The sequence below is a fragment of the Tamandua tetradactyla genome, chromosome 8 (genome assembly GCF_023851605.1).
Source record: "Tamandua tetradactyla isolate mTamTet1 chromosome 8, mTamTet1.pri, whole genome shotgun sequence".
Lineage (NCBI taxonomy): Eukaryota > Metazoa > Chordata > Mammalia > Pilosa > Myrmecophagidae > Tamandua > Tamandua tetradactyla.
In genome coordinates, this window is record NC_135334.1 from 50,083,951 (window position 1) to 51,237,383 (window position 1,153,433).

General features: G+C 39.2%; 3 protein-coding genes, 5 long non-coding RNA genes, 1 other non-coding gene and 4 pseudogenes across 20 annotated transcripts; 7 read left to right on the top strand and 6 right to left on the bottom strand.

Moving 5' to 3' along the window:
- Positions 1-35,387: 35,387 nt before the first annotated feature.
- Positions 35,388-79,397, bottom strand: LOC143644371 (uncharacterized). 3 transcript variants are annotated; one of them, XR_013156655.1, is made up of 4 exons: positions 78,131-79,397; positions 74,706-74,984; positions 41,615-41,817; positions 35,388-39,567 (listed from the first exon to the last, which is right to left on the bottom strand). It is a non-coding gene; the product is annotated as an uncharacterized LOC143644371 (long non-coding RNA). The 3 variants fall into 3 exon arrangements; XR_013156653.1 differs by lacking the exon at positions 74,706-74,984; XR_013156654.1 differs by lacking the exon at positions 78,131-79,397 and having other exon boundaries at positions 74,706-75,026.
- A 428-nt stretch (positions 79,398-79,825) lies between these two features.
- On the bottom strand, positions 79,826-86,847 carry MTNR1B (melatonin receptor 1B). The gene is given in 8 exon segments (XM_077112061.1): positions 79,826-81,464; positions 81,466-81,636; positions 81,638-81,793; positions 81,795-81,839; positions 81,841-81,896; positions 81,898-81,971; positions 81,974-82,054; positions 82,057-86,847. Coding segments are annotated over 8 exon segments (894 nt in total). The 5' UTR covers positions 82,166-86,847; the 3' UTR covers positions 79,826-81,262.
- Positions 86,848-117,112: 30,265 nt separating this feature from the next.
- LOC143645089 (ribosomal L1 domain-containing protein 1 pseudogene) lies at positions 117,113-125,527 on the top strand (annotated as a pseudogene).
- A 70,831-nt stretch (positions 125,528-196,358) lies between these two features.
- Positions 196,359-852,130, bottom strand: FAT3 (FAT atypical cadherin 3). Of its 8 annotated transcripts, XM_077113294.1 has the most exons (29): positions 851,901-852,130; positions 716,942-720,250; positions 563,941-564,255; positions 391,402-391,463; positions 319,464-319,778; positions 316,828-317,038; positions 316,360-316,428; positions 308,103-308,242; positions 294,354-294,629; positions 291,531-291,741; positions 284,259-288,332; positions 280,839-281,035; positions 279,699-279,852; positions 277,212-277,445; positions 254,615-255,004; positions 251,956-252,170; positions 250,624-250,761; positions 249,535-249,678; positions 246,476-246,673; positions 242,488-243,286; positions 232,288-232,422; positions 230,423-230,580; positions 222,488-222,956; positions 208,108-208,261; positions 205,499-206,151; positions 201,937-202,050; positions 199,885-199,944; positions 199,209-199,244; positions 196,359-198,573 (listed from the first exon to the last, which is right to left on the bottom strand). In XM_077113294.1, the coding sequence occupies exons 1-29, from the start codon at positions 851,914-851,916 to the stop codon at positions 197,951-197,953; spliced, it is 13,869 nt and encodes a 4,622-aa protein (XP_076969409.1). In that variant the 5' UTR covers positions 851,917-852,130; the 3' UTR covers positions 196,359-197,950. The 8 variants fall into 8 exon arrangements, with proteins under 8 accessions (XP_076969409.1, XP_076969410.1, XP_076969411.1 ...); XM_077113295.1 differs by lacking the exons at positions 199,209-199,244; positions 199,885-199,944; XM_077113296.1 differs by lacking the exons at positions 199,209-199,244; positions 199,885-199,944; positions 316,360-316,428 and having other exon boundaries at positions 851,901-852,129.
- On the top strand, positions 318,223-330,035 carry LOC143644376 (uncharacterized). 2 transcript variants are annotated; one of them, XR_013156658.1, is made up of 3 exons: positions 318,223-318,279; positions 324,064-324,139; positions 329,787-330,035. It is a non-coding gene; the product is annotated as an uncharacterized LOC143644376 (long non-coding RNA). The 2 variants fall into 2 exon arrangements; XR_013156657.1 differs by having other exon boundaries at positions 318,239-318,317.
- LOC143644372 (prefoldin subunit 1 pseudogene) lies at positions 455,508-460,574 on the bottom strand (annotated as a pseudogene).
- On the top strand, positions 598,192-605,495 carry LOC143644373 (uncharacterized). 2 transcript variants are annotated; one of them, XR_013156656.1, is made up of 2 exons: positions 598,192-602,756; positions 603,456-605,495. XR_013156656.1 is itself a non-coding variant. In XM_077113292.1 (2 exons), exons 1-2 carry the CDS (start codon positions 602,396-602,398, stop codon positions 604,088-604,090), a joined length of 537 nt encoding a protein of 178 aa, XP_076969407.1. In that variant the 5' UTR covers positions 598,192-602,395; the 3' UTR covers positions 604,091-605,495. The 2 variants fall into 2 exon arrangements, 1 of the variants encoding a protein (XP_076969407.1); XM_077113292.1 differs by having other exon boundaries at positions 603,915-605,495.
- A 5,089-nt stretch (positions 852,131-857,219) lies between the features above and the next one.
- LOC143643385 (large ribosomal subunit protein eL34 pseudogene) lies at positions 857,220-857,562 on the bottom strand (annotated as a pseudogene).
- A 2,079-nt stretch (positions 857,563-859,641) lies between these two features.
- On the top strand, positions 859,642-859,740 carry LOC143645349 (U6 spliceosomal RNA; annotated as a pseudogene).
- A 1,337-nt stretch (positions 859,741-861,077) lies between these two features.
- On the bottom strand, positions 861,078-867,480 carry LOC143643386 (uncharacterized). Its single transcript, XR_013156248.1, has 3 exons — positions 867,337-867,480; positions 862,495-862,700; positions 861,078-861,178 (listed from the first exon to the last, which is right to left on the bottom strand). It is a non-coding gene; the product is annotated as an uncharacterized LOC143643386 (long non-coding RNA).
- Positions 867,481-1,033,460: 165,980 nt separating this feature from the next.
- On the top strand, positions 1,033,461-1,038,464 carry LOC143643387 (uncharacterized). The gene is made up of 3 exons (XR_013156249.1): positions 1,033,461-1,033,566; positions 1,036,308-1,036,486; positions 1,038,230-1,038,464. It is a non-coding gene; the product is annotated as an uncharacterized LOC143643387 (long non-coding RNA).
- A 22,022-nt stretch (positions 1,038,465-1,060,486) lies between these two features.
- Positions 1,060,487-1,060,741, top strand: LOC143645422 (small Cajal body-specific RNA 6). The gene has a single exon (XR_013157131.1).
- Positions 1,060,742-1,147,953: 87,212 nt separating this feature from the next.
- LOC143643388 (uncharacterized) lies at positions 1,147,954-1,150,906 on the top strand. The gene is made up of 3 exons (XR_013156250.1): positions 1,147,954-1,148,259; positions 1,148,359-1,148,421; positions 1,150,812-1,150,906. It is a non-coding gene; the product is annotated as an uncharacterized LOC143643388 (long non-coding RNA).
- The last annotated feature ends 2,527 nt before the right edge of the window (positions 1,150,907-1,153,433 follow it).

The window sequence follows — 1,153,433 nt, forward strand, 5'->3', positions numbered from 1 at the left end:
ATGAAGCTGGAGGTCTCACACTACCTGACTTTAAGGCATGTTATGAAGCCACAGTGGTCAAAACAGCATGGTCCTGGCATAAAGATAGATATATTGACCAATGGAATCGCATAGAGTGTTCAGATATAGACCCTCCTATCTATAGACATTTGATCTTTGATAAGGCAGTCAAGCCAACTCACCTGGGACAGAACAATCTCCTCAATAAATGGTGCCTAGAGAACTGGATATCCATATGCAAAAGAATGAAGGAGGATCCATATCTCACACCCTATACAAAAGTTAACTCAAAATGGATCAAAGATCTAAACATCAGGTCTAAGACCATAAAACAGAGAAAAATGTAGGGAAATATCTTATAAATCTTATAATTGGAGGCGGTTTTATAGACCTTACACCTAAAGCAAGGGCACTGAAGAAATAAATAAATGGGAACTCCTCAAAATTAAACACTTTTGAGCATCAAAGAACTTCATTAAGAAAGCAAAAAGACAGCCTACACAATGGGAGACAATATTTGGAAATGACATATCTGATAAAGGTCTAGTATCCAGAATTTATAAAGAGGTTGTTCAACTCAACAACAAAAAGACAGCCAATCCAATAACAAAATGGGGAAAAGACTTGAACAGACACTTCTCAGAAGTGGAAATACAAAAGGCCAAAAGGCACATGAAGAGATGCTCAATGTCCCTGGCCATTAGAGAGGAGGAGGGGAGGGGGGAGGGGAGGGGAGGGGAGGAAAAAAAAAAAGAATTCCTACCTCACACTTTACAAAAAATCAACTCAAAATGGTTCAAAGATCTAAATATAATAGCTAAAACTATCAAACTTGTAGAAGAAAACATAGGGAAGTATCTTCAGAAACTTATGTTAGGCAACGGTTTCTTGGACTTTACATCCAAAGCACAAACAACAAGAGAAAAAAATAGATAAATGGAACCTTTTCATAATGAAAAACTTTAGTGACAAAGGACATTATAATCAAACATAATGAAAGTAAAATGTCAACCTTCACAGTGTGAGAAGATACTTGGAAACCACATACCTGATAAAGGTTTAATATCCAGAATACAGAAAGAAATTCTTCAGCTTAACAAAAAGACAGTTCAGTTTGAAATGGGCAATTAATTGAATAGAAATATCTCTAGAGAAGATATTCAAATGGCAAAAAAACACATGAAAAGATACTCAATATTAGCTGTCAGAGAAATGCAATCAAAACCACAATGAGATATCATTTCACACCCATTAGGATGGTAACCATCAATAAAATGGAAAATTATAAGTTTTGGAGAGGATGTGAAGAACTAGGAATACTCATTCTTTGCCGGCGGGAATGTAAAATGATACAGCTGCTATGGAAGACAGTTTGATGAATTCTCAAAAAGTTAAGCATAGTATTACCATATGACCCACTAATCTCATTGCTAGTTACATGCCCCCAAAGAATTGAAAGCAGAGGCTCAAGTAGATATTTGCACACCAGTGTTCATAGCAGCATTATTGACATTTGCCAAAAGAGAGAAGCAACCCAAGAGTTCATCAGTCAATGAATGAACAAAATGTGGTTTATGCATGCAACAGAATGTTACTCAGTCTTAAAAAGGAATGAAGTTCCGATACATATGACAACATGGATGAACTTTGAAGACATCATGTTGAGTGAAATCATCCAGACACAAAAGGGCAAATATTGTATGAACTCACTGATATGAATTAATTAGAATAAGCAACCGCATAGGGTCAGAATCTAGAATATAGGTTACCAGGGAATCGGGTGAGGTTAGGAAATGGAAGTTAAGGCCCCAAATATAAAGAGCTCCTATTTGGAATGATGGAAATGTTTTGGTAATTGATGGTGGTGATGGTAACACAACATCGTGAATGTAATTAGAGGCACTGAAATATCTATCTTAAAATACTTAAAAGGGAAAATATTATGTTGTATATATGCTAATAGACCTTTTTGTTTTTTAAATCAGTGGCTCTGCACTACACAAACAATGAATCCTAAGTTAAACTATGGAATATAGTAAATAGCTCAATTATAAAAATGTGCTTTTATCATTGTAACAAATGTACCACACCAATGAAAAGTGTTAATAGGGTGATATAGGGGATCCTGTATTTTATACATGATTGTTTTGTAAACTCACAAATTCTCTAATAAGGAAAATGCATAATACATTATTTATCCTTATGTTAATTTGTTCATGATCATCCCCATTTGAAACTATGAGGGAAATATACCTTTCACTTCTCTATCAGGGCCTGGCATATTTTTGGCATTCAATTTTTATATTAATAAATGATTGAATCAATGAAAGACTAAATGTGAGTGCATAATCTTCTTTAGTTCATTCCTTCAAGCCACTCAAACATATAAACAATCTAAATGTAACCATAATGCTTGCTTTGTGAATGGAGTTTCAAGATGATCCCTTACCTCTACCACAGGGGCCACTCTGTATAGTTGTACAGTTTGCACACTGCACAACTCTAGAGGGCACCAGGCACATGAACAAGCAATTCTGGAATTGCCACTATCTCACTATTCACTAGGTTATTTGCTGTTTATTACACTTTTAGGGGTCTTAAATTGCACATAATAGAAAACACAACCCAAACAGGCATAAACAAAGAAGGGTATTTGTTGGTCTTTGTGCCTGCAAAGTCCAGCAGGAGAGTGTACATCCATGTGACAGGCCTAGAAACTCAACAATATTATCAGGGATCCACTTTCTTCTCACCTCTCTCTGCTCTGATATCCATTTGCTCTACTAACAAGTGGATCACGGCAGGTTTGGGATGGCATGACTTCTAGAGAAGACACAGCTCCTGCTTCTGCACTCCAAGCAAGAACCTGACTGGACTAGCTCAGAACATGTACAGAATCTCAAGAAAATGCGGTGAAGATAGTAACATGTGTAGTTGGGCTGTTGTTATGGCAGCTCACTTCTGATGCTAAGGGTGAGGTCAGTTTCTCCAAGTACAAGGTCTGCAAGGGGCAGGGCTGGAAATACAATGTCTGACATATAATCAATGATAAATGAGCATTTGAGGGCATGAGATGTTAATAACATCAGGAAAAACAAAAGAGACAGAGTATTAACTAGAAACAACTAGGCAGAGATTTCAGATACTAGAATCATGTGAAACAAACTTTAAAATAAATATGATTATGTGCAATAAGATAGAATGCAAGCATGAAATTTTTAGCCAATAGCTAGAAACCAGAAAAAGTGATGTAGCATTTAAAAAATTATGTCTTCTTTGGGGTGGGGTGAAATAAGTGGTAGAGACCAGCACTTCTCCCTAGAACAAGTAGAAAATATGGTTACAATTCAATGATCATCTCTTTAAGACAGTGGAGTGTGCTGAAGCAATAAGAATTAGCAGGTCTAAGACTCATAAAAAAGGGGAGCTGCCTTCTGCAAACTCTTTTATCCTAGAAGCATGCACCAATAAAAAAGGCTGCAAATCAGGTGAAAATCCTGATGAAAAGACTGGCAGGAGCTGCTAAGGGAGAACAAACTAGCAAAACTTTTGGCAGAGATCTGGGGGACAGATATTTGCTGAATACTATCTATGGATGCATGGGCAGAAAGCTAAAATACTGAAATGGGAAAACTCATAAATGCAGAAGAAAGTTTTTCAGTAATCTTTTGAGATAAAGTTACAGTTTGGTAACCACTAGGAAAAGGGGCCCTACAATTATACACCAGGTTCTTAGCTGAAAACCCTGAAGAGCTAAAAGCACAGTTTATAATAGTATTAAAGTAACAATTACTCTCCCTTCCCAGTGAGGAGAGAAACTCTTTTTAGAGGAAGGTTACATCACCTGGAGTCTCAATACATTTTTATGCATTACGTTTGGCATTGAACACAAACTTGTTAACAAAAACAAGACTCTGTGACTAAAATTCAAGAGAAAAAATAGGCATAGAAATAGACCCACAGGTGATCCAAATAGCTGACAGAAACTTAAAATAAAGCATGATTAATATCTTTATAGAGGGAAAAACAGAATAAACATAGTAAAATATGGACAATTTTATTAGATGATTGGAATATAAAATAATTACATCAAAACCAAAAATTTTTGTGAAAGAATAAAATGAATTTTTAGAACACTGAAGTAAAATAAAAATTAATAATTAAGTGGCTGCATTTGGTAGATTGGAAAGAGTTGAAGGGAAAATTAAAGAAAAGAAGGTAGGTCAGAAGAAATTATAGAGAATGAAATATGATGATATGAATGGATGAGAAAAACAAAAGAGAAGGCAAGCAACATAAAGGATACAGTGAGAAGTTTTACTATATGTTTAAATGTATTTCCAGGAGAAGGGGAGAAGAAAGAACAGGATAGTTGCAATATTTGGAGTGATAATGGTTGAGTTTCCTAAACAGATGAGTTAATTCAATTTAAAAAGTTTTTTAAGCCCTAATATGACAAAATCAGTGAAAATCAAAGTTATAAAGACATATAAAATGTAGACAATGAAAAAAGATATGCTGACTTCTTAAAAAACTATGGAAGCCAAAACAGGGAAATTTGCAGAAACAGAATAGCTGTCCTAGAATTCTTTGTCTGTTAAAAAAAAAATCCTTAAAGAATGAAAGTGAAATAAGTTTCAGATATTGAGAGAATTAGACACCAGACTCTAAAGGAAATATTAAATGCTGTTCTCTAGGCAAAAAGAATAATGATCCCTGAAATAAATTTACAGATATTGAAATAAGTAAAGAACAATAAAAAGGGAAATACCTCAGTAAATCTAAATAAATATTCCTTATATGAGACCACCACTGCCATCACAATAGTAACATCTTTTGTGACATATATCCATAGGTTAGAAATAGGGAAGGAGGGACAGGAAGGATGGAGGGAGAAAGAGAGTATTTAAATATACAACAATACAATAGTATTAATAGTTAGAAAAGGGTAAATAGGGTTAAATTATTCTATGTTGCTTGTATTACTGGAGAAGTGGGTGAAAATATCCTTTAACATTTGATTTTGACAATTCAAGAATGCCTGTTGTAATTTCTAAGTGACTATTAAGAAAGCGTATAACTTCCAAATGAGGACAGGAAACAAAAGGAATTAACCAATCCAAGGGAAAAAAGGCAAGACTGTAGAACAATCATGAGAAATAGAAAGTATATACTAAGATGACAGAGAAAAACCCAAATATATCAGTAAACACATTCAAATGTAAATAGCCTAATTGCAATATTAAAAGGCAAAAAAGTCAGATATTAAAAAGCCAATCACATGTTGCCTGTAAGTGACATACCATAAATACACTGATACTTAAGTTTGAATGGCAAAGGATAAAAAAGATGTAGCATTATCAATATAAGACAAAATAGATTTTAAGCCTGAAAGCATTCTAGAAATGAAATACAGATGCTTCATAATGATAGAATGTTCATTTCACTGCACTGGAATCATAGAGCATTTCCAAATTCAAATGAATAAAATAACATGATTTCAAAATATATAAAGCAAAAATTGACAGAATTACAAGGAGAAATTGAAAATCTAACATTTATAGTGGGAGGTTTAACATACCTCTCTTGGTAGGAGAGAGACCAAACAGACAATAATCATTAAAGTTTTAGAAATTCTGAACATTATACAGTCTTAATAGACATATCTAGACCATTGCATGTGACAGCTGCAAATTGACCTTCTAATGGGTCATAAAGCAAATTACAACAAACTTCAAAGAGTAGAAACTATATGATCTATTTTCTGACCATGATACAATTAAACCTAGGCGCCAGTAACAAAATATAGCTAGAAAATCTTTGTGTTCCGAAGTTTGATATATTTCTATATTTTTAAGAAACTGTCAAATAGTAAATTAGAAATATTTTGAACAGAATGAAAATAGTACATACTAAAACAGGTAGAATATAGCTAACATAAAGAAGAATTTTTGGCATTAAATGCATATATTTGAAAAGAAGAAAAAGTTGAAAATTAATAGACTTGGGGTTCATCTAGAAAGGCTGGAAAAAGAAAATTGTGAATTAAATCTAAAGAAAGTAGAATAAATAATGAAAAGAACAGAAATTAATGAAATAGAAAAATAGTATAATAGATCAATAAACTCAACATGGTTTATTCCAGTCCATGGGAAGGCAATTAAAATTCCCTGCATGATTATTATGTGCATTATAGTCTGTAATGATTTTTAAAGATAGGCTTTTTGAGGTATAATTCACATGCTATGTTTACCACTTAAAATATACAAATAAAAGGTTTTTAGTCCATCACAGGCTCGTGACACCATAATCACAACCTAATTTTAGATTCTATTTTTGTTCCCTTAAAAAGAAATCTCATATCAATTGGCAGTTATTCCCTGTGCTGGTTTGAAAAGGTTATATATCCCAGAAAAGCTGTTTTAATCCAATCTTGCAGGTGGAATCTTTTGATTAGGCCATTTTCATGGAGATGAGGGCCACTTAATTGTGAGTGGAACCTTTTGATTAGATTATTTCCATTGAAATATGACCCTGCCTATTCAAGGTGGGTCCTAATTAGTTTATTAGGCTTCTTAAAAGAGCTGACACAGAGAGCAGACACCTAGACACAGACATTTGGAGATGCTTGGAGAGCTGACATAGAAAGCCACTGGAATAAGAGGCTGAAAGCAATGCAACCCAGGAGATGCCAGCCACATACCTTCCCAGCTGACAGAGAAATCCTGGACATGATCGGCCTTCCTTGAGTGAAGGTATCCTCTTGTTGATGCCTTAATTTGGACATTTTCATGGCCTTAGAACTGTAAACTTGTAACTTAATAAATCTCCTTTGTAAAAGCCAATCCATTTCTGGTAAATTACATTCCAGTAGCTTTAGGAAACCAAAACACTCCCTATTCCCTTCTACTCTCACTTCCCATGTCAAGCCTCTGGCAAACTCAGATTTACTTTGTCTCTATAGATTTGCCCTTTCCTGACATTTCATATAAATGGAATCATATATGGCTTTTTGTGACTGGCTTCTTTCATTCAGCATAATGTTTCAAGATTCATCTCTGTTGTAGCATATATCAGTACTTCGTTTCTCTTTATGACTGAATGACATTCCCTTGTATGATAAATTACAGCTTGTTTATCCATTCATCACTTGATGGGCATTTGGATTTTTTCCACTTTTTGGCTATTATCAATAATGCTGTTCTGAACATTTGTATACAAGTTTTTGTGGAGGTATGTTTCTTAGGTATATACCTAGGAGTGGAATTTCTGGGTCACCTGGTAATTCTATATTTAACAACTCGAAGAACTGCCAAACTGTTTCTCAAAGTGGTTGCATGCACCATTTTACATTCTCACCTGCAACGTATGTGGGTTCCAATTTCTCCACGTTCTTGACAACACTTGCTATGGTCTGTCTTTTTGAAATTAGCCATACTAGAGAGTAGGAAGTGGTATTTCATTGTACTTTTTGATTTACATTTGCCTAAATACAAATGATGTTGAACAAATTTCCATATGCTTATTTGGTTATTTGCATATATTCTTTGGAGAAATGTCTATTAAAATCTTTCACTACTTTTTAATTTATTGATTTGCCTTTATTGTTGAGTTGTAAGAGTTCTTTATATATTCTGGGAACAAGTACCTCATCAGATAATATTTTGCAAATATTCTCCCCTCCCCTTCTGTTAGCTGTCTTAACTTGACTGATGGTGACTTTTGAAGCACTAAACTTAATATTAATGATCCAATCTATCCAATTTATTTTGTTGATTGGATTTCTGATCCTACATTCAAAAAGGTTCACACCTATGGCTTTTTTCCTAATTGTTTTATAGTTTTAGCTCTTACATTTAGGCTATGGTCCTTTTTGAATCATTCCTTAATATAATATTTTTTAAATATCCCTGTAAAGTTTGTACTATTATCTTCACTTTATACCCAAGATAACTGTGGCTCAGAGTCTAAATGAGTTTCCCATGATTAAACCAATGGGCATCAAAGCTTGGGATTCAGACCCAGATCTCAGGCTAAAGTCCATTATGCCACAAAGCCTGCCTAGCATTTCTAGCATGTGAAATCTGTTCTATTTGAAGTGCAAAGCATGTCTATCTTCTATGAATACATTAGATGGAGAAAAGTTCAGCATTTCATTCAATAATATGCTCATTTAATAAAATATTGCTTCATTAGGTGCTTAGATTGGAAAAATAATAAAACACTTTGGCAAATATCTTTTGGAGCAGGGGTTCATTAAAAAGACATACTAGGAAAGAAAACTTATATTAGAAAACAAACTAGACTTTCCAGGGCATGGTCAATGAGTCTCATAGACCACATCTCATTACACTTTATTTTCTAATGAAATGCTATATAAACTATTAAAATATAGTTTTTATACTATATTATCTCCAATATCACTAATATCAAAGGACAGCAAATAAATGTCTTAAGCCTGCTGGTTCATGGCAACAAGTAGCTGATGCTTTCTTTGGTGGAAGAAAACTCAAGTGAAGCATAAGTGAAGAACAGTTGCCAGCAATAAGAAGAAAAGGGAGTGATCACTTCTTTTCTAAGGCAAATGGTCTAAGCAATTAAAAATTTTTTTTTATGAAACTGCCAATCTGAAATGAAAGGTGAATGAGCATGAGCTGGCCACTTGAGAGTACCTTTTGCTGGAAAATTTCAAGTCCCAGTACCAAGAATGGGGCGGGAGTGGGGGTGCCATGGGGCAGGGAGACACACAGAGATGGAGAGCCACAGAGAATGAGAAGGTGAGGAATGCTTTCCTAGGTATAGAAAGTCTGGCTACTAGGCCCTTGTTCTCTGATTTGGGGGTTGCCGAGAGATTTCAACGCAGTTTAGACACACCAAGAAGAAACCAGAACTCAAGTTTCTGAAGGATCTCCCAAGAGATAAATTGAAGTATTTGAAACTATTTCATGGGGAGAAGAAATTGGCAACAATGGAAGAAATGGATCAAGAAGAGTCGGTTGATATTTATAAGTGCATTGATGTTGACATTGAAGGAGAATTTTGCTTTTGACTTACTAATGATGAACGCTATACTATCAAGAGAAACATAATACAAATTACTCAAGAAGAATTCAGTGAGCTTCATACAGCTATATTAGAGCAGTGACAATCAAGAAGCGCTTTTTATTACTGTTGGTGTTTTAGGAGAAATTATCCTGATTTTCAAATAAAACTTCTCTATGATTTTAGCAGATAGAATGGCCCAGACTACAGAACAGTTCTGTCCCCTCTACTTCTATTGGAAACACCTTTTGCAGAACATCTTGTGGAATCTATTGCTGATCCATAGCAATAAAATTTCTCCAGTTATTTTTTCTGGTGTTAAAAAAGTTTTAAATGAAATGGTAGAATTAATAGATGACAGTTATTATTATTTTGGTGCATGGTGCAGGAATTGAACCTGGGTCTCCCTCATGGAAGGCAAGCATTCTACCACTGAACCACCTATGCACCCATTTTGTTTTGTTTTTAAGACCTTGCTTGCCAAACAAAATAAAACAAAACAAAAACTGTCAACTAAATAATAGGTCCTCAAATGACCAATTAGTAGTAGGTCTGATTTTTAAAAAAATGATAATATTATTGAACATTTGCTATGTCCAAGAACTATTTTATGGGCTTTGTGACGATTAAAGGAGTTAATGCATGCAATTTTGACAGCAGCTCTGTGAAGTAGCATGCATGAACACGGATATTTCTCAGTTTAGTTAGTAATTTGCTGGTTTGAAACTGTTATGTTCCCCAGAAAATCCCATGCTCTTTTAATCCATTCTCATGGGTGTAGATTTGTTGTGGGTGGGACCTTGTTTCCACAGAAAAACAATTCAAGGTGGGTCTTAATCCCCTTCCTGGAGTCCTTTAAGAAAGAGGCATTTTGGAGTGACACAGACAATGTTCTTGGAGAAGCTAAGAGATGAGATCTAGAGAAAAGCCTCTGGAGGGGAGAGAGAACCATTGAAACCAACTCAGTAGACATCACCATGTACCTTTCCATGTGACAGAGGAATCCCAGATGCTAGTGGCCCTTCCTAAGAGAAGGCATCTTACTCTTGATACCTTAATTTGGACTGAAAATAGTAAATTTCTGAAATAAAACGCCATTGAAAAACTAACCCATTTCAGGTATATTGCATTCTGGCAACTTTAGTAAACTGAAATAGATTTTGGTACCACAGAAGTGGGGTGCTGTGACCAGCAAATGCCAAAAATGCTGGAACAGCTTTATAAATGGCTAAGAGGAAGATTCTGGAAGAATTGTGAATGCTTGATAGGAAAGGTCTAGATTGCTTTGAAGAGATTGTTGGTAGGATAGACTCTAAAGACACTTCTGATGGGGCCTTGACAAATATGATGAATGTATTGGTTGCAAACTGGAGGGATAGTGACCCTTGTTTTAAAGTGGCAGAGAATTGGGCAAAACTGAGTCCTGGTGTAGGATGGAATGCAAAATTTGAAAGTGACAAGCTGAAATATCTAGCTGAGGAAATTTCCAAATTTTAAATGTGGAAAAATGCAGCCTGGTTTCTTCTTGCAGCTTATAAAAACTGAAATGAAAGGGATAAGCTGAAAACTGAACTCTTGGGTACCAAGAAACCAGAAATATCTTTCTTTATATGACTCTCAGACTTTGAAATATAATGGAATTTGACCGGAAGTTTTTTAGAACACTTTGGGATGTTTGAATCCTGTTTTCCTTCCGATTTCTCTCTATGGAAATGGAAACATTATCCCATGACTGTCCCTCCTTTGAATACTGGCAGTAGATAACTTGTTCTGAGTTTCGCAGGTCCACACCCAGTGAAGAATTTTGCCTTAGGACAAACCATGCCTGTAGCTGATTTTGATAAGATTTGGTACTTAATATAATATTGTTACTGAAGTGATTTAAGCATTTGTGATATTGTAATGGAATGAATGTATTTTGTATATGGAAAGAACATATCTTTTGGGGGTCAAGAGGGTGGAATGTGCTGGTTTAAAACTGTTAAGCACTGCAGAAAAGGCCACGTTCTTTTAATCTACTCTTGTGGGTGCAAACCTATTGTGAGTGGTACTTTTTGGTTGGATTGTTTCCACGGTGATGTGACCTAGCCCATTAAATGACTCCCCTTGCTGGAGCCATTTAAGAGAGAGACATTTTAGAAAGAGCTCAGAGCCAAGAGAGTTTAGAGAGAGAAACTGTCCCAAGTTGAAATTCAGAGAAAAGCCTCCAGAGGAGAGAGAGCCATTGCAACCAACCCAGGAGAAAAGGACCAGCAGACATCGCCATGTGCCTCTCCATGTGACACAGGAACCCGGGATGCCAGTGGCCTTTCCTGAGAGAAGGTATCCTACTCTTTATGCCTTAATTTGGACATTTTCATGGACTTAGAATCATAAATGTGTAACCTAATAAAACCCCATTGAAAAGGCCAACCCATTTCTGGTATATTGCTTTCCAACAGATTTAGCAAACTGAAACAGTGATCTTTCAGGTTTGTTTGTTTGTTTTTATTTTTAAATAGAATTATTTCATGGAATCTTCTCCATATACATTTTATGTGTTATTTTTTGCTGTGGTAACATTTTCCAGTTGTTTATTGCTGATAGAAATGGGCACTATTAAATGTTGTAAGTTGTATAACATTATGGTGAGAGTGAGGGCTAGGACTCCACTCTGCCTGCAGTTTTACACTTTGCAGGTTATACACGACCTTGGGCAAGGCATTTAATCACTTTTCTGTGTTAGTTCCCTTATTTGCATAATGGGGATAAAAACAGTACCTATCCCATAGGGCTGTTGTGAGATGTAAATGAATATATTTAAATCATTAGAACAGGTCTAGCTTATAATAAGTGTTATTTCTCAGTATTATCATTTATTACTATTAATCCATTTTAAATGTGATAAATTCTATAAAATATAGATGTTGTCTTCTTGGCAAGAAACAGGTTTTCAGGTCAGGCAGACGGGGTTTTAATTACAGCTCTGTCTGGGTTTAAATTGCAACTGTATGACCTTTGGAAAGCTAGTCTCTAGATCTTTGTTTCCTTGATTGGGGAATTTTACTTCTGTTTAAGAATAAACAGTTTTGTTTTTAGATTTTTTTTTTTGCTAGAGCATATTTATTTTGAATCCATGTAGAAAGCAGATAAGAAAATGACTCATCTGAAATACCAGTTACTTTGTGTTTCTTATGGTGTTAAAGAACAGTGACTTCAGCTTTAGGTAGGACATAGGAGGGAGAGCGAGGGAAACCGGGAGAAAGGAGGAGAGAGGGAAAGGGAGAGAAGAAAAGCCAATACATTCATTTTAAGTTTAGTTACATCTAAAGTGATTGATAATATGTACAATCTATAAATTCATACAGTTATGAAAACATATTTTACAAATCTCAACATCTATTCAAATATAGAGGTTTACGTTTTACATGGATAAGGGCAGATTTTTTAATAAAACAATTTTGACCAGGAGGAGATGACAGAGAAGTGTCACTGTCATAGAGAAGATGGTATAACCAGTTTAATCCCTCTTGGGATAGCAAATGAGTCCTGGATTTGCTTGTCAGCTTCTTGATTCAACTTCCTTATCAGTACTGAGTAAGGTAATTATAGTACAACATCTCAATAAATTAAGTACTTTTAGGAGCATTTTTCTTTTATATTTTCCTTTAAATAAAGCTGATTCTTCATGAACTGTATAAATGTATAATACAAGGAGTAAAGAATAGGGTGGTATGTGGGAAAATGTGCCTAATATAACTATGGACAGTAGTTAAGAGTAATATTTTAGTATTCTTTAAATAGAGATAAATCCATAGAGACAGAAACAGATTAGTGGTTTTGTAGGGCTGGGAAGGATAGAAGGTTTGAGAGGCGACTGCTTAAGGATATAAGGTTTGTCTTTTGGGAGTAATGAAAATGTTCTAAAATTGATTGTGGTGACAAATGCACAACTCTGTGATTATACTAACACCTATGGATAGAACAGCTCGGATGCTCTGCATGGTATGTGAATATATCAAAATAAAACTGCTAGAAGACACAACAAAACAAACAGATCCAGGGCTTAAAAAGAAAAAAAAAGAAGAAGCTGATTCCCTCCTTAAAAGGATACTCCTATTTTAGATTGCATATTTTCCTTCCTCAAAAAAGGTCTTATTTTATTCTCTTTATAATTCCTGGGTCTTATAAGAATTATATGAGATGGTATATGTTAGGTCCTTAGCATAGTGGTTGGCAATGAAAACACAATAGATCTTATAATACTGCTGGGAAACCAAAATATGAACTTTCTATCAAAGGGAAAATGGGGTTAAGTCACTATTAGCAGCCAGTGTCTTATGGTCTCTTGACTACTTTGTCTTTTTTTTTTTTTTTCTTTTAAAGTCAGTGGGCTATTTTAAAACTCGGAGATATTTTCAAAGCCTAATCTTCATAGTCTTATCTTCAAAGAATAAGTAGTGTATTAAATAAACCCTAAAACAAAACACCCAGCGAGAAGAGGACTAAAGGATATTTGACAGCTTGACCATCAAAAACAGCAATGTATTTGATTCATTTGTGAGTTGGGAAAATAAGTGTCATTCACTGACGTTGATTTATATTTGTTCTCCAGAAAAATCACATAAAAACCTTGAACTCAACTCTGTAGGGAGTCCTCCAGCCACCTCACTTCATCACTTCTAAAGAAGTCTGCAATGCCATCTCCTGAATGACAAACATGAAGGAGCAAGAGGAACCAAAAGTTCCACAGAATAGTAAGGATAATTTATGATTTTGGAATCAACCCTTCAAAAAGGACGGCAGCCATCTTGACTTGTTATGTAATCATAACCAAACTATGTATGAATACATGTATTTGCACTTCATTTATTTCTTAAAAGGATTTTCAAGTGGCTCATAAGAAGAAGCCACTTTCAGAAAGGATAATAACGTTAGAATAGAAAAAAATCATGATACAGGAGAAAGACCATTACTAAATTTCAGGAACAGAAGGGTGAAAGTAATTAACATAAAATTTTGTTTTAAACTCGGTGGAAGCCCAGCCCAAAACAGAGTCCCTTTATCAGAATGAAAGATACATTGGAAGGCTGTTAGCACGAAGCTACGTGGAAGGAACAGACAGAACTGAAGCTACATGGAAGAAACACAGACCAGTGATGACTGCATGATATTGTCTGCTGGAACTTCTTATCCACAGGAACATAAAGCAAAGCCCCCCGTGGCACTGTCTGTCCAACCAATCACTCATAGTTAGGGTAAAGCACAGCTCAGCCAAAGACGAAAATAAAAAGACACCGTCCAGCTGCTCAATGCAATGCCACATTTGTTTCATCCATTTAGGTGAAGGCTGTTTTTGAGGTGGGGGAGGAAGGTGAACACTAAAATGAATTAACCAATTGATTTGACATGACCAGAACTACCCTGTATCATTTTGGCTGATACATTTAGCTGTGTATAACAGGAAGACAGTTGAACCAGTTTTATCTCCTCTCCCCACTTCCCCCTGGCCCCCAAGAAGTTTTTTTTTTTTTTCATGAAAAGGATTCTAGAGCAGTACAGAGGATGGGTAGGACAGTTTCTTGGCCACAATAGCAAATCAGGCTCTTTCTAGCTTTTCATTCTGCCATCTTTAGTCTATGGCTTGATCTCTCACCTATGAAAGATGGCTATTTCATCTCTAGGCATGTGTCTGTTCCAGGCAGGAGCATGTGGGGAGGGCAGAGAGTTCAAGACAAATGCAAAAGATGCATGAGCTTGTTAACAAGCTTTCCAGGAACCTCACATCCACATATTTCCTTAGCCAGAATTTAGTCACATGGTCACACCCAGGAGCAAGGGAGGCGAGAGAAGAGCGTATTGATAACTGGGCTCTTTGACATCCCAAGCAAAATTGGAAACATTTGGGAAAATAGAAAGGAAGGATGGAGATAGGGCACACAACGGTGTTTGTCGAACAGCCTTTTACTTCCTTACCTTAAAAAAATAATAAAGAAGGAAGGTATAACAATTTCCTTAATTTCTCACATTGATTTCAGGAGGGCAGAATTTTTTTGTTTTTTGAGGTGTGGGTCATTTCTGAATCTCTTTTTTTTTTTTTGGCATGGGCAGACTCTGGGAATTGTACCCAGGTCTCCAGCATGACAGGCGAGAATTCTGCCCCTGAGTCACTGTTGCATCGCCCTGAATCTCTTTTATATATTTCAAAACACACAATTTTTTTTAGAAGTTTTAGATTTACAGAAAAATTGACAGTATAGAGAATTCTCATACTTGGCAGCCAGTTCCCTCAGCCTCTTATATTCGCATAGTATGTTTGTTACTATTAATGAACTGATATTGATACCTTATTAACTAAGGTATCTAGGTTATTGACATTTCCTTAGTTTTACCTAATGGCCTTTTCAGTTCCAGGGTCCCATCCAGGATACCACATTATGTTTAGTTGTCCTGCCTCCTTAGCGACAGTCTCTCAGACTTGTTCTTGATGACCTTGAGTTTGGAGGAGTACTGGTCAGACACAGTGTAGGGTGCACCTCTGGTGAAATTTGCCTGATGTTTTTCTCGTGGTTAGACTGGGTTTATTGGTTCTTGGGAAGAAGATCACAGAGGCAACGTGCCATTTCATCACCTCTTATCAGGATCTATACTATTAGCATGACTTACTATGGCTGATATTGACCTGGATCCCTTGACTGAGGTAGTGTTTGTCAGGTTCCCCCACTATATATTTACTATTTTCTCTCCCTTTCCATACTGTATTCTCGGGACGGAAGTCATCATGAGCAGCCCACACTTAAGAAATGGAGAGTTTAATGCACCCTGACTGGGTGGCACAATATCTACATAAATTATTTGGAATTCTTGAGCAAAGAGGATGTGTCTCTTCTCTCTCATTTGTTTACTCAATCATTTATTTATAAAGGTATGGACTCAGGACTCTCAAAAATATTTTGTACTTTGTGTTATTATCCAATTTCACTTTCTTTATTTTGTGGCTCAAATTGTTCCAGCTTTGCCATTGGGACCTTCTTGTTGGCAGTCTCAATTCCTTTGATATCCCACCATTAAAATAGGCATTTAAAAATTTTTAAGCACTTTTTACTTTCTGGCAATACAAGACACTCTGGGCTTATATTGTTTATTTCCTAACCCTATCCTAGAATCAGCTATTTCTCCAAGGATGAGGGCAGGATTTTTAAAGATACTATTTTCCCAGTTATAAAACTGAGAAAGTTGAGGTAGAAAATGTACTCATTGAAGGTCCATAGCTAATTGGTAATGGAACCACTGTAAGAACCCTAGACTCCTTCCCCTAGACCCTAAATGTGTCTACTTCATAAATCTTAACAGAATCCATGCAGAGATATCAAGGAAGCCATGGATTTCCAAAAGTCCTTCGTAGAGAATCCCAGACATGTCCAGGAGAATTGTGAAGTTGTAAATGTTGAAACCTAGTCAATATCACATTCCAAAGAAAAAGAAGAAAGATTACGGACATATGGAGAAGTCTTAGAAATCTTGGCTAATCCATCCAAAAGTTTCTATGTTTAAGAGAAACAAGGTCTTTATGGGGGTCTGATGCTAGCTGTTGAAGTGGGAAGGGACCCCTGAGGGACATGCAATCTGACAGGACTGTGGGGATCAGGTAACTCAAATCAGAGGAGTTTGTAGTGACACCCCAGGAAACTGGTTCTCTTTGTAAATATCACATTTTCCTGCACATGATTCCAAGCCCTATGGAGAGCTCACAGAAATCTCTGGGAGCAGGCAGCATGGAAATGGCTCAGAAGAATTTAGGATGACTTGAGCAGAAAGTCATCCTTTTGAATTGAACTGTGTTTTATTACAAAGAGAACTCTATGATAGAAGCCCTCAGACATTTTAGAGTCGTTATATAGTCATCAGAACAGTACCTGGGAAAGATTTTAAAACCATCACCCTGGGCGGGGAAGTGTGCTTTTATTTGTGATTAACACTGATTACTTGATTAATGTTCACATGCTGTGATTTGGAGGACAAAGCATTTGTTAATCAAAATGGACCAGTGAGATTTATCATTCTAGTCTGTTCTCCATTGATTTCTTTTCTTGAAGAAATTCTTTAGTAAGGCACTGAAACAAATTTCCCCCTAAGAACTCCCATTCTCCTATTACAATTTAGTTTCCTTCACACAGTTTATCACTGTAGTGAGTGTTTTCTAAAGTTTATTTCATACAGATTCTGTTGCTCTCCAGTGTTTGCATTTGCCTTTTACCTTCAAGTTCAGATGGCCCAAACGAAAAATAGGATTGAAATCAAATGATAAGTCAACTCTATCATAGCTTGCACCATAGTCTCTGGTTTTCTCTATGACTTTATAATAAACAACAGATCAGATATATTAATATTCTTGATAAACATCAAAATTCCCATTCAAAGCCCTGGATATATATGTATGCATACATATATAATTGTCTAGGTAATATACGATAAATATGTTCAGTTCTGTGCTTTGCTACTGAGGTGTTCAGCAATGAGCCTTCTTAGATGCTAGAGAGTGTCTGCATCAGTCACGGTCCAGGCAAGAGAGAAAAAATATATACCAGTTGTTTTATAATAGAGTTTAAAGTCAAGAATTGTTAGTTACTCAGAAAGATTGTTAACTAGGTAATTAAATGTCAAAAAGAGAACACTAAGGTGTCACAGAGGTCTGACTGTGAATGCTGGAGAACCTGTAGCTCCTGGAAAGAAGGTGTGGCTAGGTGATGCGGCAGGAATCAGGAAGGGAGGTTGGGCTGTGCAGGGTGGTGGCTATGAGAACTGGCTCTGGAGTTAGAAGGATGGCTTCTGAATTCCAGCTCTATAGCTTTCTAGCTCTGTGACCTTGGGCAAGTTACTCAACCTCCCCCAGCATCAGTTTTCATATACATAAAATGGGCTAATATTCTTTATCTGAGGTTGATAGTGACAGTATATATATAAAATGCTTGGCAAAGTACCCAGTACATAAGCCCCCAATAAACTACAGCGGCTCTTACTATTAATAAATGCACAAGAACTTAAATCAGTGAGTCTCAACCCAGGGCAATTTTGCTTCCCAGGAGACATTTGGCAACATTTGGAGACATTTTTGATTGTCATGACTTGGCAAGGGGTGCTACTGGAGTTGCATGGGTAGAGACCAGGGATGCTACGAAAATTCTTACAATCCACAGAATAGCCCCAACATCAAACAATGATCAAACGCCTAAAATGTCATGGTCGAGAAATCCTAGTTTAAATTTAAAAAAAAAAATCATTTTTAAAAGCCTTTAGGGTTCGTTCCCAGACCTACCCACGTTAAAAAAAAAAAAAAATCCCTTAGAAGGCTAAAGGAAATGTAATTCATAGGCAGGTGAGTTCAGTGAATGCCAGAGTATTCTTGACATACTATGGAGAGGGAGACCCTGGAAGGATAAGTGGAGTAAGGAGGGCATTCCAGTTCCAGGCAGATGGGATGGCATGAGTAAAGGTTTGCAAGTGCAACCTCATCTTCTTTACCATTAGTATTAAGTTGCACATCCAAAACCACACAAGGATGGTGAGAATGACTGAATAGAAAGAGAATGCCAAACAGGAGTCTCCATTTAAGTTGTTTTTCTGATAAAAATCTCACAACCACCCATCATCATCAGGAGGAAGGTGTCCCTACAGGGCATCACCCTGCCTTAGCTGTCCTGTCAAGCAACATTTTTACAAAACCAACACTGATGGGTCAGATCATGATGGAGACATAGCCAATACCAGCTATGTTTTTGGAGTCCAGCTTTTTAAAATCATGGCCTTCTCTAGGAACTTGGTAGCCTTGAAGATCAATGGCCTTCACAGGAAGCTGATCACTGTCTAATCCACAGCCTGAAAAAGCAGCTGGGCCTTTGGACCCCTTACTCTCCCTAATACAAGGAGTCTCACACAGCTGCTATAAAGAAGACTCTAATCACAGCCAAGGCTATAACACCAATGAATTGCCTGAGAGATCATATGTTTCAGAAGAATGCAGAGAGTACAAGATGAGGAATCAGAAGATGGGGTTTGGGTCCCAACTCCGTTACCAAGAAATTACATCACTGTTTTTGAGTAAGTCCATGAATATCTCTTTGCCTTAAGTTTCCCCAAAATGAAAATGAAGCCATTGGAGAAATACTTGCTTAGAAATTTAGATTCTGAATTAACCTAAGATTTTATATTGCCCCTTTCTTTTCAGAATCTAAAATGTCCAGGTCTTCTTTACTAGTGTTAGCATACCCTATGTTGTTCTGTTTGTTTCTTTTTTAAACCTGTCTCTCCCTAATAGACTAGAACTCCATGAATGTATCCACAGCACCTAGAGTAGTGGCTGGCTCATAGTAGGAACTCAAACACAACTGACAGATAACAATGAGTATATCGTTATTGTTCAGCTACCTCATTATTCTCTTTTAATTAGCCACCTAATTACTTTCAGCTGCTATTAATGAGCTTCAACTGTGGAAAGAAACACATCTTTAAATAAGTATACTGAAAACTACCTTTGCTGGCTTTTCAGGGCAGTGGAGAGGGTATGTTAACAGGTTTATTAGCAGTAAAAGTCGAGCTGACCCTTCCAGTGGATGCAGTCACACTGTGCATACTTGCTGTGCATTATGGTTCTACTTTTTCCATGAGTTCTCTTTTCAGGAATGGGTAACCCCCATTCTTTCACCTAAATGCAGCCTCCAGTTTCATTTCACTCAGCTCATTTTTAAGTTTTTGCTGAAAGAATAACTTTTCTTCTTGATGGAACTCTTCAGTTTACACATTTGGAATGACTGTATAGACATTTTACCGACTTGCTCAGGCATGTAAAGAACCATGGATAGCACTTGCTCTGCTAAAAACACCACCTTTCACTCCATCTTACAGGTTGTAATTGCATAAAAAAATTCTATCTGGTGCCTCCTTATTTTTTGCGTCTTCATGTGTTCCCCTTTTGAGTGAACACCTGAGCTAGTCTGCCCTGGGTGGAACTGCAACTAGTAAGGCATGCACCTCTGTATGATTTAGGTGATAGGAGCTGCCATTAGCTTCCCAGACGACCTCTTTCTTGCCACATGATTTACTAGCAAGGCCTGTGTCTCCATATGGCTTGGATGACAGGAGGCTGCCCTCAGCTTCTCCAAATGGCCCTTGCTGCTTCTGCTTTTCACACCGTGTAGTTTAAAACTGCCAATCCCCAGTATCCATGGGAAAGCCTTGCCCCTCTCCTCTGGGCCACAATTAAGCCAAGAGCCCAGGACCTGCATGTGCTGTTCCCCCCACCACACACACACAGACAGACCCCGACAGGAGCCTAGGTTAGACCAGCCCAGGGGGTCTCTCCTCCTCCTTGATGCTCCCCTGTCCCTGTCCAGGATTTCTGATCTAACAAAGCTGTCCTTTCGTGCATTCTCTGTTGGTTAGCTATCTGTGTGCCTCATCACTCAAAGACCTTCCACATAATTTCCGAATTATATGTATACATGGGCGTTTATTACATGCTTTCATCATTTTATATGACTGGTGAATTCATAAAGACAAATTTAACAATCTTTCCTTGTTTTGCTCAGCTTCTTAGAGTTTTTCTTTACATGGGCAGGCACCGGGAATCAAACCTGGGTCTCCGGCATAAGCAGGCGAGAACTCTGCCACTGAGCCACCGTGGCCCATCCAGATTCTTGGAGCTTTGAGATCAGGTTGAATCAACTATATCTACTATAGCTTTATGAAATTGAATATCTTGATTCCCTAAGCCTGTAGCACTTATGATTCCATGATGAAGTTTTCTCTATACACACTGTAGACCTTCAAATGCTGTTTACTTTTTTTGTTTTTTTAATATTTTTATGTTCTTTATTTTATTTTTGTTGTTGTTGCACCAAGTTTAAGATTGCTCTTTCAGGGAAGCAGTGTTCTCCAGCTGTTAAAACATTTCCTCAGTGGATGACAATAGCTTCTAAAACTGCGTTCTAATAAAGGCCATCCAAGAGATAATATTAAACTGTGCATTTGCCAAATAAGATTATGCATTGTATAAAAGCTCATATTCCGATCCTAGGTCAAATGGCAAAAGTTCTACAAAGTTGGTTTCTATGTTTGTATAACAGCTCTGAGAAATTTTACATATTTTGCTATGAAATTACCTTTGCATATTTTAATCAGTATACCTCTACTCAAGAACATGCAAATGATTTTATACAGCACGATGCTAGTACCATCCTGTATGATAGAAAGTTTTTTTTTCTTCTTTTCTAAATGGAAAAAAATATCCCTGGTTAGAAATAAACTGACAAATTTACATTCTCCTCTCTTAGAAAGTAAATAAAATAACATTATTCAAAATGTGAATTAGCTATAATACATACAATACAATTACAGAGATACATATCAATATAGCACATTCAATCTACCAAAAAAATAATGATTACAAGGCTGCTACAGATGCTGTGAAATCCAAAGAGAGATGTCTGTACAATGATTAGAGCATTTGTAATTGCACATCTACATCCAGTCTGTTTGTTAATTAAATTACAGGTGCTTGCTGAGGAAGGAAAAGAAAAATAATGTCTGTGGTTTGAAGGTGGAACAGTAAAGAATGAGAACATTCCATTACTATTTAGTAACGCTGGTCCTCATCTAAGAAGCCATTAATTTTCTTCTTCCCCTTTGGTGTTTCAAAAGAAGGATTTAAATGGAAGTTTACACTAGTGCCAAACAGTACTGTAGTTAAAATGAGATGAGCACCATGACCTAATGCTAACTTCCAAGCAGCTTTAACACGAACATGATTTATTGACTTAAATCATATTTCAACTTAAGCTGCTTGTCAGAAGTTCATCAATACTTGTGCTGTATTTTTCACATTTGTTGAAAAATTGCACAGAGTTCCAGACATCTTGCCTGGTAGGTCCAGTTACATAAATATATGTTCTATTGGATGTTGAGAGGCTGCTTTTTAGTCAAATCCACAAATTTCCATTCGGTTCAACTTAACCAGTCACCATTTTGAGAAGACCCCAAAGGTGGTAAACTATGAGATAGAACTTCAGATTTTGCAAATTAAAAGTGTCTGAAGAATATTATAAATCAATGTTCTTTGCAGATTCACTCCACCTCAAGGAACATAAAGAGAGAATAAAACTGGCTTCAAATAAAGAGTGCCTTCCCTAAACTTTTCATGGATGTGTCTTCTGTCCCCAGCTAGACTAGGAGGTGCTTGAAGACAGGGGCCACGTATCCCCCTGGTGCCTGCCACACCCCCTCGTTCCTACTTACAGTTGTACTTCCCCATGCTGGCTCTTGCAGGGTTTTGCTGGGTCTTAGTGGTGACATAAGCAGGAAAGGAGCTGGGGGTGCAAGGGTAATTCAGTGGTAGAATTCTCACCTGCCATGCGGGTGACCTGGGTTCAATTCCCAGACCATGCACTTCCCCAAAAACAAACAAACAAAAATTCAAAAAATGGTGCTGCAATAATGGGATACTCACATGGAAAAATAACGAAATGTGACCCCACCATAAAGCATACAAAAAAAAAAATCCAGAAAGTAAAGGAGCTGAGAATACTGGTATCTTTGTTTCAAACAAATCATCCCCACAGCAGCCTGCTTGTTGCTGTAGGAATGCAGTAATACCTTACGTGTGTGCTGCATTTCATATTTAATAAAGCCCTTTCCCCCAGTCAATCCTAAAAGATGGCAGAGTAAGAGTGATCATTCCTATTCTACAGCTGAGAAAGCTAGCTCAGAGAGGGGCCAAGCTTACAGTCTGGGGCAGGACCAGAAATAGAACTCAGGCTCCCCACCTAGTTGAGAACCTGGGGAAGTTCTTGGAACAATGGCTGATTCTTTAAAGTATCCCAAGATTCAAGAAAATATCAAATTGAAGAGATCATCAGGAGTATAAAGAGACTTCCCCAGAGAACAAATAGCACTTAAATATAAGAGGAAAAAATAATTTGTACTAAAGTCAGAAATAAATAAGTTTGTGCTATGCATTGTTCAGAAAAGATATTTATTCCTCATCTTGGCCCAGTGTTCATTTCACTTTACTAGCCTGGAGATTTTTCATTTTAATAAGAGGTTCCAAGTTACCATAGGTAAGGACGCTCCCCAAATTTGTAAACACAACCAAACTTCCTTTCTTTTAAACAGTGAAATGTAGCCTTTGGGTACCCACCAAGAAATTAATATAATCTGCTCATACATTCTTTTTCTCCAAGGGCATATCTAGAATAAATATAATGTCCTTCTCCCTAAACTATAGTCTCTCCAGACACTTCAGAGACTGATGGAAGACTGATATGTGATGCAGTTATCCAGGATAATTGTTTTTTTATTTTTGTCTTTGCACACAACAGAATTTGTACACAGTGATGAGCTTGTAAATTGCCGGTTTGCCCTTTGAGTCATGAGTTCCTCCAATTTTCAGTACTGCATTTTCTAGGCCATTTTTCCATTTGCAGGAAATAGCACATATCTACCTTTGCTGGTTTAAAAGGAAGTATTCCCCTTAGAAAAGCCATGTTTTGATCAAAATCCCATTTCATAAAGGTAGAATAATCCCTATTCAATACTGCATGTTTGAAACTGTAATCAGATCATCTCCTTGGATGATGTGGTTTAGTCAAGAGTGGTTGTTAAGCTGGATTCGGTGACGACATGTCTCCACCTATTTGGGTGGGTCTTGATTGGTTTATTGGAGTCCTATAAAAGAGGAAACATTTTGGAGAATGGATGATTCAGAGAGAGCAGAACGACATAGCCACAAGAAGCAGAGTCTACCAGCCAGTGACCTTTGGAGATGAAGAAGGAAAAAGCCTCCCGGGGAGTTTTATGAAACAGGAAACCAGGAGAAGAAGCTAGCAGATGATGCCGTGCTCGCCATGTGTCTTCTCACTTGAGAGAGAAACCCTGAACGTCATCGGCCTTCTTGAACCAAGGTATCTTTCCCTGGATGCCTTTGATTGGACATTTCTATAGACTTGCTGTAATTGGGACATTCTGTCAGCCTTAGAACTGTAAATTAAATTCCCCATGTTAAAAGCTATTCTGTTTCTGGTATATTGCATTCTGGAAACTAGCAAACAAGAACACTACCACAATTTGACACCTTCTGCACATAAACCTGGTTGGGTCATTTTAAGAAATATTCAACTGGTTCAATTAATTCTTTTGTTTTAGATCAGCAAATAAATTTCTTAATTGGCAAATCATATCTTTGATTCTCTCAATCCACATACTTCACAGGCCCACAGACAGAGAGAGACAAAGGGGTGAGGGGATACTGTCAGAGCTGAGCTGCTAGCTGGGGAGAAAGTAGACTGGTGAAGCTATCAGAGGTTCCTGCGAAGGAAGAAGAGATTAAGGATGGGAAGATCAAATTTTGTATCATTTAGGAAGATCATACTTCTTGAGATTATAGAAAGAAAACATTTCAGGAGAAAATAGAGGCTTGGCCTGGGTGGAGGTAGCTGGAATAGGTTAGAGAAAGTTATGGAACTGAGGAAGAAATGTCGCAGGTTGAGAAGATGAACAAATACTGTCCCATCAGCCTAGGATGGCTCATGGAGCTATCCTTCCAGCTGTGAAGAGCTCATCCTAGAGACCAGACTCGTGGCTCTGAAATATGCAGACTCCATGACTTCAAATGCAAACACTCAGCTTGCTAATCCCACCCAGGGGTGCTTCAGGAGCAGCTTCTGTGGACAGCAGTCTGCGTGAACCTCCAGGAAGATGCACGGGCCTGGCAGAATCTTGATAAAATGGCTGAGAGCTATAATGATTTAGAGTCACATGCAATCAAGATATATGTGCCAGTACATGGTGTTCCTCACAGAATCAAGGGCATTTCAGATGATCATCTCAGTGTCTGCGAGAGCTCTGGCAAAACTTATCTCAAGCTTTGAGTAACAGTCGGAACAATTTGAGGTGAGGAGACAGGTCAGGTATGAGAAGAGTGTAATGTTGGTGGACACTGATGCCACCGCCCTGAATATGCACAACCACAGCTTGAACAGCACTCATGTATTCTGAAATGCAATCTCTTGTCTTAAACTAAGGATGCAATAAGGAGAATGAAGGCCTGTTCAGGGTCCTAGGGTAGGCTAAGTAGAAGCCTGAGCTAGTCTGAGGAGTCGGGTATCCTTCTCTAAAGAAACAACCCTTGAGTTGAACTATGAAGGATGAGTAGGTATTGAGTAATAAAGGGGGTAGAGAATATCCCAGGCAAAGTGCAAAGCATTTGCAAAGACCCTAAGGTGAGAGAAGGTAATAAATTTGAGGATTTCAAAATGGCTAGTTAGGTTGGAGCCAATGATTAAGAAGTAGTGGGGTGTGAGGGCAGTTCAGTGGTAGAATTCTCGCCTGCCATGTGGGAGACCCAGGTTCAATTCCCAGCCCATGCAGTTCCCCGGGGGGGAAAAAATCAACAAATGATGCTGTAATGATGGGATAGTTACATGGAAAAAGAATGAAATGTGACCCTCACCATACAGCATACAAAAGAAAAAGAAGCTGTGACAGATCCCTGTGGAATCTCAGCATCAGATAGGGCACCTTTGACTGCAGGTAACAGAAAATGCTCAGTCACTTACAGGGTGTCCAGAGGTAGAACGACAGGCATGGCACGGGCAGTAACGTTAGAACAGGCTCAGGGACCCTTCATCCTTCTCATGTCACCTTCAACCTCATCAGCTTCCTTTCAAAGCTGGTTTCCCTCAGCATCATTGTTGTATCTCTGAGTCGTACTTCAAAAAACAGCACCCAGAGACAGAAAAGAGCTTCTCTTTCAGTGTCTCTTTTGGGATGTTGACGCTTTTCCAGAAGCACCTCCCTAAAGAGAGAGAGCAGATCTCTCCCTCCGCTAACTGAGCAGAACTGCATCACATGCTCAAAATACACCAATCTCATCCCAGGTCACTGGAACCACCATAATTTGCTGAGTTAGGATTTACTTGGGAGCTAAGGACAGGACCACTCTCTCAGAAGTCAGGAGGAGAACTGGTGAACACGGAACAAAATTAAGTCTCTGCTAGCAAGAAATCAAGGATAAATGGATACTGGAAAGTCAATTAGCAGTGTTTGCAATAGCTTTGTAGACCAACAAAGACCTAATCTCTAAAACAGAAGCTGTTTGTATGAGATCTCTCTCTATTTTCAGTAAAGCTTATCTCAAGATCCCAATTAGATGGCCTTGAGGCTTAATTTTATTTTAAGAGCAGATTGTTTGACTGGAAGGAATTATGTTTCTGGACAATTATGGCAAAGTGAAGACAATCCTTAAAATGTTTCTACATTTACCAAACTTCCTTTAGGTTTAAACAAGCATCAGCTTAACTATGTACTTTTTTAAAAAATAACAAATTGAGAGTTAAAATACACAAGGTTAAATATACAGCTTAACGAGTTGTCCACATGTAAATACTCATATAACCCCCATCTAGATCAAGATACAGAACATTTTCAGCACCCTGTAAAGTTTGTTGTTCTCTTTCAAATTGCCCCAATGTGAGGCAACCACTACACTGGCTTCTATAATCAATTAATTTTGTGCATTCTTTAGTTTCATAGAAATGAAATCATATGGTATGCACTCTTTTGTATGTGGCTTATTTCACTTAACATACTTTTGAGATTCATTCAACTTTGTTGCATGTTTTCATTCTTTTTCATAGCTATGTAAAGTCCATCATGTCATGTCTTTTGATGAACATATGCATTCGTTTCTCTTGGGTATTAGGTATTAATACTACCAAATATTTTTCCAAAATGGATTAACCATTTACATATGCTTGAGCAGTGCATCAGTGCTCTAATTGCTCTCTGTTCTCACCAATACTTGAAATTTGGAGTCTTTTTAATTTGAAACATTGCAGTCGATGTGGAGTGGTATGTCATTATAATTTCAATTGCATTTCCCTGGAAAGTAATGATGAACACCTTTGCATATTGTTTATTGGCCTTTTGGATATCCTTTCTTGTGACAAGCTTATATCTTTGCTCATTTTTTATACTGAGTTGCTTATCTTTGCCTCATTGATTTATAGGAGTTCTTTATATATTCTACATATGAGTCTTTCTCCCGGATAATGGCTTGACTTTTCACTTTCTTGACGGTATTGAAGGAGAACTCCTTAATCTTACAGTTAGTACTCTTTATTTCCTACTTAGGAAAATTTTGTCTAGCCCAAGGTCATGAAGACATTTTTTATTGATGTATATTATATATTCAGATACCATGTAAGCATCCAAAACGTACAATAAATGGTTCACAATATCATCATATAGCTATGCATTTGTCATCACAATCGACTTTTTTTTTCTTTTTCTGTGAAAAAAAACATATACAAAAAAGCAATAAATTTCAGAGTACAGCACAACAATTAGTTGTAGAACAGATTTCAGAGTTTGGTATGGGTTACAGTTCCACAATTTTAGCTTTTTACTTCTAGCTGCTCTAAGATACTGAAGATTAAAAGAAATATCAATATAACGATTCAGCAATCATACTCATTTGTTAAACCTGACCTTCTCTGTATAACTCCACCGTCACCTCTGACCTTTCTCTGACTCTTCAGGGTATTTGGGCTATGGCCATTCTAACTTTTCTTTAGGGGAAAAGTTCCCTTAAAAAGTTCCCCTAAAGTTCCCTTAGGGGAGAAGGGGGATGGAACTAGTTGATGTTCTAGAGAGGCTGGACCCTCTGCATTTCAGGACTAATCTGGCCCAGGGATCCATCTAAAGGTTGTAGGTTTCTGGAAAGTTATCCTAGTGCATGGAAACTTTGCAGAATCTTATATCCTAGTGCATGGAAACTTTGCAGAATCTTATATACCGAGTGTTCTTCAGGATTGGCAGGAATGGTTTTGGTTGGGGGTTGGCAAACTATGATAGCAGCAATGTCTAACTGAAGCTTGCTAAGAGTGACCTCCAGAGTAGTCTCTCAACTCTATGTGAACTTTCTCGGGCACTGATCCCTTGTTTCTATAATTCTTATTGTTTTACCTTTAGCATTTAGGATTATGATCCATCTCAAATTAATTTATGGACAGTGTAAGGAAGGAACCAAGGTCAATTTCTTTTTGTGAATATTTGATTGCTCCAACAACATTTATTTAAAAGACTATCCTCTCCCCCTGCATTGCAGTAGCATCTTTTTAGATGAAGTGACTGTAGTAGTAAAGGTCTATTTCTGGATCCTCCACTCCATTTAACAAATCTAATTATCATTGCACCATATATGCATTGTTTTAGCTCTTACTGATTTATAGTGAGTTTTGACAGCTGATAGTTTAATTCACTTAACTATTCTTTTTCAAAGAGGTCTTGGCAGTTCTAGGTCCTTATACTTCCATAAATATTTTAGTATCATCTTTTTCTAACAAAGAAAAACAAACCCAAAACCTGTTTTGGTTTTTATTTGAGCTGCTTTGAATTTATAGACAAGTTTGCAGATAATTGGCACCTTAATAAGTCTCCAATCTGTGAACATGGTATCTTTTTCCAATGATTTAGAGAGTAGAGATTTCTCTCAGTAATGTTCAATGGTTTTCAGGATAGATGTATTGTCCATTTTTTGTTGATTTCTTTTTTTTAATGCTATTGTAAACAGTTTTTAATATTTTATTTTAAAATTATTTATTGCCAGTACATAGACAATTTTTGTTGCTGTTTCTCTTTACAATAAAAGTGCTTTAATTTTCTAAGAGACACCATGATACTTGATGAAGCAGAGAGAAGTAAAAGTTAACATGTAAATGTACTTCATCTAATGATCTAAAAATGTTTTCTTTCCCTCTGATAAAAATGAGGCGGCCACTGGAGCCTCACACCCAGCACAGCTTCTTTATCAAATGCGCTTGTGCTTTTCCCAGGCTGTCTGGGGAAGCCATCTGGAGCCAAGAACGCCTGAGGGGAAGGGCAGTCTGGAGGCGACATTGGGCCGCTGGGTGGGGACAGGTGGCAGGAGGGGGAGGCCCCACACCCCCCTGGGCTGGAACTGCATTCTTTCTTTATACGCCATCCCCCCCCCGCCTCCCCACCAGTGGGAGGCGTGGCAGTCCACGAGTACCGGAGGGCCAGGAAGCACACGGGGTCAGGGAGGCCTGGTCAACCCCAAGTCAATATATTCATGTCCATTTTCATCCCGTGATGAAGGACCTGGTCAATGACTGGTGTCCGATAAAAACCTGGCTAGGAAAAATTTAGAAGGCAGATGGCCTATCTGTGATCCACAAAGCTTCTGATCAAAACCTGGCAATAGGGAGGATGTGTTTGTGTACCAAGTCCATTACAGCCAGTGAACTCAACAGCAAAACTCCACCCGGGGCAGGGATGCTCCCTTGCAGCCTCTGCACTAACACATTTTGTTAGTTTGTGGGAAACGGTGGGGTCCACTGAGTGTCTGATTCCGCCGCCTTTCAAGGTCAGCGCATTAAGTTTTGAAAATAAGAAGGTCTGACCAGTCCCTCTACATGGAGCATTGTTTGGGTCATTCTTCCTGGCAGGTCTGAATTGCAAGGAGGGCGTGTTGCAGACGAGCTGCTTTCAGACTCAGCTAGGGTCCGGGAACCGTGCTGAGGGGCCTCTGCTCAGCCCCCCTCCATCACCTGCATTCCCTCAGAGGGACAGCACATCTTCACCTGGAAACTGAAACTTGGGGCCACTGATAAGAAACAGTCAACAGTGTTTTTACCCTCTCCCTTTTGGATTCATGTCTCCTTCAACAAAGAGTTCACTCTCTTTCTTATCTCTTCACCTGATGCTTTTGACCACTGCTGGCCAGAGGGATATTTTTGGTATTTAGACCAGACTAGCACTTAAATACCAAAACGTGGTTTATGGCATAAAAGGATCCTTGTGGGTCATCTTCCTCCAGAATAGAACCCATGGAATTAAACCCCACCGGCCCTCAGTAAGACTGATGCACTTCCTTCACCTTCTCAGGATCTGAGAGATGAAGGTTTCTCATTTTGCCCACGGGAATGTGGGGAAGAGGCAGGTCAACTTCAGAGGCACTGCACAGAGTCATGTACCCCGTGGATCCCCACAGGTAGGCCGTGCTGCCCTCGTCTCTGATCCCTAGGCAGGTGGACTCTGGCTGCTCTGTGGGCACAGCTCCTTGCGGGGCATTCTCCAGCATCCGGGAGGCCCCACAGGGACAGGCACCACCCAGAACAAGCCCGCTCTGCACCTGAGATCCTTTTTTACAAGTCGGCACATTTGGTAAGCTCTGCAGTCCACTTCCATGCCCCTCAGGCCCAGAACGGCCTCAAGGAGAAAAGAGGAAAAGTTAGAATCACAGAGTGAGGAAGCTGGTTCCGTAGACTCCTTGCTTTAGAGACAGACCAGTTCTTTCTTCTCCTGAAGAGCTTCCTTGACTCTACCTGGTTCTCTCATTCAAAACACCCAGGGCCCCTGGGAGCTGTGACCATCAGCCAGTTCCTCCAGGGTGGGCAGTTGCCTCAATCTGCGAGGCAATATTTTCAACTTGAGACTTCTTTAGGATTTTGACCTGTGTGCGTTTCACCTTAATTTTTCACCTAGTGAGAGTATTTGAACATCTATTAAAAGATTCCTTTTCTCTCTCTTTTTTTTTTTTTTTTGTGGAAGATGATTCAGAACAAAATCTTTGCAGGATGTAATTGTGTTTTCCATCTGCAGAAGATGTACTTGGCATCCCATGGTTTATATGCATGTGGCAACTGGTAACGATTCCACACTAAGTGCTGGAAGGTCTCAGGCTGGGTGTGCCGAGAGGCACACGATGTCCCTGAAGGGACAGGGACAGCTGCAGGCAGGTCATGGCATCAGTGCCCGCTTTGGCTGGGCTTGGCTCTGGGCCCCCACCCTTCTGCACTCTTGCCCCTTTGTCCCCTCCCTCAGCCCCCAGTCCCTGCCTTTGTCCCTGCTGGCCGAGGCCTGCCCAAGGGACCTTTGTCTCACATGGCCTCACCACCAAGAAGTGGGGCCACGGATCCCAGGCAGGGCCCCCATGATCGATTTTTATTTTCTCTCTTTGTATTTAATGACCATGCTAAAACTCACCTTATAAATCTAGTAATTTGTCGGTAGACATTTTCTATAAGCAATCATGTCATTTATATATATAGTAAAAGTCTTACTTCTTTTTTATCTTTACACCTGGTATTTATTTTCTTTGTATCATTGCACTCTAGGACCTCCATGTCAATACTGAACAGATAAATTTTGTGTTTTCCCATTCTCGTTATGAAGATTCACCTGTGACTTCTATAGAAGGGAATATTTAAAAGGAATAAATGGTCTTCTAAAAAGAAAAACTGGTTTGGAAGCTGCAGAAGGGTTAAGTAAGACACATGCTGGTTTAGTATTGGTGTGATTTCATGGAGCTTCAATGATGATTGGGGTAAGGAGGGCAAGAAACTTCAGAGGCTTGTTTTGAAAGGCTATGCCCATTTGAAAGAAATGTTGATTTTTTTTAGCTCTCACTTGGGGACAATTCCAATAGTATAGCTCTAGCTGTGCTGAGGAATGTTAAAACATTGTGTTCAGTTAAGAAGTGGATCAAGAAATCGGTGGGATTTTTACAGATAAGAGAGGTAACTTAGGAGAAAACTTTAGAAAAAGTAAAGCATCAGACAAAGAGTATCAGCAAAAGAAAAAAAGAAACTGGCCAGTCAGCATCAGAAGATGCCTTTAGAGGCCCAACCATCCCTTCAAATATTTTTCTCAGAACATTTTAACACACATACGAACATGAACGCTACAAACAATGAAGAGAGCTTTCAAAAACGTTATCGCTCAACGAGTGATGCAAGTCAGAGTTGGGCCTTTTTGAGATACCTCCTCCTACTTTACACGCATCGAGGAAAGCTTCCGTGACAAAGTGCTACCTCCAAGAACACCCGATCCTTCCTTCCTGAATTGTACACAATGAGCATTCCCTGTCCTGTAAAATTAGGATGGAAGAACCTGTCAGAGGACCTGCTCTCGGCCTCGTCAATAATAGCATCTCCTAATTAAATGTGAACCTGACCTATCAACCAAAGCTTCTACTGAGTTGTTCTGTAACTATTGGGACCATATATATCTAGGTCTGCCGGGGGGGAGGGACACAAATACCAGTTTCTTCTATCTTTAATCTGTTAAGATCCTTGAAGCACTGAAGTTTTGATACAACTGTTAAAACTTCAAGGGTACATTTAAAAATAGCAAGTTGAAATGGATGTTAATTTTTTAAGTTATTATGTGGTGACATAAAACATAAAATTTCCCATTTTAACCACTGTCTTGTGCACAATTCAGTGGCATTAAATGTATTTACAATGCTGTGCCACCATCACCACCATCCAGTACCCAAACTTTTTCATTGTTCCAAAAAGAAACGTACCCATTAAGCAATAGCTCCCCATCCCTCTGCGCCCCACACCCTTCGCCACCCCCAGAGCTCCTGGGAGCTCCTTATTCTAGGTATTTCGTTTAAGTGAAGTGATACAATACTTGTCCTTTTGTGTGTGTTTGGCTTTTTTCACTTAGCATAATGTCTTCAAGCTTCATCCATGTTGGAATATGTATCAAAACGCCATTCCTTTTTATGACTGAATAATATTCCATTGTATGTATGTGTTATATTTTGTTTATCCATCTATCTGTTTGTGGGCACTTGGGTTGCTTCCATCTTTTGGCTATTGTGAAATTAATTTTAATATATTTAATTTTTTAAATATCTATAAAAATATTATCATCTCAACATGTAATCAACATGAGATGTTTTACATTTCTTTCTCATACTAAGTGTTCAAAGTCCAATATTTTATACTCACAGCCCATATCAGTTTGGACGACATTTTAGTTGCTTAATAGCTACGTGTGGCTTGTAGCTCTCGCACTAAATAGGGCAGTTCTATGTTTGACTAGATTCAGGTTAAACATTTTGGCAAGAATACTCGATAGACCGTGTTGTCTACTGCATGTTTTATCACATCAGCAGGAACGTGATGTCATGGTGCCCCACCATCTGTGATATAAGTTTGGCCACTTGATTAAGGGAAAGATTATCAGATTTTTTCTCTATAAAGGTATATTTTCAGTCTTGCAGTAGTAAGAAATATGTAACCTGATACTCTGGTACTATGCAAATATTCTGCTCCCCAACCTACTTTCCCTTATTTTAGCCACCCTTGAGGATTCTTTCCTGAATCAATTAGCATAATACATGTTGGAAAATTGCTTTCTCATACAGTAGGTGGTGTCCTAAAATACAGACAATGTTGTCCTTTACTCTGTACTCTGATTCACCTTAGTTCCAGACTGATTGGCTTCATTCTTATTGCTAAGAGAAGCTTGATCTCTTTTTTTGATTTCTTTAACATTTGTTCTATGTAGTAATGCTGATTTTCAGAGCTATAGAACTCCAGCTCTGAGTCTTAGGTGTCAAACAGGTAGCCAAAGTTCCAGGTTAAATATATGTGTGTGTGTGTGTGTGTGTGTGTGTGTGTGTGTGTGTGTACACATATATATATTTGTACACATACACATAGAGACAGAGAGACAGACAGACAAAGAGAGACGGACAGACCGAGAGAGAGAGCACACAGTATCTCAAAATCTAGAAATAACAATTACAGCTCCAGACTAAACTTGACTGCTATAAGAGCTTACAATCTAGGTCCTAATTTTCTTATAGGTAGTTCTAAAAGAGATCATACATTATTCGTTCTTTTGTTTCTGGCTTATTCTGCACCACACAATGTCCCCAAGATTCATTCACCTCGTTGTACACCTCATGACTTCATTCCTTTCTGTAGCCACACAATTTTCTGTCATATGTATCTACCACAGTTCACCATTCCGCTTCTCAGGAGATATATCCTTCAGCCACCTCCATCCATTGGGGATCATGTATAATGTCCCCTGTCAACCATCCATGTCTCACATTATCCTCACTCAGTTGTACAATCATCACTCTTAACTTTAAACAATTTTCATTAAGAAGATCTTTACCTTAGACCTTCCCCGTTTTGCATATCACTATAGCTTGCAGATTTATATTCACTTTGTGGCTTATGATTAATCCGTTATTTTTTATATCCAAGTTATTGGAATTGTAGCTGGTAGGAGCTTCTTCCAGTTCATTTCTATAAAGCAACTGATACATATATATTTTTTACTTCTTTAGACACTTGCTCATAATCTTTTTATTTGGGGGGGTGCATGGTGTGGGAATTCATAATATGTTTTAAAGTGAAATGCTGGTGACTTTTCAGAAGAGGAATATTCCACATTCTGTAACACGTAGCTACAACACTGCGCTTTTGTTTTTGTTTTTTCATTTCTCATGCCCACACTGGAAAGGCTCTCTCAGCCAGGATGTAAATATGTGGTCTCGCTTCCTCCGTCACAGTGACAAAACGGTGAGTAATAAGTAAAGCAGCTGGTGCTGGGGCAATAACAGACCGCCACGGCCAGTGCTCATCTCTGCAGACACGCATCTCCTGACAGGAGTTCCGTCAACCAGGGGATAAAAAGAAGATTATAATCTGTCAGTCATAAACTGACTCATGGTATTTTATTTATTTTGTGTATGGATTATTTTTTTTCTTTTCCCAAAACCCATGCCTTCCTCCACACTAATAAACAAAGAAATTTCACTGTTTGAAAAAAAGAAAAAAAAAAAGAAAAGCAGGGTCCACACAAACTATTTTTTCAAGATAAACCAGATTTTTCATTTTTTCTTTTCAGCACACATTCAATATCAGGATCACCTTTTACTTCCTCAGATTCACTAGACAGGACGGTTTGGGGAAGCCCTTCCATGTCACCTCCATCATGTGAGTTTACTCTGCCCAGTTGATCCTAGTCTTGCTTCCTCAGGATAAACAATGGGATGTGTCACAGCACGCAGACATTCCTGCCTTGGCTGGTGCCTGCCTGTGCCGGGTCTCATGGCAAAACAATCCAGGCCAGCAATGGCAGCCTCTTACCTCCCCTGACCTCCTGGCCAACATGTTCCTTCATCTTCTTTAACAGAAGCCCTGGGTTTTCTCTGCAGCACCATTGAAAACTTGTGCACTTTGGCCAAGATTTCTACAGATGCAGTACAAGTTTGGTGCTTCCGGAGTACAAGGATGGGCAAGTGGCTCACTGATGCTCAGGACAAAAGTAGAAGCTCTTCTTTTTGACCACATCAGTAGAAACAAGCTGGTTTTAAAGCCCAGCCACAGACTTAATTCCACTCACTTTATTTAGGTCAGAGCAGCATGAAATTTCTGGGTCAGCACTGACCAATAAAAATATAACATGAGCCACAAATATAAGTGTAATTTAAAACGTCCTAGCAGCCATATTTCAAAACTAAACAGAAACAGATGAAAGTAATTTAAATAACCCATTTTATTAGGCAAATATATACAGATTTTCATTTCAATATAAAAGCCACAAATGAGATTTTTTTTATATCTATGGTTTGAAATCTGGTGTGTAGTTTGCACTTACAGCATAACTCAGTTCAGACCAGCCACTTTTTAAGTGCACAACGGCCCCAACTAGTTAGTCACTCCCATGTTGGACAGCATAATCTGTCAGTCATAAACTGACATAGGTCTGGATGGCAGGTAAAACACATAATCCCACTTTCCTCACTGAAAGCACTAGTTCCATCTGATAAACAGTTCGCCAGATACAGCTTTTTGGTTTATTCTAAGAGCAAATGGTCAGAAGCCTCAGAACCAGAGGGACAGGAGAACTTGCTAACCTCTGGGGAATCTCACAGACTGCCTCACCAGACCTCTACTCAGCACTCACCTTTGGTAAAAATGCAGATCTGGTTAGGGTCTCCAGAGGTTTCACCCTTCAGCATTTTGAGGGCAAGCCCTGAGATTATAGGAACTAAATTTTTGTAGCTTTGCTTTGTTTTAGGGGTGCACACACACATACTCCAAAAGGCTCAGATTCCTTAGCACACAATCAGATACGGGTTGTTTTTTCAAGGAGTCAACATGCTAAGGAGTCTCAGGTGCATTTAATTTACCAGGAGGCATGCAGGGGCAACTACCGAGCAACATGGAGGGCTTCCAGAAGGCAGCAGGTGAGGAGGGAATATCTCTGGGTGTTTGTCAATGAGTTCACATGGTAAGGAGTCTCAGGTTTACTTAATTTATCGGGAGTTATCTGCAGGGACAATTAGGTGACAGCGTGGGAGGCTTCCAAAAGGAAACAGATGAGCACAGCGTACCTTTATTTGGCCTACTTCAAATCTGAATTAGTCTTAGGCAGGTAGGAGACAAGAACTGTGTGTTTTGTGATCATATTGGCAGTGTGGCTCCCTTTCCCCTGATCGGGTTATAGTTGGAATAGAGTTAAGGTTTCTGGCATTTTAGATATGACGTACTTGATGAAGGCTTCTCTTCATCTATTTTCTACCATTGTCCACAACATCATGCTCACAGAATCACCACCCTGTATCATTAAATATTGTAAGAAGGCCTCCAGAGATCAGACGCATGGAAAACAGGGTTACCACTAGCAGTATAAAAGGTGCCAATACCATCTACTCTTCTAAGAAAACTCTGATAACATCTTATCTCCATCTCCCACCGGTTTTATCACACACACAAAAGCTTTTTCCAGAATTAAAGGATCTGGCCAGTATGTCACTGCCTATTAAAGGATTCAGCAGCCATAGGGGCATGCTGTAAAGTAGTTAATAATAACACGTGTAGGACCATCTTGCAGAGTTCCCTTTTCACCTTTTTCTTTACCCACCACAGTCTATCCCTAATGAGAGCCTGTAACTTAACAACGACACTGGAGGGTTCATTTTCTCTCTTTCCACAATAATCAAACCTGAGATCCTTTAACTTGTTAAAATTTACTTTGCCGTTCTTCCCAGCATTCAATGAAATGCCATTATGTTGAGTACTTAGTTTACCAGGATGCAATGACAAATCCCACACCCTGCTTGGCTTAAACAACAAGAACGTATCAACTCACAGTTTTGGAGGCTAGAAATCCGAAATCAAGGCGTCGGCAAGACCATGACTTCTCCAGGCTGGTGACGACTTTCTGACAATCCTCAGTCACACGGCCACCTGACTCCTCCTGTCTCCTGCCCCGGTTCCTCCTAACTGACGGCTTCAGAATTTCCTCTGCTTCTAAGGACCTCAGCTATATCGGATTAAGAAAGGCCCACCTGATTCAAATTGGCCTCATCCAAATAGGATCTTCAAAGGTCCAGTTTACAAATGAGTTCACATCCTACACAGGACTGGAAATCAGCACTTGATAGGACTTGAACATGTCTTTTTGGGGGGACATAATTCAATCTACCACAAGCAACATCCTATCCTAGAGCTCTCATACTTTGAGCCTGCAGAAGCAAAACCTCTCAGTGTGGTGCCCAGGTGGTAAGTCACTAGAAAGTTCTCCTGGGTTACCCCTTAGAGATGGGTCTTAGATTACCTCTACACTGCTGAAAATCTCAGGTTCATGCATTGAAAGGTAACTGCTACGTAAGCATTCAAATAGGCATGAGCATGCTATGGTGAAGCGGGCTCTGAACAGAGTCTGTGTAGGGTCTTTGGCACTTTCCAAAAAACCAAAACCACATTATCATCTCTGAATGTTCAAGAGGACATATTCTAAGAAGATGAAGCCTGATAGTGTAAGTTCCCAGGCTTCTCACTTAAGTGGTATTGGAAGAATTGGATCATAGTTCACATCTATTTCGCCAGCAGCAATCTTATTAATATACTAGAGGTTCAGAGTTAACCCTTTTATGCAACAACCCTCAAATATTGTGGCCAGGGCCAAACTGGGAAAATAGAAGCCCCTGCTTATGCTGGAGGTGGAGGTGAACATAATCACAGAAAAGTTCTGGGGAAGTATCTTTATTTAAATGCCAGACTTCACAAATCTCGGCCACTTCATCAGCACTTTCATCGCTACATTTACTCCCACAGGACACCAAGTGCCTGCTAGGACCATACATGCTTAGGCAGCCAGTGGGTGGATCTTAGTCTACGTTCAATAAAGCATAAATTTTAGTTTTATACCCACTATGGAGAGCAGAGCAGAAAACATGCCCATTAGCGTGAACACAATTTGGCTTTTTCCAGATCAAAATTATGTTTTTGAGTATCTGCAAAAGTTAGCATAATTAATCTGTGGGTATATTTGATCTTATTCTTGAAAGTAATATAAACTTATAATGTCAGGATGGGTTCCCACCTTACCAGTTTTTGAGCCATGGTGTAAACAGGTAGCATTTGTTCACCGCTGCACAAAAGGGAATCCTTGGCTTCCAGAGCCAAGAGCAAATCATGTTGCCTTAGAAAATCAGTCCTGAAATGGGAGGCTCACAGGAGAGTGAGACTGACCACAGTCCTAGTATAAATCATCTCATGAGGAGTTCCCATCACAGCATGATGGCGGTCCTCTTTGAAGCAGGTGAAGCCACCATGGAAGAAAATGACCATTACATTCATAGCCCACACTGGCTCTATGATCATAGCCCCGTCACAGCTGGCAGGGCTTGTGGAGTGTCCTCCTTGCTGCCTGGAAACCTCAGCCCAGGGACGGCTAGGACGGAATGATGCTCCCAGGCAGTGGGAACCATCAGGGAGTAACAAAGCCAGGGTGCCTGCATGCCAGTTAAGACTGTGCACAGTTGCACAGAAGCCAGCATGGATTAGGGAGGGAGGACAGTGTGCTTCACAAGAGGGACTCCTGCACTGCATATATATATTTGAAAAATAGATACAGGTCATTGACATAATGTCTTTACAATATAGAATCAAGCCATATTCAAAATCTGTACATTCCTCTTACAGCAATGCCATAATACTCTTTATTGCTCAATCAACTTATTTTCTTCATAACTGCTGTAAAAACCTTCCTCTCTTGGCTGGCATCATCAGATCAGAGCCATGATATTTCAGAGCTGTCATGGGACCTACATATTTCCAATTATGAAACCTTTTTAAAATGGTAAGCATATCTCTTATTTACCAGAAAGCCTTATTTTTCTTTCTCCCCCAGAAAGTCTGTGTACATGTGTTTCGCTGCGGGGATAAATGCAGGTAGTCAGGGAGCCAAGGCTTTGTGTCCGTCTGTCCTTCTGGGTCACTAGTTTTGGTAGAGTCTCCCACTGAGTCTGCTATGAACTACTCACCGTAAGACTGAATCGTGGGTGGGAAACATCTTGAAAGCAGCAATTGTACATCAAAATATAATAAAAATGGCTCTACCCATCCTGAACATTAAGACATAATTTTGATTTAATATGGGTAATATGTAACCTGGTTTCTTCTGTACACTCAAAGTTGGTTTTGGGGTAAAAAAAAATAGAGCTACTTATCTTTTAAAATATACCCTCCAAATGGAAACGGAAACCGCACATTCCTATTTCTCTGAAGAGACACACCAAAAGCACACTCATATTTCTCTGAAGAGACACACCAAAAGCACTCAGTGTCTTTTCTTGAAAGCCAGTCTTTGTGGTATCTGAGTTCCCATTTTGTTGAAGGCAGGCAGAAGTTTAGACCTCTTCTCACACTGTGATGGTAGAAAGCTGCTTGAAAAACATGTTTGCAATTGCATGTGTTTATTCTTATAAATTGCATTGATCATAGATATGAGTCAACTCAGAAACATCCTTATGTTTGTATTCCATTGTAATGATCAGAGTATGAAAGCATAAACCTATTTGAGGGCATTTCTGCCTCCCCGGGAGTGTTCCCATTTACCATGGTCACATAATAGCTATACTCAAATCTTTGCACATCTCTGCTGTGTTTTCAAATTTTTTATTTATTTTTTATTTCTTTGCATGGGCAGGCACCAGGTCTACTGTCTTTTTAAAAAGTTTTATTTATTTTTTTAGTGTGGTAACTTTTACATACATATGTGGTTTTATATATATAGCATAACATTTGCCACTTTAACAATTTTTAAGTTACAAATTCAATGGTATTAATTACATCGCCAATGTTGGCTGCTATCACCACCATCTCTTACCAAGATTTTGTCATCACTCAAAACAGAAATTTTGAACCCATTAAGCAATAGCACCCTTTAGCTCTTGTAACCTCTAATCCACTTTCTGTCTCTATGAATTTGCATTTTTAAGCTATTTCACAAAAGTGGAATCGTACAATGTTTGTCCTTTTGTATCTGTCTTCTTTCACTTTGCTTAATGTTTCCCAGATTCATTCTGTTGTAGCATGTATTCCACTGTATTCTTTTTTTCTAAGAGAAAGACTTCTAGGCTTAGTGAAGCAGCATTTGAATCTTCTCTGTTAGTTGTACAGAGCTACAGCAAAACCATACATGAGTTTTTCTTTTTCTTGAAGAAAATTTTAATTAAACAAAATCAAAAGAAAAATTAAAGTGCCGAAATCTTTATTTTTCATAACCTACATTTGTTTTCATATTAGACAGTTTTACATAAATGATACAAAAGGAAACAAATCATCAATAGTTTACAATGTAAGCTTGGTTCCAGTCTTAATGAAAAGAAGTAGAACAAGAAAAAACCCTCAAAAGATTCCACATGGTGAATTACATGAGTTTATAAATGATTAAAATTCATAAATTGATCATTATTATGAATCACTTGAGTATGAAGATTGATTTTAATTTTCTATGTTCCCTCCCCCATCTTATTCTTCACCAGTATCATGTTATCTTCATTAATCTAACACAAATAAATTCTGTATTACTCTTCAACAAGAAATCCCACAGCACTCTGGCCTTGCATGAGGACACTGGGCTGTTAACACCCTCTCTTGGCAACTGGATCTGGACATAAACCTTGAGATCCTACTCAGACCATGTCTGAACTAGGCTGATGTTTGTACCCCAGGAATAAAAAGAAAGGGCAGGTGACAGGCAGTTTGGTGCCCCTACAGGCTGTAGCATGGGTTCATGAAAGATACAGGTGGTTCAGAGGTACCCTTTCCTGTCGTAGGGACTGTGGGCTTTATGTTAAAAACAAACAAACAACAACAAAAAAAAACCAGCCTCTCTGCCTCAACCAAATCCCAGGGCTGTTGGATACATGCTCCTTAAATAGTGAACTTTTAGCATCATCTGCCATATTCCTAGTAACTTCAATTTTGTAACTGCAAGCATTTAAACATTTCCTTCAAGATGGATGATAGCCTTACTAAGTTAACAGCTCAGTGCTTTATTACTATTATTATTTTTGGCTTTGAGGCAAACCATACTAATATCACCATTTACCTACCTATAGTATATATACGCCATATATGTTTATTTTATGTATAGATATTAATTTTTTAAATTTCCAGTACACAGCATATATCTGTAGCAGGATATCTAACTATTAGCAGGCTTATTACTTGTATTATTTTGTCCATCTAGGGGACTGGTAGAGGTGGCAAGTCCGCATTTCTGTTGCAGCTTCCCTCCTGTCAGATAGTAAATATCCATCACCATTATAGAGAAGACAAGAATATGTGTCATGAAAAATAACACATTATCTGAGAATGAGGGCAAAACTTAGATTGCTATAAAATATACACAACTAATTTTAAACAAGTTCTCTACTGCCCCTTGAAAATGGAACATTTTCACTTACCTTGTCTTGTGGGGTACAGTTTGGCACAGGTTGAAAGGTCACAGCACTAAACCTCTCACCATTCCCACCACACGTTATTCACACCTGTGGTGAATAACTGCCCACATTCACTTCCGAAGTGTTGGCTTCAGCATTAATGAAAGGTGACATTCAGGGATCCTCCAGGGTGACCTGGATTATCGGATGGGACAACCATACAGCCTCTAATGTGGACAGAAAAGGGTGGACTCTGGTTACCCACTCATTAAAGCAAAAATAAAACAGTTAAGAAACACATCATTCCTTGTAATAAGCAAGCTAATTACTATAGACTGTGTCTTCATGAGTTTGTTCTATTTTTCTAGGAAAAGTCTCCATCATGACTTGAGGAATAAGGAAGTATTTGAACTATTTCAAGCCAATAAAGTGTACCTCATTCAAAGGCCCCCAAATCAGATCACCACCCTCACACCGAGGTGTCTCCTTGCTTCTTGCTTTCTGGAGACTTGAATCTCATTTGAGTTATACTGTCAGTGCTGAGATAACCCACCCAGAAAGCATCTTTCTTAGATACTACAGGGGAGATCAACATTATACCACCTGATGGTAAGCAAAAGCTATTATCCCGATAAGATTATTGGCTTATTAGGTGGATAGCAGACACACTTTGGAACTACTCTATCTGTAATTGTGCTGAAAAACATTCAGTCAACAATTTTGGGATCAAAGTGTGCTATATTCACAAGGCACCCTGGGTGGGCAACTTATTATGACAAATGTATCAATAAAAATGCCTGTCCCTCAAAAATTGTTAATAAAAATAGTGCTCAGGATAGCAGAAGTGAGTCTTTTGGGAATTATTTTAACTCTTCTTACTAAAAGCATTGGGGACATGAGGAGCAAGTTGGTGGATCACTGTGCTAGGATCTATAGATCCAAGTCCTTTTCTTCCAAGAGTGTGTCTAAATGAATGATTTTATGCTGATAGAGTGGTTTCTTTTTGTTTTTGGCATCATTTTCCCACTTGTGGTAGGCATTTTTTGGTTGCATGAGTGGGAGGAAGTGCATTTTTGTATTGCCAAGAAAGACTCAAATCTCCAAAGGTCAGTTGTAATACTGAATACCATTTTGTCAGAATTTTATACTTTCATAAATTTTATGCTTAAAAAAATACAGTATATCACTGTATTTTATGCATGACAGTTTATTTACAAAAAATACTTCGGTATAAATAGCATCCCTGTGCAGATTAAACTTGATCAACACCATAAGGCAAATTAGTTGGCATTTGGAGGAGACTAATCAGGGCTCCACACTCCATCTGTAGATGGCAAACACTTCAAACACTGTTGTCTAGATCGACACCAGTGAATGAGGGTATCTAGATACATGGCTGGGGAGAAAGGTTTTATGTGAGGGAGTTGCAACAATTCAGCAAGCCTTGCAGCTAACTCCCTTAGAGGGGCTCCCTAGGTCTAGAGTTCCCTCTGGTCTTGTTTACCCCCATAATAAAGGACCTTGTCTTCTCTCTCTGAATAGAAGACCTTAGAACATCATGAACTAATCTCGAACTGGAGTTCCCAAGCCAGAATTGCTGAAGTACCTAAAGACAGAAAGCAAAGCTTGGCCATGCTCAGGAAGACTGACTCTAGGATGGTTTGGGCCTGCATAAATATAAATATAAATATAAATGTACAACATAATAAATGATCAGACTTGCCTTCATTAAATTTGCTACCCAATAGCAATATCGGGAGTGAAAAGAACTGTAGCCCCTGTCTCCTGTAATTATCAGAGGCTCCTAATACTTCCAAAAGAACCTAATAAACACTGAATGTTAAAACTGGCTTAGATGCATTCACACTATATTCATTTGGGGGCTCATTTACATTATTAGACACACAGCTGTCTGCAATGACTCTATGGCAGCTGATATGGAAGGGGCGGGTGGATGGAGTTCAGATTAGAGGAGTGTGGACAGTAGTGGCTCCTAACATCACTCCCTACCCCCACCCCAAGTAAAAAAATAAGGTTGTTCAAATTGCATTAATCAGAAAAGTCTGTCTACATGGTAGTGTCCTTCCTTCCAACAGCAGGATTGCCCCAGGGAGAAAACTCTTTTCAGAAACTTGGCTGAACCATTAACCTGATTCCCTGCATTGTTTCTGCAGCATAGCTAGTTGCAGGTTCCTTGCGTGTTTTGTTGCTTGAAAGGCACACAAGGTATTGGCTTAATTAATAATCACTCACTATGAAGCAGAGTCAGGGACCAGTGTTTCACCTATTGGTTTCAGGCCCTGGTATAAAAAGAAAGAATTCACTCCATATCTCCAAGGAGGTATATGCCTTCTGGTGCATCTCATAGGGCAACAAAAGGCTTTTTTTTTTTTTTTAATAGATAACTCTTCCACAATTAAACAACTGGGAGATCAGAATGGGGCTTTGTGCATCAGTTCTGTGCCTAGAGAGAAAAGACACCTTCAACTCCTTTGTAGGCCATCCCATTCACAAATAGCGTTAATGACCTTTAGAATAATAACAATTCCCAGATCTATCTCTCCAGCTTATCCAGCCATCTCCTGGATCCAGTGTCTCACGCATGCTCATGACTCTTTCCCCCAAACCCATGGCCTGCTGCTCCTCAAACTACCCTGGATCTATCCCAGGTATCCCCATGTTATTCCATCATCCAGTAGCCTGTATGTCTATATTATGGAAACACAAGTGGCTTAATTGAATAGAATTTTTCTTCTCACTCATGATGTCGAAAGAGGAGGTGAACTCTTCTCCATCATTCAAGGGCCCACACCGAGAGATGCTATTTTCATGTGTGGCTTCCAAATGCACATCCTGGGAGCAGACAGGGGCAGAGAGAGTAGATTTGGCCCACAGCCCATAGTGGCTGACCCTTACTCTAGAATATCAGCTCCATGGAATAAGGGGCCTTGCATATCCCCTTTGTGCTCAAAAGCACTTAACCTTTGTGGGGAAGAAAGGATATTCAGATTGTGTTTGAATTGGAATCTGTCAGAAGCACCTTTTATTGCAAGCAGGCTGAAAAGAGAAAAACTCTTCCCTAGAATCTGATATTTTCGTGCTAATGAAAGAAATCACTCTATTTATAAAGAAGTGGTTAATTAATATTAGGTATGTGAGTTAAAGAGGGTTCTGGGTTAATTAACACAAGAGTTAGTGAGTAAAATCAATTTCCTCTAACACATATACTTAATGGTCTCAGTAAGCAAATAAAGTTTCATAAAATAAATGTTAAACAAGTTTTGTGGTTATAACAAATGTGTGGTTAAAACTTATATTCCTGTGAAATAATGAAATTCATATTGTCAAATAGTTGAGTAACTTGGACAACCACCAATTTGCTTCTCAACTCCCTGGGACTTTTGACTAAAGAGATTGAGAGAAAGAGAGAGGGAGAGGGAAAGGGAGAGGGAAAGGGAGAGGGAGAGGGAGAGGGAATAAAGGGGGAATAAAATTGAGGGAAAAAGAATAGACTATGATCTATGACGTCAATTCTTCAATGCTTTTAAGGAGGTTTTTAAAAACATGTTAGTTATTAGGGATGGTCACCAATATGTCAAGTTATCCTCTTTCTGGGCACATGGAAGGATTGTACTTCATTACCCTCTTGAATTAGGTGTGGCCATGTGATTTGCTTTGGTCACTAAATTATGACTCGAGTACACTGATTTGTATTACTTCTTGGCAGGCCTTTAAGGCCCATGTGGGATTCACCCTTGTCCCTTTCTCTTTCCCTGGTCAGCACAGTCAGAATGATTATGCTTCTGCCCCTCTATATGGATCCTCAAATGAGGAAAATGTGGACCACCACAGCACCTGCCAACTTGACATGGAGACATATATGGTCAAGAATGCATCTTTGTTGTCTTAAGCCACTGATATTGGGGGGTTTTGTTATTGCAGCTTATGTTGGCCTATCCTGACATATACTAAGATTGTAAGCACTTACCAGACCAAATCATACAAGACAATATGAATGCAAAGCAGGAATGGAGAGCCCAGAAGCTGCTGAAGACATTTGCTCACCCTTGTGGCAACCTTTCAAAGATAAATGATTCTGCCACAACCTTTACTGGCAAAATGTTTTCCAGTGGAACTTCCTTCATCAGGTTGCTCATTTTTTAATTAAAACCTCATGTAGATGGGTGTGATGGGTGGACTTGGGTCATGTGTATCTGCCCTAGCTGCAAAGGACACAGGAGAATAGAATTTTCTATAGAATTTTCTGTGTTTACCTATTTCAAAAATATGAAGTAACTTGAATAAATCTAATAAAATATGTCCAAGACCTTCACAGAGAAATGAATAAAGTGTTACTGAAATTAAAGCAGACAGAAATAAATTGAGGTCTACTATGATTATAGACTTGAAGATTCAATATTGTTAAAATGCAAACTTTCCCCACATTTATCTATTGATTGTTTTTTGTAATTTTTTTTTATTAACGGAAAAAAAAAGAAATTAACACAACATTTAGAAATCATACCATTCTACATATGCAATCAGTAATTCTTAACATCATCACATAGATGCATGATCATCGTTTCTTAGTACATTTGCATCGGTTTAGAGGAACTAGCAACACAACAGAAAAAGATATAGAATGTTAATATAGAGAAAAGAAATAAAAGTAGTAATAATAGTAAAAAAAAACAAAAAAAACAAAAAAACCCCAAAAAAACCCTATAGCTCAGATGCAGCTTCATTCAGTGTTTTAACATGATTACTTTACAATTAGGTATTATTGTGCTGTCCATTTTTGAGTTTTTGTATCTAGTCCTGTTGCACAGTCTGTATCCCTTCAGCTCCAATTACCCATTATCTTACCCTGTTTCTAACTCCTGCTGGACTCTGTTTGTTTTTTGTAATTTTAATAAAAATCCCAACAAGATTCATGTGGTGTTCAACAAGATGGGTCTAAGACTTCTCTGGAAATTGCTAAGAGCCTGAAATGGTCAAAGAACAGGGTGGACAATTTGGTCTGCCAGAAATCAAGACTGTTAGAAAGTTACAGTAATTAAGACACTGTGGTATTATATAGGGATAGATAAATAGGTCAACAAAACAGAAAAGAGAGCCCTGAAATAAACTTATTAACAAATGGACACTGAACATGACAGAAGTGGCACTGAAGATAGGTGGAACAAGGCCAGTCTTTCCGATAAATGGTGCTGAGACTCTGGATATTGGTATGGGTAGAAAATGGAATTGCCCTCCTATATCATACCAAACACAAAATCAATACCATGTGGACCCAACATGATAAAGAGTGGGGCATGATTTTTTTTAAAAGGTTAAAAAAAATTAAGAATAAATGAAAACTTTGATAATTTAGACCACATTAAATAAGAACGTCTGTCTTACAGAAGATATCTTTCAATCTCATGGTGTCTTTCAAACACACCATAAAAAGAATTAAAAAAAAAAAAAGAAGTCACAGGGAGAGAAAAGATATTTGTATCACATAAAAGCAATAAAATACTAGTATGCAGAATATATGGAGAATTCTTCAAATCAATAAGAAAAGATAGACAACTCAATAGAAGATTAGACAAAAATATAATTTTAAATTTGTATATTATATGTGCATATTTTATAATTGCTCACTAAACAGTACATATTTGTTTTACACACTAGTTTTACATGTTATATTTCACAATTGAAAAAGAAACTGAAAATGCAATGTTTTAAAATAATACCTTGTTGTACTTGCCTAGTCCCATAAAAGCATTCCCTTTTCACTAGTGACCAGTAAATATTCCCTGACTTTCTCTTTCTTATTTGCTGAGAAGGGTAATAAACAGTCCAGTACTTGAATTCTCACAATGCTTATTTCAACAAAATAGTTTTCTCTCATCAAATAGCATGATAACATTTTTCTTTTGATCATTTTTCTTTTGAAAACTGATTCAAAATTTGGTTTAATCAATTAATTCCTCACATAGTAGGTGCTCAAATTTGTTGAATGAATGCATATTCCACACATGCAATCATTTCCAGTAAGAAAAATCTGTCTCTTTTTATTCCTTCGAAGAAATTTCCCCCTTGATTTTAAGTAGCAGCTGCACCTACCCTGGGGACTTATAAAAGTTGTTTAAAGTACTAGAAACCAGAGATAAATTAATTCCACTTCTCAAAAAGAGGAAGAAAATGGATTTTGCAAGCTTCAGACAGGTCAGGCTGAGGTAAATTTGAAGCAAGATTCTGGGAAGTGTTGATGGTAGCAGGAAAAAGCTTTTTTCTTGTTGAGCAACCAGCATGCTTTTTTTCCCCAATTTTTATAAGACTTTTGTAACATACTGTCTCAAGTTTTGCTATAATCTGATAGGAAACATCTTCAGTCTCAACTATAGCAACTCTGAGAACCTTCACAGTCTATATAATTGGATTCTGCTTTCTACCCGCAGTTGGTCCTCCTATTCTGATTTACAATTCCCTGGTCCTGCTTGATATTGCTCATTTGTAGCTCATCATTATATTGTGTGTTTTGCCTATAGGACACCCCAAATACTAGTTAAACAAGGTAAGGGCAGGAGGAAGAGAGAAGGGGTGAAAAAGGAAGACATGGGTATAAGCCTGGCAGAGGAAGCCATGACCTTAAGGTCTCAGCATGGTTTCTTTAAGTAACAAGTGTGGTGGACAAACCTAATTTCCTTCTTTAATAAAGGAGTTAGATTAGACCAATAGTTGGGGGATGTAGGGGGGTCAGAGGGTAGCTCTGTTTGGGCACAGCCCTAAATAAAGTCCCGTACTATTCTTTAATCAATATAGGGAAATCTGTACTAATAGCAAGGCACCAGGGAGATTCATGATCCCTTGATGGGCCTTTTGAAAAGAAGATGACAAAGAGGGACCTTCTGAGGGGCAGAACTGCATGCTCAGGCCTATGCCCTGGCTTCTAGCTCAGTATTTTCATCAATGACTTGGGGGCAGACCTGGCTAACTGGCTTGCTCATCAAAGTTGCTAATGCAGTATCTCATAATCTGGACAAGGCATGGGCTTTGGAGTAAAACAAAAAAAAACTCTACCTTCAAATTTTACCTCTGTCCGTGTATTAATATGTCATCTTGGGCAAGTTATTGATGAGCTTTAGTTTCATAATCTATAAAATGGGGATGATGATAATGCCTACCTTCAGGCTTGCTATGAAAAGTAAAGGTCATATATATACAGCATTTGGCACATAGTAGATGCTCAATAAATGTTGAATATATTTGCTTTACATTAGGATAGGAAAAGATTAGGCAGGCTGGAGAAAAGAATCAAATCTCATAAAATAACATGTAATAGTGTTGTTTATAATTTTGAATTTGGTTAAAAACAAACACAAAATAAATAAAAATAAATTGCAAAAGTCCAAGGAGGGGCAAGGCATGGCTTAACACCACAGCAAAAGCTTTTAGTCAAATGCAAGTTCCACATGCATCAATCCATTGGTCTGAGCCACCCAACAGCATCAGCTGGCATTTTTCTCTCCTGGCAGCCTATGGATGGCAATGTTTCACTGGTGGAGTATAACTTAGTTTCCCATGGCTACCATAACAAAATACCACAAACTGGGTAGCTTAAAACAACAGAGATCTATTATCTCACAATTCTGGAGGCTAGAAGTTCAAAATCAAGTTGTCAGCAGGGCCATGCTTCCTCTGAAGTCTGAAGGGTTCTTGTAGTGGCTTACTGGCAATTCATGGTATAACTCAATATCTGCCTCCATCATATTATCACATAGACATCTACTTTCTATCTGGGTCCAATTCTCTCCTTCTTATAAGGGCACCAGTCATATTGAATTAGGGTCCACCCTAATCCAGTGTGACATCAACTCAATTAATAAAATCTTCAGAGAGGATTACATTCACAGGACCAGAGAATTAGGAGACACAATTCAATCCATAAAGTATCCCAGAGATCCTACTCTAATAGTTTCCAGCACCCTCCGACTGTAACCCATCCACCCCAATCCCTCATCTCCCGCCCCCACCCCCACCCCCACATGCAACTGGAAAGCATTTGCTAAGTTGTATCTCCCTCCTCCTCCTTTTTCAGAATCTACCTCCTCACTATTTTGAGCACATCCTGGGAAAGCTCTGACCTCCTGAGAATTCAAAGAGGTAGAATTTATTGTTTATGAATACCAGGAATATTTTGGATTAATATCTTGGCTAGGGAAGATGATATCATCAACATGGTGACATAAACAGCTACTGAAAATCTCTCTCCAGAGATTCAACAAATAAAAGGAAAATTCTGAATTTTTCAGAACTGTGGAGGAAAATGTAGACTAGAGAAAGGCACTACAAATTCTGAATTTAAGAAAGAGAGAAAAACGTCAGGTAGGAAACTTCCTTCCGAGTCTGGCCAGTCTTCTCCCCTACCCCTCACTCAGTTGCACACACAGTATGGGAAATATGCAGAAACAACAGCTGGGAACCCTCCCATGTGGACAAAGAATATAATTTTCTCACAGCAGTGAGACTATCTGAAGACCCAGAGGACAGGGGAGGACATTTCAAGGCCTAGGTCAGCGAAGGATAAAGAGTCTGAGAAAATGTAGACAGAGGCTGTGTTTCCAATCCTGGGTCCTGATGCCCTACACCCACACATGAGGGAAATGGCAGCTCCTGGGAGATGGCTGAAAACTGGATCAGCTGAGAGAGTCCTCTGCCACAAATAAAGATATATCCCCACATTGAGCCTGATTTTGGTGGAAGAGATAGGATCCCTGCAGTTCCAGCCCAGTGCAGCCAGACACAGTCTGAGATATGAGGCAAGCAGCTTCCAAGGATGATTAAGTTATCAAAAAGTGCTATCTTCTAGGAATACTGGAAACTGCAAGTGAACTGAAGTGCTTTTTCAGAGATTCTCCTGAAAAAATATCTCAGACCCATTAGAGCTGGTCTAGACCCTCTGCACTGGAACATACCCCTATTTTGGCTGAAAAATACAGACGACCCAACTATTAAAGCAGTGCCCTAAACTAAATCCAGGTCTTGCAAGCTGGCAAAAAGCAGAGCACCACTGGGATCCAGCAGACTTGTTTTACCCACAGAGACCTTGCTGCAGTGCCTAGTGCCTGCCCCCTATCTCTGAGGCAGCCACTATGGGCATCTGGTTTTGAGAGGAGACTTGGGACAGAGCCAATATGACAATTGGGTGGTGAGAGAGAAAAACAGAGCACAAAGCCAACCAACAAGGTAACCCTAGGCAAAAGAGAGAAAATATCCTCCAAAATAAACTAAGCAAGAAAATCATGGCTCATACCAGGAAGCATGAAGCTATGGTCCAACCAAAGGTACAAACTAGCACCTTAAATGAGATACAGGAGTTGAAACAACTAATTAAAGATGTTCAAATAAATATTCTTGTTTGAGTAAAAATTCAAATCAACAAGGTAAAGGAAAGTATAGCAAAAGAGATGAAGTACATAAAGAAGATACTGGATGACCATACAGAAGAATGTGAAAGCCTGAAAGACCAAATGTCAGAATTTATGGGAATGAAAGGCACAACTGGGGAGATGAAAAACACAATGGAGACATACAACAGCAAACTGAAGAAACTAAAGAAAGGATTAGTGAAGTAGAGGACAATACATCTGAAATCACACATACAAAAGAACAGATAGGGAAAAGAATGGAAAATATGAGCAGAGTCTCAGGGAATTGAATGACATCATGGAACACCACGTTATGGGTGTCCCAGAAGGAGAAGAGAAGGGAAAAGGGACAGAAATAATAATGGAGAAAATAATCTCTAAAAAGTTTCCAACTCTCATGAAAGAAAATTACAGATCCAAGAAATACAGTATATCCCCAAACAGAATAGATCCAAATAGACCTACTCCAAGACACTTACTAATAAGATTGTCAAATGTCAAAGACAAAGAGAAGATTCTGAAAGCAACAAGAGAAAAGTGAACCATCACATAACATAGGAAACTCAATAAGACTAAGTGCAGCTTTCTCAGCAGAAACCAGAGTGGTAAGAAGATGGTATGATATGTTTTAGATACTGAAAGAGAAAAACTGCCAACCAAGAATTTTATATCCAGCAAAAGTGTCCTTCAAAAATGAGGGAGACAACACCTCTGCTTCCAAAGATCCACACCAGCAAAATGGAAGCCACTCCCCTCTTGGTTCAGTTCTGAATTCAAGTTTCAGGGAGTACATTTGGCAGAATACAGATCACATGAGGAGCTCTAGTGGCAATGGAGGCCATACAAGCAGATTTTAGCTCTCCAGGAGGGACTGCTCAGAAGGGGTGGAGATAGACTGCTCATGAGCACATCCGCACTTTCCAACACAGAACTAATTACACAATTTGTTCATTAAATGCCCTTAGGATAACTTCAGAGTGAATGTGGAGGGAATTTAAAAAGGAACTTAAGAAAACTATTGACCAAAAAAATAAATATATATATATGAGGGGATTTAAAATATTTACAGATAAACAGATACTGAGAAACAAGAGATCTGCTCTATAAGAAATACTAAAAGGCAGTGCTACAGGCAAATAGGAAAATATAGGACAGAGAGGTTTGGAGAAGAGTGTAGAAATGAAGATTATCAGGAAGGATAACTAAGAGGATAAAAAGAAAAGAAAAAAAATAAGATACAACATAAAATCCAAAAGACAAAATGGTTGAAGAACGTACTGCTTTACAGTAATAACATTAAATGTTAACGGATTAAACTCCTCAATCAAAAGATAAACACTGGAAGAATGGACTGAAAAAACAAAACAAAACAGGATCTATCTATATGCTGTCTACAAGAGACTCACTTAAGACTGAAGACTGAAACCAAGTTGAAAGTGAAAGGTTAGAAAAAGATATTTTATGCACACAACGGCCAGAAAAAACCTGGGGCAGCAATACGAACATCCAACAAATTAGACTTCAAATGTGAAACAATTTAAAGAGACAAAGAAGGACACTATGTATTAATAAAAGGAACAATACAAAAAGAAAGTATAACAACCATAAATATTTATGCACCAAGCCAGAGTACAAACACTGACAACACTGAAGGGAGTAGACAACTGTACCGTAATAGTTGGAGACTTCAATTCCCCACTCTCATCAATGGCTGGAACATCTAGACAAAGGATCATTCAGGAAACAGAGATTTTGAATAATCTGATGATGAACTAGACTTAGATATTTACAGAACATTACGCCCCTCAACAGTAAGATACACATTTTTTTTTCTGACCCAGAACCCCACAGTAGGTTGCATCAGATGACCACCTCTTGCCCTTATACCCCACTGTCAATGGCAAATCAAAACCGAGGCCTGGGTCATCACAAGCCCAGCCCACAACTTCCCTTGAGCCCTCACCAACCAGGAAGGGAGAAAGTATAAAATGCAGTAGATCAATCCGTTTGCAGGGCCCTCCTGTACCCACCTGCCATCCACAGTCAATGCAGTTCAAAGCCTCTAGACCCCTTTGAGCCCCTGGAGTACTCTCTGAATTCTCCTTGGGAAATCATCTACGCAAATGCACAGTGATTTAATGTTGGTGTTTAAGGTATTCCCAGAACTGAATTGTAACAGAAAACCTGCTGCATCCCTGTGCCAGTTTGAATCTGTGGTGTACTCAGAAAAGCCAAGTTCTTTACTCCTCCTTCAATATTCCTGGGTGGGAGCTTTTTTAATGTTTCCAAGGAGATATGAGCCACCCAATTGTGGATGGTAACTTTTGATTAGATGATTTCTATAGAGATGTGTCTCCACCCATTCAAGGTGGGGTTGCTTACTGGAGCCCTTTAAGAGGGAACCATTTTGGAAAAAGCTTGTGAGCCAGGAGAGCCACCAGAACTGACAGAGCCAACAGAATGGACAGAGCCCTGGGAAGATGTTGAAGAGAAAGCTATCAGACATCACCACGTGCCTATACAGCTGAGAGAGAAACCTGGAATATCATCAGCCTTCTTGAACCATGGCATCTTTCCCTGGATGCCTTAGATTGGACATTCTTATAGCCCTGCTTTAATTTGGACATTTTCATGATCTTAGAAATGTAAACCTGAAACTTAATAAATTCCCTCTTGTAAAAGCCATCCCACTTCTGGTATATTATATTCTGGCAGCTTGCAAACTAGGACAACCTCTGCTTGCTTTCAGCTGTTGCCTATTGGAAGATAATCCCACTACATCAATGTAGGCCTCTCCTTTTAAAACTGCACAGCCTGTCTGCTTCACTAATGGTCCACACAGCTGGTGCCCTGGATTCCAGGTGACCTAAGCTGTGAGCAAGCCCAGAGGCATATGCTTATGCTAGAATTAAGAAGCCCTTCATAGGAATTCACAGGGCGACTGCCTTTCATAGCAATGAACTTTTCTATTGTTAACTCTATTCATAAGAAATGAGAACATTATTCCCCTGGCTTGAAGGGGCTGGGATGTTTCTTTTAAGAGAAAGTGCATAGTATAGCCAGAAGAACTCTGGGCTAGGGAAAGAAAACTAAAATGTATTTAGCACCTACTATTTTCCATGTCATCATGGCATAGCAATTATTTTCCTCCAGGGCAACAGATTCAAGAGAGAGCAAGATGGAAACCATATGTCTTTTTTATGGCTTGGAAGTCACACACAGTCATTTATGCAATACCTTATTGTCTACATGGGCCAACATTATTCAAAATAGGAGGTGACTATACAAGGGCGTGAATACCAGGAGCCTCGGGTCATCTGAACGTCTTGGGAATTGATTACCACACATGACATTGGCATTTTAAAAAATCCAGGCCCTTGTAGAATATCAGATTCTGAATTTATCTGTTTCCTCCTAATTAAATTCAGATAATGTGGCGTATTTCCCATTGTTTTACATCAGTAGGTGCATGATGTCAATTGTCATGCTATAATTGGTCATGAGAAGTTTGACCTCTTGGTTGAGGTGATGCTGTATGCACTTTAATTTTTTTAATTCAATATTACTGAATATTTTTGGAAAAGCTTCAAATTCACATGCTAATGCCTAGTTGATCTCTCCACAGAAAAATAAAAAGTATTTCACTGTGTTTTTCACTACCAATCATTTAGCAACAATAAAGTTTGTTTCGTGTGTCTGTGTGTTTCCTGCTAGCATTGACAGACATTCTGCTCTGGAAGGAGTAAACACTGTCTTATTTTCTTTGTGTTCTGATTGCATTACATAATGCCAGGCAAATGGTAGGTATTGAATAAATCTGTGTTGAGTAAATGAACAAACAAAAAAGGAAAGAAACTGGGCGAAATGGAGAGGAATTTTCCATTTGATAAAAATATAGAAACCAAAACATTATCTTTCACCAATATAAAATATTAAATCCCTGGGCATTTCATGCACACCCATCCCTTCCCCAGGTCTTACCACCACTCTCAGGCCCTGCCACTACAAGGGTTCTGGCATCCGACAGTACAATTCTCGAGCCTCTGCATTTCCTTAGAAAGCAAACTGCATTCTAAACCAAATCTTCCCTTTCTGTACCATGATTATAAATCATGACATCTTGAACCTTGCTCAACAATTTAGTCACTCCAGGAAGGAAGTAATGTACAGAGTAATTATATTTTCCTAATGGTGAGGGTCACATTAAATGGAATTGCCTGAGCTAATCTGAGTGCACTTGTGTGCAAAATTATCCTCTCACATCCAATTCTATTTTCAATGCATTTTCTCTGTGCCTTCTTGATTCATGAGGCCTCCCATGTGAAACTATGGTAGCATGTTCCCTGGTGAATAAAATAATTAAAATGATGGGCTGTGTTTTTTAATGGAAAAACTAAAGGAGATGGAAAAGCCTTAGGCACTATGGAGTTAAATGTTCCACTCTTCAGGTCTGCCTTGGTAAACATCTTATTACCCAACTAAGCCAGGACAGTGCAGAATAACCTGCTCAGGCATTTTCTTTTTATGATCAAATGTATATGTAGGAACTTAGCAGCCCAGGGTACAGTAGAAAGAAGGGAAAGGAAGGAGGGAGGGAGAGGGAACTACTGAGAGCCTACTGTGCCTGGATCAGGGCTGGGCACTGTCCCATAGCAACCTCACCTGAAAGGTACAAGTGTGCTTAAGGATGTTAATTGGCCAAAGCCACAGGAAGCCATAAGGAGAAGTGGGGTTCTAAAGCCAGTGCTCTGAATACCACACCAACATTCCTTTCTTCTTAAGAGAGAATAAAAATACTTTCATTGTCAACCTTTTGGGGCTCATCTCCCACAATATCGTAGGCCACCACACTCACAAATCCAGATATAGTAGACCATTTTCCAAACAAACCATACACTTTAAAAAGCTATTATCTGAGCGTCATCACCAAATGGTGGAGTTGTACATTTAGGGTTCCACCCTATTCAGAATTCTCAGACAAGCGATAACTGGCAAAACCACCTTTGTCAGAGCTCGGGAAAATAGTTAAAGGTTTGTAGCCAGTGAGTGAGTATTGACTCAAGGAAAAGGCAACTTAAAAATCGCAGGGGGAGGGGACTTCCAGTAAGACGGCAGAGTAGAGGAGGCCAGGGTTGCCATCTCCATGCAACAAATAGACCCACGATAGAAAAATGATGAGGGCGGGATCTGGGGTGCGAGTGATTTTGGAGGATCTTCTGCCCTGCTTAGGGAGACCCTGGGCAATGTACCGAGAAAATTGGGATGGAGAGAACTGGTGGATGTGCTCGGTCATGACTCTGCCTACCCCGCAGCTGGCTGGGGATGATTTTCCTTTTTGGCTTCATTGCTGGGCATGCTGTGGTGAACTTGGAAGATAGCAGACAAGCCTTTCCTGGGCACAGACTCCCCTTGGTCAGGGTAAAGTGCCTGTTCCCTGCCCTTATGATGCGCTGCTGTGGGCACCTTGTGTTTTTGTTTTTTGTTTTTTGGTGAGGACTGGGGAGGAGAGGAGAAAGTGGAGTGTGTCAGCCCGACATCCAACCGAAAGAGACCTGCTTGGGCCTTGGTGCTGCTCCCCTTGCCCCACCGGGCCTGAAGACCACAGGTGTGTGAAGCTGAAATGTTCGGCACCCCCCACCTCCTCCCCATCGGCCACCCAGGAGGAGTCCCCGTTGGGGTGCATGTCGTTTATGTCAGTGAGTATGGCTGGAGTCCCCATTCCAGGTCTTGGATGTGGGAGAGAAATAAATTTTCAAATTAACCTTGTTAAGACATTAAAATACCCTGTCCACAGCAGAGGGTTATAAAGCAAGTGAAGGTCCAGGCAAACATGGCTGAGCCAAATGACCAAGTAGATCACCTGAGGAGATAGAGAAAGTGGAACAGCTGCTTAGGATTACTCAGAAAGAAACGAAGGACATCCTGAAGATACTAGGGAAGCATGAAGAAGAAGCAGATATGGCTCAACCAAATGACCAAGTTAAATTATTCAAGGGGACTCAGAATTCAGAACAACTAATTAAGGTTGTTCATAATGAGTTGAAAGATATAAAGAGTTTACTAGAGGAGCATAAAGAAGAATTTGAAAGAATAAATAGAAAAATATCAGACATTGTAGAGATGAGAGATACTGTAGATCAAGTTAAAAACATATCAGAGACTCACAATAGTTGATTTCAAGAGACAGGAAAGAGAATAAGCAAATTAGAAGGCCGGATAAAAGAACTTAAATGTTCAAAAGAAAAAAATGGCAAGAAAAATGGAAAAAATGCAATTTGATTTCGCGGCAATGATAGACAACATGAATATAAGACAACAAATATAAGAGCTATTGGAGTCCAAGAGGGAGAAGAGAAGAGTAAAGGGATAGGAAGGCTAATTGAAGAAATAATGGGGGAAAACTTCCCAACTGTTATTAAAGACATAAACATTCAAGCCAAACAGACCCAACAAATCCCAAATAGAATAAAGCTAAATAGCTTACTCCAAAACATATACTCATCAGGATGTCAAATCTTGAAGAGAAGCAAAAAGTCATGAAAGCAGCAAGAAAAAAGAGGTTTATTACATTAAAGGGGAAAATATATAAGATTGAGCTCAGACTACTCAATAGGCACCATGGAGGCGAGAAGGTAGTGGTATGATATATTTAAGATTCTGAATGAGAAAGATTCCAATCAAGAATTCTTTATCCTGCCAAGTTGTCCTGCGAGATTGAGGAAAAGATTAAAATCTTCACTGAAAAACAACAGCTGCAAGAATTTGCCAACAAGAGACCTGCCCTACAAGAAATATTAAAGAGAGCTCTGTTGACTGAAAAAAGACTAAAGAGGGAGGTCTGGAGGAGTGTATAAAATTGAAGAGTATTTGCAAGAGTAACTTAAAAGATAAAAAGTGAGAGAGGGAAAAGAATATATAGACCTGATGAATAAAAACTATAGGATAAGATGCTAGACCCAAGAACTGCTTTTACAGTAGTAAATTTGAATGCTAGTGGACTAAACTCACTAATTAAAAGACACAGATTGACAGGATGGATTAAGTAATATGATCTATCTACAGGCTGCTCATAAGAGCTTTATATTAGACCCAAGGCTACAAACAGATTGATAGTGTAAGGTTGAAAATAAACGTTCTATATAAGTTGTAACCAAAAGAAAGCACAAGAACGTGGAGTAATATCAGACAAAATAGATTTTAAATGTTATGATATAAGAGATAAGATTTTCATAAATTACTTGTAAAAACATTTGCATCTTTACATTCTCTTGAAATAAAAAACTAGAAAATGTTCGATAACATGGGTCATTACTATTGTAAAGTTGATGTTCTTAATAATTTTCTACTTGATATTTTGTATATATTTTTTTTATTAATCTTTTTTTTATTAATTAAAAAAAGAATTAACAAAACAATTAGAAATCATTCCAATCTACATGTACAATCAGTAATTCTTAATAACATCACATAGCTGCATATTCATCATTTCTTAGTACATTTGAATCAATTTAGAAAAAGAAATAAAAAGACAACAGAATAAGAATTAAAACAATAATAGAAAAAGAAAAAAAAACAAAAAAAACAAAAACAAAAAACCTATACCTCACATGCAGCTTCATTCAGTGTTTTAACATAATTGCATTACAATTGGGTAGTATTGTGTTGTCCATTTCTGAGCTTTTATATCCAGTCCCGTTGTACAGTCTGTATCCCTTCATCTCCAATTATCCCTTCTCTTTTTTTTTTTTTTTAATTAACGGAAAAAAAGAAATTAACCCAACATTTAGAGATCATACCATTCTACACATGCAATCATTAATTCTTAACATCATCACATAGATGCATGATCATCATTTCTTAGTACATTTGCATTGGTTTAGAAGAACTAGCAACATAACCGAAAAAGATATAGAATGTTAATATAGAGAAAAAAATAAAAGTAATAATAGTAAAATCAAAACAAAACAAAACAAAAACCTATAGCTCAGATGCAGCTTCATTCAGTGTTTTAACATGATTACTTTACAATTAGGTATTATTGTGCTGTCCATTTTTGAGTTTTTGTATCTAGTCCTGTTGCACAGTCTGTATCCCTTCAGCTTCAATTACCCATTGTCTTACCCTGTTTCTAACTCCTGCTGAACTCTGTTACCAATGACATATTTCAAGTTTATTCTCGAATGTCCGTTCACATCAGTGGGACCATACAGTATTTGTCCTTTAGTTTTTGGCTGGATTCACTCAGCATAATATTCTCTAGGTCCATCCATGTTATTACATGGTTCATAAGTTTATCTTGTCTTAAAGCTGCATAATATTCCATCGTATGTATATACCACAGTTTGTTTAGCCACTCTTCTGTTGATGGAGATTTTGGCTGTTTCCATCTCTTTGCTATTGTAAATAATGCTGCTATAAACATTGGTGTGCAAATGTCCGTTTGTGTCTTTGCCCTTAAGTCCTTTGAGTAGATACCTAGCAATGGTATTGCTGGGTCGTATGGCAATTCTATATTCAGCTTTTTGAGGAACCGCCAAACTGCCTTCCACAGTGGTTGCACCCTTTGACATTCCCACCAACAGTGGATAAGTGTGCCTCTTTCTCCGCATCCTCTCCAGCACTTGTCATTTTCTGTTTTGTTGATAATGGCCATTCTGGGGGGTGTGAGATGATATCTCATTGTGGTTTTGATTTGCATTTCTCTAATGGCCAGGGACATTGAGCATCTCTTCATGTGCCTCTTGGCCATCCGTATTTCCTCTTCTGAGAGGTGTCTGTTCAAGTCTTTTTCCCATTTTGTAATTGGGTTGGCTGTCCTTTTGTTGTTGAGATGAACAATCTCTTTATAAATTCTGGATACTAGACCTTTATCTGATATATCATTTCCAAATATTGTCTCCCATTGTGAAGGCTGTCTTTCTACTTTCTTGATGAAGTTCTTTGATGCACAAAAGTGTTTAATTTTGAGGAGTTCCCATTTATTTATTTCCTTCTTCAGTGCTCTTGCTTTAGGTTTAAGGTCCATAAAACCGCCTCCAGTTGTAAGATCCATAAGATATCTCCCAACATTTTCCTCTAACTGTTTTATGGTCTTAGACCTAATGTTTAGATCTTTGATCCATTTTGAGTTAACTTTTGTATAGGGTGTGAGAGATGGGTCTTCTTTCATTCTTTTGCATATGGATATCCAGTTCTCTAGGCACCATTTATTGAAGAGACTGCTCTGTCCCAGGTGAGTTGGCTTGACTGCCTTATCAAAGATCAAATGTCCATAGATGAGAGGGTCTATATCTGAGCACTCTATTCGATTCCATTGGTCGATATATCTATCTTTATGCCAATACCATGCTGTTTTGACCACTGTGGCTTCATAATATGCCTTAAAGTCAGGCAGCGCGAGACCTCCAGCTTCGTTTTTTTCCCTCAAGATGTTTTTAGCAATTCGGGGCACCCTGCCCTTCCAGATAAATTTGCTTATTGGTTTTTCTATTTCTGAAAAATAAGTTGTTGGGATTTTGATTGGTATTGCATTGAATCTGTAAATCAATTTAGGTAGGATTGACATCTTAACTATATTAAGTCTTCCAATCCATGAACACGGTATGCCCTTCCATCTATTTAGGTCTTCTGTGATTTCTTTTAGCAGTTTTTTGTAGTTTTCTTTATATAGGTTTTTTGTCTCTTTAGTTAAATTTATTCCTAGGTATTTTATTCTTTTAGTTGCAATTGTAAATGGGATTCGTTTCTTGATTTCCGCCTCAGCTTGTTCATTACTAGTGTATAGAAATGCTACAGATTTTTGAATGTTGATCTTGTAACCTGTTACTTTGCTGTACTCATTTATTAGCTCTAGTAGTTTTGTTGTGGATTTTTGCGGGTTTTCGACGTATAGTATCATATCGTCTGCAAACAGTGATAGTTTTACTTCTTCCTTTCCAATTTTGATGCCTTGTATTTCTTTTTCTTGTCTAATTGCTCTGGCTAGAACCTCCAACACAATGTTGAATAATAGTGGTGATAGTGGACATCCTTGTCTTGTTCCTGATCTTAGGGGGAAAGTTTTCAATTTTTCCCCATTGAGGATGATATTAGCTGTGGGTTTTTCATATATTCCCTCTATCATTTTAAGGAAGTTCCCTTGTATTCCTATCTTTTGAAGTGTTTTCAACAGGAAAGGATGTTGAATCTTGTCGAATGCCTTCTCTGCATCAATTGAGATGATCATGTGATTTTTCTGCTTTGATTTGTTGATATGGTGTATTACATTAATTGATTTTCTTATGTTGAACCATCCTTGCATACCTGGGATGAATCCTACTTGGTCATGATGTATAATTCTTTTAATGTGTTGTTGGATACGATTTGCTAGAATTTTATTGAGGATTTTTGCATCTGTATTCATTAGAGAGATTGGTCTGTAGTTTTCTTTTTTTGTAATATCTTTGCCTGGTTTTGGTATGAGGGTGATGTTGGCTTCATAGAATGAATTAGGTAGTTTTCCCTCCACTTCGATTTTTTTGAAGAGTTTGAAGAGAATTGGTACTAATTCTTTATGGAACGTTTGGTAGAATTCACATGTGAAGCCATCTGGTCCTGGACTTTTCTTTTTAGGAAGCTTTTGAATGACTAATTCAATTTCTTTACTTGTGATTGGTTTGTTGAGGTCATCTATGTCTTCTTGAGTCAAAGTTGGTTGTTCATGTCTTTCCAGGAACCCGTCCATTTCCTCTAAATTGTTGTATTTATTAGCGTAAAGTTGTTCATAGTATCCTGTTATTACCTCCTTTATTTCTGTGAGGTCAGTAGTTATGTCTCCTCTTCCATTTCTGATCTTATTTATTTGCATCCTCTCTCTTCTTCTTTTTGTCAATCTTGCTAAGGGCCCAGCAATCTTATTGATTTTCTCATAGAACCAACTTCTGGCCTTATTGATTTTCTCTATTGTTTTCATGTTTTCAATTTCATTTATTTGTGCTCTAATCTTTGTTATTTCTTTCCTTTTGCTTGCTTTGGGGTTAGCTTGCTGTTCTTTCTCCAGTTCTTCCAAATGGATAGTTAATTCCTGAATTTTTGCCTTTTCTTCTTTTCTGATATAGGCATTTAGAGCAATAAATTTCCCTCTTAGCACTGCCTTTGCTGCGTCCCATAAGTTTTGATATGTTGTGCTTTCATTTTCATTCGCCTCGAGGTATTTGCTAATTTCTCTTGCAATTTCTTCTTTGACCCAGTCGTTGTTTAGGAGTGTGTTGTTGAGCCTCCACGTATTTGTGAATTTTCTGGCACTCTGCCTATTATTGATTTCCAACATCATTCCTTTATGATCCGAGAAAGTGTTGTGTAAGATTTCAATCTTTTTAAATTTGTTAAGACTTGCTTTGTGACGCAGCATATGGTCTATCTTTGAGAATGATCCATGAGCACTTGAGAAAAAGGTGTATCCTGCTGTTGTGGGATGTAATGTCCTATAAATGTCTATTAAGTCTAGTTCATTTATAGTAATATTCAGATTCTCTATTTCTTTGTTGATCCTCTGTCTAGATGTTCTGTCCCTTGATGAGAGTGGTGAGTTGAAGTCTCCAACTATTATGGTATATGAGTCTATTTCCCTTTTCAGTGTTTGCAGTATATTCCTCACGTATTTTGGGGCATTCTGATTCGGTGCGTAAATATTTATGATTGTTATGTCTTCTTGTTTAATTGTTCCTTTTATTAGTATATAGTGTCCTTCTTTGTCTCTTTTAACTGTTTTACATTTGAAGTCTAATTTGTTGGATATTAGTATAGCCACTCCTGCTCTTTTCTGGTTGTTATTTGCATGAAATATCTTTTCCCAACCTTTCACTTTCAACCTATGTTTATCTTTGGGTCTAAGATGTGTTTCCTGTAGACAACATATAGAAGGATCCTGTTTTTTAATCCATTCTGCCAATCTATGTCTTTTGATTGGGGAATTCAGTCCATTGACATTTAGTGTTATTACTGTTTGGATAATATTTTCCTCTAACATTTTGCCTTTTGTATTATATATATCATATCTGATTTTCCTTCTTTCTACACTCTTTTCCATATCTCTCTCTTCTGTCTTTTTGTATCTGACTCTAGTGCTCCCTTTAGTATTTCTTGCAGAGCTGGTCTCTTGGTCACAAATTCTTTCAGTGACTTTTTGTCTGAGAATGTTTTAATTTCTCCCTCATTTTTGAAGGATAATTTTGCTGGATATAGGAGTCTTGGTTGGCAGTTTTTCTCTTTTAGTATTTTAAATATATCATCCCATTGTCTTCTAGCTTCCATGGTTTCTGCTGAGAAATCTACACAAAGTCTTATTGGGTTTCCCTTGTATGTAATGGATTGTTTTTCTCTTGCTGCTTTCAAGATCTTCTCTTTCTCTTTGACCTCTGACATTCTAACTAGTAAGTGTCTTGGAGAACGCCTATTTGGGTCTAATCTCTTTGGGGTGCGCTGCACTTCTTGGATCTGTAATTTTAGGTCTTTCATAAGAGTTGGGAAATTTTCAGTGATAATTTCTTCCATTAGTTTTTCTCCTCCTTTTCCCTTCTCTTCTCCTTCTGGGACACCCACAACACGTATATTTGTGCGGTTCATATTGTCCTTGAGTTCCCTGATACCCTGTTCAAATTTTTCCATTCTTTTCCCTATAGTTTCTGTTTCTTTTTGGAATTCAGATGTTCCATCCTCCAAATCACTAATTCTATCTTCTGTCTCTTTAAATCTATCATTGTAGCTATCCATTATTTTTTCTATGTTTGCTACTTTATCCTTCACTTCCATAAGTTCTGCGATTTGTTTTTTCAGTTTTTCTATTTCTTCTTTATGTTCAGCCCATGTCCTCTTCATGTCCTCCCTCAATTTATCGATTTCATTTTTGAAGAGGTTTTCCATTTCTGTTCGTATATTCAGCATTAGTTGTCTCAGCTCTTGTGTCTCATTTGAGCTATTGGTTTGTTCCTTTGACTGAGCCATATTCTCAATCTTTTGAGCGTGGACAGTTATCTTCTGCTGCTGGCGTCTGGGCATTTATTCAGATTTCTCTTGGTGTTGGACCCAGCAAGGTTGTAATATTTTTCTGTGAAATCTCTGGGTTCTGTTTTTCTTATCCTGCCCAGTAGGTGGCGCTTGTGGCACACGTTTGTCTGCGGGTCCCACCAGTAAAAGGTGCTGTGGGACCTTAAACTTTGGAAAACTCTCGCCGTCCTGGGGGTTCGCTAGCCGAAGCGGCTTGAGCCGGCCCGGGGTCCGAACGCAGGGAGGGTTGCTGGTCGCCGCAGCCAGGGAAAGAGCCCGTCCAAATTTCCTAGTCGGCCCTGGGCAACAAGCGTGGCGGGAGGGCGCCAGCGGCAGCGGCCCGCCCGAGAGAGTGCATGTTCCCCGGGAGTCACGGGGTCACCGTTCTCCGCGGCCTGGGGGTTTCCGATCCAATTCTCTCAGTTGGTCCGGGGGCTGCGCGTGGTGTGGGCACCAGCTGCCTTGGTTTCAGGGGACCACCTCTCCAATTCTCCCTGCCGGCCCGGGAAGGGGGAAGGGAGTAACTCCGGCCGCTTGCCACCCCGCCCGGTAAGGCCCGTGCGCCTCGGCGATCTCACCCGAGCTGCTTCTCTCAGCCAGCCAGCCGTTCCAGGATGGGGTACGCTGTCTTTTTTATCTCTGTTGTGGCTTTGGGTGCTTTCTGTATCGTTTCTACTCCCCTAGTAGGTGTCCTGGAGAAGAAACTAAGATCCGCGCGTCTTACTAAGCCGCCATCTTCCAGGAAGTGTATATAGTTTTGATAGCTAATCAGATGCTGTTTAAGTTAATGCTTAATATTTAGAATTTAAGAAACATTGATATCTGTATCTGAGGATTTTTTTCCTTGTTTACCTGAACTTTAAATTGGTTTTTATAACTCACTGTATAAACATAGACTTTACAATAATTATGTTTTGTTTGGAATGCCAAAAAATAAAGCATACAATAAAGAGAGAAAAAAAGAATTATCTGTTAGATCACTGAAGAATAAGAAAATAAAGGATTTTATTTTATCATTTTTAAAAAATGTAGGAAAACTTCACGGTATTACAGTGGGCCCTTCCCTCACCCTATCCCTGCTCAGGGTGGAGTTAGCCTACACTTCCAGTGTGGGTCCCTGGTTCTGGACCCAGAGGGGGCATAGTAACCCTTATGCACCTACTGGAGTACATGTATATCTGGACCCATTTCTGGTGGCAGCCTAAGGACTGACCTAGGACAGTCATCACAGGCTTACCATCCCAAACTTGCCCTGCATGTGTGCGTAAGTCAGTATTCTCCAGAGAAACAGATGGGCAGGACATATACATGTATATATGGACATCATATCCTAGCCAAGTTAACACATGAAATTAACCATCACGATGCAGAAGTGGCTCATGGGGCAACTAAATCAGTCTACAAACCAATCAAATAATAGCAGCCTGGGGGAAAGGAATACCGGTTTTAAGATGTACATGAGAATTTCTGGGACAAGGAGGAAAGACTATTTTCTAGTGGAAGAAGGGTCATTCAAAACCATGGCAAAGGGTACACAGGTGGTCCAGTGGTAGAATGCTCACCTTCCATGCAGGAGACCTGGACCATGCACCTAAAAAACAAACAACAAAACAAAAAACCATGGCAAAGTGGGGAAATTCCTAAGACATTCACACCCAGAATAAGATTGGAAAGAGCCCTACACTTTCACCTTGGACTGTTCTTCACATTCATTGTTAGGATTGCAAAGCTCTGAAGGAGAGCACCAGCCAACACAGAGCTCATCTGAATAAAATGCAAAAGGTATTTTGTTGTTGTTCTTATTGTTACCAGCTGGTATTCAAGGAAACCTGAGTTTCACTAGCTGGATACAAATTTCTTGTATTACTAACTGGATATAAGCTTAAGGAACAGATACCTCAGTGACTAATTTACAGAGTTAACACATTAAAATATCAAAATGTCCAGTGTGTAACAAAAGATTACAAAGCATACAAAAACACAAGAACCAATGGTCCATTCAAAAGTACAAGATAAAACATCAGAAACCACCAATGAAGAATACCAGACTTTGGACATGGCAGACAAAGACTTTTTTAGAAATGTTCTTAAAGTTGCCCAGGGAGCTAAAGGAAAACATGGACAAAGAACTAATGAGTATCAGGAAAATGATATATGAATAAAATGAGAATTCAGTAAAGAAATAGAAATCATAAAAGGAGCCAAATAATTACTGGAGCTGAAGATCAAAATAACTGCAATGAAGATTTTCCCAGAGAAGTTCAACAGCAGATTGGAGCTAGCAGAAGAAAGAATCAGTAAACTTGAAGATAAGACAACTGAAATTATTCACTCTGAGGAACAGAAAGGAAAAGAAATGAAGAAAAGTGAACAGAGGCTATGAGACTGACGGGACACCTTCAAGCGTACTAGTATATGCATTAGGGGAGTCCCAAACAGAGAAGAAAGTGAGAAAGGATATTCAAAGAAATAATGACAGAAAACTTCCCAAATTCAACAGAAGACATGAATATACACATTTAAGAAATTCAATGAACTCCAAATACTGTAAACTCCAAGAGAGCTATACACAGACACATAACAATCAACCTGTCATACACCAAAGTCAAAGAGTGAGTCCTGACAGCCACAAGAGAGAAACAATGTGTTCATATAAGGGAACCTCAATAAGATTAAACGTCAATTTCTCATCAGAAACTGTGGCAGCAAGAGGGCTGTAAGATGACATATTTAAAGGGGTGGAAGAAAAAACTGCCAAACTAGAGTCTGTACCTGTTGAAACTCTCTTTCAAAAAATGAGAGAGGGCAGGCAATGGTGGCTCAGTAGCAGAGCCAGAGACCTGGGTTTGGTTCCTGGTGCCTGCCCATGTTAAAAAAAAAAAAAAAATGAGGGAGAGGGTAAGACATTCCCAGGTAAACAAAAACTGAGGTGGTTCTTCACCATTAGACTTGTCCTGCAGGAAGTGCTAAAGGAAGATCTTCATGTGGAATGTAAAGGACACTAGACAGTAGATTGAAGTTGAATAAAGGAAAAAAGATCTCTGGTAAATATAACTACATGGAAATTATGAACTCTGATACTACTGTATTTTCATTTCTAACTCTGCTTTTTACTTCCTATAGTACCTAAAATGCCAATGCATAAAATGTAACAAGAACTCTATAATTATGGACAGCAATGTATAAAATTGTAATTTGTGACAAGAACAAAGAAATGAGATTGTATAAGTGAATAAAGACATAAATTCTGTATGCTCTTGAAGTTAAATTGGTATCAAGTCAAAGGAGATTGTTATGAATTTAGGCTGTTAGCCTTGTGCCCTGTAATAATCACAAAGAAAGCATCTGAAAACTATGCACAGAAGGAAATAAGAAGATATTCCAAATGTTCTGCTATGAAAGGGATTCTAAATGATCCACTATAAAACCATAAACAGATATGCATCTCTCAGCAGAGCCTTAAATATATGAGGTAAACATTGACATATCTGTAGGAAAAAAAATAGATGGTTCTACATTGAAGTAGGAGATTGCAGCACAGCACTTTCAATAATGGATAGAACATCTAGAGATGAGATCAGTAAGGAAATAAAGGACTTGAATAATATGATAAGCCAAGTAGACCTCACAGCCATGGATAGATAGAACACTTCACCCAACAACAACAGAGCATACATTCTCCTCTAGTATGTGTAGATCATTCTCTAGGGTAGACCATACATTTGGTCACAAAAGAAGTCTCACTACATTTTAAAACATTGAGATAACACAAAGTACAATGTCTGACCACAATGGAAGAAGCTAGAAATCAACACAAGAGGAGAACTGGAAAATTCACAAATACTTGGAAACTGAATGACACACTCTTAGACAGCCAATCAGTCAAAGAAGAAATCCCAAGGAAAATGAGGAGATATCTTGAGACAACTGAAAACAAGAACATAACAGATGTAGCAAAATAGTGCTCAGAGGAAATTCAGAATTCTTAATGAAAACTAGAATCAAAGTGAGCAGAAGGAAGAAAATAACAAAGATTAGACTGGAGATAAATGAAATGGAGAATAAAAAAAGATAATAGAGGAAATCAATGAAACCAAAAGTTGGTTCTTTGAAAGATTAAAAAAATTGACAAATCTTTAGTTAATCTGACAAAGAAAAAAGGAGAGGACACAAATGACGAAAATTAGAAATAAAAGGGGGGATATTACTACTGACTCAAGAGAAATAAAAAGAATTAGAAGAGGATACTATGAACAACTATACACCAACAAATTAATAACCTAGACTAATCAACAAATTTCTAGAAAAGCACAAATTACATGAAGGGATTCAAGAAGAAACAGAAGACCTCAACAGAACAGTAACAAATGAAGAGATTAAATCAATCATCAAAAACCTTTCCCAAAAGAAAAGCGCAGGGCCAGATGGCTTCACTGGTGAATTTTTCCTAACAGGCCGAGAAGAATTAACATCTATCCTGCTCCAACTCTTCCCAAAAAAACTGAAGTGGAGAGAATACTCCCTAATTCATCTGAGGCCAGCATCACCCTAATACCATAGCCAGATAAAGATATTGCAAGAACGAAAAATTGCAGACCAATGAATATAGATACAAAAATCCTCAACAAAACACAAATGGAATCCAACAGCACATTAGAAGGATTATGTGCCACAACCAAGTGAAATTTATCCCAGGAATGCTAGGGTGGTTCAACGTAAGAAAACCAATAATGTGTTACATCATGTTTGTAGAATAAAGGACAAAAACCGCATGGTTGACTCTATTGATAACAAACAGGCATTCGAAAAAATCCAGTCCCCCCCACCCCCACTTTTTTTTTGTTTTTGCATGGGCAGGCATCGGGAATCGAACCCGGGTCACTGGCATGGCAGGTGGAAACTCTGCCACTGAGCCACCATTGCACCACCCTCAGTCCTCTTTTTTAATTAAAAAAAAAAAAAAGCCAGAAAAAATAGGAATAGGAGGGAACTATCTCAACCTGATAAAATTCATATATGAAAAACCCACAGGTAACACCATCCTCAACAGTGAAAGACTGAAAGCTTTCCTCCTAAAATCAGAAACAAGAGGAGGCTGTCTGTTATCCTCATTGCTATCATCACTATCAAAGAACCCAAATAAAAAAGGCCAAATGACTTGAACCGACACTTCTCCAAAAAACATATACAAATGGCCCATAAGTACATGAAAAAATGTAAAATCATTAGCCCTTAGAGTGTTGCAAATCAAAACCACAATGAGATACCTTTTTACACCCACTAGGATAACTATTATTTAAAAAAATGGAAAATAATGAATGTTGGCAAGGATGCAGAGAAATAGGAACCTTCATCAGTGTAAACTACTACAGCCATTATGGAAAACAATTTGGTGGTTCCAAATTACCTTAAGTATAGAATTACCATATAACCTGGGAATCCCACTTCTAGGTATATATCCCAAAGAATTGAAAGCAGAGACTCAAACAGATATTTGTGCACATATTTGTTCATAGCAGCTTCATTCACAATAGCCAAAAGGTGGAAGCAACCCAAGTGTTGATCAACAGATGAATGGATAAGCAAAATGTGCTATTTGTATACAGAGGCATATTATTCAGCTGTAAATAAGAATGAAATTCTGCTACCTGTGACACCATGGATGAAACTTGAAGATATGTTGAGTGAATAAGCCAAGCACAAAAGGACAAACATCATATGATATCACTTATATGAAATAACTAGAATATGCAAAATCATGGGGAAGGAAAATAGAATACAGGTTACAGGTTACTAGGGCAAAGCTGGGGGTTACCGAGTTTCTGTTTGAGGTGATGGAAAAGTTTTGGTAATGGATGGTGGTGATGGTAGCACGTCATTCTTAATGTAATTAATAATGCTGAATTGCACACTTGAAAGCAGTTAAAATGGGAAATTTTGTTGTATTTATGTTACTACAATACATTTTTTTAATTTAAAAGTTATTATTTAATTGTGTCTGATAGGTAATACAGTCACATGGTTCAAAATTCAAAAGACCTAAAAGTGTATAGTGTACATTCTCCTGTCAATCCCTATACCCAGCCTTCCAGTTTTCCTTCTCTAAAACAACACATTGGTCAGTTTAGACTTTTAAAAGACATTTTATGCATAACCAACCAAAATTTATATTTCTATTTATTCTCTTATTTCACACGTAATTTACACACATGGTAACCTTCCAAACCTGCTGTTCTGTATCCTATTCTTTTCCATAATAATACCCCTTGAAGACCATTCCATATCAGATCATAAAGAGCCTTCTTATTCTTTCATGGTGCCCCCAGTATTGCGTCGTAGGACTGCACTGCAGTCTACTTGCCCACTGCCCTGTGATGCACATGTAAGGTATTTCCAGTCTTTTGTTATCACAAACAAGGCTGCAATGATTAACATGGTATATTTTGCACACGGGTGAGTGTAGCCCTAGGGCAAATTCCTGAAAGAGGAATGGCTAGACTAAATGTAGATGCACTGAATTCATGAGAGATTGCTAACTGTCCTCAGTGGAGGTTTACCAACTTGCATTCCAACCAGCAACACATGAGAGGGCCTGCTCCCACACACGCTTTTGCCCACGGTGTGTCATATTTATTTTTTAATCTTTAAACTGTTTCTGCAGTTCCCATTGCCTCGCATGGCCTTCCCACTCTGAAGGTGACCTGCTATCCCCTCTGAGGCCCTGCCCCAAGGCCACTCTCTGTAAGGACATTCACAGTTCCCACAAGCATATGAAGTGCTCCCACAGCACCATGTTTTTTTCTCTGTCATTGCATTTTCCGCACTATAATCATTTATTTAGCTATCTATCTCCCTGACTATTAATTTCTCCGAGGTCGGAATCTTGACTCATTCACTGTGGTGCCCTCAGCACCCAACTTTGGGCCTAAGAGATATGTGCTTGTTTATCACATTCTAAAATACATTTTCATTTCAGTTGGAGACAAAGTCAACAGTCACGTTTTCTCGGTTTGAAGTACTTTCTCCCTTCCCGATGCCTCCCCAGCTCTTTGTCCGCTATGACTTACTTGGGTGTCTGAAGAACCCTTCTGTGCTTTGCCTCAGAGTCCCCATTCCTTGCAGAGAATAGGGCATTGTGATTAGGAAAGGACTTTGGAACTGATCATCAGAACTGGCTCCATATTTTCTGCCTTTGACTGCTAAGTGCATGTGAGCAAAGTCCAGAAAATATTGAATCCTCTCTCTTGTCATGTGTGCCAGGTCCCCAGGTAGCACATCCATCCGAGACTTAACTGTGTAAAGGTGTCACAGCTTTACTATTTCAGTCACTGAAAATTTCCCCATTGTTTTGCGAATGCACGTTGCTGAAACAAAGGGTTATATTCCTACCAAGAAGAACAACCCAGACATTATTTTTAAATGAAAGCATGGAGCTAATTTGTACACTAAAAATGAATTTTGGTTTCATGACAGCAACTTCTAACTAATTTGGAAAAGAAATGAATGAGAATTTATCAACAACTCTGCCCATTTTTCTTATATGTACAATGTCTCTTCCTCCTGGCCCACCTCTCAACTGGCTTAAATGAAGAAGAATGATGATGTATCATATCTACATACCTTAATTTCATTGTTCCTCATCATAAGCAACTTCCATGGGGACTGACACTAATTAATTCTAGCTTCATCTATCATGTACATCAACATTTAATACGGTCTCATGCATCAGGTAAAAATGTACTATTCTGAGTTCTGGAGTCCTTACCTGGAGTAATAAAGATCATAAATCTAAGACAGCAAATGTGCCTGTTCATTTTGCCTGATACTCCATCACCTACAAGCAGGTACTTGTTTCAGAAGAGTTCAGGAAAGAACCATGAAGATTTATGGAATCAGATTTAGTGCAGAGGTGTGTGTAACAGTAACCAGTTTCTCAATTATCTAATGACCTTCAAAATAAGAAATCTATTCCAAGGAATGTTTATCAGAAATTCTAGAGCCTTTCCTTTGAGTCAATACTATTTTAAATATACTTTAGAGTGGGTTTTGGATTCCTTTCTTTGATCCACAATCTAGAGCAAACATATTCTGAGCTGTGCAGCTCTGGAAAGCCAACCAAGAGGCCAATGTCTATAACATTTTCTCAGTTATACACAGAGTCTTCAGGATTAAATAACTACTTGGATATGGGAAAGAGGGGGAGTAGAGGTGATGGAGAGAAAGGATAAGAAGTACAGTGTGAATTTTCTATCTTTAAGTGACATGATGAATGCTATTGCCAAAAACCAAGAGAAGGAATAGAGAAACAAGGAAAGTAGGGCTAAACAAGCTTGCAGTGATGGAGAATAAATAATTGAGCTTGGGGTATGTTGCTTTTGAGGTGTCTATGGTATATCCAAGTGGTGACTGGATAACCCTAGAATGAAATCCCAAAAGACAGTGATTAGGAAGTTTCAGTGTTTTTAAGCATACCTGCTTTATAACAGTTGTGATATATTTAGTACTTATTTTTTATGCTTATAAAGTGGATCTTTGTGGCTGAACCATCTCAAGGTAAACATTCAATGCCTCAAGAGTAACATTTGATTACTGAAAGCCCAGATGTAGGCAGTTCTCAGCAGGTACAGGTGACCAAGGATTCTCAAGGACCTCCTTCTATCTTGTCTTCTCTGCTGTCCATTTGTTGCTTATGGTTGAAAAATGGCTACTCTACTTCTGGCCTCACAAATATGTTCCAGTCAAAAAGAAAATGGAAGCAGGGAAAGGCAACTAGAAAAAGTGAAGAAGTACATGCCAGCTGACTTGGCTCCCTGTCAAGCTTTTCTGCAAGTTCTATCCAGAACTTTCTGCCTACATGTCTTTGGTCAGAATTAAATTCATGGTGACCCCCAGTTAAGGTTGCCTGGGAAGGTTAGCATTTTTAACTATGCATATTGTCACCCCACACAAAATCAGGATTCTCTTGATAAAGAGGATAATTTCCTTTCTAAAAGAAAAATTAACGTTGTCGGCCACATTTTCCCTACTTCTTCCAGCTATCACAAAACTGCATTTCTCTGATATTCACAAATATGCAGCTATCACATAACTGCATTTCTCTGACTTCTTGGGGCTCAAAAGGTCCTTTGAATATGTGATGGATCCATGGCTTCTCTTCCTGGGGTTGGGAGGAGAGGAATGCAGCCTGCCTACGGAGAGAGAAAGTTCAGAACCCAAGGTCCACCAAGTTAAGAATTTGTGTCTTATTTCACAGGAGAAGGCCTAGATGCCCACTTATATAGCAAGGTTTACTCTTAATACACAACCTCTCCTGAGCTTGGGATTTATTTCTCAAGCCATAGCAGATTGGAAGTAGCAACGTAGAAGAAAAGGAACCTTTAGATTTGCAAACACTTGAGACCCTGCCCAAAGGCTACTCTCTGTGAACTAATGGCAGTTAAAACCTAATAGTAAGGGAGAGGAAGCCAAAAAGGTTGACCAAGAGATGTATTGTGAATGGTCAGAAGGATGAGTAATGAAGAAAAGTTAGATTATGTCCATGTCTTCAATTTAAGAAAGTAAAGGCGTACATATTCTGTCAACTTTTCCTCAATAAGAAAAATGTTGTACTAAATTAACCCTTATCACCTAAGTATTAGAAGTATAAACTTCTGTAGAACTTCCATGAGCCTCCTGTATTATGCTACTAAGCTTTCTCATGTCTCTTATGGAATTCACAATAAGGAAAAGAAACAGATAAATATCTTGTACTAAAGGTACAAGAGTCTGAAAAGAGAAAGAAGAGATCTATAAAAACAGGAAAAGACAAGCCTACGATACTTGAGCTGGTGCACTTTGATGTGTGGTTAATGTGTGTGTGTCTGTGTGTGTGTGTAAATAGTACAAAAGAGACTAAAAAAGAATCATCAATCACTTTGAAAAGAACTGGAAGAAACCTCTTTTGTAAAGCCAAATATACTTTTAAATTATCACAGAGAATTTATTTTTAGAATTTTGCCTTAAGGGGAAAAAAGGAGGAATTTTCATTCCCTTTGACTTGTTCTCCTCAAGTGCTTTGGGAATCTTTAAAAGCATTTTTAGAATGAGCCTCTTGTGCCACTGTTATGTTGGAATCGTTCTAGATGGCCACTGCAGGCCCTGCCTCAGGAACTCACCATTCAGAAATAAAATAAATAGATAAACAGGTATAAGAAGGCAAGGAAAAAGTGAGTAACACCAAAAGTGTGTGTGTGGTGTGGGAGTGGTGGTGGTGGGGTTTGGAGAAGCGAGAGGCCTCACGGAGAAACTGTTCCCATGGAGAAAGTGGTGCAGGCTCGCGGATTCTGAGAATGGGCAGGCTCCGGCAGAGAGGGCTTTCTGTGCGTGGGTGGAACAGTAGGAATCGGTGGTATTTGTGGACACCAAGTCATTGGGTTAGGCTGGATGATTGTCATCTCCCAAAAGGCCACCGGAAAACTCCTTGTTCAAACAAAGTTAAGTGTACCAAACCTGCTGCAGTAAGGGAGAACTCCGCAAGTACGACGAAGGGTGTGTTAGTAGTAGCTCAGAAAGGTGAGGTCAGGGGAGGATATTTATAATGCCTGGAGATCTGGGTTGAAGTGGTTTAAATGAGGTCTTTCAAGGTTGGCAGAATTTAGGAATATGAAGCAAGTCTTGATAAGTAAACTGTTACTTACCAAGTAACTGTTCAATGAGAAGCTGTTTGCCAAGGTGAACAATCTATTGTGCTAAAAGCAGATCTGTTTGTCGAGATGAGCACGCTCTCTGCCTGTAAAGTCGTTCATAGAGACTTCCTGAAGCAAACAGTGTACTTAGTTATTATTTACAACCTTCTTTTCCTGGGCAAGGATTTTCATGGAACAAATAATGAAGCCATGTTGACCTATGTGGTCTCAGTTCTCTGTCCTGACAGTACGCTCTGAGAACGCAGGTGCTCTCCATTCTCAGGTTGGGGCCTAGAATGAGTTGAAAGATAATGGGAGAGGAGACCTGGAAAGTGGGTTCTTTTCACACTGCAATCACTGCAGGTACAGCTTTTCTCACATACTTTTCTTGGAATTTAGAGCCTTCTAAATAGTCCCTCACCTTCTGCTGTCTCTCCCTTCCGCCCCTTCCGTCTCCTACCTGCTACTTCCAGATTAATCTTGCCAAAATATAACTTGGGCCACGTCACCTTCTGGCCACAAAGCTGTTGAACTCTAATAAGCAAGACTTCTGTTAGATCCAGACCCTCCCACCCATTTCCAGCCCCTGCACTATCTTGTGTGTCCATGAGCAACTGCCAAGCTTCACACCCCACACTGAGAGTTGATCTGAGACCTTAACACAGGATGAAGCTGCAGAGCTGGGGAAAGAAGGGAATTTGTGTTGCCCTCCATGGTAAGAAGTGGGGTACGATTTACTAGGGCACATTCTACCAAAGTCTGTGAACAAGACTAAAGTAGAAATCAATGTATAATGCTTAAGGTTTAGTGTATTTTAGATTTATTTTCTTCTGAAAATGGTTTCCAAGCAGTATGCTCTCTGTAGATTTAAAAAAAACCACCACAAAAACCTGGTTTTAAAAATGAGCATAAAGAAGCTGAGTATAAAGAGTACAACATGCATGAGTTTTTTCTTGGTCTTGCCTATAACAGTTTTACTCATTGTATATGAAGTTCCAGGGATGGGACAAGCACTTTGCTGAAAACCTACTATGTGCCAGGCACTGTGCCATACACATGGGCACACGATGCCATTTATCCTTTCAAAAACCATGGGAAGGGGCTGTTACCCTCCACATTTCACAGATCAGAAGCCTGGGAGTCAAAGCAGCCAAATAATGAGGCTAATTTCTCAATACTAGTAAATTATAAGTCAGTATTTAATTCCAGATCTGTTTGATCCCATTGTATAACATTAGAACTTGACTGCCCTTTGTTCCCAGTTCCTGGGAGATGCTCTCTAACTTTTGTAAATTTCCATGATAGGAGTGTTTTTTGTTTTTCATGGTGGGTCGCAGACGACATCTGCTAGTTTATGCTACGGAGATGATTTAGGGTGGGGGGGCGCACAGTGGCAGTGTCAGGGTGGGCTGGCTATGGCAGAAAGACCAACCCTGTGGTTAGGGGATTTGGGCTCTGGATTGTATCAAATCAGCCCGACCTCCCCAACCCCATGGAGGGGACCTGGGCCTGAGACTGAATTCAATCACATGGGTATTGGTTCAATCAACATGTCTATATAAGGAAATACCAATAAAAACTCTGAATGACAGAGCTTGGGTGAGCTTCCCTGATTGGCAAAAGACGTTGATGTGTCACCCTCCTGGCACAGCTGTGTGTGCGACCAGTCATGGAAACGCTCTGAGGTTTGGGTGTCCAGGCTTTTTATTGTTATTGCTAATTTGTTTTATTTCTTAGTATAAGAATGCAGCTAGTAAAACAAACAAACAAAAAACCAGTCAGCTTTGGGGTCTCTTACTGAACATGGTTTTACACAGTTTAAGAAGGACAAAACCACTGAATTATACTAACCAAAAGCCTGAGGTAAATTATCAAAAAATGAAACAAAACAAAAAACATATACAGTAATTCAAGAAAGGCTAAATGGTACAGTGAGGTTCATAAGAATATATCAGAAATGGAAGTCCTGCTATGAGAATATTTTTGTTCATGTATCAGTAAATATTGTTGGAACAACTACGATCCTCCAGGCAACTGCAGGGACTTGGAATATTTAACTGAACAAAACAAATAAAAAGCCTGCACTTGTTGATGTTATAGCCTAATAGCAGACAATAGAAAGTCACAATATCTACATATTATGCCACAAGATTTTCTATTGGAAGGAAAAATAAAAGTAGATCATGGTAAGGAAGATTGGAGTGCCATGGTTGATGTGAGGATTGAATTATTTTAAAAAGAGCCCAAATGGTAATATTTAGGTAAATCTTGAAGATACAGGAGTTAGTCATTAAAACACATTCCGAACTTTTATGGTGCTTCATTACATAGGCATGGTTAACACATTCTGACTCCACAGAGAAAGGACATAGCAGCTTTGTGATTGGGAATTCTCCCAAACCTTGCCCTCTGCATCATTTCTTTCGGCTCCTTCTAATTTGAATTCTTTGAGCTGTAATAAACCATAATCATAAGGACAGTGCTTCCCTTAATTCTATGTGTCATTCTAATGATTACTGAACCTGAGGGGTGACGGGAACTCCTGAATTTGTAGCCAGCTGGTCAGAAGTCTAGGTGGCTCTGAGAAACCCCGAATTTAGAGCTGGTATCTGAAGAGAGGGGAGTCTTGTGGGAACTATGCCTTTAGCCTGTGAAAATGGATCCAAGTCTGGGTAAAGTTGGAATCGCGTTGAAGTTGCTGTTAGAGGTTATTGCAGATTCCAATATCATGCTGCCTCTCAAAGGCTCAATTTACCAAGTCAGACTGCAAAAGTTCCCACTGCACCTCCTCCTCCCCTCTATACCAGCCTCCTCCTGTCCTCTCTTGGCTCCTCCTTCTTCAAGTGACCCGGGTCCTCAGGGTGGCAAGGCCTCTTAGGCCTTCTGCTGACACCTCTTCCATGGCCTGGCCACACAGCTGTTTCTGTTGCTGTTACTAACGCTACTGCTGACGCTGCTGCTTCCACACCTACCGCCATCACCTCCTGCGGCTGATGGTGACACACACTCTCCCGGGCAGGCCCTTCTCAGCAATCTACCAACATTCTTCCATTGAAGGCAAGAGGTGAGGCATTTAGACAAGTGTTTCAGTTTAAGCTACCAATCTGCTCAGTTGTTCCCCTTTTCATGTAAGTACTTGGCTTCATGTAGACAGAAGCTAATGTGACTATTTATGGTTCTGCCAGATTTGTTATCTCAAAGTTTCCTTGCAGCTTTTCCTTATCTCTTTGGATTTTCCCTTAGCCTAAGGAGCCCACATGTCCCAGTTTGCCTGGAACAGTCTGATTGGCATCTGTTGCCCTTACATAATTATTAACAGTGCCCTCTTTCACTCTCAAGAAGTATTTGGTTACCCTACCTAAATCACCATCGCAGCTAGAGAAGGAGAAAGAACAATGTTTTGCAAGCCTGTAGGACTAGCTCACTGCAGCCTTTACCTGGAGCTGTTGTCGGAAAGCCTTGTCGCCGGCACCTCTGCAGCAGCCAGGAGATGTCAGGGTCTTCTTCTCCTGACCCAGGTGGGGCTTTGCTCCTACGGCGGATGCTGGGTGTGGCGAGCAGTGGCTTTCTCCACACACCTACAGGGTTGTACCAGCCCAGGAGTAGGCTACAGTCGCTTCACAGGATGAAGAAGAAAAGGATGTGACTTGCAATCTATACTAAGGAAAATAAATAGCCAAAGACACACAGGGCTGGGGAATTTTCATGCTCTGCATCAAGATTTGTTCCCCTGCTTAGCAAAAGCCTTCCTTAAAAGCCTCCATCATCTACCGTCATGGATAGGCTCAATGTGTGGGGTGATGGCTGGATAGAAGCTTACTCATTATTAATTGCAACCTGGTCAAATACGAAAAAGGCTTTGCTTTTTGAGCTTCCACTGTGCAATTTAAAAACATGCTACTGTGGTGGTTGAAAAGCAAATACCTCCTGATTAGGGGATTCTTAGGGGAAAAAGAGTCCCTTCTGAGATACTCCAGCTGAATTATAAAGCAAAGTTAAGAGCATGTTGAAGGAAAAAAAAAATGCTTGCTTAGAGACTATTTAAATTGACACCACCGGCACTGTGCCTGTCAAACAAATAAATACACTATAAATATTTCCACAATAGGGTGTCTGATGATGCAGCCACTATTTTCAGCAGTCATGCTTCGCCTAGCGGCTGCCTGTCTCACTAGACTAGTTTTCTGCCATCTCTCTGCTGGTGGGCAGGTGTGAGGGTTCTGGTTTATAAATGGAGAAACTGAGGCTTGAGAGAGCCGCACATTCTTCCATGTATGCTCAGTTAGGGCAGATCCATGCACAAATTTAGGCAAGTTACTTAACCTGAGCGTCTCTTTCCTCATCCAAAAATGGGGATAATGATAACTAACCCACAGGGTTACTCTCAGAAATAAAGGTGAGGATGGGTTTAAAGCATCTGTACATGGCCTGACCTACAGCAAGCATTCAATGATTAATGATCAATGATCTCGTAACTGCTCTGGGGTCCTCCTCCTCTCTGTCGCTGTCACCATTACTACCCCCTCTCTACCACAGATGTGGCTGGACAAGCAGAGAAAACTCTTCTCCCTGCTCTAGAAGTCCCCCTACACAGAGTAGGGGAGGGCCATGCCTGACTCACACTCCCCTTCTCCCTGCCAAACGCGACGCAGCAGTGCCACCCAGCGAGGCAGCTTGCAGCAGCATTGCAGTGCCACCCAGCGAGGCAGCCTGCAGCAGCATTGCAGAGCCACCCAGCGAGGCAGCCTGCAGCAGCATTGCAGAGCCACCCAGCGAGGCAGCCTGCAGCAGCATTGCAGTGCCACCCAGCGAGGCAGCCTGCAGCAGCATTGCAGAGCCACCCAGCAAGGCAGCGTGCAACAGCACTGCAGTGCCACCCAGCGAGGCAGCCTGCAGCAGCATTGCAGTGCCACCCAGCGAGGCAGCCTGCAGCAGCATTGCAGTGCCACCCAGCGAGGCAGCCTGCAGCAGCATTGCAGAGCCACCCAGCGAGGCAGTGTGCAACAGCACTGCAGTGCCACCCAGCAAGGCAGCCTGCAGCAGCATTGCAGAGCCACCCAGCGAGGCAGCCTGCAGCAGCATTGCAGTGCCACCCAGCGAGGCAGCCTGCAGCAGCATTGCAGAGCGGGGCAGCTGACTCGGCCTGTGACAAATCACTTCCCCAATCCTGCAGCAGCTGTTGAAAAGCCCCTTCTCAGACCCAGCCTGTTGTTGGGCTGTGACTCTGGCTACCTGAAAGATGTCAATGGCAGGATGCTTCTTCCCCAGGCCCTTTGCTGAGTTAGCATCCAAGGGAGGTTAAGCCACCACACATTTATGGCCTGGCCCAGAGCATTTCAGGTAGCTCATCCGTCTCCTAACTTTTACATCAATACCATAAAATAAATTGCACTGACGTACTATAAATATTCTCCAGATTTTATTTGAATTTGCCAGCATAGGATTTTTCCAAAGGGAAGAAAAAGGGATCTGTATTACAAATTATAATCTTTTTTCATTGCCCAAAATTAAAAAACAAGGCATAGTTTTACTTAATTTATCTTAGAAAAACACAAGTGCTTTTAGGAAAATTTTATATTTATTCATTTGACTTTATTTGTAAAGGGTCTGAGGCCAGTCAATTAGACCTTTTACATGTATTGTCCCTCTGTTGGGTCTGTAAAGAAGCAAATGTTTGAAAACACACTGAAATTCAAAAAAATAACAAATGTGTGTTATTCATCAAGGCAGTCCTCCCTGGAGACTGTACATTCATTCCTCCAATCCTGTGGTCCCAGAGAACGTGCCGCCCAGCCCTGGGAGGTGGGAGGTAGGCGCTCTCGTGAACCCACATTAAGATCAGTAAACTGAGGAATAGAGATTAGGTGAGTTGGCTCAAATAACACAATTTTAACATGGTAAAACCAGGAAAGGAAGACTTTGTGCTCCAAATGCCTGAGGAGTGTGAGTGTGTGGGTGTGTGGAATGCTTATTTGTGGTGTGTGTGTGTAGTGTGTTTGTGGAGTGGAGCATGTGTTTGTGGTGTGGTGGGGAAGGTCAGATGTGGAGAATAACACGGAACACTTTCCTCTGCACCCACCATGCTCCCCAAGACCTCTGCAAAGGTATCAACCTTTCAGTGCTGCAGACTTGGCTCTTTCACCTCTGCTAACAGAAAGACATCCATCCTTGCCATCCTGCAGGGGAAGGGGAACAAGCACCAGGGGGCCAAAGCAGGAGGACGAGGGAGCAGCTACTGGGAAGGAGTTGACCTCTTCTGCCCCATGCCGTTCTCATACTGATCCTTCCTTGGTCCTTGCATGCACCAAGCTCCCCATGCATCACCGAGAGGGTGTGGCACGGAGAGTTTGACAAATCCGCTGCCTGTGCTCACCTCAGCGTGGCTCCGGGACCTGTGGGCATCCTCTGACCTGCCTGAACCAAGGGGGCTGATGGACTTCTTGGCCAGGGGATGAAGTTCCACAAGGGACATGCTGTTAATGTGAGCAGCAGGCTAGTTCCCCCTTCCAGCAAATCCCCCCCACCATTTCATGGGCTTGTCACTCCAGCCAGGGTGCCTCAGGTCCAGGCTAGGGACGGCAAGGCAGGGGGCTGTCATTGCTAACAGGTGGATCTTGGCACTGCGGCCCCTCCACATCCTGAAAGCCGTGTTGTGGGGAGCACAGGGCCCAGAGGATCCTCTTACCCTCCCTGCTGCAGTTCTGGTCCAGGAGCCCACAGGTGATGGTGTTTAGGCAGCTGTTGAAATAAGCCAGGAAGCAGCTAGTGATAGAGTCCCTGGGGAACCTGAGAGGCCATTTCTTCAGGGTTGATGGTGATGGCAAGGCTGATGCAGTTCAAGGGGCCAGGCAGATGGTGATGATCACCAACGCCACAAACGGTGAGAAAGCTCTGGACGTCGCGGGGCCACCGGCACAGCACGCTCTCTGACGTGGCCTTCCCATACCTGGAGCACCAGCACCCAGAGGCGCAGGTAACAGAAGGAGACCACAGCGAAGGCGGGGAGGGAGCGGGTGCCCACCCCTGCCGCCATGTGCTGGGCGCTGGGCTTCTGGACAAAGGTGCAGGAGCAGACGCAGGGGCCATGCTCCAGGGACCCAGAGGTAGGGCACCAAGGCCATGCTGGGGAGGAGCCAGATGAGGCGGGTGTCCGGGAGTGGGGGGGTGGGGGCGGTGCCAGCAGACCCGGGGGTAGGCTGCGCCCGTGCCGGATGCAGCAGGAGTGGTTAACCGCGCTGGGGATGGTAGAGACGGGGCCGATGACACTTAGGCCCATCCAAAGGCGCTGGCCTTGCAGTGCGTCTCCCCAAGGGCCTGGCCGTCATGGAAGACAGACACCTGGATTAGCGGGGTAGGTACACGGAGACCACCAGGTCCGCCAATGCCAGACTCACCAAGAACAAACTACCTGGGACAGGAAACATCCAGCAAGAGACAGTGTGAAGCCCCATGGTTTCTACTCTGCAGACCATCCTATCCTTCACTCAGTTACTGTTAACCTAGAACATGAAAAACAAGTGACTTTCAGACACACAGAGTTCAGGCTCAGTTTGCATCTCTGCCACTTACAAACTGTATCACCAAGGTAAGTTTCTTAACTCTCAAAGCCTTGTTTTTCTCATTGGCAAAATGAGGTTAATAATACCTACCTCACAGATTAGCTTGTGAGAATTAAATAATGATGTGAAGTGCCTAAGCACACAGTGGGTATGCAACAAAGATTAGTGTTTTCATGATAGCCACAGATGTTCCAGGCCTTCGCATCACGTAAGTTCCAGCAAGAATGCTGGAGAAGAAAGAGTCTGAAATTCAGGAATATGGATTCTCCACCATCTCCCTCCACCTCTCTGCACGTCAACGTGACAAGTTCTCCTTTTGCATCTTCTCCCCACTAGTCAACAGATCACTTTCTATGTATTTTTAAGTTATTTTTTCTAAATGCAAATTCCATCTTGCAGCTGGACAGAAAGGTTTTAAGAGTGGGAGTCATGTACTTCTGGTCTCTGGTGCCTTGTCTGAGCCAGCTGTCCTGGTCCTGTTGTCACATTGATGGCACCTGGCTCAGTCCCAGTACTATGGAGGGAGAGGAAGCTGTCTGCTTTCCTTTTCTCACAGCCTTGAGAGGCCCTTCCTGCTTTGCCTGTACTGTCCCAGGCTTCCTGCACGGCCTTTCTCCTTTGAATAGAGTGTTCTCAGAATCATCAAGTTCAGCCAGCCAGAAAGAGCCTCAGGAAACCACAACAGCCATCTGTGAATATGCTTTAGATACATTCTGATTTCGAGCCCTACGGTGGAGACAAGGCTTAACCAAGAAGAACACAGGTCCCTGGAGCAGATAAGTCCTGAAATGCAGAGGGGCCAGCCTCTCAACAACAATTAGTTCCATCCCCCTATCCTATATTACTGACAGCCCCATACAACATGAAAAAGTTAGAATGGGCATAGCCCAAATACCCCTAAAGAGTGAGAGAAAGATCAAAAGTAATGATGGAGTTATGTAGAGAAGGTAGGTTTAACAAATGAGTATGATTGCTAAATCATTATATTGATATTTCTTTTAATCCCCAGTATCTTAGAGTTGCTAGAAGTAAAAACCTAAAATTGTGGAATTGTAACCCATATCAAACTCTGAAATCTGTTCTACAACTAATTGTTGTGATGTGCTTTGAAATTTATTGCTTTTTTGTATATATTTTATTTTTCACAAAAAAAGAAAAAAAAAAAAAAGAACACAGGCTCTACTCCTCAAGGGCTTCGTTTTAAAACCAACACTGACGCATGAATAAAAAGTGCTAAGAACCTGAATCCTTTGCAAAATGAAGCTAAGAGCATGAGCAGCTCCAACCCCAGTGCCATTTGTTTCATAACCATGTTTTACTTTTTGAGCACCTACAATATGCTTAAAAGATCATCGTAGGCGTCTGGAGAGGTCAAGGTAGCACGAAAGAGGCAGCAAAGCCAGAAACTTCTGGGAAGATGGTAGAACAGGAGAAGCAGATCTCACTTCTCCACCTGAAACAACTAGAGAAGAGGCAGAAAAGGACCAGGACAGCGGTTCCAGGGTACGGGTGAGCAAAGGGAACTTGAAGACCTGGATGAAAAAGTGGAGAAATTATGATTGAGAGTTAGGGTGAGTTCATTCGATCATGACCATACCTGGGGCCGGCCGCTATGCGCTGGCCAGATCAGGTGGCTGAGGAGTCGCACACTCGGGCACTCCAGCTTCCGCTGCCAGCTGGGGAGACCATCCCTCTCAGCCTCACAGCTGGGAGTCCCCGTGTGGGAACCCAGGAGCCAGCAGACTCGCTTCATCCCCACACAGAGGCCTACCCCCATCCCTGAAGCAGGCCACTGAGGGCGCCTGGTTTGGGGGAGACTGGAGGGCCCTCTCCTCAGGAGGAGGGGGGCACAGAGCAGAGCCGACCTGACAATTAGCTGGCAAGAGAGACACTCTGGGTCCTGCTGCCTCCATCATTTCTCCATGGAGGCCAGAGTGCTCACGGCGCACAGGCTGAGATGCAAAGACAAGAGCTGGAGCTGCTCTGCAGCACCAAGCACTTTCTCCACCCCCACCCCTGCCGGTGCACACCAGCTTGGGTCTTGCCGTGAAAATCAGGGCACTCCCCAGCCGGCTGCAGGCTGGGGAAGCGAAACCCCTCAGTCTCACAGCCCAAGGTCCTTCCATGCAGGAGCCCGGGAAACACCAGACCCATCATGCCCACAAGCAGATTCTCGGTCAGCATGCACAGTGCCCACTCTCCACCCCTGGAGCTGGCAGCAAGGAGATGTGCAACCTTGCCTAGATTGTTGCCTGGTCTGGTCCTTGCCCAGAAAGCTGCTATAGTCAGGAAGAGGCAGGTTTATTGGAAAGAGGTGGACAAGAGCTCCATCTGCTGGCAAGACTGGGAAAGTGTACTCTAGCAAGCTGCTTTTCTGCCCAGCCTTTGACAGGCTTCCAAATAGAGTTGCACCTCCTGCGTGAGACACCGGTCCTGGTGTGGTGGGAAATTACAGACAAGCCAAGTGCCAAAAGAGACCTTCAACACAAATGCAAGCAACTACAAAACTTAGGTGAGCGAGGGACATCAGCCCTCAAAATAAATTTATCAAGATAATCAAATGCCTAGAAACCAACAAAACACACAGAGCACATGAAGATGCAAGAAGATAAGGCCAAGCCGAATAACCTATTTAAAAAGTTGGAGGAGACACAATTTAGAACAACTAATCAACAGTGCTCATACAAATCTCCTAAATAACTTCAATGGGTTGGCTAAAAACATAAAGGATATCAAAAAGACACTAACAGGGCATAAAGAAGAATTTGAAAGAGTAAACAGAAAAACACCAGATCTTACAGAAATGAGAGATACTGTAGATCAAATTATAAGTAATGGAGACTCACAACAAGTTTTGAAGAGGCAGAAGGAAGAATAAGTGAAGTAGAGGACAGTGAACTGCATTTGAATGCATAAAAGAACAAATCATGAAAAGATGGAAAAATTGAATCTCAGGGAAATGACTGACAATGTGAAGTGCACACATGTAAGAATCACCGGTGTCCCAGAAGGAGAAAAGAAGAGGAAAAGGCTAGGAAGATTATTTGAGGAGATAATTGGGGAAAATTCCAAACCCTTATAAAAGACATAAATATGCAAATCAAAGAAGCCCAACAAACTCCAAATAGAATAAATCCAAATGGACCCTATCAGACTGACACATGCTGAAGAGGAAAGAGTCCTGAAAGCAGATCTAGCACATACAGGGGAAGAAACAAGACTAAATGTTGACTACTCGGTGGGCACCTTGGAGGCAAGAAGGCAGTGATATGATAGATTTAAGATTCTGAAAGAGAAAAACTGCCAGCCAAGAATTCTTTTGTCCAACAAAGCTGTCCTTCAACAGTGAGGAGGCAATTAAAATTTTACAGACAAACAAATGCTGAGAGAATTTAACATGTGACCTGCCCTGTGAGCAATGCTGAAGGGAGTTCTGTCAGCTGAAAAGAAGACAAGAGAGAGAGGTCTGGAGGAGGGCACAGAATTGAACAGTATTAGTAAGCATAATGTAAAGGATAAAGAGAGAAAAAAATAGATCTAACAGATAAAAACCAAAGGATAAGATGGTTGAATCAAGAACTGCATTTACATAACTTTGAAAATTAATGAATTGAACTCCCCAAATAAAAAATAAAGATTGGATTTACGAATATGATTTATCTATATACTGTTTATAAGAGACTCATCTTAGACCCAAGGATACAAATAGGTTGAAAGTGAAAGGATGGAAAAAGATATTCCATGCAAGTTGTAACCAAAAGGAAACAAGGGTAGCTATACTACGAGACAAAATAAATTTTAAATACAAAGATGTCATGAGACAAAGAAGGACGCTATATATTCATAAAAGTGACAATTCACCAAGAAGAAATAACAATCATAAATGTTTATGCTCCCAATCAAAGAGCTTCAAAGTACATGAGGCAAACACTGGCAAAACTGAAGGCAGTAATAGACATTTCTACAATAACAGTGGAAGACTTCAATGCACCACTCTCTTCTATAGATAGAAAGCCAGACAGAGGCTCAATAAGCAAACAGTAAACCTAGACAATGTGATAAATGAATTAGACCTAACAGACATATATAGATCGTTGCCCCCCCAAACAGCAGGATATACATTCTTCTCAAGTGCTCATGGACCATTCTGGAGGACAGTTCATATGCGGGGGCACGAAACAGGTCTTAATAAGTTTTAAAAGACTGACATTAGTCAAAGCACTTCTCTGACCACAATGGAATGAAGCTGGAAATCAATAACTACGAAGAACTGGAACTTTCACAAATACATGGAGGTTAAACAACACAGTCTTAAATAATCAGTGGGTCAAAGAGAAATAAGTAAATATCTGGAGAGGAACAAAAATGAGAATACAATGTATCAAAACCTACAAGATGTAGCAAAGGCAATGCTGAGAGTGAAATTTATAGCTTTAAACACCTACATTAAAAAGGAAGAAAGAGCTAAAACCAAAGACCCAACTGAATAACTGAAGAAACTAGAGAAAGAGCAGCAAATTAACCCTAAAGCAAGTACAAGAAAAGAAATAACAAAGATTAAAGCAGAAATAAATGACATGGAGTACAAAAGAACAGTAGAGATAATAAAATTAAAATTTGGATCTTTGAGAAGATCAAGATTTACACACCCTTAGCTAGAATGACAAAGTAAAAAAAGAGACTATGCAAATAAACAAAATCAGAAATGAGAAGGGAGTGAAAACCATGGACCTCATAGAAATAAAAAATCATAAGAGGATACTTTAAACAACTGAACACAAACTTGACAACTTAGATGAAATGGCCAATTTCTTAGAACACACAAACAACCTATATTGACTTGAGAAGAAACAGAAGACCTCAACAAACCAATCACAAGTAAAGAGATTCAATCAGTCATCAAAAACCTTCCTACAAAGAAAAACCCAGGGCCAAATGGCTTCACAGAGGAATTTCACACAAACATTTCAAAAAGAACTAACACCAATCCTGCTCAAACCCTTCCAAAAAATTGAGGAAAACAGAATAATACCTAACTTACTCTACGAAGCTAATATCATTCTAATAATAAAACCTGATAAAGATATTACAGAAAGGAAAACTACAGGCCAACCTCCCTAATGAAGGTAGATGCAAAAATTCCCAAGAAAATACTTGCAAATCAAATCCAACGGCACATTAAAAGAATTATACACCACGACCAAGTGGGGTTCATTCCAGGCATGAAGGGTGGTTAAACACAGCAAAATCAATTCGTATAATAAAACACATTTAAAAAATCAAAATGGAAAAATCACATTACCTTCTCATTGAGGATGAAAAGGCATTGACAAAATTCCGCATCCTTTCCTGATAAAAACACTTCAAAAGATAAGAATTGAAGGAAACTCCCTCAATATGATAAAGGGCATATATGGAAAACCCACAGCCAGCATTATACTCAACAGTAAAAGACTTAAAGCTTTCCTAAGATCTGGAATGAAACAAGGATGCCCACTGTCACCACTTTTATTCGACATCGTGCTGGAAGTTCTAGCTAGAGCAATTAGGCAAGAAAAAGAAATAAAAGGCATCCAAATCAGAAAGGAAGAAGTAAAACTCTCATTATTTGCAGATGACATGATCCTATATTTGGAAAGTCAAAATAAATCTTCAACAAAGCTACTTGAGCTAATACACAAATTCAACTAAGTGGTGGGATACAAGGTTAATGTGCAAAAATCAGTAGTGTTTCTATATGCTACTAATGACCTAACCAAGGATGCAATTAAGAAAAAAAATTCCATTCACAATAGCAACTAAAAAAAATCAAGTACCTAGGAATAAACTTAACCAAGGATGTAAAGGATCTGTATGTAGAAATCTACAAAACATTGCTAAAAGAAGACCTAAAGAAGTAGAAAGACATTCCGTATTCATGGATAGGAAGTCTAAACATTGTTGAGATGTCAATTCTACCCAAACTGATCTACAGACACAATGCAATACCAGTCAAAATTCCAACAACCTACTTTAAAGACTTGGAAAACATACTTATCAAATTTATTTGGAAGGAAAAGGGGTCTCAAATAGCTAAAAATATCCTCAGAACAAAGTGTGAGGACTTACACTTCCTAACTTTAAAGACTATTATAAAGCCACAGTGGGCAAAACAGCATGATATTCACATGAAGATAGACATATTGATCAATGGAATTGAATTGAGAGTTTGCAAATAAACCCTCAGATCTATGGTCAATTGATTTTTGACAAGGCCCCCCAAATCCATTGAACTGGGACAGAATAGTCTCTTCAATAAATGGGGCTGTGAGAACTGGATATCCATATCCAAAGGAATGAAAGAGGACCCTTACCACACACTCTATATACAAATTAACTCAAAGTAGATCAAAGACCTAAATATAATACCCAGTACATAAAACTCCTAGAAGAAAATTTAGGGAAACATCTTCAAGACCTAACTATAGGAGGCAGCTTCTTAGACCTTACAACCAAAGCATAAGCAACAAAAGAAAAAATAGATAAATGGGAATGCCTCAAGATTGAACACTTTTGTGCTTCAAAGGACTTTGTCAAAAAGATGAAATGGCAGCCAACTCAATGGGAAAGAAAATTTGGAAACCCATCTATCTGATAAGGGTTTGACATCCGGTATATATAAAGAAATCCAACAACAAAAGGACAAACAATCCAATTATAAAATGGGCACAAGATATGAATAGACATTTTTTTAAATAGAAAATATAAATGCTAAAAAGCACATGAAAAGATGTTCATCTTCATTAGCTATTAGGGTAATGCAAATCAAAACCATAATGAGATCATTTCACATATTTTTTATGGCTACTGTTAAACAAATAGGAAACTACAACTGTTGGAGAGGATGTGTAGAAATAGGAATACTTACTTATTCACTGCTGGTAGGAATGTAAAATAGTAAAGCCACTGTGGAAGACAATTTGGCGTTTCCTCAGAAAACTAAATATTGAGTTGCCCTATGACTTGGCAATTCTGCTATTTGGCCTATACCCAGAAGATCTGAAAGTAGTGACACAAATTGACATTTGCACACCAATATTCATAGCAGCATTACTCACAATTGCTGAAAGATGGAAACAACCCAAGTGCCCATCAACAGGCAAGTGTATAAGCAAAACGTGGTATATGCACATGATGGTATAGCAGTAAGAGGAAATAAGGGCCTGAAGCATATGACAACCTGGACGAAACTTGAGGACATAATGCTGAGTGAAATAAGTCAGGCAGGAAAGGATAGATACTGTATGATTCCACTAATATGAACCCCTCAGAAATGTAAAGTCACAGTCTTCAAATGTAGAATATAGAGGGCCTAGACATAGACAGGAGGGAGTGGTTACCTAATACGTACAGGCTAAGTTAATGAGATTGAACTTAACAGTATGGGAATGGATAGAAGTGATGGTAATTCATTAGCGGGTTTATAAGTAACAGTGCTATGCTGAAGGTGAATATGATTGAAAGGGGTTGTTTAGAGCCATGTACGTCACCGATTAGCACTACAAATATAAATAAGTTCTCGCATGAACTACTTCAAAAGTATGACACTAGTACAAAGAGTTAAAAATAGAAGGAAATATGGGGAAAACTATGTATTGCATGCCATGGCCTATCTTTAATCAGGACATATCACTACTATCATAACAATACTAGGAGCAAATAATTTGGGGGGGGGGCAAAAGTTAAGGGGAGTTTTGGATTTTCTCTTTGGGGTCGGTATGCTTATCTGTTATTTTTCTCTTTGGAGCAATGAAAATTGTCTAAAATTGAGAGTATTGAGGATTGTACAACTATGTGAGGACACTGTGAAACACTGTTTATTTTGGATAAAATATATGCTATATGAAAAGATCTCAAAAAAATCCACAGATTCAAAATAAATAAATAAAAAAAAAGATTCAAGTGCTAGAGAAAATGTGGAGGTGGAGAGAAAGGCACACCTTTTCAGTGTTGGTAGAGTAGCAGAGTGGGGCAGCCCCTCCTGAGAATAATTTAGTGGATCCACAGGAGGCTAAATACAGTGTCATCACATGATTAGGCAATCCTGTTATTGGAAATATACTCAAAAGAGCTGAAAGCAGGAGCATGATTAGATATTTGCACACTGATGTTTATGGCTACATTATCCATGATACCCAATGGATGGAGGCGACCAAAGGGTACATTGACTGAGAAGCAGAAGGGTGAATACATATGTGGTGTATACATATGATGGAATACTGTGCTGCTAAGAAAGGAACAAAATCATGAGGTCTGCAACGAGGTGAATGAACCATGAGGATGTTATGTCGAGCAAAATAAGCCAGAAAGAACAGGACAAATATTGTATGGTCTCATTTAGAAAATACTTATAATTTGGCCCTAGATTGTAAGCTCTTACAGCAATCACATTTATTCCTGTGCTTTAAGTATATTTCTAAATTATGAGATGCTATGCAATAAATATATAACCTGGTATTTTCCTGGAACTTTGGGTACCTGTGTGATACCTAAGACTCAGAGCTGGAGTTCTGCAGCTCTGAAAGTCAGCATTGTTACAGAGAACAAATGTGAAGGAAATTGAAAGAGATCAGCCTTCAATTAGAGATAATAAAGATGCTAATTGAGTTGGGACTAAGGTAAATTAGAATATAGGGCAAAGGATGATATTGTCTGTATTTTAGGACTTTGCCTACTGTATGAGATCAAAGGAAGAGAGATTTACTTTGTCCAAAACCTAAATTTTCTGTAGCACATAATCTAAACCTATCTTGCCAGTTCAGTTAAACAACCTAGATACATGGAGCCTCGAATTCAGAATGAGGTCTCGCAATTCTGTATAGCCTGACATAATATCTGGATATATTCCAGGATATGTTGGGCAGATAATTAAAAAGTATTGGCAAAGTCCCATAAGAGACTGGAGAAAAATAATAGGAGCTATTAAACTTTTCCAACGGAAACATTAGGGACTCCCAAGTTAATAGGCCAAGTCATTGATCTTGAGACTTGTTCTTTATGAAACTTCTATCTGTAACAGAGACGCTTAGCCTACCTATCATTATGCCTAAGAGTTACTTGCAGAGAACCTCTTTCGTTGCCCACATGTGGCCTCACTCTCTCTAAGCCCAACTCTGCAAGTAAAACCACTACCCTCCCCCCTATGTGGGACATGACATCCAGGGGTGTAAGTCTCCCTGGCAACGTGGGTTATGCGTCCCAGGGATGAGGCTGGCCCTGGAACCGTGGGAATGACAATACAGAAAAGGGAGAAAAAAAATGCAGCAAAATAAGGTATCAGTGGCTAAGAGAATTCAAGTAGAGTGGAGAATTTATTTTGGAGGTTACTCTCACACAAGCTGCAGCTACACATTGCTAATTGCCACAGTATCCCAAGCCCCAACCAACGGTATTCCTGAAAATGCTAAAGAATACCTTGGACTCTATCTAAGACTCTATAAATAAAGTTTTTGACTTGGTAAGCTTATTTTTTCAGAAACTTCAAACATCCATATTGTTCCTAGGCCAAATAAGCCTTGAAACTCAGAGGCACCAGTTATTATATCAATGACCAATGATATAATGGTCATTGCCCAGATATCCCCGAAGATTGAGGGAAGAATCAAATGAGGAGGAAGTTAACGGAGAAATTAGGATGTAGTAAGTATTTATAACTACTGAATCATTATATGTAGGTATTTCTTTTTCACTTCTAGTACATTAGAACAGTCAGAAGGAAATACCTGAAACTGTTGAACTTTAACCCAGTAGCCTTGACCTTTGATAATGATTGCATAACTATATAGCTTTTATCTTGTAACTGTGATTGTAAAACCTTGTGTCTGATACCCGCTTTATCCAGTGTATGGTTAGATGAGTAATAAAATAAAGACTGGCATGGAAAAAAGTACATATAAATGCAATCATAAAAAAAAGTAATTGTATTGGATATACAGTTTAGATGCAAGAAAAGACCTGAGTTCAAATGTCCCAGCTCTGCCAGTTGCTAGCTCTATAATCTTTCTCTTCTGTAAACTGGAAGAACAGCTTACCTTGTGAGGCTACTGTGAAGATCAAATGAGAGCGCAGAGCTTGAAATAATTATCTGGAGTGTGACTAGGTGACCGCTGCAGAGAAGAAGCCTAATGAAGCTGGGATTTGATGGAATTTTTATCATTTTGATGCTGTTAAATAATGTTATTGAATACTTGAGGGGTAAGGACAACAAAGAGATGCAGGGAAGGTTTTTCAAAACTTTCAAAAAATAAACATTTCTGGTGGCTCAGTTGCAGAATTCTCACCTGCCATGCTGGAGACCCAATTCCTGGTGCCTGCCCATGCAAAAATAAATAAATAAAAAATAAACATTTCCTATGTGCCAGGTATTGAGGCCAGCAGTAGGGATATAAGGACAAAATGTATCAATTGAGGCAATAAATCTACAGACACAATGAGAATAAGTGCTGTAGATGCTAATGAAGAACCCAAAACAGTGATACAAGAAGGAGGATGCCTCAGAGGTCCAAAGAGGGAGATGTTAGAAGGGTAGGTTAGGATGGGTCAGAAAGGGCCAGGAAGCAGCTCTTTTTAATTCCAAAGCCCCTATTCCTTATATCAGTAGTCTTATTGCTTCTACCACTGTTCCTATTCCTACCAGCTCATCCTTACTGAGTGTTTACTAAGTGCCAGACACTATTCATCTATCCCTGACCTGAGGAGTGGGGCTCTCCAATGGGGCTCACAGGAGAACTCAGGCCTGAACTACAGACCACTCATCCCAGGCTCCTGAGCTCAGCTGCCCTAGTTATCCCTTCGCTCCTCCCCTCCTTCCCACCAGCAGGAGCCCTCAGGAACACAATGGGAGCTGAGCATGGTCTTTTAAGTCTTCTGGCCTCTTGCCACATGGTAAAAGCAAGCTATCAGAGCCACTGTGAAAGACAGTTTGGCAGTTCCTCAGAAAGCTAAGTATAAAATTACTATACGACCCAGCAATCCCACAACTAGGTATATACCCAAAGGAATTCAAAACAGGGAATCAAACAAATACTTGCACACCAGTTTTCATAGCAGCATTATTCACAACTGCCAAAAGGTGGACACAACCCAGGTGTCCACCAAGAGATAAATGGATGAACAAAATGTAGCCTATACATGCAGTGGAATATTATTCAACCATAAAAAGGATGAAGTTCTGATGCAGACCACAACATGGATGAACATTGAAGGCATCATTTTGAGTGAAATAAGCCTGATTGGGTCTTGGTGCAGTCTTGTGCTCTATCCATTTCATTCTCAGCCTGTTCACTGCATCTACTAGAGGATTTCCGTTGCTGATTTCCCCACTCAGGCTTCTGCTGGGTCTCAAGAGAACCAGAGGTTTCCTCTCGAATTTCTTGGGCTCAGCTGAATGGAAAGCCCTTGCCTTTTCCCAGAATTGTGAGTGTCCTTTTGAAATGTGGTGGTGGTGTGGAAAGATGGAGAGACCTGGGGTAATGTCAGTTCTGCTGCCTTCTGGCTGTGTAAGCTTGGACAAGTGGCTGAACTTCTTTCTCTGCTCCTGTCCCTTCATCTGTTCCCTTCTTTTCTTTTGGAGGTCTACCTCCCCGACTTCCTCCATGCTCACATGGAAGAACACCAGTTCTTTTCAATGCCGGAGTCTTGGTCTCCCTAGGACCTCCTGGGCTCCCAGCTGAACGGCAAACAAGGTTTGGCACTTGCAAGCACGTGCAGAGAAAGTCAAGAGCTGCTGGCGCGGGTGCCAGCTCCGCCAGCTGTTTCCCTGGGAAAGCCGAGTCAAGCTCTGCTGTGTTAATGTGGCTCATCCCCTAATAATGCCCCTGAGGCTGGCATACAGCTTGTAAATAGTGGGAAGAACACATTCAGCTCCACGTGGAAAGTGATTCAATTACTCTCCCCTATTACTCCGACTGTTCCTAAAGGGCTGCCATCAACCAGTTCCTGCTGTAGATTCATTGGCCCAGATGCTCTACCTTCTCTCGGCTTCTTGACATGATTCCAAATTAAGTGAATAAAATTTTTGTTTTGTCTCCCATCTGTAAGAAGCCAGGTCCTATCTGGATGATAATTCAGGGGGATCCAGTTCTTTACCCACTTCTTCCCTGGACAGGTGAGAAATCCATCAAGCTGCACCCAGCACTGCTCAGCACTTCACCAGAGACTAATGAATATTTATATCACAAGTCCCAACAGGCCTTACTTCTGTCTGCCTCATCAGACAGGGTGCATTAGTGGAGAGAGGCTCGGACAACAGGGCTTTGTTCACTAATATGGCATTCCTTTCCAATATTCATATGCAAAGTACATCCCTTCACATACCCATCAACCACATCCCCACCCCCACCCCCTGCCTCTCTTCTTCTCTCCTTCTGTTTCCCAGGTAAGATCTTGGATTCAGGAAAGATCTTGTGATACAGGAAAGAGCCAGCTGGAGCTGAGCTAGGTAGTCTTCATCAGATGGGAGAATTCTGGAAGTTAAGCTACCTCCATCCCTTGCCCCTTTTCCCTGTGCCTGCCATCCACGCTCACAAGAAGAGCTGAGTTGAATTGTCCCTGGTCAATGGGCTAAAAGACAATGTGGAAGTAGATCTAGATATTCATTGATTTACTGAGTACCTACTATGCACCTGTTCTGATGATTCCAGGGCTTAGAGGACTGGAGAGCAACAGAGATATACTCCCTGTTCTCACAAGGCTCACAGTCGCATAGAACAGGCGATTAAATGAAAACAGTTTGCGATGAGGGTTACAATAGAAGTCAACAAATAACCTCTCATTTCTAAGGAGGTTAAACTTCCTGGGCCTTGACCTCTTTTTCCTTCCATTCATCCACCTATTCAAACGTGCAACACCTTTATGGAGCGCCAGCCACACTCTGGGCATGTATCGGGGAAGAGACATGGTAGGAAAGCGGCAGCTGTTCAGAGGCCGACAGTTCAGAGAGCTGGGAAGAGGGAGACCGAGGTCAGCCTGGGGCTGGGGACAGTAGTGGGGATGGGACTGGGGAGCAGGAGGGGCTAAACAAAATCACCAGGCTGGAGCAACAGGCTTCCTTCATTCCAGAATGGAGTGTTGAATGGGAAAAGGTAATAAGAAATAACTGAATATGAGATACTGCTTCTAGTTATGTTCTGCGAATAGACATTTGAAGTCATTGAACAATTTATTAAAGACTTGATTTCTTTACAAATACTAAAATGATGTACTTCTGTAATAATATAAGCTCCTAATTAGATCCCTAATGCTTTGAGGGCAGAGACTGTTTTCTTCCAAAATCACATCATTTATGAAAACCCCAGGGTGCTGGGACGAATCATACTAGGGCTGAGCTGAAATCTAACTTTGCTCTAATGAAAAAAAGAAAAGGTTTGCTAAGCAAGCAAAAAAATTGTGATGGGGTGTTTTGGTTACTTAAGAAAAAACTATCATTAGGAACCTAAGAAGCATCCATTTAGACTACTGAATCATTATATTGATATTTCTCTTTAGTCTCTAGTGTCTTAGAGCAGCTGGAAGGAAATATCTGAAATTGTGGAACTGCAGTTCATATCATACTTTGAAATTTGTTCTATAACTACTTGTTGAAATGTCCTTTGAAATTTATCACTTTTTTTGTATATAGGTTATATTTCATTATAAAAAAAATTTAAAAAAAAAAGAAGCATCCATTTAGAAACAAATAACTGAGATGCTTATTACAAATCATTCTTCCATAAACATCAAAAGAGATCTTTTGGAAACTATCAGTAGTATTTTATTACTTCACATTTAATAATAACAATAATTGGTGAGGTACCTTAGAGTTTACCAGGTACCTTGACATAAATTGACCCACTCGTTCCACATAAAAATCCCATAAGGTTGACAGTATGACATATTTTACAGATAAAGAAACTGAGGCGTGGATTATGTGAATCTCTCATAGCCATAACAGAGAAAGAGCTGGAAGGAATGAGCAGAGAGGCAAGGGGAAGCCAGAAAACAGCAGTGTAAGGGGGTGAGGTCAGGGGTACAGAGAGTTTCCTGGTCATTGGAGACAAATACCACAAAAGTAAGAAAGAACAGAAAAGTGCCCATTTAACTTGACAATTAGGAGCTCATTAGTGACATTAACAAGAACAAATTCTATTGAGTGTGGGAGGGCAAACTTTTGCACTGCACATTGCTGTCTCAATCAGCTTGGTCTTCAAGAGAAGGAGAACAGTGGAGTGGTACTTAGGCTATTTCTTTGGGTGGAAGCCATGTGGGCTTTTGTTGTTGGTCTATGAGAGAGACTTGCATCGGGCACATAACAAGCACTGAGTAAACGTTAGCTATTATTCACTGCTGTTTTTAAAATTATAACTAGTTGCACAGAAAGAGTAAGAGGCTGATATCCTGAGAGCGGTATTCCTGTGAGATAAGATGTACGAAGCCCCAGAGGACACGAGGTCAACGATGGAAGCAGAATGTTGCCTCTAGACTGTAAACTCCTTAAGAACAAGGTCTCCAGTTTCCAATTCCCTATTTTTCACTCTTTCAGCAATAAGTAATTCAAATTGTAAGACCCACTAGCAGCATTTGGGATTATCTGAGCTTTGTGGCATATCGTGTCTAAATATGGAATCCAAGTTTCTGAAAATAAAGGCAGTCAAACTTTATACTCCAGGGCTATTGAGAGCTACAGAGGAGGAATTAAAGAGGATTATGAGCTTTCCTGATCATTCAGCTAAAGACATAATTACCGGATATAAAATGTGTTCATTTTTGCTCAGAGAAGAGATAATAATGTATCTGTGGCCGAAATGTGAAGTTGGAAAGTACAGACAACATTAGGGAGGAAGCCCACGGAAGTCCAGTTTGGTTTTTGGCTGATGAGAAGTGCTCCAAACCTCACACAGCTCAGTGGGTCAAAAGATACCTGTCACCAAGTAACATCTTCATGAGCAGTCGGTGGTAGGATAAAGCTTGGACGACGCGGGGTCCACCTCACCCTGCAAACTCCTGGAGGGCAGGAGTGTGGGACTATCACATATTTCCCTGCAGGACTTCCAAGCACCACCCTGTTTATTTGTTCCTCATTCATTCCTTAAGTCAACAAGTGGAGGAGAGGAAGGGACAAGGAATAGGGGGCCACGTGGACCAACGGGGGGTGCAAAATACCTGCACAGGCAGAATATTTCCTTTAGGAGCTCTGCAAACAGCCACAGATTCCAGACAGGAGATGGTGCAGCTGCTGAGCGCTGCTGGGTGCCTGGAGGAAGGGCAGCCTTGCGAGTATGGACAGAGTAGACCCTGAACAGGGACTTGTATGTTCAGCAGCCCAAACCTCCATGCTTTCCTGAAAATCCCAAAGTCAAATATTTCATATCCTTCCTCCTTCCAAATTATCAAAACATCCTAGAAATGCCAGTATGTCCACTCACAAACACCTCCGAGCCTGCCTCTCTAACCCAGTTGTGGCACAAAAATCCATTGTCAGACCATAGTTCCTGATTTGGTGCCCTGCAAAATCAGAACCTTTGAGCCCATGGAGTCAAGAACAATGGATGCTACTGTGCTTTCCTCTCTACTAACAGAGATTAGCTTCATAGTACAGTAAGGAAACCTTTTCCGCAGGGCTCCTCTGTGTGCCAGGCTGCCCGGTGCAGGCTCACCACCCACGGCATCTTAAAGTGGCCATCACGAACTAGAGCTGCACAAAAAAGAAGACCCTGCAAAGAGTCCCCAGAGCACAATCGTCACAAAGGAGCCACCAGAGATCAGGGACATCTTTGCACAGAAAGGGCCTGTCAGCTTTCAAACACAAGAGTGAGGCAGCCCTTGGGCTTTTAGTGCTCAAGGCAATTCAATTCCACGAAAACCATACTGGTTCCATGAGCAGCTCTGAGGGCTATAGCTGAGGTCTCCCTCACTCCATGAGGCAAAATGAATGGTTTCTGTCCCATTACTTTCCTAGGATCCTGTCCATTTTCAACTTGTTTCAACAGACTTGTATTCAGTTCCTACTAGTGCCTGCACCTGTGGTCAGAAACAGACTAAAAGTCTCTCCTCTCACTAAGTTTGCAGCTCAGGAAGGAGGGAGCCAAATAACAAAGTGCAGTGGGTAGGTGCTGTGCCGGGGAGGGCATGAGGTACCAGGGGAGGCTGAGGAGGATGGTGGGAGCAGCTCACACTGGCTCAAGTGAGCAAAGGCAGAGGAGGGCGACAAGGCTGTATGGAGGGGGGTTAGGCCAGCCTTGGAGGGCTGTGCCAACCCTGCTGGGGAGGTGGAGGTTGTGTGCAGATGGAGGCCAGTGGGGAGGAGTGCAAGTGGGGGTGACTCCAGGGCAGTGGGGGGCCTAGAGCAGGGAAAGTGGTCTGGAGATCAGGGACATTGTTTGCTCAGGAGACGATGAGGATTCTAAGTTGGGCCAAGAATACAGAGGGGAGGAAAGAGCCCAGCTGAGAAATACTATAAGGCAAAATCACAAGGACATTGGGACTGGTTTAAAGTGGGGAATGAAAGAGTAGAAGGAGCCAAGAATGATTCCCAGGGTTTAGGTCTGGGCATCTGGGAGATGAGAAGAGGAAGGGGATCCAAAAAGTAGCATTATGTAAGCCCAGGGAATGAAAGGCTTCAAGGAGGGAGTGGTTCTCAGTGTCACATACCAAAGAGGCCAGACCCCAGAGGACTGAGGAGGGGATGGGAAGCAACGAGTTAGAGTAAATGAACATAAACATTTTATCAAAATTCTGGTTGAGAAGGGAAGGAGAAGTAGCAATGAAGAGACGGAGACATAAAATGAAGGAGTTTCCTTTTCCTTTTAAAGACAGGAAACTTGTGTTTGTGTCCACACACATGTGTGTATATAAACTGAGCAAAAAGAAACAGATTGAACATACAGAAGAGAGAGAAGGGACATGATGGAGGAAGGTTCCAGAAGAGCAAGGAGAGCAAGAGCTAAAAAACACAAGGAGTTGGCATTGGCCCGTCCAAACTGAGGTCAGGGTAGCAAGAAGGGAAAGTCCACAAATGCTGTCAGGAGTCCGAAGTGTGGCAAGTCCCCAGGAGGCAGCACTGTGACAAGTGTGAAATGCTAACTCAGTGCTATGCTCTCTTCAAGGCTCGGGGCATACGGCAAAGACTGAAACACACCTGGCAGTCCCCTCTAAGTAGGCCCAGTGCTCTGAACCAATCCCTGCCTTCCCCATGCCTCCCTGTCTGACTTTCTGTAGTGCAACCCACACATCAGAAGGGTAATCCCCAAACACTGGACAACTGATTTAACCATCTATCCTGCCATCAGGAATATCTCTCTTACGGACGACCAGGGTCTGGCAGGGTCTGCCCCACATAAGAAACGGGTCTGAAATAGTCAAGTATATCGATATCCTCAGGAAGATGCTGCAACACAAATGTATACCTTGGTTATTAGAAATAAGAGTTCTCATTGTTACATTCCTACCTTCTTAATCAACACTGATAACTTAAGGTCTGTGATGTGCTTCTTAAAGTAAATCCAAATGTCAGTAAAAGAAAGGTTGAACAAGAATGGAATCAGTATTAACAATTCAAAATGCTGTAGGTTTTTAAACATGTTTTGATATCTTACTCAGCCAAGGTCATTTGGTTTAACTCAATATTATGATTTTTCATGATTATCTCCAATAAAGACCAATGAAAGATCAAATAAAAATTGGTTAAATTGCAAGACTGGAGCAGCTGCCAAAGTGTCAGGAATTAATGTCATTTACATAAAGTAGTTTTTTTTTTTCTTCTGGAGCAGACACAACAGGAGGTAGGAAGTATAGCACTCAGAATGTGCTGGAAGGTTAACAGCTCACTGCCCACTTTAACACACTCTCAAATCAAAAAGGTTTCATCCCCGTAGCGAAAGCTAAAGAGACCCACTCTCAGCAGAATGGAAGAGGGGAGAGAAAGCTTGTCTCCTTAGGCAAAAGAAGAGTACCCTCTCCCCTCAGCTCCCTCTCCCAGGGTAGGCAGCCCAAATTACCAAGCAGGGGGCCACGGCCAGCCAGCCCTTCACTAAATACCCAAGGAGTCAGGGAGAAAAGAGCCCAATGGCACAACCTGGAAAGTGTTGGGTAAATATAATTGAAAACAAAATCTCCCAACATGGAAAACTTCTCCAAAAAGGTAGAAGAGAAAAAAAAAATTTATTATTGAGTAAGCTTTAAACCAGAATATAATACATCACAAGCAATCTGTTAAAGAGTTTGCAAAGACAGAAAGAAAGCTGGCTTGTTTATATAGTGGGGCTGATATGACCCATTAAATACATATTCTCAAGATAAACTTAACTAGCCCTCTGGTAAGAGGACTTGACAGCACCATTTGTCACACATAGTCCATTTCAAATTTACTTGGCAATTGGGGTGGCTTTTAGGTTTATTAATTGCCTCTATCCAAAGGAATAAAATGTTTCATATCTTTATGGCAGTAACAACTTGGAGTCAGGTCCCTAAGTTAAACTTCCATGGAAAATGGGCAATAAGGGTGCCGTTTTCTTGATGTCCTTGAGAAAGACATTTTTGGGTTGTAATGACAGCAAGAGGCTCATGTAGCTTTTAAAAAGATTTACATACATCTCAAAGGGGCAGAGAAAAAAATTTACAATTACAAGGTGAAGGGAGGAGGGGAGTTTCTTTCCCTTTTTGCACCAGGGAAAATTATTTTTTTTCTTTTTCAATTTGTATTCGCCCTCTTACAGGGCCAGTCCCTCCCAAGGGAAGGGAGCTCAAGGCTGCTTCACTGCTGCTTTCCTATACAGGAAATGAATGTTTGTGCTGCTACAAGAGGACAATGTAACCAAAAACATTTAATATAGTTTTCTAATCATAACCTACTCTTTCCCAATATATGATTCTACTCAAAGGACACAATAATACTTTGAAAAAATTATTCCAGATAATACTAGTCACCACTGTTGAAATGACTGAGTTAGAAAGCTTATTTCTTGGTAATTTTTAGTTCCCCCATATTATGGATAGAGGCTCACATTTTTATTTTGTTTGTTTTTTAGAGAAAAATGTCAGGTTTTAGGGCAAAAAATTATATATTAAGTTTACTAAAACTGATCTTTCCAAATGGCCTGGCTCCTCAGAAAAGCATTTTTAAGCTCTACAATTGGTTTTCTGTTGCTATCTTTTCAGTCTAATATTTGACCTGCCACCTAAGACCTACTGGAAAATTACAAATAGACAGGCTATTGAGCTTTCTCCCCCACCCCATGCTGAAATGGTCTGTATGCCCCAACATGCTGCCAGGCCCAGAGCTCCGGGCTTCTGAGCAGGTGGGGATGACCCTCTGGTTCTATTCCTTCCAAGTCCTGAGTATGGGAAAAATGGAATGAGGATGACTTGAAAAGAGGAAACATATTTTCAAGATTGTGACATTATTTAGCGAAATCATTCTTTTAATCTTCAGCTAACCCATTCATTCCCTGTCTTCAGAAAAGATTACCTTATTATAGGCCAAGCAGAGTGTCATGGTTAGGGACAGGTGTCAACTTGGCCAAGTGGTGGTACCTGTTCATCTGATTGGGCAAGCGCTGGCCTGTCTGTTGCAATGAGGACATTTCATAGGATTAGGTCATGATCACGTCAGCTACATCCACAGCTGATTCCATTTGTAATCAGCCAAAGGGGAGTGTCTTCTGCAATTAGTGATGCTAAATCCAATCATGGGAAGCCTTTTAAGGAGGACTCAGAGGAGACAGGTTCCATTCCTGCTTTGGCTGGTGAGCCTCTCCTGTGGAGTTCATCCAGGCCATCCATTGGAGTCATCGGCTTCGCAGCCTGCCCTGTGGATTTTGGACTCTGCGTTCCTACGGTCACGTGAGACACTTTCATAAATTTTATATTTGCAAGTGTTCCCTGTTGGTTCTGTTTCTCTAGAGAACCCTAACTAATACATCTTGGTACCGGGAGTGGTTCTTAAGGAACAGGATCTTAAAAATGGGTTTTTATGAATGGTTTTCTACTCAGACTGGGCTCAGAGACACTAAGGACTCTGATTCCCGTAATCAGAATGACACTCCCAATCCATGGACTGAGTTGGCAAAGGAGATAGTCAAAATATCATCATTCGATTCTCCTAATGCTTCGCTTGTACGAAGCCAGACTCTGGGGGATAATGTTTTTGACACCTTTACAGAGTTTTGTAGAAATAAGAGTTATAGAGATGTTGGTTGGTTGTTGTTAGATACACTGTCTACATTAAAGGGTGAAAGGGATGGGCTTAAGGCTTCAAACAAGAAGCTTAAGTGCCGTCTGAAAGATGTAGAGGTTTCTATGAGTATCCTGAAGGAAAATTTTATTTCCTGTAGCCGTAGACTTGAGATCTCTGAAAATCAGACTCAGAATCTTATTGTTAGAGTAGCAACTTTACAACGTAAACTGAAATCTCAGTCTTGCATGGTGTCTGCTGTTAAAGTGAGGGCATTGATTGGAAAGGAGTGGGACCCTGAAAAATGGGATGGTGACATATGGATTGATAATGATGCTGGGGGTGAGGTTGAAACCCTAGACCATGCTGAGCCTTCTTTAGATAACCCTGTAATAGTCTGCCCTGAGGACATAGCCGCCCCACCTCCAGCCTGCCTTGAGGAATTGGCCACCCAACCTCCTCCTGAAGGGATTAGCCCTAGAGTTATTAATCCTGTTTCACCAGATGAAACTGCAAATGAAAGCCCTGAAGCAAATGGCTTGGAAGATATTTCTAATTCTTTTCATGACCCACCCCCACCACCCCTCATTTCTTCTAGACCTATAACTAGACTAAAGTCCCAACAGGCCCCTAAAGGTAAGGTACAAAGTATCACACATGAGGAGGTACGTTATACTCCAAAAGAACTGTGTGAGTTTTCCAATTTATATAGACAGAAATCAGGGGAATATGTGTGGCAATGGATTTTAAGAGTGTGGGATAATGGTGGGAGGAATATAAGGCTGGATCAGGCTGAATTTATTGATATGGGCCCACTAAGCAGAGATTCTGCATTCAATGTTATAGCTAGAGCAGTTAGAAAAGGTGTTAACAGCTTGTTTGGGTGGTTGGTTGAAACATGGATCAAAAGGTGGCCAACATTACCTGAGGTTGAAATGCCAGAACTGCCCTGGTATAATGTAGATGAGGGGATCCAGAGGCTTAGAGAGATTGGGATGTTAGAGTGGATTTATCATGCAAAGCCTACTCTTACACCCCAGGAATGTCCAGAGGATGCACCTTTTACCAGAACAGTGAGAAATAAATTTGTGAGACTAGCACCATCATCCCTCAAGAGCTCTGTGGTTGCACTTCTCTGTAGGTCAGATATTACTGTAGGAACTGCTGTCACTGAGCTGGAATCCTTAAACACAATGGGGATGACAGGATCCCGAGTTGGCAGAAGCCAGGTGGCAGCACTTAATCACCAAAGACAGGGTAGACGTGGGTATTATAATAGACAACAAACTCAAAGGAGGCATCAAAATTATATGACACGCAGAGATTTGTGGCATTGGCTAGTAAATCATGGGGTGCCTAGAAATACAATAGAAGGGCAGCCTACTAAATTCTTGTTGGAGCTGTATAAACAAAAGAGTTCTAGGTCAAGGGAACAGAAGTCTAACCTGAATTACAAAAACACAGAGTCACGGCCCCTTAACCAATTTCCAGACTTGAAACAGTTTACAGACCCTGAGCCCCTTGAATGAAGGGGAGGCCAGGTCCCTATGGGGAAGAAACCTGTTACACTGCCACAAATTTATACTGTTAACCTTCCTCTAAGTCTTCCCCAAGGAGACCGACGGCCTTTTACCAGGGTAGCTGTGCATTGGGGAAAAGGAAATGATCAGATATTTCGGGGATTATTAGACACTGGTTCAGAAGTGACATTAATTCCAGGGGACCCAAAACGTCACTCTGGACCACCAGTCAGAGTGGGGGCTTATGGAGGCCAGGTGATCAATGGAGTTTTAGCTCAGGTCCGTCTCACAGTGGGTCCAGTGGGTCCCCGGACCCATCCTGTAGTTATTTCCCCAGTTCCGGAATGTATAATTGGCATAGACATACTGAGCAACTGGCAGAATCCCCACGTTGGTTCTCTAACTCGTGCAGTGAGGGCTATTATGGTGGGAAAGGCCAAGTGGAAGCCACTAGAACTGCCCCTACCAAGCAAAATAGTAAATCAAAAGCAATACCGTATTCCTGGAGGGATTGCAGAGATTACTGCCACTCTTAAGGACTTGAAAGATGCAGGGGTGGTGATTCCCACCACATCCCCGTTCAACTCTCCTATTTGGCCTGTGCAGAAAACAGATGGGTCTTGGAGAATGACAGTGGATTATCGTAAACTCAACCAGGTGGTAACTCCAATTGCAGCTGCTGTTCCAGATGTAGTATCATTGCTTGAGCAAATCAATACATCCCCTGGTACCTGGTATGCAGCTATTGATCTGGCAAATGCTTTTTTCTCAATAGTTATTAGTAAGGACCACCAGAAACAGTTTGCTTTCAGCTGGCAAGGTCAGCAATATACTTTCACTGTCCTACCTCAGGGGTATATCAACTCTCCAGCCCTATGTCATAATCTTGTTCGCAGAGACCTTGATCGTTTCTGCCTCCCACAAGACATCACACTGGTCCATTATATTGATGATATCATGTTGATTGGACCTAGTGAGCAAGAAGTAGCAACTACTCTAGATTTACTGGTAAGGCATTTGCGTGTCAGAGGATGGGAGATAAATCCAACAAAAATACAGGGGCCTTCTACCTCAGTAAAATTTCTAGGTGTCCAGTGGTGTGGGGCATGTCGAGATATCCCTTCTAAGGTGAAGGATAAATTGCTGCATCTGGCCCCTCCCACAACCAAAAAAGAGGCACAACGCCTAGTGGGTCTTTTTGGATTTTGGCGACAACATATTCCTCATTTGGGTGTGCTACTCCGGCCCATTTATCGAGTGACCAGAAAAGCTGCTAATTTTGAGTGGGGACCTGAACAAGAGGAGGCTCTGCGACAGGTCCAGGCTGCTGTGCAAGCTGCTCTGCCACTTGGGCCATATGATCCAGCAGATCCAATGGTGCTGGAAGTGTCAGTGGCAAATAGAGATGCTGTCTGGAGCCTTTGGCAGGCCCCTATAGGAGAATCACAATGCAGACCCTTAGGATTTTGGAGCAAAGCCTTACCATCTGCTGCAGATAACTACTCTCCTTTTGAGAAACAGCTTTTGGCCTGCTACTGGGCCTTAGTAGAGACTGAACGCTTAACCATGGGCCACCAAGTTACCATGAGACCTGAGTTGCCTATCATGAGTTGGGTGTTGTCTGACCCACCAAGCCATAAACTTGGGCGTGCACAGCAGCACTCTATTGTAAAGTGGAAATGGTATATACGAGATAGAGCCAGAGCAGGTCCTGAAGGCACAAGTAAGTTACATGAAGAAGTGGCACAAATGCCCATGGTTTCCACTCCTGCTGCCACATTACCTTCTCTTTCCCAGACCAGAGCTATGGCCTCTTGGGGAGTTCCTTACAGTGAATTGACTGAGGAAGAGAAAACTCGGGCCTGGTTTACAGATGGTTCAGCATGATATGCAGGTACCACCCGAAAGTGGACAGCTGCAGCATTACAACCCCTTTCTGGGGTGTCCTTGAAGGACAGTGGTGAGGGGAAATCCTCCCAGTGGGCAGAACTTCGAGCAGTGCACCTGGTTGTTCATTTTGCTTGGAAGGAAAACTGGCCAGAGGTGCATTTGTATACTGACTTATGGGCTGTTGCTAATGGTTTGGCTGGATGGTCAGGGACTTGGAAAGACCATAATTAGAAAATTGGTGACAAAGAGGTCTGGGGAAGAAGTATGTGGATAGACCTCTCTGAGTGGGCTAAAAACATGAAGATATTTGTGTCCCATGTGAATGCACACCAGAGGGTGACTTCAGCAGAGGAAGATTTTAATAATCAAGTGGATAAGATGACCCGTTCTATGGATACCAGTCAGCCTCTTTCCCCAGCAACTCCTGTTATTGCCCAATGGGCTCATGAACAAAGTGGCCATGGTGGTAGGGATGGAGGTTATGCATGGGCTCAGCAACATGGACTTCCACTCACCAAGGCTGACCTGGCTACAGCCACTGCTGAGTGCCCAATCTGCCAGCAGCAGAGACCCACACTCAGCCCCCGATATGGCACCATTCCCCGAGGTGACCAGCCAGCTACATGGTGGCAGGTTGATTACATTGGACCACTCCCTTCATGGAAGGGGCAGCGATTTGTTCTAACTGGAATAGACACATACTCTGGATATGGGTTTGCTTTCCCTGCACGCAATACTTCTGCCAAAACTACTATTCGTGGGCTTACAGAATGCCTTATCCATCGTCATGGTATTCCACATAGCATTGCTTCAGATCAAGGAACACACTTCACAGCAAATGAAGTGCGGGAATGGGCACATGCTCATGGAATTCTCTGGTCTTACCATGTTCCCCATCATCCAGAAGCTGCTGGATTGATAGAACGGTGGAATGGCCTTTTGAAAACTCAATTACGGTGCCAACTAGGTGGCGAAAACTTGAAAGGCTGGGGTAATGTTCTCCAGGAAGCTGTGTATGCTCTGAATCAGCGTCCGCTGTATGGTGCTGTTTCTCCCATAGCCAGGATCCATGGGTCCAGGAACCAAGGGGTGGAAATGGGTGTGGTGCCACTCACTATTACTCCTAGTGATCCACTAGGAAAATTTTTGCTTCCTGTCCCTGCTACCCTGAGTTCTGCTGGTCTACAGGTTTTAGTTCCAAAACAGGGTGTGCTTTCTCCAGGAGAAACAACAGTGATACCACTGAACTGGAAGTTAAGATTGCCACCTGGCTACTTTGGGCTGCTTATGCCTCTGGATCAACACACCAAGAAGGGGATTACATTATTGTCTGGGGTAATTGACCCTGACTATCAGAAGGAAGTAGGACTGCAACTACATAATGGAAGTAAAGAAGAGTTTTCTTGGAATACAGGAGATCCCCTGGGGCGTCTATTAGTACTACCATGCCCTGTGATTAAAATCAATGGAAAACTGCAACAACACAATCCAGGCAGGACCACTAATGGCTCTGAGACTTCAGGAATGAAGGTTTGGGTCACCCCACCAGGCAAAGAACCACGGCCAGCTGAAGTGCTTGCTGAGGGGAAAGGGAACATGGAATGGGTAGTGGAAGAAGGTAGTGATAAATATGAACTTCGACCACGTGATCAGTTACAGAAACGAGGACTGTAATGCTGTTTTGTTTGTGTCATACTATTTAAGTTGTAAGATATCAAGTTTAAGAATGAATGTTCCCCAAGGATTTGCACGCTATTCTGGAGAGATTTAATGTGTTTCCAGTTATATGCAGGACAGTTGAGTATTGTCAGGTAAAAGAAAAAATGTGTGCTTATTTGTTTTCATTTGGAAATTAAGTATGGTCTAAGGTGATATATATATATATATATATATATGCCAAGTTGACAAGGGGTGGACTGTCATGGTTAGGGACAGGTGTCAACTTGGCCAAGTGGTGGTACCTGTTCATCTGATTGGGCAAGCGCTGGCCTGTCTGTTGCAATGAGGACATTTCATAGGATTAGGTCATGATCACGTCAGCTACATCCACAGCTGATTCCATTTGTAATCAGCCAAAGGGGAGTGTCTTCTGCAATTAGTGATGCTAAATCCAATCATGGGAAGCCTTTTAAGGAGGACTCAGAGGAGACAGGTTCCATTCCTGCTTTGGCTGGTGAGCCTCTCCTGTGGAGTTCATCCAGGCCATCCATTGGAGTCATCGGCTTCGCAGCCTGCCCTGTGGATTTTGGACTCTGCGTTCCTACGGTCACGTGAGACACTTTCATAAATTTTATATTTGCAAGTGTTCCCTGTTGGTTCTGTTTCTCTAGAGAACCCTAACTAATACACAGAGCAGGCGATTTCTGCATTTAGACTTGGAACTGGGACTTCAGATGACCTGATGACAAGTTTCTGATACAAAGCCCAAAGGGATGCTTCCACTAATTTACTCAATATTTCAGCGAATATTTTCTAAGCACTTACTAAATGAAGGTGTGTGACAGAGCAGGAGGAGAGGTCAAAAGTCGTGAGAGTTCTGTGGCCAGCTGGAGGTTACCATCTGAAACTGCAAACTGCAGCGCTGTGGGTAGCAAAAGCGTCCAGCTGCTCGGTTTCCCAGAGCGCCGGGGCCCAGCCAAAAAGCGTTCAAGAAAAAACTTTGTTCAATTCACTTTAGGACCGATGCTTCAGGAGCAGACCTGGGAGGGGGCTGGCACCAGAACCGGCGCTTGTCGGAGGGACGCAGCAACTCACCCTAACTTTGTGTGCGGTCCCAAACTTGGGCAATAGGTTAGAGCGAAGGGACCGTGCGCCCGGGACTGGGAGGGCCAAGACAAGCGCACAGGGAAGGGCTTGAGCCTCGCAGCGGGCGTGGGGCTTACGCGCAGTTCCTGAGCCCTAACAGGACGGCCAGTAGCTTGCCCACGAGGTCCACGACGCTGGTGTGGATGAGCAGCTCTTGGAGCAGGAGCCGTCCTTCCGCATCGCAGAGCCTCCAGCCACGCGCGTGGGTCGCAGCAACGCCGCTTCTCGCCGCAGGTGGCGCAGGGCTGAGCTGGGCGCTCCCACCGCACCTTTCCCAGAACATCCCGCGTGGGGAAGGTCAGGCGGCAGGGCGAGACGCAGAAGAGAGAATTAATTGAGCCGGGAAGTGGAGAGAAATGCAAGAATGGGAGAAGAAGGGCATTGCAGAAAGAAGTGCGCCCTCAGAGGGCACTCAGGGGTGGCTGGGGACCGCGCCCGCACCCCGAATCCAGCACGTCGCCAGCCCAGCTCACGCCACGGAGCTTGTCTGGTCTCACTCCTTGAGGGCACCACCCAGGCCCGAGACCCCCACGTCTTCCCCCAGAGAAGGTGTGTGGACTGGAGAAACTGATGGTGGCTGGAACCTGTTCACCCGTTGCCCGAAGGGCAGGTCTGAGGCCTCTGTGGGCTTGCGCAGCAACAAGGAGAACGTAACTCCCGGGACAGAACCCAGAGCAAAGCAAGGTTGAGGGTTACTGTGCAAAAGAAAGTCCAGTCTGCGCCAGCACTGAGCATTTGCTATTTATCGTGGGAGACAATGATGTCTCTATCCTGTCCTCTTTATAAAGTGAAGGTAATACTTTAATATAGGCACATCTGTTTTAAAGATAATAATGCTGTAAAGATGTGTGGCCAGTACTGGTGGTTATTATAATGTGGTTTTTGGAGGGATTCAGACAAAAAGTGTGAAGCAGAATTATAGGAGAGAAGGAACAATCAGGTGCCCTTTATAGAAAATGAGCATATACTCTGCTGATTTGAAACAGTTACGTTCCCCAGAAAAGTTATGTTTCTTTAATCCAATCTCATGCGGGCAGACCTATTCTTGGCTAGAACCCTTTGATTAGGTTGTTTCCATGGAGATGTGACCCTGCCTCTTCAAGGTGGGTCTTAATCCTCTTACTGGAGCCCCACAACAGAGACCTTTTGGAGAAAGCACAGATGCTTAGAAACCAAGACTGCCCCAGGAGATGCTAAGCTAAGAGATGAAATTCAGAATTTGCCTCAGAGAAGCTAAGAGAGAACCCACAGGTGTTTAGAGAAACCAACCCAGAAGAGATGGGCCAGCAGATATTACCATTGCCTTCTCATGTGACAGAGAAACCCCTGAAGCCAGCAGCTTTTCTTGAGTGAGGGTATCCTCTTATTAAGGGTAGCCTTAATGTGGACATTTTTCATACGCTTAGAACTATAAATTTGTAACCTAATAAACCCCTGCTGAAAAAGCCAATCCATTTCTATTATACTGCATTCAGATAATAATAGCTAACATCTTTTGAGGACTGTCTTAGTTTGTTGGGACTACCATAAAGTACCACAAACTAGAGGGCTTAAAACAACAGTAATTTATTGCCTTGCAGTTCTGGAGGCTAGAAGTCTGAGATGGAGGTGTGGCGGGGCCAAGCTTCCTCTGAAGTCTGTAGGGTTTGGCAGCAGCTTAACAATCCATGGCTTAAGGCATAAAACTCAGACTCCGCAACCATCACGTGCTGCTTTCTCTCTATGTCTGTGTCCAAATTTCTTGTCCTTAAAATGAAACCAGTGCTACTGAATAAGGGCCCACCCTATTCTAGTTTGGTCTCGTCTTAACTAACAATATTTTCAAAGGTTCTATTTCCAAACAGGATCACATTCACAAGATTGGGAGTTAGGACTCAGACATATCTTTTAGGAGAGACAATTCAAACAAAACAAGCCCCAGTTTTATGCCAAGCACTGTCCTAAATATATTTCACTAACATCCTAAATCTGATGCAATTGTGGAGCAGTTAATCTCATACATGGCCATTATGAGAATACAAAATAGAGCAGCCACTTTCAAGAAATGTTTGACAGTTTCTATAAAAAGTTTAATTATACCTATCTTATGATCAGCAATTCCATTTCCAGGTACTTATCTGTGCTGGTTTGAAAGGATGTATGTACTCTAGAAAAGCCATGTTTTAATCTTAATCTCATTTTGTAAAGGCAGCTGTTTATTCTAATCCCTATTCAGTATTGTATGTTTGAAACTGTAATTAGATCATCTCCCTGGGGATGTGACTCAATCAAGAGTGGTTGTTAAGATGGATTAGGTGGAGACATGTCTCCACCCATTCGGGTGGATCTTGATTATTTTACTGGAATCCTATAAAAGAGGAAATATTTTGAAGAATGGGAGATTCAGAGAGAGCAGAGAAGAATGACAGAGCCACGACAGAGAGAAAGCCACGAGAATCTGACAGATCAGACAATGCTGCAGCACAACAAAGCAGAGTCCACCAGCCAGTGACTTTTGGAGATGAAGAAGGAAAATGCCTCCTGGTGAGCTGGAGAGGACGCTAGCAGATGATGCCATGTTCGCCATGTGCCCTTCCAGCCAAGAGAGAACCCCTGACCATGTTTGCCATGTGCCTTTCCATCTGAGAGAGAAACCCTGAACTTCATCGGCCTTCTTGAACGAAGGTCTTTCCCGGGATGCCTTAGATCGGACATTTCTATAGACTTGCTTTAATTGGGACATTTCCACAGCCTAAAAACTGTTAACTTGAAACTTATTAAATCCCCCTTCTTAAAAGCCTTCTGTTTCTGGTATGTTGCATTCTGGCAGCCAGCAAATGAGAACATTATCCAACAGTAATGAATGTGAAAACGTATGTCCACAAAATGACTGATGCATGCAAAATGTCTAAAGCAGCCTTAGTCATAGTAGCCCCAAACTAGAAACAACTTAAATGTCATCAGTGAATAAATGGATAAGCAAATTGTGGTATATCCATACAGAGGAATACTATTCAGCAATAAAAACTGGTGATGTGCACAATAACATGGATTAATCTCAAAAGTAGGCTGAACCAAAAAAGTCAGATACAAAAGAGTACATACTATGGGATTATGTTTCTATGAAGTGTGAAACAGGCAAACCTGATATATGATGATAGAAATTAGAACAATGGCCACCTATGAAGGTGGGGACAGACTGCAAAGGAGCACAGAGCAAATTTCTGGGATGTTATTTGTATTCGTGTTGTTTTATATAAATTACACCAACCTTCTCCCTCTCTCCCCCCCCCAAAAAAAAGGAAAGTAAAGAAAAGATTCAGTGGTGAGGGAGGGATGATGATGCAGAACAAGGAGGGGATAATTGAAGGAAAAATACCTTGAGAGGGAAAGGATGATATCCAGAGCCCAAGAAAGAAATATTTTGTTAGCAAAAGGGAGACTTTCTCCCCCACAGCAGAAAGGAAACAGATGCTGAGGGAAATTCAGACATGTTTCCAGATTGGTTTGAGGAGATGAGAGGGTTCCTCTCTGGCTTCTGTATTCTCAGAGAGTTTGCAGGTCCCTTATGTGCTGGGATTAAGGGGCAGAGAATGTGGGAGGTTTGAAGAGAGAAGAAGGTAAGAAATGTTATTTCAGAAAGTGGTAAACTAGCTGGGAAAGAGCAGCAGGTTTGTCTGGAGCTGGCGTCCGTGTGCTGCTTGAGGTCAGGACTCGCCATGGAAGTGCTCAGCCCGGTCAGGTGATGGTTAATCAGCAATTTGGGGCAATTTAGGGCAGGCACGGAGGAGGCCGAGTGAACCGCTGTCAGGGTTGGGGCTTGCCAGTCTTTCTTCTTGCAAATAAAAGAAGAAAGTGCACGAACATGATGATAAGATGGACCCTGAAATCTAAGTGAAATGAGGAGGGATGAGAAAACAGAAGGGGAAAGAGAACACATGAGAAAGAGGTAGGATCTACAGACTGGAGGTCTTGTGAACTCAAAGAACTGAGAAGAGTGATTTAAATATATATATATGCTGTGGTATTGAGAGAGTGAGTTGGCTGAAACCGATCTCTAAGGGGTGCAGGTTCTGTTGAGGCAAAGGCTTGGGGGCGACGATGACTGTGAGTCCCTGGAGGAAGGTGGGAAAAGGTGGTTGGAAGGGAGAAGGTCAAGAACAGAGAAGCCAGAGGGTGGCTATGACAGGTCGTAGGAGGAAAGGAAAATTGAGTCAGGAGGCAAATCTCCAAGGAGGGAGGAGGAACGGCCAGGAGGTAGGTAGGAGAGCAGCAGGGAAGAGAGAAGGACACGGCTGGACAGCGTGAGTATTGAGTGTTTTCCGGAGGAAGTGGCCCCCGTGTTTCCCCAGCCCTCACATGCACTTGTAGCAAAGGTGTTGTGACACTTCTCTGGCCTTCAGCCGCCTTCATAGCAGTAAGCGAGGTGGATACAGTGTAAGATGCCCCACTCCAGCCACACACCCTAATAACACACATTTGGTTAATCAACCATGAGACGAGGGGAATTTGCCCTGCGCTGCCCTGGAACGTGCTCATCTGCCTTGCATACCTCCACACAGTGCACCCCACACTCTTGGGCACCAGGAATTGGACTATGTGCCTGCCTAAGAAGTCAGCGCTGCCATCGACCCCACAGTGCCTTAAGAAGTCCAAAAGAAAAAGAGTCGTTGCTGGGGAGGGCTAGAATGCCCAGACATCCTCAGACATCCAAAGCCAAGAGAAAATCTGCTTTGTCTGCAACAAGACAAAATAATGTAAATGCGGAGAGAGAAGTCCAGATGGTGCGCAGGTTTAAACTGTGCTACTGGAGGTGACAGAGTGGTGCAGGGTGCCACATTCAAGGGGCTGGGAAGACGTCCCAGAAGGAGTGAGCTCAGAGACTAGAGATTGGGCTGGAGAAGTGGGCAGGGCAGGCATCCAGGAGGGGCTACACTTAGGTGTCTGGACTCGATCCTAAGCATGGGGTTTGACAACTACACCCTGCCGTGGGGGGTTGCAGGCTTCCCTTCCACGGCAGGCAGCATGCTTATGGCAGAACACAATCCGTGTTTTGCCATCCAAGTGTAGAGAAGAATGGTGATTACTTTCAATGCATTAGGGTGATGCCTTCTTAATTAAAATAATTATTTTCATAATAGGGGAAACTAATTGTTGCTGCCAATCAGGAGAAGAGAAGAGAGAGCAAAACAAAGTTAAAGATTCCTAGCTGGTTTCTTAACAAAATAAAGCAACATTTCAATGCCTACAGAGTGTCCTCAGGTTACAAAAATAAGTAGAAGTGGTTTTCCTTAAACCTAATTTCAAGCTCAAACTCCAGTCAAAAACTACCCACAGAAGCTCCGCTTTCCCCATCCCACCCCTAATGGCTTTCATCCAGGTAGTACCTGGGACCTTTTCTAAACCACTTTCACACAGACTGTCTCATGTCACCTCTGAACAGCTCTGGAGAAAGGCAGGTCTAATCAGTACAGCTGGAACAGAAGGAAACAGACTCTCAGAAATAAGTTACCTGACAAGGCCGGTGGCTGATGAGCAGCCACAGTGAGCCTGGGACCCAGCTGTCTAACACAGTCCATTTCTTTTATTAAATGTAGGATGTCTTTTTCCTCCCTCAGTATGGAATGTAGAAACAATATAACCAAAGCTTTCTTTCAGTAATCAGCTTGCAAGGTGATTAATACGCCTACTTGCTTTTAAAATAATAGCATAAGTAAGAGCCACAGTTAATATTGAGTGGTTACTATGTGCTAGACACATGGGTCATTTCATCTACTCCTCACAACTTCTCTCTGGGGTGGATACTATTATTGTGTACTGTGAAGAAACTAAGATTCAGAGAGGTTAAGAAACCTGTCCAAGGCTGCACAGCTGGTGGGTCTCAGAGTTAGGATTGGAACCTAGACCACCTGAATCCAAAACCTGGTTCAGCTTTGTTCTTCTATTGGGCAATATTAGAATCTCTGGACTATTCTTCACCTCAAGAAAAGGATAGGGCAGCTCGATGATGTCTGGCAGAGTGAACTCTGGGAGAAATGGCATGAGAGTCCAGCTGTTCCTTCTTCCAGCTTTGTAATGAGATGTGTTTATAGATCACTTAAAAGATATACCACTGCCTAGCATTGTGCAGCTGCCCTCATCTTTTCCTGAAGCGAAGAATAGTCAACACAAAAGAGTAAAAATAAAGCTTTGGGGCGGTCGGGCGTGGGTGTCCCAGTGTGTGTCCACAGGAGAGACCCGACAAATGGTCCCCAGGCGAAGCTGCCCTGCACAGGGTCAGAGCAGATCAATTGTCTCCCCTACTGGTTGCATGATCTTGCCTTTTCTGAACTTTTCCCTTCAAGGAAAAATCACCTAGAGAGTCACTGTCTCAGTTGTTTCCCTTTGAGCCCAACCTAATAGCTTGGTGTGTGAATAGAAAGGCCTTTCCCTTCCCTCAGAACCCACTGCATTCTGAGTCTCAAATACCGGAGTATGTCTATTATTACACACTATCTAGAATATATTATTTAGCTTTTAAAAATTTACATAATTAAAAGAGTTCATTTTTCACTTTATTGGAAGTTATCTACAGGCTATAGCTTACCAGAATAGCATGTTTTCTAATAAAGATAAATTTTCAGTTGAAACTCAAGTGAAAATGTCAAAAGAAAAGCTCAAGTGAAAGAGTTACAGACATATTGTGATGGTTTTGACTTTTATAGAAGAAAATGTATTTTGGACTCTTAAGACTTGTTTTTAAAATCTGGGTGTGAAGGGTCCCAGCCATAGGAAAATTAGTCAAAGGACAGGCTATTAGGGAAGCAGGACCCTGGCAAGGACAGTAGAATCCAGGTGCCAAAAAGGGCAAACCGCCCAGGGCAGAGGGCAGGGACTTACAGTCCTGGAGCCTCAGCCGTGGGACACATCACTGCCTGTTTCAGTTTGCTAAAGCTGCAAGAACGCAATATAGCAGAAGTGGGTTGCTTTTACAATGGGGATTTATTAGATCACAAATTTCTAGTTCTAAGGCCATGAAAATGTCCCAGTTAAGGCATCAACAGGACGATACATTCTCTGAAGAAAGGCTGATGACATCTGGGGTTCTTCTTTCACATGGGAAGGCACATCACCAGGGTCCACTGGTCCTCTCCTGGGTTTAGCTGCTGGTTTCAATGGCTTTCTCTCACAGCCCCTATGGGACCCTTCTTAGCATCTCCAGAGTGTTTCACTCTAAGCTTTCTGGACTTTTACTATCTTTTATACTTTTCATATAGGTCTCCAGTAAAGGTTTGAGACCCACTTTGAATGGGCTGGGTCATATCTCAATGGAAATAGGCTAACCAAAATGTCCCACACACAATAGGTCTGCACCCACAAAATTGAATTAAAAGAACATGGTCTTTTCTGGGCTGCATAACACATTCAAACCAGCACACCAACCTCCTCTCTCTCAGGGTTCAGAACCCCTGCAGAGATGCTGTTAGCAGATGGAGCCTCTTCCCAGAGACTGGCTATTACTAGTCCACAAAGGGCCACGTGGTAATGTTGCACGCATCTGCCTCCCAGGCCAGTGAGTGGGAAACTCAGCCACAGGAGCAGAATTTTAAATCTGAGTGCTTCACTCTAGGTTCTCCCTATGATTACTTAACTGGAGCTAATTTCTTTTCCAGCCCAGATAATTTGCCAGGGCCTGTTCTGTCCTAGCCCCCAAACTCATGTCAATAGCAAGCCTTCTTTATTATAGAGGTTTGACGTAGTTCCTGGGTTTGGAGAGCCAACCCTCCATAATGCCCCTTTGGAACATCTGTATTATTGCCCCCAAAGCCCCATCCCAGACAAGCCTCGTGCATCCTGAAGAAGACACGGATAGAAAGTAGAAAGCTATCCTTCTCCATAAGGGCATCCCACCAGTCTGTTCATTGACTTCTTCCAAAGTGCTGTCAAGGATACGGATCATTTCATCTGGAAAATGGTCAGAAGGGAGAACAGGATCTTCATCCAGTGTCCAGGACTATCGGGGTTGTCCATGAGCCCTCGGCTGGAGTTCCTGAGAATCTGCTGCCTGCTGCTTCACCAACACCAACGTTCCCGTCGCCCCTGGCTGTCCCCACCTCCATTACTGCCCACAGGGTCCTTCTGGCATCCAGGCCCTACCTTCCCCATCAAGAGAAGACAGAATAAGGCTGGTCTTCTCGTGGGGTCTACCACACACACCTCTCCTCGTCATCTTCGACTCCTGTACGTCATCTTTTCCCTTCTCTACCCATGAAGGGAACCTTAGCCAGAGTCACATCTAAAAATACGATTTATTTAGCATAACCAGATATGGTGAGAGCATTTCTATGTACTATTTAATGATAATCCTCCCATATAGATAGAATCATTATCCATATTTTACAGATGAGGAAACTGAGGCACAGAGACATCAACTAACTTTCCCAAAGCTCGGAGCCAAGAACTGGCAGGCCCAGGTTTGTCTGAGTCTAAAGCCTCTTGACCATGAGCAATGCTCTCTTCCTGGTTAAGAAGAGCTCTAAGATACAGAGTGTGATTGTTAACCCTGGAGACAGGTTAGCTGTGTGACCCCGAAGAGCTATTTAACCCTCTCTGTGGCTCAGCTTTTTCATCTGTAAAATAGTGATCATAATAGCTGCATCACAGGATGCTATGAGGATTAAATGAGGACAGATAATGCTTGGCTCATAGATAGCACTAAGTAAATGTTCGTTATTATGATCCTATTTCCAAGGGCTGTCACATCTGTATCCTATTTCATCCCTACATGGCAGATCAGGATTGTTCTCATTTTACATTGCATCCCTGGAGGTTAATTAATTGCCTTAGGTTCCACAGCCAGTGGGAAAGCCTGGCCAGAGCCAGACTTCAATCCCACCCCTCCCCTCCTCTCACTTCTCACCTATGTGAGTCCAGTGAGAGAGGTGTCCCACCCTGCGTTAGACACATCTTAAGATCTAACCGCAACCCCCAGGGAAGCCTCGTTGTATAATATCTGCTCAATTGGACTCCTTCCCTCTGCCTTCTGAAGTAGCCCTTCTCAGTCCTTGGACAAATCTCTGAGTACCCTCTTAGACTCGTTAGCCCCAAGTCTGAAACACCAGTCAGTATAAAAGCAGGGGAAATCTTTAAAAAATCTCTTAGCAGCACTATTTCAATAAACCACGGCCAAGAATTCCAAATCATTGGGTGGTTATAAGGCAAGTCTTAAGTTAGAAATGAACAGCCCACAGTTCTGTGAATCAGCCAATTCAGTACAGGGATTGATGTATAATCTATTAAACCACTTGGGGCCTCCTTTCTCAAAGAGAATAGGCCAATGTTGGTAGCCAGGCCAAGGCAAGGCAGGAAAGGTGCTGACAGAGCAGGAAATGATATTATAAAATCCACGGTATAGACTTTTCAGTATGTCTAATTGCATATCTTTCCATCATGACAATTTGTTCATTCGATAATCAAAGGTGATCTAATTTTTATGCCTTCGTAAAGACTTTCATGTAAGTAATTTTAAGCATTACAGAGAAAAAAATCATGATCACATTATCTGTCCACACTTATGCCTTGGAAAAAAGTCAAAACTATAGACCTCCTTTCTCAATCAAAATGATGCTTCTTGGAGAAAGACAGAGACTTTTGAGGCTGAGGTGAACGACTGAGGTTAGGGTTGGAGAAATCAGGTATATAATCTCAAGGATACTTGGAGCAGTGTTGACTTCATTTCTTATTTACTTCTATCTGTCTATATCTACTTCACCTTTATTTATGTATTTTATCCCATTTGGGCCCCTATTAGTTTCTAATAAATGTATATTCTTCCCTTCATTAGACCAGTTTGAGGTTGGATGTTTTGGGTTGAATTGTGATCACCACCCCCCATTCCAATAAAAAAGATACATGGAAGTGCTAAAACCCCTAAAACCTCAGAAACGTGGCCTTATTTAGAAATAGAGCCTTTGTAGATGGAATTAGTCAAGTTTAAATGAAGTCATAGTGGAGTAAGGTGGGCCCTTAATCTAGTATGACTGGGTCCGTATAAAAAAAGGGAGAAGAGACATAGACCGACACAGAGGAGAAGGCTGTGTGAAGGAGGAGGCAGATGCCTCTGCAAGCAGGAAGCACCAGGGACTGCCAGCACCCAGCCAAAAGCAGCTGGAAGGGGCGAGGAAGGATACTTCCCTACAGGTTTCAGAGGAAGTGTGGCCTGCCACACCTTGACTCTGGGCTTCTAGCCTCCAGAACTGTGAGACAATAAATTCCTGTTGTTTTAAGCCTCCCGCTTTGCGGTACTATTCTACACGTCCTAGACAACAGGCACACGGGACTGGGTGTTCTTTACCCTTTTTCAGCCCTGGTAGTGCCTGACATAGAACCACGCATGCAGTCAGCGCTTAAAAAATGCTCCCGGAACGAAGGAAAAAAGCTTTCTGTTGAGTGAAAACTCTGTGAAATACCTTCCATCACGCTATTCCTTCTCAACAGCTGTTCTTCATTGTTTTCTTCCTCAACGTTCAGGGAGCCTCTGAGAGGACTGAGGAATTTGGGAGAAAAGAGCCAGAACCAAACTTGGCTCTCTTTTTTTTAACCCCACATCAAGGCTTTATTTTATTCTGCGTCCAGAGGACTCACAATTTCTTTCCCACAATTGAGGGAAACCTGCCCCGCAGCAGTAGCTGTGGCAGCTCCGCCTTTGAGGGCGGGGTTCTGCGGGCTGTGACGGAAGAGGGGCGGGGACTAGCGCGCGGGCACGCGCAGGGCGGGGGCTCAGCGCAAGGGGGCGGGGGGGGGGGTGGCGCCCCGAACCCCAGAATGCAGAGGGCAGCCCCCCGTGCAGAACCAACCCTGCTATTTTGAGAAATGCTCTCCAGCCTCCTCACCCCACACCTCAAGCCAGTCCTCCAGCGCTTGCTGCTTGATGTTTTAGAGATGAATTTTTCACATCCATCCCTAAACCGGCTGGATCCCTTTCATCCACTTCTAAGGAGATAGCCTAGATCCGTCCACTTCTGTGCGTCTGGCAGCTAGGCCACCCTGCAGGCCAGTGTCAAAGCCTCTGATTCTTCTCCACCCTTCTAACCACACCTGCCTCCAACCTACTTTCCACACAACAGTAACCAACCTACCCCCAGGTCAGAATTTTCCAATGACTTCTCTTTACACTTGAATAAAAATGCCAAGTTCCTTCCTATGGCTGTATGACCCGCCCTCACCTTCTTTCCGTGTCCTTCCTCCCAGCCTCCCTGGCCTCCTCGGTATTTATTGAAAAGGGCATGCAATAAATGTTGTTTAACTACGCATTTTGGTTAATGGCATCATTAACATCCCATCAGCCTATAACTTTAGAGCCACTGTTGCTACCTGCTCCCCCGTGCCCCCCTCTTTCACTATCGTCCCTTCAGTCCCCCCAATGCCAGTGCTTCTCATCACCTCCGCTGTCACCTTCTGGCTGCCCCTCCCAGCTCCACGCAGCCCTTACATGCCACCAAAGACCTCTCTGCAAAGCCTGCTCACGGTCTACTTGAAAATCTTCACTGGTTTTCCCCAATCTGGCCCCATAGTTTTATTTTCATAATGTCTTACAGTTTGTTCAGATACGTTAATTTAACCCCCGTGGTATTTTGAGTCAGAAGTTTCTTTCCCAATTTTACAGTAAGGTGTTGTTTTGGTTTGCTAAAGCTGTCCGAATGCAATATCCTAGAAATGGATTGGCTTTTACAAAGTGGATTTAGAAGATTACAAGTTTACGGTTCTAACGCCATAACGATGCCCAAATTAAAGCATCACTCAAGAAAGGCCGATCACATGTGGGGTTTCTCTGTCACATGGGAAGGCATATGGCAATGTCTGCTGGCCCTTCTCTCTTGGGCTGGTCTCAAACGATTCTCTCAACTTTTGGCATCTCCTGGGGCATGTTCCTTCTGCATTTCCAAACGTCTGTATCTGAGCTTTCTCCAAAATGTTTCCCTCTTTAAGGACTCCACTAAGCAGATTAAGGCCCACCTTGAGTGGGTGGGACCACACCTCCATGGAAAGAACCTAATCAAAGGTCCCACCAACAATAGGTCTGCCCCCACAGGATTGGATTAGAAGAGCATGGCTTTTCTGGCGTACGTAACAGTTTCAAACCAGCATAGGGTACTAGTTCAGGGTTCCTTATTCTTCAGAGATCTGAATTCTTGTCCAAGCTCCATCACATATTAGCTGTTCTATTTTGGGTCTTTGAGTTTTAGTTTCTTTATGTGATGGTTAGGTTTATGTAGATGAACAAAATATGGCATGTACATTGTGGTATATATATAGTGGAATATTATTTAGCCATAAAAAGGAATGACATTTTGATGCACGCTGCAACATGAATGAAACTTGAAAATATTATTCTGAGTGAGATAAGCAAGACACATAATGGCAAATATTGTATGATGTCACTTATAAGAGATAGCAACAGGCAGAGGCAGAAAATAGATTAGCGGTTACCCAGGATGGAGGTCAGGATGAAAGACACAGTTTTTATTAGGCGGTATAGAGAGTAAGCAAAAATTAATTTAAAAAAGTTTATGTATTCAAGGAGAAAAATAATAATCCAGTGTTCTTTCCACTTTGAATAAGCCACACTGGAGTCAAATGAGGTGCACAGAAGCATGTCATTTGGAGCTGGAGCTTACACTGTGGAGCCACTGCACCAGGAGGGAGAAAACAGTTTCTAAGAAAAGAATTGCTGTGTGCACACTCAACTCGTATCAGATCAGCCTCTGGACTGATCAATGCTATCAGGAAAATGAATACTTAAGGCCTGCAGAAGAGAGGCTTTCTCAACCTAGGGCCCAGTCTTAAAACAAAACTAAAAACAAACAAATTCAACTTGAGTAGACTATGTTCTCAAGGGCAAAAATTACTTTATTCACGTTTTTTCTTGCCAATGCTGCGCATGGTACCTGGCACACAGAAAGAGCTCAAATGTCTGCTGAATAATTACAATGATAGCATGCTTGTGCAAAATATAAAAACCTCTCTTTAATTGCTGAAGAGGACCACAGAAATTTGCATAAAGACTCTGGCATATGTCCAGAGTATCTGCTTTTTCTGAGTGGCGCTGAAGTATAATAATTAAGAATTGTGGTCTCAAAGCACAGATTTCCACTAAAAGCCTTTTCAAGGCAATTTAGGCTTTTTCAACATTCTGTGCAAAATCCTTGCAGCCTCTGCCCACTCCCTAGTTCCAAAGCCATACCTGCACTTGTACGTGTTTGTTACAGCAGCACCCAACACCCAGGGCCCCAAATCTACACTATTTATCCGTTGGTGCGTAACAACATTATTGTAAACAAACTATTTAAACTCAAAAACATTTATTATCTTACAGTTTCTGTGAACCAGGCATCTGGGTGTGTCCTCCTGGGTGTCTCTGACCCAGGGTTTCTCATGAGACTGCAATCAAGATAGCGGCTGGACCACTTTACATTTCCACCCACAATGACTGAGTGTTCCCGTTTGACCGCATCCTCTCCAGCACTGGTTATTTTTCATTTTTTTAAAAATAGTTGCCATTCTAGTGGGTGTGAAATAGTGTCTTGCTGTGGGTTTGATTTGCATTTCCACGGCTAATGATGTTAAACATCTTTTTATGTATTTTTTTATCCATTTGTCTACTTTGTATTAATGTCTAGTCATGTCTTTTGCCCATTTTTTAATTGAGTTGCTTGTCTTTTTTGTGTTAAGTTGTGAGATTTCTTTATAATTTCTGGGTATTAAACCTTTTTTCAGATATATCATTTCAAAATATTTTTTCCCATTCTGTAGGTTGCTTTTAAACTTTCATGATGAAATCCTTTGATGTACAATAGTTTTTCCTAATTTTGATGAAGTCCTATTTATCTATTTTTTCCTTTGTTGCTCTTGCTTTTGTTGTAAAGTCTAAGAAACCATTGCCTGACACTAGGCCCTGAAGATGCTTCCCTATGTTTTTCTTCTAGGAATTTTATAGTCCTGTTTTTTATCTTTAGGTTTCTGGTCCATTGTGAATTAATTTTTGTGCAGGGTGTGAGATAGGGGTCACTCTTTATTCTTTTGCAAACAGATATCTAGTTTTCCCAGTACCATTTGTTGAAGAGATTATTCTTTCCCTTGTCAAAAATCAATTGGCCATAGATGGGAGGGTCTAATTCTCAACTCTTAATTCAATTCTGTTGGTCTTTAAACGTGTCCTTGGGCCAGTAGCATGCTATTTTTACTACTGTAACTTTGTAAAAGTTTTAAACTGGGAAGTGTGAGTCTTCTATCTTCTTTCTTTTTTTTTAAAGATGTTTTTGGCTATTCAGGGCCCCTTGTCCTTCCTTATAAATTTGATGATTGGCTTTTCCATTTCTGCAATGAAGGCTGTCAGAATTTTGATCAAGATTGCATTGAATCTATAAATCACTTTGGGTAGAACTGACATCTTGACATCAGTCTTCTAAACAATGAGCATGGAATAGCCTTCCATTTATTTAAGTCTTTGAATTCTTTGAGCAATATTTTGTATTCTTTCACGTTAAATGTTGTATGTGCTTGGTTAAATTTATTCCTAGATATTTGATCCGTTTGGTTGCTTTGGTAAATGGAAATTATTTTCTTAATTTTTCTCTTCAGATTGCTCATTACGAGTATATAGAACAGAACTAATTTTTGCATGTTGATCTTGAACCCTAGCACTTTGATAAATTTGTTTTTAGTTTAGGAGCTTTGTTACAGATTTTTCAGGATTTTCTATATATAGGAGCATGTCATTTGTACATGGGGAAGTTTTACTTCTTCTTTTCCAATTTGGATGCCTTTTATTTCTTTTTCTTGCCTAGTTGCTCTGACTAGAACTTCCAGTAAACTGTTGAATAACAGTGGTGGCAGTGTCCATGTCTTATTCCTGATCTTGGAAGGTTTTCATTCTTTCACTATTCTGTATGATGTTAGCAGTGGGTGTTTCATCTCTATCATATTGTGAAAGTTTCCTTCTATTCCCAGCTTTATAAGTGTTTTTGTCAAGCAGGGGTGCTGGATTTTGTTACATGCCTCTTCTGCGTCAATTGAGAAGATCATGTGAGTTTTTCCTCTTCATTCTGTTAATGTGGTATGTTACATTAATTGATTTCCTGACATTGAACCACCCTTGATAAATCCCTTTTGATCATGGTGTATAATTCTTTTAATGTGCTGTTGGGTTTGGTTTGCTGGTATTATGTTGAAGACTCTTGTATCTATATTCATAAGAGACATTGGTCTGTAATTTTCTTTTCTAGTGGTATCTTTATCTGGCTTTGGTATTAGGGTGATGTTGGCCTCATACAATGAGTCAGGGGGTGTTCCCTCCATCTAAATTTTTTGGAAGAGTTTGAGCAGAATGAGTGTTCATTCTTTTTGGAATGTTTGCTGAAAGTTTACCAGTGAAGCCATCTGGACCTGGACTTTTCTTTGTTGGAGGTTTTTGATTATGATTTGATCTCTTTACCTGTTATTGGTCTGTTGAAGTCTTCCATTTCTTCTTGAATTTGTTTATGTAATTTGTGTATTTTTAGGAATTTAATTATTTAAGTCCATATAAGATTATCTATTCGTTGGGATATACTTGTTCATAGTATTCTTGTATAATGCCTTTTATTTCTGTGGAGTTGTTAGTAATGTCCTCCCTTTCATTTCTGATTTTAGTTACTTGCAATCTCTCACTTTTTCTCTTCATCAGTCTAACTAAGGGTTTGTCGATTTTATTGACCATTTCTAAGATCTACCTTTGGGTTTTATTGATTCTCTCTATTGTTTTGTTTATTCTCTATTTCGTTCATTTCCACTCTAAGTTATTTTCTTTCTTCTGCTCACTTTGAGTTTAGTTGCTCTTCTTTTTCAAGATCCTTCAATTGTGAGGCTAATTCTCTGATTGGTGATCTTTCTTCTTTTTTAATGTAAGTACTTAGAGCTATGTATTTTCCTCTCAGCACTGCCTTTGCTGCATTGCATAAATTATGGTATGTTGTGTTCTCATTTTATTTAACCCAAGATATTTCATAATTTCCCTTGCCATTTCCTCTTTGACCCATTGGTTGTTTAAAAGGGCTTTGTTTGGGGAGAAGAAGCTCTGTGATTCACGCGTGCACCTGCACAAGGCAAGAGTGCCATGGAGGACTTAGCTTGGACCCCAGCCTCAGTCTCTATTCAGAGACCCCTACCGCACTGAGCAGCAGTCGCTGCTGAACAAAGCACAGATTAGAAAGGCAGTGGGAGATCTACCGGCAAATCGCAAGTCCAGGAAAAATGCTGAGTTGCTATTGAATGAGAAAGAAAATTTCTTAATGGTGGTACAATAGAAAATTCCAAGTAAGGGAATGAGGATCAGATTGTCTTTGTGTTTTGGCATTCGGTCAGATTTAGCAGAACTCTGTTTATTTACTATGGATGAACCCATTTTAACTCCTGAAAATAAGGAATATTCTATAGGAGTCTTTTGAACAAGCATAAAATCAAAACCGTTTCTCAGATTCTCCCCCTTTGAAATTTGAAAAAAGGAGTTTAAACCTTATGAAGCCAAACTCTGTCTCTTGAGTAGTTTTGACTTTTTTCTTACTGATGCAAGAATTTGGCCACTTTTACCTTCCATTGTAGGGAAGGATTTCTTTCTCAGAAAGAAAGTTACAATATCTATATGCTTTCTGGCCAAGGATTTATCAGAAAAGATCAATGAATCTATAGGTAGAACTGTCTATAGGTAGAGAATTTAAACATCTCTAAAAGCAGTTCCTGTAATACACTACACATAAGTCACGCTGGAAAGAAGTTGCAGAAGATCCTTTAAACTCTCACTGCTGTTGCAGAAGGGTTTTCAGAAAAATTGCCTGAGAGTGGGAGAGTGCAAAACTCTTATACCTGAAAACGAAGAAATAGGTTGTTCTCCAATCTTTTCTTCATTTAAGGGAAGAAAAAAAGATGAAAAAAAAAAAAAAACAGAAAGAGAACAGCACAAATTAAAAAAGGAGAAGTGAAGAAAAAGGGAAATGTGAGAAGCTAGAAAAAGAAAAAGACACATCCTTACTAAAGGTCAGACGCCTCCTGAACTCAGTGGTCTCCAGGGAAGGGCTCTGGCTCCCCAGAGGGGAACCCCTGGGATGTGAGAAGCAGGAGCCAGGCAGAGTGAAAGGCCTGTTTACAGTGGAGGATGGATCTAAGGATGAGATTCCACTCCTGGTACCAGGACGTAACACCTGCTAAAGAAATCACAGAGATGCAAAAATGTGCCACAGTAAAGACATCTCAGAAAAAGAGTCCTGGTTCCAACATATCTCTGGTGAAGAGGAGAAGGGCCCCTTCTCCTCTTCAAAGACACTGGAACTGCAGAGCCCGAGACCCCAGGTAAAGGCTTAGGAAAGAAGTCACGAATCAAAGAAAAGATAGAGAAAGAAATCAACTCTTCACTGGGAAAAAAAGACCTAAGACAGTTTCCAAAACACCAGAGGCCAAGTTCTTTGCTACTCCTGGTACATGGAATAGAAAAGCTCCTCAGATCCCTAAGCAATGCCCCCACCACCACCAAAAAAACCAAAGTGCCCCAGTCAATCTAAAATCAGTGACTTGAACAGAGGGAAGCATCGGGGCGACCCAAAGAGCTTTTTTTTAAAATACCCAAAACCTGGCCCCTGTTGCACCCTTCTCCAGGAGGAAGGCATGGACTTAATATTCCTAAGAATCTCCACAGGTAGTTCTGATGTATGTTCCTAAATGTAGGAACCAGTGCTATGAAGTAAAATCTATTTTTTTCAATTGCTCTTCTGTGAGTTTGCTAACATAGTGGGAAAATGCAAGAAAGAAAAAAAGTACATCCTTTCATTTCCACATATTTGTGAGTTTTCCAGTTCAACATCTGGAAATGATGGTGAACTGGATTTCTAGCTTCATTCCATTGTGATCAGAGAAGACTCATTGTATTAGTTCAATGTTTTTAATTTACTGAGACTTGTTTTGTGACATGAACATATGGTCTATCCTGAAGAACAATCCATGTGCACTAGAGAAGAATGTCATTTCTGTGGTTGAGTGAAGTGTTGTATATATGTCTGTTAGGAAATAGTCTGCTGGTTGCTCAGCAACTTAAGTATAAAATTATAGTATGAACTGACAATCCCACTTCTAGGTATATACCCAAAAGAATTGAAATCAGGGACTCAGAATGATATTTGCACACCAAGGTTCATAGTGACATTATTCACTAATTGCCGGAATATGGAAGCAACCCAAGTGTCCATCAACAAATGAATGGATAAACAATATTCGGTATATACAATGGAATATTATTTTGCAATGAAAAGCAATGAAGTTCTTAGATATGCAACAACAGGGATGAACCTTGAAGACATTATGCTGAATGAAATAAAGCAGACACAAATGACAAATATTACTTGACCTCACTGATATGAAAACATTAGAATAAGCAAATCTGTAGAGTCAGAAACTATAATGCATGTTTCCAGGGGCCGGAGTGGGGGTAGTGAACGGGGGGTCAATGCATAATCGGTGCAGAATTTCTGTTTGGGGTGATGGAAAAGTCTAGGTAATGTACGGTGGTGATGGCAGCACAACATGCTGACAGTAACACCACTGAATCATATATCTTAGTGAGGTTAAAAAGGGACATTTTAGCTGGTATATATGTTACCAGAATAAAAAGAAAAAGAAAACACCCCACTGTACAGCACAAACGGTGAGCCCTAATGTAAACTAAGGACTATAGTTAATAGTACAATTATATATTTAATTGTACAACTATAATAATATTCTCTCATAAGGTGGAGCAAAGGTGCCACACATGCAAAATGTTGATAATGGGAGCAGGTGCATGGCAACTAAAAACGGAAAAAAAAGATGTTGGCTGGAGCTCATCATCTCAAAAGCTCAGGCTTGCCTGGGGGACCTGCTCCCTAGCCCTGTCACATGGCAACAGCATCAGCTCCTTGTCACCTGGGCCACTCCTTAGAGCATCTTGGTCACTTGCTTCTATCAAAGCAAGAAAGTGAGAGAGCAAGAAAGGGTACCCAAGACTGAAGCGCCAGCCCTTTTGTAGCCTAACCTTGGAAGAGACATCTCATCACTTTTGCCATATTCTATTCATTGGAAGTGAGCACTGGGTCCAGCCCACACTCCCAGGAAGAGAATTAAATGAGGGTATGGACACCAAAAGCGCCAGGGCATTGGGGGCCATCACAGAAGCTGCCGACCACACAGATCTGCCTTCCTTTCATTCCTTCCTTCAACATCACCCCTTGCTTCCTTCCAGCATTTACTGTGTCTCGCATGGCCCAGGGGTTATACCAAGCACTGGGAATGCAAAGCCTAAAGACTCTGAGACTCACAGCCTAATGGAGAAGAATGGTCCAATAAAATAAGCGTTTCCTAAAATGCAGTCTCTTACTATTTTGTCCATATGCATGGATTTACTAAACCTTTTCTTATTCAAAGTATTCTTGCCCAACCCCTACCCAATTCACTTTGAAATATGGCCTCATCTCAAACCAGTGGTTCTTAATCTGGGCCATTAGACTCATCTGAGGCCACTTAAGCTGCAGGTGGAGAAGATGTGCTCAGCGTCAGGCAGGTGTCCCAGCGGCCTCACAACTGCTGTACCGCCCTTTCAGGCCCAGCCCAAGGCGTCGCCAGGGAGGGCGGTATGCGCTCACCACTCTCTTATCCGCAGAAAAGACTCCAAGCTCCGTCCTGCCTCCAGATCCCTGCATTTTCCTCTAGCCCGCCCCCACCCTTACCCGTCCTGAGTATTCACCAACCAGGGGGCAAAGGGCGGCTCTGATCTCTTTCACACACAAAAAGAAATGTCCCGTTTGCGTCCCATAACAGAGCCTTATAGTGGGCACTTGTGACACCTAGTGGTAGAAAAGGGAAAGTGCAGTCACTGCTTTCAGAAAGAGGGAAAGGCTGCAGTGTCTCTCACCCATGTCCTGGAGGCTCCACTTGCAACGCAGTGTCTACAACGGCAAAAGCAACACACACACACACACACACACACACACACACACACACACACATACCAATAAAACACTCATACCTCTCATCTCTTGCTCTGAGCCGTTTTATTCACATCTAAGACAAGTAGCGATCGGTACCTCCACTGGTACAAAAACAGCTCATTCGAGTGCCCCTGACATATCTGCATCTTGCTCCTGGTTTTTGGAGCCTGGGATTGCTGATGACCCCAGGACATGGAGACAACCCCCACTCCTGCCTGCCCACCACCTGCACTGTGATTTAAAACCTCAACCCGTGAGCATCGCCATATCACAGGTTCTGGGCTGGGACTGTGTGGGCCTGGGGACAAAAATGCACCAGCAACCCACTGCCTCCAGGTCACCTGTCTAGATTTTTGGATTCTGCCAGGTAAGAGGTTAAGAGCGTTCATTCATTAAAAAAATATTTATTGAGCACCTACTGTTTGCCCAGCTCCATTCTAGGCAGTGAATGTAAGGCTCTGCTCTCAGGGAGTCTGCATTCGCAGCCACTGACCAGCACATTCTGTCTCTACTTAGACTTTGTTGGAATGGAAAGAAACCTTAGTAATTAACCAACCCTCTTGTTCTACCAGTGAAGTTACTCAGACCCATGGAGGTTATATGCCTGGCCTAAGACTAGAACCCAGTGTCCCATCTGAAAATAACAGTCAAAATGCTCACAGCTATGGATAGAAAGTTGTTTGTCTGGATGGATTTGGGGAAAATTAATGACCTAACTAAAGAATATACTTTAATAAGTTAATTTTTAAGTAAATAGTATCTCAGAACATAGATGAATGAAGTAGGTAAACAGAAGCAACTTCACTTTTGGTGATAAAATCAGAGTACTCTCAGGGACCCACAGGCTCCTTATGATCTGCCCCTGCCCTGCCCCAACCGTGAGTGTGGGCAGGGCTGATGCAGGATCATCATATATGTGTGGGGGAGGGGGCAGAGCTGCAGGGTAGAGTGAAGGGCTGCAGGAGGTGCAAGGAGCTTCTCAACAACCCCCCACCCCGCCACCAGGTACCACCGACTGGCCAGGAGGACTCGTCTGCATCCCTCGGGCGGGAACAGCCCTACGCTGGCATAGCAAAAGTAAGATTGCTTTGAAATCCCATATTTTATTCTAAAAACATATAAATCTTGCATCCTTATGCCCTAATATATTGCTTGTTTTAACATAAAATGATATTTTACCTGAATCTCTGAGTAATATCACCTATCCAGAAGGATACACCAACTTTATGCAGAGCTCCTTACCCAGCACCCCCAGGCCTGGTGGTCCCCAGTTTGAGGGGCTCAGTGACTATGGGGACGAGAAGGGGGTCAGGCAGACCTGGCTGCGATCTCAGCTCCCCTGTTTCCTGCCTGTGTGATGTTGGCAGACCGACTTCCTGCGCTTAATTGCAGTTTTCTTATCTGTCCAAGCAGCACAAAGCTCTGGGCTTTGCAGAGAGCCAGAAACACTGAAAACATTACCGCTGTGATCACCGCGGTTTAGAAGTGACAAAGTATTTTCCATGGGTCACCTTATTTTGGTAGGACACCTTGATGAAGCGAGAAGAGAACAGGCTTTGGAAGCTAGTGAGGTTTGACTTATGCTCCAGCTCTGCCACGGATGTCGTGGGCAAGTGGTTTAACCTTTGTGAGCGTCTGCAGCCTCATCTGTGAAAGAGGCGTGAAAATCACATGGACACTGCGGGTCGCTGTGCATAAACATAAAGCATCGATGAGGTGTGCGGCTCCTGTAAGGGGTGTGCTGTATTGACTAGAAGCAGCCATGCTCGGGGGTAAGGTCCCTGACACTGCGGTCAGACTGGCTCAGCTCTTACAGGCTGCGTGGCTTGGGCAAGTTATTTAACGTCTCTGTGCCTCGGTTTCTTTATCGGTCAAATAAAGATGAAACTGTAACCCCTCAGAGGGTTGTGGAGATAAAATGAGTTCATATAGCACGTGCTCACAATAATAGCTGACTTTCTGCAGCTCAGTGCCACCTTTGGAAACTTACACCATATTGATTTTCCTTTCTCATAAACCTCTCACATGTCCCTCTCTACTGGCACCTTCGAATTGGCATTGGCATGTGGTGTTCTCTCTCCTATCTTAAAAAACAAACGAAAACCTCCCTTGGCCTTATGCCTCTCTCCAGCATCTCTCTTCCTCCTTACTTTAAAAATCCCTTTCTTTTTTCTGGACTCCTTCCTTCTTAAATGCAGAATGGCTCTCAGCTTCCTTTGCCAAAGCGTCGCCAGGCTGTGAGGAGGTGGGGGGTGGGGGCGGGGTCACATTTTAAAATAGGTGGTCAGGGTCGCCTCACTGAGGAGGGAAGTGGTGCTAAGGAAACCGGCCGTGCAGCCTCCTGTCGGGGGGCCTCCCAGGCCGCGGGAACAGCCTGGGCAAATGCCTGGGGCGCAGAAACAGCGGGGAGCGGTTGAAAACCAGGTCACTGGAGATGTGGAGGCAAAGTGTGCAGGGCCCTGTGGGCTATAGGGAGGACTTTAGCTCTTGCTCCGAGGGAGCCAGGGCAATCGGAGGGTTGCTTTTTTTTTGCATGGGCAGGCATGGTGAACGGAACCCAGGTCTCCAGTATGGCAGACAAGAACTCTGCCACGGAGCTACCGTTTCCCCATTGGAGGGTTTTGAGCAGAGGCTACTCATGCCCTGACTTGTGTCCTGAGAGGTCACTCTGACTGCCGAGTGGGCAGTAGAGATGATGGTGGGATGGCCCGGGGCGACCGTGGTGGTGGGAGGAGTGAAGCTGTGGAGTCCAACAGGACACTTGGGAACTTTCCTAAGGTGAGAGCCCAGTAATGAGGGGTCACCTAAGTGACCTCTCCTCCCATGGCTCCAGTTACCGTCTGCTCATCATCAAGTCCAAGCCCGGCACTTCTCTGAGCTCCCTCTCAGTGTTCCATTTGGCTTTCACCTCACACTCGGCATGTCTTGCTCCGACCAAACATGCACACACACACACACACACACACACACACACACACACCCCACCTGCGCAGTTTGGCTTTCACCTCACACTCGGCATGTCTTGCTCCGACCAAACATGCGCGCGCGCGCGCACACACACACACACACACACACACACACACACACACCACCTGCGCAGTTGCTAAGCCAGGCACTTAGAAACTCGTCTTTGATACTTCCCTCTGCTTCACCTCCCCCTTCATTTCGTTCCATGTCTTGGAGTCACCCAATTCTCTCCACATTTTCTCTAAGTCACTATTACGTTTGCATTAGACTCCCAACTGGCCTCCCAATGTCCACTCTTGTGCCTCCCACCCCCACCCCTTTTCTAAACTGCAGCCAAAGAAAATTTTTTAAAATGCAGATCTCATCAGTTCACACTCCTACTTAAAGTCTTTAAATGCCTTCTTATGGCTCTAGTTAAAACCCCCAATCCTTACAAAACCAAATTCCTACCACATCCTGAAGTATCTGACCCCTTCCTACATACCCAGCCTCATCTCATGTCCTCTCCTTCTTTCTCTGCACCCCAGACATATTAACCTTCTTTTATGCCTTTGCATAAGCTTTTCCTTCTGCCTGCAAGTCTCTCTTGTTCCCTCGTTATCTTGTCATTCTCCTCCAGTCTCAGTTTGTGTAGGTTTCTCAGGAAAACCTTTCCTACTCCCTAGATAAGTTTAGAGCTCTTTGTCCACATGCTTATCATACCTTGTGTTCCTCTTTTATGGCATTCTCACAATTGGAATTCATTATTTGTATAAATAGTTGTTCAACGTTCTTCTATCTGTGCATGTTATAAACTCCATACCCTGTACATCTTCTTACCATGGTATCACGGTTGTCAGGGACAAAGTGGATGCAAAGAATGGGCTCAATAAGTGGTACTGCCCTGAGAAATCCCTGCCCTGGATCCTGCTCCAGCCTTCTCCCAGCTCTGCCTCTTCCCTTGGAGAAAGAAGTCCAAGAAGCCAAAGGGAATTGTCCACCTGGATACTGTATCCCGCTTCAACGTGCCTGGAACTCCAGAATGACCTACCAGAAAGGCTGTCTGGGCCTCTTATCCAGCTCTGACCTTGCAAAGGTGGATGATGCATATGGGATGAGGGTCCCTAGGCCTGAGGCATGTCTACAAAGTGACTGAAGGCTGGAGAGGGTGAAGCTGCACATAGAGCCTTGTTCTAGTTTGCTAGCTGCCGGAACGCATTATACCAGAAATGGAATGGCTTTTAAAAAGGGGAATTTAATAAGTTGCTAGTTTATAGTTCTAAGGCTGAGATAATGTCCAAATGAGAGCAAGTTCATAGAAATGGCCAATCAAAGACATCCAGGGAAAGATACTTTGGTTCAAGAAGGCCGGTGAAGTTCAGGGTTTCTCTCTCAAGTAAGAAGGCACATGGCGAACACAGTCAGGGCTTCTCTCTCAGCTGGAAGGGCACATGGTGAACATAGCATCATCTGCTAGCTTTCTCTCCTGTCTTCCTGTTTCAAGAAGCTCCCCAGGAGGTGTTTTCCTTCTTTATCTCCAAAGGTCACTGGTCAATGGCCTCTCTGCTTCTCGTGGCTATGTCATTCTTCTCTGCTCTCTCCGAATCTCTCACTTTCTCCAAACTGTTTCCTCTATTATAGGATGCCAATAAACTAATTAAGACCCACCCAAATGGGTGGAGAGACATCTCCCCTAATCCATCTTAACAACCACTCTTGATTGGGCTACATCTCCAGGGAGATGATCTAATTACAGATTCAAACATACAATATTGAATAGGGATTATTCTGCCTTTACGAAATGGGATTTTGATGAAAATATGGCTTTTCTAGGGTCCATACATCCTTTCAAACCAGCACAAGTCTGGACATGCAAGCTGGAGCCTCCACAGGCCTGTGTGCATGGGTGCAGGGTACAGAACACAGTCTAGGGTGTGATGGGAGGGGGCAGGCCGCGGCTGAGGCCAGGGCCAGCAGTCCTGCACTGCCACATTTGCTCACAGAACACTGAGAGGTCTGGAAACCAGGAATGTTAAATGCAATCCTAGCTTTCCAGTCATCTTGAAATTGAATTTGTCAAGGCAGGATAAAATATCTTATGTAATACTTTGCTACCTTGATTTATAATTGAGACACATGGTATATGGACCTCCATTCGTACTCAAGTCCATAGCCTTGAAAATATTAGGAGCAGGCCTGATAAATATTTGTTGAATGAATAAATGACTGAATAGATTTTGTCCCTGGATCTCAGCATTTACTGGAAAGGTGGCTGGATAAAATCACATATGCGTGGCTCATGCAAACCCAACCCACAGTGGCAAATGTGTTTATTTCAAGTGAAGATCCAGCTGCAAAGTGAATAATCTGGCTATGAAGGGTGAGATACTTTTTCAGGGTAGTTCTAATGTGGATACTGACTTTCTACAATTCAACAACAAATATAGGTAATAATAATAATAGCTAACATGGGTGGGAGCTTATGTTCGTGCACTGTTTTAAGCCCTTTACATGGATTAATTCATTAAATTCTATGAGCTAAGCACTGTTATTATCTCCATGTCACAGATGAGGAGGCTGAGGCTCAGGAAAGTTAAGGCACTTGCCCAAGATCACAGCGAGGGAAGTAGCAAAGCTAGAGTAAGTTCTCAGGCAGCCTATGCTTGTGTGCTGTGCTGTATGTGCAGAAGCTGAAGTTCTTTATGTGGGTCCCCTCATGATCACTCCTGGGGCATCTTGGAGACTGAGCCAGGTATTTTTTTTTGTATGCTGTATGGTAGAAGTCACATTTCATTCTTTTCCCATGTGACTATCCCATTAATGCAGTACCATTTGTTGAAAAAATTTTTTGGTGGGGTGGTGGGGAGAGGAGGAAGGGCACAGGCCAGGAACCAAACCCAGGTCCCCTGCATGGCAGGTGGACTGAACTGAACTACCCTTGCAGCCCCTGAGCCAAGTTCTTTGGGTATAAAGGCTACACTCGGTAAATCTGAATTGCCTATGCAACAGATGAGAAATGATATAGGATTAAATCTGGAGTTGGCAGCAGGATGACATATACCCCTATAGGGATGCATCTCACCCACTTTTTTAGTTTTGTTTTGTTTTTTGATTTTTTTACATGGGCAGGCACCAGGAAACGAACCCGGGTCTCTGGCAGGGCAGGCGGCAACTCTGCCACTGAGCCACCGTGGACAGCCCTTGCCCACTTTTTACATTCAATTTCCTCTTACCGGTTTTTGGGAATTCAGAGATAAGACAAAGAGAATTTTATGTTAAAGAAAGTTATTGGATTCTCATTTACTGATCACAACACCAAAAGGCCTGAATAGGAAAATAAATCACTGCTCCTGAAAGGTGAATTTTTCAACTGCTGCAAACTTTAATTGGTAAGAAAATTCACTCTCTACAAATGCTTTAGTTCCACCTGGGAAAGGGAGGAGCCAGATTCCAAGGCAAAAGGTGGAACCTGTCCTTTGTCTCTTGGGCCAAAGATTCCCCAACAGGAGCTGGAAGAGTCCTCAGGGGAGGTCCAAGTCTAAACAGAGTAGGAGATTGTGGGCGCTAGGGTGCGGGAGCGTGAAGAGGGGAGGTGCTGGGCCTGGACTCAAGAGGATGGAGACCCAGGGTGTTTCTGTCCGCAGCTACCTCTGTGCAGTAGACACGCGTGCTCTCCCCAGCATGCAGGAAGATGGTGCCTTGCCCGAGGTTGGGTTCAATGTCAGATAGATGTGCATTCACCCCCGGGGACACGCAGAAGCCACTGGAGGAAGATGGGGCTGTTTCAGGCACTGTCAATGTTAATCAACAATTTGGATAAAAATGCTTGCATAATAAAAGCTTTCTGTTACCTTGCAGTTATTCTCTGCAGCATTATTCACAATAGTGAAAAAATGGGAAACAATCTAAATGCTCAGTAACATGAGCCTGGTGAAATAAATACAGTCCATTCACAGTGCAGTAGTATGTGATTACTGAAAAGAATGAGCTCTCAGTGAATAAGAACAGAAGTTTTTTTTTAGCACAGATAAGAAATAATCCCTCAGAAAAATGGTTAACATTAAGAAAGGAGGTGGGAGGAGAACAGTGTTAATCATATGCTGCTGTTTTCAAATTCGGGGTTTCAATGGGAAAAGTTGTGATGTCCATCCGTTCCAAAATGAAATAAGCAAATAATTTTTACACATTCAAAACTCAATTGAAAATGAAAAAAAAGATTATATGTGAAAAGCCATTTAAAGTGAATAGTTTGTACATAAAATGTAATGAAAGTTTATTGTATTTATTTTTTCTTCTTTATTAATCATTTTCCTCACAATTAAAAAAATTTATTGGGGGGCTACTGTTACCGAGCACTCAAGTGACACTTGAAGATGAAGACATAGCATATAAAAACATTTTAGGTCAAAATAAAAGTGAAACATGAGAATACCCTAAAACATAGAAATCGAGCAAAAGCAATCAACAGGCTGAAGAGTCATAAGAGAGCTCATTCATTCTCTCTTGTGGCTTTGTACATAAAGCAAAATATCTGGGGCTCAACCAAATGTGACACACAATTCTGATTTGTTCCACATGAGATTCTTCAGCCAGAAACTATTGCATCAAATAAAGCAGTAGAGGAGTTTTTGCCTGAAACCGTAATGTGAAAATAGCACTTCACGTACTATATTTCATCAGAGTTTTTGGGTGAAAAAGTTATCTGACCTGGAAATGAAAGCAAAGAGTTGAAAAGCACGGTGACTTTTCAAAAGTTGTTATGCCTTGACCTGAACAGTTGTTATATGCACCTTATAAACCATTTCTTAGTTTGGGCACTTTTTGCAGAGGGATCAGCTATCCATTGGCGTCTCCTAACACTGACTGGACTGTATGGAATAACGCAAAGATTGGAAGACTTGGAATTCAAAGAGCTAGGCTTAGGTCCTGTTTCTTCTACTTACTTGCTGTGAAGACTTTGGAAAGTTAAGCATTCTCTGTGATCCCATCTCCTTATCTGTAATGTGGGAATTGTTTATAAAACCACCCACAGGATCTCTTGGGTGGATGGATGTGCAAAAAACACTGAGCCCAGTAACTGACATAGAGTGGCACTCAATTAATATCAATTCCCTTTTTCTCTTCCATTTTCACACTGATCTTCCATTTCCAAATTTATAAACCCATATTTCACAGTTGTTATGAGAATAAAATGAGATAAGACATTTTATATTGCTTAGCACAGCTATCATTTGCTAGCAACCATAATTTACTGAAATTATGTAATGCGAAAGTTCCTAACACATGGTAGACGTTTAACACATTAGCTAAAACAAAACAAAACAGAGCAAATAAAAAATGATTGGAAAATGACTAAACTTAAAAAGACAACCCTCTCCCCTTCCAGGCTTACATGGATGTGTCCCAAACCCAAAATGATGGAAATAAACCAGACTCAAAGCTTGGGATATTCCCAATGACTCAAAAAAATAAAAGGTAACACACACCCACAAAAAAAACAGGTTTTGGCATCAGTTTTCCTAAAATATAAATAGCACACAGTTCTCAGAAGAGTAACTTCTAGTGCATAAAGCAATTGCCTACATTCCACGTTTGCCCCACATCAGCGAGGACTTCAAGTTTCCACTCCCGACGGTTATCTCTAGCACAGAATCCAATCTACCCCTTAGGAAATTCGTCTTGTCTTTTCCCTCTGCTTGGCTTCCCTCCCCATTTTCCTACAGCCTGCTTCTGAAGGTCACAGTCATGGGCCTGAAGGAGGGAAACATGGAAATAGGTTCTGACTTTGCCCTGACCCTGCCTCACCATGTGACCTTAAGCAAGCCAATGATTTCTCTGCAACTCTATCTTCATCAGCAAAATAGAGTGAGCGCAGATGTCTGGTCTACCTCTTATTATGTGGTTTCCATGTTTGAGAACCTGATCTAGTGTTGCCTCTTTCCTGAAACCTTTACTGAACACTCCTAGCCCCCACCTGATTAGCCACTCTCTGCTGGGGCTCCCCTCACAGTGTGTTTATGTCTCTATTGACCTACTATGGACACTGAAGGTATGGTGTCATCTCTCCATCTGCCTGCCTGGCTTACAGCCCCTGTAGCATCTGGACAGACTGGTACTCAGAAACATCTGAACACTGAAAAGCCCAGTACTATAAATCAGTGCAAACTTTTTCTGCGAAAGTTCAGACAGCAAATATGTCACGCTTTGAGGGGCTGGCTCAGTTGCTCAAGTCTGCTATTGTAGCATGAAAACAGCCTGTTATGTTTTAGTAAAACTTGATTTATGGATACCGAAGTTTGAATTTCATGTAATTTTTACATATCATGCAATATCATTTTTCTTTTGATTTTTTTTAACCAGTTCAAAATGTAAAAAACATTCTTAGCACATGGGTCATTAAAAAACAAAACAAAACCGGTGGCAGTTTGGCTTGGTCTGCAGGCTGTAGCTGTCGACTGCTGCTCTAAACTAACATTAGATACTGGTTTTTAGGGCTGCTATTGAGAATGGCCAATGCGCTCTTCAGTTTCACAATCCTAGGTACCGTTTTCTGCCAAATGTGTGACCGAAGCCTGTGTCTCTCCACCATCAGCTGGGAAGCTCCTTTCTTTTTCCTGCTGCACTTTCTTCCTGAGAGTCTGACTAGCTGCCTTCCCCTCACTCTATCCCATCACAGAGTCTGTGGACTTTCTACTGCTGAGGTGCCTTTGGCTGGTTTTCACCACACAGGCCAACTGCATGGCAGTGGGTCAACTTTGAGCTCTGTCTCCACAGTATGCGAATTGTGAGAGTCCTGGCATTCTTCAGACGTAGTTAGAATTGGGGTGAAAGGGAGGTCTAACTTACTGCTATCCTTTCTTATCTATTGTGGAAGAGTGAATCATGTACCCAACAAAAGACATGGCCAAGACTTAATCCCTATTCCTGTAAGAGTGGGCCCATTTGTAAATCGGTCCTTTGAGGACGTTATCATCAGTTAAAGTGCAGCCTCCTATGTGAACAGGATCTTCCAAGATCCTATTTAGGTGTGGCAGACTGAAACAGGGTGAGCCTCAACCATATGACTGGGAGCTTCATAAAGAGAGGAAATTCGGAAATAGTCAGTAGAAGCCAGAAGAAGCCAGAGAGGAGAGAGATTGCCATGTGAAGAGCACCATAGACCTGGGGAGAGCATTGCTGACATCTTGATTTTGGACTTCTAACCTTCAAAATCACTAGACTAGAAATGCTTGTTGTTTAAGCCAACCCGTCATGTGGTATCTGTCATATCAGTTCTGACAAACCAAGACGTCCATTATACAGTTAAAATAGAGATTCATAGTTATAATACCTGCCATTGATTTAGTACTTACATGTGCTCAGCACAGTACTAAGGGACTTTGCATGTCTGATCTCACTTTAAAAATGGTTTTAAAGTAGAATTGGTTTCTCCATAACCAAGATTCATATCTCCCTCTTTCAAGACCTGTTTAAGAGAGGAAGTTGAGACAGACAATTTTGGGAAATATAAACTGATTTATTGAGATGGGAGGTATGACTATCATTTATTGAGAGTTTAATTATACCTGGCACTATGCTATGAATTATCCCATTAAATCCTCAAAGCAAATGTAGGGAGGTAGATAATGTAATTATTTGAATGTTACAGTGCAGACTGAGGCTTATGAAGGTTCACTAACTTACAGGAAGTCATTTAGCTAGAATAAGTAGAGTAGCGACCCAGGCAGTCTGATTCCCGAGTCTGCTCCTAACTTCTAGCAATTTCATTTCTCAATCCAGAAATGAGAAGTGCGATTCATCAGTTTTCCACCATCATTTTAAAGTACTTACTAAGTTCTCTTATGTCCTTTGTGTTATTTTTATATCACTGTATGTTTCTATATCCTTTTAAAAATGTCTGTTTCTCCTACCACCACCAATATATCTTCCCATCTCTCATTATAACCTTGAACTTGAGGGCTGGAATCATTTCATCAACTCTGTAGCATCACATAATATAGATATTGGAGGGGAGATGACTATTGAAAAAGTTTCAGAAATAGACCTGGAGATCTTCATTCCAAGCTCAAGAGATCTTTAAAATCTCCTTTTTCTTAGAGCCTCTTCCTGTTTGTTACAGTGGAAAATACCCAATGTGTTCTCCATTGGGCCAGATGAAATGCCACTTGAAGACCTGGGAAGAATGGAATACTTTCTCACTGTACCAGGAAAGCAACATTCCTATGGGATTTCTGTATCTCAGCAGTCTCACTTGTGAAATGGGAATTGTAATCATGCCTGCTCATTAGGGCTATAGTGAAGATGAAATGAAACACCACATGAAAAGAGCTGAAAACTCTATCAGGCATGGAGAAGTTTACGGTTTACTCTTCATGATTGTGGTTGCTATTTCATGAGTCACCAAGTCTTCAGGGTGACAACTGCAGTGATGACCTTTGCAGTTTACACAGCTGAGCCACTGCTGTGTTTAGCCTCTTTCCATCTAAATTGGTGAGAGGTGAGTCTGTTTTTCTTCCCCTTCTAGGCTCTAGATGGCCATGTGGTGTGCGGGACTGACACAGATCTGCCCAGTTACAGCCCACGTAGAACAGATGGCCAGAAACAGGCACTGTTGTGTATTTTAACTCTGTCAAAATAACAGTAATAGTTTAATAAACTGTTTATTATTATTTCCCCATGTTTACAGAATCAATAAGGGCCCAAGGGGTCATTCAAATTTCCTGGTTATATTCATATTCCATCTTATAGTACAAAGGACATACTATAGGTAGTGCGCAAAAATCTGGGGATTCAAGGTCTTGGGACATGCCTTGTGATTGTTAAGTGCTGAAGAGAAACAGGAGTGTGATTTGTTTCTTTAGAACAAGAAATATGACCACCATGGGACTGTTCTTCTGTCTTATTTTAATATGCTCTAAAGCAGTATTTTCCAAACTGTGTTCCTCATGACATTACTTCCACAAATGGTTAACGATGTGCCTCTGATAAAGGGTTTCCCAAGCAAATATGTGTGGGGAATGCAAATATGAGTTTTCTTCCTATACACTCATGCTCCTGCAGAATCTAAAGTGGCTCGCTCTGTTGGCAACACGGATGAGGCTGCTGCTTTATCCATGCTAATGAAGACACAATTCTCCTGAGATTACATTTTATTGGCTCCTCAGGCACTTAAAATGTACAGATTATTGCTCAGTTGGGGTTACTTCTCCAGAACATTAACCTCACCAATTACAAATGAATTTCCCCATCATTTCTTATTTTTCACAGTTTCATTTCCTAAGAGCTAGGAAAATGGTTTCCTCCATATGCTGATGGCAGCCTCAACACACCTGTCTAACCTTGTCCTCGTTGCTTCCATTTTTGTTCCTTCTGCTCTTGCTAAGTCTTTTGACTTTCTCAGTGTGGTAGTCAGCTTCAGGTATCAATTTGGCTAGGTGAAGATGCCAAGTTCTATTGCTGTGGACATGAGTCAATGGCATGTGAACCTCATCTGTTGTTCATTACACCTGCAGTCAGCTAGGAGGCGTGCCTGCTGCAATGAATGATGTTTGATTTAATTGGCTGGTGCTTAAATGACAGAGCTCAGCGTAGCACAGCCCAAGCAGCTCAGCATACCTCATCTCAGCACTTGCAGCTCAGCCCAGGGCTTTGGAGATGCAGAAAGGAATCACCCCAGGGAAAGTTGTTGGAACCCAGAGGCCTTTTAGACAAGGCCAGCAGAGATTGCCTGGTGCCTTCCCACGAAAGAAAGAACCTCAGTTGAAAGGTACCTGCCTTTCCTCTGAAGAACTATACATTAACTAAATAAATCCCTTCTTATTGAAAGCCAATCCATCTCTGCTGTGTTGTATTCTGGCAGCTAGAAAACTAGAACACTCAGTGTGCCCTCAAATGTTGCTACCTTTCCTTCTCAGTGAGCAATCCCCTCTTCACCCTCAATCTCTGTATGAAGAAGGCTTCTGGTGTTTACAGGGCTTGTTGAAATACCACTTGATGAGATTAAGTCATCATTTTGGTTTACTAAAGCTGCCAGAATGCAATATACCAGAAATGGATTGGCTTTTATAAAGGGGATTTATTAAATTACAAGTTTACAGTTCTAAGGCCATAAAAATGTCCAAATTAAGGTATCAACAAGAGAATACCTTCACTCAGGAAAGGTTGATCACGTCTAGGGTTTCTCTGTCAGTGGAGAAGGCACATGGCTGGCATCTCCTGATCTTTTGTTCCTGGGTGGTGTTGCTTTCAGCTTCTGATTCCAGTGGCTTTCTATGTCAGCTCTCCAAGCATTTCCACATGTCTGTGTCTAGGAATCTGTTCTTTGTATTGGCTCTGTGCTCTTTCTCTCTCCATGAGCTCTTTAAAGGACTTCAATACACTAAGACCCATCTTGAATGGGAGGGCTCACATCTCCATGGAAATAATCAAATCAAAAGATCTCACCCACAAATGGTCTGTACCCACAAGATTGGATTAAAAGAGCCTGACTTTTCTAGGGTATGTAACAGTTTCAAACCAGCACAGTCATCAAGCACTGTGTACCTAGCATGCGTTGGACACTGTTGGATCTAAGCAAAATGATCAGTGAAAATGCTGAGGTGCTGCTCTTATGGAGCCCACACTCTAGTGGAGGCAGGCAGATGGAGAGCCAGCCAATAATAAGTGGTCATGTAAGCAAACAAATAGAAAACTATCAGATAATTGTGCTGTGCAGAAAAATAATAGAAACTGATAGAAAGTGGTTAAGTGGCTCTTGAGTAGAGTTTGGAAAAGCCTCCATGAGATGACATTGAGATGATTCTAAATGACAAGAAGGAGCTAGCCTCTTAAAGATGAATAGGAGATGCATTCCTGGGGGAAGGGACAACTACTGCAAAGGCATAAGGTAAGTAAAAGCTTGGAGCTTTCAAGGTATAGAAGGAAATCTGGAAATTATAGGGAAGTGAAAGCTTAGTGTGAGATGATTCCAAAGAAGTAGGGAAGAGTCAGATTGTAGAGGGCTTTCTATGCCAGTGTTAGGAGTTTGAATTTAATTCTACGTGTGACAGAGAGCTGTGATTGTATTTAGGTTTTAAAAGGACAACTTTTAGACTGCCATGTGGAAGAAGGGTTGGTGGAAAGTGGGCAGAGAAAGACAGGGAGCAAGGAGAAGTATTAGTAGGATACAATTATTTCAGAAGTCCAAGTGAGAGCTGATGGTGACTTCAGTTGTACAATATGTGCCATATTGTTTATGGCAATAGAAGTAGAGTTAAGGGAGTAGATTTTGGATAAGGGAGAGGATGTCGGTATGTTCTAGTAATGAAGTCACCAAAAAACATTGTGTAAAAGGAAGAGGGAAATCAAGGACAACTCCTAGATCTTTTTTACTTAACCTATTTAATAAACTTGTCCTTGATTCCTCACGCACCCATCTCCTACCCAAACCATCCCAGACAGGAGTAAGAGTTCCCTTATCCTGAGTCTGATTATGATATGTTTACCATCACTGTAATTGTTATTAGTAATATATTAACTGTCATTTATTGAGGACCTCTATAAGTACTTTGGTAGACACTTAATCATACACTGGTTCCATTGAGATATTACTGTCCCAGTGTTTACAGCTAAGGAATTTGCATCTCACAGAGATCACACTGCTGTAAATATGGGATTCAAATCCATGTCAGCTTCTAGTCCCAGCAGAACTAAGGCCTGAGCTCATGTTATCCCAAATCCCAAAGACAATTCTTTATCTATTAAATTATATTGCCTGATTTCTCCCTCATTTTAAGTCACATATGCATGTTTTATCTCTTCTCCTAGACTAAAAGCTTTCCGAGAAGACTGTGTCTATTTCCCTAGCACATAGCATCGTCTTTTAAATAGATGTATTTGATGAAGGGAGAATGAACAAATGAATGAATTAATGAATGAATGGAATTATCCATATCTTAAAACTGGGAAAATCTGTTAGGTAATTCATAGTTAGACATGTTTGTCTTTTAGGGAGAAAAGTGCTCTATAAATCAGAGAACTATTATAATATTTACATGTTGGCCCCATGAAAAATGACATGAGATTTTTGCTATAATACAAATCCTGATCATTTGCATTTATATTGCACATTATGGGCACAACAATTTTGTCCCTTTGAGTAGCTTCATTTAAAATGGTTTTGCTTTAATTATCTCCCACGGAACAACTATAAAATGATTGTAAAACAATTTGCAAGTATGTGTACTATCCATAAATGCTAAATATCAGTTAAATTATAAACACAATGCAGTTGTATCTGACATTTCTCAGGATAATGTTCACCTGGATCATTAATATCTGGATTTGCAACATGTGTGCATCTGGGGAGATAACAGAGTGTGCACTTAAGGGCATCCCAGAGTTAGGAAACCCTTGTTTTACCCTCTAATTTTTTTATGGGTCTTAAAGTCTCTTAGTAGATGAAGTAAAATTATTTTCAAAGCAAACCAAGGTATCCATGAAACATGTATGTGTTCACAGACTAACATTATGAGTTCAGATGTGTGAGATGCTTTAAATATTAATGAAAAATGGGCACTAAGATATCTATCTGGGAATTTCATTTGTTCCTTCAGTCATTGTACTTCTCTGTGCACATGACTGTGCTTAGCATCTTGAATACAGCAGTGGATGAGTCAGTCATGATCCCTCAGCTTCCACTGAACAAAGGAAGCCGCTGGTAATATTTACATAATCACTTTTCTCCTCCAGTGCTCTGGAGGTAACATCTTCACAACACTGCGGAATTCAGTTAGAGGCTCCCAGTCTCACTTTGAGTATAGTTGCTCTTTGGATCCCTCACATAACCTACGGTTTCGCTTCCAGCCTGTTATCTCATCTGCTTCTCCTAAGGACCGGTAAAGGAACAAGGCAGGAATGGTTTTCAGCCCAGTTCTACAGGGGAAGAGTCTGTTATACAGAGATACCAATGCCTTATCTCCAGTCACACAAGTGATAAATGAGAGGCAGATCTAAATGCAGATTTCTAGAATCGAGGGAGGAAAGCGTGCTTACCTCCACAAATTGTCTATAATCTGCTTTCCCCTGCATCACACGCCTCACAACTGCAAAAGTTAGAATTGGAATACATGCATTTCCCGTTGCTCCATGAGTGAATGAATGAATAAATGAATGATTGGGCAGTTCTCTATTGACATCCTCACCATCCTCACCTTTCTCAGATACTTCTCAAGTTTTCAAAAGGAGTGCCCCTGGGACAGTCAACCCTCAACTCTGTTATTGCCACCCCCCACGTCACCGCCACTGCCTCGCCTGCCTCCCGGCTGCCTCCCTGTACAACCACAGTTAAAAGGAGCCCCCCGTCTTCCCCTGAGCCCATCTTTGAGGAGACACCAGGAGTGGGAAAGGGACAAGGCCTTGACACCTTCAGTCTTTGTCTCCTTCTCTGCTCGGCCGCTGGGCCTAACTTGAGAATCCACCTACTTTTGGATTTATGCCTCTGAATTACTGTGTGGCCTGTGAGTCCAAAGAAATTGGAGCCTTAAAGTGGTCCAAGGAGATCGGAACCTTAAAATTAGCTCTGCAGTGTTGGCAGCAAAAAATAGATGATACTTCCAGAGTACCGAAGAGGAGAAATGATTATGTAAATATTACAGGAACTTCTTTTCCGGATGGATGCTCAGTAGACAGTTCTTGTGATCAAATTCACCAGTAGGCTCTCTAGTGAGGGCTCATCTCCCACAGTGGTGTGCAGACCTCTGTCTTATAATAGTTACCCGTGTGTGTGTGTGTGTGTGTGTGTGTGTGTGTGTGTGTGTTTTGCCGTAGCTGGCCTTGGGTTCCCTAGAGACTGAGATCTTTCTAGAACAGAGCCCAGCACATAGTAGGCACAGAATAAATGTTTGTGGACACAAACAAGATTGAATTTTGCTGGCCTGAGATTCTGTTTCCACTGGTAAGTTGAAGATGCTGCACTAGAATGACGCTGACAGAACTTCTAAAGAGGTAGTGTGTCCTAGCTAGGGTAAAGAGAGTTCTTTTTAGAAAGACAAGTCTTTACTAAAATTCAAGTGCCACAGTCGGCATACTAGCTATGTGGCTGAGACAACTCATTTATTCTTCCGAGTCATCTGTAAAATGGAGGTCAGTTAAAAACTCTTGTCCACAGCATTGTGGTGGGATTTGAGCATCGCACAAAAAAGGGCTCAGGAAATCTTTGTTGAATGAAGGATGCTTGGACAGCTCAGAGGAAAAGCTTTCCCTTTTAATGTGTTGTGACCAGAAATCCCCCCCATAATGCCATGCCTCCTAAATTCATGAGAATCTGGATTCCAGAGACAGGATCCTCTTTGTCTTTGTTCTCCACTTGAAAAAGGGTTACGTGAGTGGAAATTTTGCTAATTTAGAGTTACTACAGTATTGGGTGCTTGTCACCTCTCCCTTAAAAGTCTTCAACTGACTGGATTGAATCCAACTGACTGGATTATATTGTTGCAGGAGACACTGCCCTTAGTTGATCACAGATGTAATCAGCTGTAGATGCAATCAACTGACTATGATTTAAGTCCCCAAAATGTCATCACAGTAACAGGACAGTCCTTATTTGACCAGATAACTGGGCACTATCACCTGGCCATGCTGACACATGAGGCCAACCATCACAGTTTACCCATCGTCACAGTTTACTCATTGGCAGCTATACATACCACCCTAAACCATGCTTAATCTCTAAATAGAGCACAATAGTAGATGTATTTTTGGCCTAACAGTACTCAACTATCCTGCGTACAACTGGAAATGCACAAAAACTCTCCAGAATACAGTACAAGTCCTTGGGTAACATTCACTCTTAAACTTGATATCCTATAATGTAAATACTATAACATGAACAATACAACTTATGTCATATGATAAGGGGATATGATAGAGAGAAAACAAGATATTTGCTTTATGTAGAAATACAAACATAATAAAGCATAACAAAATAAGCAGAAAACAAATATTTTAGTCCTTATTTCCATAACTGGTCACACAGTCATAGTTCATATTTATCACTACCTTCTTCCACTACCCATTCAATACCCTTTACCCTCAGCAAGCACTTCAGCTGGCCATGGTTCTTTGCCTAGTGGGGTGACCAAAACCTTCATTCCTGCAGTTTGTGAGCTATTGGTAGTCCTGCCAGGATTGGGTTGTTGCTGTTTTCCATTGACTTTAATCACAGGGCATGGTTGCATTAAGAGATGCCCTGGTGATCTCCTGTATTCAAGGAAAACTCTTCTTTACCTCCATTATTTAGTTGTAGTCCTATTTCCCCTTGATAGTCAGGATCAGTCACCCCAGCCAGTACAGTAGTCCCCCCACTTGCCTATTGATTCAGAGGCATGAAAAGCCCAAAGTGGCTAGGTTGCAATATTAACTTCCAGTTCAGTGGAATTATTATTGTGTCTCCTGGTAGGAGCATTCCTCCTTCTGGAACTAAGACCTGTAGACCAGCAGAGCTTAAGGTTGCAGGGACAGGAAGCAAAAAGTCTTTCTAGTGGTGATAGTGAATGGTGCCACTCCCATTTTTATCCCTTGATTCCTGGCCATGGGAGAAATAGCACCGTAGAGTGGATGCTGATTCAGAGCATACACAGCCTCCTGGAGAACACCGCCCCAGCCCTGCAAGGTACTACCACCTAGTTGGTATTGTAATTGAGACTTCAAGAGATCATTCCACAGTTCTATCAATACGGCTTTCTCTGGATGATGGGGAATGTGCCAGTTTGAAACTATTATGTACCACAGAAAAGCCATATTTTAATCCTGATCCAATCTTATGGGGCAAGACCTATTATTTAGGGTGGAAACTTCTGATTAGATTGTTTCCTTGGAGATTGACCCATTCAATAGTGGGTGTGATCTTTTACTTTTAAGTCCAATTACTTCCCTGGAGATGTGATGCACCCAATTGTGGGTATGGCCTTTTGATTAGATGGACATATGATTCTACCCATTCAAGGTGGGTCTTGATTAGTTTACTAGAGTTCTTTAAAAGGGGAAACATTTTGGAGTAACCTCAGATGCATATGCAGACACATATGTTTGGAAATGCAGAAGCCCAAGGAGACACAGTTGCTTCAGAGCCAACAAAGATGCAGACCTTTGGAACTGCTTAGAGTGCCAACAGAGAGAGCAGATGCCTTGACATGAATATTTGGAGATGCAGAGCCCAGCAGATGTCACCATGTCCCTTCCCATGAGAAGCTAAGTAAGCCAGAACCCAATATGTGTCCTGGAGGAGCTTCATGAAGGGCCACAGATGCTAAGAGAGGAAACCACTGGCATCAGAAGCTGGAAACAATGGAACAGGGAACAAGAAACAGCAAACACCAGCCACATGCCTTCCCATGTGATAGACATCAGCCTTTCTTGAGTCAAGATATCTTTCTCTGGATGCCTTAGTTTGGACATTTTTGTGGCCTTAGAACTATAAACTATGACTTAATAAATTCTCTTTTCAAAAGCTGTTCCATTTCTGGTATATTGCATTCTGGCAGCATTTAGCAAACCAAAACAGGGAACATGGTAGGACCAGAGAATTCCATGAGCATGTGCCCATTCCTGCACTTCATTTGCTATGAAGTAGGGTCCTTGATGAGAAGCAATGCTGTATGGAATACCATGATGGTGGATAAGGCACTCCATAAGTCCACAGATGGTAGTTTTGGCAAAAGCATTGTGTACAGGGAAGGCAAACCCATATCTGGAGTGTCTGTTCCAGTTAGAACAAATCACTGCCCCCTTCCATGATGGAAGTGGTCCAATGTAATCAACTTGCCACCATATAGTTGGCTGATCACCTCGGGGAATGGTGCCATATTGGGGGTTGAGTGTGGGTCTCTGTTGCTGGAAGATTGGTCAATCAGTAGTGGCTGTAGGCAGGTCAACCTTGGTGAGTAGAAGTCTATATTGCTGAACTCATGCATAACCTCCATCCCTACCACTATGACCACTTTGTTCATGAGACCATTGGGCAATGACAGGAGTTGCTGGGGAAAGAGGCTGACTGGTATCCACAGAAAAGGTCATCTTATCCACTTATTAAAACCTTCCTCTGCCAAAGTCACCCTCTGGTGAGCATTCACATGAGACACAAATATCTTCATGTTTTTTTCTCATTCAGAAAGGTCTATCCACATACCTCTTCCCCAGACCTCTGTCACCAGTTTTCTAGTTGTGCTCCTTCCAAGTCCCTGACCATCCAACCAAACCATTAGCAACAGCTCTATAAGTCATTATACAAATGTACCTCTGGCCAGTTCTCCTTCCAAGGAAAATGAACAGCCAGGTACACTGCTTGAAGCTCTGCACTCTGGAAGGATTTCCCCTCACCATTGTCCTTCAGGGACATCCCAGAAAGGGGTTGTAGTGTTGCAGCTGTCCACGTGCAGGTGGTACTTGCATATCATGCAGAATCATCTGTAAACTAGGCCCAAGTTTTCTCTTCCTCAGTCAACTGATTGTAAGGAACTCCACAAGAGGCATAGCTTTTGGCTGGGAAAGACAATGTAATGTGGTAGGAGTGGGGTCCATGGGTATTTAAGCCATTTCCTCAAGTAATTTATTTGTGCCTTCAGGACTCACTAGGACCCTATCTTGTATATACCATTTCCATTTTATTATGAAATGCTGCTGTGCATATCCAACTTTATGGCCTGGTGGGTCAGACAACACAGGCTCATGATAGGCAATTCAGATCTCAGGTAACTTGGTGGTCCATGGTTTAACATTCAGTCTCTATAAGGCCCAGTAGTAGGCTAAAAGCTATTTCTTAAAATGAGAGTAATTATCTGTAGAGGACAGCAAGGTTTTACCCCAAAATCCTAAGGGCCTGAGTTGTGATTCTCCCATAGGGGCCTGCCAAAGGATACAGGCAGCATCTCTATTTGCCACTGACTCTTCTAGCACTATTGGATCTGCTGGATCATAAGGTCCAAGTGGCAGAGCAGGTTGTACAGAGGCCTGGACCTGTTACAAAGCCTCCTCTTGCTCTGGTCACCACTCAAAACTAGCAGCTTTTCTGGTCATTTGGTAAATGGGCCTCAGTAATACACCCAAATGAGGAATATATTGTCTTCAAAATCCAAAGAGGCCAACTAGGTGTTATGCCTCTTTTTCAGTCGTAGGAGGGGCCAGAAGAAACAGCTTGTCCTTCACCTTAGAAGGGATATCTCAACATGCTCCATACCACTGGACACCTAGAAATTTCACTGACATGGAAGGACCCTGTATTTTTGTTGGATTTATCTCCCATTCCCTGCCATGCAAATGCTTTACCATTAAGTCTAGAGTAGATACTACTTTTTGTTCACTAGGTCCAGTCAACATGATATCATCCATATAATGGACCAGTATCATGTCTCGTGGGAGAGAGAAATGATCAATTTCCCTGCAGACAAGATTATAACATAATGCTGGAGAATTGATATACGCCTGAGACAGGACAGTGAAGGTATACTGCTAGCCTTTCAAGCTGAAAGAAAACTGTTTCTGGTGGTCTTTACTAATAGATATTGAGGAAAAAGTATTTGCCGGATCAGTAGCTTCATACCAGGTACCAGGGGATGTATTGATCTGCTCAAGCAATTACACCACATCTGGAACAGGAGCTACAATTAGAGTTACCACTTGGTTAATTTTATGATAATCCACTGTCATCTTTCAAGCCCCATCTATTTTCTGCACAGGCCAAATAGGAGAGTTGAATGGGATTATGGTAGGAATCACCACCCCTACATCCTTCAAGTCCTTAAGAGTGGCACTGATCTCTGCAATCCCTCCAGGAATCCAGTATTGCTTCTGATTTACTATTTTCCTAGGTAGGGGTAGTTCTAGTGGCTTCCACTTGGCCTTTCCTATAATAATAGCCCTCGCTCCACAAGTCAGGGAACCAATGTGGAGTTTCTGCCAGTTGCTGAATATGTCTATTCCAGTTATGCATTCTGGAACTGGGGAAATAACTACAGAATGGGTCTAGGAACACACTGGACCCACAGTGAGATGTACATAAGCTAAAACTTCATTAATCACCTGACCTCCATAAGCTCCTATTCTGACTGGTGGATCAGAGTGACACCTTGGATTTCCTGGAATTGATGTCATTTCTGAGCCAGTGTCCAGTAATCCATGAAATATTTGATTATTTCCTTTTCCATAATGTGCAGTTACCCTGATAAAAGGCCATAGGTCTTCTTAGGGCAGGCTGGGAGGAAGGTGAAAAGTGTAAATTTGGGGAGTGTAACAGGGTCTTTCCTCTAGGATACCTGGCCTTCCCTTCATTCCAGGAGCCCTAGGTCTGTAAACTGTCTCAAGTCTGGAACTTGATTCATTAAGGGGCCAGAACTCTCTGTTGTAATTCAAGTTAGATTTTTGTTCACTTGACCTAGAACTCTTCTGCTTATTGAGATCAAATAAGAATTTAGTAGACAGTCCATATATTTTACTTCTAGGTACCCCATGATCTACGAACCAATGCCATAAGTCTTTGCAAGTCAGATTATTTTGACTGCTGCTTTGAGTCCACTGTCCCTTATGGTAGCCATGCCTACCTTGACTTTGGCAATTAGCTGCTGCCACTTGACTTCTGCCAACATGGGTTCTGATCATCCCCATTGTGTTTAAGGATTCCAGCTCAGTGATGGCAGTTCCCACAGCAATATCTGACCCACAGAGAAGGGTAACTACAGAGCTCTTCATGGGTGATGGAAGCAGTCTCACAAATTCATTCATCAAAGTCCTGGTAGAAGGTGTGTCCTCTGGACATTCCTGGGGTGTGTGAGCAGGTCTTCCATGATAAATCCACTGCAACCTTCCAATCTCTCTAAGCCTTTGGATCCCTCATCTACTTTACACCAGGGAAGTTCTGGCATTGTGACCTCAGGTGATGTTGGCCATCTTTTGATCCATGTTTTAGTCAACCACCCAAACAAACTGTTAATGCCCTTCCTAGCCCCTTGAACTACAACATTGGATGTGTAGTGGGCCCTTATCAATAAATTCAACTTGATCCAATTTTATATTCCTTCCACCACTATCCTACACCCTTAGTGTCCATTCCCACTCATATCCCCTGATTTCTGTCTATATAGATTGGAAAACTCATGCAGTTCTTTTGGAGTACAGTATACCTCCTCATGGGTGACACTGTACCTCACATTTTGGGGCCTGTTGGGACTTTAGTTATAGGTCTTGAAGAAAAGAGGGGTGGTAGGATGTGTCATGATAAGTATTAGAAGTCTATTTCAAGCCAATTACCTCAGGGCAGTCCCTTGTAGTTTCAACTGGTGAAACAAGATTAATCACTCCAAAGAAGTGAGGGCTGTTTCCCCAGGGAAGGTGGTTACAGGATTAGCAGGCACTATTTAAGTGGAAGTTGGATGGTAGACTCCCACGGGAAGACTAGAGCTTGGGAAGCTATTTCCTCAAGGCAGGCTGGAGATTAGGTGGCTGTATCCTCAGAGCAGACCATTACACATTTATCTAGTAAAGACTCAGCAGAAATCCAGGGTTCCAGTGTCCCCACTGCCATTATTATCAATCTGTATGTCCCCATCCCATTTTTCAGGATCCCATTCTTTCCTGGTCAATGCCCTTACTTTAACAGCAGACACCCTGCAAGGTTGAGAACTTAGTTTACATTATAAATATGCTACTTGCACAATGAGACTCTGGGTCTGGTTTTCAGAGATCTCAAGTCTGCGACCACAAGAAATAAGATTTTCTTTCAGGGCACACGTAGAAACGTTTACATCTTTCATATAGCACTTAAGTTGCAGATTTGAAGACTTCAGCTCATCCCTTTCTTTCAAAACTGTATCCAGTATTTCTAAGAGCAACCAGCCAACATCATATACCTCTTAACTCCATAAAAACACTGTGCTGGTTTGAAGCTGTTATGTACCCCAGGCAAAGCCATGTTCTTTTAATCCTAAACCAATCTTGCTGATATGATCCATCTCATGTACTGAGATGGACAGAGTAAAGATGCTCCATGAGTACTTTTGCAAATAAATAGCTCCTTCTCACTAAGGATTTGATTTCCTAGTTCTGCAGGTTTGAAAACTGACTAGCTTCTTATTCAGGGTAATCAGACTGTAGGAATATCAGCTTTCCCGCCTCCCGTACACACTTGAAACTGGGCTGAACTAAGCTGAACATTCTCTAGCTCAGAGAAGTCCTATTTTCTAAATTAAGATAAAACAAGTTTGGTTAGTAGAAGGAAACAGAGTAAGGAGACTCTGTTTCACTTTTCCACCCCAATTGCACCCCTCCTGGGGGAAACCCATAATCTAATCTAAGCTTCCCCCAAATGGACTGGTTTTCTACCTACCAGGACTAAGTACATGCCCAAAATGCCAGTAACTCACCACCTTGTTTAAATTAGCCCTATTTGCATGGCCCTAAACCAATGAACAACTATATCTACTAGAATTTTTTTGTGTTAAGTGAGTAAATAGGTAAACGTGATAAAAATAAATGCATTTATCTTTGAAGTCGCCCATCACTAACTCCAGTTTTTTTCTTTGTCCTTCTAAAATAAACTGGTGCTATTGTGCTGACTCAGTCTATGTCTAGAATGCGTTCTCTGGGTCTAGAGCTTTGGCTAAAGTGGGGAACAGCTGCATCTTTGCTCCCTTACTATAAAGATCAAAGGGCTTTGGTTTATGGTTACATGGAAAGACTAACAGATGAGTATGTTTAGTTCATATGGAAACATTGGCTACATTGTCTAGTCCTTTAATAACTAACCCTCTCTCTTGGTTTTCACTAGAAAGTCACCTCTCCTTGCCTTTATGCAGTTGCCCAACAAGTACATCTTGCCCCTGTAACTGCATTTATCTCAGTGACTTCCCTTTGCATTGGGCTTGTCATGCTCTTAATGATTTTATTTCATTCTAACTGTCTGAGCTCTGCATTAAAGTCACTGTTAGATTCATTTCTAATTCTTAACCATCCCATTCCAGAAATCCTGATTACTTTATATTTATGAATTGTAAATACTACTTCTAATAAAATGATAATGAATTACCAGGTCCCTTCAAGTTTGTAAATAATAGGAATATTTCCCAAGCAATAGCCAATTACACTAGAAGGGGAAAGTCATTCTTTCAGGCGCACTTGCCCTTCAGCTCATTTCAATGTCAGGAAACCTCTTAACTCTGATTATTCCTTCACTTCTGAGTCAGCCAAGACTACAGCGACACTATGCAAACGGCTCAAGTGGAAGAAGTGTAATAATAATTCTTAATGAGGTGACAGTCTGGCTCAGAGCAAGCCTGCAGATACAGACTGAGATGTTTCATCCTGCTTCCTCACTAATTTATTCTGTGACCTTGGGCACATCACTCCATATCTGATCCTCCCGTTTTGTCTGTGTGTGAGAACTTTACCTCATGGTGGGCAGAGTACAGCAACCCAAGACAGGGAGGGGAAGATATCACAATAGTGAGATCATTTACTGACCACTTACCACACACCTGGAAATCTGCATACATTATCTGTTTAATCCTCACAATAACCCCGGGAGGTTTTAGCCCCATTTTATAGGTAAAGAAGCCAAAGCTCAGAGAGAAGTTTGCCCAGCCGATAAAAAGTTGACTCTGGTCTATCTGATTGTAAAATGAAACCATCTTTATACTCAGTTTGCCTTGTGTCATTACAAAGAGGCTGAAATGAGATAGTGTTCTACTGCCAGCTCAAAACTGGGGAATTTCAGACCCAGAGAGGGGGTCTGCCAGCTGGGCCCCTGTGTGGATCCTACTGAGCTAGGAAGGCACCTGGACTCTGCCCCTTTACGGTTTACAGCAGAGTCCCCTGGGGGCTGCATCGAGGGGTTTGAGCCTGACTTTGGCACGAAGGAGAGCACGATAAAGGGATGCGCCCCACCCTGATGGCAAGCGGTCCCTGTCAGCTCCCACGGTCTCCCCATTCCTCTCTTCGGAGCCTCCTCTCTAAACCTGTGAAATGCACAGCAGGCACAGGCCCTGCCACCTCCCTCCTAAAAGTCTCTCTGACTCCAGGCTCAGTGGTCTCCGAGCTTCTCTCCACATAAGGAACCGAGCAAAATTGTTCCCGCAAGGGCAATAAAGAGTAATCAAGAGTTTAGGAAGGCAATTACATAATTAGATTTACACTGACTCTGAGATCTTAGCGCACCATGATCTCCCTTCCCCTCTCTTCTCATCTCTTTAGACACCCTTTTCTCGCCTCTTTTCCCTGCCCTCCAGGCAAAGAGCCTACAAGACTGTTCTCGGCTCATTCCTCTGTTGCTGGCTCAGGGACAGTCACCTGCCTTGGAGAGCAGGGGAAGCTTCTCCTCTAGGTAGCTGTGCTCACCTCCCCATGCACCTGAGCTCCTCCCTATTGTGCCTCCTTCAGAGCCCTTATTACTCACTCATTCATTGCACCGAAACAGTTTCTTCGTAGTCGCCTGTGAAGTCCCCAGTGGCAGGGGCTGTGTCGCTGATGTCTGCATCCATCGCTTCCAGAGCAGGGCCAAGTGCTGCGGCTGCTCGCAGATGTTCGTGTAATGATTGAATGGCTCCAAGGACTCTGCCTCGTTTTTTTTCCCCCTAGAAGGTGAGTAGATGAGGAAAAGGTACTTATTTTGAGGAACAAGGAATTGTAGAGTCTTTGGGCAATCACTTTACCTCCCTAGATCTTAGATTCATCAGTCAAATGTGGGAGGTGATAATTAGATGTTTCTTAAGGACTTCACTTCTCTGGCATTCTGGAGGCCAGTTGGGTCCTTAGGGCTAAAAATGCAAAACAGTGATTTAGGATTGATGCAGGCCTCAGTGGGACCAGGAACCTCCTAAGTTCAGACACTGGCGTCCCGCGGCGCTAGACCCCAGTGCAGGCTGAGGAGTGGGGCTGGGGCCGGGGTGAGTTCACTGTGAATGGGACTGAGCTCTGCCACGGCCCTCCCTAGGGAAGCACTGGGACATCTTTTGTGTTGGAGCAGGCTCCCAAAAGCCACGGTCCCTAAGCAATCCTGGGATGGTGAAATGGGGAAGCTCAGTAGGCACTGCTGTGGCCTCTGAACTCTGGGAGCTTTGAGGAAAGAAGGTCCGGACCACTTCCTTTCTGGGCTCTCAGCCTCTGGCAACATCCAGCACAGTGTTGTTCAATAAATGCTGAATGCATGAAGGGATAAAGGAATGCATGAAAGGCCTTAACCAATCTGGGCCTTAGCCTTGAAGGGTCACCTGCACAAAGTCATGTACTGTACGTCATCTATTCTATATTTTTATTTTTCATTTCCAGGTCTCTTCCTTCCCTCCATGTACCCAGCAATTTTACCCAAAAATGTCTTAGAAAGCCTCACCTACCATCTCTTCATCCAACCACTCAATCAGCCATATAAGAAGTCTCAGCAAATGGGCTTGGGGGTCAGAGTGGTATTTTCCAATCAGATCATTCTCTGGCTTTGGATTTGGTTTTTATTTGTACCAAATAAAAACCAGAAGGAGGAGGGGATGGTGCTGCGTCCATTAGTGGAGACAGGAAGCGACATAACTTTATAGCAGCTGTAGACTCTTGCTGAACTCTGAAGCAGCTTTGTTTCTTTATCTTGGAGGTGAAGACTTAGAGGGGATAAAGTTGCAGACTACATAGCATCAGGCCTCTTACTGGAGATAAGCCAGGGGTGAGGATGGGGCGCAGGCGGGATTGTAGAATGGGGGCCCACTAAGCCCTGGGTTCTCTGGGGATGGCCCATGCAGGAGAAAGGATGGGCTAGAATTTTTGGAAGAATCGGATATGTGCTAGGCTTTGTCCTGGGCTTGTGAGTCTGGGCAAGCCAGTTTAACGTTTCAGCGCCTTCATCCTTGCCATGTCCCAGGCTCTGGGCTTAAGTGCTGTGAAGTGGGGAGGGACAGAGAAAGGGGGCAGGCCTGGAGTGTTTAGCCTCATCTCCCCTCCCCGCCCCCACAGTGAACCCTTCCAGTGCATGGGTCAAGAGAAGACACACCCCGCCCCCCCTTTTCGGTACTGTCATCACTGGTCACAAGGACTTGGGTAAGTCCCCCAGCTCCAGGCATCTTGTGCCAAGTGTGGCAGCATCAACGAGAGAACCACTGGGAAGTTCAAGAAGGAGGTGGCAGAGGTGAGTCACACGCTGATTTATCAGTCCAGAGGGCTTGTGGGTGGATCTAGTTGCAGAGTGCAGAAAGCAGGGTATGTCTGCAGTTTAAGATGCTCCTGCTGAAGTTCACTGTAGGGCACCTGCTCTGCATCAGTGCACCTCACCTATCACCCCACATCCCCACCCATGATGGTACAAAGGCCCCTTCAAGTACCCCTAGGTGCTAGACAGGCTGAAGACAGAGGCAAGGCATCACCCACAACATCTTTCTGTGACCAGCAGAATACTACATAACCCTCATGGATGGCTCTGGCCACCGAGACTTTATCAAGAATGTGGTCATACACTTCTCAGAAGAGGAAACACAAATGGCCACAAGGCACATGAAAAGATGCTCAACTTCCCTAGCTATTAGGGAAATGCAAATCAAAACCACAATGAGATATCATCTCACACCCACCAGAATGGCCATTATCAGTAAAACAAAATGACAAGTGCTGGAGAGGATATGGAGAAAGAGGCACACTTATCCACTGTTGATGGGAATGTTAAATGGTACAACCGCTGTGGAAGGCAGTTTGGCAGTTCCTCAGGAAGCTATGTATAGAATTGCCATATGACCCGGCAATACCATTGCTAAGTATCTACTCAGAGGACATGAGGGCAAGGACACAAATGGACATTTGCACACCAATGTTTATAGCAGCATTATTTACAATTGCAAAGAGATGGAAACAGCCAAAATGTCCATCAACAGACGAGTGGCTAAACAAGGTGTGGTATATCCATACGATGGAATATTATACAGTTGTTAGACAGAACAAAGTTATGAAGTATGTAACAACAAGAATGGACCTTAAGAACATTATGCTGCATGAGATTAGCCTGAAACAAAAGGGCAAATACTGTATGGTCTCACTAATATGAACTGACATTAGTGAATGAACTTGGAGAATTTCAGTTGGGAACAGAGACCATCAGGAATAGAAATAGGGTAGATGTTGGGTAATTTGAGCTGAAAGGATACAGATTTTGCAACAGGACTGATTGTAAAAATTCAGAAATGACTAGCACAATACTATTTAACTGTAATACAATAATGTTAGAACACTGAATGAAGCTGAATGTGAGAATGAGAGAGGGAGGAGGGCTGGGGGCACAAATGAAATCAGAAGGAAAGATAGACGATAAAGATTGAGATGGCATAATCTAGGAATGCCTAGAGTATATAATGATAGTGACTAAATGTACAAATTTAAAAATGTTTTTGCATGAGGAAGAACAAAGGAATGTCAATACTGCAGAGTGTTGAAAATTAATATTTTAAAACTTTAACTTATGTATGAGACTAAAGCAAAATATGTTTATTTGGTACAAAATTTATATTTTGACTAGTACATTTCCTAATATAACTTATGTGGACAGCTTAACTGAACACCATAGTACATGGAACCTTGAGTAGGGCATGAGATTTTGTAGATTTGTCCAGAGTGATGCTGCAGTAAATCCCAGACTGATGTGAATAGTGAATCAAAAGTGTTTGTAAAATCCCCTTGGAGGAATGGTGAGAAAGGGGGAAAAATTCAACTTCCCTAAGTAGAGAATTCTTGATATTCTCACAAGCAGTGGGGACAATCAGAGCAATAGGCTGAGACCCCAGTCCTGGGTTTTGTACATATGAAACTTAACCCCACAAAGGATAGGCTAAGCCTACTTAAAATTAGGCCTAAGGGCTACCCCCAAGAGAACCTCTTTTGTTGTTCAGAGGTGGCCTCTCTCTCTCAGCCAAGCAAACTCACTGCCCTCCCCCTCTCTATGTGGGACATGACTCCCCGGGGTGTAAACCTCCCTGGCAACATGGGACAGTAATCCTAGAATGAGCTGGGACTCAGCATAAGGGATTGAAAAAACCTTCTTGATGAAAAAGGGAAGGAGTGAAATGAGACAAAATAAAGTGTCAATGGCTGAGAGATTCCAAACAGAGTCAAGAGGTTATCCTGGAGGTTATTCTTATACACTATATAGATATGACCTTTTTAGTTAAGGTATAATGGAGAGGCTGGAACTGCCTGAAAATGTGGAGCTGTGTTATAACAGCCATGTTTCTTGAAGATGATTGTATAATGATATAGCTTTCACAATGTGAGTGTATGATTGTGAAAACCTTGTGTCTGATGCTCCTTTTATCCACCCTATCAACAGACAAGTAAAACATATGGATTAAAAATAAATAAATAATTGGGGGAACAAATGTTAAAATAAATTTAGTAGATTGAAATGCTAGTGATCAATGAAAGGGAGAGGTAAGGGGTATGGTATATATGAATTTTTTTCTTTTTTATTTCTTTTTTTGAATTGACGCAAATGTTCTAAGAAATGATCGTGATGATGAATATACAACTCTGTGATGATATTGTGAGTTATTGATTATATATCAAGAATGGAATGATCATATGGTAAGAATGTTTGTGTTTGTATGTAATTATGTTTAATAAATAAATGAGTAAAAAAAATTAAAAAGAAGAATGCGGTCACAGGCACTTCACAGGTTCCAGCGGCTCATGCCCCTAATGGCCTCCCTGTGGAGTGGGGTAGGCTCAGGATTTCATTTTGGAGCCTCTGGGAAGAATGGCACCATAAGTCTTGGGAGTGTTTTAATTTGTTAATACTGTCAGAATGCAATATACCAGAAATGGTCTGGCTTTTTTTAAAGGGAATTTATTAAGTTACAAACCTTCAGTTCTAAGGCCATAAAAATGTTCAAACAAGGGCATCCAAAGAAAGATACCTTGACTCAAAAAAGGTCCATCTCGGGAGGCACATGGCTGGTGCCTGCTTGCCCTTTGACTTCTGGTTTCAAACAGCTTCCCTGGAGGCATTTTCTTTCTGCATTTCCAAAGATGTCCATCTGTGTCAGCTCTGAAGCTGTTTCCAAAATGGTTCCCTCTTAAAGGATTCCAGTAAGTGACCCATCTTGAATGGGTAGAGACACAGCTCCATGAAAATCGCCTAATCAACATGTCTCACCTACAGTTGGGTGAGTAACATCTCCATGGAAATAATAATAAAAATTGTTATTTCCAACAATATTGAATGAAGATTAAAAAACACAACTTTTCTGAGTTACACAACAGTTTCAAACCAGCATACGAGGGTTTTCCTCACCTGTGCCAATCATCAATTCCAAAAGAATTAGAGAGGACAGAACTTTGAAAGTGCCATCTCTGTAAAGAAGCCCAGACATGCTGTTACCTTTTAAGGCTGAATCAGGGACTGGGTCTTCAAAAGCCCAAATGAGTAGATCAGTTGGTCTAGGAGGAAGGAAAGGAGCTAAAAAGCTCATTTGTGAGGCTAGATGAGGGTTTTACTCTGGGACACTTGTGCATAGAGGTCCAAGAACCCCCCTTGCACATCTGTAAATTTCTGAGAAGTGTTCCTCAGCTTCTCACAGAGATCTGGGAACATCCAAAGCTCAAGCCAGCTTCCCAGCCTGTCTGATGACCTCACTGCCCCCATGTCCCACCCATGCTGGCTGACCATGCTGTGCTCATCCTGGATAGCAGCATGGGTAAGCTCCAGGTGGGCATCTCCCAGGGGCAGGCAAGCACTGTTGGCCTACCCACTGGGCATGAATCGGCTTGAGGGTGGAGTACTTGGTTAGAGATTCAGAACGAATTATGAGTAAGCTTAGGAGTCTCGCTGCCAGGGTTCAAATCCTGACTCCACAGCTTCTCTGAGCTAGGGTGTATGTAAAAGCACCCAGCATTTTGAACATATCCACCTGGATGCTTTCTACCAGGTCTGTAGGTAGCCCTTTGTCCTTGAACACAGAATCGAAGGTCCTGGTTATCGAAGGTTTCCTCTGGGTAAGTTCCTTCCAGTCAGAAATATAGGGAGGTCAAAAGCCTGGCATTTTCCTTTGGGTCACATCTGATCTAAGTCTGACTCTCCTTCTCCCATTGGACAGATACTGGTGTGGTGCCTGTAGGTGTGTGGATTCCTGAAACCTGGGAGTGTGGTCACCTTTGCCCCCACCAATGTCACCACAGAGATCAAGTCTGTGGAGATGTACCACGAGGCCCTGGCTGAGGCCCTGCCTGGTAACAACATGGGTGTCAACATGAAGAATGTATCTATGAAGGACATTCGTCATTAGGATGTGGCTGAAAAAAGCCAGAATGAGGCTCACCACCCGATGGAGGCTGGCAGCTTTGTGGCACAGGTAAGGTTCCAGGAAGTGCATTGCAATGCTGGTGGTTTTGGCAAGTGGGTGCCTCTTTTGAATTAACCCTAATTTAGATTGAGGCCCCAGCTCACATGGCTAGCTGCCATCAGTCCCACAGCTTTTATCATCTCATCCTGCTCCCTGCCATGTCATTGTCCTGAACCACCCTGGAAAGAGCCACACTGGCTCTGCCTGTACCTGCAAGTTTGCTGAATTGAGGGAAAACATTGACCAGTCCTCAAGCAAGAAGCTGGAGGACAGCCCCAAGGCACTGAATTCAGGCATCACAGCCATATCCAAGTGGTCCCCAGCAAGCCATGGGTATGGAGACCATCTCTGAGAGTCCAACTCTAGATGAGCCAAGGATTGCTACTGAGTGGTGGGATGGAAAGAGTCTCACTATTCTATAGCTGAGAAGCACAGGCTAAGGAGCACTTCCCTCTGTACACTCTCCAGGAGTATCACTCTTTAGGCTCTCTTCCTGGCTGTCTTGCAGGGTGGAGCAGGAGGCAAATAGTGGTTGCCTTTGGAGTTATCATGGTAGCAGATAAGAAGTCCTCCACTGCCAGCAAGGTCACCAAGTCAATAGTGAAGGCCGGCAAGAAATGAAGCCCCTGTGATTTCCTCACCTCTGCCCACTATAAGAAGTATTGAGCATTTCATGTACTTACTGAGTTAAATTGATAAACCTCAATTAGCTGTCCCATGTTTTTCTGAGAAGAAAAGCAGGAGGTGGATGAGGAACATCTAGACAGAATAAGGAACTATAATTTAAAGCCCACAGGCTTCCAAGCATTCATACCCTGGGCTGCAAAATTGATTCAGGACCCCTACATCATTCTCAAACCCAGGGCTCTTAGTCTGTCCTTACCCTCATGTCACTCCAAAACTGAGTCACATCTCTGGCCTGTCCTCTCTGAAAGGTAGCTGGATTGTTCTGGGATGTGAAAAGCATCCGTAACCTCATGCAAGGCCAGGATCCTGTGTTTCCAAGGGGTCAGTTCAAGACTACGGTGCCTATGGTTCCTGTGCTAGAGGCTCCTAGTCAAATTGAGTGCCAAAGATTCCTCAACTAGTAGAGTTGGAGGGTGACTCTCAACAGACCATTAGATCTTGGGCTCAGGATCAAGCCGCTGCCCAACACATGAACCTAATTTTTGTTGCTACACCAAGAGAATAGGGAATGAATCCTGGAGTTCTGTAGCCTTTGGGTTTTAGTTTTCTCAACTCAGTTTTTGTTTTCTATTAATGGCTGCAATAAAATAACTCCTCATCGGCTTAAGCTAAATTCTGTGTTCATTCAGCATATGTTGGACTCGGGACCCCAGGGTCTACCTGCTGTGTGCTCATCAGCTGTCAATATCAGGTACGTACCATGTACCAAATACCTGTGTACTTACCTAGTGGGTGGAGACAGAGGAAAATATCAGGTGGTGAGAAATGGAGAAAGAAAGTGAGCCAGGAAAACTGGAAAAGAGATGGGGGATAGATCATGAAGGATAAAAGTGTGGAGGCCAGTTGGGGTCTACTGCAATAATTCAGGCAAGAAAGATGATGACTTAGACCTGTATAGAAGTCATGGAGTTACGTGATGAGACACGGACCTGAATATATTTTGTAAGCAGAGCTGAGAGAATTTTCTAATGGATTGAATGTGGGGTATGAGAAAGAGGAGTCAAGGATGACCTCCAGGTTTGTGGTCTGAAGAATTAGAAGGATGGCACTGCCATCTCCTGGATGAGAGAGGTAGGCATGGTTGTCTTCTAAGAGAGAAGTGCAGGCATCTAGAGAATGGTCTGCATTTTAGGGGAGAAGTCCAGACTGAAGGTCACCAAGTGGGTAATTCAAACCAGGAGCACTGTCCTTTGTTCACAGCACTGCTGGGAGGTGTTAGGCTATGCACACAGAACTTCCTGGAAGGGGAAATTAACCAACTGCACAATGTGATTAGCTCTCTGTTAGCAAAAGCACTGAGCTTCAGACATGAGTGTTGACCATTAAAACATGTTGTGTCCTAGAAGGGACTGTCAGAGTCCTTTCTGCAGCCAGGTTGGGGATCCCACTGCTATCCCTGCCCATTCCTGAGATTCTCATGTCCAAGGTTTTAACTAGGAATGCAATGGCCTATTTTTCTCACTCATCAATGTGTTACCTGTTCCTGCCTGTCACACTGACTCCCTCTCAAGAGCAAATCTCCTGAGAAAACCCAGTTCCAGAAAAAATCTGGAAATAATTGCAGGGTGAAATATCAGAGCTGTCACCACACCAGGAATCAAGAAGCTCATCTGTCTCCAGTGCCAGGCAGACTGTCAAGTTCCAGCTGTTGTCAGCATGAGTTGGTGCCTAATAGGGCCTGGACCAAGCTTTGGAGCACCTCAAGCCTGTCAGTGTCATCAAAGGCCACCCCAGCCCTGGACAGGGAGCCAGGCAGGCTCAGGACTTGTAACAAAGATAGAATGCAGACTCCTCACCTGTTATTTTCCTCTTCCTGGGGTCTCTGTAAAATGGCTAGTGATTTTGCTCTTGGAACACTGTATTTAGAATTCGGTAAATCACAACTATGACTTTGCTTAGAATGACTCGAAACTAAACATATGACTAACAGTGTCTGGGTCCTTTATATGTACTCAATAAACACTTGTTGAGCACAAATGAATGCCAGTATTTTGCTGAAATAAGTGAATGACCGTTTGAATGCCAATTCTCTCTGAATTCTCAGGAATAATCATGGTTTTGGTGCTTATTTCTTAAGGATGCCTTTAAAAAATTCATTCTGAAAAGAAAATAAAAAATATTAGGGTAAGTCCTCTAAGTTCCTCTTCGCAGGAATTCCTCACTGGAGTGGGGAGACCAAAAACACATGTTAAACTGAATGTAACAAATTTGGGAGAGTGGCTGACTTGGGAGAGCCTTCTGCCCTGGTTACAGAGGCCAAGGAACTGAGAGACAGAAAGCTGGAACCTGGTGCGGAGGTGGGGAGCCGCGGAGCTTGTGGGTGTGCACGGATGGGAACGACGGACTAGGAAGTAAGCCAGCCATGTTCCTTGGGCGTGCTACCCTCACCGGCACAGCCCCATGACTGGCGACTCACCCCACACCCCATGCACCTGAACCCCCTCACCTGATCCCATTCTCCAAGCTCCAGGCACCCCACCAGCCCCCAGGGCATGTACCTACCCCACACCCCCACCCTAAGTGCAGCCCAACCCACCTCTCCTGCACCCCTCCTGAGCACTACTTCCCCCTCCCTGTTCCCTGCAGGCTATTGCCAGTACATAAAGGTTATGGGGAACTAACCTCTGTACCTAGGCTACTCCTGCCCCCTGCCCATAGTGTTGCACAGCCTCACCACCCCACCCCCTCCATGAGCTCAGCACATCCCTTTACAGCACTCCCAGGCCCACGCATGCACACAGGTCCCCAATCACGTCATGCAGCTCTGGGAACCCCACTTTACAGCAGCCCTAGAACCATGCAGGTGCATAGCCTTCAGCCTCACTTCCCAGCTCTGAGGAAGTGCTGACCTGCACAGCCAGGTTGCATCTGCTGCCAATCCATGAAGGCATAATGCCGACCTGCTGCCACAGCTCTACGCATGTGCAAAAAGGGCCCTGTGCCTTAGACCAGCACACACCAGGATTACACCCCCCAGACTGGTACACCCACACAGCTACATCCTCCCTGGCTGCTGGGTGCCCATGTTCACAAGCATCAGCGTAACATCCCAAACTTGTGTCCATACCTGCCCTGAAACAAATCATTGTAATGAGTGTTCCACCCCGTGCCCTGCTTCCTGCCATACAACCATCCAGCAAACATATGGTCTTAGACTACTGAAAGAAATCAACTCTAAAGAAAATCAATCAAGATGTTTACATGTGACAAAGACAGCAGAAGATCACTAAGCATATCACAATGCACACAGATATAGCCCTGCCTAATGACCAAATTAAAACACTAGAAGAGAAGAGACATTGGAGCAACTAGTCAAAGATGTTCATACAACTCTACTTAATAAAATAAGTGGGACTGCAAATGACATAAAGGAAATCAAGAAGACAGTAGAAGAGCACAAAGAGGAATTTGAAAGAATAAATAGAAAAATAGTGGAAATCACAGAGATTAAAGACTCTGTTGACCAAATAAAAAACATACTAGAGGCACACAATACCAGATTTGAAGAGACAGAAGAAAGAATAAGTGATATAGAGGACAGGCTAATTGACTTTGAAGACTCAAAACAGCAAGTGGCAGAAAAGATGGACAAAAGTTGAATTGGAACCCAGGGAAATGATAGTCAAGACAAAGTGCACAAATAAAAGAATCACTGGTGTCCCAGAAGGAGAAGAGGGGAGTAAATGGCTAGGAAGAGTAGTTGAGGATATGATGGGGGAAAATTTCCCAACCCTCATAAAGAACACAAATATACAAGGCAAAGAAGCCCAACAAACTCCAAACAGAATAAATCCAAATATGCCTTCCCAATGCACATACTAATCAGTCTGTCAAATGTTGAAGAGAAGCAAAAAATCCTGAGAAGTGGCAAGAGAAAAAGAATCTACTACATGCTAGGGAAATAAAATAAGACTGAGTTCAGACTACTTAACCAGCACCCTGGAGGTAAAAAGACAGTGGTAAGATATAATTCAAGATCCTGAAAGAGAAAGACTTCCAGCCAAGAATTCTATACATAGCCAAATTGTCCTTCAAAACTGAGGGAGGGATTCAAGTTTTCACAGACAAACAGGCCCTGAAAGAATTTGTCAACAAGAGACTGGCCCTACAAGAAATACTAAAAGGAGTTCTGCGGGCTGAAAAAAAAGACAGGATAAGGAGGTTAGGAGGAGGGCATAGAATTGAAGAGTACCAGCAAGGGTAACTTAAAAGATAAAAAGAGAAAGAGGGAAAAGAATATATAGATCTGACAAATAAAAATTAAAAAGACAAGATGGTGGAATCAAGAAAAATTTTTCAGTAATAACTTTGAATGTTAATGGACTAAACTTACCAACTAAAAGATAGAGATTGGCAGAATGGATTAAGAAACATAGTCCAGCTATATGCTGCTTACAAGAGACTCATCTTAGACACAAGGATACAGATAGATTGAAAGTGAAAGGATGGGAAAAGATCTTCCATAAAAGTTGCAACCAAAAGAAAGCAGGAGTAGGTATGCTAATATTGGACAAAATAGACTTTAAATGTAAAGATAGCATAAGAGACAAAGAAGGACACTATATACTAATTAAAGGGTCAATTCAAGAAGATAGAACAATCACAAATATTTACGCTCCCAATCAAGGAGCTCCAAAGTACATGAGACAGACACTGGCAAAACTGAATGGAGTGATAGATGTTTAAGAGTGCTTTGAAAACTATTGCTGTTTTATTTCTTTGCTTTGTATATATGTTATACATATATACAATACATGTATGTATATATGTTATACATATATACAATACATATATGTATATTTGTTATACATATATACAATACATATATGTATATTTGTTATACATATATACAATATATATATACATGTATACAATACATATAATAACTTTGAATATTAATGGACTAAACTTATCAATTAAAAGATACAGATTGGCAGAATGGATTAAGAAACATAATCCAGCTATATGCTACTTACAAGAGACTCATCTTAGACATAAGGATACTAAATAGATAGAAAGTGAAAGGATGGAAAAAGACTTTCCACACAAGTTGTAATCAAAACAAAGCAGGAATAGCTATACTAATATCAGACAAAATAGACTTTAAATGTAAAGACAGCATAAAAGACAAAGAAAGACACTATATACTACTTAAAGGGTCAATTCACCAAGAAGATATAACAATCATAAATGTTGATGCTCCCAATCAAGGAGCTCCAAAGTACATGAGAGAGACATTAGCAAAACTGAAGGGAACAATAGATGTTTCAACAATAATAGTAGGAGTCTTCAATACACCACTCTCCTCTATAGTTAGAGCAACCAGACAGAAGATCAACAAGGAAATAGAGAAGTTAAATAATTTGATAAATGAATTAGATCTAACAGACATATATAGGTCATTGCACCCCAAAGCACAAGGTTATACATTCTTCTCTAGTGCTCATGGAACATTCTCTAGGATAGATCATATGCTGGGGCATGAAACAGGTCTTTATAAATTTAAAAATACTGAAATTATTCAAAGCACTTTCTCTGATCACAGTGGGATGAAGCTGGATCTCAATAACCACCAAAGAATGGGAGCATTCACAAATAACTGGAAATTAAACAACTTATACTTAAACAACCAGTGGGTCAAAGAAGAAATTGCTAGAGAAATCAGTAGCTATCTGGAGATGAATGAAAATGAGAATACAACTTATCAGAACTTACAGGATGTGGCAAAGGCTGTGCTGAGAGGAAAATTTATTGCCCTAAATATCTATATTAAAAAACAAGAAAGAGAGGACTTCCTGGAAGATGGCGGCTTAGTAAGACGCGCGGATCTTAGTTTCTTCTCCAGGACACCTACTAGGGGAGTAGAAACGATACAGAAAGCGCCCAAAGCCACAACAGAGATAAAAAAGACAGCGTACCCCATCCTGGAACGGCTGGCTGGCTGAGAGAAGCAGCTCGGGTGAGATCGCCGAGGCGCGCGGGCCTTACCGGGCGGGGTGGCAAGCGGCCGGAGTTACTCCCTTCCCCCTTCCCGGGCCGGCTGGGAGAATTGGAGAGGTGGTCCCCTGAAACCAAGGCGACTGGCACCCACACCACGCGCAGCCCCCGGACCAACTGAGAATTGGATCGGAAACCCCCAGGCCGTGGAGAACGGTGACCCCGTGACTCCCGGGGAACGTGCACTCTCTCGGGCGGGCCGCTGCCGCTGGCGCCCTCCCGCCACGCGTGTTGCCCAGGGCTGACTAGGAAATTCGGACGGGCTCTTTCCCTGGCTGCGGCAACCAGCAACCCTCCCTGCGTTCGGACCCCGGGCCGGCTCAAGCCGCTTCGGCTAGCGAACCCCCAGGACGGCGAGAGTTTTCCAAAGTTTAAGGTCCCACAGCACCTTTTACTGGTGGGACCTGCAGACAAACGTGTGCCACGAGCGCCACCTACTGGGCAGGATAAGAAAAACAGAACCCAGAGATTTCACAGAAAAATATTACAACCTTGCTGGGTCCAACACCAAGAGAAATCTGAATAAATGCCCAGACGCCAGCAGCAGAAGATAACTGTCCACGCTCAAAAGATTGAGAATATGGCTCAGTCAAAGGAACAAACCAATAGCTCAAATGAGACACAAGAGCTGAGACAACTAATGCTGAATATACGAACAGAAATGGAAAACCTCTTCAAAAATGAAATCGATAAATTGAGGGAGGACATGAAGAAGACATGAGCTGAACATAAAGAAGAAATAGAAAAACTGAAAAAACAAATCGCAGAACTTATGGAAGTGAAGGATAAAGTAGCAAACATAGAAAAAATAATGGATAGCTACAATGATAGATTTAAAGAGACAGAAGATAGAATTAGTGATTTGGAGGATGGAACATCTGAATTCCAAAAAGAAACAGAAACTATAGGGAAAAGAATGGAAAAATTTGAACAGGGTATCAGGGAACTCAAGGACAATATGAACCGCACAAATATACGTGTTGTGGGTGTCCCAGAAGGAGAAGAGAAGGGAAAAGGAGGAGAAAAACTAATGGAAGAAATTATCACTGAAAATTTCCCAACTCTTATGAAAGACCTAAAATTACAGATCCAAGAAGTGCAGCGCACCCCAAAGAGATTAGACCCAAATAGGCGTTCTCCAAGACACTTACTAGTTAGAATGTCAGAGGTCAAAGAGAAAGAGAAGATCTTGAAAGCAGCAAGAGAAAAACAATCCATTACATACAAGGGAAACCCAATAAGACTTTGTGTAGATTTCTCAGCAGAAACCATGGAAGCTAGAAGACAGTGGGATGATATATTTAAAATACTAAAAGAGAAAAACTGCCAACCAAGACTCCTATATCCAGCAAAATTATCCTTCAAAAATGAGGGAGAAATTAAAACATTCTCAGACAAAAAGTCACTGAAAGAATTTGTGACCAAAAGACCAGCTCTGCAAGAAATACTAAAGGGAGCACTAGAGTCAGATACAAAAAGACAGAAGAGAGAGATATGGAAAAGAGTGTAGAAAGAAGGAAAATCAGATATGATATATATAATACAAAAGGCAAAATGTTAGAGGAAAATATTATCCAAACAGTAATAACACTAAATGTCAATGGACTGAATTCCCCAATCAAAAGACATAGATTGGCAGAATGGATTGAAAAACAGGATCCTTCTATATGCTGTCTACAGGAAACACATCTTAGACCCAAAGATAAACATAGGTTGAAAGTGAAAGGTTGGGAAAAGATATTTCATGCAAATAACAACCAGAAAAGAGCAGGAGTGGCTATACTAATATCCAACAAATTAGACTTCAAATGTAAAACAATTAAAAGAGACAAAGAAGGACACTATATACCAATAAAAGGAACAATTAAACAAGAAGACATAACAATCATAAATATTTACGCACCGAATCAGAATGCCCCAAAATACGTGAGGAATATACTGCAAACACTGAAAAGGGAAATAGACTCATATACCATAATAGTTGGAGACTTCAACTCACCACTCTCATCAAGGGACAGAACATCTAGACAGAGGATCAACAAAGAAATAGAGAATCTGAATATTACTATAAATGAACTAGACTTAATAGACATTTATAGGACATTACATCCCACAACAGCAGGATACACCTTTTTCTCAAGTGCTCATGGATCATTCTCAAAGATAGACCATATGCTGGGTCACAAAGCAAGTCTTAACAAATTTAAAAAGATTGAAATCTTACACAACACTTTCTCGGACCATAAAGGAATGATGTTGGAAATCAATAATAGGCAGAGTGCCAGAAAATTCACAAATACGTGGAGGCTCAACAACACACTCCTAAACAACGACTGGGTCAAAGAAGAAATTGCAAGAGAAATTAGCAAATACCTCGAGGCGAATGAAAATGAAAACACAACATATCAAAACTTATGGGACGCAGCAAAGGCAGTGCTAAGAGGGAAATTTATTGCTCTAAATGCCTATATCAGAAAAGAAGAAAAGGCAAAAATTCAGGAATTAACTATCCATTTGGAAGAACTGGAGAAAGAACAGCAAGCTAACCCCAAAGCAAGCAAAAGGAAAGAAATAACAAAGATTAGAGCACAAATAAATGAAATTGAAAACATGAAAACAATAGAGAAAATCAATAAGGCCAGAAGTTGGTTCTATGAGAAAATCAATAAGATTGATGGGCCCTTAGCAAGATTGACAAAAAGAAGAAGAGAGAGGATGCAAATAAATAAGATCAGAAATGGAAGAGGAGACATAACTACTGACCTCACAGAAATAAAGGAGGTAATAACAGGATACTATGAACAACTTTACGCTAACAAATACAACAATTTAGAGGAAATGGACGGGTTCCTGGAAAGACATGAACAACCAACTTTGACTCAAGAAGACATAGATGACCTCAACAAACCAATCACAAGTAAAGAAATTGAATTAGTCATTCAAAAGCTTCCTAAAAAGAAAAGTCCAGGACCAGATGGCTTCACATGTGAATTCTACCAAACGTTCCAGAAAGAATTAGTACCAATTCTCTTCAAACTCTTCAAAAAAATCGAAGTGGAGGGAAAACTACCTAATTCATTCTATGAAGCCAACATCACCCTCATACCAAAACCAGGCAAAGATATTACAAAAAAAGAAAACTACAGACCAATCTCTCTAATGAATACAGATGCAAAAATCCTCAATAAAATTCTAGCAAATCGTATCCAACAACACATTAAAAGAATTATACATCATGACCAAGTAGGATTCATCCCAGGTATGCAAGGATGGTTCAACATAAGAAAATCAATTAATGTAATACACCATATCAACAAATCAAAGCAGAAAAATCACATGATCATCTCAATTGATGCAGAGAAGGCATTCGACAAGATTCAACATCCTTTCCTGTTGAAAACACTTCAAAAGATAGGAATACAAGGGAACTTCCTTAAAATGATAGAGGGAATATATGAAAAACCCACAGCTAATATCATCCTCAATGGGGAAAAATTGAAAACTTTCCCCCTAAGATCAGGAACAAGACAAGGATGTCCACTATCACCACTATTATTCAACATTGTGTTGGAGGTTCTAGCCAGAGCAATTAGACAAGAAAAAGAAATACAAGGCATCAAAATTGGAAAGGAAGAAGTAAAACTATCACTGTTTGCAGACGATATGATACTATACGTCGAAAACCCGGAAAAATCCACAACAAAACTGCTAGAGCTAATAAATGAGTACAGCAAAGTAGCAGGTTACAAGATCAACATTCAAAAATCTGTAGCTTTTCTATACACTAGTAATGAACAAGCTGAGGGGGAAATCAAGAAACGAATCCCATTTACAATTGCAACTAAAAGAATAAAATACCTAGGAATAAATTTAACTAAAGAGACAAAAAACCTATATAAAGAAAACTACAAAAAACTGCTAAAAGAAATCACAGAAGACCTAAATAGATGGAAGGGCATACCGTGTTCATGGATTGGAAGACTAAATATAGTTAAGATGTCAATCCTACCTAAATTGATTTACAGATTCAATGCAATACCAATCAAAATCCCAACAACTTATTTTTCAGAAATAGAAAAACCAATAAGCAAATTTATCTGGAAGGGCAGGGTGCCCCGAATTGCTAAAAACATCTTGAGGAAGAAAAACGAAGCTGGAGGACTCGCGCTGCCTGACTTTAAGGCATATTATGAAGCCACAGTGGTCAAAACAGCATGGTATTGGCATAAAGATAGATATATCGACCAATGGAATCGAATAGAGTGCTCAGATATAGACCCTCTCATCTATGGACATTTGATCTTTGATAAGGCAGTCAAGCCAACTCACCTGGGACAGAGCAGTCTCTTCAATAAATGGTGCCTAGAGAACTGGATATCCATATGCAAAAGAATGAAAGAAGACCCATCTCTCACACCCTATACAAAAGTTAACTCAAAATGGATCAAAGATCTAAACATTAGGTCTAAGACCATAAAACAGTTAGAGGAAAATGTTGGGAGATATCTTATGGATCTTACAACTGGAGGCAGTTTTATGGACCTTAAACCTAAAGCAAGAGCACTGAAGAAGGAAATAAATAAATGGGAACTCCTCAAAATTAAACACTTTTGTGCATCAAAGAACTTCATCAAGAAAGTAGAAAGACAGCCTTCACAATGGGAGACAATATTTGGAAATGATATATCAGATAAAGGTCTAGTATCCAGAATTTATAAAGAGATTGTTCATCTCAACAACAAAAAGACAGCCAACCCAATTACAAAATGGGAAAAAGACTTGAACAGACACCTCTCAGAAGAGGAAATACGGATGGCCAAGAGGCACATGAAGAGATGCTCAATGTCCCTGGCCATTAGAGAAATGCAAATCAAAACCACAATGAGATATCATCTCACACCCACCAGAATGGCCATTATCAACAAAACAGAAAATGACAAGTGCTGGAGAGGATGCGGAGAAAGAGGCACACTTATCCACTGTTGGTGGGAATGTCAAAGGGTGCAACCAGTGTGGAAGGCAGTTTGGCGGTTCCTCAAAAAGCTGAATATAGAATTGCCATACGACCCAGCAATACCATTGCTAGGTATCTACTCAAAGGACTTAAGGGCAAAGACACAAACGGACATTTGCACACCAATGTTTATAGCAGCATTATTTACAATTGCAAAGAGATGGAAACAGCCAAAATCTCCATCAACAGAAGAGTGGCTAAACAAACTGTGGTATATACATACGATGGAATATTATGCAGCTTTAAGACAAGATAAACTTATGAACCATGTAATAACATGGATGGACCTAGAGAATATTATGCTGAGTGAATCCAGCCAAAAACTAAAGGACAAATACTGTATGGTCCCACTGATGTGAACGGACATTCGAGAATAAACTTGAAATATGTCATTGGTAACAGAGTTCAGCAGGAGTTAGAAACAGGGTAAGACAATGGGTAATTGAAGCTGAAGGGATACAGACTGTGCAACAGGACTAGATACAAAAACTCAAAAATGGACAGCACAATAATACCTAATTGTAAAGTAATCATGTTAAAACACTGAATGAAGCTGCATCTGAGCTATAGGTTTTTGTTTTGTTTTGTTTTGTTTTGTTTTGATTTTACTATTATTACTTTTATTTTTTTTTCTATATTAACATTCTATATCTTTTTCGGTTATGTTGCTAGTTCTTCTAAACCAATGCAAATGTACTAAGAAATGATGATCATGCATCTATGTGATGATGTTAAGAATTAATGATTGCATGTGTAGAATGGTATGATCTCTAAATGTTGGGTTAATTTCTTTTTTTCCGTTAATTAAAAAAAAAAAAAAAAGAGAAGGGATAATTGGAGATGAAGGGATACAGACTGTACAACGGGACTGGATATAAAAACTCAGAAATGGACAGCACAATACTACCCAATTGTAATGCAATTATGTTAAAACACTGAATGAAGCTGCATGTGAGGTATAGGTTTTTTGTTTTTGTTTTTTTTGTTTTTTTTTCTTTCTATTATTGTTTTAATTCTTATTCTGTTGTCTTTTTATTTCTTTTTCTAAATTGATGCAAATGTACTAAGAAATGATGAATATGCAACTATGTGATGTTATTAAGAATTACTGATTGTACATGTAGATTGGAATGATTTCTAATTGTTTTGTTAATTCTTTTTTTAATTAATAAAAAAAAAAAAAAACAAGAAAGAGCAAAAGTTGAGGACTTAACAGCACACCTGGAGGAATTCGAGAAAGAACAATCACTTAACCCCAAAATAAATAGAAGAAGAGAAATAACTAAGATTAAAGCAGAGATAAATGAATGGGAGAACAAAAGAACAATAGACAAAATCAAAAAAACCAAAAGTTAGTTCTTTGAGAAAATCAATAAAATTAATGGGCCACTAGCAAGACCGACACATAAAAAAAGAGAGGATGCAAATAAACAAAATCAGAAATGAGAAGGGATGCATTACCAAAGAGCCTGAAGAAATAAAAGAAATCATAAGAGAAAAGTATGAAGAACTATATGCCAACAATCTAGACAACTTAGATGAAATGGATAAATTCCTGGAGACACACAAATAGCTGCATGGACTCAGAAAGAAATAGAAGATCTCAACAAGCCAATCACAAGTTAAGGATTCAATCAGTCATCAAAAATTTTCCTACAAAGAAAAGCCCAGGGCCAGATGGATTCACAGGGGAATTTTATCAAATATTCCAGAAAGAACTAACACCAATCCTGCTCAAACTTTTTCAAAAAATTGAGGAAAATGGAATTCTACCTAATTCATTTTATGAAGCTAATATCATTTAAATACCAAAAACTGGGTAAAGATGCTATAATAAAGGAAAACTACAGGCCAATCTCCCTAATGAACATAGATGCAAATACTCTCAATAATATGTATGCAAATCAAATCCAACAGCACATTAAAAGAATTATACACCATGATCACATAGGGTTTATAACAGGAATGCAAGGATGGTTCAACACAAGAAAATAAATTAATGTAAAACAGCATATTACAAATCAAAAGGGAAAAATCACATGAGCATCTCGATTGATGCTGAAAAAGCATTAAACAAAATTCAGTATCTTTTTCTGATAAAAAATACTCCAAAAACAAAGGAATCAAAGGTAACTACCTCAATATGATAAAGGAAATATATGAAAAACCAATAGCCATACCTGTACTCAATGGAGAGAGACTAAAAGCCTTCCCCCTAAGATCAGGTACAAGACAAGGATGCCCACTGTCACCACTATTATTCAACATTGTGCTAGAAGTTCTAACTAGAGCAATCAGGCAGGACAAAGAAATAAAAGGCATTCAGATTGGAAAGGAAGAAGCAAAACTCTCATTATTTGCAGAGGATATGATACTGTACTTGGAAGATTCTGAGAAATCTACAGGAAAGTTACTTGAGGTAATAAACAAATTCAGCAAGGTAGTGGGATATAAAATTTATGTCCAAAACTCAGTAACATTTCTACACACAAACAATGACCTGGCTGAGGGGTCAGTTAAGGAAAAAATTCCATTCAAAATAGCAACTAAAAGAATCAAGTACTTAGGAATGAATTAAATAGGGCTTGTATATAGAAAACGACATAACACTGCTAAAAGAAATCAAAGGAGATCTAAGTAGGTGCAAAGACATTCTCTGCTCATGGATAGGAAGGCTAAATATAGTTATGATGTCAATCCTCCCCAAATTGATCTACAGATTCAACACAGTACCAATCAAACATCCAACATAATACTTTGAAGCTTTAGAAAAGCTAATTACCAAATTCATCTGGAATGGAAAGTGTTCTAGTTTGCTAGCTGCCGAAATGCAACACATCAGGGATGGATTGGCTTTCAATAAAAGGGGATTTAGTTAGTTAATGTATAGTTCTTCAGAGGAAAGGCAGCTTTCAACTGAGGTTCTTTCTTACATGGGAAGGCACAGGGTGATCTCTGCGGGCCTTCTCTCCAGGTCTCTGGGTTCCAACAACTTCCCTTGGGGTGATTCTTTCTGCATCTCCAAAGGCCTGGGCTGAGCTGCAAGGGCTAAGACGAGGTATACTGAGCTGCTTTGGCTGTGCTACGTTGAGCTCTCTCATTTAGGCACCAGGCAATTATAATCAAACACCATTCACTGCAGCAGGCACACTTCCTAGCCAACTGCAGATGTAATGAGCAACAGATGAGGTTCATACGTCATTGGCTCATGTCGACAGCAATAGAACTAGGCATGTTCACCAGGCCAAGTTGACACCTGAATCTAACTATCACAGAAAGAGACCCCAAATAGCTAAGAGCATCATAAAAAAAGAAGAATGAAGTGGGAGAATTAACACTACCTGACCTTAAAACCTATTACAAAGCCACAGTGGTCAAAACAGCATGGTACTGGCACAAAGATAGAAGCTCTGACCAATGGAATCAAATCAAGAGTCTAGATATAGACCACCAAATCTATGGCAAACTGATTTTTGACATGGCCCCCAAATCCTCTGAACTGGGACAAAACAGTCTTTTCAATAATTGGGCATGGAACAACTGGACATCAATAGCCAAAAGAATGAAAGAGGACCCCTATCTTATACCCTATACAAAAATTAACTCACAGTGGATCAAACACCTATATATAAGAACTAGCACCATAAAGCTTCTAGAAAAAAATGTAGGGAAACATCTTCAAGACCTAGTAATAGGAGGTAGCTTCCTAAACTTTACCCCCAAAGCACAAGCAACAAAAGAAAAAAATAGATAAATGGGAACTCCACAAAATCAAATGCTTCTGCACCTCAAAAGACTTTGTCAAAAAGGTGAAGAGGCAAGCAACTTAATGGGAGAAAATATTTGGAAATCACATGTCAGACAAAGGTTTGATTTCCTGTATATACAAAGAAATCATACAACTCAACAACAAAAGAACAAACAACCATATTATAAAATGGGCTAAAGATATGAATAGGCATTTTTCTGAAGAGCAAATACAGATGGCTCAAAAGCACATGAAGAGATGCTCATTTTCACTGGCTATAAGAGAAATGCAGATTAAGACTACAAGGAGATACCACCCACACCTATAAGAATGGCTGCCATTAAACAAACAGGAAACTATAAATGTTGGAGAGGATGGGAAGAAACTGGGACACTTATGCCCTGCTGGTGGGAATGTATAATGGTGCAGCCGCTATGGAAGACTGTTTGACATTTCCTTAGCAAACTAAATATTGAGCTGCCCTATGACCCAGCAATAGCACTACATGGTATATACCCAGAAGAGCTGAAAGCCATGACACAAACAGACATTTGTACACTAATGTTCATAGCAGCATTATTCACAATTGCCAAAAGATGGAAACAAACCAAATGCCCATCAACAGATGAGTGGATCAACAAAATGTGGTACATACATACAACAGAATATTACACAGCAGTAAGAGAAAATAATGTCCTGAAGTACATGACAAGATGGATGAGCCTTGAGGACATAATGCTGAGCGAAATTAGCCAGACATAAAAGGATAGATGCTGCATGCTGCCACTTTTATGATCAGCATGAAGATTATAATCAGAGGCTTATAATACAGGTATAGGGGACTTAGAGATAGATAAAAGCTAGAGGTAGGTCGAACCGTTTAGCTAATGAGGTTGAACTCCAGTGTAAGGGAATAGATAGGAGCAAAGTTGTTTCTCTAGTGGGTCTAGAAGTAATATTACCATATTGGAGATGAACAAGATTGAAAGGGGTTGTATAGACCTATATGTCCCACTGATTCACACTAGAAATATGAATGAGTTCTCGTAAGAATTACTTCAAAGATATGATTCTTGTACAAAGAGTGTTTAAGTCTGGGGTACAGGGGGAAAACTTACTGCATGCTATGAGGTATGTTCAAAAGTAAACCGTCAGTATTACCCAGCAACAGCAGAGGTAAATAATGGGGTGCAGGATAAGAGTTAAGAGGTGGTTTAGATTACCTATTTGGTGAGGGTGTGTTTATTGGTTTTCTGTCTCTTGGGAACGATGATATCATCTAAAATTGAGAATGTTGATGGACTGTGGAATTTGGGCCCTCTACATGATGTCTGCTGAATGCCGGTGGCTGACGATTGCACTGATAGAGAAGTAGACTGGTGAACGATGGTGTATACTTATGAACCAGGGTTGTGCTGCTACAAAAAGGAACAGTCATGAGGCACGCAACGATATGAATGAACATGTGGGACATTTGGTGAGACAAAATAAGCCAGAAACAAAAGAACAATAATGGTATGGTCTTCTTTAGAAAATGCTTATAAGAAAATGGGGGCCTAGATTTGTAAGTTTTTAGAGCAGACACATTAAGTCCGGAGTGGTGATTATTATTTCTGCATTTTGAGAGGCTGTTTTATATATGTAACCTGATATTTAGAGATAAGAATGAAGCCGAACAGTTGGGGTTAAAGTAATTCAGAACGTTGGAGTAAGGAAGGCAGTGTCTATATTTTAGAACCACACATACTCTTTCAGACCAATGGAACTGAAATTTTCTGTACTGCATAATCTAATTCAACCTATCTATATAGCTCATTTGAACAACTGAAACACAGGAAGCACAGAATAAGAGAGAGGTCCTTTAATCCTGTATAGATTATTGTAATGCCTGGAAATATCCTAGAGTATATTAAGCATACAATCAAAAAGTATTGGCAAAGTCTCCTGAAGGAGGGGAGAAAGAATATGGAACTATTAAACTTTACCATCAGGGAATCCCCTGATACTGTGTCAAACTTTATGGATATCCAAATCATTAGGCCATGCCATCGATCACAAGTCTTACTCTTGTGAAGCTTATGTAGGTAGCAGAGAAGCTTAGACTATCTATAGGCATGCCTAAGAGTTACTTCTGGAGGACCTCTGTTGTTGCTCAGATGTGGCCTCATTCTATCTAAGCCCAACTCTGCAAATGAAATCTTGCCCTCCCCCGATTTGGGACATGACTTCCAGGGATGAAAGTCTCCCTGGCGACATGGGAGATGACTCCGAGGGATGAATCCAGACCTGGCACCATGGGCTCAACAATTCCATCCTGATCAAAAGGGGGAAAAGAAGTGTAATTAATAAAGGATCAGTGGCAGACAGAGTTCAAATAGAGTCAAGAGGCTACTCTGGAGGTTGCTCTTACACAAGCTTCAGGTAGACCTTGCTACCTATCATAACCCACCAACCCACAATCAGGACAATTCCAGTCAATCCTAAAGAACACCTAGGGCAATATATAAGATTCCACAAGGGTTCCAGGCACTAGAGTAACTTTCCAGAAACCTACAACCTCCAGATGGGTCCTGGTCCACATAAGTACCGAAACCTAGCCCAACCTCTCCAGAACATCAGATAGTTCCATCTCCCTACCCCATATTAGTGGCAGATCCTTCCAATATGAAAAATTTAGAATGGCCATAGCCCAAAAAACCCTAAAGAGAGGTATGGAAAGATCAAAGGTGATGGTAGAATTATACATAGAAGATAGGACTTAAAAAATGAATATGAATGCTGAATCATTAAATTGATATCTCTTTTAGTCTCCAGTATTTTAGAGCAGCCAGAAGTAAAAACTAAAATTGTGAAATTGTAACCCATGTCAAAGTCTGAAATATGTTCTATAACTAATCGTGGTGCTGTGCTTTGAAATTTATAGCTTTTTTGTATATATGTTATTTTTCACAAAACAAAAAAAAGAAGGAAAAAAGTTCGTTTGTGATGATAAAGTTTTTAAGCCCTCTAGCCTCGTATATTCTGGAGCAGTTATAAGGAAAAATATGAAAGGATTGTATAGTCCATGACAAACTCTGGGATTTGTCCTGTAACTACTTGTTGAAGAGTGATTTGAAAACTATTGCTTTTTATTTCTTTGCCTTTTATGTATGTTATACTATACAGTTAAAAAAAATTGAATGTAACAGAAAATGTTGCTGGTAAGTGGGGATCTTATCTCACTAGAGACTCCAAGAACATTTCTCTGTAGCCCTGCAAAGAGAGGGCCCCAGAATTTTCCAAAATTTTGTACCAAACTGTGGCTATAGCAGGATATAAGGGCCACAGAGTTTCCCCCAGGAAATAATAAACACTCATCTTGTCTTAGGGACCCAGGGCCTGCTAGCACAGGGCCCCTCATTTTTTTCCTTAACATAATGTGACAAATGGATCTAAGCCACCTTGGTCATTGTTTTAGTTTCCTAGGCTGCTGAAAGCAGATACCATGAAATTGATTGGCTTAAGCAATGGGATGTCATCACCTTATGGTTTTGAGGCTGAGAAAAATGTCTCAATCAAGGCATCATTAAGGTGATGCTTTCTTCCCAAAGAACTGCTGCCAGCAGACCTTGGCTCCTCTGCCGCGTGACAGGGCACATGGTGGAGTCTGCTGCTCTCTCCCTTCTCTCCGTGGTTTCATTGCTTTCAGTTTCCTGCTTCCATGGCTTTCTCTTTCTGTATTCACTCCATCTATAAAGGACTCCAGTAACAGGAATATGTTCCATCCTGATTGAGGTGGGCCATACCTTAACTGAAGGAGCCTCATCAAAAGATCCTACTTACAGTGGGTTCAAACCCACAGGAATGGATTAGACTTAAGAGTACGCTTTTCTGGGATACACACAGCTTCAAACCACCACAGTCATTCATAATTATTAGATTCTTTGTTGGCAATACTGGAGTCCTCCATTTGTTAGAACTCCTGCAAACCCAGCCCTGCTACTGGGTGGTGTAATGAAGCAAGTCTCTCACACGCACTTTTCTTTGCAAATCAATCATACGGCTGGTGTAGAGTCTGATGAAGTGGCAGCTTCCTGACCTTTTAGTCTCTGCCACGCACCTTGCATGCAGTCACTGAGGGCAGACGAGAGAATACTGCGGTTATGGGAGAACCTACAAAGGGCAACCATGAAGCTTGAGGAATCAGAAAATGTCTTTGTAAAACTGACCTCTAAAAAAAGCATGTCAATAATAAAGTGGCATATGGGAATCCTGTATTTTATGCCTGATGGTTCTGAAACCCACAACTTTTCTAATAAAAACAACAACAATAATAATAACAAAAGCAAAAAGCACATACAAAGGCCCAGAGGGGAGCCAGCACAGCAAGGTCAGTATGGCAGGTCTGCAGACTGGGAATGTCAAGAGAAGGGCAAGTCTCCAGAGGCCTTGATGCCAAGCTAAGGAGCTTGGACAGGCTGCTGAGGGTCGAAGGGAGCCTTGGAACACGTAGCTGGATGCCCTTTCTCTAAATGACATGTGCAGACTTTGAGCTATTCAGAAACTTAACTTGGGCCTTCTTGCAAAAAAGAGCCTCCAGTGACTAGACAGGATGCCTCCATTCACCGGTGGTGGGCCCCCTAGCCCCCAGCCCGAGAGGGCCTACTAAGGGCGACATCTGCATCATTGGTATAGAAATACATGAGACCATCCCTTCTCTGAGGAGAAGCTAATTTGAAATTCTAAAATGACTCCATTGTCCTTTGCTTGAACTGTTACAGTAAACCAAGGTCCAGATACGGAAACAGAAATCCGAGCTGCCACTGCCCATTCATATAACAGCTGGTACTTTGGCCTTGTAGGGAGACGCACCAGCTCATGTTTACAGATCTGTTTGTATTTGATAATGACAACATAATACAACAGAGAAAAGTCACCCTATGGAAAAATCTGTTTTCCTTCTGTTCTGAAAAGAAAAATCCCACCACATTAGACAGAATCAAGCATGTCCGGCCTTCACAGATAGCATCAGATTAAGACTCTTAAAGAGAAATTGGTCCACATCTCTCAACCCTGTTTTTACCTATAGGCCAACTGCAGGTTGGAAATATTTCCAGAACAAAACTTCATACCTTACCCACTCGCATGCCCATTTTCCACAACTAGCCGAGTCTTAATTATGCCCATATTGTCCCTGCTGCACTGGTTTTGTGAGACAGTGGCGTGTAGGACAATGGTGCATAACTCAGACACAGGGCCAATCTAAATAAGAAACTGGCAGAGGGCTCATGGGACAACTTTATTATTCATGAAAAGACATCAGAACAATTGGAGGATAACATTAGATTTTAAATCACAGCAGCAATTACAAGACAATTATCCAAAATGGTGTAATTGCCACAGCTACGGGGAGGGTGGCAGAGCCTACATAGTGCTTGTGCCTCTTTCTTTTAATGCCAAGATGAAAACTAGTCTGTACATTGTAAGAAGAAACTCTACAATAAGAAAACACTTGTATTCCCTTCCCTTCACCCCACACCCAGCAAGCAACTAGAGCCTAAATTGGAAAAAAAAAAAAAAGTAGCCCAAGGCCATGCTTAAGCCTTTTAGGACCTGTTCCCTTGCTTGCTTTAAAATGTGTTGCTCTCAGTTATTTCACTCTCTCCTGGCATGAATTTCGGTCCAAGCATGCAACACGAATTCCGCTTTCTTCTCCCTGTCTCAGTCAGGGCTGCCCCAGATGGTGCAAGGAGAAGTCACTTGGCTTTGGTGGCAGCAAATTGGAGTTTATTCTCCCTCTAATACGTACTGTTGGATTTACTATCTGCTGCTTATCAGGGTAGCCACTGTGTACTGAGCATACATGGCAAGTGTGCAAGATACTTTTCACATCTTATCTTATTTAATGTAACCTCAACGAGTCTTGGTTTCCATCCATTCATTTACTCAACAAACATTCATCCAGCACCTTCTTTGTATCAGACTCTGTTTAAAGAGCTTGGGTTATATCAGTGGCAAAAACATAGCCTCTGTGGGAGTAATTCTGCACAACCCTCAGGGGTACAATGCATTGTCTATAGCACTGACAGAGCAAAATGCAAATTGGGATCAGAATCTTCTCCAGGGTTCTTGTGAGTATTAAAGAGAGTAAGGATGAAAAACACCTAGCACTTAAAGGAGTTGGAAGAGAGTTTTATTTTCTCTGCTGTTTGTCTGTGACTAATGTTCATTCTGCTCCTAGATGCTCTGAGTATGACTTAATTGCTCCCTTGTCCCACCCTAACATACTCGCCCACTACAACCTCCCCTGAAGAGGTCATGCTGCTTTCAATTTTATTTGCATCTAGATCAAGGGTTGGAAACCCACAGCACCTGAAGCTTTCTTTTGCATACCATTTCTTCCACCTATTTCTTAATTGTCCTCCTTTCCTCCTCTGCTGCCTTTGCCTTAGAACTCAGAGTCTTTATAAATCAATCCAACCAACATTTCTTAAGCTGCTACTAATTTGAGAATATCTGGCAACATTTAACGTGGGTATATGCTTTGATCTAACAATTTCACTTTTAGGTATTTAGCATCCAGTATACTTGTATGGAATTGCTGAGATAGGTTGAATGATATACCTTTCAGGGTTGTTTGCAAGAGCCTCCAACTGGGAACAGCATAAAATGCCCATCAGTAAGGGAACTAGTAAATAACTCAGGGTGCATCCATACAGCATGATATTATGCAACTGCTAAAAGAAAGTGCAGATTTTGGAAAGAGGTCCAGGCTCCCCCAATAAGTGAAAAAAGCAAGTTACAGCACTGTGTACAGTCGGATCCCATCTCCATAAAACAAATTTCATAAAAATATTGAAAAAGACTGCAGTGTATGCTTCAAAATATTATCTTGGGTGTGCTTCTGGTTGAGGATGGGAAGGACTTTATAGTCATCTTCTGACTTACTATGCACATAGGCTACTTTTAAAGTAGAAATAAATGAAGAACACGGATCTCTGCAGCCTCAGATACCGGACGTCATCTCTTAGAGATGACAAAGGGGGCTTGGTGTCCAAAGGGGTTACTCTGTCTGTGGCTCCAGAGGCTAAACTTGTGATGGGTGGACACACAAAAAGGGTGATTTGGGGGGTTTAGGACTCTGTGACCTCCTTTATCTATCCCAAATTAACATAAAAGTGAGTGTGCTTTGCCCTGCAAAAGCAGCTTCAAAATCGTGCAAGTTGCCTCTGGAGAACAGGGGGTGAAGTTTCTGGAAATCACCCATTTGTGGCGACCAACAGGAGCTCCTGCTGGTTTGGTGGAGGCACTGGGTCCTCAGACCTCATGGACTCCCATGGCCTCCTGGCAGCATCCTTGACTGCAAGGACTTTCATTCTATAGAACACGAGACAGCCCCCTTCCCCAGTGCACAGGCCCCCAATCCAGAGATGTCTGGGGGGAACGGGCAGGAGTCCTCTTTAATGCCAGGCTGGGGAGGTTAGGGATCTCTCTCATTTCCCCTCCCCTCAGCTCGCTGTTCTTCCATAAATACACCCATAGCTCTCAAACGTAAAGTCAAATCATTAAAATTTAAGGACGATGACTTTGTGAAAGCAGGAAGAATGTTTAAAGCATACAGAATGAAAAAATAGAATGCAAATGATGCCTGCACTGTGATCACAAGGATGAAAATTATGTGAATGAACGAAAGAGTATAAGGTAATAATAGAAAATAAAAATAGGAATTATTAGGCTGTTGGAAGTGTGGCAAACCACCCCCACCCCCGCCCCAATCCCCAACAAAAACGTATTTAGTATATGGCTTTTGTAGCTTGTCAATCTACAAGTGTCGATCAGAAAGGCAGCCGAAGAGTCCTTCACTCTGTGGGGGCTGGGACTGGATATCTCCACTGGGCTTGGGTTTCTTGCCTCCAGGCCTACCTGAATGAGGAGAAACCAGAATCTCACCGTGGGCCAGGCTCAGTGCTCAGCACCTGATAAGCATCATCTCATGTAATTGCTGCCCCATTTCTGTGAGGTAGACGTTGTTAGCTCCAGTTTTCAGTTAGAAATCGGAAACCCTCTCAAAGTCTCAAAGCTGGTCAGAGGGAATCAAACTCAGATCTCTCTGAAGCCAAAGCTATCCTCTCCAGGGGAACCCTTTGGACATTTCAATAGCATAATTAAAGTAGGGTTTTTATAGATTAAAAATGAGGCAATAGTATCAGACAATCATTGCACTTGTCTTGAAAATGCATGCTAAATAATTGATGCATTAAGAAAAAGCATCGCAAGCATACCTGGAAACATTTAAATAAGCAGTGGCTGAAATAATGGGCACAATGGGTAATTCAATAAGCACAGCAGATTGAAGCAGCTCTTCCGTGAATGCTGGGCTCATCATAACAGGAAGTTAGTTCTTGATTTTTAATTTACTAGGAACCCTAATTGGAGACTCAAATTGTGGACAGCGTCCATGTGTCAGAGACTGTGGGTTGTACTTCAGTGGAACGCATCATCACCTTCCTCATGTAATAGAAATCATTTCTTCATCCTCCGTGCCCCAGTTCAGGACATCAACAAACGTGATACATTTCCACCCCCCTCCCCACATTAATTACAAAGGGAGCCATACCAACCACTTAGTGGTAAGGAAGTCATGAGAGTCAATTGCAATTTGTACATTTTTTCGCTCAAGTATTTTTCATCTCTGACAATCATTTCCACGATTCAGATTCAATCATTGGTGCCTGATTTCTGTTGCAAAGCCGAAATCAAAAGAAATAATTTAATTTGCTGACTGCAATGCATTAACATTGCACTCCACATTATCCAAATTTAAAATCTATGCCACATGACTGGGAAATTAAATTTTCCTATTGTTAAAAATGAGAAGAATAATTCAGCAGTATGCCTCGAGGTTACAGTTTCTCTAATTACCTTGAATCCTGAATTCTTAATTAATTATATTCTGAGACATGAAAAAGGCCCTTTGTGCTCACAGCCCATCCTAAGCCTTTTTCTGTGCTAGGTGAATTATTTACACGGTAAATCTTATCACTGCGTTTCAGTTTTGTCCCTGAAGTTGCTGCCCTTTTGGTCATTTTAATCTCATTCCTCTCAAAGTCAATTTCCTACTATTTAGAACAAGCATCCAGACCGCCAGCCTTCCCACACCCCGGGATCCCATCACTTGTCACGGAATTCCTTTGTGACCCAGTTAAATGCAGTTTCTTTCTGGGTCACAGAAAAGCTACAGCTTTAAAGTCCCTGCTTCAAGAAGCATCTCCCGAAACTGATCAGAGACTCGGTTTCATGAGGAAACGCCTGGGCGAGGGGGAAGGCCAGCTTCGGTGCGGGAGAATGGCGGCCTCTGCGCCCTGCACCGCCCGTCTGTGCAGAACCCACGGATTTAAACGCGAGACCTCGATAACGCTCCAAAGAGCTTACTCAGAAAACGTGACTCCAGAGGAACACCTGAGCTTTAGCTCAAGCGTTTTCTTGTTTATTCACGGTTTTAAATGATTATGAACTGAACTGTTTCTCCCTCAACCAGACTGTATGGGATCTGTGCTGGATGTGATTAAAATCCCTTCTACTTCTGCTCAAATGCAGCTACCACGTGAGCCCTTACCTCTTCTCAGGCATTGTGCGAGTCTCTCTGCACGCACTGCAGCCTTGTCCTCTTCTAACAGCGTATTTTATGGATGAAGCGACTCTCCCAAGTTCACAGAGCTGGGAAGTAGCAGAGCCCAGGTCAGAGGTTAAAGCAGCACTTCTCAGTCACTGACGTGCATATGAATCACCTGGGGGAATTTGTTACTCTCTAGATTCTGACCCAGTGGGTCTGGGATCTCTAGCAGGCTCCCAGATGAGGTTGATGCCCCTGGCGGGGCAGGATTCCAGGTGAAAGTGCTAGACCCCAGCCCCAACTCTGAGCCTCTCAAGTACCCTTTAGGGTTCCTCTCAATCTTCCTTTTTGTTTCCAATCAACGAAAGCTCATACAGAAATTCAGGCTTTAAGGATTCTTTTGTGCTTCTATCAGAGATAAAGCATTTCAAGGTTAACGGCTATGGAATAATGGTTTGTTCGGACATGGCCTGATATTATGAGCACTTCAGCATTTCAGCCCTGCAGGATCTGCTCACGGTTTTTCTTGGCAGCGTCCACCTTGTCTGGAGCCTCCTGTCAAACACACTGCTTGAGAGCCAGGGATTTGCTGGGAGGGAAGGGGTTCTGGGTGGTTTTGCCAGCCAAGCGTCTGGGCCTCCTCTGGGAGTCCCATCCTTCCGCCAGCTCCTCATTCCTGGGCGGCAGAGAGGAGTGGCATACGTGACAGTGGTTAGAGCAATGGGGACTCAAGTGGTCAGTTCTTGTGCTGGTGGCAAGAAGCCACAGCAGCGCCCACCCCACGGTCCCAGAGCTCTGGGGCAGCAGAGTGGCGTCTGGCAGGCTCCATGCAGTTGGCGGGGGGAGTTAAGTTATATAGGCTGTGTTCTAGTTTGCTAGCTGCCGGAATGCAACACACCAGAGACGGATTGGCTTTTAATAAAAGGGGATTTATTTTGTTAGTTCTTCAGAGGAAAGGCAGCTAACTTTCCACTGAGGCTCTTTCTTACATGGAAGGCACAGGATGGTCTCTGCTGGTCTTCTCTCCAGGCCCTTGGGTTCCAACAACTTTCCCTGGGGTGACTTCTTTCTCCATCTCCAAAGGCCTGGGCTGAGCTGCAAGTGCTGAGATGAGGAATGCCGAGCTGCTTAGGCTGTGCTACGTTGTGCTCTCTCATTTAAGCACCAGCCAATTAAGTCAAACGTCACTCATTGCAGCAGACACGCCTCCTAGCTGACTGCAGATGTAATTGGCAACAGATAAGGTTCACATTCCATTGGCTTATATCCGCAGCAACAAAACTAGGTATGCTCACCTGGCCAAGCTGACAACTGAATCTAACTAACACAGGCTGCTACACAGCATGTATAACCATCGGTGGGGTTATTATTTGGTGAAACCATTTTGAAAGTAATTAAAATGGGGAAAAACTCTCAGAATTAAAAATGGACATACCCTTTGGCCTAAAAATTCTTCTTCCAAAAATTCCTCCTGCAGAAATCCTAACGCATGTGCACATCTGTCCAAGGAAGGTCATGGGAGCAATTGTTTGTAATAATCAAAAAATTAAAACAGCTCATCAAGAAAAAAGTGGTTAGACAAATTATGGAATGAGCCTGATATGGAAAGCAATTGTAGCCATGACAAAGAATAGGGCTCTGACTTGACATGTCCAAAACACACTGTTAAGTGAAAACAGCAAGTTTTAGAACAATGTGTAAAATGTGATCCTATTTATGTAACTTCACCCCATCCATGTATCTGTATTTGTACATATACAGGGAATCTTCATTACCTGAACTCCTTATAGTTATGAGGTTAAATAGAGAAGCAAAATTAGTCACATTTGCACCAATGAACTGAAACCTTGTAAAAATAGGTCCACTTTAACATCTCTCCCTGCTTAGTGCTGGAGTTTCACTTAAAAGTCTGGACTGGTCTGTCTCTTGCCGATTGTGGGCTCTGCAAATTTAATGCCGATTCAGAGCAACTGAGTGCTAAATGAAGAGGCACATCTTGCAAAAGATGCAGAATTTCATGAAGCTCAAGAAAGCAGCATGGGAGAGCTATTTGAATCCTGTGGAATGCCATGGACGAGTGAAGGTCTGGTAGGTCAGGAAACATGGGAAAAGGAAATTATCAAGGATGATCACATAAAAGGCAGTTGAAAAGAGAATAATTTGAAAACAGATAATTACATCAAATCATCTTGTGTTTTTAAAGAAATGCTCCTGTCATTTGGAGGTGGAGGTGGTCTGGGACTGGCAGTTGCAAAGTGAAGGGAAACTTTCAGGATTTGCCTTTGAATTGTTTCCACGTTTCCGTGAGAAGGCACTCGGAGCAATATTTTTAAAATTCCAAAAAGTATATTAATAAAGATCCTCCTTTTTAGAGGAATAAACATGTGTCAGTATAGATCCATATAGAAAATGGCCAGAAAGGTTATACTGGTGAGTATTTATGGAAACGTGAAATGATAGGGGTTTGTTTATAAGAACTTGAGGGATTATAAGATTTTTCTTATGACCTTTTTTTTGGCCTGTTTTCATTTTCTCATTCTGTAATGCCCTAGCACAGCTTGGAAACAAGAAAGAGAGAGAATAAGAGGGAATAAGTACCAAAAAATCAAAGGAACAAGTAATTTAAAAAAAAAATGTTTTAAAATTTTCTATTTTTAAGCCATTTGTTCTTGCTTGGCTGTTAAACTGTTTTAATTTTGTGCCAATTTGTTCCTAGTTGTCCCTTATTGTTATATATTTAGGTTGTTCCAAATCTCTTTTATTAAAAACAGCACCAAGCAGGCCTAACTGGTTGAAAATTAATTAGAATTTAAAAAGCAAAAGAATGGAAACAGGGTGGAAGAATTTTGAGAAATGAGCCAAAATGCTTCAAGAGGCATATCCAGATTGGAAACTTCCCTGTTCCCCGCAAACGACCAGTAATCCAAAACAAGTGACTGGAGCTGATAACTTTTGCTCAACTTATTGAGCTGACAGAATTGATTTGCTGGCCAGCTTGCTTTTAGCCACATGCTTTTGAAACACTTGCTTAGGCAGGATCTTATGCTTCCATGAGGATGGACAGGTACAGATTTGAGGAGCAGGACCGTGAGGCCACACAGAGGGCCCCACACACTTGCAATGGCATTGTGAGAAATGGGAACTGTTGATTGCTAAGAGCTTGGGCAAATAGGCAAGTGTCCATTTGGCAGAAATTTCAGAGGGATTGCGCAGCAAAGAGTTAACAGAGTAGGCTTGATTGTATTCTTTGAAAGCCCTGCTTTCAAGGTTGACCCTTGGATGGCAACTGGGAACTTGGATTTCAGAACAATTCTCACCATTCCCTAACAGGTAAGAGTGAGGCACTGTGCCTAATATGTTCGTGCAAATATGTTACGCTGAACAGCTGCTTTCCTTTTGGGTGTTTGCAAATTTGGTCCACACGAGGCAGAGCCTGCCTACATGATAAGCCTATAGAAAAATCCCTGGATGCCGAGTCTCTAACTAGTTTATCTGGCTGGCCACATTTCATGCATGTTATCCCAACTTATTGCTGGGGCAATCAAACGTGTCCTGTGTGACTCCCCTGGAAGAGGACCCTTTGGTGCTTGCGCCTTGTTTCCCCCATGTGCCTTTTCCCTTTTCTGATTATGCTTTGCAACCTTTGTTTGTAATAAACCGTAGTCATGAGGGCAACTATACGCTGGGTTCTGTGAGCCTTCCCAGCCAATCATTAAACAGAGGGGTGGACATGGGGGCCCCCAACCCAGAGACAGAAAAAGAAATGTCTTTTCCATAGAGAACTGTTTCCAAGCTAGGAACCAGCCCCCTTATCTCAAATAACCAGCATAAAGTGAAGATGGGAACAATAGTTAAATGATGCAAAACAACCACTGTTGTTTCCCACTCGCTTTCCAGGGGATATTTCCATACGGTCCTTCTGACTTCAGGTGCAGGCCTGCCCTATTCTATTTACCCAGAAACTGAGGCCAAAGGAAGCTCCAAAGGGACCAGTTGACTGTAAGCAAATGAGAGGATCAAGAGAGGAAAAAGGCTCAAGAGTCCAAGCAATAAACAACCACTTTCTTAGTCTGCTCAATGAGCATCTATCAAGTGTAGAGCTTAATTCTAGCTCTAATGCAAAGATTTTTCAAATGGAATGAGTAAATGACCCTCACATTTCAGGAATGTCGTGTTTTTTTGTTTTTGTTTTTACAAGGGATTCTTATTGTGAGTTTAGTAGGATCCTTTCAAAGAGCTGAAAGAGCAAGAAGAATCTCAGCAAATATATCTTCTGCAGCTTTGTTTCTTTTGCTTCTGGGCTTCTTTCACAAATTCTGCCGATTGTTCAGCAGACCAGACTCAGAGGAGCTCTCTCCAGCATGGTGTTGGACCATGACTATCTTTGACTGTGGCATGTGAACTGGAGGGGGGACCCAAATATAAAGATGATGCCTCTTAGGACTGAGATAGAAGACTTATGTCCTGTCCAGAGGTTGTATGAGCCCAAATTGCCCTGTTCACTCTCCATTGCATGAGATAGGGGAAAAAGAATCTAGGCTGATATAGGAGAAAAGGAGTAGGGACCCATTCTAGGTAGGCTTAGAATTCCATGGTGCACTCAGTACCCTCACAACCTTTAGCATTTACAGTGCTACACTCTAAAGCACCAGTCCGTAGTGCTCCTTAACCCTGACCTCGGGTCAGAATCACCTGCCAAGAGAGACCTAGATTCCTAGAGTCCTATCCATGACTTTCTGAATCTCTTCCAGGTGATGATTCTTTGTGACCATCCTGGCACAGATGTTAGGGAACAAAATCCAAAACCGACGCCAAAGAGGCTGCCATTTTCCTTGATGTCCTGGAGGTGACAACTTTCCTGGTGATGACACTGGTGGATGTAAAATTTTCCTTCCATCTACAATCCTCACATGAGCCCAGCACTTCTCCCTATGGTCAGTCATTGTGGGCCCTGCTCCTGGCAGTGTCCCTTCCTCTATTTCTCTGAGGACTAAATGGCAGGCAGGAATTTGCCCACCTGTCTTTCTTGTCATCCTTCAGAAGGTATACTTTTGGAAAGAAGGGAAAAAGTGATGAGTGATGAGTTTCATGTATCAGAACCAATGTATGGTTCAAAAGCAGCAGCACAATATAATGTAAACAGCTTGGAGGCCAAACAGACTTGAATCTGAGTTCCGGCTTTACCTCTGCCAAGGAAGACAGTTTGCTCCTTTGTAAGATGGAGATTCCTACTTTGCAAAGGTTCTGTAAGGATTAAATCATCATCCCATTGATGAGAACACCTGGTCTGCCTATCATTTAGTGCTCAGTAAATACCAGACATTCCTGAAGGATGCAGGCTCCATCTTTAAGGGACAAAGTCAATCTTTTTGTGAGATCACTTCCAAAAGGTTTTGCCAAAAATTTTGTTGCACTTTAGAATGTATAACGTGATTTCTCCAATTTAAAAAGCAAAATATCTTTTTATTTAGTCTTTCCTTCAGGAGACTAGTACTATTTTTTAAATTGGCATAATGTCTGAGTTGCTTACCACTTTTGAAGTATGCATAAAAATTTAAATTAATTCTCCTTCTGCTAAGGGTGGCCACATGAAAGACATAAATATTTTCCTGGTGCTCAATTCATCTCTGTGGTGTTGGGTTGAAAAGCAGGAGACTTCTAGCGTATTCAGCACTTGCCTCTTTTTTCACTGTAGTTACTAAATTTACCAAAATGAGAAAGGATTTATGAGATCAAAGGGATTTAGCTGGAAAAATATTTGTCATTTTTTCATTCGGAAACATTTAACGAGAGCTAGATATTGTACTGGGAACTTGAGATACAAAGATAATTAAGACACAGCTCTACCTTCAGGTGGCTTATGGACTTGCTGGGTGGAGCCGGTGGTGTGCTGAAGCTGCTCATACTGGCTTCTAAGAGCCGACTGGTAGACTCTCAGGAATTCTGTGAGCCAGCTGGCCTTGCATTGGTAGCTTGAAATCATCACAGTAGGAGTATTTATAGCGTAGAAGTTGGCAAATGCAACCAGGGCTCCCAGCTGTGTGTTAAACATTTACCTACATGCCACTGGGAGACAGAAACCAGAGGATTGCAATGTAGAGCAAGCTCTGATAGTACATCATCTCTGCCAGCACTATAAGGGGAATGGCTCCATGGTCCATGGTCCTGGTTGGGGTGAGGCCTGTGATGTCCTGCTTCCTGCTACAGACAGGACCCACTTTATGGCAGCCTGTGGCCCAGGCAGGGGTCTTTTCATGGCTGGGTGATGCTCAGCCACAAAGAGCAGTGCTCACAGTAGGCTCTGGTCCTCCCACAGCACGGCCAGGCAGAGGGATGGTCCTCCCCTCCGGAGACCTTCCTGGCCTCAGGCTACCTTCTTGTGAATCACCTCCTCTTCCCCCATCAATCTGAGCCCCACCACCACCTGCCCACCCCGTATCCTTTAAATGACTTTCACCCCATATAGAAAAAATTCTGGGGATTTTTAGAGGAAATTTCAAGTGTTCAGCCCAACACTTTGAATTCTGTCTGTGAGGGACTGGAGCACTGGAGGAGCTGCCTAGAAGGGGGTGGGGGTGGGGTGGGTTGAAGAGAGATTTCTGTGGAGGTGGATCTTGATGACCTTTATTCATTTATACCAACAGCACTGTTTTCATTCTTCTCATCAGAGAAAAACCCCACAGGATTGTGTACCCAACAGGAAGTTGCACGAGACTCCAACATACGTACACCAGAATAAAGAGGAGTCTTTCTAAGATGTCTCTGAAAACAAAACAATAATCCACCCTCTGCCCCCAAGGTTTGAGGGGCTAACCTTCAGCCCAGAGACCCCCTCTGTCTAAGAGGCAGACAAGGACTAAAGAGCACCCTATGGTCTTTCCACCATGGCCTACAGGATTACACGATTTGACTGCATAAGCCCCACATGGTGTCAGCAATTCTAAATACAGACAAAAAAGAAACACTTAAAATGAATCAACACAATCGCTAGTTTCTTTCTTCTTATTATTCTTTTTTTTTTTTTTTACTTGAAAACTTGTTTTAACCATCAAATTTTGGCAGTTACAAACCTGTACACAGTTGGGATTTTTTTTTTACTGTCTCTTTTTTTTTTTCTTTTCATTTTTTAGAAAAAGACACAAGACTGACTTCTGCCAACAGTAATAAATGCAGGAACAGTTCATTTCCATGAGGAACAAGATTCACTCTAAGTGTCAGCTTTCCCCTTTGCATAAGGTTTGGTGTGTGATGTGTGTGCAAGTTTGGGTGAGTGTGCACGTGTGTGAAGAATTGACATACCTCATTCTGAATTTGAGATGGCATAAAAATCAGATACTTAATAACTGGGAAAAACACATTCATTAAAAAAATGCTAATAAAAACACTTTCTTGAAATCAGAAAAAGTGAAATGAAAACAGTGGTACCAAAGAAAGATTACAGTACATTTTGAAATGATTAAAAACATCATTTTCAAATCTAAAATCCTTTTTTGAGTGTAGTTACCTCAAAAGTTGCAGACCAACAGCTTGAATGACTTAGAATTATATTCGACCCCCCAAATTAAAGCATCCTGATAGGCATCAAATACAGTATCTACAAAAGCCTGGAAAATTGAAACCATTATATACAGTTTTATAAACATTTTAAACACCAAAACGTACATCTTTTACAAATCAGCCTGTTTGCAACAGGTAAATTTACAAGACAATCTTTCTGATACAGTGCTTAAAAAGAACTGCTTCCATCTCCAAACGTATTTGTCACTTCCCAAAATGCAGTAGTATGGGCTCGTAAAACTGTTGACTAGTAGCAATTCAGGTATCTGCTTGCCGGAAGGGTACTACAGTCCATACTAATGGATCCAAACACACTCCAAACAACTATACAATTCTCTAGTGCATCCTAAATACTGGAAGAGACTAATTATGGCCTTTGTGTAATATTACATACTTGTAATTATTGCTTTTCATTATTACATAAGGAAAGAAATATCTCATTCTATTCCTATCTCTTAGCCACCTGGCTAAATATTAACTGATGCCAAATCCACAAAAGGTGACTTTAAACCCCAGATTTATGCAACCAGAAGCTTAAAAATTGTGGATTTTCATCAGAATAATGTGCAGTTGAACACTGTAGGACACAAACCAGCAAAATATGAAACTACCTTCTCACAGATCACACAAAATGATGGCACTGAAGAAATTCCTCTTTAATTCTCCATTTCCCATGGTTTGAAACTAAAACACAAACATAAAAGCCTAACCACTTTAGCAAAAACTGTGCACTGGGAAGGCAGTGGAGTGAAGAGATCAGACAATTATCTGGACAACTCATGTAAAACGAACAGTGGGTCTTGCTGAATGATTTCACATGAAAGTGTTTCCTGACTCTGATATGATTTGTTTTGATAATCTCTCTTCTCAATTCCCCTGACTTTGATTATGTAGACACAACATTAGTGGGGACAGTGGGTGGGCTGGGAAGGAATAAGTAGGAAGGGGTCAATGGTATATATATTTTACTTGCTTTTTTTCCCCCTGGGCTGTGCTAGTGATTCCAAAGGGCAGTTCTAGATAAGTTCCAGGAATGCATTATAAATTCCCTTTCCACGCCTATACACCGATTCTCTGATAGGTCAGATCTGAAAATGCATGGATTTGACCTGTTTATATTGCTAAGTCTTCTACAATGGCATTCCACGGATGGGCACAACATGAGTCCATTGAAAGTTGGCAGGGAATGGAGCTTAGCAGCAAAATACTCATGTAAAAAAGGGAATAAATCAAGTACCTACTTTATTCACCTTTTACTGTCCTACAGTTCCTGTTCACTGTACAACAAATATCAATAGTCCAGCTAGCTACCCCCAACCTAACCATAACTTGTGCAAAACAGGTAAAGTGCCTACAACAGGTCATGGAAAAATGGCTTTTAGAAAGTGGCCCATGTTAGAAAAAGGGAAACACACTAATTGCCTTAATCATTTACCACGTGGTTCATCATGATGGAGCGGGTAGGAAAAGACACCAATACTGATAGTTGGGAAAAACAAGAAAAACAAAAATGCACCAGTAGGTAACATTATAATCACAGGATCATCACAATTCATGACTGCTTTGAGTTCAATTGCATAATTATCATTCCATCCCCATTTTAGAGAATATTCATTTGGCAAAAGCGCATTTTGCTAAATTTCCAAAATGAAAGAATTCTGTAACTGCACTTTTCTTAGAAATATTCTGTCAGCTCTATTTTCTAACATATTCCAAAGTAGGAATGATGGGAAGGCAGAGAGTCCGGCAGAATCAGGTGACTACAATGCCCAAGGTAGTTTAGCGATCAGCAGTGTTATCAAGAATTTTGGTCAAATCACCAGGTTCAAGTCTCTGTTCAGTCACTGAACTGTGTGAGCTTGGGCAAGTGCTTTTCCCTCACTGGGCATGTTTCCTCTTCCAAAAAATAAGGGGGTTGGACTAGCAGACCCTAAAAGCCCTTCCAACTCTTCCAGTCCGAGGTCAGACCACCTAATTCCATCTTGGCCTGACTGCAAACCATTTCATAATCTACAGGAAAATCTAATTTTCCAAAAAGCAAAGAGATATCAATGTGTTTACAGATCATGAATCGAAACCTAACATGGGCTTGTCTGGTATACATTTAGCAGACGAGCTATTCTGCAGAAAATCAGGGGAAGGCATCCCGAAGAAAGAGGTATTTTATATAGGTCAGAGCAAAGGGGGTGGGGGGTGTGGGTAGACACAATTTCCTTCAGCAATTTCACAACTGGATTAGGATCTATTTATTTCTTCATTACTGTGCCAGTCAAGCATTCCCCCTCGAGGAGATGCTGTGTAAGCAGTGGTGATGCTTCAGCATTAATCTCATCCTAATATTTCCTGAGGGCAAGAAATGAATTGTTGGTTTTACTTTGATGATTTTTATGTCATTGCATTATTATAAGTGTAAGAGTGATTCTATCCTAGACCATTAGTTTGTCATTTTCTCCATGATTCTTGCAAATGTGCTTCTTACATAAGAAAAATACCAGAGACTTTATTCTCAAAAGCAGCCTTAATAGAATTAGTGTATTTCAGGATCACAGTATGGGTAACACCCCCATGAGTAGGTCTGACCAAGAGACAGAAAGGGGAGCAAGGCTGAAAAACATGTGAAGCTATCCATAAACTCAGGAGGCTTAGGAATGGAAAGTGATTTTTTTTTTCAATAGAGTTCAGAAACGCTGACTCCTGTAGAAAACTAAATGGATTAGACACAACTGAAACTAAAACTATGTCTTGGAGGATGATACACAGACTTAGGACAGGATAATTTACACACCTGTGCCGTGGGTTCCATTAGAAACTGTGGACACAGAGATTTGCTCATTAAGCAGATAGTGCAAATATGCATTTATTTACCATGGCCACTGCACATGCAGCCATAATCTTATTGAAGCAAAAGAGAAAAGTTGCTCAGCTCATCAACTTTAAGTTTTGAGGATCGTGACTGTATTTCCAGTGGTATGATTCTCTTGTCAATTTTGGAAATTCATGGCCAAAGCCCACAGGTTAGGTGGGAGGAGAACCCCAGGGTGTAATTGTCCGCTATCTATTTTTCAAATAGAGTTTAGATTTGGAAAATTATAACAAAATACTGTTTTAAAAAGCACAGTTTTACTTTTAGTTACTATAAAGGGCAGTCCCAAAATCACATTAACTGAACTGGGGTAAAATATGGCATTTGGTGTTTCTCTAACATCGTGGAGATCAGAGAAACCGGAAGTCCTGCCTCACTGGCAGGATGTTCCACATGACCCACACCCTAAAGCCTTCATGTCAGCTTTCCTCAAGGGCAGCCTTGTTGAGTGCAAGCACCTACTGGTACACAGGCTCACACACGCGCTATCATCATTTATATACAATAGCTAATCTACTTTCTTTTCTTTTTAATGCAATTGCATTTATAGTGATGTTATCAGCTTAGAATAGCAAGTACTTTTTAATCTGTATTATCAAGAATTGTGATTATCCAGGCTGAATACTTTGAAAGCATTAACTTTTTCCCCCTCAATTTGGAAATATGGCGTAAATTTCAAAATATCTTTTGTTCTAATATACCAGTTCATTTCTAAATCTCAGAACAGAGATCAATTTCCATGGCAATATTAGAATTGTGGCTTTGGCCAGGAATATTTCACCAGAAATAACAAAATCAGATAGTCATATTCTTTTAAAAGTTTGAACAACATCGACCTTCTCCCCAACGCACAAAATGGCACCCAAATTGCCTCACATTTGCTCTCCATTGATACCTTGCTCAAAGATCATTCAGCCCAACTACGTGACACTGAATGCTTAAAACAGAAATAATTGAACATAGTAAACGATGTTACCCAAACTTAACTGTATAGCTGAAAATTGGGCATCTTATTAAAAAAAGAATAGTGTTGATTTTAAAGGCTTCAGCCCATTTTTTTGTTTGTTTAATAACTTGTGTTTCCCTTTTCTTTCACCTAAGAGACTAACTTTTCCAACAATCGTAACTACTATATTCCTCCCTCCCCCACTGGCTCAAAATTACATGCAACAATGCCTTTTTGATTGTTGCCAGTTAATAATACTGCAAAGACCAATGCTGCAAGAGTTTCCATGGCACAATACTGCACAAAGCAATAAAAGATTTACTGTGGGTAACTCAGTGAGTAAAACAACTTTTCCGCCTTCAAAAATTCAATGTGCAGTCTGAATGCAGGTACGTACTGCAAAGATGACTGGTCACCACTCAGAAACAATTTCTGAGCCTCTCATTGTCCCCCAATTGGAATCGAGCTTGCTTGTGACAGTATTATTTGTGAAGAAGTTCCCTAGCAGAAAATACTCTATTTCCTTCTCTCTCCACAGACAACTCTCCATTGAGTCGTAAGCTCAGACAATCTCCTTCCACATTTCTGTAACAAACAGCGCAAAGCCCCTGCGATGTGCCCTTTTTACACTTGGGTCTGGTGCTGGGTCTCGATGAATGGAATGTGAAGGCTGGCGAGGCTGAGCTCCCCCACGCTCTCATAGTCACTCATGGCTACTTCGGAATCGTCAAAGCCGCAGTGGGCTGAAATGTCTGAGGATGAGGTGCCTCTGGAATTGTGCAACGATAAAGACAGGTTGTCTGCTGGGCCTGTGGCCTCGGGGCCCTGGTTCATGCTGGCGGCAAAAGTACTAAACTCACAGCCGGCAGGTGGGCCCACCAGATCTGTTTCATTGGGGAACGGGTGCGGAGGGAGGTATTGGCTGGGATGGAACTGTGGCCTTCTCCTGCAGTCCGGGCTCAGTGTGCCGGCCAGGGAGACAGGCTGGGAGGGTGGCAGTGCCTCATACTGGTCGGGGAAGTCCTCTGGCAGGGGAGGGGGCAGCTGGTCCTGACTCAAGAACTCCTCCTCATGAGGGGGTGGGTATTCGCTGTCGATGTCATAGCCGCCCAGGTAGTAATCGCTCTCCAGCTCCCGGGTGCTGCCCTGGTGTGCAGACCCGCCGTCCTGGTTCTCATAGTTGGGCACTTCCTCTATGTCCGACAGGCGGGCCCCCGGCATCCAATCAGAGGTATCCCAATGGTAGGCTGTGAGAGAAAAGTCGTGACAGTTAATTTCCTCCAGACTGGAGTTGGAGCAGGGCTGCAAAAGGAGCAAAGAAGGGACCAGGCATGCAATTCTTAACATCCAAGAGACCCTAAAAAGCCAGGATCATCCCCATGCTCCTTACAAGGGCCTCTCAGGGGCTAGCCATGCTCTGGCCAGGGGAGAGCAAGGCGCCGGCAACTCTGAAAGGCGGTGCTTGGTTGCTGCAGAGCCTCACGCTCAGCCTCGCCTTGAGAGATGGTCTGCAGAGGCATGCGGAGGAAACAGTGTCCTTTCCACCCACCCCCCAACTCCAGCTCCTGCCTCGGATCCGCACGCTGGCAGAGCAGGGCTGGCAGCATGCTCACAGAGGGAGATGCACCAGCGACTGGGGTCCACAGAAGGCAGGGGGATGTGCAGGCAAATGGGTCAGCCACACGCAGGGAACAAGGTTGGGGGAAGAAGGCTGGTGGGGTCTCCACCTCTAATACTGAGCACACCAGACACCTGGAACATGCAAAATTTGGATCAAAGAAACTCAGAAAGGATGGTGGGAGAGGGAAAGGGTAAGAATGAACTCAGCAAAACAAAACACGCAAATAAAATGATACGCCCGCCGGGGTCTGGGCAAAATCACCTCGGTTGTAGTTTTGTCCTTGGTCCATGACAGACACTGTTTAAATACAAAGTGAAAAGTAAAACTGACAACCCAAGCCAAGTGTGGAGGGATAAACAGAACATTTTAGATGACTAAAACAAAACAAACAAAACAAAACAGAAAACATGTGAAAATATTCTCCCAAAGGTCTACAGACTATGACTAACTTTAGTCTTTTTCAGTTCTCCTCATTGTTATTTAAGAAACAAATAAACCCCATCAATACCAGGGCCTAATTTCATTATGTCATTAATAAAATTTACCTGACTAAAATAACCCCATAATATTATAACTTTGAATACCCTCCTAAGTGTTCCCAGCACATAGTAGGTGCTCAACAAGTACATGTTGAATGTAGGAATGAGTTTAGTATTAATCTAGATTCCAACTAATCAGGCACTCTTGGAAGAGATTTTACAAAAAGAGTACCCCACTTTTTAAAAAATATGAACTATGTGATTTTTTCCCCCAAAACTGTAAAATTTACTCCAATCAATAAACATGCAGCATGTCATTTGAAACCATGTGTTTACTGCCTTCTCTGTAGCCAAATGATTAAAATCACCCCTAGTCTAAAGTAACAAGGAATCTAAATTTCCCAAAGGATAACTTTTTTTTACACAAAGAAATGCTATGGAAGAATAAAAGTAAATACCTTCATTTTCTATAGTGTCAACTACATTGTTGACAAGCTGAATGACAGTCACTATGGATGCTTGAGGTCAGGAAAAGCAGAGAGAAGGGGAGGACAGCTTCAGGTTAGTCATGTATTGTAAAACAAAACAGCTGATGTCTTTAAACTACAACAGCAGCAACAAAGGTGCAGCATGCAAATACCCTGAGGGTCCCATGACCAGTTCAATAGGCAGTGCTTCAGTGGACGCCAGGATCTAGGGGGTCCCGGGGATTCTTGGAATGGAAGAGTAACGGCAGGAAATCTGGGGCCGGTCCCCTGAAAGGCATGATTGGCAGGGCTGGCTGGGTCATAAATTTGCAACTGATGACCCAGTGAAATCAATCTGGGATGGCAGTGGCTCATCTAGCTCAGGCTGACTTCCCTTAAGCAACTCCCAAAGGCTCCCAGGGGTAATTATGGGTTGGTCACTCACACTGCTCTGAGCCTGTGTCCAAATGGCAGGGATGGAGCATAACCTCTGCAGGACCGATGGCCTCACACTCACCTGTTACCACTAATATCCTAGAGAGATCCAAGACCCAGCTTCTGCCATGCCTGCTGGAATCCAGGTGAGGGCAGAAGTCAGCATGTGGCCTCTCAATCATTTAGAATCTGGGAGGTGGTCAGGTTTAAAACCAATGGATTGAAAAATTCCTAATACCACCTGCTTTAGTTAAGGCCAACCCAGAGGCTTCAGCTGAAAGGCCATATGTGTGACCTTACAGCCACACACTGCAGAGCATGGGAAAGCAGTTAAGCAGGCGTCGTTGTTGGAGATCGTTCCTGGAATTGCAAACTATATGTTTTCGATTGCTTCTTTATAAAACACAAAAGGGCAACAGCTTTTCTTCTGGCTAGGGGTGAGGAAAGGAGTCAGCACAAAGGCAAACAGAAATGGAGGTTTGCCATTACCCTAATTTAGAGAATGGCTGGGAGAAATTCACTGTTGTATGGTTATCCCAGAAATCAGTTACAGAGGTCTCTGCACTATTCAGGTATGGGGAAGGAGGTGGGAGAGATTTGGGGCAGGGGTGTGTGAAGGCAGAATATTTTACTTTCACGATTGCTTCTCTGGTTTCAGAGCTTACTTATTACTGTATTTACTCTGAGGCAGGCACTATGTTGTTTTTTATTTTGTACTCCCCATGCAACTCAGCAAGGGTTTATGGACTGAGTGATTCCATAAATTTTCAAATGTACATTATTTTCCAGTTGCTGTTAAATGGAAAGATGATTTAAGGTATAAACTGGGGTGAGGTCGCCTGTCTCTGAGGATGCCTATTTGAAATTATTCTTGGTTCACCACCAAATGGTGAGTTCTTCTGTTTTACGACCATTTCTGTTTCTCTACCCTGCCCTGGGGAGACCAACACATCCTCCAAAGCTCAGGAAACCCAATTCATGATTAGCACTCTTTCCATAAAAAGAGGTTCACAGGAGGCAGGGGGAGAAGCTTTGGAGCGTCAGTGAAGTCCATGAACCACATGGAATTACCTGCACCATTTTAGGTGTATGTGCCTTTTTCCAAGTAGCTTACTCGTAGCTTTTAACAGATTCCTGAAAGTCCCATGACTCCAAATGATTATAAGGGAGATTCAGTGAAATGAAGAGGCCACTGGCACCACGGGAAGGAGTTCTTGCCTCTGAACTCATTTGTAATCATGGGGAGGGTAGATACACAATGAAGAGGGATAAGATCAGCAATAACACTGAAAGTGAAGTGCACATCTGCTAGAGAGTATCCTTTGGGGTGAGGTAGTTTCAGCGTGAACAAAATCAAAGCAGACTCATTCCTGGAGGGCCAGGGAAACTTCATCAACTCCCGATGCAGATCCCGGGCCCTGCTAACAGCTGTAGTGCGATAGGTGCTCTTTCAGCAATGGTACCCCAATAACAGAGTCAGCCAAAAAGCCGGGGGGCACGCTCAAAAAAGCCCCATGAACGGAGCTGGTCACGACGCCCCCCTCTCAGCAGTCTGCCAGCACAGGAAGCAGGACCCACCCGCATGGAGCGGGCCGGACAACTTCTTACCATTGTCGTCGCCAGAATCCGACTGGAAGGAGCTGAGGGACTGAACTTCAGAGTTGCTGCCTTTATTACTGCCTGCAAAGCAGGTCACCTCTCCCATGTCATCGACCCCTTTGTCTTTGTGGGCAGCCAAAGAAAAGAGAAAGTAGAAATGACACTGGTTACTTTGTGCATATTTCCAGCCCAGTTCCTCCCAAGTTCACTTCACGGGGCTCTTTCATTTTCTTGGAGAAAATAATTTAGCTCCACAATAGAAAATTGATTGTGCCACTGGGGGCAAAGTTCTGTCAATCAGGTAATTTACATTATGGATTCGAAACCCTTAACCCGTGGTAAATGAGCTTCCAAACAGCTGACAGCTGAAAGTAGCCGTTCCCTCCTCAAAGAGAAGCAACTAAGTGAAGAGTGAGTTTGAAGTGGCTGGATTGCTGCTTTGCCATTCAGAGTTAATTTAAGTCGTTTACATGAACCGATGTGGTGTCAACACCAGGTTAAATGAGATTACTTTTTAAATAGGGGTATAAATATTTTATAGGCAAGAATGCTGTTAAATTTTTCCTAACATCCATCTCTGGGGAATGATGGAGTTTTCAGCCTTGCCTTCTAGAGGGCAGCGTCCTATCATTTTAGGAAAAAGCATATTCTGTGCCCTGCGTCTCCTAAGGGGGCAGGCACTCAGTGGTACAGATTTACTCTTGAACCACACACTTTCTTCCTCTTTGCCGAACACGCAACGCAGATACACACACACACACACACACACACACACAATCTTTCTCTCTCTTTCTCTATGGGGCTACTTTCTTATTTGATGGACTAAAGGAAGCAATAAAAACAGCTCATATCTTGAGGTTGACAAGTGAAAAATGAATTAGTCACTCAGAGACAGTCTTGCCAGCTAACTCTGCCTTGCTTAACAAAGAAGGAAATGTATTCCATAAAAATCCAACAATACTTTGGGGGGAAATCTGAGTTTTGGCCTGAGGTAGATTCTGGAAATAAAGCTGTCACATTACGAAGCGGGCGGGGGGGGGGGGGGGAATGATCACTAGGAAAAGCCTCAAATCATCACGTAGCATGATGGTACAAAGAGACGCAGCCCTGTGATTAAGGAAAGACTTGTTGTTCTTGGCTGCAGAGATCACGGCTTCTTCACAAAGGGTGGAATAAGTGGCAGGCACCATGGTTCTGCATCTGCCGTATGAGCCGGATAAACAATTGGTAGGAGCAGAGAGAGATGCTGGGGAGAAATTCATTGTCCAACAGGCATAGAACACAAAATAGAAGATGTGCTTCAGAAAAGTACAAGGTGGGCATGAGGCTTAGCACCAAACCCCAGGAAGGAAATGACAAATGGTCCACCCTGGTCCAGGCATGGAGCTCTTCTCTCCAGCTCTTCTATTTATTCAAGCTTCACCCCCAGCTTTTTTCATTCTAGATTTAAAAAACAGACAAGCAAAAACAGTCTTTCTACTAACTAGCGCTTTGGCAAGACTTTAGTGGAGTCTATGTCTACAATAATTTAAGAGGGAATATAGTTATGGGAAAAATCCAAGGTGACTACTTAAAATGTACATGTATGTACAGGAAGAGAGAACCAGCAGATAGCATTGTTGGCACAGCACTAAAATAGGAATCCTAGGCTCTCCTTCATTAAGAAATCTTCTCCCTCTGCTCTCTCTCTCCTTCCTTCATGCTAAAGCTCCCAAGAGCTGGTAAGAACCTTAGCTTTGGTGTCTAGTGTAATGATTGATCCCTGGCTCCTCCTCTTATTAGTTAGGTGATCTTGGGCAAGAGAGTTAACACATTCAAGCCAGTTTTCTGGCCTGTGAGAGGGTGGACTGGTGATGGAAATGATCCAGCACCACACAGCACACAGCAATGCTGCCTTCCTTTCCCCTGCAACCTCGGCTATCTCACCAAACCTCCTCATTCTTAACCCTTGCAATCTGCCTCGATGGTTCCACTGAAACCCTCTTGTGATCACTAAGAATAGTGTAAAGTTCAATGTTTTTTTTTTTAACTTTTGTCTTCCTCAATGGTTTTACAGTACTTGACACTGATGACCTCCTTGACACCCTGTCTTCCCTCAGCTTCTGTACACTGTCCTCTTCACTTTTCTTATTCTCTTTGTTGACAAGTATCCGTCCCTCTTTCCTTCCACCCACCTCCTACATGTCTACATGTGTCAAAGTTCTTTTGTAGGTCTAGTTTACCATTCTTTCTGCAGTGAGCTTACCCTCCTAGACACTGAATCATTCTTTGTGCAGATGATGTCCAAACTTTCACCTCTAGCCTTGACCTCTCTGCTGAACACCAGGGGACATACTCTTCAGTAACCCCTAATCCTTCTTCTAATCAAGCTACTTTGTGTATCTGGAATGTTCACTGCTATACTTTCCTTACAGAAATTTCACTCATGCTAAAAAAAGATACCAGTAGGAATGCCCCTTCCTTCATGAAGATGTCCTTTATCTCCTCAGCTACGTGTGTTCTCTAGCTCCATCTGATACCTGCCTCCCCTCACCATCTACTCAAATATACACCACTGTATATCACAACCTTCAGAAATTCCTGCTGCCCAACGTGTCACTGGAATATGAAGTCATTTGTTCTGATGAAAAGTCACAGGTTACAACAGAGCTTGCCTTATTTTCATCCTGACTGATGTCAGGGCAAAGAAAACAATCAGCATTTCCCACGTAGTCATTCACAGAGTCCACTTAACTGGTCACTCTGTTTCCTTCCCTCTTTGGTCCTATTCAATCTCTCCTCCAGAAATCAGCCAGAGCCATTTAAAAAAATACATAAATCAGGTTATGTTATCGCCTGCTTAAAAACCTGCAATGGTGTTGCTCTGAAAATGTGTCCACTCCCCTGGTGCTTGCTAAGCCCAACTACATGGCCCTCCTCTGCGTGCTTCAATACGCCAAGCTCTTTTCCACCCCGGTGTCTTTTCACCTGCAGTTCTTCCATGTACCTAGAAAACTGCTGTGTAAGGCCAAAGGAAAAGGGAAAACCATCAACGGGCCTAGACCACATTTCCAGCCTGGTGGGTCATACTTGTGGCTCATGACCCTGTATTCCAGCCAAACAGAACCACTTGCTTTTCCTCTGATTATGGGGGTCCCTGTAGGTGGAATGTCCTCCTTTCCCCAGACCCTTCAATCATCATGGTCCAACACAAATGTCCCTCTGCTTCCTTGAGTCTTTGCTCAAAGGCTAGACAAACTCTCTTCCGGAGCATGCTTTGTGCACTTCCCTTAGGATATGCTGCTTGTGTTACTGCCCAGTGGCATGCTATCATGAGAACTCGAAGCATCTGGAGGCTCAGGACCCAAGTCCTGAATGCTCTTGCTGGCTGTATGGCCTTGGGCACCTTACATTACCCTCCCTGAGTCTCCTTTGCCCCATCTGTAAATGGAGATGAGAACCTGAGCAATATTTCAGAGCAGGTGTGAAAATTAAAAGAACAAGTCATAGTGGGTATTCCATCCATGCAGGTTCTCTATCCCTTCCAAATAAACACTCGGGGCATGAACACGGCACACGGCTTCTGACTCACTTTCTGTTCCTGCGTCCCAGCCATTCTTCCGGATGGAGTCGCAGTCAGAGCGACAGGGCGACACGGCTGGGAGGTTGGGGGCCACACTGCAAACCACCACACCGCGCCTGGCCGTCAGGATGCGGGGTGACTCGGGGTGAAACGTGGTCATCTCCTGGTGCTCGCCCCCCAGCCCGTCCACGATCTTGTCCAGGTTGCTTCTGGAATCGCTCTGGAAGCAGGGGGTGTAGGCCATGGGGCGCACGGGCACCTGCGGGGGCCCCACCTCCTGGTAGACGTTGCGCCCGTCGCCACAGCGCAGGTTCCGGAAGGGGACCCCGTTGGTCTTGTTGAGCAGGGCGGCCGTGGCGGGGTCCTGCACCAGCGTGATGTTGTCACGGGAGTAGTTCTTGCGGAAGACCTTCTTGCGGAAGACCACGAAGAGGACGACGAGGATGAAGATGACGAACAGCACCACGGCGATGCCAATGAGCTCCTCCTTGCCCACGTAGGCGTGGCCGGCCTGGATGTCGGGCACCACCACGGGCCGCATGCCGCAGCGCTGGCCCACGTAGCCCGGGGTGCAGTTGCAGAGGAAGGAGCCGAACACGTTGACGCAGGAGCCGCCGTTCTTGCACTCCTCCCGCTCGCACTCGTTGATGTCCTCCTCACACCTTCAGCGACAAAACACACACACGCCCCCTCCGGGACATCAGGACCTGCCGACTCAGCCTGGACTACTGGAACCAGAGAACTGACATCTTTAAAAAAAAATAAAACACCTAGAACGGTTGAGGCGGGACAAAAAAAAGGGTGCGTGTGGGCGGGGGGAGGGCATAATTTAGGTGTTTATGTGCTCACTTGTGGCTCTGGGTCATCACCATGAGTGAAATCTTTCTCTTAATCCAGTCTCTCCCAGTTATTCTGACACTACCTGGGGCGGGGGAAGGGAAGAGACTATGCTGGGAGAGGAAAGAAAAGAGCAGAAAGAGACAGAATTACAGATATTCCTGAACCCTTAGGGCCAAATGCGTTTCAGAATTTAAAGTTTTGCGATTTTAGAAAGGACCTGCAGTACATATATCCCATATTCTTGTATATTATATTCATCCTTCTCCCCACCTCCTCCTACACAAGAACTGGTGCTGGCATGGGACCCAATAATCAACTACACCAGTGTTTCTGCAGTGGAACATACAGATACTAAGTAAGAGGAACGAAGGCTAGAAATAGCCTCAGAGCACTTTTGCCCAGGTTTTGCCACCAAATTAGTTTGCCACTAATTTACCCAAAACCCTTTTAGTTCTCAGAGCTTTTGGAATTGCAAAATTGCAGATTAAGAGTTGTGAACCTATAAAGGCATTATAGGGTTTCCAGAGAGGACAAAGTCTGGTTTTGACATTTTCCTCTAAAGCAGTGATTTTAGTCCCTCTGGGGAGCGGGGAGGGTGGGAGGGAAGGAGACAGGGAGTAGGTGGGTGGGTGGAGGTTACATATCTGCATAGCTTCCTGATCCCAGGCTTAAGTTAAAAGTTAATGCTAGCTTTTTTGTATCTATGTTATTTTTCACAATAAAAGAAAAAGCTAATGCTAATACAGATCATTAGGAAAAAATTACTAGAGCATTCTAATGAAAAATAATTAAATCAATTTTATTCTCTTTAAAGAAATCCATGCCTGGTTAATACTTTTGTTTTGAGAATAATTCTAAGGCAAACATTAAGGTCTTATTCTTTCCTAGTTTAACATGATTTGAGAACACAGGCCTGCTTTCCTTCTCTCTACTTCAGCAATTATTCTATGTTCATTTAAAAGGCCAGATCACTTAACATTTTGGTAGTCTACTTTTGAAAATGGAGTCAAACATCCCTAATTTGAACAGATCAAGACCTGGTCAGTAAGAAATTAGAATCACAGAGTATTTAAAAATAAATGCAGCTTCATTACTTTAAATTATATCCAATGACTCAAAGTTAGCAAAGTCCTTGGGAAATCTGCTCTAATGAATACATACAACTGATCTGTAATTAGAATATAAGTTGCTTGAGAATACATATACATACACACACACACACACACACACACACACACACACTTTGGTCAACGATGCTTGAAAGTGGCATTTTATTAAGAACTTAAACATTCCTTTTCCATCTGGCTAACACTTTAATTTGCCTCGTTTCTCGCAGGGAAAAGGATTGCAAAGAAAGGTAAAGTTGAGTTTCTCTGAATGATCATAAAACGCTAGGCAATAGAGTCCAGTTAATGGGTTCTAAGCAAATGGGTAGTATGTATGCCTCAGAATTATACTGGAATTACTAAGTGGCATAGGTGACTTCCTTTAAAGGAATACTTTTTACTTTAATTATGTACAGAATACATAGTAATTATGCAAAATTTTGACAATATAGAGAAGTATAAAATAAAAAATACAAACTACTCATAACCCCAATATCCACAGATTATTCCTGTAAATATTTTATTTGCTTGTAAGCACTCTTTGAATATTTAAGATAATAAGCTTTTGCCTGTCAAATTACTGGTAAATATTTTATCCCAGTTAGTTGTTTACTGGTTTGTTTTCTTAGCAGAAAGCAGCCTGGAGAATGCCTGTTGCATAAGCTCACTTACGTGACTCCAGTAAGTCCATCTTTACAACTGCAGATGAATGTGTTTCCTATTGGGTCACAGGATCCTCCATTCTGGCAGGGGTTTGGGAAGCAGGCTGTGATCTGGGATTCACAGTTTCTCCCGGTGAACTGTGAGAGACAGGTACACTGATATCCTGGGGAGACAGAGGAACTCATGAGCCATGGACAGTCCAAATTTCAAAGATAGTTAACAAATTATTTTGAACTTGGAATACATCTTGCCACAAAAATGCCAAGTAACAATTTGGAAGCACTGTTGGTCCAAAAAATTCACCAATTGGCCATGTACAGGCATGCTAGTGAGCATGGCAACCAGAGTCTGAGGAACAGATTCCAAGTACTGAGACAAACATGGGGAGGGAGATGTTTTCCTCATCAAACTACTAGAGTAGAAGACAGGAAGTTATTCCAGAAAGGAATAATTTACCATTGGTACCAAGCTACCTCCTTTCCTGGACCCCTCACCTACCTCTGTGCCCTTCCTCCTTAGCCGAGACCTGAAACCCCGCCCCCCCCCCCAAACACACACAGAGGAGAGGAGGGGGAGGTGATAAGAAGAGGATATTTGTCAACTCAAAGGACCCTCAGATTGACATATGCACAGGGTAATGGAAGAAGCTCAGCTGTCACTCAGCTCCCTCATTCAGATCCTGGTTTTCACATCTTTTTTCCCTTTCTGTACTCACGAACCCACCATGTGGATGCTGGTTCTAACCACACCATGAATATTAGGTATCGGACTAGGTAAGATTCCAAGAGGAAACACTGTCCGCGACTTCTCGCTCAGCGTCAAGCCCCCGGCCGGCGGGTGAGACAATGAGGAGAGACAGAGAGACGCAGACAAATCCGCGCTGGTGAGAAACACAGATCCAAGACACGTAGCAGTTGTAAGCACAGACCTTTACTGGAGTTAAGCTTGCATTCTCTGTTACAGGTTCCGCGCGGGACAAGATACCCCGCGGGGGAACAACCTCTATGCGGCCGTCAGGTACGGCTCCCTGTGGGTCGTCTCCACCCACCCTGTCCGGGTAACCTCTTATATACTGTGCCCAAACCCAATAGGTTAGTGCCACGTATACAGAGGTGATTGGAAGATAGGGTTGGTGGGCGCGTACGTCATACGCGGAAACAGGATGCGGGCGCCATCTTGACTCACTCGATGGGCGGGGGGAACTCTAGAGCAGGCTGCAGCGTGTCCACTAGGCCAAACCCGGAAAGCGGCTCTCTACAAAACACTAGCATTATAACTCTCAGAGAGGGAAGGGATAAATAATCAGTAAGGATTTTCTTTTCCTCCTTTAAAAAAACAAATTTAAGATTTGCTTTTTTAACTAAAGGTATGCATCTACGTAGTAACGAGTTCTACAGGGTTTACTTTGTACAGCAGCAGAGTTCCTTCCCACTCACACCTCCTCCAAGAGGTGACCTGGGCAGCCTTTTTGCTATTTCTCTATTTACTTTCTCTATTTACTGTATTTCACTACTTTGTGATTATTCTGTTCTGGCTTTCCACTATAGAGAGTAGAATTTAGCTGTCTTTTATTTCTCCCCTTTGATTCCCCACTACACAGGGACACTCTTCTGAAGCCCCCTACTTCTCAACTATTGTGATAATGTAATTTTGTTAAGGCAATCATCAGTGTTGACAGTATGACTAACAATGAAACACTATTCATAGAAGAGCCATGTGAGATATGATTATTTTTGTTTTCATGCATAACTTTTTGTTTTCCCTGGAGTTCATGAGTGCCCTGTTTTCACTTATTTTTGTGAGCGCTTGCATAGCTGAACGGGTCTTTATTCCACTCTTACACCTCTTTGATAGTTTGATTGTATAAGGAATTGGGGGTGTGTGCAAACATTCCTTTCGTGCTACTTTCAGGAATTCCAAGATATTTTGTATGTGACCTGTTTTTTTTATTCTCTCCAACACTTGGAGGATCTTCTCTTTGCCCTCTGAGATCTTATGGACAAGTGGGTCTACTTCAACCAGTGCTGGGTACCCAGTGGGCCCTTTCAATATGGAAACTCTTGTACTTAAACTGGGAAAAGAAATTTCATTGGTGATTTCCATTTCTGGTTTTTTTTTTTTTTTCCTGTTCTGTCTTTATGAGACTTTTATTGTTTGGATCTCAGATCTCCAGGATCTTTCTCTAATTTTCCTATCCTTTCTCTTATATTACATCTCTGTGGGTTCTTGCCTCACTTTCTCAGAGGGAGCCTCATCTTTATCTGTTGGAACTTTTAATGAATTTTTCATTCATGTTCTCAGTTTTCATGAGTCCTTTTTTTGTTCACTAAGGTTTCTTTTGTAAATACACAGCATCTTAGTTCCTGTTTTGTGGTTACAATATCTTCTATCTCCTGGAGGATATTAATAATACTCTTTAGATGTCTTCTCCGAAAATAGTTTCCTCCAAGTTGTTTCCCCCTATTTCTTTGTTTTGATTTCTAGCTTTCAAGTTAGTGGGTTTCCTTACTTGTCTGGTAATCCTTGTGTATCAGCTCATAGTTAAGAGTGGGATACTGGAGAACAGAAACCTGATAGGAAGCTTGGAGCACATGACTCAGGCTGGTCAACTGTGCTATATGTCAATAGCTTTGGGTTGGTCAGTTTCCCCAGAAATGACTTCTTATTGCCTGCCTGGAGGGAAGGTATAAGCCTGGTTCCTAACATTCAGGAGCTGGGTGGTAGTTGTGGGGGTCTCAGCATCTAGTGAGCATATATTTACTTAACCACCTATTCAGTTCAGGGCCAGGCACTCTCTAGTCCTCAGACCCTCCATTTCACCATATCCAGGGAAAAGCCCCCAAGGCTTTGCCGAGGTAGGGTAGGAGTGGATGGCTGGTCTGGCAGATAGAAGCTGGGAAGCTAGAAATCTAACTGCCACTTAAATAAACAATCTTTCTACCAGTTCTTTGCATTTTAAACACTTCTCCCCATCATCTCCCATTCAGAAGTGTCTGGTGTCTCCAATTCCTGAGTATTTTGGAGATTCAGATCTCAGCCTTTCTGTGCCAGTTCAGAGCTCCTATTATCTTGTATCTTCCTTACTATCTGTCCATCTCCAAACTTGTGTTGGTGTTTTCTCCTTTCCAATTCTTCTCATTTCTATGAATTTATGACATTTTAGTGGGGTTGAGACAGAAAGCTGCCATCATTTCCCTGAAGTGACCAGTGAAGCTTTCTTCATTCCTATGATTTTTGTGGATATTGTAAAGAACCATCCTCATTCTCACTTGAAGGGCGCTTGGCTAGTCTGTTCTCTGAGTGGTTAGTGACTGATGTTGGGATTTTATAGATTTATTTCTATATTCATATGATAGTTAAAAATGTATAGGTTGAAAAACAATTTTATAGGTTGAAATAATGTATGCTCTCCTGGACATTAGACTTAGTCCACACTATAGATAACTCCCATAAACAGAACATAGTGATTGTGTGAGTGTGCTCATAGATTCAGAGAGGAAGAATTCATCTTCAGGAGACAGGTGTGAGAGACAGGAGAGGAATCTTTATATTCCCAAGAAGGAACCAGAGACCCCACCTCACCAGCACCACGAAGCCCAAAGGCTGAGGCTCAGAGAGAGAAACATACACACACGGGAACAAAAGGCTCTTGAATGAAATGCTGGAGAACTCATAAAGAAAGACCACTGTTGATGCAAACCATGTCCAAAGAAGGCCACCTGAAGCCTCTGGGAGGTTACAGTTGTCTAAGGTAAAAGTGCTTTGAACTATGCTTTTCTCCCCCAATTTTGGAAGTTGTTCACCTTAATGAAATTGGGTATTGCTGAAAGCACTTGGGATCAGGAAAAATGCTTCTCTGTATCCCTGGCTGGTCCATCACCAGGATGGCTTGTCGTTTAGGAACTACAGTACAGGACTCTGGAAGGCACATCATTGAGGAGGAGGGAGGGATGTCAGGTGGGTAAACTTGGGTAAAATGTCTTCCAGTTCCTGTTCTGTAAGCTCCTTAAAACTATATCAGAAGCAGCTGGGGTGGGACTATTTAGAAATAAGGGACTTTTTTTTTTTTTTTTTTGGCATGGCTAGGCTCCAGGAATCAAATCTGTGTCTCCAGCATGGCAGGTGAGAACTCTGCCACTGAGCCACCATTGCCCACCCTAGAAATAAGGGACTTTTGAATCACTATTATGGAAACTGAATTCTAACTATGGTCATGGGACTGTTTTCCTCTCTGATTTCAGAGAAGTGATTTGATGTTGCTGTGCCTTGGAAAATCAGAATTTAAAAGGAGACACTACTTCTAGTGCACTATTTTACTCATACACATTTCAGTTTGTATTTTGTCACTTTCATTACCTTTTATGGGCTATCTAGTACTGCTAGATGCAGCAGTCTGCTTGACTGATTAACCTATTCATACTGACTTAGTACCTGAGTAACATGCAGTGGTATGCTGGAACCAGCTCATGCAGGGTCATGAGAATTGATTGTAAAAATTCAGAATTATTTGGGCAGGCCAGCTATTAAACCACTGGTAGTCTGACATTCGGCCATGTAGGAGTATTTATGCACAGAAATAGGCAAACACTACAAATCAGGGCTTTTATTTTTAGAGAGCTGGTTTACCAGCACACCACTGGAATAGACTGTAGCAGGCACTAGAAATACAAAGACAGAAAAACACAATCTACAAGCATATAGGATAGGCAACTATAAAACCACAGTGATAGTAGGTGCAGTGTGAATAGGAGCACAGAGTAGGGACAAATTGTGTAGGATTCAAGGCAAGGAGCTATGTTCTAGACCTGAGAAAACTTGCAGGGCTTACAAGAAAACTCGCAAAATTCAGTCTGATTATGATGACAATGGTGATGATAATGATAAAAGTAGCTAACACTTATATGACATTTACTACGTCCAAGAACAGTTCTAAAAAAAACACAAGCCTATGGAAGAGGTCCTGTTATTAATCTCACTTTACAGATGAGGAAACTGAGGCACGGAGAAGTTGATTTACTTACTTCTGGCCACAGAGCTGGTGTGGATTTGAACCCAGGCCATCTGGCTCCAGAGTCCTGAACTGCATTTTAAACAATCTTTTTTCATTATACTATCTGGATCTTTCTGTTTATCATAAGGAGAAAAAACTATCTAGGATTTGTTCTCATGAGCTCACATCCATGGAGCACAGGAAGTAGTGACCGTCCGGGAGAGATCTTGCTTACAGAACTTTTACATTTGGAGGGGTTTTCATGTTAACACTGTGAACGGGAAAAGCAACTGGATTAAAACAAATGCCAGGTTAGCATTTTTTTTTGCTTTTGTTTTTAAGTAGAAGTGTGGTATCTATTGTTCAGCCTTTGTGAGAAAAGGCGGGTTATCAAAATTAGCCTGCCTTCACATATTATTATTTATGATCTCCTTACCCTGGTCTGGACCCTTTTATTAATAATTAATATATTATCAATGTCTACCATAGTGATACTAAATGATCAAAAGCTTTAATGATTTAAAATCACTTCCAGAGATTCTATGAAGGAAAAAGAGGTCCCATTAACATCTCAATTCTGTAGAGTATGGGAGAGGTTAAGTGACTTGTTCAAAGCCATATAGCCAGTGAGTGATTGAATTTGAATTTGAACCCAAGCTTTCTGATTCTCAGATCTTTCTAAAATACTGTATTGGCAGTAGAGCTTATTAGTAAGCCAGAACTCATTACTTGCTAGGAATGAAAGAGAGTGGCTCTTGGTTAATCTTTTGGCTCACCAGGGAGCAAGTGACATTCAGTGAGATGGACAGCATCGGACACCCCTTCTGAGAGCCACAGTCATTAATAATAGAAATAATGAAATGGTGAAGTTTTTGCTATTCCCATGCATTACCGTATGTTGATATAAAACACAAGTAAAGGAAATACTAAGGCATTATTTGATTACAAATAATATTTAGCACTTTTGTAAATATAAAAGAATAATAAAATTTAGTTAATAATCTCAAGGTCTTATTAAAACTGGTAGATTTTTTTTCTGGAGATGGGGAGAATATCAAATAAGGAAATCATTAATAAGAATGGCAACAGCTTAGTATGTGCTAGGAAAAATGCTAAGACCATTTTGTGCATTATCTCATTTAATTCATGACAAAAACCCTATACTTTAAATACTATTATTAAAAATGAAGGAATAGAAGCTTAAATAGGACGATTCACCCAAGGTTACACAACCATTAAGGGGTAGATGCCACTTCCTATCAGTTTCCAAATTTTTAAATGATAGTGGTCCTACTAGCATTTGATACACATGTAAAAAAAAACATGGTTTCCTTCTCATTAAGTCCTGGCAAAATGAGAAGTGTAGCTTTAAGGCTTGAATCAAAGCTGTCCTTCTGTTTAAAATCCTTCCAGTTAAAGCAGATGCAGATGGTTTTGAAATCTGCACCCAGATGGACTTAACATGCCCCTTTCTTTCCTTGCTCAAAGAAGAACACTGCAAAACCTATTAAATACAAAAGTATAAGTGATATAAGCAATTATATAGTGAATTTGGGCTATGTTGGCAAATAGGGTAATTCCTAACCCCTTTGACTTATTTGTGGTTTTCCATCCTGATTCATTGAGGTAATGGCCTCAGCCCTCTGCTCTGCTCGCTGATGGAGGTGAACACATCCTGATAGGGTTTGGATGCCTTGATAAGGAAACATCTGCATGCTGCACAAAGGTGGAAATAATGACAAATGTGCAAATAATGACAAATGTGCAACTAGCACTTGAGATGTGAAGCCAACACCAACCACGACGTTTGCTGAATTTATGGATTTGATTTAGAAATTGTGAGGACTTAGGTGACTTGAGGAAGCAGCTGTGATGTGGGGGTGGGGGGTGGGAGGGGCCCTGGATGTGAGTTTGCAAGCTGGCTGTTACCCAGCTGGGTGTGATCACAGCCAGCCGCCTGACTTCCAGGAATATCTTCTTTTTATCTGATCAGTGAGACTCACTAATACTCACTTCATTGGGATAATAAGGTTTCTGGATTCATAAACCACAATACAGCACACAAACATTAGGTCCATTATTGTTGTCATTATTGTAATGACTACAGCTTCTGAAATAAGCTTCATCTTTGTGTTACTCATCAGCCAGACAACTGAAAGCCAAAGGAGTTTTTTCACTCTGACTTTTAGGCTGGATACTAGGAAATATTCAAACCTCTAATCCACAAGAATCTCAATTAGTGTGGGAAACCTGTTGGGAGCACTATCATGTGAGATTTGATTCACAAGTAGGAGCTCAGCTGCCGATCACGACCTCCATCATTACTTTGCTATTTCAACTATTAGTCACTGACTTTTTCTTTCTTCAAACCCAAATCAGGGTACATACAGCTGTTTTATAAGCACTGTAAAATAAAACCCTTTGAAAGTAAGACCTGTAACTATCCCCAGGAATGTAAGCTGGCTAATATTTCATATATTGTACACTGGATTGAGCTTCTCATATCTTCTTTGAGGATATGGAAACATTTCATGTGTTGCTAACATTGGGTACGGTAGATTCTCAACTTCTATATGTTCTTTTGTAGAGACAACCAGATAGATTCTCTCTCCTTTTTCCTTAAAAATCAAGAGGCTTAACTATACCAAGGTCTCATTTTAACAAGGCCCTCAGGTGGTGCTGATACACATCAGTGTTTGAAACCCACTGCATAAAATATGAGAAAACAAAAAGCAGTGAGAGATCAGGCTCTGGTCAAAACAGCAGAGTGAGAGGCTTCAGGGTCTGTCCCCCTCAGAAGCTTTGCACAGCCAGTATAAACTGCAAAAACATATCTCTCAAAGCTCCAGAAAACAGTTCAAGGGACTGCAGTAACAGGGTAAATACTGAATCAAGAAAAAGACTATTTAAAAGTGGTAGGATCTCCTGGTGCTCTAGCTGGCCCCTCACTAGCTCAGTTCAGAGTCCCCACCCTGCCAGTGAATATCCCTGGTTCAGGTATTGCAGGGAGCATAGAACCCCTCGTGCACATACTGGGAGCTTATATCTGGCCCAATCTGTTTGGTGGTTGCTTGAGGGACTTGCTGTCCCAGAACTTGATCATGTGGAGAAGGCAGCTGACTGAGCTCTCCTACAGAACGCTGTGGGAAAGTAATCAAGTCCTGTTGTCTGATGCAAAGGATTGCTGGCTGTAGAACATAAAGTATATTGCATAGGAGTATGAGAAAACTGTTTCCTAAGGAAGAGGGGGTATTTGGAATTGTGTAAATGGCAGAATTCCTAGGGCCACATACATATGCCCAAGATAAGACAAGAGTCCAGAAGGAGGAAAGAGAAAGAGGCACAGAGAATATTCAAAGAAATAATGGCTGAGAAACTTCCCAAACTTAAATAAAGACACGAATATACACATCCAAGACACTCAAGAAAACATATACAGGATAAATCAAAATTTTAATCAAATTGTCAATTGCCAAAAATAAAAAAAAGAATTTTGAAAGCTGCAAGAGAGAAGTAATATGTCACATACAAGGGAGCTTCAATATGATAAAGTGCTGATTTGTCACCAGAAACTATGGAGGCAAGAAGGCATGCGGTGACATATTTGAAGTGCTGAATGTGAAAAAAAATTGCCATCCAAGAATTCTATATCCGGCAAAACTGTCTATCAAAAATGAAGAAGAGACTGAGAAAAACAAAAGATGAGGGAGTTTGTCACTACCAGCCTGGCCCTACAAGAGATATCAAAGAAGTTCTGCAGGGTGAATGGAAAGGACATGAAAAAAATGAAAAAAATAAAGATCTCTGGTGAGGGTAACAACCTGGGTAAATATAAACACCAGTATTATTGAATTTTTGGTTTGTTAACACCACTTTTTACTACCTACAGGATCTAAACAGCAAATGAATAGAACTGATAAATCATGGTTTTGGATTTATAATGCAGAAACATGTCATTTGTGACAAGAACTACATGAAGGAGGGGGACGGGGTTATAGGCACATAGTTGTGTATATTACTGAGGTTAAGATAAGTAAACAAGGTTCTCATAGATTTAGGATATTAATTTTAAGCCTCATGGTAACTACAAAGAAAATACCTGAGAATGTGAAAGCTCATAGAGACAGAAATTAGAGTATAGGTTGCTAGAGTTAGAGGCTAAGGGGAATGGGAAGTTAATGTGTAAGGGGTGTAGAGTTATTTGGGGAGATGGGAATGTTTTAATAATGGCTGGTGGTGAGGGTATTACAATATTGTGACTGGTTAAGCCACTGAATGGTGTACTTGGGAGTGGTTGAGATGGGAAAGTTTATGTTGTATATTTGTTCCCACGATTTAACACAGATAATTAAGGAGGCAATGACAGTTAAATGCAATACATGATCCTAGATGGGATCTAGCAAGGAATGAGAAAAGGGCCATTATTGGGACATAGGGAAAAACTGTAATATAGACTATAGGCTTTATAACAGTGTTAAATCTCTTGAATTTGATAACTACATTTAAGGTGGTGACAAGCAAATATCCTTGTTTTTATAAATGGCAGTATTAAGTGTTCAAAGACCATTATGTATACAATGTAGTGTTCAGAAATTTCATTGATAAATGGACAAGATAGAGAGAAGACAGAATGACAGCAAATATGGCAAAAAGTTAAAATTGGTGGATATAGGGATCTGGAAGGGGTAAGGAATGTTTGTGTTCTCTGTGTAGAGTTTATATTATTTTCATAACCTATAAGTTCAAAGGTATTTGAAAATAAAAAAATTTTAAAAAAAGGAAATAGAGGTTTTCTCAGGTTTGGGGTAGGTCAGAGACAAGGAGAGAGAAAATTAACACCTGGGAATCTTGTTAAGATGCAGATTCTGATTTTCTGGGAATGGGATGGGGTCTAGGATGCTGCATTTCTCACTTCCCAGCTGCTTGTACCTGGAACACACTTTGGATAATGTTGGTTAAGAGCATATGGTGGGTGGTCTGCAGACCTTGGTCAAATCCTGGCTTTACCACTTTATTAGCTGGGCTAATTCTATAACATTTCTGGCCCATTTCTTTATCTGTGAAATAGGTAGCGGGGGGCAGGAAATAGTACTGATACCAGATGATTGTTGTAAGAATAAATGCAAGGGAAGTACTTATCACAGTACCAAGTACATAGTATATAGTATGTGTCTAACAAATGGTAACTTACCATAAATTAAAAATTTATCAGTGTTCACAGCAGCAATAATCACAATAGCTAAAAGGTGGAAGCAACCTATTGTCCATCAACAGATGAATGGATAAAAATGTGTTGTATAGCCACACAGTTGGAATGTTATTTGGTCATAAAGAGAAATGGAATTCTGATACATACTACAACACGGATGGACCTTTAAGACATTATCCTGTCTTAAATGAGTCAAGCACATAAGGACAAATACTGTATGAGCCAATTTATATTAAACATCCGATAAGCAAATCCACAGAGACAAAGTACATTAATGGTTATCAGGTATTAGGGGGAGAGGGGAATGGGAATTATTGCTTAATGGGTGCAGAATTTCTGTTTGGGGTGATGAAGAAGTTCTGGTAATGGATGGTGGTGATGCTAACACAACACTGAGGGTGTAATTAATACCACTGAAATTGTACACTTGAAAATGGTTATAATGGGAAATTTTGTATTTTATATATACCTTATCACAATACATAACAAAGATAAATGAACAAAAAATCACCCAGAAAAATTACCCCATTTTAATTTCGGGAGTTAGGCTATTAGTTGCATACAAAGCTGTCTGAATGACTATTTCTGGCCTGGTGACTGACTCACTGCATTGCTTCACCAAATTACAGCTTAGCCTCAGCTATGCTTTCCCTTAATGGGCTTAAGTTGAACAGGATGAGGCACAGGGATGGAAGACTGAGCACTGCCTGCTCACCTGTGGAACATCACTGGGCTGCTCCCTGCCTTCTGGCTCTGGAAATGCACGAATCACAATGGAACCAGGCCATTTCTTCTCCATGGTGGTTGCTATTTCAAGTTCACGTTTATGGAATACACATAATTTTAAGTCTCTACCACAAGAGAGCCTTCCCTCTGTGGTTGGTTTGCAGAGTTCATATTTACACTCTTATTACAAGTCAGCATTCTGGGCTCTGACTCCCCTGGGCTCCTGTGGCTTGCTCCCGGGACTGCCAGAGTTACAATGCTGGTCAAACCTGCTGACCACGTCATTCCAGCTAGCAGACACGGCTTCCCTGGTCTTCATGTCAAGGGCGTGATTAGTTTTGGGGTAGCTGAGGTAGAATCCTCTGAAAGAAAATGTTTTTTGCTGTGGGTTGCCTGCTTAAGAATTCTTGTTCTGGAACAGTGGGCTGGAATAGCCACAGTTTGATAGTGGAGTCAGTCATTTGGAGAGCCATTCTTCAGTGGTGAAGGGGATGATTATGCTAAAATATCTATCTTTGAATTTGGGAGCAAGACATAGCACAAGGTCCAAACACCAGTCAAATGATCAATTCACTCTTTAAATCAGCATTCTCGTGTGCATGGAGTCACATTTTAAGTACCTTATTCTACTTTCTCTAGTCCAAATGTTCTCTTTGAATCCTGCATGCATCCTAGCCTTTGATCTGGGATGTAAGACTGTCTTCCCCTGTGATTAGCTTCTTGGACCTCCCTGCCTGCCAGAGGAAATTCTTGAAGGCATGAATATACTTTCATTAAAGACTCAGTCTTTCTTATTCCTTTTAAGTTATCACACAAAACTAAGTGATTTCTTTCCTTTACTTTAAACAAACTCATACATAGTTAAATAGCTTATTGGTATGAAGTAAATGCCCAATTGTTGGTTGTGTTTTTTTTTTTTCCCCTTCCTTTTTTGGAACCAATTTTGGGAATCTGCAGATGGGATAGAGGGAAACTCACAAAAGTTCCTCTGACATGAACAGATACAGGGCGCAAGGAAATGGATTCTCTCTCCTCTTTTCTTAGTGGTCAACACCTCATCCCTATACCCAAGAAGGAAGTAAGGGATGCCTCACACATCAGAAGAGGAATCTTGTACCTTCATTTCCCCAGAGAAGCAACAGACGCTCTCTTCTTGAACTTCCTGGTGTGTGGTGAGGAGTTTGCTGGCTGTGGGCTCAGGTTGCCTCATCTGGGCCCAGCTCTGAGGCCTGCTGAGTAAGGAACACTGGACCAGGTTTGAGAGTTGCCTTGGTGGGGAGTTGCTCCCACTGGGCCCCTCAATTGAACAAAGGTATTGAAATGAGGGGCAGGAGACAAGAAAAGGGAGGTGTGTATAGAGAGGACAGGAAAGATACTTTCTCCATTTTAGAAAACATCAGCCCTAGAGCACAAAGAAGAAACCTGATCTGCTAAGAAGTTTATACTTTGGAACAGAGAGTAACTTTTGTGGCATCCCAATCCCAAACCCAATCCCAGGAGGTAATGGGAACAAGAAGACAAAGAGGATTTGAGAAAGCACGTACCAGGGACAAGTTTAGACCCTTTGGGCAGAGAAAGCAAGTTTTTTAGGCCATGTGAAAAAACAGATGGCAGGTGGGGTCCTCAGTTAAAATCTGATTAAACCAAAAGAGAGATTAAAAATAGAGGAGTGTAGGCCACGTTGGCTCAGCAGGCAGACTTCTTGCCTGCCATGCCAGAGACCCGAGTTCGATTCCCATGCCTGCCCATGCAAAAAAAAAATAGAGAGAGGAAATTGCTGCCTCTGATGGACATCATCATTATTTAATTAACGTACCTCCACTAAACATGTGGCTTAAAAATTTCATGGAAAATTTCAAAAGAATTTAAAATGCACACTGAAAAACAAGTTTCCATAGCCTTTTGCCTTAGTGATTGTTGTTATTATTTTAAAGACAACCCTTTGTGGAAACTCAAAGCTTTGCCAACAAAAACAACGTCCTGCCATCGTTAAAAGTATGTTACAATTTGTGGCTATGTAACCAGCATTTGACATGGAGTAGTGTTCTATTTCAACCCAATTTAATTATATGCTCCTTTTATATATTGTAGATGGCTCACACTAGCAGAATTGTTTTGCCTGGTGAAAAACTGGCCATGCCTTGTCATAATGGGCTGGTTTATAGAACCACTGAAGTATAGTTACTGCCCATCATTCGGGAATTATGGCTCCATAACAACCCTTTATTTACATATACTGCTGAGACAGTAAAAACAGCAAATAGATTTCTTAAATTGAGACGGCAGAAATTTCCCCCCAGGGTACTTGGCCCTCATTGTGACAGTAACATATGCAAGTCTAAATAACTTTGGTGTCTGTATTTCCACAGTGCATCATTTCATGGACAGTTTATAACATTCTAATAATAAAATGGACTCTAAATCTGGAGTTGGACTTCCTGAACATTAGATGGTAATGCGCACAGCAGAGTCTCTAAGTGATTTGTGAGGAAGGCTTAAATTTGCTAATCACACTACCGCTGAGCACTCTGCAAACGGACTGAAGTAGAATCAGCAGTTGGGCTGTTAAGAGGTGGTAAAGCCTTCTAAAGGGGGGAATACCTGACCTAGTTTACATTAATACAGATACGGCATCCGGGAAGAGTTGAGGGATCTTTATCTTCAGGTTTGTAGGACTCAAATCATCTTGGCTTTTCCCTCAAATAGAAACCCTCCATAAATCCTTCCGGGGCCCACTCTGTTTAGTTTACTTCTTCATGATGTGTCTTTGGGGAAAAAAAAATGATTGGGGCGAAGAAAAGCATCAAGCCCTCACTGACTATTTATTTGTCTTAAGATTTCATGTAACATTATTTTTCCTTATTCTTATTCTTGACTTTCTAGTCCCTTATAAAGATAAGCCTTTGTAGAAGACCAGCTGACATTAGTCTTATTTTAATACACGTTTTGAAAGCCTGCTCCAAAGTGTCTTCATTGTGTTCTCTGTTCCTGGGCTGGTGAGTTCACCTCCTACTTCCCTTTAGCTTTTAGTGAGGTTTTATGGCTACTGCAGGTTCACGATTCCCTCCAGTGAGAAGACTGAGTGTGACATCATAGCCCAGACGGCTAGGAATCACTATGCAGTGACATGCAAGTGCCTCAAGAGGGCAAATACTTAAAAAGCAGTTCTATTTGTCCAAGTCGCTGAGATCTGGGAGCCTGTGGGATGGACAGGGGAGGGGGCAGCCAGGAATGACCACTCTGCTCCTGCGGCCTCTGCAAAGGGGATTAAGGAGCTGGGCATGCATCTTGGCCGTGAATATTCCTCACAACCATAGCACTGGGGTTGTTATGAAGGCAGGAGCTAGGTCCCAGTTGGCTGGTGCCCTCTTTGGGTCCATCCTTTTTTCCCTCCCTGCCATCAGCACAGCCAACTGCCCGCCATGGTGCTACCCTACCTCCACCCCCACCGCCGACCCACTCACCCCCGGAGGGCAGGCTGGCGCAGCTGCCTCCATGCTGGCACGGGGTGCGCTCGCACGCGTCTGGGTAGAGCACGCAGCCCAGCTTCAGCTCCGTCAGGCCCACCACCTCCGCGAAGCTGCTGCGCTTGTTCTGCAGCGGCAACTCGTTGTTGTTCAGCACCACCGAGTCCAGGCAGCCCTGGAAGCCGCTCAGCACCTGCGTGACCCGCGTGTCCATCAGGCTGCGGATGTTATCCGCCTGCACCAGGGCCCCGAAGTAGATGGTACTTTCGGTGCTCAGCCTCTGAAAGTAGAGGGGCGCTCTGCGCCGCTCCACGTAGCTGTCGTCCAGCGACAGGCTCGTGAAATTGCGATTGAGCTCCAGGAAGACGGAGTGCCAGCTCCCATCGTTGACAGCGCGGCCTGAGATGCCCAGGATGCCAGGGCCGCTGCCGCAGTCCAACTGGAACCACAGTTTGCCGTCCACGATCTGTACAGGGACGGAAAACCAGAGCACTTTTTACCATGCATCTCGCAGTCTTTTCCCATACACACCTGTTTTTGCCAGCCCAGGGGCTTCTTCAGAAGGTTGAGGGAAAGATATTGCTTTTCACCGAGTCATAAATCTGCTGTGGTTTGATTTTTAAAAGGTACCTACCTCTGATCCTCCACCATTATCTGCCCTGCAAATGCATGCTTTATATTTCAAAATCTTCTTGGTTAGTGATCAGTAAAATGAACAGAGCCTCAAAAAAACCATAATTACATTTAAGAATGTTCCTATTCTTTGTGTCTTTACCCTTTTCAAATTCACAGCAATGTCTTATTTAAGGCTCTGTTTATTCTCTGCATCCTTTTTAGTTATTACCACCATAGGAATGATTTCTGTGGACTTTTACTCTTTATTTCAAACATTTATTGAACACCTACTATGTGCTAAGCAATGTGCTAGGTGCAGTGGAGACCACAGTGAGCAGAGTAGTCATCTCTGCTTATAGTCTAGTAGGAGGATGGTCATAAATCAAATATTCACACAAATCCTTAAATACTCCCCTCAGTAAGTTTCTGAGAGTGTGCCACAGGGGAAAGAAAGAGGCTGGACGGGGTGGGGGTGGGGGCAGAGTAAAGGGAAGATTTCCTAGTTCTCTATAGATTTAAGAGTTCAATCCCTCTTGTAGTAGTTTGAAGCTATATGTACCCCAGGAAAACATGTTCTTAAATCTAATCCATTCTTGTGGGTGTGAACCCACAGTAAGTAGGAGGTCTTAATCCTATTATGACTCCTATATGAGAGAATGAAATTCAGACACACATACACGGAGAAAGCCACAAAAGGAAGAAGGTAAAATAAACAAAACCTGGAAGAGAAGGGAGAGATCAGCAAATGCTGTGTGCCTTGCCATGTGACAGAGGGACCAAGGATCACCAGCAGTCAGTCTTTGGGAAGAAAGTATCGCCCTGATGATGCCTTGATTTGGACATTTTCCCTGCCTCAAAACAGTGAGCAAATAAATTTCCATTGTTTAACCAGACCCATTTAATGGGATTTGCTTTGAGCATGTTAGGAAACTAAAACACCCCTCTACACTGGGTACTAGTGTATTCTAAAAAAAAAAAAAAAAAAGAAATCATTTAGGACCTCTGCTCATCATTTGGGTTAAGACTTTCTCACATAGTGCTCAAGGCTTAAATATTTGCTTAGAATATATGTGTATTTTATGGCATCTAGTCTTCTAGAAGGATTTTCTGATAATACCTATTTCCACCCAGCCCTTCACCTGTGATGAGTTTTAGCAGAGACCTGTCAGCTCCTTTGAATGTTCTGGTGCAGTGATGGCATTCAATTTCCTCCAAGGAAGTTAGTTCCAGGGGGACATTAAATGCAGGAATAAACTGTGTGCCATTGAAGGATATTGGCTGGCAGAGAGTTGTTGGGGTAGGGGTCAGTCTTCCATGGAGACCTGGGTTCAACTGTTATTGAGAAGATGGACTGGCCTTTGAAGCCTCTGTCATCCACCCTCATCTACATTTCCCAGAAATGCAAGGTGGCTTCGGGATCCAGAGAATGAGGGCTGGGCCCCTGTCTATCCAACATTGTTTTTGGGTGGGGGGGTACATGGTCCAGGAATCAAACCCAGGTCTTACACATGGAAGGCAAGCATTCTACCACTGAACCACCTGTGCACCCTATCCACCATTTTTATATTGCCTCCAGAGGGGATTTGTAGCCAGAAATTGTGGGATAAAGTGACTTTTCTGGCCTCTGCCTATGACCCAGCAAGAGGATCTGTGTGGAGATCAGAGTCTGGGTCAAGCAAAGAAGGCTGGCCCTCATTTAGGATCTCCTGGCATTTGTAGTCCTGTGCTGAAACCTTGGTATAAAACATACACTGGTTGAGAGAAGAAAAGAAAGGGAAGGGGAAGAAAGAGGAGGGATGGATAAAAACAAGACAAAAGGGGCTGTGCAGGTCACCAATGGCTAAGGGGATATAAATAGCAATGAGTTCACAGAAACAGACTGAAATGGCCTTTCCAGAATGTATTTTACTCATGGTAGACTTTTTAGGGGTTATCAGAACACCACTTTTTCGAACTGAGGATTCCTCGCCTGTGCTTCAATAGATTCCACAGGCAACTAATTCTTAGGGACTCTCATTTCTGCCTTCGTGACCACACGGATTCTCTGGTACCTCCTTGAATTGCCTGCCAAATGCTTAGATGTATGCCACATAAATGTATGGATATGGACGTCAGGAAGGTTTGCAAACCAGGCAGCACCCTGAGAATTAAGGAATGAGGCCTCTTAGTCAGGCTTTGTCATTCATTGTTCAGGTCATCTGCTGAGAATTGCTTGGCCTCTCTGGGTTTGGGACCCCTTATCTGGAGAGCAGAGATAACTGCTTTGGTTTATTTTACAAGGGTACTGTGTTGAGTGCTGAATGGTAGCTGCATTATACACAGTCAGTACACAGATTCTCTGTAATGCAAATTTATTAATGTAAAAAGACAGCAGACTAATATTTATTTCCTTTTCAAAGAGCTTCCATGTGTAATCTATGCTGTTGCCTTTGTCATTTTTTTGGTTCAACAAAACAGACTGAATGGGTAATGCAAATCATAACAGAATACTTACTAAGTGACAACTCCTGGATAATATCCATATTTGTATTTCAATGTAAGTAGCAAAATGATCAATGGTGACTTTGGGAACTACCTTCTTATTACACAGTCCATCTGTTGCTATGTTCTGTGGCTAAAAAATGGTGCCCACTAGCATACCATGGGAAATCTTTTGGTGGTGAGGGTACAATTCATCTAAGTCTTTGTAAATCCCTGCCCCCTCCCCCCACCACCACTGGGGATAACAACCAGAGCTACAAATCTACCCAGGAGCAACAATATGACCTTGAGGGACTCACACATATGGCAGTTCTGTAAATAAGACTAAGGAACCTAAAAACATCCTATGCCAACACTGAGCATGGCTAGGTCCTTTATTTTTCTTGTTGAAAAAAATAACAGGAACACTTCTGAGTGGACCAGAAGCCAGATGCCTAGATGATTCCCTCCCTTCTGAAAACAAAGATAGCTACAATCTTCAAAATTCTAGGAATTTGGAACTATAAGCCTTATTTATATGACAAACTAGAATGCTGATGCCAAATGCTATCTTGCAAAAAACTAATAATCTTTGGCTAATTCATATGTAGATATTTGGCCGGGGGGTGGGGAAGGACACTTTGTTCTTTTCATATCTGAGTCCTCTCATATTGGCAAAATATAGTCTGATCACATTTAGTTTTTTTATGTCTTCAGAATACCGTTTACCCAGTTTTAAAGAATCTACCTTTTTTGTTTGCATGGGCAGGTACCAGGAATTGAACCCGGGTCTCTGGCATAGCAGGTGAGAATTCTGCCACTGAACCACCAATGCACTACCCTCTACCTCTTTAAGAGGATAAAGCTTTCTCAAATCAGAGGTCAAGTTGTTTTAATAGAAATTGAAGTTTGCATGAAACTGTAAAAAGTCGATAGCAATGATACTGAAATGATGTGCTGGGTGAGCTAGAAAGACAATTTGTTCAACGAATGTGTAATTCAGAGAGTGTGGCCTTAATGTTATAAAATATTTTAGATCCTTGGGGTTGTCTGAAATTAGTGATGTGCCTTAACCTGGCTCTCCACTGCTTTGGGGCTTTGGGAGATAGGATATAGGAGCTGTAAGAAGTCATACTGTAGAAAGTAGGATATTTTGAACAAAAAATACAAATTATGGCATAAAGTCTTACTGCTTCAGATCCTTAGTGCTTGGTTCTAACAAATGCAACCTGGTCATGAAACTTGCTAATTTTAAAAATGCCACTTTAAAAACATTTTTTTCAAGGCTGCCATTAATATCTACTTGGCATACAGTAAGTGCTCAAAAAATACATTTTGAATGAATGAATGAATAAATGATCATTACAGCCCATTGAATCTTTGCTTTTAATAAACTCCTGCAGGGCTTCCATGTGCTTGTATCCATCAGAGATTCAGATCCATAGTGACTAGCTATCACTTTCAACAAGTCACAAATCTCTCTGAAACTCAGTTTTCTCATGGGCAAAAAGGAGACACTTATATTTACTTAAGGGTGGGCAAATAAAAAATACATGTATGTGCAAGTACTTTGCAAACTCTTAGGTACTTTGTTATTTGTAATAATTATAAGTTAACTCACTTCTCCATGACAGTCTTATACAGATTTTTAATCTGTGACAGTCTTATAGAGATCTTTGAATCTCCTGAATATTGTGGGGGCTTCCTTGTGACTCTTCTGATCTGTGTTGGAAGGATATGTTCATCCTAAGGGGGCTGTTTTCCAATCCAAATGCGCTTTTCTTGACCATCCTGCTTTTAGCCTTGGGGTCTCAAGCTAGCCATGCCTGTGACTCATCAAAAATGAAGCAATGTATCATCTATAACTTTCCAAAAGGTAAAACACATGCTATTTCGAGATTAACAGCCAAGGACTCCTTGTGCTTTTGCTATAATATTGGAGCTAAAGGCTGACATGGGGAAAACATGACTTGCGTCTGGCACATCTCTCCTGGTAATTTGGCATGTTTCTTTTATAGTAGAGCTACAGAAACTGTTCTACCATCTTTATTCTTGCTTTGGCTGCCAGAAAACTTGGTTATGGTTTGTGTTCAACTGAAGTAGCTCCTATCGGTCTAGAATTTTCAGTGATATTCTGCTCTTCTCCACTTCATTGGTTGGCTCTGAACCTTTTACTCTCAGCTTTGATTTTACTGCATCTGGGTGTTTATGGGGAGCCTCGAGTCTCTCTTCAAGGAAGGACGGGGATAGACGGTAAACACAGGAATGAGGGTCTTCTATGGCTGCTGAGAGACAGCAGCATGCTTTGGTCATGAGCATTTTCACTTTTCCAGGTCTCCATGCAATTCTTTAACTGCCTTCAAGAGGCACCCTTTACCCTGCTGATTGTCTTAAGCACTTTTCAGAAAATGTGCTCTACTTGAGAAAATATACACAACCAAGAGGTGCAATTTAAACAAAGCATTTCAGCTTAGTCATTCAACCAAAGCACAAGGCACATACTGTACCTACAGCCAATGAAATTAAATCTTGCATGAGGCTGAAAATGTTAAGCAAACAGATTCAAATCCCCTCAGTGGATATTCCTAGTGACTGTAGGGGAATATCTGCAGTAGTTCAGTACAGCTGTGTCCTGTTTTAGGGAAAGCTAAAGTATGAAAAGCAAACTTATAGAACAGACAGGTTGGGCGTGATTATTCATACCACAAAGAGATTGGTGCAAGTGTTCCTTCAAATAGCAACCGTCTTCAGTTAATTAGGATTCCATTTACAGAGATTCAATTTACACAACTTTCAGAAATATGCTTGTTTCATGAAATACAATACGCCTTAGGAGCTAGAGCCACCTAAATGGTTTAATTATTCTTCTTTCCCATCCCCAGGGATTTGTGCATTTTGAACATTTACCAGTGAAGTGTCAAATAATAAGTTCCATTTTTGGTTCAAGCCATTCAGGTTCAATATCTTTGTTCGCTCTCAAATTTAATAATATATAAGAGATTTGCTAATACAAAGTATTTGCCTTGCGAGGGTGTTCTGCAACTACCAGATCTGTTAGAGCCTGAAGGAGAAGCAAGGAAAATAAGATCAGTGACACCCAAAACAGAGCCCCTAGGATTTGGTACCTCTGAATGGGTAGAGCATTTTCTCAGTGGTTGTACTAATTCTTGGGGTTACTGACCCTAGGCGGGCTGCTTCAGGGGTCAGAAGGCAATAAAGGCAGGTTTTAGGTTTTTGTATTTTTCTACTCCCACAGTAAATATCTGATTTGAGTTCACTATTTCCTAAAACTGTGCACGCAGAGTGTTTTTCTTACTTTAAAAAAACAAACAAACAAAAAATTCGTGGGCAATGTTGGCTCAGTGGCAAAGTTTATGCCTGCCACGCCAGAGACATGGGTTCAGTTCTTGGTGCCTGCTCATGGGAAATTAAAAAAAAAAGAGTAAAAAACCTACAATGCTTTCCATTCCAAAGTGAAGTTATTCTCTTTGAATAGTTGAATGAGTAAGGATAGTGAAAGATTTCCACAAAAAACAGACAACTTTTAAACTGCAACTCCCTGCTTATTCACCCTGGCTGCCAAGAAATAATACCTAGCAATAACTGAAGAGGGTGAGTAAAAGTTTATGTGACAGTAAGGAGAAGCCACTGGCATTTAATGTCCTAGATATCTTCCCTCCCATCATCTGGCCCCAGGATGAAAGCCTGGGCCATATAATTAAGTTGGATGTGATATATCAAATAATCAAAGGACAGAAGCTAGAAGGGGCCTCTCTGGTCCCAGTGAAGCCTAGTGATAAAACCCTGGGAAGGAAAAGATTGCCTGCCATTTCCACTTGGATGGGCATTTCCTAGAAATGGCAGACTGTATATTTCTAAAGAGCACTTACAATGGGGCTGGCCCAGCAATCTGCTGAGAATAGCATTAAATAAAACATGTCTTCTTCCTCCCTTTTTCCCTCCCCTTACCTGGAGGCTGATTTGGGTCTGCTAATGCCCAAAACGTGATTTTGGATAAAATGAGTTGTAGTGGCAAGACTGAGAACTGGAGATAGCATGGTGATTAAGAGTATGGAGTGAGAGAGACTGCAAGGTGGGCCCAAGCTTTGCCACTTATTATCTATACAACCCTGGTAAATAACTTGACCTCGTTGAACTTCTATGCTCTCTTTGATCAAATGGGGATGATAATATATAACAAATGGGTTATACTAACTTTGGGGATGATAATATATAACAAATGTGTTATACTAACTTTATGATAAAAATTAAATGATGCATACAATGCTGTTCATGTTACTGCTGTTTTCATGAAGGCAGCAGAGATCCTGAGCTGAATACAAATCCAGATCTGCTGGAAAAGAAATCTGGCTGTCTTAAAAGGGCTTCTGGGGCTGGGGATGGTTTAAAAATTGGGCTACTTGAGTCTGTACCCCAGATATTCAACCTCTTCCCTGAGCAAGAACAGAAGTCACCTTCTGAGGTCAGTGGGGATAGACTCATGTAGTGGAAGAGGATGCAGCCAGTGCTTTTAAACAACCACCCCTGCAGTGGAATTGATTAGGAGATACATTCTAATGAACTGTTGAGTGATTACAACTCGAAGGAAGCTGGTGCTTGAACCCACTCCAGAGGGAGATGCCACAATCTACCAAGAGCCAATTTTGAAGCTGAATGTTCAAAAGGAAAATGGGGTGTTGGCACACTTCCCAGCTCTTGCTGCTGCTCCCCTTTGCTCTAAAATCTGCTTCTGGTCTTCTGAACTTATAGACAAAACGATTTCAGCAGTTCCCAATCCAAGAGCCAACGTACTGACATGAGAACTGACTGCAGGAAAAGATAACCCATTTTAATTACCTTTAGAATGATGCAGGGATTTGCTTTGGTGTACATTATAATTCCATTGCTTTGCAGAGTTCGTAGACGCAGAGCTAGCTTAAAGTCCTCTTCTTCACTATTTTCAGAGAGCCGGTATTTGATGTAACTGTTTCCAGCAAAGCTGAGGGAAGTGTGCCCTGAAAGGACCATTAAGAGAAGGCGTATATACTTGTAACACAGAGAAATGAGCAAGGATACATAAAGTTACCCAACAACTATCAAGCAAGTTGATTAAAGACAATGGGAATTTAATGAAGGCATTGAGGAGAGGCTAGTTTTGATTAAAAAGTAGTTCTCCATTTCACTTTACACTCTAATTTCAAAGTGAAAAAAAACTATTAACCACTCGGCTGCCAAAAAATTTGGTTGTCTCATGCCAAGGGCAACTTGGTAAATTCTATAACCTGGATTTTCGTAGTATCACTAAATTCCCAATTTTCACTCTCTAAAATTAAAGCTATTCAAAGATACCCCTCTATATCACAGCCATCACTTTAGGCACCCAAGAGCTTTCAATTTTATGAAAAAAAGAAAAAGAACTAAACCATTTTCATTTAAATCGGTATTATCCAAATATCCTAGCGCTAATTAGAAATAGAGTAATTGTACAACAATCATGGGCAGCCATAAGTTTTTTTTTTTTTTTTAAGAAAGGAGAAAGGAGATGGGCTGGAAAAAGAGATCTAAGGTTAGAACACTTGGCTTTATTGTCACCCTACATATCTACCTGCTGCCAGGCAGAACCACAGAAGGCAGAACTGAGCCAATCCTGTTGATCCCCATAGAGTAAGCCAAGTCTGGAGCACACTCTCCACTGGAAATGTTCCACTAACTGCATGCTATGTGCGTACACAGCATAATCTCTAATTATCTTCTAAGTCTAAATCTCAGATGATTTCAGAGGGGATATTTTTTCACTTCATGGGAAGCTCCATTCTTGAATCAACTATGAAAGAACTCTGGCATTTATTTTTAAGAACAGTGCTTTATTTTGCTACGACTGAATTTCTAGAAGCCAATGCTGAGCAAAGTGCCTTGCATGTACTAAGCATAGCTATTTTTTTATTTGCACCATAATTACTATTATTATTATCACTCAGTAAATATCTTGTGGATCCACAAATTGTTATAATGCGTTTGAATTATGAAGATACTCTATTACAAAAGGAGGATTCTATAGGTACAAAAAATGAACAATACTATTTTTAGATGAAGGAAGTGGTAGAGAACATGTGAATCAAATTTCACTGAAATTGAGTGAAAATCAAAAATGGAGGATCATTTGGATTGAAGTCACATAAAAACTGATTTTTTTTCTCTCTTTAATACATAGAGGTGTGCACCTCTCCTTTCTGGAACATGCAGTTAATGGAACATTCCCAGTGGAGAGCATGCATAATTGGTGCTCTAGGCTGGGCTTACTCTAAGGAGGTCAAGAGGATTGATTCAGCTCTACCTTCCATTTTGTGGCTGTGGATTTGAGTAGCCCTCTGAACTTCAAAGGCCAGGCCATAGATAATCTGACTTGTCTGCCCAACTAACAGTCTTCTATTTTCCATAACTTCACATCCTTAATATCCAAGGGACTCGATTAAAAACACATGTTGTGGTCTCCCCACGATACAGGGAGTCCATAGTCATTACATGTCTGCTTTGCACAGGCTGCAGCTGTGATAAACCCCATGTAAATCTGAAGGTGGATGTTGGCTGTGGTCCATTCTGAAGGGAAATGCTGCATGCAGGCAGAAATATCTTCTGGAAGGGATTGGGCAGTGTAATTTGTTCAAGGGCACAAGCTGCAGGAATACAAAATGTGACCCTCGTCACCCCATTCCACTCTGCACCTGAGCACTCTCCGAGCTTCCCTGGTGGACACTGGCAGAGGAATGGTCTCCTGCTTGCTTCATAACCGACACACTGCATGTCCCCTGGACACGGCTTCTCCAGGCAAGGATCGTTGGACCCTGGGCACAGCCCTCCTGTGATAAAAAGGGAACAAGCATGGTCAGCACACAAAGGGAGTCACCCTGCACTCTGGGGGCAGAAAAACTATTCCATAGGCTGGGCTCTGCTGGCTCCACACTGAGCAACTAAGAGGCCACCCAGAAGCAAGATGGCCTGGATGGTTTCACATGGTGTGGTTGTCCTGCCAGATGTCCCTACCAAAAGCTCACTGTCAGAGTGATGAGGTCAGAGCAGAGAGTAAATGGAGTTCTTCCTTTTAGGCTAAAATATGATAAGGCTGTGAACTGGACCAACTTTAGCTGGAAAAAAAAAAAGATCATGATGCAAGGCCTTTGGAAGTATTTATTGGGGGGCGGGGGGGCTCCTGCACACTGATGGCCATTTGAATGCTTCACTTGAATTTAGATTACTTCTGCAACCTCCTCCTGCCCTGAAAAATATGAATTCAGAAGTTAACTGCTGATATCAAAGGGGAAAAAGACTTTCTAAAGAAACATATGACTAGTTCTAAATTGTGAAAGCACAATTCACATCTGCTTTCTAATCCCATCTGCTACATGCTATTTTATTGATTAGCTGTCAGTGTGCTCTACCAGCTATCAAAAATAGTAGAATTATCCCTAGCAAAAGAAGGCTTCCTTTCTACCTGTTCGTTGTTCAGAGCATAGTAGGATGAAAGGTTAATCCCTCAGAGAGGAACTCCTAGAAAGGAGATTAAGTGATTAAGGCAATATTCAGGACCCACGTGAGTGATTTCAGAACTGTGGCAGTGGTGAAGATGGGTCCAATGAAAGGAGTGCACTTTTCATCAGTCCTGGATATTTAAAATATTATTATTACATTTTAAACCTGGTAAGAGTTTAAGTAGTAAAAGGACGATGAAAAAAAGAAGACACAACAATTTTCTAACTGGGTTAGTGGTGGTCCAAGAAGGCACTGTGAACCAAACACGTGTGGCTGAAAGCTTTATTCCTCAGTGAGACCTGCCTGTGGACTGTCCATCCTAATACCTTCCTCATTGTTAAACACAAGTCTCACTACACACTCATTTCTTTGTCCAGAAGAAAGCAGAAATTTAATGCTAAATACATATAAACACTTTAAGACTTTTTTTAATCCTTGAGAGGAGCAATATTCATCTTAAAGTCATAGATGAAAAGATTTTGACTGAAAATTTAGAATGGGCTCTAAAATACATAAGTGTCATTAAATACATCTCCCTAATTTCGTCCTCCAAAATCTTTATTCCTGTTTTATATTTAACAATATTCACGGAACTTAAAATAGCTGTTTGACTACCCCATGACCTATTACAAGAGGCTTTAGAAAGCCAATTTTCAGTAAATTGTGGTGCCTTCACTGAACAAATAATTGTCCAGGGCCAACTAGGTGATAGGCTGGGTGTACAGAGATGAAAATAAATGACTCTTCTTCTTTCTCTCCCCAGAAAATATCATGTGAACACATGATTACAATACAAAAAGATAAATTCCTTGAGTGCAAGGGAAGTACCAGAAAAGGAATAATTCTATTTCCTGAGAGACTGTCAGAAGTCTTCACAAAGGAAGGGAACATTTCAACTTGGGCTTGAAGGATGAGATGCTTTGAGTAAAAAAAGGGACTGTGCTTCACAGGAATGAACCAACCCTAATCAGTGGCTTAACTACATGCATATCTGAATTTTATTAACAGTAAATTCACAACTCTACCAATTGACTCTCAGCTGTTTCCATTACGTGAAGCTTCATCTCAGTTTCTGCACTTAGGCCTGCATACTTTCAGGGTTCTCTTAGAAAGCTGCTCCTAAATGATGACAATATGCTTAAAGATGCAAACTGAGCCCAACACTAACCTCTGCCACACGGAGGGGACAATGTGCATACATGAAAACAAAATACATTCCATCAAAGAGACATAACATCTGGATGTACTGGGCACCACCTTCCAATTAGACATGGAAACAGATGTTTATGTATTTGTATTTAACAAGTGTGCTACTTTCCATTCCACAGATTGGCCTTTCCCCCTCTATTTTAGCCAGTCTGAGGATACCCTGTTTGTAGATTTCTACATTTCTGAGATACAGCTATATATTTGCTATATTCATTATCTGTTTTACTCTGATGTAATGGCTGCCTTGCTAAGAAATCTTGCATTATCCAAAATCTAGTTTAAAAGCCACTGTTTCAAAGGGGAAAAGAGGACAAAAAACAAACAGCTTTAAGTATATATAATAAAAGCTAAATACTTCATTCAAGAATGAATCTAGCACTTGAGTACCTCTTTTTAATTCACGTCTTAGCCTTTTTATTTTTTTTATTTTACCATCAGCTCTACATTATCATTAAACAGGGCTTCGCACAGTAGCATCCCCATCCCCCGCTTTGGGTTCAAGCATAAAGCCATGCAGAGCGGTAGGTGGAGTTCAAACTCACAACTTTTGTCTTCTAATTTTCTTGTGTTATAACTCATTGCAGCCCAAATAATTCAATCTCAGGCCCTAATTAGTGGGTTGTGTTAGAGCCAATTCTCATTATGAATACTCCAGGTAGAGCATATATAAAATATTTTATTAAAATATGCATTACTATAAATATTACAGTAAATATATTCTAATATTAATGCCAATATAAATATTACATATAAAGTAATGCATATTTTTATGCATCCCAGCAACCACTGACTTCGATGGTTCTTTTCCCTTCCTCTTTGAATAGGTTCTTTCAGATAAAGGGGACTTTTCTTGGCAAGGGAACTGATTCTTGATGCTTTAAAACTCCTCTGGGGCCATGTACTCTACTCATGGGCCACTCTTTTGTGGCTCAGCGAAATCTGAAGGCAGATCAGAGTCTGAGGTTAGTGTAAATGTAATGTATTTCTTAGCTGGGGACAGGTGCGAACAAGCATGCAAACTGCTGTCTATTCCATGTAGGGAAAAACATTTTAGTTACTGAAAAGTAGGTTTCTCAAAACTAAATACTCGCCATATCTAGTATTATAGTTCTTTCCTCTCTATCAGCTATCATAAATAATTAGGGCCCTTCTGACATATGTATTGTCAAGGGGACTTAACCTTTGTGCTCCAACCCTGAATGATGTTATGTGACCCTTGGCCTCAGGTGCATCGTGATTGGGTTCTGGCACCACTTTTCTAGGGAAGAGCTCCTCTCCTTCCAGCTTCACCCCCAATTCTCTAGCTCCATAAACCCAATATCTTATAAATGGACACCAAGGATTTGAGTAGGTTTTAGAAATCACATGTTTACAACATCCCCTTCTCAGAGAAGTGTATATACCTATTATTGTTAAGAGACACGAAGACCCTCTCTCTGGTGGCAGAAAACACTTCATCAGCTCCCAAATAGCAGCTAAGTGACAACTGTATCAACTCCTGTTGACTTCTGGGAAGAGGTTTATCTCATTAACTATCACTAAATAATCCAGGTTTAATTGACTTTCTCTATGTTCAGTGACAGCTGTGGGGTAGGGGCTTGTTGACCTACATGCTCTGTAACTCCAGACATCTGTCAATTCAGTGCCTCAGTGGGTATTATGGGAGAAGGGTCCTGCTTTAGCAAACCAACTAATACCATTTGTTCTACTTCAGGGCAGGACAGAAGGATCAGACATTTTTAGCTCCTGTTACAACATAAAACAAAAAGACGGAGTAAACTCTGTTCCCCATTCCCAGATCTCTCCAGGAGGGGGACAGTGTACTGGGAATACGTGCCACATTTTTAGCAGCAGACCTGGGGTATAGCCCTGGCTATTTATCCAATTTATTCACTGTGTGACCCTGAATGAGTCACTTGACTTCTCTGGGCCTTAATTTCTTCTCTTTTGAAAAAAATGAGGATAATAATTCCTCATAAAATTACGAGAATTAAATGGCCTGGTGTATATGAAAGCAATTTGTAATGAAAAAACTTTTATAGTAAAAACAAATTACTACAAGGTCTTAAAACTGGAGGCACTAGTTTGACTCAAAAACATGGTGGAGACCTGAACAGAAATGTTAGCTTTTTACTTGCCTTTTTTTTGGTCAAATTCATGATTTATAAGTTTAAAGATGAGATGTGTACACTGGAGGCAAAAATAAGGCCTGGAGCTTTTCATTAATGAGCCTCATAGAGTAGGTGTAACCAACGTCAGGACCTTGCACCTTCTTGGTCTCAACTGGAGTAGTTCTTTCCACACAGTCTCTCCACCAGGAGGAAGGCACACCCAGTGTGGCCATTCCCCGAAAGGTTTCCCACCTGCTCAGGTGGAAATCGAGGTCACCTTGTACAGAATGGGCAACATACAATTCACTTGAGCAGAAGCTTCAGAGCTTTGCAACATGCTTTCTACCATTTGTCTGCCTCTCCCCTCTCATCTCCCCAGCATCCCCACAGCCCCCTATGTCAAGCCTATGCCATGAGCCAATATATTAGTATCCAGCTGTGATTATTACCACTGCCACTGGAGCTGATTCAACCTCTTGATTTGTGTCTCTGCCTCATTACACTGAAGAATCCAATAACTAATGGTAAATATTCTACAGCCTGAATTCACACGCTGTGCCAAGATGCATGTCCTGGCAAATGGCACATAAGTCAATAAGCCCCTCCTCTTAATTCTTGGCCTGAAAGAAGTTTTAAAGCACATTATCACTTTGAAGTGATCTCTTTTGGTTCTCCCAGAAGCAAAGAATCATCTGGGATGGGGTTTGCATGGCTCAGCCATATTTTCTGGATGATTTCACCAAAGGCCGAGTGTACTTTCATTCAAGACATTCTGTCTGGGGCAGCTGTGGGTTTGTGAAGAATATTTAAGGGAATATCCACGTGCTGAGAAGCATCTACCATCACTTCCAAAACACTCCTGACATTTTGGGATTTGACCTTCTGGAGATGAGGCATCTACAGAGATATATCTGTTAGGAAAGAGAAATGGAAAATACCCAGTTTGCAAGGGGAACCAATTTAAGATTCTGAGAAAATACTGAGAGTTATTCAAAACCACTGGGATTGGGGCTGTTGGTATACTCCTCAGATAATTCATATTACAAACCCCAGCACAAATGCTAACCCAATCTCAGATTGTTTTTCTGCATTTTGAATTTTGTCAAGGCCAAATTTAAGTGGTACACTGCCTCACAGAAGGCTTCATCATTTTATTTTCATTATAATATAAGAGAGCATTACTAAAAATAAAAAAATTTAAGAAAAAGAGCATTACCAAGGCCTGCCATCAGCAGGTTTACGTGTCCCACATTCCTTCCTAGGACTGTCTACTCTCCTTGCCATCGAGTCCAAACAAGCTCCTTGTCTATTGCCCAGTGCATGATGCTGTTTTGTGCTAAACTGTAGACCCCATGAGGATGAGAACCACTTTGTCTCATTCACCCTACCCAGGGTCTGGCAAAAAGCGGCACTCAATAATTAAGTGCTGAGTGAATAAACAAATGAAAAGATGCCCAAAGTCCCTGCTTCTCTACGCTGGTCTCTCTGCTTAAAATGCATCCCTGCTTGGCAAAGATCCAGTATGACAAGCTTCATTGCCTCCAAAAAGCCTTTTCTGGACTCCTTCAATAAGAACTTATAACTCCCTCCCTGATGTCTCCTTATGTCCCAACTCTGCTGCTTATAATTCTTCACAGCACGTATTTGCTTAGAGCCAAGGAACAAGAAGGAACTTCAGGTATGTGGCTAGGAAGGCAGACTCAAGGGGTCATAGCTAGCCTTAGATATCTGGAGGGCAGCTTGCAGAAGAGGGGTTAGATGTGTTTGGGTTCTGTGTGGCTCTAAAAGATAGAGATGGGTGACATTAGGAAGAGGTGGATTTTGGTGCACTCAAGAGAGAAGTTTGTCTAAGGGCTGCTTTGTGGGATAGTGCACTCCTAGCATTGGTGCTCAAACTATGGCTGAGTTTCTGTGTCTGGATTATAGTAAGCAAGACGTCTGCAGTGGGTGGGAGGGTGGATTGGGTAACTTGCAAGTTCCTTCCAAATATGCGCACAGGTGGTAAGATACAGTGGTTAAGAAGTATGTTGAGTAAGACTGTAGGGGTGAATCTGGTTTGGCCATTTATTAGCCCCATGACCTTAAGCAACCCAATTGACCTTTCCAAGTCTTATTTCCCTCAACATCTGAAAGTTAACAGTATCTGTTTTTAGGGTTGTTGTATGGATTAAATGCAATTACAAATGTGTGAAAATAGCACGGTGTTACTACGGGCTCAAAAAAATGTTAGTTGTTATATTTGTCCTTGCCTCGATGTGTGTACTAAATTTGTACATTATTTCTCATCTCCATGCCTTGGCTCTAATGCTCCTCAGTCTGGAACCTCTTTTCCCTTCACCTACCTAATTCTAGACATCCTTTCATACTTAACTCAGTTATCATCCTGCCCAGTGCCCTGGTGCCCTTCCTAATACACCTAGCAAACCCTTCTGACAAGTGCCATACCCCCACTCACTGTTACTCATTGCTAACAATGCTTCATCCATGGTAAAACATTCAATTCAATTAATCTTTTTTTTTTTGAGCCCTAGGTTCTATTCTGTCTTTCATATCTGAATAAAGACCTTGACAAATCGGGTTTCATAAACTGATAAACTCACCGGTCTTAAGTTCCAATGGCTTCATTGGGGGTTCATTCTCTTGGACAAATGTCTCTAGACTTTTGAAAAATCAATAAAAATTTAAAAAAATGGACAATAAGCATAGCCCCATGGGCTGTCACTGGTGGCCTTTTCTCTTGTTTCCCCTTTAGGGGCTCGAGTACATCTATCAATCCTCATTTGATTAAGTTGGTGTCAGGCTTTCCAAGATTTCTCTAAGTTCTGTTCAGATATGATGTTTGACTCTAGCTGGAATTTAATGAGCCCATTTGCCACTAAAATCCAAGTTTGCCTCCATTTTCTCAAAGCAATTCAGCATTTTGGTTCAAGACATTAAAAGATAACTGGAGCAAAAAAATCTGCATGAAAAATAGATGAGCTGGAAGTTGGGAGGAGGATAGAATACGGAGGCCAAGTCTGATAAACACTATGCAGCCTTGAATGGTGGTGACCTCCACTTATCATGTTAACTAGTTTACCAAGTGGGAGGAAAGTCCATTTAATGAAACTGCCAACCTCTCAGAGTAAACAGATGTGCAGTTAATATTAGTTTTGTGTGTGTGCATGTGTGTGTGTGATTTGGGGGATCCATTTATTGAATTCAATGGCCTCTCCTTTCTAATAAATGAGAAGACATTTAAAACTGCCTATTGATTTCCTTAATAAATCTTCACTGTATTTTTTTTTTAAGAGGAAACTTTAGGAGAAGTGAAAGAGCAATTAAAATTATAACTAAGATTTGCCTCATGAACCTGAAGGAAAATTTTTCTTTTTTTTTCTTACTGTGAGATTTCTCAAAGTTTGGTTTCTTGACCACCAGCATCAGAGTCACCCATACAGATGCCAAGGCTGCACCCTAAATGTACTGCCTATATCTGAGGGTGAGCATTTTTAATGCCAGGAATGGTCATTTTTACTAAGTCCCAATCATTAGAACCTGAGAGAATCTCTGCCTTACTGAGATCATATTGTGAGGCTTGCCAAGAAAAATGGGGTTGAGTATTTTTATAGAGTACACAGCACTGGAGTCATGATACACATAAAAACTGGAAACATCCGTGTTGTTAAGATGCAAGTAATAAAATAGGGGCACAAGATGGACCTTTACTGAATCAGCATGCCACTCTCACCACCAGCTGTGTGACCTGGCAAGGCACGTAGCTACCACATTTATAAAATGGAGATCATTGTACATCATCTGCTGAAGATGGGACTGTGCCAGATGAACGTCTGAGGTCCTTTCACCTCTAAAATCCAGTATTTTATTTTACAACTTAATTATAAGAGTTAGTTGAAGGTGAGAAGGGGCTGAAAGCATGGTCTGATGCTGTACAGAGCTCTTGTTGAGCTTTTCAATCCAAGAGGATCTTCCCTAAGGAAGTGCAGGGGCTGACTTCTGGCACTGTGGCTTACTGGGTGTACGAAAGATTCCTGGGGACTCGAGCGCAGCAGGCTGGAGCAAGAAAATCACATTGGAACTTACTATATTTAAAACATTAGTGTTTCATGTAATTTTTTTTTTTTTTACATGAGACACTAATTTTACAGGGCAAGTTCTCATATGTTCAATAAAAATTATCCCTCTAATTTCCTTCTTTAAAGAAATTCTGCACAGCCTGTCCTCTCCTAGCTGTTCCTGATAGACTCATATATATATATACCTCAAAACCCAGCACAGAGGTGGTCTCTGTTGTACAAATATTACAGAAAGCGGTCTTCAGGTCATAGGAAGGACTCTGTCTTATCTAGCTCCTAGAACTTATTATACACTATCATAGCAAAGAGGTACTGCGAGCTGGCTTCACAATTCCTAAGGACAGAGACTGTCTTTTTCACCTTTGAATCATCAGTTCTTAGGACACACTTGCCTCTTCAGAGATTTGCTGAATCAAATGGGTTCTTAGAACACAAGAATTAATTAGCTGGTATACTTTCTCTTGCAAGGTCTGCCCTGTCCTATCCTGAACCCCCTTTGAACTCTGCTGCACTAAGTCTCTAGCAAGGCTTGGATGCATAAATCAGTTGCCTAAAAAGGAAATCTAAGTGAGGTATGGACAGCTGGCAATCATAAATCCTGCATGTTGGTGACATCTGCCAGAAATGTATTTCATCTAGAATGCATGCTTCGAGTTATCAGAATACCTAATTTACATATTCAGCAGGTCTGGACATGACTGCATCTGCCTGACAAAACACAAACAGAATTTACTGGGTACCCACAGAGTGCCTGGCACTCTTCTGAACTGCTTGCAGGCTGTCAAAATGTCTCTCAGAAGGAGCTGTACGCTCTGGGGCCCCTGCTGATAAGCTCAAACTGCAGCCAAGAACTTTCTACAAGCAAAAAGACCAGAGGCCCATCTTGCCTGTCCCCATTACGTAAAGGGATGTTTTATAAATGGCCTCTCTTCTGGCCACTGTCCCTTTGGACTGAGTACACACTGGCTACAAAAACTCTGGGTGTGAGTTTCTTAGAAGGGGGCAGTGAATTTTGGCTGCTCATGTCAGAGAAAGGAAAAGAGGGCGAGAACAATGCTTCTCATCAAACACTGTGATCGTGTGGCTCTGCACAGCCACGACCTCTGACCAGGAGATGTCAAGGTTCGGTGAGTCTAGTTACATTCACAAACATGAACCATTCCATCCCTACCCCTCTGAGGGCTGAATCTACCCCGTGACTGTGCTCCTGGACATCTGACCCTTGTTTCTCACTGAAGCAAATCTTATAGCCCCTACCCTCTGCAGGAGCTTCCTAACTTGTTTCCCTGTCTCTAGTCTGGCCACCTCTAATCCATTTCCCTCTAAGGCCAAAAGACTCTTTGTATAGACAGAACTGATCTTGTCATTTCTGCACTTCCAATCAGTCAATGGTTCTCACTGCCTTGGGATAATTTCTAAATTCTTCATCCTTGCTGACAGCCCTTGTGCAATCACTGGGCCGTTCACTAGTCTCATCTGTCACCACCCCACCTCCACCCACCCCTGCTCCTCCCAGCTGCAGGGAGTCTCTCTCAATTCCTTCCATGCAGGTTCCCTCTTTTGCCTTCACATCTTCCTCACACAAGCCTGGCCCACTCTCCCTCCCCTACCACTTTTCACACATCTAATTTCTACCCAGCTGTTATCTCAACTTAGAGGATACCCTCTTTGGGAAACCTTCCCCCACTTGATTGGGTACCCGCTCCCTCCATCCTCCCACAGGACTCTGTACTTCCCCTAACAATACTCATTGTGTGGACTACAGCTTGCCTGTTTGTACACCTGTGATACTAAGTCATAAGCTCCACGAGAGCAGGGGATAAACTCTCTGGTTACTCCTGTAGCCCCAGCATCTATCAAAGTGACTGGGGCACATAATAGTCGTCAATAAATATTTTGTTTTTTGAGTGAATGAATGGATGTATGCATGTGAGGAATAGTAACACAGTCTACTCCTCAAACCTGGGGAGGTGGGAAGGAACTCCCTAAATGCACCCACCGTTACAAGTGCAGCGTACATTCCTGTAGAAACGTGGACACACAAAACTGATGCGAGCTGTGCTATAGGTCATGAGTGCATGGGAATCCAGCGACAAGCCTTGCTCACAATGCTGCTCCTGACAGTCCAGCCCCGAGCAGTTCTTCTCCAGGATGGCCGAGATGCGCATGACATTCTCCAGATGTCTCCTGGCATTGGACAGCTTCTGGATCAGGTAGGCCGGCTTGTAGAACTCACTGCTGTGCATCTCCACTGCAAACAGCATGTCCAGCTGGGTGGTGCCTGCCACGGGCTGGATGCTGATGATGTGTAAGCTGTCCTGCTTCTGGGAGAGGACCGCGTTCCGCAGAGTGCGCCGGAACCCATGCATGTGCAGCCCCACAAAGTCCTCGGGGGACACGTTCTCGAAGCGGATGGTGACAGTGTTCTGCAGCATCTCATGGACCAGCTGCTCCACGTGCACGACCACGTCGATGGGCACCTGGAAGCGACCGTCACTCACTGACACATTCAGGACGTACTTGCCACTGTCCAGGCCTCCCAAGGCAATGATTTTCCCATCGTGACTGTTGACTTTGAACAAGCTTTTCTGCTCTGATTTCAGGGCAAACGTAAGCACATCATACATGTCTTGATCTGTGGCATGGATCTTCCCAATGACGCCACCAGGAAAGTCGTCCTCCATGGTGACGATGAAAATTTCCAGGGGGATGGCTGTGGGCTTGTGGATACTTTCCTCGATGACCCGCACGTGAATGTAGGAGTGAGACACTTGCTGAGGTTTGCCTGAGTCCTTTGCCTAAGACAACGAAAAGGAGAGGCAAGGAACTAAGGAAAAAAATCATAATAATGATAATAATTTTAAAAACCCCACTCAGATAGAAGACATCTGTACCTCAAACCCTGTTTGCTTCTTCCTCCATCCCTGGCCACTTTTCTGCAAGACGCTGAAGGTGTTCATTTAAGTAAGAGGATTTATCACCTTTAATCCCCATTCGTACACTCTGTTATGGACAACGAAATGCTTCAACACAATAAAGCCAGGTGGGAGGTGACTAGAGGAGGCGAGAGGATGCGTGGAGACCCAACACACCCACACAGGCTGTGGCCTTGTTTTCATTTTGGACAGAAAGCTCAGGAAACCTTGCAAAATGGCATTCCCACTCCGAGGGGGAATCTTTGCTCTCTGTTTGATGCTTTCTTTTTGACTGGTCCCGATGTCACATTTCTGCCCACTTCAGAAACAACATTATGTAAGTGGGAATTATACCATATTAAAGTTTAGAATAAAAATGGTGTATCAAAGGGAAAAACAGGTAGCCTGAAAAAAACCTTTTTATCTCTTCTTTCTTCACATAAGAATTATAGAAAACTACTCTGATCTTTATTGAACGTCTGCCACATGCAATGTGGACGTAATTAGTGCTGTAAGACTTTGGGAGGAGGCGGGAGTCCCATGGGCTAGGACCACAAAGCAGATGTCTGAGGATGTGGGCTGCAGTGGACCTTGCAGGCCAGGTGGGAGCTGGGTAGATGCGTCCTTCTATGTGTAAGGCAGGATAAGAGCAAGGACTTGGATGTCACACAGACTAGAGTTCACCACACTACATGTCTGGAGTTACTTATTTTTCTGAGCTTCAAACTTCATACCTCTGATATGAGTAAAATAGTATATATATCTTACAGGGTTATTGTGGGGATTATAAGAGAGAATTATTGCAATGTACTTAGCATAGGCCTGGCCCAGAGAAACCACTTAATACACAATAGTTAGTGTGATGGTCATTACTTTTTTTATTATAATCTTTACATCATCACGTGCTTTATTTGATAGACTACGTAAATGGGAAATTCATGTCAGAAGAGAAAAGGTGAGCAAGTCAGGTTGAGCTTGAAATCAAACTGTGGAGACTTCTGAATGACAGTGATGAGTTTGGACTTGACAGACCAGAAGTTGCCCACTCAAATGTCAGAGAGGTGGGAGGCCATTGAGTGTAAGATGATAGAGAGTAATGGGGACATGTCCTGAGAAGAACAGGGGAGTGATGCTTGCCTAAAGGCACTAAAATGCAAAATCTGAAAGTCCGAAGGCCAGGGTTCAGTCTACAGACCTCAGGTTTTCAGGCACTGAGAGGCCACAGATGGTTTTAGTTTAGAGCAGGAGTATGGCACACTTGTTCTGTAGAGGGCTAGGCAATAAATATTCTAGGCTTTGCGAGTTTTACAGTCTGTATCACAACTATTCTACACTGTCATTATAGCACTAAAGCAGCCATAAACCACATGTAAGTGATTGGGTGAGGCTGTGTTCCAATAAAACTTTATTCAAAAAGTTTCTTTAAAAGTGGAAGGCATCCAGTGCCTGCCCATGCAAAAAAAAAAAAAAAAAAAAAAAGGGCAGGGAGTGCAAGGGTAGTTCAGATGGAATTCTCCTGTGCCATACAAGAGACCCAGGTTTGATTGCCGGTCCACACACTTTCCCCAAAAAAGAAGCAAAACAAACAAACAAATAAAACTTAAACAAATGGTGCCACAATAACATGATATTCACATTGAAAAATAATGAAATGTGACCCTGACATAAAGCATACAAAAAAAAAAAAATGGAGGGCAGAATTTGGCACAGAAACTGTGGTTTGTTGACCCATGGTTTTGACATAATCAAAGTGGGATAACTAATGTGGGAGGAATTTAGGGATGGACTAGAAGAGAATAAAGCTGAAGAAAGATGAATCACCGAGAAGATCCTGCAAAAGCGTGAGGTGATATGGAATAAAGGAAGTTGAGGAAATTACTGGTCATTATCTTAATATGATTTAGCCATATCATGGCCTCCACTTTTAGAGAAACCTCAGCGTGGTAGCCTTCTCCAGTGAAGCAGCAGGAATGTACGTGATGCACCCAGGGACATTATGAAGAAATAAACACAGGACTTGGTGGTAGTTTAATTGGAGGGACTAGGGAGTTAGAGCCCTCTCAGGAGATTCCAAAGCCTGAGATGTCCAATCTGATTTCTGGACTCTAACAACTAGGGAGGGCATGCAGAGAATTGTACTAGCTTCAGTGAGAAGACACTAAAAATAGGCCCGTGTCCTTGAACACCACATCGTGGTATGAAATGATTTACATTATATTGGAGGAGTGACTGGCAACTGAAGAGTTCACTCTCGTATTCAGAGCTCAGAAGTCATTAATTTGGAAGGTTTCATGGAGCTGAGTAACATACAATTTATCAAAAGAGATAATTAAATGCTATAAAATGAAAATATTTACTGTTGTTATCACTGATACTAATGCAATGAGATTAATTTGCCTTCTATGGGAAAAAAAGTCACTTAGTTTCACTGATGAGGCCCAAACTTGGTCTTGGCAAAATTCATACACTTTTTGGTACTCTCTTATTTCCAGCTCCTAACATACCATTTTCAGATCTGTTACTTTTGCCTCTTTATCCCATTTTATTTCATACAGGCCAATGAGCTTGAGGAGGCTGAAATGATGGGATTTGGAGTCAACTTCTCAAGGCTAGTGCAGCTGAGTCCTTGGTCCACTTTTACTGCTTCAGTGGAGAAGGCTACCAAGCTGAGGTTTCTCCAAAAGTGGAGGCCATGCTATGGCTAAATCACATTAAGATAATGTCTAGTAATTTCCTCAATTGGGACAATATGAAAAATAATACTTAGTGTAAGGTAGCAGAACTTGAACAATAAGTTGCCTTTGGAGGTCAGTTAGCATCTCAGCAATTTTTAGACTACACATTTAAGCCCAGTGACGCTCTTCTTGGTACTCCCTATAGGAATGTCCCTCCTCAACAACAATGCCTTCCTTCCTTCCTGTTCAATCTCACACACGGAGGCTGCTTTTTTTGGGTGTGAAATTGAATTTGAGATAAAAAGGGGAACATTTCTGCATGGTAACGAATTATGTCGATGGGCACAGAACAAGCAGGAGTGAAAGACAGCCTGATTTGATAGAGGCCGAGACGTACTTGGACACACAGCACATATTCTGGCAATTCCGTGTGCTGGAAGACCACGGCTGACCGCAGGGTCCCATGCGCGTCCAACACAAACTCCTCCTCTTCATTTCCCGACAAAATAGAGAATGAGAAGGGAGGCCCATTGTGAAAGGAATCTCTGTCTGTCACCACCAGCTGTAAAATGCTGGTGCCTACTGGCTTATTTTCCTGCAAAAAAGAGTATATTGAAAAGGAAGATAAAATTACACCTTTTTACACACACACACAAAAACCCCATCATTATAGATGGAAAACAGGGCTTTCAGGGGGAAGGGATGCCTTGTGATATCTTTTCTTCTGGCAACATGCTGGCATCCAATAGTCATATGTCCTGTCCTTGGCTCCCGCCTCACAACTGCCCTATGAGACCATAAACTGGAGAGGAGAGCTCAAGGGCTTTGCGCTAAATGGGTTTATAGTTTCCAAGGATGGTCCTGGGCTATACCTCATCCTCACAATGCTTGAAATAGCCTGAATTTATGTGAATAGCTCTGGGAATTGATGGCACTCACCAGTCTTTTCGACTGTGTTGAAAATCCTCCTGGGCCAAGAAGACATCTACATGTCAGGATGGGAAGGCATGTTCTCACACTTGTCACAACATGATAATGCTGAGGCACAACACTGTGACACAACGTCACAACAATGGACTTTTTTTTGGAGGGACATTCTGGCAATTTCATAATAGATATACAAAGGTAAGTGTCAGGTGGAGAATGGGGCTGGAACCCAATTCTGACAGGTCCCTCAAGGAAAGGGTAAGGGAGTAGAATATTTCTGAAGTTGAGAACAAAAAGAAAGGAAATCCTTAATTTCATCAGGATTTTTGGAAGCCTGGATGCTATTGATTGTGCAAGCATTATTTGCAGATGCTTTCTGCCTTTTTTTGCAAAATGAAAACACAAAGACTCTGTATCTTTTTGCCCTTTACCCTTTTGGGTCAAAGGTTATCTAACTTCGGAAATGCCACATTAAATTCCTCTGTAGCTCAGGCATTGGTTTCCTTGCCCCGTCCTGTTTAGACTTCAGCACTACCACAGCTTGGGTCTGAAGTCAGTTGGGGTTCAGACTTCCTCGTGATGTCCGTTTAGAATTAAGTGGGTTTGGGCTACAGAGATGAAGATGATGATACGCCATGCTGGAGAGAAGTCATTCCTGGGGCAGGCACACTCACATTTTATGTGCTGAGTTAAGTCTGATGAAAACCAGGTGTTGGAATAAGGAACTCATTCTGGGTTGGGAAAAGGGAGGAGACTTTTTTGAAGGAGAAAGACAGAAGGACCTGAAAGACCATTATCTCGCAGTTCCTCTCAAGTGCCCTTTTGGTGATGAACTAGACACAGTCTCTCTGAGGAATCGGTCGTGGGATTGCCTCAGCCCAGCAGAGATTTATTATTTCACGCTGACAACACACTCAGCACTACAAAAAACAGAAGATTTATTGATTGGTTTGCTCACTCTATAAAGGCCACTTCCTTCATAGAACAGAGAAAGAGAGAGGGAAAATGTGTGCCCTCGGGGTCAGCATCTGAGAAAGAAGGGTGAAACCTAACACAGACAGGCCCCCCGGGCTCCAGATACGAGACACGGTCAACGTTCATGGGTTGGAGACTCTAGGTTCTTTCACTGCTGGCTTCCTGTTGTGCATCTGAAAATAGTCTGTCAAGCTGATTGATGCATGTCATAAAACCGAATATTGTGTAAGCAATGCTTGTTTTGTTTGGGGGTGCATGCGCAGAGCCAGTGAGAAGCAGAGAGTGCCACCAAGGGAGGGAGATGTGGGAGAGGAGCAGTCTGAGAGAAAGAGGAATGGAGGAACACGCAGACCCTGGGTGAAGCTTTGCGGGAACAGGAGAGGAATAAGAATGCAAAGCTGCTGGAAAAAGCATCAGAGAGAGGAAAGGAAAATCCCCAAAGCAAGGTGAGGGGAAAACAGACAACCAAAATACCACTGGTGAAGGAATCGGATTTCACTGACAAAGGGTTGGAACGAAGCAGATAGCTGCTTGGTTTATGACTGGTGGCTTCCCACCCCCATTTCTGGACAGCTCAGGGGAACAGTGTCGGGGGACGGGGGAGGCTGACCATGCATGGCCAGAACCAAGGTCTTGAATATTATTCCAGACAGGCCCCTAAAGATCGGGCCCACTCGTGTTACCTCCTACCCACAAATCCTTGGGGCGATTTTCAGAATCAGGCAAAGGCTGATTCTCGAGAGTATCTGTGACCCCCTAAGACATGTTTATCAATCCCTGTTTTCTCAAAATCTTTCACACTGACAGTATTCCCAGCTTGGACTTCCTCTCCCTCCTGAAGTTGGGTTTCCAGCTTCTAGGAATACTGGGAGGTCGAGGTAGCTTGGTGTCTAGCATTGTGCTCATGAAATATATTCTGAATAAAAAAAGATGGGAGGAAGAGTCATTCTGCCTAATAGCAGTATAGCAGCAGTGAGTCACTCTATCCTGCAGTCACTCTATCCTAATTTTAAAAAGCAGATGGATTTAAAGTGTTAAACGCATTGCTTATGGGAGATTAATTGTAATGAGTAGCAGCTCAATCTTGAGGCCAACTCTCCCTTTGACTGCAGGAACATCTTCATGTCAGTCTCCCTCCCCTGCCAGAATATAGCCTGCCATTGTGGAAAGAGAACAGTTTCTGCAGCAGATTGACCCGAGCTCAGATCCTGACTCGATCACTTGCCAGCTGAATGTTCTTATGTGAGCTACTCAACCTCTGAGATGTGCAGCTTCTTCAACAGTTAAGTGGGGGAGTGGGGGCATTTCAGCATCCTACTTCACAGGGTTGCTATGAGGATAAACGATAAATGGAAAGCACCCAACAATGGAAAGGACACAAGTGATAGCTCTTATTAATGTTTATTCACCAGCTGAGGGAGAAGTATCAAATTCTTCATACCAGCTCTAGGAAAGGATGAGTTGAAGTTAGGTAAAAACCATAATGAGTGAGCAAAGTAGGGGCAAGAGGCCGGGTGCATGAGGGCAAGTGTCAGGCAGGCAAGATGTGCTTACCTGAATCACAGCAGTATAGTTAGCAGGTGTAAAGACTGGGCTGTTGTCATTCACATCAGAAATATCTATGTTGACAGTAGTAGTTGATGACATGGCAGGGATGCCACTGTCAGCTGCCTGGACAAGCAGGGAGTATCCAGACACCTATCAAAGAACAAAGGACTGACAGTAAAGAAGCGTAGCACTTACTTCCTTCTGTCCACACTCAGAGGAATTACAGGTACAGGCAGTGCTTTGTTAAAGATCAGCCTTCTTCACTCTGAGTTTCTAGATAAGAGTTTCTCAACATTGGCAGCATTGACATTTTGGACCGGAAAATATTTTGTTGTTGGGAGATGACTGGTGCAATGTAGGGTATTTAACAGCATCCCTGACCTCTATTTCAATAGCACCTGTGACCCTCAAACACTGCCAAATGTCCCCTGAGTGTCAAAATTGCCCATGGCTGGAACCATGGCTCCTAGGCCTTTGTTCAACACCACAGCTGTCTCCACTCATCTGCCTTAGTTATCAATTTTAGTACTCCTGGGGCTGTGGGGATATATTACCCAGTGAAGTTTTTCTGCTTTTCAGCATCACTACTATAGCATATTTTTCCATTTTTATTTTCCCTTTACAGAAACTATTATTGGTCAAGAAAGACACTGTTTAAACACTTAGTTTAAGTTTGGACCGAGGAATTTTCTGCATCAGTCTTTTTACCTGGATGCCTTCAGGTGATTCTTTTGTATCTGGTCATCCAGAGCTAAAGTTGCTAATGAAACTAAAACCACAATCTTAGTACTAAAGGTACTCTTCTGCCTTGCACCCTCTCTGGGAAGAACTTAAATTCCAACCACCCAGAAAAATACATTTACTTTTTCTTTGAGGTAAGTCAGAAACTTTTAAGAAGCTTTTAATGACAGCACAATTGGCAAGAAATTCTTTTGCAGGTGTAACTCAAAGACATCATGCTTCAACTCAGCCACCCCTATTGACTCTGATTATTTAGAATGGACAAAGTTCCTACTCCCACTCATGGATTCGGAATCCCTGATTCCAGTGAAGAGGTGGGTGTGGAAGGAAAGGGGCTGACCTCAACTAGCTTACCCGTTCCCGGTCCAATTTCTTCTTAACCTTAACTAGTCCCAGGAGAGGATCCACAGCAAATGCGTTGTCCCGATCTCCACTCACAATGGAAAAGTGAATCTGCCCGTTGGGCTGGCTGTCTACATCTTCCGCTATCAACTTCATGGAAAACAAGCAAAACAAAGAAAAGAAACAACACAAGGGACAGAGAAAAGGCTTATTTCAAGGTTCCAGGTCTGTTAAAATGGGCACAGCTCTGGCCTTTTTCTTGGGAGCTATGCTTACCTAGGCCAGTGACCACGTCCCCAGTGGAAGAGATACCAGCTGTTTGAAGGAAGGCTGCAGAAGTACTGAAGCTGCCGCTTTATTTCTATGTTAATTCTTATCTGCCTTCAGCCTTGAGCTAGCCAGGGTAGTACCCAAAGTCAACTGAATTTGGGATTCAGCCCCAATTCTGCAAAACAATGGCCTCTGCCACAGAGTCGGGCAATCTCTAAATCTATGTATTCCATGTGAAGTAAAGGGAGTCTAAGAAAGTTCTTTCTTACACAGCAAACACAATACCCTCTATTCGCCTCTCTACATTGGTGCCACTGGGATTTGTATGTATGGAAATACAGGAAGAAGGGATGGCCTGGAGAGTGCACCACTGGTATGTAAAGAATGTACCATTATTCATCAAGGGCTGGGATCGCCCACAGTCTCATGCTGCAGAACCAGAAGTAGAGATAGATGAATAGAAGGGATCTGTCCAACCCAGTGATGAATAAGGATGGTGAAGAAGGGACTCATTGATTCCCAAATACAATTTGTGGTCTTTAAGAACCTGAGTTCTCGGAATGTATGGCTTGTTGTAATGGTATTAGAAACAATCTTTCTGGAAAGGGCTCCTCTAAGAGTGGCTGATCAATCTTAAACTTATTCCCATTTGTGGCTGCCTTACTCTGTGTGTCTGTCTGTGGGTCAGGGGAAGTATTGGGTGAAGGGGCTTTTATTTTATCCTTAGCCACCTAATAACTTATCATCTAAGGTCACATAGGAGCCATCATTAAAAATTCATTCCATGATCTGTTTTTTATCTCTCTCAAGAAAAATATACCCTCCTGAGAGGTAAGTGATTATCAGTTATTATATCATGATATAAATTAATCTATTAGACCCATTCCAACATAAAAATTAGAGAAGAAGCAGTTGAAAGGCCATGAGGGCTTTTGGTGGCTGACTTGAGTCATTGGGGGACAAAGGGAAATGAAGGGGTAAATCAGAAGAAAATCCAAGATAAAATGTGCTTACTTTTTCACTCTATTGAGGATTATTATTCTCAGACATCTGGACCTTCCCACTGGCACCTACCAAAATCACAGAGTCCCCGATTGAGGCATCTTCACTGATGACAGCACTGTAGACGTCTTGGCTGAACTGGGGGGAGTTGTCATTCACATCCGTGACATTAATACTGACTGTGGCCACTGCACTGAGAGCTGGGGTGCCCCCGTCTTTGGCTTCCACCACCAGGTAAAACTTTTTGCAAAATTCATAGTCCAGGACTTCAGAGACAGAAATGCCCCCTTTGAAGAAAAATGTGGACATTGAGATTTGATTAGAAAAATCACTGGTCAATTGTTCCATAATCATGGTAATATTTAAAACATCATTTCTAGCCAAGAATTTCAGATATCCAGTAATCTGTTTATTTAACACTCTACTACAGAAAGCATTCCCAAAGCCTGATTAATGTTGTCAGTTAAAGTATGACTACCCATCAAACACAAAACTGAAGAAATTAAAGGCCTCTGCATGTTTCTCTAACAGTTTCTGAACTGCTCTCAAGCAGCTGGAAAATCTTTGGCATTGTTCATTCTTATACAAACTGGGGAGGAAGGACAGGGGTACCCAACCCTGAACTCTGTCTCCTGACTCCTCACATTGGCCCAGGCAGACTGAGAAAGAGCTGAGATATGTGGACACTAACGCGTGATCCCACCCTTCATCTGTAGATAAATACGCGCAGACTTAACAGAACTGAATTAACCAAGGAGGTGCCTTCCAAGTTACAATGTACTTGTCTAAAACTATTATGATAAAAAGAGGACAGAGGAAAAAAAAAGAAGAGGCAAGGTGAAGATCTCAGAAATCTCTGTGAGATAGTAGAAAAGGCAATTTCTGGGAATCAAAGAGCCAAATAGTTTGAGTTTAGAGTCCACAATTACAGAATGGAGATGATAATGTCTGTGCCACAGTTATTTAAAGGAAGCAAATAGAACGGGTGAATGTAGCTATCTGGGTAAGGCCCCCAGGAGGCATTCTCCCTCCATCTCCCTCCCAGCCTAGGGCTTTCTGGGGAGGCAGCCCAACACTGCTTACTGCAATTGCTAACTGGTCGTTGCACGCCCTGTGGAACAGCTCCCAAAGGCATTTGTCTTTCTACTACCCGGACAAGGTGAATATATCACGTTCACCTCTCTCTCCTAGAGAGAGAAAGACTTCTCTAGGAGCTAATACTGACCATATATTCATTCTAGACTAGGTGGGAAACACAAGTCATATCTATAACAACCTCTTTCCTCATAATTAAGATTTCTTAGTGATTACCACCCTTAGCACTTGTTATTCAAAGCAAAATTTAAATAGTACTTAACCATTTATCTATAGTATTCATAAATGGCCATAACTAGACAGGCTAAGGCTAACACATATTTAATTGCAGAAAGGCCTCATACTTTGTAATTTGAAGTACTGACCTTAAAAACAAAATTACTACTGGAAGAAGCTGCTAATGCAATTCTTCAATAATATTTCCACCTTTCTATACTTAAGGGCAGGGACACGGAATTGCACTCATTTTCATATTCCTCACAGTATAGCACTGTTACATAGAGACTAGGACATGGATTCTAGAGTCAGGGACACCTGAGTTCAAACACTGGATCTCCCATTTACTAACAGTGGGCATTGTGGAAATTACTCAATCTCTCTGAAGCTCTGTTTTCTCAAATGGAGAATGTGAGAAATATGTACTGGCCCAACAGAAGCCTGGAGTATTTGCCATGTTGAATTACATTGCTAATTACAATGGCTTCTTGTTTGTATTTACAGGACTAGAATGGACTTCCTTTGTCACCTTGCTCAATAAATGCGTAGTCCTTGAGTAATGAGAGGGAAATATGTCCAAAGGCTGTTAGGTGTGATAGACTTAACCTTTCTTATTTGCAAAATGGGAATCGCATTACCTATTTATAGGGGAATAGGTAAACAGAACGAGAATATTCTCAAACATGCTTTGAAAAATAATAATATAATCCATGAAAGCATAATGGTATGCTTACTCTTAAATAATACCCAAACTTGTTTATTGAATTACCCTATCTACCCAAAGTGCCCCTAATTCTTATTAACTGACTGATGAAGAGAAGGTCCCAGGGTAATCTTGGCTTGTTTCTAAGCATCTTTTCCCGAGGTGATGCCAAAAAGAATGTGGTGACAAGTGACACTGTTCTGCCCAAATACAGCTCCAATTCCAACTGACTGACAGGTGTCCTTGGGGTACTGGCTGAGCAGGCCTGCAAATCACCCACCATCCAGATCGCTTACCAATGGCAAGGGGAGCCCAAACTCTAGAAGTACTCCCAAACACAGAAACATATGATTGAAGTTTAAAAATAGAAAGAGAGAGAAAATCCAAATCTGTGTGGTATGCAAATGTCACTTTAGGAAAAGCTCTCTTTCCCCTGTAAACCATGTGGCTGTTCCCATACCCTGCCATTTGGAAATCTTGGAGCCAACCTGGGCATTAAGTATTTGCCAAGCAAGCCACAGCTTAAAATTCAGCAATGGACTACCAGTGGCCATTCTGAGGTCCACATGCAAGTCCTGCTAAGAGAAGATTTGCTCCATCCATGAGGGAGGTAAGAGGAGGGCACAGAGCTGGCAGAGAAGGGCAAGTTAGAGCATTCAGGAGGAGTAATAGGACATAACGGAGTCTTAAATTCTCAGTTGGCTTCAGTTTACCTACCTGTCTTTGGGTTGATTCTAAATTTCCCTTGTTCATTCCCAGATCGGATGACATATGTAATCTCAGCATTTGTGCCGATATCTTTGCTGGTTGCAAAAACAGCAAGGACTTGGGTACCAGGGGAGGTGTCCTCCGGCACTGTCACCAGATAGTCCCTCCGCTCAAACACAGGGGGGTTGTCGTTGATGTCCAGGACGGTGATGGTGACGGTGGTCAGAGAGGACAGAGCTCGCCTGGGGCTCTGGTCGGAGGCCCGCACGCTGATGTTGTAGGAGGACTGCTGCTCTCGGTCCAGCGGCTGCTCCAGGATAATGATGCCAGAGGCGCTGTCAATGGAGAAGAAGCCATCCGCGGAGTCCGCCAGGGAGTACACGACCTTCCGGTTGATGCCTGCAGGGGGCGCAAGAACGTGAGCGGAGAAGTACGCGGCTCAACGCTCTGCAGAAGATGATTTTGGCTTCAGAAACTTTCAAAGGGCGGCACAGAGAAAAATAGTACTTACAGAAACAGGCAGAACTGGTCCTATAAAAATTTAAACTAGTTTGTTAAAAAAATTCAAATTTTTGCGTATAAAATATACTAAATTAACAGGTAAAGAATCTGGAAAAATATTTGCAACAAATACAAAAAAGTAGTCGGATATTCTTAAAATAGTTTTAAAAAACCCAGATCTTTAAAGAAGACTCTTAAGTGCCACTATATACATAGGGCAAAGATGTATCACAGAGAAAGAAATACAAATTATTTAATTAATCAATTACTTCAGCAGACATGTATGTAGAATCTACCAGGCACTATTATAGGGGATAGAGATTCACCAATGCAGGAAAGAGTCTGAGGAATACCCTGAGGAAATTTTTACATTCTGCTGGGAGTAGATTAAAAAACTAACAGCAACAACAACTAAATTAATTTTTTTTTTCCTTTTAAAGGCATGTTAGAAGGTAAAAATGTGCTATGGAGAAAAAGTCACAAAGGGGAAGAGGGAGTGCTGAGGGTGAGTGTGTGCTAATTTTAAATGGGGTGGTTAAAGAAGGCCTCCCTGGAGGGTGGGCATTTGGGTAAAGACCAGAAGGAGGGGAGTGAGTGAACTCTGCAGGTATCTGGGAGAGGAACACAGGGTAGAGGGATCATCAGCACCTACAGAGTTCCTGAGGTGGGAGCATATCTGGTGTGTGGGAGGAGCATTGCTGAGAAGACCCAGGCTAGAGCCAAGGGGAGAGAATCAGCTGAGAGCCTCCTCCCGGCACAGAGCACATCCTGTGGGCAGTGGTGGCCATTTTAATGGCATTGAGTTTACCCCAGGTGAGAGGGAAAGCCACAGGAGGGCTCTGAGGAGAGGAGCCACAGGATCTGATTAACCTGAGTCACTTAGGCTGTATCAACCTCTGGTTTTGAAAGAACTGCAGGGTGGCAAGAGAGGACACTGGGGCATCAGTTATCTGGCTCCTGCAGTGATACAGCCATGTGATAATGATCCATGTGAACAAATGTAGTGGAGGTGGAGGTGGCAAGGTGTGAATGGATTTTAGATATTTACCAAACATGGAGGTGGTCAAAAGTGATTGGGGTCTGGATTTTCTTTTTTTATCTGAATGTGGGTAGAGAAAAGTGATCAGGTCCTGAATATATTCTGAACTTGGAGATGGTAAGAAAGGAATGTTTTCTGATCCTGTAGCCCATGGGGTGTGAGACAAAGAGAGGATTCCAGGATTCCTAGGTTTTGACTGAACTACCTGAAAGAGTGAGTTGCAATTATCTGAGATAAAGAAAACTGCAGAAGGACGAAGTTTTAGGTTGAAAGATCAGGAGCCCAGTTTGGGGCAGATTAAATTTGATGTGGGAATTTGATATTCAAGCTGCAATGTCAAGTACAAAGTTAGATACAGGAGGCTGGAATTCCAAGGAGAGGTACAAAGTGGAGCTATTATTTTGAGGGTCATCAGCATACAGGTGATATGCAAAGCCATGAGAATGGATGAAGGCTGAATGGAGTGTAGAGAGAAAACAGAAATTCAAGTGAGAGGATCCACAAGCAGGGTGATCTCCAGCACTATAATTTCAACAAATGCACTTACTTATCCAGATCTCAGAATATAGGAAAGCTAAAGCACAGGAACCACCAACAATAAATTAGTGGATGATGACTGGATTGACTTCCAGTTCTCAACTAAAGATGGACTTAATTGTTTTCAACTGGGGATCTTAGAACTTCAAAATGGGTTATAAACCTAAAATTAGCTTTAGGAATTAAGATTTATAAATAGGAATATATAACAACTTTCCAGGCTGATAAAGCATCATTTTGACTAGAAATGCTCTTAATGGAAATAGCCATGATGACCATCTGAAAATATCTTTTGTGAATCATGGAACCCTAGAATATAAACTCTTATAGGGTAGGGTCAATGCATGTGTTTTTTCTATTATAACACTTCACCTTGGGGACAAGCATTTGGCAGTAGTAAGAGTTAAACATTTTACTCCCCCAATGTACAGTTTCCCTTAAGCCAAAATTCCCAGCAAACCGATAAAATAATATATCTGGAGAGGATGACATAAATTGCATTATGTGGCTTTAACTAAAAGGTCAACACTGAGAGCTAGTTCTTGGTTCCATTCCAGAGAGTCCATTTTTTCCACAGTTTCATCATTTACTTTTATTTTCTCTTTCAGAACAACTACCCTATGATATATAAACATCAACCTCTGATTTTATTAGTACTGGGATTAAAAACAAGAAGGCATTCCTCTTCTTTTGCTACTTCTTGAAATAAGGTCTGAGAGCAGAAGTTTTAGGGATGCTTTCTGGCTATTTTTGGAGAGGCTGCAAAATTAAATTCTTCATCATATATTCCTGGGGTAAATAAACAATGCTGCGGAGGCAACCAAGCATGCACCTGGAAAACAACAGCACCGCCTGGGTGTCAGAACTGGTGTGTGTCCCAGAAGATGCCTTGACTGATTTTTGATGGCCACAGGACACCTCTCAAAGTCACAAAAAATGCATTTATGGAAACACATCAGTGATTGACATAAGCACACCAGATAGGTTTCATACCACACACATTCCCTGCAGATTTGATTTCTACCCCAGCTTATGGAACACCACTCTTACGAACTGTAACACTGGGCAAGAAATGCATGCAGGGGCGTTCACCTGAGTATTTGCTGGAAACTACAAAACCCCTTTCACCAATACGTAAACCAAGGGCTGATGGACTTGGCTGGGGCCACTAGCATTTATCAAGGTCCTATTTTCTCTAGGCAACTTGCTCCTGGACACACTTCCTTTTAAGGCCTGATGGTCATTTAAAGAAAAAGCAATTTTTGACTCACAACCACCTGAGTTAAGAGAGGTAAGGGTCGCATTTGTCTACCTCAGGACTCTGTGGCATCAAGGCCTGAAGGGAAGGCACTTTTAACGGCAGCTTGCTTCTCCTTTGCTGGGTTAGACAACAGAAATCTAATTAAAAACAAGACCCATGTTCCTGGTCTTTAGCTTTCTCTGGCTCTAGTCAGAGGATTGGACTCTGCTCAGCTTTCATAAGCAGGAGATGCCATGCCCTCCAAGCTTTCTGCTCAGCAGGCTAGCCCCGTTGTTGGAAGGCTGCTGTTTACAAGGCTGACATTAATCAGCCTCACAAAGACCGTGGCTCCCCTCCGGGCAGGTTCTGTTAATTTAAACTTGGTGAGCAGGGTTTTTCTGCTTTACCACAGCAGAAAGCTATCCCCTCCCCCACAAATTGCTGACCCAAACCCCACACTCCTCCCCATTCATTTTGCTTCTGACAGTATTGTGGGCATTCGCACCAGGAGCAACTAGGAGATTGATTGTTCCCTTTTCCTTTCTGTTACCAGACTGATGTGGAAGCAAGACCAGAAAAGGGGGGAGGAGGGGCCCAAGCCGACAAACCTGCTAAATGGCATCTCCAATAATTTGCTAGTTCTCAAGAAAGGAGCAGTATATATTTTTGGAATGTATAAAAACTCAAATTTAGACACAATTGCAATGGATTTCAGTGATTTTTAGAATGAAGTCAGACGTAAATGTCAATCTGGAGGCGGCGTTTTTGGTGCAGCACTTAGGTTTTTGCTGTGTAACCAGGCAATGGGGTGCTGTCTTTGATAAATGAATGCAGGTCATGTCACTCAAGTGGAAACTTTCTATCCTAGGGCATTTGATAAATGCCATCCTTCAAATCACTATCCTTTTGCTACATCTACATACCCAGCAGAAAAGATGAACCCTAGCAGAAGACGTGCTTGCTAATTGGTCTAATGCTCTTATAGCATGTCACGATGTGTTACATTAACTTGTAACACTAATCTATCATTTCATATCTGTGTTTTTAAGAACATAATTCTTGTCTCCAGTTTGAGCCTAATTTAATAGGAAGCTACTTAGTTTCTTAAAATGATGAAATGCCAGGCTACCAAGAAAAGTATGACTTTCATTGCAAGCAAAGCTTTTGCATGTTAACTGTTGCAAATGGAAGCCAGCAGACTCTCAGAGGATTAAAATCAAGTAAAAAGAAAATGATTAAAATCCTTATTTGCTCAAAGGGATGGGCATTTTGTGCAGTGGAGTTGGGGGAAAGAAAATAGGGAAGGATGGGAAATCTGGAAATGGGTTGCTAAGAGCTTCTATATTTTCTCCCTCAAAAAGTTTCTAAATGGAGGCTAGATTCCTCTCAGCTCTGCCCAATGAAGAAATGGACTTTTGGACCTGGGAACTATACCTAAAAGTCAATGCTTAAAATGCTTTAAAATGAGGGCAATGTGGTCTGGTCCTGAAGAGACCTGACTTCTTGCTCATGGTTTACACACACTACACAAGTATACTTGAACAAGTCACTTCATTTCACTTCACTGGGTCTTGTGTCTTTTCGTTTTTTTTCAATGACAGAACCCAGACTAGCTGAAGTCTAAGGTTATCTTCCAGCACTATGATTCATTTCCAAATTAAATAATGGAGCTTGTTTCATTTATTATTTCCAGTGGACTAACCCCACCCCCCTACACACACACCCCCAACATGGGCCAGCAACACCACATTAAGTCTGATCATGATGAGCTATTTGAATCTTCCGGATGGGGAGAAAACTTAAACAACACCAGCAGATTAATGCCATTCAGTTAGATGTTCCAAGTTCACACATACAGCTTATAGCAGGACTCATGCCTCAGTAAGAAAAAAACACCCACTGCTAGGATAATCCTCAAGGAACCAACCCACACTAGAATAATGCAGCTTTATCGCTGAGATTTTTAAAGGTGTCAGAGTCAGCACAGAAACCAAATGGCAAGTGCCACCTAATCTTTATGAAAAATATTTTCTCCCTTCCTCTGAAAATTAGACTCCCTAAGCCTAAGGATCCTCCTTGCAAGAGCTATGTGATATTTGCTTTAGTGTCTTATGTTGGCAGCTGCTTTGGCTGTCAGGACAGAGCCGTATCTGGGATATTCACCAATAGATCCTCTGGTATTTGCACAGGATTTCGCCAGTAGGCGGTACACAAAAAATGTGGGCTGAGCTTAATTGTGGTAAACTGGCTTTTAAAAAGAAATTTGAATTTATATGGAACAGATATTTGGAGAAGAAGTAATTGGAAACAATCTTAATCAAATTCTACTCATTTAAATTTTGGTTCTAATTATTAATTTTTTATTTCAACTTTATTGAGGCATATTTTACATATGATAACATGAATGCATTTTATGTGCCTTGCTCATGAACTCTCAAGCTTGTATACCTCCTTGTAACCACTACCCCATAAAGATAAAGAATATTTCCTCACCTCCTAAAGTTCCCTCATGTCCCTTTGTAGTCAGTCCCCTGACCCTAAGTTCCAGGCTAACAACTGTTTTTTGAACCAATACTTTCTCTTGCCTTCATTAATGCTATTCATCAGTCTTGAAATCTCACAAGCATGTTTAAATTTTAATCTTTATGACCCAGGTTTGGTGGTAAAGGCATGCTCTTATATAAGCTACAAAGATTACCCTTTGAAGAAAAATGATAAGCAAAGCTTTGTTCTTGAATATTCTTTGTGTTCCTTTGCTATGGGGCTATTCGGATTTCCCCTTAACAGACTGTGCTGTTATTATTATTTTTTTTGGCACTTAGTACATTCACAAATGTTATGCACCCACCACTTTTATCTAGTTCTAAAATATTTCCATTACTCTAAAATAAAGCCCTGTACCCATTAAGCAGTTTCTCCCCATTTCCCCTTCTCCCCACCCTGGTAACTACCAATCTGCTTTGTCTCTGTGGATTCATCTATCCTGGATATTTCATATAAATGGAATCATATATATTGACCTTTTGGGTCTGACTCCTTTCACTTAGCATGTTAGTGAAATTCATTCAAATTAGGTCATATATCAGTACTTCATTCTTTTTTATGGCTGAATGATATTCCATTGTATGGACATACTCACTTTCATTTTTGAAAGATATTTTCCCTGGGTATAAAATATTAAGTTGACATTTTTTCTTTCAGTACTTTAAAGATGTGTTTCCATTATCTATAATAGCATAGTATGATAATATTCCATTGCACATATATAACTCGCTTTGTTTATCCATTTACCAGTTGGTGAACATTAGGGCTATTTTTACCTCCTGGCTATTTAATAGTGAGGCTGGAACTTTTGAAGAGTGGAAGGATTCTGTCCTCCTCACATGAAACACTGGCCAGGACATTCCAATTTAATAAGGATTTGCTGAGTGCCACCTGTTTGTCTAAGGGAACTCCAGCACTGAGATGAGGGGAAGTGGAGTTCAAAAGACATCATCCCTAACTCAGGGAACTTAGCACTTTGGCAAAGAATTACTTAAACTAGTTTCTTGTGTCTTCTCCATTTCTTCTTATCAATCTGAATCTGATTGTCGAGTTCTTTTGAATCTACCTCTGAGATAGCTCTTGAATGTCTTATAGCCAGTTCTTATACCCAGGTAAGGCTCCATCCCCTCTTACCTAGGCTGTTGCAAGAGACTCCTAACTGTAAACCATCTCAGTCTATCCCCTTCTAGGCAAATTTAACTAGAGGTAAGTTTCTAAAACTTTGGATCTAATCATGTCCCATATGCTCAAGAAAGTCATTGACTTTCTACTTCTTACAGAATGAAGTAACAACTGTTTAGAAGGAATTCTAGTCCTCTGCAATCTGTTTCTAACTAACACTCACAAGCGTCTCCTCCAGCCCCACCTCCATCACACACTGTGTACTCCAGCTACTCTTCAAGACAACATGTACTCCTCCAGGTCTTTGCTTGTGGTTCTCTTTCTAACATGGAATGCTCCCTTCCCCTATGACCCTTGTCAAAAATCCTATATATTCTTCTAGGGTCTCCTCCGGAACAGCTTCCTTAATTTCCCCAGTTACTCCCTCCTCTGTGCTCTTATAACATGTTTTTTGCTTCTGGTTTTGCATTATCATTAGTTGCATGTATGTTCTCTCTTCCAGTAATTAGGCAGAAGGTCTGTATCGTATTCATTTTTATACCTCAGTACTGAGCACAGAACCTGACATATAGAGAACAATACATATTGAACTGCAGAAGAAACAACCAGGGGGACCAAACCAAGTCATCTGAGCATGCTACAGCAATATGTGTGGTTGACGCACACACTGCACATATGTGCCTACTGAAATAAATGCATGTGTTAAACCAGCTGAAGCTGGAAACCGTGAAAGTGAAGGAATAAGAACATTTAATATTAAAAATGCACATATAGAAATTTTAAATGTATACAATACACTCATAGATATATAAAAAGCTATTGTTAAATAGATGCTTACATTTGTGGACAAAAAAAAAACACCACCCTATTTTCCCAAAAAAGACTGGTTGAATAAATTATGATCCATCCATATCACAGAATACTATGTACAACATCATTAAAAATGTGAAAGAATATAAATGATGTGGAAATATATTTTGAAGCAAGTGAAAAAAACAGGTTTCAAAATACTATCTAGGGTACATGGGTAGTTCAGTGGTTAGAATGCCTGCCTTTCATGCAGGAGACCCGGTTCGATTCCCAGACCATGCACCCACAAAATAAAAAAAGATACTATTTCGTTCGGTTCCTGGTGCCTGCCTATGCCAAAAAAAACCTATCTCATTTAAGGTCACATTTTTGTAAAGAAAAAATGATACAGGGAAGAGAAGGATGAAAGGACTTCTATCAGAATAGTAACACTGGTTGGAAAGGACTTGTATTTCCTTTCTGCTTATCATTCAAAACGTTATACTGTGGACACAGATCATATTTGCAATAAATAGAACAATTATTAAAAAAACATGTACATGAAAAATAATTCTTTAATATAAATTTTGGAGAGCAAAATTTCAAATTATTCCCCAGACCGGTAAAATTCTCAATATACATACCTTGAAATAATTTTAGAAAAATATATGTATAAAGGATTCTTTTTCTGGATATTTCCATTCCTCATTTTAGGTTTGTGTTCAGAAAGACTGACTTTACTTAGAAAACCAGTTTTGCCAAAGATTTCACTCTAGAGTTATTTTAAGGGATACATTTTTTTAAGACTGTTGTGGTTTTTTATTTTTTGCACTTAAATTAAGCAGTAACAGAATATGGCTAGCCTAAAATTTTTCTCTCATCCTTTGTAGAAGACACATAAAATCCCACTGCAGTGAAACAGTTCAAACTAACCGTTCTTTTTCCTCTTTGAAATATGCCTTTGGATGAAATGAAATGAATCAGAAAGTTGCCATAAGGAGGTTCCTGGAATTACCAATTACTTTTCAAGTTAGCAATTACTTTTAAATAGATTCTCTAATTACTTCTTTTAAAGCGCCTTTAAAAGTTTTTCACTGGGTGCTGGGTAAAGCTAGGGTATTCCTATGGGCAGAATGTCAATTCCTGGGGTTGGAAGCCACCTGCCCTTTTGAGTGGACAAGAAAAGACATAAGTCAGCACAGGCTTAGTCAGGGAGATTCTGACTCTACCACAAGCCTCCAAGGGGACTAAGCATGGGGTCCTGGTAGGCACAGGCCCCTGTGAGACTGCGACTGTGACATCTCGGGATGAGGCGGTGTGTGAATGGGTGATCTTATGGGGATGGATCACTGTAATCAATGGTTAGAAATCAGGATTCTCTGGTGATAAGTGACTGTGTTAAAAAGCTTCTCTAAGATAACCCTTTTGGAAGGAATTACTGTTTCATTTGACAACTAGTGTCCTGATCCCTATTTGGAAGAAACTGGATTTTTAAAAAAGCATAATAGCAACTTTTCAACAACTTACAACGAATGCAAAGACTCCTGAACTATACAAGGCATCACAATCACCTAGAGGGGAAAAAAAGAGATGTCCAGCCCCATCCCAGACTTTCTAAATCAGATTTTGGAGATGGAGCCCTTGTTTATTTTTAAAAGCTCCCATGGGGATTCTGAAGCACAGGCAGGACTGATAACAAAGTTTGTCTGATTTGTGAGCATCATCTTGTCTCTCCTTTTGGATTTTAGAATTTGGAAGGAAGTAGTTTCTAGAGCTCTAGTCAAGGGATCCTATTTTCTTGGACATAGAGGGATCAATTTGTGCCTCCAACTTATGTCTGTATGGCAGCAGACATTAACACATCTCCAAAGGACCTGGAAATGGAAATACCCACAGCGTTTGAGGACTTCTTACATTAGGAAGCACAGACTGTGTATGTGAAAGTCTCTGGAAAACTCTGCAGGGAATAAGAAATCCAAATATACAGACATGGTACTAGGCAATTTAAGTGGAGTATCGAATTTAGTTCTCCAACTTGGCAGTTCAACCAAAACATATCCAGTGTGTACTTGATGGCCGGCACTGTACTAGTACTGGGGATACACCACTGAACAGGCTGATGTCCCAGGCCCAGGAACTGACTGACTGATGGGAAAAGAAGCAGTTAATATCCCCATTTGTCTTAGGAAGGAATGGAGGTTCAGAGGGGTTACTAAATTTACTTAAGGTCAGACAGATTGTCAGGATTAGAACTGGGATATGTAAGCCACTTCCAAAGCCACTTATATGGTATTGCTTCCCAAAAGGTCAGCAAAAATAACACAGAGATGGTGGGATGCCGGAATCCCACCTTCTTGCTATACACTTTGCAGAAGATGCTCTGATACTGATGTGAGACAAAGAATTCAGGAACGAGTTTATGGGGTCCCAGGGCACTTTTCAGGACCACTTTCCATTTAACAGATGCCTCTGGAAGGAGAACTTCAGTTTCTCCATTTGCATTTGGGAATACCCGGTTTTCATGTGTAAGGTTTTGAACCCTCTGGAGAAAAGCTTCAAACATAAAATTACATATTTTTGATATCTAAAACAGGCAAAGGGCTTTGGCCACAATGTCCTCCGGAGAATGACTCATGTGTCTCAAGTCTTCAGGGAACATTATTGAATTTTTACTGACGTTTTAACAGTCCCTCATCTGCCATCAAAGATTTAACACTACAGTTAATAACAGAGCTTTGGGGAAGAAGAAAAAAAATTTAAATTATCGACCTATGGTGCTTAGAGGTAACAATTTCTATGGCATCAAGAAAAAGCATAAAAGATACGATATGAGAGAAACAGGCTGAAATCAGGAATAAATCCCTCTTGAAACATTTTCTGGTGGGAATGACTGGAATATAGAAAAGAACACCGTACTGAGGAGGAGGATAACTTCCTTTTAAATCCAGCTCGAACATGAAGCAAGAAATCTGGGGTTAGTTTCTTTGACCCTGAGGCTCAGTTTCCTTATCAGATAAAGGGACTTGGACTGGATTTTGTCATAGGGCCTTCACAGGGGTAACATCTTAAGGTCACTAGGCCTGTGGTTTCTATAGGAATTGGGCCTAGTGCCCAAGGAATCCATGACAGCAGCAAAAAGGAGCAGCCCACAGCTCTTACGTCACTTATCCAGCAGCAGAGTTCTCATCGTGGCTGAACTGCTCCTTCTGAGGGTGGGCCTTCTTTTGATTGCAGCTGATCCACAATGAAGTCCTTCTTTCCCAGAAAGCAGACCCTGAGGACGGATAATTGCTATGGTAGGGGATTGTGATTAGTTTGTTAAGCTGCTGGAAAGCAATATATAAGAAATAGGGTATTTAATAAGTTACAAGTTTACAGTTTTAAGCCTATAAAAATGTTCAAACTAAGGCATCAGGAAAGATACCTTAATTCAAGAAAGGTCAGTGGGTCCGGAACACCTCTGTCAGCTGGGAAGGCACGTGGCTGGCCTCTGCTTGTCCTTTACTCCTGGGCTTCACCTCTGTTCCTGTAGAGGTTCCTCACTTGGTGTCTGTGGGCCTTCACTTAGCTCCTCTGGGACACAACTCTGGGTTCTGGCCTGCTCAGCATCTCACGGTGTAAGGAAAACTGAGTTTGTAGAGTTTGTTATGCTCAGCTGATGTTGCCATTGCATGACCTTGGTAATAAACTGTTGAAATGTGCACTCCAGCTGGGAGGACTGGCTATCCTCCCAGAAAATGTTCTTCGATAAAGTCATCTAGGTCCCAGGAAGCTCGTCTCGGTCCCTAGCCAGTTCCCAGAGGACCACCTGGGTCTGGTCATGTAAGCTAATTGGAATCCGGCCACTATTGTAATAAAAATATCCTACAAACTGCATGTAAGCAGCTAGAAAGAAAAAGAGGAGAGGACAGAGGAAAACAGAGAATCTTATCTGAGAGGAGAGGAGGATGCTCTGCTTGAGACTCTTCCAGTCAGACCCTGGACACTGTCTCTGGGAGTCCCCAGTGCTCCTCTTCAGGTGTTGGTGCTATCTCACCTGATGATGTAACTATGTCTCATTTCTAACAATCTTTTGATTACTTTCCTAATAAATTGTGTTTTTATATAACTGAAATCTGTGTTGTTTGCGAACCTGAGCCTCTAAATTAAATGGCCACAATATGCCCTTGCCTTTCACGCAGCACACGGGAAGGCACACAGTGATGTCCGCCGGGTTGAAGCGTCTCGAAACATCTGTGTCTTTGTTCACTCTGAAGCAACTGTTCTCTAAGCGTCATCTGCACATCTGCTCAGCTCTGTAGGCGCTGAGGTTTCTTCAAAACGTTTCCCCTTTTAAAGGACTTCAGTAAACTAAGCAAGACCCACCTTAGGGTGGGGTCACATCTCCATCTACTCAAAAGGGCACACCCACAATTGGGTGTGTCACATCTCTTTGGAGATAATCTAATAAAACTTTTCTGCCCTACAGTACTGAATAAGGATGAAAAGAAACCACTGCCGCCACAAGATTGAGTCAGGATTAAAACATGGCTTTTCTGGGGTACATAATACTTTCAAACTGGCACAGGGATCCATAAGGACTGCAGAGAAAATTCAGAATGTTCGTAATCTTGAAGGGTATTTAGTTAACCATGGCTCTGTACCAAATAAGACCACAACTCAGCAACATTAAACATCCAGACTTTATTAGTTCGTAGTTTCTATGGGTCAGGAATTCAGCCATGGCTTAGCTGGATGCCCTGACTCAAGGTCTCTCATGAGGTTGCAGTTGAGCTGATGGGCAGGGATGCATCTCATCTGAAGGCTCATCATGTGGGGCTGGGGGTGGAGGTTTACTTCCAAGCTCACTCACGTGGCTGTTGGCACATGGGCCTCTTCACAGGGCTTCCCTCTTTCATTGTAGCTGGCTTCAGGGCAAGTGATGCAAGTGAGAGCAAGGTAAAGCACATCCAAGGTAGAAACCACAGGCTTATATAACCTAATCTCCAAAGTGATACTCTATTCGTCAGAACTGTCATTAAGTCCAGCCCATTTACAAATACCAGATCCCTGGGATTCATCTTAGAGGCCGCCTATCACAGAAGGGGAATAAATGGCATCTTAATTTCACTAGTTTCTACATGACAGCAACAAACCATTGTAGTAGCAGAAGGAGCTGTGATTTTGTGACCAATAGAAATGAGATATTTTCATATTATTTTTAAATTGTTGCATATACCTCTGCTAACCACTGTTTCAAAATACAAAAGTTATTAGACCTACTGTGTTAAGTCTTATTTAATGTCTCAGAGAAGAAATTCATATTATGTCTAATGATTAAAAAAAAACTGAACAAATCTATTTTACTTGTAACCTTTTGCATTTTATTTAATGAGTTTAAACACATTATTACGTTATCCATAGCTGTCACCAACCCATCAAAATGTTCATGGCAAAAAAGGATTAAGGATCCTTAGGAATGTGGGTCTCAAAATGTGGTCCTGGAACTCCCAATAGCATCCCTTGGGAATGGGTCTGAAAATGCAGTTTATCAGTCTTATCCCAGCCTACTGAATCAGAATCTCTGGGGGAGGACTTATTTTATCAAGCCTTCCAGGTGACTCTGATGTACATTAAAATTTGAAAACCCTTAGTCTAGGGTTTCTTATTCAGAACTTGCAGTTCCAACAAGCTCCCAGGTGAAACTGATACTGCTGTTCTGGGGACCATTTTTTGAGACCACAGCCCTAGACTATAGCCTATTTGCTGGCTCTCTGTTAACTAGCCCTTCCCATAATTCTGTTTAAATTTTGCAGCCCTGCCACCAACTAGTCTGTGGCCCAGGGTAACTTACTTAAGCCTTTAGAGTTTATTCATATTTTAAATAGAAAAAAAAAAATCTATATATCTATGCCAACTTGCAAGAAGTGGAAATAATTATACATAAAAGTACATAAAGCTCTTGGCACAGTGCCTGGAATGTAGTAGAAGCTCAAAAAAAGTAGACGTTATTAGCTATATTATGATTATTATCATTTAAAATTCATATTAAGAATTGCCTTGGAGGGTTCAAAAAGAGCAGAGAAGAGACATTGAAGCAGATTGATGTTACATAACTGTGAAGTGGGAACTCAGAGCAGGGAGCTCGAATTTCAGTGAGGGAAAACTTGGCTTTGTACAGTTTAATGTGTTTTTCCATTCACTCTTGGTCAAACCTCACATTAACTTTTGAGGTTGGTAAAGCAAGCAGTATTACTGTCCTTCTAACATTATGGAAGAGGAACCTAAAGTTGAGGGTGGCTGATGACTTGCTCAAGGTTGCACAGCTGGCAAGTAGCTCAGGGACTAAACTTCCAGGGCTTTCCCTGTGTCCATCTGTCCGCTTGACCAGTATGATTACTAGCAGGTCTCTCTTTAGGGGCATATGGGGACATCCCCATGGCCTGATCTGCAGGTCCAGAGAAGGCCTTCGGGTGCTTTCTCACCTGGGACACGAGGCTATGACGAAGCTGTGTATTTGGAAGGGAAAATGGCAGGATATCTCCATGTCTGGATACATGGATTTCCTCACTCTGGTGGACAGCTAATTTCCATCTGATTCCACAGACTGTCCCACCTCACAGACCCTCACTCCCAGATGCTGAAGGCAGTGGGAAAAGATCTTTTGACCTCTTTGGTCAGGTTTAACTTTTTCATTTTTTTAGCTAAGTCCCCTATAGATTGAAGTTTCAGAAAGCAAATGCTGAGTGTATATTTTTTTTCCTCCATGAGACCAGACAGGTGATTATGGACAATTTAAAATCAAACACCACCCCAGGTAGTTGAAATTTTGCTTTGGCCAACAAATTGGAAGTGGAGTGATAGCTCAAGGTGTAGATAAGCATCTCTGATTCTTAGAGTGGTGTGAGTGACACTCATTCAGACTCCACTGCAGGAAAAAGCAGCAAGCTACTAAACTGGAGCACTCTACCTGCTTTTCCATCAGAGTTGCAGCATCTTGTTCATAACACTTTACTGAGGACTTATCTTACTTCTTAATTTTTCTTCTCAAATTTCTTTCTATGACTCTCAAACAGTGACAGATCCACAAGGAATGATGAGTCAGTAGTGGCAGGAAAACAACTGGATGGATTCACTTAAACTGGCTTGGTCAGAAAGATCTCCTTTTAACAATCCTTAGTTATTATTTTCATGAATATGAATACTTTTCTGCTCCTTCCTAAGGAGAATACCCTCAGAGTAAACAGTTCTCCAAGACTCTGGGCTAGCCCTTCACTTTCTCTGACAAGACTCATGCTTTGGAAAACCAACTTAATTCCAACAGGGGGATGCCATGTCCCTCATGAAATACCCAGTAAATGAGTTCCCAACATGGACAAGAGGTTTACATTCTTACAGTGAATGCCTTTACAAAACTGAGGACGTTCAAGTCAGTAGAAAACCAAACATTTGGATAAAACCAGAAAAACATTCTGTCTAAGGAAGTTTTCTCTTTTGTGTTCTCTGCTAATATGAGGATCTATTAACATGTGGAAAGGTCTCATTCTGGAAGACTATGGGAGATTTTTTGTGCATGTCCTACTAATGTAATTTACTCCACTGTCTGGACCTACTACATATTCATGCAATCTGGCACCTATAAAGCCCTCATTGAGAGCAAAACCCTCTCTTCCTCATTTCTTGTAGATTCCCCATCACATTTCCCCCAGCGCCTGAAACAAACTTCCTGTACCTCCTCAGAGCTCCCTCCTTGGCTGCTGCCCTGTTGTCTCCTAGAGGAGAGAACCTTTCTGAAGGCAAATGCCGTGCCTCCCCCTGGTTTTCCTCAGCCGTTCCTTCTTCTTTTCTTTCAATTTCAGGCTTTTCTTTCCACTTCTTCCCTTCCTTTTATTTCCAGGATCAAGTGATCCTTTCTTATTGCTCCTTCCCTCCCCATATTAGTAATATTAACTTTTCCTGTTGGGGAAGTTGCCTTTTCCTGCTTTTGTCATTGTGAAGAACAGTTAGAAAAGTAATCCAACATTCCCTGGGCTCCCTTACACTTCTCAGCCTCCTTTGCAGGTAGTTTAGGCTCTGTGACTAGTTTTGGGCAATGGAAAGTGACAAGTGATGTGGTTCTCTTCCAGGTGGAGGAGTTAAGGGCTGGTATGCCTCCTTTATCTCTCTCTTTGGTGACCATGGAAACTAAGGGTTAGGATGGTAGTGTTTATGGGATGGAGCGACCAGATCCCAGGGTCACTGTATGGACTCTCACCAAACAGCACTTCATGTGGGCTAGAATTAAACCTTTGTTGTAATAAGCCACTGAGAAAAAAAAGTTATTTCAGTCAAGCTTGCCTATAAAATCCTCATCTCTGTCTCTTTCTCCTGCTATGGAACCTTTTCCTTCTTCTCTACTATCAGTGTTCAACCCCAACCCTTAAGTCCCAACTTAAATTCTAATGTCACTTTGTGAATCTTTCCTGAATTGTCCCAGGAACATTTTAATGTTCTGGCTTACATTTTAATGTTCCCACAGGGATTTATGCTAGCTTTTAACATATACTATCCAATCCTTACAAAATTCCTACTTTTACAGATGCAACCCTATTATAATACTTAATACATTTTACTTTGTATGTTTGTTTATTTGTACATACCTGTTTCCCACTATGACTGTCAACCCCTTGAAGGCAAGACCTCTTGTCCATTTTGTTTGGTCTATCTGTCCACAAGGAGGATCTTATAAAAGTATGTGCTTAATAAATGTTGAGACATTCTCCTTTTCTACAAACATGTTCTTCTCCTCTATTATGGAGGAACCCTTCCTTAACCTAGATAGATTCTCTAGGTACCATGAAAATCTTCTCCATATCACTGCCCTATGTCTTAATACAGGAGTTTTCACCTGCTTTTTCTGATTCTTCATGGTCACATTATATTTTAGTTCCTTGTAAAATGTCTTACTTTTCTGCACAGGATATCTGAGGTATTCTTCCAGCTAGTATCCATGTACCTTTCTGGTAACTGGACACTCATTTCCTCCAGGGGGTGCCTCTCCTGTTCACAGTGGAGGAGTGTTTGACCTAGGTCAAAGCCATCGAGCACATCACATTCTCCTGGCACCATCAATGGACACAGGACTGAGTCAGAGCCAGTGATACCCAAGGATCACAAATTCTGAGAAAGAGCTGCCACTGACCCCATTGGATATGACCCAGGAAAGAGGCGCCTTTTGGAGCTGCTGGCATCCAGCTTGTAACGACAATGCGATCACCTGCTCAAGGATGAGATTAACACAAAGGAAATAATGCCCATCAATGAAAAGCAAACCCTGAAACCATAGCCCTCGTTCAGTTGTGCCAGAAGTCCTCTGCCATAGTGTTACATTTACCACTTCAAAAGAATAATTAAATACTTTTATTATGGAAATTTAAAAACCTTGACAAAAGTAGAGAGAATAATACAGTAGTATATTGAGCCCATTATGTACCTGTCACTCAGCCTCTATAATTACCAAAACATGGCCAAAACTGTTTCATCTGTATCCACATCCACTCACCCAGATTGTTTTGCAGCAAATCCCAAACATTGTTTCATTTATAAATATATAAATATATCAGTATAAATAGCTACAAAATAAGTATGCAAAAAAGTACACAATTCCCGGTTTTTATGAACCACCACAATCTACTCTTCCCATCTCATTTACCTCTCCCTATACTGGACTACTCTTGGGTTCTCCTAGCTGTTTAGCTGGGCCCACACTTTCCCAGCTTTATGGTTTAATCCTCATTGTTCCTGTCTTCCTGAGTGCCTTCCTACCTCTGACTGTTGAAATCCTAGCCCCATATATTTATGTTAAAGGTATGTTTGTTCCTGATTCATCTCTTGCTCAAAACTGCATTTTACTTGAGGGCTATCATTGCAAATTTCTCATCTTTGAGCATCTTATAGTTCCTTCTGTAGCATTGATTACCTAGCTGTTCATTAACTATTTGTTAAATTGAATGGAAAATAACCATAATGTGTGTTCTGAGCCTCTAAGTGTCTCTGAAATCCCTAAAAGAAGTTCTAAACCTTCTAGGAAATATTTTATAGGAAGGGAGTTAAGTGAGTTTCTCATTTGAACATTTTTCATGCTTTACCTCCTGATCCTCAAGAGGAAAAAAAGTGACTTTTCACACCTCAAATTTCTAGAAATTGGCCTCTCATTAAATCATGGGCTATAGCATATTTTTCAGTGCAAATTTACGTTTTATTTTCATGTTATTTTGCTTAAGACAGCCACAGATTTTTACCTTTTATATTCATCACTGCTTATTCCCCTTGTTATCTTAAAAACAAACAAACTAATAAAAACCTTCAAAACTGGGAACCTGGAAATAAATCCACGCTCCCCCAAGAAGTTGCCTAAAAAGTAGAATATTAGTACTAAAGGGTTAATACAATAAAACTCTCCTCATCTTTATGGAAAGGATTAAATTTTTATAAATGTGAGGTCATGAAGTAATGTCACTAGTTTATGAGATTAAAGGTATTTGCAGTTGACAGTAAAACTAAGAACTTAATGCTAAAACCTAAGCAGATGATGTGCTTAGAACTCATAAAATTGGTGTTAAAATTACCTTGTTCTCTGTTTTTATTTTATTCCTGATGTAGGCAGTTATTCTATCATTAACGTTAGTTCATTATGAATGCATTCAGCTCAAGAAAGAGTTGTTTGGCTAAAAGTGGATATATTTTTTAAAATTAGAAAAGTAGGATATGAAGGTTTGGCAAGTCATTATAAGGACTTTGAATTCATGAAACTATGAATTCATATTTTGGATTAACATATCCTTGTCTTTTCTCTGCAATATACAGTGACCTAGAATATATAGTTGTCAGATGCTGGTGAAATAATTTGCAACTTTAGGTAAAGAAATATACTTGGCAAAAAGGAAAGTGCTTAGCAAAAAAAAAAAAAAAAAAAAAGTTTCATGACCCAAATATCCCTGTCATTTACACAAATGGAGCCAGTGTTCCTCACTCAGATCAACGCTTGCACTGTAAAATTTCTATTTGAGTTGATGGAAAAGTTTTGGTAATGGATAGTGGTGATGGTAACACAACATTGTGAACACAATTAACAGCACTAAATTATATATCTGAATGTGGTTAAGAGGGGAAACTTCAGGTTGCATACATGTTACTAGCTTAAACATTAAAAACAAAAACATAGGACTCTACAACAGCAGACAGTGAGAGCTAATGTTAACCATGGGCTATAGTTAATAGTACAGTTATAAAAATGTGCTTTTATCAATTGTGATGCAAGATGTTAATAACAGAGGGGTATATGGGAGCTCTATTTTATGAATGATTTTTCTGTAAACCCTCAACTTCTCCAATAATAATTTAAAAGCCTCAACCAATTAGACTGCTTAGATGGATCTTGAGGGAATTATGGTGAGTGGAAAAAATAAAAAATAATCCCCAAAAGTTTTATATATATATAATTCCATTTAAATAACATTTTTGAAATAAATGACAGATATAGAGAGCAGGTTAGTGGTTTCTAAGGGTTAAGGACTGGGAGCTAGTGTAGATAGGAAGTGGGTATGCTCATAAAGGGGTAACAGGAGGGCACATTGTTGTGATGGAACAGTTTTGCAAGTTGAACATGTTGGTGGTTAAATGAAGCTATGTGGGGGATAAAAGTGCATAGAGCTATGCACACATGCACACACTCACCAAAGAGTGCTAGTTAAATTGATGAAATATGAATAAGCTCTGTGGAGTGTGTCAATGTTAATTTCCTAGTTGTTATTTTTTTTCATGGGCAGGCACCGGAAATTGAAACCAGGTCTCCGGCATGGCAGGCAAGAATTCTGCCACTGAGCCACCATCGCACTGCTCCAATTTCCTAGTTTTGACAGTGTATCTAGTTTGATAGGTATGCAAGCGGTAACCATTGGGGGTGGCAGAGGGGTGCCGAATGAAAGATGCATTTTCTTTTGCTGTCTTGTGAACATGTAATTATTTCAAAATTAAATTTTTTTTAAAACATTGGACATTTCTTGGTCACTTTAAGATGAAAGAACATACAATATCTTTGCCCTTAAAGTATATAAGATGCCTATAAGGTCAGGAGTTAATCAAGTGAAGTTATAGGAATGGGGGGTGGGGGGCAGCACAGGGACAGGAGAGGCCTGTGGCTGGCATTAAGGGGACAGCTATTATTCAGCTCTTAACACTGTGGGATAATGGACCTGGAATTGTTGGGTCTTCTGAGTATTGGTGTTGTTTTTTAAAGAAAAATTAAATTTCTAATAAAAATCTCCTGATATTTAGACATTGCCAACATAAACTCTTTTGAATACCACATAGGCCAAATGAAAGATTCTGGAGGCTGGATTCTATCTAATGGCCCTTTGCGTGCAAACACTTCTGCAGGGCAGAGGTTCAATTGTCCTCAGGATGAATTCTCCAGGCACTATGGTAGTCTCAGTACACAGCTCACTCATCTGTAATCCCTCATGAAAGAGTGAAGAACAGTTATTCCTGAGAAAATAAGTGTTCTGATCAAGCTGTTAATGAAAATGTCATCAGCCACTGGTCCCTCACACCCAAGGACTCTGAATAATATCAACATTTATTTAATCACAGCTCAGACTGATGCCACTGCTCTTGAGACCCCTTACAAGTGCTGACCAAGAACTCCATGACCAGGTCCTCAGCGTGGCACCTGGGAGCCATCAGGGGCTCAACTGGTGTTTTTTAGAATTGTTCATTTGTACTTCCCCTGCTCTCTTAGTTCTATTCTTATTCTTATTCTTATTAGGCTAAATGAGATCTTCTACAAAAACTGAGAAAATGAACCAGAATCTGGTGTCCCATACTAGAGTTCTGCCTACTCCTGAGGCTTCTCCAATTGCCTGGTGCATTCACTTTATACATGGGTGTCAGCAGCACCCACCACATCTGTCTCTATTTGAAGCTCTGAACATATGCCTTCTGCTAATTAGAGCAAATCAGCAGAGCAAAGTACCAATAAGGTTTTTGTTCTTTAAGGGTTTTGAACCCTTAAAGGTTTTTTGTCATCTCTGTCCTGTTAAATACTCAGAGTTAGGGGAGCCCTTCTCCTCCTGCTCCCCTTTCAGCCAGCTGACTTAAAAAGAAGTGGGGCGGGCCGCGGTGGCTCAGCGGGCAGGAGTGCTTGCCTGCCGTGCCGGGGGACCCCGGTTCGATTCCCGGCCCCGGCCCATGTGAAAAACAAACAAACAAACAAAATATAATAAAACAAGAAAATGTTTAAAAATGTTTCCCATCCTTCCTTCCTTCTCTGTCTTTCCTTCCTTTAAAAAAAAAAAAAAAAAAAAAAAAGAAGTGGAAAAGAGGGCATAGATCTTCTATATTCTTCACTGCTCCTTGCAAAACAGCTCCAAGCACCATGTCTGTGGGTCAGCATCACTCCCTCCATCCCACCCCCCACTGTGTGAAACTAATCAAACACCCTCTGCCTGCAATCTCTAGCACTGGAGCATACCCAATTCCTTCTTGAAGGGACTGAGCAGAAAAGTTCCAATTTTTTAGCTTATAGGTTAGTAATTTAACAGATTTTAAAATTTCATCTATGTCTCAATTACAAATACTCAAAATCAAATTCAAATTATTAAAAAAAGAAAAGATCCATTTGCATGATCTCTGTCCTTTCTCTAAAACTGTGCTAATAAAGTATCCAGAAAATGTTTATTAATCCTCCCTTAAATAAAAAAGTATTTATAGGTATTACATAATTACATATTAATAAAAAGTCTCTTCCATTTTCCATTTTTTACAAAGCTCTATAATATGCAAACTTTTTAAGGGTTGGTTCTCAGCTTTGAAAATTATGCTAATGAGATAAGAGCAATAATTCCAAGTGCAGCCACTAATTTCTCTGAGGAGAAATGCACAGAGACCCTGGGTCCTATGTTTGTTTTCAACTAATTACTGTGTATTTACTTTTCCATTAGTCTGATAATTTTTCTTTCAATTCAGAATTAAGCAATAAGATACTGAATTATATAAAGCCCTGTTTAGCATAGCAGACACACCCCATCATTCCTAGTTCTCTGATTTACAGCTCTTAAAATGCACAACTGAAAGGCTGTCTATATGCCCTTTTGTATTTATATTCCATCATGTACTCACCTCAATAATTTATGCATTCTCAGAAGGACAGCCTAGCAATTAACTCCAGTCTTTTCGAACTCACCATCTCATTATGTAAAGTGGATTTTAACACAAACTTTATTAGCAACTTTCAACCCTAATTCCTTCTTATCTCTCCCACCCCCACCCTGTCTAGTAATGCCAGTTTATATGTGAGCAAAATGCCCTGGAAAATGGCAGTTTAAAAAATCTACATTGGACTGGCAGTACATTAGTAATTGGTCTTTGCACTCTGGGGCACCACAATAAATCGAGATTGTCGTATTTCAGCTGAAGCATGTGATGCGATTCCTTATAGAAATGGAAATTAATTCTTCTTGTTATACAACATAGCATTTTAACTACATTCAGGAGGAACAGGCAAGTCAGGAAGCTATTATTTTTATTCCAAGGGGAAAAAATAGTACCCCCAAAACCCTTTGTGAGAAGGTAAAGAAATGCATGGTATCTTTCTTCAAACACTAGAAATAGGAGAGGCACAACTTTGCAGAGTTCTCTCAGGCCTAGGAAGTGCATTGACTGAAGAGTAAGTATGTGAATTAACAAACCTGTTCCTGTGGTAAGGAGCCAAAGTGGGTTGATGACGGTTCTTGTAAAACTCAAGAGAAGGTAGCACTTCGAAGAGTACATGTCAAAAGTGCGAATGGGGAGACATCTCGTCCCTGTGGCTGACTTACCATCGTCGGGGTCTACGGCTTGAACTCTGGTTAACAGGGCCTTGGTGGCTGTGTTCTCATAGACACAGGCGTTGTAGTGGTCGGAAGAAAACACAGGGGGGTTATCATTCACATCCTCCAGGATTAAGCGAATATTGGATTGACAGAACCTGCCACCCCCGTCTGTGGCCCTGGCAATCAGGCTGTACACAGGGACTTTCTCCCGGTCTAATAAGGCCGAGGTTTTTAACTCACCTATGAAAAAGAAAGACTGCATTTTAAAAATTTTCTTTGAAGAGCAGAGAATCAATTATATTAAGAATCCTCAATAGAGGAAGGACTAATAACATTTGGCCTAAGCACCCCTTACTTGGACAAAGAGATCAAATTAAATTTTTTAGGCATCAGGGAAAAATTTTATGGGACTCGCTGTGACAACAAACCAGCTGCATGACCTTCAATGACCTGTAATTAATCCCACAGAGAAGCCTGTGGTATCAGGGGTTCTTTCTTTTGGCTGAAAGAGAAAAGCTCCTCTCTCTTTAAACCTCTCATGCTCTTTTCTGGAGAGCTGCTAGGTCTCTGGGTTACTGTTATATCTCCAGAAAAAGCATAGAGAATGGACCAGTATCCCACGTTTTCTAATGGACAATAATGTCAATAATCCATAAACCCAGTGGGGCAGTCTCTTTGCCTCCAGATACTCGATATCTTTTTATCCATCTTTTAGGGGGAAACAAAGCAATCAAAACAGAGGCTGGCTTTAGCACTAGAGCAGGGTCTTGAAGGATTCCTACTAAGCCAGGGTTAACCTTTTATGTGCTAGCTAAGGTCTGTGGTTGCTGGGAGAGCAACCAGGCCTGACCTGGTGGCTGGGGAAATACTTGAGAAGCTTGGAGCGGCAGTGATTTACCAACTAGAATGGAGACAGGTCTGTATTTTAAGCACTGGATTATCTGTACTGGTGCTGAACCTCAGCCCATGTTGAGACTTTTTTTGTTGTTTGTTTCAATAGATAATGACAACAAGTACAATGACAGACTTGAACAAATTATATTTGGTGATAAGTCAATGACTCAAAATATTATGACCTTTAAATAAAAGTAATAGTCATCATTTGGACCAAGCCATCTATATTTATCAGGCGGTTCTTCCTAAGACTTCCCTGCTGCAGTAGCCCATTCTCCTCAAAGACAGATCAGATCATTTCCCTTTCCTATATGAAAAGCTCAATGGCTTTTCAGTTGGGCATTCAAGGCCTTCTGTGATCTGCACTAAAGTTATTTTTCCCACAGCTTTCCTCACAAGCCATTCGGAAGCCCCCCCCTCCAGTGACAATGTTGTACATACCACTCCCTGGTGTGCTGGCCCTTGTCAATGGTTCCTACTTTGCTAGTAGAATCTTGGCTCAGCTCCAAAGCTAGCTCTTCCCAACAATAGCTGCTTCTTCTCTTTTCATCAAAATATCAGCTACTTCTTACTGTATGCCAAAATATAAGTCCTCTGAAACCTTTCCTTGGTACTTACTTTCTTCTACCTTTCATCATCCTTATTATTGGTTTTACTTGCCTCTCTTCCCTTTTGGATAACAGTATTTTTTTTTGAGGGGGGGATGGTCTGTTTCGTTCATCTTGGAGTTAAGTAAATATTTTATAAAGTGCTGTTATGTCTACTAGCTCCACAATAAATGTTAGCAGTTAAATAAAGAATAACCAGACCCATATTACCATGAACTCAGTCAGTGCTTCCCAGCAGTATACAACTGACATGGGAGTGAGGGGTAGAAGTGACCCACTACCATTTTGTAGATTCAACAGTTGGTTACTGTTCACTCAACCCAACAGAACACTGGAAATAGACAAGCTAGTCAATCTTGAGACATTATATAAAAATTGCCATTGGATGGACCATTTAATACACAACCAGGAAATAATCTGCCTCCACAGAAAACACCTTTTCCATCAGTTCTGGCTTTCAATGCACACACCTGGCTTTAGCTTCCCTAACCTTTCACGTTGTAAGTTTTATCTGAATCTGTAAACAAATCAGAGAAACTAAGCAGGGAGGTTCAATAAAAAACAGAAAACTGTGTTAATAAGAATCAGGAAGGGACCTAAAAGTGATTTCAACATGGGGAGATTCTCTTTACTATGCATTACTATCAGGTTTGCATGGAAACCTGCAAAGCGTATTTATACCCTTTATAGGCAGATGCCTTCACTTACAGAAACAGGAGAAGCAAACAGAGATGTCTTATTACTTGATGATAATTAATATAGGCAAAGTCAGGGCAAGTTTTAAAAGCCAAATAAAATTTGTTTGGTCTAGAGTAGCCATCTTTAGATACCAGATGATCCTCTTATTTCTTAAATAGAATCCAGAAGAGCTGGTCACCTCATCAAGGCTCTGGTGTATTAGCCACCCACTGTGAGGAGACCAGCTGAGGGTTTAAGAACTTCTCTTCTAGGTTAACAATGATATTCACCCAAAGGATAAGTTTCACCTTACCACTTTCTGGATCTAGGAAAAATTCACTGTTTCCAGATCCATAGAGTGAGTATCGTATTTCTCCATTGGATCCAATATCGGCATCCTTTGCACTGACCTTCAGGATGATTTTATTTGATGGAATGTCTTCGGGAAATAATGCTGTATATGCAACCTAGAAAAAGGTGGGGAAAAGTGATTAAATAATTAGTATTGGGGGGACAATTGCCATATATAGCAGTTATAAACCATTTCTTTCTTTAAAATGCATTTATACAATTTGGCTCCTGTTATTTTTATTTTCCTTCACCATAGAACCATATGATTATAAATGATGAAACATGATATATCTGCTGCACTGCCCCTCCTATGGCCATTCATTTAACAAATATTTACCGAGTAGGTGCTATGTACTGTGTACTATTTTGAGTGCTAAGAGTACAGACAAAAATCCCTGTCCCTGTGGAACCATGGCAGACATAAGGAAATGATCCTGGTCTTATTTTTGCAAAGCCCCAATGAGTCCTGGTATGCTTTTCAGCTCTTTAAAGAGACACTACTAACATTTGGCATTATGAAAGTCTATTTGCAGCACTTTTCTAAGTTTTAAAACTCTAATACTATCTCTTGCTCCATAGAGGGTAAAGGTAAATTAAGGGTAATATAGTTTCAGTAACAAAGAAAATAAAATATAGTACTGCTACCTTGCCACTGGCTGTCATTCTTTGTACAGTAGTGGAAAGGTCACTTCCTGAGGAGCCTGGAGACCTGGGCTCAGTACCAATGCAGCCAGTAATCAGCTGTGTAAACTTATATATGTAATCTACCCATTAGAGCATTACATTTCACTCTTATGTAAGCAGCAATTTAGGTAGAATAAGTTGGAAGGTCTTTTTTGATTACTTAAAAATTATTTAATTTTATGACTCATGACTCATGTTTTTTGGGCAAAGTTAGGGGTCTTATTTTGCTAATTATGCTCTTTTCCTGCTTTGAATATTTTATCTTAAACACCACCTCCTACTTTGTCTCCAACTGGAGGTCACTAACAAAGAAGGTAAGAGCAGAGATTAGGCTGTGTTTACAAAGAAAAGTGAAATGGGTCTTGATTTAATTTTAAGGAAGCAGAGTAAACAGCAATGATATTTCTCCAAATCTCACCTGATCACAGACTGGGCTATTATCATTCACATCACTGACAGTCACTTCTACCAGGGCCTGTGTGACAAAAAGCCCATCGGTGGCAGTGATATTGAGGAGGTAAATGTCTTGCTCTTCTCTATCTAGAGGCCTCTTCACATAGACCTTCCATTCATTCTGCACCAGGCCCAGGGCAAACCTTCCGCGGGGGTTCCCTCCTGCAGTGAAAACAGAGCTTTTGAAGCTGTGCAATGAAATGCTTGTGTGGGGTTATGCAGGTGCCCCTCAAACTGGACCATTTATGATGATGAAAAAAAAAAGATATTCCTTTAATTCTCTTGCAATAAAGTGTGGTATTTATATGCTTGGCATGTGTGGAGAGTGAAATAGTAACTTTCCAAGAGAATAAAATCCACTTAGAGAAGCTGGAGATGATCTCTTGTTTAGCTCCCCTTAAGGACAATCAAATTCAAACTGCGAACAATCAATCGTCTTCTCAGGATGACACAATTGCCTTCCCACTTAGTCTCATGAGAGGATGTAATACACCATAGCTCTTGTTACCAAGACAATTTCATTAGCTGTTGATTATGCAATCAAGGAAAAGGCAGCCAGTTCTATTAAGGAACCCTTTAATGAAGGCTTTATCATACAGCTGTGCTCTTATTTGGATTGGAGTTTTGGGGAGAAAAGTTTACACGAAGGAGGAAGACCCATTGGTATTAAATAGCCCTAACGAGGGGTTCATTTAAGAAACAGGTCAAAGATAAGCGCTGCAATTAGAACAAATTTATCAGAGTGAAGCTGGTAAAAGCAGAAGAAAAGTAGAAGAGATGAAGCGGAACAGCTTTTTATGATGCTGAAACACTGACAGTGATCCCGGCAATATTACTTTTCCACATCATTAAACTACATGGAGACAAAAAGCAGCCTAGAGAATAAGACAGGAAGAGGAAAGAAGAAAACTACCTTGACCTTCTAATCCCTGAGAGGGAAATAATGTCATTTCAAACATTTGAAGAAGACTGGGCAAGACACCTGGCAAGAATCCAGGAATTAAATTCGATCATCATCATTTTCTTTATTTGGGCATTCAACACCTATTTATTACCTACTCTCCTAAGGCACCGTTCCAGGGCCACAGCAGGGGACAGACCGACAAAATCGTTGCTTACATTTGTGGTGGAGCGCACATTTTAGTGAGGAATAATGACAATAACAGATAAATTGAAATTACTATATGATGGTTCTACTCCATTGAAAAGGTGGAACTATCTCACCTTCTTATAATGGATCTAAAAAAGCAGAGGGCAAAGACCATGGTTCTCATGCCCAGGGATTGAGCAAGGAGGAGTGGAATTATGCACTCTTGATGACAAGGCAAGGGTGGGGCATTGGATAAGGTGTCAGTCCCTGAGTCTCATCAGTGTGGGGCAACCACAGAACAAACAGAACCATACTGGGCAAACAGTGCAGAAATGGTGAGGGCTTCCCATTTCTCCAGTGCAATGGTCTCAAATAGCGGTGGTTTTGCACCCCAGGAGACATTTAGCAATGTCTGGAGACATTTTTGATTATCACATTGGGGAGGGGATGTGCTACTGGCATCTAGAGGGTAGAGGCCACAGATGCTGATAAACATATGACAATGTGCAGGATAGCCCCCACAACGAGAAATTATCTGGCACCAAATGTCAATAGTGGCACAGCTGAGAAATCCAACTCTGGTGGGGCCCAGGGACCTCCCTGGGATATCACTTTACCCCACCACTGGCTAGGATTCAATTATGCTTTAGTTGAATATTATTTTAGTGTGCACAAATGTAATCTCTCTATTAAATGCTTTCAATGCAAACCCACATGGTTCTTTTGTTAAATAGAATGATTAATGGTCCTTTGTTAATCCCAGGCAGCACAGCCAAGTTGTGTCACATCAAGAGCAAAAGTTAAATCTAATTAAAATCAGTTGGTGGTTGGCACTGGTAATATAACAGTAGCTCTCAGCTACTCTGTACTCATCACTTTGGTAGAGTTGATGGGATGGGCCCTTTAAATCATCCATTGAGAATTCAGACTATGTATAAACCATTAAGGCTGAGTATTTAACAATTCTTCCAAATAGGAAAGTATCCCTCAGAATGCCTAAGCAGGTTTTCTTCTGAAAACGAACACAAATAAATCAAAGTGATGCTTTACTCACCTTTTTTTCCTTACCACTATCCTTTATGTCTTTACTGCAGAAACATTTTAATGAAAAAAGACTGAAGGTATCAGAGCAAGCTTAAAATGCGTAAAGAGGTTTAAACAGAAAACACCATCAAGAAAACAGTTCCATAAAGAAAAAGAACAGCATTGAAAAGAAGTGTAGCAATCCCAAGCACTGACATGTTACCACTGCAGATCTTATTTGTCAATGATTAATTAACTTTTTTACTAACATACTTAAGCAGATTCTGTGTCCTAAGGGCATTCTAATTAATTCATTCTCACTCTGTATAATGTAGTTTTTTCTAAAGGGAAGCCACCTGACTATAAGTATTGATGGATTTCTTAAAATCTTTTGTCACTTTGCTATGCTCTCCCTTTGAATGTTACAATATTAGCTTTAAAACCCCAAAAAGGTTTTAGGAAAGCTATACCCACACCACTAATGCTCTCCTCTTTGCAGTTTAAGGTCCAGCCGATCCTGGGAAGACACCTCTCTGTTCAGTGGCACCCCTTCTTTACTCAGTCATGAGATCCTTGACCCTGTAGAGTCATTTTATGGTAACATTTTGGGTACACTCTTGGTGACCTCATTTGTCTATCTTAGCTTTCCCATTGAGCTATTACTTAACTATTTGGAAAGACAGAAAAAGAATCCAAGAAAGCTGAGTTTTCAGGCAAAACACCCTTTGACTTGAAGTTATAATTTAGGATTTATCAGCTAAAGGTCAAACCTTGCCCTCTAATTTGTATGTGTGCATGTGTGCACATGTGTTTTTACTATCAGGAGAAACCTGTAAGTGAAGCTTACTGACATCAAGCTATTTGTTTTCTATTTTTTTTAGCCCTCAGAAAAGTAGAAAGAAAAGAATACAGTGAAAAACATATCTCCCCATCAAAATGAATCATCATTTCTTCCAGTGCGAAAGTTTGTTGAACTCCACTTTAAATGATAAAAAAAATGATACAAGGACTGGGATTCTGATCTTTGTAATCTGTGGCAGACAAACCAATTAAGCCCACTAAAGCTGAGTTAGCAACAACCCACAATTGAAAAACAGAGTTAATTTAGAGATCCTTTACTCATTCCCAACGAGATTTTGTTACTCTCAGTTGTTCATCTCACCTTCCTTCTTCTCTCCTACCCGTATCCCATATGTTATATATGGTGAGAATGAATTCCATCTTCTGTTAGAAAGCAGACCATACAGTAAAACTGCAGGTGGTAGGACTTACCTGTAATATGGTAGCTCACTTGGCGATTAATGTCGGAAGTGTCTCTGTCCCACGTGCTAAGGACAGCGACCACTTCGCCTGGTGGGTCACTCTCCTTCACATTCCCACGATACACATCGTGGGCAAAGACTGGTGCATTGTCATTTATATCCGTCACCCTGACAGAGACCAAAGCCGTGGAAGAGAGAGAGAAGGCTTCTCCAAGGTCAGAGGCCACCACAGAGAAGGTGAATGTGGGATCCATCTCGTGATCCAGGTCCTTCAAGGTACTGATCCAGCCTGTGTTGCTGTCAATTTTGAATGCCTCCATTACCTTTCCGGGCTGGGAATCAGAGTGGAGGGAGTAAGTGACCTGCCCGTTGGCCCCCCAATCCACATCGATAGCTCTCACCTGTGTGACTTTGGTGCCCACAGGCATCCCTTCCATTATGATGGTCTCATAGCTTGATGTTTCAAAAACTGGCTTGTTGTCATTCAAATCCAACACCTTGATATCCACATCCACAGTAAACACAATGTCTACCTTGTCCAGGGGTATAGTGGCTGCGACTTTGAAGTGGAAAGCAGGGCTGATCTCATGGTCAAGGCGTTTGTCAAGCTTGATGGTGCCTGTCTCCTGTTCTATGATGAAGACACCTTCTTTGTTATTTTCTGGCCGTTCCCCATTGACTGTGCTAAACCGAACATGCTGACTAGGTAAAATCCTCAGACTGTCTACCGTGGTCCCAATGGCTGTGTCTTCTGCAACAGTAAAGGAATACTGAGACTGGGTGAATGAGGGCAAGAATGTTTCAGGGGGCAGGACATGGATATAAACAGGGATGAGGGAGTGCTTTACTGGAATACCCCCGTCTACTGCTTTGACAAAGAACGACAGCACCGTATTTCTCAGCTGGTTAAAATTGCCCTTTGTGACCATCCAGCCATTGTCAGGATCGATTTCGAGGAGGTCAGCCACTGAGACTGAGGCCTCACTGTACAGGGAGTAAGTAATCCTTGAATTTGCTCCATCATCTGGATCCATGGCTTGAACCTGAGTGACCAAGTAGCCCTTTCCAACATCTGCCCTGACGCTGGCCCTGTATTCTACCGTCATGAACTGGGGAGCATTGTCATTTTCATCTGCAACAATCACTCTCACAGTGCAGAAAGTCGTTCTCCCTCCACCATCGAGGGCTCTCAAAAAAATACTAATGTCTCCTTCCAAAGGGTTTTCCCGGTCTAGCCTTTCTGTTGTTATGATCTGCCCATTGCTGTCTATGAGGAATCGATCCTTGGCAAAGTCATTGATGATGGCATAGCTGATCTGCCCATATGTCCCTGGATCTCCGTCTGTGGCTCGAATGTGAATTACCTTTGTCCCAGCTGCTGCATTCTCTCTCACTTCAGCTACATACGTGTTCTGTGAAAAAGCAGGGCTGTATAAATTAGCTCCGAGTACCCTGACATGCACCTGTGCAGTGCTGGTGAATAAACCATCAGAGACAGACACGTTCAAACTGTACAGAGGCTCCATCCGCTGCTTCCAGTGGTTGGAGAGGGAAATGACTCCACTCTTGCTGTCCATTAGAAAGCTTGTCCGGTCATTCCCAGATAAAATACTATATTCCAACCGGTCAAAATCAGAGCTATCTGCATCAGAAGCTTGCACGCAGGTCACAAAATGGCCCCGGGGGGCTAATTCACTCACATATGATTCATAAATGAGCTGGTTAAAAACCGGAGGGTTGTCATTTATGTCTGAAATGTAGATATGAACGAGGACCTCACTGCTCAGTGATGGGAAGCCATTATCTGTTGCTCTGACTTTCAAAGTACAGTGTTGGACTAACTCATGATCCAGCATCCGTGCTGTCAGGATCAAGCCACTTGCACTGTCTATGTGAAAATAATCTGTGCTGTTGTAAGAATCCTGTACAATCTGATAATGTACCAATTTGTTATTTTCTGAGTCCGCATCAGTAGAGACAACTTGCAAAACAGGTGTTCCAATGAGAGATGCTTCTGATAATGTTGTGTTGTATGTGGCTTGATCAAAAATAGGGGGATTGTCATTTACATCATTAACGAGCAAGTCAACAGTGACTTCAGCTCTGGCACCTGTAAGGGCATCACTGGCTCTTACTGTCAACCTGTAAGCAGATGTCATTTCATAATCCAAAGGGCCAATCACTTTCATGACACCAGTGTCAAAGTCAATGTTAAATTGTTTATAAGGATCCCCATCAATAATGATGTATATGATTCCTTGGCCTTCTGGACTGGTGGCATTGATGCTGAGAATGGGGGTGTCCATTCTGATGTCTTCATTGATGGATGCTGTATAAAAGGGCTTATCAAACACAGGCATTGCTTTGTTGACAATAGTGATGGGAAGTTCCACAGATGCGGACAAAGAGGGTTTTCCACCATCTCTGGCTAGGATAGTGACTCCATATTCGATATTGGACAAGTCAGAGTTGAATGCTTCTTTTAAAATAACATTCCCTGAATTGGGGTTAATTTCAAAGTGGCCATAATCATCCTGTAGGACATAGGTCACTTCCCCATTTGCACCTTTATCTTTGTCAATGGCTGTCACACGGTAAATCAGAGTCCCGGGCTCAGCATCAACTTGCACAGCAGCATAGTAAGGGAGGCCCACAAAGACTGGAGAATTGTCATTTATGTCTTCAATGTTAACCCTGACCACAACTCTAGCCACACGTAGCTGGTCTAGCTCACGGCTTGCTTCCACAACCAGCTCATATAACTCTTGTTCTTCACGGTCAAAGGGGACTCCAGTGGTTTGAATGACCCCTGAGGTAGATTTTATCTTGAATTTATTTCCTGGGTTTAAGATGCTATATTTTAAGGGCTCATTAAGGCGGTTTCCAACTGCATTGACAATAGCAACTTTGGTTATGTTAGTGTTGTTCTCTGAGATTGAAGTGGAGTAAAAGCTTTGTGTAAAGTGGAGGCCACTGTCCATGGCTTCTTTAACCACGATGGTGGCCATGGATGTACTATAGAACTTCCCATCAGATACTTTAACTATAAGCATGTAGTGATCTTTGGAAAGGTTGTTGTTTTTTATGGTGAGCATACCACTATTTGAGTCAATTAAAAAATTATCCAAGCTGCCTTCCATTAGGCTGTAGGTCAGTTCAGGGGGTACCTCAGAGTCAGGATCCATGGCACTGACTTTCAGAACCTCCACTCCAACATAGGTAGGTAGAAGTAAGACAGTCTCAAACACAGCCTGCGTGAAAACAGGTGGGTTATCATTCACATCCGTCACCTCAATGTTGACTTCAACAGGACTCTCTGCAGTCAGCTGGGGGCTACCACTGTCTCTCACATGCACATGAAAATGGAAATGGGCAATGGTTTCATGGTCCAAGTTGGCAATGGTTCTGATTGCACCCGTACTGGAGTCGACAGTGAAGAACTTCTTGGCCATGGACTCCACAATCTGATACACAAGCAGAGCATTCCGATTGCTGTCCGCATCGGTGGCTCGAATCACCAGTGGGCTGTTATCTGAGCTTCTGACAATGCTATTGACTGGGGCAGCCTCACTTAGGCTGCCTGAGTACTGAGAAAAGAGAAAAACAGGGGCATTATCATTTTCATCAACAATCTGAATATTGACTGTGGCATTGGAAGCCATTCCTGCCATGTTAGTGGCCTGAATGATGATCTGATAAGAGGAAGTGCGTTCGTAATCTAGTGCCTTCCGGGTGCTGATGACTCCAGAATATGGATTTATAGTAAAGATCCCATCAATGTTTCCATCTTTGACTTCATAAATGAGGGTAGATTGACTGATGGCAGAGATGAGAATGACTGATGTTCCAATATCAACATTCTCATTTACTTCTGCTTGGTAGTCTTTGTGAGTGAATTTGGGTTGAGAATTATCAGACATGGTGACAGAAATGCGCACAATTGCGGTGGCAGACATCGGCGGGGAGCCCTGATCCGTGACCTTGACTGACAGGACAAACTGACCCATCGTCGTCATGTCTGGCTCTTTGGAAACGGTGATGATCCCCAGCACTGGTTCGATTTTGAATGTGTTCCCAGTGTTCCCTAAAATAGAGAAATCAGTTGGGAAAATGAGTTACAAGTCGGTCATCAAAATCTTTTTTTGAAGATTAATTCTTTACCTAAAAGTAGCTTACTCCAATATAGCAAGTTATTATGATTATTTGTGTATGAATACAATCATTTGTATTCATGCCATCTTAATCTGAAATAAAATGAGAGATGTCTCTGTTGGAGTATTCAAAAGTACATGACAAGCTTTCTAGGAAAATTGTGAATTTCTGATCAGTACCTTCTTAATCCAGGTTAACAACAACAATACAGCACTGTGTACATTCAGGCTGGGAAATAAGAAGCTTGTAGGAACGTGTAGGAGTTCCAGGAAAAATTTCATGTTAACGTCTCAGAAAACTGAAATAGAGACCTGAGCAATGGCAACCTTCCAGGGATGACACCAACTGCAATCCTGAGTGAAGAATGCTAAGAAGGCCATGTCTCTCTGTGTTCTTCCTTAATAGTGTCCAGGTAAGTACTCCCTCACTCTAGCCCCAGGACATTTCTTCATACCCAGCAAGGAACGAGTGACTGAGATGAAGGGAGTCAACTGCTGCGCTCCAGTAGAACTTCATAGCTGTGTTGTCCCAGGACCACTGACCTGCTTGTCACAGCCCTCAGGATACTGTATTCATGCATTGGGTCCATCATGGGCTTTCTGTCCCTTTCTCTTTTAACATAATAACCTATTATTCCTATTTCCTTGGAATCCACATCCTGCTTATTCCCTCCTGTGTTACTTGACCCCTTTGAACCTCATCTTTGCTTGTTTTCTTGGAATCTGTGGCTTCTTGTAGGTTTTTGGCATCTGGGCAAATGCTGTACCTATCTTACTTATGATTACTTCTCTAGTACATGGCACAGTGCCTGGCACAAAGAAGGTGCTCGATAAATGTCTGTTGAATGATTGAGAGGAGAGGGAAACCTAAAAAAGATTTTTAATTCTATATCTGAATGTATCCTGGGATCCAATATGCCCCCATTCTAACTCAACTCTTAGTCCTGGTCCCTCCTATACTGCCCTGTCGCAGAGCCACCCATGAGCCAGCCATGGCACCAAAATAAAAATTGAACTGAATATAAGACCAGAAGCTCTGCCTCAGTCCTTTGGGGCTAAATAAAAATCTTCAGTAGTTACTTTAGAGGGCAGGCAAGGGATAGAAAATTTATGGCCCAGTAAATGATGTAACATGTCGTTTATCAGAGGTTTGTGGGAGAACTCAAATAAAACATGCACTTTACGCAGCCATTTGCTATTTGCTTCAAAGTGCTGAAGTATCTGGGATCTGCCTCTCTCCCATCACCCTCTGGGAAGAAATGGGTTTGGTCTAGGACCACTCCAGGTCTGGTTAAGTTTGTCCATCTGCAAAGGAACTGGTGATCATCTGAGATTTACTGTGCACACTGTAATTCTCATTAGCTTCTTACACATACAATCTAAGGTTGTTTGGACATACCAATCATTCCTGTGGGTTTCTGGAAATTCAGGTTTTCTAGATAAAAGATGTTTTAAGGAAATCATTTTTCTCTCCAGGTTTAGTTAATTCTTAAAGAAATTTCTGAGTTTCTTCTATATTCAAAGTACCATGCTGTGGTCCATGGAGGTTAAAAGAAAAAATAAGGCAGTTTTTTAAGCTGGATGGAAATTTAAATTACTCTGTGAGAACCTTCAAACTGGTTTAAAAATCATCTGGAAATCTAAGAGGAGTATAAGTAATAGTTCTAATGACAAATATAGAAAACAGGTAGACACATGGATAAATGTTTAGAAAAGTTAAGAAAAGTTGAAATGAAACCCTATTTCTAAATGATTATAATGACATAAATCAATGTATATGTATGGCTGAATATTGGGAAAAGAAAATACATGAGATCAGAACAAATCATAGAGAGAATACAAAGAACTGTTGAGTTACTTGATATTTTCTGTGACTATATCGAAATATTCTCTAGATTTAAGTTTCCCTGTACTATTTGTGAAACTAACAGATCAAGGATTACATAACTAAGTAATAAAAATACCCTGTGATAAACAAGAGATGTGAAATAGCATTTCTAAGGAAATTCTAAAGGCTTTGGATTGAAAGGGAATACCTTGGAAACCCAGAAGAGAAATGGGTGCATTTTCTTGGGGCTCCTGGCTGTTGGGAGTACATATATATATATGTATATTGAGCTTACACAGACCTGTAAAATGTGGTGTAAAATATGGGTGCCTAAAATAGGAAATACTTTCAGATTATCAATTGATGTAGGGACTTCTTTTTAGTTGTTGGTTTTTCTTTTTTCTAATATTTTGTCCCAAATTGTCATTTTAGCATTTATATTTTAAATCAAGTCAAAGGAGTGCTGGCATGAAAGGAGACAGCATTTGGCATTAGGCCTGAGAGACATAATGTTGAAGAATGTTTTGGAAATATATGGCTTGACTATTCGAAAAAAGACAACAAGGGAAGGGAAGATAAAACAAATAGAGAGTATTGTCATTTTTAGGTTTACAGTCTGACCCCTTGCTTGGGCAGACATTAATCTCTTTTGTCATAAATGTTTTCTAGCTACTGATCTTTAAGCCATCAATAAACTATGCTCTTGCCTTATAGATATTGAAATTGATTTTAAAAAATCTCAAATTTAACAAAATGAGAAACTTTATTTATTGGATAAGTTAAGTCTGCAATTCAGACTCTGTACCTCCAACTACCTCTGCTCCTCAGATTGTCCCCAGTGGAGTGAAATTTTGCCTACCATGGGAGTATAGGAACTGTTGAAACCCAAAGCCAACTTGTGGACAAGTAAATAAAGGCATGTAAAGATTCGATTCACAGAACAGATGGGCAGTCATTGGATGATGGGTGGCTTTGGTTATTTTAGTCTGAGGTCATGGCTAGTTGACTCCTAGGTAACAACCATGAAGTTTATTATGATTTCGTTTCTCTTCTTCATTCCAGAGAAATCTCATATTGAATACAGTGAGGGAAACTCCATGCTCTCTGTCAATGATGGAAAATACGTTATTGAAATGCCAAGAACTTTATATACCATTGTCATGCAAATAGGGCAGTTGCTTGGCCAAAAAATTCATTTGGAGATGTTCCAGTGGTAACTACCTAGATTTTCATGTTGGTAAGTACCTCTGAGGATTAAATGCCATGCATTGTGCTGAAACCTGTGCAGTGCAACAGCTCTCACCTGCTTCTATGGTATATATGAGTTCTGCATTTTCCCCTTTGTCTTTGTCCAGAGCCGTCACTTGCAGAACAGCTGATCCCAAAGCAGCCGATTCAAACACAGATGCTTCATACAATGGGTTGGTAAAATAAGGACTATGATCATTAGCATCTTCCACATTCACAATGACTCGTGCCAAGTTTCTTCGGTAAGGAAACTCCTGATCTCTGACCTTTAGGCAAAATATAAGAAGCAGTGGGACTAAAATCTCACATGGCAAAGAACTCATATGGCATGTTTGTGGTGAGAACAAAATAAGATAATGCATGCAAAATGCTTGACCCAATCCCAGGAACATAGTAGGTGCTCAATAAAACGTGGCATTCTCAAGTTAGGAAACTATGAACAAATTGAAAGAAGGGGCCATATCATCTTCTTTGTTCAGCGCCATGCCAGGCCCATGGTGTGTGCTCCCTCTGTGTTTCTTGAACTGATGCTTGGAGATCACAAACATTGCTTTCCTCTGGGTCCCCTCACACCGCCATCCTCTTCCCTGCCCCTTTGTGTATACAGCTGCTAAGGGAATGGTGGATGAAGGCTGCTCTAAAGGGGATATAGGAAGAGTGGTATTAATGAATATGATGTAGGCTTTGTCATTCATTCAACAAACATTTATCATCACCTATTATCTGTCAAGCGCTGGGCTTGATGCTGGCTGTTCAACAGGAATTTAGACATGCCTCCCTGCCCTCAAGAAGCTTACAGTTGAGTGGGGGGGCAGGTATAAACACGTAAATAGGCAGGAATTATGCACAGCCAGGGCTTCCTGGAGTCAGTAGTAGGAAGAATCTAACCTAATACTTGGCTTCCTGCAAGATGTAACAAGAACAAGTAGAAGTGGTTAAACTGGAAGGAGGTATGGTGGTGGTATTTCTGGCACAAATTTCAGAGCCAATATATAAAAAAGCCCAGTGGTGAGAGGAAGCTGTGATCACAGGAAGATGAACAGAATCTTAATTTCTAAAACTTGAGATGTCCATTTTGGCTTCACCAAAACCTTGCTCAAATGCTTTTAAGTCTCTCCTGCTTTGCATATGGTAGAAACTTGCAAACAATCAATTCTTTAACTACTACATGATTTTGCTATATTTTGATTTAGAATTAATCAAGTGTGTGCCCCTAGCTTGTTCAATGTTAGACTTCATAACTTCAAAGAAAAGTGAAGAAATTAGAAGATACATTGAGAAAGGCCATCAAAGAGAAGGGGTATTTCAGAGATGGTACCTAAAATGAATAAGCAAAAGGCCTAAAATGGCTTAGCGCAAAGAAAGGCAGCAAAAAGGAGTCATTTACTCTAAATATTCAATAACATAAATGATAAATGAGAGATATAACCAAACTGAATTCTGAGTTTCTTAAGGAAAGAATGAACAGAAATGACTTGAAGAACCAAGAGAATGGAATTAGTCACTGGTACAAAGTTTCTACCCTGGAAGAAAACACATACAAAAGCAACAAAGAGAGTGTGCTGAATTTCCCTGCCTGCAAACTGCTCTATCACACCCAAGAACCAAGCTAAACTCTTTGTTTTGGGGTTATTGGAATCTAGGTCTGTTCCACTTGAATGTAAGCTCCAAAGAGCTAGCTAAGCTCTCTTTTGTATCCTCAGTGCCTAGAACAGTGCTTGGTGCACAGTTAGGCGCTGAAGAAATATTTGTTGAATGAATGATGAAGAGGCAGAGAGATGGATTGAATGACCTCCATGAGTCACTGCTGTTCCCTGGAATCTAACTGGAAGCCATAACCAAGGGTGTGACATTCATGCTCCTCTTGACCCAGAGAGGTTTCCAGATTTGTGAAGGAAGAGCAGCACTTAATGGACATTACTTTCAGTGCCCTGGGAATTGGTGGCATCTTAGTGTGCTTTAAAGCTCATCAGATTAAAACTCTGTTACCCCATGAGTTTAAGGAATGCAGTGAGGTCTCTGTCAGGCAGTGGATGTGCCATGTCCTTGGGTTTTGGGGATGACTAAAGGAACAGATTTTAGGCCATAAACTAGTGAAGAGGGTTTCTCATTAACCAATACTTGACAATTATTTGAAATATGTAAATGATACTTTCAAAGTAAAGTAGCCTTGGGTGGGCCACGGTGGCTCAGCAGGCAGAGTTCTCGCCTGCCATGATGGAGATCCGGGTTCGATTCCTGGTGCCTGCCCATGCAAAAAAAAAAAAACCAGTAAAGCAGCCACGCCTGCACAATTTGGAGGCCCCATGAACCTGAATTCAGAATTAACACTGGCTATAGGCTTCAGTGTATTTTGAGATCTCTTTTGTGTGCCAGTATTTACCATTAGGTCCAATGGCAATAAGAAAAGTGAGTAATCAGTTCTCTAAACTCCTCCAAGGACTGAAACTCTTCCAAGTCCTGAGCACTGCATAGGTTGAATAAATGATTACCCTCGTGATCAACTTCCCAAAGAACTTCTTTTAAACTTTTTCATAAAATTTTCTGGATGCAAACCGATATACAAAGCCTGGGAGATTTATGGAAACGTGGCCTGTTCCTTCCAGCTCAAGTCAGTTCGTCTGTCAGCAACATTAACTGAGCAGCCCCTGTCTGCAGAAATCATCTAATATTTCAGTTTGGCAAAAATATGGAGCCGCTATTTAACAACAGTAATTCTCCACTGAAATAAAAGGCAAAAGTGAATGGAACTCGGCTGTGAAAGACCAAATTTACTACTACGTACAAAATATTAGGGCCCTGTTTTTCTCAAGACTAAGGTGTGTGCCTTGAATAGTCATGATTCTGTCAGGAAAGGAAATGAGGAGTTTGGTCCTACCATTACATTGAGAACGTGCTTGTCCTGGGCCTCATGGTCCAGCCTCTCGGCAGTATAGAGGATGCCAGTGCTGGGGTCAATGCGGAATTTCCTCAGGCTGATAGAGTCAATGCTGCTGTGGACAGTGTAGCTCAGCTTATGCTTCTCATCTCTATCTGTGGCTTCAATCTGCAAGATCTCTGTATCTGGAAGCACATCCTCAGAAATCGTCACATCGTAATTTGGCTGAGAGAATTCTGGGCCATTATCATTATTGTCCAGCACTCTGATAAATACCTAGTTAAAAAAAGACAAGAGTGTTGACCAATGCCAATTCATTCATTACTGATAGAAGAGGCCTCCTCCTTCTATGTTCCCTCCATCTCCTTGGCTCCTAGCTTCAAGCAGAAATGTCAACATGTAGGAAGATCTCTAATAAAAACTCTCTATAATTAGAGGTTGATGATAAACCAGTAGTTCACATCAGCAGAAACATAAACTATGAGTTGATCAACATTCTCACTATTAATTGAGACTGCCACTCAGAGGTGATAATTACACAGAATTGTTGGAAGCAGGATGTAAGAGATCACATGGTGGCCGTAGTGTGTAAGCTCCTGTGCTGGTTTAAAAATATTATATGCCCCAGAAAAACCATGCTTTAATCCTGATTCAGTCTTGTGGAGGCAGCTGTTTCTTCTAATCCTGATTCAATATTGCAGGGTGGAAACTTTTGATTACATTATCTCCACAGAGATATGGTATGCCCAGTTGTGGGTGTAATCTTTTGATTAGATGGAGATGTGACTCCACCCATTCTAGGTGGGTCTTCATTAGATTATTAGAGTCTTTAAAAGGGGAAACATTTTGGAGAAACAACAGAAGCTTTAGAGCCGACAGAAACATCAAAGCAAAGTTGACACAGATGCCAATACGTGGAAAACAGAGACATGGATGTTTGGAGATGCTTGGAGCCCAGAAGACGTTACCATGAGATGATAAGCAAGCCAATACCTGGAGAGAGCCAAGGGAAGCCAAGAGGTGAGAGTCAACTCAGGAGAAGTAAAGTGAGGAGCCCTCACAGGAACAGAGACTGAAAGCAGTGGAGCCCAAGAGCAAGGGACCACAGATGCCAGCCACATGACTCCCCAGCTGACAGAGGTGTTCCTAACCTATGGGCCTTCCTTGAATTAAGGTATCCTTCTTGGATGCCTTAGTTAGGATACTTTTATAGACTCAGAATGTAAACTTGTAACTTATTCAATTCCCCTTTTTAAAAAGCCGTTCCATTTCTGCTGTACCGCATTCTGGCAGCTCAGAAACTAAAACAGTTCCTATTATCTGAAGTTCTTGTTATGTGCTCCTTATAGGGGAATTAAGTAGGAGGCAGTGGTGGGATGGGAGAAGTGATGAAGAAGACACAAAGGAAAGGGAGGAATGGACCCAGAAGTGGTGTGCATAGTGCGGTCAGAGCTTCTCTATTGTCCATGCACTATAGTTCTCCTTCAGATGGGAGGTATCGAGCAAAGAACATGGCCTTTTTTGGCCTCTTCAAGTCGGTTCCTAAGACTTTTTGATCTACCTTAGTAGTAGTCTCTGATAGCTTCCTCTTTCTATTAATTGCTACTGGAAAGTTTTTCCAAGGTTACCTTGTATGTTTTCTGTCTCAAACTGGAATTATCCATTACTCCAAATGGATGAATGCCAAATCAATGATAGTCAAAATGTGATGTTTCCAAATTATTTTCTTTTAAAAACCATTTTATTAGTAAAACTTTCAGACATATATAAAAGTCATAGTTGAATGAACCACAGTATTTATCACTCAGCTTTGACAATTACCTATTCATGACTAATCTGTTTCATCTATATTCACACTTAGCCTCACCTCTCCAACCCCATATTATTTTGAAGCAAATCCCAGCCATCATATAATTTCAGTATGTATCTCTAAAAGGTAGGAACTCTTAAACACACACATTCATGCATGCAAAAGCATTATTGCACTAAATAGAGAAAATAGTAACTCTTAATATCATCAGATATTCAGTTGGTGTTCACATTTCTCCAATCGTCTTTTTAATGTGTGGTATGTGTGCATAATTTTTATCATAAATAATCAGGATGCAAATAAGGTCCAAACATTGCACTTGGTTGATATGTCCTATGTTTATCTTTTACTCTATAGGCTCTGTCTCCATCTCTATTTCCTTGCAATTTTTATATTGTTACTGTTGATGTTGAAGAAATAGAGCCATTTGATCTTTAGCTCCCACAGTCTGAACTTTCTACATGTCTCTCTAGCCCTTGTATTTCTTATAAATTGGTAGAGTGATATAGGAGGCTTTGTAATATTCAACTTTAAATCCCTTCCTTCCTTCCTCCATTCTTCCCTCCCTCTTTTTTCTTTCCCTTTCTCTTCTGAATAAAACCTCTTAGTAGGTGGTATAGTGTACTTACATCTGGTAGCAATGTAATTTATTAAAATTGCAAAATGGTAAAGTTCTAATTCTATGATTTCTTCTCCATTTATCAGCTGGAATAGTTCTTTAAAAAGAAACTTCTCATCAGCTATTTGGTTACTTTGAAGTCTAGGTCATATAGGAAATGCAAGCTAAGTATTGGAAATATAGTCAATGCAAGCTAAATACTGAATTCTTTCACTTTATTTACGATTTCAAAATAACAAGTTAGTTCTCCAGCATCCTCCCAACGTGATCAATGAGGGTTTTTTTACCCCAAGCATCATAATGAACTCATGACTTTTAATGCATTTGATGTTTCAGTCCACTGTAGATTTTATACTATGGATGCACAAGATGCCTCTATTTTGGCCTCTTCAAGTCGGTTCCTAAGACTTTTTGATCTACCTTAGTAGTAGTCTCTGATAGCTTCCTCTTTCTATTAATTGCTACTGGAAAGTTTTTCCAAGGTTACCTTGTATGTTTTCTGTCTCAAACTGGAATTATCCATTACTCCAAAAATTCTTGGTTCCTTTTAAATAGGAAATGGTATTTAGAGACCCCAGTCTGGGTGTTAGGAATGCTCTGGATTCACTATTTTTCTAGGTTTCCTTTTCCTCCCAGTGGATAAAAAATAAATATTTCATGAGTTCATATTGATGAATGCCAAATCAAAATTAGGCCTTTGAGATTTTAATTTAATCTCATTGTTTCTAAATCTGTAAATCTTTTTTCCCATGTTGAAATTTCTGATGCTCAATGACATCATCATAATAGTTCATTGCTTTATCTGAAGTACATGCACAAAAGTCTCAGAATAACATCAACATTATTGTTATATTACAATTATGATCATTCAAAACAGTTTACTATTATTTTGCAGTATTTTTTATTCTTAGGATTTATCTCAATAGGATATGTGTCAAATAACTATGTTTAAAGTCACTTAGAATAGTTTTTCCCTGCTCAGATGTGCCACTAACTGGATACACATTTAAGTTCCTTTGCTTCCATTTACTTTCAAATTGTAGACTTGCTTTTTATTTTTTTCAACACAACTTTGCTTTATATTTTATGTAAAGGTACCAAAGTCAAACCTACAAGAAAGGTATATTCAATGAAGTCCACCTTCTATACCTTTCCTCCTCATCTTCTACAGGTAATTGTCTTCCTTTCTTTAATGTTATGGTTACTCATCTATTTTGTTCATAGAAACATACTGTACAGACGTTTCTCTACCATGCTATTTTAGGTAACACTGTACTAGTGGTTCTCAACTGGGGACAATTTTGACCCCAGGAAACACTTTGCAATGCCTGGAGACATTTTTGGTTGTCATAACTAGAGTGGGCAGGGGACAGGGATGCTGCTGGACATCCTTCAATGCACAGGACAGCCCTCCACAACCAAGAATTATCCAACCCAAAATGTCACTAGTGCTGCTGTTGAGAACCCTTGCATTATATCCTGAAAATCACTCCACTGAAGTACAGAGATCCTCCTCTAGTGGTGTGGTGATTTGGAATGGTATATACCTCAGAAAGTCATATTTACAAAGCTAATCTGTTCCTGTGGGTGTAAACCTACAGTGAGTAGGTTTTCATGAAGTTACTTCAGTGAAGGTACTCTTTCTAGAGTACTTTATAAATGGATGAATGCAGAAAGGGATTGAGAGAGAGAGAGAGAGAGAGAGAGAGAGAGAGAGAGAGAGAGAGAGAGAGAGAGAGAGAGAGAGAGAGAGAGAGAATCAGGGAAGCAACAAGCTGAAACCTACGAAATCCAGAAGAAAAGGGAGAGACCAGCAGACACCACTATGTGCCTTGCCATATTGCAGAGGAGTCCAGGATTGCTGGCAGCTAATCTTCAGAAAGAAAGCATCGTCTGGATGAAGTCTTGATTTGGACATTTTCACAGCCTCAAAACTGTAGGCTTGTAAGCTAATAAATTGCCATTGTTAAAAGCCAACTCATTTCACAATATATTGCTTTCAGCAGCCTAGCAAACTAAAACAAATGGGTAGATGTGTAGTAGCTTATCCAATCAGTCCTCATTCGATGTTCATTTAGGATGTTTCCAATATTTTTCTTAGAAATAGTACATAATTGTGTTAATTTGAAAGCTGCTGGAATGCAGTATGCTACAAACGGAATAGCTTTTGTAAAGGAGAATTAATTTAGTTACAAGTTTACATTTCTAAGGACATGAAAGTATCCAAATTAAGGCACCAACAAGAGGTTACCTTCACTCAAGAAAGGCTGATGGGTCAGGGACACCTCTGTCAGCTGGATAGTCACATAGCTGGCACCTGCTGGTCCCTTGCTCCTGGGCTCAGTCGTTTTCAGCCTCTGATCCTATGCGCGTCCTTCACTTTGCTTGTCCAGGGCTGGCTTTCATCTTTTGGCTTCCCTTAGCTCTCTCCAGGTTTTTGCTTGCTTAACATCTCATGGCCATATCTGCTGGGCTTCAGGCATCTCCAAACATCCATGTCTCTGTTCTCCATGTGTCAGCATATGTCAGCCTTGCTGTGATGTTTCTGTTGGCTCTGAGGCTTCTGTCATTTCTGATTCTCTCCAAAATGTTTCTTCTTTTAAAGAATTCCGGTAAACTAATCAAGACCCACCTGGAATGGGTGGGGTCACATCTCCATCTAATCTAGGTCACACCCACAACTGAGTGTCAAATCTCTGTGGAGATAATCTAATAAAAAGTTTCTGCCCTACAATATTGAATTAGGATTCAATAATTCAAACCTAATAATTAGGATTAAAAGAAACGGCTGGCCCCACAAGATTGAATCGGGATTAAAAAATGGCTTTTCTGGGTACATAATATTTTTAAACCAGCACAATAATACAAAGCCTTAAGACCCTGCCTTTTCATAATTTTGTTAAGTGTATCTTTGGGTTTCTAAAGTGGGACCGCTTGATCAAGGGTTAAGTGCTCATACTGTTTGGCTAGATATTTCCACATTCCTCTTTCCAGAATTTTTATCATTTTTGCATTCCCACAACCAATATATAAGAACAACTGTCTTCTCACACAAACTTGCCAACAGTGTTTATGTGGTAAAACTTGGATTTTTACCAATCTGATAGATAAGAAATGGCATTTTAGGGTGGTTTTAATTTGCATTCTCTTATGTGTGAGGCTGAGTATCTTTTCATAGTTAAAGATCCATTTGCATTTCTTTTTCTGTTAAATGGTTTATATCAGTTCATTCTTCTAATCGACAAGATGGCCTTTTCCTTTATTTTTGGAAGTTTTGTGATATAAATTGCAAGTATGTTTTTCAGTTTTGTCGTTTATTTTTATTTTGCTCATCATATTATTTCTGCCATGCAAAAGTTTTCATTTTATTTTTACATAATCAAATATATCAATTTTTCCCTTATTGTTTCTGGTATGAACTTAGAATCTATTCCTCATTTCCAGGTTAAAGACGAAGTCCCATTTTTAAACATTAGTGTTTGTATGTTTCATTTCTTACAATTGCATCTCATACATTTGGAATTTTTTCTGGTATATTATGTGAGGAATAGAACCAGATTTTTTTCTTTTTTTGACGCTGCTATCTAGTTACCTCAATGCTACTTTTTAAAAAGAGCATAAACTCCCCACTGATTTGCAACTGCATATGCAATTGGTTAATTTCTGGATTTTCTATTCAGTTCCATTGGTTTATCTGTCTATTCATGCATCAATATAAAAAATGTTTTAATTAAAGAGGCTTCACAGTATGTTTTAATGTCTAGAAAGGCTAAATCCTCTCATTGTTCTTTTTCAGGGATTTCCTGGCGAGTCTTCCTTGTTGTTCTTCCAAATGGACTTTATAATTAGCTTGTACAGCACTGGACAGAAACTTGACATATTTGGATTATGCTAGATATATAAGTTAACTTAGGGAGAATTAATTTCTTTTTAATGTACTCTTCTACCCAATATCATGATTTGTCTCTGCATTCCTTCAAATCTACTGCTTGGTTTTTCAGGGGTTTCTATATTTTCCTTAAATAGGTTTTGAACACTTTTTAAAGGTTATATATGTATATCCTAAACAGGGTCTTCTCTTCCATTATATTTGTTCACTGTGTATTTAAAAAAAAATACATATTTTTAAAGTAACTATATAGGTTGTTGATTTTAACCTGCTATTTTACTAATTTTTCCTATCATTTGCAGTTTTTCCATTCATTCTTTTGAGATTTCCAGGTATATAATTATACTATACACAAGTAGAAGTAATTTTACTTATATTGGTGCACGTTGCTTTATCTTGTTAACTGTATTGGCTAATACTTCCAGCACAAGGTTCAACAGTGGTGGAGATAGTGGACATTGTTGTCTTATTCATCACTAACAGGAAAGTCTCCAGTGATCCCCCATTAAAAAGATTCTGACAATTGGCTGCATTCTAGAAAATTATTTACTTTAAAAAATAAATGCAATCAGATCACAGTTAACCATATAAATAGCAATGCCATCACTCACTTTGGTGCAAATATGCTTTTTTTTTTTTTTTTTTAGTGAGAGAAAAAGGGTCACACTCTCACCTTTGTGCCAAGATTTGCCCATGGGAATGAGCCTTACATTGGGACAAGCATTGCCCTGTGAGTTGTGGCAGAAAAAGGATTGAGAAGTGTGCCTATAGGATTTGGGATATTACTGTATCTCCACTGCATTTGGAAAACCATACTAGATCCTCTGAATGCCAATTCTTCCTTAAAAAGTTCAAGTTAACTTAATCAAGATGCTAAAATATTTGTGTTCAGAGAAGCAGATATGTTAACAAGATAAAAAAAAAAAAAAAAGGCCTTCGTGGCCAGCAAGTCTGCCCTGGCCTTCACAGAGTTTCAAAGTTGATGTGCTTTTGAAAAGCTTGCCTCTTCTTGCTTCTTTGTCCTGTGCCTAATCTACAGTCAGAACAAGTGTTACCCTGTAAAAGGCTTCCTTCTCCTCATTTGCTTTTTATTTCCCACAGTTGGGGCCATTTGTGAGCTCCTGAACTAACAAACAAAGCAAAGTAACTCTCAAAGATGTTGTGTTCAAAACGGTAATTGAAAGGCCTAAAGAAGTACAATGGAATCAAAGAAGGAGAAAACCTGAATGTAGGAAGTCTCTTCAGAGCCAGTTTCAATGCTGCCCACCACAAACACTTTGGATTTTGCAGACTTGTCTAAGCTAAGTCTGGGTAGATGCCAAACCCTGCTTTAAAAAGGCTCACGTCATGAAGAATCCATGGGGTGAGTTTTAGGGTAAGGGCCCTGTGTCTTTATAGACCCGATTAAGCCCTAAATTACTGAAATTCTGTTCTGCCTCTGCAGGCATTTCAAAACTGTATCAAAAACATCTTATAGATGTGACTTCAAGGGTGATGCTTTTATATTCTCTCTAAGCTTACAAATGTTTCTGAATGTAGAAGTATAAAAATCAAGTCAGCTTGTACTTGTTTTACTATTTATATCACTCTAGTGTATTCATTTCTCAAACACTTTATTCCTAGTTTACCAATGCAGAAAAGGATAAGGATGTGTCCAGAGTCACAATGATAAAACTAGAATTAAAACCAGGTCTGATGAAACTAAATACTGTTTCCATTCCATTATACTATGTCCATGTGCATTTAAGTTATATACACGTATGCATACAAATATTATGTGCCTTGCTATACACAAATCTTAATTTACAAAACAGAGAAGTAACATGACCATTCTCATTTCAGGAACATTAATTACAGGATTATTTTAAATAGAAAGCTCCTTAGTGCCTCTAAAATTGGAATCCATTTTCAAAAACTGACTTATGTTGTCAGGCACCGATCTAGTACACACAGGGAAATTTTATTGTTATCTTTTTAACAGAAAGTCTCACATCTTAAGAGTTGGCTTGCTGCTGTGTTTTATCTATTTATAAAATTTGTTCCAGCATTTTCTAATCTAAATATTCAAGGAAGGTTTGGGCTACTCCCTTTTTCCTTTACTAAGAGAGAGATGACACTAAAGGAGATGAGAGGAAACCACAGGGAATCGTGGAGCAGCTTTACAAAAAGTGATGTGGGTTTCTCCCCTTGTTTTATGGAGGTAAGGGTTTTTGAGAAGTGATAAAATAATATCCAGATGTGCAAGGTAAAAATCTGCTTTTTAAGGAAGCGGGCCAGTTAGGGACTCCCAACGCGTCACTTAAAGACAAAGAAGAGAGGTGGAATCCTAAGGCTGCCGAGGGAAAGGCTAACCTTAGGGAGGCAGGTCACAGGCCTCCCAGCCCCAGTGAATGCAGATTTCTTGGCATAAAGACTCTGTGTCCAATCTCAATTAACTGCCTTTGTGGGGTTTAAAACTTTGGAGCTTATCTGAAGGAGATTATTAATTAAGGTTTGACGGGGGGGCGTACAAATACAAGGTGATTTTCATATCTTTATAAATCAAAGCATGACCTGAACAAGAAAAACATTAAAATCACAAAATCACATATCACACATCCCTGAATGAAATTAATGTAATTTTTAGATTACTATGTGGGCATTAATATCTCTGTTGTCTTTCATGAGTAACAATAAATTCCACTCACATAATTCTTTAGAGTTATCAGGAATGTTATTTCAATTTTAGTTGAGAGCCATACTGACATAATAAAATCTGTATCTAGCTAGCATGTCACAAATATAAAAGAATCTATACTCTTACAATAATCCATGAGGTATGGAAAGTCTCATATTCGTTTATCAGAGGAAATTTAGTTTCCCACAGACAAAGCCACCTTCTTAGCAACTGGTTAAGTGCTGACTTGAACCTGGGTCACTTGGTTTTGGGTCAGTGCTGCTTCCACAGTACCAATGTTTTCCCTAATAAAATTAAATTGCATATTTTGTATATGCAGGGGAAAGTTCCTGGGAGGGTATGTGATTTTGAGAGGGAAGTATGGTTTTGTACATTGTAATCTATGCACACCTAGGCAGGTCACCTAACCTGTCTGTGCCTCAATTTCTCTTTGAAAAATGAGCATAATAACACCTGACTTAACTACTCCCAGGGTCCCTTGGAAATGAAGTTTAAGAATGAGCTATGTTAACTGGAAAGTCTTATTATGTAAATATCAGGAGTTATATATTATTACAGATTTTCACCCACTGACCCATTGGAAGAGCCACATTCTAGATTTGTTTAACATTTGCTATGAAGATACAGTATCTCAGTGTACATCTGAGATGCATGATGCATTTTGGGCAAAGTTGTTAAAATTAAATAATTTCTCATCCTCGGTGATGTGTCACTTTGGCTGCGTAGCTCAGCAGGTTAAAGTGAGGGCTGTAAAGAGGCTGAAGTATTTTGTTCTTCCGGCATGTGTGTCTGGCTGTGAAGGAATCTCAAGATCACTTTCCTCAGGCAGCTCTTCTGAAAACGTGCCCACCCCAACCTGCCCCCACCCCTGTAACTAGTATGGCCAGGTGAGTTTCTTTTCCTTTCTTTTGAATAGATAACAAAAATATACTCTTGCCTTTGAGAGGCAGCATGGTATAGTAGTGGTTGAGAGAGAAAGCTCTGGAATCAGATTGCCTGGGTGTGAACCTGTGATTCTACTCAAGTTTCTTAACCTTGCTTCGTCTCTATTTCCTTAAATGTAAAAGGGCATAGCAATAGTGGATTGGTTACTTTCCTACTGCCGCCCTCCTATTGTGCTGAGAGTGCCTTACAGTATCACCTCTTCCCTTGGACTCCAGGACAAGTCAGAACTATCCAGACTAGTTCTCCATTCAAAGGCTGGATGCAGCCATGAGGTCATCATCATCATCAGAGCTCTGTCTCAGGCACTCATTTATTTCTCACAACAATCTGTGAGGCAGATCTGATGTTACAAATGCCATTTTGTAGATCCAGCTCAGAGAAGCAGTAATGAGAATAGTAAGTAGCACAGCTCATATTTATTGAGTGTCCATCACATTTAGACCCCATGCTAATGGTCTGCATGCATGAACTCATGTAATCCTCCCAGTAACTCTAACGATGTAGGTATTAGTCCTTCTGTCTGCCAATGAGGAGATGAGGATACGGAGAAGTTAAGTAACCTACTCAAGGTGACTCAGCTACTAAGTGGTAGATTTGGGATTGGGACACAGATTTATCTATGACAAAGCTCATGCTGTCAAATACTATGCTATATTATATAAAGTGCAGTAAATCTCCCCACAAAATAAACAGCTATTTTATGTAGCTGTATTTTCCATCTTGGCAGGAGGTTTTTATAAATCTTGGGATGCTATGTTCTTTGTTCATTTGAATCTTTATAATATGAAATCCACAGGACCTTCTGACATCCTATACTCATGCTAGGAAATCTCAGTAAAGAAAAGAATGTTTATTCATCACCAGATATCACAGTTCTGAGGCACGAGAATCCTGTGAGAGCTGGGAAAAGAGGACAAAACTGAAGATGGAGGTTTTCATGTAGACAGAAATCCCCAAAGCTCTGATTTTTTTGACATTTGAGAGGTAAAATTCACTATGTTGTTTATGGCTGATTTGGAGTCCATGCCATAGCATGCTTTATGATTCCAGATGAACAAAGCAGAGAGAAGTTCCCAAAAGGAAAACTGAATTGGTATTTTTTGGGCTATGGGACAGTTATTTAGTTATTCAGTGAAGGGCATCTGTTTGATGGTGGAATCAAGTTGCCTAGGGTCATGGATTAGAGCATGTTTCTAAAGATTTTTTAAAGAAACTGAGAAAGGCTTCTCCTTCCCCAAACATTCTTCCGTAAAAATGTCCTTGATACCGAGGGCGTTGACAGAATTGTTCTTGTCACCACTCCCAGAGGAGCTGTTGTGAAGGCCTGACTAGGCAGAGGCTGGTAAGGTATTTGGTCCCTAACACAGTCCGACAGGCACCTAATGATTCTCAGATATTAATAATGATGATGCTCAAGTTTGCACCCTGGGAATTGGTTAATTCTCACTTCTTGAGACGGTGATAGCTGTGAAGACACAAAATGACTCGTATGCTTTTGACAAGAAAATCTTTTGATACCCTTCATTAACTTAGATAGCTTGGCCTTGCCAAAGGGAACCTCCAAGCTCATGCCAAGTCTCTTACGCCTTCCAACTAGTCTGGAGATAAGACTAATCATGTGCTAGTCTGAAAGAAAATCAACAAAAATAGGACTTGAACAATACATTCTCTCAAAATATTGTAATACATGCTTCGTTATTAATTTACAATGAGTGGGTACACATCAGTTATCTGGACTCTGAATCACTGTGATCTCAGGCCCTGAGTACAGTAGCTCATGGTAGGAGGTCAAGAAATATTTTTCAAAGAAATGCTTTTAGATGATTTTTCACCTAGTCCGAATGAAATTCTAAAAGAAAAGTTTCACTGACATTTTTTTTCCTTAACATGAATCAGCTGTGTGCTTTGGAGATACGGCATACCTACCAGGTAGATCCTGATAAATATGTATTATCTACTATTCATTCATTCTCAAAATATTAACACATATCTATAACATTCTGGGAACACTCAATTATCCTCTAATTCAAGTGTTATAAAACCCAGGAGGAAAGTATGGAAATGAATGATTCCATGATCTATTTGTATTTTACTCAAATATGTCTAAGAGTTTTTAAGCAGCACTAAAAAGTAGTGGTTGGATACACTAAGACATGGCTAATTTAGAAAACCCATTTAGAGTGAATTTGCAGTATCATCTTAGCAATACTGTGGGACAGTTATTTTGTATTAGTCTTTGGGGTGTTCTTGATTCCCACAGAGATCACGGGGTTCAACCATGGGCTGCTTTTCCATGTGCCTATTTTTCAGTCTCCAAAAAACTTTGAAGCAGTATGGTTCTAGGTAGTATGATCATATAATTTATTGTCCCAACTGGGGCAACTTTGAGGATGAGTGGGCACAGTTAGTAATTGTGTAAACAGGACTCCATCAGGCAAACAGAATCCGGGGAACTTTGGCCATTCTAGTTACAGGGGGACACAGGTTGTAGGGTCAGGAATTGTGGGGTCTAATCTAAGATCAGCCTACACTGGCTGCCTCATCATGTACAAACCACTTACCCTTTTTGGGCTTCAGTTTATTTGAAGGAAATTTAAAGAGGTTATACTAACATGAACTCTGGTTGGCTGGTTGTTTTCCAAATTCTACTATTTTATTATTACTATCAGACTCAAAGGAAATAGTCTAATATTTTTGGAATGGCTTTGAACTAAGGCAGCTGACTAGGTAGGACACTGCTTAAAAAGCTAATAGTTGAAAAGCATATATTTATTTAAATAAATTGACCCCTGCTTATATGGGATGGTAAAAATTACACCTCCACTACCTGAAGCATTGTGAGGTTCTGAGGTTGCATCTGGGCTCAGCAGGAAAAGGGTCGGCTTCTGGGGACATGGGAACAGGGACGGCTTCTGGGGACACGGGAATGGGAGCAAGAAGTGGGGAGGAAGCCAGGGGATATAGCTTATATATGTACGAAAGCTCTCTATTGTAAGTAGCCTATTTCTCTGGAGCTAAATAATAAAACAAAAAAATCTTCTCATATTTTGGGCAAATATTTTGATATCTAATATTGTGTTAGTCACACTTAAGATAATGTGCATTGAACCATTTAAAAAGCTGCGAGTTTTTCACTCCTAGCTGTCAGCTTCCTTTCCTATGCACTTAAGTAGCAGAATATAATCAGCGGTTCTCCACCCTGGATGAATGTTAGAATCAAATAGAATTTCTGGGCAGGGTAGGGGGGAGAGTTAAGCAGCAATGCTTTTAACCCCGTTTCCTCCAGGGGATTCTTCTGTGCAGCCAGGATAAAGAAATACAGGCCTAGTGGCTAGAGGAGGATAAAGGGGTCAGGACACTTAGATTCCGGCCCTTGCTCTCTATTCACTGGCTCTGTGACCTTGGATATATCAAGCATTTCTGAGTCTGTAAAATGTTTATTTGCACTCTTAGGTATTCTCTGGCTCTAACTTTTGTTAACTGAAAAATGAGGAGAGGAAGAACATCATTGCATGTTAACTCAGAGGATACAGATGTCCTTCTCTTTGGAAATTCAAGAAAAGTTTACTTTGTTGTCAAAGAGATAAATCTATAATAACTGATCAAAAAACAGATGCATATTGCTGAAAAAGGCAGCTAAGTCATACAATAATATTGATAGAATAATTGTTTTTAGGTTCTCTTAAATGACTTTTTTAACACTACAAATCCATTGATATAATTTACTACTTATATTTTTGTCATTGCTTGCAACCCTGACTTTAATAGACTTCTCAGTATCCCTACTATTCAGTAATTTAGCATCCTACCTGAGTGACAGCAACATTTGTTCCATCGGTGACTTCCACACTCATATTATAGAGGGACCTCTGTTCAGCATCCAAAGGTTTTGCAATCACAATTGTTCCAACACCCTTCTCTGCGTCAAAAGAGCTGTCAAAATTCCCCCCTGATGATTTCACAAAAACAACATGGAATTAGCAAATCTGAAATTATTATACAAATTATTATTTGTATTGAAATAAATATCTTTAATGGGAGGAGTGCTTATATAGAAGTATTTTTGACAAGCATTGCTATGGCTCACTTTTGTACATTTTAATTGGGACCTCTTTATTTACTAATTTAATTCATACTTCAAAATGCAAGCTCTACAATGCATAACACACGACACCAAAAAACAATATATTGCAAAGAAAGTCCTCAGTGGTAATGTTAGAGTAGTGAAGGATAAATTAACTCCATAAAATATTTAGAAAGCTAAAAGTTCTGCAATTCCTTTTGGCTTCTGTGCTAAGAATTTTTAGACCCTTTGTTTTTTTCCAAGGTAGATTAAATTCTAAGTAAATAAATAGTCCAATTATTGTTAATAAAAATGCATAGACACTTTTAAATCTATTCCAGGATTGATGGTAAATATTTGGTTGTTAGAGTTCAGATCCCTCAAATAAATGTCAGAAATAAAATCATAAATACTAGAAAGGAAGAAAGCAAAAAATTGAATTTTTTTATTAAAAATTCTATATCTCCAATCTGGGATATCTCCAAATTTAGATATAATTTTTGTCACCTTGACAGTGTGAATTATTTTTCTCCTAAGAAGTAGAAAATTTTTGAGAGATTTTATAAAACAGAATCTGGAAAGAAGTAGGAAAAAACATCAACTTATGTAACATCAACTTATAAAACAATTTATATAAAATTTTAGAAAACTTTACTTTTTCCCCCAAGGTCAGGTGTAATTCATAGTCTGCAGATGGTATGCTTAAAACAACTATGGTATTGTTGAAAGTGCTGCTGATTTTCTCCATCTCTGTCAACCAAAGTGTAGTTTAAGATTTTTCCCAAATGAAAATTTTTTAGGGTAAAACAAGATGATGACATAAATGCTGGAATGATTGTAATTAAATATCAAATATCAGAATATGTTCACAAGCTCTATTTATTTTAGTCTGAAATTTCATGGTGTCAATTAATTTTCTTCTTGGAGAGTGATTTTTATTTAACTATAGTATTTTAGGTTATGCTTTGATTAAGTTTAATATTTTAGAAGAGAAGCTTTGGCTTCTCTTAACATTCAATATTCTTTGTGTTTCATTTTGCTGATCAATAAACAATACATCCCTATGATATTACGATTATAAATGGGCAGATGAGTCATTAAAAAGGAGAATTTTACACTAGAATTTGATGTATAGTGACTCAAGATAAATAATATGATTTATTTATAAGAAAACCTGATCATACATATTTCAAATACTTATTGCCTGCAGCTGTCATATACTCTTAAGATTATTTAATTGCTGGAGAGAACATAATTGCCCTTGACATTTAATTAAAGTTATGGAGATAAGGGGGCAACCAGAGTATTGCTTGGAGATGATATACTTTTTCCAAAATTTCATCTAAAAGGAGATTCATCATTCGATTAAATCTTTAATTGATTTCTAAGGAGAACTACATATTAACACTCTTAAAAATCTTTTGAAGAACAGGACAAGAAAAGAAGAGAGGAAATCTAGGCTGAAAAGGGAAGCATGCCTTAGGTCACCATTTCTTTTTTCAAAGGCAGTGTTTCATGTTGATAACCACATGAAATAAAATGTAAGGCTAATTCAAGTGTCTTGAATAATCATCTTAATGAAAAAAGAAAAATAATTTGCTATCGAGTGGTACATTCTCGTAAAATCTTTCCCATGGAACCTCTCAAAGAAAGGGCATAAAATCACCTCACAAGACCTACGTAAGGGGAAAGATAAGTATGTAAATTCTTGATTCATTTCTGGTAGATATGAAATCACATTTTAAATAATCTCTAGACTGCTTTCCTAAGCAAGATAGGCTTCCTTTTCAAAATCTGAGGACCATGATTTTTAATGGGGGCTGGATGGGGTAGGGTGGGGGATCATTCTCCAAGTCAATTATCTTAGAACTTTAGTTTGCTCCAGATTAATCATTAATGGAAATGCAATTTAGTGAGCATGCAAGCAAAGATTTCCAGTTAGAGTCACTGTTTAAATGGGGAATCCTCTATACCCTCCCTCACTGACTGATAACTTTCATTCTCTGCAGTGCCCTATACAGAACTACATAATCACTTTGTTTGCTTAGTGGCATAAAACTTACATATGCCATAAAGATTGTGTGCTTTATTTTCTACTTTTGGCTACTTTTTTTTTTTTTTTTTTACATGAACAGGCACCAGGAATCGAACCCGGGTCTCCGGCATGGCAGGCAAGAGCTCTGCCACTGAGCCACCGTGGCCTGCCCTTGGCTACTTTTATAGTTGTCATTTTTTGCAGTTCTCTCTTCCCCTGTGTGTGTCTGTGTTCCTCATTCACCTTTACCGTTTCAAATAGTCTAGAAGAGAAACCTCTAAAGGGGTGGCGGAGATAGACAAATAGAAAAGCAGACCAATGGGCACTTGAGAAAACCATGAAGTATATGTCTCTAATACTCATTTTCAGGATGCTCACTCCTAGTTAAGTCAAGATTTCATTTTAGGACAAAGTTCCTAAAATCTTCAGTAAGTTTTCAAATGAATTTCTGACGAGGGACACAGAATCTAGACCAGCAGTTCACCATCAAGCCTCAGGTGATATAATAACCTACCACTTAAGCATCCCATTTCATAAACGACTCTGTATCTCCCCCCCAGGTCTCATTTTTCAGGCTCCATTTTAGCCTGAAAGGTGATTTCATTTTCAGAAGGAACCATGTCCAATTCATCTGGGGTGAAAATATTAAGTCCAAGAAGTCCATTTTCACTAGCAGCATTCTGTTTAAACAAGGTGTGCTTCTTCAGAGCCAGTAACAGAACATGCAAAGCCAGAGTGTGTTTGGTGCAGCAGCGTTAGGCTAAACAAAAGGTGGGAGGAGGGAGGACACTGCCAGCTGGTCTGAGTCTCAACAAAGTGGGGAATTAGAAAAGTCACAGCCTGAGCGTTGCTGCAGGGACGTGCGGCAGAGATGGTTAAAAGCGAGGTTGTGAACAGCCCACAAAACAGATATTTCATAGCAGGGACATTACTCTTTGACCGTTTTTGGTTAAGATGGGTGTAATAGAGTAAACGAAGAGCAGAAGAGGCACACTGGAATTTTACTTGATTCTAAAGTTAAACATAGCAAATAAGAATGGCCTAAACAGCTTTAAAAATGGGACTTGGAGGAAAATACTTTTAGTTAAAAGCTAAACTTGAATGTGCTGGGCCGTAGGGCACTGGGCCATGATTTAGCCAAGTTTTCCTTTAAAAAAGGATTCAAAGTATTCCCATCTCTCCCTAAAGAGAACGATGGTGAAAATTACATTGCTTCCCCTTTAGAGAAGCTTCTGTGTCCCTCCCCTAAAATAGGATTTCATTCCACTCCATGTGTAATTTTAAAAATATCAACCCAAATCTAGTAGTTACTAAGGGGGAAGTGTTATGTGAGAAGCTTCCAAAACACAGAGCTGTTGAATCCCAATGAACTAAGGAAACCATATACAAGCTGTTCATTCAAGTTCAGTGTGTACACTGAACTTAAAGAAAAATGTTATATACCAGTTACAGTTTGACCAGGGAAAATCTTTTGACTTGGGATGAAGCAAGCACAGTAAAGGGCTGAAAAGGATATTTATACCAAAGGCAGGAGAGACTGGGTGGAGATCAGGAAACAGTGGTAGGAAGAAAAATTCCCTCTAAAATCCAGTTTAAAATTCACTTTCTTAAAGCAGTTAATACATGAAGAGTTGTTTAGATTTTCTATTATTTACTAAGGGCTCCTCAGATGAGCTACTCTGGGCTACACTTGCTCTGGAGAAAAGAGAGGCTTGTTTAGGATCAAATTTGGAACAAGTGAAAATTAAGAGAAAAATGATGTTAATTGATTGATTTTGAGTAAGAGTCACTGGGTGGAGAAACAGCTATACTAGGAACGGTACATGAATACGACTTTGCACAGGAAGTACAGACAAGACTTTGCACAGGAAGTACATAGTGCTAAAGAACTATGGCCACTTGGAGAGAGAAGGCCCAGAGATGTCCAATCTTCAGTCAGAGAACATGGCCACTGCTAAATAAAGGATTGCACCATTGGGTGCAAGGTTCAAGGAGTACAAGGTTCAGGGAGTACAAGGTTCAAGGAGTACAAGCATAAGCTAGTGAGACAGAACGGCCAAGAGCCTAAGAGTCTGCAGGAACAAACTCAGAGCCAAGGGGTTCCAGGTAGAATGGAACCATGAGCCAGTAGTGATCATCACCAGAGAATTATTTTCAAAGGAGAACTTTTCTCCTCTCTTTGACATTGTGCAAGGCAAATAAACAAAGCTATTTTAAGTGCTTATTATCTACAAGGAAACCATTTTTCTAGTCTGTGCCAGGTGAAAAGCTGAAAAAAAAAAAAGGATGGTAGCACCCCCCATTAAATTGTGGATATAGAAGAATTATTTGAAGTGCGTAATAATGATTGCCTTTACAATACAAATATTTGCCACAGAGATAAAGATATGGGACTGAACTGTGAACCAGATTGCGTGCACATTAGAGAGTATGTAAATCAAGGAACTGTTGAGTTGAAATCATAGTCTCCTGAGAAGTGTGAAGATATGTGATAAAGCCACAAAGGATTATGGGTTATTTTTGTTCTCCTCATTTTCTTTCCTTTTTAACGCAGAGAAGGAACATGCTGTGCGTTAGGCTGTTTAAACACAGAACAGCTGAACTTTATTATGTTTCCTTTTAATTACAGCTTTCTTAAGTGGGTTATAAGTAGGACTTCTGTTTCTGGAAGCTGAGGAGAGCCTAGCTACATAACATCGTAGGCAGTGGTCTCTTTGAGGGCACAGGAAAGTGGCAGATCCTTGATGCAGGGGTCCAGGACTGGGAACAGAAGCTTGCTCACCACACAGCTTTTGTGAATCTGTATCATAGTAAGAGGGAAAGAAATGAAGTTCAAGCAAGAATCTGGTAGATGTGGAAATATGGAAATGAGAAAACTATATTCTCGGGAAAAACTTGTGCTGAAACACTATTTCTGCTTACCTAATGAGAATTTATTAGCTATAGCATTTTTAAGCTGTAAGTGCCAGGCCAGGATGCATGTTCTCTGTAACTGTAAATGTCCACATGGGTGTCTGAATGCACTAGGTCTAAAACACAATCAAATCTTGACTCCCCTTGTAACATTCCTTATAAGAGCATTGACGAAGGCAAGACCTATATATTAACTTGAGACCTCGTTACTGACATGACATGCCTATTCTTAGCATTAAACTATTGTACACTAAGTTTTTTAAGCTATCACTCATTATTCCTTGTCTTCCCCCTCTGTATTAGTTTGGACAAGGAAGATGCTTAGGTAAGGAGGAAGGGGAGGGAGAGATGAGAGTCTCAATGGCCAAGGATAAATAAGAAATCTTGAAAGTGAGAAAGAAATATCTGAAGATGATAAAACAATAGGTATTTAAAGAAGGGGATGGATGCTGTCAATAGATTGAAAAAAAATGACTCTGATAGACTAAAACGGTAGATTTAGTGGAAGGGAGAAAATATTAATACTGAAAGCAACCAACACCTGGGGAAAAGACTTTATGTCCACAATGAAATTAAGAGTTAGAATTTTAAGATGCCCTTGGCTGGATGTGGGGATGCAAAAATATCATGCTGTGTTTGGACATACAGCTCAAAAAGTTAAATTTGTAAGAGAAGATCAATTAGACCTAGTCAAATCTTCTGTGAAATCTCTGTGATGGAGTTATCTAGAGAGACAACCCTAAAAACCTCCATTAAGTGAACTGCTCAAGGCACTAAAGCCAAGGGGATTCTGTAGGAAGAGTGAAAGCTGAGGCCAAGTTTTTGATCATTGTTTCTGGGTCTATATTTGTAGGAGCTCAAAGGAACTCCTTCTAAGGAGAGCTCTCATCTGTAAAATGCCTATCTCTTCTTGAACCAGTCATATTCCCATTTTGTCTAATATGCTGTGGTTGCTGTGGCTGGGAAAACAGCGGAAGGTCACACTGACTCTGGACAGATTTCAGGTGGCAAAGGTAGAGTTAACATATTGGCTGCCTGTGGCTCTCAATCAGTCAGCATCATTTATCCCATGCTCCCTGGGTGAACAGCAAGGGACGCATTGGCAGGAGGAATAAATGAGGAGACATGGGTCTTGACCTTAATGGTTAATAATGGAGATAGGATAGGCATAAATGAAAATATACAGTAGAACTGATAATGCCTACAGGAAAAAAAACATGCAAGTAAGGCTACATGCAGGGCTCCTAGGGAAGCTTATTTACATAAATTGTGGGCACACATACATAAGAATGCAGAAGAACGGTGAAATTGATCTGGGTAATTTGGAGTTAGGTGGCTGATCAAACTAAGACTCAGAGAAATGAGTGCCTGGAGGATGTCTAAAGTGGTGTACATGCAAGGGCATTCTGCAGCAGGCCGGTGAGGGGATGTACTGCAGGTCAGGAAGTTTCATGCATCAATCATGCCAAGGAAAGAAGCAGCACTTCAGGCTGCAGGGGTGCTTACAAACTGGAGGGTCAGGGCAGGAGGGAGCTAAATCTTGTGGCTGATGATAGATAGCAACTCCTCCCACATGTCACACACAGCACAGCAGATGCCCTTTTGTCTACTGGGTCTCCACTGAACTCTCCTTTGGGGTATTTAAAAGAAATCAATATTGCACATATCCCTGAAGGCCCAGCATCAAGGGCACATGTTCTAACTGAAATGCATTTTCTGTGACTCTGATGGGAGGCGGTAATGATAGAATCACCAAAGGTGGCTGCACAGACAACAAGGCAAAGAATATTTGCCTCTTTTGTTGTACTCAGGAAGAAGAAGCTGCAGCAAATACCTTAATGAGCTGAAAACTGCTGAGAAGTTATAGAAGCAGAGTCCTCTCTCATGGATCAGAAGAGGTTCGCTTTCAAATGAATTAAGTAGAGATGAAGAAAGAGTTGAAAGCTTGGAAACAGGATGGTCACATACAGGGATGATATGATTAATGCCAATTCAGTAAAATAAAGATGTTCTACCATCATTCTGTAAAATGAAATAGGTAGAAAACAAGCGCTTTCTTTCTGAGAGCTCAGAGGACCCTCGACCAAGGTTTGATTGGGGGCAATGGGAGCAGCTGTTTTCCTGGGTCTCATTAAAACAGATGTGGAATGTTCTAAATGCTTTCTCTAGACTCAGCCAGTCCAGGGAGGAAAGGAAGGCTCCTGCCCATCCTATCCAGGCAGAGACATGTGTAAGTAAAAGATTCCCCCAGACCAGCTCTCTCCTGGATTCCCTGCCTCCCACCGAGAAGCGTGGGAAGTAAGCTGCAGTTCGACTTGGTGTCAGATCCGGACCTGGCACACAGTCGCCTCAGCTCTCCTCTTAGCAACAGCCCCGTTTGTTTCCCAGTCCTCGGCACTCATTTCCTCTCCACCGCCTCTCCCTGCCGGTTTGCTGAGGGCAGTTGGTACTGTCTCGCCCCCTCCTTTTCCAGCCTGGCATGCTTGCTTGCTTTCTTTCAAGGAACATGAAGGTTGGCTCCCAAGGTCTACCCTGTGTGCTTACATCTGCTTTCTCTATTCAGCTCGCATGGGAGGCTCCCTGGTTATATATCTAGGTTCCATTTCCTGCCCTGCCTTTCGTGGACAGCAGCCAGGGAACTCTCCTGGTGGGGCTTTTAGGTATATGAATGGCACTACTACTGCAAAGCAGAGGAGCTGAAATACATTTTAATTTATTTTTCAATTGGAAAAGGCCCAGTTAAATAAACCAAACTACAAAAAGATAAAAAGAAAACCACAAAAATCCCCCATATCTCAAAAGCAAAGAAAAAAATTTAAAAATAAATCAAAATAACCTCCCCCCAAACTTTAAACCCCATCAAACCTCAAACAAAGGAATCATTGGATACGAGTAATGCAATAGCTGTTAGAGGCATGTATGAAATCTGTGGGCTGCATTTCAGCCTGTCACAGGCAGTTATGAAAGATGTAATTTAATTTGCTTAAAAAAAAAAAACCCGTAAAAGGCAGATTGGATAGCTGTATTTTAGCAAATGTGTTTGCACTAAGGGTACCTTCTGTTGAACAGTTCTGCCCACAAGCTGTCTGTAGAATATAGAACATCTCTCGAGCATGCTTGCCACCTTGAAGCAGGGTAGTCGGGAGCAGAAAAAAAAAAGAACAGAATGCAGAAAAAAGGTGAAGAAAAAGAGAGAAATGAAGGACAGCAAGTCTAGTACCATCAATACATTTAGAAATGAGATTAGCCAAGTGTGACAATAGAATTTAAATGACACACAGAAAGACATTAAGAGATTGCAGTAAATAACATACTATGGAAAATCCAGCCAGAGAGCACTTTCTGTTCAGCTTAGCTACAGAGTCGGAACGAAAGCACAGGTCGATTATTCATTTTACTGGCTCTTTTGCATTCTAGCACAATACATTTTTTATCTTAGCGCTAATTTTTAATTTTCTCACTAGTTGCTTGGAACAGCCAATTATTACTTTGTCCAATACTGCTTAGGAGGACTTGAACTTACCAACTATGTCAAACCACAGAGGGGTGTTAGCTGGCTGCACAGACACCACCCCCACGATCTCTGTTACTTTATCGCTTTCCATGACTGTGAAGTTATAAAATGGTTCATCGAAGGTCAGTGGTATAGGTGAAGGGGGTGGTTTTTTAATCCATTCAATGTGGAGGCGGGCCGTGGAGGATTTCTGTGGGCGCCCGTTGTCTACTGCCTTTATCTACTCACACATGGAGAAAACACAGAAAGGTGTTTTAGAGCTCTGGTCCTTGTTGATGTTTGGATCTGTTGGTGCATATATTGGGTAAATAAACCATTATCATCACAGTGTCAGAAAGGGGAAGAAGAAAGTGGGGATGTGGGGAGAATGGGCTCTGGGAATGGGGGGAAAGCAATTGAGTTAGGTGGGGGTCCCATACCGTGTTCACCAGAAGGCAATCTATATCACTGCCAACTTTACGGATGTGGAAAACTTGAGAAACAAATGTCGCCCTTATACCTTTTAGTATTTCATGGGTACAGATAGTACTTACATGAGCAGGAATGATTCATGAATCTGAATGTCACCTCTAGAGGTGATGCCTGAAAGGGAGTCAAGTACACTGTGAATCCCTACTTAAATGTGAATGATGTAGGTGGAACTGCGTGTGTATATGTCTGGGTATATATGTGTACCTGTGAGCTTCTGTTTTACAGCTCCTTCCTTCTGCTTTATTCTGGAGAAGCACTCCATTCACAAGAGTCCCAGGAGGCTGTGTGGGGTAGGTGGGGGAAAGGCACCAGCCTTGCTCTAACTGCTTCAGAGATTTTTCAGTTATGTTAATTCTGAAGGGGTAGAGGAGAACTCTCTTGGTGGATTCCTGGAGGACAGGATGGGAGGTGGCAGCGACAGTGCTAAAGACTTTCCTCTATGGCCAGAAGTTGGCTGATGTAAGAATGAGGAAAGCATGCCTCCTTACTGAGCTGCAAGGGTGAATTGCTATGATATCCTATACTCAAATGGAATGGTCAAGTCCAATAAGCAGAAAACACTGACAGAAAAATCAAAATACCAAAGTAAACTAAAAAAAAAGATTTTCAAATATTACATTTTAAAAATATTGGGTATTGGCATATGACTAATATTGACAACTCTTAATACACTTTGTCCTAGCAACTCCCTGAGAGATGGGATGCTCTTAAAGATACATGTCTTCGGTCAGGTTCTCTAAGAATAGACCTGAGACAGGAATAGGAGAACACTTGATTTTTTTCCCCCGAGGGGGTGGGTGGTACTTTCTCTCTCAAGAGAAAGGAAGTGAAGAAAGCAGGATAAGGCAGGGGAAGGAGCTAAGCAAGGATGTGTTCTCGGTTGAATTCTAATCTTAGCCTGATCCCTCTGGAGTTCTAAAGCACTCATTATGTCACAGAGCTGGTTTCACCTAGAGGCAAGGGAAGATTGGCCTTTTATATCCTGTGTCAGTGAGTCACTGGCTGTGGGATGCTGGGGTGGGTGTGGGGTGAGTAACCTCTTGGTTCTTGTACTCATCTAAGAACAACCTTCTGGAGAAGGGGGCAGCTGTGACACGTAGAAGCCCACACAGCAGCTGGGAGATAGATACACGAGCCTAGCAAAGTGGGCCGGGGTGGACCACAACAGTGTCCAATACAGTCATCCAGGTCTCAGAGATCCCTAAGCTGTCTCACATAGTAGTAAGAACACATATCATGTCAGAGCTGCAAATGGTAGGAACAGAACTGATTTTTTATTATCTTTCGTTTCTGTCCACTGTTCTGGATATACAACTGGGCAGGGAAAGAAACCTAAGACCAGATCATAGAAGTAAAAAAATTAATCAAAGGATTCAGACTAGCCTTTAAAATAATGAACTTACTGCATTCGGCAGAGAGAAAGGTAAGGACAAAGAGAAGGACCATGGACAGTGCCAACTCTTGCTAACCTTTGGGACTAGGGAAAGCATCCATCTCTTGTGAGGATAACCAGCCACCTTTCTGGCATAGGTGCCACATAAACAGTTTGGGGGTGGAGGGGGCACACTGGCCCCTTAGATAGGAGTTTATGTCTCTACTTGAGATGGTGCTGATGTTTTTTTTGTTTTTGTTTTTTTAATTTCCTAACAACAAAAATTTAGTCACCTTTTACTTGAGTTTTTCATTTTTTTACAGAGTAAACATAGCTTTGTTTAGTTGTGATTTGTGTTTCACAATTTATACAGTTGAATTCATGTTCTATCATGCTGTTGAGAATTAGAAAGGCTGTTGTCTTGGGAAAGTCTTGGGGACATGTTGAGCCATATGTTGAGTGGTTGGCAGTGCCTGTCACTCTGGTTCCTCTACCCTCAGTTTATATGTGTGCTCTGTAGCTGAAGAATGATTTGGGGCTGCAGGAGGCATGGCGAGTAAGTGGTGGTGCAGGGGGTGGACTGAGAATGGGGGAAGCTTGCTGACAGGAAACCGTTTCACTATTTATGGAATGTCACCCAAAACACTCAAGAGTTCTCACCTGTACTTGTCTCCCAGAAAGTAGCCTTCCATAGCTGTGTGATTTTACATTTTACGTAAAAGATATATTGTGCAAAGGAATACAAATGAATAAGAAAGCAACCCCTCCCCCATTACTGTTACTGGGGTTCAGAAAATCTTACCGTTAGGATGTCATAACTCCCTGCTGTAAACTGCTTTCTAGAAGAAACCATGCCAGTTTTAGGGTCAATAAAAAACTTTCCATCATCATTTCCATCCACGATGCTGTAGGAGATTTCTGCATTGGGGCCCTCATCTCTATCGAATGCAAAAGCCCTGTAAATGGGTTCTCCTCTCTTTCTTCGGTCCCGTTCTGGCAGCTTGATCTGATAGACCTTTTCTGGGAACTGGGGCTTGTTGTCATTTTCATCCAGAACCTGAACTACCACCCAAATGGTAGACTGCTTTGGAGATGGACCGCCATCTGTCACAGTCACCTACGTTTTGAAAGAGAAAGCAATATGTAATCAGAAAGAAAAGAAAGCATTCTCCCCACTCCTCTCCCTGCCCACCCTACAAAGGTCTACTCTGAACCTGGACATTCAACTTTACTTATTCCTGTAGTTCATAGCAACACAACTTTTCATGGCCCAAATCCAATAATGGAAAAGCACTGCTGAAAGGGGAGAAGGGAGATGGGACTGGTTGTGGTATGGAGTGAAGAGGGAAAAGAAATAGAACTGACATTATAACATATGACAACAAACCCACAAAAAAATGGCATCACCATTATTGTATATTAATCCATGAGTGCATCCCCTAATCCTTGTACAATGCTATCCCCATTGAAACTCTTCCAGTACTCATTTCGTTTTCCATCTTCATGTAAAAGTTGTGATGTTTACATTGTCACTGAACAAAAGGGAAACTGTAATGTATGCTTCACAATTTAGATGGCTGGCTCTAAGTACATTTGACAGTTAAAATATGTTTTTAGCAGTCAGAAAAAAAATGTTTTCCCACTCTGGGAAATTTGGAGGGGGATGGACAGCCTCCCTCATGTCTCTAAGATGCTATTCTTATATGTATCTGTGAAAATGGAAATAGGGAAGAGAAACGAAGAGCGCATGTGTAAAGAGTCTGCTAGGCAGATATAAAACATCTGACAATCTTACTGTGAAGAACTTCCTTGTTGGTCACATTAATGATAATTACGATGATAATAATACTTAATATGCAGATGGTGTGACGGGTTATAAAGCATTCTCCTATGCACTATCTCTTTTACTTTCTAAAACAGCCTTGTCAATAAGTGGAGCAATTTTATTTAACCCCATTTCACAGATGAGAAAACAGAGCCTGAGAGAGCACAAAATTATTTAGTCGGTGCTAGAGCCAGGCACTGAATCTTGACAGTTCTTAATTTTTTGTGTATCCACAAAACCTATAAGAATTATGTATATTATTTAAATCTTTACCTTGAGTAAGACAGCTTATAACTCCAAAATATATTTGGAGCCTGGAAAGAACATAAAGATGCATATCAATAGGAGAAAAACAACAGTGAATTACAGTACCTGGTCACACTGTTTTTCACCTAATAAAGCTACCTGACTGGAATAACTGGAAAAAATAAAAGCAAAAATATGGGAAAACAAATTAAAAGCATTTTGCAAAATAGAACTACGATCTAGTTTAGTTCCCCTGATAAGCTGCCTAGGAAGATGGCTTTAATAGACTTAAGATAAATTTTCATAGAAGTACTTGCTTTTTTTGAAAAATCAATGAAGTCTTCTTCTATGGCTATTTTCCCAATTGGTTTGTCATGTTTCACAAAAGAAGCATGCCAGGGCCAACATATGCCAAGGCTGGATTGGACTCTTGAGCTAATTCTTGGGCATGCTGAGTTCTGGATAGGCCCTTTCTGATGCTGCTGCGGAACTAAAATGTTTTACTCTCAGGTGAGCTGTACTGACCAAAACACATTGATTTCATGGCTGCTCAAGTGCTCTGCCTCTCTCTTCTGCTTGAACAGCCCCTTTCCAAATCTGTCTTAAGTCAAGTCACAGTCTTCACTATGCACAAAAATCACCTCTGTGTCGCTTGTTGATAATTATCCTGCAGTGGGCTCTGAGATGGGTTTCTGGGTGCTGCTTCTGGGTGAAGGAGCTGTCAAGGAAAAGAGAGTGCCTCCTGGCTGTGGCTCACCACTCACTGGGAGGTCTTGCTGCTATACAGATGCTCTCTTGGATAGACCTGGATTTACATAGGCAGCGGCAAGAACACATGAAGAAGCCCCTAGGTGTGCTATGGGAATGGGTCACCTGTGTCATCACCTCTTTTCATGTACGCAGCTCCCTTGCTCCCTCAGGCCACGTGGGCATCTTTCTATATGCTGTCCTCTCTCCCTGAAGTGCTCTCCCCCATCCCTTCACCAGGCGCTTACCCACTCGTTCTTCAGGTCCAGCTGAAATGTCATTTCCTCAGGGATGTCTGACCTTACAGACCAACTGCCCTCTTTCCAACCCAATTGTGTACTCTTAAATCACCTTATAATTTTCTTTTGTAGCACATTCTATGTAGAAATTGGAAATTAATTAAATACATGATTTCCACCTATAGTTTGTTATATAAGGGTAAAGACAGACTATGCCTATTTGGATCACTGATCTCACCCCTGTGTCAAGCTACTTAGAAAATGCTCTGCGATGCTTATTTAATAAATAAAGGCTCTAACCCAGGCCCTGCTTGAACAACTTCCTTTGCCAAAAGAGTCTCACCTTCAAAAGCCTTTATGAATTACTCAGGGCTCTTCATAACATACCCTAAGCTGCCCTTCCCTCTGTTTTGCTCATCACTTCTCCATTTCCTTACCTATGGCTTTGCTTACCATAAATGCTGATAATTTCCAAATGTGTAACTCTTGTCTAAGCCTATTTCTCAACCTCCAAATATATTTATCCTACTGTTCACTAGGAATATACATTCTGACCCTCTCACATACGCCCCAACACTTTAAAAGCAACAAATCTCCTATATTCATTGTCTCTATGAATGACACCACACTTACTTATGCACTGATCCGCACTAGAGTCCTGGATATCCACCTAGAGTCTCCCCTCTTTCTTGGTGTCCAGATGTGCATTTCTGCACATGCCAATGTCCTCTGCCCCATCACTGAAGGACAAGCCTCATACAAATCTTGCTTGGACTACAGTCCAAAGCTATAGTAGCCTCCTCGTTTCCTGGACTCCAGCCTTTCCCTTTGTTGTTAGAGTGTTATTTATTCCTTAAAATTGTGATTGTGCCACAGACCTGCATAACCCTCTTCATGGGCTCCTTCCTTGAGGAGATGCCCTTTGTGGAACTGGTGGGCTTTGGTGACCATTATGCACCATTCACCCCTTTCCTGCCCTCTATGCTATAGGTGTACTGTGAGCTTGAGAGGTCCTGAATGTGCCATGCTCTTGCATTTCCATTCCAGGGCACAGCTGTTTTGTCTCCAAGGAGGGCCTTCTCCTGGAATACATACTGACTCACTCTAGAAGCTTCAATTTGAACACTTCTCTTCTGCAAAGCTCTTATTGTCGTAGTGTGCACACCCGGCACAGCTCTAAAGTGCCAAATGCTGTTGAAGGAAACTAAGAAAAATGTACTCCAAATTCTTCCCTATGACAATCAGTGAAAAGAACATTCCGACACAAAGGGTCTCTGTTTCCTTATCGGTTATAAATGAAGAGACTGATAACATGAGTTCTCCCACATCTCTTCTAGCTCTATGATTCTAAGAATTGGGGTCAATTAGAGGCAGACTAGTTCTAATCATGTAGTCTGGGGTTCATTCCCACCTCACATCCTTGAGAATACTACAATCCCTCTATTATTCATAATGATTCGTAGTCAATTCACAAAACTGTGAACAACCTTTGTGAATACTAATTCACATTCTACTGAAATTACCTGTTTATGTGTTTGGGTCCTTCAGCCACTCAAGGACAGAGATTCTGTGCTTTTCATTTCTTTCCTGGAACCTAGTGTACTATACATAAATGTTGGCTGCAATGAACCATGTTGCTAACCATAAAGTCTGAGTTTCCATTTTTATTTCTCTGGGTCTACTCATCTGTCCTGCCATGCTTTATATCTGGCATATTAATCATTGACTATTCCATTACATTCTCAGACTTTGTACTTCATGCTGCCCTAGGCCTCACTCGGAATTAGCCCATATAGAAGGAGTAGCAGAACTGGAGATCAAAGCAAAACTAACTGAGAAAATCCCCATCTTTCCTTCTCATCATCATTTTCATTAACAATGCAAGGAATTAGCCATTGCTTAGAAATTATCCATGTATTCTCTCCTCTGCCATAATCTGACAAGAGAATACCAAGTCATAATCTAGATTTTCTTTCATAATCAGATTTTCTCTCCTCACTGATCAGTGGTTCTGGAAATTAATCAAAGGCTTGAAAGAACAAAAAGAACCATGCATATTTCAGTACCCCTGAAAGGACAATACAGCCCATTTCATTTTTATAAGGTGCCCTCATAGTCTGCAAATGTCATACAGGGCTGGGAGGCAATCAACATGGGCCAAATGGATTATGATGACAAAATTACAAAAGAGGAGCATGCTTTTAAAGGCTGTACCTGGAAGAAAAAAGAGCTTTATGGCACCAAAAATGGATGGACATAGAATTCTGGAGTTATGACAGCTAGAGGAAGGTCATGAGAGTCTCATTAGCTGAAATGATGTATGTATTTTTGTTGTTTCTCTCCAGCTATAGAATAAAAGTATGTTCATCCTGTATTCCAGTGATTACAAGAGCATCTGAGGAGTTATTCAATATTTCTCAAGTAAGAGAGTTTTATTTTGGCATTCTCCTCAATCATTAATTCATCACAAATGGTCATTTCAATGCTATCATATTTAAAATTGTAATTCCTCCTTGATAGTTACATATCTCCCGTCCCTGCTTTATTTTTATCTTTATAACTTCATTGTGTTCTGACAATATATTTCCCTTATGTATTTGTTTATTGCATGTTGAAATCTACTAGAATATGAGCTCCATTAGGCATGGATTTCATCAGTATTGTTCACAGATATATCCCTAGCACCCACAACAGTACCTAGGATACAGTATACATTCAATAAATACTTGTCAAATATTTATCCAGTGCCTTTTAGGTACAAAATTCTTTGCAAGTCACAAAAACAAATATGGATTCTAAACAAATCTGCCCCTCTACATGTCCCAAATCCTGTGAATATTCTGGACCTGAGACTATCTGGTCTCAGTTTAGACATTTTAAATAAGGAGAACTCCATCTCTTATGAAGCAGTCCATTTGTTGATAGGTTCAGTTTTCACAAAGCTCTTCTTATACTGAACCCAATCTACTAGCCTTTTGCCTCTCATAGACTAATTCTATGCTTCCAAAATACACAGAAAAAATCAAATTCCTTTTCCACATGGCTTATTTACTTCTTTCGAAGCTGAAACCAGGTGGCTTAGCATGACAATAATCTTTTTATTATCTCTCCTAATTCTAGGAGTTGAATGGGACAGTCATCACTTGGGGTCTCTCATGCAACTGCAGGCATTTTTATAAGGTGCCCTCATAGTCTGCATATGGTAGCTGGGCCTGTAATCATCAGCTGTGTCTGTCAGTTGATGGCGGCCACTGGCTAGGACCTCAGGTAGGGCTTTGTGCTGCAATACCTATGCGTAGCCTCTTCCTGTGGCCTGTGCTTCCTCACAGCATGGTGGCTGGGTCCCAAAAGCAAGTGCCTTAAAGGACAGGAAATTGAAATTGCCAGTTTCTTAAGGCCTGGCCCCAAACCAGCACAACATTCATTCCTTGTACTATATTCTACCGTCAACAGTCCCAGAGCCCAGATTCAAGAAAAGGGGTTTGTAAATCCCATGTCTAGTTAGGAAGAGGGTCAAATAATTTGGGGGCTATGTCTTAAAACTGTCATACTCATAAAAGTCCTAAAAAGACTTAAAGATTCACATCCAAGAACAAAAACTCTAAGTCCTAATATCACCTCTCAGGTGAAATAATCATTCAATATATATTGGTCACCTCTCTCAGGTTGTTTTCCTAAATACTAGCTTCCTTCTTAAAATACAATGGCTAGGAAAGACCAAGTGCATATAAAGCTTAGAAAGATCTATGTAAAGTACCTCCTTTGTCCTAGAGACAATTTCACATCTATTCATTTAGTACATGCCCTTGCTTATTTTGGGTGGCTGCCATGTTATACGGTTCTACAATATGAATGAATTAAACCACTTAGAACTTTTTCCTGTGAAAAGCAATAAACTATAAGTGCGTGGTTTCCCTTTGGGAGCCTAGGTGCAGGATTTTATATTTGTGCCTGTTAAATTGCATCTTACTGGACATTTTGGCTCCCTATTCTAGGCTGTTGGGATAATCATAATGACAACAGGTAATGTGTTTTGAAACCTATCTTTAAAGTACACATTGTAAGAGACAGTAGTACATATATTATCTCTTTTGTTAAAAAATCAATAGATACCATTAATATATTTGCATCACAAATAAGGGAACTGAATTTAAAAACTTGTCCAAGGTTCCACAGAACCTAATTCTTGATTGGGCAGTTTGGTTTTAAACCAAGGAAAAACTATGACCCATGGGCCAAGTCTGGCTACTTGTCATATAAATAAAGTTTTATTGGGACATAAGCTATTCCAATTCACTTACAAATTATTTATGGCTATTTCCAGGCTCCAGAGGCAGAATTGAGTAGCTGATGCAGAGACATTATGGGCCACAAAACCTATAATATTTACTGTATGGCCCTTTACAGAAAAAGTTTGCTGAACCCTGGTATAAACCCTTATGATCTGCTGTATCTTTTGTTAAAATGATACCATTTATGATTTTATCACTTGCATGCCTGATATCTTAGTTTTCTAGGGCTGCCTTAACAAAGCATCACAAACTGAATGGGTTGAAACAGAAATCTATTGTCTCGTAATTTAAGGGATCAGGATTTAAGGGATGATTTTGATTACTGAATAATTATATAAATATTCCTTTTTTGCTTTCTGGTATATTGGAGTAGACAGAGGGGAATACCTGAAATCCCTAAACTATAATTTAGCTGCCCTGATATCTGAAATGACTGTGCAAGTCTTATCTTGTGTCTTTGTGACTGTAAGAGAGTTATTACTCCCTTTATCTGGTTACTTCCTTAACTCCTAGAATTAGGAGAGATGATAAAAAGATTATTGTCATTTTAAGTCACCTGGTTTCAGCGTCTAAAAGTAATTTGTATGGCCAAGGCCCTAATGCTAATGAAGAATCTGTAGTCAGCCATTAACCAGTTTTAGCCCTTACATTTGTAAATCATATGTGTTAGACTCTGCTACTGAAAAGATAACTTGTCTCCTTTCCTTTCCTCTTACAGCTTTAGTATTGAAATGACAATATAATACTGTCTCCTTTTCTGCCTAAAACTTGCTATTTGAAATTGTAATGCCCTCATCTCTTCTTCCTAAAATCCATAAAAACCTTGGACCCCTAAACTCTGGGAAAAAGATTTTGGGCTGCTAGGTCATCTGCTCTCCTAATCCATGCCTAGTAATAAACTCTTTCTCTTTTTGAAACCCTGGTGTCTCGGGAATTGGTCATTACAGTGCATCAGGCAAAAGAATACACCATCTTTGTCTGGTAACAGCTTCACAGTTTTGGAGGCTAGAAGCCCAAAATCGAGGTGTCAGCAGGGCCATGCTCCCATGAAACCCCTAGAGGACGATCCTTCCTTGCCTCCTCCTCTATCTTCTGGTAGCTTGTCAGCAATCCTTGGTGTTCCTTGGCTTGCAGTGCAGCACTTAAATCTTAGCTTCTACCATCACATGGCTGTCTTCTCTGTGTCTGTCTCTTCTCTTCTTCTAAGGATATCAGCCAAGGGGCCTATCCTATCCTATTCCAGTATTACCTTGTCTTAATTCAACTAATTCCATGTGCATGGACCCTATTCCAAATAAGGTCATATGCTGAGGTTTTAGGGACTAGGACTTCAGCTTATCTTTTTGGGAGGCACAATTCAACTCACAATGCCTGATTTGCTGAATCCTCTCCTTGATAATTTACATAAGATTGTCACTATTCATCACTGGAACCCTGTAGGCATTGCCTTTTGCCATTTTTATTCTACAGCTGGAGACAATAAGACTCAGTAGTTAAGTAACTTTAAGGCTACTGAGCCAGTAAGTGACAGAACAGGGGTTTGCACTCAAGTTAGCTTGGAGTCGCAGCTAATGCTCTTTTTCCTATACTGCACAGCCTATGTAGAAGCATCTGTTAACCATCTGTTTAAAATTCCCTCGAGCGTGGCTTTGGATCATTATCAAGCTCTTAGCTGTACTCCTAGAATGAAGTCTTTTCCCTCTTTTGGTAACTGGGGCCATCTTTGACTGTCTCCAGTCTTTTGGTATTTTCCTGTTCTCTTCAATTTCTTAAAAACTGCCAAACCGGGTTGTGAGTAGGGCTGTGACTTTCTTCAGCACCCTAAGACTCGAGACCCAAACCCACTTAGCACAGCTAGATCTTCACCTACTATTTTGTAACACATCTACATCTTCACAAAATTTGATCTGGCTTTCTAAGTCTGATTATTCTCCCTGATAAAAGAAGGTGGTAGGAAGGAGGGGCTGGGTGACCCTGGTTTCTCTATTATCTCTTCTTTATCAGGCACTTAGTGTTTATCATGTGCAGGAGCTGATCTGAGTGCATCATAGATATTAATTCATGTATCCTATACCTTTCTGTAAACAGAGGTACAGAAAGATGAAGTTAACTGGGATTCTAAACTGGTCTGAGGTCTGTGGAACTCACCACTACCCTATGCTGCCTCCCACCTAAATGCCTGCCGTACCAGTGGGCATGGCCAGGTTCTCCTTCGTGAACACAGTTCAAATTTGTCCTTTCATTGGTTTCAGCACATTCTGGGCAAGGAAAGCAAGTATGTGGCATATGGGCTGTGGCTGCTCCATTCTGGACACCAACAGTTCATCATGGCATTCTTCCCACTGGTGGTGGGGTGTGGCCTCAGACTTCCAAATGGAGTTTGCCAAGCAATCAATCTATCACTGATCAGGTGAAATAATCCCTATTCGAGGCACAACACTCCAAATACCAAGTTTCTTTGAATTCAGGTCTTCTATCTTGGCCATACCCCTTTGTTCTTCCCAAGTCTTTCATAACTCCATTCTGATCCTCCTGATTGTTATCTATTTTTACATGGGCAGGCACCGGGAATCGAACCTGGGTCCCCAGCATGGCAAGTGAGATCTCTGCCATTGAGTCACCTTTGTCTGCCCCACCTGATATTCAAAAGCTCAAAAGATAAAGCTCAAAAGAGAGGTCTCCATTATCAAAAGTCTCAGGGCCCCAGTGACAGGTTCTGGACAAGGAAGAAATCTAAAATTAAAGCCATTTGAACTAAGGTAGAGTTTCCCAACACATGTTCAAATGGGTTTCAGGTGTGCTATGATATTGATCCTCTTAACTCTTGGGTGGATGAGTGGGACCTTGTACTGCTGGACCTCTGGGCTACTCACATCTGGTTGGATCAGCTTTATCTAAAGTAACTGCACAAATATTATTGTGTTGTATGGGCACCATAATGGGAAAAAGGTTAGGAAGTCCTGTAATAAAGTACTAAGTCATATAAGTATGTTACACTTCTTTTGGATCTGATCGCATTTTAAAACAGTATACCTAGAGAGTTTACTGGACCCAAGGACACACTTTCTGTGGACTAGATTTTAGAAGCTGTGACTACTGCACATTAATTCCAGAGAGGATGCAAGACCGTATGGCTAGCATAGCTTTTACCCTTTACGTGTGTTTAGGCATCTCATCTCTATTCCTGGTCACCAGGCAGGTAGGTAAATGAATGAAGGGATCCTCTGTCCAGTACTTTCCCACCAATATCATGTTTTCATAATTATTGAAGAACCTTAGGGTGAAGGGAAAGTGCCTTTTTTTTACCTCTACCGTATTCAGGAAAATAGTCAAAAGACAGACATTAAGAATGGGAGTTTGGACATCATTCTTGTTCAATCCCTTCTTTTTACAGATGAGGAAACTGAGGTCTAGAATATGAACTTCTTTGCCCAAGATCACCTTGCTAAGCAATTACCTCCATTTTTCCAATATTCCAAACTGCCTTTTGAGCTTCCAAGGAAGTCTGAATTCATAAATTCATATATATATATATATATATATATATATATATATATATATATATATACACTTCAATATTGCAGAGGTTTTAAATTTAGGTATTTTTTTCAGGATGCTTAGCTCCCAAATTAAAAATAAAAGAAATGAAAGAAGAAATGCATTTAGATCAGGTATTATGTTTAGTCTTTTTATCTTCAAAATGTTTCACACAATGAAGTATGCAATCCTCCCAAGATAGCAGAGAGGTCGAAAACACCTTTATCTCCTCTTCACAGGGGGAAGAACAGAGAAATGACCTTCTTAAAGAATATGTAAGAGCTGATGTGAAGGCTGTGATTGGAATTCAGACCTTTCTGCCTAAGGGCTCAGAATACTGCATTCCTGGGAAGACAGGCATTCCTGCCATTTCTGGAAAGAAAACTATGGATGAACAGTAAATTAAAGGGTAGGTCTTAAAGAAGGAACAATTCTTGAATGTAAAATTTCAGAAAGGTGATATCATTGAACTAAAATTAACTTCCATGATCACCCATATTTTCCACAGAGGAAAATAAATAGGAAGTCATCATTAAATCGTATGTCCTGGGTTCCATTACATGAGGTTTCTTTTATTTTTTTTTTTATTTTTTTTTTTCTACATATGTACTCAGTAATTCTTAATATCATCACATAGATGCATGATCATTGTTTCTTAGTACATTTGCATCAGTTTAGAGGAACTAGCAACACAACAGAAAAAGATATAAAATGTTAATATAAAGAAAAGAAATAAAAGTAATAGTAATAGTAAAAAACAACAACAACAAACAAACCAACAAGCAAACAAAAACAAAAAAAAACCCTATAGCTCAGATGCAGCTTCATTCAGTATTTTAACATGATTACTTTACATTTAGGTATTATTGTGCTGTCCATTTTTGAGTTTTTGTATCTAGTCCTGTTGCACAATCTGTATCCCTTCAGCTTCAATTACCCATTGTCTTACCCTGTTTCTAACTCCTGCTGAACTCTGTTACCAGTGACATATTTCAAGTTTCTTCTCGAATGTCCGTTCACAACAGTGGGACCATACAGTATTTGTCCTTTAGTTTTTGGCTGGATTCACTCAGCATAATATTCTCTAGGTCCATCCATGTTATTACATGGTTCACAAGTTTATCTTGTCTTAAAGCTGCATAATATTCCATCGTATGTATATACCACAGTTTGTTTAGCCACTCTTCTGTTGATGGAGATTTTGGCTGTTTCCATCTCTTTGCAATTGTAAATAACGCTGCTATAAACATTGGTGTGCAAATGTCCGTTTGTGTCTTTGCCCTTAAGTCCTTTGAGTAGATACCTAGCAATGGTATTGCTGGGTCGTATGGCAATTCTATATTCAGCTTTTTGAGGAACCGCCAAACTGCCTTCCACAGTGGTTGCACCCTTTGACATTCCCACCAACAGTGTATAAGTGTGCCTCTTTCTCCGCATCCTCTCCAGCACTTGTCGTTTTCTGTTTTGTTGATAATGGCCATTCTGGTGGGTGTGAGATGATATCTCATTGTGGTTTTGATTTGCATTTCTCTAATGGCCAGGGACATTGAGCATCTCTTCATGTGCCTCTTGGCCATCCGTATTTCTTCTTCTGGTAGGTGTCTGTTTAAGTCTTTTTCCCATTTTGTAATTGGGTTGGCTGTCTTTTTGTTGTTGAGTTGAATAATCTCTTTATAAATTCTGGATACTAGACCCTTATCTGATATGTCATTTCCAAATATTGTCTCCCATTGTGTAGGCTGTCTTTCTACTTTCTTGATGAAGTTCTCTGATGCACAAAAGTGTTTAATTTTGAGAAGCTCCCATTTATTTATTTCCTTCTTCAGTGTTCTTGCTTTAGGTTTAAGGTCCATAAAACCACCTCCAGTTGTAAGATCCATAAGATATCTCCCAACATTTTCCTCTAACTGTTTTATGGTCTTAGACCTAATGTTTAGATCTTTGATCCATTTTGAGTTAACTTTTGTATAGGGTGTGAGAGATGGGTCTTCTTTCATTCTTTTGCATATGGATATCCAGTTCTCTAGGCACCATTTATTGAAGAGACTGTTCTGTCCCAGGTGAGTTGGCTTGACTGCCTTATCAAAGATCAAATGTCCATAGATGAGAGGGTCTATATCTGAGCACTCTATTCGATTCCATTGGTCGATATATCTATCTTTATGCCAATACCATGCTGTTTTGACCACTGTGGCTTCATAATATGCCTTAAAGTCAGGCAGCGCGAGACCTCCAGCTTCGTTTTTTTTCCTCAAGATGTTTTTAGCAATTCGGGGCACCCTGCCCTTCCAGATAAATTTGCTTATTGGTTTTTCTATTTCTGAAAAATAAGTTGTTGAGATTTTGATTGGTATTGCATTGAATCTGTAAATCAATTTAGGTAGGATTGACATCTTAACTATATTTAGTCTTCCAATCCATGAACATGGTACGCCCTTCCATCTATTTAGGTCTTCTGTGATTTCTTTTAACAGTTTTTTGTAGTTTTCTTTATATAGGTTTTTTGTCTCTTTGGTTAAATTTATTCCTAGGTATTTTATTCTTTTAGTTGCGATTGTAAATGGGATTCGTTTCTTGATTTCTACCTCAGCTTGTTCATTACTAGTGTATAGAAAAGCTACAGATTTTTGAATGTTGATCTTGTAGCCTGCTACTTTGCTGTACTCATTTATTAGCGGTTTCTTTTATTTGACCTATCATTTTGGCATTAAGAAATCAGTTGGAAATATGTAGGTGTTCTGGCCACTTCCCACTCTGCCTTCAGCATCCTGTGTTGCTAACCATTAGGTACAGTTGAGGGATACATTCTCTATTGACTGTGGAATATTCATGTCCCTGTTATTTCCAGTTTCAGCAGATCAGATATTTCAGGAGATGTATACATATTATGTTGAATAAATTTTGGGGATCACTTACCTTGTAAGGGAATAGTGCTCAGTGGAAACAAGGAAAGAGAAATGAGGGATGAAAGAGAAGGAAGTAATGGAGAGATGGGAGATGACTAAAGTATAGAGTGAGTGAGGTAGGGAGGAAAAGAAGAAGAGAAGGAAGGAAACAAGGCAAGCAGGTAGGTAAGCTTTAAGGAAGAATTTATAAAGTTTGGAGTAGCTTCCTGGAGAGAATGGGATGAAGGATTTCCCCATAGGGAAGACCATTTTAACCATGTCATGGTTAGGGACATGTGTCAACTTGGCCAAGTTGTGGTAGTTGTTTATCTGATTGGGCAAGTACTGGCCTATCTGTTGCAATGAGGACATTTCATAGGATTAGGTCATGATCATGTCAGCTGCATCCACAGCGGATTCCATTTGTAATCAGCCGAAGGGAAGTGTCTTCTACAATTAATGATGCTAAATCTAATCATGGGAAGCCTTTTAAGGAGGGCTCAGAGGAGACAGGCCCCATTCCTGCTTCGGCTGGTGAGCCTCTCCTGCAGAGTTCATCCAGACCCTCCATCGGAGTCGTCGGCTTCACAGCCTGCCCTGTGGATTTGGACTCTGCGTTCCTGTGGTCATGTGAGGCAATTTTATAAATTTTATATTTGAAAGTGTTCCCTGTTGATTCTGTTTCTCTAGAGAACTCTAACTAATACAGCAAGGAAACCTGTTCACTAAATGATATAAATGCCCATCCTTTGGGATTAGGAGATTAGAAAAAGATATCTGATAAGAGTTAGCTCTGAGCTGTCTTTCAGAAAGTTTGTTTTTCAAGAAAAGTTCTTGAAAAGTCACAAGCCAGAGAAACTCTGTGATCCATGGAACCTATTCCTTGGGGTCTCTGAGTCACACTATTAATTTTTGTGAGCATTCTTTTTCTGCCAAAGATGCCATGTTATTGGGAAGCCCCAGGAGGTAAAACTGGCTCACAACCCATCCAGGACACCTTTCTGAGCACCTGTGGTCTGTCTTCTGCAGGGTGTGACTTCACAAGTCTGCGTACCAGTTCAGGGACTAACATGTAGTTGGTGCTCAATAAATATTTGTTGGTTGAAAGCATGTGTGAAGCTTGCATTTAGGACAATGAAGACATCTTTTCCTTACCACATGTAAAACCAGCAACTGCTAAATGACATTTTTTAAGAAAGATCCTTGACCAATCCACTTTGGCAGTGTCTGCTAATATTACAGCTTTGTCCATATCTCTTCTTTATACTTCAGGAAGTAAAGTATTGCCCAACCTGACATCTCTTAAAGCTTTTCTTCCCTGCCGAGAGGTATGCATCCGCTACTAATCTCATCACATTTCCATTTCCTTCCAGTCTCATCTGCTCATCATTTTCTATTCATAAAACTGGCTTGATTCTAATCTTCCCTATCAGCAGGAACTAAACACCTCCTCAAAGTTTCTTTAGAATGATGATGATTACCACACACATGCTAACTTTCTCTTTCAAACAGATGGGTCCAATCCGTGTGCTCACATGTGGGCCATTAAGAAAGTTCTGACATGAACCAAGATGTGACATCATGTTAGCACCGGGACTAAATATCCCTGAATTATTTCAGAATCCCCCCCCAACATCAAGCCTTACTCAATATACTATTCCACATTCTCCTGTCTGTGAAAGGGAACCTATCAGGTATGAATTATAATGAAAAGAGTACACCGGTAGTTTCCCTTCCATTTCACAGCACTGGACCTCACAATTTATGTTACCTTTATCCTGGCAGATTCTTGTGCCTTTGCTTCACTGATGCTGTTTAGATTTAAGCACTAATACTTCCAACAGCACCAGATTTTTGGCATTAAATCTCTACTTCATACAGGAAGACTTAATGCAAAAATAAGGACACTGGCTCAGGAAATACAGCTTTTCTCTTCCCATTCAGCAATTCAACATGGGTTTGCAGTATAACTTAGCAGGTCATTTAACACCTTGTCTATCTAAAACATGAATTTTAAATCTATCATCTTAAATAAATTAGGCCTACGCATATATACCACAGCACATATGGATAAGGTACAGATTATGAACTGGTGGCTTTTGTTTGGCCCATGCAGTGTATTGTAAAAATGTGTGGCAACATTTAAAAATAAAGAGATTTCAAAAGAAAAAAATTAATATAAAGGGAATTCATATAAAATTCAAACCCTCAGCTTCTGAAAAGTCAGAACATCTGGCACACAGTGCTTTACTGTGTTCCTCATTATCCAAGTTCCTATCAAAAGTGGTTATTCACAATAGCAAAAATGCAGAAGCAATCCAAGTATTCATGGACAGATGAACAGATAAACAAAATGTGCTATATATAAATGGAATATTATTCAGCCATAAAAAGGCAGTGTTGATACATGCTACAACACGGATGAGCTTTGAAAACATGCTAAGTGAAAGAAGCCAGACATGAAAGGACAGATATTGTGATTCCACTTTTACGAAATAGCTAGAATAAGCTAATTCATAGAAACAGAAAGTAACTCAGCGGTTATCAGGGTTAAAATGAACGAAATAATTTTGGTAACAGATGGTGGTGATGGTAGCAGATTTTAGAAACAATGTCACTGAATTAGGAACTTAAAAAATGATTAAAATGGCAAATTTTATGTCATATACATAGGTTACTACAATAAAATGTAATTAATAATGTTTTTAAAAGATAGATGGAGAAGATTGCATAATTAAAGAGAAATGGAAGAGGGTATATTTCTTTATGGAAGCAAAAAACGTTCCTATAAATTTGATTTGTAAACACCCAGCCTCCTATGCACCACTCATTTATGATGCTCAGGTGGGCTCTGTAGACATTTGAGTTTGTCACCTGTGGTGAAAGGCCTTGATGAAAATCTCTCTGTGATGAAAGCACATATAATTTAATAAGTGTGGTCGAGCAGAATCGTAGCTTTTGGCAGAGAATGTTCAGAGCAGTAGAGTTAAGCATCTATTGTTCTTTCTGTACATATCATTGTTTCAGATATCTGGTTTTAGAAAAGTTAAAAGAAAAAGCTTGACAAAAATTTAAGGCATCTCTAGCCATACAATTGTTTAATTTAGAACTATGAGTCATCTCTGATACTTCTCTTGCTTCCCTCCCCCATCTCATCAGTCACTAACCAGGAATACTGCTAGCTGTGAGACAGAAAGAGGTAGCCTTTTCTCAGGATGGCTGCAGTCCTGTGCCTGAGTCAGGGCTTGGCAACAAAGAGCACTGGTCAAATTCAGTGCGTTCTGATCCACGTGCCATGTGTTCCAGTGCAGGGTGCAACCTGCATAATCTATGGCATAGCCCCATTAAGTTCTACTTCTGAAATGTCAGTTATATCTCTTGGTCCTTTTTTCACTGTTCTTGGCTTAACCTGGCCTCTGTCCTTCCAGTCTTGCTTTAGAAGACCAGAGGGTTCTAAAATGAAATTCAGACCACGTCAATCCCCTGCTGAAAGGTTTTTAATGGCTCCTCATTGCTTAGAGCAGATTTCAACAAGTGTGGTGAATAGCAGTCCTGCAAGACTTTTGCCCTAAAAGAGGGCCCAGGAGTCCAGAAAGTTTGAGACACACTACAGACCCTCTTGGAGCTTTACAATGTACATGGCAGGATAAGGACTCACGGAGAGTTTAAGCAAAGAAATGTGTTTAACTTTGTCTGAACCAGCACTTCCAAAATTTATTTGATGGCCAAACCCTTTTTTCAAGTGATTCTTATTAACATCCTTCAGATCTGATACTTCAAGAAGCACAGTTTAATTATAGCATGAAGGCCACACTAGTATTGACATTCAAGATTCTTTAGTACTGACACAATATGTTCAACTAAATTATTGTCAGCCTCTAGTTTCTACCCACTCCGTATTTAAAGTTATGATAATGCAATCAGATCACTTAATTCAACACATTTACTGGAGCCTTGATGGTGCAGTGTTTTAGAGAGTGAGCATACAGTGGTGAGAAAGTTGGGCTTCCTTCTCGGGTTTCTCACAGTCCTTTTCATTTTCCAACATGGAACATGAACTTCCATACCCCTGCAGCTTCGATTAGGGTTCGCATTGCATGGAATTCTCTTTATCCTTGAACTTTATTCCTGTAGTTCTTACAAAATCCTCCGAGGCCCAATATGCCTGCCCCTTTATTATGCCTTCTCTGATAACACATTCAGGAAGAATTACTCCATTTTATGCTTCATTCTACTATGCTCATACCCTACATGTCAGCAACTGCTTTTTTAATCATTACATCTGTCATCATTAATCCCCCTGCATTCAGCTAGATTGTAAGCTCACTGGTGGCAGATGCAATGTCACATCAATGAACTGATAATTAGTCCAGTGCTGGGCTAATGTTAGTCCTCTTTGGTTTTCTCAAGAGGCATGAGGAATAAGTCCCTGCACTGGAGAAGAAATTGTTCTGCTTTTTTTCCTAACTGCTAATGGCATATTATTTTCATTTTTGAGTAAATAATGAGGCTCATAGATTGCTAATAAATTAAGATAAATTAGTTAGATATCCTGTTGGTTAGAAACAAACACTATTCATTATTCCGTTAACAGAGCTATCAAAAACCATGTGTACTCTTGAATTCATCACACAACAGGTAATGTTTGTTTTGTACACATAATAAAATTAAAATCCCTGGAGAAAGATATCTCAGGATACAGCTACCTAAAAAGAATGAAGATGCATCTTAGATATTTAAAGTATTTTAATTACTTTCACAAGACAAGAGAGAGTACATTTAAGTCCCACATAACTTTTAAATAAAGACTGACTCAGTAGATGTAAATAGATTCAGAAAAATAAATTCAAATTCAAAGATAAATCCAAATTGATACATTATTATCAATATCTAATATTTGAGAAGTATTTATCATATGTCAATCTTTCAAAAATTTATTACATACGTATTTAATAACCATACAGTTCTTGCCTTCCAGGAAAATGTAAGACTCACACACTCAATTAATTCCAGTCTAAGTTACATTCCTTTTCTGTGTTCCTTCAGAATCTAGCTCATTTCTGTGAGCCTGTATTGAAACCGTTTGTCTGTCTCTCCTAAAAGTAGATATGTGAGCTTCTGTCACTTTTATCTATCCATTCCCAGTTCCTAGGACACGATAGATAAAGGAAGTGTATGGAAGAAGCAATCTGCCAAAGATAGGAAAACTCAGATGTGAAAATATTAGCAGTAAAATGATTCTGTGTATTCAGAAAATAAAACTGAGCACAAATATAAAATATAAAAGCTACCAACAAATAAAAATTCTGGAAAGGCTAATTTATAGTAAAGAATGTAAAAAAAATAATAAAATCTCACAGGTACTTTAGTACTCTTTTTGTTATACATCCTTGAAAATGTGAATGAATGTTGTAAAATTAAGACAGCAACAGTCTTCTTTTTAAGCATTTACATGTCTTTGGAGCTTTTTCCCTGAATTAAGGGAAAAACAGCTAAATTAGCTCCCAGCTATGGAATCAAATGGATTCAGAAATCCAATAATTTAAGAGAATGAATAATCTTCTGAAACAATTATTTTAAAAAGCCTAAAACTTCCACTCTGTTCCCGGTCAACACTCATTTGTTTCAATTACATTTAAAGCCTCAAAAGGATTCTTCACTTCTGCTTTTCAGCAGTGGAGGCACGCAGCTAAGTAAGAACATTCTCATCCTTATGTCCCACCCAGGCAGCCCCTACCACTAGGCCCAAGTAATATTAAGTGGCTGGTGAACTTTCTGCCTATTCAAAAGCAAAATACAGTAAATGTGTTAAGTCATGAAATATAAATGAGAATCACACTGCCCTAGGAGTTAATTTAAAAGGTACAGATAGCTCTGTTGTGCTTCTGGAAACTCTAGAAATACCCGTGTCTTTTTACCCTGCCCTAAACACTGAAAAAAAACATTTAAAATTGAAGACTCCCAATAGGTTCTCAGTTTCTCTACTGGGTGGGAATATAATATGGTAGTAGTCTTCACAATCCTGCTTTATAGCCTTGGGCCTTCGGCTCTAAGTATTTTAATGATAATCACTATCACCAGGAAAGTTGACTCCCTAAGTCTGTGCTGTATTCACTTGGGAAAAGTTGCCCTGCACGCAAGGGAAACGCATTCGCCATTCATTTGTGAATCAGCACATGACATTGCAAGGACAGTCCTACTTTCTCCATTTTCTCCCCAAACTTTCTTCTCAGAAGGTGAGGTCACAAGTACCAATGTGTGAATCCTTTTGAGATCCCTGGTGTGACTGCACTGGAGAAGCGTGAGTAATGAATAAAGAATGTCCCTTTAAAGAACTCTATTTAGAGGGCAGCCAAAGCTATTTTTACTTTATGGCAAAAGCACTTTGGGAGAAATATTCCCAAACCACATTTCAGAATGTGTGAGAGGCAATGGAGATTGCCAAGCATTTGGCGAGATGTAACACCACAGTGCACATTCACGGAAGGTTGAATTGAGTTATTTGCTCCAATTGTCCTGAAAATTTTCAGTATAGTACAGCCTTAATGTGTAACTTTTTTTAAAAAAGCCTCTTTTCCTTGTTACTTTATCCCTTGGACTATCAGGAATTCTATCAAAGTATAGCAAAATAATTCACCAAAATATATGGAGAATATCCTTGAAAGCCTTGTAGAGATTAGGAGGAACCAGTTTACTAAACTCCTGAACTGATTAGATTTTGCTAGAATAACCCAGCATGAAGTCATAAAAATGACTCTTGAATAGACTTAAAGGAGATGTGGATATCTATTGATAATAAAGATTAATCAGTTTCCATGCTCCAATGAACAAGCCCGTTACCATAACATGAGGACTCACACAGCCTGGGAATCTCCAGAAATGATACAAACAAAAAGACTGTATGAAGCATCATATCCCTATGGTGGCAGCTGAAGGCTTGCTGGAGGTGTTGTCTTACTGTTATCCAGGTTCTGGTTGTTTGGTGTCCAAATCTGATTGTTAGAGGCTTAGGATACACGGCTGCATCCAGGACAGGCCGAGTAGGAGGCCCACCTGTCCTCTTACACAGTTTCTCTGTGGACAAAGACTCAGGATCCCCAAGCCAGCTCAAGTCTCAGTGCTCTTTCTTTTTGTTTTTATAAATATTTTATAAACAAATGTTGTGTGACCACCACCATCATCCATTATAAACCTTTTTCATCACCAAACAGAAACTCTGTACCCATTAAAGGATAACTTCCCATTTTCCTTTCCCTAGCCTCTGGTGACCCTTATCTACTTACTGTCTCAAGGAATTTGCTTATTCTAGATATAAGTGGAATCAGACACTATTTGTGATTTGTGTCTGGCTTATTTCACTCAACATAATATCTTTAAGGTTCATTCATGTTGTAGCATGTATAGATCTTCATGCATGCTTTTTATGGCTGGACAACATTCCTTTGTATGAATATACCACATTTTGTTTATCCAGTCATTTGCCAATGGACACTTGGGTTGTTTCCACCTTTGGGCTATTGTGTCAATACTCTTTTTGATGCTTTTGAGTTTGCTGGGATGCAGTCAGGATGATTTATTATTGAAAACCATAGGGTGCCAGGATCCCTTCATTTTCTGAGTTTTTAGCAACAATAATATTGAGGCTGTCTCACACCTATCACCTTTTCAGAGCACTTTCATATCGCTGATCTCATTTGGTTCTCCCAAATAACTTGACTAGGAAAGCTGGGCAAGTGATATTAATCCCATTAGATAGGAGATGAAAGACCCAGCAAGGTCAAAAGCTTTGCCTGAAGTCATTCAGTTCATAGGGGACAGCCTGGTCTCACAAGAACTGGCACTTCTGTGAACTCCAGGTTGTTGCTACCACACCCTTGCAGGTTCATATGATACCAGCTCAGGTTCACAGACACTCCTAGGAAAAATTCACCTAAAGTCACTGCTTCATAAGTGGGGAAGTAGCATGACTTTAGAATGAAAGTACTGTACTGTTTGTATCAGAATATTGTATATTCATGATTTTTGTATTCAATAGTTTCTTCTTTAAGGCCTGCAACGTGAAAACACCGTCAGAGAGAGCAAAATATGAAGATAAAATAATACATGGTCTCTGCCCTCAAGTGAGCTTGCTACCTAAAAGAGACAATAGTCATGTTTACAAATAATGAAGGGATGGAGGAGGTGAGAAAAAGCTCTAATTGTAGGCTCTGTAGAAAAGTAGTCAGTCCACAAACTCCTAGTGGGCTCATCGAGGTTAGGGTATTTTAAAATGCTACCCTTGTGTCCTGGGGGCATTTGTTGTTTTAAAGGGCTTCCTTCATTTTTGGGAAATCTAATATCTTGAAAGAGAAATCTGCATTATCGATTTCTCTTTTCATAAGGTGATTATGGAATTCTTACTCAAAAATGGGATGTTTTAATAACTATCTGGAATGATGTATTTATAGTTTTTTCTGAGGGCTGCCAGAGGACTCGATGTCCTGCTTAATTTCAGATGGCTACAAAAGAGAAAACTGATTTCAAATGTCATAATTCTGGGTTTATGAGACGGTGAGTTTATTTGCCCCTGATTCTTTTCACCACTCTTTCTCAGTATGAACAAGAAACTACGCAGTTCTAGTTGTTTCTGCCTTTTTAGAATCAAGAGGGGGGTCAGGTTCTAGATGACCGGGCTCCAAGGACGGCAGGGTGGAGAAGCTAGGTTTCCTGGTAGCATTGTTAGGCAGCTGAGTAATTCCTGAGCCCACAGCTCCTGACTTCCTGTTATATGAGTTTTATTAGTAATGTATTTTCTGAATTAAGTGAAGTTTATTCTTCTCAAATTACCATAACTAACTACATTGAATTAAGAAGTTAACCGAAATAATGCTGTGAATTTTGACTGCTTATTTTTAGTTACTCTATGTAAAAATTAACCTAAGATCAGCTCTTATCTAATAGCCCGGCCATCACATTTTGTTATCCACATGACTTGATCATGTTTTCCTTTATGATTAAACATTCAGACACACATACATGCACACACACACACACACACACACACACACACACACAATTATATATACAAACACACCCTATTTCTGAGACCATGGCTACCCAGAGAGAAACCCTGTTCGTAATGCAAGGACCCCAGATGAATGAAAATCAGAGACTAAAATCAAGGGCTGGTAAATCCTCTTTGTTACAATGTAATCAGCAGACTGGGTGGACTACTTGAAATTCCAATTTCTTTCCTCTTGGCTGACAGTACATTTCATCTTTCGCTTTTCTAAACATTTTGAGTTGTGACTAAGGATTCTGTGAGTTATTATGGTTCCAGTCTTCTGAAAGTTGCAATTAAATACAGTATAAGATGTCACTTTGCCACTTTTTTTGAAAGGTATGAGATAAAAAAATAGCCATCAGAGAAAAATAATTCATACTTAAGACTTTTTCTTCCTCTTTAACCACCTTCTGTTGTCTCTTTATGATAACAAAAGTCTGTAATCAGAGATTGGTTCCAGTTTTTTTAAGACATCAATGAGCTGGGCAGGAGTGGGAGGATACTATCTCCTTTTCACATGTATGAAAGGAAGAAATAATAAAAGACCACCCTAGCAGTGAGTGACACTCTATCTGAGTGACAGAACTTTTAAATATATGGATCAAAAGCTGATTTCATAAAATCAAGCTGATTTCATAGCCCCAATACTAGAATCTTTTCATTCTCAAAAGGGTATAGATGTTGCTATATTTATGACTTTATAATGATGAAAATTCTACAACTATCAGTAGCTAAATGATGCCTAGGAAATTTCTGGAGAATTTGGCAGAATAATGCTAATGGTCGTTGGTAGCAGGGATTCAGAGATAAGGTGGAGGTGCCTTAAAACATTTTTTGTTTCTCTTGTCAGACTTATGTGTCTGATCAAACACCTCAAGGGTCAATTGGCATTATTTATTTTCTATTACTTAACAATTCTTCCTCCAAATGCCATCCTTCTACTCCATTTCACTCTTTTGCCGGGTAATTGAGTACCACGAAATCAACGGGAATCGTTTTCATGGTTATCTGAACGTGGGCTTGTGGTCTGTGGGTGAGGAATTACAGAGGCCTGCTCCTTAAAGTGTGTACATCTGGGCTGGGTGAGCATTTTGCAAGGCTGGGGTCACGGAAGTCATTATCTTGATCATTTTACGAAACTGGTGGGCTCTGACCCACTTCAGCTTGGAGTTGCTGGTGATGCTTCTTAAACAGCAGCTCCAGATTGGGATTTGAAATGTCCTATTGGCACAAACAAATTGGACGCTAATAATGAGACTCCTTCACTACTAGAAAGAGTTAACTCAATTTCCAACAAGGAAACTGCAGGAGCTCAAGTAAAATAACACTGGGTCTTTAAAGAGCCGGCTCCATGACAGCTAGAGATACAGAGAAAAACATGTCCAGATCAGCAGGCTTGAATTAGAATTGTGGCTTCTCCAACACTTCTGAGCCTCACAATCTTGGACAAGCTATGCCCAATGTCTGCACCTGTTGTTTAGGAACAGTAACGTCCACTTCACAGAGATTTTACTAGAATTAAAAGAAGTAACATGTCATTTATTCAACAAGCCCTTATGGAGCACCTCTAGCTGCCAGGCGTTATGAGACTGGGGATATAAAGGCAAATGACCCTCTACCCCCATCATCCATAAGTGTTGAGTCCAGAGGTGGTGTGTAAGGATCCAGAAGTGCCTGGCATGTAGCTGATGTTTAATAAATGTGTGCTTGTTTTCTTACTAATTACTATAAAGTAATTTTCCTTTGAATTTCCAACATGTTCACAGAAACAGAGAACTCCCTGTTCCCTTCCCTTTCCCTCCCTCGTCTGTCTATCCAATACCCATCCTTCAATCATTCATTCATTCGTGTCTATTCTGGGTCCATCAGTTTAACACACACATCTGGAAAGAACAATAGATTTAGCATTCAGTGCACCTTTGGGGTGGTTAATAATTTGAGAGAAAAAGCTGTATATATAATGATTTCATGACATTGGCCTCATGGAATAGTCTTAATGCAAATGACTTTGTCCTAAGTCAGTGAAATCTTCTTCCAGGAAAGACCTCCTGTGTGAACTGCCATGATTATTCTTTCAGAACTGCAATTCAGTTTTACAATCATGAAAATGGCTATGATTAGCCCCCTAGTGACCTGAAAGTGTTAATGCTACTTCCTTAAGTGCCAAGCAAACAATCAAGGAGAAGAGCATTGGTGCTGGAAAAATCAGGCTCATCAGTCAGGTCTAGGCAGGGTCAGATATGCAAGCTCTAAGTTAGACATGACTCACTCAAAACTCGACTGGGAGTCCCAAAGTGGCATTCTAGAATCCTTGCCTGTGTATTCACATGTTTGAACAGATTATATTAGTTCCGTTAGCTAAATCTATTTAAAATCACTCTCCTCTTCTCTGTCCCCTACCTTAGTTGAGATTCCCCATTCATTCTCACCTAGACAGGACAATAAGGCTGATCTCTTTGATCTGGCTTTGCTCTGTCTATAATCTATGCTCCTCAATGTAGGCCTAGGAATCACTTTAAAAAGCAAATATGATCATTTGCTCACATTTCCAACATGATCTCTAAACAAACCTACCCTGTACACACACTTTGTTTCTTCTTTCTGGACAAAACACACTTTGTTCCTTTATCTCTTGCTTATCTGGCACACTCTTACTTTTCTTTTAAAAGACAGCCCCATTATTTACCTTCATAAGGTCCTTGAAACTCTCTTACACTAAATGTTGCTGTCACTGTACCAGAAGCTTTATGACTACTATAATTTTCAGACATCTTCATGTAACGTAACAATCATTGTGTTTTTAATGAATATTTTTTATTCATCACACTGTCAACTAAATCAGATAATGAGCTTATAATATTACCTTAGGTATTGCTCAGATATTATTTGTAATAGATATATCCTACACTTGACATCACCAATAACTGCAACATTTCTGAAATTTCAATTCCAAACCAGTGCTCTCTGACCATCATTTCCTAACTGCCCAACCTACCTCCTCCACAACTCCTGTTCAAACCAGTATTGTTACTCATGAGACCCCTTATCAATTGGCCTTTCCATTTTTCACTATCTACCATGCCCCTCATTCACTATCCTCCTTTCTCAGCTTGGATTCCTCTCTAGTCTACTCAAGGATTCTGCTCCTACAGTATTTACTTATTTCCCCTGTATCACCATTTTTCTTTCCTCAGTACTAGATCATTCACTTTGGCACATAAACATGTTTTCACATTAGCCATCCTAAAAAACATAACTAAACAAAACAAAAACACAGTTCTACTTAATTCATGACATTTTTTGTTGTTGTTAGGTCATTTCTTTACTCTCCTTCACAGCAGAACTCCTCAAATTGTTGTCTCTATTTTTCGTCCTCGCTTCCTAACGAGAGTTTCCATTTACCCAGGGCTCTCCATGTGTCAGAAAGAGGACTCTGACAAACATTACCTCATTTAATCCTCACGGCAACCTGTAATACAGGTTGCTATTAAATTCTCATTTAATACATAAATAAACTGAGGTTCAGGGTATGACTTGCTCAGAATCAATGAGTGGTGGATTTCAAACCCAGGTTGACTGATTCTATAGTTCATAGTGCTAAATTCTGTGTTTTCCCATTCGTATAGTAACTTCTTGTCCATATGATATTTTAAAATGCTGCTGATCTTGACACCTCAGTATTTTCTTTTTTATTACCTATGTCATTTTTAAGATGACTTTCTGAAAAACCAGCACAGGCTTGGAAATTAGTAAAGAGTACATCATTTTGTGTTTACTGCTATGTCTTTCAGGAATCGAACTATTTGTTTTCAGTCTTGTTTACGGTGCTAATTTAATCTTTTTCCTTTTATTCTGATCTTTAAAACCAGATGAAACAAAGTGCTAGGACAGAAGGTGGTGTGGTATTATAGGAACCTCGGAGAATCTCTGGATAAAATAGAAACATTAATTGTTTTGAACTTGTATAAAACTTCCAGCTATTACACTCCTCAAAATAAGCGCATCTGGAAGCACAGCCAACTTGGACGTTTTATGACAATACTGTAATAGTGGAATATTGTTTGTAGTAAAGGTCACCTGCCCCTCCCCCTTTGTGGTGGTGTGGTGCTTTTTAATCAAAACACTTCTCTCAGACCTCTCTTGGACACTCTCTTGAAAAGTATCTGAACAAAATAGTCACCAATTATAATCAGCTTTTTAAGTTCAAATTAAAAGGTGTTATTTGTAAATTAAAAAAAGGTATGAACCTTTTCAAATGATTTTTTTGCCTCTACCATTCCATAAAACAGATCTTATCAATGATACCCATGTCCTATCCCAGCCAAAGTCAGTGGTCAGTTCTATCTCCATCTTACCTGACTCTTCACTAGCTTCTGACACCACTGTCCACACCTATACTGCATTCTATGGGCTTTCAAGACACCATACTTTGACTAGCTGCCCTCTTTTGCAGTCTTATCCAACATACTGGATTGCCCAGGGCTTTTCTCTCTTGTCTTGTGACTTCAAATACCATGCATATACTGATGAATCCCAGTTTTATATCCCATGAGTTCCAATGTCCAGAATAAAATCTTTCAATGCCTAAAAAGAAAACACAGACTCTTAACTACATCTTATTAAGCCCCTACTCTAATCTATCACTCAACAATTACCTGTGGTACCTAATCTACCACTCAACAATTATTTTCCCAGTTCTATCACCCTAGGCTATTTTATCCATTCACTGGCTCCAGCCACATAGTGGCCACTTGTTGGTCCCTGAAAAATACTATGCTCATTCTAATTTACAGCACTTGTGCTTTCTGTAGCTTCAGCTTGTAAAACTTATCCCTTACCTGCCTCCTCTTTATTTAGCTTTTAACTCAACTATTACCTGCCTCAGAGAGGCTGTTTGCTGCCCACTCTTGTTAAAGCAACTCCCCCCATTCAGTCCATTACATTATTTCACTTGTTAACATTTTTCTTGTCCATCTCATTCCACTAAACACAAGCCATATGAGGGCAAGAACTGTAACAGTCTCGCTCTCTGTTCTATACCCAGTGCCCAAATAGTGCCTGGCACAGAGAAGCTGCTCAGTATACAGTTGGTGCATGGGTGATCAACTGACATGATCTCTTTTAACTGCTAAACAAATATTACTTAGTCTTTAAGGTTCAGTTAAAATGTCATCACCCTGATTCTTTAACCTACAGTCCCGGGCAAGATCAGCATCTGCTTCCTCTAGTGCTTTTATAGTCTTTATGACAGACAGCTACTTGATTTCTTACCCATGTTCTCTTTGTTTGCTTGACTTACCCCAATAAGAATTTCTTGTTGTATGCTCAGAACCTAATCCAGTGCCTGATATATGTGACTGGATATAGGTGACACAAAATTGAATTTCAGCTTGTTTCTCTCTCCTCTTTAGAGATTATCCTCTTCCAGAAGGAGAATGCAGACTCCGAAACGCTAAGCTCAGTTATTAATAATTTCCCCCATAATCAAAGTAGTGAAGTTATCTTATGTATTAAAACATCAGACTAATAGAGAGAGCTCTAAAGGGCAGGAAAGCTTCACATAGTTTTCAGAGATGCCAAGTTATTACAAGGAAATTACTTAGGACTCAAAACATCCTGGTTATTAGGTAGTAGCATCTATTAAACAGATAGAAAAGAAAAACACACTTAACGTACTGCTCTGCTCATTAAATTTCAGGCCAAAGAAGCTAATTAACACTAGAAAAAACTTCTTTCAAAAACTGACATAAAGAACATGAAGAAGTACTTACTCTCAACACAACTGTTCTATTTTGATGATTCCCAAATCTGTATCTCCAATTTCAATTTCTTGCAGAAATTTTTATCAATACACCCAAAGTCCAAATAAAATGTTTCATTTTATTGGTTCCCTCTCATTTAAAATACCAATGTGCAAACTCAATTCACCATATTCTCTTCCAAACCACATCTACCTATTTCACAGACCACCATGCTCTCAATAACCTAAGCTTATAGAGTTAGATACTCTCTTCTCCTTTTTTTTCAATTGGTTTACTCTAAAAAAAAAATTTCTCTCCATCTGTTCCTTTCTGTTTCTATTGCCACCTGCGAGATGTGATCCCCACAGCTTAGTAAGCAAATAACAGTCATGTATCTGGTTTTCAAGCCTTTGTTCCCCAGCTAGTACACTGTTGTACACATGACACTAAAATATTATATTACTTTGCAGGTAAAGATCACCAAGACTTCCAAATTCCATTATAGCCTTATCCTAACTATTCAAATTGGCTTCCTGCACTTTCAAACATGAGCCTTGGGCTATCGTCCCCAGAATATGTCAAGTTCATTTGAGTCTTCACCCCAAACCTTCCAGAATATAGAATTATTTATTTTATTCACTTATTAAGTGGTTACCAAGTACTATGGTGCTCCCAGTGAATCACCCTGCTGCTTCCAGTGGCTCCAAGTTGTACCCAAAGTCTCTAACACGGCACTCAAAGCCTGGTGATGTCCAGCTTTGTTCCTCAGGTCTCATTATTGACCATGTACCATGAGTCTGTCTGCTGCCTCACTCCATGCTTCCCCTCTCCCAGGTGCCAGTCATCAACTTGCTCATCACTAATCTTATGGAACACCCTGTTCCATTTTCTTCCTGGGTCTAATTTCCAGTCATATTTTAACATCAAACTCAGTGGTCTGCTCCACCCTATGAATCAAGCAACCCTGCTCTGTGTTGCTAGTATGCTATTTATCAAACTGCCCTAAATGGTTGATTTTCTGTCCATTTCTTTACTAGACCATGAACTCTTAGAGAGTAGAAAAAGCATTTTATACATCTTTGTATCCCAGGACACATAGCAGGCACTCAAAATATGTTTATTGAATGAATGAGTAAGTGAGTGGGTAATGAATGAAAGAATAACTGCTCAAAGCCTATCCTACTTTCAGGAGCATGGAACTGAGTCATTTCACTTACACATGGCCCTCTCTATGACCCTAATTCTCTCTCTTTTTTTTTTGTTACATGGGCCGGCACTGGGAATCAAGCCCGGGTCTCCAGCATGGCAGGTAAGAACTCTGCCAGTGAGCCACCATGGCCCCCTCTAATTCTCTTTTAATCTTTCTATTAGTAGATTCCTATAGCACTCAACCATTAACTGTATTACATATTGCCTTTACTTGTCTTGCTTCCTTCTTCCTGAAACACAGAATTGGTCTCATACCTTTCCAGCAATGTTAGCATAAGAAAAGATTAGTAAATTTATGAATGAATTAAATGGGAAAAATAAAACTGAAGTCAGAAGGAAGAATAATTTTGAGGAAGATGACAGGAAACTATAGACAACTGGAATTTATAGTCTGTAACAGAACACAAAATTCTAAACAATACAATTAAAATCATTCATTCAATAAACACTTAGTGATTTTTACGTGCTAGTATTACGCTAGGTACTGGCATTATGCCATAATCTAATTTACTATGGAGACCAAAGCACTATCTTGATATATTATACATAGAGGATACAGATATACATACATTATATATTAACATATACAAAATATAAAATTTTACTAGAGATATAAAAAGAGGGTACAAGAGAGTAAGACACTTTCATGAAAGACATGAAAGCCATTAGCTATAAAAAGATTACCAAGTAGAGAGAAGTAAGATGTGAATTTGGCTCTCTAGAAAGCTGCTGGGATCTCCTGGTTTAAGCCTGCAGCTCTGCGCTTGTCAGTAGGAAAAGAGCTGGGTACATCAGTGAGATGGACCTGAAAGATGGGCTCTATTGATCTATCCTAGGGTTTCGTGACATCAGCATTATTGACATCTTGGGCTATATAATTCTTTGTTGCAGGGTCTGTCCTGTGCATTGTAAAAAAATGTTTAGCAGCATCCCTGGAACCCTGTCCTATACCTTCTATATGCCAGTATCCCCCCCTCCCATTCTGATAACCAAAAGTTATCTCCAGACTTTACCAAATATCCCCTGGGCCAGGGGCAAAATCACCCTCAGTTGAGCACCAATGAACCATGCCATGCTTCAGGAATATTTCTAATTTGGATAAAAATAGGTTTGAGAATAACTGGAAAGGAGAACATCAATTAGTTTCCTTTTACACATATCTATTTCCAATAAGAAAATGCCAAATTTTAGAATGATGATGAAGAGTTTTGGACTGAAGTACATTCTAATGGCACCAACTAACATTCTGAAGGATTTTCCTTCAAAAAATGCAAGCTAAAGCTGGGGCAGAAGAGAAAACCAAAAAATAAATCTGACTTAGAACCAAATTTTGTAATGAAGGGTCAACTATCACAGGATAAGCTTATTTTTATTATTTTAGAAAAACTGAATTAGCTCTTAGGCATAAGAAGACATATGCTACAACCAGGGAGGTAAAAAGTTACAATACTGAAAATTGTCCTTTATGAGATTTGAATGGGATAATGCCAAAATGTAAATGGTTATTTCTTAGGGATTTACTGAAATAAAGATTGATTATGGAACTAAGTAGAATTTTAAAAAGGTAATAGCTTCTTGTTTGACACCTGCTAATATATCAATAAATAAGTTCTGAAACTTCCAAGAATCCAACAGGGAGACTGAGATTGGATGAGCAAAATTCTCTTCTCCAAGTACAAAAAAACAAACGTGCATTCTATACAGAACAACATCAAAATCACCATAACTTAAAATTCTGTATAAAACACTGGACCTGGAGTCAGGGGAGAAGGTCTTGGACCTTTTCTGTTCCTTACTATATGTAGCCTTGGTCTGGATCCCCTCCAAATCTAAGCATCATCATCTAAATGGGGAAATAATGCCTACCTCATGGAGCTGTAAATGAGATGAAGTAGGCGAGAGTAATTTGTAAATTCTAAAGCCCAATACAAATGTATCAATTTTATACAAGTAATATACGCTTAATGTAGGAAACTCATGAAGACAGGAAAATAAAATTGTAAAAATCACTTATAATCCCACTACTCATAGATAATTGCTGGGATTTCATAGATTCTGAACAAGAAATTTACTGTGAGTTCAATAGCCGCCTCAAGGGCATTCAGATCAAATGAATCATTAAATTTTTTTATAGTTATCAAGTTAAATTTTAATGTCTTAAAGTAATGCAGCCACCTAATCCTTCCATCCAACTGCCATTAGCACCTACTGCTTTCTTTTAAACAAATTTCAGTGTTTTCTACATGTAGATATAAATATGTAGAAACACCAACCAACAACTAATGTTTCCTGAGTGTTCACTATTTGTCAGTCCCATTTTATTTGAATGTGTATGACTGAGAAACTCTCACACCTTGTCCTATGCCATTATTATCAAGTACACACTGCACCAGTCAGGCAAACAAACAAAATGTAAAAAAAATTACATCCAGAAATAAAACAAAGCAAAAATAAATAAACGAACAAACCCCCCCCCCCCCCCCACAAAACCAAAAAAACCAGAACAGCACACTCTACTTAGTTCCAGCTCCAATATAAATGAAGATTTAGGCCCTTTGCTGTGAATTTCTATCTTCAACAAAAATAGTGTAATCTCTGTTTAGTGGGCTGGATGATGGCCCCAAAGATGTCATGTCTGAATCCCTGGAACTGGCAAATATTACCTTATTTGGAAAAAGGGTCTTTGCAGTTGTGATTAAGTTAATTAGTTTGAGATGCAGAGATGAACCTGGAGTATCCAGGCAGGTCCTAAATCCAATTGCAAGTAGCAGAAGACAGAGGTAAGGAAGATCTGATATACAAGCAGAAGACGAGGAGGCAATGTGACCACCAAGGGGGTGACTGGAGAAAGGCGGCCACAAGCCAAGGAATTCCCGCAGCTACCAAAAGCTGTAAGAAGCAAGGGACAGATCTTCCCATAGACCCTCTCCCTCGAGGGTGGCCCTATTGATACCTTAGTTTTCACCCAGTGAAAGCAAGGTTGAACTTCTGTCGTCCAGAATTTTGTGTGAAAATATATTTCTGCTTTTTAAGCCAGCTAGTTTGTGGTAATGTTTTTTAAAGCAGTCTTAGGAAATTATTATGCTTTGATTTTAAAAATATACTCTGTCTCTATTCAGGCAGTCTATTTCTTCTGAAGTTTCAACTCCCTTGCAGTCACTGCAAGTAAAAATATTTTTCCTGTCTTATAGCTTTTGACTCTGATTTTCTTACATCTTACATGTGTTAATTACACATACAAATCATATGTAATTATATGCATAGTATATGTATATAGCATTATATAGGTATGTCTTTATCATATTGTCCAGAAGTTCCATTTATGTTCTTTCCTTTGTTTTTTTTTCAACAAATTAAAAATTTTTAGGATTTCCCTTATTAATTGGATAATTTCTGTTCCAATATCAGTTAAGCTCAAACATGGTTGGTCTCAAATCTAGACTCTGACAAGTTTTAGATTTCTAAGAAGACTACCTGGGAGTAGCTACTGTGGAACCTAGCAGCAACAAACAAACACAAACTGGCAAGTGTCCAAAACTCAATGGATTTTAGATGTTCAATCTGACTAAAAGCTCAAGGAATGATATGACTGGCTAGTATTCTTTCTCAAAGGCAGAGAACACTGAGAAGAGCAGCAGGTGAAGGACAAATGTATGATTTGTATAATTCCTACCTACATGAAATATCTAGAGGAAGCAAATGCAGAGATAGAAAGTAGATCAGAGGTTCCCAGAGGCTGGAGGCAGTTATTGTTTAACGGGAGCAAAGTTTCTTTTTGGGATGATGAAAAAATTTTAGCAATAGATGGAGGTGATGATAGCACAGCACTGCAAATGCAATGTCACTGAAGTGTACGCTTAAAAATGTGTTAACATGTTAACTGTCAAATGTTAACGAGTTTGATTATTATATATTGGTTACTAAAATTAAAAATATATATAAGAAAGGAAACTAGGGGGACTGGTCTCAGTACCAGCAATGGTGACTGGTAACAGGGCCAGCAAGCAGCAAAGAAGACGAGTCTATAGGGAAGCCAGAAGACAGAGAAACACACAGGTAGCTTAGCTGGCAATTTTAAAGGCAAAGATCACCTCAGGACATGTGAGAGAAACATAAAGTCCCCCGACCCCACTCCGATTAACAGTGCCTGCTTGGTGCTTATTCTCTCTACCAGCTCCTGCAGCCCACCCACAGTACCCACATTACCTGATATGGATGGCGTTACCTGATGCTATCCCTATCGTCTGCTCAGACAGGCAGAGAAAGCGTGTTTCCTATTTTGCAAAATTTCCAATCACAAAACAATAAAATAAATCACTCTAGATTCCAAGTCCTCTTCTTAGAAACTCATTTTTTTTTAAGGCACTTGTCACAACTCTAAATAACAATCTGTGAAACCTTTATTGGAAGTCCTTCTTCTCTGACACTCTGTAACTTCCATGAGTTCTGGGACAATCCCTGTTTCAGTCACTGCTATATACCCACGTTCTTAGCTAATGACTATTAGCATTTGATTTTTCTTTAAAAAAAAAAAGTCTTTGATTTTCCACAGTTTGCTCTCTGAGGGTACCAGATGTCAGAAGAAAACCAAATTGCTAAAAAAAAATCAATATGCTGAAATGACAATACCCAGAATGACTAGTTTGCCAAATGCCAATTTGCCAAAGATCAAGGTGCTAAATTTATCAAAACATTTCTTCTGTAACTGTGTAGTTAGTGGAAATTTATATTCGATTGGGTGGTCTGAACAGCTTTTACAGACTTAGGGAAGCGTTACATGACTATTTTTCACTTTGTCTCAAGAGCAGCGTTTTAGTGAATGTTCATGTTATTTAGAGTTGAGAATCAAAGTGGTTTAGGCTTTTACTGAATAGATTTGGTATTCAGATAAGTTTTTGTAAAATCACTAACCCAAGCCTCAGCACATTTTTGAATAAGTTTGTAAATAACTCTGATTTATTTCTGATTCTCTTTAACATCGTTTTCTATTTGTCTATATTTTAAGCAGTTTTAGAACTGTACCCACTTTATTGAGTAGCATATCAATCCCAGCTTGTCTTTCTACTTCTTATTTCCTGATACATCTCTTGCTTTATATTTTTTCACAATTTTTATCTATTTCTGATCCCTCCTTTATAATTTTACATTATGGTTAATATATCAAAATGCTATACTGCCTGTTCTTTTGAATAATCCCATCCTTATTTCTCTTCTATTACTTCGGACAATTTTCACTTTTCATGTTGAATCTATCTGCACACAGCTACCAACTTGATATATCCCATTTATTTTAGTATCCCAGTTACTACATATTAACAAGTTAGCTTATCATTTGAGATGGGATGGTTTTAGTCATTACAGATTTCTTTAGTTGTTTTTGCAAGTCATTTTATATTTTTTCAGAGCTTAACCATTCTTATACTTTCAACTACAGTGAGTTATCAGCCTTAAATTGGTGCTTCTGGCACCTCCCTTGTTAACCTTCATCATGTCATGTGTGAAGGATTCTTTCAGGCATCTGTGCATCTTTCCATCCTGCTGAATGTCATTTAAAATATTTCCCTCTTTAGGCATTTTATCATTCTTTTACCAGGAAATCAAAGAGTATTTCGGCTTAAGATTCATGTTTCTAGCAATTAGTCGCTCAAATTTCACTATTTCCTATTGATGTGGTTGTTCTGGATCCTTCCTCAGCAATTCCATACTTACTGTGAACACATGAGATACTAATGTCATACTGAAATTATGGCCGATGATAAAATATACTTTTCTGAATAGAAACATTCTTAAAATTAAACCACCCCACGACCTTTAGTTTCTGAAAAATATTTCCAATATCATTTAAAATGTTGCTACACATTAAAAGGAAACGAAAGAAAAATTCTGAACTAGAACTTCGTTAAAACAACCAAAGTTGATAAAACAATTCCAACCGATATGAATTTCGGTAAACTTTATAACTGGTACTTTAGTATATTTTATGAATTGAAATTAGAGCTCAGAATAACAGAGTTATTTCTGTGACTGATTAATTAAAAAATTAATCTATGGAATAACTCTACTTGTAGAGGGTTAAGGGAGAGATGGAAATTCTGTCGAGTGTGGCACCTTGACAGTGCTTTTACATTCTTGACTCAATAGACAGAAATGTTGAAAAGGATCTCTACATAAATATATTCATCTGGGATTATAGCAGAGAAAAAGGATGTCTGTTTTGAAGAAAAAAAAATAACTCCTATCACAGCAAGTTAGCATGCTACTAAGGACCCTGCCAAGTATTTTTATTAGAACATACTCAACTGTATCTGAGGCAATAAATTATAGAAACAAAATGGTCATTTAAGATACTTTTTAAGATACCAGTCCTTTTATAGCTATAATATCTGTTTAAAAAAACAAAAAATCTAAAGTAATCTCCCTCCCCACCCCTCTTTTTCAGTCCTTCTAACAGCCAACTTGGAAATAGGCATTTAACTTGAAACTATTGCACTGGGAGCTGTGTTTCGAGAAAATGGATGCCTAGGGATAGGAAATTAAACTGAACACCCCTCTGATAAGGTAATGGGGAGATAGATTTTTATGTCTGAGACCCAAGCTTGAACGCGGATTGTAAAGGTTTTTAATGGCTGTGGACAAAGGCCTTTGGTTCTTAAGTAGCTAATGTCAAATGTCAATTAAGTCAAGAGTAGTTTTTCTTTGGCTAGACCAGGGCATTCTGCTCTCTATCTATGGGAAGGAGCTCCTTTCTTAGGGGCAGATAGCAATGGGATGATCTCATAGCTTTAACAAGGTTGTGAGATCATGTTTGGCAATTTCCCATTACCTGCTGCTAATTTTCCTTTTGATGGGTCGCTTAACTGAGATTGGGGATTTTGTAACTTTCCTTCCTAACATTAGCCAATAGGGTTTAGAAGTTATTTCCCATGCTTGTCTTGTTGTATTTCTTGCATTCATGTGGATGATTTGGTCGACTTTTTCTATTTATGTGAGACAAGTTCTAGCTATCAAATGACTAAAATCAGAAAATGAATCACAATGTAGTCAATTATCAATTACCCAATGTGGACTAACCACAGCATAATTCTCATCCCATCTTGGGTTGCCATCTGCCTTATGATATTATTTAATGATGTGTACTTAAGAAATATAAAATAATTTTTTTTAATTAATTAAAAAAAGAATTAACAAAACAATTAGAAATCATTCCAAACTACATGTACAATCAGTAATTCTTAATAACATCACATAGTTGCATATTCATCATTTCTTAGTACATTTGCATCGATTTAGAAAAAGAAATAAAAAGACAACAGAATAGGAATTAAAACAATAATAGAAAGAAAAAAAAAAAAAGCAAAAACAAAAAACCTATACCTCACATGCAGCTTCATTCAGTGTTTTAACATAATTGCATTACAATTGGGTAGTATTGTGCTGTCCATTTCTGAGTTTTTATATCCAGTCCCGTTGTACAGTCTGTATCCCTTCAGCTCCAATTATCCCTTCTCTCTTTTTTTTTTTTTTAAATTAACGGAAAAAAAGAAATTAACCCAACATTTAGAAATCATACCATTCTACATATGCAATCATTAATTCTTAACATCATCACATAGATGCATGATCATCATTTCTTAGTACATATGCATTGGTTTAGAAGAACTAGCAACATAACCGAAAAAGATATAGAATGTTAATATAGAGAAAAAAATAAAAGTAATAATAGTAAAATCAAAACAAAACAAAACAAAACAAAAACCTATAGCTCAGATGCAGCTTCATTCAGTGTTTTAACATGATTACTTTACAATTAGTTATTATTGTGCTGTCCATTTTTGAGTTTTTGTATCTAGTCCTGTTACACCGTCTGTATCCTTTCAACTCCAATTGGCCATTATCTTACCCTGTTTCTACCTCCTGCTGGACTCTGTTATCAAGGACATATTCCAAATTTATTCTCGAATGTCTGTTCACATCAGTGGGACCATACAGCATTTGTCCTTTAGTTTTTGGCTAGACTCACTCAGCATAATGTTCTCTAGGTTCATCCATGCTATTACATGCTTCATAAGTTTATCCTGTCTTAAAGCTGCATAGTATTCCATCGTATGTATATACCACAGTTTGTTTAGCCACTCTTCTGTTGATGGAGATTTTGGCTGTTTCCATCTCTTTGCAATTGTAAATAACGCTGCTATAAACATTGGTGTGCAAATGTCCGTTTGTGTCTTTGCCCTTAAGTCCTTTGAGTATATTCCCAGCAATGGTATTGCTGGGTCGTATGGCAATTCTATATTCAGCTTTTTGAGGAACCGCCAAACTGCCTTCCACAGTGGTTGCACCATTTGGCATTCCCACCAACAGTGGATAAGTGTGCCTCTTTCTCCGCATCCTCTCCAGCACTTGTCATTTTCTGTTTTGTTGATAATGGCCATTCTGGTGGGTGTGAGATGATATCTCATTGCGGTTTTGATTTGCATTTCTCTAATGGCCAGGGACATTGAGCATCTCTTCATGTGCCTTTTGGCCATTTGTATTTCCTCTTCTGATAGGTGTCTGTTCAAGTCTTTTTCCCATTTTGTAATTGGGTTGGCTGCCTTTTTGTTGTTGAGATGAACAATCTCTTTATAAATTCTGGACACTAGACCTTTATCTGATATATCATTTCCAAATATTGTCTCCCATTGTGAAGGCTGTCTTTCTACTTTCTTGATGAAGTTCTTTGATGCACAAAAGTGTTTAATTTTGAGGAGTTCCCATTTATTTATTTCCTTCTTCAGTGCTCTTGCTTTAGGTTTAAGGTCCATAAAACCGCCTCCAGTTGTAAGATCCATAAGATATCTCCCAACATTTTCCTCTAACTGTTTTATGGTCTTAGACCTAATGTTTAGATCTTTGATCCATTTTGAGTTAACTTTTGTATAGGGTGTGAGAGATGGGTCTTCTTTCATTCTTTTGCATATGGATATCCAGTTCTCTAGGCACCATTTATTGAAGAGACTGCTCTGTCCCAGGTGAGTTGGCTTGACTGCCTTATCAAAGATCAAATGTCCATAGATGAGAGGTCTATATCTGAGCACTCTATTAGATTCCGTTGGTCAATATATCTATCTTTATGCCAGTACCATGCTGTTTTGACCACTGTGGCTTCATAATATGCCTTAAAGTCAGGCAGCGCGAGTCCTCCAGCTTCGTTTTTTCCCTCAAGATGTTTTTAGCAATTCGGGGCACCCTGCCCTTCCAGATAAATTTGCTTATTGGTTTTTCTATTTCTGAAAAATAAGTTGTTGGGATTTTGATTGGTATTGCATTGAATCTGTAAATCAATTTAGGTAGGATTGACATCTTAACTATATTTAGTCTTCCAATCCATGAACACGGTATGCCCTTCCATCTATTTAGGTCTTCTGTGATTTCCTTTAGCAGTTTTTTGTAGTTTCCTTTATATAGGTTTTTTGTCTCTTTAGTTAAATTTATTCCTAGGTATTTTATTCTTTTAGTTGCAATTGTAAATGGGATTTGTTTCTTGATTTCCCCCTCAGCTTGTTCATTACTAGTGTATAGAAATGCTACAGATTTTTGAATGTTGATCTTGTAACCTGCTACTTTGCTGTACTCATTTATTAGCTCTAGTAGTTTTGTTGTGGATTTTTCCGGGTTTTCGACGTATAGTATCATATCGTCTGCAAACAGTGATAGTTTTACTTCTTCCTTTCCAATTTTGATGCCTTGTATTTCTTTTTCTTGTCTAATTGCTCTGGCTAGAACCTCCAACACAATGTTGAATAATAGTGGTGATAGTGGACATCCTTGTCTTGTTCCTGATCTTAGGGGGAAAGTTTTCAATTTTTCCCCATTGAGGATGATATTAGCTGTGGGTTTTTCATATATTCCCTCTATCATTTTAAGGAAGTTCCCTTGTATTCCTATCTTTTGAAGTGTTTTCAACAGGAAAGGATGTTGAATCTTGTCGAATGCCTTCTCTGCATCAATTGAGATGATCATGTGATTTTTCTGCTTTGATTTGTTGATATGGTGTATTACATTAATTGATTTTCTTATGTTGAACCATCCTTGCATACCTGGGATGAATCCTACTTGGTCATGATGTATACTTCTTTTAATGTGTTGTTGGATACGATTTGCTAGAATTTTATTGAGGATTTTTGCATCTGTATTCATTAGAGAGATTGGTCTGTAGTTTTCTTTTTTTGTAATATCTTTGCCTGGTTTTGGTATGAGGGTGATGTTGGCTTCATAGAATGAATTAGGCAGTTTTCCCTCCACTTCGATTTTTTTGAAGAGTTTGAGGAGAATTGGTACTAATTCTTTCTGGAACGTTTGGTAGAATTCACATGTGAAGCCATCTGGTCCTGGACTTTTCTTTTTAGGAAGCTTTTGAATGACTAATTCAATTTCTTTACTTGTGATTGGTTTGTTGAGGTCATCTATGTCTTCTTGAGTCAAAGTTGGTTGTTCATGTCTTTCCAGGAACCCGTCCATTTCATCTAAATTGTTGTATTTATTAGCATAAAGTTGTTCATAGTATCCTGTTATTACCTCCTTTATTTCTGTGAGGTCAGTAGTTATGTCTCCTCTTCCATTTCTGATCTTATTTATTTGCATCCTCTCTCTTCTTCTTTTTGTCAATCTTGATAGGGGCCCATCAATCTTATTGATTTTCTCATAGAACCAACTTCTGGTCTTATTGATTTTCTCTACTGTTTTCATATTTTCAATTTCATTTATTTCTGCTCTGATCTTTGTTATTTCTTTCCTTTTGCTTGCTTTGGGATTAGTTTGCTGTTCTTTCTCCAGTTCTTCCAATTGAACAGTTAATTCCTGCATTTTTGCCTTTTCTTCTTTTCTGATATAGGCATTTAGGGCAATAAATTTCCCTCTTAGCACTGCCTTTGCTGCATCCCATAAGTTTTGATATGTTGTGTTTTCATTTTCATTTGCCTCGAGGTATTTACTAATTTCTCTTGCAATTTCTTCTTTGACCCACTCGTTGTTTAAGAGTGTGTTGTTGAGCCTCCAGGTATTTGTGAATTTTCTGGCATTCTGCCTATTATTGATTTCCAACTTCATTCCTTTATGATCCGAGAAAGTGTTGTGTATGATTTCAATGTTTTTAAATTTGTTAAGACTTGCTTTGTGACCCAGCATATGGTCTATCTTTGAGAATGATCCATGAGCACTTGAGAAAAAGGTGTATCCTGCTGTTGTGGGATGTAATGTCCTATAAATGTCTGTTAAGTCTAGCTCCTTTATAGTAATATTCAGATTCTCTATTTCTTTATTGATCCTCTGTCTAGATGTTCTGTCCATTGATGAGAGTGGGGAATTGAAGTCTCCAACTATTATGGTATTTGTGTCTATTTCCCTTTTCAGTGTTTGCAGTGTATTCCTCACGTATTTTGGGGCGTTCTGGTTCGGTGCATAAATATTTATGATTGTTATGTCTTCTTGTTTAATTGTTCCTTTTATTAGTATATAGTGTCCTTCTTTGTCTCTTTTAACTGTTTTACATTTGAAGTCTAACTTGTTGGATATTAGTATAGCCACTCCTGCTATTTTCTGGTTGTTATTTGCATGAAATATCTTTTCCCAACCTTTCACTTTCAACCTATGTTTATCTTTGGGTCTAAGATGTGTTTCCTGTAGACAGCATATAGAAGGATCCTGTTTTTTAATCCATTCTGCCAATCTATGTCTTTTGATTGGGGAATTCAGTCCATTAACATTTAGTGTTATTACTGTTTGGATAATATTTTCCTCTGCCATTTTGCCTTTTGTATTATATATATCATATCTGACTTTCCTTCTTTCTACACTCTTCTCCATACCTCTCTCTTCTGTCTTTTCGTATCTGACTCTAGTGCTCCCTTTAGTATTTCTTGCAGAGCTGGTCTCTTGGTCACAAATTCTCTCAGTGACTTTTTGTCTGAGAATGTTTTAATTTCTCCCTCATTTTTGAAGGACAATTTTGCTGGATACAGGAGTCTTGGTTGGCAGTTTTTCTCTTTTAGTAATTTAAATATATCATCCCACTGTCTTCTAGCCTCCATGGTTTCTGCTGAGAAATCTACACATAGTCTTATTGGGTTTCCCTTGTATGTGATGGATTGTTTTTCTCTTGCTGCTTTCAAGATCCTCTCTTTCTCTTTGGCCTCTGACATTCTAACTAGTAAGTGTCTTGGAGAACGCCTATTTGGGTCTAATCTCTTTGGGGTGCGCTGCACTTCTTGGATCTGTAATTTTAGGTCTTTCATAAGAGTTGGGAAATTTTCAGTGAAAATTTCTTCCATTAGTTTTTCTCCTCCTTTTCCCTTCTCTTCTCCTTCTGGGACACCCACAACACGTATATTTGTGCGGTTCATATTGTCCTTGAGTTCCCTGATACCCTGTTCAAATTTTTCCATTCTTTTCCCGATAGTTTCTGTTTGTTTTTGGAATTCAGATGTTCCATCCTCCAAATCACTAATTCTATCTTCTGTCTCTTTGAATCTATCATTGTAGGTATCCATTGTTTTTTCTATCTTTTCTACTTTGTCCTTCACTTCCATAAGTTCTGTGATTTGTTTTTTCAGTTTTTCTATTTCTTCTTTATGTTCAGCCCATGTCTTCTTCATGTCCTCCCTCAATTTACCGATTTCGTTTTTGAAGAGGTTTTCCATTTCTGTTCGTATATTTAGCATTAATTGTCTCAGCTCCTGTATCTCATTTGAACTATTGGTTTGTTCCTTTGACTGGGCCATATTTTCAATTATTTGAGCGTGATCCGTTATCTTCTGTTGGCGTCTGCGCATTTATACAGATTTCCCTGGGTATTGGATCCAAAAGTTTGGAAGATTTTTCTGTGAAATCTCTGGGTTCTGTTTTTCTTATCCTGCCCAGTAGGTGGCGCTCGTGGCACACGTTTGTCTGCGGGTCCCACCAGTAAAAGGTGCTGTGGGACCTTAAACTTTGGAAAACTCTCGCCGTCCGGGGGGTTCGCTAGCCGAAGCGGCTTGAGCCGGCCCGGGGTCCGAACGCAGGGAGGGTTGCTGGTCGCCGCAGTCCGGGAAAGAGCCCATCCGAATTTCCTAGTCGGCCCTGGGCGACAAGCGTGGCGGGAGGGCGCCAGCGGCAGCGGCACGCCCGAGAGAGTGCACGTTCCCCGGGAGTCACGGGTTTGGAAGGGGCCTCCCCCACCCGTCACCGTTCTCCGCGGCCTGGGGATTTCCGATCCAATTCTCTCAGTTGGTCCGGGGGGCTGCGCGTGGTGTGGGCGCCAGCCGCCTTGGTTTCAGGGGACCACCTCTCCAATTCTCCCAGCCGGCCTGGGAAGGGGGAAGGGAGTAACTCCGGCCGCTTGCCACCCAGCCCGGTGAGGCCCGCGCGCCTCGGCGATGTCACCCGAGCTGCTTCTCTCAGCCAGCCAGCCATTCCAGGATGGGGTACGCTGTCTTTTTTATCTCTGTTGTGGCTTTGGGCGCTTTCTGTATCGTTTCTACTCCCCTAGTAGCTGTCCTGGAGAAGAAACTAAGATCCGCGCGTCTTACTAAGCCGCCATCTTCCTAAAATAATTTTTATGCTAGGTAAATCTGTGGCAAGAGATCAGAGCAAAATTTTAAACAATTTTAGCAATGGTTGCTGTTACTGCCACTCACTTTCACTGGGGTGATTAATCCGAAGTTTAATACACATTAATATTATGACTGTGTATTTAACAATATACACAGCCAAGAGCTATCTTCATCATGAAACTTACTTTAACATAAATGGAAAGAGTGAAGTTGAATACCACCAAATTAGATTCATTAGATTGCCATGGTGGCTTGTAAAAATGGTCACAAATTTTTGCTGCTCCCTACTAAGAAGTGGCATCTATTTGCCTACCCTGTGAATCTGGGCTGCATGGTGACTTGCTTTGAGAAAAATTGCAGCAGAAGTGTTGTTGGGTTCTTATGTTTAGGTCTTTGATCTACTTTTGTTAATTTTTGTATGTGTGAGATAGGGGTCCCCTTCATTCTTTTGCATATAAATATCTAGTTCTCCCAGCACCATTAGTTGAAGAGACTATTCTTTCCCAATTAAGTGGACCTGGTAGCCTTGTCAAAAATCAACTGGCATTCTTTCTTGATAAAAGCCCCTCAAAATGCAGGAAATAAAGAAAACTTCCTCAACATGATAATGGACATATATGAAAAAACCATGACTAAATTGTACTCAATAGTGAGAGATAGAAAGCGTTCCCTCTTAGATAAGGAACTAAACAAGGATGCCTATTGTCACCACTGCTATTCAACATTTGCTACAAGTTCTAGTTAGAGCAATTAGGCAAGAAAAAGAAATAAAAGGCATCTGAATCAGAAAGGAAAAAGTAAAACTTCCACTATTTTCAGATGACCTAATCTTATACTTAGAGAATTAAGAAAAAATATAACCAAGCTACTTGAGCTAATAAATGAATTCAGCAAAGTGGCAGGATACAAACTCACCAAGTAAAAATCAGTAATGTTTCTATACACTAGTATGAGCAATCTGAGGAGGAAATCAAGAAAAAATTCCATTTACAATAGCAACCAAAAGAATTAAGAATCTAGGAATAAACTTAACTAAGGATGTTGCACTGGTTTGAAAGGATGTATGTCCCCTAGAAAAGCCATGTTTTAATCAAAATCCCATTTCGTAAAGGTAGAATAATCCTTATTCAATACTGTATGGTTGAAACTATAATTAGATCATCTTCCTGGAGATGTGATCTAATCAAGTGTGGTTGTTAAGCTGGATTAGATGACAACAAGTTTCTGGAGTCCTATAAAAGAGGAAACATTTTGGAGAATGAGAGCAATTCAGAGAGAGTCAGAGAACGACATAAGAGAGCCCACAAACAAGCGACCTTTGGAGATGAACAAGGAAAATGCCTCCTGGGGAGCTTCATGAAACAGGAAGCCACGAGAGAAAGCTAGCAGATGATGCCTTGCTGGTCATGTGCCCTTCCAGAAAGAAACCATGACTGTGTTCACCATGTGCCTTCTCGGATAAGAGAGAGAGACCCTGAACTTCATCAGCCTTCTTGAACCAAGGTATCTTTCCCTGGATACCTTTGCTTGGACATTTCTATAGACTTGTTTTAATGGGACATTATCTTGGCCTTAGAACTGTAAACTTGCAACTTATTAAATTCCCCTTTTTAAAAGTCATTCTGTTTCTGGTATATTGCATTCCAGCAGCTAGCAAACTAAAACAGATGTAAAGGACCTGTACACAGAAAACTACAAAACATTGCTAAGAGAAATCAAAGAAGACCTAAAGAGAAAAACATTGTGGGTTCACGGACTAGAAGTCTAAATGTAATCAAGATGTCAACTTTACTCAAATTAATCTACTGATTCAATGCAATACCAATTACAATGCCAACAGCCTACTTTACAGAAATGGAAAAGTTAATTATCAGATTTGTTTGGAAGGGAAAGGAGCTTTGAATAGCTAAAAAAACATCTTGAAAAGGAAGAATGAAGTGGGAGGACTCACCACTTCCTGACTTTAAAATCTATTATAAAGCCACAGAGGTCAAAACCATCCTGTTTTGACCACCACTGGCATGAGGATAGATATATTAACCAATGGAATTGAATTGAGAGTTCAGATAGAGATCCTCAGATTTACGGCCAGTCTCTTCAATAAATGGTGCTGGGATAACTGGATACCCTTATCCAAAAGAATGAAAGAAGGCCCCTATCTCACATCTATACAAAAATAATTCAAAATGGATAAAAGACTTGAATTTAAGAGCCAATACCATAAAACTCCCAGATGAAGATATAAGGAAATATTTTCAAGTTGAAGTAATAGGAAGTAGTTTCCTAGACCTTATACCTTACACCTGAAGTACATGCAATGAAAGAAAAAATAGATAAATGGAACCGCCTCAAAACTAAATACTTGTCTTTTCAAGGACTTTGTCAAAAGGTTGAAAAGGCACCTGACTCAATGGGAGAAAATATTTGTAAACCATATATCTTTTAAGGGTTTGATATCCAGAAAAAATGAAGAAATCCTGCAAGTCAGCAATAAAAAGACAAACAGCCTAATTTTAAAATGGGCAAAAAAAGCCCCCTTCGGGGAGTGGTGAGAACAGGGAGAAATTCAACTTCCCAAAGTGGAATTCTTGGTATTCTCACAAGCAGTGTGGACAACCAAAGCTATAGGCAGAGGCCCCAGTCTTGGGGTTTGTTCATTTGAAACTTAACCCTGCAAAGGATAGGTCAAGTCTACTTATAACTTAGGCCTAAGAGTCACCCCCAAGAGAACCTCTTTTGTTGCTCAGATGTGGCCCCTCTCTCCAGCCAACACAATGAGCAGTCTCACCACCCTACCCCTCTCTACGTGGGACATGATTCCCAGGGGTGTGGACCTTCCTGGCAACGTGGGACAGAGATCTTGGAATGAACAGAGACTCAGCATCGAGGGATTGAGAAAAACTCCAGAATGAGCTGAGACTTAGCATCAAGGGATTGAGAAAACCTTCTCAACCAAAAGGGGGAAGAGGGAAATGAGACGAAGTGTTAATGGCTAAGAGATTCCAAACAGAGTGAAGAGGTTATCCTGGAGGTTATTCTTATGCATCAAGTAGATATCATCTTGTTATTCAAGATGTAATGGAGAGGCTGGAGGGAACTGCCTGAAAATGTAGAGCTGTGTTCCAGTAGCCATGTTTCTTGAGGATGATTGAATAATGATACAGCTGTCACAATGTGACCATGTGATTGTGAAAACCTTGTGTCTGATGCTCCTTTTATCTACCTTGTCAACAGATGAGTAGAACATATGGAATAAAAATAAATAATAGGGGGAACAAATGCTAAAATAAGTTTAGTTTAAATGCTAGTGATCAATGAAAGCAAGGGGTAAGGGGTATGGTAGGTATAATCTTTTCTTTTTTTCTTTCCTGCGTTCGTTTTATTTCTTTTTCTATTGTCTTTTTATTTCTTTTTCTGAATTAATGCAAATGTTCTAAGAAATGATGAATATGCAACTAAGTGATGATATTGTGAATTACTGATTATGTATGTTGTTTTATTTTGTTTCTTTATTTTTTAATTAATAAATAAACTTTTAAAAAAAGGGCAAAAGACAATAATATGTAAAATAATGTAAATATGATTGAGGGAGAAGGATTGAGGGCATGTATGAAACCAGAAGGCAAGATAGAGGATAAAGACTGAGATGGTATAACTTAGGAAGGTCTAGAGTGGACAATGAGGGTGATTAAATGTACAAATAAAAAAATGTTTTTTCATGGGGTGAAAAAATTAATGTCAACATTGCAAGGTGTTGAAAACGGACGGTATACAGGAAAAAGTACAATCAAGCAAGCTAGGGTCTATAGTAAACAGTAAAATTGTAATATGCTTCCACTGAATTTAACAAAGGCATTATGCCACAACTAAATGTCAGTAGGCATGGTGGGGGGGCATGGGGGTAGGGGTCTGGATTCTGTGTGGAAGAAAAGGAAATGTCTTCATATAGATAACAGTAGTAAAGGCATGTCTATATACTTAGGTTGGAATGTATAATGTGAAAATAAAACTGTTTAAAAATGAACAGAGAATGGGTCCTCGGACCAGATAAGCTCTGAAATGCAGAGGGGCCAGCCTTTCCAAAACATCCACTAGTTCCATCCCCCATCCCTTATTATTTACAACCCCATTCAACATGAAAAAGCTAGAACGAGCATCCCAAATACCCATAAAGAGTGGGAGAAAGATCAAAGGTGATGGTGGAGTTATACAGAGAAGGTCGGGTTTAACAAATGGGTAGTAGTGCCAAATCATTAAGCTGATATTTCTTTTAGCCTCCAGTACCTTAGAGCAGCTAGAAATAAAAACCTAAAATTGTGGAATTGTAACCCACACCAACTCTGAAATCTGTTCTAAAACTAATTGTTGCGATGAACTTTGAAATGTATTGCTTTTATGTATGTATGTTATTCAAAGAGAAGGAGGAGTATAATAGAGAAGATAGGATTTAACAAATAAGTAAGACTGCTGAATCTTTATATTGATTATTCTGTTGGTATTCAGTGTCTTGAAGCAGCTAGAAGAAAAAGTGAAAAGTTGTGGAACTGCAATCCATACCAAACTTTAAAATCTGTTCTATAACTACTGTTAAAATGTACATGGAAATTTATTGCTTTATATATATATGTAGGCTTAGCCTATCCTTTGCAGGAATAAGTTTCATAGGGGCATCACACTAACCTGGACAAACTGACAAGATCTCACAATTTCACAATTTAAAAAAAAGAACAGAGAGAAACACATGCTAGACAAAATGTGGAGAAAGGGATGTACCTACTCACAGTCCATAGGTAAACTGAGAGGTGTAGCCCCTTTGAAGGCAGTGTAGTGATTCCACAGAAGCCTAAGGGTGGGGTTGCCATATGATCCTGCAACCCTGTTGCTAGATATATACCTGGAAGAACTGAGAGTGGGGACACGAATGAACATTCAAACACTGGTGTTTATGGAGGCAGTGTTCACGATTCACAATGGATGGAAGTGACCTAAGGGTATAATGACTGAGGAATGGAAGGGGAAACTGTGGTGCATACTTACAAATGGACTACTGAACAGCTGCAAGAAGGAATGAAGTTGAGAAGCATGCAACTAGGTGAATGAACCTTAAGGACTGTATGCTGAATGAAATGTCAGAAACAAAACGATAAATGTTATCATGCCTCACTCATATGGACTAACTATAATATAAAAACTCAGCATGGGTTATCAGGTTGGGGCCTGTTGTAAATGGTCCTTGATTGTAAGCTCTTACAGCAGTCACATATATTCAGGAGGTGTAACTGTTATTTCTAAATTCTGAGACACTGAGCTGTTTGTATATGACCTGGTCATTCTTAGAAAATTTAGGTATATATGTGACACCTGAGACTCAGAGTTAGAGCCCTGAAGCTATGAAAGTCAGCAGTACTCTACGGGAACTGTTAAAAAAGTTGAAAACGGGGTCAGAAGTAGACTAGAGATATGAATGAAGCTGATCTGGATAGGACTAAGTAGATCAGAAAACACGGTAAAGGATGATATCGTCCATATTTTTAAACATCGACTTCTGTGTGAAACCAATGGGAGAGATGTTTGGTTGGTACAAAATTTATATCTTGGGTAGTGCATTACCTAATTTAACTTCTATGGTCAGTTTGGCTGAATACCCTAAGTACAGGGAATCTTGAATAGGGCATTGAGATCCTGTCGGTTTGTCCAGGTTAGTGTGATGCCCCGATATATCCCAAAGAAATTTGGGCAGTGAATAAACATTTGCAAAGTTCCTTTGGGGGACTGGGGAGAAAGGAGGAAATATTCAACTTCCCCATTTGGAGAATTCCTAATATTCTCACAAGTAGTGGGGACAGCCAATTCAATAGGCTGAGCCCTTGATCTTGGGATTTGCCCCTATGAAACTTATTCCTGCAAAGGAAAGGCTAACCTACTTATATTTATACCTAAGAGACACCCCAGAGAACATCTGTTGTTACTCAGATGTGGCCTCTCTCTCTAAGCCAACTCAGTAGGTGAACTCACTGTGCTCACCCCTACATGGGATATGACTATCAGGGTGTAAATCTCCCTGGCAGTATGGAACAGAACTCCTGGGATGAGCTGGGAACCAATATTATGGGAATGAAAAAGCCTTCTTGACCAAAAGGGAGAAGAGAGAAATGAGACAAAATAAAGTCTGAGAGGTTTCAAACAGAGTCAAGAGGTTATCCTAGAGGTTATTCTTGTGCATTATATAGATATCCCTTTTTATGTATTGGAGTGGCTGTGAAGTACCTGAAACTGTTGAGTTGTGTTCCAATAGCCTAGATTCTTAAAGACAATTGTATAACAATATAATTTTTACAATGTGACTGTGTGATTATGAAAACCTTGTGTCTGATGGTCCTTTTATCTAGGGTATGGACAGATGAGTAAAAAAATATGAGTAAAAAATTAAATAACAGAGGGGACAAGGGGTAAAATAAATTGGGTAGATTGAAATACTAATGGTCAATAAGAAGGAAGGGTAAGGGATATGGGGTGTGTGGGGATTTTTCTTTTTATTTCTTTTTCTGAAGTGATGTAAATATTCTAAAAATGATTGTGATGAATATATAACTACGTGACGATACTGTGAGCCACTGATCGTACACCATGTATGGACTGTATGTGTGTGAAGATTTGTCAGTAAGAATATTTTTAAAAATGGGCAAAGACATGAACAGACATTTTTCCAAAGAGTCAGCCCCACTAGCTATTAGGGAAATGCAAATCAGAACTACAATTAGGTATCATCACACAACTACTAGAATGACTGTCATTAAACAAATGAGAAACCACAAGTGTTGGAGAGGATGTGATGAAATAGGAGCACTTGTTGACTGCTGGCAGAATACAGAATGATACACCCACTGTGGAGGACAGCTGGATGGTTCCTCAGGAAGCTAAGTACAGAGTTGCCTTACGATTTAGCAATCCCGCTACTTAGGATATATTCAGGAGATTTGAAACCAGGGATGCAAACAGACATTTGCACACCAATATTCATAGCTGAATTATTCATAATTGCCAAAAGATGGAAACAACCCAAGTGCCCATCAACAGATGAATGGATAAACAAAATGTGGTATACAGAGTCAATGGGATATTATTCAGCTGTAAGAAGGAACTAAATCCTGAAGCACATGACAGCATGGATGAGGACATTATGTTAACTGAAATAAGTAAGTCAGGCACAAAAAGACAAATATGGTATGATCTCACTGATATTAATTCATCATAATATGTAAACTCATAAACATAAAATATAGAATATAGGTTACCAGGATATAGAATGAGGCTAAAGAATGGGGAACGGTTGCTTAAATATGTGCAGAGAGTTTTAAATAGGTTGAACTTAAAACATTTGGAAATGGATAGAGGTGACAGTAGCACACTATTGTCAGAATAATTAATAATACTGAATGGTGTGTGAATGAGGTGGAAAGAGGAAGTTTAGAGTCAAGCATGTCACGGAAGATAAGTTGGAGGTTAAAACATGGGAATACATAAAACAGTGAATCTTGCGGTAGATTATGACTGTGATTAACTGTACAAATATAAAAAAATATATAAAAAGGTCTTTCATGAACTAGAACAAATTGTGCAACACTATTGCAAGGAGTTAATAATAGAAGGGTATATGGGGAAAATGTACCTATTGCAAACTATGCACTAGAGTTAACTACGATTTTAATATTCTTTCACTAGCAGAAAACTATACTGTGGATCAACAATGGGAGGAATAAGGGGTATGGGAGGATTTGGGCTCTCTTTTTTTCTTTTGAGTAATGAAAATGTCCTAAATTGATCATGGGGATATATGCACAACTATGTGATGATGCTGTGAGCCAATGATTGTATGGACTGTAGGACGCAAATATATCAATAAAATTGCAAAAAGAAAAAAAAAATCAATTAGCCATAGATGTGAGGGTCTATTTCTGAACTCTCAATTTTGTTACCTTGAACTATGTATCCATCCTCATGCCAGTACCATGCTATTTTGACCACTGTTGCTTTGTAATGTTTTATAGTCAGGAAGTGTAAGTTCTTTGATTTCATTCTTCTTTCTTAGATGGCTTTGGCTTTTTGGGGCTCCTTACGCTTCCAAATAAATGTGATGATTGACTTTTTCATTTCTGCAAAGGAGGCTGCTGTAACTTTTATTGAGATTGTGTTGAATCTGTAAATCACATCAGATAGAACTGACAATAATATTTAGTTTTCCAAACCATGAACATGGAATGTCCTTCCATGTATTTCAATCTTCTTTGATTTCTTTTAGCAAAGTTTTGTAGTTTTCCGTATATAAGTCCTTTACAGCCTTGGTTAAATTTATTCCTAGATATTTGATTATTTTAGTTGCTATTGTAAATGGATTTGTTTTCTTGATTTTTTCCCTCAGAGTTCTCATTACTAATGTACAGAATCACTACCGAATTTTGCATGTTGATCTTGTACCCTGCCACTTTGCTGAATTCATTTATTAGCTCAAGTAGCTTTGTTGTAGTTTTTCAGGACTTTCAACATATAGGACCATGTCATCTAGCAAAAGTTTTACCTCTTCCTTTCCAATGTGGATGCCTTTTATTTCTTTTTCTTGCCTAGTTGCTCTGACTAGAACTTCCAATACCATGTTAAATAACTGCAATCGTGTTCTTTGCTTTATACTTTTGAATCTCCAGCTCTTCTCACAAACTGATAGGAAATGCAGAGCAGCTCACTCAGATTAAGATAATTAGAATTATCTGCAGTAAATTGCTCTGTGATAGGACTCTAAGCATCCACACTGGATACAGCAAAACTAACGTTCATTTGTAGGAGTTCATTTATTCACAAGTATTTACCTAACACTTTTACATACCAAGCACTAATCTGGAGGCTGGAGATTCAATAGAAAACAATATAGACCTGATCCCAGCCATCACTGAGTTTACTATCTGTAGAGGGTGAAGAAATAACAACAAAAATTAGTTTTGTGAAAAGACAATTTCAGGTGCTAAGTACTATGAACACACTGCAATAAAGAGTCTGACTTCATTTTTTTAAAAAACATTTTTATTGAGAAATATCCACACACATACACTCCAATCATATTATACAATGGTTCATAATATCATCACATAGTTGTATATTCTTCACCATGATCATTTTTAGATCATTTGCATCAGAAAAAGAAATAAACAGAACTCATACCTCCCACACCCCTTAGCACTCCCTCTCATTGACCCACAATTTCAATGTACCCAATTTTTACCCTTTATCTCCCCCTATTATTTATTTATTTTTTTACCCTTATTTATTTATTTATTACACATCTGTCCGTACCCTGGATAAAAGTTGAATCAGAACAGGGTTTTCATAATAAACACGGTTTTCTTTGTTCAAGAACCAAAGCTACTAGAACACAGTTTAACAATCTCAGGTACTTTCCTCTAGCCACTCCAATATACCATAAAATAAAAAGGGATATCTATATAATTCATGAGAATAACCTCCAGGATAACCTCTTGACTCTGAAATCTCTCAGCCACTGAGATTTTATTTTGTCTTCTCTCTTGCCCCTTTTGGTCAAGAAGGTTTTCTTGTTTCCATGATGCTGGGAGTCAGGTCCCACGTTGCCAGGGAGAATTACACCCCATGGAGTCATGTCACATATAGGGGGAGGGCAATGAGTTCACCTGCCGAGTGGGCTTAGAGAGAGAGGCCACATCTGAGCAATAAAAGAGGTTCTTTGGAGGTAACTCATAGGCTTAATTATCAGTAGGCTTAGCTTCTCCTTTGTAGGAATAAGCTTCATAGGGGCAAGCCCCAAGACTGGGGGCTCAGCCTATTAAATTGGTTGTCCCCACTGCTTGTAAGAATATCAGGAATTCTCCAATGGGGAAGTTGAATCTTTCCTCTTTTCTCCCTAGTCCCCCAAAGGAACTTTGCAAATATTTTTTAATTCTCTGTCCAAATAACTTTGGGATAATCACTCTGGTGTGGTTTGTACCACACCAACCTGTACAAACCAACAAGATCTCATGCCCTATTCAAGTTCCCACATTAATTATGGTGTTCAAGTAAACTGACCCTTACAAGTTACATTAGATTATGCACTACCCAAAATATAAATTTTGCACCAAATAAATATCTCTCCTTTTGGTCTTGCACAGAGGTTGAAGTTTGAAAATATGGGCTGTAACATCTTTTATTCAGTATTCTGATTTACCTTAGTCCCATCCAAATAAGCTTCATTCATATCTCTAGATGAAGTCTGATCACTTTTTCAGCTTTTTTAATAGTTGCTGTATGGGGTAATGCTGACTTTCATTGCCTCAGGGCTCTAACTCTGCTGACTCCATTTTTGACTGCTGAGAGCTCTCAAGACCCACAACTTCCCCTTCCCTTCCTGTCCTATATCTGGGCAAGCTGATAGAGTCTGGATGCTTCCACCTTTGGCATGTAGAACCGTCATCCAACCCCACTCCCAACTACATAAAACCCCAAGCCTGTTTCTTTTCCTTGTTCTCTCAAGCCATTTTCAGACCATCTTGGGAGCCCAGCTTTCTCTCCCCAGAAAACCTCATTATATAAGCAATAAACATTTTCATACTGTCTTGGTGCATATGTGGTGTCAACCGTCTTGACATTCAAACCAAAGTATGGGTGGCGGGTTCCTGGCCACAACACCATGAAAAGAATGCAATGTCTCAGGATCATAAACACAATAAAAGTAGAAGCAAGGCCTCTTGGGGCTTACCTAAGGAACTGTACAATGTCACTTCTGCTGCACGGTACTGGTCATGGCAAGTCACCAAGCTAGGCTAAACTTGAGAGGAGTGGAAACAGTCTCTGCCTCTTGAGAGAAGAAGCTGTAAAACTTTATGGCCATTTAAAAATCCATTACAACCATCTATCTGAATCCAGTTTGTCACCATCCAGTTTGTCTTTCATTTTAAAGTGATAAATAAAAGTCTGGCACTGAAAATTATGACTGGTAATTCTGCCCTGATGAAGGGACTCTCCACTCTTCAAAAGGTAGGTGCCTGGGACCCTATGACACCTTATGTCACTTCATGTAGGCACAGGACTTTTAAATCATAGACAATGGAAAAATGAAGTGAACTGAAATAAATTTTAAGTTGAGAAGAATGTAATAGCTGGAGCAGAGGAGTAAATGAAAAATTAAAAGTTTGTCATAAAGCATTTTGAAAAAAATCTTCCATATATGTTAATATATCATCCACTTTTTCCATCACTCCAAATACAAAATTATCAAACTAAGGTCTCTTGTCAAGTGGGTGACAAAACTATTTTAGAAAATTCAGACATTGAATTCCAATAACATAATTAAGCACCCAATCTGTAGGAGAGTGAGTCATGACACACCTGGCAGATGCATGAGATAGGGATAAACTGTCCCCCTTTGAAAGTGCAGTGTGCACACTGAAATTGCATAAATGTTATTCAGTTGAAATGCTGGAGTAGGTTGACCCCTTGGAAGGCAAACTGGCCTATTTGACTATGGACAGTGGTGCTTTCCCTGATACTCAAAGTCATCTGCTACTTTTGCATTCATTGAGCAAAATATTTCTTGAGGATCTACTACATGCTAGGACTGTGCTAGGTATTAAAGGCAACAAAATGAAACACAATAGTTCATATATTGAGACATACAAGACGCTCTATTAGTCTTTCTACACATACTTCTACATAAAACTTAAACCAACCCTATTGTGTGGTGGTTATCCCCATTTTACAGCTGAGGATAGTGAAACTAACACAGAATAAAAACTTGCTCTTGATCATTCTGCAACCATATGGTATAATCTTTATTCAAACCCTGGTCTGCCTGAGCCTACACCCTGATGGCTCTTTCTACCAATGCCAACACACAGCATCACTTATACCTATAGGTTTCTTCCAGCTATTCAAATGTTCCATATTGTTATACCTGGAAGAACATAAGACTACTAATGCAATTATAGAAGGAAACTACTCTCCTCCCCTGACACCACCACCTATAACTCACTCTCTAGATTCCATCTCTATATGATAAAAATTCCAGGTGGGACAATGGGTTCATCAAAGTGGTTGTGGTGATTAAATTGCCTATCTATCAGAATCAAGTCATAACTACAAATGCAGTGAAGAAGAAAATTAAAATACATGGACCCTGAGTCAAACTCATTTGTTCTAAAAACAAATATGTGTAAAACTCAACTTTACAGATATGTGTAAAACTCAAATGCATGTAAATTCACAATAAAAAAGAAGGAACATTATGTTTCTATATTTCTTCAGGAAATGCTTATGCAAGGCTTTTTCTCTGCACTGGAAACTTGAAGCACAAAACAAGAGAGGACCGATCCTGAGATCACATACCAAAGGTGAATGAGAAGGAGTTAATTAAGCTGTTAGCAGCTGGTACAATGACCACATCTCTTAATCTAAAGAGAAGAAACACAAATGAGGCCAATAAAATTTAGGTGGTCTGCTCTGGTCTGCTATTGAATACCAGCTTTTGACATTGGTGGGAATTTGTTTCCTTCCCCCCACTGCTCTCCAAATCCTATTTCCCTTTGCAGTTAGGCTACTCTAATTGGTCTCCCATGGGTACCATATTCATCCCTCTCTGTGTCTGTGTCAGGAATCATGGGTGTCTCTCCTTTTACATTACTTCTTTTCTCATCCAAGGCCTAGGCCAAGTCTCTCCTCTTCTATGAAGTCCTCCCTTGTAAGACCAGTCCTTAACTCTTACAGCATACATAAGTTGCTTCTCAAAATTGGGCACACAATTTTATTATGTACTCATAGTTAATTATTGTTTCGCTTCTGTTAATCTGGTGTCACAAATTGTTTTAGGGTAACCTTGAGTGTAATAACCACGTTTTATGTACTGGAAATACTCCTGTATGTGTGTGTATTTGTGTGTGTATGTGAATGAGTTTATGGTTATTTATTTTAAAAACCACGGGCTGTTAATCAAATCTCACACCAAATATTTGCATATTCTCATGAGTGTTAATTTGCATTAATTTAATATCAATTCAAATGTTTCCAGAGCACTTTATTTCCTTTCTTGATAAGCTAAATTTTTAAAAAGTAGGCTAGTTGCCCTATAAGTCCCAAATTAGATACCAGAAAGAGTTGTAAAGAAGCAATAAAATAACCAAGATCCTGGGTTTCTAGAACAATTGGGACTATCCCTTCATGGATGATTCATTAATTCATCCATCCATCCATTCTTTCAAATCATAGTTTATAGAGTATGTATTATATTGCCAAGAGCTATGTCAGGTAGCAAGGATATTAGAGGTATAAAAACTATAGGAGAAAATACATGAAAATTATGAGGTACACCAAAGTCTATTTATAGCTAACTTAGGCTGGGGCTTTCCTGATAAGGAACCCAATCCAGTTCCTTTCCATTTCTATTTCAAACTCTGCAATGGAATCCTATTTGTTTGAGGTTGGTCAGCACTGTTCAATTATCATAGCTCTACACAATTTTTCTCTATTTTCTCCCTTTTTAAAGTGTTGGTTGATTATAATGCAGCTGGCTTGTAGGGTAGAGATTGGAAAAGACAGTACACTGAGTCCCCAAGTTTTAGTGTGGGAAGTAAAGTTTCTCTGCTTAGTAAGGAATTCTTGGACGACCCAATGGCTTTGCTCCAAAAATGTCCTGCTGGAGTGGAGGATTATCTTACATGGGTCATTACACTTTCAAGCTCTAAGACTCAGAATGAGCATTAAATTAAAATTCCCTGCACCTAGTAGACAGAACATTGAGGCACTCAAAAGATGTGAAAGTGCTAAATGAATTCTGAGCAATAATATTATCACCACTGCATATTTATTGAGTTCAATAGGGTGCTAAGTACTGCACAGAAAGATAATATAAGCAGCCTATACCAAAAAAAAAAAAGCAACAGTAATAGTCTTATAAGAACTCTTTCATTCATTTGCTTTAGGAAAGACACTGTAACTAGCTTGTTAGAAATAGTCTCCTCCTTTCAAAAGTATCCTCAAGGTTCTCCATGCTTTTGTTTGATTTGAAAGTGGCTGATTTTCTACACATTTATGAATGTGGCCAAGTCTCCCAATTTCAAAATTACCATAAGAATGCTGCAGGTATTAAATTGAAGAACTTCATCTTCTTGCAACTTGAAATTACAAAGGGGGTTTTCTTGGATATCTTAAATAAATCAGATGTAAAATATGATATACATACTACTATAATTTTTATTAAACTTGGAAAATATGCATTTTCAAAATTAATAGAGTTTATAGACTAAATATTGGTCTTTTTAACTAGTCTACAACTTTCTGAAAAATGCTTACATTTGAATCCCTAGAGAGTTTAAGTAGTTAGTCTCAAATTAAAGAGTGCAAGTATTTAAAGTTAAAGCATGAAGCAAATTTCCTATTGTTAACAAATCTAGGCACAAGTAGAGCAAGAGATAAAGTACAGCATGCCCAATATGTATGTGTAAGAACCAATATGCATGTGGATGAGCACAAAGAATAACTTTGCATATACAGAAACTAATTGAGTTTCAGAAACCTGACTTTCTTTATTTAAATGCCAGCCCATCAGGGTTAAGAAAAAAAAATTAAGCACTTTAGAGAAAATGGGTTATAAACTGTCATTGTTGAGTTTAGTGTTCTGACAACTTTTAAAGTAACTATAATGTAATTTCCCAAGTTGGTAGCTAAAATAATGGAACATCTGGATGCCACTGAAATGTATGACAATCAAAGAGAGAACAAAAAAGCAGCAGGAACAATGCTCTCCCTCTGCTTACATGTCTGCAATTTTGAACTCTTACTCCATACCTCATCTGTGGCAGTCAAGGGTGGCCCCCTTCTCAAAGATTCATTATCATTCCTGATCCTACAAGTTCATCTCTGGGCCCACTTATCGCTTCCAGCAGCTGTAATTTCTATTTGTTTGCCTCCTTAATTTTTTAGGTCAGATTTTTTGCTTGAACACCTGTGTAAAGTGGTTTAAGTGTACAAGATCATATATAAACTGGTCAGAGAGCTGATTTCTACCTTATATCTTGGGGCTGGCCTTTAGAAACATAGGCATCTTCAGATAATGCCACTTATTAAGCAATTACAAGTATCCAATACATTGCTGTTTTGGATCTCCCTTTTGGTAGCAAGTGGTCCTATCATGAATGACATGATGGAGATGAACTGTAAGAAATCCAGTTATATCTGTCTTTGTCAATTGACAACTTCAATTGATGGTGCTTCATTCTGTGGCTTCTGGACTGGCCTTGTCATTTGTCAGATGCTTAAGGTTCGATATTTACGTGCTTAGAAATATTTGGGCGTAAGCCTATATAGCTAAACCTCCTCCCTAGATAGAAACTGATGGAAATTGAGTTGTTTCATTTTCTCCTTCCTCTCTGTCTAACCGCAATAAAGAGAAAGGGGTAAGAACATTTTTTTTCAATCCAATTCAGCCAATACTTAGAGCCTAATAAATATAGTGCCAGGAGGAAACAAAAGTGACCACTAAGGACCTTTTAAGCTATTGTCTCACAATAGACACGTATATTTATGAGTTATATATATATTTTACATTTTTGCCCTCAAAAAAGGTATATTTCATAGTAGCATATAATTTTTCCTGCCCTCCCTCACTGAAAACCATATTTCAAGGTCATCTGAAAATAGGTTCCCTGATTGCAGAGATGACTTATTCTTGGCATACACACTAGAGTCTTTCCAGAGTCCCTTTAACTTAACAGCTCCAAGTTGGAACTGATGGGAGTTATGTGAAAGGAGTCCAAGGCTGCCCTTCTCTCTCCTGGTTCTACTTGCATCATCTGATGGGATTTTGCTTTTAAACATGGGAAGGCATATGTGGCCTCTCAAAGACATGTCAAGACTCAGCTACAGTTTGGTTTGGATCCTTTCCCTCTTTTTACACCACAATTTGTCACCAGTAGAGAATGCAGACAGCTATGCCAAATGTGAATATTGCTTGCCTGCCCACATTTGGCAAACGTTTACTTAGATGGATTTAAATAATCCATCATCTAGTAAATGATTTCTAATGTCCTGGTTTTAGCTCTGAAACTTTATGATTCTGTGGGATTTATTGGTACTTCTGTGAAAACATGCTTATAATAGATTATTTTGTCTTCAATGAGGAAATGCTATAAGGTAGAATAAACAATTACAGTAAAAGAGCAGAGAGTAGTTCCTATTTGTAAATAAGCTGTTCAAATATCTAAGTGACATATTTAGGTTACATGTTCAGGTATCTGATAAAACTTTTCAAATGTCCGGGGTTATTATGCAGCTGTCTTTTTCCCCAGGTGTTTCAGATATATATATATAAAGTTTTTCTTATACTTTATAATTTTTCTTTCAATAAGTAAATGCTACAAGGTAGAATATTAAAACTCTAGCAAAGGGAAGGGTTTTTGCTTTTATTATGTGTGGTCTGGTCGGATTCTGAAACAATCTGCCAAATTCCATTAGACGATATCCAGGTTCTTTTTTTTCCAGCTGATCCACAGGCAGAAGGTAGGACAAGTAAATGCCTGAAGGTGGGCACTAGAGAAAGTGTAAATAGGGGTTGTAGGAGGGGGTGCTGGGTAAATACATGCATTTCTCCAGAAAAGTAACTGATGTCCACTACTTAAGTTTATTAAAAACCTTACTGTAGATTGCTGTTTAATGCGATGCCTTGAAGTTATAAATATAACATACTGAATGTAAATGCTCATAAGTCAATAAATGAAAAAAGGTTACAAAAAATACATATAGAATTATTTCAACCTTTGTGACAAACTTTATGCATGATTATATGTCATATATGTGCATGTGCGCACATGTGTGTGTAAACATAAAAAAGAGTTTAAAAGATGATACACGAAAATGTAAAAAGTGATTATCACAGCATTACAGCATGGGGAAATTATGGGCGGTGGTGAAATTTTCTCTTTTTTTGTTTATCTTTATCTCTTTATTATTCCTATTTTGACAATGAACATGCATTACTTCTATAATTAGAAATAATTACATTTCAAAACTCCTACCACAGGCACTATGTCATCTCTAGAAGAGTTTGGAGATAGACTTATTTTCTCCCTTTCACTGAGGTTTACACATGCTTTAAACCATTAGAAATTGAGCTCACTCTTCCTTACATATTGCTGTCCTTGTGGTATGACAAGAACTTTCAAATGAGTTGCTCCTGGAAGCATCATTTTTGAAGATGGGTAAATGGTTTTGTGCATGTATCAAAGTACACATCATGAGTCTGTCACAGCCTTACACAGATTTGTAATTCTTCATTCAGAGGCAGTGCAAGCGTGTCTTGGCTACAGCTGATAGAGAAGGAACAACTTCTCTGCTGTAGAAATACTTAATTAAAAAAAAATCATGTTCTCTGGCTGAAATCGAACAACTGCATATCTAATTCCTGGAGATCACAAGAGTCTGTCTGCTGTAGTGGCGTCTCTCTGTTGGCTAAGTTATAATGTGGCTATAAATTTAACTGTGGCCTTTCTGATTTCACCACCACCAAATGAAAGGAGGTTCTTAGGCCTTCTATGATGGAACATGCCAAGGTGAGATTTTGTTAAAATTATTCTCAGTGGCAAGGTGGTTGCCCCCACACAGCAAAGAAAAACTCAGGTGTTTTGTTATCATTCTTCAAAATCTGCTTTCACAACACTCATTTAAAAAAAAAGTACAAAAAGTTCAGAGTCAGAATCTAGACTAAAGGTTACCAGGGGACGGGGTGGATCAGGGAATAAGGAGTTAAGGCTTACAATGAACCTTAAGTTAAACCATGGACTATATTTAATAGTGAAATTATAAAAAATGTGCTTTCAACAATTGCAATGAATGTACCACACCAATACCAGGTGTCATGGTTAGGGACAGGTGTCAACTTGGCCAAGTTGTGGTACCTGTTCATCTGATTGGGCAAGCGCTGTCCTGTCTGTTGCAATGAGGACATTTCATAGGATTAGGTCATGATCACGTCAGCTACATCCACAGCTGATTCCATTTGTAATCAGCCAAAGGGGAGTGTCTTCTGCAATTAGTGATGCTAAATGCAATCATGGGAAGCCCTTTAAGGAGGACTCAGAGGAGACAGGTTCCATTCCTGCTTTGGCTGGTGAGCCCCTCCTGTGGAGTTCATCCAGGCCATCCATTGGAGTCATCGGCTTCGCAGCCTGCCCTGTGGATTTTGGACTCTGCGTTCCTACGGTCACGTGAGACACTTTCATAAATTTTATATTTGCAAGTGTTCCCTGTTGATTCTGTTTCTCTAGAGAACCCTAACTAATACACCAGGTATTAATAATAAGGTGGTATATGGAAAGCCTGTATTTGATACATAATTGTTTTATAAACCAACATCTTCTCTAATAATAATAATAATAATAAATATAATAATGAAACAATACAGAACAAATTAAGTCCCTCTATATATGGAGAAAGTTAGAAGACATTCTGTGTTTACAGAACACTGGGCTGTAGTGGTCAGAAGCCTTTGCTTAGTAGGTACTAGTTGCCGTGTCTAAAGTACTTTGTCTTCTTGAAGTTTCTTAAGAGGGCGATTAATGAGTACTTCTACATTTTTTAAAATACTGAGTATTTTCTGTTTTCTTTGAAAGTAAGTATCCTACAAGTAGAGTTTTATCTTGATTACACAATCACAAAGCATACATTAGCATGGAGCTAGACTCACATCTAAATTGAAGATTTATCAGCATCTTTTAAAGTGTAGAGTGGCAAGCCAGGAATTATAACAGGGTACCTTATGAAACATCTAAGATCTTCCTTCTGAATTATATATTTATGATCTGAAGACGATAGATTTTAGGGAGGTAAATGTGATTTAGGAAGGGCTTTTAGGTCCCAACCCTGAGCTGGGGTTGGCAGGCATCTGAAGTACCAACCATGTTACAGAGGGATGAGCCCTTCCTTTCCCACTTGTCTATAAAGGCACCCCAGGAGCCTTGCAGACCTCTTGCTCAGGCACCACCACCAGCCTCAACCACAACATGCTTTCTGTGACTCTCTGAGCAGTACACAGTGCTGTCCCCTGGGAAGCATGGGTTATTCTCGTTTGTGGACTACCTGGAGCCCTAAAACCTCCATCTCATGTCACCGTCACTGAGTGTCCAGTGTGTTCCAGGCATTGTTCTAGACGCTGAGGATACAGACAGAGCCCCACAGTTCGGGCCCTTCCCCTTACTGTTGACCTTCAAGGCAGGCAGGTAGGGCCAGGAAGAAAGAAGGTGTGGAATCTCAGTGAGCTCATCCTGCAGCTTTCTATCATAGCTGAGAAGCCCTGGAGGAGAGGTGGAGCTTGAAATTACTAAGCACACAATCTTTGAATTTTTATATTTGTTATTGGATATTAACCATGCCCCGGATTGCCACCACTGAACTGGAGAGTATTCAGGAGATACTCAGGAGCAGTTTGTTATTTCCACACAATTGAGGTTCTGACATCTAAATGAAGCAACAAAACTCTCCATTATGGTTTAAGAACAAACACATCTACTGCATTAACAACTAACACTATCGAAGGTGGTATGATTCTGGGGAAACCTCTGGGGTGAGTGAGGCAGCTGAGCAGGCATGGAGATTGCTAACCATAAGAAGTTAGCAATCTGTCCCATCCTTGTCTCAGGAATACTTCAGGGTATGCCCCTGGATTCTTGGGAAGGCTAGAGTTCCAACATCTGAACTGGATGCCTTGATTTAATCCTTTCAGATTCTGGCTTAGAAATGCAGAAGGACCACCGACCTACCAGGAGAGCCCCCAGTGACCTTCACAGCCATGACAGATCTATGGTTGATGCCTCACTCAGCCAATCTTGGAAGAATGAGCCATTCCAGCTTAAATAGTCACAGTCCATTTAAATGGCTGCTGGTAAATGGAAGCCGATATATCTGAAACTGTGGGCTCTTCTTCAGAGAGGGAAAGAAGGAACAAGTAAGCAAAGAAGGAAGGAATTGATATACTTTTGGGTGCATGCTATGTATTAGAAACTGCTCTAAGCACCTTCCAAGATACTATTTTATTAATGTATTAAGAGCCAAACAATTCATACATAAATAATATAATGCATTAAGTGTTCTGAATTCTGCCACAAGAAAGCCACTTCAAGAATCACAAGGAACAAGATTCCAATCATAATAGCGAACATAAATTAAGCACTTATGTGCAATGCACATGCAGTATTCCAATCCTCCCAAAATTGTATGAAGAAGGTATTATTATTGTCCCAATTTTATAGGTGAGGAAATGTAGCTAAGGTAGGCTAAATAATTTAGCTCAAGGTCACACAGCTAGTGATTAGCTAGTTCTGTCTGGCTCCAAATCCTATGCTTTTAACATTCCTACATGTGTAGTACAAGATTACTTTGATATAAACTCGAAAGGACTAAAAGAAATTGGGCTTTATTTTATAAGACATGTTTTCTTTCTCACTAACTTAGATCGAATAATTTTATAACACATATACTGTGCTATATCCAATAAAATGAAAAAAAAATTATTACAGGTTTATTCTATTTTGCAAGAACTGATGGTTTCTGCCCCCACCTACCAACCTATTTTCCTTTGGCTCTGCCATCAGAGGCCCTCCTGACTTATTATCATTATATTATTCTGCATCCATACACTGACAACCCTCTCAGCACTTCACTAAACAATCTTGCCACAAAATAAATGAGGTTGGTAGCCCCAGATTGGCCACAAAAGCAAGTCACTTGAAAGTTCTTGAAACAGCAGCTCATTTGAACCAAGCTGTCTGCTGCAGGCAGGAAACACGCCAAAGTAGCATTTCCCCCTTATTAATAGAGGCACTTGAGTCAAAATCTCATGTTCTAAATGTGCTGCTGTTATATTTTTTATTTTCCCGCTGACAGAATCACAGTGTTCAATTGGGTCATACACATGTGGTATTGAGCATGGGCTTTGGTGGTTTCTGAAGGGGCCAAATGAAATCAGACTGGACAGATCATTACATAGCTCAGAGAATGTGCTGCGGGAAATAAACTAGAAAAGCAACATACCAGAAGAGGGAAAAGGAGCTGTGAACGCAAGGGGCAGAGGGTCAATTTACCGTCACTGCACCACCTAGAGAAGCCGCTGGGGGCCTCAGGGATGTGTGATTCACAGTTGGGAGTTCTCACCATTGTTAAGTGGCATGCCGGGGAAATATGAACCTGTTCCCTGAGGAAAGATACCAGTCAGGGTAAGGAGTTCCTTCTATGAGGACCCAACCAGTGCTTGAACACTTACAGCTGCTTGGCCCCGAAGGCTTGAAAGAAGTGGCAACATAACACCACATTCTAAAACCATTCACAAGTGAAAACAAAAGCAGAGCCTCAGTTTCACCGTAGTCCTGTGTGCACAGCTGAAAGAGCTGTGACCTGCCCGGAGCAATTATCTGTCAGCACAGCAGCTCGGGTGAGAGCCGAGGGGCAAAAGCGTGCTCGTTGCCACTTCCAGGCTGAGCCCCTGTTGGAAGGGCCTTCCCTGGTCCAAGGTTTCATTTACTGTCTCTTTACTAGTTAATGCTCAGATTTAAGGGGAAACAAATGCAACTTTTCACAAACAGGTGGATTAGAGGTAATTATTTATAGAACCAAGGATTTATTCCAGACAACTCTCCTAGCCTATTTAAGTGTTTGCCTCAGATCACCGACTTGGAGGCTAACCAGGTGCACAGATGAGCAAACTTAAGAAGTGGAGAACGACTGCCAACGTGAGAGAGCAGAAATGATGCCCACCCAACTCTATATAATCCAGAGACCGAAAGCAGCCCCTGCCTTCCTCTGTCCAAATGGAGATGCAGTTTGAAGACAGCCCTGAGTTGAGACTATAAACAAATCCTCACACACCATCATATCCAACCTCAACAGGGTCTCCTAAGGCTCAGGTGTGTTTTACCCCTGATTACGTTTTACCCCTAGTGACCCAAAGGAGTACGTTTTGGAAGATGTGGGGTGAAGAGAAGACAGCAAACTAATACCATACTACAAAGTATATGAAGTACTTACCCCATTGTGAGAGAATTGCAAATTATGAGCAGGTCATTATGAAAGAAATCTTTGCTTACATCAAAGGTTATGAAAACAGGGTCCATATTTACTGCTCACTGGCTTACACAGTGTTAAAAAAGAAGCAATTGTCAATATTTAATAATACAGAGATTTGGCATGTAAATCTGACATCCATTTTGTTGGGAAAATAAGACTTTGTGATGATACCAGGTTGGCTGCTTATATTCCTGGCCCCGGAAGGGGCCGCTGAGACCCACCATGCTCTCCCCATTTTCCCATTCACCTCCCCTTCCACACTCACTCCTCTGAGCTACCTGCCTATACCAAGGACATCTTACAATCTGTCTTGAATACATTACCTCTCAGAATTATGCTTGCTCTGAAAATTTGTTTGTGTATGACTGATTCAGTATTTACTCTTCGGTCAGTTTGGGAAATAAAGTGGAAAATATACAATTCACAATGCTGTGACAATCTCAAAAAAGACTGTCCTTAAGCACCAGCCTGGACTATTCTGCAGGATCTGGAATGTCAACCCTTCCTCACAACCCATACACACATACCCCATGGCTGCCACCATGCCCTCATCGCTGCACTGCTGTGGCTGCCAACGTCAATTCCTCCCCGTTTAACTGGACCTGGAATACCAAAGGCCACCCCTGACTTGTCTGCTGAGACCCTCCTGGGACTAAGAATGACACTGATTTAGAAAAGTCTGCTGTTAGGGAGGGGGCTGTTCTATGCAAGCACAATCCCTGCAGGTAAGGCAAGGATTTCTGGAAAGACTGACAGAGGAGAGCGGAGAAAGGAGACACTCAGAAGGCAGGGACGTGAGGGGAGGGGCGCAGGCAGGCACCAATGTGTGCTGATGAGGAGCCTTCTGAGAATTTTAATTTGGGGGAGACTTATAAACATATTTTGATGGAGGTTTTGTCTTCTTACACTATAATTCTAGCAGTTTCCAGTCCCTTAGTAAAGTCTGATATATCTGTATAGCCTGGTGAGGCAGTGCTGTGAGAATAAAGGGACAAGGACAGGCCAGCTAGTGATGCCTGGTCTGCTCTACAGCTACCTCTCCGCTGGAGTCCATGCTGACCACAGATGTGCAAGTAATCTCTCCAGTAGCTGTGTTCTGGAGCTCAAGGCCAGCAGCCCTGTAAGTTCCTATCCAAGGCCGCGCCAGCAGCAAAGGGGCAGAGAAGTAGGTGCTGAAGAGCAGCTGGGGCAGAGGGTGGGGGTGGGGTGGGATGGGCAACCAAAGAGTACGAGTAAGAGAAAACCTCCTCTTTTCAGATATGTACTAGGAGATGCTGATCCTTGAGAGTAAGCTGACCTGACACGTGGCTAATCTGTGATTACAAAATGACACTGGGAAAAAGATGGTTCAATTTGCCATATTTCAATGTGTGGATGGATGTCTATTGTATAAAGAGAGAAAGACTTGTACTGGACACTCTACTATGAAGTGTTTTTGTAACCTTGGATCTATCTCTTCCTTTTGGTAGGTCTAGTTTCTGCAGCTATAAAATGGGAGAGAGGTAGTTTGAATAATAGGAAAGGAAAAAAAATCCCTTGATGCCAAGACAGCTTGTAACCAAAGAAGCTCATTATGTAACCACGAGAGTTTAGCACTCTAATAGACCTTAGTTTGAAAGGCAAATAAAAGAACCACCCAGTGGGAAAAACACACCAACTTCAATAATAGAATCTCGGTGCCTTTTTTAAGGAGGGAAGAAAAAGACAGAAAGAATGAGTCTCCATTACTTTATGAAAGTTGATACAACAAGAAGGCCTGAGAAGGAGTGTTGGTGAAAGGAGAGGGTGGAAGGAGGTCAGCAGCCATGCACAAGGGCATAATCCTGCAAGGTACTCTTCTGCGAACTCTAAAAAACAGAAGCTGTGAACCATTTTCCTTCTGAGGCCAATGTCTGCTACAGGATTCTGCTTCTATGCACGGGTATACTTCCATCTCTTTTGAGGGCCTACTGATGTTTCCTGCAGAGTTTTTTTGAGGGTGACAGAAAAAGGAGACTAATGAAACAAACTTCTACTTCTCTTAGAGTTAAATTATGAAAATACGAACTGCTTAATGGGCTGAAATGGGCCCATGATTTTTCTCTACCAAAAATTATCATCATTTTAAAAGCAGATGCTTACCAAAATAAGAAAACATTAAGGACGTGCACTCGCTGAAGAAACCTATTTGCATCCTAAGGCAAGAGGAAATGTTATAAAAACCCACTGAAGAGCAGTATTTCTTTCCCTTGGAAAATAAAACTATAAAAAGGGACAAGAATTTCAGACAGAAAACAAAAAAGTCACATGATTTGTATGGTACAGAGGAAGGTGGATGGGTATGTTAAAGGGACAAATGCTAAATAATACATATTCGTATAGATCTAGCATATGCCTCTATAGTGTGTTATGTTATTTATAATGACTTCACTATAAAATCTCACCCAATTCTCTGAACTATATACATTTATATGCACACAGACACAACATAATTTCTCATCCATTGTTTTTATACTGGCTACTGGGCCTTGTCATATTTTGTTTGCAAATAAAATACCTCCTCTGTTCTCTTTGGGAGACTTGTATCAAAACTATCCAGCCCTGAACAGAGAAGTATTTCCAGATCAAAAGGGAGGAAAGTAATACTCTTTTATAAAGAAGGATAAAGAGTCACACATAATTAAGCTAGGAGGATTATATACATAGATATAAGACTCTACGAATAACTGAACCGCTATAAGCTATTCAAACTACTGGAGACGCTACAGAAAAGAAAGGAAACAGACAACTTGTTATTGAGGGCAAGGGGAAGGAAGGAGGGGACAAACAACAGTTTAGTAATTATATGTGTCAGGCCCTCTGTGTAGTTATTCTGTGGGATAGATGTTATTACCATCTTGCTTTATAGATAAGGAATGGCAGATTAGAGCTCATTTAACAAAGCCCATGCTGCTGGAAAGAGGGGGAGTATCCCTTCTTTCTGTCTCCAACCATACTCTTTCCCGTGAGCTAATAACTCCCCTTTCATGGTCTCACTAGGGGTGAAATAAAAGTCTCTTAACCTAAGCATTCATTCACATGATATTTATTGAATGTCTCCTGTTTCCCAGGAATTGAAATAGATGCTCTGAATGCAGAGATGAGTAAGACAGTCTGTGCTGACAACATCCACCACCATTCACAGACCACTTTCTGTCCAAAAGACAGTGTCCTGAGCACTTTCACTCCACCATTTCATTTATCTGTATACCAATCCTGTGACAGGAACTGCTATTCCCATTTACTATTGAGGAAGATACGGCCCCAAGAGATTCAACAGCCTGTTTGAGCTCTTGTGATCGGAAAGAACATATGATCTCAGGTCTGCTCGAATTTTCCCTATACTACCTCCATTTAGTCTCTTGATATATCACCTTTCAAGCTCACAAGGAGCTTAAATCTAGTAGGTGAGAAAACAATCTATATAGCTGATTATAATGTAAGAAAGAATGAATGCATTTATTCCCTTATTTTACTTCTCAGCTACCTCTATGATAACGAGATCATCAGGGCTAAAGTCACATCTGCAAAGCTTAAAAGTAAACCCATTCTTTAGTGACCACTTCCATTATCAACTCTCTGAGTCTATTTGCTAGAATTTGCCTTCTACTGCCCACTGGAATCTTTGTTGGCTATCAAGGAATGTATAGGACTTTGAATCTGTGAGCTAAGATTTTTTTTTCATTTTATGGCAGAGAGAGAAGAACAAGCTGCATTCTCACATAAAAGACTTCCAAATCAGGCATGAATTAACACTTAGAATTCACCAAAGAAGTATAAGCTGCACTTGTGAATTTATCCACAGTTCTTTTCTGCTTATTTCCTTAGCAAGTCATTTGGATTCTGATATTTGACAACCTTCCTCTTCAGTCATGGATTTAAGGGAAATGCTCTACAGACTCAAAAACCCTTACAGCCCATACACAGACAAACTAGATATCTTAAATCAATGTCTAGGCAGACCACAGTGGTATACAATTAAAGTGGCTTCTATCAAAGGGACAGCAAACCACAAACAAATCATTAATGCCTTCCTGGTTATCTATTCAGAAGTGTACCTGCCAGGTCAGCTGCTAAATGGGTCCTTTCAGGAAGAGTTACTTTTATTTTATTGGGGTGAGAGACATGAAACAGAGCCAAAAGGTTAACATGAGTTTAATAGGAGCATTGGGTTATCTTGGCAATTAAAGACTCCCCAGGAGGTTAATTACCCACACCCAGCACTTACAACTCACAAAATATATCAGCTGTTAGAAAAATTTGTGTACAACAGAGAACTCTACCCTTCATTTCCAATGATGATATTTTATTCATATTTTGCAGGGCTGAAATAAAGCAATATTCCCTCCACGATCCATTCAGAAAAAAAAAAAGAAATGAACATCATTCAAACTGTCACAATGGCATATAGAAAAAAAAAAACAATGCAGCCAAGAATTGAACAATTTAAAGACTGAGAACAAGAGTGTCAGCGTGTAAGAGAGAAGAGAGAGAGAGGGAGAGAGAGAGAGAGAGAGAGAGAGAGAGGGAGGGAGGGAGGGAGAGAGGGAGAGAAAAGAGAGGGAGGGAGAGAGGGAAACTGAGATGCAACTGGTTTTTGAAAACCTTAGCAGGAGCCTCTACCAAAGGAGCATGCACTCGCTCGAGGGCAAGTTGGTATGATCCAGATGACCTAGTTTTTAAGATCTCCATTCAGAGAACTTCAGAAAAGCCATTTGCTGCTTGTTACCCAGTATCATCAGGGATTTGTGTTAGACCATTCCCTTCTTTCCTCACTGCCCTTACCCTCTCCTAAACCACCATAGTCTCTCACCTGGATCCCGCTAGAAGCCTACCACATGGTCTCCTGCTGCCACTCTTGGGCTGCCGCAGTCACCTCTGCCTAGACGCGCACCCCGAGATCTTTTACAAGGAGAATCATATCATATCACCCCCATGCTTAATGGCCACTGCATTCAGGGCAAAATTCAGAATTCTTACCTCAATCCACTTCTCTTTGCTTTTCCAATTTAATTTCCATCCTCTTACCCCCCTCCCGCAATCACACCCTTAATCACACTCACCTGGATTCTGTTTCTTCCACATGGCAATACTAGAATCATGTCTCAACACACCTGTTACCTGCTCAAAGAGGCCCTCCTCCCAATCTATCGAACATTCCCTATCATGCCTGACTTTCAGGCACTATCCTAGAACCTTCCTTTAGTGGCTGTTTGTACTTATATCTGAAGTTATAGCACTTATGTGTTTATCATCCGTCTTCCCACTCTTTGAATTTGCTGTGTATCCTCAGCATCTAGGGCAGTCCCTGAAGCATGGGCTGAGTCCATTGGTCATTCACCAAGGCTCCTCCTGCATATTTGTTGCCTTGATCTACTATTCAGGCTGGAGCAGATGAAGCTGAATCATTAAGAGGGTTCAGGTGTGTTATGGCACCATATTATAATAAGTAAAACCACAATATTAATAACTATACTTTATGAGCACCTACTTTGTGCCAGATATTGGGCAGGAAGTTTTATATATATTTTGTTTTTTAATATCCCAACCATCCTATGAGGCTGTTAACTGTTATGTTACACTACCTTCCTAGACAGATTATATGAAATATGAGAAATGCAGTTCTAGATCCCAATGTGTATTAGTCTGATATACCAAAATACCTGGTCAGTATTTATACAAGTCCGTAAAGGGTGGAAAGCAACTAAGGATTCTTTGGGGAAATTAATTCAAATGCCCGAATGCGCTCTTGTTGCTTTTCCCCCCCAGATGCATCCTGTTACACGCCCTCTGTTACACAGCACCATCCTGTCACACACATTTTGAGAGGGACCAGGCAGACAGGGACCTCAGTCAAATATCCCAGCTAGAAGCAATGGGTTCAAACACACAGCCTCTCCAGGAGACCTGGGCTTTCTTTTGGAAAGGGAAGGAGGTCATTAATTTAATCTAAAATGTGATTATTCTGGCAAATTTACTCTAGTTCTGGACCAGGTAGGTCCTGTGGCCCATCAGCATGTTTTTTTTCCTTTTTTTTTCATCAGCATGCTTTTGAAAAAAAAAGTCTATAATTTTTTTTGAATCTTTCACCTTTATGAGATTATAGCAATGTTTTAAAAGGATAATCATAGTACTGCATGATAATAATAAGAATAATTCTTTATTAGGTGTAATGTTTTAAGAATTTTAAGAGTACTTTGATATAAAATAAAAGGTCTGATCCTAATAATGATCCTTCAAGGTATATGGAGTAGTAATTATTTGCCACATTTCACCGTCGGGGAAATAAGGTACAGAGCAATTAAACAGAATCATCCAAGGATTCAAATTAATTATGGCAGGGCAGCTCCATGACAGAGGTGTGCCAAACTCTTGTCCAGCATTTTAAAAATAATCATTATGGGTGGACTGATTTAAAGGAGAATTCCCACTGAAAACAATTCTATCACAAGGGTTGAGGGGTGTGTGTCTGTGTGTTTGCCAGGAGGGGCTGTGGATGTAAATGTTTCTCAGTGACTAACATCATTTTAGAAGCCTGGACACATTATAAAATCTTGACAAAGCCCTAAGTTCTAAGCATTGCCTCCTGTTCCATGTCAGACTATCACACTCAAATTCCAATGTCATACATGCTACTAGGCTTCAGGCTTCCAAATAAAGATATTTGATATATACACAAAGAATGTTCCACAAAGCTCTTTCATATCTATTTTCTCATCCTATGCCTTACTCTTTACCTTTTTTCCTCCAGAAATAGTTTATACTGCCACCATGTCTGTCTTAATGAATTATAGGAGTACATTTTATGGTTTCACAAATAGCCATCTCAGGCAGTGAATCAACTAGCAGCCTTCTCTTCCTCAATCCTCTCACAAGCAGTGAAATAGAACAGAGCAGTGCTCTTCTTCACAAATGATATACTTCATTTTATCTGTAACACTTTTGTTCTTTCTCTTTTTATATCTGAGGCCGCAGTGGCTTACGGGGCTCTGCTCTTGAACCTTTCCAGTTATTGACAAAGGGGCCTGAAATCAAGGCAGAAATGTTGATGAATCTGCCTGTTTTCAGTGAAAAGCAAAGCCTTCTCTGTGATTCCTGCTCAGCACACCACAGGACATTCTGAAGGAGTATACCAGGAATCTCCAAATTCAGAGCCAATTAGCCCAAAAGAAATATGTTCAGCTTGAAACCCACTATACACATATATTAAAGTTCTAGTTTATGTTGAAGGTTAAAGAAGTTTAGTGAAAGTCAATTTTAATGAATGTTGCTTTCCTCTAGGCACTTACCTCCAGAAAATGTTCTGCCTGCTGTTCTCGATCCAATTTCCTCGAAGTTGTTGTAATCAGACCTGTGTAGAAATGAGAATATTTGAATTGTAAATATCTGGGACAAGTAGCTTACTGAGTGTGGGAAACAAGTCCAGGTAAGGAAAAGCAAAACTAGTGGGGCTGACTATAAGGGAAATGGAGATCAAGACTATAATGAGATACCACCTTACACCTATAAGAATGACTGCTATTAAACAAACAGGAAACTATAAATGTTGAAGAGGATGTGGAGAAATTGGGACACTTATGCACTGCTGGTGGGAATGTATAATGGTGCAGCCACTACGGAAGACGGTTTGGAGGTTCCTTAGGAAACTAAACATAGAATTGCCCTATGACCCAGCAATAACACTACTTGGTATATACCCAGAAAAGCTGAAGGCAATGACACAGACATTTGCACAATGATGTTCACAGCAGCATTATTCACACTCGCCAAAAGATGGAAACCAAATGCCCATCAACAGACAAGTGGATTAACAAAATGTGGTATACAAATATGATAGAATATTACGCAGCAGTAAGACGAAATGACGTCCTGAAGCACATGACAAGATGGATGAGCCTTGAGGACATAATCTGAGTGAAATAAGCCAGACATAAAAGAACAGATACTGTATAATTTCAGTTTTATGACCATGGTAAAGATGAAATCAGAGGCTTATAATAAAGAATATAGGGGACTAAGAGACATGTAGAAGCTAGAGATGGGTGAACAGTTAGCTAATGAGGTTGAATTCTAATGTAAGGGAGTAGACAGAAGTGAAGGTGGTTCTCTAGTGGGTCTATAAGTAATGTTACCATATTGAAGATGAGCAAGATTGAAAGGGATTATATAGACCTATGTGTTCCACTGATTAACACTAGAAATATGAATTAGTTCTTGCAAGAACCACTTCAAAAGTATGATTCATGTAAAAGAATGCTTAAGTCCAGGGTACAGGGGAAAACTGCTATTGCCTGCTGTGGGACATGTTTAAACAGAAAATATCAGCACAACCACAGCAATGGCAGAGGTAAATAATGGGAGGAGGGACAAGGCTTAAGAGGAGATTTAGATGTCCTATTTGGTGAGGGTGTGTTTATTGGTTATCCTTCTCTTGGGAACAATGAAACTATTTAAAATTGAGAGTGCTGATGGACTGTGGACTTTGGGCACTATACATGATGTCTGATGAATGTAGGTGGCAAAAAGAAGCACTGACCGAGAAGTAGATTGGCAGACGACAGTGTATTCATATCATCAAATGTTGTGTTGCTACAAAAAGGAAAGAAGCCATGAGGCAAGCAATGATATGAATAAACATGTGGGACATTTGGTTAGGCAAAATGATTGCCCAATTTTAGAACCACACATAGTCTTTGAGACCAAAGGAAGAAAGGTTTATTTGGTCTGGAACCTAAATTTTCTGTAGCACATAATCTAATTCAACCTATCTATATAGCTCATTTGAACAACTGTAACACAGGGAGCCCAGAATAAGAAAGAGGTCCTTTAATCCTGTATAGCTTACCTGGATACTTCCTAGAGCATATTAAGCAAATAATCAAAAAGTATTGGCAAAGTCCCTCAAGGGATGGGAGAAAAAATATGGAACTATTAAACTTTACCATTAGGAAATCCCCTGATACTGTGTTAAACTTTAGGGACACCCAAATTAATAGGCCATGCCCTTGATCTTGAAGCTTACTCTTGTGAAGCTTACTTAGGTAGTGGAGAAGCTTAGCCCACCTATAGGTATGCCTAGGAGTTACTTCTGGAGGACCTCTTTTGTTGCTCAGATGTGGCCTCACTCTCTCTAAGCCCAACTCTGAAAGTGAAATCAGTGCCCTCCCCACTACATGGGACATGACATCCAGGTGTGAAAGTCTCCCTGGCGGTGTGGGAGATGACTATCAGGGATAAGTCTAGCCCTGGCACCATGGGATCAACAATTCCATCCTGACCAAAAGGGGGAAAAGAACTGTAACAAATAAAGTATCAGTGGCAGAGACAGTTCAAACAGAATTGAGAGACTACTCTGGAGGGTGCTCTTAAGCAAGAAGCAAACTTCAGTTAGACCTTGCTACCTATCATAACCTGCCAAACCCCAGCCAGGACCATTCTAGCCAATCCTAAAGAACACCTTGGGCAATATATAAGATTCCTCAAGGGTTCCATGCACTAGAGTAACTTTCCAGAAACCTACAACTTTCAAATGGGTCCCTGGTCCAGATAAGTCCTGAATCCTAGAGGGCCCTGCCAGATAGTTCCATTTTCCTACCCTATATTATTGACAACACCTTCCAACATGAAAAAGTTAGAATGGCCATAGCACAAATACCCCTAAAGAGAGGGATAAAAGATCAGAGGTGATGGTGGAGTTATGCAGAGAAGATAGGATTTAATAAATGAATATGATTGCTGAATCGTTAAATTGATATCTCTTTTAGTCTCCAGTATCTTAGGCAGCTAGAAGTAAAAACCTATAATTGTAACCCATGCTAAACTCTGAAACATGTTCTACAACTAATTGTGGTGCTGTGCTTTGAAATTTATTGCTTTTTTGTATATATGTTATTTTTCACCAAAAAAAGAAAAAAAAAGTCCATTGTGATGATAAAAGGAATATATTTGCCTTCTAGCTTCCTATATTTTGGAGCAGCTAGAAGGAAAAATCTAGAGGATCATATGGTAGCCCATGACAAAATCTGGAATCTGTCCTGTAACTACTTGTTGAAGAGTGCTTTGAAAACTATTGCTTTTTTATTTTCTTGCTTTGTATATATGTTATATTATACAATAAAAAAGTTTTTAAAAATGCACATTTATTTAAAACTAAAAAAAAAAAGCAAATGCCAAAGTGTAAAAAAGGAGAAGTGTCTTCCTTTGCACTTCCCACTTCCAAGCAATGTTAATTATATTAGACTTGCTTGACCTTTTCATCCTGTGTATATATAAATTTTAGGAAGTTTTTGCATTTACATAAAGAGGGTCATGACATACATCTGTTCTGTATTTTGCTTTTTTTCTTTCAACAGTATACTGTAGACACCTCAAAAAAAAAAAAGTAATTGGGACCAGTAACTCTCCAATCCCCACTAATTAGATGGTCTCAGAATTTATTCTTGGGAAAAAATAAAACTTGCAAAGAAAACTTAAAAACTTTGTTTCATTTCTATTTAGCACAGCTGAGGTATTTTAATCACATTGAGGAACTAAAAACTCACTAAAGAACCATTATTTTTCGGATAATGTGGAGTTTCAATGTTTCATTTGCATATAACTGAAATTTTACCCTAAGAAACTCATTAATTATTTTAGAGTTCATGAACAATTAATGGGTTGTTGATGCTGATTAGATTCAGGCTATGAAACAGCACTTTCTTATTTAACTTTTATATGCTTATATAATTTTTATTGTACTTGACAAAGATGATTATTTCTGTAATAACTACTTGTATACATAATTATTTCAAATTTAATAGATCTTACACACTGAAGATCCCATACTGTAATTTTGTCATTTGTTTTATGTGTTAAATCTTTTACACAGAAATAAATTCCACATGGAAAATCTCTATCTTTTCTTCAAATAGTGTTTCTCATAAATGAACCACCCCTTTGAGTATAAAGACGAAGAAAAAGGAAGGAGAAGACAAAACCTTCAAGGCCTTCCAGCTTATTACATCAATTTGTCTTTTGCAGGTTTTTATGGTTTTATTATTATTACTGTCAAATGGTAATTTGAAGGTCAAATTTACATTTCATGATTTCAAAGTGTCTCTGAAGAGTGTAAGGGTTGGGTTGTTCTTACACTATACTCTGATCGAGAAGGAAAGAACAGAGGAAAATCACATGAAAATCTCATTCCCTAAAATATGTTATGTGAAATATGTAAAATGCATTTCACCAGGATCTGCTGGAGAATGCATGACTTCGTGCTTCCATCATGAAGTGATGGGGTTTAGAGAAAACCAAGACTAGCCTATAATGTTTGACACAGATTGCAGAATAAAACTCCACTCTGCGTTGCTATTTTCCTTGTCCTCTACCCTTATCTCTCTACCCTCCCCAAGGGAAGGAAGTTTAAGCTCCCATTCCAAATAATCTGCCTCTCCATGAATTATCTCTGGAATGTGCCCCCAGCCCCCCATACCCAGATTCTTCAAGATTTAACTTAGGTGGCCTTCCCTAAACCCTTTCTAACTGGGTGAGGTGCCCATTTGAAATGCCTGACACAAAAGGTGGACTCCATCATCATTATTCTTATTGCCTCTAATATAATCCTTTGCTCGCCTGTCTGTATTTCCCCTCTAGACACAGCGACAGAGTTCATGAGAAGAGCCTGCCTTATGATTCTGAAACCATGGTGCCTACCCTAGCCCAAGGCCTAGAACATAGAATAGGAACTTTATTAATAGTCAGTGAGAGCTGCTATGGAAGAGCTAGATAATTTATATTCTACTCTTCAGATCTGATAAAGAGTTGGAACGCATTTGTTTAGGAGGGCATTGTTTTGGGTGTGAGGAGGGTACCTGAGTGTGTAGAAGGATTCTGGGCCATTTGTATCCTTATAAGACCCAGATATGAGGCTTTAGATGGCCCTGTGACTCTAAGAGAAAGCCTCAACCCACTTTTATGGTTTGCTGAATCTTTTATGATTTTTAATTGACATTAATTTTTCTTCCCAACCATATCCAAAAATGAAACATATTGAATTGCTCTAGCTGCTGGGTCAGACCACTGAGTACTGTGGCTCAGTGTGTGTGTTTGGGGTGGGGAAAATAGGCGACAAACATGAGAGTGGATTGGTGGGCAGAGGTGATAAATGAAAAATGAAGGGAGCACAGTTCTCTAATTCATATTGACTAAGAGTCTGTGCGGTCATTGCCGGGGGCATCTAAGACTGGAATCTGATGCCTTCATTTTCAGGCCATTCTATCCAAAAAGGTCACATGTCACGAAGGTTCTACCCAGGTGAGAACTAAGTAGTGTCCTTGCAAGAGACTGGGAGTCTCACCACCTGGTAAGTGGGGCATTCTCTGTTACAAAACCCAATGAACAAAACCCAATGAAAGTGAGAAATACTTGCTATACTGAGGCTACAAATGAGTGAAATGACTGCAGACTGCCCCTCTGCTGCTCTTCCAGGGACAAAAGACCAGGAGCCCCTTTGCCCTTTGCTCCCCTGAGAACTCTTGTGTCACTTCAGGTTCTCTTCCCTAGGGCCATTCAGCCACAGCCCATTGCACTGTGCCTGTGCACAGTGAGGAAGTCAGCTTCCTCTCCTGATGGGCTGTCAGCGGAATTCTTTAGGAAATGTACTTATTTTCACAAGGCACAAGTTTATGGGGAGAGCAGCGTGGCTCCCTTTCCATCAGCATACCTTTACCAGGATGTGCTTTTCACATATTTATCAGCTAATACTGTTGTGTATGAAACAACATACACAATGTGAACCATGAGCTGTGAGAAAGATGGGCAGTTTCTGTTCCTGGAGGAAAGGCAAGAAAAACTCTGCGGGTTTTACTTCTCTGGGCTTCTACCACCTTCGTTTTCACAGACGGAAGGGAAAAGGTAGGAAAAGATGCAAGACAAAAGTAAAATAAGTATGAAATCAAAGGAGGTGGGGAGTGATCGCTAATAGGTACAGGTTTCTTTTTGGGGTGCTGAAACTGTTCTAAAATTAGAGGTTATGGTGATGGTTGCACAATTCTGTCAGTATAGTAAAAATCATTGAATTCTACATTCAACTGGGTTAACTTCATTGTATATAAATTATACATCAATAAAACTGTTAAAATCAGTAGGAAGTCATGAACTTTGCCTTACAGAATTTAAGAAGTCTTGTTTTGGGGAGAAGAGAGATACTTAAAAATACTTGTTGAAAGAATGAATGAATGAACTTGCTTAGTAATCAGGCATAAAGAGGAGTCGGGGTGAAAGGAGCTATTAGGTTTGTCCATGGGGAATCTGGAACACAGAAACAAAGAACAGAACATTATTGATTAAAGTTATATTTTACTTATTTAAATGAAAATCAGCCTTGCTATCAAGCCAAGGACCATTAAACCAAGGAGGGGCAAAACGTCTTTGCTTCTAAAGGTGTATTCTTTGTATAAGCTATAGTTTTTCAATAGCCTTGTCTGTTTTTACAGTCAGAAAGGAATGCAGTGAGCCATTACTCACAAACCAGAGAAATTATTCAAATTTACCAATACTGCATCTTCATTTATAATAACTGTGTTATAGCCTAGGACAGTTGGGACTTAAAGGGGAGGTAGGAGAGCATATGGCTAGAAATATGCAATTACTTTTAAAATGGATGCGTTAAGATATTTTTTGTTGTGGTGGTAACAAGGGAATCTTACGACCCTTGTAAGAAATAGCCTGAGCACAAAAGTGTGGCTACCTATTCAAAAGAGAACTCAAAATCTTCTAAAGTAGTTATGGACAGAGAAGTGATACTTGTAAGGAGGATAGCTTTTCCCTGATTTTAATTCCTATGGGTGTCCTGGTTTGCAGCTGTGTAATCTACTGCCATGACATTCACATTTTCTTAAAGTTACTACTTAAACAGTGAATGTCTTCACTGTTTCAGCATAATTCTCCAATACTGTTGGAAGCTAGGCCTAGTATTAAAAACACAACTGTGATTATCAACCTTGTGAGACACAATTAGTATCCACTCTCTGCTTTTCATATCCTATTTGCTCTGCTTGCCATTTCTCTCTCCCTGTGCAAAGCTACTTGTTATAACCCTCACTGTCCTTGCAGATAGTTCAGTTATCACCTTCTTGGTGAAGCCTTCTATGACTTTTCCTTCTCTAGCAGATTGAGCCTAACTCATCCACTGTCTGGATCCCCCTCTAGATCACTTGTATAAGGAAGGTAGAGACTGTGTAATTCACTAATAGAGCCTATCAGATTTGTTGAATATATAGGTACTATTATTATAGCACCCAATATTCTGCTATAATTCTTTGATAGAGTCAGTCTTCTCTAAGGGGATCCAAGCAAAAGGATGGCAAATAGATCTTACTCCTCTTGCGTTTCTAGGTTAACACAGAATCTGGCCCACTAGAGGTGCCAAGCAAAACCTGTTTGAATGAGGGTGACATGGATGCTGTCTTGGAGAGGTCTCCCCATTGTTCAATACAGAGTTGCCATAGTGGTTCCAATGCATGGAAATTAAAGTTATCTGTATGTTCTCCTCCAATCTTTGAATAAATGCTAGTGTTTTCCTAATTTCTAGACATTGTCTATTATCCTGATAAAGTTGGAAGCCATTAGAGAAATTCCTGATAGCCCTTGTAAATATTTTAGCTGCTGAGTGGCAATTTTTTAATCTTCAATCTTATTCACAGGAGCTATGTGGCCACTCCATGGTTCTCCCACATCCTTATTTCTACCCAATTCATGGAGAAAGGCAGACAAATAATAGTACAGTAGCATCCAACACTTATTGTATTCTGACTATGTGCCAGGCACCATTCTAAGCAGTTAACACACATGATCTCATTTAGTTTTACAACAGTCCAAAGAGAGAGCAACTACTAGGACACCATTCATAGGAGGAACTGAGTTGAATAATTTGCTCAAGGTCATCCAGCTAAAATGTGGCTGAGCTATGTTTCAAACCTGGGCTCTGACTCTGAAGCTCCTTCACTGTCCCTCTAGCACAAAACAGTGTGGGATGACAGCAAAATCACCTGCCTAATAGCTAGGAACCGGGTCCAATCTCAGCCCCGTCAGTAACTTGCTGAAAGCCAAGGCAACCACATCTTTACTCAGGGCCCCAGTTTCCTCATCTAGAATGTCCTAAAGTCTCTTCTCACTGTGAAGAGATAGCAGTTATATAAAAACATGAAAAGTAGATAAGTTTTCTTCCTTAACTGTCCTCTCTCCTGACCCTACATTCTTCTAAATGGTCCTGAGCCCCAGCTGAAGAACCCAAGCAGGTCAGGAAGTCAGGAACAAGAAGTGCTGAATTCTGTTTTTTATTGCATCCATAAAAGCAACACTCAAGCACTCATATGCATATTTCTCAAAAAGGGGGAAGTAAAAACTGTCAGTTAACTTTAAGTGCACATTGTTAAGCAAGAAACAAAACTTGGTTATCCACAGGTTTACTGTCTCTTTCAGAAGATGCTAATTTCTAGACCCTCTAATTTCATCCCATTAAAGAGGCTTACAATGCACAGTATTTATATATGGACACAAGGTTGGGCACTAAATTTGGAAAGAACTGAAATGGACACACAGAAAATGCAAATTTCAGGATTGGAGAGATGGCACGAAGACATGTTTTAGGTTTGCTTAACAAAGGTGTAATTTGTGTTCGTAGACCATACAATATTTCTTTGAATAAAAAAGAATGACTACAAAGAAAAAAAATACAAGAGCAACATCAGTTATGTGGGGTGTTAAAAAAGGGATTCTGCAAGTTGTAACAATCAGATATCCTCATGTTTCATTGGGTGTAAAGATTTGAATTGCTCTACTGAGTACCCGGTCCTGCTATTAGACTTTCTTTAGAGAATATGACAAAGGAAATCACCAATGGAGGTTGGACTTTTGTTTATCAATAGTGATTTCCACGATGCTATTAGAGGTGTTAAAAACTGTAAAAGTGGCAGTGTATTTTAAATGAGAGTATGAAAATATGTCAATCAAGCATGGTTTATAGTTGTTGGACTTCTGTAATGCATACATTTCATTTTTTTCATTGTCAGCCAATGGATGGCATTGCCCAATTCTGCATTAAGAGCAGGGAAAGCATACACAGCATTCTTCTGCCAGAAACACTTTCCCCTTTGGATTCAGGATTTTGTAGTTGTACAGGTAGCAAATCGAAAAAGTCTGTCTGTGGAAGAGAAGTGTCAATTCTGGTACACACCTTGCACCTCCCCTTCAAGTCTTGATGACAGATGGAGTTGCTCACAGCCTGGAGGGAGTTTTGAAGCTGAGGCAAGCCCTGCTCCCTCGCTTTTCTAGTCATTATATACTAGATCGATGAGGGGCATCTAGGTCAAGTCAACTTGTCATCAGAGTGAAGGATAAGGTAGCAGCCAACAAGAGTGGGAGTAATGATGTCGTAGGGTTTGATGCTATTTCCAAAGGTCTTCTCTGCATAATTCTCACCCGTACATGTGGTACTACCATACATACACATATGTGTACACACAAGTGCATACACACCCACACACATGCTCACATGTCCACACATACAGTTAGGACCAGAGCAGCTGTCTAATTTTGCCAGAATACCTGGTTAGTCATCAGCTCCAGTGTTCTTCTCTCAGTTCTTCTCCTCACCATCAATGCTCCTGGCTCACCCTCCCAATCTCTCTAGCAGTGCCTTCTGATTAGGCCTAAATGAAGAATTTAAGCACCTAAAAATGTCTTTAAACTCTTAAAAAAATCTCTAGGCCATTTCGCTAGAACTCAGATACCATATTGAAATAATTTCTTCAGAGAAACTAAGCTGCAGATGGCAAATTGATATTAAGGATGTCGTATGAAATGATGCCATCTTTAGGTGCTATATACATACTACTGATGTGTGTGTTCAGATGTGCAATATGGCACCCATATCTCCTTTCTCTTTGTGCCAAGATTTTTTTTAATAATTCTGAATATTGAATGATCAAAATAAGGAAGCAGGAGTGGTTGTGATCTAAATTCCACTAAATAGATGGGTTTTAGAGATTATCTAAGCATTCAGGCTCTGTATCAAACTGCCTGGCTTCATATCCCAATTCTATTGCTGGGTAACATGTGAGCACGTCCTTGGGCAAATTACCTAGCTTCTGTGAATTTCAGCTTCTTTATCTGTAAAATGAGGCTTATTAATATTAAATAATCAATTAAAAATACTTAACCTGGTTCCTGGCACATACTAACTGCCTGAATAATATAACTCTTCTTTTCAGCTCCTAGGATAGTGCTGGAGCATCATATGTGTGCAATGGTGTAATTTTGCTTGCTTTCCATCTTGAGATTCCTCTCAAATGTTCAAGTCCTGGGTATTCAAAATTATAAAATGTCTACTATTCATCCCTTTACCCTACAGATAAAGAAACTGAGGATTACACTTTAAGTGACTTATCTAAAGACTTACTGATAAAACACCATCATCCATGCACTGCTAAATTTTATTGAGAAGATAGTATATACCATGCAACTCAGAGTGTTATATGGACTAGTAGCACCAATACCACCTGGGGGCTAGTTGCAAAGGCAGAGGTGGCCAGTCCTACATGAGGTATATGCAGATTCATAGGATGTGCTCCAGTCTTAGGTGAGGTGTATGCAGACTAAATTTTGAGACGCTGAACTCTAAACTATTGGTTTTCCAAGTTGGTTCTGCATTGGAATCACCTAGGGAGCTTTATAAACTACTGATGCCATGGTCCCACACAGTCCCACACCAGAAATTCTGATTTATTTCATATGGGCTGAAGCCTGGGCATAGGGATTTTTAAAGAGAAACAAGAAGAAAGACAGGATGGTGGATAGAATGCATCTTTTAAGAGATATGAGGAAGAATTGGAGATCAATGACTTCCCACAGACTGCTAGGTGGAAAGTTAACCTCTAAGGAAGCTCTGCAAAGAAGCAGTGACTATTCTGAAGTTGCAATTACAATCAGAGGAATATACTTCCCTCCTGGCCAAGAACTCAAGGAAGGAGAGCAGAAAATTTACTTGCAATTCCAAGTGCTAATGAACTGGCTGTGTAGAAAGCAAAGGCAGAAATCACCAGGCTCATAAAAGAAATGATGGCTACAACATTCATACCAGCCAACAAATAAAGGAAGATACAAAGTCTTATAAAACATCTGGGGAAAAACTTTTTATCTGTACTGGTCTGTGATACGTGTGCCAGTTGCTGTCTACAGTTTACAATGTATTGCAAATTAAGATGTTTAAAATTTTGTCTCGTTGATTTTTTAAATTCAAAAAACCAGTATTTGCTAAATAAATTTTCATTCAGTAAGCACTCCCACAAATACCAAACTATATTTAAAGCAGATCAGTTTTCAGGGTATTATCTCCTTTAAGGTAAAATTTAAATATCAGTAAGTATATTTTAAGTATCTGGATAATATTCCAGAGATTAAAATATTGAAATATTTGTATTTTCCATTGAAGTTAATAAAGTACACAGTTGCTAAAAGGCTGTCATGGTCAGCTTCGTGTGTCAACTTGGCCAAGTGGTGGTACTTGTTTGTCTGGTTGGGCAAGTGCTGGACTGTCTGTTGCAATGAGGACATTTCATAGAATTAGATCATGATCATGTCAGCTGCATCCACAGTCGATTCCATTTGTAATCAGCCAAGGGGTGTGTCTTCTGCAATGAGTGATGCTCAATCAAGTCAATGGAAGCCTTTAAGGAGGATTCAGAAGAGACAGGCTCTCTTCCTGCTTCAGCTGGCAAGCCTCTCCTGTGGAGTTCATCCAGACCCTCCATCGGAACCATCGGCTTCACAGCCTGCCCTGTGGATTTTGGACTCTGCGTTCCCGTGGTCACATGAGACATTTTTATAAATTTTATATTTGTGAGTATTTCCTGTTGATTCTGTTTCTCTAGAGAACCCTAACTAATACATCTTGGTACCAGAAGTGGGGTGGTACTTAAGAAACAGAATCTTAAAAATGGGTTTTTATGAATGGTTTTCTACTCTGAGAGAACCCTAACTAATAAAAGGGCCATTCATTTTATCCTCCTGTTCTAGTTTGCTAGCTGCCAGAATGCCATATACCAGAAACAGAATGGCCTTTAAAAAGGGGAATTTAATGAGTTTTTAATTTACAGTTCTAGGGCTGAGAAAATGTCCCACTTAAAGCAAGTCTATTGAAATGTCCACTCTAAGGCTTCCAGGAAAAGATACCTTGATTCAAGAAGGCCAGTGAAGTTCAGGGTTTCTCTCTCAAGTGGAAGGGTACATGGTGAACATGGTCAGAGTTTCTCTCTCATCTGAAAAGGCACATGGTGAACATGGTCAGGGTTCCTCTCTCATCTGGAAGGGCACATGGTGAACACGGCGTCATCTGATAGCTTCTTCTCCTGGCTTCCTGTTTCATGAAGCTCCCTGGGAGACATTTTCCTTCTTCATCTCCAAAGGTCACTGGTTGGTGGACTCTGCTTCTCGTGGCTATGTCATTCTGCTCTGCTCTCTCTGAATCGCTTCCATTCTCCAAAATGTTTCCTCTTTTATAGGACTCCAGAAACTTATTAAGACCCACCGAAATGGATGGAGACATGTCATCATCTAATCCAGTTTAATGACCACTCTTGATTAAATCACATCTCCAAGGAGATTATCTAATTACAGATTCAAACATACAGTACTGAATAGGGATTATTCTGCCATTAAGAAATAGGATTTTGATTAAAACATGGCTTTTCTAGGGGACATACATCCTTTCAAACCAGCACATCTCCTTTCAATGAAATTATCATCATCCTGAGAAAATGTAAAATTGTCTGTTTAGTGTTTTGTTTCCCCTTCCCCCCTTGACTTCAAATGTTACTTGACTCAGTGGAATAATATGAACTGGTTCTAAGAATGTTGCAATAAAATTTTTACAACATGGGTTTAGAACTTTTGTTTCAATTTTTATCATCATAAATACACAATAGTTGGACTACTTTGGATCTTGTTCAACTATAATTTTTTGGTATAAAAAAGTCTCCTGGGAGATTCTAATATGGAGCCAGGGGTGAAAAATCATTTTTCTAGAAGAATATAAACAGACATAGAGGTGCTATCTCTGGATGATGGCATTATGGTTATCTTGGGGGCTTATCAAAATGGTCTCATTTTCCCACCATGAACAGTACTCAATTATATAATACAAACAACTTTAAAAGCCTATGGGGCTTCTGCCACACAGTCTCCTGCATTTCCTCATCTGAATTCCAAGAGGTTCTATTCCGAATCCTCCCAGTAAAGGAGTAAACTACACTGTGGCCATCTTTGTTTTGACTTTACAATCTGACACACACTTCACTCATGTTGTTCTAGTTTGCTAGCTGCTGGAATGCAATATACCAGAAACGGAATGGCTTTTAAAAGGGAGAATTTAATGAGTTGCAAGTTTACAGTTCTAAGGCCAAGAAAATGTCCCAATTAAAACATGTCTAAAGAAATGTCCAATCAAAGGCATCCAGGGAAAGATACCCTGGTTCAAGAAGGCCGATAAAGTTCAGGGTTTCTCTTTCAAGTGAGAAGGCACATGGCAAACACAGTCAGGGCTTCTCTCTCAGCTGGAAGGGCACATGGCGAACACGGCGTCATCTGCTAGCTTTCTCTCCTGGCTTCCTATTTCATGAAGCTCCCCGGGAGGCATCTTCCTTCTTCATCTCCAAAGGTCACTGGCTGGTGGACTCTCTGCTTTGTAGTGTTGCAGCATTCTCTGCGCTCTCTGAATCTCTCTGAATCGCTCATTCTCCAAAATATTTCCTCTTTTATAGGACTCCAATAAACCAATCAAGATTCACCCAAATGGGTGGAGACGTGTCATCCCCTAATCCAGTTTAAAAACCATTCTTGACTAAATCACATCAACCAGGGAGATGATCTCATTAGTTTCAAACATACAGCATTGAGTAGAAATTATTCTACTTTTATGAAATGGGATTTATATTAAAACATGGCTTTTCTTAGGGGGCATACTTCCTTTCAAACCAGCACACATGTGTTATTCCCTTACTACTCTGCCTTTCTCAGGTACAGTTGGGCTTTTTCATCCTGACATACTTTCTTGGACTGCCTATAGTGTTAACCTCTCCCAGCTCCATGTGGCCCCCAGGATCCTTCCAGCTGAGCTAAAACACTGTCTTAGGAGTGATGCTACCATCTCCCCACAAAAGCCTACATAGAGACAAGGCACTTGGGAAGAACCAAGAGGATACAACAGTTAAGTCCCTATATTTGCTCTTAGGGAACTAAAACGTAAGGGAGAGAGATATGTATGTAAATAATGATACAACGCCTGACCGAATGTGCACCTAAGACAAATTTGGTTGCCCTGAAAAAGGAAAGATTAATACTGAGTAGTGGGGTTGGAAAAGATAAAGGGAATGTGCTGGTTTGAAAGGATGTATGTACTCTAGAAAAGCCATATGTTTTAATCAAAATCCTATGTCATAAAGGTAGGATAATCCCTATTCAATACTGTATGTTTGAAACTGTAATCAGATCATCTCCCTGGAGATGTAACACAGTCAAGAGTGGTTGGTAAACTAGATTAGGTGATGACATGTCTCCGCCCACTTGGGTGGGTCTTGATTAGTTTCTGGAGTCCTATAAAAGAGGAAACATTTTGGAGAATGAGAGAGATTTAGAGAGAGCAGAGAAGAACGACATAGCCATGAGAAGCAGAGAGCCCACAAGCCAGTGACCTTTGGAGATGAAGAAGGAAAATGCCTCCCAGGGAGCTTCATGAAATAGGAAGCCAGGAGAAGAAGCTAGCAGATGATGCCATGTTCGCATTTTGCCCTCCCAGATGAGAGAGGAACCCTGACTGTGTTCATCATGTGCCTTTCCTGATGAGAGAGAAACTCTATGTTTACCACGTGCCTTTCACTTGAGAGAGAAACCCTGAATTTCATTGGCCTTTTTGAACCAAGGTATCTTTCCCTGGATGCCTTAGATTGGACACTTCTATAGACTCGTTTAATTGGGACATTTTCTCAGCTTTAGAACTGTAAACTAGCAACTTATTAAATCATCCTTTTAAAAGCCATTCCATTTCTGGTATATGGCGTCCTGGCAGCTAGCAAACTAGAAGAGGGAATAAGCCACAATTGTACTAAGTCTTTAACAGCAAATATGGATTCTGACAGAGCAGTTGGAACAGGTTAAAATCTCAGATCTGTAGCTGAGATTAAGGAGATGGAAGTTTACCAAAAAAAGTACACCTAGGCTTAAAAATCAAGTCTGCAGTTAAATCCTGGCTCTGCTATTTCTTATCTGTGTGCCCAGTACAAGTCATATACGTCTCTCAAAGGCTCATCAGCTTTGAAATGGGTAATAGTAATAGATAGTAATATCTACACAGAGGCTTTTTGATTAGCAACAATGCAGGTGAAGTGCTCAGCATTGTACCTTGCATTTAGCCGATGCTTTCCAAGAACCAGAAACAACTATAAAAAGCAGTGCATTATTATATATTTTCATTTAAAACCTCAAGAGGACTGGGATGCTATTTCTAATTACATTCCAAAGGAAAACCTGTTTCTAGATTGGCTGCCCCTGAGAATATCTGAAAAATTGATAAACAGGCAACTTGAAGTTTCTTTCTGCTTATTCAGATTAACACTAAAATTTCTTTAATTCCTACCATACTCCAGAGGTGTGAAAAACATCACAGCCCTCCTCCTTAAATGATTTCACTGGAAATAACTTGTTTCTACATCTGTTTTCATGTGACAGATAAAATCAGGAGAATGGCTAAAGTGCAAATTACTTGGTGGATGTGCAAAGTCTTGAAAACATATGTGTACTTGTAGATGTGCAATTCTTTGAGGTCATCTTTATAATTTGTTCAAGACCTCTTAGGTAGAAGCAATGTTTTGAAACCCAATTTTAAAAATCTGAGGAAAATATCACTTACAGAGATCTTTGAATGTTATCAAAAGGCTGACATAACACTTTTTAATAACACACATTTTCCAGTTAATTTTCACATAGTTCAATCTTTCATTTTGTCCTAAATTTATTCATATACTGTAAAACCTCATTATTTTTCATTCCACCTATCTCAGAATCTGTAGTAGTTTTATGGCTGGTTGAAGTTTACCTTTGTACCACCTAGGCAAAGATATAGGGTGGAAAGTTCTTACGGGGAATATTTAATGTACTAGAGGCAAAATATTTGCACAGCACTTTAATTTTAACAACAACCATTTGATGTTCTAATTGCAAAGAGCTTATGTAACTATTCATGAGAACCTGTTCAGCAGTTTTTCTTTGTTTGGCAATACTTTATTAATAATAGGCTTAATCTTAAGTGTTTATTTGAAAGTAGTAATGTGGGTTTCTTGAAATATACTAGGATCCACATTTTCAACTACTATAGAATCCTCCTCAATGAGAATCAGGATTAATGGTGTTTCACTATCTTTCTGTTCTTTGGGGAGAATTATCATATCTTGCAAAAATGATGAAATCCATGCTTAATCATTTATCAACAGTGCTACCATGGCCAAATCATTTAAAATGTCATGTGCCTCAGTTTATTCCTCTATAACATAGCAATGATTTAATGGGGAACAAATAGCCCCTTCCTTTTTAGAGTATGTATTAGTTAGGGTTCTCTAGAGAAACAGAATCAGCGCAATAACATTTTATATTTAACCATAAATATAAAATGTATAAAAGTGTCTCATGTAACCATGGGAATATAGAGTCCAAAATCTGTAGGGCAGACTGTGAAACTGATGACTCCAATGGAGGGTCTGGACGAACTCCACAGGAAAGGCTCACTGGCCAAAGCAGAAAGAGGGCTTGTATGTTCTGAATTCTCCTTAAAAGGCTTCCAGTGATTAGATTAAGCATCACTCATTGCAGAAGACACTCCCCTTGGCTGATTACAAATGGAATTGGCTGTGGATGCAGCCAACATGATCATGATTTAATTCTATGAAATGTCCTCATAGAAACAGACAGGCCAGCACTTGCTCAACCAGACAAACAGGTAACACCTCTTGGCCAAGTTAACACATGACCCTGGCCATGACAGAGTACATATGATTTTTTTTAACCATATAAACATAGTGAAAATAAAGGAGAGGTTAGCATCTGTAGAATTCCTTGGATTAATGCTGTATCAACTCAGGGAAGAGTTTCACATGCCTTCTGCTCTTTTGCAGAAGAATTTATTTTTTAATTAATTAATTTATTTTTATTTTATTTTTTAAATTCCATTTTAGCTCCATCCTTTGTATCCTCTATCTGCATGTTTTTTCCCTTTAATAGACTGTAGCCTTTCTAGGCTCATTAAAGGAATGCCTTTTAAGAAACTGAGTTAATCTATACATCGTTTGTACTTAGTATAGTGCCTGGCATATGGATGATGATCAAGAAATATTTTAACTTAGTGAATGAATAAACTACCCTATTTAAAATATGTATTGAAAATGTGTGCCTGTGTGTGCAAACACACGTACAACTACCCAAAGTGGGGAATGGCCCACGTATGTGGGAATGTTTACTTGGCAAGTATATTATGGCTTGCAAAAACTTCATGCCTTTTGGGAAAAATCTTCCAAATAATTTCAAAATGGAATCATATACTGTGATTATTAATGTTTTGTGTTTTTAATATAAAATGTTACAGGTTCATAAAGCTATGCTTTTTTGGTTTTATATGTCAGAGTCTGCAGTGCTTCAGTGAGGTTTATGAGGGGAGATGGGAGATTGCCAATGCTAATGAATTTTCCTTGACTTTTTAATTTTTATTTTATTTCTCTTTTGCCTTTAGTTTCTGCTCAAGTAAATTATATGATTTATCTGAGAATCTATCACACATAAGTAGGGCATGCTAACCTGAAAAGAGTGGGCTCAGCCGTTATTTAATTTCCAAAAGAACACTGAAACCGTGGGGGAGCAAGAAAAAAGAAAGAGGAGGCACTGCAGAAAACAGCCAGCCTGATGACTTCTCTGGGTCCCTGGTAAATGTCAAAATGGAGCATGAGGCAAAAAGTCATGTAGGATCACATTCCCTGAAACTCTGATGGAGTAATCCCTCTAAAATGCTACCAATAATTTAGAAAGGAGTGTTCTAATGCAGTGTTTTAGTTTATAAGCTGCCAGAATGCAATATACCAGAAATGGAATGGCTTTAAGAAAAAAGGAATTTATTAAGTTGCAAGTTTATATTTCTAAGGCCATGAAAATATCCAAATTAAGGCAAGCCTATTAAAATGTCCAAACTAAGGCATCCAGGAAAGATACCTTGGCTCAAGAAAGTCAGTGACATTCGGGGTTTTTCTCTCTTAGCTGGAAAAACACATGGCAACATCCATTAGCTTTCTGTCCAGGTTTCTTCGATGGCTTCCCTGGGGGCATTTTCTTTATGCATCTCCAAAGTTCTATGACTGTGTGGGCTCTGTTGCTTCTGTAGCTTTTTCCAAAATGGTTCTCTCTTAAAGGATTCTAGTAAGCAACCACATTTTGAATGGGTAGAGACATATCTCCATGGAAACCATCTAATCAAAAGTTGCCACCCACAATTGGATGGGTCACATCTCCATGGAAGCAATAAAAAGATCCTACCCAGCAATACTGAATGAAGATTTAAGAGCTTGGCTTTTCTGAGGTACATATTAGCTTCAAACCGGCACATAGCATACCTCAGTCATGTCTTACTGAAAAGGTGACTTGGTAGCATTTTAATTTCTTATTCACAAACTTAAAAAAACTGGCAATAAAGTAAGAGAATCATGAAAAGAGTTAACAAAGCTGAGGAAGAATCAGAAAGCAGAAAATGCAAGTCTGTGGGATTGGGGCTGTATCAGGATCAGGAGGAGGTGGACGGACTAGACAAAGTTCCTACCACGATAGCATCATTCTCTATATCTTACTTATTCCATATTCATTACAAGTCAACATAAAAACATATCATTCACTGAAATTTATAATTATTATGTACCTAGGTCTAACTCCCAAATTTATGCCCTTACCTAATTTATTGTAAATATTTGCTTGCTTTCTCAAATATTTGGGATATTTGCTTGTTCCTGCAATGAAAGTGAAAGAAAATGGTCTGGCATTTGCTCCTATTTCAGGGATGAGGACGTCAGACCGGAAATGTGGAATGCCCCTTGACATATTTAAAGTTAAGGGCTGTAGCTGGCAGTGGATCTCCTGGGCTGTCCAGTTCAGGTGCCTCTCTGTCTTACCTACACCTTTTCTTGTCATCAAAAGATTGACCTCCATCTCTTCCCATTCAGTCCAGCAAAGGGGTCAGAAGCACACTTGCAAAATGTTTCATTTACATTTTCAGCAATTTAGCATTATTTCTTTGGGCTAATGGTCTATAATGGGTAGGTACACAAGACCCCCATTTACAACCAACTAGTCAAGTAAACATGCTACCAAGATGAAAAGAAATTTTAATCTTCTTTGTTTGCTCTCTGAGAAATTCAGTAACTACTGAGCAAATGGCTGTGCATACGGACCCTTAGAGTGGATTTTTAAACCATTCATGACACTGTGTCAGTCTTTCATTCTCAGTGAAAATGAGCGCAATTCTACTGCGGTTATAATTAGTGGATAATTAGTACTTGTACATGTCGATGCTACATGTCATGGAACTGGTGCCTGGTTTAGCATCCACTCAACAAGATTATTTAATTTGCTGTAATTTCAATTCTTTTGAGTCACGTTGGTGCTCTGGCACAGGAAAACCTTGGGACTCAAGCTAGATCAACTAAGATTTGAAATTACATTAATGAGTTTCATTTTTATCATTAAAACCTTGTTGGGAGGTTTTCCATTAACAAATCGAAGCAGTAGACAGGACAGAGAGCAGGACGCATTCCCCAGTCTCAGCAGCCATCCTGAGCTCTGAATATTTAATATAACACAGATTACAGTTCCAGCAATCAGCCCTGATGCTCCATTCCAGATATCTGCAAGGCTGGTTCCTTCTGTATCAAAGAGATCTCAGTTCTAATGTCACCTCTAGAGGAATACTTGTCTTCACAAAAAGTAACTCCCTTTCTTTTGACCCTATATGAAATTATCCTATTTGCATATTTATTTACTTATCTATTACGTAATATATTCTTCTGTAGAATATAAACCATATAAAAACAGGGCTTTCACCTCTCTCATTTTCTTCCATATCTGCAACACATAAAGAATGATTGCACATAAAAGGCTCACAATAAAAAACCGTTGAACAAAGAGATAAATGCTTATATGGAAGTCACTTTTCTGAAGTCCTCCTGTCCTCACATCTCAACAGTTTGCATGCTTTTTATTTTTAGTTTCCACAGTAACTGCTTTGATTACCACTTGTATTTGTTTGCAAGCTGCCGGAATGTAATATATCAGAATTAGAATGGCTTTTTAAAAAGGGAATTTAATAAGTTACAAGTTTACAATTCTAAGTCTATAAAAATGTGCAAACTAAGGCATCCAGGAAAAGATACCTTAATTCAAGAAAGGCCAGTGTGTCTGGAACACCTCTGTCAGCTAGGAAGGCACCCTGGTCTCTTGCTCCTGGGCTCCGTTGCTTTCAGCCTCTGTTCCTGGGGGGTGGTGGGTGGATGTTCCTCATTTTGCTTCTCTGGGGCTGGTTCTCATATCTTGGCTTCCTTTGGCTCTTTTCAGGTTCTGGCTAGCTTAACATCTCATGGTGACATCTCCAGGTTCTGGCTAGCTTAACATCTCATGGTGACATCTTCTAGGCTCCAAGCATCTCCAAACATCCATATCTCTGTTCTCCAAGTGTGGGCATCTGTGTTGCCTCTGCTCTGAAGTTTCTCTCAGCTCTGAGGCTTCTGATCCCCTTTAAAAGACCCACCTGGAATGGGTGGCGTTACATCTCCATCTAATCAAAAGGTCACACCCACAATTGGGCATCTTACATCTCTGTGGAGATAATATAATAAAAAATTTCCAACCTACAGTATTGAATCAGGATTAAAAGAAATGACTGCTCCCACAAGATTGGATCAGGATTAAAACTTGGCTTATTTGGGGTATATAATATTTTCAAACCAGCACACCACTTAACTCTACCATTTAAAAGTTTTCAATGCTCTCCATCAAGGAACTAGTCTGAATAACAGTGGACAGTAAGTCAGAAAGATCCAAATTCAGCTCCAAACTTTATCAGTTATCCAATAAATAATCATGGGGAAGTGACTCAGACTCATTGAGCTTCAGTTTCCTCATCCATCAAATGGAAATGCTCATATCTACCTCACGGGACTACTGTGAATATGAAATGATATGAACCGTGTAAAAGCACCTGCAATACAAAAAATACCTAATGTCCTTGCTCTTCTCTAGTATTGTTATTAAGTATATTTATAGCTTTCATAATTCCACATAAATACCGAGCAATTAAATTATTCATTTGAAAACAAAGAATTTGGAATATATGGGCATTCAGAAAAACATTAGAACTCTCTAATCTCTTTTAAAAACCCAGGAGGCTGAAGGAGCCAACAATCAGGAAAGGTCAGTATTAGAAGTTCAAGCCCCAAAGAAATGCCTCAAGTCAGCATGGTGATGGCAAGAAATTCCAGGAAGATGGATATAATTTCTACTATCAGTCCAAAGAGGTCAGTGTAAAAGTTAAATCTCATTTGGATCAATGGGCTGGATTCAAATCTAGCAGTTCATTTTAATCTCCTGCAAATCAGATCATCAATCCTCTGCTCCTATGGGCAAGCATCTTTTACTTATATTATTCCCTCTGCTCAGTTGTTTTCTTCTACTGTATAAATAGGGCTGTTCTGTAGCAAGCCCAAGGGTGGAAGTCTCCCATAATTTCTTTTCTTCTGCTATGTTCCCATTTTTGGTAAGGGCATTTGTGGCCTCTGGTAGGAAAGAACATGGCATAAGGTAGTAGGAAAAGCTCCAGAGTACAGAGACCAAGACTCTAAACCCAAGTTTCTCCCCTAAGATACTCTGATTCAATGCAAGTCATATACCCCTTTGTTGAGTTGGTGCCTTCATCATCTGGAACAGAGATAAAAACTATCCAATCACATAGCTCAACTGTTTATCATCCATCTATGACCTTCCTATTGTTATGGCTTTAATGGCTTACTGAATGAAGTCCCAACCCAATCAGATATTCAAGGCTTTTGGTGATCCGATCCAAACTTCCTTTCTATCCCTAATTCCTCTTAGCACCATGGCTATCATAGCCCTTTAATAAATACCATTTGGGGAAAAAGATGAAAATGAGAAGATCCAAGTAAGTCAATTTTAAAACAGCTATTCAAATAAAAAGTGTTACTTTAATAAAAAATTCAACAGAAATTAAAGTTCCTTGTCCTTCAGGCCTCAATAGCGATATGAATAAGGAAGGCTGTTGAATGATAAGCTCTCCAGCCGTTCTGTAATCAAACAGTCACACTTTGACTAAAGTCCATGTGCTGTCTTGAAATGATGTATGTACCTTAGAAAAGCCACGTTTTAATCCTAATCCCATTTTGTAAAAGCAGCCATTCCTTCTAATCCCTATTCAGTATTGTGTGATTGAAACTGTAATTCGATCATCTCCTGGAGCTGTGATTTAATCGAGTGGTTGTTAAACTGGATTAGGTGATGACATGTCTCCACCCATTTTGGTGGGTCTTGATAAATTTCTGGAGTCCTATAAAAGAGGAAACATTTTGGAGAATGAAGGCGATTCAGAGAGAGCAGAGCAGAATGACACAGCCACGAGAAGCAGAGTCCACCAACCAGTGACCTTTGAAGATGAAGAAGGAAAATGTCTCCCGGGGAGCTTCATGAAACAGGAAGCCAGGAGAAGAAGCTAGCAGATGATGCTGTGTTCACCATGTGCCCTTCCAGATGAGAGAGGAACCCTGACCATGTTCACCATGTGCCTTTTCAGATGAGAGAGAAACTCTGACTATGTTTGCCATGTGCCCTTCCAGCTGAGAGAGAAACCCTGAATTTCTTAAACCAAGGTATCTTTCCCTGGATGCCTTAGATTGAACATTTCTATAGATTTGTTTTAATTGGGACATTTTCTCAGCCTTAGAACTGTAAACTAGCAACTTATTAAATGCCTCTTTTAAAAAGCCATTCCGTTTCTGGTATATTGCATTCTGGCAGCTAGTAAACTAGAATAGTCCACTTGCCAATCTTACCTATTCCAAAATCTAGTTTAAATTTCATCTTATTCATTGACACACTCAATAAAAGTTTGGTGAATCCTTCTGGACTAGATACAGGGATCCTTACCTCCTTCAGAAATCTGTCAGGAGTGACCCTCTTGTGTGTAACACTTGCCGTTTCATGCACCTGAGTGGGAAATGTCTCTGTGGCAATCAGGTTGACCTCAGCTATAACTAAGGTAAGACGACCAAGATCAAACAGGATTGAAGTCCAAGCTTTGCTATTTAATTTCCATCTGACACTGGGAAAACTCTTTCTTCATGTTAGACAGCAACCAATACCAATCTTAAGTGCTTACTGGAAATACACACTGCAATCATACATACAGAGCCTCCAGCATGGGAGCTGGAGCACAGTAGCAGGTGGTTAGCACATGTAAAATCTGGTGGGTGAAAACTAAACCCATCCCCATCTGAAGTAGTCTTTATTTTTATTAAATGTATTGTATTATAAGAAAGATAACAATTATCCTTAGCCAAAGCAGATATTTGCTGCTTGCTGCTATACAGACATTTAGGGCTTTTATTTGCTAGTCCCTTCAGCCTCCATTTCTACACTCCTCACCTCTCTCTGCCCTCCTCCCCAATTTTTATACGTTGACAGAGATTTCACTAAAGGTTGCTGCTGTCAAGTAATCTCAGGACAAATTCAGAGAAGAGGAGAGCATGCAGGCAGCAGCATTCTCTTTACAGCTTTCTCACCTGTTAAAGTGAGAAACTGAAGTAATCATCCACAATTACCCAATCAACCTAAAAGAAGAGATCATTTTTTTCTCCTCTAAAACCTTTAGTCAAGGAATAATATGAAAGAAATGAATCTTGGGTTCCACTCTCTAGGAATGGTTCTTAGCAGAGAACATGATCAAGTAAAATTTAAGTCCAATTTCACCCAAGTCCTTGTAAGATAAAAACCCCTCAAATGGAGGGTGATGTGAACCTCATTACTTAGAATTGGACAAATAACCTAAGGCAGTATGATTATAACCTGGCAGCAGCAATGGTTTGCTCAGCAAACTGCTTGAACCTCTACTGGGAACATTTAATACCACTTGTAGTTTGAAATCACAGGCTACATCTACAGGCAATAAAGACTATTATCTCTCCGATTCATTGCAGTTGCACAAACACCCAGTTAATTCAGCTATAACACATCTGCCCAGAGAAATATTTACTTTGGGAGCCTCTCGGGTATGCTTTAAATTTCTCCTAATTGCTACCCATTGAGTTCTAAGTTTAAGAGCTGTTGAGATGGACTTTAGGACCTTATCCTATACTGAGAAGTTCAACACTATAAAACACAAAAAATAGCTTCTCAAATGACCTAGCTACACAGTTCAGATCTGTTTTCTTCCTCCAATTGCACAGATGAGGTTCTCTCTGAACCTAAGATGACATGTATTTCTCATTTGGTTTCTCAGTATAGCAAACAGGCGATAAACGTTTTTCTCAAAGACCACAAGCAGAATAATACTCACACTTCTTGCTTGAGAATTAGATGTCTCGACTACGGAAGCTGCATGAAATGAACCCTCAGGACACTTCTTAAGCTATGAGTGTAACAAGATTCCTACTCCATTAAAACAGCAAGAAAACTGTGTCAGGGAAGATCACTCTTAGAGAAAAAACAAGGAATAAAACCTAGTAGATTTGATTCTCAGAGGAGGCCCAAATTACAAAGGCCTCTTGACGAACATAACTAATTTATCCTGTTCCATCCTAAATCCTAATTACATATTTTTCCGGACTATTTTCTGGACTCACTTTAAGAACCAAGATAAAGTGAGAAACTCAGACAAGAGGCAGAAGTGTAGGAAGAGAGAAAGAGGGAATAATAACATTGACCCCAGGCTCTAAGCATTTCTGCACTAAGATCAACCCTTGTGCACCAACTCACTCACCCACTAAATCTTTTTCCTTTCTTTCTTTGTGGTTTAGGACACAGAAAACACCAATGTCACAGTGCTCCATCTGACACATCTCCAATCTGCCTTCTCTTTGACAACAAGAATTGTGTTTTCTTCCCCATCACACCCAGGACCTTGTCTGATCCACAAATATTTCTAAGAGAAATATTATCCGCAGAAGAGGCAGGAAATATCAGAGAAGGATACTCATTCGCCTGATTTCATACCAATTGTCAGACTTGATGTGACTCCTAGGGACTTTTTTTTTTTTTTTTTTTTTGCAGAACCAGAGTCCAGACTAGTTAGAAAAGTAGTATAAAATGGCTATGTCATAGCTACGGACATAAGATGACAGTCTAGCACATAAAAACCCAACTTGGCACCTTATGAGCATTCAGGCATCTTCTGAACATCCAAATACAAGTTAATTGAAAACTCCTGAAAAAATGAAAGTGTGTCTCCTCCTTTTTTGCATTTGGGCGCCTAGCAGTTAGCCTCTGTTTAGCAACCTCCCTAAACCCTTATTCTCACAGAGAGGCAAAGGTGGGGGTGGGGGTGGACAACTGTGCTGGCTGATCATTTTTTTTCAGAATGGAAAGCAATTATATCAACCAGGAAGAATGAAATATCTAACTGGTACTGAGACCTGCCCTCATTCTGCCAGGTATGTCTATAAGTAGGAACTAAACCACAATACAACTGGCAGGGAATTTCTATCTCAAATAATCATTTAAAACAAAGGGCAGAGAGGGTTGGTTCATTGGTAGAGTTCTTGCCTGCCATGCTGGAGACCTGGGTTCGATTCCCAGTGCCTGCCCATGCCAAAAAATAAAAAGTAAAAACATAAAAAAAGGGCAGAATCTTCAGCAGTATTTGCTCTAAGGTTCCAATGTCTGAAAACATCAGAAAGTCTATTTCTGTTTGAAGATGCCACTGTTAGATTTTCCTACCCATTGCTGAATGGGCAGGCCACAGATCATGTGGATGGAGAATCTGACTCTGAAAGGATCTTTCAAATGTGACCATGGTGCCAGGGTATCAAGCCCTCTGGACAGTGATTGGATGGATGGATCTGGGGATGAGATTCAGTGTATCTTTTGCTTTGTTCCCTTTGTAGTTAATCTTTCCACAGACTTCAATCACTCATTAATTCATCCCAGAAGCAATTTGTTAAGCCACGATTCTTATTTAAGCACTGTTCTCAGATTTAAAGGGGATAAAAAGAATAGCAAAACAGATATATAGGCAGTAAGCAGCACATGGTAATTTGGTGAGTCTGTTGTTACTGCAAGAAGCCAGCATGGTTTTAGAAGAGTGAGCCAAGGGCTAATGGTGTGGAATGAGGCCCGAAAGACATGCAGAGGCTTTGTAGGCCATGTTTAGGATTTTTTTTAAAAATTATTCTTACACCAATGGGATGCTACTTAAGATTTTTGAAGAGGGGAGTGACATGATTGATTATCAGCATGGGATCTGGAAGCTTCCTGAGCCTTTCTTTTGCTCTGTGAATGAGCTCTGGCTCGACCCAGAGTGATTATGTGTCCAGACGATTTGTCTACCCTAACCTGGCTTGTCTTCCCACCACAGGTGTGACACATTTATAAAACCCTTTTTTCTCTTTTGAAATTCAAGCTGTTTTTTCTGCAGATGTTATCACAGTGTAAATAATCCAGCTCCTGCTTTGCCACAGAAAATTTCAGGCAATGGAACTCAGGAAATCTGTGTCAAAAAATACCTCCTGGCCCTAATTCCCAGTCCCTGAGCCACTATGGCTCAAAGAGACACCTGATATGTCAACAAAACTCACCCCTCCCAAAATAGGCACTGCAACTCATAAACAAAGTACTTCTCAGAGGTAATTTGAGTCTCCTCTAAAAAAAGGCTATTTGCTGTGTTTCATTAATAAAGAAACATGGAACATGGTTGTACATCTCTATCTAGAAAAGGCTGTAGGATGGTTTTCTCTAATTGGGCAATGAGACTTACTGATTTTGGCACTGATCAGCCATCTAGTCAACTGAAATTGGTGAATGTAAACTCCGTTTGCAAGGAAGGCTCCGAATGGAAAGCAGTTATATCAACCAGGAGGAATGAAATATCCATATCACAAACGTATTTGTTTAAGATAAACTAGAGGCTGCACACACGTAAAAGCAACTCTACCAAAACAGAAGCCAAGTCATCAGAAATGAAAGCCATTTCTGGGCAGCACCAAAAAGAATAATTAGAGCATTATTAAAAAGAATAAGATGTCACTTTGATGTTATCTCCTTTTAGCCAGAAATCACTGCTATGGTATTCATGAGAAGAATTATTATGCCTTTTGATACCTAAGAAAATGGACACAGATGTGTTAAATGGCTTATCTGTAGTTTTATAGTTGCATAATTGGGTCTTTTACTCCTAGTGCAGTTTTTTTTCCCTATAGCCTATGCTGCTTATTTTGAACAGTAATAATAGCGATTTATTTACATGCTCTCATGTAATCTTTATAATTACACTGCCAAGCTGGCATTATTTTCCCATTTTATGGATCAGGAATGCAGCCCAAGAAGTTAGATGGTTTACCATAGGATCTGCATCCAGTCAGTGATTGGGGTGGAACTGGCTACCCGGGTTACCTCTCTCCAAAGTATATGCTCTAATCACTGTTAAACTGCTACCTGGCTTCTGGATAAGATAGCAAATATGATCCTAAGCCTGAATGGGAAAAAATTGGCTGTTTACTCATATGGATCATAACAAAGATAAGCAAAGTACTGGGGAACCAGTAATGGACATGCTTTAAGTGTAAATCCTCTGTAGGAAAGACCACTTTTGGAAATGGCCTGCACAAGAAGGGACATGGCCAAAATCCACATAATCACAAAAGCATGTACACAGGAACATGGGCTTGCCTGTGAAATCAAGTAGGGGGCTGCCGGGTGTTGAGGACTCCCTATGTGCCTACAGAGGACCTGAGTTATTTCATTTAATTTGCACAGTAGCTATGCAGTTTTGGACTCTGCACTACTGGCTCAGGAGGGTTGTGATTATGTGAAATCACAAAGCTACAAAGCTGTGGCACTCGGATCTGTGCATCCGACATCAAGCCCATGCTCTGAAAGACGAAAGAATTCATTTTAGAACAAGTAGAAGAAAGTATTATATGACATGTGCAGCAAGAGTCGACTTAGATTGTTTATCCCAAGGCATAGAAGAGGGTGCAACCATAAATAAGCTGAACAAGGATCTAGATAAATCATGGTTGATGGTACTGTAAAAGGTGCTTTGGAAAAGTCAGGGATGTTTTACAGGACTCCCTGCAATCTTGTAAATTAAAATCACTGCAGACAGCAAAGTCCTCTCCCAGACAGCTTGTGGTTATATTGTCTACTTGCTGCATGGCTTACAAATTCTACCCTAGGAGGAGAGACATAATTAGTCTTGACCCTGTTGGGGAACTTTTAATGCTGCAAAGACACAATCCACCCTTAAAATTTACACAAAAGCCAGAATGGCACCATAGAATACTAATGCCAAAAAGATGCTTAAAGTCCTCTGGCTCAACCCCATCTTTTACAGATCAGAAACTGAAGAAAGCGTAGTGTAAAGATAGATCCACTTACTAACCAACTTTCATTACGTAGGGACAGCAAGAGGAGCTACACCCATATCATTCTAAATCTCACTACCATTTGGGAGGAAGGCAGTCCCTTCCTTGTTATATAGACAGTGGAAACCAAGGCTCAGGAGAATTTAATGACTTGATCAAGGTCAGATGGTTTGCAGGTGGGAGAGTCCAGACTCAAACCCACTCTAAGTCCAAAGCTCATGTTATTTTCTTATCACCACTGCAATCCCTGCTTATACATGGGAGGGTCGGCCCACTGCCAGAGGCCAGTGTGAATCAGAACCACGCAGATCTTTATAGAAATAGAGATGACCAGGTCTACACTGACATACTGAATCCTCTTAAGAATAAGGATATCTTCTTTGTGTCTTTGAGTGCAGAGAAGGTACTGAGCATGTGCATTTGTAGAAGGCCCCTATAGTGGTATAACAGGGTTGAGAACCACTAATTTAGGTTATAATTGGCCAGCCTCAATCCTGACACATGCTACCCTCATGATATATCTGTTTGGCAAATTCCTGTAGGAATTTCAGAGGGAGTTCTTATAACTTCGTTTCCCTGCCATGAAGATGTATGAGGAGACAAAAAGGTAAAATACCAACCCAACAGGCAATGCAGGTTTCACGTTGCTCTGACTATCTTTCCTAATGGGGAACCAAGCAACCTCACCTCCTTCTACCCTTCTCTGAGACAGATTCATCTCTGTTTGCACAAGGAAAGCACACACATCATTATGCAGCAGTTGCAAAGGCCTCGGTGGCATAAGTTGCTCATGATCCACTTTCATAGGAGAGTCTGACATTTGGGCAGCAGGAAAAAAGAAATCAGTTCAATCAGATGACATTTCTATGGGAAAGGCCCCAGTTCCACAAAAGAGCGAGTGAAAGTGGCAGTTAACCCTGTGGTCGTCTTATTGTTCCTCATTCACGACTGGGAACACTAGAACCTCCATGCAGAGGGCTGCAGAGAAAGAGGGCTGCCACCTGTTGCTAGGGATGACATCATCACCCAGCAAGAGCCAACATTCTTTGAGCAGCTTGTGTGTGTGTCATTAATCAGCAGTGGCTCCTCTGCAGGCCCATTCACTGAGGTCTCTACTGTCAGCGCTCTGGCTTCAACCTTCCCAAAGGATCTGCCAAAATGCTGGCCCTCCATCCTAAAGGGACTTGGCCTGTGCTCAAAATTACCTTACAGGGGAGGAGAGTTGGTGGCATGGTGATGTTTTTTGTTAGTTTTTTCCTGTTGTTGTTGTTGTTTGGTTGTTTCTGTTGCGCTTTGCTTATGAGCCTGCTGGGGTTAAGAGGAGAGGGGAAAGGGTGGCACGGACTGGTGGTTAAGAGCAAGAAAAGCCTCCTTCATCCCATATGAAGGGAACAGGAAAAAGGACAGGTGTAACACTTCCCTTTAACAAGTGGCAGAGCCTATTTCTCATGAGGTTTTCTTTCTTCTTTTCTTTTATTAGTATTGGAAAATTCCTCCAAGAATTAACTGCAAATGGTATAGCAGAATCCTATCTACCACCAGCTTGGGATCACAGATGTTAGAGTTAGAAATAGAACCTTAGGCATCACCCTTTCCTATTATAGCTAAGAAAACTGAGGCCCAGATGCAATCTACCAGGGCCTGGGTCCTGTGCTTCTGCAGAGATGAGGAACTGCTCACTATAGCTCCTTTCCTCATCTTTCAGGATTCCCAGCTGGACTAGATTTCCCAGCCCTTGCAGGGGGCTGTGGCCAGGAGATTCACTCCAGCCAATGGAATATGGGACAAACTGCGTGCTACTTTCAGGCTGGCTTAGGATAACTTCCGCTGCCTCTGCTTCATGTTCTTTCCCTTTTCCCTGGCTTTCAGCAGTCAATGATAAGGCTGAACTATATCTCAGCTCTCCTGTTTCCTTACCACCCCCTGCATCCCCACCCCCACCCCATACAACTCCAGTGCTGTGTCATGCTGCTCCTCTCACCTTAGCAGAACAATTTACACAAGCAACCTGGTCCTTATTGATATTTTTTAAATGTCATTCAAATAGATCCTTCACCATGGATTAGAAAGGAAAAGCTGGGTAAATTAATCTATCCCGTATTATCGGTTCCCTGAAGAATTAACATCTTTATCAATTAAATCGTCAAACACAGATTTTTATCCAGACTTCTCTAAAGTTCAATGTTGCTGGCTGTTCACTACTTTTACTACTTTTACAACTCAATCCATTTTGAGCTTCTTTTCAGCAGCAAGCTGCCAACTGGTAATGCCATAAAATTTATATCAAGTGAGGCAGAAGTTGTTTGATAGTGCTAAACAGGGGAAAATATAAGCTTGGTGTGCAAAGTGATTTCTAGGTGAAAGAAAAGGAAGACCCAAATTAGGCCAGCCTGGCATCTTTCAACCAGCAGAAATGACACTGCCATTGTAACACCATGGCTATATGACAATATAAACTGAATGGTTCTAAAAGGGATTGGCGGAGAACAGAGAATGGGAGAACCACCAAAAGTTGGAAAGGGGAATATGTGCACATGGACCTTTTTCCTCCTAGGGCTTGGAGCTGAGACCATGAAGTAAGGCTGACTGAATTTACATTTGGTTGCTCTCATTCCCTTAACTTTTTCTTTATTTTAAAATTTAGTGGTAATGTGTATGTGTACATGTGTGTGTGTTTCATAAAATTTGTCATTTTAACCATTTTCAGGTATACAATTCAGTGTCATTTATTAAATTCAAAATGCTGTACTACCTTCACCACCATCCATTACCAAAACTTTTTTATCATCCTAAACAGAAATTCTGTACCTATTATGCATTAACTCCCCATTTCCCCTTCTCCCTGGCCTCTGGCAATGTACTTTCTCTATGTAAATTTTCTTATTCTAGATATTTCATATAAGTGGCAACATATACTATTTATCCTTCTGTGCCCCTTAATTTTTAAGGGTATCAGTGACCATCAACTGCTGAGACACCACTTCCTTTACAACTCAATGGAGGGAGTTTACAGAAACCTAGAAGAACTCTCACGGAGGTCCTTTGAGAAATGTATCTGCTGCTATCACCAATTTTTCCAATTCTAAGGATGTTTTTCTTTTTTCTTTTTTATTAATTAGAAAGACAAAACCTTGTTGTCAGCAAAATAAGATGAACATAACCACAGTTGGTACCTATCACATCTTAAAAAATCTGTTATTTTTACTAATCACTCTTCTGTAACTTGACAACATCATGTTGTGAGATGCAGCATGTAAACCATTCGGTCTCTGGCAAGTACATAACAGAGACAATGTGAGGTCAGACAGGCTGAGACAGTAGCATTCAAGCCAAATGCCAACATGCATCTGTGGGAGGTTCTGGACAAATATTAATTCATTTTTGAGGCAAACAGAGAGTCTTCTAACCTCTTCTGTCTCACAGTATTAAAATGACTTTACTGTAGAGCCATAATTGGCTAAAAATGACCTAACAAGCTCTTGGAAGAGTCTGAGCACAAATCAGCACTGCAACTGTTATGGATGACAAATGAAACAAATACAACTCCTTGCTGAGGATTTTTCAGGTAGAAATTTCAGACCAAACATATGATCAAATTAAAACCTTTCCTTCTGTATCAAGTTTAATACTGTAAAGAAAATCCAAAACAAATAGCTGATTCACTCTTGTTAGGAATGAAGGTAGGGAGGTGGAGAGGAAAATCTAAATAGAGGTAGAATAATTAATAAAAGCATCCACTCAAGTAATAAACAATCTAACATTTGAATTGTTTATATAAGGAAGATTTTTCCTGAAGGATCAGAAGTTAATTTAATGTTTAAAATTCTGGGATGAAAGTATATATCAAATCCATTACATAGTTCAAATTCTTTCATAAACTTCACTGGTAATTATTAGTCTTTAAGATATAAATTTTCTCTTAAAAAAGTATGTGTGTGTGTGTGCGTGTGTGTATGTGTTGGTAGGAATGACACATTGGCTAAGTGCAGACATTGTGTTAGATGCCTTATTTCCATTAATTCATTTTGTAGAAGAAGGAAAAGTAAACTTAATGTGGACTTGAGAACCTGTTAAGAAATCGCACTTCAATTATCAATCTCATGCTATGAGTCTGACTGTAGTCACATGCGTCCTTCATTCATTCCATAGACATTAATCAATGTTCCCCAAGTATCAGATGACAGAAAAAGAAGTAAGATCAATCAGGCCAAGACACTGCCTTCAAGGAAATCATAGCCTGGTGTGAGACCCAGATAGGGAAAATAGCTTATAGTACAACACATTAAAAATGCTAAGCTATTCAGTCTATGCCCTTTGTGCTACTGGAGCACAGAGTAGTGAGCCAATCATTTTGAAGGGAGAATAAAGGAAAGAATTGAGTTGGGTTTTAAAAGATGAGTAGGAGTTTTCTAGGCAGGGAAATCAAGCTATGCTGAGGATGCACTTGGTGTCAAAACATGGAGATGAGAATAAGCATGCACATCTAGGAAACACAAGCCAAGACATGGCCTGATAGTGGCAGGAGTTCAGGGTGTCAAGACTTAAGGGGAAAAGGTAAAGAAGGCCAAATGTGAAGGTTCTTTTAGGATATTTTATGGAGCACAGTTTTAGAATCTCTGAGTTACATGAGCTTCTCTAGCCTCTGAAGGTTTTCAACCAATGAATAGAAGCCACATGGAGGTGGCTGAATTGGGAAGGAAAAAAAATTAACTGGATCAGCTGACGTAGATGTGCCTTAAGGCTGTAAGATGGCAATGAGTAAGAGGAAATGATGAGATTCATGAAGTAGGAATCAGACCCTATTAGATGTGATGACTGGTTTGATGTGGGGAGTGGGAGAGAGGATATTTAAGGATGGTGGTAAGTTTTTTTTTAGTTCGAATAACTGAGGGGGTGGTTGTACTATGTCTCAAAAATGAGGAACAGATTTAGATTGGTAGAGCTTTTGACATGTTGGATGTAAGATTTTATGTGAGAAATCTGGATGGCACTGCTCAAAGAGGCAAATAGATATTGAAGTCTCAAACTCAGAGGAGAAGGCTGGGGGTGAGATGGGGGTGGTATATTTGGGAAACCATACTCAACAACTATGCTCATCCTGAGCTACAGGTCTGACTATGTCACCCTCTTGTTCAATAGCCTTCATTAGCTACCCCAGATGCTCAAAGAATCAGTCCAAACTCAATATCCTGTGTTAACGGGTTTAATTGTGACCACCAAAAAGATATGCTGATGACCTAATCCCTGGTGCCTGTGAAATGTGACCTTGTTTGGAAATAGGGCCACTGCAAATGGAATTACTTAAGTTAAAATAAGGTCTTACTGGAATAGGATGGGCTGTTGACCTGACACAGGTGTTATCTTTATATGAAGAAGAGAGACGACACATACAGACACAGAGAAAAGATCATATGATAAGAGGCAGAGATTGCCAAGGATTTCCAGCAAACCTTCAGAAGCTAGAGGGAGGCAAGGAAGGATTCTCCCCCACAGATTTCAGACTTCTAACCTCCAAAACCGTGAGAAAAGAAATTGCTATTGTTTTAAGCCATCCATTTCTGGTAGTTTGCTATGGCAGCCCTAGGAAACCAAGGCATCCTGGCTTTCAAAGCCCACTGTGCTCTAGTCTCAACCTTTTTCCAGCCTTTGCTGCCTTAACTCAGATGCCAATGTTAAATGAAACTTTCATGGCTCCTGTACACATTTCTGGGTCCTTGCTTTTTATCCTCAGGTTAGCATTTCTTCCCACCTACATTCACTCCACTGGTTGAAACCTGACTTGTCGCAGGTTTCATCCCAAATACTACCTGGACCTTAAAGTGTTCTCTCTATTCCTTTGCTGGTGAAAACTCCCCTTTCTCTGGGCTTCAGGCACATATGGTTCATGTCCCTGCCCCATGATTTTCCTCCTCTTTCCGACCACATCACAGTCTCCATAATTCACTTCCTGCACTGGGCCAAGAGTTTATGGGGAACAGGGCCATCCCCACAGGAAGTGCTAAGTAAAGGTCTGCTGAACGGAAGTGTCTCATTGGATTGAGAACGTAGTATCCTCTACTCTGCTCATATCTCCTATCACATGGCAGCTAAAAGCTTCAGTGCTGATCAGTCAGGCCCCTGTAGAGGATAGAGAACTCAAGATGATGCAATGAAACATGACAAATGACTTGGTGAGCTGACAAAATTACAAAAATAAGACTTTCCTTTTTCTCTGGTATTCATTCTGCTTCTCTATTTGTCGTGACCCATCTCGCCGAGCCCAGAGGTTAGACTTTTGTGTGCTGAGCACAAGAGGGAAAGCGTATTTCCTTTGGCAACTTAATTTTGAAATTTTGATGTTTATTTTATTATTATTATTTTTAATGATTATTGCTACTTGTGGGAAAACACCGGCATCTGTGTTCTGATTATGGTGAGATTCAGGCTGTGTCCTTAGCAGTCAACAGTTTAATATCTTTCAAGAAAAACAACACACTCAATCTCTAATTATAAAGGAATTACTCTAGAAAGGAACCTGGCTGATGAGAAGTAGACAACAGATTTGAGGCAGCCCCTTTCTCTTTGTAAATCCTCTTCTTGCCCCAAGACATAAGGAGGAAGAAACAGTATTCCTGCACCCCCACCCCCAAACCTCTGCCCTGGCCCAACTGCTGCCTCTAGTGCCTGCTGTGTGTGCAAGGCACATACACACTCTCCTGCTCCTGATAATGACTCCTGGAAGAAGATGCCCTGTTCTCATCCCACTAAAGTTGGCAGAACACTAGAAACTTGGATCCTGAGTGCCAGTATGAATGGATATGTCCTTAGATTCTGAAGAGAAAATAAAGCTTCGTCTATATTTACACCAGTCTGGCACGTAAATGCCATTCTAATAACTATAATAACAGAAGTAAAAATATTAATATAGAAGCAGAAAAAATACAGATCATCTGCTTGGCTACCAAGAGAGTCACTGTTCGTCTCATAACCGCCCACATCCACACATGTGTAAGGCATCATCTTCAGACAGCTGCTTGAAGAGCCTCTGGCTTTCAAAATACAAAGATTCTTTGTATCACTACATCTTAAATGCCTTTCTCATAATCTCCACCTGGACTACATAAATAGCCAGTGTACATTTTAGTAAAAACTTAGATGCTGATTTATTGACAATTTTTAAAACGCCTCTTCCCTTCCTCTAACTCCTTTCTGACACATTCGCCATTTCAAATTTCTAAAGACAAACGAGTTTTTTTCCTGCACATGAATTTCTTGAAGCTTCCAAACAAGCCAGTGGAGATGGGAACGTTTATTTATTTGAGTGGGCATGTGTCAACACGCTCTATTAGAAAAAAAAAAAAAGATACCAGCACATTATATGAGCGTGTAAAAAAAAGCGCTGCCAACAACACACTTTAATGCCCATCCATTATGCCCTAGAATCCATGTGTGAAGCTGTCTACGTGGCTCTCTTGGGTCCTCGGAGGCAGGATGTGGATCTTGGAATTGAATTCGTTTCGAGGCTCTGCCACATATGGTAACAGCATCTCCCCTCATTGCTGTGGGGCAGTTCGGGACACACCAAGGACCGTGGCCAGGCTTCAAAAGACCATACACCTTTCTGCCCCTTTAATGTGACCACCTTTTCTCAAGTTTATACCATGACTATTTCTAAGCCCTCTTGACTCAGATGAAATTGTGTGTTGGATGGGAACTTGGGCAAGCAGGGTCCGAATAGCTTATCCCATAGTCACTCTCTGGGGGCTCTCCTCCTACCCCCTACTCACCCTTGCCTCATTGCTCAACACCATGGGATCCTCCTGGGTTCTGAGCCATTTCCAGTACCACATTTCTTTGGCTGAATCCTGTAGCTAATTCTGCTTCATTGCAAAGTACTTACATTATGAAGTGCCCAGATTAAAATATATATATATGTGTAAATAGAAAGGTAGAATAATATTTTTTTTAATTAACAGACTAGATATGCTGATATAAAGCTTATTGCCATTGGATCTGAATTGAAGAAGCCCCACTGTGAAGACAGCTGTTGCTGCTTAAAACATAATTTAGAACAAGATATATTTTATGTGCATATAATCTTGGAGAAAATTTCCAGTGACAGCTATATGATGAAAGCCTTTCAGCCTATGAGTTCAAGGATAGGCTGATTCTGTTTTTACCTTTGTCTCAAAACCGTAAGATCCAGAGCATAGAAAGGTTAAGTCCAGTTTGAGACCACAATTTAAATCACAGCACTAGAGACCCAGATTTCTCATTCCCTGTCCTACTTTTAGTATATTACTAGCTCTGGCAATAATTACAATCACTCTTAACAAGTGACCATTTCTGGGCACCTTAGTTATGCTTAAAACAGGATTTCATTACTAAGAGTGGGATGCAATGTGAGGCAGGTAAGACTGATTTCTTTTGTAGTATTGCTTATTGCTTCTGGATATCTCAGTGAACAGACCTCTGCCCTGAACTCAAAAAGGATAATGCCTTCTGATCTCTATCACTCCCCACACTGGCCTCTGCCACAACCCTCCACCCCACCTCCATTATTTTCTAGTATGTTGAAAAAGGTACTCTTGCTATCCTCATTTCAGTTAGGACTGATGTCAATTTTGTAAATCACCTCTTTCATGGACTTAAACCCTACCTCACCATCACAACACATCACTAATGTTCATGTATTTCAAATTGGCAATTTACTCTAAAGTTGGTGCTAAAACATTCCACTAAAAATAAATTAATTAAAAGCACTAGAAATTCAAAGAGTTATTTGGGTTTTTATTATGCCCTTATTTGTGGAGCTTCCTACCAAGGGGGAGGAAAGCATCCAAAGTGGTACATGTCATTGCTATGTCAAATTTCCCCTCATTTTTCCTTCAAGTTTCTTCTATATGCTGCCTGGAAAGCATGATTATTTTCTCGACATGTGGCTGAGCAGCTCAAGAAAGGGCTCTAAATCTTGGTTGATGCTTCTGTTTCTCCCCTAATACCTTTACTATTTCCCTCACAGTTACTACGATAGAATCACATACCCATAAGGCTGGTGCCCATATGTGCAGGAGGCCAGCCTGAGTGTTCCCGAGATGTCCTTGGCAGGCACTTCACGGTCTCTCCCGCTTGGCCACTCCCTACATGGTGTCTTCCTTGCTGTCAGTCAGCACTTGTCACTAACGTTTCACGAACAAGGCCATCTTCTATCATCGGGTTCACGCTATTTTCTATCATGTTCTATGCTTTAGGTCCAAACCGAGGCAGCAGTCCTCCTGAGATAAAATTTTACAAGAAACTATTGTTCCTACCATAATACCTGACTATTTTTCTGTTACAAACTTCCTGAGTTCTTCATCAATAATGGAAGTAATTACGAGGAACCTGAAGAACGTGACATTTGTGAATATTATCAAAAGAGAAGAATCCTTATTTAATTTTCAGGGGCATGCATGTATAGCAAAAGGTTTGGGAGGTAGTTCCACCATCACCTTTCTAGGCTAATGACTACACCCTCATTTGGGTGCAGAAACTTAATGTATGATACAATGGCATTAGGGTGAGAATTTGCTGTCTTATTACATTCCCTAAGTTGTATTCTTCAGTAGGGATAAAAAATAGAAACAGCATGGACTTGAGGAGTCATCCCTACTTGAGTTTACATCTGAGCTCTGTGGTGTGACTGTGGATGAGCTAACTAACTTCTGGGGATTTTAGCCTTCTCAGCTAGAAAAGGGGGAGGGGAAAGTGGAAGGGGACGCTAACTAGACTTCCCTCTCTAAGGACTTTGTGAAATGCCTAGAACATTTTAGTTTCTTTTCTCTTTTCCATAGTTTTTTTAAGGTAAAAGAATCTAGCTTCCCTGTTCGCAAACAGAAACGGCAGTTGGACAGTGAGGATTTGATGGGTTGAAAAACAGGGATGACAACATCAATGATGATGGTCACGGCAATGATGACAATGATCAGCACACTGAGGACAAGAACTGCTTTTTAGACCCTTTACCCATAAGGACTTAACAGCTCATTTAACAAGGCTATGCTAAGCTGATGGAGCAGGCAGGGCCAGCTGTCTCTCCAAAAGAGGGTTTGTCTGTTCAGTAAATGTGATGGGCCTTGAGGAACTACAAGCATGTCTACTTTTAGAGAAGTACTTTAAAAATCATGTGGCATAGTAACTATACAAAAGACTAAAACTGCTCAAGCCTTGTTTTCATAAGTCAGCACCGACTCAAAAGTCTCTCTGAAGGCAGCAAGGCAAGATGCAGGATCACTGGAACCAGGGGCCGTACAAGTGAATGGACTTGGAGCAACTACCTCCTCCCACTGTGTCCCACTGTGTCCCTCCCACTGGGTGCCTGAATACCTCCTCTTGTTGTCCCCACTGTTTCTGATGGCCCTGCCTCATCCTGACGACCACACAGATGGTACTTAATCCAGACCTGCGCCGTCCAATCTGGTGGCACCATCCTCGTGGGGCGACTGGGCATATGAAATGTGGCTGGTGCAACTGAGGAGCTGGATTTTTAATTAATTTTAAACGAGTTCAAATTTAACTGAAAATATTGATACTTGGTTCAGTTTGTGGAAAACTTTTAAATATGTCTAGAACAGCTTGGATATGGAATCTCTTTTATAATTGTAAATTTTATACAACCTAAATACAGAGAAAATATTTATTTGAAACAACATTCGAACTGAGATGTGCTGTAAACAGTAAAAAAATTAGATTTTGAAGACTTAATATGAAAGAGAATGTAAAATATCTCATTAATACTTTTATACTAGTTACATGTCAAAATTATACTTTGTATATATTGAGTCAAATGAAACATATCATTAACATTAATTTATGCCTGTTTCTTTTTAAATTTTGAATCTAGCTAGTGGAAAATTCAAAATTACATATGAGGTTTATACTACATTTTTATTGGACAGCACTGATCAATACAGTCCAGAATAAGACATGTTCAGATATTGTTTGAGCACTAAAAATATGGTAGGAATAACTTATCTTTCGTAATGGATCTGTTGAGTCTAATAGGGCACAAAACTGGAGCCATGAACTGAATTTGAATCGAGCTCCTACTAATTTAGGAATCATCATCCTCTTCTTCTTGTGGTCTGAGATCACCCTGAGCCACCGTGCAATATTTCAAGGTATTCACCTTTCCTTTTATCTCTATGCCCTCTGAAAATTTGATAAATGTGCCTTCTAGTATTTATTTGGTTACGTGACAAAATGCTGTCATGTTCATTTGGGAGGGCTTCAAAGATGTGTGAATTCCACGGTATTCTCCAACTTTGCCCCAGCATTTGTAAGAGTGAAGAAATCTCTGTTCAAGTCCCATTGAAGGTCCTCTTTTGTACTCTCCATGTTGATTGCATCACCCTCAAGGTACACTTGGCTACCTCACCATTCTTCTCTATATGTCCACAACCCAGAGAATAATCGAAAGCTGTTGACTGAATTCCTGCCAGCAAAATCATTACTCAAGAAACACTGAATGAATAAATCTATCCTTTTGTGATTATGTTTATATAGCAGTTTGCTCACACTAAGTTTATTGAGTCGATAACTGAATGCATTACAGGAAATATAGTTTGGGGATGGCCAACTACTCAGTGTAATTGGAGATCACTCCAGTCTGACTCGGAAGAGGGGTGGACCTTGGTGATACCACTGGATAAATGGGTATATTGTATACAGAGATTGAAAAAAATGCTTAACAATGTGGTTTCCCTGTGAAAAATAAGCTCTTTCTTCAACCCAACTCTCTCTCTCTCCCTAGTGTCTTAGTTTGCTGGGCTGCCATAACAAAGTACCACAGGCAGGTGGCTTAAATAACAGGAATTTATTGTCTCACTATTTAGGAGAATAGACATCCAAAATCAAGGTGTTGGCAGGGTCAGGCTTTTTCTGAAGGATATGCGGTGTTCTCAGGATGGCTTGCCAGCAAACCATAACTCAATCTCTGCCTCCATCACACAGCTGTCTCTCTCCTCACCTGTTTCCTACCATGTGTCCAAATAATTTCCTTTGCTTACAGGACTCCAATTATATAAGATGAAAGATCACCCAGGTTCAGTTTGACCTCACCTGAACTAATAACATTTTCAAAGATCCTATTTACAAATGGGTTAACATGCACAAGACTATGGGTTAGGATTTGCCATGTCTTTGTGGGGGACATGATTCAATCCATAATACCTAGGGCAGAGTCTCTTTAGCTTAATTCCTGGAGCTGGTCATCAGATTTTCTTTTGTGCCATAGCTACGAGTCCTCCCCTCCCCCAACATCCCACCTACACAAACATACACACATATACACCCACACACTGCAATCTGTAAGCCAGGTGTTTAGGGGGATGGAAGAGATTGTAAAATAGATGGTGAAGGAGGGAGCACAGAAATAAATGGTAAAAGATACAGCTCCAAAAGGCAAGTCTGAGTCAATGTGTTTCACTTCCTCCAACTATAAAATAGAATTCAGGCTGATAAAGCCCTCCACCAAGGGATGCTGTATTAATTGGCTAATTAATGACTGTAATTCACTCTTAAAATGCCAAAGAATGCCATTAATGCTAAGTATTTTTACACAGAAACCACTTAAAGTAATCAGCAAAACTATAGTGCTCTGAATTAGAAAGTAAATTTAAATTTGAGAATCCAGTACTGGGATGGCAAAAAAAGCAGAACTAATGTTGGTCTTAGGCATCTTAGTGGAAATTTCATGGTGGTGCTGGTGGTTTAGTGGTGTCATTACATCAAGAAAATGGGCTATATGCACAAAGCAGGTGGCTTGGGTTATAAAAACAATATGTAGAAGAAAATGACTACATGCAGGTGCAAGGAATGAAGCAGAAAAGAAGGCATCTATTCCTTGCAGACTGATGGACCTAGCACAGGCAAGAATTTATTTCTGAGTCCCAGGTCATTACACCGAAGGGTGTGAATAAAAGCATCTGGGATTTGTGCAAGTCGAGTGTGGACTGTAATGAAGCAAAGAAAATATATCAGCAGTTTGCTAGCTACAGTAGTGACAAAGGAAAATTAAACAACCAATCCCCATCTTCATACCACTGAACAAAATATAATTCTGTTTCTGTACTGCAGGTGATCTAGCAATCAAAGTTTCCAGAAGGAACATTTTGTAAAGGGAGAAGAGCCAATGACCTGAATCAAATGTGGGGTAAAATCCCTACTCTAGGAGCTCATAAACCCCAAAATCAGAGGTCTATGGGCTCTACCAGTTTGGTGGGGAAAGATTTCAAGCATCTCTCAGGCCATCTCTACTCTGTCCCTATGAAATGCAGCTCCAGAAGGTGTGGCAGAAAAAAAATGGAATGTATGTAGTGTGTCCAGTAGCATATGATACATTTAAATTGCTCCGTTTCTTCATTCAGTCCATATTTATGAAATGAGAACTAAGTCTGAAGTCCTAAAGTCTAGTGCTGGACAATGTAAAGTCACAAAGCTGAATAAAACACAGACCTATTCTTAAAGAACTTTCAGTCAAGCTTCAGAAGTCAACCAATAGTAACCTAAAAAATAAATGTGTTTGCACCCAGCACAATGCTTGGTACAGTGTGGGTGTGGAAAAAAAAAAAAGCTAAGCAGTTGAATACAAGACAAGGGGTATAAGTGCCGTGTTAAAGGGAAAGCACTCTGGTCAGTCAGGAAATGGCACTTCCAGCTGGGGGGCCAGGGTAGGTTTGAGAAGCAGCTTACCTGAGAGCTGATCCTAAAGATTCTGGAGCAAGTAGAAGGGACGACTAGGATAAATGTACTGAGGAACAACTAAGAGTGATAACCAACATTTATTATTGCTTACCTTGATACAAAGTTTATCTGATTACCACAATTTGTACTGACAATCAACCCCATTTACAGATGAAGAAACAAGCTTAAAAGAGATTAAACAATATGCACACGGTCACAGAGTGACAGAGACAGACAGAATTCCTTCCTCCCTCCCTCCCTTCCTTCAACCAATATTTGCTGAGCATTTACAAAGTGCCAAAAATTGTTCTAAGAGCTTAACAAAACACAGACTACTGCTGCCCTCCAAGCACTTGCATTCTCCTGAGGAGAGACAAATAAAAAACAATCTTATTCATTTCATTTACTTATTTCAGAGAGTGATAAATGACAGCAAGAGAATAAAGCAAGGTAATGGATTCATGCTACATGCATGTTTGTGCATACTTGTTTGGGAGCAGGGCTTCACTTTAGAAAGACAGATATGGAAGGTGTGTTAGTCAGGATTCTCTAGAGAAACAGAACCAACAAGACATCTCTGTAAATATGATATTTATAATAGCATCTCACACAACCATGGGGATGCAGAAGCCCAAAATCAGTAGGGCAGGCCGCGAGGCTGCAAATCTGATGAAGGGTCTGGACAAACTCCATAGGAGAGGCTAGCTGGCTAAAGAAACAGTGAAAATTCTCTCTTCTTCCTTAAAAGTCTTAACTGATTGGATCAAATCCAAGTCTGTCCTTTGTAGATGACACACCCTTAGCTGATCGTAGATGTAATCAGCCATAGATGCAATCACAGTCGATGACGATTTAACAAACCAGCTTTCTGTTCTATTGACCAGCCATGAAACATCCTTGCAGCAATGGTTAGGCCAGTGCTTGCCTAACCAGACAACTGGGCACCATAACCTGGATAAGTTGACACCTGAACCTAACAACCAAAGAACACCTTACTGAAGAAGTATCATTTGACCTGAGACTTGAATAATAAGGCGGTGATAACCTTCCAGAGACCTGGGGAGAGAGCATTACAGGCAAAGAGGGCTTCAAATACAAAGACCTTAAGGAGGAAATGACTTGGTTGAGATGACATAGGATATTAAAGTCTTTATTAAGAACTTGAATCCTACTGTTTAAGGAAAAAGCTAATGAGAGGTGGTAAAAAGGAACTGATACTTTCTGGTATTATCTGATAAATGCTTTCAAAAGATTATTTTGGTTGATGTGTGGAAACTATACTGTAGGAGACAGGAATGGAAGAAGAGAAACAGTTGGACTATGCAGCAATCTGGAGAAGAGAAAATGGGGCTTGGGCCAGGATTTCAGTAGTGAAGAGAGTAGCCCTGGATTGGTTTGGGGATGTGCCAACAAAGGCTTTATGTTTTAACAGCTGGGCTGTGAGGAGTGAGAGACAGAGAGAGAGAACTGCTGGGCGACTCTTGTTTTGTTTTGGTCTGTTTTTTGTCCTGGATAACTGAGTAGAACATAGCACCTTTTTTCAATATGGGGAATAAGCAAGGAGGAGTGAAGGGAAAGTGTGCAGATAAATCAAGCATTCTATTTAATGCATCTCAAATTTGACAAAACTATCGGACATCTGAATGATGGCATACAAAAGAAATTTGGATGGACAGGCTGGATGGACAGTTTTGAGATCCATCTGTGTATAAACGTTCCAAATGCAGGCCTCTCTGATTTTAAAACCATGCATGCTCTGGCTATAACTTAAGGAAGTGGAAGGAAGTAATGGAAAACAAGAGTAAAAAAGTGAGCTGGGATTTTAAGGGAAAAATATATGAATTAGTCTCTTAGCAAATTATCTCTTGGATGCCACAAAGGATGCAAACCCTGAAGTCTCTTAAGTAGATTTCTGTAATCATCTGCAAAGGAAGATCTTCAAAGTAATTTGAAAACATGCCACTGGAAAAGGAAGGAAAAATAGCTTAAAATGGCATAATCCAGCAATTTATAAGCAAATTTTCAGAAGATCGGAAGGTTTAGAAATATTGAGATGCTTCCAGGACATTTATAGAGAACTTTGAGGAATAGTGTGCAATATGGACAGGGATCATTTTTTCTAAGATCATGGGAGCCCTTGTTTTAGAGGCAGCACAAATAATCTATTCTAGTGAAAAATAAAAAACGGAAAATAGATACATTTAAAATTCACTTAAGAATTAATGTTAATTAGGCCTACACTCTGGGGGCTGAAAGAGAAGATATAATTTGTTAGGTTCACAGCAGGGAGAAATAACAAGGAACTGGACTTTCCACCAATATATGGAAACAATTAACAAGGTAATGGTTTCAGATCTATTGCGAACCAGACACAATTGTTTCTTAATAGTGCTGAGCAACAAATTACTTTAAAAAAGGAGTTCTGGACTCTCCCCAACACATTTATATTTTAATACATTTTTGGAAAGCATTTACTTGATTTTTCAGCCATTATTGAGCACAAACATATTCAAAGCATCATATTGGTGGGAAAGTGCACAGATGATTCAGGGCTCCCAGCTTCAAGGAACTTATTAGCATAGAGGGCTATTGGGGCAGTCAGGTTTACCTACAACATATACCATGGGGTAGCAGATACGACCCCGGGGATGGAATGAGGTGCCACTGGGGCACAAAATCAGGTTTAGTAAACTGGCTTGGGAATAAAAATAGGCTTTGGGAAGGAGGAACGTTTTAGTTGGATATTGAAGGGCACATGCACACACATTTTGACAATCAAGGAAAGTATGGGCCCAAATGCAGGGCATGAACAAAGGAAAAGAAGCACGGTCCTGGGTCAGAGGGGACTGGCAGCACCTTCAGGGGTTATCTGTCCAATGCTATATTTAAAAGGATGCTGTAAAATTGTTAATAACCACACACAGATATTTGATAGAAGGGCTATCATTTCCCAGCTTAGTGCCTTCAGGTCCCTACTACACTTTCCTATTTCTGAGGAGCAATTAAAATGATGGGGAACATCCATGTGAAGAAGATGTCATTTTGGGGAACTGGGAGAGAATAAGAGAAGCATGGTGTTCAGACGTTCTTCATCCCAGGCAAGCTATTGGTTTCTGAGTTATAATCAAAGACGTATCTGTGGCTCTGAGGAATACAGAACCAGATTTAGCTGGGCTTTATTGGAAAATGTGGGTCAGGATTTTACATAATTTTATCTCTTCAAAGTGCCTTAGTAAATTCTTGAAAGCAAAAAAACAGCTTTATGGCCTTAAAAGCACAGTGAAATAGAATATTTTAAAATTATGTTCATTTGAATTTCTGCCCTCCTTAACTAGACGGGCAAATATATGCACATGGCTTATAGCTTTGATGGGAAGGAAACTCTTTGGAATGGATCCATGCCTGGTATATAATTTATTACCCCCCAGAGCTAGGGGCAGTGCCTTGCTGGAGAGTGGAAAAGAGTTGGGGGTGATTACAGATCCTGGGAGCACAAACTTTAAAGTCAAACTGTCATAGTTTAACCCCTGACGAGCCATGGAGTCTAAGGGAGGTTACCAAACCCAGGGTTTCACTGTGCATATAAAAAGCATAAGCTTCTCCCTCACAAATTACTGCAATGTTTATAAATGAGTCTATGTGTTCAATAATGTCACTTCTAATTCGGGACACATGTAACAGTGATTTCCTTTCTTGCAAAGAGTTTACATTCCAGTCCAGAAGATAGAATATATTTGAAAATTATTAAAAGGATCTCCATTTCTTTAAACAAATGCATCCTCTATGTGTTGGTTACAACACTCAAATTCTCAGAAATTCAAAAATTGGATAATAAAAGTCTGAAAAGAACTGACTTTGGCATTACCTAGAGGAGATATATGCTGACCTGGTTGATACTCCTTCCCCACACAATTCAGAAGAGGGAAATAGAGCAGAACAAAACCTGGGAATTTTGGAAATGTGGAGTGGGCCACTTACTCTTTTAATTATTTTTTTATTAGAGAATTGTAGGTTTACAGAAAATTCATGTAGAAAGTAGAGTTTCCACGTACCCCCTTTACACACAGTTTTTCCTATATTAACACTTTGCATTAATGTGGTACCTTTATTACAGTTGATGAAACACTATTATTATAATTATATTACTATCACACACAGTTTACATTAGGGTTCACTGTGTTGTACAGTTTCATGGTTTTAAAAATTTTTATTGTGGTAACATATAAAACCTAAAATTTCCCCTTTTAACTGCATCCACCTATTCTTTCGGCAGAGGTGTCTGTTCTTACCATCACCACCATTTCAAAGTATTTATTATACAACTGCTGACTCTGGTCAAGATGGAAAACTATGCAGTGGGGACACATGGTTTTATTTTGAGACATAGAAAAGTGATACAACTCATATTAAAAGAAATAGCCACAGCAGCTTAGCAGGCAGAGTTCTCGCCTGCCATGCTGGAGACCCGGGTTCGATTCCTGGTGCCTGACCATGCAAAAAAAAGAAATAGCCATCCCCATTGAACTCCAGTCTAAAGCAATATACAGTCTCAGAAGGGATTAGAAGAGCAGCTAGCCATTTTTTTAAAAAAATATTTTTATTGAGAGGTCTTCATATGCATACAGTCCACCCATAGTGTACAATCAATGGCTCACAATACCATCACATAGTTGTGTATTTATCACCATGATCATTTTTAGAACATTTAGAACTCTAGAAAAAGAATAAAAATAAAAGCTCACACATCCCATCCCCCTTAACCCTCCCTCTCACCGACCACTAACATTTCAATCCACCCAATTTTTTCACCCTGAATCCCACCCCCCATTATTTATTTATTTTCAGCCTTATTTTTTTACTCATCTGTCCATACCCTGGATAAAACTGGCATCAGCCACAATCACACTGTAAAAGCTAAATTGTTATGCAATTGTGTTCAAGAATCAAGGGTACTGAACACAGTTCAACAGTTTCAGGTACTTCCCTCTAGTTGCTCCAATACACCATACCTAAAAAAGGATATCTATATAACACATAAGAACAACCGCCAGGATAACCTCTTGACCCTGCTTGAAATCTCTCAGCCACTGAAACTTTATTTTGTCTCATTTCTCTCTTCCCCCTTTTGGTTAAGAAATCTTTTTTAATCCCATAATGCCAGGTCCTGGCTCATCCCGGAAATCAGCAGCCAGCCCTTTAACCACATTCACACACCAAAAAGCATGTTCCCTGTCTTGTCTGTCCCTGAAACTGAGTGGGTTGACCAAGCCCAAACCAACCCTTAGGAGTTATGGTCCTGCATCACCAATGGTGTTTCCCTGACTTAGCGCAAACCAACTGCCTCCACAAGTCTGGGGTGCTTCTATGTACATTTGCCTCCTCTTACTAGACCATAAGCTGGTGGAGCAAAGTCTAGACATGCTCAGGTATGATCCTCTCACAATATCTAGCATAATATATTTTACAGATAGTAGCCATTTAACAATTGGTTGTTAAATAAGATGATGGAACTAAAGATTACTTGCTCCACTTTTCTTGTTAAGTGTGTCCTCCAAACCAAAGGAGGTCAGCCTCTTTCACAACTGAAACCAACACTGTGAGCTGAGTTAGTTTATACTGGAGACCTCACCAGAAGTAACGTTCACTCCAGAGAGATTTAGAGCTGGGTTACTTGATGAGATCAAGGTGCCAATTAAGTCTAGCCATCTAACCCTTACTGAATGCTTATTATGTCCCTTCCCCTAAGCTAAGCATCATATATGAAATGTCATTTAATCCTTATAATAATCCTTTAGGGTAAATATTTTCATATTAATCCCATTTCACATGAGGAAAGTGAGACTGAGAGAGGATAGTTAACATTCCACAAGGCCTGGCAATGGTGCAGATGCTGGGCTCAGACCTAGGACTAGTGCTGTCTGGCACCAGCTCATGAGAACCACTGTGCTCATTTCTTCTCAACTCTGTTTTCAGTGACTTAACACTTTGATAGTCTGAAATTGGCCATGGTGGGACTATTTACACTATGGAAATCAGCACACATTATCAATCAGGTATTTTTGTTTGGGTTTGGTTTAGTTTTGGTGAGCCAGTTGTTAAACATTTACCAGCATGTCCACTGCCTAAGGCTGTCAGAGTCCAAGTCTCTTTGCCAACAAACCTCTGCTTCATATGTAATCAATAAGTAACAGTCTGTGGGCTTGGCAAAAGCCGCATGTTGAAATGAAAAGAGGAATATAGTAGTGATGAGTGCAAAAAGAAGGGCAGAGGCACCCAGAAAGACTAGAAAAAGGGACACTAAATATATTAAAATTTCTCAAGAAATCCCCAGCAATGCACACAGGGAATAAACACTGTATCTAAATACTTAAATGCAGGTGTTTTAATAAGTCACGAGAAAGTTACGTTCTTCTAAAGCAGAAGGAATAGTTCATAAACTCCACCACAGGCTGGAACAAATATTCCTCAAGATCATCTCCTGCCCCTTCTATTACTCTGATTCTTTCTAATATTCAAGAGAAAAAGCAGACATCAGCATTCTGGTAACTGCAAAGGTATGTGCTCAATAGTAATGGCAGGAGAAACACTTTTATCAGCCCCTTGTGGACATGGTCACCAGTTCTCTAAAGTTTGATTGTTCCTGAGTAAACTGATGAACCTGCTCTTCTCTCTGTGAAAAGAACCCATCAGCATACCTGGAAAGACCTGACTGGCTCTTCATTAATTTTCTATAGACATAACAAAATGAAAAGAATGGAGAAAGAAAAGGAAAAGCAAAGGAAGAGGTGCATATATAAGATGGCACAAAGTGAGTATCCAATAAATGTTTGCTGAATGAACAAGAAAAGATAAATATGATTTTAATTTGATGTCTAACCATATAAGAGCCATCTAACATCTATATCTCTGACATCAAAATGTTTCTAGCTGGGAAAGAACAACTTGTCTTAATTAGGACATATGGCCCATTTTCCTTTATGTGGTATCCCCTGCATTACATGGCCAAGTGTATCACCCACTGATGAGAGCCTGTTTAACAAAGCACCTGATCAAAATGATAATACTCTGCAATGTAATTTTGGAGAGAATCTTTCTAAAACATCTGAGCGACGGTCACTCAGGGCAGGAACCCACTGCAAATAAGAATGGTCATATGACAGGGCAACAAGTCCTTAACAGCAGGTAAGAGAAATGGAGAGTAAAGGAAGAAAACAGTCCATTTCAGAGGGACTTTTAGAGATCTACATTCACTTCAGTAGGAATCTTTCCCTTGATAAGGCCAGCACTTCAAAGGATGGCTGGGAAACATTTGTGGATAAGGCACAAACAATTCTTTAGGTCATAAACCATAAGATGTGCTTCAAAAGCTGATTTTTATGATACTCTCAAGAGTCTTGTTTGCTATAAAATACTATCATAAGATATCTATTGCCATGGCCTTCCATTTTAAGATTCATAACTCATACGAGTTAATGGAAATCAATAGATCCAGGAATCCTATATTCTTTATAATTAGTGAGAAATGTCAGTCTTCCTCACAAACTAGGGTGAGATATGTTCATCATGTGCACAGACACTTTTCCACAAACTAGATATGAAAGACAAACATCGCCATTTATGACTCACTGGGCAGATAGATGAGGCTGAATGATAAAGACAAACTTGGGAGGAGAACTCTGAATGGGATTGGGAAGAAAAGGGATGGGGAACAGAAGGGAAAATGGAAGAAAAGGAGAATCATTGCTCAGTTCTGGTGGAAGTTACCAAGAGCTACTTTTCATCCTTCCAGGGTAAATCCTGTGGTTTCCTGACAGCTTCAGATTGTGGGGTCTTCATAGGCTTTTAACTGTGTATCTTCAGAGATTGCCATGAAGCCTTAACACTAAATATAGGCCTAACAATTGTTTGTGGATATCTGATCCTGGGACATAATTTTGCCGATGGTCTGTGTCTTAGGGTCATTTTCTCCAGGAAATGGTCTCCAAGACAAAGAATAGTGTTCAGGAAGGTTATGGGGAGTACTGTGGGCTCAACAGTTCTGGGAACTGAAATCAAGGAAGAACAGCATTGGGCACACGGAAGAACTAAGTTGCAACAAAGACTTCGACTGATCCAGGGGCAGCCCTAGAGCTGGATGGCCCTTTAGTATTGTTCTGCTTGAGGAGGCAGATTTTTATATAGCTATGGGTGTGGACTGTACCCAGAGAGGGTAAGCAGCTCTCTTTAACTGAAGGCAATACCAGAAATAAAGCAGGAGTAATGGGTGTTTCAGCTCTGACAGAGCCTGGGCAGGGCATCACAGTATCTGCTACAGTAGTCCATAGTTATGAACGATCACAGGTGCCATTCATACACAACATTAATAAAGTGTCTATGGTGGTTTGAAGCTGTATGTACCCCAGAAAAACACGTTTTTAAATTCAATCCATTCTTGTGGGTGTGGACCCATTGTAATTAGGAACCTTTGATGAGGATGCTTCAATTAAGATGTGACCCTCCTCAATCAAGATGGGTCTTAATCCTATTTACTGGAGTCCTTTATAAAAGAATGGAATTCAGACAGAGGAATTCAGACAGAGAAAGAGAAAGCTACAAGTAGCAAGAAGCTGAAACAGAACCTGGACATGAAGGAAGAAAGCAGGAGATATTACCATGCGCCTTGTCATGTGACAAGGCAAGGAGCTAAGGATTGCTGGTGGTCAGTCTTCAGGAAGAAAGCATCACCATCATGATGCCTTGACTTGGACATTTTCCCTCGAAACCATGAGCAAATAAATTTCCATTGTTTAACCCAACCCATTTCATGGTATTCGTTTGAGTATAGGTGAAGAAACTAAAACAGTGCCTTATGTTCTATTCAAAGTGATGGCAGTAACTGGAGCTACCCTTTATGTAGTCATCCTCGAGTACCCTCTTAATAGAAAGTCTCATTCCTCTAAACTAAAATATGGCAACTTGATTCATCTGATATTTACTCTATAATCCAGAAAGAACTTTTCCATCTTCCTATTACCATCTATCTCTCCGACTGCCACAATAGAATAAGACAGACCACATTGTCAGAATGAAGCTGAAAACAACTTCATTTACCTGGCCTCTTGTCCACATTCCTCTTCCTGGGACATGGCCAGGAGAATTTCTACTGAAATTCCCATTCTGTTTCTAAAAGGTGAAAGTGGCTTACTGAAATCCAGGTCTACCAATGAACCAAGACTAGGCATACTTTGTTACAGAGTGAATGTACAATATGGGAACAAGCACATTATCATTTCATTTAGGGATTTCCTGTTCTCTACATTTATTAAGAAACCCTGTTCAGCCATGCCGAAAACATTCTTTCTCACCGATTAAACATGAGACAAAAGTCTACTATTTCCTATACTTCTTGTTCCTATACTTCTTGCTTAGAGGGCCAGAGCAATTAAGATTCAGAACATGATGAGGGAAATGTATCTTAATTGTTAGGCTGCTAGTTGCTAATATACCTAAATGCTCTCTCCCCAACTCTACTATATACTTACCAATCATGATGTCTCCCAGAGCCCTTAGCAAAAGCTGTCATTCATGTTGGGTATTCTTTGCCAATTGACTAAAAAATATGAAAAGAATTTTGATATACTTTCTGGATGAGAAAGCAATTTAGAAAAAAATATCCAACTCCTTGAGAAATGCACATGCTGTATTAGTTTGAAATATTGTGCCATATTGAATGGTATTTTCCAATTAGGACTGGGCTCATCATTCTATCATTCGAGGACTCTGGTGACACAACTCACTTTGTTCACCTTATTTCTATCAATAATCTCATCTGGAACTCATCCCTCAAGTTTGCTATTCTCCTACACGTTCTGTACATGGATCCTTAACTAGACTACAGGCATTTTAAAATAAAGATCTATCATATGTATCCACAATTATTTAAATACATTTTTTCTAACTCTAAGGACTAGCACATATATTAAGTGCTCCATACGTTTGTCCCATTGATTTTGTGGAGAGTTTTTGAGGTAGATGAAAGCAAAAGATTCCTACAGTGAAGTAGCAAAACAGAAAGAGGATTAAAGCATTTAGATTAAAGGAAAGGAGATGATACAAAAACGCCAAACAGAAGCTCAACATAATTGTTTGGGCTTCACTTTTGGCTCTGAGCCTCCTGGAAGCCAATGGAAAATAGGAAGATAGGAATTTTCTTGTTATTATCAGAAATTAGGAAGCAGAACAAAGCCCTGTCTAAGTGGATTCTGAAAGATAACACAAGCAATTCTACATAGTAGGATAGAATTAGCATTAAATTGAACATGCATTTGAAAATTGTATATGTTTTTTTCTAAAGTGCTCTTCCAAAAATACTGATGGTCCTGTCATTTTATTGCTAATATATTGCAAACAAGCAAGAGAAACAAGATAGAGAAATTAATGTTATGAATTGTTGCCAACCTGGCTCTACATCCATATTTAAGCAAAAAATTTCCTTATTTGGGAATACTCTCTGTGCTGGTTTGAAGCTGTTATGTACCCCAGAAAAGCCATGTCCTTTTTCCTGATCCAATCTTGTGGGGGCAGCCATATTTCTTTTAATCCTGATTCAATATTGTGAGATGGAAACTTTGATTGGATTGTTTTCATGGAGATGTGACACACCCAGTTGTGGGTATAACCTTTTGATTAGATGGAGATGTGATTCCACCCATTCAAGGTAGGTATTGATTAGTTTACTGGAATCCTTTAAAAGAGGAAACATTTTGGAGAAAGCTTAAGAGACACAGACATCTGAAGATGCTTGGCGTGCTGACACAAAGAGCAGATGCCTAGATACGGATGTTTGGAGAAGCAGAGCCCAGCAGATATTGTAGATATCATCATGTTCCTTTCCATGAGATGCTAAGCAAGTCAGAACCCAGAGCTGTGTGAAGGCACACAGATGTTTACAGAGGAAACCACTGGCATCGGAAGCTAGAAGCAATGAAACTGGGAACAATGACCAGCAGATGCCAGCCACATGCCTTCCCACATGGCAAATACTGGCTTTCCTTGAGTCAAGTTATCTTCCTCTGGATGCCTTAGTTTGGACATTTTTATGGCCTTCTAACCATAAACTCGTAACTTAAGTTCCCTTTTTAAAAGCTGTTCCATTGCTGGTATATTGCATTTAGCAAACTAAAACACCCTCCTCCATTATCTTCATGTCTGGAAGTTTTATCCATTCTTTAGGCTCAGCTCCAAACTTATGCATGCTCTCCATAAAGCCTTCTTTGATAATGCTGATTTTCTTACTTTACATTCATGTGATAGAAATATATATGGAATTTACCATTCTTGTTTTAGAATTGTACAGTTTTCAATAATTTCCTTTCAATTAGATGGTGTGGTAGACTAAAGAGGGCTGCAATTATTTTGCTACTCTTCCCATTGACAGGTGGAGTAAAATCACCACCACTTCTGTCCTCCCTTGGATCTGAGCTGGCTTTAGTGACTTGCTTGACCAAAAGAAAATATTGGAAATAATGCTGAACCAATTGTAGGCCCACCCTGTGAGACAAGTGGCAACTTCTTTCTTGACTTCTTGGAAACCTGAGTTGCCCTGCTGTGAGGAAGCCTAAGCCACATGGAAAGACCACACGCCATTGCTCTGATCAACACTCTCAGTTGAGCCCAGCCTTTCAGCCAGCCCTGTCAAGCACTAGGCATGTGATGAAGCTGGCCTGGACCCTTGAAAGTGACCACCATCGATGTCATAAAGGATAAAAGAATTCCTAGTTGAGTTTTGCCTGAGTTCCTAGGCAACAAAATCTTGAGATTAGATGAAATGTTGGTTGCTTTAAGCCACTAAATTTTGAGGTGGTTTGTCATGTACAAATTGATAACAAAATCATAAGCATCCTGAGGCTAAAATCATGTAATCTACTCTATTAATTCACTTACTTCAACAAATAGCTATTGGGTACCCACCTTTGTACTACTGAAGAAGCTGGAATTACAATAGTGAAAAGGCACAATTTCTGCCCTCCTTAAACTGACATTCTAGTTGAGGAGACAGAGTGAAGATGAAAACAAATAACATTATTTTGGTAACAACCCAATTACCAGGGACATATTAACTATGGAACATGACCAATGAACACTGCACTTCCATGCATGTACAATACAGTTAAATGGGTCATTCTCAATTCCACTTTTTTAAAAAACAAAACACTTAACTGAATCCAAGAATTTGGAAAACTAAGTTACTAACAAGACAAGTCAGATAAGCCAGAGAAGTTTGTAAACAATACATTTCTGGTATAATGGGTATGATGAAAATTGTTTACCTGTTTCTTTGTAAAGCTATGTCCCCTTTGCCTTGGAAATCTAAAACTTTTATTAGGAAAAAGGGAGCAGACCCCCAGCTTTTTAAAAATATAGGTTATTCCCTAACTAGGGTAGAACGTATTGCTCCATAAAATGTCAACATCAAAACAATATAGAAAAAATAATTACAGGCAGTGTTAGTGTTGTAAGCTGATAAGGACCAGATGGTCTTTTGTATTTATGGTTTTTCTTATGCATACAAATGCTTTGGGGATCTAATTAGCCTTCTACAAAACTCAAACTGGGTAATTACTATCATTATCCCCTTTTCAAATAAATCTGAAGTCTAAACTGCAATTATGTTTTTTATCTTACATTTGGTATTCACATATTTTAAGAGTTGTTCTTTGCTATCTACTCAGAAAACTTCTTAATATGGACTGAAGTAAATAAAGTGCAGGAGAATTATAAAAAGCATTTTTGAAATATGGATCACTCTTAAGCAAGTGCTGACAACCACTGAAGCACCTTCTCAACAAGAGTCCTGCTTCTGTCACATTTTCACTCCAATCAAGAATAAAGTCCCTGGTTTCTGAGACTTTATATTTCCACTTATGCTATGCACAGCAAAAGAGAAGAATTTCTACATGGAGACATAACCAGTCACGCATGTTAGCAAAAGGATTCTCTACGAGATGCAATGTGGCAGCCATTTCAATTAACTTCTGACTCTGCCCGCAAAGTGCAATACCTAGGCTGGCGATGAGCTATGAAAAAGTAATAGTGCACATAATAAGCCTGGTATGTCATCTTCATTGTTTTTTTGGCCTCAGGACAATCAAGTCACGTGGTCATAGCACCTCTGTACTGCAAGTGAGGGGACGTAATCATGTGCACCAGTGAATTCATAATGGGGAATTCATCAAAATCTATCTCCAGCAAGGAGTACGTGAGCAGGGGCATTGGGAAACAATCATTTTATTTCATTTCAGGCACACGACCAAGAATTAGAGGTTATCAGGAGACTTGTGTTTTCCTTGGCAGCAGAAGGCATGGACATTGACAGGCATCAGGAACTATCTCTTCCATAGCTCCCAGTGAAGAGGGTCAAGAATATTTGGCATGTCTGGCTGATGGATCAAAAATTAGTTCCATGATTATTGATCCAGAGGGCAAAATCCTAACATAGTTGGCAGAGGGAAAACTCAAGATGATGAACTGGAACTAAAGTGGCTGCCTGGCACTGGGGAGGTACTTCTACTGATAAGGGCCAACATATGTCAACTCTGGTGTCAAGAGGCAGCCCCTCTGGACTGCCTGACAGAACAGTGGCTCTGGGCTGCCCTGTCCAGTAGGTACAAGTGCCCAGGCATTGACAAGAATGGTTGCAAGGTCAGTGCTTTCTCCTTTCTGATACGATGGAGATAATCATACATCTCACTAAAGAGAATTGCAAAGATTTAAAGCTTCCTCTCTCACTCTCACTCTCTCTCCATCTTCCCCTCTCCCTCACTCTCCTACTTCCCCCTTCTTCCCCCCTCCTCCCTCCCTCTCTCTATTTCTCTCTCTCTTTCACTCTTTCTTTCTATGGATTGAATTGTATTCCCCAAAAAGATATGTTTTACTTCTACAACTCAATACCTCAGAACGTAAACTTATTTGGAAATATGGTAATTACAGATTAGGCAAGTTAAAATGACATCATATTAATGTTGGGTGAGCCCTTAATTCAAAATAACTGGTGTCCTTATAAGAAGAGGGAATTAGACACAGTTAGACAGAGGGGAGAATGCCAGGGATTACTGGCAAGCTACCATCAGAAGCCAGGAGAGAGCATGCAACAGATTCTTCCAAACAGATTTCAGAAGAAGCAGAGCCTGAAGACATTTTGATATGGACTTTTGGTCCCCAGAACTGTGAGAGAATACATTTCTGTTATTTTAAGCCATTTGGATTTTGGTACTTTGTCGTGGCAGCCCTAGGAGACTAAGACACAATTTCATTTGACAAATATTTATGAAGTATCAATTTAGTGCTCTGTACTATGTGAGGCAATCTGTGCAAGTTCAGGAGTCAATAAAACATGGGCTTTACAAAAGAGGTTCAACCTGACACTGCTACAATTGGAAGCAAACAGAGGCAGTTCTGATGGTCTGGAGTGTGTGACTTTGTGCCTTGAACTTTTCTGTGAGCCTGGACTGTTCAGAGGGAGTGGTCATAATGCAAGGGACCAACTCTGTCTGTCTCTGAGAGTATGCATCTCCTTGTGATAATATATCAACACCTATAAAGCCATTTTTATAGTTAACAGAGTATCTTCATCTCCATCATCCATCTTGTAGGAAGCATGACATGTGGTATTATTACAAATTTACAGACAAAGAAGATGGATGGGAGACATTTAAGGACTTCCCCAAAGTTACATAGCATAGTTAGAAGCCTAAGAAGAACTCACACCCCGGTTTTCTGACTACAAACTCACAGACCTCCCAGATATTGCACTATCTGATGAGGGCTTTGGCTAAAACCCCTGAGCAGAAGTTTGAACGTCAATTCATGCTAGGGCTGTCTGAGTAGCCTACTGGCTGACTTAAGCTGCATGTCATCTCTAATGTCCCTTTGCAGGTCCTGAGGCCCAAGGGAGAAAAATTGGAATCAGGGCAGGGTCAGGGTACCTGCATTACTTGAAACCCGGGGTAGCAGAAAAGGCAAAGAGTTTCTTTTGGCAGGCATAGGTTCATGTTCCAGTCTGGTCCAGATGAGCATTTCCAATTAACTTTTTGGGATTTGACTTCCTCACAGGTAATAGCCACATCACAGAATAACTATTAGGATTGAATGAGATAATGTGGATAAAGCACCAATACAATGGCACAGAAAAAGGGTTAGCTCTGTTCCTCTTACCATCAGACCTCCCTGTGGGCTCTGTTCTGCTTTGGATGGGAAAAGGTGACCATGTGCTTTAGAATAACCATCTAGGAATGCTACAAGAACTCTAGCCATCTAAGGAATGCCTTGTTGCTGGCTAAATGTCAGGGAGGAAGCTGGAGGGAAGTGCCAATCCTGACATAATCTGTGATCTCTAGGAACCAAAGACCCTTGCAAGGGGTGAGGGCTGAGAAGCCCATGTCCCAGTACTATCCAGAAATGCTCAGCCAATATTCAAATAAGCAGTCATGCTTCACTGTGTGCCTTGTATAAGGATATGAATTAAAAGGAAAAAATAATAGCAACCATATCTGGACTATCATAAGCATTTATTTCAGATTTAAATATTGTCTGAATCTCTGTTTAGGATGAAATCCAAAGAACCTTCTGATATCTGTTTAGCAGAGTAGGCTTCCTGCCAGTCAAATAGTTGTATGGGGCCTGAATAATAATTGAGATGACAGTTGATTTTTACACCAGAGGTTAAAATATCAAATTGTATCAGTTCTGTGTTCTGATGTAACTGTACCCTGCTGACTTACTGGGCTCTGATGATGGCAACCAAAGGAGCAGGTTGGCCATGCTTCTGTAGAAGGACATCTTTGAATGATGCACTCAGGGACCCAAAGGTGCAGGTTGAAAATGGGAAAGAAGAATGGGTCTTGAGGCCTAGGCAGATACGGCAGGTAGTTTTTATTTACCTTTATCTGTGATTGCCTTGGATTAGCTACGGAAGTTTTGCAAAAACAAACCACAAAGAAAAGTTCATAGGTTCCTTTTTCAGATACAGACACTGAATGACCTACCACAGCTACTCCAATTTAAGGGGATGCACATGTGGTCCAAGACAGAAAAATACCTTTCATAAGAATTCAATCTCCTCAAAGGACTCATAGAATTGTACATGTGATCTCCTCTCAACCCTATGTTCTACAGATTTCAGCTATGTTCATACAGTTTTCTGGCTATTAACTATTACTTTTTATTGCTTATTGTCTAAAGTTATAAAAAAAACTTCACCTCTCAAGCTAACATAAATGACAGAGCAACAGAATTATTATAACACACATGGTCATAATTTGTACGTAGTGGGTTGAAAATATATGCCCATGTCATAACCCTCAGAACCTGTGAATGTGACCTTATTTGGAAAAGACATTTTTCAGTTTTAATTAATAGAAATGAGATTATGTAGGTAGATACTAAATATGACGACCTTATAAGAGAAAAGCGAAAGGAGATTTGGAACACAGAGGAGAAGCCCACATGAAGAGGGAAGAAGAGAGTGGATTATGCAGCCAAAAGTAAAAAAAAACCTAGAAACACTAGAAGCTGGAAGAAGCAGGGAAAGATTCTCCCCTAGAGCTTTTAGAGGGAGCACAATATTGCTGGCACCTTGATTTTGGACTCCCAAACTCCATGACTGTAAGAGAATAATTTTTGCTATTTTAAGCCATAAAGTTTGTGGTAATTTGGAACAGCAGCCCCAGAATATGAATACAATGTGTTTATAAGATGTATATTTATGTATATGTTTCACAAATGTGTGTATATACATATACATAATGTATATTATATAGTGAGCATCTTGTTTTATCATGACATCTTAATTCCTTCATCATCCATGGTTGTGTGACTGTACAAAAGAAGAAAGAGGTTTTGACCCATTGGTTAATCACACAACAACCAGGGCTTATGTGGAGAAAAGAAACAATGACGTTGGTTTTCATAAAATGAGAACTGAGCAAAAAGAAAACAACACTATCTTTCCCTCAGAAAGAACCCTTGAGTACTAGACAAAGTCAGGCTACCTGAAAGACTTTGAACTACCTACATTAATAAACTATAAATTCAAAGGCTAAAGTACAGTGGGCTCAATATTCAAACACCTCTACAGCACAAAACTTATAGTCATGGCTTCATATAAACTATTTTGTAATTCCAGACCCTTATTTTTCAGTGTATGCATTTAGAATAACTTTCTCATATTTTTCTAATCTGTTCTATTAGTAACAATAAGGTCAAATTCAAAATGGTGGTGAACAATAATTACAGAGCAATTAATGATTCAGGAGCTAGGGAAACCTGAAGTCACTCATCCATGCTGGCAGTCATAATAAGCAGAGTGATAAGCCTCCATCCCTTAGCGGTCAGGCTCCAATGCCCCTGACCCCACCCCCTGCCCCCCCAGTGCATAGATTTAGAATAATCTAAAATTTGTTGCAGGATTACATGATGATGATGTAGCCTCTCCAAACTCACTGTCACAATATATTTAAAGTCAGAGAAAAGGATAAAAAAAAAAACTCATAGGGCTAAGACTTAGGAACTAGGCGCTGTTAAAAGGATAAGTACAGTATGGACAGTGAGAATTGGAGAAATGGATGTCCCAAGGAGAAGGGATGTTGCGGTAGAAGTGTGCAGGTATATTTGGGAACCCGGTCAGGTATACCCCAGGTTTGTGAGATGTTACAGCAGAAAATGAGGCTGGAAAAGGTAGACGGGGAAGTCCCGGAGGCCAAGCTCCTAAGTCTAAGTGTAGCTCAGTATGGATAAATCCACATAGTCCATTAAGACAAAGCAAGAGTCAACAGCAAGGGCCTGCATGAAAAATAAAACCACATGTAGCTAGTAAATGACTAAAGAATATAATGTGTTCAGAACTGGAAGGTCCACAGAGGCCTTCAAACTCATCTTCCTCTTTGGTTGAATACATTCACACAAATCATTGGCATTTCTGTCATAGGAGTATTTCTATATTCAGCTATATTATCAAATACCTTATTAAGATATTAAATGGATTCTATGAGTGTGGGAAGCCCAGGTGGGTTACGGACCTCAGAGAGAGAAAGGTAAATGAAACTGATTTTTATCATGAGCACATTGCAGAATCATTTGTAGAGAACTACATGACTCTGTAGTTTTTTCTGAACTTTGGAAAGAGGTAACAGCTAGCTGGGTATTCAGGGTTGTTAGAGTATAATTTATCAGACTAAGAGAAAGCAGGCTCAGTTGCTGCCCAAATGAGGAGAATGGGAACAGAGTTAATGATAGTGTACTTGATCTACAGTGGCAGACACTAATTCTGAAATCCCTGAGATCTTAATAGGGTATTGCAGTCATTTATTTCTTGCCCCTGTCACATGCGTATACTGTTTTTACATATTAGGAGAAGGGCTAGAGTGTTGATTCCAGAGCAAGACAGGATTTGATCTGGAAGTCAGTTTGACTTAATTCATTTCTGTCTGTGCCTCTGGCTATTTAGCATCGATATTCTTATCATATTATAATATCTAATTAATGCATTAATCTGGAGAAATGTGGGTAGAAGAATATTTCTTAGGGATGCTTAGGTGTATGCAAGCTACACTTTTATCAGTTAGACATGGCTTATGCCAGATCAACAGTGGCTTTAACAGACTGTTATGAATCAATGAACAAGTACTGTTATAATCCTAAATACGAACAATATCATGATGAAATCATTCACCATTTGTTGTATCAGCTTGAATTTTTACAAGAAGGGATTAACAGGTGTCAGACACCAAAAATGCTCTAGGATATTCGTCAAATTTTACTTACTCCTTCACGTAGAAAAAAAATTACATCCAAATGTCTTCATGGCTTTTATAAACTATTGTTGGCACTGATATCTGGTGTGAAGCTGTTGATAACTTGTCCCTGATTCACCTATAAAGTTTATAGTAAGTTTAAATGTGTATAAGGAACTGAAAGGAACTCATATGCATTTAGATTTAAGTACCAGAGTACCAATCATTGCTTTCCCCATTTATGAAATTTGGACTCTGAAGACCAAATTTATGATACAACATAGTTTAATTCACTTAGAGTTTAAGGGAGAATAAGAGAGATGCCATCAAAACTGAAAATCTCAATGGAATATACATGCAATCTTGGCTAAGACAAAGTGATATGGAAATCAGATTAAAGAATGCCCAAGAAAAAAATGTCCTATAACAGCTCTGACTACTTTAATGCATTTAGGTCAAGTTCAAGATCAATAGATTATGAAAAGACATGAATTCAGGGTCATGTACATACTTTCACACATATACCTGTTTGCTGTCCATATTATTTCATATAACTTAAATTTAATATATAAACAGTTACTTTATCACCCTGTCCAATGATTACCTCTCAAGCTTTTTGAAAGTCATCTCAGCTAGCTCTATTGATTGTAATTAAGTCAATAAAACCCATGTGGTGAGATCAGTATTTCCATGTGACTGTGATCTATCACAGCAGAAGTACTAAACTTACCATGAAGTACCTGGGTTTCCCACATTTAGATATTCCCTGTCATCTGAAGGAGGGATGTGCAATATATTAAAGTGGAAAAGGTAATATTCAAACAACATGCAGCTTTTTCTGAGAGTTGAATTTATTTCCAGGAGCTTCCTATGCTTGACATACTAGTTCATTTATTTTAAAGACAAAAGCCCCATGTATAATGAGAGGATGTCATTATCCAGACACATGATAGAGTCAGGATCATTTCTATAGTATAGAAAATATTCAGAGGCTCAGTGAGGAAAGATAAACCCCATTATTCACAGTCACCTTGCTCCTGTTTTCTTGGGAGATTTTCATAACCACATGGAGGCAAACATTCACAAGGTGCCTGCAGCTCTTAATGGATGCTCATGCCAGACCACAGGTTACTTGCCTGCTCAGTGAAAATGATAATTGTGTTGTTATTTGCCAAATCCTGCTGTGAAGATTTTCCTGACTTCAGGACTATTAGTGGTCAAGATACTAGAGTTATTATTCTTTGCAGCGATTCATTGCAAAACTGAAAGAAATTAACTTAATCTTTCCAGCAAGATAGGAGGCAGGTGACATTGTCATTTGGCATTAGTGAAACAGTAAAAATAGAATCCATCCTTCCTGACTCCCTGTTGGCCACTAGCTCATTAAATTCCTAAAGGACGTTAGGGATTTAATCATGTGCCCTCCCTGCCCCCACAAAAAAGACATATTCAGGCCCCAACTCCTGATCCTGTGTGTGTGACCCCATTTGTAAATAGGACCTTTAAGGAAATTATTATGTAAGGTGTCCCCCCAAACTGGCTGAAGGTGGGCTTTAACCCAATATGGCTGGAGCCTTCATAAGCAAAGGAAACTGGATGCAAGAGAAGCCACAGGAGGAGCCAGAAGCTAGAAGTCAACAGAAGCTAGAAATAAAAGGAAAAGATGTAACCATATGTACCACCAGTATGACAGAAAAGCCAAGAACAAAGGATCAGTGGCAGTCAGCCCCAGAACCTCACCATCTTCAGGGAAAAAGCATTACCTTGCTGATGCCTCAACTGTGGACTTCTCCTGGCCTCAAAACCCATGAAGCAATAAATTCCTTTCATTTAAGCCAACCCATTGTATGGTATTTGTTGTAACAGCTGGGAAATAAAAACACAAGACAGTAGGACAATAGGTCTTACTATTAAGACCTTACTTAAATAGGATCTGGGGCTCTAAGGATATGCAAGAAGATTGGTACTTTTTATGAACCACTATCAATGAAACACAATCCTTTCCCTCTCTTGTAAGCTACTCCCTGTATAGATGGTCAGCTTCATGAGGACAGGAACTGTGCTTTTCATTTTTGTGTATCTTTGTACCCTCCTTTCACTCTGATCCTGGCTCTCCTAGCATAATGCTTGGCACTGAAAATTTGATCAGTAAAGCACTGCTGTAGTTGAATGAGTGATGTTTTGAATGCTGCAGCCAGAAATGGGGAAGCTGGAAGAAGATAGGGGAACAGTTCTGAGAAGGTGTGAGTGATCTGGCACACGCTGCATTTGCAGTGATAGCCATGTCCAAGCAGAGATGATATATAGGACCAGCACTGAAATAAGAGGTGATGTTGATATTTGTAGTCAAGACAACATAATTTTACTTAGGATAGGTCATTAAGTTATTTGAACAATGAAATGGCTGAAGCTAACAATGAAAAGGACACAGCTGGATTCTCACCACAGTTCTTTAGCCAGAAACAGGCTTACTGAGCAATCTGGTTTGCTTCCCACACCTAAACAAAAGGAAAAATTCTAAAGCCTGCACTCTTCAATGGAAAGCCCAAAAGCTCTTGTGCATCTTGCTGACCTTATTATTATTTTTATAACACATTGAATTCTGCCTTATAGTTGGATCTTTGTTTCTCAGAGACCAGTAAATACCCAAGGATGTTTTTGTGAGCAGCAAAAATTCACTACCCAAGAGTTAGGATGATCTAATTTGTCCAAATTCTCCTTAAACCTCACAACCATGCTTGTCTCTCATATAATAAGTTCTTTAAGAAGATAGAATGACAGAAAGGAATTGTAATTTCTGAAGAAATATGGATTACAGATAAAATAATGACAGGTCTCTCTAACTTACAGAAAGAAAAGTCCCTAGTATAACTTACTCTCATCTTCTTCTTCTCTTGAACCACATATTATAAAGAAAGTCAAAAGAATAGAGGGCCTTGCAGGAACTGCTTACATCTCCAAGGCTTTGCTATTGAACACCCCATGACCTAGTATGCTTTTCCTAGAGAAATTATAGCCACTTCATGTTGAAATATTTATTTTGAGTTATAAGACAGAACATTTTTCTCCTACTCTTTAATCTTCCCTTAACACAAAAGACTCTAAGCATTTAAGTCACTCCAGTTATATCAAAAGAGAATAATCAGTTTCTGTTCAGCACTAGCTGAGTTAAATAGCAGCTCTGTTTTCAGAAAGATAATAATGTCAAAAATCAGAGAGAAAACAGCAGGCATTACAAGGAATTTAAATGTTGAACAAATGGCTGGAAGGTGCTTCAAAGTCAATTTAAATAATTTTTTTAAAAATTACACCCTAAGTTGAAGGCTAAGGAACTCTTTTTCTCTATATATAATTAAAACATAATGCTGAAAATCCTATCAGACAGTGATTCCTGATATTTTAATAATAAAGTAGAATCCCCTCATGATATGGCTTATTATTAAATATATTTGAATGTACTGAAGATTAAATTAATTCCAGCAGAAAAATAACTACAGCATACAGTAAAGGCCTAGCTTAACCAATTCTTCTATAAAATGGGTTCCTCAATATCAGTAACAGGAAAATGTTCCGCCAAAAATTTTGTCTCAAACATTCTGTAGGAGCCACAGGTCACAATGATGGTGGTGGTGGGAGGGTGAATCTAAGCACCATAGTAGGTCTATGCAGCACAAATGTTGTGATGACGGAGGTACAGTGGAGCAGTGCAGAAATAACTTCACATAAACTGAAAAATGAGTGTTCATCTCATCCTGTGCAGTGAAGGGAGCATGACTGGCCCCAGCTGGGGAGACTCTGTAGTGGATGTCACCACCTCCTCTTCTTGCTGAGGTCCTACAAGGAGCCCTGTGCTGTACTCCCTGAGGTAGATGAGCAGTAATCATGATTCAAGGATTAGAGAATGGAATTTATGAGGGAGGATCAAAAGAAATGTACAGCTGAGAGAAGAGAAGATAGAGGGGTGATAAAACAATCTTCAAAATAGGAGGAGATATTATGCACAGAATTCTGACCAGCTGTTCCTTCTTGCTGCTGGGTGCCAGTCAAAAGAAAACGGTATTAATCTATAACACAGGGACGGATTTAGTGAACAGTAACGAATAGACTCCTTGGTGATACTTGTTTGTTAATCGACCATGAGGACTAAGAAATAGGGGAACAGAAAAAGGGACTTGGGCCCCCAGGAGCTATAGGAATAGGCTGGGGTCCAAAATGATTGCAAAATATACTGAAAAGTTAGAAACCAAGCATTGAGTTTGTCATAAAAGTCCCTGCCTAGGGCTCTGTTGTTTGAAATGTTACCCATTTAAGACTTGACTGCTGGAACTTCTGTGTTCCCAATTATCCTTGGCCAAGCCAGTCTGCCCTAGCCGAGAAGCTGGCTGCTTATAGCGCCCCCTTCTGGTAAGCAGAGGACAGAGAGGCCTCCTTCTTTGGCATAACTATCAAAAAATTATATGCATGCCATGATTACTTACTCATACATCTGATTCCGTGTTAGTATAAGCTCCTTGAGAGTAGGGACTATATATTTGATATGTGCATCCACAGCACTGAGCACTGACTTCAGTACATACAGGCAATGTATAAATGGAACTTTCTATGCTGCAGTAAAAATAGTGACACCTACAGGCAGTTGATGAATTCAATTGAACTTGGCATATTTTATCTTTTCTCCTTCAATATCGCTCACTGAAGATCACTTTGGAAAAACAGAATTGGAAAGGAGTTCTATAGTAATCAGACTTATCAAGTAATGTATTTAGTTTCTTCTCCTTTCTCTGCCTCCAAACTTAATATGCAGGGGGAAAAGCAAGAACCTGATAGAATATGATATGCTGATCAATGTGTTATTTTAAAAGGAGAGCTCCTTGCCTTCCGTTTTTTTTTTTTTTGTGAGTGGGACAGATGCCTTTATTGGTGGGACCAGCATGTCTAGTGGTAGACTCAAGTAGAGCTTTCCTGTGTGTCTTGGCTCTCCTCTTCTCTTTCCTGGGAGTTCCTGACCTACCTCCTGGAGAACTAGGGGAGTGTCATAGGGCACAGGTGGCAGGTAGAGCCAGTACAGAAAATACAAAGTTGGGATCTGCAAGGGACTCCAACAAATGCAGAAAATGGGGGTGGGGTATTCCTAGGCCATGCAGAGAAAATGTCCATCTGGACAGAAGAGAGGTTGACTCTTGGCACAGACCATTCTTCCCTCTTTAGGGAGGGAAGTATCCAGAGGAAGAGTTTCCCCTAGAGGGTTCCTACTGTGCCCTTCGAACTATCAGCATCTCCCAGATGTTGTCTCTAGCTTTCTTCACACACTGCTCAAGTTAGGATTTTTTTCTGTTCCAGATCTTTAATTTTCTCTTCTGCTAGTTTGTTTCTCTAAACAGCTAGTTGTGAATTACCTCCTTGGGCTGAATAAACATTCTTCCTACACCTTCAAACATGTTCGTCTCATCTACCAAAGTTATAATCTCTGTATCTGTAACATGTGCATACTCTTTTGCTCTGTTTAGTTGTTCGGTCTGTATGTCTGCAAGCTTCAGCTTCTGTTGCATGGCAATAACTTTGGCTTGAAGCTGTGTGAAGGCCTTTTTCAACTCCAGCTCCACAGGGTCCACCATCTGGTTCACTCCACCTTTCATTCTTATGCTCAACACTTCTGCTCCTTCTTTCCTATGTCAATCTTCTGAATTTGGGGACACAGAGAATAAGTGACACACTGTGGAACTATTCAACAACCTACTGGACTGTGCTGACTCCCACACTCACTCAACGTTTGTAGAGTTCACAGTCACCATTGTTGCGATTTCTAGGATATCGACAGACAAACGAATGTTCTTAATGTCACCCCCTGACAACATGGCTTGTTTATCCCTGGAAAAATGAAACCATCAAAAATTATTGCTACTTAGGAAGACCCAACAGACAAGAAACAGCTGGTGGAGCCCACATGTAGCAAGGGACTCCTTTACACCACGGCTGGGGAAGTGCTCTCTTTTATATATATATTTTTTATCTTTTTTTTTTTTTTTTGCATGGGCAGGCACCAGGAATCGAACTTGGGTCTCCAGCATGGCAGGCAAGAACTCTGCCACTGTGCTGCCACTGCCCTCTCTTTTATATTAAATGCTATTGATCCACAAGGGGTTAAAAACCATTCAACCATAGTTCTCTTGTAAGTGAAAAGCTCCTGTTGTTTACAAAGTCATTTATGCATGAGTAAGCATAGTTGGTGATATTTAGTCAACCTAAAATGTGTCATAAAGTATTAGAGAATGAAGGAAGACCAAGAATTGGGAACACAGAAGTTACCAAATAAAGATAAGTAAATTGTAAATACAGACTTCAGTTAATTGTTATTAGTAAAAGGTAGCAGATATGAAATAAGGGGAAATTTGTACAGAATAAGCAACAATGTCTCAGCTCTCAGGTACTGTAAGATATATGTTTCTCCAAAGACTGAGGAATTAAAAGAGGCACTTTCTTTTCTGATTCAAGGCCCAGAATAGGTATTAACCTCTGATTTCACATCCACAGTGAAATTTAGAAAAAATATACAAGCCAGAAGGTGAAACCCTGTCCATGTCTTCACCTCTGGCCTCTGAACTACACAGCACACTGAACCTCCTTTATGACACTGACCAGGGGCTGAGTTGTATCATAGGAATTTGTGTATGGCCATGTCTTGTTTGCTTTCTCAACTTCTCTCCTCTTGCACTTCCCTGAACAGGACCTTGTCCTGAAGTTAATGCCTACTACTGCCCAACATTCAGGAGCAGTCAAGGCAAGTGAAACAAATGCTTTTTGAAGGAGGTTTTCAGGAGCTGATTATACAGTTGCTGCTTTGGTTCACCCCCTTGCTCCAGCTCCCTCTCCGGTAACCTGCCTGCCTTTTGGCCATTTTGCCTCTCATTAGCACCTTTCATGAAAGTGCACTGGGAAGGAAGAGGATGTGAAATTCAAATGACTGCGGTTTGACAGCAGGAAGAGATAGAAAATACTGACTCACTCAAGATTTTTATATTATCTGTAGATTTAAATTATCCATACCATGCCTAGTCCTCATTAGCTTGGATAGTCAGGGTCTTGTTAGAATGGCTATATTTACTACATGGCAGCTTATGCAGCAAACTATCCTACAATCTTCACATGCATTATGTGTTGATGATCTTTCATAAAGGGTGGCTGAAGTAAATAAAAAATGCTGCAAATGTAATCCTAAAAACAGCAACTGTAAACACAGGATTGCAAATGTCACCTGTCACCCATGGCTACAGTAATAACCACTTATTTAAATAAGCATATTTTCTCCAAAAAACTATCAATGTTCTTTATACATAATGCAGTTAACCAGTGAAGGGCCAGAAAACCAGCAGGTTTCATAGAGGGAGAGTCAGAGAAAAGCTAGGTAGCTTCCATGAAATCAAAGAAGTTGGAAGCTCTAATTTCTTGCAAGTCATCAACACCTGTGCTGCCTTCAGCCACACTTATTGCCTGTGCATGGTATACTGGAGATAAAGAAAATGACATGTTTTAATTTTTTAATGATATATCATGCAGGAAATATTCCTACTTTGTGAAAGATTCAACAGGGCGACCAAAGACTCAGTGAAGAGACTGCCAGAGTGACCCTTTATGACAAACCCTGCTGACAGGCCTATAACATATGCTAATTTCTGAATAGTTTGAGAGAGAACATATCAGCCTGAGCAGAATCCTTTTTTTTTTTTTTTTTAAGGTGCATGGTCTGAGAAACAAACCCAAGTCTCCTGCATGGAAGGTGAGCATTCTACCATTGAACCACCCGTGCACCCCGAGCAACTCTTTTTAAAGGTGGGATTCAGGGCAATGAAACTAGAAAAAGGTCACTTTTAAATGTAATTTCCTGCTGCCTCAGTGTGAGGGAAGATTGCCAGCTGACCATGATTGGTGCTGAGGACTTCAGGGTAATGGGGGCAGACTGCAGAATTCTCAACTTAATACCTATCAATATCAATCTGGTTGCTGGCAAATGAGGTTTTAAACACAGCAGCCCTCAAGTTGATTGGTTTATATGTTTGATCTGCAAGTAAGAATTTCCAAAGAAACTGCATGCTGGATGGTTCATGCTTTCATTTAACCAACTCTATTGATCACCTGCCAGGCATTAAGCTAGATGCTGAGCATACAGCATGAAGAAGCTGTATTTTCTAACTTCATGGAGTTACCCATCCAATAGGGGTGACAAGAACATAAATCACTGCTAGATATCTGGGAGAACCTGTTACAAGACTGTTGCAAGGGGTAATGAAGGCCTGAAGCTGGGAGAGAAGAAAACATAATAAATATTTAGGAGGGAAATTGGGAGGGTTTACTAACTGTTTAATGTTGGAAGTAAGAAAATTTAGACCGAGATGACTTCAAGTTTCTAGTTTGGTTGAAAGCGGAATTATCACAGGGGAAAACATGCCATAATTTAGTGAGGAATACAATGGATTAAGTTTAGGAGTCTAAGGCGCTTATAGAGCAACTAGACCCAGAAATATGAATAAATTTGAAGCTTAGGTAAGAGATGGTAACTGATGTAGGTACATGTGAGTGTCATCAAAATATATGTGGTAGTTAGGCCAAAGAATGTAAGAAATTATTCAGGGTCTGTACAGTAATAAGGTTAGAGGGCTGAACATGGTATTTTGGGGAAAACTAACATTTATGAACAGGATGAGCAATTAAAATTCATGAACAATACCAAGAAGGAATTGTCAAAGAGGCTGGAGGGGTGACTATGAGACCTAACAGAGGTGCCAACAGAGGAGAGAGTTCTCAGGTGGAAGTGGCCATCCATGTCCAGCATTCTAAAGTGGACCAACACGTCCACTATGTTCAGAAGATAGGAAGGAGGGTGATCCTGGCAGAGGCATTTTCCCTGGAGTAAGAGAAATAAAAGCAAGATTGAGAAGAGCTGACAGTGAATCAAGTGAAGAAATAACAGGCAATAAAATTAGTGTTCCACTAGCTGACATCACACCAGTATCATCCAGGGAGCTTGCTAAAAAACAGATTCCTCGGTCACATTCTGAATCAAAATCTCTAGATGGGAACTTAAGGCCCTGTGTTTTAACCAGCTCCCTGGCGATTCTGATGTACAAGTAGTTTAGTGGCACAAATGGAAGGACAGAGAGGGGCAGGAATTTGATTTAGATGGACATGGGGCACAGGGATTAGGATGGGAGAATTTAAGCATATATGTAGGCTGGTGGGGGTGGGTTGGAAGAAGGAGAGGGATGGTGGCAGGAGAAAAGAGGTAGAAGATTCCGGGAATGTTAACTACCTGACATACAGTAAGCATTCAAAAGATGTTAACCCCCCCCACCCTTTCATTTTCCCTTTAGCAAAATGAAATTTCTAGCATAGGTTTGAGTACCTGAACCTCCTACGCTTACCATATCTTGATTCTTTTCCAGTTGCACTGATTAATAAAAAATGATCAGCTTTTAGGGAAAGATCTGGGTGCATGCTATAAATTAACTGGCCCTGCTACACAATTTGTAGTTTTAGAAGGTATCTTATATAAGAAAAGTTGCACATCCTTCTCTCACCACTATTTTAACTCTGAATGCCTGAGAAACCAGGCTGTCAAAGAGCAGAATAAAAGTTTATTAAATTGTGAAGAGAAAGTTTGATGCTCTATTCTCTAAAAAAATCAGTGATAGCATCATTTCAAGAATTCTTCCTGTGTTTATGTGTGTGTGCATATGTGCATGCACAAGTGTGCACCTTTCTTTCATAAGCTCTGTCTGCTAAGTCACCCCCTTAAATAATAGCTACACACACATGACATCATAATAGTCTCCACAGCAACTGAGAATGATATTACAAACCTGCCTGGGCCTAAATGGGAAGGATAAGCAAGAAGACAAGAGTGGACAATCTCCTAAGCAACAAATGTGCTTTTTCCATGGAAACCCTGCCTCGTGGAAAAGAGAAGGAAACAGAGATAATAGACATAGGTACACAATAGTTCCCAAATATAGCATTTCACTAAGCACTCTGTCAATTGCAATTTAAAGACCATTCAACCTATGAGAATAATTGCTGGAAGAAAAGCTTCCCCTAGTCTAACGTTTCAAAAAAGGAGGGCAAAGGCATTTTTCTTGAAGTCAGTCATCACATATCATCACAGCTTCTCACAAAAAAGTGGAAGTGTGAATGCAGCAAGATATTAGTGAGCTTTCAGAGAACACCAAAGAAGACAAGCCAAACTTAATAAGCCAAGTAAATTATGATTAGGTAGTTAGTATTATAAAAATCTCCCTACGATAAGAAAGATTCCTTTGAAACAGTAAGTTCCCCTAGTGAAGTTAAGTTATAATTTACATTCTAAGAGTTGTTTAGATGCACATCACAGGGAGTATTTGCTAAACATGTAAATGAGTTTGTGCACATACGCATTACTCAGTAGGCAAGACCCATCTCGAATGGTCCACTCTGCACAGGTGGGTGCTATCTCTGTCCCAGGCATTCAGTACCTCAACTATCCCACTCAACAATCCAAGAAAGAGGGCTGAATTGTCCCATGTGTTAAAATAGGACAGGCTGGCTAATGGGGGTAAACATTCCCCAGGCCACAGTCAGAGCTCTGAGTCAGGTCTCTTTGTAGAGTCCAAACCGCCATGCTCTTTCCCCTAGCTTCTGCCACCTTTCTTCACAGGCTTGTTTCACTCACTTGGTTAACGTCAATTCAGCCTCAAAGTGGCATCACCCGTTTACCAAAGGCATGCACATCTTGCCCTCTACGTTATCATCACTGAATTACAGATGAAGCGGAGACTACAAAGGAACCTTCCAAAGGATCTCTTTTACTAATTAGAAAACCAAAGCACAAGGAGAATGTTGGGGGTGGAATTGTGTTTCCCAAGAGTACATGTCCAAATTCAATCAAAATGTGGCATATATTTGGAAATAAGGTCTTTGAAATGTGATTAGTTGAGGCCAAACTGGATTAGGGTGGGCCCTAAACCCAATATGACACTGTTCTTATTACAGGGACAGACAGACACATGAAGATGGAGGCTGAGACTGGAGTAATGTATTTGCAAGCCAAGGTATGCCAAGATTGCCAGCAACCACCAGAAGCTACGAGAGACAAGGAAGGATTCTCCCCTACAGATCTCAGAGGGAGCATGGTCCTAAACACTTGGATTCCAGACTTCTAGCCGCTGTTTTAAGGCACCTAGCTTGTGATACTTTGTTAGTTATGACAGCATTAGGACACTAAGAGAGAGAGAGTAAATTCCCTTCACAGAAATGAGACTAGACACACAATCTTGGATGGCTCTTGAACTGCAGCTTCTCCCTATCCTTATTACCTAATCCTCATTATTTATCATTAATAGATTATTTTCCTAAGTGGGTATTTTTGTCCCCTCTCTTCACTCCTGTCCCTGCCCTGGTCCAATTATAAATTCCTGGAGATTTAGGAGCTATAATATATGATAAAAGTTCAAATTCTAGGGCACTCTTTCATAAGGGACTCCCTTACCCTCTGTTAAATGTTAATAAGGAGAAATTCAGAACATGTATCCCTTTTTCTAACACTCTGCAGCCCCTCATAAAGTTGTACCTCTCCTTAGGTTGTATTTATCTTCTCTGATGCAATAGAACCATCACTTATGACTCAAGCCATTGACCCTATCTGCTTATAGAGGAACACTGAAATCACTGCTCTGTGTCACTAATGGGGACATACAGACGGCTTTCTTTTATCAATCCGTGATGAAGACTCATTAATGTTAACATAAGTTGCACACATATCAAGGAAGACCCCAATGATTCAACAACTTTAATTTTCTCTGAAGAGCTTTAAAAAGTAAGACATCCGTAGATTACCCATAACTAATAAATGGGGATTTGCACGTTGGCTGAAATTCATAGGGCAAGGAAGCCTGTGCCTATTCAAATGATATTCCTGCTTCATTAATATAATTCACTCATTTTTTTTTTCTTAAGCATATCATTGGGTGAATTAAAACTGTGGTTATATGAGATGACCCTTACTGGAATGCAGAACATTGGTGATGGGTTCCCTCCCTACCAGAACAATTCCATGCATAGTTCATGAGAGCAAGCTTAAAAACTGGCAGATCCAATGGAGTGGAGGATATTTTCCCTGACAGCCACCCCATTTATTCCACACTCCCCATAACTGTTTGTTTAGGGAGAAAATCCAAACCTCCCAGTCATTCTTGTTCCTTGTGAAAACTCTTCTAATTTATCTATTCATTCTGAAGCTGGCACATTCAAGAAACTTAAATGTTTGCTGGGATAAAATAATTGGCTCACTAGCCCATGTAAAGGACCCAAGCAACTATCAGAAACAGAAGTCATGAAGCCATTTACAAATGAACTCATTAAGAAAAGTATCATATATTTTTCCTGAAGAGGAACAACAACAATAACAAAACAGGGATATGCCATAGTGATTTCAAATGTTCTTTTCTTTGACCTAAAAAATCTTCCTATCTAACCAAAAAAACAAACAACAAAAACCATGATGGGTATACATTCTTTTTTGGACCTCTCTAACTCAAAAAGTTCTGGATTTTCATCTCAATATTCTCTAACTGTCACTAAACTAAATACTAACCTTTGAAGCTCTATTTTCTCTTCTTTTTAAGAAATAACTTCCCATAATATTAATTTAGGCAAATATAATTCCATTACCTTTCTTACATTGTGGAGGGGGTGAAATAACCTTGAATAAATCTAAAATAAAGTTTTGTGACTACAGCATGGGCTACAATAAAGGGAGCTTACCAGAATAATACCTGGTCCTTTCCAAACTTCAAGCATCTTCCAGAAAATCCTCCATTAGGATGTCATTTGTTTAGTTCACTTTAAAGCTCTGGCTACCTTATTGCATTTCGTGAAAACAAGGAGTTATCAGTAGAAATCATTTTGTCAGGCAATTTGGCAAGTCACTTACGATGTTCATCAATTTCAGTATTTTAATTAAACCCAGGAAGTCTCTGAGCCCAATGTGATTCTCCTCTCTGAACCACAATTCATCTTCGCCTTCAACAGGACCCAGTGTTTCAAAGTGACAAAGGAGAGGGAGTTCAGCCCTGGTTAGCTAAGTGTGTCTCAGGATTTGAGTAATACTGACCAGCCTGCTTTAAAAACAATGAAGGACAGATAATCGGCTCTACTGAAATGGGGGCTCTCATCTTGCCTTACCTTGCTTGCCCTATGGGAGCATCAAATGACCACAGCCAATGACAACTTTGGGGAAAATAAAAAGTCAGCATGATGTCTGAGTATATTTAGCTGCTAAATTTGACAGCCATGTCTTCGTTCTCTAGGCTATCGGTTTGAGTTTTGGTGAGGGTTCCAGCTGACAATATGATTGTTGAGCGCTTCTTAAGGCTGGTTCCACTGGCCTCAGGTGTCATTCTCAGTGGTGACAGCCACTGTCTTGGGCAGGGGGGAGTGCTGAAACACAGATTAATGTCATCCAAGCCGAATGTCTTCAGTGCTATAGAATCTGACAGCCTGTGTATGAACTGGACAACCCATGGTTTCTCCACAGCGCCATTCCCTAAGGCACTGTCAGAAGACTAAACTAATAAAGCAAGATGAACACTGAAACAAAGGTGCTGCATAGGCATAAAAAAAGTCACAAAAGCAAGCAACTTGTGTGACCCTAATACTATGATATATTAAAGAAAAGGTGGCATGTGCAGCGTAGCATGAAACCAATTTCTTCCTCTGCCCTGCATTCACCAAATCTCCTTCTCCTGTGTTCCAGTCTCAGTGAGTGGCCCCACACCCACCAAGTCAGACACTGGCTCTGGCAAGCCCTTCCTGAGAGCTCTCTCTCTCCTTCCACCTAGAGCCAAGCACTCTTCATAATACAATAATTCTATCTACTTAATACTGTTAGAATATGCTCCATTCTCTCTACCCCCATTATTAGACTGCAGTTCAGGCCACCATCGTCCTTCACCAGGATCACTTCCAGGTGACTGGCTAGCCTCTAATCTTGCCACTTCCCAATTCTCTCAGTTGCCAAAGTTCTTTCTACAGTGCAAATATGCCTCCAGCTTTGAGCAGATCCCTTTTGGCATCAGGGTAGAGGAAGCATCCTTAGTCTAAACATAATAGACCCATCAGGATCTGATCCAGTTGTAATTTCTCCCAGACTTTTACATTGTTTATTGCTCTCTCACTCTAATCCATGCTTCCAGCTTTCCTAAACCCACCAGGCTCTCCCGTCACCATGCTTTTGTTCATGTTACTGCCACTGCAGGGAATGTCCTTTCCCTTGTTCTTCACTTGGCAAAATACCGCACAACCACAGTCTGGTACATCATCTCCAATAACTTCTCTGGGAAGCTTTCCTGGGCTTGATTCCTTTCCTGAACTGCTTCCATAGTATGTATGCATGGTTCTATCAAAGCACTTATTATATTGCAATGTAACAGGTATTATTTTTGCCTGACTCCTCCATCAGCCTGTGAGCTCTCTGGGAACAGGGACCAGCTCTTGTTTGCCTGTATCTTTGTTTGCGTTTGTATCTAGCTTAATGCTGGGCACATAACAAGAGCTTCATAATACCTGTTGCATGGATTACAAGGATTTAATATTTAAAACAGGTGACACTAATTCTATACAATCCTACATGTTATAATTTTATAAAGCAATCACAATGTCTAATCCTCCCCGTCTCTCTCTCCTTCTCTCCCTCCCTCTCTCTCTCTCTCTCTTTCTCTCTCTCTCTCTCTCTCTCTCTCTCTCTCTCTCTCTCTCTCTCTCTCTCTCACACACACACACACACACACACACACTTTCACATCTTTTCTAAAGCAGCTAGCAAGAACTTTACCTTGCCATCATAAGTACTGATAGGCCATACTGCCTTCTTCTTTCCTGTACATATAACAAATTATAAATTCAGATATCATCTGCTAATCCATCTGAATTTAAGATAATCTCTTCAAGTAAATTTCATGCAATTCTAGTAATTATTTATTAAGTATGAGTACTGCTAGGCATTGTATATTAAGTTAGGGATTAGAGAAAGCAGAAGTGAGGGAAGGCAGGTGGAATGGGGAAGACTGAAAGTACTAAAATGAAGAAGACTAGATCTCTGTCTTCAGTAAGTTGCAAATCATTGGGGGGAACACTCCTTCTTCTTCTGCAATATTTGATTGGTCTGCCCCACAGAAATGTGAATAGTCAAAATGAAAGAAGGCTTTTGAGTAAGTTTCTTTCTAAGTTTTTCAGATACTGTCAAGGCAGAACACCAAGGCTTTTCAGAGTAAAGAGGGAAAGACCCTCAGAGACACTGCTATGGTCAACCTCATTATGGGAGATGCCTTGAATTCAAACTTGCCGGGAGGCTGCTCAGGGGATCTTAAGGCCAGTGAGTGATATACTGCCATGGAACCACCCAGGAACAGGGTCATAATTCTTAAAGGGGCAGACATGAGGATGCTTTTGCAGCCAAATCTCCTACAGGGAGGCTCAAGGAAGAGCATCATTTCAGGCAGAAGATTTAAACTCCTTTTTTTAAATGCTGTATGGTGGGGGGTCACATTTAATTCTTTTTCCATATGACTATCCCATTATTGCAGCACCATTTCTTGATTTTTTGGGGGGTGGGGTGGGGTGAGAAGTGTATATGCAGGGAATCAAACCCAGGTCTCCTGCATGGCAGGTGAGAATTCTACCACTGAACTACCCTTGTACCCCTAAACTCCTTTTTTATTAACTTTTGTGTTTTCACTATAAAACTAGTAGGGCTAAAATGAGAATGCTATGTGACCCTGCACTTGATAAGCTTTCCTGCTCCTTTTCGCTGATTTTCCACAATTTTTTCCTAAAAATCTCATAAAAACAGGTCACACTTGACTTCTGACATGTGATGCTTCACTTAGATGGTATAAAATACAACACAGCATACCTGTTTCTTATCACAAAGGAAAGCCTCGAATGCTCCCCAGGAGTCAAGCCTGAGGAAGCAGCAATGTTGGGTTCACAATCAAACCTTACTCAACAACGATATCCTCTCTCTCTCCTTTTATCTATTTGCTAGTGTAAACACTTGGTGTTTATACACTCTACTGCTTTCAAAGAATTACTCAGCAAGAAACTATTGGGAATACCCTGTATGATCAATACATAATATTTAGTACAAAAACTTATCATTAAGAGAGACTAATCTCAGAAACTCTTTCATAATTCTGTTCTACCAATATGTTTTAAAGTGCTAAGGGAAAATTAACATGGAGATAAAGATGGGGACAAGAATTCCTACCTACAATAGGGTATTTACTCAACAAGGCCCTAAAACCTCAATGTATTAGAATTATGCAGGATAAATATAGATTCCTGGGTTGCAACCCAGATCTATTGGGCCAGAATGTGATTTTTAAACAAGTCTTCCAGGAGCTTCTGATGGAGGGGTTTGCTGATCATGCCATGATAATCAGCACTGTTAATACCCATTCAGGTTTGCTTTTATTATAGGCACATGTCCCCCTCCCCCCCCCTTTTTTTTATTTTGCACAGGCAGGCACCAGGAATAGAACACAGGTCTCCAAAATTGCAGGCAAGACCTCTGCCTGTCTGAGCCACCGTGGCCCGCCCTAGGCACATGCACTTTTAATGTCATTCTCATCATACAAATTCAAGCAATTCAAAGGGAAGATCTTAGGAGATCAAAAATATTCAAAGAACAGTATGGATTATAAGTAAAAGAATAAATAGCAGAACAACCCTGATCATTAATGCTAAAGGAAATGAGATGACTATGGGCTATAGGTGCTGTGAAAACTGATGATTTACAGCAGCATTTGAGGGAATGAACCAGATCACCCAGCCAGCAAAGCTTTTACCAAGCTTCTTTGTGGGACATTTGACTCTCTCCGTCTCCAAAGAATTAGATCTGGTTGAATGAACTTCAGCATCTCAAAATGCAGGGTTTTAGGATGAAATATAAACCTTAAGGGGTAGCAAAAAGTGTGGATTTTACCTATCTGGAAATAGTATTTTTTCAAAGATCTTTTTAGAAATGACTTTTTTCATTTCTTTTCACCTCCTAAATTAAAGAATTTTGTTCCTTCCAGTTCTCTATTCCTTGGGTTACTCCTGATTTCCTGATGAATCTAAAGCATATGTGGAAATTATTCAGGAGGTAGTTTTCAAGATCAAGTCTTGATTTGGGATAGTGACGCTATGAACAACTAAAAATAAAACATACAACTGTCTCTGATGTGAGTAAACTCAATAGACCCAAGCTTCAACTGAAAATGTCTATTGTCAAAACAGTCCAGAAGTAAACCCTTACATTTATGGATTTTTGACAAGAATGTCAAAACAATTCAATGGGGGAAAGAGGAGCCTTTTCAATAAATGATGCTGGGACAACTGGGTATCTACATGTAAATGAATGAAGTTACATCACAGACAAAAATTAATTAAGATGGAACACAGGAATATATCTTTATGCCCTTGGATTAGGCAAAGGTTTCTTAGATATAATATCAAAAGCATAAATGACAAAAGAAAAAATTAGATAAACTGTACTCCATCAAAATTAAAACAAAAAGGTTCTCCAAAGGACACCAAGATGAAAGTAAAAGACAAACTCATAGAATGGGAGAATATATTTTCAAATCATATGTCTGACAAAGAGTTTGCATTCAGAATACATAAAGAATGTTCACAATTCAATAATAAAAAGACTAATAACCCAATTTAAAAAATAATCAAAGGATCTGAATAGACATTCCCCCCAAAAGATATAAAAATGGCAATAAAGACATAAAAAGATTATCAGTATCATTAGCCATTAGGAGAAATGCAAATCAAAACCAAAATGAGAGACCACTTCACATCTAGTAGTATGGCTATAATCAAAAAGACAAATATTGATAAATGTTTGCTGGTGGTAACATAAAATGGTATAGTCACTTTGGAAAATAAGTCTGGCAGTTCCTCAAAATGTTACATATAGAGTTACCATACGACCTGGGAATTCTACTGCTAAGTATACTCCCAAGAGAAATGAAAATATGCATCCACACAAAAATATATACATGGATGTTCACAGCATTATTCATAATAACCCAAAAATGAAAATTACCCAAATGTCCACTACCGAAGAATGGATAAATAAAATGTGGTATATCCATACAATAGAATAACCATCAGTAATAAAAAGAATGAAGAACTGGAACATGCTACAACATGGATGAACCTTGACAACATTATGCTAAGTGAAAGAAGTCAGTCACAAAAGGTTATATATTATATGATTCCATTTATATGAAACATCCAAAATAGGCAAATCTGTAGAGTGGTTGCTTAGGACTGGGGGATTGGAGGGAAATGGGAAGTGACTACTAATGGGTATGCAATATCTTTCTGGGATGATAAAAATGTTCTAAAATTACTTGTGGTAATGGTTGCACAATTCTGTGAATATGCCAAAAATGTCAAATTATTGTACACTTTTTAAAAAACCCACATATTTTACCACTTAATACACACTCAGAATGTCAACTGTCAACTTCACAGTAACCATGTCTGATTCATCCATTAGGAAAGCTGTTAGATAGATGCCTCATTCTCCTTGGCCAGATCCCAAACAGAGGCGGATTGATGGGTTTCGGAGAGTAATCCCAAAGGAGTAAAAACAGCATAGAGCTGTTAGGTAATTAAATATGTATATCTGTGTGCTCATGTGATTTTTAAGAAACAAATACTGAAAAACAGTGATTAAAAGATTCCTGATTGCTGATTACTGAGCTATGCTTGCTTTGTGAAAAGCAGACTTTATCTGTGTGCTTATACTTCAATAAAAGTTTAATAGTAAATCAAAAGGAAGATTTAGAACCATTTTTTCCTCATTTGTTTTAAATTAATTCAAAGTTCGTTTAAACGCTAACTGTACCGCTTTTAAACAGTTAATTTTTTAAGACTGAATTACTTTGACCTCTGTATCTTTACTCTCAATAAAGGTGTTTTAAAATGAACCCTGAAGTTTCTTACAAGGTCGTCTCTGAATGACCTAGTCTTTCCCTGTATTCTGGTGAGTTTCCAAAGTCTCCTGCCCAAGAAGGCAGAGAGGCATTATTGCAAATGAACATTAAAATGGACAGAATAGAAAGGTTGCACATACAGACCCTCCTGTATTTTGCAACATCATATGCAGAAAAACCTGTCTTAGAATAGACAAAGACAATCCTTGAGTTTGATAAGCTATGGTTTTTATCTTAAAAACGTTAATAACTTCGAATTTAAGAGATACTTTTAATGTGTAATCAAGGTTTACTCTATGACTCTATCCTACTTTTCAAGTGTTAGTACTTTATCTCCTCCCACCCCTATCTGCCCCTGTTCCCAATACATATACAGCACACCTCATATTTAATAAAGCGTCTCCACCCATCATCCTGCCCCTGTGCCTTTGCTCCTCTTGTTCCCTCTGACTGCAGCACTGTGTCGGGGATCTGTCTTCACCTATCAAAACTGCATTCATCCTACAAGATCTACCTCTACACCTTTACCTTTCAGGAAGCTTCTTCTGGTTTCTCCAACCAGGTGCTATTAATCTTACCTTTGAACTTCATCCAGCACTTCTTTAAATATCTCATATTTTATTTTGTGCTACAATAAGCTAAGTAGTTCTATTGTTTCCACTCTAGAATTTAAGTTAGAAAGGGGTTTGGTTCAGAGCAGGCTCCCAAATATTCGTGAATTTGTAAAGTACGCATGACTTCTTTCTGGTATGATCTGTGCTGTTTCTCTTCAATTCAGTCCTTATCAGTTCAGTTTCCTACATTAACACAGGTCTTCTGAGAAAACTGTATCTAAATCCTGGCTTTATTCAGATAAGCAAAGTCCCTGCTTTTATGTTGTTCCGTTTCTTACACTGCTATGCTGTTCTGACGTTCCCCAATGAACAAGCACTCAAAGCCCTGTTTTCCATTCCAACTTCCTTCCATTCCTTTGAGAAAAAGAAAGTCATTGGTAAAAATTACTCATTCTCATTATTAGGTGTGGACTCGGAGTAACTTCACAAAATGGGGGCTTTTGATAGGACTGAGAGTATCATTTTTATGGTTAGTCTGGAACAAAGAGAAAAAATGGTTTAGTATAAAATGAAGTGTTTTGTATGGAATAATGCTAAGACAACTCAAAACAGGAAAGAAAATTGTGGAGATGTTATTACTCCATAGCATATTCTAAATACAGGAAAACAATAAACGTAGTTAGTATTTATTGAGTACTTGTGATGTGTCAAGTACTATGTTAAGTCTTTTTCATGCATTATCTCCTTTAATCTTTTAATAATCCTATTAGGTAAAGTTCTATTATTTTCCCATTTTTGAACATGAGGACACTGAAGCACAGGAAGGTCAAGAAACTCGTAAATGCCACATGATAAGAGCAAATGTGCTTTTCAAGTTTTCTTACACAGTCTCAACTAACTTTTCTATTCTGCTTTCTTATGAGGTACATAGAAGTTGAGGCTTTTTTTTGACCTCTCTACAATATTTTCTGAATAACCTCTGTTGAGGTAAATGCAATTTAATATCTTCCCTCCCTCAACTATTCATACACCACTGGAATTTAACTCAAGAGCCAGACGGTAGACATTCACTTAATAATCTTTCTGTTTGACTGTTTAGTAATTCCTACTGTCTGAAGAGTAGAGATAGAAAAATTGCCAGCAGAATTCAACATATAATAGATTCATAGTTAAAGAAGGGAACTCGGTTTAGTCTCTTCTTAATTATGCACTTTGGAATATTTTCCTATGAAAACTAATGCAAATGTGTTCAGACAGACAAGAGCATCTCGTGGGAAGGGGTAGAGGACTAGTTTGTTGCAGTCTTATGCATTCAATTATTCCCACCATAAGAATTTATTAAGTATCTAATATGTGCCAGACACTGTCAGTGGGCAAGACACACGTGGTCTTTGCCCTGTGAAGCCTGTAAGATAGAGGGGAGGAAAACTTTAAAACAATTTTATTTACATGATTTCAAATATGATAAGTGCTATAAAGGAATGCAGGGTGCTTTGTGTTCATTTAAGAAGAGAGCCCAACCTATCCCGGCTGTCAAAGAAAGCTCCTCTGGAGCCAACACATTCAAATGCAGAATTCAAAGGAAAAGAAGAGGGAAATCTGACTCCTGTGACTTAAAAGGAGAACACAAAAAGATACTCACCTCATTAAAAAAGACAAGCTGGGCCTAAATAACTAGTCTGATATGTAGAAAGATTGAACACCAGGATATTTTAAGAGTGCCACTTAATATTTTTCAAATATATATTATAACATAAATCAGTGTTAGAAAAGTGTTTTCAAACAGAGATAACACAATATCATTTTAAGAACTAAATGGGACACATTGAAATTATTCTACAAAGCTCCATTAGCATCAAAAGAAGTTAAAAAGATAATGTCCGCAAGAAAACTTTGTCTCTGACAAAAGCTATGCACAGACTAGATGCATAATAAACACTTTGTAAGTGATGGGAATATCCCTTTTAATATGTTTTTTTACATTAATTTACCTTACTCATTTAATTTAGTTAGGAAATACTTTATACCAGTGCAATAATAAATGTCAGTGCAATTAAAATAAATTACCTCAAATGTTCATTTAAGGTAGACTTAATAAAGTTTGCATTAAATGAAAAAAGTTTCAAATGGACGTTGCTTAAAAATGCTTTGACACTATTAATGTGGAAAACATGAGAAATTTACTTCTAGAATTATTGACAAAGTTTCAAATTTAATAAATAATTGTTTGTTTCACTTACTAACAGGAAAAGGCAGCTTTAATCTGCCAATTTCAAGTAGTTGGATGTCAATTATCCAAAGCCTAAGCCCCACAAATTGATAATAAATGATATAGCTTCCATGCTCATCTGGAGAGTACAACTGAAACAATATCCAATCAGAAACGATGTTAAGTTTAGTCACACACACAACATCCTTCCAGTCTCTGCTCTCTTACTAACGCAACATGAACAGTTTTTTTTATGTTACCCTGATAGTGGTTAGTTTTCATGTGTGTATTTGATCTCCAGTTATTGTTTTTTTTTTAATTTTTCATCCAAGCCAAGATTTAATTCCAAAATATATTTCGGATTTTTTTTTTTTTTTGGCATGGGCAAACTGTGGGAATTGAACCCGGGTCTCTGGTAAGGCAGGTGAGAATACAGCCACTGAGCCACTGTTGCACCGCCCCCAAAATATATGTTTTTGTCCACCACTTAATTCATCTCAACACCTGAGCTATAATGAACTTCTGAAGCATTTGTTTTTCATGAATTCTAAAAGCAAACCCAAATTCAGATTCCATCAGAGATTTTAACAGTATACATTTCAAACACATTAACACATAAATTTCATGTGCATCACACCAAACATACATGCACTCTCACACACACAGCAAATACATACAGCCACCTACAAATTCCAAGCAGGTTTTAACCTAATTATTATTAACTAATTAATTATTAACTAGAATTGTTAATTAGACCCTCCCATACCTATTGTGTGTCTCTGTAAGTGCTTTGGTAACTATAAAGGCATTATTTTTAAAAGCTCATCTCTGCTACAGAACTGGAATAGCGATGCCATGAAGCAAGAGGTTTGAATAGGGCATTAGAGTTCTGAGAATCTGAGAACTGAATTACCCACAGTTAATTATTCAGCAATCATGCATAAATATCAGTGGGAAAGACAAGACCTTGTTACTCAGTAAGTGCTCAAGGATGCCATGCTAAAAATGTATGCCAAACAAACAAACAAAAAAACCCAGCTGTATTCATAAACAGCAGCATTTATAAACCATAAGCACTAAAAATGAAAACTTAGGGAGTATCTGTGGGAAAAGTTCCCATGTATCTTAATGCTCTCCCTTCCTTGCTCTGTGCCACAAAGCTGCAGTCTCCGGAAGCATGGGCCAAGGCAACAGTTGCTTCCTAAAACTTCACAGCAGGCTCCTAAAAGGGAGGCCCTCAGAGTGTTCACTGGTTGGCTAATTCTGAAGTTACTTCTACCCTCATCAAAAGAGAACTGTTCCCTGGGCGCTTATTGTTGCTCTTAAGTGCTGGTATGCTGAATATGAGGAGTTCTGGCATTTTTATTTTGTTTTGTTTTTTGTTTTTAATTGCTGAACTCAGAACTGTGTTATATGGAAAACATTATCTCACTATCAGGTTCTCATACATTCTCTGATTCTCATAGTTCTAATTACTCCAGTCTACTACGATACAATCAGTTAGCCAATTCTAAAAGCTGTATACTGTTTCATTATGCTGTCAGGAGAGAGGAGGTACGTTGGAGAAGCTCTGAGGTACGATGCAAGAAGGAAAAAAACGCAGAAAATATATAACCTGAAAATTTCACATATTTCACTCCCAAGCAGGATTTTTCCATTTAGTTTTCTATTAAAAGCTGAGTAATTGCAATAAGAAAGCACAGACACAAGATTGAAAAGTAACAACTAACGGCACATCATTCCATAAGGAATTGAAAATGAAAAGTAAATTAACTGAGTGTTGGCAAGTCTCAATATCCTGGTAATATAAAATCCATCAGAGCTCATGTGTGTAATACTGCCTCAAACAACTCACTGGAAATGGGAATGAAATACATTAACTTAATGTTTGAAGATTCTAAGGTCAGGGAATCGGTATTTGTTCACAGCCAAAAGGCAGTGATGACTCAGCTTTTTCAGAAATTTGTTATACTTATATCATCTATGTATCATTATCTTATGGTTCTTATAGGGACCTCAGGTTTTAATTTCCTGAACATGTTTAAAACCTCAATCACAATGTTAGATGTCATGGTATTTGCAATATCTCATTTTAAGGTGAAAAAAAAATAAATGTACTAAAATGGAAGACACTCTACTTACCTGACCACATATCTAAGGAAATTTAGGTAACTATGAGACATGTTGGTCCAAAGCGTAATCAGGATAACAGAAATTGTACAGGGCTATGGAAAGTGGAAACCAGTGATATTATGACTAAGCACATGCTCATGCCTTCTCATAAGTACAGAGAGAGCATTCCTTAAAAATACATTGGCACGAAAAGTAAATTGTTACCTTTCCCAATGAGAAACTGATAATTTTATAACTAAATAATGCAAGAAGTGATTATAACATTATATAGTACATGAAATATAGGGACAACTTTAATCACATGGAGTTCAAGAGTATGCCCAACATTTGACTTTTTTATCTTATAGTTAAATACATGTTTAAAATGTGTTTCTGCTTGGTTAATTTGTTTTAAGACTGCACAGCTAAATAATAATTATTCCTTCACATATGCAAAAAATCCCTAAACATTCTGCTTCAAAGCTGGTTTGAAAAATAGTAGTGGGGGTGGCGGAACAGATAAAGTCCCCTAAGGAGATAAAATATCCTCTGCTAATCAAGCATTATATCAAAAATTCTCCAGAAGTTAATAAGAACTTGTAATTGCTGTCAAGTTTCTTTAATCAAATAAGTCAGCTGGTCGCATGACTTTGGGCAAGTCATTTCTTTCCCTTCCTTAGTCTCCTCTGTGAACAGTGGCACTACATACCAGGGTGGGTCACATAGAGGAAAGAGAGCACAAGGGAAAAATGATCAATCTTTGTGGGAAAATTGAAATAAATTCCGTGAAATGAATTTCAGAGATTATCTATCTTCATTAGTGGCAAACAAAATTTTCTAAGCATCATAGAAAATTCAAACCTACTAAATATACTTAGTGGACTCCCAACCAAAATCTTTCATCCAAGAGATGTAAACATTAGGATGGAGTAGTCAAGTGAAAATTTAGGTAGTAACGGGCTGGAACAGTTTGGTTACACTTCTTCTTTGCTAATGGTCAGGTGGCTTGCAACAGTGAGGTTGAAGGGCAGAAAATTCTAACACAGCTCCACATAATCTCACAAACCCCCCCCTCAACCCCACACCGTCTCCACCCCTTCACTGTCTCAATTGGGCAGGGCTACCCAGAATGAACTAAATGATTAAAAAAACTCAAGTAGGTACCTCCTACCCCCATGTACTTCCCACCCCCATCTACTCCAAAGCCCACAAAAACTGATCTAAGAATAGGACCTGGGATTCAAACACAGCTAGATTTGAGTCTTAGTTCCAGTTTACTAACATGTACCTTGAGCAAATCAGTTGATATCTTTGGGCCTGTTTCTTCAAATCTGAAATATGATTTAATAATAGCAGCCTCAGGAGATTGTGTTGAGGGTTAAATTAAACCCGGCATATAAAGCAGTTTGTAGAATGATGATGCAGCAAAAGCAATCCACAAATGAAAGTGCTTTTATTATTACTCTTACATCTTCAGGAGGTAGAGATGTTGCTCACCACTGAACTGGAAAGAAGAGGTAGGAGTGCAAGCAGCAGCCTAAAGCAGACCATCTCTCCTGCATGTCTGGCCACTGAGTGCAAGATCCCTGACTCAGAGAAGTTTCCATCCTAGTGAAAGGACGTGCAGGCTCACTCTTGTTCCAGCAGAAGGGCTGCTTGCACGCTGGGTGAGGCTGGAAGGGATGAGGTGGCTTCAGCCCAAATGAGAACAGAACTTCTGCCTAGTAATTTTTAAAAAATAAAACCTCATTAGGATACTCCTGGGGCAGGACTATGAGGCACTGATAAACTGCAATAACAGAAATCTCATAACTCATTAAGAACTAAGAACTAAGAAAATACTGTGATGCGTCTTGACTTCATTAAACCAAGAGGGAGTCAAGGACTGGGAGTCAGTCACCAGTTGTTGACAGTCTAATGAAGGAAAAAGCAGAAGCTTTATCACAGGAGTAACTCATTCAGCTTGTAAATGAGGAGAGAACATGTGTTTTTGGTTAAAAGATGACATTCTGTTTCCAGTGAATTTACTGTGTGCCCCTCTCAAGCATGACTCTATGGCTGGTCACCCCTCCTGAAAACTGATGCTCGTAGACAATCTGGCAAATGGGACCTAACAAGTGTATTATGAATTGATCACCCAATGATGGGCTCAGGATTCTGGGTAGTCTGGGCAGCAGTCCAGGCTCTGCCACTTAATAGAGATTTGACTTGGTTAGGTTGACTGTCCCGGAGTTTCAGTTTTCTAGTTCATAAAAAGGAGGGGAAAGAAGGTCGGGTTGCTATTTTATTGTATTGTTTTGATGTTTCATTTTTTTAAGGTGGTGTATTATAGAGCACACAAAGTAATATGCAGGTAGTTTTGATTATTATTAAGTCATTTGTACCCCTCAGAGGGGATTCCTCTGAATTTCCAAACCATGTTAGTCTCCAGACCCTTATTCTTTGTCATGACACCCTCTTCTTTTCCTTCGTTATACATTACTGTGTGTGGTTAATAAGGACATTTTCCCCACCAGTCAGTAACTTGTTTGAGGGCAGAGATCATATCTGCTTTGTTCATCACTGTTTTTTTTGTTCATCACCGTATGTCCAGGCTGGGTGAGAGCTGGTGCCTGGTACATATTACTGGGATGAAGCCCATTGGCTCCAGTCACTCCCCAGCCCACCCAGGAAGTCAAAGAAGCCTGGCCTTCACGGCGCTCCAGGGCGGCCTCCTTGACACCATGCTGCTGCTTTATATCCTTCACGGGAGGAGGGAGGATTGCTCTTGTCACTTAGACAAGAGTCAATAAGTACATGCCAAGCCCTTCCTGTCTGTCAGACTAGGAGGTGTGTGGGAATTCAAAAGAAGAAATCTACGCTTCTGTCTTGAGGAAGTCTGTGCAAGTGGGAGGAGGGGGAAAAGGGGCAAATTAATGATGCTTGAAATACTGGGTAGGGGATTCACGAGGACGTGGCCCTGTGTGAGCATTCATTCACTGCGTCCTGTGCTTCCCCTACTTATTATTCATAAGCATCTCATAGGCAGGAATTATATATGACCATTTACAGATGAGAAAAACCAACTGCAAAAGGATTAAACAACTTGTTCAAGGGCACTCAGCTAGTTTATAGCAGAGCCCAGATTTGAACCCAGGCCTGTCTGACCACACATCCTTGGCTTGGCTGATGAGTGGGGGCAGTATGTCATGAAGGGGCACAGGGAAGCAGAAATCAGCCCTCCTGGAGGCCACTGCTGATGTTGGGAGCAGGAGAAATGTAACAGAGGATGGGTTAATTACTGAAGAGCAGTGAGTGCCAAAATCCCCCCAGATAGTTTAAGGAGAAGGAAATTCCGTTCATGTATGGTCATGAAGGGTAAAGCAGGGTTCAGCCTGGGGAAAAACTGGGGAACTAAAGATCACCGAGGGAGCATTAGAAACTAAGGATATGCAAAAAGGACAATTCTTGTGTCTTTTATTTCTTTGATATTCCCAGCTTATGCTGTATATGTAGAATATATTAAAGTCTAATTAAATATAATTACATTTATAAGGTTATTCCCTGCTTCCCTAGCATGCATCTATAAAAAAAAGAAAATAGCCCCTACTCAGCAAATTGATTCATCTTTACTAACATTTGCTTTTTCACAAGGCATTTTTTTTTAGCATTTTACTATGCATTCAACTTTGTTACTGTGGGAGGAGATGCACTCAAGGAGCTACCCCTCTGGTTGAGAATGCAGAAAACTCATCAGAGCAGCTGATGGGCTCAGTCATAGAACACGAAACCCTTGAACGCATACAAATACCGAGAGCTGCCTGAAGGAATGACATCCATTTTACTGCCAATGAAAACTGTATTGGTCTTCTTTTCACAGGAAAATCCTGATGCATGTTACACATTTTAAATAAAAGCAGTTGGGAAGCTATTTTAACTAAGCATTAAGAGCAAGATGAAACATGTATCTCGGCTTGCTTTCAGGGTACAGAATATAAGAATCCAGTCCATATGAAAACAGAGATCCTGGAATGGCTCAAAGGCAGGCAGAAAAACTTTATTTTGAAATTATAAATGGTACTTCTTGTTGGTACATTTCCAACACTAGTTATTTAATTGTGATTGGGTGAATTGCTCAGAGCCAGTGAATTTCACAAACACAAAGTGGATGCCTACTATGTATAAAGCCTGATGTAGGTGTCATGGCAATCCAAAGATGAAGCGAGACCTGGAGACATAGAGAATAAATGGGGCAGAGGTATACCTCAGTGAGGGCCCTGCTAGGGGAAAAATAAATGGGATGAAACCAAATATATCTAATGGTCTAGTTTGAACATACAGCTTTATGAGAAATGTGGAACTTTTTTATGAAACCAAATATATCTAATGGTCTAGTTTGAACATACAGCTTTATGAGAAATGTGGAACTTTTGAAATTCCAATACCTTGATGAAATTGAGGCAGCATTTTATTTCATAATCTGAAGCAAAAAACTTTATTAAAACAACCAAGCAATTAGCCTTGGGAATTGCAGGATAACAAATACAGTTAGTTAATTACTTTCCCCTCATTTAGACTTTGGTGAGTTGAAGGCTTTGGGTCTAACCCATCCATATAGTATCTAGTCACTTGGAAGGACGCAGAAGCTACTACAGAACTGCACAAGTTTTGCCAGGGCAGCTAGTGATAGGCAGAGCTAACCACAGAGCTAGCTCTGGCAGCAGCCAAGGACCAGAGAAAGTCTGTAATGCTCACTAGTGACCTGGAGGCCCAGTGAAGCTTTGGGAATTACTGAGAAAACATAAGCTATCCCTACATGACTTATGTGCATTTATTCTGATTAGTAAAGTTTGGGTTAAATGATTTATCACCCTATCACACAGTATGCATATGAAAGTAATGAGGTCTTTGCAATATAAACCTTCCCTATAGCACAGGACTATTAAATCTTTATTGAAAACCGAATAGAAGCTGCCAGGATGATTACTTTTATTTTTTGGCTAATACCTAGAGGGCCCAACAAATAAATGGTATGAAAATTAACCAACCCTGAGTCCATTGCATCTCTTGTTCATAGGGTCTGGAAGCTTAAAGTACTTAATTTTTTTTGGAATAAAACCCATAATAAACATCTACTATCTATCAAAGAAGAAGCCATTTTTGAACCAGACAGGACTGAAGTAGCTGTTTAACAAGCAGAAAGGAATCTGGCTTTCCAGGAGCACTGAGCAACCAGCTCACCTCCCCCTTTTGGATATGACACATGCCTCAACTACACCAGCATCTCTAAGGATTCTCACGGGAACAGGGCGCCAACCAAGGCACAAGAAAGGTAGAGTAGTTAATACTGTGGATTCTGAAGCCAAACTGCCTGGGTTCAAACCCTGGTGCTACCTTCATTGGTGGCTGTGTCACCTACCTCCCTATCTGTAAAACTAGGATTAGAAACAGCACCCATTCCTAGGGAAGTGAGAAGTAAAGTAATATTCATAAGTGATTAGGATTATGCTTTGCACACAGCATCAACTCAGTAAATGACAGCTACTATTACTCTTATGGAAGGAGAAGCAGATTAAAGGGTGTTCAAAATACCTAGCTGGAATCCTCAGCTGTCCAAAACCCCAGATTCATATAAAGCAAATCCGAGGAGATTATTTTTTTTCATCTTAAACACTGAATATTTCTTTAATAGCTTCAAATATCAAGCATGCTCATATTTCCCTAGTTGTTTCATAAATGTTTCTAAAGTTGGTTTATTCAAACTAGGATGTGGGCAGGGTCTGCACATTACCTTTGGCTGATGTGTCTCTTAAATGTCCTAATGTGTAGTTTCTTCCTTGTTGTCTTTTATTTTTTAATATTTTTATTCACAAAGCAACATACAAACACAAACATTCTTAACATACAAATATTCCATACATGGTGTACAATCAATAGCTCACAATATCATCACATAGTTGTATATTCATCACCATGATCATTTTTTAGAACATTTACATCACTCCAGAAAAAGAAATAAAGAGAAAAAAGAAAAAACTCAGACATACTATACCCTTTACCCCTCCCTCTCATTGACCACTAGTATTTTCATCTAATATATTTTAACCTTTGTTCCCCCTATTATTTATTTATTTTAACTTTTTTATTGTATAGTACAACATATATACAAAGCAAAGAAATAAAAAAGCATTTATTATTTATTTTTTTATCCATATTTTTCACTCATCTGCTCATACCCTAGATAAAGGGAACATCAGACACAAAGTTTTGACAACCACACAGTCACAGTGTAAACATTATATCTTCATACAATCATCTTCAAGAAACTGCCACTGGAGCACAGCTCTACAGTTTCAGGTACTTCCCTCTAGCCATTCAAATACACCATAAACTGAAAAGGGGTATCTATATAATGCATAAGAATAACCTCCAGGATAACCTCTTAACTCTATCTGAAATCTCTCAGCCACTGACACTTTATTTTTGCTCATTTCTCTCTTCCCCTTTTTGGTCAAGAAGGTTTTCTTGATTCCTTGATGCCAGGTCCCAGCTCATGCTGGGATTTCTGTCCCATGTTGCCAGGGAGATTCACACTTCTGGAAGTCATGTCCAATGTAGGAGGGGAGGGCAGTGGGTTCCCTTGCCATGTAGGCTTAGAGAGAGAGGCCACAGCTGAGCAACAAAAGAGATTCTCTGGGGGTGACTCCTAGGCCTAATTTTAAGTAGGCTTAGCTTATCCTTTGCAGGAATAAGTTCCATAGGGGTAGCCCCCAGTCTACCCAATTTTTACCCCCCTCCCAATATTTATTTATTTGTATCCTTATTTTTTTTACTCATCTGTTCATACCCTGCATAAAGGGAGCATCAGACACAAGGTTGGGGGCTTGGCCTATTGATTCGTTTGTCCCCACTGCTTGTGAGAGTATCAGAAATTCTCCAAATGGGGAAGTTTAATCCTTCCCCCTTTCTCCCCATTCTCCTAAGGGGACCCTGCAAATATTTCTTTATTCACTGTCCAAATCACTCTGGGATTTATCAGGGCATCACACTAACGTATGCCCTATTCAAGATTCCCTCTATTTATGGTATTCAACTAAACTGACCATACAAGTTAAATTAGGAAATGCACTACTCAAAATATAAATTTTACACCAAATAAACACCTCTCCCTTTAGTCTCACACAGAAGTTGAAGTTTTAAGATACGCAAATCCAAGCAGGTTTTAAGTACTATTTTAAAATCAGGAACAGGGCAGTGTGTTATTTCTCTTATATGAACTTTCAGAAATGATCAAGTCTTGGAACTAGCAGGTGTGAATTCCAATCCTAAATTCTTTTGCAAAAGGATAAACAGATAAATGGCTTACTTAGCTACAGAAGTTTATTCTAAATATAATAGATTCCATTCTAAGAGCCCACAAATATATGCCTCTCACTTCTCTATGCCCTTCACCCTAACCTTAGTCCTTCTTCCTGGTCAGACTCCTCCCCAACACACACACACACACATACATACACATACACACACACGCTTGTTTGTTTGAAGATGTCTGCTTGGAATGTCTTAGCCTGTCTTGACTCTCTTCTACCGCAATCTACCACCGCCCCCACTTTCCTTTCCACACAGCAGCCAGATGACTTTCATAGAAACTGTTGGTTCATAGCACTCCCCACTGAAAACTTTCCTCTCTGTTGGAGTCACTAGAGGGAAGCAACTGAAACTGTTGAGCTGTGTTCCAGTAATCTTGATTCTTGAAGATGACTGTATAACTATACGGCTTTTATAATATGACTGCGTGATTGTGAAAACCTTGTGTCTGATGCTCCCTTTATGCAGGGTATGAACAGATGAGTAAAAAAAATAAGGATACAAATAAATAAATATTGGGAGGGGGGTAAAAATTGGGTAGACTGAAATACTAGTGGTCAGTGAGAGGGAGGGGTAAAGATATGGGATGTATGCGTTTTTTCTTTTTTCTTTTTCTTTTTTTTTTTCTGGAGCGATACAGATGTTCTAAAACTGATCATGGTGATGAATACACAACTATGACATTGTGAGCCACTGATTGTATATTTTGGATGGACTGTATGTGGTGTGTGAAGACATGTCAATAAAAATATATTTTTATAACACTTTCCTCTGGCTTCTTGTTTACTTATAATAAAAAGCAAACTCCTCTGGCTTCTTGTTGTACTTATAATAAAAAGCAGGCTTTGACCCTGCGTCTCTGTCTGCTAATATCCCCACTTTCTTCTGGCTCTTATCTCCCTGGCCCTTTCTCTGGTCCTTGAAATTGTCAAGTTTGTTCCAGTCTCAAGGCCTTTGCATTTGCTGTTTCCTTTATTGGAACTCTATTTCTCAGCTCTTCCCTTGGCTAGCTCCTTCTCACTATTCAGATTCCAGTTAAAACTTCCTTTCTGCAGAGGCCTTCCCCAACCACTTCTATTAGGTAGCCTCTATTGCCCTCACCCCAATCTGTTTCTATCATTCTCTTTCATATTTTGTATTTAGTTTGTTTTTCAGAAGTTATCACTCTCTGAAATTAATTCTCATTTCTTTATTGACTTGTTTTTCTCTATTTTTCTGCCCTTACTTCAATATATGTTCTATGAGAGCAGAAACCTCGTTCGTCTTATTTATTGTATCTTATACATCTAGCAAACAACTTTGCTCATAACAGACACTCATTATTTATTGAATAAATAAAGGAGTGGGTGAATATAAAAATTTAACCAGTTCTTTGAGGTCTAGCTTATGTCCCTCATATCCTATGAAGTGTTCTCTAATGACCTGCACTCTTTCTGAACTCCTAATACACTTTATTACAAACACACGTGTCCTGTTGCATCTGTAGGGATATAAGCCTTCTCTCCCTAACCAGCTTTTAACTATCTGGACAGCAGCAAACTTGATCATTTCAGATGCAACTGAAAGTGAGGAGTAATCAGAAATTCATGTGCTTAGCTTGTTAGGGGCCACCTGGGCGTCACTAAGGGGGTACATACTTTTATTCCAGGTACAATTCTAGCAACCACTTTTCACGCTTCTCCATTCACAACATTAGATTATGCTGCTAAAAAGTGTTAGAGGCAGACTTTGATAGCAAAAATTGATGATTAAGAATGAGAAATAGGAAAGACAGCTATAAAAAGAAAAAGTTGGTACAAGAAGTCAAAAGGCACACAAGGGTGTGACATTGAATGGTTGGGGCCAACAACCTGGCTACTTCAGCAGAGCCTACCGGTGTGATGAAAGCCACTTCACTGCAACACACCGTGATTGTGGGTGTCCTTAATGATGACCTGAAGTCATCAAGGAAAAGTTTAATCATGATTAGTTTTAAAAAGCACAGGAAAATATTTTATAGTTTTGAAAAATTAACAATCAAAAGAAGTTCTTTCAAGTATGCCCTTAAAAGTATAGGTTTCAGTTGTCTGGACTCCTCCCCTGTGTGTGGGCATCTCCTTCCTGATAAGGTCAAGTGATAAATAAGACACTTCTGTGTGTTTAGCACAGAGCTGGGCAGATAATTTTGACTTTCCTAAACTATAAAATATTATGTCTTGCATATCATGTAACCTTTCTGAGCTTCAGTTCCTCACCTATAAAATAGGAATAAATAAATCTACCCTCTCTCCTTCACTGAGTTACGTGACGTTCAAGTTCTGTCCTTCAAACGTTGAAGAAAATATTTCCTGGCAATATAATATTTGCTATATGTAGTGGTATACAGAAGTAAGCCTGATATATATGATTATGCAGATGATTCCTGTATGAATTTTCACACAGAAAAGACTAAACTATGTTATTCTCAAACGTAAAAATTCTATTCTTTAAAAATTAAAATCCTGCTAGCCTTTACACAAGCGGTTCAAGGGTTTGCTCATTTTTACCCCATTAGATTCTTCAACATGAATTTCAAAAATTTTTTTCAAGTATGCACTTCTTGGAAAAAAGGATTCCTGTGGAAAATTTTCTCGTAAAAAACTCAAAATAAAGTACAGATCTTTTAAATGAATGTGACCATTTGTATTCCCAGGGGTTACTGACTCATTTTTCTACTTTAGTATTTCAAACATTTTCCCAAAAGGCTTTTTTTCATTGTGATTCATATCAGTCTGGCATGTCAAACTTAGTTACAAACTTGAAGCTAGTCATGAATCTCTGGGTCATTCAATTTTGTATGAAGTTATCAATGAAACATAATACAAGTCACTTCAGAAGAAAAGCTTACATTTCTTCAAATACTCTTGGGGGTCAACATTTTTGGCAATTTTCCAGTCAGGCAAGGGGTATGCCAAACATTTTACTTCTGTTCTGCATGCATGTAAGCTGCCAATGAATAAGTGCTTAGAGAAATGATGAAGGAGTTTCTGAAAAACCGAGAACTCTCCATCCATGAAGAAGCCTCCATAATGCACATGGTACAGCTTGGCTAGAACTACAGAGACCAGAGTTTAAATCTGCCTCTGTTCCTTCATCCGCTTTATGAGTGTAGGCAAAAGACAAATGCTGAGACTGAGTTTCTGCAAGTATAAATTAAGAATAATGATATTCTAAAGGTTTGTTTTGAGGATTAGAAAGTGCCTGCCATTTAGTAGGTGCTCAATAAATTGTTAGCAAAAACTAACTAACTAACTGAGGGGGGTTATTCATTTCCTTTGAAAAGATCTGATGGATGACTAGGTATAAAGGCCACCAGTTCAGCCACAGCTTAATGCAGCTGTGAGAGGAGACCCCTAGCGTCATTTCTTACCAGAATACCACTCATGTATATGACATCAGACAAGTTTTTAACAATTCAGCTAATTTATAAAACCATTTCATAAATCATTAATGCATGCTGGAGCATGCAATGAGATTACTGGAAAGATAAAAAATCTTTACAGCATGAGAGGTGATAAAAGGGACAGAGAGAAGTTAAGGAATAGGCAAAGAAAAGAAGAGTTAACTAGAAAGTGAAGGAAAAATCTTCATGGAACATGAGGTTTGCTCATTTAAGTGGCAAAGGGGAAGAGCATGGTGACAGAAACCCCCCCAAATTTTAGTAATACATGATGGGCACCCTAGGAGAGAGCTGCATAGTGATTGCAATCAAGTTCATGAGAACAAAGTGGCTTTGTTGAGGGGAACAGGGTGCCTGCTATTGACGGTGCTGAGATAGGCTGTGGGGTTGACAGAGTTGAAGCCTGATGTAGGTGGTTCAGTCAAAAGTTCTTAATAAACATGGCCATTAGGAAGTTGGAAGGAAAGCAAGTTTGTTGTTCTTATAATTGGATTCCAAAAGGCATGGTATCTGACTCAGCAGAATAGAAAGAAAGATGCTATCCTTACTGTACCTCTCATTCCCTTGGGCTCTCTAAGCATGAGAGGGCAAACAGCAAGATGACATGCTCTCTCATCAAAGAGAGAATGGGCAGTGGCCTGGTGCACTGAAGTGCCGTATCTGCAGGCCACACTATCCCCAAGAGAGCGTCACCAAAGCATGGTGGCCATGAGGTCACCTGGAATACCATGTAATCTGAACATCTATTGTACTGGCTCAGCAAATGCAGCTTCCAGGCAAGCCATAGGAGTCCCTTCCAACCACACTGCTCCACTAAACCCATCTTATATAGAAATTCTGGAGCTGGTGCTGGTGCTTCTCAGGAAGTGGAACTTGAAGGGAGGTAGAGAAAGAATGTGGTGGAATCAAGGACATTCACTGAAGAAGGACTCCCAAACTGTGTTCCTACCCAATATGGCTACTCACCTAAAGAATTCTTGAAAAGCAAATATATGTAAAAAGGTAGTATATATTTTTTAACAGAAACATAATTATCCCGAGGGAACTGTGTGTAGGTAAGAAGGACCTGGGAAACATCATTCCCACAAGCCTTCTTACATCAAGAAGCTCCCTTACCAACCTGATTCTTCTCATCTTTCCTGAGCCACACACACAACTATTGCCCAGAGCTCTCTCTTAGTCTGGGATAGTCAAGAGCAGGTATGCGTCAATAGCCCCTCCCTGCCCCAGGAACCTGTATCTCAAGTAGGACAACATTGTAGTGGGGTGGAAGGAGTCAGTCCAAGGAGTCTGTCTGATACTGTTACTGTATGGCATTAAGAACATTTGAGAACATGTCTGTCTGAGAAAAAGTGTCAGTCCCAAGGGTAAAGGTCTATATGAATGAGGTCATATTTGTTCAAGCTGTTCTGCTTAATGCTCAATACACTACCAATGAGTACTTAAAATGCTTCTTAATGAGAAAGTATGTCCTGTACCTTGGAATAAGATGTGGGAATAAGCTTGCCTTTTAAAAGGACTTAATTATTACTTCATTATTTGGGGTACAAAGGTCTTGTTCTTTCCTTTCTTAGTTCACAAACCAACAAAAGAAAGACCAAATTCAACAACCAGGGAAATCCTGGGCCAGGAAGTACCACCATAATGTTTGTGAAGAAAAGCAATTTGTGTTTCTGACAGAATGCATTTCTCTCCCATTATAACCACAGCCTATTAAAAGCCTGTCAGGAAATAAATAAAACATTTTTTGTTCAGTTGCCCACATCCCTGAATTTAATTCAAGAGACTCCAGCCTTCTCAGAAATGCAAAAGGTGAAGCCAAGAGGACACACGGGCTGGGGAATGGGGAGATCTCAGAGAAGCCCTGAGGGGTACAGGGACTACTCAATCCTGCATCATGAGCAATGTCACTCCACCACCTTCTCGTGAACACACATGGTATTGGGGTCAGATGAACTCAAGATGGAAATATACCCGTCATATAACAGCATTCTTTCCAACGGGAAAGGTGGGGCAGTGTATGTGGGGGGGGGGGAGTAATGTGCAATGGTTTATATGGAGTATATGCAGACATCAAGATGATTCTTATTTTTCCTAGTGCCAAAGAAATAGGATATAGCCCTTTAATATGTATGCTTTTCCTAACACTATATTTTATTTTAAGCTAACTCTATATATTTTATCTGTAATCAATCCATCTAATAGCACCAAATAGAAAGCATACTGTGGATTTTGGCAACCATTAACAATGGTGAGGAAGGGGGAAACTGGATTTTATAGTAAAAAGAACAAGAATACTATTTCAAAAGCTGATGTACAGACAGTTTTTTGACTAAGGGTCTGTGACATATGAATAATCCTTAAATACAAACAGCCCCTAAGTGCCGTGAATTCAGAGACAAAACACCCTGTTAGCCATTGTATCTTCCACGCCCAGTACAGTGTCAATATACTAGGTACTGAAGAGCTGTATTCAATAAAAGACTGAATAGGTACATGGATGGCTAAAGGTGTAGGGGAATTAATACACAGAACATTTATTTCTATTCTCTAAGGCCAAAAACGCCCTTTGTTGCATGATGCCAAACACGGAAATAAAGAATACTAAACCAAATCATTTCCTTATGTCACCCTCAACATGGCAAATGCTTCTGCTTATCAACGGGTGTATGGCAGGTAGGGCAAGAGGCCTCTGCTCCTCCTGTTCTGGTTAACAGTGGAGGTGCAATTTAGCATGGGGATGGCATGTTTATAGACATCCCCACCTGGAAGTGAGGATGACCGAACCAACACTTTCTAACAAAAACCTACCATGCCTGGCTATCATTTTTTTTGCTTCAAAAGGCTTTCCTGAGCTAGCCAGGGAATCAAATCCTCTGTTACAATCGAATGTGCTCTCATACAGATTAGCAAATACATTTTAAAGAGAGCCTGTTCATAATCTTGGAATTTATTTTACATGAAGACAAAGAGTGCTACATCTTCCAACAAGATCCATGTTGTAGACCTTTAGCCTTATTATCTTTCTAGAGTAAGGAAGATACAGAGTGCTTTTGATTGTTAGCTGATGATGACTAGATAGCTGCTGATCAGTCACTGACTGTAAAGGAAATACTCTCAACCTGTTGCAATTTAACCCAGGGACTTTCACCCTCTATGTGCGCCATAAACATTTGCTGGATGGGTAATTAAAACCAAATTAAAAGATCTGTGATCTATTGTGGGGCAGTATTGTTATCTACAGAAGAGTGACTAGACAAGTCTAAAAATGACAGATAAAAGAGTGGCTAGACAATTTTAAAAATGATAGATGCTCCTCGGACACAAGGCTAAGAAGCACTTGAGGTTAGGACCCGTATTTTATTTACTGTTACCTCAAAGCCTAAGAATAATTAATGAATAAATGACTAGAAAGTCCACTGTTTCCATTTAACTACTGCTGAAACAAGACAGGTCCAAAGAAACTGATAGAGAAAATGTTCATTTTCCTTTGCAGTGGTTCATGTGTCAGAAGCTGGATGCTTTCTATTCTGCCTGCAGCTAAAATGATAAAATTCTATGCCTTTTGAGGAGAAAAATATTTTAAGCTCCTGCTATATGCTCTGGAAAAGAGCTGGTATGCTCACAGTTAGCAAAAATTGACCCTGTATTTTCCTACTAGTCTTGCAATAGCAAAACTGCATTAGACGTAAAAGCTGTTTCTGAAAAGATATCATTTAGGGGAAATAAGGAGATTAAGACGGACGTACTTAACACACTGAATGCCCTATCTGTTATGCATCTTTTATTGTAGATGTGGTTGCTTGTTAAACTAATACAAATCTATGGATTGAGAGAATACATGATTATATTCCCCCATGTTTCTGAACACTTCCAAAATCACCTTTTTCAGAATGTTCCTCTCTCATTGCCCTACATACATATGAGGCCTGTACTGTGGAAACCAACTTAATGCAGAAGCCCATTTTTGGCAAGTCTAAGGGGCCCTTTAGGAACCATAAACTATTTTGGCCCTTAATTCAGAGATATGACATGTTAAACTTCAGTCTAAGAGGATATGGGGTCTCTAGAGCTACCTTCTCAAAGCTAGAAAGCCATAATAAGTACTTTTGATTTCACAGTTTTGTTCCTAGTACAGGTAAACTTACATCGGCTTGATAAAAGCTTTCAAAACGTGCTGCATTTGAATCGGCATTTTGGAAAGCTCACTGTAAATCACCCCAGGCCATTAAGTTCCCCTCTTTTGGATTTGATTTAGAACATATACAGTTCAACCTAGACAGGCCTAGTGCTTGAGTTATCTGTCTGGTAGTAGAAAGAGGTTTGCACTAATTCTGTCCCAATTTCTATCCCATTCTCCCTTTTATCTAAGCTAGTATAGCTTAGGTTCTGTGTCAAAATCCCAGCTCATCTGACCACATGCACTCAGAAGAGGGAGTGGACATTACCAAAAGATGAGGGAAAGGATATAGAAAAAACAATAGATGCCTGTTACATTTATCTCCATTTTTGTACTTCTACTCTAGCACTGAGGGATAGCATGTGGCGCATGACAGTAAGCTGTGCCTATTGAAGCACTTATAACTGACCAGACTAGGAAATGAAAATAAGACAAAGAGTAATGTCCTATGAATAAGGTTTTTGAGAACTCCTTTCTTTTGCCTTTTTACATACAACCAGCTAATTTTAGGATAAATGCCAGTATATCAGTAGTGATAACTAATTAAAATCTATATTTCTGTGAGCCTGATAACTTCCTTCCATATAACTTATCTGGTGTTTTTTTTGTTTTCAATCCATGCACCATTTGGCCTTTACCTATTTATACAGCTTTTCTCCCCCACCCACCTCCAAACACACCAGTGCATGCCCTTTCCTAATTTTTCATCTCTGACTTTGAGATCTTCTCTGCCTGGAATGCTCTTCTAACAATATGTGTCCATCTAAGTCTTACTTATATTTAAAGGCCAAGTTCAAATCTTCTTTCAAGAGACCTTTTTGAGACCTTCTCATTTTGAATTAATCTGTCCCTCCCTCATAATCCTAATATATCTTATACTTCAATTATACCACTTATAGTAAGTTCCCTGGACTAAAATAAATTCTCTATGTGTCAGCCTTTACCTACTAAGCACTGGAATCATACATGGAACTTGAATCATAGAAGCTGTTTGAAGAATATTTGTTGGAATATTAAATGATACCAAAAGAAAACAGTGAGAAAAAAGATGAAGTTCTATACAGACAGAAGTTTGTCCCAGCTTAAAAATCTACTGCAATCTAAATTAGGCCATTCAGCCTGAACTGGGGCATCCAGACATATATTTACATTGGTCTGAGGTAGGAGGCTGGTGTTCCATGTGCTTGCTGTTGGTACAAGATGGATTTCCTATATTTAAGCATCCTTTTATGACAAACGGTGCTTGATATAGAAACAGACAGCAGCCTTACAATAAGAATAGGCTCAATTAGGTCTCAGTTATACATGTCACATTTTTGTTATAAAGATCTAAGGGGAAGGACTGCTGCTTATGTGGTCCGAGAGAGGGGGGGGGGAGGGAGGGAGGGAGGGAGGGAGAGAGAGAGAGCATCAAAACTCATTGAAGAAAAAAAAAGCTTTGCCAAATAAAGCAAATATGTTGTATCTAGTTTACTGAACAAGTGAGCAAATTTAAGTTCAAGTAAGCAGTAGCACTATATTATGAGGAGAAAACTGCCTACATAGTATGTGCTTACACACGAAAGTGGCTCAGAACTTGGTATCTGTAGGTAAAACTTGTTGTACATCATTATTTCAGAATCAATTCATTCAACGAATCCATATTGAGAGCCTACAATTAGGAGTCACAAGCTCTTTGACAAAACTTTCAATAGTAAAGGAAAAGTGCCATAGCAAATGAATCCGTGGTGGAGACAGCTCTTGTGTACTGATAACCGCTTCTCTCTTCTTTCACAGTAATAGGAAATCGTGGCCACCCAGCTGGAAACTACATTCATTTCTCAGACTCCTTTACAGCCAGATATGGCAAATTTGGGGTTAATGGAGTACAATTTCCGGTCATCTCCAATGGCAGAACTCCAAAGCCATGTGTCCTGGAGCTACTCTCTTTTCTTTTTCCGTGAGCTGACTCATGGGGTTTGCCTGTGCCCCAGTTTCAACCATGGAGATAAAGATTATAGTTGAGGGGATGGTGAAGACATAGATGGAAAAATTCCAGCCCGTGATTGAATATATGGATCATAATTACCCCATCAACTGTCACCTCAGACCTGCTACATTATAGAGAAACAAATTTTCTACCTTTATTATGCCAGTATATTTTGGGAGTATCTTTTATTTTACAGCTTAATTTTTATCCTTACTAATGTAATTCAAATCCCTAATATAAACCTTCCCCAAAACTACTGGAGGGAGGCTGAATTTCATCTTTCCATTTAGATCCAGAATGAGGATCAGGCTATGGTGATCATATTTTGTGGGAAACGTGCCAACTACTATTTGCTCTTCTGAGGATTTTTATCTGCTTCACTCCATTCAAATCCATCTGGCTGATGACTAAAAGAAGAATGGCTGATTTTTTTCTACTACCGTCTGATGGGTACCAGTGACTTGCTGAATGTTCTGGAACAAGTCTCTTAGCCTTTTTCATCCATGACAGAAAAAATTACCTTTTTCCTCCGGAGTGCTTTTCTAATTAATGCCAGTAGAGCAGAGAGTGTTCCAGAGCAGGACTATTATTGTAAACTCCTTTACTCCAACTACATGAGCAGTGTTGGAACTAATCACTCAGGAAGTAAAATCAGTAGAAAGCTGTCAAGAGGGTCAGCCTATAATTAATCAAAGAGGTCACTGCCAATAATAACAGTACATTCTGTTGCATGTGCAACTGGACTTAACGGCTGTACCACACTAGAAAGTTATTTGAAAAAGAAAACATTTCATCTCTACCTTACAGCAAAGAACAAATGAAAAAATCTGTGAGTCATACCAAAGTGACATCAAAATCATACAGAACAGAGGTCATCACTGGGAAAACGTTTGTTCTTAAAGACTGATTCAAGGTAAATGGGGGAAAAAGAACAGTATTGTTGAATATATGCAAGGTCTTTGAGTCTCGAGTATAAATCTATCAGGAAAGATCAGAATGTGGAATCCTTAGTACCATACGGTCATCCTCTTGAAGGTAAAGCAAAGTGGGAGGCTGAGTGCCTAAAGACCTGGAAGGGTTAGTCTTGAGACTTAGAGGAGGGATTTTACAACAAACTTGGAGTAAAGTCTGTTTTCTACAGTACCTACAGTAGCTAGGTTTGGGGCCTGGCTTTGCTTTTATGCTCTGTTAAAGGTTCATTTCTATGTTAAAATATTTGGAGTACTGTGTTTTCTATTTACTCAATAAGTCTTTTATCTTGGTAACAGAAGATTTGAAGGTCATCTAGAGTTATTCAATTCACTTCTTTAAGACAGAATGAATAAATAAAGGGTTATCATTCAGTGCTGATGGTTTCAATTTCACCACTGTGAAAAATGAACAAGTTTATCCTCTGTTGAGATTTAGCTTGAGGAAAGGCCAGGAAAGGGGGAAGTATGCCTCCTATTTAGGACCTATCTCCAAAAAACCCAATCGGCAAGAGTATCTCTTAAAAGGAAGAGGTTTGCATTCCACATTAGTCCTTCAGTATACTCTTCTGGGACCAGAGTTTAAAATCCCATCTTTTCTGAAACCTCCTCAGGTATAACAAGTTCTATGTTCTCAAGTACCATAGAATGGCCCTTGGTCAACAAACTCTCACCATTCTAAGAACACAATGGGATATTCAAACATAAGGTTTTATTTTGGTAAAGTAAATAAGTCACACTAATACTGGTAATATTAAAATAACTTATATAATTAAAATGGGTTGGGGAAATTTTCATTTGTGTGACCCCAACTAATTTGGTAACATTTGTCAAAAATCCAAAAAAAAGTATATTCCTTTGACCTATATTCCTCTTCTAGGAATTTACTCAAAGGGGACATAAGAGCAGATTGGTTTACAACAATGTTGATTATGGCACTTTTTTTTTTTTAATTAACGGAAAAAAAAAAGAAATTAACACAACATTTAGAAATCATACCATTCTACATATGCAATCAGTAATTCTTAACATCATCACATAGATGCATGATCATCGTTTCTTAGTACATTTGCATCGGTTTAGAGGAACTAGCAACACAACAGAAAAAGATATAGAATGTTAATATAGAGAAAAGAAATCAAAGTAGTAATAATAGTAAAAAAAAACAAAAAAACCAAAAAAAAACCCTATAGCTCAGATGCAGCTTCATTCAGTGTTTTAACGTGATTACTTTACAATTAGGTATTATTGTGCTGTCCATTTTTGAGTTTTTGTATCTAGTCCTGTTGCACAGTCTGTATCCCTTCAGCTTATGAGGCATGTAATAACATGGATGGACCTAGAGAACATTATACTGAGTGAGTCCAGCCAAAAACTAAAGGACAAATACTGTATGGTCCCACTGATGTGAACGGACATTCGAGAATAAACTTGAAATATGTCATTGGGAACAGAGTCCAGCAGGAGTTAGAAACAGGGTAAGATTATGGCACTTTTTAAAAAACACTAGTAAAAACTAAAAGTAGGGAGAAGCCTGGCTTCCATTATCCACCTGGCTATGGGTTGGGGAAATTTTCATTTGTGTGACCCCAACTAATTTGGTAACATTTGTCAAAAATCCAAAAAAAAGTATATTCCTTTGACCTATATTCCTCTTCTAGGAATTTACTCAAAGGGGACATAAGAGCAGATTGGTTTACAACAATGTTGATTATGGCACTTTTTAAAAAACACTAGTAAAAACTGAAAGTAGGGAGAAGCCTGGCTTCCATTATCCACCTGGCTATCAGAAACAACAGAAAACATGGTTATTGTAAATTACACCGATAACCAACTTAGTCAATTAAATATTCCACTTTCAGCAAAGCAAGGTCCCTGTCTTAAGGATCCTAAATAGAATTTTACTGAATTCACTTGAATTTAAGGTGACTATAAAAGTGGACTGATTTAACATAAAATGTAAAATCCTTAGAAAAATATTAATTATTCAATAACGTTAATAATGCTAATATATGCCCATATCTAGAAGAAAGAAAGTGAGGCAAACAAGGAGAAAATCAGCTATAAGAAGATCCTCATAGGTACCATTCCAGGCAAATGTATCCTAAGAGGAAACTTTCATGTAACAGTTGTATATTTCATACCTGCACTGCCATTTACATTCAAAATTATTCCAAGTTAAAGACAGCACTTTTCCCTAAATTACCTAGAACTTAGGCTCTTAAAAATCCTACGGTTAACTCCACTCAGAAACGTGACTTTACAAAAGCAATTTAGGGAAAGAGCTTGCTGAAATGCAGCCCACTTTTTAAAAGTCTAGTATTTCAGTGAATCAAAGTTATGTTCCCCAAGGAAAGAATATAAAAATATTACCATTTCAGACTCATTATTTGCAATTAACAGAGACTCATTTTAATCCATGATTAGTTGAGTTTAATAATACCTGATCCTGGGGATTTGTAAAATTTCAAAATTTTAAATTCACTGACAAAAAGACCCAGAGAGTAAGAAGAAAACTATTATACTGGCCATTATTATTATTTTCTTTTTTACATTCTTTCAGTTTTTATTTTGAAACAATTTCAGATGTCCTGAAAAGTTACAAGAAGAGTACAAAGAACTCCCACATGCCCGTCACTGAGAGACTCCATTCAAATTTGACTAGATGTTCCTAATAATATCCTTATTATAATAATTATCACTTACAATAATGTTTGTAACAATAATAAAGAGTATAAAAGGATCCAATCCAGAATCATGCATGACAGTTAGTGACTTTAGTCCTCTTCAGACAAGAAGACATTCCTGAGCCCTTCCTTGACCTTTCAACCTTATCATTTTTAAAGCCTGCAGTTTGGGCTCTAGGTGTGCTCACTGCTACAAGGAAGTCACACACCCCAGTTCTCCTTACTGGACGGAGCTAAAAATTATGAGTGTGCATAGATATATGTATACACACACACACACACACACACCTACCCTTGTATCTATATTTATTTCTATTCCTATTTTGCTACATCTGTATCCTCTAACAGGGAGAAACCTGGCTTCGATTATCCATTTACTTAAATGCTCAATGGTCCAGGATAGTACTAAGCTCCTGTCAATACCAGCCACCGCTCTGCTCAGAATCTTCCTCTTTCTAGTTCTGATTTCCATAGGTTCTCTTGCTCAGGACCCTTCCTTGAGGGGTCCGACCCCGCTCAGCCAACCCCACCTTCACTTGGGTGGGAAATATCCTCCACATGTTTAGAGAATGATGTGATCCCTAAAGAAATATCATAGTTTATAAATAGTTACCACACACTTGGGCTCGCTTATTTTTGAGCAATATAGCAAGAAGGGAAGAAGAAAAGAAGAGAGGTATGGAAGGAGGGAGGGAAGAAGGAAGGGAGGTGAGCAATTGTATGGTGTACTTACATTTAAAAAAAGAGAAAAGAAGCAGCAGAGAGCAATGGCTGTAAGTATGAGCTCTTAAATGAAACTACATGGGTTTGGATCTTGAACCTGCTATTTACTAGCCATGAATATTTAGACAATTTACCTCTCTGCACCTCTGCTTCCTCATTTTTAAAATGGGAATCATACTACTTATCTTTCCTGATTCTTTGTAAGAACAAGCCCATGTTAGATATTTCATTACCTACTTAAAGAAATTTATAATTTCACACCTAAAGAGAGTACTATGAAAGACACTACTGCCAAGAGAGCCATTTTAAGACATGAACAAGTTCAACCAATCTTTTTACATTAAGGCAAAAACAATGATACAATCTATCGAAAGACAGTATAAAATTAAATATTTGAGACAATGATAATGAAACTCATTACATATTCAACACTAACTTTTTCCTCTTCCCTAACTTCTCATTTCTGTTGAATATCCAGACCAGTAGCAGAGAATTTAGGTTATATGTTAAGAATTTGCAAATATTAATTACTCTCCTAATTACTTCATTTTCAATGACTGCTATTATCATTTTTACCTTTTTATCTTCCCACAGGATGATAAATAAGATATTTGTTCAGTAGTTAGCATTCCTAAAATGAAAGCCTCTACGTAAATAGGAAGGGTATCACTTTAAAATACAAATCTCTAGCTCAAATAATCTAAGTAAGTTCCACAGGCTATTCAAAATACAGCTCAAGGCAAAATACTGTCCTCCAGCTGAGATAATGACTTAATTTCCCAGTCAGTCTCTTTTTTTTTTTTGCATTTTTTTAAATCTACAGAAAATTTTCTTCCACGTATTTAGAGAATGACATGGTCCCTAAAGAAACAGTATCCTTTATAAGTAGTTACCACACACCTCTATGAGAATGACAAACTTTCGAAAATTTAAAATATATGCATTCCCCCACTCAAGCTTGTTGAAGACCCTTGTTTCAACTCTTCCTGGAGATAAAAGTTTCATAAATAGATGGCACTAATGTGGCCAGTGGCCACAAAGTGAAATCCTAACCCAGCATATGCTTCCACCATTGGCTGTACAAACAGGTTTGGGGCATCAGCACATGAATATGCTAAGGACAGAAAAAAAGAAAAAGAAAAAGAAAAAGAGCCCCAGATGTGGTTCTTAGACTTTCTGAAGCAAGAGTTAGCTAAATGTAAGTGGCAAAAAGGCTTCCTGTATCATAAAAAACATTTCTGAAACTACACGAATCATGGTTATCTTTTGTATGATTGAAATGTAAAGACTGGGTCTTTGCAGAATCCAAGGACCAACACTATGATCAACAATGCTGTCAATATATAATCCTGATGCCTTTGGAAGATAGCTGATCAAGCTAGAGTCAACGGGCGATTTGGTGAGTGGCTCATCTGATATCAGCCATCTCCTAAACTATGATAAATACAGCAAAAATAGCAATTATTTATGGAGCTTAAAAACGAGCCAAGTCATATCATTTCCTTTTAACATCTCAGAAACACAGAAAGACAGCTATATTTTGTTACCAATTTTTTCGATAAGGACAGGGAGAATGGAAGAGTTTAAGAAACTTGCCTGAGTTTCTCCAGACAGCATGAGGAACAGCTAGAAATCACACCCAGTTCTTAGGGCAATCTTCTTCTTCTTTTTTTTTTTTTTTATGTTTTTATTGAGGATCTATACACATAGACAGTCCAGACATGTCTCATAGTATCATCACATAGTTGTGTATTCATCAGCATGATCATTTTTATAACATTTGCATCACTCCAGAAAAAGAAATAAAAAGAAAAAACTCCCATTTCCCTCTCACTGACAACTAGTATTTCGATCTATCCAATTTTTACCGTTTATTCTATTATTTTTGTTTTATCTTTGTTTCTTTACTCATCTGTCCATACCTCTTAGGGGAATCTTTGCTTTGCTACACCAAATTGCATGTTTCTTTGCTTATGACCAGTTTGAACTTAAAGCTGTGGAAGCTGGACAGCTCAGTAATTAAAATACTTCATGTATCATCTCTGTGGTTTTCAATATGCTGTTCTAAACCACATTCTGTAGGCAGACAGAGTTAGGGAGCCTCACTTCTAAAATTCCTTCCAATTAAAAAAAAAAATTGATGTGCATCTTCAGATGCTAAACTGCCTAGGAATAATTCAAACCTTAGTCAAATTGCTCCACATATGGCTGACAGCAGTGGCAGTGGGTGTGGACTGACGTAAGATGGTTATGTGAGGTACTTTCAGAGCTTTAGAGGTAGGACTGGACTAAGTGGGAAACTTTCTAGACCAAAGGTCATTTAGAGAGCAGTTAGCAAAGAGAGGGGCAGAAAAGGTATATAAAGTGAGGGAAAGGTTCTGAATGGAAAGCAAGAGCCTTGTACCTACACTTTTCAGTTTTGTTAAGGATCCTACAGGCAGATAACATATCAGATGCATGTCATATTAGGCTGGTCATACCTGAGCTACAGACCTCTATTTTCCTCCATTAAGTCAGGTTTCCATAGTCCAGCCAAGTGCAAATCTTTCCACCAAACTCCTACCTTCACTCAATGGAAATTAAGTAAAGTCAAAGAAAGGAATTCTCCTATATAGTTCCCTGATTCCTTCCTTCTTCTTTATTAATAGAGAACAGAATTTCTCTATTCAAGAGGAATATTCTAAGCCCACTTCCTTAACGGTAAAGGTCTGTGTAACAATAATTAGATCCACTAAATGCCAAGATAGTTTCTTTTAGACAAGGGAGCCCAAATTTAATTTAATTTAATTTAATTATAAGAGATGCATGTTTTTAAAAAAATATATTCTGCAAAGTGCTAATGTAATTTTGCTGTAATAACCATCTAATAAAGAAAACCAATATTTACAGGAAAGTATATTAAGTGAAAAGAAATTATTAAAAGAGATTTAAGAGAGACCTTAAGTAAAATATATTTTATCTCAAGGCTCCCGACAATACCAACAGTGGCTAGGTTTTGGATCTAGGCTTTTGCTTTTATGCTCAATAAAGGATCATTTCTATGTTAAAATAATATTTAGAGTACCGTGTTTTCCATTTACTGTATAGGTTTTTATCTTGGCAGTAGAAGATCTAATGGTGATCCAGAGGTTATTCATTTCAATCCTTTAAGACAGACTGGAATTTAGGCTATCCTGGAAGGTGTCTTTTCACTTTAAGTACCATCACATTATTTCACAGTCACTAAGCTCAGAACAGTATTTAGAGAACACAGGTTTTTGTGGACCAAGAGATTTCATCTGAAGTCTGGTTCTGGGAAAATCATTGATATTTCTGAGTCTCAGTTTCCCTGTTTATAAAAAACTAGATGTAAGAAATACCTACCTTTAGGTATGTTCCATAAAGGGTTGCTAGACCCAGAAAATTAAAATAGAGGATGCTCAGTTAAATTTCAATTTCAAATAAACAATAAAGAGTTTTTAGGGTAATTTATTAGAATATCGCAGGCTACATCAATTGCTGGTATACCTTATAACCTAAGTGGTGAGATGAGATGCCCATTCTGCAAATGACCAGGGGATGGCAATTCAGTAAAGACCAAAATCATAAGAGCTATGTATGGGTGAGGAAGGGGGAAATCAGGTGGCCAGCATTGTTGAATAAAATATCACAGAGGAGACCTTGAATTGGGCCCTATAGGAATAGTGGGAAAAAATGAGAGTAAGGAGGAGGGTATTCTAGATAAGAGAATGCTCGTCCTCCAGTGTCACCAAAAGCAGCCTGGCCTTGAGGAGAGTGCTGTTTGGCAGGACAAGGCAAAGAAGCTTGGCTAGACAGGTAAGGTTAGGTGATAGACGGTATCAAGTATCAGAGCAAGAAGCTGATTCACTAGCTATATAGGAGCCATATTTCCCCTTCTTCCAAGGAGGCTAGAAAAACTCTGCTTCTGCTAGGATCTCGGGAAACCTGGATGGTGAGGGGTGAGAGCCAAACTTACATTTGGTCTGTAATAAATGCAGGGAAAGTAGAGCCTCTTGGCTTGCCAAGGCAGTTCCTGGGCAGAACTGGAATGGAAAACAAATCCTAGAGCCGTCCAGCTAGGGCAATGACATACATGATAGGATTAATCAGAGAGGCCAAACCCAAGGATGAAGAAACAAGTCAGAAACTAGAAGCCCCAAACAAATACGGGAAGATGGAACGGAAATCAAAGGCAACGGTTGGAAAAATTCCTTGAATTGCTAAATTATGGCTCTGGGATTTTAATAGGGCTCCCAAGCTCGGCAGGTGAGTGTAAGCATGCCAAGGAAGTCACATAGGCTCAGATGAGGGAGCCAGGACAAGAATTCAGCCTTAAATCATCACGAGAAGCCCAGAACAGGATGGCAAAAGGGGAAATGGCCAGAAGGCCTTCATTCAAAGACAAGCAAACAGGACTCTAGAGAGACAAGGTGGGTACAGAAGAGGCAGGAGACAGAAATTGATTCAACACAGCAGATATTTAGTAAGCACTCAATATGTGTAAGAAAATGTTCCAGGGTTTGCAAGAAGACAGGGATAGTAAGCCATCAATGCATTCAAAATGTTCCTGGTCAAAAGGAGAAAGATTGAGGAAAAGTTAGAGAACTAGAATATTAGCCAGATTCTGATATGTGCCAAAAGAGGGCATGAAGAACGTACTCTGCATGTGTACATGGCAGGAAACTGTCTTCCCCACTTGGGGTGAGGAGGAATTTGGAGAAAGGTTTTTTGAATTGGACTTTAAAGAATAGATAGAATGTTCATAGGTACAGCCAGTGATAGGGGAAAAACATTTCAAACACAGGCAACATTAAACAAATTATGGCCACAACACTGGATGAAATGAGGTATTGGATAATGCATTGAGTTCAGGACATTTTGAGGCATCTAAGTAAGGAGGCTCTGAAGTTCACTAGAAAAAAACTGGAGTCAGTTGAAAAGTAAAAAGTTCACTAGAAAGAACTTCTTTCAATAAGAGATACAGATCATTATTCATACTGATGTTCTTTTCTTAACACAAACAAAAAGCTTACATTTTTTATCTTTGTCCAAGCCAACACAAAAAAATAAATAAATAAACAAGATTACAACCCAGACTGCTTTACATGCTTTAAGCAATGTGTGGTGGTTTGGAGCTGTTATGTACCCCAGAAAAGGCCATGTTCTTTTAATCCACCCCTGTGAGTGCAGATCTATTGTGGGTGGGACCTTTTGGTTCAAATGAGATGTCATCCATCTCATTCAAGGTGGGTCTCAATCCCTTTACTGGGGTCCTTTATGAGGATAAGAGAGAGAAATGCCCAGGGACATCCTGGAGGGAGCTCAGAGAAAACAGGACCAGCAGATGCGAGCCATGTGCCTTCCCATATGGCAGAGGAACCCCAGATGCCAGTACCCTTTCTTCAGAGAAGTTATCTCCCCCTGATACCTTACTTTGGACATTTTAATGGTCTTAAAATTGTAAATTTGTAAACTAATAAATCCCCGTTGTAAAAGCCAACCCATTTTTGGTATAGTGCATTCCAGCAGCTTTAGCAAACCGAAACATAATCCAAACAACTTTTGTGCATAAAATTATCTCAAATAGCTGTATTTATATAATATTCTAGTTTATGTCAAATTATTTGGTTATCCTTTTTGTTTAAAGCATATTAATTATTTTGAAATATTTAGAAATGATATAATTACTGCTTTTTTATATACTCTTGATAATTTTTAAAGAAAGCAACCAATACTCTTTGCCATTTGAGTATAAGCATTTCTTAAGGTGATATAACGCAGCCAGTCCCTGAACTGCCAATACTTCCTCACAAAAAGTGTTGATTATGGAAAGATTTTTTTCTGATGGACCTGCTAAGTTAGTCAGAATTCTGTAGCTGTAAAAACAGTACCTGCATTTCTTTTTTTTTTTCAAGTGGAACATAGGTCTTTATTAATATGTCTAGTAGCATTTGATTGGGTCCTGAAATACTGCAGCTCTTCTAGTGTTAGACTTCACATATCGAAGCACCCTGTCCCCAAATTTAATTATCTTAGGGCATAACCACAATATATGATAGAATGTAACCCTTTTATCCACAGCCTCCAGCAATTTGCTGAGATGGAAGGGTGGCCTATTATTGAACATATCTCCAGGAAAAAAAGAGATTCCATAAATCCAATCAATAGTACATTTCAGTAGCTTACAACCCTCAGAAGCAGCAAGGTCTCCCTTGGGCACTACCTATAATCCTCTGGCCATAATTTAAACCAAATTCTTTTCATTCTATCTTCCAGTCACCATCCACCTCTCATATTTCTCCCATCTCAAAGCTTTATCTTCTACTTTATTCTGTCCCTCCAACCTTTACTTAATAGGCTCTGTTTCCTAGTTCTTGAGTCATTTCACTGATCCATTCCTGACCTTTCCAAATATTTCATTTGTTGTAAGGTCCTGACATAGCAGTTTAATAAGACCAGACCCCTGAACTTTATGTTATAAATTTTACTCCTAGATTAATCTGGATTTTAGCTTACAACACAATTAATGAGGCTATAGATACTAATCTTGTTTTTAATAAAGAACTGTCTTAGTGAACCACGGACTCAGAAATGTCCTTATAAGGTAATACCATTCAAATCACCAAGATAACTGAGTATTTTCATTTTCCTCAGTTTTTCATTCCTTTCAACTCCCCTGTCAAAACCACATACTTAATTACCTTTCCAGCATTGGTTTTAGATATATTAGATGATGACGGAGAAAAATGCTACTTTCCTATGTACTTTTTCCCTAAAGAGCATAAAGCGTCTCTCATAAATGATCTAATGTGTCCTTAAAACACTACACTCATCCCTAAGAGATGGAAGGTTTATTACCCCTTATTTTATAACAGGGAAAGTGAGGCCTCGGGAGATTCTGTGATTAAGGTACTGTAGACTGGTAAAACAGGGGTTAGAATCAGGGTGCCTTTTTCCAGGCTCTCTGAGACATAACACAGCTGGAAGATAGCACCACATAATAATCTCACTCAAATTTGCAGTCCATTATCAAAATAGGAAATATGTTCTGTACAATTTTGTTGCGGGCCACATGGCACGGTGAAAAGCCCACTAGCTCTGAGGGCTGAAGTCACAGGTCACCTTTTTCAGATGTGTGACTTTCAATAGATCATGAATACTCTCAGCAGCTTTGTTTCGTAAAATGGTCATAAGATGGTGTGACCCACAGTGTAAATCAGTCAGTGCTTTCTAAACTGGGTATAGACAGATGAACAAAGCACCCTCAAACTTCCAAATTCTTAATGCATTTTATAATTATTTAAAATTATGTAGCACACTCACAATCTGTTAATAAAGAGGAGTAAGTAATTCCTGTGAGCACTATACATGTGTGCTGGGAAAACTACTGATGTTTTCTTTTTTCTTATTCATAGCATTTAACACTCAAATTTCTATTTTCTGAGAACTATTTCAATGTTTCTTTGAGTCAACAATTTATAAGCCTGCATATAATTTTTAAAACACAAAACTTTTAAAAAGAGTTCACATACTAGCTATCTGTTTCATCACACTGTGCATAATATAGGATAACTATTGGTTGACTTCTTTTAAATATAATAATATATTACCTTTAAATGATTTATTTTTCAGTCTATACATTCTCTAGTTCAGTGATCCCTCCCTCTCTCTGTCTTGCCCCATCACACTCTCTATTTCTATCTCTCTCCCTCCAGTCTCCCACAAGACCCAATTGAATGAAATGATACAAGCAAAAATTGTATATCACAAGTAGATCTGTTTTCTTCTCTGGAATTGACTGGTTATCTCTCAACATTCTTTTACCTTGAGAATTTCTTTGTTGAGCCTTAGGTAGGATTCTCATTGCCACAATATTAAATTTTTCTAAAGCAGCTGTTCTTTCTTGAGGAAGTTAAAAATTTCAGTGTAACAAGTGCACTGCTTTTTTCTCTTGTTTGTGGTTATAAAAAGCAAAATCTCAGTTATAGGAGGGAGTTTTGTTTTGCTTTAAAGAAAGTCATTCTTGCTATATTCAGGAAAGGCAGGATAATCCTTTCTACCTTTCTCCCCACTGTGAGGGCCAGAGGCTACACAGCCTGGAACATCTGCCTTCAAGTTACTGCCTTCAAGTTACTGCCTTCAAGTTACTGCCGACTTTCAGCGGAAATATTCCTCAGAGTATGCAAACTTAGTATTCTTTGACCAAATCTATACTTTTTAGCATTAGATCATACAGGTAATAATGAGAACTGATTATCCCAATGGTTTAAAATTGTTCCATGGGCTGTATTTATTAAAATAAGAACAAACATATATATCCTACTTAGGAATGAACCCATGGTCCATACCACAGAAATATGAACTCTCCTCCTGGCTGAGGATTTATAAATTTACTTATGATACAACCCACCTGTACATAAAAATGCCCCAAAGACCTCACCACAAGATGCTGCTAATGATACAGGCAAGGTCAGTGCAGGGTTGAAACTAACCAAGTAATTGAAACCAAACCAAGTAACTAAATATTCTCTATGAGTTAATTTTAGGGAGCCGCCTAAATCGCAGGACTAAGTGGAAGTATTCTGTTGCAAAGCTAGCACCTCAAAGGAGATTCTGTGCTGCTTCAGTCTTACCTTTAAGAATCTGAATGCCTTCTTTTAGAAACTACTCTCATAATTTGCATATGCTGCAGAACTGAGTGCCAGGCTTAAGCAATTACCTACATTGGCTAAGAAGAGACTTAGGTTCAACATACATTTTTAAACTTCCAATTTATAATTCATTTTATGACAACTAATTATTAGATTAAAGTAATTAGTATATAAATCTCAAACTAAGCATGGAACATTTTAGTACAACCCAGAAAAGCAAGAGCTCTTAAACTTTTTTTTTTTTTTTTTTTTGTCATGGGCAGGCACCGGGAATCAAACCCAGGTCTCCAGCATGGCAGACAAAAACTCTGCCTGCTGAGCCACCATGGCCCACCGGACCTCTTATACTTTTATGTATCCTTCTTTTATTCCAAACTCCAACTTCCACTTCTAGCAGCAAAAATCTGGAAACAGTCGTGAAGAAAAGCCTCCGTCCTTCTGACTATTAACTTTATTAACTTATTTAGAATTTTTTTTTAATTTAAAAAGAAGCTCTCTGGGAAGGAAAGCTACAGGAAGCAGGACAGAGGCAGATAATATTTATTCATGTGATTTATTAAATGATACCATTCAGATGTTCCAGGTATGGAGTTAGCATATGCCCTGACCCCTAAATTGCGACAATGACTCTGTGAGGTAACTATTACCAGCCCCATTTTAGAAATAAGGAAAAGGAGGTTTAAGAAAGGAAGAGAAATGTAAATGTTGTCAAAGAGACCCACCTTTCACCACCCTATGCAAATTCCTTAACAAGGTCTTTAGAAGGACATTATATACTTTATAATTACATAATTAATTGAAAGTATGAAAGACATAATATGTAAATAGTTTGTAAATGCAAATTTGTTTCATTTTAGGACACCTAATTACAGATGATATATTATGCATTATGATGACGATGATGATGAAAACAAGGACAACTTCTGGCATATCATTTACAATCGATTCATGGTGTTGCCTGAAAAGTAGAATGAAGCCAGACTGGAGGGGGTGGGGGCACTGAATGGGAAGCCAAAGGGACAGCCTGAATGTACCAGATGCTGCGTGGATTTACCTGCATTATTTCAAGTAATTCTTATATCACCTGTACCTAGTTTTATGTTATATACTCATTTATAGCTTGCTCCCCCAACCCCGCAAAAATATATATATGAAGTCACTCAAAGATATATATGAATATGAAAGGACAAATAATAAATGAGAAAATCAGGGAAAAGGGGAAACAATGATAAGTCAATTTTTAAAAGAGAAAAGGGAAGGCATACTAATAATATGTTTGTGTGGATGGGAGTTTGGGCTTTGGAGCTTCCAGACCTCAATCAGAATGTAGGCCAGCAGCTCCCTTCCTCGACAGGGTAGAACCTTAAGTTAATGACAGAAAGGCTCAAGGTCTCAGTTTTCTTATCTACAAAGTGGATATGTATATCACATACATATATGTACATATGTATATGTGTGTGCATCTTTACATATCAGAGTACCACAAACCCAATCACAGGGATGCTATAAGAAACATAACTAAGAATATTTGTTAAACACTTAGCACTGTGCCTGAAACTCAGCAAATGCTCAACAAATATTAGCCATCTATACTAAAAATAGTATACATTACACAGTACACAAAGAGGTGTGCCGAAGATGCAGGGCATTTACTAAAAGCTTGCCATGATTTGGCTCAAACTCAAACCCAATAAAGTAAGAGGTAAAAAGATCTATTTCAAGATTTACAGGTTGTAGTAGGAGAAAGTAAATCAATTGCTCAGGAACCGATACAGCTGTTATGGAGACAGGTAAGCAATGTTCCCTGTGGGTTTGCTGTTGGGTATGGTCCTTCCCCATTTTAATGATAAAAACACGGATGCTCTGTAAAGTTAAATTCCTGGTTCAAAGGCACATGGCTATAACAGCATGACTCAGGGCTTTTTCCACTTGACCTTGCTGCCATGTTTAGGGGTCTGGAGCCTACTGAGCGTTTTGGAGCAGACAGCATCATGGAAGCAGATACCTCTGCCATCTCCAACACACAACATGAAAGTATTTCACAAGTCTCTTGCGTGTGTGCAAATGGGGGATTGAGGAGGTATGATTTTTATTTCCTGTTGCTTTGTTGATAGTGTGCCATGTATCAACTTTGGCCATCCAAGACCAAACACTTCTAAATTAGGTGTGTGACACTGCATTCTGACAACCAGCCTCATGTACTACTATACTATTTGCAAAGAGGATAGGGACATAAATCAAATTTCTCTTCTCTCTTAAGGCCCTTAGGATGTTTTGATGTATGTCAGCATTGTGAAAATAAATTTGGTCATTTATTAAACTTGCCTTGAGAGAAATGTGCCAATTACATTTTGAAGCTTAATGAAGAACCTTCACTGTAGGTGGCTTGAAATTTTCAGTTTTTGAAATGATCAGTAATCCTGTGTTCATTTCCAGCAAAACAAAGCAGAATGGATGCTTCTAGAAGATGTGGAAAGTCTTCCTGCTGGTGGGATATGGTGTCACCTCCTTTGGGGAGCCTATCTCCCCGCCACCCCACCACCAGCATAGCCCCCGAAAGGGGAGGCAGAGATAAGCACAGGTCCTTGCACAGCAGTTATTTATGCATTTATGACCCAAGATGGGTAATTTAGCTGGTGGTTTCCCATTACTCCTTTAGCTTATGAGAAGAAGGGCCATCCTTTCTCATTTTTAGCACCTGCATAGATCCAATATGAAGGTACTTCCTAAATTAGCAGAGTTGAAGCTACAGAGAAAGCAGAGAAAATTAAAGGAACAGGAATATAAGCAGAAGGTAAAATAGGTCCAGTTTTGTCCAATTTATCAGCGTGGCCTAAACTAACCCGTGGCAGTTTTTGATTTTGACACGGGTATATTTCTAATAAGCAACTGTCTCCTTTTCCCTTGAATTCTAGCATTATCTTCACATGGCAGCAATTTCTTTAATTAAGCTTGCAAAATGCTGCATGCTTTTCAGTTAACTCACAAGGAAATCAAATGCTTAAATTGTAAGTATTGAAAATTCAATGTATATTAAGGAAGATGAAGGATTCCGTTGTCATGGTAACCGAAGGGATGAATAAGTACAACTCACCCATTCAGCAATAGCTACTTCAATTACTAGTTAACATGTTAAAAGTACCTCAGTGTACACAGTGTTTTTAATTCCCTTCATCTCTTGAGATTCTTAATATTTATACCTCTCTTGACATGTTAGTGGTTATAATGATGCACTGCCACATGCTTTCTATCATTTAACTATATTAAAGTTGCAATACTGACAGATTTTTTAAAAAGTTATGGTCAGATACTAATAACCTGCTCTAATAGCACAGAGAGCAGCATCCTTTAAAATACCTGATGATATTTAGTGTGTGAGTGAGAAAATGCTAAACTATCTGTAGTGCTTATTGCATTTGATTTTTATCCTCAGATGCTCTGAATTATCATTTCTCCTGCCTGGCTTGAGGCTGAATCTCATTTCAGAATCCATCAGCCTTTGAGCATAAAAATTACCCATGAAACTTACTGATAGAAGGATACAGTAACTTAAGTAAATAACATCTTTAAAACTGTAGACCTCCAATAAGATCATTTGATTTAAACTGTCCACTGTTGACATCTTTCAGATGCATGTTATTTTATCTTAAGGCACCCTGGGCAGTAAGACCTGTGAGGGCAGAGCTGTGTCTCTTTCATGCTCATATGAAAATCTAATGCTGAGCACAGAAAGGGTGCTCAGGCAACACTGTTTGATTGACAAAAGGAGTTTCTGATCAGGTCCCTATTAGGGCTGCAAAAGCTTCAATTTAAGGGTGAGACTTCAAGCTTTTTTTCCATTCCCAAATTCATGACAGGCAAAAGCTGAAGTTCTCACAAATTTTCAGATATGCCAAAATCCTACAGTCCTGAATTACTCCGGCACGGTTGTCCAAGAATAAAGCCCAAAGAGAACAGGAAAAAGGATGATGAGAGAAAAAAAGAAACCAAATGAACCAATAAGGAAATAGGAAAGAAGTGACCAAGGAAAAATGAGATTTAGATAGAGAAAGAAAACTAAGAACCAGAAAGGAAGAGCTAAGGACCAAAGGAGAAGCTGACAAACAGATGTAAACATAGAGAAAGAAAAAAAATGACAACAAATAAATTAGCCTTACTAGGCTTATACAAAAGCCATATAGGTGAATTTATAACAGAACCATATATTCAAATTTCAGGCCAAACGTAAATTCCACAAAATTAACTCGGTGCAGTACTCCTTGTAACTGTCTGTCAGAGCCCAAGGGGTGGCCACCCCCCACCCTTCCCTCTTATCCCCGGCTGCTGTGTCTCCCCATCATTTAGGAGCCTCCCTCCAAATGCTTCTAGCTTGTTCAGCAAGTTCCCTTTACCAAGCTCTAGGTTTTTACCTATCCCCCCCTCTTTCATTCTTTACTTCTAGGGCCTACTGATACAATCTAAAACAGCCTGATGTTTTTAGCTAGAGAGTTCCTAAAAGAGCTAAGCAAAAGTTGTTGTGTTTTTCTCTTCGCACCCAGCACAGTCCCTTACATGGAATAATTATACAATGGCAATCAATAACTTTCACTGAACAATTACTAGCCAACAGGCACTATATAAAGTGCTATATATAAATGATTTCATTTCATCTTCAGTGGGGTGACCTCCATGGGGGGCAGTACTCTTCTAAAATGCTTGCTGAATGAATGAATTAATTAATAAACAAGTTTCCAGGCTCTCACACTGAAATTATGCCTTGCTCACAGTTTAGTTCCACTGGTTATGAAATATTTGGAGTCCTAAGAAACTCTGAAAAATATTGTTTCTGCATAGATAAAATGGGATATTGTGCCTCTTTCATTTACAGACAGTAAAACACCTTGTACAGATTGCTTTTAGCAAATGCTCCTGACAATGCAAAACAAGCTGTATATTTATTTAATTTACTGAATTTTCTGTACATACCTGTAGAAATTTTACTTGTATCTTTCTTTCAAATAATCTGTGATGGGTATAGATGAAAGAAAATTGACCAACTGTTGATGACTGTTGAGGCTGGGTGATGGGTGTAAAGGTTTTCATTATACTATTCTCTTTTCTTTTGTGTGCATTTCCAAATTTCCACAATCTAAGCTTTATAAAAACTTCCCGAGGTAATATCACTAATTATTATCCAACACCATGTTTAGATTTCACTCTGTCAATTCTTCAACAAATATTTACTGAGGACTTTATGGGTTCATAAGGATGACCAAGGATGGGGACTGTCTTCATGGACCTCATAAACTAAAGGAGAAATAAAACGTGTGCATCTATAATCAATATTAGATGGCAGCAGCTGAAAAGTGCTTTTAGCAAGCACAAGACTAAAGAGCAAATTCAACTTGGAATTATGACTGTTTTTCATGCTACCCAAGTGTTCCATATGCATCTTGTCCTTTACTCAACAGCTGCCACTCATTTTTACTATATGTTGCTAAAACATCTGTTAGGAAAACACTGACCACAGTGCTCACTGCCAAACAAAACTGTGGATTTCAGCTACCTTGCCGTCAGAGACAGTAAAAGAACATATACAGTTAGGCAAAAGAGAGGAATAGCATACCACAGGCTGACAAGGAGGCCTGTGGTGAGATGAAGAGCTCAAAGCTGTAGCTGCAGAAAGCATAAGCTGTTGGAAATCACTTTTCCAGCCAATTATTGCAATGAGCCACTGAGACAATAAAGGCATCTATGGCAGCTCAAAACCTCCATTGCATACATCCAGCTCCTAATGAAGGGAATGAATATTCTATCTTTATTATATACAAAATGACTAAAAATAAAGGAGGAGCTTCGGGCGGTGCAATGGCGGCTCAGTGGCAGAATTCTCACCTGTCATGCCAGAGACCTGGGTTCATTTCCTGTTGCCTGCTCGTGCAAAAAAAAAAACAAAATGAATGAATAAGTAAATAAATAAGAAAAAGGGGGAGCTTCAATTGAGCAGGGAGGCGCTCACTAATTTTCTCATGACTACAGTAAGATGCATGCCAAAGTGAATAATAACAACAGAACTTACATGAGCAGCAACTGTTTCTGCTAAGCTTCCCACCAGGACCACAGAAATCTACCAGACTTAATGATTTCTATTGGGAAACTGGGCTGATAAATTGTTTGGGTGTCCTATTCTTTCTTTACCCTTCTTACTGCGGTTGACATTCCCCCCAACCAAACACCTCATGGTACCTCATTTATCATGATACTTCTCTTTGTTCCTATCTATTGATTGAAGCAAAGGGCACTGTGGTTTTTATTATAATTTAATAATTATACTACTACATTTGGAAAACCCTTTAGATTTTTAAGTTGATTGACACAGTTCTATTTTCAACCAATCACATATTATTAGAGGTGGCTGCTCAAAAATGCTTTACTGACAGAAGTACACAGTGAAAAAAAGGGGAGACCACTGGGTTAGCAAATGGCCATAAATACTTATATTTCCTCCCTCTTTCTCATATATTTGAAGATGCATCTCTATAGTCCATACAATGTACAGGGAATTATTTTTACATTCAGAGATTTACGTAGCTACCCAATAGCCAGTTAGAAATATTTTCTAAGCGATTACTCCAGAGATGACACTGAGCTTGGGGGAGAAGCATCTATGTGGACATCAGACACAAACAAGGGACAGAAACTCCATTCTCTGGCTCTTTACAAATGTAATTCAAAAATCTAAATATAAAAATAGGATAGTTAACACGTTTAGTACTTGACAGCTTATAAAGTTGTTTGTATAAATTATCTCAATAGTACTCACTATATAGTACTCTAAAATTTTTTTCCTATTTTACAGGTAAGAAGGGCTGAAGCTCAGCAAGGTTAAGCAATATATACCAGAGTAACCGGGAGAACTTATATATATATATGTGTTTGTGTGTGTGTATATATGTATATATATATAGATATATGTGTATATCTATATCTATATTTATATATATAAAAAGCCAAATATATATATATTGGCTTATAAAAAACATGCTTAAAAGCACGTTTTTAGCACGTTCTATGTGCAAGGAACTATTTTAGAAGACATGTGAGAAGTAGGAGGAGGAGAACTTTTGTGTGTGCGTGTGTGTGAGAGAGAGAGAAATATTAAGAACGATTTCCATAAGAAATTTCCTATCTTGTACAGTAAATGTGTAAATGTGGCTGCCCTCTATATAGGAGCCCAAATCTACACACCATATACGAATATATATATATATATATCCAAGTGCTGACTTATACTTAAGAACTGATGGTTATCTGGTAAATAGGTGAATAGTGACAGATATTGAGTTAAATACAGTGAGGTAGGGGGTCGGTTAATATTGCAAGTGGGGAGGTAAAAGCACCAGATAAAAGGGCAGAAAGTGGAAGTTTAGAATCACCTGGGTAGGGACTTCATTATCCAATTCTGTCAATGAATGCAGACTATTAAAATCAACATCCCCAAATGTTCCTCTTTTACGGGCAAGAGACATTGTTGTTTATTGTTTAAAATTATCAAACGATCAAGGCAAATTGAAACTTGCTCTGAGAAAACAAAAGAGGAAAATCATGAGAACTATAAATGATGGGATATTGTATGAAGTTTATGAAGAAGCCTCACATGTAAAGAAATGTATTTCAACACAAGTTTACTTTTATAAAAGGATGGGTTTGGGTGAAAATTGTATGAATATTAAACACAAAAAATGACTTTTCTTTGTATAATGTAGCACATTCCTTCAATGAGTTATCAGAATAATATTAATAAATAAGACAGATGAAAGCATCATGCTGGAAACATTTGGGGTAAACAAACACACACACACACATCTTACATGAAGTACAAGGATCTGAAAGACTGTCAATACTGAAAAGAATAATTACAAAGTGTCAGCCACACTATATTTACCAGGGTATACAAAACTATTAAAATTTGGAGACTTTTCCTTACTTACTTCAGATAGGCTATTAAGCAACTGAAAGAGAATTTTCCTTCCTACATATTAGTGCTGTGTAACCAGTCTTAAATCATCTTTTAAATATTCTGTCAAAAAGTTGGTAATATAAGAGGGTAGTTCACTGACAGGCATTATTCCTTTCCTAAAAGCTTCTCAGAATTTTTCAAGTATGAAAAGTTTTTGCAATAATACTCTACTATTTCAGCAGAAATACTTTTATAAGCCCAATCTGTAAAAGCAATAGGGAGAATAACAGCAAAAATAAAGCAAACCCACAAAAAACATAAGCATCATAGAAAACACGGAAAATTGAAATATCCAAGAATCACTCAAAAACTGACACTGAACTATGGCAAAGCCTCAACCAGACGTTACCTAGCACCTACCATAGACAAAAATGATGTTTGATGGAGGGGATAGGCTGGGCTAACGTTGGATGGTAGAAGTTTGTATGATCACACAGAATAAACACAGTTCTCTCCAAGAAATTTCAATATTCTAGAACCAGGGAATATGCCTATTAAAAGGAAAATATGTTTTAGAGGAACAAAAGTAAGAAGGAAAGCTTGGGGGTAAATTTTTGTGACCTTGTATCCGGCAATGGATTTTTAGATATGACACAAAAAGCACAAGTGATAAAAGAAGAAAAATAGGGCGGGCCACGGTGGCTCAGCAGGCAAGAATGCTTGCTTGCCCTGCCAGAGGACCCGGGTTCGATTCCTGGTGCCTGCCTATGTTAAAAAAAAGGAAGAAGAAGAAAAGTAGGTGAATTGAACATAAAATTAAAACTTACGTATTTTAAATGACATTATCAGAAAAGTGAAAAGACAACCCACAGAAAGGGGCAAATCATACATATCTGATAAGGAACTTGTATATACAAAGAACTTGTACAACCCAATAATAAGACAAAGCCAAATTTTAAAAATTAACCAAGTGTCTGAATAGTCATTTCTCTGAAGATGTGCACATGGCCAATAAGCACATGAAAAGATGCCCAACATCATTAGTCATTAGGGAAATGCAAATCAAGACTAAAATAAAATACTGGTTCATACCCACTAGGTGGGACATAATAGAAATGTCAGATAGCTAGTAATTGGCAAGGATGTGGAGAAACTGCAACCCTCATCCATTGTGGTGGACATGTAAAATGGCCCAGCTGCTTTGGAAAACAGTCTGGAAGCTCTTTAAAAACTTAAACATAGAGTTGACATTTGACCCAGCAGTTACTCCTAGGTGTCTATCCGAAAACTGACGACAGGGACTTGAATAGGTAACATTTATACAAATGTTCATAGCAGCATTATTCACAATAGCCAAAAGGTGGAAGCAGCCCAAGTATCTAAGAGGAATAAAAACATGTCCACAGGAAAAATTTATACAGCAGCATTATTCATAACAGCCAAAAGGTGAAAACATCCAAAAGTCCCATCAACTAATGAATGGATAAACAAAATGTATCCATACAATGGAATATGATTTGTCCATAAAAATGAATGAAACACTGATACTTGTTATAACATGAATGAATCTTAAAAGCAAGTCAAAGAAGTGAAAAAAGCCAATCACAAAAGATCATATATTATATGATTTCATTTATAGGAAATATCTAAAATGGTCAAATATATAGAGACAAGGTACACTAGTGATTGCTTAGGGCTGGGAGAATGGGTTGACTGAGATGTCAGAGAAAATGTAAAGAGCTTCTTTATAAAGTTATGAAAATGTTGTAAAATGGATTGTGGGGATGGTGACACAACTCAGTGACTGCACTAAAAACCATTGTATACTTTAAGTGCATAATTGAACGTTATATAATTTATATCTCAATAAAGATATTACTATAAAGAGAGAACAGAAATAAATAGGAGGTTATTCTGTTTGAGTAAAAATATATATGGAATCACAGCATGTGGGAAATTGTACAAAGAGGGGTTTTGAGTTGGACAAACATAGCTTTGAGTTCTAATTATAATACTGAATGATTTGGGGACCGTTATTTATCCTCTCTAAGCCTCAGTTTGTTTCTTCTGAAATAAGAGATTAATAACTGTACCAAGTTTATAGAATTATAAAGAAAAGAAAGGTACCCTATTTTCAGCTTGTACTGAAAACACATATATCTGGCTTCAGTGGCTCTCACTGTCACTTGGCAATCACTGGCAAGTGCAAAATTAAGTGCTTCCTTAAAAGGAGTGGGTACTCGCCAGTTAGCTGCAACTCCAGTTTACATTAACCTGTCCAAGACATGTAGGTATGTGAATTTGTCACTCCTGGAATAGAGATTAAGAGCCGAGAGAAATTACTCTTAAAATGAAAAGGCAGATTTTAAATACTATATCACCATAAGCCTCAATTTCCTCAACCCTGAAATGAAGACTAAGAATAGTTACCACATTGACAGTTGTGATGACTAAATGAAAGTATGGAGAGCCCCAAGTACAATGCCTAGCATGTAATAACTGTTTAGGAGGATTTTTTTTAAATCACTACCTGAGGCCAGCATATTCTACTAGAAAAATGAAGGCTCTTGCTCAAGATTACTGTGCACCAAAGATTATTCATTGATATGTGTTCTAATGTCCTCTAAAAATCCATCTTGACCCATATTAAATGGGGCTTGGAGGTTATGAAGACGACGGAATGGACCCCTGGCAGGTTTCCAAAAGTTAGCTCTTTGTCATTGAAGAGCATAGGTTTCTAGCCAGGTGCAAAGCAGCTATTTGGAAAGGCTCCTAAAAAATACTTCTTCGGGTAATCAAAAATATAAAAACACCACACAAACAATTTGCTTCTGTATTATTAATTACCTTTTGGGACAGAAATAAAACAAAACAAATTACTCCTGCTGAGTAGCACGATAACCAGGAGACGGCACCAGATGAGCAAAGCCTGCTTCATGCCAGAGACAAATAGGGCTTTCTCAGTGCCAAAGATAAATTGGACAGCCTCATCTCCTACTAGAAAAAACCCTCAAAATACAAAAGCAGGTTTTAAATAGTCAGCAGCTTAAACACACACACATGCAAACCACTCATACACGTGAAAGTAGTATATAACTGCACTCACACTCTGGCTTCTGAGAGACCATTTCGAGAATAATTTAATTCTGGTTGGGCAAAAGCTTATCTCCATGAAAGGAAAACTCCCTCTCACCTAAACAAACATTTTCTCTAGTTATTAAAATAAACTCTTATCAGCAGTTTGTCATTACGCTCCAGGAAGAAGCATTCTGTCCTATAAAGAGAACAGAGATATTCCCTTATATCCCGGGGATCACACACAGCCAGGTGTGCACACCTGGCAAGCACAGGCCCTTCCCAGAGATCAATGCACATGGGATGCTTTATATCTCAAAGCATTTCTCACAAACCAGTGTCCGGCTGCAAACACCCAGATACAACGGTATAAAAAACCTACGCTGGCCAAATAAAGCAAGAAGCTCCAAATAAGGTCCATAAAATATGTGGCAAGAGCCTTCGGGCCTATGAAACAGTCATTCTGTTACAGGCAAACCTGGCAAATCTTTACCCCAAATGAGTGACCTCAAGAACAGAAGATGAGCTCTTTTATTTTCCTTATTAAATTCAAAACAATTTCTATGGTCCCAGTATCTCAGAGGCCAAGATTTCAAGATATTTTAAAGCACTGCAGAATTCCGTTTTCCTCTCTCCCAATCCAGGGTGGCGTTACTAGAGCCCCTCTATATTATCACGTGCCTCTACTGCTCAGGAATTTACCAAGGCTCCTGGGGGCAGGGTGGGGGGGCAAAGAGCTACAGACTCTAAACACAGCTTAGCTCCATTCAGGGTAGGCCCCAGATCTGACACTGGAGTTTATCAAGAATGGACCAATCCCATCTTGGGAAAATCAGGGCTGGCTTGGGAAAATCATAAGCTGACTATGATTAACTATGATAGAACTCAGACTCCTTCTAACCTGAGATTTGGTCGTGGCCCATAAGTCCCACAGTAGGCAATGGAGGTGAAGAGATACAAAGTGGGAGAACCAAGAACTTTAGCCAGTTAACTACTCTGGACAGCTACTTGGGAAGCAATTTTAACAATTAAATTCACCAAATCTCCCCAGAGCCTGTGCTGGACTGCAGGTCACTGGCCTAGGCACAGTGGGAAGCACAAAAATGAGTCAGACAAGGAATGCGGAGAGTAGGTGAGGGACAGTCCTGGGAAAAAGAGGGAAATATCTGGCATTCCCTCCACTGCCTCCCATAAGGGCTGGTAGAGAGGTACAGTGATGGTGAAGGCAGCTTAAAGGGGAGGCCAGAGAGCACAGGTAAACTGGGGCCAGCACCCTGGATAAAATTTGAGCCAATGCCTTCTTTAGAAAGTGAAGATGGAGAGTGGACATGAAAGGCAGTGGAGAAAGATAAAATAGAAACTGGGAGGAAGGTGACAGGGAGCAAAAGAGACAAAGAAGGATTAGTTAAGCAGTAGTGAAAACTAGTTACAAAGCTGAAAATCAGAAATGCATTAATTCACATGAATTCAACAAATACGAACTGTACCCCTACTCTATGGGAAGCCTGAATCAGGGACACACGGCATATGAGACAGTAAAGGAGCTTATAGTTTAGTTGAGAGACAGAGAAGTAAGTGGGAAGTTACAATTCAGTGGGATGGTGAGTCTGAATGCGCCAAGCACAGAGCTGATAAGCAATTCTGTGATGTTTTTTCTTCCTCTGTGGCACCTGGCAGCCTATAAATACCAGATTATAGCTGATGATTGCAGTGACCCAGAGTTATGGATTGAAAGATTGGGTGTGGAAATGGATTATGTTCATGAAATGATAGTCTTTTTGCTTGTCAGATTCCAGCACCTTGAAGAGCACCAGGCTCAGTGTAGGGCCTCAATAAATATTTGTGGAATTGGAAAATGAATATATGAATTAATTTATAAATAACTCAGGGCTTGTGAGTGGGTAGGGAGGAAAGAAGACCAAAGGGATTAATGAGAATTCAGTTTCAGGTATAGGATTTGATAAAAACATATTAGCTTTGTCATGGAAATGAGTTGAAGAGCAGAGAAGATGGTTCAGTTTGATGTGATCTTCTGTTAATCAGTCACAAAGCTGTTGTTGTAGACCCTGAGGATGATAATGAAGGCAAGGACAGAGAAGACGGTGGCAAGCTGGTTATGGAGCACATGATTTGTGCTCCATAACATCTGGGAGGCTGGTAAATACAACAATAAGACTGGGAAGAATTTAGGGTATGAGGCAATATAAGTTGTATTGAACCCTCCCGCTGCAGAAAGGGAGAATAACTTCTGTTTGAGATGGTTTCCATAAAAGTACAGTCCTCCAAAATGAGCTAAGCTGGTGATGCATGAAGTCATAAAAACAACAATAAGAACAGCTAACCTTGGTCAACGATTTATCATGTCCCATGTGCAGCACTGAACACTGGGCATGCATTACCTTATTTAATGCTCACAATAATCTGGCATGGACAGTACTGCTATCAGTCCTGTTTTATAAATGAGCTGACCAAGGCTTTTAGAGTTTATGCTTAACTTGCTTGGTCACAAACCAGTAGTAGAACAAACAAAAATGCATACTCTTAACCAATAGGCTATAGAAAGGAATGACAAAATGTAGGATTTGGGTAGTAAGTATGGTAATTTATGTGTTTGTGCATTTTTTATTAAAAACATAAAACAACATAAACTTTTCAAAACGAATCCATGAATATGGCTGATTCTGCCAATGACTGAGCCCAGCTGTGCTTTGGACCAGCCTTGAGGAGGAAGCATAGCTGCTAGGATTAGTCAACACAGGCCACTGCTTTCCCTTTCTGCTCAGAACACAAGGCACAAAGGGGCAGTGATAAGGGAATGGCCTCTCTGCTCAGCTCAGCTCTTGGTATTAGCTGAAAAGGAACTGACCAGAAGGTAGCCTAGACATGCCTGAATAAACAAATCAATCCATGTCTAAAGGAACAACCAAGTTTGGCTCAGGAGCTAAAGGCACACACAGTTATCCCAGAGGGCAAACACTTTAAAACCAAATATAAAAGGAAAACATTTTCAAACAACCACAGCTTCCCATTTCCATTCAAAACTAATTTTATGGCTTGCAGTTCAAGATATTTCCAATGTAAAGTTGCATAAGAATATTATTTCTAACCAAAACCAAATTTGCTCGTTTCAAATCAGCTACTTAAATCATTACTGCTGCAGTAAAATCCCTTTTACATCATACTAGTGACCATCACAGAATCTCAGGATCATTTCCTAGTAAGAGAAAATTTATACGGGTTTGGGGTATCCCTGCAAATTTTCAATTTAAAGCCCCACCTAGTTCTAGACATCATGGGAAATAAAACTGAAATAAGAATTTTTTTTCTCAAAGCTTTCTCATGGGATTGAAAAATATTTCTCCGTAATGTTAGACATTTCATTCCTTAAGTTACTAGTGAATTTTCAAGCACAGTGTTCTAGTTTGCTAGCTGCTGGAATGCAACATATCAGAAATGGAATGGCTTTTAAAAAGGGGAATTTAATAAGTTGCTAGTTTACGGTTCTAAGGCTGAGGAAATGTCCCAATTGAAGCAAGTTTATAGACATGTCCAATCAAAGGCATCAAGGAAAGTTACCTTGGTTCAAGAAGGCTGATGAAGTTCAGGGTTTCTCTCTCAAATGAGAAGGCACGTGGTGAACACAGTCAGGGCTTCTCTCTTAGCTGGAAGGGCACATGGCAAGCATGGCGTCATCTGCTAGCTTTCTCTCCTGGCTTCCCGTTTCATGAAGCTCTCCGGGAGGCATTTTCCTTCTTTATCTCCAAAGCACTGTCTAGTGGATTCTCTGCTTCATGGTGCTGCAGCATTCTCTGCTCTCTCTGGATCTCCAAAATGTTTCCTCTTTTATATGACTTCAGAAACTTATTAAGACCCACCCAAATGGGTGGAGACATGTTGTCACCTAATCCAGTTTAACAATCACTCTTGACTAAATCACATCATCCAGGGAGATGATCTGATTACAGTTTCAAATATACAGTATTAAATAGGGATTATTCTACCTTCATGAAACGGAATTTCAATTAAAACGTGGCTTTTCTAGGGGACATATATCCTTCCAAACCAGCACACACAGTCAGACAAATACACACAAAGGTGTCACCATATCTCAAATCCCCAGGGGCAGACATGGCAGAACATGTAGATGTGGAGATGCTTCACACTTTTTCCAGTGGTAGCCCGGATAGTTTACAATGTGTTTTAGTTTCCTGGGCTGCTCAAGCAAATACCATGCAATGGATTGGCGTAAACAATGGAAATTTATTAGCTCACAATTTTGAAGCTGGGAAAAGTACAAATAAAGGTATAATGATGTTTTTTCCTCGAAGACTGGTGTTCTGGGCTTTTCTGCCACATGGCAGTGCATATGGCAGGCTCTCCTCACCTCTCCTTTCTCTTCCGAATTCTGCTAACATTCAGCTTCTTGTTTCTCGTGGCTTTCTCTCTGCCTGAATTTCACTCTGCTTATAAAGGATTCCAGTAAAGGGATTAAGACCCATCCTGCGCTACACCTTAACTGAAGGATCCTCATCAAAAGGTCATACTTAGAATGGGTGCACACCCACAGAGATGGACTAAGTTTAAAACCTGTTTTTCTTGGGGTACATATGGCTCCAAACCATCATTCACGGTTAGGACACAGACTGACAAAAGCACACCATGATACAGAGCACATGGATCCTTATAAGGAAAGGGAAGGACTTCTTCACCTTGTAACCTGCACACATGGACCACAGAAAATCTAGGGCCTGGCACAAAAGCAGGACCAGAATGGGAACACAGGACTAGGAAGCAAGCCAGGCTGAGTTCCTTGGGTATGCCACCCTCATCAGCACAGCCCTGTGACTGGTGACTCATCCCACACCCCAAGCACCTGAACCCTGTCACCGTTTCCATTCCCCATGCTCCAGATGCCCCCACCCCACCAGCCCCCAGTGCGTGTACCTGCCTGTCATGGTCAGGTTCATGTGTCAACTTGGCCAGGTGGTGGTACCTGTTTGGTTGGGCAAGTGCTGGTCTGTCTGTTGCTATGAGGACATTTCATAGAATTAAATCATGATCATGCCAGCTATATCCATAGCTGATTCCATTTATAACAGGCCAAGGGGAGTGTCTTCTGCAATGAGTGATGCTTAATCTAATCTGGAAGCCTTTTAAGGAGGATTCAGAGGAGACAAGCTCTCTTCTCTTCCTGTTTCAGCCAGTGAGCCTCTCCTGTGGAGTTAGTCCAGACCTTCTATCAGAGTTATCAGCTTCACAGCCTGCCCTATGGATTCTGGACTCTTCATTTCCATGGTTATATGAGACACTTTAATGAATTTTATATTTATAGATATTTCCTGTTGATTCTGTTTCTTTAGAGAACACTAACTAATACAGCTTGGTACCAGGAGTGGTTCTTAAGAAACAGAATCTTAAAAATAGGTTTTTATGAATGGTTTCCTACTCTGATTGGACTCAAAGGCACTAAGGACTCTAATTCCCATAAACAGAATGACATTGTCAATCCATGGAGTGAGATGGCAAAAGAGATACTCAAAATATCACCATTCAATTATTCTAATGGTTTGTTTGTATGATGCCAGGCTCTGAGGGATAATGTTTTTGACACCTTTATGGAATTTTGTGGGAATAGGAGGTATAGAGATGTTTGCTGGTTGTTGTTAGATACACCGTGTGCATTAATGAGTGAAAGGGATAGGCTTAAGGCTTCAAATGAGAAGCTTAAGGGTCCTCTGACAGATGTAAATGCTTCTATGATTGTCCTGAAGGAAAATCTTATTTCATGTAGACATAGACTTGAGATCTCTGAAAATCAGACTCAGAATCTTATTGTTAGAATAGCAACTTTACAATATAAACTGAAATCTCAATCTTGCATGGTGCCTGCTGTTAAAGTGAGGGCATTGATTGGAAAGGAATGGGACCCTGAAAAATGGGATGGCGACATATGGATTGATAACGATGTCGATGGTGAGCTTGAAACCCTAGATCATGCTGAGTTTTCTCTAGATAACCCTATAATAGTCTGCCCTGAGGACATAGCCGCCCCACCTCCAGTTTGCTTTAAGGAGTTGGCCACCCAACTTCCATCTGAAGGGATTATCCCTAGAGTCATTAATCCTGTTTCACCAGATGGAACTGCAAATGAATGCCCTGAAGCAAATGGCTTGGAAGATACTTCTAATTCTTTTTATGACCTAACCCCACCACCTCTCATTTCTTTCAGACCTATAACTAGACTAAAATCCCAACAGGCCCCTAAAGGTGAGGTACAAAGTATCAAACATGAGGAGGTACATTACACTCCAAAAGAACTGTGTGAGTTTCCCAATTTATATAGACAAAAATGACGGAAATATGTGTGGCAATGGATTTTAAGGGTGTGGGATAATGGTGGGAGGAACATAAGGCTGGATCAGGATGCATTTATTGATATGGGCCCACTAAGCAGAAATTCTGCATTCAGTGTTATAGCTCGAGGGGTTAGAAGAGGCATTAACAGTTTGTTTGGATGGTTGGTTGAAACACGGATTAAAAGGTAGCCAACATTAGCTGAGGTTGAAATACCAGAACTGGTATAATGTAGATGAGAGGATCCAGGGGCTTAGAGAAATTGGAATGTTAGAATGGATTTATCATGCAAAGCCTGCTTACACCCCAGGAATGTTTGGAGGATGCACCTTTTACCAGAACAGTGAGAAATAACTTTGTGAGACTAGCACCATCATTCCTGAAGAACTCTGTAGTTGCACTTCTCTGTAGGTCAGCTATTATTATGGGAACTGCAGTCACTGAACTGGAATCCTTAAACACAATGGGGATGACCAGATCTCAAGCTGGTAGAAGCCAGTTGGCAGCACTTAATCACCAAAGACAGGGTGGATGTGGCTATTACAATAGACAGCAAACTTAAAGTAGGAGTCAAAATAATCTGACTTGCAGAGATTTGTGGTGTTGGCTGGTAAATCATGGGATACCTAGAGATACAATAGATGGGCAGTCTACTAAATTCTTGTTTGAGCTGTATAAACAGAAGAGTTCTAAGTCAAGTGAACAGAAGTCTAACCTGAATTATGAAAACATCCTAGAAATGTTTTTTTCTAACAGCCCCTTAATCAATTTTTTTCTAACAGCCCCTTAATCAATTTCCAGACATGAGACAGTTTACAGACCCAGAGTCCCTTGAATGAAGGGGAGGCCAGGTCCATTTGGGGGAGAACCCTGTTACACTGCCACAAATTTATACTGTCAATCTTCCTCTAAGACTTCCCCAAGGCGACCGATGGCCTCTTATCAGGGTAACTGCACTAGGGAAAAGGAAATGATCAGATATTTCAGGGATTATTAGACACTGGTTTAGAAGTGCCATTAATTCCAAGGGACATAAAACATTACTCGGGTACACCAGTCAGAGTGGGGTCTTATGGAGGACAGGTGATCAATGACATTTTAGCTCAGGTCCATCTCACAGTGGGCCCAGTGGGCCCCCAAACCATTCTGCTGTTATTTCCCCAGTCCCAGAATGCATAATTGGAGCATTCTGAGCAACTGGCAGAATCCCCACGCTGGTTCTCTAACTCGTGAAGTGAGGGCTATTATGGTGGTAAAGGCCAAGTGGAAGCCACTAGAATTGCCCCACCAAGCAAGATAGTAAATCAGAAGCAAAACCAGATTCCGAGAGGGACTGCAGAGATTACTGCCACTCATAAGGACTTGAAGGATGCAGGGGTGGTGATTCCCACCACATCCCCATTCAACTCTCCTATTTGGCCTGTGCAAAAGACATATATGGGTCTTGGAGGATGACAGTGGATTATCATAAACTTAACCAGGTGGTAACTCCAATTGCAGCTGCTGTTCCAGATGTGGTATCATTGCCTGAGCAAATCAATACATCCCCTGGTACCTCATATGCAACTATTGATATGGCAAAAGCTTTTTCCTCAATAGCTGTTAGTAAGGACCACCAGAAACGGTTTGCTTTCAGCTGGCAAGGTCAGCAATATACTTTCACTGTCCTACCTCAGAGGTATATAAACTCTACAGTCCTATGTTATAATCCTGTCCATGGGGACCTGGATCGTTTCTCCCTCTCACAAGACATCACACTGATCCATTATATCGATGATATCATGTTGATTGGACCTAGTGAGCAAGAGGTAGCAACTACTCTGGCCCTACTGGTAAGGCATTTGCGTGTCAGAGGATGGGAGATAAATCCAACAAAAACACAGAGAAATTTCTAGGTGTCTAGTGATGTGGGGCATGTTGAGATATTCCTTCTAAGGTGAAGCATAAATTGCTGCATCTGGTCTCTCTCAGGACCAAAAAAGAGGCATAATGCATAGTTGTTCTCTTTGGATTTTGCCTACAACATATTCCTCATTTGGGTGTGCTACTTTGGCTCATTTATCAAGTGGCCAGAAAAGCTGCTAATTTTGAGTGGGGGTACAAACAAGGGGAGGCTCTGTGATAGCTCCAGGCTGCTGTACAAGCTGCTCTACCACTTGGACCATATGATCCAACAGATCCAATGGTGCTGGAAGTGTCAGTAGCAAATAAAGATGATGTTTGGAGCCTTTGGCAGGCCCCTATAGGAGAATCACAATGCAGACCCTTAGAATTTTGGAGGAAAGCCTTACCATCTGCTGCAGATAACTACTCTCCTTTTGAGAAATGGCTTTTGGCCTGCTACTAGGCCTTAATAGAAACTGAACACTTAACTATGGGCCACCAAGTTACCATGAGACCTGAGCTGCCTATCATGAGCTGGGTATTGTCTGATCCATCAAGCCATAAAGTTGGCTGTGTGCAGCAGCACTCCATCATAAAATAGAAATGGTATATATGAGATAAGGTCAGGGCAGGTCCTGAAGGCAGAAGTAAGCTACATGAGGAAGTGGCCCAAATGCCCATGGTCTCTACTCCTGCCACATTACCTTCTCTTTCCCAGACCAGAGCTATAGCCTCTTGAGGAGGTCCTTACAGTGAACTGATTGAGGAAGAGATATGCAGATACCACCCAAAAGTGGGCAGCTGCAGCACTACAACCCCCCCTTTTTTTTGGATGTCCCTGAAGGACAGTGGTGAGGGGAAATCCACCCAGTGGGCAGAACTTAGAGCAGTGCCCTTGGTTGCTCATTTTTCTTGGAAGGAGAACTGACCAAAGGTGCCTCTGTATGCTGACTCATGGGCTGTTGCTAATGGTTTGGCTGGATGGTCAGGGACTTGGAAAGACCATAATTGGAAAATTGGTGACAAAGAGGTCTGGGGAAGAGGTATGTGGATAGACCTTTTTGAGTGGGCTAAAAATATGTGAATGCGCACCAGAGGGTGACTTCAACAGAGGAGGGTTTTAATAATTAAGTGGATAAGATGACCTGTTCTGTGGATACCAGTCAACCTCTTTCCCAGAAACTACTGTCACTGCCCAATGGGCTCATGAACAAAGTGGTCATGGTGGTAGGGATGGAGGTTATGCATGGGCTCAGCAATATGGACTTCCATTCACCAAGGCTGACCTGGCTACAGCCACTGCTGAATGCCCAATTTGCCAGCAGTAGAGACCCACACTCAGCCCCTGATATGGCACCATTCCCCGAGGGTAACCAGCTGACTACAAGGTGGCAGGTTGATCATGTTGGACCACTCTCTTCATGGAGGGGGCAGCAATTTGTTCTCACTGGAATAGACATATACTCAGGATATGGCGTTTGCTTTACCTGCACACAATGCTTCTGCCAAAACTACCATCTGTGAGCTTACAGAATAGATTATCCATCATCATGATATTCCACACAGCATTGCTTCTGATCAAGGAACACACTTCACAGCAAATGAAGTGTGGAAATGAGCACATGCTCATGGAATCCTCTAGTCTTACCATGTTTCCCATCATCCAGAAACAACTGGACTGATAGAACAGTAGAATGGCCTTTTGAAAACTCAATTACAGTGCCAACTAGGTGGCAATACCTTGAAACACTGGGGTAATGTTCTCCAGGAAGCTATGTATGCTCTGAACCAGTGTCTACTGTATGGTGCTGTTGCTCCCAAAGCCAGGATCCATGGATTCAGGAACCAAGGGGTAGAAATGGGAGTGTCACCACTCACTATCACCCCTAGTGATCCACTAGGAAAATTTTTGCTAATTTTCCTGTCCCTGTGACCTTGTGCTCTACTGGACTACAGGTTTTAGTTCCAAAAGGGGGAGTGTTTACACCAGGAGAAACAAGGGGAAACAAGAATGATTACCTTGAACTGGAATCTAAGACTGCTACCTGGTGACTCTGGGCTACTCATGCCCCTGGATCAACAAGCCAAGAATGGGATTACATTACCGGTTAGAGTGATTGACTCTAACTATTAGGGGGAAATAAGACTGCAACTACACAATGGAGGTAAAGAATAGCTTTCCTGGAATATAGGAGATCCCCTAGTGTGTCTTTTAGTACTACCATGCCCTGTGATTAAAATTAATGGTAAACTGCAACAACCCAATTCAGAAAGGACTATCAATGGCCCTGAAACATCAGGAATGAAGGTTTGGGTCTTCTCACCAGGCAAAGAACCACGGCCAGCTAAAGTGCTTGCTGAAGGTCAAAGGAACATGGAAAGGGTAGTGGAAGAAGGTTGTGATAAATATGAACTACAACCACATGACCAGTTACAAAAATGAGGACTGTAATGCTCTTTTGTTCATGTTATACTATTTAAGTTTTAAGATATCAAGTTTAATAATGATTATTACCAAAGAACTTGCACTCTTCTGGTGAGATTTAATGTGTTTCTGGTTACAAGCAGGACACTTGACTACTGATAGGTCAATAGTCCATGAGGGGAAAAATGTGTCTTTTATTGTTTTCTATTTAGAAATTAGGTATCGTTTAAGGTGATGTGTATAGCTGCCAAGTTGACAAAGGGTGGACTGTCCTGGTCAGGTTCATGTGTCAACTTGGCCAGTTGGTGGTACCTGCTTATCTGGTTGGGTAAATGAGGCCTGTCTGTTGCTATGAGGACATTTCATAGAATTAAATCATGATCACGTTGCCTGTATCCACAGCTGATTCGATTTGTAACAGGCCAAGAGGAGTGTCTTCTGCAATCAGTGATGGCTTAATCTAATCACCGAAAGCCTTTTAAGGAGGATTCAGAAAAGACAGGCTCTCTTCTCTTCCTGCTTTGGCTGGCAAGCCTCTCTTGTGGAGTTAGTCCAGACCCTCAATCAGAGTCATCAGATGTGTCCCTGGTTCAGATAAGTCCTGAAACCTAGCCCAGCCTCTCCAAAACATCAGATAGTTCCATCTTTCTACCCCATATTAGTGATAGACCCTTCCAGTTACAAAAATTTAGAATTGCCATAGCCCAAACAACCCCAAAGAGAGTTATGGGAAGATCAGAGGTGATGGTAGAAGGATATATAGAAGTTAGATTTAACAAATGAATATGAATGATGAATCATTAAATTGATATCTTCTAGTCTTTAGTATTTTAGAGCGGCTAGAAGTAAAAACCTAAAATTGTGAAGTCATGACCCATGTGAAAGTCTGAAATATGTTCTACAACTAATTGTGGTGCTGTGCTTTGAAATTTATTGCTTATTTTGTATATATGTTATTGTTCACAAAAAAGAGAAGGAAAAAAGGTCAATTGTGACGATAAAAAAAGTATTTAAGCCCTCTAGCCTCCAATATTCTGGAGAAGGTAGAAGGAAGCATGAGAAGATCATATGGTAGGCCATGACAAACTCCGGGATATATCCTGCAACCACTTTTTGAAGGGTGCTTTGAAAACTATTGGTTTTTTATTTTTTTACTTTTTATATATGTTATATGATACAATTAAAAAAAAGTTAAAAAGAAAAAAAAAAGTAGAGCCAGAGGATGCTCCTCTTGACTTTCATTTATGTTTAGAGGAACTGGAATCAAAGAGTTAGAATTAAGCTGTAGTTGTTAAAGGCACTGTTCTCATCCACTTAGCCAGCTGCTGCTTCCTTCTACTGTATCCTCTCTAGGAATGGGTTTGAAATAGACAATGCTGTCAATTCTTTCTTCTTCTCTTCTGTGGTGTTGAACTAAATCCTATCCCACTCTGTCCCTCACAATGAGAAACAAATAGTGGTTTAGGAATTTGTCATCAATGCCCCCTAAGGGCTAAGGTCCATTTTCCAGTGTGGCCCAAGACCCAGTTTCATTAGTTGTTTTGCCAATAAACCTGTAATTTTCATGTGTATTATCAACTTTCTCACTTTGTAAAGATGAATAGATGCCTGGAAACTTACAGAGCCCAAAGTCAGAGAACTCCTACTGTGGCTTCCTTTTCTTAGGAAAATATAGCCTCTGCAAACAAAAGAGTTTTGAAGATAATACTTGCGTCTCATTAGTCTTTGTATCCCATGCAGCCCTTGGCACGAAATAGAAACTCCACAAAAATCTGTGAAAAACCCACTACCAGTTTTATTATGTTAAACAAAAGGTTGGCTGGAAAGAATTAGTATATGGATTTATACCACATACTAGATCAAGATCTAGACTTTGTCTTAATTATAAGAGGTGATGCTTACAGTTGCAAAAATACAACCAGTTTGTTAAATTTTAGCAGCAATATTATAAAAGGCCATAAGATGGTGACAGCCCTCTTGGAAAAGCTGGAGTTTTCTTTTGCTTTAGAAATGGGGACAAGCAAAAAAGTGGGATTTTATTGCTCTCAATCTGTTTATCTCTTTTTCTGTTTCTGTCTTCCTCTATTCCTTCCCACATTTCCAATTCCTTTTTTCTTTTCTAATTTTAGTAAATTTTTATTAAGCTATTATATGATACGAGGGATCATGCTAGATGTTGTTAAAAGAAAATAATAACCCTCATAGCAAAAATACCAATAAATCCTGAGACTCTAAGGTGAAAGGTTTTGCTCTAAGTTATATGAAAATAACAGACCATGAATTTGATCCAGAATTCACTAATCTACAACAATACCTCATTTTACATATGATTCTGCCTCTCTCTCTGCCAAGTACCAAGAAATGAAGTACATACCTTATCTTTATTGACAATAATAAATAAGAGCACTATCTTTCATTTTAAAAACAGAAAATGGAAAAATTTCTAAGTCTTTCTCCCTCTAAGAATATTAAAGCAAGGTGCTATTTAGTAATATGATTCTCATTCAACTTTTTTCATTTCAGTGTGTGAATTTATTATAAATACATCACAATCTAAATTATTTAAAATTTCATTATTTAAACTGTAATTAGTTACAAACATTACATTTTTATGTTAAAGAAAGAGAATGCCTTTTTAAGTGCTGTGGTCATGATTTTCCACTGTAATGCAATAACTTCTTGGTGCTGAGGAGGCTGAAATTTCCATTTGAATTCTTAAGTTTAAATTTTTACACCACTGGCTGCAACCCCAGGGTATGGGCAATTTGTACTGTTAGCAATTTTTAGATGCTGAATATTAAAAGCTACTTTTGTATTTCAAGGGTTATTTCTAATTACATGCACAATTGCTGATCCATCTGCCTACCACATAGATGTCTATGGTTATATATGCTTGAATAATTATTGAAAATTAAATAACATCATAAACAGTCAAATTAATTTCTTTGAGCATACCAAAGGTAGGAAGGCTGTTCTAAGATAAAATATGATTTGCCCTGAGAAACATAAAGACAGGCTTATCTCATACCTCATTGAACTTGTCACTTATTATATTCTTACTTGATAGCATTAAAAGAAAAAAAAGCAAACAACAACAACAACAAAGTACACCCCTGAAATTTGAAAGGCACATTACCTGAGAAGTACTATTGCACAGCCACTCACCTTGGCTGAATGAGTAATTTCAAAGTCCCGTCTGAAGACGTTTCACTGTGAAAACAACAAGCCCACAATGTGTCTCCTATAATAACATAACCAAGTATAGCAGTTTCAGTAAGAAATGGTTTCTGTGAATGTTCTAAGGTAATACAGAAAAAAAAAAAAAAGAAAAAATCCTGACCTGCATTATATTTCTGCCATGGCAAAAATCATTGTAAAATGTGGAAGGCTTGACTGCAGGGTCCAGGAAAATTGTGTTTATCTAAAGTTTAGCATAGGGTGTAAGAAAAAGTTTGTCGATGAGTTCCAGCATGGGCGTGCATGCATATACATACACACACACACACATACACACACACACACACACACAGGGCAGGGGTGTATATCACCTAGGCCCAAGTTGCAATAGTAAAACAGGTCAGATGGAAGGAAACCAAAAGAAGAGGACTCCCTGATTTAAATATGAAAGGCAACGTAAAATTAGGCCACAGGTTTTAAAGTTATCTGAGATGGGTAGGTAATAACAGAATAGCTGTCTTGTAATAGATTTAGAGAGTTCCAGAAAATGCAAACTTGAGCCTTATATTTCCACTTTAGGTTCTTACAGGAGGTGGTCCCCAGACTAGACCCAGACATCTGCTGGGATGGAAGGAATTTTCAAGCCTCCTATTGGTCCACGTTAGACAGGGGATGTGAAGCTATTAGATAGGGTATTTGAAGGTATTAGACAGGGGATATGGAGGATGATGTTTGTCAGGCTCAGAATCTGGAGGCTGGGTCATCCTTTAAGGAATGGGGTTGACACTGGGTGGGACTTGTTGACTAGGTGGTTTCCATGGAGATAGATGTGTCTACACCCATTCAAGGTGGGGTTGCTTACTGAAGTTTTTGAAGAGAGAATGATTTTGGAAAAAGTTTGAGAGTCCACACAGTCAGAAATCTTTGGAGATGCAGAAGGAAAACACCCCCAGGGAATCCTGGAGAGAAAGCTAGCAGACATCCCACATGCCTTCTCAGCTGACAGAGGTGTTCCAGGTGGCATCAGCTTTTCTTGAGTGAAGATAAACTCTTGTTGATGCCTTAATTTGGACATTTTCACAACCTTAGAACTATAAACTTGCAACTTAATAAATTCCCTCTTTAAAAGTCCTCCCATTTCTGGTACGTTGCATTCCAGCAGTTTAACAAACTAAAACACTGGGGCCATCCCCAGAGTCTAGGAAGTTCCTGGCACATAGTAAGCTTTTTTGTAAATCTTTGTTGAATAACTAAGTAAGTGAATAAAATCAGGTCCAGGTCTTCAGTAACTGCTTCAGACCACACTGAGTTCTCCTTTTCTCAACTACTAAAACAACTATTATTCATCATAATTAATTATTTCTTAATTACACTCAGAGTTATACTGTTGTTTATGTCTTTTATGTACTTAGGTATTCCCCCTACAAATATTTTTAATTCTTTATTATCTTGATGCCATCTCCTCCCAACTCATATTTTTCACTATGCTAATAACCATGAAGTAATGAGCCAATGAACACCCAATGAATTAAATCAAGCCCATAAACCATTGCATATCAATTAAAATCTGAGTATCTCAGTTTCCTTATCTATAAAATGGGGAAGTTAGGTTACAAAAGCTGAGAACGTCTTTGATTCTGTGCTTGTAGCGAAAGTCAGATATGACTTATTCAACACTTAAATATTCAGCATAGACACAAATATATAACCCATCTTCTTAAAATTTTCAATTAAGGTGTCCATAAGATATCAAGAAGAAGTGTATTTCTAAAAGAAAATCTCATACTTCAATATGGAAGGGCACTTATTTTGCAAAGGCCCCAATATACCCATGCTAAGTATAGTTTCAGCATGAAAGCTATAAAGAAATGTACATGCACACACAAATTTATTGCTTCAAAGAGAGAAATGTGGCAACCAGGTGAAAGAAACAAGGTAATTTAAAAAATCCTAGTTTTCTCTTGGCAGGAGATTTGGGTAACAGCCTTGCCAATTGCTGGTAACTGCTACCAAAGACCAGGACTGCTGTGCTCAAATTGCTGGCAATGGCCACCTATTGCCTGTGCATCTCTGTATTAGCCGAGGACTCTGCGGAGGAGCTACTCAAACCAGCTGGAAAGAGGATTTGCCAATACTACCAGTGGTCATTCCTGCCTAATACAGAGAAGGCCCGACTATAGAAAGAGACTGCTGGGGAAATCATGCAGCCATCACCCAGCCCTCACCTACTCCTGCCTCCTTTTCCTCCTGTGCTATGATGTTCCAGTCTGCTTCCATTCTACAACCTGGGAGAGATGTTAAGTCTAATGAAGAGGCCTGGCCAGACCTTAAACCTGGAAATCCTGAACTAGCAACCCCAGATGCTAATCAAGGAAGGAATTCTCAGTGACAGGGCCCCCTCCGCCTGTGGAGGATAAATCCATACTCAAACAACATAGATTTGTCTCTCTCCTCCTACGCAAAGTGTGGCATGAAGAGCTGCCATCTAGTGACACTGACCTGAGCCATTCTGGATGACACCAGAAAACGGGTCAGGATGAGATCTCCAGCCTTGCTCTTTTGGACCCTCTATACTATGTAAGTAATGAAGCAGTCATTTGCTGAATGTTTCTATTCTGCCCTGAGCCTGTGTTTCTATGACACACCAGCTAGTAACTCACTCCACAAAGAAAATTTCCTAGTAAGGATCCTGAATCTTTAGCTTGTATATATATATCTGCAGATGGATATCCTCTGCAAAAAATCCTAAAATTATATTAATAATTTTCTACCCTAATCAAACATTCATAAAACCACAGACGGCAATTTGTTAGCTCACCCAACTGGACAGAAGGACCCATTTGGAAATTTTTGCTTGGGGCACTCAAATAAATACACCCAAGCACCTCTTTTATGGCTACTAATTTTTTAAAGTTTTCCGCTTTCTGGTCAAAAGGCAATATAGCATACCAGAAGCTCTGGATAATAGGGTTGGGATTAAATCCCAGTTCTTCCATTAACAAGCTATGTGATTTGGGGCATATTTCTAAAACTCTCTGAGCCTCAAAGCCCTCAGTCAAATGCAGCTAATCATAACACCCTCTTCTGATCTGCTGGAATGAGAGTATATGTGTGTATCAGTCCTATCACATAGGACTGAAAATGTTGGCTCTCATTTATCTCTCTATCTGTGGTGTACTGGACAAAAGTACAGGATCTCAAGTCAGTGAATACGGCCTGAGTTCTGATCCTGCCGTTTATTAGCTCAGTGACTCCAGCAGGTTACTTGCTGGACTTTAGTTTCTTCAATGAAAAATTGGGAATGATCTTACTAATACCACATACTTCAGTGTGTTATTCTGACTATGAAATAATGGATTTTAAGTATGCTTGACAAAGATACACCAAAGTATAAGTTGTTGTCGTCATCGTCGTCGTCGTCATCGTCATCATCATCATCATCTTCGGCCTATCCCCTGGCTGAATGCCGAAGTCATGACATTCTCATACAGCTTATGCTACAATTTTCCAAGTCCTCCTCCATAATCCATCCTCCAGCTCATGGGGGCCATGTATGAGGAGAAAAGGGTTTTCACTGACTGGTGGATGGTGAGTGAAAATCAAAACACTAATTTCCAACATAATAAAAAGTAAATGGTCTCATTATGTTTAAAGCTGTAGAAAACATTTTAAAATGGGCATCCTGGTTTGAAATATTCTGATGTACAACTGGATCCCTTCCTTGTGCCAAAATATGAGTTTTTGCTTGACCTTAATGAAAATGTCTCAATACTGGGGACAATGTCTGAGTCAAGAAAAATGGGAATGAGTTTTTGTGGAAGTGGATATCCAATGATATTTATTACCTTCTCCACATGAAGGAACAATTATGACATTTTAAAGCATTTGAAACAATTCTGTACATAAAAGTAGTATTCTATAATATGGTTTTCAGGCTTTTATATAGCCTTAGAACCAGACAGCTAACATTATGATCTTGGCAAGGGAATTAACCAGACTTTCTTTTATAAACAACTGACTATACTAAATAAGAGAGAAAATAAACTTAATGCTAACTCCCAATCTTCATCACTGCTGGCCAATAAAAACTGCAAATGCCACACTTCTCTCACTTCAGTATTAAATTCTAGATTCACATCAAATAGCCAGTCTTTTTTTTTTTTTTTTCCTCCTTTCTTTTTTGCATGGGCAGGCACCAGGAATTGGGTCTCTGGCATGGCAGGCGAGAACCTGCTGAGCCACCGTGGCCCACCCGCCAGTCTTTTATTAAAAAAAAAAAAAAAAAGAAAAGATTTGTTCTAAGCTGTATTTGAAATATTTTCCTCTTAATAAGGAAACTGTCCCTCATTCTCTCTCCCTCTCATTTTAACTTCCTTCCTAAAACAAAAGAGAACAAAATTTTTAAATGTACCTGTGAAAAGATTCCCTACTGAGGTGATTCATAAAAGTTGCACTGGTATAGGTGTCTAAAGGAATTGAGCCAAGAATCTATGAACTAAGTCTTGCATGCAAATTAATTTTAAAAATTACACAGGATTATAAGTGCTCTAAGAATTGAAAAGTTATCACCATCAGATTCAGGGAAACAGGTATGGAATTTTTCATGTTTAAGTAACATCAACTTGGTAGCTTTTTCTTATGGAAAAGAGAAAGATTATTAAATGACTGGAAATTCAGCCTAAGATTGTCCTTCAAGTTAACCAGAAAAGCTTAGGGAAACAAGCGTGGCTGAGAGACACCAGTTACATGAAATAGGCTTCCCTGGGGAGTGTGTTCTGTTAGGATGAACCAGTTTTCAAAAGTCTCAACCATAACTGGTCAGAAAAATCTTTGACTTGCCTGAATGAAATTCATTTCATCTCCATTTTTCCAGGAGCAAACCAAGGTTCGAAAAACTAAGCAACATGTCACCTACTTAGTAATTGATGGGACTAACAATTAAGTTTAGATGTTTCTGGCTAAAAGGCTTATGATTCTTCAATGAGGTATACTTCCAGATGAGTCTGTAAAGTGAGGGTGTGGGAATGAAGGAGATGATCTCCAGGATCCCAAGTGGAACAAATATACTATGAATTTAAATTAGAGGGCACAAACCAGTATTGCCTTTGGTCAAACAATTTAGGAGGCATCCCTTTGGTCCTCCTATAACCATACCTTTCCTATAGTACCAGGAGTAGAAAGAAGCCAAGGACATGTGCCCATTGGGAACCTGTAATGGCCCCCAGTAGATGTGAAGTCTAAATCCTAGACCAAGCTCTGTTTCCAGAGGTCCTAGAATTCTCTGCCCAAATGACTCTCAAGCCTGTTTCCAGGGCTTGCATGGGCCTTTTCTCCTGCTCCATTCTCCAAATGCAGGCCAACTTCAATAGTGTACCACCCCAGGATTGAAGGTTGGCCAAGGGCATCTGTTTAAGGGAAGAAAGCAGAACTTGGACATGTAACCTGGACTGTCCAAACATGTGAATGTGGGACAGAATCACAGGATGAGAAAATAAGTTGGGTGGGAAAGGAGAGCAGGCAGAGTCTGTTTTTCCCACTCTATCTCATTCTAGTGGTCAGAGAACTTCAAGAAATCTAATTTCAGTCCTGACCTTCCAGGTTAATAAAGTATATTTGTCAAAATTGGAATACAGAACACTTAACAATTTAGTTAGCTTATTTATAAGGTTTAAATATTTATATGTATAGTATGAAAGCCTTCATTTGTTCTGTTTGATCCCAGACCTGCAAATGTTAAAACTATAGGCCTGTGTTGTTTGGCTGGCACAAACCATTGTTTCTTTTAAATTTGAACTAACATGTAGAATGATCAGAGGACTTCTCATGAATACAGTCATTTGTACTATCTCTGGAAGAAAGAGATCTACCTACGTGAATGCAACATTCCAGCATACAGTCATCCTTTCGGGTTAAGCAGATAGGAATGTCCATTTGGCCAGCTTCATTCATCTACAGTACAGCTTCCGGCCAGCCAGTGTCTGGCTTTCAAAGGAGCAGAAGCTCTTTTACCAGGCCCTTTTTTACTCCCTTGTGGTATCTATATGCCCCGGAGCCCCGGGAACCATAAGACCTCTGAACTGAAGGGAACTTGAAGGGTTAGCTAAATCACTTACCTAATGAGACCATGCAGGAAATAAATCTAATCAGGTTTGTTTTGTGAACAAATAAGTGTCATTTGGTGTGAATGAAGGTATAACTCCTACTCTCACGATTGTCTCATTTAAGACAGAAACACACAGTGATCACTTGAAATTGAGAGTGAAGTCTTTTTAACTACCTGTCCGTCTTCTGTTCTGGGCAAGCCAGATGAGCAGTTAGTTCAGGGGTCCTTCCTGAGACATGCTCACAGAAAGAAAATTACTCCCACTCCTCCCCTGAAAAAACCTTGTTGAAAAAGAATGAATACAAGCAATGAGAATATCATCTGTATCCCCATGTTGGAACCTTAATCTTTAAAAAGAAGGGAAATTTTGTTTGTGTTTCACTGTGTACAATCTTTCTTTTTTTAATATTGAAAACTCCACAGTGACTCTAATATCAGTTAAGATCAGAAAATACCAGCATATGGTATATGAAAGCAAAATTAATTATGGCCTCAACATCCCCTCGTAGTTCTTTCCCCTCATCATGTATTAATCTTCTGGGTACTGTTCCTACATGTTAAAATACAGAGTATGAATTGCTGTTAATATGCTGTTGCCAGGTAAAAGTACTAGAGAACGTGCAGATGTCAGAAAGCAAATCCCAGTGAGAATGAAACACTGTTTTCTTTATTACAATTTCCATACAAATAGACTCCTTCTGAATTTGAATTACAACGGAAAAAAAAAAAACACTCAACCTTTACATTCTCTTAAACACACTGTCAGGGACAGAGGGGGAGATGCCCCCACACTGAAGTTTCAGATATTACCACCCTTTCTACAGTTCCATGTGCAAAAACACAATCAGACAACGCACTCTCGCTTTGAAACTCGGAAAGAATCATGTTGCAAAACATTACAGCAGACGACATTTCTTGAATTAAAAGCAGAAATCTGTTATCTGCAACCACAAGGAAAAGTTATTATAAACAACGTATGGAAAAATCTAGCAAGCACGTGGAGAGAAGTAGAAAAAAATTTACAATTTCTCTAAGTAGAGTGTGAATATTTCCACGATCAAAAGTTTAATTTTAGAAATGTCTGGTCACATCCAATCATCAGTTATGATCTCAATATGGTAAGATTATTTGCCAGGCAACAACACATCCAGAGGTGACTCTGAAACAGCATTTGTGTAGAATGAAACAGCCATGAACTGCATAGGAGGGGAAAAAACTGTTTTTAAATAGATCCTTGGCAAAGCAAATTCCCAAACAAACCCAGCACAATGAAGAAAGCAATGTGCCTGGCTGTCTTTGCTTCACCGCCTCTATGCACACCTTACCTTTTCTCTCCTTGACCAACTTGCCAATACCTACACAATTTTAAAGAAATTTTAAAGACTGAGCTCAAATCCTACCTATTCCCTGATTTCTCCATAGCCCCTAGGCACAGAGTTCAGATGTATGCCCCATTACTTATTAAATACAAGAGTGAGAACTCTGTTGAACTTATTCTTCTATTAATTCATCTGTTCATTAATGTATATATTCAACAATAGTATACTAAATATCTAATACTTGTCAGGCCTGTTCAAGGCAGCAGATAAAATGGGGAACAAAAAGACAAAACCCCTTCTCTCATGGAGCTTACATTCAAGTGGGGTAAATAAACAATAAAATTAAGTAGCTGGTGTTTTAGTTTCCTAAGCTGCCAGAATGTAACACACCAGAGATGGATTGGCTTTTAATAAGGGGATTTATTTAATTAAAAGTTATAATTCTTCAGAGGAAAGGCAGCTAGTTTTCTTCTCAGTTTCTCTGTCACATGGGAAGTTACACAGCGAGGTCCGCTGGCCTTCTCTCCTGACTTATGGGTTCCAACAGCTTTCCCCGGGACAATTCCTTTCTGTGTCTCCTAACATTTGCACTGAGCTGGGAGTGCTGAGGTGAGATACGCTTGAGTTGCTTGGGCTGTGCTGTGCTAAGCTCCCTTCTGACCTCTCTCTTAAAAGCCTCCAGCTAATTAAATTAAATGCCACTCACTGCAAAAGGCACTCCCCTTAGTCGGCTACAGATGTAATCAGGAGCGGTACCAATATAAGCAACATTTATCAATTAAGTTTGCCTTTTAATATGGGCACAGTTTGTGGCACCCAAAACAATTACATTACCAACATGAAAGATCACTGATCACAGATCACCATAAAAGATTAAATAACAGTGAAAATGTTTGAAATACTGTTAGAATTATCAAAATGTGACACAGAAACATAAAGTGAGGACATGCTGTTGGGAAAATGGTGATGAGAGACTTCCTGGATGCAGCATTGCCACAAACCTTCAATATGTAAAAACGCAGTATCTGTGAAGTGCAATAAAGCACCGTGCAATAAAACGAGGTATGTCTGTACTCACAGAGCTTCCGTAGTCATTTGCAGACATGCACCGAGTGGTGAAAAACTTGCCACCTAACATGTGTGTTCCCAAGCTGTAGTCTAACAAGGTGGCATTCTGCCTTTTTAATTTCAGCTCTCATACTGTAAACAAAAAGTGTCCATTCTGCAGTATATTTAGTGACTTTTTTCACATTTTTGAGCTTTTTGTTGGATGATTCTGCTGTTAAAATGGCCTCTAAGTGTAGTGCTGAAATACTGTCTATTATTTATAAGTACAAGAAGGCTGTGATGTGCCTTATGGAGAAAATATGCATGTCAGGAAAGTTTGGTTCAGGCATGAATTGTAGTGCTGTTGGCCCTAAGTTCAATGTCAACAAATCAACAATAATAGAAAACACACACATATTGGACCAGCTGATGAAAATGTTACCAGAGCCTCACAGGAGGCTCTGGTAGAAGCAGTGGTTCAGTATTTGCTAATTCAGTATTTGTGGTAACTTCATAGGAGTTTACGGAAAATAATGAGAACTAACTGTACTTGTTCGCTGGAGCGCTAAAGAGAGACATAAAGTAGGGGAGGGGTACAGGAAGAGCTGGAGGGATGCACCATTAAATGGGGTGACCAAGGAGGATGATGCATGTGGAAGGCCCAAGGGAATGAGGAAGCCATCGGGTGGGTTTCAATGGGAACAACATGTCAGGTAGCAGGAATGGCAGGTGTGACAGCCCAGAGGGAGGAACGCACCTGTGCCTAAGTGCGAAAGGCAGGGAGGAGTGAGCAAGAAGACAGAGAAGTAAGAACAGTGTGGTGCAAAGAGAGCAGGGAAGAGACAGATTATACCTGTCTCTTTGAGGCTGGGGGAAGAAGTTAGGCTATGAATGAGACAATCTCTTTGAGCATCTGTAAAATGGTGACCATTACAGGACATGTCTCCTATGGTTGTGAAAATTGAATAAGACCCTGCCCCAGTGTCTGGCACATGTTTCCAAACCTGTAAGGATGGTACTAATACCTTCTCTATGATAACGCTTAACCTCATGGAATGGCATTTATTGTCTTTGTCGTCCCACAGTTTAACCAGGAACTTTAAACTTTACTCCTTCCACGTCCACAAGATTCTGTCTGGGGACAGGGTTCAGAGCACCTCTGCTGTGGCTGACCTGTTCAAAGCGAGGCTTTCAAAGTGTGATTTACTTCTTAGGGTAAGGGAAGCAGATGATGAGGCACGGTTTGTCTCACTGCATAAGTGACTGGCAGTTATAACAAATGGATGGCTGCACATTTACCTTTGAAAAAAGGCCAGCTTCTCCCTCTACATTCTTTTAGAAATTTGAACATTTTAATATTTAACTTTGGTACTGTATGCCCCTATACAGAATTATCTAAGATTCTTCCCTCTACAAAGAGGCTGACCACAGGTTTCAAACCCAGAGTAGCTAGCATCCCTAGTGCACCGAAGTGTTCATTTGCAATCATTCTTTCCTTGACAAAGAAACTGGGATGAAGGAAAAATTAAAGCTATAAAGGGTAAGGAGCCATTTATTCAGAATAGATCAATAAAAATGAAATGAAGTACTGCTAAAAATGTGATGAAAGTCAGTAGGCAGTGTGCTGTGAGACTAAACCTACCTACCTTGAGGGATGCCATTTTGTTACACATTTTATACTATCAGGGCTTAGCACTGGCTACACAGAGTAGGTTTTTCATGCATGTTCCCTGAATTAATTTATAATGAATACATGAAGCAAGGTACAATGATATCAATTCATTAAAGGCCAGAGATCACTGCATTTAGTTTATTTACAGTGAGTTTATAACACAGACTGAACCCATAAGCCATGCAACCCACTGCTTCTATTTCTTTGTTCATAATAAAGGTTTATAAATATCCAGCCTCACTTTTACTTTATCCTTCCTTTATTTTAACTACCAATACAATGATTGCCCTTTCTCAAATGAAAAAAGTATCTAAATTGAGTGGGCTACTAATGAGAATTTTGGTTGCTCTTGATTCTGAGGTCCAACATTCTAATTCAAGAGAACTTTTGTTTATGTAGAGATGCTCTACAGGTTCTCTAAGTAGGCTTGTTATCTTTAAAAAAAGGTTATTCCAAACCTGTCAGAGATAATGTATGTGAGTGTTTTAATATTGTGAAGCATCATATAAATTATAATTATGGTTGCAGTAATTATGATTTCTATTAGCAAATACCAACTCCCATATTTTTCATATTGTGAAAATAAAAGACATTTCCCAAATAATTACCTGCTTTCTCCTCCCACATGGGAAATCATACTAAAATCGAGAATAAAAGAATGACAGTGTCACAGAGGCAGAAGGTTACCATGACACTGGTTTAACCATACCCAAGACTTCGACTATTTTATTTAATGTTAAGCCCTGGAATGATGTTGATGGTGTAATTCCCAAAATAACCTAGGCTAAACAGATTTAAAATGTGACCAGTGACCCCTTAATTTTTCTTTATGAACGTTTATGAAATTTCCATTATGGTGAATATTTTAACAACTTGCAGACTAGGTTAATGTAAAGTTTCTTTCAATTCCACAGCGACAACTAAATTCAGAGATGACATTTTGAAAATAACTCAAAAGTCAAATGAAAAGTTAAACAAAAACAACTAGTCAAGAGAATTTCAGCAATAGCTGGATTTCAGAAAAGCATAAGGTACTTTTCTATAAGGAGGAGTTCAGGCATTTTTTTGCAATATTAATAAATAATATGTAATTATCCAAAACATGTATTTCTTCTCTAATTCATTCCTTCCTTCAGCATTTCCTTAGAGCATTTGCTGTATGGAAAGCACTGTGATTGGAATGGATAATGATTGTTTTATTTCTCACTGTATCCAGGGGCCCACCAAAGTATCTGGTAGGTGCTCAATAAACATCACTGAACGTTGAATGGGTGACCAAATGAATGAATGACTAAACAGATGGTGAGTAAGAAATAACCCATTCTTCATTCTTAAGAATCTAATTTTCTTGTAATACCAATACCAGCACAATTCCCATAACAATAGCACTTAAGGTTTGGCTTCATCTTGCTGTAGATACCTTGGACATAGGAAACTAGAAAAATGTACCAGAAGAAAACTAGAAATCTCTGCATAAAGAAATCTTCCACTTTCATTTAGCTGATAGGAGTCTAAGTAGACAGTGAAAAATGAAGTTGTGTGGTTGTAGAGAAAGCTTAATAACTGTGACTGACCTGTTTCAAAAAAGGCATTCTATGGTTCACTTTAGGGCAAGAAAGACACCAAGCAAGCACACTACTCTGAAGCTATGTGAACATTTATTTCTCCTTTTTCTAAGAAGGACTTTAATGTGAACCTGCAGTAAACCAGAAGACAAAAGTCGTGCTGAGAGAGAGGGGGAAGGCAGGAGGGCGCCTCTGGATGAGGGAGAAGGGAAGGCAGGATCAGCATGGCCAAAGCTCCTGTGCTCAAAAGTACCAGCTGTTTTGGTATATGGAAATGCTGTGTGCGACGACAGCATCTGGAACTTGTCAACGACGTACTACATGGCCACAAGTTGCTCTTTAAGATTGTCTATACTTTCTACAGCATAGGACATTGAGGGAAGCTCTATGTTTTGGGCAGTGTCTGCTTCCTTTCCTGTCTTGGGGGATGGAGAAGTGGTCTCTGGTCACCTAAGGGTGGGGATACTCTGGGCTCAATAGTTCCCTGGGCCACAGCCAGAAGCTGGGAGTTTTCTAGAATTTGGGGAGCCCTGGGCTTGGGGTCATCATTGTTGCAACCTCCACAATGCAGGGACAGGAGAAATGGCTTTGGCTTGGTTGGTGGAAGTTGGCCCTCTGGGGCTGGCTCTCTATTTGGGTTTATTATCTTCTTTAGCCACCAGCTCAGACTCCCTTGCCTCAGGTTTCTTCCCAGAAATGAGTTTGGGCTGTTTCAGTTCTGAAATAGGCAAGCAATATCTCTCAGCTCTTTCAAGTACTGGAACACCAGAGATGGGGGGGGGGGGGGCCGGTTCCAGGGGACCTCCTCCATGATAGCCTGAAATTTTCTCCCCAGGGCAACTTTTGAGACAATGGTGGATTTCTTCTTCTGGGGCACATTCTTCCTAGAAGTGGCCTGGATAGGTAGCTGGGCCTGCCCCTCTCTTCTTAAACACTATGCTTTGCATTTGCTTAGCCCATGTTTCTCAGAAGAGATGTGGAGCTCTCCAGCAAACTGCCTTTCCATAGTTGAGGCTAATGTGCAGGGGGTGGAGGACAAGAAAGAGCCTGGTCCATGAAGAATGCCCTGTCAAGCATCCTTAAGGTGGCTGGGCTATGCCTCATCTCCTTCTTTAGAAAAAATGTCCATGCTCATTACCTGCATCTCACGGAACTCGTCCGATGACAAGTCAGAGGGCTCCTCAGGGTTGAATGGAGGCTGGACCAGGGAGACCAAATTCTCACTATCACTGGAGAAGTTCATTGCCAGCACAGGTCCGACAAGCACCCATTGAGGAGGAACCACATTCCACACCACAGAGGATGACAAAGTCATCTTACTTGAACAATTTGAAGAGGCAAAAGTATTGGAAGGCAAGAGGTTCTGTCATTGTCAAAATTATACCTCCCTAGGCTTAAAATATTAATGCAACAAGCACCTCATTACAAGAAACCTCACTTACCTTTCATTTTTGAAAAAACAGACTTTTAAATAGTTTGTTTAAAACAAGTTTTCATCAATGGAAATGGACTAGGATTATACTACGTAGCCTGATATATATACAGAGACAACCTCCTTACAAATACAATGAGTGCAGGAAAGGAGCGAAGTGTCTCTAATCACTGAAATACATACAGAATATATCACTGAAATAAATATATATTTATTTATATATTTAACTAAAAAAATAAAGCCAGACTGCTACTGCACTTTTTCTTGGTGGGAGGAGTCTCCAAGGTCACCCTTCAAAGCTTAGTGATTTTCAACCTACTTACTATTCTAATACTTTATTTATATGGTGTCTCAGCAGATGAGAAGCAGCAAATTAGAAGGCAGAGCCCTGGAAGAGAAAGGCATACTGATAACTGAAGTGAGTGTTGGCAAGCTAAGCTCAAGTGAGGAGAACTAAATATTACTGCATTTAACAAAGCTCTGGACAATACTTAACGGTACAAATGAAAACCCTGTATTCAGGCCCAGCTTCAATTTTTATGGGTTTCAGTGCAAAATGAAAAAGTGAAGTTCCTTGTTCAAAAATTATTAAGGATTTCAAGACAATAATAGAGTATTAAAGCAAGCCTGTGGCCAACATGCAACATAGGTTGCTTGCATGTCCACAAAGCCAGCCTTGCTTGTTTTCATTAAGTTTGGTATATTATGCTTGAAATTTGGAAGACACACTCAATACACTTCAGAAAGTGGTTCAAAAATACAGGTTCTTTTTTAAAGTCTTGCTATTTAAAGGGTTAAACTCTAGTTATCTGGATGTATCACTCATGCAAATAATAACTAAGTCAGAGAATAGACAGTGACTAAAATTCTAAGATGCTGTTTCAATAATAAGCCTAGGATTCACTCTCAAACACAGGTTTTTCCCAATATTGTAAAAGACTTTTGTCTTGTTCTTTTCAATTTGAGAAGTTTCTTATTTCTTTGCGTTCTCCTACACCTACTCACAGAATCCAAAATGTATAAAGACTTATTAAATCAGAGTGCGATGAAAGCACAAAATAATGTGAATCATTTACTAGTTATTACAACCCGTCAAAGCACTGGTAAACCTCTCTAACATTTCTGAATATATGCAGGCAAATATAAATCTACTAACCATATTGGATTAAGTATAAAAGCAATAATTTGGAGAACCTGATCATCAGGGCCCGTTTTATACCAACAGACATTTCATTGGGCACTAAAATACTTAAGTACTAAAATTATAGAAATAAATCCAAATCTAGTTTCATAATAAACCATTTTAATAAATATCCCTATTTCCCATGCATGAACATCATTTCTTTAGAAGAAAACATTTCTCACTATGACAGAAAACAATTTAACTAAGTAAAAAATGAATAATTTTGTATGTACACAGCCAAGATGAAGTATGTCTTTATAAAATAGGAAATTTTACAGAGAAGAGGAATTTACTTAAGAGTTAGGAGGTAAAATTGAATTTGTCTTGCTTAACTGAACCATCTACAATAACAACATGTTTAAAAATGATGCACTGGCAAATTCCCAGCATTTTATGCTTGTAATAGTCTGTTTCCATTGTGATGGATTTATTTTACATCTCCTCACTCCTGTTCTCCTTCCTCAAACAACTAATAAATATTACAACTATTCATTATTGTCAGAAAAAAGTCCCATAAAAAATCCTTAACATTATTTAATTAATCTCTTGATTTTAAAGCCATGTCACAGTAGGGATATATGATAGTAGATGGTGAAACAAGGGTACAGTCCTTATTTTATTCATCATTTTATCCCTGTTCCTAGCATACTACCTGAAAACAGTAGGCACTCATAAAATATAAACATATAGTATACATCTGCAAGTCTCAAGGCATTTTAATCAGATTGATTATTCACCCATTTCCAAGAGGATTCTTTATAAGCAAATTCTGCTGTACAGCAAGAAATAATACAATTCATAACAGGTATAATAACTAACATTTTCTGAGTACTTCATAACTACAAGGCTAGGCTAAGTACTTTATAAATACATTAGCCCACAACTCAGGTGGTATTCCCATATTATTGATGGGGAAACTGAGCTTTCAAGAAATTAAGTAATATGTGCCCACTGCCATATGGCTAATATGAATAAGATGGGACTCCAATTAAGAATCCAAACTCCTCATCCATGCACTGGGATACAGGGTGAAATTAAGAGAAGGCAGGTAGATATTATGCAAATTTTTATCAACAGGGTTAAGGAAAAATCAACTTGTCTAAAATAGAGTAATTCACTTTTAACAGAATTGTTGGAAAACTTTCCCATGGAACACTACAGATAAAATTTAAGCTGGCAAATAGTCTTCCACCTAAGAATGCTTAAAAAAGAAAGATGGGGCTTAATCCAAGTACATGCCAGAGCCCACAAATATTCTAGGTCATGACCCACGGCATTTCACAAATGAAAGATTAAAAAGTGTTGGCTCAAAGACCATGCTAATAAAAATGAAAAATCCCAATATGACTTAGTAAATGAAGACAAATATCTTCCACTGATCTCTTTCCTAATTATGAAATCTAAAGTTTTCTTCTAGTCTTTAACCTCTGTGTAGCAACCAACACTAGGGAATGTATCTTCTTTATTGAGCCTCCTTCATACTTGGTTTCTATGGCAACAGTCTGTTATGGTGCTTTTGTTTATATAAAGAAAAATCCATTTCAAACTCCAATGGCAAAAATACACATTGTTAGTACAGGGTATATTAGAGACTGTAAGGACAGGGAACATAGCTGAGTGTCACTAACACCCGGACTAGACCTTGGAAAGCTTTCAGCTTTCAGGATCAAAACTATCAGCAGTCTGTCTCTCTCTCTCTCTCTCTCTCTCTGTCTCTCTGTCTCTGTTTCTCTCTTTGTGTGTACGTACATGCCCTTCCTCCCTCCCTCCTGCAGCTACTTCATGCACACAACCACTCCACACTTCTTGACTTTTCAACTCTGTAAATTCTCCGTGAGGATTCAAGCCTGATGTTCTCTTTCACTATACCTCCATGTTTACCTCTTCTCAGAATCACCAAGTCCTTGTCAACTGTATTTTCCTTCTCTTCAATACTGCTGTCATTTATAGACTCAAAGACTATCAGACAGGGCCGGCAATGGTGAATCAGTGGCAGAGTTCTGACCTGCCATGCCAGAGACCCATTTCATTTCCCAGTGCCTGCTCATGTAAAAAAAAAAAAAAAAAAAAAAAAAGACTATCAGAGGTAGAAATGGTCTCAGGCCACTCAATGGCAAATACATATCTCTCATACTGGCACCCCATCACTGTTAGGTTACAGTGGATGCCAAGAGTGGGCACCACATGGTAGGGTATTCTAATCAATTAATGATATCTGCCACTGGAGCAGGAAACATGGAATGACAGCATATGGGTCAGGTACTAATGCTTTTAAAATCTTTGTTTTTTTCTAGAATTTTAAACCTTCTGTTTCAAAATACCTTCAACTCTTGTATTATTACCAAAACAATACAAACTCCATATAGAGAACTCCAACAGACCCCTTATCCCCCAGGTACTTAAATCCACCAATTCCAACAAGTTGCCATATTTGCCTCGTCCGTCCATCCGTCCATCCATCCATCCATCCATCCATCCATCTATCCATCCACATGCCCAACCATCCATCTGTTTGTCCATCCATCTGTCTGCCTGCCTACACTTTTGATTCTTGTCCAAACTCTTTTACAGATGAGGATGCTGAAACCTGTAGAAGAGAAATTAACTTATCCCCTGCCATAAGACTACTACAACTAGTGCTCTTTCCAAGGCATCATACTAATTTATTCTTGGGAGGTAGAAATAGTTAAAATAGGGAGGGAGGTTTCTAGGACCCTGAAGAGGGCTCCTTCTTTAACTCATCACAATCTACTTTTCTACCACAACTTAATTTAGATGATTACATACATGGAAGTCAGCAAGATAGATGGAAACTATCTTAGAAGTAGAAATTTAATGAACTATAGGTAGAGCATTTTCTTTTATTTTTTTTTATTAATTAAAAAAAGAATTAACAAAACAATTAGAAATCATTCCATTCTACATGTACAATCAGTAATTCTTAATAACATCACATAGTTGCATATTCATCATTTCTTAGTACATTTGCATCGATTTAGAAAAAGAAATAAAAAGACAACAGAATAAGAATTAAAACAATAATAGAAAGAAAAAAAAACCAAAAAAACAAAAAACCTATGCCTCACATGCAGCTTCATTCAGTGTTTTACATAATTGCATTACAATTGGGTAGTATTGTGCTGTCCATTTCTGAGTTTTTATATCCAGTCCCGTTGTACAGTCTGTATCCCTTCATCTCCAATTATCCCTTCTCTCTTTTTTTTTTTAATTAACGGAAAAAAAGAAATTAACCCAACATTTAGAAATCATACCATTCTACATATGCAATCAGTAATTCTTAACATCATCACATAGATGCATGATCATCATTTCTTAGTACATTTGCATCGGTTTAGAAGAACTAGCAACATAACCGAAAAAGATATAGAATGTTAATATAGAGACAAAAATAAAAGTAATAATAGTAAAATCAAAACAAAACAAAACAAAACAAAACAAAACAAAAACCTATAGCTCAGATGCAGCTTCATTCAGTGTTTTAACAAGATTACTTTACATTTAGGTATTATTGTGCTGTCCATTTTTGAGTTTTTGTATCTAGTCCTGTTACACCGTCTGTATCCCTTCAACTCCAATTGCCCATTATCTTACCCTGTTTCTACCTCCTGATGGACTCTGTTACCAATGACATATTCCAAATTTATTCTCGAATGTCTGTTCACATCAGTGGGACCATACAGTATTTGTCCTTTGGTTTTTGGCTAGACTCATTCAGCATAATGTTCTCTAGGTCCATCCATGTTATTACATGCTTCATAAGTTTATCCTGTCTTAAAGCTGCATAGTATTCCATCGTATGTATATACCACAGTTTGTTTAGCCACTCGTCTGTTGATGGAGATTTCGGCTGTTTCCATCTCTTTGCAATTGTAAATAACGCTGCTATAAACATTGGTGTGCAAATGTCCGTTTGTGTCTTTGCCCTTAAGTCCTTTGAGTATATTCCCAACAATGGTATTGCTGGGTTGTATGGCAATTCTATATTCAGCTTTTTGAGGAACCGCCAAACTGCCTTCCACAGTGGTTGCACCATTTGACATTTCCACCAACAGTGGATAAGTGTGCCTCTTTCTCCGCATCCTCTCCAGTACTTGTCACCTTCTATTTTGTTGATAATGGCCTTTCTGGTGGGTGTGAGATGATATCTCATTGTGGTTTTGATTTGCATTTCTCTAATGGCCAGGGACATTGAGCATCTCTTCATGTGCCTTTTGGCCATTTGTATTTCCTCTTCTGATAGGTGTCTGTTCAAGTCTTTTTCCCATTTTGTAATTGGGTTGGCTGTCTTTTTGTTGTTGAGATGAACAATCTCTTTATAAATTCTGGATACTAGACCTTTATCTGATATATCATTTCCAAATATTGTCTCCCATTGTGTAGGCTGTCTTTCTACTTTCTTGATGAAGTTCTTTGATGCACAAAAGTGTTTAATTTTGAGGAGCTCCCATTTATTTATTTCCTTCTTCAGTGTTCTTGCTTTAGGTTTAAGGTCCATAAAACCGCCTCCAGTTGTAAGATCCATAAGATATCTCCCAACATTTTCCTCTAACTGTTTTATGGTCTTAGACCTAATGTTTAGATCTTTGATCCATTTTGAGTTAACTTTTGTATAGGGTGTGAGAGATGGGTCTTCTTTCATTCTTTTGCATATGGATATCCAGTTCTCTAGGCACCATTTATTGAAGAGACTGTTCTGTCCCAGGTGAGTTGGCTTGACTGCCTTATCAAAGATCAAATGTCCATAGATGAGAGGGTCTATATCTGAGCACTCTATTCGATTCCATTGGTCGATATATCTATCTTTATGCCAATACCATGCTGTTTTGACCACTGTGGCTTCATAATATGCCTTAAACTCAGGCAGCGCGAGACCTCCAGCTTCGTTTTTTTTCCTCAAGATGTTTTTAGCAATTCAGGGCACCCTGCCCTTCCAGATAAATTTGCTTATTGGTTTTCTATTTCTGAAAAATAAGTTGTTGGGATTTTGATTGGTATTGCATTGAATCTGTAAATCAATTTAGGTAGGATTGACATCTTAACTATATTTAGTCTTCCAATCCATGAACACGGTATGCCCTTCCATCTATTTAGGTCTTCTGTGATTTCTTTTAGCAGTTTTTGGTAGTTTTCTTTGTATAGGTTTTTTGTCTCTTTAGTTAAATTTATTCCTAGGTATTTTATTCTTTTAGTTGCAATTGTAAATGGGATTCGTTTCTTGATTTCCCCCTCAGCTTGTTCATTACTAGTGTATAGAAATGCTACAGATTTTTGAATGTTGATCTTGTAACCTGCTACTTTGCTGTACTCATTTATTAGCTCTAGTAGTTTTGTTGTGGATTTTTCCGGGTTTTCGACGTATAGTATCATATCGTCTGCAAACAGTGATAGTTTTACTTCTTCCTTTCCAATTTTGATGCCTTGTATTTCTTTTTCTTGTCTAATTGCTCTGGCTAGAACCTCCAACACAATGTTGAATAATAGTGGTGACAGTGGACATCCTTGTCTTGTTCTTGATCTTAGGGGGAAAGTTTTCAATTTTTCCCCATTGAGGATGATATTAGCTGTGGGTTTTTCATATATTTCCTCTATCATTTTAAGGAAGTTCCCTTGTATTCCTACCTTTTGAAGTGTTTTCAATAGGAAAGGATGTTGAATCTTGTCAAATGCCTTCTCTGCATCAATTGAGATGATCATGTGATTTTTCTGCTTTGGTTTGTTGATATGGTGTATTACATTAATTGATTTTCTTATGTTGAACAATCCTTGCATACCTGGGATGAATCCTACTTGGTCATGATGTATAATTCTTTTTAATGTGTTGTTGGATACGATTTGCTAGAATTTTATTGAGGATTTTTGCATCTATATTCATTAGAGAGATTGGTCTGTAGTTTTCTTTTTTTGTAATATCTTTGCCTGGTTTTGGTATGAGGGTGATGTTGGCTTCATAGAATGAATTAGGTAGTTTTCCCTCCAGTTCGATTTTTTTGAAGAGTTTGAGCAGAATTGGTACTAATTCTTTCTGGAACGTTTGGTAGAATTCACATGTGAAGCCATCTGGTCCTGGACTTTTCTTTTTAGGAAGATTTTGAATGACTAATTCAATTTCTTTACTTGTGATTGGTTTGTTGAGGTCATCTATGTCTTCTTGAGTCAAAGTTGGTTGTTCATGTCTTTCCAGGAACCCGTCCATTTCATCTAAATTGTTGTATTTATTAGCGTAAAGTTGTTCATAGTATCCTGTTATTACCTTCTTTATTTCTGTGAGGTCAGTAGTTATGTCTCCTCTTCCATTTCTGATCTTATTTATTTGCATCCTCTCTCTTCTTCTTTTTGTCAATCTTGCTAAGGGCCCATCAATCTTATTGATTTTCTCATAGAACCAACTTCTGGCCTTATTGATTTTCTCTATTGTTTTCATGTTTTCAATTTCATTTATTTCTGCTCTAATCTTTGTTATTTCTTTCCTTTTGCTTGCTTTGGGATTAGTTTGCTGTTCTTTCTCCAGTTCTTCCAAGTGGACAGTTAATTCCTGCATTTTTGCCTTTTCTTCTTTTCTGATATAGGCATTTAGGGCAATAAATTTCCCTCTTAGCACTGCTTTTGCTGCATCCCATAAGTTTTGATATGTTGTGTTTTCATTTTCATTTGCCTCGAGGTATTTACTAATTTCTCTTGCAATTTCTTCTTTGACCCACTTGTTGTTTAAGAGTGTGTTGTTGAGCCTCCACTTATTTGTGAATTTTCTGGCATTCTGCCTATTATTGATTTCCAACTTCATTCCTTTATGATCCGAGAAAGTGTTGTGTATGATTTCAATCTTTTTAAATTTGTTAAGACTTGCTTTGTCACCCAGCATATGGTCTATCTTTGAGAATGATCCATGAGCACTTGAGAAAAAGGTGTATCCTGCTGTTGTGGGATGTAATGTCCTATAAATGTCTGTTAAGTCTAGCTCATTTATAGTAATATTCAGATTCTCTATTTCTTTGTTGATCCTCTGTCTAGATGTTCTGTCCATTGATGAGAGTGGGGAATTGAAGTCTCCAGCTATTATGGTATTTGTGTCTATTTCCCTTTTCAGTGTTTGCAGTGTATTCCTCACGTATTTTGGGGCATTCTGGTTCGGTGCGTAAATATTTATGATTGTTATGTCTTCTTGTTTAATTGTTCCTTTTATTAGTATATAGTGCCCTTCTTTGTCTCTTTTAACTGTTTTACATTTGAAGTCTAACTTGTTGGATATTAGTATAGCCACTCCTGCTCTTTTCTGGTTGTTATTTGCATGAAATATCTTTTCCCAACCTTTCACTTTCAACCTATGTTTATCTTTGGGTCTAAGATGTGTTTCCTGTAGACAGCATATAGAAGGATCCTGTTTTTTAATCCATTGTGCCATTCTATGTCTTTTGATTGGGGAATTCAGTCCATTAACATTTAGTGTTATTACTGTTTGGATAATATTTTCCTCTACCATTTTGCCTTTTGTATTATATATATCATATCTGACTTTCCTTCTTTCTACACTCTTCTCCATACCTCTCTCTTCTGTCTTTTCATTTCTGACTCTAGTGCTCCCTTTAGTATTTCTTGCAGAGCTGGTCTCTTGGTCACAAATTCTCTCAGTGACTTTTTGTCTGAGAATGTTTTAATTTCTCCCTCATTTTTGAAGGACAATTTTGCTGGATATAGGAGTCTTGGTTGGCAGTTTTTCTCTTTTAATAATGTAAATATATCATCCCACTGTCTTCTAGACTCCATGGTTGCTGCTGAGAAATCTACACATAGTCTTATTGGGTTTCCCTTGTATGTGATGGATTGTTTTTCTCTTGCTGCTTTCAAGATTCTCTCTTTCTCTGACCTCTGACATTCTAACTAGTAAGTGTCTTGGAGAACGCCTACTTGGGTCTAATCTCTTTGGGGTGTGCTGCACTTCTTGGATCTGTAATTTTAGGTCTTTCATAAGAGTTGGGAAATTTTCAGTGATAATTTCTTCCATTAGTTTTTCTCCTCCTTTTCCCTTCTCTTCTCCTTCTGGGACACCCACAACACATATAGTTGTGCGGTTCATATTGTCCTTGAGTTCCCTGATACCCTGTTCAAATTTTTCCATTCTTTTCCCGATAGTTTCTGTTTGTTTTTGGAATTCAGATGTTCCATCCTCCAAATCACTAATTCTATCTTCTGTCTCTTTGAGTCTATCATTGTAGGTATCCATTGTTTTTTCTATCTTTTCTACTTTGTCCTTCACTTCCATAAGTTCTGTGATTTGTTTTTTCAGTTTTTCTATTTCTTCTTTATGTTCAGCCCATGTCTTCTTCATGTCCTCCCTCAATTTATCGATTTCGTTTTTGAAGAGGTTTTCCATTTCTGTTCGTATATTCAGCATTAGTTGTCTCAGCTCCTGTATCTCATTTGAACTATTGGTTTGTTCCTTTGACTGGGCCATATTTTCAATTATTTGAGTGTGATCCGTTATCTTCTGTTGGCGTCTGCGCATTTAGACAGATTTCCCTGGGTATTGGATCCAAAAGTTTGGAAGATTTTTCTGTGAAATCTCTGGGTTCTGTTTTTCTTATCCTGCCCAGTAGGTGGCGCTCGTGGCACACGTTTGTCTGTGGGTCCCACCAGTAAAAGGTGCTGTGGGACCTTTAACTTTGGAAAACTCTCGCTGTCCGGGAGGTTCGCTAGCCGAAGAGGCTTGGAAGAGTGCGAGCTGGCCCGGGGTCCGAACGCGGGGAGGGTTGCTGGCCACCGCAGCCCAGGAAAGCGCCCGTCCGAATTTCCTAGTCGGTCCGGGGCGACAAGCGTGGCGGGAGGGCGCCAGCGGCAGCGGCCCGCCCGGGAGAGTGCACGTTCCCGGGGAGTCACGGGTTTGGAAGGGGCCTCCCCCACCCGTCACCGTTCTCCGCGGCCTGGGGAATTCCGATCCAATTCTCTCAGTTGGTCCGGAGGGCCGCGCGTGGTGTGGGCGCCAGCCGCCGCGGTTTCAGGGGACCACCTCTCCAATTCTCCCAGCTGGCCCAGGAAGGGGGAAGGGAGTGACTCCAGCCGCTTGCCGCCCCGCCCGGTGAAACCCGCGCGCCTCGGCGATCTCACCCGAGCGGCTTCTCTCAGCCAGCCAGCCCTTCCAGGATGGGGTACACTGTCTTTTTTATCTCTGTTGTGGCTTTGGGCGCTGTTCTGTATCGTTTCTACTCCCCTAGTAGCTGTCCTGGAGAAGAAACTAAGATCCGCGCGTCTTACTAAGCCGCCATCTTCTCCGGAAGTCTAGAGCATTTTCTTATACGTAGTTAGAAAACATGAATTGCCTAAAGCATTAATCATGCAACACCAATGCTGAATTAGCTTAAATTAAGCATCTGTGTTAATAAAAAGTTATCCAGAAAACACTAGAGATAATATCATTTACATTTACAGTTTACTGCATGCTAAATATTCTTTTAAGTACTTTATATATGTCATTTATCTTCACAGCAAGCCAATTTGTTAGCTACTATAATTATCCCTATTTTTCAGAAAGATGGAAACTGAAGTTCAGAGAGGTTAAGTAACTTGCCCAACATCACACAGCTAAAAGAAGTGACAGATCTGGGATTTAAGAAGTGTAGCTTCACTCTAGCATTTGCACTCTTAAGTACTACTCCATGTGGTCTCTCTCCCTCCCAGGATTATTATGATGTTTAAGTGCAAATAACACAGCAAAGGGCTAAACACTTGTCATTGTGCCTTAAAGTAATGAAACTGTTATCAATAACTCATCACATGTTGGCTTTGCCATTTTATCGCTTTCCCAGAATTATCTTTCTCAATGTGAATAAAATTTATAGATTTTAAGTATTTAGAAATTTTTTAAAGAATGTCAAGTAGCTAGGCTGAACAGTCATTCAAAAATGACATAAAATGAGGAAGACCAAAATATAAAGCGGGTAACAATCCAAAAATCAGATGTTCTCAAGGTCCACGGTGAAACTACACTTTATCCTATAGTAGCTTCAGGTAGAAACTTTCAGTGATTTTAAAGAAAAGTGCTTCCAAAGAATCTGCTTTTACAAGATTGAGAAATGACAAAATAAAACAATCCCTGGTGAGATCCTCATTTATGAAGCACACTGAATATCAGTCAGTAGTAACTTTCGTGGGATTTCGTGGCCTTGCATAGTAACACCCCCACAATCAGGCCCTTAGGACACAGATAGTCTTCTGTAAACCATCTTTCAGAAGTCCTGAAATGTTATACTAATTCCAACACCAGATAAGTCTCACAGTAGATCTTGCCCTTTTCAGAACAACCCTAATACTTAAAATCAACCAGATCAAAAGGACTGCAAAATAAACAAAAAAAAACGAACTAATCAAAGTCAGCCTTAAGTAGTGTAAAACCTTCTAAAATTCTTCACAAAATGAGCAGTGAGCTGGGAGTCTGATCTTTGGTCCCGCCAATTACCTTCACTCCCCTAGAGAATGGTTAACTTGTCCCTCTGTCCTGAGATTGCACCTGTAAAACTAAGAATTGGCATACAACTATTTGACAGACTTTCCTGAGCTAAAGTTCTAGGATCATTTGTGTTTATTGAGTTTGCTTACAATTTCCAAAGTTGATACCATTTAGTTTCAGCATCATGGACCATGAATCAGACAAATCCTAGCTCTGTTCTGGCAAGATGGGCAACCCTGAGCAAGTCATCTAAGTGCCTAGAGCCCTATATTTCCCCAGGATTGTGGTGAAAGCCAAACAAGTTAATAAGTGAAAGCACCTGCATGGCATGGCACATCCAGCAGAAAAGTGCTCTGTGTTAAGATTCCTTTTCCCATCTTCCCGTTCTACCTCGCAGGAGGAGGCACAGCCAGGGAGTATCTGGGAATCTTCCTAAAAACAGTGTGGCAGAATGGAGAGAGGCTGGCAGGAGTTTCAATTAAAATTCAGAACTGAAGAAAGTAGTAAACCAATGCAGTAAATTACTGCTGTGGAATTAATGCTCAGATAGAAGAAATAAAAGAAATTTATGGCCTTAATCAATCTCTTTATATTTATAATATATGTATAATGCCATCATCTGCTTTATTTACATGACTCTATCACCCTCCCAAACAATTCTCACTCATTTCCAGCAGTCCCTCTACCAGCAGCTGGCTGATTATTTAGGAGCCCCACTTCTCTCCCTATTCCTCTCAGTGGTTTTGCAGGACACGGGAGCAAGACAGTGGACACAGAATGGCCTGCAGGCTGCTGCTTCCCCTACACCTCAGGGGAACTCTCAGCCTTGTGCCTGCACACTCCTCTTTCCCTTTATCAAAACTCTCCACTGCCCCACCCCATCCCCACCTGCAATTAAGTATTTTATTGAAAGAGTACACCTAACATATTAACTGAATGATCTGAATTTGTTTCTTATGAATGAAGTAAAATAATGCTGCTGCTTAACTAGGAAGCCCAACTTTCAAAACTTTACTTAATTTGAAGACCTAAGAATTTTTCTTCCTATTACTGATGGTGACATTGGTTCACACTTCTGTTGACGTCTTTAGAATCCTACAATGAATCCAAAGGCAGTGGAATGGGACACGAGTCTAACTCCCCGGGAACCTAATAGTTCTCTGGGGCTTGTAAGTGGGCACTGCAGACTCAAGGACCTCAGAGAGTCTTAATCTAGATGCAAACGAGGCTGAAGAATGCCCAACAAAGCTCAAAAAGGAAGGTTCCTTCCCCCCAACCCTCCCTGGTTTTTCATATACCTTTATTCTAAAGAAGAAATAATCCACATATTTATCTGTCAGAAGGATGACACTAAGCAGAAACAGGATTTGGAAATGCTTAAGCATTTAAAAGAGAATAGACCCTGAAATCCGCAAAACAATCTCTTCATGCTGTTTTCTGGAGGAAGCTGTTCAAAACTGACTCTGATGAGAGTTTTGTTACCAGTTCAATTCTTTGGTACCAACCAAATCTTTTAAATTTAATTTAATTCTATGACTAATAATATACGTGAGCATATATACCTATAAATTTATACATATACATATATGCATGTGTAAATATATATTTTATAGATAGACATATAGATGATAGAAAGATAAATAAACAGAGAGAGAGAGATAATACTATCACACCTCTGTCACAAGTCTCTCACGTTGTATAGGGGTCTTTGTTAAGTCTTACATGGAATGAGGTCCTACAAAGAATTCCACATTAGGTGAACGGTTCTCAACAGGAGCAATTTTCCTCCCAGGGACATCTGACAATGTCTGGAAACATTTGGGTTGTCACAACTGGAGAGGGTGCTACTGGCATCTAGTAGAGACTAAGGACGGGGCTATACATTCTATAATGCACAGGACAACCCCCCACAACAAAGGATTGGCCCGCTCAAATATCAATAGTGCTGAGACTTAGAAACCCTGAAATGCATAACTACGTTCACTGGAAGCATCATTCAAAAAAGAATCCCACAACAGGAGCGTAGAGTCGGCCACTTTAAAGTCCATAGCAAGAGAGAGCACACTCTCCTGGCAGAGAGCCTGCCCTGACCAAGCCCTCTGCACCCTCTGAGTCTCCGCCCCAGCCCATAGTTGAGTTGATCAAATGAGGAAATGCACAGCCTCCCCAGGGAACATAATGACAGTGCAGAAAAGTTCCCTTTGTCCTTGTTCATCTGGAGCACATTCACATGGGATGCAAAGGTCACCGCTGAATTTAAATAACCCCCTGTGATAAATCTGCATGAGCCCAATTTGTTCTACTGGACTTGCTGGATTAAATGAACATAATTTAATGTTCTATAGGACAAGGCCTCCTTTCATGGCTGAAAGAAGGAGCGAGGGTGATTTACAGTTTCATACATTCTCATTCACTACATTATCTGCTTTGTGCCTGTACTTATGAATATCAACTCAACATCCAGCGGCTATTTCTACTCATCCAGGAGAATTTAGCTTTCTATTAGGAAGGGTCATGCCAACCAGAAAAAAACAAAACAAAACAAGGAATCAGAGGCTATAACAAGAGATTTCTATGTTCATTCTGTAGGAAAAGCATCAATATTTGCAGCCTTGTCCTTCACCCTGGTATTTTTTCTTTTTTGTCTCTGAATCTATTCATGAAGTGAGCTTTCCTTGTTTTTGAAGAAAAGGTAGTATTCTAAACCAATTACCATTAAACAGGGCTGTGAATAAATTTAAAGTTTAGTCTATTTAACATACCACATTATTTTTGAGCACCACCATCTTATCAGCTAACACTTTTTAAATAAAGATATACCAAAAACAAATAATGCTTGTTTATTTATTAAGGCAGGTCTCAATGAACTCCACTTAGTAACAAATTCTGCTTAATTCTACATATCTGGAAGTAATACAAGTGTATCCAAATATTATATTACTCAGATTTTCATTAACCACAAATCTTAGGAAGCAGTGATGGACAATGACAGAGACAGTATTTTCATTTGATCCACATAAGAAAACAGGAAGGAGACAAATGGAAAGAGGGGTTGATTTCGGGAGCAAGTGAGAGAGCACTTTGAAATCACAGTCAAGTCTCAAGACTCCAGCACTAAAAGGCAAGAGTGCATTGATAAATTGTTAAGTCCGCTACCTTGTACTCAGGTGTATCTCAGCACCTTGTTACCTCCCTCTTTTGTATCCTTTGGCTACTGAAGTTTAGAGCCTTGCTAACCAAGCTCCTGGGAATAACCTAAGCATCATCTGCAGGCTGAAGAAATTTGTTAGAAGTACAAATTACGAGGCACCCCACCAGGTATCTGCACTCTAACAAGCTTACCAGGTGTTTACAATCATGTTTAATCTCTCTTGGTTACCCCTCTTCCACTAACATTTACTAGCTATACTGTCTTATACCAAATATCAAATAGCAAGGTGCTGTTATTTGAAGTTGATTAAAAACTGAAGGATACTCAAAATTTTAATAAGCTGCCTCCTTCACATTTTAATAGGGAAAAACTGTCTAAATCCAAAGGAATCAATCATTATGCATACAATTTTTGGTACCCCTGCAGAAGGCACTTTTAAAGGATCTCTTCCACTCAAATCACCTGGGAGGTGCAGATGGAGGGGGTAGGCTAGTAAGTTTCCCAAGGCATAAGGCACATTTTAGCCAGGTTTATCCAAAGAAACAAAACTGAACTTCACCTCCACTCAAATTCAGGTGAAGATGCCAGTGAGCATAGTGTGGGCCAAAGCAAGACACAGCAACTGCAGAAAAAATTTAGGGAAGGCCAAGCCATGGGCAATCAGTTGTTGGAAAATCTGGACTAAGCAAGAATCACTTTCATTGATGCAGATTCTCAATGCATTGAATCCTGCTCCTTGATCTATGTTTAACAGAGGGAAAGGAAAGAATAAATGAATCTCTTGTATGTTTCCTAATGTAATTATTTTAAGCACTAAGCTTCTTAGAACGAAAATAAAGAGCCCAAGGATTTTTAAAATTGAAACATTTTCTAACCAAAACAAAAGAACAGAGATGTACGTATGTATTTGCTACTTCTGATATCTGATAACACTCAAGACATCTATGATTCTTTGGTTACATACCAAAGAGTATGGCAAAGCATCAAGGCCATTCAAGTGTTCCTTCCTCGAAAGAATTGCTAAGCAGTATACTCATGACTTACACAATTCTGATTCTAATGATCTAATACCTCTTAAACTGGCTCAAATAGCAGCGGGTGAGCTTTCAAAGTGTTCTGCCACACCTCCGGTAGTCTTGGCTTCTCAGCCTCTCCCTCTGCAGACTTACCCCATTCTTGAGGATCCACTTCAGGTCTGCGAAGCCCTCCTGCTCTCTCCAGGTAGCAATGACCTCCGTCCTGCTCCAATATACTAACCCTACTTACAGCTTATAGCCCACAAGACTAGCCCCTTTTTGACCTTATAAACTGCCTTGTACTATTGCTCATGTACATCATACGTGTGATGGACCTATCATTCTCATGAGAGTAAATTCCCTGAGCAAAGAAACTGTCATACTTCTACTCTATCAACTCTCAGACCTGATACCTGGGGTCTAGAATAGCACTGCTGTAGACAGTTGTGCACAATTACACTTGAAAAAACTGAACTGGTTTCAGTGTTACATACCAAAGAGTATGGCAAAGCATCAAGGCCATTCAAGTGTTCCTTCCTCGAAAGAATTGCTAAGCAGTATACTCATGACTTACACAAACATCTTTTCAGTGGGGAGTAGGGGGCAATAATAATAGTAGTTAACATTTATTAAATGCTGACCCTGTGCTAAGTGGTTTTTAAACTGCAGACATGGCTAAAATAAACATTCTGAGGCCCTAAACAAACTTCCCACCCCTGAATGTTGGCCCTCTGTGATCCGCAGTTCAGCCTGGCTGACCAATGAGTTGCCGACTTGGATTTCATTACAAGTGCTTCAAGGAAGAAAAGCTCCTGCTCATCCAAAGAGGCAAGTGAACAGCAGCCTGCTGGGTGCATTCTCTGACTACCAAGAACATGCATGCAAGAAAGCTACATTTGACTTACTTCAACTGCTCAACCTGGTATTAATCAAGGATTCTTTCTGTATAGGCCAGAAAAGACCTCACAGGATTACAGCTTTTGTTTTTCTTCTTAAGCCACAGGAATTACTGAGAAGGTCCACAGACTACTGAGTGATAGAAAAAACCAAAATGGCTCCTTGTGTAGAGAACGGAGTGTTCACTACAGAAAGTGTTCCACCCTTCTGGGTTAGGGACATCAGCTATCTGCTGCAAGCTGTGGACCATAAATATTGATATTATTTGAGTGTTTGCATTAATCATTTAAATCTCTATCATGTAGCATGTTCTCCTAAAAAAGCAAAACCAAACTCTATGAACAGAGGAAGGAATGAAAGGTCGGTTTATTAGAGTCAACATCCAGTTGAAAAGTCTAAAGCATAAATCTTTCCTAAAATACATTGGTTAGGTACACCGCTCACTTTACTACTGAAAAATGTTACATTGATGTAAATATTTTAGACAAATTTCTTGAGAGAGAAAAGATGAAATGCTAAAAATTGAGAGTGCTGCTCGAGTTGGTTGGGTTGGCTGAAGGTGGCTCCATAGGCAGCACAACACTTAGGAGAAACAAGCCAAACAAGAGGAACTCCCCCAAGCTTGTGGTTCCGTGAACCTCGACAGAAACAGGCATAGTGATAGCATAATTCTCACAGAATTCCCAACAGCATTCTAATGCATCATGACATTCAGTCTTCACGACCAACCCCTGTGAATTAAATAAGCTCACACTCGAAATCAGAGTTAAACAATAAGGATGGGGTTCCAACTTTTAATGCAGGCTTTCCACGTGCCAGGAACTGTGCTAAGCTTTTCCCATGAGGACTCCTATATTCCTTGCAACAATCCTTACCAACTGAATATTAACGTTCAGAAAGGTTCAATAAATTGCCCAAACTCACAAGGCTGGTGGGGCAAAGACATTATAATTTTGTCTATGTTTTCCCTCCTATGGTCTATGGTGTTTCCTAATCAGGAAGCAGCAGATCAAGGATTTGACAATGTCACCACCCCCCTAGGAAACCCTCCTTCATTACTCTCCTCAACTCAAGTCTAGTGATACTGCCCTACCATAATCATCAATTATTGCACTCTTTTCCTATATAATAAGTTCTTGTTAGTCTGTTAATTCCACACAACTTTGTGTACCTGAAAGGCTGGTAACATATCTAAAACTTATATCCCTATTTATTAGCTCTTTGCTTGGAAACTGGTCAATGCAATAAACACTGGAGAAGTGAATAAGCAGATAAATAAAATTCAGTCTTTTATAGTAATATGTCTGATAATTTCAAAGTACCATACACTTTAAAACAATTAGAAAAGCTAAACTAAAAATATCATTCCAGGCACAAATGATTTTAAGATGTGACAAGGACAAATAAATTATGAATTGAGTGAAACTTTCATTATGCAATTTAGATAATATAGGGTGCTTTTGGAAAATTCACATGAAAATTTCTGAGAGTGTCATAAAACACAATTTTAGTTACACGAGTCTACATGTTCGTTTCTACACATAATGTGTACTGTAAATTCTTCACATCCTCAATTCTTGCCTATGACATTTATTCTGGAAGGAGAGATCAGTTTAAACTGCCCTTTTGCAGTGTCTTTTAACCTACAAAAGGAGTAACTCAAATAGCAATGGGATTAAGATAGGAGATGTAGAATCTGGGGTTTTGTTCTCAGACTTCACTGGGGCTATGCAAGATTCCCTCAACCTCCCCTTCCCCCTCTCCCTCTCTCTACTTTGTAAAGTGTCTGAATCCTTTTCTCAGTCTCTGCATTCCATGGAGTTCTTTGCTATAAAGAGAAAGTGAGTCAAGAGGGTTTCCCAGTGAAGCTTAGAGGTTCCTCAGGCACATGGGAGTTCCCCCATTAAAAGGGACTCTGAAAGGTTGGGCTGAGCGCCAAAGATCTGAGTCCCCTCCTTCACAGTCAAGCAGGCCTAAACACTGATAGCTGAACATGACCCCTTGTCTTATAATGAAACACAGGTCAAATCCTGATTCAAGAGTCAGAATGTAAATGTATGCTTAACAGAATGACTGACCCAGTCATAATGAGAGAAAATAGTTCTTTTTTTTTTTAATAAAGTGCTTAAATTCAGTTTTATGTTTCTACTTTGGCAATACAAACAGATGAAATAACTACCAACTATATCAATAGTTCGTTAGGAAAGCAGAATGTGTCCACACCAACATATGTCAATCAAATCATAACTTTTGACCAATATCAACTCACTTGCTAGAGTGAAATATCAATAGTATCTTTTTTTAAATTTTAATTTATTCTAAGCTTCAATTGATGAAAACCTTATCTACCACAATTCTCACTTGAGTGTTTTACCCCCTTGTTCAGATCCAAAAGGAAAAGGTAAATCACAAGAAAAAAATGAATCTCTGAAATATACTCTAAAAGCATTTTCCAGTGTACATACTTTTCTCCAACTGCATTCAACCAACCATCAAACCTTCTACTCATCCTTAGGCCTTTCAGCTACTTACTCGACAAAGAAGATTTTCATTCCACTCTCTAGAAACTTTTTGAACAACACCAGAAAATAATGTTGCACATATTTTATGTAAATATGGAGACATTGGAAGTTTATCTGAATATTGACACTCATTTAGTGGGTAATACAGTGATCACAAAAAATCTGAGGTTTAATGTTAAGGTTTTACAAAGATCATTTTATTGCAATTTGGACTAAGGCCAAACAAAGGAGAAGTTCCTAGAAGCAGAGGAGTTACAATAAAACCCAGCACAGACCAGGTCATTCTCTCCAAAGAAAGTGAGGAAGAAGTTGACACTCTGAGCGGCCAGGGAATTATTTTCTTGTTATGAGTAAGGTAAATCTAACACTAACTCTGAGCTTTCTGTGAAAGCCTCTGATTTCTATTAGATCACTTCACCTCAACATCAGCTGAAATTAAAATACACTGAACAGACAGAAGAAAAGTGCCGCTTTTCAGAAAACTACCCACAGATAGGAAGATGCTGTTTTCTAGACATTCAAATGAACAAATTGGTATAACAAGTGTCTGGCTGATGAATTCAAAAGGTGGGCCACCAACTAAAAATAGTCATGAGCAATCCCTTACCTGTTTTGACATTGATGGTAAAAAAATTCTGAGGATTCCCACTTGTAATCCTGTATGTCAGTTTTTCATTGGAACTAGAGTCGGGATCCTCAGCCTGGATTTGAATGACAGATACATCCTTGGGAGAGTTTTCCATGACAACAGGATAATAAATAGGTTCTGAGGTCAGTGGAGCATTGTCATTCACATCTTCAATTTCAATGTAGACCTCAAGAGTGGAATAGAGTGGAACAACACCCCGATCTGTGGCATACACTGTCAGCCAGTATGAACCCGTTGTCTCTCGATCAAGAATGTCTGCGGTAGTGATGACCCCTAGGAGAAAACAGAGAGTATAATTGCTACAGCAGAAATGAAAGACATTTCATAAATAATCCCAAATTCAGGAGGGCTGCACTACATATCTTGGCATATACAAAAAAAAAAAATCCATATTATAAGATTAAGAGTAAGAAGTCACTTTTTAATGATAAAATGATTTTCTGCAGGATGTTGAATTTTACCATTTGTGAAAGTATGAGCATAATCACAAATAATTTACTTTGACTTTGCGAGATAGACCTGTGTTAACACAAATACAGACACGTACATAGACACATACACACACTCACTGAAAAGATAATATGGAGCAGTGGGAGAGAGTGGGTTAGGGATCAAAACATTTCCCAAGTTGCATAGGAAATCAGTGCAAGATCAGGTCAGTACGTCCATTGGATCTGATAATGTGCTGATTTCCTATGCAAGAAAGAACCCTTCTAGGATGAATTGTTGTATCTGTTCACTCACAAGAACCAACAAGTCCTTTCCAATGTTCTTTTTGCCTGTTACGGTGCAAAACATTTTGCACACAAAGATGGAAGCCTTTTTCATACTGTTCGCCTGAAAATCAAATGTCACAGTTATTCCACAACAATCACAGAAGCAGCCATACCAGCACACTTTCTGAATGCGGTCAATCCCCTTCAAGAAGTCTACTAAGGGCTCTAAATAAACTCTGAGCTGCTCTGAGAGATGCTGATGGACAATTCTTTTAAATTAGGAACAGAAAAATGCCCAATCTACTCTCTCCTACCTTTCCCATTTTGTGGCTGAAACAAGTGCCAATCATGAAATCCGATGTCTGCCAGAAACGCCAAAGAGAAGACACTCTGCTTTAGGACGTATTTACAGCCCTTACCCAGATCACCAGCCAGAACCAGAGTCAATGGACCCATGGGAGAGGAACATCAGGTCTCAGGTTATAAGAACTCTTTTTAACCTCTTGTCAGGATATTTATAGAAGGTGTGGCGTTTATGTAAATCTGTATTCCCTAAAAGAGATGCAAGGAAGGAGGCAAGAAACATTTCCCCAATTCTGCACTGAATCATCTACCCTCTGTATTCCTGTTGGGCTTTTGACTGAATTAGGCATGTAATCTGGTCTATTGACCATACGTAAGCAAATTGCCAAGTATAGCAAGGGACATGTGTCCAAAAAGAATTAGTCTGGAACACTCAAAGTTGCCTAAAACTCACAAAAGCTAAAATGTTCTAGTGGAGATAACGCAATTGATGTTGAAGTTTTGGCGTCAACAGATTATACTTCCAAAATTATTCAACAAAGAATCTGGCACAACATGATCCACAGGAAAAAGAACCTTAAATATTCTCACTGGAAATATGCAAAGCATAATGGTTTCCTATACAGTCATAAAGTCAGCATACAAATGCTAATATGGTACTAGAAGAGTAGATACCAGATAACTAGAAAATAAAATAAGGAACAGTAAAACATAATTATTCTAAGCACAGTGCTGTGTGCTAACAGACTGAATAATATGCAGCCTTATAATATGGGATGAGACAGGGTAGAAAGCTGACATAACATTGAATTCCAGAGAGAGCTCCAAGGGCTGGAGATCTGGCCAGATATTAGTATCTCCCCAAGTATGGAACATTCACTGCAGCAGATGTGAGCCGCCACATAGATATGGGTGATGTTATGCCCAGGGGGAATCAGAGCTCTTCTGGTCAGATTATACTTCTACTAAATCAAAGAATGAAGGGCAGGGAATCAAGCAGTCTCTGGAATGGAGTGAAAGGGTAGGGTGGCATGAACTGGGTTTTTAGGTTGCAAAAATTTGCACTTAAAAAATAGAGATAAATGAGGGAGAGGCTTTATCTTCGAGGATCTCATAGTCTTACTAAGAAGAGAGACCTGTGAAGAGGGGATGCCTACCAGCCAGAGCCAGAAGGACTCGGTCTCATATGGTTTAGACTGTTATAGTGGGAAGAGCAAAGACTGTACAGCCAGCAGAAAATGGGAGGGAAGGGAATATCATTTACTGAACATCTGTAATATGCTATTATAGGGGACACAGATTCCCTATAATGGAAATTTTATCTCTCTTACAGATGAGGCCACCAAGTCTCAAACAGGAGTAGGTAACTCGACCATGGTCCTGTGGCTAATTTTAGAGGAACCCAGGTCTGCCTGCCTCTAATGCTCTTGTTTCAAATCCAGACTACATTACTTACTGTTTGACCATGGAAAAAATTCAATCCAAGCAAACTTAATTTTACTACCTATCTATCTTTATGATCATTACATGCATGCCAAGAGCTTGGAAAAATGCTTGCAATATAGTAGATGCTACATACATGTTAAATTAATGTGAATCTGAAGACCAAGTAACAAACGCCTTATAAACAGCAACCACACTCAAAATCAAGGGACAATCTGAGAGGTAAGAAGTTTGGGATGAACTATCATGTTTGGTCATGTGGCATTCTTGCATAGTGTTTGTGACTTGCCCATTATATATATCTTTTCATAAAAGTACCTGACCTGTTAGGGGAACAACAAAGTAACAAACAACAAATAAAAGAAATAATAATAAAAAGAGGCCAAGCAAGCCTTGTTTGTCCTTGTTGGCTATCTGCCACATGGTGCACACACACACACACACACACACACACACACACACACACACACACACACACACACACAGGTTTGCAGGCACAAAATCACTTTGTGATCACTAGAAGTCACTGAATTGTTTTTTATTCCACCTGTTAAATCTGAAGACGGTGTATCACAGGCTTTGGATAGTAAAGGACTTTCAAAAGACCTTGGATGAAAGGCAACCATTAGTGCAAAATGAACTATATGGATGGAATTTTACTCTACAGTTGAATGAAGGATCAGACAGGTTCCCTCGAAATTAGAATTATCTCTCATTAAAATAAGTCCACGGCTATATTTGCTCATTTACTAGATGTGCGGATGCATATCTTGGAAGAATGTGCAGGTGTCCATTTCATATACAAAAATTTGAGGACAAAATGAAAAAAATTATTTTGAAATAGTGTTAATTATTATAAGGTTCATCCAAGCCCCCATATTAACCATAGTAAAACAAGCAAGGTCCAACAATATAACACACCCTTGCTTCTTTCAATGCTATAACAGCTAATGATGATTTTCATGGTCAAAACTAAAAATACAAACACACATGACCTTTCCTATCAAAGACTCACTTTTGAGGTTGGCCAAGGATTTCCAAAATCATGTTCTGGGTCCTTAGCTTTGTGACAACCACCAACATTATCACTACACCCAGTACCATTTAGTTGTGGGTCCAGCAATATGATAGCAGCAATCTGTCCACTAAATTTTTTGTATCGAGGTATAATTGGCAATAAATTGCACACATTTAAAGTAAATAATTTGGTAACTTTTGACACCCATGAAGTCACCATCACCATCAAGAGAATGACCACATCCATTACCCAGAAGTCTTCTCTGCCCATTTCTAATCCTTCCCTCCCACTTTTTTCTTCCTGCAAGTAATTGCAAGCTAGCTTTCTGTCACTATAGACTAATTTAGATTGATCAAAAAGTTTATGAAATGAAATCACACAGAATATACTTTTTTGTTTGGCTCCTTTCACTCCTCATAAATACTTTGAGATCCATCAATGTTGTTGCATATAGAGCAATACTTAATCTCTTTTTATTTCTGTGTAGTATTCTATTATATGATATACACACTTTTTTTTTAAGCCATTCACTTGTTGGAGGACATCTGGCCTGTTATCAGGTTTGGATTATTACAAATAAAGCTGCTAAGAACATTTATGTACAAGTTTTGTAAACACAATATTTTAATTTCTCTTGAGTAATTACCAAGTAGTAGAATGGCAAGATCACATGGTAGATGTATATTTACCTTTTAAAGAAAATGACAAACTATTTTCCAAATAGTTTGCAACATTTTATATTCCCACTAGCAGTAAAAGTGGAGAGTTCAAGTTTTGCCACATTTTTACCAATGCTTTGTATGGTCAATCTTCTTAATTATAGATATCCTCATGGGTATGTAAGGATATTTCCTGTAGGTTTAACTCACGTTTTTCTAATGATATGGAACATTTTTTAAATTCTTATTTACCTTTGGTTGTGTTCAAATGGGTGTTTACCCATTTTTAAAATTGGATTGTTTGTTTTCCTATTATTGAGTTTTGAGAGTTTTTTATATCCTGGATAAAGGTCCTTTATCAGATACATATTTTGAAAATATTTTCCCTCACTCTGTCTTGTCTTTTCACTCTCTTAACAGCATCTTTGAAGATGACAAATTTGTAATTTTGATGATACCCAATTTCACAATGTTTCTTCTATGGATCATGATTTTGGTGTTGTATCTAAACAATCTTTGCCTAAAACAAGGCCACAAGATTTTCTGCTATGTTTTATTCTAAAAGTCTAAAAGTCTTAAGTTTTATATTTAGCGCTATGATCCATTCTGAGTTAATTCTTCAACATGGTCCAATTGTCGAAAAGACTATCTATCCTTTCTCCACTGAACTGCTTTTGCATCTCTGTAAAAAAATCAATTGACCATAAGTGTTTGGGTCTATTCCTGGACTGCCCATTTTGTTACACTGATCTATTTGTCTACTTTATGCTAATATCATACTGTCTTAATTACTGCACCTCTAGAAGTCTTGAAACTAGGAAGTGTAAGACCTCCAGCTTTGCTCTTCTTCTTGAAAGTTGCCTAGGCTTTTCCACATTTTTTTCCATATGAAGTTTAGAATCACTTAAGACCCATTTAAGTTTAAAAAATACTACTAAGACTTAGACTGGGCTTTTATTAACTCTATAGATCAATTTGGAAAAAAATAACATCTAAGAAATTTGAGTCTATTGATCCATGAAAATGATTCATCTTCATTTATTTATGTATTCTTTTATTTTTCTAAGCAACACCTTATAGTTTTCAGTATACAGATCTTGCACAGCTTTTGTCAAATTTATCATTAAGCATTTCATACTCATAAGTCCTAGCTATTCATTAACTTTAATAATTCAACATTTTCATATTTTGAAGTTTTGATAAATGATATGATTAATTTCAATTTGAATTGTTTCTTTTTATTATATAAAATATAGTTGATGTATGTACATCAATCTTACACACTTTAATCTTATATCCTACAACTTTATTAAACTCACCTACTGGTTTTAATAGATTTTTTATGAATTCCATAGGTGATGGAAATGGAAACAAATGCAAATGGAGACAGTTTTACAACCACCATCATCATCACCATCACCACTACACCATCATTATTTAGTCATTGTATGCCTGGCACTATGATAGGTACAATCCACACAACCTTTATTAAATTTTTGGAATCCTAATTATGTAGCAAACAAGTATTAATGCTAAGCATTCATAAAGTAGTTACTATTATTATTCCCTTTTTATAGATAATGAAATAGAGATTTAGGTTAAATAACTTGCCACTGATGACTCAGCCAGTATGTAGAAGAGCCAATTCTCAAATTCTGGTCTGTGAAACTACAGATCAGTTGTTCACCTGAACACTGAATTGCTTTCTTAATCCACTTCCCTTTAAAACCCACAGAGGATTTCAGGTCCAAAGACATATTTGTGTGTTTGTTGCTTTCTTTTGATGGAGAAGCATCGTTAATTGAGCAAAACTTTTTCAGTTAATATTATACTTTCCTTTCTGGGGTTCTCCATATTGACTTTGTAGAAGTCATAAAAATGTAACTTCTAAGTATATTTTGTGAGATATTAAGTTCAGGTATCAACTTTGATGGCTTATGGTGAACAATTGCTTTCAGTCAAGCTAGCAACTGGCTGGATTTACTGTGAGGATAGCTCCTGGATTTAAATCATTCGTCAACAAAGAGATTTGCGGTTTGGCCCAACCGCTAAACTATCGGGGACCCTCTACTCCTCAGCTTCTCACTGCTTGCTAGACTACGCTGCCGCACGCAGAAAAGGGGCTCAAGCCGGGGGTCTGGGTCCAAGGGGCGCGCGCAGGAGGCCTCGCTGCGGGTCTAAAGGACTGGAGGCCGAGTCAATTAAGGCATGAAGCGAGGTAGCTTTATTGTTGGTAGACTCTTATGCCAGGGCCGCCAGTAGCTAAAGACCACGAGGCTAGACGAGCCCTGGATTATATACAGTTTGAGGAGAGGCGGAGTTAGGGTGTGGCCTCCAGGGGAGGGTAGCCAATCACACAGGGAGGACGGATGAGTGACTGTGACCATAGAGATGCTGTTCCTGAGTGTACCCGTAGCAGAGGATGTTGGGTAGGTGGAGGACTAAGGAGAAGGCCAATAGGGTTAGAGACAAGGCTGCATCATCACTAGTCGCTGGTGAGGCCTGTAATTTAGAGGTCTAGAAGAACCGGACATGCCAAAATGGCGAGGGAGGGAGAGAAAGAGACTAAGCCACCAGGCCAAGAATAAAATTATGCCACAGAGATTGCCTTCAGCATCAGAAGTCTTATGTAATCAGTCCAAGGCTTTAAAGAAGAATTTGTGACTCCAGCAGTCAGAAGAGAGAATTTCCATCTCTACTTCAGCCAGCCAGTTTCTCCTAGGGAATCATTGAAACTTTCATTGGAGTTCTCAACTTGAGGACTCCCTGAAGGAATTCAGATTTACCAATCCCCTCAGTCCAGTGAGCTAATTCCCAGAATAAATATCTCTACACAGGTGTATGTATGTACGTATTTTTACCATTTTTGTCTTTTATACTGCCCAGAAAGAATGTTTACTGCGTGGTGATCATGTAGGCAAAATAATACTCTCATATACTGTTGCCATTAAGGAAAAAAAAGTAAAAAGGAAAAGCCTTTCACCTAAATATAGAGGATGAAATGTATTTACTTTTAATCCACAAAATTCAGAGTAATAAATCTCTTAATATTTACATATATATCCTGTGGGTTTTGTTTCTCTGGAGAACCCTGACTAATTCATCTTGGTGTGTTCTTATGCGATAAAAAAATAAATAAAAACAAAAACACCACAGCAGACTGATTTTATGCAAAAAAAAATCCTTTGACTTATAAAAATAGAATATAATTACCTAGAATATATGTTGATCCACAACCTGACAAAGTCCAAGAATATACATTTCAAAAAAAGGACTCTACTTTCATCTACCTGTGATTAGAAAGTAAGTTCTATAAGAGCAAAGTCTGCCTGTTTGAATAGCGGTTGTAGTCCTCACTGCCCCAAAAATACGTGGCACAAAGTAGGAACTCAATTTCACCGAATCGGCAGAGAAGAGTTTACATCACGTAAGGGGAAAGTCCGCCTTACTCACCTGACCTGGAAGGGACTTCAAAGAACACTGGGCTCAACCAGTTACCCAGAGAAAGTACCCCCACCCCACATCTTCAACCAGCACCCAGACTCAGCACTGAGTCAGGTGACAGGGTACTCACTACTTAGTAGGCAGTTTTAAATAACACAAAGTCCTTTATATTAAGACAAAATCTTGGTCTCTAATTTCTGATGCTATTTCTACCTGTACCCCACACCCACACCCAGAACAGATTTTCCCAGATGACATTTCTTCAAGTGGCAGAAGATGACCCTCCCTTCCCAGGACTTTTCTTTTTCAGGCTAAGAATTCCTTCTTCATGTGCCATGTAGGCTTCTAGTTCTCTCTCCATCTTAATCTCTGTCTCTGTGACAAGAGGACATGATCTCCAACCACTCAACAACTACCTACTGAGGGGGGGTGGGAATGGGGTAATCAGTAGCACCTTATTTTAAATAAATATACAAAGAAATAAAAACATTCACAGTAAACATCTAGCATGAGTCAGGTACTGGAGCTTAGTGAAAAGGGGTCAGGTAGAATATTTCAGGCAAGGATACATCTTATTTGTCACATTTCTACCTAACACTAAAATGCTCAAATTGGGTTCAATTGAAATGCTCAAACTTAATATGCTGATATTTATGAAAATGTCATTTAAAAATTCTTTAAAAATAGGGTTGGGAATTTCATGTTTATTTTCAAGATGTGCTTATGTTTATGAAAATTTTCTCTTCCTGTTTCATCTTGATTTGCTATATAATAAAAGTATCTGCAGACTTTTACATTGATATCTACCTTATATTAAGTATACTTAATATTTAATTGCAGAAGCAGATACATGGACAATGTGTATTTATTTATTTCTCCACAACCATACACAGGTTGAATTGAAATTAGTGCATCCCAGCCTGGGGTGCATGTCAGCTTTAATTGCTCTTTTTCATTCACAAATAAACGTTTCTTAGAGCAGATAAATATATGATATCGTGCTCTTCTAATACACTTTAAACATCTTTGATGAAAGGGAAAAATATTCAGGCCGGTCCATAATCAGATGAATATTACACACTGGGTTACTCGCCTTATTTACTTTCCAGCTATATTCCCATATGCCACATCCCAGGTCTCAGATGACATCTTGCCCCCAAAAGAATGACACCCAGCCTCCTTCTGCAGCTCCAAAACCACCTATCAACGTATGTTTCAGGAATGGTTTGGGAGTCATCTGCTTACAACATGATGAAAGTAGAGATAAGAGGTATAGATTCTATATAAGTAGATGAATAAATGCATAACCTTTAAAAATACCCTGTTTAATTCTTACTTCTAATCATTCAAAATACTCACTTCCAATTCTGAGCACATTTAATTTTTTTAGCTTTTTATTTTGAAATAATTATAGATTCATAAGAATTTACAAAGAAATGTAGGAGTTCTTCCTGTACCTTTCACCCATCCTCCGCTAATGTTAATACAATTTTAAAGTGCTTCTTTCTTGCATAAACAAGCCATAGATCATTTTGGAAAGAACTGACATCTTAAGAACTTTGAACCTTAATTTGGATTACTGTTTAGCATGGAGTGTGGTAATAATCAGGAAGAATGAGAATTTCATTTTCCTAGGCACAAACAGAGTCACTCTGCTCCTCACATGAAGATCATATCAATAACTGTGGCCAATCAGAAATGTATGACAAAATTGAAATAAACTGAAATGGGATGAATTACGATTAATAGAGAAATGGTGGGTGGATACAATTTTAACCTAAATTTATAGTGCTTCAAGTACATTTTAGAGTATACAATTAGGCATATACATGTCTATATATTTTATAGTTTACATCACAAATATTTTATATTTCACATCACCATATTTGATATATATTAAATGTAAATATATGCTCTATTTTCATATATAGTTTTTTAATTGGGAATCTTAAGTGAATTTCCCAGCTAATCAAGTGCAAAGTCAACCCTGGTATCTAGAGCACTGAATGAGTCACATACTCTTTTCATTACAGGAGGTGCCTGCTGATCTATCCACATGTGTCCATTATCATGAAAAAGAAGGCAATTCCATGCCCATGCTCTCCTCACAGTGGGTTAGTATCAGCTCTTTGGTAGCAGAAAATACAATAGTTTCAGTACTTTTCTCAATTTCTAAAACTTGCTACAATGTATTATTTTGAATCCATTTTTATTTCTTTTTCTCTGAAAATTCTCAGATGTTGGATTGGTTTGACACCAGGAAAAATGGAGTACTGATTCTTCCTTTAAAATTCCTGCATGTGATGTCCCTGCAGTCCCTGCATCCCCAAATACCCTTCTCTTTTCAAGTCTCAGGAAGGATTCAGAGACCCTCCCCCCCATAATCCAGGCTAGAGGCACACCCCTAATGCTTTATTTTAGCACTTTATTTTTGCCCTTCTACCATTCTACTAAGTGCTCCCTAAAGGTAGAGAACGTCCTGTCTTGTTTTTCTCTATCCTAGGATGGTGGCTGAAAAATTGCAACACTATAAATATTGAATGTGTAAATGAAGGATAACATCATACCATTTGATAAATTCAAGCAAGTTTGGGTATCTGGCTCTTTACAGACAAACACCATGATGAGTTATTGCACTAGGAAAAAAAAATAACTACACTCAAGTCAATTAGATATTTTGCTATCCTGAGACTACCAGGCATAATAAATTTGGAATAGATTGAGTTGGAATCTATTTTAGGGTTCTGTAAAATGTATGTAGAATTGATAGTTAACTGGTTCTGAAATTCAACTCTCTACTTGTGAATTACTGTACTTAATAAAGTGATATTCTTGAAAGTATGTCCAGTTTTGGGTTGTCCTGTTGCTCCTGAGAATACAGATGGAGTCATGGTAACATCCTCAAATCTTGAAGCAAAGAGGTAGCCTGATGAAGACATTGACAATTTTATCATCCATTTACATGCTGCACTGCCCTCAGGTACATATTACAAATAGCAGGAACTGATGCCTTGAGACACCCAGTTGAAGCATCAGCAAGACGTTCTCACTGGGCGCTCCGATTCTCATCCACTCTGGACACTTGTTCTATTCTGCTCCTTCCCCCTCACACCAACTCCCATTGATTAGACATCTTTTATCTTTGCCAAAGGAGAAGAAAAACCCCCAGCACAGTTGTTGGGAGCAATTATGTACTGAAACCTAAGCTACCTTCATTCCATTTTATTTCATAGGGCTCGAAGCAGGAGAGCTGCACGCATATTTAGGCGAAGGGCTGCAGGTTGAATTCAAGCTTTTATTTGGAGTTAATGAAAATGGACAGCTCTCCTTGTCTGTTTGGGACCCAGGAATCTAAAACACTGATGTATGTTCAAAAGCCTCCCTGGCCATGAAGTTCTGTAGGATCAGAAAACAAAATTGGTATTTCAGTTTTTTTTAAATATAAACTTTTGAGATCGGTTTTTAGTGGACTCAAAATGAATACCTGTTCTCTCTACAGTAACTCTACCCTGTGAAGCTGGCACCAGGCATCGGCAGTCTGAAGTAGACAGTACCAGGCTTTGACCAATACATCCAACATGTATTCAGTGTGTTCTTTTCTAGCCCAGCTTATTCCAAGCCTCAAATCCTTTCTGTGCTCCATGCTAATTTGCAAACACACCATACACAGTACAATGATGGGGATCTATACTGCTTAATAGAAAGGAAGGCTGAAACCTAAAGCATTGGGAAAAAATCCTCTCAGACAATATAGGAAATAAAACAGACAGGTGTTCCAAAATGTTGAGATTATTATATGAAGGACAGTGATCAGCCAGACTCTGTTTCCTCAGAAGAAATAAGCATAAACTGCAACACAAAGGATTTCGATTAGAGGTTAGAAACACATTCTAACAGCAGTGGTAGATGAACAAACACATGAACAAAGGCAGAGGCTTTTTCCTGTTCCTATATTTCAGTGATAGGTATGATAGATGATAGAAAAGAGACCAGAGAGACAATGATAGCTTTTTTGTCTAGCAGCAGCTTTTGGAGCAGTCAAATTGGTTACTAGGTAAATCTTTGTTTTTATCGATTTGATTTTAAAGATTTCAATCGTAGGAGAAAATATACAATATAAGCAAGCTTTAAAAAAGCAGCCATTATTTCAAGGCCTAGAGATAACAGCTTTTAATATGTCTGATGGGTTGTCTCTGTTACAGATATGTATACATATACTATATATGCACACATTATATGTGTGTAAATGTTATATATATGTACGTGTGTGTGTGTATAATATTTTCACACCAAAGCAGCATGTTTTCTGTGATTGCAGAGGCCCACGGGACCAAGTGCATAGTGAACATCTTTCCACATAAACCCTAGTTCTCTACGATCACTTTTAATGATTACGTAGTATTGCCCACACTAGCCCAGCAATACATTAAAATGTAAGTTTCCTAAGGGCAAGATTTTTGTCTGTTAGATCACTGTTTTATACCCCAGAACAGTGCCTGGTACATACTAGATGCTCAATAAATATTTGTTCAAATATTCACATGATGTTAATCATTTATTTAAGGAAGTCCCTCTTGCTAGATGGGTCATTTAAAAATTTTTTTTATTTTTCACCATTATAACTCATGTTTAGATGAATATCCTTGTTATCTATACCTTTTTTCAACTGTTATTTAAGATAAATTCCCAGAAGTAGAATTGATGAGTCAATGGGTATGTGCTCTGTGTTTGATTCAATTGCCTCCCTGAAAAGTTATACCAACTAAACCCCTATCAGCAGTTTATTGTTTTTTTAAATCAGATTCTGACTATATCTTTCTAAGGTCTGTATTATAATACTGTAACTCATCATCTAGAGAGATTATGACTGACCACATAAATAGTTTAAAACCGTACCTCATTTTTTTTTTATTTAAATCATTTGACTTAGTGGTAAAGTGCCATTTTTGTGATAATACAAAACAGTATTGGTAGAGATGGTGCTGAAAGTTTGTTAAAAAGATAAGACTTTACCTGAGCAAAACGTTAACAAACTAAATCAAAGTTTGTCCATAAAACCAAATTCTTCAGCCTTGAAAAGTGCCATAGGATTTTTAAATGACATGTCAGAATATAACCTTTAGTTCTTCAAGTAAGAACATTTTAAAGTGGATGTGCTGTCAGATACTAGCCATAATTTAATCCAATTTTCCACTAATTTTCTACCAACTCTCTAATTCAACACAAAGCATATCTGGGGTCGCTGAGCAGAACATCTATACACCAGTCTGTATTCGGGCTAGGAATTGAGTTTTGCTTAGAAGAAGTCAGACCTGAAGAAGAAACATACTCTAAAGGGAAATGGATTGGGCAAATGCCTTGGAATGGGAATACACACCCACATACTCACAAATGATAGGCATTTATTCTGTAAGCTGTGTGGACTGAAAGTCTACTTCTTCTAAAATAGGGCTAAAAATGGGGCTGACCCACATTTCATGGTCTTTGCTTTAAGCAGCCCAGGAAACTAAAACAATACCTAACAGTGGAACTGCTGGGTCATGTGGTAGTTTTATGTTTAATTTTCTGGGGAGCTGCCAGACTATTTGTCATGGTGTCCAGTGTCGGCACAGTGTTTTATATTCTCATCAGCTATGCACAGGTTTCTGCATCCTCACCAGTACTTAATTTTCCATTTTTTAAATAGCGGCCACCATAGTCTGTCTCATTGTGGTTTGATCTGTATTTCCCTAAAAACTAATGATGTTGAGCATCTTTTCATGTGCTTATTGGCCATTTGTTTACCTTCTTTTGAGAAATGTCTGTTCAAAGCCTTTGCTCATTTTTTAAATTGGGCTTTTTGCCTTTTTGTAGAGTTGTGGGAGTCCTTTATAAATTCTACATATTAAACATCAGATTAAAATGGGGCTGATCCACTTGAACTTCTCTTCTTTTATATTGAAATTTTGTGGAAATTTCCCTTTTTCGGAGAATATTTTCTCCAAGTCAAAAGGAACCCTTTTTCAGTTCTCCATATCAGAATATGAAAACAGTAAGTGAAGTCACATCCATCCAGATATCACTCTCATACCTACTAACCCATAAGGAGCAGCAAGCAGCTTTCAGTAACTTTCTAATAAAATAAGGAAAGTGAACAGCTCACTTAATTGTCTTCCTAAGTGAATGCAATCTTTCGCAGCTGATTTGATGTTTACCAAGAAAATATTTTTACTGGGGTTGCAAAGATCACTGCACATATAATACAGAGAGGTTGCTTCTACCAGAATAGCTGAATTTATTCCCTTGGCAAAACACATTCTAAGTAAAGAAAAGTGAAACATAGACCAAACAAAGGAAGCTGAATTAGAAGTCTAAGTTTAGTATTGTTGCTTTTCCCCTCCTGTATGCTGCATAACCTAAAAACTCATAACTACATTTATAAAAGATCATCATGGGAAAACACCATACAGAAATTCTCAGTTTTCTTTCATTCTTTCAGATTAAATTTCACCATAATACTTTTTTCTTTGACCAGTGCTTCTGAAATGACATAAACAATGTCATACTTAGGTGATTAGGTTAGGATGATTAGGTTGTAGGGCTATACATAAGCATTAGAGCATATGAATGAAATCCTTGAAACCACCTTATCTTTCATTACAATGGAAACAATAAACTCTTTGCTTTCCTATTTATAATCAAATAAGTAACTACAATAGTGCAAAGAAACCAGAGCACAGAGGGAGGAAAGAGTATGGTTTTCTCTAATTGAGTTTTTCCCCTTTTCATCTTCTATAGATTTCTTGGATTGTTTCCCAAATTTCATTCGCATTTCATCCCATTAAATGGCTCTAACCTCTGACACACATACACACCGCCTGGTATTCATCTTCTCTTTGTAATTGAGATGAAATGTGCCCACTTGCCCTGTCAACAGCACCAGAGGCACTGACAAGACACAGATAAATATTAATTTACTGTTAGAACAGACTCTGATGAGAAAACAAAAGGAGTATCTTAGTCTCCTTATAGTCTTTAATACAGAATGTTCTGTGCAAATGCACAAAACTTGCATATTTGGTAAATATGTAGAGTAGATTATGTTGGCGTGTGGTGAGCAGAAGAAAGAAAGGGAGAATGCTGTTTTACCATGCAGACTTCATGCTGCAAATAGGATAGCTCTTTTACAGTAGCTATATTTAGTGTGCTTAATGATTCTAAACCGTGTAAACAGCAATACAGGTAAATGTTAGTTTTAGAACAAATTATTGAAATTTGTGAATACATTGCCATGCAATTTCTTTAAGACCAAAGTAAAAATTCATGTTGATTTTGTTCCCTTTGTAAGAACATTTATTTAGGGACTTCCCATAATGAGAAGCAAGTCACATGCACAAAATCAGAAACAACTATTTCAGGAACTTAAAAAAAAAGACAGTAATAATGCGATACCTAAATTTCTGTGAAAATTCTTAATATGGAAAATGTTCTGACCTTATATTAACACACTGTTTAAAAAAACCCAGAATGAACAGCTCAAATAGAATATTCTGATGCTACATTCAGACTATGCATATATAAGATATCATTGCTAAGATATCTGGTATCCAAAGGAATTTGGCTTGTCGAAATAAAAATTCATGAGACTGGTATGTGGGAAGTATCACCCAACATCTGAGACTCTAGATTAAAGTTAAGATAGTTCCTGGGTCAGATAATACAGGCACACTAAGATCAAAGAGAAAAGAGGGGAAGTGTCATGGGCACTTGATTCCTCATAGCCATCACTACAACTGTGCAGCTATATGTCAGAGGCCAGCAGAAGTGAAATTTCAGGTTCCTAGATAAGATTGAAACAGAAAGGGCAAATAATGGGATATGTGGTGTTAAAATAATGCCAAGTAGCCCTAGAGATTTAGGAGATCATTCTGGACTGTAGGTTACACATGGAATTTCTTGGTTCATGGGTTGGTTTTGATCAACTACCTGCTCAAAACCTTAGGAATGTTCCATAACCATAAACGCATTGTCCTGTCTTGTCTTAGGAGTGGGCTTCCTAACTTGTAAATTTAATCATGGCTTTAATGCCTACCTCCTCCATTAGATTAGCTATTAATCTCCCCAAGAGAAGAGGCTGCCTCTCTTACACACCAACCACCCCAGCACCTACAGAGCCCTGTCAATTATTATACATAGTACAGGAACAATAAATACATGTTGAATGAATGAATGATATTTCCACTTCCAATGGAGCTTTGATGACCATGCAAAAAGGGCCCAGCAGAGAACAATTATAATTTGTCATATCCATTAACAGTGTCCAAACATGTGGCAATTAGTTGAAAAGCAAAAGAATATACCTAGTTAGCCCCTGGAGAGGAAGTCACCAGAAGAGTTACTGAAAGTGAAGTTTAATTAAAATAGCAGGAAGTCCAGCTGAGAAAATCTAAGCTCCTCTTTGGTTGGTAGGTGTACTAGTGTGTTAAGCTGCCAGAATGCAATATAGCAGAAATGGAATGGCTTTTAAAAGTGGAATTTATTACAAGTTTACAGTTCTAAGGTCATGAAAATGTCCAAATTAAGGCACCAACAAGAGATCACCTTCACTCAAGCAAGGCTGATGCTGTCTGGAACACCTCTGTCAGCTGGGAAGGCACATAGCTGGCATCTTCTGGTCCTTTGTTCCTGGGCTCTGTTGCTTTCACAGCTTCTGTTTCTTGTGAGGCTTCTTCACTCGGCTTCTGTGGGCCTTTACCCAGCTCATTTGGGATACAACTCTGGGTTCTGGCTTGCTTAGCATCTCATGGGAAGGAATATGGCAACATCTGCTGGGCTCTGCCCATGTCTAGACATCTGCTCTCTTTCGGTACTCCAAGAATCTCCAAAGATCCATGTCTCTGTCAGCTCTGAATCAACTGTTCTCCAAGTGTCTACATCTGAGATTTCTTCAAAATACCTCCCCCTTTAAAGGGCTCCAGCAAACTAATAAAGACCCACCTTCAATGGGTAGAGTCACATCTCCATCAAATCAAAAGGCCATGCCCACAATTGGGCATGCCACATCTCTGTGGAGGTAATTTAATCACAAGTTTCCACCCTATAATACTGAATCAGGATTAAAAGAAATAGCTGCCCCCACAAGATTGGATCAGGATTAAAACTTGGTTTTTCTGGGGTACATAATAGTTTCAAACTGGCACAGTAGGGTCTTCAAATAACCTGCATAAAGCTGCAACAGACAAAGAATTATAAGCTCATTCCATGGCAGACATCCCAAAGAGGGCAGCAACACACCTCAGCAGCACACCAGCACTTAAAGCTTTGATTCTCTCCAAGATGCACCTGCCACACCACCAGGAGCTGAGACCAGAGATGTGAAGAGACACTGAAAGTCATGGGTCAGGCCGCTCAGTTTGCTACAGCCAGTTCCAGAAAGTCCAAGAGCAATTGCAGAAGGAAACCAGCTGGAGTCACTTTCCTCAGCAGAGGCCTGGATAGCAGTTACTCAGAATAATTTGGCCTGTACACAATCAGATGGGAGCACCAGCATTCAGAGTGGGTTCACTGGAGATAGCATGCAGACCTGGAGCGTCAACAGCGGGCTCATGTGGCCATTTCAAGGATCCTTCCACTCTTCTCTGTGACCTCATCTCCTTCCACCCCCTGCCCCACCCTCCTACATATTCCAGACACCCCAGAACTGGCCAAGTGTCAATTTTCCAATTGCTCCATACTACTCCTTTTTACCTGGAATACCAACCTCCTTCCATCTGTAAGACACAAATTGAGCACATTCTGCTCTGTGAAACCACTGTTTTTAAAACCACCACTATTATGGCATTTAATACACTATTTTGCAGTTTTCATCATAAGTATATAAGTATTCCTCCATGAGTATCTTAAAAGTGGGCAATGTCTTCTTCTTCTGTATTTCCAGTATCTGACACACATAACCACTCAGCAAACATGTACCCAATGAATTAGAAAAGTTCATGAACTGTAGCCATTCACAGAAATATCCTGCCAGGGAATGAGTTAACAGGTAAATCTTGTTATGAGAATCAGAAACTCCATCAGGATAACTATTCTTGTAGACAGAGAAATTATAGCAAGAAAGGGGAGGCAAAAGTGTAATATGTTTATTCATAACCAATTAAAGAAGTGCTTCAAAGACATGGCCAACATAGGATTTTAAAATCAGCTATTAAAATGCTTTATTTTTAGTGGGTAGAGCTAAGCAGCCATTTGCATGATTTCCTGCAGAGAAACAATATTAAACTCCTAAGTAACAGTTGTTTACAATCAATAGGCCTTTGGAATACCTTACTCCTGTTTCTGCAATCAAACCTTATCCCTGAGCAGAGATCAGAAGAGATTTCAAATGCCGCTTAAACAAACAGGCATAGCTGCTGGGAGGTACTAAAAAAAGATAGGTGGAAAAAGATAACTAAAATAGGTTAAACCTGTTCCTTCAATGCCAGGTCTGAGCACTGAACGCCCAAGAATGCCACTCATTATTGGAATCTGTGGGGTCTTTTTGCTCTCAGATTGTATTTTTCATGGCGTGGCTTGGCTTTTGTGTATGACTGGGACTTGACAGCTGTGTTAGCTCTGAAATGAAAAACTACAACTATTTAGCTTCCATTACATAATAATTCACAATCTCCACTGGAAATGTTCAAGTCACTTAGGACCCTGACTTGGAACAACGTATCTGTTTTAATTCAGATGACAGCAGTAATTCATTTGGAGAACATGATTCATATAATGTGGCTCTCCTTCCCCATAACCTCTGCTACTATGACATGGTACAGCTTTATGTGGCCATCTCAAAAGAGTAAGGAGATAATCCCTTTAAATATATGATTTTTAGAATGCATCTGCCGTATAGAAATTTTTACTTCTATAGGAATAGAAAAACAAGTGCACATAATTTTTAAAATTATAATTAGTAATGATCAATAAGTAAGATACAAGATCGATTTAATAGGTCTGGACAGTATATATTTTTAAGCAAAATACAAGAGAATAGAAATATCAAAATGTGATGCATGTAATAAGAGTAAATATTGCTTTGTAAAACTTATATTGTATGAGAATGGGAGAAAGAGAGCACGAATATTGCGTGTAATAGAAAATATATTTATTAGTGAGAGTCATGGTCCAAATGTTAGAAAACTATTGATGTACTCTAAAGGGCTGATTCTGGAGTCAGATATCACAGTGAAAGTTCAGGGTGAAAGATTCTAATCTTATCTCTGTCATTTATGTAAGTAATTATGCCTTTGTGCAAGTAAAGTAATAAGAAAATCTCTAAGTATCCATTTTCTTGTCAATAAAATAGGGATGCCACCTCATAAAGTTGCTTAAGTTTTAAAGAATATGATGCGTTTAATCCAACTGCTACAATAATATCGGTGGCACACATGAATTGTTTACTATGTAAAATGCTTAGTACAGGGCAGGCCACGGTGGCTTAGCAGGCAAGAACGCTTGCCTGCCATGCCAGAGGACCCGGGTTCGATTCCCGGTGCCTGCCCATGTATTAAAAAATAAAATAAAATGCTTAGCACAGGTCCTGGCACATAATAAGCACTCTTTAAATAGTAGCAATTATTGTTGTTAATAGTATTATTTTAAAATCATTACTATTGTTTTCCTTTATCAGGCAATATGCATATGATAAGCTGTTATTTTCCTAAGATTCAAGAATCAAATACTAGGTTCCAAGTCCCAGAGACTTAACTAAGCAGGGTGGATTGCCACCTTTATGTTGTTACACTCCCTATTCAAACTGTTAACTACCTCTTGACACGTAGGTAAAAGACTGAACTGTGGCTAACAACACTAACACAAATAACACTAATTAACACTGAGGAATTGTGAACAGAGCATTACATCAGCACTGGACTAGTTGATCTTAAGTGGATTTTCCTCACTTCTTGGACAAAAGAAAAAAAGGGAGAGTAGGAGGAATAAAAGCTACCTTCCATTGAGTGAGTGCTTACTTTACTGTACTCACAGGCACTATGCTAAATCCAGTTTAGAGATGAGGATGCAGAAGTTGAAAGTTTAAGTCATGTTTACAAGGTCAGTGTCAGTAAAGGATGGAATCAAGGTTTGCTTCCATGTCCATATGAAATATTTTGAATCGTAAGTCATCATGGTCATCAAATCCAAATATCCATCTACAGCAGATCTCAATTTTTAGCAGCCGTTTGATCTGGGTTTGAAGGCTCAATATTCATCAACTCCCTTCTTCCCAAGGCTTTCCATTCTACTATTAGGCAGTCTGAAGGCTAAAAAATTTCTTTCTCATATCCAGTCCAGGTATTTCCCTGCCTAAACATTCCTCCCTTTGAAACAACAGAGAATATATATTCTGCCTCTTCTATTTCACATCTGTTCACGTATCTTAAGGCAATGGATGAATCTATCTCCTCTCTGTCTTTCTCTAGATCCAACATTCCCAGCTGTCTTTGGACATACCTCATACGAGATGACGGTCACCTATTCCTGTCCCCCATACCCCTGCTCCATGCTGTTCATCTTCTCCTGGATGATATTCAGTCTGAAAATATCTCTTAATGCAATAGTCCTGATGCATGTGGTTGCCTCAGAACACAGCATAGGAGAACTAGTTCATCCCAAATCCACACTAGTCATTCCTGTCCTCAGAGGCTACATTAGACTTCTGCAGTGGCTCAGAACTACGTACCCCAGGAAAACACATTTTTAAACTTAATTCATTCATGTGGGAGTGAATGCACTGTGAAGAGAACTTTCCGATGAGGTTACTTCAGTTAAGGTATGGCCCAACACAATCAGGATGGGTCTTAATCTTATTACTGGTGGCCTTAGGGGAAGGCCCCAGAAAGAGAAGCCTGGGAGACAAGCCAGAAGCTGGAAGTCAAGGAAACCCGGAGAGATAGAAGACACTGTCATGTGCATTGCCATGCAACAGAAAAGTAAAAACCCAAGGATTGCACCAGCTGCCAGCCCGAAAGCACTAGTTTTCTGGGAGAAAGCAGCACCTTGAGGACACCTCGATTTGGGACTTTTCCTAGTCTCAAAACTGCGAGCCTATAAATTCCCATTGCTTAAGCCAGCCTATTGCATCATATTTGTTTCAGCAGCCAGGAAACTAAAACAGCTTTTCAAGAACAAACATTTCACACTCTGCTTCATCTCCAGGTTAAGGTCATTTAAAACAAGGTATTTCTCAAATGAATTGCTAGGCCATCTCTCCACCTTGTATTTCTACAGCCACATTTTAAAACTTAATTAAAGATTTATTTTTATCCTTGTAATACTTTCTTGTCTTTGCTTTTGGCTCAGCTTTCCATCCTAGAGAGGTCACTTCAATTCTTAAGTCTGTCTTTCACAAAATTAACTATTATTCTCAGGAGTATACTACATGCAAATGTAAGAAGCATGTGGTTATATTAAACTATTCTAAGCTGACAGACGATTAGAGGCAGATGGAAATATATATACAAAAAATATATACATTTTTGCTTCTCTCATTAAATTGTAAACTCCTTGGGGTCATGAGCACCGCATCCTTCTCTTTTTACTACATAGTATGGGCAAAGAGGTCACCGTATTCATTTTGACTGAACGATTATTAATTTGCACATGTCAAAATTCACTGTTAGAACTGATGATAAGCCAAGAGGCAGAAGAGGAAATAAAACACCACACATCAAGTGTACAGGTTCAAAGGTAACGACTGGCACATGTTGCTTCCCCGAACTCAATCAATCATAAAACTGGCAGAAAATGGAAATTCAAGTTAGAAAGGAGCCCAAGAGGAAGACAAAGAAGAGAGAAAGAGATAGGGACAAGCACACATGCGCTCAAATACTCACACTCACAGAACTGAATGCTGAAATTCCTTTAAGTAGGTACTAGAAGGCTTTCACACATGAATAACGCCATTTAATGGCAGTAGTCCTCAACTCTGTATTACTATTAATAGACAGCTTATTAGGGCATCGCTATTTACAGGCTTCCACAAGGCAACATGATTTCCCACTAGTGTATTACTATTAATTGGTAAAAGGCACTCCAGGAATAGCCGTTAAAGACAATAGCTCAGCCACAATTAAAACAGAATTGCATTTGCTGACCTAGACGACAAAGCAAAATTTGCCTTGGCAATTCTCTGCAATATTTTACAACCTGAACTAATTAAAGATCACATTTCCCATATAGCCAGAAAGCAACCATGAGAAATATCCCCAGCTGAAGACTTTCTCATTTGATGGTTACTATAATGAAGTTGAGTCCCAAAGGTACAAAACAATAGAAAGCAGTTTGTAGGAATGGAATAAAACAGTAGGTTGTAGAATAAAACTTTGGCTTCTCTTAATTTTGAAACAATTCCTTCTTGCGCAACATCGGTCTCATTCAAAGGCTGCAGACCAGTGTTTCAGCAATGAACATGGGAATATAAGGAAAAAAATCTAATCTCACTGTAGCCTGCTAAATTTCTTTAACAGATTTAATGTTGACAAAGATTAAGAATAGCATATCATGACTGCCAGACTACATGCTGGATGAATTTCATTTATTAACTTAGAAGAGTCTTCTCACATCTAAAGCAGGCAATAGACTAAAAATGTTTTTACTATGTGATTGAAGTATCTTTATACAGGCAGCCCTAGGCACCTCAAGTTATTGCTCCATCGCCTAGAGGTAAATTAGGGTGATACTTTTTCTTTCCCCATCTCTAATAGGATTGTACATTCCACTGCTGGCTAAACCAATTGCACGATTACCTACTGCAAAAACCTAATTCCTGAATGCTGATGTGTGTTCTGTCACATTTGGCTTGAAAAAATTACCTCTTACTACTATGTTCCAATTACTGAAAAATTTCCAGGAAGGATTTTTAGAAAGGAAGAGAGGGAGAGATGGAATGCTAGAGAGCTGGAGAAAGGGAGAGGAAGTGGGGGAGAGAGAAAGGGAGAGAAACATAAAGGTAAAATGTACATTAGGACTCAATATGAATGAAGGTATTTCACTATTTTCAAACCTTTCATTTTATTTTTTCTCCTTCAAACTTCATTTATAATCAGCTTAATCATATTGACTAGCATATTAGCGCATTAACTCTGTCCTAATAAGTATAGATATTTTCAATCTACAACACAAATCCATTGCTAGAAGACAAAATATCCTATAGATAATTAGCTATCTAAAATTAGAACTAAAATACATAGTAACATAAATTAATGTTATACGGGCCAACATAAATCCTTGGAACTGGAGCCTTAAAAGGAAAAAACAAAATTTATATATATGTGTGTGTGTGTAATATGTGCGATGAGTCTTTGAAATTTTATGTCGATAAGACCTTTTAAATCCAGCCAATAAATATTTATTGAGCCTCTACTATATTTAGGTATTTTCTCAGTGCTACAGATACAAGTGAAACTTGGAATATGAAAGCCCAAGGAGTCTTAGAAGCTTTTCAAATTTTACAACTTTTTTTACCTTACTATTTACCTAGCATTTTGCTTACTGCACTTCAGTACAGTCCTAGTCTGAACATCAGAAACTTTTCTTTACCATACCCCTGACATTTGTAAAGGGAATGGATGTCCTGCATTAATATACTAAATCTCAAGACACTGTTATAGCTCTCTTCTCATTCATGCTGTCACTTTTCTGATGAAAGTCACATCTCTCGTGCATTCTCTCACAATACAAGTTAACTTACTTATTTGCTAAGTTTTTAAAAGGTTTAGTCTTTCAAATGATGACTATTTCCCAGAAAGCAATCAAGCTTCACATACAAAATGATACAAAATGACATAGAGAACAACAAAGTCAGGTTCAGATTTGGATGCTGGGCAGTCAGCTAGGCTCACGGCAAATTCCGTACTTCCATATGGTATCCCAAAGCCAGGGGATTAAAAGTGGATTCTTAGCAAGATTAGGAATTGCTCCATATTAGGCACCTTCAAAATAGTTCTTGAATAACGAAGCCATTAATGTTTGAGCAAAGAATACTAAAGGTATATTCTGCTGGGTTCTATTTCATAAGATTTCATTTAGTTATCATTGATAATTAACAGTTAAATATTAAATGAATAGTTGCAGTTTATAGAATACAATGAAAGAAATGAGTCCAAACTACCACTCAGGAAATGACTTTAAATGATCAGGTCAGCCCACACCATGTAGAGATTTTTCCAAATCCTTTCCTTTCCTGTTCCCTCTGCCCACACCCCACACCCTAAAATGGAATTAATAACACTCTCCACTGGATTTCAAAAACAAAAACAATGCTTACCACTAATAAAGCACCCACAATGCTGTACAACAAATTTTCCTTTTAACATATCTACTCCAGGTCAGAAGCCACATTGTAACCACCTCTGCATTAATAGCACCCAGCACAATTGCAGGGCTGCACACTAGGTCTTTGATAAATGTCTGCTAAATGAATGACACCAAAATAGCACATAACCCAAAAAATGCAATGTATATATAAAAGGAATAAGCACAGATGACTACTCTATGAGCATGTGAAGCTTAAAGTTGCTTTTCAAGAGCAAGATATTCAGTAATAGTAAGTTAAATGCTGGACGGTGAGCTCTTTGTGGGCAGGACACACACCGCTGCACAGCTGTACTCAGCATACTGCACAAAACAACAAAAGTCCCTCATAAACATCTGCTGAATGAATTAAAAAGGTATAAAAGCATAAAAGACATCAGGCCTCAATTAGAGATAAAAACAAAGCCAATCTGATAGGGACTAAGGTAAATCAGAATATAGGGCAACAGATGATAGTGTACCTATTTTAGAGCGTCACCTATGGTATGAAATCCAAGACAGAAAGGTCTATTTTGTCTAGAACCTAAGTTAATGTAACATACAATCTATATCAACCTACCTGGATAGCTCATTTTAACAACCTATATGCATGGAACTGAGAACCAGGAATGAAGCCTTGTAATTCGGTATGGCTTAATGTAAAAGCCAGATACATCCCAGACTATGGTGGGCTGATAATTGAAAAGTATTGTTGAGTCTTTTTTTTTTTTTTTTTAACATGGGCAGGCACCAGGAATCGAACCCGGGTCCTCTGGCATGACAGGCAAGCATTCTTGCCTGCTGAGCCACCATGGCCCTATTGTTGAGTCTTTTGTGGGACTGGAGAAAAAAATATGGAGCTATTAAATTTCCCTATCTGGGAAACCACTGGTACTCTTTTAAACATTAAGGACTCCCAAGAAAATAGGCTAAGCCCTTGATTTTGAGGATTGCCCATATGAAACTCATTTCTGCAGCAGAGAAGCTAAGACCACTTAAAATTATCCTTAAGAGTTGCTTCCAGGAAACCTCTTTCATTGCTCAGATGTAGCTTCTCTCTCTCTAAGTTCAGCTCTGCAAGGGAAATTATCACCCTCCTTCCTGCTTTGGACAGGACAGCCAAGGGTGAAAGTCTCCTTGAAAGCATGGGACATAGATTCCCAGAGATGAGCCTGGCCCTGGGGGGATCAACAATGCCTTCCAGACCAAAAGGGTGGAAAGAAATGTAATTGCCATGTTTGCAAACTGCAATCAACATCATTCCTGTTAGCCCTAAAGAACACCTAGGGCTCCAACTGAGATTCTACAGAAGTTTCATGCACCAAGTTTACTTTCCTGAAACAGAACTTTCAAAGAGTTCCTAAGAAAGATAAGTCTTGAAACCCAGAGAGACCAGTCTCTCCAAGAATATCAATTGATTCCATCACCCTATCCTATATTGTTGATACCCCTTTCCAAGATGAAAAAAGTTAGAATGGGCATATCCCAAAGACTTCTATAAAATGGAAGTAGGATCAAAAGAGAAGGAGGAGGGTGGGCCACGGTGGCTCAGCAGGCAAAAATACTTGCCTGTCATGCCAGAGGACCCGGGTTCATTTCCCGGTGCCTGCCCATGTGAAAAAAAAAAAAAAAACAGAGAAGGAAGAGTTGTAATAGAGAAGATAGGAATTGTAATAGAGAAGTATGACTGCTGAATCATTGTACTGATGTTTCTTGTGGCCTCCAGTGTTTTGGAGGAGCTAGAAGGAAAAACCTCAAGTTGTGGAATGGTAATTCATACCAAACTTTAAAATCTGTTCTGCAACTATTTGTTAAAATGTACTCTGAAAATTATTGCTCCCTTTTTAAAATTATTTTTTACTTTTTGTATATAAGCTATATTTCACAATAAAAAGGTTTTATAATGGAAAAAAGGCATCAAAAGGCATCTTGAAATCAGGCTCTCTTGTGTTTTTGTGTATTTTTACTTGTAAAACACTTTCCTCATTAATACACCATCTATATTAAAGATTACAAGACACAACATGAATGGTTACATCCAATTGAAGATCAATAGGGAGAGAAGAAAACTCAGAAAAGCCCTCTAGTCTATATTTTTTTTTGCTTTTAAGACAGACCTTATAAAAGATAAGCACAAACTAGGTTCTTTACATAGTATTCTTATTCTGCTGATTGATGGATTCTAACCAATTTAAGTTGTGTACCTTTGAAAATGACCATATGATGTCATGTTATAAAATTGGGAGAGAAATGGGTGCAATTCCAACTGTGTCATTAACTAGATATGTGATCTCCAACCAAGTGTATAATTTCTCAGTGCCTCAGTTTCCTCCATCATAAAACCAGTATGAGAAAAACATCTATCTCACAGGGGTTTAAGAGAATTAAGGGAGAAAGGTATCTGCAAGAACTGTATCAACTTTCATTTTTATTTGCAGAATTTTCCATACTAAAACAATGTTTTTCTAACCAAAAGCTCTGCCTCAAGCACCTGCTGGTGGTATTTAAAATGCACAGGCATTAACTTTGATTTGAATTCTCTCTATAAATACAACTCTCCTGATACAGGTTCATTTATCTAACAAAAATGTGCTCAGACTGTAAGTGCCGGTCATCAGAGAGACAGCCTTGGTCCCTGTCCTAATGCAGTGAAAAGGGTAAAGAAGAAAAGGAACAAAACATGCCACTGTGTGAAGTCTGGTGGTAGACACTGGATATGCATTAGTAATGGAGATGGAAGGTCCCTGACTTTGGAAACAAGTATCAGAGAGAATAAAGGCTATAGAATCCTGATAAGCATTTGCTTCTGAATTCCATCACAGAAGGTAGGTTCAGGGTAAATCACCTTCCACCAAAGTGACAAGGCCAAACAAAGGGCAGCCTACAGCATGCTGTGTTAAACAATGCCAAGAGCATAGAGTACTAAACACATGTAAATTATTTTCGTGATTATCACTACGAATGATAGAATTTTTAGCATTTTTAGGCTCTGGAATGTTGTCTTCAGTCCCCTCTTATAGCTCTCTCCAAAGGCATGGGACACTCATAAATTCTACTCTCAGACTATAAAACTTAATCCTCTTCCTCCTTTTGTAAAGTGGGTTGAAAGCCTAATACTGTTGGCCTGCATACAGTATTCTTTCCTTCACTCAACTAAAAAAGGAATTAACACCACCACGACACTGGAGACAGAAATTTATATGAGTAAAACAGAGGCACTGCACGCAGATACAGCCTACGTGGCACTTAGAGGTAGAACAAAAATCAGTAGCTACTTCCAGATATGTGACAATAAACTGTGTTAAATAAGAGCACAGAATATGTGCAGGAGAAAGAGAGGTGCAAATGTGGGCTCCATGAACTGACTTGGGGAGGTGTCATACAAGTTCCCACAAAGAAAGAGTGAGGATGTGATCTGCGTTGTTTGAATGAATAAGATTGCCAGACAGGAGAGGGTGGTATAGGAGGAGAGGTTTCCAAGAAAGTGAAACTGGATGGTGTGCTTGTAAGGGATGGGTGCCAGGTTAGGGGTGGGGAGGGCGAGCAGCAGAGGATGAGGTGGAGAAGTAGGGGAGCAGAACACAAAGATCCATGACACTGCACTCATTCAGGCAACAAATATTTACTATTATGTGCCAGGCACTGGGGATATAATCAGGAGCAGAACCTTAATTCAGCCTGAATATTTTCTAAGCAAATGTCTACATATTTTGTAAAACACACTGGCAGTGATTAAATGTCCATTCAGTATGTAGGATAGCTGACAAGGTAGGTTATGTGCTGGCAAAGTGCTCCCTAACCCAAGCCTTCACCCACACTCCACACACACAACAGATTTAATCAATCAACAGTCCACACATTTATGCACTGAAAATTGTCAGTGCTCATTTCTTGGATGGATCAACACCAGAGAAAATGCAAATCTAATGGAGATTTTACAGATTACCAAAATAAATAGCTAAAACTTGGAAGCATCTCTTCCACTCTGATTTAAACCAGCTGATTTGGGTTCAAATAGCTAAGAGCTAATGACCAAAATCATCCCCAGCCCACGTGGCTCATACTACAAAGAACTCTGTTAAACTACCCTACTAAGAATCTGAGAAAAAAAATAGAGTATTCTATGTACACAGTTTTACTATTCTCTTAAGACCTCCCAATGTATGCTATGTCTCAGAAGTCACTGCAGTTGGAATCGCATCATCTCCATAAGGCTGGACTCCATTTTACCAGATATAAAGGAGTTGTTCCCAGGGATGACTGAAGAGAGGTTAGTCATTGACTGAAATAAACAAACTTCCTTGTTCTAAAAACTTTCCAAGTATCTAAGTAAACAACTTGCAAAACCGATCGATGGTTTGCTTTCTCTCTCTCCTTACATCAGTAAAGGAGATAATGTGCATCTAGGCTACTTTAGGGAAACAATGAAAATTATAGTGAAAAATATCTTCAACTGTTTTGAGCCAAATCAATCAGTCAACATTTTTTGAACACTTCATTGTGTACAAATTTTTGCAGCTGTCCACATCCACTGAAGTAGGCAAGGGGGAGACAGGCTGAGCCAAGAGACCTGGATTCCAGCTTCTGCTCTGTCACTAATTAACTATGTGACCTTGGGTAATCCACCCTTGCTAAGAGCTTCAGCTATCTCATCTATTCACAAAGAATAATATTCTTTGCCCTGCCTATCTCACAGGGTTTCTACGAGGATCAAATGAGATGAATTTACAAAAGCACTTTGGAAAGTATTATTTCTAGGCTTGCACAATGACATATTATTAGGCAAAACATGCTACCCACTCTTAAGAAGGTTATGGACTAGTGGGAAATAAAAAAATAAGCATACTAGACTGCTGATTTTTTTTTTCATTTCAAGTCAGTTTATATTTTTGTTAACATGAGCATTTGAAAGAAAGACATCAAAAATGTTATCTTCTAAACCAGTTTCATTGTATTCCTAAACTATGCTCCAGCTCAATGATCTCATCCTTTAAGCATAAATCTCATGTACCAGGATAATTAGCATGTTAGGATTACCTGGTCCCATGCTCCTTTTTTAGGTAGCCAAGATTTGGACTCTTGGAATTGAGGGATTTTTAAGTAGGAAATTTATTTTCCACATGTCCTGGTAAGACTCTCACAATACTCATGACAGCTTCATATAAGTGTTTCCAGACAACAGAGAAAGTAGTATATAAGACAGAGTAAGTAATGCAGGTTCTGCAATTGGACTGCTTGACTTTAAATCTCAGTTCCAGTGCTTACTTAATTTGTATAATATTACATTCTCTAATTCTAAATTTCCTCATCTGTTTAGTATGCATGATGATATAGCCTCTTAGAGAGTTACTGAAAAAATTAAACAATAAAATGTATATAAAATGCCCACCAGAGTGTTTGGCACACTAAGTGTGTATTAATAACCATGATGATGGCAATAATAAGGGTAGACATAATATATTCCGACATAGGCAGGGAACAACTAGAAGCCATCTCCACACCAGGCATGCCTAGCCTCAATCCTGATATTAACAATAGCATATGTGAGTGAGTGCCTACGACAAGACAAATGCATTATCTCCCAGTAGATGTTACTAGCCACATTTTTACCAAAACAGGAACTTAGGATCAGAAAACGTAAACAATTTTCATGAGATCAAGCAGTTACTAACTGATAGAAGGGGGATTTGCACGCAGGTCTGCCTGGCTCCTGCTCATGTCACTAGGCCACATCCCCCAGTGCCCTGCTGCTTCCAGCTCAGCCTGAGATTCTTACACTTTCTGGTGCCTTTGCTTCCTGTGTAGTTAGTTCCCAAAAGCAAGGAGAAAATGAAGTCAATGGGCTCTACTAAAAGTTTCATATTTCCTATCATCCTTCAGCATGCCTTTAAGTCCTTTTTGCTTCCTACCTGTCTCCTTAATTCTTTGTGTTAGGGCAGCCCACTCTGTGCTCCCATTGTATGAAGGGTGTGAATTCAATGAAGATTTGTTTTTTCATAGGCCCTGCTTTAAAGACTCAAAATTTTCTGGAGACATACAAGACAACTAATAAAACAATATAAATATTATAATAAAGATAATCACAAATGCTATGCGATGCAGCAACGAGAGGTTGAGGGCTTGAAAGTAACCTTCAAGCTGGAAGGGCAATCCAATCAGAGCACATGGATGCATACAACCTCAGCAGATTCAAGGAACATAAAGAAAGCAGTGCGAAGTGTTGGAAGTAAAAACAAGATTGGGGAAGCCTACCAAGGATACCTGAACTCTAGGTGGGTTTCATTCTAGAGTCTGGTCAGAGGACCTCTAAGTGCCTGAGACAGGAATCAATATAACATCAGTAAAGACCAGGAGGGTGTCTGATGCTTTGGGACCTAGATAGAAATATTTTGTTCACCTCCAGGGCCTCTTATATGAGAAGCCCTCAAGAAATCAAGGCGGAAGCGAATGAGCCACATGGGAAATTCTGAGACGTTGAGATGGGATTGGAGGGTGCATAAACCAAGAGAATGGTGTAGACAGGATTGAGACATCTTCAACCAAGGTCAAAATCATCTATGAGAAATGTCTCATGCTAGAGCTAGAAATCAAAGCATAGAAATACAATTTACCTTGGAGAGTGGCAAGTCATCTGATATCCACTTAAGGTTGAGGAAGAGAAGAGTGAAAATCTTCCCAAGAGAAAAGTATCAGAATAAGACAAAACTCTGTAACTCTCCTTATTTTCATCCCTGCTGTTTATTTAACCTCATTTGTTTTTGCCAGCAGTAAAATCCACCAAACAACTTGATGGTGACTGCCTCAGGGAGAAGGGATTCAGCATTTGTTCAGCGTATACTGAGTGCCAAGAATTTTAAATGTTTATTCCGTTTCTCACAATTTACCCAGTGATGCTCAGAAGTTAAATAACTTATCCAAAGTCACAGATATCAGGTTTACCACTGCTTCTCTCAGATTTAGATAGTGGGACTGTGGTATCAGTTGTCATAACAGGCTGGAGAGGGACTCTCAGAATGAATATAAAAGTAAGATATCAACCTTCATATTCTCCAAACCACAACAAAATGCTTTGTACTTTATAATCATCATCATAATAGTAATAATAATAATAGAGCTACCATCTGTTTTGCATATCTACTATTACTACTTTAGATTCTTTGTAAACGTTTTCTAATCCTGAAAGCAACCTTGCTAAGTATAATGATTTCAACTTTAGAAATGTGGTAAATGCAGTTTAGAAAGGTTAAGGCATTTACCAGAAGTTACACAGCAAGGGCCAAAGCCAAAATTCAAACCAAGATTTGCCAGCATTTAACTAAAAGAGAGAAAAAAAAAAGAACACAAAGAAGAAGTTGATGAATGCAATGAATAGAATTGATTTGGGCTGAACTGAAGCTGTGGTGTAATATAAAGGAGAGGGTATTTCTGTGAGGTGAACACATATATAATTATAAATTGGTTCAGAACATACAAGTCTAGCAAACTGCATTGGCTAAAGGTCTACGGGCTCTATAGTACTCTACAAGAACTCTCCGAGTACATTTTTTTATATGCTGCCTCCTGAAACTTCCCTGGAGCATAGAAGACACAGAAGTTGTGAATACAAAGGTCAAGAAAGAAGGATTTAACACTTGATGGTAACCCACTCACATAAGGTTCAGTCCCCAATGAGGGAAACAAGTTCAGGTCTATGAATGGGCTTGAATCTCTGTTTGTATCATCAATTTAGAATAGTTTCTACATGATTGTCTTAAAAACTAATGATGATGTTTACAAGAGCAAAATGAATGTACAACCCAAATGTTAATATCAATTGATGTCTGAGAAGAGGAATTTAAATCATTGCTCCAGTGTCCCAGTACTTCCACTCCCAGAAATGCTATAGCAATAACAAAGAGCTTAGAAATTACTCCGTAGGAAGCACTATCTCACACATCTGTACTTTTGTAAATACCCTAAGCTTTGTCTGCAATGCCCTGTCCCGCTTGACTGCCAGAGAGTTTTAAATTATTGTTCAAACCCCTGTTGTGACATTACCACCTCCAGGAAGCCTGCCCTCACTCCTCCAGCTACAACAAGGTCACTCTACCTTGCCACTATTGAAATTTTGGGCTACAGAATTCTTTATCAGTGTGGGAGGTATCTTACACATTGTAGGATGTAGATAGCATCCTCAACCTCTAGTCACTAGATGCTAGGAGCGCTTGGCCAGCTGCTACAATACAAACCTCTCCAGACCTTGTCTAATGTCTCGTGGGTACAAAACTGCCCCCAACCGAGGACTACCAAGCTAGAAAATCTTCAGAAGGGGAATAAATAAGAAGAGGAATAAATCATCGAAGGTCCCTTTTAGTCCGGTGTTTCTCTGTGAACATCAGTGGAGGTTAAGAATGAAAAGACTTTTCTTAATGGTCCACTGTAGCAAACTCAAAGTCCCTTACTGCATTTATAATTTTCATCTACAAAAGAGAACTATGGTAGTGAGGTCAAGGGAATGATGAAATATGAAGTTCAAGCTGTGTGGCCTTGGACCTTGATCCTAAGTTTTCTTATCTAAAAAGTGGAGCTAATTTTAGCCACCTCCAAGGTTTCTGGGTTAAATGAAACGTATACATCAAGTTGGGTAGCAAGATGTCCTTCCCTTTTCACCAGGAGGCCAGGAATGAATTAATGTTGTAAAAATGCTTTGTAAATTTTAAGTGCTAAACAATGATAAGATGTCTGATAAAAAGATCAATAACAAAAATTGAGTTTTATTTTCTGAATGTAGCATCCAAACAAATTTTTAAAAACCTAAACAGCCTAAGAGAGTTAAAGAGTGATCCTCCTGAGTTCCCATGGGAAATTAAAATTAGGACCCAAATCCAGGTTCTTGACCCTGTCGCAATAACCGACTCTTTCCAGTGAAGGCTGAAGTAATATTTTAAATATAGAACAAAGAGGTATTCAGCCCCAGTCTTCTGAAATGTGAATTACATTCCTATATGTGAAATTAGGTAGACAGTAGAGACCATTAGAACTGATTATGTCAATGGCTATCATCATTAGTTGCATATAAACTAGCATTAAGGGCTTGCAGACAAGAAAAAAAAAACTATTTCTTTTGTCAAAAGCAATTATAATTAATTTGCAAAAAAAAAAATGTGTATCTCAACCCAAATCAGATGAAGGAATAAACCATGGGGGAATGATGGGCTTTTTCCATAACTGCATGCAAAAACTCTTAATTAAACTCAGGCATTCAAAAGTCATTTCACAAGAATGGCTAATGAAATGGGGTAAGGAGGGGGGACATCTCCAGAGAGCCTTACAGACTCTAGTCTTCTGGACCACCCCTTTTGTTGTTCTTGGGGTGAAAGTAAAAAAAAAAAAAAAAAAATACCAAAGTGTGTTTCTCTCTTTAGAATCAAGAAGGGAATTGAGCTACTCCTATTGCATAGGAAAGCTGAATCAGAATGTATTTTTCAGCGCTCTGACCAATCCCGACAAAGAGTGACTGAGTTCTAGGCACACTGCAATTGACCTCAGAAAAAAGCTAATATTATAGCTTGATTTGGAGTAATAATGCCCCATTAGCACCTGGTAGATGTCCTGTCTTGGAAAGACATTAGCCAAGATGCCCAAGTGTTTGACTCAAAGACAACTATCCAAATGCTATTCATCCTCTATGCTCCATGGCAAAAACCTCCATTCTTGATGCTACAAACTGCACTGGAACCCCAGATGTAGGGCACACCCTAAAGTATTGTCCATATGATCTCGCCACTGCTTTCCAGGTGAAGGATGGGGGCTAAAGGAACTGAAATATAGAAGAGACTGCATTCCAAGCTTATGGAAAGAATCCATACTGATCTCAGAAGAGATAACCAGGATTTGGGTCCTGGCTTTGTCACCATTCATTCATGTATCACATACGTATTATATTTCTTACCAACCCATGAAAGCCAGGTGCTGCTCTAAGCACTAGGGCTAACGAGAGGAGTGGGTATGTTTTTTATTCTCACGGAGTTTATATTCTAGGAGTCCAGATAGACATTCACACCAACAAATGCAAAATTTCAAGCAGTGAAGTAAATGAGCACGGGTCTATGGTACATCACAACAGTAACAACACAAATGAGCTATTTACTGTGAGCTTGCTGTCTGCTAGGCACAGTTCTGTACATTTACTCCTAATTTGATGTGGTGACCTACTAGCCTCACACCTATTATAATGCTGAGGATGTTAATTTTCCTAATTTGAGGAAGCACCCTAATATCATCACATTAATGTCTAGGAAATGGAGACACAGAAAGGTTAATCAATTTGTTCTGTAAAAGGGAATTTTATAAAGCTTAACAGTAGCTAATTTTTCCTGCTTAATTTAGCTATTTATATATATCTTAGCTTCTGAAATATCCAGCAAAAGCATTTGTGTCATTTTGTATTCATGGCTATGCATTTGGTGTGAGTTAAGAATTATAAAGAAAAGAATTATGGGCCCCATCAGGTTGAAAATAAACAATCCGAGACTTTCCCAGGGCGGTTATCTGTTTCTCGCCCTTCCCCCCCCCCTGACTCCTTGCGCCTAAATCACTTGTTGTAAAACTGTGGCTATCTGCAATAGCCACTCCCATGACTCATGCTCAAGAAATGCTCGCTGTGAAACTGTTAAAAGTGCTTGTTGTAAAACTGTTCTTATCTGCTTTTTTGTAAAACAGCACCTGTGACCCATGCTCAACCCCCACCCCCCTCATCTTACCCTTTAAAAAGCTTTTGCAGACTTAAGTTCGGGGCTCTCTGTTCCTGCGTGTTCAGCGAGCCCCACACATGTGTGGAAAATAAACCCCTTGCGTGTTGCATGAGAGAAGTCTCTTGGAGTCCTCCTTTGCGTGGCAAAATTCTCAAATTCTTACATTTGGAGGTCCCACCGAGATCGGCTCTTCGTAAGGGGAGGCTCCAACAGCTCTTTCTCTCGGGGTAAGTGAGGCCTTTTTGTCTGAAGTGCGATCGCTTAGTCTGTCAGACTGGCAGTGACTGTCGGGGAGTCGCGTGAGCACTCCCCGACCGCAACCGACAGACGTGTCCGGGGTTGCAGGTCACTCTCCCGAGGGACGCCTCGGGATTGGGGGACCTCCGGGGACGCCTGGAGGATTCCTACAGGGCCGACTCTGATTCTGTTTTCCTTCTGACAGGGGGAAACTCGATCATAGTCATCAGGCCAGTCTGAGCTGTGTCTCTGAAACTGTGTAAACGTGGTGTGCCGGCTCTGTGTGTGTCTGTCTGTATTTGTGTGTTGGGAATTGTTTTTGTTTTACCGAAGATGGGTCAGGGAATGTCGACTCCACTTTCTCTGACCTTAAGACACTGGTCGGAGGTCAGGGAAAGAGGTCAGAATCTATCTTTTATTGTAAAGAAAGGCAAATAGCAGACGTTCTGCTCGGCCGGGTGGCCCTCTTTTAACGTGGAATGGCCTCGGGAAGGAGCTTTTCATCTACCCTTGATTTGGGCCGTCAAGTCAGTCATCTTCCGCCCTGACCCGTATGGCCACCCGGACCAGCAGCCCTACATCATGGTTTGGCAGGACCTGTGTGAAAATCCACCTCCATGGGTAAAGCCGTTTCTTACTCCTCTTGGTCAACATGACTCTCCCTCTGTACTTCCAATCAAGGAGCCGGGTCCTTCTCAAGCTCAGAAACTCTATCCTTCCTTACCTCCTGCAGTCCTACCGGAATCCCAATCGGATCTACTCCTCTTCGACGCAGGTCCTTCTTCCCCTCCTCCCTACCCTTCAGCTCCGGTACAGGACCCCCCTTCTCTCAGCTCACCTTCTCCCTCCTCTAGTTCTCTCTCCCCGCTCTCTTCCATTTCCTCTTCGCAGGTTCACCAACAGACTATCCCAGATGAACCAGGACTGGCACATAGTACACGAAGCAGACGAGCACTAAGCCCATCTGATGTGGCGGTCACTCTCCCCCTCAGACCGCACGGGCCTCCAGTGGATGATGGACATGGGGGAGAAATGCCTGCTCTACAATACTGGCCCTTTTCCTCCTCTGACTTATATAACTGGAAAAATAATAACCCTCCTTTTTCCGAGGCTCCCACTAGGCTGACTGGATTGGTGGAGTCCCTTATGTTCTCTCACCAGCCCACTTGCGATGATTGTCAACAACTCCTGGGGACTCTCTTCACCACGGAGGAGTGAGATCGAATCCTACCGGAAGCCAGGAAGCAAGTTCCTGGACAAGACGGGAGACCCACCCAACTCCAGCATATCATCGATGATCGGTTCCCGCTGCGCCGCCCTAACTGGGACCCGAACACCTCTGAAGGTAGGGAGCATCTGTCCATCTATCGCCAGACTCTAGTAGCGGGTCTCCGAGCAGCCGCATGCCGGCCCACCAATTTGGCCAAGGTAAGAGGGGTTATTCAGGGAGAGGACGAATCGCCCTCAGTCTTTTTAGAAAAACTAATGAAAGCATACCGTAGGTATACTCCATTTGACCCTCAATCAGAGGATCAAAGAGCCTCAGTGGCCATGGCCTTTATCGGCCAATCAGCTCCAGACATTAGACGCAAGCTGCAGCACTTAGACGGGTTGCAGGACCTAGCCTTGCGAGATTTAATCAAAGAAGCTGAAAAAAATGTTTTATAAAAGAGAGAGGAAAAAGAGTTGGTAAGAGAGAAAAGGAGAATGAAAGAATTAACAAAAATCCTGGCCACAGTAGATGAAAGAAACACTGAAAGTAGAGGACAAGCTAAAGAAAATCCCTCGGGTCGGTGTTATCATACCCCTCTTAGTCCAGACCAATGCGCCTACTGCAAAGAAACTGGGCACTGGGCCAAAAACTGTCCAAAAAAAAAAAAAAAAAAACGGAGGGGTACTAAGCCCCCAAATTGGCAACAACCGGCCACGTTGGCTCTAGAAAGTGAAGACTAGGGGAGTCAGGGCTTGGCACCCCTCCCCGAGCTCAGGGTAAAATTTAATGTGGAGGGGGTACCAATTAATTTTGGAGTCGACATGGGAGCAGTAATATCGGCCCTCCAAGAACCTATAGGCCCGCTCTCTACAAAAAGGTCCTTGGTGCGGGGAGCAAATGGCAGTCGCTACTGCACCTGGACTACCAAAAGAACCATGGACCTGGGGAAGGGGAAGCTTCAACACTCCTTCCTAGTTATCCCTGAGTGCCCTGCCCCGCTTATGGGAAGAGACTTGTTAACTAAACTAAGGGCGAGAATCACCTTCAATCCTAAGGGGCAAAAGGTGAAATTTTTAAACCCGCTAGTAAGCCAACCTGTAATAACTGCCCTCACCTTGCCAGTCGAAGAAGAATATCAGCTGTATATAAAACCAGAACAGCTCCGCAGTTCTATTCCTCAGGCCTGGCTTGAAGAATTCCCTAATTCCTGGGCAGAAGTTGCCGGGTTAGGGTTGGCGGTCAATCAGCCCCCAGTAGTAGTGACCCTAAAGCCCACCGCCTCTCCAATTCGGGTAAAACAATACTACTTAAGCAAGGAAGCCCGGGAAGGAATCAAGCCCCATATAGAGAAATTCCTTGGCTTGGGAGTACTTAAGCCCTGTCAATCAGCCTGGAACACTCCCTTATTGCTGGTCAAAAAGCCAGAGACTAGAGACTATAGACTGGTGCAAGACTTACGGGAAGTAAATAGCAGAGTGCAGGACATACATCCTACTGTGCCAAATCCCTATAACCTGCTCAGCACTCTCCTTCCTGAAAAGACTTGGTATACTGTGCTTAATCTAAAAGATGCTTTCTTCTGCCTGCCCTTGCATAAGGACAGCCAACCCTTATTCGCTTTCAAGTGGATCGATCCAGAGACGGGATAATCGAACCAACTGACTTGGACACGCTTGCCCCAGGGGTTCAAAAACTCCCCCACCATTTTTGATGAAGCTCTTCATAAAGACTTAAGCTCCTTCAGAATTCAGCATCCCAGAGTCACCTTGCTACAATGTGTGAATGACTTACTGTTGGCAGCAGACACTAAGGAGGACTGTGAGTATGAAACCCGAAAACTGTTAAATAAGCTAGCCGCACTGGGGAACCGAGCCTCGGCCAAAAAGGCCCAAATCTGTAAAAGGGAAGTAATCTTCCTGGGATATACTCTTAAGAATGAAAAGCGATGGCTCACTGAAAGAAAACTGTAACACAAATACCCCCGCCCACGACCCAAAAGCAGCTACGAGAATTCTTAGGGACAGCGGGATTCTGCCGGTTATGAATCCCAAGGTTTGCAGCCCTTGCTGCCCCATTATTCCCCTTGCTCAAAGGGAGCGCTGATTTCCAGTGGGGAATAGCCCAGCAGGAAGCCTTCGACAGCATTAAGAAAGCGCTCCTGTCAGCTCCAGCTTTAACCCTCCCAGACGTGAATAAACCTTTCACGCTCTACATAGAAGAAAGGAGAGGCGTGGCTAGAGGGGTCCTAACAGGCTTTAGGCCCCTGGAAAAGACAGGTGGCCTATCTGTCCAAGCGATTAAATTCAGTTGCCAGTGGATGGCCACGCTGTCTCAAGGCCATGGCGGCAGCTGCCTTCCTGGCAAAAGACGCAGACAAACTCACTCTAGGACAGAAGCTGACCATAATAGCCCCTCACGCCCTGGAAAGCATAATCCACCAGCCTCCAGATAGATGGATGTCAAATGCCAGAATTACCCACTATCAGAGCATCCTCCTAGACAAGGACAGGGTGACTTGCGGGACCCCGTCAGCTTTAAACCCCGCTACCCTGCTCCCGGACGAGACCGCGGGACCTGTGCAGCACACTTGCCAAGAGATATTAGCTGAAGAGACCGGAATCCGCAGAGACTTAAAAGACCAATCATTGCCTAACTCGGAGGTAACCTGGTTTTCGGATGGAAGCAGCTTTCTCCAACACGGTAAGAGACGAGCGTGAGCGGTGGTAGTCAGTGGGACAAAAGTTATTTGATCATCTAGCCTCCCGGAGGGAACATCTGCCCAAAAGGCTGAACTAATTGCCCTCACAAAAGCTCTAAAATTAGCAAAAGAAAAGCGAGCAACTATCTATACAGATAGCCGTTCTGCCTTTGCTACTGCCCACGTACATGGGGCAATTTACCAACAAAGAGGGCTATTAACCTCAGCTGGTAAAAAAAAAAATCAAACACAAAGAGGCTCTGACCCAATAACCCTGGGTAATAAGCAAGCAGATGAAGAAGCAAAAGCGGCAGCAGTAAGGGACCCTGTAGACTTGGTCCTAGTAACCAAAGAAAACCCAGCAACCCCCTGAAACACTATCTGAAGTTGCACCCCTAGGAGAATCGGAAGCCCTAGCTTACATACAGCAGGTCCACCAGCTCACTCACCTGGGGACAGGGAAACTACAGCAGCTCCTGCAAGACCAGAGGGAATTGTACCCTCTGACAGCCTCAAAAAGGAAAAGCTGGCAGATCGCGTAGCTAGAAAATGTCAGGCGTGTCAAATTGTGAACGCCTACCCCACCAAAGCTCCTAACGGAAAAAGACTAAGGGGAACTCAACCTAGGCAGTTCTGGGAAGTCGACTTTACTGAAATTAAACCTGCAAAATATGGACTTAAATACTTACTAGTTTTTGTAGACACCTTTTCAGGATGGGTTGAAGCCTACCCAACTAAGAGAGAAACGGCCCAGGTCGTAGTCAAGAAGATTATGGAAGAAATTTTTCCCCGGTTCGGTCTACCAAAGGTAATAGGGTCAGATAACGGACCCGCATTTGTAGCCCAGGTAAGTCAGGGTGTGGCCAGGATATTGGGGATTGATTGGAAATTGCATTGCGCATACAGACCCCAAAGTTCAGGACAGGTAAAAAAATGAACAGGACAATTAAAGAGACCCTAACCAAATTAGCTTTAGAGACTGGCTTGAAAGATTGGACCATGCTCCTGCCTTATGCCCTGTTCAGAGCCAGAAATACCCCCTCTGCTCTCTTGTGTAATCTAACCCCTTATGAAATCTTATATGGGGCACCACCTCCAGTCAAGGACATGTCCTCCATTCTAGAGATTAATAGTTCCCTTCATACCCCCTTGCTTGACAGGCTGCGAGCCTTGGAAAAAGCCCAGCGGTTCCTGTGGCGGCAGCTCTCCACCTCCTACCAGCCAGGAGACAACAGAACTCCGCATCAATATCAGGTGGGAGACTTCGTCTATGTCCGCTGCCACCAAGTCCAGACTCTTGAACCTCACTGGAAAGGACCGTATCAGGTACTCTTGACCACCCCCACCGCAGTCAAGGCTGATGGCATCGCATCCTGGATCCATGCGTCTCATCTCAAACCTGCGCCTTTGCCCTCTGAGTCCCAGTGGAAACTGGAAAGGACTGACAATCCTCTCAAGCTGCGGGTTCGTAAGGTTACTACTCCTTCTCCTCCTTCCCCTAGGGGAACCCAATTCCAACCCGCATAAGCCTTGGAAATGGACAATAACCAGATGGGATGATGAGAAGACTATAAAAACTTGGGAGGGAGCAGGGGAGCCTTCTTTTCTAGTGACCCCTTGTAATCTTACCACTCTGGGGGTAACTGTCGCTGCCGGTATAGGCACAGGGACTGCTGCCATTGTACGTAGCAATCAACAAACCAGTCAATTACAAGCCGCGATAAATCAAGACTTAAAAAACAATAGAAAAATCTGTCTCACTCTCTAACCTCCCTTTCAGAAGTAATTCTGCAGAATAAGCGGGAACTTGGCTTACTTTTCCTTAAAGAGGGAAAACTATGTGCAGCTTTAAAAGAACAGTGTTGTTTCTATGCGGATCACTCTGGTGTTGTTAAAGAGTCCATGACAAAACTCAGAGAGCGCCTTCGTGAAAGACAAAAAGAACGAGAGGCGCAACAGGGGTGGTTTGAATCTTGGTTTACTAAGTCCCCCTGGTTGACAACGCTATTATCTGCTCTCGCTGGGCCCTTAACTGTGTTACTTTTAATAATAACTATAGGACCATGTATTCTAAATAAAATTATACAGTTTTTACAGGGGCAGATTGGAAATGTCAAACTAATGCTCATCAGACAACAGTACTCAGTGTTAAATAATCCAGAAAATCTCTAAGATTAGAGATATATACGAAAAGGAGTGGGGAATGTAAAAGGGAATTTTATAAAGCTTAACAGTAGCTAATTTTTCCTGCTTAATTTAGCTATTTATATATATCTTAGCTTCTGAAATATCCAGCAAAAGCATTTGTGTCATTTTGTATTCATGGCTATGCATTTGGTGTGAGTTAAGAATTATAAAGAAAAGAATTATGGGCCCCATCAGGTTGAAAATAAACAATCCGAGACTTTCCCAGGGCGGTTATCTGTTTCTCGCCCTTCCCCCCCCCTGACTCCTTGCGCCTAAATCACTTGTTGTAAAACTGTGGCTATCTGCAATAGCCACTCCCATGACTCATGCTCAAGAAATGCTCGCTGTGAAACTGTTAAAAGTGCTTGTTGTAAAACTGTTCTTATCTGCTTTTTTGTAAAACAGCACCTGTGACCCATGCTCAACCCCCACCCCCCTCATCTTACCCTTTAAAAAGCTTTTGCAGACTTAAGTTCGGGGCTCTCTGTTCCTGCGTGTTCAGCGAGCCCCACACATGTGTGGAAAATAAACCCCTTGCGTGTTGCATGAGAGAAGTCTCTTGGAGTCCTCCTTTGCGTGGCAAAATTCTCAAATTCTTACAGTTCAATGTTCAACAGCTAGGAAATGGTGGAGTTGAGATTCAAATACAAGCATATGGATTTGAGAGACCAGACTTTTAACTCCCAAGTCAGCACATGACAAAGACCCCACAAACAGTCTAAATTCAGGGAAGGATTTGTTCAGAAGGTAACTTTTGAGCTCAAAAGTGAGTAGGAGTTCCTCCAAAGAGAGATTAGAAATTAATCCAAAGGTGTAGGGGTGACGCTATGCAGGGGAAGGAATATGAGGAAGGAAAAGGAGGCTAGTATACCTGAGTGGTAGAGAGAGAAAAAGCAGAGCAGGAGGGAGCTGGAGAGGTTGCAGCAACAGAGCATACAACTTGCAGGTCAGGGAAAAGATTTGAGTCTTATTTTAAAACAGTGGGAAGTTGCTGAAAGACTTTTGGGGAGCAGTAATATGAGATTTGTGTTTTTAGAAACTCTGTGGAAAATGGAGCCATGAAATTCAAAGAGTGCAGGGGAACTAGGAGGAAATAATATAATTGTCTAGGGTCTAGGCAGTGATTCCCAGTGTGATCCTGGACCAGTAGCATTACTGTCCTTTGGGAACTTCTTATAAATGTGAATTCTTGGGCCCTACCCCATTCCTACTGAATCAGAAACTTTTGGAGATACATTATTTATCTATTACTGTGTAATAAACTACTACTAATTTAACAGCTTGAAACAGCATACAATTAATCTCTCATGGTTTCTGTGGGTCAGGAGTATGGGCACTGCTTAACTGGGTCCTCTGCTCAGGGTCTCAAAAGGCTAAACTTAAGATGTCAAGTGGGCTATATTTATATTGGAGGCCCAAGTGGGGAAGAATCTGCTTCCAGATTTATTCAGGTTACTGGCAGAATGAATTTGCTTGTGGTTATAGAACTAACAGCCCTGGCTGTTATCTGGAATCTGCCCTCAGCTCCTGGAGATGGTCTACAGTTCTTTGCCATGTGGGCATGCTCAACATCATTAAGCCAGCATGGAAAATCTCTACAAGTCTTCTCCAATCAAGGTTAGACCTCTCAAGTTTGGGGAAAAGCTTTCCACTTGAGAGGATGCTTGTTAGTAGGGATTGTAAGGAAGTGGGCTATTGGGCCAAGATCTTGGTAGAACATGGGGGAAACTAATTCTAAAACCTCCTCTAGTTCTCTATGTACATAAAGGTAGAGATAAGAATTCACCTTCGGGGAAGAAATCTGCCTTGTTTAGAAAAATCATTTGAATGGACTTTTGGCTATGCAAAGGCAAAGCAAAGACTTAGAGAACAGAAATGAAGAGACAATAAGGAAGGATTGGGGAAACTTCTGGAGGGACCAAAATTCTTGTAGTTATTTGCTTTGGAGTTCCGGGTATTATTATGTGGGTTAGACAATGAGGAAAGACAGAAAAATCTAGGATTTTTGGATTGTACTTGAAAGACAGAAAAATCTAGAATTTTTGGATTGTACTTGAGTACAGACTAGAATGTCTGGCATAAAGTCAACAAATGCTTGTACAAATTAAGGCAGTAAATGAATTCATTTAATTCATTCATTTAGTGAATGAATGAATTAAATCAAACACTACATTGTTTTCATTACACATTCTGATATGATACCTCATTATCCACTACTGAAATATGAGATGGACATGGCCCCGATAAACACCAGACTCATGTAAAAGGAAACACAGACACACACAAATACACACACACACAAAATATTCCTCAGAAATGGGCACTATCATCTGCCTAGATTTAAAAGTATAATTTAGTAAGAAATAGGCAGAACACGTAGTTCAGAGAGTGAATACACAGTCAATAAAGCAACTAACCAATCCATAGTAACAGCCCCCCAAAGGACAATTCTGGAGTGTTTTATTCTGAGAGCAAATTAAGGCAAAACAAAGATGAGTCTACCAAAAAAAAAAAAAAAAACCCAGCAGACTCTTCTCTAGAAAGTGTATGAGTCCTTAGAGGAATTCACAGAAATTACTCTTATCTTTCCCATATCTCCTACCAATGAAAGTTACAGTGTAAAATGTCAGCAGGAGAAGCCATTTGTTTAAGTACAGCTAAACTATATGAAATCTGAATTCATGGTTTTCCCCTTTTCTATTCCCTGCATAAAGAATATGCTCAGAATTACCTATTTATGAGCAATATTAATCTAGGAACAGATTTGTACTTTTGGTAAGATTGTAATTAGCCAGCTTCCCCATTAGAATTCCTGTTATCAAATCATCAGTGATTATTTTTGAAAAGTACAATTGTAAGGGTATATAAAAGCTGGTGTTTTTATTCTCTGCAATTGAGAATTGTGTCCATACCTTTCTGGTCTACTCTTGTATCCAACTAAGAATCCCCATAGGGCCTGTGGTTGTTTGGTATTTATGAATTTGTAACTGTATTTGTGTGCTTGTGTATGTTGGGTGGGGGACAAATATTTCCATTCACAAAATATATACTTGACCATAGAATTAGCTGCTCAGACACTAATTTGGTGGTTAGGCCCTTTAATTTCTGTGCAATCTATTGGATTTGTCGCCCTCATTAAGATGATTAAAATAAGCCAGTCTATCAATATGTGATCCAATTACTTCAATTGTCTAAACACAGCTTCAATCTGGTCTTTCTCTGTCTCTAGAGAAACACGAATTTGGAGATCATTATTTTCTGGACTTTGCTCAGGACACTTGGGACCCTTCAATCTCCCTCATGTCTTTCAAAATGAATCTGCCAATGAGCAGATGGGGCCAAAGGCAGGCACACAAATTTCTTCAATCTTCAACATTTATTTACTACCTACTATGTGCCACAGTTTCCTGAGAATAAGTCAGGAACACATACATAAACCAATATCAGGATTTCAAGGAGTTAAAAATGTCTTATTTTCACTACATTATTGGCTACTATAACATATGCAAGCTTCATTTAAATTCACAGAGTTATTTTATTTGAATTCAATTAAGTATTAAAAATGATGTGTTTTCCCTAAGAGGAGGTACATATAAACTTACACCTATATTTTTAAACTTGTAATTCTTGTTTCCCAACATTATATTCCAAACAGTATTCTGGGTTGAACAAACATGTATGTACACACTCATGCACTCACTCATACACTCTCACCATACACGCATTTTCAAAGGCATCTCTCAAAAATTACTTGCCCAATTAACTTCTTTATGAACAAATAAATTCAGTTCACCTACAGACATGCTACAGTTACAATCTAGCAACCAGAGTGTCTGGTTTCAGAATGTTATTAATGGTAGTTATTAGCTGAAGAGACAATGTAGAAATGAACATATAGGGTGAAATTTACGGTTATTGCTCTAAAGTGAGATAGCAAAAGTGGCTCATTCCTTCTAATCTAACTTACATACAATAAGCTGTGCGTTTCAGATGAAATGATTTGAGTTTTTTTTCCTATAGTTCAGTAATTTACAAGATAAATCTAATGTAGTGTCATCAGCTTCCATCATCCAGCATTTTAAATCTTTGTTTTCCCTTCTCTGAGGAGGCCTAATAAGGGCTATATTCCATTATTCTGAAGTAATTTTTATTTTCTCCCTTTCCCCAATCTATTACATTTTGAGGTGCATGTCGTACCTGTTCCTAGACCTCCAACTGCAAACTGGTCCCCCTGTCAACATTCTGTAAGCAATGTCTTTCAGAGCTTTTTCTCTCTTACAATCAAACACTAGTGAAAATATTAAACGCGGAAAAATTTGCCCAATCTAAGCATATACATTATGGTATCATTTCTAACATGAGAAAATAAACAAAATGTAAAACAAAACAAAAATCACAAGAATACTTTCATAAGTTGCACAGCAGAGCATAGCTAATTTAGTGGCTCTGTGTCAGAAGACACGCTTTGGAAAAAAGATGATCTTTTAGAAAATTCATGCAGGTGTTCATACTGAAAAAGTGAAAGAACTGCAGCCCTTGATCACCTATCTGCCTCACATGCTAAATGTAGGATCATTAGGAACATCATTATGGCACCTGACTACCACCCTCATCTCCATGCACACCAGTAACAACTGACATTCCCTAGCGGTCAAATGGGGAGCAGTATTGTTGCAACAGGCAATCGCAATTCAAGTTCTACATCTGGGCAAAGTTAGCTGATAACCCTGAAAATCAGTTTCCTTATCTGTAACCATTTAATAATTATAATAAATAAGCATTTATTCAGTGCTTTCTCTATGCCAGTTACTGTATAAGGGAGTAAGTTTTCTGAAACTTTCTATTTTTGTACAAGCTGGGTGAGAGGAGAGGCTCTATTTTCTACACACATCATTGTCCCTCTTGGGATACGATGTGCTTGGCAGTGCTTGGCACAGATGAGGTGCTTAGTAAACTTGGAGAGAATAAAGGAAATATTGGTGAGGATAAAAGATAAGTGAAATAGGATTCTTAACTCAGATCTCACAATCAGTAGAGAGACACACAGAAAGCAATGTTATAAAATAATTTTGTTTGTAATTAACAAAAGAAAATGTAAGATAAAAACAGAAGCATTTGAAGGGGAAAGTGGGGAGAGATTAATAGGAGTTATGATATTATCAGATAATTCTCTCCCTCCACATGTTGCCCAGAGTCCATGCACAAGCAGTATTGCCTGTACACTCCACTTCACTTGAGTGGTTTTTTTTTTTCCTGCAATATGAGGTGTATTGAATGACAATGCCAATATTTCCCAGTTTATTTATTTGGCTGCTTCCAATACCTGGTTGTGCCAGTGTAACTCAAAACACCAAAGAGCATCTATGACTCTCTACATTGTATATATAGTAATTTTTTCTTTGTTTTTTTCCACCTTATTTATGAGACTAGTTACTCTTTGTGATTGCTTCTGAGACTGCTGGTCAGCTGGAACCTGTTGACTGACAGAGCAAGGGTGCTATAAATTCAGGAGATGCCCAGAGAACCCTCCTCTCCTTCTCTCACGTAGGTAAGCTGCACCTTCTGACAGGAATGCAGTCTCAGCAATGGAGGCCAGTGTGGAGTGAGAAAGGATCAAGGCCAAAGAGAGAAGGATTAGCTGCTTAGTTCCGTGTCCAGATTTAAGGGTGAAAGGAGAGGTCCTGGAGGTTTCTGCATCAGGTGCCAGGACAGCAGCATTGAGAGGACTCCGGAGTAGAAGTTTGAACTAGCAGAATAGATTTGGATGGAGCATCTCTAATGGGATGGAGCATCTCTAATTAATCAATTTGCTTTTTAAAATCCTGAGACATTATCTGTACAAATACAATATTACCCTGTAGTTTTAATAACACTCAGCATACAGATCCAAATCCAACTTCAAGTGGGAACATTCTTCAAAAAGATTTCTAAACAAATAACTGGATTAATGCATGAATGTACTAGAAAAGATAATACTTTATTCCTTTGATTTTATGTTTCCTTTTTATAACTGTCTTTTTTCCCCAAGGTTTTGGGATTTGATTTCTGAAACAATTCAAACCTTGAAACATTCCTAGGATTCCAATATATAATATGAAGAGGTGGATACTCTTCATAAACCTAATTTTTCAACCTATATATAATATGATCATCATTGCCCAGGTACTTTATTTGGATGAGCAAGTGGTAGAAAAGGCATTTATTGCAATTTGAGTGATTTTTTGGAATGATTTAGCACTTGTCTTGCAAGGCATATCTCACATATGAGACATTAACTCAATAAATGATGAAAATGAAGCAAGGAATACATTGACAATCAAATCTTCCTTCCTGATCATCAGTCTGTTCATAAGATGAAACGCGTACCTACATCATCTTTTTCAAGGAAGAAACTCAGATTTGCAACAATATCTTGTCACTTATCTAATGATACAAAAGGGCTAAACATAGCAGTAGTTTTGTAGCTTTCCTCAGCCAAAACCTCATTCACACAACAAACATTTTCCAGGAACTACCCACTAAGTATCTTCTCTTACTATCTTCCTTTATAAAGTCATTATTTTACTTGAGAGTATTTACTTGTTATTTTGTTTTGCTTTTTGTTATGCAGCATTCAACGAGAGTATTTTATTAAAATCAAAATCAGCAACGGGACGACTCCCCTTGTGCTTATAACTAAGCATTTACATTCACTTACATTCACAATAAATTGTGCATTGCTTCCATTTACATGGCCCTGGAGATCAGAGAGATCTTCCAGGAAAATCCGCAGGCATTATATAATACTACTGAAAGGGAACATATGGAGGATTAGGCACCTTTGCTGGTAATCTTAAGGGGAACTAAAAAGCCTGTTTCATGCTAACCCACCAGGGAAGTCAGTTGTTTCTTTTGCCTTTCATCTCATGGGTTACATTACAAAAAACTTAATGAGTTCAATTTTGGTATTGTGAGCCCTTTGGAACAAATGTTTTCCTTAATTCTAGGACAAAAGCTCTATTATTGGTTTGCTCCATAATTCAAGGTACCTGGCTCCAAAATATATCTAGTCTTTGAACCCACTCCCTTCAAAGTTTATTTCTCTGGCTCAGGTAAATATTTGTTAAACAAATTAGCAAATGAATGAATGTGTAGAAAGTGGAAGCATACTGAAATTTCAGAGTCTGTCATAATTGGCCCAGGATCTTGGTCATCACACAGTACATCTTAGCCACATTTTGGAAATTTATAAAATCTGTAAAATGGGAACTGCAATCTCTTTTATATTTATCTCAAGATGTTGTTTGGGGGAAATAAAATCCTTATCATGTGGACAATGTCTCAAATCCATCAAATGGCCTAATAGGCCTTGAATGATCTATCCACAATTTGTCTTGCACATTTTTACACTGATCTCTCTTCTACTGTTTATCCTCCAGGCACAATGACCTTCTTTCAATAGATGGCTCCATGATCCTTCATGCATGAGCAAAGGAAGGTAAGGCATTCCTGTCACATGCTTAAAGCACTCTGAACTTATTCTTTGTAGCACTTTTTACTATGCAAGTTGAAATTATTTGTTTGCTATATGTCTCCCAAATACCCGGCACACATAAAGTGCTCAATAAATGTTTTGGATGGAATAAATGAATAGTGAGATAGCAATTGTAAAAGTAGACATAGTTATAAACACCTCATGAATAAAAGGGTAAAAGTATTATGACTTTTGCTTCCCCCTTGCAACTACAGAGGAGGGAATACACTTGTACCCTCCCCCACCCTACCCCCTTCTCCCATCATAGCCATGGTGGTTGACTGCCCCACAGAATAAGAAGACTTGATGTGGACTAGAGGGTCAGGTCTTCCTACCTCCTCCTGCCAAAAGCTGACTTCTGCCAGAGCCATACCAACCACCCATACAGTTAGAAGAATGTTTTCAGAATTAATGGATGACTATTCTTTTACAATGAAAGGGTAACTTGGCACAGCCAGACAAGTCCATAAGAAAAACAATTTTTCCAAGTGTTAGAAGTAACAGATTATCATGAAGACTTCTCTACTTTAGAGAGCTCTCACGGAAAGACACACAAACTGAAGATCTCATTAGTAAGAGGGGATGTGGAGGTCATCTGGCCTAATCATTTTATTTATAAGATCAAGAAACAGAGCCCCAGAAAGTGACTTCCAACTAAGCTGGGGTGAAATCCTGGTCTCCAGCTTTATGTGCACATACTTGAGAGTTCTTTCTTTTTTTGTGTTTGTGTAAGTGTGTGAGAGATGTGTGTGTGTCACAAGATTGAGATTAACAATCACACTGATGTTATTCTAGTTTCCCATATTGACATACAAGAAAATGGATGCAAGTAATGCAAGATAATTATTTCAAACTCACATGATGGGAGTTAAAAATGATAATCTTATAAACGTTGGCAGTTTTGATTTTTCTGTTTTGTTTTGTTTTTGCCACCAAAGAAGATAAAACCTTTTCATCAAGGGAAGTTCTCCCCACTGAAATTAAATAAATGGGAAACATTTAAAACACCAGCAATCAAGCAATCAGCCAATATTGAGAGGGTGACTATTATTAGGTTGAACAACTGGAAATTGCCATTTTTGGAGGTCAAAACTATCTAATATTGCCAAGCTCAACTGGTCTATCGTAAATACATGTCCTCTGCTACATATAATTAGAAGTTGAACATTCACATTTCTGCCCTAAGAAATTTACCATCTTTTTTTTTTGACAGAAAAACTACAAAATTATGAAAGGAAAACTATCAACTTAAGGTACGGGAAGGTATGGGCTAGGGTTAAAGTATGCATAATTGTTATATGTTTAATGTTATTTGTTTACATTCCAGTGGGGGTTAAACATAAAAAATAGTTTACTTATTCAAACTACTATTTTCAACTAGACCCATTCAATTCACCATTTCCTGACCCTTAATGACATGTTTGGATAAATGTTCATGATTTTCAATGATTAAACTTGGACCAGCCCTATTCCTGTAGTTTAACTAACATCATCTCAATAATACTCACAACATTTCTGTGAGTTAGATATTACTGTTGTTCTTATTTTTCAACAGAAAAAAAATCTGATGTACAGAGAGCTTAAGAGACATTCCCAGGGGCTCTCAATTGGTATACGGAAAAATTCCAGACTTACATGCTGCCTAAGCAAGGAGATTGGGATTCATCATGTAAAAAATAATAATTAGGGCTAATTGATCAGAAGGTCAATGATAAAACTGAAGAAAAAGATGCCAAGCATCATGCTGAAATTTAACCCACAGAATTTGGCCACAAAAGCTTAAATAGGGAAGTCCAGGAACGAGTTAAACATAAATAAATGAATAAATAATAAACAAACAAGCAAACAAATAAGACTACAAGCTCTCAAGAATGGGTGTCTAAGCAAATGGTATTGTCATCTGTAGCAACTCTGGAGTCAAGAGTGAAACTGGCTCAAGAGCCAACCAAGGTGATGAATTCGGTTATGAGCTCAAGATAGTCACTTTGAAATAAATATCTTTGAATACTATAACTAGGATCTTCAGAGCTTTAGGAAACATTTTATTTTGAAAATTTCTGCCTTACCTAGGCACTATTTAACCTATAGCAAGATACACTAAATAATTTCTCTCTGCTATAATTTTTCTCCAAGGAAACTTCAGGAAAGTAATATGCCTTGCTTAGTTTACTCACAGGTATTCAAGGCCTTCTGACTTCTACAATGAAGGCTATTATCAGGGACAGCATTCCTGACGCCTAATGAGCACATGGTTCACAGACCCATGCCATGCTGCCATCTTGACAGACCTCCCAGAGCATGCTTTTGTAAGCTAAGCAAGGTCAAGGCTGATTATGACTTGCCTAGCCTGAGCTGTCTGACTGATCTCATATTCTAATACAGACATAGAAAAATTCAGTGAACCTTGAGCAGCGTCAACCCTATATATTTCCTGGGCATCTGCTCTGGGGTCAGGCACCAGCTGTGTTAGGTCTAAGAGCTACAAAGATGAATAACACATTTTATGCTTTCAAGTCACTCACATCCAATCCTGAACACAGACAATGAAATAAATAGTCACTTTCAAATATTAAGTGACAGATGAGAGGTAAGCTATAAAGGGTGAATGATCAGTCGATTCTAGTGAGATAATAAATAAGGTGATGAAAAGAACATGGGAGATAATCCAAATTAAAGGCATATCTATATGAACAAATGCTTATAAAAGGAGAGATGTAAGAATTATCCAGAAAAGAAAGGAAAGCCAGACTCAATTTTGTGGTTTGGATTGAACATCTCACTTTGTACTTATTAACTCTCCTAAACTAGGAGTCTGACAGTTTGTATTTTTAGAATGCTGTATTTGCCACCTACATAAAGCAGGGGAACATGGACAAAAATACATTTCACACACACACACAGAAACCCCAAAATAGTGAAATCTACATGGTCATCTATTACACAGAACAAAGAGTCTCGCGTTATCATAGAAATCCCCCATTCTCATTTGTGGGAAAGTATTTTAAATAAAGCTGTTTCAGTCAGACACTCTCAATTAAAAATAGTAGACGAAGGACCAATTATGGTCCCTTTGGATTTGCCTAATAAAATTCATCAATGACTTTACATCAGGTACTCAGAAACAGGTAGCATATGGAGGAATTTTCAACACAACTAAAGTATATCATTTACATTTTACATTACCACCTTGGGCTGTTGGCAATTTGAAGAGAATTAAATAACTGGTGACCCAAAACAACGCCTTGCAAAGTGGTCAGGTAGCAGAAGAAATAAACAAATAGAAGAGAGTCATAGCAGATATGCCTGATATGGACAACTTCAATACTTTTCCAGAAAAGATTTATTAGTTTTTAGCTCCTTCAGTACCACTTTCTTCAACTTGATCCCCTAATGCAGAGTATTCATAATATCAAGTACAGAAATTTGAGTTTTTCTTCTCCATCCACAATTTTTCTCAAGCTCTTTTGGCATCCTAGTTTATAAAAGTTTATAGGCTTCATGAGGGCAGGGATTGGCTTTTCTTTTTCACAGCACTCTTTATCGACCACAGAGCCCAATTATTGTGTTTTGATACAGTAAATACATTAAATGTCTTCCATGCTACTCCATCTGAACTGCTGAAATAATTGCTCTCTGCTTTCTGCAGCACCCCATGTCACTGCCTCATTTTGTGTGCATTGCATGTTTAAGTGTGAGCGTGTGCTGTGTGTGCTGCTTTACTAATAAGTCCAATAAAATTCTACATCCTCTATCTGCCACCACAATAAGGAATAGCAGCCTATGAAAGACAGATACACACTTGATTTTGCTTTAATATTTCTTATGACCCAAATGTACACAGATGAAATGACTTATATGAATGCTATACGGAAATACACAAATGATAGATATTATTATCCATCTGACATTTCCACTTACAGTCAATTGCTTTCAGCTGGCCTGGTCAGGTAGCTTCAACAAAAAGAGGGTGATCTACCGAAAGCCAATATAAGTTAAAGATTGCCCTCCTGATGGTTATTTTCCAATTCCTATTCTCAGTACTTTGTATGTCTCTTAGTACTGCCAACCCACCCAGCCCTGGAACCCTCCCCTGGCCCCAACACACATCCTCACACACAACGTGTAAACACATACATAACACTCACTGCCAGGCAGCCCAGGGCCTCCATTAGACATATGAACCTTGAAAAGGAGTTGCTCTCTCACTTGAGTTGTCTCGTAAATCACTTAACCTTACTCCTTTGCCTCACATTAACCTCTGGTCTTTGATTTCTTCCTTCTCACTTGGTTTTATGACCTGCTCACTCAATAAAGCCTTTTTATGGCGATTTGTATGGAACTGACTCCCTAAAAATACATTTCAGTTTATATTTGACTGTGATTATTCTAGCCCATAACTTTAGGTTTAAAAATAACACGCTCCAAATGCATATGTATAAATAAGTGAACTAAAGATAATCTAAAGTTATCGTCTAAGAAATTGGAATATTCTTTATATCTTCCTTGTTCTGCTCAGATTGTTTGTTGCTTTTCTCTGGTCAACAAACTGAAGAACTAAGAATGTCAGTATGTTGTAAAGTGAGGAACTGAAACCTTCCACTCACAAAAGGGAGCATTTCAAGACTTTGTGCCTGTAAGGGACATATAGTCAGCTTTTTAAATATTTGTAGGTTCTTTCTGAACCATTTCACCTTTCGATTGACCCAGGGATCTCCCCAATGAATAATAGTCCAGGGTAGCCTAGGGTATGTCCATGTCTATTGTTCATCAGTGGCCCAAAAACAAAAAAACAACCACCTGAACAGAATAGAGAGCTGAGTGTCACTGGTATATGGAATGCTCTGCCAAGACAGGAGTAAAGTGGCTTGAGAGAGGTCACTAAAAATGGCACAAGGATAAGGAATGATGCAGAGATTCCTAGAATCTCCAAAGAGATAAGAGAGTAGGAGAGAGTGGTACCCCAGATACTAGAGCAGAGACACAAACCTCACTTTCAAGCACCTTAATGTGAAGATAGCAAGATACACAAAAATAGCCTTTAATCAAGATCCTCACTAATGAGACTTAAAACACTGATCCAAGTCAAGTGAGCAACAGAGAAGAGAGAATTATTAAGAACAGTGGGCGTCTGGAAAAGGCAACGTAGATCACTGTGATTACATCACTGCTTATATTTTTTTCTAAGCAGAGCAATGAGTAGAATCAGTAAAGTACAAGAAAGCATAAAGATATCAAAGGACATTTTTAGGCATCTTGAGTATATCCCCCTATGGCTTCTTTTTTTAATAGTCTATGAGTAATCCAATATCTGCCTTTATCCATGGCACCACCTAAATCAAAAGATTTACCTCTTAACATCTCCTCAAACTCCAGGTTCTAGCTTTGACATCACAGTCTCAGAAAGCCTTCTCTAGCCCACCAGATTACAGTAGTCACCCCCTGCTCTAGGCTTCCCAAGTTTCCTTTTCTTATTAAGATACTTGTCACCCTCTGATCACTGGCCTTGAGTCTCTCTATTTCCTGCTCAAGGCAGGGATAATATCTACCACATTCATCCCTATTCCCTGAATTAGTTTGGCTGTGGTAGCTTGAGGTGTTTATAGGAACTACAGATTATTCTTTATCTTTTATACATGTGCTTTTTTGGGAGCAAATTTGTATGTCGCCTCTAATGATAACTGCTCCTGGTATTAACAGTCTAATAAAGAAACATGTCACTGGCACAACTACTCTACATTAGTAGAGCAATTACTGTAGCCTATTACCTGGCTTAGGAGCCTTTGTGTGTAAAATGGCATTGCCCTTGGGAAAGAAACTACCAAAGGGGAGAGCCTCAGCACAGGCTTTATGACAGACCACTGGAACAGTCCAAAAGGATGACTTTCATTCCAAAGGAAAAGAAGGCTGCTCCATTATCTTGTGACAATCGAACATTATGTTCTCCAGCTGGACTTAACATTACCTAATGGCAAGGCACCTATGCAATGTTTGTGAGTCCCAGCTTCACACACAAGCTGGCAGTCAAAGTGCCCTGAAGAGCCTCAAATGACAGCAGATCCCAGGAAATCATGTGGATGCCTAAGGAGATCACTCCTTTAATAGTCTTTCTACAAAGAAGGCCCAAGAAGACCATTACTCTAGACGAGGACTGAAGAAATGGTACAATTTCTTTAGTATATGAAAAAACATTCTGAGTTTCTCTCGAGTCCCTATGGTTCATACAGTATTTTCTCTGTGTGAGGACCTGCTGACCAAATTCCTCTTACCTCCTTTCTCAGGTGTAAAATACATGATTACAGGAGACCAGTTTTAGGAGTTAGCATTTAATACAAATGAAAAAACTAAAAGTAGTTACTAAATATCTCACAAACTCTTGGAAAGATCTGCCACACCTATATTGCCTAAATTGAAGCCAAGGATGAAAGAATCAAGCATGTGCTTACTAAATTTGCAGGTGAAGTTGAATTAAATGATTCCAAATACTGTAAATGACTGGATGAAACGTCAAAATAATTATAATCAACTATAAAAGAATTCTAAAGGAACAAGATGATGAAATGCGAAAGACAGAAAGGAGGAATGAAGATATAAGATGGTGGCTGACTGATTAGCTCTACTAATTTCCCCTTGAATACACACACATACACACACACACACACCCTGAGATTACTGCTAATTCCAATTACATCAACAAACTTTTACTGAGTACTTGCTATATGGTAAATACTATGCCAGTTCAGTATACAAACCATTAAGAATAGTCTCTGACTCTAAGAAGCTTATAAGTCTAATTATGGAGATAGATACACAAACCAAGAGTCACAACTTAGGGCAGTGATGAGCAGATATTAACATGTAGAAGGGTACAGGAGCACACTGGACAGGGTGAGGCTCAGGGAAGACTTTCCTAATGCGTTTATACTTAAACTGAGTCTTAAAGGTGAAATAGGAGGGTTTGCAAGCAGAGAAAGGGTGGGAAAAAATGCAGAAATGGAAAAGGCAGAAGTACCAACTGGAAGGTACAAATGAATGGAAGAGAAAGTGGCCTGTTAGAATCACAATTTGGCCTACAAAGTGTGGGAGCTGTGCAGGGAAGAAGGGAGATCTCAGATCATAAAGGGCTTCATATGCTAAGCTAAGGATTTGGGTGGGTATCATCTAGAAGCACTAAAGACAGGGCAGAAGAGAGACAGCCAGGTAGGTACCTTACAAAGATCCATTTGCTTCTGTATAAGATTGTGCAATAGTTAATTTTTTGTGTGTCAACTTGGCTAAGTATGGGGCCCAGCTGTTGTTCAAACACTAATCTTTGTTCAAACACTAATCTAGTGTTGCTGTGAACATATTATAGATTTCTACAGTCAGTTGCCTTTAAGTAAAGGATATTACCTTTGCTAATGTGGGTGAACCTCATACAATCAGTTGAAAGACCTTAACAACATAAACTGAGGATTCCCTGAGGAAGAAGAAATCCTGCCAAAAGGCAGCAGTATCAATTCCTGCCTTTCAGACTGCTGGTCTCTGCCTTATAGATTTTGGTTTGTCAGCACTTCCAATGATATGAACCAATTCCTTGAAATAAATCTTTTTACATATATACACACAGACACTAATACTCCCCTGTTGTTTCTCTAGAAAACTCTGAGTGATACAGAGGGATAAGAGCAAAACTGGAGATAGCAGGGCAGTCTGGATGCCATGCCAGTTGTTATGTTGAAAATCATGAGTGAATACAGACTCTGAAGGGATTTTAGGAGTTCAGCTTTTATGCAGAAAATTAAATTCACTGTGGGCTCACTGAGGTCTGAGACCTCACCTCATTCCCTTCTGTAATTATTCCCCACTGTCTGGGCTCCAGCACTGTATGCTGCACACAGGAGACAAAAAACAAGTGATAACTTGCATTATTAGCATCGACAGAACCAGCATGGGTGTCTGCCTTAATTCTCGTCCGTGTCTTCAATTTGCTTGTTGCTTATCACAAGGCAAACTAAACAAGAGCATGGATCCATTAATCAGGTCAAACCTATCCTGAGTGGTAAAAAAATATTCAAAACTAAAGCTATGGAGACCAGGTGACCAAATAGCCATCAGAAATGGGACAGTCAGCATTGGTAAGGGCATGGGGGAATGGATAATTATTTATGATGCAGATGGTAGCAAAAATTATTCATTTTATCACTAAAAAGTGTACAGGAATAATGTACATATACTACTTATTCAGCTTAGGAGATAAAACTCTACAGATATAACTGAAACCCTTTCTATTTCCCTGTATATATCATCACTATGGTGAATATCTCATTTGTAACACATGCAGTTTAATATATTTGTTACATGTGAAAGTTTCCACAATTTATAATAATCTTTTGCATGTCTTAAATGCTATGTAAATTATATACATAATTTATAAAAAGAAGTCTCTTTTGAAAGTCTCCTTTTTCCCTTTGACAATATCTTTTTTGACATTTATTTATATTAATAAATATAGTTTATTCATTTTCACAGGTATATAAAATGTAACTCCATGGATATATCACAGATTATTTATCCATTCTTCCAAGCTGATCTTTTAAGTTGTTCTCAGTTCCTTGCCATTAGAAGCAACGCTACAATAAAGTCTCATGCCCTTGAGGAGACTTTTTCTCAGGTACTGATTAGCATAAGGGCATTTTCAAATTTCCTTTACTACATATAGTCAAATTATTCTCCAAAGTTGTTGAACAACTTTACACTCTTCCTAGCAGTGTATGTATTTATGCTGCTTCACAGCTTCAAAGGAACCTGGTTATAGCTAATCTTTAATTTTTGCCCACCTGAAGGGTGTGAAATGGTTCTGATGATTTTAATTTGTGTTTCCCTGATTATTAGTCAGGGTGAGCAGCTTTTCATGCTTATTTTTCATTTTGGTTAATTCTTCTGCTTAGTCATAATATTTGCTGTTTTTCTGTTGCACTATTTTTACTAAGTTTGTAGAATTCATTTGTATATTTGGATACTGTGCTGGTTTGAACCTATTATGTACTCCAGAAAAGCCATGTTTTAATCCTGATCCATTCTTGTGGGTCAGCCATTTATTCTAATCATGATTCAATATTGTAGGTGGAAACTTTTGACTAGGTTATCTCTATGGAGATGGGGCATACCCAAATATGGGTGTGAACTTTTGATTACATGGAGATGTGACTCCATCCATTCAGGGTGGTCTTGCTTAATTTATTGGAGTCCTTTTTAAAAGAGGAAGCATTTTGGAGAAAGCTCAGAGTCTACAGAGAGAGAGCCAACAGAAACTTCAGAGAAGAGGTGACACAGATGCCACATGGAGAACACTTGGAGAGCAGAGACAAAGATGTTTGGAGATGCTAGGAGCCAGGCAGATGTTGCCATGAGATGTTAAGCAAGCCAGAACCTGGGGAGAGCCAAGGGAAGCCAAGAGATGAAGGCCAGCCCTGGAGAAGCAAAGTGAGAAACACCCACAGGAACAGAGACTGAAAGCAATGGAGCCCAGCAGCAAGGGACCAGCAGATGCCAGTCACAGGACCACCCAACTGACAGAGCTGTTCTAGATGCACAGGCATTTCTCCAGTAAAGGTAACCTCTTGTTGGTACCTCATTATGGATACTTTTACTTCCACAGAACTGTTAACTTGTAACTTATTGAATTTCCTTTATAAAAGCCATTCCATTTCTGGTATACCACATTCTGGAAGCTTTCAAACTAAAACAGATACTAACCCTTTGTCAAAACCCTATACAGAAAATAATTAAACACTATGTATCAAGGGACTTAAAAGTGCATAAATAGATTAAAACAAAGGAATAAATGTGTGCTCAAAGAATAAGGCTCCAAAGCAATGTTTATAATGGGAAAATATTATAAACAATGTACTCAAATAATAGCCATTAAAAAGAAAAACTAGATATGAAATTCTCCAACAAAAGACAGGACTGACATACCCATAAAAGAGAGTGCCATAAAAACATTAAACTGACATAGAAGAATGTTAACATATAGAAGAATGTGCAAAATATATTAATTGCAAAGAAAATTCTCAAGGAGAAATATAAGACTAAATGAAATTATTACTAGCTTATAGGATTACAAGTATATATATTTTTTCTAAAATTCCTGTAAAGGATACCAAATACTTTTTAAAATTTATGTAAATGAATATAATAGGGACACTTTCAGAACTATCAGGAGGAAAATGAACCTAAGGAACAAAATTTTGAAAAGCATAAGACTACAAATAAGAGCAGTGTGTCCATGTTTGAGGGACTTCTATTCCCAAGGCCAGACATTTCAGCCAAATCCACAAAAAATGATCACCCTTGGATTGCTGCTGTCTCACCTAATGGAAAATAATAACCCTAGAAATTCTGTGGGTTCCATATACAGCAGGTCTCAGTGTTTCCCTCAGGAGTTACAATCTAAGTAAGACAGATGAGACAATTAAGACAAACAGACAAGGGATGGGAAAGGCAATTTGTATCCCAGTCATGGAGTAGGCATATGGTTTATACGTTCTTGCTTACATATCAGGACAGTTTAAAGAGAATCAACCAGATCGAAGGAGAAAATACACCTAGACCTGAATTCTGAGGGTTATGAAATAAGTATATTTTATGCAGCTAATGATAGGAAAGATTGACTCAGAATAAGACGGAGTAAAAAATACCCTGACCACACAAAGTCTGATGGTCTAGACCACTGAAATAATTATCAGTTGGTTTATGAAACAGTTGCTTATAATCATCCAAAATTTTGAAAGAATCAAGGTCCAGTGTAGAATAGGAGATAATTTCTTCCAGAGTCAGACAGACCTGGGTTCAAGCCCTAGACACATTACTCAATCTCTCCAGCCTTGATTTCCTCATCATAAGAATGGAATAATAACACAGTATCAGCCTTGCATGGCTGTTGGACCTTTAGAGATAATTAAAATAAAACACCAATGTATGACAGCCTGTAGGCCTGCAACAAATAGAAAACATTACTCACGGAAATACAGTGGTTTCTTCTACACTTGCAATGCAGCATCTTTGTATAATATATCCCAGATATTTAACAGCTACAATATTTTAAATTAAATGAATCCTTACTCTAAAAGCTTATTTTTAAAGCTTTGATTAAAAGTCTACTAGAAACATTGGTTTCAAGCTTTACTTTTTCTGTTTAGATTTTTTTTCATCTCAAATAATCACGAATTACAACAGTAAAGATGCTCTATAAAAAGGAGTGTCCATGGTCAAAGGCAAATACCAGCTCCCCCTGTTTTATGCCCACACAAAATATACAATTAATATTTTAATCTAAATCCTAAAATAATATGCAACCATTTCTCCTTTGTTTTGCCAAAAAGAGACAGATGGTGAATCGGCTTGTAAATCAGCCCCCAAAATTCTTGAAAGCACATAAGTGCTTTATAAATCAGGGTTTTAAAAAGGTCTCATTTTTATAACAGTTATTACTGTGAAGCAATCTTTACCTAATTATCTTCATAAACATTAAATAGGGCTAATTTATGAGTTCCTGAACAATTTTAGGTTTTCGAATGAAACACTCAACATCCCACATGCCTGCCCTTTCTCTTTTAATCATCACTAACATATACAATGACTTTGATCAGCCCTATGGTTGGTTAAGCTATGACCCTAACGGACAATGAAACCAGGCTGGGAAATTATTTGGCTCTCAAACTCAGAATACATTTGAAAATGACTTCGGGATGACAAGACACCTTCATAGTTCGGCTGTGGTCTCCATTCAGGGAAAAAAAATGATATGAGAAAAAATATATATAGAGAGATTGACACAAAGCCTCTAAAGCTACATACACTCTCCAAACTTTGTGTGCCTTTGTGAGGATCCTGCCTAGTTTCTCAGAAGAAAGGGAGGGAATACACTACCTCTCTCTTTGGAATATTCTGACAGCCAGTCGTTATAGATGCCACAAGAAAGGATATATTTGCCAAAAAATTTCCAAGGCATCTATCAAGTTCATAAAGCACCAGGCTAAGCCAGCCATACTCTAATTTTTAGGCATGTTATTATAAGTAGACATGTTCTGTTGCCTAATTAGAGAATGAAAAGATAGATTTTTGTAATAAGATACGTGGCATGGAGAGTTACTATATAGTAATTCTTCTATTAATGCAGGACTGCAATCCCTGATCTATTCCCAATTCTGAAATCCCCAAAGCTCTGAAAACTGATTTAACTGCAAACCCTGATCTAACCAGGAACCACTTAACGATTAAACCTGTTCTGGCCCGATGTGCAGCCATTCTTCTCAGCCCACTAGTGTGACTTTTCATCTGTTTTGCTGTTGAGACATTAAAGTTCTTGATTAAGAGGTGCTGCTCTGGACCTTGCTGAGGGTGTCATACATATGTTACAGCATATGATCCCTCCCCACTGCCTTCCAAAAATTCTGAAAAATACTGAATTCCAAAACACAGCTTGTCCCACGGGTTTTGATATGGAACTCTGCGTTAACACTTATAGTTTCTTTTCTTCTACCAGGAAAGTAGAAGAAACTTAATGATGCAGCCCTAGGATTGGAGAAACAATGAAACCTTAGTCAAACATTCAAAGACAGTGATGCTGATGCCTCCAGAGAAGACTTCAGGGTGGTGAGATCAGCCCACCACAACACTCATTATCAGGTGTTCACTCTGGATCTTGTATAGTACAGCTGAAGCAGGCACAAGCTGCAGGATTGATGATACAAAACTGACCAACACCAAGGAACAAATTCACAACAAATGAGCCGAGACACATTCAGATGTGACTGACTTTTTAAGTTATGTACACGCCAAGGGATAAGGGCATTTGAGGATGGGTGAGCAAGGTTGTCCTGGATTTTCTTCTTTACATAGAGGAAGATTGAAGCTGGGATCATGACTCATTTCATTAACCCAAGGAAAGGATGGATTTATGGAATAAGTGAGATAACTAAAGGGCTTGGGAGCAATGAGGTGTGTGTGTGTGTGGGTATGTGTGTGTTGTGGTGTGTTTGTGTATGAGAATGAAAATGAGAGAAAGAGAGAAGATGAAGATTACTATACAGGTCAAAAGGCATCAGGAAAGGAGGCCACTTAGCCAGGCCGAGTGAATGGGGATGATGGGGCCCAGATGAGAGATGTTCTCTGTGGAGAAGACAGATCTGAATCACAATTTCAGAAGCAAGAAATGAAACTCTCCTGACACAACATCCACAAAGTGTTTTCTTCTTGCTTATATACCCTTCGATTTTAGGTTTTGATAGTTCATCTTCCACTTCGCTTTCCCACCCTCGGTTTCAGCTGTTTATCTTAATAACTGTGATAATTATCACCTACACCCACAGAGGCAATACTTTAAAACTTAATGACTAGTTTCACAACACAATTTTTTGAGATAACTTTGCCCCAAGGTAACAAAGACAGGTATTACTTTAAAACTTAATGAATACTTTCATAACACAATTTTTTGAGATAACATTGCCCCAAGTAACAAAGACAGGTATTATTATCCCTAAAAATAAAATTTAGAGTTGAAGATCCAGAGTTCAAATCATAATTAATCATTTCCAAGCTTGGATAAGGTAATTCAGCTATTAAAGCCTTGGTTTCATCATATGAAAGATGGCAACAATACCTACTAAACAGGATTGTTAAGAGAATTAAAAATGAGGCCATGCATATGAAAGTGCTTTTCAACACTTATTAACACTAAATCCTGATAACTATTGTTCATGACTGTGTGATTATACCTATGACTTTACTCACGTTCTAGTCTTTGGCACTGCCTCCAATCTTTTCTCTCCTCTTTAAAGGCCACGCTTTACAACATCACCAAAATCAGTGCTAGAAAGATTCATTCAATTTTCACTTAAAAAATTATTCTGATAATTGCACTGGCTTAATATGAACTTTCTGGCATAAAGCACACCGTTGTCTAGCAAGATGCTCAACATTGAAATGCAATGCCATTAGCTTGCAATTAGCAGTTTTCACACGTACAGGAAAAATAAATTGATTTAGCACCTTTCTCCTGTCCACAGCAAAACCAAAGATTTTTTTTTCTTGCCATTATTGTACCCAGGCTGCAAATATTAGTTACCCTAACTGCATACCATGTAAATCAAGTAACTGTGCTTTTTCCCCCCATAATCACATCAGCAGCTGCCGCAGCATGTTTCAATGGCCATCCACTGGAACTCATTAAGAAAGCATTATGTATAGTAAATTAAAATGCAAGGTCTATGGTCTGCAGACAAAAAGATGACAAAGCTTATCAAATGTATGCTTTGGTCTTCTCATTAGCTCGCAGGGTTTAAATGGCATAGACTTCTCAAACAGGTCCCAGAGCATTTTTACGAGCAAAGAGAAGCCAAGAAAGCTTTATGTACTAGAGATAATTCTGAATTCCAAAGAAATAACTTTAAGCAGAAATTGGAGACTTAGATTAAGGGTCTAGTATTTTCTGAGACCTGCTATAAAAGTACTTATTTTTGCTATTCATCCTTTCAATGTTCTGCTACAATAGTCAAATCTATCCACCTCAGCATCACTGGTCAATATATGGTTATCATGCTCAGTAGCATAATTTCATGTGAGAAATGGTTCCCAGAGAAGCCTTTTAAGTCACCTTATATATACTTCTGCTGAGGCATCCATGCCATGATAGCTGTTCCCTGCGCTTCCCTGACAACTGAAGGTATCCCTGCTCCTGGGAGAAGAATGTGGGTATGGGGAAGCCTCAAATCATTCTATATGAGAAAAAAAATCAAGACGCTGCGGATATTGACTTAAAAAATTAAAGTCAGGGGAATATGACATCATTCTTCAAGATGGAGACTTCAGCCAAGGGTGAGATTTACTCTGCAGATAGTCTAAATGACCTATATATGGGGCCAATAATTAGAATGCCAAAGAGGCAGGCTTTGGTTTGCTCTAAGGAAGAGCACTTGCATAGGGCTGTGTAACATTTAGATAACCACCACTGGGTGGGAATGTGAAAGGAGCAATCCCTCCACCAGGTGGGATCTTTCTAACTAGAAGATTCTGTACTATTCTGGATTAAAGCCCCAGTCATTATTTATATTTCTGATATGACGATTTCTATTAACTTCCTATCCCCAATATCTTACATAGTGGTTGGCACATATTCATGAGACTAGGAGCCATGCTATATAGAGCACTTAGCATGTGCTGAGTGCTACATACTTGACATTCATTGTTTCACTTAATTCTTGCCACAAATCTAGGAGGTGTTATCTCTGTTTTACAAGTTAGGAAACATAGGCTCAGGAAATTCAGGTAATTGTCCAAAGTCAGACAGAAAGAAAGGGGTAGAGAGCTTCAATTAAAATCCATGTTTTTCTAACTTTAATAGCCAACATTCATTCTTTTCAGTCTTATAATTGACAAGCCCCACTACAGATGTGTATGTTTGATTGCCTGTGTAAGTACACAGATTCTGGACCTTAACCTGGAAAAAGGTTATTGAATAGGTCTCTTGGGAACCAAGAGCTGGTATTTTTAACAAAATCTCCAAGTCAATTCTGATAGTAAAAACAGCTACCATTTATTGAACACTTATTAGCTGTCAGTCACTACACTAGGGGCTTCTAATGGAGCTAGAATTTATGCATGCTGTCATGTTCTATAGCCAGTACTCTTAATCATTGTGTTAAATTACCTCCCAATAAACACACAGATAATTAAACAATGTGTTAAAGAATATGTCACTTATCTGTTTAGAAAAGGCTGGTGTAAAATGAAAGCATTCCAAAAACTATATTTAGTAAACTATCTATAAATCTTATACATTTATCAAGCATCGTTCAAGTTTGGGACCCATCTTTGCCCCTCTCTGAAGTCTCCCAAAACCCCAAGCAAGATAAACTTCTCACTCTACAGTGCTTCCAAAGTACATCAAACCAAGATCATTCATCCTGCGCACATCAAACCACACTCTGTCATCCCATGCACTGACAAATACGGGACCTCTCCATGATGGACGTGGGTCTTGTGTACTGCATCAGTTTTCAGTCACCGCCGACAGCAATACGTGTTTGCAGGAGGAAAGAATAAAGGACGTAGAATGCACAATGGACAGCAGAGTTGGCTGCAAAGAATGTGGTATTTCTCTCCGAGACAGACAAAAGATAACATGAGGTGCTGAAAGTTCTGTTGGCCAGGGAATAAGACAAATGCATTCTTTTAACTCTTTCATTTTGTTTGAATTCCATTTTCTGAAACAACTTCTTAACGAAAAGCATTAACAAAGGAGAATTAGTCATTGCACCAGGATGTTAAAACATGAAGCTAATTGTAATTAGATATTGAACACTTCAGGGTGAGCAAAGGAATGGCTCTTGGTAAAACAATACACAAAACATCCTAGGCTTAATTAGAGGATAAAAAAGGACCAGGCTGTCCTTTGGGGGAAGTTCTCTAAGTAGTCCTCTACTCTTTCCTTTGAGTATCCTCTTTCCCTTGGGCTTTGGTCACTTTGGTTTCTCCTTCCCCTACCATTTCCAAAAACAAACAGAAGCAAAATCCTCCTTAACACTCAGGAACACTCCAGGCAAAACCTCCTTTAAGCTGAAGTGAGCTGGTATTTTTCTTTATAAGTCAAGAAGAAAGGGAAAAGGAGAAAAATATATATATATATAGTATAAAAAACTATATACACACAAACAAACATATGCATATATATATAGTATAAAAATGCTCACATACTCAGAGCATGTGATTTTCATCCTAAGCCTCCCAATGGATATAGCAGAGAGCTTTGCAGAGACCCAGATTTTGTTTTTGGCAGATTGCTGCTCTCTAGTCCAAAGAGTAGAAGTATCTTCCTGGTTGCTTCTCACCCAAACTCCCTGCTTTTTTTCTCAGCCAAGCTGGTTTCCGGCCACCATCTTGTCTTCCTGGATACAAAAGATTAATTTATGTCACGAATATTTATACAGCATCATGCTAGGTATAAGGAATACAAGTAAACTGTTGAGACACATTCCTTCTCTTTGTTGTGCTTTCAGAGTAGAAGGGGTTTCAAACATGTAAACCAGTATTGACTATACTCTGATAAGTACCCTAAAAGGGGAAGCTGAGGGCACACCAGGATGTGGGAAGGTTTCTCAGAAGAGATCTCTTCTAAGTTATATCCCTCCACCTAAACTTTTGACCTGAACCTTCAAAAGTCCTATAAAATGTAGCCCCTGCCTCCTACTCCAGTCCCCTTGTGCCTTGCTACATCTTCACACATCCTGCCCCACCTACCACTCAGACAAGCCAATGCTTCCCCACTAACTGGCTCTTCACCCACGTTTTGACCATTTCTGGAGTTCTCTTCCCCTACCTCCTAAGCTCTTAAGACACTTAAGTTTCAGCTCCTTGGTAAGGCTGTTCCTAGCTACTCTAAGTAAGGTTTCCACAACCTCCATTCTTTATCACATCACAATGTTCTCTTTTTTCATAACTCTTTGCATTTTGTTAAAAAAATAATTTATAAATGTGTTTACATTAATTTTTATAAATGTGTTTACTCTGGGTTTTATAAATGTGTTTAATCTGATTTTGCCTGTCATTATTTCCAGACCATTAATTCCATGAATGTGGGGACTTTGTGTGATTTAGTTACCAAACTTAACTAGACACTGGGGAGGAGTGGAGAATGTACTAGGCATCAGAACTGCCCAGAAGAATCACGGATCTTTCCCCTCCCATTCATAGAGAAATGCAAATGACCCCTTCGACATGGCCAGGGCTGGCATGAAGCAAGTGAGCTGGATGGAAAACTTAAAAAGGCTGACAAAAACACACTCTGTAATCTAGATAAACAATATCTTGATGCAATTTTTAAATCAAATTAATGCAAAATATCAAAATTTTAAATAAAGATGGGATCAGCATTGCCGCTTTTTTCCCCTTAGTCACACACTTATTAGGCACAGCACAGCCTTTCAAACATTTTCTTGCTTCATAAAGTTCAGCAGCAGAAGAACCTCCTATTTGGTTTCTGGTTGATTTCACAGCATTTCTATATGGCAGTGGTGAAGGTTTCTTCAGGAGGGGAGTCCCCTCCCCTACCCCCAGAGAAAAACACTATGTCAACAAGCTTTCTAGAACATGTCTATAGCATAATTATACTTTAGCTACACAACTTCCATAACAGACATCTAAAGAGATCAGAGATACTAGGTGCATGTGTTGTGCATGTGTGTGAGCACGTCTCTGCGGGGTGTAAAGGTCACTCTCACAGCATGAGTCTAAATTTCACCTATTTGTCTTACAAGCAATGGTGGCTTTGAGCTGTAGCAAGCTCTGTATCACTGGACCACAAGCACGTAGTACAAATACATTTTCTAATACTCTTTTCAGGAAGTTTTCAATTTCACATGAATGTTCTCTTGCCTTCTGAAATACCACTGTTATAAAAATAGTGAAATCCAAATCCACGAATACTGTCACAGATAAGGAAACAGCAATACCACTCCATTTATTTGTGTGATTCTGACAGCTACGTAATTAGTCCAGCCCCTCCGCTTGACTGTATGCTCAAGCTGGACCTGTGCAAAAACATGACAATGCAGGGATCCCTGCCATGCTTCAGTAGAGCTCTGATTTCCCAAATGGCGCCTCCCTTCGAAGAACATCACTTATTCACCAGAAAATAAAAACACATCAATGAGCTGCCAGGAACCAGACATGTGCTTAATTATCTACCCTTTCTTTAATATATGGATTCAATATTTATGCTTCCATCTTTCTAACCTCTGAAAGAGATACTAAATTCATTTCCCAGGACTCACTTTATAGAGCATTGCCTAAAATTAAGCTGGGTCGAAATATTCAAGGCAGGCATCATTGGAGGAAAGAAGATGGAGGAACAGCTGCTTTTTAAAGCTAGTAATCAACCCTGGATAAAGACAAAACAAAGGAAAATTTTTTTTTTTGCTTTGCATTAATTCTCGTTTAATATCACACTTTGAAGGAGCTCCAGGCATGTAGACATGGCATGCAAAGTTAAAGATGAGCTAGCGTTTGAAGCAATGGCAAAAATACATCATGTTCTTAAACAGCTAGACTCCCATCCTGGGAGCCAGTGAAATGTGGGTTTGATGTTTGGCCAGAGAGATGGCCCCCTGATATCAAACCACCATTGGCTATCCCTCAGTTAAGTAAGTGAGATACTGGCTGTCTCCAAAAATAAGCAGGAACTGAATAAGACCCCATCCTGCTCTTAAATAAAAAAAGGCTGACCAAAATTATCCATGTAGTTCTTTAACACTCATTCTATCACCAAAGTCTTCTGAGCAATCCCTTCTGCCCTACACAGAAACAGTGAAGTAAGAGTATCAAAAAGACTATAAGGAGCTGACAAAAGTCCTGAAGGAAGGTGCACACACAGTGTTACAATATGGACAATAATTCTTAGGCTCGGAAATGTGTTGTGATTTACCCAAGCAGCAATGCTGGTAAAGAGAAGCATCTGGAGGCAAATGCTGCTTCTTCACTTCTTCCTCAAGTCCGCATGCTTTCACCTCCTAGGCACTATGAGAGCAGATCTGAGGACCAACTGGAACTCTCCCCAGGAGCAGGGATCCACCCAGGTGCCCAGGTTTTTGAAATGGTTTCCCAAGCCCAGGCTCCCTGACATGCACATTGAAGGTGGAGTAGCCTCTGTGTTCTCCTGTGCCAGCCCGCACCCAGCACCACATCATCCAGGCATTGGCAGTTCGAGCGCTGAGCTTCTTTACTGCTAAAGGACATGTGGCCCAGGATGGTCCTCAGTAGGTCATGTGGTAGTAAAGGTCACTGAATGGGTAACAGAGGACTCTCTGCTTTTCAAAGTCATTAGCAAATGCCTTCTTTATATAGGGCAATATAATAGATTGTCAACACTTATAATGTATAATTGCAAATTCTGTATAAATTCAAATTTGGCAAAAAGTCTTTAGGGCCTGTACTAGGCCCATGGAAGGCACAATGTTGGTTGATGAACATTTGTGGGAAGAAGACAGATAGAAGAATGGAATTAAGACAATAGACAATGGAATGAAGACAAAGCATGGATACACATCCACAGAGTAAGGGCCATGATGCTCTTTGTAGCACTGGTCTCATCCTTGCCTCAAAGTGTGCTCAGGCCCAAGACCCTGCAAAACTCTGCTGCCTCGGGTGGGCCACGTTGGCTCAGTGGCAAGAATGCTTGCCTATGATGCCAGAGGACCCAGGTTCGATTCCCGGTGCCTGCCCCTGCCTCTTGTCATTTCTCTTTAGAGGTTATTACACACTATAAAGGCCCACCATGTCAAAGATCTTTGCAGAAGTAAATGACAAGTCATCTATCCTTAAAACAACAGTCACAATGCCCCATCCATGTTGGAAGTTGTGACAATGAGGAGCATAAATAAAGGTCATCCTGCTTGGTGGCTGGGAAGAGAAAATGAAGAAATAGGAGGTACACATAAGAGCCGAGTTTCATGGCAAATTACCAGTGAGATCTTATACGATCTCATTCACGTAAGAACATTCTTTCCTACCGAAGAAAAAGTGTAGAAAAATATAATGTAATGGGTTCTGGAAATTTAAAGAAAATGTTTCCATGGAAAGCGCAGCTAAACAAACATACATATAACACCCAAGGAAGAGTACAAATACATGTCAGAAACTAAAAACAGCAAGGGAAACACTGCTTCCAAATATAGATTTATGAGCATTATGGCATTTACTATTCATCAGTTAGCCTTGTATGGTTCTGCCCACTATTGCAAATCCCCAGGACAAAAATACAATAAAATTCCATTAGTTAAAATATTTACAACTGAGTTGGAATGGTATAGTTCATCACAATGCTGTTTATCACAGCACAAAAAGAAAGGAAAGGAAAGAAAACCACCTAACAATAGTGGGCATGTTGTGGAAAGCAATGGATTTTCTTTTCTGGTCATAAGATGAAGACTTAGAAGAGGAAAATGATGCTTTTTTCTTAGCCTTGTGAGAGATAGGGTGGCTACTACCCTAATTCTGACTCAACAATCTAAGATGTTTTGCTCTGTGTATTTTATGCGTGATTATATTAAATACATTCTTATTCTGGGAGATTAAACAGAATTGGATATAGTAACTTTTTATTGGATTTTTAAAAAGGGAAGGATGCCCACTATTGGCTCATTGGTTAGTTGTTTCCCACTTCTCTGGGCAACCAAGATGGGCCATGGCTCCTTTGCTACTGAAGGCTTCCCAGAGTGAGCACAACCACCAAAACATACTGCTAGCTGCCAGAGATGACAGGTTCAGGCCACACCAAATGATACATGCCATTCATCTATCTGAAACAGCCTTTCATTTCCTCTCAGCCTATTTCTTTTTACTTATCACCCAAAACATCTGCTTCAAGAAGGTCATCTAATTACCTAAACTCATGGAGCCCCTAGCTCTTCTTTGAGTTCCTTGGGCAAATGCTCAAAGACCTAAAGATAAAGAGAGCTTCAGAGGACCAGTGCTCCATAGGAGACGCTCCTGCTAAGTGTTTTTAGTTTTCATCTACAGGACCTACAGGCTCTTTTTTGTTTGCCTTGCCTGTTCTCTCATTTATCACGTTTTACACACTGCCCACACTCTTCTCTTGGATTTGCTGCTTGGGATTGCTTTTGCTCTTAAGCCCCTTTGGCCCTTACCTCCTAGCTACAAGCCCATAAACACATTCTCTTACCCAGGAGTTTAGGTCAAACAAAACCCAATAATAGGTTGTATGGCCATTTAGGGATAATATAGTCTTATCGTAGAGCTGCTTACCACAGCAGGAAAAAAAAAAGGAAATCATCTAATGCCCAACGGTGGGAATTGACAGAGCAAACTACAGTGCATCCATAAAATGGAGTAGTGTTAAATTATTAAAAAGCATTCGTTGCTAGGAAATATTTATTGATACATAAAAAATATTCACAATTTACTATTACATATAAAAATAGGTTGCAAACAGCATATAGTAAAATTCCATCTTAAAAAATTATACATATACAAAGACATGAAAAGCTATAGATTAAGGTACTAGCAATAGTTATCTCTATATGGTCAATAGTTATCTTGGAGAGGTTTAAGTATGGGTCAGATTTTTATTTTCCTCGTCACTTTGCTTATCTCTATCTTATAATTTAATCTATGAATGAATATGTCCATTCATTGCTTTTGTAATAAGGAACCAAATAAAAGTGTCTTTTTTTTTGTTTGGGTTTGGTATTTAACAGAGTCAGTGGTAGAGGGAATAATAAGGAGGTACTTAGGGGTGAAAATGTTAGAAATTATTATCCTTAATTAGAAGTTATATCATACATTTGCAATGAATTACAGGTTGCTTATTACTATTTTGTGTGCTGTATCTGCTTCCCCAGTGAAATGATAAACTCCATAAGTAATAGTAATATTATTATAAAAGATAGCTAATTGATATGTGGCACTCACCATGGGTCAAGCACTGGTTTAGGTGTTGATATACTTTAGCTCACTTAATCCTCAGTGACCCTATGATGTACATACTATTATTATCTGTACTTTTATAGAAGAAGAAACCAAGTGGTTGAGTAACTAGGTTCAAGGTCATTCAGCTAAGAAATAGCAGAGCAAAAATTCTAGAGCAAAGTTTGCAGTCCAAGTCCTTCAGAACTCACATTGCTAATTAATAATAAGAGATGTTAACATTTCTTGGGCGTTTACTGGGCTATGAGTTTCCCGTTCACAATGTTGGCTCAATCATTATTTTCATTACATAATCAGGAAACTGAAATACACGGAGGTTAGATAACTCTGAGATCCCAAAGTAAGGAGTTGATGCAACATTCAAGTCCAGTTTAGTTTCACTCAAGAGTACATGCTTTTTACCACCATTCTACGAACTGAATTTCTGCTGCTAAGTGGTCCTATGAAAAAGACCATATTCAACAAATGACATCCTTTCCATCCAAAATCATATCATATAACCAAGCCAGTAAAAGCAGACAATCATCAATGTTTTTCTTGCCTCCTTGATTTGATTTCCCAGGTCACTAGCTACAGGAAGCCATGCTTCAGCCTAGAAAACATCAGCCATGAATTAACAACATAATTACCGTATGATATCAGCCAACACCGCACAGTAGTGAACAGGTGTCCTGGTAGAGTAAGATTAATGAAGTGACTGCAGTAGGAGCCTGTCAGAACCACAATTTCTGGGAACAGAGAGAGTTATCATGATGAAATTGCAAGGCTAACATAAACAGAAACTATATCCAGAATACAATCTTGACTCTCCAGAACTAGATTCCAACTTTAAAATTGAAATGCAATGGTCTTCACATTCACAGAACTGGAAAAAGCAGATGAGCATCATCCTAGCGTCAAGGACACTTAAAAACATTTCCCCAAAGGATGCAATCTTGAGTACTATTTAGTCTACCACCATACCACACTGTGACCCATCTCAGCTGATTCCAGAAGACTGTCAGTCGTAGGACAGGAGAGCCCATGGGACTCCTACTTTCTCAAAGGCATGCACTCCAGAACTGAACAGAGCTGACAACTATGGAACCTGGTTCAGATTTCCCTCAACTGCCTAAGCTTTATTTTCTTCCTGTGTATAATGAGGCAATTCATAGAACTGTAAGAATTAAAAGAAAGGTACATATTAAACAGGGCTGGACACAAGGAAAACACTAGGTAAATGCTAAGTATTAATTTATCAGTTATTTCCTTAAAAAAAAAGCGCATGCACACACATCTAATCTAATTGTACAGCATCTGAAATTTCTCTGGCTTTTGAAGATCAATCCAATGATTCCATCAAACAAGACTTAATATATTTTATTACTATATCTACATGCTTATCAGGGTCCCAGCACAGAAAAAGTCAACATAAGGGCCTACCCTAAACAAAATTAAATATGATTTTGACAAGGCTAAATGAGGTTTCTCAATGCCTTCCTGCTGATTTTCATCAAGTCATAAAAGATTCTACTAGTTGCTTTCTCTTCCTGTTGGCAAACTTGACTTTGGAACTGAAAATCATCAGATGAATATAAACGTTGCATGCCTATATGTCTTTCACCAACTGATTCGCAGACACTGGTCTAATTCCAGATATTATTGGGAATTAGGCCAGATTGGATTCTGCTGCACTGCCGGGAGGAAAAGCAAAGGAGAGTTTCCCTTGAAGAACACCTTGATAAGTACCTGCATTATTCAAAATGGTAGCCACAAGTCACGTGTATAATGATCTCTGCAAACGTGATTAGTCTTAACTGAAGTGAGCTGAAAGTATAAAACACACCATGGATTTTGAAGACTTAGTAGAAAAAAATATATAAAGTATCTTAATTTTTATATTGATTACATGTTGAAATAATATTTACATACTGTGGATTAACTAAAACATATTATTAAAACTAACCTTACCATTTCTTTTTACCTTTTTTATGTTGTACTAGAAAATTTTAAATTACTATGTGGTTCACATTTTAAATCTCTTGGTTAATGCTAATTTAGACCATAAGGTCCACAAATCACACATGGGCGTACAACAGTTGGAGCTTCTTAGGGAAAAGATGGGTAAAAAATAATTACTTTTATATGAATTTCATCACAGTGAATACAATTAACTGCTTATGTTTAAATAACTTAAGTTTAAATAAAGCAAATTTCTTTAGTTTAGGACTTCTTCTGTCACTGTTTATAAGCAATCTGATTTTCAAAGATGACAAAGCGATTGCTGTTCATCAGACTTATTTGACCACATATAGCTTTATTTTATTTTATTTTTTTATTTTATTTTATTTTATTTTATTTTATTTTATTTTATTTTATTTTATTTTATTTTATTTTATTTTATTTTATTTTATTTTCATGGAGAACCTTGTGTAACTATTGCTTTGTTCAAAAAAAGTTTTGGGAAATGGCTCATCTTAATTTGAAATCTGGGTGGAAATTTGAAATCTGGGACAATCCTAGAAAAGCATAAAAAGATGAATCTTCTACTTGGTATCAGAGATCTTGGAGTACTGATTAACACAACAAACAGCTGAGCAGAAAGAGGAATAGCCCATTCCATTTGCTCTAACCTATAGTGAACTTGGTAATAGTACATGATGAATATTTAACTTGTAGCATTTGGTTTTGTTGATGAACAAGTAGAAAAGCAGCATTTGAGCAATCATCTATCTTGTTATGACTCATTCACTGAACCCAGGCCCTAAGGAATCTCTTGGTTAATTTCTCAACATTCAGATGTTCTTAATATTAATTTATTTGGGGACAGAAGCAGAGCTAGCCAGCAATGATATGGGTGGTGGGAGAGATCAATAACAAAAAGAAGGATAGCAATCTATTTATAGCCAAGATGGATATTTAGTCATTTCTATCAGTGAGAGAAAATGTGTGTGATCCATTCAGCACTAATTACGGTATACAAGGTCACTACAATAGCCCAACACCACTGATCCCCTTTGGAATGTGTTCCCAGCATTGTACTTTATCAATCCTTCCATGCTTTTCAGAAAATCTCTTCGCTGCCATATTCTCTACCAACTACCGTTAAGTTATTGATAGGTCCCTTCCCAGGGGCAAAGATGATAATGATGCCCTTTATAACTACAAATGATTCCCACTGATCTCTAATTGCCTGACAGTCTCTACTATTGTATTCCTGGATCATTCCCTTGAAGGTTTCTGAAGCCACTATAAAACTCATGACTTTACTCTTTATTTATTTTTACGTGCAATCAGACATTGTAACTTGCACACTTTTTGGCATCAGTTCCCACAACATGAAATAATAGTCCAAAGAAAGAACATACCATTAGGGGAATTCATCAGCAGAGAATGCTTACAGTAAAGAACACTAATGTGCATTGGCTGGGAGTATATTTACTATCTGCTCTTTTAATTCCCCCATTTGCTAAAAGCAACACCAGGACTCAGAGTAAATTACAGATAACCAATTTGAACTGTATGCTTAAGAGACTGTCCTATTTACCTGTCTTTCTATCTATCTATCTATCTATCATCTATGTCTTTATTTTACATTTAAAGAAAATATTTCAAAGAAAATAGTGCTCTTAAGGATCAGAATTGTTGAAAAGTCTTTATAAAGGTGTGCATATAGTTTCCTCAAAAACATTAATTGTACATTTATTAGGCACCTTCTGTGTAACCAACTTGATGCTAGACTCTGTCACAGCTTGGAAACATAAAATACTTATAAATGAATGTTATGACTTAAAAATTGCTTTTGTTTCAACAAGGTTAATGTAGTCTAAAACTTTTTTCTCCCCTATTAAGGAGTTTTTAAGTTCTCATCCCTGTTCTTTAATTTGTTTGCCAATTACCCCCTCCCTCCATTTCACATAGGAGTGCTACCTCTCCCCAACAAAAAAAAGGAGAAAAAATCATTATAAAATTTCAGAGAAATATCTACGTACAAATGACAAGGAACATCTAGATACTGTCACTCTCATAAAAACTAATGCTCTCCTTCCCTCACTCAAAAGGTTTGCCTCTTTCCTTCTTAAATGTATTGCAGAAATTTGTTCTCCAGGGAATGCTGGCTGCTGTTAATTATGTATATCAAGTCCCGCTGTGCCAGAGGAAACTTAATTATTCTAATTTTCAAGGTCACAGACATATCCAAAGGTGCCACTTTGACAATCCAAAGAATAACTCTAACTCAAGGGAATCAAAGAGAGGACTTGTTATGGAAGGCTGGTTACAACCTTATCTGCAGAGCTGTGCAGAGGTTCACTAGCTCCACAACCCAAATTAAATTGTTTAGGACAAGCTTCCTCAGTGACCTGCCAATGAACCCCACCATAAATTGGAAACACTTCTTCACCAGATGAAGGCTAGCAATTCTTTTTCCAGGGTCCCTCAAAAGTGAAACTTCTTTCTGACACACAAGTACAGGAGCAGTCACTTTGCAAAACTACTTAAACTGTTCTGCTTACCCACTGAGCTCTCCGCCTGTTCTTGATCCTTGACCAGTCATGATCAGGATTCTGTTTTTAAATTTCTTGATTTCTTAGGGAACCCATGTTTAAAAGCCCAAGTTTAATAGGATTTTCAATATTGCAACTAAAATGGAACATACACATAAACCAGTTTATAAACAATGCAAATCTCTCTAATTATTTCAAGGGAACAAAACCTATCATTTGTCCACACTACCAGTTTAGAATAGCCTAGGCAAGGGATATTTAAGGCTAGACTTCGGGATTTCAAGTACAGCATGACTTCTGGAATATACCTTCTGATTTGCCCAACAGAAGGATATAATTCCAAATTCCTGTGTCTAAACCTGGGTACAAAATTTACCTCCTTCTTCCCACACTCCACATACAGCAAATCTTGCTGCTGCTAATTGTTTCATAAAGGCTTATAGGAACTGAAGGTTATGGCACTTTGTCTCCTTCAGTCTCTCTATCTAGTTCATTCACAAAGATCCTCTAGAAAGGCTCCTAATGGGAATTAACCCCCAAATCACACACACAGCCAAAAGGAAGCAATACTCTAAACATGAACACAATTAGAGAGCAGGGTTCCAACACCCTCCTGGAAATCTGTGCATGCTCTTGAAGAGTACACAGCTCAGTCATCCAATGCCAAAAGTGTAAAAATGCAATTAAGAATTTTAAATATTAAACATCATGCTAATCACATTTGAAAGAAGGGGATTTAAAAAAAAGAAAAAACTGTCACTCAAGGCAGTCAATGAGACCTCAGCTGGACTTCCAATGTGGAATGCAGTCAGGTCAGACAGTTCACAGCCCATCAGCCCAGTGCAGCTTTGCCTCCGCAAAGTAAGACAGTAAGACAAGGGAGAAAACTGGTATCAGAATAGTCTGGGGCCTAAAAGTAAGTTTCTGGAATGTGGGCTTTGGTATACCAGGTCAGAGTCAGTTTCAGGGGTGTGGTAGTTAGATTCAGGTGTCAACTTGGCCAGATGAAGGTGCTTAGTTATACTGTGGTGGACATGAGACAATGGCATGTGAACCTCATCTGTTGCTGATTACATCCACAGTTGGCTAGGAGGTGGGCCTGCTGCAATGAATGATGTTTGATTTAATTGGCTGGCGCTTAAATGAGAGTGCTCAAGGTAGCACAGCCCAAGCAGCTCGGCATACCTCATCTCAGCACTCGCAGCTCAGACCAGGCCTTTGGAAATGCAGAACAGAATAACCCCAGGGAAAGTTGTTGGAACCCAGAGGCTTAGAGAGAAGGCCAGCAGAGATCACACTGTGCCTTCCTGCGTAAGAAAGAACCTCAGTTGAAAGTTAGCTGCCTTTCCTCTGAAGAACTAATGAAATAAATCCCTTTTTATTAAAAGCCAATCCATCTCTGGTGTGTTACATTCCAGCAGCTAGCAAACTAGAACAAGGGGGAAGAAAGTCAATGAACAGAATTACTGCAGGTAAAAGAAATGGCCTATGTTGAGTAAGATAGCCAGAATTTTCAGTAGAGAATTGACAGCAAGAGTATACAGGCAGCAAAACTAAGGGGGAGAATACATCACCATCTTTCTTGGATAGTTTATGTAAAATCTTGTTTTGGATTCTACAGGATGAAATGAATGACCTTTCACAATTCTCTCCTATATCATAATTTCAGTTTGGAGGAAATCACTTAGTATAAGATAGAAACAATGTGTAAAATGAAATGAAATTCCTGCCTGCATTGAGCATTGCCTTTCCAGGAAGGGCTTTTCCATGAGTCAAAACCAATAGACTGCAGGGGCTTCCTAAGAAAATGAAAAACACCCTACAGAGCTGCAGATAAGCAAGATCTGAAGATACACCAGTTTAGGTCCAGAAGAGAGAGTTTATCAGATTGGGAATGCATGCCATACTAATCATCAATGTATACATGATCTTCATTTTGTAAGACCTCTATGTAAAATGGAAACATTATGTAAGGCAATCAGAACATTTCCTCACTTGCTTCTGTAGTCATCCTATGAGTGCTCCCTTTCCACTCCCTCAGCAGAGCTTCCTTCTACTTCCTGAAGGGGATGCAGCCTGATTCATGGATCTATCCAATAAAGTTTTAAGATCCTAAATTGCAAGAAAAGTTTTCTTCTACCAAGAGAAAAGACTATATTCAAATTTCAACATTACTGCCAAGTCGCTGGGAAGCTTTTTACAAGTTTCTCCATGCCTCAGTTTCCTCATCAATACTTTATCCCATACTAGTTTCTATGAGGACATATTTTTCCTAAACATATTCCTGGCCTCACTCCAACAATTGACTCGTTCCTTTCATCTCCAGGAAGGGTGACTCATTGGTTTAGTACCTTGGGGAGGAATAACTGGGCACACTACACTTTTTCCTCTTGGGATTGAGCAAAGAAGCCCAAGTTAACTGCACCTCCCAGGACTTGCATGCCACTGGGGCTTGGGCAGAGGTAAGGGGACTTCCAGTGCCTAATTCTGAGATCCAGTCTGGCTCATTGCACTCTCATATCAACCTATATCCTCCAATTTAGCATCTCTAACTGATAAAGACAAATATTTTAGCCTCCATCTTTATTCTTTGGCTTTTGTTTCTCAAATTGTTCAGAGCTTTGGCCAGGAGGATTTGGGCAATCTGCAAGATCAGATTTTTATGAAGAGTAAATGAGGAGGGCAGTTGAATCCTCCTAGTATTGAGCCCAGTCATTTGGCTGACTTGGACTCGTCCACACCCTGGTAAACTATCAACCCAAGAGGACCCAGCACCGATATGCCTGCCAGCCAGCCACACGCTGCCCTTTAAAACTACCTGAGAGGCAACATCTGTGAGCCTTGTAGTACTTTGTGGACTAAAAGAATGAAAAAGTTAACAGCAGAATTCAGAGATCAATGGTTCTAAACAGGGTTTAGTGACAAGTCAAATCCTCGAGATTCTGAATGCAAAAGACAGGGAGAAAGAAAGGAAGTATGAAAAGAGCACCATTCGTGTTTTCACACCATATTTCCAACAGACAGCATGGACAATAAATTGATGAAGGAGCAGAGGTGTCCAGACCTACCTCAAACTCCAACAGTTGTAAGGAAGGGTTTATCACAGAAAACAGGAAATGCAATTTGAATCCTGAACAAACAACCCTGCTAAAAAACAATTCATATTCTAACCTTAGAAATGTGTATACTGTTTACAGTTTTGTTCTGCCTGCAATTGTGCTCTGAGCTGCCTACGCTCATTAGAGTACATATTTCGCATCTTAACTATTCTAAGTAAGGCTGATAAACAATTTTTAATATAAAAAGTAACTGTTTCCATAACTGTAATTTAGTAACAGAACAGGCTCATACATAATGCCATCCATTTATCTGCTTCAGAAATCCAGAAACTGACAAGTGTTACCTCTTAATGGAAACGCACATAAATCCATATATAGTCATGAAAAAAAGAAGGTGGGGCTTGTGTATTTGGAGAAAGCAAAACCGGTGATGCAGCCTTCAGGGGACTACTACAGCTAACTTTACTGAATGTTCACTTATTGTTGTTCCAAGCTCTTGCAAAAATTAATTTACTTACTACTCACAATAAACCTAGAAGGTAGTGTCATTTTTATCCTTATTTTACAATTAAGGAAACTAGACACAGGAAAAGCTAAAAGACTTGCTCAAGGTCATTTAGCTAATAAATGTTGGCGTCAGTATTTGAATCTAGGATGTCAGGTCCCAGAACAGCCTTACTCTGTTGCCTCCCACAATACCTTCTCCTAGCTCTAGAATGAACTTTAAAAACTCAGTCAGTTTGAACCTAATTGTGGATTCTGCTTTCCAGTCAATGTGGAGAAAATTCCCTATTTCTGCAGTATTTATTCAGAGGACTACCCTTCTCCAAAGGTACAAACTGCTCTAAACAGGACCTTCTAGCACTCCAGTGATTAGCCATGGAAAAAGCCATTCTGGGTTTTTCTTTCCACCTCTTCCAAAAACATCCACATTATAGTAGATGGGCATGTTTACCGAAGACACTTGTTTTGGCAATGGACATAGGGAAACCTTGCCCAGATTTACAAAAGAAGCTCTTCTTTTTTTTTTAACCTCTTTCCAAATAAGACCATAGGAATCCATTCTGTGCCCTTAGACCCATTCTTCTACATGTAGGCATTACCTTGCCTTGTACATTGGCTTTATTTCAGTTTGGGGTAAATGAAATTTTCATTATAACCTTTTCGCTATTACTCAGTATTTGGAGGCCCGGTTGAAGCTGTCAGAAACATTCCATCTCTAGTGTCTCATTTAATCTCCCTCCACCTGCAAATAGATATTATTTTCCTTGCTTCAAAGAAAAGAAAACTTACACTTAAGAAGGTCAAGTACTTCCCCAAGGTCCACAAAAAGTAAAGAGTGGAGCCAAGATTAAATCAGCCTGACCATCAAATATGTGCTAGTAACCAGTACACACACTCCCATACACATACACAAGCACACACTCATGTGGGCAGGTGTGTAATAGGGCTGTTTTGAGATTATTCATATATGCATATACATTGTTGGCTCAGTTAGAGGATATTTTAATAACTATTAGACTGCATTCAATCAACAGCATTTATTGGCTACCTAATTACTGCAATACTGCAAACTTAGAGATGAATTTTAGACAGGGCAGTTGTCAGGTTTCGTTAAGGAATCCATGCAGGAAATGAGTCAAAGCTAACAGTGGTCAACTTCAAAAAGTTTATGATCCAAGAGATTTTAAGAGAATAAGAGTAATGGAAATGGTAATGGAAGAGTAATAAAGACATGAGACTGCAAATTCAGATATACCACCTCAAAGAACCATCTGCAGACATTTACTTTGATAACTAGGACTACATGGAACTACAGAAAATGTTTTTGCCTGGAAGTGAAACACTGAATAGAAAAAATATACATGCTCCATTTACACTGATATAAAATCATCACTAGGTTGAAGATTGGGAAATAGTAGGCAAAAATAAAAAGAGCTTTTGTATAAGGATGGGACTAAGAATATAGTCTGTAGACATATAGATATCTTTATAATTTAATACATGAAAGGTGTATTACAGAAGCCTACTATATTTAAGAAAATATTAGTATGATTTTATAGAAATGAAAATGATAGAATTGTGTAAAGGGACCAGTCATCCTGAAAAATGTCATGTTTCATAATTTCTCGTTTTGGTATATTTGGCCGAGAAACTTCCTCAAGCCGGATACTGTTTAGGAAACCTAAAAACCAGTCTAGCTAGAATCAGGTCTAAAGGAGTATAAAACAGACTGAGAGAGCAAGTTATGAGGAGTTGAGTGCAAACTTCAGGGTTAGTAAAGAATAACTGTTATGAGGATGGACTCAGGAATCCAAAGGTCTCTGCCAGGTGTTGGTGGAGGAGTTACCTGACACCTCTCATACCTTGTCCTCATTTGGCCTCAGGTTTCAATTGTAAAAATAGGGATAGTAAAACATATCATAGGGCCATTACGTGCATAGAGATTATGCATGTAAAGCATTTTGTATCATTCATGACATGTTCGTTATTCTGACATCTAATTTGACATTCTATAGGCTTCTCCCCCACCCCCTCAGCCCCTACTTTCCAACTTGATTTTAGCTTGAATGGCTGGGGATCAGTGACCTGAGGTCAGTAAAACCTAGCCATGTATAAATGACTATATATGACAAGGAAATTCCCCAAAGAGGTTGATTAGTGTATTCATAAGAAGGAATGATTAGCAAACAAAAGAGTTCAATTTACACTTCAATTGTGAAAGATGTAATTTGTAAGCATCAGACCTTTGCCCTGACAGCAGGTTTTAGAAACAGAAAATACTGATTAACCTGAGATCATTACTACAAACAACAAACTGTGAAATTCCAGACCTACTTGTGAAAATTCTTCCCAAGTCCTTTAACATTCCCTTCACTGAAGAGTATAATGAAGAAAAAAGACCTGGAGGAAACAAGTCGCTAGAGTAGACCCTGAACAGCCCATTTGTTGACGGATTTACAAGTAATTTTTCCTTGCTGAAGACAGTAAGTAAATACACATATAAAAAAAGATGTTATATATAAGTACTAAAAAGCCATTCTTAAGTTGAATTCTCATCAGAAACATTTACAGACCCTCTTAAACACAGAAACTTCTGCTCCCTGCCCCAGAAACCCAAAGATCCAGAGATCACCAAATCAGAATCTGTATTTCCATTCTAAGTAAGGATCAACCACGTTTTACTTGCTCAATGTCTTTCTTCTTAGGCTGTGCTAGTAACGAGCTTCAACAACCTAGTGGACATTGGATGGAAGATCTGTTTACCTCCCTTAAAGGAACCAGTTGTGAATTCTTCTGGAAGAACAACGCAACCCATGGCTCTCAACCCAAACCCTCCACTAAAAAAATCTCCCAGGGAGCTTTTAAAAACACAGCTACTGAGGCCCCATCCCTAGAGATTCTTATTCCACTCTTATGGTGCCCTGAGCATATTGTTTTATTTAAAAAATAAAATCCCTAAGTGATTCTAAAATGCAGCCAGGTTTGAGATGCACTGACTTAATTTGTGGCGGCTTTCAAATTTTACTGTGTGCCATTAAAATGACAGAACCTTTGACTTTTAACACAGAAGTCATGGAAAGAGTGTAGTCATTACATTTCAATTTGGCAGTTTCTGTTAATTTCTTGTTGGTGCATCTTTAAGAAAGGGAAGGATGGGTGCATTGACAGCTGCAACAAACAGACTGAGAGCATTCATATCGGATTTCTGCAAAACCAAGTCATCCGTTTCTGAAAATCAGAGTGCTTCTAAGAAAATAATATAAACCATCTTTTGAATTTTTTTTTCTCAATAACATTTGCTAGTATCATATAAAATATTTTCTTCTGGAGAGCTCCATGGACACTTTCCCCATATGACTGATATGTCTGAGATACAGTCTAAACAATTCTCTTATGTTTCCTTCTTTCTTCTTGTTACAGAATATTTATTTAGCAAATTTCTATACAGCGCTTACTTTTTGCCAGACACTGGTCTTTTTACAAATGGATTAGCTCACATTATAAACTCTGCATTGCTTGACACATGCGCATTTGTTGAGAAAAGGTGATTTTACACATCATAAAATAGTAAAAAATGAAAGGGCCATGAACAGGAGATCCAGGTTCAAGTTCACGGGGTCTTCTGCTTCTTAGCTGTGTTATGTATCCTCTGGGGGCTCAGTCTTCCTATCTAACTGGGTACCTGAGTTGAGCAATCACCAACTGCATGTCCTGCAAGGGGACAATGACAAATGACTCACTACTGAGAATAACAGTTAAGCCAGGAAGCACAACCACCACTCTGCCCCCAAGTTTACAGGGCAGATATTATTTACGTGATTCACGAAATCCTGTTTATATAGAGAGAGGTACAAATGTAGACAAATATGCAGAATCAGTTGCTTGGTAGAAAAATTATCTGACTTTGAAGGAGAAGTTGAAGCCCTAGCTCTGTGACTTTTAAACTATATGACACATAAATTAAAAATCTCTCCAAAAAATCTGTTTTCTCATTTGTGACATCAACAATCTCACAGGGGTGTTATGTTAAATTAGGAATTGACACATAAAGACACTTTTCACATTAAAAAAAGAATCAACAACTTAAAGGGCATCTTTATGATTACATATTCCTCCTCCTTTTCCCTTCCTCTTCTTCCTTCCCTTCTTCTCCCACTTTTCTTTCCTTCTTATTATTATTATTACTGTTGTGTTCATCACACCACAACAGTAGCATGGCACTTTGGATTCAAAGTAAAGAACTCATTGAGAAATAGCCATCTTTTCACATAGAATAGATTGGTTTCTTGCAAAAGCCCTCCTTTGAGGAGATATCTCAAAATGCAGTGTTTGGAACAAAAATAAAATAGATGCTTCCTGCTAGACTGGCCTTGGTGACTTGAAATACGAACTAGACAATTCTCATGTGTAAGAAACCACAGTGCTATTCATCTTTAATTTTCACCTTCTGTTCTCATGGCCAAATCAAGAGCCTAAATCACATATGTATTGGCAACAGTTCAAAATAATCCAAAAGAACCTGAACATTTCTATAAAAATAGAATAAAAAGCAAATAAAAGAGCTGTGTTAAGCTGTTAGAGGGGAAAAAAAACACATATGCCAAGAATTTTCTCAGTAGCTCCACAAGCATTTGATAATACATTACAGCATACACTTGGGGACGTTCAGTTACCAGCATCCCATCTCTGCTCCCTAACAGCTGTGCCAAATTAGGAAAGCTTATTTTTAGAAACAATAAACTAGGAAAAGCCTCTCCTCTCTCAAAAGACTGCTTTGCTGATTTTTCTCTCACTGATTCAGGAGCTTTCAAAATCGCACTTCTATAATGCCTGCATACATCCCAGAGTATGTTGAGCAAATAATTAAAAAGTATTGCAAAGTTCCCTGAGAAACAGGAGAAAAAATATGGAACTATTAAACTTTACCACCAGGGAAATCCCTGATATTGTCTCAAACATTAAGGACTCCCAAGTCAATAAGTCAAGCCCTCAATCTTGAGGCTTGCTCTTGTGAAGCTTATTTATGCAGTGGAGAAGCTTAGCCTACCTGTAGTTATGCCTAAGAGTTATTTCCAGAGGACCTCTTTTGTTGCTCAGATGTGGCTTCTCCCTCTCTAAGCCCAACTCTGTAAGTGAAATCATTACTGTCTGCCCTATGTGGGACATGAAACTCAGGTGTGAAAATCTCCCTGGCAAGTGGGATATGACTCCCAGGGATGAGCCTGGCCCTGGCACTGTGAGATCCACAATGCCTTCCTGACCAAAAGGGGGAAGATAAGGTATCAGTGGCTGAGGGAATTCAAACAGATTTGACAAGCTACTCAGAGGCTACTCTTATGCTAGCTTCAGCTAAACATTACTACTTATCATGGTTTGCTAAACTCCAACCAAAATCATTCCTGTCAATCCAAAAAAACACCCAAGACTCTAGTGAGATTCTACAAAGGTTCCATGCACTATGATTACTTTCCAGAAATCTATAACCTCCAGTTGAGTTCCTAGGCCAGGTAAGACCTGAAACTCAATATGTTAGTTTCTCCAGAACATCCACTAGTTCATCCCCCTATCCTATATTATTGACAGGCCTTTCCAACATAAAAAATTTAGAATGGGCATAGCCCAAATACCCTTAAAGATTGTGAGAAAGATCAAAGGAGAAGGTGGAGTTGTAACAGAGAAGATAGGACTTACTTAACAAATGAATATGATTACTGAATCACTGTATTATTCTTTCTTTTAGTCTCCAATGTCTTGGAGCAGCTAGAAGCAAAATCCTGAAATTGTGGACTTGTAACCCATACAAAACTCTGAAATCTGTTTTATAACGAATTGTTGTGGTGCGCTTTGAAATTTATTGCTTTTTTTTGGTATACATGTTATTTTTCACAATAAATCAATAGATAAATAATTACACCTCTAGGTTTGAAAACACAAACTCATGCTAAGGTACAAGACATGAAAATACTTTCTGACTAAAATTTTTCCATAGTTTTATTTACAATTACAGTATAATCAAAACAGACATATAAGAGGAATCTACCTTTGGCAGGTAGATCAACACAACTGCCCTCATTTGTGTTTGAATGTCCCTGTAGAGGTGTCAAGGGCTTTGGTATATCATAAAATATTTCATTTGTTATTAGAAATATTTTTTGGAACATAAACAAGAAGGGAATTTTTATCTCCACTTAGAGGATGCTGAAGCTTGGTGAAGTCAAACACTTCAGCTCAAGTATGTCAGTTAATAAGGATCATATTAAAAAGAACCTCAGGTCTTCAGAGAGCTCCTTTGCAATTCTTTTGAGTACAGGAGATAAAGGCGCCTTTCTGTAGGGCTTTATCAGAGGAGGATAAGCCCTGCGTTTTGGTTCAGTTAAGTTAAAGTATGGTCTCCCTCGTACAAGAGTGCCAGGCAGATAGGTAGAGCAAAGAAACCTTTCTTGAGTCTCGTCCTGATTCTCTTTGCCATCAGTTTTTTAAGAAACTCTTGGTGTCTGTGCATGACTGCTGCTTTGTAAGGTACAAAGGCACACAGTAAGGTCTACCTTTGCCAACCGAATTTTCAGGTTCTTCAAGACAAAGAATGTACGGACACAACTGGCTTATTTTTGTATTTATTCATTTACTTACATTTATTTATTTATGAGGGTATGTATTTAATTTTTGGTGGCATAACTCATAGAAATCTGATTATCACAAATGTCCAAATATATTTCCTAGGTTTTTTCTAAAAAGAAAGCCCACCATGGGACACCTCATGAGATAGATGTACTCATTTTCAAAACACTGCATTCTAGACTAGCCCCAGGGTCATGAATGTACCTGCAGAAGGTGGACAGCTGAAGGTGAAAGAGAGTCTCTGAGGTGTCTTCCCAGAGTTTACTCAAGCAGCATCCATGACAAGAAACCTAATGAGGTTTGGGAAAAAAATACATGCCAAAGAAGCTTCCCTATCTTTAGTGGTTGAGTCTAGATTTAATTAAGGTTGCTACTATTTATATTTTAAATCCTAATGCTAGTCCCTTTATATTTGCATTTTAGTTAAGGGATAGAAGGAGAAAAGGCCTGTTTTGTGGCTAAACAGACTCCCTAATTGGCATGAGATGCCAGTTTTAGTTTTAAATCAGTTGGACAGACAGCAGATTGTCTGAGTTCTGATAGGGAGCGATGAAATGAATCAAGCAGCTGAACACGTATATTAAAGACCAGCACACGCTGTGGAGTTCCGATTGGTTCTTTTCACCCCTCCCAGTCCAGGGGTCAGCTATAATTCACAGTCAGTGCTAAAATGCTCTAAGAAGTATTTATTATCTTCCAGACACAATTTATTGCTTTTGATTATTCATTTTTCATTACTATGGAAAGCAAGATCAAACTGTTTCAGAACCAACTGCTTATATTAATCTTTCAAAACACATGCTCCATGTAAACTCTCCATCAGGGAAATAGATGTAATTCCTGCTTCCAAAAAAAAAAACCACAGATAAAAGGAAACTAACTCTAAATGAAAATAGTTCTAGAGCCCAACGTGAGAAAAAAACAGGAACAGTCAGAGAAGATCGAAAGTGGAAGTTCAGAGACTATGTGTGGCAGCGGGGGCAGGGGATGATGTTGAGAGTTCATTTATTAGACCCAGCAAATTTATTCTATTAACATTCTAATTTAAAAGTAATTTAAATTAGTACTTTATTTAACTGTGAAACTAGATTACTTCTCAGTTTAACATGCAATCCATTTATTAACTTAATGAATGACAAGTTGTGAAGCTGGAGTCATAACTCATCTTCGAACTCATCCAAATTGCATTACAGTGCGGGAAGTGAGTGGAAACAATCAACTCATTTTACACAACCAGAACCTGAGACCCTCAGAGGTTAAGGGAAGTACCTGAGATCACAGCTAACTAATAAAAGAGCCAGAACTAGAACACACATCTCTCAAATTACAGAGCCTAGCCTATCCCATCATAGCACACAAGCTAAAGGATATTTTGAAGGCTTGGACTTTGAAAGCATTGTTTCCCATTTCACTTTCTTTCTTTATTGAAATTCTCCCTTTCATCGACTCTCAGGACACTGCCTGGCAAGTTGCTTGCTTCATCCTCTCCATCTCAGTTCATTTGACTGACACTTATGCCACTGACCAGTCATTTAACAGAGACACGCCCACCCATCCACCCAATGTTCTATTCTCTTTCCTCTCTAAGTGCTGAAGGCTCTAACTATGAATACAATCTGTGCCTCACTGCCCAAGACTGTTTTATTCCTGCCACAGAAGCATGTTCTCCCAGTGCAAGGCAAACTGGTAGGCTCAAAGCTAATGCTTCTGGAAGGAGGCCTCAATCAGCAATGGTTGCAGAGCTGTGAACACGCATCGGCTTCCCTGCCCCTCAGTTGGGGTAAATCTGACGGGTGTGCTTTATTATTTTCCAGAGCTCCCCAGTGAAATTGTGCTCCACCTGCCCATAGTGGCAACTGGCTTAAAAACATACCCTTTATTGACTTCCTTCTCCTCCCCATCTTACTTCCTTACTCCCCTACCAATGTTTTCTGGATCACTGTACTAATAAATTACTTGCATTCAAACCCTTGCCTCCTAACCTGCTTCTGGAGAATCCCAGATAAGACATTAACCAAACACCATCCTATACATCTCCAATTCTGCACTTGGATTTGGACAGCTCTCTACACCTAGAATATATCTCTTGTGCAAATCTACCTCATCAAAGTTACCCATCTGTCAAGACTCAACACCAACCTCACCCCTACCAATACTCCTAGTCAACTGCCAGGGATATTCCACCCATCCTGAAAATTGTGCGCCTCTATGATAGCACACTTCATCAGGTCTTATATGAGGATGTTTCCATGTGTATTTACCTTGAGTACAATCCAGGGACTAAATTATGAGCTCCCAGGGTGCAGAAACCCTGTCATATTAATTCCTGCATTTACAGGAGCAACTGTGCTTCAAGGCAGCAGGCATTCATTAAATGTCTTCTGAAAGAAGGTAAACTGTAGGGATGTCCTTAAATAGAACCATGTGTTTCTTATTGAAGGATGCTTTGTTATGGAATGTTTTTCTTATCATACGAGGAGATCTGGCTTTTATATTGCGGAAAACATATACCTAATAAAACAGAGTATAATAAAACAGAAGAAAATGTTAAAATACTCTCAATTCTCTGTTTCAGATCAAAGATACTAGAACCTGCCAGCTGAGCTGCAGAGAACTACAAATTGTAAAACAGCAAAAAAAACATTTTGTTTTGTTTCTTAGTCCTCTTGTTAAATCTCTGCAATAACTCCTGTAAGTGAAGATATCTTGACATCAGAGAATTGAATTATATACAGTCTGAAATTGTTCTTGAAATTACTGGTATTAAAACAAAGTAAGGATGTTTCAAAGGCAGTTATATACCAATGTGAGAATTTCTGCATCCATCTAGGTTTCTTTTTTATTTCCTATGTTTTCCTCACACATGTAATCTTAGCCAGATCTTGGTTTCCAAGTTTCCTAGAATTGATATGACTGTATAATGCCGGGTTTGATCCTGGACCTGACGGTGTAGCCTTTTCAGGATACTACAATCTACTGGTGCACAGTGGAAGCCTAAAGTTCACAATTTGGAGTCCTGTATTTATCTTGGGAAGAAAAACCATCTAGTCCGAGGAAACAAAACACTGTAAATAGAAACTCTAGATAACTTGGCCTCCTCTCAGTTCTTCTACTTCTTTTCCTCTCCAATTGTCATGACCTGGAGTGAAAATGTAACTTCCTACAACAGAGCAACAATTTCCTAGTTAGTCTAAATCTTCATAGTATTATTTTTAAAGAAAAATTATGTTTTGATTGTAAAATTAAAAATTCAAACATACATAAAAGTATGAAAACAAGATGACATAAAGCACCTATAACACAAACACAGAGATAACCACAGTCAACATTTTGGTTAAATCCTTTCTAGATGTTTATGCAGTCCCATGCCTTAACACATATACTTATTTTTTAAAATGAGATCACACTAATAAAATATTTTATAACTTTAAAATTATTGTAGCAATATCTTGGTGACCTTTCCATGTTAATAAAATAACATCATGTATAATGGCTATGTATAATTAAATTGTATAGATTTATCATCGCTTGTTTAACCAAGCCCCTCTTATTGTATAATTAAGTTGTACCTAGCTGTTTTTTTATTATAAACAATTTTACAGTGAATTTCCTTGAATGTACAACTTTTTAAACTATTGTTTCTGCAGACTTTCTAAAAATAAAATTGCAGGGTCAGAGGGAGGCATATTTTCAAGTTCAACATGCACTGCCAGACTACCTCTATGCTTCCATGTTTCTTAAAAAGGGTTTTCCTCTCTTGTACGTCAGTACCCATTCTCCCTTAGTCTGGGTCTAATCAGCTTTCTTTCTGTCTCTGTCTCTCTATTGCTATTACTCTTACTGCCCCCCGCCCTCCCCTTACACCAATCAAAGTCATAAAGTGACCCCCTAGAGACTAATAATTGAAGTTAAAAATTCCATGTCCTAACTAACACTCAAGACCTTCCATGATCACGTTTCAACAGCTTTTTTCAGAGCTCACCTTGCACTTCTTGCATTCATACATCACACACCATGCCCAGGCCAGGCTACTCCCAATGTTCTATTATGTCCTCAATTCCTGGCCTCTGCCTGTGTCCTCCCTTCCTATAATATCCTCACCCACTATTGACACCTGTTGAAAACTATTCTTACTTTGCAGCCCTGCTCAGAGTCATATGTTCCTGCCCCTCTCTAATATTCCATCATCATAATAGCTAATATTTACTGAGTGTGCATTTCCAGGTGCCTAAGCAGTGGTGGCCTTATTAAACTTAAAACAGCTCTGTAAGCTAGACCAAGAGACTTTCCTTGTTTTTCATAGATGAGAAAACTGAAGATGGGAGATGTTAAATAACTTGCCCAAAGTCAAGAGCTATTAGGAGAGACAACTGGATTCAAACTCAGTCCCTCTGATTCCAGTGTCTACCTCTGCACAGTTAATACTAGGCAAAAACTTGAACTTGGCCTTATAGTTCTTCATTGTTAAAATGAGTGAATGTGGGTTAAATAACCACAAAGGTATTTTAACTCTGATATTCTTTGAGATTTCAAGAGTTTTTAAATATTTCAAGTTATCTGCATCCTTCAAAATAAGGCTGAGAGTTTATTTCCTGCCTACACAGAACATTACTTGGGTAAATAATATTTTTTCCTCCAATTTCACTTGAGACAGAAATGAAAAAGCATAACATACTGAATAAATGCCATTGCTATGACTACTTCTCAGTGGTACCCATCAACAACAATGCTAGAATAATTATTACCAGAAATGCAAAGACAGGACTTAAGATAGCATTGGGAAACCAGTGTCATAGACCTACTATTCCACCCAACACAGAAACTTCCTGAGACTTCCATGACGAGTGCTAAAATAAATCAATATGCCCTGTCTTGATTTTTCATTCCACTGCTATACATCACATTAGACTATCTTGGCTTGTGTCCAGGCTCAGGAAGGAAAACAACACAGAACAGGAATCAGAATATCAATTCAGGAACATGAAAGAAAACACGAAGTAGTAACTAGGAACTTGCAGGCCAAATGGAACTGATGAACACCAATGCTGGTGCAGGATAACAAGCCAGAGACTTATCTTGGTAGGACAAAGATACAGAGATTCGTATTTGCACAAAAGAAAAATGTTGCCTGATGCCTGTCCAACAACTGAAGTAACAGTGCTAGAAATGACGGTATAAAGAGTTCAGTCCTTGAAATAATGCTAACCATGACAGACAATGTCTAAAGTCTAAACAATGGGAACCCGTTCTTTCAAATAGGAATACCTATCAGAACAAAGATGACTTTGGGTATCAAACTGAAGAGAGGGGAAAGAGCCCCTTGCTCTATGAATGTTTAGGAGGTGATCAGCTAAATGAGAGAGTATCATCAAATGTGATTTAATTTATGCGTTACATAGTCAGTGCTCATTATTCATGGATTCCATATCTGCGAGACTGCCTACTTGCTAAAATTCATTTGTTAGCTCAAAATATATTCTCGTGGCACTTTTGCAGTCATTTATGGACAGGCTCAGGTCAGCGAAAAATTTGAGTTACTTGGCATGCACATACCCAGTGCAGTCGAACCAGGCAACACTTTGCCTTGTTTCAACTCTTAGACTATAAAAAGTGACCATTTTGTGTCATATTTAGGGCCACATTTTTCATAATTACGTGGTTCTTGTAGGAGATTTTGCTGTTTAAAATGTCTCCCAAGTGTGGTGCTGAAGTGTTGTCTAGTGTGCCTAACTGCAAGAAGGAAGTGATGTTCCTTCGGAAAACATGCAGGTTTTAGATAGGCTTTGTTCAGGGATGAACTTAGTGCTGTTGGCCGTGAGTTCAATGTTAATGAATCAACAAAATATATTAAATGAATGGTCTTTCCACAACAACAAAAAGTCCACATAAAACAAGGTTGTTGATGAAAAGGTTGTGATTTCAGACTCACAGGAGTCTAACCCTATATTTCCCCTAGGAGCAGAGGTTTAATATGTGCTAATTCATTGTTCATGGCAACACAGTAAAACATTAACTACCATGAAATGAGAATGACTGCATTTTAGTAGTCTAAGTAGTACTTGACTGCAAGATGATGTGAGGGCAGGAATGGTGTTTTATTCGATTTAAAACCCCAGCACCTGGCATAGCACTAAATGCAGAGCATTTTATGAAAATTTATGAAAAAGAAAAGGAGGGAGGGTCCAAAGGAATAAAGGAATAAAGTCACCGTTACCCTTAAGAGCTGTATTACCTTTGTCTCATTCTCTGAATGACTCTAATGTTGACTGATAGTGATTGAAGTATATATACCAGAGAGGAGCCGCCCACTGTTACACTGAAATTTCATACACTAGGTTGCCAATTTAGAGATTACTTGAGCCATCCATTAATAAAAATATAAACAACAACATTTAACGAATACTTGTCATATCCAAAGTAATCTGCAAACTGCTGGAAATACATTATCTAAACAACTCTGTCCATGCTAAGAGGAAGAAACTGAGAATAAGAGACTAACGTTAAGCATCTTGTGCTACACAGCAAATGGGCAATGAAGACTGTTTTTGAGTCAATATCTGTCCAGCTTTAGATCCAGTGCTATGAACCAGCATCAAAGTTTCTAGTATGGGAAATAGCAGAGGCAGGAAAGACTCCAGATCCCTACATCCCACGCAGGTTACGTCCTCACTGTGTAAGGATCAAGGGCTTCTAGAACCGTGATACCTCCTGTGGTGAGCACACTCTAGTTAACCATATTTTAAGCAAAAATAAGGCAATGTTAGGATTCTACAAATTAACCTATGTTGAACATCACATTAACCACCACTGATTCATTTTAAAGAGTAAAAGAGCTATTTAAGACATGAGCCTCATGATACTTTGCTATCAGCAGAAATGGTGTAAGCAGCCTTGCAGCTAAGATTCTAAGGTGGCTACAATCCCCCTTTGTCCTCCTTACCAGGGTTCATGTCCATCATGCACTGCCAGTGAGGAACATGAGCATCCCATTTCCCAAGATAATTTCCATTTTACTACCACCTTAGTTTCCCAGACTGAATTCTTTGAGTGTTAGACCCATCAGCCTAACACCTACGGGAGGTACTCTTAACACTGAGAATGACTTTTCTCTCTCTGATTAGCTTCCTCTTACATTCAACCCTCTCACCTGAGTTAATGGCTCCACCTGAGAGCTTTTGGTTGTCACTTACCAAGTAGTTCAGGCCTACTTGAAGGATCTGCAAGGATGCTGACAGCTGTACCCTCTCCAGGCAGCTTTAAGACCCAGAGCAGGTAGAGCCCAGGAGGTATGCTATAATCCTACCATCCAAAAGCAACCAGGAAGAAGATTTAAGCAACCAGGAGGATATATATTTATATATCAAAAAATATATAATTATATGTCAAAAGATATATATATATATTTTTACTTATATATTCTTTTAAAAAGAAAAGCTTCATTCGTACATCTATTCACTGAAGCATTATTTATAGCAGTGTGAAAGAATTGGAAATCAACCTAAACATCCAAGAGAAAAGCACACTGAACAATTTAAATTTGACAAACCCATGTGATGAAATATTATGTAGACAGTACACATACCATGCATTTATTGTCATTGGGATGTTTTAGTCACCTTATAAAAATGCAAAACAGAGGAGTATATAATCAATACAATCTCAATTATTTTTCTAAAATTCACAGAAGGAAAAAAGATGATAGGCCAGACCTGACACCATGGGATCAACAATTACATCCTGACCAGAAGGGGGAAAAGAAGTATAATTAATAAAGTATCAGTGGCAGAGAGAGTTCAAATAGAGTTAGTTGAGAGGCTACTCTGGAGGTTGCTCTTATGCAAGCTTCAGGTAGATCTTGCTACCTATCATAACCTGCCAAACCCCAACCAAGACCATTCCAGCAAATCTTAAAGAACATCTAGGGCAATTTATAAGATTTCACAAGGGTTCCATGCACTAGAGTAACTTTCCAGAAACCTACAACCTCCAGATGGGTCCCTGGTCCAGATAAATCCTGAAACCTAGCCCAGCCTCTCCAGAACAGCAGATAGTTCCATCTCCCTAACCCGTATTAGTGACAGCCCCTTCCAACACCAAAAATTTAGAATTGCCATGGCCCAAACCACCTCAAAGAGAGGTATGGAAAGATCAAAGGTGATGGTGGAATTATACATCGAAGATAGGACTTAGCAAATGAATATGAATGTTGAATCATTAAATTGATAACTCTTTTGTTTAGTCTCCAGTATTTTAGAACAGCTAGAAGTAATTACCTAAAGTTGCGAAATTGTAACCCATGTCAAAGTCTGAAATATGTTCTACAACCAAAAATGTGGTGCTGTGCTTGGAAATGTATAGCTTTTTTGTATATATGTTATTGTTCACAAAAAAAGAAAAGGAAAAAAAATCGATTGTGATGATAAAAACGTATTTAAGTCCTCCAGCCTCCTATATTCTGGAGCAGCTAAAAGGAAAAATCTGAGAGGATCGTATGGTAGCCCATGACAAATTCTGGTATCTGTCCTGTAACCACTTGTTGAAGAGTGCTTTGAAAACTATTGCTTTTTTATTTCTTTGCTTTGTATATTTGTTATACAATAAAAAAGTTAAAAAAAAAAAAAAGATGATAGGGAAATACTTGAAAGTTAATGATTACTCTGCAAGGTGATCAGAAGCCATCAGTTTCAAATTCTTCTCCTTCCTCATACTTTTTCAATATTTTTCATACTTTCTATTAAAACAAATAATACATGCAAAACTAGCAAAATCACAAAAGCTAAGGGACTCTGCTCTAGGTTGAATAACTGGTCCACAAAGATGAAGGGATGAGAATTTCACTCAGTCATTTTTCAGTACAGAACCTTGCAGAATTTTTTCTCCTTCCTCAAAAACCCTTGAAAGGTCAAAATTAAATTTCTCTTAAGGGCTTATCAGCGGCTTTGCTGTGGTTTACTAAGTGCAAAGTCACCCACTGGCTTCTGCAACTGAGCAAGAATCAAAGCTTTCATGGATTCTCTGGCCGTTTGTCAGAGCCTTCACAGTTTATTCTGGAACAGAAGAACTGGCAAGACATTGAGTACTGATAAAGTCGTTTTTGAGGCGATCCCTACAAGAAAAACAGTGTGTCATAAGCAGACAAGCTATTCAGAAACATTCTTCTCCAAATATTATGGCTTTTCATAAAGTATTTAAACATTTCTAAATAAAGACAAGAACATATAATTCACATCTAGTTAAAATGATGTCTGAATTGACCACCTGGGATGTCAAATCTTTCTACTTCCATTATTGTTTAAAGAAGCCACAAGGTCACAATGACAATATTCAACAAGTCTTTTGATAATAACTTTGAATGGAAGTCAGCAGCTCAAACACAGTCTTGACAAACTGCCCAACCTCAATGCAAGCCTTCGTAGCCATGTTCAGCTCCCATTTGTCAACGTTAGGTGGGATGACCATATTTTCTAATTTGCCTGGGACAACCGTATTTATACCTGTTGAGTATTTAAGGCATAATAAAAAATAAATTACAATATAAAAGTGCTCTTTAGGAAGGAGACACTGAATCCTTGAGTATTCAGCCAAGACAGAAGATACAAGTTTTGCTGGAAAGAGTCTCCATGAGTTTTTAACTATTTTGCTACACTTATGGCCACATGATTGAAGAAATATCCGGTTATTATATTTTCAAAAGTTGAATTATGAAAAAAAGCATAAAATGTGAATGAAAGGTAATAAAGCCTCAGAATCTAAATTTTGGTTTCAAAACTAGGTATTGAAACTACTTTTATAGATAGAAAAAAAGCAAAATGAAAGAGGTATTGAATGATTTTCAGAATCGAGGTAACTACATAAATTATACCTCAAATACAGATAACCTATTTCAGAATTCCGGTTTGTTAAAAGAAATACCATCTGCAGCCCAGTCACTGAAAATTGAAAATATCAGCCTTCAAATATTTCTCTTGAGTCTTATGTTAATGGGCTATTTTATATTTTATTATATGTCATTTCAAATGTTCTTTGCAACCTACTAACTTTTTTGCATGATTCATGGATGGGGTCATAACTCAGTTTGTAAAGCACTGATTTAGAGAAATCCATGGTTATTCAGTGTGCAGTGTTAATTATTGTCTCAGGACACACTGGTGACAGGAAGGGAGGAAAGGGAGAAAAAGAGAAGCAAGTGTATCAGAAATTTTACTTTCTCTATACTCCATGTAGCCTTCAGTTCTATTTCTCATAAATATAAATGAAGCAATAGTAAATGTAAACAATCAAATAAGGAACATGATTGTTCTAGTTAGCTAGCTGCCAGAATGCAATATACCAGAAATGAAATTGCTTTTAAAAGGGGGAATTTAATAAGTTACTAGTTTACAGTTCTAAGGCGAGAAAATGTCCAATCAAAGGCATTCATTCAGGGAAAGATATCTTGGTTCAAGAAGGCCGATGAAGTTCAGGGTTTCTCTCTCAAGTGAGAAGGCACATGGCGAACACAGTCAGGGTTTCTCTCTCAGCTGGAAGGGCACATGGCGAACATGGCGTCATCTGCTAGCTTTCTCTCCCGGCCTCCTGTTTCATGAAACTCCTTGGGAGGCATTTTCCTTCTTCATCTCCAGAGGTCGCTGACTTGTGGGCTCTCTGCTTTGTGGTGCTGCAGCATTCTCTGCTCTCTCCAAATCTCTTTCCTTCATTCTCCAAAATTTCCTCTTTTATAAGACTCCAGAAACTTATCAAGACCCACTTAAATGGGTGGAGATATGTCATCACCTAATTCAGCTTAACAACCACTCTTGACTAAATCACATCATCAGGGAGATGATCTAATTACATTTTCAAACATACAGTATTGAATAGGGATTATTCTACCTTTATGAAATGGGATTTTGATTAAAACATGGCTTTTCTAGGGTCCATACATCCTTTCAAACCAGCACAATGATTATTAGGTATTTTTTCCTTTAGTACACCTAATGTTTTCTATGACTCATACGCAGAGAAGAGGGAGAATGAATGACACAAGCATTCTAGTGAGTCAGGATGCCACTGGCTTCACTCACCTCAATCCAGTCAATTCCCCTTGCAGGAGGATCCACAGAGTCCAGATATGATCACTGGGTATTAATAAATTTCCACTGATGGCCCGTGCCAGGCACACTGCAAGGCACAGTTTCCCGTGCCACTAGGTCCTATTAGTTCTCTGCTTCAAACAGAATAAACTCCAAACCCCACGCTCAGTCACTGTCCAGGCCCTGCATATCCCAGCTCCTGTCTCCTTTTCAGCCATCTCTCCCCTCACCAAACACCCTTCTGGACCCAAGGTAAGCAAATGCATTCTCGTGCCTTTGGCCTCTGGCCAATTTCCACCTCACATGGCAGGTCCCTATTTCCCCTTTTACCTCCATGTGACCTGCCAAAGTCCTCCAAAGCCCCATTCAAACCCAGTCCTTTTACAGGGAGTTCCCAGACTCTGTCAGTGACCAAAGAAGTCCCCACGGCTTCAGGACAGGATTTGGCTCCTCAAAAGAGGCCAAGTTTATCACAAGCCCTTTCCTTTCAAAAGGTGCTCTGAATACATGAAGAAGGGTCAAGGAAGGACAAGCAAGAGAGAGGGCACAGAAATGGGATTGGAAGTGGCAGGCCAAAGGCGCAGAAAGCAGGAGAATCTATATCTGGAATAAATGGGTCAAAACTAACACAAAGAGAAAAACAGCTGTGGGAAGAGGTTATGAAAGAAAGTAAACAAATTGGCTGACTGTTAGAAGCAGAATAAGATGTTGCTCTCGATCGCACATTCAATCAGATTTACCAGAGAGCCTGATGGAAGTAGGACATAATGGTTCTCTTACAAGCCAGCAGACAAAGGGGCACGATGCATATTCATTGCTTCAGAGCCAGTCAGACCTGCCTTCAAAACTTTGTTCCGCCATACTTGCTGGGTGACTAGGAAAAGGTTAGCTCCCCTAAAATCTCAGCCGCTTCCTTTGTCAAATGGGGAGGGACATACAACAGCTTACAGAGAGGAGAAGCTATGATGATGCATATAACAGTTAAGTTCCACGACTGACCTTCTACCTGGGGCTCAGTAAACATTTTTCCTCTTTCTCTTTCATTTCATCCCCACCTCCCCCTTACAAATGGAAAGTTTCCTCAGTATTCAAGGGAAGAAAAATGTAAAATATGACCAGAAAAAAAAGGAAACAGATCGCCAATATTTTGAGTTAGACTGTCGCTCAATATTTTTTTAACCAAAAGACAACATTTCAGAAAGCTATCTCTTCAAGCCTGTTTTGAGACGAAAATTTAAGGTCTCCAAAAGTTGCTAATGCAAATTTCATAAACCCATGTAAGCATACAATTGGTCAATCACCGTATACTTGTTCACTTGCCAATAAAATAAGAGGGAACTAAAAAATAATTCAGGTGTCTTATGCAAACCTAGATCGCTTCAGCAACAGACTAAAAGTGGCTCAATGGAGAAGTAAACACCAAATTGAAACCTATTAATATGAGTCCAAAAGTCTTTTCTAATCAATTTTGCAAACATGAGCTGAATAAATGAAAAACAAATCATATCTTTTTATCTTAAAAATAGAAGAAAACAAACTGTTGTGTTTCATTTTGTTTTACATCTAGGCTCTCAGAAAAGAAACTTAATAATTTCTTAAATGGCAAGTCACAAAAATAATATGATTAAATCAAAGGGATATTTTTACAACATTAAAAGTGAAATTTGAGTATAACAAAACTTGAAGAATTCTTCAAGATGTATTCAAACAAAATCATCCTATCCAAACCTCAAGTTATGGTTTGCTTGTTCTTTTGAAAGACACACTTCTACTGAGTTATGCAATGTCAACTGGCAGAAGAATTATCTGAGACAGGAAAACATCCATTAACGGAAAATGAGAATGTTAATAAATGAAGTCAAACTGGGTATTTTATGAGCACTGCTGAAAATACAATTCATAGAAGTAAAATAACATCATTATGACTGAGCATAATAAACCGATTACTTGTCTTAAAGGCTATGTGTGATAGAAATCATTTAAATCAATTGAATTACTATTTCTTAGCAATTTGATAAAAAGGAAAAATACTGTAATTGGGAATCAAGTGGTCCTTTGGGAGCTTAAAAACAAGCCAGCTGGGTTTGTAAGTGCACTTTAATCTGTTTGTATATTTTCCCTTGTTAAAAAAAGGAAAGGCAGGGAAGATTTTCTAAGTCAAGCTGCCAAAGTCCTGGAATTTGTAGAATTTAAATTATTATTAGTAAGAATACAGTTACGATGAAAAGTTCCCTCTGCTCTCTGCTCCCCACCACAGAACTGAAAGACTGGTTGGTAGCTTATCCTAGCCATGTCGTCAGGAACTGTTCAATCCTTCTGGACCAGAACTTTGATGTGAAATCCCACTCCATATTAAATTGGGCCAGACAATTTATTGTATTCCATAGGCACACACAATGGGCTGTGAATTTGTTATTTATCCAAGGGGTATCATTAGTGTCTCAGATAAATTAAAAAGAGTACAGGGCGGGCCACGGTGGCTCAGTAGGCAGAGTTCTCACCTGCCAGGCTGGAGACCTGGGTTCGATTCTCTATGCCTGCTCATGCAAGAAAAAAGAGTACAATTTAAATTGACTCACTAGTTGTAGATTGTGATTTATCTTAAGACTGGTCAGGGGCCCTGACTTTAGGGACAAGGTAAGCAGCTAGAGATAAACAAATATACAACACTGACAACAGTAATAAATATATATGGACTACTGGAAAGGGAGAAAGTGGAAATTCAAAATTCCTACTCCATCATGAAGATAAGCACAAGGAAATCAGACACCTGTTAATGGTCCGTTGCCCATTCCTCACCTACCCTACCTCCTTCTATGGGGAAGTCACAAACGCAGGCTAAGGGGCCATCCCTGGGCTTTCCACTACCCCCTCCTCCTTTTCTACTGTGTGCCCTTCCACAAACTGGGGGAGATTATAAACCTAATGAAAAGGCTGGGCCAGACCTTAAACCAGGAAGAAGCAGCCCCAGATGCTTATCAGAATAGGAATTCTCAGTGGCAGGGTACTCTCCTCGCCAGAGATTGAGAAAAGCCACACTCAGACAATACAGATTTGTCTCTCTCCTCCAGCATGAAGTGGTGGTATATGGAGCTGTCATCAATCCAACTTTACCGTGAGCAGTTTTCAGCCACCCCAAAAGACCAGGCCTAATGGGATTTCTTTCCCTGCCCCTATGGACTGTTTGTGCTATGTAAGTGACAAGGAGAATATGTGCCCTCTCTGAATTCTTTGTTCTGTGCAATTAAGTGATCATTTGCTGAATGTTTCTGTTGTGCCCTGAACCTACGTTCCTATGACACATTGTTTTAGCAACTTGTTCCACACACTATGCAACACACCCACGGTTTAAAAAAATCTGATGTCTAAAAGAAATGTAAACATACTCCTCCTATGTCTACTTTATATCTTATAATTAATCATCATGGGAATCTTTAGTTTTTTCAAGTATAGCTCTCTGCTCCAGGCATCCTCTAATGGTGTTAACAGAAACTGGGACCTCATGAATTGCCCTGGATGTATGTAGGTACATATAGATGCCCATCACCTGCAAACTATTACAAAGCTTTCCTGGAAGCCATGTCTATTTAGAAATATGGAAGTCTCTTAGACCGCATTAAGAATGCTATACAGGAAGGCAAATAGCACCAGAGCACTCCATCAATAAATAGAAAACTCCAACAGAAACGTTAGGCTTTCATGAAAGCTGTTTTATAATTAGAACACATGTAGGGAAAATAAAATCTAGAGGTCACAATAATGGTTCTGGTTTCCAAAGGAGTTTCCAGAGAGACACTAATAATTTAAGATATAATTATTAATTAGGGGTAGGGAAACAAAGAGGCCTGCACTCCAGGGCTTTATTCAGTGACTTTAAGTTAGGGGTTTGGAATGAAGGAAGACAGGGAAAGGCCAAAGCCTCTTTTGAAAACTCCTTTATTTCATTTGTAATTATTTAAAAGATAGATTTATGTTTGGCTGGTAGTCCAGACATTGTAAAAATATTTTTCTCCCTAGGCACAATGATTTCCTAAAAGCTACAATAGGTACACCTTTGTTTTGCAAAGACGGAAAGCACCCTGATGGCAGGAATCTATCTCTATTATTCACACACATAGCGCCTAATGCAAGTCCCAGCAAAGACCAGGCATTCCATTCATATTTACTAAATGAGTAGATGCACATATAGATTCCAGCTAGGCTGAATTAAAGTTGAAAACCAGGTTTGTGGAACAGAACTTCTATTCAAAAAAGAATCTTAGTACATTCCTGAAAGCAAACTAAATTATGCATCTGTCATGGCAGACAGGCAAGGAATATTCTTGGCGAGAGTGGTCCCTGGAGCAGCAGGGTCAATAAGCACTTCAGATCTGTCCTGGGGACCTTCAAGCACAGTGAGGCAGATATGCTATAACTCATGTCTCTGCCAAAGGAGCTCATCGCCTTTTGATGACTTGGCATGACAGGATCACACTTGGAGGATGGCAAGGCTGCAAAAAGGCACAAAATCTAATGAATGCCGGTTGGTGTGATGATGGAAATAGTTTGTTTTCTTTTTTTGTTTCTGTTTTGCTTTGTTTTGCTTTGGCAGGGCAGTTGTTTAACTCACTGAAATTTTTGTTGTTATACTTAGTTACATAAGTAATCATTTCTTTAAGCAAATTTCTTCTCTGGTAAAAGCTGGTTCTTCAGGGTGCGAGGTTACCATTACATCAACATATTTACTAAGCGCTATGGAATACCTCGGTTATTCAGTAGGAGGGAATTTTGTGTGGAAATTTATGAAAAGACAGGTGACGGAATTAGGGTTGGAACAGAATTTAGGTACTGTACAGTCAGCTCACTTTGATCAAGGGGCAACCAAAACCTCTTAAGTGACTTAAATCAATAATTGAATAGGAGTCTAGAATTCCAACCTCCCCTTTCACTCAACAGGTATTCCTTGGGTACCTACCAGGGAACAGACACTAAGCCAGTGAAAGTGAGCCCTGAGGCAAAGTCTTACATGGGTTCCACTATTTACCCCTAAACAAAACCAAAAGAACTCCCTCCTTTCTCTCCTGGGAAGTGGAAAAGGATCTGGCTAAGCAGCAAGGGAGTTCCCACTAGTGTTGAGACACTCAGTAGCCCTCAACCTTACTAGGTCCTACTTTTATTTCCTACAAATTGCAATTTAAAGATGAAGCACCTTCTAAATCTACTGCTGCTGTTTCCTGGCCTACATTTAAGGAGATAGTTTGCACCTGAGTTTAAAGACAATTGTTTAAAGACCTACAGAGAACATCAATGGTGCTGTGGGTTACTATTAGGAAAGTAAGAGACTATTACTTTAATACTTTTTTCCTTTCCTTTTCTTCTTCTTCATTTTTAAAAATAAACATTCTTAGTCAATTCTTTCCCATCAAGAGTAGTTTAAGACTAAGGTACGTATAAATCCCACCTAAAGAACTTTTCCCATGCTTTGATCTGCCCAGTAAGTTTTCCACTGTGCATATTTCCCTAGTCTTCCCTATCTGCCTGTCAAATTCCTTCAGCCTCTCTGAAGACTTCCCTGATTCATAACCCCTCTAGGAAAGTTAACCACAGCCTCTTCCATATCAATTCTTCATGTCTATTAATTCTTTGGCACTCACTTACCACACTATTTTGTAATTGTTGGTTATATATCTGTCTTCCTACTATACAATAAGTTCTTTGAGAACAGAGTCCATATCGTCTCATCTTGGTGCCCCCCAAATATACAATACATTCTTTGAGAACAGAGTCTATATCTTCTCATCTTAGTGCCCCCCTAAGTCATGGCATTTAATAAGTACCAATGCAAAATTTCTGATATTGAATATGATAGTAACCAATTCAAAATGGAGTGCCTGAAGTCCCTTAAGGAATGGGAGAAAAGTTACGGAACTATTAAACTTTACCACTGGGGAAACCCCAGATACTGTACCAAACATTAGGGATACTCAGGTCAGTAGGCCAAGCCCTTAATCTTGAGGCTTGTTCTTGTGAAGTTTATGTATGTAGCCGAGAAGTTCAGCCTACCTATAGGTATGTCTAAGAGCTACTTCCAGAGGACCTCTTTTGTTGCTCACATGTGGCCTCTCTCTGTCTAAGCCCAACTCTGCAAGTGAAACCACTGCCCTTCCCGCTACGTGGGACCTGACTTCCAAGGATGAAAGTCTCCCTGGCAGCATGGGAGATGACTCCCAGGGATGAATCTAGCCCTGGCACCATGGGATCAACAATCCCATCCTGAGAAAAAGGGGTAAAAGAAGTATATCAAATAAGGTATTAGTGGCTGAGAAGGTTCAAATAGAGTCAAGAGGCTATTACTCAGGAGGTCACTCTTACACAAGCTTCAGTTAGACATTGCTACCTATCATAACTTGCCAAACCCCAACTAAAACCATTTCTGCCAATCCTAATGAATATCTAGGGCATTTATATAAGATTCTAAAAAGGTTCCATCCACTAGGGTAACTTTCCAGAAACCTACAACCACCAGATGGGTCCCTGGGCCAGTTAAGTCCTGAAACCTAGAGGGCCAAGCCTCTCTAGAATGTCAGATAGTTCCATCCCCCCTATCCCATATTATTGACAGTCCCTTCCAACATGAAAAAGTCAGAATGGGCACAGCCCAAATACCCCTAAAGAGGGGTAGAAAGAGCAAAGGTGATGGTGGAGTTATACAGAGAAAGTCAGGTTTAACAAATGATTATGAGCACTGAATCATTATACTGATATTTCTTTTAGTCTCCAGTACCTCATAGCAGCTAGAAATAAAAATCTAAAATTGTGGAATTGTAACTCATACCAAACTCTGAAATCTGTTCTACAACTAATTGTTGCAATGTAATTAGAAATGTATTGCTTTTATGTACATATGTTATCTAACGAGAAGGAAGAGTGTAACAGAGAAGATAGGATTTAACAAATGAATATGACTGCTGAATCATTATACTGATATTTCTATTGCTCTCCAGTGTCTTGGAGCAACTAGAAGAAAAAATGAAAAATCATGGAACTGTAACCCATATCAAACTTTAAAATCTGTTCTATAACTACTTGTAAAATGTACTAGAAATTTATTGCTTTTTTGTATATGTTATATTTCACAATTTCAAAAAAAATTAGCAAAACCACTGTAACCAGAACTGTTTATAATAACTTTTAAAAAAATCTAAATACCAACAAAAAATTTTTAGTTAAATAAATTACAATACTTGACCAAAAAAAACCCAAAATAAACAAAATGCTATTTTGGCATTAAAAAAAAAATTGAATGCCTGGAATGGGTTTATCTAATGAGAAACACAATCCTGTAACGAACTGACAGTGAACTCTTCCCCACAGCTGTGATTTAGAAATAACTTGCATAATAGCATTTTTAAAGACGGAAGAAAATGACCATGGAATCTTAAGAAATATCAAAACAGTAAGCTATGGAAAAATAGGGATAACTAAAAGTTCACTTCTAAATCCCGAAAGTTTGGATTTAGAACCCAAACAATTGCCCTTTTATCAAAAACTCTTTATCCTCATTCCATTGCTCTAGGCAAATTCCCCTAACCTCTGGCACACACCCTCTGCTCCAAGCAAAGGTCAGACATGTCAGTCTTTCTCGGCAGGATATGGGCAGAGCTGCATCCGTGAAAGATACTCGAGTCATTATGAAAGGAACTTGCCAATTTCTGTGTGTTTGTCCCCTAAAGTGGGACCTACTAAACAAGTTGACCCCACTAAAATCTCATCCATCAGGCACAGTTTGTAAAAAGGGCAGGCTGTTAAAATGTTAACAGCTCGCAAAGGGCTGGTGATAACTTTCTGTGTGAACTATTTCACATCTCAGTGTTGTACAGTGGATAAAGCACTGACAAAGTTTAGAATTTATTCATCTGATTTGGGTGGCTCTGCCGGTAGTTTCTTATATGCACTTAGGAAAACACTACATATTCATTTTGTCAATAAAAGAAAAATGTATAAAATGCATAGACTTAAGTATCATAAAATTAATTATTATTAATGTTAGCATGGATTTTTTTAATTAAAAAAAAAAGGCTTCAAGGTGTCCTGTCTGTGCGGAGATGGCTAGCTTTCAATTATAATGAATAGGGTTCAAAATAAAACAAAAATTTTTATACTGGAATATGGGCACAATTCCCAATATCTGTCCTTTCTCACCTTCAAAGTGGTAGAGTCAGCCACAAAGCATATATTAGGATTCAATTCGGACTGGCCTTGCAAAGCCAGCTGTACCAGGGGAAACCCCCAAACTTAGCTCTACATTTCAGACGTTCTGAACCATCTGCTGGCATGTGGATTGATCCCTAGAGATATTTTTTTCCTTTCTGACATTACAAACGCCCTGTTTTCAACCATGACAATCCAGTGTCTTCCTAAATCACAGCCACTGATATTCGAAGCATAGAGGTGGAGTATGGTCTAGTTACATTTCACCCTTCTGAAACCATAGCCAAGATGAAGTGAATGAAACACAACTCTGCTGCTCCACTGGTGCAAGAGGCTAGATTAGCTAACAGCCTGAGGCATCTGTTCTCACTCCAAGGGTTCTGCTCCCATGTCCATCTTGATTCAGACATGCCAAGAACAGACATCTAGGAATGCAGTATCCAAGGCATGCAAAAAGAGGCTGATCAATCTTTGGAATGGCATCAGTACTCATGCTGAATAAATCAGATCACATGAGAATACATTTTAAATTGTGAAATGGCAGGATTATTCTAGGTTTATAATTTACAAAGAGAACAAGTTAAACAGGCATCATGGTTATTCATGCTGAAATTGGCAAGAGGATTTATTTTTTCCCAGCACAACAGGAAAATAAAGTTTTGTATTTTTCAGTTGGGAATGTTCTGAAGCAGAGATGTCACTGCAAAAATATTAAAATGCTAGCCAAATTTATCTAAGTAAATGTATTCTTTGGATTTTTTAAAGCCCAGTTGCAAGAGGGTAGTGCGTTTTGTTCTCCTGCTGAGAAAATTATCCTTTTATTATATACAGCTTTGTCAAATATGTTTCCAAGAAAGGAAATCATCCAAACTCATGTGTTGTATTCCCCCCTTGGCCAAGAAGTAGCAAGAAAATACAAAAATGATACAATGCTTAAAAAGTTAAAATAAGAGGAAGAGTAAACTTAAAATTCTGTGAAAGTAATGTTATTTTATTTTGTGATGGAAATTCACCGGTGTCTGGGCTTGACAAAAGAGAATTTATAGACCTAACTTTCTGATCCATTTTAAATGTCCTGCATTAACCAGATCACCAAGTCCATGGAGTTGTTTCCTGGTTCTCTCCTTAAACACCAGTTCCCACTTGTTCACTACCTTCCGCTGCAGTCTTGGTTTTATGGGAGCTCTTGATTCTCTGCTCATGATCTGGGAGATGGAAAGCTCAAATGATTATATTGAAAAGTGTCTTAAATTTTCAAATTTGTGCTGTTCAGCAAACCCACCCTGTGATATTTCCTCTTATATTGCTTTCAGTTCAAGCTGAAAAAGCTAAAATTCTAGATCCAGTTGAGTATGAAGGGACCCTCTTACAGCATGACACAGTACAGGGATGGCCAACTTGGGGTGAGGAAACTCTCAAAACAGCCTTTTCTCTATCCCCTACCCACAGAAGCCTACGCACAAGAAAGTCATAACAATACTAAGGTATAGAGGGAGAAAAACACAGCTCCATTTGACAGTTTGATTTTTATTCTTTGATAATTAAGGAAACACAAGAAGTTAAAAATTTATTACTGATTTAGGAATATTTTTAACATACTCTGAATTTTACTAATCCAAATTAGAGATAAATGCATTAGAGAAAAAAGAAATGCATGTATGTAGGAAATCATGGCAATTACTGAGTCTCCAAGGTGCTTAGTACATATATGGATCTACGAACCCGTGTGAACAACCTCCACCCAACATGAGACCAAGGACAAAGGATTTAAAGTACTACCGTACCCTCCCCTGCACAGGCAAAGGTTTCAACACAGCACCAGGCTTAGTTTGGGGTCTTTGGAGCTTTGGAGAAATATGGAAAGTTTTGGGAAAGCCCAGTCAAGGGCAATGAAAATGATGAAAGGGTTAGAAGGGAAGAGAAAAGACTGATATATGAGGATTAATTAGCCTGGGGAAGAAAGATGATAGGGAACTTAATATCCTCCTTGAAATATAGCAAAGGATATTATACAAAATACGATCACCGTGATTCACAATTCCACTGAGAATGAAAACAGAGGAAACAGGCTTATGAGAAAGCACGATGAATTTAGATTAAATATAAAATAAATCTTTCATTATAAGAGTTTGGAGGCACTAAAACAGGTGGCAGTTTAAGGACTTTGTAAACTTGACTTTCCTGCAGTGTCTGCTCCTATGCCAGCTCCTTGTGTCCAGTTACACCACCTCCTCCAAGATTCCTTGATTCCCTCCTTCTGCACTGAACAGGACCAGTGCTTTTCAAATTCTAGCAAGCACCAGAATCACTGGGAGGTCTTGTCAAATAATAGATTCCAGGGCTTAGGTCGAGGTGGGACCAGTGAAACTGCATTTCTATCAAGCAGTGGTTGGCAGACAGCCTTTGACTGGTATTGAACTAGACCCAACCTCCCCTACTCTAATACATCCATACTTCTCTGGGCATTTATCATTGCCTTTCTTCTTCTAACCACAGTATTTTATGTATTTCTCTACTAGATTTTGGTCTGATTCAACTTTGAAATTTCGCAGTACCTAGCACAGTGCCACCAGTCATGGGTCAGGAGTCAAGAAAGGCGGCCTTCGTCTTTTTTTCACTAAAAAGTAGATCACTTTAACTTACTTAGAGTTTTCTCTGATTATATAATTTCTCATGAATTTCTTTACCTGTTTCCTTCCTAAATGGCTCCACATTTTTAAGACCTTCTGATCTATGCACCCAAAGCTATCACATCCCCAACTGTACCAAACATTTGAAATAAAGAAATAAATAAAATCTATTATGATATATGAGTATTTCCTTCCCATAAGGTCTATTTTTCCTCATTAGAGTAGAGTTATGGCTTATGTCCCCAAGACTATATTCTAAGAGAAAGGCAGGAAAGAAGCCCTGTTTTTATTTATTGTTTCTTTTGCCTGGTTCTGACAGGGAGGTCAGAAAGGTCAATGAGCAAATAAGGACCTGGCATGTCTGAAATCATCTTGATGGTGGCTGAAGTCCGGGCCAGAAACTGATCTGGCAAATTATTCAGTAAACTCACCTCCCTTATCAGCCACTTAGCTTACTCCTTGGCTAAGAACTAAAAGCACAAAATGATAAAGAATTTACATAACAACAAAACTAAGGAACTTCTAATGGAATAACTGGGAAATGTCTCTTAGGCTTCAAGTAAACTCAAGTTGACTCAACAAAGGTATTTGTCAGATTGTATGTCTAGCACTGGACATCATATCATCATCTCTCAGATGTCACTGAAGCATGTGTAAAGCTACACCCTCCACCAAATTTGTCCCAGAGTGATTGATTATTCCCACCCACCCACACCCAAACCCCACACATACCATGAAAAATTTCAAGTATAGTGAATTTTTAAATTGCTACAGAATAGAATTAGCAAGCAGGTGAGGAAGCCAAAGCAGAAAACAGCACCAAAGATTCCTGCAATCTCACAGGTTCAGTACATTCATTGATTAAAAAAGAAAACAAAACAAAAAAATCTAAGGTCTCCACATAGATGTAGTCATAATCATGAAAAGACTTTTAAGTATAAAATCTAAAACATGGACTTGATTGTATTCCTTTCATTTTGATCCTTGCTTATTTCATGCAACCCTTTCTTTTCCCAAGAATGAGACAATGTAAGCTCCTTGTTTACCAATTCTTGCAAATGAGTAGATAAACAAATGCACCAGCACAATTTAGCAGTCAAATGATTATGTCCATTCTACTACAGTCTATACAAGGAAATTAAAGGTCTGTTAAAATCACTGGTATAGAATGCTGTCTGAGGCTGGCAAAACACAAGAGAAAATTTTTTAAAATAGGAATTCAATTCATCTAAGAACCACAAGAAGCAACTCTAAACTGTAAACACTACCCTGCAATCACACAGGCTCATAACAGTGAAATATGGTCATTATCTTATGCAACTGATCTAATTTTGTACTCAACGTCCTAAAATAAAGGGTTTCTTTTGAATACCAAATATAAGGACTTGGACCCCCCAAACAAAATGATAATAATTTGACAGCACTCTAAAACATAGCTTTTTTCTCCTCCCTCCCGTCACACTAAACAGCACCAACTGACAACCACTCCACAGGCTGAATGAATGAAAGAAGAGGCATTTGGTGAGCTGAGGAAATTCCTTAGATAATTTGCTGCAGAGGACTGATATTAGCTCATTAGAGGGCCTAATACACAGGGCACCAACAGCACATGTTGAAAAAATCTGCAAAGGTACTACAGCACACAATAAAATCTTAAATACAAAGGGAGAAAAAATATATTTATCTCCTTAAAAGTACCAATGTTTAAAGGTGTAATGAGGTGTGTTTACATACACATTTATTTTTATATTTATATATGCATATATGGACACATAATTAATTCAGATTAATAAAGAAAACATACATACTGTGGTGACAGTTATTAACATCTGTACTGAAATCATGAATAAAAATTATATATAACACTTGGGCAAAGGAACTTAATTTCAAATACCATAAGAAGAGAGCCCAGAGAAGATGAATCTTTTCTCTTGAGACTTATTTGCAGCATAGGAAATCACAATAACATTCTATACATAATGTTTAATTCATTAACAGTTGACAGGATTATTAAAGGAAAATATTTAGAGGTGGGCATAATTAAAAAAATGGAAGTCCACTGGAAATTATTCCATTTTATTTTCTCATCAAAGCAAACCCTTAACTGAATCCCATAATTTCAAAGAACAGAATTAAGGTCACTCTCTCATTTATTCAAATCATTTAAAACGCCTTCCCTAGCTTCACTATTTCATAATTTCCATCCTTGCTAATCCTCTCATTTTCTTAACATCACCACTTATTTAAATAATCTCACGTTCTATATTTGAGCCATGCATCTAAAGACTTTTCTGCCCTCCTGGAATTTAATCAAGGAAAGGTTCATCAATACCAAAAATATGCCTGCAAATCTGGAACCCAGCCTGACCAGGTAAAGGATAAAAGAGGACAAATGGGCATGGAGGAGGAAAGAAGAAAACGGCAGGCTGGCATTTGGTGAGTGTGTACTAAGTGGTCTGAACCCGAGCTAGGTCCTTCATACATGACTGGATTCACTGTAATCTTCCAATTCGGGCTGCCACGATAACTCCTATGATACAGCTGGGGGAACTAAGCTCAGAGAGCTTAAGCAACTTGCTGGAAGTCAAACAGCTGAACAGAGAAAGAACTGGATTTCAAACCTAAGGCTGTACCATTCTAAAATTACTGGCTTCTTTTTTGCCTCATGGGATGGGGAGGTTCCTTCCCCACAAATTTCTGCAACAAAAGCCTCCTTCCAATCTTCCTGGCCTTTCATTGTCTCCTTATTAGCTGCATCCATATGAATGAAATGCACAATTCTGCAGGAGACTCATCATAATTTAACAGGAATTAATGCCCTCTTATTATTAGAAAGGACCCTACAAGCTGCTGCTTAATAGTCAGCCGCAACTGGCATTAATTTGTGTCAGATGAACATGAAGCAAAATCCATTTATGACCCCAAAGTCACGAAATTTAGCATAATTACACATACTCTTGTTTGGGTAATTTTTCTCTCCTCATTAAATTAGGTGTCTACATTAGATTTCAATCTGATCAGACCTGACTAGTTATATTTCTGTAATCAAGGGCATTTTCTCTCAAATCAACCCAGGGTTACACAGGTAAATTAAAGTAAAGCCAAGGTAGAAGTGCTAAAAAATGTAGAAAACAACACATAGCTGACAGCAACTAAATTCAGTCTTAATATCTATTCAAGTTTTCCCTCCACAAATATTTATCGAGAACCTACATTGTGCTATGCAGTGTTCTATTCATTCAAGAGACAACAAGGAGTGGAAGAGCACAGTTTCTAAGAAGCTTTTTAAGAACTGTGCTTTCCTTGCCTCTCACCACTGTATCTCAGCTCCAGCACCTCTAGCACACAGACGGGCACGCAGCATTTGTTCAAAAATTATTGGGAATAAATGAATATATTTTCTAAAAATAAATCTTTCAAGTGTTACTAATCAATCTCTCTCTGTGTCTCTCTTAAATGCACAGTCACCCTCTTCTATGCTCTTACAGTATCTCCTAAAGACATTTCCTACCAAATAGAAAAAGCCTGAGCAGAGATGGAATCCATGACATTGGTATCTGGCAACTAGAATAATTGAGTTTCATCTCTAAGGAAGTTTAGCCTCCCATACCCACCTTTTTGTGGTAGTCTCCGTGTGTTGAGCCTTCCACAATATTAAGCAGAGAACCTTAAAAATCACTGACTTGACTGTGTCATAAAGGAAACAGCGGCCCCTGGCAGCTCTGGAGGGTGGCTTCTTCAACTGGCCAGGAAAAGTAAACTAATCTGAAGAAGTCCAGATTCTGTCTGTAAGGATGTCTCTCTAATCCACTTTGGGGAATTCAGTTATCTGGATTCCAGAGGAACCTCTGAAAGAGGGACTCCAATGGAATTACTACCATGTGATTTGTTATTGCTCTAGGCTAGACACATATAAATCAAATGTTTGGAAGGATTCCATGTAAGTTACCTCTCCCTTTTGAAACTTTTCTGGAAGTGCACTAAAGCATGTGTAGCTTTCAGGCAAGCAAATTAATAAAGTTCCTGAAGCAAATAAAACAGATTATATTTAGGGAAATGGCAAGGCTGTTCCCTTGGTTACTCTAATTTAGGAGGCACTAAGGATTTTGTTTAAGAAAGGAACAATATTTATGAAGGAATTTTCAAGGACCCCTAATGTGCCAAAATAGTTAGAAAGGAAGTATATAAACTACTACTAAAATATGGTCTTATCAGGCCCTAGAATAACACAAGGAACTAGAAATAAAATAGATCCCATTTTCTAGACTTAAAACAATTTATTTCTTACAGAATCAGACAATCTCCATGGGAACACTAAGACTAAAGCATAGGGTATATGACTTGAAAGGTGAAAAAGGATTCTTTTCAAATTTTTGCTGCTGCCAGATTAAAAAACAAAAACTGAGTCTTCTAAGAGACTAAGGATATACAATCAACACTGGAAAAATCAAGCAGCATATACTCATGGACCAAAGAATGAAGTTTTTTTCTTAAGCTTTTATAATAACAGAGTCACATCTCAAGAATATGTTTTGAAATACTCAAAGTTTGAAAATGCTGACAGACAACTAAGAAACTGGTATAAGCCCAAGACAAACAAGTTTGCTAAAAGAAAGCTAAATGTTACTGGTCACAAACAATTTTTTTTTTTTGGGGGGGGTGGTGCATGGTTTGGGAAACAATCTTAAATCCTCATCACATTACCAAAAGATGTAAAATTCCTAGCCATTCTTATTTCCCATCCTATCTATCCCTTAAATATATACACTCTTAAATATTCTCTATTTGATTAATGGATCTTAACGCATAAACTGGAGCTACATTCTAATGCCATCTTAGATGCCACTGGAGAGAGTACTGGATGAGATCATGTTACAGCAAGTTCTCGCCAAACAGCAAACTTTATTATTTCTCAAGGGCTTGAGAAAGGCTATGCCATGAAGAATTTCACATTACAACAGGTGCTGTTCTAATTTTGCTTCCAGGTACACCCTCATGATCACTGTGCTCCTCTCACGGGAAAGCGTCCTCCATAATCAGAGTAACGTGAACAGCAGAACTAACAATCTCTATGCCGGGAATGAAACACCTGTCAAAAAGGAGAGCACTGCTCGTGGGGAAATGGCCAAGAAAAAGAACAGAGAAGGAGGCAAGAAATAAGAGGCATTCTGGAGAAACTTCCAGCAGGGAAGCATCATCCACTCACCAAGTATTGTACTTGGATGCTGTGATCCACAAATGGTGTTCCATTGAACACAGATGTAAGACTTCCAGGGACCACCTAAAGCTCAGTGAGAAATAGTGCTGGAGATTTAACAAGGATGGATTATCCAGTCCATCTTAGCCAGGGTAGTTTTATTTGGCGTTACCTTTTCCCAACCCTCTGTTATTCTTCTTCTTGCCTTAACAGAATTAATCACTCCTTCTGGTCCTTCCAAACCTAGTCATGTGTCACACTCTATTTTAATTAGAGACATATCTGTGTTACTAGCTGTGAAGCTCCTTGAAAAGAGGAAGAATGCCTTTTTAATACTTAACTTTTATTCATGATGATATTCTGTGAATGGTAGTGTAGGGACCGATATAGAGTAGATGCTCAATATCTGTTTGAACATCTGAATGAACTCACAGAGGGAAGTTTCAAAACCTTTACTTGTTTTTCTTTACAGGATAGAATCTACAACAAACATTTTACATATTTATTCTCCACAAGTCCTCAATATAAACTTTTCCCTCCAGCTGGAGCAGACTGAAACATTATCCTATGCATTCCTACCTCTGGACCCTTTACTATGCATTGCCCATCCCTGAAACCAGCTCTATCTCTTCAAATGCCAACCCCATCTTTTAAAGACTAGATCAAGTCCAACTCCTTTATTATATCTTCCCAGACTGTACCCTCCCACCCTTCTCTACCCCCATCCCCCATTATCATCTCTAAGCTCCTACTGTATTTATACTTTGTAATATCCACCTGACAATCACAGGGTGCCAATGGATCATATTTAACTTGACATTTCTGTGAGCCTCCTCTGATGTTACAAAGGGCAACTCTCCTGCTTATGGAATAAAGGGGAGTAAGTCTGGCTCAGGGAAGCATAGCTAGCCAGTGAAAACCCTAGGAATGGAACAATCCAAGAAGACACTGAGAGTGGGAACTTCAAAGGCTGGGTAAAATAAAGGGGAGAAACAAAAACCCAAATAGCAGGTCATACTAATACAATATCCTGTGCAAGGAAACATAGTTTTTCTCCAATTGTCACCATCACAGCTTTGTTTGCTTCTCTCCTTCCCTTTTTTGTTGGTCTTTCTTCAGAGACAGAATAGTGGACGAGAGCTCAGTCTCTGAGGTGTGCAAGCTGAAATCATAATGCCACCATTTGATAACTATATGACTGAGCAAATTACTTAACCTCTTTTCTGTAACAATTCTTTTAAATCGTTAAGTTGTTAATGCTGAACCATCTCCTAGGAGAAAACCTGTTTGGATATAATAAACTTGCTGGATACAGTTGCTAACATTTTACTTAGAATTTTCATATTTACTTTTGCAAGTGAGAATGGCCCATCTTGTCCAGTTTTGGTAAAAAAAAAAAAAAAAAAAGGAGCCTTATAAAACAAAGTATGTATTTCTCCTTGCCCTTCCCCCCTTTTTAATTCCCTGCAAGACTCTATGTAAAAGAGATTCTTTGCCTCTTGAAAGTAAGGCAAAACTTGCCTGTAAACTGATGGACTTGGTATCTCAGGAGTAGAGGAGGCAATATTGGATGGAGGTAGGAAGAGAGAGTAGAGGGTTTTTACTTCTGATTAACTTCTTTGAGCTTCCCGCCACCCCCCACCCCCCACCATCTTCCTTCAATATTTTCACTTTGTCTTTGGTTTTCTGCAGTTTGAGTATATGTCTAGGTCTGGTTGTGTTTTGGTATTTATCCTGCTTCTTACTCTTCAAGCTTCTTGAAACCATGGTTTGGTGTCATTATTTTTCAAAAGTTTTTGAACATTAATTCTTCAAATATTTCTTCTGATTTGAACATTAATTCTTCAAATATTTCTTCTGACCTATTCTCTTTTCCTCTCCTTTTGGTATTCCAATTATGGATATGTTACACTTTTAAAGCTGTGCCTGTTTTGCTTTTGCACATGCATTATTTTCCACTCTTTCTTTATGTTTAGCTTGGGGCATTTTGTTGATATATCTTCAAGTTCACTGATTCTTTCCTTGTCTGTGTGGAGTCAAACTCTGAGCCTTTATTTCTTTGTTTCTGTTACTGTGCTTTTTATTTCTATCATTTCCTTTTGGTTCTTTCTTAGAATTTCCATTTCTCTGCTGACATAATCCACCTGGTCTTGCATGCTGTATACTTTTTCCATTAGCATCTTTAGCATATTAAGACTAGCTATTTTTAAATCTCTGTCCAATAATTCCAAAATCTGTGTCCTATCTGAGCCTGATACTGATGATTGCATTGCCTCTTCAGTCTGTGCTTTTTTCTTGCATTTTGGCAGACATAATGCTTTTGTTGTTGAAAGCTGGACATGTTGCATATAGTAATAGATACTGAGATAAATAGGCCGTCAGTGTGAGGCTCCATATTAATCTGGATAGGAACTGGGCTCTGTTTAATGCTTGTTGTACTTATAGGTAAAAAGGCTTCAAATTCCTCTAGAGTGCTTTTGGTAGTCCCTCTTGGCTTCGGGACTTCCCTTTGTACTGATTCTCAGATAGACTCAGTGCTTTGCAGCTTTTTTCAGTTATGATACCTGTATTATTACTGAAGGCTTGGTGATAAAGTGGTAAGATGGGGGGAAGGGAGTATTCTCTACAATTTTAATTAAATCTCAGCCTTTATAAGTGAGCCTGTGTCTCAGGGCTATGGCCTTCAGAAGTGTTTCTGTCCCTCTCCAGGGATAGAGTTTTATTTCTGCCTTGCCTCCAAATTCTTTTCCTGGCTACATTTTCCCAGTCTTTTCCTTGAAGCCCTCTCCCCTGCCGACTACAGCGTTTATATATTTATTTCCTCTTAGGTAAGGGGGAAAAAAGGCTGAAGTCAGCTGGAGCACAGCTGAAATCCCATTCCCCAGCCAGGTTAGCATTTCAGAGTTGCCCTCTGGAGAAGCCCTTCCCCCAGGGGTCTAGGGAGAAGAGTCTGGGAGGGTTTCATATGGCACCCCCACCTCTGGTCTAGGAACATGTGGGGGGCATTCTCGGATTCTCCCTCAGAGAACCTGTTGGAGTTCCTGAGGAAAAAGTGTGCAGAAGTGTAAAACTGTGGTCCCCAGAAGCGTCTCAATATCACACTAATCTGCACTCAGCCCCCAGCAATTCATCAAAACTATCATTAAGATGTTTCTACCAGATTATGGCTTAGGTGGCTTACAGTCCAGGTAAGCACATCTCAGGTGCCGTATCTTTCTGAAGATAGAAATCTCACTCGACGTCCAGATCACTGGGTGGCAGTTTGCCTGCGCCTTCAGTTCTCTTATGAGTCCAAGAAAAGTCATTGGCTTTCAGTTTGTCCAGTTTTTGTTTTTATTTTCTTGGAAGGATGGGAGCAATGACTTCCAAACTTTTTTGCATGTTGGAGCTAAAACCAACATTTTCTTTAGGGTTTTAATCTTTCCAGGTTTTCTATTTCCTTTGGGGGCAATTGTGATCATCTGAATAGCTTTCAGTATTTTGCCCATTTCGTTTAGATTTTCAAAATTACTGGCACATTGTTATTCATGCCATTCTCTTAGTGAGGATCTTTTAAGTTCTACTAAATCTGTAATTATGACACGTATTGACTATTACTGATTTGTGTTGCCTCTCATTTTTCTTGGTCAAAGTTAACATTTGATTTTACTAATATTTTCAAAAAATTCCACTTTTGATTTTGTTGACAATCTTGATTTTTCATTATTTTATTATATATCATACTTAATTTCTGCTTTTATTGTCCTTCTACTTGAATGGTTTGTCCTGTTGTTATTTAGCACTTAAATGAGCTCCTGTTTAGTTTTGTTTTTTCATTTTTTTGGAGGGGTGGGTTGCACGGTGTGGAAATCGAACCTAGGTCTCCTGCATGGAAGGCGGGCATTCTAACTACTGAACTACCTGTGCACCATTCCTGTTCAGTTTTTATAGGGAAAAAAGTGGATAGAAAGTATCATCCTCTTGGGGATGTTTGTAAGAAAATGTGCATCTGACAAAGAACAAATACTACAACAAAAAATAAAATTATATGGGGCAGTGCAACAGTGGCTCAATGGCAGAATTCTCACCTGCCATGCTAAAGACCCAGGTTCGATTCCCAGAGCCTGCCCATGCAAAAAAAAAAAAAAAACAAAACCCAAAGATATGACTATTTAATACTAACCCACAATCCTTTTTCATCAAAAGTCCTTATTTTGGATTCTTTCATAATCTGTATCATATGATGCTTCTTGTTTCTCACCAACTTCATCTTCTGAGCATTAGGCCTAATATGCTTTGTGAGGACCATCATCTGCAGAGAACACTTACAGGAATACAATCAAAGTCAAAAGCACAGTTCTCCTTTGGATAAGTGATCCAAGGCTAAGAAACTAGCTCTCAGATTTCCTGTGGACTTCTTTCGCATTACTTTAAACAAGTTAACAAATCACCACTTGACATTTCATAATAAATATCTAATGAAGATACACATCTGCCTTTTAAAACCTATTCTGGTCAATAAAACTACTGACATAGGAAAAAACCCACCTACACCAGTAAAGAGAATTCCTCCATGGTGGGGTGTACATTCTCTTCCTGACAGTCTTGGAGATGTTGGTCAAGAGCCAGGAATAGCCACTGAGGTCAGGACATGCACCCCAGGACCATACCCTTAAAGCTCAGCATGTGCAAAGAAACATGCTTATGAAAACTCTCTTTTTTCTCCATATTGCTTCACTAATTTTTTTTCCTTTTTGCATGGGCAGGCACCAGGAATCGAACCCAGGTTTCCGGTATGGCAGGCAAGAATTCTGCCTGCTGAGCCCCTGTGGCCTGCCCTATATTGCTTTACTCTAAATGTACCTCCTCTTTGAGCTGTTCTGACTTCCCAACTACAAACACAGCATCTGTGTGATGGGTGCACAGGCAGGGAGGGCTGCCGAGAGTTTAGACAGCAGATCCCTAAACACCGTATTCGCCTGTGGCTGAAAACTGATGTGTGTAACTTAACTGGTTGTTAAAACAACATAAACTCCCTTCATCAACCTCCACTTAACCAGCTCACCAAAGCAACCCTCTGATCTCCGTTTCCTCCGTCAACTATGAATCCAAACCCACGGCCAGGTTGTAGGCTCATGACTGGTTAAATGTCTCTCCAAGTCACCTGCTCTTCTACTCCCACCAACTGAGCCATATGCTTATCGAGAATTACCTGGGTTTGTACTCCAAATAACTTATGCCAGATCTACTGTCAGCAAAATCATATAGTTAAGTTAAATATTGTATAAGCCAAAGAACTGCCAAGTATGAAAAGAAAGAAAAGTAAGCTGAAGGAAAGTCAGTTTTTTAACTCTCAGTCATCAAATTAGATATGAGCAAGACAACTGTAAATCTTTGCAGGCTACATGCAAATTTCTCTCTCAGTGCTTCTGACTCTCAATTATTTTAATGCCTCCAGAGGGAAACTGTAGATGATGTGGGCTTTATGCAAAAAAGATGATATGAAATGTCAACCATGAGCTTCTTAGCAAAAAACAACAACAATACAAACAAAACCTCTTAGGCCTTTATCAAAAGTTTGGAGAAACCAGATAATCTTGCTCTTCTAGTAAAATAGCCTGGAAAGTCACCAGCTTAATAAAAGACTGAGGGGAGGGAACTGAGAATTTAGGGGAAAAAAGATAGCCAGGATGCTTTCAAAACAAAGAGGCGTTAAGTAATAATGAAAAAAAGTTGGAGAATGAATGACTAATCCAGAGCTTGTAAGGTCTGTATCTCTCTCTCTCTATAATTATCAATAAGTCTCTGCTTTCTTTGAAGATTTTGATTAACCAATAACTGGAAGTCTTGATCACATCAGATATGAAGGAGTCTGTGTAGTTTCATTGAGCAGATTAAAAAGTGCTAGTCACAATTTCCTGCTCATTTTTATTTTGTTTCACTATATTTAATTTACCATTATAATCCTCATTTTTTATCAGAGGAAAATGAAAATCCGAGAATACAGGGTTCACATTTATGACCATTTTCTTAACCAGTATTTTCAAACTAATATGAAATCAATTTAGTGAGTAACAGCCAAAATTGTTTATTGAAAGAACAGAACAGAATAGAATAGGACATTATTTAAGGGTTATATATTGTTTCGTGAAAGATTTTGTGGTGTGCATGTATGTGCACATGCGTGTATGTGCATTCTGGGTCACAGTGTAAAATTTACTTCCTACTTTAGGTTGTGGTTAAAAAAAGTTTGTAAAACAGTATTCTATAATGCAATGTACTGTCACTGAAATCTATCTTGGCAATACCGTGAAGACAGGAAGCATACAAAAAAAGATTCTGGGAATGGAGTGGTAGAACATTTGTACGGTTGGGGAAGGGGATGACAGTTCCTGAAAAAATTTTCTGGGAAGATGGGTAGAAAGAACAGCTCAATTAAATAGAGTAGCTGGTGATCTGGTGATATACTGTGTGAGACTGGCCATGTGTCACATGCAAGAGAAAACAAAAAGTAGCTGTTTGGGGCAGGTATTGAAGGAAAAGGTTTTAGCCAATCTACTTTGCGTAAGTAAAAATGATTTAACCTAGCCAAAGCTTCAAAAGAAACTCTGTGAGGCATGTTAATGATATTGGGAACTCCATTCAGCAGGAAGAAAATCAGAGTAATGGAAAAGCAGACCTTAAGGGACCTGTGTGCTGTTGACAGCAGACAGCAGAAGACTGCTTAATATTCGTACACAATTAAACTAATTCCCTTTAAGCTTCTTTCACATATCATAAACAAGATCTCCCCATCCCTTGGAAATTAACTTTTAACATCTGGGCAAATGTATTGCTTAATGCCCAAATCCCCAAAATCCCAGTTAATTTCTGTGTGTTCTTTTTTTGTTTTGTTTTACAAAGGCCAAACCAAGAAGCACTTTGCAAACAGTTTCAACGTTGCAACAGTCTAGAGTAGTGTATATTGATGCCTTCAGTGCCAAAACACTCCAGTAATATAGGATCTTATCATCACTAATGGAAAGAAACCTACATAATTACCAAACCTCCTTTCTTTAAAATGTTTCCAATAAAGGGGTCAAGGGGACAACAAAACCAAACCTCATGATTTATTCTATAATTCGGGGCAGGATGGTGACATGGGGACACCAGCACCCAATTTGCTCCTAAGCTGCAGTTTCACATCTAATCATAGCCCTTCTGTAGGGCCTCCTGTCTGGTCTCCATTCCTGGGCAAGAAAAGGTGTCCCATCCATCCTGCACCTCAACACCAATGCCCTCTGGCAACAAACCACTCCAGGCTGCTATATATAAGATGGTTCTCCCATCAATGGCTGGATGAGAGCAAGCAAGCAATGAGAGTTTTAAATTCTACCCCTCTGGCTGATAGATAATACTGTATATGAGTTAGTGAGGCAGCAGATCAGAGTAGGGCGACAAAGCTTAGGCAGGTAAACAAATACTGATTGAGTCTACTCACGCTTTAATATTACCCAGTAACTCTGTGTCTCTGCTTCCCCTAGGAATAAAATGGAATTATAATAATGCTCAGCTCCCAAAGGTTTTGAGGATTAAATAAGAAGACAACTGTAAAGTACCTGGCTTCAGTATGCGCTTTGGCTCTGTTCCCTTCAGATTTATGACACAGAACTCAGATTTGAACCTATCCGACTATGTGAGAGGAAAGAATCACCTACTCTTTCTGTAAACGTTTACAGTGTCTGGAATAGGCTGGGCACAGGTTAGGTATCCTGGTGGAGCAGCTGTGGAGAAAGGGAGAGAAGGAAAGATTCAAGAGTGACTAAACAGGTAGCTAAATAGGCCTCTGCATTCTCTAACTTCAGATGAGTGCATAGCACAGTGCAATTTCCTAAATATTACCATGAAAGGAGAAACTGGGGGCTGAGGCTGCTTAGAATAGGGAGATAGGAGAAGGTGACACTGAATCTGGGTCATGAAGATTCAAGGCAGGAAAGGAAGAGAAGGCAGAGAGAGCAGCATAAAAAGAAAAAAGGAGTGTCTTTTGTAGAACAGAAAGAAATGTGAGGCTGGCGGGGCTGGATTCATAGTGGACATGGTAAGAGAGAAATTTGGTAAGAGAGACCTGGACCAGATGGTATTCAGTCTTGTTTTATAAATACCAGAGAGCAAAACAGTGTCCACATACAGAAGGGAACTGGTAGTCAACCTGATGGTCTGCAATGTTTGAACAAACATTTACTGAGCTCTGTGATAGAAGTGCCTCTAAGAGCTGAATATGGTCAATACCATCAAACAATTCAAATTTCTGTTAAAACTCTAAGTCTTTTAATTGTTACAGAAAGGCAAAACAAGAAATAAAGGACAAAAAAAGAAGTATATCTAGGAAAAAATGCATAGCTCTATTAAAATATTTTAAGTAATGATATAAAACTAAAAATGGCCACTGTATATTATTCTCCACTGTGGTAGAAAGGATCTGGAGTTCATACAGTCAATCAGCAAATATTCGATATCTAATATGTGCTAGGCATTCTTTAATAGGGAAAGCAGAAAACAAAACAGACAAATACACCTGTCTTAACAGGAGCTGAATTCTAGGATATACTTAATTTGTTTTAAATAAAGGAGTTAGAGAGGAGTAGGAAAATACTGGAAACTACTATTCCTTTTAAAGATTCCAGTATCCCTCATCTGTATAGGTAGGTAGAAATACTCTATAGCAGTTTTGAATTAATTTCTGAATACCAAAGATACTCTGGAAAGACTGTGACTCTAAGCTGAAAATGAAAGAGATTTATGCCTTAATTATTATAATATTTAGAATAGTTAAGAGTTTGAATTTTTAGAATCTGTGAGTTGATTTAACTGTAATGCCTTCTACACTAATCTCCAACATTATTCTTTCATTGAGTGACTTACTGAGCACCTCCTAAGTGTACAATGCTGTACTGGTTCTCAGCAGGAGAAAAGGAATAGAAGTTGCAGTCCCACCCCTTGGCAGCCTTATCACTTCTTTATAGAGTAAAACACATATACCTGAAACCTATACAGAAAGCAATCAAGAGCAACTCATAGGATATTGCAAGATAACATGTCAGTAACACATAAAATTCACATATTCGTGTCAACAGAAAATATAATTCTCCCTAACCAGAAGTTACGACACTCTCTTCTGCCACTTAGGAAAACAACTGCTTCCAAGTGAAGCCCTACATGCTCTTCTGTTTAATGATGCTTCTCACTAACTACGAGCCAGTAGATTAGGCCTAGGAAAAAGACTGCACTCTTTGTAATTAATTAATCCATTAATTACATTGTCAATTATCATGGATCAGAAGTAAACTCAATATTATTCTTAATACCTATTGTTACCAAAATCAAAATTGCAAAGCATCCCCTCCCCTCCCCTCAGTTATCAAAGCCAAACACAAGCTGTGCTTATCCAGACCGAGATGTCAGTGGTTGATCTATGATGCCTCACCCCTAAAAGACCGAGGGATGTGGGTATTACTGCTGATGAGAACATATGGTTTGGATGGCTTGGCAGGCGACATCTTGGCAGAGAAGCCTCAAAGCATCAGCAGATGCTGCCATAGCACAGACATCCAAATGGTGGCATAATTGCCACTGCTGCTTTGATGCCACATGTTTCACTGTGATGACAGCAATGCCTTTCACAGAGAAGCTGGTGGCAAAACAGAGTCCCTCTCCAATCCTCATGGGCAGACATGCATGCATGCAAACACATACATACATGCACACAAATCAGGTAAGGTCTGTCTTCCAAAGATTTCTTCCATCTCTCTCTAATTGTATACAGCCATTTGGAGAGGGAATAGCAAACTAGAGAACTATTTTGCTCATTGCTTACACAACTGACATTCCACCCAGAAAATAGGAAGTCATTACTAGCTTACGACCAAGCTCATAATGACCAGAGAAAAGACAGCCTATAAGCAACTCAGAGATGGGAATCAGAGTCCACTGCTCTCCTTGGCAGCCTGGTCCCAAAAGCCCCCCATTACAAATTGCTCAGACTCATCTTCATCAGATACATTCATTCAGTCAACAAGTATTTACTGATCACCTGTTATAGGCTTTGAGGGGAGTGCTTTGAAAGGTCACAACCTAAAATAGTTTAGAAGGGGCTGGGGAAAGCATTCTCTCTCTTCACAGCTGCCAAGTCATTTTCAGTCATTTATTCCATCTTCACTGAGCAATGACAGTCTAGCATTATACTCAGCCCAGGGGACACAACACTAAACAAGACAGATGTGATGGTCCCTGTCTCTAGTAAAGAAGTCAGCCAGATAAACCAGCAAATACAGTGTAGCTTGCAACATGCTGCAGTAAAGTTCAGCGCAGTGTAGAGACACCTGGGGCAGGGGGTGTGGGGATGGGGGCAGCACCCAACACAGACTGGGACACTCAGCAGAGGTGTTCAGAGCAAGGGATGGATACACTGAATCCTTCCTAGGTAGCTAGGAAGGAAGCACAGCCAAGGCAGAGCAAGCAGCTTTAGGAAAGACAGAAATTTGTTCTAGTTCACCAGGCTCTAAGCCTTAGTTACTTTATCTCTTAAATGGGAAAATAGTAATGAAGAGCTTACTACCCAAGAGCTGATAGTTATCACTAATGATTATTCCTACTCTCATTATCACAATTAACAATAACAACAACATCTGCAGATGCTTGGAGGTAAGAAAATGTATAGAACCTTCTAGAAAAGGAGTATGATTCAGTTTGGCCAGAATATAATGTGTGTGTGTGTGTGCATGTAAGAGAAAGAGAAGGGGAGAATGAGTGAGATTACTACCATCCCAAATGCCTGATTGTCAATGGCATGGACACAACTGAACATTCCAACCGACCATCGCCACTCCATTGGACAAAACGTAACGCTATTCGGCATGGATTCCTTCTCTTGCTCTATCTCAAACACTGTAGATGTTAATGGACCCCATTTCTACTCTGAAGTGCAAAGTATTAACTCCAGAAAGGATAGGTGCAAATATGAGGAAACATACATCATGCTAATTTAGATGAATCTCCAGGGTGGAATGACTAAATGATCTAAAAGAGCAAAACTATGGAGCTGCTTGTTTCGAATGTCAAACATTTGCACAGTCCATATTTGTCATATAGTGAATGAAAAGTAGGTAGATTAAAGAGCTAACAGAATACACAGCTAAACCACATTAAATAATCAAAACCCACAGTAAAGCAGGCAAATTGCCCTCCCTAGGTTCCTCTGATCTTCTTACAAAGCACAGATCCAAGAATTAAGATGCTGAGACCAAGAACTGTTTGGATACAACCTTGGGTCCAAAGCTCAGGAGAAATTAACCCTGATTTTACTTCTCAGTAGAGGTAGAAATTAGGAGAATGAGAAGTCACACCCTGAGAATAACCAAGATAGAAAAATTTTCATGGGATGGGGCGTTAGGGGCTTTATTTATTTGCAAGATTGCAAGAACACATTCCGATCTTTAATAGCCTGTCCTCTGGACAGTGGTTGAAATCTTCAACTCAACTTGAGTCAGGCATTCTCAAAGGTGGAGGAGGGGTTTATCAGTGCTACAGCACAGCTTGGTTGCGTTGGAAGAGCAAAAGTTTTTGTCTTAGACCTAAATTCAAGTCTGCTGGGTTCCACCGCTCCCATTATGGAGCCTTGAGCAAACAACCTCTCTGTGAAAATATTTAATAGCCAGTGTCACCTAGCCATTGTAAAAATCAACCAAAAATCCAAGCTCCTTAAAGGAATTCCAGTCCAAAAACAGCAATAACAATGATAACCAAAGTAAAAGAAAACCGGGTGGGCCACGGTGGCCTGCCATGCCATGTTTGTCTCCCAGTGCCTGCCCATGCAGACAAAAAAGAAAATCCAAATTCTTTAATCTGGCACTCAAAGGCCCCTATGCCATATTCTAGCGCCAACTGTAACCACAGGACGGACTGGCTGACTGACTGATGCAATTACTTTCATGACACTTACTATACTCTCCCATGCATGGCCACGAATTGCTAATCTACCCCTTCCACCACCCCCACCCCTCAAGGCCCCTCTCACACCTGAGACTTCCAATCTCTTACGCATCCCTGAAGATTTTGCTTTGGTCCTACGTGCTCCAGAGAGGCATCTTCACTTCTCGCTTTTGAGGTATAGTCAGCCCCAACCAGGTAAAGCCTTTGCAGGGCTTATGACTATCCTGTGGGTATAAAGGGTGGAATGTACAAGAAAATTCCAGCCAAATCTTGGGAGCACAGGGAAACACTGGTTCTGGCAATAATCCACAAGTAGCATATAGACAGCCATCAATGGAAGTCCCTCATAAACATGGGTGAGCAACCACCGTGGCTCCTTGGCATGGGTGATTTCTGGTGCTCATTCTAAAGTTGAAGGAGAGCAACTCTGGCTGGGTTCCCAGGGTTGGCGACAGCTGATGTTTGGCAGACACTCCACACTGGGCTCTGCTTCTCTCCACGAGTGTTAGCCCAAGCTAGGTCCCCTCCCTGCAGACCCTAGACTCCTCCTTCCTGCTCAAGTTCTACCTAACTCTCTTTCCCCTCCACTTACTCTGCTCCTTGCGTAGAATGCCCTAATTTTCCACAAGGCAGCACAAATACCACTGAGTGATTAGAAAGGCAAACTCAAAGGTTAATAGCTCAAAGTGTTCTATCAGTTTGATTCCATAGTAATTAAGAGAATGAGCAATGGAATTAGAAAGATGTTAGTTTCAATTTCTCTGTGCCTCATTTTTTTATTAGTAAAAGGAAAAATATTAGTACTCAGCTCTAACTGCTATGAAGATTAAATTATTATAAACTACTTTATCAAAAATATGTCATATCCATAGCACTCAATAAATAGCAGCTATTATTATGTACTATGATTATATGTATGTTCTGCATTAAGTACACATTATTATATACCATGCAACTAAGTATGTTCTGCATTAAGATATTTCTAAAATCAATGGTCCTTATATTTTAAACTTATTTTTAATTTAATTTTACTTGCAGGCAAGGCTTCTCCCCTCAACAAGATTCTAAGTTTCTCATCTGTGAATCAAGGATAAGTAAAATCTCTATTGTGGTGTTATAAGGATAAAATAAATGGAGGAGTTTATGAAGTGCCTTGCCCAGTACCAGGACAGTGAATAGTAGCAATTATTGTTATATCCCATTTGGGCAAAACACGGGTGCCTAGGAAGCTCATCTATGAGCTTGGATCCATGCAAGGAGAGTGGTTGGTATAAGAGATGCTGTCAGTATCACACTGATATCCCTGGGACCTTATAATTTTAGGGTTCTCTGGGCAACTTCTTGCCACATCTACATCTCTGGGTCTGAAATATTTTTCTGGTTAAGATCACTCTGCCCACCTCAGAGGAGGCTAAAAGTGCCAAGAAATTAATGACCCCCTCCCAAGCAATGCCACCTCTCAATCAATGGCTGATCAGAGATGGAACCTCCCCCTCTTGTTGGAACAATTTTGAAATGTGGTATTTACTGTTTCCCAGTTTCTGCATTGGACTGAGCCCCACTTGTCCACTGTAGTAAAAGGCTAAAAATACGTCCTTTCTTGGCTGCTTTCCTTTCCTGAATTTCTTCATTATATACCCACCAGTGCTCTGTGCACCCAAGAAACCTCCCTAAACTCAAATTCTGGGAAACCCAAACTAAAACAATAGGGTATATGTAACCACTTGTGGATTGGCTGATTGTTCCCAGAGCGTCCACAGTGATGCGGTTCCACGTTACCTCCAATTAGGCATAATGCTAGTGAAGAGGGTGGTTTAGTGAAGGGAGCCAAGGAATTAACATCCAAGCTCTGTGTTTGGTTTTGACTTTCACTTAGTTGTGTGACCTTGGCAAAGTTTCCAATGCCCTGAGTTTTATTTTTCTTATCTATAAAAGTAGAGCTAATAATAATATCTGCATTACGATGCTGTTCAGAGACTAGAATGAGCAAACTCGTATGTCAGTATTGCATTTGCTAGACATGGAGGGGGACAGTGTGATGTACAGGGGCCTTGCCCTAAAGATGCTCCAGGACAGTGTAGGAGAAAAGACTCATATGTAAGAAAATATGATACAAACCAAAGTAGAAGATGCATTCAAAGAAGCACAGATAAAATGTAAAGAAAAGTCCAGTTCAGGGAAAGAGACATGACCATCAGCAATTTTGTCATCTAGTTGCATCAAGGTCGACAAGCACATGAACTGTCCAAACATCACTGCTTCTGGAAAGAATTTCTTAGCACTCTCTAGGCAGTTATGCTTTGAATCCCCATAATATTTTGGTTAAATTTCTATTACCATTCTTCTCTCACTGCTTTACATTTATTTGTTTACAAACACATCTTCCCTAGGAAGTTAAAATGCTTCTTTACATTAGGACTACAATGACTTGTTTTTCATATATGCTGCCTCCTTATCTCCTACCAGGAAACCTATCACAATATCTGATGCAAAATATTAAGTCTTCAAAAAATGTTGAAACACAAATCCAATTGTCATGTCTGAAATATGTAGCATTAGAACAACTGAGAACTAAATTATGGCCATGCCTTCATTTTTGTCCACTGCTTCCCCACCATATTTCTCCTTCAGGGGATATGCTTTCTTTCATGTTGAAAACAGTTTGATTCAATACACTGAGCATAAATACTACCTTATTTTTACTACTTTGGTGATGTTCAGGATATCGGAAAGTGTCTGTCCTGAAGACCGGTATTTAAAATGGCTTAATCAACTTAAATACGGGAGCAAAGGCAATGCCAGTCACAGACTCAAAAACAAGGTTAGGGCATGGTTCTGTCAAGAAACTGACATTTCCTTACCCTCCCCCCAAAACAGATAAATAGTTATATCCACAAAACCATGCTGAAATCATTAAAAAAAATCATCATTTTATCAGCTTGGAGCCAAAACATCAAAAACTAAATTTGAGGCTAATCTACTTCTCTCTGCTTCTAAAAGCTGCCTCAAATAGCCTGGCAAAACGCCCAAAAATGGAAATTAGTTGTTCAGATTAATTCCCTTCACCAGAAAAGATCCTTGTACTGTATTTAAAACAAGAACAGCATACCATGGTTCTTTATTGACAGGACAATTACTCTAAGAAGACAGAACTTAATATAAGCCAGTAGCTCCTGAAGCTACTTAATAAGTAAAAATCAAGAGATATATATTGATCTTACTAAAAGAAGATAATCTGCATGAAGAAATGTGCACTTTCCAGAATCACTTCTGTAAGAGTTCCTCCACTGAGCCATTCCTATTCGGAAGCTCTATCTGAATGTGTCAGAGGCTCCTCAAAAACATATTTATAAGTCATTTTCCCACCTTAACCTTCTAGTTCCTGCTATATGTTTAATCTAGATAAAAGGTCTCATCATTCTGTCCACACCATGACAAGCCATAAATTTGAGAATCATCTTTAATTCCTCCTTTGTCACCCTCCACAAACATGCACACAAAAGACACATCCATTGGTCGCCAAATCCTGTGAATTCTCCCTCCTTCATATCTTCTTTTTCTTTTGCTCTTTTTTATTTAAAACGACTTTTGCTGGTGGGTGGGAAGTGAAAGCACTTATTCAGTGAAATGCCTTGAAGATCTTCCTTAATATCTTGAATTGGTTCCTTACTCCATCTCCACTCTCCCACCCTTACTGCGGGGCCCTTATTTCTGGATTTCCCACAACGAGTCTTCCTGACTTCAGTCCTTACTCACTCCCTTCGCCTCCTCCAACTCCACCAACAAACAACTTCTGGTTCACTTTTTCAAATGCAGCTCGGATGATGTCACTTCCTGGCTAAAAATCATTCAATGGCAACCAAACCCCATTCAGAATTAAACTTAAAGGAAAGCCTCTTTAGACCCCTCCTCATCCCAGAACTCACCACACTGAATCACCTTCCCTGCTGTCTCACTGCCCTCATTCTTTGCAGTGCATCTCAGGTGTGCTCAGTTTCTAGTGTGCCCCGCAGCCCCCTCCATCTCAGGAGGCTATACCTACTCGCCTAACAGGTCTTGGTTCCATCTCATTGTCCATGAGACACGCAATGGGCTCTCACAGGCCCTGGCCAATGCCGGCTCACGGTATTTATCACAGTGCATTTTAAGCCCCCTTTGATTATAAGCCTCCCTAATAAGTCTCTGGGGGAGTGCAAGAGTCTTTCTGGCTTTTGGGTCTCCAGAATCTGATACAGTTGCTGCCACACAAGAAGCACTCAGGGAATGTTTGCTGAAATAGAAAATTAATAAATGAATGAACGAAGCCACAACACAGTCCCCATTCTGTGCCGGGATACTCTAGCATCCAGTCCCAGTCTGTTACCCAATAACACGCAATCCATAATGGGAGGAGCTTAGTCAACTGAATGCATCCAGGAAACCTCTCAAATAAAAGAGCCCCAAGGGGACTCTCCCCTTAAACTGGGCACAAACAGCTTACAACTTATTTATTGATTCAAGAATATTTTCTTGTCTTCCTTATTCAAGTTTAAACTACCCATTGGCAGGGACTGACAGTCATTCATTCAAAAAATATTTAATGAACACCAATGTGTGCCAAGCAGTAATAATAACTAACACTTAGATAGTACTTGCTGTGCTCAGCCGAGGCTAAGCAAGCCCCATTCCGTTGTTAGTGTTACTGTGTACAATGTGAGGACAGAGCCAGAAACCGCCCCCTACTGTGTGGGAAACATATTACCCACGCATTCATTCAGTGTCTTTTCCAACTAACATTTATTGAATGTTTACAATGTTCAAAGTGTTTTACTTATATCAAAGCATTTTACTGAGGTAGGTATCCCTATTTTACAAGTAGGGAAACTGAGATACAGAGAGATCACATAATTTGCCCAAATTCCACCTGAGAAGTAGCAGATTCAGATTTCATTCCAGGTAGCTGGTTCCAGAGTCCCTGTTCTCAACCACTGATTCAAACTGGCCTTTTATCTGCTGCCCCCAAATATTATGACTTTTCTCAGTAGTGACAGTAAGGATGAGCTCTCTTTCCTCAGTTTTAAATTTTATTCTGATTTCTTATGTTTTCTGGTTTTTCTACAGTGAGCATTTAATCTCTGACAAAATTCAGAACAGAAAAAAAACTGACTGAATGTGCAATCGAGTGGCTACATTAGAGAAAAATGCACAGAGAAATAATAAAATGCTAATGAGGTGAGCTGGTTAAAGACAGCCTGAGTCTACTTCCAGACTCTCCACCAATGGGCACTTGGAACACCAGCCCACATTGCATGTCGCAGCTGTCCTGGCCATAACTATTGCCAATAGAGGTGCTATCGTAATTTAAAAAGTCTCCTCATGACTTTAGAATGAAGACATAATAGAGAATAAACATGAAGACATGATGCCTGATGCTGCTGTCTTAGGAACACGACTATGTGATTTCCAAGTAAAAAATTTCAAGTTCAGCCATGCTGCCGGCATGCGGGGCAGGCGCGAGGTACAGCCCATGGAACCCACACACCCTCACTCTGGTTCTTTCTTCTCTGGGTGTCGGTGGAAATCTGGGTCACTTAATCACATGGCTGACCCACATTACCGAAACCCAGCATTCCCAACCTATTAGAAAAACAGCAGCTCTGTGGAAGCAAGCTTTATGAATAACTACATTTACAGATAAGCCTGTTTTAATTAGCTGGAGAAGAGAAGAGGGGCTCCACTCCTTCTTCCAGACAAAGCCAATACAGATTTTTTCTACATCTCGGCACATCTGTAAACTGCTCCCATTCTCTTCCACAGCACTGATTAGTCTACTTTAAATTCCGTATGAATATCATTAATTTGCTTCCCCCACTTTTTTAATCTGTACATCAGGAGGGCAGTGCTTCTGAATCATCGATCTTCCCAAGATGAAAGCATTGCAGGATCTCCCTGAAGCCAAGTGCTCGGCTTCTGTGCATGCTTAAATTCAGTTTGCCTCAGATTCTCAAAATGAATCAGTCCATCATGGAGGAGGGGGCTGGGGAAGGAATTAGCTTAAATGAGTTGTGAGTCAAAGTTCTTTTTTGTCATTTCATGGTCAGAATTTTGAGATACACATATTCCTACAGCTTTTTTTTTTCCTTTGCTTTTCGTGGGAATAAACCTGCTGAGAAAGGTACCTTTTTCATTCATATGTATGTCACGAATGTCCCTTTCCCCTTAGGGAAGAGATTCTCCATCTTTTCCTCCCCAGTACACACGGGGGACAGGATAAACTTATCAGGACCATTTACCAATGTTGGGAGCAGGGGCTGTGTGCCCTCAGGCTGGTCTCACTCCCAGGATGGAAAGGTGAGGTATAAGCAACCTGTTAGAAGCCTTCTGAGATTTTTACAGGGAAATACCCCTCTCCGCACTCTTCCCCCAAATAACTGGTTCAGGATTAAAAGATGCCTCCCTTTCCATCAGACAAAGAGGGAGGCCAATATTAATGACACTTATGTCTGCACATGTTCCTGTGCAGAAAAGAAACATTTCTTTAAAAATGGACGTGAACTTCTTTGTCAGGCTATAGTGACTGCTGTCTTAATTATCAGATATCTTACAGTCTGAGGGTCCAGATGAAATAACCAAAGCAATGTGGCGTTTCAAATTTATATCTGTGGATCAGCAAGAAAGGAACATTAGGCCAAATTACTCTCATTTTTCTTTTATTTTTCTCATTTTCTTTTCCCTCTTTGTGTTTTCTTTCTTTCTCACAAATATGTTTGCCAAACTAGTGGATCAGGGAAATTCTGTAGATCTGGCATATCTGGATGTCAGCAAGGCATTTGACAAAATCTCTCAAGAGATCCCAGAGGATAAGACAGGGAAATGTGGGCCAAATGTCAAACCAATATGAGGGGTTTAGAACTGATTGAATTTCAGTGCTCACAAGACAGTGTCAGCCTGGAGAGAAATCTCCAGTGGCTTGCCTCAAGGCTCTGAATTCAGTCTTGTATCTGTCAACATTTTTCCTAATGACTGGGATTAGGGCATGGACTTTTCACCAAATTTTCACATGACTCAAAACTGGGGAGGGGGCGGGGGCAGACAAGGAAATACGCTGCATGACAAAATCACAGCTTTGAGTCATGTCAAGAGGCAAATCCGGAGTTTCTCAAAGTGTGTTCTGCATGTCACCTGCATCAGTATCATCTGGAAAGCTGATTTAAAATGCACGTGCCTGAGCCCGTCCCAGACCTGCTGACTGGCCACAGCTGACTTCTGAAGCAACAATGAACCAAAACATATTTATATGAAAAGATAGATCCTGAGCTGTGTCATGACATATCAGCAAACATCATTCCCAGTATGCTCAAGGAAAAGGCATCGAACTGTGCCTATCTCAAGATTAGCACAACCCGAAGGAGGAAAAAGCCTCCCGAAATTTGTTTTGTTTTTCATGTAAGGAAAGGCCAAGGACTACCTCCTGAAATTAATTCAAACTGGAGGCTGATGGTGTCTACATCGTGGCAGAAGGATTAAAGCCAAGTGACACTAAGGTGGGATGGAGGAATGTTCCAGTTCAATGCCTAAGGGGTCCCTCTTATGAGGCAGGACCTCACAAAGGTCTCTTCTCAGTAAATGAAAGGCTGTATTCAAGGTGCCTTACTGGGAGCTAGCACCTCAGCAGGTAATTCCATTAGCTTTGTCACTTTAATAATAACCAGATTTACCAAATGAAAACTACAAAATACTGAACAAAGGGCAATGTAAATATTGCTTGTGCTTAAAATGACACTCAGGTCACCCCCAACTAAGAGTTTCCATGATTTTTATATTTTAAATGCCAACTCTGAAATCCACTTCTAAAGGCCAGTTTAAGGCTCATGCAACTTTCAAACCTGAGGATATTAAAAATACATGTGAAGCCATGTCTTTGTACTATTAAGCTCTGGAAGTCAATATTAAAATCTGGGATCAAAGGAAAATCCAGCTCCTTCCCCTTAACATGAGGCATTTTCATAAGGTCTGCTGTCTCTTAACATAATATGCAACTAATTTAAGCTAAAGAGTTCAATTTTCTCCTTGATATGTCAGAATTTCATGAGATCCTGGCCTTTGAAAGTAACTTTAAAACAGCAAAGCATAGCTAAGAAAACTACAAGTGAAGATCCTATTAGAAAGCTACAAACTACACGAATGTTTGAGAAAAAGACAGGATCTCATGTTCCCTTCATTGTCTTTTTAATGCCTGCTACACTTTTCTTCCGATAATTTTTCAATAAATGTTTCAAAAATATTTCCCTTTAAGAAAAAATGGAATGAGGTATTAAAAATAGGGGGAAAAGTAAATTTCTATTTTTTCCTAGACAGTTACTAGGGTTCACCAAAAAAAATGCAATTTTAAATGAAAGAATATTTCATCAGTTAATTCTATTTTAGCTACCTGACTACCTGCTTAAATAAAAATATACAGGTTTACTTCTTGAAAGTCATGTCAAAGCTTAGAAAATTAACATCTTTCTTTCACTATTAAAGGGAAGGTAAATAAGGTATAATTTATAATAGAATTATAATAACATAAAAGAAGTCCATGTCCTTAGGAGCTCACCTTCTCTTTAAACATTGAATTAATTGCATCATGTTGCATCCCATTCTTTAATAAGTCTATATTCTCTGCTTGTAAAAAACAAAAACAGGAAAATTCAGAGGTTTTCCTCAGGAAACTTTCATGACCAGCTGACTGGCATAGAAAAATCAGCTGAAGGTAGGAAGACATGGCATGGGAGTTTTTTAAATGTGACCCTTTATCTTGTACAAACTATGAAGAAATTCTAGCTGCTAAACCAACTACTAAAGTATTACAAAGAGGCATTCTTTCAAAACAGTGTTGCCCTATGCATGAGGGGAGATAGCTTTTGTGCCTCAGTTCCACGAAGGAAGTAGAATTAGGCTGGTGACATATCTTTACGTCTGAAGTGCTAATCATTATGTCTTACCAGGATGCATGTGGAGCTCCTCACATGATGGGCGCCACCTCACATGATGGAGCACAATCAACATGGTATCTCTGGGGTTGTTCCAAAAAGAAAAGAAACAGCTGTATAAACTGCTGCTGACAGACCAAGCAGACAACCAAGTCATGCCAAGAGAGAAATGGAAGCCACGCAGCACTGATAAACCACCAAAAAATGCTAAGAGTCACAGAGCAAGTGGAATTTCATGTACCAGGTCCAATTGTTCATATTAGGCATTAGCAACAGCCAGAGATGCTGGTAAAGGTTGAGCACAAATGGGAACCTGGAGGGTAACAGACTATCTGCTTCACTCCATGTGACAAGCCATGTGCATTCCCATTTGTTTTCACATTCAACCTTCCCCTACAAAATCCCTGTTCTAGAATTTAACATCAATTATCCTGACAGTAGACCCTCACCTGTAGTGCATACTTACTTGTTATGCATACTTAAATACAACCTTTCATTTACTGAGAAGAGACCTGGGAATCTGATTACATTATGGGGATCTGACCCAATATCATCATCCAGCAATGGCTATTTCCTCCAAATGTTCTTTCAGTCAATTACCTAACCTGCTCCTTTAGGTTGACCTTCAACCTCTCATAATCTCACGGCCCCACTCTGGGACATCAATCACTCAGACCCTGGTCTAATTTCTTGTTGAGCTTCTGTCTTCTTCATAAGGAAAGAACCAAGAACCCAAATGCTCTTTTATTCCATGAACCCTCCCTTTGTTTTAGCAATTCTGAAACAGTGACAAACATAAGTCTCAAACTCAAATGAAAAAAGATTATTTTCTAGCACTTAGGATGCTTTTGGTCATACCTCCCAAAGTTCTGTCTGGGAATATATGTATAGATGAAGAAGCCAAAGCCGAGAGCTGATCTGCAAACCTTTCTCTCATTTGTTCAGGAGTCTCCCAGCTTCCAGAAAATGCATCGCCCTGCCCAAGGTTTTAGCCATTCTCTTATCTACAGTCTAGCAAAGTGATTTTTGGTGGAGACAAAGACAGAACAATCAGTTGCCTCAGTCTAGTTGACTACAAAATAGCCTCAGACCTGCCTGATATATAAAAGAGAGTAGTTCCTGCCCATAGGGACATTTTTCCTGACCCTCTAAAACAAGGAAGCCCCATCAAAGGTAGCCTATGTTACCTGCCAAAAGGGAAGCAAAGCTACGGCTTGATAAATGCAGGAATGTTTGACAATCAAAAGCTTTTATGTTTCCGATTTATGAATATCTAAAGGTAGGAGGGCAGGTAATACTGAGAGCCAGTAATGCCTATTACATTCACCTTGGAAGGTGGAAGTTTCAAATAAATATGTAAGGAAAACAGGCACTTTGCTTCACACTTTACATACAGATGCAAAATAACACACTGAGTATATAATACGAATCCAGTAGCGGAGCAAGCGTGGCACTGTGCCTTTTCAGGTTGAAGGAGAAGAGAAAACTATTTTTCAGAAAACCATTGACTACAGAAAGCATAGGGAGGGAGTAAAGGACATCCCTGCCAAACACCAAAATTGGAAAAGTAATAAGGTACTTTTACAGAGAAATAGCAAAAGAGATCAATGCATATAAGATAGATATTAAGGGACTTGAGGATAAAGATATTCAAAAGAATCCTTAAGACACCAGTGAAAACTGAGAACTTTGCACAGTCAAAATTGTATGGAATGTCTTATATAAAAATCTGCTGGTTGAAATGAACCTAAGGTTCCAACCAGGGTGTGAGAGACAGCACCTGCTGAAAGGAGGCAGAAGCGTGAGAGACTTGGCTGCAGTCACTACTAATGCATTTGGGGGGTTTTATTGAAAGATGAGCGGTGAGAAGACAGATCATAAAATAACTCCCTTGAGGACAGTATCTTGGACAATAAAAATATAGAAAGGATCAGCCCACAACTGGCAAAGAGAGTATTAGCAATATTATAAGAAAAAAGTAAGCCAAGTGACAAAAAAACACTGAAAATCTGAGATGACTATATTTATAAGAAAGTGATAGCAGGTATGTGGAAATTTTTTGAGGATAGGAAGAAATAAGCCATATATTTAAGCTAAAAGTCCTGCTGGAGTCAATAAGAAGTACTGAAATTATTAAAAAGTCAATAAATTTATATTTATTTAAAAATATAAGCTATTTATCCTTATTTTCATCGCCACCTTAAATGCATGGAAATAACAGTTAAGACATAAATTCCAGTATTTTCAGTGAAGCTTTTCAAAGATCATTAGCATCTCTAATTTTTTTAATCTATAGACATATTATTCAAAGCTTGAGCCATAGAAGCACAAACAAGGTACCTGAACACAGGAAGCTGATGGCCAGCATACAGTGCTCCTTTATCTAATCCAACCTTTGGAAAGGAAGAAGATATCTACACAGAGTCGTTACTGCATATCCGTAGCTCTTCCTCCTCTTCCTTACCTTCCAAGGACACCTACTGGGCAGTGATCATATGCCAGGTTCCCAATGAACCAGACACAGGACACAATGGTGCAAATGAAAATAATTCCACCTTCAAAGAGCTCACAATCAAGAAGAAGAAATGAGACAAATATATAACTATGCTAAACCAAGAGAAACTATTGTCAACTGCCTATAAGTTCAAACTGTGTATGATCAGCAATTATAAACAGCTGACCCCCCAGAGCTAGTTGGAAATAGCAAATAAGATGTCTTAATAGTGCAAATGTCAATTGGAAATGTTTTATCAGTTGCTATCTGGGCGACTGAACAGAATCTTAATACAGACATGATACAGAACCCAGAATTTAAATATGTTTAAATGACTGGATAATGTTTTTTTTTTATTTTTTAATATATTATCCTGCATAAACAATTAAATTAAAACACTGACAATCACTCCTGTTCCTAGTTGAATGTTCCAAAAGAAAAATATAGTCAGGTCAGATTTAGAGGAAACTCCTGTTCAAATTGCTAGTCTTTAAAGTTACACAATTGTTAACCCCAAAAAAGAGGCAGTATGAATGGTGGAAAGATGGGATAAATGGGCAAGTCACCAAACTTCTCAGTTTTGTCATTTGTAAAATAGGGTGAGTACAAGATAACTCACAGAGTACTTGTGACAATAAAATAAGACGATGCATGCAACAATACTTGAAAAACTCTTACCCATTATACTGTTACATGTCCTTCTTCAAATTGTTATATGAAACTAAAGATATGGTCATGAACATTTGTTCCCATCCATGAACGCTTCTGGATTACACTTATTTCTTCATATTCATACATGTAGAGAGTACACAGGTTTGAAATATATCTCAATATCCCTAGGTACTTTAAAGGTGCTTCCAACTGAAACTCATCTTTTTAATACCCACTGAAGGGAATTCACAGTGTATTTATGACTTGGACATAATCATTACCTTCCAATAAAAATGACTCATTAAGTAAAAAGCAATTTTCACCCATGAGCTCTTAGAATATATTTGCTTACATGGAAATCCAATAGCTTCCTGTTCAATGTTTTCTGCATTCCTCAGTACAATGATCTGGGCCTCACATGTCTGTGCAAGATTTGCCAAATCAGAACAATTCTCTAAAACTCTAAAAGATAGAAAACAACAATAAAAACTCAGGCAGACAAAACCATACCCATTATCCAAAGTGAGATATTTTAGGTTCCATTTGAGAGGAAAAATGACCTTCTGACCCTTATTTGTCATAAAAGCTAAAACACTGCAGTGCTGCTCTTTCCAACATTTTTATTAAGAATCCCATGAACTAACCGAGTGATACTCCCCTGCCACATAGAAGAATGTTCTTGAGAGTCACTGGCCACCGACCCAAACCCGATCATCAGGCTCTGCATGTTAAGTGAGCATCCCAGGTCCCAAGAATGATAAATTATTTGCCTGAAAGTCTACAACACATTCATATTCCCCACACAGCTGGCTTTCTTACTGCAACTCCTTCTGCCTGAAACCCAAACTGGGATCAGATAAAGCAGTCAATTTAATTTTTACTAAAGGGCTGGAAACTTCACCTCACAGCTGGAGAAATCGTATCGCTTTTATCAGGACAAAAGAAAGCAGAAAACTCTTTCTCCATCTATCCCCAAGTTAGTGGCCTGGTCAGTCAATCCCAGTGGAGAATTTTCAACATCCCCTATTCATTCTAATGAAACTGGAGAACACAGGAGCACAGCTTTGTTTAACATATATGGCTGGAGCCACAAGGGGATGGTTTGTGTGTGTTTGTGTTTTCCATAGTTCTCTAATATTTTATAACAACAATGCCATTGTTTCTCATTTTAATGTCTAGTGTTTTAATGCTGAGATTATTTATCTCACCAAAAACAACATCATAATTGTAGAGTAGAAAGCAGCTTTGGGAAAAGGAGTGTTTTCATATGCTAATGTATTAGTTTAAAAACCATGTGACTAAAAGCTAAGGATGTGTGATAAAAAAATAAATGCTTTCATCTTTGCTTCAAATGTTAGATGTGATTTTCTTTTAGGCCAGTAAGCAAAAAAATTTGAAATACTAAGTCATAAATCACAGTCACCAAAAAATTCATGCTGTAAGTATAAAGTGCACACATGGTCAAAAGCAGGATCGTCCATTCTAGTAAAAGGTTATGTTTGCTTACAGTTATGTCAGTACTCCACACCTCAGCAATATATACTATTAACAATGACAACCTAAGCCATCAAAATTCCCTTCTGAATCATCAAAACAGTTTTAAGCAAAACAATATGCACAGCTACCAACAAGTCCTGGGTTCAAGCCTCAGCTGAGCCACTGGCCAGCAGTGCAGCCACGGGAAAGTCATCTCAATAAATCACACCACCTTCAAACACCAGTCCAGAGCTCTGAGCTCAATGGACTCCACGGAATTGCTTAACAATAAAAAAATCCAATTTGATTATAATTTTAGCAGCAAGGGTATTACATTACTCTAATCTTTGAAAATTAGTAATTTGGGTGTGCGTGTATGTGTTTATTTTACTAAACAGAACAACATACTTCCACTTTTTCTGCTACATTCCTTATACTAGAAGAGAAGTTCTCTAAGGAAAGAGGCTCCACCCCTAGCAACTAGGACAACACATCTGATATAGCAGCTGCTCAGTCCAATATGTTTAAAGATGATACAATATATGATGATAATTTTTGCACTAGCGGTAAAACAGTGTTCAGAAAAAAATAGAACTCCAGAAGGAAGATGGGGTTTATGTATATAATTAACAAGAGTGGGAGGGTGTTGAAAACATTTTCTCTCTTGTGGTACAGAAATGCTGGAATCAAGAGAAATTGAGATGGGGCCCATTTAAATTAAGACTTTGACTCACTGAAAAATACTTTTAAATAAGATAGTTCTGTGTTTAAACATATCTAAATTTACAATTGTGTCTTTTAAATGAAATTCTTCTTATAGTTAGTGTGTTCTTTTTTTAATCTCTAAGAGAAGTTATCAGATTTGTCTGTGGCTATCAACCAAACTCACTCCCCATATCTTTCTTGCCTTCTTCCAAGTTGAAATGACCAATTTAAAAATATAAAATTTCTTTAGGACTTCATCAAGAGGTCATTTTCTTAGTGGAGCCTTCTTTAGAAGCTGCCACCACCCAACACTTTCTTTCTCTCTTACCTCTTACGCGCATTATTTTCTGCTTGGACTTAAAATTATCTAACATGTTATTCATTATATTTATTTACCTTGATTATTAACTATCTCTCCATTAGAATGCTACAAGGATAAGTAAGGATTTCTGTCCTTTTGGCTCACTGTTTTACACAGTGCCTAGAACAATACCTGGCACTTAGTAGGTGTCCTATATATGATTACGAATAATAACCTAATAATAATGATAAATATTGTTGATGCTCCCTTTAAGCTCCTGTCAACAATGGCACATGAGAAAACAGGACACAGAGACGGATGATATCTTTCCAAGAATACACAAAAGTACCTGTCCAAGGAGCATTTTGTAGTGAAGGTAAGAGCAAAGGCTGTGGAGTTAGATGATCCTGAGTTGAAGCCCTTGCTTGGCTAATTACTACCTCCGCAAAATTGTGCAAATTATTTAACCTCTCTATACTTCAGTTCCCACAACCACAAATTTGGGGTGACAAGAGTATCTAACTCACAAGTTTGATGTAAAGACTGAATGAGTTCATGTACATAAAACACCTTGCAGACAGTATAGCAGACAGCAAGCTCTCAGTAAGTGCAAGACGATGCAGGTGATGGTACTAATGGGGAGAAGGATTCTGTAGACTGAGGATGGAAAAAATGTTCAGCAAGCAAAACTCACAAAATCCTCAACTCCTTGCTTCTCTTCCTCCTCCCTCCTCATTTCTCACTCATGAATGCATGTACACATAATTGATAAAACAGCATTCTGACATTGGAATTCTTACCCCAAAGAAGGGGTACTAAGAAGGTGCTTGGCCGACATCAGTTAAGGAATACAAAGTGCTGGTACTTTTTCCCTTGCAGCGCTTAACAGTCCAGCATCCAGAGAAGCAAGAATCATAAATTTTTAACAAACCAGAGCCTGTGCAGAATGTGTCATTTTGTGTAGTTGAGCTTTCCAAGTGGTTGAGAATTTGCCAAGACAGGCACAATAATTTTATGGATTTTGTTTTTTTGTTTTGGATGAAAAAATCTTTACAAAATGCATTGCAATTTTCTATCTAGATCGAATGTGTGCATCACCAAGATCTGCTCAGCCCAGCATGCTCCACTATCCCCACGGCCTCAACTGTTCTCCCTGTTTCCTGGCAGAAATGGCCCGAAGCTGATGCTGCCCCCCCACCCCGCCCCCCAAAGCACTGACCAACAAAAGAGAGACCTGCCGCACGTGAACACTGGTTGCCGAGGGTCACAGAAACACACCCACAAGTGTTGGGGAATTAAAATCCTGTGTGGCAGATTTGAGCAGATCTGAGGCAGGAATAGGGAGAGAGTCAGCAGAGAAATTGCTTGCCTTTCCACTCTATCTCTCATCCAGCTGTTCCAAGATATAGTGGTTCTGTGTGGCCTCCCTGGAGACACACAGTGCAACTGAGAAGCAGGCTGGCTGTGACCAACCTAACACACCGCTTTATATTTGGTCTCCCTTTTTGCAGTCTGGCTTCTCTTTTGCCCTCACTTTTTCTCCCCTGGGACTGCACCCTTAATAAAACATTAGTATGTAACTCTCGCCTCAGGCTCTGTTTTCTAGGAAAGCTGGGCTTCTACAATGATTCGGATGCTTCATTATAATGAGCCACTGTTACAGTGCGTGGTAATGAAGCGAGCAGCTCCCTTTGGGCTTATGCCCTTAAGGAGATATTAGGGCTGTTTATACAGAAGGAATCTGAAGTGTAGTGATTAGGTGCTCATACTTCGTGCTGACCTGCCTCATTCAAATCCCAGCTCCGCCACTAATGGAAACCTTGGGCAGGTCATTCATTCATGTTTTTGTTTTCTCAACCAAAAGTTGTGAATAGTAAGAGTGTCTAGCTCACAGAATCCTTGTGGAAAGCATATGAAAGTAAATGCCTGGCACATAATAAATACAAAATGGGGTTAGCTATTCATTTAGCTTGCTGCCTGATTAATAGGTTTATTTCTCATTGCTGTTACTATACTTACTTATAAGCTATATCTCCTCTTGGCAATTTCTAAAATACTGTAGGATCAAACAGCAGAAAGTCTAGCTTATTAGAATTCTGTGCAAAAGTAAAATGAGTAAATAAGGACTGGGTCAAAACACAAGAGAAGGTCCCTCTATATTTATGCAAATTATTTGTAAGGCCTCTTTAGAAGGCTCCCAAAAGGCAATTTTTGTTTACATTTTGGATCTTCAGAGTATCCTACCAAATTATGAAATTCTAAGTTAAAGTATTATTATACATTTTGATTCATGTTGTATGACTGCCAAATATAGAATTTTGAGTTAGCATTAAATATAGAATCTTAAATACTCATTCTATGCTGGCTGCGAAATACAGGATTTAGTGACAATAAATGTACTATCATTTACTCTGATTCTGACTACTACCTTGGATAAAACTACCAGTCAGATGGAAGAAGTTTGTTTGCATTTTTAGTATTTAGAACAATGTTTTATAAAATGTTTATCTGAATCTAATCACTCTTTAACCATGGGGTAAATTTTCCCTTAGCTCAATCTTCAAGGTATGAGAAAGAAATACAAAACTCCACCCAGGTTTGAGGAGAGATATGTGGTAGAACATCTACACACATGGAAGAAAACTTTAACCTTATTTTCCAGCTCCACAGCCTTATTCGGGATTTCAGGGCCTCATACTTGGATATCCCAGCTATAGAATTCCTTACCAAAGCAGGCCTCAAGTCAAGGTTTATTTTTAATAATCACAGTGCTTTATTTAAGTTCCAGCTAATAAAATCAGAAATATCCTAGGAATGCCGGCAGCACACAGGGATGGAAATTATTGATTGTTGAAATGTGCTACTGATACATCTTTATAACAATAATAATAATGAAAATTGAGTATAAGTGAAAGAACTCTGCAACAGTTATCAGACATCTCTCAAAGGTCAGTTTTATTAGCGTGGTCCAGTTGTGCTCCTGCTATTCAGTTTCTGAATGGGCATGACGGAAGAGAATGTGACCAAGAAGTACTGCAATTCTCTCACCAGCCTACTACAATGAAAAGGCAGTGACCCATGCTCTACACTTATTGAAACTGAAGAGGGCTGCTTTGGCCACAGAACTTAAAAACTGAAGATCTTTAAAAGGGGATACATTTTTGGAAAAAGCTTCACAGCACATGCAGATACCTCTAGAACAGTTATTTCAGAGACATGGATGTTTGGAGATGGCTGGATTGCCCACAGAGAGAGATGATGCCTAGAAAGGGGCAGAGCCCAGCATATATCACCATGTGCCTTCCCATGAGATGCTAAGCAAGCCAGAACCCAGTTGTTCTGGGTTGTTCCTTCAGAGGAGCTAAGTGAAGGTCCACAGATGCTTAGAGAGGAAACTACTGGCATCAGAAGCTGGAAGCGACGGAACCAGTAACAAGGACCAGCAGACAGGTGTCAGCCATGTGCCTTCCCAGCTGACAGAGGTGTTCCAGACAGCATCAATCATTCTTGAGTGAATGTAACCTCTTGTTGGTGCCTTCATTTGGACACTTTCACTTCCTTAGAACTATAAACTTGTAACATAATAAATTCCCTTTTTAGAAGCCATCCCAGGACGGGCCACGGTGGCTCAGCAGGCAGAGTTCTCGCCTGCCATGCCGGAGAACCGGGTTCAATTTCCAGTGCCTACCCATGTTAAAAAAAAAAAAAAAAGCCATTCCATTTCTGGTGTTATTACATTATAGCAGCTTAACAAACGAATACAAATGGTCACGTGTTTTCGTATTTCCAAAAATATAATATTTTAACTACAATCAATAAAAGCATTCCTCTTTCTTCTCCTACGTCTCTTCCATCACACTTTGCATCTTATCGGGTAGAGCAACTGCAAGCATTTTGGGGCTCTAGCCAAGGAGACCAAATTGAGGATAAATTTCTTTGCATTTACTGAGATACATGTATGTGGTTCGCTATCAATATCAGGTATAGACAAATTGTAGTTAGCCATTCCAGTGTAGGAATGGCTTCTACGAATACTCCTACCATTCACTATACTGAAACACCAAATATTGTAGCATGCAAGTTAAGGACCAGAATTTGTCTCAATATATGAGCATATTCTGTGGTGGCCAGTACTAAAATTATCACAATGGTGGAGGCAAATCAAGGTTTAAAATGTATAGCTCTAGAGACTAGTCTGTGGAAAATTCCACAATTGTTAGACATGTACACTTGTAACAGCAGGATTTGGTTCTTGCCTGGAGAGTCAAAACGGAAGTTTTCTCCTGGAAAATGCAACATACACAATTGAAAAGCATTGTGTTTCTTTTCTTTGTTCTTTTTTTTTCAGGGGGACTCAGAAATAGAAATTACTAGAGGGGGTGCAAGAGTAGTTCAGTGATAGAATTCTCGCCTGCCATGCAGGAGACCTGGGTTCAATTCCTGGTCCATGCTCTTCCCAAAATACAAAAAATCAAAAAATAAGTAAAATAAAAAATTCAACAACTGGTGCTGCAGTAACGGGATACACACATGGAAAAATAATGAAATGTGACCCAGCAATACAGCATCCAAAAAAAAAAGAAATTACTAGAATTCTTGTTTTTATAGAGCACAGACCTGCAGCAGTATTACACCAACAAGTATATGGTAACAGCGCACATGAGAAAGAAATCTGATAGAGGTTTTCCCAATCGTGACACCAAAGCTGAGAATTTTCATGGCACTATCAATAACAAGTGCTGACTCTGAAGAAACATTTCTAAACTCTCAAGAATAAAAAATAAATTTCAATCAACATACTACATGAACATTAAATTCTTTCTATGCATATTATAGAAATGAATGCAAAATTGTCATCACATGAAGAAGCAATCAATTAAAAAATCAACCAAAAATGCAGAAAAAGGTATTAGAGAAGCATGTAAGGTATTTAACCAATAAAAATATGATATTGCTTTTCTAAGTTTTATATTTGCTGACTTTTAAACTTACATTACTGATTTTCTTTCTCATTCTAAATACATACAATATGTTTATAGTTATAATGTTTTATGCTTTTGCTCAAAGCAGGAACCCAAAATTGTAGGAGCTTCAAGTCCTATAAAATGTAGGTCTTTTTCTGCAAGTAAACATTCCTCAACAGTTAAGACTTGTTTATACATCATCGTCAACGTACTTGAATGCTTTAGTTTTCTCTCATACTGTCTTGTTTCCAACTGAAATTTGTAAACATCACCCCACAATGCCAAAGAGTAATGCTAAGTCCACAACAGCCATGATGAATGGCCACACAAGACACTTACTTATTGCAATTACATGCTTTTCTGTCTCTACCATGGTTCTAAACTTAATCATCTCTAGGTATTCTCTTCAATGCAAAGCAATTTATCAGCAGAGAATAAATATACTATAAATGTGAGAATGGGGAAGGAAAGGTAGAAATGAGAAAAAAGAAAGAAGGAAAGGAAAGACAGAAGCAGGACAGACTTTTTAAGAAAGCAAGTGGAGAAAAAATGAAAATAGTTCAAGCTGTATTTTATAGATCTTAGGGGTAAACTATGAAGTTTGCAACCTCTTTAACTCATGTGTATGTGTGTGTGTGTGTGTGTGTGTGTGTGTGTGTGTGTGTACCTGCAGCTCAGATTTTTGCCTTAATTCACCAAACTTTGATTTACTTCTTGGCTCAAATCATTTAATAGTCAATATATTATTCTACCTAGTAGTATTTTCACCAATGTATTGCTTTTTAAAAGCAACCAGAATATTAACTATGTCATGCAAATGAAAATCTGAATTTAATCACAATGAGTGTCCCTAGAGGAGCCACTAAATCCTACAATATCCAATGGGAAAATTTGGAGAGTCCTATTATATTCAATAATTCATACAGCAGTGCCCAGAATTTAAAATAAATTGAACTGAATTCTACACACAATTCTTTGTAGAGTCCGTCTGTCGATAAGACATACTTTCATAAAAACTGGCATGCTAAAAATGCAGACTACAGCCAATTTTCATTTCATTCTGTTTTCAATGAAACATTGTGAATGTAGTGGCATCACATAAATATTTATCAAACTCCATAATTCTTCCAACCGTAATGATAAATGAAAGTATCTTTCAAGGTGCATACAAAACACCTACCAAAAAAAAACATTTTTAGAAGACTGAAGTAAGACACAAACTATCCGAAGTCATACAGGGCAATAAATTTATCCCACTACCTTCTGGAGAACCATTAATAAATGAAATAAACCTTAGGTAGTTTTTGAAATCTCTGCTTACCAAGCCTCTGAAGTTCCCTCTTTGTTAGAAATAATAATAATTCAGCATCAGTTGTCATTGGGTAAATAAGAATCCTGAATTGAAGGACCAGGTAAACCACTGAAAACTTCCATTATTAAATGTAAAAGGAAGACCACTTACAGAGGAAAGACCCCACAAGTCTCCAGCTTACTTGCTTGCCAACCTTTTTGACTTACCTCTTCATGGTTGGCATTATTTTTATCATTTCCTAGTTAAGCAGGGACAATAGCAGCTCAAGTTGAATACACAATGCAGAGGTAATTACAGATTTGGACCAACAGTTCTCTATTAATACCGAAATTGCCTTCAGTCAACAGTTTAGAAAAGGTCAAGAAGAAGGTGTTGCTGAAAAAAGCAATAAAAACATGCTGTTCATTAGTTTCCAGAAGCATCTAATCCTCTCTCCCACCTGGCTTCCATGATAATTACTAAGTTCATCTGAATGTTCAAGAGTGTTTGGGGCTCCACTGGGAAACATTATTTGTTCTAGAATAATTATGGTCAAAAAGTATCGAGCTAAAATCCAGAGCCAAGTAAAGTTTCTGCTGTCAGTTGATCATAACTTCATTCCTATCATTTGCTTGCTCTGGTCCCCAGGAGAAATCGTAAGGGGAAGCCTGGGCCAAAATTCAGCATGCCTCTTTAGGTTAGATGAGTGTGTCTGTAAGGAAAGGAAGGAATACCATCTCAAGGAACACCATTTAGTCCGAAATTATCATGTCACACCAAAGCCACCAAATAGCATCTGTCTTACTCCTCAACTTGTCAAAGAAGAATTACCAGGGAAGTTTGGAGAAAAGAGGCTGGAAAGATTAACAGCCACACATAACATAAAATACAATTTCTGGCATCTCTAAGTATGAGAAAAGAGAAGCTTATTTTATTCTACGGTATACAAAAGACAAGCTACTTTGGGAATGAACCACCTCTTTAAATATTTGGACTGGGACTCATCGTTTCTGAAATGAAGCCCCTCATGCTTCTCACACTATAGCTTTTCCCTTTCTCAGCTTTTATTATCCCACTCCTGACTCTCTGATGATTAGAGACTATAGATAAAGAGTGCTAGACCCAGTGCTGGCAGATAGTAAACAATTCTTCAATTGAACAATAAATGTTACTCAGTTACATGACTATTTTTTACTTGGCCCCCAGATGAAATGAATCCTTCTCCCCATGTGAGGTCAAAGTACAGCACAATAATATTTTAGAGCTAGAAAGACCCTGGTACCATTCAGCCACCCCATGTCACCCCCGCCCTATTTTCTATGTCTTGTGAGATGGGATCTTCAGCAAAGCAAAAGTAGTCCTTTCATTGTAGAAAAGATATGCAGAGTATAAGCTAGATGGGAAGACAAAGTTCTTTGATTTCACCTTCTATCCTTAATAAAATGAAAGCATTAGATAATTATTCTCTCTCTACCATTTATCCAGGGCTCTCATTAAATGCACCAACACACCAGAGCAGCACTGCAGAAACTGGAGTTAGCATGAATTACTGGAAAGCGTCAGTCAGAAATATTTTTAAACTTAAAATGTGTTTTAGAAATATTTACCTAAGAAAAATATTTATCAGCCATGGTCCTGGCAGAAGACAGTTGGCAAAACTGGGTAACTGAGAAGAGTTTAATAAACAGACTATTTATAAAGGTGTGGGCAGGGCTTATGGAAAGTGATAAAATGATGCAGTGATGCAGAGCTGGTACAGTAGGGAGCTGCTCCTGCCCATCAGTAGAGGGATGCAGCCAGCCCACAATAACCATAGGGAGAGAGACAAAGGGATAAGTACACCGACCAGATTCTCCTTCTTCCCCTTAAGTTCCTACTGGCAGAAGCAACACAAGTCAGAAGCAAAGGAACCCACAGATGCAACCACAGAGCTCAGCTTCCTGGACCAGGAAAGGAAAAGAGGAGAAAGCCAGCACAATAATAAGCATTATTACAAAGTTATATTTATTTATTGTTGGGATTTTCCACTGTCAATAAATAGAAATCACATAACTTTACAGTAATTGATGTGTCTGAGAAACCTCTTTTGGGCATCTATTTGAATCCCAGTCTCATTAGGTCTCCTAAACCCCTACCGATGTTCTACCAAAACATTTGGAATAAAGGGCATTTTATACTCAAATGAGTTCAAGAAATGCTTGCTAGAGCCTCAATATAAAGAAAGGTAAATAGAAATTCACATGCATTTTTGCATGTGGGGTTTTCCCCCTATAATACTGAATGTGCAAAAATAAAGAACAACTGTCCCAACTTCACAGTAAGGCCAAAAGAGACCACTTCACACACACAACGTGGAACGTAGTCAGGGTTCAATAAATGTTAACCACTGTCACCACGGCCAGTGGCATCGTCCTCTTAGATTGGAAAACTTTCCACTATGGAAGGCCCATGTCTTACACCTGTACCTCAATGTGTACCTCTAGCCCAGGTCCTTAAACACAGGTGTTGCACAATTCATGTTAGATTATGAACAATAGTGGGAGTTGTATGCTATGCCAGGCTGTATCATTAGCCATAATTATTCATTCCCTCCCTCACCCTGTAAGAAGAGTACTTTTCTCTGCCCACACCCACCAGTGTTAAACTTGGCCCTATGACCTTCTTTGGCCAGTGGAGTAAGGGCTAGTTTTGAGGAGAGGCTTTAAGAGGCACTGCAAGGTTCCAGCAGCCCCTTTGTGCCCCTGCCCTCTGTCTTAGACTATCACATGCCAGATAGTGGGTGATCCTCCAGATGGGTCGTGGAATGCAAAGACATGTGGAACAGATTCTAATTCAACCCACGGACTGGAACAGAGCTGCTTCAGCTGTTCCCCTAGACTCAGAAGCAAGAAAAAATGTTTGATATCTGTTTCTATAAGTCCTTGAGATTTTTTCATTGTTATGCCACAATAACATAGGAAAATCTAACAAATACATATGCTTAATAAAGTTATGATGGCATGCTGAAGTGAAAAAGAGAGGGAAAGTATGAGATTTGACATTAAATCCTCGCCAACTACCAGTTGTGTGACGTTGATTAGGCAAGCTTCTGTTAGCCCTACCTCCACCCTGCAGGATTACTGTGACAATTAGAAATAGTACCTAAAAAGCACCTAGCACAGTGCCTGAAACATAATGTGTATTTGATAAATGAATCAAATAACACAATTAATAATAATGGATGGAAATATATCTTCCCAATTATCCATGATTATTGTGCTGAACTGGAAATTGTTCATCCCAACTAAATATCTCCTTAATTAACCTCAGATAAGTAAAATTGTGAAATCATTGCTTTAGTTTGCAGCTACAAAAGAATCTAAGAGAATAACAGCTTAAAATATATAACATTCTCTTTCTAAACCTTCTAAAGCCCCTGGGTTGTCAAGAATATGAATTCCTGTCATTGCAAAGAATAAGGATGCATATTTTGTGAAGGAAAAGATGATTAAATTACATCTTCCAGACTGATTTAAATTGTGATCAAATCTACTCTAGAGATGGGACCCCTAGGTTAATCCATTTACTGCGCACATTATTAAACATTTATTAAATGCCTGCACATGATAAAGAATGTCAAACTTATGGTTTTGTTCACTGAGCTCAAAATAGTCACAAACATAAAACTTCTAAACATATTAACTAACCCTAGCATACATAGTTTCACAAAACAGAAGCACCGCAATTACTGAAGCACAGAAATAGATTTTTTGATTCATCAGTGAAGGCACTCAGAAAAAAATATCACCATTAATGAGTAATAAAAGATTTATTGGGTTGTAAAAATTGACTAGAAAAGGGATATTCCTAAAACATGGGCTCAATTCTCGGCCATTCAAAAGAGATAAGGAAAAGATTAAACAGAAAAGACATAATCTGGCAGCCAGTCATAGGAACTCAAGTAAATCTAGGGTAGTGTTTCCAAACTATGTACAGAAGGAACACTTGGAGTACTTAAATGTGAATTCCTAGGCTCCCACCTCAGATCTACTGAATCAGGGCCTTTGGGACATGAGCCTGAGAATCTGCATTGTTAACAAGCTCTCCAGGTGATTCATACACCTAGGCTGAGAACCATTAACTAATGCAAGTCATTAAATAACCTTTGGTAGCTTGATTTAAAGGTTTCTGAAAGGTAAAATCTAATCATGTCCAGGCCATTCTATGGTTAAGGGTATAATGAATATTGCCAAGTCTGGACTTGAAACTCATTAACAGTTACAGGGATAAATAGTCATTCACTCTATCAGCAGCTCAAATCATGATTTTTTAGCACATGGAGGCAAAGAAATGAGATCCTTGAACAGTAGTATAAACCAACAGCACCATGGTGATAACTTCTTTGATTGGATATCCAACTGCCAAACTACTCTGAAATCCTAGCATTTCCCAGGGACAAGTCCAGGTCATCATGCCTCATCATGTCTTAGACTGGGATCCTAAAGTCTTCAAGAATGAGGGGGAAGGAAGCAAGATGGTTAAGAATATTATTGTATAGAAAATGGAATCTTCATAAAAGATTTCAACAACAAGTTGAAACCTTTTATCTATAATGTGGAGAAATTTTAGTATTATTTCCTAAGAGAAGGTGTTCTAGTTCGCTAGCTGCTGGAATGCAATATACCAGAAACAGAATGGCTTTTTAAAAAGTTGCTAGTTCACAGTTCTAAGGCTGAGAAAATGTCCCAATTAAAACAAGTCTATGGAACTGTCCAATCTAAGGCATCCAGGAAAAGATACCTTGGTTCAAGAAGGCTGATGAAGTTCAGGGTTTCTCTCTCAAGTGAAAGGGCACATGGCAAACACAGTCAGAGTTTCTCTCTCATCTGGAAAGGCATATGGTGAACACGGTCAGGGTTCCTCTCTCATCTGGAAGGGTACCTGGCGAACATGGCTTCATCTGCTAGCTTCTCCTGGCTTCCTTTCATGAAGCTTCCCGGGAGGCGTTTTCCTTTTTCATGTCCAAAGGTCGCTGGCTGGTAGGCTCTCTGCTTCTCGTGACTATGTCATCTGCTCTCTCAGAATCTTCATTCTCCAAAATCTTTCCTCTTTTATAGGACTCCAGAAACTTATCAAGACCCACCCGAATGGGGGGAGACACATTGTCACCTAATTCAGCTTAACAAGCACTCTTGATTAAATCACATCTCCAAGGAGATGATCTGATTACAGTTTCAACATACAGTATTGAATAGGGATTATTCCACCTTTATGAAATGGGATTATGATTAAAACATGGCTTTTCTAAGGGACATATGTCCTTTCAAACCAGCACAGAAGGGAACAGAATGAAATGGTAAGAGAGAAAATAAATTGCTACTATTCTTATAAAAATTAAAAATCTTCTGGGAAGATGAATCAAAAACATATGTAATGAATGTAAAGAAAAGAACACTGGGTTAGGACTAAGGAGATATGGATTCTAGATCCAGCTGTATCCTCTAATGGCTGCAGGATCTTATACAACCCAATGGAGTTAATGTTTATAGGAAAGAGATTTTAAGCCGCAAATCAATGTTGCAATTTAAGTGGAATTATTATTATTGATGGTAAATTTATTTTATACCATGCAGAATGTAAATGGAACACATGCAGAGCAGTTACTTTTTTCAACAGAGGCAAAAGATAGCAAACTCTTGGCATTAAATCTAAGCGCAGCTTTTTCATCAGATGAAACTATACACACGTTTTCTAAAATAACAGCTAAGATGAGAACAAAATAACACGGTACAAATGGGGAAAATCTAGGCCACTCTCGTCAAATTGCTCCTGCCCTTCACTGCATCAAACGAGACCAAGATGTAATTTCCCAAGAAAAACAGCTCAGTGTGGCTTGATGCAGTCATCCAGATAGCAGTGGTAAATGAATCTGCTCAGTACCCACCAGCTGACCTACCTACCCACATTCAGCTGAGTTCCAAAGTTGAGCTCAGTCAAGGAAGAAACTTGCTTAACACTTTAATGCCTTACAGATTTTAGATCAATGCCAAATTCAAGCAAACCTAAAAGCATTCAAACACATATATTTCTTTAGATGGAAGATAGCATAGTATACTTATGGCTACACAGAGCTAAATTTGAAAGTAAGTTCCACATTACATATCTTCTCTGAACTTCAGTTGATGAGTTGATGATTTTTAGTGCTACCTCCTGGGACTGTTGGGAGAATTAAATAAGACCTGAATTGCAGCCCTCTGTACAGTGTCTTGTGCTTTGTAAGTACTCACTGATGTCACTATTATTAGCGGTCAAGTATTAGCACAGCATATGCACTCAGCAAAGGACACTTCCCTACCTTTCCTGTTTTGTGCTTCAAAGGTAGAAATATATTCTACCTTTGTGTAGCAAAGTGGCAAAGGATAGATAATAAAATACAATATGTGGCTAAATCAGGATTCAATTATCCCGACATTTACTTTTTCCTTCATTATGGCTATGTACAATTCATATCACTATAAAGACATCTCCCCACAACCCATTCAGAATGGCATTCTCATCATCATCATCATCATCACTGGGAGAAAAGTACCCTCTGAGAGTTGTTGAAAAATGATTTAATGTATGTAAATGTGCCCTGAAAACAGTTAAGTACTATTACCATTTACATGAGAATAGGGAAGACACAGCCCTTGATCTTGAGATGTCTACAATCTTAAGAAGACTAGAGAAATGCACAGTGCTGATAAAGAATACACACACAAGTGCACAGGCACATATGTATACTTAAAGACAATAGTAAGTGTCTGTCTATCTATGATGAAAAGTAAATGACTATGTAGGGGCGAGGAAAATATCAGAACAATTTTGTCCCATATTTTTAAATGCTTCCTATAAAAATCAATTCATACAAATAAAATCTTATAATTAATCTTTAAAATAAAATCCAGAACCCATCTCCTATATTCTGTCATGCAAACATTTGTAGATGATTTATTAACAGAGCATGCACAGTACCAGGCACGCCTGCGAAATATGAAAGAGCCAGGCAAATAACGCAATATCACTCAGCAAAGCATCACTGCGAAGAGAAGGATTCATACACAAGATCCATTCAAAAATCCATTTCACACTTCTAATTTAAAGCCAATTCAAATGTAATTTACTTTATCAGGGCCCTTAATTTAGTGAGGGTTAAGAGTGCAATCAACAGAGGCGACAATTACTTACGCTTATAAAAAGATAACACGGTCGCAATAGCGCTAAATAATAAACAACAAAAAAGTAAATTTCTACTGAAACCCAGGACTATTATTGTATAAAAAGTCTTCTTACTAACCAACATATTCAAAGAAAAAGCTTTTACTCATGTTACCTCTGCATCAAATACAACCTCATTTTGCCATTCTATTTTAAGGCAGGAATATCCCTTTACCTTTTCAATGCTGACAATTCAAGAGAGATGAAATAACACTTCTGACACAAAATATTAAACTTACCACTCTCATCGTCTATATTAAATCTTCCAAGACCACTGCCATCCCTGATGGAGTACTGGATCTCTCCATCCCTCCCAGAGTCCTCATCTCGCGCAGTCACCTGCAGCACACTTGTTCCAATACGTGAGTTTTCTTTTACAGATCCAACGACAGCAAAGTCTGGGAAATAAGGGGTGTGGAGATTTTCGTTGACATCCACCACTTCCACCTCAACAAAGGAAAGAGACGACAGAGAGACGGGCCGCCCTTTGTCTTTGGCCCGAACCGTGAGGTTATAGAATTGTTGCTTTTCATAGTCAAGTTCTTTGCTCAAACGAATGGCACCACTTGCTTTATCTATTTCAAATCTTCCATTATAATCATTGACCAAAGAGTAGCGCACCTGACCCCCTAGTCCAAGATCTGGATCGTAGGTCTCCAGCCAAGCAATGACAGTGCCAACGGGAAGATCTTCCAGAACCTTCACGCTGTAGCTGCTAGGAATGAAGGCTGGGGAGCAGTCATTGACATCATCCAAAAATACTTTGAGAGTGACAACCGAAAACAGCTGGTGACTACTTTCTGACTTGTCCCTGGCTTCTATTTTTAAAGAATAGTTTGCTTTAGATTCCCGGTCTAATTGGTCAGCTACATAAACAATCCCAGTTGAACTATTGATGGCAAACTGCTGTGTATCTGACAAGACTGAGTAAGTCACTTCACCATTGGAACCCAAGTCCTTGTCTCTGGCTTCCACTTGAATAATCTCAGTACCAATACTTGAACTTTCAAGAATGTTAACTGAGTAACTGTCTTGAAGAAAAATCGGGCTATTGTCATTAGCATCTTCCACATTGATGGTCAGCAACCTCCACGAAGATTTCTGTGGCTTACCTAAATCATAGATGGTGATATTAAGGAGATAAAGATCTGTCTGTTCTCGATCCATGGGCATAAGAACTTTAAGCTGCCCAGTCTCCATATCAATATTAAAGCAACTATCTGTATTTCCATCAGAGATGGTAAAGAGCACCTTTCCATTGAAGCCAGAATCAGAGTCGTAGGCTTTAATCTTCAGGATGTTAGCACCCACCGGTAGATCCTCCTTCACAGCCACGTCAGAAGGGAAAGACTTGTCAAAATGTGGTCCTTGCCTATTAACCGAATAAAAGTCAAGGAATCCATCTTCCAGATTCAGTTTCCCATTTGCTTTTGCCTTAATGAGGAGTTTCTCTGCCAGCTTTTGAGCCACACGAGTTTCTCTGCAACTGAAGCTCTTTGAAGAAACCTTCCCATGTAGGACAGAAATGTTAACAGACATGGGGTCTGCAAAATTCTCTCCATCAGTTGCTGTAATCCTGAGGCCAAAATTGCCATTTTTAATGCCAGAATTCATCAACGACTTTTTAAGCTGCAAGACACCAGAGTCTGGGTTTAAATAAAAGAAACCGAGTTCATTTCCAGAGATGATTTTGTATTTTACGAGTTCAAGTTCATCAATATCAATTGCTGAGACAGCTGTGATGTGACCCCCAACTGGAAAGTCGTATGAGATAACTCCTTGGCAAGCCACTTTTTCAAAGAGAGGGCTGTTGTCATTGACATTTCCTATTCGAATCGTCACATTTACCTCACTTTCATGGCGGTATGGTGAACCCCAGTCAGAGGCTCTTACAATGAACCTGTAATTTTCTGGACAAGATTCAAAATCCAGTTCATCAGTTGTGCTAATAACACCTGTAAACTGGTTAATGGCAAATGGTAACAAATTCAGGCTGGCAATGCTATAGGTGATATAGCCATTTTCTCCTTTATCCTTGTCGGAAGCTGACACTGTCAGAACACTGGTTCCCACAGGAACACTCTCATTCACGAAAGCATCATAGAGCAGTTGCTGAAATTCCGGGGTGTGGTCGTTTGCGTCTTCTATGCCAATGGTGACTTGTGCTTTTAAATCTCCCTCCTTGCTTGTCACCCCCAGTTTATAAACCTCCTTCTTAATGGTATTCAGTGGCTGAGCTGTGACAATCAGACCTGACCGGGGATTAATTTTGAAGTACTCTGCATCCTCACCAGGAGATAATTTATATTCCACATCTAGCGGTTCAGGATTTAATTTCACTATAGCAACCACTACACCAGGAGGCGAAAATTCACTAATGCTCACATGGTACACTTCTTTTTCGAACTGAACTGGGACAGTGTCTCTTTGGGGGTTGGCAATGTGCACTATTTTTATTGCTGAAAACTTCTGAGGTGACCCCTTGTCTTTTGCCTGAAGAGTAAGATTGTAGCCATAAGGAAAGCTCTCCCAGTCAACCTGCTTTCTCTCTTTAATCTTGTACTCGTTCATCCACTTTCCTTCTTTAGACAGGAAAAACTGATCTAAAGGATCTCCAGCCACAATGGAAACAGAGTCAATCTCCCCATTGGCCCCCTCATCTAGGTCATCAACCATCACCACTGCATATGTTGGCTCGTGCTCCAATGAGAAAGGAACATGAGTGACTACATGGATGGTTGGGGCGTGTTCATTTATACGTTCAATGTGAACATACAGCTTTGCAGTACTGCTTACTCCATTGTTTCCATACAGCTTCATCCCCCGGTCCACAGCCAAAATTTCCAGGTCATACCTATTCTTTTCATCATAATTTAATCGTCCACTTAAAGAGATGACACCACTTGTGGGGTGAACTGAAAAGAGATCAACTTTGCTTTTAAAGTAGTAGTAGAATTCACCATTGGAACCAATATCTGCATCTGTAGCTGTCACCTGGGCGACACTAGTCCTTAAAGGTGTGCTTTCTGCTATTGTAACAGAATATGTTGTGGGTGAAAACAAAGGTCTCAGATCATTCATGTCTAAAACCTGTATATTCACTTTGGTCCATGCTTCTAAATCCTCTCCCCTGACAGAACCTTTTATTATCAATAAATAATTGTCCTGTATTTCCCTGTTCAATATGGCAGAATTGCCACCTTTAGTTCTTATTCTGAGAAAACAGAAATCTGCAATGATGACTTCCTCTGCTTTGAAAAAACCTTCCTCGTCTCCTGATACTATTCTGTATTTGATATCCCAGGATAGATCTATCAAGGTGATGCCCATTCTACTCTGGCTGTTGACATAGGTCCTTGCTGCTGAGTTCTCATACACAGAAGCATTATAAATGGAATGTGTGAAGTGGAAGCCCAGGGGCCCAGTCCCTGGCAGACCTTGGGAGACTGTGGCCAAAAGCTTCAGAAGCAGCAGGATGAGGCAAGAAGGAGGAGGCCGTGTACCCGCACAGTATCCCATAATTATATCCATCACATCATACTTCCATCCTGGAAGGGGGGGAAAAGAGAGAAAAAAATATAAATTAACCTAAAGGAAAGCGGGAGAGGAAACAGGAAATAACTGTTATGAAACAGTGTTTTTAAAAACCTTTATTATAAAATCATTTTACTAAAATATCAATAAAAGAAAAAAATCAGAAACCTCACCACTACTTGATGATAAGAAATTAAAATCAGTAGGATTTACCCTTATCTTGTTTGATTTTTTTTAAGAACGCTTTTTATACTACCAATGCGAGTGTTCATTGGTACAAGTTTTCTCCAATTCTGATGATCAATTTAGAAATACATGTCCAAAATCTTAAAAAGTACATTTGTCTTTAACTCAGTAATTACCTTCTAGACAATTATCCTAAGGGAATGGTTAGAAAGATGTTCATTACAGCAGAGTTGAAAATATAAAAAAAATTGTAAATATACTGCTTGCCTATTAATAGAGAATAAATTACAAATTTATAAATTCCATACTTATGGCACATTCATAAAATGGAATACTCTGCAGCCATTAAAATGCATAATAAAAATGTACATTTTCAGATGTAGAAAGATGTAATGCTAAATGAAAAACAATCACAAACAGCATACCTGGTATGTTGTATGAGGCTATTATTATTTTAAAATCTATCTATACACAACTGTAATTTTATATTTTAAAAGGAGTAACTTTTGTGGGAGATGATAGCTTAATTTCATTGTCTAATTTTACTTCAATGAACACTGTTCATCAATGATTACATGAGTAATTATATAATTTTTTATGTAAAAACTTCCAAGACAAGAGCATTTTTTGTTGTGCTTACTTTTAAACTGATAACAAGTTATGCATAATTAAGGGCCTGCACTTTGATGAGTCATCATGAACCACGCAAAGCAGAAAAAGTCAGTCCCCTACGGAGCTGCTTGTTCTGAGTGATGCCCAGGACTAACAATCCTATTCAGAATAAGGGAGGTAAGAGCCATTTTGTGTAGGAAAAATTTACATAATTGCAAGAAGTGCTACCAATTTTTTTCTTAGTCAACATTAAATTTCCAGTTCCCACAGTTTGTAACTATACAAATTAAAAGATAAAAAAATTTCCTATTTTAAACAATAAAACCTGTCAAGTCTTTCAAACAGAAGAAAAAAAGTTATTTAACAAGGTACAGTTAAGTCTATGTACACCCTAATGGCTCAGATTTTTGGAATCCTCAAAATATGGGTTCTTTCACCAAGACTCACTCCCAAGCCCTTCACATTATTTTCTCTCTTCCTTCTCTACAGGGAATTCAAGGATAAAAGAGGTGGGTAAATGAATCCTTTTGAAGGCACACTATGATTTAGGCATAAATAATAAATGCCAGGCATTCTTCCACTTTGTTATATTTAATCTGCACAGCAATTCTAAGCAACAGGTACTATTTTAACTACAGATTAGAAAATTGAGAATCAGAGAAGTTAACTCATTTTGTTAGAGCTTTAGCCCAGTCAGTGTTCCCCAACTGGTAAGTAGCTAGCTGAACAGTTTCTCAAACTCAGGACTCCTTACACAAAATTCCTTTTTTCCACCACACCATCATCCACTATAAATTATTTGTAACCAAGGGTGAAATAACTAAGGAACCCTCCAAGCATATATGAGGTAGTTTAATTCAACTGAACCAGTCAACAGTCATCACTGTTGTGAAAAGCACAATATCCACCCAGCATCTCTATTTGATTATCTCCTTTCTGATTTCAAACTGGTTTTAATAATTAACTGCTTGAGTGAGTCATTAGAAGTAGTTATACAGAAGTATAATATCTTAAAAGGTTGCAAATAATCTTTGCAGTTTATAAAATACTTTCATATCCAAGGTTAACAAGGAAGATATTTTACTCCGTTGGCAGATGAGGATATTAAACTTTATTTTCTTAGTAGCAGAGTCTGGATTAGAACTCAGGCTCTCTCTACACCCCAGAAGGTTTTTCCACTTTTTCCAATTCCACTTTAAAGGAGATTTCTTAAAGCAAGATCCTGAGCATGCATGTGCTTGGTTCCAACTGGGGATGAAATATGACTTTCTGCTGGCATTGTTGAAGTTTATAAGAAACACTGAGCAGGCAGGTAGAGGAAGTAAAAAAAAAAAAAAGTAATACAAAGATTTTAGGCAGAATACACAGCAGAAATGAAAAGTAAGGTGATGACATAACTCTGAATAACGGAACCTCAATCCTGAAAGCAATTTCACAATAAAAAGATCTGGGCTGGCTATACTTGAGTAATGCCGGGTGAGCTAAGTATGTGAAGCAGAATTACCACATGAAGCTGGCACAGGGTACCAAGCAAAGACAAAGTCAGTGGTACCTTCTACCCTGATCTGTAGGGTCCTAGAAAGACACCACTGAACTGCAGAGGAATCTTTGTTAGGAAAATGGTCTATTTGGGTTTTCTGAGTATGGTCGGTTCAAAGTTCTATCCAGCAAAATGGAGAACATGGTGGGACCAGTATGACTGAAGGGGCCTCTTTTGTGGAAAACACTCAGTTTGAATATAGGAAAGAGAGATACAGCTTTAGGGATCACAGATGTAAATTAGCAGAAGCTTTAATACCTTATAGGTCTCAAGAGATTCTTCCAGCATTGGAAAATGATCCAAAACAGAGGTAGAATTTTGAGGTTCACTGGGAACATGGAGTGAAACAAGCTCATCTAAGAAATTGGCCAAAATCCATTACATATTCTCAAAGTAGAAAACTGGATTACTCAAGCAGGATCTGGGGAAATCCAAATTTAGCTTCTACCTCATTTCCACTATTTTATACTGCAGAGACTATCTGTGAGAGAACTTTGCTGATACTTGCCCAAGTAGTCTGGGCCCCATGGTCAACAGAGAGGAAAACTGTCTCAATGGTAAATTCAGCTCAACTGAGCTCTGTCCCCTTATCCCCACCCAGAGCACAACTAAAAGGAGCCTGATGGGAGAAACTCTATTTGTCCATTCTCTCCCCAGTGTCCATATCAGCCCCTATCATCATAGGAGATGCACAATTCTGGTCTGCTAAATAGAACATTAGAGGTATAGCTGTAGCCAGGAATCCAGAAGCCTCTACTATGCTCCATTTCCAAATCTCCCCAAATAAGCACATCTTACTTTAGGAAACAAAATTAAGTAATTTTACAGGCTCAAAGGAGTCTTTAATATCATCTGGTCTGATCTCCTGAATCTACACATGAGGAAACCAAGGCCCATGAAGATGCAGAGCTTCTCCTAATACCAAGGCTCAGATCTGCTGAGTTCAGAGCTGATATCAAATTGAAATGTATGTTAATCGGATTAAATTTTCTTGACTTAACAATTTCAGAGCTATGGCTGATCATCATTTTAGAGTGATACTCATTTTCTGACATCTTATTATTCTCTCTAGTATGACTCTTTTCTCCTAAGTAGTTAACTATTTATACGTAAACATTTACGTGGCTGGTAGGGCAGTTTCTTTTACAAACCCTTTGTAAATCCTTCAAAGCAAAGAATGCTTTTCACAACATGAGAAAATCATTCATTTAATTTAAAATTAATATGTTTTGCATATGAAGAACTTCATTCAGCAAGGTATGCATTACTAGAACTTTTTTCTTATAAAGAAGAAACTATGAACTTAAATGCAAATCGAAAATACTTCAAAACAAGCTTACATGGAACAGTATTGTCATGTACTGAAATTTGGATTAACCTCTGCACCAGTTGGAAATTATTATGTACACCAGAAAAGCCATGCTTTAATTCTGATCCAATCTTGTGCGGGCAGGAGTTTCTTTTAACCCTGATTCAATATTGTAGCATGGAAAATTTTATTAAATTATCTCTATGGACACATGACATGCACAATTGTTGGTGTGGCCTTTTGATTAGATGGAGATGTGACTCCACCCATTCAAGGTAGGTCTCAATTAATTTACTGGAGTCCTTAAAAAGGGGAAACATTTTGGAGAAACCTGAGATGCAGACGCTTGCAGTACAGTAGTTTCTGAGCTGACAGAGACTCAGATGTTTGCAGAAGCTTGGCATGCTGACAGAGAGAGCAGATGACTAGACATGGGTAGAGCCCAGCACACATCTCCACGTGCCTTCCCATGTGATGCTAAGCAAACCAGAACCCAGAGTTGTGTCCCCAGGGAGCTAAGTGAAGGCCCACAGATGCTTGGAAAGGAAACCACTGGCATCAGAAGCTGGAAGCAACAGAAGTGGGAACAAGGACCAGCAGACAGCATCAGCATTTCTTGAGTGAAGGTAACCTCTTGTTGGTGCCTTAATATGGACATTTTCACAACGTTAGACCTGTAAACCGGTGACTTATTAAATCCCTTTTTTAAAAGCCATTCTGTTTCTGGAGTATTGCATTTCAGCAACTTTAGCACACTGAAACAACTTCCAAAAACAAAACACCAGGTAGGACTAAGCCCATTTGGCTTCTGTGGTCGAAACAAAGTATCTAAGACTTTTATATCTTTGTTTTCTCAAAAAAAGAAAGAGCGCTATCTGGCACATATTAATGAAAAAGCCTTGCAGAGTGTGCAAGTGTGGTTCAGTGGTAGAATTCTCACCTGCCAAGTGGGAGACCCGGGTTCAATTCCCAGTCCATGCACTTCCCACCCGTACCCCCCACCAAAAAAAAGCAAAACAAGCAAACAAACAAAAATTCAACAAATAGTGCAGCAATAACAGGAAACTCACATGGAAAAATAATGAAATGTGACCCCACCATAAGCATTAAAAAAAAAAAAAAAAAAAAAAGCCTTGCAGTTTTCCTATTGATTTCGGAAATAAATGAGCATTAGAAGTCAGGAATTCCACAAAATTGTGCAAAATAAATCTTAGAAATAAAATTTTGGCTTCTTTTTTTAGCATGCCAAAACAACATTTAGGATGTTTTAAAAAACATTATTGCTTTTCCCAGATCGAAGCTAAGCTATTTGTAGAGCCAAATATGAGAGCTATGGTATTTTAGATGCCCTGCACATTGATTTATTCTACCACTTCTGGATTATTTTAAAGACAGCACTTAGTCCCCAACTTCTTCTACAATTTAGTAACCTAATCAATAATTTTTAATATAATCTGCAAAGAGATCACAAGCCATCAATCTTTTAGATATTTATTTTTCAGCGGCAGTCCTGGCATACCTCCCCATCTGCCCTTCCTGCTCTGTTAGAGTGGATCTTAGCATGGAGCTTCCTTGGGCATAGAGATTTTCCTTTGCAAGGATGAACACCAGAGACCTTAGGAGCAGTGAACAGCTCTCATAAAGGCCATATCTTAGAGTGTTTTTTGACATTACAGGGGGTCTATACTTTCTCTGGTAACCGGGGGAACTGTTTTCTGCCATCATTCAATGTCCTCCATTACTAGCTGAGTCTTTTCAACAGCAAAAAAAGGTTTCTTAGAAAACTACTTAATTTCCACTCCATGCCATCCTATCTCATTTATTTGTAAAGCGTTTGATTACCCAGACAGAGATGGTACTTGGGTAATGTGCTGTAACGGTCTATGAAACAAAGAAGTAAATTCCTGAAGAGCCTCCTTTCTCAAGAATCCTGGATGACGATGACTTTGTGAGAACTGCAAATGGAAGGCCAGTCTCTGTTCTGTGTGCGGTGCCTAAGCCCCCACCTACCCAAAGGCAGTAGGATGCAGTGGTCACAGAACACAGACTTTGGCACCTCACTGCCTTGATTTGAATCCTAGCCCTGCCACCTACTCACTTGTGCAAAGTTGGGCAGGTAACTGAACCTCTCTGTGCCTCAGTTTCCTCTTCCATAAAATGGGAATGATAAACAGGCCTACCAAATAAGGTTTAATGAGTTAATAAATGTAACGCATTTAAAACAGTTTATGGCACATAGTAAATATTATATAATTGTTATCTATTATTGTCATTAACTAAGGCAGTATTTAGAGAAGACAAAATCTGTACACTACAAGGTAGGGAAGGAAATTTAAACCTCCACTGACACTTCTTTTTTCAAAAAGAAAATTCACATTAAAGGTAATGGGAAGGATGTCCTTTTTCTTCTAAAGGCATAGGAGGATTAATATATTAGAATAGTAAAGAGCATAGACCCAAATGTCTGAGAAACTTGAGTTGAGTCCAGGTTTGCCACTTACTGGCTGGGTGACCTTGGGCTATTATGTAAATTTTCTTGAGCCTGGGTTATAAGAGTTCCCACTGTGGTGTAAAAAGCTTAGCATAGTTTCCAGTATATGGAAAATGTTCCATAAATATTAACTGGCATTGTTATTATTAAGGTGTTCAGAAGTAGGGATACAAAATGGAAAAGAAGTGAAAACTGAGCTAAGAACAAAGGGAGGGGGACCATCCATGGGGTAGCCCATCCCTGCATGAAAGGCCTTCCATGCATCCCAGACCCCTGCCAGGGGTTGGGGTCAGTGCCAGAGAGGTGTCTGTCTGTGCATGGCAATACAGGCCAAGGCTACTGCCACAGTTCTGCAATTTATTCCAACTCTCGCATGTACACTTTCAACTTAGGAAACTATACTTGCATTAGGGAGCTACTCTTCAGACCTGGCATTTAATTCCTGAAGAATTCTAGCAGGGTTTCTCCTTGAGATGATGAGTCCCAGAACAACCAGATACCGCCAAACCCTATCTTCCAGAGCAGCCTACTCTGATACCACTCAAATTACCATCCTCATGGCACTACTTTATGTTCTGGGTCCTTGCTCCTGAAATCTGTTATAGACTGTCTGTATGACACGCTGGGGAATAAAGCTTTACTCTCTGACTGCTGCTAATGGGTGCCTTAAAAGAAGGCAAAAATGTTTACTCCATATTTTTTTTTAACACAAACCATTGTAGCTAAGGGCATGTATGATAATATACTAGGAAACAAATAATTCATGTCATGCCATTACTCAGATTATACAATGATATACTGGGCCAGAGCCATGTAAAGTCACTGAATTTTACAGCCAAAAGGACCATAAAATTGTCTAGCCCAACACTGTAGTTTTATAGAGGAGGAAACAGACGGCGACAGGTTAAATGATTTGGATAAGGTTGCCCAGCTGGCTGGTAAAAAAGCTAAAATTGGACCTCCAGCCTCCGTTGTGAATTTGTCTCTAATATTGTTATTCCCTCCTTTAAGAATGCAGCTCTCTCTACATGGCCATGTCTTCAGGTTTCATCTTCCGAGACTCAGCTAAAATGCCATGCACCTACTCTATGAAGCTAATCCTGATTCCCCTCGTACAAAAGCGAGCTCTATATTCTCAATGTACAGTGAGCAACAGAATCACTTCAGCTGTTAGAGCCCAGAGTTGCTGGTTCCTTGGGTTTGAACTAGAGCCCAAGAATTTACAATTCTAGCAAGTCCCCAAGAGCCGATCTGGGACCACATTCTAAGAAATATGTCTCCGAACTTTATCTATATATATACCTCTCTGAGAACATTTTCTTTCTTGTATAAAGTTATTTATATATGTTTTGTCTAATTCTTTAGTTGAAACGTGGAGACATGTATATATGACAAGTATTGAAGCAGTTTATTCATGAGTAACCCTAGGCTTAATTAAAATGAAAATTTGTATCCTGTGATATGGTATAGGAGAAAGAGTAAGGAACTAACCTGAAGAATCCTGGGATTCACCCCACCTCCAAAGCCTAGGGCAGCTATTTGATCTGTCTGAGCCTCAGTATCTATCCTAGACTTGATTAGTGCTTTCCTAACTGTTTTCTATAAACCCTCTGTCTTTTACTTGTGCTGCAGGCATATGTGAAGAGTCTTGATCAAACATATAGAAAGTGTGCATGCTATTTTCCCTTGGATTACTTACTACACTGTAAGCTCCCTGAAAGTAAGTTCTGGGCCTTATTTTTTTTCTTCTTAAAGAATCTACCAAAGTGACCTGAACAAGCAAGAATTCAATCCATTTTTGTTGAACAAAACTGGGCTACTCAGCATGCACCACAACTCAATAGCATGCTCCAGGAAAAGGATAGAAATGAACATCAGATAAATTAGGAATTAGAATAATAAAACTTAGAGATCCTGGGAAAACATCTAATGTATCATTTCCCAAACAAACACAGCTTATTTCATGAAACCCTCATTCTATGTGATATGAACAGGTGTATACCTAAATAACAGTAATAAAAAAGCCTTTTAGGAAGCACTGGTTGAAAAAAGGTAAGTAGGTTTTTAAAAATTAGAAATGAACTTTCCCCATATTAATCCTTAGTCAATCTCTAATAATTTACTTTGTTTTCATTCAGTTTTTATTTCCATATGAAAGTAATATATTATTTATTATTTATTCCTACTTCTAGAGATAAAGTTCCATGGTATATGCAGTAGGGGTTCAATAACTACTTCTTAAATACACAAGTAAGCTCTGTAAATTGTAAATCCAAGGGAAAATAGCATGCACACTTTCTATATGTTTGATCAAGACTCTTCACATATGCCTGCAGCACAAGTAGAAGACAGAGGGTTTATAGAAAACAGTTAGGAAAGCACTAATCAAGTCTAAGATAGATACTGAGGCTCAGACAGATCAAATAGCTGCCCTAGGCTTTGGAGGTGGGGTGAATCCCAGGATTCTTCAGGTTAGTTCCTTACTCTTTCTCCTATACCATATCACAGGATACAAATTTTCATTTTAATTAAGCCTAGGGTTACTCATGAATAAACTGCTTCAATACTTGTCATATATACATGTCTCCACATTTCAACTAAAGAATGAGACAACTGTCCCATAGTTTGCTGTGCTATATTCCTTTCCCATTAAAAAAGTAAAAAAAAAAAAAAAACTAAATATTTGCACAGTTCTGTGAGCCAGAAAGACTGACATGAAGGGAAGAACTCTATTTATGTTGAATAAGTATCCATATTTTTAATAATTTATTGCCTATTTTTAAATGGTCAAAGTGCAAAAGAGGCTTGCCAAATCAAAAATAGCCTGAGATGCAAAACCTAAAGCCATATTTGTAATTCGTGCCTTTTTAGAAAATCCTGCTTGTCTGCCTTGAGCCCCAAGTCTAAGCAGGGATTGCAGGCAAGAAGAGCATTTGATTTGTAAGGATATGGTATCACCTTCTGTCATTCTGCAAAAGGAAAAAAATCCCAAACCACAGCCCCCAGTTGGTTCTGCCAACCAGCCAAGCAGACCTATACCCAAACTCAATCTTTTTCATTACAATAATACCATAAATTTTAACTTTTGCCAGTGGTGCAAATCTTTCTGTTGTCTGAAAGTGGTCTCTCAGGAGAAAAGTCAGCCAGTATGAAGCAAGAATAATTCAAGTTGGTTTTGAAAAAACTAGAAGATTCAGCCATGCTGCGGCAGTATTATGAATACCCTCCTTTATTTTCTCCCCAGGTACTAGAAATATTTCCATACAACACTGGTTAATGTCAAGTATCATTTCATCAGTAAATGTTTCAAATTCAGGGGTAATTCAACCAGGGGCTATCAGAAGGAAAGATTAGCATGTTGTTCAAGTCTTTTAAAAATCACTTCTCCCTCTGGAGAAAGAAATTCATCATGGGGTAAGAAAGAAGAAAAAAAGATGTATAGAGAGGATATGCTTTGCTCTAATGCTTGGCTGTTTGAGAACATGTTCCAGAAAAACGCAGGGTTTCAATTTTTCTCTGGTAGTCTTCGTTGACAGAAACCAAAGGGAAAATACATGAGTTTTCTTTTATGCGCAAGATTTTGAGGAAAGAAAAAAAACCTTTTCCAGTAACAGCATTTACTAAGGAATAACTGCCTAAGTGAGAAAAGAGCCCAAACAGTTTCAAGTGGAACAAATGTCTTTACATAGTGTTAATTCCAATAGTAAGAGTGCAAAATGCAGTTTAGGGGAAACAGTACTCTTAGATTCCTCTTCTCGCTACCTTCTGACACAATTATCTTCCTTTTAGCTATCCCAATTGCTCTGTCCCTTCAAAAATGATTTTTTTTTAAAAGCAAAGAGTATTTTATATGGTATATTTGGGAACCAGGAAACCAGCTTTCCCCAATTGCATGCCGTTCCTGCTGTGCTAAGAGATGGACTTGGCATCCAAAGGGAGGCTACAAGTGCACACACAGGAGGGCCTAGGCAGACAGAGCTCAAGGACGCCAATGAGATCCAAGGGGACCAGACTTCCCTTTTCCAGACAGCTGAAGCTCCAAAGGAATATGTGACAAAGGATAAAACACCCTGATGATCATGGAGGATTTCTGAGAGAATACAATTCAATTCCAAAATTTGCCAAGATTACACAGGGGACCAGGTCTTTCTCTGCACAAAGCACAGGTATTAGCACGCTATTTAGGAGATAACTGCCTATTTGGCTAAATGCCCCCACCGCACCCCACCCCCAGACTGTAGGACAGCAGCACGGATCCTGTATTTGGTAGATGCAAAATATATAATTGTTGAATGAATGAATTTAACGAGAAGAGATAAACTCAACTATCTATAACAGGATAATACTCTGGGTATCACTTTATGAAGTTTGGGTGGGGAGCGATGGGGTCAGGGAGGAAAATGAATTGTGCCAAACATAAAGAAGCAATATACTAGGAAATGGCTGAGGCAAGAAAAAAACATCCCAGGCAGCAATCCTGATGAACTCAAAAAGGGAAGAGATGACAAAACAACTTAACACATCGAAGATGAACACACTGTGGAGAGAGGCAGCAATTATGATATGAGAAAGCAAAGAAGATTATTTAGAAAGGGGCAACAATAAAAGTTTCCCAGATTTAAAACATTGTGGATGTAGGTCAAGAAATGCAGCCTGCAAGTTAGCTGATAATTCAGGAATCTTGTTAGTCACATCTCATCACATTATCACATTATCACTGGGTCTTAGCAAACAAGGCCAAAATGCAGATTTGATTCCTTCCACTCTTTCACACTCCCCATCAAAGTCACCAGTTATTGACTGATGTGTTTAAGCCAACACTGCCTATACTAGTACTCAGTGCAAATGAGACCAGGGTCATAGCTTCAATTTGCACCTAGGCCTACCCATGGAGTATTCTTAAGAACAGGTTCATTTAGTCAAAAAGAAGGCCATGCCAGCAAACATGGGCAATTCAGCATCAACGATTCTCCATCTCAACTAAAAAACCCAAGGCTGCAGAACCGTGAGACAGGAGGGGTGCTCTTTGTATGTGTTCATTTAAGGAAGTTATGTTTCTTAGAGGGGCAGGACATTTTGTAGATATTTTTTTTAGATGCAGGTGGAAGGAGTTTTCAAATAATCACCAAGCATCCATGAGTTATTTTTGGAATAATTTACATTATTTGAAGTACTACTTTCAGGACAGGTTTACAATCTAAAAACAGCCACAAATGGATTAGATGTGAAAAAGCTAGGTGCTTCAGAGTTGGCCTGGCAAGAACTCTGCCACAGAGTAGAGGAAAAAGGCCAGGGTCTGACCCTCTGTTTGGAGAGGAATAACTGTGAAGTAAACAAAAGTAGGCAAGTCATCTGAGCTCAGCCTAAGAGATGCTATTTCCTGTATCTCTTGGAATCCTGCTGCACATCTCAGTTTTGGAACAATTAGGGCCCAGGTGGCTAATGGAGGTGCTTCCTGGACCATGCTGTGTTGCATCCTTGAAATCCTGGCATAATTTTGAAACTGAAGGTCAGAAGTGAAAACACGGTAACATATAGTGGGTTCAAAAAGAAAATGAATAAGAACAGAGTTATTTCAAATCCTGGGCTTTGGAGATGAAGATCCCAGTTTATGACCAAAGAGGAAAATGACAGTGCCGCTAAGTGGTTGGTTGCTAGTGGCTCGTGTAAGAGCCGTCGGTAACCCTAGAGCCTCAACTTGAGACAACCTCTAGCTGGCCTTCATGTATTCACTTGCATCCTTTCCACAGTGTGCCTGCTACACCCAGCCAGTCATCACATACTTAAAGTCTGAACATATCACATCCCTCCTGAAACACTTCAATGCCTTCCCTATGCTTTCAGGATAATGAAGACCAAACTCCTCCACAGGTCAAGTGTTCTGCAGAATATGGCCCTGACTCCCTTTCTGGCCCCATGTCAAACCCCTTTCTGCATTCCAGCCAAACTGGCCTTCTTCCAATTCCTTGCAAAACATCTCCTGCCTCAGGTGTTATGCATTTGTTTCTCCTTTGTTCAACTCTCCTCCTTTTCCCTAAGTCCACATCCCCAATACAAATGCACACAACTATCTAAGCTTCTGTATCTCTCAAGGTAGACTTCTTTGATCCCCAAGTCCAGATGTGTGCCCCTATTTATGTGTCCTCAGGACACCCAGAACATTTCCTTTGTAACATTTATTACTGCTTTAATTCTATTTATTAAGACTATTTGACTAATATCTTTCATCTCAACTTGATATGTACTATATGAAGGAACTATTTCTTATTCTCATTGTTGCCACATACCAAACATATTGTTTAACACATAGTAAGTGCTCAAATATTTGTTGTTTGGATGAATTATAAATGTCTTATGAACACTCAAGAAAACAGTATTAGGGTGGTGGATCTTTTACCCACCGTGGGGGTGTTTGGCAATATCTGGAGACATTTTTCATTGTCACAGCAAGAAGAGGGGTGTTGGTAGCACTTAGTGGGAAGAGGCCAGGGATGCTGCTAAATGTGCTACAATGCACAGGACACCCCCTAAAACAAAGAATTCTCCAATGCAAAATTTCAATAATGCCAAAATTGAGAAACCCTGGATTAGAGGAACTAGGGTAATTGTATTGAGAAGTATCGAGCCAAGTGTATAGAAAGAAACAATTTCCAAAAAAGAATAGTTACATGGCAGAGCCTCGGCTTACAGCTGTTCTGCTGCCATTGAGGTCTCCCCCCAAATACCACCCCAGGCGAGGTCAGCTAAAATTTGAGCTCCCCTCTGTTATGGCTGGGATGATTTCCATCCCCAACTACCAGCCTGACTGGGTTCTGAGCAACCACCCACCACAGAGCATGAAGGAACCTTCACCTTCCAATGGTAGAACTATTTCACCTGATTTCTCCAGGAAGTAATCACGTCTGGCAAGGCTATCAGTCATCCTGTCAGCTATAATCCCCATTTGCTCCCAAGGACTAGTGTTCTCCAGTTTTCAACCAACCTGACTTGGATCTCACTCTTTACAGAAGCATTTATTCTGCCAACAAAATCAAGACCCTAGAAGATTGATCTTTCTAGGTCAATATGGGGTCACCTCTCCAGTGGTTTACATAATTTTCACTGCACGACTACTAAGACCACAGCTCCACAAGCAGTTGAAGGGCTTCACTTTCCCACAGCTTTGGGGGAATTATTTTACTCCACTCTATGATTTATAAAGAAGTGGTTGTCAAACCTTGCTCTAGGTTGAGAAACCATGCACAACTCCCCACAATTCTACCTCAAACTACAATAACCCAAACAGTTGTTTAAACACCCCTCAATATCAACAGCTGTTGGAAAATAAATGGGATTGTTGCTTTGACAGGGCTTAAACCAAGTAGATTCATTCTCTGCAGTTAAATAGACAGGTCCTGTCTACTCTACCCTTGAATATATGCAGTTAAAAGCCAAGTATACACTTTGCCACTAATTATGTATTACAAATAAATAGTTTACACAAGCATAAGTAAACTATGAGAGAGGGAAGCGGCAATTTTGAGCATCCTCAGCAGATGTTTAGGGACAGCTGTATAGGGAAGCTGACAAGAATTTAGATGAAATTTATTTTAAAGTCCCACAAGAGTGAGAAGGCTTGTTTAACCTTTACCAAACCATTCCACCCAAGGGGTTCAGATCTGAATTTTCCTTTGGAACAGATTTCTATTGTTGTGTTTAATATGGCTTTTCGACTTCCTCACTTTTCTTAACTAAAGAAGCCCTAGTGATTTAAGCATGCTGAGCAAATGTCATTAGTCCAGAAGCTGCTTTTCAATATCCATGTGAGTTATCAGTAAATCTAAGAGACAAGAGTAAATAATATCAATAAAGAATTTAGCAACAGAAAAAATATGTACAATAAGCACTTATAGTTCTGAGCTTCAAGAATCCACTAGTCTACACACCTGTTTTCAAGAATGGCTATTTTCCACATGAAAAAGAAAATGTTAACTACCTACCTCATGTGGTTAATGATACCACCCTTTCATTACTTATACATCTTTAGGAGAAAGATCAAATGATATGGTTATCAAAATGTGCTTAGACAAAATGACTTCAAGCAGACATTTAGGCTCCAATTGCTCTTTGCCTTACATATCTTCTGCAAGCTCATACACCAGACATTCAACGAATATTGGTTGAACTGGGAAATAATAATAATAGCTAAATTAGAATGAGTGCTTACCAGGTTGCCAGACCTTGTGAATCGTTGTGTCATCTTGGTTTTACAGTGGCTCCCCTGAGAGCTGATAATTTTAGAGTTAGGAGTCTTAAGAGGAAGGAATCTCAGAGGTGGTTCAGTGCAGCAACCGTGCATGGAGATGAGATGACACTCAGAGAGCTGAGTGTGTGTCACACAGGTTTACTGATGGTGGCAACAGAACCAGAACCCAAGCTCCAGACCAAAAATAAACAGAGATAAAACTATCATATGTGTTTTTTTTTTATTGTAGTGACATATATGCAACACAAAATTTTCCATTTTAACCACTTTCATATTTATAATTTGGTGATATTAATTATACTCACAATATTGTGCTATGATCACCACAAATCATTACCAAAACTCTTCCATCACCCCAAACAAAAACTCTGTACCCTTTAAGCAATTCACTCCTCCCCATCTCCACCCCAGGCCCTGGTAACCTGCTATCTACTGTCTGTCTCTATGAATTAGCTTATTCTAGGTATTTCATATAAGTGAAAACATGCATTATTTGTCCTTTTGCGTATGACATTTCATTCACCATGATGTCTTCAAGGTTCATCCAGGTTGTTATATGTATCAGCACCTCAATTACAGCTGAGTAATATTTCATTGCATGCAAATACCACATTTTGTTTATTCATTCATCTGTTGATGGATGCTTGCGTTGATTCCACTTTCGGCAATTGTGAATAACACTTCTATGAACATCAGTGTACAAGTGTCTGTTCAAGTTCCTGCTTTCAGTTATTTTGGGTATATACCTAGGATTAGATTTGCTGGGTCATATTGTAATTAATTCTTTAACTTTTTGAGGAACCATCAAACTGTTTTCCATAATGGTTGCACCACTTAGCATCCCCACTAACAATGTACAGAGGTTTCTATTTCTTCACATCTTGTCAACACTTGTTATTTTCTGTTTAAGACTATTACATTTTGAAATGACTTTCTAGAAGCATAAAGAACAAGTTCAGTTACCATATCCTCAAAGAATCTTGGCTAATAGTCATATAGTTTGTAACCTTATTTCTTCCCCTCAAGAGTTTCCTTGGATTCAACATTTCACAAATAAACAATCAAGAAACATTATCTGTTAGTTTAAGAGTGCTCTTAAACTACTTGTAAAATTAGTTGGTTTTATTTTTAAAAAGGCAAAGAATATTCAGTTATGTTCTAGGTCATCATGACAGTGCTCTCAAATAAGTAAAACTGAAGTAGAGTGTCATGGTCAGGTTCATGTGTCAACTTGGCCAAGTTGTGGTACCTGTTTGTCTGGTTGGGCAGGTGCTGGCCTGTCTGTTGCAATAGGAGGTTTCATAGAATTAGATCATGATCATGTCAGCTGCATCCACAGCTGATTCCATTTGTAATCAGCCAAAGGGGAGTGTCTTCTGCAATGAGTAATGCTTAATCTAATCACGGGAAGCCTTTTAAGGAGGATTCAGAAGAGACAGGCTCTATTCCTGCTTCAGCTGGCGAGCGTATCCTGTGGAGTTTCGTCCAGACCCTCCATCAGAATCCTCGGTTTCACAACCTGCCCTGCGGATTTTGGACTCTGTGTTCCCACGGACACGTGAGACACTCATAAATTTTATATATGCGAGTATTCCCTGTTGATTCTGTTTCTCTAGAGAACCCTAACTAATACACAGAGGAATAAATTGTTCCATAATTTTATCCCCAAAAGTTCATGCATAGATTGTATGGAATATATCCCCAAATAATTCAGCATATATCAATCCAATGCTTTTGAAACTTTTTAACTTTATCTCTTTCTTTGGATTTGGGAGGATTTTGGAATGGCGTTTTTGCTCTAGATTTTTCTTCCTTTTTTATTGATTTTCTTTAAATTTCATTTCCAAATCTTTTCATTTCACATGTTCACCATTTAGGTGACACACTGTGTTCCCTTGACCCTGGACTAAGAACACCTCAAAACCATTAGCCATTTCAGGAAAGGCCAGTGCTTTTATGAGTTTTCCATCATTGTATGCAGGTTGACATACAGTGCAGAACATTTGAGATTTTCAGCAAAGCCACAGTTTTTGTTTTTTTGTTTTGGAAGGAGAGAGGGGAGAGAGTAGTTACTATAGACTATATAGTTGCAAACAGTTACCTCTCTCAAACCCAACGAAGTTCTCAAAATCTCTATTACATTACCTTCTGTCCATCATCCAACTGAATGCATAATTGCGCTACCTGTCAAGGAAGCCATAATCAACTACTTACCTTAAATAAATAGTCAATTGAGTGAAACCTTCAATTTAAAGCCATTTGGGAATTTTGCATATATTCAAGTCAGAAAGGAAAAGGTACTTCATTTGATTGGTTTTTCTTTTAATTAAAAGCTTCACTCAATGAAAATAAGCAGATGACTTTATTTAGGATGGCTTTTTGCCTAATATTACTGCTACGGCACCTTCAGACATTTAATGTGGTAAGTGCCTCTCCTTTCTAATATATGCAGAGTTTATCAAGACCCTGGAAACACAAGTCGCTTCAGGATAAAAATTTTCACAGGTCTAATCAATGATGAACACACAGGGCAGTCCCTCCAGCCTGATATTCCCTCAAATAAGCCTAATTTAATTGTGACCTATTCTTATCTGAGTCAGCTTTTCACTAACAGAAGAGAGAAGCCCAGGTTTCACAAATGCTGGCCTGGGGCTGTTTCAAAGCCTTTTCATAATTGAGGTAGCTGTCTTTTCTCCTTAAGAAGGTTTTTCACATTCTACCAGGTTAAGAATTATAAACTAGATATAAATGGCATTATCCACACCTAGGATGCTGCCCCCTAAAAACTGGAGAATCATTCCTTTATGAACAGTATTCTATAGATGACTGAATTTTTAAAATGATACAGGGGAAAAAAAAAGAAAGAAAGAAAACCCTACTCAATAGACTGGGGCCTCTTTTGTAGGGGTATGAGATGGATCCTTCGATAAGGCATTTTTAATTAAAATTAAAACACTTCACTCATAATTTCAAAGATCTCTCAACAAATACATTGTTATCCCTTTAAGTTACTACTCTCTTCATGATGTCACTCAAAATGAGAAGAAAAGGCAATATACAGATAATGGAATGCTGGTCAAGTACTTTGCTTAGTAATTCGATTTTACACTACGATCTACTTAAGAGGCACACAACCCCAAAGGACAAAATGAAAAAGTTTGTCCTGAGGGAGGACCAGGGGAAGGATCACGATTAAAGAGATGCTTTAGGACAAGTCTAATACTCTGCAGCTCAAGGATGTAGGATGTAACTAGGCAGAGTGTTAACTTCTTGTCCTTTCTTCAGAACTGTCTTGCTACTCCTTAGCACAGAAAAGAGAAAAAATTGAAAAGAGAAGAAATAAACTTTTAATTAAGATGTACATTTAAGAGGCTGGTGTAGGAAAGAAGATAATTTGAATGTGAGTAAAGACTGAAAGAGTCTTGTGGGTTCTTTTCTTATCTTTGATACTACAATACTAGATTCCCAAGAATGTTGATTAAGTTCCTGGTATTGTGGCTCTAAACTCTTCACTAGCTAAGGGGATTCAGAGAGAAAACACTGCACAAAGAAGAAGAAGGTAGATGACAACTGGACACTGAGAACTCATTACCACCTCCCTCCTGGGTTCATGTCACCAGTGGGAAAATGCTGCTTTACTCTGCCTCCTTGATTCTCTTATCCTAGAATTTCAATGACCTGAAGTAAGTTATTATTAACATCGTCAATAGGACTTAATGAGAATCTAACGCACATAGAAATCACTGATGCAGTAAATATCTGTAACTTTACAAAGGAAAGCACAAGAGTATGGACCAAACGGGTGATGCTAAAGTCCAAATATCATGGACACGATTCCATAGAGAATCGCAGACAAACTGAATGACCTTCATTCCGTTATTTGACCTCTTCACTCTTCCCCAGCCATTTAGGGAGCACTTACAATTTACATACTTGGCCTCTATTCTGCTTAATTGCAGGCAATGTCCAGTTATTAAACTACAGAAATATGATGCTTGGGTTATGGCATGACCTACGAACTTTCAATGATCTAAAATCCCATTTATTTTAAGCTGGAATCATTTAAACCCCACTGCTGTTAACTACATTGGTTCTGCAACTCAACTTAATTCAACCAATATTTGTGAAATATCTAGCAGAGATAAACTCCAAGGAGCTTAAGGGAAGGAAAATGCTAACAGAAATGGCAAGTATTATAGAGCAGAGATACAAAGGGTTATGAGAGTTTAGAGGGGTAACTAAGTACTGTGTAGGAGCAGGAAAACAGAGAAGTCCCACTGAGGAGGAGGCGTTTAATAATATTTTACTGAGTGCCTACCAAGTGTCAGGCATTGTGATCATCTATGCCTTACATGTATTATTGAATTCTCACACAAAACCCACGCGCTATCAGTATTTTCACTTAACAGATGATGAAAACGAGGTTCACAGAGTTTAAGGTCCTTGCTCAGGTTCTCACTAATAAATGGGAGAGCTACAACTTCATCGTGGGTGTATCTAATTGCAATATCCAGGCTCCAACCCACCAAGTTATTAAACTCTTGTCTGAGGTGGGTCACAGAGGACAGAAAAATTTCTAATGATTGATTGGAATCATTTTGGTCCCCACTCCAAAGGGAACAAAGGAAGTAAAAACACAGATATGGGAAAGTTCAAGTCACCCAGTTAGCTGGCTTGGAGGAAGTGTGAGGACAGATGGGGGAAGAGAGAACTAAAGCTCAAAGGTTGGCATCCAAGCCTTAAATATCCAACTAAAGACTACAAACTTTTAACTTAGAAGCAATTCCTGAAGCCCCACCTCATCTCTTTTTATTTTTGTTGATCAGGGGAGCCTTGTGATTGAAGAGCTGCTTCAGGAAAAATTACAGCTCTGTAGCGGTGTGTGGGATATAATTGAGAGAAATAAATAAGATAAGAGGCAGGGAGATCTGATAAGGAACACTAAACTAGAAAAGGGCTATCTTATGTAAACATCATGGCCCTTTCTCAATTTAATTCATCCCAGCTTGAATATTTCATAGGTATTGTGGTTTATTATTTTTCAACTTATAAATCCCCTTATCACATGACAATGCTATCTTCATTCAGCAAATTAGAAACATAATTCTCAAGAACATAGGACAGAAAACTCAATTTATTTTTAAAGCCAAGTTTAAATTCGGTATTCATTCACTTTAACCTTTTTTTTTTTTTTTTCTTTTACATGGGCAGGCACCAGGAAACGAACCCGGGTCCTCTAGCATTGCAGGCAAGCATTCTTGCCTGCTGAGCCACTGTGGCTTGCCCAGTATTCATTCACTTGAGACTCCATTATTTATGCTACTCACAAAGCCAAAAACAAGAAAGTTACTATCTCAGTACTGGAGTATCTCGGTCCCTGATAAAGATGAAGAAGTGAAGTTGTGGTTTTACATCTCCTTTGGACAGAAAGAACTTCAGCGGCTTCTGAAGCCCTTGGGACAGAGCCTTTAATGAAGAAGATTTTAATGCTAAAATAACACTCTGCACCTGCCCTGGGGTTATGTCCTGTGCTATTTTACCTTGCATCCCTGTCACAAGGCTTTATTTTGTTAAACAAACTATAATATATGACCTACCTGAAGAGAAAATATTTATTCAGATGAGAGAAGAGCTTTTAATATCTTAAAGATGTTTTGATGGAACTCTAATTTAGAGAAAAAAGAAAGAAAATATACCTTTCTGTTTCTCATTATCCATTCAACTATAGTGTTTAACTGCCACAGGAGTGCTAAATAATATTAAATTACTCTTGATCTACTACATCTACAGATAGGCTGAAAACTTATCTTAAGCAGCAGTTTTAACTATACTCTTTATTTGACATGATGAAATATTTTGTTGCTGGCTTTATTGTCTTAACATTTATGCAACTGTGTATAACATTTATAACAAATATCTGAAAGGTTGTAAGAGTAGTTGCATAGTTGTGTATGTTTTAAACACATACACACGGTGTATTTTTGTCAGTTTCACTAACAAGAAATCCCTTCCTTAACTCCATTACCATAATATGCAAACTAAGGTCAATGGAAACTCATTAAAATACTTTACAGTATTCAATGTTTGCTGTTTTACCAGATATATAAAGCTTACCTTCTAAAGTGCTAATGTTCTCAATAAAACAATTACTCATTTTATAGGCATAATAGCAACATTCAAATTAATATTTACTCAAATAAATAACAATGAAACAATAAACTACTCCATTTATTTGCATATTTTTGTCCTTTTCCCAATGCCATGTCCTTATAGCCTAGAGATTCGAAACACTTCTCTACAAAAAAGCACAGAAAGTGCAAACTCAGGTCACCCAGTAGAGCTGAGGAAACTGGATTTGGAGAGTTAACACCTGAGCTGTTCTCCTGATTGCCTTGTGAACCTGTGTGGAGTCTTTAACCCCTAACCTTGTTTCCTCCTCACCTACCTCAAAGACCTGTTATGAAATTATGTATCTGAAAGCACTCTGAAATTTAATACATAAGTCGCCCCTCATTGTACAGATGAGGAAACTGAGGAATAGAGTAACGAAATGTCTTGCTCAGAGTCAAAACCAGATACTAATAGAGCCATGATAACTGTGCTAGATTCCCCAACAGGCAGACTTACCCAGCAAACCAGAAGGGAAGAGGGCAGTTTCCATAAACAAATCTTTAACTCTACAATCATAAAATCTGCGAATACTCTATTTTAATTTTAGCACATATGGGGTCTTGTGACATTCCAAAAATCAGCATTGTATTTTGACACATAAGAGTTCCACCATAATCTTTCAGTGTTTAGGGTGTCTGAAAGTCTTAAATGATCCTAAACAAGACAATTCCCATCTTCTACTTCTTCCTTCAGTACTCTTTCCATGACAACTACTCTTAGACTTGTGTGTTAGTTTTCTTCTCATCCTGGCAATTTTCTACATACACTTTAGATCATTAAAAAATTAAATCCATTTTTAAATTATTTTTATTGATAAAACTTAACATACAAACATTCTTAACATACAAATATTTCATATATGGTGTACAGTCAATGGCTCAAAATATCATTACATAGTTGTGTATTCATCACCATGATCATTTTTTAAACATTTGCATCCCTCCAGAAAAAGAAAGAAAAAAAGAAAAAACTCATACATATCATACCCTTATTCCTCCCTCTCATTGACAACTAGTATTTCCATCTATGCAATTTATTTTAACCTCAAAGCCATTTTAATGATTATCTTTATGAACATACTAGATAGCTAGTTATGCTGGATAACTGAAAAAATGTTTGAATGAGGCTGAAGTTTATTAAGCACAGAGAAGAACATTCTACACTATCACCAAGAGTGCAAGTTTCAATCCTCCCAGGCAGTTTATTACTACAGTAACTGTCAAGGTTTCTGACTCACTGATAAGTAAAGCTCACAAAGGCTTGGAAAAGCTAACAAGCTAGAACGGGAGAATTTTCTCTTTTTTTGGCATTCATAGTAGCCTCTCTTTGCAACCTGTTCAGAAACTCCTTGCATGAAACTCCCAGACTCACACAAAAGAGCTGGATGCTTGTGCAACCGCAATCCTCTGTTTACTGTCTCAGACAAGAAACAAAGACAGGTGCCCAGCAACAGAAGCCCAGCAGTAAGAATGTAAGTTGGCCCCCAAGTTGAAGTTAAAACAGTTAGCAAATAGAGACAGTTTTCCCCCAGCAACTCCTTGAAACCTCAGGCTCAGCGGGTTTGATGTTCAACTGTCAAGTCGGGGTTTGGGGCAAACAACTCTCAAGGAGGTATAAAAGCAGAAAGGCTACTATCTGTTCAGAAACTGCTTTCCAAGATCTGTTTCCCATAGAGTTCTCCAAGGTCCAGTTTTTGGAAATGTGAGCCTTGGAGCAAATGAGAAGTCACAGGTCTGCGTGGCAGGTAGGTGAGAGTATAGCCAAAAGCAGTGAATCAATACTCTAAATAGAGCCCTATATCTCTCCAAAATAGGGATGGAGGGCGTTTCTGACAACGCACCTGGAACCCCAGCATTTTAATTGGAGCTGGCACAGAAGCAATGCCAAAGAACTATGAGATTCTAATAAGGACACTTACAACCTGACTTTCCATATTGTAGTGATTTGGAGTACAGTTCAGTCATATGTGACCATCATCACACCTCTACTTAGTGTCAACTGTGTGCACAGCACCTTGTTACATGGACATGGGTCTATAAACAAGCAAAGACAGTGGGATTTTGCCATAGAAAGCTTAACTTGCCACATCGTACTTTAACCATGTAGAAAATGAAATTCAAACTTCCCTTACAATGTCATACTTCTTAAAAATGTATTTATAATGCTAAATGCTTCAGAACACAAGTGAAGATAAAAATTTTACTGATATCAGGAAAAAACTTGATCTATCAAAAAGAAATTTAAAAAAAGATTCACCTTTTTTTACAGCACTAATACATTATAAAATCTTTTCCATTTGCACAGGCTTTTCCAAATTGTCCAGGTAATCTTTACATACGCTAGCTAGCTTTTTTGTCACCATGACCCTTTAAAGCAGATATCATTTCTCATTTTACAGGTAGAGAAGATGAGGCTCAGAGAGGTCAAATGACTTGGGCAAATCAATCAGCAACGAAGGCCCAGAGCAAGGACTAACATCCCAGGTTCCTGGATCAGAAAGGTCTCATAACATACACAGAGCAAAATAGCCTCAGCTGGGCTTCAAAACGGGGAAGGCAAGCATGAATTCATAACGAGGGTTTATTTCTCTTCAGTAAAGAAAGCCGCTTTGTGACCTGTCATGGGTTTGTGCACAGTTAATATACTGACATTGGCGCAGCCCTGGGACTGGGTGGAGTTGGGGTTGTCTCGTTGATCTCACCTCTGCCCTTTGGGATGATCAGTCCTTCAAGTCCTATTATTTTTTTCTTCTCCCTTTCATGGATCTGAAGACACATTCAGGGGACTGGAACCCAAAATTCATGAGCATGAATGTCACTGGTGATCTTTGCCTGCTCTGCAGCCCACCATCCTCCAATCTAAGAGGTGTTTTGTTTTGTTTTGTTTCTAAGAAGGAGTTGCTAAGACTATTCCTCCTGCACACGTTTATTCCTGGCCTTATTCCCTCTACAACAATCCTCTAAGCCATTATCTATATATGCTCCCTAAGCCATTCAGGTGCTCATATTATTTGAACACATTTTCTATGAATTCTGCTGGCTTCCCATTCTACATTGCCAACATATTCATCTGTTTATTGCTGGAATTCTCTTTCAGATTAATGACATATAATTTCCTCTGAATTTTGGTCTTTGCTGCCCTCCACCTAACCTTCCAGTTCATCTCAAGATTCTTCCACTTGCAAATATATCCTTGTTCTTCAAGCCCATTAATTTTTACTCTTAAACCAGTTCACCTGACTGACTCATTATCTCTCATTGGTCATTGTCATTAAACCCCTGGTGTACAGGTCCTGAAACACCCCTTGATGAATTTAAAATGGAAGCATGCTCTCGTTTATTTCTGGCTTCTGAAACTTTCGTGGGGAAACTGCCTCAGGGAATATCAGCACCTTGCAGGTGAAATGGCTTACCAATTCCACCCTGAGTGGTTCTCCAGATCCTGTACCACCAGGAGTTCACTTGTTCACTGGTACAATTTTACACCATATTTTCTTTCCCAAACTGATACTCAGTTTTTAGGGCTGCAAAGTAAAATCAGAAGCCTACCTATTCATACCTGAATTAGGAATTCATACATTAAAACAAAGAGGGAAAACCCTCTAACAGTAGTAGAAAAATATTTGATAATATTCCTATGATTTTGGCAGGGCAGAAGTCCTCCTTAGAGATGACGTAATTCTTAGAAGCCAAAAGTAAAAGGAATAAGATTTGGCCACAAATAAATTTAAAACCTCTGAGCAGCAAAAGATGCTGCAAACAAATTAAAAAAGGACCAGGAAAAAAAGCATTTTCAACATATATAACAAAGACTTCAGATCCTAATAAACAAAGCACTCTTACTAACCACTAAGAGGAAAACAACCTAAAAGAAATAGGGAGGGAAGATATGAACCAGCTCTTCAGAGCATAAGATATACAAATACCACATAAACCTACAAAATATGTTCAGCCTCTATATAACTAGGGAAACATCAATTTAAATGAAAGTCTATTTTTTGTCTATCAGATAGGCAAAAAACAAACAAAGACTGACATCACTAAATGTTGGTGGAAAATATGGCATACTCATAACACTGCTTGTAGAAGAAATCAGGATGAGAATTTTGGAGGGCAATCTAGAAGTCCTTTTTACAATTTTAAATGGGAATACTCTTTGACTTATCAATTTCAATTCTAGAAGTCTACCTCATAATACTTTTTCAAGATGATTTATAATGTGAAGGACTGAAGATAGCTTAAATATCCTTCATTAAGGGAAGGGTAAATACCTTGTGGGGCGTCCATTCAGAAGAATGTATGCACTCATTATTAAAAATCAAGTAAGTCCCAACACTGTACCAACAGTGAAGGATGAAAAAAAAAGTAACTATGATCTAGTCTTTAAGAACTGTATCTATATCCACATTTATATGTATATGTAAAGGTATGGAAGGTTATACACTCAAAAGTAGCCAAAAAAGAAATGGGAATCAAAGAGCATAGGAAAGAGATTTTACATTTTATTTTATATTCCTCCATATTGTTTGAAAGTTTCTAAGCAACCATTTGTATTTGGTTATTTAAACATAATTTTTAAAGCATTGAAGAAGATGTTGACCCTGCATTTGACCCCACTGAACTGACCTTATTGGCATACTAACCTGCAGGCAACACCTTGGAGGACAGGTTTGAGTCACAGAACTAAATATCGCAGCTTCTGTACCTGCACTGTCCCATAACTCTGTCTTCACTGAATCTACTTTTAAAAGATGAGGAAAGCTGAATAGCGGGTGCTGCCACTGCAGCTGCCAAGCTGAGCCTGCATACATTTGAGCTACATTTAACTTTAATGGATAACCTCTGAAGTCCACATGTTCCTTAAATATGTAGTCCCCCTGTGGCCAGAATACTTGACCCAATAGGGGAAAACAGGGGTGCCACTTATGAAAAATGGGCTCCTATAGAAGCCAGAGCACTGGATGGGAAGGCTTGGGTGTAGGTTCTTGATCTGTCATTTTTAGTCAGATGACCTTGAGCAAGTTCTGCTCAACCCGAGTCTCATCTGTTAAAATAAAATAAAACATATAAAAAATCCAGAGGGATATTACTACTTAGTTCATTTACCTGGTATGAGGATGAAGGTAAATGCAATGATAAATGTGAAAGCCCTTTGCATAGGCTAAAACATTATCTAGGGTGTTATTTCTATGTGTGCTTTCCCCCACACATCCCACCAATGGGAGTTCCCTTTCAAGGGCACAAGGTACTCTTTATAAATGCAAATATTCCTGCTGAAGTTCAGCATCATTTGACACCCTAATTTCCATGGCTTTAATCAAATAAAACCTAGCAACTGGCTGAGTTTGATTTTATGTTCATAGAGTGGAAAAGTTTGACAAGCAGGCAGGTGGGGACGGTGGTTTTGAACCCGGAGGGAAAATCTGAAAAGGGTATGGGAGTCAAAAGCACGCAGGAGTCTCCTGTCAGAACTCAGGAGAAAGGGGAAGAGGGCAACGTACCAAATCCCAAATGGAGAGGCAGCAAGAACAAGATAGAAACTAGGACCCAAGCAACAACCAGGGCTGATCTGAAAGACTGAAAATCATGACCTCCCTGGGTACCTCCCTGTTCTCTTATGGGAAAAAGATAAAAGAAGGTAGAGGTAAGGACTCATGGAAGCTTGCACCTCGTCTCTCCCCAACTTTAAAATCTGTTTAGGCTCAGGTCAATTATCCAAGAAATTCTAGATTACCTGGAAACTGCATATGCCAGCAACACACTCATTTTAGAAGTTAATGAGGCCCAAATAGCCCTGTTGTTTTATTGGTAGGATCCCTCTAAGGTTAAGTGACTTCCCCAAAATCACTGCCAAATGGGTAGCTGCTGGCAGAACAGGTGGGCTAGGACTCACAGTCTCCAGCTTAAAGTCACTACTGCTGTCTCTCTTTCCTAAACACGAGGGGGGCTGGTGATATCTAAAATTACTTCAGCCCTTCATGGCAGCAGGAGAAACATGCTTAATCCACTCTCTAATAATCTTAGAAAAAAGCCACTTGTCTTTCTTGACAAGTGATTAAAGAAATTGCCAAGTTAATTTCTTTTTACTAGAAAAATATGCAGGCTAGTAAGTGTTTTTTGAATGTTTTAAAGACTGCTATATAATTCTTGGCTTCTGACACTTTTGAAATACTTTGCCCCAATAGAAGAATCCTGCAGAGGCTGAGCCCTCCAAGCAATTTCTCATTGTCCTCAAGTTTCAAACACAATATGACCTATTTCTGTCCATTCCCTGCTTTACTCTGCTTGAACTATAAAGAAATTTGAATTCTCAGATTCCATGGCTCTGACTCCTGGCTTTGCACATAGGAAAGAAAAAAATCAACGGAAATCTTCCATTCAGCCTAGATGCCTTTTAATAGGAAACCTACAAAAGTGGGGTTTTTTTTATTTCCATGCAGGAAAAAAAGGAAAAAAAAAACAAGAAAAACTCAGTAATAGCATGCATACTAAGCAAAAGCAACTTTATGTCTTTTAATAAATATTGATTAAAGGTATCTTCACTGCATAGGGAATCTTAAAGTTCTGGATATGCCTATTTCACCTTGAAAAATGACTAAGTAGAAAGAGGAAAGGGAACTTCAAGTTTGCTCCTGAACTACAATAATAAGATAAGAAAGCTGCTACCTTGCATTGGGCCAGTGAATGCTGATTCAAGGAAAGCTTTAGTCCTTACAATTATAGAATTATTAGACTTTGACTCACTAACCAAGATAATAATTGAGGCAATATAGGTCCCTATTACTAAGTAAGTCTGTGAAGTAAATAAGCCAATAGGAAATAAGTCCACAGTTTCAGATGAACAGGGAGGGACGGTTCCCTGCCTTGACAACTGGAAACTGTGCAGGGAGAACACACTGGAGGGCTGTGCCTGGCTCTAATAGGGAGATCCCACCAAGTTTTGTGCTTATTTGTTTGGATGTCTTTTGGTAGAGACCCAGCTATAGTCAAGTATAGTTACTAGCATCCCATCTATTATATCAATCGACTACAACCATCCTGGTGGAAGTAATGAAGGGAAAGGATGCTGTCCTGAAGTAAAGGATGGAGACTGTGGTAGGCAGCTGACTGACTCAACTGCTTCCTTTTTCGTCCATTGCACCTAATAAATAATACAGATATTAAGTGCGTTCAATTCAAATGGAAAACGGAATGAAAAATCAGAATCAACTGCTTCCCTTTGTTTTTAATTCCTCTAATTCAGAGGGTAAATACTAAGCTGGGGTCTATATTGTAGAAGACTGTTTTTGGTTGCCCAATATTCATTATCCTCTTGTAGCTTAAATAACACCATATTTTTTTAGAAAGCAAATATGTCCAACCCCAGGTGATTGATCATGGTTGATCTCCTTTGCAGCTAGGATGTGCTTCAGTTTAGACTAATGAGACTAGCAGAAATCTGGTCAGGGGTCAGGAAGTAGGGGCAGAGTCTGTGACATTTTTTTGTTTGTTTTACAGGTATTAAGTGGCAGGGAGCATGGCCCTCCCTTCTTCCTGCCTTGAATGGAATGGAATGTCTGGAATTCATCAGTCATTTTGCAACCATCTGGCAAAAGGCATGAGGGAAACCTAAGACAATCAGAGAAACACTGGCCATGTTGAGACCCTGGGCCAATGCTAGCAACCACCTATCTCTGGCCCATTAAGTTAGAAAGATAAGCACCTATACATTTAGGTTGCTGCAGTTGCGCATTCCATCATTTGTTGCCAAATTACAAATTATTTTCTATTTTCTTATAGAAGGAGAGATCTTAAATAAAATATACATAACTAAGGGAAAAACCTCTAAAATTAGCCAAAGTATAAAGAGCTGTCAAGGAATACCAAAGACTTATGAATATGAGCCTCTAGTAATCTAAAGCTTGCTGATGCTGACAAGTGCCAATCTCTTTATTCTGTTTTCAGTCACAGCCACTAACATAAGATAATTTCCTGAGAGCAGAGATGCATTAATTCAGAAATTCTATTCCACATTCATAGCCATATCACTTATCACATAGACTGTCAAGGAAAGACTCCTGTATTCTAAGACGGTAAAAAAAAAAAGTACATACAATTTATGCTTGTCCAGTTGACCCAAAACAATAATAATAGAACCATTTATAAAATACTTAGTATGTACCTGAGACTGGCAAGGATTTTAAATGCATTGTCTCATTTCATCTTAAGACAACCCTATATGTATGTTTAAATCAGCCACTTTCACAGATGTGGAAACTAAGGCTTAGTAGCTAAATTTCTTGCTGTAAATCACAAAGCTAATAGTTGATGGAGCCTGTATGAGCTCAGTGCTCAGTGCTGTTGATTGGTGATATTATTAAGTTGCTTACTCAAGAAGCTCTGTTTTAAACTATTTTTTCAATATGACTATGACTTTGGAGCAAAATTCTAAGCTCCAAGTTCTTAGGCATGAATTAAAAAATGCACACACCCCACAAAAAAAGAATGACCCTTACTCTGTGTTACTCAAGGCAAGCTGCAGTCTTGCATTCCAAATGCAGGGGTACCATTTTAGCCAAATGTCAAATGAGAAGCTAAAGTAAGGAGTTACCTGTCAGACTGAAAGAACATCTGCCTTCAAACAAAAGCACAAATACCAATAAGAAGGAGGAGAAGAAGAGAAATTGTTATATCCATTCTGAACACTTAAGGAGTAACTGATAATAGGGCCATGGTTTCTAGCTTAATAGCAACTGTCAACATAGGGCCCTTGAATCTTTTCTCAGCAAAACTTTCTTTCATGCAGCTCAAGCCACAGGGAGCAGAATATTTTCACTGTTTGTGCTATAAGGAACCAGAGCAGAAGTGTCTTCAGGTCCCCACCAACTGTTTGGAGCTGTCAAGGCTGGCAGGCAAATCAGAAAGAATCAAGTCAAGCTTGTCATAATTGCACCTTAATGACTTCACAAGCTGTAGGACTCTCACCTGCTTCAAATGTCAAACAGCAATCCCCAGAGAATGTTCGGATTCTAGAGATATCTCCTCAGAGACTTGACATAATTTGCCTAACATGCTTGAAGTGAGTTTTAAATGTTATCAGATTAAAGGTCTTGGTTCCTAGAATATCTTTGGTAGAATCATCCTTGAACTCCTGGTGTCAGTCTTCAGTAAAAGCTTCTGGCTAACTTCCATAGAGCTCCAGCTTGCAGGGACATCAATGATAACTGATCATTTCTTCAGTCTCTTTAGATCAGTTATAATAGTCATAAAAAGGGTTAGAGGCCACCTGTTCACATAACTGGTCTTATGCTTTGTTATCTTATATTCACAAGGTTTTCCTTGGACCTTAGGACAAGGACTACATTTAAACAGACTCTGCATTTTAGCAATTATGTTTTTTATTTTTTCAATGATTTTTTTTGTTGGGATATGATCATCCAAAGCATACAATCAGTTGTTCACAGTATCATCATAAAGCTGTGAATTCAGCATTAGAATAGATTTTTAAACATTTTCATTACTCCAAAAACACAAATAAGAATAAAAATAAAATAAAAGTAAAAAAGAACACCCCAAACATCCTGAAACCCACATAACCCCATTGTTTATTTATTTTTTGTCTTTTTTTTCCTTACTCATCTGTCCATACACAGGAGTGTCAGTCACAAGGTTTTCACACTCACACATTCACAAACTTAAAAGCTCTACCGTTATTCAATCATCTTCAAGAATCAAGGCTATTACCCCAAAGCATGAGTATTGAAAAAAGAAATAGATAAATGGGAACTCTTCAAAATTAAGCACTTTTGTGCATCAAACACCTTTGTCAAGAAAGTAAAAGGGCAGCCTACACAATACGAGATAATATTTGGAAACCACGTATCAAGTTTGGTATCCAGAACATAAAAAGAGGTTCTTCAATTCAACAACAAAATGAGAAAAACCCAATTTAAAAAATGGGCAAAAGACATGAGCAGACACTTCTCAGAGGAGGAAATGCAAATGGCTAAAAGGCACATGAAAAGATGCTCAATTTCACTGACTATTAGGGCAATGCAAATCAAAATCACAATGAGATACCATCTCATACCTACCATCTCATAGAATGGCCATTATTAAAAAAATAAATAAATAAATAACAGAAAATGACAAGTGCTGGAGAGGATGTGGGGAAACACACTTAATCGCTGGTGGTAAGAAAGTAAAATGGTATAACTGCCCTGGAAAGCAGTTTGGAAGTTTCTCAGGAAGCTCAGAATAGAATTGCCATATGATCCAGCAATCCCATTACTAGGGATATATTCAGAGGACCTGAGGGCAAGGACACAAACAGGCATTTGCACACCAATATTTATGATTGTCAAGAGATGGAAACAGCCTGAATACCCATCAACAGACAAGTGGCTAAACAAGCTATGGTATAAACTTCAATGGAATATTACACAGCTGTAATAATAAAGTCATGAAACATACAACAATGTGGATAAATCTTGAGGACATTATGTTGAGTGAAATTAGCCAGAAACAAAAGGACAAATACTGTAGGGTCTCACTAATATGAACTAACATTAATGAGTGAACTTTGAGAGTTGAAGTTAAGAACATAGGTTATCAGGAGATAGAAATGGGGTAGAGATTGGGTATTTGGTGTTGAAGAATACACTGAATGAAGATGAATGTGAATATGATAGAGGGAGAAAGGCTGGGGACATGTATGAAACCAGAAGGAAAGATAGAGGATAAAGACTGAGATGGTAATTTAGGAATGCTTAGAGTGGACAATGATGGTGATTAAATGTACAAATACATTTAATCATGAGGGAGAACAAATGAATGTCACCATTGCAAGGTGTTGAAAATGGATGTTATACAGGAAAAACTACAATCCATGCAAGTTAGGGTCTATAGTCAACAGTAAGATTGTAATATGCTTCCACTGAATGTAACAAAGGCATATGCCTCAACTAAATATCAACATGCAGGGACATGGGAGGGTGGTATGGATTCCTTGTGGAAGAAAAGGAAATGTCTTCATATAGATTATAGTGGCAAAGGCATGTCTATATACTTAGGTTGGATTGTATGACTGTGAATAAAACCATTTAAAAATGAACAGAGAGAGACAAGTGTTAGAGAAAATGCAGAGAAAGAAATGTACCTATCAATGTAGGTAGGGAAACTGAGAGGTGCAGCCCCTTGGAGGGCAGTGTGGTAGTTCCAGAGGATAGAGCTGGGGTTGCCATATGATACTGCAACCCCACTGCTCAGTATATATCTGGAGGAACTGAGTGTGGGGGCAGGAATAGACATTTGCACAGTGGTGTCTGTGGTGGCAGTGTTCATGATTCATGACGGATGGAGGTGGCCTAAGGGTACAACAACTGAGGAATGGATGGGGGAACTATGGTATATACATACAGTGGGCTACTGAGTGGCTGCAAGAAGGAATAAGTTGTAAGGCATGTAACTAGGTGTATGAACCCTAAGAGCTGTATGTTGAATGAAATGTCAGGGAAAAAGACAAATATTATCATGTCTCAATCATATGAACTAGCTATAACATAAAAATTTGGTGAACTCTAGTCGAGAGCATAGGTTATCAGGTTGGGGACCACTGTAAAGGGTCCTAAATTACAAGCTCTTACTGCAGTCACATATATTCACAAGTTGTAATTGTTATTTATGAATTCTGAGATACTGAGGTATTTGTATATAACCTTGTCATTCCCAGAAACTTCAGGTATTATGTGACACCTGAGACTCAGAGTTAGAGCTCTGAAGCTATGAAAGTCAGCACTACCCCATATAGGAGCTGTTTAAAAATTTGAAAAAGGGATCATCAGACTTCAAGTAGAGATATGAAGGAAGCTGATCTGGATAGGACTAAGGTAGAGTAGAATACAGGGTAAAGGATGACATGGTCCATATTTTAAAACTTCAACTTCTGGGTGAGACCAAAGGGAAAGATATTCATTTGGTGCAAAATTTAGATTTTTGGTAGTGCATTACCTAATTTAACTTGTATGGTCAGTTTAGTTGAACACCTTAAGTACATGGAATCTTGAATGGGGCATGGGATTTTGTTGGTTTGTCCAGGTTAGTGTGATGCCTTGATATATCCCAGAGTAATCTGGAGAGTGATCAAAGAAGTATTTGCAAAGTCCCCTTGGAGGACTAGGGAGAAAGGAGAAAAGATTCAACTTTCCCGTTTGGAGAATTTCGGATATTATCCCAAGCAGTGGGGAAAAACAAATCAATAGGCCAAGTGCTCAATCTTGAAGTTCACCCCTAAGAAACTTATTCCTGCAAAGGATAGGCTAAACCTACTTAAAACCTGCAAAGGATAGGCTAAACCTACTTAAAATTAGGCCAGAGAACCTCTTCTGTTGCTCAGATGTCGCCTTCTCTCTAACCTAACTCAGCAGGTGAACTCACTGCCCTCCTCCCTATGTGGGACATGACTCCCAGGGGTATAAATCTCCCTGGCTACACAGGACAGAACTCCTGGGATGAGCCAGGACCCAGCATCAAGGGATTGAGAAAGCCCTCTTGACCAAAAGGGGGGAGAGAAAAATGAGAAAACTAAAGTTTCAGGGGCTAAGAGATTTCAAACAGAGTCTAGATTTTATCTTGGAAGCTATTCTTATGCATTATAGAGATTTTATGGTATATTGGAGTGGCTGTAGGGAAGTACCTGAACTGTTGAGCTTTGTTTCAGTAGCCTTGATTCCTGAAGATGACTGTATAAAATATAACATTTATAATGTGACCATAAGATTGGGAAAACCTTGTGTCTGATGCTGCTTGTATCCAGGGTATGGATGGATGACTAAAAAGATATGGATAAAAAAATAAATAATAGGGGTGTGCACTGGTCTGGAAGGATTATGTGCCCTAGAAAAGCCAAGTTTTAATCCTGATCCCTCTTGGGGAGGCAGCCGTTTCTCTTAATCCCTAGTCAGCACTGTAGTTTGGAAACTTGATCAGATTGTCTCCATGGAGATGTGGCACACTCAATTGTAGGTTTTAATCTTTGATTAGAGAGAGATGTGACTCCACCCATTCCAGGTGGGTCTTGATTAGTTTACTGGAACCCTTTAAGAAGGAACCATTTTAGAAAATGCTTCAAATCCACAAAAATCACAAGAGCTCACTCAGCCAGAGATCTTTGGAGATGAAGAAGGAAAATGCCCCGGGGAACTTCATGAAACAAGAAGCCTGGAGAGGAAGCTAGTAGACGTCACCATGTTCATCACGTGCCTCTCCAGTTGGAAGAGAAACCCTGAACTTCATCAGCCTTTCTTGAGTGAAGATAACCTCTTGTTGGTGCCTTGGACATTTTTATAGACTTGCTTTAATTGGGACATTTTCAAGGCCTTAGAACTGTAAACTTCTAACTTAATAAATTCCCCCTTTTAAAAGCCATTCTATGTCTTGCATATAACATTCCAGTAGCTAGCAAACTAGATTAAAGGGATAAGGGGTAAAATAAATTGGGTAGATGGAAACACTAGTGGTCAATGAAGGGGAGGGGTAAGGGGTATGGTATGTATGAGTTTTTTTCTTTTTTCTTTTTTTGGAGTGATGCAAATGTTCTGATGATCATGGTGATGAATACACAACTATGTGGTGATATTGTGAGCCACTGATTGTACACCATGTATGGAATTATTTTAAAGAAAAATAAATCAAGGCTAAGCAATTAAGTTTAGTAATGATGACTGTATGCAAATTTTTAAAGCCCTTTCACTTCTAACCTCCAAGGCACATGGCAATGAGCCTCATTCAGATTCATTTGAACTGGTGGTGATCTGGTTACAGTGTTTTGGAGCAAACTTACAAAGCAGGAACGCAAATATGAATTTATAAAGAAAACAGTCTTCCAGAGTAAAATAAGGTCAACACAAGAGGACAGATATTGCATGTTTTCACTGCTATGAAATAATTCGAATAAGCAAATTCATAGAATCAGAAACTAGAATACAAGTTACCAGGGATACGGTGGAGATAAGGAATGGGGAGTTAATTCTTAATTGGTTCAAAGTTTCAGTTTGGGATGATGGAAAAGTTTTGGTAATGTATAATGGTGATAGTAACACAGTACTGAGAATGTAATTAACATGAATTATATACGAATATAGTTAAAAGGGGAAATTTTAGATGTGTATATATTGCTAGAACAAAAATTAAAACAAAATAAAAAACAACCAGAGGACTATACCACACAAATAATATGAACCCTAATGTAAAAACAATGGACTACAGTTAATAGTACAATCATAATAATATTTTCTCATAAATTGCAGAAAAGATACCACTTAAATGCAAAACATTAAAAATGGAGGTGGGTATACAGGAACTCTATTTTCTGCATGACCTTTCTGTAAACCTACAACTTCTCTAATAAAAAATAAATAAACAGAAAACCACCACACAGAAGAATATTAAAAACGAAAAGAAGTTGACATTTAGAGTAAATCAGATTCTAATGACTGTGCCCAGAGTTATCCTTAGAAGCCCTCAGCTCCATTCAAGATGCGCTCCATGTGGCCGTGACTGTCCACACACACCGGAGAGACTCACGACTTTGCTCTGAAAGGCAGCATTAGAGTATTTATGAAAAGAAACTTAAACCTCTTTGGAGAGCTTTTCCCATTTTTTTCCTCTGAAAATTCATCTTTCATTCAGTGACCAATGTTTTGGGGGGCTAATTAGATCACTTTAATTATGCAACTGCAGCCCCTCTCAGCATAATAAATTCATAATCTATAGTATGGCTCTAAGACAAAAATAATTAGCGCCTTCCCTCCCTTCTTTCCTTAAAGATCTGCCTATTTCATACCAAGGTCTTATTAAATTCATTCTAACTACACAATCTCCTATATCTAGAAATCAAACAACCAAGCATTACACCCTAATTCAGTGAGAAAATAAAACACAGCATATTACATTCAACCTCTGTTGGAATGTCAGTTGTAAAAGAAAATAAAAGGGGCTAAGAATAAATATAAATGAAATCAGCACTACTTATAAAAATAATACATAACCCAGTAATGCCAACTTAAAAAATGGGCTTCATCTTTAGTGCTCTCTGGACAATCACTTGCAAAATAAACTCTCAATTCCAATAAATTTGCCATCATTTTTTCTTTAAGCCTTTAGTAAGAGAATACATGGGCCTGTATCTTCAAAACTGTTAGTTCCATAAATGTCCACACGCATTTCTTGGATAAAAGGGGTTCTGCTGTTAAATAAGTTGGGGGACAGCTGCATTCTGCAAGTTAGTATTGCCTCAGACCACTGCTGAAATGAACAACTAGATGCCTAAAACTAATCTCCCAAACATATTTGATATATAATTCCAGTTCCCACCTCCCAGAATTTTGATTCAGTGATACTCTAGAGGCCAGGCACTTGTGATTACGATGACAGACTTGGGAACTTCCACTTTAACCTATGTTTGAGATTCACAATGTGCAGTAGCAAATTAAAGGTTACAGAAAAATATGCGTAAAGAAAAACCTGCTTACCTCCTTCCGCCCAACGTTTGCCAAACTCATTTGACCATGGAAACTCCTCTCCTCCCTATCCCCACTCCTCTGCCACTAACCATCAACTTTTATCCACTGAATGACACTGGAAAGACTAACATAAAGAAATCTGGTGTTTTCATAACCTTTACCATTATCAAAATAGAATTTTTATATATACTTGATTAGAAATGGTAAATAGCATCAGAAACCTGTTTATGGTAGAAATTTATTACAAAAGAACTCTTTGAACAGGAGATATTCATAGCTCAATTTCCCCTCTCTCTGACATATACATCTATAGAACCACAAGAACAAATGAGGGTCAGACTTTAAGGGTGCAGACCATTTCTTACTCATTTTTGTATCAGGGTATAACATATTACATGAATCAATGTGTGTGGGAGTTTTTGGAAGGAATATTTGTAGTATTATCCTTAGTGCATGCAAAGAAGGATTAGAGCAGTTCCTAGGGATTTTTAAAAACATGAATTGAAGCAAAAATGGTTTACTGTTACCTAAAATCTTAAGCAACCAAAAAATGCTTGAAATCTACCCTTCCCAATCATGTAGTGTCACCTGTTGAATGTGTGTTGTTCTTTCCTTGCCACCATAACTCACTCCAGACTATCTATAAATTACACCCCAATCAATTTGAGCAACCAGAAAATACTACCACACACACCAGAGGAGGGCATCTGTGATATTCCATATCTTAATTATGAAACATTGGTTTTGGGGACAGAAATCCCACTTTCATCGCTTGCTATTTTATATGTATGCCCCACATCTTTCCAGTGTCCAGTAATCATTTGGATTTTTTCTTTTTTCGATTTTGTGTGTGTGATTATCAAAGGTCTTCAACTAGAATGAAGGTTCGAAGGGAGGAGGACATTTGTTTTGAAGCCCCACTTCCAGGACAATGTCAAGCATAACATACTCCATAAACAGTTGCAAATGAATCAGTGAATTAATGAATACCATACATGCTAAGCACATGCACCTTCTGGGAATGCAGCTGCAGAATCCAGCATGCACTTCTGAAGGCCCACCCGTACCACAACCCCCTCTTCCTGGTCAGAGTGGCCAGGAAGGTTTATGACCAGCAATTTCCCCAGTAAGTTCCCCAAATATTGACCCTGAACTGAGATTCTTTCCAGAGCACATACGAATTCAGGAAAGACTTCTGGATTAATCAGTGGAGTTGAACATATTTCAGAAAATACATTTTTTTTACCTTTATTGATATTTCAGTCTCAAGACACTACTATGCCTGTAACCTATGAGCAGAGAAATTTATCTCTATAAGCTGAAGTTCTTCAAGGAGTTTGCCTCCCAGGAGTCTAAGGAACAAAAGGAAAATACGTAATTTGGGGCCAAATAAACTATCTAGAAGGAAGGAAAATTCTTCTGTAGAACCACTTATAACCTAAAATACAAATCTCACTGAATTTAAACTCTTACTATTTCTTTCCCCACCCTCCACAGCCCTTAATTTCAAATTAACCCACCACTGCTAATACCAGGAAAATACTCCTAATTTTAGAGCTATAAAAGTGGGAGAATGTTTTGAAATGACGAAGTAAAAGAAAGGAAGCTACAGGCACAAAATGTCCTCATGTATGTGGAAATGATAACTTTTACTCTTCTGCAACTCAGAGAGGTAGACTGCTTGCTGCCCCACCTCTCGGTCAGTACAGGATAAGAGAATCAAGGTTGCCACACCACTCATGTGTATCTCAGTTTACCCCTTTCTAGAATGATTTGCTGCCTCGTCTACATTATGGGATGCTATAAGAATCAGGGTTTGCAAAGCACTTCACAAAATATTTTCTGGGATAAAGACAGGTGACTTCTACTTCTACCAGCAGTGGTAGAATTTTGAAATAACTCTCTCTGGTCCATTTGGGCCAACCTCCATCATAGGTAGGGATTTTTGTATTGAATAAATGCAAACAGGAAACTAAGAACTACTACAATCAAGGTACCATATCTGAATGCTCAATAAGGTTGAGATCACTACTAAAAACGAACTGTGGGGTGGGTCATGGTGGCTCAGCAGGCAGAGTCCTGGTCTGCCATGCCAGAGACTGGGGTTCGATTCCCGGTGCTTGCCTGCGCAAAAAAAAAAAAAAAAAAAAATGAACTGCTCAATAGCAATCAGTTCAGAGAAGTACTTGCATGCAAGACCTGGTGTCTCCTAATTCTGACAGGAACTCTTCTATCCTGTACACTATTGATATGGAGTTTAGAATTTTAAAGGCATGAAAAGTGTTTGAAAAAGTTGAGAGCTCTAAAAAAGTATAAGGCATTACCATTTAGTTTCAAATATACACTGACAACCATGAAGACACCACAGACACAGACTTCACTACAAGCCAGCAAAGAATTTGATTTCAGCATCACCTGAGAACATGGCATAATTTATTTATTGCTAAAAATAGAATCTTCTGCTCTAAAGATTTCCAAAGATCAATTTCCCCCCCACCAAGGAGCTCTGTCTCTTTAGCAAGGCTACTCTTAGCCAATATACCAGGCAACATTCCTTTCTGATGCTAATGCAGTTCAAGCAACCAAATCCTTTGGTTTTCAAGCAAGATTCCCTATTTGAGGTCGGTCAGCTATAGCAAGTAAAACTGAGAGAATTTCCATTTTTTTAAAAAAGGAGTAGGACAAAAAGAGAAAGAGTTTACATGAATAACTAGATTAACATGTTTGGAGAGAAAAGGAAAAACCATTTTAAGTGAGTATGTTCCTGGTTTCCTTAATTCTTCCTTTTCTTCTTTTTTCTTTTCATCTTGGTGGCTGTGCTCAAAATAATCCTTGTCAGTAGTTCTGAGTAAGCAGGATACTCTAGAATTTAAGTTATTCTATAAAGACTCTAATGCCATGCCAAGATACAGAAATATCAGTTCTGGGGTTCCAAATTCCTAATTTGCCACGTTCTTAGTGACACAGCCAATAGGTTTCATATGTCCTAGAATTACTTGGGAGCATTAACTGGTTAATTCCTTCTTTGTTTAAATTAAACCACAGGTCACCCTTTTCCCAAGGATGCTGTCCCAATGTGTAGAAAAACTGGAATGTGGGAAACAATTGCCTGAAAACTAGAATGAGATTTGCTAAATAGTTCTATTCAGCTCAGCAGAGTGCAGCCTAGAGGTTCCACACACTTTTCTTAACTTAGAACTGTGATCAAAGTAGAGTTGAAGTAGAACGATTCCACAGTGTGATTTAATTATTTTTCAACATAAATAGAAGATGCACACCATGCAATTCAGCAGCAATTTATTTTATATGCATTTTTTTCAGATTAAACTTGCCAAACCATTAGAAAATATATAACAATTTGGTTGTGTAATTTGCCAAGACTAACTGAAGCAGTTAATTATGAAGTACTCAAGAGGTAAACCATCTCCAATTCAACTCGTTAAGCATGGATAGCTGGGGGGATCTTTTTGGCATGATATTAAGAGGACTGTTGTCAATAGAAAAACAGACATTTAGATTAGTTTCTTTAAATCAAAGAAACTAATAAATATGCATTCGGTATATAAAATTTCTTCAACAACCAACAGTTAGAAGGCTGTCAACAAGCTTGTTATCTTAGGGTGCAGATTGTGTCTGAGAAATGAAACCTACCTTTTTTTCAGCTAAACAAGACCTTCTACAAGTACTGAGCTCCAAAGTGGAGTGCTTTCTTTATATTTTAAGTAATCTTTTCTTCCTCCCCATCTTTGTATTCCAAATTTTGCTTTGTTCAGGGCATATCAGAGAACAGTACCCTCTACAGAAGCCCTGAAGCTCTTTCAGCCAAGAATTTCCTACTCATTTTTAACTTATGAAGCCATTATTTCACCATAATGCATAATCACTGGAAACCCTTGAGGAAATCTTTTAATCATTTCATCAGTTTTGCATGGTATATCATAAGAGATTTAAATAAAGCATTTCACTTGAGATCAATATATTATTAAAGGTTTCCTCATAAACTCTGTGTAATATAATTTTAATTATATTCACTACATATGAAAGCAAATTTCAGCATTTCCCCATTTAATAAGTAATAGGTTGTTTAACCTATTTGATAAGAAAAATCATGATTTGTCAACAGTTAAAATTAAAATACATTATATTATGTTTTATTTTAAGATCAAGTACTCATTAAAATGTACAGTCGAATTTAGCTACCCAATATTGTGTCAAAAATAAACAATAACTAACTTTGCAACCTGTTACTTGAAATATTTGCATCCTATGCTTAAACAAACTATTTTTATATGTGTAATTTTCATGATTTCAGGCTAGATTTGCAAGCACCTCTCAACAAACAGCCGTGGAGTAAGCTTGATGGATTGAAATGTGTCCTAGCCCCAGTTCAGTGAATGTGATCCTGCGTGAAATAGGCTCTTTGAAGATGTTATGAGTAAAAATAAGGCCAATCTGGATTAAGATGGGTCCTAACCCAATATGGCATATATCCTCATAATAAGTGGAAATTTGGTGACAGTCAGCAGGAGAGAAAAAGTCAGCCATGTGATAGAGGCCGAGACCGATTTATGCCACAAACCAAAAAATGCCGTAGATTGTCAGGATGAACCTACAGGTTTCAGAGGGTGTGTGGCCCTGCTGATACCTTGATTCAGACATCTAACCTCAAGAACTGCGAGGTAACAAATTTGCATTGTTTCAAGCCACCTAGTTTGTGGAACTTAGTTACAGCAGCCCTAGAAAAATAGGCAGTGGGTATGAATATTTTTCAAACTTAGTAAACAAAGAGCCAAACAGGATAGCGCAGAAAGTATGTTATATATTTTTAGCACTTGATAGGCTATATAAGCACTTGATAACATATAAGCAAGATTACCAGTTTTATGCTCTTTGTCAACTTGCATGTCAACATCAATGTTTCTTAAGTTTCCTCTCTTTAACCAGAGGTCCATTAAGGTTATAAATTAAATTATGTATGGTTAAAAATCAAAACAATTTACACTTGCATAATAGTAAAGGCAGTGTCTTAGTTTGCCAGAGCTCCTATGATAAAAACCACAGAATAGGTTGGCTTAAATAACAGGTATTTATTATCTCACAGTTTTGGAAGTCAGAAGTCCAACACAAGGTATTGACAGTTCATGCTTTCTCCAAAGCCCATGGTATTCTGGTAGTGGCTCAATCTTTGCCTGAGTCACATGGTGACCTATCTCTTTCTGTCTCCTCTGGTTTCTACTCCTCCTGCTCAGTTGTGTCCTTATAAGGACTCCAGTCCTAATGTATTGATGGCTCACCCTTATTCAGTTTGGCCTCAACTAAACTAACACATTAAAAAAAACAAGCAGGAATTAAGACTTGAACATGTCTTTTGTGGTGGACATGATTTAATCCCCAGGAGGCACCATGAAAGCTATACTTTCTAGCCAAGTAACTGAGTTCTAAGCATAGTTATCTGGCCCTTCCCTAACCACAGATGTGCCCAGGAAGCTTTCAAAAGGTTCCACTTTAAAGAAAAACATTCTAGTAAAAGAGTTGGAGAAGAGCTCCACTTTACAGCTGAGTACAGACTAATGGCCAGATAGACGACACAACTAGAAACCAGCTGGGGCCTTAGAACAACTCATAGACCCTGAATTCCAGCTTCAAATTCTGTGCCAGTCAGGTTCAATTCCCCAGAGAAGCCAGACTTCTGCAGCAAGGTCAGTTGTGAAATAAACATTAACCCAGCGGGAAGTGGCAAGAGGATACACGGACAGTATCATTCTATAATTGCTTGTGGTCAAAGTCAGAACTCTGAGGAGAATCAGAAACAAAACAAAAAACAAACTCCAATTCCCAGACCCACAACAAGCAGGCACTGAAAACAAACAAGTCCACAGTATATATTTACCTTGCTACCACTTCTGATGATTGAAATCCCCTTTCCCTTCTACCAACTCAAACTAGCATTTTCCTTGTTTCACACAATGAAAGAACTTAACAATTTTTTAGTAAATGTAAAAATTATCAACTTTGGATTCATTTAATAGTTTTATACCTTCAAAATTATGGTAATAGCTCACATTTTCATGGGTTAACATAACCATAGATTGTTAAAAATTATTCCATCCAATTTCTTTGATTATTAATTAGCCAGAATCACAAAACTTTCTCATTCCAAATTTTGGAAATCGCAAATAACTTTCTCTAGGTTTGGAAGTTTTGGAAATGGATATTCTGATGCACTCTATAAAGCCTCTAAGAAAAAAATACAAAATGGGAAAAAACATGCTGACTTGACCACATTCTCAGAAAATAATGCTAGGTCATACTAAATGCTTTCAGCACCTAGTTTCTTAGGATTTTCTCACACCAAAATCCATTACAGTCAATTCTGCTATAATGAAAGATCTGCATCCTTAATGGTTCACCAGGCCATGCAAAATCACACAAAAACCACAGGGCTTATGGGGGAAATGGGGTTAAAGGCACAACACTAAAAAAACTTTGTGGGTAACACATTTTTTTAAAAATGTAGGAACCTAATAAAAATGGTAGCACTGTTTTACACATGTTAAATGGTTAAGAAATGCATACATACTACAATGAATATGGCACTTTACCTCGTAAAAGACCTGGAATTTGCTGTAGAAATGAGTGTTAGGAGGGCTGCATCTTGTAAGCTGAAGTGGTAGAAGGGGGGTTATCTGAAAGCAGACAAGAAGCTGTAACACCAGATGTGGATGGATGGGGCTCAGAACACCCACGGACTGAGGGAGTTGGTAGAGGTCAAGGCATGCTTGGATGTTTTGGGTGTTCCTATATGACACAGTTTGGCTGGGTGCCGTTTTCTACATACACCTAATTTCTCTGGGAGGAAATCTTCATAAGTAAACACAACATTTGCTTTTCACTCATGTTTCTTGATATGTCAATTGCTTTGGAATAAATTCACATTTTCAAAACAAGTTTTACAGCAGAACTAGCTCTACTGATAATTGATCAAACTCATAGAAGAAATCAAGACTCAAATTTAGAAATTAGAAAGTCCTTGTAGTACAAAGAATATTAAGATATTACCATCTTGTTTGAGCTGTCTTTTCAGTCTTGCTTTATAGTGTCAAGGGCTCTTATGATTTTTTAAGACTAGAGTCTAAACTAGGGGAGATATTGGAGGAGAGAACCTCGGTAAGAAAAAGTACGTGCTTATGTCACAGGCCAATCCCAGGTCCACGGCTATGATCCCTCACCTGATCTGTAATATGTATCCAAGTAAATTAGGAGTTGGTTTGGGAAGCACATGATCACCATCCTCCAAGATACACACTCCTACTGGGAAGATAAATCCAACCCAAAATATATATGTGAAAAGAAAATGTTTTCAATTTGCTGGGTTCTCACCATTACATAATGTACAAAGTGTCATGGAAACTGGGTCTCCGTGTTTCACCCGACAAAACTGGAGTCTGCAGTAATTTTATTAGTTTCACTGCTACAGAAGTAACCACTGACTTTGTGTCCTTGTGGAAGATAATTAGAAGGCTCTATTAGTCTTTTAAGGGTGAGTCATCTATTTCAGAGATGTGGAAGCCTCTGCAAAAGAAGCCTTTCCTTTCAAAAGGGCTCTTTTTTTCTCAATATGCGTGTAGGTAGCATAGAAGTACCTTTCTCCCAATTCAGCTAAAGAGGAAGAGGAAAAGATTTTTGCAGTGAGTCTTTCCAATGTGGTACATCAGAAACTATTTGAAAATGTTTAACATTCAGTGATTTTTACTGAACTCACATGGGGCACTGACGCAGACTTCCAGAATCACAAACTCCCCAGGGTTCGCACCTGGAGCCTGGATTACTTAAATATTACATAGGTGAGTCCTCTGAACACAACTCCCCTCACCCGAGACCCCAAGTTGAGAGCCTCTGACTTAGTATATGAAAAGGTATTATAAAACTGTGTAACAATTTATGTAAGGGTCAGATCTAGCTGACATTTTAGAAAGGTAAAAAAAAACTTGACAACTTGTAAGAGAAGAAGAACTGTATACAAAAGAGAACTATTTTTTTTAACTTGCTTGCTTACTTTTCTCTGTATTAAGTAAGAGATGATTGGGATAAAACATGGGAGGGAAAACATTTCAAACAAAGTTCTTCATGAATATATTCTGCTCTCTGCCATCTCCTAATGAATAAATTCCTCTTTCTGATACATTAAAGAAACTCCATCCCAGGGGAATTAAAGACAAACCTCTAAGTGGAGGGTTAGGTGAGGAAGATAAATTGGCTTTAACATCTGGGGAATACTCTGCCTCTTGCTCCCTCCCCAGTAACCCTTATTAGAACCTTTGAGCCTAGGGCCCAGGAAATAAGACTTTTCCCTTTTACAGGACAGCATCCCCCTTTCAATATTCAGATTATTTTTTATAAACTCTTTCAATGTCTAATCATTAAAGAAATCTAGTTTGCTTTTCTGATGTCACTGCATTATTTAAGTAGATGCATCAACATGTCCGCCGCACACTCTTTGGGACAAATTCTATAAAGTAATAAATAAAATAAGTTGCCTCAAATTGAGTATCCAAAAGACACCTTTTTTTCATGTATGACATATGGGGCAGATTGATTAATAGAGCTAGATTGCAACACACATAATACACACTCTGGGTAGCAGCCATAAAAGAAAATACTGTTAAAGGGATCTCCATCCCCAATAAAATATATCCTACGCTACTACCAAAGGTCCTCATAAATCTTCAGCACTTAAGAAAATAAGGCATAATAATTTTCTTTCAATAAAGCTCAGTTGGTTTCCAACTGTATAAATTCCATAGTGATATGCAATCCCTGCTTTTGAAATTATGTTTCTTAACCAAAGGTAAGTTTTCCCAGAGAAGGCAGGCAACAGATATTCCAGTTACAATTACTCTAAGTAGATAAGTTTTAAAACATAACATTAAAGTCTATGAATCTCTCTAATAGTTGTTACTATCTAAGATTCTTTTGCCTATAGTTCTATTCATAATCTGAATTCCAGAAAGATTACAGAAAATTTTCCTTTAAACACAGAGAAATCAAGAGGCATAATTGGTGATTCATATTTATCAAAATTCATTTACCCATGCTAGAGTAAATGACCAATCAACGCAAGTGTTACTACTGTGTTTAGTCTCTCACCTTCCTCACTAGGATTACTAAAATGCAGTATAATTTTCAACTGGTACAAAATGCAATCTGCTGAATTAAAATATCCTTATATTGGGGTAGCATGACAACTCCTATTCCCAAAGTTTACAGAAATCATTGAAAATGTTGGCTACACATACACACGCATCTTTTCACCAGTAAATGAAAAGTTTTAAATGAAAAGAAATGCACACTATGGAATCAAAAGATTTTTCTTAAAAATAAGTAAACAGACATTCCATCAATGGCCAAAAGATTGCAAAGATTATTTTTCTTTCAGATCTAACAGGATAAACTACAGAAGTCAAGCAAAAACTCTCATTGCAACGTTCCTTCAAGAGCCAATTAGTTGAAAGCCTTAGAAATAGAACAATGCACCAATTCTTTGCAGTAACAAATTACAGAAACCCTTACCTTTTAGTCAAAATAAGTGACAGATAACCAGCATAATAACCTCAGCAGGCATGCCTGTAATGCATATTTCTCAGTGGACTCCTCCTGCAGTCCCCAAAGAACTATGCAAAAAAATTCCAGCCTGCCTGCTCCATCCTTCACTGTCTGTGATACTGGCTACCACGGTAACAAGAAAGGGCCCAAGGAAGCAGCAATCTCAGTTTCTCAAAAACCTTTGTCTTGGAAAAAGAGAAGGGGAAAAGAGCAAGGGGTGGGAAGAGGAAAAAAGGGAGAGGAAATGAATAATTATTATCATGAAAGTGAAGTGGTGTTTGCCATAAACTAAATTCACAGCAATCAGCTTTTTAAATTTGAATGGCCCTGCAGCAAGTTCCTCAAACAATCTGCCTCCACCTCTGCTCTTAAGAGGAAAACAGTATGTGCGTGCGTGTGTGTCTGTGTCTGTGTCTGTGAGTGAATGTGTATATATGTGTGAGAGAGGGCGTTAGCAAGCGTTCCAATGCATACACAAGGAAGGGAAGGGGGTGACTGGATGACTAGAGGAAAGGGGGTGGCTGGAAGGGGGAGAGCAGTAGGATGTGACCCACATTTGGAATGAGCAGGAGAACAATGAGGACAGGACAAGCCAAGCCGGTGCACTCTGGGGCAGCGGTTTTCAAAACAAGGCTTCACAGCTTTACAGCAAAGGGGGGGGTGGGGGAAAACATAACACAAAACAAACTAATGGAAATAAGCAACTGAATACAATATGAGCCAGCCAAATCACGGTTGTGATCAGGACATGGCCGGTTCCTGGACTTCATTTTTATGCAGCCTGTTGGGGTTTTTAACTCCCAGCTTACTAGAAAGCTTTCTGTCCCAGGGGTTTAGAATTCCAGAGGACCCAATTAACACTGCACTTGGCTAGCTCTCTGGTATGATCAACATGAAATAAGCTGCCTTTTAGCATCTCCATAAAATAAAACAGCCCAGAAACTGGCCGTGCTGCTTTTTTTTATTTCTTCCATAGAGTGACAACCAAATTAGGGGCGGAGGACGGAGCCACACACATATCAGACACTTACTAGGTAAGGACAGAAAGTGTACGTTTTGGTTGAACATCTTCAAAATTTTTAAGTCGAAAGGAATTTTGAAGTCAATGAAATCACCTCTCCGGGATCATCAGGTCTTTGATACCAGCAGGCTGTCTTATGTAAGAGGTTATCTGAGTTTAACTCACCTGGAATTCTAATGATCACTGGTTTTTCACAACGTAATCTGGGTGTTTGGGCAATCGTTCTCTCACACATATTTTAGAGAATCTTCTCTGGTAAACATGATGTGTCTCCCTCAATAACCTTCATAGCAAGCCGTCCTTAAGAATGCTATCCTCTCTGGTTCTGATTTCATTTCATCATCAGACAACTGATTTTTTTTTCATAGCCCAACAGAAAACAACATAGCAAACAGTACTGGCAGATGTAAGTATTTCATTAATAAAAAAGAGGAACCATTCTAAAGTGAGGCTTCCTTCTTGACAGCTCAGCATTTAACAATATTTTATTTCATGGCTAAAGAAACTTAAGTTAGTATTTCAAACCACTCAACATTCTGCCCTCTGCTTACGTTGGAAACACAGATGTCATCTATTCACCCAAACTGTGAAAGAGACCCCCAAAAAACTAAAAAACCAAAAAAAAAGGTTTGTAAAATTCAAGAGACCTAGGGCAACTTCAAAATGCCATGTTTCTAGGGTATTTTAGTTCTAAGCTGATTTCAGAAGTGTATGACCAAGAAAAAAAAATGCTCATGGTAAGTTTAGTACTAGAAGAATGAGATTTACAGCTGGCTAAAAATCCCTCTGATAAAATTACAAAAGATCAAATTTCCATAAGAATAAACTCAATTTAAAACATTCATAAAGCAAGAGATCATCAATTCCCATGTGTTACTAAAGGTCTTAAAGAGTTAAACCACAGAATATGAAAACCTGTGTTTAAATTATTTTTAGGCTACGATACAAGCTGAGGAGGGAAATAAAATTAATAAGTGACAGGAATGAGAGGCTGTCAACACCAACTCCAAATTTCATTCTCCTTGGCTTAGTCCAGTAATTTATATTACGCAGATTTCTACATATGAATAATTTGCCTCTTCTTGTGAGGTCTGGTTCTCTGCAATCTGAAGGCTGAAAAATCTTGGGCTGTGAGCTTATCTGAGAGATATAATGAAGCAGCCTGGGGTGGGGGTGGAAGTTGCAAGTATTATCCAGTGTGTACAGCTGTAACATGAGGTCAATTTGGTAAGCAATGATGCTTCTAAGTATCCCAAATGTAGATGAATGGGATAAAATTGATCTTCTGATGGAATGTACTTGATTTCAGACTGATTCCAAGGATGCTTTCTGATTTACATTTACTTTTGTTTTATTTGACTATATTTTTGCCAAGCCAGATACTGAGCCAATTGAATGAAACTTTTTTGAAATATGCTATTTCGGCTTCAACTTGATGTTGTTTACTTCTCTACGATCTCAAATATGAGCCAGTATGTAAACTGACTATGTTGTCTTATACAGGACTGCCTCAAGCAAAATATTCCCATTAAGCAGGAAGAACTAGGTCCAGGTATTGTGGAGCCTGACACTTATACCACGTTAGGGACCCTTTATATGAAAAATTTTTATAAAAACTCAAAATTTCATAGAGGGCCTTGGAAGAGGCCCAGGACACCGAAAGGTTCTAAAGTACAGGTTTTAATAACTTCACAAGGATATGCCTCTACTTATCAGTGGGACTCTGGGTTAAGAGTACCACCACAGTAAGACCAAGGTATCAGGGAAGCCAGCAAATTTCTCACCCTACAATAGAACTGCAACTATGTTTTCCTCACTGGAGAAGACAGGGTGGGAGAGAGGACAGAGTAACACTGAAAAGCTAAAAAGTGTAGTCTGAGCATTCAAGTAAAATGATACCATCAAGTGGAAGTCTATCACATGCTTTCATTTTCTTTAAAGGGTAACTACATGTGTGTTAGAGGGTGTCATGGTCAGCTTCATGTGTCAATGTGGCCAAGTGGTGGTACCTGTTTGTCTGGTTGGGCAAGTGCTGGCCTGTCTGTTGCAATGAGGACATTTCACAGAATTAAATCATGATCGTGACAGCTGCATCCACAGCTGATTACATTTGTAATTAGCCAAAGGGGAGTGTCTTCTGCAATGCTTAATCTGATCACGGGAAGCCTTTTAAGGAGGATTCAGAAGAGACAGGCTCTTCCTGTCTTGGCTGGTGAGCCCCTCCTGGGGAGTTCATCCAGACCCTCCATCGGAATCGTCAGCTTCACAGCCTGCCCTGCGGATTTTGGACTCTGTGTTCCCGCGGTCACAGTGAGACACTTTTATAAATTTTATATTTGCAGGTGTTCTCTGTTGATTCTGTTTCTCTAGAGAAGCCTAATACAGAAGGTGAAGGGGGACAGGGACAGAGTAGGACAGCATTAATGAGCTCAAAGTTTCCTAAAGAAAGGAGAGTTATTTTTTGTAATAACAGTTCAAAATAGTTGAAAGATTCTAAAAAGAATTCTCATACATCCTTCACTCAGCTTTCCTAGATGTTAACGTCTTATAAAACTTTAAAAGAATTACAGGGAACTAACTAATATTTTAAATTTTTAAATATTTATAATAACTAGTATAATTAATATTAGCTAATCTACAGTCTATTCCATTTTCGCCCATTGTGCAACACTTATGTTCTTTTTCTGGCCCTGCATTCAACTCAGAAACTAATGCTAAGTTAGTTGTCATGTTTTCTTAGTCTCTTCCAATCTATGACAGTTTCTCAATCTTTTTTGGTCTTCCATGACCTAGACGTTTGAAGAGTACTGGCTAGTTATTTTGTAGAATGTTTCTCAATTTGGGTTTATCTGATGTCTCCTCATTATTAATTCAGGCTATGCATTTTGGGAAAGAGCAACATAGAAGTGAATATTCTCCCCTTCTCCTGCATCATATTAAGAGGTAAATATGATACTGATACGTCTCATCACTGCTGATACTAACTTTGATCTTTTGGTTATAAACATTGACAGACTAACTTTTTTAAGGTGGCGTTTGCCAGGTTTCTCCACCCTCAAATTACAATTTTCTTGTTTAACTTATAAATACCTTCTGGGGAGATACTTCAGTACTTTGCAATTATCCTGTTTCTCATCATACTTTTGATCACTAATTTTAGCATCTATTGATGATTCTTCCTTGCAATGATTATTGCGATGGTGTTTGCCAAACGATTATTATTCTATTGCTACAATTCCTCTACATTTATTAACTGGAAATCTACTGCAAGAAGAGCTGTTGCTTCTGCAAAAGAAACTTTTAAAAGAGAAAATTACAGAGATTTAATTACTCCATAAAACACATTTGGTTTACCTATAAAATAGTATCTCTCTGTCACCCAAATGCTTTGAGGATGTGGATAAAATCTCTGAAGTTTCTCCTTTCAACCTACTACTGGCATTTCAAAATTCCTCAGCAGTGGAAGAGCAGGCAGAACAAAGAAAAAAGAAAGAAATATCATCAGCTTTCCACCAACTACTATGACTTGTAATGAAAGAACTTTGAAACAAATGGATTACATTTCTTACAAATGTCTCTGAAGCAAACTTATCTAGTATGACCCACTTATGTTTTTTTTTTTTTTTTCTGATACAGACTCCAATTCATGTACCTATAATGCATTGAGTTGTCATGACAGGGCTGGTTTGACCACTCAAAAGGATCACGCTGCCCAGTGAAAGGACCCAGTAAAGTGGCCAGCACTCAGATCTCAGGACCACCTTATCAGCTCCTGTCAATCTCAATGTGTGTCTTTTGTTTATGAGCCTCCCTCACCCCAACTCCTTCAGGTCAATGAAAGGTCTAGTTTCTCTCAGTCCCAAATATAAATGCTCCTCTTAACTTCAGTTGACCTCTTATAATTTCATGTTTCCACCAAAGCCCATCCAAACAATACTCTGACAGTTAGACCAGAGCATAGCATAACTTATCTCTCCCACCCTTATATATCCTGACTTCAAAGACAGGACTCAGATTCTAGCCATCTTTGCTCCTTCATATCTACAAACAACTGAGAGACAACTGCCAAATGGCTGGTGTACTTCTTAGCTATCAGACTGAAATTTCACCATATAAGCTACATGAATGAATTTAAACTCAGCCAGGAAGAAATTCTGTGAGGGCAAGGACAGATATTCATTCTAGAAAGAGATGATCCCACTTACCAAAATTGGAACAACCACTCAATGAATGTACCAGTACTCACTAATTCTGTCTCTGCACCTATAAAGCAGAGAAGCAATCCTAGTTTAGGTCTAAAGAAAGAGCCAAGGGGAGATTTGAGGAGCAAAACATATCACTTTCCAGAAAACTGAATCATGTCCCAGAAAAAACACTCCAGGAATAAATATGCAAATCCACGAGGAACTCTGATATTGTTATCCAAGAAGAAATAGGCCAGCAAAGAAGAGCCCTTTCTGAGCACCACTGAAAGGTGTACTGAGGCACACTTCTCAAGCCGGATTGTCTCAGATGACCGGAAAACCACCTGGGGAGGATTAAGGAGGGGAAAAAACTCTTATAAGGAAAAGGTTAGAAAATGGGTTGAAAACCACATTATATAGTTCATTTACTTTCCAAGCATATACTCTAAAATTAATCTATAGAATGACACCAAATAGAACATGCTTTTAACCGAAATTTTTACCTAAACATGTAACTTCTAAAATGGGTTCTATATTTACTATTGGAATCTAAGTCCCTCAAAATTATGTTTTAATAGGTTGCCAAGGCTTTCTCAAGATTTGCAAAACCAAGGATGAAATTTTCATCCAAAATTAAATGATTAAGTGATGGCTTGAATCCAAATCAACCCTGGTTAGGGTACTAGTATTTCTGACTATCCATCCCAAGCTACAAAAATTTTTACAAAGGAAAAAAATTAAAAGCTAGTTCAGCAACTAAGCTGTATCACTGGAACTCTGTGTAACACTTAAATTTACTGTTTTTAAGTTTCTTTTTATGTTCAAAATGTCAAAGTTCTTCAATTCCAGAAAAGCAAAGTTTCTAAGCAATGCCTGGCACTTGGTTGAAAGTACAGAACTGAATTCTTCAAATCCTAGAAGATCCGGACTATGTAAATCCTTCAGAGCATTAAATGTCCAAATGGCTCTTTGAAGAGTTAGAAAACTGGGTGCCCTCTGATGTGAACCTTCCAAAGACACCCACAAGGTACTCACAACCACAAACACTAGTATAGAGTAACAGGGATCTCCATTCTGACCAACTGGTAAGTACCACCCCTATCACCCTGCAATAGAAGGAAAAAGAAAAGAATATATTGCAACAGAATCTAAAACTGGTGCCAGTGGATCAATTCTAAACAATACCGCACAAGTTAAAAACAAATGCCTTGGAAAACTGGTTTCCACTAAAAGTGGTTTCCTTATTTGAGTATTAGGAATCAGGACAAATTTTAAATTGTTCAAGGGCTCTCAATACTCCTTATTAATTCACATCGACCAAGCATCCATGGACACATTACTCTGTGGTAAACATTAAACATCTTTGATCCAAACTGCAAACACTCTAATGAGGTCAGAGTAGGTCTCTGTGACTCACAACCCTGATAGCTCTACCAACCCATTTTTCCACAAGCACCAGCTCAGCTCATTAGCTCTGGAGGAAAAAAGAAGATGACAAAGCCCGAATCTTGCTTATTTACATTAAGTAAATACCATTTTGGTGAATAAAATTAAACCAAACCCACATACATGAAATGACTTCTTTCCCTTCTTTGAAATTGTATTAATCAAACACTGCCAGAAATTTAATCAACATATACAATTGTTAAATGATTAATAAAAACAATTTTTTTTTCAGGGGGTCTGAAGCTTGAGTTTACTTCAGACAGACTTCAGACCCAATAAAAACAATTTAATAGTAAATTCCAACTTGAGATTATTTCTAATTCAAAGGAGGACTATGAATTCTGATTGAAAAAAATGTTTATAAACACAGAGAATGTTTATAAATGCCGTGCCTTCTGTTCCACCTCAGCGGTTAGATAATATTCATCAAAGGGGTGATTTCTATCAATTGGTTTTAGCAAGTTTTTCTTATTTCCCCTAAATTAGACTTTAATATATAAACAAATAGTGCCAAAATTGAAAGAAAAATAAACACTTAGGAAATAAAACAATCTTTTCAATAACGAGCTTAACATGAGAAAAGGTTAGGTAGTTAATTACAATTTACATCTACACAATGAACTGCCAGAGATTTTAGCTGACTAAATGCTAATCTTGTTTATTATGTAACCATGCTACAGACAAAGGACATTTTTTCCCTTGGAAATTCAGTTTCTGTGACATAAAACCATCAGGAAGTCTGAATATTGCTATCCAATATTATTGTAAAACTTCATAGAGACATACTCTGCTATGCTATAATCTCCCATGGAAAAAAGGCAACTATGTCCTCCTGATAGTGGGGAAGGTCATGTCGTGCGTGTGCGTGTGCGTGTGTGTGTGTGAGTGCATTCAAAATACACCTCCACCAAAGCATACTGGGAGGGTTAACCTCCTGCCATTAGAATTACGTCAGTGGAAATCCAGGAGTTCTTCAGAGTTAAGACTTTACATAGATGATTCAGGGCTTCTTTGAAACCTTTGGAAAGAACTGGAGGATTTAGTGGTGTTTATAACTTAACCTGAAAATAAAACAATAATAATAATTTTTTAAAAACTAGAACATGAAGATGACCAGCCATGATATCTGATCCTTCAATAATTGTAAGCCTCTGCTCCTCTGGAATAACCGTGAATCAAATCATAAATTCACTTGGGATAGAGAAACAAGAACATCAGGCCGTTCTAAGTCCGAAAGCTGAGAATAGCCATCCCCAGTGAAGAGTAGTGCCGGTCTTGTCATCTAGCAGAACTGGCTCTCTGCCCCGCAGCCCATCGCCCACCTCTAGCCTACATAGAGGAGGGTGGCTGAAGTGTGGGGATGAAGTGTTTACAGAGAGCTTTGGGCCCAGAATGAGAGCGTGCTGTGCCTATTCTCCTTCCTCCTTAGGGGAGGAAAAGGTGATCCTCTGCACCGCAACCAATACCGACAAGTCAAGTGAGCAGGACCCCCACTTGGGACACTTAAACTGCTAGAGCTTGCAGGATTTTCAGAATTTTGCAATAGAAGGTTTATCCACAGGAGCACTCTTTCTTCCTTGCCATCTGTCTATCCTCATCCTCAACTCCATGTCTGAAGTCATTACTCCCTTATGAAACTGTCAATAATCACTAAGAAAAAAATAGGCTCTCTTCTCTCTCAAATGTAACTGAAATATCATGATGGGCCAGCTGACTTGATGGAGACAATAGCTGGAAAGATAAAGAAGATCAAAAGCCAAACCGTGACACCCAATTTCTGGTCACAAAAAGCACACACATAGAATGTTTGGGCTCCACAATTCCAAAAGAGGTCATTTTCTGTGCAGCATCTGCTGTAGTAAACCTCATGAAAGGTCAGAGGCATGGAGCCAAATCTGACAAAGCAAAATGCCATCCTCCTGTCATTACTTTCAAAGTATCAGAAAAACTCAAGCAACCCTGGAGAGAGAAACACACAATATAAAAACATCTGTAAAGAGCTCATTTTTAACAAAGATATGTTAGACTAGAAATACAAAACAGGTAAAACGGAGCCAAATGCATTCAACAGGTACATATCAATGGCTTTCTATGGGTCAGGCACTAGGGTACCAGGGAAAAAAGTGAAAAAGACAAACAAGATCCCAACTCTTAAAGAGCTTATATTTGTAGCAACAGACAAAAAGCAAATAAAAATTTCACATAGTGGCATGTGCTATGAATACCATACACCTTAACAAAGTGATGAGAGGTGATTTGGGTGAATGAAGGAGTTGTTTTAGACAAGGTGATTAGAGAAGACCTCTCTGGAACCAAGTCAGCATTTCAAAGGTCTAGGAGTAAAAAGCTTTCTAGGCAGAGCAAAGCGCAATTGCAAAGGCTCTGCAATAACAGCCTGACTGCCTTATTCCTGTAAACTTTTGTTAAGCTCCTACACTTTGCAAAAGTGAGTAAAACATTCTCTGCCTTTGAAGTCCCCTTGGTCTAGAGGGGAACACAAACAGAGCAACATGATAAGTACATGCCCAAACTCCCACAGAAAGCCCTAGGACTATACACTAACTGGATGAGTCTATGAAGAGTTCTACAAAGGGATCTTTGAGCATGAACTTGATTGATGAGTTGGTCTTTGCCACAAGACTTGTTAAACACAGCATTCTGGGCATAGAAATATAATGAGCAAAGGGACGATGGCAAGAAAGTGCATGACATGTTTAAGCCCTGACTTTTTACCCTGTAGAAATGACTCTTACAGCATCTAAAACGTTTAAATGTATGTGTTTGTTTCACGTATCCCCACATTGCTAGAATGTACATTCTTTGACCATAGGAAACTTACTCCTTTTGAATCTTGAGCCTCTAGCCCAAGGTAAGGCACACAGAGAAATTCATGAAATTGAGGTCCGCTGAATGGATGGAATGAGGAGTAAAAAGACAAGTTAAGGCAATTTGTGAAGGATGGTGTGTACCAGGCTATGGAGTTGGGCTTCTCTCTGTAGGTATGAGGCAATCAGATTTTTTTTTTCAATTCACAAGAGAACTTAAGGGTAACAAAAGTGAGTATAACCTACCAGTGAACCTGGAAGCCCTCCCTTGCAAAGCCCATATTAGTAGTGCTGACAGCTGCTGCTGATGTTGTTTAAATGAAGATGTGGCTTTTTGTTTCGTTCACTGAAGAGACATATATTAATTGCAGCGCTTTTTAAGACATGAAACATGGTTTTAAAAGCTGGATAATCACTTTTCCTAAAGGATTCCTGCTGTCATTGTCAAATATAAGTCTTCCCCATTCTCTGTGGCCCATCCCCCTCTTCTTACCTTGTTCCACATTCAGTCAGTAGATCCCTATGTATTTTCTTCCTCCTCTGGGCAGAGCAAGGAGCATTGTATAAGGTAATATTCACTTCACATATGAGAATCATCAAGTTACCTTTGGAAATGGACAGAAAGTTTATGGTATCGTTATTCCCTACTGTGCCCAATTATCTAGTTCAAGTCTTTCACCTCCTCCTAAAGATCTAGTCCAACCACCCAGGTAATGGAGTTGATAACCTGGGTGTCCTGGTCATCAGGGGCCATATGTCCTCTGTCTTTCTCGGGGACGTCTCAGGATGCCTAATACAAGTGCTCAGCATTTCCACAGTTCAGCGCATTCTCTCAGATTGATTAATCCGTCTGTACCCACCATTTATAACCATCTCTGTCTAGGAACCCCAGTGTATTCCTCCAATTCCTACTCCTTTTTCAGCTCTCAGCCAGGTGTCAGGGCATTATGCTGGTAGAAGCTCCAAAGCCATGGAGATCTGACCCCCCACAGTGTAGCTCTGTTCACCAGCAGGAATTCTAGCATAGCAACAGATGTAACACTTTGCCAGCCAGAAATAACACAGATGCAGCCACAAATCTTCGAAGCACACAGGGCACTGAGATTAGATAAGTGTTCTGAACTTTAACAAAAATGAAGCACAGGCCTTGGAAGTCCAGCTGATATATAGATCTGTCCCTCCATGAGATCCTGCTTCTATGAACAAGCCAGGGAGCTCCATCAGTCAGGTTCCCAGTCTCACTCATGCCCCAACAAGTTAAAAGCATTAAACTTTTTGGGGGATTGAAAATTTTAGTTATTCAAGCTGTAAGAAGGCTGTCCTGATTAGGGGGAAAGTTAGAAGTAACTTAATAATCATCTTTAATAATCATGAAAGATAATGAAAAGTAGTTTTCCAGCTCAAAGATGTGGAGCAAAAGAACCAAATCAGCAGAGAAAGCATAAGATGTCAACTAGTATAACAGATGTCCCTTCCACTATGCTACTATTTTTCAATTAAGTTACTTGCTAATTATCAAATACTATCTCATTAAAAATATTTTGGAAATAAGAAATCTAAGACTCATAAATGAGACACCACTGCACATAAAAACCCATCAAGAGAGAGGGAAACAATTGCTCTCAGTAGGATGGGTTTCCAAGGGGAAAGACTTCATATTCTACACAAATTAACATACAAAGAACTTTTCAAACAGTTCTGTGCATTTCCTTTTACTGTGCACAGAGTCATTTTCTTAAGCAGGATGCCTTTATCTATCCAAGACAGAAAGCCATAAACTAATTAAAGTTAAAATGAAGAACCTAAAGATTTGCTACATCGTTAGATCCCTTTGAAAGAGTTAAATGTTCCCCTGCTCAGATCTCTGCTCATCCTGTGCTTCAAGATAAGTACTGGGAGATTTATGTGCCATGAATTTCCAATTACCCATCTCTACCAGCTGGGCTGTCAATCACCACTTGCCTTATCCTGGATGTCTTCACCACCCCCACTTCCTTGTTGCGTGCACAGAAACAAGCTCATTCTTCCAAGAAAGAGCTTACCACTAGACAGGCAAATTCTGGGTAATTATGTCCAGCTAGTGCTAGACAGAATTTCTGACTCAAACTACTGCCATCCTAACTTCCCAGCATGTTTAAATAAAGTTAGAATTGCCACAGATTGTGGACACTTTAAGATTTCAAGAGAATTTACAGGAAAATCATCTACCCTGCATCCTCTCAGAGTCCACTGAAGCAGAATTGATGAGCACTCAAGAGCAATCCTCTTTTGACATCTGGAAGCAGGTAGGAGAATTCTAAGTGATAACCATACTCAGAAACCAGCAGAACACAGAAAATAGTATGTTTGCAAATGCATGCTTACATAATGGTGGTGAATTCAGAGGGAAAACTTTATGGAAGAAACTCTCCACTATCCTTGATGATGGGATTTGACTGGAGAATGGATTAAGGGTGTCAAAATATTCTTAAAAGTAGTCTAGAAAGTCTGAATATCAGTTAAATATCTCAAAAGCTAAATAATAATTCTTCTGCAATGATGAAGATTATGGAAGTACTGCTGTTACAGATGCATTTCTTATGACTGTCCCCAAACCATACATACATTTGGTTGATAAACATTGAGTGCCTACTCTATACAAGGCTCTCTGTTATATGTTAAGGGGAAAAAAATAACTAGTACAAGGCCTACCTCTTAAGAGGCTTGCATAAATAAGTGCAAAAATACTTTTAATGAAATGAAAGTACATCAAGTAAGTCAGTGAAACATTATGAGAATTCAGAAGAGACAAGATCTTGCTTCTGCTTGGAGGACAGAAATTCAAGGAGAGCTGCCTGGAGGAGAAGGACAGCCAGTGATGAAATATATCCAGTCAACTATAATATTCAAGTGTGGTGAACCATCTACTTCTTCAGCTGATCCTCTTCCTCCTTTCACACATTGCTTTCCTTGATACTAGAGGACAACTGCGGAAGCAAGATATCACATATAAGTTCACCCTGAGTTTGGCCAATGACCACTAAGCCAGAAGAAGCCTCTAGCGTGTTCCCCTTATTCTACTTCCATCCAATGTCCCATTGCCACTGTTAGGAACAGCTATATGCACTAGATAGTCCAACCACACAGCCAAAACCTGGTGGAGAGTACACTTGATCTGGTAAAGCAGCCTTGGCTGCAGGTTGCAATCTGATGCTAGTGTCCTACCATAAAGCGTCAGTTGGGCTTAGGATCTTAAAAGCTTCCAAGGCAGATTTTATTGTGCATTCAAGGATGAGAACCTCTGTGTTAAAGGAAAAAGTCAAGGGTTCTGAGGCCTCTTTTGACAGTCAACAGAGCAAATGACTTAATCTTAGTCTTTTGTGGAAGATGTTAATAAATCCCTGTTGGTGACAGATCACTCTCTGAAGAAGAGGACAATTTCCTGACCTAAATTTTAAGGAGGAAAGAGAAGAAAAGTAATGGAGGTGAAACTTTGCAGAAGATCAAAATGTGTTTCTAACCAACCAAAATTTAAGCAAAAATTAACTGACTGATCAAGAGAGGTTTTTTTTTTTCACTGAAGATAATGCATCTTTCACCCCGCATCCATAATTCAGTAAAAGAATTATGTTCAGAAATCTCCCAGCCTTGGATGGCAAATAGGCAATTTGTAAGTCACTATTTCCCTTTCCCTCAACTTCTTGTCCATGACCCACACGGCCCCCATTAGTCCAGCACAGCCTTCTGGCTGAGTTTGAATGCCATCTCAGAAATCAGATGCACAACTGCTCTTTGTAGCCTCTGTAATCCAAGTAAGTTGGTGTAGGAGCTGAACAGTATTTATGGTGTCTGCAGTAACCTACACACATCTCAGGGTGAAGAATTATCTTATCCTGCTTTATATCCATAGCTCCACCTAGAAGTTTAGAACATATAGTAAATGCCCAGTAAATGTGAACTGAATGAGTAAGAGACAGTAGCTCGGAAAATGCATTTTACAGTTGTCCTTTCCTTAGCAGTCAAACTGAGGTTTTCAAGTTTGTTCTTGATGAAGTGATCAGAAAGACCTTGGGAAAGGAAAAAAAAACGTGCCTATGGCCACTGAAAAAAGCAAGCAAACTACACTAGGAGAGATCAATAGGGATTGATAGAGATTACGCAGGCTCTACTAAATCTTTCAACTATCTCTTTAAAAAGACAAGGCTTGAAAGAGAGAAATAGAAAGGCATACATGCCTGGAATTAATATCCTAACAACTGCCCGACTCCAGACTTGCATTTTATTGATTCATATTTCACCTTTCCAAAAAAAAAAAAAAGTGGGGAGTAGGTAGATGGTGGTTCAGGATTTAATATGGCTTACAAAATTTCAAATAGTACACTTCTAAAATGTTAAATAGAACAAGATAACTTTAAAAAGGGCAAAAACAAGTTCCTTCCATTTCTCTGTGCTAGAGGTAGACAGCAATATGGAAGCAGCCCTTGACTGCCATCCCTCTTCTGCCTGACACTTACCTTACTCTCAAGGTGTCACTCACATGTCACTCCCTTCTCTAACTTACAGTCCTATGGAGGCTCACAGTTATGACCACTGTAGAATGATATTGCAATTGCAAATGGATATATCTCTATCCTTGAGACTCCTTAGCAGTACAGCAGCAGTAGGCATCTAAGGATGATTAGATGCGAAGCTGATGCATTTAACAATGTGGCAGAAAAGCAAGTTCATTAGAAATCTGGACCTTTAACTCTATGCTCATAGGCAGGCAACTGTAGCCCTGATACCTTGCTTTCCTCACCTTTAATACGACAAGATAAATTCTTCCTTATCTATTCTTAGTGACATTATAAGGATCAGAATATCTCTGGATAATTAAAGAGCTTTATGAACACCAAGCTGCTCTACATTATTGTTTTAAGTAGAGCCAGGTCCTTTCCTGCGTGCTCTGATGATCAGTCTCCCAGTCGCCATGAGGGCTGGAAGCCCTCCTCATCCTCTCCTTGAGGCCTCTCTCTACCCACACAGCCATTATTTTTTAATTTCTCAATTAAGAACTTGAATTGCTAATATGCTAAGTAAAAGGACTCCGATTGCTAATATGCTAAGTAAAAGGGTATCTCCTATATATAAAATTGGGTAAGAAAAAATTATGCATGTATCTGTGGCTCCACCTCAAAATACTAACAGTGATTGTATCAGGGCCATAGACTAATGGGTATGATTTTAGTTTATTTCTTTATATTTGTGTATATTCTCTAAGTTTGCCACACACACACAAAATGAATTAGTTTTGAATTGTGGAAGAGAAAAAAATCGGGATAAAGGCTACTAGCTTCTCAAAAAGATAAGTCTGATATCTTGCCCATAAACCTTCAACTACTCCCCAGCGTAAGAGAGGAAGAGATCAGGGCATGGAGCAAGTGGAAATCATCAGTTCTCCATTATGGCCTTTCCCTCATTTCTGCCTTCCATCTCCTGCCCTCTGTTAAGAAATCCAAAAAGCCCCGGTAGATTCCCTACCTTATTCCCCAAATCGATGTTCTCCTCCATCAGTTCAGGTAATTAAAAGCTTATTTTATTCAACAGAGTTCTGGATGTCCCAACCCCATTACTATGCCTTTCTTAAAATACCTCTGATTTCAGAGTCCAGTAGGAAATGCCAGTTTTTTCCATGAAGCATGCATCCCATCCCCTACCAGCCAAACAGAAGACTCTCTGTAAATGTCTGTTCCCTCTCTTCCTACTGGATCCCACACACCCCCTTTAAATAAAACTTCCATTTCAAGTGAATCTGCCATATGCAATACAATGAAAAAATTTTTATACATAGTCACTCAGATATGCAGGAACATAAACTGGATTTGCTTAATAAACACTGTAACATCCCCATTCTGTGTTTTGAAACTACACATGCTAATTTCCTGGAAGACAGAAGGCAAGTGTCACACAAATTAAGTTTCATTGCAGACAAAAGCAGCTGTCTCACCTCACTTACCATCCCCATGGTCTTGTTCAATGGCTCTAGCTTTGAAACTACTGCCGGAGGTACATCTAAATTTGAGAGAAAATACAATTCTGGACATCTGGGTTTATTAAAAAGTAACCTAGCCCCTTCTTTCCCTAAGGAAAATAATGATAAACCTGTAATTAATACAGTCACATGCTTATGCTAAAGATACACACTTAGCATTGTAAATTTATCTAAGAATATGTTTAACCAATAGCTATACCTTGATTACAGGCCACTGGTATACATTAAGAAATACACTTGTTTGGATTTCTTGTACATGGTTAAATTTGCTTTATATTAGATAAGAGGAATAGAAGTATTAGCCAAACTTTCATATGCGAGCATCCATATACACCATCGCTTAAACAAATTAATACCTGTTTCAAGGAACAATCTTCAAATAGAAAAGCAAACCATGATATTGCTAACTAGCTTTACTTTCCTTTGGAAAATCAGTGGCAAATTTTCAGTTATATTCTCTCTCCTAAGCTGAATCCTAAAGGCAGGTTGAATTTGCCAGAGGAACATGAAGATGGAATCATGACCCTCACCAAGACTTGTGCAAGTCCTAATCTCTGGTCCATGGGTGTGAAGTCATTCCAAGATCATATTATGATGAAGCCAAACTAAGGCAGAATAGGCCTTAATTCAGTATGATTGAAGTACTTGCAATCAAAAGAAATTTAGACATGGCAGCAGAAGCCACAGGAGGAGACAGAAAGAGATGGTTGGCCATGTGATGGAGGCAGAAATTGATGCCATCAAGTCATCACTGGAGCACTGGAGATTTTGGAGAAAGGAATGGTCTGCCAATACCTTCTAAATTTGTACTTCTAGCACTCAAAACTGTGAGACAATAAAGTCCTGCTGGTTAAGGCAACCAGTGTTTAGTATTTGTTATAGCAGCTCTGGAAAACCAAGACATTTTAACAGAAGAGGGAGCAGTAGTACACGCAAAGGTCAGAACAAGAAAAAACAAGAGATATTGTAGTTCTCGTACATTGTTTACAATGGCTGGAGTACAGATTGTGAAAGAAAGCTTGCACGTTTTCCAAAATTCATTCCAGCTCTGAAATTCTCTGATTTTGGTAATTAGAGTAGACTGGGGTTCTCCTCTCTGACTCAGGCCTAAGAAAGCAGAAATGACTTTTGGCCTCCAGAGCAGGTTGTACATTTAAGTCAAATCCTTTTTGCCCAGAGAGAGACAGAAGAGGTAGCAGGCACACACTACATATCTGTCCAGCAAAGACAGAGAAGCTGAGCTCCAATTTCCAACTGAGTTTCTGATTAGCTAACGCTCCCGCGCCATAGCCTAAAGCACAGAATTGGGCCACAACCTTGAAGAAGGGATCTGTAATATTCTCACCCACTCTATTCTCCTTCCTACTTGGGTCTGATTTCATGAGCACAAGCATCAAGCTCCCACCAAAGGCAGCAGCACTGCCTGGACAGAAAGATCCCCTCAGTGAACCCTCAAGAGTCAATTCCTCCAATGGAGCTGAGTAGTTAAGGCACTGGTTAAGGCATCCTGATTCTGATACCTATTAGCCCTTGGACATGACAAGTCACCTAAGGTCTTTAAAACTCAGGGTCCTCATTTGTAAAATGGAGAATCTATTCACCTATCTTACAATGAAAATTGTTTAAAAGAGTATGGCCTATAGTAAATACTCAAGTATGTGTTAGGTATTTCTGCTATGGTTGGTCCCTTTAGAAGCACTAGAGTCAAGTCTAGATTCTCGTATGTCTTTGTAAGCCTGAGTCATTCAAGTTATCACCACTATAATTATGTGGCAATTCCCTGATTAGTGAGAAAAGAGAAGCAACATTGGTATTACAGGATGGCCAGGGTGCAGGTAAAGGGTGCAGGTAAAGAAAGTCATCTAAACTAACTCCAATCCTTCTGTTGGTGAGCTTGGATCACACCTTTTCTTATTAAATATTAACACAACAGAAAAGAGAAGCTTTGGGCCCAAGAACGTAGATTTTACCAGAAAGCATTCATTCATTTATTTAGTATGGTGATGGCTTATTATGGGACAGGTCACATTTAGGAGTTAATGACACAGGCCAGGACAAAAAAGCAGACAATAATCTTTGCCCTTCAAAGGATCACATTTTAGTAGAGGGAGACTAAAAAGAAATGAAGAAAATAATAAACATGGGGAATATCAAAAGGTAGTAAGGACTATGGATACATATAAAACAAGAAAGGGAGACAGGACGCACTACAGGAAGGTTACACTTTTGAACAGGATAGTCAGGTAAGACGTGTGAATAAGGAGAGGGGGAGCTTCATGGATATTCCAGGGAAGGGAAAGCCAGGCTAAAGGCACAACAAAAGCCTCCGAGTGGGAACATGCTTGAATTCTCGAGAAACAAGAATGGGGCAAATGTGGTAAGAATTAATGAGGTAGAAATGGTAAAAGGGAAAGCCAGAGAAAAACAGAGGACCAGATTTTATAAACCACAGTAAATTTTGTGAATTTTACTTTGAGTTAGAAGGGAAGTCACTAGGGCTTTGAGAAGAGAAGAGATAAAATCTAAACAATGTTTAGCAATACTATTGTGCTGACAAGTGAAAGAATGGTGGAAGCAAGGGGACCAGTTAAGATAGTAATACAGTAAGTATCCTAGAGAGAGATAATGATGATTGACTTGGACCAAGATGGTAGGCAAGGTAAAAATGTCAGACTCTGGAAATATTTTGAAGGTAGAGCCAAACAGGATTTGCTGATAAATTGGGTATAGAAATACATAAAAATCAAGGAAACTCCAAGCTGTAAAGATAACGGTACTGCCATTTACTGAGACAAGGATGATGACAGAAAGAAGTATGTTTGTGGGATTAAAAACTAGAGATCCACTTTGGACATGTCAAGTTTTAGATGCCTTTTAATGATCCCAGTTGGGATGTTGAGTAAATCATTGGATATATGAGTTAAGGATATAAGGGAGAGCCAAGCTAGAACTATATATTTAGTGTGTATAATAGATAACATTAAAAACCATGAGACTGGATGAGATCATTAAAGGAGTGAATCCTGTTTCAGAAGAGAAAAAGTCTAACTGACGTCAACGCACTCCAATAGTAAGAGATAAGGGAAAGAGTAGAAATCAGCAAAGGAGGCTCAGAAGAAGTAGGCAGAGTGGTAGGAGGAAAACCAGTAATTGTTTCCTATGATGAAGAACGTGTCTCAAGGAATAGAGAATGGATGATTCATTGTGTCCATTGCTGCCGATAGGTCAAATAAGAAGAGAATTAAGTAATGACCATTAGATGTCGCAATAGGTGGGGCCACTGATGACACTGGTATGAATTGTTTTAGTGGAGTAATGAGGACAAAAATCCAATGGGGAGGATGTGGAGAAAATTAGAATAGTCAACTCTTTTGAGGTGCTTTACAGAAAAGGAAAGCAGAAAATCGGGCAGTGGCTAGAAGGGAGATGTGAGATCAAATGAGGACTTTTGTTTAAAAGATGGGAGAAATTACAACGTATTTGTATGGCATTAGGATTAAATGGAAAACAGGAAAGGATGCAGAAGAGAGTACAATATGAATTATCATTCAGAATCATAGGACCCAGTAATGGGTCCCAAACACTGAGACTGAAACGAAAAAAAATACAAGAAAGATGATCACTCCAATCTGAGCAAGCACCAGAGTCATCCAAAACCAGGGAATTAACCCTTCAAAAACTGTAAATTTCCAAACTGGTAGCTAATATGTGTGACTAAAACCGCCAAACAGATAATTTGAAGAACACATGCCTTTGGATGAACCACAAAAACGTTATCTATGGTTGCTTTCACAGCCATGCACCTCTGCGTTTTGGCCTGACCTACCTCTCTGTCACCAAGCTGATGGTGAGCTGCTTCAGCAACCAAAGCTGAAGCTCACAGCAAATTAAGGATCAGGTTCCAGCAGTTCTAAGGAGGAGTTGTCAGCACATTATCATGGAATAGAACCGGAGGCAGTGGTACGGGAAACCTTTCTTTTTATAGATCAGGTTTAACTACCCATACTCCACAAAGAAACAACCAAATATGGAAGACAAAATATGCAAATATTTTATTTATGATGCTCATTCCCAAGCAACATTTAGTTTCCTTGGCTGCTCAAGTAAATACCATGAAATGGATTGAGTTAAATAATAAGAATTTATTTCCTCATGGTTGTGAGGTTAAAAGAATGTACAAATCAAGGCGATGCTTTTTTCCTGAAGACTGGTGTTCCAGGCCTGGCTGCCAGTGATCCTGGGCTTCCCTGTCAGATGGCAAGGACACAGCGGCGTATCCTGGTCTCTCTCTTCTCTTCTGGGTTCCACTGATGTTCAGTTTCTTGCCTGCTGTGGCTTTCTTTCCCTCTGTCTGAATTTCACTCTGCTTATAAAGGACTCCAATAATAGGATTGAGACCCATCCCAATCGAGTTGGGCCATATGCTTTAAATGAAGTAGCCTCATCAAAAGGTCATACTTACAATGAATTCACACCCACAGGAATGGAATAGATTTATGAACACGTTCTCCTGGGGTACCTCTAGATCCAAACCACCATAGTCCTCATAGGCATATGAGAAAATTTTAGATACTGCAGGTTTGTTTTAGTTTAAACAAAGTCCTTGTATTTATACAACTCTAGATTTGAGGGGTAGGGTCGAAAGAAAGCAAGCAAGCTAGGTAAACACGTGTTAAACAAACAGAATGATAAGAGTGAACATGTTAGGCTTTGAAATTTATTGCATTTTTTATATATGTTATTTTTCACAATAAAAAAAGAATGAATGTGTTAAATCACAGAATGCATAAATTCATTCATTTATTTATGTGCTGCCTTGCTTCAGGAAAGATTTAAGAAGGTGAAATGCATAAATAAACCAGCACTGTATTGCTAAAGGATGGGAGATGCAATAAGCAGATTCAGGTACTGATTGATTCTAAGGTTCAATGAATGTCCCTTAATCACTGTGATCCACAGTTTCCTCATCTCTAAAGCAGGGCTTCCTCTGTCTCAATGCTTCTTTGATTCCACAATTCATCTCATTTCCCAAAAAGATATATCTCAGACGAGAAGCGGCTTCCATTTTACAAGCGCATGCATCCATGCACACACCTATATCACAGACAAATAATTTGCTCTGTGGCCTTTCTGTGCCCATAGAAGTGGCTCCAAACTGAGGCCACTCTAATAAATGCCACAGACCCTGATTCTATGACCACTCCTACATGGTCAGCTCACAACAGACACAACTTCTGCCCAGGTGACCCCAGGAGGCATGGGACACTTATGAGCAGAATGGCTCTTTCCAAGTCAGCCAGACAATGCTGAAGAGCCAGGAAGGCAGGGCAGCAAACACCAAAGTCAGCTGCCTAAAAGTCCAAAGCAACATGGACTCTTAGGGAACAGACCACCATTTTGAGGGCACAGTTTTGTTCTTAAACAAACATCACAGCTGCTGGTTGAAGTTTAAAAGGAAGAAACCACCAGGATCACTGAGAGAGGGATCCAAGAATTTCAAAAGGTGAGGGGGACTTTGAGCAATTAGGAAAAACAGGAAATAGGAGATTTGAATGGTTTGGAGTTTTCTTATTATGTTCACAAACATCTCTACTTGACAGTGGTGTTTCTGATTCAAACAGCAAAGTAGGGAAACCCAGCTCCAAAAGAACAGCTAAATATGGCTGTAGGACAAAATATTATACTGTACCCTGGGTAGAAACAGAACAGTTATAAAGGACCCATTGTGCATCTGAATAAGTTTCTCAACTGCACTATATATTTACTACTTTAAATATCACAGCAGGTTTTCACTCCAAATCACCTAAGTATGTAGATTTTTAAACACTGCTTAAATGATCTCCTTCCAAAAGAATTAAATTACCATTTATAGCCTATTCCTCTATTAAAAATTAATGAATTTACTAGCTCCTAGGATGGAAGCCTTCATTTGTTTTATAATGAAAAAAGCTTTGCTCTGCACTTCTCCAAGGCTGTGATTGTTTTATTCTTCAGTTCTTCTCATTAAAAATAAATACCTCCATTCTTTACGATACACCTGCAAAGCACTTAAAACACCCATCTGAACAATAGGAAACCTATTTTAATCTCCCTGCAAAAGAATCTACTGTTAAAGTGCTTCTTCAGTGGGAAAAGTACTTTTCTTCTGTACCCAGGCCCCATTCTGGGTGGAAGGACTATAATTGAAGGTTTGCAACTAATCAGTATTTACAGAGCAAGCTCTAAGGGTAACTTCTTAAAGATGAAGATCTAACTTGTAATCAGAATTCTTCACATATTGTCTTTGAGGGAGTCATAAGCCAACCTGAAGTCACAGTTTGATTCATTGAATACTTCAGGCTACACCCTTAATACAGGCCAAACCACTAGGAGCGGCATTCCTCTAGCAGATGCCATAAGCCTTAATAGCAAAAGGTAAATGAGCTTTTAGTATATAAGCAAAAGATGGCTGACAACAGCTGGAATCTTTCCTTCCTTGCCATCACTATAGTGAAATGCTCATAACCTGATACTAAGTGCTTTATGTATTATTAAGACAAAGGGAATATGAGGATTTTCAAAATGAACTAGTTATCAGAGACTATTCCTAACACAAGTGTGGTCCCCTTCAGGAAAAGAGTTACACCAAAAATAAGATCTAAATTTGAATAACATGATCTATTCCACTCAGTTATTATTTGCTGAATACAAAAGACTGTATGAACAAATGGCATAAGTTCCTTCAGTGATATAAGGGAAGGTTTCTCAAAGCTATTTCCAAGATCTAATACTCATATTCATAACTCGGCACTAGATTACCCCAGCTTCTACAACATGAAATTTAGAATAATCAAAAACCCTGGACTGATCCTGTCTTTGGCAGTGATTGCCTGCCTAAAAGTCAGTAAAATATCTTGAACCCTGAATTTTTCCATCCACAAACAATGCATACTGAATTTCTGCAGTGAATCATGTGCTGGAATGACAAAGCATCACCACCAGTATGTATCCCCCCTGCCAAAACTAAGGAGAGTTTCACATTAGGAATTGTCTCTGATCTAAAGCCTTGGACCAACAGAAAAGGGAAGCAGGCAGTCTCCAAGGAGAAGAGAGAAGTCACGCTGTTGTTAAGCAGCAGTTTTTGCCAACACTCTCATCTTGGGGAAGAGCAATAGCAGTGGCACTCAAGATTGCTGCCAAGCTGTTTACCCAGTGCCTGCCATACTGCCCATCAAACTCCATTATCCTGCAAAGGGCAGGGAAGCCAGGTGGAACAGTCTAGAAAAGAAAACACAGAATCCTCCAAATAAACCACACTGCCCATCTCCACCCTCTACTGCTTCAATTAAAGACAAACAGACAAATGCATAAGTGACTAAAGGGAATTTATCTTAATTTGGCACTGCATTAAAAATATATGAATGCCTCTACCAAGGACACAAAGTACTGAACATGCGTGACAGTACCAGATATGGGATGCTTCTGCCAAAAGGACTGTTTTTTTTTTTCCCTAAGTATAAGTAGAATGATTACAAATTTGGCTAAGATTGATTATTTCATAAAAGAGAGGAGACCTAAGTGCCTGTCCCCAGATGTCACACAGATGACCAAATAGCCACTTGAGTGTGCTCTTCAAATGAGCTGCACTGGAGTTGAAGAAGTGTGGGATGACCCTCAGAATAGAACATGTTCCCTATTTAACAATCTATAATGTACATTACTTCTGTCCAATATCTCAACTCTTTCATATCCTTACACACACAAAAGTTTGCATAGCATATTCAATTTACTTTCATGCTAGAAAGCCCAACCATTTGGCAAACAATAAAAATAATAATGCACATTAATAGATAACAGCTTGATCTTAGTTAAAACCGGATGTGCATACAAATATGTGTCTAACTAGAAAAACAAACATAGTGGTTAGGTTTTCAGAAGTTGTAGCCTTAACTGCATACATGCAATTCACAAGAGCTTGCACAACTGCGTTAACTATTCTGTACTCTTTCATTCCTCTCCTAATAAAAATGGAAGACATCAATCTTGTGTCCTCAGCATGCAACCCCAACTTTTCTTAACACTGCCTGTGTCACATACCAGACATGACTGCTGACTTGAGGCCAGTCTTATGCCCTCCTGTGTTTCTGCCCACTGTCCATCCCTACTGCATAAAGGAAGCAGGAAAATAATATCTATGTCATTTTCCAAATAGAAACATCTTCCACTTATGAGCTATGAGCATCTCACTCCAATCTGGATGAAAAGTTCTATGTTTGATGTCCTCGAGGTGAGTAATTCTACCTTTGGCTATATTTCAGCAATTCAATTCCTCTCAGAAAATATTTACAGAGAGCAGCTAGTCTCAGCCTCCTAGTGGAGAAGAGTGACCTGCTGGTATTCCCAGGACAATGTATGAGGTGCTAGGTTGGAAGCATTTGTAAAGTGGAAGGTGGAAGAACAACAAAGTGATCCTAGCATTCAGCCTTTGTAAGTTCATCTAAGAAATCCAACTCTGGATTTGCTCAATTATGATGTGTCTAAGATTGACCAGCAAACACAACCCTAGAGTTGATGGGCCCATTCCAAGAGCCCTGGCTACCTTCCCATCCTAGTCCCACTTAGTCCTGTAGCCCATGAAGAGTTTTTCAGGCCCTAATCTCTCAACACATGATATTCAGATTCCTTTACATTTCTTTACCTTAAAATTTAAGAGATGGTGTCTTTAGAACTGATGGAAAAGCCAGTGAGCATTAATGATATTGGCTATTCACTGCTCCCTGCAAAATCTGCCAGACCCTGCTGTGGATGGACTTGTGTCCCCAAGCAAGATATGTTCAAGTCCTAACCCCTGGTCCTGTGAGTATAAACTTATTTGTAAACAAGATCTTTAAAATGTTATTAGTTAGGATGAGGCCAAACTGGCTTAGGATGGCCTGAAGCCAATCTGACCGGTATATTTATAAGAAGAAGAAATTTGAACACAGTGGCAGAAAGAGAAAGAGAAAGCCATAGAGGCAGAGATTTAGTTATGTTACCAGAAGCCAAGAAACGCCACGTATTGTCACTACCCACCAGAAGCCCGGAGAACGGCATGGAACAAATTCTCCCAAATTTAAAAGGAAGCATGGCCCTAAAAACACCTTAATTTGGGGATTCTAGCATTCAGAACCATGCAACAATACATTTCTGTTGTTTAAGCCAATTCGTCTGTGATAGCTTCCTACAGCAGCTGTGGCAAACTAAGAGAGAGACAGCAAGCTTCTTTCCCAACATTATTTGTTTTCGTTCCTTCTGAAACCCCAACTCCATCCAAACAGAATCACTCCCTGAAGCTCACACAGGCCTTATGCTTTCTCATTTCCATGGTACTTGGGAGACAGAGAAAAATGAATAAGATTTGTGCTAAGTACTCAGGAAACTCACAGAGACAGGTAAATACAGAGATACAATATAAAGGGATAAGGAATTTAATGAGATAAGTCCCAAGAACTCTGTAGACATAAAAGAAAAAAAATCACCTGCTTGGGTGGGTCAGCAAAGATTGAAGGGAGTGATAACTGTTTTATCATCACTCCTAGACTTTAAGCTACTTGAGGGTGAGGTCAAAGTCTGGTTCATATCCTTCAAGGTTACTAGCCCGATAAAGAATCTGTAAAATAAAGGAACAAATGTGAAAAAGAATAAATGACATACCAAATTGACCCTGTGGCTCTTGCTTTATGCACAAGCCACTTTAATGAATGCTTCCAGAAAGCACAAAGACATGTAATTCCAATCTCACTGAGAAGGGCCAGGAGAAGCACATCAGTTAGCTGTTCCTCAACTGAAGGTGAAACCAGAAGTCTATTCATGTAAATGGGCCATCATTAACTGTAAAGCTTCAAAAAAAGAAAACTGAATTCAACTATTTGGGCATTAACTGAACTGCTGGCAAAAAAAAGTCTCTGAAACCCAAACCAAGAAACTCATGAGTAGAGTATCGAGGAAGTATTACAGAGCTAGTGTCCTAATAGAACAGCACCTAGACTGCTTCAGAAAGATTTAAGGTTTAATTTTCAAGGTGGCAGACTGGTGTCAAAAATTTTGCCTGATGTACTTTATAACGCTCCAATCCACACGTCAAGTAAAAAACCTGAATGACTCTCAACTCAACAGCAAAGCTTGTACTGATATGTATTCCCAGATTTGATTTTGCTTTAATCGGAATAAAACAGTTACAGTGCAATTTCTTCTGGGGAGATACCACCCGAATAAGGGAAGAAAGTTTTTCCAGGTATTGAGAGAATCAGGCTGTGGTTGTGGCCCGCACACTGGCATAGGATTCCAAAGACCGTGTTCTGGTACCAGCCCTGCAACTTACTCATTACATGATGACTCAGGTTGCTAGGGATAACCTAGCAAAGTTCCACAGACTGGGTAGCTTAAACAACAGCACCTCACTGCCGCACAGTTCTGGAGGCTAGAAGTCTACGATCACTCTTTCATCTTCCGCTGAAGTCTAGAGGGTTCTGGCAGTGGCTCACCAACAACGCATGGCTTAATCCAATGTCTGCCACCATCACATCCCCATTTTTTCTCTGTCTCCTACTGACAGTGTCCAGATGTCCTCTCCTTGTCATATTGGATTAGGACCCATCTTTATCCAGTTTGGCCTCCCCTTGAGTAATACCATCTTCAAAGATCCCACTTCCATGTAGCATGTCATTCACAGGACTAGGGGTTAGGAATTGTGTCCTTTTGGGGACACAATTCAATCTATAACATGTTACTATGGAGAAATCTTTCAATCTCTATAGCCTTGGTTTTCTAATCCATAAAACAAGGATAAGCACTCTTATCCCAAAGGTGCATTGTAAAAGTTAAAGCAGATTGTACATTTCAGGTAAATGCAATGGATAAAATAGATAGGACTGCTTGGTTATTGAAGTTCCACCCAAAACTGAGATGATAGGTTTTCAGAGCAAAAAGGTAACGTTGAACACATATTCATTATTCTCTAAACAACCTCATCAGAGCAGGACAAAAATAATTACTATTCTTGCTTTGCAGATGAAGAGTCAATGTAAGAAGAATCTGAACTTTACTGATTCTATCTTCAAAAGTCAATTTTAAGAGGTGCTGAGGGTAGTTTAGTGGTAGAATTCTCACCTGCCATGCAGGAGACCCAGGTTCAATTCCTGACCTATGCACCTCCCCAAACAATCAAACAAAAGAAACCAATAAAAACAAACAAAATTCAACAAATGGTGCTGCAATAATGGGATACTCACATGGAAAAATAATGAAATATGACCCCACCACACAGCATATACAAAAAAAAAAGAGTCAATTTTAAAAGATTCATATCTGATCTCTCTGCTTCCTGTACTTTCCTCGCTACAAATTACCTATCTAAAAACATTACATCCCTGCCTTGTTCAGTACCTACAGGGCTGCCACAGGCAAAAATCCATACTTTTTTCTCTGTCATTCCATTCTGCCTCCTACTCCTAAACTAAGAGAAATGCCTCTTCATGGGCCTCAAATTTCATTTTTCCATCTCATGCTTTGGCTTTTTTACTCCTGCCATTCCCACAGGCTGCACTATTTCCCCACTGCTCTAAAGATCTAACCCATGCTTCAAGACTTGGTCAAATTTTATTTTCTCCAAGAAGCCTCCACAGATAAATCAAGTGGGAGTCAAGTCTTCTATTCCCCAAACTCCCACTGAACAATGTCAGTATTTTTATCATTGCACTTAGCAAAGTTTATTCTGTATCATGTATATATGTAGTGTCTCATATCAGATCAAGAAATAATTCTATAGACCAGAAGCCATGCTCTTTTATCGTTGACTTATCGGCAATTCCTTTCATAGTTCTTTGCACATAGCCAGCATTTGGTACCTACTTGCTAAATTGAATGGAACTGAATTCATTCATCATCCCACAAAACAAATATTTACTGGCACCATCCATCTGCCAGGCAAAGTTACAGGCTCTGGGGCACCATGAACAAGAAAGATATTCATCTCCACCATCTACTGGAGGTTACAAACAAATAACTAAACTGTTTAGTATGTTAGATGGTGTTTACAACTATACAGCAACCACCACTCCCTTCTGAAGAAAAACAGAATCAATAACAACACCAAAACAAACCAGAATTAGGGAAATATGAAGTTCAATTTTAATTTTCCTAACCAAGGAAAGCCTGGCTGAGAAAAATTAATAACACAGAATAGGTGATTCAAGTAAACAACCATTTACAGAGCACCAGCTATGTACAAAAATACTGTTAGGCATTGCTAAGGACTAAAATCTGAACAGAACATGGTTTGTATGCTGAAGGATCTTTAAAATCTTAAACAGAATAAGATGCAGATAAAAATAATTAATACACAGCAAGAGACTGTAAGTCCTGCTAAAGATGTTTAAAATCTCCGCCTCAGGCTAAGGACATGTGGGAGGGCTTCAAGGAACTGACAACTTTTGAAATAGAACTTAAAGACAGGGCATAATTTATACAGGTCAAATGATGCAGATGGGGGATTGAATACTAGGACCCTACAGTATGAGAGTTCTGGTTTAAGTTTCTAAGAAAAGAATAATCCAAACATACAACTGTTTCTGCCAGATCCCAAGATCCTCCAACTTTAACATAATTACACAGTGGCCCTGTGAGCGGTTGCAGGGGAAAAGTCTACCTGACTCCAGAAGAAGCTTCATTTCCAATTTATTCATTTATTACCATGGATTGAGTACTCATCATAGTGCAGTTATTGTGCTGAGCTCTGAGGAAGTCATTTAAGACTTCTGTCTGTCCTTAAAATATCATAGTCCATGACTGAGGTGAGATGAATAAATCAGCAATAAGCATTCGGTGCCACACATGGAGGGGTGATGCTAAGTACAGGGTATGCAAAAACACAGAAGAGAGGCATCTGCATTGGCATGGAAGTTTTATGTACACAGACATCCACCCGCATATATAGAAATTAAACAAAAGCTAACTTTACAAACAGTTCAGCCAATACCTGCTGCATGTCTGCAATTTGCAAGTGCCTACAGTAGGAGCAACATGTCTGAATTGGCATGTGAGTTTGTGGGAAGCTCCCCAAGCAGGTGGATCCTTGAACTCATTTGGGTATGTTAAATTAAAAATTGTTTCCTTGATTATAAAACATATCTATACTTGGAAAATATAATACTTTAAAATGTAAAGAAAAAAATTAAAATCACTTTATAATCCACTACCCAAAGAACATTTATTTAGTTTTAGATATTTCCTTCCAATGGTCTATTACAATCCCTCTTTCTCTCTCTTCACTAAATATAGCTACACACTAAAAGATATTAAATGGATTATAATATATAAATGTGTATGTATTTCCTTATATTTTCACTTACTATTACATTATATGTTTCCTTACATTATCAAAAATCTATGAAAACATAAGTCTGATGGCTATCTAATATTGTACAGTATTTACCAAACAATCTCCTTAGTGTTGGATGTTTAAGTTGCTAAAAATACAGCATTATTTAATTTTTATTATATTAATAAAGCATTATTATTTAGTGTTATAAAAAACTAACACTAAGCATATTTGCACATAAATATCTGTTTCACTGAAAGAGATTCTTAGATGTGGCATCATTAAGTCAAAGAGAACAAATAATTTAAAAATAAGCTTGAGTTTTGAAGAATAAGAGTAAATAAAGTACCAAGAAAGGGAAGGGCAGTTTGGGCACAAGGAAGAATATACATGATGGCACATGGGCATGAGGCAGCATGACAACTTCCAGGAACTTCACGTAGTTTGGTAAGGCTGGACCAAAGGGGTGTGCACTGGCATGAGAGAGTGGCTGAACCGAGGTGAAACCCAAGAGATGGTCGGGAACCAAATCATAAACAGCTCTGGGAGCTGAGTTATGGAGATTTAACTTTATCACAGAGTTATGAGAACCTCTGAAATATTTAAAGGAAAGAGTAACATGATCATATTTGTGATTTAGAAAGGTCATTTTTTTTGGCAGCAATGACAGATGAGGGACAGATGGAAAGCAGGAAGACAGGTTTGAGGTTTACTGCAGTAATCCTGGAACAAAGTAAAATGGCCTGAAATAAAGCCACAGTAGCGTTCAAAGTGCACAGTACAAAAGGCTTATAAATTATAAATTCTTAGGCAAGAGACATACCAATGTGACTTTAGATGGCATTTCTTTTCTTTGAACCCACCTTTACCCTATTCATGCTAGGATTCCATCACCTTGGAACAAGAATTTCTTATGTAAGAGCAGCAAACAAGGGATAATAAGCTCCTTGAATTACAAGATATAATGAGTGATTTCAAAGACAGGAAAGCATCCTTACAGGGGAGTACTAGAGATAACCCTTCCCATTAGAGAATCAGGGGTGCATGGAAATAATATAAGTCCTAGAGGGGCCTGCAAAGCAGGAAATCTATGTGCCGCTAATGTCAAAGTCTTCACTCAAGTTCTCTTCAAATTCTTCCCTTTGTCAACATTGACTCAATTCTTCTGCTAACTCCTGACAGGTGATGTGTCCTCAGTACCTTAGAACTTTGTCCCCAACTTCACCTACACTTGCCCTTGTACCTAAGGAGAAGATGATGGCTTCAGCAGCAGTGAGTGAATGGAGAGGTTGAGCCAGGCCCTGAGGTGGATCACACCAAGGTCAGGAGGCAGGGAGGACCTGATGGGAATTTAGACAAAACTGTATATTCTAAGGTATCTGATGCCCAATATAAAAGACTTATAAAATCATAGATAAAAGGCCTAGCAGTGTGCTTTTAAATGGCATTACTTTTCTGTGGACCCACCTTATAGAAGTCATGCTAGGATTTCATCCACTTGGTATGGGATTTCCTATTTAAATTCCTATTTAACTATTGTTTTCATTTTCTCTTCGTCTTTTTACATTCCTGTGGTCTCAGGATCCCACAGGACTCACCACCAGAAGCCAAGCAGCAACCCACAATGTAAACATGCAGGAGTAAACAAGGCACACATAATCAACACACACTCTATCATATTCCTGATAGCCCAATTCCTGAGAAGTGCTGACCTCTAGAGAAAAGTCCCTCATTCTATCTCCACATTTCTTCTAATTGCCCGAAATGACAGGGGTGCCTAAAGCAATGTTCCAAATTACGTTCATGCAACAGAACTCAAAACCGAAAAGCTGAATCATAACTTGTTTTTATTAATACATTTGTTTTGACAGTTGCTTATAATTTAGTTATATGAGAAAATTAATACTTTATAAACAATTTACATATATATATTATTGTCCCCACAACTGCTTGCATTAGTATGTATTCTATAAGAAAGTTTCTAGATTTAACAATCAAATAAATATGGCCCTAAAACTGCATCAAGGGAAATCCAAAGAGGCCCAGCAAAATCTTGAAAGTGTAAAGCATCCAAATATATGTTTGCATATAAGAACTATTATAATGAAACACAAATGTGGGGAAATGTTTATATCAATAGTCAAAATTCTTCCTGACTATGTAACACTAAAGGAAACAAACCCCCTATGAAATGTTTCCAATGAAGTTGCCCTGTAGTCCAATAGTTAATCAAAAAGTTAATTAAAGTAAGAAATTATGCCTTAAATATGCACTTTTAATATAAAATACATAAATATAAGTTTAATCACCAATCATCTGAGATGGGTCAACGTCTCTCCCCTCCCCCGGTATATTTCTGGGGGTTGAAGTTCCATCTCTATCTTACATAAACAGCAAACATATTTCATTACCTACAATTTATAGTTAAACATGCTTTAAAGTAAAGTAATAATTTAAGTATTCTTACAAAGTAATCTTCTAAAGTGTTATGATTTTTTTCCATTCCTATACACTTATCTCAATTGCCTGTTTTGAAAGAAACCTTTTAGAAACTAGCTTTTTCCTAATATTTAACTTCGCTTCACAGAAACAACTATCTTTAAACAGGTACATTTCACTGATTTACATAATATTTAATTAAAACATATAAGGACAAGTAGTATGAGCAAGTTTGAGCACAACTAAAGCTGATTTTTTTGAATACCTTTCAAGTGTTGGGAGCAGAATTATGTGGGCACACCAAAGAGCAGGCTACTAGCTGAAAGCAAGCAGTGAGTCATGGGCATCAGTCAGATTGTTTAGTGTGGGATGGACCATGTTTGTGAACCCAGAAAAACACTTGGGAAAATTTCTGCAGGGAAAAGAAATCAGCAACAAACATGGTATCCTATTACACTTTATCAGTTAGCTACTGCCACAGGAATGCTAGATAACAAACACCCTAAACTTAATGGCATATAATATAACAAACACCCTAAACTTAATGGTATATAATAATAATTCTCATGCTCATGGGTCTGCAAGACAGTAGTGATCTAGAAAATGTTTGGCTGAGCAGCACTGCTTCAAGCAGTAGGTCCAGCTGGCTTTGCTCCTCATTGCAGATTGGGCTCCATCTGCTCTACATGTATCCATTCAGATACCCAGGTGGAAGGGGCAGTGTGTACTCAGGGGATGTCCTTCTCATGGCACTGGCAAGGTGCAAGAGGCAACTGCCTAAGTGCCTTTCAAGCCACTTCTTGTGGCTGAACGCTAACATCCTATTGGCCAAAGGGAGTTATATGATACACCAAGTCAAGGAGCAAGCAGAAGGTGCCACCAAACTTGAGGCCAAATCAAGACACACAGTCAAGTCCAACATCTTGAGTGAAAAGATATATTACTCCTCAAGATAAACCTGAGTGAGAAGAACGGAGAAGGGAGTGAATATTTTCAATAATATTCTAACCTACCATGGTAGAGAGTGAATATATTCATTAATAATCTAATCTAACACACAGACCAAAGTAAAATTCTTACTTGTGGTCCTGAACTGGTCAAAATTCTGGCTAAAAACAACTATGAAGAGTTAATTTCCAAAGTCACTTTCTACTCTAATATTCTATGATTCTACAATTCCATTTTGCATAAAAACAGAGTAGTGGATTGACAATGTTAAAGGAAATAAAAGACTGAGGTAATAAGCTAATAGTTTGAGCTAGAGAAAACCTTTTAGATAAGGACTAGGTACCCTAGAGACTCAAGCACAGAGAACTACAATTTATAAGGAAAAAATATTATATCATGTAATAACGAAGTAGTCTATTTTTCATAGTCAAAACTTGATTTAATGATGTATGGGTTTCTTTTGAAAAAATGTGGTTACTTTTTTGCATCATATATCTATAACATAAACATGATAAAACTGCACTCTACAGTCAAAACTTGATTTAATGAGATGTGGTTTCTCTTTGAAAAATATGATTACTTTTTATATATCACATATCTACATATGACTATGCACTCTTAAATATCATTCAAACTTTAACTGTGAAAATATTTTAAAGATGAGATCACCTAATCAGACTCATTCCCTTTATGGATCAGGAAGCTTACTTGAACTCTGGAATTCTCAAAAATAAAAGGTCTTCATTAATAAACAAATATATGAACATCTTTAATTTCAGAATCAGGGTATCATGACAATGAACTTTTGGAGGTGTTTCTTATTTTACACAGTGAATGTGCTCTCAAAAAGTAAACTAATCAACTGGTAGTTAAGTGCTAAATTACAGCAGAGACTTAAGCATGGCCTTCAAAAGTGACGAGGAGCAGTAAGATTGGGTACCTGAAAAAGGTAAAAATCAAGATGGACTTCTGAGGATAGGTTGATTTTTACATACATTGATTTTTAGATAAAATGAAGGAAATATATTCCAAAAAAGCTGGAGAAGGGATGATGATAGCTGATGTCACAGAAATAAGAGTAGTTATGGAATGCTTGCCTATCAAGGAATCACATCTAAGAAGAGAAGTTTGCTGGCAGTTAGAGAAAAATAGGGTATAAGACAGAGATTGAGGCCAATTATGGCAGCATTTGAAATCCAGACACAGCAGTTTGGATTTGATATGGTGAGGGAGTTAAATGTTGAAAAATGGCTAAGGGAAATTACTCTGGTAACAGAGCACTAGATGGATTGCCAGGGAGAAGAAAATGTCAGGGCTTGGAGAGAGCTTCAGCCCAATCCAACATGAGGTTAACAGATGAGGGTCTGGCCTAGATTTATAGCACCTCTCATATAGAGAGGCAGAGAGGATGGAGAGGCTTCTACTTTCAATGTATTACCTTGGAATACTGTAGAGAATCAAGGACTTAAAGTTCATAGCACATGCTGCAAGTGGAAGTTCCCTGCTATCGTTCCTAAGTTTGTTCATGTTGTATTAAATATACATACACACACCTAAAATATGGAAGTAGCAATTGTGTACATGTGCAAACGGCTCCTTGTTTGAAAAAATGTCTGTTTATATTCCCTTGTTACATAGTCACTTTTCTTTCTTATGGAACTAATCGTTTCCAACAACTGTGAAAAGCTCTTTATGTTAAATTATTAAACCAAATAGCACAGTAAAATAAACATATAAAAAGATGGACAAGTAGGGGTGCCGACAGAGTCATATGATAGGTCAAGAATTTAGTGTTCTAATTTCTAATTTCAAAACTCACTACAAAGCTACATTAATAAAAACAGTGTGGTATTGCATAAGAACACACATATAGACAAATGGAATAGAACTGAGTGTCCAGAGATAAATCTACACACCTATGAACAACTGATTTTCAAAAGGATGCCAAGCCTCAATGGGAAAAGAAGGGACTTTTCAACAAATGGTACTGGGAAAAGTCCACATGCAAATGATAAAACTGGAATCTTATCTCACACCATACACAAAAACTAAGAAAATATGGCTAATGACTTAAATACAAGAGCTAAAACCATATAAATTTTAGAAATAAAACAGTGGAAAATCTCCACCACCTGGCATTTGGACATAGATTCTTAAATACTACACCGAAAAGGACAAGCAACAAAAGAAAAAAAGTAGAAAAATTGGGCTTCATCAAAATTAACAACTTTTGTGCATCAAAGAACATTATCAAGAAAGTGAAAAGGCAACATACAGACTGGGAGGAAACAGTTGCAAATTATGTATCTGGTTAAGTGTCTAATACCCAGAATCTATGAAGAACTCCTGCAACTCAACAACAAAAAGATAATCCAATTTTAAACTGAGCAAAGGACTTAAATAGATATTTCTCCAAAGAAGACATACAAGTAGCCAAGAAGCATACGAAAAAATGCACAACATCAATAGCCATTAAGGAAATGCAAATTGAAACTACAATGAGATACCATTTCACACCCATTAGGATGGCTATTATTTAAACAGTGTTAAATAATAACAAGAGTTGGCAATATGATGGGGAAACTGAACTCTCATGCATTGCTGGTGGGTATATAAAATGGTGCAAATGTTGTGGAAAACAATTTGACAGTACCTCAAAAAGTTAAATATAGTATTAATTACCATACGACCCAGCAAACCTACTCCTAGGTATATACCCCAAAGAACTGAAAGCAGGGTCTCAAGCAGATACTTGTACACCAATGTTCATAGATAATCATTTATAGCTAAAAGGCAGAAACAACCCAAGTGTCTAGATGACTGGATAAACAAAATGCAGTATATATGTAGGATGGAATATTATCCAGCCATAACAAGTAATGAAGTTCTAATATATACTATAACACGGATGAACCTTGAAAACGCCATGCTGAATAAAAGAAGCAAGACAAAAATAGACAAATATTGTTATAATTCCACTTACATGGAATACCTAGAATAAGCAAATTCATAAAGACAGAAAGTAAATTAGAAGTTACGGTAATTGGGAGGAAGGGAATGCTCCATGGTAAAAGTTTCTGTTTTGGATAAAAAGTTTTGGTAATGGATGTGGTGATTGTTGTAAATTTTGCATTGTAAATTTAATTAATGCCACTGAGTTGTGCACATAAAAATGTCTAAAATGATAAATTTTATGTTATCTATATGTATCACAATAAAGTTGAAATATTCTCTATAATTTATGCCCTCTGTTTTAAAGAATCAGTAAAATGAAATGATTCAGATGATACAGATGATCAATATACTATAGCTCTGTCCCTAAACTGGTAAAGAAAGCATAGAAAAATAATGACATAACATAAAGCCTTTTACTAAGTGTAAAATATGGGAATATTTTACTAAATGTAGATATTTTTATAGTTTAAAAAACGTATGTACACTCTTGACCAAAGTGTTTCCTAGAAGAAGAGGTCACATATAGTTTAAATTTTAAGAATGTTTTATAATTAATGTATCGCATTCACCAATGATAAAATCTGAAAAGAAAGCTGAAATGGTCAAGCAAATCAACACTTTCTTAAGTTCTCCAAAATCTGAGTCTTTAAAATTTAAATCTATGATTTGTATTTTATTTATGATTCAATTGCTTAGAAAACTCTCTTTTTTTCAATAGTATGAAAACAAACAATAGTGACCCTCCAAGTTATAAAAAAATTTAATCAAAGATCAAATTAAGAAAGCTTTATAGTATTATTTTAGTAATAAACTATGGCAACATATTCCCCCCCCAAAAAATAATTCTGCCTTAATTATGCTCAACCATTTCTCTAAAGGCAGTTCTAGATTACGCAAATGAAGAAAATAGTGAAGAAACAATATTGAAGGAAATTTGAAAATTCAAGGATAATGGGACTACAAACTGAAGTAATAATGAAAGTTTCAGAATTATTGAGATCTCATGTTTTTAATAAGGAAGTTGAGAAATACCATCATCATATTCATTAAATATTTGGTAACAGCAGATATTTCATTATGGACTATAAAAACTAATGTGTTGAGCTATGCACTAAACTTGCAACCTGCTGATAACGGACCCTTCATAAAGTTGGTTTATTATACAATAAATGTTCTAATAAACATAATCATATTCTACAAATCAAGCAACTTTACATGCTAATGCAACAGCTCAGAAGAATAATAATGTTTAAAGCAAAGGAAGAGATGTGAGCCTCAATTTTACTCTATAGAATTAACAGGATCCAAGAGACTCAGAGCTCCACCAAGACATTAACTTAATCCTCGGAAATCTATTCCAGCTACAGAGCTTTACAGGCATCCTCTAATTTAGTCCTTAAGGCCTTTCTATTCTTCCCCCTCACCATCTTCTAGACCCTCTGACTTTCATTTCATTTCACTCAGACTCCATAACAACTTCATTTGCAGGCTTTTAAATTATTTTGATAAAGTGTATGATATTATACAGTTATTACAACTAGGACCGCAGGAAACATTACCAGATCGATATCACCATCTCCCATTAAATGGCGATTCAGTGTGTCAGTAATTTCCTCTCATTGCACTTCAAATCCTAAAATACCCAAGATCTTTTTTATTATGTCCTCTGCACTCCCTGCAGGCTCAGAATGTTACAGAATCTGCAAGGGGAGGGGAGGGAATAGGGCGGGGAAGCAATAGGAAGGTGGTGAGTGAGCTGTAGAAGACTTAATAGGACTGTTACAAAGATGTTAAAGAAATAATTTTATCTTCCCCCAAAGCTGAAACAATTTTAAAGGCAGAAAGATTTATGTTCCCTACAAACAGATTTGGCATCACTTATATGAAATGCGTGAGATAAATGTTGGTGGTATATAATTTGGGAAAATATAACTAGTACATGCGTCTCTTGATTTCACAGATATTATTGTTTAGTATGGAATCAGACTTATTTAAGTAAAATACAGAGCTGATTTAAAGAAAAGTATTAGGTAATTAGTAGTAAGGGCAGCAGGGGCAAACAGTATGAAGGTGATATGAGAAAACCTGAAAACCTGGAAACCCAGCCCTTGAGGGCCACGGGGTAGACTTTCCCCAGTTTTCCTGCTGACAGGCACAACACTGGCAGGGTAAGGCACAGAGACAGATCTTTCAGCTGGACAGCAGATTTGCAGGTGAATACTTTATTTGGCTCAACAGATGTTACTTTTGTAAAAGATCTTGGAGCTCCCATGGCAATCTCTTTCTTAATAGTGTTTACCAAGCTCATGGACAATAACAAAAGTAAAGGAGGCCTGAGGATTCCCTTTCCTTAAAATTCAGCCACTTAAGGCACATTTTCCTTGGGCTGCCCCAGCCCGTGCCACATGTCTCACTTAAACGGTACCTTTCCATGGAGCTTTCCCTCTTCCTTTGCTCTCAACCTCCCTCCAAACTACACGTGATTTCAGCCCTCTTTAAACACTCACAGCATTTTCTTTTTCTTTATTTTGACCCAAAACATATTCTGTCTTTTATGATCACTATTTTCATATTTATTAGCTAGGAGCTTCTTGAACACATGATTCAGGTCTTATTCCTCTTCACAACAATCGTGAGCCCAAATCTACCCATGACCATTACTATTCAGTAATACACAGACTGCCTTATACTTAACTTAGAAAGTATTTTGTACCAAGGAAATGGAAAATTAATAAAAAGAATCCTTAACCAGAAAATTGGCATAGTCCATTCAGCCTTTCATGTTTGATTTCTATCCTGCTTGATGATCTCCAACCAGGTGGGATGCCTCTAAGCAGCAGGGTATAGTTGACCCCTCCTCATTTTTCCCTCTAATGCCTTCACTGGCTTCACTGCTCCTTCCCATGCCACCTCTATATTCGATGCAAGCAGGAATTTGAAACATCGTCAAAATAGCTCCATTTCATGAATAAGCTGGGGTTTTTTTCTTTTGCAACCTCAGAGAAGTGGGGTGGAGGCCGGTGACTGCTTGGGAGAGTTTATGCAAATTCTTATATATAGTCATGCAATAAAAAAGACACAATCTTACAGCAAGCCATTCCCAGTCTAAGAGAGAAGTGAGAAAGGAATCAGTATAATCTCACACAGGATTGTCACACACAGGATGAAAATGGAACAACAGTTTTGCAGCATATAATAAATCTACTTCCAAAATGCATACCTCGAGGAAAGTAGAAAAGTAAAATTTCATCCCAAAGATTAACGGGATCTAGCAGGAAAGTTTCTTCAGATGAATGAATGGGGCAAATCCAATTTACCCAGCATATCAAAGGGAATTATCTCCCTCTTTGAAGTATAAATCAAAAGTGCTAAAGACACAAGAGGCAAATGCAGAGTATTAAAGATCAGCCTGAGAACCAGTATTTATTGAGAAGCTGCCATGTGCTAAGCAATATTCTGGGCACGAGGTATACACAAGACTAATTCACTACCCTCGAGAAACTTAAGTTCTTGCAGTGGAAGACAAAGAGTTAACCATAAATACAATCATTTCAAGTCTTAAAGTGCTGTGAAGGAAACAAAATAGGATCATCATAAAAGAGTGGCTGAGAAGGGACTGCTTTAGCTGAGAGGGCTGCTTGACGGAGGGAGTCAAGACACAAATCAGTACAGACAGAAGCAGAGGGAAGACCTGGATGAAAAGGAAACAGGGGAGCAGCAGAGATAAAGCTTGTCAGGCAGGAAAACATGGGATGTTTAAGGTACAGAGAGGAAGTATGTGTAGTTCGGAGAACCAGAGGGGCACGGGAGGGAAATGAGACCATAAAGGAGACAGGAACCTGGTCACACGGAACCTTAAAGCCATGGTGCAGATGCTAAAATTTATACTGGTTGCCAACAAGAAGCCATTGAAAGGTTTCAGGCAAGGTACTGGTGTGACCTGATATACCAATGACCTGATGTACTGATGTACTGATGTGACTCTGGCTCAACATGGAGGATGGACTGTAAACGCACAAGAGTGGAGGCCAGATTTGGAGACTGCTGGAGAAGTCTACCGGGGAGAAACTGATGGCTGGAACAATGGAGACTGTGATATGTTATCAAGTTCAGTATATATTTTGGAAGTAAAACAGATAGGATTTGTTAATGAATTGAAGGGGGAATGAGGAAAGGTGAGGAGACAAAGATGACTCCTAGGTTTTTGGCCTGAGGAATAGGGTAGGTGGTGGTACCATACACTAAAATTGAAAAGGATGGGATTAAAGCAGGTTTGGGAGTAATGGGACACTAGTTCTTTTCAGCCACATATGTATATGATACTTCTTAAACATCCATGTGGGAATTCTACTGGATATATAAATTTAAGAGCAATCAGCATATAGATGGCATTGAAAACCAGCGGACTGGATGAGACCAGGGGAAGAATGTTCAAGCCTCAAAAGAGGTTGGCAGTAGGGGATCCAATAAAGGAGACCTAGAAGGAAAGGCCAGAAAGGTGGTAGGAAAATGAGGGCAGGGTAATATAACTGAAGTTCAGAAAAAAAAAAAAAAGTGTTTCAAGCAGAAGAAAGTGATCATCTGTACCAAATGGTGCTGTGAGACCTACCCCTCTGGCAGCTTAGAACCTTAAAATACAGATCAACAAGATACTATCAACTACCTGTAGAGAGAGTGCCTTAATGGAGAGGAGAGTGTCCACAGCCAAAGTAATAAGTGAACATGTTATTTCTCAGACGGCTTCAACCATCAATATTTCTGAAGTGTCCAAACTAATAACTTCATGCACCTGAAAAGATGTGCGCTTTAACAGACAGCAAGAAAATGATTTTCAGATGGCAGTCAGAGGACATAGGTTAGAACACTTCCCTGAGCCCAACTTTCCAGGTGGCTGCTAAATGGAAAGGGGAAGTGTGGAAGTGTGGCTAAATTGGTATCAAAAGACAGGGTCTCTTGCTTGGGGTCTTATTCTAAATATCATTCCCTTCTATTTATAAAATGGCATTACTCAATACTAAATATCCTCTATGTACAAATGAATTAGGAAGCAGGTGGGCGAATATTTTATTGCCAACAAAGCGTGGCCCTCTGGACAGGAACAGCATTGTTTTTCTCCTTCTTTCTTTTGCCATCCCTTCTAAACAGAAATCCTCTTAATATATTTTCCATCTTATACTTTAAGGCCACAGCCTCTTATGTCCATAACTTAAAGATCAATCAAGGAGTAAAAAGTTCTCTTTGTTCAAATTATGTGACCCAGGTTCGTTTTTCATGGGATGATGGCTAAAACCAGGAAAATGAAAATAAATCATAGGATAATTTTCATTCTCATCTAAATATTTTGTGAACAGTACCAGTGGGAATATAATCCAGAATATATTTGCTGTTAAATCAGAACACAGGCAAAACTGCTTTGAATTCAGGGCACTTCTGAGTGGCTGAGAGGTAAATGGCCAGGCACAGGAGTGTTTCCAGCTCATTAATACCACATATCTCTCAACTCCTGCGGCCTCTCTGGAATCTGTCAACATTGTGAGTCGTATCATAACTATAAGGAAATGTTTTTAACTTAACTTTTGACCTTCAGCCTAATGAATCCTCTAATTCTACCTGCTCAAACTGTTGAATAATTCAACAAATGATGTTCTGACCCAAGGCAATTTAAGATATGGTGATATTTTAGCTCTAAGATGAAGTGAAAAAGAGCTGACTCTACATTCTATTCTAGCGCATCATGTTAAAAACATCTCAGTGCACTGGTTTTTAGATTTTTCCTATGGAAATTAAAAGGCCAAAATTGAAAATAAAATGCTTTCAAACCATAGTCTTTTTTGACTGTAACCAACATCTCCCCTGAAAACGTCTCTTTTTCCTCCCTCTTTCCTTAAAAGGAAGAAAATTGTCAGTCAGAACACTGTTTACCCAGGGGTATATTTTGTGCATGTTTCTAAATACCAATCAGAAATTTTCTGAAACCAACAGCAACATATTTTAGTCAATTCTCCATGAATGCCTGCAGAAATATGTAAAACATTAATCAGAGTAACCACAATTGCATACTTATCATCTGAATGGAAAAGAAATACATACAGAAGATCGACCAGAGATTAAAATGAAATTAGTGATATGTCTGAAAACTCGATTAGCTTCTATGCAAAGAAACAAACTTAAAAAAAAAAAGGCAGGGGGAGGTTGAGAGGGTGGTTTTGAAGTTACAGTCTTAAGGAAAATTGTTTTACTTAAAAAAAATTAAAGAAAGGAATTCTATATTAATATCTTTTGCAATTGGCACACATATTCAAATATTCCAAGTTCTTAAGTAGAATAATGTATTGGGAAAGACGACTTTAGGGGAATTAAGACACAAGAGTCTGAGTCCATTCTCTTTACTACCAACTAGCTGAAAGAGTATTGGCACTAGAAAGACTTAAATTTAAAACCCATCTCTGCCTCTTTCTGTGTATCCCTGGGCAGCTTCATAACCTCTCTGAGTGTCAGTTTCCCCACCACTGAAATGGAAATAATGGATTATGGCTCAGGGCTAAATGTAAATGAGATAAAGTACTGAAAGTGATTAGCAGAGATCTGATCCTTCTCCTTTTTCTCTGAACTAACTCATTTTCTTAAAATGTAAGATGTAAGGCAGTTATCTAAATTCTCTTATACTTTAAATTCCTAGGATGCTAGCAATGTTTACTGAAGGAAAAGAAACCTCAGTATTCAATAATCTAAACACCAAATGCGGAAGCGCTACCTCATTCAATCTGTAGAACTAACTCCCCAAATCCTAATGAATCAGTACTCACATCCATCATTCTGCAAAGGACATTCTAGTATGTAGTTTCATGAAGGATTTTCAGAGACTTGGATGGCTTAAGAATTTCATGTTAACGTGAAAAAGTAATCCTTCCAAATAACATTAACCAATGGCTTCTGATAACAACTGTCAGAATTGTTTCCTTTTTACTTTCCTTTTAATATACTTCCAGGTGAAACTAGGTTTCCGCCTTTTAATCAGAGGATATTAAAGAAGGACAGGAGGTGAGCAGTGTAATCAGTAAATCTATTTCTTTAGGATAAATTTCCATCACCAACACTGCTTTTTTCCATAATTCCAAATCCTTTAGCTGCTTCTCCCTAAAGCCAAAAGTTCCCTAAAGCTCCCACTGGTGGCCCAGGGACTACCCACCCCCTCCCACTCCACCCCCCTCCCCAAAAGCAAACAAACAAAAAAACCTCTGTGGACCAAGTCACAGCTGAGGGACCTCCAGCTTCTGTACTTTCCTCTCTCACGTCCCCAGTCAAAACACATTAGTCATTTTATGCTTAAAGTTAACTAATTAAAACTTATTAACTAATAAGATTTCCGGTAGGAGGTTTCAGTTTTCACTTAGAAATTCTTTACAAACATGAAGGAATATACCTATAATTACCAATCACTAGGCCATTTTTATCTCTGGAGAGTATACAGCACATATAAAAATAGTATTTGTCTCTGTCCCAGTTCATCTGTCCTGAATAACAAGTAATAAGATAAACTCACCCAACCAAATAGATTTCTTTGTCATAAAATATTTTCAGTAAACGAGTTGGTACACAGAGTAGTCGGCATGTGTGACCGGGCAACAGACAAAGAAGTGTTAGGCAGGCAGCCTTTCGATGTCCTTTTACACTAGAGAAGAAAGTCCAAAGTCCTTCGAGAAGCCCTTTTTATTTTTACATGCACAAACATCGAGAACTGAATCCAGATCTCTGGCATGGCAGGCGAGAACTCTGCCTGCTGAGCCACCGTGGCCCTCGAGAAGTTTTTATTTCGGCACTGGGCAGCACGCAGACCCATGCTAATAGGCCACTTGCTTGTGGAATGTTACATCAGTGTCAACTGAGAATTATGGAGCATGACTCACAGAATGAAAACCATCAGGTGAAAACAGGAAAAGTCATCCAAAAAAGCATACCCAAGTTTTCAGATAGCATTTCATAAAACTTCTGACAGACAGGCACCACCCCTACAAACAAAAGACACACTTTCTCTGCCAAACAGAACTAAAAATGAGGTAAATCTCTGAAAACAATATCTGCCATCCTTAACTAGAGAACTTTCCAACCTGACAGTGGGGAAAAGGGCTTTTTTAGCCACAGCCAGTTCAGACAGAAAAGGCTGGGGTTGTGAAGAGTGGAAAGGGACATGCATTTCTCCAAGGCAAAATGTACTAAATTCCCTAAAATAAAATATAACCACAAGAATTAATAAAGGAACAAAAGCACTCTAGATTACACTTAATTTTCTGACACAGACAGTGTTAAAAGCTGAAAAATACCAATCAACTGAGGCTACACAGCTCAATATGCCTCCCTAATGACATTTTATCAAGAAGGATTTATATGTGTCAAACACAGAATAAATTACATTTTGCTTTCAAACATACTCCTTTAGCTCCTGCTCATACTAAAATGGAAATACAGTTTCAAGGGTATTTGGACATAATTTTCACACTGAGGCCAGGTTCCCAAACTAGAGAAGGAAATAAACAGCATGAATTGCTCAGAGAGCTACTTTGATAAATTTTGCAAAGAAATGTGGCTTATTTATTACCCCTATCTCTCAATGAAAAACTAGTCAGTATTTCCTTAAAAGAGGCATTTAGAACTTGAGATAAATCTCCTTCTAGAAGTTAAAGACTTGGAGGAAAATATTACAATTCCTGTCTTATGTTTAAGAATAAAAAGTAGTTATTGAAACTGTAATTCCAGATGAAACAAAGTTAAACTAGGAAACCAGGAAGAAATGATGATGGAGAAAGGTAAAGGAGGAAAAGAGAAGCCTGGAACTTCCTTGCTATTTCTTCAATCTGCCATTCTCCAGACCTCCATCCCAGTAAGTCTTTCCTAGCAACCAAGCCTTTGGTTGAATAGATTATTTTATTGCAGCTCATAGACTGTTTAGTATCATATTATAATTTCCTCTTGACACATCTGTCTTCCCCATGAGAATGGACCTCCGTGAAAACAGACAGCCTCATTCACTACTTGATTTTATCTGCAGTTCCCAACAGTACCTGCAGAGCTCCCAACAGTGCCTGCAGAGGCATTCGATCAATATTGGAAGAAGGAAGGGAGGAGAAAAAAAGAAAGGGAATGTCGTGGAGGAAGAGGACATAGGAAAGTACAAGTCACCAAAGGTTTTTTGTTTGTTTGTTTGTTTTAAATCTCATTAACAGTTTTTGTCATTAGCCTAGAAGGGCAGAAGGCAATATGTTTTCTGTCTTTCAAATAAATACAAAACTTCAGCACCCATCTAACTCAAAGACCTCCTACCCCACAGCAGGGTCCAGAGAAGGTTCAGTATATGCTTTGTGCCATTTCTAGAACTGAAGGCAAAAAGCTCCAGGGAGTCTATGGGGTTTCTAGACTCTCAACAGAGTGATTGTTTTGTTTCTTATCCTTTTCCTTCTTCTTGTTTAAACATTTTTTAGCCTTCAATGAGTGCCAAGCATGCCCCCACAGAGTATTTACAGGATTAAGTCCTCACAGTCTAAAGCTGGGCATCCCTGACAGAATCCTCTTTGCCCAATGAGATTTAGATTTCAAATCCAAGTTGAAAGAAATGTGTGTTATTCCTTTGAATAAAAACAGTGAACAGGGTATCTGATCTCTCACCATAACTGCCATTCAGGAAAGGTGTCAACTGACCTAGTGGCAGTCAATTCTTAGGACCTCCACAAGCAACTGGGAGTGAGAGAAAAGCAGTTGCATAGCTTTAAAGAAACATGACTTGTCTTCCTTCCTTGTCGTTGTTAAATGAAGTCAGAAAAGATAAATATGAAAACCAAATTGAAGAAGTATTCAAGTTTCATGTGTTTATACTCTAAAAAATGGAAAATGGAAATATTTCCATTGTCATAGCAACCTGGATTCACCCACACTAAGTATATGGTATGTGATAGTGGTCATTCTGAATTTCTGGGTAAGCTCCCTCTAAATGTATAGTTTCTTCTACAGAGAAAAGGATCAGAGACAACTGTAACGCCCTTAAAAAATAAGATTGTTGGTTGCTACAATCTAACCATTTCAATATGGATTTCGATTACACTACAGATAGTGATTTCATGTTCTGCTTTTCTTATGTGGGAAACAACCCAATCAGTTCCACTATCCTAAAACATTTACAACAGGAAAACAAGGTGTGAAATCATTCATCTTCCTTGACTTGTCATGAGACAAGGAGTGTGTCATGTTACTCAGATTTCTGTCAGTTATCATTTCTAAAATTAAATTAGCCAAATGAACAAAATGCCACCTAGAATGCATGAGGTAGAAGAGGCATAATAGTAGAGTAAAAAATGAAACAGTGGGCTTGGGAGTTATTGGTCAGTAAGCCAAACAGAAAACAGAACCACGTGCTTTAGCAAGTTACTTAGCTACCCTGTAGCTCAGTTTCTTAACCCGTGAAATGGGCATAACGATAATTACCTTGCAGCACTCCTCTGAGCACTGCTTCTCTAGCACAATGCCTGGAATAGAATCATTGTGCAGGATTCATCAGCTTTCTTTCATCCTGTCCTGAGAGTTAATGACAAATGCAGATCCCTGGTCTTGGAGGCCCTAGAAATGTAGTGAGACAGGTCAAGATCAAAAAACAAAAGAGCAAGAGAGCAGACGAAAGCAACATAAAATAGTAGACTCAATGCTGATAGAGAACATGTTGGGTAAAGCTTCATAATTTATTCATTTTTAAGCATTTAGAATTAAAAACTAAAATAATATATATGAATATATACTTATGTTCAAATATCACATTTATTACACACTATTTTAGAATAAATGAAACTTTACTCAGAAGAGCCAATCTTCAAATCTTGTTCAATCATGAGAAAAGAAATTTCAGAGGAAGTATGAAGGAGCAGTTTTTTGCCAGTGCTCAAAATCTCTATAAAATAGTGATATGGTTATTGCTCCCACAGTGCTGATGATATGAAATCTTTTTCAAGAAATCAATTTCCTATTTATGACTAATGTCATAAATAAGGGCAAGCACTATATATAATTTGAGGCTGTGATATGACACTAAAACCTTAAGGAAAACAAAGTTAAATGATTTGAAAAAGAAAATGCTGGGCAGATCTACTAGAATTGGGGATCCCACTGAACACTGGCTGGGTTAACTTAGAGATACTCAACCACGCAAATGGTCAGCTCTTCAGTACTCAGCTGGAAGCACTGGGAACAAAGCTACTGAGGATTCCCAGGTGGGTATGATCAATATTCCATTCATTAGAATAAACAATTCAGGGTTATAGTATCCAGCTTAAATGACCTATGAAGTGAAGAGGAATAAAGGGAAAGAAAAGAAAATGATAAAAGACATCACTGTGAGGGAGCAGAGGCTCAGAGAAGGTACATATATTATAGTCGCCATCTTGCCCACAGGGTAATTGTCTCTATTTCTCTATGCTTCCATTATTTTTTTGTTTATGAAATAGCACTGGCTATCGTCCCTCAGAAACATTTACATTCACGTACATGTTGGCCAAGTGTTGTAGATTCAGATACACGGACATTGTCACCCCACCCCTTTTTTCTGGGATTATTTCCAAACCCTGTTCTTACCACAGTTCCATGTGACATCTTCCAGTTTTCTCAGGAGGGTGAGTGCTAAATTCCCAAATAATTATCAAATTAAGGCTTGCTTCAATTCACTTTCATTAAGATACTGAAACATATCACACTCTGGTATTTTGTAGAGAACCAGAAGAATTCCACTGGATGAGGAGACACTCTGGATGTATCATGAAAGAGTCATGACATTTTCTGAGTTCTAACAAAAAGGACCAGGCCTAGGATTCCTTATAGGTACCTCTTAACAGTTCAGGGAGTGGGTCCTCCAAACTCTGCATTAACTTTCCTCAGGTGATAGAATATCTTGATGTATTAGGTGACTCAACTGAACTCAGTAAAAGTGGGTATATTCTGCTCTCTATACTCCAGTCCTCAAAAGATCTACTGAAAATACTTCTGGAAAATATATGAGAAGGAAAGATGAATAATTCTGATGGCTATTATTAACATCCATGAGCAGCTATAACCAAGAGCTGAAGACATTGCCTTCTGTTTCATGATTTGTTCAAGAGTGGAATTTCCGTTTAAATATTTTTTTCTCAGGAGATTCTTACCACAGTTCTGTTATTTCAGATGTCTCTGTGGTAAGCAAAAGCTAATATAACATGGTAGCCTTTGTACAAGTTTTCCTTGGGTCACATGAAAATAAGATAATGCCTACATCCATTTACCTAAGAAATTGTGAGGGAAAAGAGAGTAGATACAAGATAAGATATATGTGATTGGGAAATTAATTAGGAGGCATGAGTTTGAGGAAATCCTTAATAAAAAGGATCCAGCCAGCATGATTAGGTTAAAGAACTAGTGGTTTGGAGTTTCAAAGTACATTGCAATTAACTCTCAGTTGTGACATGATTCTGCTTTTAAAAATAAATGTCTTGGGCAATCAAATATTAACACATAAGTTGCATAGCTACCTAGAGGTTGGAATAATACAAAGGTTTAGAACGTAAATGCCCCCTATAGTGAAACTTACATTGAATTAGGTTCAATTGGTGGCTATAATTTTGTTTGCTATTATAACCCAAATAAAACATACGTAGTAAGATTTGTTTCCTTGAAGGATGAACATAAATTCCATAATAAGAAAATAGCTAAATCAAAATATAAAAAAGAGAGTTCCAAAGCATAGTTCTTAAAACACCTCACCTTAGAATCCAGTCCTCAACCGTTTTGAGTATAAAGACCATTTCGTACCCCCAAAATAAAGAAGAATCCAGTTTTTATTCATTCAATCTACAGACAATGCTTGTCTGTCACACACTCCAACTACCCAGAGCTCTGAGGCCCCAAGTTGGGGAGAGCTGCTTTAAGATATCTTTAAGCTGGGAGTATTTCCCCTTACCTTTTCTATTTAATGATACGAATTCAGTAAATTACTTTCTTGCTTGGATGAATTTCTCCTTACATTATAAAATTCCTCCCATGAAGAAACTGAAATAACTTTGCCTCTGAAAACATCATCTTTTAAAAAATCCCGAGTATAGGGATTTGGGATGATTTATTGGAACAACACTCATCTGAAGTAGTATATTGTCATAGTATTTTTAATATGAATAATGGTATAGCACTTTCTCTTTCAATAACTGTGCCCTATAATAAACTATCACCACACTAGCCACAGATAATGATATAACAATTTTTCCCAGCTATTCAAACAGCTTAATATCTATAGACTAAAAGAGTGAATAGGATACCCATTACTTAAGTTATTTTGCTGTCTATCTGTTGTTCTGTGTGTCAGCATATTCAGTCAGCTTGCAATTCTAAAAATCCTCTCAACTCCTTCTATTAAAGGACATTCTAAAGTCCACTTTAACTGATTAAAGAGAGGCCATCTACTCCACTTACACCTTCAAGTACAACCTGTGATATAACCACACTGTTGCAACTTCAAGATGGACAAGGGACCAGCTGACAGATTAACCTTACGATCTATTCATTACAGATACATAAAAATAAGTTCCTGTTCTAAACTGTGAATTCTAAATTAATGTATGGCCCATTTCCTATAACATACCTGGATGAAAGATTGTTACCCTGGTTCATTCACCCATAAAGATTTGAAGGTCCCTTAAAGAACTATGGAAAGTGAGATTTTATAAACATTTTAAAGAAATTGTCAGCAAAATGCAAGCAAGGGAGATAGGTCTAGCTTATTTTTATGCCATCTGTTCCAGTTTCATGCCTTACCACTTTTATAATCAAATATAAAAGCTGATAAGGATCTTTGCTCTTCCTTTTCCCTATAGGGAAAAATATCCAGAGCCTTTGGGTCAAATTTTTCTATATGTGACTCCTGGAGGACAAATAAGATTCTGAGTTCAAGCACACAAATGAATACTCTAAAACACACACACACACACAGCACTTCTAAACTGCTAAATCTGGAATGTTTCTAACAGGAAACAAAAAACAAAACTGATGAAAGAAAAGGGCTAGAGGGGAAAAAGACTACAGCCAAAGGCTGCATCTGCCCAAGAAACCCGGTCACACTGACAGGTTTTATCAAATGGGTGCTTAGAATTCTGCATGACAGCTGTACAAAGCTCTTCAGCTTTACTTTCCTGCCTCAAAAATAGCAGCTGCTCAGGGTGTAACAGATCCTCTGCCTGTAAGTCAAACTGTCTCATCCTTGAAAGACTGGAGGGCAAACTCCAGTCCCATCTTACAAATACCCCAACCACATCTTCTGCTCTCCATCTCTTACCTGAAAAATACCAAAGTCAAGACATATATTAAAACTCAGAATGACATCAGGGCCCCTCCAGCACTTAGAAAAGCTCAATCCTTTGATTTTCTATTAAAGATCTCATTCCCTTCCAAGTAACAAAATTTCAAATAACTCAGATGTCATAAAATTATTTACAAGTGTTTAGATTTGGAGAAGAATCTCAGTTCTTTCTGAAGCGCTAATTTTGAAGCACTATACCACCATTCCGTGTACAATTCTTCTAGGGTCATCTAGTCTACAGCAAGGTAAAACAGGGACTTGAAAATATGGAGCTCTTTTCCTTTGTAATAGTCATTGACTGCCCTTTAGTGTGGCCTCTTTGGAAATTCAATCCATCTCCCATTTATTACCCATGGCACAATTAGCCTTGATTATAAAAGAGGCCAATGTAGGTGCTGCTCCAAACTCTTGCCATTCTTAAGTGCCAAATGGGGAGACCTCTCCCTCTTCACTAACTAATTAACATACCCTTGTGTCATTCATTTAAATTGTATTTTTCCGCTTTAAATGTCAAGAGTCGAAATCTTATGCTGCAGGAGAAAAGTTCAGAAGATTTCCATATTGCATTTCCCGTTCTTTCCTTTCCTTACTTTCTGAGAACTGCTTGAACTGTTTCATTTTCTATTTCTCATATGCAAATAATATTTGAAATAATGAATCATATTAATTAAAGATGTTTCATATACATGTGGAAACACGCTCAGAGGGGTGAAGCAGCTTGTCCAAGATTATATTGCTAAGGAAGTATACTGGTCTGAAACTGTTACGTTCTCTAGAAGAGCCATGTCCTTATAATCCTAATCCAATCTTGTGGAGGCAGACCTATTGTAGGATGGGATTTTTTATTAGCTTGTTTCCATGAAGATGTGACCCACTCAGTTGTGGGCGTGACCTTTTGATTAGATTATTTTAATGGAGTTGTGCTTCTGGCCATTCAAGGTGGGTCTTAATTAGTTTACTGGAGTCCTTAAAAAGAGTTCACAGAAAAAGAAAGAATTCATAGCCAATACAGAGAGGAGATGCTGAAGGATCTGAGAGAGTTGTTTGAACCCAGAAGCCAGGGGAGAAGGACAGCAGATGTCACCATGTGCCTTGCCATGTTACTGAGAAACCTTGGAATCAGCCTTTCTTCAGAGAAGGTATCCTCTTGTTGGTGCATTAATTCGGACATTTTCACAGTCTTACAATTGTAACTTGTAACTTAATAAATCCCCTTTATAAAAGCCAATCCATTTCTATTATATTGTATTCTGAAAGCATTAGCAAACTGAGAAAGAAGTATCAGACTAGGAATTTGAATATTTGAAAGAAGCGCATCCTGTCCACAACCCTTTCCTGCCCATCCACTCCCAACTAAACACACACAGACCAACCATGTTGTTCTTTTCTCACCTAATTCTGTCAACACAACAATCTTTTTTCCTTGCCATCCAACCTCCAAATCTTCATCTTTCCCACTCAGACTAAATCAGTGGTTAAACTGTTGGTTCTCCCTCCACCATGTCTTTAATTCTGGTCCCCATTTTCACCCCACCTGCTCTAGGTACATCCCTCATTAACACTCATCCTAACTCACTTGCCCCTTTTGAGTGTATCTCTTCTCTGCACCCATGTCCCCACAATCTACTGCACAGACTGCCTGTTTCCAGATGTCCACGTTAGTCATGGATCTCATAATGACACCAAAATGCTCACGTTTTTTTCAGCAAAGCCAAGTTGTTTAATGAATAAAGTTCCTTCCTGAGATCTGGGACTCTTCAAAATCTGGCTCTAATTTTCTCTCCCTCTAACTTCCTCCACACAACCATGCACTGTCCCCTGTAATGCATGCCTGTGCTCCCCCATTCTGGGCCTCTGCTCGTGTTGTTGTCCCATCTGGTATGTCCCTTCTTGGCAGAGGCAAAACTACAGCTAATTCAAATGGCTCTTCCCTGATTCACAATGAACTCTCCCTTGTCTGAATCCCAAAACACTTTGATCCTTTACCGTACTTGTCATTGTCTATCTTGCATCTAGTTTATTCTGAAAATGGCTCTTCCCTCTCAAGAAAGGGGGGAGTCAGTGTCTCTTTGACTCTAAGTCCACCTTAGCTGTAAAGACAATGCTAGGCACATAACAGGCACTCATGCTTATTGCTGTGAAGAATGGATTTGGGATCACAGAGGCTGGCTCCCTCTATTGGAACATATTACTTTCCAGAGCCAAGCATACCAGCACACTAGCCAATAATGAAAGTTAGAGAAGTAGGGGGATAAATAAACACTTTGTCATCCCTCGGGCAATACAAATAATAATGAAAAACACTGAAATAGAAAATGTAATGAAATAAAAGATGACCAGGAAAAAAGAATGGGTTTTATTTTCGCAGTCCTTAATAAAATTTCCAAGCAAGATGGGCAGGGGAATTGTAGGTGAAAACAGATTGCATAAATGGGTCCCTTTGATCATGAAACCCTGGAATGCAACAGTTAACCCACTCAACAGACACCTTTAGATTCCATGGAAAAATAAAATGTTCAATCATACTTAGGTTATACTGTTCATTAAAATACAGCTACAGCTGCAACAAAAACAGTATTGAGTTGAGCTAAGTATCAGCATTCAGCAATGATTTAGAAGGGGGAAATCAGGCTATGTAATTTGAGTTTTCAATCATACATGACTTCTCTTCAATGTGTCCTCCCTCCCTTGCTTTCCTCCATTCCAGTAGAAACCCCTTCTTCAAAGGCTAGAGAGAAGGGAAAGAATTTAAAATCCTGAAGAGAAATGGAAGAGGTTGGAGGCTTCACATTTTTGTAACCTTTTTAAAAGTAATTCTTTCTTTCCTAAAATTTTGAGAGATGGAAAATCCATTAGGTAATTACATCCAACCCAAGAGACCAATTCAAGTTTGTTCCCTACAGTTTACTCTCCAGCAATTTTCCAGTCCACTTCCCTGGGGAAATGTTAAAGTTGTCTCCCCAACAGCTACTTTCAAATTTAGCCTGAATCTGGTACCACTGTGAAGCTTTAAATTTAAAGTTTATAACAAGAACTGAGCTGAAATCGCAAACAGCTATTAAAAAAGGATCTCTGCTTTTTGCAAAGGGGCAAAACAATCCTAGGCACAAATGGAAAACTCCATATCAGGTTTTTATGCTTTAACTTTTTATTTTGAACTAATTTTATACCTACAGAGCAGTTGCAAATAAATGCAAAACCCATACAGAGATCTCCATCATATCCCACAACCAGATACCCAGATCCACCAACTTTTAACATTTTGCCACATTTTCCGTATCGTTCATCTATCCATCTACTCGCTCACTCATACATACATACCTACTTACATACGTACATATATACATACATCTATCTTTTGGATTAGTCTTACCATAGCTGCTATCCCCACCGAGTTTCCACATATGGGAATTTATTTGGGGTTTTGTCATTTCTGGAAGAAGTGACAAATTATAAGCTACAGCACAAAGGTTTTGGTTGGAATTTTTCTAAGGCAACATCAGAATGGTCAAGAGCAGGATACAGATTTTTAAAATCCCCAAAAAATTAATAAGGAAGAATAGCAAGATTTGCTCGCAAACCTAGGACAATTTTATCAGGAATCCAAGCATCCCAAGAATTGATGTAATATGATTTATTACCTAATGTGGTCAATAGTACATACAGTGCTGGGGTGAAGTCAGATCTGGGTTCAAACCTGGACCCTGCTATTGTCTTAAGTTTCCAGGTTGCTAAGACAAATGTCACAAATGGGTTGGCTTAAAAACTGGAATGTATTAGTTCATGGCTTCAGAGGTTAGAAGGCTTGCTTCGTTCCGGTGTCTGCAGGATTCTGGTTCACCAGCAATCCTTAGTTAACTCCGACACCATCACATGGTGGTGTCCTCTCCTTTGTTTATTAGGTTCTGTTAACTTAGAGCTTCTGATTCTTCCTTATAGCTTTTTCTCACTATGTCTGAATTTCTTTGGCTTATAAAAAACTCCAGTTATCCTGCTAAGGTCCTCCATCATCCAGGTAGGCCGCATCTTAGCTAAAAATAACATCTTCAAGAGGTCCTATTTAGTATGGGTTCACACCCACAGGAATGCAGATTAATAACTTGTATTTTTTGGAGGTACATAATTCAACCAACCACAACAAAATTTACTAGCTATATAATCTCAAACAAATTAAATAAGATCTCTAAATGTATATTTATTCAACTATAAAATGGGCATAATGATATCTACCTCATATAGTTGTGATGAGCTTGACATAACAGATAAAATGCTTAGCACAAAACACTTTATAGTACAGAGTAAATCCGTAGTAAATGTAGAAGGCACTTATATTACCGCTATATGTCATAGAACTACAGTACCTTGCATTTAGAAAGCAGTCCGTTCACAAGTGCCAAATGATGTTTGGGTTTTCTTCTGGTCTTGCACTTTGGTTTTCTAATTTTCTCTTATTTTCTTATTATTCATTTGTCTCCCTATTTGTTTATAATATGAACAATCTTAAATTTGGAGGCTATTTTTAACTTATGACCTACAGTTACTTATAAATTTTACAAATGAATCATAGTTAATTTAACAATCTTGCTCACTTGGAAACTCTATGGCCATAAATTTTAAACATTTCTCGCTTTGATGCTGAGTGAAACCATGAGCATTTAACAATTTGTGTAGGTTAAACATGCCCTCTTCCGATGGTGTTCTCCACTGGACACCCATCCACTTCCTGGAGTTACAAGTCCTGCTCCCCAGAAAGGACCTATCTGACACCCAGCAAATGCATGCTAAATCCTTTCAAAGTGGAACAGGGAAAAGGAGAGACAAATAAACCACCAAAGAAACTCAGTGTCATTTAGGCCCAACAGCAACACTTATTGGTTATTACACTTAAATACTCACAAAATAGCCATAGCTTTTTACGCTTTATAGATCAGTTTTTCAAAAGGATAGCTGCATCAGAGCTTAATATTCTAGTTTCATTTGATTTTTCTCTGCCTTAGTGGGACAGATGTCACCCTCATATTTCAATTACTTAGGCAATAAATACTACCTCTGGTTTCACCCACATCTGACATGTTACCACAGTAAAGGCCCTGTTACTATTTAGTGACAAACTGAAACATGGATAGTTGAATTTCTCCTTTATTTGGCCTTTGAGCAAGCTCACTGACATTTATATTGAGTACTCTCTGTGTGCCAGACTCCCCATTTTCTAATCATAAAATTCTCTACAACAAATACTATTATTATCACCTCTTTTTAGAGAAAGGCATTAAAGCAGAGAAGTTAAGTACCTAACATCATAACAGCAAGGGAGTAGCAGAGACAGACTCAATTCCAAAGCAACATGTTCTTAACTACCACCTTAGACGACGGGCTCCTCGATTATCTAAAGTGTCCACAATGGCTCTTCTTTACTCACAAAAATGTAGAAAACTAATTGTTTTGTCACTGATTTAATATGCTTTTTTAAAATAATTGAGTCTCTACCATAATGGCAGGGACTATGCCAGGTAGTATAGATGCAGTGATGACGACCACAACCATTGTATCTGCCCACAATGAGTTAATAATCTAGTGAGAATTTTAAAAAGAAAAAAGCTAAAATTTAAAAATATGCAAATGATTAATTAAATAAAATAAGAATCATTGCTGAGTCCAAGGCTCTGTAAATGTGTACAGCAGAAGAATCTCTAGGGAGACTATTATCATCATCTTCTTTGGTAGCAGATGCCTAAAAGAGACATTCCTCACTGTGAGCCCAATTCTGCAGATTCCACCATCACTCAGGACCCAGCTCAGACGCCACCTCCTCAAAGCTCAACCTGATCCACCCAAGGACTTCCTTTCTCTGCCATAAGCCTGCCCATATCTGCCCTCTGTCACCTTCAACTTTCTATTATTTGTGTTATGTGTTTATCCACCGTGCCACTTAAGTTGGGGATTTCTTTCCATCTGCCTCACCACTAAGAGCTTAAGACCCAGTACCCTCCACAGGGGAGACATGGGGGCAGCAACCATCCTTACACATTGGTTACCAGGGCATCGGTGTCATTACTTACTGGACAAAGCACAGACTGGAATAAAAAAAGAGAAAAAAGTGTAGAGCAAAGGGACCCAGCCTGGACTAGAGGACAAGGGAACAGAGATCTCTATAAAAGCAGCCACTGAATTTATTCTGTAACATTCAGATATCTGATTCTTGTCCAGTGGGACTATTCAGCCAACTGCTGAATTTTTTTTTTATTAAATAGTTCAAGATGATTACCTATAAGGTTTAAAACCTTCTTTCCAGCTCACTCTGGTTCTCTATGTACTCCCTGGAGTTAGATATGTTCCTATGAAGTTTCAATAAGGTCAAGTGTCGTAATAACCTTTCTGCAGCCCTCAAGTCTCAAGTAGTTCTCTATCCTCTGACTTGACATCCAACATTACTTTAGAGTTTATCTAAGGCTTTTCCTTTCCTAATACTTAATGAATTAATGGTTTTAATATATAAAAGTTTTAATACATAGTAATGCTGATTTTCTCAAACACTTAATGAGGGAATAATGTAAAAACCCTCAACTCAGAGCCCAAGAGAGCATAAAACTCCTCCTTCTACAACCAAAGAAGCTCTGCTTTTACCTGCTTCAAATTTGGAGCTTCCATCAAGCAGGTTTCAAAGTAAAGTAAGAATGCCATGTTTTGAATTAGTTCAAGTTTTCAAACCCAAATTCATTAAATCTCAGAGTGGTCTCAGAATCAGCCATGTAATCTTGTCAGTCCAGAATTCATCAATAGTAGCAGACTAGAAATCCTAAATCCTTTCCAATTCTGAAAATTTTAGGACAATGAATCTGCTCTCAGCCTCAACCATTTACCTTGAACACTTTTTCTGTTTCCTATCTTGCTAGGACTGCTATAACAAATATCACACTGCTTAGCTTAATTTCAGGAATGTACTGTTTCACAGTTTTGGAAGCTAGAAAATCAAAATCAAGGCATCAGCGAGGCTATGGTTTCTCTCAAAGTCTGCAGCATTCTGGTGCTGACTTGCTGCAATCCTTGGAGTTCCTTGGCTTGCAGCTCTACCTCTCATCATCTGGCAATCTCTTTCCTTGTATCTTCTTTTCCAGTTTCCACTAACTTTCAGCTTCTCCCTACAATCATCTTTAACAGTCTAAATCCGAATTTATTCTGCTTATACAGGACTTCCAATCTAAATCCAAATTTCTTCTGCATTTACATAGGACTTCAGGAATACATACATGGTAAGCCCACTCTGATTCAGTTTCCTTTCCAAAGAGCCAGTAAACATATCCTAGGGACCACTGATAACTGAAAGCATCAAGTCCCATTCCATGAAGGAAGAACTAAGAGCAGAAACCAAAGATATAAGCAAATTATATTAAGAATAAAATATGATACCGATAATTACAAAGTTATAGTGTTTTATATGATGCATTCACACATACCAAGCAGAGAATAAATCAACTGAAGAGAAGGAGTCCAAATCTAAAGTTGGAGGAAGGTAAGCAGAGGCTGCCCTGCAGAAGGGGAGTGGAAATAGAGGTACAGTCCTATGATGGTGGAATGAATCAGTTTTATTTTTCTAAGAGGATGCATTACCCAGATTCACTCAATAACAGAGAAGAGGGAGCACAACCTTCAGCACTGCAGTGAGAAACTTGACCAACCCTGGTAAGACAGGATGTGAGGGTTCTTCCCGGTACTGAGGTCCCAGGACTTCCCATCACTGCCCAAAGGGCAGAAAATGTCTCTTGAAGGGTGTTCCTTGGGCAGCGGGTTACAGGTGTGTGAGCTTACCCAGTGGGCCCAGACTCTTGCAAAATGCTGCTTGAATCAGACAAAGGGGGATGGTAAAAGAATGTGTGACCAATGAAGCAAGAGATAACTCAGATTCAACTAGTGGGCTCTGAATGGTACTTGAAGGCCCTGGGAGAAGCAACATGGAATATTTGTGGCTTACTTCTCCAAAACCAGAGTTCTAAAGGGTAGGAGAAGAGGAGGGGGGTTACTGGAGATATGCTTTCTCAGCAGTTTGCTGGTGATGGTTCATAGAGAGCTAATTAATCTTATTTTGTTATCGGGGGAAGATTTAGCTGCACATATTTGCTTGTTCTTTGCCAGTTAAGTGGCTCAAGTCAGTGGAACCTAGAAATTTGTATTTTAGGGCTCCCCAGATTCTGACTCACAGCCAGGTATGGGAACTACAGCTTGGCACACAAGTGCTAGAGACTAAGATGGATAAGGCCAAGAGAGGTCAGTAGAAATGAAATGAAATAAATAAATAAATAAATAAAACATTCATGGATCCAGTGCTGTGCTTGCAGCCAAGTAAATTCTTTGATGTTCTGAGCTGACATGATTTAGATCAGGACTGTTCTCTCCTTGATGTCACATTGAAGGAGAACCATAAGGATAGGATTCTTAAGTGTGGTGATAAAGTTCTTCTACTGTTTACCATGTCACTTTGGGGCAATATAGTTGGCTTAGTATAGTTGAAATGGTCACAAAAATAAGGCAGTTGAACCTAAAGGACTTCATTGCATTTTGATTCAATGTCAGTTTCTCTTGTATCCTGATACAGATACAAAACTTAGTAGAAAGAGTTCTTAATTACAAGGACCGTGCAGAGTTGGTTTTAAGGGAAGTTGCTAAATTCATTTTCTGCATTCTTCTCTCTGGCACTTCAGACTTTTCCTCACATGCGTTGTTCTTGACTCCCCCAGGCCGTCTACGGAAACTCCACTCAGGCAAGCAACTTCTGATCCCTTCACACATGTCTGACAAGCGCAAGGCCCTGAAAGCTCGCTAATTCACAAGGTGGTAATTGTTGAAAATGGAGTAATGTACAACTCCATAGGACCTAATCACAGCTCTGGATGCGTATTCAAAGCCCTAAACAATGAGCTACTTTTATGGAACTTCCAAGATTTTTTAAAGCAAAACAGGAGAGATATGGTTTTCAAAGTAAACTAAGAGCACTTCCAACACATGAGCACTTTGTTCGCAGGGTCTTTGCAGACCACGGATACTATTCTGAATTATCCCCAGAATTCAAGCTTCCGAAGGGCAGGACTTAGACTCCTTTGTTGACAATTAATTTTGTCAGGTTTCTAAAAAAGAACTTCACATATAAAAAGGGACTTTTTAGCCAGGTGATAAGATCCCCAGGCATGCCGGCGCCGCACCCATCAGAAGGCACTGCACCCACAGAAGCCAATAAACAGCCACGCGGTCAAAACCTGTCTGTGCGGCGGGCCGCGGTGGCTCAGCGGGCAAAGTGCTTGCCTGCTATGCCGGAGGACCTCGGTTCGATTCCCGGCCCCAGCCCATGTAACAAAAACGGAGAAACAGAATACAATAAAAAACAAGAAAATGTTTAAAGATGTTTCCCTTTCTTCCTTCCTTCCTTCCTTCTATCCTTCCTTCCTTCTCTCTGTCTTTCCTTTAAAAAAAAAAAAAAAAAAAAAACCTGTCTGTGCTTGATAACCCTCCCCTCCCGGCATGGTTTTTCCTTTAAAACTGCAAGCTGTCAGAAAGAGAGCTGAAGCCATTTTCTCTTTCCTTTCTCCTGCCTACTTGCTTTCTCCCTGCTTTCTCACTCCAATAAATCTGTTAAGCTTTTAACAGATTAAGCTGACTGATCCACAGAAATTGACTGATCCAGTCAAGCTGTCCTGCATGGATTCCTTAATGACTCCCTCTGGTGCCTAGCAAATTTATCCCTTGAGGCTCAAAAAGTCTGGCACACTATTTTATTGTCATTGTATTTATTTATTTGAATATTTTATTTATTCCATGAATCAATGAGAAAGTCCTTTATAGTTATTAAATATAATTTACAGATCTTTACCTCATATATTTATCTTTCGAAAATTATATTCTGACTTCTATTAATACTAACATATATTTGAGTTCTTTAAGCACATTACTATAAAAGTGGGAGGTTAAGAAAACTGGGATAGGAGAAACATTCCATAATCAGGATATGGGGAATCTACAATCAGATCATCAACAGGTAAATCAATTTCAATAACTTAATTAGTTATTTTCAGTTGTTTTAAGAATTAAGTGCTTGCTTTACTGTCTAAATGTAATATTCTAAATGTCCCTAAACAAATTAAGATAAATATTTTAATAAATCAGTTGCTGTAATATGATATATAAGCAAAGATTCTGGGAGAACAAGTTTTAATATTTTTTTTTTTTTTTTTTTACATGGGCAGGCACCAGGAATCGAACCTGAGTCCTCTGGCATGGCAGGCAAGCATTCTTGCCTGCTGAGCCACCGTGGCCCGCCCACAAGTTTTAATATCAACATACTTAGCTGCAAATTCAAGATCCATCACTTATCATCTATGGAACCCACACAAGTGAGTTAGCCTTCCTCAGGCTCCAATTCCTCCTCTGTAAATGTGAAGGGTATGACTTACCTCAGAGAGAGATTATGAAGTTTACCTGGTCTATCTATAAAATACTCAGCATGAACTAACCAACTTTGATTGAATGGTGATGGTTACTAGTACCAAGGTACCTGACATTTATTTCATTTGATTTTTTCAGGCTCTGGTTTAAAGAGAATTCTCTGGAACTGTGTATTTACTAAAACTGTCTCAAGAAAACACCACATGTGCCACAGAAATTGACTGATCCACTGTAAATATGGCTATCTTTATCATATCACTTTGCTGATTTGACTTTCTGTAGCAACATTGTGAGAGATGGTGTCATTTTACCAAACTAGTGCAAAAGACACACTTATGCCTAAAAATTCTGTTTGCAAACTCCGTTAAGAAATGACAGCTATTCCCAAAACATTTCCTGTCCCCCTGCCTCATCCTCAAGAGAAAATATAAGCAACGGCTCTGCATTACAAAAGTGGAAATTGGATCAGTGACCCTATTCTAAACTCTCAGTTGTTTTGCTCACTCAAAGAATAGTCCTCTCAAAATAAGCCACTTCTCACATGTAAAATGTAAAGGTTTAAAGCAGGCTGGAGTTCTTCAGAAGGCAGCACTGTATGGATTGTGGAAAACCTCATGTGTAGTCTTGCTTTCTTTTCCCTTCTGATGTATTAAACTGGCTATCTGAAATGAAATTAAATTAATTCAGAAAGGAATAACTGAATTACCTCCAAGTTAAATCAGTTGTTAAAAACTGCCTGGAATATGACTTTTGTTTCTAGTACTGAACCTACAAAGGTGACTTACTGATTACTTAGGAGCACAATGGGCATTAATATTGTAGAACTGCACAGGCCTTTCCATAATAATGGTTTATATTATAATAAAAACCACTTAGATGCCAAAAATAGAAAATGATCCCTGCAGGGTGCATATACCAGTTTATATCTGTAAACAACACGAAATGAATGTTTTAGGATTCATCTATAAAACAAGAATTACAAATGCCAGTAGAAGAGACAACAATGAACCTTATTTAATAAAAATAACAATAATAAAACTTCACTTCCTAAGAGTTACACAATTGGAAAATTTTAGGAGCAGAACATCACAGGTATCACCCGATCTATTATTATATTGCAGACAATATAAAATGTAACTCTCCAAGATAAATGAAAATCTATCCTATTCTGTACCAGGATTATAGATGTGCAATCTGGCAATAATATCCGTAGTAATTTGCAAGGGTGGCATTCCATTGTGTGATTAATATTAAATGCTCTTCTTGGTTGTAAAGACTTTCCAGCTCTCTCCAACGACTTCCATGCATGCAAGGCAAGAGCTCCCATCAAATTAAGGCAGCCTGGCTGCTAGCACTGCAGGTTTTTTAAGGAGTTTGCATTGCCTTTAAATCTATTTTATCATAATGACACTGTCTTTATGCTTCACACTTGCATATGAAGTTGAAGGAGGGAAGATGAAATTCTTTGTTACTGTGATTCAAATATCAATCTTCTCCCAGTACTCGTCTACACATACAAAAGCCAAGATGTCTCTTAAAAGAAGGTGATTTATGAACTTGTAAAACCCAAGAATTCAATCAATACATAATGAAGTAAAGAAAAAAAGAAAGAAAAGTAGGCAGATGTGACAGAGCACTTGGTCGATGGCAATTACTGACATGCCTGGATTGAAAGCCTTCAGTTCACTTACTAAGACCTACAATTCTGATAAACACTGATTGATGGCTGAGAGACACATTTCAGAACCCAAATGTGCCTATGTTTTTGTTTTACCTAAGTCACAGGTGGTGGGTCTGTACTTTTAAGCACAGGCTACCTTGTTACAGTCTCTCCATCTCCCTTTCTGAGCATCTGAATTACTCACTGCAAGTTCATCTGGGGTGAAAATACTTGTTCCCAGAATGATGTAGCTATCAAAGTGTTTGCATTTTTCATTAGTGAAATGCAAGCACTTTAACTTATTTTTTCAACTTACTTTTAAACCACAAATAAGTATTCAGAAAAGATCACCATAACCTTAAAAAAATTCAGCTTTGCTCTAGATTTAAAAAAATGCTTAAATCTAGATGGTGAAAACAACCCAAGTGTCTATCCACGGACGAATGGAAAATGAAAATATGCTATAAACATACACCGGCATATTATTCAGTGGTAAAAAGGAATGAAATACTGATGCATGCTACAATGAGGACAAACTTTGAAAACATTATGCTAAGTGAAAGAAGCCAGAAGCAAAAGGACAAATACCGTATGATTCCAGTTATATGAAATATCTAGAGTAAGCAAATTCATACAGAGAAAAAGCAGATTAGAGAACTGACCAGGGCTGGGGGAAAGGGAATGGGGAGTTATTGCTTAATGGGTACAAAGCTTCTATTTTGGATGATAAAAAGCTTTGGAAATAGATGATGGTGATGTTAAATTTGTGAATGTAATTAAAGACACAATTGTACACGCAAAAATGGTTAAAATGGCAAATTTTATTATATATATGTTACAACAACAAAAAATTGTTTTAAAATGTATGAGGACATGTCATTGTTATGTAGTATCTTTTGAGATCCTATGTACTTCCCCAGTACTGTTCTCTTTATCTTTTTCCAACACTTATTATTTTCCAATATGGCAATATAAATGATCAAGGTTGGAGTAAATATTTTAAAATCAGAGGTTTTAAAAATTTATTTTGAATGTTTTCCTTCTAAAAATACTGATGGACATCAATTCCAGACTAAAATTTTCCACACAGATTTAGTCAAAGAGTAAACTTTTATATATTCCAGCAAAACAGATAAGGTACTCATAACATCTGATGGCTATTATAATAATATTTCTCCACCATTCCTTACCTTTCATATTTACATCTTTCCTTTGGCAATTCCAAATGGGAGGAAAAACATGCAGAGGGTAATACCATCTGTATGAGACATAAAATCTAGTATGAGGTGTATCAACTCAAATACCAAAAAAAATTATATACTTTTCCAACTCAAATTGTCTGATTTTTCATCTGATAGATGACAGGACAAGATATCAATTAAGCCATCCCTAGGAAAAAAATCTTCAAAGGCAGAGACAAATTTAAACCATAGTTCTCTTTTCTGTGGGCGAAAACAAAATGGTTGCATAGTAAAAAAGGGGAGGAAAATAAAAACAAAGAATTGGAGCAATGAGGAAATACTCTTTTGAAGGATGAATCATTTTTTGTGAAACTAATTAACTGTCTGTTTTAAATCCTTTAATTTTCATTGAAACGTTATTCTGATATATTAGTTATTATGCCTGTGGGCTTACATTTCTTTTTTTAGTGGAAAAGGATCCAGTTCGTTTTTAGAAGGTAATCTGAAATAAGAAGCTTGAATATAAAAGACAGGTGAGCGCAGACATTTTACAACAGGCAGGCTTCCTCAAAAGAGTCAATGATAATAAAGAGTTTAAGTTACCAGCAAATATTCAACAATGCCCATCAACTGGTAATGGTTGGTAGGAGGGAGACTTGCTCTCTCTTTTACAGAGGATATTGGAAAATGACTCCCTTCTGGCTTGGGAAGGATAGTCCCACAGTTCAAGTGACCAACAGAGATACCCTGTGTGTCTGTAATCGTTCCCCATGCTTCTACCAGGTGGAAACAATGAGGAAAGAGAGAGTGAAAACCACTGGTGTATTTTGGCAGTCACAGACCATGTGCATCAAGCCTGGCAAGAACAAAGACAGAAAAAAAAACAGCAAGTATTGGGGACCCCACAAAAATGAGTAGAGAAGACGGTTTCAAAGCTCAATCAAGTACCAAAAGCTAAGGCAGGTAAGAGGGTTCAGGTCTTCCTGGTGTGGCAAGAGCCTTCTCCTCTCCTGCCATACTCTAATGATGCTTCAAGGTCCACCCAGCTAAGCTACTCTCCAATCTCTAAACTTGCCTCAACTTCATTTCAAAATCCCAATTACACGTTCATATGCTAGATCCTTGTCATTCCTTGGAACAGCTACATCTCTAAAATCACTAAGAAATCCCAACATCTCTAATAATTCCAGTCCTTCAATCTCTCCAACTCTCTTACACCTACCTCTAAGCCTATTCAACTTCATCAAGAGTCCTTCCTGAGACTTCAGGCTGTGACAAATGTACCAGTTTGGGCTTTACTTCCTTCTCCACTCAGGTTTCCTAAATGTTCCCATCCAGAGGCATCTTAAATTACATTACTTCGTATATTTCTCACCCTGCAATTCTAAATAACCGATCTGTTTTGTCTTCATACTGTTCCCAGGCAGCTATCTGCTACGGGAAATTCCATGCAACATTGTGATGTTCTTGTACATAATAACAGATGAGCTCCAACACCCAGCACAGCTCAATATGCTCTCTGGTGAACTTTTAACTTATCTTTGGTGCATTCTACTGCAATGTCTACTCCAAACCTTCACCAATTTCCTTAGAATCTCTAATTTTCCACAATCTCTTCTCTCTTCTTTTCCAGGGAAACAGAGGCAATTAGTAGCAATCTCCCTTTCTCCCTTATTTCCAAATGGAGTACTCCTTACCCCTCTTCCATTATTGTCTTAGAGGAAATAATTTCCCTTCTCTACTCCAAGGTGCACCCCTCTGCAGGCTGTCTTAATCCCTTCCCAGCTTACTTCTTCTAGGGACCTTTCTCCATTAATTATCTCATCTCCTGGATTTTCTGCTTGCTTTTCAGTACATGTTGCACGACTATGTTTGCAGCTCTGGCCCTGTTTCCACTGGCCCTTTCCTCTCTGCCTATAAGCATGCTCCTATTCTTCTTACCCTCATGAAAACCTTCCCGGACCCAACTTTCCCCTTAAGCTTCAGCTCAACTCCCTCCTTTCCTTCACTGCCAAACTTCTTGAAAGAGTATTCAAAAACTTGCTGCCTCCACTTCCTCCTTCACTTCAGCCCACTGCCATTTGGCAGGCATCCCTCCCATCCACTCTATTGAAAGTGCTCAGTCACCGGTCAGCCATGATGACCTGACTGCCAAATCCAACGGCCTCTTTCAGTATTCATCCACTCCTGCATCCTTAATCACCCTGCGACAGTAGATGACAGTGACTAGCATTTTTGCTTTCAAAGACCTCTGACTCCTTGGCTAGAGTAACACTCCCTTCCCTGGGTCTTCCAGAATTGGCTCAGATTGCTCTTTCTCTGGTTCCATTTCCTCTGGATGTTCCCAGAGTTCTCTCTTCAACTCTCACCTTTTCTTACTCTAGACCAGGGGTCAGCAAGCCACCGCCCATGGGCCAAGTCCATCTAGTCACCTGTTTTTTGCAAATAAAGTTTTATTGGAACACAGCCAGTCCCATCCATTCATTTACATATTATCTATGGCTGTTTTCAAGCTCCAAGGGCAGAGATGAGTAGTTGTGACAGAGAATAGTATGGCCCGTAAGCCTAAAACATTTACTATCTGGCCCTTTACAAAAAAAAAAATGCTTGCTGACCCCTCTTAGAGAGTCTTCACAAAAGCTCCCTAAGTGTGGCCCTAGAAACATAGCATCAACATAACCTGGGAACTTATCAGAAATGCAATCCTGGGGTCCTACCCCAAGCCTACTATCGAAATTCTTGAGTGGGGGATAGGAATCTATGTTTCAACATCCTATCCATTTGATTTTGGTGCTAACTAAAGTTTGAGAACTACTAGTCTACAGGATCACCCTGAACAATCTGTAGGGCTTCAAGTTCCACTCATGCATTCAATGATGACTTCTGAGTCCAGCTCTATTTTGTTGCAAATTAGTATTTTCTAAATACCAGAAATTTCTACCTAGACGCTCCTTCAGTCATTCAACAAACCATTCCTCCACACCCTCTATAGGTTAAGCCTGTGATCTTTACAGGGGTAGGGTTGTCAGATAAAAAATATATCCCATGCAATATTTGGGACATACTTATGCTAAAAAAAAATTATCTGTTGTCTATCTGAACTCAAATTAACTGGGAGACCTACATCTGTATCTGCTGGATCTAACAACCCTATGCGGGAGCTATAAAAATGAATACAAAAAGGTTTCTACCCAAAAGAAGCAGGAAGTCCAATCACAGAGTCAAAGCTATAAACACAGTATAAAACCATATGATAACACCAGAATCTCATATTTCAAAAATGCCCCCCTCCTGCCTTCCTAGGTCAGACCTCTCTTGCAAGGTCTTTTTGAGATATGCTAACTCAAAAGCCTCCACTACCTATCCCAACAAGGGATCCTGACTAGGCAATTGAGGGGGAAATGGTGAAGCAGAGCAAAGCATTCTAATCAACTGTATTATAACAAAAGGATTACGTTATGAGTTACATAGAATAAGAAAGATACTAAATAATGCTTAGATACTCATATCTTTAAATCTTGATCTTTATCATCATATATAAATATATAAAATGAGCAGGAACATAGCTGAAGCTTACTATTTTAATAAAGATTTGTTCTATTGTTTAAAATGATACCCAGTGAAAACTTCACAATTGGGAATCTTGATCTAAAATTAAAGTCTGTGGCTTATGGTTCAGACCACAAAACCAAAGCTCTTTAGCTCATCTGGTAGCTTTTACCATTTGATCTTTAAATTAAAAAAAAAAAAAAGTTTTCTATTTAGAAAAAAGACAATTTCCTAAAACATAGTACAAGGCAAAGAAAAAATTATCAAGGCTTCAAAGAAATTTCCATCTAACTCTTGAGCAAATTCATTTTTAAAATTTTCTTGTAGCTCCCAACGAAAACTTAGTATAATTATAATTCACCCACGCCTGAACATATTCAATTGAATCATCTGTGGTAATGGAAACAATGACAGTAGAGACAAATGAAATTCAGACTTTATCTCATTTTAGCTAATACATACTCTTTAACTTTGTCTCTTTTTCATTTTAATCGATATTGGTTGATTTCAATGCACCTCTTCTACTGCTCAACATCTGGCTTAGGTGGCAAAAGGAAGACAATAGGGAAGGGGTAGCTGCCAGACAGCAGGATAACCTGCAAATTAACTACAACTATTCCCTACTTGTATATTTCTAACACTGTTTTAGTAAATCCAAGCTTACAACTCATAAATTATATTTGCCTCTCTACCCAAAAAAAAATGTAGTTTCTTTAAAGTGGTAAGATTCCTCCACAGTTTCTTTTAGAAACCAGAATCTTCTCTAAAAACGAAGTTACATATTACTTTCCCTAGAACATACCTACTAAATAAAATACAATTTTCTTTTACTGGTGCCTTAAATAAATAATAAGTGCCAGGATGGCTCAAGAGCAGCCGGTTGAGAACTCTGATTCTCGGTAGTGGTTACCGAGTAATAATTTATTGAGTAATGTGCAGGTTTGAAACTATTATGTACCCCAGATAAACCATGCTTCAATCCTGATCCAATCTTGTGAAGGCAGCCGCTTCTTTTAATCCTGATTCAATACTGCAGGGCAGAAACTTTTGATTAGATTATCAGCCTTCCTTGAGCCAAGGTACCTTTTACTGGATGCTTTAGTTTGTACATATTCATAGCCTTAGTTTGGACGTATTTATAGCCTTAGAACTGTAAACTTCTAACTTATTAAATCCTTTTTAAAAGCCATTCCATTTCTGGTATATTGCATTCTGGCAGCTTAACAAACTAATAAAAGTAATAAGTCATGCTCAGTTCCTGTATCAGGATGTGCCAGCAATGACCAGGGAGTCCTGCTTTCAGAAGTAAATATAAAATTCATATCAGAAACCAATACCTAGGTGAATTCAAAAAGTAACCCCCAATATCTGAACCAGCAGAGCACATACACTGCAGAAATAACACTTTCTACTTCTTGATGGCTGCCAGTAGGCTTTATCTCAGTCCTCAGACAAAAATCCCTGAGATCAAAAGCAGTTTTTATTAATTTTCTTGACTCTCCCGGCACCCAACAAGATGTCACAGTAAAACAGGGTCTCAATTAATATCTTCCATCCAGTGAAGGACAGGACAGAGTTGGGGAATCATACAGGAAAGGTTCTAAACTTTCACTTATCTGCTGAGCCTTTACAGTACTTAACTGGCCATTCAAATGATGTTCCACTCTTTTAACCACTAGTGATTTTTTATGATCAAAATCATAAAGGACTAATGCTTTTCTCAGCAGAATTCAAAATAACCTGTCCTTTATTAGATGTTTGGGCAGTCTTTCACCACTAGTAGGAAGTCAGATAAGACACTTTTAGAAAGACATTGGTTGATAAAAGGCTAAAGTAGCATCTTTAAAGAACTTTTTTATTTGATTCTATATTTTAATCCAGAGACAACTTCTTAATCCTTGAAAGGACTCAAATCCTAGGATTCTCAATGTGAAACACAGTGGTTCCCATCACTCCTGGCATCAATGTCATCACTGTAATTCTTAATGTATAGGAAACTGTTTTAGTTTATTGGAATGCTCAAGTAAATACCATAAAATGGGTCAGGTTAAATGGGAATTTGTTAGCTTATAGTTTTGAGGCTAAAAGAAAGTCCATATCAAGATGTCATCAAAACAATGCTTTCTTCCTGAAGACTGTCATTTTGGGGCTGGTTGCTGGTGACCCTTGGTTCTTGGTTTGTCACACTGGCAAGGCATATGGCAGCATTTCTTGGTCTTGCCCCTCTTTTCTGGGTTTCATCAAATTTCAGCTTCCTTATTTACCATGGTTTGCCAAAACTCAACCAAAACCATTCCTGCCAACCCTGAAGAATACCCAGGGCTCTAGCTAAGATTCTACAAAGGTTCCATGCACTATGATTACTTTTTCAGAAAACTAAAAGCTCCAGGTGGGTTCCCAGGCCAGGTAAGTCCTGAAACCCAGTACAGCCAGCCTCTTCAGAACATCGACTAGTTCCATCCCCTCATCCCATATTATCCACAGCCCCTTCCAATATGAAAAAGTTAGAATGGACATAGCCCAAATACCCCTAAAGAGTAGGAGAAAGATCAAAGGTAATGGTGGAGTTTCAACAGAAAAGACAGGATTCAACAAATGAGTATAATTGTTGAATTATAAAATACCGATATTTCTTTAAGTCTCCAGTATCTTGGAGCAGCTATAATGAAAAACTTAAAAGTGTAGAACTATAACCCATATCAAATTCTGAAATCTGTCCTAGAACTAATTGTTGTGGTATGCTTTCAAATTTATTGCTTTTTTGTATATATATTATTTTTTACAACAACAAAATTTTCAAAACACATACACACATATAAAAAAAAAATGCAGCTTCTGGCTTTCTCTTTGTCTGTCTGAATCTCATTCTGCTTATATAGGACTCCAATAATAAGAGCAAGACCCATCCAAATTAAGGTGGGCCACATCATAACTGAAGTAACCTCATCAGAAGGTCCTACTTACAACGGGTCCACAACCAGGAATGGATTAGATTTAAGAACATGTGTTTCTGGGGTAAATACAGCTTCAGACCACCATTATGGCATAAGATGAATGTTCCTCTCTGCACTTCCTAAGCCTTCTTCCACCAGGTGTAAAGTGTACTATCTTTGAGTTAGCAGTTACTTCTACCAAAGTTCCAGAACAAATTCAATGTCTAGACAGTTCTGTATCTGCAGGTGTGTAAAGAAAAGCCACAATACTGCAATAGTTAAGAAAACAATTACTGAGTTAACCACTTAAAATATGGCCGGTTTCTCAAACTGCAAAAGGCCCATTAAAAACTGAAAGTCAAACAGGAAGGATCAAACTTTCATAACCATGTTTTTAAAACCCAACCTATCCATCTAGTGAATAAAAAACACCTTTAACCAAGTAAATGGAATAACAGCAATAACCTGCATTCATTAAAGGTGGTTAGTTCTTACAGAATTAAAATCAGATCCCTTCACCTTCAGTAACAACTTCCTATTAACACATCTGCTAAATCAGATTAAATGAAATTTAAATTGCAGACAATTTAATTTTAAAATAAGTATTGCATGAACATTACCAGCACAGACCCACATTTTCCTATGAAATATCTGCAAGAATTTGTCACAGATATGAGTGAATAAAACATCTATCTAAAATTACAGTATTTAGCAATAATAAAACGCTTGATACAGCAAAGGAAATACATCACAAATGAGCTTTCCCAGTATTATCTTGGCATAGAAGTAAGTATATTCTACAAATATGAACATTCAGCTTCCTGAGGTAGCTATAATGCTAAGAAACAAAGAGGAGCTGCATGGAGGCCCCTGAAATATAAACCTTTCATAGAGAAGCAGCTGTTAAGCTCAGAGGCCTCAAATGTTGGGTCCAAAGTCAACAAAGAGTTAAAAACCTAGGCTAGATCAGTAATGAATGCTTAGTAAGTTTGGCGAAGGAATATCAAGTAGATACCAGGGCTGGAGCAACTGCTAAAAGGATGACCTCCTTGAATCTCATTTGCATAGCAATGAGATATCACAAAGGCATTAAGTCTGAAAGTGCAATGCTGTTTCTAATCCATGCTTTATTTTGTTGTGACATTAAGCAAACTGCTTTTTAAAGTAAAACAGAAATGATTCCAGCAATGTGGGGGGGAGGGGTGGTGGTGGATTATAAACTGGAAAACAGCTATGCATGAACTACTGAGTCACTATGTGAGCAAAGTCAACTGAAAAGAAAAATAAAATAATTACTTTCAAGCATACTCCCAAAAGTAAGACCAGGTAAGTAAGGTGTTCGCTTTTGTCAACTGATATATGTTACATGGGCCAAGAATAAATATGTCTACAGAAAATAGACAAAATATGCCAATAAAATTAGCCAAACTCTCTCAAAGTATATTTGTTACAGCCTTAGGCTGTTGCCTGTACTGATGCAAAAACCTTCAAATACAATTTGGAGGTTGGCTTTATTTGGTCCTGTCTTATTTTAAGGAGCTGCGCTTGCAAATATTATCGTTAACCTACTACTCACTAAGGGAGATTGGGGGTATTCTCCTCTACAATTGAAAAGAAATGGACCTTCTTTATTAAAACACGGGATTAAATTATGCATATACCAAGGGTGCAAAGGAACAACCAAAAAAAAAAAAAAGCCCAGCATTTTAAAGCAGGCTTTTGTGATACAACCAGCAACAAAGTTGAAAAGGTATTAAACAAAATCCTGAATGCTCAAGTCCTACCTATATAAGAAAGGAAAATGCTTCCAAGTTTCAAGTGTCACAAGTTCATTTCTCTCTCCCAGAGTCTTATGCATCAAAATCAAACCCAGTCACAGTGCAATTAAATGAAAACAGAAAACCCTCCTCCATGATGCGTTGAACATCCAACTTAACCAATTACGGTTGTTTCACTGCAGTAATTACCAAAGAATATAGATATTTTACTCTTTGCTGTCATAAAGAGAGGCAAAATGAAAGTGAACTTTTAGCTGCCTATTACTCAAATTCCTGAATCACCATTCCAAGGGCATAAAAAAATAACTCTCTTACCTTTGTGATTTTGATAGAACCTCAAGTTATTCACCAGACTATATGAATCCACTTCAGGCAATGAAATTAATATTTCAGTAAGTCTTTTTCCATGAAACAGGGAGCTTTTTAGTAATGACCTTGGACCAGATAATAGGAAAGGCAAGAAAAGCAGGGTCCAAAGTCAGAGGGTAGTTGTGATTCAAAGACTCTTTTACGCAAATAAGATCCCTAATCAAGCTAATGCAATTTTCTGCATTTTATCTTCCATCTTTTTATTTACATTCAGCTGAGAAGCCAAAATCAGAAAACAGCAGATTTTCAACTTCTTGATTCAACCTCTCCTGGTGCAAGCCCAGCCATGGAGAGCTGCGACTGTCCTTCGCAATCTAATAGCCCATTCCGAGGAAGAACACGACACAGACACAGAACATCTCAACAATTCTGAAGTTAATTCCAGCAAGCGGTAAATTACTCAGGCAGGGTCTAATAACCCACATTTATTGGGCACTAGTTAACTTTTCCATTTCCTTTTGCGTTGTCATATCTGGCCTGGAAGGGAAAAAAGTCTTTCCAAGAAGAGCCCCTGCACTGCAAGAAGAGCCCCTGCACTGTAGCTGTGACTCTCTGAAGGCATTTAATTTGCTTCCTGTCAACCTGGGAATACACTGAAGTTTTAGAAAATCAAGCCATGGTGGCCATGCACTGGCAGGTGTTTGTTCTTTAAAGGTATTGAACTAGAGAAGCTGGATGTAACAAGATCATGTTAACTAGGAGTGAGACTTGGGACAGGCCAGGGAACCAGAACTTCTCGAAGAAAAGAAAGGGTTTCCAGCTGGAAGGCTTATTTAGGCACAGGAAACACAGCATAGGTGTAAAAACCATGTTATAGGTTTAGACTATCCCAGATCAGTATTCTGACCTAAACACCTCCTTAACATCTATCCCTTATCAGCTCTGTGTCTCAATTATCTCATCACTAAAGTGGAGAAAACAGTAGCAACTATCCAATAGTTGTTGGGGTATAAATGAGATAATGCATGCAAAACTCCTATCAATGTTAGTTGTTATAAAAAAATGCAAAACTGAATGAAAATTAATAAGTGGTCAATTTCCAAACAAATGCAAGTTATCGTTATTAATAACATCAACTATTCCTTTTCGATATTCTTCTAGCAATTCAAAGCCTGCTGACCCATGGGAGGTCTGGGGTTGCTCTTCTTCAGGATTCCTTGTGTACATTCTCCTTTTTACAACTTTCTCCCATAAATTTCATCATTTTTACAGTAAAAATGGAATAATAAAGCAATGCTTTGTCAATAATCATAGGCATAGCATTTGTTATTGTTGTCAATATTATTAATATAGTTCAGGGCAGTCTCGTTCAACACCTGCTTCTAAAACCTGGATTAACAGCACTTCCTCTGATGGTACTTAAAGCTCCTAGATAAAGAGAGATGAACGCATGGGGAGTTTTTGTGCCCCTTCCCTATTCCTAACACCACCACCACCCAGGCCTCCCCCAAAAAGCAACTGATTCAAGTAAAAACCATGCCTACTGTAGAAACAAAATTTCAAAACAAGTCCTTCACTCCCTCTTCCAAACAAACTGACATCTTTAAGATTTCCTATGTGGAAATTCCAGAGATGTCTCTGAGGATGTACACACAGCAACTTTTAGGTGGATCAACTGTACTTTATGATTTCATTGGGGAAATATAAATACTTTGAAGAATTTAAAATATTATTCCACATTAAAACAAAAGACATTATGGCGTAAACTGCAAAATTAGCATAAATTTTTGGGAAAAATACTCAAATTTCAAGGAAATCTGACTGATGAGCTTGAGATAATACCTTTGGGCTCCACCTCCAAACTCTGAATGTCTGAATTCATCCTCCTTTGCCCTGCTTGTGGACAAGAGCTAGTACTCTGCGTTCAAATCCTGATTCACCCACATAAAGTCTGTGATGTAGGTTCAGTTCCTAACAGTATTTCTGTCACCTGTGAATTGACACCAGGGCCAGAATAAAAATCCATATGCAGAGGGCAGGCGATGGTGGCTCGGTGGCAGAATTCTCGCCTGCCATGCTGGGGACCCAAGGTTTGATTCCTAAAACTCCATATGCGGAAAGCCTGATGAAGTAGGCACTCATTAAATTCTAGCCCCTTTCTTTATAGCCAGCCCATACTCCCTTCCCTTTCCTACTTCTTATAATTCAGAGTCTCAGAGCATAATGATGCTTGGAACTCCACCAAGCACTGTCTATAACTTCTCTCAAAGATGCTAAATCATTCCAGCATTTGAAACCCATAATAACAACTCATTCATTCATTCAACAACTATTCACTGAGCACTTTTTATTTTATTGGGTGGCATATATAATTAATCATTTTAAGTGTACAATTCAGTGGCATCAGTTACATTTACAATGTTCTGGTACCATCATCACCACCATGCATGACCAAAACATTTCATCATCCCAAACAAACTCTGTACCATTTAGCGATAACTCTCTATGTAACCCCTTTCTGTCCCTATGAATTTGCAATGAGCATCTATTTTGTGGCAGGAAATACTTATAAGCGAAAGCGTTCAGGAGGCAAAAAAAGGATATGCAAACACTCCATCCCAGGTCATCATTTCACAATGTACTTTCCATAACATCACTGGCTGCAAAGTCTTCTCAGTTGTGAGAAGGTGGGAAGAAGCAGGGAAGACGCAATGACAATCCTAGAATTCCTATATAGTTTAATATGCTTGTCAATATTACCTATATGGGTGTCCCAATTTAGTTCTACTTAGGAATATTAATAATAATCAAAAATAATTAATGAGGCCAAGAAAAAGAAATGAAAAGCCCCCAGACTTTTCAAAGGAATAGACTTCTAGTGGCGGAGAAGCACCGAGAAGAAACTGCTGGGACTTTGCCACCAGTGCTTCTTCTACACATTCTGCCATTTACTCCCTTTCCAGTTGAGTGGCAATAGCAATCCTACCATTTAGACCCAGCACTCACACACCGCTTGGATCTGCCCAGAAATCTGCATGAAAGCAAGGGATGAAAATGCCCTTTCATCTAAAGAACTGTAAATTAACTCTCTGCCTTTTTAATTACTCTCAATTACTTTCCCACTATTTATAAGTACTTTTTTTGCATAAAAAAATCCAACTCTAATCAATATATGCAGTATATCCCAGCTGATTAGTGTAATTCTTGCTGCACCATGATGCTGGAGTTGTGCCAGCCTTACCTAGCACACAATTAAATGTCTGGTGATGCCTACTGCTACGCAGCAGGCCTCAGGAGTTAGTAGGGGAAAAGCAGGATTTACATTTGCCTCTACCAACCCCTATGTGCCCTTGCTTCCTCTCTTCTGCTTGTAGACGCATGCAAAGTGTGCCTGGAGAAAGAAAGGCATCACACAATCATACAAACCTCAAAGGCACAGGAGCATTAGAAGACAATCTCCGGTCTACACTCATCACCTTCTCATTTCAGTAAATCCATTCAGAAATAGAGAGCACTCTTCCTATCCACTATTCCAGCACGGAACTGTGAGCAAATTCTAAGCACAGGAATGACTCAAGGATCTCAGCTCACCTAAATCCAATGTGATGAATTATGTTCGGTATACCTTCAAGCCAATTTTCAATAAACACAAATCACTTAATAAGAAATTAAGAGCATTACACATTTCTCATGCTCCCGTGGATTTGGTGTTAATGAGATTTTGTTTGTTAAGCTCACTGAATGACAGTGTCTAAAAACAGATGCAGCTTTTTTCCAATTTCCTTTCATTCAAGAAGTAGCTACTGAACATTTTTGTAATATGACATTCCCAAGACACACACCTGCCCATACATTGATTTTATGGGCCTGCCCCTCAAATAATGCAGACAATGCAGCGTAATTGCAAAAGCAAGGGATTTGAAATTTTAAATGAACTGCTTTTGAATCTATTCTATCACTAATTGCCAGGTAATGTACATTCATTTATACACAGACAGGCTTACTTGTAGCAGATACCATGCACCTGACCCTTTGTAAGATTCTCTTGCCCATAGTGGTCAGAACCGAGTAGGCAGAAGCCCTGGAATCCTCTGTGTCTCAGCACACACTACAACTCTTCAATCCATTGTAAAGGGCATTGACAGTAATTTAGTGTCATGATAGTTACAGCACAGTGTTTAAAAATGATTTAATTTTTAAATATAAATTAGAAAGTCTCCAAGGATTCTTGTATTAACACATCCTTACTTAAAGGCTCGCTGCTTTCTTGAGATAGAAAGTATTCAGAGTGAGATGTGCTCCTTCCTCCCAGCCTATTTTACCTGACTGTGAACATTAAACTCCACAAGTATGTGCAAGTATGTGCACTTTGCTACCTAATTCCTCTATCAGGACCTCACAAAAACAAGGTGGTGCTAATGAAGGGTAACCAGATTATATGGACAAATCCAAAACGCCTTCACAGTGTGATTCACCACACTCACTGAGAACTTTTAGGAAAGATCCATAGCTTTGACAGATCAGGCAATCAAAAACCTGAGTGCATATGCCTGGAGGAGCTTTCCTTCACCCAGAAAATGTGAACATCTAGTAGACTATATTCTATCAATACAAAAATCGTAACACTGCTATTAACACTGCTAAGGGATATCTACTGATAACCGGGTTATAGATGTTCAATTGTGAAAGTCATTCACCATTATCCAAGTTGAAAATAAACAAATATGTTCACTTAATGTTAAATATTAAATACTGGCAAGACTAGCACTAATTAGAGTGTGGGATCAAAGATTAATGCTTTATGCCACTGAGCCCAGGATACAATGGTCTGCAGGGGGCAAGAGACGCCAACACAGTTAATTACATGACAGGCTGATGGTAGTAAGTGCCTAACAGTAGTACAAATTGTAATGGGGATCTGAGTACAGAGATATGAAAATGCAATAAAGGAAGTAAGGTCTTACTTAGCAAGACCTTCAGGACAGCATATGGCTGCAACCAGTGTCTGGAGGAGTGGGGAGGGTGGGGAGGTATAAAGGGGCCAAACAAGTACCATAAAGAGCAAAAGGGGTGGGGTGCGGGACTACACAAGGTGAGAAGACCTGAGTGATGAGGGACACATCTCTGGATGCTCCAAGGACTGGTACCCTGGTACCAGAAGTGATGTTATCTTCACAAAGTAACTGAAATTGTCGGAGCCAGGAAATACGGGACGCACTGGCCTGGCCCTACTGCCTGGAAATTCTTAAGCTTACATATTTCCACAACATCGTGGACATTTCTACCCCCTCTAACTACAGTCAGATATTTCCTTTTAGCTTCCCCTCTGATAATTCTTCTCAAAGTGGTATTTAAAGATCAGGTCATACTCTTTCAATTTATCATATATTTGAAAGAAAATACATTTTCAATTCTTCTAATAAATATACCCTCTTGCCCTTCAAGAATTTGATATAACAGATAAATTAAGGAGGGAAAATATTCTTTATTTTATAAAAGAATTTGCTACAGGATCCCCTAAGAGAATGCATTTAAAATCAACTTGCTTTGAAAAATATGATTTATACTCAATATCCAAAAACATAACTATTGTATAAGAGCAATCCAGGCTTATTCACTTTGATTATTATAATAACCACTGATAAGCTATATGAGAGTGGCATATCTCATAAAATGCCTGTCTTGGTCTCTCTAGCTATGGAGAGGAGGTATAATACGTTATTAATTCTACCTATTTAACAGAAATATAGAGAATATAAATTGAACAGAATGTGTGCACTGCTGAATACAATTTGGGACTAAAGTGATTAACGCAAGTAATTACACATATAAAATCTACACTTTCAAACTAAAAGAAGATTATCTAATTATTGGATAATTCACGGAGATCTAGGAAATTGATCTGGCAGCATGATATGATCTTACATTTTCTAATCAAATGTCTAATCAAATGCCAAGTTGCCCAATTTTCTCACCCTGGTAGTTGCCTCCTGAATATAAATGTAAGTTATTACTCACCCCATTGTTAATCCAGGGCACTTTTGAGCAGATGACGCCACTTCAACTCAGCAGAAGCAGCCAGTGCCATCTTTCTGACTTATGATGACACATGCCTGATGTTCTTGTGTCTGTGTCTACCTATGCAAATATCATTCACTTGTGAATGCTAACTTTTTTAAGGGCCAGGTACCACATTTATTTGATATGTTCCACACAAAAATTGGTCCAAACTGCTCTGAATATATTTTTTTGCCAACAATGACATGGATTCAAAGAATCCAAAACAGGACGTCAGAAAGACTAACAATATAATGTGTATTTAGTTCAACCAGACTGTGAATGATCTACTTTGTCTACAGGAAAGATGGAATGCTAGATTATTTTAAACAGCTCTTAGTTGGAGAACATACCTAAGAAGAAGAATTAAGAAAGTTTATAAAACTATTTGTTCACATTAATACCAGTACAGGAGGCAGTCAAAATTTAAATTGTAAACAGGTAGTGACAAATTCTTTAAAGATTCAGTGACTCATTTTCTCCCTTGCTCACTCCTTAACATTCCCAAACTATTTCTTTATTAATTGCACTACTTTCAAAACATTTGAAACCATCAAGCGTGGTTCAAAAAGAAATACATCCCACAAAATCATATTTAAAAGAAAAGAATGTTCTAATCTACTGTATGACTGCAAATTTTTTCATGGCAACAATCTGGTGTAAAAGGATTTCTACCACTAAACCATTAACTATAAAACTGAAAAAGACACAGAGAAATGCAAATTTAAATGTAAATTTTGCCATCAGATAAATATGGAAAGAAGAGCTAATGGTTATGAAAAGGAAACTAATCTCATAAATTACTTTTAAGTTTCTATAGCAAAAATTCCAGTATAACAATTTTACTTCCCAATCCTTGTTTTTCAGAGGTACTAAACCCTGCTGCAGCTTTGGTGACACACCATAGTGTTAGGAGATAGTATGGGCTTACTCCATGGGAACAGTCATCAATGACTATTGATACCGGAGAAGCAACATCATTCTAATTAGTTAAAAAGAAAGCACGCATCACTTAAGAAGCATAAAATGGCAAATGGTCAAGTTCCAAAAGCTAAAATAGATCCATGACATTATGAGCTTTTAATGAGTGAAACATGCCATGTGAAAGACAACTTCTGTCAATAAATCCAAATCCAGGTACACTAATTAAAACGTCTAACAGAGTGTCTGAATACGTAGACACCAGACTTCAACATTTCTTCATTATATTCAATTCCAGGCATATTTTTCCATTTAATTGATATTCAGAAATGCCTTTACAGTCCTATCAGATGGGTTCCAAATTCTCAAGGGAGGTTAACCACATACTTCTGAATTCGGAATTATTTATTGAAATTATTATTATACAATGCTTTTAAAAGCATGGGAAAGATTCATACCCCATTCTCTCTATAACTCCAGTAATGTTAAAGTTATCTGCATTTGGCCCACTTACATGAGTACATTTCTTTGCAGTGAGGCTCTTTACAGCCAAGCCAATATGCTGAAGCCAAAGCTACAAACTCCAGCCTGGTATGGGACCATGCCACATGAATCGCACGATGACACTGCTCAATCACAACAGCAACTGCTATTGTTTAGCCACCAGAGAATTTCCAACCACAATCTTCAAAATAGACTTAAGATGTCTGAAATATTAATCACATACTTAAACTTTAAAAAATTAACAAAGCATCAAAGTGTAATAGATACTCTTATTTCATAGAAGACCAAATCTCCCCTCCTTCCAAGACACAACCTCCTGCTTTTAAAGAAAACAAATTCACATATACACAGAGTTTATCTGACAGCAAAAATTGACACTTATTTGGTCATTACACACATTTGCCACTGTATTTAATCTGTATTATCTGGCAAGCATTCATTTGTTTATAAGTGTTGAGTAATATTCAATGTTATTTAGTAATATTAATAATTTAGGGTTTATCTCAAAATGTGAAATGTTAATAGCTACCCCAGAGTGCTCACTTTGTAGCGTTTCATGGCTCAGAAAAGACTATAATTTTTATTAGATTGTTTGGAATTTACTTTAAAGTCCCAAGTTACAATTAAACTTCCAGTTAACCTTTCATGTCTGGGTCTCATTCAACAGCTCTGCTTATCTCTGACATCTCAAAAAAGAAAAGAGAACTGAAATGTTTTCAAATGCTCTGCAAAGTACAAGTATCCGCAAGTTAAAGTGAACATCCAAGAAGAAAATTCCAGCCTTTCCACCTGCAATCTGGAAGCTAGCATTACGTGATGTACCCCTTAGCTAACTTTTATTTAATGCTGAATTCCTAAGGGGCAAAACACCTTAGGTTTCTCTGTGCCAAAGCTAACATTGAGAGTCATAACTAAGTCTCAAACCGAGGGAAACAAGGAACTAAGAATACACCAAGTGCATCAGTCTGCAGGAATGAAGTTTTCTTCTAGCACATGCCAAAAACATGCCTGCCAAGGTTAAGTCAGGTTCCTTCCACTTCCAACATTAAATAGTGCTGTGCTTTTTAATTGTTCACATCTTTAGCCACAATTTAACTATGAGCTCCTTGAAGACATGATTCATTTTTACATGTAATACACCTCTTATAATCTTTAAAAATAAAATCCAACAAATACTGGTGGATTACACTGAAAACTTTCACTGGTATTAGAATTATATAAAAAGCAGACCCCAGAGCAAGAGTCCAAGATGAGAAGAGGAAGAATTCTTGTTTCTGGAGAAATTTGAAAATTTCCACATTTCATTCAGCAGTTAAAGGGCCTGGTTATGATTACTCTCTGGATAAGGAACGGAGGCAAATCTGAGTGAAACCACAGACAAATCCACATTAGAAAACAGAAGGACTGTTAAAAATGGGCAAAATCGTGGACCAAAAACACAGGGGATGGAGCCAAGAACCGTCCTTGCCATTTCCTTCAGGGCCAGTCCAGCTGAGCTCCAGGTATTTCAATTCAATAGATCCCCAAGGATTACATTCACAGCAGAAGAATGCAGACCACCTGTTCTTGCTTTTCATTCAAATTCCCTGAGGTCTGGGAACTCTGAACAGGAGTGTATCTCTAACTCCAGATCTGATCCACAACCTCTGAGGCAGTGTTTCTCATCCTGGGCTATTCAATGGAACTCCTTGGAAGTTTTAACAAGTACTGATGCCTGAGTCCCAACCCTGGAGAGTGTGATTTAACTGGTCTGGATGTGGCTTAAGCATGAGAAGTTTTTAAAAAACTGCCCAGTGATTCTAAAGTGCAGTCAAGGTTGAGAATAGTTACAGGATTACTTCTGGGAGCTGGGGGTGGTGTGAGATGATGCCTCAAAGACCTAACCGTTGAATGCAACAGGCAGTGCTATAAACAAGCCATCTACTTTAATGAAAATGAGTGATTCAGAAAAGGACCCTATGAAAAGAAGCTTATTTGAACCACCATTTTTCAGATCGTACCAATTGGTAAAACCAACTAAAATACCTAGAATTGAGGCTATAACCACCCCAGGAAGCCATAGCGCATGTCCGCCTGCCTCAGCCACAAGAGGGTAATGGAGAAAGGACCTTTGGCATCTTCTCAAAATAGTCAATAAAATTACAACAGCCTATTTAGCCTGTGCCAAGAATATGTTCTTTCAAAAAGGAGCCCTGCCCATGTTCCTTAACAAATCAAGTAAATTTTGTAGTGGCTTGCATACATTAGGGATTCACTAAGCATTATTAAATTAGGTTCTACTCACTTTATACACCCTGAAAGTTCACTCTAGTGCATATCATTCTCTCTCTTCCTCTAGGATTCTGCTCAGCATGTAATTTCGTCAATTGACAAACAGTACCATGTCTTAACTTCTAGTTTGCACACATGGGTATCTCCCATCTTCCCCCCAAAACAGGAAGTACAGAGAAGCAAAGGATAACTTTTACTAGCCTTTGAATTCTGCCCAATGTCTTGCAAAGGGAAGCAGTTTCAGTAAAAATTGCTAAAGAGAAAAGAAATTTTAAGAGAAAAATATATAAAATAAAAGTAAAACAATTAAGAAAGAATAAAAAGGAAATGAATTTAAATTTCACATGACTTTACAGAATAAAAACAAAGGAGGACATTTAAGCTATCCAAAGGCAAGAGTTACATAAACCAATTTCATTTATTAAATAGGTTCCATGATATAGAGTCCTCAGACCCTGGAAGATCAAAAAAGAAGAAATAGTAAAATCTATTAAAGGACCCCTTTCAGCACCCTCTGTATGACTTTTCTACCCAGACAAGGAAGAACAGTACCTCAATTTTCCCCAACCTCCTCCCTGCCTCCATATTCATACATATATATCAAGTAGAAGAGGTGAAACACCTAGATGATATGAAGAGTCTGAGCATTAAGTTTTGAAAACTGTTCTCTATTTTTCCTATCATGAGATGCATAAATCTATTCTCAAATTTTCATCTATTCAACTTATTATAAAAATAAAATCTCAATTCTAGAACAGGCCAAAATTAAAACTACACTGGGAATGCCATTCCAATCCAGAACTACTAGAATAGGCCATTTGTCACTATTACTTGTATCTGATAGTCTATTTTGGTGGTTAGAAACTGGCTCCAAGCCACTGGACAAGTATCAAATATGTTCTTCTTGACAGTAAATTCAATCTGTGCCATTACTCTGAAAAGCCAAACTTCATAAAGTTAAACTGGGAAAGAAATTTGGTATCAAAGAGGAAGACATTCAAGGGAAGGAATGTAAAAATAAATAATAAAAGTTTATTAAAGGAGTGGATAACATGCAACTGACAGAAAAATCAGTTGACTTTGAGAAGCCTAAAGAATCAAACTGACCAAAATGCAGAAAAGACATTTTCCCTGAGGGTCTTTACAAAGGAAGTCACCTAAACCCTGAGTCTTTATTCTGTGCCCATTAGACAGTAAGTACTGTGATGATCCTCAAAGGGCAGGTGATAAAACACTGACCCAAGGTCCTCACAAATGGGTAGAAAGACACTCAAAACATATTAAACAATTTCAGAAAATTCCCACAATGAACAATACTATATATACTGGGATTTTCTTCCTTTAATGTTTTTAAGACTAAGTTGCATATCTTGAGGAAACAGGGGCTCTCATCTCTACAGGAAGGAATGTGGAGGGAGTTTTGCCCTTCCTTCTAGAACTCCCAGGTTCCTTTCTTAGAAATTTTCATTCCAACTCGGGTGTTTGCCACAACCTACAAAGAGAAAGTTCCTCAATAACCCTTCCCCAGCAATCAAAGGAAATCAATGCAGGTGGACTGGCCCATCCCATCAGATGATCTACACTCAATACTGCTGCAAGAAAAAAAATCTGGGAATGACTCACAACGAGAGAAGCCAAGCATCTTCTGTCTTACATTTTACTTTACTCCCCCAAGGGAAAAAGCCATCCCACCAGTCAAATGGACAGATGTGGCATCCCAAAGAACACAACACCCAAACTCCACTACCAGTAAGATAAAGCCACTGTCGTCCCATTTGTATTTTGAGCTATTAATATAGCCTAACAACACAACCGCCATGACAAACACTCCTCAGACCAGCTAGGAATGACTAAACACCCTCTCCTTGCTGGAAATTGCCTACTTCTTTCTATTTGACATAATTCATCAGCCAGATTAGAGCAGGTCATTCTGCAGTGTATGAGGAAATCAGGGATGGTAACTTAACTTGACACATCAAAATGTTCTTATTTTGAGCAGTCTGAAGAGAGGCTGCGTTACACAAACTGTGAGCAAGCAAAATAACTATATAGCAAACAGGTCAGTAAGCATCCACTCAATTTTTTGCTACTATTTTCATTTTTTGAGTAACTCAGCACAAATGTAATTGCTAGTTAACAGACTGGCTAGGTCCTGACTATTAAAAATTCCCTAAAAGACTTTGCTAAGAACTAAAATTAACAAAATTTGGGGAAAAAAAAAAGGAAAGGAAAGGAAAGAAAAGGAAAGAAAGGCGGCAGTTTGATAACCAGTCACTGGTCAACAAACACGAGCTGTGAAAAAATCCTGCAGCTACAAGAAATGAAGCCAGCCCAGAAGCTGACCAATTTTTGATCTCTCGGCCAGATGTCTTTCATGTGGAGTCCTCTGTGAGGTTCAGATATGAAGACATAATAACTGGACAGTTCTGGGAACTTTCTCATACCAGTGCACTGTGCACAGAAACTGGCCCTGCATCACCGCTTGTCCAAGTTCCAAAAAAGACAACAACAGGGATTCATAACTGAATATCGGTATTCGGCTTAATTCTGAGAGCAATTTTTCCTTGTAAAATATTAAAAAGACGTCCCCCAGCTCCAACCCCTATTAGAGGGGGAAGAAAAGTACATCAAAGTGCTAAAGTTATTAGGTTTATTTTGTCTCTTGGAGCTCTGCTTTTCTTGGCAGTTTATTGTCTCACTGTTCAATTGCCCCAATTTAGACATAAGAACTGGGTTGGGGGAGGGGGGCGGTTAGCTCTGTGCAATTTCCAGGATTCTTCAAAAACACAATCTCTCAATGTTATTTCTTTTCTCTCCTCCATTCCCTTCCCCTCCTTTCCTTCTCCGATTCAATTCTCCATGTCACAAACTAGAATACCATTCAAGCGTTCAAAGAAGTTCATTGCCTGCCGGTAGAGGCGAAATCTGGGCTCCCTTGATCGATATTGGAGGCGGCCGCCTACACCTCGATTCCTAGTAAGGCTTCCCCTTCCCACCACCTGAACTTGCCGCCTGGATCAGGGGCAAACTCGTCTGCAGTCTTCCTGGCCGGTTCTCGGTCTCAGCATTTATTTTAACTCGGCCGGGGTGCAATCAGAGACTCTAATCCTAGCAACAAAGCCAGGGCACAAATCCGCGACGATGAACTGGTCCGCCCGCTCCCCCGCCCCCTTCCTCTCACCACGCCGGCTCGCCTTTGAAAATTCAGGCTTTGGGGCTAGAAAATTAATAGGTCCGAAATGAGGAACAGAAACGAGGCATAAAACAAGTGACCAAGTGGGGTTTTGTTGTTTGTTTATGTATATATTTTAAACACGAAAGCCCCACAAATGGGAACCCAAGTTGGCCAAGGCCCCATTGGGGGCGTCGCATCGCGCTGTACCGTGCCCAGACAGCTCATCTTCCCCCGCCCCTCTCCCGTCTGGCTGGGACCGGGGTGAGTGGGGGAGTTTCGCGCGGGTTTGTCTGACACTTGTAAATGGAAGTGGGATCCAACTTGGAAAACAAATGCGCTGGATTCGGGGGGTGGGGAGGAGTGGGAGGAAGGGAGAGGAGGAGAAAAGAGTCTTCAAACATTAGCGCGGTCCCCGCTTCCCTCCCTGCGGCCGCGGTAGCTGCAGGTTCGCCCAGACTAGAAGCGAAGTCCCAGTCAGCGCGCGGCGGTGGCGAGAATCGGCTTGGGAACTAGGCGCCCGCCCTGGGAGGCTCCCGAGGCTGCGCGACGCCGCGTGCCACGGCCACCGGCCGCCTACGCTCCGCGGGGATCAGCAAGCCCTTCTCCCTCCCAGAAACCTCTCCTAGCCAGCCTCCCACCCCCACCCCCACCCCGCGCGCGCGCGTACACACACACGCACGCACACACACACACACACACACACTCCAAGCAGGTTCCCTCACTCCCCACATCCTTTCCGGAGATACTCCCCATCCCCCACCATCCACTGCCGTTAGAACGCCGAGCTATAGCCGCACATTGCCCCCGCCATCACGTACACACGCCCAGGGGGCACTCCTTTCCTCTCTGTGCAGGCAACCGAAGGGGGGCCCTTATTAGCGCTCAGCCAAACCCTGGCCACCCCCGCATCCCTGACCCCAACGCACGGCTGCCCACGAGCGTGCAGCGGTGAAAAGTGAACAATAAAAGTTGCTTTCTGTGAAGCCTCATCTTGGTCAGTGTCTAGCCATCTCGAAAAGCACACGCGACCAGAGTCTGCGGGTGAGCGGAGGAGAGAATACAGACCACAGCACTGCTAAAAATACCCGGGCTGGCCACCTCGCGAGCCCCTGGGCCAGATGCACTTTAGCTCAGCGACCCCCACTGGCGAGAATCCTCGTGCGCCTCGCGCGCGGAGCGAGGACAGTACCAGGCACCTCAGCAGTCTCCTGCCCCGCGCCCTTCAAACACCCACACCGGCCCCGCACACTCACAGGCCCCGGCGAGGGGGTTCGTCCAGCACCGCCTGGAAGGGGGCCCTGAGTGTGGAGCCCGCGGGCCTTCTCCTTCCCGCCCGGGATCAGAGGACGGTCAGACCCGCGCTTCTTTCTTTCCAAAGACAAGCTGCCTTTCCCGCACGCCCGCCAAAAAACATGCACCCTCCCAAGGCAGTCCGTTACCCTCTCCCTGTAAGATATCAAGAACAGTCTCTCCTCCCCGCCACTCAGTAAAAAGCAGTCGACCGTAGTCTGAGAGCCGCTGCCTTTCAATCCATCCCACTCTGCCCACCACCCCAGTAAGTCCGAACTAGGAGTAGGGAGCAGGTCTACAAGCTATCTGGTCATTTTTTCCACTTCCAGGCAAAAAGTGGAGGCCTGGATCCCTGCTTCTCGCGCCTTGCCAAGCGTCGACCTAAGGAGCCTCCAAATCCAAGTGAATCCATTGGCATCTGAATATCCTCACCGCGCCTGACAGACATCGGCGACCGAACAGGTTCCCTGGGTGGACCCTCTCATCCACCTGCAGCGGGCAGTCAGAGCTCTGGGAGTCCGGGAACAGCGGCACTGATGCTCAAGTAACTGGCGCCCCCACCTCAAATCTTCAAACTTGGCTAACTCTTCCATGCCAGTCTCTCCGGCTCCCGCCGCAGGACCGAGCCTCCCTCCCCTCAGGCTTGCAGCGGCGGCGACCGCGGCTCCGGGTTGCGCGGAGACAGGAACTTTACAAGGTGAAAAGTTTCCCCCACGCGCTCTGCCGGCTTTTGCCTGCCTGAGCCCACCTCGCAGCCCATTTGCATCCGACAGCTGGAGCTCTGCTCCGGAAGGCGCGCTCCAGCCGGTGCACCAGGAAGCCAAATAAGCATGCTGAAAAAAAGAAAAAAAAAAAACAAAAAAAAAACCCACGCACCCTTGTCTCGTCCGGTGACTCCCGGGCTTCACCAGGCGCCTTCTCCGTGGTCTTCCTTTCCCGGCGCCCCTGATCAGAGCGAGCCGGCCACCTGGTCGCTGCCGCCGCAGTGCCCGCCGCGCGCTCCCCGGGACTGGGGCCGCAAGCAGAGGGGCTCAGCGCTCCGGACGCCGCCGCCGGGGGCTCGTAGGAAGGGAAAGGCAGCGAAAGGAGGGGAGCGGGGTGAGATATCCCAATCCGCAGCCCAGATCACAGCGCAGCCTGCCGGGAGGAGCGCCGGCTCTTGTGTCTACGCTCGCCGCTGCCGCCGCCGCCGCTGCTACTGACCGCCTGGCTGCTCCCGGCTCCCCGTCATAGCCAACACCGACGCACCGCCAAGCCCCTCTCTCGCCTCCCGGTCTCGCTTTTCTCTCTCTGTCTCCTCCTCCCAAACCGCGAACGAAGGGGGCGAGGGGGAGAGAAGCATCAGCGTCGGGGATGACTAGCGATCTCCGAGCGTGGCGCGGTGGGGAGAGAGGGCGGGCGGGGGAGGGGGGCTGCGGAGGAGGCGCGGCGAGCTGGAGGGCGCTACAGGCGCCGGGCTTGGAAGCTGGACTAATTTTAGAGCGCGAGTCTTCCTCTGCTCCTGTCTCCCGACTCGAGGATTACACCAACATGCCTTCCTGCAGCGGGAAGAGCATGGTGCAGGGTTCACAGAGCTTCAACACTTAGCGTTCAGTCAGACCCGCACCACAGTCGGACTCAGAGGTCGAGCACATGTTACATCAGCAAAGGACTGATGAGGAAACTGAGGCACGTCGATGCTAAAGGATTTATGTAAAGATCCCAAGGAGCGAAGATTAAACCATCAAATGTTGTACCTCCTGACTAAAAATGTGCTTCGCAGAGGGGACTCCTGCTACTTTTCCACACTTTTTTTTTTTTTTTTGGAGTCTGGGGTCATTCGATTTCCTAGCGTAGGAGGGGGGAAATGAGTCTAAAAGGGGTTCGTGGCGCATACTTTTCCATTCTTCCAACGTTCCCTAAGAACGTTTTTAACATTTTTCTCGAAATGGAGAAGAGGGAGATAAATGACTGCTTTGGGGATTGATGATTTGCAACTCCAACCTGTAAATCTGCCTGCCCCAGTAACTTCTACACTCACATCCCTTCGATGATTCCCTGATATTCCCACACCTCCACGTTGCTGCTGCGGGACCAGGCGGACTCGACACAGCTCTCCCACTCTGTATATCCTCGCACTTCTGCCTTTCTTATTTTCGGAATAGAGAGACAGCATTAACAACTCGGTCCCCACCCACCCACTAACACACACACGTGCGCGCGCGCAAGCGGCAACTCACATCTGTCTTTAGAGTAGGCGGGTTGCCTCACATGCTCTCTCCCAGGCACTTCCTCCCTCGCTCTACTGTTGGCACCGGTGGAGAGGTGCGCTAGGCCTGCAATCTCTTCCCTAGAGGAATTGTTCCCTCTTATTTTGAGCGAGGTAAGGGCTGCTGCTGGGGTGCTTTGTGCTTAGTCACTAGAGCGAGCCCTTTGAAGAGCTGATTGGGTGTTTACCATTTCTGGATTTGTAGTTCCCAGCCTGAGGCCTCTGCCCTGTTGGCAGCTACCCAAAGTCGCCTACCACACCCCACCAGTGGAAAGTTCTCAAAAGCCCCCAGCAGCCTGTCTACCTTGATAGCCCTATAAAGCAGGAGGCATGCTCTGGTCACTCCCACCCTGAGAGTTTAGTGTAAATGTTAAGAAGCCCTGACAGCTCCCCATACATCAGCAAATTCAGGGTAATCAGGCTGGCTAAAGATGGGTCTGGAGTGAAGGAAACCACTAATAGGGTTAGGAAAACTTACCCGCCTCCAAAATGTTAGTATCTGAATAATTTTATTTTTACTTCAGCAATTTTCTAGCACATTACAGGTTTATTACCCTGTAAATATGTCCCTGGCATGGCATTTTTCTTGTAACCAACAGAATGCAGCTAACTTGGCATCAAAGATTATAATGAATCAGTGTTTTTCCCACCCTGGTGCTTCTGCGGAGGTGCTGAAACAAGTTGGCTCCTGAAACCAGGCACTTTGGGAAGAGTCAGTTGGTGGTTGTTTGGCCACTGGAATGCTCAAGGAAGTAGTGCTGGCAGCCAGATAGGGTATTTTCCATCTTCTATTGCTGGTGCTCCTAGATTTCAACTCATCCCGAACAGTCTCTTGTGCCTCCAAGGTGCTTCACAGATAAGTACAGAAATCTGTCTAAATTTCAACCTCCCCTGTTAGTAGGCAGTACATAGGTAATAAAGGAGACACTCTTTATTCCTGGCCATTACAGGCCTTGGGTCAGAGGCTTCCTCCAAGAATGATGGAATGGTTTATCAAGTGGGACACTCTCTGGTCATTTAAATTTGCATGACATTTAATACTCATTGTACCAATAATCCTGATTGCATTAGAAGGCATTTTTATTTCTTTTTAAAATGCAAACTGTGTACCAAATTTTAAAATCTTTTCTATAACTATTTGTTAAAATGTACTTGGAAATTTATTGCTTTTATGTGTATATGTTATATTTCACAATAAAAAAGTTAAATTAAAAAATGCCTACTATGTGTCAGTCCTGTGGTAGACACAGAGGATAAAGCAGTCACTTTATGACAGCAGAGAATATTTACATTTCTATCCCCAGCTCCCTGCACAAGGCCTGACACACTCAATAAATATTAGTAAATATGTGATAAAAATACAAAATAAACAAATGAAGAAAGTTTAGGATTTTCTGTAAGACCCTATCACTATGATACATAGACCACTAAAGTTTTTAAAGAAAAGGAGGCCCCAAAATGAAAAACTGCAAGTTTATAATAAAACAATGTTACTTGATGTATCATAATTTCCAAAGACCACTTTAAATATTCTGGGCCTCCCCTGTTTCTTCTAGCCATTAAAGGTGCAACCAGTTCTAAGGGGACTCCAGTCAGCTTCAAACAGGGTTCTACTGACAGTGTGTGGTCTTAGGAGTCTCTTGCTTTTCCATTCCTACCCATGGACTTCTTGATTGAAGCTTCAGTGTAGACTGATACCCAGAGGTGTAAGAGAGTAAACACCCTGTGATAAATTTTTGACTGAAAGGAAATGGGAACCCATGGATAAATAGATCGTGAGATATTCAGAGCTCCTAGAGGTCTTGCTAAATTAAGCAGCTGGTCCCCAAAAGCAGTGGTCAGTTTGATAACACATCCTTGTTCTGGCTCTCCATACTATTTTTTCCCATCCATCTTTCATACGCTCCCTGAGATCACACTCCCACCAAAAAAGTACTTTCAGTAAGTCCTTGTTTCAGGCTGTACCTCCTGGCAATCTCAGACTAAAACATCTGCCGCCAATACTAAATACATCAAGGTATAGTCAAATGATTTTTCAGAATGCTCTATGAGGATCATATATCCATATACACATACACACACTTATTCTGGCTTCAATTTGTGATGAATTATATCCCTGTAGATCTGCTTTTATTAATCCCATTTAGCTCATTTCTGCATTCCTAAAATCAATGATTGAGGAGGAACTTGTCTACCATGACAATCAAGGGAGTGCCTACCTTATTATTAGCCTTCCTTAAATGTTCAGTAATGGGCTCCTTTAAGGGAGAATTTCTTACCACAATGAGCTGTTGAGGAAGGTCGTGGAATTTCCATCTCTGAAAATATTTAATCAAAGCATAGGTCTTTATCTACCTGGAATAGAAGTGTATCCATCAAGAAACTCTGGTAATAAAAAGTTTTGAAACAAATTAAGTCCAGTTGTATTATGACAGAAAGACAGTTTAGGGTAGTCATCAAGTGGGCAGGCTCTGTTGGGAGGCAGGTTGACTGAGAATTCCCAGTTTCCACTTTTAAAGCTGTATTACCTTGGAAAAATTGCATCATTTTCCTAAGTCTTAGTCCCCTCATGTGTAACATCAGACCTATAGTAGTACCTACCTGGTAGGATTATGGTAGGAAAAAGGAGATGATACATGTAAAGCCTGTATTCACCATACAGTAAACACTTAACAAATATTAGCTGTTATTCATTTAGATTCAGATTGTTAAGCACCCATTTCATACTTCTGAATTTAAAGTCAGTGCTGGAAACCAGAAAAAAAGTTTAGAATCTACTACGACGCTCTCTATGCTAAAATGCTATGATCCTTACACTAGATCCAGTGTGACATTTTATTTACGTAGCTATTAAAGGTCAAACATTTATTCAAATAAAGCAAAGTGATGATGTTGTAGATCTTCAATACCAAGCAGTCCTTAGAATTTATGTAAAGGTACTAATGGATGGGAACACTTATTTACATCCTTTCTGCACTTCATTAATAAATCAACCTCCTTAGATTTCAAATCCACCTTTTGAGAAATTACAAATAATTAAGAATAACATATGTCATAGATTGTATAATTGTAACTTGAAATTATATTTTCATAGAAAAATGTTTCCTCATTTTACCCTGTGTATTATAAAACCGTGTGCTCAGAGAACATGGACGAAACATTGGTTCCTATCTAGCTCAGTGGTTCTTTATGCGTTTGGGGTCACAGACCCCTTGAGAACTTAATTAAACCTATGGAAACTCTTTTTTTTTTTACATACACGTATTTATACCCACATAAATGTTTTCATCTTGTTTTAGTAGTTTCAGAGTCCCTCTAAAGTCTTTTCATAGAAATTAGGTTAACAACAATTTGAGGCATGAGAAAATTTAGGCCAAAATAGAAGTTCTGTTTCTTCATCAAATTCTATTTCTTCATGTTTTTGGTCTCTATGAGGCCTACTATTGGTTTGTGTTTTTTAACAAACCTTTGATTTTTATTATTCAAAAAAGGTTCATATTTTTTTATTTAGCTTTCCGACTCTGTGCTTGTGCCTTCCACACTTTCATGACAATTTGCTGCTTCTCAATCAGGAAAGCATGCTTGATCCTGTCACGGACACATTTAACACACATGGAACCACCATAGGCTCTGCTCGTGCTATTTTGGTTTAGATAACTTCACAAGAACTTTAGGCCTAACAGCCCAAAGTTGGCCTGGGTACACGCCACATGCAGATTTTGGTGCTTTCCCAACTTTCTTGGTATAAAGGTCAATAATTCTATTACCAGGGTTCCAGAACAGCCTAGTTTTATTGGAAGCAGTATTGTAGGATAGCCTATGACAGTACATCAAATGCTGGACCATTTGAATGCCCCTTAGGTACTGTCCCTGAAAGAGGAAAAGGAAGCGCTGCTACTATTGCTTTTAAAAATCTACTCTTTAGACAAAGGAATTTGTAGTACCATAGGAATTGGAAGCACAAACTGAACCTAAAATGAACTTGCATAGTTCCAAACTCTTATGAACTTACTCTCAGAACAAACATGTATAGCCAAGGTCCCATGTGTTGGGAACCCAATGGACAACTAGGAGTTCTGAATTAACTTCCAATTGGAATATGATGTTTATTAAAGGAAAAGTAATAAAAGGTGCTAATTTGAAGCTCATATCTATCTATCTATCTATATCTCTCAATATATAATGTTCCCATTATCTATAATCTATATATATAATAATGCTCCCATCCATGATATATGTGCATCATATAATTGAAACTTAACAATAACAGCAGCAATTTTTTAGAATTTGGACCAAAAAAAAAAAAAAAAAGATTCTGTGTAGGAAGTATATTTTCTCTCTGACAGTTTTTAAAATTTCAGGTATATAGCAATAACAAAAAGCAGACTGACATTTTTTTTTAATTCCCTACAGATGGTGCTCTCCTTGTCTCCTCTACCACCATTCCCTATTGCCTGCGCCCAGGGAAAACCTCTCCTACACCCCACCCTTGGTATACCATTGACTACACATGTATGTGGACTTTTTTACCACTTAAACATCCAAAGGGTAATCAATCCTAATCTCTCTTATTTTGTAACAGCAACCAAATCATATTTAGGCACAACTGACTACTTGGTTTTCACTAAATATGTTTTCCTACTAGCTCTCTTCAGGAAATACCCTTTCAAATCTCTGTCTTTGGTTATACAGAGACTAATAAGTGTAATTTCACACGCTTATTTTTTAACACACACATACAATTCTATATTCTGCAGATAATTCCATTTTCTTTTGTATCCATCCATTCTTCCATTCATTTGCTCATTAAATACTTTTGAGCAGCCATGTACCTGGTTTTCTGTTAAGTGCTAGGGATATAATAGGTAGCAAAAACTGGTGAAATATCTGTCCCCATTGTCTTCAGTATAGTAGGGAATGCACCATTTATCAAATGATCATATGAAGAAATGTAATAGTGAGAAGGGCTAAAATTTAATGATTCGAGTTGTTTGTTTAGTTTCCACCACCACAAAGATCACACTTTCCCCAGGGAGGGTGACTTTTCATTCTCTACTCTATCTGTAAGCTAAAGTACAACACTAATCATGACTAATACACATAAAGGATATTTAGCTTTACTACACCTGTCATATGTTTGGCACAATATTATACATACAAAGGCAACTGTCACCAGATACTGAGTGATCCTCCTCCGGGATCCTCCTTCATTACTTCACCAAAAATGTTCATCTACCGTCTTGTCATCCAATTACATCTACTTTTCTTCAGATATCTTGAGGAAAAAAATTTAAAGACTTTTCATTCAAAATCACTGTTTTAAACTTTTTTGTAAATTATGGTCATTATAATATTCTTTGCTCCTATGTTCCAGTTATAATGAAATATGCTTGTGTAGGCTAGTTTGGTTAGATTATCATTTACAGCTATTTCTGTGGGAAGGGCATTCCAAGTTCAAAACAGTTGGTTTTGAACCTGACTTGTTTGTAAATTAAGAGGTTCCTTAATCAATCAAAGTAAAAATTTTTTTTACTTAAACAAAAATTTTAAATTGCCATGCAATTTAAAGTCGAGGTAATAATTTATGATAGGGTCCAAAGCATCTTAGTGTTACAAAAGAGTTTATCTATCTTATATTGTTTAGATTTGCCCAATGCCATAGAGGCTTATTGCTTCATTTTTTACTTACTTCTCTAGTGCATGAGCAAGAAATATTCGAGGCACAGAAAGAAGATTTTTGTCTACTTGCAAACAAAAAGAAATGCATGAACTTATGCTGTATTCATTGACTAAAGCAGAAAAAAAAGCCATAAAGATATCCACCTAAACAAAGGAGCCTCAAAACCAAAGAGAAAGCAAAATCCTTTCCAAAAAGTTGAACAAATTATAGCACAGATTTTATATAATTTTAATATAATCATCAAAGTATTACTAAAAATAAATTTTTTTGGAACGATACAGAGAAGATTAGCATGGCCCCTGCACAAGGTTGATACGTAAATTCGTGAAGCATTCCATATTTTAAAAAATAAATAAATAAATAAATGTTTGCATATTGCTCCAAATTAAGGGAAACTGCACTCCTTTATTCATATTGAATTTTTTGGAAAAAGGCTGTTTACTTGTATTTTTTTTTTTTAATTCTTTGGCTAAACAAGTTAATACCCAATGTATTTCACCAGGCCAAATGTTAGTCATGAATGTCAATGTCATTTTTCAAGTGAACTGCATTGAACTATTTGCATAACAAAAATGTCATTGTGAACAAAAGTACCTGGCTCCCTGCTGCTATTGTTGCAAAGAAACTAGAAGAATATAATCTATTTTCATATCTGTTAACTTTGTCCACCAAAATTATTAGTTACCATCCATTATCATATCTGATAATTTTTTCCACCCACAAATATCAAGTTACCAAATACAGGTGGTTTCTTAGTAAAGCAAAAAAACTATCAATTATAAGGAAGTGGCAGGTTCAAGGAATAGCTAATAGGATTCGATCCCTTTCGTTTCAAAATCTGCCAATCCAAATTCAAACCAGATTTGTGGTGATTAAAAGTGCTTTAGTTTTGGCTGTGATTCAGGAGTCAACTTGAAATGAGCTACTTTTCTCAGTATATTTTCCACTGGGCGGGTCGTCATACAATAGTTATTAAGAAATTACATTCATTCATTCACATGGTGAATGGCCCCTGACATTGGGAAGGTTACTCATGACCATAGCCCAAATCCACCACTACCCTGGATCCAGTAATACTCACCCTCATGAATGCCAACAGGCCTCTCAACCGTGACACTTTCTTTTCAATATTTTGATTCCCCGCCAGGCCTGGAAAGCTAAGCCTACATAGGAGTGGCTATAGAGCACTGGCCTTCTGGCCCTCAGTCTCTCCTCACTCCAATCCATTTCTTGGATTTATCTCCCAAATGATCTAAGATAAATTTGGCCCTTGTTACACATCTGCTTAGAATGACTCTACCCCCTCTGTCATTCTCCAACTTTTGAACCACTACATATACTGAACTACTAACATATCCTGGACAGCTGTCCCCATTAGAACATCCACTCTCAGAGAGTAGAAACTTTGTTTTGTCACTATATCCTTAGGGTCTAGAACGATGCCTGGAACATAGCAGGATCTATTAAATGAATGAATTGTCTTCAGAGGAAAACCCAGGCTTCCTCATGTGCTGGCCCCTGTCACTCTCTCTTACCTCATTTTGGTATGTTAGCTCATCTTCTTGGCACTGCCACTGAGCAATTATACTCAACAATCTGAGAATTCCATGACCTTCATGAACGTAGTACCATCTAGCTTGTGCTAGAACAGCTGTTCTCCCTCTTTTTTCCCATCAGGTGTTACCTCCATCCAGGAACTTTTCCTGAGGATCTCCAGTCTGGGTGAAGTTCCTGTGCTTCCAACGGCATTTTGTATTCAGTCCTGTGATACTTCTTATACTGCTGCATAACATAATTGGTGTTCAGCAACTGTTTGCTTGTTAGATGAATAAACATATTCCAGCCTCATTTCCTTGGGTTTTCTACAGATTGTAGAGAATGGAACTACCATAGGAAGCTTTACACTGTTTTAAATTTCCTCAGGGAGAGCCTAAATAAGGGGTTCTCAAAGTGTGACCCTTGGGCCAGCAACATTTGCAGCAACTGGGAACTTGTTAGAAATGTGGATTCCCAGGGCCTCATCCCACCTGCTAAATTAGAAACTCTGGGAATAATGTCCAGCACTCTGAGTTTTAGCAAGCCCTCCTGGCAATTCTGATGCTTGCTGAAGTTTGAGAACCACTGGCCTAGATCTTCCTACCCTTATCCACTCGTGCTCGCATTTCATAGTAAGCCCAGGTAGACTCTAGCCTTGTGTACTCAAGGACAGAAGTGCCATGACCCTTTAACTCAACCTTTAAATAGATACACAGGATGTGGTTAGTTAGCCTGACTAATCTGGGAAACCCCCAAATTATCCTCTTTTCTCCCCAATGAGAAGGAATTTTGGGCTTGAATTGTCAGGTAATTGCTTCAATTAACCAATTCATTTTGGTTAGGTAGGTACAGCTGGATGTAAAATTATCCTCTGTATCCTACAGGGGATCTAACCAATTCCCTCCAGTTTAAAGCCAACTGAAGACACCTGCTGAGGAGGTAAAAGCAACCACAGGGTCAAAGAACAGAGCCATCTTCAGTGTCCACTTCACCCTGTTCACAGGTTTCTTTCCTCTATACCGCAGTTTCTATGATTTTATGCTACCAAGATGACACATGAGTGGTAGAAGACAGTGCTTCTGCTACAGCTTCAAGAACATTTTGGGAGCATCCCCACATAATTATCATCATGAGAGAAGTGGATTAGGCTAGGAAAGTTCGCCTGTCTACTGCCTCAGCAGCTTTGATTTTCCTGGCAAGGTTTAGTGCGGTTTTGCATGAAAGTGAACTGGAATTTAAGTTTACGCATCTTGTGAGCAGTGTTGCCAGAATAGTCACAGAAGCCTCTTTATTTCTGAAACTTTGAGAAGGGATTTTTGAGACCATTAATTAACAAGCAATCCTTGTTGGTTTTAAGAAGCAATCCAATTATTTACCTGAAATAGGTACCTGGAAAAATGAAAGAATGCTTAAGAAATTACATGGAAGGCATTTTCATTTCCCACAAGATGCAACTAAAATCAGTGACAATTTTTAGCAGTGCTACAAGTATTCTTTCCATGAGATATTTGAAACCTGGTGCCAATAACTTTTTATTTGCCTTTGAGACAAAATTGACTTACTTGATAGAACCTTCTATCTTTCAGTGTTGGAAAGCTTAGGTGAAGAAATATCTGCAGAAAATTCCATTTCTCAGTACATATTTCTGAGCTTGTTTGGACGTGGCAGTAATGGCATTACAAAGTATCGAAATGGTGCTCCTGAAATCTAGTGGAGATGCCAGAGCAGTTGAAAATCTCCTGCAAATCTGTCAAACATCCACAAGCTCCTAAAGGTAGCATAGTTTTTCATTAGTGCTCAGAGTCAAGAAAGCTGGCCTCATCCTGATATTGACAAATAATATTTAGAGATCACACCGTAGTTATGTTCAGGATTTTTGTTTGTCTGTTTGGGGCATGTTCCTGGTTTAATGATCTAAGCTAACATGTATGCTTAATCTATCGTGGTTAGAATATTTGGAAGCTTTAGAAAATTCAGGAGACATCAAGTTTTAATGTCTGGAGCCTTCTCAGCAAACTGTAAATTTGGGTGTTACTTATGGTATATGCTTTTAAATCATATTCTGATAACTTGAAACAAATCTACTTAAGAGCCAGTGTAGAAAAAGACTACTACTTTTATTCATTTATTAGCCCCTTAATTTACTTGTGAAAGCATAAATGCATTCAAAAAACATTTCTGAGGGCCTTTTATGTTCTAGAAGCAGAGGACATAGAAATTAACATGACATAGTTCCTGTCTCAAGAAGCTTGCATCCTACTCTAGGAGACGAGAAGTCAAATGTAATTTAATTCAGAGTCCCACTTTTACATGCTTCCTCTCCAAATCAGTTTACCTTTCAGATTATCTCTAAACCCCAGCCTGTTTTTACTGTACAGAGCAAAAGGAAACATTTTTTTAAAGGTGAATAACTATTTGAACATTTCCAGAGCAGTCACTAAGGTCTTACATGTGCAATTTGCCTCATGGTGTAAAGGATCTGGTATGATCCCTGAACTGTCTCCAGCAGATTGTTCCAAATAGCATTTTCCCTTAGAGAAACTGGATTCCTCTGGGATCTTTTTGATTAAGTTGTTTCCATGGAGATATGACCCACCCAATAATGGGTGGGACCTTTTGATTAGGTTGTCTCCATGAAGATGTGCCTCCATGAATTCAAGGAGGGTCTTAATCCACTTACTGGAGTCCTTTAAGAGGGAACCATTTTGGATAAAGCTTCAGAGCCAATGTTTGGAGGTGCAGAAAGAAAATGCGCTTGGGGAGCTGTTTGAAACCAGAAGCCAAAGGACCAGGAGATGCCAGCCACTGGGCTTCCCAGATCAGCCTTTCTTGAGTCAAGGTATCTTTTTCTGGATGCCTTAGTTTGGACATTTTTATGACCTTAGAACTATAAGCTCATAATTTAATACATTCCCTTTATAAAAGCCTACCCATTTCTGGTATATTGCATTTCCTGCAGCATTAGCAAACTAAACAGGCACACCATAAGAAATTTGAAATTTCTGAGACATGCGATTACCACATGCTGAGATAAAAGAGTTTCACTGGAGAGGCAGGACCTGGGCTGACTCCTAAAGGACAGAAAGGTGTCCAGATAGATCGGCAGAATGGATCAATAACTTCAAATGACATAGTTACAGGAATAATACATAATTCAAGGAACAATGAAAATCACTGGGCTAACATCACAACAAGGATGCACAATGTTGTGAGAGGAAAATAATCATGTAAAGACCAGATTTTATAGGGCCTGGAATGCTTAGGCATGAGAGTTTGATCTTCACCTTAAGGCAGTTGAGAGACTTCTATTTGGAAGGGGAAATGCCAAGAGGCAGGGGAATTAGTAAGAGGGAATAACTAGACAGGGGCAGTGGATGACAGTGCAGGCTTTGGGGTTAGTTGGGTCTGGTTCCAGACTCAAACCCTCCATTTACTTGCTTATGCAAGTCACTTAACTCTTCTGAGTTTCAAGCTCAGATAATATCTGTCATCATACATACAATGAAAACCAAGAAGCTACTTTGCCAGGCCCTTTTGTAGGAACTAGGGGGTGTAGCAGTGAGTAACTTAAAGTCTCTGCCCTGAGATCCAATTCCTCATAGGTACGGGAGAGTTTAGAGGATTAAATGAGGCAACAGAAATACAGCGCCGGTCACATAGGAGATACTCAATAAATGGTGGCTAGAAAATGCACTGCAGTAATACTCAGGAAATGAAGTAGATGATTTAAACCAACATGCTTTTTCAGAGTTTTAGTTGCCAGACAGCAGGCACAGGTACACATTTCAGGACAGGGATTCTTTCCCACTGACTCTTTTCTGATGAAGTTTCTGTCCCTTCATTCCATTTTGGCTGGGCTTCAATGACTAGAACCTTTCAACACCTGCAGGGACTTCTCACACTTATTGCAAACCTAGTAAGTTAGACTCGTTATTCAGGAACCATTTCCCCCTTTCCCAGATGTCCCATACAGAGAAGTCTTTGCCACAAGCCTTTCCTCTGCCAGAAGCAAAAAGTCTTTCCCTCAGGGAGCCCTTCCAGCTCCTATCTTTCACCTAATAAAACCGTGAGAATTGGGATCATCTCCTAAACATTCTGCGCTCAAACCAAACCTGCAAAGGGAAAACAAAATCTTGAAGGGTTTGTTCATTGAGGTGTCTTTGGGTTTTATGTTCATGATCCAAACACCTAACCAAGCTTATCACCAGATGGTTGACTAAAAGACCAAATGATGACCTTTAATATTCACCAAAGCAATGCCAAGCAAAACACTGAAGCTCGTTTTATTTTTAGTATGCATTAGCATCTCTATAATTTGACTAAGTCTGCCCTCACTTAGATATTTAACAGTGTTTACTGATTAGCCACTACAGAATATTGTGGTAGAAGTGAGGGTTGAATCTGCAACTAACACACATTACTTCTCAGTGCTTTACCTCAAAGAAAATATCACTGGAGTGTGGACAGAAGATGAAGAGTAGTCCTGGCTGTGACACATGATCTTGAACAATGCACTTAAATTTACTGTGAAATTGGTATGATGTATAACATTTATTGAAGATGTACTATATGACTGGCAATGTACTGAAACCTTTACATGTAATTGCTTATTTTATTCTTACAGCAACCTAATGAAGTTCATATCATCATTATTCTTTTTTTTATACCAGAGGAAAATGAGGAGTGGAATGCCCCACTCCTCCCTAACTAGGTGGAAAAACCAAAGTTGAAGTGGTGTCTTTCTTAATCCGGAGCCTTGATGCTTAATATCTATCTCCCAGGGTTATTATAAAACATCTAACAATTAATATATGTGAAAATGCATTTTGAACTTGAAACATATGTAGATAATGCTCTTTGTCCAGCTGTAAAATCTTTGAAATAAGGTTTGTATCTTATTCATATTTGCCATACAGTGGATGATCAAGCAGAATTTGTTAGACAAAACATTTGTATAGTGGTGCTACCTTATTCCCAGCCCCACTATCACATCTTATTAAATCTCCATGTTCACTAAACTGCCCCAAATGTTGCTATTTACAAAATGGGGGGTGGGGGGGTCATAGTATTTACATACAGAAATGAGGTCCCCCTAGCTCTAAAATTCTGTTTTAAATTACTTACCAGTTTTGAGTACAACTAAACAGTCATAATTAGGAATTTCTACTCTGCTAAGAAGAGAGGGCACCCTACCATGTTGTCATAACTTTGCATATCAAGGTAGCAAGGGCAAACAATGCTGATTCAGGGGAAAAAGAAAGAAAGGCATCCAGAGAGGAGGGTTTTGAAGGAAAGGAATGGCAGACTGCTTTGACTGTCCTACTTGGATATTATACATCACTCCCTCTATTTCTTTTAAACCTCATTTATTGGTTTTTTTTTTTTTTTTTTTTTTTTTATCTTTCAAATAGCCATAAAGTTGCAGAGGCATAGTAGAGAAGGTACTCTATGAAATACCTCTTTCATGCCTCTTCAGGTCTACCTATCTCTTTTCCAGCTGTGCACCAGCCCCCACAATTTCATGCAGGGACAGCCTGAAGACCATACCTAATGTCCATATGTGTGCAACCCAGGAGTGAAGGAGAATGAACACTCTGTGGGGTGGATCCTTGACCAACTGGAGGTGAATGCGCATAGATAAAGACTTTCCTTTCCACTCTCCTGTAGATAAACTTGAGATTTTGTTTAATTACAGCTTCCTGGGCAGCCCCACAGTGGCCAGCTTGATAATGCCTAAACCTATTGGCTCTCCTTCCTTGCTTGTCTTCCCTGTTCCCCTACTCATTCTTCCTCAAATTGTGCTCCCAGTAAATTAATAGTGCACATATCCTCAGTCTCAGATTCTGCATTCTGGGAGATCCAGAGTATGACAAGCTTTGAGAATTGAGGGCTGAAATCTTACCGACTAATATCCCTAGATTGAGGCCTTTCATTTTTGACTCATAGATTCAGATATGACAACAAGAAATGTGAAAGTGAAAAGGAATCAATCTATTTGCTGGATCTCCCTAAAGCCATAAAAATCATGTTCCTAAAGAATATTTAATGGCAACAACCTGGGTTGACGCACATGATATTAAAAACGACTAAAAAATAGTCCATCTATTTTCAGTGATCTAATTTTTTGTAAAATATGTGCTTATGGAGAGGCAAGAGTATATATGTATATATATAAAGGTATGAAAAAAAGAATCCCAGCATGTTAACTGTGGTTATCTCAGGGTGGTAGTGTCATGGATGGTCTTTATCTTCTTTATGCCCTTCCATTCTTTTCCCAATTGTCTATGACTGTGCTTCACTTTTAAAATTAGAGAAAAAAAAGATTATGGTTAGCTAGAACTGAACCGAAAGAGCCATTTCTTTCCTATTTTTTTCCCCTCCATAAAGGCAATGTGTATTTCTACCTGATGAAGCATAGTGGCATCACAGCATCCTTGTCTTTTTTCACAGATCAGGAGCTGGTGCATTTTTTGTTGTCATTCAGTTGCCAACAGAGTCCCAGAGATGGCGTCACACTTCAGATCCGTGGGAGCCATCACAGCAAAGAGGCTGAGGGCACACTTGTGGTGGCGGGATGATATTAATGACAATAATAGTGGGGAAAGAGCACTGAGTAGTGACGGCATAAAAGGGTTGTTAGAGCATAGAGACTGACACAATCCCAAAGTCTAGATTTAATCCATGTTTCTAGAAGGCATTCCAGTCATCCTTTACATAGCCCTCAGCTGGTGATGATTGATAAGGAGAAATTAGGTTTATATACTTGCCTGAATTATTGTACGTGAGGGTCAAAGTAGGTGGCAGTCCATGTGGGGCAGATGGAAGACTGTTCCTGACACCAAAGCATGCCATGGTGTCTAAAATTCCACCATTATTACCCCAATGTGATGGGTTAAGTAATGACCACCACCAAGTTAGGCTGAGTGCCCCAACATGTTCCTGGGAAGATATTGTCATCTCATTATCAGTTCTTATCATTTTATCTTAAAGGAATTTATCAGATTCTTCCCTCTCTGACAAGTTAAAAGCAGGTTAAGAAGGACAAGAAGTAAAGAAAGGAGAGAGTTTGACTTCAGACACCTTACAGGAATGCAGGAATGAGCTATTCTTTTTTCTTTCTTTTTTTTTTTTGCATGGGCAGGCAGTGGGAATCTAACTGAGTCTCCAACGTGGCAGGCGAGAACGCTGCCTGCTGAGCCACTGTGGCCTGCCCAACCAACAAGCTATTCTTAACGTAAAGAGAAGGACCCATTGTTTTTTGTCTTCTATGTACTAGCTACCAAAATAATAATTATATATATATATGTGTGTGTGTGTGTATGGTTCTTACACATACATACTTCAGATTTATATGATCACAAAATCCATACATATGGTATGGATTCTTTGCCCCTTCCTATATTTGCTCCCCATTGTCATGTGCCTTTATAATTATTCTCTCTACACTTTGAACTTGGCCCTAAGTCTTGTTTTAACCAATGATATATGAGCATCAACCAGTGACACCTCTCACTTGTTTCCACTTGGTCCTTGTACTGCTGCCATTGCCATAAGAACGTGCCCCAACTGCCCTACTGAACCCAGGAGATTGAGAGATACTTGTAGTAGAGCCTCTCCCATTGAGCTCAGACTAGATCAGCTGGCCCACAGTTGATTCAGAAATACATGATCAGTAATAAATGATTATTTTAAGTCAACAAGAATGGAGTGATAAATTACACAGCAATAGCAAACTAATAAAAACTGTCTCTTTCTACATCCAAAAATTCATTGCAAACCAGCTCAAATAATTTGACCTCCTTGTAGGCAGGAGTCATTTCTTTACTTTATATCCTTTGTGCCTATCACACTGTTTGGCACATGAGATGTGATTTGTAATGTTTGTTGAATGAATGGTCTTCACAATAGTTCCCAGTCTACTTCTGCAGCCTTAACTCCACCACTGTTCTTACTGCTCTGACTTCGGTCATGCCCAGTCATTCCCATGCCCATTTACTTCTCTCTGTCCTTATAATAAAATTTTTCTCTTCTGAAAGGAGGGCATGTGGGGCTACTTAAGGTCCCAAGGGAGAGTCCCACTCAACCCACAGCAAAGACGAGAGCCAAGGTGCACTTCAAGTTTTTTTCCATACACCTAACAACTGTTTAATATTGTAAGAAGTTCAAAAACTGAAAGGAAAAGAATGAAGAGCACTAAAAGCCTCCTTCTAGCAGCCCTCCTACCAGAGAATAGAGATCTGCTGGATCTGCTGGATCTCTATTCTCTGTGTAATAAACCCAGCCTTTAAAGGTGGACAGGCCAAGGCTGGTATTTCCCTTGTACCATTTATTTCTGTGTTATGTTGAGAAAAGCCCTTTACCTCTATGAGCCTTTGTTTTCTCATTTATGAGAAAGGAGATGATGCTTTCTGTTTCATAAGACTTTAATGAGACGCTCTCTGAAAGTGACTGGAGCATAGTAGGTGTTCTTAAATGTCAGTTTTCTCACTTTAGGCTTAGCCAATTTATAACGTAAACCACAACAGGAATTCTGCTTCCTTTGCAACACAAGCAAATCATCAGAATGTCCTGATCTTCAGCACAAACTGGTTTATCTTGTGGCAATCACAGTAAAATAGATGAAAGTGATTAAAGGGTAGAAAAAATTGGTGTTTTTCAGAATCTACAATTATGAAAAATTTATGTCAAGTTCAACCATTTATACATCTATATATAGATTTATATATCTCTATATAGATTTATATATACATCTCTACATAAAAATATCTATATTTTTATAGATGAAAAACTTACAGAAATCAAGATTAAAATGAAAGTGGATAGACTCTTACTCAGGCAATAAAAAAGGGGTCTCTTTTTGTAATTGGTATAATAACTCTCGGTTAAACTTGATCAGGGATCATAGCTTTTTAACTGTTGGGTAAAAATCACAGTGTGGTACCTGGACTCAGGAAAGACTACAAATAACATATTTACAAATGCCAATATTTTTTGTGGTCTCATTTCATACCTGTCACCTCACGTTAGGGAATACATCTTTCTGTGGGTATTCAAACATACCAACCTTTCTTTTGTCTTGAGAACTTTTTCAATTTCCATTATTAAGGCCTGTTTAGAGGCCAGTTCTTGTTCTTAAAAATTGCAGTTCATGAAAATCATCTTTAAACTGAGAAAAATTATTTCCATAACATCTGACTCATATGAATTTATTTTTTCTTGTTTTTTATTGATATATATTATATATTCGCATACAATGTTACCATCCAAAGGGTATGAATCAACGGTTCACGATGCCATCAGAAGCTGTGCATTTATCATCACAATTGATTTATATGCATTTATTTTTATTTATTAGGAGAGACTTTCTGGCAGCCAATTACAGATGGAGCAACAGGTTGTCAGGTCATGCAGGTGCCTGACTCAGTGTGGTTATAGCCTCAGTCCAGCCTTCCTTCAGAGAGGCCACCCCAAAGATTCCTCAAACATGGGGGTTCTTCTCCAGCTCAAGGAAGGAGACAGAGCTTTGCCTTACAGCAAGTACAAGTATATTCAAAATATATTTCTCCCTGGAGGCTCACATTTTACTGTGTTTTAAAAAGAAGAGAATGGTAGTTTTTAGTGCCTTTTCTTAGCAAGTTCTCCTATTAAATTGTTTAAATTACATGTGAGAAAAATAAAGTTAAGAAAAGGCATATAAATAACCAAATTGTAGCATATGTGCAATAAACACCTCTAAGTCAGAAAAAGCTCATAAAAATAATGTTTTGAAGCTTGTACTAATAATATTAAAATGAAAACACTTTAGAAAGACATTATATACACAGTACCACCCCTTTTTCCTTCCAAGAAGCTGAACGTTCTGCACCTTAGCCAATCTTTAACATAGACTACGGGTTATAATTGGGAATGGAGAGACCAGATCACCAAGAAGTTGAGTCTCTTGATTGCTAATGCCCTATTACAATCTCAGAATTATACTTTTTGAAATTCCTCTACATAGTGTGCCTCACTTTCTTTTAGCCCAGATGATCTGGGCCTCCTAAAACCCCCTTCTTCCATCCCAGAACCAAGGGGCTTCCTTCATAAATCTAGTGTTCTCACTTTCCTTCCAATTAAGAAGTCATTTGACTGCCCTCCCTAAATCTGCCCTCAGGCAGAAGTCAGCTCAGCTCGGAGAAATGGGGGTGGGGAAGGTAAAATCAACCTCTTTTCTTACGAGGATTCTTGTCTAACAATCAGATATTTTCAGGGCTCCAACTCAAGTGGAGCAAAATAAACTGAAAAAAAAAAAAAAAAAAACCAAAGGCAAGAGTCCTAGCCGACTAATTTAAGCCTCAAAACAGTCCTGTAAGGTAGATGCTATTATCTCCTGGCACAGAATTATGCATATCTGCATTGATTCATCAAATGCTTTTGGATAACCTGCCCTCATTGCTGGGAATACAAAGATAAATAAGAGATCTATGTCAAGATAATATTATAGGCTGTGGATTTAAGTGCCACTCCCTTCCCTGGGATAGGAAAGAAAAACATATAATAAGAAATTTTGAAAGAGATTCTTGTGACATAAAACAAGACAAAGGTCTCCACAGATTATAAATGAAATAAAAATGCAAAGAAGTGAGCAGAACTGAGAGGGAGCTGACTTCTTGTCCTCCTGCTCAGAAACAGGAAGAGTCAGCCAGGAGTTCAGCTTATTTGCAGGACCACTGAACTGAAAGCGTCCCCAGCAACGTGGGGTCCTGAGTCAGATTTACTGTTTGAAACCAGTGTCAGGGGTCATCTCTCGCTAGTGAAATGATATGGACAAAAGGTATAGTCAACTGTTTTCTGGGCTTGAGCTGCTATGCAGCATTAAAGCTAAGGAAGCTTGAGGACATAAAGCCAGCCTCTACTATTTGGTAGAGTAAAGGCAAATTCAAAAGCTTGAAAGGAAAGGTGGGGAGAGGAGGAGGGAGAGTGGGAAAAAGAGAGAGATCTCAAGAGAAGCCTAAAATCTAAAAAGAAAAAAAAAACATTAAACAACAACAATAACAAAAATACTAATCCCTGTAGAATGGAATGATTTCTAAATGTTGTGTTAGTTAATTTTTTTTTAATTAATAAAAAAAAAACACTAATGCCAAGAAAGCTCACAAAGTCCACAAATGGAAGATGAATTAATCATAGAATAAAAGAAATTAATAGGAGGAATTTGAAGATTATATGATGAGTATATTTATGGTCAGTGGTGGCTTGCAGTTACTTACTCCAGAAAAATATGTTCTTACTAGCAATCCATTCCTTTGGATGTAAACCCATTTTAAATAGGATCTTTTGATGAAGTTACTTCAGTTAAGGAGTGGTCCAACTGAATTAGGATGGGTCTGAATCCTGTTACTGGAGGTCATTTAGAGAAGTTCACAGAGAAGGCACTGGAGAAGAAAGAAGCTGGAAGTCAACAGAACCAGGAAGAGAAGATGCTGCTGCGAGCACTGCCATGTAACAGAAAAGCCAAGAACCAAGGATCACCAACAGCCAACCCCAGAACATCATCGTCTTTGGGTAGAAAGAATCACTTTGCTGGTGCCTCAGTTTTTTACTTCTCCTAACCTCAAAACTGTGATCCAAGAAATTCCTATTGTCAAGTCAACCTATTATAAAGTATTTGTTTTAGCAGCCAGGAGAAAAAACTATAGTCTTTAAAAAACCAAATGAAGGAATAACTCATTAGAAACAGAAGAACAAGACAATGTTTTCACACAAGATAGAAACAAATAGAAATGGATTTTAAATAACACTTAGAGCAAATATAATAATTTGTGGTAAAATATCAAGGACATTCTTTTTAAAAGTCAAATTTAAAAAGGTTCCAGTATTTTGAATTGTTTTCAACATTATATGAGTGATTGTAACCAGCAAATAAGACTAAGTAAAATATAACAATTAAAAATACATTTTTAAAATTCAAAGACAGTCTTTTAAAAGTTAAAAGACTAGCTGTGCCTTGAGAGAAACAATTTGCAAGAAATCTACAATGGTCTAAAATTGAGAATATATGAAGAACCCCTACAAATCAATTAGATAATGTCAAACAACACAATAGAATCATGGGGAAAAGACAAGGACAGGCATTTTATAAAAGAAGAAATATATGAAGAATAAGCATATGAAAAGATACCAATTTTACTGGTAATCAAGGAAAAGCAAAATATACAATTTCATACCTACCATATTAACAAAATTTAATAAGCCTAAGATACCAATTATGAATGAGGATATAGATCACTGGAATTCTTATATACTGCTGGTACAAATATAGCAATTCAACCCCCAGATATACACCCTAGGAAAACTTTCACACACACTCACAAGGAGACATGTACAAAACTATATATAGAAACATTGATTGTAACAGTATACTAACCCAAATGCTGGTGGGAAAATGAATAAATTGAGGTATATTTATATGATAAAATACCATACAGGGCAGGCCCTGGTGGCTCAACAGGCAGAGTTCTCACTTGCCATGCCAGAGACTCATGTTTGATTCTCAGTGCCTGCCCATGTAAAAAAAATAAATATATAATAATAATATAGCAGTGAGAGCAAATGAATAGACATGCATATATGTCACACATATTATGTTAAATGAAAAAAGCAAGATACAGAAGTATATGTAGGCTATACCATTTATATGTATTTTCAAATGTGATGAAGTAAACACTAATTTAAAAATAGTTAAGTCTATAGTAAAACTATAAAGAAGAGCAAGGGACTTATACCCACAAAATTCAAAATACTGGTTACTTCTTGCGGACCAGGAAGATAAAATCAGGAGAGCATATAAAAGGAGTTTTAAAAGCTTATATTTTATTTCTGGAGCAAATTATTTGATTCACAAGCACCTACATATTATACCTTATATATACATAGTATATATTCTTTTATATGTGTGATATATAATAACAAATGAATAAAGAGAGAAGTTAAAGGACATAGAGGATAGATTTAAAGGTTCTAAATAGGTTTAACAGAAGTTTCAAAAGAAGGGACTAGAGAGAATGGAAGAAAGTAAATCTATAGTCTATAACTCCAGGTTACCAATCCACAATGTGTAATGTGAATTGAGTGAGAGGTGGACTGGAGACACCAAAGGCAATATTTGGAGAAATAAAGAGGATAAATTTTCTGTAAAAGAAAAATTACAGGAGCCCTCAGATTTGAAGTCTACTTTGAATGATGGCAAGTACAAATAAAAATACACACATAGGTACAACCTTAAAGATGAAAAGAGTATCTCTAAAGCTATGAGAGAGAGAAGCCAGATTACCTTACTTTTCTTCATCTACATTATTTGTCAGAACACTAATGGAACAGTAACTTAAAATTCTGAAGGAAAATAATGGTTTATTCTGATTTATATACCCAGATAAACTATCATTCAAAGTGAAAGCAAAAAGGGTGACATGCTCAGATAATAAAAAGACTACAAGTTTATCACCCTCAGACTCTCATTAAAAATGCACTCCAGAAAGAAGAAAAGTGAAACTGGAGAGAAGAAATGAAAAGCAAGAAACATTGGTGAGCACAGAAATTGATAAAATATTGGGAAAGTTCTAGATTTTGATAAAATAATTTTTTAAATATTATAATGAAAATGCCAGGTAACTATAATAAGGAGGGTGAACAGTGGCAAGGTGAGAGAAGATCTTCAGTAGAAAGTTAAAACATAAAACATATCAAGGTCCTCAAATTGTTTGAAAGTTATTATAGTAATAATACACTATTAGAAATATGTGTTAAAATGTTAAGAGTAAGCAGTAAAGAATAAAAGTCCAATATATAACTTCCAAGCCCACAGGTGAATTAAAAATGCAATATAGAAAAATGTACCACTTCAAACAGAAGGCAGGATGGGGGGGGGGGGGCGTGGAATACCTCCAAAACCAAAACAGATAAAAAGCATGATACATGAAAATGACAAAACTCAGATGTTTGGAATAAGTTCAAATTACCAGGAATCATGATGCAAATAAATGAGTAAAATACCAACTGCATATTGCAAATGAGAGACTTACCATACCTAAAAGTGAATTCTTGATTTTCACCACACACTCTACCTCCCCCGAAATCTATACCTCAACCAATCCTCAGCTTATTTATGGCAATTCTGTCCTCGCAGTTGCTCAGAACAAAGCCTTGAAATCTTCTTTGCCTTCTTTTATCTCATCTTCCCATCTAAGCCATCAGCAAATCCTGTGGACTCTACCTTGAAAATGTTTCCAGTATCTGCTTCCTTTCTCTGGTTAAATAGAAGCTACCATCCTGGTCCAAGCTGCTCTCATTTCTTGCCTGGATTATTTCAATCATTCCTTAATTGGTCTCCAGCTTTCATCTTTGCCATCCTGCCTTCCATGCTGTCTCAGTCCCCACTCCCATCTTTTCTAAACACACCATATATAGGGATCCTTTTAAAACACAATTCAGATCATGTCCCTTCTGTGCTCAAAATCCTCCAATAGTTCCTGATCTCACTCAAAATAGAAGTCAAAGTCCTTGGAATGGCCTATGTGGTCCTACCTGGTGTGAAGCAAGTAACCTTCTTGATTTCATCTCTTGTTTTCTCCCTTCATCACTGTATTAGTTTCCTATTGTTACTATAACAATTTACCACACACTTAGCAGCTTAAATATACACATTTATTATTTGACAGTTCTGGAGATGTCCCCTGAGTTAAAATTAAGGTGTTGACAGGGTTGCATTCCTTCTGAAGTCTCTAGGGGAGAATCCACCCATTGCTTTTACAGCTTCTAGAGGCTGCCCACATTTCTTGTCTTGTGGCCCCCTTCCAGCAATCAGTTCTCTCTGACCTCTGCTTCTGTTGTCACATCTTCTTTTCTACACTTTATAAGGACCCTTTTGATTACATTGGGCCTACCTGGATAATCAGAATAATATTCCTGCTTCCAGGTCCTTAGTTTAATTACAATCACAGAATCTTTTTTTTCTACATACCTATTCATAGGTTCCAGGGGTAGACCATTATTCTGCCTATCACACTAACTATACTATACTTCAACTGAGTGTCCTCCTTACTATGCTCTAGCATCCTTGGTATGTTCCTGTCTCAGTGTTTTTGAATGTTCCCTCTGCCCAAAATGATTTCACTTAAAATATCATCATAGCTCATTCCCTTACCTCCTTCAAGTCTTCACTCAAATGTTCCCCTCTTCAGTGAGGTCTTTCCTGATCATGCTTTTCAAAAGTATATCCATACACTTTCAATTCTCATTTTTATACTTTTTCTTCCCTTTAGCATGTATCACTTTCTAACACATTGTAGAATTTAATTTACTCATATATTATATGTATTCTCTGTGTCTCCCAACTAACTAGATCTCTAAGGGCAGTGATATTTGTTTGTATTGTGTACTGCATTTTCCTTGGTGCCCAGAACAGTGCATTGTCTTTGGCTGGTGCTGAATATATATTTATTGAATGAATAAATGAATGATGGATTTACCCATTGCTATGTATTTCATACTTAGATGATTGCTGATAAAAATATGGAGTTAGGAGTCTGAGTACCTGGGTCAAAATCCCTGCTTTGCCTCTTGCTAGCCATGTGAATTTAGCGAAGTTAATTACCCTCTCTATGTCTCAACTTCTTCACCTATAGGTTTATTGTGATGATTAAACAATAAGGGCAAAATGCTTAAAACAGTATTTGACTCTTTGTTATTATTAAAGGAGAGACTTTTTTTTTATTGGATTGCAGAGAAAAGATAAGGAAAACACAGTCTTTGCTCTCCAGATGTTTGCCCAGAGCATTTGGGTTCCTAATGATGGGGGATAGGTTCGGATTGGGCAAGATCACAAAACAAGACCAGGAATCGCATTTAAATTAAGTTTTTTTATCTTAAAAAAGGAAGTACATTAGGCTATCACAATGCTTGCTCTGTGGATTCTCTCTGGGTTTTCAATCTGCCTGGTAGAAGATCTGGAGTTGCTTTGGGTAGAGCAGCATGTCTGCAGTCTGCATGGTTGAGGGGAGGTGGGACTGGGGACACTGGGAGGTGGGAGAGGATCTATTTTTTTCTTGCTTTCAGCAAACTCCGTGTCTTACCTTTATTGTATGTTAAGTGTGTCTGTTAGGTGGATTTAACAACATCTAACGCTTACAAATTGGAGATACGACTTAAAAATATCCCCTTAAAGCAAGCATGGGTTGAAGATAATACTAGTATAACAAGCACGAGCAAAAAGTAAAAATGCAAAGCTGACATTTTTTTTGTCAGTCACATTACAAGGCAAAAACAATGACAATCTAATCAGATCTGTTGAGAAGTCAAAGAAAATCTATAGTATCAAACTGACTCTGAAATATCGATGTATCCACACACTCTTAATGACATGCCTTATGCTAAGGAAAAATTCTTCCTGAAACTATAGTCTGAAGCCACTGTAATTAGCAAGACATTAAAAATGTCAGTTTTTAAATCTTTATCTCACCCCAAAATGTTTGTATTTTTCTCTATGATTTACAGTATGCATCACATGTCATAAAAATAATACTGTAAAGGGTTTATAAATAAATCCATACACATATTAGTATGCATTATATGCCATAAAAATAATACTGTAAAGGATTTATAAATGAATCAATGCACATAACTTGGAACGCTATACAAACATGGTGAACTGATGGGGTGCTGGTATCAAACAGATGTGGAGGCTCTGCAAGGGACCTCATACTCACAGAGCACCCTGGCAAGGCATCTGCATAGGTGAGTGCAGAGGCTGATGTTGGTTCCTTTGAGGGCGCTTATGTCAGCCTAGAGGAGATTAGGGCTGCAGGCTGAAAGGCAGGTTGTCCTTGGCCAGGCAAGAAGTGGGTGAGAGGATATTCCAGGCTGATGAAGCAAAGTCAATAAGGACATGGCAAGCTCAAAGAGCTATAAGTTTTGCAGAAAAAAGGAATGGTGACCCTGAGAAGGTGAAAGAGATTCAGTTCATGATGTATGTACTGAACTGAGGATTTAACTCAGGCCTTCTGGTGTCAAATTCCCGGTAATTCCCTTGGAAATCAATATAGGGTACAGGTTAGACAAACAACCAAACACAGGCTTTGGCATCAAGCAGACTGAGGTTTGAGTCCAAGCAGTGCCACTTGCTCTGTGATCTTCATTAAGTTGCTTCTACATTATAACTGTAGACTCTTCATCTGCAAATAATAATACTAATAATCCAGTAGGATCACTCTGAGGGACACCTGAGATGGTGGTGCTGTACTTAGCACAGTGGCTGGCCTATGGTAAATGCTCAATTATTGCTAGGAGGTAGTATGAATAGGCTAGGAAGGATTAGCACAGGAGAACAGCATTGGTCCAGACCACCACTGCAAGCTATGACACATTCGACTTGTATACTCTGTACTGAACCTCATGTGGCCATGGAATCCCTCCATACTGTGAGGAAGTATTAGGAACATGAAAGACAGGGAAGGAAACTTTGGAATGAATTGTTTTGGATCAGAATAAAGTATTGAAGGAGGTAAGATAGATCTTAGAGAAACTCTCTGTGAGAAGTGATTTTCAAAGGAACAAAATGAGCAGGGGACAGGAATGATTCTACTGTTTGGAACACAAATCTGGCATAAACTCCTGCCATGGTTCATAATTAGGGCTTGGTGGGGCTGAGAACAGGGGCTGGGCCTAGGTCTGAACTGGCTCATTCCAGTTGCATGTCTACAGCAATGCTTTGCTCGAAACAGGGTAGCACATTAAGGGGAGTCTCAGACAAAGTCTTGGAAGAGCCAGTGTCTAGGAGGAAATAGGAACAGAAGAGGAGAGAAAGTTGTTGTGGCTGGTGGTGGTATGGGGTGTGTGTTTTTGGAGGAGAGAGTGTTTTGGTTTTGAATTTTGAAGAAATCCTTGAAAGAGAATTCATTCTTTTTATGACTAGAAAAATTAACTCAAGAGAATGATGTTAGAAATCAGAATAGGAGGCAGAATTCACCTCTGCTTCCTGGATAATCCCACAGCATGTTGTACCTCATTCACAGCATCACCACAGTGTTCTTGTATTATTGCTTTGTTTTTTAAAAATGACATGCCTGTCTTGACCGCTGGGTTGACAGCTTCCAGAGGGCACAGGTCAAAGCTTACACAGCTCTGACTTCTCGTTTCCAACCCCTGTCCACACACAGAGCCCAGCATAATGTGTTATAGCTGCCAATTTGAATTTAACTGATTGTTTGAAAGACACAGGAGATATTCACCAGCCTGGATTTGCTTTAAATATTTATACACACCATTCAGGCTTTCTTCCTCTTACGTGTGCATCTGGTGAAACAGAGGTCACCTGTGGCAGGTCTCCTCCTAGCCATGGAGTGAGTGCATTTCAAGGCAGCCTTGTGTCTCTCCTAAGCACGCCCACGGCCAGACTTGGCCTCATCCCAATTTAGCTCTCACTCAGGAATGCCCATTTTCCTTGTTGGGGCCAAGAAGGCTGTTCCAGCCACTGGACAATTTATACTTCCATGGATGCTATTTACTGTTAAGTGGTGTGATGGAGAGCGTTTCAGTCTCCAGAATCTTGCTTGTCATCCCTGCTCTGCCATTTACTGCAATTTGGTTTGGGCAATTTATTTCACTGAGTCCAAACTTCTCATGTGCTAATGACAAAATAATACCCGCCTCACAAAGTTCTTGCAAGGATTGAATAAGATAATGTGTTTAAAGTGGAAGGCACAGTGCCTGGCACGTACTATGAAGGCAACAAATGCTAATTACTTCATTTAATTAGAATGTGCTCAATTCACTGGCAGGGCAGGCTTTCACACATGGTAAGGAAGATGACTCTAGATTTGAATGGTACCCATGCTAGTGATCCCATAGACAAGAGGTGACCCCTATCTTGGTGTATACATCAATCTCCAAAGAACATTGATCAGCCCTATTTTGGTCACATGCCACTTCCTGTGTGAGAGTGTGCTGAGGGATGGGGTACAATATCCAGCCTGTGTCACTAACCTACTCCTATGGTGGGATGAACAGGCAAATAAAACAGCAAAACACACAAACACACAAAACACACATTAATTTGTATGTAAATGATGTAAAGTGACAGGGAGATGAGAGAGATTCACAATGGAAGCTTTGGAATACTATACAAACTTTCTCTGAGAGGTCTGGCCTTTTAGTCTCTAAGATCCTTTCTGTTCCTTTAATTCCATAATTCAGAAGCAATTGGTGGTTTGTTCCAAAAATACACCAAGAAGAAACAACCTTGTACATTTAGGATTAACAGGAATGAGTATTGAAAGAAAATAAGGAAGAATAAAGTATCAGGGGTATAATTCCTGACCACAAGTCAAGATCCTTGGAAGCCACCACAATTCAGTTATTGGACTTCATAAAAATCTAGCCGCACAAAGTCCCACGTCTACCTGGACACCTCTAGTGGACTAAATATCCATCTTTAATTTCTGTGAAGTGTCCAAAGTACCCTGGAAAAGTCTGGATGGAGCAATAAGAAATTAGTCAGAGACGTGAACACAGCTGAGAGAGATAGCCTGACAGAGAGTTATGAGATCTGTAGTAAAAATGTACCATGGGAATACACCACCAGGCAGATGCAGAGTTGAAATCAAATTTTCATAGCTAACACGAATAATATTAATAGTATAAAAGCAACACATCTATAGCTTGTTTTGTATCGCTATTCGAAGCACTGTATATATCATTTAAACCTCAAAAGATTTCTATGATGTGGTATTGATCTCCTTCTGACACCAATTAGAGGTAACAAAAATAATGAGAAAGTAAAAGGCCACTTATTAAAAGAAATAGTATTTTCCCTGGTGAATTAGAATCTTCTTATACCTATAGGGATGCCAATTTGACACTATTTTCATCTAGCAGAGCAATTATCTTTAAATATTACTGTCGATTTATCTTATGTAAATTTTTTTGTGAGAAATCAAGCACCATTACAATGGGAGAGATCTTTCAAATTACTAAGGGCAGGCTTAGGGTCCCATATCATTAGCCTGAAAAGATCATCTGGTGGAATTTTTGGAAATTTTGCATGTTAGTTTTGGCCTTGTAAAATGAACAATGTTACCTCTCTGCTGCGATAGAATGCAAAGCATTTGATTTATAAGGTTGTCAAGTTAGAAAACAAAGCACTTTCTTAAATTAACAATCTCATTAGAATGTATTTCTTACTTTTCCAAGTAACGGCAAAGATGAAACCCAGAAATATTAATGAGAGATTGTCCAGAGACAGATCATAGCTATTTTAAAATCATCAGATTTGACAAAGGATGTCAGCTGATTGCCAAGGAAGCATTACATTTTTAAGTATAATTTAGCTTTACCTCAGGCACCTCTGTAATATACAGTGTTCTTTGCTTGACTTATCACTCTTTTAAGAAACTATGTACATAAGCTACTGCATTGCTTATTTCTCATGGCTACCTGCTGAACCAGGTTGGTATTTTATGGTGGAGATGAGAAATAGAATGAATGAGGCCAAACTATTTAACCCATGTTAGATATTTCAAATATTCTGAATTTGCATATTTCTTAATCCACTGGGTCAAACTGCTTCTCTATACCATCATGTATTATGTTTTATATTTTTTAAGATGTTGAAAAATCTCTCATAAAGGAAAAGACGAATCACTCATAAACCTATCATTCTGTTTCATGGTATCTCAGTAGTTCTTGTCCATATGCATAGATATTTTATGTATGTGTAATGCAGGTGTACTTGACAGCCCTGATTACAAGAATTACTCTCAGTTTTAATTCCCAAATACTCATTCCCAAACGCTCTGTTGCAGGAAGGTCAAGCAGCCTGCCATTACATTCTCCTTCCCAGGAGTTTTCATGGATTCTGAAGAATGCTTATGTATTTCACAAATTCTAGTCTGCTACAGGAGTGGTCTAGACCCAGTGACATGCTGGTAAAAGGTCAACAACTGGCTCTCTGGAACAAAAGTGAATGCATATGTACACACATACAATTTTATTATAAATTTTACTGATATAATGGATATGCAGTGTGTAACTTATAATAATAATAAAATATATAATGCTTTTGTATTGTAACTTCTATTTATCAATTTATTCTCGCAGAATGCTTACTGATTTTTGCTGAACTTTTGTATCCTTAACAAGCTATGGTCAAAATTGACATAGGAGTATAGTTCTGACATGAATGTTAGTTGATGCTTTGGTTTACAGTAACGGGGAAGAAAAGTGAATCAATAAAGAAAAGTTTTAGAATCTTACTGATGCAAGCATATTCTTTGTTGAATCTAATAATTGCTTATAGATACTAAAAGGATAATTCCTCCATTTTTTATGCTATTCACAAAAGGATACAGACATAACATATTTTAAAGCTAATCTGCATTGTTGACATTTTCTCCATGCTTTCTTAAGTGTAGACAATAAAATGATAAATCAAACCCTATTTTGTAACAACTGCCTACTTCTGTGGTGTAAATACATTCATTGTAGTTAACTTCAGGTTACCAACAGTACTTCACCCCACACAGAATGGGGAAGACATGAACAATAGCTTTCCATTACAAAATACGTAAATAATCTTATGAGCACAGATCATAGTAAAGTATAATAAAATCAGTAAAAGCGATGAGTTTTGACTTTGTGTTAACTTTGCTATTTTGGAGGGTTTTATTTTATTTTTCCATTTTTTTTTCTTATCGGAGTGGTTGTAGATTTACAGAAATATCTTCCAGAAAGTACAGAGTTCCCATATTTCTCCCCCCAACACTTACTCAGTTTTCCCATTTAGTAACACTTTGCACTAGTGTAGTATCTCTACTACAATTGAAGAACAATATTATAATAATTATATTGTCAACTATAGAGTCCACAGTTTACATTAGGGTTCATTCTTTGAATTGTAGAGTTCTATGTTGTTGGTGTTGCTTTTGAATTTTAATTCAGGTAACATATATACCACCTAAAATTTCTCTTTTTAACCAATTTCACATATATAATTCAGTGGTGTTAAGTACATTCACAATGTTGTGCTATCACCTTTACTTTTATGTCTTCTTGTTTAATTGTTCCTTTTATTAGTAGATAGTATCCTTCTTTGTCTCTTTTAACTGTTTTACATTTGAAGCCTAATTTGTTGGATATTAGTATAGCTACTCCTGCTCTTTTCTGGTTGTTATTTACATGAAATATCTTTTCCCAACCTTTCACTTTCAACCTATGTTTATCTTTGGGTCTAAGATGTGTTTCCTGTAGACAGCATATAGAAGGATCCTGTTTTTTAATTCATTCTGCCATTCTATGTCTTTTGATTGGGGAATTCAGTCCATTAACATTTAGTGTTATTTCTGTTTGGGTAATACTTTCCTCTAGCATTTTGCCTTTTGTATTATATATATCATATCTGATTTTCCTTCTTTCTACACTCTTCTCCATACCTCTCTCTTCTGTCTTTTCGTATCTGACTCTAGTGCTCCCTTTAGTATTTCTTGCAGAGCTGGTCTCTTGGTCAGAAATTCTCTCAGTGACTTTTTGTCTGAAAATGTTTTAATTTCTCCCTCATTTTTGAAGGACAATTTTGCTGGATATAGAAGTCTTGGTTGGCAGTTTTTCTCTTTTAGTAATTTAAATATATCACCCCACTGTCTTCTTGCTTCCATGGTTTCTGCTGAGAAATCTACACATAGTCTTATTGGGTTTCCCTTGTATGTGATGGATTGTTTTTCTCTTGCTGCTTTCAAGATCCTCTCTTTCTCTTTGACCTCTGACATTCTAACTAGTGTCTTGGAGAACGCCTATTTGGATCTATTCTCTTTGGGGTGCTCTGCACTTCTTGGATCTGTAATTTTAGGTCTTTCATAAGAGTTGGGAAATTTTCAGTGATAATTTCTTCCATTATTTTTTCTCCTCCTTTTCCTTTCTCTTCTTCTGGGACACCCACAACACGTATATTTGTGCGCTTCATATTATCATTCAATTCCCTGAGCCCCTGCTCAAATTTTTCCATTCTTTTCCCTATAGTTTCTGTTTCTTTTTGGATTTCAGATGTTCCATCCTCCAGTTCACTAATTCTAACCTCTGTCTCTTGAAATCTACCATTGTAGGTTTCCATTGTTTTTTTCATCTCTTCTACTGTACCTTTCATTCCCATAAGTTCTGTGATTTGTTTTTTCAGACTTTTCATGTCTTCTTTTTGTTCATCCCTTGCCTTCTTCATGTCCTCCCTCAATGTATTGATTTGGTTTTTGAAGAGGTTTTCCATTTCTGTTCGTATATTCAGAATTAGTTGTCTCAGCTCCTGTATCTCATTTGAGCTATTGGTTTGTTCCTTTGACTGGGCCATATCTTCAATTTTCCTGGTGTGATTTGTTATTTTTTGCTGGTGTCTGGGCATTTAATCAGATTTCCCTGAGTGTGGGACCCAGCAGGTTGAAAGACTTTCCTGTGAAGTCTCTGGGCTCTGTTTTTCTTATCCTGCCCAGTATGTGGTGCTTGTCTGTCTGCAGGTCCCACCAGCAAAAGATGTTGTGGCTCCTTTAACTTTGGAAGACTCTCCCTGCTGGGTGTGTGGTGGAGACAGAGGAAAGGTTGTAGGCTGGTTTTAAAGGCTTCATATTGTGAAGTCCTGGGATCTGAATTCCTTGAGAGAGGGATTCCATCTGAGTTGCGTTTCACCCCTCCCGTGGGGAAGGTTCAGGTGGTAGAGAGCCCTGAAAGCAGCCTGTTTCTACATTCTGGGCAGTTGCAACCTGTGTAATCCCAGCACTGAGCCCAGAGGCAACCAAGCCTCCGTAGAAACAGCTGCAGAAGGCTCTGTTTCGCCCCCTTTCCTCTTTTTCAGTTAGCCTAATAGGTGACTTCCGCCTTGATCAGTTTTGCCTGAGCTGAGGGCCTATTTTTAGTAGTCAGAAGTTGTTCATTAATGCCACTATTGGTGTTAGGTTGGACTCAGTCTCTACTACTGTTGGAGACTCTTTCCTTTCCCTCTGGGAAGTCGCCTGTGGGGAAGGGGCGCCGGCCACCACGGCTTGGGGAACCGCTGATCTGAGGCTCCCAGCCGGTCCGGGAAGCCGCGTGTGTGTGAGGGGCGCCAGTCGCCGGCCGCCACGGCTTGGGGAACCGCTGATCCGAGGCTCCCCGCCGGCCCGGGAAGCCGCCCGTGAGGGAGGGGTGCTGGCTGCCAGCCTCCGCGGCTTGGGGAACTCACCTCTCCGAGTCTCTCAGCCGGACCGGGAAGGAGGGAGGGAGGGGCGCCGGCTGCCAGCCGCCGCAGCCCGGGGAAGCGCGTGCCACTCGGGGACCTCACCGCAGTGGAATCTTGCAGCCAGTCCAACCGGTCCAGACTGGGGTATACTGTGTGTCCGATCTCTGTCGTGGCTCTGGGAGCTGTCCTGTATTGTTTCTAGTTATTTAATAGTTGTTCTGGAGGAGGAACTAAGACGCGCGCACCTTACTAAGCCGCGCGCACCTTACTAAGCCGCCATCTTCTCCGGAAGTCTCCCTCAGTCTCAGGCATGAACAAGAAGCAATTTACTCCCATGCACGTGGCCCAAGTACTCCATGAACTATGGGCGCCTCCTCCGTGGGACCCACAGGAAGCTATCACCTTTACTTTTAATCAATTTTTTAAATGTAAGGTTGTATAATTCAATTTTTCTAGTAATGTCTGTTTTCAAAACCATACTATAAAATTTCTGAGTTCTTAGGACCCAGAGTGAGCTGCCTCCAGCGCATCACTGCTGAGAGCATGGTTTTTTCTATACAAGAGTTCAGGTCTCCACTTCTTTGAAAGAAGCCCCTCCACCCTCACCTCTAAACTGCTGTCCCCAGAGGGGCTCTGCTAAAAAGGAAACAAACTCTATAGAGCTGTGAATCTACCTATGTTGATGACAAACTCACTATCATGCAGAGCAGGTTAGCTGCTTGTATCTTTCCATGTCAGACTAGGATTTTTGCTTCATCAAGGGTAACCAAAAGGGCCCAACAAAATACTGACTGCCAGACAAAGAGATAATCTGCTCCTAAGGCAAACTCTAAATTTCCACTTCAGAAGGCAGATCCTACTTGTAACCTTGTAAATAGGTTCCACTTCCTTTCTGATAGGATATCTTTAAACAAGATAGAGGTCTATGTTCTAATGGGTTCAAACATATCACAAATGTTATGTTTATTTTCAACCTGTAAATATTGTAAATGCTGTGTATAATATAATTGTACCTAACATTTCCTATTTAGCTTTGGCCACGTATTTGTAAGCATTTCCTTATTGTCTTTGTAATTTCTATTTTATTGGCTGCATTTAAAACAAACTATTTCCTATTAATTTTAGTAATTTTTATTTGAATTCATTTATTCATTTAACAAAACCTTATTGAGCACTAACATGACAGGTGTTTTGCTAGAGGCAAAGGAGGAATGATGAATACAATTATCGTGGTCTACCTTCCAGTAAGTCACAGTGAAGGGAAGAGAAGCATCACCCCAAACACACCCGTACTTGCCAAATTGAGGATAAAAGCCGAGACAAAAAGGCCTGCATCTGATTGGAGAGACCGGTGGAGGCAACACAGGGTAGGGTCTTGTAGACATCTTAAGAAGATTAGATTTTCTCTGAGTTTAATAGGAAGCTTTTAGAGGCTTTTAGTAGGGGTGTCATGCAATCCAGTTTACATTTTAAAAGCTCTCTCTGGCTTTTTTTTTTTCTTTGGCAGATGGATTGGGGTGGGGGTAAGAGTGACAATGGAGGTAACACAGGGGCTGGGAAGATGCTGGTCATTTGGACCAGGTGGTTTCTCTGATGATACAGGTTAAGTGGAAATAGCTGAGATGTATTTTGGAGTTAAAACTGACGAGCTGTGGAGGTGATTTGATGAGAGGGGAGGGAAGGGCGCACATATTTAAGGATCACACCCAGGTTCTGGGTTTGAGTAATTAGGTGGGTAGATGCCAGGAATGGTGGAGCCCATTATTCAGATGGAGAGCAGAGGAAGAGGAGGTTAGGGGTTTGGTGAGTACTTTGCAATGGAGGGTCAAGGATTCAGAGTGTGTGTGTTTCATTTGTGGATTTAAACATAATCAGTACTTCAAAGTGAGGTAAGGTGAAGTTAATCTCTATTTTCTCTTCCCATGACTAACATAAAAAGTAAATTTGAAGTCTCAGAGAGCAAATTAAAGAATACATATAATGGGCAACAAAATGTACAAGCAACAAATGAGCTTTAGAAACTGCTACAGGGAAAAAAGAAGGAAAATTTAAAGGAGTTTTTGTCAAATCACAAAGTACCATTGGAAATAGGTTACGGGTGTCTGAAAGGACTAGCTAGTTATTGGCATAAAATGATTGGAAGTTTCTAAATTTTATATATGTGAGTTTCCTTCTATTTATTAAAAAGGGCTTTGTCTTAAATCAGGAAAAAGGTTAAGGGGTTAAATAGTGTCATAAATGGAAAAAAAATCTGACTATGAGTGATTTAGCTTATATTGAAGTTATATCTCAGATGATCTTAGATAAGAAGTCTCGGAATAAATTGCAAAGATACTTTCAGTTTCTTTTCTAAAAATAGGAGTCATTTTGCTATGTGATATCACAAGATGAATAGACCTGATTTAGTTTCTATCCAGTTACGGGTGCTGCTTATCTGACCTGTGCACTTGGGGTCCAGAAACTGGGTTGTGATTGTCACTTGGGTCCAACAAGTACAGAGTCCTTACTCTAATAAATACCTTCATGTGTCCATTACCTGGGACTTCAGGAAGACATCCAATACTCATGCATAAATATATACATACTTAGCAAACTATGCAGAAAATCACAGAGGTACAACCTTGGAAGTGTTGTTTAGCCTGTTTCAGACTTGGTTTCTTTCTGTAAATTGTAGGGAGAATAATACTTAGGCTGCTTGTGGCTTAAAAGACATCTGTTTATCAAGTGTTTAACACTGTGCTTGGCATAGAGTAAACGCACAACTGGTAACTACTATTATTTATTTTCTAAGAGTAACATCCTTCTGCTATTTATTTTAAAACTTCCCCAGTAGAGATTTGTTGAAACTCTTAACTTTTCCTATGCTATACTAGTTTAATCTTTTTGTCACCTTATTCTGTGGTGTTTACTTATCCTATATTACGTATCCCACACAAATTGCTTCCAGATTACAATTTTTTACGGACTTTCCTTTAGGTTGCAGGATGTTTAAAAGGGATTATTCCTACCTCAGTTTGGCTGAGGCCTCAAATCAGCAGGTGCAAGAGCTTCTGTATAATGAAGGAGGTTCCAGGCCACCTATGCAGGATTTACAAAAGAGATTTTCAAACACCAATTTTGTATATCTTGAACTAATGGCCACCTTTCAGAGAATTGAGAAGTGGCAATTTGTTTCAGTTTTCCAGCTGCTAAAACAAATACCATACAATGAGTTGACTTGACTACAGGAATTATGTCTCACCATTTTGAGCCTGGGAGAAGTCCAAAATCGAGGCATCAGCAAAGCAATATACTGTGGCATTCTGAGGCTGACTGCCAGAGATTCTCAAGTCCTTGGCTTTTCTGTCACATGGTGATACACAGGGTGATACCCTCTCCTTTCTCTTCCAGGTTTCATTGACTTCCTGCTTCTCTTCCTCCCATAGAATTAAGGCCCAATCTTTTTCAGATGGGCCACATCTTAAAACTATCCTCAAAAAGGCCCTATTTACAGTGGATTCACAACTAAAGGAATGGATTAAAAAAAATTTTGGAGTGGTGCATGATTCCACTGACCACACAGTTAATGCATGTGAAAAAAAGTGGAAGAGTTGTTGTGTTTTTTTTTTTAAATGTCATTCCCAATTCTGCCCACATTCATCCCATGCAGAGTGAGGGGCGCTTCAAAGAAACCACTCAGAGAGACGAAACTGTGGCTGCTGGAGACACTATTTCAAGGATAGAAAGGTAGGAGATATTGACCAGTTAGCTGTGTCCACAGCAGGATGAACAGAAGAGGTAGTGCTGGGGAAACGAAACCCCCAGGGTTGGTCTGGGCAAAGGCTAGGTGAGGGTTACTGACGGACCACATATGGACCAAGGAAGAGAGGGAAGCTGCCCAAGCTGTTTTCACATAACTTTCTCCAAGAGGGAGGAGTGATGGCTCCCAAAAGGGAGAGTCTGTGTGGAGTAAACCACTCAGATGATGGGATTTTAAGGTTCACTCTCCTCTGACAGAAACAACTGATATGTGCTTAAACATCTCATGGCTTTAAAAAAACGGACTTTTAAACAATGACAAAAAGTAGTGCAAAAAGATTGTCCTTGAACTGCATCCTATCACCTTAAATTGTAGCTCTGAATATCAGTAGGATCTTTCTTTTAAGCCCCAGATGGATTTCAAATTAAGAGTAAGTGCAATAATTTATTGGTTATTACTGTTTATTACCTCCTTATTAAATAACTAAATGTTTTGTACATTTTACAGTCAATAAGTAGAATATATAGTTATTCCTCATCCTACTCCAAGAATTTAACAAAATCCCCTGGGATTCTTTTCTGTACCACTGTGAAAATGAAAGCAAAACTGAACTCACAATTAAAAAAAAGTTTGAAAATGCCACTGTAAACCTTTCTCTTCTAACTTCTTATGGTCTAAACATTGCACGGCAATGTTTCACTTAAAGTGAAAATTGTTTAGGTTTTATTCAATTTGGAATTCATTTTCTTGGAGCCATTATTGCACCCCTGTGCTTGGTGATGTGGGTGAAAGATAGATGAGTAATCTGTGGATTCTGTCCTTGAGAAATTTATAGTTTAGGGAAGATAACCTAACATGACATCTTCCACAAAGATAATATAAAGAGTTCAGACAGCGAGGAGGAAAAAAAATGAAAGGAAGTTAGAAAAGCAACAATAAAATTTCCCAAATTTGAATTGGAACAAAAGTCTTTAAAAGGAGAAATCCCATTCAGTAGTGAGCAAGATGAATAAAAAAGCCCGTACTTAGTAGGTGACCAGCTTCTCTTTACCCATCTAGATTCACTCTCAACCCTTGACTACTTTCGAACCTGGATGGATGATCGCATCTGGTTCCCATCCCCTAACCTCCAGCTGCATTAGCTACTGGGAACCATTGTGAGATGTGCATTGGTGGGGGAGGTGGGGAGGTAGAAGGATGGACTGGGTTGTTTACTCCCCTGGTTCACTCTCTGCAGAATCTCTTCGGGTTGGTTGTATCTGTCAAACACAGCTTATTGCTGCTCTCGAGGTGGTCTTTTGTATATAACGCTCTCTTTCCAGATTTTGATGATTTCTTCTTCCCCTATCCCTTTGGGATCTGTCATCTGCAATGACTATTTCTGAGCTGTGGCATTATCCCTTGTGGTTTCCCTACCGCACCACTCCAAATAGCTTTGTTACTACTCTTTATATTAAACCCTGCTCAGCATGCTTAGTATTTTGACTGTGCCATCTATTTCTTATTGAGTCCTGACTAATACACTGAGGTAAATGATGAAATTTCAAAATAAGCAAGGAAAAAGAGAAGCTCTTTAAAGCTTCTGAAGGGCCAAAAAAAAAGAAAAGAAAAGAAAAGAATAAAAGCAGGTGACCTACCAAGGCAAGAGAATCAAATTAGCAAAAATTCTCTTCAGCAACATGGGCTGATAGATGATAACCGAAAATGCCTTAAATATTCTAAGGGAAAATGATTGTAAGTCTGGAAGTCCATTCCGGACCAAACTATTTTGATGCAAAGTAGAAAGCATGTTCATGTACGTAAGGACTGTATCATTCCATTCTCATCCTCTGTAACCTTTCTGGGACTCGAGAAAAATTTTGGTGAAAACCAATAAAGATGATAGATAATTCAAGAATCTGTGGGAATAAACCAAAAGTACAATTATAACATATCTTGTACTGATAACTTGTGCAACTGGCCTAGTAAACAACTGTTATAAATTGCAAAAGACAGTCATAAAGCTCTATGAAGAAAGTCCTCACGAAGAAGAATGGAATGAGTTACAGGCAATAGAGAGCACAATCAAAGGGCTGAAAAGCTGGCAATATAAATATTTTGTCAAAAAGGAAAAATAAAGGCAATTAGAAACTGTTGGGAAAATGGAACCAAATAAAAAATTGTGCCAAAAGTCCTGGTCCAGATATGGAGGAAATAAAAGATACTGCTTGAATTAATAATTGATGGGGTAAAACCCTAGAGAAACTAGCTCCTCGGGCGGGAGGAGATGTGGAATGAAAGGTAGAGGCACGCCTATCTCCACTGTAGTAAGTGGGAGTCAAGGTATACTTTCCAAAGTTGATGAAACCAAGATTACTAGCAGACATCCAAAAAATGAGAGGGACTGGGAATATGAAAAATAGGTCAATAAATTGAAATTTATTTTGTCATAGCAAGAACCAAAATTAAGCTTATAATTCCCCAAATAAAATAGTTGATTTTTAGAAGAGCTAACATCTATGAATGATCAAAAATGGTTACCTTTAAGGAATGGGCAGTCATGGGGGGAGGCGTTTTTGTAAGACAAGGGGAGGACACGTGCTATTGCTTTTCATGATTCCTTTTGTACTCTATACTTCATCATTATTATATGCTTATGTAATGTATTATCTGGATACTGAAAAATAAATGCCTTCAAAATATGTTCACAAAGAAATTCAAGAAAAATTATAATATTTATAGAATATAATGAATGAAAGAGAAAAGGTAAAACATACTAAGAGACTACAAGAGGGAGATATTTTGTGAATGGAGTTGGGGAAAGCTTCATGAAGGAAGTGACTTTTAAACCACAGTAGATTTTTGACAAGAAGAAATAAGGTACAAGCCATTTTAGATCTGTGTGTGTATGTACAGTGAGATTCGTATATATATTGTTTATACTAATAACAGCTATCAGCTTGGAAAAAAATAATGCATTTTCCTTTGATCAGAGATAGCTATAAAAGCCAAATGGAATTAAAATGTAGTAAAATATTAATAATTAGTTTGTTCCTCTAACCCTAGCAGATTTAGAGGAACATAGCAGGTGCTCCGTAAATGCAGATGAGCTAATTAATGAACAGGTGAAAGAATTGCAAGTGATTAAGAAATTACTTAAGGTGAGCTTGCACATATGCAAAAGGAAAGTCATGACTTGATATATAAAACATATCAATATGCACTATCACAAATTTGTCATAGAGTGGAAAAAACTCCCACAAAAAGTACCACAGATACAGGAAAAAGTCATTATTAGGTTCATATTCTATAAATCATCAAGAACTTAAGGAAGCTCAGTAAAAATAGAAGTATATAATGGACTGCTTCTTATAGGTCTTCGTATTTGCATCATTTCAGATATTAATTGAGGTTAAGGTAAGGTAACTAGAAACAGCGGTGCTAAGGAAGTCCCAAGTATCCAGGATACAAAGCAAACTAAAACAGAGCTGAATTCTAGGCACAATTCATATTTGGCTGACTTCTGATGATCATGGCAACATTAGGGTTTCCTGGACTTAATTAAAAGAAGCCAGGAAGTATTGCTCTTGGTATTTCCACCTTCCTAACTATAGGTTTTACAAATTAGGAGAACATAATGCTTAATATTCTAACTTCAACCAGGTCTTTGCCAGGCTGGAAACATACCTACACTGCTCACTATCATTTTCCTGTGTCTATACAGTCCTTCACCTGCAGCGGGTGCTTTGTGGATTTTTTTTCTTTTTTCTTTTGAATAAAGAAAGCAATTCCATCGAATCACTTCAAAATTGACCTCAGTGTTCTCTGCAATGATGGCAAATTCACAGTGACTGGACAAAGCCTATTCCATATGCAGGGAGTAGTACGTGGTTCATTTCCCTCCTACCACCCACCACCAGAGTTGAATTACTGTCCCAGATATGACCTCAGTGCTACAGAATAAAGGGGGGAATCGCCCCTTTCTTATTTTGAATTCTATATGATCTATTAAGATTGAATTGGGTTTTTGGTCAATCATGACAGTGTTTATTCATATTGAATTTATAACTATTACTAGTGCTTTTTCTACATGAGTGCATCTTCAGCCATGTCTTCTTTACTTTATACATTTTTTAAAAACCAAATACAGTAATTCATAGTATCCCTATTAGAATTTGGCAGGGGAATTTTTCTGTTTTAAAAATTTAGGTATGATTTACATTCAACACTATTTGCTTTTTTTTTTACTATAAAGTTCTGAAAGTTTTGACAAATATATACAGCCACATAACCATGAGCATAAACAAGATAAAGAACAATACCGTCACCCCAAAAATATTCCCCTATGCAGTATTGTAGTCATCCCATCTGTTTATGTCACTCTTGGCAGCAATTGATCTGCTTTCTGTCCTGATAGTTTGCCTTTGCAAAAAATGTCATTTAAATGGAAACATACAGTACATAGCTTTTTGACCATGATTACTTTCATTCCCAATTGGACATTTGAGATTCAATTATGTTGTTGAGTAAATCAAGTGTTTGCTTTTTTTTTTTTTTTTAAACCGCTGAGTAGTATTTCATAGTATAGATGTACTACAGTTGGGTTTAACCATTCTCAAGTTGAGGAACACAGTGCTGTTTCTAGATTTGGGCAAAATAATTCTTCTGTAAACATTAGTGTACACCTCTCTTTGTGTGTTTGAACATAGGTTTTCATTTTACTTGGATAAATATCTGGGAATGGGATTTCTAAGTTGTATGTAGAGTGTATATTTAACTTTATAAGGAACTGCCAAAATATCTTTCCAAAGTGGCTATACTATTTTGCATTCCTACCAGCAATGTATGAGAATTCCAGTTACTCTGCATTCTTGTCAGCACTTAGCATTGTCCGTTTAAAAAAAAATAGATATGAGTCTAATAGATATGTAGTTGTATCTTGTTATTACTTTAATTTGCATTTCTTTAGTGATGATGAATGTTGAACATCTTTTCATGTTCTTATGTGCAACCTTTATATCTTCTTTGGTGAAGTGCCTATTCAAACCTCTTTCCCACTTTTAATTGGGTGTTTTATTATTGAATTTTGAGAATTCTTTATATAATCTTGATAGGTTATTTATTGGATAGGTGATTTGCAAATATTTTCTCTTGTATTTGGCTTGTCTTTTCAATCATCTGACATTATCTTTTAGAAAACAGAAGTTCTTATTTTTGATGAAGTTCAATTTATCAAAAGTTTTCTTTTATAAATTGTGCCTTTAGTGTTGTATCTAAGAGATCATTATTTAACTCAAGAACACAAGAGTTTTCTCCTAGAAGTTTTATAGCGTTAGGTTTTACATTTAGGTCTTTCATTCATTTTGAGTTAATTTGTGTATAAAGTGTGAGATATGGATTGAGGATTTTTAGAAAATGAATTATTTGCCCATAGTTATGCAACCGTCTCCACACCACTTGCTCAAAAGACTTCCCTTTTTTCTGTTGAATTGCTTTTGTACTTTCATAAAAACCAGCTGAGCATGTGTTTATGAATCTGTTTCTGAACTTTATATTCTGTTCTATTTATTTAACATCTATTTTTTTCTTTAATACCACACTGTCTTAACTTCTGTAGCTTTATACTAAATTGGAAATCAGGTAATATGAAACTTCTGCAATTGATCTTCCTTTTCAAATATTTTCTGGCTATTTTGCTTCCTTTGACTTTCCTTATAAGTTTTAGAATTAGCTAGTTGATTCCTAAAATAAATTCCTCTGTGTCTTTCAATAGGATTATGTTGAATTCGTAGATTAATTTGGGGAGAATTGACATCTTAAAAATATTGAATCTGCCAATCCATGATCATGGAATATATTTCAATTTAGATAGGTTTTCTAGGGTTTTTTTTAGTCAGTGTTTTGTAGTTTTTAACACATAGATCTTGTACTTACTTTCTAAGATTTATACGTATTTCATTTTTTCATACTTTCAAAAATTGTACTTAAAACATTTTAATTTCTAGCTATTCACTGCTAGTATAAAAATATGATTTAATTTTGTGTTTTGACTTTGTATTCTTAACCTTTATAAACTCAGTAATTCGTTTCAATAGCTGCTTTTGTCAGTTCTTTGAAATTTTCCACATAGACAATCATGTCATTTGAAAACAGAGAGTTTTATGTCTTCCTTTCCAATCTATATGCCATATAATTATCTCTATCTATATAATTTATATATGTCCATTATATTTTTGTGTTTAAATTTAATCCATTTTTGTAAGCTGTTAAGAATTTTGGAAACATGAAACAATTTTTTCACTGATTACCAAGTTCATCAGTCTCCTCATACCATTTTTTATTTAAGAGTACAGAATCAGGTAGCTTTGGTGAAGAAAACAAATCCTTTTATTATGGAAAGCTTCAACACTATACAAATGTAGAGAGAATAGTATAATGAACACATTGTATCCATAACACAGTGTTCTAGTTTGCTAGCTGCTGGAATACAACATATCAGAGATGGATTGGTTTTTAATGGAAGGGGATTTATTTAGTTAGTTCTTCAGAGAAAAGGTAGCTAACTTTCAACTGGGGTTCCTTCTTACGTGGGAAGGCACAGGGTGAACTCTGCTGGCCTTCTCTCCAAGCCTCTGAGTTCCAACAACTTTCCCCTGGGTGATTCCTTTCAGCATCTCCAAAGGCCTGGACTGAGCTGCGAGTGCTGAGATGAGGTATGCTGAGCTGCTTGGGCTGTGCTACATTGAGTTTCTCATTTAAGCACCAGCCAATTAAATCAAACATCATTCATTGCAGCAGGCACGCCTCCTAGCCAACTGCAGATCTAATCAGCAACAGATGAGGTTCACATGCCATTGACTCATGTCCACAGCAATAGAACTAGGCACTTTCACTTGGCCAAGTTGACACCTGAACCTAACTACCACACACAGTTTCAAAAAATTATCAACACTTAGCCAATTTTGCTTCATCTATATCTCCACCAATTAGCTCTTGGTGCTTCTCACTGTTCGATTATTTTAAAGTTAACACAAACATAGTATTTCCAGAAATGGGAATTTTTTAATTAGAAAAGTTATAGGTCTACAGAAAGATTGAACGGAATATACAGAATTCCCACATTCCCACTCACCCCCATTTTTTAACATTTTTGCATTAATGTGGTAATTTTGTTGAAATAGATAAGAGAATATTAAACTGTACTTTTAACTATAGTCCATAGCTTACATTAGGATTTACTGTCTGTGTTATACATGCCTATGGTTGTTTTTTGTTGTTGTTAATTTTTGTTCTTGCAACATATATACCAGCTAAAATTTCCCCTTTTAACCATATTCAGATTTATAACTCAGTGGTATTAATAACGTCTGCAGTGTTGTATTACCATCACCACTGTACATTACCAAAACTTGATCATCACTCCAAACAGAAACTGTGTACCAATTAAGAATTAGGTCATTCTGTATTCCCATCCAAGGGCTGATAACCTGTATTCCAATTTCTGATTCTATGAGTTTATTTCATATCAGTGAGATCATACAATATTTGTCCTTTTCTGTCTGGCTTATTTCACTCAATATGATGTGTGTGTTTTTTTTTTTTTTTTTTGCATGTATCAGAACTTTTTTTTTCTTTTCATAGCTGAACATTATTCTATTGTATGTATATGTATGCTGTTTGTCCATTCATCTATTGATGGACACTTGGATTGCTTCCATCTTTTGGCAATTGCGAATAATGCTACTGTGAACATCAGTGCACAAATATCTGTTTGAGTTCCTGCTTTCAATTATTTTGGGTATATTGGTAGAAGTGGGATTGCTTGGTTAGATGGTAATTGTATACTTAACCTTCTGTGGAACTGCCAAACTGTCTCCCACAGAGGCTGCACCACTTTACATCTCCACTAACAAGGAACAATTATTATATTTTTCCTCACCCTCTCCAACACTTTTCATTTAAATAGTAGCACTCAAGTGGTTATGAAATGGTATCTTGTATTTTGGTTTGCATTTCCCTTATAGCTAGCGATATCGAGCATGTTTTCATGTGTTTTTTTTGCCATTTGTATATCTTCTTTGGAGAAATGTCTGTTCAAGTCTTTTGCCCATTTAAAAATGGGATTATTTGTCTTTTTGCATTGAGTTATAGGATTTATTTATAAATTCTGGATAAAAGCCTTATCAGATATGTGTTTTCCAGATATTTTTTCCCCATTCTTCAGGTTTTCTTTCGATTTTCATGATGAAGTCCTTGGATGCACAAAGATTTTAATTTTGAGGATGTCCCATTGATTGATTGATTTTTAGCTGCTTATGCTTTTAGTATCAAGTCTAACAAACTATTGCCTAACACAAGGTACTGAAGATGCTTCCCTACATTTTCTTTAGGAGTTTTATAGTCCTGGTTCTTATATTTAGGTCTTTGATCCATTTTTAGTTAATTTTTTGTGTGCAATGTGAGGTGGGATGCCCATTCATTCTTTTGAATGTGGGTGTCTAGTTTTCTAGGTACCAATCTTTTCCAATTGAATGGACTTGGCAAACTTATAAAAATCAATTGGCCAGAGATTTGGTGGACTGTATCTGAACTCTTAATTCAATTTCATTGGTGTACAAGTCTGTCCTTGTGCCAGTATCATGCTTTTTAAATGACTGTAGCGTCAAAATCAAGTAATAAAATCAGGAAATTTTAAAACCAGAAAGTGTGAGGCCTCCAACTTTGTTCTTTTTAGAGTGTTTTGGCTCTTCAGTGTTCCTTACTCTTCCATATAAATTTGACAATTGATTTTTCCATTTCTGCAAAGAAGGCTATTAGAATTCTGATCAGAATTGTGTTGAATCTGTAAATTGCTTTGAGTGGAATTAATTTTGTGACAATATTTAGTCTTCCAGGTCATGAGCATAGTATGTTCTTCTTTTTATTTAGGGGCTCTGATTTCTTTTAGTAATATTTGGCAGTATCTTGCATATACATCCTTAGCTAAATTTATTCCTAGATATTTGATTCTGTTACTTGATATTGGAAATGGTATTTTGCCTTAATTTCTACTTCAAATGGTTCATTACTAGTGTATTAAAATAATATTGACTTTTGCCTACCCCACCAAATTGCTCAATTCATTTATTAGTCTAGGAGCTTTGTAGTAGATTTTTTGATATTTTCTATATATAGGATCATGTCATTTACAAGTAAGAAAAGTTTTACTTCTTTCTCTCCAATAGGTGGCTTTTATTTTTTTTCCCTCACATAATTGCCCTGGGTAGAATGTCCAGTACATTGCTGAATAACAGTGGTGACAGTGGGCATCCTTGTCTTGTTCCCAATCTTATCAGGAATTGTGTTCATTCCTTCAACATTGTATATGATGTTAACTGTGGGTTTTTCATATATGCTTTTTATCATGTTGAGGAATCTTTCTTCTGTTACTAATTATCTAAGTAATTTAATAAAAAAGGGTGCTGGATTTTGTTAAATGCCTTTTCTGTGTCAATTGAGTGGATCATGCGTTTTTTTCTTTGTTCTATTAATTGATTAATTAATTTTTATATTGAACCATCCTTTCACGTCTGAGATACATCCCAAGTGGTAATACTGTGTAATTCTTTAGTGCACTATTGGATTCAGTTTTCTAGTATTTTGTTGAGAACTTTTGCATCTATATTCATAAGGGATTTGGGTCTGTAGTTTTCTTTTCTCTTGGTATCTTTATCTGGTTTGTTATTAGATGATGCTGGTCTCATAGAATGAGTTGAGAAGTGTTCCCACCTTCTCACTTTTTTGAAAAAGTTTGATTAGTATTGTGTTATTTCTTCTTTGAGTGTTTGGGTAAAATCCCTGTGAAGCCATCTGTTCCTGGGCTTTTCTTCGTTGGGAAATTTTTGATGACTGATTCTATCTCTGTACTTGTAATTGGTTTGTTGAGGTCTTCTATTTCCTCTTGTATACTACAATGTAGGTAGTATGTGTGTTTGTAGGAATTTGTCTATTTCATCTATGGTGTTTGATTTGTTGGTGTACAGCTGTTCATAGTATTCTATTAAAATGTTTTTTATTTCTGTCAGGCTAATAGTAATGCCCCCTCTTTCACTTCTGATTTTAATTATTTGTTTAGTTCATTTTTTCTTTGTCAGTCTACTTAAGGGTTTGCCTATTTTATTGGCCTTTTCAAAGAACTCAACTTTTGGTTTTATTGATGCACTCAATTGTTTATTTTATTCTTTATTTAATTTATCTCCAGTTTAATCTTTATTAGTTCTTTCATTCTGATCACTTTGTGTTTAGTGTACTCTTCATTCTCTAGATCATCCGATTATGAAGTGAAGTCTGTGATTTGGTACATTTCTTTCTTTTTAATGTAAACATTTAAAACTATAAAGTTTCCTATCAGCATTGACTTTACTGCATTCCATAAGTTTTGGTTTGTTGTGTTTACAATTTAACTTACCTCAAGATATTCTTACTTTCCTTCAAAATTTCTTCTTTGACTCATTAGCTATTTGAGAATGCATTTTTAAATTTACACATGTTTGTGAATTTTCCTGTTCTCCCTTTTTTATTGATTTCTAGTTTCATTCCATTGTAGTCACAGAGATATTGTGTATGATTTTGATATTATCTATTTATTGAGACTTGTTTGGTGATGTTATATATATATATACACATATATGTTTTATCCTGGAGAATGATCCATGGACTCAAGATTGAGAGAAGTAGTCTATATAAGACTATTAGGTATAATTGGTTTATAGTACCAATCCTGTCTTCTACTTTCTTATTGATCTTCCGTGTAAATAATCTATCTATTATTGAAAGTGGTGTATTGTAGTCTCACACTACTAATTTAAAGCCATCTATTTCTCCCGTCAAATATGTCAATATTTTCTTCATATATTTTGGGGTCTGCCATTAGGTGCATATATATCTATAATTGTTATGGCTTATTCTTGATTTGACACATTTTCTAGCATCCAGTGACATTTTTTTCCCCTCGTAACTGTTTTTTACTTAAAGCCTATTTTATTTGACATTGCAATACCCTAGTTTTCTGTTGCATGCTATATTTTCTTCTGTCCTTTTACTTTCAGCCTGCCTGTGTCTATGAATTTAAGATGAGTCTCTTGTACACCACATACTGTTGGGTCATGCTTTTTTATCCATTCTCCCAATTTGACTGGAGAGTTTAATCTTTTTACATTTAAAATAACTACTGATAATGCTAGACCTTCTTCTGCCATTTTGATACATGGTCTTTGTAAATCTTACACTTTTTATGTCTCTCAATTCTTTTATTAATGCATAATTTATATGTCTGACTTTTTTATAATATATAATTTTGAGTCCTTTCTTACTTCCTTCTGTATATATTTTCATATGTTTTCTTTGTGTTACCATGGGACTATAATTTAACTTCCTAACATCTATAACAATCATCCTTAATTTGATATGAACTTAACTATAACATACACCTACCCTATTATTCTACCCCCTTTTCCCTCCTTTTTGTTGTACTTGTTGCAAATTATACATTTATTCACCGTATTCCCCAAACCATGTATTTATCTTTACTATTTATAAATTTTCCATTTTTGAACCTACAATAAGTAAAAAGTGGAGTTACATACTAAAAAATACAATACAGTAGTACTGGCATTTAAAGTTCCCCATTATATTTCTTTGATTCACTGTCTAGTGTCCTTTCCTTTCAGTCTAAAGAACTCCCTTTAGCATTGCCAGTAGTCAGGTCTAGTGGTGACAGCCTCTGTTTATCTGGGAATGATTTAATCTCTTTCTAGTTTTTGAATGACAGCCTCACTGAATATAAAATCTTGTTTGTGAATTGTTTTCTCTCAGTAGCTAAGCAAGTTTCATCCCAGTGGCTTCTTGCCTCCATGGTTTCTGATGAGAAATTAGCCCTTAATCTTATTGGAACTCCCTTGCATATAGCTTTTTACCTTTCTCCTATGGCTTTCAGAACTCTCTCCTTGTCTTTTGCATTCAAGAATTTGATTAATATGTTTCTGGGCGTATTTCTCTTCAAGTTTATCCATTTTTGCATTCCTTGGGCTTCTTGGGTGTGCATATTCACATCTTTTGCTAATTTGAGGAAGTTTTCTGTTATTATTTCTTTGAACATTCCTTCTTTCCTTTTTTCTCTTCTCCTTCTGGGCTTTGTGTAGTGTGTCTATTCGTGTATTTGATGATTCCCCACAGCTCATTACATTTGGTTTTTTCACTCTTCTTTTTCTCTCTCCTCTTCATTCTGACTCATTTCAATTGTCTTGTCTTCAAAGTCACAGACTCTTTCTCTGCCAGCTCCATGCTGTTGAAACCATGCAGGGAATTTCTTATGCGGTCTTAAACTCCTGTAGTTCTGTTTGGATCTTTTTTTTTTTTTTTTTTTTAAATTCCTATCTCTTTATTGAGATTCTTATTTTGTTGATTCATTGTTTTCCTGTTATCCTTTAGTGCCATCTGTATTTTCCTTCATTTCTTTGAGTATACTGAAGATCATTTTTCTTAAGGTTGTTGCTGTTATGGCCACAGTCTAGTCTTTGTTGATGTTTTTGGGATTTTGATCCTCTTCTTTTGGATGGACCATGATTCCCTGTTTCTTTCCTTGTCTTGTACATTTTTGCGGCACATTGGGCAGCAAATATTTGCACATTGGCCAGAACAATATTTTAGTGTGTAACTCTGGGATTTAGTTCTTGAGCTGTTTCTTGAGTTTGTTCTAACTAGTATTGTGAGAAAGATTTCCTTGACTGCCAGGAGCTAACAAAACCAAACAAACCAATGCAAAAAGCACCTCTCACACTGAAAATTAGCTTTGCATTGGTTTGGTGCTCTGCTTCAGAGTTCAGCCGTCTTATCAAGAAGATTGCCTAAGGTGAATACAAAAAAGAATGCAAATATCTTTCTTGGGCCCCTGTCTTATCCAGAACTTCTCGTTCCTAGTGGCCTTAGGAATTCCTCTGTTTACAGTAATTTGAATGCCCTCTCTGTTGTCTATGAAATAGACTTGTTCCCTCTCCATTTCCTAGGTGCTTTATTGTAGTACTTAAAGCAGGTAAACTTTTACCACAGGTTGTTTGATTTAATTGTTTCTTCTACTGCTTTAGCTGTCCCATGCTGTTTTTGCCTGGAAGGCAAATTCTGGAGGAGTGTTGTGAATGGGAGATGAGTTTTCTGTGTGAGTCTTCCTGTGGCAGTCAGGCTGGCTCCACATTGTACTGGAGAGGGGTGAGGAAATGGGCCAGCAGGCTTACCAAGACCTTATAATATGGATTTTTGAGGTTGCACTTGCCCAAGTATAGCCCTTTAACTGTTTCCCATAGTTTTGAGGGAAAGTACCATCTTTAAGACTCTTCTGCCAATTTTGCCTATGGCAGGTTGGAACAGTGTCTGAAATTCAGTGATATGAAGTATGTGATCAAAAGCAATAAGCGGGTAACGGATTGCTCATCTGAGGATCTTGGGGAACTAGGTCTTAACGTCCCACTGAAGCACCAGCAAGCTGCACTAGGAGCCAGGTTTGAGTATCCTATTGCTGCCTGCTGCCAGGCCATGGGATGGAGAATGGCAGCCACTGTGTGGCACCTGAAATTCACTGTTATTTACCACAACTTACCAGCCTTCTCCTCCTGCTCTTTCCTGGCTACTGAGACTCCAGAGTTTCAAAACAGTTGATCCAGACAGTTTCTGCTGGTCCAGTTGTTATTGGAGCTTCCTACTCTTCCATCTTCCCACAATTCTCTCCTTAGTTTGGGATTTGACAGTGAACTCTTCTACTAAGCTGTAGTGGTGTCTTATCCATCATTATATGCACCGGGCATAGCCCAGCTACTTCTTATGGAGTAAATGTCCAAGGAATTTTTGCTGAATTAAATTGTTTTGGAATCTCTCACTTTAGTACCTTTCTTAAAAAGTCTTCTCACTTTGCTTTTGGAAAATTTACTTTGAGGTCCATGTCTATTTTTAATCGCTTACAGAATCTTCTTTTAGAAGTATTTTATTTAATGTATATTCATAGAATGTAAGTAATGGATATGCAAGTAATGAAGCACAGGAGTGAAATGTGCAGTTAACACACAACTCAACATGAAAAATTTTACAAATTCACTGAAGCAGTGGTGCTTTCTCCCAAAACTGTGCTCTCTATTTCCCTACCAAAAGGAGCCTCTATTCTGAATTTTATCATTCATATTTTAAATAGTTACATACATACACACATATATCCTTAAACAAAAAATTGTTTAGTTGCTTATTTTTGAGGTTTACAAAAATATCATCATGCTGTAGGTTAGTTTCTGTGAGTTACCAGTTGTAAAATTAGGACATTTAGATAACTTATATTTAATGCAATTATTACTAGATTCAAATATTCCACCTTATTTTCTATTTTCTGATCAGGTCTTTGTTCCTTTATTGCCTTTTCCTGCCTTCTTTAGTGTTAATTGAAGAGTTTAATGATTCTAACGTTCACTTGGCTTTTTAGTTATATTTCTTTTTAAAGTTTTAAAGTTTACAATATATTTTTTAACTCATCACAGTGCAGCTTCACATAACATACTGCTTCTTATATTATGTATACTACTTCATATGTTATGTAAGAACTTTAAAGTAGTACACTTCCATTTTCCATTTTCATACATTTAATTCTACATGTTGTAAACCCTGCAATACATTGCTTGTATTTGTGTTTTTAACAGTGTTCTTTTAACATGATTAAAAACAAAATGCCTTTTTGCTTATACTCATTTTATCATATCTGGTGCTCTACCTTTCTTTCTGTAGATCCAAAATTACATCTAGCATTAGCCTCCTGTCTTAAGAACTATATTTAGCATTTGTTGTAGTCTAGGTCTGCTGGTAATAAGTTATCTCAGCTTTTGTTTCGTCTAAAAAAGTTTTTGAGTTTATCTTTGATGGATGATTTTTGCTGGGTGTAGAATTCAGGATTGTCAGATTTTTTTTTTTTTTCAGTATGTTGATGACATTGTCTCTTAATTTACAAAGTTTCTGATGAGACTTTTGCTGTTCTCAATCTGGGACTCCAATTACATGCATGTTAAATTATTTCATATTGTGCCACAGCTCTTGGAAGGTCTTTTCCATTTTTTTCTCAGTCTTCTTTTTCTTTGTCTTTAAGTTTGGTTAATTTCTGTTGAAATGTCGCCAAATTCATTGATTCTTCTCTCAGCCATGTGTACTCTATTGATAAGCCTGTTGAAAGAATTGTCTCCAATCTCATGTTTTATTCTTGCTTTTCTATTTGACATTTTTTATACTTTCCAACTCTCTGGTGAAATTTCCCATCTACTTATTTGTGGTGTTCACCTTTCTCATTAGATTCTTTTGCGTATTTATCATTAGCATTTCAAAGTCTCTAATAGTTCTAGTATCTGAATGGCCTCTGAATTTTATTCTGTTCATTGCTTTATCTCTTGATAATGGACCTTCTCTTTTCTTGCTTTTTTGACAGTCTCATAATTTTTTTATTGAGGTGGAAATCACTTGTAGAAGGACAATAGGGATTGATCTGTTGTGCATGAACCTTTTGTCAGGATACAGAGTCAACTCATGGAACTGAACATACAAATTTATACCTGGAATGGGGCATATCTCTTTTGTCAGGTGCAGTTGTGGAGGATTGAGTCAACCTAGTCAGTAGTTGACTGGGTTTTGGTTTTGTTGTGCTATAGTTACTCTCAGTATACATAGGCTCCAAGTTCCTTCAGCAGGAACTGCCATTACCTTGATGTTGTGAGGACTAGCATGCTAAATGATTATATTATAGAAGGTTCTCTCTATATTGTCTTGCCTCTTTCTCAGGAATAGAGTGTTATGGTTTGTCACCTGTTAGTAGCTTTGGTCTATGGCCAGCAGATATTGGTTCTTCTGGGCTAGCTTCATAGTGAGATAGGACCTGTGGAGTGGACCTGGGAAAGAGGGTTTTCTCAGTGTTCCTGCCAGTTCCCTTTGCTACAGCCAAAACCACCTTGTATCTGCATTGGGCAGGAGAGTTTTCTGAACCTCCTACAGGTTAGCAGATCTCTGCTTTGTATTGATGCAGGACCCTAGGTACTAAACATTTTCCATTCCCATCTCCCATGGCATATAACTTTGCTTCAACCATTCACCAAGAGGTAGAGGATTGTTGCCTGGTTTCTGGTGGCAGAAAGAGTGGTGTCTTAGCTATCTTCCAGAGGCTGATGGGTTTTGTTTCTATTCCTTCCCTTGTGACTTGGGGATGGGGTTGGGTAAAAGACTTGCTGCTCCTTCCATAGTGACTTAAGGTTTTGCTTTTTATGAGGAATGGGCCTGGGGGAATGAGTGGTGTTTTGTGCCTGAACAGCAGCTGTTATCTCCTGCATACTTGCACCACTGAAGGGAGATCTCTCTGGTATCCTGTCCTGTCTCTGATCTTTCTGGAGTGTACCTGTTGGAGGCACACGGATAAGGGTTGTGTGTAAGGATGAACCATCCTGTGACTACTGCTCTAGCCCATGCTTGATGTTTAAGAATTTGTTAAAATTTTATCTTGTTTTTTCTTATCTTCCAGAGTGGCCCCTTTTTTTCTCTTGGGATCTAACATGTCCTGTCTGTCCTTTGAGGATCTTGTTTCTTTTTTAGGACTTTATATCTCATGATTGTCTTATGATCTCAGCATCCTGGTGGGTTCAAGATAAGTTACGATTTTGCTTATCATCTGGCTTTGTTGCTTTTAGCATGGGAGTGGCATTCTCTTGCACCTTTCTCTTGCACCTTTCCGCTTAAGCGGAAGCGTGATTACTTTCTTTGCTCAGCTTTACATTTTTAAGATTATTTCATGTTGCTGTATGTAACTACAGTTCATTTATTCTCCTTAATGTATTATGTGTTTATTCTACAATTTATCTATTCTCCTATAAGTAGGCATCTGGGTTGTTTTCAGATTTTTATTTTTATGAACAGTGTCGATTTGGACACTCTTATTTATATCTGTTGGTGTATCATTTTAAGCTTCTTTGGCTTATATATCTAAAAAGTGTGTTACTGGATTGTAAGGTATATATGCTTATGTTTATTCTTATAAAAGAATACTTTTGTCTTAGTCTATAATCTTTGCCCCCCAACCCCACTTATTGATAATAAAGAAAAGCCTTGCATCAACTATATTCTCTAAATGACCTGTTGTGTCTTCATTTCTCCTGTTTTTTGTTTTATTTTGTTTTTATGTAGATCTTCATCAGGGCATCTGTGGCTTGTGATCTAGTTCTTGCTCTCTGGTCTTGATGTTATTGCATTGTTTTCTTGATTTTTGACTCCCAATGCTTCCTAAAATATTTTGGCTTGGACTTGCTTCTGTAGCTTGTATTGCTTTGGACTATAGAGTAGAATATCCCTCATTTTATTCAGTCCCTCAGTCACTAACCACCAACTCTGCCTAACAGAGCCTGCATCCTGACTGGGTTTTCCTTGGCCCACTCTGTGTGTGTGTTTGTTGTGTGTGTGTTTCTGAGTGGTAGAATATGAACACTTGAGGTTGAAATAACTCTGTAAGTCATTTACCCTGTATGTAGACTTATTTCACTGTAGAAACTGGTTTAACTAGTGGTAAATCCCAGGCCACATTTCTCGGCTTTCCTTTTAAGGATGTTAAGAAAGATAAAGTCAAGATTTAGATACACAATCGAGGACACAATGATCTATTTCTTTCCTTTTTTTTTTTTTTAACCCTCAAACTATAGGAGTCTGAGGGATGACTTTATAAGGCATAATTAAGATTTTTTTTTTCTGCTTTGGTCTTCTTGCAGTGAATCTATGAGCTAGAATAAGAGTGCTGGCAGGAAGGCATTGTTACCAGGGCTGTAATATGTATGAGGGCAAATTTAGTGAGAGATTCAATGTTTATGCTCTTAACATTAATTGTGTAGGAATGTATTTTATGATAATGGAAATATAGGGAAAAATAAGATAGAAGTTATGAGAGGAGCTAAATAGAGAAACCCTTACTTTCCATATGACATTAGTCCCATTTTCTCTAGAGAAATAATTGATTCAAAACAGCTCTGAAGTGCATAGAATTTTCGTTCCTTGATAATGTTGGTTGTATAGTTACGAGAAAACATGGTCTGTGCTCTCAGTGAGGTTACAAGCTAACAAAGATTGGTACACCAACCAATACTAATGAATGCATCAATAAAATACTCAGTAAAAAACATATACAAATAGTATAGATACTTAGAAGGACATAACTCAGTGTTAACAAATAACTGGATCAGATTAAGTTAAGCCAGAATGAACATTCAAGAATGAGCAATGTTCTAGTTTGCTAGCTGCCGGAATGCAATATACCAGAAACGGAATGACTTTTAAGAAGGGGAATTTAATAAGTTGCTAGTTTACAGTTCTAAGGCCAAGAAAATGTCCCAGTTAAAACAAGTCTATGGAAATGTCCAATCTAAGGCATTTGGGAAAGATACCTTGATTCAAGAGGGCCGATGAAGTTCAGAGTTTCTCTCTCATCTGGAAAGGCACATGGTGAACATGGCATCATCTGCTAGCTTCTTCTCCAGGCTTCCTGTTTTGTGAAGCTCTCTGGGAGGCATTTTCCTTCTTCATCTCCAATGGTCGCTGGCTGGTGGACTCTGCTTCACATGGCTATGTCATTCTGCTCTGCTCTCTCTGAATCTCCTTCATTCTACAAAACGTTTCCTCTTTTATAGGACTCCAGAAACTTATCAAGACCCACCCAAATGGGTGGAGACACACCTCCAGCTAATCCAGTTTAACAGCCACTCTTGACTAAATCACATCTCCAGGTATATGATCTGATTACAGTTTCAAACATACAATATTGAATAAGGACTGTTCTGCCTTTACAAAATGGGATTTTGATTAAAACATGGCTTTTCTAGGGGACATACATCTTTTCAAACCAGCACAAGCAGCCTTATCCAAGAAAGAATATGGTGTAAACAGATTTCCTAATCCAGAGGTATATTCTTAAAATCTGATTATTTCCATGCTACAGATTGGCTTAAGTATTGTACTAGATGCTGGTGATGTCCTGCTGAGATCCTCTTTTCCAGGCCAGCTCAGCCAGCCCCAGCTGTTGTAAAGCATTGACTATTAAGGGCTCACAGCTACCTGCATCTCTGTAGAATTGCACAAGCTCAGGGTCTCAATGTGTGGTCCTCGGACAGCAACATCAGCAGCCCCTGGAAATTTGTTGGAAAGTGAAATTCTCAACCTGTCCCAGAACTACTGGATCACAAACCCTGTGTGTGGTGTCAACACTTAGGGTTTCCACGAGCCTTCCATGTGATTCTGATTTGACATGAAGTTCAGAACCACTGTCCTAGCATTTGGGAATCACATTTCTGGGAGTTTAGCCCCACTCTCTACCCCACCCCCAGCTCCTCAGCTGATGACTAATCCGGAGTAAAAAAAGGTCAGCTTCCTTACCTCTGGGTTAGGGGATGGTGGCACATCTGTGGAATGATTTATATTCTTAAGCAGGAGTCAGCAAACCCTGGCCCGTGAGCCAAATCTATCCCACTGCCTGTTTTTGTAAGTAAAGTTTAATTGGAACAAAGTCACACATTTTGTTTTATTACATATGGCTGCTTTTATGTTATGGTGGGAGAGCTGACTATTTCTAATACGCTGGCCCTTTCCAGAAAAGTCTGCCAACCGCTGCTGTATAGCCTCACCTATTGCCAAGCATCATGTTAAGGCTAGACTCCTCTCAAGATGATATCCTTGGCTTGATTTGCTCCCCTTCTCCAATCTACTTCTTCCTTTACAGATTGTACCTGAATCCCTGCCCCAGGTTCTGCTTCTAGGGAAACTGATGACTATATTCATATCTTTCATTTTTTGCCACTTTTTCATTGTTTACTTTGGTTTTGAGAGAGCCAATGAAGCTTCTTAGACAAATATTCGAACTGTGGTCAATGGGCAATTCTCTCTCAATTTTGCCCTTTTGGATCAGTGTGACAGTCAGAAAGAAGTGCCTGTGCCAGTAACAACCTCTATTCTTCTACTTCTCAAATAGAATATCAGTGACCGCCTGGAACTGTCTCTGCTACCCTTGTTTCAAGGGTCATATGTTACTATTTCATTTGTATTTGACAACTTATAGAGCATTAGCAGCCTATATGACATTTGCTACCATATGATGTTGTCAATGTCCAAAGACCTCTGACAATACAAAACAGAACACAGCAAAACAAAACAAAAAACTTCGCAACAATCGCCACTACAAGCAAAAAAAGGCTAGGTAGAGATATTATGACAAGCTAAAAATAGAGAAATTATTTTGTCTACAGTTTTCTGAATGTCTTACTGAATGAATTAAGCATTATTTAAATAGCCCCCAGGCCTATGGTCTACTTCCTGAGTTGTATACTTTGTTAAAAATGAAGTAGCACCAAAATATTTCCATTATAGTGATGTTTTCATTATGTGATACTTGCAGTTGAGATTTAGAACAATATTTGTGGTTTCTAATGTGGCATATTTTAAAATACGTTTTACTGACATGCAAAAGAAATAGGACTAACACGCAAAATGAAAAATATAATTAGTTTCAAGAGTTGAAATAATAAATGTCATTTTCTGGAGGGATAAAGAGGTGGGATGAGAAGAGAGCGAGAAACTTACTAATGAAATAGGTTCAAGTATGATGAGATTTCATTCTCATATTGGCTAAGGATTCAGGCAGTATGAAGAATAAAGGGATGGTCCTTGCCTGTGTTTAGAGATGGCTGATCATCTCATAAAGTCTGGGGCTGTTTCTCAGGCTGCAATAGAGGGATGACGTCTCCCTCTCTCTCTTTTTTGACATAGCCACAAATATAAATTGTCTGTTTGCAGGTCAGAGAGCCATTTTAGGATTTTCAAATGGATTACTTCAGATGGTCTGCAGGAATAATTTCTTTACTAGAATTTATGAGCTGAAGTTTAGTTTATGGCATTCATTGGTGAATTTCAGTGAGGGTTTTATGACTGAAAGACTTTTACCAAAATCTCTTTCTGTTTTCCAGTTGGCTAAATATCTTTATTGTGTGCTGTGCCCATTTGAAGCTATTATGTACCTCATAAGATCCTCGTCCTTTAATCCTCATTCAATATTGCTGGGTGGGGCCTTTTTGATAATTCCCATGGAGATATGACCCATCCAATTGTGGGTGTTAAACTTTGATTAATGATTTCCATGGAGATGCGTCTCCACCCATACAAGGTGGAGGAAACATTTTGGAAAAAGCTTTAGAGTTGTAAGAGCCCCAGAACCAACAGAGCTCACACAGCCTGAGACCTTTGTAGATAAAGAAGGAAAATGCCCCAGGGGGAGGGTCATGAAACAAGAAACCTGGAGAGAAAGCTAGCAGGTGTCACCATGTGCCCTCTCAGCTGAGAGGGAAACCCCAAACTTCATCAGCCTTTCTTGAGTAAAGGTAACCTCTTGTTAGTGCCTTAATTTGGACATTTTCATAGCCTTAGAACTTAAATTTGCAACTTAATAAATTCTCCTTTTTTAAAAGCTATTCTGTTTCTGGTATATTGCATTACGGCAGCTTCAGCAAACTAGGACATGTGCTAATGGAATAAATAGTAGAGTACGCAAGATTTAGAAGTGCATACTTACATGAAACATTAGATTTTAATATATTAAATGAAATCTTACAAAGATTATTATAAGGAAGTAATAAACACATTTGTATACCATTTAAAAATGACCTCAAAGTGATTTTGTGTTCTTAATTTTATTTTACTCTCATAACAATACTTCAAAGTGGAATAGTTAATTTACTTAACAGTTCAAGTTAAAAGAAGCTCATGGTAATTAATAAAAATTAATATTTAATATTCAGGTCCATAGTAGAGTCATAAATAGGACTTTGGACCAAATCGAGAAAAACTGAGTTCAAATATCAGTCCTGACCATTATTAACCTTGATCATATTATTTGACTTATCTGAACCTTATCTTTAAACAGCGGACTTAAGGATGTGATATTATTGAGATACACTTAATGTAACATACATAAACTAACTAGACTGGCTAAATGTTCATGAATATTGCTTCTTTTTCTACTTAACTTCAGCTGTTTGCTTTTTAGACTTGCTGAAAATAGAAAGAAGCTTTCTCATTAAGCATAATGTATAGTGGTTAGTTGATTGGGACAGAAGAAACACTATGTGAAAGAAGAACCAAGAGTAGATAGTGCCACATACCTGATGTGAATTAATTTCTAAGGTATGTATGAATTTAGCTCTGAGTATCCTGACATTTAAGTTAAAAGGAAACCACATTAGTTATCTAATGTTCATTGGCAGACAAAAGAAAGCACACACATTCACAGACAGAAACAAATTTTTTCTTGGAATTAAGTTAAATGTGAGCCCTTTTAAAATTGATATTTGCAAGGATAGTGGACACTGCCTGGCTACCACTTTACAAAGAGAGAAATACAGATGAAGTTGTTTTCATATCGACCTTCTAGAAAGGCTCAGGGCAAAACCTTGTATCATCAATCAGTGAAGGCATTTCTATGGAGAGCTGAGATAATTTGGTTCATGAACATTGCTTCCTGATGATCCAACTTAAAATTCAATAGAGCCTGGAGATTTTAGAAAGAAAGGTATTTAGACTGTCTTTCAAATATCAGATGTCTTAAGCCAGACCTTGGCAGGTGCTAGCTCACAGACGAATCATGTTTGAACTCTCTAACAAGTTACCTATAATGAGGCTATTCTGTGCTGTTGGCTAATGTGAAGGTCATGTGCTTTAGACACCAGAAAAAAGGGAGGCAGAGTTACCATTCTATTAGAAAAGTCAAGAGCTTTACTCATTCTTGCCAAGGCAGAGGGCCAATCCACTTCAGTAGAGGCTTGGGTAGGTCAGGATTTGGAGGTAAGGTTGCTATTTCCCTTTAAAAAGAGCTTTAACTTTTCTCATGAGTTTGTAAGAAATCATCGATTGCAATCCTTATATTCTTTGTCTCATAATTCACAAAAGACAAGTGCCATCTTTATGTTACAGGGTTGAAGATTTTCTTTCCCAACGCTGCAGCATTGGCATTACTGAAACTCTCATTCTTTGTTTCACTGGCCCATTGTGGTTTACAATAGCACGCACAGCCTAAGCTGCTGAAACAACCTAATCACAGTTCAACTGTAGCACATTGCTTCTGCCGTTACTTCTGTTTAACACATCACAGATTAAAGTGCCAATAATCTCATTCAATGTCATAAAATCCTGATGTGGATGTGTTTCCACAGATGAGATTTCTTATACTCATTTCGCCACCCTGATGTCAGTGCATGCTTTCAAGGACTTTGGCTCATCATGCAAAGTGGACCTGATTTTTTAAAAATATATTTGATTTTATATTGCTCTTACAAATATTTCCACGGCTTTCTATTGCTCTTCTTTTTAATAGGTTAACATCCAAAATTTGGAGAATAGAGTGTGCTTTCGAAGTTTTAAGTCAGGTACCCTGTTCACATGAAGAGGTCTGGTGACCTCTCTGGAGGTAAATGGAGAGAACGTGCAGAGTCACAGAGCAGGACTGGACATTGGCAGCTCACACAGGCTGCCACTTATAAACTCCTTATGAACGGAGTGACACCAAGTACTGGTGGCATTCATCTGAAAGCTTAAACTGGCTGAAGGTGTTTGTATAATTACCGGCTCACTTATTTTAAAGATAATTTAACTGGTGGTGTTGTAGTTTCCACATGCTGTACCTCTGACACCCACAGAAAAGGGGGATTTGATCATCACCCATGAGCTTAATTTTCAACTCAGTGTTGAACCTAGACCCTTAGCTAGTGCAGTATTTCCTTATTGTCCTCTGTCTTTTGTAAAAGAAAAATTTCCAGATATGGAAAGTGTATCATATTCTCTTGGGTCTCATCACAGAGCTAGAATTTGGCAGTAATAGCCTCCATCTTTATTATATATACACACACACACACACACACACACAACCACACATATATATACATATATATACACATATACATACACATACATATACGTATATACATATACATATATACACATATATACATATATAATATATAAAAAATATATATATATTTTGCATGGGCAGGCATCAGGAACTGAACCCGGGTCTCTGGCATGGCAGGCGAGAATTCTGCCACTGAGCCATTGTGTACCACCCTATATATATTTTTATTACCAAAAACAATTCTAAGTTCTGAAATGTTCAGAGTGAAAAATGGGAGCTTACCTTTCTCCCAGTACTTCTTCTTTCTTTCTTTATTTTTTGGTGCATAGTCCGGGAATCAAACCTGGGTCTCCTGCATGAAAGGTGGGCATCCTACCACTGACCCACCTGTGCACCTGGATGTGCATTGTTTTTGAAAAAAAAAATTGATTAATATTTAGTCTTGATTTAAGCAACCATCATACATATGAATATATTTACAATATATTGAGTCAATAGGTTAAATGGAAAAGATTTTGTCCCAGGAACAATGTTTAGTGAGGTATTTTTAAGTGTGTATATCTGATTTTTAAGCTGGGCTTAAAAACCAATAGCAAAATAACTTTAAAACACTCTTATAGAAAAACACCAAGTATCTAAGAACTCTCAATTCTAAAACACATTGGTAAAGTTATTGATAAGTAATTTTATTTTTCTTTGTTCCATGTTCACTCAATCAAGCACAAACACATATAGACTTCCAGTGGAGAAATAAAGATTTTTTTGTGCCTCAGAAGTCAGAAAGAGGTTTGTAGTCCCTCTGAAGAATATCTTCCTTATTAAATTCACATGACTGAGGCATTTGCAGGACGCATTCCATATTTTTACCTACTCTGTATTCTTTACTGAGACTGGTAATCATCTAGCATGACTGTGTCACTCATGTGAGCCACTGTATCCAGCCCTGCTCTGTGGCTCTGCATGTCCTCTCCATTCACCTCAGAGAAGATCACTGGATCTCTGCAGCACAAAATGAATGCACAAGAATATGCAACCAGGACAACTGTAAGGAAGCGTCCCTGAATCCTTCAAGATTGAATTTAGAGGCTGCCTTGACTGAGAAGCTTTCCATGACCCCTGACTTAACTGCCCCTCTTATTCCCCCATGGTATCCTGTACACTTTGCAGATTCTATTATAATTACAGATTACTTGATTTCTAAATCAAGCAAACCTTTGAGCACAGGGATTGCATCTTGTTCATGTTTGTCTCCCCACTTCCGAGCACATTTCCTGACACGTAGTGGTCTCTCTATAAATGTCTATCAAATGAACAAATACATAAACCCATGAATAAATGTTTAGTAAATTTTGCATCTCCATCAATAGCTTTTAAGGTCCACCTGAGTTGCTTCAGGGTTTTAACTGTCAACGCTATTTGGGTAACGTACTCAGGAAGGGTGGCTTGCTCGTTTCTGAGGCATGGCCCGGTTGTCACCACTGTTCGATTCTTGGAGAGGGGATCTATTGTTCTCAGCTATGCACTGAGCTGAAACAGGGCCTGATAAGCTCACTGATGCACACTCTTTCTAAAGAAATGCATTAGGAATTCGAGGAGATGACTCCCAGTCAAGTCTCAAGAAATTCTATCCCAGGCACTAAAAACCCTCAACAGGCAATGCTGCTAAGGCTGTGTCAGCACCATGCTTATTTTGCTTTGTGGTTGAAGAACTCAAATATATCTTCTGGTCACTGCCAGGGCATTTGATCAACAATCCTTGTTTTGGACAAAGGGTAGAGCTGCTCTGCTGTGAGTAGGGTGGGTGTCTGCCCCTTCCTGGGGAGAAAGGTAGGTCTCCAACACTTTGGCTCTGCGTCCTTAGGAACTCGAAAAGTAACACTGATGAGACAGTGAAAGTTAAAGACTTTAAAATCTGTATTATAACATTTTCTACCACTGATTTGTAGCTGTCTGTTTTCTTGTCTTAGTCTTTCACAAGTCTGTAAAACTCTTCAAGGTAGGATTATATCCTATTCATTGCTGAATCACAGCTCCTTGTACATTAACGTAATCCAGAAAGTAATGTAGAGGAAATCACTTTGGGTCAGTGGGGAAGGTTTCTCAGATGGTATTAAAGTTGGAAGTTATATCAGGAAGATTAGGAAGTCAGGAATGTGTTTATTATCCCTCTTCCTTCCAGAACCAGAGAGGAAAGAAATGAAAGCAAGTAGTTTAGCCATGTGTTACTGGCATTTATAACTTTACCCCCATATTTCTTTTGTTGAGGGTGAACTATTGGGTTTAGTAGCTTTGGGCCTAATGATAATTAACTCTTTTTCTAGTTCATGAAACCTCAAATTTTCAACACCAAGGGGGTATCTGTGAAATTCAAGGCCACCCTACCTTTTAAAATTGTGGAATACGATTAAGAAATGCATTGTTTGAACATGAGAATTGAAACCATTCCAGAGTAACCAAGTGAAACCTCTTTAAATTTCTAGACCACTCTGTACTTGACTCTCCAAAAGGAATCTGTAATCTTATAGACGTTATAGCTCTGTAAAATAAACAGGATTTAACATTCACGCAAGGCTATTTTAACACTATTAACCAAGGAGTGTGCAAATCAGCAGAGGTCTGCCTCGACACTTCCTTAACACCTCAGTAAGAAGAGTCAGGTCTGATACTTGAGGTTGTACCAGAGATGGAATATTTCTTTTCCTTGAAATCCCCATATTTTTCCCAAGGGCCAGAGCTTCTTGGCATATCTATTAATATTTATAGCTATTTCAGGCATAATTTTGAAAACTTAAGGCTTCTGCTAGCATCCTAAAATCTCACATGACATTCTCAGAGTGTCCTTCTAAGGGTTAACTTTAGATCCAAAGTGAACGTGGCTGCAGTGGAGGAGGGTTGTCCTGACAGATATGTCCTTTGGGGTGATGGGGTTATGAAATAATATAAGATATGGAGGGTTGTCCTGACAGATATGTCCTTTGGGGTGATGGGGTTATGAAATAATATAAGATATGGTGGGTTTATTTCGTTCCTTCATGTATTTATTCATTCAATATTTACTAAGCCCATACTGCATTTTCAGAACCCTGTGAGGCTTTGAGACTGAAAAATAGATCTCAGTCTCTATTCTTGAGGAGTTCATTAATTGGTTGGGGAAGCAAAGATGTAAGTAGATATCTTGCCAATTGAGTGTAAGTTTCAGAATGAAATTATGAACAGGGTGCTATAGAAGCCCTGCCCCTATGACACAGAGGAAGGAACATTTAAGGATAATTAATATTTTTCCAGGTAAAGAAGAACAGGTGTGTGTTGTGGATGTGTGTGTTCATGGTGGTGGGTAGGAGTTTGGTGAACCCCAAGCATGCAAGCATGTTTAAAGGTCCTGGCATATGGGACGGAGCGATGAACTTAGAAGATATATGCTGCTGGAACATCAAGCATTTAGCTATACAAATAATCCTGCCTTAGGTAATTTTAACTGGATGGTTGGACCTCAACCAATTCCAAATCCTGGAGGCCTTATTGGAAGAAAGAGACATTTTCAATGTATAAGGCTCTAACTTATTGAGCAATATATGAAGCTATATCAGACATCTGTGTCTGAAAAGTGTGAGACTTGAGACCACTGAGATTCACACTGAACCCTAAGGGAGGCCCCTGGTTTTTACTTAAATAACTCCAAATTCTGGGCTTAATGTGATGGATAGGTAATCAGTCGCTCACGACTTGTAGGTTTATGTTTGTCTACAGTGCAACCCAAGGTCCTTTGTTTTCCCTTCTCTAAGGAACTACAATGCCATCCTGAAAGGACAGATAAAATAAATATCAGCATCTGCATCCTCAACATGCTTAGAGGTGCATGTTTACACTTTCAGTGAGGTACCTGTGTGCACACTGCTGAGACCAAGGGGCTATGCATCACTTTGACAAGAAGAGATGAGAAACTGTGGGCCATAATTAAATGGTGACATTTCTAGAGTACTGAGTCAGTTTTGTATCAGCCAACTACTCCCTAAACCCTTACATGGGAATGCTGAGGAGATGCTCTTTCCTTATAGAAAGTCATTTGAGTTGGAAAATTCTTTAAGTTCTTTTAAGATCTTGGAGACAGGCTATTAGCTCTTTGAAGACAATGAATGTGTCTTGTTTGCCCACCATTTTTTCCCTGGCACTGCTAAAGTGCTCATTATTTATTGAATGAACTAATGCTTACTATACATTTTTATGTAAAAAACTTTCTTATATATCTTTAAACTCCTATGTGTCAATTAAACTTGGGGAAACTGCTATCAGTCTGAATATTGGGAATTTTCCTATACAGTATTATTATGATCTCCCTTTGGAAATGAAGGGTAACTGAAGTCATAAAGATTTTATTTAGGTTCAGATAGTGAGTATGTCTTGGCTTAAAGGGAATGGAATTCTCCACACCCCTGCCCCCAGATTTCTGGATATAGTTTAGCATTACCTGGCCAGGTAAACGTTTTAACTTATTACATTTCTCTACTTAAGTAAGACAAGGCAGTTGTGTCAATAATAGTAAGGCCCTAAATCTTTGGCAAGGCCTAGGAGAGAGAACAATAAAGGAAAATTCTCCATGTCTGCAGCAAGAGGGACCAATTAGGATGGTCCTGCCTGGTGATTAGGAGGTGGTGGCTGAGCTCTCTCTGAAGGTCTGAACCTTGCCACAGCCTGAAACTGACATCCACAGTTGGCACTATATCCATTTAAATAATCCCCTGAGACTCAAGACTCCATCTCTTTCCTCCAAGAACCAGAAACACCAGACTGCACATGGTCCAGGAGGAATCATCAAGACTGCCACTACTTTGAGTCCATCTATTCCAGACCCCACATGCCTGATAGTGAGAGTCTTCTACGGTTAGAAAACTGCAAACCTCCAGGCAGGACCGTTCCCAGTGCTGGCCATTCATGGGGTCCCTGGAGCTGGGCAGTCCACAATGTGGCCATGGCTGGCTCTGATCTACGCTGGGAAAAGGAGTGAGAATGTGGGGGCTGTGGAGCTGATGTGACTCCCCATTTTATTCACAACTCCTAATAATATGCCTCCTTTCCTTTTTTGATATGATAGATACATTGTTTATATTGTTTGGAATAGACAGGTAAATTACAGAAATCAGACATAGATTTTCTGTAAATAACTCGAGCTGGTTCAGAAGACTTTCTGTGACTCAACTAGAAATAACCACTTACAGAACAAGAAGAAATAATGCCCATCTCATTTACATCAGCCAATTGCCAATCAGAAGAGGGATTCATTAAACTTACCATTATTTTAATTATCAGTTATTAATACTGTCTGCAAGCTATGTGAGGAAGGTGTTCACCATCATTGCAAGAGATAACTAAAACAAAGTTTGCTTGCCTTTTTGTCTTTTACAAAGTTTTTGTGTTAAAGGAACCATGAGCTGACATTCAAAACAGGGGAGAAAAATAAGCCAGTAGTTCCATTCTTAGGATAGGGAGCTTCATTAGGAATATGCAATCGATAACTGTCCTAGTTTGAAAATTACACGTGAGTCACTATTGATTTACTAGAAAAAGCTCTATGGCTAATGGCTGTAATGTGGTGACGTACTGGTAGAACAGTTGATTTCATAGTTAGAATGCTCCCTTGCTCTTAGCAAAGCAAGATTTCTGTCACGTATGACTTCAGAGATCATAATTTTTGGGGCAAGAATGTTTCCAAGGATGTTTCTGGCAATTGCTGGAAGAAGGTTAAGGCTGGATACCAGATTAATATTTGTTTCCTTTGATAAAATTGCAGAGAAAATCAGGTCATGCACTCATGGAACTACCTTTGAGGATATTTTCAGAAAAAGTTATCCACATAGTGTAATAGAATGTTGGGATATGATTTTAAAAAAAGTGTTAATTCTTATTCTGGTTAAGCAACAGAATTCCAGAAGAAGCAGAGTACTTATTTACTATACATCCTTGTTTTACTGTTAATAAAATCAGGATGAAACTGATTTACCTCATGGAAGGGTTAAGGAACAGCTTCTCGAGAAAATGACTATAAGGAGTCCTGTGAATATTTTAGTGGCACAGAAATGCTTATTATCAATAATAACGGTAATAAGCAGTGGGGGATTTGACTGCATAAGTTGAAGGCAAGACATTGTCACATTGTTTTCTTATGGTTTAAAAAAAAACTATGGCTTTCTTGTTCATGTGACACTTTCAATTGTATTGGAGAGAAGAAGAGCTCTAAATGTAGTACTTGATTGTCTAAAAAATTCTTGATGGAGGCAGACTTCACATCAAGTCTAAATTGTGTCACTCATTGTCTGAGTTTTAACATTAAGATCTTTAGAAGATAATTTGTTTATTCTTAATGGAACCCCAGGCTGCTTTCTCTTAGATTATCATAGAAGAAATGTCACCTGAAAGTAGACAATATCCCCCTGAGTTTACTTCAAGCCTGAGCATAATTTTGCTTGTCAAAAACTTAAGTCCAAACTTGAAGGCTCTCAGTATTTGCATATGTGCCTCTATTATTTCAGGTTCCCAGAGACTAAAGTGTGAAGTGAGAAAAAGGAGGAGGAAAAGAGATTATTCTGACACTAGAACAAATACTAAAAAGTTGTCGGCAGTGTGCTCCAAGACTGAGCATGCTGAGGGCCTCTGTACGCCTCTTTGAAATAGCCTTGAATCTTTGCAATGAAAAGACTTTAGCTTTCAGCAAATGGGCAGGATTCAAAACAACTACTTATATTCAAATCCTTTTACCACTTCCTTCTTAAATCTCAATTTATTTTAAGGAACAGATACTTTTAGAGTATATATGAAATTACTTTTTAAGTAATACATGAAATTATTGCAAAGGGAAAATTAGTATTTTAGGTACAGAGTAATTTTTTGAATATTTTCCTTGGGGAAATTAGAAAGGCAAGAGTCATAGTAAATTCACTTGATTTATCAATGTTCTTTCACTCATAAAAAGCAGCCATGGTACAGAAGAGTACACATTTTGGATAATTAGAAAGAAGGGGGTAAGGGGAGGGAATTTGGTAAGTGGCAGGGAAAGCTTGTGACTCTAAAACTCAAACTTTATCTCCTCAACCCCAGGGAAAAGGGTAGATTTGCATTCTGTACTGACGGCTTGGGATTTGCAAATGATCTGATGAATGTTGGAGTCTAAAACATTTCTTGATGAAGATCAGAAATCAAGTTACCCTAGTGGAATGTTGTTTTTGTTTTTAAGCAGATGTTCACAGGGCTGGCAATCTTTATTAAATAGCACCAGGGAAATGTTACGAACAGGAATGCTTCCTGTCCATTCTAGTTTAGATTGACTTGGCAAAGGATTACTAATGATTTGAAAAATTCCAGAACGGGTTTGATGTCAGAATGTTAGGAACATTTTATGCTGAGGCCAGAAAGGTAACTTTGACCTCTGGGTTTAGTCAATTACCCAAGTGAACCAAAGATGTTTTATTCAAGACACTGTCTTAAGCCTTTGGAGGGAGCACAAAGAACTGTAAGGCGCAATTTCTGCCTCCAAATATCCTGCAATTTCATGGGGAAAAAAATTCAGAGGTAAGAACTGTAAGACAGTCTCTGCCCCTAATATCCTGCAATTTCTTTGGGGAAAATAATTCAGAGGTTCATGAAAAAATGAGACCAGGGAATATATATAAGGTGTTCATCGAATGGTAGGGAAAGTAATATTTATAGGGAAGAGTGTGTATGGGTTAGGGTTCTTTGATTCAAATCAACAAAAATGACCTGCGTAACTGTTCTAGTTTGCTAGCTGCTGGAGTGCAATATACCAGAACTGAATGGCTTCTAAAAAGGGGAATTTAATAAGTTTCTAATTTACAGTTCTAAGGCCGAGAAAATGTCCCAATTAAAACAAATCTATGGAAATGTCCAATCAAAGGCATCCAGGGAAAGATACTTTGGCTCTAGAAGGCTGATAAAGTTCAGGGTTTCTCTCTCAAGTAAAAAGGCACATGGCGAACACAGCCACAGTTTCTTTTTCGGCTGGAAGGGCACATGGCGAGCATGGTGTCATCTGCTAGCTTTCTCTTCTGGCTTCTTGTTTCATGAAGCTCCCTGGGAGGTGTTTTCCTTCATCTCCAAGGGTGGCTGGCTCATGGACTTTCTGCTTCGTGGTGCTGCAGCATTCTCTGCTCTCTCCGAATCTCTTATTCTCCAAAATGTTCCCTCTTTTATAGGACCCTGGAAACTAATCAAGACCCACCCAGGGTGGAGACATGTCATCACCTAATCCAGTTTAACAATCACTCTTGATTAAATCACTTCTCCAGGGAGATGATCTGATTATGGTTTCAAACATACAGTATTGAATAGGGATTATTCTACTTTTATGAAATGGGATTTTGATTAAAACATGGCTTTTCTAAGGTACATACATCCTTTCAAACCAGCACAACAACTTAAGCAAAGAGAATTTATTTGAAGACTTTTGCAAACACACAAAATAGCCAGGAAGGCTAGCTCTGAAGAGGAAACCAAATTTTGAATGGCATAGAAAGTAGGATTACTTATAGGCACTGTCTAGAAATTGGAGGTGCCATCAGCCCTGTGACTTGAGAAATAAAAAGTGTTAGAGCATTCCCAATTGTGCAAAGTACGTGATTTTTAAAAAATTTCACCACAGATGCAGATATGTTGTTTACAGCATGTTTGGGACAATGAATAGGTCATTTTACTTGGAATGAAGGATATATGTATGAAGAAAGAAATCAAGGTAAGTAGGAACTAAATTATAGAGGGCCTTGCTGACATTGGGACTTTATCTTACTGACAGTGGACAGCTAGTTGGGCTGTTCAGCAGGAATGTTTAATGGTCAAAGCATGTTTTCTTAACAGTGGTGAGAGTTCATAGAAAATAGCCATTCCCTTCTTGCTTCTGAGGTTTGTGGATTCAGCCTGTGGATAGTCTGCTCCTGCCTTCCTTGCAGCGTCCACAGCTGCCTGCATCAGAAGTGACTAGGGACACTTTTTAAAATGCATCTTCCCAGGGCCTGCTGAATTAGAGCCTTTGCAAGTGGGAGTAGGAATCTGCTTTTTCAACAAATATTCTGTGTGATTTTTCTGTGTACTGATGTTTGAGAACCCCTGCTGTAAGGAGTGCTTAACCAGACCAGACAGGCACAGAGCAAGGATAAGATTCCTCCCTCCTTTCTTTCTGTCTTCCTTTCATCCTCTCATTCTCTGTATTTTGTTCCTCCTTCTCTGCCTTCTCTCTCTCTCTCACCTAATAAACATTCACTGAGACCTCATTGTGGACAAAACGCTGCTAAATGCTTTTATAGACCCAGAAGACTTAAAGACATACCTGAGGAACCTAAAATATATTTCTATACAAAATATGCATTGGCAGAAGAGCAGTGCTATTTCAAGGTGAGCCTTTTATGGGAAAGATGTTTAGCATTCTCTTTAAGTAATGCTCACTTTGATTTGCAAGCTGGGTAGGGTTTGAATCAGGCAGATCTAAGGATTTCTTAGCAGTAGCTGGTGAAATGCAAATGGCAGGGATCAGGAAGATAGAATCTGCTTCAGATCAGCTCTGATGAGGGGTTAGCAATGCTTGAATTCACCCTTTCTTCCCAATATCTACTGTTCTTGTTTGAGAAGTCATGAAGAGAAACAGCATTTATTCAGCCCATGCCATGCACCAGGATTGTACTTAATGCTTTATAAATATCATCTCACTTATTATATATATAGGAATCCCATTACTAGAACAATGCCTGTCACATAGTAGGCTTGGAATAATATTGTGCATTTGTTCATCTGTTTAATAAATGCTTGGCAGTATTCTAGGCCTTGGGGATGAGGCAGTGAAAAAAAAGCTCTGCCCTCAAATAATTTACATCCTATCGTTGCAAGTTATTTTACACCAACCCTGTAACATACATATTATAATTCCCATTTTAGAGATGATGAGACTGGAGTTTGGAGAAATTAATTTGCTAGATGTTGAACAGTTAGGAATTTGGCTGCCAAACATGCTTTCTATGGTATCATTACAGCTTCAGGTAAATTTCTTTATTAAAAGGTATCTGCTTTTCTCTGATTGTGTTATGCACCCTCTGGAGCTGAAATGAGCTTCTTAGAGAACAGCCTTTATGTGATGATATGCTAAGGATTGCTGAGAAGACCCCAAACAATCCATCGACCCAGTCTGTGTGACCCTGAGCAGAAATAAGAATTCTTCAGTTAAACTACTGTAAACTGACTCTAGAGATAAAAACTTAAATGCCGTGTAAGAATATCCTTTCACATATACCTAAACCATGACCTGCCTTCTGACATTTCAGCCCATACCTTGGTTCGGGCTATTTTGTTCCTTTCAATGTGGCGCTGGTCACCTTGCTTGTTCACCGTCCCACGCACTGGTGACGCGTGTGCATGCTATGGTATCCTCCATGCTTCTCACCCACGGTCTGATTCCTGCTTCCTTCCCTGCTCCTTTTCTCAGAGGGCTTGGGTGCTGACAATACCAGGTCTGCCATCCATGGATGAAAATGATCTAAAAAAATTACTGTGTAAGAGATCTAATATTTTCTCCTTCCTGAGAAGTGTTTGCATTTCAGAAGAGGTCACTGCTTACCTCAAAGGAATAATTCCCCCATCAAGATTTGCTTAGAGAGAAGGTACTGTCTCTGAGACTCACTCGAATGCCACTTCCATGCTGCAGACTTCCCTGGTCCTCCCAAGCAGCATTCATTACTTTTTCCTCTGAGTCTATATAACATTGCTAATACTTCTTTTATAATGCTTATCACAGGCTAACCCTTTAGATAGTAAGCTGTGATTGAGGTCGTGTTGTAGACAGGGCTGGAACTGCATCTTAAAACTTTTGCATGCCTGTAGTGTCTGAAACAGTCTTTCGCACTTTGCAGAAATTCCATAAGGTTTTGGTATATTAAATGGAGTTGAAGGAGTTATTCTGGGAAAAGACAAAATAAAAGGCTGCAGTGCAAGCTTTAATTCTGAGGCCCTTTAGAAGAATTTGCCAAAGAGGGAAAATTGGGACAGAAAGATGGGATGGACATTCCGAGTGATTTTCCAAAGAGATCAGCTAAATACCATTTGTTAGTCTCAACCATAAACCTAAACACTACAAATGTGGTTACTGCCAATTTCGTGGTGTGCAGTGACTTCAGACAAATTACTTTCTCTTTCACTGACTCAGTTCCTTCATCCATAAAATGACATGTTTATTGTGGAGATATATTGAGATAATATACGTAATGTACTGAGCACACTCCCTGGCACATGCTAACTCTCCAATAATGTTCTTTCTCATTATTTTTATTATTCTCACTTTAAAATTCATGATATCCCTATTTTACAAATACAAAAATAAGCATCCTTTATTGGGTACAACCTCTCATTCAATTATTGCAGCAAGCTGGTGTGTAAGGGCACCATTTAACATTTAAAGAGGAAACGGGGGTGCGAGGGTGGTTCAGTGGTAGAATTCTCGTCTGCCATGTGGGAGACCTGAGTTTGATTCCTGGCCCATGCACTTCCCAAACAAACAAAGAAACCAACAAAAACAAACAAAAATTCAACAAATAGTGCTCCAATAAAGGGATACTCACGTGGAAAAAGAATGAAATGTGACCCCACCATACAGCATAAAAGGAAAAAAAAAAAAAAAAGAAGAAATAGGCTGTGCTAGGGTCACCCATCTGGTAAGTACTGGAACTGGGATTCAAATTTAACTCTGAAGAACTCCCAAGGCTTCATTCTTTTGACTGTGACAAGCTGCCTGAAAGGAATGATTGCCACTTCACAATTTCACTCAGCCTTCTTATAATACTTCTGCTCTTCAATCGAAATAACTCACTTCGGTTCTAAATCTGTAATACTTGGGGAATTAGAGCCTCACCCCAGGTATTGCTGCAGACACATGGTTCTTTGCATTTCAGTGGGGGTGGCTGGTCTTTGCTCCATCCCTGAAGTGATTTGGGATCCCTCTGGATGAAAGATGCTTGTAAATGTAAAGTCAGTGTTTCTGCACAAGACATATCTATTGTCATTACTGAATATGCTAGTTCATTATACTTCCCCCAAATAATTGGAAAGCATGTGCAGCTAACATTATAGAGTGCATACGTTTCAAATGTTGAACTGGAATTTTACAAGCACTTTATTAACATGTTGATTTTAACTTTTCTTCCCTGACAGAAGCTGATGTTGGCAGAATAAAAATTGTTGAATGGTAACTTTTAAAGGAATGCAAATGTGAATGGATAGGACCAAAGCAAAACCTTCTGATTGGAAATTGGACTCTCGCCAGCTCTTGAGTTCTGAGGGAGATCTGAGATCTGGGGAAAAAATAGCCAAGTTATAAATATGATTTCCCTTTTCTTTCACTTTGCTCCTTGATATATGACATTCCCATGTATGCTGTCATTAACATTTGATCATAGTAAAGCTAACGCACATACATCTTCCAAAACACTCAAAACATTTTTCTAAGTAATCTAGAGAGGTCATTTACACTTTCATGTGAATAAAATCCAGATCTTTTAGAAGTGATTCCCAAGTTTGTTTTTTTTGTTCAAGATCTGTACCAATTCTGCACAAATTCTTCACAAACTGTGGCAAAATGAATAAAAAGAAAGGAATAGTGCAGCTCTTCCATGAAGTTAAATTCATTCAGTTAGAAGTTCCCATCCTCTATTTTTAGAGTTGGTCTTTACAAAATTTTCTCTGTTGAAATATCCATCTTCTTACGTTATAACAGTGTTAATAGCAGACCCAATTTTTACTTTTTAATGTACTTGGCAAGATTTGATGTTGAAAGCTTCGTTTCTGTTTGTCAATTTTCTTGTTTGATTTTCATTTAATTTACTAGCCTGTGCAATGTAAGTCTGAGATACATTGGTGTGATAGAAAGAACCCAGACTTTGGAATCAGAATCCACTCGGCTCCCATCCTCACTGAGCCCAGTACTAGCCAGGTGAGCCAGGCCATTTTTGATTGTCTTAGTTTGCCAGGGCTGTTCTAACCAACATTGCAGGCTGATTGGCTTAAATAATAGAAATCGCACTTTCTCAGAGGTCTGTAGCATTCTAGAGATGGCTTGCTTGCAATCTGTAACTCAGTCTCTGCCTCAGTTACATTCCCATGGCTTCTCTTTCCCTGCAGTCCTCTTCTGTCTGCTCCCCTTCAAATTTCCTCTGCTCAAAAGAACTGGACTAAGGCCTGCCGCCATTCAGTGTGGCTTCAACCTTAACTAATAACATCTTCAAAGGGTCTATTTACAACTGGGCTCACATCAACAGGCCTGGGTGTTGAGGCTTGAATGTGTCCTATTGGGTCTATGATTTAATCTGTAACACTGATTGGAATCTCAGTTGTTCAGTTTGTAATATGAAGACAACAGGGTTTTGATAGAAATAAATGAGATCATATATGCAAAATGTGTACTTGCACTACTGTTAATACATACAGGCATACCTCAGTTATCACTGAGCTTGGTTCCAGAATACCTCATTAGAATGAATATTACATTAATGTGAATCACATGAACTTTTTGGTTTCCCAGTGCGTATAAAAGCTATATTTACACAATGCTATAGTCTATTAATTATAAAATAGCAGTGTGTCTAAAAAAAACCAAACAACAAAGTACATACCTTAGTTAAAAAATACTTGTTGAACTGTAATCCAGTAACACTCCTCTTTGATAATGATTGTAGAACTTTATCATACCAAAAAGTTGGTTACCCATGTTTTGTGGATCTACTTCTGATGTTTTGTCCATTCCATTGATAATATGTATTCTGTCAAAATTACACTATCTGAGTTAACCTACCTCTATTGTAAGTGTTAAAATTGGATAGAATCCAATACTCGTGGTATATAAGAAGGTGGGAAAAGGGGAGGGGAAGTTTGGGGTTTTCTTTTTTCTACTTATTTCTTTCCCTGGAGTAATACAAATGTGCTAATGTTCAAAAAATGATCATGGTGATGAATACATAATTATGTGATAATACTGTTAACCATAGACTGCATACTTTGAATGGGCTATATGGTGTGTGAAAAGATCTCAAAATTATGTTTAAAATATTTTATTGCTAAATCATGCTAACCATCATCTGAGCCTTCTATGAACCATAATCATCTTTGCTGGTGGAGGGGTTTGCCTCCATGTTAATGGCTGCTCACTGATGATGGCGGTGGTTGCTGAGGCCACAGAATGGCTGTGGCAATTGTATAAAATGAGACAACAGTAAAGTTTGCTGCATCAATGGACTCATCATTTCATAAAATATTTCTCTGTAGCACTTGATGTTTGATAGCATTTTACCCACAGTAAAACATCTTTCAAAATTGAAGTCAATCTTGAAAGTTTGCCACTGCTTTACCAAATAAGCTTATCTAATATTGTAACTCATTTGCTATCATTTCAACAATACTCATAGTATCTTTAACAGGAATAGATCCCATCTCAAGGAACCACTCTCTTTGCTCATTCATGAGAGCAACTCCTGATCCATTAAAGTTTCACATGAGAATGCAGCAATTCAGTCACATCTTCAGTCTCCACTTCTAGTTCTAGTTCTTTTGCTGTTTCTATACATTCACAATTACTTCCTTTACTGATGTCTTAAACCCCTCAAAGTCATTCATGAGGATTAGAATCAACTTCTTCCAAATTCCTGTTAAGGTTGATATTTTTACCTCTTCCCATGAGTCATGAATGTTCTAGTGGCATTGAGAATGGTGAATCCTTTGCTCAGATCCATTAGAGGAATCACTGTATGGCAGCTATCGCCTTACAAAAATTCTCCCCATTACTTGAACACTTAGAGGCCATTGTAGACTTATTAATTGGCCTAATTTCAATATTGTTGTGTCTTAAGGACTAGGGAGACCCGAGGAGAGGGAGAAAGACAGTGGAACAGCAAAACATACACATCATGTATTGATTAAGTTTTCCATCTTACATGGGTGTCATTTGTGGCACTCCAAAACAATTACAATGGTAATATCTAAGACTACTGATCACAGGTCACCATAACAGTTATAATAATGAAGAAAAATTTTGAATTATTGCAAGAATTACAAAAATGTGACAGAGAAATGAAGTGAGCACATGCTGTTGGAAAATTGATACCAATTTCTTCCTTGATGTAAGGTTGCCACAAACCTTCCATTTGTAAAAAAAAAAAAATCACAATATTTGTAGCACAATAAAGTGAAACACAAAGAAATGAGGCATGCCTCTAATAATTTTCCTTTTAATATTCCATTCTAGACACAGACTTTATGAGGGAAAAGGGAATTATGTGAATTCATTGGGCAGTTGAGATTTAGAGGAGGAGAAGATTAAGGGGACAAGTTCCACAATAGAGTAGTAGGAGCTGTGCATGCATGAGGTAAGCCTTTCTTTTTGTACCTTGTAATATTTTCTGATATTGGGGAAAGTCTTTGAGGGTAGGGGTATATCTTGTTGCTTTTGATTCCCCTAGCATTTGGCTCAGGGCCAAGCTCAGAAAAGCCCTGTTACAAGTGGTTGGACCTGAGAAGCAGACTGATTTGGATATTTGCATGTAGGAACCTAACTGGGGGAGTGCTCTCCATTCAACACTTGTGGGTTGTGAAGAAAGCAGGGCTAGGCAGAAGTCTCTACCAACATTACAAGTTTTGGAGTTGCCACAGTCCTGCAGCAGTGTCCTGATTTGGGGCAGGGCTTCCAGGTCTTTATATCCCTTTCATTGATCTATTATAGGATGCATACTGATGCAGGCAAGGAAGCATGACTTAGCAGTGATGGCTCTTTTTAGCTGAGGGCAACCTCAGGAAGAGGCATAACCTTGAGTTGTCAGTTGCTAGCACTCTGAGTAGGGAGTGGGATACATGCTTCAGTCCTGAAATGGGGGCATTTGTGGGTCCATCATGGTGTTACTAAAGGTACTCCATGATGCTTGTCTGATGAAGAGGTCTTCATGTTTCCATTTTGGCCAATGCTAGGTCATAATTTTCCCTGGAGGGATTATAGTGATTAGGAAATAAGTTCATCCTTCCACCTAATGTTGTCAGCACACCTAACTGCAATGAGGCCTCCAGTCATGTAAGACTACCTTGTGGTTGGTCATGTCCAGGAACCGACAAAGGGAGAGGGATCCACACATGCTCAGAAAATGTGGTTGATCCAAGGAATACTGGAAACCAGGTATATTAATGAGGTTGGGTCTTGAGGTGAATTAGAACTCTTCTGGGACTTATTATCTTTCCTACATAGTCAGTTTTAAAAGCTTGTTCAAGGAAATGAGATTTTAAAATAAACCAACATGGTTGACTCCCTAGAAGGAAGGTGGTACCAAAAAGTGAGAGTAAGGAATCTTGAGCACAATATTGCCTAGAGAAAACACTAATGAACAATTCCCTCAGGACAAAGAGAAATGGGGGTGGATTCACATAGATTTAGGTTGCTATTTGCTGGGACTACATGTTACTGTAATATCTTTGGATTTTTTTCTAGGTTTTCAGAGGCAGGGGATGAAACCTATTCCTCTCTGTAGTCTCCACACTAGGCATAATGGACAATACTGGGGATTCAACATGTGCTTTTTCTTATCCATATTACTCAGAGATGGAGGCATATGAAATCAGCCTGTGTAATCCTCTTGTCTTCTTCCTGCAAGTGTGGGTGTTAGCTATATCCTTCCATCAATAGAACAGTGGGAGAGAAGGAATCCATTATCTCTCTCATGCCAACGACTAAATTGTCAGAGTTTGAATTGCAAAATCTTTATTTCTGGTCAGAGGCAGGAAGAAAACTGCTTGCTTTTTCCTGAACTCCATGTGAGTACCTAAAGCCTGAGGTTGAAATAGGAAACCATTGAATGAGTTTTGAAGGCATGATTAAAGCCTTTAATACTTGCAAGTTTTCATCTTTGGTCATGGCAGTTTATGTCCATTAAGAAAGCCACAAACCTTGTGAAGAAAAGCCTGAAATCCCAATCTCTCCCTTGCTTGCAAGTCACACAATATAGGACTGTGGATTTGTGACAAGCACATGGTTGCTCTTCTATAAATATTTTTGGGATGGAACTCCATGCCACGAAAAAGAAACAGGTGCACAAAAGGGAGAAAGTGAGGTCTTCCTTGTAACTTCTTTAGGGAGAGGAGAACAATATCTTAAACAGTGCTCTTCTCAGATACTCTCAGACCCCATTTTACTGTTTATTGTGAATTCCTCTACCCACCCATCTTTCCTGTGCTTTCACTTCTAATGTACCTCTCAGAAAGCTGGAAATGCCCTGGCATTTACTTCTTCCTGCTGGGGGTGGAGGGATGAGTTCGACCAATGACAGAGAAGTGGGAACAATTGTGAGAACCCAGCTCCCCTTCAGGTTGGAAGAGACCTGAGGGATCAGGCTGAAGCTATTCTCCACAGGACTTCACCAGAAATCTCACCCTTGTTGGGTTTTCTCAGTTGCTCATTACCCATTCTTTTCCACCGTTCCCTTACCAGGCTCCCTGGGAACTACGTGCACATGAGCCCTCATCTCAGGGAACTCTAATCTAAAGACTTTCCATGTTATGAGGGTAGAAAAACATACTCTACTGCTTGCAAGTTCATCCTCACAGACTGCCCCATTTTTCTGCTTCTTTACAGAGCAAAATTTCTTGAGCTATGCAGTCTTCTTGCCTCAAATTCTTCTCTATTTCTCCCCTCAAATTATTATAATCATGGGCAGTGCAATGGTGACTCAGTGGCAAGAATTTTCACCTGCTGAACTGAAGACTCCTGGAGCCTGCCCATGAAAAAAAAAATTATTATAATCAGCCTTCCATGTCAACTACTCCATTGAAACTGTTCTTCTCAAGAGCACCAGTGATGGTCATCTAACCAAATTCAATGTTCTCACCTTGTAGGACTTCTCAGCAGTATTTAACTTTTAGCTGCTTGCTTCTTATAGCAACACTTTCTTTTCTTGGCTTCCCTGACCCCCTGCTCTCCTAATTTTCCTCTTGCCCCACTTGTCATTCCTTCTTACTTTTTGGGCTTATTCCTCACTGTGTTTGGCCTTTAAGATGTTGAAATATATCATGGCCTGTTAAGGATCTTGGCACTCTTCTTTTCTTTATCTATGGTACCTTCCCTCTCTATGCTGAAGAGTCCCAAATTTGTGTCCCTTGCCCTGATTTCTCCATTAAATTTTCAATTCTGTACCAAACTGTCTACTAGACTTCTTCACTTGTGTATTTACCATACATCAAAACCCCTTAATAACAGCAATGCAAAATTCTGCCTCTTACCCATTCTTCCACATCTTAGCAAATGTGTCACTTCTATCTTGCTCAAATTAGTAACTAAGAGATAATCTCTGTTTCTCTATTCTACTCTTCTCATCCCATCTAATTGATCAGACAGCCCTGCTGACTATGCTACTACAGTATATTCTGAATCCAAACCTCTTCTCTTTGTCTCTAGTGCCATAACCCAGTCTAAGCCATCCTCTTTCATCAACTAGACTATTGAATTTGTTTACCTACAGGTCTTCCCCGTTCCTGTATTGTCAATCTACCCTTCTTCTCATCTGCCTAAATAATCCTTCTAACACATAAATCAGACACATATAAATCCCCTGCTTAAAATACTCCATGGCTTCTCATTTTAATTGGAATAAAATATTAGATCCTTATCACAATCTATGAGGTCCTTGCTTACTATTTTAACTCTTCCCTATTCCCTTGAATTCAGCCATTCTGGATTTCTTTCCTGGCACATGACAAGCCTTAGGGTCTTGAGGTTGGGGTTCCTCTACCTAGAAACCCTGGCCCTTGGCCTTTTCAAGACTGGCCTTACTACATATGGGAAGTATTCATCTCAGGCAAGTCCCTCCAGTTTTATGTAAAACTGAGTAACTTGAAAACCCAACATTTAAGGTGTCTTCTTCAACTAAAGAGTTCAGAACAATTCCAGCTGATCTAGAATGAAGTCTAGCTTCTAATTTGATTCTATAATTCAAATTCTGGTATGTACTATATGGACTTTTCCAGATTGTGAGCCCTGTCAATCAGCCTGAGACTGCACCTCTCACCTATAGCCAAATATATCTGTTCTAATTTATTATGAGGTCCTGGAAAACAGAGACTATGTACTGCTCACTTGAACAATTGGCAGAGTGTATGACACTACTTTATAAGGTTATCAACAAGTATTTTATTGATGACTTAATGACCAGTTAGGATTAGATTCTGCTAGCAACTTTGCAATTTAGGCAAATTTCAGAATCACTCTGAGCTTTCTTTATGTATACTTTATAGGATTGTTATGACGATCAAATGAGACATTGAACATTGAAGTCCAATCTCATGCTTTGTATGTAGCAGGCATTACAGATATCTTCATTTCTCTCTTCCTCCCTCCATCACTCCCTGGCTGAATCCCTTTTTCCTATTATACATTTACTTATCTTTGCAACTTAATGCAAAGCATGGAGTCTACAGTTTTTTTCTTCTTTCTTCCTTTCTTCTTTCCTTTCCCAAATGCTTCCTTCCTTCTCAACCATCTCTCCTCTAGACATTTTATCTCTCTGCTCTCCCTTTTCTATTCTTTTTCTATTTAACATTCAACACAACCTGCCTATACTTTCCTCACCTGCCTTTCTTAAAGTTTGACACGAGCACCCAGATCAGTGGAGCCCAGGCGTTCCAGTGGAGACTGTTGTCTTCATTCAGATCTAAAGCCATACCAAGTCTCGAACTGTCTGTGGGAAAAACAGCTCTGCACAGGAACCTGTCTTCTGCTTCCTACTGAGACGAAAAGGCTCTCAAAGCTCAGGCAACTCAAGCACTGAAATATTAATAGGAAAAAATAGCAATGCCAGGGCTGTAACAGTTTTGGTATGAGACTAGCAAGTCTTCTGGGGCTCTCTTATATTTAGAGCCCATGGGAGGGCTGACATTCAGCTTGCTTCCACAGAGATACAGATGGCTGCATAGCCTATTTTAGTGAGCATATGAGGAAGGGGGTTGGGGAGATGGGCAGAAGAGAGCCACCATTCCTATCCATGGCATCAAGATGCCAAGATCTGAGGACAATTAAACATGAGTAACTTGAGAGAAGGCACAGAGGGAGACAGTTTGAGCCTTACTAAAATGTAATGAAAAACTTTTTTTAAAAAAAGGAAGAAAAATATTCTGATTTATTTTTAAGTTTTAAAAAAGACACTTCCCTCAAGATGGCCACTTCTAAATAGGGTCAGAAGGGACATGACTGTGTAAAAATAAATCCAATCAAAATTCCCACAATATATCCCTTAAAAAAGATGCCAATGAATCTGTAATACTGCCAAGTTTCAAGAGAACAGATTGAAATACCCGAGCTTATAAATTAAAAAATTTCCATTGGAATGTCATTTTAATTTCTTTCCCTGGAATACCCAGTGGTGGCAGGGATGGGGGTGGTGGGGGCTGGAGTTTGTTACTGTCCTCAGACACAGTCTTGTTTTTGTTTTTTCCCAAGTGGTGATTTCTAGTTGAAAGAGGTACAAATACTTGGGTAGCTTTGATTAAAATCACTTGGGATTCCCTAGTAAAACCTCCAAATTGGGATGTTGTCTATAGGTGAAGATGATAAAACTATAAGGCAAAGGTGGTTTATTATTTTCTAATAATTCATTTAGGACTAGCCCATCTACTCAATTCCATTCATATGTTAGAAATGAGACTTGCAGGAAAGTATTCCCAACTGCTGTTATTTTCCTGGTGGCCCTTTGTTTACCCCTATAAAGTTAATTAGCTCATCATTACGTTGTAGTGTTTATGAGTTTAAAATCAAAACTTGCATTTCATTTTGGGTCCCATCCCATTCATTATTTACTAATTGCATAATTTTGAGCAATTTACTTCACTGCTTAGAGCCTTGATGTATTCATCTGTAAGATGGGGAAAGTAACTGCAGCCTCTTAAAGTCTCTGTAGGAAGGACATAGGATTCTGCAAGTAAAGCACTTAGCATACTGTACCTGGCATACATGCAAGGAGTCATATTATGTTAACTAGTATTTTTGCTGCCTGAAGAGTTTGTATTACAATGACCTAACTGCTCATATTTTCACTGCACTTTACAAATTTTAAAGTATTTCCACTTACAGTATGTCAGGCATCTGGTGCGGTTTGTAGGGCAAGTGTAATCTAATCCCACTTGAGAGGTTATATTTAGGCACTTACACAAGAACATGCAGTTAGAAAGTATTAGGACAGGGCTTGAACCTTGGTGCTCTTATAGTCCATTTCTATATCTGTGATAAATTAATAACACATCGAAAATTTAGTGAGTCCTTTCAGTGTTCTAGACACTGTTCTAAGTGGTTTATAGGGGTATTTTATTTAATCCTTACAATGTTACATGGTAGTACTATTATTCCCCCATGTTACAGATGAGCAAACTGATGTTTAAACATATTCAATACCTACTAAAATGCAGGCAACTCTTATATGGGAGAACTAGGGTTTGAATCAATTCTCACCCCAACATCTGATCTTTTAAATGACTATGCTGGCTTACAGGTAAAAACACTCAGTGTTTTCTTAAGTATGCCTGAATTTATTGCAGTTATGTGGATATGTGCAGCTAAAATACCATCATTGGTCTAGGCACAATTTATTCACTTTTTAAAATGGTGTAGCAATATATGGACACAAATATGGAAGGGGTTCACCAGAAGCATGCCAGCCTAATTACCAGAGTTGTAGAAATGCCTTTCAGAATGACTAAGTTGGGGACAGCTCCACAGCTCAAATAAGCTGATGGCCTAAGCCCAAATTGTCCAGTGCCATTTTGTGCTGGTGTTTCAAGCTGATGGCTTCTGGACCAGCTTCCAGTGCATTTCGGACACTACTGTTTATTGGATTAGAAATTATTCTAAATTCATTAAAGTTGTTTCAATATTTGCACGGATAACAACTGGAATTGATTTTGGCTCTTCATTCCTCAACTCGCTGTTCACTTAATGCAATCATTTGAAGAACAGTGCCTAAGTAAACACCTATGTAGAAAGACCTGGGAGCCCCTTCCCAGTTTTGCTCAGCTTCGTATAAAAAAAAGATCAAAATGAGGTGGTTCAAGAGAATAGGCAACAAAACTCTGCACTGTCATCATTGAGCTAGTTTGCTGGGCACACAGGATGTCACATCTTTCTAAGTGTGATGCCATTTGTAAAGCACTACCAGAAAGCCTGGTCATAGGAGCACCCAATAAATGATAGTTTTCTCTCCTCTTCCTTAATCTGTTCTCCTCTTAGAACATAGCACAGAACATTAGACATATGGGAGGGGCTTAAGGATGCAACGTTAGCTCCCTACTCCCAGAAAGTAGAGAAGTAGAAAGAGCTCTGCAACCTGGCACCTCGCTCGGCATCCTGACTCTGGCACGTGTTAGCACTACAGACTTGAGCAAGTTCCTCTCTCTTTCTGACTCTCTTCTTCCTCATCTGTAAAATGGGGCCAATAGAAAGCACTGTATGGGATTGATGATGATGAAGATGATATAGGTAAAAGTGCATTCATTTTATAAAAATATAATTGTACATTTTCTGTGAGTTCTCTACCATTTAACACTCTTTTATCATAATAAGAAATTCAAAGTCAGAGATCTTAGGGAAGGGGTCATGAAAGTGGGATGAGGGCAAACATTTTATGTTTCTCAGGTGTGAAATGCTTTCCACTCATTATTTTGTCCTTACAATGGTACATGAAGAAGGTACTATTATCTTTAACTTCCGGATATGAAAATGAACCTGTAGAGAGACTAAATCAGGTGTCCAAAGTCTAGAAGATCTAGAAGATCCAAAATTTGAATCCAGTGTTCTTTATTGGACACAATACTGAATTTGGGGTGACCTTTGTCCAAATAACAATAATAGCGACTAATATTAACCGAACCCTCACCACTTGGCAAACTCTGTTCTAAGCAATTCCAAGTACTAACTCTATGCCCCCATGTTCTCCCCATTTTACATGCCAGTGAACTTGAGATACCTGACTTGCTGTGGGACCTGGTGCCAGGAAACGGCATAACTAGGATTTGGCCTGTGCCATTCTCAATTCCAGAATCATTGCTCTTGGCTCTGTGCAATACTATCCAAGGCCAGGTTCAGCTCTGCCACTCATGAGCATGACACTTCTCTACTCTGGGCCTCAGCTCGTTACTTGGTGAATGAGGAAGTTATTTAGATAATCCATAAAATCTTTTCTATGTCCCTGTCTCTTCCCGAGTCAGCAGAGTCCTATTAAAAATCACACCAGGGCATGTCCTTCAGGTCAGGCCCGTCTCATCCCTGCATCATGAAGTGTGGTTGTTCAGTGAGTAACAAGATTGTCGTGCTTTTCCCTCTTTCTGTGAGCTGCTGATGGAGCTCAAGTTTGAATTCCAGAGAATGGAGTTATCTATATAGTTGGGCTTTCTGCTCTCTGAAGGCAATTCCTTTTTGGTCTCCTTGTCATTTTCTCTCCAAATTCAGTGTTTCTTTCATTGCAGTCAGAGTTAAAATGTATGTGGCAAAGAGTCAGTTTATTATAGGGGATGGTGACAGTCAACAGATATGGTTTCATTTCAGATCTAACACAAATGAAGGTTCTTCTTCTGGGTTCCTTTTCTCCATGACAGGGTTAGCCCTGCAAAATTTCAGTCTAAAACTTGTAAGCTATGTGGCAGAATTTCAGGTAGAGTCTTTACTCTTATGTACTTTTATTTCAATCTACCTCTACAGAAATTCAATCACTACATTTTCAAAACAGTGCAAGGAAGCCCAGCCTTTGAACATGTGAGAACAGAGAGGAGTTTCCAATGAGAAATTTCTGCTTATCTGGGAAGGAAGTCCTCTCTCTCTTTCTCTCTCTCCCTCTCTCTCTCTCTCTTTCTTTCTCCCCTGCTCTCGCTCTCTCTCACTGTGCCCTTAATTTCTTTATAATACAGACTCTCTTGAGAATATGAAGCAAGGTATAGACTGTTTTCCTAGCAAAATGCACATTCCCACTGCCATGCACTTTAGGATACCATATCAGGGGTTCATAGACACTCCTAAAACTTTCCACGGCCGTACTTTCTGCTAAGTACCCTCTCCTTTAGGCCTCTAATTCCTTTTTCTAAAATTTTCTGCTCAGCCCTCTCTTTGTTCCCTATTCATTTTCCTAATTTCTTGTCCTCTCTACTGAAATACAGTAATAGCATCTCTGGTACGAAAGAGAACTTAAAGGCCAGCTGAACTTACTCCTTTACTTTCTCTAAATGGTCAACTAACAGAGATTGGACATCTCTAGTGACAATGAGCTCATCCCTCACAAATGGCTGCTTATTTATTTTTTGTATACTGTATGATGGGTATCACATTTCATTCTTTTTCCATGCAAGTGTCCTTTACTGCAGCACCATTTGTTGAATTTTTGTTTGTTTGTTTGCTTCTTTGTTTTTTTGCTTTTGGGAAGTGCATGGGCTGGGACTCGAACTCAGGTCTCCTACATGGCAGGTGAGAATTCTACCACTGAACTACCCTTGCACCTCCCATTCATTTAATTTTTAAATAACTAAATGGTAGTTAAGTAATTCTATTAGATGCTTTTCAGTTTGGTTGAGCAGAATTTATTTTCCTTCAGTGGATGATATTGGGGTCCAGTCCAGATCCCCTTTGCTTGCTGGTGCAGCCCTCCTCCAGTCACTGTGATGGATGGCTGACAATAATGTACAGCTGTTCCCTCAATGGAGAATTACCCTTGCATAATGAGAGTCTCCTTATGCAGGAAGCTATGTGCTCCCCCGCCACACCTTCACCACTGACACAGGTGTATACAAGGCTAGCCTCTCAAGGTGGGACTGACTCTGGTGCAATTTGTGTTCTAAAGTGTGCCTGTGGCATCAGATCAAAGTTGGTCTTCAGCTAAGGCCACCATCCTCCTCAGCAATAGCCCCAGAAGAGCCATAACTCAGCTTCCCTTATTCTCCTTTTCTTAAGATTACTACCATTTCCCACCTTGGACTACTTCTAGACCTAAGGCAGTTGGTCCTAGGCTTGCCTAGGCTGGGATTCTGGAATTGGTAACTCACTGGCTGGATGGCAGATAGAATGCCATCGCTGGAGGTAAGGGTGATCTTGATAGTCAGTGGCACATGGTAGCAGTGCACTTGCTCAGATTTCTACCTGAGATGACCTGGGGAGCTGGGGTGGGATATATGAGGAAAGGGATGCATGACTGGTACATTTTTTGAGGTGTATGAAGAAATAACAACTGTAAAGATTATGGAATTAGGTAGCTGTTCCATCCACCATTGATTTTGCTGAAGAGGGAAAACGACAGTCTCAGGTCTAATTATCAACAATACAAATTCAAAGAGAGCCAGAGGGCCTCTTTGGAAGGCTTTAAAAAGATCACCCCTCTCCTTCAGCTAGAGGGAAGATATGGATGAGGGTTAGTCACAGGACTTTTATTAGAAAAGAGCAAAACTTCAGAGAAGGATGAAATCTCAGCCATGGTTTGTCCTCCAGGTCAAAACTGGGGCCTATATAGTGAAGGAGTAGGACCCTGAAGCTGGGGATGGGGATATCTGGAAATATGCACAAGAGAACCTTAAATATCTAGGTTCCCCTGGATTCTCTGGGTCTGCAGAAGTAGCTTCCTTCTCTTTGTTGGAGATAAGGTACTGCTACTCTGCTCCCTTGCTTGAAGACTGAGGAACCTCTAATGAGGAAGATGCCTTACAAGACAATGCTTTTTCCTCTTAGGATCTTTGCTACCTTCTCTGATACCCAGATGTATAATTAATGTCAAATCATAACATAACACTACTGGGAAAGTTCCAAGCCTGCTAATGTATGAACGGATTCTATGGTAAAAGAGTATACCTGTGAGTGGTCTCTAAGAATCCTGGATAAGGGGGCTATAACATTAAGCTGGATTAGGGAAGAGTTTATCAATAGAGGCCAAAATCTACTGTGACGCAGGATTTAGCAACTTGAGAAGGAATCTTAGTGCTGGGCTGTTTCTTAAAATCTTGAAAATAAGCAGTAGCCCACATTAGACAAAATAGAGATGTCACAGATGATATTGCAAACTGCGGAGAGGAGTCAACATGCTCAGAAAAGTGAGTATGCTAAAATGGACTGTCACAGAAAATCTACCAGTTAGCCATATCCCAGAATCTACTCCATTTATCAGTTGATAAGGAATGTACTGATCATGGAGCTCCAGCATCACTGAAAATCTCATAGAGGCTGTCATCTACAGATGGACCCTGACAGTAGAAGTTCCTATTACTGAAATGGACTCCCTAATAGCAGTGGAAATGATAATATCATGGTCTAGCAGAGGCCGAGTGGCAGCACCTAATAACAGGAGCAAGATAGATACAATTATGATCATGGACAGCAAAGCTGGAATGGCAGTCGGGGGTCTTGCCAGGAGTAATATGTGGAGATGGTTCATAGGATGTAGTGTTCCCAAAGGTGAAATGGAAGGGCAGCCAACAGCCATTTTGCTTAATATACATAATTAAGAGATTTTAAAAAAATGAATGAGCAAAATGCAAAAGACAGTTGCCCCAATGGAAAATCCTGATCTCTTAGTTTCTACACCTAGGATTGTTTTCAGAACTGGAACCCATCAACTAAAGAAGAGGAGGATCTCCATGATGAAGGATGCCGAAACATTATGGCAAGTGTACACAGTAATAATTCCTCTAGTCTTTCCCACCTGTTTAAAATTATATTATTTAAAATTAGAAACTGAGAAACAAGGTAATTCCTTGATCTTTTGAGGGCTATTGGATAGAGAATTGATGTTGTTATACGACATTGTGTCCCCTCTGATAGAATAGAGATGTAGTGGTATTAGATAACAAAGAGGTCCACTGGGGTCACAGAGCCACCTGGTCATTTCCCTGATTCCCAAGTATTAAATATACAATTGGAATAGGCATACATAGCATTTGGCAAACACCTTACGTTGGTTCCTGTCCTGTAGACTTAGAATGTTTGTAAGAAAGGCCAGGTTGAAGCCCCTGAAACTGCACCTTCAAGAAAATAAAAACAAGAGCACATCCTGGAAGAGGCAGCAATGCATGCGACCCTTAGGATTGGTGGTCACCATCATATCACTATTTAATTCACCACTCTAGGTCATGCAAAAACAGATGGATATTGGTGGATGATAGTGAACTACCACAAGCTTAACCAAGTAGTAGATCCAATTGCAGCTACAATACGAGATGTGGAAGCTTTACTAGAGCAAATTAACACAGAATTGAGTTCATGATTTGAAGCTATGATCTGGAAGTTAAATTATTCTCCATACTCATTGGAAATGATTAAAAGTTCACACTCACAAAGGACAAACAATATATATTCATGGTCAGGTGCCTGAGTTATGTTAATTTTCATGCTCACTGTCATAATATATTCCAAAGGGGCCTGGACTGTCTGGACAATTCAGAACATCACATTAGTCTACAAAATCGATGAGGTCATATTAATTTGACCTGATAAACATAAAGTGGCAAGTACTTTATATGCCTTGGAATGACACATGCACTTTAGAAGATGGGTGATAAATCTTATGAAGATTCAGGGCCTGCCCCTCTGGAGAAGTTTAAAGAGAACAAGTGATCTGGAGCATGCCAGGACATCTCTTCCAAAGTAAAAGATGAATTAGTGCACCTCGATCCTTCTACCCCTAAGGAATAAGCAGAGCATTTGATAACCCATTTTGGATTTTGGAGGCAGCACAAGTGAATACTGTTACAACTCGATTTACTGGGTAATGTGGAAGGCGTCTAGTTTTGTTTGGCACCAGAGTTGACAAAGTTGTCAAATGGAGCTTCTGGCATTCTCTAATAGGAGAGTCACAGAGCAGAAGCCTATGGTTCTGGAGCAAGGCCACACCATCTGCAGCAGACAACTATTTGCCATTCAAAAAATAGCTTCTGATATGATACTGAGCCTTGGTTGAAACTGATCATTTGACCACGTAGTCATGACTGTCCATCAGGAGATGCATGCTGTCAAACTCACCAAGACATAGGATGAGGAAGCCCAGAAGAAAGTCACCATTAAATGGAAGTGGTACATCTTGGAGTGGGCTTAAGAAGGTCCAGAGAATGCAAGTAAATGACAGCACAGGAGGCCCAGACCCTGTGTCATTCCTTCACTGGTACCTCTTCCTCAGCTCATGCCTAGACCCTCATGGTGGAGTTTCCTCATGCCTAGCTGACAAAGGAGGAAGAAACCTGAGTTTGGTGTGTTGGGGGGCAAGTCATAAATGAAACTGCTGCTGCACTAAGCCCCATTCAGGAGTGCCATTCAAAGACAGTGGTGAGTGGAAATCCTTCCAATTCACTATATTTTAAAGAAATGGGGGAAAGAGGGGGGTAAGCAGAGACACAGAGAAAGAAATGTAGAGACATAAAGAAAATACAAGCAAATCATAAAATGTCACTGAAAAAGTCAGACAAATCTATTTGCTGTTAATTGCCTAAACATACAACAATAGTAACAATGGGCAGTGTTGGACCTGATAATCCAGTTTGTATGGAGAGGCAAGTGATTTGGAGCAAGAATATGCATAGACTCATGAGCAGTGGAGAATGGCTTAGTGAATTGATCAGAGATGAGCCCTTGAAAAGAGTAAGATGGTATAGATGGGACCAAGGAAGCCTGGGTAGAAGGCATGTGGATCGACTCATGAAAATGGAAAAAATGTGTGAGGACCTTGTATTACATGCTAATGCCCACCAGAGAGCTTCATGGAACAATAGGCACAAAATATCTACTTGGACAGGCTGGTCCAGCAGTAGATGTTAACCAACCTCTATCCTCTGCCACTTGCTATGGTGGCAGGGTTGGAAGCAGTCCATGGGCCCAGCAGCAAACATGTGGATTCACTAAAGCTGATGTAACTACTGCAAATCCTGAATAACCAACCTGCCAGCCACAGAGACAAATGATGGGTTTCTGATATGACGGCATCCTTAAAAGAGACTGAGAAGTAATAAGTTGATTAGATTGAACCTCTTCCATCTTATTTTAAGGGCAGTAATTATACTTTCAGGGATTGCATGTAATACAGACATGGGTTTGCCTTTTCCTACTTGCAGTTTCTCAGTCAGCAACATTATCCTTCACTTCTCAAAGTAACTATGCTACTCCCATGGCATCCAAAATAACATTGCCTTGAACCAATTTTACAGCAAAGAAGACATGCTGGTGGGTACATGATTACTGATTCCTACCTACCCACCATGCAGAAGTTTCTGGCCTAGTAGAGTAGTGAAATAAACTCTTGCTGCCACAGCTGAATAAGACATCATGCAACGATTAGAGCTATTAGTATACTCCTTAAACCAATGATCATTATATGATATTATGTTCTCAATACATTTAATACATAGTCTTTGAAAGAAGGAGTGGGAGTAGAAGTGACATCACTCCCTCAAACCCCTTTGGCAAACTTTTGCTTCCCATTTCTGCAACTTTAGGATTTGTGGGTTTAGAGGTCTTTGGTTCCAAAGTGGGGGAGTTAGTTTCTACCCAGGGGACACAATAAGAATGCTACTAAACTAAACCTGGTTACTTTAGGATCCTCAAACTAGCAGATCAGCAGACAAAAGTTACCACAATAGCAGCAATATTTATCTCTGATTATCATGAAAGGTGGTAGGATTGCTCCTGTATATTGAAGGAAAGAGGAATATCTTTGGCAAGAGATAATTCACTGGGGCATCTCTTGGTACTTTCAGGCCCATTTGTAACTGGAAATTGGCAAATAGAGCAACTGTGGTGTAATAAGAGTATAGCAACCAGGGTCTCAGACCCCTGAGGGATAGGAATTTGTGGGAACCCACCAGGAAAACCACCTAGACTAATTGTCCACCTGGACAAAGGAAGTCAGGTTTAAAATAGGTGTTATAAGTTGAGAATGATGGGTATCAGTTATGACCTCAGGTCTTACTGCAACAGCAGGAGATGCCATTCATCCCAATTAACAATAGTTTTGTATGTTTTCCAAGAAATTTTGAGCAATCAGAATTCTGGAGAACTATGGCTTAGATGCAGTGAACTTAATGTAATAAGCAAATGGATCTCAGTGGTGCAAGGGTGGACTGTAGTGTATGCTGTTGGTGCCTTGCCCAGATCTTTTTTATTAACCAGTGCACCCATAACCCACTTGCTGAAAGTGCTGGCTGAGAACAATTCGCAGCTGTCTCCTTCTTTGGAGACTTGCCTTAAACCTTGTAGGGTAAGCCCTTGCCCCCATAGTTGCATAACCTCAGGGGACAATCTTCAGCTAAAGACTCACTGGCACTGTGGTTTATGAGGCTAGTCCGCTGGTTTCAAGGTGGGACTAACTCCGTGGTATAATATGTTCTCCAGACACCCTGTAGCTTCCATTCCTTACTGCTTTCATGTCCATGGTTTTCTGTACAACAGGAGAAAAGCTAAAATGTAAGGAAAAAGAATGAAGTATGATGTGATCATGATAATACCCTGTCCTTTAATTTTCTTCATATTGCAAAATTACGGCTTCTTGACACCCATATCTCAGCTAATTTCCTCACTAATCTCTGAGAACTGGTCTTTGAGAACATTCCCAGTTTAATTCTAGTGTGGTTTAGGAGACTTGGCTAAGAAACTGCTAAGACTTGATATCGTGTTCAATATTTTGAGGGTTTACCTTCAGCTAGGCATCATTCTGCTTTAACTTATGATTCATTTCAAATCACTGTGCCTGGTCTTATTGCCATACTTGAGTCCCTGCTTTGCCAGGTGTCTGGTAATTAAGTTCCTTCAAGGCAAAGCTTCGTCCCAGTTTAGATTAGCCCTGCTGAGATCTGTCGTCCTGGCCTTGAATCACATTTCACCAGTTGGTGTCTTGCTTCATGCTGCCAGACTTCGCTGATGCTAGCTGCTTGCTTGCCTATCTAGATCTCCCCATTTTGCCTTCTCCGAAACTTGCCCTTGTACCTCCTCCTGGACACTTCACCTTCTACCACTGTCATCATACTTTCTGTGTCCTACCTGCCTGCCTGGACTTCCTTTGGGCACCTTCTCCAGGGATAGCTTATCCCTACTGGCTCTGCTTAGTTTTCAAATACACTTTCCTTTCCCTCAGCTTTTTCACTCTTCTTCTGTGTGACTTTGTGGAAGTTACTTAACATCTCTTCTCTCAATTTTGATATCTACAAAATGGGGCAGTTAATTTTTATGAGGATTAAACAAGAAAATACTCATAAAGCATTTAAAAGAGTGCAAATAGCAGCACTCAATAAATGTGAATTGTTTATTTCAATTAGACTTAGATGAGGAAATGAGAAACCACTATAAGTATATCAGGCAGGGAGGGGTTTAACACAGATAGATTTACATGACTTAGAAGGACTTGGGGAAAGAATATGAGGGAGGCCTTTGTTGGATTTAAAAAAGCATTGATATTCAGGAATCATGGGGAAACCATTGCCTGTGTTCTCAGATGCCAGCATCAGGAAATTATCAGGTGTATGCCAGAAAGCCTTTGGCAAAACACTCTACCTATCAATGCCCATATGCCTGCACATAGCTGAAAATAATAGCTTCTTTTTTCTTTTATGTTTTCCAAATCTTGTGCAAGTGCCTCATGATCAAATATAAATCTTAGAGGTGGAGGAGTTTGGGAGATAAAGGCTCAAAGCTCTTAGCGCTGCAGTAGAGGGAGAGAGCTTAGAGAAATTCAGGGATGACACTATAATTAGACAGTGTGTGTCACAGTTATTGTTCGTATTATTGTGATTGTAGTTTAACTTTATTCTGCTATGACTCATGTAAACAGAAGTCTACTGAAAGGGGTCAGAGAAGATGATCATTGGAGATGGGCACCACAACCTTCTGAGAAGTTTTAGTTGGATGCACATGTGGAAGATCTGCAGGAAGGAATGGACAAGTTCCAAAATGGAGTCCAAAAACTTGACCTTAATAAAGATATGCAGAAGGCATTCATAGATATTCTTGAGCAATTTATTGATAAGCATCTCAAAGCAGCTAAACAGTCAGAAATAGAGCTGTACCTGACTAAGGAGACAACCATCTCTCCTTGCTGATACTGCATCCATTTTATCTCATTGCATTTGGCTCCAACAATGATGCTTCTCTATGTCAATTTCAGGTATGACCTCTCAGTCCTGATATTGCCCACATAGAGATCCAGAGGTAAGGTTTTATCAATTACAATGCTAGTGTGGGGAGGCAGGGTAGGGAAGGCCAATTGCAAGTAGCTCCTGTATTCTCAGGACCTTACCCAGTACTTGTCACATAGAAGGGACAACATTAAGATTTGTTAAATGAATGAAAAATGTTTAATCCAGCTGCTACAATTCAATAACAAGTGCCCACATCTTGAAGAGGCAGTTCATTCCACTGAGGTCTCTGATTACCCAGAGGAAAACTTTAAGTGGCAATGGAAGGCTTTGTGGAGTGCAACCATGAAGCTAGGGAGTGCTGAACTGGGAACTCCATGGAGTCACCTGGCAGCTTCCAGGCACAGTCTGTTTTCTCTGAAAAAAACCAATAAGTTCAAGGTCACTGCACAGGACACTGAGCAAATAAATGACTTATGGGGCTCTCTAGGCTCCAAGGCAGGAAACAGATGCCCTCAGGGAATGCTGAAAGGCTATGCTGGGTATTCTTCATGATACTTTAAAAGATCTGGAGCAAACCTTCTGGTTTAGGGGTGCTAATACTAAATGGTCTTCAGGCCACTTCTAGACTTCATTGTCAGTGCGGGGGATAAACAAAGAAATTCCTTTCATATTTCATAAGATCACAGAATCTCAGGGTCAGAAAAACTCTTGGAGCATATCTAACCACACTCTTATCTGGCATCTGCATTCCCTTTCAACAGTTTTCAAAAAGTTGTTGTCCAGCTGCTGTTTGAATGATTGCACGGACAGGGAGTTCAATGGCTACCTCTGCATTCCATTTCTATTTCTTCTTTGTTTGGATCTGACATCTGCCCCATAGTTATTAGTGTTTCAATTTATTACTCTGTGTCACCCCTAATGTTCTAACCTCTGTCTCCTTACACCTTAACTAGAGAAGAACTGTTATCCAGCCTCCTTGCAGGGGAGCCATGCAATTGATAAGAGGCAAAATCGAGCAGGGTTCTCTGAGACCAGAGCCTGGCTCTTAACCATATGACACACACAGTCACACACTTTGCATCAAAGTCATGTACTTCTACTTTAATTTTGACCCCTAGACAGAGCTGAGTAGTTGCCACAAAGACCATATTGCCCTAAAGACCTAAAATATTTCCTATCTGGCCCTTTACAGGAAAAGTTTGCCAACCCCTGATCTAAATAGATATGAGCCCATTGGTTATACGAAGGAGATCTTAGAATGCCCACATCTGTGCATGAAGGTATGTGAAGGACAAAAATTGAAACAGGGCAATTAGAATGTGTGGTTTAATGGAGAGACTGGCCCAAGTCAGGAGACTCAGGTTCTGATCTCAAGCCCACCAGTAGTTAGTTGAAGGACTTTTGGTAATGTCTTCATTCTTGTAGGCTTATTTCTTATCTGCAAAACAGAGTTGGATTAAATAAGACTTAGGGTAATTTTTTGCTAACATTCTGTGATTCTTGGGAAACAAGACCAGGAAAGTAAGGAGGCAAAACTTCAACAGACATTTCCTGTATAAATTTCGGCTTCATGGTCTCTTTAGGAAGAAGAAAAGGCTGGAAAGGAAACTGGAATGAAACAGAGATAGACTTTGGAATTCAGAGAGAATTATGAAATATACTTACTTCCCCCCAAAATAGAAGTGAAGTATAAACTTTATTAAGACTTTCCAAACTCTAAGAGGATGAAAAGGCTGAATTTTATAAAGCTATTTTGGGATTTGTCAACTACAATAATCACATGGTTCAGATATAAGAGCCAAGCACTCAAAAGTATTTAGATGGAATTCTTTTCCATGGAGCATTGCTAACACCATGTACCAGCAGAGCAATTAGGTTGAAAAGTTGAAAGAGCCTTTTAGAAAGTTGCCTTAGAGAAATAGATTTTAGTGTTTAAAAATATATTTACACACACATGTACGTATATACACACACACATATGTAGATATAGATACAGATATACACATTTATCAGCACCTTGCCCCTAGCTTGACACTAAGTAGCAGTTAAACACTTTTGAGTGAATGTTAAAATTTATTGGAGCCTCTAAATTACGCTCCTCTTTCAATTAAATAAACATTTTTTGTGACAACAGACACTACCTTAAGGAGAGTAATGAGTTCCTTTTAGCGCTCCAGATGTTATTAGCTATCCTCCTCAGACAGGATCCAACAAGGGGACCCCAGAATCAGTTTTAAAGATGACGGGGGCAGGATTAATCCCCTCATGTTCAGATAGATCCTCCCCCGTTATCTTACCCAGATCCCAGGGCAAGACAAAGGCAAAGTTAGAACTAGAACTTATTCTTTCAATACTTAGTTCAGTTCATACTCCATCCTATATTTAGAATGTTCTAGCAAGATTCTAACATGGAGGAAATGTTCTTAAACATTGTAAAGAATTTGGGTGTTCTGGTTAATGACAAAATTATGCATTCATTCATTCACATATTTCTTCAACAAATATTTTATTGAGCACTGTCTGTATCTGTTACAGATGCAAATGCTAGGCTCTCTCATGAATGAAAAGGAAGGAGACACAGCCCCTTCCCTGAATGCAGAGGTCTTCTCCAGGATGATTTCCCTGAATCAATTTTTCGGCACCACCACCCCAAGCAGCACTGCACCTACCACATTAAATTGAAATGAGCTGTTTACAGTCTGGCTCCTCCATTAGTCTGCAAGATCCTTGGGGCAAAGATCACATCTTACTCATCACTGGGCATATTGCCTGGCTAAAAATAAAAGTTATTTGAACTATAATAATCTGCTCACATAACATATTTAGAGGATAAAAGTGAAAATATGTAGCCTGTTAGTTTAATAATTAAATTACAACATTTTTTTACATTACACATATACTGAAAATCACAAACTCCTACGCAAATTTGCAACATTCAAAACTTTGCAAGTTTTTTGATTGTTGTGAACTTTCCTAGTGAACCGAAGCAACATCTCTGATTTGTTAAGACTGCCAGTTTATTGAATGCAAGCTAAATGGAGAAATTGTCTTTTGAGTAAGTTTCATCACCTAGTCCTCCAAAAATCCCAATTTTTTTCCCTTAATAATAACACCACCAACTTCTACCACTTGAGACATATACTATGTACCAATCATGGTGCTTGGTATTTAATTATTTCATTTTATCTTTCCAATAAGCCTGAGAGGTAGTGTCTGTTGAATACCTTGTCCCCAGTCCTATACTAAATGGTAGATTCAGGATTTAACCCAGACCTCATTTATTTTGAATGTCACTGTTCTTAACCAAAATATATGTTCTTTTTAATTTTTTTTGAACCCATAAGCCTATTGACAATTTTGGGATTCCTTTTGTCTTATAACTCTTTTCCTAAGGCCTACACTGAGCATTGTCCCCTTAAATATTGAGGCCACAATCTAAATGAGGCTGCATACATAGGCCTACATTTGCTGTTGCCTGGCAGGATTCTTGATGACTCTACCTCACCCTTTATGTCTGCTCATCTATCACTATTCCCTTGTATCTCTCTCTTTGTCCTGATAATCCATATCTTTATCCAAAGCCATGTCTAGATGCTAGGTCTAGTCCCTAAGAGAATTCGATGGTTCTTGTATGGGCTCCATTAGTTCATCCTTAGCCTGAAGTCTGTTTCTGTCCTGAGAAAGCCTAAACCTCATCTACTTTGTTCAGTCACTATAGCTTCATTGAGTTTATTCAATTCACCTTGTATTTGGAACCCTGTCAGGCACTCTGCTGGCTTCCCCATCCTGTTTTTCTGTTCTTGAGCCTCAGCCAGAGAGAGAGGCACATCCATGTACCAACACCATCTAGTTCTACATAGATTTTCCCAAGATATTTGGAAAAGTCATCAAATTATTTGCACTTGTATTTCTGTAGTTTGCTGCTGTTTGAAAAATTCCAGATTGATTTTCAGCCGGGCAATACAGTCTCAATCCTAATAAGGTTCAAGCACTGAAAAAGTACAGCACTGAACCATTGATTAAGTTGACACTGCAATCTATTTTCCCTGTTCCTGGTAGGCTGACCTGGCTCCATGCACCAGCATTTGTTAAATCTTCCAGGCTTTTGTCTTTGTCAATAATATTATCTAAAACTGGAGACATTTTAGTCTTGCCTGGGCATCTGTCAGTGCTTGTTTGCAGGGATGTGAAAATGAAAGCCAAGGAAATTAAAGGGACGTGTTTAAAGTGCACAGGGAATTCACAATCTAAGAACCGGAGTTCTGCTCTGCTACTATTCACAGTCCCAAGTTTAGAGCTGAGAGGGAAGATTGTGGTTGGAAAATGAACATGTCTATAGGGAAATAATACAGCAGGAATGTACTCTTATAGAGTGTCAGGTTTAGGGCATGAATGGCCTTTCCACGTTAGGCAGTGTCCCTAGATAATGGCAGCAGTGTTGCAAACATAAATCACTAACATATACAATACCAGATCCACTTCTCTCCATCCCAATGTACCCACTTCTCCAGCTTCTTTGAGATGACACATTTCATGTTGAATCAGAATCTTGAAACATCTCTGCTGCGTGAGCTTTGGAAAGATACTTAGCTTATATTAACTTCAATATTTTCATCTTTAGAATAGCTATGTTTTTAGTATGCCTCATAGGGTAATGTCAAGATTAAATAAGTCAGTGAGTGTAATGAGTCTAGCATGCAGGTAGATAGTCAATAAATTAATAATTATGAAGCAGGGTTTCCATTTGAGACATAAAAAAGGAAGCATGTTGAAAAACAGCCTATTTCAACAACAAAAATTTTGTTTTCATTTAGAGTGTTAAGGGGGTGGTAAGAAAAGTAGTATAGCTCATTCTCACAATGGGATTGGGTGGGAAGAAGCTGCCTGACAACAAAAGAAACCCTCTGATAGAGGAGACAGTCAGGCCCGTGATGTTGCAGTGATGGGTCTCTATACCAGTTGTAGTAAGATGGGAAAAAAAAAAAAAAACCACGACTGGGGAATGGGCAATATTGAGCATATTGATCACTCTGGTTCCTCTGTCTCAGTAAAGGAATTCTTCCACTCTCTTTCTTCCAAAGTGATTTTTAGTCACATAACAGTTGTTCTAGCATGGTAAACATTAGTTCTGTTAAAGTTAATAGAGATGAATTTTAAGCATACACATAGAGTAAATACATACATACATCTATACATATGTATTATCTTCCATGAATATTTATGGAGAGCATATAAATGATTCACACTCACTCTTTTACATCCTAGAAGAATAGAGATGCACTGTTCTCTGACCTGACCCCTCAACCCTATCAAAATGCAAATCGTCTAACCTTAGACATGTGATCAGTCAAATAATACAGGTCCTCAAGAAATCTCATTCACATGTGGAGCACAGTCATATCCCAGACACTTTCATCAGTTTGATCCTTCACCAATAGGGACATTTCTTACCAGTTCTGCGCCTGCCTCCAGATTATTCTGAAAAATTGAGGCAGCTGTGTTTGTGCATTTTAAAGCATAGATGTATGCTGAGGGGCGAAAGAATTTTCTGTGAGGGATGGAAATGCTCTTTACTTGTGCTGTCCAATAGCCATTAGCCATTTGTGACTATTGAGCATTTGAAATGTGACAAGTGTGAATGAAGGACTGAATTTTTCATTTAAATTAATTTTAGTTAATTTAAATTAAATAGAGATTTTGCGGCTAGAGGCTACCCTATTGAAAAAGCACAACTTTAGAATATAGGCAGTCCAATATCCTGCTTTTAGGGAGATGTCCAGAAAGTGACTGGAGAAGATAGGATGGATTGGTGCGGGAAGGGCGGGGAGGAAGCTGACAATAGGTTTAGATCCTATTTTCTCTTCTACCTGATATATTCAACCTCTAGCTTTCTTTAGGTTTTACTAAAAGTCTAGATTTCGTGGTATGAGAATAGACTTGAGACTGTAAAGATCAGTGAACTCATTAATTCTTCCGTCATTTACTGATAGCTTTTAGGTTTCATTTTATATCCTTATTTTGTAAGGAAACCAAGATAGATAGATAAATCAACCTTTGCCCATAAGACATGCGTATTCAGAAGATCATACACGCGCACACCAGAATAACCTTATATAGTATATCAAAGTACAAAGACCATGAAAAATAACCAAAGTATTATAATCTTTTTGGGGTATATAATTGATTCTGAGTGGTATTAAAGATTCAAATTCATAATGGTCTTTGAGAAGTATAAAATATGATTCCATGGAATTAACATACTTTTTATTTAGTGATAATCGGGTGTTAACCATTGTTACCACTTTCCAATTCCTCAGTCATTCCTCTGATGTGTCTATATTGCCCTGACTCTCTGGCCAGGATCAGATCCAGTGGAAAGCCCTTGTTCTGGGATATAGATCTGGTCTCAGAAGCTTAGGATGTTGGAGGGGAGATAAAGAACCCAGGGGTGGTTTCTCTCCAAAGCCTCTGCACAGCCCCCGCCCCACTGCCATTATTTATGGACCAAACAAATACTTAGGAGTGAATACAGCTGCGTCTGTGGCCTTCCCTTGTCAAAATAAATCAGAACTCTAAATGTTTGCAAATATATATTGCCCTTCAATGACTATTTCCTGGTAATGGTAACCTTACCTTTACCACAAGCCAGATGAATGAAGGATTCTGCTCTTTTGACTGATGATTTTTTTTCAGTCAAAGAACCAATCTTATTTTCCCCCTTCCTCTCTCCTTTCCCTCTTTCCTGTATTTTCTCCCATATTAGTGTTTGAGTGCTCACCTTGTGCCAGGTACCCTCTGAAATTCTGGAGAGGCAAAAATAAATACAACTGAGTTTCATGTCCTCATTTGCAGAGTGGGCAGTGTAGTCTAATGGTTAAGATGATAGATTTGGGTATAAACAGACTTATCATTAAGTATCTTTGTGACTCTGGTAATGCTAGTTCATCCTTTCATGATTTCCTCTGCTATAAAATGAGGGTAGCAAAGTACCTTAGAGGGTTTAATGATATTTAAGAAGATAATGCATATGAAGCACTTTACAGTGGTAAGTGGTCAGAAAATATTAGTCGATGCTTTTGTGTATGTTACTATTAATAACTTCTTATGTTTTGGGGGATATTATGTAGATTAGGTAATGTATGAGAATATTTACACATACTACACACCTTTATTTCAATCTACCACATTTTTTCATATTTCTATTTCAGCACTAAAGGGATCCCTTGCCTATTATGTGTATTTCCAATTCTCCAAATAGCCAGGATACTACTTGAGGACAGGCACTTTAACTTATTCATCTTCATATTACAATACAGTATCTGGCTCTTAGTGGGTGCTCAAGAAATATCTACTGAATGATTCATTGCTAGTTTCAAGGAGCTTAGAGTGAATTGGGAGAAAAAGAAATTTACAACCTCCCTGAGTAACACTGGCTGGTGATGCCCAGCCTCTCCCTCTCTCCTTGGAGCTGAGATGTCTAGAGGGGATTCACCCTTCCCTGCTCCTCCAGGTTAGGTGCTAGTGCTGTGGGGGGAGGTATGCTCTATCCAACACTGCTGATGCCATATGGGTAAGTTGGAAAAATTCAAAAGTTCAGTGTCTATGCCCGATTTCTCCCTCCAAGCTCACCGATCAGATAGGCTGCCCCATTTGCCTGAGGTAGAATTAAAGAAGTAGGGGAGAGAGGCCAGGATGGATATATTAATGGGGTCAGTTCAATATGGAAAAAGACATCAGGCTTAAGTAGGACCCAGTATCCCCCAAAGGAATGACTAGAATACCCATTTTACAGATAATTAATCTTAAAGTGTTAGAAACTTGCCCAAGCTCATAAATGGCAGATCTAGAATGTGCAAAGTGGGGCTGAAAGTCTTCAGACCTGAAATACTAAGGAAGGGACAGTATCACATCCATTTTTTACATTAGCAATTCACTAATTCATAGATTAAATATTTATTAAATGTCTACGGTGTGCCAGGCACGTTCCTGACTTACAGGAAAGCTTGCAGAACAAGGAACAGTTTCTGGGGTTCTGCCAAGAAGGAGCAGATCCATTCATTTAAAGTCATCCTCTTACAAGTAAAAACCCTAGACCTACCACAACAAATAAGCATAGGAAGAACATACAAGATGGAAAGAGGAAGGTGGGCTGCCTATATACCTTTGTTCTCGAGGAACAGTGTGGAGATGAATCCTCTGTTTTTCTGGGGATCAATGAGTCCAATAAAAGAACCTAGACAGAGTACTGCAGGAGCCTCCAACCCAGAATGATCAGCTGGCACAGGCAAAAATCTCCACATAAAATCTATTTTCCTTACCCAAAGGGCTAGGGAAAGGGTGGCATAACCACAGAAAGCCTATTTGGCAATACTTGCCCTACATCAGTCAATCACCAACAGTTAAAACACACCCCTCCTGACCCCTGCAGTTTCAGCGGGGCTGAGCAGGGAGTTAATCTTCCATCTTACCCCCCTTGCCCTGTTGGAGCAGGTGCCATGCCCCAATCCTCTAATCTGGTGGTGTCAGTAGAGCTAAGCAGGAAGCTAATTTTCCATTCCCTGCCTGGCAGAAGCAGGTGGCAGCCCTCCAGTTCTCCTGCTGCACAGTGCCAATGGGCTGGGTGGTTAGCTGGTCTTCCACAGCCCTGCACGGCAGCGCCCAGCAGTGCTCGCATTCTCCTACCAGGTTAGGGCCAGCAGGGCCCAGAGGTGAGCTGAAACTCCTTCCCTGCTGGCATCAGAGAGACTGAACAAAGCTGATCTTTCTCTCAATCTTCAGGGATATCTTTAACTTCTCTATGCTGGGAAGTGGGTAGAGGAATGAAACTAGTCGATGTTTTTGGAGAGACTGATATTTCCGGGTTTCAGGGCTTAGAAATGATCTGGGGGCCTTTACTAAGAAAAAGTTTCATTGAGACTTAGGTAGAACCCAGGGCACTCCCTATGGTTTTCAGGAATACTCCTGGTCGGGGTATGGCATGTTGAGGTGGTTTGAAATATCTGGCTAAGGCTTGCATAAGAATAACCTCCAGAGTGACCTCTCAACTCTATTTGAAATCTCTTGGCCATTGAAACATTTTTGGTTCCATTTATTTTCCCCCTTTTGGTCAAGAAGGCTTTCTTAATCCCACAGTGCCAGGGCTAGGCTCATCCCTTGATGTCATGTCCCGCATTGACAGGGAGACTTCCACCCTTGGGAGTCATGTCCCCATAGCAGGGGAGGGTAGTGAGTTTATTTGCAACATTGGCTTACAGAGAGGCCACTCCTGAACAATGAAAGAAGTTCTTTGGGGTGACTCTTAGGCACAATTATATGCAGGTTCACCATTCCAGAAATAACTTTCATAAGGCCAAGCTTCAAGATTGGGGGCTTAGTTTACTAAATTGGGAGTCCCTAATGCCTGAGAAAATATCAGGAATTCTCCAGGTGAGAAATTCTAATATTTCCACCTTTTTCTCCATTCCCTCAAGGTTACTTTACGAATACATTTTTATTTCCTACCCAAAATACTCTGGAATGTATCCGGGTATTACATTAACCTGCACAGCATAAGATTTCATCCCCTATTCTAGGTTCCATCTAATCAGGTTGTTTAAATAAATTGACCAGAGAAATTAGTGTAGCACACTAATTTTAGTGTGCTACAGAAAAATGTAAGTTTTGGACCAAATTAACCTCTCTTTCTTTGGTCTCACATTGAAGTTGAAGTTTTAAAATACAAACAATATTATCCTTTACCCTGTATTCTGATTTACTTTAGTCCTAATTAGGTCCATTTCATTCATATCTCTAATTGGAGTCTGATCTCTTTTTCAGCTTCTTTATTGCTGTGTGGAGTAATGCTGACTTCCAGAGCTGCAGAACTCTAACTCTGAGTCTTAATTGTCACACGGGTACCCAATGTTTCAGGAAACTAACAGGTTATATACAAAGAGCACAGCGTCTCAGAATTTAGAAATAACAGTTAAAACTCAAGAATAGATGCGACTGCTCTAAGAGCTTACAATCTAGGAATCTTTACAATGAGATTTACTTGAGTATTATGCACTCAATCATCAATTGCCAATCTCTGCCCACTTTCTATCCCCTGATAACTTATGTACTTGAATTCAATTCTCAAAGTTTACTCATTATAGTTAGTTTATATAGGTGAGACCATAAATTATTTGTCCTTTTGTTTCTGGCTTATTTCACTCAATATAATGTCCTCAAGGTTCAGTCACCTAGTTGCCACATGACTGCATTACGTCCTGAAGCTGATCGATATTCCTTTGTACATATACACCCTGTTTCACCCTTCCATTCATCAGTCAATGTACCCTCAGACCACCTCCGTCCATTGAAAATCATGAAGCATGCCACCAAAATACCAGTGTGTAAATGTCCATTCCTGTTCCTGCTTTCAGTTCTTCCAAATATATATATAATAACGAGGTGGCAGGATCCTGTGGCAACACTATACTTAGCCTCCTGTGGAGCTACCACACTGCCCTCCAGAGGGGCTGCACCATTCTATTTCCCTATAAACAGTGAATACATATATCTCTCTTATCAAATCTTCTCCAATAAATATATCCTTCTGTTTATTTTTTAAACAGTGTAATTCATATACCATACAATCCATTCTAAGTGTAAAATCATTGGTTCCTGGTATAATCACATAGTTATGCATTCACAACCACATTCTATATGAGAACATTTCTATCTCTTCTGCCAGGAGATAAGAGAAGGAAAGGAAAAAGAAAAAGAGAAAGAACAACAATAATCCCATACCCCAAAACTATATCCCTCTCTTATTGATATTTAGCTTTAGTATATTGCCTTCATTATAGTTAATGAAAGAGCATTACAATGCTACTGTTAACTATAGACCCTAGTTGGCACTAGTTTAATTTTTTCCATATGCCTTCTCATTTTTAACACCTACAAGAGTGACATTCAATTGTTCTCCCTCAAGTGAAGATGTTCTTATATTTGTACATTTGATCACCATCATTGTCCACTCTAGCTTTGGCAGTCCAGTAAAAACAGTCCCAGTTTTTATACTCTATCTTTTCTTCTTGTGTCATAAATGCCCCTAGCCTTCCTCTTTTAACCATACTTACATTCAGCTTTGTTTATTATACTTATGATATTGTACAACCATTGCACAGTGTTGTGCTATCCATTTCTGGATCTTTACAATCAATTCTGTTGAACGTTCTGTACTCATTCAATATCATGTACACAAACTCTATCTATCTTTCTATCTCTTGGTACCCCGTGTTCTCAACTTTGACTCTCAGAATTTGCTCATTATAGTTAATTCATATAGTGAGACTATACAGTATTTGTTCTTTTGTTTCTGGTTTATTTTGCTCAACAGAATGTTCCCAGGGATCATCCATGTTGATGCATGCTTCATGACTTTATTCTGTTTCACAGCTGTATAATATTTCATCATATATATGCCATGCTTTGTTTATCCATTCGTTTGTGGATGGACATTTGAACTGCTTCCACCTCTTGACAATTTTGAGTAATGCCACTATAAACATTAGCATGCAAATTTCCATTGTGTCCCTGCTTTTGGTTCCTCTGAGTTTGTACCTAGTAATTGGACCTGGATCATACAGTAATTTTATATTTAGTTTTTCAAGAAACCACCAAACTGCCTCCCAGAGCAGTTGTACCATTTTACATTCCCACCAGCAGTGAATGAGTGTACCTATTTCTCCACATCCTCTCAGCACTTGTTGTTTTCTTTCCTTTTTCTGATAATGGCCATTCTAGTATATGCGAGATGATATCCAATTGTGATTTGATTTGCATCTCCCTAATTGCTAGTGAAGTTCAGCATCTTTGCATATGTTTTTGAGTCATTTATATTTCCTCTTTGGAAAAGTGTCTATACATGTCTTTTGCCCATTTTAAAATTGGGTTGTTTGTCTTTTTGTTGCTGAGTTGTAGTATCTCTTTATATTTTCTGGATGTTACACTCTTATCTGATATGTGGTTTCCAAATATTATGTTCCATTGCATAGGCTGCCTTTATACTTTCCTGACAAAGTCCTTTGGTGCAGAAAAGTATTCAACTTTGAGGCGATCCCATTTATCTACTTCTTTTCTCATTGCTCATGCTTTGGGTATAAAGTCTAGGAAACCACCTCCTATCACAAGGTCCTTAAGATATTTTCATATGTTTTCTTTAAAAATTTTATGGGCTTAGCTCTAATGCTTTGGCCTTTGATCCATTTTGAGTTAATTTTTGTATAAGGTGTGAAATAGGGGTCTTCTTTCATTCTTTGGATATGGATATCCAATTCTCCAAGCACCATTTTTTGAAGAGCCTACTCTGTCCCAGTTGAGTTGATTTGATTGCCTTATCAAAGATTAAGTGGCTGTAGATGAGAGGGTCCTCTTTGAATACTCAATTTGATTCCATTGGTCAATACATCCATCTTTAGGACAGTACTATGCTGTTTTGGCCACCGTAGCTTTGTAATATGTTTTAAAGACCGGTAGTGTGAGACCTCCCACCTCATTTTACTTTCTCAAGATATTTTTTGCTATTTGGGGCATGCTACCCTTCCAAATAAATTCAATTGTTGGTTTTTCTATTTCTGTACAGTAAATTTGGCTCTTAATTGACATTGCATTGAATCTATAAATCGATTTGGGTGGAAATGACATCTTAACTATATTTAGTCTTCCAATCCATGAACATGGTAAATACTTCTAGTTGTTTAGGTTGTCATGATTTCTTTTAGCAATGTTGTATAGTATTATGTGTTTAAGTCTTTTAGTCCTTGGTTAAATTCATTCCTAAATATTTTATTCTTTTGGTTGCTATTGTGAATGGAATTTTGAACTTGATTTCCTCCTCAGATTGCTCACTGCTTGTGTGTAAATACACTATTGATTTTTGCATGTTGATCTTGTACCCTGCATCTTTGCTATACTTGTTTATTAGCTCTAGTTGCTAATTATGATTCTTATGGATTTTCTACAAATAAGATCATGTCATCTGCAAACAGTGAATGTTTTGCTTCATCCTTCCCAATTTCGATAACTTTTATTTCTTTTTCTTATCTAGTTGTTCCAGTTAAAACTTCTAGAACAATGTTGAAGAACAATGCTGTCAATGGACATCCTTGTCTTGTTCCTGATTTTAAAGGGAAAGCTTTCTGTCTTTTCCTATTTAGTATGATGTTAGCTTTGGGTTTTTCATATATTCTGTATATCATGTTGAGGAATTTTCCTTCTATTACTGTCATTTGAAGGGTTTTCATTGAGAAATGATGCTTAATTTTTTTAAATGCCTCTGCTGCATCAAACAAGATGATCATGCAGATTTTCCTCTTTAATTTATAGATATAATTGATTTTCTTGAGTTGAACCACCCTTGTATACCTGAAATAAACCCACTTGGTCATGGTGTATAATTCTTTTAATGTGCTGCTAGTTTCAATTTGTGAGTTTTTGTTGAGGATTTTTGCAGCTATATTCCTTAAAGAGATTTGTTTTTAATTTTTTTTTTTTTTTAGTATCATTGCCTGGCTTTGGTATTAGGGTAAGTTTGTCTTCATAGAATGAGCTAGTAGGCTTTCTTTCCTCTTCCTTTTCTTGAAAAAAAATTGAGCAGGATTGGTACCAATTCTTTCTTGAATGCTTGTTAGAATTTATATATGAAGCCATCTGCTCTGGGGCTTTTCTTTTTTGGGAGTTTTTTTGATGAATAATTCAATCTCTTTACTTGTGATTGGTTTTCTGAGGTCTTTTATTTCATCTTGCATCAGTGTTGGTTGCTCATGCTTTTCTAGGAAGTTGTCCATTTGGTCTAAGTTGTCTAGTTTTTTTAGCATATAGTTGTTCATAGTACCACTCTCATTATCTCCTTTATTTCTATGGGGTAAGTAGTTATGTCCCCCCTCCCATTTCTAATTTTATTTATTTGTATCCTCTATCTTTTTTTCCTTTGGATCCATTGATTTTATTGATTTTTCCCAAAGAACCAGCCTCTGATGGATTCTCTCTATTGTTTTCATATCCTCAATTTCACTTATTTCTGCTCCAATCTTTGTTATTACTTTACTTCTGTTTGCTTTGGTATTAGTTTGTTGTTCTTCCTTTAGTTCTTCCAGGTGAGCACTTAATTCCTTGATTTTTTTCTTTCTTCTTCTTTTTTTTGCATACCATAAGTTTTGATATGCTGTGTTCTCATTTTCATTTCCATGAAATATTCACTCATTTCCCTTATAAGATTTTCCTTGATCTACTGGTTGTTTAAAAGTGTGCTGTTTAGCCTCCTTATACTTGTGAATTTTCCAGCTTTCTTCTTGTTATGAATTCCAACTTCATTATGATCTGAGAAAGTGCTTTGTATAATTTTTATCTTTTAAAATTTATTGAAACCTGCTTTGTGACCCAAAATGTGATCCATCCTGGAGAATGATCCATGAGCACTTGAGAAAATGTGCATCCTGCTGTTGAGGAGTATAGTGTTCTATAAATATTAAATCTTGTTCATTTGTTTTACTATTCAACATCTCCAGTTACTCATTGTTCTTCTGTCTAGATATCCTATCCATTGATGAGAGTGGTGTATTGAAGTCTCCAACTATTATTGGAGAAGTGTCTACTTCCTTCTGGGTTGTCAGTGTTTGCTTCATATATTTGGGACTTTCTGGCTCAGTGCATAGATATTTATGTTTGTTATGTCTTCTTGATAGATTGCCCCTTGTATTAACTCAAAATGTCCTTCTTTGTCTCTTTCAAATGTTTTACATTTGAAGTCTAATTTGTCTTATATAAGTATAGCTATCCCATTCTTTTTGGTTGTTTTGCACTTTCACCATGTTTTTGTCCTTGGGTCTTAAGTGAGTCTCTTGTAGATGGCACACAGATGGATCCTGTTTGTTTGTTTGTTTTTTAAATCCATTCTGCCAACCCATGTCTTTTGATTGGGGAGTTTAATCCATTAGCATTTAATGTTTTTACTGTAAGGGCAGTACTTTCTTCAACCATTGTTTCTTTTGGATTTTATCTGTCATATGTTTTTTTTTTCACTCTCTTGCCCTATTAGTTACCTTTATTGCTCATCTTCATTTCTACACTCTTCTCAAAACTTCTTTCCTGGCTTTTCCTATCTACCTGCAATGCTTCATTTAATATTTCCTGGTGAGTAGTTCTCTTGTTCATGAACCCTCTCAGTGTCTGTTTATCTGTGAATATTTTAAACTCTCCCTCATTTTTGAAAGGCAGTTTTGCCTAGATAGACAGTCTTGGTTGGCAGGGTTTCTCTTGCAGTACTGCTGCCTTTTCACCTCCATGGTTTCTGCTGAGAGATCTGCAGTTAGTCTTATGATTTCCTTGAATGTGGTGTATTGATTTCCTATTGCGGCTTTTAGAATTCTCTCTTTGTCAATGACATTTGACAATCTGATTAGTAAGGGTCTTGCAGTAGGTCTATTCCAATATATTCTGTTTGGGTACACTGTGCTTCTTGGACCTGTAAGCACAACCTATAAGCAAAACTCATAAGAGTTGGGAAATTTTCAGTGATTATTTCCTCCATTAGTCTTTGTATCCATTTCCCCTTCTCTTCTCCCTCTGGGACACCCATAATACATGTATTCATGTGCTTTATACTGTCACTCAGTTCCCCAAGACCCAGCTCAAAATTTCCATTTTTGTCCCTATGTGTTCTATTGTGTGTTGGATTTCAGATGTCCCATATTCTAGTTCACTAATCCTTTCTTCTGCTTCTTCAAATCTGCTGCTGCATGTCTTTTTTGTGTTTTTCATCTCTTCTATTGTACCTTTCATTCCATTAATTTCTGCCATTATTTTTAAGCTTTTGAGTCCTTCTGAATGGATACCATGTCTTCTTTTTATCTTTCATCTCTTTTGCCATATTTTCCTTCAACTTGTTGATTTGATTTAGATTTGTTTGAGAATCTTTAATTAATTGTTTCAACACCTGTATCTAAGTTGAGATGTTAGTTTATTCCTTTGGTTGGGCCATATTATGTGCTTCCTAGTATGACTCATGATTTTTGCTGGTGTTGAGGCATCTGATTTTCTTGCTTTGTTTATTCTGGAGGTTGTTTTCTCTCTCTTTTGCCTAGGATCTTCTCGTTGGTTGGCTCTTGTTCTCTATTTGTTTGTCTCTCTCACTGGACAGTTGTCAGAATGGTTCTGCCCCCCAGTCTCCCCCCAAACAAGGCACCCACAATAGCCTACCTCTCAGCTGTGGGGAAGGCACTTGTCACCACAGCAAGGTGTTTGTTTTTGGGTAAAACAATTCTGCTGTCTCCCAGTGATGTTCCGCTTTTCATCAGCACACAAGACCTGGGTTTGTCTTAGGACATTGCTTTAACAGTTGGGTCACATGTACATCTCAGTGAAAAGAGGACTGTTCCTGTGTAAGGGGTCTAAGCCAGCTCCTGTGGGCCTGGGAAATGTTCTGGAGAGTCTGGAAAGCCCTTCAATTCCCTTGTGTTTTCTGGTCTTCCCAGCAGATGGTGCTGTTTAATAACTTAATTGTCTTCAGATGGTGCTTACCTCCAGGCCCAGGCTGTGACTGATCAGGCAGGGCTTGAACTGTGGCCTTTCTGGGCCCTTACTTTGCCTGCCAATATCTGGCTAAATATTGGGCTGTGTCCTCCCCCAAATGACTCAGCTTTCGGTCTTCCTCCAAGTAAGATCAGGTCACTCACTGCTGTTTCCCTTAGGGGTGGAGAAAGGGCTTTCAGCCCAGGGCTGGAAACTCAGTCTCTGTCCACATTTTCTCAGAGTTTTCTCCCTCACTCATCTGGGCCTTGAAATGTATTTCCTTGTCCCCTAGGTCTCCAAATAGTGGGCGTCTGTCTCACTGTCGGAAATTTTATATTCTGTGTTCCTGGTGGGTAGGATTCTGGCTGCTGTTTCTGCACCCTTCCTGCACTGTGTGAGACTGAGTGAGGGGGAGGGGAGAGGACTGGCTGGTCCAGTACCTACCTGGTATTTTCCCCTTTATTCATTTTGGCATTTGTAGGGTCCTTTTCCAGTCTGTATCTTCTTCCAGAGTTCTGAACTGTTTAGAATTATTCTTTTTTTGCATTGAATATCTGGGTAGAGATTTTCAGTAGTTGTTTATGTAGCCATGTTGATGACATCACCCCACTCCTGAGTCTTCAGTTATGACCCCGATGTCTGAATATGTTAAAAGCTGTGAATGCTTTTTCCAGAGTTTGAGGTGGAGGATTTCTTGGGAAGGAGGAATGCAATAAGATCTCTTGTGGTCATTGCAATCTTGCATCAATTGAAGTGGCCTTCTATGTTTATTTCTAATGTACATTGAGCACTGTGTTTTGTCTCTTTTGGGTGATGCAAGGAAGAGGAAAAATCTGTGTAAAATATGGCATATTAGAGTTTGAATGATTTCTGAGATATTGGGAAGGGATCTTTAATGTGTCAAATGTTTACATTTGATTTATTAGAGCATAGATGAATGAGACAGTTATGGTCTTATTCATGGAAATTAGGTTGAAGTTTATTAGGCAGAGACGAAACCACAGGGCCAAGCGAAATTAGGATAATGATGAGGTCAGATCAAAGAATTTAGGAAAGGGAGCAGTAAAATATTACTCACTGCCTTGATTTTATCTGTTTTCAAATTCATAGTGAGATTGAAAATAATTAATTATGAAATTCTCTTCTAGGTAATTGCTCAGTCTGGTGGAAGTCATTATTTATAAATATGTTGCAAAAATTTATACACTTAATTAAGCAAAATAAAATTGAAAAAATTCCTGCATTTTAATTACAATTTTGAGAAAGTGTTCACACATGAGGATGAAGACTGGAAGAGAAATCACGCCTGTGAAAATAAAGTGTGCTGGGGATGTTAGTTTGAAATTGAGTTTTCATTCCTCCTGAACAATCTTTCTTGATATATGATTGTTAGTATAAGTAGAAATAAGCAGGAAATGGGTGTACTGAGCTCAGAGAAGGAAGAGAAGCTCATGAATTCTGTTGTCCATGTGTGTGGTAAAATCTGGGGGCAGGAGGAAGAGCAGTGGGTCTGGTTTCACCCTGTCCTCCAGCTTGCCCAAGCCCATACTTCTTGAAAATGCAGCATGGTATGGAAGGGGAAAAATGTAGATTTATAGTTGAAAGAAATCTTTAGTTTGTATCTTATATTTTCATTCTGCTGTGAGGCTTTGGAAAAGTCACTTACCCTCTTTGAATATTAATTCCCTTGTGTTTAAAATGAAGAAAGATGATCATAATAACAGTGGTATCTATTTTAGTCAAGGTTCTTTAAATTACAGAGTCTGAGTAAAGGATTAATTGCTGGTGCTTTATTTGGGAGATGCAATTCCAGGGCACAGAGAGCAAGGGCAAAAAAGGAAGTACAACAGGTAAGAAAGGGAAATTATGTAATGTGACGCATTAGTCCACTGGCCATGGCTATACTGATAGTCACAAAGAATCACAACCAACCACTTGGCCATGGTCTTGCATGACGTCTCAGTACAAATAGTACTGTGCTTCCAGACTGACCATCTGTGGGAGGGAGAGGGGACTGCTGCCTCCTTCCTGTAGCCTGTCTGCAGTTGGTCAAAATTTGTCCTGCAAGGGAATTAATGTTGGCATTTGCTCAGTAAGTCAGATCCCATATATGCATCATGGGATCACGTCAGATCCCATGACAGGTTATCAGAGTCTGGAAGCAGAAGTGGTGGGATGAGCTAGAGGCTGTAGCCTTATGAGGCAGAACCTTCTAGATCTGCCCAGTGTTTCTATGATGGCAGCGACTAAGGGTAAGCAGAACAGCAGGGTCCAGGAATGTTTGGAGGTAATTAAGATGTGGCCGTGCAACCTCACAGAGTGAAATCAGATACAAGGCTGTACTGATAATAGTTATTATTTGCCCCCCCCCCCCCCCAATGATAGCAGCAGCAAGAAGATGGGATACTGGGTCAGAACTCCAGACGGAACTTCTAAGACCACAGTAGACTAAGTGAATTACTGCCTCTGAGCATCAGCACCTTCTCCCTGAATGCAAGACCATCGCAAGTGTGCAGGTGCAATACTTCGTACCTTAGCAGGGGCACCTGGTGGTCTGGAATAAAAGAAAACATAGCTGTTAGCAGAAGCAGAAAAAGCTTTTATTATTTTGAAGATGTTTGTGGATTTAGAAATTTTGACAATGTTTATAAATATTTCAGGATGGACACACTGATATGCAGCTTATCCCATGTGGTCTTGCAACTGCCCCATAAGGAATCCCCTTCAAACTGGGCGGACTTTTGTGGCTGCCGCTACTGAGAGAATGCAGGGGATGTGAGGCTGCGTGCCTGCCAAGGCTGGGTCACAAACAGCAGAGAACTTCCGCCTGGATCTCTCTCTTGGGACACGCACGTCAGGAGCCTGAGCCAACAAGTAAGAAGTCCAGCTATCTGGAAGTTGCCAGGCAGGAGAGATTATGTGGAGAGCCTACAAAGACACAGAGAGCTGCCTGAAGAGCCGCAGCTGTTTCAGTCCCGGCTGGTGGAATCGCCCAGCCCAGGCATCCGCGTGTGCGTGAGGAAGCCTCTGAGGTGACTCCAGACCCAGCCCCCACCTTATTGCAACCTCAGGAGAGACCTTAGGCCAGAATCTTCCAGCTGAGCTGCACCAAATTCCCAACCCACAGAAACTGTGAGGAGAAGAAACGATTGTTTTCAGCTGCTACATTTTAGGGTAATTGGTTTGTGGCCAAAACACATGGAGCACTTAACAGAACTGCAGGTGCTTTGATTAGGAGTTTGTCGCTAAAAGTATTTTAAGTGCTACCTTCTTTTGGATGTTTCCCTTCCTTATGTTAAAAAAATTTAACTCTAATCATTTTACTACTAAATAAAATATTTAGGGAGAGCCTATTCATTGGCCAAACTGGTCAAGTGGCAGGGATACAAAGTGAGTGGCAACAGCCCCTGGCTTCATGAAGCTTACGTTCTAGTTAGGAGGAGAGGCCTATCCCTATACATATAAAAAGAAAAACTGGACTCAAAGATGTAACATGTGATAAGGAGGTGCTGTATGCTTCTCCTTTGGCTAAAAAAAAAACTTTTTTTTTTTTTTTTTGCAGAAGGTGATTTACTGTAAAACTAACGAAGTGTCAGAGCCTCTCATTTGCACAATAAATCCTTTCCAATGCCCTGGAAAAGGCCCAGCTAGCTCCACCTGGATTTATATATATATATATTTGGAGGAAGATAGGTTTTGAGGAAGTAAGATATTTTAACTAAAAGCAGTTACAACCTGTGTCTTTTTCCAATCTGATTTCTCCTTCCTCAACTTGCCCCCTGTTGGATGGTGTTGGTGGAGCCATGGGCATTGTTGGTATCTGGCTAAGTGGAAGTTAAGCTGAGGATACTTTGGGTGTGAATTTAGTGGAGTGTGTATGTATTTGCAGTTCCAGACACCTCATTGCCGGTCATCCTGGTGTAGGACTGGTCCCAGGAATGCTCCATCCGCACACTTTGGTGTCATGGAACAAAGGTTCAGTACCAAAGTTGGCGTTGATATGAGCAGGTCCCTTATACCCAGCCCTGGCCACTGGAAACATGTGAGCAGTGGAAGAGAAGGAGGGTTTGAAGTGTATGGAGCCAGAAGCTTGTCTGTGAAAATTCTCCTATCAAATGTGTAAAATTGTAGGCAGCAGGTTCAGTTCTCATTGATACGTGGTCAAAAGAAAAGTTCTCTCCTATCAGTAGGAGTCTCAATAATGCAATGTATGGAATTATAAACACACAGGTTTAAAAGCTGACAAATAGCTCAAGTCTGGAAAAATAACATAGTATTTTTATTACTTGAATATCAAAGTAAGCAAAACATTTAAATTTTTTGCTGGGGTGTTCATATGGTATGTACCTCTTCATTAATTGAGTTGTCCCACAATTCTGAAGTCTGTTCATTCTTGCTATTGAAGATTCATCTCTTCTTCTTACTATACTATTACTTTGGTGTATGATATGAAAATCAGTTTTACAATTTTTCCTCTCCATGTCAAAATAATTTGTATCAATTTCACAGCTTAGCTCATTTGCTTTTCTTTCACATTTCATAAATTTTTAATAAAATTTTCTTCATTCTTAATAAATATAAGCTGACAAAAAAGTTATCCTTCCGTTTTTATTGAAAACAATGTTTAATTTCTCACTTGTTTAAATTTGTGATGGTTGTGGGTTAAAAAAACTCCCTTTATAAACAAATACTGACTTTCATATCTAATTTTGTATCCTTTTTATTTTTTGTTTATTTATTTTTTTGCATGGGCAGGCACCGGGAATCAAAGCTGGGTCTCGGGCATGGCAGGTGAGAACTCTGCCTGCTGAGCCAGCGTGGCCTGCCCTGTATCCTTTTTAGTTAAAGATCGGCTTTACAGCTTGTAGCAGCTTCAGGCCTCATACACTTGGATCGACCCCAGCCTGGGGACATGGGGTTGAGGCCACAGGTCTGCTGAAAGCTGACTCCCTTTGGGGACTCTGCTCTGACACCCCCTCCCTCAACTGATTCCCCTCTGGATTTCCAGACTGCCCTGTGCTGACCTCCAGCCCTCACCACTCTGAGCTAGATACGTAATTTCTCCTTTAAGCCTCATAAAAACTCATTCTATGAGGTGGTAATTATTTGGGGCCTTTTATGGAAAATAAAATGTAAACTCAAGGTTAGTAAGTAAAACTCATCTCAGGACACACAACTGGCATATGGTATACCAGTATGCAGACAGACTCTGTTCTTTCAACTCACAACATCAACTCTTTCTGAAGCCAGAAAACCTTTTTTAGCCCTATTTTGTCTCTTTAGGTTATGTGTTCATAATCCATTGCTAGCCATCCTGGTGTAGGGACTGTTGCCAGAATGGTTAGCTATCTAACCTCCTCAAACCTCTGTTTCTTCATGTGTAGAGAGCTGTATCAGTGACTCTTGTCCTTTGTATCACAGGACTGCTTTGAGGTTCAATAAGATGGTGTAGATGAAAGCAAATAGCAATGCAAATATTAGTCATTGCCAGGCAAATAATTAACTTTATGACTTTTCCCAAATCAAATGACTGGCTTTCCCCTACCTAAGTATCAATTTCTTTCTTTTCCTCTTGCCACCATTTTTCTCCCAGTTCGTTGTGTCCTTCTCCTCTTCAGTGGTAATTATGCTAGAACATTTGTGCTTTCACTTAACCATTAGAGCAACCTGTTTAAATATATATCATTATACCCATTTTACAGATGAAGAATTGGCACACAGAGGTGCCCAAGGTAATACGGTCTGATAATAATGGAGCTGGAACACTCTTCCAATATCTAAAACTGGAGGAAAAATACTATAAAATTTTAATCAGTGTGAACCCTAGGGACCATTGCCATAAAAAAAAAATCTCTTATTTTGCAGGAAGAAATGTCTTTAATTCAGGTCCCCTTTCTGCCCTAAAGGGAGCAAATTATAATTTCAGTGATTAAGCTTTTACAGTTAGTATTTCCATTGGAAGACTCTATGTGTGATTCACCTGCCAGTACAAAACCGAAGCTATCAAACATTTGGTGCCCAGCTGGCTAAAGAAGATTAAACTCCGGGAAGGTATTTAAATAAAATTTAAATAATTCATAATTCGCCTCCCTCTGAAGAGCAAGGCATCTGTAGTGCAAGTGGAAGAAGTAAAGGTGAGGTCTTCAGCAGAAGGTTATGGGGGAAGAATATCTGAAACCTGATTTTCCATGTAGATTGTGGCAAATTAGGTATATTTTCTTTATAAATCTCCAGACTCAGTATTCTTATGAACTACTTTAATTTAAAATTTAAAGACACAGAGAATGCAGGGTTTATATTGTGACTAGAATGCGGTTGCCGTATTTTCAGGGGGTATTAAGAAACCAGAGCTCATTTAAGATTGTGAAGACACTGTTATAATTGGGGGATCTGGGCGGCTCAGCTGAGGAAGGCTTACAGGGAACAAGAAAACTGTATTTCAGTATTTGAAGGGCTGATGTCGTTTAGCCCCAGAGCACAGAAAGGAGGGCCCATGGATGGAATATAAAGGGAAACATTACAAACCATTCTAAGAAAGGAGTGCCGTCCAAGCAGGGAAAAGCCTGGTTTGTGAGGCAGGGCTTCTGGGTGCTGGAGGAATGTGAATCCAGGATGGAGACAGGGATACTGATATTTGGATTCCTACTTTGGGGTACAGAGTGTTGGACTGCATGAAATGTTAAGTCTCCTCCATGACAGAGGAGACAAAATGCTCATTGGGCCAGCCTTTCCTTTAAAAATATGCACTGACTGAGTTCTATTTAGGCAGAAAACAATGACTTGCTCATTTAGTTTGTCTTCAAGGGTATTGGTACACATGAAACACCCTTTACTTATTTCTACATCTTATTTTTAAGTCTCGGATTCTTCATATGTAGAATGGAAAAAACTGTAGTGCCTGCATCCAGAGACTATTGTCAGATTAGTTTGAGAAAACGCACATTAAGTGCTGAGTGCCTGGCACATAGTAACTTTCCCAATAAATTAACCGTTTTGTTATTATTGTTGTTGTAATGAAAATTATTCTGCCTATTATAATCTTGTATTGATGATATCACCCCCACTTTTACAAATCATGCATCGGAGTCTGGGTCAAGTAGATTGCTTGAGTTCCCACAGCTGGAGCGATTGGAAATGAGAGTCTTGCTTACACTAAAGTCACATGAGTTTCTTTATTTCTGTATGTGGCTAAAGAGCTCTTTTTTGTTTTCAGACATTTGCGGTGCAAATGGTCCTGTTATATCATTTTGATGTTTAATCATTCTGCGCTCTAGTGGAAGCAAACTGCGGCTTTGTGTTCCCTGTGTACATACACACACACACACACAGCCTTACTTAGAAACTGTAGGCATCATCATGACTTTATTATTTGAAACATCATTTGATGACGGCTCCATCAAAGCTTTTGATCATGCCAAGCTGTGTGGCTCAGTGAAATCCATGTATAGAATCCTATCCCACTGCAGAAAGATTGCATCAGAGAAGGCTGAATGGTTCAATTGCTGTTACTCTAAAGCTAGCATTCTGGGGAGAGCATTAGTATTCACAAACATCAAAAGAGTCGCCAGAATGGAAATTGACCCTGTCTTGTAATATAAACAGGTCAGCTGTTTGAGAGTTTTCAAAGACAGTTATGATGTAATAGCCTATATACAGCGCTCACAGTCTAATCTGTTTTAAGAGAGTGGAGGAGGTTGGTTGGAGAGTTGTTTTTTTAAGTAAGAAGGCTTTTCAGGTCCACCAAATCTCCTTGGTGAAAGCCACAAGTCTACCCAGGTCTCTGTTAACACAGAAATAAGAACTTCATCACAAAATTGCATTAAATAATGCCTCTCATACGCTCAATGATCCTGATTTTAGGAAATTAAAGATCATTATTATTTGATGTAATTTAATTAAACAGAGCTCACCACCTTAGAGCCTCTGGGATTCTATAAAGAGAATGTGAATGTGATGATTAAATTAAGTCACAGCCAATAAAGATTTTCATCAGAAAAGAAAATGGAAGGAATTATCAGATTGAGAAACTTGAGTCAATTATATGCCTTGCATGTTTCATGAAAATTCATTGAAATTAGCCTATTCTGAAATAGAGAAGAGATGACTTAATATCATCCATCCATTCATTCATTCCATGTTTAGCACACCTTTCTCTGTGCCATAACTTATGGGTGAGTTAAATGCATTGCCTGCCCCATAATCTTGAAACAAAACATACTTGCAAATGTGTATAATCCATAGAATTTAGAATATGGAAAAATATTTCAATTTTGATCTGAGAGGATAAGAAAAATATTCTTTGAATTGATGTTATTGAAGCTAGGCCTTGGACTTAACATGATTGCACAGAATTAGTCCAACCATGTTTTTCGCTGAATAGTTATCATATATCAGAAACTACCTAAGGGCTGGAGATAGGTTTGAGATAGAAAGGGGTCGTGTTCCAGCTCTGCTATTTTTCTAGCTGTAAGCTATGGAAAAAGTTATTTAATCTCTTCATACAGATAAAAATAAGCTTTGCCTTCACAGGTGACTATTAAACTGGATAATGTATATAAAGGTAATCTTTTTTGCCCAATAAAAGTTAGCTATTGTTATAACCTTTTCTTGACCTCCTCATTTTGATTTTCTTTCCGGAAACTCTCCTATCTTTGGTCATCACTTTCAATTTCCTTAAGCAGAACTTTGTTCAAGAAAATATGAGCAAAAATTTCAGTAGCTTTTTATCATCCCTTGAGAAATTCTAAATATTTTGCGCTTGTATTCCAGGTGTTTCATGATCTGCTCCTAACCCTACCGTCAGACGTACTGAGTTCTTGCTAGTCCAGGTTCCAGGATGTTACTAAAATAAGCCCTGGACTCTGCTGCCCTCCTGCCTTTGCTCATCTTTGAGGGAAAGTTCTTTGCCTTTCTTTGGGTAAGTATTCTTATTTTTTGAAATTGTGTTCAAGACCCAGCTGAAATATCTCTGCCTCCTCTGTTAAGTCCTCCCTGATTCTCCCAGCTCATTACCTCTCTTTGATTATTGTGTTGATCATGTCAGGACACTGCTCAAGAACTTTTGTTGGCTTCTCAGTCCCTAATGAATAAAGTCCAAGCATTTTAGCGTGACTTTTATTCACCATGCTGTGGCCATAAACAAGCTGTTTAATCTCATCCAGTGTCATCTGATAGCATCCTTACTTGAATGAAAAGGCACACCCTTTAAAGTTAAGTGATCCACACACAATTTCCTAACCGTACCATGTACTTTTGTTTTTCTTATACTATGTTCTCTACTTGGGATGTCCTTCTATGACTGCTTTAAAATCTTGGGTCCCTTTTAAGGTCCAGCTCTGGGGAGCTTTTCTGAATTGCTCCTGTAGGAATTAATTTTTCCATCCTTCAGATTGCTTTATCACCTTATTTACACTTTATTATAGCACTCAGCATCATTTTAACTCACAATGCTAGCTATAGTTATTGTCTCTTAAATGACCTTGAACTCTGTAAGGACAGAGACTAATTTTTACTTGTCGTTAAATGCCTCATTTGTGTCCCATTGCCTCACATATACTAGGACTCAATAAATGTTTACAGAATAACTGATGTAGTATAGGCTGCCCCAGGGATGGAACAGTGACTCTCACTGTGGGGCTATATTTGCTGGTTTTGAGGTGAGGCTCACTGAGAATTTTAGAGGGTTCTCTGCCTCGTTTTGGTGCCATCAGCATATATAGTAGGAATTCCCCCTTATTTTTCTCCACCCCAGAATTAAGGCTGTTGTTAGGATGCTGACATAGGTTGATCCATTTGCAGTGGGCTTTAAAACTAGAGCTTTGAGGCAACAACGGGGTGGCTGGCACCAGTGGGTATAACTGGTTGTTGGGGTACAAAGAGTAATGGAGAGCACTTTGATGACTTCATAGATACTAGGGCATTGGCTCCATGCCTGGGCTTCAGTTCCACCCTCTGGCGTTAGGCATTGCCTTTGCAAGCATCTAATGAGAATGTGTCTGGTACTGGGCCTGGCACATTGCAGTTACTCAGTAAAAATCAGGTTTCTCCCTTTCCTTTCCTTCTACTCAAACACCTTTGGACCATCGGATACAATGCATAATTAAAGAAATGCTCTCCCTCCCCCCAAATCCAAATGAATCCTTGAAACTCAGTGCTACATGTGAGTGCCATAGTGTGGGGTCTCCTCTGTGTGCTTGGGCATACTCTGCCCATGTTCTTCTCAAGGGCAGTGCCTGGATTGCACTCAGGCTTCTGAATAGTGGCATTCATAACCTGGTGCTTTCTTATTCTTGGATAACTTTTCCAATAGGAGCAAGCCTCCTGCTTGCTTTTCGTAAGAATCTGTGGAAGCCCCATCCAGGCACACTCTCGCTCGGGCGTCACAATTCAGGGCTTCACATGGGAAGAGTCTACACAGTAGTTCTGCCTTTTCTATCTGGTATGCGAGGCTTTGGTGAAAGGAAGGATGTGAATAAAGATGGAAAAGATGGGTGAAAAATAACAATAATACTATGATGTCGCAGTAGGTAAGAGATAATGCCACAATTAAAATCTAGACTAAAATATATGCTCTGCATTCTGGTTGCATTCATCCTGAAGCAGGAAATGAAGGTCAAGTCCTTATTTACAGGCAGTGAGCCTCACATTGATTGAGATACGCAAATGAGGGCTAGAAAACTGATTTGGGGGAACAGGCATGACACTTCATATTTAGATTTTCTCTCCATTGTAAGGTTTGGTATTTTTGTGAAAAGATGTGCTCATGCCCCATGAAGCTCTAACATCTCCAGGTATCATGGAGCCCCAGGAGCCTGCAAAGCTCCAGAAGGTATCAGAGCTGCCCCAGGGTCTGCAAAACTCATTGCTTAAGGGTGTATGGGTGATTCAGTGGTAGAATGCTTACCTTCCATGCAGAGACCTGGGCCATGCACCCCCACAAAACAAAAACGAAGCAAAAAACCCCATTGCTTGCATGAGACCTACCTGCAGTCATTATTTTGGTCTGGGCGGAAGTTAATCAGAATCTCAGAACCCACTTATTTTCTCTGTCAGTCTTTCCCTTTTCTGCTGAATGGATAAAAGAACTAAGTATTCTGGGCACAGGTAAAAATCTTGGGGGAAATCATAGAGGTTATTTCTTCTTTCCTCCCTTCCTGGTAGATTTTGGCTGGCAAGGCTGTGAGATGGATGAGATAGGGAGGGCTCTAGTTCCTGAGAAAGAGTGGAGGCTGGGAGGACACTAGTGTCCTTTAAATTTTAATTTTTAAAGCTCTCCCCTCTGATGTAGTTAATGAACATCAGAATGGAAACATCGAGGTATTGGAGTTAGTTCGATATTGAGAGCAGATGTGCTTTCTCAAAATTCAATTTTCTTAGTAATCCTGAAAGGATTTAAGCATTGATGTCACAAGGAAATAAAACAGGTACTCTCAACATAGGCAAGGGGTTCTGAAAAAATTGTAAGCAAAAAGTTAAAGCTGTTTGATCAAATAGCAGAGTGTCCTCCAGTTTTAGCTCTATTTTAAATCATTTTAGTTATATCTGCTTTGACCCTGTGTAATCCCAGGCCAGTTCATAATGTGTACTGTGTCTGAAGGTGTGGACTTCTGAGGATAGCAGAGGAATAGCTAATTCTGTGAACAGCACAGGAGGGAGGGGTGTTGAAGGGTTTACAATCCTAATTGGGCTGGCAAAGTCACCTGACAGAAGCAGTGTATTTTAGTCATGGAATCTCAACGCGAATTTGCAATCACTTGACCACCTATTCAAGAATAAGCAATAATACTTTTAAGGTGCAGTAAAAGAATGATGTAAATAATGAAGTGAGTGCATCATGTCACCCAAGAAAGTCAAGCTAAGTTAAATAATGTATTTTTATAACACCTTTACTGAAATGTAATCCACATACTATAAAATTCACACTTTTAAAGTACGATTTAGTAGTTTTTTAGTATAATCACAAAGTTTGTAACCATCACCACCATCTAATTCTGGAACATTTTCTCCACTTCCTCCTCCTGCCATAAAAAAAACCATTACCCATTAGCAAACCCCTCTTTCTCCAGGCCCTGGCAATGGCTGAACTACTTTTCACCTGTGTGGATTTGCTTATTTTGGGCATTTCATGTAAATGGAATCATACAAAATGTGTCTGGCTTCTTGAACTTAACATGTTGTTTTCTAGGTTCATCCATGCTGCAGCATGTATTAGTCTTTCATTCCTCTTTATGATTGACTAATATTCCATTGTGTGTCTACATCACATTTTATCTATCCATTCATCAACTGATGAACATTTGATTTTTTTTTTCACTTTGGGCTATTACAAAAAATGCTGCTATGAATATTCATAGTCAAATTTTGTGTGCATATAACTTTCATTTCTTGTGGGTATAGACATAGGAATGGAATTGCTGAGTGATATGGTGACTTTATGTTTTACCCTTTTGAGGAACTCCCAAATGGTTTTCCAAAGAGGCTGTACCATTTTACATAAATAATGTCTTTTTAATCTCCAGTGTAGATGAAGAGTTCACTCTGCCTTGGACACCGTGTTGCCTCCAAAATGTATTTTTTTAATCTATCACTTTTTGAGGATATTAAAGGGCACAGTTTTCTATTATACTAGCTCTCTCCCTCCTACCTTGGCAAAGGCCCCTCATGAACATTTATAGGGGGCAAGATTAACAAAAAGGGAGGGCCTATGCAATGAGACAAGGTCTTGGACTACTGCATGCCACTCAACCTTGAAATTATTTCCCATATTCTTCCTCCACAGGGAAGTCACTGATTCACTTTATCACATTTTGACTACCTAATTTCAACAGCAACCACTGTGATAATTGAGCATCTACTTTGTGCCATATACTGTGTATAATCTTGGAAAGAGAAAGGAAAAATTATACATAGAATCACCATTCAGTGGTTCCCATGGGATCTGATAAATGCTTCAAGAGAAGCTAGCATGGGGTGAAAAAAAAAGGCAGCACTGTTGATATTCAGGGCTGGGCTAACTCTTCGCTGGGGGTGGCTGACCTGGACATTGTGGATGTTTAACAGCAGCTTTCACCCTGTTGTGTGTAAAGGTGTCTCCAGACATTGCCAACTTTTATCCTGGAAGGAAAATTGCTCCCAGTGGAGAACAACTGATCTTAAGATTGGCTCATGGACAGGTTAAAGCAGAACCCTTAGCCTTGAGCACTCAAAGGCCCTGAGCTCATTTGTTAGATTGATATCTGCTGAACCCTTCTGAGGAGGCAGGGAAGCCCTGTCAGGGGAGCAGGGGTGCCCATTTTCCTCACCATTGTTTGCCCACTTGTCAGCACAGTGCCTGGCACATAATGGGCATCTGGTAAATGTCTTCTGACTCTTGACTGACTGGGAGACTGAATGAACAAGGCCAGGCCCTATACAGGATTCCTTTTGCTTTTCTTCAGTATTCTAGAAAGTGCAGCCCTGAGGGTACCTCTGATCTTTTTCAGCAGTGCTGAGCACTTGTTGGGCAGGTTGTCTGAGGTGACTAGTGGGTGCTCCTGTGGGTGTAGAAGTGGGAATGACAGAGAACTGGGAACCGAAAGAAAATAGGGTTTCAGCCCTCTGGTAAAATTGGGCCTCTTTGACCAGAGATACCATTTTTGCCTTTGGACCTGACTTTGGGTAGAGGATAAAAATCATTCCTTTGCTCACCACCTAACATGTAACGCTTTTTTTCCCTCCACTGCTTGACACTAAAAATCCTTTAACACTTGAGTTTTACCCTAGGAAAGAGTAATGTTTAATTCTTTAGCATAGTTTTCTATGTAAAACAATTTTCTCTAGTCTGGTTGGGGGGATGATTAACCTTTGTTTTTCGTTTGGCTTATTAGTGGTAGGTATCGTGTGCAGTGTGGGGATGGGAAGTGATGGGCAAATATGCTTTTTAATGTATGTCGAATTTATTATCCAAGTCGGTGAAAACCAAATTTAAAATATGTGTATTTGTTAACAGTTTGACTTCTGAGAGAACGGTTCTTGGGTGGCTTTTTTTTTTTTTTTAAATAGCTAAAAGCAAATAGCTTTTATCTGGGCTTGCAGCGCGCACAGTGAAATACGAACCATCCGTCTCCTCTGAGTACTTCCCGGGCGCTGTACAGGCTGGGAGTTCTGGTGATTTGTGGCAGGCGCACTTCTGAGTTCAGCGAGGAGAGGGGGCTCGCTCTTTTCTCTGGCGAAGCGAAGCGAGACCGTGTTCTCATTGTCGCCACCGCCCCCAAATCTGAAAATGCATCTCGTCGCCCCAGACCAGAGGCCGATGGAGCTACATAATGCAGAGCACATTGCGAAGCTAAAAACTGAAACTCTAGCATGAATATTTCTTTCTCATTTGGGGAGGCTGCTGTTCTTTTCCTGTGACTGAGGCTGGAAAGACTGATGAGCAGCTTTGAGGAGGGCAATGAGAAGAGAGGGGAGACCTGGGGAAAAGGTGGGAGATGTTGGTCTCCACGGCTCATCCGTTTCCTTGATTGCTGCCACAGCTTGGATGAATGGGTAAAGGGGTCGGCTGCCCAGCCCTTTCATTGGAGGTCAGTGATTCTGACAGGTGATGGTAACTCTACGTGAATCTCCATTACCCAACTTCATTGTGAAATCTGAGGCAGCCAGTTTGCAGCATCATGTGGTGGACTTGTCATCTGCGGATGATATTTTTCATTTCTCTGTTTACTGCACCTTGGAATTAGACTTGCTTTGTTATTAACAGCACTTGTTTGTACAGTGGTCTCCATAATTAAACCAAAATGTCATTACATTCATATGCCTTTCCATCCCATTCCCTTGTCAAAAGGTTTATCCCGTAGGAAGTTCCCCAGTTCCAGTCAAGTTTTGTTTTTGCGTTACGGGTGGGAGGGAGGGAACTTATATTTTCAAATGTTTCCCTTAAACTCTAGGACAATTAAAATTATTTATACACAGCCATGTAATGAGATGAATTAAAATATTCTTAATGACTTTGCATTTTCCAATTGTTTGACTTGATGGAGCAATACATATTTATGATTTTAATTATTGTTTTGGCCTCAGAAAATGTCTGTTTTTTAAAGATCAGCAGGGTTCACAAGAGAGTTGATATGTTGACTTTTAGATTCTTTTCTTAGACTATTAGCAATTATTATAATATGCTGGTTGGGGAAATAATTTAACAAATTAATTTTGAGTGTGTTATAGGCTTTAAAATACCACAGTGCTAAGGTCTCTTGGTTTTCTTTTTTAACTTTTTTAATTGTACGGCATAACAAATATACAAAGCAAAGAAAGGAAAAAGCAATAGTTTAAAAGCACTCTTCAACAGGTAGTTACAGGACAGATCCCAGAGTTTGTCATGGGCTACCATGCCATCATCTCAGACTTTTCTTCTAGCTGCTCAGAACATTGAGGTCTCTTGGTTTTTTAAAAGTGATGTTTGAGCCAAAAGGATCTGGAAATGATGAGTATAGCATAACACATGGAGCATCTAGAGATGATTAACATATAATCTGTCCTGCCCCTTGCTTTCCCTCTTTCCCACCTCCCTGGCAGTGGGGTGGCTCCCAGAGGCAGGTGCTAATCCTGCCCTCTCTGCAGACCCTTATCCGCACCGAGAATTCAGTCAACAATGACTTCATGTTGCCAAATCTAATGGGCACATTTTGGTCCGTATCTTATCTGACCTCCTGCCAGCTTTAACACTCTAATGCTCTCCTTCTTGGAACACTTTTGCCTTGGGTTTTGTGGTATCCTCCCTCCTCCTAACCCCCCGACTCTTCCTCCACAGTATCCCTGAAAAATACTCCTCTGCTTCCCCTTCAATGATGTCGCCTGTGTCCCCCAAGGCTCTTTCTGTAGCCCACATTCTTCATACTGAAATTTGCCAGGATTAGCAACTCCTAGAGTCCAGTTTTTAAGGAATTGCTATATGCAAATTCTTCCCCAATCTATGTCTTTGCCTCTGGTTCATTTTTTCAGTCCAAGAACTCCAGTTTCCTCCTGATGCTGGACTTCTCTCTTTCAGAACTTCTTCTGCAAGAAGTGACTTCAAATTCAGCATGTTTAAAGCAGATTTCAATATCTGCTCCCCTTGCCCTCCCACCCCCAGCCTGGTTGCTTACCTGTAGTCACTGGCTCGTAACATCTCAGCACCACTCTCTGCCTCAGAGGTTTGTTGAGAGGGCTAAACGTGTCAACATGTGAATGTTTTTTAGCACAGGTCCCGGCAAATACTCAGATCCCAGTAAGTGGTCAGTTATTACCATTGTCGCCTTGTCTCAGCATGTGGGATCACGAAACCAGCTTCCCAGGCCAGAGTCCCACAAGGAATCACAAACCTTCCATCTCCCCTAGGCCCCTCCTTCTCCCCCATATCCAGACAATCGCAAGGTCAGCCTACTGGTCCAGCGTTCACTCCCACCACTACCTGCATCACAAATTTTATTCTATCAGGACTCAGATATCTGAACACATGTGTATGTACTCGAGTGCATGTTTTATTTTTCTCTTGTGCTGTTCCCTGTATCTGGAATTATCTAAGGTTCTCTTTTTTCTTGCTTATGTTTCTATCCCTTCTTCTACCTTCAGGTCAGCATCACCTCCTTCAGGGAGCTGTCCTGCCCTAACCTCTTAGAATGGTCCAGATGCCTCTTCTCGGTCTTAGCATAGCACCCTGGGTTATTCTGCATCACCCACAGCCTTCCACAGTGGACTGTGAGTTTCAAGGCTTGTGTCTTATTCTCTTTTGTTTTCCTTTCACCCAACAGACTTTAGGTGTTCAATAAATATAGGCTGAACTGAATGAAACTGTTGACTCAGCTTAGCCACTGAGCCAATAGCCTCAAAACTGTAAACTTTGTCTCCTCATAGCTTTCAAAACCCAATTGTTTTAAGTTATAGAACTGTAAATAAATCCCCATTAAATTTCCCTCATGTTAGATTCCATGTTTATTTTGTAAATTAAGGAGGAGGCCTTTTTAGGTCCTGAATTCTCATTTTTATCTTGATGACCATGGCATCAAAGTTCTAAGTACATATTTAACCTGATGTACTACAGGACAGATTTACAGTAGAGTCCTCAGAATTCATGGCTCAATTTAATCAGTACTACTAAGTGTACCTTCGTTTGTTAGTATTTTTATTTATACTTAGAATATTTTCCCCTACTTATAACTATAAATACAGTTCAGCAAGGTAATATTAGGAAGCATGGAAATTTGTGGAGAAAGAAAAATGAGCAATACTGCTACCATTAAAGATAACTACTGTTAAAATTTTGATGTATGTTCTGCCAGGAATTTCTGTATTTTTTCTTTGCAGATACCCAGTTTAAGTACTGTTTTGAGGTCTGCTTTGTTTTTCATCTTAGCCCATACAAGGAAACCATTTTTCCCCTGCCAATAAAGTCTGGTCTACAATGCTGTTTTAAGTTATTGCTTGACATTTTATTGTGTGGATATAGTCTTTTATTATTAAACATAAAAGTTATTTTCAAAAATTGTGTTGAAAATTGTCATGCACATATCTTTGCCACATTATCTATTTGGACAGTATTTATGTGATGGGATATATATATATATATATATATATATATATATATGTGTGTGTAGAGTTTAACCATACAAGCACATTTCAGAATATTCTCTTCTTTGTGTGGATGTGTTGCTTGGAACACTGACAAATAAAAGGACACAGTGATTCATGCCTTCCCACTCGGTAGCGGAAATGTAAATAGTACTTTTTTTCCCATATATTGCTGGTGCTGATATCGCAAGGTGATTTATTATATCACGTTGGTAAGTCATGGAACTTTAGGTTCTTCAAGGTTTCTTACCTGTAAAATGGAATTCATAATACTCGCCTCCATTCTGTGGTGAAGATGGCAGAGTTTACCTAAGCACTGAGGTGAATGATGCCACATTTAGCTTTCATGGTTGTTTTCTAATATTTCTCATTGTTCTTTCTCATTTCAAATTTGTTGGACGTTGTTAGTCTCCCAGCCCCTCTCGTCAGAAGTAAATGATGAAACTTAGGTACCATTTTCTTTTTTCTTTTTTTTTTTGTTTGTGTGTGTTGCTTGAGTTTTTGTTTTTGTTTTTTACTTTTTTTGAGCAATATTTTATGCTACACAGGAACATATAATAAATACATTTCTGAATTAAATTTCAAAATGAGCTATTGTTTCAAAGTGAACCTTAAGATATAGGAAGTCTCTGAAGAGGAGGAAAAGATGAAACGATGGATTAAATGAAATGTGGCCACCACAGGAGACATTCTACTTCACAGAAGTCTCAGAAAATCTCAATGAAATCACCACATAATTTACGCATGTTCATAAATAATCCATCTCAGGCTTTTTCTTGAAGGAGTCAGTTCTCGAGTGCCTAAACTAAGCGATTCTGGTGACTAACCTCCAGCATGAGATAGGGGGAAAATATATTTCAAGCTTTAAAGGAGAACGACTTCATGTGTTGTGGCTAATGGAATATTTGCCAGTTTCCTTATAGAGGCCAAAGGGACGTTAGAAAAATGCATGCCCTTTGATCATTTATTAATGCACTGTGCTCCGTGCCTGTTAAAATAATTTTAGCATTTGGGAATTGGCTTCTGAGAATGGAAGAAGCTTGAGAGGATGGCTGAACTGTCTTTTGAAAAGTGCTTTTACCATCTGGGCTGAACTGTGCTACATAATCCTCGCCCTTGCTATAATTAGGCACAGGTCTCATGGTTACAACTCCAGTTTTATTAGTGAAAAAAGAAGCAGTGAGGAAAAAGGCATAGTATTTTTTTTTCCTCCTTGAATGATTCAGAGTCTGCTCAAGGGGAGAGAACACTGGGTCCTGATCCAGAATTCTAGCTGTCCCACCGTCCTGCATTCCAAGCCTCATAAGTAACTTAAAGTATTAAAGGACACGGATTTCCCCTTCATTGATGGATGAGGACCTTGTCTCAGCTGGGATAGGCGCCTTCCATGAGCCTCAACACTGGGGATTAACCCAGCGATGACCAGACATGATCGTCCCTACCTGACCTGAGAGTTAGTCCGCGGGAGAAGAGATCATCCATCATCAGTGAAAAGACAATTCGGTTTAGTCTTGAACATACAGGATTGGGCTCCCAAATGTGCACATCTGGAAATCTTATCTCGGCCCGCATAATGACCAGTGTTTAAGCATAATCTGTGTGTAAGTGGATTCAGCTGAGAGGGAGTTTGTCTTTCAGCTTTTGCCGTCTAGAGCTTTGGCACTGCCGAGCTCTCTTTTGTTAATGTCTGCACAGGAAAATTAACAGGAGCCAGAACACCGAGGATCTTAACTGGTGGTTTTACAAAGACGATGGCTGTACTTCCTGCCGTAAAATTGTACAGACTGGCTCACACCACGGGGCAGCTCAGCTGCTTTCATTGCTGTGAGTCCGCTCCTAGGGTGCTGCAGACTGTCTGATTCTAGGGATGTGTGTCCACGAGGAAGGGGAGGGCCCAGAATTCACATTCTTGGTGTATCATGGGCAGAGAGTTCCAGTGTTTTGTGTGTGCTATCTCAGTTAATCCCGACAGCACCCCTGGAGGTGGGCACGGTTGCCCAGATTTACAGATGACAAGCCTGATATTCAGAGAACGGGGTGACAGACATCAGAAGTAGTGTAGCAGAGATTTCCCAGGCCTGTCACTTCATGATTTTCCTTCCAATTTCTTGTGCAAACATTGTGAACCTCAAGCCGGCGCCAGTTGGCATTTGTTGACTTCTTTCTTCTATTAAACTGCTGGAGAAAATGGTTGGAAACCATCTGTGCTGGTGGAGAGTACTGGACTACATAGAAGGACCCTGTGAGTGCACATGGCAGAGGGGTAGGACCCAAGAGGCAGCTGCTGCTTTTCTCGTGGATTGCTGATTTTATTGAAGACCCAATCTAGGGGAGTTGCCCGTCTCTCTGCTCTCCTCTTGGTTTCCAGGGGCTTCTGTGTAGATGATCACTGGTGGGTGGATTTATCTTTATTTGATATGGTACAGTGGGTGGTTTCATTCCAAGCCCTTCCAACCAGAGCTGTTTATAACCTCACTGTGGTTTTTTTGCAGATGCCCTGAGCCTTTATTGGAAACTCAGATTCTTCATAATGAAGATGAAAATGGAAATACATGGCATTTCCAGAGAGAGTCCTGCTGCTTCCTACCATCTCAGCATCTCTTAGAAAACAGAGTATTTTAGTTTCATCAAGATGTTATTCAATGTTTTGCATTAGTTAAGGAATTGGGTTCTGCAGTCAGACAGATCTGAGTTTAAATTGTGGCTTTCTGCTCATAAGCTTCTATTAACCTCTCTGAATTTGTTTATTTAACTGTAAAATAGGGGCATTCATAATTCCTTAGCTTATAGAGTTGCTTTTTTGGGGTGGTGGTGGTGATGGTGCATGGCCTGGGAATTGAATGCAGCTCTCCTGCATGGAAGGCGAATATTCTACCACTGAACCACTCATCACCCTTCGTAGAGTTGTTTTCAAGCTCAAATGGAATAATGATGGCAAAGCACAATATCTGGCAATGTTAATGTTGGTATGTTTAGTTTTACACACTGATTCAAATGACTCTAGAAAGTCTTCGTGACAGTATTTACTGAAAATAGCAGAATGTGATATCAACTATTGTGGCAACTGTATAAAAATATTAATGACTAAAAATGGAGACAGGAGAGAGTACCCGTTCAGACCTTGGCCTTCAGCTGAGAGGCCCGAATTCAAATCTCAGTGCTGCCAATTGTCCCTGTGATCTTGGACATTTTTTTTTCTTGACTACTCTAAGCCTCAGTTTTCCCAGATGTGTGATGAGCTTATCAGTGTTTTTATTTAAGGAAAATTGCTCAATACTATTTTTATATTGTTATTTCAGTCTGAAAGTGGGAGCCCACCCCAGATACAGTGTATTGCAAGTATGCCCATAGAATTAGGATTCAAAATGACATTTACAATCTCAATATTTACGTTTCCTGACTCTTGTGGTCATTTTTAGTGGATTTAGCCTAAAAAAAAAATCCAAAGAAGACCGTCTTGTGACAACCCAGACTAAAGATGACAAATCAAAGGAAGCAAAAAGAGGAAATGAATTGTTCTTTGCTACATATGGAAACATGACTGTTGTTTGGGAATACACTTTTCCAGATGAGGAAGTTGAATTATAATGAGAACCTTATTCAGTTCCCTGTGGGAAGAGGGATGACAGGAGCATCCCTGCGAATGGAAAAGTGAAGGAAGCCGGGTGCTGAGCCCAGTAATGTCATCACTATCAATTAGGCCCACTGAGCTCCCAGGGGGTGTGTGCACTTCTCAGTGTCCAAGCCTGTCACACGGAATCTGTGTGCCAGAGCTGGGAGGGACCTTAGCAAACACCTTGTCAAACCTTCTCCTTTGCAGAGTGGTGAAGTGAATTGCCCAAGTTTATGGGTCTTATAAATGGAATAACCGCAATTTCAATTTTTTTCACACTCCTATTCTAGTGCTCTTTCCATTCCTTAAATTCTCTGAATTGCAGTTGCCTCATCCACTCTGGGTTGCTTAAAGGATTAAATTAGATGATAACTCCAAAGCCTCAGCTGCATCATAATATATAACTACAAATACTGAGCACTTAGCATGGGCCAGCTAATACTCTAAATGTTGTCTTACATAACTATCTAATTTAAACTCACATCAACCCTGTGAAGTAGATATTATCATTATCCCCATATTATATATGGGGGAACAGAGGCTTGAAGAGGGTAGATAAATTGGCCAGAGTCATACTGCTAGTATGCAGTGGAGTAGAGTTGGAAAATGGGGGATCTGACTCCAAATCACCCATTCCCAACTACCATGAAATTCCTCCCTAGGGGGTACCCAGGCATGGAAGCAGCTACTATTATGCTCTACTTCGCATAAAAGTATATCGATAACCTAAATGATAATGGCATTTGCTTTGTGGTAGGGGCTTTGCTAGTATCTGTGGTACAGTAAAAGATGGGGGTGTCTCCAAAAACCTTAAAAATCTCCCTGGCTGATGGGATTGTTAATGGCTAGGTAATAGCAAAAATGGTTATGGGGAGGAGAAGGTCCCCAAATTAAAGAGCATTCCAGAAAGAGGTGCTTCCCTCCTTGAGAATAGATAAACAGGAAAGGTACTGTTTGTGTAGTACTTGCTATGGGCCAAGCACTTTACTAGAATAGAGAGAATTCTATTTACTACAATAGAGAGAATTGCAGCGTTCTCTCAGGTCTCTAAATCGAACCTTACTATACCCCATGAAGGCACATGCAATTGTTTCTGTTTCATTCATGAGTTCCTTAAACCTGTAGAAGTAAAGTAACGTGTCCAGGGCCAGATAAAGAAATTACATATCAGAGCAAACATTTGAACCTCGGTTTGTTAGTCACCCAGTCCATGCTCTTCCCGTATCACACTACCTCCTTGATGTTTAATGTTATGCTTTTGCTTCCTGTAATCCTATTGAGACTAACACATCCTCCCCTTCTGCCTCCCACCTCACTCACATGCACACCCTGCTGGCAGCAACCCCTGCCTGCTCACCCTGTTCTCTGTCTCATGGGGTAGGGTGCTCTGACAAGTTCTCTACTTATTCCCCATGATCGTTAGATTGATTTCTAGGGTCGACTAGGCTGGAGAGTTAATGTGTACTGTTGGAAGCTCCAAATTACCACACTAATGACTGGATATGCATAAAGCCGTGCCTCCTTGTAACAAAATCCAAATAAACTTGCAGAGCATATCCAGGTTTGCTGGGCACTTCACTTCTGAGGCGAACATCAAGGCTACCTGTTGAGCAGGTGCTGCAGCTGACACATGGGGAAATTATAAGAAGATACTGAATTCATCCAGAAGACCATGGGTGTGGGTTTACCCGAGTACCCACTCTCTGGCCTCAAATCATCAGATAGAGAAAGAAAGACCTGGCTTGTAATTGGCATCAATGAAGACAATTTTTTGCTTGCTAACTGTCATTCACTTATTCATTTAGTCAATGACTCATTCCTTCAACAGGTCTCGAGGCTCTGTTGAGTGATGACACTGTGCTTGGACTAAGTGTATACCAATGAACTAGACCAAGACCCAGTTCCTAGAATGCTAACAATTGAGATGCAATGTTTTGTCACCATTTCATGTGTTGTGTGACTCATGTAATTGGTGACCTTATGCAAATCCATGATTGCCATTTCTCTACCCCTTTGTCTAATCAATTACTTTAGTGTGTTATAATATGCTGGATAAGGAAGGATGACAAATTATAAAATGTGGTCCATCTGTCATCAGTCTTTCTATTCCCTATTCCCTAATAGTACTGGAGTTCCTTATTAAGTTTTTTAGCTACTTGATCCCCTAGGCTGCCTTCTTTGCTGTAGATAATTTGATGAACCTACCATATGTATTCTCTGAACCAGTAGTCAGAGCTCCCTTTTCTAGAAGCACAATGTTCAGATGCAGTTTGATTGATATCCATAGCCCTATTAGGAGGCCATGTGATGCCATGGAAGGAGCCAAGCTCTGCTATCATACATATCTGAGCGTGTATCCTGGGCCTGCCCATACCAGCAGGGGATGAGGGACAATTTCTTAGCCACCGTGCCTCCACGACTTCCTCTTTCACAGTGTCTGCCTCCCATGAGACGATGCATTTATGGGTCTGGGTACTCAATAAATGTTAGTTCCCCATATCGCCAACAATTATTAATCAGTTTCACATAAATTATTTTGCAACCTAGGAAAGCACATCTTGGGTTATAAGAATCCTCCTGACTCGGGCCCACTGTCCTCTCTAACCTCATGCAAAAACAAGTGATGGTTATCAAACTTTAGTCTGCATCGTAATCACATGGAGTGCTTGTTAAAAGTGTAGATTCAGGGTCCCGATCCCCCCAATTTTTATTCAGTGAGTCAAGAATGGGTCCTGGGAATCCGTATTTTTTTTAAGCAACACAAGTAATTCTAGAAACACTGCTCCAGACTTGCCCTCCAGTTCTGTGCTCAGGCATGTTTTTCATCGTCGTTGCTAGATTGATTCACTTTGTCAGAGTTCCACCTGGCTAGCCTCTCCCAGGGACCTACCTGACCAAGACCTGCCAGTCATCTGGATTCATTTAAGTCCACCTATGAAGTCCTTCCTAATCCCCTTGACTGACTGCTCCCTCCTTCATGCCACCATTGCATGCCTCATGCTTTCTATGCTATCTCTAAAGCACGGCATTACGCATGTCTCACTCTATCAGACTGTTATCTTTTTAAAAAATAATAATTTAGGAAGACTTCGAATTAATAAGAATGCCATTAAAAACTGCTTGACTGTCTTGGGTTAAAGTGATTTGATCATACAGCTAAAAGTGATACTGTGAGAATCTGCAGCTTGCTGGGAAAACGTATAAGGCCAATACTTGATTCTAAAATCAAGTTTGCCATATTTGGAACACAGCTTGTGCCAGAAGAGTTTCATTAATAAGAAGTTATTTTAACTGAAATGTCTGCATTAGTTTGTTTACTCAAGGTTAAGTGTATGACTGTTTCTTTATGTTTCTCTCAGTCCCCTTAAACTCTTACTGTAAACAACCTATCCAAACACAGCATTTTTTTATTTGGTGATTTCCAAGTGATAGGAAATAAGCATTGTTTCATTATTCCTACTTGAGGGTTAAGAAAACTGAGGCTCATATTAAAATGAATATGGTCAAAGGAAAGCTGATGAGCCAAACCAACACTCCCTTGGAATTAACTAGGGGAAAAGCCAGTGTAAGTTAATTAAAAATCTGAATGTGTGGTACGGAAATACACTATTATTATTTCACCTGATATAAAATTACACAAAGTGCTTCCTGGACATGTTCTAGTTTGGGAATTATCTGAATAATTAGAAAGAAGTATTTAAAATTAATTTGGTTTTATGCAACATTGATCCTGTAAGTGAGAGAAGTCACTAAAATCATAAAGCATGCAGAAGGCTAAACTGCTGAGTTTTTTCCTCCATATTGTGGAAGTTAGAAATAGAGGAGAAATTCTTGAGTAACAAGTATAAGAGATAGAGCATAGTAATGGTAGAGTATTATAATGGTATTAGGCTAGAGATCAAGGATCACATGATTTGGTATTGGTCCAGGCTGCTTCCTCATTGTGAAGTTGTGTTGTCAAGGGAGAGCCAAGCACGAAGAAGGCAAAGCAGGGTACAGTTAGTTATTTTAGACCATATGAAGGGCTGCCTCTTTCTGGGCTATTTAGGAGTAAGTAGCCCTGAGAAAAAAACAGTGCAGAATCTGTTCTGCCCACTTTCCTCAAGCCCAAAGCAGAGTTTCTTCTCTTTCCTTCAGTGGGAGGAAAGGCCATATGAGACAAATTAGCCAGCCACTGGAAGAGGTACTAGAGGCTGATCAAGAGGAGATGGCTTCACCAGCTTCTAAGGCTGAGCTGGCCCTGCCCGTCCCTGAATTTGTCCTGGAATTCAGGAGAATGGACTTGGTGTTGAATATTTTGGGGAGAGAGGGAGGGAGAGAGAGAGAGAGAGAGAGAAGAGAGAATAAGAAGAGTAAACCCTGGGTATTCTTCCCACTCTGATCAATTGAAAAACAGAACAGAGATGAGAAACAAGTTCAAACTAGACACGCCAAGCTACTCCATTCAATGGCTCGGTGCCAACAAAATGTTCCACCTTATCTAGCTACAGTGCATCTCCTCCCTCTTGGGATGCAGTAAAGGTGAGAGCATAGACTACCCCCTCCCACCCCCCCCAACTCCCTCCCAAGATGAACCTCAGAACTATTTACATACATTATCTCATTTGGTATGTTGTGGGTACTATGATTAGTCCCATTTTATTTATGAATAAACTACATCTCAAAGCGTTCAAGAATTTGCCCAATGCACAGAGTTGGTAAGCCATGGAGATTTTAACCCAAGTCTGACTCCAAAGTCTACTTTCTTAAGTGCTATACTTGAAAGAGGCAAGAAAGAACAAGTTCATCCATCTCAACTTGGGTTTATTACTTGTTGCAGCAAGGGTGAAAACACACCATAGGGAGGGAACTTTGGGGTATCAGTAGGGTTAGAAAGGACTTTTTGTAAGATTTGGTGTGTATTAGAGGATTTCATGGGATGTTTAAAGAAGGGGATCTTTGCTTTGGATTGAATGATGCAAGGGTGTTAAATCTATGATTAGATAACTCACTGTATCTTATCTAGAAGAAGGGTAGACAAGACTGTGACTAAAGCTGTCATTGGTAAAGAAGCAGCAATTACCGGTTTTAGCCCGGATAAGGGAATGTTTGTTCATTTTTGTTGCTTGGACAATCTTCGTATTTGGTCTGGGTTGAGGTGTGATTTTGGAGTGTTCTTGTCGTTGTCTTGATCTGTCATCTGATGTGCTGTTCTATGAAATAATTTAAGGGGAGAACCCCATGTCCGGACCGTGAGTGCCAGGCCAGCTCCAAGCTGTGGGTGCCAGGCCTGCTCCAGGATATTTGTGTCAGGCACAGATGGGATGAGGGATGAAGCAGAGTGTGTGGGGCCAGCCAGAACCGGGCAGCAATTCCAGCGCCATCACTTATTCATTGTGTGACCTCCGGTAAACCACACACTGGATAAATACGTGTTGAATGGATAAATTAAGCTATCTTGTTCCCCAGGCTTAGGATAATTAATCTCTATTTTGATGTTCTTTTGCTACGTATTGTTAGAAGCCACCATCAGGAGTGAGACTGGGCATTCCTATTTGGCTTGATTGTGACAACTCTGATATTCTTATGTTAATTTATAAATGGGTGCTTTTAAAATGCTTGAAAACACTTAGTTCCCTCAAGGAATATAAAAATTCTGCTCCATTATCTTGTGCACATGATCATTTTGTCTGCCTGATTCTTTTGTTTACAAAGTACAGGGATACCACTTCAAAAGTGAATAATCAGGGCAGTGCACAGTGGCTCAGTGGCAAAGTTCTCACCTGTCATGCCAGAGACACAGGTTAGACTCCCGGTGCCTGCCCATGCAAAAAATTAAAAAATAAAAAATAATAATTGTACATTTCAAATAAATAATTAGTGAATTTTGCTCTATGTAAATACAAATTACAAAGGAATAACTTGCAAACAAATAAACAAACAGAAAACCTGATTCTCAGATGAAATACAAACACTGAGTTGCTTGCGAGGTCAGGGTTGATGTAAAGCAATCTTCCCGTGTATGAAACGTCAGTGCAGTACTCAGGCAAACGGTAAGTCAACTTCTGCTTACTTTGAACCCCTTCAGTAAGACTTGTTTCCATTTAAAAATTGCTAGCTTATCTACAGTGTTTAAATTATGACTGAATTTGTAGAGATCTGGCAGAATGTCTCAAAAATATTTACGACCTCATCAAAGCGTACCTAGATAATTCAATTCAGGAGTCTAAGCATATATGTTATATATTAAATTCCACATCATCCTCCCCTCTCTTTTTCTTTTGTAGGGCATTATCCTACTTCACTTTCCATTCAGAACATATGATCCCAACAAATTACCTCGTATTTTCTGTGTCTCATTCTCTATGACCAGACTAAGGATATATTGTGGTCCCAAGAAGAATTTGATTTAAACAAAATAGTCTTATGTTTTCATTTGCTATACTTCTTTTGTCTCTTGTAAAGACCTATTTTCTCTTCACTTTTCTTATCTTCTGTTCCATAAGACACAGTTTTCACAGCTGAACTCTGAGAACACACAGAAAAATTAACACATTTTATTTGGATCCTGCTGATGACAACGCCAACAGAATTCAACCCAAGGTGCTAATCTGTTCTTCTCTCCTTTTTAAAATCAGTGTCATCATTCATCTGTGTCTCCCAAGGTGGGAGAATCACCTCTGGGTGCACATTTAGTCTGCAGTGTTCTTAATAAGAGAACTTTATAACTTGCAACCCTGATTCCCATATTTTATTCATGATTTTGGTACTCCTAGTCATTATTTCAGGAACCTTCCATTCAAAGCAGCTGGTTAATGTATATGATGAATCTATCTGCTAATGGCTCTAAAATTGATTGGCATGGCCAGAAGCAGTCTCTGGCAAGGAATATTAGGCTGTCTTTGGTTGGAGATGCAATTGTATGTGCAGACTAATTCAAAGGGACTTAAACATTTGGTGGAAGGTGCTCAGGCAAATTACATTTATAAAATGTGGATTGTAAGGGTCAGAATTGGGCTCACTTTAAACATTGCAGTTCATGACCTTACTTTTGTAGCATTTTAGATGAACAGATGTGAATCAGTTTTATTTCTATAACTGGAGCTTTCTTACATGTAAAACATTGAAACATAATCACCGGACTGGAAGACCTATATAAGACCCAGGCATGCTGGTGATTATCTGCATGACCTTAATTAATTTAATTAACTTCTTTGGGTCTTTGTTTCCAGATGTTGGTTTACATGCTTTCGGAATAGATGCTCAACAAGTACTGTTGAGTGAATTTGCTAGAATTTAAAATCTCCTGCGTAGCCAAAATTCTATTTGGCAACGATCCAAACTTAAAAATCCCTCTTATCTCTGCTATCTGTATTCTTACTCTCTTTGTTCAAACCATCATCATCTCTCTCCAAAATTATGTCAATCGTTGATGAACTGGTTTCTTATTTCTGATGTTGCCCTTCTGTTAGTATCCTCTACACAACATATTGAGAAGGATCCTTTAGAAACACGTATTTGGTCATTCACTCTAATGCTTAAGGTTTCTGTATTGCTCTTTTTATTAAGTGCAGATTCTTTCCATGGCTTAGAACTGGCTCCAGTTTACTTTTTCAGCTTCATTTCCTCCTTAAGCACTATGAATTTCTTGTTTTTCTTTTTTTTAGAAGGTTATTTTTCTGTTCTGGATGTTTGCATACACTATTCCCTCTGCTTAAAACATTATTTTTTCCTCCCTGACAAACTTGCTCTTCCTACTTGTCTTAATTTTCCAGGCTACTGTGACAAATATCACACAATGGGTTGGCTTAAACAATAAGCATTTATCGTTTCATAGTTTAGGAGGCTAGGAGTCTAAAATCAAGGCATCAGCAAGGCGCTGCTTTCCCTCAGGGGTCCCTGGTATTCTGGTGCTGGCTTGCAGAAATCCTTGGGGTTCCTTGGCTTGCATCTCTGCCTCCTGTCACATGGCCATCTTTCTCTCCTGTGCCTGCACTCCTGGTTTCTGCTGGCTTTCAGGTTCTGGCTCCTGTGTTTCTCTGACTTCTGGCTTCCAGCTTCTTCTCTTTACAAGGCCTCCAGTAATGTGGATTAAGACTCACCCTGATTCAGCTGGGCAACACCTTAATTAAAAATAACATATTCAAAATGTCATATTACACATGAGTTCACAGTCCCTGGAATGCAGGTTAAAATTAAGTACATGTCTTTCATTGGGGTTCTTAATTTAACCCACCACACTATTCATCCTTCAGATCATACTTGTAATTATTTCTTAAGACTCCTTTGCTGAAATCCTTAATTTGATGTTAGGTCTCCCTCCTGGGTATTCATTCTTATGAAACCCTGCTCCTCACCCATTTCAGCAGGCTTCACACTGCATTATCACAGCCTATGTCTTTGTCTGTAACTGCCCCTAGACAGTAAGATGTACTGAGGGGCAAAAACTACATTTGCCTGACCACTGTTGAATCATCAGTCCCTAGCAAATTGCCTGACATGTTAAATAAATGCTTGTTAAATGGATTAATAAAAGCAGTAAATGAAAAAATGGTGTTAGGGCCATTTACATTTTTTCTATGCAGTTTTCAATTTTGTACCCTTCTGTGACATAAAATATGTTTTATATCTAGAGAGAAAACAGGCAATGTGCTTACTGTAGAACATAAAAATACATTTCATCACTCAATAGAAAGAAAGGAAGAAAAGAGAAATATGTAAGTATTAAGAGGTGACAACAAATTATTTCTTTCTCACTAATTACCATCAGGTGTACTAAGCTAAAAATGGCATGTCCTTGGATTATCCTCAAATACCTTAAATTGTATTAATAGGCTCTCTGGAATTTGAAATGAATAGCATTGTGTACTTCTGGGAAAAAAGTAGTCACTTTCTAACAATGAACTAACAACGAGACACTATCATCTGTAGAGAAAAACATTTAGAAAAAAATGAAGGAGAGATTAACTGAAAATCATTTTCTTTTAATATGTTCACAGAAGAAACTCAAACACAATAGTTTTAAGTGACATTTGCAAATTGTTTAATAAGGGTTCATTGTCTGGTACGGCAATCCATATGAGAATGGGCATGGATTGGTGCCTAAATTATATATCAATATAGCAAACTGTTTTTTTCATAGATATTTCTAGAATGGCTCATTTTCCAGATTAATCTTTTGAAGGTCAGGCCACAATGAATGGCTGATGATTTGATTGCGGGAGTGAGGGACAGAAATCAGTCAAGGATACATCTAAGTCCTGCCTGAGTCTCTGGACAGATGGTGTTGCCATCACCTGAGAGAAGGCTGAAGATGAAATAGGTTTTGTGGAAATCTGCAATTCAGACATGTTAAACTTGACTTTTTTTTTTTTTTTACTAGACACATGCAGGTGAAATGTTGAACAGGTAGGGGATAATGAGTCTGGACTTTGGGAAAGAAGTCCGTGCTGAAGGTACATATTTAAGACTCACAAGCCTGCGAATGGTATTTAAAGCTGTGAAGACTAGGTCAGATCAGCAAGGAAGAGAGTGTAGATAGAGAAGGAAGAGGAGAAAGGGCTGAGCCCTGGGGCCCTGCAGTGTTAAAAGGCCTATAGGAGGAGGAGGCACCAGCAAATGAGGCTGAGAAAGAGAGGAGGGTGAGAGAGGTGGGGCGTCAGGAGAGAGTGGCAGGGGTGGGGATGGGGAGGTGGAGAAGCCTAGTGAACAAAGTATATCAAGGAGGAGAAAGTGATCAGCTGTGCTAAGTACTGTTGGTAGATCCATAAGATAAAGGCTGTGAATCGACCATTAGGTTTATGGAGAGATGTCACTAATAACTTTGAGAGGAATGGGGGCGGTAATGGAGGGAGGAGAGCAGGAGCCTGAGTGAAGTAAGAGAGATAGGGAGGAGAGGAATTGGAGCCTATGAGTACAGACAATTCTCTATAATAATCCATATAACAGAAATTTAAGTGAACTCCTTGCCCAGTTTTGAATGACTCTTCTCTGGATTTTTCTACTTTACAAATTCCATGGACTTAGGGTAATTTTTTCCTTCAATGAAAAATGTTTACTAGTGATGAAAGAACAATGTATCTGAGCATCAACGAAGAATACTGATTACTAAGAGGCACTATCTGCAAGCTTGTTGGTTACAGGGATCTTATTTTAAATGGGTCTTGCCATGAACATAGGAGCAGAAAAAGTATCAATTATCTTCATGAAGAGTGTAGGTCTCTGACTTTCCTTAGTCTGTTTCCCCAGAAATCTGGTTATAACCGCTTTATTCAATGTCCGCTCAGTTCTTTGGGTAGCTGATAAATTAAGGCTCCCCTTTGCTTTTGGGTTAGAGAGGACAATAAAGACTGTTACAGGAATGAAAAACACTGAATTTTCATTAATATGTGTTGCAAGTCTGAAATAGACACATATTTTTATTAACCAGCCCTGTGTACCATGACAAAGTTGAAAGATTCCATTTGATCCAGGGCTGGGATTTCATCCTTAAGCTAATGTTCAGACATCAGCCTCTCTCTGCTGTAGCTTTCATTAGCTGCCTACAGTGGACTGTCTGAAATCAATGTGCAGCCCTTATTTCCATTGTGCTGGGTCCTTGAAAGTAAACTGCATCTGTGAGTGCCCTTGTGTGTAGTAAATGTGATTTGCCCCATGTGTGTCCTGTCTATTAAATCTACTATCCTATTACTACTTTCCATTCCATGCTGGAATGGCACTTGGTCCTTTTGGTCAGGCAGGATAGTCCTTTCTCCTAGATTTGAGAGGTCTTTTCCTTACAGGCTCTGCTGGGCTCTGCTTCTCGAGTTCTTAGCTCCTAACTATTCCCTACTCTAGCTCTGAGAGATCTCCCTTGAACTGTACCTTCAGCAGCCATTGAGCCCTCAATAGTTCCCCCATCCAGAAGCTCCTTAATTCTAATTCCCCTTAAAGAAGCCCTAAGAAAATGACCCTTGCCCTGATCAGAAAAGGGTTTTGTTACAACGACTGGGCTACCTGGGGTTGTATGATGAACCCTCCTTTGCTTCCTTCTGACCTGGATTACCAGTTTATTTAATTTGCCATATCCCTCTCTATCATTAAATAGTTTAGGGATTCCTGCATGTATATCAGCCTATACAGCTGACAGTGACATTCCCCATGAACCTTCTTCCCAGACTTCTCAGCCTCTCCTCAACCCATATTATTGCAATAATATGGTTTCCCTTTCTCAAGAAAAGCGTCTCTGCAAGGAAACAGAAATAAGTCCTTTCCCTTGTTCCAGATCACTCCTACTCTAATTAAAGCCAACAGCAATTAAAAGATACCACCATCGTGGACCTCATTATCAAGGTCTTTGTGTCAAGGTCTCTTTTCTCATGGAGTTCACAATCGAAAGAGCACCTGGATACATACATGTCAGAATACAGTATGCTAACGGCTATGATAGTTTGGACATAGAAAATGCTATGGGACCATGGAGGAGCTGACAACCTGCTGCCAGACATTTGAACTAGATGTTAAAGCAGAAGCAAGAGTTTACTAGGGGAAAAAGATGCACAGGGCACATCTGACTCTAAGGAAAGCAGCCAGCATGAACAAAGTCTTGGGGGTGGAGATGAGAGCATGGCTGTGCTTCAGCAATGTCAACTGTTCAGTGTGGCTGGAACAGAGTTTATACAGGGTGAATGTGTGTTGGAGTGAGACTGCTAATCTTGTTACTACATTAACACTGAGCAAGACTCATGTCTAGTTGAGACTTGCACTGTCACTTCATAAAATTGTATCTTTTCTCTTTAATTTACTATTAGGCATTTGTTTAGCAAGGCACCAGTTTTGGCCACCAGTCAGAAAAGAAAATAGAGTTCATAAGTATTATTGATCACGCAGGATAAGGGGAAACCCTGTCTGAGACTTGAGAGGCAAGACTCTACTTGGCACATTTGGTGGGGATGGCATCATTTCTCTTTAGCAATGGTAGCTGACACCTGGTACTCTGTCTTGCTATTCGGCATCCTCCTTTCAGTGTTGCTTCATGTCTCTGTGTTTATCACTACATGTATAATTTAAACAGATAACCTCTACTTAACATTCTTAGTTTAGTTAACTAGTGGAAAAAACCCCATATCTTGTGGAGTGTCTCTGAGCTGCCAGCCTTTCAGACAGGGGTGTACCACTAACTCTCACACAGTAAGTTCCTTCATGGAAGAGCCAAATGTTTTGCTAACCTGGCTCTGTCCCTTGCACTCAGATCTTCTTAATAGTCAGAGAACAAGTGGGAACATAGTTCCAAGGCTGTGAATTTTTTAATCCAACTTCATTTTTATCTCGTACATCAGAACTGCAAAACTTTTACTCTCTTCTCCAGTTTCACCTTTGGTCTTTTACCCCAACATCTAATCTTCATTTACTAAAACGTTTACTTTTCAGTTGTTAAATTTCATTTTAGAAGAATCTGCAAAAAATAATAATAAATGAGGGAAAAACTCCTTTGCCTACATTTCCAGAGTATATTTTGTTATTAAAGTATTTGTTAGCTTTCTGGGAAATGGTCAGTCAATGTGATTCATTTGTAATGTAACTTTTATTTCTAGTTTAAAATTCATGCTGTAATTAGGTCATGGTTTCCTATGTTGATATTTGTTTCATGGCAATTCTGATAGTTGACAGTTAAATTGAATTTTCATGTGTCTGAAACAGATGCTATAAGCTAGCTTCCCCATCAATGTGGAAAGTTTAGCCATGCAAATTTAGTGGAGAACCTCCTTCATTGTTCATTCCGAGATTTCAGGGTTATAGTTGATTTGACAGTTGACTCATTGAACCACAAACATTGACATTAATCATAGGAGTTGTGTGTTTAATTAGAAATGGTTACCAGAAGAGATATTTCAAAAAAGATTCAAGCCAAGAGTGTGATTTCAGCTGCTTTTCAAAATAGTTTTCCATAAACAAAGGATAGAGAATGAAATTGATTATACTTTTCATTATCCTGTGCTCCTGTTAAGAAATTTTGGTATGCCCAAAATTATTTTGCTCTTTTTCTTGATTAATGTCAGAGCATACTGTGTGTATTTTTGGTTTAATGACTGAAATTTGGGGGAAAAACAGATGCACACATCACAAGGACTTAAAATAACATTACTGCGAGTTCTATTATAACACACAAAACACCCAGAATTTACAGTAATTACACACAAACTTATAAATAATGGAAGAAACTTAATCACGTTGACCTTGCTCAATCATAATAACAAGGCTGTCTTAAACTCATTCTAATTGCCCCCTCATTATACAGAAACTTTTCTAATCCTTTCCAGTCATGGGAACCTGTGTAACCAGTGGCAGTGCTCCTTTGGGCTCTTGGGTTTCTTTTTCAGAAATCATTCTTCATCTCTACCATTTTTCCTGTGCTTCCCCCTTCCTGTTCTTTGTTTATCTTCCACTCACTTATTGACACAAGTGAGTCCCTCAGAGGAGCTCTGTGAGTCTTAGAAGTGCCTACCCAGGCAGAGATTTAGTCAATACTCTATTCCTCTTAAAAAGTGGAACGCACAGAAGTGCAAACTTCCAGTATTGAAAGTTTGAGTGTGTGGGCAATGATGTGAATGATTTCCCTCATAATGTTGTTAAATGACACATTTTGATCAATAGGATGTATATATTTAACCTGTTGCGAGGGTGATATGTACCTAGAAAAAGGGGGTGCAAGGGTAGTTCAGTGGTGGAATTCTCACCTGCCAAAGGGGAGACCTGGGTTCGATTTCTGGCCTATGCACTTCCCCAAAACAAACAAACAAGAAAAACAAACAACAAAAATTCAGCTAATGGTGCTGTAATAATGGGACACTCACATGGAAAAAGAATGAAATGTGAGTAGCATACACACACACAAAAGTTAAAACTCCATGTATTTTGGGGCCACAATGTACTATTAAAAGCATAGTAAAAGCCTATTGTATTACTTATACATAAAGAAGAATAAGCTCATAAAGAAAGAATAAAAGTTAAATATATATATATTGTTCTAGTTTGCTAGCTGCCAGAATGTAATATACCAGAAACAGAATGGCTTTTAAAAAGGGGAACTTAATAAATTGCTCATTTACAGTTCTAAGGCCGAGAAAATGTCCCAATTACAACAAGTCTATAGAAATGTCCAATCAAAGGCACCCAGGGAAAGATACCTTGGTTCAAGAAGGCTGATAAAGTTCAGGGTTTCTCTCTCAAGTGAGAAGGCACATGGCGAACACAGTCAGGGCTTCTTACTCAGCTGGAAGGGCACATGGCGAACACAGCATCATCTGCTAGCTTTCTCTCCTGGCTTCCTGTTTCATGAAGCTCCCGGGAGGCATTTTCCTTCTTCATCTCCAAAGGTCTCTGGCTCGTGGGCTCTCTGCTTCATGGTGCTGCAGCGTTCTCTGCTCTCTCCGAATCTCTTTCATTCTCCAAAATGCTTCCTCTTTTATAGGACTCCAGAAATTTATCAAGACCCAAATGGGTGGAGACATGTCGTCACCTAATCCAGTTTAACAACCACTCTTGATTAAAGCACATCTCCAGGGAGATGATCTGATTACAGTTTCAAACATACAGTATTGAATAGGGGTTATTCTGCCTTTACAAAATGGGATTACGATTAAAATATGGCTTTTCTGGGGGACATGCGTCCTTTCAAACCAGCACGCACACATATGTATATATGTAGAACAGGGGCATTCTGAAAGCCTCCAGTGAAGCACTTGGAAGACTCGACCAGAACATGCCTGAAGGGGAAGAACGTTTTCCTAAAATTGGAACAAATACACACAAGGGACGTTTCTATTTTTTCTATTTTAAACTTTTCCTTAATATGATTATATGACTTAGAATGACACACTTTAAAAACCTAGGATATAAACTGAAATAACATTCCCACAATGGTTTTGTACATAGTGCACACTCATATATGCAGACCAGTGTGGGTTGGATTACATTTCATGTATGCTTGACCCAAAAATTATAGATCTTTAAAGTTAGGAAATATTTGTTCAAGTCCTACCCTGCGCTCTGAAAGAGGAGTAACTGATAACTATTTACCACACCACCATTTGTCTGCTGTGCGCAGTGCACTACCGGGTGAATGGTAAAGAAAGCAATAGCACAAGTAACATAAAAGATGGCTGTTCTGGTGTCAATGGTTAATATTTTTCATCCAGTGACTTGGGCCTGAATAAATAATGGACATAGATATATTGTTTTTCACTTTCCTTGACTTTCTTGTGAGCTTGCCATTCTTCGTGGAATAAATCAATCAGTGCCTGGAACAGAGGATGCAGAATGAGCTATGTGAGCTGGATCCCCATTACTTTCAGGTATTATTCCTGTTTGCTCATAAGGTTTGCCTTGCAAAGATTCCTTGGGCTTATTACTAGGCACTGAACAAATACTTCTGGTTAACAGCAAAATTCATCAATAAGCAAATGGAAAACAAATCAGCTTAGCAATAAAGTTGAAAAATAGTCACAGCCTTGTGGGAGAAACCTGCAAGGTGACTTTTATATATTAAGAGTGATGGCAAAATTGCTGGGATGTGACTCGAATTTACACTGCAAATGACTGTCATGGGACTGTATCATCGAATGCCAAATAACAGTGGTATGATTGCTGTGCAAAAGCATATTTGTGCTTTCCAGTTACGGACAAGAGAGTAGAACCTCGGAGTTCTTTGTCATGTGCTATTTCAGGGTGAAAGTAATATTCTTGTCCTTGATGGACTGACAGGTATAAATAGAGAGAAAATTTCATCTTACTCTCAGGTGGCTTCCTCAGCATTTGATGAAAATAGTAGCTAAAATTTGCATGCTTTCTATGTGCCAGGCATTGTGTTAGAGTTTTAAATATGTTATCTTGTTTACTGACTCCAAATCCCCAAGAGCTCTTTGGGGATTACTGAGTTGTCTTGTTGTCCATGGACTGACTTCCTGCTATGGACTCATGATTTACTTTTATTATTTGATGACTTGGCCTGACCTTCTGGATCTCCTTCTTGATCCTTAGGTTTCACATGATTTCCCTGCCCTGTACTTAATACTCTCAAGTCATGTGTAATAATAATAGTAGGAAAGACTTTTCAAACACTTACTATGAACCTCATACTAATCTAATCTCTATTTATTACCTATCATTATCTGTATATCTATCCATCCATCCATCCATCCATCCATCCGTCCAATCTATCCTCTTCAGCTAAAGACTACAGGGAAATTTGTAGTTGAACAAGTCAAGTTTATAACTCATTGCAGCAAGAAAGAACACATACCATGGGAAACTGTGGGACTTCTCAGTATGAAAGCATTAGAAATGCTCTATTATAAGATTTAGGCTTTGATTGGGTGAGTTAAAGGAAGGTCTAAGGATAGGGTACTGTCGAAAGCAGGGGCAACTTCATGATCAAGTGTCTCAATAAATTCTATCTACTGTCTATCTATCTATCTATCTATCTCTCTCTCTCTCTCTCTCTCTCTCTCTCTCTCTCTCTCTCTCTCTCTCTATCTATCATCTATCTATCTCTATTTTATCTATGTTTATTCAATTCTCACAGTGACCTGATGGGAAAAGTATTATAATTGTCCCATTTTACAGGTAATGATACTGAGCCACAGAGAAATAACTTGCCCAATATCTTATAGCTAATAACAAACGAGTTGGGATTCAAACCTAGGTACTCTGACTCCAGAATCCATGCTATTTGTCAATCCACTATGCTGGTTGATAATGCTCCAAGCAATTAAATAATCCATTTTTCTATCGCAGATCCTACGAGCAGAGTGATCCTCCACATTGTTGCCTCTGTGAAGGAGTTCCAGAACATGGAGCTAGTCAGGAGGAGAGTATGATGCTGAAGTAGCCTGGAGGGCAGAGGTTTCTAGCACAGGGGAGCCTTAAGGGAACCTAGATCATGTCCCGAGGCAGCTGCGTCCCGAGGCAGCCACCCACTGCATCACACTGAGGGAGTGTTAAGAACAGCCAACCAGAGAGGCTGCCACACTGGCCTGTGCTTCCTAGATTCCTGGGCAGAGAGGAGTGTCTGAGAACAGAAGAGAGCTGTGGCCACTCTGGCCCTGAGGAAGAAAGAGGAAGAAAGTGAAGCCAGTGTAAAGACTGGGGCAGGGAGAGGAAAGGCTAGGGGCAGCATGGAAGAGAGAGAGGAGGTGCAGAAGCAGGGAAGAAAAGAGAGTCAGAGCAGCCCAGCTGAACAACCTCCTTTCTCCCTGTTACTGTTTTGGCCAGAGAAGGGGTTGGTCTAACAGAAGCTCTGCCCTTGAGAAATGTGGGTTTGTTCACATCCTTGGGGTGGAGAGAAGCCAAGATGAGGGTGGAAGAATGGAGAGAAGCTCCAAGGACTGTTGGAGGCTAATGGTGGGAGGGACAGCAGTGCCTCTTTCAGGATGTCTGCCCTCAGCCTTAATGTACAAAACAAAGCAAAGCAAAAACTTAATAACCCATCTATCAAATTAGATAAAATGGAAAGTCAAAATAGGAAGCAACAACCGGGATCCTAATTAAATAGAAATAAGTGACATAGAGCACATGTTGATAACTTTGGGTTGGCTTTATTTTATTTCCTTCTTTCTTTCCTTCCTTGATCACATACTCTTTTTGAAAGTCTATTGTGTGTCAGGCCCTGTGCCAGCAACGGGGACAGAATGATGAATGAGTCTGGATCTCTGCCTGTCCAAAGTGGGCTCCAGACACTAGGTCACACCACCGCTACAAAGACAAGAATCCTCAGAATCTTAAATGTATTCTGAGAGCAAACCTGAACTTGAGTATTCATGTCTTAGATTTCCACTCAATGGCTGCATGGTAGCCAGCTTACCTACTTGGAAGAAAAGTAAATTGAATTTTGAGTCCCTGCGTTTCCACACTGGTTCACTTTTGCTCCGTTGCTTCTTCATGAAATAGACAAAAGCCTGGTGGCATTAATAGGTAGATTGAACTGGCATGTTCTCATTTTTCTCTAGCTTTGCTTTCTGCGTCCTTTTTACGGTTCAGGAGCTGAAATCTCAGATGGGTCTGTGTTTGATCCAGTGCCTAGCGGAGTGTCGTTGGTCAATAAATGAAAACAGGATATTGTCAAAGTAAAGTGACCTCTGATCCCATGTGAAAAGCACTTCCTAAGTGCTGTATGAATGTTCGCTCTCTTCTTCTTTTTGAACTTTCCCCTTGGGAGGATGGATTAGCTGACAGCTCTCAACCTTTCCCACCTGGATTGAGTCTTCTAAATGGTCATATAAAGAAATTCCTCCAAGCCTCCAGAAATGGTCAATAAGCCCAGTCACAAAAGGGTATTCAGGGATTTTGTTTCTTATTCTAAAGAAAGTTGGAGTGGGGGGAATCTCTCTGATAGCATCACTCTTTTACATTTAATTTCTCATTAGAGGGATATTTCAAAAAGTCTGGAGAAAGCTTTCAATAGCCTGACAACTTGTGAATACAAACTATTGTGCTGCTAAAGTGTCTGTTTGTGTCCAAAAACATCAGGTATGGGTTCATTTGTGCTGTTGATCCACTTTAGATATCTTTTCATTGTCTCTAAAAACCTTTCAACAGGGACATTTTACCTTTCCACTCTCAGCTGAGTTGCAGACCAGTTAGGTAAAGAGTAGCTCATTTTCTGATTAAAAAAAAAAAAACAGTCATCTGGTTTAGTTTTAATTTGATATCCTGTCCAAGTTGACAGTCACCTTTGGACTGGTGTATGGAAATGCCCTTAGACACCTCCTCCTGGAGTTGAACAGTAAGACATCTGAGAAAAAAATCAAAACAAAACACCACATCCCCAGCAAAACAAAACAATACAAAACAAACGTAAAAACAAAAAGCTAGCACCACTACAACAAAAAGAAATAGGGAATGAAAACAAAAACAAATGCTAATTAAAATTGAAAAGGACAACAAATTGAAACGTCTATAAGAGGTGATTTTCACCCTTCTATCTCAGGATAAAATCTCTATAAAACCTCATGAGATCTGTATTGTAAATTTTCATCTGCTTTAAAATTCAGGGGTCAGGACATCTTCCCATAACATTTAAGATGGCATCTGAGGCATCTGAAAAGTGTGTGGACAAAGTCAGGGCAGCAAAATTGTGAAAAGTCAGCAATTTATTAGCCATTCATGAAAGTAACATCTGTTCTGTTTGGAGTTAGCAAAGGAAAGGACTTCTGGATTTGTTTTTATTAGATTTTAATAGGCAGTCATCTTTTGATGACAGTAACAGAGGTTGAAAATGAGATACTAGTGAATTGAATTGTGATAGGATACCACAGGGGAAAATGTGGCATTGTTCTCCCAGCCTATTTTTATACCATCTGATCTCTCACCTGATCGAAATTCTGAGTACTATGGCTTCAGATGTAATTATATCTGTTATAAACAATCTAAGCAGACCATAGAGTGACCTCGTGAATAGGATTCTAAGAGAAATGGGTCTAAAGAGAGTCCCTCCAAGGGTATACCTGTTCCCAAATATCAAACTGGGAACCCAACATTCTTAATGATACCTTTTGAATATTGAATCACGTGTGTGATCTCTGCCTTCCAGGTGAGATATTAAGCTCTTTGAGGGCTTGTTAACCACACTATCTTTAGATCTTAGCATGGTGTCTGGCACACAGTAGGTGATCAACAGTGATTTATCAAAAACAAGAATAAGTGAATAAATGAGTGAAGCAAAGAATGGATTTAAAGAGTTTTAGTCTTTAAGTCCCTCATTTAAATGCAGATGGAGAAATACCTTAAATAGAAATGAGCAAACTTTTTTCAGATGCTGCAAAATGAGATAATGCAGGAAAGCTCCTGGCAGTACAGCAGGTGCTGCACAGGTGAGCTGTCTTTCCCAGAGCATACCTTGCTGGTGGTTTGTGTGAAGTCCAAAGAGAGTAAGATTTTGAAGGATAAGGCTGAAGACAGGCCTTGAGGGTCAGAAGGGCAGAGAAGGCTCTTACAAAGGAAGTGGGGAAATACCCAAAATACACTTTACTAAACCCATGGTTTTCTTTACACCATGTCTGAAGACCTGAATTGCCAATATTCCCTCCTACGCAAGGATCCTCATTCAATAAACTACTTTTGTCAGTTTCCACTAAGTGATGCCAGAGATTCTTAGATAGTAATAATATTTAAATATCTATTTCTGGCAAGTCTCACTGCCATCAAAGGGTGCTCTTTCGTGAAAGCCTGAATAACTACTAGGATTTGTGTAGTGCGATGATAAATAACTTCACTCAGATTCTTTCCTATGTAATCACCCAATGAAGAAATAAACAATATTTTTTTTTCAGAAGACTTGTACTTGGCTGAGCTGATGCCCTTTTTACCACTGCAAGGTTGGCATAGCATTGCAATTTTGGTTGCAAGCAACAGAAACCCATCTAGATGATTTAGATATGAGCTGACTCACAGAACTGAAAGAATATTTGAGGAACCACAGTAGGAAGGGACTGGAAACACGGGAGCTCTGGGAAATACAGGTGGCAAGAGGAAATCACAGTCTCATTAAGTAACACTCCAAGAATGAGTCAGTTTTTAATGGTTTTTAATCCAACCATTAAAAAAAATTCTTTTGTTGCGCTCAATGTCTTATTGGCCAAGCTTGAATCATGAACTTCTTAGCCCCCTCTCCCCTAAAAGGAAATGATACCCTTATTTATGGTTCATCAACACTGCACAGAGATCAAGAGGCAATTCTACCAAAAGAAATAGGAGTTGCTCTTTCCAGAGACAAGGAGAAAGCATGCTATATAGCGCCCCCCCCCCAAAAAAAAACCAAAGCAACAAAAATAAAAATCAAGTACACATACTAGGGAACTTTTAATTATCATCCACTCACTAGGACACCTAGATAAAAAACAAATAGATGCAAAAGGAACCTAAATGGATGGTAAAGCTACATTAAAGTCACCATTTCTCTACCTGGAATGCATTCCTGTTAATTTGGGGCCATACTTAAACCCTCCAGGCTATTAGAGTTAAAAATAAAAGCTTGATTCTCATTACAGACCGGTCATTTAGTCTTTAATTATGTTTGGCTGTCCTGTTTCAGTTTCATGACTAAATTTGTCAAAAATGGGTGATGGCTTCCAAGTGTATATTAGGAATCTGAAATGTAGCCTAATGGCATCAGATCTCTCTCTCTCTCTCTCCCCTTGAGTATAATTTCTATGGGGAAATAAATATGATCTTTCCAATGTTCTTTATCCTATCATTGCTTTGCTTCTCCCTGGCTCTATTCTTGAAATATCGTTAGGTAGTAAAACTTTTCAGCCCCTTGCAAAGCCTATTGAATTGTTGACCTATTATTAATATTTTTCCCAGCCCATTCATGCTTAATGACAGGCTCACACTGATAGCTAACATGAGCATAGCATATTTTCACAGATACCTTCTTAATGAAGTTTCATTAATAATCTAGGAATGTAGGTATTCCTTATTACCATTTTACAGATGAGGAAAAGAAGGTTCTAGGTGGCTATATCCTTAACCAAAATCACAGAACCAGTCAATTAAATGACACAGCTAGGTTGTCTGACTCTAGATTCTAATGGGAAGCACTTTTTGAAGCCAGTGTCATGGTTTTGTGTGTGTGTTTTTTAATCTCATTTTTAAAATTCCAATCTTATTTAGCACAATGCTAGATATAAAGATGTTACGCTTAAAAAAATTAAGGGTGTAGAACAAGGTTTCTCCTCTTCCAGCGTTTGTTTCCCTCTCCTTCACTTTTTTTCTTCATTCTTCTCATCTCTCCCTCTGCTTTTAGTCATTCTCTCTCATCTCCAGCTTATTTTCACCTCCACTCATGTATTTTAAGTACTGGAGGACATAATGACATCTGTATTTGTATAATACTTTGTCATTTATAAAGACACTCTCATATATCAACTCATCTGATTTCATCTGATTTTCTTAACACCTATGTGAAGTGGTTGTTATTATTCTCTTATGTCCAGATGAGTAAATAGAGACTTGGAGGGTTTAAGTTTCTATTTTAACCCCACATAACCAGTGAGGCCTGGAACAAGTCAGAGCACTGAGATTTGAATCCAGATTTTTTTAGACTGTACAGTCTATTCTGTTTCCATTACTCAGTAGTCTCTCACCAGCCCATCAACATGCAGGAGATGATAGGGTAGAGACAGCAGCCCTTGCAGGCTCGTTCACTTGTCTCCCCACTGTCTTCTAGCCAGGCTATTTTCTTATTGGGAAATGATTAAGATGTATGTTAGCAATAATGAATGGAAGAAAAATAATTTTTTCATGCCTCCAAACCAATAATATTATTGCTTAAATGTTTCCTAAAATATAATATTTTTCTTAGCCTAATTTTATTTTAGAACCATGCTTTATGCCATAAAATGTACAATCTAATTTTTTTTTATACTTGATTCAGATTTGCTTTACTGAAGACTTTCTGTAAATGGACTGCCTGTCTTGAGAATAAATTAGTTCTCCAACACTTGGAAGCCTCAAATGGCAGAGGGATATCTACCTAGCGATGTTAGAGATAGGAGTCAAATTTCACGTCATGAGTTAGATTTAATTTGACCAAGGTTCCTTCCAATTTTGCTTTGCTGAGATTATCTTTGACCAATTCCATGTAGATTAAAAAAAATTGGCATAGAGAATGGGTATGTTGCAGGCAGTGAAAAAGACCTTTTTCTAATTATTTAATTTGGTTCCTAGTAACCTATATGCAATGAATATATATAGCAAATAATTCTTGTCTTTATGATATATATACACATGTATATATATCATATCGCATACAGGCTCTAGTCATTTTGCTAGTTTATGACCCTGGGAAATACTTAACCTCTCTGAGCCTCAGTTGTTCATCTATAAGTTAGGAACAATAATATCTCTTTCAGAATTGTTACCTAAGTTAGAGATCATTCCTGACAAATTGACAAAGTCTGGGACTTAGCATAAATTAGGTGCTTAAATTACGAGCCCTATAATTTTGAATGATGAATAAATATAGACGTGGAAATTATATAGCTTATGAACCTGGATTTTCTCAATTACTAACTCCTTCTCAAAGCTTTTGTTTCCTAAGACCAAATTCCTTTAAATTTTCCTTCTAGGCACACAGTACGCAGGCCAGACTGTGCATTCTAGCACAACTGGGACAAGTTGGTTGCATTCTAACCAACTTGCACACACACAGAAATTAAATATAAAGGTGGATAAGAGAATTAGTGTTTGCAGCAATATATCCTCTATAATAAAATGAAACTAATGTATATTGCTGCTTCCTTAGTGGGTTGAGAAGGAACACATTCACTCTGAGAAGAATCTCTTTACTGAATAATGGCAAATAGTGCCCAGTAGGGCCCTGTAGTTGATTTGATGCAATGCTGTGACTGTCTCAAAATTCTTAATGATTTTATCTTCGATCTTTTGTCTTGAAAGTGAAGTTCACTTGGACAGTGGAGCATTTGCCCAAGCAGAGGAGATACATGCTCCATTGTGATACATGTACTCTGTTCCTTGGCATCTTATGTAAATATGGAATTTCCAATGGAATTTCCAATGCCCCATGAATGCAGAATTCTGGTAGATTCATGATATGTAAGAGTTTAACAAGCCTCATAGTGAGTACATGGTAAGTGTGTCATGTCTATGACTGAAAAAGCAGGGGCTTTGCCCCTTTGGCCAATTAGGGCAGCCAGCGGAACCAGATCTTATTAATGTCTGAGCTTACCCAGCAGAGGTTCAAGTCCAAATTCATGATGGCCATGTGCGTGCCCTGCCAAGGTCACTACCTGATGGTGGCTGCCATCTTCACAGGCCAAATGCCCCCAAAAGGAGGTGGATGAGTAGATAGAGAACAGCAGCTATTTTTTGGAGTGGATCCCCAAGAGCATCAAGTTGGCTATGTGTCTTCTAGCCAGGCTATTTTCTCATTGGGAAATGATTAAAATATATGTTAGCAATAGTGAATGGAAGAAAAATTATGCTTGAGCAGCTTTATTTTCAGCCCACACTAACATATCAGTTTGCTGTGGGACCACTCAGGAGCTGTTCAAGCATATTTTGGAGCAGTTCACAGCCAGGTCCCATGTGTAAGGCCTTCCTGCACTGGTACACTGGCAAGGGCATGGATGAATTAGAGTTTACTGAGGTGGAGAGCAACATCAATGACCTGGTGTCCAAGTACCAGCCACAGTGGACAAACAAGGGGAGCACAAGGAGGAAGAGTAGGAAAATGAAGCTTGCAAGCTCTGAATAAATCGTACATCCTTTCTGAACTCATGCAGTTTTACTCAAACATGATCTTTCTATTTGTACTCAGTTTTACCTGTCAGAAGTTCACATTGTTGATGCCATCATGTGGACTAAAATGTCTGCTAAGATATCTATACTAATAAAAAAGCATACATCAAAAAAAAAATCCAGGGGCCTGCTGCATTTGTAAAGTAGTTTATAGCATTTTGGGATATCTTCAAGATAAAGAATAAGTTATTGCTCCTGCAACTTCAACTACTTAGAATGAGACATGCAGCTTTATAGGAGTTTTGAATTTAGGAAACAACATGTATAACACTTTAAAAACAGCCCCAATCTCTTTATAAAGTGACTCAAAGTTTTGAATCAGACCAAGAGCAAGAGATGCCTTTACAGCAGAGTCAGTCAACTGGCACTGACTTTTGATCATATGACTTAAAGATATCTATATTAGATGAGAAGGCAGAGTGAAATCTCTGGCATGTGCCAATTAGAAAGTTATAGCACAGGCTGCTGGGGTTTTAAAGCAAGGTCATGCTATGTGCATCAAGAACTAATCACTATTTAAAAGGAAGCTCCTGCTGTGCTGTTGGGTCTTAATAGAGACTAAGAGCCTGACCACAGAGCCTTAAGAGATGATAGTACTGGAGCTGTCCATCATGACATTGTCAGACCTAACTAGTCATAAGTTTGGGAAGGTGGAATATTAATCCATTATATGATGGAAATGGTGCATTAGGGAATAGGTCTAAGAAGGTCCGGAAGATCGAAATAAAAAGATAGCCCAGAATCCCAAATTACCTTCACCTATTGTACTGACAACTCTTCCTCAGCTCACACCTACAGCCAGATGGCAGGTTACCTATAGCCTGATTGAAATATCAAAACCCTAAGCCTTTTGTACCAGTTCTATGGGCAACTGTTTGCTGTGCCTTAAACTAATAAAATTCTTTGTCTCTGATCCAGGAGTATCATATCTGCTCCCAGTATCCTTGAAACAATAACAGAAGTGAAATCAAAACCAGTCTCAACAGTATGTATATGTAACATATGTATGTGTAATGTGTATTTATGTACTCATGAATGTATGTGCATGTGTATTTATATACATACACACAGACATGTTTATCTTAGAGTGATAATGTTATTGCAATAATTTTGTTTTATGGTTATTCCCATATTTCTGCAATTGACATATATTATGTATGTTTAAAACTTAAGAAAAACAAACAAACCTGGGCTTGGTTCATGTATAAGTTACCTTGATATGTTAGTGTGGGCTGAAAATAGAATGTTCTGCACACAGCCGCAATCAGAGGTGAAGGAAAGTGGTGAAGGGAAATCCTCCCAGTGGGTAGCACTTTGAAGAGATACCTGGTCTAAACTTTCTGTGGCGGGACAGAAGTAAAGAAATGATATACAGATTCTGGGGTAGTGGAAATGGCTTCACTTGTTGGTCAGAAGCCTGGAAGGTGCAATATTGGAATATTGGAATATAAGAGTGAAGGAGTTCTGGGAAGAAGGATGTGGATGGACCTGTGGAAGTGGGTCCAGAACCAATGGCTCTTTGTTTCACATGACAATGACTGTCAGCATGTGTGGCAGGCAGACTCTAAGATAGCCCACCATGAATCCTGGATCCTCCATCCCCTTCACATGGCTTGTCCTAGCAACTTCCTTCTATCCAACACATTATGGAACAGGTGATATGATGTTCCATCTGTGATTAAGTTACATAGGATAGTTACTTTTGTCTTGTTAGTAGGTTCGCTCTCTTTTGCTGGCTTTGATGAGGCAAGCCACCCTGCTGGGGAGGTCAGCATGGCAAGGAAGTAAAGGTGACCCCTGTAACAACCAGCAAGGAACTGAACCTGCCAATGACTACCTGAGAAGATCCTTTCCCGGTTGAGCCTTCAGATGAGATTCCAGCCCTGGCAGATACCTAATTGCAGCTTGGTGAGAGACCTGAAGCAGAGGGCCCAAATAAGTGGTGTCTGAATTCCTGACTTAAAAAAACTGTGAGATAATGAATGTGTATCATTTTAAAACCACTATATTTTAGGATAATTTGTTATGCAGCGATAGACTAATATAGAGAGCCTCTATCAAAGAAAAAGCATTGAAAACCATATGGATAGGATGACCCATCCAGGTAATGCCAGCCAGTGTCTGTCTTCAGCCTCCCCAGGACTGTACCATGGGTCAGTGACAGATTAGCCAAAGTGGCACAGTTGGGGAAAATACATGAACTCAGTAGTATGAGCGCCCTCTGACCAAGGCTGACCAGCTACTGCTGGTGCTGAATGTTTTGACCTATTATAACAGAGGCAATGCTGTGCCCTCAATATGGTACCATTCCTGAAGGAGACCAAAATAGCTATGTAAGTTCACTGAATTCAGAGTGCCAAATTAAATCCCCATGTCTTGCATAGAAGGTTTCCAAGTCAAATTATCTGAGCAATTTCTATAAAACATAGCCAATAGCAAGACTATATTATGGATGCCTCATACTTAAAATATTCACACTTTGTTCCCTGTAACTTTGCTGTTAAAATGTTTTGGCCTCCTTAACATTTACTGACAGATTGGCCCTATAATTAGAATTACTTTCCTAAAGGCATCACAGAATTGAGATCCCCCCAATTTAATTAAGCAACTATGAAGACCCAGCAGCTCTAATTAAGGAGGAATACATATACAATTCTTTGCAGGAAAAAACCTGGGAAAATGGATAAATTGTCCTTTTATTATATTCATACAAACCTTTTAAAATGCTGGGATATTGGTTTATTCTGCTCAGTAAAGAGCAATAACTTGTTCTTTTGTGGGCATTACCCTAAGCAAAACCATTTTAAAGCTAGTTAGGTGTACAGGTATTATTTCCAATTCTGAGGTTGAAGAATTTAACTTTCAAAGTACCATGTTATAGGCCAAAGGCTATCTATGTAATTCTTGAGCTGAAAATAGATGATAGGAGTTTCATTCCTATCCATCAGTCACATTGCTTTTCTCTTCGATGTATTCTCCGTGAATTTCCATTGACCTGGGTACTGTACAAAGCACACATCAAATGGGACCCAGCTGTCAAGGACCTACCTGGGCAGCATGTAGAATCTATATCAAATGAAGTTCAGGGGTAATTTTCCATATCATCTATACCCTAAGGCTGTGCTCTTCATTTTTATTTCTTTGTACTTCTTAGTAAGGAAAATAGTAGACTCAGAATATTTTTAGGAATAGAGTATTAAAAATTATTTTTAAAAATCTGACATTTATTATGAGACAGGAAAGAAGTCAGTTCAACTTTTGTTTTCTCAATAATGATTAATTAATACCTATTATTCACAAAATACTATGCTGAAGATAAAGTAGACATGGACTTTTCTCTCAAGAACATTTTAGGTAAGAGAAGATGAGGTACATTCTGTAACAGTCCCTGTCCAGAAGCTCTGGAAAGACAGAGAAATGAGAAATGAACTAGAGAACCATAGAACATGAAAACCAAGATGGATCTAGAAAGCATTTTTACTAATAGACCCCATATTTTACAGTCAGTGATGCATTTTATTATCATATTTTTTCCTAGACTGGGTTCATGTTTTGAAAAAAAATTGCCTTCCCAAAAAAATAATTTATGAATGATTAATTAATGCAGTATATTGGTATGGTGGTTTGAAGCTATGTACCCCAGAAAAACTCGTTCTTAAACTTAATTCATTCCTGTGAGTGTGAACTCACATTGTAAGTAGGTCCTTTTGATGAGGTTACTTCAATTAAAGTGTAGCTCAATTCAATCAGGATGGGTCTTAATCCTATTAATGAGTCTTGTGTAAGTAGAATGAAGTTCAGGCAGAACCCAAAAGAGTAAGGAACACCAGCAGAGGCCTGCATGTGCATTGCCCTGTGACAAAGGAGCCCAGGACAGGGATCCTTGGCAGCCAGCCTCAGAACATCAGTCTTCAGGAAGAATTATGATACCTTGATTTGGACGTGATCTAGATTTCTCCTAGCCTCAAAACTGTAAGCCATTAAATTCCCATTGTTTAAGTCAATCCATTGTATGGTATTTGCTTGAGCAGCCAAGGAAACTAAAAAGATTTGTTTACCTGGTAAATGAAATTGTTGCAATTGAACAAAGATTGTTTAAACTCGGGAGATATTTCAAGTCTAAGTGAATGTAGAAGACATTGGAGAGAGGGAGGGGGAGAAAGGATAATTAAGGGGACAAGGCCCCTCAAGGAAAGAGAGATTTGAAGGAAGTTAAGAGTGGACAGTAAAGGACTCTGGAGAGCTTTTATTCTAAGAAAGATAAGAAGATAGTGGATATAGGGAAACATGTTTTCCAGGTGAGAGTGGGAGGGTTGGGAGGGGGGAAATGAGAGAAGGTGTCCTTCCCAGGGCAGAGAGAGAGCGGATAAGGCACATTCTTTTCTACAGGAGGAAATTCTATTTGAGATAATGAAGGGGAAAAGAGGTAGGGCTAGGGACTCATACAAATTAGACATGGTCTAGGGAGACAGTGAGACCATTTGGGTACAGGATATTTAAGGGAAAAAAGACATTAGAGGATATTATTAAAAGTCCAGCAGAGATGGGATGGTATTTTTCTGGGACCTAATTGGCTGACTGGTTTGATTTCTGCCTGTAGTCCTGAGCATCCTGGGAGCATGCATGGAAGATCTGCTGACTGGAGACTGGGGAAGCAGAGGTTGCTAAGAACTAAGGACATAAGAAAATCAGGGGTGATGTGAGGTGATAGGGGAATGACAAGGAAGAGGAATTCATCACGACATCCAAGTCTGGGTTCAGAGAGCGGGAAAAAGTAGAACAGGATGTCAGGGGTATCTACAACAGGAATCTCCTGTCTAAGGCCATGTGTGGGTTGCAGACATAAAAGTGGAAGGAGGAGGTCTCTGAAATTCAGTAGGATTATGAATTGTGTGATTAAGATGTGCTGGGATGTTGAGGTTGCTTAAAGTCTGGCCAAAAAGAGAAATGCATGGAAATCTTCTTTCTATTCTATGGTGACCTGCTGGAAATACTCTTAAGCCAGGACCAGATAGAATTAATGATGGCATCGCTCTATCACAGTCTGGGCTTCTGATTTCCAACAAGGGCCTTTCAGGAAGAAATTAACAAATAAACTTTTTAATGATAGTTTTAAATTCACAGAAAAATTTCAGAGATAGTACAGAGAGTTCTTTATAGTCCACACTTAGTGTCCTCTATTATTAGCATTTTACATTAGTATGATGCATTTGTTACAATTAGTAAATCAATATTGATAATTTATTATTACCTAAAATCCATATTTTATTCAGATTTCCTTACTTTGTACCTCATGTTCTTTTTCTATTCCATGATCCCATCCAGGATACCATATTACATTTAGTCATAATGCCTCTTTAGGCTCCTCTTGGCTGCTATAGTTGTGAAGACTTTCCTTCATTTTGTTGACCTTGAGGTCTGAGGAGTACTGGTTAATTATTTTGTAGAATGTTCCTCTGCTGGGACTCAGCTCTCCTTGCTGACACCCACCTCAGGCTTCTCAGGATTAGAGTAGGATTACGGTTTTTGGGGAAAGACGGCAGAAGTAAAATTTCATTTTCATACTGTATAATACATCCATATTATCGTTCAGGTTCCTCTCAGCCACCCTGGTCATCTGGCTGGGGGAGTGTTTGCCAGGCTTCTTCACCATGCAGCTACTTTTGCCCCTTTCTCTACTGTGCTCTTTGGAAGGAAGTCACTAGGCACAGTACACCTATAAGGAGTAGGAGGTTATCCTCTACCTCCTTGACAGCAGGGTAGCTCTGTACGTTTATGTAGAATTCGTTGTTAAGGGAGATTTTTCTATTCTTTCCATTTATTTATACCATCATTTAAATTATATTTTATATTAGTATGGGCCCATGAATTTTATTTTATACTTTGGGTTATAATCCATTGATACTTTATTGATTTTGTTGCTCAAGTTGTACCAGATTTGGCCAGTGAGAGCTTTCAGTGGTATCTCCTATGTCCCTTTGACGTACTCTCATTGGTGTGTTGTGATTTTGAGTACGTCCTTATTCTCTGGCACTACACAATTCAAGTTCATCTTGTGCATTTCCTGCTCCAGTTCTAAAAATGGTTGTTTCTCCAAAGAATCCTGGTTCATTTTACTAGAGTGTAGTATTAGGAACCAAGATCTGAGCATGAATTGTGTTTGCTGCAACGGAGGCATTGTTGCTTCTGGGACAAGAGTCTTTTTTGTACTCCCTTTCCTTAATTTCAAAATTTCACCAAATGTAATAGTTTAGTATAAAATATCATATTTCACCAAAAAATTTACCAGTATAGTAAATTATAAAATATGTTGAGGCACATTGTATGTCTAATATATGTCTAGGCACATTAGTGTGGTAGAAAGAGTGATGTTCCAGATCATGGATGAGACTCCATGAAAGGCAGTTTAGAGTAGCTGTTCACAGGAATACTTAAATGTATGATAACCTCTGTCATGAAAACTCTTGTATTTTTCTTAGCTTTCAAGCATGTCTCTAGCTGTTTCTGGGGTATAGGGCAGGGGTTTGAAGAAGCACGAGAAAGATGGCCACAAGAACTGGGTAACTGCTATTATGGTTTCATCAAGTTAGTCTGCACATCCTGGTGAATACCCACTGACATCTGATAGTTGGCAAGAGGTGCTATCTTTCAACAGTGGGTGATACCTAGCTCTATTCTGAATATTATCTCAATTGTCTTCTCCGCACCAAACTCATTGGAATCTTGATGATGGCAATTAAAGCAAATTTTATGAGTAGTTCAGGTAATTTCTTCAAAGCTGAATAGAGGTCTGGGTGGAGGTAGAGGGGGCATGTGGGAAAGCAGGCTTGATGCTTCGGCTTCTCGCCTGCCTTGCTTTCCCCCATGACCTTAGAGAGGGCGTGCCTCCTCACTTCCATCTTTAAGAGAGTACTTCTCAATCCTTACTTTTTCCTCTCTACTCGGTCAACCTCAGTTCTCTCTTTCATATTCTCCCCGTAACATCCTGTCCACTTTGATGGGCCACTCCTCCATGCAGAAATAATCTAATTCCAGTTTCCTGGATTCCATCGTGTGCCCTGCAAATTTCAAAGCTTTGGATGTTTGTTGAATGTCAGTGCTTTCTTTCCTTCCTCGTTCTGGCTACTCTGCAAAGGGGACAGGAGAGTTTTGTTTCTGATATCTACTGACTTGGGGCTAGTATAAGAAGGTGGTGCTAGATGGAGGATGATTCCTTTTGGGGCTGTAGCCCCTTTTACTAATGGATCTGAAATCAAATGTATCTCAAATGCTGAGGAATATTTTTCTTCCAAAAGCATTCGGGTGGTGTATAGTAGACTGTATGTGTAAGAGTCAAGAATAATAATTCTGGAGTTATGATGCTTTAGGTTATATTGCCAACTCCCACATTAGTATCATACTAATGATTAGTATTATAATGTGTAGAGATAGTGTATGAATCAATGGTAAGACTGGGCCTTTGTTCTCTCCCTCTTTGCTGTCACCACTTTATGTAGTGTACCATCATCTTCTAGAAGATTATAATAAGAGTCTTCTATGGTTCTCACATAGTCTCTTGCCTCCAACTAATCCACTCTCCAAAGAGTAGCCAAGATGATCTGCTTAAAATACAACTCTGATCATGCCACTCATTATGCAGCATAAATCTTCCAGTGGCTTCCCATTTTTCTTAAGATGGAGATAACAACTATTAACTTGGCACATACAGAATTTCATGCATGAACTGGGCCCTCAGATTCCTCTCCATCTTTATCTTAATTGTTGTTCTTGTCTGCTCTTTTGTCTTCAGCTTCACTGGCCTTTTCATTGTCAGAAGGCCCTGTGCTTCCTTTAAACTCAGAGACTTTGCATATACTGTTCCCTTTATTAAATCTACATTGCCATTGTCTGTGCACCTTAACTATCTTTGCCTTGTTAATTCCTACTCATTCTTTAAATATCACCTCTACAGGGAAGTCAAATTAGACCAAGGACCCCTGAGATACACTTTCATAAGTATATTTCTCTTGTATTTTTTCTCAGTGTTTCTTATCACAGTTTGCAGTGATATATCAAGTCGTGTAATTATTTTATTAGTGTCTATCTCAACAAATAAATTGTAAGAGATTGTGTTTGCATTCTTACCATCATATCCTCAGCATCTAGCATCACATAGCACATAGTACGTGCACCTGAACAGGTGAAAATGAATGAAATACTCTAAGAGCTATGCTGTGGAAGAGAGCCAGATAGTTTTTTTTGTTGCTATTTAGATGGAACAATAAAATCAGTAGGATAAATTTAAAGCAGGGAAACTTTTGTTTCAAAATAAATAAATTTCTTATTGCTAGAGTGTCCAATTGGGAAATAGGCCAGACCATGGGGTAGTGAGCACCCTGCCACTGAAAATGTTCAGATAGAAATTAAGAAATCATCTTTCATTAGGGCTTGAGGAGGAACTTGTACTGGCATGGGATTGTAGATTGGAGCGCCATTTAGGTTCTTTCCCAACAGTGCGATAGGATGGAAAGCAACAGACCAAGGAGTCAGAGGGACCTGAATACACTTTCTTGCTTGAACAAGTATATCTCATTGAGCCTTCATTTTCTCATCTATGAAGTGGGTATAAAGCGCTATTCATATAGAGTCACAGTGAGGGTTAAATTGCATATGTATCAAGTGCTTAGCATAATGCATAACATACACAAGTATTCAATAAATAGAAGCTATTATCATGAAGCATATAGGACCTGGAAATCAGTACAGGCTTTAGAGAAAGAACATATGGGTTTGAATTCCTAATGCTATTTGCCAAGTTTCCTGTGGTAACTGACCTTAGTTTCCTTAGCTCTAAAGTGAAGATAATATTATCTATTATCTTGAAGCATTGCTGAGAGGAAGAAGTATAAAAACAGGCTTAAAGAACCTGGCTCTAAAGGGCATTAATATATGCCAGTAGAGTAGAATGACTTGAGTGTTCTCCAAGGGCAAGCTCCTTGCTTTATCCAGTGGGGCATACAAACTAAGAGTGAGAAACGAAAGACTTGGGGCAGTAGTGGGGGTATATTTTAGAGGCTGAAGAAGGGAAGGAAAAGACCAGGAACAAGGAGCCAAGGATTTGAGATGAGGGAAATATTTTGAGAGAGGGAGAGATGTTTAATAGGGATGTGTGATGAAGTTTTGCTGTATGCCTTCCCTTTTTTATTTCCCCAGAAATAACCTGTAATATCTGTATTGTTCAACAATTCTTTTTCATTTGAATTCTTTTTTTCTGAAGGGAGAATATGATAGAGTGGTGAGTCTGGCCCTTAAAGTGGGCTCGACATGAGGTCAGAAAATGCCATTGAGAACCTGGTCCCATGCAGACTGTACTAGATTGTTCTTCCTTTCCCCTTCTAACTCTTTGGTTCTGAGATTCCACTGTCTTTTCTGACATATTTATTTCCATGTGAATCTGATTAAATAAATTGATGTGGAAAAGCCATTAAAATATAAATTGATAAACATATATAACTAAAATTTTTAGTCTGACCTGAAGAACCAGAAAATTCAGAATCATAATACCGATAGATCAGTAACAACACTCTGAAATGTTCCAGCCATTCCTCCATTTGAACTGTCTCATGTTATCAACTTTCCCAGCTATGATCAGTCTCTCACGAAGGCAAAGATGGTGTCACTCATTCATTTATTCATTCAATCAATCAGGAAATATTTACTGAGTGTCTATTATGTGAATGAAACCAGCCTAGTTGTTAGAGATACAATGATAAACAAAAAACACAGGGTCCTGATGAGTTTCCATTCCAATGTTTTCTGGTAGTGGTGAATGGGAGAAAAAGGCAATGACTTAAAAGACAAATGAACAAAATAATACAATTTACCAGGATCACTGTGACTTGTTCAGCAAAATATTCCCTAGCACAATGTCTAATGTGTGGTAGGTACTCAGTAATTACCTGCTGACTAAAATGCATAAATGCAGGTCTGGAAATCCATTTTCTCTGAGCAAAACACTCTGCTTTTTCAAACTGATAACTCATATAAGCATGGGTTTTGTTTCAAAACTTAACAGATTTTTTTTTGGTTAACACCGGACCAGAAGACAATGCAAAAAAGTGTTCGTAATGTCAGTGGGAAGTTATTTGGGGCTCAAAAGCTTGGGTCACTATTTTTAGCTTATGCTTTCTATGGCATGTCTTCTCTTTAAAATCAAGGCCCCTTTTCTAAGCAGGTGAGGTAATATAGTGTCAGCAGTAAGTGAAGGGAATTATATGCTTAGATTATTGCTAATCCTGAATTATTTGAACATCATTCAGGTCATTATTTAATCTCTCTCAAACATGCTTGCCCAAAGAGTCAGTTTAACTCCACAGATAACTTAATCAAACACATGAATTATTTGCTTGAATATTTGTTAAGTAAAATTGTAAAAATAAAATCCTAAGGAGACTTATGCTGGAATCAGATATTTTATAAGGATGGGATTCTTGATAAAGGATGTCATTCTTTACAAAATCTCCATGGGATCAAATAATAACTATTTTCTAAGACTCTAACACAATGTAATCCTGTGCAGTGCTGAAGAGTGGACAGGTGAAAAAAAGTGTTTAAGAAAGATATCTTTCCCACTTCCTTTGCAACATAATTTGGGTGCTTGATTTTTCTAAAAGCAATCATTGGCCATAAAGAATGCAATATGCAGTAGAACTTAATGTAGTCTTTGTTTAATTACTAATTCAAAGATAATACAGCATAAGGATAATTGAACAATAATTCTAATTTTTAGAGAGGTAGCACCCTATTTGTTTACATTGATCAGTTTGCAGAGCCATACATTTCAGGACACTCTTCATTCTGAGGAAGGTGGGAACAGTGAATTTGAGTTGCAGAGAACTGGGAATTAAAGTAACATCAGCTCTTCCTATAACAAGCTTTTTTGCCTTGGGCGAATGAAAGAGTTACTCAACTTCTCTCCCTCTCCTTTCTAAGCTGCAAAATGTGAGGCTTGGAAAGGAGAATATTTTCTTCTCTCCAGTTCTGATGTTGGATGGTATTTTGATGTCTAATTTTAATGGTTTAATCAGGGAACTAGGCAAGGGCCATTCCTTTATATCTAAGTAAGAATTTCTTACTTTGTATCCTGGATCAACTGCATTTAAAATATCCTGGCTTAATTTAAATTTTTTCCTGCTCAAATTATAGCCATGCAATTTGTCTCCTGGTCATTAAATACCAATTTAAGTTAGAGACTTCTTATTTTAAAAATTTATGTGTGAATTATCACTCACTTTGTACATTTTTGGCAAGTATAGTAACAACTCAGAAATGTGAAAACAAGTCCCCCCAAAATCAATTCAATTCTCTAGTTTACCCAGATAAGATTTCTGCTTCTGGCCGTGAAAGAAAAACTGATATGACGCTTGCTTCCTGCTGGAAGCAGCTGAAACGCTGGACGAAATATAGGAAATAGCTGCCTTCAGACACTGGAAGAAAGGCTGTGCAGGCATGCCGTCACTGGGAGATGGGCACGGCCTGAGGTGAGCCCTGTTACGGCTTTGGCTTTCTGCCTGGGGGCAGTTTGTAAGTCGTAGCGCAATGAGGGGGAGGTCAGTCAGGACAGGGTGGTTTCCTTCAGCTGTGTAATGCAAAATTCACTGTATGGACTTAACAGAAGATTCAATTGTAGAGAAGAAAAAATCAATGAACTGGAAATCATAGCAAAACAACACATCCAAAATGAAGCACAGAGAAAAAAGAATGAAAAAACTTTGAGAACCTCAGTGACCGGGTGGACAATATCAAGGAATCTAACTTTATCAATGGGTGACTGAAATTCCAGGACGATGGGGCAGGAAAAAAAAAGATCAGCTGAAAATTTTCCATTCTTGAAGAAAATTATAAACCCGTAGACCCAAGGATTTCAGTGAAGCCCAGAGAACCAAACAGAGACAGGTTACATGAAGAAGGAAAAAAGATAAGAATATTCTCAGACTTTTCATCTGAAACAAAGGTAGTCAAAAAAAAAAAAAAATAGAAAGACATTTTTAGAGTCATTAAAGAAGAAAATGCCAATCTAGATATTTATATCCAGTGAAAATATATTTCAGAAAAGAAAACAAAACAAAGAGTTTTTCAGACAACAAAAGTTGAGAGAATCCATTGCTGGCAGACATGCACTATAAAACATATTAAAGTAAGTTTTCCAGACAGAAGGAAAACAATACCAGATGGAAACATACCTTTACAGAAAAGAGTAAAAAGGACCAGAAGCAGTAAATATTAAGGACCTTTCTTCTTCATGTCTTTATTTCTTTAAAAGATATTTTACCTGTTTATAGCCAAAATAATAACAATGTATCATGCAGTTTATAACATAAATAGAAATGAAATATATGACAATAATGCAAAGAGCAGGAGGGGAAAATGAAAATAGATGTTGTAAAGGCTTGACATTGTGTGTGAATTGGCAAGTTATTATAAGTTAAAGATGAATAATGTAAACCCTAGAACGTCCATTAAAAATTTTTAAAGTGGTATAGTTAACAAGCCAATCGTGGAGATAAATTGGAACCATAAAAAATTTCACTTAATCCAAAAGAAGCCAGAAAGGAGGGGGAGGTGGGAAGGAGCAACATAGAAAATAGATAAATGAAAAAAAAGTACAAGATTATAGATTTAAATCAAACACATTGACGATTACATTAAATTCATATTTAGGAATGTAAAAGCAGAGATGATCAGATTGTATAAAAACCCATGGTGTCTACAATAAAATTAATTAACTATGGATCCACAGATGAGTTAAAAGTAAATGAATGGAAAAGCAAACATGAGTCAAAAGAAAGCACAAAGGACTTTATTAATATCAGATCAAGTATTATCCAAAATAGAGAATATTATTCATGATAATGAGGGAATTTTCCTAATGATTAAGAGGTCAAATCAAAATGAAGACCTAACAATCTTCAATGCATCTGACAATAGAGATTGAAAATACACAAGGCAAAAGCTGACTGTGCAGAAAAGAGAAATAAATTAAAGCTAATAGCATATGTGAAGATTTCAAACTCCTCTTAGTAATTGAAAAATTAAAAGTAGAGGGAAAATCAAGAAGAATATAAGAATAAGTTACCAACCAAAGTCACTTAATTGACATTTATACAGTGCTCTATGCAACAAGAACATAATATACATTATTTAAGGTACATAAGGAATAATCATCAAGATAGACTATATGCTGGACCATAAAACAAGTCTTAATTAGTTTAAAAGATTTGAAATCTTACAGAGGATGCTTTCAAATCAAAACAGATTAAATTAAAAATCAAGGACAGAGCAATGTGTGAAAATCTGCAAATATCTGGGAATTAAACATTTATCTAAATAATAAGTCAGAGAAGAAATGACAAGAGAAACTAGAAAGTGTCTTAAACCAAATGAAAAGGAAAGCACAACATATCATTTGTGGGTTACAGCCAAACCTATCCTTTACGAGGGAAATTTATATCTTTAGATGCTTATTTAGGAGAAGAAAGTTCTAAATGAAATGATCTAAGCTTTTACTTTGAAGCTAGTAAAAGAATAATGAATTAAACCCAAAGTAGACAGAAAGATTAAAACAGTAATAAGAAGAGCAGAAATCGCTTAAGTAAAAGATAGATAACTTCACTGAATAAACAATGAAGCCAAAAGCTGGATCTTTGAAAAAATTTTTAAAAATTGGTGATTTTTTTGATAGACCCCATGGACACCTATACAAAAGCTACTAGAAATACTAAGTGAAGTTAGCAAGTTCACAGGATACAAGATCAATATGAAAATGTATTCTTTAGACTAGCAATGAATAGGTCAGAAGTAAAGTAAAAAATCAATAAAATTTACAAGAGCAAAACATGAGTAATAAGAGATAAAGATAATAAAATATGGTGAGAATTTTCCTGAAAATGACTAAATGTTCTGAGACATTAAAGGAGCCCTAAAAATGAAGAGTTGTATACCATGTGCATGGAGCGAAGGCTCAGTATTTTGAAGATATCAATTTGAAGAGATCAATACACCAAATTGATGTATAGATTCCATGAGTTCCCCGTCAAAATCCCAATAGTCAATTGACAAGATGTTTCTAAAATGTATATGGGAATCTAAAGCATCTAGAGTAGCCAAAAAATTTTTGAAAAAAAAAAAATGAGAAATTTGAGTTCTTACTTGTGTTTTAGTTTGCAAGTGCCAGAATGTTATAAACCGGAAACGGAATGGCTTTTAATAAGGGGAACTTTATTAAGTTGCTAGTTTACAGTTCTAAGGCCATGAGACTGTCCAAATTAAAGCAAGGCTGTAGAAGTGTCCAACTAAGGTATCCAGGGAAAGATACCTTGGTTCAAGATGGCCAGTGACGTTCAGGGTTTCTCTCTCAACTGGAAAGGCACATGGCAAACATGATGATGTCTGCTAGCTTTCTCTCCAGGCTTCTTGTTTCATGAAGCTCCCCCGGGGACATTTTCCTTCTTCATTTCCAAAGGTCTCTGGCTGCCTGGGCTCTCATGGCTCACATGGCTCTCAAGCTTTTCCCAAAATTGTTCCCTCTTAAAGGGCTCCAATAAGTCACCCCACCTTGAATGAGTGGAGAAACATCTCCATGGAACCCATGTAATCAAAAGTTACCAGCCGCAATTGGGTGGGTCACAGGTCCATGGATAATCAAAAAGCTCCCACCCAGCAATACTGAATGAGGATTAAAGGACATGGCTTTTCTGAGGTACACCACAGATTCAAACTGGCACAACTTGTTTTCAATTTTTATTGAAAAGCTATAGTAATTGAAATATTGTGATTATGATGTAAGAATAGATGTATAGAACAATGAAATAGAATTGAGAGTCTGGAAATAAAGTCAAACAAATATGGTCAATTGATTTTCAACAAAGCACCAATATAATTCAGTGGGGAAAGGATAATATTTCAATGAATGGTCCAGGAATAGATGGATATTTTATGGAAAAAAATGACTTTGACCCTTTCTTCATACTGTGTGCAACAATTAAGTCAAAATGGATCATAGAGCTAAACATAAAACTCTAAAACTGCAAAATTTCTAGGAGAAAACCTTCAAAATCTAGGGATGAGCAAAAATTACTTAGAAAGGACCTGAAATGCATAAATAATAAGGAAAAAAGTGATAATCTGGATTTTATTAAAATTTTGGAATTGTGTTACTTGAAGGACAACATTAAAAAGAAATGAAAAGACAAGCCATAGATTAAGAGAAAATATTTCCAATAATTATATCTTATATATATATCTGAGGAAGGACTTTTATCCAGAATATAGAAAGAATGCTTATAACTCTGTAACAGGCAGGCAAATAACCTTCTTGGATAAAAGAATTGTACAGACACTTCTTTCACAAGGGCAGATCTGAAAATGTCCAATAAACACGTGAAAAGTTACTTAACATCAGGAAAATGCAGATAAAAACACGATGAGGTACCACTACACATCCATTGGAACGGTTAAAATTGAGGACTCCCCATACCAAGTGTTGGTGAAGATGGGGAATAATAGGAGCATTTGGGCTGGTTGGAGTGTAAGATCACTCAACCCACTTTGGAAAAGTTTGGCAGTTTCTTTTTAAGCTAAGAACACCTAATATATGACTCGGTAATTCTACTCCTGGTACCTAAGAAAGATGAAAGCAGATGTTCATACCGAACTTTCCACACCAATATTCATAGCAGCTTTATTAATAATAATCCCAAATGGAAACAATACAAATGTCTATCAAGAGGTAAATAGAAAAAAATTTTCTAGTATATTGATCTGATGGAGTACTATTCAGCAATTTAAAAAGGAATGAACTGCTGATAAATATAAAGACATGAATGAATCTCAGAATAGGGAACTCTAATTTATAATAGCAGAAAGCTGATCAATGATTGCCTTTGGGTACTAAGAGTTAGAAGGGTTCAAGGGAACTTTTTTGGGTGGTATAAATATTCTATCTTTATTGTAGTTACAGAGATATGGATATTTGTCAAAACTAATCAAACTCTGCAGTTAAAATGGTTATGAGGTTTATTTTTCAATACATTTGATTACTACAAAAAGTTAGATTTAAAAAAATGCTATAGTATTCTTCTATTTTGTGGGCAACTATATGTAAGAACTTTCAATTTCAACACGTTCAGTCTTTTTCATAAGAATCCTTAGTCTTATACATCATGCCCAATGTATGGAGGTGGCTGAAGGATACACTATCTGAGAAGTGGACTTTCATAAGAATTCTTAGCCTTATGATAAATGATGCCCAATGGATGGAGATAGCTGAAGGATAAACTGACTGAGAAGTAGAATGGCAAACTGTGGTATATACATATGATCAAATATTGTGCAGCTGTAGGAAGGAACAATGTCATGAGACATGCAATGAGGTGAATAAAACTGGGGGACATTATATGATACAAAAGAGGAAAGATTGTATGGTCTCTTTTAGAAAACAATTATTATAGCAGTCACATTTAGTCCGGATCTGTAATTGTTATTTCTACGTTTTGAGAAACTATGCTATATATGTGTAATCTGATATTTCCTTAGGGAATTTGGGTGCCTGTGTGACACCTAAGACTCAGAGTAGGAGTTCTGCAGCTCTGAAAGTCAGCATTGCCACATACAACAATTGTTAAACTAACTGAAACAGAGATCAGACTTCAATTAGAGAGGATGAAGCCGATCAGGTCAGCACAAGATTAAAAAGGAATACAGGGGTAAGAAGGACATCATTTGTATTTTAGAACTTTACCTACCCAATGAGACCAAGGGAAGAGAAGTTTTTTTTTTTTTTGTCCAAAACTTATATTTTCTGTAGCACATAATCTAACTCACCCTATCTGGATAGATCATTTAAACAACCCAAACACAAGGAACCCAGAATGGGAATGAGGGCTTGTAATTCTGGATAGCTTAATGTAATGCCAAGATATATCCCACACTATGTTGAGCAGATAATTAAAAGGTATTGGCAGGGTGGGCAATGGTGGCTCAGTGGCAGAATTCTCACCAACATGCCAGAGATCCGGCTTCAATTCCTGGAGCCTGGCCATGCAAAAAAAAAAAAGAAAGAAAAAAAAGTATTGGTGAAGTCCTTTGAGGGACAGGAGAAAAAATATGTAACTATTAAGCTTTACCACCAGGGAAACCCTTGAAACTATCTCAGGCATTAGGGTCTCCCAAGTCATTAGCCCAAACTGTTGCTCTTGAGGCTTGCTCTTGTGAGCTTATTTATGTAGTGGTGAAGCTAAGCCTACTTATACTTATGTCTAAGAGTTACATCCAGAGCACCTCTTTTGTTGCTCAGATGTGGCCTCTCCCTCTGTAAGCCCAACTCTGCAAATACAATTGTTATCTTTATCCTACCCCCTACATGGGACATGACATCCAGGGGTGAACGTTTCCCTGCGACAAGGGATATGAATCCCAGGGATGAGTCTGGCCCTGGCACTGTGGGATCAACAATGTCTGTCTGACCAAATAGGGGGAAAGAATTGTAATAACATAAGGTATCAGTGGCTGAGAGAGTTCAAATAGAGTCAAAAAGCTATTCTGGAGGCTACTCTTACACAAGATACAGCTAGATATAGCTATTTACCATGGTTTATCAACCCCCAACCAAAACCACTCCTGCCAACCCTAAAGAACATGTAGGGCTCTATCTGAGATTCTATAAAAGTTCCATGCACTCTGATTCCCTTCCATAAACCGACAACCTCCAGATCGGTTTCTAGGCCAAATAAGTTCTGAAACCCAGAGGGGTCAGCCTCTCCAGAACATCAACTAGTTCATCCCCCTATAACATATTATCAAGATCCCTTTCCAACATGAAAAAGTTAGAATGGGCATAGCCCCAATAACTCTAAAGACTGGGAGAAAGATCAAAGGAGAAGGAGGAGTTATAACAGAGAAGATAGGATTAACAAATGAGTATGACTGCTGAATCATTATTTCGATATTTCTTTTAGTCTCCAGTATCTTGGGACAGCTAGAAGGGAAAACCTAAAATTGTGGAACTGTAACCCATACCAAAGTCTGAAACCTGTTCTATAACTACTTGTTACAAAGTACTTTGAAATTTATTCTTTTTTTTATGTTGTATTTCACAATAAAAAATTAAAAAAAGGATTCTTAGTCTTTAATAAGCTATTATTAACTTAAAATCTGAGATATTCCTATATTTTTAGCCATTCTCAAGCTTATTTCCATAGCCTTATAATCTTTTTAAAAGAAGCATCTCGCTGGAATTATTTTCTCTGTAACGTGTTTGGAAAATACTCACTGCATTTAACTGGAAATTCTCTTAAACAAATATGTGAAATAATTTTTCTCATCATCCCTCAGTTTCACATTAGTGACAAAGAGAACTGCTTTTCTGGATTCTAGACAAGAATTGAGAAAGGATTATTAAGAAGAAAGTGTGTGTGTGTGCACATTAAGAAAAGGAAGCAATAATCATTATTAGACACCAAGGGTTCACCAAAAATAAGTCATCCGTGGTATAATTCTTTCCTTCTTTGATAAGAACACTCAGGTGGTAGGTTAGACAAATGTAGTAGCTGCTTGGATTTCAACATGTTGTCAGAATCTCTTGTGGCAGCTCTGTGAATAGGTGGAACAATATGAGGATGATTTAGTATAAATATGACAATTACAGGAGGTCAAAAGGCTAAATTTAAAAGTCAAATTCATCCGAATAGTGATATTTTTAGAAACATTGGACTCTTTCAATTTTGTGTGTGTTTGCGTTTTAATTTTAAATAATGGCTTTTTTGTCATGCTCATAAGAATTTTGGATGGTTCAAGTTGTTAATGGTAGTTAAAATATTTGGTTCCAGAATTGTGATACACAAAGAGCTCAAATGACTTGAAATAGTAGATGAGCATTTGAAAAATAAAAGATAAATGTATACCCCTCATTTGAAATGAAAATAATTGTGCTAGTAAAATGTGGTATACAAAAGGATTTAAGGAATTTTAGGTGATTGTAATTGCAGCATAAATTGATCAGTGGCATGCCTTGACAAAACACCAGCATTAATAATAATAATAGCTATGATTTATTGAATGCCTGCTACGTACTAGGCATTTCCAGGACTTGGTATATATTTACATGTAATCTCATGACCATCCTTAATTTTACATTTAACTTTTCCCATTTTGTAAAGGAAATTTTAAGCTCAAAGAGGTTAAATAACTTGCCCACATAGTTATTAAGCTGCATAGCTAGGTAACTAATCTCAGATCCTTCCCTCTCCAGATCTCTGTTCTTTCCCCTTTTTGGCCCCTCTGGGTGTGACTTCAGGATGCATTTAAGTGAAAAAAAGTAATCTAAGGGATGTTATAATCCCATTTTAATATAAGTTACTTAGAATCCCACTTGAGGATTTTTAACTTTGATTGAGGACACTATGGTTTAAGAGAAAAACTGGAACACTTAGAGTACAGGTAATGAAATGGAGAGAAAGTTGAATTCATTTTATATGAATTCAGAACAAGTCAAAGGAACTAAGGATTTTTAACATGGACAAGTAAGGACTATGTGGATCCATGATAGTGGTCTTCAACATTTGAAGAGGGGATAAAATTGTCTTTGTGACTCCTCAAAGTGGAACCAGGACTGATAAGTGGAAGAGTAATGGAACCAGGTTGGTGTAATATGTTAGAATTTTCTAACATAGCTCTTTGAAAGTACCATGTGATCTTTGCATGGTGGTGAGCTGACCAGTACTGGAGGCATTCAAGCAGAGGGTAGTTGACCACTTAGCTGAATTATTGTAAAGAGGACTTAAGTATGTATAGATGTAACTTCAGCTAATTTTTAAAGTCTCTTTCAATACTAGCAGTCTTTGATTTTATAGAAACAACAGTCTATTTAGGGGATGGAAATTAGCATGCATTGCTTAAAAAGTAACTTTATCATATACCTTCAGTATGAAACTAGATTAAAACAGAAACAAACAAACAACACCAAAACTGCTAGTTAAAACAGACAGGCAGTTAGTAAGAAGGTACTAACAGGATGCATGTATTACTCAGTTCACTGTTTTAAACTCTTGCCAAACAATAATTGCTTACTTTTGGACAAAGATCCCTGATGTATATTTTCAACATTCTTTAAGGGAGCTCATGCTTAATGTTTCCATTTCCACCTCTCAGTGTGAGTCTTGGAGTCTTGGCCAAGGAAGAAGCCAAGGGAACATTTTCTCTATAGAAGGTGGACATTCTTGGCCATGTTGGAAGTAACTGCAGTCTACATGGGGCTCGTTCTTTCTATCTCTTATGTTGAAAAGACCTCCCAGGAAGAGCTTCTGAGACATCCAAGGTCACGATGTGTTCTCCGCAAGCAAAAAATCAGGACACTTGATAGAAGGCATGGCTGGTCTTCAAGCAGTACTCTCAAAAGATAAGATAAATTCTATGCCCCTCCACACTCCACACCCATCGTCGGTCTTCTTTATTAATCTGTTAGATAGTTATCACTGTTTAAAAGTGTGTTGAAGATCTCCTTTTGGCATTTTACATCCTTGCCACTCAAAACATCAGCATCAGCTTCACTGGGAGCTTGTTAGAAAAGCAGATTCTTGGGTCTCACAGCAGGCCTACTAAATCAGAATATACTTTTAAATAAGATCCCTAGGTGATTTTTATGCCCATTAAAATTTGAGAAGTACTTTTTAGAACACGTGGTCATGAAAGTGTTATGGATTTACACATTTCATTATCATACTATGTGACTTAGTACTTTCACATATTGTTCAAATTTTGTTTTTTAATGCTTCAAGATGTCACCCTTAGTTTACGGATAGTTAGATTCCTGGAACTGTTGCCTAAACCAGAATCTTCAACTAATTCTTCACTCTCAACCTTCGCAATCCAATACGTCACTAGTTATGTTACTTAAATTCTATCTCCACGTTGCCTGTTCCACCCTTATCACATAGACCTCATCTGTGGATGAGACCTCATCTGCGGATGGTGGGTCAGGCCCCACCATCTCAGTCTGGATGGTAATAGCCTCTCAGATTCTGCTCTTTCTATACTCTCATCCCTTCTCCAAATTGTAGGCAAAGCTAATTTTTATGAAAGCATCCTCATTCTAAGACAATGTCCAAATTTAATAGTCTGAGGGAAACTCTTGCTGTAACCAACTTTCAACAACTTTTTAGCTTCTTCTGGTGCTATGTTCCTTCTAAACACCTTAATTTTAACTTCAAAATACTACTTGTCATTCATGCGTTTCCCCATTTTATCCACACTCTTCTTCCTCCTCATTTTTCCATACCATTTGTGATAATAATACCTTCCACAGCCTCTTACAGGAAGAATGAATTACTTCTGCCTTTGCTAATGTAACATGGTTTATAGGCTCTGTCTTCAATGTCCCCATGTTATTTATTTTCTGGTCTCCATGTGCTGCTAGATTGTTGGTGCCTAGAAGACAGGAATAAGAGAGACATTATAGTGTCTAATAATAATAAAAAAAAAGATTCTGGAGTGAGAAATCAAGGCAATCCCCTTCCACAATTTATTCTTTAGGGAAGTTTCCTCTTTAAATTTCAGTTTTTTACTATAAAATGGGGATAGTTACAGTTGCTTTGAAAGGATTCTGTGGGGACAAAAATAAAATATACAGGTTTAATTTGCATAATGTTTTGTTAATAATAATAACTCTACTTTGATCTTGAAGAAAATGGCATACTGGGTTGTAAAGTCAGAGATATGGACTCCCTCACTTAAAGTGATATGAATCCAAATTCTGAAATTAGAAAACAAGGGTCTGGCCTGGCAATAGGAAGAAGAAACAAAAGCCTAATTATTAGAACTAAGATGTAGGATTAGAAGACTCAATGTGACAAACTTGAATCCTGAATTCCCTGGACTGGAACTTCTGAGGTTGAGCTTCTAGGTGGCCCCAAGTGGGTGAACACAGGTGAGGCAGAGCCAGTGAATAAGCAACGTCCCTATAAACTGACCTATATAAAATGGAGGCCATGCTTTCCATTGTGCCTCTAATCGTCTTCCTGATGACATCCAGTTTCTTGTGTCTTGGCATGTGAAAATAACAACTTTTTTCTTCTTTCTTTATTTTTTTTGTCTTCAACCTCCCACCCCCACCCCACTGAAAATGCAAGTGGAGTTAGTTTAGTGACAATGAATATTTGTTAAATATGCATTCAATTAAAACCAAGAGACGGCACACAGATTTGGAAACAACTGTCTGTTATTATCAACACAGAGAGTTTAATATTCTAGAGTGAAACTACTGGCCTGCCACTTTCTTTGTCGAGATATTGATTTTGAAGAAGACAGTGCTGAATTGGGGACATAACCCACATAATAAAAAAATTAATCTTAACTCCTAAGATGTGCCCTTAAAAGACTTAATTCCTTGGTGTTTGTTTTGTTATATGTTTTATTAATCTTATCATTCCTTTTGATGGAAACAATAAAAAGAACATTATCTGATTGAGCTAGCCTGTCTAATTCTATGGCTCTCAAATTACCAGACTTACAATTGCAGGATATCCTGAGACAGACACAGACTTGGAATCCTTGTTCTCACTACTAACTGTATGATCTTAGGCAAATATTTGTAAGCATTTAGAGCCTCAGTTTCCTTATCTGTAGCATTAGGAGACTTAAACCATTTGCTTCTATAACCTTTTGAGCATGAATCCTCTGTATCCGTATAAAGTGAATGTATGAGAAATTCTACTTGGTATTATGTTTGAGGTATAAATAAATTAAATTTTGAGTGCCATTAGTGGAAAATATTTATAGAACAGAGCTCATGGCTTATTTGGATTCACCTTAAGTGCTGAACCCAGTTACTGTACCCAATACCGGATGGTGGATGAATGGGAATGGGGGAAGTTCAGTTAAGGCCAGCCACTGCTGAGGTAGTGTTGGACCATGGTAAAGTAGAAAGGGGATGGGTTTTTGAATCAGAGATCTGAATTTGAGTCCTGATTTGATCATTTCTTAGTTACATAACTAGAGAAAGTCATTGTACTCAGAACCTGAGTTTACCCAACTGTTAATTGGGAGGAATCATGAGGCTCTTGTGAGGATAATGAGATAATGGGAACCAATGACCTGGCATATGACCTGGTACACAGTAGGTACTCAATACATGCTAACTTCCTTCTCTTCTCTCATATATGTGTCACACTGGCAGGAACTTTGCAAAAAAAAAAAACAACAAAACTCAAAGCCATGTCAGTTAAAATTTCCCCTGTGACATCTCTGGACCTTAAAACAATTACAAGAAGGTCAGAATTGCAGAAAGGAGTCTAGACTGATATTATTCCCACTTTCCATTCCAGAGAAACCACACTATTCCTTTCCCGCTTCTTTCCAAACACTCCCTGAGTAATCCCTTTTGAATTTTCAAGAAAAGTTTGTTGTGTACAGACATAGAGGCTTGGCCACACACCATGTTTGATTTTCTTTCTTCTACCATCTCTCATGAGGAAGCTTTAATCGGAGCTGTTGCCAAGTGATGAGGTCTCCACATTCCTTCCAGCAGCTGCTATTTATGCATGGTGTCTGGTGGTGTTTTAGCACCTGGTTCAATATTTACCTGCGAGGGCTTCAGTTTACTCTCTGACCAAATCTGCAGAATGTTGTTGACCAGAAAACTATACCTTGGGGATTGCTAGTAAGTATTCCCAAATCTGAACACTCAGTATTCACCTTTCTTTCCAGAAATATTTTTCAAGGTAGCAGGCTCTGGGATGAGGCCTGCTGCCATTTTTCCTTGAACCCTTGAAGCTGTGAGGACTTAGGGATGTGATGAATTCCTGAAAAGCAGCATACCCCAAGTTTGTGGGTAGCTAGAAAAAGTTAGAAACAAGGAAATGAAGTGTATCATTTGCCTTCATTGTGCCCTTTTATGGGTGAAGGGGAGAAAGAAAAAAACATGGTCATGAATTCTAAAACTATTCTTCAGCTCAGGTGTTCACTAGCAAAGTTATGTCGGTAAGGCACCTGGCAGTAAATCAAAGTTTTTTCAGATCAGTTATTTAATTCCTTCATCCCCAGGGGTCAGCATGTGGCTGGCATTATTATCCCCATTTACAGATGGGGGAAATAGAGGCCTAGAGAAGTAGGTGATTTGCCAAGCCATCTGAAATCCTCTGTGGAATGAAATGGGGAGTTGTCATGGTCAGGTTCATATATCAACTTGGCCAGGTGGTGGTGCCTATTTGTCTGGTTGGGCAAGTGCTGGTCTGTCTGTTGCTATGAGGACATTTCATAGAATTAAATCATGATCATATCGGCTGCATCCACAGCTGATTGCATTTATATCAGCCAAGGGGAGTGTCTTTTGCAATGAGTGACATTTAATGTAATCACTGGAAAGCTTTTAAGGAGAATTCAGAAGAGACAGTCTCTCTTCCTGCTTCGGCCGGAGAGCCTCTCCTGTGGAGTTTGTCCAGACCCTTCATTGGAGTAGTCAGCTTCACAGCCTGCCCAGTGGATTTTGGACTCTACATTTCCACAGTTACGTGAGACACTTTTATAAATTTTATATTTACAGATATTTCCTACTGATTCTGTTTCTCTAGAGAACTCTACCTAATACAGGAGTGATTCAACAAAATAAAATATATGACATATGACAAGCACATTGGCAACTTAACAACCAGGTTGTAGTGGGACTGTCATCATTAACCCATTTTACAGATGAGAAAATATGGCTAATATTCATGTCTCGATTTGCCCAATTGTATCAAATGCTTTGCAGAATTATGGAGAGAATGCAGGTGTACAGTGTTAAGATAAAATATGTTGCAGTAGACAGTATGTAATGGAGTTTGGGAGAAAAGACAAGGGTTCAGATAAACCTGTATTTGAGTCCTTGTTCTGAAAATGGAAATGAATGATAGCTAAATAGCATTGCTGTAAGAACTAAGGTCAATTGCATGCCTGACATATGACAAAGACTCAACACTGGCTTCCCTACTGGAGGGTTTGCTGCCAGTGTTTACAATTCCAGAAAGGTGCTCACACTGTTCAGTTTGTCTCTATTTTTGGTCCCTGAGGACCAGGGAGTTGAGGAGAGAGATGAAGAACTGGCTTGAAGAAATCCACATTTGCACTTATACAGTCCAGGCTTGCCTTGTGTCCTCTGTAATTACAATGACATCTCAATATGTTCTCAGATCTCAAGTGGTCTTGCTTGTCTCATATTTGCACTTGAAAGTTATAGCTCCGGAACCATAAACGTTGAACCGTCTCCAGGTAACATGATGCCATGCGGAGAAAGAACTCGCCTTCAAAATACTGAAAGGAAGATTCACTTTTTATAGCACCTTTTATAGCAATTCCCGTAGAGGAGAATTCTCAGGAGAAGAATTTGGCCTCTTGGTTTGAAGCACATCTGGTTCTTTGAGTTGTCAAAGAGTCAGTAGTCCATAATAGAGGGAATGAGGTAAATGTGAAATTGGAGCTGGACAAAGTCAGGAGAAATTCAAATTGCAGGCAGCTTTGTTTATCTTTAAAAGCATCCTGCTGGCTCAGAAATTAGATTGAGATTCTTTAAATTAATCGAAAAGTGAAAAACCAGTGGAGACCCAATGGTATTGTGTTGTTATAATTAATTCTCGCTATTCAGAGACTACCTCCTAATTTGTGACCTTTCCAGGGCCTTTGTTTACCTTTTGGTCAGTTTTCTACCTAATACTATCCCTGTAATGTATGGGTAGAGAAGGGAAAAGGGATCCAGCAAATTAACTATTTCCATAATCTTGGTTTTAGCCATTGGTAGGCACTTAAATGTTTGCTAGATGAAGGAAATCATCTTCTCCTCTTTAGCAATTCTGTCCTAACTGGGTTCTAAAGTTGCCATGCATTTTGTTAATCCATTTTATTCTCTATGTAGATAGCTGATTGAGCCATTAGAATTCATGATCAGAGGATTTTCTTTGGGCTTCAGGGATCCTTCATATTTCCACGAGAGCCCATGGGTTAGAAGAAATACTCAGATTCGGAATTCTGTGAAAATTCAGTTGTAGCTTAGTCACTAGAGATATCCAATTTTCTCAGTAGGAAGAGATCCGTCTCCGCTGAACTGTCAAATGACACTATTTGTGCCCCCCTTCGGCAGTTATTACCACATGCTGCCTTCAATTGTACTGACGTGACAGCTCCATCCCCCACTAGAACCACAATGAGGCTGCCGCTCTACTCATCTTTGTTATCTCTAGAGCAGCCATTCTCTAATAAAAATAGAAGGCAAGCCACATTGGTAATTGTAAGTTTTCTAATAGGGATAGTAATAAAAATAAAAGAACGGATGAAAATAATTTTAATAATATCTTTGTGTAAGCCAACCCATCCAAATTATTATCGTTTTAACAGGTGACATGCAAAATTATTACAGATATTTTAAATTCTCTTTTTTTGATATGAAGTCTTTTAATACCCAGCGCATTTTTCACTTATAGCACATCTCAATTCAGTCCAGTCTCATTTCAAGTATTCAGTGGCCACATATGGTCAGTGGCTGCCACGTTGGACAACCCAGTTCTAGCATCGTTCACTGTGGGAGGTAATGTAGTGCTTTGGTATCAGACAGCAAGTTGTTCAATCCCAGCTCTGTTGATTCTCTAAGCCTCAGCTTCTCCATCTTTGGAGAAGGAGTGAGCAATGATATCTGCCGTATAGTATGTATTCAAAAGGCATTTCTTTAATGCATCAAAATATTTGTCATAGGAAGTTGTTGGAGGGTTAAATGAGATACTGCATGTAAAGGCCTTAGCACAGTGTGTGGCACATGGACTCTGTTCAACAAAAATTAGCTCTTACTATTATTCAGTTGGTGTCTAGATACTAGAACATATGGAATAAGTATTTCCCTCTCCTGTCTACTAACCAAAATTCTAGCTGTCCTTTATATTATAGCTCATAAAATGTCTCCGTGAAGCCTTCACTCCTCCAACCAAGGCAACATGAATTGTCTTTTTCTCTGTTCTACCACAGAACTTGCTTCATCCTTTTAAAAAGTCCTTATTACGTTATAATTTAAGTACTTTTGAAATTTTGTCTCCCTCTAGACTGCAAGCCCCACATGCAAGGGCTTCATACGTTAACTGGCATGTAGCAAGTGCTAAGTATATTTTTATACATAATATAACAAGTGAATAAATCCATTTCTTTGCAGCATGAAAGGTTGAAATCTCTTTCAGAGAAAGGCTTCTTAGAGTGTTTATTTTTCTAGATTGTACTGGTCTTAGAAGTAAATAAATATGGTATCAGCTTTGAGTTTTCTTTCAAATATTTATCAAACTGCTGGTGATTTCCTGAGTTGATGGTTTTAATAGGAGAGTGGTGGGGCTTGAGGAGAAGAGAAAATGATTATGATTGCTAGACAATCAAAATTTTGTAAAGAGCCCCTGAACCAAATGTAACAGACACCTTCAAACAAAAGGTGATTTGTTCCTTTCACATCATGGGTCACAACAGTGTGAGGCAGCAGCTAACTCATGGAGGGCGTATGGGTACTCCAGATTTAAACTTAGATAAACTCCAGGTCTGTAGCTGCCAGTCTTGGAATGTTCTGAGTAGCAGTCAGAGCAGAGTTTGTCAGAACATGAGGTATCCTTTTGCAGCATGTATTTGTCCCTTAGCAGCATGTATTTACTAGCCCCAAGAGGCTTCTCTGTTGCTCCCTTTTTCTGGGGCTAATGTTCCTTTCTTAATTTCCATCAAATAATGTTGAGGTGGCTGGGGTCAGAATCCATGGCGTTAAGCCAATCAGTTTCATGTATGTCAAGACTGTGGTGAAGATATTAACTTTGTTTTGTTCTTACTGTTCATTCTGCTTTCAGTTAAACCCCGTTCCCATCTTCCTTAGGATTCTGCTACAGTTTAAGCAAAGGTAAATGGTTAATTTGATCAACATTAACATGTGCTTACATATTGCCACCTGAGTTTGACTTTCTGTGTTAGGGACTGGGTATGACATGAGTAAGAAGTTTCCCTCCTCTCATGTGTGGTTGGAGAGAGGGACACATCCACAGTTGCCATATACTGCTGTTAAGAGCAGTAATATAAGTTTGCAGAGATTGTTTTGAGAGTATAGAAGAAAGACAATGAATAGTTGTTATATATTGCACACAGTTAAAACAGAAAAACTATTAGACTCCATATCTTCTTGGCCAGGTGACCTTAAGCAAGTGAATTAAACCTCAGTTTCTTCGACTATAAATAAACTGATTCAAGAAGAAATATATAAATTTTCATATTGTCACCAGAAGGCATTTGATTCAAATATAAGGAGAAATTCTGTCATAGTCTGATTACAGAAAATGTAGGAAACTATACATTTCAAAGAATTATCTCTTTTTTAGATAACACAATAACAAGCACTTATTTAATGCTTAACGCTGCTCCATGTGTTGTAAATACATTGGCTTGGCTCATTTAAGCAGTCCTCTTGCTGCTGGGCCATCCCTTCATAAGATCTCAGCCAATTCCAATGGGATCTGTACTTTGATTATCCCATTTTACAGTTGAAGAAACTGAGGCTTAATTCACTAACTTGATAAAGTTCCAGATGAAGTGATACATATTACCTTTCAGAAGGAACACCAGAAAATTATGCAGGAACTAAGAAGATTCTTTACTGCATGGTGCTGTCAGTTCATCACAGGATATCTGGCAGACTTTCCTTGATGGAGGACAGTGCCACTGAGGATGACAGCAAACCTCCTGGAGAAGTTTACAAAAGACCCCTTTCATTGTAGTATCCAACCCCTTCTACATTGAGTAATACTGATTGAAAACCTTGAAAGCCGTTATTGAGTTTTTGGCTTTTACCGAGTGCCATGGGAAGCCACTGGAAGATTTCATCAGAGGAATAACATGACCTGACTCATGTTTTAAAAAGACCTCCTTGGTTCGTTTGGGACTAGACTATAGGAGAAAGGATGGAAGGAGACATTCTGTTAAGAGGCTTTGTAATCATCCATGTGAGAAATGATGAACCAGGATGGCTTTAGAGGGAGTTAGTGAGAAGCAGCTAGATGCTGGAATCCTGTTTACATAGAGCTTACAGCATTTGCCAATGAACTTCACGTGAAAAATGACAAAAAGCAAAGCGTTGAGGATGGCAAAATTAGACAGTGGGCTTCTCTGAGGCAGCATTCTAACATTGTTTCTATTTCTTCTGTAATGGGTTCTTGGTATGGAGGCTAATCTAAAGGTTTGGGTTTTGCAAAGATATACCCTGTTTGTTATCAGTCTGCTAAATTTTAAGTCCTTTGCAATTGCCTTTTACTCGTTACCCAGAGCCATCAGTGGAGACCAGAGTTAAGTCCATGATGATGGAATGAGTACTCATCCAGACTTCTTTTAATGAAGGATTGCAACATGGTCCCATACTGCAAATCTCATTAACCCAACTGACACATCCTCATTCCACTACCTGATCCTCTTACCACTGCACAGATGGGGAACTGCAGAAACAGGTAAGATGAGTTTTATAGCTGTCAATCGAGTAGGATCAGAGTTATACAAACCCTCTGCATTTTGGGGTAATATTCTTCAAACCTAGAGACTGAGCACTAAAAACAGAAAACAAATCAAAACATAAAGCTGTGGTAACTATTAAAAGAATTTAGTGTTTCTAAAACTCTTCTATGTTAGAGCAAAAACAAATGAACTTGTCCCAGTGGCCAGATGAGAGAATCAGAGAGTATAGCTAAAGATGACATTGAGTGGAAATAAATTTCCTTCAGACCATACATTTTATCTATAAAATTCATGTTAATTTTATTTTCTACTCCATGTGACCTCTATGTTTTTAAATAGAAAATTAGTATTTTGAATTTATTATTTACTGGGTAACTGAAATATTTTTTATGCTGTGGCTTCTTATATACAGGTTCCCTTGTATGCCATATGGGTAATCAAAAACTATTGGTATCAGAATGGGTCAAAAAGATGGCGCAACCAGGTGGGATGATTGAAGAGAGTTTAATGTAGGCACTATTTTAAAAGGGCCAGCACAGTTAAGGCAAACCAACAAGAGATGGGTTTGGGCTGAAAAGTGGCCCCCGAACACATATGCCATATGATAAGATTTTGCGATGAGGAGATTATCTGGGGTTATCGAGGTGCATATTAAGTACTGTCACAAGTGTCCTTATAAGAGGCAAAGGGTTGTAACACAGGCAGAAGAGGAGGGGGCACTGTGATCACATTGGCAGAGATGGGCATGGTGTGGTCACAAGTCAAGGAAGCTGGGGAGGCCAGGCACACCTTCTCCCATAGAGCCTCCACAGGTAGGAGGCCTGCTGACACCCTGATTTTGGATGTCTGACCTCCAGAACTGTGAGAGAATAAATTTCTATTAAGGCGCTCAGTTTGTGGTAATTTTCTGCAGCAGCCATTGGAAACCAATATGACAGCTTAGGCTGGCAATCATGGGGCGCCATTAGCACACTTGCTCTAAAGCATCGGGGATGGTAGGTATAGCTCCATCTTTATAGTAGTCTGAATGGTAGCTGCTACTTCAGCCATAGGAGGCCATTTGAGAAATGCTGTGACCTTTGGTAGAGGACTGTTTCCAGCAGGAAGAGAGCCAAGGGTGTAAATACTGTGACTTCTGCCTCTCTCCATCCTCTGATCTTTCCATGCCTCCCATTGTCTGAATCCAAATGGAAGTCAGGGGCGGGAGAGCCTGGTTGCTACAATCCATAGACATCAGCCTCCCAGGGGAGAGCAGAGTGGAGCAGAGTGCAGGGTGGATCTAGGCAGGTGGACAGAGGATTTCCAGCATAATATATGTATCCTAAGTGGATGGCCTCAGGATGGTGAAAAGAGTAGGATTCTACTCTCTGCTGCTAATTACCTGTGCAGTCATTCATCTCTGGGCTTCATCTTCAAATCTACTAAAATATGACATTTGCTTTTAAAATTTAGAAGTGAAGCTGGGGATATCTCAGGGAATCATTAGCCACTAAAGTCAGAGGGAAAAGAGACTTATGCATGCCACATGGCTGACCAGGTCAGAGCAGGGACAAGCTCTCACATGTTTTGGCAATTGAAACAGTTTATCAGGCTTTGTGGGAGAGGCCCATTGTTATCCGCTTAGAGAAGTGGAAAGTGTCATGCAAATATGAGGGGAATGAAAGAAAATTTCCTTGTTGGGGTTGGGGTATCTCATTTCCTGGGAAATACTGTGTGACCTTGTTTCTGTGTCTTTGCAGGTGCCATTCTCTATGTTCCAATCCTCTTCTCTACCCCACTTCACCTCAGGCCTTGGGAAAATCAGTTCAAATGCATCTTCTCAAGGACGTCATTGCTGATCAACCAAAGCAGAGCTAACCGTAAAGGTCTTTGGGCCACCTGTGTGCTTTGCACATTTCGCTGCTATTTTATTTACCACACTGTATTGCAGTTATTATGCTTCATGTTTGATGCTGTCCTTTCCATTTTTTAATGAAGATCTCTCCTGTCTATTTAATAGTTATAAAGCATTTAGTATGTGCCAGACATCGTTCTATGTACTTTACAAATATTAACTTATTTAATAATCACAACAAACCCATGTAGTAGTTACTATTATATTATTTTATAATTAGGAAACCGAGGCACAGAAGCATTAGATAACTTATCCAAGGTCATGTGACTGGTGAGTGACAAGGTCAGGATTTGCCAGCACTCTGGCTTTGCTCATTCTTCCTTTTTTTAAAAATGGTTTTATTGAGATATCTCCATGTACCATATAGTCCATCCAAAGTATACAACCAATGGCTCACAATATCATCACATAGTTGTGTATTCATTGCCATAATAATTTTTAGAACATTTATATCACTCCAGCAAAAGAAATGAAAAGAAAACAGAAAAAAAACACCATACATCCCATACCCCTTACCCTCCCTCTCATTGACCACCCAATTTTTTTACTCCTTATCTGCCCCCTATTATTTATATTTTTTGTCCTTATTTTTAACTCATCCATCCATACCCTGCATAAAGGGAGCATCAGCCACAGATTTTTCCCAATCACATGGCTACATTGTAAAAGCTATAACATTATATAGTAATCTTCAAGAATAACCAAAGGAAGAGAAGTTTATTTGATATGAAATTTATGTTTTCAGTAATGCACTATTTAATCTAATTTTATGGTCAGCTTATTCATAATTACATGACACATTAAATAGGGAGGTGAGATCTTGTTGGTTTATACAGGTTGGCGGGATGCACTAATATATGTCAGAGTGATGTGGGCAGAGATTGAAAATTATTTGCAAGTCCCCTTGAGGGCCTGAGGAAAAGTTGGGAATATTAAGCTCCCCCTTCTGGGGAAAACCTGATATTCTCACAAGCATTGAAGACTTCCAATTTGATGGACTAGGTCTTCAATCTTGAGGCTTGCCCTTATGAAAGTTATTCCTGCAAAGGAAAAGTAAGCTTACTTATGATTATGCCTAAATGTCATCCCCAGAGAACCGCTTTTGTTGCTCAGATGTTGCTCTCATGCTCAGCCAATTCTGCAGGTGAAATCACTGCCCACCCCCCATGTGGGAAATGACTCCCAGTATAATTCTCCCTGGAAAAATGGGATATGACTCCCAGAGATGAGTCAGGACCCAGCATCATGGGATAGAGGAAGACTTCTTAACAAAAAGGGGAAGAGAAATGAAACAAAATAAAGTTTCAGTGGCCAAAGATTTCAGATAAAGCCAAGAGGTCATTCTGGAAGTTATTCTTATGCAATATATAGATATCCCCTCTTATTTCTTGGTGTATTGGAGTAGCTAGAGGAAAATACCTGAAATTGTTGAACTGCAACCCAATAGCCTTGATTCTTGTAGATGACTGAATAACTATAGAGCTTTTAAGGTGTGACCATGTGATTGTGCAAACCTTTTGATTGACACTCCTTTTATTCAGTTTATGGACAGATAAGTAAGAAAAAAAGACAAATGAGTACATCAAATTTTGACATCTATGGGTTTATTCTTTCCAATAAAAAAAAAGAAAGAATCAAGGCTACTGCAACACAGTTCAACAGTTTCAGATACTTCCCTCCAGCCACACCAATACACCATAAACTAAAAAGGATATCTATATTAATGCATGAGAATAACCTCCAGGATAACCTCTTGACTGTTTGAAATATGTCTGCTGAAACTGTCTCATTTCTCTCTTCCCTCTTTTGGACAAAAAAGCTTTCTCAATCCCTTGATCTGGGTCCTAGCTCATCCCCAAGAGTCATGACCCAGATTGCCAGGGAGATTTACACCCCTTGGTGACTCCTCCCTTGACTGTAAATTCCTTGAGGGCAAGGTAAGTATTGTATGCCTGTTTATCTTCTCTTCTTAGCACATTGCCTAGCACCTGGTGGATTCTCAGCAATTACTTACTAACTGAATGACAAAATAAGAAAGAAATGCCTGATGTTTTATAGGGGGGATTGGCTTTCTCAGAAACAAACTGTTTGTACTATATACCTAGATTCATTCTAGGACTTGAAAATTGGCCAAAATTTGCTAATCCAGTATAGGATCAGTGCTCTTTGTCCCTCCCAGTATTGTCTATCCACCAAAATATTCCCTTAGTACCGCAGATAAGCGTCAATCCAGAATGTACCAGAGTGCGTTGGATTTATAAATTTCTTTACATTTTATGTTGTGTCCCCCACTGTCCTAGCTTGCCAGGTTGCTATGGCAAATACCATCCAAAGAATTAGCTTAAACAATAGCATTTATTGTCTCATGGTTTTTGAGATTGGAAGGCCAAAATCAAGCATTGCAAGGCTTTGCTTTCTCTAGGGAGTCTGTGGCATTATGGAGCTGGCTTGCAGCAACCTTTAAGTTTCCATGGCTTATATCTCTGCCTCCCATCAGGTGGCCATCTTTCCTCCTTCTGTCTGCTTTTCTGGTCTCCACTGACTTCTGGCTTTTGGTTCCTGTGTGGCCTTCTCTAACTCACTGTGTCTGAATTTCTTCTGTTCATAAAGGACTTCAATAACACAGAATAAGGCCTACCCTAATTCAGCAGTTACTTTACTAAAAATAACATCTCCAAAAGGTCTTATTTACATGTGAGTTCATGCCCACAGGAATGCTGGTTAAGCAAATGTCTTTCCTTGGGGTATGTAGTTCAACCTACCACACCCACTCTAATAGGAGTCCCTGAGGATACAACCTGTGTCTTGTTATTTCCTAGCACATATCACAATGTCTGGCACAGAATAGCTAAGCAAACTTTATTAAAATTAACTGCATGTCTTCATAATTGAAATCAATTTTCTTTATCTTTAACAATAGCCACAGCATGTAAAAAATGACTGGATGTAATTTTTTACCCGTTTTTGAGGGCATGTTTCAAATTGGATAACAAATATAAGGAAACATGTAGCATAGGCAAGATTTATTTTTGAGGGGTCCCAGAGAGCAATTCAAAGAGATAATCATTCTCTGGAGTGGTTGAGCCTGAGGAGCAGTGCAGGGCCCTTGTAACCTTGATTCCAGAGTGACAGGGCCTGTATCTGAGGAAACATAGCGTATTCACACAGAGGCCCAAAGCGAAAATCGTTGGGGTAGGTGCTTTAAATAGTCAGCATTGATTTATGTTGAGGCTGCTTTTCAATTGGGCACCTCTGTGTTGCCTGCTCCAGGGTGACTAGCAGCAAGAATCTCTAATTTGACTATAGGTAACGATTCTCTCCAGCAACAGGAGAGAGTCAGCTCATCATTATGATGGCAAGGGCTTTACAAGGACCTTCATGTACACCAGTTTACTTGCTCCTCCCAACAAACCTGTGAGAAAATTATTTTAGTCTCAATTTATATAAGGAAGCTGAGGCTCAGAAAGTTTCAGTGGCTCACTGAGCCCACAGGACTAAACATATAGCCAGCTGGGCTGTGTACCACCATTTATGGTGATGATAATGATAATGATAAGATGATCTCACTAAGTTATGCTGTCCTCCTCAGTAAAAGTTGCTGAGGAATGTCAGTGTTTGGATGGAGTCAGTTCTCTGATGGACCAGAGTCTTCCTTCTCCTCCCCCTCCAACCCCACCAACCCCATGAAGGGCACAGGTGTCAATGAGAAGGAAGCCTGGGTAACCCCAGGTTGAATACCCATCTGAACGCTCTGAAGTTTCTGACTTAGTCCTTTATCTCTTGGCAAGTTTTTAAGTGATACCTTTGACGGGAACAAAAGGCACAGTTAGAAATTCAGGGACAACCTTCTGAAAGGAAGCTCAAAGGCAAAGTTTTCTAAATGTGGCTGAGCATTTCAAAAAAAGTCACTGACTGTTCTCTGAATTATTCAACAAATAAGCACTAGGGTGAAAGCAGGAGAGGCTCAAACGCATACTGGGACATGATGGAAATAATGGGGACCCATTGCACACTGTCAGGCAATGATTCTTCTATACTCAGTTTCTTGCCAGGGATGGGCATTAATCAATTGCCTCCTGTTTCTGAATCTGTCTGACAAGGGTACTGTCTGTCATTCAATCTCATTTGCCACCAATTCCCTCCCCCCAGTCCCCTTCCTCCTGCCAAGTACATTTAGAGTGACATTGAGTGATTCCAAGCAGTAATTTTCCATTGATCCATTTGGCAATGTGGGTGAACAAGGAACATGGTGGCAGGCAAAGGTGATCAGCAAGTAGAGTTGGAGAAATGCATAGGGGGTTGGGAGGAAATCTTCCATTTGGGTTTTTCTGCTCATGAAATAGTTGAGAACCTTGCCACCTCCAAGTCTTAGCTTGGATTTTGATCTCTGTCATCTAGCTTAGCTCCCTTTAGGTACAAAGTGGGTGGATTATTGACACTGCAGTGTGTGATGCTCAAAATTCAGAAAATCAGGGGCTGTGACTCGGAAAGGATCAAGGAGATGTCATACAGTGTAATAAAAACAGCCTGTGGTCCTTGTGCCTTCGCTGCATTTGCTGGTGGTTTCCAACTTGGACTTCAAAGGCAGAGACCCAAAGACAAATCTCTGCTCTCCCATTTTAAAGTTCTTTGACCTTGGAAAAATATTTCTCGGAGTTGCAATTCCCTTGTGGTAGCAGAATAGTACTTACTGTATAGAGCTTTATAACATGGCATTGCTTAGTATCTACAAGTGCTCATTAATACTAGATTTTAACATACTACAATCTCTACATTGGCTGCAGATTAGAAATACCTAGGAATTTTTAAAGAATTCCAATGGCCACCTACACCCCAAGCCAATCAACTCAGAAGTTGCGACCCAGCTGTCAATAGTTTTTAACTCTCCCCAGGTGATTCTAATATGTGGCCAAGGTGGTTGAGGACCACTGTTAAAACATGACTGGCACATAACATTTCATCTTGTGCAGATTCCATCTGGATAAAAATGAATGATGCTGAAGCTAAATTCTGCTGAGGACCAATCACTTGCTTGGTGCTTTTCATCATACTCCCATTTTATAGGTGAGGAAAACAAGGGGATCAGGGTTAATGTAATAAGTGATGAAGCTGGGATCCTAATGCAGGGCCTCTAAATTTCAACCCATGCAGTTCCATTACCCTTGGACTCCATACTTTCTAGGCTAATCTTGAGGTCTGGTGCTTTGATTAAGTTCAGAATATGTTCTTCCTAAATTCAGGGAAAAAACCCTGCAGGAAGTAGCCAGGTGAGCATTATGAAGCCCTCTTTCCTTTTCTTTCCCCATTATTGCCAAGTTAACAGGAGATTAACTTGGAGACAGAGTGCATGGTCATTTGACTGAGCAGAGGCCTGTGAGTCAGATGTGAGTACAGATTCTGTTCATGCTTTCTCTTACCTGAGTGGTCTTAGGCAAGTCACTTACCTTCTCTGAGCCTCTTACTCCTCATAGGTATAAAGGAACTAGACCTATATTTTGAAGTTACTTTTGCTTCTCATTCATCATACCTATGAAAAATTAATAATCTAGTATTGCTGAATTATGCTTTTTATTGTGGGGATTGGTATATTAAAAATATGTTGCATAATGCCACACAACTGTCTGTTTTTACCACGATTTAGCACCACCCTGTATTTAAAATGAAAATGCAGTCCAGGGAAGTGTTAGGTTGCCCAGTGGGGCTGTAGGTTTGTGTCAGAGCTGGGAATATATCTCAGATTTCCTGCATCCCTGTCATGTGCTTTGTACTCTAAAGACTGATCTTTATTCTCCATCCAGCAAGATGTTCAATAATCATGAAACGTCCTGCACTTATGTCATTATTAGCAATTTAAAAATTATCTCAACTGAACAATGCACATAAACATTTCTACAATTGAACAATTCAGTATAAATTGCTATGTTTAGAATATTTGCAGAGTACCAACTGGTTAGATCACCTAAATCATTCTACTATGCTTGCAGTTTATTGTAGTCAATATATCATTTGGTTTATATGGTTCATATAATTAATATTTGGTTTGGGTCGGGAAGGAAATATTAGAGTCAATGCCTATATGAACCCAAGCTTAGAACTTTGACTGAGATTTGAGATCTGAATTGGAAAACTTGTAGAATACTTAATTTTAGGATTTGTGGACTTATAATAAAGTCATTTTATTTTTTCACCTTAATGTGTCTACAAGGTCAATGATTGTAACTGAGCACTGCAATTTTTGATAATCCCTGTGGTTTGGCAGAGAATTCACTTCAGGCGCATATCCATGCATACCTTCAGAAGGAAATGGCCTGGGGTAGATTTTTCTGTATGTGTGATATGTGCCCAGGGACCTGAATTTTATCTGTGAATGTTTGGCAGCTGAATTGCTATTATACTTACCATTCTACAGAGCCACTGTTCATCAAGCACAGTGTGTCAAAAAGGAGAGGGGCTTGTTCTGGATTGCAGTGGGGGTCTATCTGGAAAAGCCATATGAAAGAACTTGGAAAGGGCAGGAATAGGAACAGGAACTGATAGAATGGGATTTGTTTTTGGCAAATGCAAGTTTATACGTATGGAGCAAACTAATGTGAAACACAGCTATTAAAGGGATTAGAAAAACCTGGAAAGCACTGATGGTTATAAAAAGACTTTGGAGTCTTGCTAGTGGATGATAAATTAGATTTGGACTTGTAATGGGCAAACAAAATAAGCTCATGCTATTTTTGGCTATAGGGACTAAGTCCAGTACCACATTATTTGAGATATAAATCTAGTATCTTTTTTTTATAACTATCATTATTATCCTACTATTCCCTTTTCCCCAGTTTATGCTGCCTACCTCCCCTGGATTTTTCTGTGGTGTTGGAAAGGTTGCTAGTGGGAGGGAGACCTGTAGATTGTGGGATTTTATTTCTGGGACATCTCATTCCAAGGCTAAATACATCATTTAATGGGAAAGAATGGATTTAACCATTAAAAAAAAAGAAAGAAGGAAAAGAAAACATCCATCTTTCCTGGAGTAAGTTATTTCCATTTCCCTACTGGTTTGGTGTGAGGAACAACCATATTTTGGGTAGGAAAAGATTCATGTCTATGGGAGAACTGAGCCCACCAGCACTGCACATTCATCTGAGCGACAGTTGGCAGTAAAAGTAGAGCTGGGATTTTGCGTATGTGGCAAAGATCAAAGGGTCTGAAAATGGTTGACCTACTACTGCTTTTGCCTGTCTTCTGAAATAAATGATGGGATTTAAAAATTGAAAGCCCCCATTCTGGTTTGACTAAATAAAACAACTAATTCATGTATTAGCTGTATTCTGACACCCCTAGACTGTTTTTGATAATGGATTACTTGCAAATTATTCTTTATTGGGCTCTTTCTAGTGCATATATGTGGAATAATAAATGTAGAAACTGTTCTCTCGAATCCAAAGGATTGACTGATAGATATATCTAAGTATAAGAATTGAGAGCACAATTTCCATTTGAGAGTACAAAATAACAAAGCAGTTTAACATTAATTCTTTCTAAGGAAAAACTCATTCATGAACAGTGGCCGCAGAAAATTGTTTTTAATGATTTTTTAAAAAACAGGACTCCAGAAAAATATTTGGGGAGAAGAATCAGCATTGCAGTAAGGTATCGTTTCTTTCCCCTTCACTAATGTACTGTATGGGATACTTACATTGCATTTATTTATTTATTTATTTATGCATTCATTCCATTTATTGGGTGTCTTTTATATAAATAATGTTGCACTAGGCCCTATGATGAATACAGCAAAGTATGAAATCTGGTTCTTACACTCTGGAAGAAAGAAAGAGTAATAAATTGATATACTGACCAATTGCTGGTGTTTATTAACTATCCGACCATAGTACATTATTTAATCTCTTAAACATTCCATTTCTTCTTCTGTAAATGGACATAATAATGCATGCCAAATAAGATTTTGTTAGAATTAATTTAATGATGTGCATATAGTGCTTGATACGTAGTAGACAATAAATTCTCTTTATTTTAAATGACAATACACTGTGGTCTATGGTAATTGTTGAAAGTAATCAGAAGGGAAAGGTTTGTGTGGAATGAAGTAATGAGAACAGGCCTTGCTGATTATGTGGGACGTTAAGAAGAGAAAGATGTGTTCAACTCTATTTGTTGAACAGAGTTTTAGAACAAAGCAGGGCCTGGTGATCAGACACTGACATTCTCTCCTATCACTAAACCATTCTAGCTTTGTGACAAATAAGTCAGATGTGGAGAGTATAGAGACTAAAGTCCTTTGTGTTGGCAGCAGAAAAAAACGGAGTTAGATTTGGCTCCATCATATACTAGCTGTAATCTCGGGCAAGTTACCTTGCTTGCAAAATGGGCTAATAGTACTTACCACAAAGAGAAACTGCAAGGAATAAAACAACTATATGTAAGGTGCTCAGAATGTAACTTTAAAATCAGTGGCATGCCATAGTTTAATTGGCAGCAGTCATTTCTGTCTTAGAGGCTATTTCAGCCTAGAAAGCAGAACCTAAGGCCGAGATTACATTTACTGGGGGAAGTAGGGCAGGGCAGAGTTTGAAATATCAAAGTGTGACAGAAAAAAGGAAATGAGTTAGAGAAGGAGGGAGCAAATTCAAGGAGATGCATTACCAATCTGGATAAGCTTCAGAAGAAAAATAGCCAGTTGATCAGGAAGGATACATCTGGAAAAGCCAAAAGAAACCACTGTACCTCAGAACATTCTGATATATATGAGGGAAGGGCAAACAATGTCCTTCACATCTCCTCTATCTCCTTGGTCAAAGTGTGGTTTAATTCTTCCATTTCAGGGTTGTATCTGATCCCTCCAGGCAGCTGCTGGGAAAGAGGGTACTGCTAGGATCTAGGAGTGGGGATGGTGTGTGTGGGGGATTGGACTTAAGTGCTGGAGATGTGGAGGCTGTCACCACAGTGAGCACCTGGAGACTCATTGGTGCTCCGTGCTGAGCTGGGTCTTTGCACCTTGGTAAAGCTGATCCACTTGGCCTTCCTATCTGTAATGGTTAATTTCACGTGTCAACTTGACTAGATTGTGGTGTCCTGTTGTTTGGTCAAGTTCTGACCTGCTTGTTACTGTGAAGGTATTTTATATATAGGACTTGTATCTATCACCCATTGTATCTACAATCAACAAAGGAGTTTGCCCTCAGCAATGTGGGGAGTCTCCTCATCCTCTTGGCTGAAGGTCTTATAAGTCAGAACTGATGTTTCGGAGGTCAGAAGAACTCAGACTCAACTTCAGCATTGGCTTTTGCCAGAATTTCCAGACAGCCAGCTTCCCCTGGGGAATTCTGACTAAGGACTTCAATATCAACTTTATTGAGTTTCCAGCTTGCGGTCTGCTCTATGGAATTTGGACTCACCAGTCCCACAGTTGCATGATCAAATTCCTTATAATGAATCTCATATATGTGTGCATGTATGTGTGTGTGTGTACGTGTGTGTGTAAGCTGTTGGTTCTGTTTCTTGGAGAAATCTGACTAATACCCTGCCCCTGGACCTTGGTCTATGTGGTCACATCTTTTTAACCAAGGGAATTGCTGGAGATATTACTGGAACTGGAAGCAGGGCAAGCAGCTGCTTAGGCTTGAGAGGCAGGTAAGACCGAGTATGTCCGAGGAAGAACATAACTGAGTCTCATATAGAAGTACATAAATTAACTGATAGCATATTAGATTCGATTAAATATTTTATTTTTAGAATCAGCTTTTTAGGGTTGTTTTTAGGATTAAATGAGCTTAGCACAGAGCCTGTCACCTAACAAGATCTCATTAAATTTTAACTCATGTTAGTAATATTTTCATCCTTATGCTTAGAAAATTAAGACGACCAAAAGGGATTTAAGCCATGTGATGGGGGAAAAATGAAACTTTTAGGAATAATGAAAACTCGACAGAGGGGAGCCTACATGACACTCGAACTTATGCTCTCCTCATTTCCTACCCCAGAAACAGTCAGAGTCCTTTAGATCTGTCTCAGCAGGGTGCTTTTTTGTTTGTTTATTTTAACCAATGCTAGATTGACTTCATCTTTAGAGGAAAAAAGGCAATTTTATTCAGTTAGTTCATCCACACTTAATCATACACATTTGAAAATCAACAATTTGCACACACAGTCTCTTTCAGCAAGTCTTATTTGCTCATTGTTCAAGTTATGTAGATGGTATGGAAAACTATAGTGCAAGAGAATAACAATTTTTAATGAAAAATTCCCAAGATTTTCCACATTGCAAATTCATTCTAAATTCATGCTACTCAATTTGGGAATATGCTTCATTGAAACTGAGCATGAATCTGAAGATGTTCTTCTTGGAACAAGGTGGCCCTTGATGGACTATACATTTTGAAGCATTTAGAGGTTAAACTTGCTTTTATTTTTTTATGTAGTTCTATGGTTGTGTTCCAGCAATGCAGTCTCATGTATCAGAGCTCATTAATATCTTACATTGCTTTCTTTTTACAACTGAAATGAATCTCTATGCATTAGATGTTTATACTCCTGTCCAATGATGTGATTCCTTTTCTGCACTTGCACATAACTATGGTGCACTTAAAGAATCTGAGATCTCTGAAGACTATATTGAGTACAGAAATGATTGATGTTAAAAATACTTATGTATATAAGGATCTTCTCAAATTTCTGTATCATGTGATATGTCTCTAATTTGTAGAACATTCAATTGTTAAAATATTAGACAAGTAATTATTTATGGGAGTTTGAGCAGTTTACAATGTATGAATCAGGCAGCTTCCAAATCACCCATGAAAAGGAGCTTTGTGGAGAAAGTGGAAAGGGGAAGCTTATATAGGGCAAATGTGGAAGCAAGTGAAAACATGCTCTGATTGGCTGGTATTAAGTTTCCATTTTACGTAGAAAGGTCTTAAAGAGGTTAGACAGATATTGTATGTTTGCCCATTCTTGTAAGCTATCTCTAGTGTACTGAAGCTGGTAGGTATTGTTTATCTGCATGGGTGTAGGGTTCCTTCCTTTGTTCCATTCTCTCAGAAAACCCTTGGAGGTCAATTGAATTTGTCTTCTGGAAAGGGGTCCCTTGTAGCAATGCCCATTGTAAGCAGCCATTTTATTTTACAACATATGCTAAAAGGATGCTTCTTATACAGACTGAATTTGTATATGAAGAGTAAGGAATAAACACTTATGGGTTTTGTTGAATATACAAACTCAAAGATCTGTTAAATTATTTGCCAAGGGCATGTAATTCTTTATGCACACACATTTCAAAATTTCTCTTTTGAAATGATTAATAAGGCAAAATAGATTATTAATCAAAATAGATTAAATCTGATAGATTAAATAAGGCAAAAATGCTTAATCTATTACTGAACTTTTGTGGAAAATCAATCTTCCATACAAGTGCCAGATAATTTAGAATGGCAATTTTCTCTTTATCATTGATAGTTTATTGTGAAATAATATTTAATTCAAGCTTAAAGCCCAGATGTCACACAGTTACCAACAAGGAACAGTGTACAACCAGAAATTTATCATGAAGCCAAAGCATAATCCAAGTGATTGAAGGTGTCCCTCACAGGTGCCACAGAGGGAGCTTTGCTCTAACCTCAATTGGTAAGAGCATCAATCACAATTGCACTGCTGGCTTATCTTTCATTTGCCATTAAACTAAACCCCACTTTAAAATAAAGTTATAACCTTGGCGGATAAAAAACAAGAAGATAATTGTTGGTCATTGACCTTTGTGCTGGTTTGAATCTGTTATGTACCCCAGAAAAGGCCATGTTCTCTGAATCCATTCTTGTGGGGGCAGACCTATTGTGGGTGGGGCCTTTGGTTAGGCTATTTCAATTGAGATGTGACCCAATCCATTTTAGGTGGTCTTAATTCTTTGAGTCCTTGGTGAAGACGATAAAAAACAGTAAAAGCCCAGAGAGCCTAGAAAGAGAAATGCCTTAGAGAAACAAGCAAGGACTCACAGGAGTTGAGAGAGAAAGCCACTGAAACCAGAACTTAGGAGAGAAGGAACAGCAGATGTCACCATGTGCCCTCCCATGTGACAGAGGAACCTGGATGCCATCAGCCTTTTCTCAGAGAAGATATCCTCTTTTTGATGCCTTAATTTGGATATTTTTCATAGTTTTAGAATAGTAACTTACAATCCAATAAATCCCCATTTTTTTAAAGCCAGAATATTTCTGTTATACTGCATTTTGGCAGCTTTGACAAAACTGAAACAGATGTTGGTACCAGAGAAATGGGTTGCTGTGAGATGCAAACACCAGAAAAATTGGAATGGCTTTATAAATGGATAAGGATAAGACTCTGGAAGAATTGTGAGGAGCTTGATAGTAAAGGCCATGATTTCCTTGAAGAGACTATTGGTAGAAATATGAGCTCTTAAAGTACTTCTGATGAGGCTTTAGACAGAAATGATGAATGTGTTGTTGCAAACTAGAAGGAAGGCAAAGTCTTAAAGTAGCAGAGAATTTTGCAAAAGTGAGTACTGGTTTTGGAAAGAAGGGAGACTTTGAAAGTGATGAGGTTGAGTATCTAGCTGAGGAAATTTCCAACCTAAATGTGGTAAATGTAGCTTGGCTACTCCTTGCAGCTTTCGGTAAAATGTGAGGGGAAAAGGATAAGCTGAAAACTGAACTCTTGGGTATAAAGAAACTAGAAATTGATGGTTTGGAAAATTCTGAGTTTCTGGAAAGTGAGTCTCCAGGGAATAAAGCCCCAGGTGAGGATTTAATCAGCCAGCCATTTCAGTGCAAGACAGACATACAGATGGAGTTCCCCACGGAACTCCATGGGGAACTCCATGGAAAGAATTTGTAGAAAGTCCTGTTGTCTGAAAATTGGGACCTGTGTAAGCTGCTTGCCAAAACCAACAAGCTTTTTGTGAGATCTTTGTGAATGTAACCACTGCCAGCCTGGACTGGAGGGACAGACTATGGGGAAAATGACTTCAAAGGCAGAATCATGGAAGCTAAGATCTGGAGCAAAGAAACCTTAGGTCAGGAGAGCCAATCAGCATATCCATGTGAAATGGATGAGTTTGTCCTGGAGTTTGCAGAGGGAAAGCTTTCCACCCCATTGCTCGGGAAAAGTGTTACTATCCCAGGGCTCTCAGATACCTGAGGAATTGAGGGGAGATTGTCCTCCCCACCATCATTCAGGAAGAAAGCTGCTGCCCCAGGCCTCAGAGAGGGTAGAGCAGATTTCCTGGGGATTGGGGAGAGCCCAGTTCCCATCTCACTGTTTTAAGGGGGTTGAGAGTGTGCCCTGAAGATGGCAGAGAATGTAGATGCTTCTCAGATGCTTGAAGAGGGTGGAATGGAGAACAGGTGGTCTATCCAAAGTTCAGAGACATTGGAACACTCACCCCATGTCTTGGAGAGAGCAGGGCCACTGCTTAAGTGGTTGGAGAGGGTGTGGGGCTGCCATTCTCTCAAACCCCCAGGATAAAACATCATTAAACAGATGACTTTCAGACCTGGAAATCTATTAGAGTTTGCCCTGCAGGTTTTTGGAACTGTTTGGGATCTTTGACTTGTGTTTTCCTTTCAATTTCTCCCTATGGAAATGGGGACATTTATCCCATGACTGTCCTTCCTTTGTGTTATTGGAAGTAGATAACTTGTTGTGAGTTTCACAGGTCTTCTCAGCCAGATGAGAATTTTACCACTCCTGTAACTGACTTTGATGAAGTTTTGTACTTAATATTGTTACTCAAATGATTTAAGACATTTGTGATATTGTGATGGAATGAATGTATTTTGCATATGGAAAGAATATGTCTTTTGGGGGTCCAGAGGTTGGAGTATACTGGTTTGAATCTGTTATGTACCCAAGAAAAGTCCATTTATTTTAATCTGTTCCTGTAGGGCAGCCCTCTCGTGGGTAAGACCTTTTGGTTAGGCTATTTCAATTGAGATGTGATCCAGCCCATTCAAGATGGGTCTTAATCCATTTCTGGAGATGTTTGTGATGAGGATAAAAGTCAGTAAAAGCCTGGAGAGGTAAAAGAGAAATGCCCTGGTAGAAACAAATAAGAAGCCAGCACTGGGTCCTTGAAAGCAGAACTCAGGAAAGAAGGTCCTGCAGACATTGCCATGTGCCTGCCCCTGTGACAGAGGAGCCCCAGATGTCATCGGTCTTTCCTCGGAGAAGGTATCCTCTTGCTGCTGCTTTAATTTGGACATTTTTCATGGTCTTAGAATTGTAACTTGTAATATAATGAATCACTTTGTTAAAATCCAGAACATTTCTGGTATTTCAGGTTGCTTTAGCAAACCTGAAACAACCTTTACTAAATTTTTTCAACAATTCCCTATTTTTCATAGGATCAAATGAAACTTGAGGAAGGCATAGAGGGACATTCAGGGTCCGGCTACTGCACCCTTTCAAACTTCTTCTCTTGCCACCCCCTACTCACACTCCAAGTCATCCCAAACTCCTCTTTAACGAAGCTGGATTAACCCATGCTGTTCCCTTTTTTGTTTAGTTATCCTCACCTATTGTTGAAAATATACCCGAAATGGAGCTTGTTTGAGAAGTTTCTCCTTTTCACCTTTAGGAGACTTCCAGTGTCCTGGTCTTTGTTCTCTAAGAATCCTGTGTATAACTCAGATAATAGCCATTTTCACGTTATTTTGCAATTATTGATTCAAATGTTTGACTCTCTCATTGTATTGACCCTGTAGGCTGAGACTCTGTTCTTTTCACATTTAAATATCCTAGACCCACAGGGAAGCATGGTTGCCTCGTAAAGGTCAAGGCTTCAGAGTCAAGGCCTAAGTCTGTCACTTCTCAATTTGGACAAATTACTCCACATTTTTTAGTTCATCTGTAAAATTGGAAAGATAAAAAGGTTAATCATGACTGGAGGGCTTGCTAAAACGCAGATTTCTGGGCCCTACCAGAATTTTTGATTTAGTAAGAATGGGAGGTAGGGCCCAGGAATTTGCAGTTCTACTATGTTCCCAGGTGTTGCTGCTGCTGCTGATTAAGGCAACTTGCTGTGAAAATAACACACTTTGAGAATCATGACAAAGCCATTTATACATTCATTGGACCCATAATTATTACATACCTCTTTATATCAAGCTCTAGGGTATAGAAGTGAGTAAGTCAGTTTCTTACTGACTTGCCCTCAGAAAAGCAAAATATCTCCATTGGAATGGGGTGAAAAACAATAAAGAACAAATGAACAACAATACAGTAAACAAACAACAAAGCAAAGATGATTTCAGTTTGTAATCAACCGGAGGGTGATAAGACCGAGTATCTCAGGGAAGCTATTCGATTTAGGTTGGTGAGGGAAGGCCTCTTTGAGCAGACAACATGTGATCTGAGACTTGAAGTTAAGAAGGTGTCTATCATGTTGAGAGCATGGAAAAGAAATTTCTAGGCAGTGGGGAAGCAAGCGTCAAGCCCTGGAGGCAGAAAAGAGCCTGGCTTATTCAAGAAAGAGAAAGGTACCCTATTGGCTTCAGCATGGTGTATAGAAAGGCAACATGAGTAGATGAAGGGGAGAGGTGGGCAGGAACTAGGTCACCCACTCACTGCCTTGTGACTTTGGTGAGTTGTTTGGCTTTTATACAGAGGGCAGTGGGTTGCTATTGAATGACTTTACTCAGAAGAGGGGCATGATCTGATTTCTTTTTTTAAAGATGACTCTGGCTCCTATATGAAATGTTGTAAGAGGTTTAGAATAACAGCTGCTGTTTTGTTTTGCAAAAGTTCGGGAAAGAAATGGATGTGGCCAACACAAGCCTAATGGAAATCGATGCCAAGAGCAGTGGGAAAGATTTGAGAGTGAGATTGGATTTAGAGTTTATAGGACTTGAGGATGGATTAAGTATGGTGATTAGGGAAAGAGTATGTTTAATGGATATTAGGTTTTCAATAAAAAGAAGTGTAAATGATTAAAATACCTTCAAAAATGCCTTTTGGGTCCATGCCTAACATTTGGTTTATTGAAAATAGTAAGTCATTGTGGATTATAGATTTGTTTAATTTTTTTCCCAGATAGGAAACTGCTGCTACATTTGCCAAGATATTCAAGGTGCTGTGTCTGAGGCACTGGGTGCGCACATCAGGAGCACTGATGAGCTCTTTAAAAGAGGGTCTGAAACCCAGATGAATATAGTTCTATTCTGAATTTTTAATTGTGAAGCAAATCAAGGGTCCAGGTGTAAGGACAGTGAGTGATGTGGAGGAGTAGGAGTAGGGTGGTTGGGTGTGGGCACAGGCTGTTTCTTCTCTCCCCTTATATCTTTTCTCTTATAAGCCCTGGTCTCTAGTCCTTTCAAAATATCCTATTGGGACTTTTATGATAATGAAGAAAATTGGTAGTAACATAAATGTCCAACCATACGAGATATGTCTAACTCATTTTGGCACAAGCATATAGTGGAATATTATAGAAAGGGGTGCTATTTTGATACAGGAGCAAATGTGTTTTCTCTTCTTAGTTTTTCTGCCTCTGCAATACTTTTGATATAACTTGTAGGCCTTCAGGTTTAGCTCATTATTCCACAAAGAATATAAAGTCATCATTACTTTGGGTCTCAAATAATTCCATCTTTAAATTAGTAGCAAGTCTGAACTCAGCTAGCAAAGACCTTATATATCAAGAACCAATGTGGGGCTGTGTGATGGTAGCACAGTGGCAGAATTCTCACCTGCCATGCCGGAGACCTGGGTTCTATTACTGGTGCTGGCCCATGAAAAAAAAAAAGAACCAATGTGTAGAGACTTTACTATAGAGAAAGTCAAAGAGCAAAAAAAAAAAAAAAAAAAAAGTAGAGGAGAATATGATATAAAAAAGAAACCTGCCATTTATCAGAGAGAATTCCTTCCTGGCTTTGGGAATGGATATGACAAAACCAAGAGAAGAGAAGGTTAAGATAGAGAATCAAATGTTAGGGCTTCCTTTTGATGATTGAATTGGTGTGGTGGAGGAGGAAACACTTGTAAATTTGGGGAATTCAAAGAAAATCAGCGCTATTCTTCAGGACTCTAAATGCAAGCTTCTCAGACACCTTTCCAGTTCAGCATTTTCTTTTCTCAGCAAGTCATAAGAACGGCTGAGTAACAATGGCTGTTGGGAGTGCTATGCATGTGAGCCTCAGGGAAATTTCCTGAACATTCCACTATAAAGTAGATAACACAACTGAGGATTCTTAAGCTCCCTAAGCAAGATTCAGATATGCTAAGAAGACCAGTGTAATTGAAGCCTTTGGGATTCAGAACTAGAAGGATGAAAAGATGACCTTGAGAATGGAGTTAAGGGCAAGGTCTATAGTCATCAGCAGGGGTTTTACCATGACTCCCAAAGTCCAGGTGGGACCAGCCATACCTGAGCAGATGTTGATAAAGGACAACCAAAACAATTTACCTGAGCTGTACGCTAGCGGATACTGTGAGGACCCCCAAATCACCATGATGCATAGAAACCGATGTGCCATGAGAATATTGTTCTTGTGCTGAGACACCAACTTGACAAGGAGAATCCAAGAAAGGTGGGGAGAAACCTTGAGAGACAGGAATTATCCTCAAGTGAGTGTTTTAAACAGAAGAGAGTGATAATTTTGATTGGCAAAATTTAATGTATTTTATCCTCAGTGGGAATGCAAGCTCAACAATACGGAGAGATTTGCAATGGAAGATAAAAGAAGCCTTTTAAAATTTTTTTGGTGTAATTACTTATGCACATCTGAGTTACTGAGTGTAAATCTTTGATCCAGCCACTTTTACACCATATAATCTTTTTACAATGCTGAAAGAGAACATTTATTGACATGAGATACTTTTTAAACTATAAATTTTAAAACGAAAAGAAGACCAAAAAATGCTATTTATGGTGTGAAACATTTGTGGAGAATACAAATACATATATATATATATATATATATATATATATATAATAAATATATGTAACAATTTAAATTATTGCCCATACAGTTGAGAAAATTGAGTACGTTTCCTTTCCTTTGATTCCCTTAGCTTCCTCTACATTTTAAACTGTTATTTTTTTAAAATCTATCTTTTGATATTTTTCTTACATAGTGTGGTAGTTAGATTTAGTTGTCAACGTGGCCAGGTGAAGGCACCTCGTTCTGTTGCTGTGGACATGAGCCAATGGTATGTGAACCTCATCTGTTCCTGATTACATCTGCAGTCGGCTAGGAGGCGTGCCTGCTGCAATGAATGATGTTTGAGTTAATTGGCTGGTGCTTAAATGAGAGACTCAAACTGTAGCACTGCCCAAGCAGCTCAGCATACCTCATCTCAGCACTCACAGCTCAGCCCAGGCCTTTGGAGATGCAGGAAGGAATCACCCTGGGGAAAGATGTTGGAACCCAGAGGCCTGGAGAGAAGGCCAGCAGAGATCGCTTTGTGCCTTCCCACATAAGAAAGAACCTCAATCGAAAGTTAGCTGCCTTTCCTCTGAAGAACTATACTAACTAAATAAATCCCCTTTTATTAAAAGCCAATTGTCTCTGGTGTCTTGCATTCTGGCAGCTAGCAAACCAGAACGCATAGAATGAAATGCAGAGATTTTAGGTGCATGGTTAAAGAGTTTTGACAAATGTATGAACTCAGGAAATCATTATACCTATCAATGTCTTTAGACTAGTCTTTGTGCCCCTTTGCAGTCAAAATACTTTCCACCCCCACATCCTATGCTCTGTCTTAGTTTGCCAGGCTGCTTGATACATAGTACCCATATTTGGTATTAACAACAAGCATTGAATGCCTCAAGGTTTAGGAGACTAGAAGTCCAAAATCCAAGGTATCAGTAGGCTGTGCTTTCTTCCGGGGTCTGTGGCCTTCCAGTGCTGGCTTGAAGCAGTGCTTGGGGGTCCTTGGCTTGCAACTGTGCTTCCTGTCACACAGTAGTCGCTCACATCTCCGTCTGCTCTTCTGGTTTCTGCTAACCTCTGGACCCTCTCTGACTTCCCTGTGTCTGGATTTCTTCTGTTTATAAGAGACTCTAATAATACGGTTTAAGGCCTGCTCTGATCTTTAAGAGATCCTATTTACACATTCCCATTTACAGGAATGTGGGTTAAGATTAAAAACCTGTCTTTCATTGGGGTACATAATTCAACCTACCACACACGTTATAGGATTCATGTCTGCCTTCTTTGAACCAACATCCTATAATGTCTGCAGGATTTATTCATGTTGTTTGATGTATCAGAAATTAACGCAGTTTTAATTTGTGACTAGTATTATATGTATATACCAAAAGTGCTTATCCATTCACTATTGAAATATTTTAGGATTGTTTCTAGTTTTTGAATTCATTTTTAATTAGATTCTCTTTGGATTACAATTTGGATTAGATTATAATTTATTTTTAAGTGAAGTATATAATTAAATTAGCAGTCTTAGAATTCTGTTCTTCAGATATCACACTTAACAAATGTGCAAATCACACACTAGTATAATTCTATATACTGCCCTTCCTCCCATAATTTGTGCTATTGTTTTTACATTACTTCTTCATACATGCTGGACACATACTACTTTTAGTTTAAACAGTCATTTGCCTTTTAAGGAAATTAAAACAAGAAAAATCTAGTTTCAAAATTAGGTACTCTTTTATGAGCTCTTTCTTCCTTTCTGTAGATCAAAGCTCGCATATTGTGTCATTTGTCTTTCTGCCTGAAATAGACCCTTTAGCATTTTTTATGGTGCAGATCTGCTGGCAACACGTTCCCTCAGCTTTCATTTAGCTGAAATATCTTTATTTTTATCTTCTTACTTTTATGTGATACTTTCACTGGACAGAGATTTTTGGGTGGACAGTCCCTCTGTTCCTTCCATCCCCTTCTTTCTTTAGAGATATCATTCCTTTGTTTCCTGACCTCTGGTGTTTCTCATAAAGTGTCAGCCATCATTCTTACAGTTTTTTTTTTCTTGTATATAATTTGCCATTTTCATCTGGGGGCTTTCAAGATTTTCTCTTTATCTTTGATTTTCTTCAGTGTGACATGGGGTTAATAGCCTTAATTTCATATTTATTGATCCTGCTGGAATTTTTGTGAGCTTTATGTGTTTGCACATTGACATTTTTCAGCAAATTGGGGAAAAATTGACTTCTCCAAATATTTTTTTTCTGCCCCATTTTCTCTCTTCTTTCCTTCAGGAACTCCAATTATTACATACAGTAAACATTTGACATTTTCCCGTAGGTCATTAAGGCTCTCTTTATTATTTTTTCTATCTTCTTTCTGTTTTTCAGACAGTATTTAATTTCTATTGCTCTGTCTTCAAGTTTCCTGACCCTTCTTATGCTTTTTCCAAAATGTTGTCAATAGTGAGCGGTGAATATTTTTAAATTTTAGACGTTGTAATTTTCAGAGTTAGTATATGTATTTAGCTTTTTAAAAAGTAGGTTCAATTTCCCACCTGAAATTCCCCATCAATTCACTTACTAAGACTGTATTTTTGCTTGAATCCTTCAACTAATTTAATAGCTGCCTTAAAGTCATTTTCTGCTGATTTGAACAACTGGATTATTTGGAAGTCTATTTCCTTTGGTTGATTATTTTTCTTGAATTTGGATCACATTTTCATGCATCTTTTAAGTTATGGAAGTTTTTAATTGAATGCTGGGAATTGGGAATAATACATTGCACAGAATTTGAATTATGTTGGCTTCCTTAAAAGTATTAAATTTTATTCTGGCAGGAAGTTGATTACTGAAAAGTCTCCTTAATTCTAGGGAGGCTTTGTTTAGTTTTTATAAACATGAGTCTAGAATAGCTTTACGCTAAGGCTCGATTCTTACCACTCTGACAGGTCTTATGGAATCTCATATTTGCAGCCAACCTTTGTTCTTAATCCTGTAACAACCCTTTCCCCTCTCCCATGGTATTTTTTGCCTCCACTACACAATCTCCTCCTTGCTGCCCACCTGTGCTGCAACTTCCAGGTGCTTATGGAGCCCTGTTCTCTGATCTTTACCCCCTATGCTGGTTTGAAATAATGTATGTATCCTAGAAAAGCCATGTTTTAATCCTAATTCCATTTTGTAAAGGCAGTCATTTCTTCTAATCTCTAGTCAGTATTGTATGTTTGAAAGTGTAATCAGATCACCTCCCTGGAGATGTGATTTAATGAAGAGTGGTTGTTAAACTGGATTAGGTAGAGGTGTGTCCCCACCTATTTGGGTGGGTCTTAATTAGTTTCTGAAGTCTGATAAAAGAGGAAACATTTTGGATAATGGAGATTCAGAGAGAGCAGAGCAGAACGACATAGCCACAAGAAGCAGAGTCCATCAGCCAGCAACCTTTGGAGATGAAGAAGTAAAATGTCTCCTGGGGAGCTTCATGAAACAGGAAGCCAGGAGAAGAAGCTAGTAAATGAGACCATGTTCACCATGTGCCCTTCCAGATGAGAGAGGAACCGTGACTATGTTTACCATGTGTCTTCCCGCTTGAGAGAGAAACCCTGAACTTCATCAACCTTCTTGAATCAAGGTATCTCTCCTTGGATACCTTAGATTGGACATTCTATAGATTTGTTTTAATTGGGAAATTTTCTCAGCCTTAGAACTGTAAACTAGTCACTTGTTAAATTCCCCTTTTTAATAACTTATTAAATTCCCCTTTTTAAAAGCCATTCTGTTTCTGGTATATTGCATTCCGGCAGCTAGCAAACTAGAACACCCCCTAAGCTCAGTGGGACTACTGGGCCGTACTTGGGTTCTATTTCTGAACTATGGTTGGGAAATTGTTTCTATCCAAGCAGAGAAGTATGGAGATTGTAGGGTGTAGCTCTTCTGTTTCCTTTCTTTCAGGGACTTCAGTCCTGTGTTGGTTATTATGCAATGCCTGAAACAGTGACCTCAAACACTTTGTCCAGTTTTTGCTTGCCTCTGGCAGGAGGACAAGTCTGGTATCAGCTACTCCATTGCAGCATTATGGGGAAATTCTTCAAATAAGTAGTATTTTTGATGTTAGGAAAATACATAAGTGTTATTAAAAGTCCACCTTATGTGTCACTTGGTTATCTGTGAGCCTTAAGTTGCAGGGTAAAGAATTCAATAAATTAGTTAAAAGATTTGAGTGTATGATGTATAGTAGATACTCAAAATATTTATGATACCCAGCAACTCATTCTTTTTCTCCTGTCACATTTAAGTTGTATGTATGGGATAATGGAGCAGCTGATAATTTGGGATTCTATCAGTGTGTGTTTCTGAGAGCAAAAGTTTCACAGCTGATGAGTATCCAACAGAATCAGTTACAAAGGAGGTTCATGAGGGTAAGTCATGCATGGGCTGTGACAGTGCATGATCTCAGGTTTTCAATCTGAGACCTACACAGACACACACACACACACACAAAACGAGAAAAATATTTATGACTGACATTGAACTTTTTCAAACTGATACACCCTTTTTCTAAATTTTGATTCTTTCTATTTCCACATTACATTATCATCTTTAGTCTGTGACAGAGAAGATTTTCACATATGTTCTCTAGCATCAAGACCGAGAATGGTTAGTGTTGCCACTATGACAGGAAAATTTATTTAATTTTGTATATTATGAATGGTTAAGGAAATGAATTTTAAAAAAGTGAAATGCCATTTTAAACTTTCTAAGCTGCCAACCTAAATGAACAAACTAATCCTTTCCTTTCTCCTTCTTGCTCTTTCCTTTTAATTATTTTCTTACATCGCCTATTTTTTCTTTTGATCTATCTTTAAACTGAATCTTTGGATACATGCTTGTATACAATTTGCTTTATTTCCCTTTACCATTAGCATAACTAAAGAAAATTTAAAACATCTAAGTCAGGTTCTAAATCAACTATAAATGTCTTTCTTCTGACAAGTTATTTGATAAATCCATCTATTTAAGCCTCTAAATCAGATCCCAAAGAATAAAGCCTGAAAAAAAAATCTGTTCATTCGGAAATATCAAATCAAGCCATTCTCTTTTATTTCCATTTTTAAGCAGTTTTATTTACACGCCATACAATCCAACCTAAGTAAATAGACACGCCTTCCCCACCATAACCTTTATGAAGACATTTCCTTTTCTTCCACAAAGAATCCATATCCTTGCCTCATGCCCCCAACCTGAAATCAATCCTTTCTCGACTTTGTAGTTGACTTCCAAAGTATGGCACAGGACACGTACATAGTTTTAATTGTTGATGGGTTGTTTCTTTTTGGAAATTTATGGGGAATGTTATTCTTCTAAAATTTAATATTTATTGTTTCACATTACAGTAGTTTGTATATTTTCCCATAAGTCTTTGGGCAAAGAGACATTAAAGAAGTTATGAGTTTCTAGTTTTCATGATGATGGCATGTGAGTTTTTTCCATTTTAACTCTTTTGTGTCTGATTTCTTAGTGTACTACCTAGATTGGTTTTTTTTCTCCCATACCTAGAGATAAATGGCCCTAGTGTCCTCTGACTGACAAGCTAGTAAACCTTCCAGTCTTGAAATGCTCATGGAAAAATCTATTCATTGCACACAGACTCAGCTCTTCACCACTGATAATTCAGCTTTGTGACTACATTTTTCTCTCAGATATACATTTACACATATCCTGTTTTTGGCTATACCAAATTTTAAATGGTGCTTGAAATTTCTGATTCTATAAGATACAGTAGAAAGCATTCTGAATGTGAAATCCGATTGACCTGAATTTGATTCTTGGCTTCATTGCTTCCAAGCTGTTCAACCTCTCTGAACCATAGATTTCTCATTTATAAAATTCAAATCATAAATATCATCTAAATGTACCTCACATCACAGGATTTATGAACTAAGGTAGGACCTTTAGCAAGTGTATGGGATTTGTAATTCTTTCCAAATTCTAGTTATTTCACTGTCAGGAAACCCAGAAGTAATGGGTTGTGTTTTTATCAGCATTGAGTTATCAAACAACTTTTAAAGATTTAAAAATTGACTCATCCTGTTGAGTGCTTCATCCTGCTGAGAAGAGAGCTGAACTAACCCTTGAGGCTATCTTCTCCCTAGCAGCTGGAACCAGTGGACTATCCCATACTGACCAAGTCACGTGAGAACATTGGTTCCTCATGCCTAATTTGGCACCTGGCAATAGACATTTCTTAAAAGAAGGAAATCAGTTCATTTTTCAAAGTTTTAAATTAGTTACCGTCTGCTATAGATCATTTTAAGTTCACATCTTACTAGATTTTTTTAAGACTTTCTTCAAAAAAGATAAACCACAGTCCCTGCAGCCAGATAGAACCAGCCCAGCTTTCTTGCTTGATAGCTGCCTGCCATTACTCTAGTTGCATATTCTTTATGAATCTCATCTTTCTTATTCGTTAAGTGGCAATAACAACATTTATCTTTCAGGATATTTGTTGTGATTAAATGAGGTAGACTATGTAAAAATGCTCACCTGTGACTTTCATAAAATATTAACTCCTTTTCCACTTTTCTAAGTTAGTTCTGATACATGCTTCTGAATAGTGACTTTAAAAATCTGCTAGGTTTTTAGAAATCAACTTACTCAATATTATGGCCCAAAACGTTTACCTTGCAGTTTAGCCACCTGTATTTGTTTAATGATCCATAGGATTTCTGAATCTCAATTTTACCTTTTAAAATTTTTTGGCATGAGAAGAGACATAAGATTGAAATTGGACAGATAGAATATTTTTGGATGTTTTGACATTTTTCTTAACCCCATTAAAAGGAATACTTTCATTGGCAGAATCATGGAGCCAAATGTGATTTTTCCACTAAGTCTGGTCACAAACATGGGATACCCATGTCATACCTGGCTCTTTATCTGTGTTTTAAGGCAACCCTAAGTGGTGTGCATGACATCAGAGCTCCAAAGTTTATGAATCCATGTTGAGGAGAGGCTGAAAAGAACTCAGTTGATACTGGGCACCAGTGCTCAATGTTGAGCTGCATTTCTCTCCTCAATTAGGCTTTATTATTTAAAGCATGAAAACAATTACCTTAGTAAATGTATGGATTTGAGATTATTGTGTGACTGATTTTGGGGTTCCAAAGGACCTCACTAGAGCATGTGAAATGAAAATTTAAAAGGCAGTCTTCATGCTGAATTAAGGGAGAAGCTTTTCCTTTCCTTGGGTTGAGAGAGAGTTTGGTCCAGACACTGAGTGATAGAGATGACCTGAGCCTTTCTGGCAATGGTGATGGGAACCTGCACTTGGCTAGGGCCAGGCAGCCAGGGAGGCCATGGAGATGACCCACTGAAAAACCCCAGGAGTTATCTGGGTTCCTGCAGTTTACTGTAAATCATTCTCTCTTGCATTTCCCATTGCATTATCCTTGGACCACCCATTTGCCCTCAATAGGAGTTATAGGCTTGTCTTTCCTATTTCGTGACAGATTAAAGGGGAGGGCATGCTTTCTACTTGGAATGATATTAAAAGATAAGTATATCATCTCTCTGAGGTTCAAGTGGTGGGTGCGGTTATGGAAGGAAAGCCGTGTGCATCAAAGCAGGGAGCCCTCCATGGTGCTTGTCAGCAAAGGCAGTTAATGGTGGCATGTCAGGAAGGGGGAGAGGAGCTGAATCAAAAGAACCAAGGGAAATTGTTCTTGAGATGGTGCCTGGAAACCACTCAGACAAACCTAAGGACATATTCAAGAGTCTAATTACCAGCAGCCAAGGTAGTAGAAGCTCTTAGTTTTGGAATTTGAAGTATGCATTGACTAAATAACATTTACCACTTTAACATTTGTAGAGAGAATTAAGAAGAAATAATGTGGGTTATAGGTAGTTTGATATTAATTTTGGAAGTGAAGTATATTAAACAAGATAATAAAGATTGGTAAGATCTTGCTGCTAGGAAAATGACACAATTTTCCAGCTTGGTGATTACTTGAATTAAAAGTTTGTAGAGGGGAGAAAAGGCTGAAGAAATGGAATAATGAGACTTTTATTTCTGTGGAGGGAAGGAACATTGGCACGATTGGGTGAGAATATTCCAGAGTAGCTGTTTTGTGAAGGTCATAGAAGACGGTTTGTAACAGTATATGATTTAAAGAGAAGGAACACACTCCTGAGGCATGTAAGCTCTATAATTAATGTTACATTAAAAAGCAAAATGTGTTCATTCTTTTTAAGCAGTTTATTTCCATCCTTGGGATGGTATTTCTCCTAAAAATATGTGCTGCTTATTTGACCAATATTGATTATTTTCCTCTTTTTCCAATGGAGCTTGAAATAAACATTTTTGTTAGGACTGTTGTTTGCACTAGAAAATCAGGAAACTACATTTTTTAATTCTAGGATTTACTATTAAACTAGCAGAGAATTGCAAAACTACTTATAGTTCCATATTGTTCCTTAGGAAAATATCTCACTAGGTTAAACCTCTTTTTAATCTTGGCTTTCTTCTAGCTACAGAAACTCAAAAGGCTGAAGATAAAGTCAGAATAACATGAAAATTTCAGATTGGGGAGTTATCTTATATGTCTACTTATCTGAGAGGCCTATGCGGTCAGGAATCGATTCTATTCTACCTCTAATTGCTAATCATCTTTCTTCTGTTTGCATTTCCTACTACTTATTTCTTATCCATACTTCATTCTATTTGAGCCAATGCCAGTCAAGTTTGACTTCCACAGGCACATAAAAGCTATGAATGTTCTGAGATTTATGCTCTTAGTCCTTAAATTACCCATAGGGAAAGCCCTGAGAACCTTTACCATGTGCTTGTGCCATTAGAGACTCACCAATGTCTTGTGAACAACCAAGAAATAAGCCCCACCCTCTAATCCACGACACTGGTGATAGTGCAGATCTCTTCCAGGTCAAGACCTCTGGTTCGTTGGAAGCCTGTAGTTTGAAGGTATATGCAGACTTTGAGGTGACCAGATTTCTGTTTTTAAGATTTCTAGGATTAGGAGAAAGACTTTTTTTGCGGGGGGAGGGGCACCCCTTCTTTTAATTATCCTTCCATAAACCTGTTGTTCTAGACCACATACTAGCCTTTTGTGGTAACTTCCACATCTAATTCCACTCCCAGCAAAAGGTGAACATTCAATAAATACTTTTGAACAAATTAACAAATGTATTAAAACACCAGAATTTGAATGTATTGTTCCACTATATACACAAATGGACTAATTATGATTGATTCCAAGGGAATTGTTTGCAACATCATTCTAGACTCTTAAATTCGAAGGTAAAGGTTAACCAGTTTTCTCAGAGGAGCAGAGATGCTTATTCAGTATGCAGTTGAAGCAATAAGATGTGTTCTTACTATACAGCCCTGGCTAATTAGTTGACAGCATTGCTAGGGTATGTATTATCAGGAGTGCCAAGGAGGCAACTGATCTCTACTTTAAGGGTGATCCCTTTGTTCTGGAATCCTTCTGAGAAATGAACATTCTGGTGCTTCAAGTATGCTAAAAAAATTAAAGCAGAAAACTCTGAAGTTTCCTTTATAAGTTTTCTTCTTCTTCTTTTTTTTTTAATTCGTATTTATTCAAGTAGAGACTGGGTATAAGCAATTAGTTACATGCTCAGAAAGTAAGAACCTTATGGAAGTAAATTAATTGGAGTCAGTGGGAATACTATAGGAATTCTTCCTTGGATTAAATTATTGAGGTGAAGCAGCAAAAGGGGGAAAATTAAAGCCTGGCGGTTTGGTGAAATGTTATTGTTTCTTATATGAGGCCTAGTTGTCTTGGGTGTGGGAGGAAAAAATTTGGAGGATGATATGGTTGAACAAAGATGAGCTACATGATATATTACTAAAACCAGACTAAAATTTGAGGATAGGTTTGGAGCCAGCAGGCTTTCTTGATGCTGCTATAAGCAACTGTAATCAGTACTAAATCGATTTTTACACAGAGAGTAAAATTAGATCAAGGATCATTCAGGGTACATAATAAAATAATACCTTGACTAGTATTTGGCATCATTATGTGATTAAGAGATTCTTTCTAAACAGGTAGTGAAAGATGGCACAGTGCCTTTGGCAGAATTTCAGAATGCCCAACGTTTCCCTTTGGTTTATCTCAAGTGCATGTACCTATACACATTACACAAACTCAAACAGGCAGCTTAGAAAGCAGGCCAACTACAAAGGGGAGATGTGTGCCTTTAATGAAAGACTAAAGGTGTAAACTTGGGCTTCCCACCACAGAGAGAAATATATGCATTTCTCAGCGGTACTGAAAAATAACCATGAACGTAACAGCAGTGTCACTTCACATTACTTACTGCTTGAGTTAAAGAAGGAAAGTGCTTTATACTATTTGTGCCACCTATTCAAGTCTGGGAGGGCAGGGAGACCCAGCTGAAATCTTGGACATGAGAAATGACGTACTGATTCAGTGTGACTGACAGGCCTGATGATGAAAAGGGACTTCACCGCTGAAGGCCACACCGAGGCATCAGGAGCAGCAGAAGGAAGGTGGCCCTGCTGGTTGGAGGACATCGGAGGTTCTGGGAGCCCTAATTTCCTCGCAGGACTAAGGACACTGTCCTGACTGGGGTGGGGTTGGGGCTGGGGGAGGGTCGGAGAAGAAGAGAGGAAAGATAAAAATGACTGCTTCCTTTGGTGCAGAGTATAATTTAGGAACTGCACACTCATCCATCAAGAGCTGGCTAATAACTAATCAATGACTGTAAAGCACTTGGAAGGTAGTGAGTTTTATATATAAATGCTAAATAATGAAAATGCTGGAATTTGATTCAGGATTGCTGCCAAATCTATCAGGCCAGCAGAAAGCTAGGAAGCTTATCTTTTAAGAGAGGGATTTGGGTGATTCTTGAACCCTCTCTGTAAACTACAATTTGATTTTCCAGTTGTGTGGCTGGGGGCTGGGTGGTGAGAATTCTCAAATGCAGTTTAATTGCCTGTAATCAGAGCTGTTGCCTTCCAGGGCCCAATCCTGAATTTTCTGGATTCTTCTAGTACATAAAACTTGTCTGCTATAGGCACAAGTTCACATGGCCCATTGATGTGAATGAAATTCCCTGACTAGGGGCCATACTAGTTTTGATTTATTGGTGTAGAGCTGTCATAACAAAATCATTTTAAAGGTATCCAGCACATGCTATCAACACATGCTACCTCCTGCAAAAGGCTTTGACAATCCAAAGACACCTGTCCCTAGGGTGATTTTCCACCCATGACAACTCATTGAAATGAAAAAACGAGGATATGTTCTGATTCCCAACATTTCTTTGGCATTTTAGGATCTGTGACATTTCTCCACCTAGAGCTGTTACTTTACTTGATTAGTTTGACTGTTTATTAGGAGGAGAGAAATAGCTCCTCCTATTTAGGAAATTAAATTACCAGGGAATTAATCTGCCAATTTTAGGCTGCTCCATAAATTCCTATTGCAAAAACAGCTGTAGCCAACAATATTGCAATAGTGTATTCTTAAGCAAACAGCAATGTCTCTGGAATGAGTGGGCATAAATATTAATTAGGAAGAGAAACAAGACAGCAATGAAACAGTTTCTATTAATTATTTTGGCTCATTTTCAAATTTGTTAGTTTATTTTTCTCTTCGGAAGCTCTCCAAATAGTCTGTCTTCTGCCTATTTATGCTGTGAAGGTGTCTGAAAGTCAGGGGCTAAATTTAGTGGTAAATTTAGTGCCTCCTGAGAAGGAAATTTCTTCTTGGTTAATCTGGGCCCATGATGAAGGCAGAGAGGCGTTATTTTGATTTTCTCCCTGGTTTGGCCAGATGGTTCTTGTGGACAAGCTGTCACAGGGGTTCCCAGGACTTTTTGGCACTAACTAGAGCCTGTTTTCCAACAATTGTTGACTCATAAAACTTCCCATAGTCTTGCAGTGCTTAAGAGCTCAGATATTTTCCATTAGAAAGAAAAAACTATATGGTGCAGTACAGTAATACTAGGTACTCACTAAATACGATGCAGAAACTATTTGTTAATATGGAATGATGTTCCTGATAAATTAAATGGAAAAAAAGGCAGATAACTCAATTTCCATTTAAAAACACATAAAAAAGACAAATACGTACCAACATGCTAATGTTAATCTTTGTATACTGATTAGTTGGTTTAATATTTCATAACTCATCTTTATTCATTTCCTTTTTAACAAAAATTGTACTACTTATATGCTAATATGTAATAAAAATTAAAAAATAATGAACGTAGTTTAAGAAATTTTGTATATTTTCTAATGACAACATTAAAAGGAAATACTTCAATTGTACAAGCCTACTCTAGTTAAAATAAATAGGAAAAAGTGTAACATTTAGAATGATCTCATTTTTATGATTTTCTCATTCATTATCCCTTGCATAAAGGGTCAGGCACTGGTTGTACAACAGTGAACAAAAAAAGTCACATCCCACCCTTCATAAAGCTTACAGTTTACCTGGGAAGATAGACAGTCCTATAATCAAAGATAAATTGAAAGCTGCAGCTGTGGTAGGTGTAAACCAGAGAGACAGGGACCCTATCTGAGAGGATTAGGATGCACAGCATTGCAGAGATCCTTTGAAGGGAAGGACCTGGGGAGTATGCTGGATTGAGAGATGCCTTTGTGTGCAGAGAGCAGCAAGCGAGAGCTGTTGTATGTAGGATGTGGTGCAAGGGGTACACCATGGGGTAGGATAGTGCAGGGCCTTTTTAAATATTTCAATGTATTTTTATTGTGATATCTTCACACACTATACAATCCATTCAAAGTATACAATCAGTGGTTCACATTATCATCACACACTTGTATTTATCGCCATAATCATTTTTAGAACATTTGCATTACTCCAGAAAAAGAAATAGAAACAAGAAAATCCCAAATATCCCATACCCCTCAATCTCTTATTGATCACTAGTATTTCATTCTACCCAATTTTAAGACTTACGATAGAAGTAAGTTAACTAAGACAGTGTAGTTATAGATCAATAGATACATCAGTGGAACAGTACAAAACATCCAGAAATAGATTCGTACAAACATGGGCAATGGACTTTTTTTTTTTTAACAATATAATTATGAATCATTATCAAAGATCAGAGGTGCTGGATTACAGTTCAACAACTTTAGGCACTTCCTGCTGGCTATTCCAAAACACCAGACACCAAAAAGAAGTATCTACATAATAAGTCAGTAGTCACCATCATTGGTTAAATCCTAACCTCTCAGTTACATCTCCTCTCCCCATTTGATCTTTCCTCAATTCTGCAGAGCTGACTAAAAGAGAGAGGCCACATCCGAGCAACAAAAGAGGCTCTCTGGGGGTGACTCCCAGACACAATTACCTGTAGGCTTAGTTTTGCCATTACAGAAATAAGTTTCATAGCAGCAAGGATCAAGACTGAGGGCTTGGGCCATCAAATCAGGAGTCCTCGATGCTTGAGAGAACATCAGGCATTCCCCAGATGGGGAAGTTCAATTAGCTGCACAATTTTCTCCAGTCCCTCAAGGGGACCCTAGTGCAGGGCCTGGAGGTCCACTTTAAGGAGTTCTGTCCTTATCCTGAAAGTTTTGGGAATCTTCAGATGCTTTCAGACACAGGTATGAATGATTTGCTTTTCAAAAGGTAATTCTAGATCTCTGTGGAACACATACCAGAGATGGGTCTGAATAGTGCAGTTATACCAAGGAGGAAGCTATAAAAATAAGAGAAGCTAAGAGATAAGAAGGGGTTGCCTTAAAGCACCGACTGTTGGTGGTGGCACTGGAAAGAGGGAATGCTATTTGAATGGTAGAAGAAGTGGGTTGGATGGTGGGGTGGATGTGGGGATGTTTTTTGTTGTTTGTGCTGCAGACTGGCTGATTTTACATCCCTTGCGTTAAGAGGCAATGGCCAGCAGCCAGGCTTGGGGGTAGAGTAGGATCTGGTCGTGATCTGATTCAGCAGGATAGTCTGAGCTGTATCAAGACACCCAAGAGGAAGTGGACAGTCCTAATGGGGGATTCAGAGAAAGGGAAGACATCACAGAAGTCTCACAAGCCTGGCTCTTACTGTCATCCCCCAATGAGCCAAAAATGTGGGCTCTTTTTTTCCTTTGTTCTTCTCAGAACTACTCTTTCCCTAGAGTTCATGTCCTTTGAGAGGGGCCTTGGCAGCACATCAGAGTAAGATTGCTACACATGGCTGGAGGGTTAGTTAGATGCAAGGTCTGGGATCCACAGTAGACACCATCACGGGGGGTAAAAGTGGAAAGTCAGTCAGAAACTAAAAAAGAAGTAGTTATACTCTGGTTGTTTCATTTTGAATCACTGATTAAAATACATATATATATATATATTATCTACTAAGTTCCTGCTGTTATTTGTATTCTTGTTTTCGCTCCAAGAAAGTGGGTTCAATGTCCCCACCCCCCATCACCTTCCTTTTCACTTTCCCGTCACTGCAGGCTGAGAAAAATAATGAAAGGACAGTCAGACCACACAGGTGCTATTTTGTAGACTTACATGAAACCTTGAATAATGCCAAACACTGTACTGTTATCTCAGTGTGTAGCTGGCAGAAGCTTGCTTAATTAATAAATGAGTGGATAGTGGATGAATAAATGAGTGAAAGCAATCTATTACTTTGGTACATATTGTTTAGGCCCTTTCCATGTGCCACCCATTTGCTAGGTACTACTGGCATTTCCGTAGATGAGATGATCACCAGAATCTCGAATTCCTGGCTGCTTCCAACCCCCATTCCGCTGGGCTTTGAGACACGCACGTGGGAGATACAGGTCTGGCAAATGCATGCTCTGCTGCTGCTTGGAGTTTGACTTTCAAGCCGTATGTGGCTTAGAGCAGACGACCTCTCTTGTTCCACCAGCAGGAGTGCTGCTCTGACTGTCCCTTCACTATTTTTCTCAGCCTGCAGTGTTGGGAAAGTGAGAGAAGCTGGGGGTGGGGGTGGGGGGACATTAAATCCACTTTCTTGAAGTGAAAACAAGCATACAAAAAAGGAACATTGGTAGATTAAAAAAAAAAAACATGTAATTTGGTCAGTTAATTCACAAAAAGAGAAATACATGCAAACTCATGTATAACATTGTACCAACTTTGATGAATGACTAAATTGGTTATTTTTTCCTATCAGATTTATAAAAGTTAAAAAGAATGTCATTTGATGTTGGCAAGAGTTTGGGGAATGGGTCACACTGATTCACTATTGATGTAAATTGACTCAAAACTTCTTTTTGGGGGAGGGTCAATTTTTAAGCATGTACCAAAATGTGAAATGTATATGCCCTTGGATCCAGAAATACCACATTTAGAAATTTATCATCTTCACAGTAATACCTAATGTTTTGAGCTCTATGCACTTAGTACTGCTTTATGCTTTTAACAGGTACTAAGTCATTTATTTTTACACAATATAAATGCTTGTGTAGATGATAAAATTGAGTCACAGTGAAGTTAAGTAATTGTCCAAAGTCCTGTGACTAATAAGCCACTGAAATCAGATTCAAACCCTGGCAGTCTAGTTCTAGGGCCTTGCTCTAGTTTGCTAGCTGCCAGAATGCAATATACCAGAAATGGAATGACTTTTAAAAAGGGGAATTTAATAAGTTGCTACTTTACAGTTCTAAGGCCGAGAAAATGTCCCAATTATAACAAGTCTATAGAAATACCCAATCTAAGGCATCCAGGGAAAAATACTTTGGTTTAAGAAGGCCTATGAAGTTCAGGGTTTCTCTCTCAAGTGAGAGGGCACATGGCGAGCACAGTCAGAGTTTCTCTCTCATCTGAATAGGCACATGGTGAACACGGTCAGGGTTCCTCTCTCAGCTGGAAGGGCACACGGAGTCATCTGCTAGCTTCTTCTCTTCTGGCTTCTGGTTTCATGAAGCTCCCTGGGAGGTGTTTTTCTTCTTCATCTCCAAAGGTCACTGGCTTGTGGACTCTCTGCTTCGAGGTGCTGCAGCATTCTCTGCTCTCTCTGAATCTCCTCATTCTCTAAAATGTTTCCTTTTATAGGACTCCAGAAACTTATCAAGATCCACCCAAATGGGTGGAGACATGTTGTCACCTAGTCTGGTTTAACAACAACTCTTGATTAAATCACATCTCCAGGGAGATGATCTGATTACAGTTTCAAACATACAGTATTGAATAGGGATTACTCTGCCTTTATGAAATGGGATTTTGATTAAAACATGGCTTCTCTAGGGGACATGCATCCTTTCAAATTAGCACAGGCCTGGAATGTAGGTCTGTTTTGATTATCTTCTTGTGCAGACGGGAAGAAAGTCATGGTGTTGAAGAGTTCAGGCTCTCTGAAGGCTGCCCGACTCCTCTTCTGTTCTAATAACAGAAAATGAGTAACACTCCCAATGCCACCAGAGTAAGTGGGATTCAGCAATAGTCAGCACTGAGCACAGAAAGTTTGACGCATCTACATCCTACTTTCTGGTCTCCCCGACATCTGACTCCTTTCTCCCTGAGTCTCCAGAGTTCCTACAACTTCTTTATACATCTCCATCAAATTTTGCTCCCAGTGATGGGTGTGAGGCCAATCCCTACCTCCTCTCCCCCAAGGGAGAAGATGACTGAAATCAGATTTTGCAGGCCCCTAAATAAATTATGTGGCTCTTTGTTTTGTAGTAACAGCATAATGATGCTACAAATAATAATAGACCGATGGATTGATGAGTCCTAACCAGGCACCATGCTAAGGCCTTTAATATACATTATCTCAATTAATCCTCACAAAAACTCCTTGAGGTAGGCACTATAATTATCTCTTTTTGCCAGGAAGAGACTCGTCAGCAGAGTGAAGTTATTTGACCTATGTTTTCGAAAGGTTTATCTGAAGGCCCAAGTAGGAAGTTATTGTCCTGGTCAAGACAAAAGGTAAAGAAGGCCTGAACTTGATGGAGTAGAAGGGGGTGCAGATGTGAACAGATTGGAGGTAAGATCCCTAGGATCTGGTAACTTGCCAAAAGTGAGAGAAGCTGGGGGGAAAGAACCACCAATCTTTCTGGCCTTTAAAACTTAGAGAGCAGGAAGAATAATACTCATTGGTATTTGTACACTGATCTCTATCACATTATCTTGTCGGTATCCTCAAGGTGATGGGGGTTTGGGGTAAACAAAACTACTCACCCTAGGAAAGGCCTGATGTGCTTACTGTTTGATGAAAGGCTCAAGACGAGAAAACGAATTCAAAGTTATCTAGAGCTGTTTTCATTGGACAGTTACCATGGTGTCTGTTATAACAATAATATGAGAGGGAAGTATCTGATATTTATTAAGAGCCTACAATGTTTGATCAAGTCACATAATTTATAGTATTTTTTTATTTGAGTACAAGTTATTTTCTTGTTACTTATAGATGAGGAAATTCTGACTCTGAGAAGTGATTTGCCCTTGGTTACAAAGCTAGTAAATGACAGAACCATCTTACTACAATTTTAGTGAATTTCAGACCACCAAGTAGCCCAACATTGCTTTTTCTTCTTTTCTTTTTTTTTTTTAACAAAATTTTATAAAGATCTAGCCACTCTCCCCAGCTACTTTTATCTTTTTTTTTTTTTTTCCACATGGGCAGGCACTGGGAATTGAGCCCGGGTCTCCAGCATAGCAGGAGAGAACTCTGACACTGAGCCACCGTGGCCTGCCCCCAGCTACTTTTAGCAATCCTGTTCTTACCTGATTGTCTCTCTCTAACATAGAGACCAAGCACGGGTTGCTTTTCTGGTCTGTGATTCACATAATCCTTATTAGTGGGGTTAGGCACAGTCCAATTGAACTCACCTCTTCTTCTTTACCACCTTCAGGTCTTGCTCTTGGGAAAGAAAAAAAAAGAAATAGTTTGCCTTTAGTGTCCTTTTTTTCTTCCATCTCTTTTATTAGCCATGTCCCTCACTTTCCTAGTATCTTTAAATGCTTAGATATCATCACTGCGTGGGAACCAATTTCTATCTATCTATCTATCTATCTATCTATCTATCTATCTATCTATCTATCAACTAATTTGCCTTTTCCATAAAACTCATTGATCTTATGTGCAAATTTTCTTAGAACCTAGTGAAGTGAAGAACTGATTTGGCATAATGGATTACAATGCCTGAATATTTAACTCTTCTTAGCAAAATTTATCCCTTTTCCAAATATTTCTGGATAATGAATTTCTAATGGTATAATAGTTTACAATGGCAGGTCAAGAGGTCAAGAAGAGAAAGTTTAGAGTGAGGGTATGCACTACACCATCTACTGGTTTTGTTTGTATATCACAAGAATGGACTTTTGGGGGCATTTTGCTGGAACATCTATTATCTAAAGCTGTCATTCACTTTATTACTAAGAGTATATATGGGCCAGTGTCTAATCCACATGACTCCTTGCTCAGCAAACACGTAAGGTGCCTAGCCTTCTTATCCTGAAGAAAGAGCCTGTTTTCTCCATTTGCTTCCTCATGTATTTCCTCAATCTCCATTATTATAGTTGATTATCACTATGGAGGCCACAATCTAACTTTCTATGATATCTCTAAGTCTCCTTAGAACTCGGAAATGCTTGCCTCCATTAAGCATGCCACTTGTGTAGACTGGGCTGACAAAGAATATATCACAGTTGCAACCTCTGGGTGCATACATGGAGAAAATATATTAATAAATCAGAGGAAAGTATTGCCAATTTCCAATTTTTCTTGAGTGGCATTCTCCAGTTTATTCTGGAGAACCACATTAGACACCTGCATTGTACAGCAAGCCAACACTTCGGCAGCTGTGGACCCCTTCCCTTCTGTTCAGAAGTCACTTGAACTGTGGGCATCTGTTTCTGTACGGGAGCCCTCAGTGCTACCTGAGACCTGAAGGTGCTCTTCCCAAGATTTATGGACATTGTTGTTTGGCTGATGCCAGAGATTTTGATATCCTTACTAAGATCAGTAAGATATTTAGTTCCTGGGACCTAAATGGGTACTTATTTTCTAACCTTGGCAATTAGAATGTTCTAGGGAAAATTCTAAATTTATATACCTATGATGGTCCGCGATGGTAATTGGATTGATACAGTAAAGGTAAGTTTGTGGCAAATTGAAGAGCAGATGTTTCTTGTAATAGGGCAGCCACTATTTAGAGCTTTAGAGGAATAAGGGCCCAGTGTGATCAGTTCTCTCTCTCTCTATATATATATTTTTAATCTGGATTTATTATGTGATATGTTCAGGTAGAATGATAGGTAGAAGGATCAGTGACATTTTAAAATAAATGGGGATATAATGTAATTGAGATTATTTGATTTTTAAAAGAAAACTGTAAAGATCTCTAGCTTACTACTCCATCCACCAAAATAAATGGTAGATAGCTACATATTATTATGTTTTAAAATTCAGAGGACTCTTTAATCCTGTATAGATTATTGTGATGCCTGGAAATCCTAGAGTATATTAGGCAGATAATCAAACAATATTAGCCAAGTCCCCTGAGGGGTGGGAGGAAGAATATGGAACTATTAAACCTTACCATCAAGGAATCCCCTGATACTGTGTCAAACTTTAGAGATATCCAAATCAATAGGCCAGTCTAGTATTGTGAAGCTTATGTAGGTAGTGGAGAAGCTTAGGCTACCTATAGACATGCCTAAGAGTTACTTCTGGAGGGCCTCTGTTGTTGCCCAGATGTGGTCTCAGTCTCTCTAAACCCAACTCTGCAAGTGAATCATTCCCCTCCAGTATGTGGGACATGACATCCAGGGGTGAAATTCTCCCTGGTGACATGGGAGATGACTCCTAGGTATGAATCCAGACCTGGCACCATGGGATCAACAATTCCATCCTAAATAACGGGGGGAAAAGAAGTATAATTCATAAAGTGTCAGTAGCAGAGAGAGTTCAAATAGAGTCTAGAGGCTACTCTGGAGGTTGCTCTTACACAAGCTTCAGGTAGACCTTGGTAACTATCACAACCAGCCAACCTCCAACCAGGACCAATCCTAAAGAACACCTAGGGCAATTTATAAGATTCCACAAGTGTTCCAGGCACTAGAGTAACTTTCCAGAAACCTACAACCTCCAGACGGGTCCCTGGTCCAGATAAGTCCTGACACCTAGTCCAGCCTCTCCAGAACAACAGAAAGTTCCATCTCTTTACTCCATATTAGTGACAGACCCTTCTAATATAAAAAATTTAGAATGGTCATAGCCCAAACAACCCTAAGAGAGATATGGAAAGAGTGAAGGTGATGGTGGAATTATACATAGAAGACAGGACTTAACAAATGAATATGAATGCTGAATCATTACATTAATATCTCTTTTAGTCTCCAGCATTTTAGAGCAGCTAGAAGTAAAAACCTAAAATTGTAAACTTGTAACCCATGTCAAAGTCTGAAATATGTTCTACAACTAATTGTGGTGCTGTGCTTGGAAATTTTAGCGGTTTCGTATATGTGTTACTTTTCACAAAAAAAGAAGAAAAAAAACTCGATTGTGATGATAAAGATATATTTAAGCCCTCTAGCCCCCTATATCCTGGAGCTAGAAGGAAAAATCTGAGAGGATCATACAGTAACCCATGACAAACTCTGGGATCTGTCCTGTAACCACTTGTGGAAAAGTGCTTTGAAAACTACTGCTTTTTTTGTTTGTTTGTTTTGTATATATGTTATACTATATAATAAAAAAAAATTTAGAGGACTAGAAATCATTATATGTAGAGATGTTTCTGACACAGTGGGGAGGAAGTTTCTAAGAACTGTATCACTGCCAGACCTGAAAGCACAAAGAAAGTGATAGATGGATTTGAATATTAAAATACTAAAAAAACCTCTATGATAAAAATATACCATGAATAACATTATGAAATAGAGTAAACATTTTAAATATATACAAGAGGCAAAGGGTTAATATCCATATCATATAGCAAAGTATTTGTAAATATTTAGCATAAAGACAAACACTGTCAGAATAATTGGCAAAGAACAAACAATTCACTAAAATGCAAAAATTCAGTCAGTAGTAAAAAGTTGCAAATTAAAATGAGACATAATTCTCACCTTCATGATTAGGAATATTTTTAATGATAATTAGTAGGAATGTAAGATGCTGGGAAATTAGAAATTATATACATTGCTGGTAGAGAGTAAAATTGGAAGACATTTCTGGAAGGCGATTTGATAAAATATATCAAAAGATTTAAAACCTTTCTCTTTGACCCATTTGACCCAAGAATTTCAATTTTAGGAATACATCATAAGATATATTTTAATAAACTTTTTTTTCACTCTTTCTCCATTAGAATATAAGCTCTGTAAGTGTCTCTGCCCATTTTATTGCCTGTGATGTCGCACAGGTCTAGAAAATTGTCTGGCATGTAGTAGGTGTTCAATATGTTTGTTGAATGGATTATTATTACTGTTCTTTAATATTTATGAAGAACTTTGGCATTCTATAGTGTGTGTAGAGCAGACTGATAAGGATGTTGAAGGGATTTGAGGTCAGATCATGTAAGAAACAATAGAGAAGAAGAACTTTAGGAAGAGTAGCAAGTATAGGATATGACAGTGGGCTTTAAACATTGGAAGGAATGTTACATGAAAGAGTGATTTGACTTGTTTTATATAACATCTAAGTGCAGAAGCAAGATCAATGGATGGAATTTAAAGAAAGGCAACTTGGGGCTCTATTTAAAGGCATACTTTCAAACAATTAGAGCTGACCACAATGGAATTGACTACCTTGGAAGGAAGCAACTCCCCATCATTGAAAATATTTAAGCAGAGGTATTTATAGGGAACAGTCATATATCAGAATAAGGCTTTGAAGAGATAGTAACATCTCTTCTGCTTAGTAGACTCACCCCACCCTCCCCTACAACATCACCCTCTACACCCTGTTTCCCTGTACCTAGCTACCCTACTCTTCAATTCTCACACTATACATCACCTTTCTCTGGAACCCCAATCCAGTGACATTTCTTCATGCCTCTCACAATCACCTCACTTTCCCCATCATGTATTAGAGTGTGCATTGTAATTGTCCCTTTGTCTGACTATTTCCTTCACTAGGTTACAAGCTCCGTGGAGGTAGGACCTGGTTATGCCCTTCTATCTTGCTCATCGTTCTGTGTCTGCTATCTAGCCCAGTGCCTGGAACCTAGCAGGATATTATTCATCATAACAAGATGCCTATGCAGGTTGAAATAACTTTATATTTCATGTCTTTGGCATTCAGGGATCATTAAATTCGAGAGGAACATATGCTTTTCTTATTTTCATTTAGTTTCCATTTCTTCCCATTTCTTTCCACTCTGCTGGGGCATTGGTCTATGTATACACTTTAGGGGTTCTTTGTCATAAGAACTCTGACAGGGACTCTGACAAATGTTGGAACCGAGGAAGGACTTATAGTGGCCTCCTCCTTCACTGCTCCTAAGGTCATCCTAGTTGTATCCACTTGGTGATCACCTGCAGGCGACTGGCCTGAGTCTTTTGTTAGGGAGGTTATAGGAAGATTAGTAAAATTATTTAGGTGTTTGTTGAGTTTTGATGCAAGTCTTTCCTGGATGTTGTACTCAAATTTTAGAAAGTGGGTCTTTTGTTTTTCCAAATGGGAATATTCTTTATTATTATTATAAACATAAAATATTCTTATAAAAATCCAAACAAAACAAAAATGTAAAGGAAAAGGGAAAATCATAATCTCACATAGTGATCTTTTTTTAACATTTTAGTATTATCTTTCTAGATGTAAAATATGGACACATTTTATGACAAAATGCTATCATAATATAGAAACTATTATATTACATACTTTCCACTTGATATATTGAGAAATCCTTTCCAGATCAATATATATATATATATTTATATATTATTTTATCATATTTGTGTAATATTCTAGAATATGAATACACCATCATTTATTTAAATAATCTGTTGCAAGTTAAGTTGTTTCAATTTTTCATACTTAGGAGAAAAGATACAAGAAACATTTTTGACTGCATATCTAATTGCATTTAACTGCCTTTTGCCTTAGTTTAGATTCTAAGACAAAGTCTCAGAAGTAGCACTACTAGAACATAAGGTACATACAGTATTTAGCTTTTGAACATATTGCTATGTTGTAGTCCAGAAAGCATGTGCTAATTTTCACAGGCCAAATTAGCATAATACCATTTATGTGCATGACCAGCTTGATGTTCTGTGGGTTCAGAAAATAAAGTTCTGAGCCTACATGATGGGAAGCAGGAAAGTTGACAGAGTCCTGAGGCAAGATCATGAACATATACTGTTGGCCCTGCTATGTGAAGGCAAATTATTTCTGACTGGTTTTTTTTCCCTTCCAAATTGATGGGGATGAGAAAAAAAGCATTTATTAGATTAAAATGTGTATATTAAGCGCTAAGGGCTGCACTGATATATTCTATTAAAATTCCACATTCACAAGCATGCCTGTAATTGATATCACCTTGATTAAAGCATACAGGTGCACCTTAGTTGAGTGAAACCAAGTGTAACTGTCTTAGATCTGGAAATAATGTTAAAGTTTATGAATCTTCACTATAGATACTTGAATTAGGTTTCTGCCCACTTGCCCTCTGTGTGTCAAGGTGTATCTTAGTGGGTTGCATATCTAATGTTTTTTTGTTTTTTGCATGGGTGGGTACCGGGAAACGAACACGGGTCTCAGGCATGGCAGGCGAGAATTCCACCTGCTGAATCACCGTTGCACCACCCCAAATTTATTGTATTTTCAGAGATGATTCTGTGCTCAATTAGCCATTGCCACAATTCCCTATCAGTCAAAACATTTTTGTCACTGCTCGTCTCTCTCTTTTTTGTGGTAATGTCTTCAGCCTTTATGCTGATAGTGCCACTACCTATTCCACCATTGTAGTATCCTATTTCTCCCTTTGAAGTCATGGACTATTCCAGTACAGCAAATTCCACCACTATCTCCAGTCTACAAAGAGCAACTATACAGAGCTCTTTAAGAAAACTGGTACCCTTCCCCCACCCCAACCTATATTTTTCACAATAGTAAAGATGAGTCATCTTTGTCCTCCAGCAGATATAATTTTTGGGTGGCTGAGCACTAAATTGATTCATTCCATTGTTCCAATTTCCCTAAGACTGCATTTAACTAAGACCACATAGCAGTTTATTAATGCCAATGTCATGTTCTTGAGTCAACATTAGGTGAGTAAACTCATCTCAATTAATTGGCCTTATCATGCTTTCAGTTTTTGTCCTCCATGAGTGAGTTTAGAATACACTCTCACAACATAAGACCTGGATTTATGGTGACACAGAATTGTACTATTCAATAAATCTTTCAGTAGAGGCCGTTATAGGGGCTGGACATATTAAGGGATGCTGTTCAGGGATCCTCAGGAAAATTGTCATCAATTATTGAGGCAACTATCCTAGCTTAGGTCTTTGAAGAGCTCTTATGCAGGGGAAGGCTAGATCTTCATGGCATGGAAGGGGGTTCTTTTTGCCCATAAGAATGGTTAAAGAGGATTTAAAAATTCAATGTTCCATTTTCTGAGTCCCACTCTTTCCCAGCCAGGAAATAAGGGATCTGCCAGAGTTAATCTCTAAATTGGAATGCCATTCTGTGCCCATTATAATCAGGTCCTGGGGTATCAGAAATAGCTGCTGTATAATGACATACAGGAGATGAAGAAATCCTTATGGTTGCCGGAGAAGCTTTATGATTTTTCTCACTGTGTTCTCAATTGTTTAGTTTTCAATTTCTTATTTTATCTATTTTTATTTTTTGTCTCTCTGGGGCCATAAGAAGAAGCCAGGTGACTCTATAATCTCTATTTTCAGATGGCAACTAAGAGCCATAGCCCATGTGATGTCTTGCCTGCATTTCATCTCATGCTACCACAAGGGTAAATTGAATAACTTTACCACATGTTGTGGATTAAGTCCCAGTAGCCCCCAGCTGGAAGTTTTCCATGTGCTTTACGATTATATAAAAAGCTCAATCCCAAAATAACATTTTCTTAGGTCTGTTTCCTGGAATCCTGATCCCAATTACAGTATCAATTAAGATCCTAAAAAGAAATAAATGACACCCTAAAATTGAATAATTTGAGGAAACTTTAATAAAGGGACTATTAACAAAGTTATGTGCAGAGAGTAGGAAAATGACAAGGAATAAAGCAATTCATGGAGCTGGTGATAGTTGAAGCTGTTACCATCTGTAGGCCTGAAGTGGCAGAAGGGGAAGCAATTGCCAGAAGCTAGATACAGAGAGCTCTGTAGAGAGACTGCTTATCAGAATCTAGGACCTTTCATCAAGAGACGTAGCTGGCTATCAGGACTATAGGGAAGAGCAGGAAAATAAATACCCTGCCTTCATAAGTCATCTCTTGCTTTAATCTTCTACAGATGCTTCCCATCATGGACTTCACTGAAATACAGAGAGCAAGGGACTTCACTAATCCAGCCATGCAGGTTAGGCTTCTGGTGGACTGGGCACGTGGAAGACCAATTTGAAGACACTCAGCCCTCAAACTGCCCTTATTGTAAGGTCAGAAAAATAAGCAAAATTCACAGGCTCTGTGTCTTGCGGTGTATTCAAGCTTGATTTGGGCTAGAGTTGCTCTCCAAATCAGTGAAAATCAAGGACCTCAGTTCAGCATTTAGTGCTGTCTCCTAGACAGTGGCTGGAGTTGCAGGAATGGAGCCAACCTAAGGGGAGGAAGAGGGTAGAAGAGTATTTTCCCTGTGCTCTGGGATCTTGTATAGAGTTTTAGTCATTATGGCAAAGGTCAGGAATCTTTTATAAAGGGCCTGACAGTTAGCATTTAAGGTTTTGTAGGGCATACAGTCTTTGTCACAACTCCTCTACTCAACTCTGCCATCTTAGAGCAAAAAGCAACCATAGACAACATGTAAGCAAATGGGTGTGGCTGGGTTTCCGTAAAACATTATTTAGAAAAGTAGGATTTACTTAGCTTGAAGACTTGCTATACAGGAAGCTGGAATTATAACTCGGAGGTTGAATTAGAAGCCCAGTTAGATAGCCTGGATCAACCCAGAAGCAATTGGTGAACACTGTGAATTAGTTAGCAATTTTATCCTAAGGTTTTACACACAGGTGAGCTGATTTATGGCTGTGAGTCTCTGATGGCAAGAATAATTTCGACCTGCCACCCCTCTTACCCTCCCAGCTGAGAAGTTGATCCTGCTAAAATGCTGTTTTTCTATTTGAGATAGATTCAGGAAGCCAGTGAGACCAAGGCTTCAGGTAGCAGGTACCCTTGTCTTTAAGTAGAGCAAAAAGGTCAGTTGCACTGTTCCAGTTGACTCTCAAGGCACCTGTCTTTCATTCTTGAGTCTCACTTTCCGACCAGGCTCTTCACCATACTTTCTTGCACTTAGGCCCACCTGCTGTTCTGAATTTCATTCTCTGTTTGTTTCTGGTTCTCAGAACAAACGTACCTCAGCCTATTCACTGGGTTTACTCTCCAGATTCCATCTTTTTCTTGTCTGGCCCTTTCTGGAGCCTGTTGAGCTCGTGGATTGGCAGGACATAGATTAAGTTTACTTGTGTTTTTGTATATTTTTCATTTACTTTGACACTAAATATTTGGTTTTATTTTACTGGTTTTTGTTTTTTTGAAATTTACCTTGTCTTGATGCATGAAAAGTTTTGCCATTAAAAGCTTAATTGTTCACTCAGAAATGGAATCCATTTGGTTCTCCAGGTTTGTGAGTCTCTAAATCACATGCAGAGGAAACCAGAAAGTTGGAGTGTTCTCTTCCAGATTTTGAGTTGCTTCACTTTGGTTTCAACTCGGCAAAGGCACAGTTCATGGCTTTAGCTCCAGATTCACACTGGATTCTCTCCGAAAGTTCTAACACTTTAAAAAAAGTTGTGCACTTTTGTTTTCCAGTGACTGGAATGGATTTTCGTGTATCTAAAAACCTTCCCACACTCCCTTGCCCAGCAGCCTTTGTGATCAATGGGGGTGTGTATTTGAGCCAATAAGATTTGGCTTGAAAGTATAGCCACAGGACAGAGCTGTAATAAGTGGCCCATGCAGGACTGTGTTGAAGAATTGAGATTTGTTTTCACCTTGTTAGTTGGACCAGGCAGAGTTGTAAGTCTGCCTAAACTGATTTCTAAAACAGACCTGTTCACCTCATGTCTAGTCTACTGGCTGTTTGCCATTCATAAAACAGAATGTGGAAAATGGGTGGTGGTTACTGACCCAACTGTACTGAGGGCATTCAGCTGGATAGCAGTACACTGCTAGGGTGGATGTTCTACTGGGTTTCACTCAGGATGCGCAGGGGCTATGGCTTCATGTAAAATTAACTACCAGGGAAGACTCAGGAGAATGGTGGAGGGGAGATTTCTCCTTTGTCTTTGGGGATCACGAAAGTCAGAGGGCTGCTGCTGAGCTCCATTAAGCCTGAGATTAAGCTGATTTGCAAATTAGAATTAGTCCTTGATGGGGGAACAGGAAATTAGGATTCCAACCCTCCCTCTTCTTTAAATTGTTCTGTAAGATCTAATCACTCAGCCTTTTCAGGGAGTTGGTTTCCTTATCTCTAAAGTAGTGATATTTAGCCCAGCCCTATCTCCTTCAAAGAAGTATGAATAACAAATGAGAACATTAATGAAAGTGAAAGAATTTGGAAAATATTGTGAAGCACCAGAGAAAGACATTATCATCTCTGCTGTTAATAAATTCTATTACATCACTAGCATCACAGTGCTTTTTAATACATAAAACATCAACTCCTCACCCAAGCTTCCAAGGCTTTCTCTTAACACAATTTACCTACCCTATAAGATACTATTTACTAAAAATTCCTTACCTGTGCTTTCTGCTTTGACCAAGCTATTCTTACAATTTTCTTTTCTACATCCCATTTCATTCATTTCTACCTCTCTGCTTCCTTTAGGTTTTCTGTATTTTGTTTCTGATTTTCTTCCAGTGATCTGTCCTTTAGTTTTTGGTTCCTTTCACAGCCCCCAACTTATTTCTTAAAGGAAGTCCCCCAAAGACACCCCCACAAAGTACTCACTGCTGTCCACTCCTGTGGTATCACTATCACCCATAGGCTGATAAGTTCTTCCCATTTCACAGCACCATCCTCCCCATCACTCAAGAAAAAAAGTTAGAAGTTAGACCAGCCTTGGTCTTCCCGTTCTCCTTCTCTCTTTCTCTCATCCTCCTCACTTCCTCAGCCATCTCCTAGCGTCTACCTCCTAATCTCTGTATTACGGCAATTGCTTTACTTTGGGTCCAAATCTCCGACCCCAAAAAACTGTACTATCGTCAGTTTACTGACTAGACTCCCTGTTGACAGTCTGTTTTCCTGCCTTCTGCCAAACTGATGTTTTTAAACAGAAATCTGATTATGTCATTTCTCTACTTAAAACGGTTAAGTAGCTCTCATGCCTTTTGGGATTAAGTTCAAATATGCCCAGTAGCATACAAGTGTCATCATGATCCAGCCTCAAGTGCCCTTTCCCCACTTGGCCTTAACCTTTTTTAGGTCTTGGGCTCATCTGAGAATCTGAGGAATCAGAAAAATGTGTAAGTCAAAATTTGCCAACAATTACTATTTTGTCCTGAAGCTCACCCCTGCCACCCTAGAGATTGCCACGTTTAGGGCCCTGCTCCAACCTCACTTGTTGCCATCTCCCTGCATGACCCCTGGCTCCAGACACACAGAGGTGCTTAGAGTTCCCCAGTGAGGTGTGGCTTTTTCACTTATTTGTGCCTTCATACTTTGCATTCCCTCTGCTGGGAATTCCCTTCTTGCCTTTTTGTTAGGCATTACTGACTCTAGGAAGTCTTCTCTGAATCTTTGTCTAACTCCAATCCCTGTTTAGTGGTTCCAGAGTAGCTGAATAGTCTATTTCTTTTCCCACTCATGGAATTTTGATCCCTATGTGTTTTCTGCAAGATTATGTGAAGGTTAGTATCTTGTCTCAATTGTCTATGTACCTCCAGTTCTCTGTGTATTCCCTGGCATATAATAAGCACCTGATAAAATATTTGCTAAATGGTATTGAATTGTTCTTTTCTAGAATATTTTTCTCACCTCCTCCACTACTATATATCTTATAAGTCTCTTATGGCTGATTGTAGGATGAATACTTTCTGTATGTGATCACACTTCATCATCCCTCATGATTTAATGATTATTTTCAAATTTTTTTTTGCTAGATGTATGGTATTTATCATCATATGCTTACTTAGAAGTTACTTTCAAATATATCATCCTCAAACAATCCCTATATTTTTTAAAGCATATGATGTAATGTAGGTTAAAGTATTTTGAACAATGAGTCACAAGACCCAGTTCTAGTTTTCAGTCTGGCATGAACTGAATGTGTGGCCCTTGGAAAATAAAATAATTTTTTACTTCCTTGGTTTAATCTTCCTCATTTTAAAATAAGAGATCTAGACAATTTTGCAGATACCTTTCTATTCAATGGCTATGTGACACTAATCAGTCTTTAAATATTTCATATAGTAGATCTCACATATGCACAAGCACACACATTTCACTTTTCCAATTACACTGTAACTTCTGGATGGAAGGAATTTTTGGTATTTCAATCTCTATCTGCATGTCACTGAATATACATATATTTATACATAAAATGAACATTTAGTAAACTCTAAGCATCACCTGGGGAGATTTAGCAAGAAAGAATGATGCAACAGGGGTTAATAAAATCCTTCTTTTTTTACAGCTTTCAAATCTCTAGACCATTCCATGTGGTGTCATGTTTAATGTATATCATGTGTACATATCTATAACCAGGCCTATCCTTTAGAAAATGGAATCTTCAATATTTTTTTGGAAGTAGGGCATTTCTTCCATCTTGGGGAAAGATGTTTTCTGATTCAAAGTAAAAAGAAATGTAAGGGATTCTTAAAGAACCTCAAAGGATTCTTTTGTAATTCAAACTATATGAAGAAAATTAGTTAAGTAAAAATAAATGAGAAAATTGATTTTGCCCCTCTAATCTTTGTATTGTTAATCTAAGGGAAGATATGCTGCTTTGAGTGTCATTTAGAGTTCCGTCAGACTATGCAACTATTTACAGGTGGTCAGAGATATTTTTCTGATCACAAAGTAAAACCAAAGATCAGTGTCCTAGATAAAAGCAATGGAATTCATTGCATTCATACTGGCATTTTTTGGGAATAAAGCTATATTTATCCAGCACAGGTGTTCCTCATCTCTCTCATCTTAGTTTTTGAAAATCAGAGCATCCTTCCTCAGCAAGAGCCAGATGTATACAGGGCCCAATCTTGGGTTAAAGAGATCAAAAGAGTTGCAGTTGAGGCAATTCTGAATAGCTAAATACTGGATCCTAAACCCCAAACTCTGCCTACCAAAGAATAAAGACAGTTTTTCCTTGACTAATTCAAATTGACTTTGTGGTTAAACCTGCAACACTATATAATCTGACTCAATCAGCTATTTCTATTCTGTTGGTTGATTTATCCAGAAGTGGCCTTGCTTTTCTAATTAAAAGGGTCAAAATCACAATAATCTGTACACATTTATTACAGGATTTTCATTTGTAATTATTTATATACTATTATTCTCTACTAGCATCATATCTAGCATATTAGACACCTGGAGCAGATAAGTTTTAACCCTACCTTCTCTGCAGCGAAATTATTTTCAGTAACAATTGTTATTTTCTTAACAATTGGTATACTTCCACGCTGAGTTCCTTGAAGTCTTACTTCTCATTGTCTCCAAGGCTTTATATTTTGCCTGGTATTTTTTTTTTTCAGTAGATACTCAGTAAGTGCTTATGAGTTAAATGAATGAATTAATTTATCTATTAATCATCTCTGAAGTGGCCAAGATTGTTTACTAAGCGACTTAGCATGCCGGAGATTGTACGCAATGCATTAAGCTGAGGTCTGCATTTTTCTTGTTATGTGTAGTCAATGCTTACAAAATTCTTTAAAGCCATTATCGGAATATGATAGTGGAAAACCTATGGGCTTGTCGATAGGTTCATATGTTCTAATGTCAAGTTTGAGTTCTTTAACTCTTTTAAAACTATGGTTCCTGGCATTTCATGTGCTGTATCCGTAGGCCCAAAGTGGGTCAGATGCCTGAAATGTCACTGTTAATTTGCCCTTACTATTGCTGAATCTATGCTGAATGTCAAGAATCACACAATTGTGTCTCTTACCCTCTAATTGCTACTTGATTTTCATTTTTTTACACTCATTTTGCAAGCTCTGAAGTGCAAATTAAATAGTAATTAGGGGGTAAAAATACGCAACTGTGCGATTCTTCAGTCTGCTGCACAATACTAGTTGTTGTATGGAAATTTTCAGTTAAGATGCCAAACCAAGCACCACCACTTAAAGAACTTGGGTGTTCTGTCAGTCTGAGGGTAACTCATTTTAAAAATAAATTTACTGCTAGGACTTCTGTTTCTCTGTGTTTCTCCATGGCTATAAAAGCCAGACAGCAAGCAAGAAGGTAAGCATTCTTTTAAAAAGTAACTAATTTTTGCATTTTATAGCTTCAGCCTGAAAAATAGGAAGTTCTTCTTTTTTTTTTTTTTTTTTAAAAAAAAAAGCATTAGAGACTTTTTCCTATAACCCAGAGGTAACCATGTATTGATTTTTTCAAAAAGTAATATTTTAAATCATATCAACTCATGATAGGCAGGTACCGTGCAACTTATGATACAGTTTGAAAAGTCTTTGAAGTGGCTTAGGCAGTGGCGGGAGAGTGAGGTCTCTGGGATTTCCCATGATTGATGAAAGGGTCATTCTTCCTCTTGGCTAGTGCCCTGGCGGTTTAAAGTCCTGTGTTTGAGGCTTTACCCGTGAAACTGTGCCGATCCCAATAGAGAGATTACAATGGCTCAGTATAATCTGTCTGTCTATCTATCTATCATCTACCTATCTGTCTTTTCTTCCTTTCTTTCTGCTTTGATATATAGTTAATTAGCCAGAATTTGAAATTAGACTTTCTGTGTCCATGTGCTATGTTCATTCTACAAAACCACACCAAGGACATCAGGAAACTGGTCAGTGGTCACCAAGTTAACTTTTTTTCTCTCCAGGCTTTCTTAATTGCCTCCCTTTCTTTACATGTAAGTTTTAACCAAACTTGACTATTTTTATTTTCAGTTCCTTGAATTTGCCATGCTTTTCTCTCATTTCCTTGGCCTTTGCAAATGTTATTCTTAGAGAACGCTATTTCCTTTCTCTCTTTACCTAATTCATGTCTCCTGGTGTCTTTTAAAAATTTTTCTCCTCCTCTGGGAAGCCAGCACTCCCACGAGGATGTGTCCTGATGTCCTGCTGACTGCACTCAGCAGACACCTACGGGCCTGGTGAGGTAGGGAGGGGTCTATCCAGCAGCACCTAGCACAGGCTGGAGCACAGCTGCTCAGGACCTAAAAGCTAATTGACCATTGTTGAGTCTGATGGTCATTTCTTTGCTGTCTTAAAACCCCTGGGGCTTTAAAAAAATATCTAGCTGGTTTAAGGAACTGCTATCTGTAGGTGTCTCTGGAGTGTGGAGCAGAGATCTAGTTGGGAAGGGAGTTCGCTTTTCTTTGTATATCTTCTATTGCAAAAAATTGATCATGAGCATTTAATAGTTTTAAATAAAGACAAACAGTAGTAAAAACAACAACAAAAAAAAGAACTTCAGCAATATGATTGTGAAAGTCAGCATTTTTTTCTGATACAGTCTTTGCTTTCTATATATTGGTAAATCATGAGCTTTCCACAAAATAGCCACTAGATCCACATAAGGTTTTGGTGAAATGTCTTACAGATGCAGGTATTGGCCAGTTAGCTCACTCAGCAGCCCTGGCAGTGAACCACACTCTGCTGCTACTGGACACAGCGTCAAAAGATAAAACTAGTAGAAAAAAAAAATCTGACATGCTAGCCTTATGAAAATAGTCATACCCAATACATTTGCTTCATCTATAAAAACTTTAACTTTTCCAAATGTAAAAGAGATACCATAAATCCCTTGGACCTTGAAGAAAACTGAGATATTTTGGTTGAAATATAATAAGTTATTCTCTTTTGATAAGAAAACAGTATAAATGTACTAGATATGAATTGGCCCAATAAATAATCCAGAAGTTTTTTTAAGGAAGAAAAAATTTTCAAGGCTATGAATCCATAAAGAACTCAACTTGTAGAGAATATATTGAACCAACTGGGAGGCAGATTCTACTAAGAGAAGATTAAGTAGAAAGCTCAGAATGACTTCAAACTGCCCTTGTTTCTGGGGAAAATATGGAGACTCCCAAGTGGAAACGGAATATGTAGGAGTTGATCATAAATATAATATGTTAATAGAGGAGTACAAATTTAAATTATATTAATTCAGCAATCTGCTATTAAGTGCCCTTTTTGAGTCTATGAGATGTAAGGCTGAGTCCTCCCCTTAAGGGAATTTACAAGCTAAAACAGTGGATGTGATAAGACAGTATTCAAATAACCACAATAAGGAGACTAGTTAGCATCCCACGAGAGGTTCCCACAGTGTTCTGGGAGAGAGGAGAGGCGGACACTTCAGTCAGTAGAGGCTGAGGGGAAGTTTCACTCATGGCAAGGCAGCATCTGAGATCCGCAGCGGAACTGGGCGTGAGCTCCACAGAAGGGAGAAAGAGGAACACTGGTGCAGAGGTCGGAAGGTTTGGAGAGGGGGAAGAGCAGCATCTGCCCTGGATGCAGCATGGGATCCGGGAGGGAGCTGGTGAGAAGAGTGGCACAGGGGAGAGAGACTATGAAGGGCTTGGAAAGAGCAAAGCGCTGGCACTAAGAAGACTGGGGCTCAGGTTCCACTTCAATATTTTGGCATGATATTCACCTTTCAGTGTAGTCAGGATAACTCTGTCTTTCCGGAGCAGAGAGTTGGTGAGATAAGACTTCATCAAGTATGAAGAAATAACAAAAGGCACTAATCCCGTCGTAGTGATGGTCTCAATCTGTCATGTATTTTCTTGCCCTTCTTGCTTTCTGAAATATATTTTCAAGAGTGCCTGGGGATTTATCTGGAAAATAATACATTCTAAAGGAAAAAGAGTTGAGGAATCAAAGGCAGTTTGTGTAGTGAATAAGGGTGCAAGCTGTGACATCAGACCTGAAATTGAATACTGACTATCTTTTCTCTATGCAACTTTTCTCAGTGATTGAGGTAACATTTGACACAACATGCACACAGGGCTTAACAGTGCCTGGAAAATATCACAAATTCAGTAAATCATGATGACTGTTATTACTTTTATTACAATTATAATTATTATTATTTATGCTCAAGGATGGTGGGTCAGGGTGCAGAGGTATTGGTTAGTCATATTTTCTGGTTACACAGTCATGCCTGAGACTTAGGGAGAGATGTGACAATAATACAGTGGGTAAAATGTAGAAAAGCAAATTCATAAGGTTTGAGGAGCACAAGATTGTAACGCCTAGGGCAGGCTGAGAGGACGTGTGGGGATGACCACTAGTCAGCCCACGTGAACATGGGGCCCCGTGGGCGAGCCCCTGGTCACACGGTTGGTCACCCGGGCCGTATTTGGCACAAGGGCAATGATACATTGCTTTGGCACCCTTTGTTATGGACATAAGTGATGCTTCGTATTACTTTACTCCAGTGAAAACAAAACTGACGCAATATATGATATAAATATTATGCGATTATTACAGGAATGGACTCAGTCAGAGACAGGCAAATCTGAATTCTGTAGTGCAGTCTGCAAGTTGGAAACTCCAATGAAGGTGAAGCTCAATTTTCCAGGAGCAGCTAGCTGACTGAGGTAGAGGTAGAAATTCTTTTTTCTGACTTCTGAACTCTTCAGTTCTGGCTTTTAAGTCCTCCAAACCTATTGGATGAGGAGAATCCCCACACAGCTGAGGGCAATCACCTTTGTTGATTTTAGATATAATCAGCCCTAGATGCAATCAACTGTCTATAGATGCAAAATCACCTACCAACCACCCTGGCAGTAATGATCAGCCAGTGCTTGCTTGACTAAATAACTGGCCACCATAACAGCCAAGTTGACACCTGCCATTGACCATCATATCCCTGCAGCAAGCATCACTTCACAGATTCCGAAGGTGAAGACACTGGGTTGCGGTGGGAAGAGCTAGAGATTGCCTCACTCATGACTTTGGGAATCTAAGGAAGAATTTGAAGAAGCTGTTTACCTCCACCCCTCAAGCTAGTGCAAGGTAGGATAATTCCAGTTACAATGAGGCAATGATGCGCAAAACTATCTTCAGGAAGGCAGTACCATGCAGGGATGCAGGGGAGCAGGCTAGGGAGAAACATGAGGCAGAGAGTTTCCTCTGATAATTCAGGCCATGCTCTCTGCCCCAGAGGGTGAACAGGAGACTTCATTTTCATGAGAAAAGAAATTGTTTAAATTACTATATCTAATTCTGTTATGAAAATAGGGGGGGAAATACCCACAAGCAAACCCTAACATTTAAGGTCCTCTTTGATCCTGGCTCCCTCGTTTTGTTTTCTTTTCTCATGTCAAAGGGTATGGTTTCCAATTAAGGGTGACCACAATAACTATTAATCACTTTTAATTGGGCCTGGGTAATACGGTCTTAAAGTTCTATAGATGAGTCTTTGGTTTGTTACACATTATGACATTTAAAAGTTGTAGACAACTTGTCATTTGGCTTCTTTATAACTTTTTACCATTTCAACATTTGCTGTAATATTTAGCAGCACCTGCTTTTGGTGCCCATGTACTATTATTCCGATGTACCCCTTCCACCCTTCCCCCACCCCCACCAATTTTCTGAGGTATTTATAAAACGGGCTTTCATTTCAACCTGCAGGTGACTTTGAAGACATGTTGCCATATGGTGCTAAAAACATTATAATACATCACCGCTTGTTTGCCAGATGTTGTTCTACTCTGCTAGGCAGTGATTCAGATGCTCTGTGATGATTTTGCAAAATGAATCTTGCTAAATTGGAGAGTTTTAGTTGTCACATCCCATCTCATTATTATTGGCTGGGTATTTCAGACATACAAGAAAAACTAACAGTTTGAAATGAACCCATTAGATATGCAAATAGCAGTGTTTCCTGCTTCCCTGGTGCCTGCCAGCTCTGCATGTGACAGCATGCCCATTTTACAGAATGGGAAATGAAGGGACAGAACGCTGGCCCCACGGGGCAGCTTGGATGTAGAAGGATACTACTGAGGCTTCATTCAGGGAACTGGAATTTCATGCTGCTTTCTGCATTGTGCAACCAGAGGCAGGCCCAGCTTATGTAGTACAATTTGAGAAGCAGAGCCCACAATTTTCTCTTTATGCAACAACATCTAAATTTCCGCATTATTGAATTGTTATATGAAGTAAGGAACTTGTCCTCCAGAATTTCTCTTTTAAATAGTCATGTATTACAGGGATTTGTTCATTAAATTCAGTTGCCCACCTTTGGACTCCTTTATTCTATATCCGTCTTCAGCTTTGTATCACTAGTGCCTAGTAAGCACTCAAAACATATTCACTGAATGAAGAAATGCATGAGCAAAGAATATTGCTGCCTGCACAGGAAGGGTACTAGGGAAGAATTTATGCCTTGGCATGTGCATGTGTTAGACAGATGCTCAGGGTATAGGATAGTAAAACGTCAAGTTAATCCACTACCTAATTTTGCCTAAAGTGTGTTACAGTGAACCAGGCATGTTTTTTTTCATCACATAGTTGTGTATTCATCACCATGATCATTCCTAGTTCATTTGCATCACTCCAGAACAAGAAATAACAGAAAAAATCATACATCGCATATCCTTTACCCTTTCCTTTCACTGACTGCTAGAATTAAATTTACCCAGTTTTTTTTTACCGTTTTTTCCTTATTTTTTTTACTCATCTGTCCATATCCCGTATAAAAAAGAATCAGACACAAGGTTTTCACAATCACATGGTCACATTGTAAAAGCTATATAATTATACAGTCATCTTCAAGAATCAAGGCTTCTGAAAAACAGTTCAACAGTTCCAGGTGCTCCCCTCTAGCCACTCCAATACACCATAAACTAAAAAATGATATCTCTATAATACATAAGAATAACCTACAGGATAGCCACTTGACTCTGTTTGGAATCTCTCAGTCACTGAAAATTTATTTTGTCTTATTTCTCTCTTCCCCTTTTTTGGTCAAGAAGGTTTTCTTGATCCCACGATGCCAGGTCCTGACTCATCCCGGGAGTCCTATCCTACCTTGCCAGGGAGATTTATACCCATGTAGGGGTAGGGCAGTGAGTTCACCTGGCCAGGGCATGTTTTGGCAGAAAGACTTACTTGCTAGACGTCATCACCGTAGAGTTGCAGGGTGCAGCTTTGGTGAATGGTAAATGTACCCCTGGTGCTGTGCATAGCACAGCTGCTGCACCACTGGGATAATTCTGCCCTCGGTGAATGAGAAGGCTTTCTCCAGAGCTTACTGTGCTGTCATGACATTATACCAGCTTTTTACCCAGCCCAGTGTTAAGTTCCAATCTGTCCAGTTTCACTGTCACTGACAGCCATCAGTCTGGCAGCCAAGAGACCCATCACTGGATTTCTGTCAGAGGCTGGCTGTCATGTGTTTTGGCAGCTGGGCCACAGGCCTTTCCCTGGCAAAATATCAGATTCTTTAAAAAAAAATGCCTTTAACGGGGATAACCCTGTAACCTAGAATACATTTGAAATCATTAGAGCAGTGCACAGATTCATACTCAGACTTTGATATTCACTGCTACAAAGGAAAAAATATCAGACACTGATGGATGTATGATAGTCTGGGATGAAAACTTAATTCAGATGGGCAAAAAGGCAAACCCAAAAGAAAGACTGTTTCTCTGGAGGTGATGGCTTCCTTGAATAGCAAGCAGATTTGAGGGAAAAAATTCACATTTTCAGTGTGTGAATAAAAACTACAGTGATAAAATGCTAAGACGTTGTATTGTAGGGGCTGGATATAAAGAAAATAAATTGTTAGGTTTGGAATTGGTGGTGGGTTAAAAAAATAATTGAATATCTAATATTACCTTGCTTTGGCAATCAATGGGCAGAATTTCATATCAAAAAGGCTTTAATATATACCTGCTGTGGAATAGCTGCTATTTGCTGAGCATTAACTAGGTGGTGGTGGGCATAGTGCAAAATGCATTTTGGGTATCATTTCTCTTAATCCTCATTATACCCTTATAAAGTTGGTATTATTATGCTGAAGTTATAGATCAAGAAACAGGCTTAGAGATGGTAAGTGACCTGGTTTTGGCCACACAGTTAATAGATGGCAGGTAGGAGAGGCTTAAGAGTAGATGTAGGTTGCAAGATAGACTTTACTCCATGCCCCTGACCACAGTGCTCAGTCACTTTGTTCGGGACTGTGGGAGTGCAGGAGATGCAGAGGGGAACCCCTTTACCATGCCTGTGCACCCCCTGGCTGCCATGGGTGTCAGCTGCTAATGGCTGGCAGCTGCCCTGACCCTCTTCAACTGGTTGCCCTGTCTAGGACACTACTCAGGCCCCATCCTCCCAGCCCTGTTCCCAGCCCTGCGGCTTCTGACAGGTCGTTGTTTCAATGTGGGCAACTCTGTGGGGTGGTCAGTGCTCTAGAGAGCCTTACACGTGTGGATAGGACCAAGAATGGACTGGAACTGGAGCACTTCCTCACTCCGTCTTTCTACTTCCTATCCCATTTCCCTCTCCGACACAGGTTCTTAAATCATGTCCACCTGAATGCCATCTCAGGCTCTGCTTCTAGACCACCAGAAGTAAGATAAGATGATTGCCGACGGAGAGACTCTTCTGTGAAGTATATAATCTTAATATATATACTTCTATGAAGTGTATAATCTTAAGTGCTTTCAAATAGCCAGCGCCATTTAGAGATAGAGTTAACTGGCTAGTAAATACTGAGTTGCCTCTCCTGGGGAGTGTGCAATATAGGCTAGGTACAGAGATCATGTAGGTATGATGTTGTACAAGGGCTTCAGGCATGAAGGTGGCATGGATGACCTTCCAATCCCCAAATTTCATGATTCTGTGAATTGAGATTTGATAATATACTTTCAACATGTGTATTTTGCCTTATATTGTCTCAATAAATGCTATTGCCCAGTGGTTTAGATTATGAACAATATAGTGTGACTTCTTCAATTCAAATCCTGGCTCCACCATGTACTTGCAGTTTAAACTTGGTCAAGTTTCTTAATTATTCTGTCCTTCGGTTTCCTTATCTGAAAAATAGAAATAATAATAGTACCTATCTCATGAGGATTACATGAATTGATAACAAGTAAAATATGTAGAACAATATCTAGCATGTAAAAACTACTAAATAAAGACTAGCCAATATTTCATGTATCTCTGTGGGTATGACACAACTCACCAATGCTTATTATATTGAACAATCAATATGTTTCTCTGCACTGTAAGTATTGTTTTACTTCATTGTTTTCCTTCACACAGTGCATTGAACTTCCTCCTTAGAAGGACTATCTTCTTTTTTAAAGAAATTGAGATATAATTAACATACCGTAAAATTCATCATTTTAAAGTGTGCAATTCAGTGGTGTTTAGTATATTCACAAGGTTGTGCCTCCATCGCCACTATCTAATTCTGGAACGTTTTTATCACTCCAAAAAAATAGAAAAAACAAAACTCATATCCATTAGCAGTCACTACTTATTCCCCCTTCTTCCTAGCCCCTGGAAACCACTAATTTACTTTCTGTCTTTAAGGATTTGCCTATTGTAGATATTTCAGATAAATGGAATAATAAAAAATGTGGATTTTCGTGACTGGATTCTTTCACTGAGCATGTTTTTAAGGTTTATCCATGTTGTAACATGTATTCCTTTCTATGGCTGACTACTGTCCTATTGTATAATGTACACTTTATGTTTAACCATTCATTGGTTGACTAATATTTGGGTTGTTTCCACTTTTTGATTACTATGAGTAATGTTACTATGAACATTCTCGTACAAGCTTTTGTGTGAACACATGTTTTTGATTCTTTGGGGTATATACACAGAGATGGAATTTCAAGGTCAAAGGTAACTCTATGCTTAAGTTTTAGGGAACTGCCAAACTGTTTTCCAAAGCAGCTGCATCATTTTACATTCCTATCAGCAATGTATGAAGTTTCAACTTTTCTACATCCTTGCCATTATATACTATTGTATGTCTTCTTTATTGTAGTTGACCTAGTGGATGTTAAATGGTATCTTGTTGAGGTGTCAACCGGTACTTCCCTAATGACTAATAATATAGAACATCTTGTCATATGCCTGTTGACTGTTTGTGTATTTTCTTTGGTGAAATGTCTGTTCAAATTCTTTGCCCATTTAAAATTGGGTTATTTGTCCATTAATTATTAAATTGTAAGAATTATTTATATATTCCCTCACTAGTTATATGAGTATATGGTTTGAAATTATTTTTCCTGTTCTATGGTGTGTTAGTTGGATTCAGTTGTCAACTTGGCCAGGTGAGCATACCTAGTCTTGTTGCTGCGGACATAAGCCAATGGTACGTGAATCTCATCTGTTGCTAATTACATCTGCAGTCGGCTAGGAGGTGTGTCTGCTGCAATGAGTGACATTTGACTTAATTGGCTGGTGCTTAAATGAGAGCACAAGGTAGCACAGCCTAAACAGCTCAGCATTCCTCATCTCAGCACTTGCAGCTCAGCCCAGGCCTTTGGAGATACAGAAAGAAGTCACCCTGGGGAAAGTTGTTGGAACCCAGGGGCCTGGAGAGAAGACCAGCAGAGACCATCCTGTGCCTTCCACATAAGAAAGAACCTCAGTGGAAAGTTAACTGCCTTTCCTCTGAAGAACTAACAAAATAAATCCCCTTTTATTAAAAGCCAATCCGTCTCTGGTGTGTTGCATTCCAGCAGCTAGCAAACTAGAACATATGGGTTGTATTTTCATTTTCTTGATATTTGGGCAGAAAATTTTTAAATTTTGATGAATTCCAAAATATCTAAATAAATCATGTGCTTTAGAAGTCATGTCTTAGGCCTGTGTTTTAGGTTCTATATCTAAGAAACCCTTGCCTGATCCACTATCATGAAGATGTACACCTATGTTTTCTTTTGACTTTGTCTTTTTTGAGTTAGAGTCTCTAGTTTGAAGCATAGTTCCTAGAATCTAGTAGATACTCAAAAATTGGTGGTACAGTTAGTGACTAGATATGTTGGAATGCCTATCTAGACTTGTGGGCATAGGTTTTATTGCAGTATTTTATTATCTCTGCATCTCTACCCATCATCTGGCATTGTATATGCCACATAGATGGTGCTCTAAGTTTCTTTGGTTCTTGGGCAATGAAATAAATAAGCCTCATGAGAATCTTACTACAAACTTGAAATCGAGACAGGGAAAGCATTATTAGCCATAGTTGATAGAAAATAAAACTGAGACCCAGAGATTAAAGGAGTTATTTTAGGTTATGCAGCTAGTGGTAGAGCTCCAACTACTCTTCAGACCTTCCCCACTCAGCTCAAATGCATGGGATCTTGTTCCTAGGCACAAATGTTACCATGGATTCCTAGCTGTTTTTCTTTCAGTCACAATTTTATGACTGTCTCTAAAACTTATAAATGTATTCCTACCCTTGTGTTTATTGAGTACACGGAGACTTGATAAATATTCAAACAAATAATCGCCCAAATGTTTTTGGTCCTTAATTTTTGTGTACATTCCCCTTTGCATTTGGCAATATTTGCTTCATTCTTTTTCTCTTGATGGACAAATTTGCACGAAGACCTGTAAAGTCTGTTTTCTGAGCACCAGCCATATTCTATTGCCTGTCACCCTAGTTCATCATTCAGGTACTAAATGTGATGTCCTAGATTGTACTTGGATTATTTTGAATGTGTAATCCTTTTCTACCCAGTTTAATTGTAAGGTGCTTGAGCACAGGGATTGTATCTTACGTTTTTCTTATGTTGCTCTACAGTAGTTGGCAAAATATTTCTATTCTTCTATGATTTATACTACTTTTTTTTGTATTAAACTCCCATCCTGTTTGTCACTTCATGTATTTAAATCTGCCACCTTCTTCAGGAAGTCTTTGCCAAAAGACATTGCCTTCTTCTCATGTATATGACACCTGGGTTGAATAGCTCATGGGGCATTTATTGTACACTGCCTGGTATTTGGATATATATGGTTATACTTTAATTCTCCTACTGCTCTTCCTAAATTCTGAGGTTCTGGAGTGGACCTATCAAATTTTATGCTTCTTTTCCAGCAATAGAATCAGTGATTTGCTCTTCTAAGGGATCAAGGCAAATTTGCCTCTTGAGGTCCTTTTAAATTGTGGAACGTGAGCACAGTTTGCATGTTGAAGTTTCATCTCTGCCATTTATTAGCTTGTACTACCCAGAAAGTTACTTTCTCTCATTGGGCCTCAAATTCATCACTGTTGGGGCTTAATGAATGCTGACATTAGATACTTACAATATAGTAACTCCTATTGTAATGAGAGAAAGTGTTCAACAAAAGTTACCCATTCTCTCTCATTATTAACATACAGACAGCATTATTTAAAATTTTCCACTATAATGAATTGACTGCCTCAAATGTTATTGTTGAAATGAGAGCACACTCATAGGTGATGTACTTAGCACAGAGCTGCATTGGTGAGGTTATGGAGTCCATTAGGTTCATCACCCACATTTAAATGAAACTGATTGGTACCCACAACTCTCCTAGGTGCTGTCGGGCAAACTTTGTAACTCATATTCCATTGATCTCATATCTTAGAATGGAGAACCAAATGTCTTTTCATTTTTATTTTTTAAACCAGTAACAGAATATGGAACAGATCTAGGGTAAGTATAAGGCAATCCCAACATTACCAGCCATTGCTTGCTAAAAGGGCTGTCTTCTCCAGGATGCCCATGCCTCCAGGATGTCCTTTCTGTGGTCCTAGTGGGTGAGCACTATGGTTCTCCTTGTAGCTTCTTCATACACTTCCATACCCAGAGTCTTTTGCTACAGAACAGGAGAAGGATAGACATGTTAATGGTCAGCAGTACATCAAAGATGCTACCTTCTGAGCACCAAAAACAGGGAATTAAGCAATGGAGTTATTTCCAAAATGGCAAAAAGTTACAAACAGATCATCTGTGGAAGGCATGTTTGACAAAATATGATGAAATATTTATATCTCAGGTATATGTTGGCAATTAAGAGGCTGGCACCTTAGTCATTGTTTGGAAAACTCCAGGCACTGTTTAGAAAACTGTAAGAACTATCAGAGGTAACTAAGAACTACAGTGGTAGGGGTATGTGACATTCAATCTGTCATGCCTGCCTTTATTCATCAAACATTTAAAAAGTATCCCTAGGTACCAGGTACCAGGTATACAGACAAGTTGCTATCCAGTCCTAAAGGAGTTCACAGCCTAGGGTAAAGAAGCAAAAGAAATGGTCTCTACCCTCAAGAAACTTATAGTCTAGAGAGAATATGAGTGGAATGATAATGAAGGAGAGAGAACAGCTAAGTGATAAAGTTTTGAGACATGACTGAAAATGGAACTAAAATTGCTTAAATTTTTGGATATGCAGATCTCTTTGAAGCTCTAATGAAATTCAAGGATAATTATGTCCATTAGAAAACTGCATATGAACATTTACAAAAAAAATTTGTATACAGTTTCAAGGAAATTCTTAAGCTCATTGATGAAACCAAGGTAAGAACTCGAGCAAAAGCTCAATGAAAATATAGCTCAATATAAAATAGCTCAAGGAAAGCTGCATGGATGGATTAGGAATTGAATAAAGGAAAGGAGAAGGAACACAAAATGTGCTAATATGTATTTTTGGTTAAACTGTGGATGAATATTATCTTGCTGAAGCAAGAAGATAATTTGATGGGACTATGGGTTTGGGAACTGTGGGTCTGGATGGTCTCTGGCTTGAACAAAAGCATAGGGTTGAGGGAAAGATTTGGTGTGTGGGAACTTCACTGGCCTGAAATGGAGATTCATCCTGGGAAGTAATGAGATACAAGATTAGATGGATATGAATTTGAGAGCCATGACTGGTACTTGAACAGGGATTCATTATAAAATTTAAAAACCCAAAAGTTGTAAGAGATATCGAGCTGATTGAGTCCAGACTCCTAGCATCACAATACCTCTGAAAAGTGGTTATTTAATCTCTACTTGAATATATTAGTAGGGGAATTACAACCTAAAATGCATGCTATTCCATTTTTAATGGCTTTAATTGTTAAAAATATTCTTTATATCAAGACATTTTTTGTTGTGTTTTGTAATTCTACCTTCCCAACCTGTGAGTCACCATGATTTTGTTCTCTGGAAACATAAGATAAAGCTAATGGTTTTTCACTTGAAGCTGTGCCAGATTGAATTTGTTATTTACCCCATAAGAGCCAAGTTTTTTTTAATCCTCACTCAGTATTGCTGGGTGGGAGCTTTTTGATCATTTCCATGGAGATGTGACACCCCCCCCCCCAATTGTGGGTGATAGCTTTTGATTAGATGGTATCCATGGAGATGTATCTCCACCTAATTAGGGTGGAGGTTACTTACTGGAGCCCTTTAAGACGGAACCATTTTGGAAAGAGCTTTAGAGCCATGAGAGCCCACACAACCAGAGACCTTGGAGATGTAGAAGGAAAACACACTTGGGGGAGCTTCATGAAACAAGAAGCCTGGAGAGAAAGCTAGTAGACATCACTATTTGCCGTTACAGCTGAGAGAGAAACACTGAACTTCATTGGCCTTTCTTGAGTGAAGGCAGCCTCTTGTTGGTGCCTTAATTTGGACAGTTTTACAGTTTTAGAACTGCGAACTTTCAGCTTAATAAATTCCTCTTTTTAAAAGCCATTTCTGGTATATGCATTCCAGAAGCTTGCAAATTAGAACAACAGCCCTTCAAGTGCTTGAAGATAGTGCTTAATTTTCTCCTTAAGGTCTCAACATCTATCTACAGACTTCAATCTTTTCTGATATATAAGATATTTTAAGAATATTAGTTTGGCAAACATATGTAGAATGGATTTGAGCAGGAAGAAAAAGACATACATTAGGGATATGAATTTTAAGGCAATGTGACAATATGATTGTTAGAGAAAAGCAGAAAAGAAAAAAGTGAAGTTTTGGGGGAAGAATTGAAAGTACTTGATGACAAATGTCTATGGGGAAAGAAGAGGGGAGTTGATTCGTAGATATCTCCAAGAGATCTGGCCTGAGACACTAGAAGAATGAATTTATTGTAGCCAACGATTTTCAGGGGGAAGGTTTGAGGCATTTCTACTTGGCTGCCATGGGAGTTATAATATAGTAATTGTCAGCATGGGCTCTGGAGGTGGAGTGTATAGGGAGGCTTAAATTCTGATTTTTAACTTTTGTTATGTGACCTTGGGCAGATCGCTTGGCATCTTTGCATCTTAACTTCATCATACGTGAAATGTAAATATAACTTTTATATAGGTTTTAGTGTGTTGTCTGGTAGAGAAACAGCTGTTTAAAACAAACTATTTGGGAAGGGAGCAATCAGGTACTGTGGTCAGGTCATCAGGTAAGGGTTAGCAGTAGACATAGAGGATGGAAATGAGGTTAGAACACATGAAAGAGCAGAGTCAGATGCTGCATCAGGAACACTGAAGGTCAGATTATAGAAATGTAGGGTATTTGTTTATTCAAGATAAATGGAAGAAATAGTGCAGTTCTGAAGAGGCATTTCTCCAGTCCCCAGATATATATAGTAAACCTTATGTTTTAAATATCTATCTCCCCAGTCACTGTTTTTCTCCACCTCATCTTGGGTATGGGTTAATCCTTTTATACCCAGCTTACCCATTTTAAAGAGGCTCACATGACTGAGATGTCAAATCCAGACAAAGGGGAAACACACAAATGGAGGTGTCTTATGAGCAGCTGGAACTCAGCTGACAGTGTAGTTGATGGCAAGTAAAGGTCAATTTATAGGTATTTGCAAATATTTTGAGAATGGTTGGCTTCCCTAAGTACTAATGCATTCAGCTATTGATATCTTCCAGGGATGCCCCCTTTCTTTTTGTGTCTGGCCATCCTGAAAGAATCTCTTCTCACCTTTAAAAGTTTAAGACTATTGCAAACAACTTCGATTAAAGTATATGCAAGTGATGACAGGGTAATACAGGTGGTTTTAATCATGGGTAAGTCATTACCTTCCTGAGCTTCAGTTTCCTCATTTGTAAAATGAAAGTAATAATAACATCTACTCTGTGGAGTTATTGTAAGGATCACCTGAAATAGCATGAATGTAATGTCCATGCATAGCACTTGGCACTTGGAGGTCACTCAATAAATGTTACTTGAGGTAGATGATCACTATCATCAATTATTTACTGAAGCCTAACACGTGAAAGATATATGGAGCACTCTGTGGTGGAGGAACTATCTGCTGGGTCAATGTTAACTATTTTTTAGTATGATTTTTATTTAGTCCATCTAATTTTTACCTAAAAGTTTCTGGAAACCAAACAAGTGTCATCTGAGTTTTTTGACTACCTTGGCTCCATATGCTTGGCGGAAAGTCATTCCACATGTTTATTCACCTTGAGAAGCTAAGAAGTTAAGTTTGCTGTATCCAATTTCCCTGTTTACTCTTCTCATGCTAATGGTGTTGAGAAAGTACAAACATCATTCTTTATCATTTCAAGAAAGTCTTGGATTTAATTACAGATTATGAGAAATGAGCCGAGTGTTTGAGACCGATTTATTAAGAACGGTTAAGAATATTGAATTCTCTTGGAAAGAAAAAAAAAAAGAAAGCTTGGTTCAGCTCACTTGTGATACCTGAAAGATGAAGTGTGGCTGAAGTCACATGATGGGACACAGACCTTGCTCACTCCATTCCACACCAAAATGATTCATTAGGACCCATGTCAGCTCCCCGCAAGGGCAACCCACATTCAGAGGTTCAGAAGATTGAGAGGACGTATATGACCCCCTGGGAAGACAAGTCAGCATGGCATGCACTCCCCTAACCCAGCTGAGGAACAATGAAGTCCTGGGAGCTGATGAGCAGCTGTTTCCTTGCAGCTTCTCTCTCTGTGTGCCTCAGAGGCTTTCTTTGTTAACAGCATCCCTTCCCTACATACAGATTATGACATCGTGGGAAATTTGCACACTGCAGATAGTTAAAAATAAGGTGATATATATTATATTGCTTTTTGGCCTCCTTCCTGATAGGGGAACTGAGGAAAACTAGGAAGACAGGGGAAATATGGAAGTATTTAAAAAAAACCAAGTTGAAGAGTTAATTATAAATTAAAGGAATTCCAAATTTATTATTTGTCCCAGTGGAACAGATAATACTTCTAATTAGAGCCAGTGCAATTTTAAAGTCATCCATTCATTTATTCAATCTTTCATGGAACAAATATTCTTTAAGCCATTTGTTTGTACTTGGTGCTGTGCTAGCCATAGAGGATAAAATGGTAACCAGTACAGTCTTTGCCAAACCTCAAAAGGCTCACAGAGAGACCTGTACACAAATGATACGGGGTAAAAGATGTTACAGCAGAGAGAAGCCTATGGAGCATGGAGCACTGGAGAACAGGGGAGAGAAAATTAACTTGGTCTTTAGAATAGTCCGAGGGTTCTGTCCTGAAGTGGTACAGGAATTAGGGCTAGAAAGAGGAATAAGAGGCTGTCAGTTTAAGAAGGGAAAGTTCCAGTGATTGAGAACCGTCTGCAAGGTCTCAGAGATACCGAGTGACAGTGAAAGGAAACCACAGTGTGTCTGAAGCAGAGGATGTGATGGGAGAATCTGCAGGAAAGGCGCTGGAGGAGGCAACAGCTGGTTCCATTGGTTTGCTGTTTTCCTTTTAAAAATCTTTGGGCAAAGACAGCTTTCATTTATGGTGCAAGTCACCCTCAGAAATTTCCTCCAAACTAGCTAAGTCAAGCACAAGGCATACAAAAACTGTACGATTTCTGTTGACTGACTCGGATAATCTGGAGCCCCCAATTCCCCTGTTGGAGATGGAATCATCCTCCGCAAAAGGCATGTCCAGTTACCAATCCATGGACCTATGGGTGTAAACCCATTATAAATAGGACCTTTGAATATGTAATTAGTTAAGGTATGCCCAAACTGAATGAGGGTGGAGCTTAGCCTGATACAGTTGAAGTCATTATTAGGAAAGAAAATTGGACATGGAGAAAGAAAAGCCAAGGGAACAGCTACAAGGTGAAAGTCAATGAAACATGGAAGAGAGGGGAGAGGATGCTGTCATGTGCACTGCCATGTGGCAGAAAAGCCAAGGACCAAGGACTGCAGGCAGCCAGCCCCAGAATACCACAGTCTTTGGGGCAAAAGCATTGCTTTGCTGATGAGTCAATTTTTTGAACTTCGACACTGTGAGCCAATAAATTCCTTTTGTTCAGCCAAGCAATTGCATGTATTTACGCTAGCCAGGAAATGAAAACACGCCCCTCACACACAGGATCTTCACTCTTTAAAAAAGTTGTGATACAATGTATGTAGCATCATATTTGCCATTTTGACTATTTTTAAGTAGTGTATGATTAAGTCACACTAATTACATTCACATTGTTGTACAACCATCACGACTGTCTATTTCCAAAACGTTATCACCCCAAAGAGAAACTCTGTACCCATTAGGCAATAACTCCCCATTCTCCCTGCCCCAGCCCCTGGTCTACTTTATGTCTCCATGATTTTACATACTAGATATTTCAGATAAGTGGAATAATATAATATTTGTCATTTTGTTTCTGGCTCATTTCACTTAGCATAATGTTTTCAAGGTTTATCTACATTGCAGCATTTATCAGAACTTCATTCCTTTTCATAGCTGAAGAAGATGCCACTGTTACACACATACCACATTTTGTTTATCCATTCATCTGTTTTTGGACACTTGGGTTGTTTCCATATTTTGGCTGTTGTGAATAATGCTGCTTAGAACATTGGTATATTAGCATCTGTTGGAATCCTTGTTTTCATCCCTTCTGCTCTTGAGTTTCACTAGCTCTAGATCAGAGCTTCATCTCACCATTTTACCACCATGCAGTTTTCAATATCCTTGGCACTCAACAATTTCAGTTGGGGCGCTCAACAATGGCAGTTGGGGAGAGAGTACCAGGATTGTCTTTGCTTGGCAAGTGAAGCTGTTGTTTTTTTGTATTTGCTGTTGGCTCTGGCTTTTGTGGCATGTGGTCATGTGGATAGGTCAGCACAAATGTAAACATACTACTCAACACCGTGGCATGGGGAGTGGACTCATCTTGTTTTATTGTAGTTCATAGCGTTGTTGCAATATTTGGGGCATGATTTAGGATGACCTTGAAAAATGTCAGGTCAGAGTGGCTCAGGGCAATATCATATTTCAAAGGGTGAAATTTGTAATTGAAATAAAAAGGGCATTGGTGGTTGGGTGTATGGACAACTCTGCTCTAGACAAATAGAGATCATTGGGATACTTAACTAATGTTCCATAGTTGGTCCTACTTACCACAGGTGGTCTTTAACTTGAGGATGATGTGTTGTGGCTAGGCAGACCAGGAAGACCTAAAAAGAATAGATATTTTTAGACATGTGAGGTTTGGGGGACCTCAGACTGTAAAGTTTCTAAAATGTTTTAATGCATTTATTTACACTTTTATTTTCAGATATACAAAATTCAAAATTCACCTGCTTTAACATATTCAGTGTAAAATGTCATGAGGTTTGCTATTTACTTTTGATGGTGTATACGTGTGTGTGTGTGTGTGTGTGTGTGTGTGTGTAGAGAGAGATAGATATGTATTGCATATATGTGCCCAATTCATTTATATATGTGTTCATACACACACATGTATATGAAACAAGAGAGAGAGTACGAATGTAATGTTGGTAAATGGTAGTAAGGACAGTATATGTCAGTGTTCATTGTACTATGCTTATAACTTATTCTTGGATTAGCAAACTTAAAAATAAAAAAATTTGAGAAAAAATACATCAGTTTGAGGGATTTTTAGATGTTTGTAAACTATGGGGAGGTGGTAAAGAATTTCACAGTCTCACAAATGACAGCACATTAATGCTTGTAAGAACTGAGATATCAGCTATTTCAGCCCTTTCATTTGCAGGAAACCGAAGTTGGCCGCAACCCTACATTTTTTTTTTCTTTTCTTTGATGCATGTTCTGGAGACCCCTACTTTTAAGTCCACTTAAAACCTTAGAAAGGTCAATGCCTCACTTGGCCATGATTTCCTCATGGAAAGGGGGTTGGTTGCCTCAGAATCTCTTCTAACTTCACTGTCCTGGTTTTTTTAAATGAAATCCAAACAGTTTAAAAATATCAAAATAATTTAGGTATTTAGTAAAATGTTAGTCCTAGAACCCAGTCCAGTGTTAATTGTATGATACTAAAGTGCAGGGTTAAAAACAAGGTGCTGGGTCATGGGTGGTTCAGTGGTAGAATGCCTGCCTTTCATGCAGGAGACCCAGGTTCGAGTCCCAGATCATGAACCAAAAAAAGAAAAAAACAAAACCAGGCACCTGGATTGATGCATATTCAAGGAATAAAGGTCATCTATGCAAAATCAAGCATATTAAAAAAAAGCAAAATCTTTCAAATGTCATGAGGTGCATCTAGTAACAAATTACCTCCTTGAACAGCTTCTATTTGTTTCTATTTCAGTTTAAGCCTAAAAGGACTTAACTTAGACAAAATTGTTCATTTGGAAAAATTTGTCTCTGTTTCTACAGCCTTTCCTTTGAGTGTCCTATAGACACCATGGTGTAATAGAAAGAACATGGCATTTGGAATAAATCAAATCTGAATTAAAATTCTGGTTTTTCCAATTTCCTATTTGTGTGACCTTGGTAGAATTACGTACCTTTTCTGAACCCCAATTTCCTTGTCTGTCAAAATGTTCAAGGTAATATTTTCCCTGCAAGGAGAAGATTGCAAGAGATAATTTTGTGAACACACTTTGCAACAAAAGGTGTTCAAGAATGTTAGTTTCCCTTTCTTCAGTCCATTAGAAAGCTTTTTTTTTCTGGAAAAACTTATAATGTACTAGGTATGAGCAGAGTCTCTGGAGCCAGACTGAGTTCAAAACCCTGCTCTGCTGCTTACCAAATGGATACTTAGGGCAAGTTATTTAATATTTTTATGCCTCAATTTTATTGTGTTGATTAAATTATTAATATCTATAGGGTGCTTTGAACAATAAATAAGTGTTTGCTGTTACTGTTATTTCTAAGAGAGCAAGAAATTCTGTGTGTCCTAAGAAAAGGAGCAATGTTTTAGAATTGTAGAGAGTGCAGAACTTTACAAGAATATGCATTATTTTGAAGGTAAAACTGATTTTGTCTTTTTAGACTGACTGCAGGAAGGAAGAGTCCTTAGTCATTGAACTGTACTGTACTATATTGTAATATTATATCTTCATACCATCACCCTCGATATCAAATCTTGTAACGCATCTCTTGTTCTTGCACATATCATTTTCTAGTAGAGCTGTCAAAATACGTTATTTCATTAGTAATCATGGCTACTTTTATCGGGCCATTCCAAGTGTCAAATCTGGGATTTGACTCTACTTGCCAATTAGTGAGTTAGTCTGTTGCTGTTTTATGGATGCTGAGAATATGCAAGGCTCCTAAGTCAGAGACAAAGTACGTTTTAATACTTACTCTACAGCAAGCATAATAAGCCTCAGTGTGACCATCAGTTTCCTTTGCTCCTTAAGTCCCACAGGGATGATGTGATAAGGGTCCAGATGGATGTTGCACCCACAGCGGGATTTCATTGCAGCCAAGGAACACCACACTTGTGGGACCCACTGTTTTATAGCAAACAGTAAATGAGCTGCTTTTTGTCTCAGAAGAAGGCAGTCCCTCATTCCTCAAGTTTTCCTGCTGCAAATACAACCCAGAGAATGACCCAGGAAAGAGCATTCGGAACTTTGTATTCTTGATATATCCCACCAAGGAATGTACAGGGCTCTGGGCATGTGCAGATTGCCTCTTTCAACTCTAGGAGCCAGAAACAATGCTGAATACTTTAATTGGGGCACTGTTTTCGGTTGATTACCATGTACCTAATATTCTAAGTACATTTTTACTCCTCGTGACCTCTTACGATTTCATAGAGGCTATAGTGCCATCATGCAATTCTTTTTCTTTCTTCTCTTTACCACTTCTTTCTCTTTATCCTCAAACAAAATTTACCTATTCTGTGGCCATTCCCTTATAGCCTTCTGTCCTGTAAGACAGTCATTGAGAGGCAAATAAACATTAAAGCATGTTAATATATAGAAAGGTGACTCACCAGAGAAAATAAAATTTTGTTTTAAGAGGGGTCTCTTCAAGACAATATGCTTTAATCAAGGAATAAGCTGAATGGTGGGAATTTGGGATTTTACAAATATACAATTCTATATGCTTCCTTTATACATGGTCAGCCCTGGGTCTGAGGGATAAATTTAGTCTTGATTTTATTTTAAACACTGATTTGCATTCTCCAAAATGGAATGCCACTATTTTTGAGGTATGGATTTAAATGCCCTTTCCCTTTCACTGGGTTTCATCCTGGGGTTTATGTGATGTAGTTTTTGATCTTACCAAAAGCAAGAGAACAGTAATGACTTATTCTTTATAACATCTCTTAATATCAAAGTTCATCTCCTACTAATGAGCAAACCACACCCAAACTATGCTTTCTAATGGAGGTACTGCTGAGGTAATCCACTGCAACACACTAGAATGTGGCGAATGAAGTTGTTTGCAGGCTGCAAAGCAGCCGTTCCGTGACCTAACGCTTCTATTGGCACCTGCATTTTGGGTCTGTAATGTTTTCCTAACTATGCTTTCCAGACCCAAGTGATTTACAAAGAAATGACTGCGTTCATAAAAACGTGAAACTGTAAACCAGCATAAATGTCAGTTTTTATGTTGATATTTACATTCATCCCACATGGAGAGACTGAGTTGTTTTAGTAATGTGATTCAATATTTGGGGTCAAATATTTTGGTAGCATTTACAGATCAATAAATTAGACACATTCCATCCTAAATGATCAAAAAATAGCATAGTTCCCCAATGTGAGGCAAACAAATTTTCCAGCAGGGAATGTTCCCTGCAGAATTGTTAATTGCATGGATGCTATAATAGTGTTATATTTTAACTACAACTGTGTTAGATTTTCAAGCATCTCAGAGGTTATAAACTAGCCATTAAAATTCATTCCTGTTGGCAATTAGGTCTGCAGAACCTTTACCCAGAAAAGCACACAACTAATATTTATGTGATTTCCATTTTAACACAGCTCTTTGAAATACTTGTAATACTGAAACTTTCGTGGCTTGCTCCTTTTCTTATCCCCTTGACATAAGCTCTCACTATATTAAGCTGTTAAGGGTGAGATTCCCTACATTAGAAACTGCTGTTTACCCCCTGTGATTTCTCCTAATGTTGTGGTTTGGAACTATATGTACTCAGAAAAATATGTTCTTAAATTTAATCCATTCCTGTGGGTGTGGACTCATTATTAGTAGGACCTTTTGATGAGGTTATTTCAGTTAAGGTGTGTCCCACCTCAGTGAGGATGGGTCTTAATTCTACTACTGGAGTCCTTCAAAAGAGAATGAAATTCAGACACACGGAGGGAAAACAGAGAACAAGAAGCTGAAATCAAGGAAACCCAGAAAAGAAAGGAGAGACCAGCAGACGGCACCAAGTGCCTTGCCATGTGCCAAAGGAGCAAAGGGCCTTCAACAATCAGTCTTCAGGGAAAAGGCATTGTCCTAATTATGCTTCGATTTGGACATTCTCCAGTCTGTGCGCGAATAAATTCCCTTTGTTTAAACTGACTCATTTCATGGCATTTGCTTTGAGCAGCTAGGAAACTAGAATACCTAGCAAGGTCCCATTTGCTGAAGGCATGGTTGCTTAGAGTGAGACGAGGTTTGCATTTTAGCTCCTAGGGCTGCCATAGCAGAGTACCACAGAGTGGGTGGCTTTAAACCACAGAATTTATGGTCTCCCAGTTCTGGTGGCTATAAGTCAGAAATCAAGCTGTGGGCAGGCCATGATTCCTCCCGGTCTGTAGAGAAGCATCTGCTCCATGCTTCTCTCTTGGCTTCTGGTGGTGGTTTACTGGCATTCCATGGCATCTCCCTCTGTTTGTCTGTCTGTGTCCAAATTTCTGCTTCTTACAAGGACACCAGTCATATCACATTAAAGACCCTATCTATAATGACCCTATTTCCAAATAAGGTCATATTCTGAGTTACTGTAGACTAGGATTTGAACATACCATTTTGAGAGACATAAATAATCCATAATAGAATGCCATTTTTATACTCTTCACATCAAGGGGACATGTAGGGGAAGATACGAGCTATTCATACTTTCTGAAAAGTGAGTATTAGATGGAAATCTAGTATCTATATATTCTCAGATCCTCAAAAAGTAATAGCCCTGATAGTAAATAGGGAGCTGACTTTTTTTATTGTATAGTATGACATATATACAAAGCAAACAAATAAAAAAGCAATAGTTTTCAAAGCACTCTTCAACAAGTGGTTACCAGACAGATCGGAGAGTTTGTCATGGCACCATACAATCCTCTCAGATTTTTCCTTCTAGCTGCTCCAGAATATAGGAACCTAGAGGACTTAAATAAATCCTTATCATCACAATCAAGTTTTTTTCCTTTTTTTGTGAAAAATAACATATATACAGAAAAGATATAAATTTCCAGCATAGCACCACAATTAGTTGTAGAATATATTTCAGACTTTGACATGAGTTACAATTTCATAATTTTAGGTTTTTACTTCTAGCTGCTTTAAAATGCTGGAGACTAAAAAGGATACCAATTTAATGATTCAGCATTCATATTTATTTGTTAAGTCCTATCTTCTATGTATAATTCCACCATCATCTTTGACCTTTCCATACCTCTGCTTAGGGTTGTTTGGGCTATGGCCATTCTAAATTTTTTATATTGGAAGGGTCTGTCACTAATATGGGGTAAGGATCTGGAACTATCTGATGTTCTGGAGAGGCTGGGTTAGGTTTCAGGACTTATCTGGACCAGGGACCCATCTGGAGGCTGTAGGTTTCTAGAAAGTTACTCTAGTGCATGGAAACCTTGTAGGATCTTATATATTTCCCTAGGTGTTCTTTAGGATTGGCTAGAATGATCTTGGTTGGGGGTTGGCAGGTTATGATAGGTAGCTAGGTCTACCTGAAGCTTGCATAAGAGCCACCTCCAGAGTAGCCTCTTGACTCTATTTGAACACTGCCACTGATACTTTATTAATTATACTTCTTTTTCCCCTTTTGGTTAGGATGGAATTGTTGATCCCACAGTGCCAGGTCTAGATTCATACCTGGGAGTCATCTCCCACGTTGCCAGGGGAGAGGCAATAATTTCATTTGCAGAGTTGGGCTTAGAGAGACTGAGGCCACATCTGAGCAACAACCGAGGTCCTCCAGAAGTAACTCTTAGGCATGCCTATAGGTAGTCTAAGCTTCAGGGAGCTGACTTTAAAAGAGACAGTAAACAGGGAGCTAACTTCTCGTGAATTGATTTGTCTCTCCTTTCTGACCATCTTATTTTTCTTTCCTAGATTCGATTTACCACATCTTACCTTGTCTAACTGTCACCTCCTCATTCATTTCCTCTTAAAATGGGTGCTGGTGGAGAGCAGGACACATACATGCATGGTCCCTCCCACTTCTTATCAAGTACCCGTCTCAGTGCTAGCAGGTAATAGATGCTTAATATTTAGTGAGTTAATATTTCGATGGATATATTTCCTTTAATTTAAACTGCAGAGTTTTGCTCTTGGCCAATCTTGGCCCTTTAACTGTAGTCTACTTGATTATATTGGACCATTTATTTGGTTTACTCATTTACAGAGAACCTATTAAGTATCATAAGAAGTGGAAAAATGTGATGTGGTCTCTGTTCTTCAAAAATTTACAAATAGTAGGGTACAAAATAAGAAGGTTAGTGGAAATAAGATGTGTTACCTAAGAGTTACAAACAAAAATTAATGAATGTAAAGGATCACACCTAACTTACATGAGATGGAAAACATTCGTGGAAGATTTGAGATATGGCTTCTAACATGAGATGGGATGGAATGGAAGCCATTTAAATTATCTGGGATAAAAAGTTTTTTGAGCATGAGAGTGACATGATATGTTAGGAAGATAGATTCGGATATAATTTAAGCATAGGTTTGAGGAAGGAGGAATTCAAATGCAATGTGATTAGAAGGCAGGGAGTGATCAGGAAGCCATCAGTAGTTAAGGATGTGATGGGTGATGATGTCCTAAACTTAATGTTGGATGTTGGTGTGCTTGGAAGGATGCAAATTTGCAAGATGTGGAAGCAGAGATAACAGAACTTGACAAGGAAAGGGAATCAACATTGACTCTAAGATTTTGTGTCAGCATAACTGGGGGAAAAATGGTAACACGAACAGAAATAGTGAAGGCAGCATGATGAATGGCATAGGGAGGCAGGGGCAAAGATGGTGACATTGGTTGTGGGTGTTTTTAGGTATCCTGGATACCATGGTACCTCTTGGGTCTTGGGCAGCAGGTAGTTGTGTTAAAAGAGCAGATATGGCTAATAAAGAGGACACCATTTAGTCAGAGAGACAGGGGATCCTGTCAGTTGCCAGTTTTGTGACCTAGGCTGAGTATGTGTCTGACCCTCTCTGCTTTTCATTTCCCTTGATAGTATCAGAGGGAAGTGGCTGTAGTAAAAGATAACTTAATAGGTTGATATAACCTGCAGCAGGTCTGAAGCAATTTGAACCTGTTGAGATATTTCTTATGGGCAAAGGTAATTTGCCCAGATTTTATGCTCACTTTGGATTACTTTGGATTAGATTTGTTGTCTCAATATGGCTCCTCTGACCAAAAAAAAAACCCAAATGAAAAAAACCTAAAGGAGGTTTTCTGATGCTGTGATTGTCAAGCCTTCCCAGGTTGATGGAGAGGTTCATAGATGCTCCCTAGAGCCTATGCCTTATGGATCATGGGTATCTTTGGTGAGGCAGAGGCAACTCTATCAGAGGTGTTGTTAGATTTTCCAATGTCTCCTTTCATTAAGGAAAGGCACAATCAACTAAACCACTTTTCCAACTTCTAATTAAAAAAAAGAAAACACCTTTATAATTGTAATTGAGAAAGATGGGAGAAATCACACTTTTTCCTTGATTATATGGGAAATTCTTCTCTATAGAATCTGTCCCTGATTTCCCTTTAAAATATCACGGTTATAGTCAATCAATCAACATTTGAGCAGTGCAATATTAGCAATATTTAGTCAGTGTTGACTTCAAAAGATGGATAGAAAAAGAAAAAATGTTCAGCTGATTCACCTGGATCTGATGAAAAAATTTTACTTTTGCTTGGGATATTTTCTTATATAGTTAGAAATGTAGAAGTTTGGTATTTACAGCTGGGAATATTCTCCTGCTGGTTTTTAGTTCATTTGTTTCTCATTAACCTTTATAAATATTCTAGTCGGAAATATCCTTTCATTTAGGATATAGTGTTTTCTTAGCTGCTGAATGAAAGAATGCTTCAATATTGCTGTTATTATCTATATCACCCATCCTAGGAGAAACATAGTGAAAGGCAGTGTGGCATTATTGGAAAAGGATTTTGGGGTCTCAAAGATATGGAATTTTATTCTGGCTCTCTAACCTGTGGGCTGTATAACCTAAGGCAAGTAATTACCCAGCCTTTCTTGGTTTAGTTTCTTCACTGGTATGATCGGGTGATATCTATATAACCTAGTGTCAATGAGAGGAATGAGTGGGAAAGAGGTGATATTTGTATTATAGTCTTTAAGCAAAGGGTTCTAGAGTTATTCTCTATGGGCCTAAATCCTAGTTATACTATAATCAAATATTTTACTTTCCTAAGGTCCTTTCCTCATCCATAAAATGAGGATTATAATAGCACCTACATTATAAGCTTCTTCAGAAGATAAATGAGCAAATCTGAGAAAGACACTGAGATTGGCAAATATTAAATATGCAAAAAATATTAGCTATTTTAATTAGTACATAACCAACTTTACATCTATGCCACCCTTTTACACAAGAGAGGTTCATTTTATGATTTTAGTTATTGCCTTCTTTTGAGTAAAAGGTGTGAGCATTCTAATGCAGAAGGAAAGTTGCCTTTCTTTAGTCGAGTTATAAATGCACATAGTGTTCTAGTTATTGAAATTGTAAGCTATCCTGCCTACCCTCAGTCTACTTTTCCCAGCTTCAAATGCAGTTTTAAAAACCCTCTGGGTGCTATATTTCTTCTTAGTTATCCCTTTCCTTATTTTTCCCTTTCTTGTAAGAAAAATTCTCAGACTCCTCAAGGCACTGATTTCTCTTATGACAAATTGAAATTTGTAGGTTTAGATAGAGCACACATTCTTTGAGAGAAAAAGCACTTTGCCTGGTAATGCAGCAGAATTTACAGCCAGATAAATAACCAACCAGCTCTGAAAATTCTTAAGTCCTCCCTAAACAAGTTATGATATTGATAAGGTAGGAAATAACAAAACAGTCTTCGGTTTTCAAGAATTCAGGTCATGGAAGGATGATCGAGCCTCCAGCACAGCTCAGGATAAACTACCCAAAATTTATTCATTTGCACCATCTCACCCTATACAATTACACTTTTTCTTTTGTAGGCAAGTTATTTTTTATAGCAATAATATTAATACAAATAACAATGTCTTAAGTTCCTATTGCATTTATATTCTAATAAATTTTATGCTGTTTTCACATACTTAGTATAGCATAGTGGTCAAGAGTATTGATTCTGGAGCCAGACCTACTGTGTGACCTTAAGTAAGTTACCTAACTTCTCTGTGCCTCAGTTTCTTTATCTGTAAAATGGAGGTGATTATAATATTATCTACTTCATATGATTGCTTTCTGGATTAAATGGTAATGTTTGACCATCAATTTTAACAGTGTTTGGCACAGATTTTAAAAGTATTCCTTAAAAATCATAAAGTAAAATGCATTCCACAGTTTATTTTGTTCCTCTTACATCCTGTGAGCTGGGAGGGAGAAACAGAAAGCAGCATTTACTGAGACTTTATGATATAGATAATGTGGTGGCAATTTCATTCACTTTTGTATTTTTAAGATTAAATTATTGGCCGTATTTACATAATGCTATGAAGTGGTGGGCTTGGGGCAATCTCCCATCTTTGTGTCTAAATCTATTCTAGTTAGCACTGTTTCTCTCTACCAGGTGCAGTCATGGTGTTTAAATAAAATGAACAGGATAATCATCAAATTGTGTATTGTATCAGTCAGAGTTCTATCAGAGAAGCAGGCCAATAGGATACACACACACACACACACACACACACACAGAAAGAAGAAACTGGCTTATGGGATTTTGGGGTGTGACTAGGCGAGTTTGAACTCCCCGGAACAGTCAGTCAGGAGGGATGGTCATTAGTAGGCTGGAATTCCACGGGCACTAGTGCCACTCGTTACCTGCAGGCTACGGTCTCTCTCCCCTGCCCTCTCTCCTCTCTCAGAGACCTGAGATCTCTTTTAAAAGGCTTCCAATGGCTTAAATCAGGCCTGTCCAGAATAATTCTGCCTAACTGGGATTAGGCAGATTAGGAGTCTTAATTACGTCAGGAAAATCCCTTCATAACAGCACCTAGATTAGTGTTCCATTAAATATTAAGGTATGCATATGATACAAAATGGCAGCTACTTCCCTTCCATCTTTTAATGCTCATGAAAATATATCTCTTGTAGCCCACCCTATCTGGTCACATGCTAAAGGGGAATTCTAGGGAGTGTAGTTTACCCACCCAGCTTGAAACACCACAAGGCCATTGTAGGTACTTTAAAAAAGTAATAAGGCTACAATTTTCTTTGTCAGGAATGGGGGCATGTTTGTAAGTGAGCTTAATTAACGCTTAAGATAGCCCTTGACGTATTTTGAGAAAGAGAAAAGAGAGGATCAGACAATTTAAATAACTAGTCCAAGTCACATATCTAGCAAGTGTGAGAGAGAAAGTTAGAATTTAAGGCTGACTCTGAAGTCTATCATGTTGATGAACACTAGGAAATAACCTCAAACTACCTTGAATTCTGAGGTGTGTGGGTGGGGTATTCAGGCGTGCTGAATTTTGAACAGGTATGAAACAGGTGTCAGAGAAGGAGACCTCGTAAAGCTTTCACCAGGTCATGAATACTTGCTTGTGGGCTCTTAATATTTTAGTTTGGGAATATCTGTGTAATTAGAGGAAATTAGGAATTACTGTCTGCAGAAGGGCTTTTGTGAGTGTATGTACGTGTGTGTGTGTGTGTGTGAGAGAGAGAGAGAGAAATGTTGCACTAAGAATGAAATGCCTTAGTTTTGTATTTCAGAAAACTGCTTAATAAGATAGACATTGTCTTCTCAGAGTTCTGTGACAGATCATCTGACACTTATGATGATACTATATATTAAATTAATTTAAATTGCCCACATATAAAAATTTGTTAATTATTGAACCACCTGAAAATTGGTAGGTAGACTACTTTTAAAATAATTTTCATTATTTTATATTTTACTATGTACCAAGTACTCATTTAATCCTCACAGAAACTATGAAGTTCGCTGTATGCGCATTTCATTAATGAAGAAATGAAGGCTTAGAAAGAATAAGCAGTTTGCTTTAAGTTTATTCCCTCATACAAGGAAGAGTTCAAGTTTAAGCCAGGTCTGGCAACTCCAAAATCCAAATGTTAAATGACTAAGCAAACAAAAACCTTGCAGACTGTTTTAGTGATATTCAATTTATTAAAGTTATAAAGTTGCCTTACTCGTTTTTAAAACATGATGCAAGAATTTAAAAAAAAACATTTTCATAAAATTACTGTATTGATTTTAAGGCAATCAGTGCAAGTATAATATAAGTGAATGACCTCTCATTTTTGAAATATTGTTTGAAAGGACCTGAAAAAAAATCCTTATATTTGTGAATTTTACTTTGACTGCTGTTTTGTGAGAAGAGCTCAGTTCTGAAGTCACCAAACCAGCCATGCTGAAACTCTGCCAAGGAGTCTAGTCCCATTTCTGCTGATCCCTCATGATCAATTCTAATTCTGTAAGAATCTCTTCAAATACCCATTTGTTGATACATACTGGAAATTCAGGAAAATAACATTTTTAATGGGAGACTATTCCACAGTTGGAGCCTCATTGGACGGTCATTACAGATACTGGTTACTTTGGTAGTAATAATGTGGCATTCGTCACCACTGGGGCAGGATGTAGGCTTGAGTCAGTGAACACAGTACATTTGTTAGAGTCCTATTTCTAGTCTATAGCTAAAAAGTAATCATTTGTCAACTGTGTCAAGTATAACCCTATGCTTTCATAACTGTAAAAAATATATGGAAATACCGCAGGAGGTTGGTCTTTAAGGCTTAATGATTTGTATGTACTATGAGATCCAGCAGATCAGGTCTTCATGATAATCTGTAATGTGTGTAAGTCATGGAAAATCCAGTCCAAATTTCAAAATGGGGTTCCAGTTAACAACAGAAGTTAAGAGGTTATTCTAATTAATGAATGCACTTGCAGTATTTTAAATGGATTTATTTAAAAATTCAGTCTTATATTATGAGGCATTTAAATCATTTTAGAAACACAGACTCAGAAACAACATCCATTCTATTTAATAGTGGAAGACTATTTTTACATGGAGAGTGCAATTTACATCAGGACTGCCTGTTGCTGAGCTCACCACAAATCCTTTGGCTCTTGATAGTTTGAACATATAGTTCCAAGTCTCTAAATCCCCTGGAGAAAAAGCATAAAGGTTTCAATATGAATAAGGCTAACTTTATGGAGTAACTAAAAAAAAAAAAGAAAGTGTAAGGACCTTATCGATAAGAAATAACCCAGAATTTGGACAACTCAACCCCAATTCTAGATTTATATTTTCATGGAAATGTAACTTGATTGTTGTTTTCTGTATCAGCATGTTTCCATCCATATAAAGTAATGTAAATCAAAGGTTTCCTTCACAGTGTGGCTTTTTTTTTTCTGTTTTAAGAAAAAGCATGTATTAAAATTTTGCCTTCTAAAGTAAGAAAGAATAAAAGGCTGAAAGAAACACTCTCTGTGTAAATAGCCTCATTAATGAAATGAATGCAAACTTCTGTGCAGCTGCAAAGAACACTCATGTACACACAAAAGACACAACTCAGGTAAAAGGAATGCAATTACCTCTACCTTAGGTTAAGATTCTTTTTCTACGAAGAGAACACAGGTAGTGTGTAAATTAACTCTTCAAAAGGCCTTTACTCATGGTAAACAAATTTTGACAAGAAATGCATAGGGGCCAAGAACCTTCAATGAGGTGGTTTTCTCATTAGCAGTGAGGCATTTAGCAATGTCTGTGCTAGTTCTGGGAGAGAGAGGGACATGAGGGGCAAAAGATGAGAGGTAGGAGGAGTGAAAATGAGAGACTCATGCCTCCTTTCACATTGCAGTTTACCTCTCAAAATTGAATTCTGAGCTAGTACTCTCATAAGTATCATGAGATTATTTGGGAATCTGGCTTTAATTAATGGGCCAGGATATAGCTGAATTGAATGAAAGCAATGTCTTTTGTGAGCCATTTATTATCAAAGCTGTGCTGAATTGAAATGAGAGTGATCGGAAAGAACCAGCCTAGATAGGAATGAGTTGGGAAATCCCTGCTTCCATAAAATGATCTTTTACTCTGCTCATTCAAATGATAATATGCCGGAGGGGTATGTAGGGGAAAGGGGTATCAAGATGGCCCTCATGTCTGTAATAAATTACCCAGTGAAGGCAGATGATCAGATATGTCGCCATTTGGGGTATCATCCTGGAATCTAGCTCCATTACAGTTTATTTTGTTATCATTCATTTGCTTGGTAAATATTCATAGAAGGAAGGAGGAAAGTAAAGCAAAAAATAGGGTTGGCTCCCTGGAAATCCAACCCCCTTTCTCTTCCACTTGCAATATAAGTTTTATCTCATTTTTAGTAGGACTAGTATATGTTAAGGTGTGCAAAGATGATTAACACATACATCACGTTCTGAAAAGAGCTTTGAATATGAAATCAGAAGCCTGGAGTTTGAGTTCCAGGTCAAGTTACTAACTATATGACTTTGGGTGAATTACTTGATTTTTATAAGCATCAATAATCTCATTCGTAAAATAGGATAGATAATGGTTGACATTATCATCATTTTCTCTGGCATTTTTTCTGATAAAGGATTCCTGAAGGATCCTGAAAGTACCTACATCTAAGGAGATTTCATGAACTTAAAAGGGTTATATAAGGTTAGTTTTTATCGCTATTATTTTAAAACCACATTGTCTCATCTCATTCACCATTCTACAAGTTGCTACTCTATCAGTCTACCCTTTCTAGGATTTCACAACCTTATGGACAGGTGCCAGTGAGTCAGAAATGCAAAACCTAAAGATTATTCTTCTTGGAAAGCGTGATATCCTGCTAGATAATCAATTCTTATACCTGGGATGACTGTACATTGCTTAAGATGATCTCCAGTCAGAGGTGCATTTGTCCTAATCAGAGAATGTATGGTGGTAAAAAGAGCCTTCTATTGGTAGCCAAATCTCAACTCAGCACTCTGACCTAATGGAATAGTGACTTCCTCAAATAACAGTCCCATAGTGACTGCAGAGAGAGAGGGATATAGGGTAACCCACCACGTAATACAGACCATATGAATTTTATGTTGGCTGTTAAGTACTTAAATTTTTTTCGCAGTAGTTAATAAGCTAGTGAAAAATGAAGGAAATCTTTTGAAACACTGAGCAATGTGCCTAAGAGGTTTAATTTCCTGGCATGGGAAACCTTCACAGAGCAATTGCTGAGACTGATAAATGTCCATTCTGGCAGAGTTATTTTGGTGCTTTAACAAAAATAGAGTATCAGATGATTCAGTATAATAGTTAAAAACCTGGATTTTGGAAGCAGACAGACCTGAGTTCAAGTTCAACCCAGATACTTTGTAGCTCTGTGACTTCTCTTAGCCTGAATTTATTATAATAGAACTTTCATAAAAGCCTGTTGAGAGGGCAACATGTGATAATTGGTAAAATGGCATCAGCAAATTTAATTATCAATTTTAAAATTGTATGTTAGTCATCTATTACTGCGTAGCAAATTACCTCAATATTTAATACAATAAACATTTGCTATTGCCTGGTTTCTTGGGTTAAGAAGCCAGTAGCAACTTAGCTGGGTGGTTTTGGTTTGGCATCTCTGAGGTCACGGTCAAGTTGTCGGGGAGGGTTGTAGGCATCTGAAGATGTGACTGGGCCTGGAACATCCACTTCCGAGATGCTCACCCCCATGCCTGTTGGCAGGAGGCCTTGGTATCTTGCTGGCTATTGGCAGGACGCCTTAGTTCCTTGCCACAAGGATCTCTCCATGTGGCTGCATGAGTGTCTTCAGCTGGCTCTTCCCAGGAAAAGTGTTCCAAAAGAGAGCAAGATGGTGGCAGCACTGTCTTTCGTAGCATTCCACCATTTCCAGAGTATCATTCTGGTTACACAAGTCATCGCTAGTTAATGGGGACAGGAGTGTACACAAAGCCATGATTAGTATGGGGCAGGGATCTTGGTGACCAGGGACTACATCTGGTAAAAGGGAAATTCTATTTTGCACTGTGTATTCAGAATGTCTCTCAAGTCAAATTTTCTCAGCTCAAAGCACTGAGAGGAAGTAAGAGGGTTGGCATGCGTGTGATAATCATAAGGCAGGACCTAAACAGAGACCCAGACATAAGAAAATGCTCCTCCTCGTGGGTATTGACGGAGTTGACGTTCCCATTTCTTTTGTTCTGAATTTAGAAGTTAATTCAAAATTCCTAGTTCCCTTGTGTATCCTAGAGTATGAGCTTTTAGGTAATCAGATTTTCTTGCCTAGAAAGAAACATTTCTTAAAATATTCAAAGGAAATGCCTGATAAAGTTGAAAGTATTCCCTTAAGCCTGGAAAAAAGAGGACCATCATTTTTTATTAACAAAGATCCTTACCCGTAGAGTACGCTCACTCATACTCTGTTGAAATTGAATCGTACATGGCAAGTGAGGTCTGAGGCGAGTACACAAGTCTGTTTCACCTAAAGGTGTCCTGAAATATCTTCCTTATCAACTCTGCTTTTATTTTTCTCCGTTCTAGTGTCATAGTGATTCTTTATAATTCTTTGTTTTGGGTGATGGTGGATGTAACAAAAGTTGGCAAGAAAGTCAAGGGCCTCAAGCAGGGCTCTTGTGATATGTATGGAAAATCAAATGCACTTTAAACGGCATTCCTTTTCTATTAATCAGTGGATCTGTAAATGTGTAAACATTTAGTCTTCTATAGGTCAACAACGACTATAGGCCCAGAGGAGCATATACAGATAAGTTTCAACCCTCTTCACCATTTATTAGCTATGGGATCTTGAAAAAAAACTAACTTCTTTGTATCAGTTTCTTTACCTGTGCAATATAGATAATAGTATCTATCTTTTGGGATTTTTATGGATTAAATGTGTTAACATAGGTAAAGTATTGAAAATAGAACCTAGTAGGTACTAATTATTGTTTTCATTATTTTTGTTACTGATATTATTACTATTATCTAACTTAAAAGCATATACATGTTCTCTCAGTCAACTTTCTGTCCATCTATCTATTATCCACCTATCTATCTATCTATCTATCTATCTATCTATCTATCTATCTATCTATCTATCTATCATCTGTCTATCTAATCTTAGTGTACTTGAGATGGAATTTTGGTTTTTTAATCAATTTCTTGGGCAAGATTGATATTCTTAACCTTAATAAGGGCCACTAGGGGGAAATTGCTTTCTTTCCCTTCCTTCTTCCCTCCCTCCCTCCCTCCCTCCTTCCTTCCTTCCTTCCTTCCTTCCTTCCTTCCTTCCTTCCTTCCTTCCTTCCTTCCTTCCTTCCTTCCTTCCTTCCTTCCTTCCTTCCTTCCTTCTTTCCTTCTTTCCTTCCTTCCCACCCTCCATCCCTCTTTCTTTCTTTCTCTCTCCTTCTCTCTCTCTTTCCCCCTTCTCTTCCCTCCCCTCCCCTCCCCTCCCCTTTCCATTTTTCAAATCTATATTAAGCCTCTTCTTTGGCCTGAAACTGTGGAAAGTCCTGAGGTGAAAATTTTAATTATATATACACTTATATAGAAATTTGTATAAAGAAATTAAAATCCAATAAGAGAGATAGGCATACTTATAAATAACTCTATAAACCTGTTCCCATACCATTGTGTTACAGGGGCAGAAAAGAAGCATATGCAATATTCAGTGCTTTCGTGGAGTAGAAAGCAGTCAGTTCCAAAACAGGAGGCAATTGGGGTAGGAACCATAGAGAAAGATGAATTTAAACTGGCTTTAGAAATGAGTTGGTATAGTGAGATAAAAAAGGGAGAAAGTCATTCCAGGTAGAGGGCACAATGAGCATAAAGGCATGGAAGGGGAGTGTGCCCAGGATTTGAAGTAAGTGAAAAATACGTCGATGTGTCTGGAAGATGGGTTTGAAGGGCATCTGGAGGTCGAGACTGGACACTAAGGAGTCTGGACATTACTTTATAGACATGCAGAGCCATATGCTTTTTATTACTAGTGTTTGAAGGCATATTTAGTTCTTTATCCTTTGAACCATTTATTTAATTGTTTGAGTAATTCATGCTAATTCTGAAGATACTGGGAAAACTCCAGGTGAAAAACCACCAAGAAGTATGAAATCAGAATGACCAGATTCTTGGGAAATATTCGGGAGATATTTTTGCATAAAGTAAAATTTCTTCCCCTAGGACTGGGCTTATCAGAATTAGCTGTCATGGGCTCAGAGGACTCATAGGTACAAGAGTTATGCGTTTCTTTGGAGTGAGAGGCTGGCCCCTAGAGAAATCCTGAAAGAATGAGTGCTAGAGTCGGTGAAGAGAAAGAAGGGAGGCAGTACATTAAATGGTTATAAGCACAGGATTTGGAGACAGACAAGCTGCAGAATACATAGTAGCTCTGTCATTTACCATTTATATGACCTTAAGCAAACTACATGTACTCTGTGAGTTAAGATTTTTCATCTCTAAAATTATAACAACCTGGTCCTCCTCATAGGATTATTCTGGGGAGTTATAGATATCATTCAAGTAAAGTGCTTGGTATACTACTTAGCACACAGTAAGTGCTCAATGAGTAAGGAATCTTACTGATTCACTGTAGTATTGTTTTTGTTATTGTTGTTGCTACTTTCATAGGTAATGGCCAAGGTGGAGAGAGAGCTGAATCCAGGCACAGTGAAAGATTAAGTCAAGACAACTATTTGAGCTGTTACTGTGTATGGTATCACTTGTATTGGATACATTTTTCTATAGAGAATGAGGGCTAATTTGATGGGCCTACTGGGTCTACCTTTTGAAAGCATAGATTTTTTATCTCAAGGAAGATTATTTTCTTCAAGAGTACCCTGGTGAGACTGATCAACTTGTTCTGAAGAGGAGGGGGTATGTGTCTCCATCCGACCAGGCAGAAGAGCTGAGAGAATCCTGATGTTTTATGTAATGACAAATGCTCTTCAAATCCAGGTGCTTGTCTTGTCTTCTTCCTAGTGTCTGAAGGAAGGCCATGGTGAGCTGATGCCCCCACTCTCTGCTCCCAGAGCACTCAGAACAACCTACAGCATTATTTAAGAGCAGAGACTTAGAAGTTAGACCTCTCTCTACCTCAGTTTTGTCATTGATAAAACAAGGGATAATTATAGTCCTACCTCACAGAATTGTGGTATAGCGTCACTGAACTAATATATGTAAAGCCTTTATAACAGTGCCTGAAATACATATTCCAGAAGTGTCAGCTACTATTTTAAATGCTGATCACAATGTACTGTAATTGTGGGCTCGCTTGTCCACATTCATCACTACACTACAAGCTGATTTAAATGAAGAAGTCATCAAACACAGGAATTACATCATTTGAGCAATTGGGGTAAAGTGTAAACTTGAAAACTCAAGGCTCATTGCATCAAGTGTTAGAGAAGGCCTCTTTTCTCCCAGGAGGGAGAACTGTCTCTGCTTTGGTGGTAGACTGCCTCCATGAGAGGCACAGAGTCCCTCATGCTCTAAAATCAACCTGGAGCTAAGCCCAAGGCCTGACATTAGCCCTCACGTCAGCTGACCCTAACAAGAACTTCATGGGTGTGCAGCAATAGACAGAACAGGAAGAGCCCATTGGTTTAAACTCCTTGGGTCCCTGAGGAGGGAAGGAAAGTAGGGATTGGGCAGAGGGTGTGGGAGAAAGCTTGGCAAATAAGGAAGGAGGAATCATGAAAACATTTCACCCACCTCACTTTTGCTAAACCAGGCAGTTCATAATGACAGCCACAGATGTGTAATGCCTTAAGGTGCTGCACTTTATAAACCCTTGAGGTGTTGGAAAATTATTGTTGGAATAATGACTCTATATATTCCAGAAAGTCTGGGTCAAAGTAGCTCCCAAGAGCTGTAGGGTATGGAAATATTATTTCTTCTGGGAAAAGCTCCAGTATTTAGAACCAACCCCATCATTAGGTCCAGGGTTGTCACAAAACTGCATTTCAATGTTGCCCTTTTAATACCCAGAGCTGACACTGGAACAAGGTCACTGTAGCCACCTGAGCATCATGAAATTGGATTATTGCTTGGTCCTTCTTTCTGCATATCAACGTGTGATCGGAAAGCTAAGGGGGAGTGTTCTCTGCATTATGTCTGAAAGTGCTCATATCAAACATTTATTTTGAGCTCTCTCTTCAGCTCACCTTGTTTCTAGCTTCTGATTGTATTTAGCCATTGCTTTTTGTTTATCTCAGACGTAATTCATAATAGTGAATTTGGCAAATGCAGAATTTTGAAAAGAAAATTAATAATCCATTGCAATCAATACTCAGAGATAACTACAAAAAAAAGGCAATTGGCTTATTTGTGTTTATTTATTTTGCTATTACAAGCAGTATGGCTAAGAACATTCTTGTAGTCCCTGATTAGCATTTGCAAGGAGTTTTCTAGCGTAGAGCAGAAAGTTCTATGGGACGGTATTGCTGGATTTTAGGATATTCACAGCCTTAACTTTGGTAAATAATGCTGAATTCCTCTGTGGCTGTACTCACTTATACTCCCCCCAAAACTTAAAAGAGTTCTATTGTCCTTATCTTCATCAATGCTTAGGTTTTTAGACTTTTAAATTTCTGCCAATCTGGTAAACCTCTAGGAGAAGCCTTCAACTCCACAGCCACCCAGCTAAGCTGCTCCTAAATTTCTGGCCCACAGAAGCAGTGATACAACAAATCCTTGTTGCTTAACCTGCTAGGTTTAGAACATTTTGTTACACAGCAATAGATAACTAATACACTATTCATATACAGGAGTTTTTAATGAATAGTATAGAAAAATATTTAAATCCTCTTATATGTTATACATTTTGGGCAGTTTCTCACATGAATTGTACTCTTATTTTAATATTCAAAATAGTTTTTTTTTCTAACTGAATTTTTATTGGAAATCTGTTAGAGCTGATTTTGGTACATTAAATAGCATTTTTAATTTGTTTTCCCATGTTGTTACCAACTTTTGTTGATTACAGACTTTTGTTGAATTTTGTAGTTGTTGTTAATAGCATATGATTAGATTGTTTGAATCTAGTTTGAGATTACTTACTTTATTATTAGTGTGTTTCCATTCCATTTGACAACAAATGTGTTTTAAAAAATATTTTATATCTTGATTTATGACTTCTGTTTTTTTTTTGTTTGTTTCCTTGTTGATTCATTTCTTTTACTGAAGTATGTTTTGGGGGACTGTGTATCACATGCAACTTTATAAAATATTCTATTCCGAAGATGTCTTTTACAAATAATTCTTGAAATATCTTTAATTATCAAAATACAAAAAACACAAGGTCTAATTCACTTGTTTTCAAGGTGTAAGTCACAATTCAATAATAGATCCTAAAATCAATTTAGTACAGTGTGTTTCAAGCATTTTTAGCTGTGACCCACAGTAAAAACACATTTTAACTCATAGTTAAATACATACATATATAAAGCTGTTGAATGGGAAAGAGGCATATGTTTTCACTGGATCCTAATGAAAAATATATTTCTTAATGGGAATTAGACTAAGAAAAATTTGAAAAACATTGGTTTTGTCTATTGACTTTTGTCTGTTAAAAATGCTGAAATTAACAGATTTTATTGCTGCCACCAATCCCCTACATACTTCCTGAGTTTTATTTTTATAATCTAGGACTTTAGATTCAGTGACTATTATTAGTACATTATTTGTGTATGATACATCTTTCAATTTTTTTCCATTTATATTCTATTTGTAACCGTATTTATACAATTGTTGTACTTCATTGATTTAATGCTTATCTCCAGTTCTTTTATTCTATAATATCCCTACTATTGAATTTTTTTTCCTATTATTGAATTTTTAAATTAGATCCTTCTTCAGATTTGCTATAGAACTTCTTTGAATAATTTCTTAAGGAACATATTTTTATTTCAATATGATTAAACTTGTAAACTGGAGTACAATGACTTGACTAACTCACAAAAAGCCCCATATATAATTTATATAATATATATGTATGTGTATGTATATCTACATGTGTGTGTGGGCAATGAATTGTTTAGTAATCAATATAAGGCCTTGGTTTTAACTAGCATGTATTTACAAAGTGTACTGGCATTTTAAACATATTAAAATGCTTTTAAATTACTCTTACTCTACATATATTTTTAGACTACCAATTATTTGCCAGCCATTATTTTAGGCTCTGAAAATTCGTATGACATCTGGTTGCAAATAATTCATAGAAATGTATATGGATGGACACCATGTCCAGAGCTCATTGCAATAATAGTGATGAAGAGGATGATAATATCCACTGAACCTCATGGGGCTTTTAGTGTTTGTACCTGGCACAATTCTAAGTTCTCTGGGAGTATTGAAGTCATTTGTTCTGAGAAACTCTAAAACGTAGATGTCGTTATTTTCCCTACTTTGCATTTGATGGAATGAAAGCACAGTTTAAGTCACTTATTTGCTTACATAGACCATAGAAACTGGAATTCAATAACATGTGCTCTAGCTCCAGATGCTATAGTTTTAATTAATATTTAATGCAACATGAGAAAATTGAGCTTAAAATATTTTAGAATTGATTTCTACTAATTTTTTTTTTTTGCATGGGCAGGCACCAGGAATCAAACCTGGGTCTCTGGTATGGCAGGCGAGAAGTCTGCCTGCTGAGCCACAGTGGCCCGCCCTGGTCTCTACTAATTTTTAATTGATAAAGAAACTATAATAGGCATCTTTTAATTCTAGCAATGTGGTTGAAAGAGCTAATGGAGGCTCCTTCTCCTACAAATGCATAGAAATGATGAATAAAAAATGACGCATGTGAAAAAACACTTATTTGAGTTCACATGCTAGAAACAAAGAGAGAACTTAAAGCCAAGCAAGTGAGTACTAAAGCTTGAAGTGTGGAGACTCTGGGAGAGTGACAGGATTTAAATCTTTGCATAGGATTGAGTGGAGGCCTGGGGAGGGCTGCCACATTTTTTAAAAGATGAAGAGAAAAATCTCTTCCCAGCAGCCAAAGTAAAGTTGTCTGAGTGTGACTTTGTGACTCTGAATGGGAAAAAGCAATAGCTTCCTGTGGGAAATCAGCTAACATAAGTCTGGAACTGGACTAGAGAATACATGAGGGCTCTTGGAGAAGCAAATGCAAAGTCCATTGTAGGGATATTCCCGGGACACAGAACACATGGCCTGCACACCATGAGACACCAGCAGTGAAGATTAGCTTACGCTAAAAACTGCCAACAATGTGCTACACAACAAACAAGAGTAATAGTAATACAAGAATTTCTGATAATAGCAAAATGTAAATAGACTATAAAGATTTATGGTTAAATTAATTTTAAAATTAGTAGAAGAAATACAAAGTATAATAAAAAAGGTTATTATGAAAAATCCCAGATGAAGCTGGAAAAATGACAAGGCTGAAATAATAATATATAGATGAATTCTATGATATGTGCATTATATCTCAATAAGGCTGTTTTTCAAAAGGTGGTGAGACAAAATTAAACAAAGAATCCTGAATAGTTTATATAATATATTAGTACAACCAAAGAGCAAGTCAGTAAAATGTAAGATTTATGTGAAAAGAGAAAAGGAGAAAGCATGGGAGATTAAAAGACATGAAGAATTTATTCATTTTTCAGAAAACATTAATTGAGCACCTTCTATGTGGGCAGCTGCATTCTCTATGCTGGGAAATACGACAGCGAAAAGAAACAAATAACAATACTTGCCCTCATGGAAGGCACATCTTTGGCAGAAAACATGAAAGAAACAAAGAACTTTGATACATAAATTGCATAGTATTTCAGACAGTGATAATTGTTGTAGAAATAACATGTAGTAGCAAATGTGGATGAGGATGTTGATGTAGTGGTTCCATTTCAATTGAGTGTGCAGGAAGATTGTCACTGAGAACTGACATTAGCAAACACCCTGGGAGAGGAGATGTGAGTTAGGCAGAGCCTTTGGAAAAAGAGTGTCCCAGGCAAAGGGAAAGGCACAGGAGCCTCCATGGAGTGTTGGAGGAACAAGGAAGTCAGTGTGTTGAGAGTGGACCAAGGGGAGAACAGTAGGGCAAGAAGTTGTAGAGGTAGCCAGGGTGAGAGTGGGCAGGATCTCTCAGGGATGTGTAATAACTCGTGAAATGGGAAGACATGGGAGTTTTGAGCAGGTGTTACATGATCTGAAGCACATTTTTACCAGGATTATTTTGGCCACTGTTTTGAGTCTAAATTACAGGGAGATAATGGAGAAATAGAGATATCAGCGTGGAGGCTATTGCAAAAACTTAGATAATAGATGAAAAATGATGTGGACAGAGTATAGTAGCAGAAGAAAAGATAATCAGATTCTGAATGTATTTTGAGGACACAGCCAAAATAGGCCTACAGATTTAATGCCAGTGTTATACAAAAAGAGAATAAATAAGTCTACTATAAATCTAATAGGAGTCCCATAAGGAGAGAATAAGGAAGAAGCAATGATCAGAATGATTTTTGGCTAAGAATTTTCTGGTGTAGATGACAGAATAATTAATACTTAGATTAAAGAAGCATACAACTTCTGAAGGGGATAAATAAAACAAAGTCCATAATGAGGTACAAAGTAGTAAGGCTGAAGAACACCGAAAATAAAGAGTATCCGTTAAAATAATCAAATAGAAAATGCAGTTTAGTAACATAAAATTGACAGTTAAGATGAGAACAGACTTCCATCAGCAAAGTAGATGCTTGAAGATTATAAATAATGTCTCCACAGTGCTGAGGGAAAAATAACTGTCAATCTTGAATTCTCTGTATGGCTGAAGTATCATAGAAGAATGAGGGTAAAGTAAAGACATTTTTAGGTATTAATGACTGAGAAAACATACTACTCATCTTCACTGAAAGAACACACTTCAGGAAAACATAAAGCCTACCAGGATAAATGTGTAGAATACTAGAGGCCAAGGTAAATGAAAAATTCATAAAACATGTAGCTAAAATTAAATAAGTCCTAATCAAAATAACAAAAACAACAGTCCAAAAAAATATGTGGTACTTGAAAGCAAGAAAAATCTACCATCCCAGGAAAATTTTTTGAAAGAAAGAACAGCAAATTTTATTCAAAAAGTAGAAAAAGGCAAAAATAAAAATAAAAACAGATTAAAGAGAAAATAAACATAATAGGATCAAACCAGATCAAAAGCAGATTCTTTGAAAAGACTAATAAATGGATAAACTTGAAGCATGACTTAAGCATGAAATAATGAAAAGAAAAGGCCCAACTACCAATATAAGCAATTATAAAAGATATCTGGATACACTTAAGATCATAAAGGTTTATTATGGGTGGGTTATGCTAAAATTTTTGAAAATTTTAGATAAAATGGAAATTACTAGGAAAACAAAACTTTGTAAAATAGATAAAAAGAAACAATGTGATTGTCTTATAATAATTAAAGAACTTGATTTTGTAATTTAAATCCACAATAAGAAAGTAACAGTCCAGTCTAACAAACACAGTTGTTAAAATTATAAACAAATTATTTTCAGACTGAATCCAGCAATACATATAAAGAAAATTCCTAAGACTAATTTGGATTTATTCCAGGAAAGCAAGTTTACTGTAATATTTGAAAATCAAAGACATCATATTAACAGAATAAAGTAGAAAAGACATATGTAAATCTCAATAGAAGCAGCAAAAAACATTAGATAAAATTCCATATCCATTCCCAACAGATAAAATAGGAAAACCTTCAAAGTGGAGGAATAGTTTGAACTGAGGCTTCAAAAATAATAGGAGAGGGCCAAGGTAACAACTCAGTGAGGTGTGGGATTTAGTTTGTTCTCCAGAGCAGCTAGTAAACAGCCAGGAACAGTACAGAACAACTGCTGGGGCCATGCCAGTGACTGGACACACAGTGTACCTCAGTCTGGACAATCTGGACTAGCTGTGAGCCCACCCAGAACCGTGAGTCCCCCAAGCCATGGTGGCTGGTGCCCCTCCCCCACAGGCTGCTTCCCAGAGGAGAAAGGAGAGACTTTACCAGCAGCAGGGGCTAAGCACAACCAAGCTCCAATTGTGGAATTAATTAACAAATTCTGACTACTAAAAACAGGCTCCCAGCTCAGCTGAACCTCTAGTAAAAACAGAGGTTGCTGGTTTTTGCCCTGGCACAGAGAAGGCAGGGCTGACGGGGAAAAAGAAAACAAAAAAATAGAGAGAGGTCTTTTGGATCAGTAGCACATAATACCTGAAAGGGTCTGGACCCTCAAGAAAAGGAGGGGACACATAGGACCTGAAGATACACAAAGCAACATACCAACTTAAGCGCTTTGATTAGCAAACCCAAGGAATGGGAGTCCTGCTCTGAAAAGGATTTTTCTTTTTCTTTTTTGTGGCTGTGTTTCTATGGCTTGACTGCTCTTTGGATACAGATGCAGGGTTTCTCAGTCTCCCACTGCCCCAGGCATAGGCAGAATTAAGTTTGTTTGAATGTTTGTCTGGAGCCTGTGCCTTCCCTGTGGGCCCAGCTCAGGTGGAATTCCTCCCTCAAGGAAATCAGACCCCAGGGTCTGGAAAAGTGAAGCAATTAAAGCCAGCTTACAACCTCTCTTCTGTCTCCACCATGGCCCCAGCAGGGAGAATCTGCTGAAGTTAAAGGTGTCACATCACCTTAGGCTGGGGGACCCGCAGACAAACAAGTGCCACATACCGGGCAGGATAGGAAAAACGCAGAGCCCAGAGCTTCATAGGAAAGCCTTTCAATCTCCTGGGTCCCACTCTCAAGGAAAACTAATGCAGGTGACTATTTTCTCCTGAGGGAAGGCCAGTTTGGTCTGGGAAAATTTGACTGGGGTCTATAATACCTAGGTAGACTCTCCTAAGGGGGAGAGAAAAGGCACCATACAGGTAGGGCAAAAAACAAGAAAACAAAAACTGAAAAATTCTGATCTGTTAAACAAAATCTAAGCTAGAGTCTAGAAAAAGCTGACCTGAATGTCAAAAAACCAGATAGACAACAAAGTCATCCAGCAAGAAAATCCTAGGTAAAACAAGTGAAAACAATCTCCAGAATAAACTAATTAAGGTGATTAAATACCTAGACACCAGCAAAAAATAATGAATCATAATAGGAAAATTGAAGATATGGCCTAGTCAGAGGAACAAACCAACAATTCAAATGAGATACAGGAATTTAAACAATTAATTCAGAAGGCTTGAAAAGATATGGAAAACCTCATCAAAAATCAAATCAATGAATTGAGGGAGGATATAAAGAAGGCAAGGAATGAACAAAAAGAAGAAATGGAAAGTGTGGAAAAACAAATCACAAAAGTTTTGGGAATGAAAGCACAGTAGAAGAGATGAAAAACAATGGAAACCTACAATGTCAGATTTCAAGAGGCAGAAGAAAGGATTAGTGAACTGGAGGATGGGATATCTGAAATATGACAAGCAAAAGAAAATATAAGGAAAAGAATGGAAAAATATGAGCAGGGACTCAGGGAATTGAATGCCAACATGAAGTGCACAAATATACCTGTTGTGGGTGTCCCAGAAGGAGAAGAGAAAAGGAGGAGAAAAACTAATGGAGGAAAATTATCACTGAAAATTTCCCAATGCTTATGAAAGACTTAAAGTTACAGATCCAAGAAGTGCAGTGTACCCCAAACAGAATAGACCCAAACAGATGTACTTCAAGACACTTACTAATCAGAATGTCAGATATCAGAGAGAAAGAGAGAATCTTGAAAACAGCAAGAGAAAAGCAATCCACCACATACAAGGGAAGCCCAATAAGATTGCATAGATTTCTCAGCAGAAACCATGGAGGCAAGAAGACAGTGGGATGATATATTTAAGTTACTAAACGAGAAAAACTGCCAACCAAGAATTCTATATCCAGCAAATTTGTCCTTCAAAATTGAGGGGGAAATTACAACAGTGATAAAAAAATCACTGAGAGAATTTGTGACCAAGAGACCACCTCTGCAAGAAATACTAAAGGAAGTACTAGAGACAGATAGGAAAAGATAAAAGAGAAGTGTGGAGAAGAGTGTAGAAATGAAGACTATCAGTAATGGTAAAAAGAAGAAAAATTAGATATGACATATAAAATCCAAAAAGCAAAATGGTAGAAGAAAGTACTGCCTGTACAGTAATAACACTAAATGTTAATGGATTAAAAGACATAGACTGGTAGAATGGATTAAAAAACAGGACCCATCTATGTGCTGTCTACAGGAAATGCATCTTAGACCCAAGGATAAACATAGGTTGAACCTGAAAGGTTGGGAAAAGATATTTCATGCAAATAACAATCAGAAAAGGGCAGGAGTAGCTATACCAATAGCCACCAAATTAGACTTTAAATGTAAAACAGTTAAAAGAGACAAAGAAGGACACTATTAATAAAAGGAACATTTCAACAAGAAGATATAACAATCATAAATATTTATGCACCAAGCCAGAATGCTAAAAAATACATGAGGCAAACACTGAAAAGAGAAATAGACACCTCTACCATAATAGTTGGAGACTTCAATTTCCCACTCTCATCAATGGACAGAACATCTAGATGGAGGATCAATAAAGATACAGAGAGTTTGAATAATGCAATAAATGAGCTAGACTTAACAGACATTTATAGAACATTACACCCCACAACAGCAGGATATACCTTTCTCTCAAGTGCTCATGGATTTTTCTCAAGGACAGACCATATGCTGGGTTACAAAGCAAGTCTCAATAAATTTAAAGATTGAAATCATACAAAACCCTTTCTCAGATCATAAAGGAATGAAGTTGGAAATCAATAATAAGCAGAGTGCCAGAAAATTCACAAATGTATGGAGGCTCAACAACACACTCTTAAACAACCAGTGGGTCAAGGAACAAATTACAAGAGAAATCAGTAAATATCTAGAGGCAAATGAAAATAAAAACACAACATATCAAAATTTATGGGATGCAGCAAAGGCAGTGCTAGGAGGAAATTTATTGCCCTACATGCCTTTATCAAAAAAGAAGAAAGAGCAAAAATTGAGGAATTAACTGTCCACTTGGAAGAACTAGGAAAAGAACAGCAAACTAAGCTCAAAACAAGCAAAAGGAAAGAAATAATGAAGATTAGAGTAGAAATAAATGAAATTGAGAACATGAAAACAATCAAGAAAATCAACAACACCAGAAGTTGATTCTATGAGAAAATCAATAAGATTGATGGACACTTAGCAAGGTTGACAAAAAGAAGAGGAGAGAAGATGCTAATAAATAAAATCAGAAATGCAAGAGTAGATGTAAACACTAATCCCAAAGATATAAAGGAGGTAAAGAAAGGATACAATGAGCAACTTCATGCTAATAAACTAGACAATGAAAATGAAATGGACAACTTCCTAGGAAGTCATGAACAACGAACATTGACTTGAGAAGAAATAGGTGACCTCAACAAACCAACCACAAGCAAAGACATTGAATTAGTAATTAATAAGCTCCCAAAAAAGAAAAGTCCAGGACCAGATGGCTTCACATGAGAATTCTACCAAACATTCAATAAAGTATTAGAACCAATCCTGCTAAAACTCTTCAAAAAAAATTGAAGAGGAGGGAAGGCTACCTAAATCATTCTACAAAGCCAACATCACCCTCATACCAAAGCCAGACAAAGATACTACAAGAAAAGAAAATTATACACCAATCTCTCTAATGAATATAGATGCAAAAATCCTCAACAAAATTCTTGCAAATCAAATCCAGCAGCACATTAAAAGAATTATACACCATGACCAAGTAGGATTCATCCCAGGTATGCAAGGATGGTTCAACATAAGAAAATCAATTAATGTGATATACTGTATCAACAAATCAAAGCAGAAAAACCACATGATCATCTTGATTGATGCAGAAAAGGCATTTGACAAAATTCAACATCCTTTCTTGTTGAAATCACTTCAAAGAATAGAAATAGAAGGGAATTTACTCAACATGATAAGAGAATGTATGAAAAACCCACAGCTAACATCATTGTCAATGGGGAAAAACTGAAAACTTTCCTCCTAAGTTCAGGAACAAGAAAAGGATGTCCACTATCACCATTGTTATTCAACATTGTGTTGGACATTCTAGGCAGAGCAATTAGACAAGAAAAACAAATACAAGTCATCAAAATTGAAAAGGAAGAAGTAAAACTCTCACTATTTGCAGACAATATGATACTATATGTTGAAAACCCTGAAAAATCCACAGCAAAACTACTAGAGCTAATAAATGAGTACAGCAAAGTGGCAGGTTACAAGATTAACACTCAAAAATATGTAGTTTCTATATACTAGTAGTTTCTATATACTGTGTAGTATATAGTTTCTATATACTAGTAATGAACAATCTGAGGGGGAAATCAAGAAAAAAATTCCATTTACAATTGCAACCAAAAGGATAAAATATTTAGGAATAAATTTAACTGATGATACAAAAGACCTACACAAAGAAATGACAAGAAATTGTTAAAAGACATCACAGAAGACCAAAATAAATGGAAGGGCATACCATGCTTATGGATTGGAAGATTAAATATAGTTAAGATGACAATTCTACCTAAATTGATTTACAGATTCAATGTAATATGAATTAAAATCCCAAAAACTTACTTTTTAGAAATAGAAAAACCAATAACCAAGTTTATCTGGAAGGGCAGTGTGCCCCATAACTAAAAATATCCTGAGAAAGAAAAATGAAGTGGGAGGTCTTATACTACCTGACTTTAAGGCATATTACAAAGCTACAGTGGTCAAAACAGCATGGTACTGGCATAAAGATAGCTATACTGACCAATGGAATGGAATAGAGTGCTCAGATATAGACCATCTCATCTATGGACAATTGTTCTTGATAAGGCAGTCAAGCCAACTCACCTGGGACAGAACAGTCTCTTCAATAACTGGTGCCTAGAGAACCAGATATCCACATGCAAAAAAATGAAAGAGGATCCATATCTTCCACCCTATACAAAAGTAACTCAAAATGGATCAAAGACATAAACATTAGATCTAAGACCATAAAACTTTTAGAAGAAAATGTGGGGAAATATCTTGTAAATCTTATAATAGGAGGTGGTTTCCTAGACCTTACACCCAAAGTATGAGCATTGAAGAAATAAATAAATAAATGGGAACTCCTCAAAATTAAACACTTTTGTACATCAAAGAACTTCTTCAAGAAAGTAAAAAGATAGCCTACACAATGGGAGACAATATTTGGAAATGATATATCAGATAAAGGTCTAGTATCCAGAATGTATAAAGAGATTGTTCAACTCAACAACAAAAAGACAGACAACCCAATAGCAAAATGAGCAAAAGACATGAACAGACACTTCTCAGAAGAGGAAATACAAATGGCCAAAAGACACATGAAAAGATGCTCTACTTCCCTGGCTATTTCCATTTATTAGGGAAATGCAAATCAAAACCATGATGAGATATCATCTCACACCCACCAGAATGGCCATTATCGATAAAACAGAAAACAAGAAGTGCTAGAGAGAATGTGGAGATAGAGGCACACTTATCCACTGTTGGTGGGAATGTCAAATGGTTCAAACACTATAGAAGGCAGTTTGGCAGTTACTCAGGAAGCTAAGTATAGAATTGCCATATGACCCAGCGATACCATTGCTAGGTGTCTACTCAGAGGACATGAGAGCAAGGACACAAACGGACATTTGCACACCAATGTTTATAGCAGCATTATTTACACTTGCCAAGAGATGGAAAGAGCCAAAATGTCCATTAACAGATAAGTGGCTAAACAAGCTGTGGTATATACATATGATGGAATATTATGCAGCTGTAAGACAGAATAAAGTTATGAAGTATGTAACAACATGGATGAACCTTAAGGACATTATGCTGAGTGAGATTAGCCAGAAACAAAAGGACAAATACTGTATGGTCTCACTGATATGAACAAACATTAATGAATGAACTTGGAGAATTTCAGTGTGTAACAGAGACCATCAGGAGATAGAAATAGGGTAGATATTGGGTAATTGGAGCTGAAGGGTTACAGACTGTGCAGCTATTGTACTGATTGTAAAAATTTAGAAATGGATAGCACAATACTACCTAACTGTAATATAATAATGTTAGAACACTGAATAAAGCTGAATGTGAGAATGATAGAGGGAGAAGGCCTGGAGACACAAATGAAATCAGAAGGAAAGATAGATGATAAAGGCTGAGATGGTATAATCTAGGAATGCCTAGCATGTATAATGATAGTGACTAAATGTACAAATTTAAAAATGTTTTGTATGAGGAAGAGAAAAGCAATGTCAATACTGCAGGGTGTTGAAAATAGATGGTAATTAATAGTTTGAAAATAGATGGTAATTAATATTTTAAAACTGTAATTTACACATGAGACTAAAGCAAAAAAGTTTATTTGGTACAAAATTTATATTTGACTAGTGCATTTCCTAATATAACTTATGTGGACAGCTTAAATGACCACTATAGTACATAGAACCTTGGATAGGGAATGAGATTTTGTAAGTTTGTCCAGAGTGATGCTACAATAAATCCCAGAGTGATTTGTACAGTGAATAAAAAAGTATTTGCAAAGTCCCCTTGGGGGAATGTTGAGAAAGGGGGAAAATTCAACTTCCCCAAGTAGAGAATTCTTGATATTCTCACAAGCAGTGGGGACAACCAAAACAATAGACTGAGCCCCCAACCTTGGGGTTTGTTCATATGAAACTCAACCCCACAAAAGATAGGCTAAGTCAACTTAAAATTAGGCCTAAGAGTCACCCCCAAGAGAACCTCTTTGGTTGCTCAGATGTGGCCTCTCTCTCTCTGAGCCAACACAACAACCAAACTCACTGCCTTCCCCCCTCTATGTGGGACATGACTCCCAGGGGTGTGGGCCTTCCTGGCAGTGTGGGACAGAAATCCTAGAATGACCTGGCATGAAGGGATTGAGAAAACCTTCTCGACCAAAAGGGGGAAGAGTGAAATGAGACAAAATGAAGTGTCAATGGCTGAGAGATTCCAAGCAGACGAGAGGTTATCCTGGAGGTTATTCTTACGCATTATATAGATATCACCTTTTTCAGTTAAGGTGTAATGGAGAGGCTAGGGAAAACTTCCTGAAAATGTAGCGCTGTGTTCCAGTATCCATGTTTCTTAAAGATGATTGTGTAGTGATATAGCTCTCACAGTGTGACTGTGTGATTGTGAAAACCTTGTGTCTGATGCTCCTTTTTATCTACCTTTTGAACAGATGAGTAAAACATATGGATTAAAAACAAATAAATAATAGGGGGAACAAATGTTAAAATAAATTTAATAGATTGAAATGCTGGTTTTCTTTTTATTTCTTTTTCTGAATTGATGCAGATGTTCTAAGAAATGATCATGATGATGAATATACAACTATGTGATGATATTGTGAGTTATTGATTATATATCAAGAATGGAATGATTATATGGTAAAAATGTTTGTGTTTGTATGTTATGTTTAATAAATAAATAAACTAATTAATTAAAAAATAATAAGAGAGTGTCCTTGGGGGAAAAAAGTGTACGTTTGTGTGCGTGTGTGTATGATGAAGAAGATGTGAGGGAGACAAAGTGCAAGATGCAAGAAATGTGGAATGATTTCTAAATGTTGTGTTAGTTAATTTTTTTTAATAAATAAAAAAAAAGATGCAAGAAATGAGAGAAGGGCTGCAGAGTCAGATAAGAGCTTTACTTTTTGTGAGACTTAAGTTTTATTTGAGGTAATGTACCAAAGATATTTGGAATGTAGGCTCTGGGTTCCCCGGATCAGTGTTAATGTCTTGGCTTCATGACCATTTACCAGTTTTGGAATATTTAATTAGGCTAAACCATGTTTTCCTCATCTGAAAAATGGGTGGCATTTTCTAGAGTAAAATTTACTTGATAGACAGTTGTCTTTGTTGGCTAGAGCTGTGATGACAAATATGACACATGGGTTGGCTTAACAAGAATTTATTTTAGCAGACTTCAATCAAGAAGTTGACAAAGCCCATTCTTTTTCTCACAGTCTATAATTTCTTTTGATACCTTGCCCCAATTCTTGGGCTTCCTTGTGTGTTTCTGCTTCTGTTACTTGGCCAGGTCTTTGTTCTCCTCCTGTGACTTTCCCTGACTTTGAGCTTCTACTGGTTTCTGGCTTCTCTTTGTAAGGCTTCGGTAATAAGGATTAAGTCTCAACCTGATTCAATCTGACCACATCTAAGTAGGGTCAGAAGATACTATTCACAAATGAGTCCAGCCTTAACAGGTGCATGTCTTCAAAGGGTTCTATTTGCAATTGGTTTCATGCCCACAGAATGCAAATTAAGATCAAGAACATGTTCTTTGTGGGAGTAAAGGATTCAATCTACCACAGCAGGGTAGATTTATAAGGAAGTATTTGCAAGGGTTATTTCCAAGTACCTGGAAGGGCCTTGCAATATGTATGCAAGGTCCAATGTTTTTGTGGGAAGTGGAGGAGAAACAGTGTTTTCAATGTATAGAGCCAGGATCCAGAATGTAGAATCTTACGTGAAAGAAACTGGACCTAGATTTTCTCAAATGTGAAAGAAATTCCGGAAACTTCTATATTACCAACACATACTATGTTGTGGAGCTATAAAAAAGCTCTTTCAAATTATAAATATTAAATGCACATTTTTTAATGTTTTAAATTGTGTAGTATAACATATATACAAAGTAAAGAAAAGCAAAAGCAATAGTTCTCGAAGCACTCTTCAAAAAGTAGTTACACACCCTAGAATATATTAAGCAGATAATCAAAAAGTATTTTTGTCAAACTTTAGGGACACCCAAATTAATAGGCCATGCCCTTGATCATGAGGCTTACTCTTGTGAAGCTTATGTAGGTAGTGGAGAAGCTTAGACTACCTATAGGCATGCCTAAGAGTTACTTCTGGAGGGCCTCTGTTGTTGCTCAGATGTAGCCTCAGTCTTTCTAAGCCCAACTCTGCAAGTGAAATTATTGCCTCCCCCCTACATGGGACATGACATCCAGGGGTGAAAGTCTCTCTGGCGACATGGGAGATAACTTCCAGGGATAAACCCAGACCTGGCACCATGGGATCAACAATTCCAACCTGACCAAAAGGGGGGAAAGAAGTGTAATTAATGAAGTATCAGTGGCAGAGAGAGTTCAAATAGAGTCAAGAGGCTACTCTGGAGGTTGCTCTTACACAAGCTTCAGGTTAGGTAGACCTTGCCATGTACCATAATCTGCCAACCTCCAACCAGGACCATTTAAGCCAATCATAAAGAACACCTAGGGAAATATATAAGATCCCACAAGGGTTCCATGCACTAGAATAACTTTCCAGAAACCTACAACCTCCAGATGGGTCCCTGGTTCAGATAAATCCTAACACCTAGCCCAGCCTCTCCAGAACATCAGATAGTTCTATCTCCCTACCCCATATTAGTGACAGACCCTTCTAATATAAAAAATTTAGAATGACCATAGCCCAAACAACCCTAAAGATTGGTATGGAAAGATCAAAGGTGATGGTGGAGTTATACAGTGAAGATGAGATTTAACAAATGACTATGAATGCTGAATCATTAAATTGATATCTCTTTGAGTCTCCAATATTTTAGGGTAGCTAGAAGTAAAAACCTAAAATTGTGAAATTGTAACCCATGTCAAAGTCTGAAATATTTGGTGCTACAACTAATTGTGGTGTTGTACTTGGAAATTTGTGGCTTTTTTGTATTATGTTATTTTTCACAAAAAAGGAAAAAAAACTCGATTGTGATGATAAAGATATATTTAAGCCCTCTAGGCTCCTATATGCTGGAGCAGCTAGAAGGAAAAAATATGAGATCGTATGGTGCCCATGACAAACTCTGGGATCTGTCCTGTAACCACTTGTTGAAGAGTGCTTTGAAAAGATTGCTTTTTCATTTATTTGCTTTTATATATCTTATACAATAAAAAAGTAAAAAAAAGAAGTAGTTACAAGACAGATCCCAGAGTTTGTCATGGCTACCATACAATCCTCTCAGATATTTCCTTCTAGCTGCTCCAGAACATTGGAGGTTAGACGAAATATGTATATTTTTTATCATCACTTTTTTTCTTTTTTTGTGAAAAACAGAATATATACAAAACAGCAGTAACTTTCAAAGCACAGCACAACAATTAGTTGTAGAACAGATTTCAGAGTTTGGTATGGGTTGCAACTCTACAATCTTAGGTTTTTACTTCTAGCTGCTTTAAGATACTGGAGACTAAAAGAAATATCAATATAATGATTCAGCCATCATATTCATTTGTTAAACCTTACCTTCTCTATACAATTCCATTGCCTTTGATCTTTCTCCCACTGTTAAGGGTTAGTTGGGCTATGCCTGTTCTAACTTTTTCATGTTGGAAGTGGCTGTCAATAATAAGAGGTAGGGAGATAGAGGTAGCTGATGTTCTGGAAAGGCTGGTTTCTCTAGGTTTCAGGACTTATCTGGTCCAGGAATCCATCTGGAGGTTGTAGTTTTCTGAAAAGTTACCCTAGTGCATGGAATCTTTGTAAAATCTTATACATTGCCCTAGGTGTTCTTTAGGATTGGTTGAAATGGTTTTGGTTGGGGTTTGGCATGTTATGACGGGTAGCAATGTCTAACTGAAGTATGCATAAGAGCAACCTCCAGAGAACCCTCTCGACTCTATCTGAACTCTCTTAGCCACTGATACATTATTTGTTATACTTCTTTTCTCCTTTTGGTCTGGATGGCATTTTTGATCCCATGGTACCAGGGCTAAACTCATCCCTGGGAGTCATCTCCCGTACTGCCAGGGAGACTTTCACCCCTGGATATCATGTCCCACATAGTGGGAAGGCACTGATTTCACTTTCAGAGTTGGGCTTAGAGAGCGAGGCCACATTTGAGCCACAAAAGAGGTCCTCTGAAAGTGACTCTTAGGCACACCTGTAGGTAGGCTAAGCTTCTCCACTATATACATAAGCTTCACAAGAGCAAGCCACAAGGCAAGACTTGGCCTATAAATACACATTTTAATCAACCATGCTACAGGTAAAACTAAATTTATCACTATCGTTGCTATCAAAAATGTTTTTACAAAATCATTGACTCTTGAAAGTGTGATCAAAGTGCATATAACCAAGAAATGAAAGTACTATAGAGATGTGGGGGAGGAAGGTTTTTAATAGAAAATATTATGCTAGATTTTGTCATTCTGTGGGTTTGGTCAATTTTTAAAATTTTGTAATTTATTGCAATTTCTTTTTCTCATTCCAGATAAATATTTACTTTATGCCTAATTTTGGATGTGTTATTTGTATTCTCTTTCATAAAGAAAGCACTCTAAATTGTATATGCTTCGGATCACACAAACCTGGATCTGCCTCTGCGCATAAGGTTTGTGTTAATTATGAAAAATACATAAATACACATAAACCATGACATATTGAGCTGGGACATTGAAAGAACTAAATAAATACTAATATTGTGGTTGTTAATGCATAGCATCATTATAAGGTTATTTCCCCAAACACTGAGAAAGGTATACGATCTATGAAGTGCACATTTGTCATAACATAAGTGTTAGAAAAAGTGGTCTCTTTTAAAAATGGACTACTGGTTTGGCTGGGAATTTCTTGTCACTGCAGGTGGTTAAAGCAGAAAATGCCTGACTACTTGGCAATGGCAAAATAAACAGAATTTAAGGGTCAGATAAGAGGTTGAACCAGCTTATCTTTCATGTCATCCCAGCACTCTAATATCATGATTCCGTGCTCCACAATTACACCTTCCTCTCTTGTTCTGAAAAAGTCATCTCCAGTATATGGTTCTGGTGCCCCAAGGGTTTTGGAAAGGTGAAGAAGTTACATCTCCCCACAAGAATCTTTGTGTCCTTGCATGGCAGTATAGTTTTGGGATGGGTTTAAACAGTATCACAAGAGGAAAATTAAAAATGCCTGATTTAAACGTTAATGTTCTGAAAATGCATGCATCAATTCTTACTCAATCAGAACTGGTTTGATCATCCCTTAAATGGCACTCTGTGGCTGTCCTTAATTTTTTCAGCTAAATATCCATCTAACAAATTATGGAAGCATTTTGCATATTTAATAAATCACAGGCATCTCTGATGTGCACAGAGAACTCACCATGAACCTGAGCCTGTGGTTTTCATGCAATGATTCTATTTTTATCCCTCTCAGGTACGTGCCACCAAGAGAAATGCTTTTCACACAATAATGAATTTCTGTCATTCCACAGGCAGTTAGTTTGCTCAGAAATTAAAGTCAAATGTAGGTTCAAGGGAGAAAAAAGAGTAACATTTAATTTTGGAAGAACTCACTTGCCTTTCAGCAATGTGCAAAATAGCAAAGGAGCATTGCATCATTTCCTTTTTTCAGTGAGTTTTGCGTCTCAGAAGTAGGTGGGACACTGCTTTGTTCATATAAATTTGGATCTTTTTGGCTTTTGCTATGTTTATTCCATGATTAATTTATATTCTGTGAAGGTCCTACCTCAATTCCGGGCTGTGATGAAAGTGGTGTGTATGTGTGTGTGTTAGAGGGTTTTCATGCTGGACACCTCTGAGAGGTTAATATACAGCAGAGCCAGATGGAAATATCTCAGTGCAGAAGTGAGACTCCTGGCAAATACAAGATATTTTCCATATAATCAAGTGGAAATAAGGCCTTTTCTTCCTAGCATTTATTTCCCACATCATAAAAATAAAAATTCTTCCTTTGTCAGGCTCACTTTATCACTGGCTTTCTGTGTCTACACAAATCAAGAACAATGCATTGATTCATATAGTCACTGACCAAATACGTCAAATTACTGATATTCTGACTGATAATGTGGCGGAAACCTTATGGTTTGTCTTTGCCAACTTCAGTTTTCCATATTTGTCTATTCTCCAACATAACTTTTTTTTTTTTTTTTTTTTTTTTTTTTTTAAAGGAAAGACAGAGAGAAGGAAGGAAGGATAGAAGGAAGGAAGGGAGGAAGAAAGGGAAACATCTTTTAAACATTTTCTTGTTTTATTGTATTTTGTTTCTCCGTTTTTGTTACATGGGCTGGGGCCGGGAATCGAACCGAGGTCCTCCGGCATAGCAGGCAAGCACTTTGCCCGCTGAGCCACCGCGGCCCGCCCTCCAACATAACTTTTATTCATTAAAAAAAAAATCTAGTTGGTTCAAACATTGTGCCATGCACTGTAGGAGATAAAAAGAAATATAAACCCTAATTGCTTCTCTCAGGAAGTTCAGTTTAGCGAAACAAGCAGAGGCATAAGAAGTTATTATACACAGCATGATAAAGACAGTGAAAGGGCAAGGCCATATATTTCAAACTAGCTGAGACCGACCTGACATGACACAAGCAAATCATATTGGTATAGGACTGGATACACAACTTGTCTGAGAAATAAAGCTTAAATCTTTTGCCTATAACTCAACGATATTTTAATGACACATTCTGTTGGGGTGCGAGCAACATACTCATATATTGCTCCTGAATTTCGTTATGGTCCAGGTAGTTTATTTTATAATAAAGCATTAGAAGATGGAACCCATTCAGTCCTCTTTGCCATGTTGCCATTTAGGGATCCTCTAAGACCCTAATGCCTGTTCCAGTGCCTAATCAATAGGACATATAAATGGCCCTGGAGACACCTCTGCTACCCTTCCATGTGGCCTCCTAGGTATGACCACCTGCTTTGCCACACCCGACCCATTTTCAGGAGCCTGCATGTCATTATTCTCCACTGTGATGGGGTATAGAAGAATCTGAAAGGTTCTCTGAGACCATGTCCATGCAGGCCTAACCATGTGCCATGGTGTAATTTCCCCTCTGGTGTCATGCTGCCTACCTGGAGGTCAGCCCAGGCTCCTCTGCTGCTCTGGGGCACATGCTGCCTCCCACTCTCAGTCCTGGCCCCTCCCTGGAACCTGTAAAACCTCTCCTGCAGCTGCCATTGCATTCCTGCCTTTCCCTCCCCTACTCTAGAAGATGCTTCAGTGTGAAAGCTGAGGGAAGGGGGAAAGACTTGTTCTTACAATATTTTGTCCAGTTTGTTGTGTAAACTGTACTCCCAAGTGCCTGAGCTTTTCACGCATAAAAATCAAGGGAGAGAGAGTGCAGGGGTACATCCGTGCTAGAATTCTCTCTGCCATGTGGGAGACCCGGGTTCAATTCTCAGTCCACGTACTTCCCCCAAAACAAACAAACAAACAAAACAAATAAAAATTGAACACATGGTGCTGTAATAATAACAGGGTACTCATATGGAAAAATAATGAAATGTGACCCCACCATACAGCATACCAAAAAAAAAAAAAAAATCAAGGAAGAGACTTTCTCTCAGTTTCTTTCTCTACCTTGGACTACCGTATCCATTTCCTAAGTCCTTGAGCACAGAAAGCCTGACTGTTTGAATAGGAAGGGAGGAAAGCAAAAAGGAAAACCAGGAAACATACTTGGTTATTATTTTATATTATCTCTTACCACAACATTTATTTTGTCATAGAAAATCATTTTAGAAATATAGAGTTGGAAATCATTTCACAAGATCAACTGTCACAGCCACTTGTCAAATATAGAAATCATCTCTACACATGGGTGATGGCACATGGCAGGAGTTGGTGGTGCTTTCCCGCCTGGGAGATTTTTATATCAAGATAGAGGCCTTCCTGTTCCTGATGGTTCAGTGTAGTTCTACACATCGCTGCCGATGTCAGCCAGGGTTCTACAGAGAAACAGAACCTGGGTGTGTGTGTGTGTGTGTGTGTGTGTGTGTGTGTGTGTGTGTGTAAACAGATTTATTTAAGGAACTGGCTCATGCTATTATGGGGTTTGGCAAGTGTGAAATATGTAGGCCAGGCCAGCAGACTGGAAATTCTGCCAGGAGTTGATGCTGCAGTTTTGAGTCTGAAATCTATAGGGGAGGTCAGCAGGCTGGAAACTCAGACCGGAGTAGCTTTGGGGGTGCTGAAGCAGAATTTCTTCTTCCTCTGGAAACCTCCATTGTTTGTTTGTAAGACCTTCAACTGACTGGATGAAGTCAACCCACTTTAAGGAGTGAGTGTAATCTTTATTTAAAGATTGGTGATCCTAATCACGTTGACAAAATACTTTCACAGTTTCATCCAAACCAGTGCTTGATCTGAAAATCCTGACACCATAGCCTAGCCATTTTGACATATAAAATTAACCATCACATTGCCAGATTGAAATGTACAGAGATCTTAGCATATAGTCCCTCAGCTTAAAAGTGTTCCTTTAAAATCATCCTATGTTTCGGTCCTCATTTTCTTACTTGGATGAGTCAATACATTTGGAATCGGTCTCCTAGTTTACACCATTTTCTGTTCTTATCCATTTAAAACCCCATTGCTAGATTCCCTATCCTGGCATTCAGGGCTTCCTTTGAAGCCCTCCCTGGTTTGTCCCCAGGCATACCTGTCCCGGACTTTCCTAAACTCAAGTATTTGTTTATATTCCATAGAGCCCACCTAATGCTTAGCGGTGAACAAGTGTAAACAGAATAATTACAAGATGACTTATTTCAAGTCCTAGACCTCTCAACATCCTAGGCTTTTGAATTGTTATTATAGTAGATTCTCTCATGGGTGTTTTCATATTCTGAGATCAGTTTAAATATTAACTAGAGGTGCCCTAGCCATGTGCCCAAACCTCTATTTCTTTACAATTTTTGAATTCACAGTCTTTTCCTGCTTTTCTTTTCTTATAGTTGAGCACATGAGTCAATGTAAATTCTGCCCAAAGACTTGCAGTTGCTTTGTCCTTCAGAGCAGCATTCTTGAGACCATGAGGAATTTGCCATCCTTGTCTCAGGTCCATACATATAACAATTGTTTTAAAAAGCTAGATATTTTCAACCATTTGAAGAGGAGGGCTAAATCCTCAGACCCAGCAACCTTTCTGACTATGCAAATTGGAAGCCTGCATATGCTGTTCCCCTAGGCAATGAAATACATGCATACATCCCTGCATAGATTCTTTCTAGTGAATAGAATCTTAAGTATTCCCTACACAACTATGAATAATTGAGGGTTGAAAATTTTTATGCTTTATTAAAATGTATCTTCACATGGGCAAGTTGTACAATTTTCTCTTAAAGGAAATCCCAATTGTTGGTAACAAGATACAATAACAACATATGAAAGCCAAAGAAGTAAATAATTTACATTCTTAAGAAGCTGAGCCTGGAAATATACAGGTTTACATTGGAAATTCTCTGAGATCTTACATAAGGAAACTGCATAAATTAGTTGCTTTGTAGAAACAAATGAGCTATGACACTAGAACATTAAAGATCAAAATGGTTTGTTGGTTTCTCTCCTGTGGCATCTGCAGTTTTGTTAATGCTGTGAGCAGCCTTCATTGTCGTGAGCTCCTTTTGTTTATGCAGAGTAGTCACATTCCTTGTGAAATTTGGAAGCTAATAGGTGGAGATGCTTCTGGTGTTAAATAGGAGTGCAAATCTAAAGGCGGATCTCTGAGACCTGACCTTGGAATTTAGAATAAGAAATTAGTCTCCACTACACTGGACTCCAATTTCTATGCTGCCCTCTTTACGCACTTGAATTAATTACTAAGGAAATCAAATTTCTAAGAGAAATCTCACTTCTTCCCTCAAACCTTCCCTAAAGACTTGAAACTTGTGTAGTAATTTCAGATTCAGGAGTCAGCAGGTCTAGTTTTGAGACTTCTTTGTACCATTTATAGCTATGTGACCCTTAGGCAGACGCCTAAAATATTGAGCCTCTGTGCCCTCATCTACAAAATAATTGCCCTGTCTGCATCACAAAACCATTGTGAGGATCAGCTTTGACTTGGGGTAAGAAATACTACTAGGTATTAAGTCACATATAGATGTAAGGCTTTTTCCTTTCCTTTTCTTCCCTTCTTTTCCAGTCCTCAGCCCTCCCTACCCCTTCCCTCCATTCATTCTCTCCTTCCTTCTCTCCCTCCCCTCCTTTCCTTCCTCCCTCCCTCCCTTCTTTCCTTCCTTCTTTCCTTTCTTCCTCCCTCCCTCCCTCCTTCCCATCCTTCCTCCCTCCCTCCTTTTCTTCTTTTCTTTGAATAATAGTAAACACCATCTTCACCATCAAACAGGTACAATGGTGAATGATAGGCCATGATACGAGGACCTTGTTCAGAAAGTTGGGGAAGAACTCTTGAAGAGCTATGAAAGTACACTTTTCAGCAAACACTTAACTTTCATGTGCTCAACCCGATTATTTTATCTTCCTGTTTTTAGATTCCTCTTCCAAATAACATTTATTTTGACAGGTCAAAGCTGGAAAGAAACAATAACTCTAAGACCCAAAGAGAAGACCCTCTTTTTGCTTGGAGGTAATGTATTAGGACTGTTTTAGGACTTCTGCTCAAGGAGTTTGTACCCTAGTTAGGAAACACATATGCAATTACAAAATAAGTTGTCATTATTTTATCTCTGATTAAATACCGTGCACAGGGTGGGCAATGGTGGCTCTTCTTCCCTGACATGCCAGAGACCCAGGTTCGTTTCCTGGTGCCTGCCCATGTAAAAAAAAAAAAAGCAAATAAATAAAATACCATGCACAGGTTGGGAAGGGGAGCAGGGGCAGGGGGTAGGTAGAAAGAACACTCAATGGGCCCTGGTGTGGGCTTAGTGGGAGATACAGAGAAGGTTTATGGGGTGAGTGATTGAAACAAAGGCATACCAGGCTTACTGTTGAATATCCGATAAAAATGTGATTCCTTGGGAGGTGGAAACTTATTCCATTTAAAACTTGGAGAAAAGGCAGTGTAGGAGAGACCAAACTAAGTTTTCCCTTTAGTTGTGGAGAGGAAATGAAGAGACAAGGACTCTCAAAACACACACTGGACCCATTTCTGGGAACATTGCCAAGGGTAAATGTTTATGGTCTTGTTTTTCTAAAGAAATGTTCTCTGCTTTCTTACATTAATAACTCTCTTGGCTGCTTTGAGCTAAGCATGACTTTAAGTAGCGTGGAGAGTATCATACAAGAGTGAACATGAACAGTGAATGTGTGTTTGTGTGCACATGTTTGCGTGTGTGTGTGCTTAGTGGGTACAGGCAAGAGTGGTGCAGAAAATGCCATTTGCAAAACAATTTGATATTCAGTATTCAAAATATTTACTGAGCACTAACTGCATGCCAGGGAGGGCAATGAGCTCGAGGTAATAAAGTGATATTCAAGGCTAACATGATCTTTGTCCTCACTGAGTTTACAATCTAAGGCCTAGACTGTATCAGGGCAATATTTGTGGGGATATGGATTTTGGGGGACTGTTTTATTCTTTTCACAGCATATTGTCAGTTGTCTGGTGGGCTAAGCTGAAAGTTACATTTTTATAGAAAATCCCATTTCTTTACCTGGAGATGGAGCATTAAGAATTTACTTAAGTCATAAATGTGATAAGGACAGCAAGCTGTACCAAGACGCATAGTAATTGAGACCACAGGGGACATTTAAAATGCCATTGATTTATTGTGCACACAGGCATCTCAGCCTCTGATATGATAAGAAAGCAAAGTGGAGGCAGGCTGTAGGATGATGAGGCAAACCACATTCCATGGGAAACAAGGAGTTCCTCAGAGACTGTGATTTGAACTTAAACAGCTGCTTAGTGTTAGGGGTAGGGGTGAAATGTGGATTTGAGAAAGGATGGTAATACAGAGGAGAGGAATAAGGACCCTGAGAGAGGAGTGAAAAGTTTCTCCCATCAGCATTTGGACAGAAGCCTGACATCGTGTTTTTTTCCAGCCCTGCGGTGAGTGGTGGTTGGCAGGGATGTCTGTTGGTCAAATTGTCCTTTAAGGCAAGGACATATTTGTTTGTCTAGGCTGGAAGGAATGGGGTACTTGGCTGATTTTAGGTGAAACCAGACAGACAAAAGAGAATAAAAGCAAAAGGCAACTGCCTTTTTGGGCCTTCCAATTACAGTCTCAAAAGGATTCAGGCCCTGTGGGCCCATGGCCATGACAGTTAGAACTGTGAGTTTTATAACTTTCCTGTGCTGCTTTTGTGTGCTATCCCCTATATGTTTCCTATAGTCATTGGCAGTAAAACTCATAAAATGAAGAGGAGGTATGTTTTTCTCTTTAGTGGCAGCAAGGATATTCAATCAACCTTCCAAGACATTTTTTTTGTGTGTGCGTGGGGGGAATATGGTTAGAGTATATAGTTCCTTTTTGATAAGAGAGGAACTCAGGTTATAAGCTTGGGTCTTTTGCTTTGCATAGAAGAACTTGAACTGGGCATTGGCTTTGGGCTGAGTATGACACTTGGTTCCATATATTTGCTTTCTTATGTAACAATTCTGTATGTTTGTATGCTTTTATTTTCCTTTTGCTCCATCCTCTCTACTTCTTCAGATCCATGCTCTACTTCTCTCTAGCCTACTCTGTACCCCAGGGAGGATGGAACCTCAAAATAATCACCCAAGATCTCCTTTGCTATTTGGCTTTGAGTTGGGTTTAGCTCACAGAGGCAGTGGCCAGAGATTAGAAGATGACAAGAAAGAGAGGTCAGGGTATTTACTCCCCACTCTCTTTATGCTCTCAGATATATCCTTTGACATTGTAATGTCAAATTACAGTGTAAGACTACATCTTCTGCTAGTGGCCCACCTCCATGGCTCTAGTTTTCCTCACTGAGTTAGGATGATAATATTTCCTGACCTTGCCTTTTTAAGTCCGTGGTTGGTCCCAGCTTCACTCTCTTGATACTTTCTAGGTTCTCAACCCTTTTAGCTGGACACCGATGAGGCCAACAGTGAAGTATTCTATTTTGGACTCCCCCCAGCATACAACACATCAGAAAATCTGGTTAGTTCTAATCTAAAACAGCTTAAACCAATCCTGTTCTTTCCATCTACACTGTTACACCCCAGTCCAAGTGGCATAAACTCTCATCTGGATTCTACAACAGTCAATAGTCTCCAACTAGTCTCCCTGCTTCTTTTCTTTGTCCATTTAGTATACTCACCACACTGAAGTCAGTTCATGCCATTCTCTGCTCAACACTCTCCAATGGTTTCCCATTCCATGAAAATAAAATCCAAAGTTATTTTCACAGGCAACAAAACTCTACATAATCTGGCACCTACCTTTCTCCTAGACCTCATCTACCACTGTCCTCTCTTTTCCACCAAGATCTTGACATTATGTTTTCATTGAATATGGAAAACTTGTTCTATCTTAAGTCTGTATCTTTACATAGTATTCCCTCTACCCAAGAGCCTCACATGATTAGTGCCTTGTCATCCAGGTTTCACATCAGACTTTCTCGAAGAGACATTTTCCTGGCCATTGTAATATAACACCTCATTCTTTTGAAAGTCATTCTGTAGCACATTATTTTATTTTATTTTTTCATGGAGCCCATCTCTATGTGAGATTATTATCTTTATTTATTTACTTCCTTGCTTAGAGTTTTACTCCCTAATGAGAATTTAAGATCTATAAGAATAAGCTTCATGGAAGAATGGAAGAAAATATCATGACTGTCTTGTTTACCACTGTGTCCCCAGTGCATATGAGTGTTTAGGTCAGGGTGGGTGTTCAATACACACTCACTCACTCAGTCACTCACACCAGTGAAAGATTTACAGATTCTTCTAAGTGATTTATGTGGATTATTTAATTTAATCATTGCAACAACTCCATTCATCAAGAACTATTATTAACCTTTTTTTACAAACAAAGAAGCTGAAGCACAGGGAAGTTAAGTAACTTGCCAAAGGATATACAGAATGAGGAAGTAGCAGAGCCAAAATTTGAAATCTGGCCATCTAGTTCTAGGGTCCGTGCTCTTAACTGCTAAACTGTACTGTATCTTAACATTCATTGAGTAAATGAATGAACACTTCCTGTCAGCTTCTTCAGTTTCATACTTGGACGTTAGAAAGAAAGAAGCTATCTAATTCTTAAATGTGGGAGTCTGCCTGACCCATACTGAGTTTTTATACCCCTAAAAAAAAAGGATACTCTGAGTCTAGGTCAGCCAAAGAGTCACAAAACTCTTTCTTGAATAGAAACTGTATGGTGAAAAGAGCATGATAAGTGCTAAGCTTGTGGTCTGCCAGAAATGTAGACTGAGAATTCACCTCAGGGATAATTGTTTTCAATATTTCATCATTAATTAATTCAGAAAACACTGTATAAGAAAATGCATTGCACTAGACAGTTGGACTAGAGAGATGAATAGAGCAAGGTCCCAGCCATTAATGAGTGCACAGGCTAGTTGGATGTATATCCTACTTCTGGCCGCACATATTACTTGTTCAGCCATTTTCCCTAAATCAGTTAAAATGAGAACAGGGACCAGTTGTTATCTGAACTAATGGACTTTATGCCTGGATTGGTGATGAAACCCTATCAAAACGATGAAGCTGGTCTCAGATGCACACTCATCCTCTGAAGGGTTGTTTTCACGGCCTAGTCTACGTCTGTGATGACACTTCTTTTACAGCTCCCTCTGGAGGACTGTGCCATGGTTGCTGCCCATTTGGAAGTACTTGCCAACTTTTCAAAACTGCTTTTGTTCTTCTAGCCTAATCCCTTTTTGACAAGCAACACCCCAACACAGATTTTTCCTCATTAGAGCACATGTTTCCATGTTCATCTCCTCTTCATGCTCCCTTGACACTAGATGGAATTACCTACACCAATCACATCACCTTTTCTTGTAATTCAATCACTCCCATCCATTAATTGTTTCTGTTCCTGGCTTCCATTTGCCCCGTTTGTCTGTTTCACTCTATTACCCAAGCCCCTGAAGACCGAATATGGTCTACCACATGGCAGTATCACACAGGGATCACCTTGCAGCCATATGTAGCAATGAATCTTAAAATGCAACAAAGAAATACATCCTGTTTTCTATTATGCTTCATGGCACCATCAGCTTATGTTGCAGTGTCTAAGAGCCCCTTCCTGTTCTTTTTCTTTCCTTTTCTTTTCTTGCTGGTCTTGTTGCTTTCCAGGTTTCTCCCTGGAAGTTTAAATAGCTGTGTTTCAGGTTCGTTTCCTCCAGCTGTATTACTTTTCAGGTCTCCATGCTGAAACTCATTTGTTCATTTCCTGCCCATATTTCTAAGCTCCCCAGTCTCTTTAGGTTACTTGCCTGTCCTTAGTGGTTTTGCAAAGCCTTTCATTTTAGCTTCATCTGCAAATTTAATTAGTGGGCAGCATGTTCTTCCATTTTTAAGAGTAAGATAATGACAGCTCTTTGCAACAGCAGGTGGATAATAGAAATGAGAGAGGCTATACCTTAAACCTTAAATCACTCTCTGCAAAATAAGGAATGGAGAAAATCAAAGATGATGAGAAAGATGTGATATAACAGCTGGGAGTG

What these genes read in the sequence shown, in the direction of transcription:
- LOC143644373 (XM_077113292.1), top strand. Translation starts at nt 602,396, where the DNA reads ATGGCGGCAGCTGCCTTCCTGGCAAAAGACGCAGACAAACTCACTCTA. An exon ending in AAGCAGCTTTCTCCAACACG is followed by an intron (nt 602,757 to 603,914) that starts GTAAGAGACGAG and finishes CTTGCTTGACAG; the next exon opens with GCTGCGAGCCTTGGAAAAAG.
- FAT3 (XM_077113294.1), bottom strand. An exon ending in TAATATAGACGATGAGAGTG is followed by an intron (nt 564,256 to 716,941) that starts GTAAGTTTAATA and finishes GTTTTCTCCTAG; the next exon opens with GGGTCATCACTACCGCAGAC. An exon ending in TTTCCTAGATCCAGAAAGTG is followed by an intron (nt 277,446 to 279,698) that starts GTAAGGTGAAAC and finishes TCTTTTTCATAG; the next exon opens with GTGAGTTAAAAACCTCGGCC.